This window comes from Patagioenas fasciata, chromosome 3 (assembly GCF_037038585.1).
Source record: "Patagioenas fasciata isolate bPatFas1 chromosome 3, bPatFas1.hap1, whole genome shotgun sequence".
Classification (NCBI taxonomy): domain Eukaryota; kingdom Metazoa; phylum Chordata; class Aves; order Columbiformes; family Columbidae; genus Patagioenas; species Patagioenas fasciata.
The window spans coordinates 6,459,807-7,467,963 of NC_092522.1; the positions used below are offsets into that span (position 1 = coordinate 6,459,807).

Sequence of the window (1,008,157 nt, forward strand, 5' to 3'; positions counted from 1 at the left end):
TTGTTCTCCATCACAGCTGGTCAGTTCCTACTACAAAATGTGGGTTTGCATCCAGGTGTATTACTTGAAAGGTTAACAAGCCACAGAAGCTGGATCCAAGTTATGTACGATAGACAGTAATATCTCCTCAGCTTTTTCTGTTAGCTGCTTGAATACAAATCTGAGATGTTCAAATGTTTATGAAGAGCAATTACATTTAAACATCTGAGGTCTGCAAATATTCCTCAGGTCCATCATTGCAAAGCACTCTTGCAAAAATCATCTCCACCTGCATTTCTAGTTTGTGTTCTTTAATTCCTTGGTCCATTTTGGCCATTGGGTGTACAGCCTCTCATGAGCTACATCAGACTCCATAACCTCTTTTACATATTGACATATATTTCCTTCATATTAACACTAGTTTTGAGTATCTGCAGTTTTTAACCTCTGTTTTAATAGAATTATCTGAATTAGTAGAATGCCTTCAAATCAATGATATTTGTTTAAATTTATAAATTACCTTTAACTCCTTGTTTCTGATATTTTCTTTTTGATACAATGTATTTCCATTAGAGCTGCTACAGCAGACACTTCAGAACAACAAACCAAACCAACCCTTAACACAAACCAATCCTCACACTCCAGCGAAGAAAGAGCCTTTTCCACCTACAGTATTTTCCCTGCACCATTGATACCTTAACTACCGACACTAATACTAACAATAGCCAAACAACAGGGTTTCTAAAATTGTATTATCTAGATCTGCCTTTGGCCCTTCCCTTTCCAACACTAGAAGACTTTGTGTAAGTGTAACTGTATTAATGAGAATGCAATATTAATAGCAAAAAGTTGAATTTTGATGTAATGTCATTTAGATGCAGAAGAAAACACAGCTAAGTGCCCAAAATTCCTTCAGGCCAATTTAAACTGTTTCTTTCCAATATATATTAATGAAACACTTCTAAATGGCACTATTTCCATTAATTAGTTCTATGATCCAAAAGTCTTCAAGTATTTAAAGGAGAAATTAAAGAAGCACATATGTAATCTTTTAAAAATATACAAAAACCTTGTATACAAAATTTCTTCAATTTGTAGTTATGTTACTACCTTCTTTATCAATAGAGAGATGCTTTACAGACTTCCGTGGCATTAAAAACATTAAGACCACTCAGCAATAAACTTCTGCAGAAGTGTTCCTCTTATTTATAAATACAATCGTAATTATGACATTTTGTAGCCATCTTCAGCACTTTTAGTATCTTCAAAATGTGGCATGATACAAAACAAACTACCCCCAAATCCATCAATTGCTTATTTCCAATGTGCAGTTTTTCAAGAATAGTACAAAACAGTATTTGTTGTGGCAGAAGAGTGATTATTACTCTACTTACTTCAAAACTCACCATCATAATTGACTATTTGGGAAGTTTTAGGTGGATGGGAATCAGAGCAGGGGGTAGTACCTTTAACACATGCTGCCAGTTAGAAGAACTGAGACTAAAATGAAGTCTGAGTAAAACCAAAGTTCAGTTATTTGAGTTTCTGCTTTTTCCTTGCCTGAAACTCTTCAGTTTTATTTTTGACAGATTTTATGAGCATTGACAAGGCAGGATCTATGGCTTTCTTAGTGACCTCTCCTTTCTTCGCCACCTTGTTCTCCTGCCCCTTGCTTGTCTCCTGAAGATCTTGCTCCTTTTCTTCTCTTCGCCGAGCTTTCTCTTCCAAGATCTTTTCTACTGCTTTTGTCTTCTTGAAATTTGGATCGGAAGGATCCAAATTAAACAGGGGAGAAGTAAACATGGCTTGGAATCTTCTATCAGCAACATCCACCTGAAGGCAGAAAAGGAGTATTTATTTTCAGTGACCTTTATCCACGATAGCAAAGCTTTTGAACACAATAACACATGAGCTGCCTAAGGAGTCACAGCTCATGAGACTGTTCATCATCCCTGGAACTGCTCCAGTCACAACATCCCAGTGAGTGTGCAGGAGAGAGCCAGAAGATACTATTGGTATTAATTATTGGTAATAAAACAGACAAGTGAACGCTTGTACAAATCCTGCCCGTGCCTCTGTTGGCAAGCCGAGGAAAGGCTTGTTGTTGAGAATGAAAGCAGCAGTGGTATCAATCAGAACAAGCATACCCATGAGTATTTTACGCAATGAGTTGTACAAGGCCTTGCATAAACAGAGTCTTGTTATCTTACACAGAGTTTGAGTTTGCTCCCTTCAACACTGTATCAGAATATTTCTCGCTTTTAAAAAAGAGCCTGTAACTCCCTAAGAAAGTAGATCTAGTACTTCTCCTTCAGATAGAGAAAGGGAGGAGAAGCATGTGAAACCACCCAATTTGTCCTGGAAATAATGGATATCAACAAAGGTTCTAGCTGAGTACACCATTACCTGGAAGTCATCTTCTAGTAATTCTTTCTTTTTCATTAAAAGCTTCTTTTTCTTCTTACTCAAATTCTGTTGTTCTACAATCTTTTTATAATTAAAATGTTTTCTGGCATCATCCTCATCATCCATCATAAGCAGGGCCATTTCAGCCTGTTACAAAATAAGAAAGTTCACATATACAATGAAATCAAGTTTTCTATGAAAAATATAGCATATTGTTAATAAAGCCTGTATGAGTCTACATACATATAAATGAGTTGCAATAAGGTTGTCAGAGCAGTGTTATTTCATCCATAACAACATTCTTTTAACATTGAGGTGTAATATTAAATACAATAGTTTAGTTCCTTTTTGTTACATATAGAATAATTGCAAATGCCCACATTCAACTTTCAAATATACTAGTAATTTAGTATGTAAACTGTACACCATAACTTAGAAATCCCAAACAGATACCATTTTATATTGATATTTAAAGAGCAAAATAAAAAATTAGCATATATTCATTTAATAAATCTAATCAGTTAACTTGTCCTGAGAAAGAACGAGAAGCAAACACGCAATAGCAAACAATTCAATTTTCAAGGTTAAAAGCCTACAGGACAAGGTTTGAACACACAAATGTTTCATACCATGCTGATGTTAAAAGTAAATGTTCAGCAACACCCAACACACAAACACATGGGGATAGTTTTAAAGGCAGAGAGACTATCAGCTCAACCATTTTTGTCTTCTGTGCCCCTACATTTCAGTGTTACCTGACGCCGCTGAGCTGGGTTCAACTAGAACCTTCCAGAAAGATACCCTGGCGTGATCTTAAAACATAAAGGCATGGACCTTCTACCATTCTCCTTGCCTTTTTGTTCCAAAAGCTCTCACTATTAAAATGCTACAGTTTTATTTTATTGCCATCCTATGGAATTCAGTAGTCCCGCTCACAAACATATAAATATTTGCAGAATTCAGGCAACGCAACATCTGTACCTCTTAACATTTTAAACCACTTTACCTTCTGTTTTTCAACTTCATCTTCATCCTCTGAGGTACTTGCAACTGATTCTGGCTTCTTCTTTAAACCTAAGTGCAAATATAGGACATGCACACATTTATTTGAGCTTATGCAAGACAGCATCATTTACCTATGAACAGAACCTCTAAGTGTGTCTCACTTTCTTATAATCAATATTTAAACATCAGATGCAGAAAAAGACTGAAAAGAAACACCAGTTAGACTTTAAGCCATACAAATCCACTCAAAATTTGTTGACCTTAAGGAGGCAGCAGTATTCAAGTGGCACAAACAAGTCAACAAAAATAACAGAAAAAATGATTTTACTGTGTTTTTTCATAAAGAGTAGATAGAAGTATTACAACAATGCAGGCAGACATGTGAAATTGCTCCACTCCCAGGGCGTTTTAAAGATAAATTAGTTTATATATTCATAAATGTAATTGGAGTGCTCTGCAGCTCTCAAATTGTTCATTCTTAAGAAGACAATGCAGTAAATACTTTAGAATAAATAGCAAATGCACATCTCTTCTCTGTATCCAGTCTGCCAGCTGAACAGGGGTATATCAGTCAAAAAGAAGAACAAGGAGAAACAGTTTAAAAAATGTACATACAAGGCTAAAAGACCCTATTGTGCTGTTAGCCATGCTAGAGCAAAAAAAATCCTTGCAAAAAAGACATAAATAGAATCACAGGAATGAAAATATGACTGATTTGGAACAGACGGAATTGAATATTCTTCTGGTGGAGCCTTCTTACTCTCTTAGAGTTTACTTTAGATGCACAGCGCTGATTAGACAGGCATAGTGAAAAGTAACATCACAAGACATTAGTCAAACACAAATTTTAACAAAACAGACCCGTTTAGGAATCCTGTGGAATACGATTCTCTTTGGAAGGCCTGCACACCTCAGTCTAGAAGGAGCAGGGAAAGCAGAAGCTTTCCTGACCTGAACCGCATACTCTGACCTTTGAGTTTGGTATTATATTCCCAGGCAATTTATTACAGTCCGCTGGGGGTACTCTTAAGGAAGATAATTGGCTCCATTTTGTTAAGCCAGATTTGTAGTCGGACTAGGAATACAAACATGCCAGAAAAATGTCAAGTTACATCGCTAAGTATAATCTGGAACAGGACACATTTCTTCAAGAACAATTTTTCCTCCCTTGATTATGCTCTTGACTATTTCCAAATGAATTCCAAGCTGGAAAAGGAGTTCTAGAAGAAACAAACCACCACCACCAAAATATAAACTATCCAGATGAGCAATGTCTCCAGCTCAAGAACTACACTGTTGATTTAGTAGTTCCAGAAACTATGCAGGAAAATCAGATTCAGATATAATATTGTTACCTAACCTACACAATTTATATTGATGTGTGGGAGGGAGAAACAAATGCCTTATGTAAGGCTTCAACAGCTATGAAATATTTTGTTTCTTCCCAGACCTGGATAAACTACAGAAGATGAAACAGGGCACAGAAATACAAACTGGAGACAATTATTCTCGAAGTTAAATCAGTAAATGGCATAGCCTTCCCACCCAATGCTGAAAGAAGGGCTCCTCAAGTCACTTTTCCTTGTCCTTCACTGTATATAGAAACCCAGAACTGATGATTGCTGATCTTCATGCCTTCAGAGACATCTGCTGATGCATATGGGGGTGAACCAGCCACTAGTATCAAACTACTTATTTCTTCCTATGACCCTGTGCAGCTAATAAAAACAGTCTGGTACCTGAAAGTTACTCTGAGCACTAAAAACTTTGCATCGTGCTGAAAATAATTTGGTTTCAGAATTCACAAATACATAATTTTCTCTTTTTTCTGACATAGTCCCTCTCCCCACATATATTCAGCTCCAGAATTTAGTTTGCAACATTGATTTTGCACATCAACAATTTTCCAGTGCTAACAGTAAAAGCTTATCAAGTACACAGACAGATCCCAGGCTAAAAACTCCTCTCACAAGATCTCTCATCTTACTCAGCAGCTTGAAAATCAGTCTCCAAAGCCTTGCAAAGACCTTTATCTTCCATGTACAGGTCCCAAAACTATACACAGATTTTGCTGTTAGCCTCTTATGTCCCCGCAGTCATACTGCTACCTTCCAGCATTAAAAAGCCATCAGTTCCTACATATATCATAAATTAGATCATGAGAAGGCACCGAATGGTTTGGAACCTATAGGAGTTACCATAACCTAACGTAGCCCTTTTCCTCAAAGAGAGATCAATAGAAATAATGTTTAATAGTCTGAAATGTTCTGAAACTATTCAGTGATCTCCAAGAGTGGGATGTTGCTCTCGTGTTAATTAGCAATTACCCTATTCATCTATTAATCTTCCAACAGTTTAAGCTACAAAAGTCATCCTGTCTTACGTGAACCTTTTCTGTGCGCCCACAGAAACAAATGCAGAAAGACTGAAACTGGCCAAGGTAAATGAAAGTTTTACAGCACTTTTTGAAACTGTATGCACATTAATGTAAAAAAAAAAAGGCAAATAATGTTTTTCTTGACAACATCAAACTAGAATCAAGCTTCTGAAACACAACATCAAGGCTCACATATATGCAGCATTTTACATTTCAGCCTGCGGTACTACTGAAGAGCCACAAAGGGATGATGCGTATGCGAAAAGTTTGTGCAAGGCAGGCACTGTTATGAATTTCAGGAGTGCAAATTTGCACACACACTCTTTGGGCACAACAGGCACAAAAAATTTGCTCTCTCTCGCCTCTCCCAGGATGAAGCATCCACAGAACAGGAATCACTGCCAGCTTCACAAACAGTCTTGAGGAACAAAGACAAACCTGATGAATTTACGCTCGAGTAGACTTGCCGTAACTTCCAGTGTTCCTTTCACAGCACTCAAATTTAGCAGGCCCTTTGGCTAATAGCTCCTTATGCTCTTGCTTCCCTTCGGTTGCCTCAGTTTGTCAAAAACAAACTTACACAAGACCCATCCACGTTACAGTCAAGAAGTGAATTCAGTTTGGGAGCAAACAAACCACCGCAAAACCCTAATGATACTACTACGTCCTCACAGTTTCTGCTCCGGTCCACCTGCGTCTGCAAATATATCCTATCATATGCTTTTTCAGCATAATCTAAGATCATCTGACAGCCAGTTTAAGGGAGAAATTTCAGTCTTTCAGGGGCATTGTGGAAGGCTTATGAAAAATAATGATCATGCAAGTTATTGCTGCCTGTACCCTAAATACAAAGTTGGCCGAACTACCATCTACTTCAAAGGAGACCGTAACCCATTTTCCCCAACTGGATAAGCTCGCTGCGCTTAAAACCAACCCCAGCTATGAGACAGAGGCTGTTCAGGGTAAACTTGCTGAAAGCCAGGCAAAGTTGTGCTGTGTAATCATCCTTCAAATGTCAACTGGCTTGCAGCCAGCCACTGTACTCCTCCTTTCAAAGTTCTCCAGAGTTAGCCACATTCTGTTTTTCTCCTCTTTCTCTGTAGATTATCAGTAATCTTGCAGACAATAGCTTCAATTTCTTAACCTTTATGTCTATTTTACTACCCCCAAAGACTCCACACACACTAAAAGCCTGTTGGCTGTATTATGGACAAAAAGGTTTAAAAATCTGCAGATAAAACTGTTCTCTGCTGAGCCCCTCCATGACAGAAAGAATTTCTTGCATAACATTTTTTTCAGAGATTTCACAGAGAACACTGAAACATTAAACATTGGTACGAGAGTACCTACATAATCTTTCTAGTAACAAAAAAAGTGGTGGAAAGAAGGAACGGCATCTTTACAGTAAGTCCTGAAACAGCCTATACACAAGTCAGCGGGAAAGCATGGCAGAAAACAGCATTGCATGACACCTTCAACTGTGATATTTTCTTTAAAACATGGATAGGACTCACCATATTGTTCTGTGCTTCAGACTATGAAGACATATACATAAGCAGATTGAGACACAAAGAAATCCAGATTTTGGCTTTTAATTCTTTACTTTCTCCTAATATAATCTTCAAACAATCAGGACAGAAACCTATGCTGTCTGGTATCAGATTAAAAGTAATTTACTCTTTTAAAATGGAACGTGGATCTGCACTGCCAGACTAAAAAAAACCACAACCAAAACAACAGACTGGTGATATTTGTAAATCTGTTGCTTATTTTTGTTTGTTTGTTTCCTTAATACCTAATTTTTGAATTGTCTTTTTTTCTTAATACCATAGCATGAGCCACCCTTAGGTTTTGGGTCCCACAAGCACGGAAAGCCAGGAACTCACACTTCTTGATTATTCCTTCCTTAACATTTTAACCAGCTAAATCATACACAAATAAATTTGCTGTCACCACAGGAAATGCTAACTTTAACATCAGACTAAAAAGCACCCAAAAAAATCTAAAATGGACAAGTTGTTTCCTAAAATATTACATTTCACTATTTGGGTTTCTAGGCAGGCAGAGTATACTACTAAAAACATGTATCAGACTAAGATAAAAGAAAACTGATTGCTTCTGAAAGACAACTTTGGTTACGATGCAAAAAACATTTGACATTTATGTAATTGCCCCAAATTTCAGAGATGCCCATCCGTATCTGTCTCCTCCTATATAAAAGAAAACAGACTTTGAAAGCAATGAAGTTCTTTTCTCTGGAATATTTAGGGGAGCAGATGGTCAGCTTCTTTCTAACAGCCATCCCCAGAAATTGGCTAAATAATGGTCTCTGGTGAAAGCAAAGAGAATAGTGTTCCCCACCATTCTACATATCACAATATGCATCATTTTACAAGAACATCACCTATAACTTTAGGCAAATGACACTGATTTGATTTCATTCTGAACATGCTATCTCTGCATTTACTCTAGCCTGACTTTGTTTCTAAAGTTCATTATTTAAAGAGAGAGCAGATTTATTCCAGAAGTCACCTGTCTTGACCTACCTGTTTTCTTAAGTTCTTCAGCAAAATATGGGTCATTGAGATCAACATCAGATGGAACTTCATCTTCACTCTGGTCTCTCTCAGCAGTAGCCTGTGACAAAGCACGGACGTTATTTCAGTCAACCTATAAACTACTACTTAACTTTCACTGGAATTAGATATTTCTTCTGTTGGTAACTATGAAGATGAAAACTGAAATACTGAACATCATCAAACCAGAATATACTAAAAATTGCTACAAATCAATGGTTTAAAATCTGTTTCACAGATTGAAAGCTTTTAATATAGCTGAAGAAGGGCTATTTATATATTCCAAGGATCTGTAAGTTGGATGATGCACTCTCAGTCTTTCCAAACAAGTGACCACTGCATATTCAAACTATAAAGTACCATTTTGTATTTAGTTTATCCAAAACAAACAGTAACAGCAACTTAAGAAAAATAAACAAACAACTCCCCATCCAGTGGCCAATGCAAACATTACCTTTCTCTTTTTTTTAAGCATTCTTTTTTCTTTCTTCTTCTCTAGATACTTTTGCCATGGAGTTAGGTTATCCTTTCCTTCCAACCTGTTTTTGACCATTTCTTCAGCAGTTTCTTTGAGGCCTAGAACAAAAAATAGCAAGTTCAAAAAAAAGAGATTAATCAGATTTATTTTTTTAAATCAACTGTTTTCTCCTTTGTAAAAGAACCATCTAGTTTTTCTTTAATAAGTCTGTGAAAACAACAAATATTGCTTAAAACGTATTTATAAATAAGATTAGTTTATAGGATATGTTTTTCCAAATAAAATATTTCTTCAGTAATAAATTGTACAAGAGCCAGAAGAAAAGCTTGTTCATGTGCCATCTGATTCCCAACACTCTTGCTATTCCTCAGAAAGGTCTCCCTCTCCAGACATGAGTCTGCAATCTACACATGCCCCTTTCTAAGGACGAGTAACACAACAAAAATAAACAACAGACATATACAGAGCTTTTATATGTAATCTATCTTACTGTAATTAGTTAAGATTCACAAACACATTTCAAACACAGTCCAGTAATTCCCATTTTTTCTGCATGGCAAAACAAAGTACAAAAGATGAAGTTCAGGGTCATGTCACAGCTGGCTTGAACCTCTCTAGCTGCTCTCTCTGTTCCTCACAGATATTATCCGGTTGTTGCTGTATCAGCGTGTCTCCCTCCCACAATAAAGTTGCTATATATGTTAATATCATCTCTATTGCTGAAACTCTGTCTCTGTGATCACACTCCGACAATGCTGCAGCATCTCTGATGACCAGTGTATTATTCATCCATCATTGTAAAAGAAACAGCTATTATTTGTCTAAGTTTAAAGTAAAAATAGATTTGTAGCTAAAAAGCACAGAAAAACATAAATAAAACCACAAATAATTTCTTGCATTATGTACTAATGTCACACGACATGGATTACGTTAAACTAGACAAGTTTTCAAGTAATCTTTGAAAGCTACTTAGTACCAGTCTGCTTTAACAACAGAAAACTATCTACAATTAAAAACCAGTACACACCTGGTATGACAGTAAACCTAGGTCTATCTTCAATGCTTAAGATAAATAGAAACAGAGATTAAGGGCATAAACTCCTTGAAACGCACCAGCCTCTCAAAGAAACAAAACCAATATTTGAAAGAATGTTTTCTGTTATCTCTGTTCAAATTTTATTAACTCAAGATCAAAAATAGAAGAGAAATAAACTATCCTCTTATTTGGTTGGCCACATCAAGTTACCAAAAGTAAATTTTGTATTTAGCAGTGACATGACCTGAAAGATCAAGATTTGGTGAGGGACTGTAACTATTAGACCATTCACTCCAACCTGCGCCTCCTCTGTGTCCTTTTGTTAGGGGTTTGCTGTAAGGGAAACCTTCAAGTTTCAATTTCCTGACCTGTCAACAGCAGGAATGGTGGCTTCATACTTTGCTGAAGGAAGTTTCCTCTTTACTTCCAGAGCATGACAGTTTTCCTAGAGTCCTAGAAAAGTAAACCCCATAGAACTGCAACATATCTGGCTCTAAATAATTCTCACATAACAGGATCAGTTAAGCTTGGATGCGTCCATTAGGTTTCCATTAAATGCCATAGTTTACGACAGGCTGCCACTGTTTCAAAGCCTAGCACTAGAAGCTGCATGGACAAGTATGTCCTAACTTTTAATTTAGCTTTTTGGATCATATGATCATATTTTACCTTTTCCAGAGGATCTTAACTGTTTGATCTACAGATCATGAACATGCAACTACTCAATATTTTGTCTTACTGCTCAATGTATAGCTAAGTTACTGACCGTGGTAATGCACAGCAAAACTACCAAACGTAACTGAACCCTACTCTAGAAACAGAATGAAGCTTTCTATTATGTATCATTACAGTATTCAATGCTGCAAAAACATCACCTTAAAAAAGAATCAATTAAATTACTGGAGCATCCCCATTTGACATCTAGAATATTTAAGTCCAGAATAGGACCTTTCATTAAAAGCAATCTTCATTTTTTGGTGAAAAAAATTCAGGAATGTTTTTTCAGAAGTCTTTCCATCACAAACCACTTGCATGTTATGGGAACAAATCCTGATTTCAGATGCAACTTAAACACTTTCAACCCTTCTTCTCAAGATGGGCACTTGCAAAACCAAAACTTTATGATGTAAAGAGATGAACGCGCTTGCCTTGCCTTGCAGCCCACAGGAGTAGAATTCAGTGGCAGAAAGACAATTCACTTCCCTGGTAGGAGGTAACAGCCTGAGCACTGAAGTATTTTTCTCCTACCTTTGTTCACTACACACTTTTTTCTTTTTAAACTTCTGTAACAAATGAGTCAGGCATCCTATATTTAACATCCTCCTTTATGACATGATTGACAGACCTTGGGAGCATACAGGAATCATGTTTTTCTTCTGCCTCCAAGTTTGGCACTTGGCATTTCTTCCCCAATTCTACTTGTCCCAACTGTCTCTCTTCAGCATCCCCATGTCCCCAGCCCAGCCCTCACCTGACCAAATCCTGCCCCTCGTTCTAGTTTCATTGCTCAAAAAAATCACACTTAGACCTCTCCTGATGTCCTAGACTTAGATCCTATTCTTTCTCCCAGCTCCCAGGTTTCTCCTTTGGCCAGTGCCCACTCCTCATCATTCCTTCCAGCTCTAAGTAACAAGGAACCAAAAACAGAGTTCATAATGGAAAAAATGGGCAGCCTTCACGGACCGTTCTACCCATCGTCAGAAAAGCAGGCAGAACATTTCTTTCTGAAAAACTGCAAACACCAATTCCTGTTCTTGCGCCTGTCGACACTCCAAAAATAATTCAAAGGCTGGAGAGCTGGTTACAACATGTCTGAAACACAAAGTGTGGACACGATCTAAAATCATATTAAACCATGCCTTATAGGAAGAAAAGTGTAGAGCAAAATAAAGATAAAGGGTCCTTCTTCTACCCTGGGAAGAAGCCAGAATTAACAGTAAGTGGTAAACTGTTATGGTCACAAAAACTGGGTACTAAACCAGCAAGAAAATGCAAAGCCACAATAAAATAAAGATATTGCATAGGTTCACTAAAAACATGCCCCTAAGAAACCCTCTCATACAACAAGAATATTATTTCCAACATAAGTTCTTTCCAATTTTACACCTCTTCCTCTCCAAAGACAATGAAAGAGTTGTCAGCTTCCCAGAAATTTAACTATATTACTTTGGATATTATTTCACAGTACTTTTGTGGAAAAAATTACTGGTCAGGTAGCAACCTTGTAGATTGTCTCTGAAGACATTAAATACTGGATTAAAAAAAAATATACGTCACATCTCCAGAAAAAGAAAAGCCCAAAATCTCAAAGGAGGTTAAAAGATTTCTGATTTATTTGCCTGGAAAATGGAATCATTTGATCCATCTGGCACAGAAGGACTTGGAGGAAAATACAGCCCTTTCTTGTGGTATTTGGCAGTCTCACGAAAAGCATTAGAGTTTCTCCACAGATTAGAATGGCTTAGAAACTACTGTCCAGACCACTTCCCGAGAAGAAGAGTGTGTTTAAGTGGTCAAAAAGGCTTTTGATTGCAAAAGGGGAAAGGAATTGTCTACTTGAGGTAGAACTATTAACTGGCCATAGATAAGGGTAATTTATACCCTTATCTATATATGTGGGTTTTTTTTAAATGAATCACACTAGGCTTACGTAATCTCCACAAATAAGGGCCAGAAAAAGAGGGGAAAAAGGTCTTCTATATTAGCATACAACCAAATCATACCCAAGTTAAAGGATTAAAAGTGTGATAAATACTATAACAAATGCAAGTATGTCGCTTCTCAGATGGGTGGGACAGTGAGGGAAGGTGGGCAAGCCAGAAATTGTACTCCTCTAAACACTTAGTTTTGAAAACTTGTGGAAGTTTAACAGCTTGCAAGTGTCACGGTTATTAGAAGCTAAGATGATGCTTCTCTATTTTCAGGAAATCTAAACGAGAAGTTCATCTTGCACATAATGCCTTACCAGAAAAACAAAACACCTTGTTGCAGAAGCTAAAAGGAATGGCAAACAGAAATATTCTGATAACATCAGAATTTGTCACCCCTGAAGACAAGACATCCGAAAAGTGTTCCTAACATAGTAGAACTGCCTGAACACCTCACACTATATTCCTGTCAGAACGCTAATACTGCATATCCTGCAAGTTAGTAGAAGAAGAAAATATAGCTTACCTGGAACATAGTAGAACTGCCCACCACCCTTAACAGCCAAGATGTCAAGTGTGGAGAATATGCTAAGCAATGATATAGATTGAGATATATATATTCCATTATGAACATTTCTTGTGCTCCATATAATCTGTAACAACATACAGTTGGGGTTCACTACGCACTTTATGGAGACCTGACTGCCAGCTATTCTACCTCTGATGAAAACAAATGTTACAGTTTCCTTCAAGCCTAGCTAAATATTTACATCGTATTCTTCCCAAATGAAGAATTTAAGTACAATTAAAAACAAATCTCTGTGAAAACCTGGCTGAATAGCATCAAGAAATGCAGTTGTGATCTTCTCCCTCTTCACCTTCTAAAGGGAGGTTTGGGAGCTGGATAATGATGCATAGTAATTGTTACTCAAATCAGTTATGATTAAGAAAACAGATGGATGCTTAAATATAACACTTATTTTGTGCCTAAAAGAAACAGACCAAAGAGAGTTGGAACTACATCTAATTTATTTTTGCTGGCACTGTGGTTTATTTAAAACTATTTTGATTCAAGAATAACTGAATCATCCACAAAGTATGCTTTCTATAACCATGTGTAAATATTTGTGCCAAAACTCAAATTTTTAAACTAAGGCAAATCTCTGCCTTTCAGTTGAAAAGGTTCCTAGATTTAACTATTGTAACTCTCTTTATATTAAACATTGGGTCAGGAAAAAGATTTTGCAATAAGTCAAGCAGATTAAGGCAGATCTTGATAATAAACACACTTCAACAGACATAAACTAGTTCTGAAAAAACGAAGGAGTCTTAAGACAAAACTATTTTTGAATTACCAGAATTCTCCAACTGAACATAATGAAATTGTTTTGGAATTTAAATGAGCACAATTGTTCAAGAAAAAAAAAATTGGAGAAAATTTTTTTGAGAAAACCATATTCCAGGGGATAAGAGCTGGTAGTGGTATTGACTGACCTCATGGAAGGGAACAGGCCAAGTAGCAAAGAAGTGAACCCATCTGTGATTTCCAGAACCTTTGCTCTTTGATAATACTTCAACTTTTTCAGAATAAGAAATGAGGAGACATTAACACATGCTGCAAAATCAGAGCTGCTACACTGACAGCAAACACTATAAACTACCAATGTAAAATAAACTGCACATACGTGCACATCCAACCCATCACTATATGAAGACATCTGAACCAGTGCACAGACATAAAATTGACGCTAGACAGAGTCGGTCATGGTTAGGAGGATAGGTGTGTGTTGGGTTTGTTGTTGGAAGCCCAGGAAGGGCTGGGACCAGATATAATACCAAACACATCCCATTTTCTAAAGTCAAGTTCAGTTCCGAGGAACTGGATTCCATCTCTACTACAGCTTCTAAACACTAATATAATTTACTTGTAACATGCAAGGCACAGCTTTAAGAGGCAGAACCTTTCAGAAAACTTATTGCTCTCCCTGTGCAAGAGAGACTAAACAAAGTTTCCTTTAGTTTCTCTTAAAACCATTTTCCATCTCCTCCAATGAATGGTTTGCTCTAGACTCCTAGACCTTTTTTTAACACAATTTCACTCATACTATTTGCAAGATTCTTTGGAAGACAGACTGTATAACAAATAAAACCCCAAACACCAAAAATGGTAGTTTTTCTAGCTGTTTACACAATGCCTGGCCTATATATTATAAACACAGAGCCCATTTCAAGCGGCAATTGTTGACTGTGGTTTCCACCTTCAGTCTGAAAGGCGGAAACAACCAATCTTTGTAAAAATCTTATAACAGCTACCTATGTATGAAAACTCATTTGTGTTAAATGCTCTGTGGCACAACGAATCAAAGCTACTAAGTGAGCAACATCAAGAATGCAAATAGTGACACACTGTGGATAGGTGAAGTAAAACATGACGCTAAAGCTGTGTCTGCAAGCACTTGTCCTATCCTGCACAATACTTGGTTTCTCTTCAAAGTTTTAAGAGAATTCTTGCTAGAAATTATTGGAATTGTATAGGCACAACTGAAAACACACAATTATTTTTAATGCCAGTGTATACTTTTGAATGTAGCTCTTATCGAGAACAAGGAATAAAACTATTCCATTCAGTTCAATCCATCTCAGTGACTCAGTACAGACCCGAGCAAGATTTTTAAAGGGAGCATTTACATTCAACAGAAGTTTCCAGAGTGAATTCAGAACAATATTAGTGTAAATCATATAATTAGATATGTATTCCTAGCTGGAATTAACACATCACTGGTGAAAGGGCTGGATTCTATTATGTCTTTGGTCTCAGTATTTACAGGATCAGATCAGGCTGGGTCCTTACACCTACTGAGCCAACACAGCATTCAAAAAAGTAATGTGCCACTTCCCCAGCCCCTGGACTGCATAATTCAACCCCCTGAGCATTCCCTACATGCTGCCATTTGCCTATTCGACTGACTAACTCAGTGGAAAAGATCCAGATTTTTTTCTTCTTTTCCAGAATAATTCTGTCATTTTCTTAGCAGAGGAAATTAAGCTGGCAAAGAGATCTAACAAGTGCCAGGGCTAGTACAGGCAAGTCAGGATGGGCTCTGAGCCAGGATCAAGGAGGAGAGGCCACAGTGAAAACCCTTTGTGGATGTAGCAAGTTCTTTAACTGGCTCATTGTATCTCGTGGAAAGCACACACCCATAAATAAAAAATACACATTTAAAAAATAGGGAAAGGGAAAAAGATCAGTCTGGCTGCCTTTTCATCATAAAGGAAAAAAACAGACATTGGTTTTCAGATGTCAGGATGAATTCTGCTGGAATGCTATATGCTGTATTTCCAGATGAAAATCTGGATGTCACTAAATACACTTAAATATCCCTGGTAGCTGGGATTTCTTCCCAGTAGCTTGCTTTCCCACAGAGCAGTCTCACTGGAAGGTCAGGCTTCACCTTTCTCTGTTCCCCTAAGTCTTCAGCATTATGGAGGCAAGATTTTAAAACCATTCTCCTCTAATTTTAATCTACGTTTCTAAATCATACCGGTTGTCATTTTTAAAATTGCAGGTATGTTTTATGACTCTATGGTAAAAGTATGAATTTTATTCAAGAAAAATCTATAAGGGGATGAACGAAAAAGCAAAGCACCAAAAAAACCTGGCAAAAAAAAGAAGTAACAAAGATAAGCTTATAGCTGAGGAACTGAGTTCAGTCAAATTAATTCTTTTCTTTACCTCATTGTAATCAATCTGGATTTCAATTTATGGAAAGAAAACATCATTTTCTACTACCATAAACCTGACACCTCAGCCTATATTCCTATCAGAACACTAATACTGCATATCCTGCAAGTTAGTAGAAGAAGAAAATATAGCTTACCTGGAACCCATTTAATCTCTATTCCTATATCCTTTTCTTCCTGTTTTTTCTCTTTTTCTTGGATACTTTGCAAAAGTTCTCTGTACTTGGCGATTTGCTCTTCATCATCTTTCTGGTTTTTCCTGGGTTTGTCATCTTCCACTTCATGAGCTACATCACTACCTAGAAAGAGAGAGCAAAGGTATCACAGACAGAAAGTAATCATTTGAAGTTAATGTTTAGGAAAAACACCTAAGGCACATACATTGTTTCTAAAAAACTATTTAAAATATTTTCATCTATTGTTCCCCAAAAGAGTAACCAGTTTTAAAATTCTCCTGCTTGTATGAAATAAAAATAACATCTGAAAAGACAAAAGAAAATGTGTCCAGCAAAGGAAATAATGATTTGACACAGCACCCTTTACTGCATTTTAAAATGACTAGTTTCAGAGTCCCTTTCAGAAGAGTAGCACCTAAATCTCAAAAGAAGTTGTGTAAAGCATTTTGAAAATACATTTTAACAAATAACAGAGATAATTGTTCAATGCCTTAATCTGATTTAACAAATTAAACAAGATCAAAAGAGGTTTTCTTCTTCCTTTTTTTTAGAAAAACAGAACTATAATGTGACTCACAATAACCTTTCAAACAAGTGTTTCAGAGAGAACAGGCTTTTTTTAAGGCTTTAAAGATGCTGCAGCTCCTTGAACCGTAGAAAACTAGGACTGGCAGGCTCCTTTTTTCTTTTTCTCTGGTTTAGTAGTAGCACCGTGCTTCCTACAATACCAAGTAGCACGGAATGAATCACCAGTGTCTAGAGAGACAGATCACAGTTTCAAGTTAACAGAGTGATCTCTGGTCTTTGGCTAAACCTGAGGTGTGACACTTGTTCTCTTCCACATCCCATCACCGCAAGGAGCTGGTTGTTGGCTGGGAGCGGAAATCTTTACTGTTCAGTCCAGTGCAGATGCTTTTCCACTCTCCTCATCGGTAGCTGCGATCTAAGAGGAAAGCATCTGCTCATGCAGTTAGCAAAAGGCTTTTGGTTTTCAAGGCTAAGAAGAAAAATGAGCCATTCTGTTGTTTTTAATTCCTGGACAAGTAAGGGCTACTGACTTGTATTTATGACCACTTTTGTTAACATTGCTAGGAGAAATTTAAGCAGCAACGCATATTGTCTTACTTTCTCATTGAGAGAAAACATGCATTTCTTTCATCAAATGCTCAACATCACCTTCAAAAAGTCCTTAAGAGCCTTTTCATTCTGTAAGCAAATAATACTTGACAACAGCTGTAAGAAAGGAAAACGAGCTGAATATGTTCTCCAAGTTTGTTCAGAGTTCAAATAACCTTGTCACCAGCTTTCAAGTATCATGCTGTAATGCACAACATGAGGAACCACTTTTGGATGGATATTAAGGCAGTAATGCTTTCTGCCAATAGCTTGTTCAAAGACTTTTTGAACTAAACACACAAACAAAACGCTCTGGTGCGTTAACAGCTGGACTACAAGAGAAATACAATTAAGAGAAAAAAAAGCTTAAACTGTGAAGGAAAAAAGGGCAAAGGCTGATGAAGTTTACAATATAAAATACAAGCACATTCTTAACATTTTCAAAGGAGGGTAGTAACAGAAGTGCTAAAAGAATAATGAAAAGAAGTTAAAATCCTGAGGTGAGTCCAGAAACATTCTGATACTATAGTTCACAGGGTTTGTTTTCAATAGCTCTAATTCATTAAAAATATAAACAAATGCAGAGTCTCGATATACTGAATTGCTGACTGTCAGCTGTGTTAGCTGAGATTATCTTCTTGTAATTACAGTGTTTTGAAGAGATCATATTCTTAGTTTAAGAAGATTATTTTAAAATGGCTGAGTAAATGATTCGTCCTTTTTTTTTTAAACTCAATCTTACAAAACTAACAAGAGTAGAAAAATTGTAACAAACAACATTTGACAAGACGTCTGCTGCAAAGCTGAGTTTCTTTTAAAGATGGAAAGAGAAAATTCTCCCTCATGATGTAACGGCACACCAGAAAATTCAGCTACTGATCTGCACACAGATGCTCATCCCATAAAAATGCACTAAGTGTCTCAGTTCTACCCAGGGCAGTTACTCTAACTCAGACAGACACAAAAAACCCCTACTATGCGTGTGGAACCACAGAATGAAAAATAAAAAGCTCTACACTCCAGCATTCCAGAAGCAAGTCTGAGGTAGAGGTTTTTGCATTGTACTACAGCATGTGAAAAACTAAAGTTGTTGAGCTCAGTCTTGAACCAGAAAATAGCGTGAACCAAAACTTTGGGTTTTAACCCCACTTTCCCACATTCTCAGCACTCTCTGAACAAGAAGTTGTGCAAATGCCATTAGTTCATCCAAATGATTATACAAAAGGACAAATTTTTGAATCAAAATACACTTATTCAAAGGTACCACAGCAGACATGTTTTTGTAAAAGATTTTTATGGAGAAGACATACTAGAAGAGAATTCAAACGGACAGATAGCAATAAATGAATGGGAAGCACTACATTTTGGGTTTTTTGCGGCCTTTAAGCACCTGGCTGCACATGAGATGTGAGTACACATTCCTAGAGCCAAGATTAACATGCCTGCAATTAGAGCTGGCCCCAGTTGAGCCACTTCTGAGTAGGGGGACAGTGGCCTGCAGAAGCACACACAGATGTGTTCTTCAAGTCTATGTTACTGGACACCTCCAGCAGCTTGTATGAACTTTTCAGAAAGAAAAGTGGAGATGACTCATGCTCCTGGCCTTCCAAACACCTTCTGGTTTTCATTAAACACCACACCAGCCCAACACAAAAGCTGTTGCAAACGTGCTTTAGCAATGTCTCCAACAACTGCATCACTTGTGTCAAGCTCCTGATGCTTCACAGAAAGGAAATAACCAGGTTGTGGTATTTCTTTTCTGTCCCATTGAATTCCACACAAATTTGGCTAAATCATAAACTGCTAACTCCTCTTGCTAGCTTATTTCCTTAGGAAATATTTTAAAAACACCACAACTAAGCCAACAGAAATACTCTTAAGAAGTCGGATCTTTGTTACTTTCAAAGTAGCAGTGATGCCTGGGAATGTCCAAAGAAGCTACACAGGAGCAAGGAATAGAAACCAACTCAAATAATGTCCTGTTCAATGCATTTTATAAATATCCACTGGATTCAGGGACAATATTAAATAGTTGCATGTTCTACCTCTGCCACCTTCCACTTCTTAGCTTTCCATAACAGTTCTAGGACATATAAACACATATTTTTAAAACAGCATGAAGGACTGTAGTGTCATACAATAATTGCACCAAATAGATTTCAAAATTGTAAAAAGATTTAATAAATGGTCTGATTTTATTTAACATTAATCACTAAAAATAAGGTTAGCAGCATTATTTATAAAAGTCTGACTCCACCCAGCAACTCCTCTCTCCCAACAACTACATTTTGTTTCTCTATACTTGTGAAGTTTTAAGTTGCCCCGTGTGGAGTCAGGACTTGGACTCAATGATCCTTGAGGGCCCCTTCCCACTCAGGATATTCTGTGATTCTACCATCAGGGACAGCTACTTAAAAATACACTGATAGAAGTATTTTGTCATACAGTCTATTCAGGTATTCTGTGTGGCTCTGGAAAGCAGAACAGCAGAAAAGATGTTGCTCTTGCAAAGATAACAAAAATCAGAATAAAAGGTTAGTCATAAAAACCATAATGTTTAATTTGAAGCATCATTTAAAATGCCATACACTAAGTCATTGGTGCTTGTGGTCAAAATCACAATTTTGGGCTGGACTGGATTTGATGCACACCACAAACACTTCCTCACTGGAACAAAGGCATCCAAGTAACAGAAAATTCAGAAGCCGCGTAAAGAGAGATACTTTGTGCTATGAACCACAACATGCCAGGTCACTGAAATACTTGACATTACAAAACTGTTGTATAATAGTAATACTAACATTCATGACATGCGTATTTTAATTCTAAAAATTCCATTAAAAACATATTAGATCGGGCCAACAAAAACCTGTTTATAAATAAAACATTTTAATAAGCTTTTTAAAAAAAAGTCCAGGACATTTTTTCCATCTTATCACAATGCTACATTTCCATTCAAACAGCTGACATTGATTTCTCCCATTTGTGCACTGTCCATTTTGTCCCATTCCACATAATTCCGCTGGATGGAATCCTGTCAGATGGAATCCTATTTTCTATCACATTAACTGCATGGATAAAAGGTCAGGAACATGCTGAAGAAATGGCAACATAATTCGTCTATTAATAACTGATTTTTCAAAACATCATAAGAATCTAGACAGTTCCAGGTTTAAAATTTATTAGTGTGATGAGATTAGTTAAGGTCAATTTCTTTTCCTTCCAGCAATGGAAGTTTACTTCTTTAAATTTCAGAAGTGTTGGCCACTTACAGATGCTGTAAGATGGAAATGCTTTCCCCTGCATGTACTGCTCCCATTCAGATACTTTACTAAGCATTACTAGAGAAAATAAAGCTCACAGAGGTGCAGTTTCTAAGTGTGTTTTTATGTAAGACAAGAAACAAACGGACATTAACCCTGCCAAGATATTGCCAAGCTGAGTTTGCTGCCAGAAGATTTCCCAACTGTATAACTGGAAAAATCTGTAATGTCGTTTTGCACGCTCCAAACTCATCTCTGACTCAACAACGTGCTTTAACGCAGTATAAATCAATTTTAACATCTGCTTGAAAGACCTGGCTATGGTTTAATGACATTCTCTTTGCCTTGCAACTTAGGCTATATATTATTCAAGAAGATTGAATTTTAGAGTGAAAACGAGCAAGGTAATTGACACTGTTTAGGCCACCCCAACAAGCACAGTCTTAGAGCAGCTTCTTCAGTCTCTCCTTGCCCTGTAGAGACTTTAGTAGGTGTATAGAGGGCCATGAAGAGAATGAACCACTATATTAACCTATAAATATATTTCCACAGTGAGCATCATACCCAACTCTTTTAGTCATTAACCACTTCACATGTCAAACTAGGACTTTTCGTCTGAAAAAGAAGCACCTCCAGTTCTATTGAAAATAATTCAATCTCAGAAACGTAGAGACTAAAGTAGGTATTGTCAAACTTGACACAGAAATGCCAAGGTATCCTGAAAAGAAAAACATAAATAGAAGCAAAAAAAAAAAAAACAAAAGAAGAAAAAATTATTTTACACTCAGATGTGCAAGCTCCTATTCAGAAAGCAGCTATTCAGGGGCTCAAACATTAGGGTAACTCCTAATCACCTACCATTGGGCAATTTTGGATTAGTGTTACTCAGACTTCTACAGAAAGGCAGCAGATCTTCATTCAGCACTGAATCAACAGAATAGCTACCACATTTTCTACATAAATCACTCAGATGTATGAGAAAAAACAACTTTAACAGATTTACGATATCAACAATAAGGAAAATATGCCATGACTCAGATCACCTGAGATTTTGCTACTTGAAATCACTCACATTACAACCATAATACTTGACTTAAACATGAATTACACCAGGTAAAGACATCTTGCAGAACAGAAATGGAAACTGGAAAGCTGTTTTAAGGCTAGGGTGATAATGCCTAAGTCAAACTCTCACTAACAAATCTAAGTAAGCTGTAACTTCAAATTCAGCTAATGTACTTTGTCTTCAAAAAGAATGTAGAAATTTTGGGTTCGTGCTAGCAATATTATTTATTTGGAGAATCAGAATAGGGGTTGTGTAATTAATCTCAACAGTGGCCTTAGAGATATCATTTTAAAAACTAGTACATGTGTCTTATTGTCATGTGTAAAGAAGACTGGAAATGTGTATTTAACTCCAAACAAAAGAAGAAATAAAGAAAAATAAATGTTAAGTTCCAGTAAATTTAAAGAACTCTACAGCTTCCATGTTAACATGCCTGACCTACCAGTCTTTTAAAAAGCATTTTAGCATCTCTTAGTGTTCTGTCATCAATCCATTTATTTCCTAATTGAAAACAGCAAACAAAAAAATACTAATGTGCTCACCACCAATCTCCCTCCACCTTTAGGTCACACACAAAAAGTGCCACTTTTGGAGATGTTTAGCTCTGGAGGAAAGTTAGGTTATTTTCATAGTAGAACCTGAGCATAGCTTTTCTACAATAAGCATAATATTGTCCCTGTAAAAGATGACTTACAAAGCATTTTCTAAAGATACGGAATTTACACATTCAAATAACTTGTGTTCAAACCACTGCAGCGAATGACTTTGTGGACAGCATTTATTAATGCAAGTACCTTGCTGCTGTTCTTCCTCTTCTTCGCTAGACGAAGCCAAATAAGCTTGAAAATCCATGTCAAGAAGTTCATCTTTGTTAAAAGTTCTGCTGAGTGACGTTACTCGTTCATGATCTGTCTCATCCCATGTGATTTCTACCTTAAAAATAAGAACATCACTTGTAGAAGCTGAAACACTAAAACATTGTAACTGTCTCTTTAGGGAAAATTACTTGATACCTTCCACTTAAGCAGTAGCGTAAACCTGTTACTAATGTTCTCTACATCAATTAGCTATAATAACCATTTCCTAAAATAAATTTAATTACAACTTCTAGGAATTTGTTCTACAATGAGTTTCAAGGAGTGAAAGAATGAAAAATTCTGCTCAAGCAGTGAAGGGTTCTGTAACAGCAGGTCACACAACACGAGATCTCTTTAAGTCAGATTTCCTTTGCAGCAGCGGACACTGATGCTGAAGCAGCCAACTCTTCTCCTTTCCTCCTCCAGCACTAACTCATTCCTGGAATCACACACGGATTGCAACAGGGACAATGAAAGCGCTTGCACAATGGCACCCTCAACCAAAAGATGAGACAAATCTGACTGAAAAATGACTTATTTCTCAACTAATCACTTCTCCAATCCAGTTCACTTCATGGCCAGATGAAAGTTTTGGCTGTCACATAAGAGAGTAGGAACGAAGAGTTGCAAGGAGAGAAAGCAGCTGTTCAAGCCCAGCACCACCACTAAAAAGGCTCTTGAGCTACACACAAATGCCCATTTTAGGCAAATTAGATGATTTAACTGTGAATAACAAAGTAATTCCATGTGCAACTTGTAATAGAAGTATAATGAGGTCAAAATGTAGTATTTAATTTGTAACAAAGAAGTCAAATTTCTTTTAAAATCCAAAACTTTATCTTATTTATGGGGTTGCAACTTGTAGCTCTGTAACATGCTTACATTTTTTAATACGTTTGATGTCTTTATTTCAAAATGGTGAAGATAATCAGGGTTCTTTTTCCCACTACTTAAATAATTCATAGCTTGACAACAAAACTAAACAAATTTGAACAACATTACAAAAACATTGTAAAGATACCTTTGATGTCCCCATAGCTGCAGATGTGAAGTACTTTGGCTTATATGCAGCTACGTTCACTTCTGAGGCTTCATCTTTTGGCTTATCATCAAATGTAACGTTATCTGGAATAAATCTTAAATAAAACATAAAGCATGTTATTATTCAAATACACTGGAAAAGCACAATATAAACACTAAGCTTTTCATGAGTATGGTACATCAACATGAAAGAATTTGCTAAAAGTTCATAAGCCTGAAAGGAAATAAAAGGACAAGTACTCCACGCATAGGAGATTAACTCTCTGGCTTCTGCACAGCTATTCCACAGGTTGTTGACATACAATCTCACCATGCTGGGGAAGTAAAGTAAATTAATTTCCATCTGGTATTGGCAGGGTCAGCGGTGGTTTTTTAGGTGTTTCATCCATTTGTTTGACGAATCATTTTTTCAGAAAGCTTAGTGTTAAAAATTCCGATGAAAGAGTGAATAAAATAGAATTTTGGACCAGATAAATTAAAAAATTGAACACACTTCAGGAAAGCCTGGTACACCATTAACATTACAATTAGTAGGGAAAAAAAATCTTTAAAAGAGCAAAGTCACATGTAATGATGGAGTCAGATATATTTTAGAAAGTCTTTGTGCACTGTATGAGAAATAACTCTTTTTTTAATCATTGTAAATGTAACATGATGAATACTATTCATTGTTAAAATATAACAAAGTAGAAGACTACAAAAAGCATTGGAGAATTTTAAACAGCTGTGGCTGTTGTAAAACATTATCTCTCTAGGTTTAAAAGCATGAAACATGACACGTTCATTTGGCAGAGATCATCTTCTCCACAACAGTTCAAAGCAAACGAATTAAGATCCTCTAGAAAATAACTCAAAAGAAAAACAGTTATCTTTCACTGACTTCCAAGAGTGCCCATGACACAGGCCCCAGCAGACAAAGCCAGCTTCTGTCAGTACTTATGATTTACTAACTTCTGCTCAGACTAGAAGGCTTTTTGGTAACAAAAGGAAATATTAACAATGAAGCACAACTATAATTTAAAATTCTTTCTTTCCCAAACGTGACTTTAGAAATATTACAGCTTCCAGCTCATTTGTAAGGGCTGGCATAGTAATCTACTGCAGCTTCATGACAACTGCAGCAATATTCTTGCCCTGCAATCCTGTAAAAAAGCCACTTCTGGACCCGTGTGGGGAGACTGGAAGAGCAGCACTAAGTTGTTTTGTTTTCTAAATCCTACCACTTAATTGTACGAAAAGGTTGGAGATACAACCAGAACATGTCACCTGACTTAGCTGAGAATAATCTCTCTATGCAGAGAGCCTTTCAAACTTCTCATAGTCCAGTAAAAACGCTCAAAAAGAAGAAAAAAATAATCAAAGGGAAACCTAACAACTCACTGGCTGCCTAATTTACTTACATATCTCACTTTGGTTACATAATAAACACAATATAGTTTACTCCAAATTACTTTAAATTGGCTTTAATTCTCCCTCTCCTCCCCAGCCCAACATATAATAAAGCCACTGCTGGAGTTACCTCAGATCTATGAAAGAACAGCTACTTTCAAATTCCAGTCCATCACATTCCTCATAAATCTTATTGGCTGTTTCAGGAGAATCACATTCTACCACTGCATAGAAGTATTTCAGTCGCTTAAATTGATACTCTCGCAGTTTTTCCCTATAAAGCCTGCAAAAGTGGGAAACAGCACAATCAAGTGAGCCGGCTTTAACAACTTTTCATTTGCATTCAACTCATTAAAAACAGGCACCAAACACTCTCCTAATCTTACAATATGATTAGATGTTAAACAGCATGAAGTTCCACCAGTATCTATTCAGTTTTACTCAAGTAAAAAGGCAAATTCACACAGTTTTATTAAGTGTACACTTTCTCCATCTGACTGTGCTTCCCTGTACAGGTCGTAGTGTCTCCATGTGCCTGTCTGCAGGCCAGAGAAAGTAGCATTTTGTAGTACCTATCTAGTTGTTTTGCAATTATCCTGGCTTTTAACAAGGTTGATGAAAAGGATGTTCATACATAAGTCAGGGTACATGTTGTTAAGAACTTTAAGAGTAACCAGGAGACCGTAAGGAAAGATCCTCATGCTAGAGCAAGGCAGTGTAGGAGTGCTGAGTGAGAAAAGTGGTACACGTGAGAAAAAGAATTGGGATACTAACTTGGGTAGCAGGGGTGGTGGTGTCATAGAAAACGTCAGCAAAAGCAAAGCAGAAAAGAGACTGGGAAGCGGATGAATTGGTGGAAGGTTGCAGGAGAGAGATCGCAGGGCCGAGGTCCTGACCCGTGGATTTAAAGGGTGCGTACACAGGTACCACTGAGGAATCTCTGGGATATTTGGGCTTCTGTTTGTTGTATTCCAGAATTTCTAGAATCCACTCCCTAGAACACTTCAGGATGCACCCTGGCACACACAGTGCAGCTGACTTCAGCACGCACTCTGTGTTCATCCTACAATTCCCTGATGCACTACAGACTTTCTTCAAATACTTATTTTAGAATCATCCAGATTTTCCAAATTTAGGACAGTTTAGAGGGATATATTATCCCAAAGTGGCCCCAGTCAGGCTGCCAAACATCTGGAAATTCTGGAAAAATATAAAAGCAAAACCTCTCAAGTTCCATATAGACAAGACTTCCAAGCAGAACAAAAAGAAAAAAGAAAACCAAAACCCAACACAAATCCAAAACAAAACAAAAACCAACATGCCTGAAGAAGCCTGGACAATGATAGGCCTGGAGAGCTCAGCCTAGTAAGGCAGGGCTGCTGCTGGTGGCATTCAAGAAATCTCAGCCTGGGAATTCTTGGCCTAAGTTAAGATCCCTGTTGGTTAGGCAGATAAAAATTTTGACAGTAAGCAAAAAAGGGAGTTTACTGCATGAATGGCAACTTGTAGAGGAGAAACGCTATGTTAAGCTCTCCACGCATTTGTTCCATATATTGTTTAAATGAGCTATGTAATAACAATTTGGAACTCAATTATCAGCAAGCAAATTTTCTCAAGTTTCATTATAATGCATTTATTTAATGCATTGACCATGAATCAGGGGCAGCGCTAAAATATCCCTTGAAAAAAAAAACCATAAAATTAAGGCATCTACAGGGGACCACCACATGAAATTTTGGAAACAGGAGCTGATTGGGATTTTCACTAAAAATGAGACATATTATCTCTCTCATCTGAAGATATACCCGTCATTCTCTGTGGTATTCTCTGGAAGATCAAAGAGTTCCACAGGTCCTTTTTGTTCTTCCTCTTTCAATCTCTCTTTTCCAAATTCTGAAGGATAAATCTACAAATACAACAATAAGAAAGTAATTTTTTTTTTAGCAGCAGCAGCATAATGTACTAATGTATTTTTCTTAGTTGCACTAACACACAACTAAGACAAAATATCTCATGAAGCCTTTTAGACTTTATCTTTTTTCTCTAACATCAGTAAAGGGATCAACTCCATAAACTTTAATACCCTCTTAACTTTAATTTACAGAAAAGACAGTACAATACAGAAACTGCTTGTTAGGAATGAGAGTATTTTGGGAGAGATAAACAACAAAAGGAACCCCGATTTTGTCCATTTCACTGTGGTCCTTCCTAGAAAGGGGTATTTGACAAACATTTCTTCAGAAAACTGAAGGCAGATACTAAAAATGGAAAAATGTAACTTAACTGATCAGAATTCAACCAGTTCAAAAGTGGTGGAAAACAAGAAGTGTTGTGCAATGGGTTGGAAGGCATTTAGAAAATGCCATATTTAAGGTTGGGCTAACTACCATAAAGACCACTCAACATTAAACTAGCCAGTTTCTTTTACAATAAAACCCACTACTCCTTTTAAAAGTCAGGTCTTACCTTAACAGAAAATACCGTTCCTCCTTTGGGTGTGAAAGAATTAAATAGAGCCAGCAAATCCTTAGCCTTCAACCTATCCCAATCCATATTACAAACTGCCAATCTACTTGTAATCTGAACAGAGAGGGGAAAAAAAAAAAAAGACATAAAAGTTCATAGGTTTAATTCCTGGCTGCTATGGGGAATACACAATCCTCTAGCAACTATCTTTGATGAAAATAAAAGTCATCAGTAAACTCTGCTGAAAAAACAAAGTAAGCATTTCCTCAAGAGCTTCTCTCACTTAAACTAACAAAGATAAGAAGCAGCAACCACTGGTGCACATAAAAAAGAGATAGTGATGCACCACAGAACAGACTGTACCTATCACAAATTTAATACTGCAGTTATGACACTAACATTTAAGATTTTGTTATCATGATAGCTAATAGCAACTAGTGTCACAGTTAGAACAGCACTAGAGTACTGTGATTTCTTATACACTAATTGTGCTCAGTTTTAAAGTCCTACTTCACTGTCTAATGATTTGTAAACTTCTTAATGTGCAAGTTAAAATACTAAGTTAAAAAGAGAAAAAAAAAATAGTGAACAAGAGCAGTAACATTTAAATTCTAGAATTTCTGAAAAGCTCAGTTGTTTGTTCCATCACGTATAGATACCTCATGTATCTAAAGATAAGCCTCTGCTTAGAGGTAAAGGAGACACTAGTGAAAACTTCAAGTCTCATTCTCAGCCAATTTCATCATCACTTGCATTTTGTAACTGAAGTGCTGAAAAACTTTCACAAAAAATACCTCCACAAACTATTTCATAGATCATCTATAAGGAACTCATTATAATATATGTTTCTGACTTTGTCATGTAGCAACTTTTCACATGCAGAACTATTACTACCTCATCTCCACGAGGGGCATCTTTATCCAGCTCACGCCACGAATGCTCGATCTCTGGCTCCTTTGGAAATATGTCATTTAAATCCTCATCATCCTCTGAGCTTGTTTCGATGTTACCTATGCCTCTGGCTAGGTCAGGCCCACTACCACTTTCTTCATCATCTTCTGAATCACTGTCTTCTTCATCCGTTTCCTCATCCTCTTCTTGCTCCTCTTCCTCGCCTGTTTCCCCATCATCTTCTGGCTCCTCTTCCTCGCCTGTTTCCCCATCACTTTCAGGCTCTTCTGCCGATTCTGCACACTCAAAATCTTCACTTGCAGAAATGTCTTCCTTTAATTGTCTTTTACTGATGTCACGTTGTTCATCCGTGTCTGTGCATATAGTCACTGAAAGATAACCATTAGGTATCTGTTTTTATGTTTTAATTACATATGATTCTTCACAAGTAAGAAAAAAAACCTCAGGTTTTCTTCATACAGTCTTATAGACCCCTTGAAATATGTGATGATGCAGGAACAAATTACTTAAGGGAAGTGAGAACAACATAAATCAGTATGGGCTCTTCAGCTTGCTCTTTACACCCACAACTGTATTATCCATCTTAAACTCTGAGAAAATGTTAATCTGTTATTCTATTTATAAGCACAGAATCAAAAGGTAGAAATTAGACTGCAATAATGCACATTATGTGCATGCACAAGCAGTATAAAGAAAAGCTTTTCTTCAAGTCACCCGTTCTCTCTACTAGCCTCTCATATGAATGGCTAGATGCTGCCATTCTTATGTTTTCAGTCAATAAGCACTGACAGGCAGAAGCGTTCATGGTATCACACCTTATATTGCCATTCAGTTTGAAACTACAGTACTGTATACGCTACTATATGTTTTGCTTTTCTAACTGAACAACAATTTTAGCTCCAACAATCTTACTGAAGAATCAGCACTAATTCTGTGAAGAGCTGACCATCTCTGATTCCTCAGCAGCACTGAATCCGAGTCAGTCAGCTATTTTACAACTGATCTTGAGAAAGATTTTCCATGGATAAAACCAAAGCAACAACCAAGAAAACACAGCCAAATTCTAGTTGTTATTTGAACAACTAACCTGATTCTTTTATTTTACCTCCTAGGGAACCGTCCCTCCTGGAAGCTTTAACTGATTTAGTATCACTTGGCTGTGAAGACTTCAGCTTGTTTTGAACTGAAATAGATCCTCCTCCTGATGCATCTCCTTGTTTGGTTTCTCTTTTGTTTAAAACACCCTTGTTTCCCCGGGGGCCATCAATTTCTGTTGCAATTTTCTTAGAGTCCTCTTTCAAGTTGAATTTAGGTGTAATTTTTTGTCCTTCCTTTTTAAGGTCATCCAGTTTTGCCACTGCTGCACATGTTTGGTCCACCCCTTCTCTGTTCACTTGCTTCTTCTCCCTAGAGTGGCCATCAGCAAGTACTTTTACAGAATCTGCTTTTCCTTTAGGTTTAGCTTTTTTTTTCTTCTTTTTCTTTTCAGCGTATTCTTTACTGTCATCTTCTGAAAGATCAGAGTCAGATTCTGACAGGGCATAAAATTTCCTGAGGTTCTCTGTAGAAGTATAGTTAACAGGGCGACCTCTTTTATCCACTGTATATTTCAGCTTAAATTTCTTGTCGTGAAACATAGCTCGGAATCGTTTGTCAATCTTGATTTTACGTTCTTTTTCTGGCATCTCCCAAAATCGGGGATCCCTAGCAATGCGGCTAAACCGCCCATCACTCAGTATTTCCTCTTGAGATGACATTTTGGATGCTGGCGAAGACTTGGACATCTATAATGAGAAAAAAAATTAATTCTGATTTTAAAAAGCTGACTAATACAGATTTAGATATGTAATTGAAAATGCATGCAAATGAGCCAATTTCTGCACACAGAGATGACATAATGATTTTATTACAGAGTGGTACAAGATTGGATGTTAGACCACACTAGCATACCAGCAATACAAAAGTCTCAGTCATTTATACAAAACCTTATAACTATATACACTCCCTCAGGACAGTCCTATAGTGCTGACTGGTTATGATACTTGCATGCAAGTTATATAAAATTATTCTTACTACACATGCTCAGTGAACAGGGGTTTTCTCCCGGAGGCAGGAAGCCTTCAATGAGGAGGTGTGGTTTTGGGTTAAAATGATATTGTAAAGAACAAAGTTTACTTTAGGTTAAGCATGTCCACAAAATTTGGCAATAATCACTAGATACTCAAACTGTCCGTGGTTGACTTCTCTGTTCCAAGAGAGGTTTTGTTATAGAATCACAGAATCATTTTGGTTGGAAGAGACCCTCAGGATCATTGAGTGCAACCATAACCTAACTCTGGCAATAAACCATGTCCCTAAGAACCTCATCTAAATGCCTTTTAAACACCTCCAAGGATGGTGACTCCACCACTTCCCTGGGCAGCCTGTTCCAGTGCTTCACAACCCTTTCTATGAAGAAAGTTTTCCTAATATCCAGTCTGAACCTCCCCAGCACAACTTGAGGCCATTTCCTCTCACCCTATCACTTGCTATCTGGGAGAAGTGACCAACCCTCTCCTTCGCCTTTCAGGCAGTTGCAGACAGCGATAAGGTCTCCCCTCAGCCTCCTTTTCTCCAGGCTGAACAGCCCCAGGTCCCTCAGCTGCTCCTCATCACACTTGTGCTCCAGACCCCTCACCAGCCTCGTTGTCCTTCTCTGAACTCCCTCTAGCACCTCAATGTCTTTCCTGTACTGAAGGGCCCAAACCTGAACACAAGATTCGAGTTGTGGCCTCATCAGTGTCGAGTGCGGTGAGGTTGCTCTACAATCGGAAATTAATTACTGCCAGACATCAGTTACTAGTCTAAGATTAACTTTCCAGAAGGCCTCATGGTCAGTCTTTTAGCATTTCTAGCAACATCAACGCGGCCCAGCAGCAGCAGAGCCTTCCCCAAGGCGCCCCTTGCTCTACGACCCAGCCGGCCGCGGCACGGCGCGGCACGGCGCGGCACGGCGCGGCACGGCGCGGCACGGCGCGGCACGGCGCGGCACGGCGCGGCACCACCGCTCCCTGGCCGCTCCCTCACAGCCCCTGGCCGCTCCCTCACAGCCCCTGGCCGCTCCCTCACAGCCCCTGGCCGCTGCCGGCCCGCTCGCACCCACCGTCACTGGCCGCCGCCTCCTCTCCGCCCAGACACGCTCCCTCACGCGGAACCTCACACCCACAATGCACCGCGCGCTACGGTGGCCGCGCCAGGGCAAGACCCTCCCAGCCAATCACACGGCGAGACGGGCGCAAGGCTGGTGGCGGGGCTGCAACGCGCATGCGCAGAGACGGCGGACGCCGAGCCGGGTGCCTTCGGTTTTTTATTTTCCCGCCCATGGCCGGGGGGGCTGTTGCTCTCGCGCGGGCGCTGCGCGCGGGCTGCGGTGGCGGGCGCCGTGGGCTCTGGGCGCTCTCAGGAGCCTCCGCCGCCGCTTCGCCGAGCTCGGGCGCGCTGAGCCCCTTTGACCGGCGGCTGAAGCGGAAGCAGAAGAACTGGGCGGCGCTGCAGGCCGAGCCGGCCAAGTGCGACTACCTGCGAGAGGAGGTGGGGGGGCGGTGTCACAGTGGGTCGCGGTGAGGGGGGGAACTGCCGGAGGGGGCCGGCCCGCTGACTGGCGGCTTTTCCACCCAGGTCGGCAGCAGGATCGCGGACAGAGTGTTCGACGTCACCAGGTGAGCCTCGCCATGAGGGGACGCGGGACTTGGCGCCAGAGCCCGTCAGCTGCCGAGCGGCTGGGGATGGTCAGGGGACGGGAGAAACCAACAGTCAGAATCGTGGTGGTTGGAAGAGATCCTCAAGATCAGAGTGCAACCACAACCTAACTCTGGCCCTAAACTACGTCCCTAAGAACCTCATTTACATGTCTTTTAAACACCTCCAGGGATGGTGACTTCACCACTTCCCTGGGCAGCCTGTTCCACTGCTTCACAACCCTTTACGTACAGAAATTTTTCCTAATATCCAATCTGAACCTCCCCTGGCACAACTTGAGGCCGTTTCCTCTCATCCTATCACTTGCTACTTTGGAGAAGAGACCAACCCCCTCCATGCTACAACCTCCTTTCAGGCAGTTGCAGACAGCGATAAGGTCTCCCCTCAGCCTCCGTTTTTCCAGGCTGAACAGCCCCAGGTCCCTCAGCTGCTCCTCATCACACTTGTGCTCCAGACCCCTCACCAGCCTTGTTGCACTTGTGAGTGCCTTCCGCCACACTTTCTCCTACCAGTTACTACAGAAGTATAGTCAATGTGTTTAGTTTGAAAATATGTATCGAAATAAGTGCACAAAACTTAATGTAGTCTAAAACTTAAAATAGTTGAGGTCTTGATAATGTTGCTGAACTTATCCTTTAGAACGTTCCCTCTTGCTTTGGATGTTGGCTCTGGAAGAGGTTACATAGCTCAACATTTAAACAAGGTACTGGCTCTTCAAGCTTCAAAGTGTTTAAAATAAGTATGCGTTTATCCCTCTGTTTTCAAATAGAGCTCTATTGTAACTTAAAACAATTATCTGAATCTTGATAAGGTAACTCATTTTTTTTTTCTTTTCATGTCTGTAACCACAGTCCAAAGACGTGTGTTGTGCAGGCTGTTGTTCTATTATTTATTGTCACCAAAGACTAGAAAAGTAGTAATGCAAGGGAAGCTGTATGTTGTACAACAGTTAAGCTTTAGTCCTGAGTAAGGACATGAATTTTTTTTTGATTGGTCTTTGTTGGATGCACTTAGTTCTTAAATAGAAGTATTGTTATACAGATTTCTAAGTGGTGAACAGTTTACCCCTTGTGGCCTGTGCTGTAAGTAAAAGTACTTCAATGGCTGTTTATCTGTGATTTATATCAAGCTGAACTTATATTTAAAAGTGCAGAATGTGGTTTTTTGTTACTACTTTTATCTCAGCTATTCTCCCTGGAACCCATTTCTAAGTATTCTGTTGGGGGGAAAAAGACTTTCTGCTTTATCTAAAGTTTTATCAAGTATTAAAGAGATTCCTTCCAACTTACTGTAAATATGTGTAGGTATTCAAAAAACTGACTAACATCAGCTTGTAAAACAACTTAAAATGTTAAAAGTCTATCAAATATTTATTTCAGGAAACCATTGAAAAACTTATTCAAGTTGATATTGCAGAGAATGCTTTAGTAAGTAGCTTTCTGAATACTAATGTGCTTCAATTTCATAATATGGGAAAGTGATAGAAGTGAGTTTCTGATGTCATTTTTCTTCTAACCCAACGTTAGAAAAATGCTGTAGAATCTGAAATCCCTACGGTCAGTGTTGTAGCTGATGAGGAATTCCTTCCTTTCAAAGAAGATACATTTGATCTTGTCGTTAGTAGCTTAAGGTATGTTTTAATCATTTTTTACATTTTATTTTTTGGTTGAAGATATTAAATAATGTTATTGTCATAATAACTTTAGGTAAAAAAAAAAATGATTAATAGTCCATTAAACAGCAATAAGAAATGTACTTGTGTAATTAATATGAGTGTTCATTAGGAAAACCTGCTGTCCTGGTGGTTCTTACTGTTTTGTTGCTTTGTATTCATTCAAAACATGTGTAGCTTCTCTCTTTATTTTGACAAATTAGTCTCCCAGACTCGCATCTTCTCAATTTCAAAAAAAATCCTATGTCTGTGAACTTTCATTTTTATTTAATATCACTTTTATGAAGACATTTCACAACTTTTTCAGCTTGAAAAACTAGTTTGTTGCTTGGCTTGTGAAACGTTCTTAGATGATATAACAATTATTTTTATTCCCTGAATTTTATTTAATATGCAATTATAAAAGGTATGCCTCTATTATTTCAGTTTACATTGGGTGAATGACCTTCCTAGAGCTTTTAGAGAGGTAAGAAACATTTTTAATTCAAAAAATTCAATACTTGTCATTACTTGCATTCAGAGCACTCCATATTTACAGATCTTGTTTAAAGAAGAGGCACAGAAATGGCTCATGTTTACACAAGTATTTTTGCAGTATATTTGGCAGTTTGAGGAGCATCTGTTGAGATTTCTACTAATTTACTGTCTCAAATCAATTTGGGATAAATAACTGTGAAACAGCATGTTTGTATAACGTTTTATAGTCTCAACAGCTTAGAGCTTGATACGTAATGCAAACTGAGGTAATGCTATCGATTTTTTGTGTGTTAGCCCTTACTAATAGTCCGAAAGTTTTCTAAATCTAACTTCTCCAGAACTGGTTTATGTAACTTGTATTATTTTTATGTCTCAGCTATTTATTTTGAAATACAGGTTTAATCAGATTAAGGGGTTTTGATTTTTTAAATACAGTAAATAGTTTTTGAGGACAGAAAACTAAAACTATTACTGAAAAAAATCTTACTTTGCACTATTTCAACTCCTTCCTGTAGGTGAATTTTTTTTTTTTCAAATTAGCTACCTTTGAAGCAAGAACAAGCAATAATTTAACCTGTTTGCTTTTTTTTGATTTATTTCAAAGTGTTCGGTCATTACAGTGTTATTTTATCACCTGTTAATGTGAACACAAGTACCATACTGTTATGGTAAAAATAAAAAGGGAAATTAAAATGCCTTCTGTACTTTAAAAAACATAAGTCTTGGAAAGAAATGTATAATTTTCTCCAGAATTAAAGTGTTCTGCAGACTATCAAATATTTTTATTCCCACAATAAAAATAACTGATACATTATAACTTCCAACAAAGAGGAGGGAACTGGAGTTCCTGGCCAATTCTCATTGTGAATGCTTATTTCTTATGTTCTTTGCTTTAACAATGGAAATTGCCTTCAACTGCCCAAATTTCTTACCTGTCAACCAAAAACTTCTTTACTACCATAGAAAACATAGTTTGATTAATACTTAATTAAAAAACATTTTAAATTTTTGATTTCAAGTCAGGTAAATTGTTGGAAGCTTTTGCTGTCCTGTTAGCCTGATGGTGTAATATGGCATTTCTGGATACCTAAATCAGGAATCATTGCCCATTCTTCAGGAAAAATAAAACATGAAAGTATTGACCTTCTCAGTAGGAAGGGAGTTAGGACTTACTAGACAAGAAATCAACTTCTCAGCCTTTGCGTTTGAGTCATAGTATTACTGTTCTGGCCAGTTAAAAGTAGGTAGGGGTAGAAATAACAAGAATTGCATTACTCTATTGCGCATTCAGAAGTGCAAAGATCGCTAATGGAAAGTCAGGCCTCTATTTCTCTTAAATCAAGCCATTGAAATGTATTTTTGCTGCCCTCATCTGAGAAAGTTAAATGTGAGCGGAAGCTATCTTAATCTACCTTATTTTCAGAAGTAAATTAATTGGGGATATTGTTTTAGGAGAATCCCACTGAAAATAGTTTCCACAGTACATTTTTTGTTTTCTGACTTTAGATGTGTTTTTGGGGGATTCACTCTTAAGAACAAATTCTTTCTTTTCAGAGTATTTATCTTGCAGTGTTATGAAAAGCTTTGACATAGCTTGCCTTGTGGAATACAGTCAATATTAAAGTTACAACTATTCCAATGTCTGCTTTTAAGTTAATTAAAAAAAAAAAGTCCTAATAACTTCTTAGTTACCTAGACTTAATTACAAAAAACGTTTTTTTCTTCTCTTTTTTTCTGTGTTTTAGATTCACCAAGTTCTTAAGCCAGATGGAGTATTCATTGGTGCAATGTTTGGGGGGGACACTCTGTATGAACTTCGCTGCTCTTTGCAGCTGGCGGAATTGGAGAGAGAAGGGGGATTTTCTCCTCACGTGTCACCGTTCACTGCGGTCTCTGATTTGGGACATCTGCTGTCGAGAGCTGGCTTTACCACCCTGACTGTGGTAATTATAAATAAGAGAACAATCAGGCAGAACAGTTCAGAACATCAAAGCTGTTGGTATATATAAAAAAAATACTATTTACTAATGGATTAGTAATGTACTGCTTCCTTCTGCAAGTCGTGTACCTTGCTGAAAGGTTTTCTGAAACAATCTGGACTGCCTCTGTTCTCAGCTTCGCTGTGATTAATGAAACCAACTGAAGCGTAGAATTTGGATGGTCTTCTTGGAGAAATGTGTCAGAGAAAGTTAGACCTACTCGAAAAAACATTAGGCACTCTTCTTCTAAGACTGAGAAGAAAATAATGGCATTTCAATTAAAATTTGGTTGCATTTCGGCTACTAAACAAAACCTTTTAGAAATCTTAAGACATTATATTCTTCTGAGAAATGTGCAATCTGAACAGAAGTGGCAGATGAGTTGTCCGTTAGCAGCTCTGAAGCCCAGGATAATGCTGGTGTTTTAGCTTGATTGTTTTAAAACTAAGCTTCTCAATTCTTTTAGGATACTGATGAAATTCAAGTCAACTATCCAGGGTTGTTTGAGCTTATGGAAGACTTGCAAGGCAAGTATATACTTTGTGGAAATATAAATGTTTTCTATATTAGTGATGTAGACACAGAGGAATTTCATTGTATGTTTCTTAACTCCAAAGCATAGAATAGTTTGGGTTGGAGGGGACCTCCAAAGCTCATCTAGTGCAACCCCTGCCATAAGCAGGGACATCTTCACCAGATCAGGTTGCTCAGAGGCCCATCCAGCCTGGCCTGGGATGTCTCCAGGGATGGGGCATCCACCACCTCTCTGGGCAACTGGGGCCAGGGTTTTACCGCCCTCACTGTCAAAGATTTCTTCCTGCAAACAAACAAACAAAAAATCTCATTGCAACTCTGGAAGCGTTACTTTTTTCCTGATCTCCAGTGGGTCAGGAAGTTATGCCTGTCACCAGATTTGTGCTGTCAAAACTTTGCTACTTTGTGGTCTGCTCTGAATTGTCTGCTTTCCTTGTATTCCTGTTCTTTGTGAGCCTGTTCAGTCTAAGTTTCTGAAAAACCCTGGAAGGGAGACAGAATTATATATCCCACATACTAACTTCTGTGAGCCTCCCTAATTATCAGGACATTCAGGAGCCTGCTTTGTAATGAGAATAAATAGAGCCTCAAATTGGAGTCGTCTGAAGAATGCAGAGAACAATTGAGATGCTTAACAATTGAGTTAGTGTTCTGATTGCATTTGTCATGGATTGTAAAGCATTTGTATGCAGTCAGTTGATACAGAGCAATTCAGGGCATCTTCATACTCTGTATCAGCTGCTGTTGTTTAGAGTAATTCCTTAATTAACAGAAAACTTTCATTCTGTGCAGAAACATTTAGATGCAGTAAACGATTAAAGAGATTAGAATTGTGGTTGGTTTATTTCTAACTAAAAATGTCTTGGGATAGTAATTTTGATGTTTATCTGTTTAAAAAAACCTCTTATGTTTAGTGTGTCTGAATAAACACTTTGTACTCATGCATAAAATAAATTATACTAGAAAACCTAAATATTTGAAGGCTCAGGCTGAAGAAGTAATATTTTGAAGTCATTCCTAGCAATACAAACTGTGAATTGCAAAGTATTGGCACTAAGAGACTTGTATTCTTATAGGTAAGAAACTTACCTAATTATTTGTGATATGTTGTTCTCTCTTAGAGTGAGATTCAGAGGATTCTATACTTACTCTGGTTTAGTAAAAATCTGTCATTAGTGCATGACACTTAACTCATGGCATATGCTATATCTTCTTTTTCTTAAAGCTAAAACATATTTTTAGGTATGGGTGAGAGTAACTGCTCTTGGAATAGAAAACCTCTGCTACATAGGGAAACGATGGTGGCAGCTGCGGCAATATACCGAGGCAAGTATTTGGGGGGTAATGAGTTAATGGCTTCAAGAACGTACTGTCTATGTATTTTTTTCTGACCTCTGTAAGAAAAAAAAAAAACAAAACATGATTATCGTACAGATATTTTTAACCTTAATTGTAATGGTAGGTTTTGAACTATGTTGATGCACCAGTATAAGATATTTTTATTGTACCAAATCTTTCACCAAGAGTCATTATGACAAATATGTCATACTTAGTTCTAATGTTCTGAGAACTAAGTATTTCTCAGAACTGATATTCTGTGTATACTTTTTTTTTTTTTTTGCTCTCCCTTCCTACCCTAACAGAAATGTATGGAAATAGTGATGGCTCGGTACCTGCCACATTTCAAATCTTCTACATGATTGGCTGGAAATTCCACGAATCGCAGGTAATGTTAAGCTGAACTATTTTCTGTTTGAAGGTACTTTTTATGTTACTGAAGCTTTAAAAGCTTTTTACAAAATATTTTAACTTAAGATTAGCCATATATATTTTTTTTCTTCTTTTTTTTCTTAGGCAAGACCAGCCCAGAGAGGTTCTGCAACAGTTTCATTTGGAGATCTGGCAAACATAGGTGGACTTCTTTCAACAGAAAAAAAATAGTTCTTCATTACAAATAATGTCTTGAAGCTTCTATAAAACATCTCACTGCAGATAGTCTTCACTTGTGTTTATTTTGTGGCGACGTTCTGAGATTACAATAATCTGGGTTTTGTTTGTTTGGGTTCTTTGTTTTGGTTTGTTTTACTGGCTGTGCTATGACATCAGCTGTGTAAAACAATGTTCATTTTTTGTTTCTAGAGGAGTATTTGAGCAGTATTCTAAGTGAGTACATGCTCTCCCAACTTTTGATTAAATTCCTGTTTGCAAATGCCTCTTCTAGCATTTCAGTATTACAGACTGCCCTGGGTATGATTTCCAAGTGTTGAGTGTATATCACTGTGCATTTTTTTTAAATTATTCTTAAAGGGTGGTAGATCATAATAAACAATAGTACTTGGTGACCACTGTATTTATAAGGCATCCTATATGAGAAAATATCAGCTAATACACAGATCTAAACTATTATGTTTTTTGTGGGTTGAAAATTACAGGTAAGAGGTTGTTTGAATTGGAATGTTTGACTTGTGTATGAGGAAGGGATTAAGTAAGTTCTGTATTATAAAAATATCTGGGCTTGCTACCCTTCACCTACAGCCATCAAATTCTATTACTTTTCCTTCCATGCCCAAAACTAGAAATACTTCTGAATATGAATAGTAGAGCTCAGCCATAAAGAAAGTTGGATACTTCAATGTAGCTCTTAACAGAATGTATGATTCATGATTTGACTTAATTTACTGAAGAGCAGCAAGCAGAGGAGTCACCTGCCACTCAGATAGACGTGTACATTTCAAATAGTTAATTACCTTAGAACTGGCATTGTCTGGAGCTGGTACTCATTTGGAGTTCCATGGCTTTTTTTTTTTACCTGTTCTTTTATCTCATAGCACTTGAAAAATTAAAGGTGATACTTTATCTAAATGTTGGTTACAAATCACATTCATGTGTTACTTTCTACTCTTCTGTTATCAGAGGCTGAAAAGCATGAAGTGTGCTTTTTTCTCCTTAGCTATTACATGGAGCTTTGCATGGCTTTTCCTTTATATAACCGCATTACCAGAAATCGCTATTAGTTACAAATATGGCCTATTAACCTGAGGCAGTTAGAAAAAATATGTACATGTACATTTCGCTTGATTGTGGTACTGCTAGAGAATGGTAGAAATGAAAAATGTAAAGCATAATCAGGTGTACTGTTCAATCAGTTTTATCATCCTGTCCAGGTGGTTTATCAATACTGGTGAAATGAAAGCTTCTCTAGGCTTATTTTAAGATTACCCAGCAGGTGGAGTTTGACAGACCGGTGTGGTACAGACCGAATAGATAAGGTAGGCAGAAGCCTTCATATTCTGTCAAGGATTATTGAATTATGTTTCCAAGACTAGTACAGATATTAAAGTTACCTCCTACTGCTTAACCAATGTTTAATTTTCAAAATAAATACTGTTTAAAAAGAAACTGTTCATGCAGTATGCAGCTGGCTGGAAGATCAATTTAAGGGCCTGATGTGGCCCTTATTTTATCTACCAGGCTTTGATTTTGAATAAGAAATGGGCAGGGAAGATGTAAAACCTCATAAGGGAGGGTAGGAACACTTTGTCCTGCTTTTGCTCACAATCCTAATTCATAATTATTCAAGGAGAATGAGTTCATCTTTCATTTTCCTTAGAAAAGAACAGTAACCCTCCTGGAAAAAGGGGGAAGAGGCTGTAAGTTGTCTGATAACCTTTATAGCCCTTTATCTGAAGACTAAATAGAAAACAAGAGATTTGTTTCTCTGAAAGCCTCCTTTTTTTAAATAGTACATCAGTGGACTTAATACAAGATACTGCATTTCTCTACAGATCTTCTCTGGCTTAAATAAAATTCATTTATTTCAAGGGCAAATGCTCCGATTTCCAAGATGTAGGTTTCTATGAAGTTTTATGTCAAATGTAACTTTATGCATTTTTGCTTTGGTAGGTTAATTTGCAGTCACTTGAGCTGGTGGTTGTGACTCAGATGTGTTAAGGGAGTGAGGAGGTGGAATGTGCTGGGGAAATGTTAATTGGAGAAGTGCTCCTGCTGTGTTTGAAACACTCACTTAAGTTACAGAGAGAAGGATTTCCAGTTCTTTGATTCTATATTCCACGGATAGAATATGTAAACAGTAAGGCAGGTAAGAATGTGGTTTGGTAATGGGGAGAAATTGAAGAGTAGTTTTCTTCCTAGCACTTGGGAAAAGAAGTTCAGATATTCTGTTATCTTGGAAAGGAACTGGGGAGTAGTAAAGTGAGGAGTAAGAAATAAAGCAGTGGAGCAGTGTTGGTTGGAATTAGGGGTCATGCAACTGACAAATAAGGTGTTTGTTTCTGTCACTGACTACATTTAAATAGCTGCTTTTTATGTGTATTTTTTAACTGCAGTTTTTTTTTTCTGTAGTATTTCTTCTTGGAAATCTAGGTTACTCTGATTTCCGCTAGTCACTTTCTTTGTATGGCACTTAGCTTTGAAAACAGTTGGTTTACTATGAACAGATGTTTTTGTCATGTGAGGCTCTGTTATATTTTAATTCTCTTTTTCAGATTTAAGTCTTTATGGCATTCTGAAATTGTAATGAAGACAACTGTGGTTGCCACCTGCTAGTCTAGAAATTACTTTTTACTCTTAAGTGTATGTTAAAAATCAGCTTTTGTGGAGTAAGTAACTTCTAAAAAGTAGTTGCTAAGGTGACATAATGTGAGCTTAGTTTTAAAAATCTTTATGCATAATACAGAATGTTTTTCTCTTGATTACAGGAGAATGGAGGAAAAGCATTCTGGGAGATAATTAATTTGACTACGCAAAAGTTAGAGCCCACAAATTAGAAAAAAAATTAGAAGCAGCACATTTACACTTAAAGAACATTAGTATTCTTGAGATTCAAAAAGGTTCTGAGGGTCTGAGTCACATATCAACGAGCATTCGTGTTCAGGGTCTTTGATTACAAGATCTGTCAATGTATAGTTTATGCAGGTCTGCTTAATATATAGAAGATGGTAACAAGGCCCTACATTTTGTAACCCAGGCATTAGATTTGTCAGATCCTCTGCTTTCAAAACACCCTCAGATGTGAAGTTAAAACACGGGAAAGGATTCTCAATTACCTCTAATCTATAAAAATGTCATCAGCAGAAATACAGAAGTGAACCGTACAAAATTAACTGCATTTTTTTACTCTGCTTAAAAAAGAAATGAATGAGTGACACTTTTTTTTCAGTGTTTTCTAGAAGTGAGCTAAAACCAAACTTTATCAGTTGCAGGGAAACACACCCATCTTTCATATGGTGTTTAACTGGAATTTCCTGATTCAAAGATCTATTAGCTTAAATTCATTAGAGCATCTTGTTCAAGAAGCCACATGAAGAAAACTAGCATATATGTTAAACCTTGTAAGTTTTCATTTGTCTAACAAAACAATATCCACTTTTTAAAGACTTAATGTATTTTGGTCCAGGTTTTGGAGCCATTATTTTGGGGGAGTACAGTTATTGTAGTAGTTTGATTGGAGTCAGTGTGAGTAGAGAAGCAAATGTGACCTGTGCAGCTATTTGGTTGATTTCCAGAATATCTTAGGTGCCCTCAGGTGAAGGAAGAGAATTTTAAAAATGGAAAAGGAAAAACCTGAGACAGTTAGGCAGCCTTTGGCTAAAACTTATCAGTGTGAAGTAGAAAACACTGAAGAGACTATATATGCCTGTCGTAGGGGAAAACAGCTTGCAACTTAAATTAAGTTAGAACTCAAGTGGTTTGCTGATTTATTAATAGCTTGTTAGTCTGTGAACTATACATGCAGGATTAATAGCAGCAATATAACAGATAAATGATTGTACTGGACCCTTACAAAACCTTGGTAAACACCTTCAGAAATCTAAACACCCTTCTACAGCAACACCATGTCAGGCTGGGTTTTGACTGCTCTCTTCTTACTGTTAGAAATCTTTGACTCTTTTTTCCCACCCAAGGTGTTTTGGTAACTGCCTGGTTACTGTTTAATATGGCTGATACTTGTCTTCATTTTCAGCCTTACCAGATTTCGAGCAAAATCTCTGATTTTTAGATATTCTGTTAACACACATTGCACTCGTATTTCTATCTTAGCAGCTTATGCTGTCCAGGCTTTTTGCCAAGAGGAGGCCGTGTGGATTTCCCCCACTATTTGGAGCTGGTTCTTGGGGTACAAGGTACATTCATAAAGTAAGAGACCAAGTCCTTCTCAGAAAACGTGTTTCTGTTTGGAACCTTGTGTTGGAGCAGTGATGATGGATGCTGGGGAATCTCATTTGGCCTCAAAGGATTCATAATAGGCGAGAATGTATCACGCAATAGCAATTTTATAATGACAATGTATAAAATAAGGAGCCTTTGTTTTTACCCCACTAATAAATACTAAATCATGCATTTGTTTTTCTGCACTCTGTAGGGATTCCTTTCACTTTGTACAAGCAGAACTGCAACTTGAAGTTGGGATCTGCAGGTTATGTGTGACTTCTGATTATTGTGCACATTGGATGCATTTCTGCTGTATATAATACCACCTTTTTAGCCAAATGAATAACCTAAAAAAGGTGACTGTTTTATTTAGTACATGCATTAATAAATGGTTTGAAGCTCTAATCTTAAACTTTTTACCTCTAAGGTGAAATGCCCTAATAGTAAGAAATAACTTATTCTGTGGAAATACTATCCAAAATGAACAATTTACTAAGGGAATCAAATGGATAACAGGTAATTACATCTCATGTACATCTAATAGGTAGTGCCTTCCTATTTTTGTTGGTGCTGGAATTGCTGTACTCTGTTTTCTCCACGAACTGAGCCACTGATGGATGTACATAATGCCCCTTTTTTAGCTCCATCATCTCATCTCTACAAAATATATACTGGTTTAGCATCCAAGGGGCAGGTGCATCCATTCATACCAAAAGCTACTGAAGAGATGGTGTTAAATCTCCCACTTCTTTTCTGCTGTGTGTTTTGTTTTCGTGAAGATCTATTAGTTTATTGAAGTTCTAGAATTATTCACTGCTTTAATTTGTTGCAGAACTTGCTGACATTTGATACGGGACTTTTGTTATTTCCTAGTATCAGAGTTGCTTTTGTAATTAAAAATGCAATTCCCTTAAGAACCACTTTAGATTTGATGGTCATATTCCCAGTCAATATCTTTTCTGACTCAGCAGTAAAATGCCTGATCTTACAGGAGTAATATTGCTGTTCTGAGGCAACAGTGGTAGCAAGGCTTAGTTAGTGAACTAATGCTGAATGCTATAGTTAGCCAGGTTCAAAATAGAGCCAAAGTCATGGCTTAGTATCCACGTAACATGCATTTGCGTAGCATCCCATCCATGCCTGGTATTTTGCCTGTGAATTTCTTCAGTTACCTAAGAGATGTAGCTACTGCCAAGGAGTTTTGTTAGTCACATCTCAAACATAAGTGTTCCTTAGATTATTTTGCCTGCAGGAGTCAACTTAGAAGACATTCTCAGGAGGAGCTGCAGTGCTGTCACAGCACTGTTCAGTCAACAGATACAGAGCACTTGTTTGATGCACGGATGACTGATCTTCGACTACTGCCTTTCAAAAAACAAACTAAAACAGCTGTTATTTATATGTGAGCTTTCCCAATAGTAGCTTACAGTTTTGTGGGGGTTTTGTGGGTTTGTTGGTTTTTTTTTGTTTGTAGTTTTTGTTTGTAGTTGTGATGGGGTTTTGTGTGTTGTGGGGGGGGTTTGTTTGGTTTTTGGTTTTTGTTTGGGTTTGTTGTTTTGGGTTTTTTTTCTCCTCCTATGTCAGTGAATCTTTATTGTATGAAAAGTGGAACTTCGAACACTGAATTGATTGAGTGATGGTGTCTATGTTCAGAACACTTTACAGCATGGTGGCTGGTACTTTTTGGTAGCTGAGAGTTAATTATCCCTTACTCAGAAGATATGATTTAATGTATATGTTATATGACTGTGGTAAGCCATCTCAAAGATATAGAATTAAAATATAGTAGTACGATTATTTATTTGCCTCTGAGATATGTTTGGAGTAGATTTAGTTATTCTGCTTTAGGAAAGGATTCAGGTTTATGAAGCCAAAGACTTTGTAAGCGCAGGGAAGTGTTTCCCCATAGCTTTCTGCAGGGAGTTAGTATATCTTCACAAATATAAAATTACTTTGTCTCCATGCCCCTTGCTGATATTTTTTGCTGGGCAGCTTGGCTTTGTTATACCGGCTTTTCTAGATGTCTGAACAGTCACATAGAGACTCTGTGTAATTTTAGAAGTCTGGAGCATGGAGTCCCTTAGCTGTAAAGGGATCTAAGAGTTAGATGTTGCAGTACTGGGTACTGCAGCATACAAATGTTTCTGTAGACCTATCTTTTCAAATTCTGAGTATGGCTGCGTAAGTCCGTTTTAATTGTACTGTAAATATTATTTGTTTTCTGGCAGCTAACCATATTGAAAACACATCAACTTGACTTAGCAAGTGTAATGTAACACTTGAGATTAATTTACAAATGAATATTGGCATAAGACAAATCTATTTTAACACTGCGGATTGTATGCCCGCTCCCTGCATATTTATTTTCAACCTCCAGTTGATTAGCTGCTTTGTCTTCTGTACAGAAATGGCCTGTTTAATGCAGTGGGAAGTCGAGTAGAAGCCAGCGTTTGTTAATGGGTGCTTAGAACGGGCATAGTCAGTTTAAATTATTCTAACTAAGCAGTAATTCTAACTTATTTTTAAAGATGGAAGTATAACAACCCAATTACCTAGATTCTTCACAGACTGTAATGGGTACAGTTAGCATAAAATTGGTCTATAAATTTAATGGGTGATTTCTTGTGTGGACATTAGAAACATTAGCAAAAATGCGGCAAGCCATGTTAGAGTCTGTGTAGTAACTTGCTCCCATTGGATGCTTCTGTGACAAAATGCATCACTGTAAAATATCAATCTGATCTGTTCAGTAGTAAAGAGTTTTTACAGTATTGGCTCAAACAGGGATGGCAGTAGAGTTGAAAGTTCCCTCAAGAATTCTTTTAAAAATCTGGATTAGCAGTAGGTGTGTTTTTTCCTTTTTAACATGGTATTATGACAAGTTAGCAGCAAGTTATTTATTGTGCATTAGGACACCGACTTAGTGGCACCAACTTCCCTAGGGATTTATGCTTTGCCACACTTTTCCCTACCCAATAATTCTGTACAGCATGCTTGCCTGCCTGTCTCTTTTGCCTTATAATGCCAGCTGAGCAAATGGAATAGTGTGGCTGATCCTGGGCTGCTTTTGTGGACTGGTGGACCACTATTTGTGCTCTGTGGTTAGCAGCCTGCTGAACCAAACAATACTTGTTTATATGTCCATTAAAAGATGCATCTTTACATTTTTAGGATTTAACTCAAGGCAATGTAAAGTATTTTATTAAAATGCATTATTTGCATACATTGTAGAAAGAAATATGATATTTCAGTTTCCTGAGCATGTAATGTTGGATATTCATACTGGTCTCCTATTAACTATTACATTCCAGGTTAGACCCAAAGAATTTTAACCCTGTGGGATTTCTAACTTCAGTTTATTCAAGAAGTAGTATTTAAAAGTAGGTATTAAAATGAATAATTTTTTTTTTTTTAGTTCCTCAACTCAACTTGAAAGCCTCAGTGAAGGCAGAAATGTATGGAGCATTGCTGACCTCCATCAAACTGAGATGTACTCTTCTAAAATAGAAATTCTTATGCAGGACAAGTGTACTCAGGTCTTTTGTTCAGAGAGGGTCACTGAAAAGGTAGGTCAAGGTTTGAAATATCTTTAGAGGGTGTATTCATATCCAGTAAATCAGTGCATCTCTCTTAACTAGTAGCTAAAGAGTCAAGATCTAAATGAAGTGGAAATTAATACTTATTCCTCCTGTAAAATACCTTGGGACTGACAACATAGGAGTAGATATAAGCACAAAGCAAAGTCCTGTTTCCCAGAAAGTTTCAGATGTAAAATATGGGCACATGGGTAAGTTTGGAAGCTGGCTGCAAGGCCAGGTAAGTAAAGCAACATTGTAATTTGTAAGAATATTTGTGTTGCAGTCCAATACTTGATTTTTCTATGATTATTTTTTTTTTAAGCCCAGATTTTCACTATCAGTTGGAAGTAGAATGCTTGCGTTCTGTAATGAATGCAAATATCCATTGCAATATACATCATAGGTCTGTCCTACGTCAGTACTGTCTTCACTTACATTCTCTTACAGAGAAATTGCACACAACTGTTAAGTGAAAATGAGAATGTGATGTTAAGGAGCTACTGCTTGCGAGAGACGCTTCAGTGTTGCAATGGCAGGAACATTAACATAATATGTGTTCATATAACTTAGGTCAGAATTTTTCTATGGAGTCATTCTCACAGTTTTTAGGTTGTGTACAAGTTACGGCTCAAGATTTGCGATGTAAAACTCAGCACGCATGTACGTGGTTTTCTTTATGTGAAACTCCGCGTTCAGAACAGGGACCTCCAGTGATCCCCATGAGCCACCCACTGAAAGTCCTACACAAATCTCATTTTTCATGTTTTCCTACATATTTTCAGCAGTGTTCTTGTGGAACAGACTTTATGAGCACGCTTTATTTAAAACTAACCCAACCCCAAACTCCAATACAGAGCCATTAACTGACAAAATTTTTAAAAAATGGTACACCTGGGAGGAAAATAATTTACCAGTATGAGGACATTAAAATCAGTATTCTATGAGGCACATGCACTTTGTATTTTAGTAAAACATGCATCTTTCATTTTTTAAAATGTATTTTGCAGCAATATAGAACGTGATTACTCTTCTTTTAGTGTCTATATTTGCACTTACTGTCACTTGCATTAAGTTGCTTTGTAGCTTGTCCGGCTCTGTGGAATACAGTTTACTGTATGTTGCGATTATTTATATGTAACTTTTTCTCAAAAGGCAAAAAGGCATCATTATTTATAACACAAAGTGTGAAAGTACCTGTTCTGGTAAATTTTACTCAAGAGTGCAGTATAAATTGACCACAGGAGAAGGCAGTTTGTGATGGAAGAGAAATGTAACTTGAAAAGATAACAGCTGTAGTAGATGAATGTGTGTGATAACCACAAAAACTTCCCTCTTAACAAGAAGAACTATTATGGCAAAGAGAAGGAAAGTAAGGAAAGATGGCTTACAACTTATATATTGAAGTTCACATTCAAAACTAATGACAAAGACAAAAAGTAATATTTTTCTTTAAGCTTATTTAATAATTGAGATTTTTAGATGTATTTTTTTGCATTTCACCTTTTCATGCCTTGCCTTACCCTTTATATACTGTAGATGATTCTCTGCTAGGTTTTCATTTTCAAGCTGTGCTGCTTAGGGGTGCTCAATCACAATTATGTGTTTCTTTCCATTTAGTAAACTGAAGCGTGCACATCATTTCTGGATTGAGTGATAAGTTTGGTTGCCATGAATGCTTTGGCTTAAGACCTTGACATTCATTCCCTCTCCACAGGCATTTATGTCAGGAAAACTCAATTGTGTGAGCACTCATGGAAAGTAAATGCAAGAAAGGTCCAGTATGACTAAAGCAAATTCACTGAAAAATGTAAGTCTGTAGATGGTTTTCAGTACTTTCTGCAACAGCCAAAACTAACAAAAAAACCCAGAAATTCCCTAACTGGTAACACAACTGTGATGTGTGGTAGTTTTTTTTATTCCAAAATAAATCTGATAATGACAAGACAAAAGGTACAAACTGAAGATGTGTGGCTACAGAAATATGATTAGATATGGAAATAAGCTTTGTAGCTGGCTTGAGCACCATTTTTTTAATTACTTATGCAGAAATTAGTTGCACATTGCACAATAAACCTGACAGATCACATGAGTTAGGCTAGAGCAGGTCTGGAACTTTGACCTCCAGATCACTGAGTTATCACAATCTGTGTTTTCCTTCACTCAATGTATTTGTTACTGTTTTTTAAAGCTGGTGATTATTACCACATGCTACTCTGAAAGGCAATAAATGGCACAGCTACAAAGAGTGGAGCTGGCATTTATGGCCAGTGTATAAATAATGTCATTGTTCTAAGCAGTCCTAGATAGTTTCAGGGCTGGAAGTTCCAGTCTGAGGCAGCAGGCTCCTGATGAGTGTGTGCGAAGGGAGAGCAGGAGGCGCAAAGAATAGAAAAACGGATCTTACTCATGGTTTTCTGTTTGCACCTTGTTGCTTGGACCTTCAAGTACGAAATTTGCAAAGTGGCTTGAAAGTTTCTGGGTTGTTTTGGTTTTGGTTTTGTTTTTTTTTTTTTCTTTTTAAATTGGAGATTGTGCTTTGCCTTTTAAATCATAAAAATAAATAAGGTGTAAAAATTCAAATTACTGGCTTTGTCCTTGTTAATTTTATATATGTTCAGCTCCACCATGGTCCCATGTTATTCCTGGAAGGACCTAAACCATGTTCATTGATACATAATGAAACTGAACAGGGATTGAGTGCTGCTGTGATTAGCTGTAGCATAATCTGTTCTGCAAATGTAGGAGTGATGATAGCTGATTTCAAATTTAAAAAATATTTCGGGGCGGGGGGAGAGAAGTTGAACTATTTTTTTTGTGCAGAACTTAGAGTTTTCTTCCATTTATCTGGTGTTAACATGAAGAATTGCACTTTCTATGATAGAAATACTATGATTTATAATCAATAGGAGAGAGATTAAGAAAAGAAGTCTTAACCTAAAATTCATAGTGGTTATTCCAAACAGAAGAATAGTGTTGGATAAAGGTGTCAAAGTACGGACTGAGAACACTATGAAAAGGACACAGAAACAGGGCATTTGGAGCGGAGAGCTGAGGCAGCGCCATAGGCTGAACTAAAGCCTGAGGAGTCAGTTTAGGTAAGAGTTGGAGAGTTTTGAAGCTGAATTGAAAAGCCTGGATGTGATGTGCAAGGTAAAAGGAGGACAAAACCAGGTGCCAAGGGCAGGGGGTGGTTGGGAGCTGTACTCCCGATAAACCAAGGAATGCAGGGTGACAAGCGGGAAAAGGGGTAATGTCAAAAGTATCTACTATGGTTTCAGGATCAGAGAGAAAGAAAAACAGATTTCAAGAACAACGTGAAAAGGAAGCAGATAGGATTTAGCAATAGCTTAGCTAAAGGAGAAATAGGTTTGAGTGTTCTGATGGTGGAAGAAAAGAAAAAGTTTGACAGAAGGGAAGGAGATCTAACTTGAAACATTCTTTTTTGTTGTTGTTGTTAGCTGGAGGTGACAATGCACACCTTCGATTCTACTGCTAAAAATGGGAGCTGGGAGTACAGCCAGCAGAGATATAGATCGCTCAAAGGCAAAAATGACTTGAAGTACTGAGAACAGGTGATGTCATTTAGGTGAAAGAGACAAAGTGCACCAAAGGAGCTCCCCTCGAGGCTGCGGGAAAAGGAAATTTGTCTTTTATCAGCTTATTGAAGGAGATGAAATTGTAGGAGGAGGAGTTATTACTTTTCCTTTCTTCTTTGACATTATATAGATTTGATAGGTGCAATCACTGAAAATATTAAAAAAATATTATGAAGATAAGATTTGAATTTTGTCCGTGTCTTCCTGGTTGCTTGGATAAGTCAAATTTCAGTCAAGGAAAGGGAAGTGTATGCTGTAGATTCAAAAGGTTTACAGCTAGTGGAGCAACAGGAGTTACCTCACTATACAAAACACTGAAAAAGTTTTGGAGAGAGGGTTCACTGGAACAGGTTCAGAAGTGAAGATGAGGCTGAAAGTGAGAGAAGAGTCCATGTGGAGAGTGGTGTAGGCTGACTCTACTGTATGTGAAATTCAGGGTAAACTCAGTATTTCTTAGCACTGTGAATAAGGTTGAGTTTTAATGCTCAAGAGGTGAGGGGGAAATATATTTTCTCTCCCAGAGAGGATGAAAAGTGACTCCTGTGACTGCTTCTACCTGCCTGAGAGAGTAAGTCTGCAGCCATTGTAGACAAGAAGTCAGGCACAGTGCCATGGCAACTGCTATGAGACCTGGCAAGTCTGTCTCTTCTTGCCTTCATATGTTATGCTTTTTCTGTCCCATTGATCTGAAAGGTTTTCTTCTCTTCCCCCCACCCCCTGTAATTGCTTGCTTTGCTAATAAGTGAATGAAAATGAAGAATGATGTCGTACAAATTGTTACCCAAAGGTGAGGGCATCCACAGGGATGAAATCACTTCAGAAGGCATCAACAGCAAAACTGGCTGTTTTTAATGGGCAGATGAAAAGGCATGTTTCTCTTTTCTGAGTAAATATTTTACTGTCTAGAAGGAAAAGTTAAGTCCATCAGTAGGAGTTATTACTATGGGTTGATTTAAGGGTACAGAGGAGGAAGTAATTCAGGATATCTGTTTGCTTCATGTTGGCAGCTTCATATGATATGGTCTGTTAGTTTTCGAGGTTCCAGTAAAGTCCTGTTTCCTTGAAAATATCTTGGAATTTTTCATGTTGACTGGTAAAGCTTTTTGTGCCTGGAGTCTTGATTACTTCAGGAGCTCGATATCAGTCTTTGTGCCATCACCTCATAGCGACATTATTCGTAATATCGAAGCCTGAACAACTTCAGTAAAGGACCTAAAGGACATTTAATCCTCATCTGAGAGCTCAAATGCCAAAGAACCTACTACAGACCTTATCTGCAACGGTTAATTATTTTTGCTTTTTCAAAAGGTGAGCCTTACCTTTAGCCTTAAACCTTGAGCTTCCAGCTGCTGAATTGATCACGGATTGCCATATTAGACTAGCCCTCCAGAGTCAAAACTTATCCAAGAGTAGGTGGTGATCAAATTATATTTTAACACGCTTGCATGAAGAGTCAAGTAAATGTTTAGACCTGCTTATTCTTGAAATAATATTTAATTGAACTAAGTACTGCATATTTAATAAGGAACATCTTTTTTACCTGTTTCCCTCAGGTTTTATGCTTAATTTTCTTCAATCTGGGGAGGGAACAAAATGACTTTTTTTTTCCAGAAGATATTCATTTCACTAAAGGCAACTTTTTTTCTTTTACAGCTTTACTGATTGTAGGTATACAGACTGCACATGGTAGATATTTTTTATAGAAAGAATATTAATGTATGATGATTATGTAAATGAGTAGTATGGCTGTACAACTTGAGGATATGAAGACCTACAATCTACCCATAATTTTTAATATGCTTAAGCTTTATAGTATGTCTTATTTTGTGAACTGATGCAAGAATAAATCCTTTAATAGAACAACTGCAGTTCACAGTACCAAACCAAATGTGGATTTATTGCACCAATTTGGGAAAGAAAATATGCAGTATGGAAGTTCTTAGAGCAGCTTTCCAGTTCAAAAGCACTTTGGTAAAGCTGGATGGAAAATAAGCAGTAGAACTAAGTGAGATTTTACACTTTTGCAGCAAATCTGAGCAATCAGTCAGACCTTAGTGTTTTAATATGCATAATCCATTCTATGGTTTAATGAGATCTTGAGCTGTTGGCTCTGAAGATTGTTAGTACCCCAGTGGATAGCCCTTCAGAGTTCAGGCATGCAATGAGAATTTGCTTCCTCTTTCAATTCCTCAACTTCTTGGATAGAATTTATTATTTCCCTAAATACAAGCAGCTGCCAAAATTCCTTACATATTGTAGTAACGCTTTCTGCTATATTTAACTCTGTCTCGTTAAGTGGATTACATGGTTTCCCGTTGTAATTAAGTGCAGATCAAATATTGTATTGCAATATCATTTTAAAAACATACGAGATTACACTTTTTCAGCTGGCATTCTGAAATTCTTAGAGACAGAAGTGCTGCTCTGATGCTGATGTTTATTTCCAGAAACATCTGGTCAAGATAAAAAGTATATCTTTTCCTCATAGATGTGATAGTAAAGTCAGAATATCACAGATGACATATGCTGTTCTTTCCCATGTGAATACCATTTAAAGAGGATCCTTTCTTTGCCTATCTTATCCTTTCGGTCCTGGGTAATAATGACTTCCTTCAGAGATTTATTTTGGATATGGGTTACCTGGGCACCAGCAAACTTAAATATGAGTAGAGCTCAGGCAACAGAGGAAAAAAAAAAGTAAATCTAATAGAGGCTTATGTAATAATTTGTTAAGTATTTGTTTTCTTTGATAACAAAATAGCATTTCTATTTCCACTAGCTACTTAAGGCCAAATCAGTCTATGAGAATTGCTTATAAAAATTCTCTTGCATGTTTTAAAATTTGACCAAGACAAGCATTGTGAACCCAAACCTTTCTTCATATGAATTGGTGGAGTCTCAAATCTAAATTCAGCCCATTTAACACCAATCACATATGAAGGTTCTTCAGTTAAGACTCTCTATAGAAATAAGAGGTGGATTTGTTGTTCTAGAGATTTTATCCCTACTTAAGATTTGCATGACCCTTGAAAGCACCTCTCTACCTTTATTGGCCACAAGGCAGTGCAAGGCAACCACACTCCTGATCCACATGGCCCTGATAATGCCTCAAATTGGGGGATAAAATGTAACCGAACTGCAACTTGGTCCTGAATCTTTGGAGTTAGCTAGTAGGTAAATTACAGCATTTCTCAGAATTTGGTTCAGGTATGATTTAAGCATCAGCTAAGTGTATGTTATTAGTTATCTCAGTCTGTATCCTAGAGAGATTTCTTTGGAGAATACTGTTGCTAGCTCTAATTTATCTGCTTTCAAACTGAGTCACTAATTACATGATTTCTAAGAGCTAAATTCTATTTCCCAACCCCAAGAGTAAGTAGAGATGAGAAGGTGGCTAGTTTACTATTGCATGTGTAAGAAAACAATTCCCACTGTGTACGTGTGCCAGCTCTGTTCTGCTCAGCTCTGCCTTTTACTCTTTTGTACCTTTTTCCACCCTACGTGGCTGTGATGTAGTGGCAATCAGCCCATTCTGTCACCAACGCTTGAGTCAAGCTACAGCATTTTCTCGAAAGGAACAAAGAAAAGACATCATACTACTCTTATTTACCTGAGCAGCTGCATTAGACCTTGCCATTACAAATCCTTAATTATGGCAATTTATCAAGTTAGCCTTGAAGTAATAATACCTTTTTCTGAATGTAATATCATTAGCATGCCCTGTCGTGATGAAATAGTATAAAACTTTCTTTAAGGCAATCTTTCCACACACCCCCTTTGGGGCTGAAACGATCTTGTATGTTTTCACTTTGTCTTACATGGGTTGAAAAGTATTAAAATGCACAAAAATGGGTTTCCCTGATCAGGTTCTTAATCTGTAATTACTCACGAAAAGTGATTATTGCATGTGGAGTCCCAATCAACAGACACTCGTGATGACAACATAGCCATCGTTTAGTGTGGGAGGTGGAAAGTGGCTGAATTTTAAGGTCATATGAGAACAGTTCCATATTTCAGCTGAAAAGACTCTCTCTAAAGAACAAGGTCAGGTTAGCTCTGCAAGAGCCGTACAAACCAGCAATCTGAAATGTGTGTTGCAGTGAATTGGTATCTATGGAAAGTGCATTACTTTTTGTGAAAACATCCATTAGTGTTCATAAGTATTATCACTTAGAATACATTCCCTGCTCTGCACAGCTGATGATAGTATCTCCAAAAGTGCTCAGCAAAGTATAAAATGTAATCAATATATATATATTTATGTGTGTGTGATTTATATTTGTGGCTTTTGAGAGGGCAAGCCTTAGGCATAAGAAAGTACTTGCATCTTTGTTATTTCACAAAGCCTTGAGGACTATGCTGACCTAGTAAGTCAGAAGTTGTTCCATCTCTTCTGACAGTAGGAATAGAAATAGAAAGAGAAGACAACTCATTTTCTGATTTAATTGCTTTTCCTACAGCCCTAAAGTGGGAAGGAACTTTCCCCTAGTTTTATTGTCTGGCAGCCTCAGTCCCCTTTTAGTTGGAGACCTAGAACCTACTTTGATTCCAGATTTGCAGCTGCTTCTGTGCTGCTCTCTTTTTGCCCCACACTCCCAAACAATTTTATCAAAGTATTTGAGTGTGTCTCCCAAGCCCTCTGTTACCCAACACATAGCTTAGTGGTTAAAGGCTCACGGTTTTTACTAGTATATCTTCAATCTTTTTAACCTAACAGCAGTTGATAAACTGTAAGACCTAAAGTTGAGATGAAATAGCAGTATACAGTAAGACAAAGAAATCAGAACAGCCAGCTTATGTTATAATGAAACTGTGCATAAACTTGTTAGGTTACTAGAATAAACATGCACAAGAAAATGTTTCCAATGCTCTTCATTTCTCCGTTTAATAATTATTAGACGGTTCAGAAAAACAAGAATGGTATCTTCACTTAAGATCACTTCTCACTAATGGCAAAATTCCTCAACAAGTCAGCACAGAATGGGTTGTTTTGAGGGGATGGGGGAAGATATGCAGATAGGTTTCTTTGTTAAGAAATAATGCCTTGGCTCTGTTATTATTGTTCTAACATAATACAGGATAACTGGTCTGCCTCCTGGTCCCGTGTACCCAAGTAAATTGGTGAAATCTGAAAACTACCAAAAAGCTTCTGACATACGTCATACTGATAGTTTTGCTGGTGGCTCAACAGGAGCTGGGTCTATGAATGAGAAGCAGACAGAGCCTTCACTTTTCTGCACTCTGTGAGGCAAAAGGTAATAATTACAATTTGGAAAGAGAGTCAGTGCCAGGGCTTACACCGCAAATTATCAATAGTTTGCCCTTTGTGTTGCTGCAGTGACAAGGCCAACAAGAATTGAGAAATAATGATCATATTTACCAAAATGTAGGGTATTTCTGTGAGCTCTGTATTTACTGTTGCTACACCAATGAAACTATTTCAGGTCTGTTGGTTTGCAAAATAAGATACTTTCATTTTACCATCATCACTTAAACTTGATGCCCTACTGCTATTACAATAAGGATAGAATTATCTTCTGCAAAACCAGAATAATATAAGAAAACTCAAGCTGACTGTATTAACTGCAGATGGTAAAATACGGTTTCAGCCCTTACAAATACGATTTCTTATGACGCTCACTGTACTTTAGAAAAAAGTTAAAAGACAAATATATTACTTAAGGTACAATATGGATACATTTTTTTAAGTACAGTATAATCTCATGAATTAGGGAAACTTTTAGTTAACCCTTCAGATTCAGGGTTAACAGTTGCTCCTGTCTCTACCCATCTGCCACTTGCAGAATGGATTTCATCACCAGTTCCCACAGGAAGCTTAATCAGCTCTGTTCAATAAATTGCAATAGTACGGTTTTAAATTAGATGATAGAACTTGACACCTACTCCTGCAGTTAGTGTAGGGTACAGTCATTTGTAAAGAAAAAAGTATTTGGGGAACTTGTAACTCAAATGGCTGAGCAGATTTTTGCTGATAATGTGAGTGAAGCAGTACGGGTCTCATGCGCTCTGGCTCTGCTCGCTGGCTGAGCTTCATTTCTATGAAATCTTAAACTCTCATGCTTTACAAGACTAAATAGGGTGTAAGTATAATCAAAAGTGAAGCCATAAAAGCTGCCGAGTTTTTCAGTCAGATTCATTTTTTCACTTAAAGCACTGGTGCACAACTGAAATTTGAGATGCAAGTCTACAATGGCACTCAGTGCATCAAACTGTATCTGGTGGAAGCTCCGCATATTTTCTTAGAATATGTCAGCTACTCAAAAGAGAAGCATTTTTCAGGAAGAAGTATACCCAGTTGATTCAGTACAGATTTCACAGGTGCACTTTGGAAATTCTGATGAAGAATGGGAGAAGAGTTAATTGGGTGTTGGTAAAATCCAAGTTCTTCCTCTGTATAAGTCATATTTTTCATTTAAAATCCAGCAACAAACCAAACACAAAACCCCCTCAAAACCTTGATTTTTGGATCTAGTCTAGAATAAAAATGTCTTTGATATCTAAAATAACATTATTTGCTGTGTAGGCTACCAGGAACTAGACTTGGTCAAAGGGGATTTGACTAGATGATCTTTCAAGGTCCCTTCCAATCCCTAACATTGTGTGATTCTGTGAAACAGGTGGTAATGGCTCAGAAATGCATATAATCACATAATTCTAAAGGCTGGGAACTCACAAATAATTTCAGAATTGAAACTATGGAAGAAAAGTTCTATTTCTTCCTCATTTCACATCTTAGCATCTTCTTTTAAACCGTACAGGTTGGGTTTTTCTGTTTGTGTGGGGTTTTGGGGTGTGGGGTTTTTTTTGGTGTGTGTTTTTTGTTGTTGTTGTTGTTTTTGTTTTGTTTTTGTTTTTTTTTTGTGTATTTTTGTTTTTTTTCTAAACCTTCCCTCTTGTGCAGAATGGTGGACTGCAAAAGGTACATGAATTATGCACTCATCTTTCCCCTTCATCCATTTTAAAGGGTCTGAAGAACTGCTTCTTGCTTTAAAAATGCATTATATACATACAAAGTTTAAAGGAAAAACGTGCTGAAGCCCTTGAGAGACTTTTGACCAAATGCAGTGGAAGATTCACAGTTAAGAGTGACAACATCCAAGTACAACTGCAATGTGGCACACTGTTTCTTGCAAAGCTATAACAAACTGCTACCCTAACAAGCTTTTATTCTACAATTGCAGCTTAAGTTGTTACCTAGTACAGAACTCCTTGTTGGCCATGGCATTTTGTTTCGTTTTAATTTTATTTACTGTAAAACTACAGGAAATGTCTCAAAGGAATTACAGGAAAAGAAGCTTATTTTTCAGGTTCTCTGCGGGAGACTGGAGCAGGCTGCCAGGCAGAAGTTTCAAAAGCAGCTTTGCTAAGTGAGATGCTATGAGAGTGCGGAGCAGCTGAGGAACAGAGAATTGCCGTTAACAAACCTTCTAGTTCCTGGCGGAACAAGACGGATTTCTTGTAGAAACTGAAGTTACAAGCTAATGGAAATCCCTAATATGTGTGAGAAAAAAGTATCACAGCGCAGTGGGAAAAGGCATCCGGTGTCAGAGCTCTGGCTGGATGAACCCAAGAGGGGCAGCTGCCCCAGGTGTCTGTCTGTGGGGTGCATCAAATGAAATGTAGGTGAGTCAAATTGTTTTACTGACAAAAAAGAAGGGGCACAGAAAGTGGAATGAGCAGGTCTGGCTTGTAGGGACAAGGAAAAGAAGCAAATGGTGCCATGCCAACAGAAGTCTTGACTTCTCTCCACCTAATGCCATCGAGGGCACTTTGCGTCAGGTCCTTTGCAGTGGGATGCAGTCATGGGGTAGGTACCAAACTGTGCCAGGTGCAGTGTCCCACTCCTTTGAAATGCAAACTTGATGGGGAAAAGCAAACAGAGGTCCTGCTAGGGTTCTTGGTGGATTCAGTTCAACCTTAAATACTTGTTTCTTCCGTCTTAGGAAGGAAGAAAAAAAAGGCAAAATTCACGGAGAGAGCGCTGTCATTTGGAAAATAAATTCTTGCTCAATCCAGGAGTGGGCAAAGTTGATATAAATCTTGGTTTGATTAGCACGTATATCAGTCATTTACAGTCACTTATCTGCTTTTTTACCTAGTGCTCTTGTCCTAAACTTATTTTGCTCTGCAAAAATAATGCAGTGATCAGCTGCTTTTCTGTTATCCTCTGAGGGAAGAGTTCTGTGGGTGCTGAATTGCACTCAGAACAGTGGAGAACGATCACCATGATTTACAAAGAAGTTTCAGGTCAGTACCCTGCTGAGGAAGAGAAGGAACAGGTTCTGATCGGAGAAAGATAACTGCTTCTGCCTCAGAGTTAAACAGCTGCCCTTGAGGGGAGACCACGCAGGGATCACAGATTCAGAGATATGGTAATCACTAGATGGGTCATTTACCTAAGTAGTCTAGAGGTAGCAATAACTATTCATTACTGCACAACTATCAAAATGATGGTTCTCTTTTTCCCTTCTTTTCATGGGCTTCCTTCCCTCAGCACATAGAGAGCAAAACAGGAAAGCTATTGTATTAAATAGCTCTTAAATAAGGTGGAACAATGAGCTTGGTTATAAGTAGTGTTTATAAATGGTATTGAAGGAGAAAAAATCCACAGAGGATGGTCTACAGCTATTAACACAAATGATTTCCACTCATGGGTTTGGAACGTTCTTAGTCCAAATTAACCTAACTTTCTACCTTTGGGTGAGTAACGTCACAAGAGATTAATGGTCTTTCCTTTTGAGCACAGGAATAAAAGAAGAAGAAAGATGGGCGTTCAAATCGGTGTTGTCCAATGAAAGGCAGATCATGCCACAGAAATCTGGAAGTGCAAACTGCCCCAGACACAATCTGGCCCAACAGTCAAAACAAGTTATTCAAAGCTGCATGTCTGAAGAGGGCAGGTTAAAGAGACCGGACAGTGTAAACCCATTAAAGAGAGCTGTTCCCATGTTGATAAGACTAATCTGTTCTCTTAGACAGTCAACTGGGATGCAGAAGACTTGTATTCAGTTCCAGGCTTTAAAAACAGCCCATGCTCCCTGGGTAGTGAGTTATTTGACCTCTTCTGTGGTTCCTATATGAGAAATTGGTGTCATAGTTCTTTTGCTCATGGTCGTGTGCTGGTAGCCAACAGGAAAGATCACTGCAAAGCTGCTCTAACTCCGTGCTCCATCAACTGAAAGATAGTTCAGAGAAACAAGAATGGATGTTTTCTTTCTGTGAGCTTTGCTTTTGAAATATGTTCTCACTGGAAGCCATTAATCAAAACATGGTTTGATGCATGGTTATTTGCTTGATCTAATGTTTACTGAAGTCAGCAGGAATCTTTCACTGGATGTTTAATGTCTTCCTCCCCACTGTCTTGCTGTGATGCTTTATGGTCAGTGGACCAGCTGAGGAGAAATGCTTGAGAGTGAAAGCCCTTGGGATGGGTATGAGGCAACAAGGATCCAGAAAAATTAATCTGAAGGGTTACATACTTTGTAGTTTAAAAGTAATCATAACCCTACAGTTAAGAGACAGTCTAAGTACTGTTTCAAAGGTATAAAGGAAATAAGGTTTATTTAACTTATGTTCTAAATCAACTTTAAATGCATTTATTCTTCATTTTAATACACTTATCCCCATAGTCTGAACTGCAGAGTAGAGTGCCCAAGAAGCTGAACACTGACCCAATAAATCTTTGTATTTTGTCAGGTAAAACAATTGAATTTTGAAGTTAAAAGTGGAATTGTTTGAACTTCTGGAATTCTGTTCTTGAGATATAATCTTGACTAGATAACACTGTCTTGAATTTGCCTTATTTTCCCCCAAAGCCTGAGAATAACCTAGCATACAGTCTGTAGGTAAAGAAGAGAAGCAGCATGTGGTGCAAGAAAGGATTGTGTCCAACTGCAGCCCATCCAGCTCTGCTCCAGCACAAGTGGTGGTTGCCTTAGCACTTGCTCCTCGAGGAGAGCTCAACGCCAGAGCCTCAAAGTGGTGAGATTCCCACTTTGGGGACACCAAATGAATTCAATGTGCAAGGATGTAGGCAATGGCAAGGGAAACCAGAGAGGTCATTCCTGAAATGGCAGGATTTTGTTTTGATGGGAATGAGGAGGAGTTCAGTTTTTGCCTCTTCTGGAAACAAATCCCACCATTAGTGTATTCTTCTTTCTCTCCCACTCCTGTTCTGTGATTCATAGACTTATTTTATTATAAGAAAGAACTCCATGATGAGCTTGTCAGCGTTTTGGTGTGTTCAGCGTATTTTTTTCTCATCAAGTGCTTATTTAGTAAATACCTGGAGCACAATTTGTAATTACTGGGACAAAGTCAGGATGTCCACCGAGGGTTTTAACTGGATTTATTTTCAACTACTTGTTTTATCTTTCTGCTAATTTTTTCCAGAGTGAATTTTGTACCTCTAAGACAAATTAACTGATGAACCTGGATTGAAAAGTAGGATTTATTCCTAAAGACCAAAATTCCTAAAAGGCCCGTAAATTCTACAGCTATGGGATTTTTATGAAGGAAATAAGGAGCAGCACACAAGGGGTCTTCAGGTAAGATGCTTTCATAGTATGTACATTAAGTGAAAATGCATCTTGAAAATTCTGCTCTCATTTCATATTTATTCTGCTATCCATTATGCATTGTCTGTAGGACTATACTTTCTATTCTGTATTATTGCACAGTGATAAATGTTTCAACAGAATTGAAAATTAATATGAAGAAAAATGGGAATGCAATTATGTACTTTTACTATGACTTGTCTGGTTTGTAAAGATAAAGGAGTGTATGAAATACAATATTATCAGTTTAATCTATGTTACTTTGGACATTACCATACTTACAGTTCATTAACAGTGATGTTTTTACTGTGTAGGTTTTGTACCAGTTAAGTTGCTTAGCAACCTTAACTCTAAGATAATGATGTCTTGCTGCCTGTGATTAAGGAATGTTTTTTCCTGTATTCTGCTTATAATCTATCTAGCATACTTATTTGCTTGTTTGCAAACTCTGGTCCCTATTTTTCATTCCAAATATAGCAAGGTATGTATACGTTCCTTGAATAATTTTATATTTAAAATCCACCACATAGTCACCTACTCAAGTGAATGCAAATAACACAAGAGTATTATGAAAAAAACCCACACTGTACAGTAATGCAAAGAACATAAAATGGAGGAGGAGTCTATAGAACTACTACTCATACTGCTGAATAAATCCTTAAAACCTTTTCAGCAGAGTGCATTGCTAATAACCGTGGATAATGCTTTAGTTCTATGATTTAATTCTCATTTTAAATAAATAGAAAGCTATGGGACTTGCCCATATGCGATGCTGTACTTTGGAACTGGTCCCAAAAAGTGAAATACTATACTTTAAGTGGTAGCAAATGTCTCTTGATACTGTTAGTAGAGGGATCAATTAGTTTAATAGTATTTACGGAAGCTCATTGGACCTCAACACTAACAATTTTCCAAGCTAATATCTGAAGGATGGAACACATTAAAATGGATATAGGGTGATATTATCTATTTAATAGATCTCAAATGATTCTTCTAATTCCTTCAGAACTTAGCACTGTGGTTACCATGACAGAAATGAAACAAAGAGGAAAACTTGAAAATTTATCTATCTTGAATAAGATTCCAATGGGATCTAGTGCCTATTTTAAGCATTGGGAGCCACATTACTGAGCGATGGCTCTTTAGCTAATAGTACAACCCATGGCTACTAGAAGGAGGGGTTCTGTCCCAGGTTTTGGTGTCTCTGTCATAAATGACTTTCCAGATGGCACCATATAGGAAGTGGTGGTTTTGGAATGGAGGGAAGCCTGCATAGGAGCTACTGATGCAAATTGTCAGCTTCCAATAGACTGGAATTAAACCAATAATTCTTCATGGTATAGAGATTTGTAACTCAAGTACTAATATAAGTACACATGCACTATAAATGGAAATACGGGTATGTGGCAGCACCAGAAGTTATAACAAATTAAGTGTTATAAGATTGGGACTTGTACTGAACTCTCAGGACACTGCTCGCAGGACACCGTATCCAGTAGTAACATTGAGGAATATGCTGCTTAAATCCAAATGAGAAAGCTTGCACTCTGGTAAGAGCACAGCACGGATGCTTCTGCAGTGCAAGACCCTCCATCCTAAACCCAGGAGGACAGCAATGAGTTGCAGCATATCACATATGCCAATCTTTTCCTTTTTCCCCAATGGACAAATGTACATTTCAAACAAACAAAAAGTAAAAACAGACAATGCATGGAGAGCTTAGCTGAGGCTTATGGAGCTACTAGAGTCAAAAGCAAAGCAAGGCACCAGCTGCCTAAGTGTGTAAACGGCTCGTTTCTATGGTTCAGCATTACTTTCATTCTAAATTCAACTATCTGCATCCGAGAGATTTGAAAAACTCCTGGAGTTATGGCATTTACCTACCATTTTGAAAGGCTTCTAATAGATTAAGTTGCTTACAATTCTTCGCTGTTCATATTTATTTCAACAACTATCATTACTTAAAAATACATAAATTCTGATCTAACTGAGCATTTAGAGTAGGTTTTTAGTTACTGAACTTGCCTGATTTCCACTGCAATGTTGGGTATGTGAGGATGTTATAGAAAGCAGGAGAGGAAGGTATCTGTACTATGCATTTATGTTTATGTCTATAGTGAACTTACTGTAGTTTCTTTAGACCAGTGATATAAAATCTCATCATTTGTACAGTGAATTCCTGCTGGATTGGTCTGTTATTTCTTCAATATTTTTGTAAAGAATACTTTAAAAACCAGATGTGTTACTTCAGTAGAAGCTGGAAGTTGTCCTGTGTAGGATATAGTCCCTCTACATGAAGCATTTGTTTCAAATGCCTACCTTGCAGATGTATAACAAATTTGAGATCATGTTTGGTGCTTAGTTTGAACTGGAAACCCTGTCTGCTTGTCCTGTTGTTGCCATGGGATCTGAAGCGAATTTAAAAAGTGTTCTTTACAAGGAAATTCATGCAACCAAAGTGCAAAACCGTGATAAGAGCAATACCAAGGCATAAAAAGAATATAGTGATGTCAATTAAAATACCCTCTGGAGTGACAGGGAATTCTGCTAAGTTTAGTTCACATTTTCTTTACATTTTACTGCACCAAATAAGCATGCTTATACAAGTAAATCTTGGGCATCTGGAGATCACCCTTTGCTTGAAATGAGACATCAATTAAAACACTTCAGCTTATACTGAACTGAATATTACTCTGTACAAAACAGTACAGTGAGAAACATTCAGGAAACTATTAACAGATGTACAAGGTTGAGGATCTCATCCACTGATAACTATGAATGAAATAATTAGAATGCAGAGCACCTGATTTATTTTTGTAATGAGGTCCCCAGTGGGGTGTTCACAGAGGTGATGCTGGCTGGCTCTGGAGTGGAAGGTACGCTGAATTATAGTGAGTAATAATAGCATGTAAATCTCGTATGAATCATCAGAAAGCAGCAACTTGGAATAATGCAGCATTTTTAAGGGAATCCCCTATAACCCATGTAGTGCATGTGGAGACACAAAGGAGTTCTGCTCAGCCTCAAATTCTTCTAAATGATACCTGGCATGTAAGATAATCAAGCAAATCAGAAAGATGGCACTGTGCTAAGTTAAAATATTTTCTGTTTCTTAATTATAGCTAATGTTTTTCCACTGGAAAGCATTTCCCACAGAAAAACATTTTGACCTTGGCGGCATTTAAAGACAAACCTATAACTTCAACTGCTAGATAATAGTTTTCAGTGGTGGTGTAGAACATCTGAAATAAAATAGTCAAAACAACTCTCGTGTTATACAGTCACCCAAAATTCACATTTAAAACCTTCCTGGGGAATCATATTTAATATTTAGTTAAACATTGCCAATTATCTTTGGAACCACAGAATAAAACAGAACTCTAGTACTTGTCACAAAAAGTGAAATGGAACAACCTATTCCAAAATGAATGAAGCTCTGAACACAAGTAATCCTTTCAAAGAATAAAAAAGAAGTACATTAAAGGTTCAGTGGCTCTCATTAAAATTAGTTATTCCCAACACTGATCAGGAAATGTGATCCTCTTAAAGCTATCTCAAGGAGGATACTGTCGTTTTGATAATTACACATGACCCCAATTTATGCTGAGATGTATGTAAAAGTAAACTACATCTTACTGCTATTCAAATATTTATAAGCCTTCCAGCTGAGCAGTGCTAATTAAAGCTTTATACACTTGAAAAGGAAATTTAACTAGTACTTTTAGCTTGGCTTTTATGAAGTTATTGTTTTCGCCAAGATGTGATACAGCAGCAGAGCTGCAGTGGCTTTAGGTGCAGAAGGCCATCATAACTGAGGAGTAAATCAGGAGCTACCATTCCCATTGCATTCAAATTCTCCATGACTTGTTTTCTTGGCATTGGTAGAGCTTAATTCAGAATTGTGGCGTTCAAATTTAATTATTTAAGTTAAATGTTTCCCAAGGCTTTTAAGTGCAGTTATGGAGAGTGGTCTGAACACCCATAGCTGTTATTCCACTCTCTGCTGGCTAACTACAATACATTTTTTTGGCAACAGACATCTTTGAAGTTCTGTTTCTCCTCCCACACTCTCTGAGGTTCAAGTTTCAACTTAATCTGACTATTATTTGGTAACATTAATATTAACATGAGGTGTAGGGTTAATAACATTAAAGGAATAAAAAAGATCATAGAATCATAGAACAGTTTGTGTTGGAAGGGACCTTTCAAAGCTCATCCAGTGCCACCCCTGCCATGAGCAGGGACATCTTCACCAGATCAGGTTGCTCAGAGCCCCGTCCTGGGATGTCTCCAGGGATGGGGCATCCACCACCTCTCTGGGCAACCTGGGCCAGCGTTTCACCACCCACAGTGTGAAAAAATTTCTTCCTCATGTCTGGCCTGAATTTTTCCTCTTTTAGTTTAAAACCATCACCCCTTGTCCTGTTGTAACAGGCCCAGCTAAAAAGTCTATCCCTATCTTTCTTACAGGCCACTTTTAAGCACTGAAAAGCTGCAATAAGTCTCCTGGAGTTTTCCTTCAAGGAGAAAGAAGAGGAACAGAGTATGGACTCATGTGCCTGTGTGCTACACAACTGCTTTCCACCTCGATACTTGGACTGTTCTGGGCAATAAATGGGAAAGTACTTACTTAAAAAGGAAGAATACATGCCCTGATATTTGCAGCTTCAAATGTTTGTCACTAGCTAAAATAAAATTGCTGAGTGTCTATATTACTTGATAAAGGTGACATTAGGCAGCAGTACTGCAAGATTTTAGGTGGAGGAACATTCTTCCTCTTGTCGGGTGCCACAGCCGCTAAGTGCTCTCTGTAGAGAGTGCGGTGCATCAGACAGCAGCTCGTTATGGGGACAGGCCTTAGGTACTGAAATCTTTCAGTGCACCTGTCCTATATTCTTATTGAGCATGCTGGATGCTTATTTTTCCATAATAAAGATGAGGGCAGGTATGCACAAGTTATTTTTTGAGTTGTTTGGATGTTTGTGCTGTGAATGGCTGCTAGAAAAGTACAAATTGCTGCCTTATTATGAGCAGCACCCTCCCTTCTCAATCTGCCTTCCCTCATCTTCAGATTCTAAATGAGATATTTCAGCTATTTTTCTTTGTGTTTTTAAGGATCAAAAGTTACCATTATCTTGCATATTTCATATTTTTTTATGTTAAAACCTACAGCTACTTTAAGGAGATGCTTATATCAAAGAATAGTACTTATAAAATCTATTAAAGCTAAGTGTGGTATTTTATTCAGGTATTGCTGTGCTAAGCTGCATTCTAGTTGAATGTAACTTTTTAAAAAGCTTTATTTCAATACTTAACATCTTTGACATATATAATATCTTAATTTTATAGAGCTATTTAACTTCTAACAGTAATGCATTGATGTGATACAAATTAATATCATTACTTATAATTTGAGTAATCTCATTAATATAACTGTATAAAGTAACATCTTATTGCAATAATATTGTAAAATGATACATCTTACTGTAATATTTACTGTGCAGTTTATGCTATGCTTGACATTTGACAATGGTCATATAGTTCAGATCACAGATCCTGCGATCCCAAACCACTCTCCAGTGTTCACCTGCTCATGTGCACTCTAAGAAAGCAGCGTGTGCTGGCAAGGTTGGTTTGGATTTCTTCCAGCTCCCCTTTTTTCACTCTTTTTTTGTTCTCCTTCCTTTTCTATCTTCGTCTCTATCTTTTCTATTTCCTATTTTCTGTAATTATTTGTTTTTTCCTGCAATGCTTAAAGGAGGACACTTCAGCCTTGAGAGCAGACTTCTGCTTGGCCTTGAGAGGAGACTCAACAGTGGCCAAATGAGAATGGTTCTGAAAGATTAAAAATGGGTGAGTACATAGGATACTTTCTAGCCTCCATCTGCTGAGTAGCTCAGAGACTTCTTGACCTAGATATAGTGCCCAAGTATTTAATAACCCTCAGTGGTTTTATTTTCTATGAAGTAGTCCAGTCTCCCTAGTGTTCCTGTAAGCTTTTGGCACTCACCCTACCTTTTGGCAAGTAGTTCCTTAAGTCTATTCTCTGCTACATGAAGAAGACTCTTTCATTTGTTTCTGTTGTAGCTCCTAATAGCTTAATGTGATCCCCAGCAGTTTTTGTTTTAGAAGAGGCAATGAATACTTGGTCTCTATCCAGCCTCTCTCTGTACCACTCAAGATTTTGCAGATCACTCCTCTTTTTAGTCATCACTTTTTCAAACTAAAAGAAAAATATGTATTTGACAAGTTCTTTAAAAAACACTTTACTCAAATGCTTTTAAGACTTTTGGAAAACATTACTGCTTATGAAAGACACTAGCAATTCTGTAGAATGATTGGCAGTATTATGCTCTGCTCCATGATTAATAGATGGTTGAGCTCTCTGCTTTTGTGTTTGGTATGCCTTTATTGTCACTAGATGGGGACTGTCCCTTTACTTGCATGTAATCCTTACCATAATGAGGTTTGCTGCAGTCTGCCTGGCTGTTCTGCGGGCAAACAGAACCACCCAAATGAATTACAGCACTGATAACAGGTAAGAGACATTTTCTTCTTCCCCATTTAATATCTTACTGAAACAGCTTTAGTAATAAATAGTTAACAGAAACAGACTTTTCAATTTATTTTAAAAGGACTATCAATCACAGTGGAGGTAATACCATTCTGTCTGCTATCTGTAGTTACCACTCAGAAAATGACATGTTAATTGAATCTTCTTGTAGACACAAAATAGGAGTTTTTGCTGAACTTGGCAAGAATCTACAATCTCAGCACATGACAATCAAGTAGAAACAAGCAAACAGACAACATCAACTTGAAATAGTCAGAAGAACTGCAATGCACTACTTGGAAAAATGCAGCAATTAATTTAAATAGATGATTATTCTTTTGGGGTACTTCAGTGTAGATTAGATTACATTAAGGGAAAAATACCATAATTCTGGCAGGTTGCCCAGGACCCCGTCCCATGAAGTTTTAAGTATCTCCAAAGATGGAGCCTCCACAACTGCTCAGGGCAACCTATTCTAGTGTTCAAACACCTTCACATAAATAAGCTTTTTTGTTGTTGTTGTTTTATATTCAGCCAGAGTTTCCTATATTTTACTATGCTTCTTGTCCTGTTCAGATACTACAGAGAAGAGTGTGACAGTCTTCTTTGCTGAAGGTCAGGTGTAACAGGAAAGAGTAAAGCGAAGAAGGCATTGAGTGTTCTGATCTTTTCTGTGTCCTTTGTCATCAGGTCCCTGTCCCATTCAGCAACAGGACCACATTTTCCCTAGACTTCTTTGGGCTGCTCATCTGCTTGTAGAAGCCCATCTCTTTGCAGTTCACACCCTTAAACAGATTCAACTCCAGATGGGCTTTGGTCTAAATGTAACAGATGATTTTAGATAGATTTAGCTAATTCCAAAGCCTCTTGCAAATTAGTCTGGCCCTAGCAGGGTTTTCAAGACTGAGTTTTACAGATCCTACTTGTTACTTGAAGAGCCATGAGTTTAAGAAAAGTAAAATCGCAGTTCCAAACCAACACAATTCTAGCTTTGGACCTCAGTTTCCTGAAATACAGGAAATTTTTTTACTTTCAAATTAATTTTTGCCAGCAAAGCAAATCAAACTCTCACTGAGCTGTTATAACTGACAAAGCACTTAGAAATGGAATGACCCATATGAAAACTGAAGTAACTGTTATATTGCTCAAACTGTCTGCCTCTGTTTTTCACCCTTCTCTGTAATTTGTCCTTTAAAAGAATGCATAACACTTCCTGAGGAGATTAAATGTCATTGTCACTCAACTTAGCTGGAGTTTATGTGAAACAGGTAGCTTATTAGAATTAGCATGTAAATCATAAACTTTCCTAACTATAAATAATAGATTTTTGAGCAGGCAGTAAGAAGATATTTGGTATGGATGGTACAGTGCTCTAGAAGCACGAGGTCAAAAAGTTCCTTTGCTCCACAAATCCCTCTGACACATCCTACAGTACTGAAAACTACTATCGACCACAATATAGATCTAAAGGCTGTGTATTTCACACTTAAAATACATAGAATGTTTAAAAGGTTAAGAACTCTTCATGTTTTTCCTCTAACCATGACTATTTCTTCATTGTGATGTGCTGACCGCACATTTTACCCCACTGTGTCACTTACATCGTGAAACAAGCTATAATCTTATTTTTGAAAACCTTTCTGTAAAATACATAATCTACTCCCAAATGCAAATGAAGCGAACAATGATGAATTGGGCCCACATTCAAAAAAACACATTCAATTAAAAGTTTAAGCAAATGCTCAAACGTTTTACCATATGGAAGTAACTTTAAGCATGAATTCAAAATTAAACCTGTATGGGATGAACATGCTGAACTGGGAGAGCAGGCTGTGTTTGTGGGACAAAAAGGTGAGCACCCAGAAGTCAAGTGTAACACTTCTATTTACTGACTGATTCAGTGTCTTCTTTTATCATGAGAGTAAGGAAGAAGAGATGGGGGGGTGCAGTTCTCCACACCTGGTCTGCAAGCAAAGAGATGTTAACATCTATGCATGTGCTTTACTTGCAATTTGTAGTTTTTTGGTGCATGCATGATATTTTTTTTTTTAAAATCATGTGTGTGAAATAAGAGGCAGAAATGACCGTTTACTATGATTTCCATGGTGACAATCCTCCTTTTGTTGTCATTAAACTTTTTGTTAATGTTGGATTAATTACACAGGACATCTGGAGTGGATATAACAAGTAAAAGTATCAAAAAGTGAAACTTGGTGCTTTAAAGACATCTGTTTTCAAAAAGCTCTGCAATTCTGTTGTCTTAGGCTGTCAGCATGCTTTACACAAGGCAAACAGCATGCGGGGAAAACAAGTACTTACAGCCAAGGCTGTTAACTTGCAGAGAGGTTATGTCTTATATTCTTAACCTTGGAATTTCTCTCGCTGTGCCCTGGATATGAGAAGAAAAGAAACTATGCATCATTTCTTTCAAAACCATTTTTATTTTTGAGGTATACCTACATTTATATGTATTTCTAGATATACATCATTCACATTAGCAATAACTGAAATAAAATGTCACTCGTTTCTCTACTTTTATTCTTAATATATAGGGTATACATTAAACAGTCTTGTTATGCTGCTGTGTGAGCTACCGAGCTGCATTTGCAACATTTGTTAAAACTGAAATCCCATAAATAAAACATCTAAGAACTCAGCTTATCTACTTTTGAGGTGGCACAAATACGTTCACATATTGCATAAGATGAAGGAATCTGGGATTCTTAGATTGAAGAAAAATAGGTTATAATTCATAGCAGCAGATAGTGTGATCGTCAAGAAAATGTACACTGTATGTGTTGACTTTTAATCAACAGGGGTAATGGCCCATTCTCTGTTTAGTAGAAGACACTTCAATAAGTATTTTAAGGTTCTGCTTTATTAGCACTAGGAATTTAGTAGCAACAGGTATGAGAACTCCTGTGTTACCAATGAAATCTCAAGTTAAATGTTATTTAATACTTGCTAATTTTGCAGAAAACCAAGAGCAAAAGCAATGGTTGCGTAGTAAACATTCATGTCATCTATTTGTTACTGTTGATAATTTTGTCTGTGCTTCTTTTTTTTCCCTTTTTAAAATGTTTCTTGATTGTTCTTATTCGAGGAACCTGTTCCTTTCCAGATTTGTGGATTTGCTTACACTTACGCACCATAATTATTTCACCCAAGTCAACACGTTTATAGAATTTGCAAACCTGAAACCAAAGTGTGTGTCTCAATAAGTAAGTAAATCAGGTAGAATCTTTCCAAGTATAATATCTGTCAAATGTAATGTAAATACAATAATGGAGGGGGCTTTCTCCAAGGAGGTGGGTTGATCTGTTAACTACGTAGTAACGTTGTGAAATGTTGCCATCTCTCCACCTAAATTCCAAGGCCCAGGTGAAGCTGTTCCCCATCTCATCATAGCTGGACTACAGCAAGCCAGACTTTAGCCCAGGTACTTGTGGTTACTGTTTGCAGATTGACAACACTTTGCTGTTGACAGCTCAGCTAAGGGGATGATGTGAAACACTCTCACTGCAGAGCAAGAGTTTGCTTTGGCATAGTGTCCAGGATTTCTTTGGCAATTATTAATTTTGCTAAACATGGTATCAAAATAGTGTATTTAAAAGTAAAGGTCACTTATGTACTGTTTTCTTCTGTTTAAACACAGTAAATATCTTCTTTTCACCACTGTCAAAAATTTGACTTAAAGCTGGTGAGATTTTATTTTGAGCCATGATATGGCTGTAAATTAAAATTTCTTAGGCAGGCACTTTTAAAGACAAAATAACCGAGGTCTAGTCTATAGTCAGTGACTTATATCAGTCCTTACAAGCATGACAGGTATAGCGTGAAGGCTGTTTTTTCTTAGGGATCATTGTTCCGTCTTATGCTAACATTGCCCACATTTTGGTGACATCTTTATATGCTTTGAGGAGTGTTACATTCCTGGTTAAAGGACATGAAAGTCCACTGAAATTCTCTCAAACTATTGTTTCATTTAGTGCCATAGGCATCACAGTCACTTAAACATTTTTTCTGCACGTTTGCCTGATTGTATTTCACATCAGCCTGGCCTGACTTACCCACATCTGAAAGGTCACGTCAGGTTTCATTCCCTGTAAGTCAGCACAGCCTCTAGTGACAGCCTGGGGATAAATACAGATCTGGAGAAAGTAGCTATATGACTTGTTTTACTATCACTGGAATTTGAGCTATAAGAGGAAACCTGGCTTCAGTTTTTATCCTGCAGAAGCTGTTTCTTAAGCCAAGGAACAGAAATTCTGGTTTTCCCTGCAGTTTTTTTCTTTCTCGTATCTAAGCTGACTACTGAAATATTTTGGTGGTTTCTGAAAAGCATGCTGGTGTTTCCTTATTTAAAAACAAAACACAATTTCCCACTCGCCTCCACCCACCGAAATACTATCTGTGCCTACTGATACAAATCTTGTTAATGCCCTTCATTGTGATTTCTTGTTTGGACCTATTCTTGATCCACTTTTTCTTCCAGAAGGAAACTCCTATAAAAACCTTTTCTATAAAGGGAGAGTCTTATAATTCTTCAAAGAAATAACATTTCAGTATCCTCATTATAATTTTATCAGAATTTGGAGCGCAGCTTCTTGTGTTCAGGTAGTTCTTCATCCCATTTTAGTTTTCCTTTTCAAGGCGTTACTTTTTCAATTGGAACGTGACATCACTTTTGAAATGGCATTTATGACCGTGGGTGGGATTCAACCATCATTAAGGGCAGCAGGGACTTCTGTCTGCAGCAGCTGCCCTTTGGGACTAAAAACCTCTTCAGGCTTCTCTCTAATCCTGCTCGGATGCAGGAATATACCCTGAGAATCTAACAAGACTCTAACATCAGCACAGTTTTAACAGTTTTATACCATTTACTTATAGTAAGCTATAGTATAGTGTACCAAAAAAAGTCAAGTTAATGCAAACATTATAAACCTGTAGGTATCACTTCTGAATCACCGCAGAACTTCATTTGAATAACATGATGTGAAACTGTATGTAGAGGGTGACGGCTAATTAAACATAGAAAGGCAGAAACAGATCTCGTATGAGGCTGGATAATACATATGAAACAGTTTGCTGGCAGAGTGGTATCAGTAAATGAACATTTTGGCTAGACTTGCTGTTATTGGTTCATCAAGCAAAGTCAGTTGTACTTTCAAAAGCACTTTGATATCAGCCTTATGTCTATACTGGAAGGATACTGGAGAATTAATTAGAAAAAAAAAATTCCCTAGGGTTTGTAAGTTGGAACTTTAAATTTTTAGAGTGGATTTAAATTGATTTTTTGCTAAGTAACTACTGCTAGTATTTCTATTTTCTGGGTTTTCTTTCTAGTCACGATTTGCATTCTACTGGCCTTCTTAATCTAGGCTTTAAATAATGTCTATCAAACTATATTGTCTTGGTATTATATTGTTAATGTGCTTTGTTTTCAGCTTGGCAGTCTTGTTCAAGAATGTACATCATTTATATTCAGGTAAGACTTTATTTGCATGAAGAAGTTCAAGTGCAGCAGCTTTTCTATTTTCCCTGGAAGGTTTTTCACATTTTAAGCATGTAACCATTCTAGATCACCTTTTCCATAGCTTGTGTAAGTCTATGAAAATCAAATTTGCTCTAGGCAATAAACCAGCTTAAAGCTGCAATACAGGCTGTAACCCTTTGGAAAGATGGAAAGAATTTATCAGAAGAAGTGTTGTGTCCCTTTGGCAATGTCACAATTAATTATCCTTGTGACATTGTATATCTAGCAAGTATATTGCCATCAAATGGCCAGGGCGAGCTAAAATGCATTCTGTTTTTCCATATTTCATACAGAAACCATTTTAAAGTTAAGCAGATATTGTTGTTATAGAAAGGGGAAAATTGTGAAAACTTACAGCAAAGGCAGATGTAGCCATATATTTCTAAGTCCACTGTTAATCTAGCATTTTAACATCTCCTGAATGTTCTGGTGTATACCTTCTGCTGCTATCTTAAGTGTTACATTTAACCAGAAAAACAGAAGTAGAAAACACAATTTATCTTCAGGTAGATTGTAGCTGATCTTTTGATTGTTCCAGGTGAATTTTACCTGCTGCACCTACATGTGTGGGTTAGTGTTGGGGGACTGACAGAGAGTTGCTTTGTCAGCTCGTCTTCAACTAACCTCGTTACTCTGGGATTCTTCCCTGAGGCTATTTCTACCCCATTTTGTACAACTAGAGCAATGTGAAGAGACTGAAGTTTTGCAGACTTGAGTCTAGGACATGAACTACAGATTTATCGAACTTATTTTTGTCTAAGTAGCTGGTTTTTCTTGTACAAGACACTGAATTGTCCAATTAGATTGCCAGAAGGAGCATTTTACTATTAAGGTCTGAGAAGGCATGTTTGAGGTGTTTCTTTTGTGTTTTAAAATCTGTTATGATTAACCCATATTTTTTTTCATAAAATTTTGTGTTATTTAATTTTTAGTGTGATGTAAAATATTGGACATGATCAACAAATAAGATCATAAAAATTGTTTTGCTACCTTTAGAGATGCAGTCTGTAATCATAATATTTTTAAAAACTAGAATACATATTTTGTACACAGAAAGCTGTGTACAATGTATTTTATGAACTACAGAAAATCTTAATGATAAATATAGGATTTTTCGTTCTGATGGCATTTACCTATCCACAAAAGTTAACATGGTTTTCAAATGCAACTTACGCCAATGTTGAAAGAACTAACTGAATTATTTGATAAATCCACACTGGTTTCAGGTGGATTGTATATTGGTAAACCTGTTTGTTACTCCACATGCAAAGCATCAGCAAAAGAAGGTTCAGTCTAAAACACACTCATGTCTCTAGCAGAAAAAGATTAGCAATAAAAAGCTTATGGAGAGCAGCCTACAATAATACTGTTCATAGATAAAAACCTTCTTTCATAAAGTTTCTTATTTCAAATAAGATGAGTGCCTTAAACCTTGACAATGCACTACTAAAATAATTGCATCTGGAAGCGAGTATTTGATAAGCACTTCTTATATACATCACAACTATAGCTTAACACTGTGAACTCATTTAATAAGTGGCATCTTCACAAATGACATCTATGGAATATTGACTGGGATACTAAAAATGAGCAGATCCAACATTAATGACCACTTTGCTAAATGTAGTTTTACTCAAATATCGTGGAACAACTCTAGCTGTATTTGGTGAATTTCCATTTCCCCCAGATTGCTAGTTTAAGAACCTGGACTGATTTATCAGTCTTGGGGAGTACTTCTCAGTTCCTTGCCCTACAAGCAGCAAGATACAAGACACTGACATTATATGCTGTTATGTATAACAGCAGCTTATTGCTATTTAATTTTCCCAAGAATAATCGTATATTTCACCACAATAATTATATTGTATCATAATTTTAATAATGTCATTGAAAATTGCAATTTTTAACCGTCGCAGGAGAAAATACTTACTGTAAGAAACAGTTTTTAAGACTCGGGGCTTAAAAATGAGCTCATATTTGTTCTACCCATTTCAGATGCTGTGTGTTCAAATGTATTTCACTGACCACTTCTGTATTGGTGACCAGCTACGAGAAAGACGGACGGAAGATGAGAGACATTTGTGGCTCAGCTAATTACTAGCAAGTCCATCTGTAGTAAGGTGTGCGGTGGTGGGAGGGAGCACAATTTCCGTGAGGTAGTGGCCGTTTACCAAATTCATTGCTGGGGTTCTGGGGACAAACTCTGGAGTGTGTGTCCCACTGGTGGCCCTGCTCAGTATGTGACACAGCGGCTGGACTTTGCTGCTGTGTGCAGACCTGGCATCTGCTACTTCTGGTGACAAGTCACTTGGGAGCACGTGGTCTTTGACATCTGTGGTGGCCAGGGTGGGACAGCCAAATCGTGAGTGCAGGCGGCTGTGCTCTTAATCACACAGGCTGATTTCTTGAGAAGAGGAATAAAAATAAACCTGATTCCTACAGATCAAGAAATGCGTGTGGATTATGGTTTGCTAATAACAAGATTTGCACTGATTTGGGCACATTAGGAAAAGCCATTAATGTGTTAGCAACAAAAAATATTGTAACGAGCTAAAATGTATGTTAAAACTAAAGGTGATGAGTACTATAAAAAATGAAAGTCTGAATGAAAACATTTTGTAAGAAATACGATGTAAATATCCTACTTTCCTAGTATTTCATATGCTATAAAGCAAATGATACATTAACGTGCTATTTAGTAACACAAAGCAATAAAATACAATTGATGAGGAGGACATTTTAATCACCAGCATTCAGTCTGAGTATTATTGCGAATCGCCTAAAAAATTGCACTCCCAAATTATGAACCAATTTTTGCCAGGTGATATAATTAAACTAAAACCAGTACACAAACTGTTATGATACCCAGGTGATCAGAGATAAAGCAGTTATTTACATTACATTACTGTGCTACCCTCACAGCAAACAAATCATTTAGAACAATTCAGTTGAGAGGAAAGTAGTGAAGTGGATATGGGGTGTATTGCATTAAGATAAATATAAGGAAAACATATATATGCTTTTGCAATGATAGAAGTATTCTAAGAAAAAGAGCGGGAATGAGCGTTGGGGATAAAAATCAAGAGTACTGCTAATGCAAAGATGAGCAATAAGTAACATGAAAGGTTAGGTGAAGCAAATAAAACACAAGAGAAGACAAAAGAGTAAAGTTAGAAAGAAAAATAGCCTGGAAAATAACCATGCCATTGCTTCAACAAAGTTGAAGCACCGCCACACACACCCCTTTTGTTTTGTTTTATTTTCATGTTGGGCTCCACAGAAGTAAAAAGAAACAGTTCTTTGTCTGAAAGCCTCACAATCCAGCATGAAGTCCAAAATGGAGTGCAAGGGAGGTACTGAGTAAAGGTGATATGCTCATATAGTTTTATGTTTTGTGGTACATCAGTCGATTGGCCTGAAATCATATAAGCTATTTTAAAAAATCTCGACTCTAAATGAAAAATGCAAGAAGGATGGTGATAAACTTCAGCAAATCCATCAGAGGTTGGGACAAGTTGCCTAGAGAGGCTGTGGAGCTGCTATTCCTGGAGTTTTTCAGCACCCAACATGTAAAAGCCCTGAGCACCCTGACAAGAATTCAGCACAAACTCGTTTTAGGTAAAAACTTGGAGTAGGGACCTCCCGCCAGCCCTCCAGCCACAGTGAGTTTGTAATTCTTTCATTTTCTACAAGCTCTAATTGTGCATGTATAACAAGCACTATCTCACTCATGTTAGTTAGCAGATGTACTTTTATAACCTTGAGAAGATATGTGCCTTCAAACTACAAAAGGTGCATAGGAATTGATTAATTTAAAACAACAGAATCAGTCAGAAATGGGGAGGATAGCCACAAGCAGATGGCATCGTTTGAGGGGAAAGAAGCCAAAATAAACAAAACAAAGAAGAAAGGTGGAAAAGCAATGAGCTGAAATATTAATTCAGTTATTTCTTGTTATGTAAGAACTAAACATATATTTACAGTAGTATAATTCCACTGATTTTGATGATGCATGATATCACTTTTAATGAAAGTAGTAAGATGCATAACATTTACATTCAGGATAGCCTAACTTTTTTCTGTTTTGTACTAACTTTCCAGTATATATAATTTTGACTTGTCTTTCCAATTCTTAAATCTTTTATCTACTCTCTGTGCTCATTCTTTCAACTCTCAACCATATCTCTTAGCTTTTCTTTTTTTTTTTTCCTGTCTGCTTGAAAAGTTGTTGTAAAAGACAAAACAGATAAAATAGCAGAATAATGAAAGTGGATGTCCCCTCTGGTGAGATCTAGATTTCCTCAGTGGAGACTATATGACCTTCTTTCATTTTTGACACTTGAAAGCTTTCTTTAATAATGTCATTTCAATCTAATTTTATCTAATCAGCATGTTAGATGTCTTTTAAAAGTACTCCCATCTTTTATTGTTTTTAGCAACCAATTAGTTCCCAGCCCAACGAGTCCCAGTTGCTCAGCTGTATTCTGGGGATCTGGCATAGCGTCTTAGAATAAATCACTTGCTCTCTGCCTCTTGCAGCCTTAAAATACAAATAGATGTAGATGTGTGCAGTGACAATGGAAGAACCAAAACAACAAAATCATCTGTTTGCCTCTTCTTAAAATCAACCTATGTAAATCTTTCTAATGCCAGGATGTTATTTTTCTGGCAAGGAAGCAATCATTTAAGGAAGTTTGTGATTAAGAAATATTTCTTCTACTACTGCAGATTAATATGCTTTCCTCTGCTAGACCTGATCACATTTAATTATCTTCTGTCCTTGCAGTGATGATGTGACTCTCTTGATTATAAGCAGGTTGTACGCAGCCAGCAGAGGTCAAGTTGCCAAAGGTTGTACCATACATCAGTGATGCCATATTACTTTTATGTACTTTGAGTTTGAGCATATAGTTAAGCCCTGCTTTTTTTTCTTTTTTTCTTTTCCTCTTCTGTGTTGAGGTCACTCTGACTGTTTCATTCTATTTATGCTCTCAATCTCCTTTTTTTGACTGAGGACATTGTAGGCTGAGCAGGAATCCCACATTTTCAAGTGTCATACTGAAAAGTGATTTCCTGCTTGAAGCTCTTCCTCTTTATTAAGTACTTTCTGCAATACATCTTAGTTTATTCTGATACAGAATGACTGAGGCCAAAAGGTATTTCTGTTTCCAACAGCCACGGGCAGAGGCCTGAAAAGGCTTGTGCAAGCACGGCCATCACAACTGCAAACATCTCAACTGTGGCAAAGTCCCTGGAATTATAGCTGGGACCAGGGTGCCAGTTTGGCATTCTGCTCCCCACTCCTTTGTGTCAGCTCCGAGGTGGGACACTTCTCTTGTCTTCCTCTCTAAGCCAAGAACAGTTCCAGGAGCAAAAGGCAGTTTCAGTCTAGATCAACTGCTGTTTCTTTTCTTGTATTTTTATCTCTTCCATATGATGCTGGTACCTGAGAGAAGCCCAAGTTGAACGTTCCTGTCTTTTTTCTGGGCGTTTTGCTGCACATAAAAATGTGGGTGTCTGAGGTTCTTTTGGAAACTCTGAAAAGCTCCTTCTTTGCATTTGCAGACATGGATGTTGATCATAGGATATGGCTGGTGTGGACAGCAGCGTTCACCAGAGCGCAGAACTCAGGTACAACACGGTAGCCATTGCAATAATTAAAACATGCATTGGTTTCACACGGTGCACATACTCACACTGAGACTTCAGAACTGTAATTAAGTCTTGGGACTTGTGCAAAGCTTGGGAACACACTGCTTATTTATAGCATTAGGATACTGTTATTCTGGAACAATGTTTTCCAAAATAGTTGACTTAAAATAGGTCTGACTTCAAATGATCTACAAATTTATCTTCTAAAAGCCTAACAAATAAAACAAATCAAATAGACAAGTGTACATGTAAATAATATAAAATAAGTCTTAATTGTCAGAAGAGTCACTTAATGGGGATATATTAGATTATATGAATAATTAACTCAAATTATTTGTTTTGTGTGTTTAATATTCTATTTCTTTACTATCAAAAATGACCATTTCTAGACACAAGCATAACCTTAGTGGTTAAACTGAAAGACTATGCATCTGACTGCTCATGAAATCTCTAAATCCTATTAACAAACATATCAACAGGACAGAAATGTTCCTTTTCTCTTTGAATAGTTTAGTTATCACATTGTTTGATGGACCAAAGTGTATTTCTCTGACAAAACAAATTAAAATCATAAAGCTGTAAGAAACACGTGAGCACATTGCATTTCGTCTTTGTCTCCAATCACCCAGTTGGACAAATGGATCTTGTAGTTACTTGCCTCCTCTTGAGCTCATTTGCCCAAGGCAACAAACCATAGAAATTACAGGTACCAATTTATCAAATGCTTGTAGTCAGTTAACTCTCTCTCTACCTGCCACTATATTATAATTATATCATTTTATTAACAGAATCTTGACCCGAGTGCACGAGTAGCTTGAAAGTTCAGAAGGTAGGATGCAACTCTCAAATAAGAGACAGATGATGTGCATTTTATGTTTTCAATGCACGTTAGTGTATCTGAGAGTGAATGTGCTAATAAAAGGTGATATTTTATCAATGGTATTGTGAAAGCCTTGTGAAAAGGACTCAGCAGTTTTAGCATGTGATATAAATGGACAGGAGGAGAGACTTCATGGTTAATACACAGGGGCTCTAAGTTTGCATTTGAATTTCCTGCGGTGGGATTTAATCAAAACAAGACCATGCATAACATGCAGTTTGCTACACAAGCGAGCTTTGATAAATAAAAATAATGGTGCTTGAAATACATTTTTATTAAATATAAATAATTTATAAACCCATTTTAGATTTTTATATTGCTCTGGTATTGGTATAATAAAGCAATTTGGTTTAATAGCTACTGAAATTACATGTTTAAAAATGTACCTTCATATACAAGAGGAAGGAATTTTCTCTTAACATGTGAAACTGTAACGTTCTGTTGGCTTTTTTCTAAACGAGGTAGAAATGGAGGAAATCTTAATCTTGATTGAAATTTGCGTTTAATTTTTTAATCAATTAATTACAATGATATTTAATTATGAAAATTCAAAAGTACTTATGGGTATTTAAGACTTCTTCATTTCATTTTTACCTTTTTCACTGTATTAAATGAAAAGTTGAATAAACAGTGTAAATACTGATGAAATAAAGGACTACTTTCCATTGTACACAATGAAAAGGACTGCTTAGTGTCCTTTTAATTTCTCTTAATTTATTTTTGTTGTTTCGTACCCCAGTGTTTAACTTTGTAACCATACAAGAAGCTCTTGAAATGAATTCATAACCAAGGCAACTTCTAGTTAAAAAAAGGAGAGAAAAGAAAAACTCCAATATTTTGTATAAGATGAGATAAAAAAAACTTCCAGGTATAAAGATTGAAAACATAATTTCTCTCTTGATTCTGTTTGCAGTTTGGGTACTATTTTGTTGGTTTAGATTTTTTTAAAATAAAACCCAACCAACCAAAGCAGCAAACTTTTTGTTACCATTTACTGCCAATAGCTGAGTGTTATTATCTATATAAACATGCTTTTTGAAGTGAAGCATAAGGAAATAAGAATTTATTTCAAGTAACTCACGTTGCATGACCTTTAAAATGAACATACCTACTGTTTTCTTTTTATGTATTTTAAACTGCTTTATGGGGCAGCAGCTTCTGCCAGCTGCTTCTGTGATGAAGATGATATAAACTTTCTTCTTGCTAAACACTGAGGCTTTTCTTACAAAACCATTCAGTTTTAATGTCCTGCATGGTGGTGGGTTCACGAATGCGGTGTCAGTTCGCCACATCTAAGCACCCACATCTCTTTTGCACAGAATTTTCCAAATGTTTTTTCCATTTCTCCAGCAACTGATATTTTTATTCTTCCTTTAGGATTTGCATCTCGGAGCAACCCCCTCCTTCCTCTCTTCTGCTGTGCTTTGTACCCCACAACGCAACCGACCCCTCGGAGCCAGCGTTCACCCAGTGGCCAGGACCTGCCTCCTCCTGGGACCCCCATCTCCGCGCGGGATCTGCCTTGATTCTGGTGAAGATGGTTGATGGCGATCGTAATGCTGTACATAGGTGTCTTCATGCTAGTTTGGTTGGATGATCCTGCAGTTTGAATTGAGGCTCCAGCTCTCCTTTGGCACATTCATTCACTCCTGTATTAATTTACATTTCCTATTATATCTCTAACAGGAACTCTCTAACCAGTCATTACTTTATGCGTATATTAAATGTTAATTTTACAGTTATTAGTAGAAACCTATATTCTGCCCAGGTTATATATCTCTTAAATGCTATTTTGGACGTTTCCCAGTTTTCCGGGCTGCAGAATGTCACCAGCGTGTTCACTAGGCCTTGGGTGAACTAAATACGCTCAGATCTTGAGACAAGTACCCATTCCCTATCAGTCTCATCTTCATGCTCATCGTTTTAACAGAACATTTTAAAGCCCTCTGAGCGTTCCTTTAGCCTACCACATATACAGCTCACAACAGTTTTCACCAAAAAAATCACCTCCTGTTTTGCAGTCTGTCTGGTTTTCATCCAAGTACTGAAATGCTGCTTTTTAGATAAATTTTCCCACCACGTTTAATACTTCAGATTACATCTCTCAATTGCTTCTCTCAAGTCTTTGAATTCCATGCTTCTGTCGTAGTGCTTCTGCTCTTTTGTGGCCCTTGTGCTGGTGTTTTTTGTGTAGGTTTGTTCTCCATTAGCAGCTCCTGGGATTTCTGTTCGTGCTCAGTCTGCCTCTTTGCTGTAAATCCAGTGTCGTCCTTGAACAACCTCATCCATTTACATGGACAGTTAAGCGTCTGCCTAGAGGCAGGAGTTAATTACTGTATTGTGTGTTAGACAAATTAGCATTGTGTCGAAGCATCACTCCGCTTCTAGGACGCTATTTGTTTCCTTGCCCGGTAACAATGGGCAAACTTTCCACTTCAGGCTAAATCTCCGATCAGCTATGTTATGAAAAAGAGAATAAAATGTATTTGTATTTAATGTTATGCTTCTGTGCCTGCTAGTCTGTTGCAGGAAGAAAAAGACAATCTATATTTTGTTCCCTGCTTTCCTTGGAGTTCATTGCCATGTGTTAGTCTGCTGCCAGCATCCAGGGAGCGGGATTATTATTCTCGTCGTGTGGACGTTTTCTTTTCTCCACTGACTGAGAGCCACAAACTTGTCAGAGAAAATCTCTGATATATTTGTACCTTTGTCCCTTTAAAATTCATTCGCGGCAGGCATTACATGTAGTCAAGCAGGGAAAAACATCTTTCTTTATAAAGAAATTAGGTGTGTTCCCCAAACAGCATTTCTAACAGCTGATTTCCCACATATTATTCTAGCTCTGGCTGTGGGAATTGCATGCTTGCAGACAGCTACAGAATGATTATTCATGTTTCATATCTACCAAGCTGAACGTTTTGTTCCTTCCAGGAACAGCGTGGAAGACCTAACCCAAGTTAGCTGGGAAATGACTTACAATTTTACTTGACCTGGCGGATCAGTGATCTTTGGAAGGTTTAAGGCCTCCAGAATCAACAAGTGTGAGAAGTAAAAGAGAGGTCATGCTCATATTGAAGGCAGTGACATAATTTCTTACTGCTTCAATGGAATCAATTGTACGACCAGCACCTGGGAAGGGAAAAAAGAAAAAAGTAAAATGCCATAATTTTCTTATTGGAATTGGAACATTTGAACATTTATATTTTTAAGCTGAAGAAAGTTTTACTCCCATCTTTTACATGGTCTTCCATTTTGGTGCTGGTGTACACATCAGGCTTCATAATTTTTTTATCCTTTTGTATATGTACATAATTTCTTTACCTATTTTCCAAAACTATGGTTATTGTAGCTGCTTTTACAAATGAAACGGAAGAATGTGTGCAGATGCCCTTTATAGGAAGAGACTTAAGTTTTCTCTCTCTCTCTCTCCCTTTCTGGTCCAATAAGCGTTGATTTATAAAATGTGGAACAGATCCCACAGGACACTAGAATATTCAGTAGCTTGGTAAATATGCAGTGATCTGGGATATGGGTTCAAATATTTGCTCTACATCATGCAAGCAAGCATGATTTAAACCAAGATATCTTTTTTTAATGTCTGTTACCTGTTGGCTTCTCTCATTTTTATTATCAAGATTAGAAAACTATGCTTGGGCTACCAAAGCACATCACCTGGGCAAAGTGAGGAAATCAAGGAAAGACAGAAGATGATGGTGTTCCCTTAGGAGCTGATCTAATCTGAATATTAAAATATGCTGTGTAAAGAGGAATCTTAGTCTGATTTATAACTGTTTCAAAGGTAAACCAAAGTGCTCCCTCGCATCAATGTGGTAAGACTAAGGATTTTGCTGTAAGGAATTGTACCGTGAGCTAAGATTAATGGCAACGGTGGAGGTGCTAATGTGTTTGTTACAGAAACTATGAGAAAAGAAGTTGAAATGCTGCTACGTTGTGCCTCACCTTTCTGTGTTACAGGTCAAGCGAACAGCCTGTTCTTGACCAGGAGGTGTATGTAATATACTCTCTATATGATTTAGCTTACATGGTGCATTTTTCATGTGAACAGATGGGGATACCTTTCTATGCTTGACTTCACCCTGACATCTACGTCCCACTGTGCACTACTCCTTATAGGTGAAGTTGTGTTGCGTTACAGGACAGAGGAAGGTCAGGAGGATGTCCTTTGTCCCCAGCCCCTTCTGACTCCTGCCAAACTCCAAGTTAAGCACCTGCCAGCACCCACTGTGTTCCAGAGCCACAGAATCACAGACTGGTTGGGTTTGGAAGGGACCTCTGGAGATCATCTGGTCCAACCCACCTGCTAAAGCAGGTTCACCAGAGCAGATAGCACAGGAATGTGTCCAGGTGAGTTTTGAATGTCTCCAGAGAAGGAGACTCCACAGCCTCTCTGGGCAGCCTGGTCCAGGGCTCTGGCACCTCAAAGTAAAGAAGTTTCTCCTCATATTCAGATGGAACCTCTGGTGTTTCAGCCTGTGCCCATTGCCCCTCATCCTGTCACTGGGCACCACTGAAAAGAGTCTGGTCCATTCTCTTAACACCCACCCTTTATGAGCATTTATGAGCATTGTTGAGATCCCATCTCAGCTTCTCTTCCACAGGCTGAACAGCCCCAGCTCTCTCAGTCTCAGAAGAAAGATGCTCCAGACCCCTCATCCTTCCTAAACTAGGGAGCCCAGGCCAAGCCCTTCTGCTGCAGGAGGAAGAGCCTTTACATCCATGTAAGTGCAAGTGAGGATCCGTACAGCTCCCAGTAAGCTTTTATATTTATCCCTTTTGTGTGTTGATTTAGACAAGGAAACTCAGCCTCCGTAAGGAAAACAGCCTGTGGCTTCCCTGACCTTCAGTCCCCGGGTGGACGTTGACCCCTGTGGCAGGAGCGGCGGTTTTCACAGCAGCGGTGCTGTTATATCAACACCGCGCTGGGGGAAGCCCGTTAGCCGATGCAAGGCCGGAGGGAGCGCTCGGCCAACCGGGGCGGACTCTGCCGCCCCCAGGCCACCCCCCGGCCCGCAGCCCTTGGCCCCGACGGGCCCCGACGCCGTCACTTAGCAACGGCTCCCGGCCAATCGGCGGCGCGCTCGGTAACGGCCGGCAACCCGGAAGCAAAGCGCGGAGGAGGCGGGGCGGGGGGCGGTGGCGGGACGGGGGTGCCCGCCCGTTCCCTCCCTCCCTCGCCGCGGGGGCACCGAGTGCTGCCGCCGACACCGCGCGCAGGCGGCCACTGTCGCACCCAAGCACCCCCTACACCCGCCGGTCCCGGCGGCCCCCCACACACCTCCCGGTTAAAAAATAAAACACCCCGGCGTCGCCGTCCGCACCGGCGCCGTGCTCAGGCCCCTCCTGGCCGGTGCGTCCGCCGGGCCCGGTCCGGCGGCGGCGGCAGCGGCGGGCGGAGGAGGGGGCTGATGAGCGGCGTCTGGCGGAGCCAACGGGCGGTGGAGAGGGGGGCGGGCGCTGCGGGGGTGTCGGGTTAGAGCGAGGCGTGACCCAGCTGACGGGCGCCGTGCGGAGCCGGCGGGGAGCGGGAGCAGCGGCAGCAGCAGCGGCGCACGGCGGCGTCGGTAGCGCTCGGCTCTGGCGCGGCGTCTCTTCCACCCCCTCGTGAGCCTGGGGAACCTGCAGCTCAAAGCCGCCGCCAGCCACACCACCATGTACCCCGGCAACAAGCGGAAAAAGCCCTGGCGGGAGGAGAAAGGTATTCACCGTTCTTCCCGCCGCACGGTGCCGGGCCCGCTGCTCCCGCCTCCACCTCCCGCTGACTTGTGCGGGGTGCAGGGGGTGTCCTGTCCCCTCGGAGCCGCCGCCCCGCCGGGGAGTTGCCTGGCGGCGCTTCCCGCCGCCCGGGCTGAGGTGACGGGAGGGGGGAGGGCGGTGCGCCGGGCTCTCCGCCCTGAAACACCCGAAAACCGCGCACCCCTCCGACAGACGGGGCGGGGAGGACCCCGGGTTGCAGGATTTTGAGGTGTTCCCCCCCGCGTTGGTTGTCGCTGACTGACTTTGCCCGTGAGGAGAAGGGCGGTGGGGGTGGGAACTGCCCCTCAGGGCCGCCCGCCCCCGAGTCACCTTGGGCAAGTGTTTCAGGCCGAAAAGTTGGGCACGTGCTGCACAAACGTGCCCTTTTCTCGTTTTAATGCGTATGTTTTTCAGGGGGAAAAAATGGTTTATTGGTACGGCAGGTTAAATGCACTGTAGTGTAGTTTCTGGCGTTGATCAGCCAGGGTAAAGCATTGGGGGTGTGGGGCTCGCAAAACACACACACACCCCCCCGTAAGAAATATTTCTCCCATTTTTTTTTTTTTTAAGGGTCCCCAGCCTGTGTAGTGCTAGCTTATAAATCCCCAGTGTTAAACTCCAGAGTGTGAAAAACATGGATCAAGCATTTTACACAAACTTTGCCCTTTAGATTATTTTATATTGATCACTTTTAAGTTTTCTTTCTTGTCTTCCACCAACCCTGTGACTGTGTCTGTGTTTCAAGCCAAGAAGGCAGAAGAGTAGTTCGAAGGAGGAGATTTGTCCTTGTTGTCTGTGGCAGAAATCAAGTTGTTTCTGAGGGAAAAAATGTTAAAACAGAAATAAACTGAGCTCTCTGTAGGTTAGCTGCTCCTGCCAAACTCTTCTCAAAGGAAGCGAGTGTTGTTACGTACTTTTTCTTTCAAAACTGTCTTACAGAGCATGATTGTGTAGTTAAGGTGAGGCAACAAATTTCTGTCAGATACCTAAGTTGTGTCCAATAGTTAAATCTTCTCAGGCCTTGCAAATGTGTCATCAGCTATAACTGACTTTCCCTGTGCAAGTTCTTAATGCTTTATGTTGTTACCTTCAAAAAACCACTGTTTTTCTGCTGGGGGCAGGCAGGGAAAGGTTTCTGGTAGGCTCTGGTGAGTGTTCCCATTATTAATCTCTTCCAGCTCTGCTGCTGCCTGTGTGAATTCACAGCCTGGCTTGTAAACTTGAACACTACAGGAGGGTTGAGCGGAGGGGCTGAAGGGTAAGCTGGGAACCTGGACGGCAGACACGCTTTGCTTGTCTCGGCTGTCAGGATGGTGGTCTCCATTGGTACGGTGATGTGACTGAATGCAAACTGGAGCTCGTGATTGCTGGTGAGATTTTTCTCTCCAGGGCAGCATGTTTGCGAGTGGTGGTTGGCCAGAACGCGGTGTCTCTTTGTCTAGTGAGAACGAACAGTGTTTGCCAGTCTTCTGCTCCAGTAACTGCGTTCCAGCACTGTGCTGATGATGCTGGCCCTGGGTATTTTGAGTGAGGAGGCCGGAAAAAACTTTGACGTTTATTGTTGGCTTTGTTCTTCAGTTTGTAGCCTTGCGTGACTGATCTTACCAAGTACCTTCTTTGCTAGAGAGGAAAACTGTAGAAACCCAGCTTCCTACCTAGACTGCACTTTTGAAATAAAATAATTTCTTAGGTGTATCTTTGCCTTTCCTAGGTGCTCCTGAACCCTTGTAAAGCTGCTGTGCTCGCTGGTTCTGCTCTTCCCAGGAAGCTCTGAGTGCAATTGTTTTCAGCCTGCTAGATTCTGCAGAACTTTCTTCTTAAAAAGTGCTAGTTGCTAAATATTGAGTTCAAACCTACTGACAATACGCTTACTTTCCTTAATTACTTTCTTGGTAATTAAAGGTTGGTCCCCATTCTCCCAGAGTGGATCTTACGTGAGGACAGCTGAAAGTAGTAGGAGCAGGACTGGTCTGTGCGTAAACTTTCAAGGCACTTAATAAAGCTACAGGCAGAAAACTACTTGTAGCGAAGGCTGGTGAAAGCATCTTTCAGGAGGTCTGTATGCAGTTCAGACTCAGTTTAAATTCTTACTGCTGCAGGAGCAGAGTTTTATGAAACCTTACTAGAGGAGCTTGTGTTTTGAAGGCACTGAACTGGCTCTGTAACTTCTTCAGCAAAGGGCAGTCAGACTTCTGCCTGTCAGTCCCTCAAACCTGACATGCACAGAACACACTCTCAGGTTTCCCCTTCTGTGGTAGTTCCACTGAGCACCTGAGATACTTGGTGTTTTGCTTGAAGATCAAGTAGTGGAGTTAAGTGTGTATCTGTTGTGCATCATGGTGATCCTAATCTCATTAGCTTTGCTTTTGCATGTGTAAATATCCAATTAAGATACCAAGCCTGAATAATGGGAGAGAAATGTTTTTGTCAACTGAAGAAATTGGTAATACTGTCAAAAGAAAAATCAAAATAAATAACTGAGTCTGTGCTCAAAACCTGCCTTTGGTTATTGGACTGTGGTAATTGCAGCTTGCATAAATAGAAGACCTTATTTTGCAAATAAAACACATGAAAGTTATTTTTCTTAAGGTTTGATCTGAGAAGCAATTTCCGTGTTCAGCTTGCTCACTGCTCCTTCAGCTTGAGATGAAAATATTTTTTCATGTCTGTCTAGTGCTTTATGCTAAAGGCAATAATGTGGGTCTAGCCCTCCCCTGCGCCCCTAAAAACTCCTGAATCATCAAAGAGCGTTTATTAGTGATTAATGTGTCAAGAAAAACTGTTAGTATGGTAATAGTAGTACAGTGCCACCGGTAAAAACAGACCCAGAAACTTGATTAGTGTATGAGTATAGTTGTTTTGTTTTCCCCCTCCTTTTGGAAAGGGAAAAGCTCTTCTGCATCTTGTGCTGAGCTCATACTAAGTATTGATGAGGTGGGGAGGGAGAAGAGGATGTGGCTGGAAAAATCAGGTACAGGGTCTTGCTGAAGCATCAGGGTTGTTTGCAGTGTTGGGTCACTGGGATGTGTGTTCTTTTTTTTTTTCTTTCTTTTCTTAGAAGTTGGTCCATTTATAGCAAGGTCTGAAGAAGAGTGAAGTTGGCAGTAGCCGTCACAATTGTACAATCTTAGAGGCTTTACTTTTCACTAAATGTCTGAAAAAAGACATGGTGACTTTCTCAGGAGAAAACAACCATCCATATGCGTTTTAGTGCAGTAACCAAGTGTTATTAGTGCTCAAAATAAAAATCTCTAAAGCTTAACCCATGCTGCTTGCTTTGAACTCTGGTTCTGTTTTGTAGCTCTTTAAATCCGGTAGATGCGTTTTGTGCTGGTCCCGGTCTGCTTTTTAGAAACAGCTGGTGGATGGCAGTCGGCTTTCCTAGTGCTTGGGATTATGTTCAGCCAAAGTTTGTCAAACTTTGATGTACTTCTATCACTTACCTCTCGAGTATCTAACAGATATCCTTATTTTCTACAGCTACTTCTTTTGGGCCCCAGATGGAAGTAAATGCCACTGCATGTGTCTAGAGCAAACAACGGTGGCTTTTTCATGTTGAAAATTACACTTTGTGCTGCACAAAAGACCCCAACCGAGGGGAAATGCCTTTCTCTTCACCCCAGTCATCTAGAAAGTGACATAACTTTTTCTTTAGCTCTAACTTCATTAACTTTGTGCTATGCTCCACGCCTTCATTTGTTGGCATTGGTAAACTCATTTAAGTGAAAATGTTTCAATGTAGATCTTCCTAACTTTTTTTTTAAGTTATCATTTACAAATGCAGAACCCAAAGAACAGACTTTAATACCTGAAAACTCTCTATAAACCAATAATTCCTTACTTAATAGATGCGCCGTTAGTTTTCTGATCCTTGAATTAAAGTGGCAGGAAAAAGGCACAGTGATGATGTGAGGATGAAGATGGGACAGCTGAGAGTGCTGTGAAGAGGCATTTAGTTTTGCTGAACAGGGATATCCAGAAATAGGCATGTGTAGTTGTTTAGATGCACCATGTTTAGCTCCCATTACTTTGTAACTCATTGAATCACCAGTGCTTTGTTTTCTCAAATGGGATTTAATTGCATCAAGGGTGCTGAATTGGTCACTACTTGGCTAACGTGCAAAAATATATGAAAGCTTGCAAAACTTCTTTTTATTTCTTTTTCCTCTAAACAGAGCGTTTGCTGAAGATGACCTTGGAAGAAAGACGCAAAGAGTACTTAAGGGGCTACGTTGCATTGAAAAATATTCCGACGTGGATGGAAGACTTAAAAAGTAAGAACAAAAATGATGGTAATTGAAACAGGGGAATGTTTTTAAATGTAGACCATTCTGATTTCTCAGTCTAAAGTTACTTATAGGAGGGCCAACACTCAGAATCCCTGTTCTGGCAACCTGACATGGGGACAAGAGCACGTTGGGGGTGAGGAGGAAACCCCAGCAAAATTCATTAAAGCCTCAGTGGTGTCTGCTAATTTTGCAAGTATCCCCAGACAGAGTCATAATAATAGCAATACCCTTAAGTGTGTAAAATAGCTATTCTCTGCATGAGTCTTACATTCCAGCCTGATGAACTTTTTTATTTGAAACTCACCAAGCAAACAATATCGAGAATCTGGAAAAAATAGTGTTGTTCTGCTAGGTGGCTGAAAAGCAGAGGAGAATTGCACAAATTGTGCTGTTATCTGAAAATCCAGGAGCGGGAGAAGATTGGATTTGAAGCTTCTCTTAAAAGCAGCATTTCTTACTCACAGTCCTTTCTGCTTTCTTGGGCTGAGGAACATCAGCCTGGCCTGGATTGACTCCACTTGTCTTAGCATGCGTAGCATTATGGTTACGATCACCTGCAGAGTTGTCTAAATATTTGCAGTGAAAGCTGACCAAAAATGAGAGTCCGATTCACTGGGATAATTCTGCAGATAACTCTGTAACAGCATGTCTTTGTGTAGTTCTCTTTCATCCACAAAAGGGCGTGGAAGAAGAGGGACTTTTCCTGAGCTGGTTTCCTCCTCCTTTTTTCTTTGTGTGTCTTGTCATCTCACTCAGCTGAAGCTTGTGTTTTTTGGAGGAGGATCTAACTATGAGACCTAAAGTGCTTCTTGCTTCTGCAGGTGCATGACTAGTTTTCTGATACTTCTGTTGTCATTAAGGGACAATACTGGCCTGTGTGAACAGGTGTGTAGAATAGTCTCATGGCTGCAGGTGAACATGATGAGATGAAGCCTGGAACTAATCAGCTGTTTTTTCATAAAATGGGAAAGCTGCAACACTTCTTTAGTACAATCTGGAAGAGCTGACAGAATCGCAGATGCCGTTGTCATAAACAAGTACTGCGATCATCTACTCTGGAAAGCATCTTTAGTGACTTTTGAAGTGAAAATACGTCAGTGGTGGCTGAGTAGCTGTGTTTCAGCAGTACGCAGAGACCTCTTTCTCCCATTAGAGTGGGTCTTTTATATATTACAACATCAAGAACCCTGTCCATCTAGAAAACAAAGGCTGCATAAAATAAAAAAGATGACCTGGCTTATCCAAAGTTCACTTTGGAGTCCTGCAGTGCATGGGGATGTGCAGTATATCATGTGGCTTAACTGGGAGACTAAACTATGTTTTTATTCTAACTGCTCTCAGATTCTGTATAACGTGCTAAGATTCACAGTTCTTGTATTACTTGGGCTGCTGAACCTGACAAGGTGTGGATTTAAGTTGTGATTGCTGTTACACTTCACGTAAGGAAAACGTCAGTGTGTAGTGTGCGGGTATTGAGTTGTGGCAGTGGTGAATTTATGTTCTTGTAGCTGCTCTGGCGTTCTTTCTGTTAGTACCCAGTACACTGCAAAAACTGCTGGAAGGCAAAAGTGAAGCTGAAACACTTGTTCTCTGCTACTTGAAGCTTTTGTTATACTGTACATTCAGGAGAAAATATCCATAGTCACTTGTTTTCTTTGATGTGTTTGTTGTAAATAAGTCATGTGGAATAGTGAACTTCTAGAAGGTTAGATGCCGAGATGCTTCTGTTTTTCAACTGATCAGTACAATTAAAAGAAATGTATATTAATGTGACTATTACTGCATCTGTTTCAAACTTTATTTGCCTTATACGTTGACCCCACTCTGAAGGTATCAAGAGTGTGTAAGAACTGTCTTTCTGAGCTGAACAACTGAAAAATTAGAATTTAAGTTGCCTTGCTGATGAGAACTTCATCTCTGTATGCTGGGACATATGGTGGGCAACTGGTACAACCTAAATGACGTTGTGGAGAGAGTAAGTGAACCCCAGATGTGATGAAATCGGTGATGCCTTGACAGTGCCATGCCCGAGTTCTGATGTTTTCTTCAAGTGAAAGGCTACTTCTCGCAGTGACAATCTGAGGAGGTCTTAAGGGATGGAAGAAAAAGTTCTCTGTATGCTTGACAAGCCAAAAGAGCAACTGATGGGGAATGCGGAAAAAGTTATTTACCATTTACTTCCAACACTGTATACAGTGGAAAAAAATGACAGCTTGATGAGTAAAGTGTGGAGTGGCTGTTCAAGAAGAGTGATGAGGAGAAATCAAGAAAGGAATCGAGAACAAATAGAGCGAAGCAGGTGCAATCAATCAGCTGCTGGAGTAAGAAGCTGTAGGAGAAGGGGAGAGCATCTGGGTTGGCAAAAGTCCCTGTAGATACTCAACTCGAGATTAAGGGTGTTCAGTGCTGTACAAATTTTTGTTCTGACTGTTAGGAAAAATTGTGTGAAAAATACCAAGTCTTTATGGTACCCATTTTTAAATGTGAATGACTCGCTGGAGAATGTTAGGAGATTCCAGTTAAGCACGCATTTTTGTTTTATGGAAGTTTAACAGAAGATTCTTGGAAAGTCTGTGTGGAAGTGCTGAAACTGAAATGACTGAAGAAGTTCGTGTTGGGAAGGAACCAACTTGACCACCCTGATATACCTGCATGCTCTTTATTGATAAGTTTGGAGAACTTACCTTAGTTTGTGGAGGAAAGTGTTTTTTCCACACCCCTCCTCCTCCACCTCTTGGTGTGAAGTTGCGTACAGAACAAAATTCTGAAGAAAACCATAAAGCTTGGTATAAGTTGATGTTGAGGTAAATTTGGACAAGGCTAGAAGTCTTTATAACATAGGGATGCGTAACAGTATAAAGGCTTCTGAGGAGTGAAGTTAGGGAATTCTGAATGGCAGCTGATGAGGGTTTATATATATATATATCAGCTGATATATATACATATATCAGCAAAGGTGTTTGAAAACTTTCAGAAGTTGAAAGCAGCTGTGGATAGCTTTTGTTTTTGTTTTGCTTTTCTGTTTGTAAAACAAACCTGTGATTTTTGCAAGTCTCCTCATATGACTAGCCGTAAGAAATTAAGTTGGTGTGTGTTCTAGCATGGAATTTGGTCAATATATCTGATAATTTTTGATTTTAGGGGATGGCAGGGAGGAGTGGCGCTATGTGGAATGCAGGGACTAAGCCTGGTGCTGCTGTGGGTATGTGCATTTCCAGAAGGATGGTGTTGTCAGCACCCCTGTGTTTTGGCGTACAGCTTGCCAGGCTGCACAAGTGGCCTTCGGAGATCAAGTATCATAATATTGTCCCTTTTCCTTCTGCTGCTGTTATTGAGCAGTGGTCCTCTTGAATGTTAGAGAGGATGGTAAGGATGGAAAAAGAAAAATTGTTCTTGAAGTAGTTCTGTAAGTGTAAACTTCTTTTGTTTTAACCACATTTATTAAGGAAGTGAGGAGTTGTCTACTTTGGAAACAGAGTGAGCCTGACATATAGGGCTGGATATATACTGCAGTCCATTGTTCCTCCAACTTCTTATCCTTCAGATATACTAAAGGCAGACACATCTCATCTGTCTTGTACTTTGAAGTAGAATGCCTCCCTGACAATATGCAAATAATGGAGTTGTTTTCTGAAGCCCTGGAATTTATATACTTTTATTTCAATGCTATTTATTATATATGAATTTATGCTAGGCACTCATCCTGTACCACAGTGATAACTTATGTTTTGTGGTGCTTGGTGAATAAAATGCCACCATGCAGTTGAATAACTAGAGTTGCTTTTTGAAGTTAAATACCTATATTAGCTTTTTCTTGGGTACACAGTTATTCCCAAAGATGTCTTTACTCTTCAGTGGGGAATGTGAGAGATGACTTCAGACAACGTTTTCTTGAAAGCTTTTTGAAAAATCAGGGTCTCGGGAATTCCGTTGTCACTGAGTTTCTGTGTGTCATCGGTAGAAAAATGTTCTGTTGCATTAATGGGATAATTCAGAAAATGGAATAAATTATATAGTTTAACTCAAGGCAGCTGTCAGTTCTGCTGACTGTCATGGCCTCTGGGATTTATAGGTGTAGCAGTGGTAGCAAGAAAACAGCAAATTCAGGTGATAGTTTAAAGAACTTTGCTAATGGTAAAAAATACTTTTGATTGGATGAAGAGAAAATGGAAGACACAGTAACTGTTGAGTCTTTTATTTTCGTTCAAGATTAAATGACATTAAAGGTCTGCAGTCTTTTTTTTTAAGCAAGTCTTAAAGTATGTTTAGATGTTTTGGCAGCCTCTGGATTTTCTTAATCTGCTATATTTTTAGAAAAAATGATATGGTTCAAACTATTCAAATTAATCTACTTTAACATGGAGGGGTTTATGTACAATAGTAAGGTTTTGATTCAATAATGTGTCTTTGTACTATGAATCTGTAGCTTTCTAAATATTCACAGTGAGTTGACACAGGATTATAGTGTCAAAGCATCTAGATGAACCACTTGAAGTACTTCATGCTCGAAAGAAAATACATGGTAATAGTGAGCTCTGACCAGCATTTCTAGAGATGGTTAGCGAAACAGGTAATACTGGGTTCTTCAGGGCATCTCCGTGTGGCCCTGTTATATGTGAATATCTGTCCCGCAGGAACCAGAAACCAAGGTGGTGATCATCAAACAGCCTTTGGAAACTAATGTCGCTACTAAGCTGCGGTGGAATTCAGCCAGATGTCTACAAGAGAGAAATAACACCTCTCTAAATCACTCATTATTTTCAGCGAGTTATACAGAACAAGGAATTATGTTCTACTAGAACATAAAGATTGTCAAAAGTTGCCCGACAATCAATGAGTTCTGTCTGTAATTGCTATACGAAGCCAGTATGATTCAAGACCATCCCTCCGCCAAAGAAACAAACCCATCAGCTCACATTATATTTTTTTCTTATAGTGACTTTAACAAGCATCTTTAAAACAGATTTGTAGCTGAGTGACAAGGAAGAAAGTAAATTGAGACATCTTAGTGTGATTCCTGCTGTCAGTCTAAGAAAATGGTGCTTTTGCTACTGGAACTGTTTGGTTAAGGTCACAGTACAACAGTTTTTCCACAGACTTCACGTGGAAAACGGCAATAAGTTGTATGCCACAGTTCAGGGTGTCCTGCTCTTGACCGTGGCATTGAATGTGAGTCCAGCTTTGCTGACAGTCAGTGCTGTGTTTAGTTTTGTCCTTACTTTTCATATATTGGCATGCTGTTCTGTTACTCACGCTGAACATTTTATCACGAGGTTTAAGGTTAGAGAGCTGTTTCATTTAGATGCATGTGGAGATCACCGCTTACTAATTGCTGTGCGTAATAGCTGGGGGAGGTCCACTAAAAGACTAACAATGTGGCTTCTGTGACGATCATGGTAATGAAATATTTTTAATACTTAGGAAATAATGTGCTTTTTGTGGAAGTGGCTCATTTCTGTTGTCTGTCCATGTTATGCATGTATTAAGGAAGCAGCAAAGGACCTGATTTGCTGTTGCTACCGCTCCGTGTTTGCAGCTTATTTGTCTGTTCTAAAGGTGTCCGGGGGACTGTGCGCCCATGGCCTAACACAGAGTGACTTTGAGACTGAGGTGGTTTGCCTTTGGCTGCCACAGATGTCAGAGGCTGCCAGAGCCATGGGGAGTAACCAGAGCGCTGTGTGCTCCACTCGTCCCAGGCTCTTGGCTGCCCTTTGGGGATCTGTTCTGAACAGATGCAAAGTTGCAGAGTGGTGCAAATCTGACCCTGTGAGCTCCTGACCCCGCACACCTTTCTGTCTTGCTAAATATATACCTCAGCTATTCTTTTCCAAAGATAGCTTTGAAATGGGGAAGAACTCTGCAGGTGCAAGCTTCCTTGTGTTTAAATTAAGAAGTAACCTCTTCTGGGGGGGGTCTTTGTTTTTAGAGGCAAGTAGTCCTATCTAGTTAGCTGTATTCCTGATATAAGTGGACAAAGCAGGGTGTTTATTACAGTGGGGGAACAAAACTACAGTAAACCAGAAGAACCAATATGTATTCAATTGACCTTGTAAATCCCTGGTGAGCTGCATGCGTATAACTTTTATAGGATGGATTAGCTGTAAAAAAATGAATGCTTGCATTACAGTTTTCTTTAAAGTGTTTTGGGAAAAAACAGAAAAATCTTGCTTTCAGCAAATGTGAGAGGTGATTATTAAAAGGTAAAAAAAATCAACTCTGTCTATATAGATTAAGAACACATAATCCAGTGTGGCTAATCCTCTCTCTAAGGAAGTAAATCACTTGTCTTTGATGTAATTAAGATGATGACTTCTTTTTAAGCTACTGTCCCATGATTTTTTTTAACAAGTTAACTTCCACACAGCATGAAGCTTATACAGGTCCTTGATAGAGTTATCGTTTTGCAGCCTTTCCGCGTGCAGCTAAGAGAACTCTCTGATCTCAAGGGGCAAGAGTTAACTGTAGGAAACGGTGTTGCTCTCGACAATAAATTAGTATCGTTATTGAAGCTCGGCAAGCTCTCAGCGTGTTTTAGAGAGTGATAGTAGGTGCAGATGCAAAGGGAAGTTAAGCACATCTTTGCCAGAAAGAATATTGCTAATGTTTTTGTTGGTAATATGAGTTTTGGCCAGATTAATAACACCTAAGCATCTGTTCCTTGCAGTATGATAAACAATAAATTTTTGTTGCTACTGAACATCACTGTGCACTGATGTTTTCTACAGAGGTCCTGAAGGAAGTTCGAACCAGAGCTGAAGTCCAGAGGACACGGTGTGCTGTCAGCTCGTGGCCTTGTCCAGAGTGTAAGAACAACGGCTTCAGCAGCAGTGATGCTGTAAGCCAGAATGTGCTGTTCCTCAGAAATCGCTGAGAAAGTGTAGAGTTTTTCAGGTTCTAGCCTGAACTTGTCTCATAGTCAAGACGCCTAAGGGAAAGAAGAACAACAGTAACTTTTTTGAATGAGAGAGTTTTAATATATGCAGGGGAAAAGTAATAGGTTATACATCTTGGTTTCCAGTAATTTGTGTTTATGCGTATGTCTGTCTTTTATTATTGCTTCCCCCTCCTTTTTTGGTGTATAAAGGCTGAGCTCCTGTTGAGCATGGGGGATTGCAAGATCAGATCCCCAAATAAATTTCTTGCTCTACAAAGGCAGTTTCAGTAAGTCATCTCATTTTGCTCAGTATGGTAGCTTGGCTAAAGGTATCAGCTATAATTTATGATGGATTGTAGCATCTGTTCTCACACTCTTTTGCAGACAGATGTGAGCCACTGTGCCAGCCTGACTAGCAGCCATGTGTCTGTGATTAGGTTGAGGCCAAGATCAAGCTGTTAAATTGTACCTTTGTCATGGCTTACTAGAGTAGACCTGATGCTCTGTCAGGTCTTTGATGTCTTCAAGTGTAGGTGGAAAAAGCTGATGTCCTGCAGAAGACTGGCAGCATCTTTTGATAAGACAGTAAGAGACTGGTATGACTTGTCTTAATTTGCTGTAGCTTAGATGTCACAGACATATATGAAGGTGCTGAACTATTGCTTCAACTAGGATTTGCTGCTTGGGGCTAATAATAATTAGTGATCACACAGGGCAGGCCTATCAGCTGCTGTTCTCTGGATGTAGGAGGCTTGCATCAAGTTTGAAAGTTAACCATCATGTAAGGACACTGGTTTTACTCCTTAATAAGGTCAGGGGATCACTGATGCAGTTTGAGCTCACTGAGCTCTCTGGATGATATTAACCAACTTTCACGCATAGCTGCATTTGCTTCATGCACAATTAACCACTTGATTACACATGTGTTAAGAACCCAATCAGTGAAAACCAGATAAGCTTGGTTTCCCTTTTTCAGTTCACCAGAGGTGAAGTACTCACCACATAAAGTGTCTCCAACAATTCAGCTTATGTCTGAAAAAGTTGTTGCAGTGCTCCCTATGTGAAGTGCTATGTGTCTTTCTCTGTGAGAGGGCATCTATCTGGTCTGCTGTTGGAAAATCCAGTTGATACAGAATCCTGTAGGAAGTGCTGCGTACAGACACGTTTGTTACTATGCACAGGAAATGTTACTTTGCGCTGGAGAGAAGGCTTAACAATCTAGTTTACATTTCTACCTTGCACAGCCTTAAAAACCGTTGAAACTATGATTTTTATGTGTGGCTCCATTTCACTAAGAAATATTTCTTATTTGAATGATGGGGGAGAGGGAAGCATAGTGTTTGTACACAGAAAAGGTACTGAGACTTGCAGGTGTTGTGTGTTGACTTGGCATCTTTGCAGAAGTGTGTATCACCAGGGCCTTTACCAAAGTTGCCAGATGGGTTTTTTTGTGGACCGGATGCTATAGAATGCACATCTTGCAAATTGAAACCTCTCAGCCTTGTGCAGGTATAGCCAGTACATTTATTTCTGAAAGTGTAAGTAGTTCTCTACATGCACCTTTGCACTAATAGCATCTCTAGCAGTTCATGGTCAAACACTGAGTTAGAAAAGACTGCTCTATAGTTTACTAAGAAGATCCCGTCCAAAAGACTCAGTAATGCAGATACGAAGAAAGTGTAGAACTGGTTGCACATCTGTCTTGCTTTAAAACGTCTACCTGCCTTATCCTGCCCTTTGCTTCTTCACAGAGGCTTGTTTATTCAAATTATGTCTTTTTGTTACTGATGGTTAGTCTGTAAAGGTCTTGTAGGTTGTTTTTCATTTGCTGCAGAAGTACAACTTGAAGTTAAACCCTCATTGGATTTGTTCCTGTAGGCTTAATGTAGTATTTTCTGTATGAATACGGTACTCTTTAAAAACGGTGCTGCTCTCATACGAACATATTGTGTGTTGCAGTTCTGCCCTTTTGTGGGAATAGTTAATGAATCTATAATAACTGAAAGCAAACCCCAGATTTTTTGTAACTGTTATGGATCAGCAAAAGAAGAGTTCTTTTTTGTTGTTGTTTGTTTGTTTTTTGTTTCCCCCACTTTCTGCACTGCTATCAGAGTTTTTACAGGAGAAGGTTTGTAAGTGTATTGCAAATAACTAAATCCAGTGGTGCACACCAACATATGTCTATGTTGACTTAAGGGCTTTGAGGGTTGTTGTGTCTTTTATTTCCAGGTAGACATGGAGAATAAGATAGAGCTAAATCTTTCTCCTGACTGCTAGTGGGTTTGTAACTACTTCTGAGTTTGTATTACTTTGTGTTTTTTCAAGTCCTTAGTGTAAGCAAGTGTGACTCACAACACTAGTGGGTCTTGGTGGAGACCTCTTCAAATATTGAAGACTTTCTTCTGTACCTTGCTGTTTGGATTTGAAGCCCTGTTGTTTCTGAGGGTAACAAATTACATGTGGTATCTCAGGGAGTCAGGAAGGGGAAATGCTGCAAGGTAAGCACTACCCACCAAGCAGAAAACATTCTTTTGTACTTGCATAAAGACTGACATATCTGTCCCCTGGTCCTAAAAAACTAAAGTTCCTGCTCCCATCTGGCAGGCAGTTGTCGCTATATCTCATGCAGAGAAGTTCTTGAATGACAATGCCATGAAATATTTGCTGACAGTTTTGCAGAAGTTTCATAGTTTGCTGGTGGCAACTTTTTATTTCCAAGCTCCACAGTAAGTCCTACAAAAGGCTGTAATGCTGAACTGGAGAAGCTGTTGCTTAGCAATGGTGTAGGGAATTCAAAAAGCAGAGAACGTAGAGTAAAAATTGTCTGACTGCTTAGTAAGCTAGTGAATGAAAGCTAGTGAATTTGTGATTTCTCACTATAGACTTACTTTAATTCTGCTTGAAGCTTTGTGTGCTGTGCACACCTATTAAAATGGGTTTTCACTTCTTGCTAAATAAAATAGATGCTGCTGAAGACTGAACACCTGGTTGCTCGTGAAGAGGTGTTTTTTCCAGCCTGTTTCTAAAGCTTAGTTTTGGAATACCGTGCTGCTGGTAAAGTGAGTCTTGGATGAAGGGTCATGGTTATCCCAGGAGATACTGGATTGATTTGAACCTACCAGGAGCAGTTGTGTGAATGCTGTGACGTTACCAAGACACAGCCCTTGCAGTGAAGGTGATCTGCTTTGTCTTTGAAGTACTCGAGCAAAGTAGCTTCACCTGTAGCCTTTTAGTGTTACAGAAAAGTATCAACATATTTCTATGAGGCAACAAACAGGCATCTAAGAGCGTAATACGTTTTTCCTCTCAATTTTTGAACTTTCATTGTTAATTAAAAGTTTTCTGTAGTAGAAGGAGGTTCTAAAGTACGAACTGACTCGGACATAATGCAGTGTAGTTCTTGCCTCCGTGTGCCCTTGGTTGACCATTTAACATACTTAAGTACAATACACACCGCTGTTCTGGAAGAAGGATTTATGTATCAGATTTCTTGCTGTCCCTCAGATTGATGTACTGATGATAAGGTTTGGGCAAGAGCTTAGTAAACATGCTATCCAACAGCATTTTTCTGCCAGTATGTAGTCACAAAGTCTTAAATCCCTCTGAAGACTCACATTTAAAAACAAACCCAGAAGAAACACTGAACAAGAGAGTGAGTGAACTTCTTTAAATACACAAAGCACAGCTCCTTCTGGGTCACAGCTAAACCAGCAACCATTCCTACGGTCCCTAAATCATGAAATCTCAAGCCAGCAGAAGCAAGCACAGCGACTACAGCAGCTGAATGCTGACTCTCCAAGTAAACACAGATACCCCAGGGCCTCAGCCTACTTACGTCGTGTCTTTGCTGTCACTGTGCATGCCACTGAAGTGAGAAGACTTTGATGTATGAGTTGACAATTGCATGTCCCTGCAGACCAGGTTGCATCGCAAATAAGAAACGAGAATATATTCCTTCTCTTGTTCTCCTTGTTTGTTATCACTGCTTCCTCAAACTTTGTGCTTCGCTACTTTTGCTCTCCATACCAAGTCTTCCCTTGTTTTACAAAAACTTCAGAAAAAGGCCAAGCTTCTCCGTTCTCTCTCCTTGCTCTGCTCTCAGACTTAAAAGGATTTTTTGCTTCTTTGGTTTGTTTTTGCGGGACATACAGAGCTGTGTGGAATAGACTGAGGAAAAGGCTGGAACATAACACCGCTAAGGACTATGCAGGACCTTTGTAACACAAGAATAACTGCATTTTGCATGAGAGCTGTGTGGGTTGTTAGGACTGACTGGCTATTTTTTATCAATTCTCATGGTACAGCACTCTTTATTAAATGTGTAATGTAGTCCTCAGTGGCCCCAATTCAATCATGTGGCTGTAAGGTAGTGGCTCATATTTACGAGCCTGCTTGTGGGCTGCTGGTGGCCAAATTCACTGCATTTAGCTTGGACCAAGTGAGTTAGTCCTGGGGTTTTTGCAAGTACTTTAAAAGGGGTGTGTAATAGCGCTGTTGAACTCAATTACAATGTGGTTCATTGGATGTGAGCTCCACAGTTAACCAGTGGACATCAAGTGATGCTCACGTCCTCAGATGGGGATGTTTCGTACCTCCTTACAAACCTTGCATGGGAGATACCGTGATCTCCTGACCTGGAGGATGCAACCTCAGCAAATCTGTGAGTGGAACAATACTGGGAGGTGTAGTTGATGCCACAAAGATGATTAGGGGACTGGAGCATCTCTCCTGCAAGGAGAAGCTGAGAGCTGGAGTTTAGCCTGAAGATGCCTCAGATGGTATCTAATCAATACCTATAAACATATGATGGCAGGGTATGAAGAAGATGGCTCCAGACTCTTCTCAGCAGTACAGAGTGACAGGACAAGAGGCAATAGGCACAAATGGAAAGAGCAAATTCTTTTTGAGTGTAAGAAAACACATACTGTGAGAGTGGCCGAACACTGGAGCACATTGTTCAGAGAGGTTGTGGAGTCTCTGTCTTTGGAGATACTCGAAATCCAGCTGGGACAGGGTCTGGGGCAACTTACACTGGGTGACCCTGCTTTGAGCAGGGAGGTTGGAGTTTATGATCTCTAGAGGGTCCACTCAGCGTCATCCGTTCTGTGATTCACGGTGTGTCTGTGCCTCGTAAGCTTCGTACTTGGCTATAGCCCTCAGCTAATCTAATCATGCCGCTTTGTAATTAGCTGAAACAGAGCATATTGGCAGAGCGTGCAGGCAGGGAGGTGTTGGTGTGTTCATCACAAGCGCTCTTGACTTGCATGATGTGCTGCATTTTTGGCTAGGTAGAAAGTGATTTGTCTGCAACAGATGTTTCTTCCTTGTGCTCAGGTTCTGATCTTGTTTAAGTCCAAGAAGTGATAGGACAAATCTGTACTACAAATCTGAAGTACGAGAGTGCATCTGTGAATGCTTTCCCCCTGGTGATGGAACATATGGAAATAATGCTTATCTCGATTTAGATAAGCAATTGCCTTTCCTGTACAATCATCCACGGTTAGTAGGAGTAGAAGCAGGCACGTAATGTAATGCATCTTACAATCTGTCTTTTCTGATGCTCCGTAAGCCTATGCAGAAACAAACTGAATGGAAAGCTGCGTTAAATGTGAGGTTAGTAATTGCTAATAGTTTGTCATTTTTAATCTGCACAAGACACTTGTAAAAACAAAGCATTAAAAGAAAAAAAAAAAGAGGCACTGAAGGGAAAGAGCACACAGAGTATGTAGCACAATGTTTGCTGTACCTTTCCTCAAGATCATCGCTCAACTCCTTTGTTTCTCAGCAGCCCAAGAATAGCGAAGCAGTCACGGTCCAGCCTTCGAGGGTTCCCCTAGGAGGGAAAGGGCTGGCTCTTGTCTGGGGTTGATGTTGGGACTCTTGTCCCTTGCTCAGGTTCTTCTCCCAGCACTTTTTCCAGATCATGTTACGTTCTGCTGTTGGAGAAGCCTTCCTTGTGGGGATATGTGTTTCTACTAGTAGCTGTTGTAGCAGGGATGAGATAGTGGGCAGACTTGTTTATTTTTAACTTGAAATGAATTTCCTTCAGCTGTGCATTCTAAAGCTGACTATAAATGATGGTCTCCCATTTTCAGCTTTGTTTCTTGCAATTCAGTCTCTTAGTCTTGTTTTTATGAACTAGAGGGAAAAAAACCCTTAAGTCCTCTGACTTGTTTAAATGAAATTTCTTTTTGATACCGCAAGCCTGTGAGCCTGGCTGCTGAAAATCCTTTTCACTTGTTCTTTGATTTCTTCTCGTATCTGCTTTTGCTCATGGAGTGCCAAGAGCCATTTTCTTTGCCATAGGTATTGCTTTATACTATGGGGTTTTAATATCTACTTTTACTACTTTGTGTGTGCTCTAATCTTTCATTATCAAATAGTTTTACAATAAAAATATGTTCTTAACAGAAGCTCTTGCATCTGTGGGCTTTTCTATTCCCTTTGGTTGCAAGCTCTTTCGTATTGCTGTAGGGATTGCTGTAGTTGGATGTCTATGACCTGTTTAAAAAATAAAGGTGCTTTAAAGTGTACTAGACTCTAAAATCTTGGATATTTTGGCAATGACTGAGTTTCAGAGTTGATTTTACGGAGGTGTTAGGTTTGTGCCATCCTTTTTCCATCACACAAGCCTGGCATATTCATGCCCTTTATGGGGGCTCCCTCTAGTGACCTGTTCTGAAACTCCTTTTTCCTCTTAGTAGTTGTGAGAAACTTCCTGCGTTTTATTTCCAAGTGCAGTTTTTGTTCGCTAAATGTAATACTTTTATTGGTACATATATTAGAAGATGTAAGGGTCCTTTTCCTTTGATGTAAGCTAGAAGGAATTGTAAGCAAAGCTGAGACACAGGGCTGCCTGTTTGCTCTACTTGGCGTTCAGACCTCAGCTGATGAACTTCATATTTTGAGATGTGCCTAGAAAGAGCTCAGGGACATTGGGAGTGTGATTAAAGACCCGAAGGATGTGACCAAGGAGAAGCTGAAGGACATCGAGTTGAGTAGACAGAAGGTTGGAAGATGATGGGATGGATCTGAGGGAAAAATGGTGGCAGGACAAAAATGTTTAACTGCTCTATATTGAAGATTTTTAACTCTAATATATTCTCAAGACAGGGGGGTTGGAGAGGAGGACCCAGAGCGTTTGTGGTGTCTACGCAGTTTTGTGTCTTTAAAACCAGCCTAAAAACAGATTTTGGGAAGGATGTAACAGGATCAACTCTGCCTTTTGTGCACGTGGGTACACAGATGATTTAATGACCATTGACTTTGCTTTCTGATAGGAGCTACTTGTTAGCTTATTAAAAAGCTTTAATAGCACAATCTTTATTTTTGCTGTATTTCTGTATTTGATACTTTTCAGTATATTGCTGTATTTCCCTAGCTGATGTTGTTTCTTGGTTTATTTTTTTTGCCATGAAATTTGCCTCAGAGAAGGCATTGATAACATCTGGGTTAGAGCTGGGTAGGCAGAGGAGGAAGGTTTGGGAATTATTTATGTCTGAAAACTGGCAGAGAGGCAGAGTAGGCAGTTGAGAAAAAATTCAGAACTTAGTCTTATGAACGGCTTTCATGTTGGGTGCTTCCTTAGAGTTCTGTCAGGTCCTCACCTGCTTGTGAATATGCAGATTTTTGGCATTTGTGTGGGGGTTGCTTTACACCTGAGTGTCTCGCTTTGCGAATTTAATTTCATTTCTTCAGAGTGAATAGACTTGAACAGACTGTAGTTATGCCCACCATCACTTCATAATACCATTTCTATGGTGTGATGTGAGTGGAATTCAGAAAGGTGTTTCAAAAGTTTGTGGATATTCCATTTACCCTCTTCCTTAATAGTTTTCTTTGAATTCATCTGACCTTGAGAGTTCTAAACAGTTGTGAATTCTGCCTGTATGGGAGATGATTGCTTTGCTGATGCTTTTAGCCCATGGTCTTGAATTAAGTAGGGCTTTTTATTCCAGATACAGGGCTGGCATTAACTGGTCTTGGAAGGTCATCAGAGATGAAGGCTCCGGGTTGCACTGTCTTGGAAATCAGATAGCCAGACTCCACACGAACACACCTTGTAAAGTTCAAGTTTACCAAACAAAAGCTTTGTTTGCTTTTGACATGCACACATAATTGTAATGAAGTACAAATGCTAGCGTGCTTAAACTGCAGTTTGAGTCCATTCATAATCCTCACTGTTCATAGAACAAACCTAAGTGCACAGATGTTGAGATTAAGAAAGAAAACTGAGTAATGAAATCCACTAATGTGCAAGAGTAGGGATGGAATCAAGATGGCCAAAGTGATGTTGATTATCACTGCTTTGTGAGAGCCCCCCATGGGTTTTGTTTCTTTTTTTTTTTTCCCTCCTTTTCTTTCTTTTTAGAAGCATTTCCCAGTATTTCTCTATTTTTACTTTTTGGATGAAGTTGGGTTAGAGGGGGTGGGCAGAGTCTTACTCAGGAGGGAAGCAAAGCCCCAGAAACATTCTCTCTGGTGGGGTACACAATGACAAAACCCCAAATAATGCAGAAACTATTGCTCATGTATAATACTGCCGCAATCCTGTTTTAGCATTTTACTAACCACAGCTTGGTTAAAACTGGTGATCTACAGCTGCTCACTATATGTTTGGTTTTGCTTGTGAGCGCTGGAGGAGATGGGAGCAGTTCTCCCTGCAGGCAGGGAGCCTTCCTTCTGGGCAATCTTCGCTGCCCAGCTGGATAATCTTAAAAACCTTCTAGTGCCTCTTAAATTTAGCTGTAGTTATGTTGGAATTGCTGAGGAGGTACTTCAGAAAATTCAGTCTCTTATTCTGCTTGTCTCTTTATCCTGAAATCTTCTCATATTCGCAACCACAGACAGAATAAAATATCTTCTTCTCTTGGAGTCTGTGATCCCTCCATCTAAAACTGAGGTGAACTTTGTTGTTGCCTTGATGCAGTGTGGGTTTAGTTTGTGTGTGTGGTATTCTTTTTTGGAGGCAATTAGAATATATGTGAATTTTCCTGGTTTTCCAGCTGCTCTGCCTTTAAGGTGCATTCTGGACAACCAGTATGGAAACAGACTCTAAAGTTTTGATTTGCTTGCCAAGCAGGCTTTCTTATTTCTAAAAACTTAAACCTTTGAGTCTAAGTACTCCTGGTTTGTATTTTGAAGACTAGGTTACATAGCAACCGCTTCAGAGGGTTTATTTCCTGAGGATGTATGTAAACCTGTTTCATTAATGAGAGCAAGAAATATTCTGCTGCAAGTGCAAGGTAAATCTGTCACTGCTAGGATTTGTATTAATGTGCTAGTATGTACACATGGTGTGTGTCCTTCCTGAAACACAGTGCCCTGGAACTGCTGGTTTGTCCTTGCTGAGTTACGGTGCCATGAATTATAGGGTGATACCTACAGCATTTGAGCTTCTTGAGCATATTTGAGGACTAACCACGCTTATTCACAGATCTGAGCTTCATCATTACCTTGGGAAGAGATCTTGAAGTAGGTGAGTGCAGGTTTTTTTTTTAATCCAAGAAGCAGAGAAAAACACGTGTGGTGAAGAGAGATGGGAGACGAAGGTGGGAAGTGAATGATTTGTAACAACTGGGAATGACTTTGCTGTCCCTGCCAGGATGACAAAGTTGACTACAGGGGAAGAAAATATCCCAAATCAGGTATCAGTTCTTGTTAGGAAATGTTGTCTGCCAGCCCTAGAGGTCTAACAGATGGCAAAAGAAAATCAGTTCTCTCTCCTACAACTATTGGTATCATACTGGGATTACTTTTGTAATCAGCAGCATATCAGTAGATTTGTTGAGTATCTTTGATTGCGAACGAGACTCAGCTTTCTACTGCGTCCATCAGCATGGAGCATCCTTCTAGAACAACCAGACCGAAACAAAGTGCAGGCTCAAATCCTCTGTTAAATCAGACTTTTATGGGAAGAAATAGGGGTAATCTATCAAATATGTACAAGACAGCATATGCTCTTACTGCTGAACTGTATTAAAGACAATAGCCATCAGGGCTCTTCCAATAACTATGGAGCAGGTGAGGAGCTTGCTGAAGAGGATGTGGTAGATCATATAGGAGTGTTGTGCAGTGAATTTACTGATGCTTTTCCCCCGGGGAAGGAGTCTCAGGAGAATGACACACAGGAAATACTCAGTATTTGCAAAGAGCGAGAACTAGAAGCAGGCTTGTGAAGACTGTGGAGGGTAGAAAATCAGGAGGCAGCGCCCGTGTGGGCAACGTCGTGTTGTGTGCCACTCTGCAGAAAGAGCGAGATGACCTTGCTGGTGAGTTCACTAAGGGACTCTCTCTGCTTTCCCTCTGACTCAGAAATCAGGGATAATGAGAATTAGCTTTTTGTGTGTGTGTGGTATCTTCCGGTGGATTTTTTTTTTTGAAATATTGAAACAAATACTGTAGTATCTAAACTGTACTTTTCTATTTAAATAGTTTGAGAACTCAACATGTTTAATTTGATGTTAACTGGCGTTGCAAAAACTCGGGCAGAAGGTGTAGAATGATGGTGTGCATTTAAATGTGGTGGAGCTCCAGTTGGATTCTCACTGGGGAGGGATGGGGAAAACTACTGTCCTGCTTGCTGGCAGAACGCAGTTAACATGAAAGCAGATAACAAATTGGACTCTATAAATTGGTCACAGGGGCTGATTTTTATTTTAATACAGCTCAACAGCTAATTGCAATGGTTACCTTCTGCAGAAAAATGGATGAACAGCATAACTTGTAGGTTAAAGTGATATGCAGATCTTAATATGAAAATCAAAACTTTCCACAGAAACACTTTCTTTGCTTTGGCTCAGATGCTGCGGGTGATCTGGTGGCAATGGAATAGTCACTAGAGGAGCCAAATACATCAATTAAACTCCTGAATTAGAGACGCTTGAATACAAGACAACTTTGTGCTGTTCAGTCGCAGCGGCAATGTATCTTTTGGTGGGGGAGACGTGGATTTTGCACTAGGCATGTGGCAGCCGATCTCAAGTAGAATTGGACTGTTTATTTTTGGGGTGGTTGAGATAAACGATGACTTCTGGTACTGGTCCTTTGTACTGAAGTTAGAACACCTATGGTTGCTTGTGGTGCTGACAAATTGGACGAGCTATACTCAAATTTGTGGAAACAGATTAAAATAAAGGATGATGTGAAAACTAGGGGGACAGATTTGTTTGGACTCTTACCTTCTCAGTAAATCTCAGGATTTTTTCCTTAAAAACAAAATGTCACTTGTTTTGAAGATTGGGAACCATTTTCCATTTAAGTTTTTATGTTAGCAGTTCAGTTCTGTTTCTGGTCAATATATGAACCTCTTTAGACTTGGCTTGTGTTGAAGATGATTTTTTTATTATTACTATTTTTTTAAATTAATTAGGCAATGTTACCTTCTCTCATTAGTTCCTTGCTAATGATGTGGTTATCTAACAACGCAAGACTGTGTTATGCTTTTAGCAAATATGTGTCTGTAGAAGTGTTTGAGGTAACTGAACACTTATATAGATTATGATACAAATGAAGTCAATTGGTGATGCAAAAAATAAGAGTTTACTGGAATAAGGGACGTATTATAACATTGTTTAGTAATGAATCTTTTGAAAGATTCATATGTTTTGTCTTTGCCCCCTACTTCTTGATGCGCAATTTCAGATGGCAAAGCTCAAGTTAAAACTTGCTGGTGTTTTCATTCAGGTTTTTTCTTCTACCTGCTGCCAGAGCTGGTTGTAAATTTGGGGGCTGTTGGCAAACAGCATGCTTGTGTGTTCTTGTGCGCATTCAGAATAATTCTGAATTGAATAAATCATCGCTTCAGTAGGAGAGTTATTTTAACTAATTCTTCCTATTTTGTAATTTGGACCCTTGTGGTTAGCAAAGAAAATTATTTGATGAATCAAGCTCCAAAAAATATGTGTGTGTGTGTGTATTTCAATGAAATGATACATGAACAAGAAATCAGTGCTTCATAGTAGCCTTTATTGGAAAACAAATAAAAAGCAAGTAGATGGTGAGGTTTGTTTTGTGGTTTGATTCCCTTTTCCCCTTATTATTTTCTATTTTGTTGTTTTCCTTTTCCTTATGGGAAATGCTGGTATCTTTGTGTGTTCTCGGTGCCCTCTGGAGGTGAAACTGAAAACTGCAACAGTCTGACAGCAACAGTGTCACTGGAACTGTTGAGTCCTGCTCTGAACTTCTGAATAGTGATCTCAGACTCACGTTTATTGTCTGGTTTTACTGCTTTCTTGTTTGTAGGTGAAGATGGTAAAGATGATCTGCAGGGGAAGAGAAGTCTGAGCGAGAAAGTGTCTCTTTATCGAGGTGACATTACGCTGCTTGAGGTCGATGCCATCGTTAATGCTGGTAGGTGGTTAAATATTTTACACTGTTAAGTCTTGAAAATCCTTTATAGTGCCACATTGGAAGTTTGAACTTAAAGTTGCATAAAACTTGTATGCCCTGTGGATATCTGTTGGAAACGACATATTTTTTCTCAGCTTCTCTATATTGCGTCTGTTCTCCCGTGTGCCTTTACTGTGACAAGGATTATTGTGAAACTTCAACAGCATGGTCACCAAGAGAAAAATAACAATCTCATGTTTGTCTTTTGACTTGAGTAACTGAGGCTTCACACTTTAAATTGTAGAAGACTGAACTTCGATACTAAGCTACTGCAGTACATTCCAATCTGTTTTTATAAATCAAGCCATTTGTGGGCTGGGTAATGTGAAAACCTTAAGAATAAGGTAGTAGGAAAACTGGATTTCTGTTTTACGTGGTTTGACTGTTTGCTTTCTTGTAGGGAGATGATACTTTTCAAATTTTTGCTGATGACCTACAGAGCAGTAAATGTTTTAGTTCTATTTCTTGCTTAGTGACCACGTCTCCATGTGCGCAACTGAGGTGAAGAAGTGTGCATAGCATCATCTTCTTGTAACAAAAGTGGGAGGAAAAGCCCGTGCAGTTAATTCCTTTGTATGTTAGATGATAATAACCTAATGTAGCTGGTTGGGAAATACAGTGTGAAGGTTTTTCCCTAAACACACGCCACAGCCAAATCTTGCCTGCGCTCCCCACCTGAAAAAGAGTTATGGTTTGTGTGTCCTGAGGCTGCAAATTTTTTCCCCCTTGTATTTGGCTAGCATTGTCCTTTGTTTTTAGGAGTATTGATTCATTTTCAAGAATTAATTTTTGGTAGTATCCATTTATTGGAGGGCAACATACTGCAGTATCCTCTCTGTGATTGAATAAAAGTGTAGAGATTCCCGAGGTTGTATTGGCCAAAATTGATGTGCTTGCTTGCTACAGTAAAAAGCTGTGTGGGGATGCTGGCTCATGTCTGTGAAGAGTGTAGACATGTTTGCTTATACAGTTTAGAAGTCATTTAACAGACTCTATTGGATTGTTTAATGATGTCTATCTCTGCGTGACTCTCCGCTTTCCAGTGGAGACACGCCAGTGGGTTTTGTGAAGTACGGGTAGAATCTTTAGTTATCACAAAATGCATTATTTTTCACTCCAACAAGTAATGAGGATGGTATTTCTATGTGAAAGTTTAAAATTAATATTCTAGTTTACTGATGCACAAAAGCCTTCCTAAGTTACAGACAAACAATACAGTAGCATCCATGTAAAGTGATTCTCTCCTCGCTGTGTTGGCGAGGCCTCTGAAGCTTTAATCTTCCAATTTTTTCCCTCTTATTCTTTCAAGATGACATTTCCAGTTGTGCTCTCGCTCGCTTTCTGATTTTATTACTCTACAGTGAGTCAATATTAGCATACTTGTCTGGATTTATATTTAGATTCTCTTTGTTTATAGGTCTCCCTTGAATTACAGGCTGGAACTAGTTGCGGGTTAGTTTTGGAATAGAAATGCTTTTATTTTATTGATTTAAAGGGGTTTTCTCCCTTTCTCGTGAAGTATCCAAAAACCTATATCGCAGACTGCTGATGACATTATCTACTTGCAAACTTGCCTGCCATCCTGATAAGGAATGCATCTATCAGAATAGAAATAAAAAATAGAACCCAATTAAAATCAACATATATTAATATGTAAGTTTGAGGAAAGGATTAAAGACCACTCAAAACAACACAATGAAACTGAGGTTGAAAGACCGAAAGAGAGACATGAATACCCTTCAAGTATCTGGAAGGCTTTTAGCAAAAAGAAGGAAGTTGTTTCTGCTGTTGTCTTCTGTAGGTCAGTTAAAGAAGAGTTGGATTTGGGTTTAATGAGAAATTCAGATTACATCTTGGCGAAATTACTTATTGGAAGGGACAATGATATTATACTTTGCTGTGTCAGGCTGATAGGTAGCAGCAGGCCTAGGTCAGGATATTGGTAAAGGTGATTTTTGAGATTCTTCTGGCCCTTTTCTTCTGTAATCTCTTATAGCTCCTTAAGTGCATAGTATGTGAACTATTATGACGTGCTAATATGCCTAGATTAAACTACTAGCCTACAGTTACATTGAAAAACCAAATATTCTCTATATGTTAATGCAGTAATTAAATTTTAAGTGTACTCCTTTGATTTGATCATAATTTCAGTGGGGTTTTGGGGGTTTTGGTTATTTTCCTTTTGAAGTTAAACTTTTAAAACTTACTGTTAAATTTAAATCTGGAAAGCTAAATGAGAAGGAGGATGTTTTGGTTAAAGATCCATGTTATTTATGCAAAAGCTGAGGGATTTTTGCTACACAAATACTTCTCTTAGATTTAGTAGTTTACCTTATGCTCTGAATTCTATTTCCTATTTGAATTTCTCCTACCTAAATAACAGTTAAATTGATAACCAGATTTCTCGTTTTTGCTAGAAAGGGTGTTAATGGTGATCTTACACAGCTAAATACGAAGCTATCGCTGAAGAGCACTACTACAAAAAGATCCCGTTTTCTGCTAGACTTTAGCAGACAAACTGAACGTTATTCACTTTTCAAAAATGTTTTACAAATATTTTCTGGTGAAAGAGGACAACCATGGAAATGGTGGAGAAGTTTGTCTTTTTGCTCGTTGTCAAAACAGCCATGTTAAAACAGCTGCTTTGAAATCATTCGTGATCAAAGTGAGGATCTATTTTTGTGGTTTCTGAAGAGTGATTTAACCTGAGATGTGTGATGGAGAAGGTAGCTGGAAAAGGGAGCTGATGTGCCATTTTGCTAAAAAAGATGTCAATTATTTACTTCTGAAAATGTGTTATCCTCCCAGAATAGTTCCCTAAAACTTCCCTGTTACTGTTTGTATTGCAGACAAATAATAGTTTAACTTCATGTTTTGCCTAAGGTGTCCTGTTTTGTTAGTTTCCTTCCCCCCCTTTTTAAGGACTCAGGCAAGATTTGTACAAAAATCTGATTTTTGCTCCTATATTCTTCTCTGGTCTTTCAGTACTACACTTGTAAGAATGTGTACAGGCTCTTCTTGAGGCACGTACTGCATAAATCCATGGTAACTGGCCTTTTTTAACAAATAAAATATTCCTGGATGTCACTTCATCCTGATGCCAAAAGTGCTTCAAGCACCTGGGAGCCACATAACCACAACTGATTATCTGACTTCCATATAACTCATGGGAGTTTTTTTTGGGGTGTGTGTTTAGGGGAGGGACAAGGGGAGGTGGTTTAGTCCCTTTGCCCTGTTCATGTCAGCTGTTTTAACACAAGTTTTATTCGCTCTGCAGGCATTTCCTGATAGAAAACATTTGTGTGGACCAAATGGGCTATGTGAGAAAAATAGTTTCAGATAACATTGAAATACTAAGCTGAGAAAATGTGTAATACCACCCCACCGCAGTATTTATTTTATCGACTAAGCAGTAAATACTGAAGTTCCTATGCAGTTTTAATAAATATAGGGAAAACTACGTTGCTATTTATATCCTATGCGGTAACTCTTAAATCAGAAATGGATAAAGAAGTCGCATGTTCACAGTGGATGTGATGTCTGTGTACCCGATAACACCTTAAACAGTAGTTCATCGTTATTGACCTCAGGTATTCACTCACTTCTTAATAAATCTTACCGGCCAGGTTTTAGGATAATAAAGCATATATTAATGTGCTTGTGAGGTTTTTACTAGGAGCAGGATCGAGGGGAGACGATTAGGTGGGGAACAAAGGATTATCCGTATTTTTATTTGATTGGAGGGAGGAGGATGACTTGCAGAACACTAAAAGAAATGTTATTTCTTCTTAGCTTTGAAAAGTGTTGTTGGATATTGGTACAAAAGTATGGAACTGAACAGAAACCTTCAAACTACAGGAAAAAGGAAGGTGATTGGTTATGGTTAAGTAGATATTTCTGGTAATCTATAGTGTTGTTCCTAAGTTACCAATTACTGTTGCTACAGTTAGAGCAACTAGGTGGCTCCCTTTAAACTATTTGAGTGCTGGAATCATCTCTAATCCTCGCGAATCTGGGGAGAAACTATCAGTTTTTAAAGGGAATATTTTTTCCTTATGTGACAGCAAATGGGAAGGAAAATCTTACTCTGATAAGTAGTGAAAAGAGTTAGTGGAGAAAATAATTAAACCACTTTTTCACCAACCTCTGCTGGAATTTAGTTACTGACCCTCATACTGTTCAAGAAGAGGTTTCCTCTGTGGAAACCATCTCCATGGCTGCAGTGGGTGACTACAGCTGGGGATGCTGGTTTGGCGGACATGCTACACGGGTTTCTTGGCTTCTGGGCGTATTGTGCAGGGCCAGACAAGTGAAGGGGGGAGGGTACGTGGGGGGGAGGATTTCTTGCTCGCTGTAAGAGGCAAGGGTGTTTTCAGAGAGCGAATTAGTTTGGAACACTCCTGCTCCTGCTCCACCTCCCTGGCCCAGTTCTGGAAGCGTGTGGAACTGGAAAACGTTTGGATTTGAATATGCTACGTTTGCTTTGCTCCTTGTGGGACTGGTTTCAACTGGAGCCTCTGCATGACTCAAATTAGAGGACGAAATAGCCATTTCCTTATTAAGTCTCAACTTTCCCTAATGAAATATGCCTTTTCTCCCTCAGGCTTCTGACTTCACAGCTGTGTTTAAGTATTTCAGTGTAAAAGCAATATCTTCCTCAGTTTTAACTGGAGATAGCAGCAGTTTTTCTTCTGGGGTATTTTTTCTTCATTCTCCCTGGCCTTGACCTTGAAGTATAATCTGATTGTTTAATTTTGTGAGGCATCCCATTTTTCTCAAGTCCAAAATTACACATCAAGCTAGAAGTACTATGTATTGAAGCTGGGAACTGAATATATTATCAGTGAATTATGCTTAAACGAGTGTGTAAGTATAGATAGTGGCTGAACTATGCCTTTCCACATAAACAGCTTGTTAATGTGCAATCAGTCACTGCATTTGCCTTGAACTTGGTGCTTAATGAACAGGTGGGGAAAAAGGATGGATTCTAATCTGGAACAGATCTGACATCAGGCAGTTTCACTGATTGCTAATCCATTTCATCTGGCAACTTAATTTATCACACGAAATTTTCATCTTATAGCTTGCGAAGTAGAAATTATTTCAGAAGTGGCCTGTGTGAATATTATGAAGATATTTGAGCTAGAATTGTGCATATACTTTCTCTCTTTTTATTTTACGGTGACCAGTAGTTCTAAATCTGGAGTTTATTTGAAATGATTTTTCAACTCTTCATTCACTTTAAAAATAAATCACTTAACTAAAGTGTTAAAGTATTTCTGCTATTGAAAGTGGAATCAACAAAATGTAAAATCTGCACTTAAGTTGCTTGTATGATTTTTGCACAGGATATTTTATTTTATTTTATTTTATTTTATTTTATTTTATTTTATTTTATTTTATTTTATTTTATTTTATTTTATTTTATTTTATTTTATTTCCAACTGAGTAAAAGTAAATCATTGCTTATGCTGGTGGAAGTTCCTTAGAGAGTTTAATGTCTAGTAGCATGTTTTGTTAACACATTTGAAATGTTTTTATCTCCAGTGTACATACAGGAAAACTGAAAGCTCGTATTGAAATTTCTTGCATGGAGTCATCTGGCATCTGCCAATTTGACTTAAACTGTTGTCTTTTCCTCTAGGAGTAGAACCAATAATGCTAACAAATTGTTGTTAATTTGGTTTTCATCTTGAATGTGAGCAAACTGTGGTGTTAATCAAAGGTTTCTCAAGTTAATTTACAGTTGGTCCAATTATACTTCAGTGTAAAGCCCCAGACTAATTCATATGTGGTCCCCAGTTTTTCATCAGAAAAATCAATGTTAGTAGTTGAGGGAATTGGTCATTCTCAGTCATGGCATCCATGAGTTTATTACTGCTTTCTGTGGGAAATACTTTAAATGCGCCTGGTGAGTAGTAGACATGGTTAAGCTTGCCCAATGCTTTATGTAGAACCTCATTTCAGTGTAGTTCTTCCCTTTAGTGTAATGCTCATTTGGATGAAAACTAAAAATCTGTGTGAAGTGACAGTGATCAAGAGAATGAAACCAAAGATAAGTATGGCTGGAGGTGCAGTTTCATTTAGGTGGGTACTTCATCTGTTCTCTTACTCAAACACCATTTGTTCTAAGGATGTAGCAAAGGCTGAAGATTGAGGAGACTCACTCAGAATTGCACTGTAACAAGGATGGTCATGATATTATTTGAAAATATCCCAGGTATAATCAGTATAATTCAAAACTTAAACAATGAAAGAAAGGATTGGCAGTGCTGCAGATGCGTAGTGTGAATGAACTACTTTTCCTCGTTCTGGGGTGCTTTGGGAGAGGGAAATTAATTGTGGTGAAGTGTTTCCAGGATGCTATTATAATATATTCTACCAGTGTGCTTACAGCTGTGTTGCTCAGCTGGCAGAGGTGGCTCTGGGTGTGTCAGTGCCTCAAAAGCAGTAGAGAAGAAAATATACTTTCCATTGGAACAATTAACTCAAAAGGCTCCTTAAACTAGCAGTTTGTGGACAGAGGCACCAGATGCGCAGCAAGTTGAAGTTTAGACTATGCTGTTTGACTTCCCATGTTATTCCATGGGGGCACAGAAATCTGAGTAGAATGAGATGAGGGTGCAGGATATCCAAGTATCTGATATCTAAAACATGCTGCCCAGAGAAGCTGTGGATGCCACATCCCTGGGAGTGCTCAAGGCCAGGCCGGAGAGGGCTTTGAGCAGCCTGGTCCAGGGGAAGATGTCCCTGCTCATGGCAAGGGTGGGAACTAAATGGTCTTTGAATGTCCCTTCCAACCCAAACCGTTCTATGAAACACCTTGGCACAAAGTTAGGTGACCAACTATCTCCTCTGACTGGATTGAGCATAATATTTTAGTCTTCTGATAATGTAATATAAAATGGGCAAGGTAGACATTTTAGTCGCCTAATCTAACCTGATGATCTATGGTACGTGAATTTATTGAACAATCTGGTCTTCATCAGTGTTGATGTTTCAGGCCATAGTGTGTTTTACCTTGACAAATATGTTCTCCTTGTTTCTTTGTGCATCCATTGTTGAACCCATTTATTGTCTCTTTCTTTCTGGCTCCCTGAGGCAATAACTGTCTGTATAAACTGTGTGTCGCTGATACTGTTGTTCATAAAAAAAAAAAAAAAGAAACTGCTTAGGAGGCTTATGAATACAAATAAAATGTTTCCAATGACTGACACTTCCTGGAGTAGAAAAGGAATGAGTGGGAGAAGAGGACACTACTTGTATCAGTTGTGACTTGTCAGGTTTAGAAGTAGCTCACTGTATTGTAGTGTTTGTGCTTTCACTTGATCTCTGCTTCTCAGGTTTGTGCTTGGCCACTCAAACCTGGCAGATTTTATCTCCCTAAGACCAAGGACTGTGCGTGTTGCAAGCAGGGCAGCCAGAGCTGTGTGTGCTCTGCTGCAGATCCATGTTTCTAGCAATGTGCAGTAATTAAGAGCAGTATTACAGGCTGTGAAATGTCAGGCCTTTCACTGTATCTCTTGCTTTTTTAGCTTCTCTGTCCTCACCCTCACACACTGCTGTATTTTATTCTTTGTGGTTGGAACAGGTGGTAAGTTAAACTCCCTGCTCCTGTTCGCAGAAACTTCCTTCCTGTGTTCCAGGAATGTGGTGTGGACTTGTCTAACCATCAGACCAGTGTGGTTATTGATCCTTCATGCCATGGTTACACTGGACCTTTTTTGTGTGTTCATTTTCTAGAGAAAGCTAGCAACGTAGAGGCAAAACACCTGCAAAGCTGGATTTCTTCAAAGTCTTTACGCTTGAGTTATGATGTATGAAGTGTCGTGGATGCCATGAGCACTTTCTGACAGCAGGTGGCAATAGTGCCTCTGGTATCGTGAAGCTGCTTTTAGCCTGTACACCTTAATTTTCCTGGACATAAAATCAGTAATGGCTTAAGCAGAGGAAACAAAATACATGTGTTGTAAGGCTGCTTGTTGGATGGGCCGTCGATATGGCTCATGCTTATTAAATGTCTACTCCGTTTCATTGCATGTGTGTTAGTGTGTATTTGAAATAGAGCAGGAGGCAGACGTGGTTTGAAAGAACTGTAAGCATCTGTTTTACTTCACAGAGGAGTATATTTAGGAAGGACCTTGCTTTCAGCCTGTCTCATCCAACATCCGACAGTGGAACTGTCATCTTGAGTGCACTGATGGAGCAATGCGGTCTAAGAGACAACTCCAGGTTGTCTTGAACAGTTATGCTTCATTTCATAATATTAAATCCACTTTTAATCAGGACTTGGGGGGGGATTATCTGAAGGATTGTGGTTTTTTTAAGCCAATAGTTGCAACAGTATGTTCTCAGTCAAGATAGGCAGACAGCATGGTGCTTTTTCAAGCTTTTGCATTAAAAAAAACCCTAAAGCAGTCAAGTTTCTAGTAATTGAAAAGCATTAAGATGCAAGAGAAGACTTTTTAAAGTCTCTTCTCTCTCTGCAATACTTACAAAATCTTGTCAGTGGTAGGCTGAGATTATCTGTGTAGTGTTAATGTTGCCCCCTCACACTTCTCTGTCCTGATGTATGTTTGCTTTTGGTACCTTTATGTTGTAAGTATAAACACATTGGGATGGACTAGGTTGTTCTGGGCTTGTACAGATAGTAGCTCAACTTAGTGTAAGTAGCACAGTGAGGTTAGTGTGAGAATTAGTATTTCTATGCAAAACATAATCCCATTAAATATATGCAGTTAAGTATTGAATAGGGATGGTCTACTGACTGGAGCAAGAGAACTTTAGGCTTATCTCATGTAACAGTAGATGCAGAAAAGGGGATAAAAAAATCTGACTAACCCTGTCTGTTTCCTTTTCCTTTGGCAAGAGGCATTGCCTTTGCTTAATTCTCTTAGCTGCTGACGAGAAGACTGATGCTGTGTCTTCTACCCTTGGTTACAATATCAGATTTGCTTAGTGCCTTGCCATTTGCTGTAGGTTTTCAGAAAGCTTTTCAGAAACACTAGTCACTTGAAATACAGTCTGTTACTTGTTACATAAATAGTTATGGACTGTGAAATGCAGTTTAGGTTTTGTTTTGACCTATGGCTGTTAGAAAGCAACTTTTCTGACACAAGGAAAAAACATTTCTGTTGCAAAACCAGAAGTGGCTTTCTTTAGGAATTCAGCATGTCTCTCGCTTCAAAATCACGATCAAGGGTGCAGGTTGGCTTTAAAAATCTGGACTCCAAACCCCTTTGTGTGACCTGCTGTCACAGCCATGAAAATCAGTAATAGCAGCTAAATACACATCAAAGCACGTCGGAGGCTTGTGAAGGCAGTATTTGCTTGTTAATCCAGGCACAATGGCAAGTGTTGTTTGCATCATGTGCAAATAATAGACACTTGTATGTTTATATGCCGTTGTTCAGAGTTGTTTCTGAACCATGCTGTGTTGTTTGGATGGATGTGGCAATTGGTTTAATTATAGTATTGACGGTGCTGTAAAATCCTATGGTTTCTTCAGAACAGTGTGACATCGAGCTACCGGTGTTCCTCTGTGCTTCGGATTCCTGTAAAATTCGCACTCGAAGGTGACGAGAATGTTCAAACATGGTTTTAATATCTCCTGCCTGGATTGTCACTTGCACAATGCGCTTGGATGGTCACGAGGGGAAACGGGTGGTACTGTTCTTGCCTTCTTTGGGGTACCCTGTCCCAAATACTGTCCCCTTTGCTGCAGAGGAGCTATTTGGAGTTTTGCTCTTTCTCCTCTGAGCTGTACGGGAGGGTGGGCAGACTCATAAAGAAGAGATGACTTGGCTCATGTAGGAGTTACCTTGTGATGGCCCTTGCTCTCAGATGGTTTCAGCAGTGATGCCTTGAAGCCCGAGGCTTTTATTGCCTCTTGTGTTTGAATAGTTGATGTTTGTGGAAAAACAATGACTCGGAAAACTTTGGGATTACTGCTCCTTTTCTCTTCTGTCACCTGCATGTCTACACTGCAGTAACTTTAATCTGCTGTACAACATGAATCACTTAACTGTGTCTCTGCAGCACCTTCATTTTATGCTTTAAAGTTGGTTCCTGCAGAGTAATAAATAGAAGTAGTTAATATCTGGTATGCCTGGTTGTAGGCTGCATCAAAAAGATGGCTCTGTCAGCTACATTTGATTTGTATTTAGAATGGTTTGCATTGCAAATCTGTGTTAGAAATGCTTTTAAATTTGAAGTGTGAACCATATTGCTTTTTCAAGAGAACTGTACTCTTGTGTCATGTGAAATAACTTTTTATTTAAGGAAGAGATGGTATTGCTTTCATCTCCATCAAACCAGGTTATAGAGGGATGTAAGTCTTCCCAGTGACTTGATGTGCTAGACAATATTAACTGGCAACTCATTTCCTTTACATTTCTAAGAATTTGTGGTTTATAGCCTATTTCAGAGAAACTCTGGTTTTTCATCCTGTTGGGTTCCATCCATTTTGAAGTGATTACATTGGGCAGTATGGTCCAGGTCACTACTTGACTAACTCTGAATTTCTGTATATACAAGTCTTGATATTACTCTTTCTGAAATTAAAATCAATGTTTATAATGACTTTCCGAATAGTCAGTCAGTGAAAAATGGTGGGTTTTGCCTGCGGAGTTCACTAAACTATATTGGGAAAACGAACAGAAATCCAGAGTTTATGCATGACTTGTTATTTTTGAGGCTCTGTGACAATTTTCTTTTAGGCTGGTCATTACCTTAAAAAAAATAAAACAACTGAATCTACCCTGGGGGAAGGGTGGACTAGGACAAATACAGCAATTCTTAGTTTTGCTTTGATCCCTTGGATGAAGGCATCTCCAAATGCTGGAGGCCTGATCATTTTTGCCTTGTCAGAGCAGAGCTTTGCCCAGCAGCAGTTCTAACCTTGGCCCTGACCCAGCTAATTATAGTTTTGTTCTGTTTCTCTCCCTATTTCTTTTCTCTCTTTTTTTTTTAAGATGACAAAATCCAGCGTTTCAGAGAGTTGAGTGATCAGCATTGGTGCTGTCTCACCACAAAGAGTGATTTCTCTACTTTGTACCTCCTTTCCTGCAAAAATAAACTTGCTTAGGATGCCCGAACTTGGTGTTTTGTTAGGGCTGAGAGCCCAAAGGCTCTTTCGATCATGAGTTTACAGCTTCAGAGGCTGCAGCTCTAGTTCAGACCAGTTCCCAACACCAGTATAACATTAAACTAAAATAAAAAGTGTTTCTCAAATTCAAAGTGAATCCCCTGACAGACAGCACACAGGGTGTTTTCAGGTGGGAGTATTTCTCTCTATTATATACTCTTATCAACGACAGCATAACATTTTGGTTCCTTACTTCTTACTTAGTGCCCATGTCCCAGGGGTTGAGTTTATCTGGCTTCTCATCTTCCTTCATGTTGGCATCATCAAATTGAAGACAGGATTTCACAGCACGGTTGGGGTTGGAGGGGACCTCTGGAGATCATCCAGTCCAACCCACCTGCTAAAGCAGGTTCACCAGAACAGATCGCACAGGAATGTGTCCAGGCGGGTTTGAATGTCTCCAGAGAAGGAGGCTCCATTTGGACCAGACAGTATAGTTTAGCAGGATCTCTGCTGCCACCGCCTTCTGTCCTCATCCTCTCAGGGTCAGCACCCAGCAGAGCAGCTTGTGTTGCCTGCAGCCTCCCTTTCTCACCTTCCCACCCTTCTTCTGGGGGAGAAGGATGAGAGAGGAGAAGCGTCCACGGCATTACCTTCTCTCACTAAAAGGCCACTATGAGCTGTTATCAGATGTAGCCTCATAACTGCAGATCAGTGTCTGAAATCATGACCTTGAACCTGTGGTTTCAGCAGCCAGGGGCACAAGCAGTCAGGGAAACTGTGCTATGTATTTAAACCCACTTTTTCTTATTTGAGCCAGTGCTAATCATCCAGGAAAGCTGAATTTTGTTGTTCTTTCTTGTCTGCCTCTTTTAGAGATCAAGGCTGTTCTGCTTTGCCTGGGGGAGAGAGTGAGATGGATAGTTCTTGGTGTCTTTGCTATAGACACCGAGCCTCGGGAGTGTCCCCTGAGCGCTGCCGGAGTCACTTCATATTTCATAATCCCCCGCTGACAATTAAGTCAATTTGTGGGTGCAGGCATGATGAAGCTAAGCTAGGACATGTTCCTTTTTTAGCCAGGACAACAGAGTGAGTTTGCTCTTCTTCTGCTTTGATTGAATTGAAAACCGAAGTGTATCGGTACCTGTCCCTGGTCTGGAAAGTGGATCAGATTTACCAATGGCATTGCCACCCTTGCTGGACTCCTTACTTATGTTTTATAGACACAGATTCTTTTTAGTTGATGTTTATACACGTTTAGCATAGTATTTAATTCTCAATGTCTATGCTGCAACATGTAATGTGTGTATTTGTGCTCACTGCTTTTTGATTTTTTTAAACTTAGCTGCTGTTTCAAGTGTTTTTTCTAGACCATCTATGTAAATAGTCTGCACCATCAGCATTGTACAAATACTGAAGATAAATTCTATATAATTAGCAAGACTGAAGAGTTTTAAGTTAGGATCCTGAGCTCTGCTCCCTTGCACAATACCTCATGTGAGTGCACATAATGAATCTATAAATTAGGTAAGAAAGCAAATGTGCCTTTAAACTGGAAATAAAAGCCATTGCTGAACAGCCCCAGGCTTTTAATTCAACTTTTTTACAAATTGGCCCAGGTATCCCACAGTGGCCCAATTCTTAACAAGATTCAGGTAAATACATTAATACAACTTCAGTGGTGTACACATTAAAGTACTGGGTTTATATTATGGAAGTTTGTAAAATCTTTGTTTCAATTAGATTATCTTTTAAATGCTCTTTTGTTTTTCTGTATAGTATTGTAATTGAGTTTCCCACCATGTAACACACGTGCATGTGTGAAGATGGGAGAAGGGAATGGAAAAAAGATATTGTTTGAAAAGATTGTTTCTGAGGTTTTTTTGTAATACTAATGCAACTGGTGTCTCATTTATTTTGAGAACATTGCTGGGAGAAGCTGATGTGTTAATGGATGTGGGATTTCCAGGAACTATTTCAGCTTAAGAATCAGAAAATCTGAATCTGGTGCTTGCAAAGCAACTTTCTTTGTCCAAAATACTTGCTTTTTGGAGTGCATGGGAGACTCTTTTTGGTAAACACATTATTCTTCTGAAGCTTTAATACCTGCACTGTATATAATAGCTTGCAAGTTTTATGAAAATGCTGGTTTTAAATAAGGTACTGCTGTCATGGGATAGGTGTAAGTTTAAGCCTTGAACTTGGAAAAAACTGCACAAGTTCTTAAATTGCAGTGTAGGCATAGTCACGTTCACTTTGGGAGGATTGTTCATACGTGATTTAGGACATATACAAGTCTTGAAAAATGATGTGTTGAAGGGCTATTTCTCATTGAAGTTGGTCTGTCCCCCCCCCCCGGTATTTAATAAAAAGGCACTAATTTTTGTTCTCTTTGAAAGCTGCTCTCTAATCACTGTAGTTCATTATTTCAGCTTCAAAGTGTAGTCTGTACAGAGAGGCAATGAGGTGTATCCACATCTAGAAATTAAGCAATAATCATGTAGTTTGGTGTTTCAACAGGCTTTGTTCATTAGGAAGTACAATGATCCATTTGTAAGTACTTGCTGTAGTCATGATGTTCTTAACAGTCTGAAACTTCAACTCTCCAGAAATGATTTTTAAATATATGTTCCCGATTGAAGCGGTACTACCAGGTGTACCAAATGCAATTCCACATGGATTGAGGTAATGGTGTGTGTTCTGCAGAGCCATTACGGGAAAGATACCGGAAATTTTGTGTGTAATGGGTGCGTACGTGGCTTTGGATTTACGAATGATTCGTGATCGCACTCAGAACAACCACCATAGACCCGGCTGAATGATTGGAAGAGCTTCTTCAAATAAAACACATTTGAAAAAATTGAAGAGAGGGAGAAATGAAGACACAGAGAACACGAAAAGAGGAGGAAATAAAACCAAAGTGTTGCAAATTAGTGGGAGAAAGAAGTCGGCATTCACAGGTGGGCACATACAGAAGAAATTGTTAGTGATTTGATGGGTTTTGATTATTGAAGCTCGTCTTGCAGCTCTATGGACCCAATTCTTAATGATTAAAACAATGCCTAGATTGTAAAGTTTAATTAATCAAGACCATATGACGTGAAGAAGTGGATGCTTTTAATTTATGAGAAAATGAGGGAATATTTAGATGTGCTAAAGGTGTGAGTGGGATGGAGCGGAGAGAGTCACTTAACCCAGGTGTCGTGGGTTGGAGCTGTAATTGTACAGCAATTCAGAAGCTTCTGGGCAACAAAACCAGTTGATGCTTTATTCTGAATGAGAAGGGTCTGTCTGGGCTTTAACTCCTCCCCTGGAAGCTGCGAACCCGAGATTGCCCTGGGCAAGTGCTGAAAATGTCTGCTTGAGCAGTTAAATTTCTTTCGTCTTTCCAACTTTAGTGAAGCAATTGTGACTGTATGTACATAGTTGTTGTTAATAGTGTGTGCAAGGTAACTGCAAACAGCTTATGTGTAGTAGAGGGGGTGAGGAAGAGTATCTTGTTTCTTATTAATTTTTGGCATGCACCGGACTATTTGTTCCAGTAACTATCCTCCATCTATGAAACCCAACCACCTGTAAAAAAACCCGCAGATTTTCACTGTTTTACAGTGCAGGGTGCACTTGTAGTGTGGAAACTGCGAGAAGATACCACAGTGTGATCTCTTGAATCGGGTATTTTTTGGGAAGGAAGGGTGTCCAGGGGCAGCCCCACAGAAGCTCATGTTCTGCCGCTGTTTGCTGCACAGCCACTAAGACAAAGCGCAAAGCTGTAGCTTGTAAACTATTTAACTATCAGTGTTTAAATCCAATCCAAAGAAACGTCAAGCTGGTTAATAACCGCAGTAACCTCCACGTTCTGTTGAGAGCAAGAGGTCAGTGATCCCTGACCAACGCTGGTCTATCCTTTGCCTCCTAACAAGCATCAAATGTTTTATAAATTGAGGCAGAGTTCAAATGACTACTCTTTTGGATTTATTTATTTATTTTCCCGTGAGCACAGCACTGGATTTATTCAGTTTTTATGGCAGAGACTTGGGTCGCTAGAGTGTGCTGCGAGCCCAGGCCTGCGCGGGCGGCTCCGAGCTCACCCAGCGCTCTCCCTGCCGTTCATTTCTCATTGCGTCGCTTTGCTGTCGCCTGGGCAACTTGTGCGAATTCCCCTGCTATTTCCTTTGCGTTAGGTCCTGCTTCCCCACCAGTGAATGACCTGGTGGCTCGTTACCCTGGTACCTGGGTGCCCCGGGAGAGCATCGTGTCCTTAAGCGTTATAACGTCCCTACGGCCGCCTTTATTTTGCCAAACGAGGAGCCCGTGTGAGGTTGCCACGCTGGTGCCTTATAAAGAGTTGGTATCAACAGCTTTTAATTAAACCCTTTACGGGTGCTCTGTGGTAATGTTTATGGAGTTGGGCTTTTGAGCTTTGTGGTGGTGAACGTGGGGAAGAAAATGCAGACCTGCTGCATAAGGCTGTGTATGGAAGAAAACACACAGTGTGTATGATGCTTGGAAACGTGTTTGTTGTCTTTATCAAAAATACTTAGTTCTGCCTTTTTAGAATTAATGTGGTCTGTTTTCCATGTTCCTGCAAGTTATTCTTTGATAGAGATGAACAAATTAATAGTAGTAATTTTTTTTGGACGTTCAGTGCTTTTCTGCTTGGTCAGGAAAACCTTGTACTGTTGAATTCTTTTCATATTTTTGGTGAAGGCTGAGGCAGTCTGGATGTCTAGCTTGAGGACAAATCCAAAACTGTAGAAATGTAATTAAAAGCTTTTTATTACTTTTGCTGTCCTGTCTTATTTTAATTAAGTTCATCCTCTGGTGAAAATTGCACTCTGAAATATAGTGGGAGATCCATAATGTCTTCTCTTCTTCTTGGACGAAGATCACGGTTGACAATTCTCCTCTGCGGGCGTACTGTGAGTTTCTGCTGTGAGAATAAAACTCGGCTGTGCAGGGAACAGTGTTCATAGGGACAGGGCTGAAGTTGTGAGGCTTCGTACACCAATGAAGGCCAATTCCCTTCCCTCTGAAGTGTGAGACAAACCCGTCTTCCATGTAAGTAAATGCGTATTTTTAAAGGCGTAACTTTCCAACACCAACAGAAAAAGCACTATGTGTGTGTTCCTATACCTATACATTCTGCAAAGAATGCAAAAAATTATAGACTTGTTGCTTAATGCTCTACTGGAGAGCAATCTAATCCAAGGGCAAAGTCTATCTGAGCACCCGTGTGTACGCCACAGGATTACCAGCAGTTACTGAGCATCAGGCCGCTGTCAGGGCAACCTCTTTGATTTAACCGCAGCTGCGTGTGCTCTTGCACACTCCAGTATTCATCTCATAACCCATTCTGCAAAGCAGGCAGTTCGTCTTGTGCAATTCAACAGAAAACTGTGGCAAATACAGGTGTGGATTAGGACAGCTAGGAAAAAATACTCCGAATGGTCCCCTTTCCTATTCTGATAATTTTATCTTTACATAAAAATAAGTTGTCTAGCTATTTACTGTCTCCATTGAGCCTGTGGATGAAATGGCCAGATCAGACCAGCAGAATCTTAAGTGGTATTGGTGTTTTATGGGAATATGACAACGTTATTTAATCTGGAAATAGTTACGGCTGCTAATATGTCTGGAATTTGTGCCAGATGGTCTTTTTCTTGTCTAGAATCATACAAGCTAAACCTGAAGGAAAAAAAAACCCAACCACCCTACAAACAGGTCTAGCAGCTTCCCTGCTAATCCAATGCACGGAGCTGTTTTGTCTGGTGTCTTGGAGTTCCATGTGATGAATGTAGGTTTGACACACCAACTTCCAAAAAGTAAAAACTCTCTTTTCAGGCCAGTAAGGGAAAAACACTTCTTGTAAATTTTTGCTTCACTAATGTGAGAAATAATTTTTTCTTCTTTAATTATTTTTGAGTTATATTTTAAGCTTGGAAGTTTCCTTGGAAAGCTGGCAAATGGGACATGCCTATGAAGAGATTAAAGTAATTATACTGCAATGCTCCACTAGCAAAGGAGAGCAGTCTGGGAAGAAATTATTTGGAGAGATGCCAAAGCCAAGTTTGGTTCCATTTTAAGCTAAAACTAATTAAAGTTGTCAGGTCTTGCAGTGGTCAAAGGTTGCTTAGCTGCTATTTGAAATAAATGAATCTTTTTCTCCATCAGTAACGCTAACAGCTGCGTGTTTGTAGCCATCTTCATGATAAAAAAAGCTCCAAGAACCTTCTAGTTCTTGTATGTATGTTTACCTTAGTGTGTCTGTTTTAGCATGTCAAATGATATATTCTGGCCGTAATATGGAGTTACCTGTCTCGCCAGCTCTACCCATTAGTCTTGTTGTCTGTGCTGCTTCTGTTATTTCATTTGCGGGAGGGAATTCTTATGAAGATACTTCATCAGGAGGCTGCTTTAAGACTTTCTGAGCTACTTTGGGTCATTCTGTATATTTAAAACAGATTCAGGAGAACAAACACAGATTCTTAGGGTATAAAGTCTGATAGAATATTAAATTTTCTAAAGTATTATAAATTTTTCAAACATTATATGTCAAATAAAATCTATCCTAAATGTTAAATGAGCTGTTGGTCATGAAGACAGTCACGAGTTTGCCAGTTTAGAGTGGTATAGCCATCCTGAAACTCTAGATTTTTAAAATTATTATTTCTTTTAATAGTGATAAATGTATTCCTCAAGCAAATATTGATGTGTAATCATTGAATATATGCTTGTTGAAAGAACAGAGAGCCTATACTCACTGTCAGTAGTAGATTTTTGCAAGAATCTGTATAGGGAATAATGTACTATATATTACGAGGATATGTTATCCATATGTTCCTAAAGAATGAAATGGGGGAAAAAAAAAGGAGTTGGCATTATTGAGGATTTGTTGCCATTGCATGTGAATTGACATAGAGGTAGGTGTATGTACCCAAGGTTTGATTTTGACATGTTAAAACTGAATTTTTGTCCTCTTGCATTTTGTAGTTTGGAGATGGAGAATTTTAAAATGTGTTTTCCAGTGTCAAACTGCATTTACATACCCAGTTCTGGCTTTCTGGGACGCAAACCAGCCCAAATCTTTGGAAGCCGCTTCACCTATGCACCTGTGCACTCACACAAGTGTGGAAAAAACATAGCCAGGCAGGTCAGTCTGTCAGGCTTTTCTTATGGATGAGATGTGAAATATAGGCACTGTTTTTTAGGGGTTTTTTATCATAGTAATGCTCAGGAGTGGTGCTGGGCCACTATCTGGGTAGAATTTATGTTTTTACCAGAAGAACTATGTAGAAATAAACTTCTTTGCGTTACACATTAGTCCAACTGTTTTCCTTCCAAAAATACAAACAACAAAAAAAAGTTGTTGATTTTTTTGAACCAATTTAAAATCTTTATTATTAAATTAAGCTGGATCTATTTGTACATGGGGAAGATAAAGATCTGAGAAGACATGGAGGAAAGAGACTGACCCCACCAGAGCTACTTGCTGAAACACTGAATGCGTTTCACATTTATATACCACTTCTAATAAATAAGCTTTTACCTCTAAATTTTCCCCTAGCTCTACCGTGGACTTACCATGAAATTTAGATGTCAGGCTCGGCTGGCGAAATTCCAACTGGGATAATTAGGAATTTGTCCTTCCGAATTCATTTGGTGTTTTTTATTCCTTTTTCCTTTAGCCTGGCTGACTTTGAAGTGGTACTTCTAGGTATACTGTGTGTATATATATTTTACTATTGTGCGTTAATATAATGAGGAACATTGAGGAGACAAGCTTCAGAGCATGAGCTGGGGTTGGATGTTGGGTTACTTCTGTACTTTTGGAAGTCTCAACCCTGATATTTCATTAAAAGGTATTGGGTTAAATTCACTTTGCGCATTAGTCTAAGGAAGTGAAAAAGCTTAGTGGATATTGCAGGTTGCAAAGAGGCACTTTTATGGCTACTAACTAGCTGCCAAGTTATTTTTCTTATATGAAAATTATGAACATATGAGATCAAACGCGTTGTGTAAGACTTGCTTTGACTTTATAGCATCGATGTATAATTTTAGTAATAATGTTTAAGCACAATTATGAAATCCTGCTGCTTCCTTTCCTGTGAATATTTGTTGTTGCAGAGCTTACCCTTACAGCAAGTTCATGTTTCTGTAGCTGTTCACAACAAGCTTTCAACAGCAGCTACGCAGAGGAGGCTTATTTAGCCGTACTGGAACAGCAATCTAAAGCAACGCTAACGAACCCCGTGGGATCGGGATCACTCTTAGTTCTAGCAGGTGCTCGCTGAGCTGGGCTTTAGCAATTTGTTGCCTCAGACTGTGAGGAAGGCGACCTGTCTGACCGGACTGTCAGTTCATGAAACTTCCATGGAAATGACTCCAGACTGGCCAACCTGGAATGGAAAAAAACCTAACAAGACCTTTTTATTAAAAAGGGAAAAAAATAGACTTGCGCTGAGAGGGTTGAGAAGACCGAATAAGTGCAATTGCTGTATTTATTTTTCAGTGAAAGAATCTTAATAGTCTTTATTAAGAATACAAAAAGTTGTGTTATGAGCATTTTAGACAGGCTGCTGTGTTTATGTGTTGCCCTACTCAGAGAATTACCCGCTGCTTGCCTGTGGCATCTCCCCTATGTCTGTCTGTCTGTCCTTTGCAGGAGAAAAGCACTGTCTGACCACAGCATGCTGTCCTGTGTTTATGGATGTGGAGAACTTGGGCTCTAGGATCAAGCAGCAGCCTCTAAACACCAACTTCCTTAATGTGAAATGCAGTTTAAATTGTTTGTTGCTATTGCTGTAAAATTCCTAGACCAACTTTTTACCCAACTCCTCTGTTGTGGGCATCTCGCTGCCTGTGGGAGGAAGGGCTGGCTGCCCTTGGCCTTTCAGGAGAACCGAGGGAGCTTCACTCTTAAACTTCTCAACCTCTAAATCTTATTGTAAAAGCGATTAAGCAGGTTCATAGTCAAAGGGTCATAAATGCGTTGTAAAAGAACTGGACATAAATGTATGTTCTAACGTCCTTAATGGCGCAGTTAGAGATGCAAGGGTAAGGGACCGCCGGCCTTTTTCGGGCTAACATGTTCTCCTGGAGCATCATCCGCTGTTGGTCCCATCAAGGAGAAAATCCTGGGCTAGACAGACCATTAACATTACCTGGTAAAGCATTTATTCCTTTTAATACTATTATGGAGTAGGTATCTCTTGCTCTTAAAAACTAAGCTGCTCAGGCTTCTCAGGACGGACTCATTTCCCCTCACTGCCCCTGTCATCAGGAATAAATTTAAATTTGCATAAAATATGAGGAAATGCTTGTGCATTTATTTCCGATAGCACTGATGTCTGGAGTCGTCCTTCACTTGTGGGAATGAATGTCGTAAGCTACATCCACCTGCTCTAAAGATACATATATTTATTTATTTTTAATGTTCAGAAGTTGCCTTGTAGTGTCTGACAGTTCAATTATTTCAGCAACATGTGGCTATTTGGGATGTCATGGAGTGGCATGTAGTATCTATATATAGGGCTCTAGGAGTTAAAGCCAACCAAGGCTTTGATGTGAACTGTTGCTGTGCGTTCCTAGAAACTGGAATATTCGAGTGGCTTGTAATAAAGTGATCTGAACAAGGTATCTGTTGGGTGCATTAACAAGCAATAACTATTAACACAGAGATATACATCCACGTAGGCTTTTTTTCACTACAGCGTTTTAAGTATAGAGTATGTAGGAGAAAGTATGTTGTTGTTTCTGTGTACATAGCACAGTTAAGACTATTTTTCTTGCAAAATTCACAGTGGATTGCCAGATTATTATTTTTTTATGGATTTGCTTTTTGCTACACCATGACAAACTGCACTTGCCAGTCTGAGTTGCTAACAGTATCTAGAAACCTTATGTTAATCACCAAAACCCACAAGCCCCCGAACAAGCAAACAAATCAAAGAAGTCATGGATTAGCTTGTTATGCTGTCCTGGCTGACTTGTTTTTCAGTGTGCTTATGGGGATTGATTTCTGCTGCCCACCAGTTATTTAATCCTGTTTTTTAACATGGAAATCTGGTGGAAAAAGCTACCAAGTCTCTTTTTCTAAAACAGAAGGTCTTTATTTCTTGTTTATCATAGAACAATTAAAATTAATGTGAATTATCTGTTTGTGAAGGCACTAAAGCTTGCAATAGCTTTCTTGTTTGCATTGGGGTTTATTTAGGGTTTTTGAGGTCTACCAATGCCAGGAAGGAAATAAAAGTCTTTTGAAATGGAGACAGCACTCTGGGGCTTTGCAAATATTGTTGTTATTGGAATTTTAGGATTAAGTTCTAATTATAAAGGAGACAGGCCTTCAAACGCTGGCAAAACAGTAGCTACAGTGTCTAATTGATGTGTGGTGTTCCATCAGTAAAATTATTTAACTTTGGGTACTTGTATGTGAAAAGATGAATTTTTGAGTGATATTATGTGCACACATGATGGTTTTACCACTGAGTGTAAATATTATTTCACACTGAGAAATAAAGTGGCGTTGTTTTTGTTTTTTCCCAGTAAACAGTCAATATGCTCTTCATGTTTCAGTGCTTGTACAGATAAGTATCTAATGCTCTATGATGGAAAACCCCCAAAGCTTCCAGGTGAGAGAGGTCACGTTTGCAGCTGAGAACAGATTGATGGGCTCTGCTTGCTCTGCTGTTATTTGGTTATTCCCCATCAGTGCCAGGCAAACAGAAACACCCCAGGTCGAGGCAGAAGCGTAACCTGCGCTTCTCCCGCTCAGCCGGAGCGGCTGCCGCCTGTGCCAAACTGGAATGCTTTTGCTACCATGTGTGGTCTGTGGTGAAAGGACAAAAGGGGACACTTTCAAAAGCCACAGTGAGAAGCAGGAGCTGCAATCCCATTGACTTGTAACGAAGGTTCGGGGTTTTGTTGTGGGTCAGAAACTTCCCTTCTCTTTCTCAGTGGTCCAGATTGCTGATGGGGGTCAAGATGTGCCTGTGCTACATTCTGGACTCCTTTAGGAACAAAAGTTGTCTCGACTTATTTTGTTTGCTGTCTTGGCTGAGCTTGTTTCCATGAAGAGCAGTCTGTAATCACTCACACATCTCCATCCCTCTCCTCTATGTGCTGCAGAGCCATGTCACTTGAAAATGTCACTTGAAAGATAAAAGTACCCAAAACTTACTGCTTGTATACTTTGTGCTGGAGCACTGGGGGTACCCTGACAAAACAGACTGAAGATTTTCTGAAGGTATCTTGTTGTTCTGTTGTATGGGGGACATTTTATCTGGTGACCTGCAAAAGCTGGTGTTGCAAAGATCTCTTTCAAGCGGCGTTAGAAATACCTTCCATGTACCTACCTATGGCTGTGCTTACAGGAAAGGTAGTTTAAGAAGTTTAAAATACTTTATTCCTGGAATGACTGGAAAAAGTCATGTGCCTTTTTTCTTTGATAACATATGAAGATGCTGTCGCAATTTGTATATTTTTACAATATTGCCAGTCACAACCTTGGAAAAAGTGCTGCTAGCATATGAGGCTTTTTTAAAATTATATTTTAAAACATTTGGATCTTCTTCTTCAGGTAGCTGAGGCTGTTTCTGATGGTCTCTCTGCCCATTGCAGAGCAGAGTCACAGCCTCCCAATGCGAAGGGCTGAGGATTGAGGAGTGTTATTGTTTGGGGAAATATATGGGGCCATGCATAGACCAATTTATTTGAGACTTAAAGTATTCCTGGATACAGCATGGAATTAAACCTAGTTTGAAATCTTGGTGTTTGTGCTCTCCTCATTGCCAACTGGTTCTTCTCGCTCTGCCTCCTCTGTGAACGCATTGTGTGCTATAATCTCTGAGGACTTAAACCGACACGTAGTTGCTTTTGATAAAATTCTTGAGCCTTCCTTTTATGTTTGGGCGTCTTTATATTTTGTGTGGTTCTTGTAACTGCAGCATGTAGTTTTAAAACGTGAAACTAATCTAACTATGGGGAGTCTGCAGCAAGTACCTCTATTTCCAGCATTATTTTAGGAGGTGAGGAGGAGGTGCATCTGTATGTAACCCTCGCTTCTTTGGAAAAAGGTCTTGCGATAAATTATGGATGGAGCTAGAGACAAAGTGCTTTTTAAAAGTTTATCTTGCATAGTCACGCTATATATGAATGTACAATCTATACCTCTTACAATGACTAGACTGTTGTCCACCTTTTTGCTTGTGGCTTTCCTCCACAATTCAATAATCATCTTTATTATGCATATAGAAAATGATGAATGATCGCTTGATGAAACTGCATTGGAAAGTATGGGAGGCGATGTAGGCTCGCCGTTGGTCTTGAGTTTCACAGATAGTCACATCTTGCCTGAACTGATATTTGCTGAAGCTGCTCTTCGACGTGGATTTTCTGGTTTTTTAAGTGCGTCTGCCTACCTCTGTGTGTGTGTTACGTCTAAGTTTTTCTTTACTATACCACCTCAGAAAGCTCAGTGTATCGCTGGAAGCTAGCGTGCTTTCTATAACATGATGAAGTAATGTACATCAGTCGTCGTTCTTCCTAAAGATTAGAACATGTTTTTGTAACCTGAGCAGTTACTACTGGAAAACTAAGCTGAGGTCTCTGATTTTTGCTATTAATATGATACCCTTCAGCTGTCCTATCTGCATATTTTGTAGTTATGTAACTTTATTTGTTTTTTAATCTTTACATTATATAAACTTTTTCTCATTTTCTTTAAGAGCAGATTATAAAAGCACGAGTCAGAAGAAACTAGTCTTGGGTGCTTCTGGAAGAAAGTGAACATAAGGGCATATGGTAATATCTTTATCAGTGATTTAAAAGAAAAAAGGGAGAAGATGCGGAACAGTTTCAGCCACCTGAACAATGTTTTCTTGGCTGTAACCAGCACTGTCTTTGTGCTGAAAATGGGCAGTAACCTTGTGTGTTATTTTTGTTATCTGTGTCTTATGTAACGTTTGCCCAAAACCTAAGCTGCTTTCTGAGTGTTTTGATAACTGAGAATGTGACAGAAGGTTATTAAAAAGTAGAAATCTTGAAAGTTTCCAGAATAATTAAAATGCGTAAAGCACAAGTAAGTAGCAGATGGCAAGCAAGTGGTTGAATTAAACCAATAACTCTTTAACTGCATAACCTTAACAGCTAATGTACTGACATGGCAGACTGTACTACAGTTCCTACCAGCATTGTTCTAATAATGGCAAGAGCTAAAATACAGTCTTAGAGACTATATTTGAAGGCAAAAAGTCACTAACTTAGTGGGTTTTAGGTGTGATCTCATCCTTCATCCCACACGCGTACACGTGGATTTTGTTCTTCAGGCTGGTGTTGCTCCAACTGTTACAGGGGCTGAAGGACGGAGAGGAGTTGGCACCTCTCACTCGTCGGTGTTTAAAAAAATAAAATGAAAGCAGGTTTGCTACGTGAATTTCAGTAAATAAAGTCAAGGCTCAAATCGTGTTTGTTACTTTGTGAAGGGAAGAAGCGTTACTTAGGAGGCTTTGGAGAGAGTGTAGCTGGGAAAGCGGTTCTTGTGTGTTTTGTAGTGTGGGGTTTGTTGTAACGTCACCCCCATCATTTGCTCTCTGTTAACTGTGAAATTTAGACTTAGGGGATTGGCAGAGTGAGCCCAAAAAAGGCTTTAGACCGAGCCTTTATTTGCTGCTTTTGTGCCCACCTGGTTATAGCACCTATGTTCTGAAATGCTTGTAAATTGGACTTTTTCTAATTTTGACATGAGAAGGTGTCCTGGTTTTGTTAAAAACAAGACCAGTTTCAGCCGCTAATGTATGTTATTTTGGGATTTATTTTTGTTTTGGACTTTAAACAGTAACATTACCAACTCAAAGATGTTCTTTATATTCTGATGTTTCTAAGATGGATCAGAGGGATTAATTGCTTGCTATGATGGCACATACAGGTATAAAAACTGTTCCCTGCCTCCCCAGAGCTGAGCATGCAGACATAACTGTGCTGCGCATGTACTTGTGAGTAGGAGAAGTGGGGTTTGTTGCTAATTCTTCAGCTTAAACTATAGAATAAATAGGTGAATTGTATTAGAGCCATTAGCAGTATATGTATATTGTCATGGTAACAAGGATGCCTGGGATAATACAAGTCTAATGTTTTTGTTTAAGAAAAATGGATGAATGGAGTATTACCTACTTCTTACTTACCTTCACGTCTTACTGACTTAATCTATGAGAAAATGCATTTGCCTAGCCCACCCCAAGTCCCTGTTCTGTCCAACCTTGCAGACTCCCTTGGGTATCCATATCAGGCTGCGCTATGGTTTTGGTCGGTCCTGCGCCAATCTTTGGGACAGATGCTGCATTTATTTTTATGTATGTAACTCTCAGCATGGGGGGAAAGAAGTAAAGGAAAGGGTTGTCTCTAGCCATGCGAGAGTGCACAAGCATTAACTTTCTCACCTTCTTTCCTAACTTCAGCTCAGCAGAATTCCTTGGAATGATTCCTTGGTGTTGCTGAACGTCATGATGAATGGGATTTCTCTAGAAGTGAGACAGCCAGCCAGGGTTTTGGAAGCAGAAATCCTTTGTAGGTGGGAAGTTAATGAGACAGAAACAAGGAGAAATGTAGTAGCGGAAGCATCCGCTGTAGTTCTTAGCGATTTTCTTTGTGTGAGAGCTGCTCTCTGCTTCCCTTCCAATGTGGGCTGCTGCACAAAAATGAAGGAAAAAATATGGTTTCAGCTTCACCCCTCTCGTGTTTCTGCCTCTTCTTAGGGGAAGCGGAAGCTGGGTCTGGTCACTTGTTCTGGAGAGGGGCTGCCCAGAACTTGTTTTCTGCCTAAGCAATGCATTTTCATCAAAGCAGAGCTACTCTGGTGGAATGAGAATCTAGAAGAAAGTTTTTTCTTGAAGTTTCATATGACTTCATAAGGAATTTAATATTTCCAAATGAGAACGGGATTTGTGAATACACATGCTTGGGCTTCTCTTAGTCAAATCTTGTATTTTCAAATTCAGGCTTCTTGGTGCATTTGCAAGGAGTCAAGAACAGAAACGTCTGAATAATTTAAAACCATCTTTAAAGCAATATGTGTTGTGACAATTTCCTTTTCAAAATTTCCATAGCAAGGCAAGATCATTCGCTTAGAACTGTAATGCAGACGTTCAGCAGGATATCAAGATGCTGTCTGCAGCATATGTTAACAGAGAGGTGGCACCAGGTAGTGCTTTTGTTATGACACTATTAAAAGTTACATAAATATTCCCTACTGCACAATAGTAAAGCTCAATGAGTCATTAGAATATCGTTGCCAGATATTTTGAATAAATTGTTTTCCTTGAGAATGCAAAATTTATCAGCAAATTGAAGAGTGTATCCAGTTATGCCAGATGTACAATAAGAAATTTGAATATGCATAAGTAATTTCCCTTGAATTGCTAATGAAGTTGACAGGCAAGAAAACAAATGGTATGCGTTTTTATTTGTTAAACTGATTATTTAATTGAAAAATTATTTAAAACTTCTGATATAATGACTACTGCTAGAACCTTAGCTTTGTATTAGCCTCTTCTTAATTGCCTTTAATTCCCTTCTTTTTTCCCCCCAGCCTTTCTAAAGTGTTGTACACGATCTGAATTGAGCCGTGTGGGATCTGAGTTACGCCGGATCCGTTCCTCTGGTATTCTCTGCGCTTTTGGCCATATGGGCATCTTTGGTTTTCTTTTGTGAGCCTGTTGAAAAGCCTTATGTCTTACTGCAAACAAAACCACTTGCTTTTTCCCTAATGTATTTGTTTTCACTTCTCTAAGGATATTAAAATCCAGGCAAAGGGAGATAAAAAAGATTATTCCTATGAAGTAAGTTGAGATGAAGTTACATTTTATTGAAAGGCCAAGAGTCCTAGGTGTCTGTCTTGGGCAAACCTGTAAATTTCCCTCTTGGAGTTAGGAAAGAAATTTAAAAGTTTATTTTATCTTAATCCACTAAGGAAAGTATCTGTTGCCATTTCAGACATAAATACCGTGATATAGCAGCATTTTATTGAGCTTGGTTGACAGCCGTATACAGACCAGGTTTTCTTCTTCGTTTGTTTTGTTCTTGGTATCTTTGGTGCATTAAAGATGAAATTGTACATTTATATACAGCTAACACTGCATTGGAATGGAAATACAGAGAAAAAAATTCCTTTAAGGCTGAATTTAGGTTTGAGTTTGCAGTGTAATGAAGAGGGACGGGAATAGTGATTGAACTTTTTAATGGCATTAAGTTTTCTTGTATCTTAAACATTTTAACTTCATCAAAATGAAGCTAAAGGTGCTCCTTGGTTCTCCTTCAAATATACTGGGCTCCTGGAAGGCTTTTGTTAACTAACATTAGGTAGCTGGTAACAGCAAAACTGCCTTTCGGGGTGTGTTGGCTGGGACTCGGCGCTCAGTGATCTGCACCAGTAAGTAGTAAAGCCTCAGGATAAAGTTCTCTGTTGCCTTGGTGGTGATAAATTTCCCCCAGACAGGTTTTCCTTATCTCTTTGTATGTTAACCATTTCATACAAGTAAACAAATTCTTTAGTGATACTTGTGTTTTGAGTTCCAAGTGGTAGTTCACTGGGGTAGTTCCGTTCCTAAAATACGTGATCATCTACGTGGTAACCTGGAGGAGAGGAGGGTGAGGGTTGAGCTGTGGCTGTAATGCAACCAGAACACACATCCACTCGTGTCTGAAGAGCATTTCTGTAAGGAGAGGTTATGGTTTGCAAACAGCAATGAATTTGAGAGAACTGGATTATAGGGAAGACTTTGGAGGAGAACAGTTGTAGCAGCTGAGCTCAGAAACGCGGAAGAAAATGCAACGCGCTGCCTGCGCCAGCTCTGAGCTGCGGCATCGCCCGACCTCGCACGGCTTCTGCCTCCAAAGCAGCTGGGAAGGCTGAGGGTGTTTGCATTTTCTGCCTTGAACAGCAAGCTATTCAACATACATGTCTATAATTTTAGAGTGTTCAGTACTAACGGAGTCAAAACTCCTGCGTGGAATGAAGTTTGCCACAAATTGCTGCCGTTTTGAGGAAGGAAATTCAAACGCAAGACTTCAAATTAATTCAACTAACCTGTTACAGAATTGAGCTCTTGCTTGATTCAACAGATGAGATGTTCACCAGCCAGGTCTTTATAAAGCGTAGTGCTGAGTGAAGCTTTGTGTACTGTGAGCAGGAGTAGTATCCCCTTCGTGAGAACTTGTGAGTCACCAGGTTCTTAAATGAGTCTTGAAACAGGGCAGTGCTAAAGGAATTTATGGGGTAGGTTTATAATCAACTGATAATTTAATTAATCTAGCATCTTAACTACTTGTCTCTGATTTATTATTTTCCAGATGTTTAGTTTTGATGAAAGTCTTTCTTAGAGACTCATAAGGAAGGTAACATCTGGGGAGAGCATTTAAGACAAGCTTCCAAAATAAAACACACACAAACCCCCACAACCCTCCCCCCCAGATCCCCTCCAAAACAATCAAAAAACCACAAACCAAACCAACAACTTTAATGATTTTTTTTAATTATTTTTTTAAAACAAATCGAAACCCCTCCACCACTGTCACTAGGCAAGTGGTAATCACATTTTATACTGGCAGCGTTTTTGTGGAGTTGGACAACAGCGCCGTGGTTGTTACAAGTGGTGTACACAGAGGTCAGCTTGGCCTAAATACAGCTAAGCTCACTCCTGTCTTACGGTAAGACTTGGCCTGTAAAGCAGGAGAGTTCATCTGAAATACTGGCAATACAGACAGAAATGAAAACAAGAGCTATTGAGTTTTGTTTTGCTGAAAACGTGTATTTTAATGTGCTTTTAAGGTTCCTGTGTCAGAGGCTGTGAACTGCGTGAGAGCAGGAGCAGCTGAGGCAGCTCCTGATTGTAAGATCTTTAACAGTCACTTAAGGAGGATTTTTCATTCATTGTCTTGACTCCATTCAGATGAAAATCAAAAAGCAGAGTCTTTATGTCAATAGCTCAGCAAGCTTTTGCTTTTATAATACACTATAGAATTATAGGATAAGTTATCTGCGTTTTCTATCCATATGCAAATGCTTCCAAAACCAAAAATCCCTTGCAAATTGATTATCAGTCTTAAATGATCTAGCTGCTGTTTCTTTAGTTTGCAGAGCAAAGTGATTTTATTAGTATATGTTTCACATTCTAGGAGAGTCCATATTAGGACTTGTAAGTGGTTGTGTCCAAACCCAAAAAGCAGTGGGAAATCCTCTCCTGAAGTCCCATCCCAATGGGACAAGCAAAGCACTTTGAGATGGGTTTGAAGGGTTGATTTAAAAAAAAAAAAATAGCTTTTCAAAAAGCTTAATGTTAAAAAGCATATCTACCCATATGTTTTAGATAGGCTATCTATATTTTTTTAGAAAACTGATATTAAATGGAAATTCAAGCCTTGGCGGCTTTCTTAACAAAAGACACTTGTGGTCCAGAGCGCTGAGGTCCCAGGATGGTTCCATTACTGTAATTCCGCAGCGTGAGCTTTAAACGTATCTGGAGATTTTAATGGATCACGTGGGAAGTAAATCTCTTTGTACCTGCCTTAAACCATATGTTACTGATCCAAGATGCTGAGCTGCCTATCTCTTTCACTCGGCCGCAGCTGCGCCCGTCCAGAAGGGAAGGGACGGGGTTTTTTGAACTGGAAAGAGAAGTTTCAGATTCCATTCTTCTTCCCCATTACAGGCAATCTCATGCTTTGTCATTTCAGTTGCGTGATTTTATAGATTTTTCCAGAAGAGGTAATTTTTGATACATTTCTAAATCTAATGATGCTTTTAAAAATGCTTTATGACTTTCAGCGTAGTCACTTCATTCTTTGGTTTCCTTATGCTTTTCTTACTGTTGATCAAGTTTCTTTGTTCTTACTATTTAATAGCATGCACAAAACTTATTTGCTTGCAATTGATATTGCTGGATATCGATGCATAGCAAAATTAAACATTAGGTTTAAATAATGGACTTGTTTTTCATACTCCTTGTTTTATTATTTTCTAATATAACTGTAATCAGTGAATATTGTAAACAATTCATATAACCATGAGACAAATAAAACAGGATTGAAATTTTATGCATGATAAGACACACAGGCTGTTAATGTCTAAGATGCAATTTTTTTTTTTAATAAAGTAACAGTTCCCATTTACAACTCCAACCACTCTTCTGAACGCTGCTTGTGTTATATTTGTCTTTCAGAAATCATAATAGTTACCTCGCAGTTCTCGCAGGGACACCTTAAATCACTGGTTGAGCTCCCCACCCTGGCAATCGGAGGCTGATGTTCTCCCTCAATAACCAGAACCTCCGCTACAATTGTGGCAAATACTTAGTAAATCTTCAATAGTGAAGGAAGGCTTCTTCATCCAGAGTATCTTGGTGGTAGCTGTAAACTCAGCCTTTCTTTCTTACATTTAGGTGACATGGGACTTAAGGCAGCTACTGACCACTCTTTTTATGCTTTTTGTTTTTTCACTGTCAGAGGAAGAGTTTCTTTAAAAATTAAAAATGAGAGTGAGGAAGAAGTAGCAGGGGAAGTGCTTAGAAATCCATTCCACACAGAGCTGCAGGTAGCAGGCAGCTCCTTTCTCAAGAGAGTGTTTTACATAGCAGAGAAATTTTGAAATAGAGGGACAATAATGTGATGACAGCGGAGAGTAATTTTTTACTACTTTTTTCTGTGGTTAGGAGAGGATGGTTTTGTGGAGAAAATATACATACAAACAAACTAAGCCCCACAGCCAAACACAAATGAAGAGTGATGGGGTGTTGGTGGGTGTGAGGAGGTGAAATGGCTGAGGGGGAAATGAGCGGAACTGAAGGGGGCAGATAAAGGGTGAATGTTGTTGTGGAGGTTTGGATGAAGTTTATCCAGTTCTTCAGGACGGAGTTACTCCAGCTAAAGTTGTAAAGCACCCTTTTTGGTATGACTTCTGTTTCAGGGCGTAACGACTAGAATCTTCAGTTTCTGTAGAAATCTTAATTTCTTTTAGCATTAAGCAATATGAAACTTATCCTTTTAAAAAGCAAATTGATGCAGTTATTATTCCTTTCAGCAAGACGCATATTATATGCAGTATTACCAATAAAGTTTATACAAGATGCTCTGTGCTCATTGTCTTAGGTTTAATGAGCTACGCTAATTATACCATGCCATAACTAACCAAGTAATAATAAAAATTCATTTTTTTTCTTCTTCTACAAGATGCTCTAGGCTTGTAGTTCCCGGATTTAATATACCCATGTAATTGCACAATACTGTAGTTCAGCAAGTCATCTGAAAGCATTTAGATTGTAAGTAGTGTTGTGAGAGTGTGCAATTCTTGTCTGCTTTGTCCACACAAGTCTGCGCTTTGACTTCTGAGGAAAAACCTTGTTGACTTAAATACGGAGCTGCTGAATCTCAGTCATCTACAGACGGGGGAAAAAAAGTATTTCTCAATTTCACATTTTCATTTCCTCTTTTATTTAAGTGAGCCAAAGGCAAACTATGGTGTTTCTGTAATGTATTTCTTCTGTAGACAAAATAGCGTAGATGGAATTCGTCTGAATTTCAACTGTCCAACTCTGCTTCTGTGGGTAATGGAGCAAGAGCTCATCTCCAAATGGCAACCCTTCCAGAAATAGGTGAATCTACCTCCAGCTGAGGTAGATTCTCCTTTGGAGTGGATGTTTCTCTGTAGGCAGAGATGTGGATTACTTACCATAAGCAAAATATCTATTTTAGACCTTTGTCTTGGCTTAAATACATTAAACATAGTTTCTTTCACTTCTTCATCATCTTTAATTGAAGTTTGTGACAACTGTCTGTTTCAGACTTTTGTTTCTATTCAGTTGCACTGGGCTTTAGTGGGTGTTAGAACCTCTTTACATTGAGAGAAGTGGCTTCTTGTTCAGGAACATGGGCAGGCTTTGAACTGGGGCACCTTAACAGGGTTTCCCCCGGCACCTTCTCCGGGTGTCCGGAGTGTGACGAACAAGCCAGAGGGACTCGTTTGAACAGATAGCGAAGGGTCACAGAGGGGCTCAGCCAAAGATGTGGCTGGCGGTAACCAGGAAAGCTCCAGGACACAGCAGGATTTTGCAGAACTTGAGTCCACGGGGTCATGAGGCTTGTGGGTTTTTTGGTTTTCAATCTGGACGTCTGGATTAGTTACTGTGCCTTGTGCTGTTGCACTTGAGGCCAATGTGATGCTCAGTCATGGTAACGTGCTGTTGTGGGGAAGTTTTGCTGTTAGCTCCAGCTTAGCTCTTGTGATTGCTAACTTAAGTCTTTTTTCTGTACCTTAGATTAAGCTTAATGATTTTGCCATCTTTTCTGTTACCTTCCTTTAAGCAGGAAGTAAAAAAACCCAAGTACCTTGTAAAGTAACATCTTTTGTTATTTTATTTTAAATAAAAGACTTGATAGAGCAACCAAGGCTATTTAAAGTAACCATAGAATATATTGTGCAGAAAGTAAAGCCACCAAATAAGTGGATTTAGAATTATAATTAGACCAGCAATAGGTTCCTTTTGAGTGTTGAGTGATTACTACAGTTCAAAGCGTAAAACAAAGCAAAATTTGCTTGCTTTTTCATATTTTGTGTAAAGCATTTTAGGTTTACATTTTTGAACCAACTATATTCTGTCTTGAATGAGATAAAACTGTTAAGCCAAAGGGCAAGTTGTCCATTATACTTTTTAATCAGCTGAAGAAGGCTTAATTTTACCAGCAGTGTAATTTGTGTTCTCCCCTACACTTCCTGAAGAGTTGCAGAATATAAATGACAGATACTCTGCAATTAGGTACCTGATATTTCACATCATTAGAACTAATGCTGCCATTGCCATAATATTACAAAAGTCACAATCACAGAATGGTTAGGCTTGGAAGGGACCTCTGGAGATCGTTTAGTCCAACCCAGATTGCCTTCGATGCATCTCTTTTCCCGGGACTGAATTCCAGAAGTTAATTTACAGTCTGCTGTCTGCTTGGTTTTGGTGGTTTTGTCAAGTTCCAGGTCAAAATGACGACTTGTTTGCTGTCAAGACAACACCAGCATTTGCACCACCCATTTCTGACGGTGAAAGCTTGTCTGTAGTTGCAGTCTAACTTGCAATTTTCCTTTACATTGCTAGACAAAATGCATACATAGCATGAGTCTGCAGTAATTGTATGTGACCCTGCTTGTGTGCATACGCTCCTTGGTTTCTGGCGTGCAAGACTTAGAGGCTGTGCAGCTCTGAATTTTTGGGAAGAGGCGATGACCTTCTCATCTTGCACAAGTGTTGAAACTCCTCCTTGATGCAGCCATCAAAAGCCGGGTGTAATCTTGATTCTACGGCTGTAGTAAACGTTGGGTTTATTGCTAAGCGAAAACATTTTCAGCTATTAACTGCGGGGTTGTAAACTACACCTCCGTGACAGCAAAAATAAATCTCAGTCTCTCACTTTGAGACATGGCTGAAGGATGTGTGCTAACAAATATGCTAGGATGTGGGGTTTTTTTGCTAAAAGCCTGCATTTGAATTAATGTGAAATTAGCGACGTGCAGCCTTACTTAGAAACTCATTATAGTTCCAATGATTATTTAACACTTCAAAAGATAAGTACACTTAATCTCTTCTCTGACCTATGTTGGTAGTTTTTTATTTTTCCGCAGAATTTGGCTTTCCCCCCTCGCCTCTTCCATGATCAGATGAAAACATAGTGAAGAAAGAGGGTGGCTGGAGAACAAGATGGGTCTGCGCTGTTGTTTTTTTGCCTTGACGACACTGTAGGAGTTCGTACTCCTCCAGAAGTGATGTCTTGAGGTCGGGCACAGCAGACATACACAGATGAGCAAAGCAGTGCATATGCACAACTAATGGGAGTAGTAGCAGCTCCTTTGATTTAGCCTGTGGTCAAGTTTTCCCTGCAGTTTATCAAATGTGAGTTGCAATCTTTCCTCCCAAAGGATGCTCAGCGCTGATGGGTCTGTGCCCGTGTCCTCTGCTCTGGTTTTCCCTTGGGAACAAACATTGTGCCATACGCGTTTTAAGAAGTAACTGACTGCACTTTGGCGAGATTTCCATTCAAATGAATTTTATTTCTGTAGTGCAATGTCACACACTGAGTTTTAAAAGTATTGGGTTATAAACACTATAGTTCTTCATTTAGCTTCCAGTAACTTGTATTTATGACATGTCTCTTTTTAGGCATATTCCTTTCTTTTTACGTGGTCAGAAATATGTTCTGACATTTTAACTTTGCTTCCCTCTTAAAGGAAAGTTGATATTAGAGACGCTCTTTTGAAATGGGCCGTAGTCTCACTTTGAAACCTTCAGTAGTAATCAGTGCTGGTGGTCGCCTTTAACACATCTTCCTGCTGTTAAGTCATATATATATGAATTATATTGGTGCTGTGAATGGTCCATTAAAATGCTTCATGCTTAGTGTTACCATGCAAATGAAATAATGCAAGAGACAATTTTTTGAATGTTACTGGTTTTTTTTTGATTTTTGTTGTTTTAAGGCAGTAATGCATGTCTCTAATGTAGTGGAGAGTGAAATACTGGGTTGTAATGACTTCTCAAAAGGCAACAAAAAACTTGTATATCTCTGCTTTTATAACTTAAAATTGGGATAAGTAAATGTTCAGAAAAGGAAAGCACTTATAGCAGTATAATTAATGCCTAGCTTATTTTGTTTCTATTCGAGAAACTAAAACTTGTTTTGATACAGTTAAAATGGAACTTTTTTCCTAGATTGGTAAAGTACTGAGAGAATAGGACCTTGTTTTCCTTCTGTGAATTTACTTCCATCCTTCAGCTTCAGTCTCGATTCTGTTATTCTTGCTGTTCTTCCTATTATTAGCGAGCTTCCTTAAAAGCTCAGAAAACCATAAAATCTTCTACATTGGGTTTCACTGGCAGCTCAGAATCAAAACTCAGGGCAATCTGGCTCGGTCAGACCTTGGGGACACCAGAAATTGGGGCTTCAGGGTTATTGGGGAAGCCCTTTGCCATGTGTCTCTGCCCACCGCTAATTTATAGAGGATTTGGTATGAGATGTGGAATAGAAATTTATTAGCCTCTTGTTTTGTATTTTGGTGCTTTTAATGGCATTTTACTTAATCATGGTAATATTCACATATTGAATTTAGGTTTGTGAGGATATTTTGTTTCCTAGAGCTATAATGAAACCAAGTTTTCTTCTTTTGTATCTTGTTATGTTGCCAAGTGAGCACAAAAGTTAGTGAAAGGTTTTAGCGACTGTTGTGGTTTTAACATAGTGCTTCGAAGCATTGTGTGCTTTTTGGTAAAATATACTTTTCTGAGCACTCGTACTGATGTCCCCAGTGGCACCGCTACCAGCCAGGGAGTCAGGGTAATAATCCGCTTTACTGAACCTTCTTCAGATGGAATTTGCGCTAGAAAAACCCGTTTGTTGGTTGTAGTAAGTCATATTCTGTTTGTTCGTAGGAATGGGATAAATGGTCCTGTCAGTGATGGAGCAGAGGAAGGAGGAGGAATATCCCAGATACCCAATATTTAAACTTTGGTTAAGGAATATTAGTGAGTGTTATTTCTTTTAAAGGAAAAGAAATAACAAGGAAGATTGAAGAAACTTACAATATTGGTGACTAAATCATGTTTGTTATGAAAATGTTTGATTTGTATATTAATAGAAATGTAAAAGTAGACATTGGGTGTGCTAAAAAGCAGCTGGTGTTGCTTAATGCCAGAGAACTCGGTGCCAGAGAACTTCCAGCAAATCCTGTTGAATAAAAACTGCAGAGGAGAGAAAGGATGAATCACAGCAATGAAGAAGTTACAATAGGAATAAGAAGGAAAGGTAACTCTTCCAAACTCAGGTGAGGACCTTTTCAGTCAGGGATGTTCTACATCAGGGGCCACATCAGCCTCGCACTTGCCTCCAAAGGGCCAAATGTAATTTTAGGACTGCATAAATGTAATTTTAGGACTGTATGAGCAGTCCTAAAATTACATTTGGCCCTTTAAAGGCAACAATGAGGTTGATGTGGCTCCCAGTGAAAATGAGTTTGACCCCCCTGTACGTAGTATGGTGATGCTCATCCCTGTGAAATATCTTCATAGTGTTCAACTTTGGTTGGAAATCCACGGGAAATGCGTTTAATGTCCATGCACAGGTGGATGCAGGAATTGTCTTTGAAGGGGACAAGACTATGTAGTATTAAAAAATTCCGTGGCCAAGGTGTTTGATCTCTGGGGACACGGTTTACGTGTGGTGATGCCAAATGCTGCGACAGGGATACGTGACTTGCTGTTGTCTGTTAAGAGCCACGTTGCTTTAACTCAGAGTTTCTTAAGAGTTTTTACAGACGGGTACAAGAAAGGTTGAATGTGGTGGGTGTCTTTATGGGGGCGGGCGGGGAGGGGACTCAAGTTGGAACTGATTTTCATCAAAATCCCTGAAGACTCAGTGAGGTATTAGTGAGATTTGAAAGAACAATCCCACGTAGGGTGGGCGCTCGCAAAGCCCTCAAGTGCCACATCTAGGAAATGTGACAAAACGTGGCAGATTTTCCAACGGTCTATAAAAATAGAGCCTGAGAGGCAGCGTGTGCTGGTGGCTGGATCAGTGAATTTCTCCTCCCTTAATAACGGTGCCCTGAAGACACCGCTCAGCTTGGTTTCAAAATGGTCGTGATCATTAAAAGCAACAAGCTGCTTCGAAAGTATATTGAAATTTAGGATGCTCTGTTTCAAAACGGGGAAAGGAATTACAAGGCCAGAGCGAACGAGTCAGGTTGTAACTCTTCTCCCTTATGAAACAGTCCTTGATGCAGCTTTTCAAGCGCAGCCTTAGAGCGTACGATTTCATGTAAAGCGTCAGTCAATAAAGAATACTTTGGCAATAATGAAATTATTACCTTACTAGAATTGAAAAATACATGAGGGAAAGTTATTTTCCGGAAATAAATTGATTTAGAAAAAACAATTTAATGCATTGTGCAGTGGGCGATGTTACACTTGCAGAGCAAATGCTTAAATACTGAATTTAGCGTGAAAAAGTTGTATAAAACACATGCGTAGAATAGAATGAAACTCTTAAAAGGAAAAGTAAGCTAAATCAGTGACACAAAAATGACATTATGGAGTGTTTATCTTAGAATTAATTATTCCTATGTGTGTATATAGATAAAATGTATAACACGACAGTTGTAATAACCAGAAATGGCATGATGGGCATGAATCTCAATTAGTTGTTTCATGTTGTCACTTTTGTAATAGAAACTCAAGGTGTTTTAAACAGTAAGTCCAATGCAATGTTCGTTTTCACGCAGTCCTGATTAGAATAGCAAACTTGCAGAGAATTTTTGTATGATGTCAGTATTCATGTTTAAGGCAGCACCATAAATGTGTCATTGCTATTCTCTTGTTAAGCCCAATTACTACAAGGGCTTGCATCACTTGAAGAGTATTAGCCTTTTCTACCACATCTAACTTCTGTTGCACATCCAATTAGCAATAATGATAGGTGTATATAATTTTTTTGTACAAATGTGATAGTATTTTTTTAAATAAATGCAAATAATTTCCTTTGATAAAAATGTTAAAATATTCTTTAACTGCATAATGAATTACAGACTGTGAAAATTTGCTTTAGAGTTTGGGTAAATAACGATTGGCTGAGTCCTCAGAACTGTTGCATCCATAGGGTACCAAAATTACCAGCAGGGCTTTGCAGCTTCCCCATTGCGAGAGCACACGCTGACAGTCTCAATTAAGCAAGGGATTTATATAAAGCCTTGTCAAAACTGTGTGTACAATAGTGTATTTTTACTGTGGTGTCTGTCATAACTGTTGTAATGTTGTAATAAATGATCTGAAGTAAGTTTCTTACCTGCAAGTAATACACGGTGGTTGCGAGGGATGCTTTTGTGCCTTTACACAGGGAACACCAACCCTGGGGACCACTCAGAAGTTGAAGAAAAATCAGTTATAATGTTTAATAAAAAACTTCCTAGACACCTGTGATATTTTAACTTCCTCAGCGATTTTACTGGAATTACTGTTTCGTGTCATTTAGTGGCTTAGGTGTGGTAGCACCTGGAGTTTATGCTCGTTCGATATATCCTGGATTCTTAAACATGAGAGCAATGTTGATTGCATGTATGCTTTTAGTATTCAAATGGTTTGGGATTTGTATATATGAAGTCAGCTTGTTCTACAAACATTTAAAGTTGGCCAGTCAACAGTAGAAGTACAGTTCCCAGTAGGTAAAAGGATGTTAAAATCAAGGTGTAATGGATAATGTAAAATGTGTCTCTTCTGAGAAAAAGGAAAAAGAAATAGTAGAAGATTGTTTGGCTTTTTCTTGCTCCTGTAGACACTAAGCTTGGATTGAGCTCTAGATTACCAGATTTGAAATGGATTCGTTCTCATATTAGTCTATGAAAACCTCATCAAAACTTTGTAAGATCTGGATCTTGATTAGATGAAATTTCAATAATCACCTTGGCTAAATTGTTTGAATCTGTTTAAAGCTTCTGTTTTACTATTCACTTGAAGGAAAAATCCCTTAAGCACAAAGAATAATATTGCTTTCTGGTTTCATGTCACAAAACAAGAGGCAACCTATGCATTTCATGCTTTGTATCGCACAGAAGGGTCACCAGTTTTTTTTACTGACTGCTTTTTGTCCCCTTCAATGGCACTGACCAAGAGGAATAAACCTAATGTCTGTGTTTAGTAAACTTGGCAGAACTGTGTCTTGGCCTGACAAATTTAGCCCATACATTGCTGGACAGTCGAGAAGAACTTTGACTTTCAATGGTCTAAAATGTCCACGGATTTCTCTCTGGAGTGTCCCTGTGGATGTGCATTAAGGTAAATACGTTCTTACAGCCAGATGTCAGAGTGCATCTTCCCTTCCCTTGTCCCCAAATGCCACTTCTACACCTTTTCTTCTTCTCTTTTTTATATTTTTATTGTGTGGATGTGGCGTTGTGAGATTAGCAAGATGTTCACCTAGGTCTGCGTAATCCACACCGACTCACTGATTTGTGCCAAGCATTTAAGTAAATACCTGCGGTCTCTCTGCCTCTGAAGCTTGCGAGTTAGTCCAGGGAGGAATGGTCACAAAAGTCCCTTTCCTTAGGAAAAACATTTATCCCTGCAACAGTTTTTCCTGTTCCATGATCTAATACTGTTTTATCAATCAGAAGTGTAACCATTTGCTATTGTTTTATGAAGTATCGTAGTTGAATTTGGCACAGATTTTGTTTACCACCTTGATTTTTATTTTCATGGATCACTGTGCTTTTTGAATTCTCTTTTTCTGCTCTTTTTGACCCTGGTTGCAGCTGAACTTCTGAACGTGAAGGCTTGTTTCAGTTCAGACTGATATTGATTGCTCCCGCTGTTCTGTGGTCTACTTGCTTCCAAACTGAATAAAATGAAGAGGGTTGTTTCTTAGGCCTGGCTTATGTCTCCTGATACAACCATTTTCAAGAACGTGATGAAAACCAGATGTTCTTAGCGCCTGAGCTGTCTTGGCCAATATCTTCCACTTCTTACTTTGGCGTAACTTTAGAGGATGAGGTTAGAATTCTAGAAAATGCAAAAATAATATGGGTTTCATACTTTAAGAGCAAAATAAGGTAATGATCAGTAGTTGTTAGTTTTAAGAACGTGGTTGCTGTTTGCGCAAATGATTTCTGGAGGAAGAAATCATCGCGGTTGAGAATGTGTAACAAAATGCATATTAAAAATCTACTGAATACTTGATAGTGTGTGTGCGGGAAGATGAGATTTTAAAAAGCTGCAAAGTTCATGATCTGTCCTCGTGGCTTCTGGGCTCTTTCGCTCATACATTCTGTCATTCATCAGAATTTCTCATTTCTCTCTAATGTTCTGTAATTCCTAAGGGAACAGGGGATACAGCACTGGCTGTGGCCCTGGGTCCTGTTCCTGCTCGTGCATAAAAATTTCCATTTCCCTTTCTGAGGGCAAAGTTTATCAGATGTTTTCTGTATTCATTTAGGAAAATTTCTGGTACTTAATACACCAGATTGTGTTCTTTGATGTCATCGCATCTCGTGGAATCTTCTCAGATATTCCTGAGGAGACTCTGTGGGGTTTTTTTTCAATAGCTTTCTCAATTTCTAAACCTCGAGACCTTGTATCCCTGAAGCTCGCTTGGCTTTCGTAGTCACACCAGCCTATTTCTCAAGGTAGTTAAGGAATGATTTATTCTTTTTCACTTCAGAGTTAGTTTTATTCTTCTGAGGGGAAAAACTGGAGAAACAAAGCAGAGGAAAATTGACAATATTGCACAAAACCTTGAATATAAAACAGCTGCAGCACATTCATGTGTTATGGGAACTCTTGGCTTTATGAATTAACTCCTTTACCAGACTGAAGCTGATTTATTACCTATGAGAAGTACTGACTGAGACCATAAAAATCTAAGGTCTTGTATTTGAAATGCTGTAAAGAAGGTTGTTATGCATAAACTTAAGAATTTACCTTTTTTCTTTTTTTTTCCCCTTGAGGCATTCAAAGATAACAGTATGTCTAATTTCTCTGGGTAGCTCTGTCTGCTAGGTAGCCCAGGGACTAAAATCCTGATTTTGTTGGCTGTATGATGTATATGGTATCTAGTTTGTAGAAAAAGGCTTCTCATTTTAGCAGAAACAGATCCAAGATCATCATTTTTATTCCCTCCCATCTGTTAACCCACCTTCTTTGTTTACCGTGCTGTGTCTAGGAAATACAAATGCAAGAAGCTGGAAAGCCAGTAGAAACCTCTTTCTGAACCTAATTGAAGTAACCTAATTCTTTTGTTGCACAGGAAATTAAAGCCTAAATTCTGATTTTCCGAATTGATGGATGCAAACCCGTTTTTCCAGCAGCAGCAGCGTGTTACAGTGAGGACGGGTCAGTTCCTCGCTCAGGTCGGGGTTTCTCTGGCCATATGGTGGGACATATGGCTCTCGCGGGACTCCACGCTGGCTGTGAGCTGGAGAAAGGTGAGGAGCTCTGGACGTGCAAACAGCACCTCCGATGGCTTTTTCTTTCCCCACACCGTCACGGGAAAGTCTTTAACTTGAATTCCTCAGTTGCTCTTTCTGTTTTTCGGCAAGTTAAATCGCACCGAGGTGGCTGAGGCCACCGCTGACCTGACGTTGCAGACGGGCTCCACCAGCCCCCGTGACAGCAAGATCCTCTACCCACTGGGCAAAACATTATTTTACCTGTTTTAAATGAACATTTCCCTAGTTTTAAATCCCTTTAATTTTGTGTTGTGTTTTCAGCCTCTTCACTCCCTATGCTGCTTTGCAAACTTGGATTGTGTCTCACCTCCACCTTTTCCTTCCTGGTCCAGAGAGTTCCAAACTTCCCAGTCCTAATGTGGCTGCATGAATGTATGTTTTCAGCCATATAGCTTTTAAATTATAGCTTGCTATGTAACGTACAGGACTTCGGTAGCGTTTACAGTCAGTGTTTGCTGGGAGATAAGCAGCAGTCAGATTAAACGCTTTCACCCAAGAGAATAAATGTCCTCATAGAGCTGTACTTTAGAGGTTCATAAAGGATTAAAAAATGCTTTTAATGAAAATTCTCAGAAGGTTTCAGATGATGAAAATGTACGAGTGAGGCTAAGCTGCTGTGTGTGTTTGTTTCTTGTGTTACTCTCAAAAAATCCGTGACACCAGGGTTCTTTAAAAAAAAACCCTCAAAACTCTTGGAAGTGATTGGGTTTGACATTAAACCATGGGACGTCTCCATAATTTGTGTCCCCTCCCAACTTTGCTGCACAAGCATTATGTCCCTCCGCTATCAGACATTACATTATTATGTGCACGGCGAAAGCTGCGGAGCTTTTATCGCCGTTTTCCCCCCATGTGCTGAAGATGGACAACCTGTGCAAGCACGTCTCTAATTCACAGCCAGTTGCACAATGGGGGTTTGAATGATTTTGTTTGTTTGTTTTGGTCTGAAACATGGCTGCTCTTTGAACAGTTTTACATCAATTCTTACAATACTATTCTCTTGTAAAAACTATATATATGTTTTTAAATTTATTATATCCAAATAACCAGATGGCCAATGACTGTGGGTGGATAGGCTGAAGAGAGATGGCAGGTCACTGGGGCCGGGTCTCGGCTGATTTCCATGAGGCTCGTGTCTCATCCAAGTCAGTATCTGAACTTCTAGCAGAGTTCTGGGGCTGTCACTCTGGTCTTAGGGGTTACATTTGTAGTGCACTATTTTTTATAGTAATGTTGGATCTGAGCAGATTAACAAGCATATTTTTAACTTTGTGTCTACTCCTTGTTTGTTTTGTACTCTTCTATCTTAAACCATCTTCTATATGTCTCTTTACTTCAGCTCGTCGTGCTCTGTACTTATTCCCCCCGTCATGGTCTTTGTCAGCGACTTCTTCCATTTTTCTGCCTTCCAAGTTAGTTCATTGACTTTAATCCTCTGTTTTCTTTAGAATCTGGCAGTTTATACCTCACATATTCTAAACCTTTCCCATACAGATGTTTTCTAATCTCTTACTATTGCCTGTGCCCCTTTCATTGTTCATCAGGCTTGAACACGTGCCATCTCACGTATATCAACAGCGCTTTGGATTTTCTAGCTCTAGACACCGTGTTTCGTTCTGATTCCCTGTTGCTTTGCTCTACTTCTCTCTAACCTTACGGATTAGAAGTTGAGAAGAATAAATCTGCTACCTTTTATCATCCCTTGTTTTAAGATAGGATGGAAATTACTCACAGATCTAGATGAGTTTTACGCATTCATTTCTAAGTAATCGAGTTGTAAAGTTGCTTCTCTCCCGTTTCCTCTCTTATTTTCCCTGAGGTGTTCGCTCATACATTTTCATTCATGAAAATCAATCCTTCAGATATTTGGAGACAGTGATACTGATGGACAGGCTACGTTGCACTTCACAGAAGTTGGATAACAATTCTCTTCTTCTGGAAAACCTATTAAACAGAAGTTGAGATGCCCTCAAAACTTAATGTTTGATATTTGTTGTTTTTGTTGTTGTTGTGTGGTGTTTTTGGGGTTTTGTTTGTTTGTGGGTGTTTTTGCTGTTTTGGTGTTTTATTTATATTACCCTTCTGGTGACTAAGTAGCTGTAGACATGGTTTTAAAAGTAGGTTTTAGAGTCTTGCTGCCAGGCAGAGTTTTGAAGTGGGTCTGCTTAGACTCCAATGAATGTTGGAAAGCTTGGAAACAGGAAAAAAAGACAGACTTTATTACACTATAAACTAGAATAATTGACTGTTCAGACAGAAGCAAAATTATACGGGAAGGTGTAAAAGAAATTAAGAGGTTCACATACAAATCTTTTCTTGACCCTCGTGTCCTGGTGAGTAGATTTATTCTCCCAGCCTTGATTTCAATTGCTTGCTGACTTTGTGGTGGCCAGCCTGTACCTCAAGATATGGTATTTACTTCTTTTCATCTCCTAGTTTTTAATAAGGAGGTGAGAAGGGTTAAATGGGCCCATTTATGATTTCTGGATGGTGAGCGTGTAGGAGTATATTTTCCTAGAGTACTTTCAGCTGCTGGAGTACAGGAGGTCTCACTAGTTTTACTCTTTGTCATTTTTCTGCTGTGCATTTATCCAGTCACTTTTCGAGCCTGTTCCGGCTGCACTATAGTTTAACTATATATACAGTGGTTTCTTTTGAACTTGCTCCTCGCTGGTTTTATTGAATTTTGCCTAATCATTGTGTTGGAAGGGACAGAGAAAAGCAGCGCCTGGCAGTCTCCTCTGCGCTGCTCTCACCTCTCAGACCTTCACCTTTGCAGGTGGAGGATTTCTAGGGCTTTATGCTGGAAAAACAGCCGGTGAACTTCATCACCCCCCTGTTTTACCTGCTCTTCGGGTCAGCTGTGAGCGGTGCTCTCCCGCCATCAGGGTTTCACCGATGCTATTTTGGCCACATGAACCGGCCTCGTGCTCTGTGCTCTTGCCTGCAGTCCTCCTTCTAACTATTTCAATATATGTGTGAGGACCTTCGCTATCCCATGGCCACCTCTTTGAATTCAGCTAAGAACACGAGATATTGTGGTCCCCAGAAACTAAGTTCTTGCTTTAAACCAGGTTTTGTTTGATCAGCTGAGAAAAGAGTGAATATTAGTAGACATATCTGGTTGTATTCCTTTGGGGGCTTTGGTTCATTTTCTTCTGGTAGATCTTTGCTCAGCTCTTAAGCTTTTGGAAGGTGTTTTGCTTTCAGTGTGTGCTTAATGTGAGTTGGTGGGGAAATGCAGCCGTTTAAAAGACTGAAAATTGAGAAAACCTAATACATTGAGACAGAAAAGAAGGAGAACGAAAGCGATTTCTTCTCCTCCTTGACTCAGGTTTCTACTTGACTGGTAAATTGCAATAACAATGTAAAAGTAGGGCAGCAGCACTAGAAAGCAGGAAAACTAATTGCTGAAAATTATTATTATTTTTGTCAATAGCTGTGTCAACGTGCAATTCTGAATGGGAAAGGCATCTGATGTCAACGGCGGTGATGCAAATGGCACAAATCTAATAGGAAATTACAAGGCTTCTCCGAGGGGCTTGATCTCTGTCAAATGCAGGCTGCTGGATGTATTTGCATTGGAGTATTTTATTCTTGTTAAAATAATTGTGTGTTTAGCAGATTTCTCAGTGAAATGGCAGCTTTCTGAGCAGCTTTGCAGTTACAGATCAACAGTGGCCGTATTCAGAAAGAATAGGTATTTTTGTTGCATTTACTTGAGCAACAATACTGTAAAGTGTCTTTTTGTCCTAAGCAGTATGAAAAGTGCTTAATCATGTAATTGCTGTATTCAAAGGATAACTGTAGAGCTGACTAAAGAATTTATTAAATGAACAAAATTTTAAACTCTATCAAAAGGGGTTTAGTCAATATTTGAATCTTAAAATGGTAGGAGAATAAAGGTCTCTCTCTGATTAACTTTCTTTTTTACAATTTTGGAGGGAATCATTCTGGTTTTTACATGGCAAATAAATTGTTTTCTTTGTAAATATAAATACAGCCTTTCCTATTCTGAAATGGGCTCACTGACTCTGGTACTTTCAATGCATGTTTTCTATCTTCTGTGCACCTGGGGAGAAACATCTGTGTTTTCAAGTGAAATGGTACATTTTTGGAAGGGCAATAAATATCATCTTCATTTGCCTTTAAAAGAAATAACAACAAACCCCCTATGTATAGGCATTTTTTTCTCTCTTGATTCGTATTTGTGAAAGGGGAGAAAAAGCACACTGATATCTTCAATATATCAGTATATCTGAGCACAAAATATCAGATGCACTGAAGCAGAATAAGAGGTCGTCTGTGTTTCTAGCCAGTTTCTTCCACTCTAAATCAGATATGTTAAGGTGACAAAAAACTGTGTGTCACTGACATGCCTTACAAATTTTCATCTGGAGGCCTGCTCTTATTTCATTAATTTTCCCTTAAATAGCAGTGCCCTATGAGCTATAACACATTCAAGCTTATATAAAAGGGGGAAAATCTGATGCAGATAAAATCACATTTTCTTTTTGTTTTACAGGCTTTCTGGGAGCTACTTTTGAACTGGAATAACAGTAATGACAATCAAAATATTGCTCTGACTTCAGGGGTCTTTTCTAGCTCCAGGAGCTGGACAAATTGTAGTTGAAAGGACCTCTCCAATTAACACGCCGTCTTCTGCTTGTGTGTCGGACAATACGCTGAATAGCCGATGAATTACGCGTGTTTCAGCTTGTGTGGTTTTAGGTCAGATCATAGATGTGGCTCGTGCCTTCTGATAATTGGGGTTTTTTTCTCCTCTAATAGCATAATGAGAAAATAAGAGTGGGGGGGGAGTTGGTACGATTGAAATGTCTCACCCCAAAAATGGGTCTGGTGTGTATGGGAAGGTTTTTGCCGTACAGCAACTTCTTTGCAATCACTTTGCTTCTCTTCTGGACAAAAATTTGACAAGCAGAGGTAGCACTGAGGGAATTAAGATGGGTAAGAATCTGCATAGTAAAGTGTTTTCTAGAAAATACTGCAAAGGGTGATTTACTCGTTATTTATCTTCATTGAAAACATTCTGGTTTTGAGCTTTTTTATTGTAATAACTCAAGTTCTGGATGGAAGAGTTGCCGAACAGATGTGGCGGTCGTACTGCCATGCTATCTGCAACCTCAGAACTAGCTGAGCTTGGATCTTGTCGTCTGCTTCTTTTTGAAGTGTGGGGTTTGCTGTCAGCCCTTTCAGCCTGGCTTCGTGTGTGAAATATAAAATAATCTGAATGAAGGTGGTAAGAAAGCAGGCTTTCAAGAAGCTTTCTGCGTCTTATTGGCATTTTTACAGAATCACAGAATGGGATTGGAAGGGACCTCAAAAGATCGTCGAGTCCAATCCCCCTGCCAGAGTAGGAACACTTAGATGAGGCTACAGAGGAAGGTGTCCAGGCAGGTTTGAATGTCTGCAGAGACTCCACAACCTCCCTGAGCAGCCTGGTCCAGTGTCTGTCACCCTCACTGAGAAGAAGTTTCTTCTCAAATTTAAGTGGAACCTTCTGTGTTCCCATTTGAACCCATTACCCCTTGTCCTGTCACTGGCTGTCACTGAGAAGAGCCTGGCTCCATCCTCGTGACACTCACCCTTTCTATATCTGTAAACATTAAGGAGGTCACCCCTCAGTCTCCTCTTCTCCAAGCTCCAGAGCCCCAGCTCCCTCAGCCTTTGCTCATAAGGGAGATGCTCCACTCCCTTCAGCATCTTTGTTGCCCTGCGCTGGACTCTCTCCAGCAGTTCCGTGTCCTTCTGGAACTGAGGGGCCCAGAACTGGACACAATATTCCAGATGTGGTCTCCCCAGGGCAGATTAGAGGGGAAGGAGAACCTCTCTCGATCTACTGACCACCCCCCTTCTAATCCACCCCAGGATGCCATTGGCCTTCCTGGCCACAAGGGCCCAGTGCTGGCTCATGGTCATCCTGCTGTCCACCAGGACCCCCAGGTCCCTTTCTGCTATGCTGCTCTCTAACAGGTCATTCCCCAACTTATACTGGAACCTGGGGTTGTTCCTACCCAGATGTAAGACTCTACACTTGCCCTTGTTATATTTCATTAAATTTTTCCCTGTCCAACTCTCCAGCCTTTCCAGGTCTCTGGATGGCAGCCCAGCTTCCAGTGTCAGCCACTCCTCCTAGCTTAGTGTCATCAGCAAACTTGCTGATAGTACACTCTATTCCCTCATCCAAATCGTTGATGAATATATTGAATAATACAGGCCCCAGTAGTGATCCCTGAGGCACTCCACTAGATACAGGCCTCCAACTGGACTCTGCCCCATTGACCACAACTCTCTGGCTTTTACAGAAACTATCATCCCCCTAAACTGTATGGGAGCCCAAAAGGAAGGCTGTTAATCTTTACATATTTATTGTATGCCCTGCCTCACCCGAAGGCTCTGTCTCAGGAGACATACTTGACTTGTTTTTTTCCTCTGCAGTGTGGCTGTTTGCAAGGCCAGCAGTTCACTTCCCTGGATGCTGACTAGAGTTTTCACTTGGCCTATAAACTATATTTTGCACCCACAGAGCTGAAATCTGTGCACCTTCTGCACCGAGGTTCTGTTTCCAACTTTCAGCAGCCAAGACATTGGTTTAAAGAAACTGTAGCCATGAAATAGGATTTTTTATTTTTCTACCTTGAGTGCGTAATATTCTCCTCTACCCTTCGAACTTTGAGGAAAGTCTTCAGTCAGTGACAGGTTGCTGATGAGGTAGAAAATGTGTGCATGAGCCATATTGATAGAAATGTTTGTGGCTGAACCACATTAGTACTGACCCTGCTTGTTGCGATCCTGGGAGAGGTTGATAATGCTTGTTATGAAATGCTGAAGTGGCAAATTAGCCATTAGGATCTTCAGAGCTGATGTTTTTATTAAATGCTCGTTGCAGGGCATTTTGGCCTCAGATACTGATGTGCTAAGGGTCTAATGTCTCTATAACTTGTCTTTGGCTACCTGAGGATGTTCTTCTTGTGAGGGGGGGAGGAAAAAAGATCAGTGGTCATCTAATGAGTTGCAATGTCTTAAAAGTGATGCTCAGGGTATCAATGCTCAATTTTAGGGATGGTTACAGCCTGTTCCCTGAAGAGGCTGCCAGGTTTCTTTAGGAGACACAGGTGGGAAAACCATGTTTTTTCCATGGAAGATCACACTAAAGGACTTTTAGGGCAAGGGATGGGGATGTTGAGTGTGGTTGAACTAAAAAAAACCAAGCATCAGAGCCGCTTTTCCCCTCTGTTTCATCACAAACATCTGGATTCCAGAATGCTGGTTACTATGGTGCTGGTGGAGGGAGATCCAGTGGTAATTTTGGGACGTAGTTCCTTTCTTTGACCGTGTGAGGAGCTGTTGATGTGACAGTTGGGGATCCTGAAAAGAGCTTGAAGTTCCCAGGTACTAAATAACGTTGTCTCTTTTCTCCCTGTAATGAAAAGGTGGGATGAAGGGCTCAGGGGTGATTCAGGATTTGTAAAATGATATTGGAACAAATGAAGTGCCTCTCAAGTGCAAAATAAATAGATAGATGTTGACGTCATCTACTGTTAAGCTAATAAAATATGTCTGCTGCTCAAAATCCATTTAATTTTCTTATATCTACGCCTTTGAAATAGGTCTGGCTTCAATTTATTTTGTTGACTTCAAAAAAATTGTTTATTTGGACATTAAAAATTGAATTGTCAGTTCCATTATCCTCCTCGTGCACTTCAATTTCAGGCCTATCTGCATCGATGAAGAAGTGTTCTAGGAGATTCTTTTTTAATTGAAAAAGATCTATTATTACTCGCAAAACCTATGTAGAAAGTTGCACAGTTGCTAATAATCTAAGATTTCCCTAGTGTATATTTTTTGCTTGCTTAGAGTATTTGCAATTAGAAGTCTCCATCTCGATGGGATAATTAAAAAATAATTTACCACTTGGAAGGAATAGGTCTCTTTGGGCAATCTGCACTGCTACTGGTTAATTATTCCTAATTTTTGGTTATCTGATACAGATCTTCCTGACCTGACTTCTGCATAATGTAGGAGCTAATGAGAACAGAAATTAAGCCTGATAGTTGACATGTCCTCTATTCCATTTGAGAGAGTAAAGTGGAAAGAAATTAAAAATAAAATTATCAAAGCGGGACTTCAGCATTACTGGAAACTTTATTATGCATGGTTGTTTTTTTAATATAGATATATATGTATTGAGAGAAAGACACATGTGATTTATCAACCCTTCAATTGCTTTTTGACATACTAGCTGAAATACTGACTACAAAATCTGAATGTTATAGCGCACTCTGCATAAGCTGAGTAACTTGTTTGCTGTGGGACTTGCTGTGAAATCAAATGTTTCTTCTCTCTTTGCAATAAATCAACAGTTGCTAAGGAAATATTTCCATTGCGTGATATGCAATGCAGTTTTTTATATTATTAATATATCTGAGTGACATCTCGATTTACAAACTGCATCAGGTTGTGTGGTTCCTCCTCTTGCACCAGGGCAGTTCTTGCTTGGTGTTAAACCTCGTGGGTTTATACGCTTCTCTTGGCTCCAAAATGTTTATCGTTGTCAATATTTGACTTTGTCAAAGTTGAAACTATTCATAGAGCTGCAGTGGAGGTGGAGGTTCCAGGATCTAACAACATTTCAAAAGACTCTGTGTGTTTTAACACCATAAAAACAGGCACATAAACCTGAATAAAGATGGCTTTTCAGTAGTTAATGCAGGTTTCAAGTTGAAGCAAACAGATGTTTTCTGCAAAGTGGTCAGTGTGAAACCTTTTCTCCTCATTGCCCGCAAGAGGTTTGTGCCCGTGCGTGCACCCGCACAATAAAGATTCGATATTTGCTCCCAGGTCAATCACTGCCGGTAGCTGCAGGAGGTGCTTTGTGCTAATAGTGTTGTGAAGCCAGTTTCTGGTTTCTCTGTGATTTGAGGGTGGATGAGACGGAAGAAGGAGAAATTGTCTGAATGTTTCTCTTGTATCCATTTCACTAAACTCCGAGTGTCTGGGTGCAAGCTCAGCATGAGCTGTTGGGGAGGCAAATCAGTTTTTTGGGGTGGCATAAGTCAAGGGGAGAAGGAGAATTTAGGCTCCCAAAAGGAAGAGGAAAGAGGTTTGTAGAGACACAAGTGTTATAATTTCTCTAAAAGGAACTGCTCTGCCTTGAAACTCATAGCAAAACTCTTTCCGGCATTTAATTTCTATGGGTTTATTTCAATTTTTGTATCTAATAGGCGTCTCCAATAGCTCATGGGCACATGGAGACCAGTGACATAAATGGAGAGCACATGTAAAATATAATAAACTGCATGTGATTATTTTAAAGCAAATAAAGGTGAGATACATGACAAGGCCATTACGGGAAATACTAATCTGATGTTCAGCTTGGGTCTTGCAGCACTTGTACAGTGGTAAAAGGTTGTTCTATTTGGCTGAGACCAAGTTATTCCAATTAGCTGTGGACATGTACAGGTTTATTCACAGATGAAAGGTCACCCAGCACATTTTGGAGGTAGTTTACCCATGTAGCTGTGACCTTTATTGATCCAGGGGCATTATTCTGTTCTTAAAAAAAATGTTCCATTTTACTTTTGTTGACTGCAGAGCAATAAAATCATGTTACACTTTGATTTTTTTCTTAATGAGAAAATAGCCATATCCCAGTTGAGAGGATTATTACGATAAACAGGCAAAATCTGCTCTCATCTCAAAAACTAACCGTTGTTTTTCTATTCAGCAGCCACACAGCTCGCGAAATACGGTGACAGATGCAAACAAGCAAGTTAAAAAGCCCGTACAATGAGATGGCAGCAGAACTTTTAGAAAGGGGCAGTTCAGCATATGAAACGCAGCCATCTGGCTGCGTGTCACAAAACACCCGTTCCCTTGCAGGACGAAAATTACAGGTCTGGCTTTTCTACTGCTGGATTTTTGCACTAAATTGTCCCAAACAGAACTGATTCTATATAATAATGTAAAATAAACTTGTGCTACTGTAAATTCCCTGGAGTATACCCACAGAGTTATAATTTCCATTGGTGTTTTCCACCTCTCCGATGGCATTAGGTGAGAACAGTCTATCAGTGGTAGCGGTTTACTGACCCCGCGGCTTGTCATTAGAAAAAGCTCTTTCATGCTTTATCAATAAAATAATTCAGTATGTTGGAACAATTCTTTTCTGGATGACGGGTAAATTCTCAGTCCTGCTGCTTTAAGTGAGAAATTGCTTTTGGGCTTGCTAAATAGTAATTATAACTTTTAGATAAAATCGCAAGAGTGGCTGAATTGTATTTCTCCCAAAAGGGAAATTGAACAAATTTCAGTATTTAGCTTTGCCTTCTGGAATATAATTTTTAACCTATTTTTAGATAAAGTATTACTGTTTTAAATAATATTACTGTTTTGAATAATACACATAGGTCTATGTGAATCGTTCAAATTCGCAGTCTCTTGTTCCACTTAGTCATAAATGACTTATTTTAAAAAAAGATGTTTTAAGACTTGGTGTTAGAGTAGAACTGAATCAGGTCATTTTTACTTGGACCGTGGCTGAATTATAGTGCTGTCCTGGAGATAGGAAAGGTGGTGTTCAAGAATGTAGCATTGCTCTCTGTAAACTGTTTTATTGCTTGTATCATTTTACTTATTTTAAAATGAGGCTTTTAAAATAAATACAGCACAGAATAGAATCTTCTCGTGGAAATGAGATTGCTTTTACGTCCTTATATTGGCTTTAAGTTTCTTGATGAATGGAAGGTATGGAAGAGGTACTGGGATGTGTCTCGGCACAAAAAGTAATAATGCGGTTAAGGGAAACGTTAGGAGGAGTGAAGTATGATAATCTTGAAGTGCTTTCTACTCAGAGGACTTGGGAGCATTCAGCACGTTATTAAAATATAAAGATGATGGTTTATATTTTGTATGTACCTATTCCCCCTGAGTAATTCTGTCGCTGAAGTTACAGGTGTGCATCACTCTCCTGCTCCCGTGTTCTGGCTGCGTCCCAGCGTGGTTCTCTATCCTGGAGTTTAATGGGGTATCCATAAGAATCCTACTCCTTGAAGCAATAATATTTACCTTCTTAAATTCCTGTGAAGCTGTTGAGTGAGGTCAGATTTGCCACCAGTTTGCAGCTTTTTATCGACTTCCAGTCGTGCACTTGTTGCTTTTGCTACCGGGCTAGAGATACTGTAAGCCCAAGGAGAGTATGGAGGAGGGAGAACGGGAGTCCCCTAAAATATCTATTAGCTCTTCCATCTTAAATTCCAGTATCAGCCACTGCCCGGCTTCAGGTGGCCAAGCATCTTTTGGTTGGCGGTAAAAAGGAAAATCTGTCATTTTTCCTTGTATTCTCAGAATCTACCGGCTGCTCTGCAACTGACGGTTGGCTTCCATCTGTATGTTAAATACTTACCCACAAGTTTGGCTCTGAAACAATTCCCAGGATTTGTTTCTTTCCAGTCGCTTGTGAAAGGTCTTTCCTTTGGTTTTGCCCTCAGTAGGCTCAGTTTTAATGTCCATGTCACCTTACAGTAGAGGGACCGATGCCGATGACCCGCAGCCTTCTTTTCCGAAATTATGGCGTTGCTTTGGGTGGCATCTGCTTTTATGTTCTCTTCCAGTAGCAGATGTTTATTTAAAAACAAATATTAATGCATTAGTATGCGATGCTCAGAGCGGCAATTTGAGAACACAGTTAATGTAATTTCCCTGTTCTGTAACACTTGTTTTCCTTGTATGCAAACTTCAGTGGAGCAACTGTGACAATCTTCCCAGTCGAAGTTTGAATATTAATTTTGCGCCGGCTATAGGAGCTGGTAACAGTGTAGATTTTAATAAGACTGGCACTCAAAAGCAGCGAAGCATAACTGGTACTGTCTTGAGAAAAGATGAAAACTCTCTCAAGTCACCAAGGGACAGCTGAAGTCGAGAAGAAGCTTTTGCCGGCTTTTATTATCTCCTTGACGGTCTCTTCTGGTTGATTTTGTGGGGCTCAATCCATCTTCTTCAAGAATATGCAGGGTTTCTTGTATTTTCTATTTTAAGATTTTCTTATTAATTTACCAGTGTGCCTTCTTTTAACGGGCAAAAACTGAGCACCCTTTGTGAATTTTGTGGAAAGCAGCCCCCTGATATCGGAGTATTTGGATAATGTAGATGCTACAGGGAACGGAGGGTGATTGCTATGGAGCTTCTGCTCGCTGACAGAAAACAAAGGTTTTCCGTACCTGAGATATATCAGTAAGGATGTTTGGACACTGAACCCCATCCTGTGCAGGGAAGGGACTCATTTGAGATGGTAGTAATTGTGGTTTTGCCCTGGCTATTCTCAGTATTTATTTGTGTGTTGCAAAACTCATATTCCAGTAAATTTAGCAGATGCTTAACGGTAAGTTACATTCTTCTATAGTAAGTTTTGTCTGTTAGTATGAATTTTCCCAGCAGGTTTTTTTAATCTTGAAGGCACACAGCTATTAATACACCAACTATTCTTATAAGAAAACAAAACAAACAACAAAAAACCCACACAAAACAAATACCAAAACCAAAGAACAACCCAGAACAAACGAAATCAAACCTATCCCGATGAGTAAAGAGCCCTCTCTACACTCACCAAAAGTGAACAGCAAAAAACCCCCCCCCACCCCCCCTCCCCAGGACTATTCTCTAAAGGATCTGTTGCGGTCTTTGGCTGTGTGGCTTTTGGTGCTACGTGCAACTGAGCTATAATTTTCAGTGGATTAGTAGGCTCTTTTTTTCTAAAGAAGGTTAATTGGGCAGATTTTCAATCTGGCCAGTTGAGAAAACTGGGGCAAGTTCTACCATTGGTAATCCCAATGACTGGAACTGCTTATCCAGAGAAAAACGCAAGCAGAATTTGGTCTGTTATGGATAACCACTAAAAACTGAGTCTAAACAAAACGTGTGTGCAGCGAGAGCTGTTGTGTGCAGGTTTGGGTAGGAAAGGGATGGTATTTCCTGGTATTGTGAACGCATTTAATTTGGGATGAGTTTATTCTCATTCAGCTGAAGCTTTAGCGATGCTTGGGAGAAAACTGCACACTTGAATCCTGGGATTACAACCAGCAGCTCTGCTTCCAACTCGTGCCGCTCTGAACAAATCACTTCAAGTCTTTTCATTGAATCAAAGATAAACTTCACTTTGTTTCAGTGGAACTTGGTTTAATTTCTGCAGTTTCTTGTGTTTTTTCAGGTGAAAAAATGATATAATATTGATCATCAACACCATAATTAGAATGCCAGCAGCAGAGAAACAACCAAATAAAAACCTGTCATGACTGCATGCATTAAGGCTTTCTTTGCACTAATGCTTTCCTTGGTTGGTTATTGAACAATTTTGCATTTTTCTCATTTCCACTACTTAAAATCTGTCGTTTTAATGACTTTTTTTTTCACTTGTTACATGGTATTTGCACACACAGCGTTATTATACTCGTGTGATGCTACCTTTTGCTCACTGAAAATAAAAACAACTACTGAAACATATTAGGAAATAAATGTAGTAAATTACTTAATGCTCTAAGTACATAATTAGTCTTACCAACTATCAGAAAATAACCCACTTTAATACATTCTAATCTCTGTACAAGTATTTCCAGAGTATGACATGATAAGCAATAAATTTGGCCTCTCCAAGTTAAGACTTATTACAGAATCACAGGATGTTGGGGATTGGGAGGGACCTCAAAAGCTCATCCAGTCCAGTCCCGCTGCCAGAGCAGGAACACCCAGATGAGGTTCCACAGGAAGGTGTCCAGGTGGGTTTGAATGTCTGTAGAGTAGGAGACTCCACAACCTCCCTGGGCAGCCCGGTCCAGTGTCTGTCACCCTCACTGAGAAGAAGTTTCTTCTCAAATCTAAGTGGAACCTTTTGTGTTCCTGTTTGAACCCATTACCCCTTGTCATGTCACTGATTGTCACCGAGAAGAGCCTGGCTCCATCCTCGTGACACTCACCCTATATATATCTGTAAACATGAATGAGGTCACCCCTCAGTCTCTTCTTCTCCAAGCTCAAGAGCCCCAGCTCCCTCAGCCTTTCCTCATAAGGGAGATGCTCCACTCCCTTCAGCATCTTTGTTGCCCTGCGCTGGACTCTCTCCAGCAGTTCCCTGTCCTTCTGGAACTGAGGGGCCCAGAACTGGACACAATATTCCAGGTGTGGTCTCCCCAGGGCAGAGCAGAGTGGAAGGAGAACCTCTCTGACCTACTGACCCCTTCTAATCCACCCCAGAGTGCCATTGGCCTTCCTGGCCACAAGAGCACAGTGCATTATTCAATAAACAGCCATTGAAGATGGTTGAAAAGTTGCTGGTGGTGGAGAGTGGAGCTTTGCTTTAGATTAATCTTACAGCAGCTTATATGAAATTACAAATAAACCCCATGTTTTCCTTCCCCGCTCTCCCAACCTGTGCAAGTCCAACTCGTCTTTCTTCTACTGCTACACACCCGTTTCCAGACTCCAGCTCAGTTCTACAGTTTGCAAACAGTACTTTGTTCTTTCTCACAAAGTTGGGAGGATAGGTAGAGAGGAGAGGTTTGCAGCCACCCAACTCCAAGGTTTTAAAGTGAAAAGGAGGATGTTAATTGTGACCAAGGAATTAAACCATCATCTGATTTCCCACAGTTTGATAATTTTCAGTTACTGCTGACTGTGGCCTGATCTGAACAAGCCGCGCAAAAAAGGAATGATTATGGATAGGATTATTCAGTGTTGCAGTTTTAGTTTGCCCTAGTCCTTAATTCTATAACATGAAATAGCAAATTAAATAATGTGAGAATTTCAGAAACTTGAAACTGTGTAAGTAGACAGGTTTTACAAATTCCTGTGTAATATTTTATACATGGTGCCTTTACTAATATGCACTTAATATCAGGTGTGGAGTTCATTACATTCTCAACTAGTGCGCTCTTGATGTATTTCACTGAGATTTTTTTACCTTCTTTTATTTACATTTTTCAGCCAGTCTTTGCAAAGCATCAGTTGTCACATTCAGACTGAAATGCCAGAGGAGAACGCCAGCGGTTTCAGTGTAATAATACATTGAGAATTGGTCCATCTCTAACAAAAAAGGCAGGCAGGATTCTAGTTCTATTAAAAGGCTGTAAAGGCAATCTTCTCTCACTTTTTATTTTTAAACTTTTAAGAAAAACTGATTTAATAAGAATATTTGAACCTACTCTGTTGTTTTTAACATAATAAAATATACACTGCAAACACAGTTCTAAGAAAAGGTAGAATATAGTGTTATCTGTTTTGTTACGAGTATCTTCTAGAGGTTAAATGTGTGTTTATTTCAGGGACTGAGTATGTGACAAGGAGGAAATACAGTGACAGAGAAACTTCTTAGTAGGCAGAACAAAGTCTCATCTTCAGCCTTTTGCTCCAATCTGTTTTATATGGTTCATGAAGGCAGCTGTTTTTCTATAATCACGGCTATATAAACAAACAGAAGACACTTCAAATGTTTCTTTAACTACATCAACTGGGTATTAATATATATGAATATTTCTTCTTCTGCTTTGTGACAAATTGAAGGTATGAATGTAAAACCTACTCAGATAAGAGTTTGCTGTATCTTAGCTGCAGGGAAGTTAAAAGAAAATCCATGAATGGAATTAGTGAATTAGTGTTTGGTCGTGTTTTTGTTTGTTTGTGTTAGCTTGGTTTGTTTTTATTCCCTGAGTTGGAATCTACTCTCTTCGAATGGACAATTTGCTATGTCACTGAGAAGAGCTTGGTCTTTTTGAATCCACGTCCTTAGTCTTGGAGATGTGTTTTATATAAATATTTTGCATTTTAAACTCTAACTTTAACATCATAATATGCCATCCAGAAAACTGTGCTGGTGAAACTTTCTTTTATAAACATACCTGTGGATATGGCCATATATTGGACTTATAGTCCTATAGTGTACAGTAACCTTGTGCAACTTCAGAGATCTTTGGTGTGCGGCCTTTAAGGATAAGAGATTAACCTCTTTCCCTGGTAGACAAAGAGTTCTTATTTGTCGTCTTTTTATGGGACTTCAATCCAAAAGTTGTCAAAGTCTGTGGAAACCACCCTACTGACTTCAATGGGAATTGAGTGAGGAACATGACTTCTGTGGTCCAGTGCTTAAAAAAATAACAACAAGGACAACTTTGCAGTAAAGTCATGATTGTATCCAGATGAGTTTCTCTAAGGGGTTGTGAAGCAGCTGGTGGAAATGCCTTGGTCTGACCAGAATTCAGCCACTTGTTTCTCTATGTGGGAAAATCTCACACAATCTGGAAGTAATTAGGCGGGAACCACCAGCCCCCCAAGCAGTCCATTTTAAATGAGTTGAAAACAAAAAGGCTAAAAAATCCTTAATACAAAGTGTATCATCTGCTGTGCATTGTGGAGCGTGTTTTTATCAGTAACTTGGCTTTTAGTTTTTTCCTTAATGTGTTTTTTTTTTTGCGTGCATCAGGCTGAACATGCAACACATCACATAGTGGTTGTCTTCCTATCGCCCTGTTTTAGTCTCTTCTTTTGCACGTTATGCTCTGTTTTGGGCCAAACCCCTATTTTTACGTTAATATATAGGACACACAACTTGAATTTCTAAGCAAGACACTGGTAAAATGGGCACGGGAGTCTTTGCTTTGGACAGTTTTCTGGACTCTTTAGTCTATTGCTGCAGAAGAAAAATATAAATGAAACACTCATGAATAAAACTAAAAAAAAAAAACACTTTAACCCCCCCAAACCAAAAAACAATAACAGTTAAATGGTGAAATGAAGAGAAGCATGTAGGTAATGGTCAGCCACAGGGGTATTCCTCATGCTACTGCTCTCTTTGCGATGGGAACGTGGCGATTCATCCCCAAGCCCAGCGCTCGGGGCAGAGCATCGTCCGGCCTCCGACTGCTCAGCAACAGCTGTTTAAGAAGACGATAAAAAACCAAGACAAACCACTAGTAATAGCTCACCAGAATTGTCTTCCCATCTTCCAAAATGGGCCATAAATGTATCTTGCCAGTTGAAGTGGAATTATTTGTGCTGGTTCAAGTAAAGGAAATGTGAAGGCAGTGGCCCTGTGTCTTTTTTTCTGTCAGCTATTACTGCTTGACCAGAGACCCTGAAAAAATAGGTCGGGGTAAAAGAGAGAAGCAGCTAAAAAATTTAAAACCGTATGATATATATTTTTTGAGAGGCAGCGTACACAAGAATGGAAGCATTTGTAGGCATGCCTTTTCAAAAATAGATGTATTTCGTAACATAAAATGGGAAGAGGGAACAAAAGAAGAATTTGAGAGTGATGCACTGATGGGAAACCAGCAAGATGTAATATAGTCTCAAGCTTCAAAAACAGAGAAACAAAATTAACTTTTTTAATTCTGTTATGATTAGCTGAGCTGTAATGTAATATAGTAAATCTCTCAGCATTATGTAATGAAATTAGTCAAAAGATGACAAAAGCATAAAGAATGCACTAATGAAACAGCCTTGCAGGACTCGTATTTAAATTGTATTGCGTCTGTTTGATTTATGCTGGTGTGTAAATACACTCAGCTCAAGTGTTTGTGAAGCACGGCCTGTATCCTCTTTGCGTTTGCTGTTCCTTTTCTGTATTTCTTTTAAAGGTTTGTAAATACACTGCTAAATATTGTAACAGCACTGTCAACTATAGGGTGCTGGGAATAGATAAGTCTGTTGTGCAGTGTGAGAATATGATTAGGAGCAAACAAAAAGCCATAGTTTACTGTAGCATGGTAAATGGTGGAATTGCTAGATTGTCCTGAGCTCGCTTGGCTCATAGATGCACATAAAACCCATCAGCAGCGAACTTTTCACTTGAGCAATGTCGATGCATTTTAAGAGTAAGCGACCCCCTGGTGTCTTTTGGATTGCAGGCCAGAGCTCTGCCCTTATTGGTGCTTCAGCAAACTAAATACATGCAAATATGTTTTTCTCGCATTGTTTCTGAAGGTGTTATACCCCTGTCGCTGTGATACTAATGATGGAGGTGGCTGCTTTGTACATGCTTGACGTGCAGGAGCCTGCCAGCCGTGCAAACCCTATTAGCTGCTTTTAAAACAAACCCCAAAATGAGTTATATAGATGGGAACTTATAGCTGTGAAAAATGAGGGGAAACAGAAGGGGCTCATCAAGGTCCATAGCGGTTTCTTGCTCTGTGTCTGAATCTTATTTCTGCTCCCTCTGTCTGCTGACAGAAATGCCATTTGATGCTTCATCAATTTGTTCTTTTCAGCTGTAACATGCAAATACCATCCATGTTTTAGGATCCCAAGATGCTAGAGCTTAGTTCTTTCCTATTTTGATTTGATATGGCAGGTACATCTGAAACCTTTGTTGTGAACAAGCACTTAGGACTGTGCCTCCTTGAACAGTGCAGGGATGAGGTAACCCAGTAGGGTTTAATGGGATCCGTGCGACTCGAGCTGCTGATACCAACACCCTGATTTATGTACTGATGTGTATGACGAGCACCCAGCCTCCTATGAACCCCCCTGGCCTGTGCTGTGGGGAGGCAACGAGGCAAAGCTCATCTCTGCATCGTCTCTGTCCACCCACATGCACCATATGCATAATTTTTCCATAAAGGCTGGCTGTTGGGATGGATGTGATCTGAATTTAAGGCAGTCGCACGTAGTGCCTTCTGTTTTTCGCAAACAAACTGCTTAGCTATATAATTTATCTCGCCAAAGCTAATTTGTTGCACACCTGAAACAGCCTGTTTATTGTGTTTTGAAAATGCACTGTGGCTTGTTTGTTTGTGTTTGGTTTTGGTTTATGTTTGTTTTCTTATGAAGAACTTGATATCTAGTATCTTATTTTTCTGTTGCTCAGTTTCATTGGAAGTTTTGCGTTTGTAAATATAAATGCTCTTTATGGGGATTTTTATTAAGTATGACAATACTGTTTGCATACTGAATCACAGATGGACAGTCGGCTTTTTGGAAGTGCTTGTTGTTGGGTGAATATCATTTATTTCAGGGGGAAATCCTTCATTAGTAGCAAAACCAGTACAGTTAAGGAAACACATGAACACTTTCGAAAATCAGGCTCTAGGAAGGTGTCTGTTTGCTTGCAGGACTGACAGGATAACAAGCTCATCGCTTCTGTGACAATGCTAGAATTTGCCTATTTGCATAATATAGAGCAGTACCACATTTACAATTCATGAATAAGCCTTTCAGACAGTAGTTTCAGACACCACTGAAATTTGTGAATGCTTCTCAAGTAAATTGCGAGTTTTGAGCACATTTTGTTATTTATTGGGAAGTCGAAATTATATTCAGATGCCCAAGCCTGAAAACAAAATGTTGTTTGGTGTTTGTGCATAAATGGTTCCTGGAGAAGGATGGTGGGGAGGGACTGAAACGATTCAGTATTTAGTTGTTCATGTAATAGGTAAAGTTGGTTATCCTGTGCTTGCATTTTAAGTGTATTGGTGGCTGTGAAGAGAAGAGGCTGCAGTTAATGAAATCAAGATAAAACTTTTTTGTTGTTCGGTATTTAAGGACAGTGCTGGTACTGGAGAGGCCCTGCTTGCTTTAGAGCTGTAAGAAACTCTGGTGGGTTTAAAAAGGACTTCTGTGCATATTCTACACGATTAAAAGAAATTGCTGGAGCTTTTCCTGTGGTTGCTGTACCAGTCGTTTGGGTACAATGTCAGATAGAGCGTGGGGGGGTCTGCGAAGCGTCTGGTTTTTGGTGTTCATGGACCACATGAACTTGTCTCCCAACAGCGGGATCACGGTGTTCCCGATGCCAGGGAGGTTGTGAGAAGATGAAGGTGGGAGTGGAGCCAGATGTGCTGACTAACGAGCTGCATCAGGAGATGAGGAGCTGAAATATATAATAGAAGATAAAGTCACGGATGATGCCTACGCGATAAACACGATAAAATCTTGCTGAGGAGCAGCTTGGGTTACAAAGAACTTCTTGCCTCTTTCATGTCTCACGATAATGAAACAGTCCATTTTTATTCGACGTCTTTCAAATAGGGTTCTAATTAAGCAATAACGAATGAAATACAAGATTAGGCATCAGCAAATCTCTGGTGGCGAGACAACGTGCCCAGGGCAAAGTCCAAAACAGTTCTGTAAAGTTTCTGTTTGAAACAAAGCAAAATAGTTACTGGAAAAACAGTTTGAGACAGATTCTGGGAGTGCAAATGCAGATTGAATTAATTTTCTTCGCATTATGCTGAACTGAAAAAATATAGAATTAAATATGTATCCCTTTTAATGTGGTTGCTGTATCATCACCACAAATTTTTAAAAAATGCATCCATACCCAGATAAGAAGATGCTATCAGGCACTTTTAATTTTAATTAAGGTTTAACCTATTGGAGGAATATCTATTTAAAGAATTAATTAAAATGCTGCTCACTGTATAAGAGATTTCGGTATAGGAAATGAGTTAATAGCGATATCATAGGGGATCTGTGCTTTGTGAGCTGTTTTGTGGTGCTAAAAAAGCATCTTTGTGTGGATGATAGGGGCCTCTTGGGAGAAGCAGGAGATGATGATGACCTTTTTGTTTAACTTGAGTAGAAGTAGTCGCTGGTCTTGCTGCATCTGTGTGTGTCCAACAGTCTTATTTCAGTTTCTGTTTTTCTTCAGGGTGGGTGGCTGGCACGAATGTTCAAAATACTTGAGATAATTGAGCATAATTTGATTGCATCATGGTAATCCTGTATCCTGCAAGAAGGAGTTTTGAGGTGGTTAAAAATACCTTTAAAGACTGAAGTCTTTCACACTGTCGCTCTCGATAACCTTGTAGCACTGCAAATCTGTTTTATTTCATTCTGCTGAACATACAAAGTTACTCCTGGAGCTCCTCAAGGATCAAATCATGCCTTATTTAATATTTTCATTAGCAGCTTTTACAGAAGAATTAGAAGCATGGTAAATAAATTTCCCGACTGGAAAGTGGCGAGATGCTGGCCGGGCGGGGGAGGACTGCATTATTATGTGAGAAGAACCGTTTTCCTCTGCCGTTAATTGGTTTCAGGAGAATATCATGTGCTTAAGGATGGATGATATTAATTTCTTCTCTAAGCTCAGCCTCATCATTTGGGAGCAGCAAAGAATGAAGGTGTCCTGCTTGTATTTAGGAAGATGAGTTTAAATTGCCATAGGTCAAGGAAGGGTAATTAGGATGACGGGGGGATGATTCGCCAGCCTTTTTATGAGTAGCCTGGAAGAGCTTGGTTTCTTCAGCCTACAGAAACCTGAGAGGAGATAGAACTGTTCTTCATATGTATATGAAAGAGAAAAAAAAGGCAGAGAGTTATTTAAGATAAGGGATGGTTTTAGGATGAGAAATCGGGTATAAATATGGTGCCTTGAGCATTAACTACTCTTGACAAAGCCCAAGGTCAAGCATTGGAAGCGACTCTCTTCAGAGTGCATTGACTGGAGACCTTGCTTTAAATGATTTCTTTGAGAGGGAAGAACAAAGCTTCTAGGGAAGTATTTAAAAAGTGAACATAATGCATAGGCAGCCCTGTCTTCCTTAAAGATTTACTGCTGCTCTTGGTGGTTGCTTGGACGCGCCAGACGTCTCCCGACACCTCCGAGTAGGTGCCAGTCTGCCAGATTAGCTCCACTAAAATAAACCTTTCTCCCACTCCCTGCCTGCTATCGGTCCTTTGAGAGAGAACGTACCTTTTCAGATGTCCTGGGGTGTTTGCTGGGCTTTTATTCTGCAGTTTTAAACCAGTTTTTAAATGAGCAGAGAGGAGGTGAGAAATGTTGGCCACTTTTAATGCTGTCATTTAATGATCTTATCCTTTGAGCCAGTGTTTGTGGAGAGATGGCTTATCTTGAGCTGTCCTCTCCTTTCCTTGCCTGTTTTCTGTGAGAGTGTTTCCTATTGTGTTAAGCCAATAACCCTTTTTTATATAGGTCAGCATATAGTATTAATGAGCTTTTATACTGCGGTTATAAATGTCACACACATTTCTTAGAGTAGGAGTGGGGAATAGAAAATATTGCCTGGATTTGTTCTTTCCAACAGTAGTTGTGTGAAACATTTGACCTTCTGATAGGAGGAAAAATAAAAGCAGCTTTGATTAATCAGAGTCTTTAAGCTTTTGTCGTTTAAAATGCAATCCCAAAGACCAAATGTTGTGGTGTGTGCCTTCAAAAGCACCTGCTTTAGGGAAATTTAAACCCATAAGAAGAGAATTTTACAGGACAGCTTGCAAGTAAAAGTTGGAAGTTCTTATTTGCCTTGTGAACCCGCAGAAGCGCTCGGCTGTGCCCACAGAGCAACGCGAGTTTTCTCATCGCCTCAAAAGGCAGCAGGATTAGTGCTGATAGAGAGATAAACCTGGCAGGCCAGGCTTAGACCAAGTTTGTTTGAGTGGATGTAACGTGTCCCGGTCACCGTATGGATGGCAGGTATAAGAAAACCCACTGAGTAGCTGCTCCAGCAGAGTTATTCCTGGTAGAGCCAAGGCAGCCCTTGGGCTGCCACTTCCATGTCTTTTTCAGCCACAGTTATCTTAGTAAACAAAGGCTTGAACATCTGCAATTTTGCTTTATCAAATGGCCCTATAATGTTGCAAACAAAGGGGAAGCTGGACACATTTGGAAGTAGCTTAATTAGTACCAGTATTGTAATTTGCTCAGTCTTTCCTTTTGGGTTTTAGCTACTTAGCAAAAAATTATTTGGAAGGGCTATTAATTTTACCATAAGAATGATGATGCTGTACCCAGAAAATACCTGGCCATATGTTTGTGTCTTTATTTCAAAGGACAGCGATGCAATTTAAGGGGGAAAATAAATTATTGTTAGACGTTATACTTTCTAAGAAAATGAAGAATAGATGGATTTAATGCCCTAATAGATGGATTTAATGCCCTAATTTTCTCATTGGCGCTATGGCTGTGCATAATATGTGCTTTTGAGAGTTCAGGCTAAGTGTCAGCTGAAGAGCATTCTTGAATGGAAAAGTAAATACCACAAATTTAAACAGATGTTAAACAGACAATCTGATATGTACTTGCATGAATTTCAGTATTTTATAGCTGTTTCCATAGCTGGTTAGTATATTTTACGTTCCTCTAGCATATTGTGCTTATTCCTTCTATTGCTGCTACAGCTGAATTACTGTCAAGTTGTAAGGTTTCTTTCAAGTTTTTAAAAAACATTAGTGAAGAAACAATATTACAAAAAGCCCTTAAAAAGCTTACTTTTGATTTTTATTTTCCTGGACACAGAAAGTAAGTACTTCCAGGTTTTAAAATCAAGTTGGAATATGGAAATTGGTCACTACTTTATTATCTCTCAATTTCCTGCTAGTTTTATTCTAAGGTGAAACAACTGCAATTATGATCATTGCCCTTCACCATACAGGGCACGTCTTATTTCTTTTTTTCTAGGCAGGTACAATGATAATTCCTGCAAAACTGTCAATTTAATACCAACCCCCCCAGCGCTTTGCAGCGCTCGAGGAACCTGCATCATCAGCGTATAACCACGTACCGCAGGTATTGAACAGCGAGCAGTTCTTTTACCATTAGAGAAATGGGCAAATTGGGGTTAGCCCCAGGAGAATAAGAGTATGAAGGTCCTGGACAACTTTGTAGTGCCCATGTATCAATTGGTCACCTCCCTGTTTATATCGCACTAACCTGCTCAGCCGGATCATAAATGTAATGGAGATATCTTCATATTTGGCTTTTTTTTTGGTGTGTGTGAGGTGAAGCAAACTTCAGTAATCCCTTATCTGATCACGAAGAATAAATTTGATGTTGCTTTTGGGTATACTTATTCCATACCCTCTTTATTACATGTTTTCAGGATATAAGTGACACTAATTTGCACTTGCATAGTTTTTTCTATCTTGATTACTGAGCAGGCTGGATGATGTGAAGATCAGCAGTGACATGTTGAGAGGCTGGGTGCTTGCTGGGATCTCTACAACTTTCTGCTTTTCCTTCCTTGTCTGATCAAGCCCCAGGGTGAGATGTCAGAGGCAGCTTCATACAAATGCAAAAGCAGTAGAAAACGTGATCCCTGGCTTGTTCATCAGATGAAAGTTCATCCTAACTATATATATAGTTTTAATTTGATGTGATTTTTTTGACCAGACCTAGAACAGGTGACACCACTTGCTGAAGCTTCTTCAGGGTAGGGGGAAAAAGGTATTTCCTCCCTCCACCCCAGCATTTCAGCAGGTTGTGAGATGTGAACAAACCCTTTAGCAAGTCTCCAATACCTGTTGTAACCTGGCGTGATTATTTCCCTATTTTACGGAATGCTGCTTCAGCCTGGTGAAGGTTTGAACACATCGAACACATCCTCGATGGGTTCATCAGTTGATGGTGACGGACCCGAGCATATGCAGGTGTGAGCTGCTTCTCTGCTTGGATATTTCTGTGTTTATTGGCTTTAAGCACCAGTTTATGGCAGCGCCGCACAGATTTATATGAATGACTCCAAGAGACCACGCATTTCACTCACAGGTTGACTTTCGAACCTCAGAAGGAAGTTGATGTTGTGTGGATTTGACCTAATATCTTGCTAGAACTAGCGAGTGAAGCAGAATAAGAAGTATTTTAAAGAGCTGGATGCATTTTGCTTCTCTTGAAAGCCTTTTGTCACTGAAATCTTTGCATCAGCCAATTGCCGCAGCAGAATTGCATAATCCAAACCAGGCTTTTGTTAATACTTCACTGGTATCCTTTCAACCGTTGAATGCTTTTTAATTGATTTGTAGGGATTATACTGAAGGATGAAGTTAGTTTTTATTAGCAGGAGGAGAACAATAGGTAACCTTTTATTTTAAATCAAACAGCAGCGAGCGTGTTCAGTAGCGTTCGGTATTTTATGGAAAATACCTGTCAAAAATGTGCTGATTATGGCAGCTTGCCCAGGGCTAAACTCATTGTAAGAAAACCTCCCGGAGCAGAACGTGGTGCCGTTCACACCGTTCACTCCTGAGCGGTTTTGGCAGCATTTGAACCCAAAGCCAAGAGCTCTCAGGTCGTGAAGGACCCAAGAGCTGCCGTGGGGCTCCCATCCTTTGGAGCCTGGAGGAGCCAAAAGTGTGGGATTAAAAGGGTTTAACATCCTTAGACTTTGTACCGGATCACTGCACTGAAATCACTTTGATAAGTCCTTTTTGGGGATTTTGCAGGGTTGCTTGTTTTTTTCATTTATTTGGGGTTTTATTTTTTTGGAAGTCTCTGGAACTATACACTGAGTTGCTTGCATTCTAGTTTTGCAGCAACACTAGTATCGAGTTTAAAGTGGACATTAAGACAAATCAAGCCTATACTTACCGTGTCAGCAGGGTGCTCCTTCACGGGGTGTAGAATATCACCTTCACATCAACAGCAAAGAAAGAGAGTCCCGTCCCCTCCCTTCCCACCGGGACGCAGTTGCTTTGGGAACAAGATGCATTTCTTGCATGAGCAGCTCCATAGGTCCTTTTGTCAACACAGCTGCGTTTGTGAAAGGGTTTTTTTTGGTCGTGGTGGTTGTGTTTTGTGATTTTTGTTGTGGTTTTTTTTTTCCTTTGTTTTCTGTTTGTTTTTTTATTTAATGTCAGTAAAACAAGGAATCTATCTGCAGAATATTATGGCACACTTTATTCCCTAATTAGCACCTTAGTGTAATGTCTCTCCTTCCTTTCCCTCTCCCCTCTCTAATACCATAAGACCTAAACTGACAAACCACTTTTTGTGCTTTTAATATTTAATGGCTAAAATGGTACAAATGTTTTTAAAAGTCAGTTGATAACACAGGGAAAATGGGAAGATGTTGATGAATGATGCTCCACAAACTTCCATCTACTTCTGTGCGGAATACATATTGAAAAATACGGGGCGGGTGGAGGTTTTAGTTAAAATGTGCTCATGATAGCTGGCATTAGGTGTGAATTCAGATAGACCAAACCTTTAAAATGTTGTTTTAAAATGTGTTCCCGCTCCGGCAGGGGAATTGGACTGGATGATTTTCGAGGTCCCTTCCAATCCCTAACGTTCCGTGAGTCTGTGAATTTATTTTACAGGTAAAACTGAGCATTTTATCAGATCATCTATCCTTGAAAGCTATGTCATGTGTGGTCGGTTTGTTTTTAAAGCATAGGATAGTCATAGATTTCAGAGTTTGGGACGAATCAGTGCAGCCCCATCATCTGCTGGGGCCACAGGCCAGCAGAAAATGAAAAAGGCGTACTGACATGGAGCACGTATTGATGTGAATATAAGCCATGATAAACCAAATAACTATTCTTACTTTCAGTATAAGGCGATTTTCAGTAGTGGAAGTGTTATTTTGTGATGTCGCATCTCTCCTCCGAAATTCTCTTCAACTGACCTTGTTTATTTGGACTTGATCCATGTAAATATAAGATAGAGGAAAGTAGCAGCATTGACAGCAGCTTCTTAGGAATGTATGACTTCTTTTTCTTGTCCCCTTAACGTCTCATATTTTTAAGCTCAGGTAACAGTGGAGATTTCCAGGATAAGTATTTGTCATCTGCCTACCTGGATTTAATTGCCAGCTCTTTAAGGAGAGTTTAGCACCGTTCCACTGTGTTTCAACAAGTCAATTAGCGATGAAGAGGCTTTTACATGCTAATCAGTCTCACTCTCTCCATGAGGTTTATTAAAAAAAAGAGTGGCAAGAAGAGTTTAGAGGACGTTACAGTCCTGCTAGTGCTCAACCTTTTTGGCCCTTCAAGGTACTGATAAAAATGTTCTTGTAGTCGAAAGCAGCAAGATACGGAGCTGGGAGAGCCGAGGGGTCTGTTGGAGGCAACCGCGGTTGAGCTGCTCATGTCCTACACGCTGTGCCAGCGCTGCCTTTTCTTCCTTTATCCAAGGAAATTGAATGAGATCAGCAGTTTAGCTCCCCCAGCGGTGTTCTCCTGGCTCGGGCTTTTCACTTCATTTGGCTGTTCAAGTGCTGAATTTCTGCGACCAAAACAATTTCTGAGATCTGGGAATACTGTGTTTTGTTGTGTGCTATTTCCATATCAAGGAGTAATGAAAAGGTTTGAGGTGGATGAAGTAGGTAACATGCCATTAAGGAGTTCTTAGAGTAAAATAATTGCTTTAAAGACATTAGGCGCAGAGGTTCTGCATTATCAGCTAATGCCCTAAAATTCTGTTTACTTGCTGGGTTAGCATTTTCCCCATCTCTGCCTATCAGTTAAGAAGCTCTTGTTCTTTCTGGGCAGTAAAGTATTGTCAGGCTTCAAAAATAAGCGACTTCAGCATTTCTTGTGAAGAATATGGAAAATAGGTAAACAGATAAAAAAGACCCAGATTCTGTAGTTGTCCACATTCTTGCATCATTGTTCAAACTGTGCACAAAATGAAAATAGACTGAATTTCTCGTTTGTTTCCTATTAGAGGAGCGCAATACAAATAACTGCCTTCTGATCGATGTAGTTTACATAGGGGGTGAGCGTATAATACACGCAATCCAAAAGCGTGTAGGGTTTATGCGGGCTTGGGTTGTGAGTGTACTTCTGGAGTTAAAAGAGGACTTCTTAAATCTCTGCGTTGTCAGAACATCAGCATTCCTGGGTAAAAGGAAATAACTTATGCCTCTTAATTTAAAAAAAGAGAGTAAAAAAATACCCTCCCAACTAAACAAACCAATCCACACACCCCCAGAAAACATCTGTTTTCATAGAGAAATTCAGTTGCCTAGTAGGCGTTTATCAGGGCCTAAGAGCGCTGGAGGAAATCAGTATTGCATACATCGGATGTGTATTTCTGATTAAATATTTTAAAAATATTTTGCATAAATTAAGAAAGTCAAACTATGCATAATATGTGCATAATTCCTTGCTCTTGTAAATGATGTTCCCACCGTTAATGATTACGGAACATCGTGCAGTCCCTTGATTTAGGACAATTAAGCCTTCCACGTCTGCATCTATAGATAGACGTTCCTTAAGCTTGGCAAGGGGATGGGAGGGCCTGCGAGCACTTGGCTACGGTCCACTCCCTTTTTTTGATTACTTAAGAGGGCTGTTCAGGACAGAGTATCAGCCTATATGAATACTATCAACCAGCTTGAACAAGTCAGATTATTTAATTATCCCTATTAAGACGCTTCTATTTTTATGACTTATCAATGAGTGCTCTTGCTAAGCTTAGAAGGTCCAGCTTCAGATTTCAAAAAGTGTTTTCAGCTCATGTTGTTAATCTTGAGGGGTTTTATACTGTGACTCCACTACGTTTTCGTCCTGAGAAGGCACAAAGAGGCTCTGAATAGCAGTTGAAGTTTGGTGATAGGCTTCTGCACCCCTGGCCTGCAGGTTTCAAGTGTCGAACATTCATGATGTCCATGCATGATGGACATTTGGCTTCCAAAACATCTGTTTTGCACCTTTGCCCTAGACCACCGATAACGCCGAGGAGACTTATTTCTTTTAACACCCATTTTGTTGAAGTGTTTTGCTTTCCCCCAAGGGCAGGAGTGTTCCCCAGCCATCATTTGAAGACCACCCTAAAATGAGTATCTTGCTTCATCTCCAGTGACGCTTGTTTTGAGCTACGTGCTCTGTCACTGTTTCACTGATGTTTCAAAAAGATGGACCCAATTTGAAATCACTGTATCTCTGCAACCGCAAACCACCCGTGAATCAAACTCTTATCACTTGAAAGGGTGGGAAATAGAGTTTCAAGTGATTCCCAGGGCACAAACAGCCCCAGCCTTGGTCATACACAAGGCAGCGACCCCACAACACAAGGCGCTTTGCATTCTGCAATTCATAGAATCGTGTAATCAGTTTGCCTGGAAGAGACCCTCATGCTCATTGAGTCCAACCATAACCTCACTCTACCGCTAACCCATGTCCCTAAGAACCTCACCTACATGTCTTTTAAACCCCTCCGGGGTGGTGACTCAGTTCACCAAGACTGAATCCGTAATTGCGATGCAGCGTGCGTTTAATCAGCGTTCTAGGATTGATCCACCAATGCCAAAGAGTATTTGTTGTTGGTACCGACAATTTGGGGAAACGAGCTGTTCATGTAAAGGGAAGAGCACAGGGCAACCAGGCACTTCAGAAATCAGGCCCATCTGTTCAAAACACGCTGTACTTCGTGTTTTTATGTAGATTTTTTTCAGAGGAGCAGGAAATTATGTGATGAAATAACTATTAAAATTAAATCAAACACATGTATTTTATTAAAATAGATCTTTCAAAGCACTGGTGTCCAAAATCTGATGGCTGTGTCATGTTTGTACCCTCAGAATGTTTGAAGAGCCTCTAATTTCATCACAAGTGCAGGACTCCTACTTCACCACCCTCAAAATTAAATTCATTTGCAAAGGAAAAAACATACGCTTTCAAGTGTAAAATTTTTGTGTCTGAATTCAGTCAATGGGCTTTTTCATTTTGGCTAAACCACTCCTGACTAGTTGGGAAGAAGAAACTCCCCAGTTATGGAATAACTTTGTGCTTTGTAAAAAAACCTTCACCGGCATTAAGTGCTGGGCTTGTGGCTCAAAACTTGTGGTGGTGGTGGTGTCAGTGAAGAAACAATTAATTAAACAAAGATCAGTCCCACGGTGATGCTGAAACAGTATCTGGATTTGGAAGCAAGGTTAAGGCGTTCTGAAAGCAGAAGGTATCTGTGCAAATCATGGTTCCACCCAAAACTATCTAAACCAGAAGTGGTTTGGATAAATCCATGCAGATGGCATCTGCCAGCTCACATCTGAACATCTTACTCACCTTTAGTTGCAGGTGAATATACAAAATAGCGCTGTCTTATTAGTAGAGAAGTCTATATACGTGCTTAGTGCGTATGGCATCAGTAAATTATTTTAATAGCAAATAAGGCTTTATTACTTTTGCTCTTGCTTTATTGCATTTGCTGCTCTACATTCAGTATGTACAGCATTGGCACAATATAGCTTGCATGCTAGCGAGTGCATTAGCAGAAGAAATGGTAACTGTGTTCCACGACCATAGTACTTTGATATTGGTACTGTTAAAGCCAGGAGAAGAAAAAAACAACCAAACAAAAAAAGCTCAATAGTTGTTGCATTTCAGGCTGTTGTACAAAGCTAGGAAATAATAGCTTGTAAATGAAGCAGATTTACTTGTGGAAGGTACCAAGCTGAGACAAAATGAATATGGTTTCCGAAAGTACCAAGGTTTTTTTGGAGTCAGCTTTCAGGCTGAGACAGAATGGTGAGCAATTTAGGATAGCAATATAAATTTTAAAAGAAGGGACAATAATAAAGAATGTAAAAGATACTTGGCATAGTATTTGAATATGGAGGCTGCTGATTCAATTACCTCTGTACATAGATTTAGGCAACGCTGCAAAAAACTCCACTCCTTGCTCCACAATTAAGCATTGAGCAGTACACTGAAATAACACGGAATTAGAAAATTCTTTGAGATAAATTTAATGTGGATTAGTGTTATTTTGATAAATGTGTTGACTAAACTGCTCAATGTAATAATCCGATTTGCCTACGTATGTAAGTGTCCAATAGAACGGATTTATGGATGGTGCTAGAGAGCACTGCGTGCTGTGACTGCAGCGCTGTGATAAGTTAAAGACTCTTGAAGAGACGGGCATGACATGGAGCAGAATAGAAATTCATATAAATATCCAAAAATGCAGAGTTGAGTTGGAAATCAATCTTTCACTTGCAAAATTAACCTCATGCATCTTGCGTAAAAGTTTCTGTAGAACCTAGGGAAGATGTTGTATGCATGGATATACCCATTTTCTATTGACGTGGATTGTGGGAGGAGGATGCCAGCTCTCCCTGCAAAGCTGCCCGGTCCTCAGCCAGGTTCTTACCTTCCTTCTTACTTCAGCCTGCTGAAGTAGCCTTGGATTTGTCTCAGGGTACAGAAATTTCACAGGAAGAGTCCTCGTGCTCAAGATTCACAGGCAATTATTTTCTCAACTGGCACAAATTTGTAGCCTGTATGACCCTTGCGTGGCGTCACCCGAGGTGTGCAGTACATGGTATCTACCGTGACCTCAGAAGAGGCACAGGAGAGTATTCCTTCAGTGGTATTTTACCCTTCTCACAACAGAAATTTGGAGTCAAGCAGGAGAGAGGTTTTCATGTAAATAGCTTGAAAATCCAGCAAAACCTATTTAATTTTATCGGGGAGCTGATGGCAAAGAGTGACCCAGCCATTAGATGGATCTCTGATGTAAGGGGTCCTTATATGCTGTTTAGATAAAAAATGGGTCTGTCTTCCCCATTGGTGTTGATACCTACAAGTGTGATACCTACAAGTGTGATACCGTCAAGGTGAACAAAGAAAAAGGTAAAGCTCATGACTGGAACAGTAGTGGCCTTTGTGTGGGGTTCCTATCAATGCACTGCAGATAAGTGGCATCAATTCTGAACTAATTTTTCCAACTTTATTCATCAATAAGACCAATATTTTTCATAGTTAAGTTATGTATGAAAAAGTGGGTATTTTATTTTTTTTTTCTCTTTTTGTTGTTTTGTTTTTAAAAGCTTGATACATGTAGCGTTGGATCAAGGCACATACAAGACTGGCCAAAGGGCGTACAAAGCACTTTGGTTTTCAGTTGAAGAAACAAATGATTACGGCAACAGAGAGCGGCTTGGGGTTTAAACACGAGATAGCTCATAGTTCAGTAGGAAGGCAGAAAGAAACATGTTACCTTACAGATTCATCAAGGAATTTCTGGAAAACTGTGACAGTAATGGGCAGTATTCCCGACTGTGATGGCAGTATATAGAACATACACCTGTATACTGTATGGGTATATGCTTTACAATAGCTGTATTCCCCAATTGTTTGCTTACCTTGGTGTCTAAAGTTTTTGAGACCTTGCTTACATTGCTCTTTTTTTCCCCCCTCGTGAAACTGCATTTTCACCCCTTTTTCTATTCAGAGCAATTTCTAAGTGTTGTCTCTGTCCTCCTGCCCCTCAAATGCCTGTGACCGTCCATCACTGTTTGCTCTGGAATAAGCAGACTACTGGTTTTAATAACCAGAAATCTATCTCTAAACTAACTACCCCTTTGCTTTGTAGATCCTAGCACATTGCTTTTTAAGTTCCTTGTTAGGAATTTGATCGTGCTTTCTTTCAGGGCTCAATTCTTTACACGTGTCAACAGCTTCAGTCTCATGCATGTCATTGATTTGATTATTTTCTCTTAAATTGGATTTCACCATTGTTGAATGGATATATCCAGACAGCTGATATTGCCCATTACTACACGCATTTTTGTTTATTGAATATCGTTGTGGTTTACAGATTTAATAGACCCAACATTGAAGTTCTGTGAGTTTTTGCAACCACTTCTTGATCTTCCTGATTTGCCAGGTTCAACGTCATTTTATTGATACCAAAGTGAAAAATGGCCTGTGCTTACACTTACAAGGATCTCAGATGAATGTTCTGACTGCTCAACACGGCAAGATAATTCACTTTCACAGTCAACAAGTCATCTTACTCAGTAGAACACAAAAGTTAAATGGTCTGTAACTTCAATATTAGCAAGGAAAATACAGTACAAATTACTAAAAAATACTAAAATATAGAATTGTGGTCAGGTATCCCCACTACATGAATCGCAGCAGTAGCCTGAAATTTGAAACTTTTAATAAAAAGTTCTTAAATATAAATTATATGGCAAATGTACAGTACATTGCTTTGTCAGTCTTTTAATCCAGTGTTTTGCAGTAGAACAGCAACCGTTAAGTCAGTCTTTTTCTCGTTTTCTTTAAAAAACAAAACCGAACCAAAAAAACCCAACGCAACCCCAAACCAGTCTTTCACGCCCTTCAGTATCATGAGTGTGAATGATCTGAATCTGGAATACCACTGTCTCTGTAGCTCCTGTTACTACTGCTTTCACTGTGGCTGTTCTTGTACAGATTCATGCCGTTGGGGGGGAAAATGGTGTGTATTACAAACTCCTCCTTGGACACTTGGTCGTTGGTTATCGGGATCATCTGGAAAGAAGTCTCCCTGATTTCTAGGATGGAGTTATCCTTCTTGGTTCCCGCTTCGGCGTAGTCGTCTTTTCTCCGGCGTCCCTTGCTGTAGGCGCAGTTCCGGGAGAAGAGGGACCCGTTTCTGTGGACGTACCAGCAGACCAGGGCCAGCAGCGCGATGGCCACCAGCGCCACCGCGCCGCCGATGATGGCGGCCAAGGGCAAGCTGGAGTTTTTGTAAGGTTCTTTCTCCTGCTCCCGGTTGAGGGTGGTGGTGGGGTTGTACATCTTGAGTGGCGCCGTCTCGGTCTCGATGCACTCGGGCGTTTCGTCGGAGAGATAGATGTTGCTGGTTTCCATGGGAACCATGCAGACACGGTACGGCGATTCTGGCTCGAGAGCCGTGAGCAAATAGTCATTTCTGTCGCCTGTAACTATCGTTTCAGTTATAGATCCAAAGGCAGGGCTGTGACCCATCTTGAGCCAGCTCAGTCTTAAAGCAGTCATGGGTAGTGCAACTTTCCAGGAGATGTGGATAGTCTCCGTGCTTACGGATTTCACAAATATTGTAATGATTTTGCGTACCGGGCTGGCCGTGGTTCTGTAGTTTTTATTGATGTTGGGAGTCTTGACGTCTGGTTGTTTGGTCACGGAAACCGGCCGGTGTCCCTGAGCCGGGTATAACGTGTTTGGTACCGCCGTAGTGATTTGGATGGTGCTTATCATGCCATCGTCCTTACAATCAAATACTTCTGCGTTGAGGTCTTTGATAGCCATTCCACGTACTTTTTCTGGTGCCTGGCACATCAGTCCACGTACGTTAACTTTTAAAGGCAATGACTGTAACCAGTCGCGTACCCATTTCATTTTGCACCCGCAGTGCCAAGGGTTGTTGCGAAGAAACAGCTGAGTTATGTTGTCCAGATCGTCAAAGACGCCCTGAGGTAAATTGCTAAGATTGTTATTGGACATATCTAGTCGATACAACTGCCTTAAGTAAGAGAAAGCATTGGGTGGCACACGGTTGATATGGTTTTCTTGAAGATAAAGCCTCCTTAGGTTTGTCCCCGGCAAATTTACCGGCGCGGCTGTGAGCGAATTGCGGACCAGTGACAGTTCTGTAAGATTGACTAGATTCATAAAGACTTTGTCTCCTAATCCATGGTTATTTAGAAGATTTCCGTCTAAAACAAGGCGTTTTAGATTTGTAAGGTCTTGAAGGGACAGCTCTGAAATTGTGGAAATACGATTATCATCCAAGCGTAGCTCTTCTATCGTTTTAGGCAAACCCCAGGGAATGGTGCTAAGGTGATTTCGGGAGAGAAAAAGAAGTCTGAGATAGATGTTGTCCCGGAAAGCTCCATCCTCGATGCTAACAGCAGAAACGGAATTATCATCCAAATGCAGTTCTTCCAGATAAGGAATTTGTGAAAGTGAATCATAAGTAATGGTCCTTATGTTATTCTCCTGCAAATGCAGTTCCTTAACGTACTTAGGGAGGTTAGTGGGGAATTCATCTAGGCTGTTGTGGTATAAATATATTCTTTCCACCCTAAGCAAGTTCTTCAGTTCTGAAGGAATCCCAGCATTATTTATTTGATTGTTCTGAAGGAAGAGGGTAGTAGCATCCTCTGGGATTCCTGTAGGAATAGACGTCAAATCGCGATCATTACAATAAATGAAACCCACATCACAGCGACATACTGAAGGGCATGGTTTGGCACTAACAGAATAAGGTGCCATGTCAAGTAACAGCCCTATTTTAGTCCAAACTAGGAAGATGCTCCAGGTTACACTAATCATGGTCAGGAATGATGAGATTTGTATACAGTTCTGATCTTCAACAATCTAAAAAAACCAAACAAACAAAATTATCCAGATCATCAGTGAAGAAACCGCGATGAAAATTCAACTTCAACATTACAGAAGACATTGGAAACGTGCATATTAAACTGAATATCAAGCTTATAAACACATTTTACTTTCTTTTCCTTACATCAATAACGATACTACTACTTGTGCTAATTCAATTAACAGGTTATTCTGCATAGTAATGAAAACAATATAAACAAAGTATGTCTGATCTGTGAGTTGTTTTGTTTAAGCAAGAAGGCTCTTTCTAAGGATTCCTTCACATTTCACGTGCAGAGACGCTCTTTGTTCGCAGGGCACAAATAACTACAGAGCCACACTAGAGTTCAAGTAAATCATTCAGTATCTGAAAGGTAAGAACTAATTCTCTAAGCCAGCTAACTACCCCAGGAGCCCTTAATTGAACTATAAACCCCTTACCAAACCCACAAGTTTAGCGGTAGCTATTTTGGAGGCTCAAAAAAAGTCCTAATGGCAAAGCATAAAATGCAGACAATAGAGCAAGGGCCAGCTAAAGACTTTTTTCATGTGTTTCAACGTCACCCTGTGTATCTTACAAATACTGTGGCCTAGTTTTCTTGGTTTTCAAGCTGGAGCGTTTACAGAGGTGAATATAACAACTGGTAGGTAACTAACAACCTGACATAGCTGGTAGAGCTACTACAGCTTTTTAGTTGACCGTATAGAGTATTTCATTACATGCTTAATTTCCTATTTAAATATTTGTCGTTCTCAAAAGTCTTCTTACTAGCAGCATGCTAATAACAGACTATTTGGTAGGTTTAACCACATTTCCCCATCTTATTAGTTCGAACTGTACAGGGAAGGATAATATAAATTAACTCTTGAGACTGAAATTGTACTTCGCACTGGGTAGTGTGTTTGTACATTGAGCTCAGGTAATTAGCATTTTTATAGCTTTTAAGACAACATAACTCAATTACCATTGTAATTAGGGTTGTGAGAACTTCTGCACGATGACCTGCGCATTAAGCGGTGTCATGACCTTTCCTCTTGTGGGTTCATATATTAATTGAACTTTATTCTCTGAGGCACGAAAAGGGAAAGAAATGAATATTGATCCTACCGTATTTAAAGGTACGAGTAAATTTTGTGCTTGAGGATATCCAGTACAGGAATGTCTTTCTCACGAGTCACTCTTACGGTTTACTCCATGGAGCTGTGTTTACTCAGCCGGTGCTTCTCCTCTCGGTGGTGTGTGTTCCCCAGCCCCTGGCACAGCACTCAATGAGCATTCCAACCAAGATTTATCATGGTACGTAAGCACACCAGGCTGGCCTGTAGAAGAGCTTTAGCTTCCCTCTGGTTTTGTCCTCCTGGAAAGTCTGTGAATGAAGAGCCTCCTTTGTTTGGTTTAATGCCTTTAGCAGGAATTACTTTCTTTGTAACTCTTACAAACTCTTGTGTGCGGCGTAGTAGTCGGAGGTGGCAACTTCACCGCCGTGTGGTGGAAACTATTCATTATGCTGAGGCCTGAAGGATGGCAGCCTCTTCAGAAAAGGTCAGGAACAGAGCTTTTTTTTTTTTTTCCAATCCAGAATTATCCAAGTATAAACTTCGTACAGCAGCTACATCCTGATACATCCACGCCTCTTTGAGAGAACCATTTGCCAACCCTCACTTTTTAACGCTGCTTCCAAATTTGTAATGCAAAAAACCAATTCCTCTTGTGCTGAAAGAACAGAAGTTACTCTACCGTGGAAATGTTAAGACAATTCAGATGGTTTTCTTCATCAAAAAACCCCCACAAAAGTACGATTTCCTTCCCAGAAAACTCCCCTTTTAAGGCTTTCCTTGACCTCTTAATTTCCTGTGAAAATAAAAACAAACATAAAAAAATTGGAATTAATAACTGGTGGACACTCGTATTCTGGTAGTGTTGTATCCCCTCTATAAGTTACATTATGTTTGTTGTATACATGACGAGCACTTCTTGTTTTCCCAACATACTGATATTTCAGCCAAATACAGAGCTCTTCAAGAAAACATTGTGCTGGAACTATATTTTCCTTTCAGTAGAAAATAAAGTCATCTTGAATTGACAGACAGTAACAAAATATTTGTAAATGATATTTCCCACTTGATTACAAATGCCAGTGCTGCCTCTTTGGAGGAGACCAAAATGGTTGGTTGCTTTGTGTTCTTGGTGAATGGAGGTAGATGATGTTCCTCTCCTTGGTTTTAAATGTAAAGGGAGCTAATTACCATTCAGCAATTACTGGATGAAAGGGAAAAAGGTTCTGCTAAAATATGATCTTAATATTTGCAACGTGCTGACTCTGAACTGGGGACTAGGGAGGTACCTGCATCAGCTCTTAGAGAGCACAGGTACATATGAGAGTTTTGTCCATGCTCAATATGCTACTCCATAGGAACTCTTAAGCCATTGTGTTTGTCATTTTGCAGAGTGGAATCAGCATTTAGATCAGCATTTTATCCGATTTGTTTTAATTTCAGAAAAGGCAAAATATCCTCAATCCTGGCTGTTGCCTTTTCTTGAAGAACTCTAATTAATTTGCTTATTTTATAATGGTATATTTTAACTCTGGCCACTTGATATTACTGTTGCAGAAAGTATCCAGTGATGGTCTGCTTTCCCTGAGTGCAAACAGGTAGTCTGTCTGAAATAGAAATGGTGACATCTGAAATGTTAAAATGCCTTAATGTTGACTTGCTTTTCCTATTGCTGATCACGTGTTGTCTGGGGAACTGAGCACAATGCTGGGAAGAACCAGCGTGCTGAGGAATGCTTTGCTTAGCTGCCTTCTGAGTAACTTCTGGTCCTTCAGAGCAGGTTAGACCTAAAGGAAAAGTCCGCTTTAAAACTCTGTCCTTTGCAATTCAAAGCAGGTCCATCACAAAGTAGATCAGTCGTAATCCTATAGCAAGGAGAAATGTGCACTGACACGAAATCGTTGACATAGACACAAATTATGCTGCTCTGTATCATAGAAAAATGTTGACCATTAAAAATAAATAATAAAACGCCCCCCACTTTAGAGATGGTGTGATTGTCTAGGGAGAGGATGGTAAAGCATCTCCTGATGCTGCTTTCAGTCTCAGCTGAGCTTTGTTGTTGCACCTTGTTTTCAGAAGCTGTGTAATGGAAATAGTAACTTCAAATGAGACCTCCACTGTGGCATAAATAAGTACTTTAACAGATGCTTTATTTAAGGCAAAAATGCAATCTGTGTGGCCACGTTTTAGAATATAAAGAAATGCATATTTTTTTGTAACTTATGTAACTTGGGTAGCTTATACAACCAGTATTATAAAATGGAAGAAAAATGCTCCGTATTATTGCAGTGTCCACTTTTCTTAGTCTGTATTACTGGACAGTTTGGGGATAAAAGTCCAGGCTTTATTCCTGAAACTCTGAAATAAACACTTGCTTAACAGCTGTATAAAAAAAATGGTACCTCTTAGGAACTAATGGGAAGTTGTGACAGAGGGTATTTTCTGGAAGTATATTGTGAAGAATTAATATGAATTCCTTAAATAGGCCTTTGAAGGCTCCAGTAACTTTTAAGTACTTAAAAAAACCCCAAACATACATTTTCTTTAGAAATTTTAGAGCTGTAACAAACATGTTGGTATTAAGCAAGACAGAGGCTGTAGTATGCATACATTACATATATCCATACACAAGAAAGTAAATCCATTTGTTTTACCCTTCTAGCATATAAACTGTTTCCTCTTTGCTCCATTTGATAGTCATCCCTTCATTTATTGCCACTATTATAATAGCAGTAATGTGTAGGATTAAAATGAAAGCACTAAAGCTCATTAAGTCCTTGGAACTTTTTTTATCCCTTCTCTCCAAATTACATGAAAACGAGAGACAAATAAAAGCAGGTCTCTTTGGAGAGGACGACACTGTTTCAAAAATGTGGATTAAGACTATACCCCCCACTCCCTTTTCTAAACTTAGAATAGTTTTCTTCAGGTTTTGATTGTTTGATACCTTGCACTTCCCTTTTATATCTGAAACCATAGCTGAAAACAATGTTTTTGCATATCAAAGGCTCCAGTGATGTGTGTACAGAGAAGAAGGGAATCCTGCTGCCTTGCTCCAACTTTCTCCTCCTTGAGCCGTCTCTAAATATTCCCTGACATCAAGTCATTAGAGCTGATCTGGCAGGATGAAAAGAAAAGTGACCCCCACTGGTACAGACACTGTGTCCAGGTTTCTGCTACATCAAATTGGGGAGGCTTCATGGACACATAGTTTTGAAAGAAACCATTACTTTCAAACACATTTTAGAAAGTGTGGCCTAAACCTCCTTTTTTTTAGATGCAAAAATGACTTTTCCTCTTGGTAACAAAACTAACGTTGAACAACTGAACAGCAGCTTTTCTCGCTTATCTTCATTGCGAGTTGAATGTTTTCATGAACTTTGCTGAACCGCCTGGTTAAATTACTTTTCCCGGGACATTGTGTAAGCAAGTGAATTACTACAGATAGTGGTAACGCGCGAGCCTCGCGCGTGGACTTATCGCTGTGGTACAGCTTATTTTAAAATGTTCAAAATAATCTGCGCTATACCAGAAAAAATGTACCAAGAAGAATATTATATATTGAGCTAGGCAACAGGAAAAAAAAAAGTATATTTGAAAAGTTAGGAGTTTTTCTAATAAACGGTGCCAGAGATCTTTTCTTTTCAAGCCGTGATAAAACATGAATAAAATCAAGACCTGGCTCACTCGAGGTCACACAATGCTTATTTGAATTTCTAATCTACCTCTGTGTTCTCCGGCAGGAACTCTGGTAGTTCAGTGGCTTCTTTCTAACCATCAAAGTAACAGTGGGAAGGGGAACAGCTCGGTATTTTTAGGTTCTAAATGCCGAGGGTATAATTTAAAGTTAACATTAGAATATACATACTTGAGAAGCCTAACAATTTTGCTTAATCAGTGTACCGACATTCCAGATTTACCTCCATATTTGTTTATAATCTGAAATGTATCAGAAACATAAAATGCGCTTTGCTTTTAAAATACTCATCAAGTCTGTCTATTGCATATATTGCCCGTGGAGTTTACAAAGGTCACGCTGCCTCTTCAATAGCTTCACCAGCTTTTAAAAAACAAAGTTCCACAGTGCTAATCTACACTTAAAACAGTGCCCGTACTTTGTTTTCTTTAAGTGTATTACTCAGGGTTAGTTGGTCGTGACAGCAAAATGCTTTCTAAGCACCCTGTCTAGGAGCTGCAATTTCCACGATCATCATATTTCAGGAAGGTGCCCCAGCCTTTTGTTTGGTGCCAGGCAAGCAGAAGATCCTCTGGCTGCCTTGCCAAGGGGGAAAAATGCAAAGGAGTTTGTTAAAGTGAAGGTGAGCCCTTCAGTCACCTTGTGGCTCTGCTTGGGTGCAATTTGGGGTTTTCTTCTGTTAGAGAAGGTTTTATGTAGTGGTAGAAAATTTGCTTCCCCCCCACCCTGCTTCTGTAGTAGTTGAATACAATATTGCTTTTGTCTTCTTAGCTCTAACTCAAGTGCCTTAAAAAAAAAATGCAAATTTTCATGTGATCTTCCCTCAAATGCAAGCGAATCCGACTTAGAAATTGATTTTTTTGAGCAAAAGCTCGACTCCACGCCTAAGATGAGTCAAACCAGTATTTGCTGTAGAGGATGGAAATGAGCCTAAGAGTTGTTTTCTTCTGAAGTTTTACTTTTAAAACCTTTCCTGGTTTTGAAGATGCTGGGTTGAAAAGATCCAGGCTGTTCCTCCTGTTCTGACTCCTCTGCTTCTGCAAAGGTTGCACGTTAAAAGCAGCACTTTGAGGGGGAGTGTTCTGCAATGGCTTTTTGTTTGGTGTTTTTTAGCGCTCTTTGAGTTTAGCCAATTATGGTTTCTAGGTTTTCTTTTAAGAGCTGCTGCTGAGGTAACTCACCCATGCTTAAAATAATAGAGAACAAATGCTGCCACTGTTTCAAGGTAAAAATCAATGTTTTTCACTCTTGACAAGTTTAGGTGGAATTATGTCTGATAGGGAGTTCCTGGCACAAAATGTTAAGCCTGTATAAAATATTACTTAAACGCTGGATAAAGTTTCACTAGTTCTGTTTCTTTCCCTTTTAAAACGGTTGTTTCTCATCTCCCGATTCCTAAATTTGCTCCTCAAAAAATAAGACTTTAAAAAAGTGAAGCTGTAAGATTCCTTGAATTCTTACAGCTCAAGAAAAGAAGAACGGAGTTTTGGATGATATATTTACTGAACACTTTTCAATATGCCTGCCCTGAGTGATATTGGGTCACTTATCAAAAATCAGTGTAAGCAATCCCATTTTAATTCTTCTGTTCATTCCTGTGCTTTGGGAGTGATAAAGGAAAAAACAACAAAAAGAACCAGCCATCAGCATCCACGCCTCCTGCTAGGAGACAAAGGTGGGCATTTGAAACCACTTCAAATAATTGCAGTGCAAAGTTTGCAAACTCCAGCAATTTGCTTTGATTACTCACCATCGTCTTACTTAATATCCTTCAACTTGTAGCTATTGCTTACAAAGGAAAAAATTTAAAAAATAATTTAAAAAACTCCAAATAGACAAAATACCCACCACCCCAATCTAGAAACGCTTCTTTATTTTGTTCTTGCTGTAAAAGGTATACACGTTATTTCTGGAGATGAAAGCTTGCTGCTGTGAGTTTACTACAGAGTTTTTTTGCCCACTGGGGGGTGGTACACGCTGCAAAAATGGTGCTTTTAAGAGCCACAAGTCAGATGTTTTTTGCTGCTGTCCAGTTTTCTCTGCTTTAATTACAACAAAGTCTCCTGGTGAGAAAAAACAGAGGCAGCCTATAAAGGAGAGATTTTCAAAAAAACCATATATATATATATTAAAAATAATTACTCTTCTCAGAAAATTTACAGATCCCTATTTCCCATGCTGATTGTATTAACTACAGTATTTATCTGGTTGTTCTCCAGTTAAAATGGCATGAATGTACAAAAATAATAATAATAAAAAATATAATTAGCGTTTTAAATACATGCCAAAGGTTGTCACTGTTTCTGGTATATAGGAGGAGCACAGAAGGCAGGAAAAAATGCAGCTTTTAGAAGTGATTAAATGTAGATGGAAAAATAGAAAAGCTTGATAACAGTATGAATAAGAGGATTAGAATAACCTCCGTATATTTTAAGATAGTTGGCTTTCTATAAACCCAGGTATACCTTTTGTTTACGAAATACTTGAAAACCAGTCTTAAACCGGGCAGTACTGTATGGGTTTGGAATAAATTAAAGGAAACTTAAGGGTGGGTTGTTTTATTTTGAGAGAGGGAAGGGCACTGAAACCCCTTCAGTATGACCTAATGTGTGGCATATACTGACAAGGAAAACACATCCTGATCTTTCTGTTTTATAGCAGAGAATTATTTTCTTCGTACACTTGAATTGACAAACGCATTTTTCACTCTAATTCAAAGAAATGTTCATTAAGACGCCATATCCTCAGGCAACAGACGGTAGAGCATAATTGATGCTTCTATCTCTTTGGGCAGCATATTTTAGGCAATGAAATTGGGGTCAGGATAATGAATTGGTTTTTTAAGTCTGAACATTTTCAGCCTCTTCTTTCAGTACTTTTTCTCCGCATAGAGGATTTACATAGAAATGCAAATTGTGAATCTTCGGAGTGGCCATAAGAAAATGCATTCAGCTGAGGTGCTCCTTCTCAGGAGTATGATTTATTTCCCTGTCAAGTAATTCTGCATTTCGGGGTGAATCTGGTGTCCAGAAAGCTCTGCTGCTCTGTTAACTGACCGCAATTGATCCCTTGAAGAAGGAAAGCGACTTGCCTTCGGTCCCAATTAGTAACCCATGGCTAACAGCACTCCACGAATTAGTTAATTACGTGCCCTCCTCGTTGGCGTTTGCAACGCTCCTGGAAACTTTGAATGGATGCGCCAGGGTTGGGCTCAAAAAACCCCTTTGCGGTCAAAGAGATTAAAATGTACGCTACCTCAAAAGAAAAGGACTGAGCCAGCGAGGCAGCTGTCTGTGCAAGAGCTTTTCTTCGCCAAGGGGGTGAGCTAGAAAACTAGGCAGGAACCAAAAGAAAATAGAAAAAATGAGAAAGCTTGAGCCTAGATGCTGCAAGCCCGACTGCTGGGCTGGGAAACGCAGGGATCCTCGGGCTTCACCTTAACTAAGTTGCAGCTCCTGATTTGATTGTGTGCGAGGAACAGGGTAAAACAAAAGGCTCCGGCACATCTACCCGGCGTGGAACGGTGTTCGGGGCGAGAATAACGTAGAGATGAAGTGGGCAAAGGTTTAAGTGGATGAAATATTTATTCGCGTAGCCGTTTAGAAATTAAGTTGCTGAGCTTGTGCGAGCGCAGACAATCACTTAATACACAGAAAACAGCAGAAAAGTTGATTAAAACTAGGCGAGGACGTTTCGAATGCCAGGGAGATGATCAGCCAGCTCTTCTTCCCCAAGAAAGTGGGGTGTTTTGGAGGGGAATTCGGGCCTGTTGCATTCTTTCTTAACGCCTGTGCAACCATTTTGTTCCCCATCTCCTCGCCCGCAGAATCGGTGCGTGACGAGCGGCTGCGCTGGGGAGAGGGCACAACGGCTCCTTTTTATTTGATTTTATCTTTTTTCTCAATATATACGGGAGAGGGGGGGGAAGTTTCCAAACCAGGGCAGCGATGCGCGGTACTACGGACAGGAAGATTCCCCCCGCGGCGCCCCGTTAAAACGAGGGGGGTCCCAACACGCCGGCGTTGCTATGCGGATCCCCCCCGGGCTCCCCTGTGCTCCCGCGGAGCTTTTGCGCTCGTTCTCCCGGAGCCGGTGCACCGCTCGGTTCGGGGAGCAGCCGGCTTGCACACCCCAACCGCACGGTGGGTGGGTGGGTGGCTGAGCAAAGCGCCGCGCTACTCCGCGCTCCTCCGCGCCCCGCCGCGCAGCCAGCCGGGAGCTCCCCGCCGCAGCGCCCTGCTCGCACCCCGGCGCCTTGTGCGGGTGTGCGGAGAGGGGGATACCCAAACTTCCCGCCGCATCGTTCCTCCTCGAACTCCGCACCCTCCCCACCCCCCGACCCGCGGAGAAAGCGCTGATCCCCGCACTTACCCGCGGGGCGCGGAACGGGGGCCGATCCGTGCGCGGCGGGGCGCGGGAATGGCGCTGGCGGCGGGAGCGGAGCGCGGAGCGGACCCGGCGGGCGCTGCGCTGGCGCGGGGCAGGCGCGGAGCTCGGCGCGCGCCCTCAAGTCGAGGCGGCAGCGGCTGAGCCGGGGGGGCGGGGCCACACGTCAGCGAGGGGCGGGGCGGGGCGCGCGGCGCGGCCGCCAGGGGGAGCAGCAGGCGGCGCCATGGCCGGCGGGACGGCGGGGGAGGGAGAGCAAAGCGAAAGAGAAGCGGCGCCGCAGCCCTGGGGACAGCGGGGAGACCCCGAGCCGGCAGGGGAGGATTCTCTGTCATTTCTTATTTTCTTTTTCGGTTTTATTCTTTTATTTTTTTTTTCGTTCCGGTGGTGCCATTGCAGGGGAGTGGGTGCCCTCTCTCTGACCAATCCAACCGGCTCCTCACAGGGCAGAAGTCAACCCCGGCCCCACCGCCTGCCCCTTGGTTCTGACCCGAAGGTCACGGGTGGTTGAGAGTTGCACAGGTACTTTTAAAAGAAAAAAAAATATGGATAAATCGGTGGCTGCTGCAAAAAGGCATTATAGAATCATTTTGGTTGGAAGAGACCCTCAAGATCATCGAGTGCAGCCATAACCTGACTCTGGCACTAACCCATTTCCCTAAGAACCTCGTCTAAGCGCTTTTTAAACATCTACAGGCATGGTGACTCCACCACTTCCCTGGGCAGCCTGTTCCAGTGCTTCACAACCCTTTCCATGAGGAAATGTTTCGTAATATCCAAAGTGAACCTCCCCTGGCACAACTTGAGGCCATTTCCTCTCCTATCATTTGCTACTTGGGAGAAGACACCAACCCCCTCCATACCACAACCTCCTTTCAGGCAGTTGCAGACAGCGATAAGGTCTCCCCTCAGCCTCCTTTTCTCCAGGCTGAACAGCCCCAGGTCCTTCAGCCGCTCCTCATCAGACTCATAAGTCATCGCCCTCCAAAAGTGACAGCCGGGCCACAGCACCTCATGTGAGACACTGCAGGCCACAGTGACAGCTTTAGGAGGTTCAGAGGTATTTTCAAGGTATTAGCATTTAAAGCTGTTTAAAATCAGCATGTGGATCAGAGTTGCCTGGTTTGTGCGCTCCACCCAGGACGGTGCTGGCTCGAAAGCGCTCGGTGAGACTGGGATTGTGGGCACAAGGCCCGTCCAGCCTGCAGCCTTCAGGGATTGTTTGGCTGGAAAACAAACTTTCTACTATTCTGTTATTACCAAAAATTTATGGTAATAACAGCATGAGCTAGAAAATATATTCCCCAGGTGTTTTTTCATGAAATCTAGTTTCTTTTTATTCGTAGTTTATTAACTCACAGATAGCATTGCATTTGGTACATTTGGTACAGTTGATGCTGCTGCTGTTGTGGCTTTTTTTTTTTTTAAACATTTTGCATCAAAACACAGGTTTCTTTTAAGGCTGACAGCTACTCCATGAGTATCCTATTCTCAAAGGCAATTTTGGCCACCTCCTGCAGCATTTAGACCACATGTGTTGGTCAGCACGAGGAGCTGATGTCCAGGGCAAGGCAGGCACCTGAAAATTGTCTCTACTCATTGCTGTTGTTGCACTTTTTGCTGGTATCAGAACATGACAAGGCCAAGCTCCATTAAGTTTAGAGAGAGTTTGATTTCTTTAAGGCCTTTGGAAACCACCAGGTTGTTGCAATTTCTGAGTGGAGTTTGAATATTTACAATCTCTCCGTTTACCTTTTGGCAAAACCAGAGCCAGACAAACTAGAAAGTGTCAAACTTAATCCGTTCTTGAGAGGAATTTTAATAGGTTTTTGAATGCTACTTGATGTTATTTGGGATTTAGATGTTTGAAATGTTATATACATGCTGTATTTATTCAACTAATTAAAATCCTAGATTGATTTTCTTTGAAAATGAGGGAAAAGACTTTTTTCTCTCTTATCACTTGATTTCCGTTCTTTCCCTGAGGAAAGTAAAAACTAGTAAGAAATTGACTTCAAGTTAAGGTACAGTTGTCTGTATTGATACTCCTGGTAGAGTGAGCTGTGCCCTAATCAGCTCAGTGTATACAAATCTGTTTCATAGACAATGTATATACGGCATGTTATATGCAGGCCTGTATGGATACATAGGTGTACTGCACAAATACAGGTAAGTCTGGTGTTGCAGTGTGTCTGTGTGGGATAGAGCATGGCTCTGGTGGCTACGGTAATGCACAAGGCATTTTGAGATCCTGCAAATACCCTGTAGATTTTTTTTTTAACTGAGATTCTTTTAAGATTTTAGCAGCATTTTTAAAAAATGTCTTGTATTTGGTATTTCTTACGCCCAGCTTGGTTGTATTAGCTAACAGATTCCAACATCGTGTTGCCGTGCCATGTTGCTAAGTCTTAACGTATTTCTGTGGGATATTCATGAAAGATGTATGTGGTATGCATTCAGCTATCTTTCGGTTTTATTCCAAGGCTGGCGTAGTGCTTGTGGCACCAGTTAGAAATTACAGTAAATATTCCTAGAGAATTCCAAAGGGCATGTGAGAAATAATTAGATTTTACCAGGTCACAGCTGCTTTAGAGTACTAAAAGGTCTTTACTGTGCCATTGCAAGCAGATTTTTTGACTGCATTCTTCTATGTAAACTCCTTAAATATACTCCTTAAGAACACAGGCAGCCTTTAAAACACTCTCCACAAAAAAACGCTGTTGTATGCGGAGAGCTTGACCATGTTCTCCATCTTCTTAAAATACAGAATTTCAAGGCCTCTTGAATTCCAGGAGAATGGAGGAACTCTGTTAATATTGATGGGGTTACTCATATGTGAGGAATAAAAATATGCATATGTAACACAGATGTATCAAACCCTAGGAATATAATGAGATATTTTAATTGAATTTCTAAGTTAAAATAGTCTTTTACCTGTCTTTTGTTTATAAAATTAATTAACGCTCATGACGCGGAGATTAAAGTTCTCCTCAGACCTATAGGGAAATCACCTTTTGAAGACATGTCAGTCTTGTTAACACTTAATGGGCTGAGTTTAGAAGGTGGCAGATGGGAAATGCAGAATACTTACGTTACATAATTTGTTTCAAAGAGTCTTAATGCCAGTTTATAACACAGGCTTGTAAGGTGCTATTAGGTCAATGTGATAATGATGACGGTTGTTGTTTTTCATTCTTTCCCTGAGCACCCTGATGGGATGATAAGAATCAAAGTTCTGGGAACTCCCTTGGCCAGAGGTTGACCTGAATGACTCTCCTATGGCTTGACAGGCGTTTTGGTTCTGCTTGGTCCTGCTGTAAATCTGGCTCCAGTCATAAGTGTTTCTGGGCAGGACATTTATGAAACGTTAAGAAACCAAACACATTGACCGGGAAAGAAAATTGAATCTGAGATCACTCATCCTCGGTGCAGAGAAGAGAGAGCTGTCTTCAAGCATCGAAGCTGAGCTGCTGCTTCTTTGAGGACAGATTTCTTTTAGATAAAGTTGAGAGTAATAGTCTGATATTCAATGAAATGCCCTGAAATGAACGTTAGTGGTTTTTAGCTTTAGGCTTTTATCATGTTATATTGATTTTTCAAAGCAGGCTGTACCCAATCCAGGCTAGGCATTGGTTGATTTGTAGAGGCATCTAAGAAAAAAAAGATACTGTAATATATGAACTTCTGTATGATTCATGTCCTATAAGCTTTCCTTTTATTGGCTAAGTACAGTTTCTCAGCAAATATGTATTGTCGTTTGTATTAGAATTTAATCTTTAAACAATCTGAACCATTTCAAAATTAGAATCCAGTTTTGGATACATTCCTTCAAAAATAAACGCCTGTCAAATTCAGCTTTCAACATTGTGTATGTACATAGAGTACCTTGTCAAAGTTGGTGCTCTGTATCAAATACAACAAAAATGAGAATGTAATCATGCAAGACAGTCTGAGGTAGAGCTAAAAAGCTATGAAGAGTGTAAAGCTAAATACTTATTTAAAATTAGGTGGGCTCAAGAGTGCTGCTTTTCCCTTTTTTTTCCCCCTGACAGAGGAATGTTTGAGAGATAACAGTTTTAATTGTGATTATTCTTTTGTCTGTCTGTAAAGGCCAGGAGATTAGACCATGGCACCTGTGCTGTCTGCCATTCCTCAGCCTTCTCTCCCTGTTCTTTCCAGCTCTCCTAAACAGCCCCAGGGAAAAACCCTGTCAGCTCAGAAACACCCCTGATGCAACCACATCTCTATTTTTCCTACAGCAAATAAACACTTTTGCTTATCAGATCATGTGCTGTTGATAGCAAAATTAAGTAACTTAATGGGGTGCTTGAAATTGCAAAACCTATGAGTAAGATGTGGGCTTATTTTTTTTGATTTACAGAACATAGAGAAATGGATAAAGAAAGCTGATTTGGTAAAGTCCATGCAAAGTTTGCTCCTAATGCTTAAGACTCATTGCTTTTTTGTATTTAGAAGGCAATTTCCTCTGTTACATGTCAAACCATGAAGCCACGAGGACAAAATTTTTAGGAGAAAAAGTGCAAACTCCTTCCTAGCTCTGAAGAATATGGAGTATGTGCTTGCAAACTTGACGAAGTGAGCGATGCTATCAGAACAGAATAGCCTTTCCATACGCTTGACATGGCTTTACGGTGTATTAAAGAAAGGAAAAATAGCATTCCCCCAAAGCAACCTTGAAAACTTTAACTGAGATTGTTAATAATGTCTAGTATGTGCGAGGAAGAATCCCGTAGAGGACAAAACTACTGTTCTTCCCTGAGGGTACTTCTTACATTTGCAAGTTCAGGTTTTTATGGGTGCAGCCTATACTGAGCTGAACGAAGTGGCAAATGAGTTTTTATACCTGCCTCTATTTAAAGCATCCTAGTAATAGAGAAAATCTTAAAAATATACATATATATATATATATATATATATATATATGTATATATATATACAAGCATATTAAACATCCTGAAATGGCAGGAAAAAAATCTGGTGCAACTTTGGTCTTGGATTCTTTTTCTTGGAGCTTTAATTGCTGCTTATGTGACAGCTGCTCAAAGCTGACCATCAAGAATAGGATTACGCCAGGCAGCAGTGATTCGGGGTTGGGATGGATGACTCCTGTCCGTGTTCCTGTCCTGCCTGTTGGTATTTGTGAACTCTTTGCTGCTCCTACTGTTGACTGTTTAGATACTAAGCAGACATCCGTTTGGTGAAAATTCATGTTTCTTGTTGCATTCCTTGTGTCTAGCAGGTGTATATCTACTTGAAGACTAAATCTGCTTTCCCCATTACTCGATGAATTGGACAGTTTTCAGGAGACTTTTTGGATGAAAAAAATATGTGCTGGAAGTTAAATAACAAAATATGAAAAAGTTATTGTAAGTGCACTTAGATTGCAAGTTATTTTGAAGTGTTTGTTACCTAGATTTGAAGATTGTTTGAGCGTGATTTCACTACACAAAATTAAGACCAGTCCTCACATTAAATGTCTTAACTCAAAATGAGAGCCTCTCAGACAAAGACATGTTTTCACAGAGAAGTTAATGTTCCCTTGGTGATGGATTTTATGGTGGAATTTTGCCTTTTCTGAGGTAGAAGTTTAAACAATGCATGTAGCTAAATGGGCAGTTATAGCAGTTTTCATAAATTTCAGTTCTTCATAGCTGAATACCAAAAGCTTGAAAATCACGTTCTTTCTTGTGAGTTTCTTTTCAGGCCACCAACCCTCGCCGTGGTTCCAAAGAATGTTTGTTGATATGGTGATAGGTGCTTTATATATATATAGAGAGATAAATATATATATATTCTCCTGGTCCTTCCTCTTTTATTTTACTGCCTGATAGCTCCAGAGTTTTTGCCACCTCTCTCTTTCTCCTCAGCATTGTCAGCCTCTCTGTGCCAGGCTTTCTGCATCCGCCCTGCCTCTTACCCACCTCCTCTCCTCCTCCTGCCGTGCCCAATAGCTGCTCTTCTGCACATCCAGCCCACACAGCAGCATTTACATTCCAGCTCTTTGTGCATTGATCTTCTGCCATGAGAAGCTGCTGCTTCTGAACTCTCTTCTCTCCATTGTTTTATTTCTCCTTTGGCCCCCTTTTACATGCTAAAGAGTTTCTTATTTTCTTTCCTTCTCCTATTAGTCCCAGATCAGGTGAGCAGCTTCACAAAGGCCTAAGCTTGTAAAATTAGAGTAGCCAGGTTCTATGCAGATCTATAATCTATTAATTACCCAATTTGAGTATTTAGCATTCTTTGAAAACTTAAAGCAATTGCATTTCTGTAGTACTGCTGAAGGCTTTAGGTGGTGATCTATTATCTCTGAAAAAATGTACACCCCTCACTTTCCATGCAAATCAAACCATTAACATGCTGTTTTGACCAAATGCGCCACCCTAGTTGTTTGCGTTGTTTGTGTCTAGTCTGTGTTAAGATCTAGCAATAAACTGGAGTCTGCGCCTTTGCTGATTTGCTTGTGTAATACCTGGTTTTGAAATTATGGAAGGCTATGTGCCAGTGTTGAATATATGAATAACTCAAAAGCGTTCATTCTCAGGAAGGACTAAGTTTACATTGTCTGAACAGATTTGTTTAGTCGTAAGTAGGGGTGATTATTCTGTCTTTGTCTATTTTGCAAGAGAGGGCGTTTCAGAAATGACTTTGCAATACAGCAGTTAATGCCGTTGGCAGAAAGTTACAAGTTGATACAGTGATTAAAATTAAGTTAACAGGAATTTTGAAATTTCCCTGGCCATGAAGAGTATAGTTACATTTGGTGAGATTCTGACTCAGAAAGAGGGTATATATGCAGAAACTGTATCTCAGTTGAGAAGACAAGCTGCTCTTGTAGGAGAATCAACTCCAGCAGCACCATCTGTGTGAATCAGTGTGGAAGCTGGCTTGTCTGCAGCCTCTGCTGGCTGATTGTACTGTGGAAAGCTCCTTGAAGCTAAACAGAAAAAAAAGTAGTTGTAAGGCATATGTATATTCTTTCCCATTTGCTTTTCCTAGTTACACATTATTAATCCTGATTTTAGTTTTTACCAGTGAAACTTTCTCTAGAATCTACCTGGAATGTAAAGGACATCTCATTTCTAAAGCGTTGGCGTGCTCAGCGGAGGCGGACTGTTTCCTTTGAGTCTCAGAAGGATGTTCCTGTTGGAGGGTCTCCTGGGTATTCCTAGAGCAATCCCTCTTCAGTTTTCACCCTTGTCCCAGTTGCAACACTGGAGGGAATGAATGCCGGGAAACACTGGTGAGTGGAGAGAGGCTGACCCTGCCGAGTGTCTGCCCGGGGCTTGCTGGTAAAGCAGGGAAGTGAGGAGAAGGCCTGAGACTGAGGAACGACTTAGACCAGGTGATGGGCACACCTTAGTTTGTTGGTGGGTGTGCGTTGCTGCTGCTGAGGATGAAGTTCCCTGAAGTGGTAAGAGATTTCAGTTTCATGGGAAACAGGATCTAAAAGTCATTTCAAACTTAACATCTGCAGCACTGTTCTACAATTTTTCTTCATTAATCCATCTTTAATCTCCTCCCACAAAGTTTTTGTTCTTAGGCCTTTTGTGAACATGCGCTAATTGCTGCTGCCATTCCCAAGGCCTTGGGGGAAATATTTGAAATCCTGAAGAGACACAGCCTGTAGAAACCCATAGGAAACCTTCAGCTCTGTGACTGAGGGAAGCGGAGGCATTTTGGCTGAGCTCAGGATGGATGTGGCTGCATGTGATGTGCAGCAGGTAGGTGAGATGTCTTGTCCAAGAAGGTGACAGCAGTGGCTTTGTTACCGAAGAACAGAGTCTGTCTGAATTTGGACGATTCCGAGAAATAGGAGATTGCAGAAGGCAGGATGTAGAAGGGCCTGTAGTAAAGTCATTAGAGTTTAAGTGATGCTATGGGATAGAGAGATCAGTGAGCTATATATGCTCTTAGGTGGTCTGGCTTTTCATTTCTTTGCTTAGTACTCTAGGCAGGTTATAAAACCAGAATATAAATCAATTTCTAATTTTCAGGTATTAGGACGAAACTTCTATGAAAGCAAAAACTACTTGGCAGTGTGACAGGACTAGCTCGACCTGTGATCTGTATCAAATACGGTACGTCCATGGTCCTAATTAGAGCATTAATTTATCTGTTCCTAGATAAGCAGGCTTTCAGATACAGGGATGTGTGTGAGAAATAGTTAATTTCCCCTTATTGTTGAAAAAAATAATCTTCATTTGAATGAGAGAAACAGACCAGGTCCCCTGATGAAAACTGGAGTAGTTCTTGACCTTAACAATGATCTTTAAAATCATGCCTTTCTAAAACCACTAGCGGTGCCTGAACTAGCACATCGTTTCTAGTTGTTCACCTGATGCATATCTCAGTATGTCTTTTGATAGATTAAAAAACATACAAGACGCTTGTTAGAATAGCAGTGTAGTTTTATACATAAAACTTCAAACATTTTATAAATAAAATGACCAGGGTATCTCCTGAGATACAAAGTGTGATTATTAGAAGTAATGCTTGAAACATTTGCTTTTGTAGTTTTAAAGCGCTGAAACCAGAGGTTTGCCTTGCAAATGCCAGCAGATGCAACACCCAGACTCCAAGAGAAGCTCAGGAAGAGCTGTTAACAGCTGCACTGGGAAATTACCTTCCTATTTAAATATGAGTACATCTAAAAATAACCCCAATGAGAAATGAAAACTCTATTTGTTGTTAGCTTGCCTAGCATTTGTCTTTATTTCTATTTTATTTTACATTTTTGTTCGTGGATATAACAAAGCTTATTTCGTTTCTTCTTGATCATTTTTCCCAGGGGATGTAGAGAGGCTCTGATTGCAATTGTAAATTCTTTAGTGAACAAGTCACGATTGCTGTGTATTGTTCAACCACAATCATTTCAGGCCTGTGCTGGGTCAGCTCTGTACTCTGCGCACACAGTGGAGCCTAAAAGCATATAACAGAAGGATTCAGGTTATTGAGTTCAGTTCCCTGATACTCCAGGCAAGAGCATCTAAAAATGGGTTTAACAATACAGCTGGGCTGTTATAATGGCCGGCTGCTACCACAGAGGGCACCCCCGTCTCCTCCTTTGCATCAGTGCTTGTGTTTGGCCAGTCCTTTCAGTAGCTCAGCTGCCAGAAAATCACACTTCTCCCCGAAATAAAATATGTTCTGCCAGTGCTGCTTTTCCATCCAACTCACGATGGAGCCAGACAAGTGCTGGTGCCTGTGCCACTGCAAAAAGGGAGCGGGACCGTCCTTTTCCGCTGCAGCTTGCTGGTTAGGTCAGGCTTACTGCGCTATAGGCCTGACTTTTGTGTTTGGCTTTAACAGTACTGCAGCTAGGCTTTGCAGAAAGATGAGAAGTCAAGTTTTAAGCCTCGATAAGAGCTCAGCTTAGTATCCACAGATTTACTGGAAAATCAGTGTATGCGTGTGTGTGGAACAGTTTCAAGTAGAACACATCAGCTGGAAGAGCAGATGATCCAGCTCTGAATGACAGCCGGTGACAGCGCACGTCACAAATTGCTGCTGGCTCACTTTCACTTATTTGTTTATTTACTTCACTGTTCTGTGCTGCCTGCAAAACAACTGCAGAGCCCGGCTGCCTGCTAGTTAGCTGCGGTCTTCCACCCACCGGCGCCGTTCAAAGCCGACTTCAATGCAGCATCTGTGAACTTCTGCTTTGGAGCTCTCGTATAAACTTGTTCTTAGTAAACATGTGAGTTTGGCACATGCAGCTATCAACTTTGTTATTGTTTATGTCGCCTGTCATATTACTACAAAAACAGTTTTCTTCTTTGTTTTTTTAATTTCTGAAACTAAAAAGTACTAGTTTCTTTCTGTAACCTCCAGTGCTAAATCTGCTGTATTTTTAAAGGTGATAAATACCATAACATACTGGGGCTGTTACAGTGGAATTACTTTGTTGTTTTCCCAATGGTCTTAAGGATTTTAATATGTTGGCGAAACGCCTCATGGAAGGGATCGTGGTATTGGCATGGAAACTGGCAGCTTCGTCAAATTGTGTGGCAGCTGTTCATTTTGTCATGACTAGCAACCCTTTGCTCTCTTGCAATGTGGTGCGTATGTTACTTCAGATTTCAGGCACAAACAGGCTCATGTAACTGTTGACAAAATGTGCAGCATTTATTCCGGCGGTCACCTGCGCAGTGGGGTTGCTGCTTGGTAGCTACTGAGGACAGTACAGTCCATTAATCCTTGTGTAACCAACTATGAAATCCAAACGCCTTCTCATCCGAGGGTGATGGGGGCTCTTTTCCCTCTTAGAGATGAAGAGAAGTTATTAACATGGACCATTAGTTGCTTTTGGAGTGACTGCTGGAAAAACACGACCGTAACTATTGTAAACCCTGGAACACGGTCGAGAAGCGCAGGGAACTGGCAGTTTGTCCTTTGCCCTGAGATCCCACCCTGTAGAAGACTGTATACCAGACTGTATGCTGGGCCAGAGAGCTGAGTGGATATGAGATGTTTTTGCATTCTCACTTCAGCCAGCAAACATGTTGCTGTGTTGTATTTGTGGTGAAAAGCAGAGGCAGATGAGAGGGAAGGAGGCAGCCGTGGCAGCCAAACCACAAGGATAATGATGAGGCATCGCAGTAACAGGCACTGACCTGTTGCTGGCCTGTGAAGGATTGCACCTTTTCTCTTTGAAGCTACGCGAGCTTAATAGTTTTTACCTGAAAACTCTTTAATTCTGTTGGATATCCTTATAATACCTTAGATAGTTCTGCATATATTTTTTATTTCGTCTCATGGCAGCAGTACTTTACCTGGATTGTAGGCATCTTTTGGAAATCGCAGATTAAAGTTCCTTCAAAGTGTGTGGATTTGCAACCTGACCTAAGTCTTTTGGGGATTATTTCACAAGTGGGTGTTGTAAATTTTGCAGGCATTAATGTGTTGTTTAGGAAACAGACGTTACTTGATATCTTCAAATCATCTGACTTTTTCTGGGTGAAGGAGAACACTGCAGACCGGGCAGACTTTGAAAACCTCTGCTGTCCATTAGTGTGTCCCATTGCCTGCCAGCTCCTTTACCTCCTTCTGGATGGCTTAGTCATCTGCGTAGTTAGTGGTGTGTCTCCTTTAATGTAGGTACTTGAGGCCTGTGTTTTGGGTCTGTTACTTGAAATGGAGTTAATAGAACATGCCTTTTAAAATTTTAAAACAATTACTTTGTAGTAGTGTATTGCAGTGATCTGCAGCACAGGAAACAAATTGGTAGGAGTACAGTACTGGGGTAAATAATCTGCTAGAATAAGGGAAACAACATTTAGAAGAATAAAAGAGATATTTTATAGCTTCCAGAACTATTGTTATCATTGAGTGTGACTACTTTCCTCTCTGTCCGTGCTCTGCACACACGTGCATGTGCTTATTTTCCTTACATTTCAAGTGTTTCTGATCAGTGCAGCTAGTTTCAGGCAAAAATATTGTTAGGAAAATATCAGTTCTGGCAATGGCAGCTATTGAAAGATTAGAAGCGACTGAAAACAAAATCTTGTAAAAGAATTTCTAATGTAATTGTAACATAATTTGCTGCTGCTCTTGCTCTGCTGTGGCATGATTAAGTACTGAATTTGAATCAGCTTTTAAAAGAAAATGCTTAGTTTCATCCCACAGCACAATTGGCAACTAAATAAAAGTTCAAACTGGATTTTTTTTTTCCCCAACCCTCTTTTCACAGAGCAAGAAAAATGTACATAGAGTCCTTTGTATTTTGCAGAGAGGAAGTGTAGCACAATAGGCTGTTGGAGGAAAGCAATTCCGATAATCAGTTTTCTGTACTACTTATTACAACTGGTCAGGACTGGGTTTTAATTAAATTTTAGGGATAAAGGACAATAGTGTGTGCTAAGGATGGCGAGTCAGCTTAAACTTAGAATTTCCTGGCTTTTATCCATTTCTGTGCCAACTCAGTGGTACTTTAATGTATGACTTCACGTCGGATTCACTTGTATAGAAAGTAATAAGTGTTGAGGTTTTAGGAGTTTTTCAAAGTCTCGTTTGACTTCCAAAGTGGATATTTGTTCACAGGGGGATGTAACAGGATTGTGGCACCTGGTAATGCCCCCCTTGTGTGCCAAACTTCAGCACTGTTTGTACAGTAAATTGGAAAGCTTGTTCGTTCGTTGTTATTTTTAAAATAAACTTTAAAATATAGTGATTTCAAAAGCATAATTTATGAAGAGCCAGCGCTTTTTGACTCTTAAATGTTTTGTGTCAGGTTCAGAGGAGATGAAAGCAGCTTGGTGTGCCATTATGGCATTTAGCGTGACCTTCTGTATAATGGAGCCCAAATAACCTCTCAACATTCTTTGGGTTTTTTTGTATCAGAGCTGTCACAGGCACAACTTCACAAAGCATCTGCTCTTCCAAGGTGAAATGAAGAACCTACTGCATATCTTAAATATTAACTGTTGCATGATTGCCCTCCAGACTGCCCTGGCTATTAAAATCTGTTCTCTCTGGTTTGTGATTTGTCTGGCTTCAGTGGCTTTGGACATTCTTCGCAAGATGAGTAATCTACTTGATAAGAGTTTGCGCACATTCTGGGTTTTAATGGCTGCAGGTAAATCACTCTTAACTTGCTGTTGGACACGTATATTGATTACATTCCTCCGCTTGCCCCCACTGAAGCAAATTTTCTAGGTTTTTAATTCCTTCTCATAGGGCTGCTCTAGTGCTTTTCTAGAGCCATTAACATTTTTTCCAAGGGCGGATACAGTTGCAGCAGCGATAGGTTCTCTGCCAACAGACCATTCAAATTCTTCGCTGATAACATTCCCACTTTTGGATAATTTTTGCTATGCTTTCTTGTCAGGCTGGTAGTCTACAGACCTTTTGAAAGCAGTTTTGTAGAATTCTGTTTCTCAAACGCAGCTAGAGTACTAAAATAATGAACAGCGACAAGGGCTGTCTTACGGGGTACGTGGAATTTTGCTTTGGTATTCTTGAATCCCCCCAGAATATCTTAGAAGCTTGAGCTGCGTGTTCATTCAGGAACAAGCAACACTGTTTCAGCATCTACTTTGTGGAGCGTGATATTTATTAGATAATTTAATAAAATATACTAATTGTGGAAAACCCGAAAACACAATATTGATACGCGTTTAATTTACCTGCTGTGAAAGAGGACACCGCTTCACAAACTTTCCTTTTATACTTTCGTGGGTGATATGCTCAGCTGAGCTGGCATGTTGTGTACATACTCTACATATGCATTACAATAGTTTTTCAGCAATGATATAAGAAATTAAAAAATATCCATCAACACAATCAGTAGACAACATAGATCTTTTGTATCTATCTGCTTTTTAGCTGTATCATATGTTATATTTGCGGTCCTACATGATATGGGGTGGGATACCAAAGATTGGAAAAGCTTTAGGTTTAAAAAAATATTATTCACAAATTAGTTGATTTTAATCCAGAATTAATTTCATTGACTAAATTGTAAACCACTTGAAAATGGAGGAGCTTATGGATTTTGCTGACACATCCTTAAAGTGAACACTGCTACCTTCACAGTACACACTTGTATAAACAGTGTTAATAAGCCTAATTATTAAGACTGTAAATATTTGGATTGGTATTTGAGGTAGCATTTTGTTAGGGCACGTTCCTATTCTGTATTTATTCTAAGTCTGAGGCATCTGCTGCTTTTACACAGATGTTCAAAATCAGTATATTCAGGCTGCTTATTCCCACTCACTTTCATGAATCATTTGAAAAGGGAGGATGGAAAACACTGACAATTTTATCAAATGCAGCCCCAGAAACGCATTAATAAATACTTTCCGCACGCCCCCAAAAGCTTGAATTAACCATAAACGCTATGTGAGTATGCGAAATTGATACCTGCTACCCATTTTTTCCTGTGTTTGTGTTGTAAATGGTACAGGGAAGGTTATTGAGTAATTTTGCTCAATGATGGGTTATATATTGCTTTTACGGAGACCAATTTCTACTTTAGACAACAAAAGCTCTAGTATATTTTTTTATTCTAATAGCTGAAAAATTATTTCAGCTAGTCTTGCTTATCATATAACAATAAAGCTTTAGGGCAATTGACCTGCTGACCTTAATTCCCAGGAAACTGTTACATTTCTTCTTTATTCCTTTGTTCGGCCTAACAATGTGACCCAAAATACTACCCGGCTTTAAAGTTTCTCAGCGTTGTAAGGTCAAGCTTTGGTCGCCATAGTTACAGTTCAGCTCCGCGGGTCGGAGGGCAAATAGATTAATGATGTCAGACACATCTTTAAATGGTTCTTACACCGCTTCGCCATGCGGTAAGCAGCTGAGCATATTTGAGATGACAAAGGCCTTCTTAAGTCTTGCTAATAGGAAGATCTGTGGAGGCATCTGATGGAAAGGTCCTTTCTGCTGTGCGCCGGTGTTCAATATCGAGCGGCGGCGGGCATCGGTGACGGGCTGTGTCGCTTCATACTGTCAGAAGAATATTGCAAAGAGTGGATAAAGAGCCGCTGCTCCCCTGCGCCTTTCTGGGCAACCGGTTCTTTTGTTCAGGATTCGGTCCAGTGGTTAAAAGCCCCGGAGAGGATGTAAAATAGTAAACTGGAAGAATATATTAGCATTCTTGATGAAAGATGTGCTCTCTCTTTTGCAGCGGTGAGGTGATGCGCAAGCCAAGAGTAATGTGGTTTATGTGCCTGCTTTCTGTTAGTTGTTAATAAAAGGCCTTCTTCATACATGTAATAGTTGCACATATATTAAAAACATGTCTAGGTTCTTCCTCTAGATAATGAGACTTTTTAAATTAAAAAAAGGAAATATGGCTCGCTTGATGAATTATGAGTTCCTCGTGGAATGGGCCTTGGTGGTTTGGTCTCATGTACCTTATTTGTATTGGAACTCACTAAGACTAAGCAGCTATATGATCATTTTAGTTTACAAGCAAGAAGCTTTTTCCTTTATAAAATCTTATTACTTGCACACCTGCACTATTGCACTTTTTTTCAGAGAATGAAGCACGTTGTATAAAAACGAGGAGCTGCAGATGACTTTATGTTGTCGCTATGTTATAGTTTTAAAAAATCCCACAAAACCCCAAAACCAAAGCAAAGTACTTTCATGTGCACTGTATCCGAGTGTCTTCAGCAAACCCCTGGTTTTGAAACACCACCTGTGTGAACCATTAATTTATTCTTGAAACTAATGGCACATGTAAGTGACCAAAATGAATGAAAGGAGTAAAAAAGTTTATTGTCCAGTAGTTAAACAAACCCAGTATTTTTCATTACCGATATATTGTACCCTTCATCAAAATGCATGATCAATTCGTCATCGGGCTAAGTGACAGCAGGAAAGTAGGAACTGTTGATATAAAACTGATTTAGTTGAAGAGTGGGGTCAGAACCTCTCCCTATCCAAGTGTGCTGATGCTGGTGCTAGAAGAGTAGCATCAGTTCTCAGTTACCTGGGGCTGGTTCACAGCCTTGTCTTGCGATTAGCAGAACCACACAGTGTTTCCTTTTCAGTCCACTGGAATTAATTGTAGATTTGGAAACCTGATGATCAACCAAATAAATGCTGATTTGTCAGGGCTTGTTCTGTTGTGCTCTATTAGGGGAATGACAAGTATTTATGGTCTTTAAAGTAAGAGTCATTAATAAATTACTTCTGCCTCTGAAGGTTGAGTTCTTAGTTTTTTGGGTAGTTTTACTAAACGTTTTTTATCTTAATATCTGGTATTTAACAGATTCTGTTCCTTTTAATCCAGAAGTCGATGAATGCAAAGTTGTCTTTATGCTAATACTCCTGAAGAATATACCGCTCTAATCAGGTTTAGATATGTTTTGTTGGCATTGCTGTAAGCAAAGGAAGGGACTCTCTGTTTTCTGGTATTACATTTCCAGTCCCATAGGATATATTGCAACTGCTTTCTTTATAGCTCTCTCATTGACTTGGCCCAGTGCAAAATTCCCTTTCCTTCCATAGAACACTAATGTAGTACCTGAGAGGTGAGTGCTGTCGCCTGTTCACAGCGCCCTTCTCCCCCACCCCAAATTGCTTCACTGATACTCTCACATGTTCCCCTGTGAGAACATTCTGATTTTGCACCAAGTTTTTCCATCTGAAGTAATTTTGATTCCTCCGGTTCTTCTGTTTTATAAATTCTTGCAACCTTATTAACGTTTTGGAGACTTTGATATGTCAGCTGAGTTTAAGAAGTTAACTGATATTTTTGAAGAGTATTTCTCTTAAAGAGTAGTTCATTTTGTCTTGGCCTTGGGGAAAATTGAGGAGTTTCATATATGTGACATACCTGGATGCACTAAATACTCTGACTTAGCCCATGGCACACAGCCAGAGAGGGGGAGAATATCTCAGTGCAGTAGACCAGGGGCAGTGCTGCCAACACAGAAAAGCGATTTGCATGAATAGTAAATTATTGATAGAGCCCTATTTACTAAATGAGCGAGGCACTGCTGGTCCTTGTACTGGTGCCATCCTGGACAGGGAGAGTTGTTTTCAGCGTTGACCTCTTAATGCAAAGATATTCTCTTGCAAGATGAAGAAAAAGCAGCTGCTGCAAACTCTGCCACTTGTGATAGAACAGCTCAACGAAGGTACTTCTTGATGTGGCAAGTACTGAACTCATGGCACTTGTGTCCTCTTGGAGTTGTCAAATACAGTTCCTGGAGTTTGATTTGGCTGTGATCATTTGACGATCAGTAAAGACACTATTCTTTATGGTCATTATTTTGAATCAATTTTATGTGATTGACGGAATCACATAGTTAAGAAAGAAAAACAAAACACCAAACCAAAACACCCCCACCCCTCCCAAACAACCAACAACAAAACACAAACAAACAAACCTTTAAGCACTAGCCAGCTACCATAATGTGCTTGTGATGCAGGAAAATATAAGCATTACCTCCTTTTGTATATAGATTGATTTAGACGCTGAAAATGTAACCTAAAATCCCTTTATTTCTACAACCTTGCCATACGAGCTTCACTAGGTAACCTATTAATATTGTTAGGTACTATGTCTAAAACAATATTAGTATTCCATAACACTGGAAAATAAAAAGGTAAGACATAGTTTTCTTGTCCTATGTTGATGTGTATTAAAGGGATTTGCATGTCCTTAATTGATGAAGAGTGATTCTCTGCTGGAGGCAAACTGATGGGACATAATAAGAGAATTGTAAACCTGATGGAACAAACACTACAAGAGGAAAAAACGTGGTACAGTGATCTCTGGCTGCAAATTTTGTGTGCCGTATCCTGCCAAGATAACCATTAAAACCAAGGAAATTCAGTAGCGTGGTAGTGAGTTTGTTAGATTTGGAGTCACATATTATTCTTGTGCCCTCTAGCATTGCCCCATCAGTCGTCCCTGTGTCTGAGCTTTCATTCCCATCGAGACTCAAGACACTGGTACTGGCCCATCCCTTCCCCTATCTGAAAATCATTTTTCTTCCTTATGGTCTCTAGGACAACGCGTGCTAGTCACTTCAAAGGTCTGGTTTCTTTCAGGGAAATTGTTGATAAGGATGGAAATTTCCAGAATCCTTTCCTGACGTTAATAGAGGAGCTCTGTTTTTTGTGAGATATAATTCTTCTAGATCTGTGTTTTAGAATTGGTGAAGTTGCTTGTGTCCTGGGTATTATTAGATTAGGTATCCATTTTCGTAATAAAAATCTTGGATAAGAGGAGGCTTAGCATCAAGTTTCAGAAAGGGAACTGTTAAAAAAATACTGAATAGTATAATTTTTTATCAGGATGCTTGGTTTTATACTAATTTCACTATGCAAAATGGAACTGCTGAAGCACAACTTACAGTGAATTTTAGTCTACTTCTGAAGAATAATTATAATGCCTTGTAATTAAGTGACTTCTGATATCTCTGTGTCATCAAGTGCAGTGATTTCCCTTTTTCCTTGTTAAACTAAGTCCTTTCTTGGTGGCTACCACGAAGATGATGATCCCTATTTCTTACGTAACAAACTGCTGCTATCCTCATCCCTACGTAGAAATAGACCTGTTGAACTAAAATTTTCACAATTTGTGTGGCTCAAAATATGTATTTGGGAAGCTTGAAATGAAGACTCTTCTTTCTAGTGTGAAGCACATTGTGATTGCCCTGGACTTTGAAAGTAGATTTTTCACAGTGAAGTCCTGGAAAACAAGGCTGGTGCCATTGCACATGAGGTCTGAGTATGTGGATAATTGTGTACAGTAACTTTTAAGCTGTTTACCAGTTTAAGGCAAATGTGAATTAAATGATGGGGGAAACTTCTAGTATCCAAACATGCTCCTCTTTTAATACGAAGTTTATGAAAACACTTGAGTGTTGCGTCTGATCTGATTGTCTGCCATTATAAAGGGTGTCTGGCAGAGTAGATGTAATTTGTGTACAAAAATTAAACGAGTGCTTAAGGGTAGAAAGTACTACAGCTTTTTAAATACAAACACAAGCATAACGCAGGCTGCTTGTTGGGGCCTCTTTTTTCTGAATTAAATCTCATCATTTACTGTGCGCTACCACTTAGGTAATGTTTCATTTTAATTCTGTTCGTAGTTCACATCTTCATTTCTGTCGAGCATCTGAGATTTCTATTTGGTCAAGAAGCCTTTTGGAGTGCCCGACAGTGCTACTTGCAGCTGCATAAATGGTTTGGCACTGTAATTATGATCCCATTTCTCAAAAGTATACAAGGGGAGAAACAAAAGGGGGCTTCCCCTAATCCTGCTTAGTTCCAAGAATGGCAAAAAGAGATCAGAGACTAAAAATAACGATTGCAGATTCAGAGAAAGTCAGGAATTGGCAGGGAGCTGCAGTAGGGTACGTTTCTTTGCAGATGTTTAAAGTAGAAACTAAACAGTGTGACATACCTCATATTAAAAAAACAATATTTAAAAAGTTGATTTAGCAGGAGAGTAAGAAAGACGAAGGCATTTCTCCCTTGATAGAACTGGAGATAGGGTAATCATCTCAGACAAGGCTTGAAAATCAAAATGCATAAACAAAGTTCAATTTAGTTGTACATGTGCGTCCTTTCAGCTGGTAGACGAAATTATTCTGATTGTTCCTCATCAGATTTTAGTCCTTCTGCTTTGTGCTGTTTATACTAACTTCCATTAACCTACATGTTTGGAGTGAAAGTTTAAAATGGGCTATGAAAATTGCTTTCATCACTTCTCAATTTTAAAATAAGCATCAACACTGGATTACTCTGTTCCTATAATAGATCAGTTTTAATCCACAATAACGTAACCCAGAATGACTGCATGCTTTTAAATAGCTGTTTTAAAGTTTAATTTTTTGTTTTGGTCAGTGATTTTAATAGATTTGCAGCACATGTAAGAGAGAGTTGTGTTTATTGAATGCTAGAAATCAGATCTTTAGGAGTTTTTGCTTTTGCAGTTGAGATATCTTGTTGCACTTCAATGTAATGCACTTACAACAGTAAATCTATACATTGAATAGCCTGAACTTGCTGCCTCCATGTACAGGTTAACTTCGAGTTTGAGTACATTTTCCATTCTTTTAAAATCATCAGTGATGAATATAGTCTGAGGATCTGAGAGTATATATATGCATATATTTTAAGCATTGTTGTTTGCTGAATAATTCATGTGAAAGCTGCTCATAAAGCTTGGCTAGTAATGTACCTTTGAAAGGTATTACCATCAATATCTGACATGACTTTGATTTCCGCTAATGATATGTAACCAGGAAGAATGCTTAATCTGTCCCTGTGTATAAATCATGGTATTTGGGTGGTCAAGGAGACCACTGTATTCGGTAGTTTGGGAACGTAAATCCCTAATCCATCACTGGGAAACGAGATTTCTAAGTGCTGCTTTATATGTTCTGATGTAGGGCTTTGTTTATAACATATTTGATAGGTTTGGAGCTAGTAAGAGGTGAAATTGAGCAGAAAAGCATTTATTTAATGTTAAAATCCCAGCACGTAATGCTCATTTGAATAAGGAGAGCTGAAATGTAGAGCAACAAAAGGTGAATAAACTATAAATGAGCTATGAACTGCTAACCAGCTGTTCCATTCCATTTTAGAAGCAAAACAAATTCATGCAAAGGAGAAAAAAAAAAAAAACAAACCCAAGGAGAGCAGAAATGGATTTTTGAAGCAAAACACAAATAAACAAGGAGCGGCACGGCTGAAGCGGGAGGCCGGCTCGGTCGGGATGGCAGGCGAGGATACTGTCCGTAATTGTTTTGTAACGCTCTGCCCTTGCGCAGCGTGTGTGTGTGTGCACGCACAGACGTGGGCTGCGCATCCCCGGCGTGTTTTAACCTCATTTCGCAGCCGAAGAAGCAAAGATGCTTCACCCATTGCTACGGAAAGACTCAGTACGGAGCCAAGGTCAGAATTTAATTTGATCGGCTCTTAGCGAGAAGGAAGGACACGCGATTAGAAAGTGATGAAGAGCCTGTCAATACACCTATGGAAGACTTTGCTGGGTGGAAGAAATATTCCGCGTAGTCAGTGACATGTTTGGGTGACAAAATACCACCAACTTCGTAAGAAATCAGTTCATTTCATGCAATTATGGCAGTTATTTTCACAACCACATCCTAGGCCGATCCTGTTGGAGGAAAGCTAAGGAAACCAAGGGGATTAGGTTTTCAAGTTTTATGAGCAGTGAAGAAAATAGCCTTAATGTTTTTATCTAGTAAAATCTGTCTTTAGTTTCCAACTAAATATAACAGCTTTTGGGAAGGAAAAAGCAAGAAGCCAGAGGATCATGGAGCTGTGAGCAGCAAGTGGGATGAGCTTGAAATAATTAAGCATTGCTGGCAAAAAATACGTCTTGAGATTATTACGGAAGTTTTGCACAAAGGATGTAGGGTGGTCTGAATGGATCCAAGCCTTTCGGATCTGTCACACATAATCAGCATCCTGAAAAATAAATTGCTGTTAAGTACTGTTTGACACTCAGCAATGTATGCAAACCTGGTTAAAGAATCACGAGCAGACTAGTTCAAAACAATGCGGTCAGTTAATGAATCAATTGGCCATTTGCATTTTATGGAGATTATCAGTATATAGGTTGTTTCATTGCATCAGGCTGAAATGATGGATGATAAGTAAACTTGTTGGCTTTGAAGATAATACCTAGTTTGAAGAGTTCAAAAAAGTCAATGTATAAAAAGAAGTTACGGAAAGGAAAAGGTAATTATTTTCCTATGTGGGAAGTGTTTTGTGCATCCAGGGGGGAAAAGAAGTGCCCAGTAAGTAAAAAAATAGGACACCAAGCTGTTATGGTGGAAAGGAACTCAGGAGATAGTAAACAGGAAAAATGATGGGAATAACTTCACAACTCGTTGTTCTACGAAGAACTAAAAGTTGGAGTTTTTTCCCTAATATCAAATAAAACATTTCATGAAAAGGATTTTCAAACATTGGAACAGGCTGCCCAGGGAAGTGGTGGAGTCACCATCCCTGGAAGGGTTTAAAAGACATGTAGATGAGGCTCTTAGGGACAAGATTTAGTGCTAGATTTAGGTTGTGGTTGGACTCAGTGATCTTGAGGGTCTCTTCCAACCAAAATGATTCTATGATTCCATGCTAATGCAAACCCAGCAGTCCCTCGCTGTGCTGAGACGGGCTGCTGAAACACACATAGGAGTTGGCCTCTCCAACCAGCCAAAACCTCTGTAGTGTCCCCTCTCTCAGAGTCCAAACACCAGGACATTCAACCGTAGCCCGAGGATCTGCTGCACCATCTCGTCTCTTGCCCTGTCTTTCCGCAGAATTGGGTGGGCTGTACGTAGTGCGTCGACAGCAAATTGCGAACTAAATCCCTCTCACAAAAAGAGCTTCAGCTCTTGACTCTTTACATCAAGTTGAAGACTGAAGTTCTTGTAGCAAGAACTAAAAACAAGCTAACATGATTTTTTTTTTTAAGAAATGAAAGGGTTGAAGGATGTTAAGGCACGAAAAGAAAAAGTATTGAACTGAACTTAAACAGCCAAAACAATGCAGTATCTTAATTGGATCCTATAAAAACTTGTTTCAGTATGGTAGTTACCCTTTTATCGTTTTGCAGTTTCTAAGACATTATAGAGAAATCACTTCTTTTCGATGTTTACTTTGAAATGAACTAATGCAGAATGCTCAGTTTTCTGGTTTATGACTTGCATTATTGCTTCCCTGTGTTAAAATCCTCTCTAAGTTCTTCAACTAGCACAGATCTGTTGATAATTGAAATCTAAGAATCAGCTCTCTAACCAAGGAAAAGGACGGATAATTTTTCCCCCTATGCTAAAGTAAATACTGATTAAGTCAATTGCATGGCAATAGAAAAACGAAAGTGAAAAAGTGTTTCTGATTTATAGATTCCCTTCTTTTGGTGCGTAAGGATATTTAGCAGCGGGCAGGAGTGGAGATCGTGAGGCCGTATACGTGGAAGCAAATCCCAAACAGGAGTTACTTGGTTCTCACGCCTTTCCAACTTGAAGTGACATTATTTACATATTCCAAATAATCAAAAATTAATAGGCTGGGTTTCATTGGTTTTAATAAAAGTGACTAATCTATGCTTATCTTCTGTTACAGTCTTAATAAAGTTAATACTGCTTTTATGAAGCCTTTAAAAATTGAATGAGTTTTTCCCTCTCAAGCTGTGTTTGGAGAGGTTTTTTGTGAGGTCCTTGCAGCTCACTGGGCATTGCTGACCCCAGCTTTCTGAGCTCACAGACTGCTCCCCTCCTCAGCTTTACCTTTGTAATTATAATGTGAACTTGGAACAGAGCTAAGAATGTGATTTTACACAGGCGTTTGGCTGGCTTTCCCCCCTGTTCAAACAGAAACAAATACTCCTTCTGGTTTTGGTGACAAGATGCTGTGTATATCATTTAAGTACCAGTTCACAACAGTAATTGCTACTGTGTGACAGTTGGTGAAATGAAGCCGCGATTTGCCTGCTTTTCGTGGATTTTCAAATTATACTGGATCACCAGTCGCTGCTGATTGTTGCTCTGCAGCGCAGAATTTTAAGGAGAAACAATGCAAAGATGGGGTTTCTTGTAACGGTGAGATCCGAGCTGCGTTGGGTCGTGTTGGAGAGAGGCTGATTAAGTGTTCTGGAGGAGCTCGTTTCTGCCCAGGACGAGCTGCTTACTTGATTGAACAGGCGACTCCGTTCTTGACAGCTGTCAGTCTTGATGATTGCTTTCCAACCTCTGTTTTGCCTCAGTGATCATCATCTCTGCTTTTCTTTTCCATTGTTTTTTTGCTTTGTCTCCTGTGCTCATTTAAGTTCTGTATTGCCTCTTCCTTTTGAGTGGCAAACCTTCCAGTGCTTTCCTGGAGTCCCCTCCACATGCAAAGATACAAGTAGGCTGCTGATTTTAAATTCTAATTTTTTTAAAAAATACAGAATCTGCAGGAAAGATGATATATTTTAAAATCTCAAAAAGCACTGTAAAGATGAATAATGAAGTTCCCTTTGTCCAGAATGGCTAATACAAGGTAGATGGAGAGATATATATAAAAGATACCTCAGTTGGGAAATGGCTGGCTGAAAATCAAGATGAGATTTTCACAATTAATATGTATGTATCTGTCCAAGCAATTTTTTAAAGGCACTTTGACCATCGCATAAACTGAATTTTGCTGATTTTTTTTTTCCTAGAGGAAAAGCAAACAAACAAAACCACAACAAAACAAACCCCAACCAAAAGAGAAGAGCGATGCCTTTGGAAGTTACCCGGAGATGTAACCAAATTTTTTTGTACACACAAATCTCAGAACTTGCTCCGCAGCTTATAAATAAAGTATTGTTCTTGTTATATCCAGTTATGAATTATGAATAGGAGTGCCGAAAAAGTGAAAAGCTACAATAGTTTCCAGACTATTGACTGAAATTAGAGATGTTTAGTACTTTATTTCTTTTAGACTAACTCTCGAAGTACTGTAGTAGATTAATCTTGCAATTTTTAAAAAAGAAATTATATACATCATGCCATTTATTGAACTGTCACATGCATTGTTTGTAAAAGATAACACTACTTAAATATTAAATACATTTGAAAACCAATAAATTTACTCCAACACTAGAACACTGAAGCCAGGAGGCCTTGAGTCCATCCCCAGATGTGCAGTAATTTTGTGGCCTTTTGTGTGCAGTCTGTTAACATTGATTTCCCTTGCTCAGGAACATGCAGGCAGGTGGGGAATTTAAGTGTCTAACTGAGAAATCTTGCTGAATGAGTAGTATGCTAGTAATTGTGTGTGCATATAATAACGATCATTTTTTTTAATACTTTCCTCAATATCCAGAATGAAATTGGAATGTTATCAAGAGGGAAGCTGGGCTGTCACCTTTTAATTAATGGCTTAAAGTCTGTCCATTTATTTGTAATAATTTAAAGAGCAAAGACCGCCCTTTCTATTGCTGCACACAAAACATCATCTCCCTTCGTTTAGTTTTGAAGTTCAACATAATTGTCAGTATTTCTGAAATACCTGCCCTGGATGTATTTGCTAGAAGATGAACTGATCAGCCACACAAAACCCGCTGTGTTTGCTCAGAACTCGAGTATGCAATTTAAAAATAATTCAAGTATTCTGTTGTAGGCGTGACAATATTTTGGAATTAATGGAAAAACTCTTGTGCCTGTGGAGTCTTTGAAATAGGAAAGGAGATTTTATCTCTGGTGTTTTCGTGCTTATGCTCTCCTCTGTGTCAGGGTTCCAAAAGTGTTGGATCTGGTGCCGTGTGTTGCTAGGTGGCACAGATGATAGAAGATGAATTGTCAAGTGTTCCTCTAAATGATGTTGTTTGTGGTTCAGCTGTGTGTATTGGTGGCTTTTTCTTTTTTTCCGGGGGTGGTGTGGTGGTGGGGAGGAGGAGAGGCGCTATATTCAGGTTTATAAAGCAAATAATAAAAGATGTTCGCACCCTCAAAAATATAATCAAAATGGTAGTTTGACCAGAAGTGTGGTAGTTTTGCAAGTTCTTCTAACATGTTCATGTGACAGTAAAATGAGTTTTTTCTCTCGGAGTTTAAGTTGTCAAAACCAAGATGACGTATTACTGGAGTTGCTTTCTTGTAGGTGATGACAGATTGTGGTTTTACACGACATGATGCTGTTTTCTGAAAGGACAGGCACAGAATACATATGGTTGAAAGTGACTTCTGGAGTCTTCCAGTCCAACCCCACATTCAAACCAGGTCCACTTGGACCAGGTTGTCCCTAGGGATGGAGATTTTTCAACCTTTCTGGGCAACCTTTTCTAGTACTTAACTGCCCAAATGGTGAAAAGCATTGCCTTGCATCTCATCGGAATTCCCAGTTAATGGAAATCTAAGGTGGCAGGTGCCAGGACGTCACGCAGAGGATGGACAAACGCACACTAGGGCGTTTCTTACTGGTCCAGTTATGTTTTGTGCGGCGTGTGAGCTTTCTTGTCAGAGCAATGAGGTAAACGGTTTGACATTCTGTGTTGAGCATCTGCTCTTTTGGCTTCTTTGTTATGGGGAGAAGATGGGTTGAACTCCAGCTAAGTTGACCAGAAACGTAATGTCCTTTTCATTCCTGAAGGCACGGCCATCGGGACGCAGGAATCCTGCTTCACGTCCTTGACACACGCCTGCAACAATTTTGGGTTTGATGTGGTAGGATCCACTGATGATCAGTTCAAGTGATTTTGCTGCCTGTGCTGTCGCTTGTCAGATCAGATCGTGTTCCTCCTGTAGATGCTACTTGTTCACACGCTCATTATTTAAACCTAGATGATCTCTGTTTATGTGTTTGTAGCAAGCCCTTGTTCTTTTCTCTAGCAGCATGCACTGTGCGTTTTTATGAAACTGCATTTCCACAGTTCTTAAATAGCTTGAGTTTGCTGGGGAGGATACCTCTCATCTCAAACTCATACTTTTGGATGAATCATTTTAGTTGAAGGTAAGATCCATCTTACTCCCTCTTATACGTCTAACCTTTAAACACCTAGATGTACCCATCTCTCAGCTTTCTCTTACAATCAATGGAGAGAAATAAATCACAGAAAGTGATTCAGCTTGATGAAATTAGGAATTGAAGATAAGTTAGAGTAATTGCTGTCTGAAGCCATTTATTCCTTTCCATTGTCTGTGGGCAACTTTGACAGTTAAATGTGAGCTACTTACATTAACTCGTGGAAACCTTACCTTAGGTGACTGAAATTCCACCTTTCTGTTATGCTGCACTTCATCTATTCTGCTTGCTTAATTATGGATTCTGCTTTTAGCAGACAGCAGTTCTGTCTGTTTAATGTCACAAATTCAAGGACAGATACGCTTCGGAAAGAGGTTTTGGGGTGAGCGATGTGTTAACGATTTAAACGATGGAACGTATTTTGATGTGACAGTTACGTTGTCTAACTGGAAATGAGTATTTTCTGAGTTCTGAGGAAGAACAAATGATAGTGCTACGTGAAGGTGGCTGACAACCTGTGCACAGTGGTCTGAAATATCCAGACACAAAAAGACTATGCACATGTCGATAGGACATAAGAATAAGTACATGTGAAATATTGTAGTTGGTCTGGATAGTAATAAGCCCAGTTTTAGCCAAACTATTTCCACTTGAGGCCAGCACTCAAGTGTCTGGGAAGACACTAGATGACCTACAAAGAGAAGACGTGGGATTTTTGTGTTCGTTTGGTGGTTTTTGCCTTTTCTTTTTAGGCGGCTAACCTGAACTGCTGGCACTAGCTGTCAAACAAATGCTTGTTTGAAAGATGGAGACTGGCCAATATTTCTGAGTTAGGAGTAAAGGCAGAAATAAAACTTAATGTAGAAGCCTGAATCTATTACAAGTTGCTTGTGGGTTTTTTTTTGTTTGTTTTCATTTTTCCATAATATTGTCAACTTTGTGGATTGATGGCGTGGAAACTGTTTTGTCTAAGCAGCAAAAAACTTAGATGACCAGTTGTTGCTCAGAGGTAGGAAGAAGATGCACCTGACGCTGATAATTTATGAGACAATTCTCTGCAAACTCTGGACTCGGAACTGAAAACTTGCACTTTGAGACTGGGGTAAATTTGCGGCAACGCTCGATTGTTCGGGAGGAAAGAGAATCTGACTTGTGGTTGGGGTGTGATGTTTATTTTAGAGCTCTTCAAGAGCATGATAGTATTTGGAAGATACTTTAATAGCAAGTGGAGCTGTCACATATACATGATAAAATGCATTTTATTATGTGCTTTTGCAATTCACCAAATGGATAACCCTACGTTAAATGTAGAATTTATAGATAGAAAAGCATTGCAAGAATATAGCTCAATATTCAGAAGTGTACCGTCTACAAGAGGCAATGAAAACATGTCTCAGTGTTTGGAATTGCATTCATTCATAGTTCATCACCAGCAATTGTGAAAGTAACTTTCACTAAAATATTCTGATTTTTTTTTTTTTCCATATTAGATATAAAGCCCCTTAAAGTTTTATGTTGCTTTCATTTTTTTGAGTTTTCCATTTTGGCTTCAATAACTTACAAGGAGTAAATGTTGTTTTGTTCTCCTCACGCATGTTTTCTTTCGCCAAGAAGGAAGCGTTGTGCTCTCACAGTGTTCACCTTTCCAACATCCCTGGGCGATCCTCATGCGTGAATTTTGTCTCGGTCCACGGGGACGTTGTCCCCCCGGAGCTACGGGAAGATGTTGTTAAGAACCTGGACTAAAGCCCTTGGGTCCCTTGCAGTAAAGCTCGTGCTCAGGGAGGGAGATGATGCTTTTCTGTGCAGTGACAGGGCTTTTATGGGTGAGTCAAGAGCTGCTGGTCGCATGAGAAGTGTTTTGATTAGAAACATCTCCAATCAAACAAATCCCTAAGGACAGAACTGTTGTGTTTCTGAACGAAGAATGATCAAATAAAAGCTTACGGCGAGGTCTTAATTCGGTCCATGACAAAGCATCTGCTGATTTCAGTGAGGTCAGCTTGCATTTCAAGTACTGAGAAGCTGTCTAAAACCCCCTTCCTTTTTATACATTGTAAAAAGTAAATTGTTAATAATAAATGCATTTCTATCACCATGTCAATATAAATTAGAGATTAAGAGTATGGACAGCATTACCGTTGTCTGTTAATATTTAACTGACTCCACAGATTTTCGTATATATAATAAATGAAAGATGTTGTCCGAAAGATTCAGCTCAGGATCTTCATTGTAAATTTTCTATACTGTATTTAATGTTGGAAGAAGAGTCCTAAAGTAATTTTAAGTAGTATGAGAGTTTTGCATTGTCCTTTAAATTTTTGCAATGATGCAAGAGACTGACCTTTCACTGCTTAAAAAAAAAAGGAAAAGTACCTACTGCAGGGAGATCAAATGCCATCCGCTCTATTTAGATGTAAGTGTTAAAAAGTCATCCAGGTAGAACAACTTCTTTCTCCTCTTGGTCTGCAAAGATAAATCAATGTTAAACCTTCCAACACTGGGCTCTCTGAGATAGGATGGGTAGACCTTCTCAAATAAAAAGATGATGAAACGTATTATGTTTATTCCTTCCTGACTTTTAACGATGGCAGGAAATACTTTTATTAAAAGCTGAAGCGTTGCTTTTGTTGTTTAGTTTCTTTATTGGAGTTTGTCTTGTAAACTTATAGCTCATGACAAGGCAGTAAAGATGTTTTTAATTTACATATTAGTGAAATCTGAATCTCGTTCTGACTACACATTTCCTGATTAGTCTCAAGTCTATTGAGCAGATTTATTTTAGAGAGAAGAAGGAAAGCTTGTTTTTTATTTACAAAAATAAAGCATGCAGAGTTTGGTACATGAGCTCAGTTTTGTAAATGCCCTGGGCTGAGGGCTGCGGTAGGAGGGCGCTCCCCAATTTTACCTGGGGGAAAATCATGAGCTTTGGGATCACCTAAGTCGCCTTTTCTCTTCCATGCAATCATTAATATCATTTGATTATTACTACTTGCCTATTTTCTGCAGTTTCTGTTTAATTGTAGCCAATGGAAGCTGTTCCCTTCTGTTGGCAGGAGGAGAATGTTTACTTTTTACAGTGTTTCCATTTATCTCTTCAGCTCTTGCCTGAGGCTGTGTGTATGTGTATATTCTTTTGCAGATATGAATTATATTTTCTGTCTAGAGATCATAAGTTTTTTTGAAAGTGAAACAAAATGATTAAACTGAAGTCAACTACATTATTTGAAGCTGCTGTATGTGTTTATCCTCACAGTGCTTAATCCTTGACTTTGCCTCAGGCTACTAACCCTGGCTGGTTATTAATTCCTTAAAAATGCCCTGAGCCAATATTGCTGCTGTTATAACTTGTTTGGGGCTGAAATGAAGTTGACGTTTTTTTCTTAGCTGCAGCCTCTTCTCGCTGTAATGTCACAGGATCAATTGGTTACAGCAGTGCTGCTCTTTCACCGTGTGCCACAAAAAATGTATTTCTCATGCAGCATCTGGTTAGACTTCTCAAGTTAACGTTTAGTCTACCGGGGACATAACCTATTTTAATGGGCAAATTTCAGATCTTTTGGAAATTCACTCTACAGATCCTAAGTGGTCTATTATGAAGGAAAGGAAGATGGGAAACTTGGGTCATTATTCTGTAGGAAAAGGAAAACCGTGAAACGGGGGTGAAATACAATACCGTTTGAAATGTTATAAACTTCTTTCTGTCTACATTTTGGGGCTGGTTTCACAAACTACTTTAAAATGCTCCCAGGGACAAAAAGTTGGCCCAGCACATTTGACATTTTCCTTTACTGCATGCGTGGATGAGCTTCTTCCAGGCTGGAGCTGAGAGATTTCTGTTTTAATAGAAGCCTTCCTATAAAAAAATCAACTAACGTGCTGTAAAATTACAGATTAGCTTCAGGAGCAGCGAAACAGCTTGGCAAATTATCTCCTAGTGCTAACGCCGTCCCCTCCTTCGTCAGCTGGCGCGGGCTGCGCGATAGCCGGTGTAGCGCAGACAGTTTGTGCTGCCCGACGCCCAGCGTGACTCCGACTGACTCAGCGGTGACGGGGGGACGTGTCGGAGGGAGGATGAGTCTGAAGGATGTGATGGTACGTGGAGCCGCTGCTCGGCCGTGCCCGGCACGCAGCTGAGAGGTTGTCCTGGGAAATTCCCAGGGCAGGATGAGGTGAAACAGCTTTATAAGCACCTTCAAAACCCAGAATATAGTCCCTTTTGCCCCACTATCTCCAGATTTTGATTTTGAAAGCCATAAAAGTTCACTGCATAAACAAAACCCCAGACCACTCGTACTGCCTTCCAGGAAACGTTGCCCAGTAGACATCTTGGAAGAAAAATCACTGGATTAAAAAACAGCAACAGAAGAAGGTTATCCCTTACCATCAACAGTAATATTTAGCAATCTACTCCTCACCTACTCACAGAAATCCAAAATGCAGAATACTTCTAAGTGTCCTGGCGTGTCCAGCCACCAGAGCATCTTCCAGCTTGTCTCATAGATTGGGCAGATAACTCGGTTTCTCATCCTCATGCGAGGGACAACACAGAATGTTATTTCAATGCCTCTTCATACCAATCTATAAAGAAGACTTAAGTATTGGAATAATATCGTGAAAACCTTTAGTCCAATATGTTACATTTATTGTGTTTCCTTGACCTATTTGTGTCTTGTTCTGTTTGTATCACACCATCGCAAAGTGTCCTCTGTTCTCGTAGTGCCAGAAACTGTAGAATCACCGAGTGGTTTGGGTTGGAATGGACCTTATAGCTCATCTAGTTCCAACCTCCCTGCCATGGGCAGGGACATCTTCAACCAGAGCAGGTTGCTCAGAGCCCCATCCAGCCTGGCCTTGAACGCTCCCAGGGATGGTGTCATCTGCAAACTCGCTGAGGGTGCCCTCGATCCTGCTGTCCATGTCACCATTAAAGATGTTAAACAGCGCCAGTCCCAATACTGACCTCTGAGGAATGTTTCAAATTACCATTTAAATGGTAGAGTTAATCATTATGGATAATTAAAGCAAAGGCCGTGTGAAGAATGCTGAAATTCTCTGAGTATTAAGCCAAGAAATTATTTTTATGTAAGGTTGCTGTAGTGAATATAATATGAAGTAATTTCATCCATGCTAAAAAACTTCATTAGCTATAATCCATACTTGCTATCTCACCATTTTCCCTGTTATGACACTTGTGGGAGACAAAGTTAACAAGACAGTCAGCAGTCTGTAATTAAGAGGCAAGTGGCCCCATGGCGTGGGACATCACAAGCAACTGTTTTTGGGTCAATGAATATAATTTATACTTCTAAGTTTGTTTTCAGCGTATTTTTTATAATGTTGTCCAACAGCAGTATAATAGCTTACTGAAGTCGAAATGCGAGATGCGTAACGCTAGTGGTATGTAAAGCGCTCCAGAAATTATACGGAGACATCCAACTGCCTTTTCTCTCGGGGAAAGAAGAGTGTCGCCTTTCGTAGCTGCATAAATTTTCCTTAACCAGAGCGAGTTCCTGCTTCACATGGGAGGAGAAGGGTCTGGGCTGGATCTGTAATGCCTCCTGAAAGGCCTTTTTTTGACCAGCGCGCAGCGTGAAGCTGGTTCTGCCACCGCCATCCTGCAGCAAACTTGCTCTTTTGGATGGTAGCAAACCCAGAGCAAATTACGTTGGGGAAGCCTGGATTGATGTGATATGGTCTGTAAAAGCAATGGGGAAGCTAATTCAGATAAGTGTTATTTCTTATGCATTAAAAGCTGTGAATTAGATGCTGGAAATGAAAGATCCTAATCTTGAGAAAGTAGAACAAATTTAGTTTCAGTGTTGAACTTGGTCCTCCTGACTGCACTGAGGTATCTGCGAAGATTTTGAGCATTTAGCAGAATTGGGCTGAGCATCAAGACAGGCTGGAGTTTGAATTGAGCTCCGCTGATCTTGTTCCCCATCGCAAATGGAGGTTCAACTCCCCGAAGTGTGCAGCACAGCCTGCAACACGGGAGGGAATCAGCGAAGGCTTAAGAAACCAGAGCGGTTGATCAGAACAGCTAAAATTTTCATAGCACTTCTTGTGTTTTCAGAGCCACAGTGTCGGCGCTTATGCTGGCGCGGGAGCAGGCAGGGAGCTGCTGGCAGGGAGACAGCGCATCCCAGCTACTCACAGTGCCACCAAACTGCACGGTGGTGAGAAAGGGACGAGGAGGACGACATACATACATTGCATTAGAGATCTGCTAGTCGGGGGAAAAGAAAGTGAGTCATTTTAGTCCTGTCTCGTCATCCTCCCCGCTTCAGATCACTCACAGCCCTTCTCCGCTCCCTTGCTTCAAGCGCAGCCCTGGAAGCACAATCTAGTTGTTTCAAGAGGAGTTCTGCTCTGGAAAACATCCCCTTTCTGACTCAACGGCGCTGCCAAAGATTATTGAGAGCCTGTATCTGCTGACTCCAGTGACAATTTCTATTAAGTTTTCCACCACGAATTTCTATGGTGATGCATGAACAAAAAAGAACACAGCTTGACTTTCAGCTCCAGAGCTATTTTTACAAGTCTGGCTGTTAAAGACAAACAAAAGAAAACATTTTCTTTCTAAACTGAGTGTATTTGACATTGAAGGTCAATGAGAGATAATACAACCAGAACTCTGATGTTTATGCACATGGTTGCTTATAGAGCAAATTAAATGATTTAATGACCTGATGCTGTTTTCTTCTGTCTTCCCTAAATGGAATATAAGCCTCTTCACCCCTCTGTGTGCCCTCAGCCTGTCCCTTCACCCAAAAACCCTTAAAGGATTTTGTCTGTGAAATCTACACCTTCCATTACCCTTCCAGGTGCAGCAACTGGAATTCCTGCAATGAGATTCAGGGGTGTGGTGTGACCACTGCTGCCGTGATTCACTCGGTCATTTCTCCCCTTGCTAATTAATATCAAACAACCAGAGAAGGATTAAAAGGTACCATGTGCTTCAAATCCTTCTTTTCCTTGTATTCTCTGAAAGAAAGAAAATAACCCTGGGAAGTAGTTGGGTCAGGGGAATGCAGGGGGTTGGTGTGTATTGATGCTCAGAGCCGCACGTGAGCCTGCTCCTCCTCCAAGAAGAGGGAAGGGAGAAAGAGAGGTGTGGATGTTTTTATCAGAAGGTGCTTTTCTCACGGTGCCCAAGATAAAGGGACTGACATTCTCACAGTGGAAGAGTAACTGGATCCTGAATTAGGTAGTTCACTAATGTGCCTATTTTTTCCAGTCCAAGTAGTTCTGCCTAGCGCCTCAGGCTTCTAGAACAGTGGCTTATGCCACTTAAGGTCTCACATTTGTACTTTTCAAACCGTAGAAGATGCGAGTTTTGTAACTCCTTGATCCTCTCCCCGTTTTTTAAATACAAGGTTCAGTCCAAGATATGGTTTTGATTTTGGGGTTTTTTTTTTTTTTTTTTTTTTTGGAATCAGCTTAATTGTGATATTATGTGGTTAATTTTATTTGGATGGAAATAATTTAATACAGCACATAATGTAGTGAGATCCTGATTTTTTTTTTTTTTTTGTCGAGTTTACAGTCTTTTTTTCCAATGTGGGCTGTGGTTTCATTACAGTAAGTTCCTGCTTTGGATGCAGAGACTTACGTCAGATTCACCAGCTGCTGCTCTCTCCGAACAGGCAGTGTGCCAGTACCAAGGATTAGCTGGGTTACTGTTTGTGCCACCAGTTGTTTTTAAAATCTTTAACTGCAGAAACACCCTTGTGTGTCACCCCTGCAACTCAGGCCCTGATGCCCTCTCTTCCCACCCTTCTATTTCCACCCTCCCCACTCAGGTGATCTATTTTGCTGCCACTTTTGGTATTCAATTTCTTGCTTTGGAAAACACTTTTCTAAACATATCTGTGTTTTACTGTAAGCTAGCAACCTTCTGTATAAATATCTTCCACCTGTTTTCTTAGATGATGGCTTTTTGGGAATGAGTTTCCTTCCCCTATGACAGTGGCTCCAGTATTCAGATACTGTCATTAAAATGCTTATTATAGGGGTTGAATGACTCGCTTTCTGATAACGCTGGATGAGGACACAGCAGCAGTAAGCAGTGCTTACCTGAACCACAGTTTACTCAACTCCCGGAACAATTTTGTCAATAAAATTACCCCCATCCTGGAAGAGCCATGGCTTGGAGACACTAACTTTGTGCAAGTCCTTCTCAGTCCATCAACTTCACTGGTAAAGCTGAACTGAAATCCTAAACTGATTCCTAATTTAAGCTAAATTGCCACGTGAGTGCAGGTGGGGATTTGCCTTCCAGAGGCTGCCTGATGTATTTCCCCGGAGGAGCCGGGGCTGAGCGCCTGCGTGACGGCACTGGGAGCAGAGCTACACCCCTGTTGTTGTTTGTGTGCTATTTCTGTGCTCCCACGAGAGCATCTTGGGATGTATCTTGTGTTTCTTTCTACTAAGATGCTTCTGCAGTCTTCAGCTCTCCCCCTCGCCCAAGTTAATCGTGACAGTTTTGGAGCAGGCATGTCCTTTAGGGCAAATAGGGGGAAAGTTATTGGAAGACCATGAACACTTCAATGCATTTGCTGCTGTGCTCCTTGCAAAGATGACAGGTTTTAACGCAAGTTTAAAAAGGAAATCTAAATTGTAAGCGCAGCCTAAGCCAGTACAGCCAGCCTGGACTGACTTACTTGTACCAAAGGTGGTGATATTGGGCCAAAACACATGCGGGAGCTGAGGGGAACTGCGAGCTGAGTGAAGAGAGATAACAGTGCTGTTCCGCTGCCCCAGGGCAGCTGTTTCCCTCCCAGCTATGGGATTTAACTTTGTTAACCACACTAGGTCGATCAGAGCGTGCGTTTTAAGGTCTACAGAAGATTTATTCTCAGGAGGAGGAAGAACATTTTGAGGCCTATAAGATTCATGCTGTGAGCGTAAAGAAGTGTCTGGCAGAAGAAAAACAGTAGCTTGGCTGGGGAAGAAAATGTGGCAGGTTTAAGACTGTGTTTTCCCTCTTTTCCCTTAAATACTCTTTGGACAGAACGGTGTGGGTCTTTACTCTAAAACCCTGTTGTTTTTCCCCCAGCACACAATTTTGCCAGGTGAGTGCAATTGTGATGGGAAGTCTGTGTGGAGCTGCATCATCTTCAGTTTCAATCTTTGTCGACAGCCTTATGATAGCAGGATGTGTTTATATTTGGACTATCGGTATGTGTCTTGTGAATGAACAGGGAAAAGCTTTTGTTCAGACCTCCCCTGGACGCTGCAGCTATTGTCAGCTCTTCAGCATTGCAGACCAAAGTGCCCCAGCAGTGAGTGGCTGAACCAGCTGCAGTGTATACGTAGCTATATGGGCCTGTGCACTGTAAACATTTCCCCCCCAGTTCTTGCTGCTACTCACTGTGAGCTTTGCACTGTTGATTGGCCCAAGCCATGTTTGGAGAACTTATTGCAGCCTTTCAGGACTTAAAATGGGACTATAAGAAAGATGGGGACAGACCTTTTCGCAGGGCTTGTTAGGGCAGGACAAGGGGTGATGGTTTTAAACTAAAGGAGGGGAGATTCAGGCTGGACATGAGGGAGAAATTTTTTACAATGAGGGTGGTGAAACACTGGCCCAGGTTGCCCAGAGAGGTGGTGGATGCTCCATCCCTGGAGACATCCCAGGCCAGGCTGGACGGGGCTCTGAGCAACTTGAGCTGGTGAAGATGTCCCTGCTCATGGCAGGGGTGGCACTGGATGGACTTTGAAGGTCCTTCCAACCCAAACTATTCAATGGTTCTATGATTCTATGTTGTTTCTCTTCACAGAACTCCAAGCTTTCCCTCCCCACACAGGTCTCTCATGATTTCCAGCAAAGTACTCAAAACCACCATTAGGTGATTGTTTTGCTTCGTTGTTCATGCATCAGTTATCTTATGGATGTGTCCTGCCCAGAGGACTGTGCACCAGTGTGCCAGGAGTGCCCACTAAATTTTTAAATGTACTTCTTTTCCCGGGTTTAAGGTCACCTGAGGAAGCCAAAGGGATAGTAATGGGAGGAGAAAAGACCCCATCCTAATTGCAGTTTAATAAATACCGGACTTTTATATAGTTTAAAAAATAAATATATATATATATATATATATAAATATTTTAACATTTCAATATGTATACACATTTTAGCAGGGCATTACTTAACCATTTGACGCCTTGTAGCTTCCAGGCTATTGAAGATCACTTAATTGGGGAATTCAGCAGTGGTATATGTCTGATTTGAATATTTAAAGAAAGTTTTCTTAATATAAGTTTCACAAGTAAGAAAGTTAACTGTCTTGTGTTCCCCTTGATAAACTCTTATGTACTGCACAAGCCAGAAGATTCCAGTGTTCGGGGCTTTTTTAGTACTCTGAATGACAGGAGGAAAAGGTGATTTCCTCTGATACTTTGAGAGCTGGGACCTACTTAGCAAGCATCCTAGCTCGAAGATATTCTTTCCTTTGTCAAGTGCCATGTTTCATCTTGTAAATGACACATATCTGCAATGGCCCATGTCTCATTGGCACTCCCTTAACAAGGAAAACACAAAATCCTACAGTGTTATGGCAGCATTTTCTTGTCGCATGGGCTCTTACTAAGACTGTGTAAATGATGCCTGTTTGATTATTGGAGGACTGACATTGCCATGCCACTAAAGGATGTTCTCTGTTGAGGAGAGGAAAATACGCTTCCTGACTGTAACGGCTTAAAGGATTACCTTAAAAATCAACTTAATTTAAGGAAGTTAAAAAGAAGACAGTTCTGAAAGCTCCACAATGCAAGGAGTGGATTTTTTCTTTAATGACAGCCTGACCTGTTGTAGCTGTATCACCTTAGTTTATGTTCAGGTGCCAGTTAGCAGCACGGTCTCGACAAAATGAATTTATTGTTCCTCAAACTCCATTTTTGTTTGACTGTTGTCCATGGTGGGTAAGCTGCTCTTTTGATGATTCAATGGATCATCATAACGGTCCATCTTGTCTCTATGTTTTTTTCTTCTTTCCCCATACCACCTTCCAAGGCCGTGTTAGCAAACAGATGATCAGCAACGGATTAAGCGCTGCTTGCGGGGAACCAACTGCGGACTAGGACCTGATCCAGCAAACCACTGAGCACGGAGCTTGTTTCACTGGTGTCAGTGCTGACTATGTGTGTTCTTAAAGGTGAACACACACTTTGGTGAATAGGTCTGTAAGTGTATGTCAGGATGGTGAAGAGGAAAAAGGTGGCTTTGCCTTAGCAGTGCTGCTTTACTCTTGCAGATAAGATTCATGATTCCACTCTGACTTCACTCAGAATTTATGAAGAGTTGCCTATGTATGTCTTGGACAAATACTTCTGTGTCCTCAGGTGAGGTTGGTCAAGTTGTTATCTCAAAAGTTTAGAGACCTGTGGGAGAGTTTCACACTGTTCATGGTTGGACCCATGCTTCTTCTGGAAAGAGAAGTAAAACTCTATCCAAAATATGTCACTAGACCTCCCCTGAAATATTCCTCATGTTGCCAAGTCTCATTCTTGTGTTATAACACAAGATATTTTCTCTGCTTGTGGTACATTTGTTAAAGGGAAGCATTCTCCCGTTTCAAGGTTGGTGTGGGTGTTTCTGGACTTGTTTGTGCGCAGGGTGATCAAGGTAGGCCACCGAGCTCTTCCACTTTCAGAATGTGTGTTCCTTCTTTAAAATGGAGAAAACCTGGGAAAAGCAATCCTCCTGTTTTCGTTGGTTTCCTGGCCACCACGAGGATTTGTTAGAGCTTGGCTGTGTGCTTAGATACAGTGCAGTTCTTGGAATAAAATACACAGACTCATTAAACACCAAAGAAAGAAAAATGGTGCTCATTGTATTGGTATCGCTTCAATCTTTAGTTTATTGTGGATATGAAGTGAAAACACTAGTATCAAAGAGTGTCCTAAGAAAATGCATAAGTTGAATTATTTAATAACATTTTCTTTTATAAATGTCATAGATATCTTATTAGTATTGCTTAAGTTGTCTGATTTTGCTTTATACTAGCAATAAAGAAAGTTATATTTGAGTTGATATAGAAAGGATCATTCAAAACATAATGATTAAAACCAAATTCCTTCTCAAATGCTTTTAAGAACCTATACCACATAGTGCCTTTTGTAAGAGGACTTTTACATAAACCAGCATCCCCCTGATTTGTTTTTAAAATAAACATTAACACAACTGTGTAGCATTTTAAAAAACATAAAATTCAAATGTTAGAAATCAACATAGCTGTAGTGTTGCCACATATTACAGATGTTAGTATGTAAATATGTTAAACAAGAGAATTACACTTTTAAACCTAAATTTACTGGTTTGAATATCATTTGAAGGTAGCGCAGCAGTAGAATAGTGGCTGATCCATCACATGGTTGGCTGTCACCACCACAATCTTTTTCATTATCGGTTCAGTATTGGGAAACTGAAGAGTCCTAGAAAATTACGGCTTTAGGAGGAACGGTGTGTTTTGTCTTGCTTTGCTTGCTCATACGCGAAATGGTTGTGCTGACAACTAAACTGCTTTGAAGATTCCCCAGTTCTTCTCTCAGGACTAATACTCTTACGGACCAGAATTCGGGTGACGTGAGGGCTCCCTTGTAACTACTGAGACTGAAAAGTCAAGTCAGTAACCTGAGAGGGAAGTGTAAAATTGTATGAAGAGATTATTCTGTATATAAGAAACAATCTTGGTATATAGTTTATATAGCATAGATTATATAAAAACCTTAGCTTCTTCGGATATTGCTGCTTTTGTGCTTTGCTAGTGTCACTATAGTCAGTTAATCTCACAACGTGGACTTTTTGAAACGGTACTTGTAAAAGTCATGTAAAGAGGATCCAGGTGAAGATGTTGAGTTAAATTTTGGGTTTCTTTTTGCCATTCCAGCTGAAGGTGGCAATTAATGCAGTCTTCTTGATCTTTTTTTTTGCGTTTAGTCATTCAGCATAAAGCGTGAAGCTCTCAATTCAAGCCTCCAGACAGCGAGTGATTGCTTCCTACCATGCTGAATAGGGCTGTTTCTGAACTGCGACTGTATCTAATCAGCAGAGAGTGGGCTGACTTCACACCAGTTATTGAAAACACATTTTCAGAAGGCTTCTTTGCTGAGAAATATCCAACCAGAATTCTCTTATGTGTTGTAGTATGCATTGCTATTGAGAAATGTTTAGAAATGCATGTATAGTATCAACCGTACAAATACAGGTTTGTAATACTTCTTAGCATATTCGTTATGAATTCTTGAAATGTTTAGTTATCTCTGTCTTACACTATATCTGTGCTGAGCAAGCCGTGGCTGGGGGCCAAATCCATTTTACAGCTATCCAAAACAGTCTTGTGACCAATCAATCAAGTTTACACTTATAAAATGCCCATAGTGTAAGCACCTAAGGCGCTGCGCATAATCCATACTAAAATAAATATGATATACCGTCTCTGAATAGTGAAGTCAGGTGAAATTAGACATGTGCCTCTGAGGTTGTAGTAGCTATAGGAATACAGTTCTGTAGGAGGAGGTACAAATGCGCACAACTCATAAGGCAGTCGCACGTTTAAGATGTGAATGGAAAAATGATTGAATGTCTGAAGGGACTGAAAGGAGAGTGAATAAGAAGGTTTTATAAATGGGGAACAATCAGGGCACTGCAGCTTCTTCTGCAAACTAATGCTTAGCCCTGTGGAGAAGGCGTCCCCTCTCATCTGCCACAATCACAACTCCATGAGCTTCAATTACTACTGACATGTACCTGCTGTTTGGTCAGGGGTATTGACTGTAAGGGTGGACAACCCTTAAGCTTAGCAGATTTTGCAGTAACAGCACTTGCATATTGGTAAAGTGTGCGGCTTGGTCAGCATCTTTTTTTCTTTAGAAAAAGGGAAACAGACGCCTTCTCATGAATGAGAAACATAAAAAAAAAAGGTGTGGGAGAACGTACAGCACACAGTGGGTCTGGATGCTGTGGTGTGGTTAAAACCAACAAGATGAGGGCTTTACCCTGTTTGGCATCACCTTCGCTACATAAGCCTGATTTCTAGGATCTGTCCCCCAACCAGCATCTTCACCTTCTTCTTCCTGCCTCCCAAGCCCCCATTTTCCTGGCCTGACTGGCCCATGTGCAGAAGCACAATGTACAGTCTGCCTCCTAGTTTGCAGTTCTGTCTCATTTCTGCATAGACTGTGCAGCTTCTGAGCATCCAACCGCTCTGTGTGTGTGACAGCAGCGATGATTGAAAGAAAACGGTGGCTTTGAGAAAGGGTAAAATAGTTTAGATAGTGCAGAATTCTGAAACGTGAATCCAGCATTTAATGCGCAGGTAGAAAAAATCGCTTCCTGTTCTGCTGATCCTCGGCTGGGTAATTGACATCCTTCTGGAATTTCATTTCTAGCCTTTTCAGCTTCCGTTGATAAAGATGCAAAAAAGACAGACGTGTACAAAAGGACCGTATATAGCGTATAATTCATTTTGTCGAGCTAGAACATCTAGCTGAATATGCCATTGATTTATCCTGGCACTAATTCCTGGTGAATAGCTCATTTTGAAAGTAGCTACAAGTTGGCGTATTTGCAGGAGCGTTGAGTTCTGGCACGCAGTCACTGTTGTGTTAAAAACGTGATGTACGGTGAGTCTGGAGAGCCTTTGAAAGTGAGATGTCAATAGAAGCTCCAAGTTGTATTGTTATTCTCAGTACATACAGCGTAAAAAAAACCCAAACAGAGTAAGCTATATGTGTTACCAATAGTGTGCAGTTCGTGGCATGGATTTTTCTTGCAAAATGTTTTAGCGACGTCGCGTTTATTAAAAAATTGTAGTCAAAGCCACTTTAAAGTCCATATGGTATCTGTTATGATTGGCTTAATAACAATAGCGTAGTTATGGGTATTATATCTTTGTAGCTCTGAATGTGCAACAAACATTGCTCGTGAGCAGCAAGTTTTCATAAGAGATGACAGCTGTTTCAGAACCAAAATTATAGCTTATTTATTGAGTGTATACAGTCGAGCTGGGCGCAAAATAGCAAAAGAATGAAAATCTGCAAAAGAACTATTTCTTGCTAAGTGGTATTTTGCAATAATAAAGCTAGTTGTGTAGTAATGAACAATAAGAATGGGTTGGTTGGAAATAAAGTATTTCTGTAAAATAAGATGTTTCAAAAGCGCATCTCTAGCTGCACAATTTACCCACTGTCGCGGTTTTTTCCCTCTTCTTGGAGAGAGAGGTGGAAGACAAGAAGGGGGAGATCCTCCAGAATTGGAAAACTTTGCTCAGCAGTGGAAAGTTATAGTGGAAAACATGGAACTGAAAGAGATATCTAATCATCACCTTTGTAAAGGCAGGATGGATACGGCCCTGATTGGAACAGAAGGGAGGGAAGGAAGGAGCTGCCAAAGGTTCATCATCTTGTGTATGATCTTGTGATGGAAAGTCTCTGCACTCTGGTCTGGCAGGGCCAGCGCTGACCAGCCCTTGTATGATCACCCCAAGCATTAGGGATATGAGAGTGAATTGAGTAGAAAAGATTGATTCCAAGGTTAAGTAGTTGATTGATTGATTGATTCTAAGGTCAAATAGTAGGTTCTCTTATCTCACTTTTTTTGTGGCTCCTCTAAACCTGGGCCTGTCTGAAGGATTGGTGAGCACCACCCCAGAATTTCCTGTACCTCAAGCCTTTTAGATGCTGTAATCTCGATGTTGGACATGAAGGCCAGGTCCTTAGAATAGGTTGCAAACAAAAGTGTTGTAACAAGGAGTATTTTAATGGTTTTATACTGGTGTGAGCAATCTATATTGCTTACAGGTTTTAGAAACTCATTGAGGGTTACAGAAAATCCACAGTTTTAATTTGCATATTGTTATTGCAGAGACCGTCACCTTCTCCCAGAACTAAAGAAATGTGAGGTGAGAACTTTTAAAAGCTGGATGGAGGAGGTGGGGTGGAGAGGAGTTCAGATGGGGGTGTTCGTTGCTTCAGATAAGCGAGACTGTGGCTTCCAGGAAGGGGGGAAAAAAAGAATGTGCATCGCAGGTGAGCAGACATTTCATTGCAACGCTTCAAAAGCGTTAAAATTCAGGCACAAATACTGTACAAATACAAACCAGGGCTCTTGCATGTACAGAAAGGAACTTGTGTGTGAAGGATCTTGGCACAAAGGGAGTTTTCAAAATATTATAAGGTTGTTAAAAACTGGTTCCCCGGCATAAATTAATGTAAAATTGCTGGTGTTGCCTGTGAGTCAATGTCCCATTGGTTGTGTCTTACTGAGATCTAAAACCGGGACTAAGAGTGACAGCTCAGATTCACCCTGCGGTGATCCTCTGACAACTCTATTGGGCAAATTCCCTGGAACAGAGGAGAAAGGTTGATCAGAGATAAACTGGGCTACAAAAAACAACCTCAGCAATCTCGAAAATCCTGAGCGCTGTGAGGGAAAAATAAACGTGAACAGAAATCCTGTAAAATCCCTGTTGAGGCTGTGTACTGTGTTCCTGAAGCAAATGTGTCTGTGGACTCACTGGATGAAGGGTTGTTGCCTAGAGGGCTGCTGGGTTGTATTTTATAAAGAAAACCAAGGAGGAAAAGGAGAATTCAGGTAGCGGGAGGGTTTTGAGTTGCTTGGAGGCATCACTGCTGGCGTGAGCTCACAGACTGGGCTCAGCCTGCAGCCACCTCTTGGGTTTTATCCACATTTAAACTCTATAATGCCTCACCGGCGTTTGCTTTACGCGTATGCAGCTGAGTGCAGTGGGGGGTCTTGGTTCTGAGGAGTTTTTGGAGGGCCGTAGCCACACAGATGGGAAGCGAAGGCCTGTGGAAGATGCAGCATATTGTTATTGCAGAGACTGTCACCAACAGAGAGTTTCTGTGCTCTGAGCGTTGACATGGCCAGAACAGGGATCACTCTTCTGTATGGAAGAGATTTTTCCAGATGGCATCATGGAAAGAAGTAACAGGCGATGGTTTGCTTGAAAAGACTTTGTAAGCTCAGGACTCCTCTTGGCTTTGTAAAACCCTAGTGTTGTGTGTTTTTTAATTTTGCTTTTCAGGATCATTTTAAGCTTAGTGGGATGCCAAATCCTTTTGAACGGCAAATGCTGGCAGACTGTATCATATCTCTTTTGTGATAGAAATTATTGTCAACGGGGTGAAAATGTAATGTAGACTATCTGTGCAGTGATAGTTTTGTTTAAGTAGCTTTAAGTTCTGTAGGTCTTGTTAATCTCTCTGAAAAACGATTATAAAATGCAGTGGAGTTTAATGATCTTGGGTTTTATTCTGTGGCTGCATCGTTTTTTATGTTTACCTAAGCTATGAAATGGTTGCTGATCTTAGAATTTTCTGGAAATGCTTTGTAAAATAATAAGCATGTTATTCAGTTTTGTCTGTAGTCTCTGATGCAATTTAGAGCGAAGTTTAAAAAACATTTTGCAAATTGCCAGAGCTCAATACCTAATGCATTGAATTACAGATGGAAAGAAATGCTGTAGTGGGTTAGTAAAAGTATAATGGCTGATCCTGTTGGGACCAAGGCTGCGGTATCTTTAAAATGTGTACATCCTAAGTACAATATAAAGTGTAATTTCTAGGCCCGACTTGTTCCAATGTTGACATTTGCATGGAAATTATTTTGCTAGATTCCAGAACGCTTTGCATAGAAATCCAACAAACAATGTAAAGTTAGACAGGAAAAGTGATTACTTTATTCTTCAACGGTAACATCAACAGGTTTTCCAGTGATATGGAAGCCCGTTTACCATTAAAAAGCCGGAATGGCTGCTTTTCCTTTAGGAAAGTGTGTGCTCAAAAACTTGAAGTTCTGATGGGAAAAAAACATGGAGCTAATGGGGAATTTTTGCTTCTAGGCAAAAAACCAATCTCTTTTAGCATGAAATGTTTGGATCTGAAACACCTTCCTAGTTCTGGTTTTTGCTCACATAAGCTTGTATTAAAAATATATATGTATATCTAGAACAAAATGTTACACTGAAACCAAAAAAGTTAAAAGATTTTCGTGTTCCAGAAATGAGTTGCAGAAGCTTGTGACTGTCTCTTGGCTTCTTTCCACTTCCGAATATGAAGGGTTTAGATGTGGAATATTTGGCATAAGAGAAAATACAATTCGAACTGCACTCTAGTGTTTGCAAAGCAGTCAGATAAGCCGTTGTAATTTGATTTTAATTTTTCCATGTCAGCCTTTGTAAGGTGCACCGTATGGAATAACCTCGAAGCATCTGCTGCTTGGGTGTTATTATTAGGATTTGAGGCGATAAATTGTGTTTACCTAAAGAGGTTTTGGATTCTGAGGAAAATAATGTATTTCTAAGATGATAGGACAGTTTTGCTGGATTCTACCAACATTAGTGGAGTGCTATTAATATTCAAGAGTACTTAGTCTCTCCCGGTTTCCCTACTTAGGAGCTGCTCCAAGACATTATAACTATTGCTTCTGCAACTGCTGCTGTTTTTCTTTGCTTTGCGTGAAGCTGATGTTGGCGAGTGAACGAGCCGCCTATTGTGATGAATCTTTTGATGAATTATTTTAGGAAACGGTCTGTCTTTCGGAGTTATTTTTAATGACGGGACTGACTCAAGGAGGGAGGAAAAAAATATCTTGCTGATAACATCTGTCTGAATTTTGTAGGTCTGTAATGCCATTCGTTAGGCTGATCCAGGTCTTGCCAGGGTTCCCACAGCAGCTCTAAGTCTTTTGCTTAACTGCATGTAGAATCTACCTTGAGTAAAGACTCAACAGGTCTGTAATTAAATGAGTGCGACACTGAAGTCTCATTTGCCTCCTTGGCGTAGTCGTTTGCATCTGAGACCCATCAGGAAACTTTATGGTGGTGAAAACTGTCTGATATTTGCCACTGTGACATAGCAGCCCTTTGTACCCACAGGAAAGGACACGCGATAGGACCAGACCAGACTTTTCATACATAAAAACCCCAATACTTCATCTCTAGTAAGAGACCCTTGGTACAGAGCCAGGATCATTTCCAAAGCGATTCATTATTTTTCCATATTCGTTTATTAAGTCTTAAACATTAGAGGGGATATTTAGGTTATATATATTGCACTGGTTATCAGAAATGCATTTTCAGGTGGGTATTGTGGTACCAAAGCTTGTCTGGTCTTAGATTCTGGAGTGTCATAGAGATCACTGGTACAACATGAATAATGATATTGCTGTGGTGTAATACACACACCGGAAGGGATTTGCACTGAAATGCTGGTAACCACAAAGCGCAGAGAGTTTTCCTCTCCAGTTTCCATTGTCAGAGATGGCCCAACATGGATTTTGGGGTAGAAGCGCATGCTTGACGTGATACAAGCTGAGTTTTGCTTTTTGTTGTGTGGCTTGAGATCAAATCAACACCTCTCGTCCTCAAGAAATAGATATTGCAAAAAAAATGTGCGGGATAAAATGATCTGTTTTGCTTTGTTTGCTTTCGGGTGAGCGCCAAAAGCAAAACTTTGAATGGTTCATCATTTAATGATTAGAATAATCAGTTTGGTTGAAATAGCGAACTGTTTTCAGGTCTGTTTTTAAATCTAACCTGTTCAGGCTAGAAAGGAACTCGAAAATAAAACAACATCAGAATCTTAATGTGTTTGCAGACAAACACCTGCATATTCCCACTGAGTAATTCTACTACTTAAATATTCTTTGCTCTTCTGGTTCTGTATCTGCCTATGATCTTCGGGACCATTCCTTGGAGATGAAGGAGTCAAGCCAACCAACACAAACACAAAAGTGTTGACAGCGGAGGAGAAATCTGCTCCTTTGCAATCTCTGTCTTGGGTTTGCAGGAGTTTCATCATTGTGCAAACGACTGAAGGGCTTGGGCTATGGCCACTGTTTGGGGTTTTTTTCTGAACATAACACTAACGTGAAAGTAAAAAAGCGTATCTTAAACTAGCGTAGTCCTTTTAATTATTCTTATTTACTTCTTTCTGGTTGATTTCTGCTCTTATTTGTTTGACTCATAATATTTTAATAATAAACCTGTTTCCGTTTCTTATTTGTCCAATCAGTGATTGGAATATTTTTGCTTTGCAAAAGGATGTAAACACTATCAATAGAAATGGATCTTTTAATTGTGTTCATCACCTGGACTTTTCCAGAGAGTTTGATAGCCCATAGAAACCATGGGAAGACAAATTATCAAAGAATCTTGATTTGTTACAGATGAATATACAGAATACTTACTATAATCTAAATAAATTGCAGCAATGCATGAAAAAGAGGAGTTGCACAGATTAAAATATATTTACAACAAGTAATATTTACTACTGAAAAGTAATTGTCTGTATATGTTATTCTGCAAGTCTCATGTTTAAGATTTGGTATGAATATTCAAGGACGGTTCTTTAATATGTTAAAATTACACCTTACCTCATATTTGTCAGTTGAAATTTGTTTCCTGCAATAGGAAAATAACAGAACTTCTCTTAATTAACATTTTGTTTGGATTACATTTGTATTCAAATTCATTTGTTTTCATTCTGTCATCAGTTAAAGAAGAGCTTGTAGAGACGAGTTGCAGCCTTGTGTGCCAAGATGATTGGGTCGAAATGCTGTGACTTGTAAAGTCTTTTTATTATAAATATATTCCAGACAATTCCATCTATTTTATTCTCATCAAAATCAAATTACAGCAAATACTTTCTTTACCGAAGATCCTGTGTCACCCAAGAGCCATTCAGCATTACCTTTAACATTACTTTAAATTTCCAATGAATTTAAAGATAGCAAAACCAGAATTTAAGCTGATTACATTTAGCGCCTATTTCTTGTGTAGGTGACTCGGGCTCCCTCACCTTTTATTAAGTCGAGCTTTTCTGGAGGTTTTTCCATTTGCCCCCTTTCCCTGTGATGGTTCCAGAATAAGGCCCATTCCACTGAAGGTTTGTCAGATTAGTGAAGAAAAATCGAACTCATACAGCAAAGCTGGGAAGGATGTAAAAAGGTCTCTAATGTATTTGCTATAAGTAAGGCACATAGCAAAACGTCTTATTCACAGAAGGTCAGTGAGTAAGTCATTCCTGTGTAATTTTTGGTGGGGATATACAAATTGATGTGAGAGCTCCCCACCGAGTTCCATTTTTCTATTGCCTTTGTATTTAATTGTGGTTGTGTATTACAATATATTGCAGGAATCCCTGTTTTACGATCTCCACAAACCTTTTAGAGGGGTCTAAAACAGACCACTTATAATCAGTATTGAGTTTGCGAACCACAGAGAAAAAAAGTGATTTGATTATTCAGTTGCAAATAATTTAAAGGATTTGGGAGAGGGAAGGTTGAGCCTTTACATTAAACCGTACGAAGTAGAAAAGTGGTTTTGCACTGACTTCACTTAGCAAAACAAAAAGAGACGAGGCTCAGAGATTATTGTATTCTTTAAAAACAACCTGGCTTTCTTTTTTCCTCCCCCCGTGAAAAGTCCATTTGCTTCTGACTATCATAGATGATAAATTCAGGTTTGGCAAAATGGCTTTGCCTGGACTGGAGGTGCCGGCTGCTGTCTCGTGGTTGACAATTGAAACAACGTGGAGCAGAGGAGGTGGAAACCCCACTGGGGAGGGTAAGTGATTTCTTTGTGTCTCTGGAAGAAACCAAAGAGATTTGTGCTACATAAAACTTTCTTGTTGGAGACTTAGAGGCTGTGTCTGAAGATAAATGTGAAAGAGGTTAGGAGGCAGATGGACAAACCCGGCAGCAGTGTGTTTCCAGCACGCAGTGGTGTTTCTCAAATGTGAAGATGCTCAAGAATGCAAAAGGTGAATTACTGATGGTGTAAACTTTTGGCTAAAGCGGTGTTGATGTGTAAGGTGGCAGATGGAATGTGGTTATCTTGCACACTGTTTTGGGAAAGCCAAGGGCTGCAAGCTTTGTGTGTTCTGAGCAAGGCCTTAAAAAGTGTAATAAAAACTAAAACCTGCATAAATAGAGTTAGCGCCGGGTTCGGAGCATGCGGAAACCCGGCTTTCTATGCAGTGGGTACTAAGCTCGTGAAGCTTGTTGCCAAAGGGCATTACAGATGCGTATGGTTTAAAGAGAGCCTGCATGAGTTCATGGACAAGAAAGCCACTGGGGATTATTTCGAAACAACCAATTTAGGAATTCTCTGAGCTGAAAGCATTATGTGGTATTAGGAAGATTGCACTTGATTATCCTATCTCATACTTTTTCTTGGTCATCTTTTCATGACATCTGTTAGAAGGTGGATCTTAGACTGGGTGGATCTTTGCCTTGAAATAGTACTGCAGTTCTCGTGGTCTTTTCTTCCAGGGCACCATCTGCCATGTATGACAGGCTGGTGACAAAAATAAACGAGCAAACGGCAGAAAATACAGTCTATTAGAAAAATTATGGCAGTGTGCGTGGAGAGGTCAGTAGACCAGTCACGTATCCATCACGTTGTGTCACTGTTCTCCTTTCTTTGTCCCTGCAGAACAACACTGAGTTACCAACAAGGCGGCAAAGAAACGCTCCAAGGGAGATCAGGGCACGGCCTCTGAGTTTGTGCACGTCTGGCGGGTTGAAAGGAATTGCAGAGTCTGTTTCTTATCCCATGCTCTGGCTTAGGGTACAAAAGGCAGGGGTGGGAACGTCTGGAGGGGAGTGGGAGGTCAGATAATAGTATTTGGTTTTGTTTAGTGACCTGCATTCCTTGCTCCTGATTACCTATCATTAGTTTGTGTGGTGCTGCTCTCCGTGCCCTGGGAGCAGCTTTAGCTCTTTCTTTGGGGTTGGGGTTACTCTCTGGGTTCCCAGGCTGGTGTATGGAAAGGGGAGGAACAAGTGCTTCTCCTGAGGGCAGGACCTTTCAGATCTTGTTTTTTCGCTGCTGTATGAAGTGGCAGGCTGTCTGTTTTTTTGCTGAGATAGCGGGCATGAGCTTGTCAGCAGGAGCACTCCCTTCCTGGAAGGAGGATGCGGAAAAGGCAATTGCAGGGGGCAGGATAAAACACCATCCAGTAAGAAGTTGTATATAAAAAGTAACGTGGACTCCCGACTCGCCACGAACCTCCACGCAGAATAAACCTTATTGGAAAATACGAAACATGCATACTAGGTCATGCTTTTGGGAATAAACGGCACACGTAGCCTCATTCTTGGTTCAGTCAGTTGCCTCATGATATTGGCCCTCTGTCTTGGAGGACCTGAATTTCTAGAAGCAGGCTAGATAGTGATTTCCTTTCCTGTCCTTTTGCAAGAATAGGCTGTATTTTGGATCTTCTTATTTTGCAATTCCTGAGGCTGCAAATCTGGGAAGTGGTGTATGGAACTGGAAGAGTGGAGGTCGTTGACTTCCGTTTGCCTACCCATTGGAGTAATAAAATCATGCGATTCAGAAAAGTTCTATTAAACTTTCCACATTAAAGTATTGCATTTGTATGACTTTGTAACGTTTTTGGTCCTATCAAATTAGAACTTTTCCAGAACCCACGTAGAATCAGTACTTCATCGTACAGGCGTAGTGCAGCGTGGTCTCATCCTTACATCAGAGAAATGTACATCTAAATAAGCAGGATCTGGGGAGAGACTGAGGAGCAGACTGCACATTTTATGTGGTTCCTCACCATATTGAATGAGGTGAACGAACCTTCTGTTGGGGGCTGCTGCAGCGTGGAGCCATCGCGCAGCGGCCCAGGGGCACTTGCCGAGGAGGAAAATGTTGAAGAAGGCTGTGATTCTTTTAATTTTAAGCATTAGTTTTGGCTGCGGGTTGTTTTGGTTTTCTTTGTTGTTTGTTTGTTTCCCTACATCAATTTTTGGCAGTCTGTAAGGACCATTAACTTGTTTAGACCTCTAGTTAGTGACAGAGGAAACAGTGGCATTCAGTCTGACACAGGCAATTAAGTATTTTATTTTCAGGATTGAATAGGCAGGGTTACTTTAGAAAGAAAAAGCAGAGGAGAAATATGATTACCAGTGAAGCCTAGATAACACTTACAATATTTTAGATGCAAGTGCTTGGACAATGACTTGTATTGCAATGATCTATGAATTTATGATTGTTTGTAGAGGTGGGTTACAAGCAGGGCTGTAATACTTTATGTTTTTAATTACAACTGGTAGCGCTGAAGCCAACAGCAAAAATAGTACAGTGGAGAAACAACTATTTAGGGTCTTAAAACAAAAACCAAACCCAACCCTCTCTAGAGGCAAGAGTTAACAATGTTTTTCCATTGTTACAGAGTGTGTATTCATTTTTTAGTCCCTAATAAAAGATGCTGAAATAGACTTCCTAGAACTGTGTGTGTGAGGTATCATCCTTGGTGGCTGCGAAAGGGTGCGGGGGGACATCTGTTTATAAAAATTGCTCATTCTCTGGCAAGCAGTGTTTACTTATTTTAATTAGAATTGGAAATTGACTGGCGTATTTTCCATAGCTGTTCATGTGCACAAGTATCACTTTTAAATATGTCTAATTTCTGAACTTCACTTTTGATAATCCTGAGATTTCCTCAGCAAAGTTTCAACTGAATGTGACAGGACTTAGTTGAGAACTTGTTCAGTGACTCTTAAATATTGAGGCAGTTGAAGTGGATTGATTCTTTAGGCACCCAAGGTGGATTTCAGTATGTACATTAGGTTAATAAGAGCAGAATACTTCTTAAATAATATGGTAAATGCTTCTAAATAGCTAGCTTTTGATCAGTGTTGTGGGCATAACTTCTGGAATAAATCCTTCATTGCATCCAGTATCTCAGGTGTGGATGATGGGAGGAGTACCTGCCTCGGAGCAACAAGATTTGTCTCTCCATGTCAAAGGAGAAAGGCAAGACACACAGCTAAAACCAAACCCATATGCAGCAGGAAGACTGATTTGTTTAAGCAACTCGAAGAAGCTGGTCTTCACTGTGTTTTCATCTAAATCCCCCATCTAAATTTAAAAAATTATTATTTTGGACCGTGAGTTGTTGTTTTTTCCTCCTGGGAAAGTTCTTCCCCTGAGCTTCTTCCTTAGCCTGACACACTCAACAGGCAGGATTTTTGTTGACAACAAGGATGATAGAATTAAGGGAAATGGTTGTTAACCTTCTAATCCTTTCAACAGATAGTGGTTTTGAAATGCATAGTCTTTAAGTCAGGCTTTTTGAGAGTCAGGACAGCAGCCAGGAATTCATCCAGCTAACTCTGTTGTTTGGGATTATATTCTGGGAGCACGGTGTTTAGTTAGTGCTTTGCTTTTGCTTCCCAGTTGTTCAACCTTTGTTTAGAATGAATGGGGTTTTTTCATTGCTGGTGCCAGATGCAAGAAGCATCTTTTTGTGTTTGTTAAATGGGCAATGATGAAGAGCTTTAAGTGCTCCAAAGGTTTCCCCTTCTATTTTTGTAAAACAACAACAATAAAATAGCTACAAGTGAACTTCTAAAGCTTTTTTTTTCTAGCAGTGTTAGCACTCAGGTGAAAATAATTGAAGCTTGTTGTTTCTTCTGCATATGTGGCTAAACCCTTGTGCTTTTCCGAGCAGAAGGAGCCGAAGGCTGGATGGACCTTTTACTTACATTTTTATTCATGGCTTATTCCTCATTGTGGCCCTTCATAGCTCCAAGCATGTTGATGTTTCAGTGTTAGGGGTGCTTCAGATTGCCACGTTTTGCTATGTAGAATTAATAAGAAGGAGAAAACAGGACCAAGAAGCAAGTTGCCAGTTATTTGTATTTTTAGTTTTGAGACACAGCCTCTGTATCCTCCATCACGTCATGGTTAATCGGTGGGAGCTGGTAATGTCGTGGAAGGCAGGAGTGTTCGGTGCCCTGGAGCTGTGCAGGGAGCTGCGGCACAGCGGGAAATACCGAGGTTTTCCCGCTTCGTGTTAATCTGTTACCGTTCTGGCTCCTTCTTCTCTCAAGTGGCATTTTAAAAGCTTTGTGTTTTGTGAGAAGTGTCTGAATGGTTTTATTTCTGTGTAGTTTATTAAAGGGGCAAAAAATAGTGTTACCCATTGCAGAAAAAATACCTGATATGTGTCCCCCCCTACTTTGGTGGACGTGAACTTGGCCTCCTGAGGACTCTCCTTTCAAGACAGATGCCTCTCCTATAATCACCATCCTAAAGCTGCTCTTGGGCGGGGAAAAGTTTAATGAAATATACCAAGGGCAAGTGTAGAGTCTTGCATCTGGGTAGGAACAGCACCAGGTTCCAGTATAAGTTGGGGAATGACCTATTAGAGAGCAGCTTAGGGGAAAGGGACCTGAGGGTCCTGGTGGACAGCAGGATGACCATGAGCCAGCACTGGGCCCTTGTGGCCAGGAAGGCCAATGGCATCCTGGGGTGGATTAGAAGGGGGTGGTTAGTAGGTCAAGAGAGGTTCTTCTCCCCCTCTACTCTGCCCTGGTGAGACCACATCTGGAATATTGTGTCCAGTTGTGGGCCCCTCAGTTCCAGAAGGACAGGGAACTGCTGGAGAGAGTCCAGCGCAGGGTGACAAAGATGATGAAGGGAGTGGAGCATCTCCCTTATGAGCAAAGGCTGAGGGAGCTGGGGCTCTGGAGCTTGGAGAAGAGGAGACTGAGGGGTGACCTCCTTAATGTTTACAGATATATAAAGGGTGAGTGTCAAGACGATGGAGCCAGGCTCTTCTCGGTGACAACCAACGGTAGGACAAGGGGTAATGGTTTCAAACTGGAACACAGGAGGTTCCACTTAAATTTGAGAAGAAAATTCTTCTCGGTGTAAGTGACAGACACTGGACCAGGCTGCCCAGGGAGGTTGTGGAGTCTCCTTCTCTGGAGACATTTAAAGTCCGCCTGGACACCTTCCTGTGTAACCTCATCTGGGTGTTCCTGCTCCAGCGGGGGAATTGGCCTGGATGATCTTTTGAGGTCCCTTCCAATCCCCGACATTCTGTGATTCTGTTGTTCTGTGAAGAGCTTCTGGGCTCTTGAATACAACCACAAACCAGCTCCGCTGTGGCATTAGAGGGAATCTTGAGGGGCTGACGAGACCAGATTCCTGCCTGGAGCGAAACTGTGCCTGCCATTTTCTGCACTTCCGTCTGCACTGTTAAGTGCTCAGTATTTTCTTCACCGTCATATCTGAGAACTGTTAGATGGAATTAGTTTTCAAATACAATTGCTCAGCCTCTCTTTTCCAGATGACGTATTTTGGTGTTAAATTTCTGATTTAAACATCGCTTATGGCCCAACATCACCCCTAAGGAGTTCCTGTAAAGCAGGTGGCAGGATACCGGCACATGAATTTATGTCATGACGGCTCCAGTTGTTATTTCAGGTTTCCACTACCTCCTTCTATATGTTGCCATCAATATTCCTTCATGAAAATACCGGAGAAATATTAAACAAATGGTCATAAGTTAAAAAAAACCCCAAACTTGGGGTTTTAACATAGTTAGTTTTCAGTTAATGGTAGAAGGGTGATTGTTTGACCTACTGCATTTGGAATGCAATTGCAATATAGGATTTTGTTGGTTTATTTGTTGGTAATCACATAAACAAGTGGAAGAAAGGATAGAGAGAGTAAACTTAATTTGAGAAGAGATAACTCTTCTGAGACAAATCTTAAATCTTGCTGAACCAGGGAGGTTAAAATAGCACTCACTGAGCACTAAATTTAACTTTTTCAGTATTTATTTCCTGTAGGCTGATTAAATTGTCCAGTCCCAAGAGAGCAGGTTTTTTTCACATTGAGATAATGATTGGTATTCAATATTCAATTTAGGTTGTTTGTTTAATAATTCAATATTCGTGATGAATCTTGTTAAGTGAAACTTTTTGCAAATATATCTGAGTTGTAGATGAAAAATGGATTAATATCTAATTTTAATACTCCATACATAAATTTATATCTTCTCCACTTCTGTTTTTCAATAAATAATACAATTCCACAACATGTTTCTCTAGAGCTTCGTACTTGTATTGCTAGCTTTTATGAGACACCAAGGGACAAACTGTAAATAATCTATATGGTGCCCAGTAAAATGTTCTTACCAGCTTTGTTTTTGAGAGAAACAAAATTACCATAATGCATATGAAAAGATAATGGCTATTCTTCAATCAAGTGATTTCCCGGTCTCGTGTGACCTTTTAACTCCCCAGCTATCAGATGAGGTTTTCTAGTTAGCAGCTGCATTCCCTCTCAGGAGAAAGCCCTGAGAAATTAATTTCAATCGGAGTTTTCCTTGCCTCTCCAGGGGTGTGTTGTAGGTACCTTTCATGAAGGATGACTTGGGAAGATGGGATCAATTGGGAAGTTGCAGGCGGTTTTTATTGGGGCAATGGAAAAAGGGTCATTTTCTCAAATGTCAGTGTGGCTTGGATGAAGCCCGCTTTTAGGCATTGACATCTAATAGCTGCTTGTTTACATATTTGCCTTCTTTCTAGCTTAAGGCACTTTAATCTGGTTACTGGAAACCGTATGTGCTGAAGCCAAAAGGCAAAATGTCAGATTGCAGTGGGAAGCCGGAGAGCAAACGGTGAGAGGGCAGAGAAGCAGACGGAGCAGAGCGGGGTGGAAAAGCAAACTGGTTAAGGCACCATTGACGTTGGTGCGGGGAGAAGGCAACTGGAGAAGAGGAACCTGGTAGAAGGTGTGGTTGTAAGAAAATGGCATGTGTAGAGCCTTGGAAAAACGGGACAAATGTAGGGAGTAGGTTGGGGGAGGAAACCATGAGTGGGACTTGGGCGATAGAAGCGCTGACGTTGGGTGGCTTTTCTCTGCAAGACAATCTTGGAGACAAATAGCTCTTGTTGGCCCTGGTAGCAGCAACTCATTTGGGCTCAAGATTATTTCTCTCTTCAGGAACAGCAGTTCCCAAAGGGTTCCTTTCACTTAAGTGCTACAGATTGTGGTATTTTGGGTGCAACTTTAGTTAAACACGTGCAGTCGTGGCAGGATGAAATGGTCATATAGAACAATCCCTTGCAGGAGTCTCGGGCCAGACAGAAGTCCAGCTGGTAACTGAAAGTTCATACAAGCTGACTTAAACTTGTGTTTGTGAGTGAAAGCCTGGTCTGAATCAGTCTCTGATGCATTCCGCTGACTGGTGATGGTATCTGCTGTACCTGCTGTGAATTTCTGTGAAGGGTTCGCTTCGTTTTAACCAGGGATTTCTGCTGACATTATGGGTAAAAAACGGGACTTTTCTACTGTGTTGTTTGACTGTGTTGCATCAAAGCAAAAATGCTGACATGCTCCCCAACTGCAGTAACCTCTTACTTTTCTAAGTCTTGAAAACTGGTATCGGCTGCCCCTTATTTTCCTCCAGAGAGCACATTTCCAGCTCTCAACGTGTAGGATATGACTGCTGGAAAGCTTCCAGGTCAAACGCTGTTTCTGAACCTACAGAAGGATATTCACAAAAGGTAACTTGATCCGTTATCCAAGTGGTGGAAAGAGGGACATCGCTCCACAGGGTGGAAAATTTGGTGGCTACATCCACCGCCTGCTCCAACTCACTTTCTAGGGCTGATGGCTGCACAGGGAACCAAGGAGAGCAGTATGTGATGCTAAAGTGATTATTTGTGAGCACCCTTGGAAATATAATAGTCCAAACACCGTCGTTTGCAAATTCCCAATCTGCTTTCCGCTCATGTGGCTTCAGCAGCATTAGTTAAAGTTGGCTGGTTTAGCAAACATTTTTTGTCATTATGTATATTTGCTATTACATTCTTCAAGTGTAAATCATGGAAAAGTAAAAGCATTAAGCGGTTGAATAGTAATAAAAATATCTCAGCTCGATGTTCTAGAGATGATATATACGCAGCCATTTATAAAAAGAGAATAAAGTGGAAGAAAGAAGAAGGGAATAGCAGTTGGGAGGGATATTTTGTGTTTCTGGCAGTTTTTAAAGCTGTTACAAGTTTTAGTAGTTTTCTTTTTCAAGCAAAGAAACCTTTTTTTTTTTCAATTTAATGAATTTAATAAGTTATTAAATCCAGAATTTTTAGTTACAGCTTTTTCTCAACCGTAACTGCGTTAAAAAGTATTTATAGTTTAACAAAATAAAAGCTGATAATTTAGCTTTTAAAAATATTCCTTTGGGCTGTAGAGAGTTTTCTTATGTTTCCTAGGCTTTAAGATGATGTCTCGTGAATAAACAAAATATTGCGTCTTTTCTGATGGATTTTCTTCCTTCTGTTGAGCTTTTGAAATGATGTATTAAAGTGAAATGTGCAATCCTATTTCCCTCTGTGTTTTAACAGAATGTTTTCACATGCGAGTACCATATCGCTCATAAATGGTCATCATCTGTTATTAAATAGATGATGTTAATAGAAGATCTTTAATGCATTCACCAAGCATCTTAATTAATATTGGTAAAACCTGGTTTATACCTTGGGAAATAATGCAAGATTGAGTTCCAGCTTATTGGCTCTTTGTCAACCTCGCTTAAAGCCGCTGGCCGTCAGGGTCTTAAGCCTGTACTTAGGATTTACCTGTTGAATCTGTTTTTGCTGACAAATGTAATGAAAGTTCATATATGGAAGAAAACTTCGACACCATGGCAACAATATCAAAACATCGCTGCTCTTCCTGTTCTCCTTTTACTGGCCATAAGAGCAGTTTGTGACTGGGGACTCTGAGAGACTTGTGAAAGCGGAGAACGGATTTTTGGTGGGTATGGGGGGGTTTTATGTGGTTTTTTTTTTCATCGCTTATCTGTAACCTCAGTGTAAGTCAAAAGTTCCAAGATGGAAAGTATGCATATATTAAAATTAACTAGGACTCCCCCTAAATAAATAAGCAAATCCCCCGAATAACCCAGCTTTGACAGAAAGACACACAGAACTGTTTTTTTTCCTCCTCAATAGTAGCTCTACAGTTCTCGCTCCTAGAAGGTTAAATTGAGCCCACTGGGGTCATTGGAACATTTTTCCCTGTAAAGGTTATAAAAACACCTACTTTCCTCTACCGATAGATGCCATTTCTAAAAGCATAAAACCTCTCATGCTGTGGAGCTACAAGTGTAACTGGAAGCCTCGTTTCTAGAAGTGTTTTTGGGGGCAGACACCCCTGGAAGGTGCTCGACAGTGTGAAAAACTGGCTGGAGAGGGAAGGTCAAAGCATCTGATAACGGGGACTTCAAGAACTTTCCAACAGTAACTGCAAAGGGCATTAATTTTGTCTGTCAAAACAGACCGAAGCAGTATTTAGGAGCTGGAGATTATTCATTTAAATTATGAAAAGGCTAAAGTTACAGTGATGGATGTTTCGAAGGATTGAAGAGGGGACTGAAGTTATATTTAAATAGGAATCTGCTGTGAAGCTGTCATAACATCCCTTACAGTAAAAAGTGAAATTGCTGAACTGCAAGATTCGTTGCGTGAAACAATGCTTAGGACATATCCTGCCTTCTGCTTCTACAGAATTTCTCAGACTAGGGAATTTAATCTGTGTAAGCCTGGCTGTTCAGTCAGCACTAACCCTCATGTATGTGGCACAGGAGCTTTCCCAGCAGCTCTGAGTCCGGTTGGGTCCCACGGGAGCTCTCGAGGTTGCATGAAAGGGTCTTGAACCTCCAAATGCGTATCTTCTGGAGTGATTGATTGGGAAGAACGGGAAATACACGTTAAGTGCATTTATCCTTCTCAAGAGTCCTTTGTGCCCACCAATGGTTGAATTTATCTTCATGAAAGGGTGTTTTGTACGCCAGACGTAATGCATTTCAGATCTCGGCTTCGATGGGATGGCAGCGATGTATAGAGATATTCTCTCCGTTACAAAACTAACCTGGGCTGCTTCATTTCTAGTTCATCTTTTTCTTCATTTCCAATGCTTCAAACAAATACAATTCTGTTCTTTAAAAGATTAATTTGGAAATTGTTATGGTGGAACATACAGTCTGATTGTATTAGTAACAGTTGGCATCATCTTGCCATATGAGATGCAGTTAGTGTGGGCCCAATGGAAATGTTCTTCAGTTTGCTACAGGAGAGGTCCCTGATGGTGACAGCGATACCAGGCTGATGAGACCAGCCTCCAATAATGCGTACACCTCATCTTTGTGTGCTGTTTCTTGTAGGACCTCTTGCAGCTTTTGTAACTATAATTCTTTTCAAAAGTGTCTCGTAGATACATTTTGTGAGGTGTACTTAAAATCTGTGATGTGAATGAAAAATACAGATACCTTGGTGTATCTTCTGGTGGAAGAAACGAGATGGGTTTTAGTAAATATTGTGTCAAAATCTTGCCTTTATTTGCTTCCTTGTGATCTTGTTATTAATATTTCTTGTTTGTTGGATTTCTTGGGGTTTTGTGTGTTGTTGTGGTGTTTTGTCGGTTTTGGTTTTGTCTTTTTCTTTCCCCTCTGGTCCTCTCTTCTTATTCTGTTTTCTAATTGTGTATCTTACAGAGGAAAATCAAATTCTGTCATGAATGGAGCAGGCACAAAAGCCGTCTCCTAGTAAGGAGTTACTACTAATATGTGCATGCTTTTGAATTGTTTAAATTATTTCCCCGTTTTATTCAGTGGGGGTTTTATTAGTGCTTCAAAAGTCAGAAAGGTCAGGATTTGCAAGGTGCTTCTCTGCAACTTTCCCAGTCTTCTAAGAGAACAAAAGTCTAGGAAAAACCTGGGAAAGCATTGGATGAAATATCACAGAATCACAGAGTGTTAGGGATTGGAAAGGACCTCAAAAGAGCAGAAGTATCCTCTAAAGTGTTTATGATAAAGAGTTGGGAGTGGGGAAGGATACATGAGGACGTCTTATCTCCGTCTAGACCTTTAGGAAACTTTGATTGAGGTGGATTGTCCTATTAGATATGCTTGATCCCATTAACGCTGTGTTCAAAGCCAGGTATTTTTGAACAAAGGCTGTGAATAAGTGACTTGCATTTACGTAAACAGGAGGATTCTCCACCCTGGGAGTTTATATCACAATGTCCTTGGTTAGATAGTCCATCAGGAGGGCACTGTGGACTCAGATATGGTGTGTTTGCTCATCAAGATACTCCGTCTGCAGTTCTTTACAAACCAAGGGGATTTTTGGAGATTCCATGGCTCCAGACATCTTGGCACAGAAGGAGACCTTGTGAAAAGCATTTGTGTTGTCTTGCAACAAAGTGGGGTTTTTTGTTTAAAACACATGACGTATTTCTTTAAGAAAATGTGTGGTTTGCCTTTTGGCAAAGTTTCAATAGTTTCCCATTCCATGTTTCTGTGCGGATTGCAGGATGCTAAATAGTGCTCTGGTATTCCACCCCTGCCCAGTTTCCATTATTAAAAGACTGGTGAAAACAATTAGTTAAGAACTTGTCCTGGATTTCACAAGTTTCCTTTTTGGAGGAGGATTAGAGCTTTTGTCTGTGGGAAGCTTCCCTTTTCCACTCTGCATGTTCCAACATACAGAACTGGCCGATTGGTGAATGCAGCAAAAATAAAATCATTTGTTCCAAAATATTTAGACTTTGGAGTGCTGCCGTCTCTCTTACTGCTATCAATCCTTGTTTATGGCCATTGCTCCTACCAGCAGTATTAGTAGAATGCAAACTAGCGGTTTAACTGAGATTACTGGGATCAGTCATCTAAACAAAGAAGATTTAGAAGTGGCCTTGATCGAGATCCTTAAAATTATGAAATAGACAGTAAAGTGATTATGATCGAAGAGGAAAAATGATAAAAAGAAGATGCAATGGAAGAATGTATTTCTTAAAATGTTTTGTGTATTTCCAAAGAAATAAAGGCATGATATTACCTTGTATTTTTCTGATCAGCATAGAAGTTTCCTTGTGGCAAGAGGTAAAGGAAACATGCCATGAAATGTTTATTTTTTTAAAAGGAAGTTTTGTAACACTAAGGAATATTTTGCTGTGAACATGACATGGAGGAAAACATGCATATTGAACTCTCTGAATATTTCTAGGTAACTGTGTGTGTGTAACAGTTATTTAAGAGACCTTTCCTCTGAGCATTCTTTATATAAAATAGACCATTTAAATTAGCACTTTTTATTTCACCCCTCTTCTGTTTTAAGGACTTTTTTCCATCTCAGTCCTGCACTTCTTTGTTAGGATCCATTCTCCTCCTGGTGTTATTCTTCTCTTGGTTTCCACCAGAGTGTTTTTCTCTGCTTCAGACAGGTATCTCCATGTTTTCTCTTGGTTTCTCCTTCCTTAGTGTGAACTAACAGAAGAATTTTGGTTTAGAGCCATGGCAAGAAAAGAGCGTGACTCCTATCCTGGTTTTCTCTCCATGTGCATGAACAGCTCTCCTGTGCTTGGATTATTAACTTCTTCCCTTTGGTGGGAAAGAGTGAATGAAGCCATCCTGGGTGGTGTGTGGTTCCACCTCAGTCTGATGGCTGTTGTTGTTAGAATATTAGAATTTGCCTTTATTTTTGGTCATTTCCTCTCCCTCCCGTGCAGTATCAAACTGTTGCCACCTGATATTCTTGTGTTACCGTGTGCAGCTTTTCTCCTTCGTTCTGGTGTAAGAAGTAAGGGTTTTTTTTTTTTTTCGTTGTAATTTTCAGTAATTAAACTGATTAGAATTAAACTGGTGGGGAAACTGCATTTGATTACACAGGCAATACAGAGGAGGTAAAACTCATCTAACTAGGTTCCTTGCCAGCCTTTAGGCTTTTAATAGCGAAGTTAATTTCCTAGAGGAATATGGGCTGATTGAAGGAAAAACTATAATCATTAATTGCAGTAGATTTAATTTGTTTGAAGTATAAAGAAAAGACTGCCTGAGACTTCAGGGGAAGAAAAGAGCTCCTGCACCGTCACTTATTCTAGCCAGATCAGTATGATTTTTGCTGCCCATAACAAATTCTAGTAAAATTTTTGGACTGTGGGTTTTATACATATCAGTAGGAGTGATATTCTTAGATTACAGCTTTATTAGAGATAAAATAACAGGACATCTCTTCCTCCAAATCATGACCATGACCTTACGCTGTATGTAATATTTAGTAGTGCGAGTTTCGTATTTTAATCTATTTACCTGATGCTTCAGGGACTTAATACCTTCTCTAGCTATCCACTGAACCATTTCTTTGTTAATGTGCTTATAGAATACGAGATTGCTGTGGTTCCTTTCCAAGAGAAAAAAAGAGATATTCTGTATTCAGTAAAGCTTCTTTTTTATTAATTGTCATTTAATTTCTTTCTCCCTGATGATCAGAGCATGTAACTGGTGTTTTGGGACCTCTCTATTAATTGCCACTAAAGAAGTAATTTTATATAGTCCTTTAAAAGATGATTAATCTTTTTTGTTTTCTGAGCAGCTATAAAAACATACTTTACCTGCCTTACAGATGTGCTTATATATAGCGTAAGATGTATATATCCTTTGACATGACTGGTCTCTCTGTGTAAGCAACATTTGTGCTTTGCCTAAATCTGTCTTCATTTTCTTAGTACGTTTTTCAGAAGTACTCAGCTGATGCTTAAATCACGCTAGTGGTATTAGAATAACGAAATGAAGTGCTTGACATGCCAAAAATATATTCCAGTATTCCTGTTTGTATTTTCTACATCTGGAATATATACTGATCCTGGATGCAGAAGGTCTATATGAAAGCTTGGAGCTTCTTAAGATTTTGAAAGTTCCTGTTACATAGTATAGAAGGAATGATATAACTCATAAAAATATGAACTTATGGAGAATATGTTTTCAGAAAGTTGCTCTAGATGGACTGTATGCATTCCAGCATTTGGGAGGAAAAGGACTGAGTGTGGTTTGCACACGTTTGACCTGGTGTGATTTTTGCGCTATATGTATTTGTCTCCCTTTTTGCCTTACAGGAAGATAAGTAAAACCAAAACCATAGCAATGCTTCTTGGATCAACGCTTTAAAAATACTCAGTAACAGGAAAAAAAAAGGAGCAGCGTAGTTTGAAGTGATTAATCAGCTTTCCCAACTTTATCTTCAGCCTAATTGTCTGGAGAAATTGTTTGTAGGATTATTTCTTTGGCTTTGTTTCCTCTGTCTTAAGCTCTAATTAGTGAGCCACAGTCCTTTTTATTGAAGCTTGCAGTGAGAATACCTCCGACAATTAGGTGGTATGACATACAAAAACCTTGCGATTGAGTTGTGGCCCAGGCAAAGGGTCAGACTTGTTCGCTAATTTGTTTTACCCAGTGGTACGACTCTTGAGTCAACGGGCAAACTGCTACTACTAGAAGCAATGAGAGAAAATGTGAGCAAAAATATCAAGTACAAGCAGTTCTTGCGGTTTTGGGTAGAGGTTGTAGCTGAAAGGATTTGTGGTGGAAGTGCTTGTGGGGATGATGGTAAATTAACCACAAGCATCTTTGCCACAAGGGACTGAATTCCCATCATCTGTCTTGGGTTCACAAAACACGGATGTCCCACGGTACGACCTCTCTAAATTTGTCCGTTTAGGGAAATCAGCTTTCCACGCGTGGTCTTCTGATCCACACCCAAAAGATTGATCTCTTCTAGAGACCTCAATATATTGTCTACCTGAGAACAGGCCTGCGTGGCAAGGTAGTCTGAGTCCTGCTTGATACGGGCAATTCCCATATCCAAATTTGACGAGTGAAATCAGCAGGAAGCAAGTGTGGGGAATTTGAGGGATGATACCCTGGTGCACGGACAGTGAAGTTATTGATGAGGTGTTGCAGCTTGAGGAATTAATTCTCTTTGTGCGTGGCGTGATTGGCGTGGAACCGCACGACCGGCCGACCCTCCCGTTGCGCTTCAGAGAACATGAGAGATCCTTGTCCAGCCTAACCTCGGTACAGGTTTCATCAAAGCCTTAATACCGCTTCTGCCAGATATTATCTGCTTGAATGCACAGCCTTGTTAACAACAGTGCCTATTTACTGCATTTTTTTTTCATAATAGCTTTAATCTCCTTCGTCATTAAGAAGTGGCTGTAATCTTAGTGTTAAAAGAGGTATTTTCAGAGTATAATAAAGTGGACTCCTTGGAGCACTCAAGGAGTTGATAACACAGATGAATGAGGTGCAGGGCAGTTTTTGGGAGGCAGGTAACTGAGCAGCGCGGCTCCACACTCACAGTTGTTGAGGTAAATCATGAACAGTGAGAGTCTGCAGAGTCCGAGAACCCCCCAACAACCCATCAGGAGCAAAGAATTGTCCCACACCCTCTGAAATCCCGTCATTGCCAGGGTTTCCATCTGGCCTTTGGCTTTGTCACACCTTGGAATACTGAAAATACCTACAGGCCTTCACATCATGTTGATTATTGTGATCTCCCTTTTCTTTAAAGTTCCTGATGAGAGTTTTTTAAGTTTCCAGGGCATGTGAAAATGGTGAGCTAATGGTAGTGTTGGGGGTTTTTTCCTGTATTTTTTCAAACTTGAGATTATGTTTCTCCACGTTAAGGCACATAATGGATTGTATGTTCCAGGAGCAGTAAAATGAAGAGGGTAATCCGTCTCCTTCTGACTAAGCCGACGTAACTTTTATAATAAAAGGGGCAATTTCTGGTTTCTCTGATAGAGTAAGTTGATGGCTACACTTTATACTTTGTCTTTTTCTTTCTTCTCAGGATTTGGGTTTTTTTTAGCTTATAGATGGCAACATTTTGAAACAATCAGATATGGATGGTATATTTGGCAACAGTATACAGAACAATTTGGGACAATATTCTTATGGACAGTATAAGATGTCCGCTCCATATGTTACTGTAATGCATTATTCCATTCTCGAAATAACCAGGTTATTAAGTTCTACTTCCCCGTATAAAGAAATACATGACTGTTGTTATACAAATATTTAGCCCTATAGCAACAGTTTGGGCCTGTGTTTGAAAACAAAATACTACAGTAAAATACATTACCAGATTCTCTGTTTTTGCTGTAATATGGCTCACACTGACCACAGTGGGAGCTGCTTCTAATTTCAGGCGGTATAACGAAAGGATCATTAGAGATGTTATACAACGCGTTCCTGTGCAGAGCATGTTACATTCGCCCAGTTGGATCCATTTTAAAGGAGACTTTACTTCAGAGCTTTACTTGCTGGCTCTTCAGATCCTACATGTCTGTGCTCGTCGCTTGCAGGAGCTTGTAATTCATTGTCAAAATCTTCCTTCCAGGCCGCTCTCACAAAAACAGCGCAATAACACCTCGCCTTCCTCTAACTTTGCAGCAAAATTTGCAAGTGAAGTCTTGTCTGCGTAGCTGGAAAAAAGTGCGAGGGCTGGTTTGGTAGGACATGAGGTGTGCCTTTTTATTTTCTTTTCTTTCCCTTTTTTCCTCCTTCTTTTGAAAGCTGATTTTTTTTTTTTTTTTTTTTACGAGTGTTAATACCCTAATTAAAAACAGTGGTGTGGACACTCGGTGCTTTTACTCCAAAATACACCCACTGAGGGCAGCCCTGCAGCTGTAGCCAGGACTGAGCTCCTTTGAGTAAATGAGGAGCAGCACGGGCTGCGCCCACACTGCAGTTACACCCTGCAGAAAAATCCACTGTGCTCTTCTCAGGGAAGGGCCCCAGGGAGCTTCTTTTTCAGCGGTGGACTTGGATTTTTGTAACAAGTTTAGGGATTTTTTATAGTTTTGAAGCCTGAATGTTGAATATTAATATTTCAAGACCGAAACAAGTTAGTTTTTATCACCTTTTGATTTCTTTTTGATTTTCAGGGCAGAATTGTTGTCTTAGTAAAACTACTTTCAATCCGATATTTTCCTTCGTGAAATCAAATCTTACGCAATTATTTCCTAGTGAATAGAATTGAAATGAAATCTTGTGGTTAGGAACACCATAAGTACCATAGCAGTGTTTGTGTACAGGTAAACCTTGGGAGGTACAGAAATACAAAAGCAAAGAGAGCACAAAAAACTTCCCTCTGTTGTTTTCTGTTATCCAGATAACACATCCTTTGGGATACTGCAAAGATACATGGATGATATAAATTTCACTAATTATTTTGAAATAATTACCACCAAAACTGCTTTTCTAATTGTGCAGGTAGAACCTTGGACAACCTCTTATTCTATTTTGCGTAGGCTTTTAAATATTGATGATGACTCTACTTAAATGGATTAATTATACACTGCAGCACTTTAATTCCTTTTAACGCTACATTTACAAACCACACAAATGGCCCAAATTATGAGATGAAGAACTGACCGTAGTAGACCTGGGTATTTTTTTCCTCATTATTCTGCCCTGAAATAAGTTCCTGTTGCTTTAGGATTCAGCTCAGCTATATTTTAAAATATGTTGATGATCTAGAAGGCACCTTTAAGTGGTTGAGCAAACCACGAATCGACAGACAAAAATGGATGAAATCTTAATTCATAATATAACTTTTCCCTTTAGCATCTGGTGGTGTGTGTGATCATTTTTCAGTGCGTGTTTTAGAATGAAATTATTCCTGCTTTGCACCTTTCTCACATTTGCCAGGAAGAATGTGAAAAATGAGCAAGGGGTTAACGTGAAATGCGCCGATGGACGTTTCTGTGCTTACCAACCAGTTTTAGCTTTTCTGGCTCCTTCCCTTCAAACTGCCGCTTCTGATTCAACGCGTCTGTCATCGATGAGATCAGCCTCATCAAACAGGCTCGAACTGTCCTTTGTGCTGGTGGGAAACCTTTTCCTTTTGCATCGCCTTCTTCCCACGGATTTGAAATAGGTGGTTTTGTCTAGCTGAAAGTAGTACTGGTGGATGGATGTGAATTTCATTGGTACAAACGCGTGATGTGCCGGTTTTGCGGAATTTCACCTGGAAATGCTTTGTGGAGTTGCGTTTGGGACTGAAGATCTGATGAATACCATTCTTAAAATAAAATTTATCTCTTTTTTTGGATATTCTTTTCAGTTCCATTTTTTTTTTGCTGTGGTTGACTGGCTTTCCCACCAAGAAGCAATTGCGGTGATTTTGCGTCCTCCGGCTACTGTAAAGTTTCGGCTCCTTTTAAAGTTGGAGCTTAATCTTCAGTCTATACAGAGGTTTATACAGCAGCATTTAGGAAACACTCCAGGCCAAATGCCTCCTCTCGTGTGTTTTTCTCAGCATGTGTTAGTCAGCTTCGATTGCCATTCATTTCCTCTCACTCTGCATTAAAGCAATCACTGTATTTCACTGTCAGGTCAAAACCTGTCATTTTTCTCCTTCGACGGTCCGCCTTCCATATATCCTACATTTTAATGCCAGCCTGAGAGCTGTGTGCTTATTTCTATACGGTGTTCACGCTGCTGCTGACTGCTGCCTTGCCTACATCGGCTTTTGTGGGTTTGGTGTTTGGTTTTGATTGTGGTTTTGGTTTTTTTCCCCTTCATATCAGATTTCAGAGACGCTTTGCATATGACTGATTAAGCTTAATGGGTGTAATATATAACTTTTAAAAATAGCTTTCTTGCATAAATGCACTTTATATATTGAGTTGCTAATGTATTAGAAGAAGAAAAATAACTGAAAAGTTGTGACAGTTATTGTTTCCTTATTGAATTCAGAATGTTGTGAAGGCAATTTCCTTGACAGGATCAACTCCAGAGCACTTACTAGTATGCTGATGGCTTTTTTTTTCCTTAATCTACCTATGAAATACCCTTTACAAGCCTGAAATTGGAGATAATGACTACTTTATTTGCAAAGATGGCAAAACATAGTTTTAACAATTTGTTCTCTATACGAAATTTGTGAGCGGGGAATAGAATAGCGCAGATTGTATGACAAGGAAACCACAAAGTCGTTTTATTAGTTCCAAATACAAACCTTGTGCTTTTAATTGCACAAAACCTTCCATTAGATTTTGTTTATCTTTAAAGCAGGAGAAAATGGTAGGGTGGACTTTTGGTATCCTGGAAGAAAAGTAAGGCATGGAAAACTCATGTCTCATGTCTCCCACATCATCTGTTTTGCTAACACAGATGGTGGCATCTTCATAAAGGGAACTGTTTGGATGCATTGGGTCATGATTCTGGACATCTTGGCTTTTTAGAAAAAGAGCTTGAAGTTGGTGCTTTGTACTAACACTAAAATAAGACTGGATAGATGTTCTCTTCACCTCAAAATAGACCAAACAGCTCCAGCTTGTGCATGAGCCAAGGGATTCCATCCTAGTTCAGCTTTTGGTGTTAGTTCAGAAGGGCAAAAGCCCTTTTCCAGGTATAGAGAGAAGCAACTTGTTTGTAGAAATCTTCTGCACTGGAGGAAACAATTAATAATTTGCTACTACCTGTATTAGGGAGCTATTTCTGGTGTATGCAGGTTATTCATTGTCACACCCTCCATACTGAGTCAGTATCTGGAGGCTGTATTTACAGAAAGCACATAGGTGTCTGAAGATGCTAATGCTGGGACTTTACAATGTTCCTCAGCGTTTTAAGTCAATCGTATTTTGGAGGCTGTGTGGTTTTCTGTTTTCCAGTAATCTCTGCTTTGCATCATTAGGCACATAACTTTGCAACTCTGGCCCAGTCTGTTAGTATAATGTTATTTTACCTCTCCTTATTGCCATGGCTTTGTGTGCAAGGGAGTATTTTGAGTAAAGTTAATTATAGGGGTGACCGTGCTGTAGTATATTGTGTTTGGCTGTATTTTGTTTACTTGAAAATAACTTTATGATCTTTAAGTTTAAAGCTTTTTGCTCCAAGGCACCACAACAGATCTCAAGTTAAAAATGGTTGAATGTACAAGGTACAGTTATTAAACCACTCTTCTTTATTCTCTCTCTTTCTTGAGAAAGGATCGAACAAAATGCAGTGACAGGTAAGGATGTCTCACAAAACCTGTAGAAGTGTAGCTTCCTGTTCCATAAATTGCTGGTACTCTGCTCACCAGCGGCCTGTTATGATGTTTTATTGATGAATAAAAATGGTGTCTGAGGCAATAGACTGTCTTGCATCTTCTCACACTGCCAGTTATAAAGATGTCTTCTTGAATAAATTTCACAATTAGAAAGTATTGACAAAAATATTTAATCTTTTTTACATCAAAATAAGCTCAAACATCTGCTGCCAAAGTCAGACAATATCAAGTAATCTTTTAAGAGTATATTTTTATTATACTGACAGATGCATGGCTGCATGACATAGATGTCAATTTAAGTTACTAGTGCCATTAATACTTGACAAAGACATGCTCCCAGAAGAATTTATGTTTTAAAAATGTTGTCAGATGAGTATGTGCCAACAAAAAGTAACCAGAGTTATCCAGCTATGTTGTTAACAAAGCTAAAAGTGTGTTATCTCCAAAGACATCCAAAAAATCGGTATTTGCATCTTACCTATTTTCTAAATTCCACAATAATTCTGTGTCTGCAAATGTCTGTTTCAGCAACACATACATACATCCTCTTTCATTTTTTATACCTTTTGGCTTACAGTGCAGAAAGATTTTCAGTTTCATTTGAGGTGAACTTCTTCAGCATTCATTTGCTTTCCACAGAATTCCAAATAATCCTCCTTCTTGGCAAGGACACTGTTGTAAAGGGAAGATCGAGGAAAATGTTAAGACCTGTGCCAGAGATTCTGGTCTGTTTATTCACTCGAAAAAGCGTTAGAAAGCTCCATGACTTAAGTCATTAAAAAGGCTGAGATTTAAAACATTCACATCAAGTTCTTCTTTGTCAAATATGCTGGTATATTCATTATTCAAATCTGTACTTTTTAGTAACCTGAGATTTCATTATGGGTATTCCACAATGAGAAACTAAGCTTACTTTAAATACTTTCCTTCCAGGTTGGTCAGGTTGGTGTTTTTTGTCGTTGCTGTGGTTGGTGTTGTTTTTTTGGTCATTTGTTTTGTTCTGTTTCCCCCTCCTCTTTCCCCACAGAAGTGTTTTGGAAGGAATTTTGTTTCTTAGAGCAAGAGTGTAGTTTTCTGGGTAGACCAGCCCAGTATTGATGGAGTTTGTTCAGTAGCGCTCTCCTGCTGCTCTTACTCTGTGTTAAAAAGCATGGAAGTCTAGTCCGTTGAGGTGCCATGTCATTTGAAATACCGAATTTCAGGTTGAATCTGGGCTCATAAACATCTCGTTAAAGGCTAAATCATTATACAGGGTGATTAGAGCCTGGATTTGTTTTTTAGAGTGAGTTTTTTCTAAGAGGTGAGCCTGAACTTTTTAGAACCAATTTTTACTGCTGATGCTTCTCATGTATCTAATAAAAACAAATCTAGACCTAAAAGGCTGAAAGCCCTATTACTACTCCTAAATGTGTTTCTGTTCACTGTACAGAGGCAGACTCTTGTGGGCCATCACCAAGTGAGATGTCTCGGATGGGGCTTTATCACCATGTGTTGTATTTCAGTCTGAGAAGGAAGTTCCTAGTCTGCTGACTGCTCTGTGTCATCCCTCCTCTTAGTATAAATGAGCAGATACTAAAATAATATTTCAGGGTTCGTATTGTGAGTGGATTTTCAGAATTAATGCGCAAGAATCTATTGTGGTTTGTAAGGAGGCAATTTTAGAAAGGTTGAGCAGGTTTACGTGGAAGGGTAACATGGGGAATGAAATGAGGTGCAAGAAGTCCTAACGTCGCGTTTGTTTGGAGCCTCTCTTATGGTTGGTTGTTGTCTCCTACTGTTCTCACCTTGGTAACTGGCAGCAGTTCAGTCTTCCCCTTTCCTCCACCCCAGCTCTCCTGTGACTTGAGAATCTTGTTCAGCTCCGTGATAGAGAAATAAGGACAAGAGGTTATTTAAGATGGATTTGCTAGTTGTCTACAACAGTTGTAACGTGTGCTACCTGAGGCCGGGCACACCCCGAGTCAGGCGGGGGAGTTGTACCTGCACACAGTGTAGTGGTGCAACCCGGAGAGCAATTTGGACTGTGTCAGGTTTGGAGGTTGACAGCTCCTAGGGTCCCACTGCTGGTTGCTCATTACCTACTCATAGTTGAACTTCCACAGCAGGAGCCCCTTTCAAAGTGTTTTGCAAGATTTGGTCATTTGGGAGCTTTGATGGACAAAACACAGCTGTAGATTAACGCCGGGGGACTGAGAAAAGAGGCAATACTTGCTCCAACATAATATGATGTGATTGCAGCCATGGGGCTGTGCTGACCTCCTCCTCTCCATCCAGATGAAAATGCTCAGCTCTGGCTGGGGGTAACTATGCTTTAGGTGGGAAGTGACAAGTTACTTCTGTCATGGTAAGGCTTTCCCAAAAATGGACAGATATATTTTATTGAACTTTTTGAGTACAATCAAAAAAATCTGAAAAGAAAATGATTTTTGAGTGACACATTATGTTTCTGGAAAGGATGCTGTAAATGTAATTCAGTCATGTTCTTTCCTGGCATCGTAGGAAAATGGTTTGATTTTCCTCCTAATAGTCAAACATAATGCTTGAAAAAAAAAAAAAGCCTATGAATTATTGCTATAATTTCAATAGCTGTAATAGATGCACTGCAGCCAAAAATCTGTTTGAACTGTTTTTGCTGTTTCTATAGAGAAGTGTGTGATGCTATACGCTATTAACAAATTGTAGAAAATATTGGAAAGATGAACATTGTCAGTTAAAAGTTAATGAGAGAAACACAATTCTCTGAGAAGGCCGCAAAAGGAGTCTGCAGAGGGGATGTTGGACGGGTATCAGAAGAAACTTTTTTAGCAGTGGAAACTTTGGTTTCAATGAGGTATTACAGGACTTAGCTGTGTCTCTTAAGTCTCTCAAACTTAATAACTGAAATACTAGAATTTGACTCATTCAAGAACTAGAATGGTACTTCTGGATTCATTCTACAGGGCCAAAAAGAATGATTTTGAATAGCAGACTTGTGGAAGTAGGTGAGACTTTGTTACTTTTCTGTCCTGGTAGGAAGTACACTGAATTTTGTCTCAGGTGTACTGGATTCACTGCAGGGAAGGTGATGGTACCTGTTACAAGATTCCTTTGGAACCTGCTGTCAAAACACGTGGGGTTGTTTTTAATTTGTGTCTTGTCTTTAATAGTGAATTTCATTGAGGGCAAGAGCAGATAAGTGTAGGAAGATTGAAGTTCAGTGACACTCTTTACAATATGACTGCATACTTTTATGATTACTATCATTGTATCTTTTTCAAAGGCAATTTGTGTATGGCAATATTTACTCCCTGTTAGCACTTTAGAGAGTACAGCCAGGAGCCTAAAGCGGTCTTGTTATGCTATGTATGTTTTAGAAATAAAGATTATTTGCCCCATTTTCCTCCATCTAATCTCCAGAATATTAGAACCAGGCTTGGATCAGAAAGATGCACGAGAACATCCCTCTACGTTTGGGTCTCAACAGTTCACTCAATAAGTGTAGGAACAACCAGCCCTAAGATGGATAACTGTCCCTGTAGGTGACAGTTTATTTTGGTTAGATTTTGTCAGCTAAGCTAGATATAAAGCTGCGTATTTATTTCTTTAAAGAGCATTGCATTTTTGCTAATATAAAACTGCTTCTTGAGTTACTCTAAGATAATACTAATGGTATGTGTCGCTTTATAAATCAGAGATCTTGGGTGTGCTACTTTGATGGAAAATGTAGCTTTTCAGTGAAGATAGTTTCACTGCAGTGTCAGGGCTGCAAATGGTTGAGTTGAAAGTGGATGTAAAGTCAAAGATGTTTTCAGAGTATCTGAAAAAGAAATGAGGAAAGACCGAGGTAACTGTTGATTTTTTGTGAGAGTTTGTGAGATTTATTCTTTATATCATGTCATCTGCCCTTGTCCTGAAGCGGGAAATTGTTTGATGTCTTGCTTCTCCTTTACTCATCACCAGGCAATAAGGAATACATATGTCCATCTTTTATACTCTTGCTTTTATGCTGTGTTTTATCTATATGATGATCGGACAGGGATTTGTTTCCCACACATCTAAAGGATGAATAGTTTACTCAAGTCAGGCTTAGATTCCTGGGCTTTCCTTCTGTTTTTGCCTAGGCAGTGGAAGGAAAATGTTTGGCATGGCTCCAATTGTGCTAGCTTAATTTGAAGGACCATCTTGTGTCACCATGCTCTGAAAATTGCTTTCCATAAGTGATTTACCCACTTGGACAGCTGGATGGTTACAGTACAGAGGCAGTAAAACATACTGAGTAAAATCCCAAATTAATTGCGTACCATGGTAAAACACCATTCGATATCAATGGGGCCAAGATTTCTCATCATCATCCTCAGTGATCCCCTGTCACAGAAAACAAGGAGAGCTAATCAAAAGTTGCATCAAAGTCTGCTTAAGTTTCTTTAAAAATGAAGGACTTTTACATAATTTTGTAATCAAAAAGGAACATGGTTTATAGAATTACAAATCCAAGACTGCAATTTACAAGCTATTCAACACATTAAGCTTTAATAATTGTATTACTGTTTTATTTATTAGCTTACAAGTTTAAAGGTACTGCAAAAGGTAAAGATTGCCATTACAGTTTACAGAAATGATTGTTCTTGCAGTAAATGTTTTTGGAAAAATGGAGAGTAGCAAACTTACTGAAAGAATGGAAAATCTCCTCTGAAACATCTGTTTTGGTTCCATCTATATTTAGGAAACTCAATGCTAACGATTCTCCTTTTGTTCTTCTTGCAGCTAATTCCAGCCTTCTTGGAGGTGGAGGAGGTGAGTCTTTGTGCAATGCTCTATTTCTTCTTAAATAAATGTGGAATATATGCCGAGCAAATGTAGTGTTTAGTTGGTTGTAGATGGTATGTTCAAAATGTAGAAAAGTAAAATTATTAGATGGACTAACTCACCAAAGTCAGTGACGTTTGGTGTCATCAAGAGGTAGCGTGTGTGACTGCTGAATTTGATTTCCCCTCTGGATTGAACTGGGGCTGACCTGTGTATGGGGCTAACTGAAATATAGAGGAACTGAGCTGCCTTACGTTGTGTTGCGTTGAAGTATTTATTTTATTATTATTATATTTATATTTATATTTATTATTTTTATTTAACTTCAAGGGAAGCTTGAATGTGTCCTAAATAAAAGTGTTGTTTGTTGGTTTTTGGTTTTTTTTTTTAAGTGAAATAATTAAAACGTGGTAAAAGCCAATTTTAGTAAATTGATATGTCATATTTCCACTTTTTAAAACAAAACAAAACCAAACAAAAACAACTTAGTTGTTTGCCTCATTCTGCTTGCTGAAACAGCCGAGAAGATTTCAACAGAAATCTTTGGTGTATGTAAGAGATGCTACCAATGTATACATTATAAGCCAGAGAGGCACAAGTGCACATAGTGGATATTGTTTCCAAATATATGCATACTGTAGGTCGATGCTATTTTGCCTTTTGTAATACTGTAGTACCATGGTTGTAAGAGTTTACACAAGTGTTAGCAAGTGAGGGAAAAAAATAATAATTAAAAAAAGGCACGAAGAGCTTGATGTGGGTTGTCTGTGACTTCCCGTGCCTCCCAGAGGGAAGCAGGAGAGCTCAGTTCTGGAAATTTCCCAGCGCAGGAGCGGTACCGGCAGCCGCTAATCTTCCTTCCTGGCTGGACTTAAAAGGACTGGATGATCAGAGCTTACATATGCAAGGGGAAAGGAAAGGGCTCTGTAAAAAGGCAGAAGATTGCTGTTGCTTGTGAGGCTTGAGGATAAATCGTCGAAGCTTTTTGTTTTAACAGCCTTAACCGAACACGCAGCCTTTATTTGAGCACCGTGAAAAGGTGCTTGACAACTGCACCCAGGCATCTAAATAAAACCATTCATGTTTCTCAGCTGTGTGTCTGGACATTAAAGTGTGGGGAAGCCTTACCTGGTAATCCTGTTGGATTAATCTGTTTCTTTTGATTCGAGTTAGTTGTTTGCGGTATACCAAATTTTTCTTTGTTTAAAAGATAATCCTTTACAAGGTAATCCTTCACTAGCTGTTGATGTTCCTGTGGAACCGCTGCGTACGTCCTCTCCAGCGCTTGTTTCCAGCTGGTAATGTCAGAAAACTAAATAAAAATCGATGCAAATGTTAAAATTCCAGTCTGATTCGCAGAGTAGTGCTGCTGCTGAAAGGATTTGGCTCTTGACTTTCTATGGTATTTATTCAGCTGGACCGTACTACAAGAGTTGATGTCCGTTCAGCGTGGCACGAGGTAGCATGGCTCTCCCTCGGTGGCAGATGAGATGAGCCTGGGCTGTGGGGCAAGTTGGAGTTTTTCCTGTATTTTATGTGTTAAGAATGGGAGAGTTTCAATAAAATTAATTTATTGGCAATTAAAAGCAACTCCCCCCCACACACATGCACTTCCTGTTCTCCCGCCTCTCAGGACAGGCTGAGGTGACGCTGGGTCAGTGTGCTGCTGCACCTTCTGCATCTCCCCCCGTCCTTCTGCCCAGAAAACACAATTCCAGATCCTTTCATCTCCAGTGGAAGGATAACAACATACCCCCTATGCTTATGATACAGGTAAAATGCCGAATTTGGCTATTTTATGGATTAGTATTTGAGTGTTGATGGTTGAAGGGCTGCGTTTGTGCTCTGGAGGTGCCGTGAACCGCTCTTGGGCAGGGTGGCTGACGCAGCCCCAGACTGGACTCCCTTAAGTTTTTCAAATCTTTTGAGGAAAATTTCTGAGAATTTTGCTACCAAAGTACCCCCAAGTTTGGGCAGCTGCCGTGGGGTGTCTGTGGCTCCGTTTTTGGGTACATGCATTGGCTGTGCCCTTTGGGAAAAGGGAAGGTCTGTGGCTGGAGCCCCCTCAGGGGAGCACAAAATGGAGGCACCTCCTGGCTGGGTCACCCACCTGCCCACAGCCTCTACCTCTTGGAAAAATGGCTTGTCACTGCCAACGTTCATCTGTCTGTAGAAGGGATCGTTTCATTTCCAGTTCAACGCTTTGGGATTTCAAATTCTGGAAGTATTTTTTTCCTTTTTCCAGAAGGAAGTAATGGCAGCACTCCATGTGAAATATTGCTGGTGAATTATTAAAACTTTATTATATACGTAGATACCAAAGCCATCTTTTGATTGCAAGTGCTGAATATTTATGATAATGCATAATACCAGTGTAGTTTCTCCAATAATGGGATTCAGATCTCTTCAGTAACTGTTGTTAAGTTAATCTCTCTGTCACTGCTGGGGATATGAATACGTATCTTAGTTTTACAGAAAATGAAAACCAGAAATTTCTGCTTTTGCAACAGGTTTTGTGACTTTGAGCTTCCTTTGAGCTAGTCTATGTTTGAAATCTTTCCAGAATCGAACAGAAAACAATTGGAAACGGGTATTTGAACACTCTGATCTAAGGTTTGCAAATTACTAATTATGTACATTAAAACCATCGGCAAACATTGGTTGTAAGTTCAGGTGCTGGTGGTTTTGGGCAGCCGCTCATCATCCCTGTGTCATCTTGCAGCCACATCAGGGCACGGGTAGACTTGGGTTTTGTGGAGCCGGTTTGTTGCATTCCCCATTGAAATGCTGTCTATTCATTTTCATGACCATTTGGAATGAAGAGATAAAAGTACAAAAGATACCAGCAACAATTTTTCACAGAACTGTTTAATCATCAAATTGAGAAACCCACAACAGAGTCTTAGAAGAATCTTTAGTTAAATATAGATGTCGAAGGTTTCTTTCTGCTTTTCAAATAACTCTGAAGTTTCCAGGATTTCATTATGAGTTTGGTGAGTGAGCCTTTTTTCTTTTTAATTCTTTACTGGTTTTAATAATTGATTTTTAATTAGGAGGCATATTTCACTTTTGAGATCTAGATTTATCACACATTCAGCATCTCACTGCTCCTATTAACTTGCACAGAGCATTGTGACTTATTTGTGCATCATGTATTATTTGTCCCATTATGTTCAACAGTGCAAAGGTGAAAATTATTAAGAAAATTACCTGCATTTGGAGGGAGTGAGGAAAAAGCATTTGATACTTTGAGAAAAAGTGACGCCTTTTAAAAATGTATCATTTTGGCTGTTGAGAAATTGAAATGCCCTATTTTGCATGGCACATTTTTCTTTACATTCTTTTACAGCTGTGTCAAGGATGAAAGTATGTGATTTCACACACTTGGTTAGAGCAAAGTGAGCAAGAGCTCAGATTTCTGCTCCCCCTTATGATTTTGGATACTCTGTGGGTTTTTGGGGATTTTGTGCCCCTGTGTCCCCACTTTGTTTTTTGTTATTTCCCTCGGGGTTCATTTTTCCTTTACTTAATTTGCTGACTATAATCAAGTTCTTGTTGCATGCCGATTTCTGGATTGGCTTGCTTTCTTTGACCTTAAATTTGGGATATATTTAAAATAGCAAGCTAGGGATTTTTCCCCCCCTCCCATAAGATTTTATTGCCTATGCTGGAGTTGGGGAAGGACACATCACTGTTTAGTGAAAATGGTAGTTTTGTCTTTAACAACTCTGAGAGGAGACAAGTTATATTCACAGTGTTTTAGAAGAATTGTTTGGACCCAGTTTAACTTGGTTGCCCCAAAAGCTCTGTCTGCTTTTCTCTTTCTCTCCATCTCTCTTTCTTTTTTTTGGCCAGTGTAACTGTGCCTTTTCTGGGGCTTCGACTGGCTTGGAAAAGATTAATTCATATATAACCATAAGTATGTTAGCATATCTTAAATGTAGACCAGACCTACCTCTCCAGTCTGCCAAGATACGCTTTTGTAGGCATGTCATTTTCAGCAACTGTTACCACATGGGGAACTTGTGTTCATGATCACAGGAGGGAACTGGGTTTCTCTGTACATTGTTTGGTAGACACCATTTTGAAAGTGGGATCTGCTTGCCTTCTTTGTTTGCCTTTATATCTGTGTTAAATTATAATAGTGGCAGAAAAAAAAAAGAAAAGGTTTTGTTCTGCTAGAAATAAATTACCACAGACTGGCTTCTATCCTGGAAAAGGGGTTTATCAGGAAGGAAATGAGTCTTCTGCTGAGCCTGAGCACAAAACGATGATGCAGGAGATGGACTTTTTGTGAGGGTTAGTAATGCCACCTCGAAACGCCAGCAGCTCCGCTCACCTGCGAGCATCTCGTGCCACATCAGCCCAAGGGGCTCTCTGAGATACAGCCATGGATCTGGCAAATGGGACACAGGGTTGGGTGGGCATTTGCACCTTTCCAGAATGACAACGAAGGGTCAGATATGTCACTTTGGGGCAGCTGAAGTGCCACTGCATGCCGATGTTTGAGCATCTGGGTTGTAGCACTTGGGTCCAAATAAATGGTGGAGTTGTTTGTCTTTATAAATGTGGATATAGCGGGTGTGCAACAAAACCATCATGCTGCTAATGCTGTAGAAATAGAGAATAACTGGTAGGGTGCTGCTGCAAACTCACTGGTGTTTGTCAGCCACCCTGTCTATTTGTCAATTAATTTCAGACTAATGAGTTAAAAAGGCCAGTGATTATCCAGTCAGTAGTGACAGGAAGGAATAGCTGACACAAATAACTTCTATTAACATCCTTCCCCGTGGCCTGGGATACAGTTTTTATTCTCATGGCTTTGATATAGCTGCACTATGAAATATTTCCAGCCACCTTCTGATAGTTAAACCTCTACCAAAACAAGGAGGTTTTGCACTGTCTGAATAGTAACTTGACATCAGCAAATGAATATATATGACTCTGAGAACTGACGGTTGTACAAGAGAAGATTGGAGGCAGGAACGAGACAACTTGCAAAGCAGCCCATAGCAATGCAAGAGGAGAATACTTTAAATATTAGAATGGCCCTGTGCTGGCCCATTCAAAATGTGTAACAGGAAGAAGACAAGCCTGTTTTATCCTGAACCAGGAGGAGATGCTCTCTGGTTTGGATTTCACAGGGCTTGGGCTTGATATTTACGTAATATAAATGCAAGTGAAGCAAAGGTTTAAATCCAAAGTTCAAATTTGTGCATGACGTGCACATAACATGAGTACATCCCTTGAGAGGAGAAGAAAGAGTTTGGGAAAGGAGCAGCGACAGAATTCTTTCATCAAGAAAACAAGCATTATTATTTTGTAATTTGTATGTTGGTCTGTTGGCATTTTCTTGTATCGCGTCAAATGCGTTTGTCAGATTGGGGTGTGCTTGCAACAAATGGCTCAAATGGAACAAATGTGCTTCATCTGGGATTTCAAGTAGCTTCAAAAGCTTTCAGTGGCTTTGTACACTGCGTCATCATATCTTAGGTATTCAGATAATAGCTATGAAGGTACAAAGATTTTTCCTAGCGGATAATGATCACGTAGAAGAACTGATAATTTAAGGCAAACGGCCATTTGCCTTTGTTGCTAATTAATCCCTTTCTGCTCGAAGATTGCCGCTGCAATTCTGTAGCGTTGTTAAAGTGTTTTATGTCTTTTTTCTATTTGCATGCTGTTCTTTTTCATCTCGGTAAATAGAGTAGGTTTGAGAGGGCTGTATATGCCAGTTCCCCCACTGTGACAGTACATCAACCAATTAAAATTTTAATATTTATGCATTTATGTATTTCTTTCTGTACAGCTCTAATACAAGTTCCATGGGTAGCCCAGTAGCTCAGGGCAGCCTGAAACCCTTTCAAGGTGTTTGGTCCAGCCCAAATCCTGTTATTGTTTATGAGCTTTTTGTTGGATTAGATCAAAGCAAATAGATTTCTCTGTAATTTAACTGCTTTTATAGAATTTATTCGAAGTTTCTGTGTAAGCCAAGTCTTTCTTCACAGGTCAGTTATTCTTGACATGTTTTTCTTTCTTCAGTCTGTGTATGTATGTTTGCTTTTGGCCTTCTGTTATTGCGGTGGAGATTGCCACCTGAGTTTTAGTTCAGCTTTAATTAAAATCAGTGGATTTTCTCATTTTGTAGTGCATGTAGAGATTTAGTGATAATAGCTCTATAAACAAATAAGCATTGTTTATTTCAAAAGACCCTTAACCCACACTATCATGACTGTGTTTAAAATGTGCGCTTTATTCTACAGAGTTTCTTTTCTTGTTGTTGTTTAAATATATATTTATTGCTCTTTGACTATATAGGGTGCTAGCTTCCTTTCTTCAATCATTTTACACATTCTTATAGTTATGGGTAATAATAATAAGCAGGAAGTCTCTGGATTGATTTTAAGTATTTCTTAGCTGTTGCCTAATTGTATCCTGTTAATTACACTTTCCCAGCAGTTACTTAAAAATTAAATAAATTATGTTTTGCTATTTACAGGAAGGAATACAGGTATGTGATCAGGTGTTAAGTTTCAAATGTGTGCATATAGTTGTTGATGCACATAAATGACTTTACCCTTTTAAAAATACATGTTCAGCCTGTGATCCTTTAAGGTGGTTCTCATATTCCAGCCAGTGGTATAGGAACATGACTGCATGTTTCTGTCCTGTAAATAGTCTGAATTTACTGTGTCCAGGCATACTCACTGCTGACCTCAGCCTTTTAATAGTGCTGCTGTGTTGACTTTACTAGGCATTAGAAAGTGACGTTTTATTTTTCACTCATCGGTTACTGGATGCTGAGTCCAGAACACTCTGAGCTCCCATCTAATGGTGAGGTCTTTTTCTTACTCAGATAGACTTGTTTAATTTTGTTACAAGGTAATTACAGTGCTATGTGCCCACAACTAAAAAAGACAAAATTTCTGCCATATATACATATGGCTTTCATATGTACTTATATATATGCATGTCACAATATATATATTTGTGACTGAATCTTGCAGTCTTTTCAGAAAGTCTGACTTTGTGTGTGTGTGCATGCATATGTGCATGTGTGTAAATAAAAATATGGCATTAATTCTGTTAGACTGGGAAAGACCTTTAGTTCATGGTCATTGAAAATTTAAGGTGCTCTTGATAAAAATCCAAGCTGAAAAGGCAGGCAGTTATGTAAGGAATGTATTTCTTTCTTTTTTTCCTATTTGTTTCATGTTATGGGACAGAGTTGCAAATCAAGATGAGAGATCACAAATGTTCCCTAATCCACAGATATCACATGATAGATAAGGCAATTCATGGTATGTTTATCATGTGAGTTGGATGTATGCTCTAAGAATGTTAAACACTTTTTCCACATATAAAGAAATGCTACGTATATGTCTCTCACGTATGTCTTGAATGCAGAAAATACAATTATTTTTTCGTTTTCCAAGGGTGGTGCTGGAGCACCTTCAGATACTTCTATTGAGACTCTCCCCCTGTAGCTGAAGATGAAGAGCAGTGGCTGGGAGCGCAGGAGGTGACATGAGTGGCCGTGTGCTACAATCACCATATAGCAAGTCAGGCATTTGGGTATATATATGTGCCAGCCTACAGCAGACATGTTTTAAAATTAAGCATTTGCTTGGTTTCCTTAAAGAAAAATCTGTAAACTGGGACACCCGTCAAAGTTGTTCAGTTTCACGCCGAACAATCTCAGCCGTGTCCCTTTTGCTGAGGTAAGAATGAAGCGAGCGCTGCAGTGAAGACACGTCGTGTTAGGCTCAAACAGGGGTAGTGCTGGTTTTAAATCTGTTTTTCAGATTTAAGGTCTACTGGTATTTTCCTGGTCATGTAACAGAAGTACCGACTATTTAGTAGGAGGAAAATGCGAAACGCAATTTAAAACATTTTAAAACCACATTTCTTTATTTTTACTGCTGATATTAAAAGAAGTAGAACAAATGAAAAAAAAAGGAGTGATGGAGGTACTTGACTTGTAGACACAGAGCCACTTTTAAATATCAGACTGTTTACTGAAGCTTTCACTCTGGTATGGATAAATCCAAAACAAAGACCTTAATCAGTAGAGAGTTCCTTAAAAGTATCTTTAAGCCTTAAACTCCTTGCTTTGTACAGCAAATGTATATAAATGACACGGTGTGAGCAGCAAGGCATAGAAAAATGGCAGCAGCTATTTCTTGATCCCTGTTGGTTATTGTTCTTAAAATATGTGTGTGTCCAATACAATGAAAATCTAGGTATTTTATGACACTGGCACCTCCCCAGCAGGAGGGAGCAAATAGCTCTAACTACATCTGCTGAGGTATCTGGGTATGAAAACTCGTGTTCCCCAAAGGTCGGAGATTGGAGGTTGACATCATCCTTAACACTCTGCCCTCCCATAGCGGGAAGAATTCACAACAGTTACTTCTTTTTTTTTTTTTTTTTTTAATGAAAGCAATTAATTCTTAGTCATGATGTTTTCAAAGAAAATCTTGAACAAAATCCAGGCAAGCAAAAATCAAGTATCGAAATCAGATATTATAGGAAGAGTTTGCAACTCTCTTCCTGCCTCGTAGAATGAAGGATTTTGGAATCAGGTCTTTATTCACCTCTCACCTTCTATTTCACTACTCATTTATGAGTTGCTCTTTGCTGATCACATTTTTCCAAAGTTCCTTTGTTCTGTGCAAAACACTTACAGATTATAACATGCAGCTTTTCAAAAGCCAAGAAAATCTCCAGCAGAGCAGCTGGCAAGATGGTTGTGTCTTGGAAAGCTCTGTCCTTCTTTGTTTTCTGTGTGCCTGGCTTTGCAGTTCTCTTCCTTCCAGTTCTGAGAACCCTCTATCAAACAGACAGTATAAAGCAGAATGAACTTTTGGCATAATAAAAATAAATGAAATGTGGTGATGGCTAACGAAGGATTAAAACTCTTACATAGGGAGAATGGATTTTTAAGATACATTAGTGGAAAACCTGCATGTACAAGTCTGTCTCTGCAGTTGCTCATCTTTTCTAACTGGTAATATTGGATGGTAATGTAGCTTCCAGTTGCTAATTTTCCTGCTAATGCCATAGGACAAGCTACAAAGTAGACAGCTCCTATGATTTAAGAAACAAATAAAAAGCTCCCCGCCCTTTCTAGGGCTTCAAGTTTAGCCTGAATGACTTTGTACACTCAATTTAGACTTTATTTTTAAAATCAGTTGTAGTGGGGGAACAGTAAACTGAGCTGTGAAGTAACCAGGGACAAGAACTGCTGAAGATGGCTTTTCTGTGAAAGAAAACACAGGATGAACCTCATCTGTATGAGCATTATTACCGCAGAATCTAAATGCTCCACAGACCTTGGGTGCATTTATCCTAATTGCTCTGTAAACAGAGAAGTAATGTTTTCTCCATTTAACACTTGGGGAAATGAGACAAGGAAACCGTATGTTTTGTAAAAGGTCCAAATAGAAAAGAGCAAAAATCAGCTCTCTGAAGGCAAGGTTTAACTCACTGGGGTTTCATAATGCCTATATCCGTTTTGCAAATAGGAATTTTGATTCCTATTTGGAAGGAAGAGGAATTTTAATTTTAGTATCAGCTTCATGGGTAGAGACAGGATGATATTTGGAAAAACTGAAAACTTACTCTACTGAGAGCAACTTTCTGACAATTAGACCTTAATTGGTTATACAGCAAATTCTCTAAAGGGATGGCAGAAGGACCACCAACTGGAAAAAAATACTGCTAGATAACCAGTTTTACACTAATGGAGATGAAATTTGAATACAGAAAAAATGTGGGATATTTGAGGCTACCGCCATTAATAATTCTAAATATACAGGAATTCACTGTTCTTATATGGGACTTTTCTGTCTTAAGTTAGAGGAGGGCTGTTTACTGTTAATTTGAATTTTTATAGGATCAATAACAAAGCATTTTACAATCTTTTTTATGACAAAAAGAGAGTCTTCTAGATCAAGAAAGTATCTAATTTTTTCATCAACCAAATCTAGCCTCTTTCAAAAGCAGAAGAATTCCAATGATTCTACCAATATACATACTACCTTATAATTATGTGTAAAATAGTTGTGTTTTGTTGTTGTGGTGGTGGTGTCATTTTTTCTTTACAAATTCACCTTATTTACATCTTTTTCCTTGTTCTTATGATCTTTTTCCTTGTTCTTAGGCAAATACCTTGCAATGTGTAGGGTTTATCATTCGGATTTCTTTTAAAGTTAGTTTACTTTTTAACATTCCAAATCATATTTTTGCCATTTGGACTGACAGATCTGTAGTGTTGTAGTTTTGGCTACATATACAGTAGCAAAGAACAAAATATTTTTTGTCACACTTTTACTGTTACAGTTCAGTCTGTTCCTTTTACATTATCAGCTTGTTTCTCTGGGCTCCAGAGAGGCATCTGTTTTAATTTTCATTGGGCAGGGCTGCAACTTAGCAAACTCATGTAAGCTTCACAAATCATTCACGAATGTGGATGATTAAATCAATTAGGTCTTGGCTGAGTGATCTATGACTGTATTATACGCACACCATGTTAAAAGAATGTTATTAAGGTGCAAAACCAAGTACTTAAAGTTAGGAAGTGCCAAAATTAAAGTTGCCTGCAGGCTTGCAGTCTCTATGCATATATGTATTATCATATTGCCTCTAACTGTACAATTGCACTGTTTCTCCAGCTGGAACCTCATCTCATTCATCCTCTTTGTTCCAAGCATAAACCATGTTTCACTTTTTTTCCACTTGAACTGTGTTATGCAAACCAGTATCTGTTATGGTACTTGTCACTTTGGTAGATGATTTTGTAAGTAAATTAAAGATTTCATAGGTAATCTATTTGTCTTCCCCAAAACAATGGTGTTATCTTTACCAAAAGAAAAAATAAGAAAAGCAGAGATTAAGATCAGAATTCTAATTTTAAGGTCCAAACTATTCAACAGGTGAGTCCTTAAATTTCAAAAAGTGCGTCTGCTAAAGTCCAAGCAATTCTGTAAACTGGAACTTGTATATCAACTTAGGATGTAATGCAACATTATCAACTGCCAGACCTTAAGATTCCCACCTTCTTCTCTACTTCTCATTCCTAGTCACACTACCTTCATTTTACAGTTTACTGCTCCCTTAATCACACCCATTCAATAGTCTCTTGGCCTAAATTTACATATTAAAGAGGGATTGGTTTTAGGGAGCGTTTTTACTTAAACCGTTTCAGACTGTGGTATTTAAAGTTTGCTTTGACATGATTAAGGAACCAGTGCTGAGTGAGAGGAGAGATGGGTGTGGAAAGCAGTGGGAAGGGATGAGATGAGTGAAAACTTCCTCTGTTGTGGGGCACGTTGGAATGTGAGGCCCAGTTCTCAGACATTTGGGGTGCGGGGCGTGAGTGTCCCCTTCATAACTTACTGTCTTAACGTTCACTTCTAGAAATTAGTCTCCACGTCTAGCCAGTCGCGGTTTCTCCCTGCTCTTGACTCAACTGTCCGATTTCTTTACAGGGAAATGATTCACAGAATCACACAATTTTAGTCCCAGGCCAGTTTCCCAGGTTCTCTCGCTTTGAATTTGCGTGCCTGTGCCATTTCATTGCCGCCTTCACTCTTACGCCGTATTCCGATCACAGCTTTAATCACCATTCCCTCTCATCTTGAACCCTGCCGTCTGCTCCCAAATGCAGGTAGTGCCCTTTCTCCATCCTTGCACCAGTTCAAACTGGGACACAGGGAAAAGTGTTCTGAATAGACAGTGATTTGTCAAGCCAAATGAATTCATTATTCAAGTGCACGAAAGAGAGCTGCCACTTTCAGATTTACTGTAAGTGAAGAAAAACTTCATGAAGGCTTCCAGTTATGGTTGTCATCTCTCTTTATGTCTTAATCACAATTTTGATTTAAAATGGTTAGTTCAGCCTAGCTGTACCACGGTGGTCGCCCCATCTGCTGTTCCATTGCTCTTAGGAATGAAGGCGGTATTGTCGGTGTAAAGGGACAAAACCCCTGGTGTTACTGCCTTCTTTGTATTTCTTCACCCTTCATGATTCGGCAATAATTTCTCCACGGGGATTATTTGTTCAAGGGTGGGGCCTCTGTTCAATCCAGATATAACCCAGCTGTGGTGGAATTCAGCCTCTTCTTTGGGCTTAGCAGCAATTAGCACTTCAGCCAGGACTGCCTGCCCTCCCGGGGAACAAAAGATTCAGTAGAAAACTTGTCCCTTGAAATGACAGCTGGACAAAGAATCGGCAGATTTATCAGACAACTATTTCAAGGTGCTTTTTATAGAGAAGTAGCATGACCTCATCATGGACTGAGATGAGACCTTTTATAAGTTTATATGGAGATAACTGGTGGAACAGGTGTCAAAAAAATGAATATTCTTAATAACACCAGGTACAGATAACAGTCATCTATGAGTTTCGAAGGAAATTTGCTCTGAAGACAGGTCAGTTTTTCATCAGGAGCTGAAAAGCTGCAAACATACGATTATTCGAATCAGATGATATCTGCAGATAGGGTATACTAGGCACATACTGTAAGTTCGTATGTGATATTATCATCTGCCTAGAGAGTTGTTTCTGTAGGACCAGTTGATTTTTTTTAAATATAAAGAATGTGGATGTTTAGAGGAGATTGTTTCATTATAAAGGGAAAAAGTACTAATGCACATCAAATATTAAAAAAGGATTCTCTCTTTTTCCAAATTAATTCCCAAATCTGATGGTATAAAATTTTAACAGTTGTGGGAGAGCTCCCAGAAGGCCCTTCATTATGTCTCATTATTACAGCATATGTGAGGCCATGGTACCCTTGGTTGCCATAGTTCCTTATGTAATCAAGAAAAAAATGTTTCATGGCTGCACAGCTGGGTAACCTTATGTATCTATAGTTTTCACAAGAAGCAATCATATCTATGCCCCATACTATCTTAGTGGGAATTTTGCTTCAAAAATTCATAAACCAGACTTCTTACTTTTTATTTCTTGACTACAAAGCAAAGTTCAAGGTCAGACCACAATTTTGCCTAGTGCTTCTCTTGGTTTTCTTAATAAAGTGAAGGCTTTTTTTTTCCTTTTGCAAGGGCAAATGTGATTGCAGGGTCTTAGTATTGCAGCACAAGGAAGGCAAGAGAGTCCGCACTGGTGGGTGTGACAGGTTTGCCATCAAGCATATGGTTGTATGTTTTTTAAAAACGGTCTGAATTCCTAATTATGTATTTTTCTTTCATTTATGTTACTTAAAACCTAATACTAAACCTAAATTATATCAGGTCTCCTGTGGAATGTCGATCAAATAGCCATTTAAATATTGTCTAGCTTTAGGTGCTAGCTTTAGTTAAATATCTGCCCTACCAGGGTAGACACTGTGAGGAAGATTTGTTTAGCTTTACGATTTCAGTGGTAATGTTTAAATAACTTTGCAGGCATGAAATATCCAGGAAGGCTGCTGTAGTCTCTAGGAGCTTCTTAGAACAAATTAATGCCTTAATACTCAGGGAATATTTACAGTTTAATAATTGAGGAAAGTTGATTAAATATACAAAGCATTTAAATGCCCGTATTAAGCTCACATTTATTCCTGACAAATTAAAGTATCTTGGCATTTAGAGAATTGCAGACTTCTAGCAGAAAGTTTGGACCTTACAGCAACGCGCCCATTTTGTGTGAAATATAACATTTGTGTTCATGAGGCTGTGATGTGCACGGTTGTATTTAGTCAGAGTCTGATCTCTCGTGCTTGTGGTATGTGACGATTTGTGAGTACTGCTCCCCCTACAACGGTACAAGACCACCAGAAACCTCCTTTTTTTGTTATAACCATGGGGATAATTTCTTTCCCTTGTGTGACTCTGCAGGTTTGCATAAGAGTATCCCAAGTATTTTAGAAGATTCTGTATGCAATCAGAGGAAAGTAAGGCTGGATCAGACAGCGTCACTTCTGCTTAAGTCATTCCTGGTTGATACTTGACAAACTCTTGTGTTCTTGCTTGCGACGCTGTAGGAAATACTTTCCAGTGCATTACTGTCTATACCATTATGCCGTTAAAACATTTTTCCCTGGAATCTTTGTTGTTGTTACAGCTTTAAGCCTGAAATTAAAGGATTCCTGTTGCTTTGGGGCGGGGGGGGGGAAACTGTTGTGTCATTCTCAATGTCTGCTCTGTGAGAAAAGCGGGTTCCTGTGAAACAGCCCACAAAGCTAATGATGAAGGATCAGGACACAGAAGAAATTTGGAGGCTCATTAGTTTGTTCCAGGCTGCCCAACCTGGTTTTGCTTTTGTAGCACAAAAAGTCTGTAAACAAAAGTACACCTGAATTTCTAGAGAGAGACAAGATGACAGCAGTACTCCTGCCTGCTCCTTTGTGAGTAAATCTCCCCTGGATGCAGTTGCCCTGAAATTAAAAAAGGGTACAAATGGCTATCTCCTCCTCATCTGTGGGAATAAATCAGACATGAGACTTGTAGGCTTGGCAGTTAAGCATTTCCATTTGTAGAACACTGACATACTAATGATGGTAATTTTGCATTTGTTACGACATGCCTAATCTAATTAAGTTTTTCTTAGGGTACAATTGTTGTTTTCTGTATTTATTATGTAAGCACCAGGTGCAAATGTTAACAGTAGCTGAATTCAGAAGGAAATCTTTTATCTTCGTGTTATGCAAGACTTTTTTTTTCTGTATCTTTAATTTTGCAGTTAAAAAAATGTATACAGTATTTGGTTGTTCCAAGGAGTTACATTAACATTTCTGATTGATACACATCGGAAGCACTAATGAGGACTTAAAGTTTATATTACTCTTAGTTTTAATGCATTTAGAACTATTTATGAGCTCTGTATTTTTGGTTTCAGGTGCTGCAATAGTTCAGACTCCTTTTCCCAGCTACACTGCTGATTTTGAGGGTTGGCAGACTTCCCACACCCCATGACAGATCTGCCCTTGTCTGTTTGAAAAGGTCTGAACTACGTAGGGGTCTCTTGTCTGAAACTGAATTTTGCGGAGTTCTGGTAAAACTGCTTCTGTGACTGCCAGCCTGGCTCTGAACTTTTTGCCACCATTTCATCAATGCTTGTTCAGACATTGAAAGAGAGTCTTCAGTAGAATTCTTTGCCTGGAATAATAAATTCAAGTATTATTTTTAAAGCTCAAGGACTTGGGCTTTGAAATGATGTGTAAGACTGAACAGAGGCAAGTAACTCTCAAAAGATTTTGAAATTATAATGTTAATTTTTTAAATAAAGTGAACAAGAATTGCAGTTTGCTTTCCCACCTGTAGATTGGTAATTTTTTTAATCTATTAAGTAAAAATAAGTACAGCCTGCATTTTCTGGTTTCTAATCATTCATTAGTAAGCTGTATTTACATAAATTTGGCTTTAAGTGTAACAGAAAAATGAGATAAATGATTGATGTGTGTTTGTTCTACAGCGTAAGGTACCCATAAAACATTCCCGTTACTAATGAATGAAAATTTCCAACAGAAGCATTTTTCAGCCTTTTCTAGCTTGTGAATTGCCATACATTTTATAGTAGATGTATGGCCTGGATGTCCTGTGCATTTAAGCCCGCTGCCAACATGCCTTCTCATAGTGACCTTTTGTGGATTCCTTCAAAGTAGAATCTTAAGCCCTCCATGGACCACAAGTCAGTAGTAGTGACCTGAAATACGCTGCCTTTCTCTAAGGATCCCGTGTGATCGCTTTTCACTGGGCTGTGAGGTGTGATTTTACCATTGACAAACCATTTTCAGTATAGCAACATAAAGGTTCACTTTTATACTGGTGTAAGATTGACGACATCCATTGTTTTAATTCTAGATCCAGGTAAACAAAGCTGTGTCTGATAGTTGTTTTGAATTCAGCTTTCCAGTGTTGTTAACGGTGGAGATTTCTCCCTCTCTGCCATTGTTCTTAGACACCTCAGTTGTTTCAAGTTCCGTTTGTTTCTTACCCTTCAGGCTTTTAATTCAAACTCCACTCCTTTGATGGTTTATCACAAAATTTGTTCAGAGGCTTCAATTTTTTAAGGTAGTCTTTTAACTACTACTGGTTATGCATTGCATCAAAGAAGAGTGGTTGAAAACTTTAAAACCACAAATAAAATATACATCAATGGCTTACAGTAATGAATGCTAACACACCTTTTCTTCAGGAAGAGCCGTTTAGGGACAGAAGACCATGTTTCAGGTGATGTGAAATATAGTGAGCTTGGCTTCTGAGAACAGCTTGCTGGAGTTAGTTGTCAGGTTTTACTAAAAATTAATTTAAAAAATATTAAAATAGGTAAGTTTAGTATTAGGTCATACAAGTCTTCAAATTAGTTTCAGGATTAATTCTTTCTGGCAATGAGACCTGCACACTGGTGGGAATAATAGCAATAATAGCTTGTCACTTAGTTCCTACACGTTTTTTTGCCTTAGGATTCATTTTTCCATTATTCCTGTTCCAGGTGCTGGGGTTTTTGGGGAGGTTGTTTTGTGTTTTTTTCTTTCCCTGAAAGTCCAATGATTTATTTAGGTGATAATACACAGGCTGCAGTGTTTCAGAAGATGATATCTGTTTCCATGTAGGGATGCTTGGGAAAAAAGGCAAATAAGACCATCTTGCAAAAAAATACGCCAGCCTCGTTAGATGCAAAAGTGTCTCAAATGGCCCATAAGCAACACTTTGGCTTGTCCAGCTTCTCAGCATGAAAACATGTCTAAGTAAGTTGTATTATTTCAGGAGAGTGAACAGCTTGCTTTAGATCCAGCAACTGTGTTTATTCTTTGGTTTTGGTTTTTCTCCCAAATGAAGAATGTCACTCTGCATTGTTTACATTTACATCTTAAAACAATTAAGCTAAAACAGCTTCATAAGATTTGGAGCTGGCTTTCTCTCAGGGAAAGCTTTACATTTAGTTCCCAGAGTCATGCAGTAAAGAGACTTCTTTTTGTTTCTTTTTTTTTCAGGCTAGTACAGTTGCATATGTTCATCTTTGTGAAGAGGTTTGAATGCTGTTGATTTTAAATTGTGCATATTGTCAAAGAAACTTACCCATAATTGCTCTATAGTGCTTTAATTATCTTTATGAGAAGAACAACTAACTGATTTAATATATCTTTGGGTGTATTTTTTTGTTATATCTTTGGGTATCTCACTGAAATACCTTTTTTCGTGAAGAAGTAGACTAGAAAACAGTAAAAGCTTGCTTGCCTTTGATTACAAGATCAGATACAAACAAAATTCAGAGACTTTACTCCTTATATTTTTCTGTGTCCTTGTACTGTACCCATCTGTGAAATATACAAAGAACTTTTCTAGTCTGAACTGAACTTTATTTATAACGTTGTTCTAGTGCTTAGTCACAGAAATATTACAATATGGAGGGAACTTCAAACAGACGTAGTGGTGCTAAGTTTTTAGGGGACTATCCTGCTCTCTTTCATTCCTTCCCCATTTCCAGGTTTCATCAACTTGCTCCTATAGAGTCATTGGTACATGTTGCTGAGTGTGCAATCCAATATTTCTTTGTTCCCCGTTAAAATCACTGACATTTCTTTCTCAGTAGGCAAAACTTTAAAAGTATTTTTCTCCTAGTGCAAGCCACTGAGGTGGAATTTTAGGAAAGGCTGTAAAGCTTAAGACCTCTCAGCTTTCTCATTTCTGGATCCTGATTGTGTTTTCTCCTTGAGGGCTGAAAGGGGGTACCTGAGGTGGTTGCACGAACAAGCCGCTATCTCTATGCTGCTGCTTCCTCCTGTCATTCCTTAGCAAGGGCAAAGCCTCGTTTCAGCAAGGAGTGGTTTGTACTTGATGTGCTGTATGGGCCACGCACATGTGGGACTGAACAGATCAGAACTGTTATTTACCTGCTTATATGGCTGTTTGCCATAGTGACCTGCCATCCAAGGCTGTATGAAGACCTTCTGATGCACAGGCAGAGTAGGACATGAGTTTTGTGTCCTGTGTCCTTCCCTAGATACATACATACTGGCGGGTTCTTTGAAGTAGCAGTAGTACCTTATAGACAGTGTCTGTCCCTCATCCCCTAACGTGAGCAATTTCCCTGTAAAGGGTCACACAATGTCTTCCTATCTGCCATACCCACCAGGGAACAGAGCAGGTCTGAAGCAGAGCAAACGGGGGCTCAGTCACTTGCAGACTGAAGCAGCCCCTAATTTTCCTCCAGATGCTCGTCATGCTTTTACTTGCAAGTTGTTGCTACAGAGCTGGGGGACAACCTGCACCCTGGCATTGGTTTGTGCTCAGCAGAGACAGGCATGGGGCTGAGAGGAAGGTGCTCCCGGTTCCCAGGGCCTGCGCTCTCACCCCTGACGTTCCCTATGCCCCCTCTTCCTTCCCACAGCAGCAGCCAGAATGATCAGCTCAATCCTCCGCTGGTTTTGCAAGCCGTGCAGGCGCAGTGCAGGGGTCTGCAGCCAGCAGGGGCTCAGAGGGCACCAGCCGGGATTTAGCCGCTGTTGCATATACAGTTCAGAATAATTTTCTGCTCCTTTGATTGTTCTTGATGTGTTTTATTCCGTTCCAGCCTAATCAAGTTAAATGTTTTAGCACATTGTCTTTCTTCAGACTTTTTACAGAAGGCAAATGTAATCTTCCTTAAAAAGAAAAAAAAAAATAATTCCCCTTTCATCTTTCTAGGGAGATCACTTTATTCATGTGTAGTGACCTGGCTCAACATTTGATAACTAGTGTGTCACTGAAAATTCCTCATTACGGTCCCAGTTTGCAGACCACCTGGAGTGCTTCATTATTAATGTGAACTTCAGGTTAATTTTTTTAGATCTGTGCAGGTGCATTTGCACTATTCATTGCGGGCTGGTGACACATGCCTCATGAAGGGACAAGAGTACGTGAGGCTGAATGTGTCTAAAGGCATATGGAGCGCTTATTGTTTTGAAACCAGCCATATGAGGAGTATAAGGACTGAGGCTTGAGCTCTGTGTTGACTATAATCTAACTTTTGCTTTTCTTGGCAATCGTTCTTTGATATATAGGCACTTAATCTCAGTGCCTGGAGAAAAGAAGTAGAGAAGTCAGAGAGGGGAGGATAAAGGGGAAACCACGCTCCAGTTAAAGCCAGTAACGTGGGAAAAGCTTAGTTCTTATTCCAGACAGGAATGTATCTTGTGTGTAGATGATAGTTACATGGCAACCAGACACTGCAGAGCCCTCCAGATTGGTACTGGTTGTACTGCAAGATGCAAGTAATCCTGTTGGTGCTGCTAGGATGCTGCTAAGGTGATGAGTTTAGGAAGAATCTGCCATCTCCTCCATGGAAGCTTAATTTTGACTGGTTTTTTGCGGTAGCTGCTTAAACCATGTAAACTCCACCAGCCATCCATCTTTCCCTCCTGAAATCAAATAAGTGATCTACTGAATTAAATTTATGATCTTAACTTGTTTGGTTTGTATCCTAAAGAAATAAAAAGGCAAAAGATAACAGAGTCTGATGCCACATAGAGAACAACAGAGCTCTGTACAGTTGCAGAGTTATTCATTGTTTTTCCTGGGTTTTTGTTTGTGGGTTATTTTTCCTTTTTTAAGGGGGAATTCCTTTGGGGACTTCTCTCTCTCCCCCTCTGTTTTTGTTTCGTTTTGTTTTAAAAGAAATATGGAAATAGCAGAAGTGGGAGGAGAGGTGGATTCATAGGAGCAGTGAAGCTGGAAGGACAAAAGGAGATGGGCTGAAAGGAGGGTGACAAGAATGGCTACAAGTTTGTGAAAGTGAGTGGGAAGCAGAGGAAATGTGAGTGCTGGGAAACGTGGGCAGGAATAAATGGGGCAGGGGAAGAAAACTCCTGAAACGTGGTGTTGTTTTCTTTAGAGATGCTTTATCATAGTAAGATAGCGTCCACTTTACTCATGGAGGACCAGATCTGCTAAAAACAAGTAATAAAATACATTACTGCCTTTAAAAGAAATTTTTATGAAGAGCTAAAGCACCGAAAGCTCCTTCTTAAATAGCTTAATATTATAAACAAACATCTATCTCAAACGCTGAAGAATTCCTACTCCTTTTACTCTTATTTAAACTGAATATATGTTGATGGTTTCTCTGTACACATGTAAAGAGCAAAGCCCTGGTTTTCTAACAGGGTATTGTAGCATCTGCTGTAGTTGAGTTGAAAATAACATATGGTCTGAAAAATGGGAATGCAAATGGTAAAATGTGGTTTTGGTGACTAAGGTGGTCGTGATAGTCTGCTTTGAATTGATAAGCCAATAGGAAATTAACAGATCTGATGACACTGAAATGAGTACAGACTGGAATTTCAGTAAAATAACAATTTTTGAAAAGAACTGATATGTGAATAAACCTAATCCGTATAGTAGCTCTGAATGCATGAATGTTGACAGATCAAAGTAAGGGTATTTTAGATTAGTGTTTCTGGGTCTGGCCAGTAGCACTAGATGATGAAATCTCTTTCTGATATGACCCAGTTCCTGAAAATTGTATTGTTCCTTTAAAAAAATAAATTAAATTAGATCTCTAGGCACAGATTTTTCTAGATTTGCTGCTAATACAGTGATTTTTGCCTTTTGGAATTTTCAAATACGTAGATATACGTATCTTGTAGCATTTTAAAGTGCTAAATTGCCATTTAAAAGATGGAAGAAGTTTGGAAATTCACTGAATAGTTTATAAATCAAAAATACCAACCAAAGTTATTTAATATCTGTTCTAATTTTTCATCTACACCTCAAATATTTAGGGGAAAACATCCAAGAATTTGTATGAGATATTTAAAATGTGTCTGGTGAATGTCCCATGTGTAATAAATTATTTTTATTGCATTTTGGAAAAGTATATATTTAATAGCGAAATACTTTGCTTATGTACTTCTGTGACTCTAGTGTATAATATGGGTCCAAAGGTCTTTAATTTATTACAAAGATAGGACTTTAATGACAAAATAATGGCTCTGATGTATGTGTAAGTTTGAGATTAGATATTAGAAAGGTATCGTATCTTTCAACTCTTCCTTATGTGACATGACATTACTGCCCCAGACATATTTTACTGCATGAGCAATCAACATAAATGAAAACTAGAAAGCATTCATGTTAAGACAAGAAGCAGCGGTACTTTCAATAAGGTGCCTTCAGAAACTGTCACACAGATATTTCACTGGAGACATTGTGGTTTGACCTCTACCTCACCATTCCTGCTCTCTCTCTCTCTTTTTTTTTTTTTTTTTATGATTAAACAGAGGAGAAGGGGTTTGTAAAAGCCCTCAAGAAAACCAACAGTTCCTTGCAGAATGGAGCTTTTTCTCATTTCCATATATTTTCCTGCAGGAGAATGGCTCTCTAAGAGCACATTAGCCTTCAACCTTGGCAGGTGTAGAAGTAAATCTGCAGTGTTATGATTGAAACGTTATACCTACTTATTCCAAAACTGACATGAGAGGTGACAAATGACAGAGGCATTACTGGGTCAGGTGAAGTCTTTGTCATAATCCCTTTTCCCCTAACTTTTAGCTGGTGCAGCAAAGAGAATCCTGTTTCAAGGATTATTAACACCACCTGCTACAAAATTCCTTTGGGAAGGACCAGAATACTTTGGATTCGAACACCGACTTTGAAACATGCAGGAAAATGACACAATCTCTTCAGATGCTCTAATGACTATTTTGATTTTCTTATAAGCCAGTCTTTCCACTGTAAAATGTATTATTAAGGGTATAACGTAAAAATATATTAATTTTAAATGAATTATTTAAATACTTGTGGTTCACAGGATTTAGACGTGCCGCCTGCTGCAATGGGTTCTGCAGCAAGGTTTAGCTGATGTCCAGCTTGAGGGCTTGCCCTGTAGTTTTGGGTAGCTCAAATAGAAAGCTCTTTCTCCATTATGCTGGATGTTTTAGTCACCTTTCTTCTCCAGCACCATTTCATGTCTTTGTAAGTTTTACCTTATGTCTGGTTCATCCATAAGGCAGATTCTTCCCACAAGGCCACCTATAGTAAAAATGTCGCTGTATCCTACTCCTGGGCTACCCCTGTGCAGTGGGAAGGAATACACCACCTCACTGGCTCATCTGCTGCAAAGGGCAACATCCCAGAGAGCAGAGAGGACAAGTACCTGCCAAGAAGCCTGAGCATCAAGTTTAACCCTGGTTCATCTCCCATCCCATGCTGGCTTTTGGACTTTTTCAAAAGCCAGATGAGAGAAGGGTGTGCTTGCTTTTAATTGGTGAGTGGCATTGATATGGTCTGTTTCCAGCTGGAACTGCCTGCAGCAGAACGGGCAGAGCGGAGAACTGGGAGAAGCCCCAGGCTCTTTACATCTCAGTCTCTGATTGCAGATTCCCCCCAGAACCAGAGGGTGAATCTGTCCGTTTGTATTTTTGAGTGAAGTGAGTGCTGATTGACTTGTCAAGTGATTACATGCTCAGATGAGATACGGGAATGCATAGTTTGATTCGTATTCAGAACCACAGCAATGCCTAGGAGTAGCTTCATATAGTACAATGAGGATTATAGTCATTGTAGGAGAATGTGTGCATGGAAATCACCATTCTGAATGCCTTTTAGAACCTTATTCAGCGTCGTAGCTTTTAGTTTGTTTTCTTTTTGGGGAATTTTCTGACCTTGCACTTGCAAAAATGGAATGCTGCAGTTTAAATGCTGGCCAGGAGGACTTGTTTCAGAATAAACAATACTAAAGTGCACAGAAGTTAATTGCCTTTTGAGGGTATATCTGTCCTTTCTGAACTCAGATGCTGTAATGTGTACCTAAGCCATGAGGAGGTTTCAACTCGGCAAGAAAAGCTTTAAACAAATACTTTGGTAGGTTGGCACATTTATACTATGGAAGATGTTGTTCCTGTGAATATGAATCCTGGAAGCATTTTCTACATAAATGCTTGCTCTGTCTTTCAAAATAAATCCCCTAAGCCCCAGCTATCCGTATTTTGTTCTTGACTTGGCATTTTGTGCTGCCATCCTCTGTCTGCCCCTTCCCCTCTCATGACATATTATTTACAGGGTCAAACTTACACTATTGGGGAATCCATAAGCTCCTTTCAGATGAAGCCACTTTCCATAATTTTAAGCTTTGAAACAAAATAAAAGATGGCATTTTGCACAGTTTTTAGGCCTAGGTGCTGTTTGCTGCTGGTACTGATTACTCATGTATGTGTGTTTCTTGAAAAGTAGTTTTCTATATTTGAGGCAAAACATACTCTGAGTCTTTCTTTTAATTCACAAGAGGATCTTAAGAAGCAATTGTTATGATGTGAATGTGTGGAGTTATGATTTCTGAGCTAATCTTGGAGTCTAGTTTAGAAATTGAGAGGATAAGGCTACTTAAAACAATTCTGGCGCAGTAGTTGCATTTACTAAGCAGCGGCTCGCTCTTTGGTGAAAGCGGGGAGTGAGGAAGGTATTTTTTTGTATTGCACATTAATCTCACATGTTTGCAAGAAGTGGCTCTCTGATTAAGGACATTGCTTTTCCAGAACAGAAATAATAGTTTTGTAGGTTTTATTGCCATCAAGCCACTAGTAAAAACAAGTCACTTTAGGAATACCAGAACTAATAAAACCTTGAGTTCCTTTGATGTTGTAGCTTTGAGTTGATTGTGAGCTCAACCAAACCTCTTTCTCTGGCAGTTTGGGTGTCTGAAACCTGAGGAATAATTATTATACTAATTGTTACTTGTTTGGCAGAGACCTGACTGGATATTACCAGATTGAAACTAGAAGTGGAACAAAGAATGTGTGGTCTGAAGCTGAGAAAGATGCAGGCTGATAAACCAAAGGCAGCCCAAATATTAAATAGGAGATTGAGTTTGTTCCTTGGATTTGTAGTGGGGGGTTGAACTGGTGTAAATTAAAACCAGGCCTGTGAAGCTGCAGTGAGTCTGAATCTCTCAATTGTCTGCAGGTCACTTGGTGGCAGTGGCCTGAGGCGTATTTAATCCCTTTGGACTGGCTTTATTCAAGTCAGGGGCATGCATGTGGATCTGTCTATTTAGATGTGTTTGTGTGTGTAGGTCTATATAATAAATACAGATATCATTTAGTAGATTTCAGTTCAGTTTTTGTGCTCTCACTTTGTTTTTAATAACTGTAATAGTTGCAAAAGAATGTTTCTTTATTTACTGTCCTGCATGAAAGATGGGTTGTCACAATGATGTTGCACATCATTTAAAAAAAGTTTGAGGCCTGTTGGTTGAAACTATCTAAACCGGCTAGCTTCTGAGGCTCGCATGAAATGAAAGACAAAATTCAACAAAAAACTTGAGTGTTTTGAGATGGATGGACACTGAAATGATTGACAAGCCGCTCAGCATGGGCCTGATCTTTTGAAGTCACAGAACAATGTAGCTTTTGGGATGGGACCTTTTAGTTTATTTATTCTGTCTCTAGAAGCCAAGTTCTGGGTTTCTCTGAGAGGTCAAAAGACACTTTCAACTCCTCTCAGGGCAAAATTACATCTTCAGTGCATTATCTTAGTGCTGGCTTGGAACCCACTTAGGAAACAGAATCCCGTTCTCTTCTACTTGCATTTTGTAACCATCTCTCCCAGTACCTCTTGAAATACCAGTGGTAATAAAACACAGATTCTTTCCAGATGAATCTGGTGGTATCCACACATCAACGTACATTATTTAGGAGGCGAGGATAATTCTTAGATGAATACCAGAAAATACTAAAGGATATATTGTTACTCTGATTTCCCCAAACCAGAGCGAAGGAGGGTAGTGTGTCTTCCCTCTCCTGCCCTATGGATAACATAAGGAAAAGGGGAGATGTTTGCATGTCTGAGAGGAAATGGGGTTCTTTTGAGAAGGAAGGCGTGAAAAAGATGAAAAGGAGTATGTGTGGTACTTGAATATTACCTGGGTTGCTGCTGGACCATGGAACGAAAGGGAAGCCTTTTGGGAGGAAGCTGCAAGACAATACAGCCTTTCTGGGCACCGGATCATTGTCTTGTGTCTGGCGTGATGTCTGGAAATGTATTTCAGGAAGTAATTTTTAAACTTCTTCTAAACATCACTGACATGTTGAAGCGATCAATGTTTTCATTCCGTTGTGTTGACAAACTGTTTAAGAGCGTGTTGTTGCAGTGAAGGCGAGCCTGTAGCGCAGACTTGCAACCGGCCGAAATGTGGTACACTTTAAGAAATCTGTAGCTCTCTAATGACATTCACAAACAAAGCAAACCAAAACCAGTCTCTTGCCTGTCAGTTCCGATGTGTTTAGAAATTTCTCTCTGCAGTGGCTGTATGCTAAACAGATAACTTCCTTTGTGTAGTATAGTGAATTTCTTTTTGAAAAGTATAGTGTTTTAAGAGAATGGCAGACATATCTTCATTGCCAGTCTGGAATGTGTAGTTTTTAAGATGGAAAGAAATGTCTCTTAACTTGCCAAAATAAAAATATCCCTTGAAACACAGGTGGGGAACATAATTTGTTCCTTTACTCCATACAGATATTTTGATGATCAAATCAGATGCAGAATTCCTGTGTGTTTTGTTTTTCATTAGAGTTCTGCATCTATTTCCTTACCTTAGTGTATAACACTTCATGATACATATGGAAATCTGTGTTGGAGTAATTTATTTTAAATCCTAAATGAGATTACTGATGCTCACCCAAGTTTCTTTGGCACATACGTGTATCTCCTCCATCAGTGCTGTAAATAACAAAGAGCAAGTCGTTCCCCGTTTCATTAATGCGCCTCAGCTTCATTATTTGAAGTTCCTGTCTCATATATGTAATAAGTGAAAAGGAAATGAGACTTGGGAGTAGATAATGTAAACACACACCATTTCTGTGGTTTAACTGAAATGAAATTAAATGAATGCTTTGTTTTGTAAAAACCTAATTATTGCTATACCTTCCATGCATCCAGACTCTAACTCTGGCCTGGCCAAGCCTCTGGTGCCTCCATTATTTCAGGGAACAGGTTTTATGAAATACAGTATTTAATGCCGTAAACACAAAGGTGCTTAATTCTCTGCTGATTTCTACACTTAAAAAAAAGGAAAAAAGGGTTTTCACCTTGGTCTCTTGATGTTTTTTGCTAGCTTAGAGATAGGAACAATTTAATTCTCAGTACTTCAGATTTCATTTTGAAGGTGTGTTCTCGTTACATGTGCTGCATGTAGGTAAAATAAACTGAGATCTAGGAACAAAATTACTTAAACATAACACAAAAAATTGCAAATCAGTACACAGGCCTCCCCAGCTCTTTTGTCCTGGGTTATTTTCCCCTTGTTCCGGCTAGGAGTTCTACCAAGTTCTTGTTTCTGTCTAGTTTCCCTCCCCTGCTGCCAAGCTGCTGTGATTCAGTCCTTAGCTTAAATAGTCCAGACATGTTCTTGAAAGTTTTTAATTTTCTTGGCTGAATCTTCTTCCCTTTTCTTTTCTTCTTTTAAATTCCAAAGTGTAAAATTTAAAACCTGGTGAAGTTATAAACAGACTCTGAACTTTATAGCAGATATCATTTTTTTTTCTTTGTATTGATGCATGTCATCATTCTTTGCATTACAGAACTGAAAAGAGATTTGTATCTCTGTTCTGTATATCTTGTCTTTGAAAACTTCATTATTGTCAATTTTGACCACTATCTATCTATCTATTTATATTCTCAGACAAAGCTGTGATTGCAGAATGGTAATTGTTCCATGTTTTTATCCCTCTTCTTTGGGCAGTTCTGTGGGTGGGGGTTGATAACTAAAGATCTTGTTCACTCAACCAAATGCCTGTCAGCCTCACTTCTGTTTTCAGTTCTTGCATACTGTTTTAAAAAATAGAAGAAATATTCTCTTTGGTTTAAAAATCTTATAAAATGACCTAGACATAAGCAGCAAGTAGCATATTTCGATGAGCTCCATAATCCTAACAGAAGGAAGTGTTTGTACTGTGTTTTGTGTGTGTCATCTCCAGATGATGGAGACCACTTTGCTGGAATTGCCTTTGGTCTCTTAGAGGCAATTAAGAAGCTTTTTCTGCCCTTGCCAAATGTATAAATTAGGAAAGAGTAAATAAAAACCGTGTCATTTTAGAAATTTCATCTGTACTGTCAAAGTTTCATGTAGGCATTTTTTTTTATTATGAAATTAGTGCTATGCTATCTACTTTATGTCTTTGTTTAAGAATGATAAAAAGCATTAATACACCTGGAGTGATATGGAGAGAGATATGGAGATTAATTGGCTGTTGAAGGTTTTCCTGCAGTCTGGAATATCTAAGAACCTTCAGACATTTAGCAGGTACAAAGGGTTTTGTGAAGATTGGCCCCAGGTTTTTAAAGATACAGGAGTCTGAGTGATTAGAGTGAAATAACCTTTCTCATACTGGAAAAAGATTCAAGATGCCTTTTCAGCACCACTTATTTCTCAGGTTGCTTCTCATCCACAACAGTTCGTTTTGGAGAGGAGAGTCCAGAGAAATGTGTCAAAACCAAATATATTTAAAACCTGATCTTTGAGAAAAGGTTGACAGACTGGGATTTGTTTTGTTTGAAAGAAAATAATGATCCATTGTTTTCCATGCCTGGTGGCTACATTAGGAGAAATAACAACTTAAATTTGTAGCAGAGGGATTTTAATAGGAGGAAATCTCAGCTACATAGCAGTTAAATACCAAATAGGCAGAAATGCTTGTTAAACGTTGCACAGATAAAGACTGGGCAGGGATGCCCTAGATATTTAAGCAGCATCAGTGGGACTGTGTGACTTCTTGAGATCTGGTGTTAATTTCTGTGAATTCTTTCTGTAGAAATCTCTCCTTATTTACATCAGCATATCAAGAATGACCTTTTTGGGTAGAAAATCCACAATTTCTGAGGAATCCTTCACTTGTTTCAATTTATCTAATTGAGCATCCAAGCATAGGAAGTGTCAGATTATATAATTGAGTTTTATTGCTGCCGGATAAGGAGAGAAATTAGGAGGTTGCCAGAATTCCATTAACCATTTGAAGTGCAACCTTCTCAGGATGCTTCATCTGAAACATCCCCAGAGCCATCCGCCTCTTCAGCATGTTTTTCCACTGCAATAGAATCAAATACCTAGAGACCAACCAAGACTGTTTCCATAGAATACCAGCTAGCCAGTTGTCCTGTAGAAAGTGTATAAAGTTAAGGTAGAAAGCACGTTGATCATCCGTATAGGCACGTGAGACCACAAACACGTAACTTTATTCTCTTCAGCTGTGAAAAAAGACTTTGAGACTCTTTTCTTAAGCTGTCTGCTACCTGTAATGGAAGTGGCTGATGTCTCAGTCATCATTTTAAGTATATGTATAATTAACAGCTTTGTTTCTATCTAAGTACATATATGTTCTCTGTGGAACTGAAATGTTTTTTATTTCAATGAATATTAGAAACATTTTGCATAATCCTCTGCTAAGTATGAAGTACTAATATGTGCATAACAGTAAAAGGCGTTCTGATAATAGACTATAACTTTGCTATTAATGTTGCTGTCAGTTAACAGATAATCACTTGTATGCAAAATCCTTCTGGGACTTTCTTTAAGGTAAACAGTTGCCTTTAAATAAGAGAGAAATGACTGCTGCTAGCCATAATATGCAGGGGTTTTTATGCTGTAACAATTTTAAATTTGCATTCAGAAACAGTCTCTTGTTATGGATGGAACAGCCAAAGTCAAGCCTTTTTAAAACCCTTTTTCTTGGGTCATGTGAATGACAGGCTGATGTGTTCCAAAGCTGATTAACTAGTACCAGATTTAGGTGCTACAGAAATATTTTTCTTACGCATGAAAATTTATATGCCAAAGATATGCTTGTGTCAAAAAGTCAAAGGCTTGAAAACTTCTGTGTTTTGCTTTGTGTCGGCTCTAATATTCTTCCCTCCCTCTTCCTTTTTATCTTTTGTTTCTGTGTTTTCTCTATGATTGCTGGGCTTAAAGTTTAGTAAGTAAAGCATTGTCTTCACTGTATTTACTGGAAGTTTCAGGTATCTGTTGTGAACTTTCTCAGCCTTTACATCGGGGAGTAAGGGCTCATTAACAGCTGAGCAATGTCTTGGTGCTTTCATGGAGTAGTTGTATTAAGAGAGATTTGGTCTTAAAATGCTACTAAGTAGCCTTTTAAACCATCTGAATGAATGTTGTTTCTCTCAGAATCAAATTTAACTCTTATCTGGAATATTACTTTACCACCCTTCTATACTGTTATATCTGAAAAATGGAACAGAAAAAATAGAGTGTTCTAATTAAAAAAAGAGAAACCACAGTGTATCTAGAGGACGTGAATGTTCTGTATCCATCACAACAATCTGCACACTGCAAAAAATTCCTTTTTTCTCTGGGAGCATCACTTTTAAAGATGACTAATTTATAGGATGGCCCATCTAAAGAGATGAAAAATTATGCAGTCTCTAAATATTGATCCTTTGTGTACAAATATGTGTGCTTTTTCTACTACATTGTCAGGAAGACTTGACTGATTATGTGTTATATTAGATCATTGTGTACAAAGAAGAGACATTAGCTTCTTAGTCATCAGGAATTACATAAATTCAGCCTGTGTGCTCAACGTGGGGTGTGTCTCACATAACAATTCTGAGTTGGTTTACTCTGTCTTTGGCTCTACTGTACTGTTTTATAAATAGATTTTTTTATTATTATTTTATAATGCTAGTCTCTATAATAATGTTTTCGTTTGCTTTATATGAATTGTACATGTTTCCACAAGTAAAATCGCCCAAGCAAGTATTTTTATAGTGCATCCAAATGTGTTGCAAACTTCAGTCCTAACTTGGAAGTGTATTTTTTAAAATACAAAGGCATTTCAATTGTCCATGAGCATTTATTCCTATTAAAAACAGCAACACATCCATTTTAAAGCCAGACTGGGGCAACTAGTGTGTTTTGAACTTTGTAAGGTGCTTAAGCCTTTCAAAAATTCGAGACTCAATGAGCTGGAAGATTCAGTGTTTCATTACTTAAGTCCTGACCCATGCAGATGTCACCCATGGTTTTTAGGTTTGAAAGCTTTACGCCAGAGGCACATTTACAAGGTAACTGTAGCAGACTAGAGAATTTTAATTTCAAATAAAATAGTATGATAGTTTATGCTGTTATTCACTCACCGTGTCAGATGTCGTTAATCTTCATGTCAGTTTTAGATGTTTAAGAAAAGCCGAACACTCAGTTACAAAGTACTTACAAGGTACTTAATGCAACCGTTTAGGGAAGGGTGGTGGTGGGTGGGTGAGTGGAAGGGATCCTTGCACAGTTCCTGTCCTAGCGATAAATTATATGCAAGTAAAAATTAGTATTTAAACTAGTGATAATCCTTTTCCTATTTCAAGTCTCAGTGCATAAAAATATTCATAATTAAAGGGAGGTAAAAAAATGCAAATTGTCTATCTTTATGACTAAGTACTCTAGATCTCTTGTATCATATTGGCCATTTTATTAAAGTTGATCTGCAAAGTGCGGAACATCTTAGCCTTCCCTGAAATGACGGAAATACAGAAACCCAAAATACATCAGGAGAGGGTTAGAGATTGATGAACTCGATATCTGAGGAAAGTACTCAAACATCATCATGAGATCAAAATGAAAGGGCAAATAAAAAGAGCTTAGGTCAGCTTTTAAAATGTAATATTCTTTGGCTGAGATCCCACTCCTTCATGCTTCGATTTAATCTGTCAGGGCAAAAGGGCAAAGGTTCGCATGATTGCTGGGGAGGGTACGAGATGCATGACAGAGAAATTTGCTGAATTTCTCTGGATAAGTGTAGACAAAGCTCGCATGTCTTTGCTCTTTCTGTCTCTGACAGTAGCCTTTAACATAGTCCTTATTGTTCACTTTTTGGGTCACTGAAAGGCATTTGTAAGGTATTTGTGATGCAGAAAGCACATGAAACTGTTTTCTAATTTGTCTTAATTGCTTGTCTCACTAAATGGTTAATTCACATTTGTATGTGCTCAGCAGTTTAGAAAAAAAGGTGTTTGTTCATACATGAAATCCCTTTAATTGCCAAAAGTCATTAGAGGTGTTGGTGGATGATCAGCATTAGACCACCTAAAACCGTTTATTCTCACTTCACCTAATTTACTTTTAAAAGTGCCAGATTATTATTTTATAATTTGTAGCACTTTATTGAAGTTGTACTCGATCTTTTTTCCCCTTTGGTCATTTGAGATTGTATTTCTTCATTTTCCTTGGTGAGAGCATGTGTTTTAACCCTTTCTTGTGCTGTTAGAATCCTGTAGACTCAAAGTGTCCTTCAAGTTACAAACCACTATATGTATGTCTCTCTTCAAGTCAACCGACTTGGTAGCAAATAGAGGAAAATAAGTGAGCGCAGAAGCGTGTCGAAGATTTTTCTTATTTGGTCAGAACACAGTTATTTCTAGGTCATGAGAATTCCAAAGACAGTTGTCTTTTACTGTTCTGTGCATTACTGCTAACATTACTTCTAAAGAAAATGGAAAAGTGCGGCTTTTCAGGTTTGTAGATTGAAACATTGATGCTGCAATCAAATATACCCAACAGAGGGACTTTCCAACCAGCCACAATGGTCTGTTTCAAAATTTGTCATAGGTTTGGAATCAAAGTCCATACAAAATACCTTCCTGCTTTGAAGAGTTAAATGCCTTTGTGCAGTTTACAGAAATAGGTTGGAAGCTTCATGTCTCTTGCTTCATTTAATTCAACTTCTCTGTTATTACAGAAAATTTAAGTTTACCATTAGCAGAACTAATGCAATATTTTTAATACATCTTGCATATGATAGTAATGTTCGGTAAGTCACTCGTAGTAGCAACAAATGCCTTAGAACAAGGTTAATTTTGTTAAAGAATGGCAAGACTGCTGGTAGCCAGGAAAGCAGAGAGAAGAAGACTTTACCCTGTATTTGGATAGTTACCTAAAAGCATTCTGCTTCATCTCTGTGCAGATTCATTCTCATTGCTTTTTTGAGCAAAAGAGGAAAATGACTAATGGGACTGCAGTAGGTCATTTTACGGTCCAGGTTTGTGTCATCGTATTAAATAATGAGCGCTAGGTATTTAAAGGAAATGATTAAATGCATCACAACATTCTAGATCTCATTAGTGATTACCGACAGCTAGTGTAGCCAGGCATACAGCACATCAGTGTGTCAATGCTTCAAACTTCGGGAAAAAGGCAAAAAACATCATTTGTTTATGATACTTCGTAATAATTTAAGAGTCATCCTCTTCCCCTCCTTTTTCCCCTTCTTTTAACAACTGCCTCATTTTGGCTGGTATTTTTGGGAGTTATAATTTTACCAGTTCGCCAGACATAATGGTGTCTTCATAGATCTGAAGATTTAAGACAAAAAACAATTATTAAAGAATGCTGACTTGCTGGTTTTCAAAGCAGCGGTTACTAGCCATAATTTTGGGGAGCATGTCCTCTAAATTCAGTTACATTTGTGCCTTTCCCAGCAGTATCATCAGCTGCTCTGTGTCCATACAGACTCCCCCTCCTCGATACCCATGAGGAGGTTGACAAGAAGAACCTTTTCTACTTGCATCATTTCTATATTTTACACTGAGTGAGCATATTTCTGTGTTCAGAACTGTCTCGGTTTAGCACAGATAGCTCCTTAAATGAAGTGCAAAGAACTTACTTCAAAATCATTTGTTTCCAGAAATCACAGGGCCAGCGTTTTTGTTTAAATAAATGGAAATCAAGTCAACTTTTTTTCTTTCCAGTATTTTGTGCTGCATCTTATGTTAAATCAGTATCCAAAATTTTAACTAGCTTTACTGTTTGTTATGTCTTACTTATTTTTCTGTTATATCTGGCATGCCTTCCCCTGCTTATGTTGACATTTATTCTGATTAGTTTAAATGAAGGTCTTAACCCTGACTCTATCCTTTTAGATGGCATTGCTTATGAAGGAACAGGCAAGGCAATTGTATCTAACTGTGCAATGCATTTAGGTAGTTTGTATTTAATGTCTGTAAAAATGTATTTCTTTTCTGAGGTAAATGAACCATGCACATTATGTGAGAAATCCATGTTCCTACATTCAGTTGCTCAATGAAAAATTCTTTTTAGGTACTGAAGAGAATAAGGCTTGGATCTGTTGGTGCTTTCTGATGTGGTACAAGGGCCAGGAAGCTTCTGCTTGCATGTGTCCAATGATAAGATTTCAGGGTGTTTTTTTTTTTTAAATTAAAAAATATTTTTTTAATGAAGAATAAATGATACTAAGATGTTCTACTTCATTCTTTTGGGCCCAGTTTGTAAGTTACTGGATTCCTGGGACTATTACTAATACGGCATGAGGTGTCTTTTACCTGGGAAGCCAGGGGGATACATTCGATTATTTTTGAAAATATGTATCCTCTTTACCCCTTGTTATTCGTAATGTTAGGGAAACTGGCACGTTTGTGGTTGGCAAGACTAGGGTATGTGGCTTGCTTCTAGCTTTACAAATGTATTTTATTTGAGTGGTATTTTCATTTGCAATTAGATCCTCGAACTGTGACATGTGGAATTAAATGATGACATGAAAATCTCGTCTTTCATTTGAAAAGTTACTGCTTCTTGTGCCACACAGAGTGTGGCTTTGTCGAAGTGGGCTGTGAAAGGGAACATCGTCCTACCACTGGATATGAATATGACATCTATAGTATGTCATAAATGTATAGAATGTCATAAAGCCCTCTGCGTGGGCTTTGCCTATTTCCAGCAAGTCCTGAAAATACAAACCATGAATAGATAAAACATAAAAATTGTCTTCATTTTTTTTTAAAGACCACCATACGTAAGCTACTTCAAAACCACCTGAATGCTTGAACTGTGAATACTGGGTATTGAAAGTCCTCTTCAGAACTGGCAGCTTTGATTTTGGCTGCTGCCTCTTTCCATCTGCAAGTCAGGGAAAACCAGAGAGTCTGCACAGAGATTTTGTCTCAGGTGACTCCTGCTCAAATGAAAATCTCCTCCTAGGTCAGTGACTCAATCAGCTTTCCTAGAACACCGCTCTCAAACCTTTTCCTGCATGGTGATGTTCCCAGTTTTAAATCGTTCTGTCTTTCCTGATTTGTGGCTGTGTGCCAGAGGACTCCTACCTGCAAAACTACCATTAAACTTGCCTATAAATGCTTTCAGTGGAATGTAGATACCACCCCACTTTACTTAATTCCTATTTCTTCATGCATTTCAAGAACTTTTTGCTTTTGTAGACTGAAGTATAAACAGGATGGGGGGATTCCTCTCTGCCCTTTTTGAGATTGTGATTAAAGAAAAACATTTAATCCAAGGTATTAGTTTTCTTTCATTCGTTTTGTGAGGTATGCTTCAAGAAGACATTTTTTGCTATACAGCCTTTTTCACTGATTGGGGACTGTAATGTGTCACAGGAAAATGGAGAATATGTATTTGTTTGAGTCGCACTGTGCATTCAGTATACACCAAACATTTTTAGGTGCTTGATGCTTGACAGGCGTGTTGATTTGCCTGTCATTTGAGGAAAGGTTTGGGAAGAATAGTAAAGCCAAAGTTGGTTTGTATTTTCTAAGTGAAAATACTCGTTTTGATAAAAGCAGATCCTTCATATACATAGCCTACATGAATTATGTGTAGACTATCTGGATTAAAACAGGAAAAGCCAAGGATAATTCCTGCAGTCTTACATACCTGCAGGAGTTGGCATTCAGTCACCCAGACAATGCTGTCAGCATTTCTGCAGGGGTAAAACCTGCCATTGCGAAGTAGCCAGATCAAACATAAAGTTAGCTAATATAATGAATCCTTTGTTTCATTTAAATATACATCCCAGTTTATGTGCTTGTTAATATTACATCTGGCTTCTGACTGGCATTGGATCTGAAGATGAAAAAAATTAGCTAGACTTGGTTTGAACAGTTGTTAGTATCATACTCTTTTTTTTTATTATTATTATTTTATTTTGTGGACAGAGTAAAACAACATAAGAATCGAGAGACTGGAGGAGAAGTTATGTTCTTGAGAGCAGTACATGATAACTCCTTAATCATTTTGGTTATATCACTTTGCAGCTGTGGGTTTTGACAGACTAGTATTGACTTATTTTATGGTTATGAGCTGAACAGAAGCCTCCCTATTCTCTTGTAAATAAATCTGACAGCTCCTAAAGAGAATAAAAATCTATGTACCAAAATTTCTTTTTAACAACTTAATTTTTGACAGTGAAGGCTGTCTGTCTCCAGTAAAACACCGGTGGCTGATTTGGTTTAGTTAATCATTGATTTGCCACACAAATAATAATGACAAATTATGTAAACTAAGCCGAAAACTCAAATTTGTTACACTTAACATTTACTTTGCATTTTGTAACCCATCGTGCATCATTTTACATTTTTAGAGCAACGACTGAACTTGATAAGTAAGTGGGAAGTGATGTTCCAAAGCTGCCAGTGGTATGACTTAGGTTATCCAATAAGTCAGGCTTCTCTCTGACACTGGAGAAATGGTGTAGCAGGTTTCAGATGATTAAAGCCCATCTCCTGTTAAGGCTTGAATTTAATATTGTGCCATTTTAGAGGAGTCTGCACTCGGAATATTGCTTCAAAGTTTGGAAAAAGTGAATGCTGCGAAAGTAAAAGAAATAAACACACTCATGTAATTAATATCCCCAAGGAAAGGAACTGAAGCAGTGTAAGGTAATTAAAATGGCTTGTGATAAGCACGACTTTCAGACTAGTTGATGGTGGATGCACCATTTTGATCTCTTGTGACAGCTACGTTCTGGGAATCTCATTTGAGGGGTCACACTGAGTCCCAGGAGCTTATCAGGCTCAGACAAATAACAGCTCTGTTACGAAACACAGAATAATGTGGGAAGGAGAGAGGACAGACAAATACATCTGGAAAGGTCAGAGATATTCTCACAAGTACTGGTGACCAGTTTTCTACAGATTTGTATATTTTCTGTTTTGAGAGTGCTTGATTTATTATGTTGTGGAAATAATACCAATTTTGTAATAATCTATTCTAAAGATTAATTATTAAAGCCCATTGTTAAGGGCAGTATATTCTTAACCTTATCTTTAATTTACGAAGGTCATAAATATATTCGAACAAGGGCAAGACCACTATCTAGAATGCAGATGCGAGAGCCAAGAGCTTTGGATCTCTTCCAAGTGGTTATTCTGGGCTGTGGACCAGCTCTGCATCTCATAGTAAGAAGTGGTTTTCTGGGATCACTTCAGAGTAGAGTGGCCACTTGATCCAGAGCTGCGTACAGGAGCTTCCCCACCCTGCTCTCATCTCTGCGCAAAACGGCCTCTTGGGATTTGTTTTTCCTTTTACTTTGTTTGGGAGATTGTGTCATGTTGAACTAGATCAGAATTTGTTTCTCCCGTTGTCGTCTGTGAAACGCGCTGTTCCCAAATGGTGTTTAAAAAAATCTCGTGTGGCAAAACCTGGTGACTGTCATTTTCAGCAAATGTTTTGAACGATGCTAAAGCAATTTGGGGAGTCTTTTAGCACGCAGATTAATTTGCGACATTAATATTTTCTCATATATGAAACAAAGGGTTTTTTTGATAGAAGATTTTATCTGCAGGTATTCTGCATTTCTCTAACACAGAAATTGTAGTCAGTGGCACAAGGAAGTCACTGCTGTGTGATTTAGAATGAAAACCATTTTCATGTGTTCTTTTTATTTGAACTTGATTCCCATCTGTGAGTTTGTTCTTGCACTTTCAAACCATTTCCTTCCTGTTATCAGTAGATGCTCCCTAATTAAAAGCCTCTAAAATGTAACATAAATTAAGTATAGAGGAAGGAGGCAAGAGTAAAGAGATGTTTATAACTAGCTTGCTCTCAGTCTGGGTTGTAGCTGTTTGGGGTGGAGGAATGAATAAAGCTTAAAAAAAACCCAACCAAGCTGTAGAAGCTGAGGAAAAAAAAAAATGGAGAAAGCTGAAAAACTACCTGAGAGAAAATGTGATTTGAGAACTGGAAATATGAACAGGATCATTAACGATGTATTACTTGCCCTTTTGTCTTAGGGATATTAGGATGACTGAATCTCAATAAATCAAAATATTCCTTGATTTTTTTTTCCTGTTTTTTTTAAGTGGTATAAATTGGCAGCCCTCTGACTTAAAATGGTAACTATTCTTTTTTTTTCTTATCAAGATGAAGACTTCACTGTGCAGTGAGTTATCGCTTGTGACCTGGCTCCTCTTCTGCTCTTATAGCACCGAAAGTATGCTGGAGGAGGGGTGAGACATAATAAAGTAGATCTCAGCGACAGTAATTCCGAAGCCATTGACACAAATTATTGCTGTCTCAGAAAGTGCCCTGGCAGGCTGGAATTGCATTTGGGTGCCTTTTAAGTCTCTCCCCTGTTCTCTGCAGTTGGGCAGAACATCAGCTCAGGACCCCAAGGGCCATGTTGATTACAGCATCACTTTACAAATTCACTTCCACTTTTTTTTTCTAATAGTATTAGTTTAATATTATTAATGTCTTCATTTCCAGTAGTGGTGATTCTGCCAAAAATAGCTAGGTTGGAATTTCTCATGGTCAGCTAGATGATGATTTTGCACTTTTTTTTGGCCATTTTTTAATAACAAATATATGAAGTAGTTCAGCTAGTAGTCCTTGAAGAATAAATCTGTCTTGTTGGGCAGTGGAAAATATAAACTTCACACTCTCCAATGTATGTGTCAAAGAGAATAATCAGTAATGAGATAAGTACTAGGCAAGGATACAAAAAATGTGCTAATTACTTTTGATGGGAAAATTAGTTTTTAATTTATTTAATGTCTTAATCTGATACATTCAAGACATTTACTATTAGTAATGAACAAGAAAATCAAGAGCAGCTGCACATTCTGAGGAACCTTATATTAGAAACTGAGCTGAGATCACTGATATTTAGTTCTTCATATTATTCGAATGAGCAATATCAGCATTTATCTCTATTTTTCAGGGCTTTTTCCATTCTAGTATTTCAAAAGTTTGGGTGGGATGGGAACTTGACAAATGCTCATAACCGTTTATAAATACTACCTCTACTCTCAACCATGCCATGACATTAATGGTACTAATATTGAGCATCACTAAAGTTATTTTCATCATTGTATCTCAAAGGGCTTTGCACAGATTGGAAATTTTAATCCCAGCATACAAGTAAGAAAAACTAAGCAAAATGATTTTGCTACATCTTTAATGGTGAGGTGTTTGTGAAACTAGCCTTAGATTCATCAGTTTTCTTATTTCCCATCTGTTCTTCTGGTAGCTGCGTGTACAGGGATTTTTCTGTTTCCCCCAGTTGTGGCACGAGAACAGAGGTTGATGGATGGAAAAAAACCCAGTGCTCCAACACACATGTTCACTGACCCTGGAGTGGATGTGGAGTTGGTAGGAACCTGCAGGGGACCAGCTGGAGCCAAGATAACACAAGAGGAGCAGAGGGAGCAGATGCTTTGCATGCTGCCTCGCTCTGTGTGATGTGGCTTTAGGAGAGGAGAACATCACTGAGATGAAACAGGCTCAGGACAGAGATTGAGTTGGCAGGAGCCTGTAAAACCAGTTGCATGTGAAGCTCTGAGACGCTGGATAAGTTCCTGGTCTCCCCATTCCCACCATTTTGTATTTCAGCCTGTCTGATCCTCTGCTGCGTGTTCAATGCGCTCCCTTTCATCTGTCCTCTCTCAAGCGATCTTTTTTTAGTCTAATAGGAACTTGATTGCTATTTCCCTGTTTTCTTTTTCTGTCTTTGTTTCCGTATTTTCATTTAATTTGGCCTCTGATATGCCCTTTCTGATGTCATCTTTGTTGTTTACTTTCCTAATAATTTCCTTGCAAAGCCTCCTTCCAGCTGTAGGGAAGGAACACGCATAACCTGCTCAATATCGACTGACCATCGTATTCCCTCTGCATGTAAGTTGTATTACCAAATCCTCCTCTGTTTTGTCAGCCCCGGAGAGCCGGCATTGACTACTCCACATCAAACATTTAGCCAAGGGAGCTATCATTTAAAAAAAAAAGGTTTTATCCATCAGTATGTATGTGAGTATTCATAACTCTCTGTCTCACAAGCGCTTGAAAAATGGAGTCCTGTGCAGTGCTGAGCTGTTCTCCGGAGACTCAAAGCTCTGTCAGCTCTCCCTGACTCGGGGGCAGGCAGCAGGTCACACTTCTCCACATCGCATCACTGTGACAATTTATTTCAATAGTTTCAAGTCAAATCAGCATGGGATGCTTGAAAAATCATGGCCATAAAGTTTTAAATACATTTTTTAGTAGCTCGGGTTCCCAAAGATTATCTTGGTCTCAAGTGTACATACTGAGTCTTTAAAAATGTGTGGGAGTGTGTGGGTATATCTATAGGTAGTCCTAACTTGGAATTCTTTGATCAATGCTTTCCATAAACAGATTTTTTTAAGTACTTCTAGGGCATTTTAAGTTATTATTTTCAGAATTAATAATCGAAAAATATCCTAAAGGTAGTATATTATAAAGCATATAGTGATTTTAAAATAAGCTTATTTCAATATATAATACTAATACAATATTAATATAAGGTATACATAAAGAACAGAGAGGCATTGCTTGACCTTGGTTTTTTAACTGTATCACTTGCATGGACGCATTATTCATTTGCTACGGTCAAAATGAAAAGGGAATCTGGAATTGTTTTCACAGCCAAAGGAAAATATGTGAGCAGTAATAGGAGGACTGGCCATGTCAAAATCTGGAATCATTCTTCAAATTTGCTTTGAAAATTAAGCTTTTAACACCAAGCAACTGGCTCTCTCAAATATCTTGTTTCAAGGAAAATACAGCAAGCAATAAATTGTGGTATCAAATGGCCACTGTAACTAAGTCTTGTTCTTCCTTCAGTGGCCTCAGGACAATTGGTCTAAAGTCTCCTTTAAAGAAGAAGGCTATAATTACTGCTGCAATTGTTTTCTTTGCCTCAGATGTAGAAAACCTGCTTCCCACTCCTTTGTCCGTTTTGTGGCTGGTTTAGCTTCGTCTTTCAAAGTATAACTATTTATGTCTAAGTAGATTCTCTGTAAGGCTTAATGACTGCAAGTGCTAAAATGTACATCGACAGCTTTTTTGGTAAATTGAACATCATAAAAATGTATTAATACTACAAAATACAAATTTTGTGTTGAGAAAAGATCGACACTAACACCTAACAGATGGGTTGTATCAGGAGAACATTCACTAGCAGAACTTGATCTTAAAGACCTCCTGATACCTTGTGCAAAATATTTGAAAACCGGTTCAGAACAGATTAAAGGAAAAGGCTTCTGATGACACAGGTTTCACAACTGTATACATTGCTTTAATGGACTAATTAAACAGATCTCCATGTCTGAATTAGTTCTTCCACATGTCAGTTTATGTGCTTGTGAGTTCTTCTATGAGAATATAGATTTTGACTTCAGCATTATGATCTTAAATAGGCTTCTGCTGTATATTGGATTTTTTAAAACGCATATTCAGAATTTTCTGAGACAAAGAATTAAATTTACATATTTAATTAAGTGAGTTTAAACAGGAAGCATAACTGTGATAAGATGACTTCAGTTGTGCTGAAACTTTGTGGCATTTCAGGATGGTACAGCTCTGTAATAGAGGAAACCAGGCTTAAACAACTTGGAACTGGAGATGAAAAGGAATTCAAAGGCAGAGAGGTAGAAGTTCATTGTAAAATATTTATTTTGCTACAGTGCATGAAAGTAATGGATTTTGGGGGCATTAAATCATTCATATTCTCTTTAGAGGAAAGGTTCGTCTTGCTGTAATACGAATTATTTTAAAAACACATTTGTTGAAATTTACTGTTAGCACAGAGCATCTCCAGTTATCTTAGGTACTCCTGGGTTTCCCATCCCAGATAAATGAAAGCATGTTAGTGCCTCGGATGTTTTAATCTCTTTTGCACCAGGAACTGAAGGACAAGACCAATGATGGTCTAAGGTGAAGGGACTTAGAGTTTATTCTCTCATAACTAAACAACGGTCTTACCTATATACACATTATCAAAGGGAGAATGGTTAAAATGTTTGGGTTACTTCTAAGATGCCTTATCCTTTGCACACAACCATCTTCTTATAGTTTGTAAATTTACCCACTTGTTTGTTCAAAGTGAAATATTTATCACTGGCTGTTTGCGAAGCTTATGCATTTTTCATAATTTTCAGGTAAAATGGCTTTCCAGGTTCCCAAGAATAAGACTACAATCCTCCTTTTCCTGAAGTAGGTCTAGTACTTCTGAGGTTTAGAGTACAAATTTGGTGTTTGGCTACAGGATGAGCATTTTTCCACCGTTCTGATGTTATTTTATTACTTGGACAAGTTTTAAACAGTAGTTTCATTTTCAGACTTCTTAACATTTTAACAAATATATTCAGTAAGGAGTGCATCCATGTGGAACGTTGTCTGCTTCAGAGATGAAAGAGACTTTTAGGCAAGTGTGTTTCCATGCCGGTCACAAATGCAAATCATAGTGCTGTTTCATTAGTATGAAAATAAGCTGAGGAACATTATTAAGCACACAGATAATTCCATGTCAAATGCCACGACTCCTACCCAGATATTTTTATAAATAGGTTTCCATGGTTGGTGCTGAGAAGCATCTGAGCAAAAAGTAACCCAAAAAAGTAAACAAGAATTAAAATTTTGAATATTTACAGAGTCATCCATTCTTTGTACTGAGTCAGGCAGATGGTATTGGGGAAAACACAGCCACCCATGTAGGATAATACAAAGGACTGAATTCAGACTGTACACATAAAATTCAAACTGGCATTTCCTAACTCTCAAGTGGTTCTCCATACAATAATTATCTTAAAACATAACTTCGATGTGAAAGATAAACATTTCCTATGTAGCTCGTACTATCTCTATCAAACTGTGTGCTGAGGAGATCCATATCTGAAAGTGCATGGAATAATTTGCTGTTATTACACATCTTCATCTGCCTTGCCCCTGTTTGTAACCTCAATCCTCTTTTCTTTTCCTGCTTGCACTCCATATGTGTTTGCCCTTATGAAGCGTATCTGTGGATGTCCTGTTATACTTCAAGTCAAGGATTTGCGAATGTTTTCATAGTGTGGACCACACTTTAGCTGTACTTCAGGCCGCAGGTTCTGTGTATTCTACTTCTGGCTTCATGTACAGCCTTTCTGCTTTATCAATACTTCAGCAGTTGCTCAGAAGGAGAATAAATATTTCAGGAGTATTTTGTGCCTCTAAATGCAGTTCAACAGTTGAAGAGGACCCATTGCTATCAGATTATAGCAAGCTTATCTACAAACTTCTTTGCTATGGTGTTCCATAGATGACATGATGAGAATCTGTGCCATAACTGATATTTTTCCCCACAGATACTGTAAATTTCAGGTAATGAGCAAAGAGTGTGTTTGCTAACTTGTCTAAATTAGTTATATGCATCAGTGCTGAACAGGAACTTTTTCATCATCACAAAAATCTGGCTCTGGGAAAGAGATGTACTCTTCATTCCCGAAGGTAAGCTGCTGTTTGAATGGCAGACTTAGAGCCACATGTTCCCTCATTGTTGAAAAAGCTTTGTTAAATCAAGCTGAATGCTGCCTCTTGTGTAAGCCTGGAAAAATTAAAATATCGTTGACTTTGTATTCAATAAATCAGATCTTCTGATAACAGAGCCCACAACAGCGTGAAATGTCCTTCGTTTTGCAAAGAGACACTGAAGCCAGGAAACTCTGTTACAGACCATTTGTTACAGCTTGAGTGTGTAGATGGTAGGCCAGGACAGAGAAAAAAATTCCCTTCCAGGCAAATGACAATTGTTTTGAAAACACCTGAAGAAGATGAGTGATGTGGACAGACTTATCCCTGGCACTTGCTTAACTAGCTCAGTTCTAAAACTTTATATGCACACAAACTAACTCCAGATGGTGGATTACTTAGTCTTTAGGCTTTGTTTTGTTTTAAAATGTTGACATTTAAAATGTGTTAATACTTCTGCTTCTTGCTTACCTATTCATGACTCTCAAGGGGATGGTGTTTTACCTTGATACTATGTGTTTCCTGGGAGATGTGCTTTCCCTTGATGCTGGATGCCGACTTATGTTGCCATTAAAAATAAGCTTTAAAATTCATCTGAGTTAGGGAATTTGGAAGAGGCAAGGGTGTGAATGCAAACCTCCCCTAGAAAATCTTTATTTTTGTTTCTTGGTGCGGACAGAAGTGGGGAACTGCACATCTGTCTACTCAGCTGGGAGAAGCACCCCAAGCAGTCTGGGGCAACTGTGCTCTCTCTCCTCTTGTGATGAGAAAGGTTCATGTGAAGAAACCATAATTTCCTGTAAAATCTGTTCATCCTCTTTCTTGGAAGCATCTACTACCAAGTTTCTTCCCTTCTGCAAAGAAATACTTTTTACAGTTGTCAAACAGTAAATGGTAAGTTGTTTTGTTTTGTTTTGTTTTGTTTTAATCCCTCGAGGTTCTCACTTTGAAGATGAAACTTGTTAGGTCATCTCTTCCATCTCCTGGCACATTGAGGATCGTCTCACAAAAGCAGTGACAGCTCTTTGTCCAATTTAGTGCTCCCACTTCCCCCGGAGACCAGGCTTGAGACGATAGTCTAATGTGTCTCAGTGGCAGTTACTTTGTGAGATGCGCCTGACTTTTTTCCATGCACAGTGTCAGCTTATGATTCATATTTAAAATTAAGGTATTACTTTACCTGTATGAGTAATAACTATTTAAAAGGTAAAAAAAAAAACCCCACCAAAACAAAACAATCCTCTTTAATAATCTATTGTTGTGTGTCTTGTTAGAACAGTTTCCAGGGCATGAACAGATTAATGGAGTCAGGACTGGTTTTGTTCAGTTTGCCGTAGAGATTCTGCAGCACTTGAGCTGTACAATTTGTTTGCAGAACTTTGTGTCTCTTTAATTCAAATTAGAAAGAAAAAACAGTCTAGCAGTCACACATTTATAAAAATTCCCCTCTTACCCTTGCCTTGTTCTAGTGGTAGTTATTTTTTTCACTTTTGGGGGGTCAACATACCTTTGTTGTTAAAAAACTTTAAATGAAAATCTACTAAAAAAACCTTCTTTTGTATACACTCCTAAGTAACTTACAGCATCCTGTGTCAGAAGCTGTTCCAGCTGGTTAATTATATATGTTAATTATGAACCTCTTTTCTGGCTGAACATTTCTGGACTCAGATTCTAAGCACTGGACCTTTGCTTTATTTGTTATATAAAAGAGTCTTTTAATGTTAGATATCTCTGCATGTGTTGCAGGGAGTGGTGGGAAGACGACGTGCTCTTTATTTCTTTATAATCTTCATGTCCATTGGGGAAAAAGGTTTACGATATTGTTGCCTATTTCTCACTTTAGCTTTAGATGAATTTCCAGACAGAGGTTTCTTGGTTGACTTTTCCTGAGGTTGTTGGATCTTCTGTCCTGTGTGGGGCCAGAAAACCACACTCCAAGGTCTTGGTGTTTTCCACCCTAAGCAATAACAACTGATACATAGCACTGAACATATGAGCCTATCCGAGCGTCACAGGCCTCAGCTACTAGTTTGTTTGCTTTAAATCAGGCATATGTTCCTGTTTAATTTTCAATTTTTTTTCCCCTTGAAAAGATACAAGAAATTATTTACATGAATATTTATCTTAAATATTTAAATTATGGTTAGGAAAGGGAGAAGGTGCAGTGAGGTTCCTAGATATGTATTCATAGCACTTAACATGGTATTTTTATCGTCATGTTGTGATCTGGCCTCTAAGGAGTGAGTAAATGGCAGTGACTTCAGAGTTAAGTGGTGTTTGGGTAACTCTTGGCACACAAGAATCACACAATGCTGCATGCTTGGCACCTTCTAGATATAAACCCCAGTGAATAGCAGCATATGATCTCATCAAAGATTTATAAACTCGTGGGAGGGTACAAAGCCAAGGGATAAAAATGGACAAAAGATGCCAGAAAAACCTGGGGGATAGACTGGAAGCTCCTCACACCTTATATTGTAAGGGACAAAAAACCAAGACAAAACCACTTTCCCCAGCTGCCAGCCGAAGGGAAGAATGACACTTCCTGCCATTTTTGTCAGATAACTCTTAGTGCAGATGAATTATAACCCAACTAAACCATACCCCCCGCTGCTGCCTCTGTGTGCAAGACAAAAGAGATTGTTGTTGTGGAAGAAAAAAGTAGTCCTGAGGTCTGATTTTTGTGTAGACAACAAAGGAGTACAGCTGTGAACTGATCTCTTGTCAGCATCTGCAGAAACAAGTATTTTTTGCATGTGTATTTAACCTCAGCTTTTAATCTTTCGGCAGTTTAATAGCATTTGTTTACATTGTTACAGTATTTCTGTAAGGATTCTCACCCATTGCGTTTTCAAAAAGGGATGTTCGGCTTCACCACAGACCGTTTTAGATTGGGAAAATCTGAGATTAGTTTGAATTTCTGTCCAAGAGAACTTGTCAGTATCTCTCTGAGAAATAACCTCATTCCTGTCCTACTGACTTCCTGTAATTCGAGTCTATGGGTTTCTTTCCTGTAAAATAATTCGAGATTTTAAGGACTTCTTAGCCATACAAAGTCACTAAAGACAAAGTGTGAAGTAAACTCACATTTTTCCCAGCCAACTTAAAAAAAAATCCTATAAATACAGTTTTATAATCAAAATGCCAACATGCCTTTATTCGTGGTCGCATAAATACCTCTGCTAAGATGTAGTCATGGAGGTATAACACTACCTGCTTAATTTTAGATGCTCTTATACAAATTTGCTCTGCTTGTGTCATGTAATGAATTGAAGCAATGCTGCAGGCAGTTAATGAGGTTAGCTCCAACTTATAAATATAATATTTGCAGAATTCTTCTCCGTATGTTATGGCATTTAAATATTGTTATGCTGTGCTGCTAGTGACATTGTTAGTCTTAACAATAAAATCAAAATGGGTGGTGATTGCTATTTATTTGAAGTGGAGTTTACATAATTTTTTTGCAGCGATGAATGTTCTTTACAGTGTCTTTTTTTCAACCTGAAAAATGTGATTTTTATGAATGTCTTTACTCTGAAAGATGGAAAATGTATTTCCTTTTCCCAGACTACGGATCGATCTTCCTCTCCCAGTCTATTCCCAGTGTTATTTAGGGTGTCAAGGGGACTTGTAACATCTGGCGTTGTTCTTCTCCCAGGCCTCCCTTTCCCCTCATAGGTTGAGGCTCCTTTTCCAGTTTCCTTGGACAACAGAGTGTAGGGACAAAGTAGGTTTGCTTGGGTTGGAAAGATGCTTTGCTCCTGGCAGTTTTCCATTTTCCTGTTTGCCTGAGGTCTGACACTGGCCGACCTTTAGTGTGAAATCACCCTTTCCATTACAAACACAGCCCATCTCCTGCACCCGCTATGAATTTCCAGCCCGATGGCAAATAGTGCATCCTGGCTGTCATGTTTTGCCCCGTAATGCATTAGAAAAACACTGGCTTGCAAGCAATAATTATTTTCTGGAACAGAAGAAAAGCTTACAGAAAGAGCAGTACATTTAAGGGTAGCAAGATACCCTAAATAATTGTGTGGTTATGCAAATTGGAATACACTGGGGGAAGGGAGAGGCAAAGCTGTTGCAAGACCTTGAATTGTCCAGAGCTGGGACGTGGATCTGCCCAGCGGCAGAGCCTTTAAACTCAGAAAGCCACACTGTGTTTGGATGCAAACTATGATATCTTGCATCTTAAACACAGAAAACTTAAAGTGATTAGGCAAGGCAGAAGAAAAATAAAAAGGGTTTACAGACAATCTCCCCTTTTGTCCTGGCAGGCAGCTTTTTGCTTTCAAGCCCTGGTTCAGTCAACTTGGTGCCCTGGGATAGCAACAGGGTGATGGGTATGAGTGTTCAGAGAGCAGGCGGCTGGCCCTGTGCCTCCTGCCACAGCCGCTGTGAGCACACGGGCTCCCCACATCTGGCTGGAGTCCCCCCTTTCCTGTGAGCACACAGGCTCCCCACATCTGGCTGGGGTCCCCCCTTTCCTGTGAGCACACAGGCTCCCCACATCTGGCTGGGGTCCCCCTTTCCTGTGAGCACACGGGCTCCCCACATCTGGCTGGGGGTCCCCCTTTCCTATCTGCCACAGCTGGCTAGGGGAGCCTTCTGCCCTGGGGAAGAGTCTGCTCCTTCCAGCAGAGAGCCCATCTCCCCATGTCCCTTCTTAGCTGTTTAAGGCAACACATTGTAACTGTAAACTGAGAAGGAGATTGCTTTCAAATCAAAGGAAAGATCAGGAAAATGCCACTTTTTGGCATAAAACTGCTTTCAGATTGCAACAGTTAGACAGAATTTTTCTGCAGTAGCACTGCTCTTAAGGCTTGGGTTAGATACTAAGATTCCTGTCAAAATCAGTTTCTTCTTATAACGCAGTTGCGGTTTCCCTTTTTCTGCACTAAATCTTCTGTTCTTGCCTCCTTCTGAGGGTAGATGTGGGCTGTGGTTACTGCAGATCTCATCTGGGCATTAGCAATAACTGGGAGCTGCTGAAGCCTGGAGTCCAGTGTATCCTGCAAAATCTACCAAAGAACAAACACCAAATTGGTTAACATACGCCTCGCTCTGTGCTGCCATAGACATTTTAAGACTAGCACAGGTATCTGCACACAGCACAAGTTGGCTACTCAGTGAAGTCCAAATCCCTGTGTTACTTGCACGTACCCATTTGCAGCTCCTTTTTAATCACAAATATGCCCTCCTGCAAGAGCCTTCTGCAAACCTAGCCCATTTTGAGTGAATTCAATACTGTGAATTCTAATTTTCACATCTGTGTTGTGTTCTTCACGTACTCCTGATGTGCCGATTAATGTGTACAATTTCAGAGGGTTTTTGGCCATGTCCTTGGCTTGTGTGTGTTGCAGGGAAGGCAGAGGTTCCTCCTAAAGTGTCTCAATTAGTTTCCTTTGGTTGTTTTACTGGTTTGTTCTTTATTGCGCGAGGCTAATCCTTACTAAAACAGATTTTACTTTACTGGAGAGGTGCAAATCCATTACTTCACTGTTAATTTCTGTGTCTGGCTGCTTTGTTACATCTGTAGTCAGTAGGAGTTTTGCCCCAAAGCAAAATAATGGACATTGTATCTTGTGCTACTCTGTACGAATGACATCCAGATGAAACTTCCAGCACTGTGCCTTATTGAGGACTATTAAAAAGCATCACCATACTATTATATTTCATAGACGCAGCTCCCCCAAAGTGCTATTAATGTGACTGAAGGATTTCTGCAAGCAAGCGGAGGTTGGAAGGGCTGTAAAAGGGAGAGAGAGGAGTCTTGACATTTCTACTTATTGTAAATTCAGGCTTTAACTATTGCCGTGTACTTCCTCTGCTTGGCCTCGCAGAGCTTTTCTCTCCTATTATGTTGTAAGACGGTACTATATAGCTTCTCATAATATACCCATCTCTGATCCCAAGTTTTACGATTTGTTATCCGCTGTATGTTTTGACTACTTACAGATTTTCATTATTCCTAAATTGCCTGCATTTTAAAATGAGGCGTGGGGTTGTGAGACAAAATATTCAGGCACTTATCTAGACTTTGAACCATAAACTAGATCAATGATTTTTTTTTAGAAAACAAAAAACGGAACATTATCTACAGAAAGAATTGCACTCGTGGGCACTTGGCAGCAGCATGTGGATATCCTGCATTTATACCTATGAAACTAAATTTAAAAAGATATAGTAGGTTTGTTAGGCATTGCACCTTGTTTATAGAGCTTTTTTGTGAAAATTATCTACCCAGATGTTAAACTCACCTGCTCTTGATGATCTAAATACAAATTAACACAGTGCTCAGTTATTAAGTATTTAATTCTCAGCAGTGGGCCATTACAACAAGTTTTGTTTTTCTGTACTATACAGTTAGGTATTGATTAAATAGAGGGTTAACTTATACATCAAAATATGAGAAGTTGGTAAGTCATAGCAAGGAAAAACAGTAAGTAATAAACAGAAATTGTATTAGGTACCTTTTATTGTCTGATGTCGAATGTAGCTCTTCTCTTTTTGCTGGTGGAGGTGTTATTAAGTCTGTCTCCAATTTGTTTAACAAATTGAAAGTAAGACTAAAATCCAACTGGTTCACTTGAATGCCATTTCTTTATGACAGCCCCTTCAACACAGTCATGGAAGCTTGTTATTTTTGACAGAAGCACAGGGCGTACGACGCTGTGTCCTTGGGGCATATGTGGCCTTTGTGTGTTTTTCTTGCGAGGCCAGGCAGCGGTATCATGCTAATAGGGTGCATGCTGCTCCATCGGCCTGGAATCATCAAGGTCCCATGGCACGCTGGATCTTTATGGTGTTTTATATGAGGCTTCGTCAGTGACATTGTTCCCTGGTGGCAGAAGCAGAGCGAGACAGATGGCAAAAGCCATTCTTTGTTGGAAAAGCTGAGGTAGAGACAGGAAAATGGAAGGAGAAAGTGTCGATATAAATGTGTATGACAGGGAAACCAGGAAGGACAGCAAATGATGGCATACAGGGCTTAAAAAAGCAGGAAAAATCAATGTCTTGTTTCTTGGTTAACATTTCCCATTGATTTCAGAAGATCTCTATTTCAAATAGTTTTTCTTTGCTGGTTTGTCTGAAGACAGGCGACCTAGTGGTAATGTTATTGCCATCTGTATTTCTTTCTAGCCTTGAAAGCTCAAATTTCCTGCGTGTAAAGGTATCCCGCCCTGGTGTGTAAAGGTTGCTCCAGCATCAGCCTTTAGTTTTCTAGAGGGTCTGAAGCATTTTCTTCAGAAATGGGAAAAACAGTCAGAAACTGCATCAAGAAATGAGATGCAGTATATGTGGCTATATAAACTCATGCAGATTACATTTGTGCTGCTTTTTCTGTCATCATGGAAAACGGAGTCACAGGTTATCAGGTTAGCAAGTACAGGACATGCCTGAACAGGTTGGCAGACTGGCTAAGGCTAATTCTTCATAAATAATACCAACCTGGAAGTTTGGGAGGAAGGAGACATTTTTACTACGTAAAAATTACCCATTTTTGAGCTCTTTGTGGACACAGATTAGGTATTTGGTTCAAATGCTTTTTATAATATACCCATCAAAGAACAAACCTGTCTCACTTGAGTCAGAAAAAGCAAAACAACAGAGAAGTATCCACGCATCTGGAACAGTGCACTGCACTGGCCAGGCTGGGGCTGTGGGTTTTGTCTACAGTGTCCATACACGTGATCAGAAAATGACTCAAGTCTTATAAAACCTAATTTTAGTAGATCTGAAAGGCCTTCCTGAACCTTTTTACTTCTCTCCTGGTTTTCTTAAATCTGGATTTTTATGGTAGTGATTTCTATCCTGTTCTTCCACCCTGCCCTTCCACTGCCTGCTGTAAAACAAGTCAAGCTTTCCTAGCCCATGTGGCTTTCTGGGGCTCAGTTATGCTCTCTGAGATACTGATTGCTTTACCAGATCAGTTTTCTTGGAAAGGCTTCCAAACAGTGATCTAATAAACCTGATATGTTAAAATACTTAAGCATTCAACAAGTGTTTGGCGAGACAGGAGGATGTTCTTGGAGTTAATATCCAAAGAATATAGAACACGTAGTGTCTTACCGTGCTTACACTGCTCTAACTTATTTTATATTTTGCTGCCTGTAGATTATTATTTTTTTTTTACCCCAGTCTTGTTTGTTTTCTTTTTTTCCCCTGGTCTGCAATCTGAATTCCTCAAGTCCAAGCACATACATGGGGCAGGTCGACGTTCAGAAGTGGCCTTCTCCAGCTGGATGCTCTCTGGGCTTGTTTGGCCAGTGAGAATTTGCACTAATACATTGACTTTAACTGGATGCTTTGCTGATTGACTCTGTCATCACCTGACAGCTTTGTGCAGACCTGGGGGATTTGGGGAGGCCAGGCACAGGGTGGAACGGCCGTTCAGCAAACTGAAGCTTAGTTCTTCCTCTTGAAACAAGCTGATTGTTTCCCAAGTGATTGATAGAAAGGAGGTAAAAATCTTAACAAGGCATTAAGTGGTTTCGTTGAGACATATTTTTTCTATGTACAGATGGAGGCCTAAGGAAGATCTTTGAAAGGACTGGTTTGATGTCTTCCTGGATTTTGTGTGTGTGCATACGGAGACATTTTATATATATATACACACAAAAATATGCATATATAATCTCTCTCAAAAAAGGGGGGAATAGAGTTTTCCTATCCCTGCTGTATTGGCTGAGGAGTTGGCCCATTGCCTTAGGAAACCCCAAGTTTTCCTCTCTTTGACCAGATCTCCTTTTTTTTTAGTTCAGTTGAGAAGTGTTTTACCTCTTCTAGCACTCATCCCCAATTTGTAGAAAGGTGAGGGTCAGCGATGTGCGACGTGAGGGTGGGAAATGGCAACAATCACTGGTGCCATGGTTAGAGGAGGTATGTTGAAAATACATCATATCCACTCCTTTTTTAAGCTTATAAAAGGAATTGCACCAATTCTGTCTGCGTAAGTCCATGCAGGCATTGTGCTGTAAGCAGATTTTGGAAGCAGGGTGAAATATAATAGTCTAATAAAACATTTGACGACATTAATTTCTTATATTTAGAGATAGTCCTTAATTGTGTAAGGGTAAAAAATTAATGGTATTAGCTGGCACACAATGGCCATTGAAAAACATTCTAAACTGTTCTATTTAATCTGTAATCTAGAACCCTTGTTCCAGTGTTTTCTGGGATTATGCAGTGTACTCAATTTTCCAGGTATAGCTTTTTAGGATATTACACTGAACTGTCTGTTTTCTCCTTCATGGTGTCCAAAAGTTTTGGAGTTTGAAAACACTGTTGATTTGGATTGCTTAAAGATATTTTCCGTTCTCCAGTAGTAATCAGTGTGAACATTCTTCTCAATGTTATACGTATCCAACTTAAAACATCAGAACAAGATCAAGTGGGTAATAGCGGTTTGAGCTACCTTGATTTATACCTAGAAAAATACGGAAGATGGTGAAATAAAAACCTGGACACATAATTAATTATTGACTTGAAAAACAGTAAGGAAGAGACAAGCTACATTAAAATTATTAAGTTATGCCTTCAGAAAACAGTATTTTTCCACACATAGAAGAGTAGTGACCTGTGTTTCTCATGAAGCTGTCAATTAATGTTTTTCTACAAAGCTTTAGTTGTGTAACATTTTCTGCTGAATTACAAAAAGAAGAAAGTGGAATATTACAGAACACAAAAACAAAGTGGATTTAAATTAACAATAAATTGTCATGATAAATTAGAGCTTCTTGTTATGTTAAAAATCTGCTTCAGTAAATGAAGATTTAATAAAAATATTTCCCTTCTCACCCTCTACTCCTGAAGAAATTAAATAACATTGACAATTCAGACACTTGGTAAAGAAAACAACCTGGATGATTAATCTGTTTGTTTCTCTGACTGACATTTACACAGCTAATTGTGTAGTGATGATGCTTCTTTAATATATCTGAATATTAATGGAAGTTTTGGTTAAAGTTGAAAGTTGTTTGTTATTGCTGGAGAAATAAGAATGCTTCATCAACTTCAGATTTTCATCACAGGTTTTATGACATATCACGGAATTTAAGTGCTTTTATGACTTGCAAAAAAAATTGCTTCAATATTTGACATTCTGTGGTTCAAGGAATCCTGATTGGCAGTTGATTAGCCTTTCGCTCAAGTCATTATCTTCTTTAGTGAAATTAGTTGGCTAGAAAATTGCATTGTAATTTATCAAGAGGAAAGTAACGTTTCAAAAACCCTTGAGAGTATGCTCCTTTTTATTTAGTATACACTATGATTTATTTTCCTAGCACACCCCTCTAAAATGTACTATTCGTCATATTATAGAAGTTTGTATTAAATCATCGTATTTGTTTTCATTTCAGTCCTTTATTGAAACTAGATGATACCTGCGTTTAAATTAGCTCGTGAGTAATATTGAAGGATGTGTGTACAAGAAAGAGTTTGGCCTTGTCTCATAAAAATACTGAAACATACATTTAAAATCTAACCCAAAAATGCAGAAAACCTCTTTTGCCATATTGAACGCAGTCAGATCTTTTTCATTCGAAAGGAAAAGAGTCATGCAGTGGAGATGGTTCCCTTTTCCTTCTATCTCCAGCCATGGCTTAAGGTCACGTTAGGCTCAAAGTGATGCTTTTTGACACGCTGGGTGTCACCAACTTAATTAACTTCAGATTGTGATACAATTAACAACGTGCTTTTTTTAGTGGTGTTTTTCTGCTTTCACAGCATGCATGTTTTTAGATGTTTTAAAGCAGCATCTTGATATTAGAATTTCTAGATGAATTAAATATATGTTTAATTGGAATACAACCACATGTGTACCATATAAAATCAGCTACTGTACAGTTATTGTCCAGTGTAATTTAATTACTGGCTTACCTTTTCCTTTTCAATCTTTTCCTACGCAGAAAGACAGAAAACATTTTATCATTATGTTTAGCATTCCTCCTGTGAAATGAACGTCTGGAAGAAAACACGCGTCAGATGAAATAAGAACATTCTTTGTAGGTGATTTAATACCAGTTAACTCACTGGACATCCTTTAAGACCTTAATTAAAATTACGTTCCCGTATGTAGCTTTGTTCCAGTATTGACAAAACCTGTCTGCCCAAAATCACTTATTTTCAATGGTGAAGTGATTCATTAATGGCAGTTTCTCATAACTTAAGTGTCTCTTCTCGGTGTTTCTTCTCTGTGCTACAACAGCCTTATTCTTACTTCATGCCTTTCCATCTCCAGTGCACCATTATCTCTTGCTACCGTGTGCTGCTCTTGCCCAGGATCTGATAGATGAGCAGCAAAATTCAGTTGGGCAGAAACAAGTCAGTCTAAATTGTATTTACTGTAAATGGTCTGAAAAAAAACCAGTTTCACAAAGTTGCCTCCCTACTTTGAAAGTCAGAATTTTATGCATTTTGTGTGGCATGTCTTGTATCTTTTCTACCTTAATCATTGTTAGAGTAACAAAACTGGGGGGGGGAGTAAAAAACTTAAATTCCTGGATTGTTAATAAAACATTACCTACATTACACTGTACGAAATATTTGTCAGGAGTAATTAAAATGAATTAATGCTTCTGGTAAAATAGTAATTGTCCCCTGAAGGTATTGAGCACTGGCCTGGAAGATGTTTAAGAGGTTCTAACAAAGTAAACAAAACAAATTTCTTTAGAAGAAAGGCTGCTTTGAAATTCAACCCTTATTATTGCAGCTTAGCTCTTGAGCTTATTGATCGCTTCTTGTCTTAACAAAAGGAACTCCACAGTGTCTCCAGGAAACGTGACCGGCTCCCAGCCATCCCTCCGGACCACACCGTCAAGTGTCTATCACTCCTCATGCATCAAATACAGGCTGGAGGAATTGCTCATGTCTGTTCCTCCCACCTCCAGATGTTCTATTCCGATATGCTTACCAGGAGTAATGTCCCAGCCTCTCATTACTTGCAAAAGTCATAGTAGCAGTCAGTGTAATGATGAGGATACTTTGTGTATCTCTAGGTCTTCTATCTGAGGAATGTAAAGTACTTTACAAACATTACTTAGGCAAGTGTTATCTTTCCATCACTATTACTAAGTGGCCCTACTGGAGTAATCAGGCTGCTATTAACTTAAGGTTCCCTCCTCTCCATTCATGTTTAACATGCTAAAATAGTTGATGTATTTGCTCTGTGCTCCTATTTCCCCTTTTCCTTTGTGCCTTACTCCTCTAGGGCTACTTTCAGAACTTAATTTTTAAAAAAAGTTTATCCTTTAAATGTGAAAGTAAAAAAAAAATCATTTCACAGGAAGGTTGTTTTATGAATAGTTTAAGAGTTTGTAAGACTTGGGTCCCCAAAGTCAGGCTCTCTGAGGCTGTATCTCAATGCTTGCTGCAGAGCTGGAGAATATGCTGCTTTCTCCAATGTTTGTAGAATTGCCAGAGCACCTTTTAGACAGAGGGTGAAATAATCATTTTTAAAAATTGTTTGGCAGTAGCAATAGGCTAATGTGTGTGGTTCTAAAGCTTCTTGGCAATATTGTGAAACTCTTCTGTCTAGGAAAAATAGAAAAGTTGCAGACAGCTTTTATCTAACCTGACAGGGTGCAGTACAATACTGTACTCACAGCTCAGGGGGTGCTATCTATCCAAATGCTGCCAAAATATATTGGTGTGCCACAACACAGTGCTGCTTTAGAATTCTCTAAACGAGAAAGTGGGGTGGGATTTACACATTTCCTACCTCATTATCCAGAAGCACCTCTGTTCTCTTTCTTAGGGAAAACCATATTCTAAGGCTCTTGTTTTATATTCACTTGAAGGTCTGAGACCTCATATCGCTTATTCGCATTGAAAGTGTGATGGAACAAAACCAACAGAAGGGGTTTTCTCTTTGGCTTTGCTGATTTTTGTTGATGCGCCTTTTGGAAACTTTGGTATTGACAAGTTGAAAAGTCATGGGAAGGGCAAGGGACGTCTTACAACTATGGGGCGATACGCTTTTCTCCAAGCAGAAAAACAATACCAATTTCTTTCCCTGGCAGATGTCAGAGTGATACCATAATACCATATTTGAAAAGACAGAAGGGTTTGGGACGTCCTCTGGATTGTAATTTCAATTAATTGTCACCATTGCCTGTCCTGAAGGACTTACCAAAATCTGTCCCTTCAGTTTCTGCAGTGTTTCTGAGTCTTCTGAGTTGAATTAAGGGTATTTGAACAGAAGTAACTTTGTGTTGAGTTCCTGTTCTTCAATGTGATCATTTTGCTTGACAAAGGATACTTATTTTATTGTGCAGCAAAAAAAATTGTACAAGGGTAGGTTTATGCTTAAAATTTGTAGTATTTCTTCAGCTTGGTAAAATCGACTAGAGGCATAACAGAAGCTCTGAGGCATAAGGAAAAGAAATCAAATTTCATGTTTTCTAATCTTACACACATTAAATTTGTTCTACAGTGATTTTTAAGCTGCGCTGTGTTAGGTCAGCTATGTTCCTTGCCTCTTCTGGGGAATCTCTGCACATGTTCGAGTGTAATAACATCTACACATCTCCCCCCCCTTTTTAGTAGCTTTCTTTTTCAGTATTGTAAAAGAATTACATTTATGCTCTTGGGAACTGTTAATGGTTTTGATTCAGTAAAGCACTCTTTGTATGAGCAGATAACATTTATCATTTGCTTAATAACTGTCAATTTATGTGCTAATGTTGAATAATCGCAAGTAAGATAGAGAAAACACATTTGGTTGTTTAACAATGCCATTTGACTGTTCGTAGTCTTTTGAGAGAGACTATATAACTATATATGTAAGAGAGACATTGACGGCACAGGTATTTAGGAATAATTTATTTGTTTGTTGGAAAAACGATATGTTTGACAAAAGCTTAATTGTTGTTTTTCCTGTGCCAAGGAAAATTATGTACTGCAGTTAGCATGGTGCTTTTGTGCTTTCACCCAAGTGTCTCAGCATTCTGGAGAGAATTCTCACAAACTCCTCATTTTTGAAGATCCCTTTCAGATAGCCACATTTACCCTCTGCAGCGCAGCGTGTGCTATTGCGTCCCATTTTGAGGCTTTCGAAAAATTATGCCGCGTTTCATACGCTGTAAATCCATCTCTGCTTCGCTTCGGAGTGGGTTTTGTTTTGCTGTGTAGTGAAGCGGTATCTGAACCAGTGGAACTAAATGGAGCGCAAGAATTGGAGAAACAGTAAAGTACAACAATGACACCTACTGCAGCAGAAATGGGAGCAGAGCCATGAACACCTAATTGACTGTAGTGATGGCTGCCCCATACAGACGTTATTTTTGAGCATGTTTTAGCAATGCTTCGATTTTAACTCCTTCACAAAGCTCTAAACCAGAATATGTTTAGAAAGCACCATTCAGGGGTAAGCCAGACGGTTGGCAATGTGGGTGAGGTTTTCATCTGAGTCAAGGAGCCTTGCGTGCTGCAAGAAGTTGCTCTCCTTGCATCATGTGAACAGTTTATTTTGTTGCTGAGATGAATTTAAGAACGTATTGATGGAAATGAGGATGGTAAAGGTGACTGTTGGGTCTTCTGGCCTGTCCTGGCATTTACATTCTACAAAAAGCTTTACATATGAATCTCTACACTTCTTCCTCTCCCTCCCATCTTACTCGTTTTGCTGTTTTGTTGTTGTTTTTCAAGGGTTCAATCCATGAGTAATATAATTCTACTATTAAAGTACTTCTACATAAGTTTAAGCATATCTGGAGGCCTCTAAGTAGAAAGAAGTCTTAAGAGGAAGGAATGGACATTTTTTGAGCTATTCTGCCGTTTTTAATTCCTTCCAGGATTCTGGAGGCACCTGTGGCCAGGGTGACCGTCTGGAGTCCTGTAGACAAGCAGGCTGGTTGGACTCCTGAATCACAAAGGCCTATTATCGAAATCAGGTGGTGCCAAATTTTGGACTAAATCCATTGTGGAATTACTGAGGAACTCAGGCTTTTGGGAAATGCTGTTAAAATGTGGCTCTGTGTTTGCAGGGGAGACCTATACCTCCTGATCTGTGCAATTAAAACTTAATTAGGCCAGGTTTCTCTGAGAACCCCTAATAATTGCATTCTCCTTTAAAAACCTGCAGGTTTATGAATAATAGAAGGGAAAGATTGAACATAGCTGTCGAAACTTTTTTCTTTTCACCTTTTATTCTGCGCTTTCCTGGTGTATCTATTTGAAGTATCAAGAGAACGCTATTAGTTTCACAATGATTAACTCCATGGCATCTAAACAAAGTGCAAATGCTGTCTCGTGGAGCTGTTTTGTTGCTTTCAAGTAGCTGGGCTTGCAACACCAGCTCATCTTGTATTTGATAGGGAATCTGCTGAACATGAGATTATGTTCAGACTGTGTGACTTGTTGGTCAATGTACCACCAATGAATGCTGGAGGTGGAAGTTCAAACCCTGATGTTCACTGAGTCATTTTGTCCGTCATGTCCGTGATCTTTGCTGCGTTTCATCAATGTGGTGACCACAGGTGCACTCACTTCTCCTACTCATTCACAGATGGACAGATTGTTGTCTGTCCACCCTGGCTCCTTGAAGCCAAAGATGGTTTTGTCAGGGATTTCTTGTCAAACCGGAAAGGAAAGATGTGATAGTATCCATTTGTGCACTGTTTATGCGCCTTCTTATATGATCAGGCTGCAGATTTTGAAACACTCTCATTCTGTTTTCCTTGCCTACTATTAATTAATTCCCAACCTATTATTTAATCTACTGGTTATTCTGCAGGTGTGTTTGACAGAGGGTTGAAACTTTCAAAACAAGTGGGTTTCTGCACATTTCTGAAAACTGTTGTCTGGAGAGAAGCTAAAGCTTCTTTTAAGGAGGGGAAATCAAGGGAGACTCAGCTCTTATACATTTTGTTGCCTCTGTGTTCCTGGGTAGTGTTTCAGATTCAGTACAGCATGGGTGGCTTTTACCCTGCTGGCAAACCAAAAATGTCCAGGTTGGAGGCATGGAAGAACTGAGTGTAGAATAAGTGGAGACTGGCGATGTGGGGCTTTCTGGAGCCATAGGGAGGGTCTGGAAGGTGTTGAAAGTACCGCATATCACTTTACCCTCGGTTTCCCTCTCTGCACTTGCTTTTTCAGTATCTGTCTCCCATGTGAAGTACATAAAATCGTCTAATAAAAAAGCCGTGTAAAGCCTTGAGGAGTTGTTTTGATGTGATCAAAACTCCTGCATTCAAATTATGTCTGGTCTGTAAAACATTGCTCAATGAGATTTCTATTGCAAACAAATATTCTTGTAATATCTGTATCTGTGCTGACATGCATATAAGGCATTAATGGAGAAGGAACAATATATTGGTACTTGAAAAAAAATCCTATTAATTTTAAACAAAACAATCAAGTAGTTCAATAGAGAAAACAGCCTTTGAGAAGGTCGTGGATGTCACTCTCACCCTTTTACGACAACCAAGCCGCTAAATAACTATATCCCACTGGACTTTATCCAGTAGTATTTTTGAAAATGGTTTTGCTGGGTTGTTTATGTAAGCGCTTTCAATGGGCAAATAGATTTGTTCAGACAAAACAATACTTAAACCCCAGGTATTGCATACCAGTGTGAACTAATTAAAATCATCTTGCGCAATAGGTCAATACATCAGGAAGTTGGCCTTCTAATTAGGAGAGCTAGCTGTAAGAAACTTGTTCTCATTAAAAAGGAAGAGCAAAATTAAGAAAAACAATCTAGATGTGAGGAAAGGGAATCAGAGCGCCAGTTCTCTGCTGAGAGCTGTGTTAAAAGTCAGCCCTGTCTCTGTTGAATCACACCGTGTTAGGCGCTGAGAGATTTGAGGCTTTGGATTGTCCCTCATTAAGGATCCTCGCGCTGATCCTCGCCTGCAGTGCCTGCCCTTGTTGTGCATACCTCAGTCTGCAGATAACAAATTACAGCCTGGCCTCCGCAAGTGGCGCATTCAGATCTGGTTTGAATTTGCTTTCAGCTTAGACCTTTCATCCTCCTTAATACTTAAGCTACACCTATTTTTTGTGGTTCTTGCTGTCACCACAAAGAGGTGCCTGGCCAGACTGAATAGGTGTCGTCTTGGGACTGTTTTGGAGTGAGCCTTTTGTGCCAATTATTGTTTAGCTCTCAGTCTTCCATCTTAATAATTGAAAAACATTTATTTTCAATAACATGTAGGTGTTGGGTGTTGTTTTACCCTGGAGCATAAACATAAGTATTAAAACTAATAACAATAAAAAGATTTTAGATGGTAGGACAGCTTCTCAACTTTGTCTGTAGTTTTTCATCACTTCAGGAGGGTGGAAGGCAGGTCTGTTTCAACCATGCTCTTGTTTTGTAAAGAAAAAATTGACCAGGGGGTTGGACTGCATAACCAACCTCCAGGGTCCTATCCAGCCTACGTTATTCTCGGATTCTCTGAAAGGATATGTGTTGGAAAAATATACATTAATACTATTGGAGCTAGTAAATCTAAGATGTGCATTTATTGGAGTGAAGAGCATCATCTTTTCATAGGACTGTGACGAGCTCTCTTTACAGTGTAATGCTGCTGATATTGAAACATGTGAAATACTTATGGTGTGGGATTGTAAGTTAACTGTAGATCTTCTGGAGGATGTTTCACCAGCCATCTTCATGCATTTTGTGTATTCGATTTGAACTGAGATGTGTATTTTGCAAGTACTTACCTATGTAAAATTGTATACATAAGATTGTGAAGGCAGGGGTAGATTACTTTTCTCAATCACCTTCCCATCAGAAGGAACTAGGACTATGGCATTAGATTATTTGTGTAGATCACCTCGACGCTCTGAAAGAAGTTCTCCATCATTCCTTCGTTCTTCATGCTTCCTGATGCTTCATCCTTCACATCCCCACAACACATTAGTCATTCTAAGACAAGGCTTGTTTATGCAGGTACCCCAAGGTGACTGTTTTTTCTGCCATTGCACAGTTGTTTGTTAGTGCCAGTTTACAAGTAAAACCTTAAGGGATGGGTATCCTATCATGCTGCCTTCCGTGTGTGGCTGGTGTGGAGTTTGATGTGAATTGTTGCTTTGATCTTTTGAACTTGGATTCATACAGAACTGCTACCCTTTTATAATGCAGAAATTTGGTTTATTTGCATGTGAGAATGAGGGCTTTTCCCCTTTATTTGCAGGTACACTAACTCAGGCGTTCCTAAAATCCTGAAAAAATCAAATAAATTTCAAATAGAAATATTTAAATACCTTGTTGTTTATAGTTGGGGATGAGAATGTGCTTTTGAAGGAAATCCCCTGAGTCTTCTCACTGCTTTGGTATTTAGCATCATCAGGTATCTTGAAGTACATGAGCTGGGTTTCTTTTTGATAGAAGTAGACTGGAAGATGCGTCCCTAAGGCATGTCACTGGAAAACTGGACCAGACAAGAACTAACCCAGAGAAACGTAAGTTAAGAACAAAACAAACAAAAAACCCCCATCCCCACCACCAAGAAAAAACCCTGAAATGTGTATAGTATTTCTGCTACAGGTTCTTAACACCGGTTGTTTTACTCCACAATGTGCTCTTATTGGTTCTCTGTATTTACTAATAAGTATGTACTCAAAGTGCTAAATTTTAATAGAAAAATGTAGATGGTGTTTAATACACCTTTTGTATAGATGGCAGCTCACAATGCCTCTCCAAGCTTCCTTGCCAAATTTGCCAACGTTTCTTGTCATAATCCCGTGTACGAGTTCCTATCTGCAGGCCTCTGAATAATAAGAAAGGCAGGCAAAGCTATTTTTAAAAGTGTACTTGCTGGCAGTGAGTAGAGTAATATTACGAATTATGATGAAATTTATTCTGCATTTGACACCATTGGCATAAGCTGTTGTGGTTGATTGTTGGTTTGTTTGTTTTTTAATATGGGTAAAGATTCTGCTCTGTAAATGTTTCTGGAAAGGATCCTGATTTGGAATTTATGCCCCGGCTCCATCACCAGTACAGTCTTTGGAGCTTGAGTATCTTCAGCCAGCATTACGTGTCTTCTCACTTTATTCTCCGGCATATCAGAGTGTTTATTTCTTTCTAATGGTGTCAGGCTGTGTTTTAGATATGAACCACGTATGGTAAATAGGAAATTTAATGAGTCTGGCTTAAAGGTTCTGACATAACTTTTCAGAAACGGATTAACTCTTCCTTATTTTTATTTCTCTGTAAGCTTTTTAAACTGGAACTTTCCATCTTTTTTGTCCAATGCTAGAAATATACCTCCCTCCCCTTTTAATGAAAGCTGGAAAGGAAAATTTGGAGGCTTAAGTATAATACCAAATATCACAGGATATATATTGTTCAGGCTTTCTACTTATGTTCATATGTGCTTTCTTTAAAAGCTGTGGCTTTATATATTGGACATATGCACATTTGAATATGTTTACTTTTATGGGCAAATGTTGAGCCACTTTTTCCTCTTAAAGTCGTATCTCAGTGCTATTGTATTTTTTTTTTGTTGTTGTTAATACTGCTCAAACTGTGGAGAACTTGAGATGCTTTGGGTAAATCGTTGTTCAGAATTACCTCTTAAAAATTTGGTTAATACATTATGTATCTGTGGTACATTGCTGTGGAATTGATGCTGTTTACTCGTTAATCACTGCAGGCTGCAGCTCACAGTGCTGGCACTGTGGCTTGTTTGTTACATGTGATGATCACTTTATAAATGTCAATAAAATCAAGACAAAAACCTCTAGTACAACTGGAAGTAACAACTCAGTATTTTCCTCATTAGTTTTGGCAGCAAAGTAGTCTTACAAAGCAGTATGCAGTGCAACACCAGCCAACTGAGTCCCACACTGTGGCTATAATTACATATTTTTGCTTGCTAATCAGTAGAATTTTTCTGTGTACACTATTATACTTTAATGGTTCTGTTGCAACACCAAATTTACTACAATGTTCTCTTGAAGAAAATGGCACATAATGATTTTGTATTTACTACAAGAAGATATTAAACTAAATAATACATAATGATGCTGCATAGATTAACCAGCTCTTTAGTTCTTCTGTTCCTTATCTCTCTTTTAATAGTGTTTTAGGACAAGCATAAAGTTATTTGGGAGGGAATTACCAGAATTACCGAACTGGTAAATATAGCCGTCTGAGTGGGATGGTTTGTTTCTTACTCAAAAAGTATTAGGTTGTAGTTTTAAGCTCTACTTAGTACTTTAATTTCCCTTCCCTCAACTCGAGGAGCATAAGGAGGGTTGCAGGCAGCTCAGATAAGTAAGAATTTCATTAATGAGAGGCTTACCTTTCTTGTAGGGTAACAAAGCTTGTGTGGGACACAGGCTGTTGATAGAGCCCTGCGGAGGGCAGGAGAGGGAGCAGCTCAGAGAAGTTCCCCCTGCAACTTTGGGATTCGCACTCTAAAGGTCACTGGCTACAATCAGGCTTTGTGTCCTTCTCCTTCCTAAAATTGTTTTTGTCCAAAGTGATTACACTGGAAAAAAACCCAAAATCCACAAACAAAAAACCAGCTACAGTGGGCAGTGTGGAAGGCGTTTTATATAATGCTCTTTCCTTTATCTCATTTTTTTTTCCTGAGCTTAAATAAATAAGCACTCAATATTTTTTATTCCTTTTCATTTTATTCATGGTTATGCAGTCTCTTAAATTCCACTTGATCATTATGAATATATCTGACAATCTTAGGTCAGTATAATGGCTTTCCACTTACCTTGGAAGCAGAACTTGACTGTCAGAGCCGATCTGAGAGGAGATGGAAGGCAGGGTCTGATGATGGCAGTTTACCCCCTTTACTCCATACACGGTTAATTATGTGTGAAGCTTGTGCTGATGCCTCTAATATTTTTATAGATTTGTCAGATTCTGCAATGCAATCTGACATATTAGTGAGAGTAATTAGTTTTTCTTCTATATTTGATTTGTGGTATGAGGCTGGATCAGGATATGACACTGGTTTTATAGGGAAAATTGTACTTAGTGCATGCGAGTTTTTTGTGCGTGGTGCTGGAAAACATTTGATATTTCAACATTGCTGAGCAATTGTATCCTAAATCTTTTCAGTTATCTTTTGTCAAGCATTTGTCTTAGATGTGTTGCACATATGAGTTGCCACAGCCTCTCAACAAAAGGAAAAGGTATTTGAGACTTCTTATGGGTAATTAGTTCTCAGGCTTGTATTAAAACACTGTCTGAAAGAACCTTGTTCATACATTTCTGGTTAATCTAGTGTTTACCTTTTCCTTCCCTTGTATTTATTCCATTTGAATACATTGTAATGTGTTCAATTGCGGTTATTTGTTGCAAGGCAATTTTTATATAATTAATACTATTAATTAATCTGGCTTGAAACAGCACTCCAAATGGAGAGGTTGTTTCTGTGATTGCAGACTGAGAAGTATCTCAACCAAGTTTTCTCCCTTCAGTGGTTCACAATAAAGGTAAATTAGCACAAGTGAAAATGGTCCAGGAAACAGGAAAACGAGCCTCTACTCTGTAAATAATTCGTAGTATTCCTATAGCCTGCTAAGCCTTACTGCAAGCAAGAGAATGTCTCCTTGTGGATACTTAGTCTTATTCCTTTGTACATTCCAGCTGTTGCCGAATTCAGAGTTCCGACAATCCCTGTGGTTTTTTAAGTCCCTTTTGAGTTTTGCACAGAAGTGGAGGTACTTTGGTTCTGTAACTAACCTTTCCTCTGGTGCTTTCCTCATCTTCTCTCTCATAGATAAGGCACTGCTTAAGTCTGCATGAAGATCCAGTGCTGTTGAGTAGTCAAGCTGAACCCATGTGGATTAGAGGGAAAGGGAGGAGATGGCTCTTGAAAACAAACAAGCCAGTTGCTCATAAAAAGATCTTAGAATGTAATATTTGAAGTAATAAGTGATAAAGCCCTTTTTTTTTGGCAGGGTGGCCCATCTTTCTTTCACAAGATTTTTAAAGGAAGAGGAGCTACTCACCTTGTATCATGTATCTCCCTCATCTGGCTCAGGCTCCCAGGTTTCCTCCAAAGCTTTAATGTGTACTTTTGTTTTAGCAGTGATGTAAGGTGTTCTGGTGCTTGGTGCACCCCATAGCTAAAAGAAACATCACATTCTCCTGTATTTGATTTAGTTATATTTAGTTAGAAGTCATATTTCACTACAGAAGCTTTCAGGCTTCAAATCCTCAAATGCCTATGTGAGAATGGCTTTGCTTCCACGTTCACTGTGAAGAGAAGGTCTTAGATCACATCCCCTGGCATTTCTGTGGGAAAAAAGTGGTTAACTTGCAACATTTTTTTTTGTTGTTTTAATTTTCACTAAACCTTTAAAACTCTTAGGAATGACATGCCAATAGCCTGCTGGGCTGTGAGGATGCACCCTGGTTAGAAGGCTTCCTTTTACACTGTCATTTTACAAATATTACTTGGTAGCCTGTTCTGTCTAAATCCTTGACTTGTGCTTGACAGCTGATCACAGTGAAGAAATTTGTATAAACCCTGTGTGATGACTGCTTAATAACTATACTTCAAGTATGCAAATACCTATTCTGGCTTAATACAATTCATCTGCCATGACTGGCCCATGCACTTGATATTATTGAAATGTTTGCAAGTAGTGGAGCACACCATGGCCGTCGCCTGTGCTTTCATGCAGAGCCCTAAAATGCTGAAATCTACAGTGAAGGAAAAGATGCATTACAAAAAACCCAAAGAAAAATAGTTATCGAACAACAGAGGGGAAGTACTTGTCCTTGTGTGTTGTAAATGGGGGAAAAAATGACAAAAAACTTCCTTAAAGACTTTGCAGTATGTTTTTTCATTCTTTTTTTCTAGGTTAGCAGCATGCTTTTACTCAGAATAATCTGCATGATTTATTTCCTTGCTGATGGTGCTGCCCACAGTACACAGAGGACTGCATAAAATTGGAAAATACAAATCCAAATACTTGTATGAGTCTGAGATGCTCAGAACATGCTAAAACAAACAAAAACCAAGGAAAAGGCATGTCGAGAATGATACAGAAAAGACACCTTGCTCAGGTTTGTGAGCTGCCATAGCAAAGGACTGGAAGAATATTCTGTGGAAGCACTGGTAATTTCTTTCTCTGGTTTTGCCCTCTTTTTTTAAGCATTTTGTTTGGCCATCATGTGAGACAGGTTTCAGAGACAGATGGACAGTGAGTCTTACCAGTTTGTCCATTTCTGTGTTCTTTATTTCATTTACATGCAGCATCAGAACATTAGTAACTTTTTTTTTTGTAAATAAAATCTGAGTTTTGTTGCCCTTTCATGCTTGTTTTTTATCTATTAGATTCTGTTTCTCAGTATTTACCTTAGTGTTTCCAAACAGTGCAGGAGGAAAAATAGACTGTGTGGTTCTATGTGCCAGACAAAGATGGATATAATAGTAGGAGCCCAATGTTGTCAGTAGCTTAATAGCCATTGTGGCAAAAGAGAGTTTCAGTGAGATTTTAAAAATAATAATGTGGACATTTACTGGGAGTTTTGCCTGTGCTTGAGGGAGGAAGCACAAAGGTGCTTGTTTAAAACTATTAAAATGAGGGGCTGGAGGAGGCATCTTGGTCCAAGTGAAGGTGGGCATTGACTTTTCCATGTCGAATTAGAAATAAGTGCTAAGCAAAGCCTAATGTGCAAACAGCTTTGAAAATGGGGAGGAAAAGGTTTGTGTGTCATCTCCCTAAACATTTACATCATTTCAGTTGGTGATGTAAACCCCTAAATGGTAGGTTAAAGCTTAACTAATAGAACTCTATTTGTATATCTGACCTAGGTAGTACAAGGAGTGTAACCAACCCTCCCAATTTGCTGCCTTTTCAGAGGGACACAACTACGTATGTTTTTTTTGCACAAGGTCCTATTTGTAATCTGTTCCACATACTTTTTATTTTTTTAATAAAAAACTATTTATGCTGCGCATAAGAAGAGTCTATGATGCATGAAGTAAGACTTCAGAGTTATTTTCTAGATGAAGAATGAGAGTCCCTTAATAATAGCACATTGACATGAACACAAAACCAGGACTAATAGGCATCCTACCAACGAAATATAGTTAAAATATATAAAATATAGTTGAAGACTTTTGTCCTCCCAATCTATGTGGTATCCAGCTGTGACTGCCCAGCGGGATGAGGAAAGGACTTTGAGCTCACCAAACCCATTTCTTCTGTACAATACCACATTAAAAAAAAAAAAAACTTGCAGCCCTTTATTAGTCAGTTTGGGAAGCTGGGGGAGCAAACTGAGATGAACACAAGCTGAGTTTGGTTTAATAGCCTGAAATTTCACCAGATTTCGCTTCTCAATAAACAGCAACATGCATTTGTTTTCTTTTGCTTGCTGCAGCGAGGTATTGAAGGTGTAGCCGTCTCCTTTCCATCTGTAGAAGAGTGTGTTGTGTCAGGTGTGGCAACACGAACAGAATTCGAAGGAAGTGAACACTTCCTTCACACATGCCGTGATGTCAGCATTTTGGACTGGGAAAAACTGAAAAAACACAGTTGGAGCCTTTCCTAGCTCTTTTTTTCCTGCCAAAAGTGTGACATTCAGACAGGTTTATCAGACCCATGTTTCTCTGAGCCCTTATGCTGCTTGAGTGGGCTGACGAAAGTGTGAATCCTATTGACATTCTAACTTTGTGTACAGAATTGGAGTGGAGCCCTCGAAGACGAAGAAAGATGACGTCCTAAGTGTGAGATAGAACGAGCACTTTCCTTATTGCTTAGTTGTTTATGGAAGGAATTTACCCATCGTCATTGCTAACGTGACAGAACAACTTTTACTTGGCTTTTCATATATTTTTAATGAGTTTCTGATATCCCAAGATATTTGACTAAAGTAAAGAAGTCTGCCAAAATATGTGGTTTTACAACTGTTTTGTGTTTTTGTCGAAGTAAGAATAATTGGTTGTGTGTGCAATGGATGCAGGACACTTAAAGTTGAACAGGTCCATGGGTGAGCTTTATTTTGAATCATTATGGACTTTTTTATTTCCATATGTCTTTTTGCTGGTTAATAGTGTGGACATTGGTTATGTTGGATCTTTCAGCTGCTTTTATGATGCTTGAACGTGAACTGCACCCAGATTAAGGGCAGCCTTCTCTTAAAACAACCAGCAGGTCTTAAAATTTAATTCCCAGCACTTTTCATCATAGCCGGCCATAACTGATGGGTTTTAATGCTACATTTGGAGGATTTCAGCTAAACAATATTCTAAAATACAAATTGCTCATGTATGACTTAACAATAAGGCTTACACATGCCTTTGTTACGCATAGTTTTGTTCCTTGCAGTTTGTGCTGGAATAATGGTTTTATTATACCTTATGATGACTTTTCATTAAACTCTCTGCAGCACGGGTGGTGGTTGGAGCTGGGAGGACCCAGAATTTTAATTCTGGCTGCAATGAGGCCCCTTGTACAGTCTCAAAATGTTGATTCTTAAATAAAGAATCAACACTATACAGAGAATGGGAATTGGCACATTAGGTAATCAGTAGATTAAGCATTAAGACCTTAAACTCACTGTTGTGTCTTGATTTAGCTTGATGTAGGCACCAAGAGTTTCTGAAAATAAGAATATTTAGAGAACTATAAATTTAGATTGTGATGAAACATGAACCTAATTCAGTAAATTAGCCATCTCAAAATAAAAAGTTGATTTTTGTTTTTAAAACGGAGAAATTTAAGGCTAGATCAGATCATGCTTTTAAACTTGTTGAGATCTCAGCCAGAGAGTACTGTATAAATACTAAGTATTTAAAATTAATTGTGTTGGAGGCCTATAAACCAGCACGTTGATTAAAAGTCTTCCGTTCATTAAACTTCCCAATGGCAGAGGCCATCTCCACAATATAAACCGCTGGTTTTAGCAGCAGCAGCCGCCTGGCATCTGTGTTGTAATCTGTTGAAGATCCCCACCTCTGTTCATTAGACCAGCAGCTGTTGTCTTTTGCTGGGCAGGATTTATTTCCCCTTGACGTCGATCTCAGAGGTGCAGTTGCAACTTTGGCAGCACTTGATTCCAATGAACTTCCTCGAGATACTTCACCAGTTTTGCAGAATGAGGTTGCTTTAGCTTGTGAGCTTGTATTTGTGTTGTTTTGGGGAGGCTTGGGGGTGCATTTGTGGGTTGTTTGTTTTTCTTTCATTTTTCCCCCCTGGTTTCCACACACATCCTTGCAATGGAAAAGTCCTGAGGGCCCGTATACCAGAGGTGTGTTACAGCTGGGGCAAAACAGCTTCCTCTGGTGTGTCCTGGGCAATAGATCTGATATAATGACTTTTTTTTCTGTTTTTATTCACTCCTCGCATTTGCCGTGTGGCAGAACAGTCGTGTTTCATAGATAAATCATGCACAGTTAACTTTCTAAAGTAAGCAAGTCTCCTGAAGTTCCTAGTGAAAAGGAGAAATGGAAATCTGGAAAAGCACCAGAGAACAACAACAACAAAATATATATATATAGGTTCTTGAAATATAACGTGATAAATCTGCATGTGTTGTTTACACTGTAACTTCAATTTATCCAGACTCACGCACAAGGTCACAAAAGAAGTTTGGGACTTATTATTCCCAGGGGAATGTGTATATTTTGCTGTGGTGTTTGATTGCCTTACCCTTTTTATTACCATCTGTACTGCAAGGCTAGTTTTGCTGAGGTTATTTTTTTTTTAAGCAGCATCCCATGATACCCTTAATTCTGTGTTTCCTGCGCTTTTGCTTCATTTGCAATTTTAAGAGATTTCTGTGAGAAATAGATTTGTTCTATATTGTACGTCAATAATTTCACTAGTTTTCACTATATAACTTTAACCCATTAAATCTGGAGAACAAATACAATTGCTTTACAACAGATAAGAAAGGATTTAACCTTTTAGCATCCTTTAGTGTGCAGCGCAGAAAGATGTCAATGATTCCCATATTTTTGTTTAATGCGTTGTTTTTAATACACTCTCACTTTGGCTGGGAGTTTTATTTTGATTCTTGGGTTTGTCCATGTATTTTAAGCTATTGTTTTTCAGGTGACTTCTTTGTGCAACCACTACCATTGACTGCGGTAGCTTTGAAAAGAGTTTTTCTTCGTTAATGGCTTCTGCTGAATTGTTGGGAGGACAAAATGCTGTCCCTAGTGGCTCCTAAAACTTCTGGAGGCATGCAGTGAGATTGCTAGTATTATTTTTAATGAAAAAATGTTGGAGTAGTAGTTTTGATGGCTTTATGGAATGCAGAAGAGGGACCATCCTGTGGGTATGAAGATGTCCCTGCTCATTGCAGGTCTAGATGACCTTTGAAGATACCTTTCCAACCCAAACCTTTCTGTGATTCTATGATATTTGCCACCTTGCTGGTGGCTCAGGACAGGACTCATTTAGTATTAATGCTATCAAAAATCCTTAGAAATAGCTTGGTTTGTAAGCATAACTCATATCAAGAAGCACAGTATCGTAAGGAGAGATAGCAGCCCTGACTTTAGTGCCTTCAGTACTTAGAAATGCCAGTTAATCATCACGCGGACCAGACATGGGCTTTCTGGTCAAACTATGATTGATAATTTTGTCTGTGGGATTTTCCCACATCTTTCCCATAGCTGTGAAATGACCGGTCCCCTGTGTATATAAGTGACCCAGAGTATATATACGATTTCCATAAATATGGACAGGAAGAGCAGCATGTAGAAAAAGGCAACCTGTGATAGCTTCAAAGTAAAATGACATTTTTCGTTGATTGTAAAACACAGTGATAATACAGAATTCCTTATCACTGTCACATGATGCAAGTCAGATTTGACCATAAGTGCTTGGGTTTTTCATCCAGTTGCACAAAGAAATTCCAGGGAAAGAACAATGGAATAGTTTTCCAGATCTATTTTGAAGAATTCAGATAAGCATCTATGTATCAAACCAATGATACAGATGGAGTATCTGAAACCAATATATCAAAGAGTCTTCACTTTCCTATAAAGATAATCTGGCAGCATGCCATTATTATAATGTAAATCCCTTACTACACAATAACAATATCTCTTTGGCCATAATTTTTCCCCTCCCGAGGTTGTTACCGTTACATGTAATTTCCATAAAGTTTCCACGTTAACAGCACTTACTTCTCCGTACGCTTATTAGTCAGTGTACACTTCCAGAAGAACAGAATATCTCACATAAATGTTTTGTGCATGCCCGTTCCATGTTTCTTTGAATGAATACATCTAGGACATGTTTTAGCAGAGGCTGAAGTAGGACATTTAGATTTACTAATTGACGCCACCTCTGCCAATTTTTTCCTTTATGTTATGCAGAGTGCTCATAATGGCAAGATATCTCACTGCCTGGGTTTTTGCTTTAAGAATAATCAAACTTGTGTTATAGATTGTATTTGCTATTGGAGACAGAGTATTTCTAGCATGATTTCTTGAGTTATCATATTAAATGGAAAATGTGTACATAGATCAGAGGTCATCTCTGCTCAAGTATTTAATAAAGTATGGTAGAAAAAAAAAGAGGTTATTCAGAAAATTGTGGGTGAGTTAGTGTTGTTTTATTTTTTGGTGGGGTTTTTTGTTATTGTTTTTTTGGTGTTTGTTCCCCCCATTCTTCATTCTTCTATGTCATCAGCCACTGATGTATATCAAATGCTAATGTCTACATTTCCATCTGTCTGGAGTATTCAATCATTTTCTATTATGCCACCTTTATAAGGGAAATATGCACATCTCCTTGTTTGGTTTTGGCAGGTGTCTTCCATTTTCCTTGTCATATGTCAAAACTGGTTTATGATAGAATTGATTTTCCTCTGTTAAGAATTTTTTTTTAATTATGTTTTCATATTTCTGGAAACTGATTCGATGATAAGGGCTGGACATGGACCTGTGTGGAACCAGCTCCAGGAAACTTACAGTAGACCATCCATACCATAGCTGGATGTATGTGCATTAAGAGCTTCTTCCATCATGAGGTGGTTTATAGATGGGGAGCTGGGACCACCTGTGTTTTGGCCATCACAGCTGATCTGGCACGTGGTATGTTAACACATTAGGTATGTTCATATATTGCAGATTCAGAACAAGTGATAAATCTGCGTTTCCGCTTCCCTGCCAGAACCTGTGCTTCCTTTTCGTGTGGGTTGTGTTTTTTGGCTGTGCTCTGAGCTGGACTTAGGATCATAGAATCATTGTAGTTGGAAGAGACCCTCAGGATCATTGAGTCCAACCATAACCTGAGTCTAGCACTAAACCATGTCCCTAAGAACCTCGTCTAAAGGCCTTTTAAACCCCTCCAGGAATGGTGACTCCACCACTTCCCTGGGCAGCCTGTTCCAGTGCCTGACAACCGTTTCCGTGAAGAATGTTTTCCTAATACCCAATCTAAACCTCCTCTGGTGCAACTTAGGGCCACTTCCTCTCATCCTATCACTTGCTACTTGGGAGAAGAGAGCAACACCCCCATGCTACAACCTCCTTTCAGGCAGTTGCAGACAGCGATAAGGTCTCCCCTCAGCCTCCTTTTCTCCAGGCTGAACAGCCCCAGGTCCCTCAGTTGCTCCACATCACACTTGTGCTCCAGACCCCTCACCAGCTACATCGCCTCCTCTGAACTCTCTCTGGTACTTCAGTGTCCTTCTTACGGCGAGGGATTTGGGTTAAAGTGAATGGCGTTTGAGTGAAGAGAGCTTGTTTGTCTAGATGATTCTGTTGAGACAGCAGCTGAACCAGTAATTGTACAGACACTGCTTGAGGGAGGGTGCCTGCTCGTTAGGGACAAAAAGGAGCTTGGGGTGGGTTTAATCCACTGCCAAGAGAATCATTGCATGGACTCCAACCCTTATCCATAGTCCTGAGGTGAAAGACTTCTTCTATAAAGGATCATGCAGAAAGTGCTAGTCCTAACCATCAGTGCTGCTTTTATGTTAATGTCTCAGGAAATAGTAATGTTGGTAAAGATTGTGGTGGTCTTGCTTATAAAAATATTCTTGAGGTTTCAATGCATACTGGTTTGCTTATCATGCTTGCTTTGGAAAAGCATTTAGTAATGAAGTTAAAATGATTAAACTGGATATTATGAGCACAAGATAGATTTCAAACATTCTTTTTTCACCTCGAGGTTACAAAATATTATTCTTGCATTAGCATCTTGGAGTCTGTTGAGCAGAGATTTTGAGTAGGTTACAAACAAAAGTTCCGCTAAGGTAAAGTAAGAAGATTTGGTGTCTCGGTATAGAGGTATCTGCATTATTTCAATAAGAAGATTATAGAAAATGTCATTGAAAGTGCAACATCACGTGACTTTGTAACTATCTTTCTGTTTAATATAAAGTATTTCAAAATGATATTTTGAAACTTGGGCACCGTGTCCAGGGTGAGGGTGGAAGGAACCGCTTATCCAATTTTACTGTGTCGTCTGAATATTGATCCTGACGTAGAACAATCAAGTTTTTAACACTTATTAGGAGGTGGCTTCATTCAGATAAAGATGTTTTCTGCCTCTCTCCTTGGGGATATATGGCTTCAAAACCAGCTATACCCTTAATGTAGAAAGGCCGGTCATCATTTCCATTCCAGTTTCAAAAAACAACAGATTATGTGCATCTCTTGAAAACCCATCTACATTTGGCTTTTCAAACCTTTTCTGGTTTAATTGCCTCAGACATACTGCTGCAATTTTGAATCGGTGAAATCCGAAATAAAATCTGAAATAAATATTGAATGATAGTCATACAGAATCTTCCTTGTCTCCATAAGTACCCTCTTTCCCCAAAAATAAGACCTGCCCCAAAAATACACCCTAGCATGATTTCTGAGGGTGTTCAAAATATAAGCCCTACTGCAAAAATAAACCCTAGTTACAGTTCATAAAAGAGTCAATTTAAATAATATCCAGGCAGCCATACATGTAAAATAATAAGCATCTTTTGGCACAAAAATTACTACTGGCCCTGTCTTATTTTGGTGGAAACAGGGTATTTGTTTAGCCTTTATACTTCAGCTTGTATTACCTTTTTTGGATTGATATTGTAGCTTTTATGATGATTATTTCCTACAGTTGAACTTCAACCTTGATGCTGACTTAGGGGTAGTTAATATGTTCATACGCACAGTATTTCCTGGTTTTGTTCTGTTCTGTTCCGTTTCCTTTTTCTTAAACTTTTTGCTATAATTACAGTAAATAATTTCTCTGATTGCATGTAGAGAGGGCAGAAATGCTGTGCCAGCAGCCTTTTTTTTTATTCTTTGCTGTTGCTATTATTCTTTCGCTGGCTCCCGAGGGCAGTAAGATCTATGCACTCTCCTCATTTTCTTGCATACTTAGCTGCAATTGCAACCTTTAGTAATTATTATTTAATTAACTCCAAAGTATTGCTTGAATAATGCAAAATTTAAACATGAAAAAAAAAAAGGGAAAAAAAGAATCATAGAATCATAGAATTAGTGAATGCTTTGGGTTGGAATGGACCTTAAAGCCCATCCAGTGCCACCCCTGCCATGAGCAGGGACATCTTCACCAGCTCAGGTTGCTCAGAGCTCCGTCCAGCCTGGCCTGGGATGTCTCCAGGGATGGGGCATCCAACACCTCTCTGGCCAACCTGGGCCAGTGTTTCACCACTCTGAGTGTAAAAAATTTCTCCCTCATGTCCAGCCTGAATCTTCCCTCCTTTAGTTTAAAACCATCACCCCTTGTCCTATTGTAATACTATTTATTTTAATACCTTTCTCTGCTTCAGTGACAAAGTCAGTGCCAGTCGAGGCCCCTCCTCAGAGCAGGGTCAGCGGGAGCGGGTGTCCCACACACACGTGTCCAGACGGGCTCCAGGTGGGCCCGGGGGTGGCCGGTCGGTGACACAACAACAGTGCGGTGCCGCAGCAACGTGCTGATGCAACAATGCACGTGGCTTCATAAACCACTGCTGGGGGAGCTGCCTCTGGAGCCAGAGGAGCCAGCGCAGCGTCGCAGCTCAGGAGAGTCTCGGCAACTAGAAACAAGGTTTATGGAATCATAGAACAGTTTGAGTTGGAAGGGACCTTCAAAGCTCATCCAGTGCCACCCCTGCCATGAGCAGGGACATCTTCACCAGATCAGGTTGCTCAGAGCCCCATCCAACCTGGCCTGGGATGTCTCCAGGGATAGGGCATCCACCACCCCTGTGGACAACCTGTTCAGTGCCTCACCACCCTCGTGGGGAAGAATTTCACCGTTTTATCCAATCTGATCTTCCCTCTTCTAGTTTAAAACCATTACCCTGTGTCCTATCACTGTATGCCCTTGTAAAAAGCCACTCTCCAGCTTTCCAGACAAGGCATGTTTTGTATTTGAAATCCATAGGCATTGTTTCATGGAATTTTTGTATAAGACATTAATAGGGCAGTGACGTCAAACAGTCTGTGTAATTGTAGAAGTGTCAGAGGCATGTAGTAAAAAAGAGTTTGGCATTTAGCTGAGGATCAAATTTATTTTCATAATTTTCATAAGTGAGAATTTCTTAGAGCCTTGAATAAGACCCTTTTCTAATATTGAAATTTTAATTCTGCTTTACCTTTTTCTAGGTATTTTCAGTTACCTGGAGTTGACTAAATACATACATATATACATTTTTATAAACTCATTGACTCCTTCTGGCAGAAAAAAATGTGTAGGTTTGGCTATCTACTTATAGATCAGTAGGTCTGTGCAGTGAGTGTAAAAACGAGCGGTAAATGTCACCGTATATTTGTGTGAAGGCAACATTAAGACTGGCTTTGAATAAATCCCCGTTTCTGGGTTTGTTTTGTAGTGGATGGCTGCATACACAGAGCTGCCGGGCCCTGCCTAGTTGCCGAATGTCGCAACCTGAGCGGCTGTGAGACTGGACAAGCAAAAATCACCTGTGGATATGACCTCCCTGCAAAATGTAAGTCAACCCAAAGCGTTTTCTTTTAGTTTTAAGCAAGTGGAGGGGGCGTGCATGCTTTATTTCCCTGTGGTGTAATTCAACAAGGTCTTCATTTTACAAAATTAGCAGTGGGACTTAATTAAGCATGTTTTGTAATAATGCCTTCCCCTCAAAAGGGAACGATTATTTCACCTGTGTTATCCTATGAAACCTACACGTCTCTAAAATATAAAGCAACTTTCATGCTTAGTTTTTTGCAAGCTTAAACATATCATATGCATAATAAAGGTTTGGAAATGCTTTATGAAGTATGAACAAAATACACATTATCATATTCTAAGTTCCATGGAGGCAATTTCTGGAAATACTGCGTATTTCATATTCTTCATGCAGATTCCTTGATTGTGAATACTTGGAGAGCGGAGGAGATCAAAGTGATGTGTTGTGTTTTCAGCTGCTACGTAGAGACTGATTGGGAATTACTGAGAAGGCATCTGTCACACTTGAGCTTTCAGCAGAATGCAGCTCAGTGCTGAATTGTTTTTATACATGGAAAGTGTACAAATTCCCATCCTATTTAAAATAGGAAGATGGCTATTTGACCTCGTTGCATACCTGTTGAGCTTGTCTTGGAAAAACCTAACATGTTGACTGCATGTTGGTTGGCCAGTCTATTATGTAAGAATGAAAAGTAGGAAATCTGCAAGTTAGGATCTTATAGAATAGTATATTAAGTTATGATGATACAAATACCAAGAAAGCATTACAAACAGCATGTAACTAGAGTTCAACATCTCTTTTTTAATACGCAGATTGCACTAGGAACGTTACTCATTCAAATGTATTTAGATCACATCTCGTAATTTTTTCTACTTTCATGTAAAATCAAATGCTTACTGCAGTAGCAGTTTCCTGTGGTCCTTAATGCCTTTGGTAAAGAAGTAAATTGTTGGCACCTTCTGTGATCATGATGATGAGAGCTACCAATTATTTCCTTGACAGTGATAATTGCTGTATTTTTACCACTCTAATAGTTACTTCTGAAAGGTGAATTTGACTAGAATTCAGGGAAATTGTTGAGGAAGATTCAATATGCTAGTAATGTTGGGTTTGTATATGACCAAAGTCTTCACTAGATTCTTATAAAGCTGATAGGATTATTTTATAACACATTGTAATTTACTGGGGATTTTTGATGATTAATTGTTCCTGTTTAAGAAAATATCTGGGAGGTATGGAAAAACTGTTCATGTATAGGTGCATAATTCCTCCCATGTATTTTAATAAAAGAGATTGAATAGCAGGTACCAAAGCAAGGAGCACAGAACTGTGCTAGAAAGGGTCACGTCTGAGATGCAGCCTTCCTTTAAATATTGTAGCAGTTTGATGGGTCTTGCTTAAGTTCGGTTTGTAGGATGAGATCCTGTTTGAAGACTATAGGAAAATTTTTTGCTTATTTTTTATGTAGGAATAACAAAACAAAACAATGAGAAAACCCATTATCACTTGCAGTTGGAAATAAAACCTGTAACCAGACAGAGAGAAAAGTCAATATTCTGCTTAATCAATATTCTTAGAAATTGAAATTGCATCAAAGACACGTCTGTTTCTATTTGATCATGCATCAACATGAGAAGTGGAAAGATACTTTATCTGACACACAGGCACAAGCAGGGAAATGTACAGTTTGCGTGCAGAGCCTGAGAATTAGGTGCTCTTGATTTCTTAGATTTTTTTCCTTAAAACATAATTGTGTTCACTCACTGTTGTTTTCTTTTACTTTTCCCGTTTGGTTGTAGGCTCATTAAATTTTTGTGCCTTGTAGCGCATTCATCTGAAAGTAATCAAACAATCAAGACTCTGTTTTCATATTTTAAGGAACTATAGAGCCACTAGATATCTTTTGTCACTCTGTGTCACTTTGCTGTAATGATATTACAATTTAACTGTGTAAGCTGTTTCACATCTGATTTTGGTGATGAGAGCAACAGCATGACGGGAGGTCTGGACTTCTCCATCCAGATGTGCTGTGGTGCAATTTGGTGTGTCAGTGACTCATGGGAGGTTATAGGTGAATGGACAACTGCCAGCTCTCACAATGAGTTTGCTTTTCACTTATCTGGTTGTATATAGGAGACCAACTACAGGAATGCATTAACAATTTGAGTAGTGCAATGATTATTTTGTTGTCTCCGCTCTTGTCATGATTGCAGTTGGATGAGTAATGGTAGTAAATGTGAAATCTATTTGCTAGCGTGATGAATTGTTATTTTTTGTTGTTATTTAACAGATTTGCAAAATGTTACGATTGTATTTCCTACCCCGGGGATTTTCCCGTCTCTAGTTCTCGATCCTGAACTGCTTTGCTTGGGAGCATTTTGCTGAAGTCAGCAGAGCTGCTGTGGGCCAGGCCAGCCTGGCTGTGTGAGGCAGGACTTGGGCTGGAGCTGACGACTCCGTGTTAAAGAATATTTAGTATTCAAAGATCATGCAGCGTATTGCTTTATTTTATAGGCAACTTGGAGGAATTTGGAGTTAAATTTGGCATTTGAAGTGAAGATACGCTTTGGTAGGAAGCTGGTAGTCAGTAGATAAAAAGCACTCTTGCAATCTCCTTTATGATCTGTTTTATTTTTATTGAATACTTTGCTGTATTTACTTAGGTTGAATAAGAACAGGTCTGATAAATGATTTCTTCACAAAGGAAAAATCGAAAACTACTGTCTGACTGAAAGATGTGAAGATTTAGGCTATAGGCTAGATTTCTGTGGTTTGTTCTTGTTGCATCTGAGTCAGAGATCAGCTCGTGAAATACACAAATAACAGTAAATGTTCAGGGAGAGAATACATAAAATCACCAACTTTTGTTCCCTCATCTTTTTATCCTGATAGTGCGAACAGACCACGACTAACACGTCTATAGCCTAGAGATGTTGCTCTGTGAACTTTTCGAGATACATATTTTTGAATGCCAAAAAATAGTCTCTATGAAAATAGAAGTGAAATCAAATAGTTTTCTAATTACCAGTTAATGTAATGTTCAGTATAGTTTTACAGAAGTCAGTGCGATCACCATCTGCCTTGTGTGCTGCAAGAGCCTACACAAAGCCCCCCTCAAATGCCAGTGGAGTTGTTTGCTGAATACATAATTTGGTTGATGTCAACTATTGTTTTTCAGCAAACACCTATGCAGGCACCCATGTTTTCATAGCGCTTTGCAGGGCTGAAAAAGGCAGTGCCTCTTGCTAGGAGATATTTTCCTTTCATGCTCTTCCAGACTGATCATCAATTACTTAACTTCTGCACTTCATATTGTTGTTCCTTTTAAATAAAAGTTCATTCTAAATATTGTACAACTGCTCCTCAAACATTGAGCAGTACCCTGATAGCGTCATGCTTTAAATAACAGATGAACGGTGTCTGTTTAAAGCTCTACAAATGCTTGTTTTCTTTCTCGATTGATTAATAGTCTCAGTTGGTTATACTGGCAGAAAATGGTCTGAATGTAAATCGTGTTTATGGCTGCAACCGAGGGTCTGTAACAGCCTTGTGGCTTGTTATCTGCTTGCGGAGGTCCACTAGAAAAAAAAAGACCCTGTCAGAACACATTAAAAAGACAGTCCCGCTCTGCAAGGTATCTAACAGCCTTAAAACCAATTGGAGATGTGGCGACAACATTCGGCACAGGGAATCAGTACCCTGACCTTGGCAGGAAAGGACCCCCAAACCAACTTTTTCCTATTCTTAGTATTGCCACTAAGAATTTCTTTCTTTTTCTGAAAAATGTTCAATAATAAAACTCCTAAACCTAGGAAAATAAAATTTTATGGCCCCTAATACGGGATAGAGCCAACCATTGGTAAATTAAATCCAAAAGGTGGACTTTCAGTGGAGGTGCCTTGCTGGAAATGCCAGGCAGTTTCTAATACATTGGTTTATGTTGTTAATAAACCTCTAATATTTAGAATAAATTTTTCTGTTTGCTTGATATTTTTAGTGCTTTAAGCAGTGTCCTTTAGGAAGTGCTCTATATAGCATAGTCTCCTGGTCCAAAGCCACTGCGTAGATCAATCTGGAGTAATAATGTGCTTGTGCTCTCAAAGACAATTCCTGCTGTGAAATAAGTAGTTAGGAGGAGTGCTGGTATTAAACGCAGTAGGAGGAAGCAGCCTTTAAATTTGTTTAATCAGATTAAAAAGTGGGGATTAAAAAGCAGAGATTAAAAAGTGTTCTGCTATGTAGACATCATTTTCTGTATTTAAAAGGTGAATATTTGGAGGGTATTATTTTCAAGTAAATCTGTGAGATTAGCAATTTTAACTCTCTCTGTGTTTGCTTGGAGATTGCTTACAGAGCTGTAATTAAAAGGTTGACACCAAAACCCTACTCCAGTACTCTTAAGTCAGATCAATTGGAGAAATGGGGCATAATAATCAAGCATATTATTTGAATTCCCAGGGTCCCACGAAGAACTTTGTTTACTTACTTTTTAAACCTTGATTGATTTAATAATACTTAAATTTTGTCTCAAATGATTCTAAATTTCTGGTAGGCAAGAATCAGAGTGATCCTTTCTTCTGCATGGTTCTAATGTGCGGAAGAACGTTATCTTTGCTTGATTATTAAGTTTGCTACCTTCTTATTTCTTCTGGAAAGAGGTAACTCTGGGAATAGGATAATAAGTCTGGGAACTGAAAAGGAGGCATTAAAAGTGAGCAATAAGTGGCCAAGAGGGGATTGCTTAGGGAAGACTAACTTGTCCGTGTTGGAACAATGTCCTTGATCTTCTCTCATAATTGCTTTTAAATATCTAAGTGAAAACACATGTGCCACCAGATGCATAAATAGACTGAAGTTTGATGAAATTTCAGCTGAAAAAGGCTGCTGGTAAGCACAGGGTGACACAATCATTAGTATAATTGAAGCTTCATAAATGTTATGATCGTTTTGTCTTTATACTGGTTGTCTTAGTTGAGTAGTATCAAGTTTTTGTCAATGTTGTGCCCTACCTGCGTGACACCTGCAGATAGGGCCAGAAAAATCTCTAGTTGGGTATTTCCTGGAACAGCACTGAATTGCAGCAACTGTTTGCTGTCCTTTGCTGTACTTTTTAAATCTTTATCATTGCTTCAGATTCGAAAATTTAAAATGAAGCAAAGCAAGTTAATAATGATCAAAGGTCCAGGACTCCTTGTTCTTGAGCAATGCTTTTGTTGTTTAGATTTCTTCGGGAAAGGATTTTTGCTGGTTAATAAAAGCACTTACTGTGTATTTGTGTGTTCTTCTGGTTTTGTCTAGATTTCAAAGGTGGTTTTTTTATATGCTCAATTCATGTATTTTATAACCATTTTGAAAATAAGTGTAGTGATGTCTTTATTGTGCTTTAATTTCACCTAATTGGCTCCAGTCATCTTAATGACCTGCTATATTCACCATTAACAACAGCATACATTGCATATGCTGTAAATGTGTTGGAAGGGAAATATTAATGATTACTTCTTCGGTCCTAAAACCTGCTTAGATTTTATGTTATATTGTAAAGCTTTATGACTTGTCTCTCCCTTAGGTACCCCCATACACATACAAAGGGAGAAGTTAGGACTCCTGAGGAATAACATGGAATGCATTTATCAACTACAACTAAGCAAGTTCCAACATTGAATTCTCTTCCAAGTCTGCTCAGGGTCTGTCATCGGTTTGGGTAGAAAAGGGCCAAGTGCTGTAGCCACCAGTTGAAATGTGTGGCTATGAATCAGCAAGAATCTTCCATCATGAGAGTCTATGGTCTTTGTCCTTGGATTTGAGCCTAGCTCATATACATTTTTTAATGATAGATTCTTTAAAATTTAATTTGTGAATGGACTGGAGTGCACGTTTGTCAGCGCTCCATGTAGGGTCATGCTGCGGTTAACGCTAGAAATCCTCATTTCACATCAAACTGTTCAGTTAACAAATGCTTGAGTTGTGGCTAAAGGAAATGTTTTACTATCGATCCCCAGTGCTAAATCTAGATCTTCTTCTTCTGGGCATCACTTGCTCCAGTCTGGTTGTTGAACACCTGGACAGGAGCAGGCACAGCCCAAATTTCCCTCTGTTTGGTACCGCAGCTCCCTGGTGTCAGCGTCCCCTCTGAATACCCTCCTGACAAAACAGAGAATAAGTTACAAGGTGTAAACTCTTTCCTAATGCTTAATTTATGTGGAAGGCGCTATTTAAAACGCCTCCTAATTCAGTGAAAAATGATTTTCAGTGGAACATGCCTTTCCACACTGGTGGCATACAGTCATTCCTCAGGCGTGTTGGCACTGGAGCAGGGCGTTGTGTCCCTTAAGGCTAGTATATTTTATTTCCTCTATATTTGGATATAGTTGGTCCTTTTTACTCAAAGAATAATAATAAAAAGTCTAATGTGTAGCAGAAAAATAAACAAAATTCTGATTGCTGCAGTCAGCTGACAAGGAGAAGGGGTTATAATGGGTTATAATGGAAATGTTTATGCTCCTTTAACTGCAGCGGTTGCTTCTGCTCCCACTCTGATATTTTCTCTCAGTAGTGAAAGCCTACACTCAGTACTGGAAAAATTAATCTTTGATGCATGAGATTTTGTCTGCCTGAATTTTGCTTGTCTCATTTTAAATGGTGATAGAAGTTGCTTACTGTAGTAAAACACAACATTAACCTCATAGTGCGTTGGCACTCTGTGATTTATACTGGTTTAGTCTCTGAAAAATATTCAGCTTGTCTCCCAAACCTGGGTTTAGCTTAGAAAATATGTTGGCACAGGCTTGGGGCTTGAATTGGAACACTAACTGCTGATCCTCCATCTCCCTATGGCAGGAAAAAGGTTTAAAATTGTAGCCTCTCGGAGGTCATTATCTTGATATCATTTCTTCAGATTCATAATAATTCTATTATTGTAGCCGGAATGTTTTAAAAACAGTACAGCCTCATTTTCTTTCTCGCAAGCAAAGTATAGGATTCCTTTTTGTGCCGAATCTGCATATTCCTCAGCCAAAAATACGGCAAATTATTTTCAAGTAGAAATAATCAGATCATAGGTAACAAATAAGGACATAGCTATTTTCAGTCTACTATTTGGAAATAAAGCAAAAGGAATAACAAGGACATGAAAGGTGCTGTGATTTTTGGATTATTCTTCACTCACCCCAAACATCACAGTTTACTTGAGCTTTAAAGCTGCTGATTTTATTTCTGTTTTTTTCTGAATATATTTTGAAAGAACGTTATGGATGAAAAGCGGGGCTATTTCCAGAGGCGTTCTTTACCTGTAATCTAATTCCTTTAGATCAGTCCAAAGTGGATAGGATGGGGAGGTTATGTAAAATGATTTTACAAAGATTTTTGTTTGAGCAGAGGAATTTTGAGGCAGTTTCATACGAACTAAGTGCACAGACCCAAATACGTGTGTGTTTGTGGGTTTTTTTTTGGTCAAAACTGATGTCAAACGGAAAAAGACATCAGGTGTGAGACTGCAGAGTGTAAATAATGTTTTAATTGCTGTAGGAAAGAATCTAAATACTGATTAACCAGAGAGAGGGAGAGAGAGAGATAGAGAGATACGAGGGATAGAGAGAGAGAGAGATCAGACAGACAGATAGATAAATAAATAGATAAAAGTGGTATTATTTTACATGCTGAAATGTTGTTTTACTACTGATGAAAAGGCAGCATCATCCAGGATGTTTTACCTTCTCGTATGGGGATCAAAATCACGTGCATTTTTTGTTGTTGTGCGGCAGTAGGAATTTAGGAAAAATGAATTCCCTGGTTGTTTAGATTTCCAATAATATCCCCTGTTTCTTAACATTGTCTTCACACTCCATTTTTAACATTTTTTAAATTTTTTTTTAGTTTTATTTGAAATATTTGGTACAATTCAAAGAGGATACATTAGGGTTGGGTTTTTTTGTTTGTTTTGGTTTTGGTTTTTTCATTTCTTAGACTTCTCAGATTCTTCCTTTTTTGGTATTTGTGAGTTTTTGATGACGTTTATGAGGATTCTTGAGTTATTATCAGTGATCTTGTACCTTTATATGAAAAAAAGGGAAAATTAAGTGACAGAGGGGATACATTTATATTACTATATGTCTGTAGCTATAGATCTATTGTGTGTTTGTATTTTCTCTGTGCATGCTGGTCAGTGTTGCAGATTTTTCACACCACTGTGTGAACTGCAAATGTTCTGCAACTCTGGATAGGTGGCAGTAATTTTTAGCTTAATTATCAGGTAAGAAAAAATAGGTTCTGAATGTCATTGATTTTTAGCTTTTTTCAGAATACTCGGAGCAGAAATGTTACTTTTTAGTGGTCGCAGCACGGAGTTCTCAGGTTGCTGGATTAGGGCTGAAGTTTCACTGCTGGAATACAGAGGAATTTTGAGATGCATCATCTACAGGGCACAGCGGTCACTCTGACCTGGACTTTCCACCTTTCTGGGTGCCTTGGAATAGTAACAGCAAAACAATCAGTAACAAAAAAGAGCCAACGATACCCGCAGTGACTGGTAATAGTTCTGGGACCAAGTTTAGGAGGAAAATGTATTAATGCAAGATACAGTATTTTCAGTGTAAACTTTTTTATAGCCGTTTCTGGCCACATGCTGGTTGGTAGGTGAGTATAATTTGTAAAAAATAATATACACAGCGAGAAGCCAGAAGAAAGTGTTAATTAAACAACTGTCACCAGCTTTGAATTACTACTTCTTACATACTCTTCCTTAGTGATTTGTCATGCTACAAATCTCTCTGCTGGCTCCTTGGGAAATTGAGTTATACTGAATTCCCTTTAACCTCAGTCACAGTGGTCTGAATTCTTGTGTTTTTTGCTGATGTAACAGAGAGACGGGTAGAGAAATGTCCGACCGTTTTAATGTTTCAACATGGCAAAAAGAAATGTGTTTGATACATCACTGCACAGTTCTAAGTAAGCATCCTATTTAGTTTTCAATAAAAATCATTGGTAGCCTTCCAAGGCTTTTCCAGGCTCATAAATAAATACATACATAAATGAGAAATGCTTTGCAACACTAAAAATAACCCCTTTGATATCTAATTATATGTCTATCTGTCTGGATCGCATTTATTTTTTTTTGCAACTTTCTTACTGCGCTTTCAGTCTATTTTCATGCAGTGTTTGCATTAGAATTAAAACATGTGGGTCAGCTTTGAGAAAGTAAGACTACAATAAGAATATTGTTTAATATCTCGTAGCCTGCGTGGGCTATAAACAGCAGGTCCTCGAGCCTGTAAACTCTTTGAAGAACCCATGAACACAAAGGAGGAAACAGTTTCTCGTTGAAGCTTTTTGTTTTAACAGCTGCATTATTCATTTTTAATTTGCCAGTAAAACTGGGGGGACTCCGCACATGTTGTATGTGAAGCAGAGAAGGGGAAAAAGCCTTGAGACTTTGAGAGGTGTCATGGATAGCAAAATAATGTCATATAATACACTCTGAAAGCCCACAGTTTTGAAAATCACTATTCATTTAAGTAAAAGGTTACACTCATGTCAGGTGTAATCCTGTCAGAGGTTTAATCTTGTTTAAAACAACTTTTTCTCACAAAATGGAGCACAAATGTTTCCAGGGAAGACTGTTCATTTAAAATTTATTTGTTGTAATACAGCGCTATTCATGAGAAGCTGGAAGTGAACACAAAATTGACTGGGGAGCCATGAATATTGCTGGATTTCTTTCAGTTTAGAGAGTCGAATATAAACAAAGATGCAAACCAAGTCATTTTAAATCAGAATCTTAAATTTGGCAATGAAAGGCAGCTGCAGAAAATGAGCTTTGGCTTTGAACGACTGGCCGCAACTTAAGAATGAAACCCACTCCTCATCACTGCCAGGATCCCCCCTTATTGCATCGTTTTTGAAAGGCATAAAAACTCTTCTCTTGTTGTGATTTATTGTTAAAGAATATTTATTACCTGTCTCGCTTAGGGACTGTCTCTAAATGGAGACCACATTCAACATAAAAAGTCATTTTAGCCAAGACTTACAAAAGAAGAACAAAACCAGACCAAAAAAAAATGCAACCACCCCCACAAACAACAAAAAACCACCTTATTTGGGATAAAATTTTGGCAGTGGTTACGAGTAAAATGCTTCCTGTCATGTCCTTGCCTTTCTCAGGAACTCATGGTCCTGGGTTACGTTGACCACTCTATGGCACGGCCACCACTCTGGATCTGCTGCTTTTCTCAAGGGAAGGGACCCCTCTGACACCCCAGGCTGGGATGTGAAAGAAAATATAGATTCTGTTTGATCAACTGGAGTGCCTGTGTTAGCACAGGAATAATTAGGCCAATAGTAAAGAAAACTTATAGACAGGTTTTCCTCATGCGTCATTCAAAGGCATTGGAGAAGAGGCAGAAGATCCGTGTCAGAGAGCTCTGAATCTTACAGATACTTGGGTGTCCTCTTGCATGTACAGATCCAGAAGTCCTCTTTCTTTGTGGAAATTTAATTGTACAATGGTGGTATATAGGTTTTTCTCATAAAAAAAAAAAATGCAACTCTAGAAGTTCCTGAGACACTTTCTGTCAAAATGATTTGTAACTTTTCACAATCTCTAATAACACAGTAAGATTTCATCTTATTTTTCCTCTGTCCTTTTGTTGTTGGTTTTAGACAGTGCTTTACTTAGCTTTTCTACCAGTTGGTTTTATCAAAAAGAGCAGCTAGTTCATGGGTCAGAGAATCTCTTGTGATCATCCAAAGAGGGTGAGGCTGAAAATGAGAGAGGACATTTTTTGATCTTCCTTTATTTTTAGTAACATTTTTTTGGGGACCAAATGACTATGAACAAGAACTCGGGGCAGCACAAAGGAGTAAATTCCCTGTGTGGCAGACACAGTGTGTTCTGAAAGGAAATCCTCTAAGGTGGGACAAGTCCTCGCCTCATGTCCCAAAGAGCTTGGGGGTCTTTGGCCTTTTCCAGAGGTTGCGATGCTGTTCACTGTGTCTTGTGTTCCTGTGGTGAATGGAGAAATTGTAGCTGCAGAGCTGCTGTTGCTCCTTCTCGCAGACAGCTCAGAGCTGCGCTCATGCCTGCAGGGATATAGACTTTAAGCACTGGTTTGAAAAGAAAAAATACCCCCCAAGTGTATGTAACCCATGTTAGACAGGTGGCATTAGCACGATGGAAAGTTTCCAACTCTTAGGCTGATTATCTTTTAATAGATGAGGAAGATCTTTATTTTTCAGGGTTTTTTTGAATGTTCTATACTTTAAAATATTCTTTGAATTAGTTCAAACTATGGATGTGACTTTTGTATCGGAGTAACTTACCCACTGAGGCCAAACTTAGGTCGTCAGTGAATTTCAAGTAATCTGTAGAACCAGCACCAGTTGGTAATAATTTTCTGTCGCTGCTATTCAGTGCTGGATTTGAAGCAGAAGTGTGTAAGCAAATGGCTCTGTAACCCATTATCTAATCTAGCGCCTCACAAGGATCCTATTTTATTAAATAAGTGGCGATTCATATTAGATGCAGGTGTGAAAAGTCCCTGTCTTGTGTTTTTCCAGCAGCCTGCCAGCATGAGCAGCCTGAGATTTCGACGCGTCACTCTAAAGTGAATGAATAGTTCCCTAATCTGCCCATTTTTTAGGAGGTGAATTCAGTGGCTGTAGAAGGGGGAAAGCTTTGGGCAGGGCCCGTTGCACTGAACGCTGCCCTGAAGCGAATGTCTCCAAGGCCATCACCTCTCGGTGATGCCATTTTGGCCACGCTTTTCTCACTTTTCCACATTATCCAACCAGCCAAATGTATCTCCCAGCCTAGAGCGTGGAACCCAATGTGCTCCTTTGCTGCTGGGCCTTGGATTTAACTATTAGCTCCAGGCTGTCCTTAATACAAAACAGTACTAATGCTCATTAGGATTATTGTGCATTTTGTTGGAGAAATTGTAACAGACGTGTTGATGTTTGGGAAACAACGTATTTACCTACCAGTGTTTTTGCTTTTTTTAAAAAGCACCCTTGCTGGTTTACAGTAGCTGGAGGTTAAGCAGCAGGAGCTGTGATTTGGCTCCAAGCCCAGCATCCATTATGTCTTGCACCTTTAGCCTCCAAATTGATAAAATGGCAGGTGTACAATTAGCAGATTTAACTACAGTTAAGTCATCTCAATGCTGTGTCTGGCAAGTACGTTATGCCTTTCTTACCCCTGCGTTTTTCTGTTTCTTCAAACACCCCCCTAATTTCCACCACTTCCTTGGGCAGCCACTTTCAGTGGTGATCTCTTCATGTTGTTATTGTGTCTTTTTGGAGACTGACAGAGCATCCTGGGTCAGTTTAGTGTTTTCCAAACCATCCCTCGCCCTGTCTGTCCTTTCCCACTCATTGTCCAGCTTGCTTCTATTTGATGTGACCTCTGTTTTGATCTTAGTGTTTACCTCTGTTTCTTCCTTCCGCCTAATGGAATGCACACCTCCTCTTAGTACAAAATTCGGTCTACGTCTTGGGTTTCATTAAAGGCAAACTAGTTTAAATTAAGATTTAAGGTTCATTCCTAGTAAATGCAAGAGAAGCATCTGAGCTTGGGCTATATGGAGATGGAAATGCTGTCATCCCAGAAACAAACCAGTCCTCGTTCATCAGATATGCTCAAGCATTTCCAGTTGATCTGGAAATATTATTTTCTCATCTAAACCATTATGTTAATTCAAGCCGTAGTTAATTCACAATGCAAGTTCAATGACAAAGATTTTATTTTTCATCTCAGTTCTGCACATTCTTTAAATATATGCATTAAAAATATGATTGACATTTCTTTTTAATGCGTGAGGTACAATATGCGGAATACTCTACACATACAGGGAATACTCCTTCATTTTTAAGAATCACATTGCTTGTTCATCAAACCATACACATTTAAAATGTATTCCTTCTGCCTCCTTCCTATCAGATGTTGAGAAACGGTTGATTGCAATTTCTCCAAGTTGCAAAAACTAGTCTAAGCTTGCCTTCTGATCCAATGAAGTCTTAAGATATAATGCTTTATAACAGGCCAGACTCTATGATTAAACACATGGAGTTTTAACTTGTGAATACTTGACCAAATAAATGCCATAATCAACAGGAATAGATGGCATGTGATGATTTACTGGTTGTGAAAATCCTCCTTTATTAAGGCATTTGTTAGTTTGATGACATGAGTTTCATCTACAGTCAGTCTCACAATAAGTGTAGTATCAATAAAATTATCTTTTTCTTTTTTCTTTTTGAAGAAACATTGGCTTTTCAGATGGTTGTGTTTGAGGTCTTCATGGAGAATTATGCATTCAGCTGGCGGGCTGAACGAATATTTCTTCACGTTGCCTACTGTAACATCACTCATGACTTGTTATCCTATTAGAAGTGTTTTGAGATGATAAAACAATGATTGGCCGTTGTTTTTGAAAACTAGAGAGATCTTTGTTCCTTAGCTTTCAGTCTCAAACAGCAGGCATTTCTTCGGTCTTTAAAATGCAAGGTTTCTGTGTAACCAAGGCTTGTGAGATCTTTTCTTTTGTACGTTTATGTTAGAAGGTATTCATTTGAGGGTCATTCCATGTTAAACCAAGTCTCTCGTGGCACAGTGCATGTCTGCAGGTGTCCTGGTCTCTTGCTCTATCACTGGCTGGGAGATTTCACCTTCACGTTTAGGGAGTTCATTCGGGCTAATCAGGATTGGCAACTCTGTGCAAATGAGACTGTAAATGAAGCTTGAAAGCAGAATTTCTTTTAAAGAAAATATTTGGATTAAAGAGGTTGTGAGGTATTTATCATTCTATTTTCTTCTCCCAGCTGAACACTCGACATTCTCTTCTTTTATTACATTATATTAAAAAATTTTAAAAATGTAAAAGAGATAGAGGTGGATCATTAATATTTTTTTTCCCTGAATATCAGTCATACTTAATGCATTCAGAACATAATTGTAATGTATGGAGAATTCAATCATAACTAAAAAGCTGAGAAAGAGACGAGTAAATCAGTTTTCCTTCTTCATCTTGAAGTGTTTCCTTGAGAACAATGTTCCAAAGGGAAGAAGGTTAAATTATGGGTCCTATTTAGGTAACTCTGCTTTAAAGAGCAGCGAAAGATGTTATTAAATGCCGTTCCCTCTGCAGCCCTTGCTAAACTCAGCGAAGCAGGCTTGAAAACCGAGAGCACTTTGCCCTTCATGAGCCGCTACCTTATCTATGTTTCTGAAGACTTGTGGAATTTACTAAATCCTTTAAGGAATAAATGGGATATACTTTATATGTCCAGATTTTTATCTATTTCCTTTTCTTTTATTGATGTTCCGTGGGTACGCGAGCTCTGTGAGCTGGGCTCCCCACACCGCCAGCACCGCTCTGCTCTCACAAGCACTCCCGGTTCTCTTCCTTCAAGTTCCTACTTGACTAACGAAAGGTTTGCGATGCTCTTTTGCCCAGTTCCTGACAACTCCCTGAGGAGCTGTTTTCACTTTCCGCAGAGCATTTACATTTTATCTTTGTAAGAGAGGTGTTTGGCATCTATTCTTGTTTTCTACTCTAATGGGATTGATTTTGGAGTTACCTACACAACCATTCCTGCATAACTATAAACCTTCAAAATACATGGAACAATGACCTTTACATATCAGAAGATTAACCAAACTGGAGAACAATAAAACTTAGTGAAGCAGGAAACTTCAGATTATGAGGAATGATTTTGGAAGCTTATATCAGTTTTGTTAGCGCTTTAATTTTACATTCCTATACTTTTCAGATTACTTGAGAACAGCGAGCAAATAGTAGGGTGCACTTTTTCTGCTTAGAGAAAGGAATGGAACAGTTTGAAAAATAAGAATAGTGTCTTGCTTGAGAGGAGTGGTACTTGTTATTTGAGACTTTGGAGACGGAGGAAATTCAGTTTGCCCCCTGTTAGAGATGTCATTGCAGCAACCTGAACAAAGTGGTGGTGAGATATGGTTCTTGGAAAGCCTTTTCAGGAGCTTAATATAGTCTGCAGGGGGTTTTGTGACATTTAAAAACATTGCGGCAGAGACAACCCTTAGTTATGGGAAGCAGAGGTGGGTTTTATTGCTCTGACTTGTGCGCTTCATGTTAAGGTGGTTACTGTAGAGTTAAATATGCTGTCTGCATAAATGTATTTTGATCTCGTGGATAGCTCTATGATTCTGTATGTTCATACAACATAGAATTGTGTTCTTCACATAAGGGAAATCTTGATAAAATGAATTTTTGAAGTACATAAATGAGCACAGACCTTTACGGAGTGATAACAGTTTCTACCATTCAATTTATTTTTTCTTTTCCATTTTTTTGGGCTTACCCAGACATGGGTGATACGTGTAATAACAAAATAGTGGAAACAATAATATTCTGGGATGAAATTCCCTCTTTTTGGACAAAACGAACATGAAACTGAAATTAAAGCTGAAATAGCTGGGAAGAAGACGGTTTGTTAAAAAGTGTATAATTTTGAATATATTTATTCTTTACAGCTTGAACTTTCGTATTTCAGACTGCTTCCTACAGTAGAGTATTGGAAGTTACCAATTCAGATTGTCAACAAAGATTAAACAAAGTAAATTAAAATGGCCCTATGTGAATCGTTGTCCTGAGGAATTTGCAAGAAAGTAGTGTTAGTGAGATATGTTGTTTTCTCAGCAGGGAAAGCAAACTTGCCTTCCCAAGACTTATCTGTCACTTCTTACATACCTTATTCAAAATATGCATATATTTTCATTTGTTTGTGATAGGCACAGAAGCGGGAAATCCCCATCCATCCCTACTGCTCTCAACACAATCTCTAACAAGGCTGACGGGTCTTGTAATTTGTTTGCTGCTTCTATTCTTTCATTTCTTGAATTCACAAAAGAGCCATATTCCAACTCCTGTCACTTCGTGTGTGCTTAATTCACTTCCAGTGAACTTACATGTAAAATCACAAATCTTCTGCTCTGAATTGGAAGATTGCTGCACTTAGATGAATAGATTTTAAGGGTGAAAATAATAAGCTTCAGTATTGCTTAAATCTGTTACTACATGCTAATTCTAAGCACTCCAGTGCTGATTTAGGATCTTACCAGATGCCTTCTCAGAGAGATTGCAGAATGAGTGCATGGGTACCAGGCACGTAGGAAAATCTGACCACTAAATAATTCTTTAGATTAAAAAAAAGGGCACTGTGGAGCCTGAAGAAGTCTTGCTTAAATGGTGCCCTGGGTTGAAAATTCAGTCCAGCAATCCCTGATTGCTACAAGCAGCAAAACGTCTTAAAACAGATTGCAGGTACTTTATCTGGTGCATTACTTGATGGAAGATACCGCTGTCAAAGCTCCAAGTGCACATTTCCATGGCCTGGGAGTGGCACCCCAGCCGCATAGACTTTAATTAAGGGCTTAAAGCATTATGTTGCAGGGGGAAGAGAGGGCTGAGAAGAGAGAGGACTTGAGAACTCTGACCAAATGTAGAATTTAGGCCACAAAGTTGCCTTTTAGCTCCATGCCATTTTCAGTGTTAAAATTCAGTGAGATGTAAAAGGAAGAGGAATAACTGAGTGATGAGTTGCTGCACGAAAATTCCAAGGAGGAGTTTCTGTTTTGTGGCTCTGTGTCAAGGGTTTTCTTACTACGTGGTTTCTTACCAAGTGGAGAAGTGGTTGAAAATGTGGGTTATATTGAAGTGTACTACAGTAAACTGTTATTAAACGATCAAGATCTTTTGCCCTGTGTAACACTTTTCTGCTTGTGGTGGTTTTCTGAACATTGGATCCCGTGAGGCTCTGTGTGCACAGCTAAAAATCTCAACTTGCTTTGCAGGTTCTTGGCACCTTTCAGGAGTGGATGGAGGAAGAATGTACCAAACTTGTTGGAACAGAGCGGTCTATGAGTGCATGGAAAAAATTCTTCCAGCTCTACCATGACTGGAGAATAGGGTGTGTCCCATGAAATTTGGGACGGGAAAGATTGTTTCCCGGAGGCGATCGTCGTCCTCCCGCTGCTGCCTCTCCCTGGAGTGAGCTCAGAGGCGTGTGTAGGAGGACACCCATTGGTTTTGGCTCAGGTCTGTTGTCAGAGCTGGCTCCTGTATGGGGCTGTGGGCATCTGTGGGGCATTGTGCTCCTTCAGTGTGTTCACACTCTGCCTCACAGGACGTGTCCTTTGCGTTCGACATCGCGGCGTAATGCTTGTCCTTTCACAGAGAGGAGCGAGGGGATCTCCCAGTCTTCGTGGTGCACCATTGCAATGGGAATAATGAAATAATCCAGTATTTTAATTATCAGAAAGGATTTAGGCCTATTTACACATTCATTTTGGATTTCCTTATTTGTGATTCTTCAAGGCGCAAGGTTAAAAAAAAAAAAACAAATTGGAAGGTACATATTTCCCCAGCAGGTCATTAGTAATGAAATAGTGAACACTATCTTCTAATTTATGTTGTTAGTAGATCAAACTTCCAGACATTGATCTTCATGCTTGTTTCCATGTTCAGTGGCTGAGCTAAAGGTTAAAAAAAATGGTCTGCTTCATCATTCTCTCAGCATTAGGGGGAAGTTAGGCCAGCTTTAAGGTTTCTGTACCAACGTGTTCCAAGTCTGAGCTGCATGATTGGCTTCTAACCAAGGGCTTTGCGAGGCATGGATGATCATGGTGTGTTGGAGATAACAAAGCATACCACATTATAACATTTCCCTTCCTTTTATGCTTTCACAGAGCAGAGGAGTTTTTTCCCTCATTTTTATTGAGGGAATCAGTGATTAACTTCCGGAAAATAAAATTATTTTCTTGGAAGACATAAGTGCTTAAACCTAATATTGAAGCAGCAGGTGAAAAATAATAGTGAAGCTGGTTTTAATGCGGGAAGTGAAGAATGCGTAATTGAAACAGTATGATGATGAAAAGGCATTATGTGAAGCTGTCAGAAGTCATTATAATACACTAATTAACACACTTTGCACTCTTAGCTTATGCTGTTGTGTGCTAATATTTCTTCCTCTTTTGCCTTTTGTATTCCTTAGTGTTTTCTGCAGGTATTTGAAGGCAGGCAATGGTATTTCCCATACTCGGCTATTGTAAATGCTTTTGTTAGAGGAACCTGTCACCTCCGTAGTATGGATTTTCCTCTTGATAGCAATTTAATGTGTATGCTTGGGCTTTTGGTTTGTTTTCCTAATGTCTAGAAGAAAACAGAGATTATATTTCAACTTAGGTAGATAATGTCAGATTGTAAAGGGAAAACTTTGGCCTGTGTGTGTGACTGATATTTTCCTTTGCATGCAGCTTATCTGCCTTATGTCACGAGTCTTTCTGGACAAAGCCTCCTTTTGAATATCACAAATGTAAACAACCCAGTAGATCTTCATATCTCACAGGACTTCTGGAAATGGTTCAGTGTGAAATCACCCTGCTTAAAATGCTATTATAAGATTTATGCACCACCTGAGGAAATAACAGTTTAAATGATACGTAGGGCAGGAATTGGTTCCGTGTATGAATTTCATCCATCACGCTGAATTTAGCTAATAACGCTTTAGACTGTTCACCCTGATCTTTACAGACTTACGATTGAATTCTACTCATGCTGCTCCTCTGGTCTCCCTAAAGGGTCTATATACTATGTAGTTTAAGGCCTACTACAATTTTTCAACACCTTTCCAGGCTCCAAAATAAAGAAAGCAGGGCATAAGCTTCTGTCCAGCCTTTCCTAACTGGTGCATGCTTTGCTAGACTTAGTTGTTGAGCTCTCCATCCCTAGGTGCCCCAACTGATTTAAAGCACAGTCAGGCCTTCCCTCTGCTCAGATATGTTTAACCATCTCAATAAACCTCGCTCAGTTAATATTTTCTGCAAGGAAATTAGAGATGAAAACGGAGAAATACCACTTGTGGAAGTACATCTTGGAAGGGAACTATCACGGTGAAATCAGGCTCCTGTTTCTCTCCCTGGTGATGGATTGGAGATGGGAGCAGTTCTTTCATTCCCGAAGTATTTAGAGCAATTCTGGTTCTTTCCAATGCCAAACATGGAAAACTTCAGTTCAGCAGATGGAAAAGCTCTCAACAGAAGATTCTGTTTATGGAAACGGTTTTGCAACCCATGACTGCCATGGCTTTTCTTACTCCAATGCACGTGCCCACATACACATCCCTGCTGAAAATACCATTTACAGTTAATGCCTTAGGCGCATCTCCAGTGTAGTGAACATGTCTAATTTCTACTTAAGATTATGTGGTAATTGTTGGCAAACTGTTCACTCCGTGATGGAAGTCAGCTTAATTACTTTTTGATGTTAGGAAACAGCAGCTCTGAGAGGTACAAGCCGTCCCGTGTGTTTCAGGGGCAAGTTCCCATCACGTTCGGGCGAGCTCCTCCTGGAACTCACCGTGTGGGATGATCCCAGAATATACACATTTTTCGGAGGATGCTGCTTGGGGCAGCGGGTGGGTACCAGGCAGGGAACAAAGGCTGCGAAGGTGAACCGGGGGGTGTCACTTCCACTGAGGGGTTCTGCTGGAAGAGTGGTTTTTCCATGGGCTGCGGGTGCCGTAATCTATTCCTGAACTTTGATGCCGGTTGTGAAATCGCATTTCCTCCTCATTAGGTTTTTGCGTAATCATGTGAGAAATTGCTAGATATGCATCAGTCCTGGTGCTGCTTCAGGACTTCACAGTCTCCCAAGATGTTGGGGATAAGGGGCGCCTCATGGCTGAGATCCTGTTCGTCACGGAGTTTAGCAAAATAGATTTTACACAGGAAAACATTTGCACAAGCACGAAGGGGCAAGTGTTGGCTGCTTGTGAACAGCCGTTCTGAAACCCAGGCCTTTTGCTCCGTGACAGCAACATACAAAGAACACTTTCAGAAAAGTCTTTCAGTTTTGATATTTAAGATTGTGTCTTCACGACAGCTCAACCTAGATTTGCTCTCACAAGTTTACAAAATCACTTGAGCGGTAAGAGAAGTGCAAAAAATGACTTAAATCCTCATATCCTCTTTTAATGTGACCAGAGTGATTTCTGTAGGGAGGCATTTCTGCAGTTGTAATTTGGGAGCTCTTTGATGCTCTGAATAACACATATAACCTGAATTATACCTGGAAATGATAACTGTGTTGGAATGTTTCTCTTTTAAAGTCAACATCTGTTTGATTTGCTCAAGTTTCTTTTTAATACAAGATAGATTTCTGTGTATGTCATTTTAGATGGATTGATTTGCTTCTCTGTCGTCAAGGCTTGCCGCTCAGTTATTATTGGCAGTCTGGAATACTTCTAAGATCCGCTCAGTAAATTGAACATTTATCGAGGGTAGTTTTCCATAGCAGCTGATACAGTGCATCATATCAGTTATTTTCTACTTTAATGAGTAGCTGAGTCAGAAAATAATGGGATTTACCTGGGCAAACCCAATTCCTTTCCATTTTGCTCAGCAAAGGTACTGTACCTACCAAACTTAGGATGTGTTCCAATAAGAAATTGATAAGAATGACATTAATATTGAATCTCTGAGGTGAAACTTGCAGGTATGCCGTGCGCTGCCTGATGATAAGCTCACTTTTGGAATGTGCTTGAAGTCCACAGATTGTTTTTTTTACCTGGTCAGACCGTGCTGTCCACTTGCCATCTGATTTATTACTATTTTTTTTTCCATCAAAAAGAAACTACTCAACACTAACGCTAGAATAAGATTTGCACTTATATAACAAATCTATTAGGCATTCAAAAAGAGCTTTCTAAATCTTCCTCTCTATTACTTTCACTGGCACTGTCAGATATTTCTGGCAAAAGCAATTATGTTTGGTGGGGGTGGCAGTGATGGGGGCAGACAGGATGGAAAGCGGTTATAAAATACCAATTCTCACAAATGGTAGGTGTCAAACAAAATGTAAAATCTGAAGGCGCCATGTAAGCTCTGTTCTCAGAACCTTTGTTTGGAAGACATGAGTTTTCCTGACAGCGTATGATGGGAAGCTTACAGTTTGCAGGGTGGGCTGAAATGTGTCTGGAACGGATGGCAGTCAATCTCAGCCATTCACTTCTCTGGTTTTCACGTGTCGATGCAGCTAGAATGAAATGAAAGAAGCACTAAAGAAGCACAAACGAAGTAATTGGAACCTAATCATGCTTAATTATTAGGCATGTGTTTAATTTCAGGCATATAAATAGGACTGCTGAAGGGAAAAGGACATATTCTTTTCATTGCCTAATGCGGCTTTTAAAACTGTATGCTCTTCAAGTAGTTGGATGCTTTTGATGTTTTTACAGAAGAATCCTTACAGTCATCCAGTTACATGGGATTTTTTTGTTAAATGGGCTTTAACTCTTTGTTTTGTTTCCCTGAAAATAAATAATCTGACAATAGCATTAGCAGAATTGAAAATGGAGCCATGTTTCATTGCCTTACTTCAGGTTTATATCCAAGCGTACAACTGCTTGCTCTCCCCTTTTAGTTTACATACAAATTTGTAGTCTGTCTGTTTCTGTCTTTTAGAGTCATCTTGCCTTCATTAAATAAGAAAGGCTAAAATACCTCCAATTGTAACATCACCCCTTTCCCCTTTTTCTCTTCTCTTCTCTTCTCTTCTCTTCTCTTCTCTTCTCTTCTCTTCTCTTCTCTTCTCTTCTCTTCTCTTCTCTTCTCTTCTCTTCTCTTCTCTTCTCTTCTCTTCTCTTCTCTTCTCTTCTCTTCTCTTCTCTTCTCTTCTCTTCTCTTCTCTTCTCTTCTCTCTCTTCCCCTTCCCCTTCCCCTCTCTCTCCATTGTTCATTGTTTCTTTTATTTTCTTTTAAATTCTTGCTATGGGAAAGATGTGTGCCTGGGTGGCATGACTCACATGGACCCTGATCCTGCAAAGCTGTGTGGAGTAAGACAGTAGCAATGATTTTTGCTGGTGCCGTCAGCTACTCATAGTAAACAGCATTAAAAATGAAGCATGTACAGGTTCCAGAGTCAGCTGCCAATGGACAGACACCTCCATCAACTCCTATTTTTAAAAAAAATAATAGAAATGTTTTGCTTTGGGGTTTCTGCTGGATGGGTTTTGTCGGCTCAGCCGACCCTTCGCTTGCATGGGAGGCCAGGTCAGAGCAGCCCGCAGGGAGCAGTGGGTTTCACGGCTGCTTTTTCACCCAGCACACTCTGATTTGAACCAGGCAGTTCAGGAGCTCATGTCCCTAGTTCCCGCAGTTTAAGCTTAGCAACCGAGGTCCTGGTGACAGCATCTGTAACAGCATCCCTTCTGCACAGCTCGCATGTCCTCATCCATCACTCTGCACAGGAAGGACTTGGCTGTGCCTGTGGAGATGCTGAGAACGTGCAAGATGCTGATAACACAACCATAGTTTATTACATTTACCTGTCACCTCTAGAAAAGTGTTTGTCCTGATCTGTGTGCTCTTCATGACTGCCCGGTTGTCTCTTGGATAATCCCTTGGTCTATGTGTGTGCTTTCAGTGGTGGCGTTTTCATTGTTTAAACAATTGTATCAGACTGTGTTACGTTCTTGAAACACCGTGTATTGTGTTTGACCGTATGCTGGGTTTGTATCTTCGGAAGCCATCCTTCCCATGGCCTGGGTATTGGTCCATGCACAAACCCCGTGTAAAGAACACGACAGCACTAATCCCAGGTCTAAGCCCGAGGAGCCCTGGCTGACACCCAGCTCAGCCACCACTCTCTGTGGTTGTGCTTTATTCATTTATCTGCACGATACCAGTGGCATGAGATATAACAACTTATTTCTGCATTTCATGCATTTGTCTCTTTCATACTTCTTTTTTCCCCTTCGCTGGAGAAGAGAGCATATGTTCCTCACTGTTTGCATTAATGAGCCGTTGATGCCATTGCTAAATGGAGCAGGTGGGGGAAACTTATCCTTGATATCTGTTAATGATTACAGATGGTATTATTAATTTCTCATTTAAAGAGGACCTGCTGATATATTTCAATACATTTTTTTTCTTTAGGTTGGATGCTCAGTTTTCCCGGGCACAATCACTTTGGTGGCACTAGATATTTGAAGCATATAGTGAAGTTTTTGTTCCTGTGCCATATATTGGCACAGGTAAAACTTTTATGTGAATGTAGCTTTCCGCTTAGAGTGTCTACATCAGAGTTACATTGTACCACTGCATCAGTAAAAAGATGTACCTTCACATTGTCATAGGAAAAAATACTTAAGCAATAAAAAACTGTGGGTTTTGTCATAAAGGGTAAGACTTTTAAATGTCTTTCTATGTATCTGGCGCTAACTGAATGATATTTTACATGGATGCTTCCTGTTTGTAGAATGTATTATTAAAGCAGAGGTGTGTTGCATTTCAGTTTTTACTCCTAGGTCTCCTGTTTGCCCCTAGAGATGTATAGCATAAGTCTTCTCTTCTGAAACTTCATTGGTGCTGACATTCTCATTTTTAACTCATGAGGAGCCCCTGTAGCAGAGAGGCTGAGGTACGTTTTGCAGTCCTGAATTTATGTATCACTGGGATACCACTAAAGCCTTGAAAGCTCCAGAGGACTGAGTTTCAAAGAACACAGCAAAGCCAAAAGGTTGCCTGAAATCATCTGTCCCAGCACCTAACCCCATCACCCCAGTCGTTTTCAATTGTTCATAGTCATATGCTTTTCGGTCTTGTTCAATAACAGGTTTGCAGACCTTTGACATCTCTATTTAAAAATGAACTGAAAGCTTTCCAACAACAGCTGGTGAGGGGCACTTTTTAGCTGTTCATTATGAAATTGATTAAAAAAAAAAAAGCACGTGGTTTTATATTTCATAGTTTGTCTCTAAGTTCAAACTAATATTTACTGATTTTTTTGTTTCTGCTTGACATTGGTTTAGCTTATAGATAATATGTGTTTTTTACTAAACATTCCCCTACGTGGGAAGTGTGAAGACAACAGTCTTGGCATGGTATTTCAGCATTATGAGTAAATTTCCTAATTGGTTGAATTGCTTTTAAAATGTTAGCTGCATTAATTTCCTCTGATGCCGCGTCTCTGACGTTTCTATACAATTCAAAGAGAACATGCAGTTGATTGCAATTTGAATTGTATTTGCAAATTAAGCATAACAAATTGAAGTGTAACTTGGGGAGCCCCATTGAAATACTGTAGCAACTATTGGTAATCTTTTTCTACAAATATATTTATAAATAAGTCAGTTTCTCATTAATGTACCTGGTTAGTCTTAACAACTGAGTGCAGAGGGAGAGTCAGGGTTTTTCTGGAGTCCGCTGGCAAAGGTTTTTTTAAACAAGGAAATCACTTCATAACTTAAAAGCCCATCCACACGCTTACACATTCCTAAATGCAAATTGTAAAGCTAATTTCCATGTCAGTATTCAAATATTTCCCTAGACTGATGGCTGGCATTTTCTTGATAGTTTGAAGTACAAAGCTGTGTGTTTATGAACAATCTGAAGGCTCAGATCTTCCGTGATGGCAGTAACCAGCTTCTAAGCCAATAACATTCATCTGACTGCTGTGATCTTCAACCACGGCTATCATGCTATTGAAAGCTCCCCAAATATGTCAATTTGCTTTCAAACTTTGATCCCTGACTCTTCTCTTGAGTTCCCTCAGGGCAACATTCCACTTCCCTGACCATCTTGTATGTAAATTGTTTTCAAATGAGTGAATTAATCAGCATCGCAGAACCTTAATTGAAAATACAACTGATGATGCATGTCAGTTCATTCAAGTTAGAAATATATTTTAATTTTCATGTTCCCCAGTGAAATCAGGATCTCTAACATTTCAATGCTGCAAAATTACAAAGAGATTTTAACCTGAAAAATTCCAAATCACGATTGACAAATACCAGCTTTAACTTCCCTTCTGTTAAAACCCCCTAGAAACATCTGAGAAATAGTTATCACAAAATTTCCAACACAGCCGGAAAGTCAGAAAGAAGTTCCTACCAGAAGACAAAATTACTAATTTTGTTTTACTTGGTGAACTGAGATTCCAAACCTTAAATACCAGTTTGGCTGTATTCCCAAAAGAGTCTTCAGGTGTTGCAGAGAATCCTTTCTGTAGTGATACTTTTAGGAAACGAATTGTGACAAAAGCGGGAGGACGTGAAAAGAGATCATACATTTCAGAGGGAGGAAAAGTGCTCAGTCGACACCGAGCTCTGCAGTCGTTTGCTGCGCCGTTTGTCCCTGAGCTGCGTGGTCTTTGGTGCATTTTTTGTGTCTTTCTTCAAATAACAATCTAGCAAGACGAGTGAAAGCAAACAACAAAGTTAATAAGTCCGTTTTTTTATCTCTGCACCTATGAAATGTGCTTTGATTTCCGTGCTCACGTATTAGCCTTTGCATACTTGCACCCATTATGTTTACTATTTATCAAGTACAATATATACGTGTTATTGATCGATCAAACAGCCATGGTAGGTATTATGCTGTCCCTATTTTCTCCCAGCAAGTCATTCCAATGAAGATAAGTATCCAGGTGGTAGCGTGGGAAGGGGTAACCTGGTGACTAAACACAGATGAACATTTTAGGTCAAGTATTGGACCTTTTTTTCCTGTACAGTTGTACCTCTAGCTCGTTGCTATAACAATTCTTACTGTCAGCTTCAAGTAATTCCTTCCCCCACCTCTTTCAGTCTATTAAATGAATAAAGTGGTTCACGTGACTCAAACAGCTGTACTAGGAAGGTTTGGGTATATATTTTTTTTAAACTATTCTTATTTTTAAATTGAAGAGCTTATTAAAAAAGAAGTACTTCAGTAATTTAAATTACTTAATGCTGCACATCCTTGGAACCCTAATCACTTCCAGATGGAGCAATTCATACTTCTAAGAGAGCACTAATTTTAAAGTGAATTGAGGTTTTGGGTATATGCATCTTAGAGCACCCTTGTACATTGCAGAGCCAGAGCCCTTAAAAAATTAAGCAATCTAGTTTTGAAAATAAGTACCTTATTTTTAAACTTCATTTCAGTAGTTCCCATTAAAAATAGATTTTATTTCCTGCTGCTGTTCATGTGGTGCTCGTACACGTTCTTTTGAAACTGCGGTAAGGACAGAGACAGGAAAGCAGGAAATGCGATTCAGTGAAATGCTTTAACTTACCTCTGGAAATGCAACCTCTGTGTAGGGGAGACCGAGTTACCTTTGCAGGTACCATTTGAGGCATTTTATAATATTTGCTTTCTTTGCTAAAATTCTTACATTTCTCCTCATACATCTTGTTTTCAAATTCCATTTTCAAATTATCTTTTTACAGTTAATTACCTTCAGTAGCTAACCCATTTCTGGTTTTGTCTTATGGGCTCAAAGATATGAATATATCACTTACTGCTGCGGTATTTGAACACCCTCTCCATAAAATCAATGCAAAATCACAGTGTCATGACTTGCTACTTGGCCTCTTGGGGCACTTTCTTACAACAGCAACACGTTCTCAGTAATCAAAACATGTTGCAGCTCCATCTTTTCCCTTAACAGTATTGCACAGGCTGGTATTCAGTGAGAAATGGTTAAGTACGTAGTGGTGTTCCATCCCACATTGAGTACTATGATAACTTTGTGTTACTCAGAGCCGTATCTTTCACTCAAAGAGAGGGGTGAGAGAGTCTCTGTCTCTGCAGTTGGAAAGAAAACTTAGTAAATTTGAAGCAAACACAACTTGTACGGTCAGTTCTGTTTGAAATTTCAGATATTTCTAACCAGGACTGTCCTATTTGTTTCAGTGAGTGTGATTTCAGAAGGTAGATGCTATTGTGGGTAGCGCCACTGCTTGTTGTTTCCTTGCTTAGCAGAGGGAATGAAAGAACAGCGTAACTTATCTGACATGTAAAACAAGTCTAGCAAATGCTAAATCACATGTTCATTTTGCCGTACAGATCTATGTAAAAAATCTCAGTGTGGAATTCTGCATAATCTGCTTGATGGTTTTTTATGTTGGGATCAGCAGAGGGTAGGATGGGAAATTATAGGCATTATTTTTCTCCTTGTGCTCAGCAGAAAAAAGGAAAAGCAGCGAGGAACTTGAGTTCTATTGGGAGAAACCAGGTGGTAAGGACCAAACGAACCGTGCCATATTCACTGGCATGTTCATACTGGGACAACACCAAATATATTTCATCATTGTCCCAAACATAGCTCCAGTCCCAAAGAACACCGTTTTGGCCCTAAAGACAATGCAAATGACTGCACTGAAACCTGCCACAGAGATCCTATCAGCTCAATGTTTTCCATAACGATGTCGTTGCTTCTAATAGCGAAAGAAAAACGCTGCAGCACAGTGTTGGTGGCTTTTGGCCCAAGTGCGGTGCTTTTCTAACAAGCAGTGTGGCTGCTTTGCCTGGGAGAGAGAGGCTTTATTTAATAATGAGTCCTGTTTAGAAAAGAAAAAAGGTGCATTTTATCATGTTTTGTGCTTGTCACAGGTGGTTTTATTTACTTTGAAGTCACTCGCTTGAATCCTGAAACCAGCCTGGATTCTATGTGTGTTTTCCCCCTACCCACAGCTTCAGTAACTTATGTAAAGGTTTTATTGTTAAATATGGAGAGATTTTAATGATCTGTAAATTTACATTCTGCATTTTCCTCTCGTGGATTGTCATATAAAAACTAATTCTATATGTGAGTGGGTCAAAATACAGTGCATACATTTCTCAGTAGGTAGGAGTACAGTTTTTCTGTGATGATACGCTAGAATGTTTCCTACTAGGAGAACCCTTTTTTTAGTTGTAGATATGACATATTTTATCAATAATGTATTAGTAAATAATTTCTGAAAGCTGTTTCCATCTTTACTGTGTGTCTGTAACAAACTCCATGTACAGTTAGAGGTACATACACGTGGAACATTTTTCCCATTTTGAATCTGTTATACGTAACTTGAGCAAAGCAGGAAAGGTTTGATGATTCTCTTATTACAATAGTCAGATGATAATAACTTTAATATCATGAAGAGTAAAGGAAAAGAGCAACATTACGAAATATTGCTGTTAAACAAATAACCAGGACATCATGAAAGCAAGTGAAGCCGTGGTGTTAATGTTTGACAATCACAATTTATTGGAAATACCCCTAATTTTTGGATTGTTATCGAATGCTGTTTTCTTTCAAAGTTTTACAACAAAACAGAAGTATGTGCTGTGATATATATTTACCAAACATGTTTATAAAGGCTGACACTGTAAAAGGATCTAAAGTAAACCCATTTTTTTTGTGGAACAGGTCATACTTTTAAGAAACAAGATTTTATAGTTGAGTATGTTGGTTGAGCATAGAATTTACAGACTTGAAAATTTGCTACTGCTCATTTTGTGAAAGCTATATTACAAATGGAAGCCTATGTATTCATGTGATATGCAGAGTCTGGCCCTGCCTTGCCAACTGGTCAGCTGCCAGTTATAAATTATGCTCTAGGTATTTTCATGTAGAATATGGATAACATACTGCAATTTCTGTATTTCATTTATTAAAGTGTAGTGCAAAGCCATTTATAGTCAGCATTTGCATACTTTAACTGCACAGTAGGCATATGCTTTTGTTCTAAATGTAATCAAAATTATGGTATCTCGGATACCACTTAATGAAATCCGTTGGCAAAGGCTGCAGTTTTTAGTGTGATGACTATATTTTTACATGCCTTAAAATGAAATGGCATCGCTGGAGCTGAGGTTGGAGGCAGCGTTCTTTCCCTCACAGCTGCTTTGTGAATCAGGAAACTGCTCCGTGCTAATAACACAAGGAAAGAAATCAGCATCTCTCCTCTAATGCTCTTCTATGTCTTTCTAGCACCTGCTGGAGGGGTGGCCGTGAGTAAGTTGACAAGTAGTCCCATGACTCAGATTAAAGCACCTTGGTGGATGCTGGCAACAGTTTTCATCTGTTGAGGGGAACATCCCACAGGGTATAGTCAGCATATACTCTCTTGGAAGATCATTATAGCATAGGATATGTGGCGTAGTACAGCTTTTAAAAATTTCACATGCAAATCTTCTGTTTGGGTTCAAGACAGGGAGAGGGAGTAGAACATCATTGCACGATGCCAGCCCTTGTTCCTCCATAAATTAGCTTAAAAGGTGATGCAAAGTTATCTTTGAAGATTCAAACGCCAATTAAAGCAATAGCAACATAATCAGTCATTACAGCGTACTGTATTTTAATGACCTGAAGAGCTTAAATCTTCTTTTTCATCTTTTGACCACACCTCTACATATTTTATTTCCACCTGAGATGTCAGACATTCAAATGGTTTTCTAAAGTTGAGCGACTATTCTGGAGGTCCGGAATAACTTCCGTATTTTACCTATTCCATAAGGAAATTCAAGTTTTAGGAGAAATACTTATGTATAAGTATAAATATTTATATAAATACTTACAAAATATTTATTTATGTCAATATTTCTTGGTAACCGTCATTGTCTGATCTTCACTGCCTATAAAGGAAGGGCTTGTTTCACTTTTCACCCTCCTTTATACTTTGCTTAAGGGTATGAGCCTTATCCAGATAAGTTGTTTTACCCTGTGGTCCTGTCACACAATAATATATATATATGTATATATATATATATATATATATATCTTTTGCGTTCAGGGCAAATTTTGAGTTCTGAGCCAAAATCTGTGGGCTTTTCTGGCCTCTGTATAGTGAATTAAAAAACCCCAAATGTTTTCATAGCTATAACCTTGAGCAGTTGTTTTGGGATAGATACCAATAAATATAATGGGTCCACTGGGAAGAGACAGAGCATTTTCAGATTTATGAAGGGGAAAAAATCAATAGTCTCCCTGAGGCTGTATAAGTCATGAGTAGTACCAGTATTTTTATGCAAAGTTGACAATATCATGAAATATAAACCCTTGGTTTGGAATTTTACCAGAAATTAAAGTGACATTAAAAAGAAAAGTAAATGTTTTGGCATGTGTATTAAGAAGGTGGTTTGTATTTCTTATCATTTTGCACTGCAGATTCCTTTCAACTGAGCAATAAAAGACAGTTCAGAGAAGATTTAGGAAGAGTTTGGTTCTCAATCCATGAATCCATGTGTCTCCTCTAAATTATGTCTCCCCCCCCTCATTTAATGTGTCTGTCTCTGAGGAATAATCATTCTGTAAATGACAAGTCACTCAGACCGTTCTTTAGTAAACTGGGTGTAATGGAATTAGGAATAGATGCTGGTTTTGAAAAGGTTGAACATGCTATTCAATTTTAATAGCATTTAATTGCAAATATTTGTATATAAATACACAATAGTTTTGTGAAGTCATCTTGTTGTTCCCAGGTCTCCCTGGTTGACGCTTCTCCTCTGCCCTTGCTGGTTTGGTTTTTAATTTGTTGCATTTTCTTTGTCTCAAAAAAGGGTAGAGGAAAAGAAATGGCACTCATGTTCTTACAGGTATATTTGGGGGGAGGGATAGGTTCGTTTCAAGGCAGAGGAAAAACCGTTCTTTACACAAAACAGTTCAACTAAAAGAAGTTCACTAGATGAGTACCATGAATTACCCTGTAGCATGAATTGTTCCGTACGTAATGGAGATTGTACTTCTGTCTTTAAAGTGTTCTTTCTGTAAGGCTGACCTGTATTTTTGAATGAAACAAAGGGAAAATAATTCCATACTGAGAACATTCTGGTTCGGTACCATCCTCATGAGTGAAAGTCCATTTGCAAAGCACCTCATCCTTCTACTACCCTATCAATATTTTTAGAATGATAATTTTTCATGTTCCCATACACTTTGTAATATGTCCAGAGAGTAGCATTGACCATATATATTTCATTACCAGCTGCTTTTACCAGTAGGTTGGGAAGGAATTTGGGATGCCTCCCTGATGACACTCAGTCATGTTGTGAATGTGGTGTGTTGTTTGAAGGCCGTGCGCAGGTTGCGTTGTGGAAGTTTCATACTTATTTTCCCTCAGTATATTACAAATGGAGATACCACAGAATAAAACCATAGGGGATGTTAAATTGAGAAGTACTGATATTATTATATATTACATATTACATATTACATATTACATATTACATATTATATATTATATATTATATATTATATATTATATGTTATATGTTATATATATTACAGCATCCTGGTATGTATCAAAAATAGTGTGGCCAGCAGGACCAGGGCAGTGACCGTCCCCCTGTACTTGGCGCTGGTGAGGCTGCACCTTAAATCCTGGGGCCAGGTTAGGGCCCTTCACTACAGGAAAGACATTGAGATGCTGGAGAGAGTTCAGAGAAGGACAACGTAGCTGGTGAGGGGTCTGGAGCACAAGTGTGATGAGGAGCAGCTGAGGGACCTGGGGCTGTTCAGCCTGGAGAAAAGGAGGCTGAGGGGAGACCTTATCGCTGTCTGCAACTGCCTGAAAGGAGGTTGTAGCATGGAGGGTGTTGGTCTCTTCTCCAAAGTAGCAAGTGATAGGACAAGAGGAAGTGGCCTCAAGTTGCACCAGGGGAGGTTTAGATTGGGTATTAGGAAAAAATACTTAATGGAAAGGGTTGTGAAGCACTGGAACAGGTTGTCCAGGGAAGTGGTGGAGTCACCATCCCTGGAGGTGTTTAAAAGGCGTTTAGACGAGGTTCTTAGGGACATGGTTTAGTGCTAGAGTTAGGTTGTGGTTGGACTCAAAGATCTTGAGGGTCTCTTCCAATCAAAATGATTGCATGATTCTATGATTATATTTCTGCTGCCCCCTCAAAAAAGAAAAAGTGTCTTGTTGCTGCTGGAAATTGAGAAGTTTAACAGCATGTGAAAGCATTTTTTCTGCTCTTTCTCTACAGTGAAAAACGCTTGAAGGAGGCACTTGTTTTACATACAGGCTGGAAGAGAATACTGCTTACTCCTTGTTAGTTATGCTAATGGAGGTATAAATAAGAAGACATATGTAATCTATACTGGCATCTGCGCAGCAGCTTTCTGGTCGCAGCTTTCGGCTGGGTTGCTTAACCAGCAGCCAGGTGGCTCTGCCCCTGCAGGTCGATTCATGTGGCCAACCTCCTCCTGCTGCCTCCTGCCCCGGCAGCCTTTGAGGTGGGCAGGGGTGGTTCTCCCTGGTCCCAGGCAGCTGTGTTGTGTGGGGAGGAGAAGCTGGGTCTCTTCCCATGCGAACGGTGTGATAAAAGAACAGGGAACCTGCGCTCCGGGTACGGTGCTCTTCTCAGTAAGCTGGGCTTTGCAGGGCTGGTTCTTTCCGCTGCGAGCAGGGAATCTCGCCCATCCTTGGCTTTGCAGAGGGAAAGGGAGAAGAGTTTTGCATTGTCCATCTCAGGGTTTGGCTGTGTCTATGATCCAAAAGATCAAATTTTACCAGACTCTGTTCTAAATATAGTACCTGCATGTCATTTTAAAAAAGTTTCAGTTGTTCGGGATGTGCACAAAGTTGGGATATGCACAAGTGGAAATAAATTTAAACATGCAGCTCCAAAGTAAACAGATCTGACCGTGAATATACACGGGGAACAGATCAGTTGAGCTTTACATACTCATTTTTCAAGTTAAACATGCTTTAATGTAAGTCATAAATTTCATCATATGAATATTCTTATGAGCTGCATTTCATCCATTTATTATTCTGGAGTTCCAGATAGTGGCAACGGGTAAATACAGTGCCAGTTCGCCTGCATGTTGAGACACTGGGAGCCTTCCCTCTCCTATGTGTTGTTTAAGCAAGGATAACAAATCACTGGTGTTGTTTCAGACATAGTTCAGTGAAATTTTTCTTGAACAGTGCAGCTGCCGAGATTTCTTGTGCAGGACCAGGCTGTGGATTTCTGACTTCAGGTTCAAGGTGGAGGTTCTGGTTTTGAGGATTCTAATGTGGTAGACATTGCAGCTTCTTTGCACCATTTTCACGTATTCTGGAGCAGATTGTACTTACCTCGACTCTCAGTTTATATATTAAGGTAACAATTTCTAAATCTGTAGGACAGTGGTGCTCATGGACCAATGAAGTATGCTAAATGTAACATGCATTAGAATAATTTGCAAGAGATTTTATACACATTACTGTACACATGCCTTATTTTATGCACCAGCGTTATTAAAAAAAAAATAATAAAAATAATTCTGGTTCTGATTGACTAAGAACCATTTGAGAAACAGTGTTGTGAAAGGGAGCTCTGCTGTAGTCTGCCTTGGGCCAAAGAAGGTCCTGATTCCCTAAAAATATTCAGGTGAGGACCTGGAGTCCTGTGAGGTGACCCTGGCCTGGTAAGGGCCAAATCCATGTCTTTGAGCATGTAACTGAGGGATTGGAGTTTAGATATTATATCTGCAGATAGGGGTGAAGAGGGTACACGTCTCCCTGTCCCCCAAAGAACTAAGTTGGTAATTCAGACATACTCTTCAAGTGTGTGATGGTAGGGTGGGATAAATGCTGCCCATAAATGTGGGCAAAACAAAGTTTGTTATTGGAAAAATCATTTTAGAGGATGACCGAACATGTTGGACATGATGTATTTAACCCAGTCTGTTTTCTGTAATCACGTATGTGGAATAAAATATCTTTTCTGAAACAGAAACACGGCTTGGAAAGACATTTTATGTGCATCAAGGCACGAGTAAAGTGAAAAAAGCTAATTTACAGGTAACTGATTATTCACTCTATTGGTGCTTTATGCATACAAATAAACATACTGGATATTTAGAAAGTAGTTCAATATTTTTCCTACACATACCTGAGAAGTAATGATCTCTTTTGAAAGTTTTACTGCAGAGATGTACATCATAGCACAGTCCAAGAGACAGTGCAGCTCCCTAAATTTGCTTTTCCTATTTCAGGCTTCTTAGTATTTTAATCCCTACCTTAAAATTGATCAAGGAAGACAAGTCGTTGCAGCCATGAAATAAGGTGCTGGAAGCAGTCGTTGCCTTTACGAGTGCTGTACCATAGCAACCCTATCTGTGGTATGTACCAAAGCATCACAATTTGAATTTTGGTAGATGAAGGAGCGAGCTATAGTATTAGCAGACGTTAATCTGCAAATGACGTGGAGCTTTGAACGTGGAGTGACCCTGTCTGCTGGGCCTGGGAGCTGTAGTAGCTTTACATTACTTTTATTTTCCAAGAGAAATGACATCTCTCACCCATGCGTTGATGACAAAATTGCCATGTGTCTATAGAAGGGATTGTACTGTGTCATGTAATCTTCTTTTCTGTCTTCACCCAGGAAGAGATGATATTTGCTTTAAAACATCACAGTAACGAGAAGCTGATTGTGTAAATTTGAGAATGACACCCTCCCTTTGCCCCAAATATCCAAACCTTCTATTTTTGATTGTTATTCATGTCTTTATGTAGGGAAATTCACTGTTGCCTTTGGTCATTGCAGCTTCTTATATCTTCTACTAGTGCTGCACTTAAAGGTTTTGCCATAACAATTCAAATAAAAATTATATGCTGAACTGGAAATGCTTTATGGTCCTTACAGTGGATAAAATATGTTAATTTGTGTAAATGCTCTTCTGAGTGCAGATGCTTGCACTGAAAGCATGCTTATCTTAAAAGCTGCATGTCTTTCATTTTGGCCTCCTTTTATATGCACAGTTTATTTTTTTGAATACATGTCTTAATATTTGAGAAGAGTTTTTAAGGGACATATTTGAAGCTAAGTGAAAAAAAAACCAACTATATTTTTCATAAATATTTATGGTTTCATAGAAAATCTTGTAACTGAATTGCTGTTTTCTTTTGAGGTTTTGTGTGTTCTTCCCCTTACTCCCTTCTTTTTCTCGTTTATGCTTCATTTCATTGCTATAGATTAGCAAATTAAGAATGCTGGGTTGGCTGAGCCATTATATGCTTGACATCAAGTCTGGTATGTGAAGTGTTAGTCTGCTCACTTTTGTCGCAGAAGTCTTATGTATCTTAATAACGTGTGATAACGCACAAAAAAGTGAATTAAGCTGAGTTAATACGATAGACTATGTACTTTCAAGATTTAGAGTATAATCTCTGGTATATATTTGTATGTTATTTAGCTTATAAATAGGAATATGTGCAAGTTGCATTTGAGGCCAACAGCCACAATATTGTACAATACATTTATTATGAAGGAAAATTTAGAGAGAAACTTGTATTTGGAAAGACTGTTTGAATGCTTCTTACTGAAAAGGATTTCCTTCAGAACTCAGCTGTTAAATTCATATTCTGAATCCAATGCTCATTCCATTTAAGCAAGACGACAGGGAAATAAGCTATTTCTGATTCAGGGGAAGTCGCTTTTGTTTCATCAGATTCAATCATTTTGCTCACTGAAAAGATGTCATCTTACTCTTTAGTAGAACCTCTTTTACTAGAGTTTGCTAGAAGTGATGCCAGGTAGAGTAGAAATAAATGTCTGATACCAAGACCTGGACAAATACTGACCTGTTAGAAAAATATAATGGAATATATGCAGCAAAATACACTGATACATTTTCCTTACAACAAAATATGGGCATATATAATGTTATAATCATTAAATATTCATTTTTCAGGTTTTTGAGTCTACACCTGTGGTAAATCGGTACACTATATAATACATAAAAGATGGACTGTGTAGTGTGATAAGAGTACTGAATTTCACATTTCCTGCTACGAAACCCACAGAGCCTGGTACCAACTGATCATAAATAAATGCCCAGTCAAAAGCAATGTCAGTCCCTGTAAGGAGAACATCGGGCTAAATAAATCAAATGTTGTTTAGGACATTTTTCTCAGTAGGAAAGAAACACACAAGTGCTTTCTGGATGTATTCACTGCTGATTATTCACTGCACACTTTTATTCCATCTCATTCACTGAATTTCAATGTGTTAGACATTTAAAATTCAGTCAAACGCTGGGGAGAGAGGGTAGAAATGGCAAAGGACTAGGATATTCAAATCTCACTGAAGAAGTGAGTATATAAAGCTGAAAACTGGCAGCTCACTGTAATAGCAAAGACCTGTAGTCCTTTTTCCCTGGTCAATAGCTTAGTCAAAAAGACAGCTTTGCATATATTACAAAGATATCTTTTCATAATGTATTTCCCTCTTAGAGATTTACCCTGCTTCCCCTGTCTTTTTTTAGCATTTTTCACCACGTGCAATTTGCATTCATATCAAATATTCCTGTTCAAATAACGTGTATGTGTGCTGTCATTTTTACAGCTTAGACCCATCAGTGGCTCTCTTTGGGGCAAAGGGGGAAATGATTTCTTAAGTCCCAAACTCACCTGTTAGTGCTCACCGTAGAATGCACTGGTTTGGAAAATTATTATGCAGAAAGCTGCATTTTTGGGTTTTTTGCCGTACTTTAAATTCCTAACGCTGTTTCTAGGAAAACTAGTTAGAACAGAAAAAGAGGTTTCAAATTCAGATTGTTTCTTGTCCTTCCAGTTCCTTGTTTTGAGTATGGCCTTGGGAATGGAAAATCCAGTGATTTGTCACACCGGACTACAATGGAAGGGGAGGTGTGTGTATGTAGTAAAAAAAGGTGTTTGTATGCTATATAAGCTGACCTGAAATAAAAATTGATACAAGTCATCCCTAGTAGTAGCAAATAGGAAGCAAAGTATTATGCACAAGCTTCCCATCTTCTGGCCTCTTGCAGCCTGTATACACTTGCATAGCGTTTAACGATGAAATCAGAAATTAATCTGAGGTGCTGATTTCTTCCTCTGTTGCGGATTATCCACAGTGAAGCACAGGGCTATTGCAGTGGAGGCTGATGTTTGGCCATCCATATGTGTATTTTCTTTCTGTTTCAGTATGTCGGGGTTCTTGTTTAGTTGAAGATTTTGACCTATTCCCATTTTTGATAGCGTGGCTGGAGCTAGCAGGGACCCAGAGACATGAAGGTCTTCTGAGTTACATCCGTAAAGAGTCGCACCAATGGTAGCCATCTCATCAACTCCTCCTCCTCTCCTTCAACAAATAGACCAAATTATATAATCAATGTATAATACAGGAATTGCCTCCTTCTACTCCTTTGAAGTGTTTAGACATTTAAAATTCAGTCAAATGCTGGAGACAGAGCGTAAAAATGGCAAAGGACTAGGATATTCAAATCTCACCAGAGAAGGGAGTATATAAAGCTGAAAGCTGGCAGCTCAACCAACTTATGTAATCAATGTATAATAAAAAAATTGCCTCCTTCTACTCCGTTCAAGTGCTTTTGGGTAGAAAAGGTCCACCGAAGTTTATGTGAAACACATATAAAATTGTTTTGGCTGTTTGCCCTCTGCTGCAATGCTACTTAAAGAGAAGGTGTTGAAATAGCTTTGGAAGTTCTACAGTTTGTTCTCCTGGCTGTTTAAATGGTGGTTTCTCACTCGCTGAAACACACATGGTGGTTCCACTACAGGGTGGAGGCCTCTCTTGCTGGTTATTTTGGTTGTGTGCAGCATGCAGCTGTGAAACAAAGATAATAAAGATTATGTGACCCAGCTCACCGGGAAAGCCGGATCTATGACCCTTTATAATGTTGAAAACGACAAGCTTCTGGAAGCTACCAGCGTAAATTATAATACAAACCTGCACTCCGTTTTCTTTTTTTTATATGGATTCAGAGTTTCCTTTTCATTGGAAGCGTATTTACGTCACCTTTACTCGAGTTCAGAGCAGGAAAGAAGCATTTCCCCAAAGTCAGCAGATCTTTGCTACATAGCAGATGCAGGTTGGATCCTCCTGTACCCTGTTGTCATCAGTACACATGCTACTGCTCTAGCACAATGTTTGCTGGATACTAGAGTAAAAATACTTTAATAATAATAACAGCAACAACAATATCAACTTCCAGTATTGAATAGTACATTGACAGGTTGGTGACACAGTGAATCTCTGTCTTTCAGCTATAATGATAGTATGGCTTACTGCAATATTCGATGACTAAAATGATTAGCTGCACTTTGTTTAAACAGAAGTTAATAGCAAAATGTGGATAAGCACATGGCCATAGGCAAAATGAAAGGAGAGGTGAAGTGACTTGAGTAGCAATATTTTGGAGGTATATAAAAGGAATTGTAGCAGATATGTGGAAGCTCAAGAATAGGAGGATCCTTTCATCATAGTAAGAGTTACCTAGGACCTGAATGGGAGACTTAAAAGGGTTGAAGAGAGAGCTATTACAAATTCTGCAATGGGTAAATAAAGAAAAACTTTGAAGAGACTCTTGGGAAGGACAAATAAGTACTGAAAACCAAGAAAGTATGAATTTCGGTTGATAGGGAGCAGTGGCAATGTCACTCATAGTTGGAACCAGAGGAGATTCAACAGGAAAGAGAAAGAGTTGAATTGTTCTCTGCCTGTGTATTTGAGATACTAGTCGCCTATCCAAGTTATGATTACTGGCAATATGTAAAGTGACAAGGAGATAAAGAGGAAAAGAATATCAAATGGTCTGAGAAAAAATTAGTGCTAGTTTAGTCTGCTTTAGTACGGTACATGTAGAATTAATAAACGAAAAGGAAATCATGATATAAAACGAAAGAGCAAGGCAGACATAAGTTAACACATTTAAAGGACTTGATCCAGTTGGTTTAATGTGTTTAAGAGCTTAGTGTATATCCTGATGCGTCTCAGATGAAACACTCATTGATGTGTGCTAAAAGAAAATAGATGAAAGACTCTCAGATTTTCAAGGCAGGTTTTATTTTTTTAGCTGTGAAATCTTGACTACCGGTGCATAAAGATTTCCTGTTAAGTGAAAACAGAACAAGGGAAAACGGAGATAAAATCTCTTCCATCAGACTCTATTGTATCAAATCATACAAGGCAAATCTTCATCTCACATTTGTTCAGTGAACATTAGTGTTCAAATCTTAGGGGAGACCTTGGTCCGCAAAACGTTATCACCCTTTATTTTTGCCACCACTATGCTGTAGTTTTCAGGAGAGAAGCAGAGGAGAAGTAAGAATGGCCATACAATTAAATAGCTTACACTGTTGTAACCAACTGCAGAACAAAACATGGCAATGCATTACACTTCAGCGATAGACTGCCAAAGCTTCAGAGTGCTTTACTATCCCCCCAAAATCCTGTCATTGCCATCACACACTTCAGGTGCTCTATGCCACGACTCGTGGTTGTGTACGGTGGGACACTTTGACAATGGAGCAGCTGTCACTTGCTGGCTCTCTGCTACTGGTCTCCGAATCAGAAACGTAACTGGAAACAATGGGAGGCTGAGTGGTGCTGCTGGGAGGAGACAATTCTGACTTCTACACCTGCTCTATTAATGTTGACAGAGGAAATGCTGTAAGCATTAAGGGATTTTATATTTAATATCATACTGCATGTGTGTCTGCTTTAAGCATCTTAGACAATGGAAAATCAGTCTTTATTTTAGATCATAAAGAGTAGTAAACTTTCTATTGGCAGAAAATAGATTGCCGTTAATATAGAAATATTTGGATATATTGCATGCACACTGCTAAAAAATTGTTATAAACAGAGAAGGAGGGACCAGGGTATTTACTTTAGAAGTATCTTGACTTACTAAGGTGCTGAATCTTTTTAGTCAGTAGTGACTATTTTACTCAGAGTCTCCACCCAGACGATCTTAGTATCTAGGTTAGATATGAGGTGACACAACAGAGAATAAGAAAACATTAGGCCTGGGAAAGGGAGAGGACATTTACATAAAGTAAATGAAGCTCTTTGATTGCACTCGGTTACACAAGATAATGGGTTACTGTGGTCATTTCTTTGGGGAAGGATTTTAGTTTTTGTTTATGAATAGGTTTAAAGAGCAGAAGAGTAATGCTATGGCTCAAACTGCTCAAATTGAAAGGGAGGATTTGGCCTAATACAGTTTGATAGAAGCATCTACTAAAATGATTCAAAAGGCTTTTTCTGCATTCCTTTGATCATGTAGCTTTCAAAACACAACCAACCTGCTCTTCGGTTCTAAAGTAGGGCATTATCAAAGAACATGAGCTACATGACATCTTGCTTCCCTGTAGTCAACCAGCTGCATCACTTAGTCTGCACTTGGAAAGATGCAACATGGGCCACTGCGGTTTGTCTCAGTTTTTCTCATTTGTTTGTTACAGCCTTAATTTGTTGCATCAATACAAAAAGAGACACCCCCTACATTGGAGGACTGTTATGCCACTACCTTTTGGGGTGGCATTCCAGTACTGACAGAAATTCAGTGCCACCTGCATGGAAAAGTAACATTTCTGTTTTCAGTACACCAAGAACTCAGGTTTAGCTGCCTTTTACATATCATTGTACTGCTTTGTGTTTCCAGCTCCGTTCTCTCCATAGACTCTTTTTCTCTGAGCTTCTGCACAGCCTGGCATTGTGTAGACCCAACCACGTCTTTATGACACAGCTTTCTTTGCCTTGCTGTCCCCTGGGTTGTTTCCAGCCTCAGGAGAAAAGAAGTGTTTATGCTCCTTATCGTAGATAGCAGTGAACCTTGGCTTCAGTGACTAGGCTGACTGCTGCTTGTGTGTTGCACAGTTTGAAATCACAGCCATCTACAGTAATGACCTCTGTGTCTTGGGTGTTTAATTCATGCATTAAATAGAAAGCTTTTCTGTGCTTACTTCAGTTTTGTGATCTTACCACATGAAAGGGATTCTTTGCACTCATGAGATCCCGTGGGCATTGATCCAGAGTCTTTATCTGTGCACGTAGTTGCTCCAAGAGAATGCAAGAGTTGGAAAGCTTGTCCTGTAGTGCAATCCAGACTAGCAGGTATGTTTGTGTTCTTGGAGGATGTGTTTGTCTGATTGCCTGGGTGAGATAGTAGTTTTGTAGATAGAGTCGGTATCCAGCGTTCAAGCGTGTTTGCCAGAGGTAGTTAGCTGATCCTGCCTGTCTCCGAAGTAGATGAATGGCTTTTCATTTCTTTTCAGCAACAAGGAATTTGGGGATTTCTGAAATGGTACGTTGGGCTCAACTTTGGAAATAATCCAATATAAGTTTTGTAAATTGTTAGAGCTAGTGTGCAAACGAGTGGCTCAGACACGGGTGATTTAGGAAGTACAGCAGCTGTTTTAATCGGGAAATTGGGGACCACTGTGATGGGAGTATTTTGGCGGATTTCAGGAGCCACAGAGAAGCATTTGTCTATGCTAAACTACTATGCCATTTATCACTTAACAACTACAAGTCGAGCATTAATGGAAGGTATGAGTCAAGCCTTAGCTGTACAGTACCATAGGTGTGATGCTGTATTGTTGGCTCTGCGGGCTGCAGACGATGACCACTCTTCATCACTGAGGTTGAGCTGGCTCAGCACGAGAGCTCTTTGATGAGATCACCTTTCTTCCTCAGCCTCCACTGTGCATCACTGGTGTTTATAGACACTTTTTCCAGTCTTGTCCAAAGGATTATTTGCTCTTTTCATAGGTCAGAACAAGTCCATTTCAGCATGTTCAAAGGGCTGTTGCCCTCTTGCCTTGCTGATCCGTTCTGGCCTCTTCAGATGCGTGTCACCTGTTTTCAGACTGTGTCATAGTCATCACATTTCTTCAAGGTGTTGCAGACTGCATATGACTTATGACTGGCTATGATTATCTTAGTCTCTACTACTTCTTCGTTTAACTCTGCCAAGCACAGATACTATAAAATATTTTAGTCCCTACCCTATGACATGCCCTCTTGTGGTATTTTTGGGGTAGAGGGCAAATGAGTTGAGTTCCACAAACAGGCCTCATGCTGCAGTTGAATGGGAATGGCCCTGGAACTATGTACACCTCATGTCACCTCCATCAGATAGCATCACACAGGAATTTAGCTGCAGCGTCAGATCCTTTCTAATTGAACGGATATCACTTGGGACTCTTCTCATTGAAGACTACCCACACATTTTCTTTGAGATCCAATCATGAGTTCTTTTACTGAGGAGGCACTCGTAGAGTAGCTGAGCAGATGCCTTTGTAATTAATCTTATTTGGCCGTCTAAAGTCATCAAAGGCATGAACTTATATCAAAAAAACACTCTGCCTGTGTTAATTTTATAATCGCATGTCTTCCTAGATTAAAACATAACAAAGAATCTTCTGTGTGTTCGAGACTACAAAACCATGCAAACCTCGAGTTACTCAGACTACCAAGCATGTTCAGTAAAAGGCATGATGTGGGAAATTTTTTGCAAGGTGTACATATCTGCTTATGCAGAAGAATTCTGCATGTAATGAATTTTAGGAAGGCCCTCTGATAGGTGGTGCCTTGACTTAACTTGGTTGACGAGACCTCCTCTATTTTGTCGCTTCCAAAGCTTTGGATGCAGTGTACAGCGTGTTGGACTTATCTCTGAACATGGCTTGTGGGCAGGGAATGGAGCTCAGTGGGGTCCCATCCAAGTCTCTGAAAGAAAAGGAAATTCTGCACCACCTACAACTCAATAAAATACAACTCAAGTTTCATCTAAGCTGTGGGAAAATCCTGTCATTTCTGCTTTCTTGCTTCACTAAAATGCAAACAAAAATCTTTTCAAAAGCAGTCTTTTATCTTATTTGGCAGATATGGCCAAGTTGTGCCATAGTGAGAACTACATTTCCAAAAGGTAGTTTATGTAATCACGTGGTGCAATCACATGTAATCACTCCCTGTTTAAAGAGGTAGATGCTATGTATGTGTCAACATCATGGCTTGTACATGTTCTAGTCAAGGAGATCTTCCCTCATGTGGACTTCTCCCCTGTCTGGTGCCGTAGCATGAGTAGAAATCTAGAGCGAGAGTATCAAGATTCAGAATATATTCTTGCACTCCTACTGTAAAGCACAGACAAAAGTTTTCTTCACTTCTCCCCTTTAGGATAAAACATGATGATATTTTTTTGTGAAGAAGCATGCCCAATTAAGCAATCCTGGCTTGTTAGTCACTAAGTCTTATCAAATCTTGCAGGATTTTACAAAAGATTTCCTATCATCCTCTGCTTAAAGAACCCTCTCTATTAAAGCACAAAGTTTCTTGGTTATTATTAAATATTTCAAAGTGGAATGATCGGGTGAATCAGAAATTGCCGTTTTCCCAACAGAGTCCTTTGAGAGTGTCTCTTCTACAAACTGGATGCGCTGCCATAAATTTGGTTGCTCTGTGTTTAACCATAAATTTCATAAAACTAACCCTCTATAAAGTTTTTTCACAGAATCACTGCTTCACTGAGGCTGTGATACCCTAAGATACGAAGGCAGTATGTATTATTCAGAAAATATCTCCTTTGCTTTGTGAAGAAATGAAACCTGCTCGGCGTTTGCATGTTATTACCCCGCTCACAGCTGCTGCTGAGCGGTGCTGCTGTCTCAGCTCTGGGAACAAACAAGTTTGGGCGTGCAGGTGGATGACATGGTTCATTCCTGTCTGTTTTGCAAGCCAGAATTGTGGAGGTATCTCCCATTCTTGGCTCGGCTGTTGTTCTCTGTAGCAAGCCTTATTTTCCCAGGCAGATTGTTGAAATATGCTAATGAGCCTCCAAATAATAGAAAATATGTGCTCCCATGGTTCCACATTTTGTAGTTCAAAAGCTACTTCTCGTGGCAGACCCAGGTATAACAATATGGGGCTATCTGAGCTCATTTGCTGGGCTGTTTGCATGTCCACACCCAGAACGCACATCGAGTTTGCTATTGTCTTATAAACAGTAGCGCTGGCTGAGGCCCAGATATTCAAATAAAGGTTTGGACTGATGTACTTTTTTTGATATACACTCATTTTTCTTCCATAGTAAACCAATGCTAATAGCTTCTTCCGAAGTAGAACATAATAAACTAGAAAGCAGATGCATATATGTATTATGTTGCTCAATAATAATTTTCTTTTCACAGCCATAGCAACTGCAGTTAGGACCCTATATACTATAGATATATTGATTTATTCTATTTTACTATGTACCAGCTTCCTTGCATACAGTGAGTTCTCTGAGAAACTGGTCTTTGGAGGCTAACAGGTGTCCTCTATAATTTCTGTTTGAGAAAAAAAGGGGTTCCTCAGATACAGGTCTTCTTTCCCATGCCACAGGCATTATCTCCAGAATAAATGGACACGTGCCAGATTATCTGTTATCCATATGATCAGAGCAGCCTGTGTCTCTCGACTTTATCCCTCTGTAACACGTGTGACTTGCTTGGCCCAGCTCCTTCCCTTTGCCGGGTCTCAGGTACCTGGGGGAATGCGAAGGTGGGGAGAAGGTGTGGCTGTTCCCACCACAATGCCTTGAGTCCTCTCAAGTCCCAGCTGGATAGTATAAGGTATTCAAATCAAATTCTGAAAGTAGGTGGTGACTTTCTTTCAGATTTCTACAATCCTAACTTAATCACAAGTAAGTACTGTATGTGCTTTTCACCAGCACACTCTTCTCTGGCTCTACACAGCCAAGGAGATGTTGTGTATACTTGGCTTTATAAAGCTGGGGACTGAAACATTTTGCCAAATTCCTGAATGGAAAAGATTTGCGTGATTTTAATTAAAATATCCCGTGTCAACTGAGCGTAATTCTTTAGCATTAATACTCCATTTTTGAAAAGCAAATTTCCAGTGGAAAATTTCTGAGTTTTTGATGATATTTTCCAGAAATGCTTTGCCCAGCTCATTTCAAAACCCAAATGTTCAATAAAATCAAAGACACTGTAGGTGTTTGTACTTCCATGGTTTCACAGGAAAACTGGATGACTTCACTTTTTGTTGTTTTTGTAGATCTACAGTGCTTTATTTTTACAATGTACCTGTGATTTAGGGCCTTTTCTCTGCTTTGGTAGAAAACAAAATTCACAACTTCAGTAAATTGGCAATGTGGTTCTTATTCTGTCACCTATTTGAAAGTGTGAAATCATTTTTGGCAGAAAAAAAATACGGCTTAAATATTTCTTACTAAGAAGCATTAAACTTCTTATATGAAGCATGAGTATTTAGTATTAACCAAATCAGTACCACACGCTGCTACACTGGAGTCTTTTAAAAACAAGGTGTGTTACGTTTCTCATTGATCAAGATGATTTTACCTCGATTTTCGTAAGTCTTTGCTGGCTTGGAATGTGGTACAAATTGTCATTTATGAATATTGTTTATACAAACCTCTCCTTAATCGGACAGAAAGCAGCAAGTGCGTAAGAACTGTGCTTGTCCACATTGGAGCATCCACACGAGGTGGCAGCTCAGACAAAACTCGAGTTATCAACCTCTGTTGTTATTATCACGAGTTTTATCTTAATCTTTCCATTCTCGTGGTGTCTCTTCTTGTCATTCCCACCGCTTGGCTGCTTTTTCTAGTATTCTTTGAACTGAGTTGGCTACAACAGGGGTCACATCACAACCTCATGTGAATCACACTTGCTCCTTGGAATGAATTAGAGAGCCGGACTTAACCTGTTCACCATCTGCTCCATTTGTTGCACATGGAGGAGTAAGAAGTTCTGCTAAACGCATTCGGTAGGGTTTGTTGTTTGATTGCTTCGAGTCCCTGATAAATCATTAAGTATCAATCTCAAAAAGAAATCTTAACAAAGGAAAGGGAATTGATTTTAAACGTTGACAGAAAACACATTCTTTGCTCTCTTAACAATTTTGAGTGAGTAGGAATGATTTTTGAGAGGTCTAATTTTACCTCTCAAAATGTTCTTCAGAAATGAAGAGAGAAAGAAAAGTTTCCTTGCAGGAGCTGAGTGTTGTCTGTAGTATAAATCTGAGGTATTAGTATCTCATGAATAAAGCAGAGTGAGTGCTTGCTGAAAAAAACGCTCTAACCAGAGATGAACATACCGCGTGGTGAAGAGCGTAAATAATTCTATCTGTAAAGAGTCCAATACAAACTCTGCATACATGGCAGAGTACAGCGCACCACCAATATGTAGATAAAAGCAGAATTCTTTTAAGGTATGACTGTCTGTATTTCAGATTAAAGCAATTTATTAATATGGTATCTACAGTTAAAAGTATCTTCCAACTATCTGTAGCTTTCAGAACTGTTAGTTCATAATGATTTTATCTCTACATGCCATGACGTTATAAAATGTCTCTCCAACACTTCACCGTTAGGGTATGTGTAGCCCACAGTCAAAGTGCAGTAGCTTGAAAAGAAGTGTGATGTTTATTAGGTCTAATTGTGCCTAATTTTTAAAAGCTGTTTGACATCTAAGAAGAGATGAATGTTTTCACACTTGGAATGTTCAGCCGCAGCACGCTGTCTTCACACCAATTATGCTGCTGTATCCTATGAGGTGACCTTCTCTTTAGTTTTCAATCTTCTTCTTTTTTAATAAATTCTGTCCTAGAAATTAAGTAGATACTCTGCTTAAAGATTTCATAAAGCATTGGATTTTTCTGCTTTTCTTCTGTTTTACTATGTGTTAACTAATAGACAGGTAGTTTTGGAATTAATGTGCCTGAACATCCTCCTTGAACCTAAAATTCAAATTACGTTCACATCTATACGGAGTAATACTTGGGAGGAAAAATTTCAGATTTCAAAGCATGTATATAGTTGAGGTTCACTCATTATTCATTGTACAAATTATACTTACGTGCTGGATCATTAAGTGTTGTTTTTTATTGCAGAAAATCTTGGAAGTGCCTTGTGTATTAAAAGGAACCAGCATTAATTTGCTTTCTCATGCAAGTAGGATCTTTTCTCATCAGATTTTCATATCTGATCCAATAATTTGTATTTTAATATCCACATAATAATGTTTCTGTTTAGATTTCTATCTCTTTTAAATAGAATAAAGAATAAGGATGTAATTGTAACATGTTTTACATATGCCTCGAATACTTTAAGCAAGGAAGGAAGAACGATAATTAAAAAAACGGAGACAACAAAGTGGTAATGCATAATTTTGTAGTCAAATTTAGATGACATTTAAAGTTGTTGAATCTGGGTATTAAGCCTCTGAGGTTTACTCGTCTAAGGGCCTCAAATAAATATTTTAATTCTCATCATAACTAGTGACTTTTAAGAAATACAGCCAATGAATGAGACCCAGAAATGCAGAAAATGTGTTGGGTAGATAGAGAAACCTGGATGAAGTCTGTGGTTTCTATGTATTAGAAGAAGAAGGCAGTCTGAAGAAAGGGGAGGGAAAGACAGACAACTAAATGCAAGAACGAAGAGGTATTCGTAGTATATACTTAATGAAAAATTCAGTTCCAGTGGCAAAGTTCCGATGGAAACCTAAGGAAGTGATGGAGGAATGGCGATGACATGAACATGAGGGACATACCTCTGTATTATCCATTGAAATATTTGATCAAAAGGCAGGGTCAGAAACTACTTGGAAACTGTCACATTTTCAGTGAAGAACAGGAAGAGCAAATAATGTAAGGATGCAGCAATGGATGCAGAGATACCAAGAGGAAAGGCATCGCTATAGTAGTGACAATGGTGAGAATGGCAGGTTAGGTAGTGGAGCCTATGGAAGAGTATAAAGTTCTGCTAGTGAACAGAAAATCTTATTTTTCTCCTTTAAGTGAGTCCGGAAATTTTCCTTGTAAGCCTCTTCTTCAAAACTGAAAGGGATGAAAGGTTGACAAGGTTACAGTGCATTCAGAGAGCAGCAGAAAATAGTTAATTTTGGAGTATATTAAAAAAATAATGCCGTCCGTTTGGGTGTGTAGTGATGTGGTAGATGTAGGTTAGAAGGAGGTGAAGGGGAGAGGTGAGGGGGGACCAAGCAGAAAGGAAGAGATGCAAAACTTTTTTGATGGAAAATGCCCAAATTTCTTAGGGCTACCTGCAGTCTTAGATTTGTCAGTCATGACACCGACTGTCTTCAGCAAACACTAGATGGAAACCTTAACTGTTTTTGAAGAATAAAAACACAGAAGCACAAATCTGTTGAATTGTAGCATCCAATATACTAAAGTAAATATCAAATTCACACTGAAGCAATGTTTAGTGAAATACAGCAGCACAGAACATAAAAAGGAGACCCAGCAGATGAGCTCAGTGGGCAGCATCACTCGCATGCCCGAACACACCGTGTCAGAAATGCAAGGTAATAATGGCAGTTATGAACTGGAGAAAACCTTGAATTCCTCCATCTTCAGTTTGAAGACCTAACACAGAAAGGATGGTTCCTTCTGTTTTATTTGAAGGACAGAAATCTCGTGCTCCCCATGAGAGAAATGTCAGCTTTATAGTAATAAACCACTAACAAACAAATGGGACTTGCCATGGATTCCAGGAGACCGTGAGAAATATTATCTGCGTAGTACTTTCTGAGGCAGATATTAAGTGATCCATTTCTGCTGCTGGTTTCCAGGTGATGTTTTGATGGCAGCCTGTTACAGCCTTACTAAAGAATGAAAAATTATAGAAGTGACTTATTTAGACCATGCAAGTATGAAGAACGTCTTGGTTAACTGGATCACTAAATACAGTGACACCAGTGGGAGTTCAGGAAATATAAAAAGGATGTTCTTACTTGACTTGTGAACTAAAACACAATATTTAATAATGCTTTTTCCAAACACAAAAACTTAATGAGAAAAACTTGTATGAAAGTCTCGAAGAGATTGTTTTAGGCATGTATGTGTGTTCGTACCCCATTCTCTTGTTAGATGGATGGTTTTCAGTTATTTTCATATCACAGAAATGCCATATTAGATACAAATATCAAATATATTCCTATTAAAGAAGTCTAGTTGCCAAGAGGCAACTAGAAAAGAAATGGGAAAGACCTTAAATAGCTCTTTGATATTCATCTATGCAGTGCTGAAAAGCCATATAGAAAGCCTAGGAAAAAAACATTTAGAGTCCCATAAAAATAAGTAAGATTTGTTATTACAAGAAAATTGCTCTTATATAATGCTCATTCCACACTCCATTTGAGACAATTTCAGTACTGTTCCTTCTTAGTTTCATTATTTCACGGTTAAGAAGGTTCTCAAGCTAAGCCCAGTAAAAGTTGGGTGCGTCTGTGCGTTTCTGCAGGATCAGTAGACTTGAACTTGTCAGATTCTTAGGCCATCATGGAAAAGGGGTGTTAGGAATTCTCTAGCAGTTAGAGAAACGTCTAATGTCTTGCATCAGGTAGTTTTGCCATAATAATATGTTTTATTCAACCAACAATCTTCTGGCCTGGGACAAAGCAGAATAAAGCGATATTTTTTATTTTCACGTACTGAGAGTGAATAGAGCCCATCAGTGGGACAGGGCTGGTTCCCATCTCTGAATGATGAACTTTAAAGGTCCCTTCCAACCCAAACTCTTCTATGACTCCATATCTCAGCTGGGAATAATCAACAGAATTAAGTGCATCTGTGTGGTGCCTCCTGAAGGCCATGAGGGTTTATTCAAGAGTCAAGGGTGTGGAGCAGGGTAGATTGAAGAGAGATGTTTGGTGTAGGGGAAGGTGATGTAACCTTTGCGGAGGACCTGGCTGGGGAGGATTTTGGGTTAAGTAGGTTGAAACTGAAATCGTCCATGAATCTTCACTTCTGTTACTCTCTGTTGAGTTTGGGGGTTGTTTGTGTTTTTCTTTGCTTGTGGTTTTAAATTTTTTTCTATAAATGAGATTTTTTTCCAATTTCTTAGTCAATTCATGCTACCCTTTCTCTGATTCTTATTCAAAAAACACCACACCTGCCATGGTTATGGTCGCTAGGGTGTTGGTTTCTCCCCGCCCTGAGGGTGTCTATTAGTCCTTTACACATTGTCCAAAGATTATTTTGATTTTTATCTTTGTAGATTCACTTGCTTAGAATTCTCTATACATTAGGAGGTTTTACTTTAATCTGAAAAGTCATTTCGAACATTGAAACCAATAGATACTCTGTTTCCCAACAGTATAACAGGAGAGACTGAAAAGAAAACAAACCAGCACATTGATGTGAGACCAAGGTTCTCTTACCTAACTCATCAGTATTCAGTCATTCATTCTGTTCATTTCCAGAAAACTCTTTCCATAAATCTCTTTCTTCAAGGTTGTTGTTAGAAGGTATTCACGTACCCAGAGGGCTTACGGACATTGTCATGACTTGTGAGTTGAATTAGTCTTTACGTGGAGTTGTATTTTTCTTGTTTCCTTATTTGTATTTGCATAACCTGCAGCAAGGGTGCACTGACAATGTGTTTCACTTGAAGCTCTCCTTCATTTTTTTTTTATGGCATGGAAGTGCCCAGCTGTGCCTGAAAAAGAAATAACAGTATTGCAAGAGTCTGGTACGTGTTCACTGTTTTATGTGTTGCATACACTTTGCCTCCAAAATTGGGTTTTCATCATTGGTGCTTGTCATTGCTGATAAGTTGTCAGTGAGAAAAAAGGAGTTCAAAGTGGACATGATAAATGAATTTGAAAGTGTGTGTTGTTGCCTCAGAAGGTTCAGAAGCTGCATTGCCTGGGTAGATTACACTGTGGATACCAGCATTCTACGTGTTATAGTAATAAATGCAGATGCTTCATCTTTATCTCTATTACACACACTGACATCTGCCATGAGTATTATATTTGCTTGCTGAAAAAGAACTTTTTCCAGCACCCTCAATGGCGCAGAGATACTTTATGAAATGAGTCTTTTTCCACATTAGCCGCGTTTATTAATGATTCCAGCAGAACTTTTTTCACATCTATCAATTCAGAAATTTAACATGTTCACCTGCAGCATATTGTAATTCAGATCACTGCAGGGAAATTGGAGCTGAACACTTGCAGATAGACTCTATTTCACTGGATATGATGGATGTGGATATAGATTCTCTGTATACTGAATGGGTTGCGGGTAAAAGCAAGTATTCTGTTTTGCACTGAATGTGATGACTATGAGACTTGAATGCCTGGATATAGAAAGCACACCTAGCTTGAACAGACAGGTAGACCATATCCACACTTCTGAATCTCTGCTTTGTACCAGTCCACACTCATCTTTTCCTTTGGTGCCTGCTGTGTGCCAGATTGGTAAAGGGAGAATTTGCTGTGAATATAAAACCCAGGATTTCTGGGCCACTAATTGAGACAACGTGGGAAATATCAAGGAGCATCTGTTACCTGTGCTCATATTTTAGAATAAAACAAGCAGGGGAAGTTTCTTCCTTTCATTAGTTTGCTAGCCTTCAGTGTAAGAATAAGTATAGGATGTTTGTTGGTGTTCAGTGTTCGTTTTCTTGAAGCGACAAGAATGCAGGTACCTCCTCTGCTTTTCCCACTCCCCTGCTGGCCATGTTGATGGTGAATGGACCATTATTGATTGCTCATGGTCCAGGAGGTGCTTCAAGTTTTGTACAACTTGACAGTCTAGAAGTGAGCAATTTTCTTTGGAAAACACCAGTTAATGTTTCTCGCAGTGAGAGGAGACTTGATAACATGAAGCTGTGTGATCTGGTAGACTGAACAAAGGATTACTTTTGTCTCGGGCACGGTCTTGTTTTTGTACCATTTTCAGAGTCACGCAAGCCAAGCCTTTCACGCTGTACAGCCAGAGTCTAGAGAAGCTGAGCGCTTGCATTTTCCACTGGAAACAATGAAAGCACAGCAATTCTGAGAAAAACATGCCACTTTTAATTTTGGAAAGTAGAGAGAGATTATGAGGCTATTTGGGAATAGAACATTGATATAAAGTCAATATCTGCAGCCTTTGAGAAGGGGCTTTAATTACTGTTAAAATCCAGGATGCAGCGGAAAGACTAGTGCTAAAAAGATGTGTAAGCAGGGAATGGCAGGCTTCGAAGTACTATTAAATCTGTCAAGAATTATACTCTATATTCTTCTCTCCAGCCATCCTTAGGGCTTTCTTTCTATCCCTTTGCATACTCTTCCAGCCAGGTGTACTTGACCCTTTAAAAGTAGAAATGGTCCAAACAGGACACTAGCATCAGCATGGAGTTTGAAGAAGAATAAAGTAAAAGCTAATTGATTCAGAAGAGAAGAGGAAGGTGTAGAAGCTTAGCAGCTCTGAAACACAAGCTCCATTTTGTTACATGGACTAGATTGCAATTCTCAGTGATACACCTGCTTCTTTCCTGACTTGAGTTTCTGCAGTCATTTCTAATAATATACTCAAAAAATACTTTTAAGGCCCTCAGGAGGTGGCGAGGGACTGTTGGGATTTACAATATGATTAATAGAGAATGAGCTGTCAATTCTGAACAGCAGCTATCCAAAAATGCCGGGAAGATCCCTCTGGCACACAGAGTGTGAATGCAAGTGAGCTGATCAAAATCTTTATTATAATTATAATCATAGTGTAAGGCTTAGTACAGTGTAGTCCTGTGTTTTAACGTGACAGTGTTTTTCAAATTGTTCTGGATAAAGTGTATGATCACACATCCCCCCCAGCACATAGTACTGAGTGAATATATTTCATGATGTATCAGTTGTCCTAACAAGCCTGCTACTTTCATTCTTCCTTCTGCCTTTGAATCAAAGGCCTTGTACGTGCATTTTTTTTGGTGTCCCATCACTTTCCATAGCGCTTTCTGAAAGAACTGTTTGGGTTTTCAGAGCATCCCTTCATTTTAGGAACGCAACGTGCGTTCTGGATAACACAATTCTGAGTTTAAATGTATACCCTGATGTTGGAAACATCAGCAGGTGTTTCACAGAACAACAGACTGCAGACTAAATATACATCGCTCTCCTTGATGGGCCAAAACAGGTATGTAGATACATTTGGCTCAACTTAAACATTGGGACTAAACTAAGTGTCTAAAACTTTAAAAAAACAAATGCAAAACCAAAAAATACCCAAGCAAACAAAAAAAAACAACAAACAAAAAGACCCAAACAAAACCCACAAAAAGCCCAACCCCTCACCCTTCTTCCTACCCTCACCTTTCTCTAGATACAGAGCACACAAGAAAAGGAGAATTTCTCTTAGTAATGTAGCATGGAGGTGTTTTCTGCTCTGTGGGTGGTATTTTTTTCAATTCTACAAAGAGGAAAGTAACATAAGCATAGGAATATTTTGCCTTTTCAAAACCAATGAATAAAAACTCATCCTCCATACAGCATACATTTGTTTTAATGGCTTAGTCTGTGTGTATAAGGACCACATGCTATTGAAAACAACTGTGACATAGAAGGAGATATGGGCAACTGTATTTGGTAAAAACAGTTCAGTAGAACTGTTTAAAGTATATACAGTTAAATGTTTATCGATCTCGTGGTGTTTTGTGAGTAAACTTGTTTTGTTTTAAATTTTGTTTACGTAGTGCTCCATGGAAAGAAGCTTGCTTAAAACTTCCCAGAGCAGTCCCTCTTTTCAATAGGAGTTAGAATAACTGCTCTATTATCTATAGATATTTGCAGCCTTATATGGTTGTCATTATTAAGAAATATGTGACCTCTTTTTAAGTTGTTTTTCTTGATAAAGTTGGAAGTTGACAGTTGAGTACAGGAGCTGCGTGAATGTGAAATGAGAGGAGAGCTAGGAGAGCTGCAGAAGGTTTAGTGGGTGAAGAAGCGTTTAGCACTTTTATCTCTTGTTTAGAGACGGTGCTTTGGAAGCAAAATAACTGGACATCTAAATATATTTCCATGTATATTAAGGCAGTTTTGTCTTAAACATATTACTAACCTTAAGTACACTCTGTACATTTTGTAACCTGAAGTGGTGGGTTTTAAATTTTCTTCAAATTGTACTTGAAACTATTTAAAATATGTTTTTAATGTACTCTTATTCAGACTGAAACAAAAAAAAATAAAATGCCCACACTGAAAATAACTTGCTTTTTGACAGGTTTGTGGATCAAAAGAGAGAGAAGTAGAATCTCTTAAAATTTCTTGAGCCATAGCAGCTAAAGAAGAGTTCACTTTCTCTTTGCTTCTGAAGCTTTCAAGCCGTTCCATGACAGCCGTTGCAGCCTGTGCTTTATGCACATATACAGTTTGATAAGAGGGAAAATGACAAAATTGGAGAAGATGAATTTTCCCTTGATTGACCTTGGGCTCTTAATTGCTGGTTAGTGAAGGAACACTCCCTTTGAAGTGCAAAAGCAGTCACTGCATGTAAAGACTTGGACTGCACAAGTGGGAAAACAATCTCTTGGACGTTTTTCATTGAAAAAGTTGATATGGAAATGATAACCAAAGAGCAAGCTATTCAAGAGTTTCTTCTCTTGTTGTTTTGAATACTTTCTGTTCTTATTCTGCATTCCTTGTGCTGTGCTTTGGCATTTGGAGATGAATGCCATCTCATATGGTGACAATAAGGCCAATTCAGTGCCCTTCTGTAGTACATTAGGCTGGATGTCCCGCTACACATAAGGGATTAATTAAATAGCTGTGAATAGCATATTTGAGACAGAAAGGTCACTGTCAGCACTTTGTGCGCTTATGCTAACCAGTTATGTTAGGAGAATAAAGTGATATATTAAGCATAATTAAAGGTGAGTTTGAGATGCTTCAAACTAGAACCAGTTGTTGTCAGTTAATTGTCGTGGTGGTGTTTTGTGTAAGTGGTTCACTTCAGACTTTGTTAGTGACAGAGTATTTCCACATTTTTGACAAGGTATTTATAGGGTGTTTCAAAAAGATTGGCCCTGTTTCAAAGCAGTGTATTTCACAATGGCAACGTGTTAAAATGTTTGTGTGCTGGGAGAGCTGTATTTTCTTAGCACTCTGATTTGAGTGGTCTTGTCAGGTGGCCCATCCTTTGGCTGTGTAACTGTATTTATAACTAATCTGTCTATGTTGTCAACCTGTATCTACTCTAAAAAAAAAGAAACTATATATTTGGAAAAACACCATTTCTAAAATCTCTTTTTTGAAGAAGGTCTCATCTTAGTTGCGACCATTTTGTAATGTGAAGATTAGCATAAGACAGAGGCAAAGACATAGGAATTCTGGTTTTTTACCCACTTACATACTGATGAGTTGACCCTTGCATATCTCTCTGTGTCCTGGCCATATTGACCACTCTGGGATGTTCTCTTCCTTCTTTATTCTTTTGTACAGTGTTCAGGATAATGGGAGCAGAGTTAGGGCACAACCAAAAGCTTGCATGATTTTTTTCTCCCCTGCCTTGGTCTGAGTTTACTGCAAATGCCAGTAAATCTCTCCTATCTGCTCTGTCCCCCTGCTGCAACCTCTTCCGGGGCATGTTACCAGCCTTGGGTCAGGAGCTTAAATAACAGAGGGCCTATACTAAGAAAGTAAAGACCATCTTCTTCATGGCCCCGTGGCCACCAGGCTACTTCTCCATGTGTCCTTTCATGTGCCCAGTGATGCCTGTGTGAAGTTGCAGCAGAGATTCTTACGTCCATCTCTATTGGCAGATGGGCTGCAAATTGCAACCCTGCTTGGATACCAGCTCTGCGTTACAAATGGGATGTTTTCTTTTTGGTTATTGCTAATATAAATGGGCTGCCGCTATTCTGGGTGCTGTGAGAATGGATAATAAATGGCGGTTTTTGTCAGAAAGAGTTAGAAGTCCAGATTGTTCTGTGGGTCAGTGATGAGGCAATAGGCTACTAATGCACAAAAACTGTTCGTACACATGAGAAATATTTAAGTATGACTGTCATGATGTTTTCTATGCTCAATTTACTGGTATTATTATGTCATATTGGTGAGTTCATCACCAGGCCCTCTCATATTGCTCTGTATTTACTATAACTAATACAACTTAGTTTGTGTGCTTATATTTGAAACGATATAATATTGATAGTGTGTTCTTTTGGTTTGTTTTTTTCCGGAAAAAAAAACATGAAGAAAGCAGAGAACCTGAGTGTTGTTCGGGAAGGCTGTTTGCCTCAGCTTTTAATATGTGCAGGTGAAGATACTTATTATGCGTATTCAGCTGGCTTTTTCTCACAATGACAGGTCATCGCTTTAGTACTGTAGGGTAAGACTTTGTGTTCATTATATTTGGCAGAGGATCACCTTCCATAGCCTCTAAGGATTAAAACTGTTTATCTGGCTGTGAAAGGATCATTTGGTAATGTGCCAGATTTTGCTGTCAAACCAAAGAGCCTCTCAGATAAACTGGTTTCCTGTGCATTTCTTGTGGGTGCATGGAGTCCTTAGCTCGGGACACCTGTAGCTCCAAACACTTGGGTTACCTGGGCTGCATCACAAACTTGTCCTGACGTCTTAAACGTTTGTATTGGAATCCTTGTGGTCATGTTAACATTCTTTCTGATCATTTTACAAATACGTCATCAGAGGTTGCTCTGGACGTTCTTTTAAATGGTTTTCCTCATTAGTTGATAAATGAGTCTCTTGACAAGAACAGCTCATTCAGTGCATAGTAACTGGTAGCTCGTGTTGGTTGTAAAACAAGGGCCACATATCTTTTGGAACTTCATGGCTCACCCAAAAGTATAATTTCAGTCAAAATAAATCCATAATGCATGCAGAAAGTGCCACAAAAGGTGCATTCATCTTTTTTTGTGCAAGGGAAAGCAAAAATTAAAACCCATCTACTGAAGCAAGGAAAAATATAATAACTAATTTATGTGTATAATTAAATAATAACTAAATTAATAATTAACACAGTGGCTATTTAATAGTACATTTTGGTTTTGCGTCTGTTTTATTCTCGGTACAAGAGAGGAAAATATGTGCTCTACTCTCATGCAATGGGAGATGATTTTGATAGTTTTAAAACTTTAAATACCTTTTTAGCAGAGGAAGACAGCATTTGATATTAAACAGTGATGAACTTCACTTAATAAATTTGAACTTGTGTTATTGAATAATGCTGATAGGCACATAAGTTAAACCTTCATTTGTGGAAACTTTACACCAGTGCAAAGTCAGGCGCTTGTGTTACCAGCAGACGGCTCATGGAAAAATATTATTTCATTTATGAGTTTATGCTGTGTCTTTGATGCACCGTGTAAAATTAACTTTTATCTCTAGACACGATCTAAACCGTTTCCAACAGTTCACTTAAAAGGGTGGGGAAAAAGAACAGTGTGTTAACTAAGGAGGAGACATGTTGCCTGAGGCAGTCTGCTTTTCTCTTGGCTCTAGAAGGAATTTGGTGTCTCCTAAAGGTCTAATTCTTTATAAGTGGGTTGTGTTTTGTTGTTCTTTATTGTTTTTTTTTAAACAATAAGTAGCTGTGGTCTTCTCAGATATTTTTATGAGCGACAGTTACCAAAACAAAACAAGAATGAAAATAATCGATAATTCTGGCTAAGATGAATCACCTGCTAGCCTGCCCCATCTTCAGTTTAAATACAGTGTTTGATCTACGTAGCCCTGGGGAGTGTTCTGATCCTGAAACAACTGGAACCCATAAAGGAAAATTGATCCGGTTTTAAAACATGGGAGGCGATGTGTCTCACAAGTGCTTTTCATTGAGAAAACGATAACTGAATGACATTTCGGTAGCACTCGAGTGGTTCGGCTATCGTGTGTCCGACAGAAGGAATCGTAACAGCTGTCACCCCAAACAAAGGGATCCCTTCTGAGTTTATTTAGGGCCACGTTTTACCACAGGTCTCAGCTTTACAAGTGTATTTAGTCTCCTTAAAGATACTGTAAGAATAGGAAATGGCAAACAATTCGAATAAATTAGCAAAGAAGTGTTTCACTGAGAAAGTGAGCAAGTTTTGAATACAGTGCGGCTTCATGTGTAGTACATGTGTCTCTCTATGGAAAAGGCAATCCTAAGGACTCTCATTTCAGAGCATGCCGCCAATCGGAACCCCGATGCTATTTGGAAAATCACCATGGGAATGTCTGCAAATAATAACCATTTTTGCGCAAATTAAAATATAAATGAACTTGGACATAAACGCTGTCATCAACTTTAATATTGAAAATGCTACTGAGCTTTAATGTGTTTTTCCATCCACTTAGACAGATATTCTGCCCTCAGTCTTTCTCAGGCATAAGACTGGGCCTCAGCATCTGTTTTGTCCTTGCGTAGAAACCGATCCAAAGCCCACAAAAATCTTACGAAGTTTTGAAATTTAGATCTGATATCCATCTTAATTTACTGGTTTTTAATGAGGATTATCGGGGGTGAAGTTCACTTCCTTACATGCCGCAGCAAAATGTAATTGGAATTCTGTGTTTTTCTCAGCTTTGTCCTCCATAGCACCTTCCAATTCCCATGAGGTGAGCCTGAGGTTGGACGAGTGTGGGAACAGGTCCATGTGCCACATCCTGATGACTCCGAAGGTTACGTAGCTGTACCAGATGGATGAGGCGGGCCAGGTAGCTGGGCCTATCTCTGGTCACAAATTCTACACACCACTCATGCAGAGGAAAAGTAAAATCGTTTTGTGATGATGTGATGTGAGCTGGAAAACAGTAGAAGAATGGAGATGTATAAAGGAAAAAGGGAATCAGAATAGGATTATCTGTGCTTTGTCTTCCATGTGCTTCTGTAGCCATGAAATCTGGCACTTGAAAGGTCTCTTTCCTTTCTCAGGCTGTGGAATGAGCCGTCTCTACACCTCTGCTACGCGCTTCTACTTGCAGTCTGCTCTGGCTACTTTGGCACTCCTTCTGTGGCTGTATGTTTGTGTAGCTTTGTTTTAAAATACAGTATTATTATTATTATTTTTATAATCATTACAGAAGCCAGAACATTACAGACTCCCACAGATTTCTTCATCACAAGAATGCCAGTTTCTGGGCTTACAAAATCCCAAGTCCACGCAGCGCTTCTTAATTCCTGTGCAAAATGTGACAGGTGACACTTGCAGCTGAATTCTTGTACTCAGGCACAGTCTTAGTGTCACAAGTTAAATGTTAGGGAAGGTGATAGCAGAAATATTTACACACCTTAACTCAGTGTTCAGCACCAAATGGCTAAAAATATTACTGACCTTGGGAAACACCTTCTTCTTCCAGTGATTCTGTTCATGGGCTAAAGTATTTCACTGTGTGAAAGGTTTCCTGTTCAACCCCTTGCAAAGCAGTAATAAGAACGCATGAAATCAGTGAAAATAATTTCTTCTATCACCTCATTAAGATTTTGTATTAATTTGACTAGCTTTTTTATCACAAGGACATTATTTTTAACTTTGAAACATATTCTGCAGATATTAAACCGTGCATTCTTTTCGAGTGAAAAGGGTCTGCTACCATTTTTTAACCACTTTTTGGAAAGAGACGGTTTTCATTGTGCGTTTTGTTGATCTGACGACTTGTGCTTTGTAACGTACAAAACTAAAATGTTTTGGTGTAAGCTTTTCTTCAGGAGTGATCTGTTGCCTGAGATGATGAAACCAAAGGGCCAACTTGAGAACCTCCAACTTGCGCGTTTGGGGTGGTCTATATTCAGTGTATAGACAAAGGATATTTTTCAAGTAATTGTGGATCTCGTACTTGCTTAGGTTACCTATAGGATAGGATCTCAGAGGGAGCTTTGTTAGTTGTATCTCTGTGAACCAAAAGACCATTAACTGGAAGGGTCAAAGGGTTAATGGAAGAAACAGTTCCACTTGCCATTATCTTGCAACATTCTGCAGGAACTGGGGAAAGATAACACTTGCTCCCCTGTTTCTGTAGGTGGTTTCTAAAAGGTGACCTCGGTGTTCTGCAACTAAATAAAAGATTAAATGCAAATACAGAGGCCAACAGAAACAAACTTGCTCAAGCTGGTAGCGGAGAGCCACACTCCATTAAATGACCACTTTGGTAGCATCAGGTCAAATTCTTTTTAGATGGGTAAAGGTCATAGAGATTGTATTGCTTAATTGCCCAACTTTCTCTTTGTATGCAATGTCATTATCTTTTGGGTGCTCCAGGAGAAGAGTGCTTACTTTCTCTGGGGATTCGCTATATGCAAGGTAGAATATGGAGACAGATGAAAGGAAAACATCAGCTTTTTATCACAGCAGTGATATGCTGATCAACTAAACAGTCTTCCATACTGTTAAAAAAAAGCTTGACCAATACTTGAAAGCATTAAAATCAAAACGTGTAGCTTTCTCTAAGATACACTTGTGGTTCTTTAAATAGACAGGAAAATGTATATCTTGCCTCTGGGAAGGATTCCTCTTCAAAAATCTCATGAAACTGTTTCATGTGTTATAAATTCTTTTATTAATTATTAATGATTCTTATAACCTCACTTTTGATGCTTGGTTAGTCTTTTGGAAAGGCAGAAACAAATATAAATCATAAAGGTAGTCTATGGTAAGTTGTATAAAAAGGTCACACACCGATAGAGTGGAACATAACTAAGGTGACATGATATCAGAAAATTGGAGAAGATGCTATGCAGGAAAGATGAGATTCACTTTTTGACATCCACGTTGCATTTTATATCAATTCTAGATTAACCACGTAACAGAAGGGGAACGACAGAGGGATCAAAAGCAAAAAAGAAAGAGGAGAGTCCAAAGGGAAGGTTTGAAGAGGTGGTAATGCTGATAGTTTGGTGGTTTTTTGCTTCTTTAGTTTTAGGCTTGTAAATCAGATTGGCTTATGACAGCCAGTGCAAACTGAGTTAATAGCCATGGGAGAGAGATTCAGTGTGGATGTGAAAAGTGGAATTGGTGCATGAATTTTAAGTTTCATGATCTGAAGGATACCAAGTAGCACTTTTTAATGGAATTTTTAACACTGTCCTAAACATCGAGATAGTCTTGATAGCCTTAGTTCAGCTACTGAACTGCATTTCCTGTATTTGTCTCCACAATATTTTAAAGCTGGCTTAGAACTGAATTTGGAGTAAATTAATAGATTGTAACTTCAGATTAGAATGCACACACAAAGGTGTATGATAATACATTGCTTAAAACTGCATATATGCATCTGTGTATACGTGGAGAGGGTTTATCTACAGCGTATTACCAAGAGGAGTCTAAAAGAGGAGCACGTCCTTTGAGATTTTTGAGCCTAAGCCAGGTTGGAGTCATCACTGTTGTTGTTGTTCACAAAGCTCTATTCTAAGTTGAAGTGCAAGTCTCCTTTTGGTACTTCTGGCTACAAATACTTTCTGTACATCAATCCGGCCGCGGTCACAGGGCACGCCGAGGCTGATGGACAGGTAACAAAGCAAATCCCGGCGTTATGCCCAGGGCATAATGTGTTGTGGCCAGCTGTGTAGCTGTGGTGTTCATCTCAGCTCTGATTTGAAAGGCAGCTCGAGGTTGTTGACAGCATCGGTTACCGCTGTCACTTCATTTCACTAATTCTGACAAGAGAACCGGGTTCGGATAAAATAAAGGGAAGGAACACTGCTGTCGTCTTTAATGGTATCCCAGACAGCTCTATCCTTTTCCCTTTTGGCTTTAGTTATTTTGAGTCACTTTGTAATTCAGTTTCCCATTTATATTCTTCACCTCCATTACAGTAAGGTGCATTAGTGAACAAGACCACCGTCTCGTTTGTAAAAGCCCCACTGTGGAAATTATTTGGCAAAATTCTGCTATTGTCTTTGTCACCTGTCAGATTTTCTTTCAGTTTCTTTTCAAATTACACTGTTTCATTTCCAATGCATCACTTCCCATATATTAAACACTCCAGATCTTAACATTGCAAGTGCCTTGACTATTTTATTGCTGCGCAATGAATATGGTGATTAAAGGGACGTGCCACACATGTTACGCTTGTGCTAAGCACGGAAGGCACCATGGGGAAAAACATGAGACCATTTCCAATTGCAATTGAGAGAGAAGACTAAACTTGTGCAATTTAAAGTTGTTGAAATCTCTGCCTTCAGTTTGACCCTCATCGTATGACTTCTTACTTCACTGAACTGAACTTAACTTTGTGATGAGTCCTGTTAATCACTTGTGCATTTTTTAAAAAGTTGCTGCAAAGTCTTAGAGCAGTTTTCTGTTTGCTGCTGCTGTTGTTTTGTTGTTTAATTTATAACAGAACGCTAGTCCTTTCAGTATTTTGATTCATAATGCTGCTTTTGACAGAAAATTACATACAGCTTGTGAACAAAAACACATACCTTGTAATAACTGTTTAGCTTAATTGTTCAAGGGAAAATGGACTTGAGTTTTTTGTCATATTTGCATCCATGAGTTATTTCTCGCTATGCAAGTCCAATAGGAGTTGCATAAACTTAGCTAACAAAATAATTTTCTGTCTTTTCAGGTGAATAAATACTGTTCATTAAGATAAATTAGCTCACTGTTATTCATTGCCAGTGAAGAAAAAATCATTTCCTATAGCTACATTGGTGATTTCACAAATGAAATTCACGCCGCATCATTCTTGACTCTGAAAAGATTTTAAACGTTTCCTCCATTCTCCCGTGGAAGATCCTTTCTCACTTATTTTGGCTTCTGTGATCTTAAGCCAGCAGACTTTGTCTTTTTTAAGGCCGGAGGTTAATTGGACCAAGCATTTCTTCATTCCCATTTCAAAGTCTTCTATCTGATTTTTCACTTTGTGGAAAGTCTTTGAACTTCTTTAGGAATGTCAGATCTCTAAAAAGACTTCATTCAGGGAATCTCAGTTTTTTTTTAGCCCTACTTCAGGGGTTGGGGCAATAAATGTCTCTGAAAACTGCACAGCTAATTCTACCTACTTCAATTATATTGGCCACGAGTCTCCAATAAGTTGCCTTTTCTGTTCGTAGAGAGCAGGCGACCTTTTTGACTGAGGGAGCAACATCTGCTAAGTCTGTCAAGAGTATTTGTGTGGCTACCAAAGGGAGCCTTTCTTGGGCAAATGAGGGAGAAAACTGGGGCTTGAAAAGGCCGTGGCTGCGGGGAATTTCTATCCTGTTTACCCGAAAATAAGACCTACCCCCAAAATAAGCCCTAGCGTGATTTTTCATTAATTTGGTGATACTTGAAATATAAGACCTACTCCAAAAATAAGCCGTAGTTACAGTTCATAAAAACATCAATTTCAATAGTGTCCGGGCAGCTATACATGTAAAAAAGCAAAATTAATTTGCAATAGAATACACCAGGACAGATGTGACAGAATGCGATGACGTGACTGTCTTTCAATAAATGTTGACTTTTTTTGTTCAAGAATAAACATAGATTGTTGTTCATGGAAAAATAAGACATCCTCTGAAAATAATCCCTAACGCATCTTTTGGGGCAAAAATTAATACAAGACCCTGTCTTATTTTCAGGGAAACAGGGCATGAATGAGGTAGATCAATGTTGATCAGGCAGGGGATTTAATTCACTGCTCTTTAAATGCTGAAATGTAATTCTTAAGACCTCAGGAAATTCAGAATTAACCATTACTCCATTATGTATTTTTAAAACTTTAGCTTATGAATAAATCCTTTCACACAAGTCTTATCTGTCATATGTTCCTATAGAAGAATCATATGGTTTGGGAAAAAATGTTTTATCACCTGTACTATTTTTAATGTCTGTCACAGGCTAAATCCCAAATATTTTGTAGGTGCTGAATTTTGTCATTGCGAAAGCAACTAGCAGGATAAATACTAATAGTGATGGACTTTTCTAATTGTATTTTCTGACGTGGATCTTTTATCTTGTCTCTGCAATGTTTTTTCCCATATTATTTGCTATGCTTTTTTGCTGTACATCTTTGGCACCCGGTAACCCATAGAGAATTTAGTTTAGGACAAAATAGTGACTCCGGCAGAAAATAAGTGGAGCCTTCGCCTGTGTAAGTTGTAATTGAGGTTATGGCACGGCAGATTGCCTTTGGCTGAGTCCTATTACTGAGAAACTGAAACCCTGATTTTGAGGCTGCTGCAGTGTAAGCAAAATGAATTAATTATTAGAGACATAGGAAGAATTAGGAGGAAAAGAGAACGGCTTCTTGAGTGAAATACGATGTATTGACTTATGGAAAAAGAGAGGAGCAGAGCAAACAACTTAGTAATGAATAATCCACTTGCAAGTAACTAATGACTTCTTTGCAGATCTGCAAGAGTTTTTCTGCTGGTTGGGTTGGTTCTCCAAAGTCTATCAAATGTTTCTTAGGAATTAGATTTTTTTTATGTAACTCTTGATTTGAATTTAACCGTGACTTTCTGATATCGAGCTGCTAATATTGTCCGTAAGTTGGTTTTAAATGTTGTGGTTTTTTTAGTTTATTGCAATAGCTGTCACATCAAGAAAAGAAACTCATTGGGGGAAAAATAAAGAAACAAAACATGGGGTTTTTTTTGATAAATTAGAGGAAAATACTGAAAATGAAGAAAACATTCTAGGATTATTATTTAAAGGAAATAGCATATGCTATTGAATAAATCTTCACAGCTATGTGCCTCTTAAGCAATTCCTGAATCAAATCTTTCACAGAGGGACACAGTGCTTTACGTTTGAGGTGTGTTTTCTTTTTACCTGCTTTAAAAGCAGGTGTGTTTGCAATCCTGGATGGTCTCTGCATGACTTCAGGTGCATATAGAAAAAAACCAATCTATGTTAGAATTTTCTTACATCTGCTGGTGTAAGTTTATACCTTATGAGCTGCCTTTTAGAGATGGCGAGTGGATAATAGGGACTATTTGACATGTGTAATATGGAGCAAGCCTGACCTTTTCTCCTTTTTGCCCATCTTGCACTTTGTAGCATTGTTTACCTTTTTTGTTTCTAAAATTTTACTGTCACAATTCCTCATTGAGCTCCATTATTTTGATCAGATGTCAGTGAAGCCATTATTCTTTATTTTCTGGGGGTGAGGAACGCTGTGAGTCTCCTTACACTGGCAAAAAGTGATTTTTTTAAAATTGAATGTATTGTATTTTGAATCTCCTTTGAGTAGGCTCACTTCTCATCCATCTTGCGCTTCCAAGATGTTCAGTTTTGGTGGGAGGACGTCGCTTTTTGAGTATCAAAGGTATCACTCTTCAGCAGTTCACACTTTGTGGGGCTTTTAGTTAAGCCCCCTACCTCTGCAATTAATGTATTTATAATGGGAGAAAGATCTTGCAAGCATAGAATTAGGTCATAGAATTGCATGATACTTTTAAGAGTTTCTAGTAGTACTCTTATCTCTTTGTTTTTAAAAAGGGAAGGGGTGTATCTCTACAACTCTCATTGAGATACAGCCATAGTTTTCACCTTCTAAGAAAATCGAAGTTTGTCAGAAAATAGGAAAGGGCAAATATTATCTTTCAGAATCCTTGATGTATCCAAAAAAAGTGTCTGTAGTGGTATGAAATCGAAGTAACTCTGATAGTAAGGAAGTGAAGATGCACAGTAGGGAAGCAGAAAGCTTTTGAAGACTCTTGTCCTAAAGTCGAGACTTAAAACAACCCCCAACACACAACTTCTCTGTGAGGTCAGACTATGAATTTTGTTGAAAGTCAGTTGGACTTGTGCATTTGAAAAAGGCACCTTTAAAATGGTATGTGGCATGTAATGAAATAGATGTTTAAACACACGTATTAATATATTTAAGTTGGGTTCAGGCTGAAATTGTTCGAATGATTGAAGAGGTAAGGGAATAATCTTTCAAGTTCTTCCACTATATATTTTTTTTAATAGGCTTGATATTTTTATAATAGACTTTAGCTTACCTTTCTTTTCGTGGTGTTAACACCCTGAATTGAAAATTACAGCATAGCTCAAGGATGAGATGGATTGAAGTGCTTTTTATTATAGACTGTTCCCAGACGAAATGTTTTAAGCCAGCTGGGTAATGGAGGTAAATTACATTACATGGGGTGCTGGCCTTAGAGTGATCTTTCTATTATACCTTCTGATAAAACAAAATTTCATTTAAGTTATGTAAACTGATAAAGCAAATGAATAATTGCAGCATGTAAACAAGAAAAAAAGTGTGTTTTGACTGATTAAATAGAAAATCCATGAAGCTGAGTAGGCTTCTACTTGAAGATATTTGATAGAGGACATCCAGTCTATTGGGAGGCTACTAATTTTTAATTTTAAAGGAGCCTGAAAAACTGTCAGATAGGAGCTAACAGCTCACCAGAGGTCCGGAGCCTTTTGGATCAAAGTGCCTGTGTCACAGTTACAGACACAGAGTTTAAAGGTCCAAGTCCCCAGGAACCATCTGCAAATGTTACCAGTCTTGACAAAAGAAAACGATGCTGGCTGTACTGGATCAGACTGGAGATGCGTTTAGCCTGATGTCATGTCAGCCCAAGAAGAATATTCCCAAATCTCAGAATATTCTCCCATCTTCTGGGTATTTGTAAGAGAAACTTCCTCAGCCAGGTACTGTTAATTTTATTTTTTAATAACTCTTACGAGATTTTAGTTTCCTGAATGTCTCTTGTTGCTTTTAAACTCGCAGAATGCTTCAGATTTGCAGCGTTCTCTCACATTTTTCACTGTTTTACTGCATGTTTAATGAAGCACCGTGTCCCCTTGTTTTTCTTGTGTCTGGATTCTTTTTCAGTCTCCTGCTGCCTGTTATTTTTTACTCCAGTTCTTGCATGTGAAGAGGCAGCAAACAGCTGCTGCTTAATCACTTTTGCCAGGCCACTCAATTTACTATGATCCTTCATCACAATTTAAAAAAAATATATATAGTTGATATGTAATATAGTGATATTTTATGTTAACTGATGAAAGAGAGTGAGGAATTTTTATATACTTAATAGTTTCTGCATATCGGTTAGGGCTACATGCTGAGTTCCTGAAGACCCTAGCGGGGTTTCAAGGAAAACTTACTGCAGTCCCGTGTTATGAGAACAGGGTGGTGTCCGTGCCTTCATACAAACACAGGTAATTATGAGGTTGCCAAAGAGGTGTCTAGAGCTGCATTTTCTTTGTTTTGATTTGTCTTTTTTTTTACGACTCCAAGGTAATTCCTTTGATGTGCTCCCGTGGCTTCTGTTGCACCAAGAAGGAGCCAGCGCTCTGTTCTCCTTATTAATGCACTGCTGCTGCTCATGTGGCCAGATAACTCATGTTTCAAAGGGCACTGCACTATTTCCATTTATTTTACATCATGTGTGTGTTTTGCTTTACATCTGCCTTAATGTGCTTTGCTTTACATTTGCCTTAATATGTTGGTTGTAAGAGGGGCAGACCTCCTTCTTAATGTAATTATGGCACGTCTCTTGGGGTAGTAAACCCCAGTTGTGTGCTCTGTGGGATGGGGTGGTTCTGAGGGTTGGTAGACACATACTGAAACCTCTGTTACCAGCAAAGGTGTCATTTCTAGCTGGGATTGAATAACTGCTGTAAGAACCTGCTTTAATAAAATGCATATTAATCAGCAGTCATAGCAAAGAGGTCAGTGCCATGTGTGCCTCTGAGCTGTGTGCTTCACCATCCCAGCGTGTTTAGACAGCGTTGGTGCAAATATAACCTGCTCAGAATCAGTCTCTGAAGAGGAAACTTTAGTCACCTGCAGGTGACTCAATCTGGCAACAAGACAGGATAAAACAAGGCATAAACCAATGGTTTTCATAAAACCTTCGTAACAGATGGCGGTGGCTTATTTGAGAAGGATGGTGGGCAGAGCAAGGAAGGGGGAGAAACAACCAAAACTGCAACAACAACAGCAAAAACAAAACACGAAACACAAAAAGGAGAATGCTCGTCTACAGTTCATAAAACAGACCTCAGAAGTTCTCATGGTTGTCTTCCTCATCCTGTGATATTTCTCTTTTCATAACAGACAGCCCCTACAAGAATATGGTGTGTTATTTCATAGTTAATTTTTTTCAAAATTTCCAGTATATTTTGAAGAATTTTTTTTACATGAATGTGATTGATAAGATGACATGGCCCCAGTTTGCCTAAACACTTAAGCATGGGCTTTAGAGCCCTGGTGAACCAAAGGCTGATATAGAAAGTACTCTGGTGGTCTGATTTAAACAATCCATTTTCCCTTTCGCTAGTATCCTGTTTTCCTGTGAATTGCCATCTTTCAGCACTAACATTCCCTTGTCTTCAATATAACATTGCAGCATTAGAAGAACTGGTGTTTGGGCTGGCTTCGCGGGACACAATTTAGAAGAATTTAGTGTCACCAAACTGCAGCACTGTGCACTTTCCTTCTCAATCTACTTGTGTTTAGCAGTCTGAAAATCGGTCATTAGGCCCTGAGGGGAGATATGTATTTACTCAGTTAATTTTGGGACGTGCACATTGTTAGAGCACAGTTGGTCTTTACCACCTAGGTAGAACATGCTGTATTCAACAAGGCTTTTGAGCTCTCTCTTACTTGGATTTTAGGACGTCATGCCATGGTGGCCAGATTGAGAGACTCTTCATTTGCCTTTCACAGGGAATTTATGGCCCTCAGACAGATTAAGTTCACAGACTCTCCTCATGCTGCATGTGCATGGGCGGGGAAGCAAGGATAGAAGTTCTGGCTTTCCTATAATGGGATAATGGAGAGTCTGTAGGGAATGGGACAATAATTTCCCCATTATGAATGGGCCTAGGAAATGAGTTTTCGGTTTCACTAATGTAAATCTTCCCTGTGCCCACTCAATTTACTCTCCGCTGTGCATCTGGGGCTGCACTAACAAGTTCTTCAGCACTTGTCTAGGCTGATTAAGATTCATATAAATAGATGCTTTCTGCATGAAATGTATTTTGGCACTGTATTGACACAGGAATATATTACTCTTTTAGCCTTTAGCGGTTGAACAAATTTAAATAAAATGATGGTTCACTTTTACAAGGTGATAAAATGAATATAATTGGGTTAATATCTTAATATGGCAGCCTGGAATTAGATTACACATACCTGTACACACAAAACTCCATTAGAGAAAATCATGTTTTCCATTCCACTCCTTCCCTTTGTGACCTTTGGATATTCCATCTCATTGCCCTGTTCAGCCCTGGTGTTGTCACTTGTTCCTCTCCTCAATTGCTTTTTGTCTGTTGTGTTTTCGTACTGTGGGAGAACATTTGTTTTCCCTTAGTATTCCTAAACAAATTTCCTGCAGAAATGGCAGTAAGGTGAAGGGGGTTTTGCTGCTACTTTGCCAGGTGGCTCTCACGATTATTTCACAATAAAACTGACAAATTGTCTGAGATGGATTTTGGGATACTAGCAATGGTTAATTTGGCTTCCTTGTATTTGCTGCTTGGGCTCAGCTTGTTTTATGCGTAGACTCATAAGCAATGGTCATTAAGTATTTTATATCACTAGTCATTGCTGATCTGCATATTACTATTTTTTAATCTGGGATACGATATGATTTAGAGAAGATACTTTTGTGCTGAGTATCGGTGTCCCACAATAAACAGTAGTTAGTTGGTTGATTAGGAAAAAAGTTACATAACCTGGCTTAGCTTTCAAAAGAATACAATCTTATGAAGGTAAGGATACATAAAGAGGCATTTTAAAAGTCTTCCACTTCCACGAAAATCCGAGTCTAGTTCTTGCCAGGGCAAAGGGGTTTTGCTCCATCACAGAATCGCAGAATGTTATGGATTGGAAGGGACCTCAAAAGCTCATCCAGTGCAATCCCCCCGCCGGAGCAGGAACACCCAGATGAGGTTACACAGGAAGGTGTCCAGGCGGGTTTGAATGTCTGCAGAGTAGGAGACTCCACAACCTCCCTGAGCAGCCTGGTCCAGTGTCTGTCACCCTCACTGAGAAGAAGTTTCTTCTCGAATTTAAGTGGAACCTCTTGTGTTCCAGTTTGCACCCATTGCCCCTTGTCCTATTGTTGGTTGACACCAAGAAGAGCCTGGCTCCATCCTCAATTATATTCTGTGTTACATCAGTTATATTTTGAGCACTACCTACGCTGCATCCACCTGGATCTTATCACATGCACACACACACTGTCCATTTTGTCATTATTCTAACAGTTTATTCTGGGTTTGGCAGATTTGGTGTCTCTCAATTGTCCTGTGTCATGTTGATGTTGTTTCACCACCTGCTGCTTTGCAGCCTTTCCTTTTCTCTCTTCAAGTATTAAAATACTGCCCTGGGATCAACAGGTTACATTTGTGACATGTGCTCTTGATAAGGCATAGTAAATGAATCCTAATTACTTTATTGCCCCTTCAGCTTGAAACATTTATATATGACTAATGTTGACAGCAATTTAAAAGCTTAAATACCAATTGGTGTTCCAGGAAAAAAAAGTTGTTTTAAATTAATCACTTAAAATTCAAATTCAATGTAGTCAAGTTTAGCAATTCAGTAGACTATTTAAATAGAGCATCACATTAATAGATCCGGAAGCCTCTGTTTGAATGAACAAATTAATGCATCAATGCTCATTATTTAGGCTATTAAGGAGAAAATAATGTCAAAGCTGAAGGTTGGAAAAAGTTATTTTTTCTAGGACGTGTTCATCAGCCCTTTGTTTCATGATCAAGAGGTGCAGTAGCACTTCCCTTGCATTCTGAATTCTGCTGTATTTTCAGTGGTGTCTGCTTGGATGTGTCACACATGTCAATTCAGGTGCTTTGTGAAGTTGCTCCCTGTGCCCAGCAGGCACCCAAGGACATTTATATGAAAAGTTTCACCTATGTTCGAGTATGGGTGAACTATTTCCCTCTCTTCCAGGTCCTTTTCTACCTGTAGGGCTGATAATAGAAATTTCATTGACTAGAATTGATGACAATAAAACGCAGTGGCGTTGTTAGCTTCTGGTTTTATTTTTTAATTGCCTTTTTCTTACTCTCTGTTGCTGTGCAAACTTTATGTATGTGTATCTTCTAAAATAAAATGGGTTCCCAATGACTATTTCATCCTTGGAAGTTTAGTCCACTTTTTAGTAAATAATTTTATTGTGCTTTTAAACAGATAGTATGTGTTACTAGTATTGTATTGGTATATATTATAACACCTATGAGGGAATGCAGATGAAATTAATCTCAGCATTCCAAACATGTCTAAACTCCTTATCCTGTACAGGTTTGTATTGCTGATATAGTGCCTTTCTATATAAACATGTATTGAATCTCAGATGCCCCCCTTTTAAAAATAATATTTAATGTGGACTGTTGACCAATGTATGATTGCAGCTTTAACAAACAACACCTAAACAAACAAAAAAACCCAAACCAAAACAAAGAAAACATGAACTTGACTAAGGCATGGACTGCAAGTCTGTGCAGAAGACACTGTAAGGATGAATGGTGTGCTTGCGCCTTGGATGCTTCTAGATGTGTTTTCTCAGACAGAAGCTGTTGCAGAACTTAAAATGATCCACATTTACGCAGTGAAAATAATTCAGGGGCACAGAAAGAATCTTTCATAGAGGAAGACTCAAAAGATTATATCCTCTGTTAAGGAAGGCACAGAGAGCATTGAATAGTTGTTATATATAACATGGAGGTGAGAACTTTGTGGTGCATGAGGAAGAAGGTGGGAGAAGTTTACTGAAACTGAACAAGATACAGAAAGCAAAAGGTGATACAGGAATATGTAATGTTTGATTAGTTACAGCTCTAATGTATTAGGTCAAGCTTTTAAAAGAAGTAAAAGCAAAAGATGGGATGGGAGGTTCTGTAATTAGAACTTTGTAGGGTCAGTAGATACACATGGACAGAAAAGGTTCTCAGGATACTCGATGATCAGTCAAATGAACGAAACCACTTTTCCTCTGGGTATGTGTCCTTTGTCACCTGAATATCCCCGATGAATTAAGAACAGCTCCTTTCCTTCTGCTCCTCTGGGCCGTGCAGAAGCCCCTTACTTCTCCTGGGTCAAAAGGCTTTGGCTTGGGCTGGACATGGTTTGGTTGATCAACCTGTAAGTGTGATGTGATTGATGGGCTGGGTGCTGCCAGACGGGCTGTGTATCTGCAGGCCATGGCCTGTCATTGCCACAGCAGATGAGTGACTTTAGGTGTGCCAACGGCCTGCCATGACACTCTGGGAATATAATTGTCTGGTAGACTTCCATGCCCTTTCATTTTAGTTTTGATGAAATTGGCCAAAAGGTTCAAAAGTCACATTTTGGTGGTGGAAGAAGGGAAAGTGTCATGGCCAGAATGGTCACGTAAGCCTTCTTGCTGTGTGAAATTAGACCTAAATGAGAAAACCTGGGGTTTGGAAGTAATTTAACACTACTTCAGGGTAAAAGACAAACTCAGATTTCGTTCACAATGTGGAGAAAACATTTACCTTTAAGCATAATGTTATCCCTTAACTGTATCCATCTGGATTTCTTATATCTTCCTCAGAAACATCTGGTATTGGCCTCAGTTGGTGAAACGATACTGAAGAAGTCAAATCAGGGAGATGATCTTGTCTGGCGATTCCTAGACTGCTAAGTCATTCATCTGCCACTTTGTCCTGAGTTCTCCTGATTCATACAGCTTATGAATATTCTTATTTTTCTAAGTAATTTTGTTGTACATATTGCTAATTTATTTTCTGTGTGGTCAAGGCATTTTGATTCCTTCCAGAAGATGCTAAAAGGTAAATTTCAAACTAAAATGCTCTTGCCTTTCAGAGCAGGAATGGCATGTGATGGTATGGGAAAGTGCAGCCTTGCTCCCTTCCTACTTAAATGTGCCCCAGGAGCAAATTGGAACAGCAGTCACTGACATTTGAACGTAACATATGTTCTGTGTTGATCCAACTCTCTAGCCTTATAAAAAAGGGAGGGGGCTAAAAAAGATGCTGACAGGCCAGCGTAGTTTTTGTGGTGTGTGATATGTGCCAAATTTCCAGTGATCCAACAGAGCCATCTGCTTTCACATTTATCAAAGGTCAGTACTTATGAATTCTAGCAGCACAGCTGAATTGATTCACTGACATGAAGGTAATTATGAGCTCGGGTCAGAGGCAGGATGGAGGTCTAGCGGTGAACAAGTCTGTATTTCGATGTCAGTCCTTTATACTGTCTAGACCATACTAAACTGAGCTGTTGTTAAATCTTTGATTTTCTTCAGGGTGTATGGACTTGGGTGTCCGCAAAAAACACCGAACATTTGGGAGAAAATAATTCACTTCACATGGAACATCTATATAATATTCTTATTTTTTAACAAAACTCCTAGAAGTTTAAACAAAAAGCTAGGAAAGGTGAAACATCACTTTGGAATGGGCAGGATCTAGTCAGTGTCTTTCTGGCACGAAAAACTATAAAGCAGCTCTCGATTCAGTTCTTAAGTTTAATGCTTCCAAGCGTATAGATTATATAACCACATTTGTCTGTTAAAACTCATTGATATTATTAATTTTCAGGACCTTTATTAAACAATATTTTTTCACTTAGATTTTCATTAGCTTCTCATATAAAAGCAGTGGAATCGGTTTTTGCTCCGCTGGTTCACACATTTGTCTCTAGTCTGGAATGTGAAGCACTAGAATCTTATGCACATTTTCAAACATGAGGTTATGTGGTTTAGAAGCATCGCAGCCATATGACACTCTCTTCTTATAAAAAAACACCACCAGTTACAGCTTCACAGTGAAACATGTTTTACAACAGAAGAGATGTACTTATATCCATAGATGATCTACGATCCGTGTGTGAGAGACTGAACCTAGAGGATCAGAAGTAGTTCCTTGATTCTTGATTCCATGATATTGTTCTGTTGATAATGTTACGATCTTGCAGATGAGGAATGGAAAGCAAGTTTGTCCTAGTGAACATACAGTAAAAGCGAAAGGTGGTGTATTGGTGACCTACCTGACTTTCTTGATTTATTCCACTGCCAAGCAAGCCAGATTATTGTAGCCTTTCCTCAGAGAATCTCCTGTGCGGGTTTGCTCAGGAAACCTCAGCTAAGTGCTCTGTAGAAGTAGAAGAGCTTTTTTGGGAGTCTTCAAAGAGTAAGGCCCAAAATCCATTAATTTACTCTTGAGCTTGAGTAAGTATGACATGTCCCACTTTGCTTCTTCGGGAGGGAGAGATTTGCTGACACACTAAGCTTTACTGTAATTCTTAAAGCCATAAAGATTTATTTTTTTCCTATATTGTCCTTCATCATCATCCTTTGAAGAGAAAGCTTATATAGTCTTGAAATTCATGAAGAGCGATTCCTCCATCCCAACTTGAACTCTCATAAGGCAAATAACCTGTGCTAAGTCAGCAGCATCCAAATTCTTTCCTCTCAACAAGAAAGCATTCAGAGGTATTGATTACTCTTCTTCCTTTCTTTTTCTTCTGATTGGCTCTACTAAGATGAAAGTTAATCTGTTGCTAAGGCTCATGTTTCCTCAGCAGATGCAGATACCCACTGTGGAAACACATCTCGTCGTGCAGCCCAATCAAACCGAAGAATATTTTGAAAGACAAACACTTAGCAGGTCACCCATTTTTGTCCTTCACATTGTAGAAGACTACCCGTCCCTCTGATCAATGTTTTCATTTTGGCACAGAATTCACCAGCTGACAACTCTCATTTGGCGTGCTTTAATTACTCTTTTTTTAAGGAAGACATGTCTGTGTAAAAGTCCATCTGTTGGAACGGAGTGGAAGTTTTGGTATTGACTTCAGCGAGGTCGGGATTGCATCCATTATTTTTTTTAACACTGTTAAGAGGAAAGGCAGGATCTCTTCCTGTCAGTAACCATTAGTTGTGGAACTACGCCGGAATTGTTACTAGAGCTTTAATGGCCCAATAAATCAAAGTGCTTCAAGTTATGAGGGCAGCCTAAGATACTGCCAGTGTCTGACAAACCAGGGTATCGTGGTTCCTTTTGCTGTTTTTCAGCATTTATTTCTTCTCTCCATACAGCCACTTCTGGGGAGAGGGAGGAGGGCACGAAGCTGGAAGCAACAAGCCAAACCTACACTGCAATGTTAAAATTCTATCATGACCGATTTTTACAGATTTAAAGGGTAACCGTTAAACCATGGTTGACTACAGCGCCGTAAAATATAGCGATTGAGTGGTTTTGCTTCTTAGCTTTTCCCTTTTCCCCATAAAATTTCTGCTTGATTGGCTGAGATTCAGTGAAACCTCTCATTAGGGCACCATGGTTCATTAGAGCTTAAGGAGGCATCACTGAAAATCAATTTGACTGTGCCGTGCTTCTCTAGTTGCCGTGATTAGTAATCGTCTGACGTTGTGCTACGTCCTTTGCATGTGTCTTTCTACACTCCACACGATTTGTTAAGGAGTTAATTTGTTTAATGGTTAAACTCCGTATTTCAAAATTGACAGAGAAGTTCACTCTACGATGACAAAAAATACAAGCAATGTTCTTTCATTATGAAATAGTTTTTGGAAATGAGTCTGATAATCTGTACAAAATAGTAATTTTCCAAGCTGCATTTTCTTAATCTTTTTTTTTTTGAGAGATGAGAATCTGACAATTCCATGGGCTTGCTGCTGCCATTAGCCAGATTGATAGTCAGAGGAACAAATGCCATCATGAAAAATCCATCTTTATACCTCTTCTCCCCGTCCCCCAATAAATGGAATAATAACGCATAATTTGCTATTTTTAATGCAAGTTAGAGCCACGTTTGCCAGAGCACCAGTGTGATTCTGCATGTGTAATTCATTGACAACAAAATTAAGTCTGTCCTGATTTAAATAGTGAAGTAGAATATATGGAAAGGAATGGGGTCTGAGTTCAGTAACTAATAATTGAATCGGTGAAATCAGCGACAAAAGATACGTTTTCTCATATGCAGGCACATTTGTTCCCCAGGGAGGGCAATTGTACTTACGGTTTGCTGGTGGAACAGGGAGGGCAAACCATGACATGTGAAACGATGGTACAGATAATAATTGAGCTTTACTCCGAAGTGATGATGATGTGACTATGTTTGACCTGGGAACTGGTTCCTTTTTGCCCTAGAGCTACAAATCTGACATTTTAAGAACTTACTGATCCTTGTGATGGCAGCATCATTTCTTTTTTTAAACCTTCTTTCAAGGAAGGAGGTTCCCTGCCTGTCTCTGGACGTGCAGAGGACCTCCACAAAACAACTTCAGTGGAAGAGAACCATATGTTTTCTTGGGTTTATGCGCATAATAATCTGTTAATTGCCAAGAAATTTAACTACGTAGCTGTAGTTAAACTGGGGAGTGCAGTTTTGAGGTAGATGAACCGGTTCGAGGAGGGCTTGCAAGCCTCTGTTATGAACATCAGTATTGTTTAAATTTGTTATTAGCAAGCCTCAGAATGAATATTGTACCGTTATTGTTGGGATCACACAAACTTGGGTTTATCTCAAATAATAGAGAGCAAGAAGCAATGATAATCTCCATTTTAATCTGTGTACTCTGTGAAATGAAACATCATGCAAAATTACTGGTTTTTGTCTCAAAAGAGCTAGAGCACACTGATACAATGACATATTTAATCAGAAGGAATATGTTTAATAAGAAGGAATTATGTGACAAAAAATGTGACTAAATGACATGGGAGCTGCTTGGAGATATCAAGACACAAAATTTACACTTTCTATTCCATTTCTATGAAATGAGCATTTAAAGGTCAGGAAGAAAGGCTAGTATTTGCATTTAAATGGAGATATTCTAAGTTGAAATGGTGATTGCTGACCTCTGTCCTGACTCAAGTGGATTCTTGCTTTGTTTTTTGGACTTGGAAGGAGGCATCAAAAAAAAAATATATAGTGAAAACACTATAAATCAGTAAAATGCTACAACTAGCGCTCAGGCTCTACTCGATTGCTACCATTTGTGTAGTTTTAAATAGATATTTGGCCTCTACAGCGTGAATACAAGTTCAAGGAGTTTGGCTAAGAAAATACTCCAGGTAACTGCCAATGCACACGTTTAAGCTCTTTTCTCTCAGAACACGCATATTTTTCAGTTTGAGCACGAGACACCTGAGAAGTTTCTGCTGTTCAGCCCAACATGTACCTGAGCGACTTGTGATGTTTTCATCGCGTATTGGCGGTGTGTAAACTGATGTGCCAGCTTTGGAGATACGCAGAAGTGTCTCAAGGCTCTCAGTGCTGGTGGGTGGATGTTGGTGACCTTTTGCTGGGTATCTCCAGCCTCAGCTTTGTGTTTCCCTCTGGAGCAAGTAACGCTTGGATTGCACCGTGCGGTTGGGAGCTGAGGTTTGTTCCTTGCGTTACTTTGCGTTGAGTGGAAATATGAATGCAGCAAAGATCGTTTTTCCAGTTCTTCTCTCATCTGTGATGTGGATAGGCTAGATCAGGGGTGTCAAACTCATTTTCACCGGGGGCCGCGTCAGCCTCGCTGTTCCCTTCAAAGGGCTGAATGTGATTTAGGACTGTAGAAATGTAACTACTCCCACATTGGGCCAGACCGTGCTTAAACAGAAGTCGCAATCCCAAGATCCAGATTTGCTGTGGTTATGATGCTGCCACCCATTCTGCTGATAACCCCTCAGGTAAGACTTGAAGGAACCTGGCTGTGAATGGAGTTTTGAGGGAATTTTTACTTGGTGTCACACCACCTACAAGTGTGTGGAAAAAATACCATGTTACTTCTGAGAACAGCCTCAAACATGTCACCTGCATCATCTTAGGAGCTGTCAGGATTGGCAGCAAAATTTTCACTTCTTTGTTAAAGAACTTTTTCGCTACAGGGGTCTGATGCATTGGAAATAACACAAATAGATGAGAGAGGTGCATATAAAACATAGAACCTGAAATAGCCTTAAAAGATACTAATATTAGAAGAGAAACCTGCTATACTTAAAGCTTTGATAAGTAACTATGGTTTTTGCATGCAATATATTATACTGTAGATAATCTCTGCAATCAGGTAGTATTTAGGTTACCTGAACATCTATTCTCTTTAAATACAGACTATATATTTCATATTTGCTAAAGAGGGACTTTGAGTAGTTTCAGGTATTTCACTGATGACATCTTTCTTGGACATTTCTAACCTTAAAAACCACGTAGTTGCAGACTGGTTTTATCATTCCAAAACATGAAATACTCATATGAGCTTTTGGGAGCTACCTGGCAAAATTGGCACGTGCGTGTGGGCAGAGAACTGGAGAAAAACAACACAGCAGGAGAAGTATTTATTACCCCTTGGTAATGATAATGCCTTAAGACTTATTGGTAATAAAATGTTCAGCTAGAAATATGAGTTTTTAATTGATCCTGCCCTTTCAATAAATCATGTTCAGTATTAAGGATTCCTGTTCCCACAGACTTCAGCAGGGGTGAAGGGTCAGCTCTGTTTGCAACTGCTCGCCTCTTGAAAAAGGAAGAAATCCTTCTTTGCTCAGTCCCCCATTAAGGGCAAAACAAGATATTGAATTTCTGGTTTTGTCAGTGCTGCCTCATGAGTGACTTCCAAAGCTGCCGGGGTGACTTTTGGGTTGTTTGTTTTTTTTTTTCCTGGAAATACTGCATTGCGGTACATCTTGGTCTTGTGGTACCGAGGAGTCAATACGTTTGTTCAGTCAGAAAAGCGCTTTCTTTTTTGATCATGACTTTTTGAGTCTTGCTGCTCTGGAAAAAGTGTTTCTCACCTCATGTCGTTTCGTAATTATTAATTATATTTATTAGCTATGATTAATATTGATCATCCCTCTTCAGTTTGTGATGCCGGTATTATAACAAGAATCATATCTCCCCATGATGGACTTGCTCTTATTGATGCTGAGAGATGCTGGTGCTCATGGCTGAGCAGGCAGGTATAGGAAAGTTCACAGGTTCCTGCAGTCATGCTCCCTAGTGACAAAATTCTGCCTGAAGAGATGCTGGTTGAGTGCTCGTATATTCTATTTTTGCTTTTAAATGAATGGTTTTAAAACTAGTGACTTGACTTTGTGTGTATGGACCATTACATCTGCATGCAAATAAATACATAGTAGATTTTTCAGCTGTAAAAGGAGTTAATCTGCAGAAGAAGCCAAGAATATTTTGATAAATATATTTGAGCACTTCCCTTACATTTATAGTTTTGTGGGGTTTTTTTTCTACTTTTATATTATCAAGGATTTCTCATATTTATCAAAGATTTGCCATATTTTTTTATACCTGTTGATGTGGCTTTTGGTGTAATATAAAAAGCTACATTTATTTTGTAGTAAACAATTCATTGTGCTAGCAACTGGAGCCAGCCTAAGTGTTCTTACCTGAGCAAGGCTGACATCTCCTGAATAAGAATTAAAATTAGTTCCACTTCTCAAGTTTTGAGGATCAAACACTTACTTTTGACCTTGGGCTTAGTCATCGAGTTTTTTCTGGGTTTTAGACAGTCCATGTGTCTGTAGACCAACATCTTTACCTTAATTGTGTGACAGGAGGTTACGCTGTTCTTACCAAACAAGATGTGCTTGTGGACGTAAAATCTCTATCTACTAAAACTCTAAGTACATATTTCACCATCAGGAAGGAACAACATATTGTGTCTTAGCTGAGGAAGGTGAGACTATTTAAAAACCAAGTTTATTAGTATAGATGCGTCTAAATTCAGGGCTCATTAATCAATTTTACAATCAGAGCAGCAAAAATAACAAGTGTCTCCTCTGGAGCTGTGATTATTTCCATCAACTGCAGCAGTTCAAAATGTGACTTGTGTAAGTAAGGTAATAAGTAGGAAGTACAAAAAAAATCTATTCCCCAAAGACCGTAACATTTTAAATTGGAGGTTATATAACAAGCAGAAAGCAGCCAGGAAAACGGATGGTTCTTGCTTTTTGCTGAGTGAAGGGTGAACTTTTGACATGCTGACTTAAACTCTTTGCCTGAGTTTAGCTAGTTGGAGATCCACTGCCTTCGTATCTTCCGACATTCAACTGGGACCCAGTTAGTTCTTTACAGCTAAGGCCAAATTCATGAGTCAGAGGAACCCTTGCACTTACTTCAGCCAGACTCATCTTTTACAAGTGACACATTTCTGTTGGGGGCATTCGCAAGGGGAAGAAAATACATGCAGTAATACAAGTGAGAAGATTATTGTCAGGAAAATGAAATGGGAAAAGAGAAAAAGTGATTTAAACAAAAGAAGGGAGGGCCAGCTAGGAATTACATTTTCTCTGGTCTGCTTTTGTTAATGAGGAAACCAACTTGCTGAAGAAACAACCAAATCCTGTGTTAACCTACAGAGAGGAGAAAACAGCAGAAGACATTTGCAGTGCTGTGAACCTGGTCTTGCTGCCTTCGTCTTGATTTCCCTTGTGCTAATAACAGGGGAAACAGCAACAAAGATGGACTGGCTGCTGCTGTGTCTTATTCAACACTCCACTGTTTAAACATGCATTGAGCAAGTCTTTTTGATAGGTCAGGACACCAAGGTTATGCTTGGCTGTGAGTGGGACAGGCGGCATTTCTGCATCCCATAATAACCTGCAGATTTTCAAAGGTTGTCAAGGATGTTATAGCAAACTGGGGCTGCTCACAACCCTATAGCCCAGAAGGGGCCAAGAGTCTTATTGTTTTGATGAAAACAACCTAAAGAAATATAGTACTATAGGAAAATAGATGCATTTTCTTGGTATAGTATGGAAATAGCAGGATAGAGAAAGATTTTCAGTTTTAGTGTTGGAAGAGGATTTCTGTCCATCACCTGGAACATTATTCTCTATTGCACACCATATAGAGAAATGTTTTGGGGTATATTTTCTAAAACTATTTGAAACAGAATTTCTGATTTTATATTTTGTGTGTGTGTGGCTTGAAGTGGTATTTTGGAAAACTGATGAAGTTTAAACGGTGCTATCACATTGTACTGCGCTGAATTATATCTGTGATGACTTGTCTAACATCAGTGAAGTCAGTGACTTTAAATTTTGCATATGTGATCATTCTGAGGTTTCTCTAAAGACTTTTTAAAAGAAATACTATTTTTTAAAAAATTGTCCAGTGCTGGGTTGGGAATATTTAGGTGCAACATTACCTGTGGTTGGCTAAACATGTATATGATTTAGAGTCCATGCCATCAACAGCACAAACACGGCAGTCTGTGCGCCTGTCTATGTAATGACGGACAATTCCATAATGTTTGAAAACCATAAATGTAGCAAAACATAAAGCTGTCACAGTACGTGACAGTGGCAGCCTGCTGAGAAGATAACCATGGTGCAATTAAGGGTGATCATAGTGCTTTGTGGCCAGTAAATGTGAACTGAAGAAAGATACAACAGTGATAGGGACACGCATGTTGTAAACTTGGTCAAATAAACGACAAACACTTAATTCTCCAGCTACCTAAAGTGCTTTGTGAAACGCAGTCACTTCTGCAATGATGAACTCCGTACAGATCTCATTCCCTCAGATCAGGGGGTTGCAAAAAGATGGACCCAATTTGAAATCACCACTACTTTGAAACTGGGTCCATCTTTTAAAAATACCCTGTATATTTATCTTTTTGTTACCTTTGTATGGGCATGATTTTCAAGGAAGAACAGTCGCACAATGTGAAAATAATCCACCACAAAAAGGAGTGCCTTACCCTTCTACTCCTCTGACGCAATTCTAGCTCTGTGTTCATCTTCATAGCCTTGTATTTCCAGTTCCTTTTAAAATGCACTTTTAAAAAATTTTGGAGAGCTTTATGTCTAAATGATAAATGTATAGAGATGTGTAACGATGGTTGAAGGTGATGATTTCCTGCTATATCATGTCTTCATTGTGTGATGTCAAGACCCATATGTTAATTTTTTTTTACTATGAATGGATTTAGGTCCTGTGAAGTCTGAAGTCTCCCTTTTACTTCACGTCCAGCTTTTTAAAAAATGTGCTTGATAATATGAGGATTCCATCTTAATCTGAGAGACCAATGGAAATTTCAAGTTGTGCGTTCTGTCCTTTGGATGTTCCTTTCCTGCCAATGAAAATATTGCTGCATGGAGATTGTCAGTCATCAAATAGCACTGGGTTGGCTTTCCTGATGGGTTTTGGCTGTCAGCAGTATGTGTGCGGCATAACACAGAATGCTTTCAAATCCCTCAGTGCCACACAGTATTTGGCAAAAGAATAGGTCTTGATCCCTCCCCCCCTTAACTTTAAATAATGTTTTTCCCAACATGTACTAGATCTTTATAGATCTGCTTTTAGGTTTGCTTGCAACACAAGATCCTGATGAGTTCACATGTGCTGCATAGTATTATGTGTGGCATAAATTTTTATTTAGGAGCTGGTAAAGTGGCATGAGGATATAAGAATAGAGCTAGCAATTAATGTTTAATGTCATCAAAAAGTTGCCTATAACCCTTTTCGCATGGGCTTGCAAGAAGAATGACACACACTAAAGAGCAGATTTAATTAGATGTCAGCTTTGCTAAGCTAATTTGTTTAGAGAGGTATCTGGCAAAAAGTTGCGTAGCTGCAGGTTCCTTTTGGTATCTGATGATTTTAGTAGGGCTGCCTTCATCTGATCTCAGTTCTGTCTGTGGTTGGTCTCAACCCTGTGACTGGCGTTAGAGCCCAGGCAGACGCTTCCAGCTTCTGTCGTCTTCACCTTCCAACTGATTTTAAGGAGCCAGACTTCCATGGAAAAGAACCTCACCCTGGATATCTGCCACTTGCTAATTGATTTAATTTAAGCAGCAACATCCTGATCTGCCTGGACAGACACTGAGAGCAGTGGTGGTGCTGGTGATGGTGGGGAAAGAAAATTGAATATGCAAGAAAGAATCGTTCCCTATCCTGGCAAACCTATCCAGCACAATTAAATTGTGTCTTATTGTGAACCTGTGGCTATGCAAGTGGGTTACACTTGAAAATATGTCTGTATCATAGACATTGTCAGTTGGGACAGATGATGCCCTGCCTTGCTTAGACCTCTTTCAAAACCAACTAACTTAAAAAGGACCTGGGGACACAAACCATAAACCAGAAAAAGGTCTGTGACCTCTTTGATCCTGCTTGACCAGCAAGTGCTGCCCCGTTTCTGAGGCTGTGCTAATGATACTTACTCATTTCAGCTTTGTGTGGTGTTAAGTGTTGTTTTAATTAAAATTAAAGAAGTAGAGTAACTCCTTAGAAGTGACTTCCCAGAAACAGAATTCTTCAGAGTATTTTGCTGAGGTTAGGCTTGTTTTCATCAATTTTCCTGGAGGACATGGAGGATAGATGACAATTCTGTGATCTCAGTTATGTATGTTCAAGCTAAAGGAATAGTTAAAAGGTTACAGCTAAAATTGACCTCAAGCCCATTTGATGTTCGAATCTTCTATGTGTTGACAGGTCCTCTCAAGTGAAGGTCACTGCTTCAACAGCAGTAGTTTTCCTCTTCCATATAACACTCACCTCCCTCATAAAAATATTACATTCAAAGTGAAAATTAGAGGGCTGTTGATTTGCAGCTTCTGGATAAGTCAAACTGGGTCTCCCTAAATAGTCTGTTGGTATATTTCCCTGTAAATACACCTTTTAAATCTGAGATAGGTCTTTAAACTATTTAAATAACAGGATTTCTGTCTGGTGTGTTTATTTTTTTTTCCTCATTAGTTAAAATAGGAGTGCTTCAATTCATAGGTGATTTGTTACTTCTTATTAGACCTAAATTTTATGTTTCTCTGTTCTCCCCATTGCGGCCAATAATACCTACCCTCAGATAAAACTGAATCACTTAGCTCTGTCTTGTCTACCGATTGCCTTCCCAGTATGGAAACAATTAAGCCCCATGAATACTCAGTCATTCCTCAGCCAAGGAGTGGGTTGAATTTTGTCAAGAATGAGATGCACTCTTCTGTCTAGGTCTTGCGCTACACCAAAGTATGTCAGAAATGTCCAGCATTTCTTAAAGCACCGAATGGAGCAATCTGACCGATTCCTGGCACTCTTGTCTGTCAGCAGTGGGAGGAATGTGTGCAGGATACAGTTCTGTTTCTGTTGGGTCTTCTGCTGCTTTTCCTTCATGTGCACAATGAAGTATCTAATGAAGTGCTGGGTTTGGTGTGCAGTGAAGAGTTCGTTCACTTTATCGCTGAAAACCTGTGCTGTATTTTTTATATCTCATTTTGTATCTCAGTCTGGCCAGCCTGGAGTCTTAGGTTTATTCTTTCTGAACTCCCTGCAGTTTGTCCACATCGTTCACAGGAGTCAGCGTAGTGTAGAGGTTGGGTAATAAATCTGGGTTCCTGGCACTACCTCAGACTTCTTGTGTGATCTTGATAAATCATTTACCCTTATTGCCTCAATTACGAAGCAAAAAGAGGTAATATTTACTTACCTCAGAGGCGCTGTAAAGTTAAAATGTTTGAAAGCTCTTCGACCTCTTGCTCTGGCTCATTATGGATGGCTTTTTTCCATATTGAACTTTGGTGTGTGTCTCTTTTTTTTTCTTTCTCCCTTTTCTCAGTGATCACTCTCCATGTTCTATCCCATTTTCTCCATAGTGGAGGGTATAAAGCTCTGTGGCTCGTGATCTGTCACTGTGTGGGTCATCCTGAAACTCTCCTCTTTTAAGGTCTTCTGACCATTTTGTTATACTGCAGGTTTTTGGTGCTTTTTGTCCAAGCTTTGCAAAATTGTAGCTTTGTATTGGGTTCCTGCTTTGTTAGTACCACCTCATTGTTTTCATATAAAGGTTCAAAGATGTGGTTCTATTCATACTCGTGCTTTTTATTTTACATAACCTTTTCATGTTGGTGTAAGAAGCATCACCAAGAAATTGTACTATATTCTCAGGTAGGGAACAATAAATTGTTCAGTAGTAATCACTTTCTTAAAAATACACGTGTATTCTGAAACAAAGTAAAACCTTTTAAGTTTTGAGGTAGAGCAGAGATGCCCACATACCTGAATTGCTTCAAAAAGTACTCATTGTGCAGTTGTATCATCAGGGAACGTGTATTTTACGTTCCTCCAGGAGCATCTGTCACAAGGATTATGTAAACGACAGATGAAAAAACAATTGTGTGAAAATGAATATGCTTGAAATTTGAGTATTATTGTTCTTTTAATTTGTACATTTATTGTGCATAGTAGATTGCTAAGATGACAAACCGGTAAGATTTTCTGCTTCTTGTCGTGCATTTTACTTGGGACATGAACTGCCATCTTTCAAAGGTATTTTGCAATAGATCTAGGGCTCTTCTCCCTGTATTTAATTTTGTAATGATAGAATACAATACTCCAAATATTTATGAATTTAAGGAGATGAATCTATGCTTCATTTCAAATAAGGAGATGCCTATTTAAAATGTACTAATGCTACCTAGGGACAGATGAATCAGAATTAGAGATGAAAACCTCCTTGTTCCTGGTCATTCAGTGAAGGGGGTGCAAAGTCAAGCAGTTCCTGTGAAATAGGTGTTCTGGTTTGGTTTGTTTTTTTTTTATCTCTCCCCTCTGCTAGACAGCTTCAGACTTCATGGTTTTTGGGTCTGCCCTCCGTACTGTCCCTGATACAACTTGCAGAAATGTTTACTACATGTCCAGAGCCTGTTGTGAGTTGCAGGCCTAATCAACAGAGTCCATGAGAGATTACTAGAGAAGTTATTTAAGTTCTGCTCTCCAGGTTTAGACATTTTCTACAACCCTTCACCTTCCAGGGCATGTGCTGGAGCCTCTTGTTTACCCCAGTTCTCTCTCTGCTTCACAGGCATTGGGATTTAGATTGACAAACTTACAATCTCCCAGGGGTTTGAATCTCATGAAGCAGGTTGAGAACTATGGAGTACAGAACCATAGAACAGTTTGGGTTGGAAGGGACCTTCAAAGCCCATCCAGTGCCACCCCTGCCATGAGCAGGGACATCTTCACCAGCTCAGGTTGCTCAGAGCCCCGTCCAGCCTGGCCTGGGATGTCTCCAGGGATGGGGCATCCACCACCTCGCTGGGCAGTATTTCATCACCCTCATTGTAAAAAATTTCTTATGACTAACCTGAATCTCTTCTCTTTTAGAATCGTGGCAGGAGCTTTTATTTTTGGCACCAGGTCCGTTCAGAGGCGGTTCATTTAATGATCGTGTCCCTGGCTGGAGTTCCTGTTCCTCTCCAGCCCTCCCACAGCGAGGAAGTCTGATATTTTAGTGTTTGGAAGCTAAATCAATAGCAGACATTCATGAGGATAGAGGTCTGCAAGCATTAGCAGGAGCAGTTCTTGTTCCAATGCCAGTAACTCTTGTGCCTTAAACGCTGGGTGAGAGATACCTGCTTAAACTGAAACGTATGTGGGAGTTCAGTACTTGTAGTTACTCCCTCTTCTGTAGTGTTAACTATAACGTATCAATTAGAATGATGATTTTGCAGTTTAAACAGCACCTGTTTTTCTATTTTGAATTGGCACTTTAAAAGCCAGTGATTGAGTTATTGCTTTATTAGCCTAGATCTGGTGAATATACTAACTAATGACTTCGGAATTTGATGTGACGTGAATGTTCTATTAATGCAAAGGAAAAATTAGGCTATCATGCTTGTCAAGCAAGAAACAAAAGAATGATGAATGGGATGAATAGTTATCCTAGCTCCGTGCAGTTTCACGCAAGTTTGAGGTACCACCCTGAGATTATAATTTGAAGAGTTATTTTTAGAACAATATAACATATAACAGGAGTTTTCTAGGCAGACAGGACAGGGAAATCTTTGTGTTTCATGTTCAGCATCCATCACTGGTGGTTACTGCACTGCAGTGTCACGAATAAACATTAATGACATGATTTTCAGTAAACTCGGGGGTGGTGTTGTTATGTTGGCGTAGGTTTGTTTTGTGTTGGTGACTTAAAAGGCAGAAAAGTCTCCTGAAATAAAGCTGCATCTGCAAAGTGATAGGAAACTGTTTTGTAGTCCCTGCAGCATTTATGCTAAGGACCAGCTTAAGGTCTTCTCTCCTTCAGGTACAGTTGAATGGAATTTGTTCCAGAGATATATTCCTCTAAAAGGTTTCTTTATTGACTCTTTTTCAGTGCTCCCTTTCTGTAGTTTCCGTGGAGTTTAATTATTAGCCCCAGGTATCCTTGTTGAAATCCAGACTCTAAGAAATGGAGGTTTAAATTGAGACTTGTCTAGTGAAGTGCTGCGGAATAGTTTTAATATAGTTCCTATAATGTATGTTTTCCTGTTTACGCTGTTGGGTAAATGAGACAAAAATGATAGCGGCTGCTTGAATTTTGGTATATGAAGTCAGAGTCCCAGAGCAAATGTCTGTGTGATTAAAGTGGTATTAAAAAGCTGTAATTTCAAATATTTTATGCTTTGTCTCACATACGGTCAATCTACAATGAAGACCAGTTACTTAATGTAATTCTGGTGCTTGCGCTCTACTGAAGTTGAAGAAACTTTTCATTGGTCCCAGTTGGCTTTGGATCAAGCGCTTGGTTTAAAGTATTGATTAAAAGAGAAACTCAATATGAATGGGAAGCCAAGAGAATTAAAACAGTGAATACGATGAATTAGCAAAAAAAAAAAAAGGAGGGGGGGCAGCTCTGGAACGATTGTATCCACAAATGCAATTTGTTCCTTGGATTTGATGAATCTGGTTCCAGGTGCTTATTCAAAAACCATCTAAATAGTGGCTTTGCCTGTACTTACCCAAATGCTTTTTTTCTTCCTCTTTATTCCTTTTCTAATAACTCTACTGTTTAATAGATTTTGTTTTCCTAGTATTTATTACAGTACTATGCAGTAAAAAATATGAACAGAGGAAATTTAATTAAGGACTGCTACAGCTGTTGAACCTTCAAGGACAAAATCCCGTAGTAGTGAAGGTTGTCAAGCACCCCAATAAAAGATAAAATGCCCACTGGAAGAACCATAATTGTCACTTAAATATGGAGGGAAAATCAGGATGGTTCAAGGTGTCTGCTATATTCCTGTCTTTCCTAAATCACAGTCCTCAGTGATACAAATGCATGTTTTTAAAAGGAAAAGGGAAAATAGAGTTGAGTATGTTCTCAAACAGCTCCCTAAGGTCTGCCATATCTAAATACCATGAGCAGAAACTGCTGAATAAAATGAATGCAGCCTGTTTGACAAATCATATGGTGATTTACCTGAGTTTTTGTATCCTTAGGAGGATTATGCAGCAGAGAAAACAACTCAAAAATAATATAAATCTGGAGAACATATCACGAAACTTTGTTGCACAAGCTTGCTGTGTTTCAAGTCACGTTGACTGGATAGACCAATGCTCGTGATTTAGAAACTAATTTGCAATTGAGTAAATAATGTTTTATATATCCCTTAAGGTGTTTGACATTTCAGTTATCCTGGTCAGTAAAATAAAAGCAAATTTGAAGGACAACTATAATTGCAGTCCAGGTAGAAAGAAGAGTAATGAACGTATTATTCAGCACAGCTCTGCTCACTGAGGATATGGTAGGTTTTTATCTACAGCCACGAATACCAAAGAGAAGGATGCATTTTAGGGACATACTCCCCATCATGATTCCCTCTCCCTTTTTTTACACAGCATGGCCTTTGTCCTGTGAACCTTCTTCCTTTGGCAGCCCTCCTGTGTCAGGAAAATCTATAACCCGCTTGTCACAGCAGCCTGCGGCTGAGTCTGTCACTTCATTAGGCTGCAAGTGAGACCCCTCCCTACCACGCTGAGGCCAAATCACCCTTGGCCTGGTCTTCAGGCAGGGGGGAAATTTTGCAGACTCTCACTGTGCAGAGAAAGCATCTCTAACAGCAGAACACCAGGTATTTTGGCTCTTCATTAGGTCAGTCATTTCACTGGTGCAATCAGAATAGTGGGGAAATAGAGGTTGGGGACAGAGGAGAAGAGGGAAGAGTTACGTCCCCTTGTGTACCCTGTGGTTTACTCATTCTCAAAGCACTACTTGTATCTTCAAAATACATTTGATAGCCTTAAAAGTTCAGTCCTGCTCCTGTGAATGGCCAAGTCTGATCAATTAAGTTTCAGAGTCATAACCAGAAAAGATCTATTACTTTGATGGGAAGATATCTTTTAAAAATTTTCTTCCAGTTAGAGTTTGTCTGCCCTTACCGAAAATTCTGGAAATCACATTAGAGAGTCTGTGTTTTTAGGCAGAGCTGGTCAAGAATTTTCCAAGAAAAAGCTTTTCCTTCAGAGCTCGCCAGTTCCCCAAAAGAGAAATATTTTCAAGAAATGTATTTCATATGCAGCTGATAGAGGTGAATAAGTGACGGAGATCTGCCGATTAATTGCCTGCTTTTTCAACTTTATTAATTTTCTACCTGTTTGTAGAATTGATCAGTGAGTCAGGTCTGTTTCCCTGAATCTTTGCAGTTAACGTTTCAGCGCTCTGTGAGAAGGGAAGAATGAATATTCAGTAATAAATTAAGGATAAATACTTCATAGATAGACCAACTTAAAAATTCTTCAGTTTTTCTTGATATCAACTTATCAAATCTATAGAACAGCAAATGAAGTATTTTATTTGGGAATGAGGTGTGAAATTTGGTATGCGATCAAAAGTATATACTTGATTTTTCTGCGCTGTTATTTTATTTTTACTGGAGAATAAAAGTGTCTGTGTGCATCCCTCACTTGATGCTGTTAAATGCAAGACCAATGAGAGTATGTCTAATAAATTAAAGAAGAAGTTTCACTCCTGTATTCAAAGGGGAGTTTAATGAGTTTTTCACACAGTAAACAGTAGTAAGTTTATGAACAGTCCTACCACGCTTGTGGTGAAGGCTATGTAAATTACAGTGATGTATATTTATTCAGGTATTTCTTGTGGGAATATATTCAGGGACCTATAAGCATATATCAGAATTTGTTACAGGAAAGGAAACTTATGAGGAAGGTTTATTATCCCATGAGTGGAATTAAGGTGAAATTAACAAGTAATTGAAGTTATCTTTGATCGTGATTTTTCATTCCTTTTTTTCCCTGCTCTAAGGAAGTGAATATTTTTGATGTTCAGTAGAGCAGTACAATGCTGCACAGAGAAGCATAATGCTGAATTTTCATAATAATGTTTGTAATGCAGATGAGGGACACTTCAAAACCAGGTTGATTAGCATTTCTTAATAAAACGCCAGTCTCCTCCTTTTTCTTCATTAATTCTATCAGCAGATTACAGAGCTAGATTTTTAACATTAGTAAATGTGAAGTGTGCAGTGGCTTCTCGTGATATAATTATTTGGTGGCTCTAAATAGTTTCAGATTGTGCGTTTAAAACAGTTCCTCCAGCACTAAAGCATTGCAGTGAATTAATGAGCAGTTAGTCACCTCTGGGACCTTTCCTTTGAAACCCAGTCTGGCTCAAAGTGAACTCCTACCATTTCAGGCCAGCAGCTGGTAAAAGGTTAGAAAATGAATGAGCTCCAGGGACATCGCTGAACTTCCACAGGGGCATATATTGACTTTAGCGCTGTTTTTCAGAGATCAAACCGGGGGAAACGCGGAGCTGCTGTGCGGTTCCTCCCACAGGCTGCGTCAGCCGGGCAGAGCGTTCCCCGTCACTCAGTAACCTCCTTTGCTCTGCTTTCCATCCCCGGCTACTGCACGGGAGGCCATGGCAACACAGTAACTTCAGCAAAAGGACTGCCTTCTCCTCCTTATATGTCATTGAGGCTTTTTCTTAATTACTTTTTGTCATCTTCTTTGTAATTGCCAAAGCTTCCCTCTGTTCCCTCTTGTCCTTTATTTCATTTTAAAAATAACTTATTCTCTTTTTATCTTTCCAATCTTGCTTTCCCCCAGTGTGTGTTTTTGTTCTCCTTTTTCTCTGTTGTTTCTGGACCCAGCAAGATGTCTCATACTCCACACCAGGTGCATCTTGCCGTCTAAACACCTATGAGAAGCTACTATCTCTATTGCCGTTTTTGTTCCCATTAGAGAGACTTCAGAGAGTGAAATGCTTGTTGTGCTGCTTTGATTTTAGAGGAGAAACAGGAGTGACATTGTATGAGCATTATACATGAGAGCATCAGTAAGAGCACTTGGTGAGTGAAAGCCTCTGTCCAGTTGTAACTCCAGCTGAGCATCACTTTGCTGGTCAGATTTCTTTTGCTAACTGCATAAGGCACAAACAGACTGAATTTTCTTGGGCAGTATCTAATTAATACATACAACTTATGATAAGCACTCAGATTGTACAACTGAGCTTGGAAACTTAAAAGCTGTGGAAGAACTGAAGCTGTTTTCTGTCCCTGGAAAAGCACTGAATTAGAGATACTTTAATCTGTCCTAGTTTTTTGCACCTTAATGCTGTCTTGCTAGTGGGGCTGGATCCTTGTGATCAGACTGTGTAACCATGTAAAATAACTCAATATATTTTTTCTTCGAAGACGCTCCAGGACATTTTTTTTCTTCTCCAAATTCGAATGTAGAAATAATGTATAGCACTTCCTCTTATTAAGGTGGTCCCGGAGTCCTATCTTTGTTGGTAAATCATCTTGACAATCTTATTCCTTTCATGTGTGTTGATTTTGATTAGATAATTGATCAAAAGCCTGTTATTTGCTGTCTTTTAGGCCTTCCGTCTTAGCCAACCACTCGTCGTGCTATCCGGTTGTGGGTTACCGCTCAGCAATCCAGGCAGGGCTCACTGGGTGCCGGGCAGCTCCATCCTCCCATTTTCCATGCAATACTGCAGGAAAGTCATGTAGAATTCTCCTTTTTCAATAATGGAGTCACTTAAGTTTGGCATTTAGGATAAAACAATGATTTGTGCTATTGACGATTGCTTAAGCGCTTTGTCAGTGATATTGAGTTGGATTTTAACCATTTCAAAAATAAATGCAACCCCAACAAGCTGTGTAGTTTTACAACCCAGCAGTTTAGTTTAATTTGTGCGCAGCAGGTTACATCGATGGCTTTTGCTCTCCTCTTTATTTGATTAGAGAGAGAGAGGGAGTTGTGTTATTAAAAAAAGGTTGTTGCTAAATGAATTGAGTGAAGGAAATTAATCTGTGGAAATACCTTCACTTAGAGAAAAATGTTGCTTTTTTTTTTTTTTCTCCTTTGTTTTTGATTTTGAATTAAAACCCCAGATAAGTCTGGGTTGGAAGACACTTGTGGTCTAACATTCTGTTGCAAGCCTTAGCTATTTCAGGCCTTAGTTTAGGTTACCCAGGACATGACCAAGTTTAGCCTTGGTTGTTATCTATGTACCAGTTCATTCAGCTTTGCTTCATATGATAAGTTCTCTAATTCTCTAACCATTCTGATGGCCCTTTGCTGGACCATGTCCCATTTTTCAGTGTCTCTCTGGAAATGTGAGGGGATCAAAACTGGGCACAGTATTCCAGACATTCCCTAACAGATGCTGAATAGAGTAGTCACATCCCTTGACTGGCTGCAGAACTCTTTTATGGACTTGTGTATGTCCAGTTTGTACAGCTGGGCCCTCACTCAACTCTCATCTGCACCTACAGGCATCTCCAGCCTTTTGAGTTGGGTTGTATTGGGTCATGATCGTTGCAGTGAGAGGTGCTGAGGGGGAATTACTTTAAGTGTGTCTTCTGGAGGGCAGATGGGACGTGTACAGACACACACACCCCTTCACCTCAGTGCTCTGACACTAATGGAAGGGAAATGGTATTTTAATTTCTTTATGCTTACAGAAGCAATCTGGTTTTTGATCAGGAAGATACTGTAAGAGCATGAACTGTTTTTGTGTTGGATAAAAAAGCCTGCCCGGCCTCACACGCTTGCTGCTGGGTGTGCTGTTGGCAGAATCTTGACCTTGCCAGGCTCTCATCCTGTCTGGCTTCTTTCTCTCTCTTTTTGCAAGCTGACCTGCTCGCCTTGCCTGTTCTCCAAGCCAGGCATCCAGCACCCATCTGCAAAGCCAGAGATGATGGGCTGCGTTAGCATCACCTCATCTTCCTCAGCAGGGCCCAAGGGCTCAATGGCAGCACTTGATGGGGAGTCCACCTGGGCTGGGGCACCACGCAATCTCCAGTCTGTTGTGGAAGACCTGCCGTACTTATTGCCTGGTGAGGCCAAATGAGAGGGGGAAGCAAGAGGACGCACTACATAGCTTCCCTAAATACCCAGTGTTTCTTTATTCTCTGCTGCTGCCTGCAACACCTTCATTACAAAGGTTTTCTTGGGTCATAGGCAGCAAACTCAGCCTTTACGCAGCTCTGTCAACAATTATGTTACAGGTGAATACTGTCAAAATTTTGATCACTTATGAAGTTGAGAGCTGGATGCATTTGCTCGGTAGAAACAGGGTTGTGCAGCCCTCCACATTAGGGCAGGACAGCCGGCAGCAGAGCTCTGGAAAGATCATCTAGCTCAGGACTGCCCAGCTGCAACAGCAGCTCCACTGCCTGACCAGGACGGAGCAGTGGTTGAGCTTCTGCTCTTGCCCGTCCTTTTACTCAAAATGTAATAGCGATGTGTTGTCAGGTGCCTTGGGGGGTGAAGATTATTTATATTTTTTAAGGCTAAATAATTTCAGTAATTATTTATCTTGAAGTGCCTTATACCCGAACTACTTTCAGAGTCCGCGGCTCTATCGATGCCCTGTGTTACTTGGCAACAATTACATAGGACTCTTGACAGATGGATGATATGGGGCCAAACCTCTCTGTTAAGCCTGTGGGCTCTTTGCATGATTAGATTAGGTCAGTTCCTAATGGGATCTTTTTCCGTATCACAAGCCAGACTCAATACGATGTAATCAGAGAATTGCAGCTAGAATGCTAGCATGGCTACTTGTAATAAAGTGAAAAATCAACTTCACTTTTTCTTAGGTAGTTGCAGTAATTTATTGTAACAGTTAAAAATGAATTCGGTCACAAACCTGCTACGAAGTGATGGTAGTGCTGCTGACAGTCCAAGGTAGGAAGTTTTCTTACCTCCCCTGAAAAGCCAGAGAGAACCAAAAGATGATCAGTATGGCATCTGGTGGACTGAGAAGCTCCGAAGGTCTTCAAAGTCCTGATTAGTTCTTGCTAGATGTTCAGAACTTGACTCGGAATGGCTTTTTGGAGGGCTAAAAAGAAGGAGAATATGTAAATATGGCAAGTTTTAAATTACCCTTGAGGGGATGGTATCTTAGCCAAGTTATTAACATCCACTTTTTAGCAATGGTTTGGTCATATGGCTAATTTGAAATCTTCAGTGAACAAAGGAAAAGAGAGACTGTTTCTCTGGTAATGGTAAAAGCCCTCTGTCCTTTGTCAGTAATGGAGCAGAAATGGTACTTTTTGCCATCATTACAAGTTTCCAGTTGTTTTTCCTTCATTCTGAAGTTAAAACACATTCAAAATTTTGCTCACGTTGTTTGATGAAGGTGAAATTTCAGAAAGTTCAGTGTTCGGGAACAGGACTAACTTGATTTATGTTAGCTGTCCTCCAGGGAGCATTGCTTTGCTTCCAGGTATAAAGGCTAAGGAAAGCCAGACAGTTCCCATATATTCCAAATATGACACCCCATGTGTCTGACACTGCAACAGAGTTTGGCCCAGGACCCAAGGGACTGTGTCCTGTGCAGGCCACTGAATTCTAGTCCAACTTGATCCTGAAGTTACAGGAATGGTAGGTTACAGGTAAGTAGATTGTAGTAAGCAAAGTAAACCCCTCCAATTAGTTTCCTCCATGATTCATTTTAATTTTCAGTATGCTACTGGTGAGTAGGAAATTGTATCTGGAAGGGCATGGGAGGAAGTGGGATCCGTTTTATAAATTCTTAGGAAATTAAGTTTTCAATTAAAATAAAATTATTTGCCCAGAGATAGCTCTGTGGAGGCTTACATTTAGGAGATTATCATCAAACATCCACAAACAAATGGCTCCCATATTTCTTTACTTATAACCTACCCAAGCAGGGGAAAAAAATAGATAAATCAGTGCTCCTGGAGTCTTGTGGGGGAGCTGGAGAATTGACAAGAATCAGGTGTATGTGGGTAGGGGGATTCCTGCTGCTCAAGCTGTTGGACTGTTTCATGGAGAGAAAGACCTACAGTCAACAGTGGAAGAAAACAGAGGAGATGACAGAAGCAATCAGCTGAAGTCAGCAAGTGAAACTGATTTGTCCCAATGACGTGTGTTTTTCACATAAAGGTATTTTTTTTTTCTATTGGAAAAGTCAGCGGGGGTTCTTGTCCCTTAAAAACCAAACACAGTCCCCATAACACCCCCCACAAAAAAAACAAACAAACAGACAAAAACCCACACACAGAACAAAAACCGAACACCCCAACCTCTCTGTAAAATCATAAAATTATATTGACTTCATTTTACCTGTGTTGGGACGAGGGAAGGGAATATTGAGAGAGGCAGCTCAGTGTTTGGTATTTGAGGTTTGGAAAAAGTTAATATTCTGGAAGCTATTGTTAAAACAACCTGAATAAATATTTTTTGGATGTTTCAGTGGTAAGTGCTGTGGTGTAATTTGGAGGAAATCAATTGATATCCTGTTGAGCTGGAAGCCCCAGCAGAGTTTGGGGAAGGTGCAAAGTTCTCTGGTTCAGATTGCTCTGCTGTTCCCCCAAACTATTCCCATCCTGCTTGTTTCCGTATTCAAACACTTGCTAGCATGTGCAAAATTCCCCAAAAGCCTAGTTCTGTTGAAAATTATCCTTTCTAAACCAAGGCTCCATCTTTTCCCACAGATGCAGAGTTTGATTTATGTTTGGGAGGTTTTACAAGCGAAGAGTTTATATTTACTCTTAGTTGGTGGTAGGTGGACATTTGGGAGTGCTCAGTCCCTCCCTCCCTTCATCCCGTGCTTTCACTTCCACACAGCTAGAAATGCTACAGATGTGCCAGACAAATGGAGACTGCATTTTTAAGTGGAGAAGGAAGAAAAATAACTGCTAATATCAAATAGCGTTCACCACTGCAATTCAGTGTGAACAGCTGGAGGTGGCAGACGGAAAATGGAAGAATTCAAATAATCCTACATTTGCATTCACAAAACCATGGGAAGAGAATTTCTCTTCAAAACTACCCAGTCCTGAGATGTGTGCAACCGGGGCAGAAAATAAAGACTGAAGGCAAGGCAAACAATGACCAAGAATGTCGGTTTGGTTAAGAAATAAACAAAATTATTAAATATTGAAAGGAAATGTGTTGAAGGATAGAAGCTGGCACTGGAGAGAAGTCTAATGCTTTGAGGTATTGATCCAGACAATGCCCTATAAGCTTTGCAAAGAAAGATGTGATGCTTTGGTTTCCCTGGAGCATACAGGTACAATAATTTTGAAACAATTCAGATCAAGGGGAAAAAAAAAAGTATCTTAAATCTAGTAGAAAGATGAAGCTTCTGTCATTTTTCGAAACCAAAGTTATTATGCATTTCACCAGACTTGAAATGCAGTCCTATTTTGGGAATCACTGGAAGCTGGGATTACAGATCTCACTTGCCGCGGTCATCTACATTCTGAGAATTGTTGGGCAAATGAGTTTAGGAAATGCCCCCACACTGACACATACTGGATTTGATATAAAAACATTGTAGAGAGAAGGACAGATAGAGAGATTTATATATAATAATACAAAAATATAATTAGAGTTCAATCTCAATCTGAAGTAGTTGCTGAGTATTGATACTGACTTACCAAGAGCAGAATGGAACCATTTGCAGTGAATAATGTATTAAGTAGTTGGAATGTGAAGTGTTTACTAAAATAACAGTAATTATACAAACCAAGCTAATCACAGCGAAGTTGTTGGGAAGCCTGTGGAATGTAATACGTTGATTTGCTGCGGTATGGATGCTGCGGGTAGGGTTTTTTTTAATTACACAATATTCAGAATTTTTAAAGTTTTACTGCTTTTTTTTTTTAAATTGCTTTTACATCAGAATATGGGAACACCAAGTAAGGCAGGTTTTTCGCTAGTTCTATTGTCTCTTCATACCACATTGAAAAACACCCACACAGTGCTACATGCAACATGGAGAGAGTTGAGATTTCCTTTCAAAAAAGTTCTGAGCTTTTAAGTACTGAGCTGAGATTGCAGCTCTTTTTTTGGTTGTTTTTAATAAGCTTGCATCACAACATAACGTAATAAAAAGGAAAAAAATGAGAATAATTCAGCATCTTCTGTCTGAGGCAATGGCCAGCAATATTTTTCATTATGTCATTGTACAGATTTGCTGTTTATTTTAAGGGCTGCATCCGTAACGTTCAAATTGCACTAGAAGGCTCATGAAGAACTTTGTGTTCTCAGCTGCAAAACTAAACTGATCCTGTGCCCACTGGCAAAGGCTGAAATTTCCATTGACAATTGTGTACAATATGTAGAGACTTGGATTTTGTATTTTTTTAACAGCCAAAATTCATACTTTGATCTTTTAAAGGAAATTTTAGGATACTGTCAGAACGTCCTTTTAATAATTTTATTCATGACTCAATGTGTTTCCAAATATTTAATCTGTCTTTTGCATTTTAGTGTGAAAGTTAATCTGTTTATTAATATCTCTTCAGATACACAAATGCTCATTTTCACAGATGTACACATGTGCAATAGAACAGAGAGTTATTTAACTATAAAACTTGGAATCCAACCCCAGGCCATAGATGCCAAATCAGAATTAATCTTTCCTTCCAATTTAGAAAAAAAAAGCAACAAACTACTAACACACCATCTCTAGAAAGATTTGGATGAAAAATGTTTTTACCATTTTAATTATTCACCATTCCTCATTTTGTTAAACTAGTTAGCAAAAAAACCCCTCATCTGGATATTGGGGGTAGGATGTGTTGCGAGAAACAAAGTGTTTTTTTCTTCTACCAATCTGCTTTGTTTTGTGTATAATTTACAGGGAAAGATACAGAAAGTAAGCTAATAAAAATAACTGGAAATGGATTGGCATGTCATGGGATGGGGGCATCGAGCTCCATTCTGGCTGTGATGAACGGTGGCCATGGGTGGATGGAAGTGGTTGCTTGTGCTTAGTGTGATCCATAACCTTCAACTTCAGAAAGTGTCCTTAATTTGACAACTGGTGAAAGAGTCTTGTGGATAGCAGAGCAAAAAACCCCACATTTTCTCAAGATTTCTGTTGTTGGTTCCTAAACGCCTTTGGCGTTCTGCAACCAGCTCAAAGGCAGGAGCCGTCTGAGCAGCTTTCCAGTGTCCGTGGGATCTGCCTGGCAGCACTGGAGATGGCAGGAGCATCTTGCCTCAGTATGGCTGTGAATTCAGGGGCCTCCCTGCTGCCCATTTCCCAAATTGCAGGGAAACTAATTGCCTACCATTTTCCACCCCTCTTTCAGGTCTGGTTGAAGCTGCCCAGTGGCTCCAAAAGTGTTAGGAGACAATTTCCATAGGAAAGGAAGGAGAGGCAGGTAGATAGGAGGGAATTGCCTGGGCCTTATTTATTTTAGGGAGCCAGGATGTATGCATTACAAGAATTAATCTAGGCTTTGGGACTAATGCTGTGTAGGAGTAAAGGATATATATGTATACATTCATACTGCCTTTCCAGTTTTCTCATATACTATTGACAAAAGAGGAATAGATGACATAGAGATCTAGAGGAGTACCAGGTTAACATTGAGTGGTTATACAAAATGGGCAGTAAACCAGGTCAGCAGCTCTCCTTGTTAAAGTTCCGCTCAAGACAGCTGAAGACTAATGGTGATGCAGTAGAACAGATGGGAGCTGTTAAGTCTTGTCTAGGGCTGGGTCCCTTGCAGACACTTCCCTCTCCGACAGTCCCAGTTGGAACCTTTGTGTCACGACTCCGCATTTTGGTACTTAAAAGGGGCCAATGAGAAAGATGGGGACAGGCTTTTTAGCAGGGCCTGTTGTGATAGCACAAGGGGTGATGATTTTAAACTGAAAAATGGGAGATTCAGGCCAGACATAAGGAAGAAATTTTTACACTGAGGGTGATGAAACCCTGGCCCAGGTTGCCCAGAGAGGTGGTGGATGCCCCATCCCTGGAGACATCCCAAGCCAGGCTGGATGGGGCTCTGAGCAACCTGAGCTGGTGAAGATGTCCCTGCTCATGGCAGGGATGGCACTGGATGAGCTTTGAAGGTCCCTTCCAACCCAGACTGTTCAATGATTTTGAACACAGGTGCTGTAGCCTCAGGTCTTGGCAGTGTCTCAGCGTGTCCCACGTGTGGTGGGGAATCTATTCTGAACTGGTTTGTTGTCTACTGAGAGTCGGTTATTGAAAGCTGGAACTATCAGTGAACTTTGGGTCTGATGAATAAACTGTTATGGTTACATGGAAGCACCTTGTAACTGAGGAATTGACTTTGGAGTAGTAATAATTGTATTAATTAGCATTAATTAAAAAACCCCCCATAGTTTAGCAAATGCATGTGAGAAGAATGAAATAATAGGCCTCAGAGGTTAGACTGGATGAAGAAGCAAAGAACACCGTTAAAATGACCTCCACCAGCAGTGGTGGAAGGTGGTTTAGCATCTTGACATTTTGAGCATAAAAGGTGTGTGCATAAAGGTGTCAAGATATGTATCCATGGCAAAGTTGCTTCTCTAATTGTTCCTGTTGTATAGATGCTAATTAGTCGGTGCATGTAGAAGTTTTGGAGCAGAATGAAGGTGAACTGAGCTGGTTCGGTTTAAAGCATATCCAGCAAGTTGTATACGGCAGAAGCAGCCCAAGCAGAACTCTGGCTTTGACAGCAAAGATTAATGACCCACCGCCCATTAATTACTGGTGTCCAAAGCTGCTCCTCTCCCCTACCTGAGGCAGCTACCAGAGCCTGCAGCAGGTACATCCACTCCACTGGGTTATTTCATTTCTTTTGATTGTCATTGGAAGGGACGTTTAAAAACAAAATCTGCCATATATGAAACTCTACATGTTTTCTGTGGACCCAGTCTCTTGGTGGTCATTTATATTTAGGAACTGACATGTTCAGTTTTATTAAACTAGCCTGAAAAAGGAAAGCAACTTGAAGACCAGAGCTGTTGACCTTATATTTCACAAGTAATAAGATTTTATTTACTGTAGCTACTGCAGCCTTACTGAAAACTGAGGATTTTAAAATTCTTTTAATACTTCGCTGTTTCTGATACATATATTTAGATACACTGTTCTTGAACGTTGTTCAAATGAACAACCAAAAATAGTTAAAAAAATATGAATGTAGGCTCAAAAATCTCTGAATGCACAAGCGCTGTTTTCAGTTCAGACCATGAGTTTTCAAGCAGAAATGTGCACCAGTTTTACAGAATATTTAATTTTATTTTGGTTTGACACACAAGTCCTGTAAGATGCAGGTGGACCTGTGGCATCAGTATCACCCTCAGAAAAGAACAGGATCCATTTTAACCAAAGAGCGGTTGATTTATTTTCCATTGTGTTAATTTTAGTGTCTATGTTCATGATTCCTGCCACTTGTTTTGCTGTACTATAAAGGAGTTGTGCTTTCACACCGTGTTTCATTTACAATTCTACTTAGGCTTTAGAAATCAGATATTTTCCTGTGAGATGGGATTATGCTTGAAGATGTGAAGCTGCCTGGTAGGATTGGGTTTTTCAATTTGGTTTTGGTGGGGTTTTTTGCTTATTTTATATGAGAAGGTAAAGAAAATGAGGAAATACATTCAATTAGGTGACAAAATAGTTTGCAATAATGATAGCGTTGTGGGGGTTTTTTGGTTGGTTTGTTTGGTTAGTTTGTTGCTTTGTTGTTGTTGTTCTCCCAGAGGGAAAGATAAATAAATGAAACCACAGGAGATTGTTGGGAATGACTTTTCTTAGTAGGATGCTTCAGTTGCCGACCTGTATATGAAACCAGAGTCTGTATATCACATAGGGATTTTGCTCAGGACTTTGGTTACATCTTCCAGGAGGCTCCAGGATACATGGGATCCACCATCTTCCCGTTGCCTCTGAGACATAAATTTTCCAGATCAAAGCAAAGGGAATGTATTTATTTTAACATGCGTGGCAGATCAAATAACTCTTACGACTATGGTTGATCAAATAACTTCAGTGACTCCGCACTGCAGTCCTGTCTGAAGGCAGAGGTTTCAAGGATTTCAGCAGAGTGGAAAGGCCTGATGCGTAAAAGTATAGAAAATGCTTTGGGTGAGGTGGGCTGAGGCATGAGGTGGAACAAAAGCAAACGGGTCCTTTTTCATAGCAGAGTGTCCTGCTTGAGTGTAGCAGCAAAATCACGAAAGAGGGAGAGAAAGAAATACTATATGAGCTGCAATAAATAACAACTAGAAGAAGAAAACAAAGGATTTGGTTTGGTAAAAAAATTATTTACTTTTTCTCAGTGATGCAAATGGACCCAAGATACTTACAGATCTGGTGGTTTCGTGTGTATCTGCCTTTCATGGTGCCTGCATACCAAGTACATACAGAATAATTGATTGCAAGTTTCAGAACTGATCATCCGCATAAGCCTGTCAAGAGCACAACATTAAGTGAGCGTAGAGGGAAAATAGAGTTTGGTTTTGATCTTGCCATGACCTTGCAGTGGAGATTTATCAAAAATTTGCCACCCCTTAAAGAAAGAACACATATTTCTATGGCATGCCAGAATTCCTAAAATATACTTGTTTAAAATCATTTTTTAGATCAAAAAATCATTATTCTGTGTAAGAAAATGACTACAACTGAGAGTTTGATGGAGAAGCAAAGGAAATTGGTTTCGAGTTCTTTTGTATACTCTTGCAAAACCCATTAAGAGAGCAGCTAATTTATACCTCAGTCATGACACGCGCCAATAGTTGGGGTATCCCTGTCTTTTAGAAGTGTCAGGTTCGCTCTTCAACATGCAAAGTGGCAGCCAGATGTTAACTCAACTCTGTTATTTCTGAATGGATTAATAATTACTTGCCAAAACAATATTGATGTTAGACTATGGACTGACACTGGGCTTTCTCATGCATGGATTTTTTTATCAAAGAGGCAGGAGGTCTAAATTCTCTCACAAAATATTTTCCTAGTTTGCATTAACTGGTTGGCAGGTAAGTATGTGCTCCCTCTCTTGACAATGAGCTGGAAGTGGCACTTTTCAGAATAACTTGACAAAGATACTTTCAAAAACTGTCACTTCCTCGTGATAATCTAATTATTCCCTTTTTCTTCAAAGAAAACTTTGTCCATTTGCAGCTTCTCATGCACATTTTTATCCACTGCTTTTGGAATTGGAGCATAATATTACTGTAAGCTAACAGCATAAGAAAAATGGATTGTCGCTTACAACTGTAGTTTTTGGTATTACAAGTATGCTGGGTTTTTAAATAAAATAGAAATATTACTATTGGACCAAAAAATGCTGATTTTTTTTCAATCAAATCTGTCAAATAATCGGTTAACAGTATGAATTGCCTATCCCACGTATTCATGCATAGCGTGTTAATGAATACAAAGATTTCAGGCTAGATTATAGTTTTATAAAATATAGCATTGTACTTCATTAAATTGTGTGTTTTAAGGAAACAGTTTTTTATTAAAAAATATCTTTTGTTGAATGGGTTGTTTTGATTCTTCTAGAAGGTCCAGGAGAGAGTATTTTGGACTATTAAGGTAGAGTTTCGATAGAAGTATGAATATGCTTAAGAAGGTGTAAGTGTTGTGTGTTTAATCAGATTTTTTCCTTTATTTCAGGTTGATTATGTGTAACAGAATTTGACTTGGTAGTAGCGAGACCAGCGTAGGTGACTATTTTTAGAGGTAGCTCCCTTCAGCAATCATAAATCATTTTGGGTTGGAAGGGACCTTCAAAGCTCATGCAGTGCCACCCCTGCCATGAGCAGGGACATCTTCACCAGACCAGGTTGCTCAGAGCCCCGTCCAACCTGGCCTGGGATGTCTCCAGGGATGGGGCATCCACCACCTCTCTGGGCAACCTGGACCAGGGTTTCACCACCCTCACTGTAAAAAATTTCTCCCTCATGTCCAGCCTGAATTTCCCCTCCTTTAGTTTAAAACCATCACCCCTTCTCCTACCGTAATACTATGTATTTTAATACCTTTCTCTGCTTCAGTGACAAAGTCAATGCCAGTGAAGGCCCCTCCTCAGAGCAGGGTCAGCGAGAGCAGGTGTCCCACACACACGTGTCCAGGCGGGCTCCAGGTGGGCCCGGGGGTGGCCGGTCGGTGACACAACAACAGTGCGGTGCCGCAGCAACGTGCTGATGCAACAATGCACGTGGCTCCATAAACCACTGCTGGGGGAGCTGCCTCTGGAGCCAGAGGAGCCAGCGCAGCGTCGCAGCTCAGGAGTCTCGGCAGGAGCCGTGGAGCTGCTGTGACCGCGGGTGGACACACGGCCGAGCGCAGTGGGAAGAGAGAGGTGAGCGAGGGGCCGATGAAGGGGGCTCATCTCGGGAGCCTGGGACGTGTGGGGCTGCTCCAGGGCCTCGGGACGTGCTTGTGGAGCTGGGAGGGATCTCCCAAGTAGCAAGTGACAGGATGAGAGGAAATGGCCACATGTCATGGCAGGGGAGGTTCAGATTGAATATTAGGAAACAATTCTTCATGAAAAGTGTTGTGAAGCACTGGAACAGGCTGCCCAGGGAAGTGGTGGAGTCACCATCCCTGGAGGTGTTTAAAAGACGTGTAGATGAGGCTCTTAGGGACATGGTTTAGTGCCAGAGTGAGGTTATGGTTGGACTTGGTGATCTTGGGGTTCTTCTCCAACCAAAATGATTCTCTGATCTACGGAGAAAAGAATATGTGTTTTAGAACATGCGGCTGTAAGGATGTCATGTTATTGGGAGCTTCTCACACTTGTTGCTGCCTTCATTGTGGGGTGAACTGAAGACCTGGTTTGGGTTCCAGAGCTTGAGCCACCACTTACAGGTTCCTTTACCATCTGAAGAGTTTCGTGATGTTGCGTTTTTGTTCTTTTGTATGTATTTGTAGACTGGTTAGATTTAGTGAAACATTTGCAAAATTCCATTCTAATTTCTAAGAAGATAATTATTGTGGTGAATTTTTAAATGTACACGTGCATACTTAGGTTTGTCTGTATACACATACGCACAAACACTGTATATTCACATTACCTTCTATGTGGATATATCTCCATTTTTAACATCAAAGTAGTGATGGCCCCAAAACATTTATTATTTCTATAATATAGACAGTTTTAGTTTGTAAAGACAAACACTTGCAAATTGAAATGAAAAAGTGACATTCAGAAAACAGTAATGTCACAGTAGTACTATCCCCACATAGTATGTAATACTGTATATACTGCATTATGGGGAATGGCAGTATGTATAGGCATTTGCCTAGAATTCCATCATAGTTCATGTCTAGTGTAGCTGAATATTATTACAAAGACCTCTTTTAAAAATCTCCAGCATTAGAGGATTCAACTGAAAATAGCTGTGTGACAGGCCCGAAAGAGATTCAGATGTCTTTGCCGAGCATAAGGAAAGACCTGAATACCAGAATTACAGATCCCACAAATCCTCTGCTCAGTTTTACAGAAGGATCAGGCAGTTTATGTACTCAGTTTAATCTGTTTTCACTTCAATGTAATGACATGCAGCTGTAACCCACTTCATTGGCAGATCAGAAGCTACACCGTAATATCTGTCTGACCCATACCGTTTGGCTTGGAAGGCTAATTGTTTAGCTTGTGGCATGTTTTATTCTCCCAGACTATGCTTAAAAAATAGACAGAGACTGGACAACCCGCACCCTGCTCCCCTGGGATAACTCTGCCATGTCCAACACTTATTGCCTGCACAGGATTGCAGGCAGCATGGATCCATCTCACCGCTCCTCTTTGGGTGGTCAGTCCATACGTCTTGTGAGGACCATTCCACAGATCCTTTTCAGATGCCTCCTAAAGCCGAGGCTTGAAAACCCTTCAGCTCACCGCGGCTGGGGCTGCTGAGGTGGACAGACAGATTTTGTCACCCAGTGTTCAGCCTCTAAAACCATGGTGCTGCTCGGGGTCTTCAGTCTTTTGTTGGTTTTTAAAACATCCCTCTCAAGCTCTGTTATTTCATTTAACAAAGAACATTTCCTTTACTACTGTCTAGAATCTGCGTGTATCAATGGCTGAGTCTGTCTGAAGGTCTCAAAGTCTGTAGGTCTGGCTCTGGATTCCAGGGAAAACGATATCAGAGCTGGGCAGCTGCTGGGCAGCACCTACAATAGCTGAGCCGTCACATGTGAACCATGTCCTGCAAAGCTTCAGAAAATTACAGATGCTCTGATGTTTTCTATACCAAGAGGAAGTTTGTTGGGGAGCTCAATGAACTCTCAAGTTTTCAGGTCATCAAATGACTTGAAAATGAGAAGATTCTTCTCTTCTGAGAGGAAAAATGTTCATTTCTTTAAAACCATGAAGTGATTAGAGCTTATAGAATCTAAGATCCTGTTGGCTTCCAGTGATGTGTTGGCATCTGTATCATTTTGGAAGAAAGGGCCAAGTCATTTGGGTTCTTCTGAAAATTTCACATGGAAGCCTCAGTATTTAGAGACCTACATTGACCTACTGTGGATAGAGAGCAGGGTGACAAGACAACAACTTGGCTGTGTCCTGCCGAGAAGCAAGGAGTTTAATTCCATCGAGCCAGTGTGTGCCTGAAGGTGACACGAACTTCCCACATCACCACGTGGTGCCTGACGAGCAGGTATTTATTTGTGTGTGGGTTCTCATCAGATCAGTCTTTCAACATTTGCTTATGCAAAAAACGAAAACCTGACTGGTAACCCCTGTGAAAATACATGTATATGACCGGACATATGCACTCTATAATATAGGCAGCCTTGGGACGTGAATTTTCTGTGGCTTAAAAACACTGTAAGTGCATGTGTGCACCATCACATTTCCTTCTTTGCCATGCGTATTTTGGACATGATTAATTTCCGTCCACCGGTAATTAGATGTTTGGTCCAGAAATACTTTAAGACTGCTCTGTTTTTTCTCCTGTCGCTTTGGATGCAGATCAACTCACTTAGAGCTCAGAATTTAATGCAAACTTCTGCAATTAAACCCTTCCCCATGGCATTTTACCACATGGTCTCGTGCTGCAGTACTGTTTACTTCATCATCTGCCTTTGCTGGCTGGCAAGGGTTTCATTAGGAGCTGTTATGAATTTGTTATAATGCAACGTAACCTAATGAGGTCCTGTCTCCAGTCAGGACAGGTTTGTCTTACTGGTTAATATGATTATCTAGATAAAGCCTCAGTATAAACTGGACTAGGGAGTCTTTTCCACACACATTTTAAAATAAAATCACATTGTCGCTAAATGACACACCTGCAAGATTTAATAGCTCAACTGTGAAATACTGCAAAAGACTTTACATTTTAAAAGTTCAGACAATTAATTTAACAGGTAAATGGTAATTGTTTGGAGCAATACTATGGCTGTGTAATATTAGCATCATTCTTGTTTTATTTTGCTAAACTTAAATTTAGCATAGTGCTATAAAAGCAGAAGCATGCTTTTATTTTGAATTATAAAAGTAAGTTGCAACATTGCTTTCTGGTATTTGAAATGATTTCTCAGCTTTGATTTTCTGGAAAGTTAGTGGTGGGAATGATTTTAGAGCCTGTGATTCAAATTCAGTCTTTGTCAAGAACCTTGTTTCGGTTTAATCTAGATTTTGGCACTGCTAACAAAGGTGAAGTATCATCATTTAGCGAACAGCATTGAAATGGCATCTAAATTAAGCACTAAGCACATGTGGAATTATTTGTATAAAGATAACCTGTGCATTCAGTGCTACTCCATAGGAAAATGCTGTGGCTCCTCTGTGAGCACCACAGGAATTTTCAGCCTCTGTTTCCCCTTTGAGTCTCCTTCGCCTCCTTTTTCAGACTGTGCGTAAACATTTGAGTCAGATCGACTGTACCTTCACAGGAATGAAATGCAGATTTATAGGAGACTGAGATGCTTGGCAAATGGGCAACTTATTCTTTGTAAAGGTTTTTACACCTTATTAACTGTGTGTCCTCAAGAAATGGTATTTTTTTCCCCCGTTTTTCCCACCCTTTTCTTTCCTTTTTTGTTGACTTGTCTCTCTTTTACCCCTTTTCCCTTTCTGCCCATCCCTCTTCCATGATCGTGGAAGTTTCATAACTGTGAATCGTTGAGCAGTGATTTTTATTATTCTCCCCTATTTTCACCCCATCCCACGGCTCTCCCGTGTTTACACTCCGTGCAGCTTCATCTGTTCCTGGACTCCAGCGTGCAGTACAAGTGGCTCTACACATGAAAATGCCACGGGAAGGACACCGGCTGCCGCTTCAGCGAGTTCCCCTCAGCGACCCTTTCATGTGTAAAGCTCACACAACCCACTGGCGAGAGAAACGGGTTTGGCAAATCCATTTCTCTCTGCAGCGGACTCAGCATGCAAAGAGCTGGCAGCGCTGAGATACAGAGAAATCCAAGTGTGACAAGGAGGCCAGAGTATTCATCGTCTGGGCCTGAGTTTGGCGCCACTTTATGGTCTTAAGAAAAAAAAGAGAAAAAGAAAAGAAAACCCAAACAAACACCCCCCAAGCCCTTATCTCCCTCTGCCTGAGAGCTGCTAGTTTATTTTCTAGCAAAATATCTAAAGTATTCACTGCTAAACTTCGTTTTAGATGAAAGTTCGAGGGAGCTTTACAAGATATGTGCAGAAATTAATGTTAGCGACAGATGTTTAAGCTTTACCTAAATGAAACATTCTTTAGCCAGATGATATAGCTTGTTGTTATGCCAAAATATTGATCTAGAATTATGAATTCCTAATCCCTTCCTCAGGCTCCCACTGCTGGATTCCAGATGTGGAAGATAATGTGTTAAAAAGCGCTGCCTCTTTTGCATCCCTCTGAGTTTCATTTCATCTGTTTTGAACTACATCTCCTCTTCAAAGATATGATGTATTGATTCATGAACATCATCGGTAGTAAGCAATGCCCTGTCCCAGCACCCTTATTGTGATATAATTGTATTTATACACAAAATTAACAGTTCTTTAGCAATTTGAACTTAAGCTTTTTCTCTGCCCCACACTTTTCAACAATCAGGTGCCTTTACTACTTCTGCTGTAAAAATGCTTTTGAAGCTCAATTAAGAAAATGCAGTACAGGCTGATTTAATAAGTATCAGAAGCATTAGAAGGCAGGTGTTTTGAAGAGTTTTCCTAGATGATGGTTCTCCCAAACCTGTGGATGAGTTGTTCACTGTATGTGACTCCAATTTAATATGAATAATTCTGAATTATTATTAAACATTAGGAATACTTATATTTAATAAGAAACATATTAGATTGCTCTAAATTAGAACTTATTACCCAGATTTTCCCCAAACCAATGGAAATATGTTGTTTGCATAGCGTAAGTATAGACTACAGATTCCTTCTTTTGGTGATCCTTTGGGGGACTGTCTAATAGGAAATAGGGTTTATTTTCACTCCAAGGGCACATTTGTGCTCATGCATGTGCATACACTCAGGTAAAGTAAGATTCGAGAGCTGTTTATAGCCTGTTCTATAGCGTGCTGCATAGCCTAAAAGAGTATATGATGTCTTTTTTAACGTACAGATTTCCAGTGCTAGGTAACTGTTTGTTTATCCTTTTGTTGCTTCCTGGTTCTTTTAGGGAACAAAACCCCGTAACAAACAGGTGGGAGAAGCACAAATTTGAGTTTCATATTGCAGTATGGATGGCCTTAAAAGGATTTTATAAATTTATGGCCTCTACCGTCCGAAGTTCTGCTCTTTCAACAGCATTACAATAGGTTGGCTGCCGAGTTGTGTGTTACTCTGCTCTACTCGAGCTGTTTGGAATATTACTTTGAGAATTGGAAGGGCTCCGGGGTGCTAAAACTGATTATGAGATTTTTCTTTGCTTGACAAGATGAGCAGGTCCACGTGAAGTATAAGGCAGTTATGTGGATTGACGGCAGACAGGTTTCAATCACAGAATCATGTTGTGTTTTGCTCATCTTTGAGGTGGGATGCCGGCAAAATTGATTTTCGAGAGGATAATTACAGCCCAATCAAATCCTCAGGTTAAGTTTCATGACATTTTTTTGTTATTATTATTCTTAAAGAGATTCCCTCCAGTGACTCAGTGTGTTCTGAGAGTTCATCAGAAACTTTGCTTATAATTTGTCTTCCTGAAAATCAGAGTAGAAGGCAGTAAACTGAGCAAAAACTCCAACCGTCCAAAAATCTTAATTTAAAAAGTTAATGTCTAGGGTCCCCAGTCCTTATTAGTACATTTTTCTCTCTGTTAATGAGGGGTTTTTTTCCAGGATGCATTTGGCCATGGTTTTGTGTGCTGATACCTCTGTCAGGTAGGGCTCTCAGCAGGCTGGTTAAGTGATCCCAGCTGGTAATCGCCCACCCCAGCGCCAACTGTCCGTCCTGAAGTACCCGGCCCTCTTAAAACATCAAGAGTTAACTCTATGAATGGGGACTGTTTTGAGTGGTGAAATAATCCCTTTAGCTAAGCAGGATAAGCCCTGAGACCAGGCAAAGCCCTTTTAGGAAGATATAGTTATACATTCCGCAACAGTAACACAACATTCACAATTCCCCCAGTGTCATTATACCATTTATTGGTCTCTGATCACAGAGGTTGGGTAAGGGCTACGGCTTTTCTTAATCTACTTTCTTGAGAACCGTTTGCTGCAGTCCCTGGTTTTCATTTGTATGCTGGAAAGTCTCGATCCAGGCTCCTGTTGCTCGAATGGTCCCTCTTGCCAACTGCTTTGCACTTCCAAGTTGAGTCAACCCAAACTGCTTCACTGGGGATCGGATTGGACTCCTGCTCAGCCCCGAAATCCAACTCCTTGCCCAGCAGGTTTGTCCTTTCCAAACCTCTCCAGGAGACGCTCTGGTGTGATGTACCAGAATATTCCAGACGTTCCCCTTGGGTTTGGACAGACCGACGTCTTCCACTGAACTCCAGGTAGCTGGCGTGCCACCTCTGCTCTCTGGGCTGCTCTTTGTCCCGCATTGGTACAAGTTACTATTTTTATCGTTATTATTATAAGCGATTATTTCACAAGGGGGAATCCTGCATGAAGCTGCTCCTCACCCTTGCAAGTTTACACATGGTGCTTTAGATTTTGATACTGTAACACACAATTCTATAATTTAAGATATTTCCATAACTTTTTTTGGTTTTGTTGTAAGCGTTCTTTTGTACCATTTGGAGTTTTTCCGACTGTTTTTACCTCTCTTATTCCTCCTTCTTCAATTATAATCATATCTGAGTGGTAGAAAGCTGCGTTTTAACTCTGTAGCTGGTGTGATTCAGCAGTGTTGTAGTGTGTGAACTAACAGGTTTTATTTTGTTGAAGTTCACTTTTGGTCTGGAAACCAAACTCCCACGGCATCTTTGAAGAAATCCTACTGAATTCCTTGAACAAAGTTGGGTCACTCTTGTGAGCAATGCCATGTTCGTTTCTCTCATAACCAATGGAAAATAACGTAGCTTTTAACTTTTAAATAACCTAAGGTGGTTGGCACTAACCCTTGGACAAAATGCAATTGAAGTGTTCCAGTCAAAATCCAGTTTAAGCGATTTTGATGTTTTTCTTCCAAAGTAATTGATTGGTACTGTGTAATTCTTTAATACAAAGCAGTTGTTTTCATTTTTAATGTTGGTTACGGGAAAATTTATGATGCATTTTTATTTCTCTGCAAATATTCAAGTGCTCTTCTGGAAGAGGATATGTAATAAATAACGTTGCTTCGTACACGAAGTGGACGTTAAATCATTTAATAGTATAATAAGAAAGCCTTGAACTAAAATCCTTGTGGACTTTCCAAAGGTTTTTTTTAATTAGATTTTCCAATATTACATATTCTCTCCTGCTAGTATGTTTTCAGTTTTATCTTAAAATTAAAATGTGGCAAAATATTTAACTACGAAACAGAGATACACAGAAGCGAGAAAATGCATCTGTATTACATCAGCATGCTACAGTTAAAAAATTTACATGCCTTTTAAGAATACTGGCAAGTCCGAGTGGCTGCCAATATGAACTGGTGCTTGCATGAGCTCAAATTTGCAAATACCAAATACCTTGCCGCTCCATTTTAGCTTACTAACTTTATTTACAATTATACTCACTAGATATATTCACTTTTCAGAGCATGAGTCTGTCCCCGAAAGACACAGGCTTAGAACTGCACCAGAAAGCACAGTTTAGCTTAGTGTAATTGTAAATGTATGCATTTCTTTGGTCTCGGTGGCTTAGATTAAATGTAGTGTGTACAGACAAAAATATTTCTCCGTAGCTGGCTGTTTTTCCAAGAGTTTGCAGTTCAGGCTTCATGCGTTCTCACCAACTATCATCTCCCTATCCAGCTTCAGATGAAATACTGAAGGTATATGGAGGAGATCTAAAAATAGGAGGAACTGTCTTCAACTTGTCACCCTTTAGGATGAAATCACAGTTAAAAATGTTGTAAACCTGATAATTAAATTACTGTTTCTGCTTTGATTCAAAGAAGGGGAGAAGGCTTGTGTCCAGTACAGAGAATCTGACCCCAAAAGAGGTGCTGGCAACAGTCTCTCCATGGGGTAAGGCTGGCGCTGGGCTCTGTCCGGGAATTGCTATATCAAAATACTTTGTCAGAAATGATGAAAATTAGATCAGATTCCTGGTCTGTAGGGATGACATGTCAGAAGATGTGAAATTTCCAGTGGAATAACTTGTATATGGTGCAGTGAGATCCGCCTGCATACATTCTTGTGTGTAGTGCGAACACCGCCGGATCTGCTTTTATTGCCTCCTTCCCTCCAGTTGAGATTTCGTGAAATCCTGCTCAGAGGGGGGCAGATTTTATGACTGGATTTGATTTTATTGCTTCTGCTTGTGCATTTGCTCTCTGTATTTTTGCAGCTCCTTTGCGTATCTGTGTGTGGTGGTAGAAATGTGGGAATAAATTCACAACTCATCTTGATGAAACCATCGCAATGCAACGCTTTCCTTCACGAAGGCTTTTTGGTCACGTATTTGCTTTTATGAAGAAGTGGGAATAGGTTGAAATACCTAAAGAAAATATTCTGGTGAGAACTTATGTTGTGCTTACTGTGACTTTTAGCTGTGGTTAACAAAACCATAGTGTCTTATACAACACAGCAGCTACTTCAGCTCTACACATTCGCTCTTTCAAGATGTTCCACCAAGAATATTTAATTTTTATTTTATTTCTGTGTCTTTTAGTCCCTTCTTTGTTCTGAAAAAATGGAGTGTGGTGTGTTCCAATTCCTTTGCTCCCTAGAAATGTTAAAGCCATTTACCGTTCTAACTGATCCCTGCTTGGAGTGTTTCATTACTAACGCAATCTCAAGGTGAGCATTATAAAGTGAAGTATTATTCTTGATCTCACTGTGAAGCGGTAGGGAGTCGAACTTCAGGCAGCCAATGGCAAAATCACCTTTTCTACAGGAATTTTATTCTTGCTTTAGTGTGAGGGTGAAGAGCATTTAAGGCTGTGTTTGCTGATCTTGAAGCTCAGGATGTAATGAGTAAAATGACAGAAGAATATTGACCTTGCAAAGAATGAGAGGGATAAAATCTACGCGAGCTTTGGGAATAATGGAAATGAGGAATGGCCAAAATGAATGAGACCTTTAAAGGTTGCCTTTTCCCTCAAAAAGGCTTTTGATACAGTATGGAGCTTCTAACAAACCCTTAAGAAAAGACAATTATGGTACTATCCATTGGGTTCAGAATTCAAGGTGTTCAGACTGGCTGCAGTTTGACAGCCATAGAAACCATTTTCCATTTAATCTATTTAAGAATGAAAGTGTGTTTTCTTGCTCTTAGTATGTAGAATATTTAGTCATTAATTTGGTTTTATACTGCATTCACTGCTGAGATTTGAGCATATTGTGGAAAATTAATTATCTTCGCACACACCATACTTATGAAGTATTGATTTGCCTTTTCCAGTTATAGAAAATTGTACCTTTTTTTCCTCTTAAATTGAATTTATTTCTTCAGAGGAGTTAGACTTGAAAACGCTGCATGAAAAGCCAGTATTTTGAAGAGCAGAGTGTATGGAGTGGATATTTTTGAAACTAATTTGAAACATTTGGGGCAGTTTTCTTTCACAACTGCCTCTTGTAATGTATTATTCCCCCCCGCCCCCAAAATGACATGGTGCATCTTCAGCTGTTACAGAATGAGGAATGATTATGTGCAGGTGTGAAAGCCATGGATGAAGGTGCACATGGAGGGCCTGGTCTGGGGAAAGGCAATTCAACAGTTTCCCTTTGCTAGCTCAGGCCCTACGAGAAGATGGAGCAATGAGGTTTCTGTGGATACTCATGTTTCTCACAGCGAGTGATGTTTTTTACTCTGCTAGTGCAGCTGTCTTTAGCTTTCTACACAGTCATCTTATTGCTGATTTTCACCATATTCAAGCTTCATTTATCCGTGCCATTGTGTAACCGAACTGGTTTCTTTTCCCTTTCCTTCTGGAGTTGCTGATTTTGGAAAAGTGAAGGAGAGATGGGGGTGAAAGGAAGTTGGTTGGTTCGGTGTGTGGGCTTTTTGTTGGGTTTATCTTTTTTGATTTTTTCATCATCCCCATTTTCTTGGAACCAAAGTCTGTAATTTGAGGAAGTGTATAAAAAGCTACACTTGCTTTCATTTTTCTGTTGTAGTTTTGCTTTCCGTGCCAAATTCCTCTAGACTCCTCTCATGACCGGCACCGGTCACACATTGATGCTCTTCATGCACATCCTGTTGTAGTTCCTCTGTGTAATGAACCCTCCCTCCCCATCATATGCTGCGCTTTTCCTTTCTCCTTTTCTCCCAGATTTCATTTGTGATCTCTTTAACTGACACGCGAACGCTCCGCGTTTCAGAGCATCCCACAGCTGCAATTAACCGTTTGTCACGGTGTGCGTCAACCAGCCGGCCTCCTCGCTGCCCTTAAGTCCTTCAGTTGTTCTGCTGACACACCACAAAATTATCCTCTTAGCTCAATGAATGAGAAAAGTCTCATAGCAGTAAAAGCCGTCTGGGTAATATATAAAAAAACCACATTGTGTGCATTCACCTTTTTCTTTTTGATTTTCCCACCTCTCTCTAATATAGAGTTGTTTTTCCCTTTCATCTCAGTGTTTCTGAAGGCCATAAAAGCTTTGTCCACCAGCGGTTATAAATTTCTGCTGCGCCACACCCCCAATTCACCGCTATTATGCTTCGGCTTGTATGGCTGGAACCCCACGAGGCATTTTCAAGTGTCTCCTCCATCCGACTCAAGCAGTTCTCATCACTCCAGAAATGTCTTTCTTTAGCTTACAGGACAGAAGAATGAGCTCCCTTCAGAGCTTAATATACCTCTGCTTCCCACAGAAGCTGAAGGGGTGCTGAGGTAATGTAAAGAGAGCACAGGCAATCTGAGTTGGAAGTAAAATACATTTTGCCTGTGATGTGCTCAACCTTTTCTGCCCTGGGGCTTAAAAACGGAAAGCTACTCTTTAATTTAGCATTCTCCGCCTGTACACTGAAACGCTGCTAATGACTGGAGAGAGTTTACAAGGGGGTAGCAAAAATGGTATGTCAGATATGTCTGAAACCATAAAAAGTCTAGAGGCAGACAATTTGACTCGTGTCAATGGATTTTGAAAATACAATTTTCTGTCTACTGGAGGCCAAGGAGGAGAACGTATTGAGTTCATTTGTGTTGCAGCATTTTTACAAACTCCTTATTAAATCAAACTTGAAGTAAGGTTCATTTTAACAATGGTTAGTGTGGTATCACCTTTATATCTTTAGAATGACAAAATCTAGATCACTTCAAAACAGAGACATGTTTTGGTGATGGTGGGTTTTGGTTTTGTTTGGTTTTGGGGCTTGTTTGGTTGTTTGGTTGGTTTGGTTTTGTTTTATTTTGTTTTGTTTTGTTGGTAGAAGCAGTGCTCCCAGGAAAAAGATTTGGGATTCACCAGCTCAGTTATTCTTCTGAATGTGTCAGATGTGCAAGTTCTTCTGATTGTGGTGGGGTTTGGTTTTCGTGTGTGGTTTGTTTGGTTTGTTTTTCCTCTCCATGGGCTTCTGCTGGGTAAGCTTGCTGCATGTCATGAGTGCAAGGACACGTGTTCCAAGGAGATTAGTATCTATTTCCAGAAACACGACTGTTTCTCATGATTTGTGATCCACAGAGATGGCTATTTACACCATCTAAAAATGTTGAATAGGGCATCTGTTATTTAATCTGTCTAATTTTTTTTTTAAATGCTGTAAAGAAGTTGATTTATTCTGTAAGATAGTCGCTTTTCATGACACTTTAACATCTGTTTCTGAATGATATCTTCAGCTCTGTAGTGCAACTTAAACCTACTTTGGAGTTGGAGGCTATTGCATGTTAGTCATGGCAGACAATGCAATTCTAAGCTGTTCATGTGTATTTAAAATAAGATTGATTTACAGTACTTTCTTTCCCAGGGAAGTACAACTTAAACTAATTGTTAATGATCCAAATACATTTAAAACTGGTTCGTAAACTCCTCAAAAACACAAAGCTCAGAGATCTTTCAAAGCCGGTTTTCTCCAGCATTACTGCCGTGGCTAAAAACACACACGTTCCTGACAACTGACTGCGTGCTCGGAATGTTTTGTCTTGGCATTGCCTTTCCATAGCTCACAAAATGAGATGGAAAAATACATTACTGCAATATATCTTTTTGGTGCGAGTCTGCTGGAGATGCACATTTCTCAGAGAACAGGGGTGTTTCCTAACAGAAGGCTGCAACTAAAAGTAAATCCCCAAACTAGCCTGTACACAGCTGTGTGCCACATGAGTATTTGGGGTGTGCAGCCAACTACCCCGGCAGCCATCAACTTTGTCCTCATGAGAAGAGTACAATTTTATTTTACTTTAAGAAGTGTACTCTTGGGGGCTACTCCCATCTCTTTATGGGGCTTATATTCTCCTGGTCGTTATATCTATCCCACGTCTTCTTCCAGTTAGGCTGAGAGCCTTTTCAGATGCAGCAAAGACTCTGAGTGGGAAAAAGAAAGGAAGAGAATGAAAAGCCAGTTAATTGAGCAAGAGATGATTGAAGCTTTTGTCCTGCGCTGAGTGGTGGGCGATGGTTACTGCAGGTTCTGGTTTTGGAGGGGATTTTTGCAAAGGCCAGAGCACATATGCTCAGCACAATGGACGTTGCTTGGGGAGAACCAGCTCGCCTGCTAACAGCTCAAGGGCTGAATTTTCACCTGCAGCTGGGGCTGAATCCACGTTAGGTTGTGACCAGCATTTTACAGATGTGATGTAAATGGAGTAAAATGTCATATTAGATCACGTCATCGAGGCAAAGTGAAAAGTGTATTGGTGCTATCCGATTAACAGCATAGTAAATTGAATGTGTTAGGTCTAGACAAAATTTGCTTTGGTCCCTAATTTTGAGCATACCTTCATTATTTTTAATGGATTGAAGCTGACAGGAGATTTGTGTAAGAAGATTTCACATAATTCTAATGAGAATCTGAGTCCTTTGTCGGCACGTGACAAAATCCCAAATCATTCCCAGAATTTAAGATGGTGTTAATGTTATCCAAGATTATTTACAGAATATTCTATAAATGGCTAAATGCTTCTTCATAATAATATAAAATGTTTGCGCCCTTGTATATGTGGTCTTACCAACTGGGGCTGTGAATATGTCCAAGCCCATTAGCCTTCGCTGTTACAGATGTGCTGGGTACATTCACCACAGTATTAATACTTAATAATTATTATTCAGTGACAAAACAAAATAGCAACCGGGTGAGAACTTTCTAAATGCCTTTGGGAAGCAGAAGCCCTGGAGGTTCTCTCCAGGTTTGCACCTGCTGCCTGTGGTGCTACAGCCGCGCAGGGAAGCGGGAAAGGGACCTTCGTTCTGCTCTGTGCTGCATCGGGCCGGTCCTGCATCACCCTGGCCTCACACTGAACTTTGAGACCCAAATTCCTCCTCAAACAAGAGACACTTGCTGTCTCTTCATCAAAACCCTGCAGAACCATGTTGCCTTGTGTCATATCTGGGCCATTAAAAGTGTGCCAGCTGCCTTTTCACCTCAGGAGAAGAAATGGCCTCCAAGGCTCACCTGTCTCTCGCTGAGGAGGAGGTGGGTTTTATTGACTCAAACACAGCTTGAGCACTGTACGCTCAGGTAATGCTGAGAAATAGCTAAAAGATGGATGCAGGAAGCCAGGTGAGAACTTTCTAAATTTCTCTGGGAAGCAGAAGCCCTGGAGGTTCTCTCCAGGTTTGCACCTGCTGCCTGTGGCGCCACAGCCGCGCAGGGAAGCGGGAAAAGGACCTTCGTTCTGCTCTGTGCTGCATCGGGCCGGTCCTGCATCATCCTGGCCTCGCACTGAGCTTTGAGACCCAAATTCCTCCTCAAACAGGAGACACTTACTGTCTCTTCATCAAAACCCTGCAGAATCATGTTGCCTTGTGTCATATCTGGGCCATTAAAGGTGTGCCAGCTGCCTTTTCACCTCAGGAGAAGAAATGGCCTCCAAGGCTCACCTGTCTCTCACTGAAGAGGAGGTGGGTTTTATTGACTCAAACACAGCTTGAGCGCTGTAAACTTGGGTAATGCTGAGAAATAGCTAAAAGATGGATGCAGGAAGCCAGGTGAGAACTTTCTAAATGTCTTTGGGAAGCAGAAGCCCTGGAGGTTCTCTCCAGGTTTGCACCTGCTGCCTGTGGCGCCACAGCCGCGCAGGGAAGCGGGAAAGGGACCTTCGTTCTGCTCTGTGCTGCATCGGGCCGGTCCTGCATCACCCTGGCCTCACACTGAACTTTGAGACCCAAATTTGTACTCAAATAGGAGATACGTGGTGTTTCTTCATCAAAACTCTGCAGAATCATGTTGCCTTGTGTCATATCTGGGCCATTAAAAGTGTGCCAGCTGCCTTTTCATCTCAGGAGAAGAAATGGCCTCCAAGGCTCACCTGTCTCTCACTGAGGAGGAGGTGGGTTTTATTGACTCAAACACAGCTTGAGCACTGTACACTCAGGTAATGCTGAGAAATAGCTAAAAGATGGATGCAGGAAGCCAGATGAGAACTTTCTAAATGCCTTTGGAAAGAAGAAACCCTCGAGGTGCTCTCCATGTTACCAGCTCCCGCCTGGCGCTGCAGGCACGCAGGGAAGGGCCAGTGGCAGGTCAGTCAGCCCCGGCGGACCCAGAAATGGGATTTTGTGCAGAAAGCAGCTCATTGGGCATTTCTCTCCATGAAAGGCAGCGAGGTGTAGTTCAGGTAAGGCCATTCCTGCAGGTACCTGCTCTTCCCCCAGCAATTGCTGGTGTGTACTAACCAGGCCTAGCTTTGTTAGCTCCTGCCTACGTCTGCGGGGGTCATTGCAATATCCTGCGTGCAGCTGTGAGCAAATGTAAACTTCTGTACTGGCAAGAAATGCTGCACGGAGTGTTTAATCCTTATTACATATGTAGCCTGTTTTCAATATCTTTCGCAATGCCTGTTCTGTTTTCTTGGAGCATGTAAGCGCTGCTGAAATTATATATTAAGAGGGAAACAGAGTTTTCCCGCTGTCTCAGTAGTAGGCTTCAAATTCTGGGGTTGTGGACGTGTATAAAATTTATCTTATCTATGTCTCACGATCTGGTGACTATTTAGCAATAACGGTCACCCACACGGTGTGCCGGGACACCACGCTGTTTGGTAATGAGAACTCCTGGAGATCTGTGAAGGCACCAATTAATCATCGTAGTGCCAATTAAAAAGGACATTAGAAATGCTGTCCGTGGCCATAAATCCATAAATCCTGCATAGATGTTCTTTCTCAAAGAGGAGTGCACTCAGATTTGCACACGTACGTGTGCTGCTTATTCCAAGTCAATATGACCTGGCAGAACAATTGGGCAAAATACGTTGGCAGTAGCAGTGAATTCATATTCTGCCCTATAGTTAGATCCCAAATTTATTCCAATCTGTTAAATCTTAAATGAGGTTTTGTTTTTCTAAGTGGAAAATAGTTCTTCCTGCGGCACAGTTATACCCAAGCTGTCATTGGAGTTGCACTGCGGTATTATCACGGTATGATTTTTAAGGCCAGCATCCGTGAAATCTTTTCAGAAGAGGGACTTTGTTATCCCGCAGTTCCTGCTGGGGGCCTGTGTGCCATTTAAGTCTCCAAGCACTCCGGTAATATAAAGAATTGTGAGTGGAGCAGGTACATTTTTACTTTGCGTTGTTTATTACTTTTAGTTTTGAATTATTTCTGTCAGCTGCTTATAAGTTTTTCATATTTCACTTGTTTGAATTGAGACATTTTTTATTCCCATTATGTGCATGTGGTGGTGTTTTGTTGTTTTGTTTAGTTTTTTCTCCCCCAAAAGTCCATTTGAAAACACTTGAAACATTTGTGAGACCAAGAGTAAAGTAGAATGCTGGTTTGTCCGTATTTGAACAGAAAGGTTTTTCATTAAGAAGCAGAGCTCTTGCTTTGAGCAAGGGTTTGAAAATTCTTAAGGTTTGTTGTTCTTTTTTTCTTGTAAAACATCTGTCTAAGCTGTTCAAAGTTACAACGGACTGAAAACCCCAGTTGTTTGATGCTGAGCGGAGGTGTTAATGTTTGAGAGCTGTGATCTGCAAGGGAATGGAGCTGGGTGGGACGGATCTGTAATAAGTGCAGCACCTTTATCACGAATCTGGAATTGAATTCAGGAATTTGCTCTGCTGTTAGCAAATAGCTTATGAAACACAGTAACAGATACATATTTATTGTCTGGTTATCACAGAGGATAATCTGCTGCCTCTGTCTTTTACTTCAATTGCTTAACTACCAGATTTTTGATAAGTGAATCTTTGGAACTGATGATATGCCTTTTGGCATCAACAGGCTGCTTCATAATGGGATATCACTTTGGCTCTCCTGTTTACAATTAAAAAAAGAAAACCCAAACAACCAATTTATGTTAAAAAAATAATCATCCAAACAAACCAATTCCTATATTTTTTTCCAAACTCCAAAAATTGCATACGGAGGCTGTGCATTAGAAGAAAGTCAGAGTTACAATCACTTGCACACCTTTGCTTAAGTTTTTCTCCTATGGGTATCACCATTCAGTTTTTAGTGATGTGATCATAGAGCCCAAAAGATTTTTTTGACCATGAAAACGAGGATGATATTAAGAATTTTGCATTCAGAGCAAAATCTAGAGTATGTTACAAGACAGCCAGAAATTACAATAAAGCTATTAACTTTCTATTAACTATCATTCAGGGGGAGCCCGTGTTTGTCACTTACATTGGGGCAGAAGAAAAATGCAGCTTGTGGACAAATGTTGGAGTTTAAAAGGGTGAAAATTTGGATGAAGTCTTTGTAAAAGTAAAGGAACATAGAGCTTGTATCTGTTAAAAGCAAATTTTAAAATGAAGCCTCTTTCCTGCCCTTCAACTTAAAATCTTGCGATTATCTTAAATCCCAAAATGTGGCTTCATTGTTCATTTCTTTTTTACCGGAATGTAAAAGAACAGGAACTTGAGGTTTTAGTGTATTAAAAAGATATATAATCCTTTTTCATTATAACTTCTGGTAGTGTTTTAATTAAAGTTATTAGGAGAACCATCACATGCAACACATTTTAAAATTCTTGTGCCATGTGCTAGGAGTATCTAGGAAAGGGATTATGTGCATAACTTGTTCACTCGCAGTGAAGCAGACTGGATTTTGTTATTCGTGACTATTTATCACCTGCAACTTGGTCATGTGTTCATATGTGGGTAAGAGGAAGAACCTGTTTTTCTGTGTTCTTCGCAGTTCATAATCTATTTAACAAATTGAGACTGTTTTTAGCAAAGCTCAGTGCTGTTTCTTCATACCAAAAGAAACCTCATTAAAGAAAGCTACATAAAATTTGACCGCCCAGTTAAAGGTATGACCAGGAAAACTGTTTTTTATGCCTTTTGTGTTTTTCTCAAAGAGTTTTCATTATGTCACTAAAACTGGGTCAAATGTATAAGTATGAGCAATAGAGGGTGAAGTTTCATACATTGTACTGGTTGAAAGGTTTGGGGTTTTAACCTCCAACAGTTTGAATGAGAAGAAGATGGAGGAAGGAATTGGGGAGGTTGTCCCCAGGAATTGTAATATAACGTTTATTTGTGTAAATTTTGAAAAGTGTAAAGTGTAAGGTTTTAGGGAGATGTTTTAGAAGTCGAATGGCATTTCCACCCACACCTTGGCCTCCATGTCAGACAGGGGTGTCACCACTTCAGCAGCTGCCGCTGCAGCTGACCTGGCTTTGAATGGAAAGATCTTGGTGATTGACATTTAAACAAAATGTTGATTTGTTTACATGCCATGTGGTCCCAGTGGACTCGTTTAGATCACCAGGTGCCTTGAAAAACCAAAGTCTTTGACCGTTATAAGGAATTTGGGCAATTTTCTGTTTATTCTTTGTACTATCTTCCTCCAGCAGATCTGATTCGCTTTTAAGGTCTCTTTAAATAGGTCTTTTTGCTTTCATATTCAGTTAAGAAAAAAGTTAAACAGGTGTCTAAATTCAGCTAAAGTTACTGGGTATAAGCACTTCAAACCCATTTATTAGGTGAAGTAGGTTTGCTGTTCAGAGAGACAAGTGTCCCCCTTAAATAATAGCATGGCTGGCTTTTCTACTGGGAAAAGAGGAGGAGTTGTTTGGTTCTGTGCTCTTTCGGAACAGTTAGTAAATAATGTCACTTGACTTCTTCATTTATCTTTTTTTTTTTTTCCTTGATTTTGTCATTGAAATCTGATTTACCAGCCATTCTGAAAGCAGATGGGAAAACCTGTTCAGAAGCCCCTTTTCTCTTTTTCATTTTTTAAGCCCTCAGGATCTCACCTAATTTCAAGGTGTGTGGAAAGTGCCTGTGGCCTAATTTCTTTTACCAAAACAAGAAACATCCATTCAGGAATCTGGGTTTTCTTCCCATATTTTCCCCAGATGAATGGATCTCAAGTTTCATTAGCAAAAATACAATAAATTAAATTTATATTGCTATGACTGTATGAAAGAGAGCATAAAATAAATTCATACTTCTTCCCATCTGTGCTTGGTACAAGCATTGAGATACTCATAATGAAAATTAGGTCCAAGTGTTTCAACAAAAGCAAAATTTTGTCATTTCTTATTACACAAAAGCAAAGTATTTATCTTGTATTCGAAGGTTTATAGATTCCATGTGAAGAAATTTCTGCCCATTAATGCACATTATTAGTGAATGCCTCTGGTTCATATGAGAGTTTTGTATATACGAACCAGTATTAATAGACTTGTGTTTATGAATTTTTCTAAAGTGTCTGCAATAGTATGAATGTCCTGTGGGTGTTTTGCAATACCAGCATTTCAGCAGAAAGCCCAAGGTCAGATTTTATACAGTATACTTTGGATGTTTCAGCTGATTATAACATGAAATAACTATATAGAACTTAATTAAGTAATAGAATTATTTGAAAAGGTATTATAGGTAAGTCGTGTAATTTGTATTTGTTGAAGTGTTATAAGATGCTGAATCTGAAAGGATTTAAAACGTTGCAGTGTATGAGTGAATGTGTTGCTGTGCTTAGCTGTGTCGTGCTACTCTACCATATAATGTACCTATAATTTTTGATTACACGGCCATTGTAATCTCTCAGTATTGCGCCCATCAGGGGCAACTTCTGCAGCGCTTTCAGTCTTTGAGTGAATGAAACTCTTGGCTTGACAGAATGTTTCTGAGAAACCCAGAGAGCCCTGTGGGAACTGGTTTAAAATCCAAAGTTACTGGAAGAAATGTCCCTCTAGGTGTCAAGGGTCCCTATGGCGAATTTAAGTGCGCTTTTTGTTTCCTTGTCGACAAGATTAAAATGGAGCTATTGCCCTGAGAAAGTGGAAGACGGTGGCCACGCAGCAGTTTGCAGGAGAGGTGGGTGAAGGTGCCCGGGAAGCAGGAAAGCTGGTGTCCGTCGCCATCCCCCTGCACAACTGCATGTTAATGGGCTGCTCTGCACGGCGATACAGGCAGGTTTTGAAAGTGGGGAGAGCAAATAGCTGTCACTGAGTTTATTCCCATTATTGCTTCTGCAAAACCCAGGGAAGCCTCTGATCATTTACTCCTGGCAAAAACATTCGTCTAGTTTTTACTGCCTCGTGTTGGGCAAAGTGAACAAGCGTAAAATTGAAGTAGGGACAAGAAGAGGGGAGGAGGAAAGTCCTAGAGAGCAAGTTACACAATGCTAGCCCTTAAAGCCTAGAAAAAAAAGCTGCTTAGAATTGCTGAGTATGAAGCACAGATCGCCTGGGTCAGCTTTCCCGCATGACAGCAATAAGCACGTGACCAATAATTGAAGCCGACAGAAGAGGTGTTGGAGAATACAAATATGCCTGCTCTGTTCTGCTTATGCACTCAAAATGCAATACGTAACCTGGACTTCCCTGGCAGCGCTGTGTCTCTCCCATCCTCTCGTTTGATGAGTGTCTTCCATGTGAAAGCGCAGCCTTTCTGGTCCTTTTTGCACCCTGTGCACTCTGTGAAATGCGCCGTGCGCGGGGGATTTGTTAAGAGATGCATCGGGACCTAACGTGTCGCAGGCAGACTTGTTACTGATGAAACACAGTTGACAGAAAGGATCAGCTCGAACTGAGAGATAGAAAGGTATAGTCGTATTTTTAAAGGAAGATCATGGTGTAAAATTTTGATTATTTATTGTGCAAGGAGATAGTCAGGGCTTTGTGTTACTAGGGATTCTGTACCCTAGAAAACTGGCAGCAAATTCAGCCCGGTGCTGCCAAACTGTACTTCAGGTTTCATATGAAAAAGGTGGAAAAAAGCAAAACAAACAGAAAACCTGCAGCTGCAGAGAAAATACTCAGAAACTCAGTGCGACCAGAGTTGCGCTCTTGTCTTGAGTCAGCAACCAGCTTGAAGTGATACCTTTGAGAAGAGCGAACTGCACTGGTCATTTAAATGTGTGTGGGCTATGAAGTCTGACATGTTTACACAGCAGCTAGCTCGTTTCTGTGCTGCTTTTGCAAAACCTCAGTGTAATGCATGCTGTTTCAGAACGTGTTTTCTGGGGACAGAAGAAGAGAACCAGAAGGAGTATTTGTTATTTTTCTTGTAAATTAGAATTAATGTTAAACTTCCCTTCCTCTCTTCTTCTTCCTCTCACTCTCTCCCATTCCTCATGCCCGCCCCCAGAAAAATTGTGGAGAAACAAAGAAACAAGGGGTATTTTCTTTGCTCACCGGAAAAAGCTTTAGTCATATCCGGACTCCTGAAAAAAATCAAAACAAAACCCCCTTCTTCCCTCTAACTCCTACAGTCTCCTTAGTGCCATATGCCCCAACTTACAATTATCCAGCTTTTAATACATTCCACTTCTGCTCTGACAGCTATACAATGTACCACAGTTGCACAGAGGCAGAAGGCAAATCTGTGAAGCACAAAGGATAAAGAATTTGCTGACAGTTTAAAACAAATGTAGTGAATATGGAAGTAAATAACGTAAGTGAAACTGGAATACTGATGGTATTTTTTTCATTTCTGTATGTCTGTCTAAACATGTCTCAAATTTTACCTTCACAATACTGTGAATTTCCCATTTGGTGTCAGCTCCACTGAATTTACTTTTAAAAGGCTGCAAGATATGAGGGATCTTGTACTTGGTGCTCATCATCACCCTGAGGAACCTGTAAATCAGTGGAACAGTCGTACGGTTATATGGAGCTCAACATTATAAAAACACTGTAATTTCTAATAATTAGTACTGGGTAAGCCTCACAAGGTTTACTTAAGAGTTCCCTTGCATCAGATTCATATCCAAAGCGTATCTGAAGTATCTGAACTGTTTAAGGAACTGAGAGGAAACATGGAGTGTTTCAAAAAGATGGACCTGGTTTCAAGGATATAGTGATTTCAGATTGAGTCCATCTTTTTGAAACATCCTATACTTTGTCATTGTGTAAGGCAGAAGACTTGTGTATGAAAGGGCATGGGGATTGGGAAATAATTACCAGCTCTGCATTTAATTTGAGTCAATGAAAATGCCAGAATGATTGAAGTGTTTGTGCTGCAGATCAAGGAGTTAGATTGGAATAGGGTAATCAGAACCAGGGACCATCTTTCTTAAGTCTTTTAATATTTCTTAGGGAGGAGAGAATGGAGAACTGTCAGAGTATGGCAAGGGAGTGTTGGAAGGAAAATCAGGATCAGAGGTCACACCTGTGTGAAGCGATGGTTTGAAAATGACAAGTAAGAATAGAAATATGCTTCACTTGGCGGTGATGAATGGGTTCCTTGACCTGAGGAGGAAGACTAAAGGTGGCTTTGCGCTGTGGAGATGGTAATTTGATAGTGGCAGTTACAGGTGAGAAAGTTTGCTGTTAAAAATATGGTGGAAAAAATGGCTGGTCTTAATTATATATGGGTACTCATGCCCCTGGGCCACTGCACTTTTCTGCAGTGACATTGTGACACTTTCTGTTTGCCATTTTTTTGTATTTTCTGTGTGGTTCTCCCATCCCCAGTTTCTCCAGCTGTTCCCAGTATGACTTTTGCTTTGTGTGTGTGCTTATCTTCAGCGTTGGAGCATCCTGGATCACTCGCCTGCCCCTTTCCTCTGGCACCACGAAAGTGCTCAACTGGCCTTGTTAAGCTGACAAGCAAGACTCAGAGAGTCAGAATTGCCGTACCTGGGTCTGTACATGTAGTTTGCATGACGTGTGAGGTGGGGTCATATCTTGTATCCCTAGGGCAGGGAAACATTTGCCAATGGCCTATAACTTTGCCTCTCAGCAAGCAATAAATGCCAAGAGTCTTGTCAGCTTTTTACATATTAAGGCAAAAAGCATGTTATGGGCTGCTGGCTGCTTCTGTTCAAACACCGAGTGCGGATTTTCAGGTTAGTAGAGGGCTGTTTGCTTAAAAGAGGTTCCGATCGAGATGAATTATGAAAATGTCAATAAATACCACATTTTAAAAGGTAATAAACTGAATATTAATGTTGAAGGCAGAGCTCCAGGCAAGCATTAGCCGCAGCCTGAACCACCTACCTTTATGTACCTTGTTCCTCCGTAGCACTCAGCACGATGAGCCGAAGCAGCCCTGGACCCCAGACGGGAGTTCTTAAACACATAAATAGTCAAAAATGCTCCACAGACACTATATTGATGGATTTTATTCCTTTGTGCGTGAGTTTCAGTCGTAATTTCCCATGCGCGTCCCTCATTCGCATGTGACATCAATCCGTTTTTTGGCTAAAAATACGTAGGACATTGCAGTTTAGTATGGTGCAATTCATCTTACGTTTGGACACCCTGATGCCAACCTTTATTTTGTTTTCAAATACTGTGTGCAGAAAATTGGAAAACATAAATAGCGAAATGCAGTGTCTAGTATAGTTCTTCTGCAGTTCTTTGTGAAAATGCGCTGGAGATTTCTTCTAAAGATTTCAGCTAAAAAGTAAATAATCTTTTCATATATCAGCTCAGGGTTGACTTGCTTGCCCCCCAGTCAGGAGTTACCTGCTGCTTGCCCAGTTCTGATCCATACGCTATTACAAGCCCTGTTTAAAGATGATCACTCATGATCACTCATATCCATATCCATAGGTCTGGACTTGAAGTCTGATTAGTGTTTAGACATCGCTTTGAGATAATGATAATGTGCCTTTTAATTAGCATCAATATTTCTAATCTTTTGGGAACCAATAATGTGTTCCTTTTTTACTCCCTGACTGTTGACAGATGGCCACTTATTAAACATCATTAAATTCTGACATCAATCATTTTTGTGCTTTTTAAAATATGTTCACCATTTCAATGAAATGATGTATAGAGGAGGAAGGCTTTTCATGCCAGATTTGATGCCGCACTGTGACAGCGTTTGGTGGAGGCCTTGTTTTTTAAGATGTTATGAGTATAATCTCCAAGGCTTTGCTAAATTGTAATTTCGGTGTACATGCATATGTTCAAAGAGGCTCTTGTGTGGAAGTAGCCTGAATGCTTTTTTGAGACAAAGCCACTATTTAAGCATTTAGAAATTGGAACTTTTGAGAAGCCTGTGCTTATGCGCAGAACACATTTCATGCATTTACACAAGAATTCATACTCTGTGTGTTTTTGTGAATGCCGTGAAAAAGCGAAGATGCTTTATTTGCCTTAATGCATTCTTGGCTAGAACCTCTAATTTGTTATTTGTGAAACTTTGTTTAATGGGTACAATTACGATCTGCATTGTGTCCTTGCTCATCTTAATAGCAGTATTAATTTGCAGGAAGGGACAAAAATTATCTTGCGGTGTTATCAAGCAGTGTTTAGGCTTTCTGAATGCTAATTAATTCAGAGCTCAAATGCTGTACCTGCTGTTTAAAAGGCTGGCAGCTTGTATTCATCACCTGAGTGACAGCTGTTGCAGCCTTTTTTGCTCCTAAAAAGAGTGGGGAAGATTAACTCCTTCCATGCTAATGGCTGCCATAGTGGTGGTGGAATTGATACAGTCAAAATCTAAATTTGCAGATTTTTGGCTTCAGAGATTTGCTGATTTTGATAGTATTTTAGAGAAAGAATTGGTGGCAGCATATTGTTAAGAGAAATCAATAAATATTTGTCCAGTAGACTGTTTTTCTGGACAAGGGAAAAAAAAGAAAAGCCTTTTTGACATTTGATGTCAGAACCAGCTCCTCTGTATAACTACAATATTGCCAAGTCAGATTTGACCATTTATAGCAAGTGTGGAATCTAAATAATATTTCTTTTAGAGTTAAATATTATTTTCTAATGTTTACTGTCAAGGAAAATATTTATTAGTTGCAATTCAATTAAATGCTAACACCATTTAAATGTCACACAATAGTAAAGAATAGTTTTATATTTTATATGCTGCGTACAATGATTGTTGAGTTATTTGTTAAACTGAACTCCTCTACACGGGGAAGAAATGGTAGTCTGTAGTAATAAAAAAGGGAGCTTAAAGGCCTGCAAGTAATTTAATTTAATCTGAGAATGAGGAGCATCTGGTATAATGCAGGTTCAGATGCAGGTTTGAGAGGATTACACAGTTTGCCTGAATGATTGAGGAGGTGAGATAGGAATATCGGATTACATTCCTTCTTTTCCACTGAGGAACAGATAGCTGAAGTATATGGTAACTCCATCCCTCCATTCCCTCCTGCCCCAAATATAAATATTTTAATTGTACTACATCTTCTTTTTGGAGGAACCATGAGACAAATCAACAGTTGTCTTGTGCCAAAGGGCATTGCTTAAATACTGATACCAAACAAAATGCCACAAAAGATTCCAGTTAATATTTTAGGATAATTCAAGGGTTTTTGCCTTTTCCTACTTTAAAGATCTATAAAGTCTGACATGTGTTTTGCTACATAAGAATTTCGGAAATACGGATGTACAGTAGACGTGTCGTAATAATTACAAAATTCTCATTCTTGTTTTGGAGGTCCTATATCTTTAGGGAGACGCAGGGTGGACTTGACTAATGCCTCTGGGCTTTGATTCTGCTCACATCAGTTTTCACGCGTTCTGATTCAGTAAATCTCATTAAGCACGTGTTTCACTTCCAGTATTCACTGAAAGTTCTGTTGACTTCAGGAGCAAATTAAGCACATGCTTAAATGTTGTTCGGAGCCTTAGGGGAAGGTGATTAAACTAAAGAACAAAGCTATGCTATTAAGATATTTTAACTCATTGAAATCCAGTAGATTTTCTGATCCTGGGTCACTGAATACTCTGTGTTTAAAGTAAAACAATTACCTTATAGTTGGCTGGCTCTCTTGTGCAGCTCAGAACACCAACATCAGTATATTAGCTGGGTATTTCTGCTGTGACAATACATTTCCTTTTACTTTTGACCTACTGTTCTATTCTTATAAATAATTGGTGATTATAATGAGTGACTGAAAACATAATGGGGAATAAGAAGGTTTCCAAGCTTGTTTATGAAGTATTTTTGAAAATGACAATATTTTTTCAGGAATTGTTGTCTTATTCCAAGTTACTCAACCATCTTTTGTTATTACTCATTAACTTCGAAGACATTTTTAGTCTCCACACACAGGAATGATTTTTTTGAAGCTCTAGCCATATTATCTTAGCGTTCTTTGTGTGTGGACATTTTCAGTGTTAATTTATGGTGGAGTTTGATACAGAGTAATTAAGAATTATGCTTTGACAAGACTGAGATGTAGTCTTTGAATTAGCGTGTAAGATGCTCTAATGAGCCCAGCAAGTATTAGGAAAATGCACTGCAGCATGTACTTCTGCCCTTCATATGTTGTTTATTAAAAAGTCCCTCAAATTTTTAGAATCTTGTGAAATACTTTCTGTAGGGGAGATTTGCTGCTCTCTAACCCATGGGGAGAAGTTTCTAAAATAACCCCATAATGATTCAGAAACCAGAAGGTTGTGTGAGTGTTCGGGGGGGTGGAGGAGGCAGCAGGAGGCTACATGGAAGGCTTTTGGGTGTTTTTTTCTTCTTATTTAGTTTCCCATAGAGAAAATTATCAGCCCAAGACTGGAATATTTTGGGAGGCTGAACGTGGCATCGTTAGCTTTCCCCAGTTCCTGTCCTGGAACAGTTACTGTGTGTGCGAAATCATGAGCTCATTGAAATCCTGCAGTGAGTTATTTGGACTCTGTCTGCAGCTTCTTGAAATAAATCTGAGTGATAAAGCTACATAATTGTTGCTACCGCGGTGTTAAACTCTTGCGATGATTCAGGCTCGGTGCGCTCACCGAGTCAGACCAACAAACCATCGAGTCCGCTGACTCATGTTTGCTTCTTGACCTTTTGGCAAAGATCAAGCGTAGCATATGTTTCTATCAGTTTAATATCTGTCATGTCCTCAACTTGAGGATTTTATATTAAATGAGTTTGGGGACTGGGAAATGTGCTTGGAGCTTACACCATCCTCTCCATGCATGAAACCTGCTATTGCTGTGTTTCTAGAATGGTATGAAAAGAAAAAGGAAAAAAAAAAAAAAAGGCAACAAGGCCCCTAATGAGCATAGATGAGTGCAAAGGGAAGAGCCAGAAGCATAGATTATCCTTCTCTAAAGTATTCCTTTAATCTCCACCTATTTTCAGCTCAGGGGTTTTCCTGAGCCTCAATAAAACCCCTGTGAAAAGAGAATAAAATAGCATTTCTGATTGCATTTTAATCTTTCATTCACTGTCTACTCAATCCATATTAGTATATTTTGTAATATCCAGTGCTATAACATCAGGGTATCACTTTCAGGACTGGGCATTACCTTGCACTGACCGATATGGTTACCCCCATCCTTGGCAAAGAGAGAGTGTTGCATCACCATTGCTCTTTATCTTCACTGACCACTCTTACAGATGCTGTTTTTCTGAAAAAATAGATAAAATGTCAATCAGAAATAACCCCAAAATCCAAAAAAAGAAGAAACTTACTACATCATGGTGGAATGGTGCATGTAGGATTCTATTTGGGTTGATGAAAGACCATTGGAAAGTCATAGATGCAGTTGATACCTTTGAGGAAACACTGCTGTCACAAGCGTTTAAAACATATTTTGAAATGTGCCCCAAAACTATGGAGAGTTGGGGTTGACTCAAACATTTTTGATGGAAGAAACCCCAGCTTATGCTGTTTTACAAACTGGAGGTCCAGAACTGTTCCTACGTGTCGCAATCGGTGGCGAACCAATTTGCTTTTATTTGGCCTGTACCATAGTTACCGCTGAGGTCTATGTAATGCAGCAGGTGATGACAAGCGTGGTTTATGACATCTTTAGAAACAGAATCAAGCTATTAAATGGCAAGCTGATGTGACAGGGTGAAAATTGGAAGTTGTATTGGAAGCAAAACGAATGTAGTTCAGATAGAAAGTGATCAAAATCATTTCTAGGTGACATAAGAATTTGACCCTTCAAGGAGTTCTTACTAAATATGTGAGGTAATACAGAAAGAAGGAACCTATGTCATTGTAAATTAGTGTCCTTGAGTTAAGTCTCATTACCAAGACACCTTCAGTTTTTTAATTATTTGACCTGCCATGGTTAATAAAAAGAAAGTTAATGTGGTGTGACATTTTTGGTGGTAGCTTGGTGAGCAACCAAATTAATTGCAATAGAATAGTAGTTTCCAAAAAGAACCCCAAACTTTCTGTTCCTTGCATTTTGAATCAGCTGATGATTTCTTAGTTATTATTTATGTTCTCAGTACTTAAATTAGGACATGTTAAAGCTGATGCTCTGGGGAGGGGAATAAATCAAGTGTTTGTAAATTGAACTATTTTAATGTTGATATTTAATGGAAAATGATAAATTTAAAATTTCTGTTTGGAACCAAAAAATAATGTCTACAAGATAGAAATCCACTGCAGCAAAATACCGTCTTATTACTATGTGTGCTACGACGCTCACAGGTTATTGTCAATATGCGGTGTCTACTGGCGAGGAAACTTTTGTTTGTCATGGGAACAAAATGATTGCTCCTCATTTTTCTAGACTGCTGAGTTCTTTAAGCGAAAACCATTTTGAACCTGGAATAAATATTGATTCTCTCTTTTCGCTCTCTGAGAAAATTAATTTAGTGTGAGTTATATTCACCCAGGTGAGGTGAGGGCAGCTCAGGACCCCACAGGCTACTTAAACCTGTGACATGGGCCGGCATTCAAGAGCATCTTCATTACCCCGGGGTCAGCACATACGTGCTGGTTCTTTTGAAGAGCGTCTCCTGGGGCAGAGCAAGGGAGGATTCGTGGCCCACTTGTCTACAGCAATAGGACTGCAGGCTTTCTTTTTTTCTAGCCAAAACCGCGTAGAATCCATCCTGCCCTCTTCCCCCACTTCTGAGTGGTTCTATACCCCAAAACCAGGTGATCTATGTGAAGCCAAAGGCACTAGTGCATTTGTGCCTTCCAGAGGCAGCCAGGGGAGAAACATAAAGATCTGTGTTTTGCTGTGCTGATTTTCAGCATGCAGAAATGCATTGGGGGAAAAGTAGAGAGGTTTGCGATAGCCAAGTCTTGCTTTTGTGTGTAAGTAGAAAGCACAGAAGAGAGAATACATTGAGATAATGCATGGAAATGTGTTTACAAAACTCTGCATCCATCGCTTACTTTGAGCTGATGGGGACATATGTGCTTATCCTTCAAGAGGGGCTCAGTGGCATTTTCTTGATATGCACATTGAAAGAAATGGTGAGAGCCATGGGAAGAGTTGGACAGATTTCTTGAAAGAATTGAATGCTTCTGCTTCCTCCTCTTTGCAGTTCTCTTAAGAAGACATTGTTGTGAGAATCATAGAAGGATTTGGGTTAGAAAAACTTTCTAAAGTCATCCAGTGCCACCCCTGCCATGAGTAGGGACATCTTCACCAGATCAGGTTGCTCAGAGCCCCGTCCAACCTGGCCTGGGATGGGGCAGAAACATCTGAACCTTTGTGCAGATGACTGCGTGTGCCTCTTGCTATCGTAATGTTCTATACCAGTCTGCGTCCTTAGCAAATTCAAAACATAAGCCCACGTTACTGTAAATTGTCACGCAACAGCAAAATTTCCACTGCTCTGACTTAAAAATTAGCTTCCATTAGTCAATTAACAATTAGACCATATAGGTAAGATTGCTGGGTTCCCTTTAGAGAGTGATACCTATGGTGCCTTGAATTGACTATTTATAAAAGCAACAATTATAAAAACAATTATAAGAAATCGGTTTAGTGGAATTCATTGTAACATGATAAACTTTCCTCTTTGTTAAATTCTGTGTAAGTTTCTAACATGCTCAATCACTGGATATTATTGTGAAACTATTTTTTTTTAAACTTATGTGCTGTACACTGGTCTTTGTGTTATAGCATTGGCCATTTCCTTAGTAAAATGTTTTGAAGAGATGAAGAAAAATGATAAGGATTGTACATCCCTAAACCAACGTTAACTGTACATCTCCAGTGTGAAGTTACACACTTCTGTCCCAAAGTCAGTACTATTGAATTGATGTTGAATTCACATTTGATTTCATTTTTTCTTTTTGACTCCTTATATTTGTTTTTTTAGACATCCAGCACAATCAAAAAATAAACAAAAATGACCTAACATATAAATATACCTCAGTTCTTCTGTGCCTCAGACAGAGCATAATCCTGCTATTGATTTTCTAAAAACAGTCAGGGTTGTTTGAGAAGGTTTTAAGTTAAAATGGGGCCTTTCATATGGCCTCTATTATCTCCCCTCTAGGGAATGCATTTCGTTAAAGTGACGATTTATGAGATTCAGTACTAATGTCAAACTTCGTTCTGCTGTATGAAGTAACACAATTAAAACACCAAAATAGCAGAACAGAAGCAGTGAAACCTTGTTGAACTTGTAGATATTTCCACATAGGTGATTTAAAATTTGATGGAACAGTGATATGAGTGTTTGAGGCATGTCCATGTAAGATGTAAGAAAAACAAGCCTTAAGCAGCTAGACTCTTTCCCTCAAAAGGATTTTGTCCGAAGAAGAAGATGCAATATTTATGTGCAGTAGCAGCTGGATATTCTTTAGTATTGTTTGAAGTTTCCTTATAGTTAAGTCTCTGCATGATTGGAGAATAGATACAAATCAGGCAACAGTTTGTCCCATTTGTGTGAAGTGGTCTTCCAGGATAAAATTACAATTCATTTCATTCTAAATGCTGTATTCATTTGGGAGTAAATTAATTAAGGCTGAGCTGATAACTGTCTGCTGCTGTTCTGCAGTCATGACGTGGTAGCACACCAGGTGTCTACACACAAAACTCATTCATACATCAAAAAAAGAAATAAAGTGCCAGTGCCTGTTGGTTCTAGAGCTGTTCCATGATGCTTTATGTGAAGGACTTAATTCTGTGTTCAGATGCAGATGAACGTGATGGAAATCAAACATCCTAAAATGACTGTTTGGAGTTCCTTCAATGGTCTTTACTGATGGTCGGGACGTATTTGGAGGTTTTATCCGTGGGATCATGATATGAATTGTGTAGTTACTCTGTATATTCTGGAAAAAAAGGTGATTTCCTTTTTCTCTTTGAGGGGAAATGTCAAAGACCGTCTGTGTTTGAAACAGTCAGGCAATGGAGCACTGCACACGAGCTTTCCATCGAGCTGTACAAGGTCCTTGACTTGATGTTTGCATGTCTTTAAACGCTATTGCTTTCTATGCTTATTCGAGTCATCTTGCATCATTTTCTGTTGAATTATTTTTCTGCCCTAAAATTGAACTAATTGCAAAGCAGTTTCATAGAACAATATTGAATGCAAAGGTGTATGTTTCTACATAAATGTTCTTTTGTGTGAGTTCTCTGCAATATTATCTCAATGAAGCGGATAGAATATCAAGTGCTGAATCTTTTGAAAATGCTTTCAAGTAAGATCTTCAAGCAGATATTATGAGGAATGAACATGGCCGGAGCTTAATCATAAACTTTTCCTTTTCCTGACAGTACTGACATTTACGTGTTTCAAGACAAACAGATGAATCATAACTAATGAGTTGTTTTGATCATTAACGGTGTTAACACAAAACTAAGGCTCGTGTATTTTGACCCTATACTCCTGATTTAACTGGAAAAGCCTGAAAGCTGATGTTTTGCAAAGGCTTCTAAACTGCTCCAGAAGTTGCTCCGTTCAGTCAGATTCAGCCTGGGGTGACAACCATGGGTGACTACGCAGGGCAATCCATCATCCAGGGGACATTTGCTGGCATGGAGCACTGGAAGCTGAATATTTAGTAACACCCTTTTTCTTTTTTTCCCCCATTTCTTTCTCGTGGAGCTTTACCGATGGCTCTTGCTGTGAGGGAAATTGAGCAGTAGCCTGTGATCCCGGTAAGTCTGGTTCACAGCAGGCTTTTGAGTTTTAGAGGCTTTCACAGCGCTATGTCTGCACTTCTTACTGGCTGCTTGATCATCCAAATATTCTCCATGAGAACAAGAAAAGGAAATGCATGTGAAAGAGGATTGAAAAGGGAGATGCTAAATATAGAAAGTAAAAAGGGAAACCTCAAGCAGATTGAAGTTGAAAATACTTACCTGTTCCTGTTTTACTATCCCTATATTTTTATATGAAGAGCAACGTAAAGGAATATGGGGTTTCAAAGAACCTATGACATGTTGTTAGATGCTGGTACAAGATTTCGATTCTAAAGTTGGCTTCCGATAGTCAGTTTGGGAGGCATGATATTAAATATTTCTCTGGGGAGTAGTACTAGACTTTGCATGTAATTCAACTAAAGCATCAAATTTAGTCCTTGAACCTCCATGTTTTTGTGATTTAAAAAATATTTTGCTGTATGTAGGGCTTTTTTTCTTTTTCAAAGTGGATATCTAACCCACAGGCCACATACAAGCCTTGAAGTTTAACCTTTTCATTTTACTTGACACTCTAGAAGAAGACAAGGGGGGAATGCTGTCAGAGAGTTTTCACAGAGGATGGAGAGTGGTGGTGGTGAAGGGGATAATGACTTCAGCTCTGATTTTCTTCCTCCCACTGCAACAAGGCATCTGTATTCTCTGCTGGGTGCAACCAGCCTGCACGAAGCTTTTCGTTCCCGCAAACCGCAAGTAAGTCAGCAGATCATCTGGGGAAATTAAAGAGACATCAGAGCTGGACTGGTGACGACCTGTTTAAAGAAGAAAAAAAGAAAATAAAAAGTGTGGAAGGATGGTGAAAGGGAATGGTGGGAAGGACGCAAGGAAGGATGTAGGTTTACCTCCATCTGCAGTGTTGTAAAGATAATACTGCTGTGGTATCAGGTGCCACGAGCTGCCAGCCAGCTGTAGCAACAGATCTTTGCCTTCTATTTCACATAGGAAGGGCAGAGCTCATTCGAAAATCAACTTGCATGTGGTTTGTACTTCTGATGGTGGGGAAGGAATAATGTTTCTTGGCTGAGATTAGCTGAAGTCTTCTCTTACCATATAATGGCTTATTATAACATAGTATTCAGGCAAATGCGTATAGTGTAACTGTATGTCAATTATTTTGTCTAATAATCAGACTCTTCATTTTGTGCTGGAGAAACAAATGCCTTTTTCAATTACTTTATGCTGTATTCTTTAAATTAGGTGGTCTATAGGCTGCATATAAACAGCACTCTCCAGTATTATTTCAGAAAATGAATAGCACATGTGATGCCCACACTCATCTACAAGAGAAACTGCAGAGTGACATAGGTTCTTGTTATTTGCTTCCATATGAACAGCTCCGAGTAAGTGAGCGTTGTCAAGAAATACTCATTTGCTGGGTTGTGGCCCGGGAAGGCTGTGTGTCTGTTTGACGTGCTCTCATCGGAGAATTGCTTATCCATGCCTGATCCTGACTGGTTTCACCTTCCAAAAGAAACGAGCGTAGGTCAAAAGTTGGCAAGACGGATTGAAAAGTGTTTCCAGCTGATGGAAACGCTTTTGGTAACCAAGTGGGGGAATTTGAAATCTAATCTATTCTCAAGGGAAAAGCAGCAAATAGTACGTGTTTCAACATGAACAAGCGATGCCAGTATCCGAAGTGCTGACATACATGAGTTTTTTGAATAGCAGAGACTGTGAATCAAATACTTCTGCATGAGAGGTACAAATACAAAATATCTTCTTTAATGGACCGTGATATGCCAGGAGAACTTTCCTGTTTACCAGGTCACTGCAGTGCTAGTGGCCAGACCTGCATGTGGATGTCTCCAGGCTCCCTGTCCTCCTACAGTTCTTATGTTCAGGGATATTGGCATTCCTAATTTCTCATGTCTTTACCTTTCTAAATTTTTACTATTTTCCCTTCTGTAGCTGAATCTTTCCCTCATGTATTTGAATATTCATAATTTCCATTTTGCCTTTTTTCTCATCTGAATTTCTTTGCCTGTTTACTTTTTTCACTCCCGCCTGTTTGCCATGTTTAGGTTCTCCCATATGCCATTTCTTCACAAGTAGTGCCTATATTGTCCAACACTCGCAGAGAAACACAAGTTCTCAGCTGTTACCTGTTCCTCTACATGGAAGAGTGTGTGCTGTGAGCTTAGGAGGAGAAAAGCATTTCTTGTTGGACAAAGATGATTTTATTCCTCCTTGATTTTCTTAGCTGCTTTTCTTTGCCCTCCATTCCCTCCATCTGTCTCTGCCTATAAGCAAAGTATAAGGCAAAGTGAGGGCCAAGTGTCTGTTATGTTTCCTGTTGAAATACAGAAGAATGATGAGGATGTGAGTCAGAGACTAACACTGGGCACAACAGCATAGAAGTACTTGACATATGTTTCTTTATTATAATTTTGCTGGGTTTTAGTCTGTTTTTCATCCTTTTCTTTTCTTTGTACCTCTCCTAGCTAGCTCAAATGTACAATTAATAGGTGTGTTATAGGAGAACTTTAATCTAACATAGTTACTTTCTCATTTGGCAGGAACAGGGAGCTCCGTAGGCGTAGGAATTGTACCAGGAGCGCTGAGCTGCCTTCCATGGCTTTGCAAGGCTAATGAAACCTCGTTATACCCATAGCCACCCCACTACCCTTTGCACATCAAACTGGTGCGTGCACGTTTCTGGTGTAAATTCAGACCTAAACAAGGCAAGGAACCCTTGCACTTGTTTTGGTGAAATCTTTAAAACCAGTTTCAAAATTTAATTTCCCTTGACAAGGGCAATCGGTAAAGACAGATTCCTACAGCGCAGCAGCAATCTTGTTTGCCTGCCTTGAGCAAATTCTCCCACTACCAACTGACTACTGAGATGAAGTGGAATTTCTAACAAATCCTGTTACAATGGGTCAAGCGCTGTCTCTCTCGTTGTACTTATTTGCTGCAAGCCTCAGTAGAGGTTTATTTTAATGCAGCCATTTTACGGTGCTTGAAATAATCTTCATCCTCTGGATTGCTGCTGCTGTAGATAATGGATGACCACTTGGTTAATGTTTGACGGCAGTTACAATACACATCCCCCAAAGTTAAGTGTCCTTATGTCTTTATATGAGAACTGACCTTCAAGGACAGTAAACATATTGTTTGGCAACAAGTTAATTACAGACTTTATCTTCCAAAAACATTCATGTCACGGGTGGGATAATTAAGATGTCCTTGCAAGTGAAAAAAAGTTCTTGAGTTATAGTAATGTTCCAAAGTAGGTGTTAGAAACCGAGGTCACAACAGTATTACAAGAGCTGTGTACTCATGTTATTTTGACTAAATAATTCTCCTCTCCAGACTATAAAAATGAAAGATGGACTTAACTGATATGGATGGCAATATATTCTGTAAGTCTGTGTAAAAAAACAAAGGGGTTTGGGTTATGCAGGGGTATGATGGGCAAGCAGAACTGATTGTGTGTGATTTACGGGGGGACTGATGGCTAGGGTTTATTTTGGTTTTCTCCCCTTTCCTCCCTTTAAAGCCTGTATCTTTTGTTATATGGTTAGGATTACATTGGCCCTTTCTAATTTTATAATGTGAACTTCATGGTGATAAATAGCTAATGACTTGCAATTGAATTAGGCTATGAATTGAAATATGACAGAAACAGATGTACCGGTGATTACCTTCAATGCATTGCTCAGGGGAGCCAAGTTTAACGTAGTATAAACACCTTCCAGAGATGGTATTTCTGAAGTGGAACAGTGCAGCTATTCAAGAATCTCATAGAGACACTACTGAGTTCGGTGGTACATGAATATACTCCAGACTGATGTATCTCAGATATGGCATGGTGTTTTTTTTGTTTTACTATTTTCTGGAAGAATTTGAGGAGGGAGAAGCATCTACTGCTGAGAACTGACGTTCCAGTTCTGGAATATTGAATCTCTAAGTTAGAAGCACGTCATTTGGAGGAAGTTCTGAAGTTTTTGTTTCACAATGTACATTCAAAAGAGGAGCCCCTAGAGGGGCAAACTGCAGTGGAACAAAACAGTTATCAGAAAAATGCTGGTTTGTGGGTGCTACTTGAAAGTCTTCGTCAGCTGCTTCAATTACAACGTGATGCAGCAGGTTAAGTGCCCCAGCATGCCTTTGTATTCGCAGGAAACTAAGAATCAATATACAGATTAATGGAATTGAAAGATTTGGATTGTAATATCTGAAAAAAAAAGTGTGGACTCTGCATGTGTTCTCTTTCTCAAATCTTGTTTCAGGAGATGGATAGGTCTTCTAATCAGATAATTCCGAGCTACTGTTTTCAGTTTCAGTTTTTCTATTGGGAAACTTACATTCTAGTAGAAATAAGTCATTCATTTTTTAATGGACAGTGCAATTTTGGACAATCAAATAACTTCAGAATGAGTTTCATTTTATTCAGTAGAAGAAAAGTTGTTCAAAATTAAGAAACCATTCCCCAAGTTTATTCACCATACGTGGCAGCTGATGAGTCCTATCTTGCAAATGCGTAGCAGGAGTATGAATGATGGAAACACACACCCTGAGACCTCTTCCTGGGTATCTGTGGCTGGAATGATAATATCTATAAGCATCTCAACATTAGAGGGTAATAGAAGGATGGGATCCAAGCACAAAGATTGATGGAACTATGTCATTCATATCTAACGAAGCACGGTTAACACACCCATATCGAATTGATACGGTAAAGCAGAACATGTCTAGGCTGTGTTTATAGAATAATACCTTCAAAACGGTTAATTTTGAGGCTGTCCCAGTGCCTGTCTTGACAGTTAAGTCCCTGTATCTTTGCACTTACGAAAATGTTGTCTGTAGATTTTTGGCCATGGTGTGCTCAAAAAGAGTCAGATAATCTCTTCCAGATTCCTTCATTATTAAACAGCACTGGAATGTGATTTTTACTGTGCAGATCAATTCAGGGATTCCATATTTTGCAGTTCATCTCCAGCCCTAACCCGAACGCTAGTTCATATTTGTTTTACCTTCTGCAGTACGTGCGGGTTGAGTCAGTCAGTTGTTCTCTCAGGCAGGTTATGGTGTATCTTAAAATGAAGTTATCCGTGAACATCGCACCGTGTACCCTTTTTATTTTCATGTAAACTAGGTAGTTTTTGGTGTGCGAGCTTTTTAGTTTTGCATGTTTTCACTTTTCAAATATGCGGTTTCCTCTTTGATTGCTTTTTTTTTTTTTTTGGAAACTTCATAGCTTATTTTCAGGTTGTCTCTGTTGTTTATCAGGTTCACTTGTGTATTCTACTCAATGCTCTGTTGAATTTCATTTGAGGTGAATTTTCTGCATAGCCGTGTGCAAATAAGTGTTCTGATAATCCCCTTCTTTTTAAATCAACCAGTTTAATACTTCTGTCACTGTTACATGGAGATGAGACACTTGACCTATTTTTCAAAAGGAGCTTTTTAGCTTTGTTAGCTCCAGGAACATATAATTTTAGAATTTATTTTTTAATTAGATAGTTGCTGTTAGGTTTTCCTGGGGCACCCATGGATGATATTTTCCTTTTAGGTGTTACCTTTTACAATAGAACTTAACCCCTAGTCCTTCCTAACCTGCTTAGTGCTCTTGAATGTCTGACTTAGTACAATAGTACAGGTTTCAGCTTTGTCACTTAAAAACTGCTTGGATGCTGCTGGAATATATAGACTATTCCATTTCATGCGCATTCAAGCGGTAGGCATAGAAAGTTGGTTTGTATATGATTACAGTTATTTCTAATGTGACATTTACCCCAGAACTATATTAAGTTGTTAGCCCTGGGGGGGCGGGGGGGAAGTGTTTTGTTAATGCTATTCAGTGTTCAGTGGCTTTGATGGTACTTGTTGCAGATGTTTCAGATTACTGTCAAAACTTCATTATCAGTGATAATGTACTAATGCAGTAAGTTGACATAGGGACTGACTGGATGACTGTTGCAATATATAAGGGGGTTGGTGTAATGTGATACATTTCCACTGATCCTACACAGCTTTTAAATGAAAATAGTTTGAGACTGAATTCTCTTGCTACATTGTTACTGTTCCCAGAGTGACTGGTACCATTCTTTTTTTAGAATTGGGGGGGTGGGTGGGGTGGACATTACATATGTTAAAGAAAGTCCATGTTACACAGCTACAAACACATTTTTTCTTTCAAATTTTCTTTTAATATTCATATCACTGGAAAAATAATATCATTATAGAGCTTGAAGAACATCCTTCTCAGTCTCGTAAATCAGATCAAAATATATTGTGTTTATATTATATATAATCCATATGCTGTATATTACCAGTATTTACAAGTATTAAGCCATTCGAGAGCTATTGCAGTTTCTATCCTGTATAAACAAGAGGTTGTTTGCAGAGATGTTTCTCTGCAAAGGGAAAAACTGAAATTTTAATGGAATCCTTCCAATAGCTGTCAGTTTCTTCCTCAGAGTTTGATAATTGAAAGGTTTATTATTTTTTTTAGAAAAGGAAGATGGTTTCAATTATCCAAACCTAGCGGAATGTTTAACTACCCTTCTGCTATCAGTGGACTTGTTTACATTGGGATTTGGACTAAATTGAGATTGCACATATCCAGATGTTATCTGCCCGGGTGACTTTTTCGTTTGCTTTGGCAAAGGATTGGATGGTATATTGCTACCATCTCTTTGTCAGTTTTCACATTATGTATTGCAGGCTATATTTAAACTTCACTTTTATAGAATTCCGCTCAATTGTTAACTCCTGAACTTTTGCCGCTCTTTTCTAAGGGTCAATCCTCATTTTACGATAGGGTCATCTGCATAAAGATTATAGGGTATGGAAAATTGTATGCTGTATCCTGGCATACACAGCTGAGCAAAAGCTAAGTTTTATTTTTCAGTTTTCATAGTTCATTTATTTTGGTCCCATACACATTGGGAATATCATTGCTAGAAGTCTAGACTGCAGCCTTGCATTTTGCCTCATGTGGAAATACAGTGTTATTAGGCTGCCCAAAGGGCAGCAATAGGAACCAAACTGAAACCAAGAGACAGGGTTTTGATCCTTACTGTATGTTTTCTCACTGGTTAGCATAAAAAAAAGCCAGAGTCCTAGACAAACAAATCTAAAATCCAAAACGGAGAAGCATCTTGAACAAATAATGCCATTTTTATTGTTTAGAGTGCTAAAGATGTAAAGTGGACAAGTGCTCATGCTCAGCAGTGGTCAGACAGAGCTGCAGCCAAACAGAAACAGGGGCTGAAAGTGTGAGATCCTAATCTGCGTCCTAGGGAACCTTTCTGTGGACTTGTTTTACCTGCTTCAACCTTCACACCTTCTGATTGGAAATTAAGTAGAGCTCATGCTGATCCTCATGGGACATTAGATCTGAAAGGAGCCCCTCTTGTTAATGTTTATACAGACTGGGCAGATCCAATTCTATCTGCAAGCCTTTAAAATGCCAACTTTTTGTTTTAAGCCTGGTTTACTTGGACCTCATTATTTAACCTCAGACCTGTGTTTGTGGGATTTTTCCTCAATGGCATTTTTAAAGCTGTGAGGCTTTAAATCACTAAAAGTAAAGAAAATGTTTATGCTCTTTTGCATGTGTGATATAAGCAAAGCTATTGTGTAACCAGACATAGAAGGATTTGAATCAAGTAGATTTAATTGTTGCTAATACTTTTTATTTTGGTAATGCCTAAAGACGAGCTTTGCTTGGTAATGTAGAAGCACATGGGGATGGGCTTATAATCTCTTGTAGTAGCCAGGGATGAGCGATATCCATAGAAGTTTGTGATAAAATGCATGAACAGTTGATATCAGCAAGTATCAGACTGGTTCTGGTTTGAATATGGGAGAAAGAATACAAAGGGAGAAGGAAAAATTGTTTATGAGGTTGCAAGACAGTTGAGAAGAAAGATTGGGCATCTGCAGTTATCTGTCAGCCGTCAATAAATTATTATCAATAATTAGATGGCTTTCGATGTGTGCAGGAGGTGATTACAAAACTATTTCCTATCCAGTAACTTCATAGCCTACGTGACAGGTACAGAGAAAAGAGGTTGTGTGTTCCAGTGGTGGTGGTGGGAACTTTTTCTTCCTTTTTGTACCTCTTTTCTTCCTTTCTTTTGAATTTTATAAGAGAGCAAGGGTTTGCTCAATATTGTGAATTAATCGTATTTTCAATAGGCAGTTGACTTGCTCTATAATGACCTGGTATCTCTATAAGATCTCTGAGATTTAAGAGAATTATTTTTAAAAGGTGGATCTGAAAAACATAACGTGAAAATAAGTCTTATATGTATCTTACAACATTTTCTGTGTGGGGATCTATCCTGCAGTGTTAGCTCTTGTATAAATTTGAACGATATTGCTTTTAGGTACAGGAGCAATAGCAGAGTACCATGAAAATCTGAAAGAATCAGTTATCCTACTTTTTCCATTGGCCTCCCCAAGGACACATTTGATTTGCTTTTTTTTTAGAGAATGTTTTTTAAAAGGTTGGGATTTTATTTTTATAGGACGATTTTACACGGAGAAAGAGGGGCTGCCACTCGTGGGCAAGTGAACATGGGGACAAACAAGTGTTAGCAACTTGTCTTTTCCTTCTCCTGTAGGTATTTCCGATAGCACCGGTGCTTAGCACTTTGTTGCATTACTACGTTAGCAATTACAGCCCAGCCGGAAAGAAAGGGCAAGGGCAGGGGAAAACTCACCTGTGCTGCTTTTTGGGCCAGCCAAGTTTCCTTCAGGAGCTCTCAGTAGGTCATTCTTCCCTTTGCTCCTTGCCTTGTATATAATTAATTTGGGCTTTTAAAGCGAGTTCTGAGTTAGCCGCTCACTCAGGGAGCGGGGCCAGGCTGTCAGCCTCTCATCTGCTGACCGTTACCAGATGTCTTCTCAATCGCCGGTGATAATTTACTTAGAACAAACGAAAATGTGGGCTCTGCTTAAAACCCGAGGTTCCCATGTCTTCTTCCTTGCAGAGCCTTGAGGAGAAATGGAGTTTAGACAGGAGCAGAACAAAGAAACCAGGGTTAGTGGTGGAATTTGGAGAGATGGAGCTCTCTGGCTGGAGGACAGAGGGACGGCTGGTGCCAAAGAACGTCAGAGAGGGCTCTGCTAAATTCCAAGAGTGAAGAAAGTGAAGCTTGGGGATGGAGGGATGTTTGTTTTATTTTTGCCTAGATTTTTTTTCTCTCTTGGTATACATAGAGGTTCACAGGACCTCTTTACTAAAGCTTTATGTTACATACGTCATCCAGTAACCCAGGGGGCTCAGAAGGAAGGAGCTGTGAGAAAAGGGTAGATTTAAGCTATCAGGTTGTTAATTTTTTATGAGAGGTGTTGTGAAGGAGTAGGGAAGCTGGAGATTATCTCTCTCAGTAACTCTTGCCAGAAAAAAAGAGACTGAGCTGGTACTAACTTACTCCAAAGGAAACTTGAGAGCACCTGGGTGCACACCATGTCTAGTTATAACACAAGAACTGCAGCTGACACTGTTTCCCTGAAAACTTGACAGGTTGAAATAACAGTGGGAGACTTATGAAAAGACTGGAAAGAAATATTGTACAAAGAGCTACATGGCTGATTGCATCAGTGCCTTTATGTCAGTAAGTCTTCACCGTGACACATGCACGAAGGCTATGGAGCGTGTGTACGCATATGGTGGCATATACGTGTCTTGTGAGGTGTCATTAACAATAACAGCTGTTTCTTCTAAAGTTTTCTAAGAATTATATTTAAAGAAAATGAGCAGTATCAATCTCCTCCTGAAGCATGCTCAGATTTTCTGACTCTAATATTCAGCTCACTATGTTTCATTTCGCGTTTCATTCCCATTAACAGGCAGGCAGGATTAGTTGGAAGCAAGAAGGCACAAACTGTTTTTATTTGAGAAAAGAAGGGAAAGTATACAGCATGAAATGAGCAAAACTCAAAGAGAATTCCAGCCTTAGAATCTTGCTTATAAATTACTTTACCTCTGAAGTCTCTGAATTGTAGCTCACAAAAGCAAAATTAAACAAAACTCTGTTACCAAAACTTTATCAATCCAAACGGAACGTGCAGAGGTGAAGGCATTGCCAGCAGACAGCACCCTTCAACCCACTGGAGACCGGGGGAGGCTTTAGATACCAAATGCTGTTAATCCAGTTGCTCTGGAGTAGATGCCATAATTGTTCGGCCACATAATAATTGCGCATACCTATGTTTGATATTATTTCCCAAAGTAAGTTTGAACTCTGACCAGTGCAATGCAGATGCAACAAGGACAAAATAACATGTATAATAAGTTCACTGGCTGACATTTGCTCTTATTTCTAAAACAAGAGCATAATTTCTTTACCCTTTAATCAGTTTTTTATTTTAAGTTTCATGCACAAACGTTTAGCTTGTGCTTTAGCTTTCAGGACATACCTTTATAATGCTTTAGAACCAGGAGGTGTTCATATTTTTCTCATGAGTTCAGATCCTTTTTCACCTCTCCCTAAAAGTGTTTCCTTAGTCCAAATTTGCTATGCTTTAGTTTTAGTGAAAACTAAAAACAGCAGTCAGTCTTTCATCTGTGATATCATGTGCCCATTTATGAACTTAGGAGTAAGTTTCCATAGTTCCAGAAAGCTCCTGGTTTTACTGTGTGGCATTGCGGTGAGCAGGAACTTCTGACAGTAGGTTTTCCCAATATTAAACCTTCACAATGTCAGTGAAGGCAAGCTCAGATGTTTAATTTTTCCCTTGTGTCACCCCTAAAATATTTTTTTTCTGCACAGTTAACAGTCACAGTTAAGAAGCTTTACTGATGAACACCTTAGTATGAAAGTAGCATCCCTTGACCTTTTTTACATTAAGAGGGTATGTGTTACAGAAACAGTATTTTACCCGTACAGCTGTTGTCCCAGCTATCACTCGTGCTTTAACACTGCTCTTTGATGTCAGAGAATTTCAGGGTAAAGTGTCAGTCATAAATCTTCATATGGATAAAATTCCTGAAATGTAGTCGCTACATTTATACATATATACTTTATTCTATATCCATAATTCAGCCTGTTACCTGCTGATGAAATTGCAGGAGGGGGAGCAGGGGGCTTGGGGTGGATTTTTGATGTTTTGGAAGTTAAAAAGCATTAAATACATCAATGTCATTCTAGCATATGCCATCATTTCGTGGTAATTTATGGAAGGTAGTAAAATGTATGTTCCAAACTGCTTCTCCATTATGAAGTAGCATGACTGTTAGGAAAGCTATTTGAAACAGGTTTGAAAAAAACGAGACCAGCAAAAACTGGGTTTGAAATGTGTGGAAAGTACGGCATGTTTTGAGATTGAGTTCTATGCAAAATTTCATTGTTCCCTCTTTAAAAAACAGAGAGCTGTTAAAGATCCTAAGAGAAGTTCTGAATGGATTGGACAGACAGCAAGGAAAGTCTGAATTGAGCAAAATTTATCCCACTACCTACCTTGTCTGTTATATGTCAGAACAGAGAAAATTAGCCCTTTACAAATAAGATACTAATAATAAAGATTACAAAAGATTTATTAGTTTGTGCCAACTTTCAGAAACACGTGAAATATGCAGAGATTTTGAGAATACGTGGTATTTGCGTAGCCACCCTAAGAAATGCTGCTTTCTTCTGCTAAAAAATATGGGTAAATAATCGCGTTAAAGTACATGCTGAGCTGTAATTTATCATACTAAGGCTTTTCTGTCATCTGTCATAGGAACAGCAGCATGCTTCCCGCAATATTTTATCTGTAACCATCAGAAAACAAGCTGATCCTCATTGTCAAAAGCAGTGTTTTTATTATGTCGATAACTAAAGGGAAATATTGTTATGCCAGAGATATGCATTGTTATAAATACACTTTATACTTATTGAGAAGTTTTGACTTTAATAGAGAGATGTGTTTGGGAATTTTTTCCTATCAGAGTAGCATATGGGATGGTTCTACATTAGCACTTGTGGGATTTATCTGTATTTTGCACTACAACTGTTAAAAATTACTCACACAAGCACCTGCATCTACGGAAGAAGAATCATCCTAAACCAGTAATAGTCCCCAAATCTGTCATTTTTGTGCTGGGATTTGAATGCAACATTCCAGCTGCTAATGGATACTCAGGGCCCTTCCGGATGGAACCTTGATTAGTGGATGAGAGATGAACAGAAGAGCTGTGGTTTATGGTTGGGGAGGTTAAACAAAACTCACGTTGCCTTTTGGATGGAGGATCATTCGGAGACTTCGCAGGAAGTCACGGGTGAGGAGTTGCCACAGTGATGGATGGAGTTGGTCCATTATCAAACACTTTGTGAAAACTTTGATTTCCTCTAAGTAAATCACATGGCTTGTGCAGGGCACAAGTGGAGAATTAATTTTGTTGCGTTTTGCTGGAATTATGTCAAACAGCATTCAAGCCAAAATTTAGGAAGGGAAATTGCATAGTATATTTAATCCAATCATGCCGTTGATGTTTGCTTTGAATGTAGCAGCTTTTATTGTTTGATAAATAATGTTTTGTCGGAAATGAACTTTTAATGTCAAGGTCTTTTAGATTTGTATATCCAGGCACATGAAATGGAGCCACATAAGTTATAAGCTTTTTCTGTAACGTAAATATGTAAATAGGTTGGTTAATTTCATCTTAGAATATTGCCATTTTCTTTTATTCTTTCCAAAACTATATGTAAGTATTATTTAAGGAAATGATGTTTTCTCACTTGCTATTAGCATTTGAGGCAGTGTAAGGGAATCCACACTTGGGGAATAATAATTTTGAAACCTACTGTGTATTGTGAAAGCGTTCTTTCGGCTAGGAAAGCTGCAAAGGTGTTCGGGCCCACCAAATTCATTTGACAAATCCTTCCGAACAAGAATGGTACGTGCAGTTGTCCTGGGCTTTCCACAAGAAGTGCAGCGGCCTGGCATGTAGGAAAGGATATATTAATATTATCCCTGATGGATATAGATGGGAGTTGTTCTGTCGAATGGCTTCGGAGATCAGGATTGAGGTTTTCAGCTTGAATAGATGTGGACTGGAATCTACTAGGAGCGAAAGATGATGTCCATGAGGGACTGCGAAGCAGATTCATCACTTCTAGTTGCAGAAATGCTGCTGAATGTTTCTGAGCAGCTGCATTTTGCGCAACCTTAAACCTTTACATTGAATTTTAAGCCATCTGCAGGCTGGAGAATAGCTTTCTGTAGGCAATTATTTTAGTTGATCGTCTTAATTAAATTGATATTTAAGCATGATTCTAAGCTTCCCATCACTCTGGAAGGAAGGATGGGGAGGGATGAGCTGAAAAAGGAAAAGGTTTCTCGGGAAGTCCTCCACAAGACACAGGGTACGAACAGCCAGAGAATTGCTCTTCTCTTTCTAGACTTGTGAACACGTCTGTAAAATCCAAGTGACAACAGGTAGTTTTCAAGAGACTGGTGTGGGCTTCTGTGGCATAACAAAGGTTTTCACGTTATTAACCTGTATATTTTTAAAGTGCTTTTAATACTTTAAAGGAGAGATGCCAAGATCTGTAACAGACATTGCAAAACCCAGGGGTCTTGCCCTGTCCCTCCCTGCTCCCTGGGTGCCCCGAGAACATTGGCCAATTGTGTTCATTTTCAATTTCAAGACTCAGTCTCAGGCTGCCTTGCACATGTGCAAGTGCTTTAAGTATTTCAGGGTCCTCCTTCAAGTGGACTGAAGATGCGGAAGGAGGGGACCGCAAAAATAAGTGGCCTTTTTCAGTGTAGTCCCAGTTCCAGTCTGTTCTAGCAGCACAAAGTGCAAGAAATTAATTTAGAAGCAGCTTTTGAAGAGGCCTCCATTACTGTCCTGTCTGTTGCATTTGACCCTGTTTGACATCCAACATTTATCGGGGCTTTTAAAAATTTTTAAGTGACTTTGACTTTTTAAGTTTTAATACTTTCTCCCAATTAAGGTGACCAGGTCTTGAACTTAAATATCTTCTCTCAGCTTCTACCAGTTGATGATCCTCTGGGTGACTCTCCTGACTAGATTTCCATGAAACCTTTTGGAGGGGGTAAAGGAAGTTTTTCAACTTCTCTTTTTTAGTTCTTTTGAAACTAACTTTCCTTATAGAACTGTGTTTAATTTGAGGAGGCATACAGCACAAATCCTGTGTCTTTTATTGCTTAATGCACTGGAAAATCTGATGTAAATAGGTTTTCTCTGCCTTTGCGACTGTCGAGTTTTTGATTGCGGGGTGACAGTAAAACCATGGCAGATGTATTGTTAACCTCCTCTCCCCCTCTTCCCCCTTTTGCCCCTCCCTCTCTCCCCTTCCCACTAAGGACAGGGGGTCAGGAGGGAAAGAAGGACAGAGAGAAGAGAGTTGGAAAAATTAAAAATGTTTTACTAATGCTACTAATAAAAATAGAGAAAATAATACAAAATATACAAAACCAATCTTGAAAGTCCCAGCAACTGCAGAGCTGGCACCCGAAGTCCTGGACTGGACTCTGCAGCCAACCGGAACTGGATTCAGTCTGGCACTAGGCCTCAGTTCACAGGGATGACTTGCAAGGTCCTCTCCTAATGTCAGCCATGAGGAAAAGGGACGAGATCCTCGTGATCTCCCACTTTTATATGAAGTATCACGTGAATGGGATGTTATACTCCCTTGGTCAGTTTCTTGGTCACCTGTTTCTCGTTGCCCCTCTTGTGAGAGGTGTATCAATTACTACCAATAACCTCGCATTCCATTGCTATGTTTACCAAAACATGTATCTGGTTCTCCAGGAAAATGCAGCTAATATGAAGGTTTTAGCTGACAGGCAAATTCACTAAAAGAGAAACTTGTTTTTAACAAAACCAGGACAGCGACGAAGTGTGCCGGTAAAACGAGGAGCCTGTTGTTATGTTTTCATTTGGTATCAATGTTTTACTAAAGATTCCAAATGACTCAAGCCATTAGGACTGTAAAATTACCTGATAACAGACAATGCAGGCCTGAAATCTGTATCTGTGATAGAAGGTTTTCTGTAAACAAATACTCAGGACACAGTCCCTTTAAACTTTTTGGTTTTTCTGTCCAATACAGATTGAATCTACAACCTAGAGAATATGCAAAATGAGCTCTGCTCCTTCCCTTGATCTGACAGCTCTTCATGCCCGTACCCGGCCTTGCTTCCTTAAGCAGCACGGTGATTTCCTACCATTTCTCCTGCGCCCGTATTCCTCACCAATCCTACTTTCAAACTTCACTCAAATAGCGCTACTCTTCTCTATCTCCCACAATGTCTTTGCAGTTCTTATAATTCCTGCTATATGGTAGAAGAAAAAAAGACACCTGGGGGTAGGGCTGTAAACACATTTTCCACAGTGGTCTCCTTATCCTGCTTCCTCTGTCTTCTTCAAAAAAGAGGCTTCCAGGTTGAGTGATTTTTAGTAGCAAAATCCATTTTCTGGTAGAGTTGATTCAAACTGCCTTTCTCATCTTTCAAACTCTCCATATAGTTTGAACATTTTTTGGCCACGATTTTTTGTATATTAGTAACTAACTTTAACAAATGGTAATGAAATAGTAAATGTTCTTGTATAGAAAATATCATCTAAAGTAGAAATACAGATTTTTGTTAGTTACTACTTCTGGCAAATAGAAGCTGATTTGTTTCTAGTGGGAGGAATTTTTGGTGTAGCTTGATTGTGGAATGAAAACGTGCACCTGAAGAAGATCTACACGTTAGTCTTTCAACCTGCCACCTGGTGATACTGCACATTGAATGTACTATTCGGGGTACTGCAAAATCCTTACTAGATGGAAGATAAAATTTTACATATATGACAACTTTGTGAATGACAAAAGATAATCTTGATGTTTGTGTGAAACATCATCATCCTGGCCCATGATTTGAATTTTATTATGATCAGAAATGCAAAAACTGCAAAGATTTTGCAAATCAGGGACTGTTTAGATTGATTTACATGTGACATGTTTGTTTCCTCTGTTTTGACAGCTAGCCCTACACATTTGCTTGCAAATGATGTAAAGAATCAGATCCATATGACTTCTTTCAGAAAGCCTCTTTAGAATCTGCGCAACAATAAGCATAAGGGAAGTTCAGATGGTTTGAATATGAGTTCACTTCTGAATAATCATGTCTTTAATTGCTTCGCTAAATTGAGCAATGGCATCCAGTCAGCAATAGCATGTAAGAGTGTCTCTGCTTAACTTCACATATTTCTTGAGTAGGGATATTTTGTAAACTGTGGGCCCCCCATACCTAAGGGAGGTGATTGATCCGAAATAAGCGGTATGAAAAATCGCTTTTCAGGAAATAAGCATGGACTGTGTTTCAGCATTGCTGTTGCAGAATGCAGTGTCTGCCTGGGACACCATGGCTTTGTCCTCTCTGTGGGGACACACAGGTACAGTCCGGTTCATGGCCACACCAGCACCACCCTGAGTGCTGGCTCAGGTCTCTTTTTTCCTTCCTTTGTGGCCCCAGCATCATTATTTTGGGGACTGGTTGTGTTTTGCCCCAAAAATGCATCTCACAGGGACGTTGTGTACCATAGTTTACCATGTTACATTCATGATGGTAAAAGTAATTGCTTTTTGAGCTTGTGCATTTTTCATTTTGACTGCTAACATGTAAAGAAGTTTGATTTCTTCGTTGCACAAATGTTCAGTTAGCACCATCTCTGCCATTCTTACGAGGGAAAAACAATTGGAAGAATTTTAAGGTGGAGGAAGGCCCACTCTTTAAGGTAATTACATGGGCTGATTTTCAGTGGTTCTTAAAAAATAGATCTGAAAAAATCAGTAATAGGTTTTTCTCATGTGCATTGATGAAAAGAATGGCATAGTAGATCTTGTGAAATCAGAGACTGCTGAGGGTTTTTTGTATTTATCACAGGATTTCTCTGTTAATAGAAAAAAAAATAGGGGGAAATCAAGTTCTGATTTGTTACTTTGGGCTTATAACCATTTTGCACAATACCTGTGCAGCTCAGCTCCCTGGGAGTTTTGGAAGGTGTGTGCTTGAGTTAGATGAGACGACCTAAATATGGGGACAACTTGGCAAAATCTGTCACAGAATTCTGCAGTTGTGCGAGTAAGAGGAGATAAAGGGGGGAAACGGGTCTTTTGTGGAACAGGGAAATTAAAAAAGCTGCTGCCATTTTGTGGTAAGAGTGTTAAGGAGAAAGGACACAGGTGTGTGAGCTTCCAGGTGAGGGGCTGAGGATCAGCAGCAGATGCTGTGCAGCTGTGGGAAACAAGGCAAGAATGGGCTGTAGTGCTTCAGAGAGCACAGGATAGTGTGGGGAAGGGGAGATCCTAGAATATCCACTGTGAATCCTGAAATATTGGGTGTGATCCTGATCTTCTTGCCTTCAAGAGAGATCTGTCTGGAGTTGCTGGACTGTAGGTGGAGAGAGAGATTGCCATACATCAGGTAGGGAGATGATGATGAGGGCATGAGGTCGCCTTTGTTTGTCTGAACTGGGCAGAGACTCAAATAATCAGATCAGGGTGTTCACTTGGGGGGCTGGGGAGGGAATGAAGATACAACTTGCAAAGTTTCTGAATGGATTTATGTGATATTGTCCTTGAACTAGCCAATTTTTAGAGGCCACTCTTCTCTATGTTCCTGGGTACTAATTGGATATTAGTACTTACTACTACTACCAGTTACAGTGCTGTTAAGGAAAAACTGCTTTTGAGAAAATAATCTGAGAAGCCTTTTGTTCTTACTGAAGAATATTTAATGACTGTGTTCTTCAGGTTTGTTTTCCTGTGGTTATTTTTGCTGAGGAAACAAGCTTCAGTTGGTTTGGATACTACAGTAAAATGGAGTTCAGTGAACAAAAGATAAGATGAATATTTACTAAAAATAACAAAAGGTGATTTATGTATTTTTGTTAGGTGTTGTTTCATGTTTTGTGGTATAGTGATGAGAATAAATGATATATCATGTAGTTCAGTGCAGTTATGCAGATTCATCTGTGTTTTCATACTGTACTTAGAGTTCTCAGCGAATCATGGAATATGACAAGTGTTGATTTGAAAAGAACCAAAAAGAACAACACAAACCACTCCAGCAGAGTTAAGTGTGTTGTTATGCCCTTAATTCTGTATTTTTCTTTCTGTATGCAATCATTTCTATTATATGGCAGTCATTACGTGGTGTAAGGGAAGTGAGTGCAAAGCACAGAGTTATCTTTATAAAGAGATTTTTAGAAAGAAATGGGTTGTGGCAGGGGATTATTATCTGAAATGCATCAGCATACACAGAGTGTCTTCCATGTTTAGTGGCATTATAAAAATATTCATAATTAAATGTGTGATGCATGGAGTAACCCTCATGGGAGCTATTTCATATAATTAATTTCCAATAATTGCGTTACTGTATTATATCATATTACACAAGCAGACAAATATTCTGGATGGTTGTTGGAAAATATAAATGGCTAATTCTTCAGTTCTTTGAAGAGAATGGATCCATACAGAAATGGCTCCTTGCAGGGGCAATAACGCCAATGAAATGTCGTGTGCTTTTGGTCAAGGTGTGTTTTATTGATGGTTTTGGAGCTTCTTGGGTCCAAGTCACAAAATAATTGGGCTTTTTATTACTTTCACCTCACTTGGAAATCATGAGAATTGTTTGAAGTAAGTCTGCTTATTTAAGCCTGCTGAAGATGACACTTTTTCATTAAAGCCTAAGTCTTCTGGCTTACAGTATATTCAAGTTCCTTGGATGTTCTGTAATAGCTAATAGGAGGCCTGATTAAAAATGCAGAGGGCTTGTCAGGCTGCGAGAGGTGATTTACGCAGCTTTTTGGGCAGCTTTCTGCATAGGAAACGGGGACCTTTCTCTCATGGTGTTTGTCAAATCTTCCGTTTCTCCCCACCCACTTTTCCATTATCTTGTATAGTGTGAGTAATAACAATGAATAAATTGTGGATGTCAGTTAAAAGCCAAGTCTCTGTCTATTATAACTAATGAAAATATATTGAATTTAATATACTTGGTTGGAGATATTAGTTTCTGACAGTAAATGATTGCTTACGCTAATTGTGGTCATTATCATGTAAGTAGAGTGCATTCTTTAAGTCTGAGGTATTACTGGTATTTGAAATGCAAACGAAAAAAGATTTTTTTAACTTAAAAAAAAAAAAAGAAAAAGATGTTAAACTTATTTTTGATGTTTTTACTTTGGCCACTAAGAGAACTGAGTGCATCACAGCTCAGTGGGCCAGCAAGGAGGCTCTGAGGCATCAGAATTACTTGGCTTGTGTGTGACGGTGGAGGAAAGGTGGCATGTTGACTTGGTGGGTCTTTTATTTTTTAAACTCCTTTTGTTTGTTTTTTTTGTTTGTTTGTTTTCTCTTTGCCTCTTAATTTCCACCGTCTCCAAGGGAGTGACCAGCACAAGTGATTCAGGTGGTTGGGACCACAAAGGTCCTTTTCAGGCATTTGTGAAGAGATGAAGGATAAAAAGAGAGCTGAGAAAACACAGCTTTCATGAGCTGCTGGGATCTAAACTGATGTTTGTGGGGTTTTTTCCTGCAATGGAGAGAAAAGCTCTCATGAAAAAAGTCAGGCTAGCCCAAATTTGCGAAAGAAAAGGAAAAAATAGTCTTCTACTTTTGAAAAGGTGACGCTAACAAAGATGTCAAATGGGTTCCTTTGGCTGTGGCTTGGCAGGGAGAGCTGCGCTGGTGCCACCAGCGCTCTGTCGGTCACAGCGCAGTGGCTGAACTACATCCCTGTCCTGCCGAGAGGCTTTTTTCAGACTTAATTTCTTGAGCTTCCCACAGGGAGAGGGAGAAGGAAGCACTTAAAATCCTCCTCGACTGATTTTTAAGTGATTGCTTATTTAAGCCGGACGCCGCAGTTCAGCATGAAGTGAATGCATTGGCTGTTTGGCGTGTGTCCCCGGCACTGCCCCATGTCAGCCAGCACAAGGGTGCTGGAAATCTGCTCTGCGAGGCTCTTTCCTACAGTAAAACAAAGCCAAAAAAAGTTACAAGCCTAGTTTTGTTTTAAATCCAGTGAGAAATAAAGCTTATATATCTATATGTGTGTGTGAGGGGGGCGAAACCCAGATAGTGTTTCTCTCTTCTACACAGCAGCACAACTGTCAGAGGTTATTATATCTTTAATTATTCCAAATTACTTTATACAAGAATATATCATCAAGTACGCACTTTTCCATTAGGCTGCTCACTCCTTTCAGAAAAGTTTGTGTCTCAGCAGTGTTGTTGCTCTGTGAACACACTATACCTTAGTAATACTTCCCCATGCCATTCCTAGGAAAATTTCTATAAATATCTTAATTTCTCAATTACTTATTTTAAGCATGTTTTTAGAACACCAGAGGTGTTGCCCATAGGATGCTGCTGCTGTTTGACTTCCTGCTACTTACAATAAGTTAAATAATTCACTTCGCAAGCAGAGTGGGAATTCTCAGGGGAATCTATGGGAAAAATGTTGTCCTGAAGCTGATTTTTCTCTTTAAGAAGCCACCTCGCTTAAAAACAAACAAAAAACAGCAACAAAAAAAAACAGAAGGCAAAGAATTTTGCATGAAGTGACTACTCAGTAAGAGGTTCTTATGGACATTGGTGAGTACCAGAGTTGGGTTAATGGTTGGACTCGATCATCTTGAGGGTCCCTTCCAAAATGACTATATGATTCTAGGTTTATGGACAGCTAAGTAGTAGTAAAATCTGTAAATACACTGGTGTGTGTGGATGTTTGCTCATTGGCTTATTTAATGGTGATTAATGGAAGTCAACAAGGTAAGAACTCTGTCGAGATGAGTATTATACCACAAAGTAAGGGCTGATGTCTACCCCAAAGTGACCTAAAGATGAGGCAGGTGGATGCTTGATTGTCTTGTTACTGTTGTTTAGTACTAATAGGAGAAGCTCAGTAAATAAAAGAGGAGGAAGGAGTAAACTTAATAAGGGGTGGAAAACTTGAAGGAGTATGGAGGAGGAGAAGAAGAATAAAGTTGAGGTGAAGATAAACTGCAACAGCAAAGGCAGGGGAGAGCTCCAAGACTTCTCAGTGTGGGAACATGCGTTGTGTGGGCCTGCTAAGAATTCTACCACCTTCCCTCTCCCAGCGTGTACCTCCATCTCTTCCAAGGACAAGTCACCTTGGTGGGGTGACAATGAGTATTAAGGGAGAGCTTTTCTAAGGGAACTCAGTTTTTCTTCTCTGTTATTTTTCCAGGATGCTGATGGCAGCTCTGGCTCTCCCAACTCAGGCCCAAGCTGTGGCTTCTGTTGTGTGATCAGCTATTCTGAAACCTGCTTTTGAGCACAGCTGAATGTGCTTGCTTGCCACTCATCCTCTTGATTAATTGTGCCTGCTGGGAATGCCTCTTGGGGGAGGGCTGCCTGCCATCAAGCAGCTCTTAGGATCAGAGTTACAGATCTCAGAGATGGCTTGTGAAGTGCTGGAATTGCCTTGGTAGTTGTGAAAAGCGCTGAAAGGCAAGCACTTGTGAGGCTCGTGCTTGCATGAAGTCGGAGGGAAAGCATCGGGTTCGACATCTCTGTGTGTCCCTCTGCACTGAGTGCACTGCAGAGGTGGAAGGGGAGGAGAAGAGGACTTTGAAGACAGGAGGCAATGAGCTCCCAAGAGAAGACAGAAATCGCACCTCAGAAATAATAACTTCAGAGGGTTTCCATTTGGCCTGATAATATCCTGTACTAATGAGTCTTTGGCTTGTTAGGAAGCTCACTGGATGCCCGTGAACGCTTTTAAATTTTTTCCCATCGGGCTTTGGAGCATTCCACAGTCACAATTGGGTTACACTGGGAAGGTGTTTCAGTTGTTTCATTTTCCATGTCCTGATCTGTACTTAAATTTATACATATATTTGTGAAGACAAGTAGTGGTAGAGAATTCATAGGTATGCTCCCAGACTTTTATTGTGAGGGTGTGTCAGGAGGGAGAATTAAGTACTTTAGTCAGAAGAGTTTCACTTTACTTTCGAGCTTGAAGTTCTACTTTTAGTGTAGTAATAGATGAAACAGGTCTCTTTGACTGTGAGTGAATTTAGAAAGTATGTGCTCCTCCTGTGATGGTGTGTTCAGGTTTCAGCTTCATATTGTCTTCCTAATAACAGAAAGGAAAACTAAAAACACTTTCAAGCTTAGACTTTTATAGTAGGAGAGTAGATGCACAAGAGTATGGTAGTAGCTTAGTACGGTTTTTGGTTGTTGCTCTTTGTTACTTCAGCAGGAGTAATAGTTGGCATTGTAACTTCTGGCATATTTACAAAAGAAGAATTTGCGAGATCTTATGTTAAAAAAAACTCCTTGGGATGTATCTCTTACCAAGACCTATGGCCCCCATTTATTCGTAGTTGCTTAAGAACATGAATGTCTTTCTAAATTGGGGCTTATGACTAATTCTTTTCCCTCCTTTTTTAATCAGTTCATGACGGCTGTAATTCACATAGAGAAATGCACAAGTCATAAGCTAAATGTAAAAGGATGGAGATATTTAACAAGCATAGGTAATATTTTCAGGATACTCCCATGCCTTTGGTAAGCTCCCCAGTTTGACAAAACATCAATGTTTAAGTAAAGGATAGATCGCTATTAGAATGTGAAAACAGAAATGCTGATTTTTTTTTTTATTTTTTTTTTTTTAGTTTTTCACTTATATATGATAATAAAATGCTGAATTCTGCAGTAAAATGTATTTGATTTAACATACTTGCTTGAGAAAATCTGTCTCTGTCAGCTGCATCCCATCGTTCAATTTAACTGTAATTATTGTATGGTAAATGGGATGCATTTTGGAGATGCAGCCATATTTTCCTTGCCCTTTTCCTCAAGGACATGGAAATTTGGAAGAATTTTGGTTCTGAAGCGCAATGGGTGCATGTGTACATAGACACCCAGATTTTAAATAAATGCAGAATACACGATGCAGCCATAGGCCTTGCATTTTTAGTTATGCATCATTGACTGTGCTTTTGCAGTTTTATTGCTCTGAGAGAATGGTTGTCTTGATTATGCTGAAGTTATAAGAGCTGGATGATTCTGGCAAGTTAAAAATGTAAAAGCGACGTTTTCACTGCTAAAAAATGCAGGAGTGTAGCCAGTGATATATTGAATTAAGGTAACTGCATGTAAATGTCCAGTGTGTATTTATTTAGCCTGTTGCTTGGCCTGGCTGTCAGATGACTAATGTTTCGCTTCATATTAGTCAGCAGATGCGGTTAATTCATCTGCTCATCCAGCCCGAGCAGCCCTGAACACCTCTGCAGGGTTCTGCTGCCTCTCCAGCTTTCCTAATGCAAATAAAATGTAGTATCTGCATTAATTAGTATTTTTGGGAAGAGGCCAAAAGGAGGAATGTGCTTGTTTATTAATAATAATGATTGTATAATTTCCTTTGACTACATCAGCATTTTGCAGTAGTTTTCTTGTTAACGATAATGTCTTTCCTCTTCTGGTAGGGCAAGTCGTGCGGGGGCGGAACCACTAGTTGATGTGTTTGCGATGTCTGTAGCGCCGGGTACTGCTCAGAATATACATATTCATTTATATTTATTTTCCAGGCTTTTTAGGAAGTCTGTGTTGGTCGTTTACACGAGTAGTTAATGGACCGGCTTTTTTATTCTTAATGGGAATGGCCCCTCCTGATGTGCTCGGAGGCGATCTTCTAATCAGTAAAGTGCATAATTCTAAGAAAATGAGTACTTTTGTTGTTTCCAACTTAAAATCCTTGTCATTTTTATTTAAATATATTGAACTCTGCCATTTTCTAACTACTACCCTTCGTTGCATGATGGCAACCTGACAGTCTGAAGGGGAAGGCAGGGAGATGGTGGCACAGTGTTTTTAATTGGTTGTGTGTGTTTCTTGTCCTATCGATGCTCACAGTGCTGTCCATACCCATTTGATTTTAGATGAATGCTCTTTCGTCCAGCTGCCCTACCGCTTATTATTTGTGAACAAATCATTTAGCAGATGAATATCGAAACACTGTAGAATATCAGAGCCCTGTAGAAAAAGAAAATAGCCAGGAAAGACTATTTAAATGCAGGGGAATTAAGTGTTTGATGCTATCAATAATAGTCTGGCCATCACAGGGCTGACATTTCTCAGTTGACAAGAAGATGAAAAGGAAAGCAAGCATTTAGACCATCTGTATGTCTTTAAACTGATTTAAGATCCAAGAAGACATCCAATTTCACTAAATAAACTAAACATTCACAAGAAAACAGTAGTAATATCAGGAGCTAAAAGCTGATCCTGTTTTATTTTTCTTGGGGATAATGGGAAGCAGCTCATCTGAGGTAACTGTGTCTGTTCTTAGAGAAAACAGAAGCTTAGTGAAACTGGAAAACTTCACTGCACCATTCTCTGGGCTTAAAATACTTAAATTTTCTTTAATGAATTTTCCCTTCTGCTTTTCCCCATGGCACTTACACATTTTGGCTTGGAATGGATCCCAGGGCAACGGTGCTTTTTGTGCAGTTAGATTTAATGCATCTACGGATTTTTCTCACATGCGTGCCATAAAGATTAAGATGATGCTGTTTTTTGGAAGAATAACAGGGAAATGATGCTCTAACTAAAACCAGTTACCTGTGCCCAGTAAGGGTATATATCACTACTGAAACTACTACAGAGCTCAAATGCCAAACATTTTTTTTGGACTTGCACATGCAGCTTTTGAGAGACGTATATACAGCAACTTGGAGCATGAATTAAGAATCTTCACTTATCAATCCCTGCTGCATCAATTTAGGATGTTTTAAACTCCATGTAGGTGGATAGTAGTTTGTGGCAGATTGACAAATGTGTGATTTGTTGCTGTTGCCTGTGCTGGCACCTCGAGATGAGTGAGGCAAGTGCCCTGGAGAGATCAAATAACTTTTCCTGTTCCTCATAAATTGGTAGCAGCATCTTTACATTGGGATGCAAAGAATTAAGTCTAAATTGGGCAATCCTAGTGGTATGATCTGATAAATGCAAAAAGTGACTTGAACTAGTGACTTGTGAATCTCACAGAATCACAGAATGTCAGGGATTGGAAGGGACCTCAAAAGCTCATCCAGTCCAATCCCCCCGCCGGAGCAGGAACACCCAGCTGAGGTTCCACAGGAAGGTGTCCAGGCGGGTTTGAATGTCTGCAGAGAAGGAGACTCCACAACCTCCCTGGGCAGCCTGGTCCAGTGTCTGTCACCCTCACTGAGAAGAAGTTTCTTCTCAAATTTAAGTGGAACCTTTTGTGTTCCAGTTTGTACCCATCACCCCTTGTCCTACCATTGGTTGTCACCGAGAAGAGCCTGGCTCCATCCTCCTGACACTCACCCTTTATATATCCGTAAACATTAAGGAGGTCACCCCTCAGTGTCCTCTTCTCCAAGCTCAAGAGCCCCAGCTCCCTCAGCCTTTCCTCACACGGGAGATGCTCCACTCCCTTCAGCATCTTTGTTGCCCTGCGCTGGACTCTCTCCAGCAGTTCCCTGTCCTTCTGGAACTGAGGGGCCCAGAACTGAACACAATATTCTAGATGTGTGCGTATGTTGGTCTGTGGATCCTTTTGAAGACGTATAATAGTTGGGAAGACTAGATTTGTTTTCTTTTAATATAATGAAAACTTTGTATAAAAGTTATCTCACTGTTAAAAAATAATAGTTACTCTTGAATAAATGCAATAGTTCCTGACAAAGAGGATTTACCCAGTTTTTCAACGCAACATCTGGCTGGGAAACTGGAGGTGATATTCTGACCTGCCACAAATGTCACTGCTGAGTGTGAAAGTTGAGCGGTGGGTTTATTTTTACTAAACTTTTTGTCACTACCAAAATGGTTGTGGTCTTCAACTGGATTATGGAGAGGAAAATAATATTATTTGCCTTATTTTTTCATTGCAAAGGAGTAATGAGAACTTAGCGCACATGAAGGTGAACTAATCTTAAGTCGCACAAGGACATACTTTTGTTTTTAAATCTCTGAAGTCTCTCTTCATAGACTAACCTTGGGGTAGTCATGTTGTGTGTGAAAGTCTCTATCAGTGTAAGATGAAATAATCATTAAAATAATTTAAAAAACAACTTTGGGCCGATTCCCATTCTGAAAGAGCACAGCCTCTCTGTAGATGCCAAGAAAGAGCAACCATGACATTATATAAGACTTGGAAACATTTGTAGTTGTGTCCTCATTTTTTAAGGTATAAATGCATTTAGAGGGGAGAACTGCATTTTAGTGAGTTTAATGGTATTGATAGAACTTCTCTAGCCTTAATCGGTCCCTGGAGCAACTTAAATCTATATATAATGAGCATTCTGGAAACAGCGTGTCTACCTCTACTGTTCGAGCTTACACTTTTTTTTGCTTTTGTAATTGGTGTGATGTTCAACTTGAGTAAATTTTGCTGACATTAACCTTGAAGTAAGGAGCTTCAAGTTGTTGATAATTTATTTTTTCAAGTCTTGAGTGTTTTGTTTCTCATTTCTTTGTGCTTTTTATCATAGGAAAGTAGAAATGGAATAAATAAAATCTGTTTGCCATGTCTTTTATATTCTTTGGTTACAAGGAAGGCTTTTATTTCAGTTGCTTGTATAAGGAAAGAAAATTAAAACCAGGTGATATCAGCTCTATTGCTTCCAAATGCACTTTTAAACAGACGCTAACAAGGTGCCTGGGTTTATAGGCTTATTGACAGACAACAAATGGATTTCATCCCTTTTCTTCTCTTCACTGCTGCTGCTTTTTCCTCTTTGTTGCAGTTTTCTGGGCAGGCATAATAATTGAAGTGTACAGCATATGAATGTTACTGACGGTGAGGCGATGCGATACCGTCTGCACGTGGCTTCTTGCTTCCCTGCATGTGAATACAGTCAATTGTTTTACAGCCTCCCTGATAAAAGGTTTTTAAAGGCAACGATTGGGGAAAGGTAGATTTTATGTCTTCCTGTCTTGTAGGATCACGTTTCAGGAGTATAATACCCAAACTTCATTTAAGGCTTTGAATAATACAGTAAATATTTTAAATAGAATACAACAGAAATTGCTGTGTAACTTTTTGTCACATCCAGTGGGTTTTGTGACTTGTCTCTTACATTTCCGTCTTGTAAGTATAACTTAAGATCGAATTCTCTTTTGGGGTTTTTCTTACTTTTTCTGTGGTGTGTGCGTTTTGTTTGGGGTTTTTGTGTGTGTGTTGTTTTTTGTTAACTAGTCCAGATATACAGATTGTGGAGGATATCAGGGATGTCAGGTATGTGGTAGAAAGTAGTCTGATCTCACCTGCTGCATGTTTGTTTGTTCCGTACCTAAGGGAATTCTCTTCTTCACTGGCTTGTTTTCCACTTTCCCTTATTCTCAGCACTCATTAACTGTGCCTTGTGATGTTGGTCTTTAGTGGACGATCGTTTTTTGTCTTCTCCATCAAAGTGGTGTTTCATGTTTCTTCATCCTTTTAGTTTGTGCGTGTGGATTTTTTTAGGTACAATGTTGCAACACTTAAAAGTATGTACGTTTGTACTTATACAGAAAAGATGAGCTGTGCCCATGTGGTTACTTCTACATAGTAAAAACAACAAGGAGAATGCTGTGGGATATGTTGCTGTTTCTGAAGGTTGTTTCCCTGAAAGGCTGTATGTATTTTGCCTTTAGGCCTCATCAGGTGGAGATGGTGTCAAGCCAATGAAGAAAGCAAGTAGCTAAAAAGGAGGCAGAGAACATGTTCAATGTTTTTTTTTATATCATCTGCTGAACAAGGTCTCATTCTGTTGCTGGCTGTTTGAGCAGAGCATCATCTAATATTGAGTATTTTTGTCTTAAATATGTTCCCTTCAGATTTATCCCTGAGCATTTTTCATCAGTGCTGTGATTCAAATGAAGGAGTCTCTTGTGCTTGTCCTGTTGCAAAATATGGGTGCACAAGTGTTCATTGTCGTGGTGCATCCTTAACGCACCAGGAAGGATCGCATTGGATTGACCTATTACTGTGTATTAATAATAGATGTGTGGCAGTTGCAGACCTCTCCGTCGCTGTGAGGTCTGGAGCTGCCAATGGGACAGTTGATGGCTCTTTAGCACCTTGTGTGTCCCACTGTGCCTGTCCCCACAGATGTGCTGTGATCAGTGTGACAGTCCCTGTCTCCCCGCCCCAGGGCACAGTGACTCCTCACGGTCACATCCCCACCATTGTGACCTCTGGTAATAGATAGGGAAGCTTCTAGACCATGCTGGTGATGACCACAGCCAGATCAGAACAGGCTATAAAACCAGGCCCCTGTGGGAGACCCACCTTGAGTGATCCTCTCAGAGCTGTGGGGGTGTGGTCTGAGCCCTCCCCTGAGATCAGGGACTCTGTCTGAGGAGAATTCCTGGGACTGGGAACCATCACCTGCTCTTCGGTGAGTGATTTCCTTCTGGTGTATCCTCGAGTGAGACCTTGAGCAAGTGGTTATTTCTTCTGGGTACCCTTGAGTGAAAGAGGCCTCTTCTTTTTGCGAGTGTGTGCGCCGTGGATCATTATTACTGTGTGGTTGGATGGTAATAATCTCAACTGGTGTGTTGAAGCTGCAGTTTGTTAAATGTTGCTGGAGTGCTGAATAATGGAGCCCTCAGCACAGGACAGACATAGACCTGTTGGAGAGGGGCCAGAGGAGCCACAGAAATGATCAGAGGCTGGAACAGCTCTGCTGTGAGGACAGGCTGAGAGAGTTGAGGTGTTCAGCTGGAGAAGAGAAGGTTCCACAGACACTGTATTGCAGCCTTTCTGTACTTAAAAGGAACCTATAAGAAGGATGGAGGTAGACTTTTTAGTAGGCCTTGTTGCAACAGGACAATGGTTGATGATTTTATACAAAAAGAGGGAAGATTGAGGCTGGACATGAGGAAGAAATGTTTTACAGTGAGGGTGGTGAAACCCTGTCCCAGGTTGCCCAGAGAGGTGGTGGATGCCCCATCCCTGGAGATATCGCAGGCCAGGCTGGACAGGGCTCTGAGCAACCTGATCTGGTGAAGATGTCCCTGCTCATGGCAGGGGTGGCACTGGATGAACCTTGAAGGTCTTTCCAACCCAGACTGCTCTATGGTTCCATAAACCTTGTTTCTAGGTGCCGAGACTCCTGAGCTGCGACGCTGCGCTGGCTCCTCTGACTCCAGAGGCAGCTCCCCCAGCAGTGGTTTATGGAGCCGCGTGCATTGTTGCATCAGCATGTTGCTGCGGCACCGCACTGTTGTTGTGTCACCGACCGGCCACCCCCGGGCCCACCTGGAGCCCGTCTGGACACGTGTATGTGAGACACCCGCTCTTGCTGACCCTGCTCTGAGGAGGGACCTCGACTGGCACTGACTTTGTCACTGAAGCAGAGAAAGGTATTAAAATACGTAGTAGTATGATAGGACAAGGGTTGATGGTTTTAAACTAAAGGAAGGGAGATTCAGGATGGACATGAGGGAGAAATGTTTTACGCTGAGGATGGTGAAACGCTGTCCCAGGTTGCCCAGGGAGGTGGTGGATGCCCCATCCCTGGAGACATCCCAGGCCAGGCTGGACGGGGCTCTGAGCAACCTGATCTGGTGAAGATGTCCCTGCTCATGGCAGGGGTGGCACTGGATGAGTTTGGAGGTCCCTTCCAACCCAAACTGTTCAATGATTCTGTAAACCTTGTTTTCAGTTGGTTTTCTGCTAAATATTTGTGGTTAGAATAAAGTCTCTTTGGAGTTTATCACCTAAGTTGATATCTGGGGTGCCTCTGTGACAACAGCTTACACTGTGTTCTTGATTTTTTTTTTTTTTTTTTTTAATATATTTATACCTAGTGACAAAAGTATGTGGAAGCATGCAAGATCTCCAGCATAGAATTCATTTGCATGAATGCATAATGTTTTGTTTCTGTTTCTTTTGGTTTTGCCGGTCTTCATCGACATTCTTCCAAACGGGTGATGATATTTAAAGAAAATTGTTAGGCAGGAAATGTTCTTCATTATGAGATAAGATATTGCAAATAGCAACATTTCCATTGAAGAATATGTTCTCTGACAACCCGGTATTTTCAACGTGCATTAGCCTCTTAGTAGACTAACTTATTTTGTAGATGAACAAGTTTTGTAAAATGTACATTTACTTTATTTGTAATATTGTATGATGACAAAGTATCAAGCTGCTTTCCTCAACAGGTGAAGTCCCATGTTTTTAGTGATTCCATACATATGATGAAACTTTTGGTGGTAGTATCATGAGTGAAATTTGTGTATTACTTCATAAAAACGTGTGGGAAGCTGCAAATTAATGATTTTTATACCAGTCTGAAAGAGGTGGAATCTTTTCTGATGCTGTCATGCCATAATGGCGAGTGTTTGTGTATACAATTATGCTACTAAATTTTTAAAGCTAGTATGAAATTTCAACAAAACAGTTGAAACTGGTTTGAAATATTTAGTTGTAGATGCTGGAAATTTACAAATTGGGTCTGTTAAGTAGCTGCTTTTTTTTTTTTTTGCTTTTATACTTAGTCACATTTATTCCCTGTTCAGCCACATTATTTGCTTGTTAAATGCACAAGAGAATAATTTTGGGAAGTTATCTACACTATTAATAGCAGATACACACTTAGATAGTGCATGAAAATAGCATTGCCAACACAAATCCATTTTAGATGAGCTGCTAGTTAAAATGTGTAGGTATGGATGTCAGGCAGTTTGTTGTGTACTACACAAATGTCCCCTGTAGCGGGTCTGTGAACTGTGAAGGTTCCAATGTGCATTGAACTATATGAGAGATTTTCCCATCCTTTTTGGTGTAGTTTGCAAAGACAAGTGGAATTGTTTATAGCATTATTATTTTTGTGCAGTTCACACGATATACAAATCCTATTACTGTTTGTAGAAAGCCAGGTCTGGACAAGAACCCTTCTTGGTCATCTTGCTGGCGTTCCTCCTAATTAACTCTCTGATTATGGAAAATAAGCAGTTGTTTGACCTTCAGAAGAAAAACCTGTGGGTGAGGCTGGTGCCGATCCGAAATGTGGGAACACCGCTGAGGTGGCCTCTCCATTTCTGAGTTGTGGAGCGCAGCGACATTAAACAGCTCCCACATGAATTTAAGAAATAAAATGGAAGATAAATGGGATGAATGTAGCCACAACTCATTATTGAAGCAGAAGGTTAAAAAGCAAAACACCAAAATATTTCCTACAAAAAGCCATTTTTTAAATCTTAGGCCTGCTTGTCCTCTCTTAGCTCATAGAACGCCTGGCTTATTGCACTGTAATTCTTGTATTTGTTGTGTGTAAGGAACATCGCAATGACATTTCTATGTGGTTACTTGACTGTTTTTAAAACTATCAGTCAACAGAGTAGGAACAGTGTCTAGCCAGAAATTGCATTTTAGGAAGAAAACTACAAGTTCCCAGATTATTAAAACCCAATTCTTTAATTACTGTTTTAAACAATTTTTGTTAGAATTTGATTTTTAAAAGTTTAATTATATAGTTGAGAACCTGAAGAATTAATGCTCTTAAAGCACTTTGGAGGTGTAGGGCGCTGGTTCCAGCAGTAGCAATTTCTTTTTTTTGTTGTTTTTTTAGGCATTTTTTTGGCATAGGAATAAAGGTGTTTGTCCTTATTATTGAGAATAAACCATTGCAGTGTGAGAGGAGGCCTGCTGGACTGTGCTGAGCACACGTTGTGCACACAGAAGGTGTTTGCCTTCCCCCCGGCGCCTCGCTGCCTGACTGGGGATGTGTGTTATCAGCACCGCTCTGTCTCGCTGCTTAATTATCCTGGTGCGCAAGGCTGGAAAAAGAACACAGGCAAGAAAAATGTCTTTGCACAGCAATAATCAATAAGACCAGCGGTATTTTAGGCCTCTGGTGATGACAATTTAGTTGTTTTGAAAACAATCGCGAGAAAGACTAATGATGTAAAACTTGTAATTTGCTAATTGTTCCTGACAACTCAGAAGAAATTGTGTTAGGAATGGGATTAATTAAATATTGTGTTTATCTGATTGCATTAGCGAAGGTTTGAAATATTAAGGGTAAATTATACTATATGGAGCTTAAAATCAATGGCAAAGCTTTAGTTCTGTTCCGGATAACATCTCTTGTCGAGTTTGGGGGTCTCCATGTCCCCTCCAGGCCCAACTCCATTGTAAACTGATGGGAGCTGAAGCAGCTCTGCAGCTCCTGCTTCTGGGGCAGTGCTGGAGTGTTTGGCTAAAGAGATTGACCACCTATGTCTGAAAAATTCCTCCTGATGAAAGTGGGTGAGGCTGGAAGCAGCAGGTTTATTTTTTCATAATTATGTGTAAAGTTGGAGGGGAAATACTATATAATTTTCTATTAAGTTTCAGCTAGACAGATTAGCTGCACTGCTGGAAAGTGTTCCAGGTTACAGTGGACCATATAGTACAATCTCCTTTTGTGGAATTCAAATGCATATGTATTTCTACGAGGATAGCTTTTCTCTTGGCTTTCTGAGCCAGATAAGTGATGGTTGGTGTTAGTCTTGTATGGTAGCAGCAACTTACAGGGTACACTTGGGGAATAAAATGTTTATTATCTATTGGTTAACATACATCTTGTCCAGCAAGTAATATGTTATGTTCAGACCGTTTTATATAAAGAACGACACGTAAATAAGTTAAAACTCAGAAAACATCCAAGCTGCTTCCTTTGGGACCCCAAATAAGATGTCTGAGGACAGACTTGGGAACAAAATATGATCACCTTTGTGAATTTGTTGTAAATATAAAATACAATTTTATTAAGAAGTGATTTTGGCTGAGCCACTGAACTGCATAGCAACTGCTATGAGGACAAAAGCAGTGAGTATGTAAAGCGTAAAACATCCAGCTATCTCTTCAATGGTTACTTTGGTATGAAGTCATTGTAGTTAGGGTACCAGCGTGGAAAGGCTTCTAAAATAAACAGTATTTTTGGAATTATGTTTTGCTGACCGCAGGGTCATCAGTATGATGAAGGTGCAAAAAAAGTGCACCGGAGAGCAAGTTATTAGGAACTGCATGTCTAAATTGAGGGTGGGAGGGGGGAAGGAGTGATGGTTCTGTTTCGATGCTTCCAAGACTACCCGTGGGATGGCAGGTCTTTTGTTTCAAAAGGTTTCTATTTAAAAACACAGCAATCTTCCATTTTCTGTATCTGTGGGGGAAACTCAAGAAGCGATTGTTTTAATTGGAAGCGAAGATGGTTTTCTTTGGATGTCAGAAAACCTTTTCTAAGTCATAGGCTTGAAATAATTTTTAATGGAATTTCCTTTATAAAAGAGAATTCATATATACTTATCTATCTAAAGCAACCTTGTAGATATGCAAATGTGTTTCTGTAGAAGTTCTATGGAAATGTATTTCCATAGAAGACTCGGGACTATATAATCTCCTTCACCTCTGTATTTCTCTGATCCTCTGGCAATTTTTATTTTTCTTGCTCTGACCAAGAGATCTACTTGAAATGAGTGTTAGTAGTTATTTCTTGTGGTAGGTTCTTGACAAAATGCACTGAAATTCATTTTAAGCTGCAGACGCTACAATCTGCAATTTGAAAGTCTATTGTAGTTTCTGCTGTATCCTAATAAAGAACTGGTTTAACAGTCTGTTTTAAAAGACAAAATTATAGTGAAGCAAACCAGTCTTCTTCCGAGAGATTTACTGCTGAACACACTTTCTAGCCTTCAGATTGACTGAGATTACCTGAGTAAATAATAAAACTTTAAAAGTAGTTCTTAATAGAAAGAAGAATTGACAGTGTCCTGGCTACCGTTCAAGCAAGCCTTGCTGTAAGCAGTCATGATGTGCATTTACTTTGGCTCCTGTGCAGCGTATTTTCTAATTGAGCACCCTTTTTCTGGCTGTTTTCAGTTGGCTGTTTAATTGTTTGGTGGTGGTTTTAGGGGTGTGTGTGTTGTTAAGCATGGGCTTAAACTCTGCCAGGGGAAATTTAGGCTGGATATTAGAAAGCAATTCTTTGCAGAGAGAGTGGTCAGGCATTGGAATGGCTGCCCAGGGAGGTGCTGGACTCGCCGTCCCTGGAGGTTTTTAAACTGAGATTGGATCTAGTCAATGGACTGGAGTTGGACCAAGGGTTGGACTTGATGATCTCTGAGGTCTTTTCCAACCCAGTAGATTTTGTGATTCTGTTTGTGTTTTATCTTCCCTCCTTACCCTGGTGAACCATCATCTTCTAGTTATGAGATTCTTCTGCCACTCTAATAAATCTGGGATGGAGCAGAAAGTGAATAACATACCTTGAAACATTTCTTGTGCCTAAAATATTAAGAACACCCCAATATTTCCCTGAGAACCTTGGCAACCATTCATACAATGGGAATTAAATATATTTGCTCAGATCATTCTGGGCTGAGCTGCACTCAGTTATGCTTTGCATGGAATTGGTCCACGGATGCTTTTCGCAGATTTTTCTGAGTGCTGCCAAGTGGTCTGAGGTCCATAGAATGGAGGGGTTGTGTTCATGGTTACTTGCAGGCAAACTTGACAAGCTTGACCTATATTCTGAGCCAGCTGAAGCTCTCGGACCGTGTTCGTTTGCTTCCAGGGAGTGAGCGAACATCCTCCTCCTCTGCTATGGAAAGTCAACTTGTATTGGAGAGCGAGGAGAATGATCGTTGCTCGGCTTGAGGAGGGATCTCATGTACAAAAAGATCTTTTAATACTAATTGTTTAGAGCCATGTGTTATGTTAGCAAAAACTTCCTCATCTTCCCAGTTGAAAAGAATGTTTTTCTGAATGTAAATCTTGACAGCGCAGGGTTAAGATGATGCTGTTAAATAAGATTTTTTTTATTTTTAATTTTTTTAAGCTGAAGTTGTTATTTGTTGACTGAATTGTGATTCACCCAAAAATCTTAGGAGGAGGAAAAAACATATTAGGATTTTTAACCTGCAGTTTTTGCATTTTTGCCTTGTTAAAGTTTGGGGGACCTGGTAACTTGGGGATTTAAGCAGTTCCAAGGGTTGTGTGTGGAAATGGAACCTCGGGCTATACTTGACTGTTCTCGGAGGCCGATACTCAAGGCATTTGAGGTGAGGGGAAGAAGGTGGTTTTCATACTGTGTTTACTGGTTTGTAGGCTGAGTTTAGTGGCCAAAACATAACATGTCGTTGCATTTCAAAAGATCTTTATGTGCTTGTGAAAAACAGTGGAAGGAAGATACCTGATGTAGTGGAAGGTGTCTCCCTACCCATGGCAGGGGGGTTGGAACCAGATGATCTTTAAGCTCCTTTCCAACCCATTCTATGATTAACATAGAGCAATCAAATTTAGTTTACATATGCAGCTCTTGGATATCCCGTTATTTCTTCAGAGTGAATCTTTTAGAGGAGCTCACTGAAAACGTAGCTGCTTCTTTTTTTCTTTTTGGTCTGGTTTTCAGATGATGGTTTAAAATTTTCATTAAAATGAGACAGTATCCGCTTGAGCAGGATTCCCCAGGATGTGACCAGAAACCCTTGTAGCACTCAGCACCCCTTGCAGACCAGCTAGAAGCTACAGAGCCCATCATTCTAAACAAAGATGCCTTGGTTGCTCCTAAGGAGTTTTATGGCACTGGCAGTCGTTTATAGATTATAAATCACACATTTGGGCTGTTCTTACTTCTTCATTATATAGATTAAAGCACACCAATAGGAAGTTTTCTTACTAAAATGTGTAAATAGCCTGAGTGAGGTTTGCTCATCGTTAAAAGGTTCAGTTTGAACACAGTGTGCAGAAAAAGTGTTGTACTGGGGTTTTCTCTGCCGTTGTACGTGGAATCAAATGGCATAAGGAGGAGCCTGTGCTCATCCATCATCTGGGTCAAGAGGCCCATTCTCGAGAAGCCTCAGTCTCTAACAAAATGTTTTCAATTTCCCTTTTAATTAATTCTCTTCTAGGTAGGAGGCAATGTTTCCTTTTACCAGGAAAGACCAGAAAAAATGTTGTATTACACAAATATTGAAGAAACAAAGGAGCAGAGGCCCTGATAATTGTTTTTCAATCGTCTGCTTTTACTGCTTTGAGATGTATTCTGAGAAAAAAGTTAACTTTTTTGTGAGACAACATGTTATTGAACAACACTTAAACATTTGCAGTATTCCCTTTTCAAACCTCCTTAAGAGTTACAAGTAAGATTTCTAGAAATTGCATACTGCTGTGCATCAGAATTCCTTCTAACATAATATCCAATTATTCAACTTTTAAAAGCAGCAGAAAGTGTCACTGTTAATTCAGTGGAAATATAAATAGGCCTTGTGGCTTATCCCGAAACTTCGGGACTTTTTTGAATTCTAAGTGTTTTTCAACTGCTACTCTTGTCTTTTTCTTGAATGTGGCTCAAGGAAGGTAATAATGTGTATGGTGACAGTATTTCTGTAATAAGGAGGATAAACACGGGATGGAAGAGAGGGTTTAGTGAAAATTTCAGTGCAAACTTTACTTGGGAGAGTTGTATACGGGTCTTGGTGACATCAGAGACGTTCTGAAACTTCCAACTTGGATAGAAAATGTATATTCCAAGCTATGTGCTGTTGGCTTTGTATACCAATATCTGCCTTAGCAAATATCTTAATTATTGGAAAGGTATTTTTTAGATTTACTGTTGTGGTTCAGGTAAGGCCAGCCCAATACCAGTATCGAAAAACATACATGTACATAAGCCTCAAGATAGGACAAGGGCTAATGGGTACAAACTGGAACACAAGAGGTTCCACTTAAATTTAGAAGGAACTTCTTCTCAGTGAGGGTGACAGACACTGGAACAGGCTGCCCAGGGGGGTTGTGGAGTCTCCTTCTCTGCAGACATTCAAACCCGCCTGGACACCTTCCTGTGTAACCTCAGCTGGGTGTTCCTGCTCCAGTAGGGGGATTGGCCTGGATGAGCTTTCAAGGTCCCTTCCAATCCCTGACGTTCTGTGTTTGCTTCTGTGCTTTGACATCCAGTGTGCACAATATCATTTATTGATACAATTAGTTTATGGCTTGTTGATTTGGGAAGGCTCATGTTGAATAGGAAGAAAATATTTTAGTTAAAATTCAGTTCAGCTAAAAAATGTTCAGTTGCATGTTATGATGCACTTTCCTGTTGTTCTGTTTTTCCTGATGCACGGAGGAGAACAACAACAAAACAAATAAACCACAGTCCACATTTATTTCTGGAAGTTTACTTGAAGTGTTCTGCTTTTCAGAGTATGAAGACAGGGAACTAACTAGTTTCCTGCAAAGTTTGCATTGATTTTAATTTAGCAACGTGACTAAAACAGGTGCATTTCTTCAAGGGATTTATTGTTATTTGCTTAAAAAAAAGGAGTGCTATTGAATCTCAGTGAGCGTTTTAAAATCCAGTAATAAAATAAGTAATATGGCTGAAAAATGCACATTGGAATTAGCTTTGACACTCTTATTTGCTTTATGTCTAGCTTTATCTTATGATGCATTATTCACTGGTAATATACAGACTACTTTATTAAGTCTTAATCAAATGCATTTTATCATAAGTGTCGATTCAATATTTTGCCATTGTATTTCTGTTTTAAAATACTGAGCTTTTTGTAGGGGAGTGATAAATATATAGCAGCTTGGCCAGGAAGGGACAGTTTTATATTGGCATTTTGTAAAATTAGCTCTAAACTGTAGTTCTGCATTGTGTTCTAAAATGCCTGTGGTTTCAGTCTACTTTATAGCTTGTATGAAATGGCAAAAATGAGGAAGCAGAGTGGCTGATATGTGTTTATCATATTTAGATGTATTGGAAAGAGTGTGTGGAAGTGTATCTGAATGCGAATTAAGCCTTTTTGTTTATTGCAGGTTGCGTTTGCATTAGAAGTTACACATACATGGTGTGTGGGGTTTGTATGTAAAACCGGGGAGCAGGTGCTGTACACAACTGTGTGATGCCATAGCTAGAGACACACATGGTTTGCATACGCTAATCTGCTTTTTGGACTATAGAAATGTTTGGGTTTGCATAGATTGTACTCAAAAAGGTGGTTTCATCCACCTTGAGCTGACTGGGTCATGTACAACAACAATCATAAGTAACTGCTTTAAATCAGAATCTTGGCACTTGTGCCCACTTTCCTAGCGGAGTTGGACAATCAGCCCCATGCAGAGCTGTAAGGAGGCTGTAGTTTTGCAGGCAAATGAAGTAAAAGATGAGAATTTTGAGTTTTTAGCACCTCAGCTTGAGGCTTTTGCAGGATCTTCCTTATAAAATACCAATAGGTTAAATGGTTGCCTAACAGTCTCCTATATGGGGAGCAAGAATTAAGTGGTTTACATGCCACTAATCAATTTATTTTGTTACTCCCATAAATTTCTATTGCTCTGCAGGAACAAAGACTTGTCTAACTACAAAGCACGCTTAAAAGCAACTGCTATTTTTCATTAAGAGGGACCAAAAGATAAAACAACCCATTCACTTGGGCTAATACAAACCCTTCGTTTTTCCTCCATAAATTCGGTGTTAAGCTTCACTAATTCTGGTGGGAATTAAGCACACGTATGGTGAAGAACAGACCTCTGAGGCCATGACAAACTCTTTCACAAACAAAATACATTATATTCACTGCTGATACTTCTTTTTGCCCCTCATGCTGACTGAACTGTGTGATATGAATACCCATGATGATAAACATAGTGGTATTTATAGTAGCATCAGGAGGTTTACAGGCTCGGAATCAGTGCAGCAGTTGCAGTGTTACAAATTCTGGCTCTTTCTTCTCAATTTCATGGCCTTGGAGATGTGGCATCTAGAAAACATTAGGACATCCATTCTCAAAGAAGGGTTGGGAAGTGTTTAAGCATTATTTCTTATTTCATTTGTGTGCAGAGCAGAAGTTAAGGTAGAGGATAACACACCTGCCTGGGGCATGAAGCAGTTATGTCTCAGAACTGTGAAATACAATAGTTTCTCTTGAGTTCTTCTTTCATCCCGCAGTCAGACCGTGCTTTGCTGCTGATTGTATGTGTGCTTAATGACCAAAAAAACTCAAAAATCTTATATAAAATTCCTACCGTACCAATCAGATTCAGTCCTGCCATTCTCAAGTGCTTAAGCCTGTTGAAATGAAGTGATGCCTGTGTTTAGAAGCAGCTTTTAACTTGTAATAAAAGGCAGTTTGACTATGTGCCCTGTCATTTCTGGCGTATATGCTATCAGATACTGTTTTTCCATACGTGCTTGAATGAATGAAATTAAGCCTATATATAAAAGAAATACAGGAAACCTTGCTTTGAGCTATGAATAGCAGATGTTAAGAGTTGACACACTTGACTTTTTCAACTTTATTCACTGTTACTTGATGATTTGTAATATAAATTGAACAGGTCTGTGGAGTTGTCAAGACAGTATAACCCAATAGAAACCTGGATGGCTGCAGCTTGAGAGAAGGTAGAAAATACTCCTGTGCTGAGAGCATTGCAAATATTTTGAGGTTCAGTTTCCAAATTTTAAAGGATATTTAAGTGGTAGAAATAGTGTGTTTTCACTTTACATTTTATAGCATTTTTACAGTTAAACATATTAAAATGAATGCCAAAATGTATTCTGATTCAGGTTGCAATGGCTCCAATCTCTGTCCTTTGGGAAAATGCACCTGTGGTTGAACAGGAGACTTTGCTGGAGTCCCACTTGAGCTGCTTGGGTTCAGTTAGCAGGTATAAAATCTTGCTCTGCTGGCAGTGCTGTGATATGTGTGTCAATTCTACAGATTATCCTTTGTGAAAACAGGATAAAATCCCCAATCCGACTCAGAAGATACTGGGTTCCTGTACTGTGAGGCGCTTGCATGCTTGAATTTGACTACTAGGTTATGTTGGTACCTTCTGATTTCCTTAAAGACTTCGTTATTGTGCCGAAGCTATAAAGAAGCTTCTCGACCTTCATAAGAAGTGTATGTAGTTGTGATACCTAAACAATCTATTGGTAAGACTGCTATTTTTGGTGGGTGTTGTGTTCATACTTGATCTTTCTGTGAAAAGCGTTTTCTCTGCAAACACAAACTCATTAAACAGAATGGGGAGAGAGATGAGCATAACAAGCCATAGAATTATATGGAAAAATCAGTATGGCTTTTCAGTTACATATATTGCCTTTTTTTTCCTTGGCAGTTGTCAGATCCCTTTGTATTAAAAAAACTTGACAGATGCGATAACATTTTCCGTGCTTCACCTGCTTCATTTTTATAGCTTCCAAAACTTTGGTTTCACTGCTCTTTATAAGCTGGCACCGCAACACTGTTTAAAGTCTCTTAGTAGAAGAACATATGAAAGCCACTGCAACCTTTTGTCTGGCTGTGCATTCCTAGTAACAGCTAATGTACTTCAGCCTACTCATTGCTTTTAGTATTTTGCCGGTGGGCTTCATGGGTTTTTTTTCTTCAGCTTTTCTTCCTTGTAGAAAAAGATGTTTTCAGATCTAACTATTTTTGGACTTGAAGGTGCCTCTGGCACAGCCAAATGAATTTTTTTCTTTGCTATGTTGAAGTAAAAAGTAATATAAAGCTAGAGAAGTGATTGACTGAAAATTTGCTAACATGTCATCCTTCTGATTCAGTTTCAGACAACTAGCTTGAATAAGAGAAAACAGTTTGTAGTTGCGTGTGTGTGTATAGATGTGAAATCTATCAAATTAGGTTTTTTTAAAAAAAAAAAATAAAAAAACCACATTATTTTGTTTCTCTATTCTTTATTTTGAAGAAATGAGGATACTGCTTGACCTGTCTTGCAGGGGCACTAATGGTTCTCTTTTGAAAGATGTATATGGTTCCCCCAGGTAACTATTAAGTGTCAGATCTGTGCCACAGTTGTGCTGGAGGGCTGGGAAGACAGCGAGCTTGTCATCGCTTTTTATGTGGCTCTGCCACCATCTGAAGTAGTAGGATTGTTTTCTAGGAATTTCCCCCATAATTCTAGTGTTTTCTGTACTCTTATCATCTTATCTTCCCTTCCTGACCACCTCCTGTCTCCCCATTCTCAATACTTAATACTGGTCCCCAGTATTAATAATTATCAGTATAAACACAAGTATAAGAGACTATAAATATCAAGACTATAGCATTTGAAATAAACCCTGTAGAAAATTCCCTTCCTGGGAAGGTAGGTGGCCTTTCAGAGCAAAGAATCCCGATCTTACTTCCAAGTATGTCCTGTGTTGGGATCTGGTTTAGGTCTTCAAAACAATGAGCCTTTCGATCCTGGAAACATGATCTATTATAAACTGTGACAGGACTGCCCTTTTAAAATGTGTTTTAAAAGATATGTAAAAGTCTAGGAGTAATTTGCAAGCGAAGTACATTTTCCCTTTGGGATGTCGTAATTATTTTGGAGACTTAATTTGTCATGTATTCCCTGCTGAGTTCTTGACATATTAGTTTGCTGTCTTGAGGTTTCTCTGATGTGCAAGGGCAAATTCAGATATTTGATCCTCTGGCTATAGCTGCTATTGATATGATGAATAGATCAATTTGTGTTTCTAATCATGCTGATAATGTAGAATTCAAATCCTTGATGACAAACAAACACACATGTACATTGTGGAAGACGAATAAAAAGTCGTCTCTTTAGAAAAAGCAGGATGTTTATATGAAATTTTTCAGTCATTATACTTTGAAATGTAACATTTATCTTGGCATTCAGTTTCATTCTGTACTCTTGAAGGCCCCTTTCTCATTTATTACTGTTAGCATACCAGAACAAATGTCTTTCAGATGTGAAAAATCAATCATCTCAAAAACGTCTCCAGTAGTTATTTGGGTGGATTAATGCAAGGTGTTGGGAGAGTAAGGTTGAAATGAAATGTCATAATTGAGCAGCACAAGTCACCAGAGAAATAATAGTCAATTGATCACGGTTCCAACGTGAAAAGCTTTTAAAAAAATAGGAAAAAAATCACCAGAAAAAGGAAAGGAAGAAAGTCATAGTGATATGCAGTACATTAGATACTGGAATGAGCACACACTTAGCAAGTTAAGTTCATTGAATACAGCATGGAGTCTTTTACTGCTCAGATTTTTGTTTGCTGGCCCTGTATCTGTTTTCAGACCTACTTCATAGTCCTTTGGAAAAAAGAAAATGTAGACCAGACTTATTCTGTAATCTCTAATGCTTAGAGAGTCAAGTCCAAAATCTTTCTAATCAAAGTCCACATAGACTTGTCACCTGCAAAGGAGAAGAGTAGTGATAGTCTTGTTAAATGAGAGTTGCAGAGGTAGAAAATATATATATATATAAAATATATATAAAACTATATATATATATTTATATATAGATTTTTATATATGTATTTATTTATATATATATATCAGTTTAAACCAGTTTTCTACAAATGCGGAGAGTTTTAGCTGATTTGCAATAAGATAAATCCTGTCTGTGTATCTGGGGAGGTTGTCCAGACAACAAACAAATTGTAACAAGCCTTTTTTTCCTATTGTAAAGTGCCGTAGAATAACTCTTATGAATAAGACATCACCCACATTTACACTATTGCCTGCATAGTCAACTGGCATTATGGAAACCATGTTGCTGACTCCTGCCTCATTCTGACTGTTGTCTTCAGTGACTGAAGCTTCCATGAGGGTCATTAATAGATTATTAATAGAGTAATGTATTATCAACATAGCATATTTTGAAAGCAGAGGAACATTTTATTATACAAACATCATCTCTTCCCCCAGTCTTCTGATGGTCTTAATTTAATCTGGTTTTCCCTTTGCAGCATACAAATAAACTTGGAGAAATGAGAGGTTTGTACCCGTATTAGGGTGTCTGGTGTGTTTTCAACAAAGGAATGTCTACATTTTCTTCTATGCCTGGATCAAACACTGAAGCCGAGTTGTGGAGAAGAAACCTTTTTGAAAGCTAAATACATTTGCTTGGTGGGGGAGTGGAAATGGAAATAGGTTAAATGGAAATACGTTAAATTCTAGTAATGCCTGGAAACTTGGATTCTTAGTGCCAGAAATAAGCATGACAGGTCTTGTCAAACATAGGGCTCCACTCTGTGTCCATTGCAATGAATCTCACAGACCCATGAGGACGTTATGGGTTTTGGTGGTAGTGGATTTTTGTTTTTTAAATAATTTTTAATAGCCCATGACATGGGCTAGCTTAATTTGCATTGTAATGAGCCATTCGTTTTCCAGAAAGCATCAGTGACACTGAAGTGTCTGTATGCAAATTACCCACAGGTCATATTCTCTGAAACCCGAGTGCTTTTGTGCAAATTTGGAAACTAATTATGAAATGCCAGTTGTCATTGCTGCAAACTCCGAGAGTGCAAGAGGAACAGGATTCTGATAAAAAACACAAAGCAGGACACAACAGATGTTTGAAAGTTAACCCCGAGTTGAAAGGGAGTAGGGAAAAAAAGACCGTTGTTTGATAGTATTTTGATGTTACGTTAATTTGTGGAATTCAGTTGTGCTTTGTGGCGTGTTTTAGTGTAGAAGCAAAAGAGGGTGTTGAGAGGGGGGAAAATGGAATTGTGCAAGGCAGGGAAAAATAGAAATGTTATTTTGGGAGCTCAGTTTATATACCCTATATAACTTTTATATATACATTATATACCTTTTCTCAACACAAGTTTTCATAGACCTCTAAAGAACGTTTCTGGGGGTGGACTTGTAGGTCAAAATTCCATGTTTGTCCAGGCTAATAAGACAGTGTTTTGTTAGTGATCACCTTGTGAATGTTCTGGTTATAATCTTTACCATATTACCTTGAATGAGGAAAAACCTTGGAGTAAAACAGGATAAAAGCTTCTTAAGGTCAGGAATATAAAGTAAACTCTGTAAAGTTTCAGAGCTATTTCCTTGTTTTACCAGGCATATTTGGGGAAAATCGTGGCCCCATTGAGTTAAATGGCAAAATTGGTGTCAAGTCTGAAGTCAAAGTTTCATACTTGATTTTTTTCATTGTATCCCTCTACCATAAACCATATCTTAAAATGAAACCATTACAAAACAGGCTTTCCTTGATGATAGAAGATTAAATTAGCTGAGAAAGGTGTGTAAGTTGGCTGAACATTGATTTTTCTCCTTCCTTGCCCTCAGTTCACTTGAATGTGGATTTGTCCTTTTAGCTGTGATATCCCTGCTCTGTCATAGAGATCTGCATTCATTTGGGAACCTCCTCAAAAAGAGCACCAAGTGATCTGTATTTAAATTCTGTGTATTAATTTGCGTCCAGCATTGTCCTACCAACGTACCTAAACACAATAGACATATGCAGCCATACATCACACTTGAAAGTATCTTCTTCAAGGTGAACTGTAGCTTCTGTTTATGAAAAGCATTTATAAATTAGCAAAGATGAAACAATAAAATCCAAAAGCACTAACAAATTAAATAGTTTTGTTTAGACGGTAAGTAATTCAGCATGGATCATTAAAATTAATTAGAACTGTGTGCTTATTTTGAAGCTGTTAAGAATTCAGAGCAGATGGGAATTTGAAGGAAAAGGGTAAATCACCCTTTCTGTATCTTTGAAGAGTTTTAAAAATAACTAAGTCACTTCATTACAGTCCAGTAAGGTTCCTGGTACGCTAACATTGTTCAGTGCCTTTCCATTCTACGTGGCATCCCTCTAAATGCTTCATTGTGTTTTCAAACTTACAGTTAAAGGACAAAGATTTTGAAAATATTAATCTTCCAACTAGTAAACATGGTATTTTTTAAGTTTATCAGGAGATTACCAGTTGGAGCTTGCTCACCATTATGGAAGAAACCATGGTATGTGAGCTGGGGCAATGATTTAAGCAGATTAATAAGTGACTAAAAATGTCAGGATATTAAGATGTATTGCTCTGTATTGTGGTTGGATTTGGTGCAAACTTGTGCTTTCAGTGCGCCAAGCCTGGCTCAAGAAGCTGAAGTTGAAAGGTCGGCTGAAGGCCCATATGCAGATTACACAGGTGCTTAGTAATAACGAAGAAGAGCAATAAAGAGCATCGTTTAGAATACTCACTTTATTGTGTTACATTTTAGCATTCGGGTTGCTCCCACTTCCAAACAGCCTTTCTTTAACTTTCAGAGGTTATTTTCCCCTGGCAGAGGGCACTGAGATGTTGTTCTTGATATGGTCGCAAAGCCTGGTAACTGTTGAGTCCTGGAGGTGGCACAGTGTCTGTGGGAGCATGAGGGTCCAGAACAACATCTGGTCATCCCATGGGCAGGTGTTGACTGGGAAGCAGCGTGGTTGTGCTGGAGTGTCTTCAATGGACTGGATGTCTCAGGAAGCCTTTGGTTTGAACCTGGGTCTGGTTTGGACTTAGTCCACCAATGGTTCCATTTAGTGGGGTTTTAGTTTATTTGCAAATTGTTCTTTTATGATTGTGAATTTGAAATATCGAGCCAACAGAAATATTCCTGTCGCTTCAACATACACCTCAGCAGTACAGTCGCTGGCCTTTCTAAACAAATTGCCCATGATCAAGGGGTTTTTAGGCAAGCCCAGCTGCTTGTTAGAAAACCAGGTACTTGAAGCTCATGTAGTGTTTTCCCTGTCCTACTTAGTCTTAGCTCAGTGACTGCAAGGTCAGCCTTTGCTGTAGGCTGCTGAAGATGTGAGCTGTCACTACATAGATACACACTCACTTCCCAGAGATCATAAACTAGAACTTTAAAGGTAAATCAATGGTTCCTATAATCTAGGAATTGTTACCACGTAAGTTTAAAGGGAACATTGAGGGAGTCAGCTAGCCAAATGTTCATGGGGACCCCTGGGAAGAACAGAGTTTGTAAGTAAGACAGCTTTTCCAAATGGAGCAGCAGGCTCGGCCAGACTTGTTTTTCAGTATGCTTTTTCCTTACACATGCAGTATCTTTTTTGAGGGGGGGAAGAATAATCTCAATTTTTCAGTTTTAAATAACGTATACAGTTAGTACTCCTTTAGTATGTTTGGAAATAAGTCTGCCAAAACCAAGATCAACTTTAATATAGTTTTTTTCTAAAAGTGGAATTAATGTAATGCGCTCCAACTGTAGGTTTTTTAACTTGCAGTACTCATCATCTCAGCTGTCAGTTCAAACTATGGACGTTTACAAGAGCTTGACCCTATGTATGGTTTGTACTTAGAAATTCTGAAATCTGTTTAAAATTGAGGAAAAGGGATGTGAATTCCATGTAATTTTTAGGAATCTGTACTTCGCATAGCATCTTTTCGGTAGATACTGGGCCAATACTGTGTTTCTTTACTGTTTTATAGGGCTATATAGTGTATGCTTGAGAAGGTATTGGTTATGACACCCAAATCCTTTTTCTGTGTGAGACATTAAAAGATGTCATACGATTTGATTATATGAACTGATAACGAGCCAAGAGTTGTGCATACCTTGTTCCATACTGATTTTTGAATGTGTATCATCATGTGTAAACTTGTTCCGTTCAGAAATTGGCCACCCAGGTAGCAGATAGGTGGGAGGGCTACAGGTTTGGTATAACAGCAGGTAACAAGGTGAAATCCTGTTGTTACACAAAAAGACACCTGATTTCAAGGTGTCAACAGGAGAATGGCCTGACAGAGATACCCAGTAGTTCTACCAAACTCCATTCAGCTTTGACAAAGCTTCAAGATACTGTGCCAGTTTGGAAAGACAAGAACCATTTGAAGAAAACTTGAAGGAGACTGGTGGGAGGTCTAGAAAACCTGACTCTGCTGGGTATGAACAGGAGATGTTCAGACTGAAGAAAAGAATGAATGAGACTTAATAGTTTTTTAAATATTTAGTCTTACAGTAAAGAAAAAGGGCATAATCTGTCTTGCTTTGTGAAGTACAAGCTGAGCAGCTACAGAATAAATGATGATAAGTTAAAGCCTAGGAAAAACTGCCTGTTTATAATTGTAGCAAATTGGTGGAATAAAGCAACATGAGAAGGTGGTGGAGTTTCCATCCTTGGGAATCTTTAAGGATAGTTAGAAAAACATCTTGTTTAGCTGATCTTTTGAAACTGGGAAATAACTTCTCAAGATCCCTGGCAGCCTTACTGCAGAGTTGGGTGTGCTGCATTTTGCCCCTGTTTTGTGTGAATATGATTTGTGCACTGGCAAATGCCTGTGAGTGTAAGCAATGGTTGGGCTTAGGTTCGCTGAGATTTTAGGTATTTATGTTAGATGCAGAAGAAACGCGAATGCTACCATCTCTCTTTAAGAGGTAACAGCTTTTCTCACAAATGAAGGTGGTTTCTTGGAGCTCCATAAGGGAACCTTCTGCTGCAGTGGATCACAGTGCTGCTGGGTGTCTTTAGTAGTCCTGATGATCTACAAACTGGCCACATGCAAATGCAGATTAAATTAGGAAAAACTGGCTTTTGAAATACATCTTTGGTGACACCAAGAGAGTGTAGTAACCTACACAACTTGTGAAGAAGTGCTGACAGAGAATAAATTTGATAGCCGTGCCCATAGGTGAGCTCCTGATGGGCTCCCTGTAGTCAGCCAGGTATTCTAAAGATAGCTTGAAATAGATTTTATTATTATTAGTATTATTTCATTAAGGAATAAGAGATGAAGTTCATTACAAATACAGCAAGTAAGAAGGTCAGACACCTCGCTGCTTCACTGAAGAGTCTGATTAATCAACTGTTGATCTATAGTGAGAGAAACAGCGTAATTAGAAAAATGGATTAACTGTAAGTACGCTTAAATCACCCAGTTTAAAAAATTATATAGAAGGAAATCCTCTCTCGCAAATGACATTCAAAATAAATGTGGGGTTTTGTGAGGAGGTTACTCTTCCTTTACAGATGAAGCCTTGTCTACACAAAAAAAGGCGTATCTGTTAGCTCAGTTAAGTGTGGTGACAACCACATCACCCTCTGGACTTGTGCAGGATGGATGTTCCTGCACTGGCAGGAAGGGGAATAAGCTGTGTCAGTGTAATGGATCTTTACAGTGCAACCACATCTGTAACCCTAGCGATAAAGACAGAACTATTTCTGGTAAGGAACACTTCAAAAAAATCCAGCAACAAAATACCTTCTAGGCCAAGCCCAACAGGCAACAACAAACAAAAATGTTGTGCTACCTCCTACCCAGATGGTTCTGTTAAGTGCTGTGTAGCTTGGGAGCAGGATTAATGCTGTGGAGACTGGGAGCAGCTTTATCTCCATCCTCTTGGGCCCAGGAAACGTGCGATTTGGGGTTATGGTTTGTTTGTGACTGCAAGTCGGTATAAATGTAGACGAGAATGCAATATGAACAGTGTGTGAATACGGCTTTTAAATTAGTCTTTTCTTACCTGTTCTCTACCTCGCTATAAACCACAGCATCTCCCTTTCCCACAGAGAAAAGAAGTGGCTCTTTCCTCTGCCTTCTCCTCATTTCTTTTTTCTTTGCCCTGCTTAGCTTGAAGATTGCCGGGTTTAGGAAGGCAGATGGGTGTCTCTTACCAAATGAGAGCAAAGCTTTAATTTGCTTCTTCTGAACAGGACCGTGGGGACATAAGCGCTGTCCTACCTGACTGGGAAGCAGCACTTTGTGTTCTCTCCAGCCCTGAGGTGATGTGGTGTGTTCTGTGCTCACTCCTCCCCGGTGAATGCCGCCTTTGTGCAGCCAGCAGCGGCAAATACAGAGTCACAGGTGCAGCAGTTAAACCAGTCAGCAGGAACCAAAGCACTAATTTTGCAATATGAAAGACCTGAAGGAATAGCTTGCAAGCCATTTAAGCTAAAAACTGTAGGAGGCTCAATTGGCTGTCTCTCTGTCTCGGGACTGGACTTGTATTTTGGTAGTGCTCGGTGTTTTTGGAAGCTTAGTCCAACTTTGTTTCTGTTGTCAATAAATGTTTAATTTTATCCATTTTGCATTTGATATGCATCATCTCTTCTCAAGCCTAACCTACTTACTCAGCCAGTGACAACATCCAAACCTTTTAGTGTGTTTCTGTCTCAGTTACCAGCACAGAAGTAGCTGTGGACTGGAAAGGTTTTCTGGTTACTAACGTGTGACTGAGCTCTCTTTGTGTCTTGTTTGTTTGGTTTTGTCTCTGCTGGTCATTTGTTCCCAGTTATCTTCCAGCAGGAGCCTTGTTTTCTGTGCTGATAGCGGTCATCTTCCTTGCAGCCCAATTCCTCATATGCTCCGCTGCTTTCCCAGACGTTCCTGCCCTTTTCTTTCTTTGCCTTGCAATGACCTTCTCGTCTTCTCTCTCTCACCCTTTTTCTGTTGTTTCTTTATTATTTTTTGCATTTTTTCCCTGTTTTGTTGCATCTACCCTGGCTTTTTCCTGCTCCCCAGCGGCTCCATGTGTTTGTGATTGTTTGCCAAGTGCAGGACATCCAGTGGGGTTGGCCAACACATGGTTTTGCAGCTGCTGTATGCATCCAAAAGGAACATTTTGAGCATAGAAGCTGCTCTTTGCTTGCCGCTCAATATGCATAAGTTACCACCTTGAGCACAGGCCCCCTACAAGAGCCGAGGGAGAATGAGAAAGGGATTTTGAAGCAGTGAGCTCTTTATCCATAGTTTAGGGATTATGCCCACAGTGGGTGGGTTAGATACACAACTTTCCAGCTCTACAACTTTTATCTCCCCTGTATCTAACAGTGCTAAATTCCAGTAGGATTTCAAACAGCGAACATACTTTTGTACTGAAGTTTAAGTCAGGTATAGCTTAGATTAAGCCAGTTTCTTTAGGGAGGGAAAGTATGTGAAGATGTTTAAAGGTCTTGGTGTGGGAGGTGGTCAGAAGAACAGACTGTGCTGGCAGCTGTGCAAGCACCAGGGAAGGTGGTTGTATAGGCAGTGAGATTTCGTGGTGCCAGGTTTCTGTTGCTTTGTAGCTGTAGTGGTTGGATTAATGACAAGAGCTCAGAATTTACTTTTTATAGTGTTTTATTCCTGCAGTTCACTGCCCTGGTATGCATAAGCTTTTAAGGTGACTGAATGAGTCAACGATGTGCCCTTGTGACCAGGAAGGCCAACGGTATCCTGGGGTGCGTTAAGAAGAGTGTGACCAGCAGGTCAAGGGAGGTTTATCCACCTCTCTACGCTGCCCTGGTGAGGCCACATCTGGAGTACTGCGTCCAGTTCTGGGCTCCCCAGTTTACAGAGGATAAGGAATTACTAGAGGGAGTCCATTGGCGGGTTAGGAAGATGATGAGGGGCCTAGAGCACCTTTCTTATGAGAAGAGACTGAGAGAGCTGGGTCTGTTCAGCCTGGAGAAGAGAAGCTGAGAGGGGATCTCATCAATGTTGATAAATATCTCAAGGGTGGGTATCAAGAGGATGGGACCAGACTCCTTTCAGTGGATAGAATGAGGGGCGATGGGCACAGACTGAAACTCGGGAGATTCCATCTGAATATGAGGAGAAACTTCTGTACTTTGAGGTGCCAGAGCCCTGGAACAGGCTACCCAGAGAGGCTGTGGAGTCTCCTTCTCTGGAGACATTCAAACCCACCTGGACACATTCCTGTGTGATCTGCTCTGGTGAACCTGCTTTAGCAGGTGGGTTGGACTGGATGATCTCCAGAGGTCCCTTCTAACTCCAACCATTCTGTGATTCTGTAATTCTGAGACTAACCCAAGGGGAAGCCATCCAATTTGGTGGATCCAGTACGTAAGGTGGGTTGGAAAATTGAAATTCAGTGAATGGTTTTGAGACTTGAGACTTGATGCTAAATGGCGTTTTGTTACACCTATCGCACAACTGGAAATCCTGAAATGTAGTGGCCTTGGATTGCTCCTAAGTTGGATAGATATCTGTCCTGGTCTGTTTTTCAACTGATTACTCCTTATTTTGCAAGGGCTCAGTTGGAAACTATTGTAGTAGCTACCTTGGAAGAACCTCTTGGTGGTTTCTGGCAACCAGGGGGTTGGGCTCAATGAAGGTGGTAGCACAACTGGTTCATGTCTACGAAGAAAATATCAGTGTTTTCAGGGATCAGTTGACTGCCATGGGGGATTCTCTAAAACAGGATCAATAAACATCTACCCCAACAGGGAGCTGAGGAGGAAGAGTTTGGGAAGGGTTTGAGGCTCAGATTCTCTTTACTCTTGTTCTGCCCAGCCCTACTGTGAGTTGTGCTAGTATTTTAATTCAAAATTAAGACACTGAAGTGTCACAGTTATTTACTGTTTGGAACATGGCATAAAACTTCTTTCTAACTCAGATACAATGTGAACAGCAAATCCAGTGTGTTTTTTTTGATGTGAGTTGGTTCTTTAAAATTTCTTTAACAAGCATAAAAGGCTTCTAAAATATACTGAGAGATATGCAGCTGCTTAAAACATAAAATTTTTGAAATACATTTTCTATGAAATGACATTTGTTGTCTTGGTGTTTTCTTCAGCTGCAGACATTACTTGAAATGAAATCTGGCTGTAAGTCTCCGGAGCTGCAGATATTTAATTTCTGTTTTCAAGACATCCCACTAAAACCAAAATTCAGAGTGATTCGTGATTGCTTAACTGTGCAACATGCTCTATTCAATCATAGTTCCTATCGTGTTTATCAGCCAAGAATTCTGTTTATGTTAATAGGGGTAAAGTAATTGTGCATCCTAAGGGGTTATAGTACTTTGGATTTGAAATTTAAGGGTGGGTAGGCCGGAACAGCTACATTTAGTCAGATTTTTCCTACAGTGTTTTATAAATAGGAAAGTTTTCTGTTCCTCGTTTTCATGAAAATGGCATTCACTGTATAATGGATGAATTCCACTGTTTAGGAAAGGGGTTTTTTGCAGTTTTGGTTAAATACAGCCCCTTGTCTTATGCTGAGGAGTTTTAACATCGCATTGGTTTGTGGTTGGTGGTGGGTTTTTTCTTTTTCCTCCCTCTCCTATTTCTCTGTTCTGTTTCTTGATCATTATTGAAATAGAATTGCTGGGGAAAGCATGGAAACGTCATGTCTGTGCAATGTCCGCCAAATTAATCATTTTGCATATGCGATGCTGTCTTCAATGTACTCCTGCCATACACTAACATACAAAAGATGATAAAGGAAAAAATCAATGCAAACCCGTTCTAGTAACTAAATGGATCCCTATTAATTTTCAGCTGATTGATTTTTAGTAGGCATTTGTGTATGTTAGCAGCACTTTTGCTGTTAGCGAGGTGGTATTTCCAATTAGATTTTTAACTGTCAGGGATTTGCTAAGCATGTTATGTCATTCATTATGTTCCACACAAGGGATGGAGTGGGGAGAGAAAAAAAAAATGAAGAAAAAAGTGTTTTTCTGGTCCAAGTGAAGGCTGAATTTTTCTGTTACACCGTTGTTACAGATGACTTACCTAATATGTTGATTTTCCCCAGTGCCATTGCTTTTTATGATTAGGTTTGGGTTTCTTGAAAAGTTTGTGCTATAATTAGGTTGGCTTCCTGGCAAACTCTGCTGTATGATTTCAGAGAAAAACTCCATATAAAGAAAAGAAGAAGGATTTCAAATTTTATCTTTAAATTGTATTGCTTTTCAGGTTGTAGCATCAGTCCTGATTAGATTTCATCAAATGAACTCAAGGCTACTGTGTTGGAGCTGTGATGCATAATGGAATGCAGGAGATTAATCCATTTTCTTACTGTGGGTCACAGCTACTAACTCTGCCCCTTTTAAGACTTGTATTCATAATATATCGTTAAAAAGAAAATAACACTTTATATTCATATCCTGCCTGCTAAGCCATTTGAGTTTCAGCAAATGAAACAGGATTTTCAAGCTGCTAAAGGTGACTAAAATGACAGTGGTGATAGCAGGAAAGTTTTGCATTGCAGTCAACTAAGTCTATTGATCTCGAAATGAAAGTTCAGTGGAAAAGCTGATGGAAAAAGTAACAGAGCACAAAAAGACAAGCTGCAGAACTGATTCAAATGAACTGCCTGGCTGTGAACGTTCATGTGAAAGAAATGCTAATGCAAACAATGCAGAAAAAGAAACCATAAGGGAAAGGAATACCTCCAGTACTGTGACTTCTTGAGTGTACACAAGACACATTTTCTTATGGAAAAAGAAGTGTTAGTGGTTAGTCAAATAAACTTAAGTGTTCTGGCATGTCTGTGAAAGCAGGAACTGAATGCCTGAGGTTTCTCTGCAAAAAACACTCTTCAGTGTGTAATGACTGGAAGTCCCACACTTCCAAAGTGTTTTTAAGAGCAAACTATGGATGTGAACGTGCTGCTTGATGACAATGAGTATTGAAAGGCAAATGCAATCGAAGTCCATTATAGCGTATGGCTGGGTACAGTAAAACAATGTCAACTCTGAAGAAATTTTGAAAATAGTTGAAAGGCAGCTGTAAAGAGGATGCAAATTTCTGTCACTTGTTACTTACCCGTGAATATGTGGCTTACAGAATGTGAAGAATTTAGCTATGGGGAGGATGCCCTTTAGAAATATTATTGACTTTCCTGGAGTGGAATATAGGAAAAACTGACATGGCATCTAAGCACTTGGGGCAAATGAGTTCTCGTGATGAGTGGATCACACGTACTTTCTTCAAGATGTACTTCTGCGTTTGCAGTCTCACTGTATGTGCAAAAGGGTGGAAGAGTTTTCCTGCAAACTTGACCAAACAATGGAAGGACAATGCTGAGCACAGTGATGGAAACTGATGAGGGAAGATGGCCCTCATGTAAGAGATGCCATAGAGGGGACATGTTATAGTGACCTTTCAGAAAAAGGTGTCAAAGTGTAAGGAACAGTCAGAGGAGCATTTTTATTGTCAGCATAAAAATTAAAGAAGTGTTCACTTTCTCTCATAAGACTACTGAATTTTCTTACTTCAGTATCACACGTAGCAAAATATGTAGATAAAGAGATTGGGAAGGTGAAACCCAGAGTTATCGATGACCAAAAAAAGCTTAACCCGAAATAATGATACTGATGGTTCTATACCCAGTTGCTAAAAGGCTAGCATCATGCACTCATAAAATTGCTTAAATACACATGGCATGAAAAAAGGTGGTGAAATAAAACAGTGCTTTTGTGAACTGTTCAGTGTCTCTGGATCTTACTGTCAAGTCACATCCAGCGACTACGGCCAGAGAGACCTACTGTATTTGTGATTTGGCTTTAGACTATTTTAGAGGTTTTAGGTGGTTTTATGACTAAAGTTTGAATTTTAAAGGGAAGATTTAATTGCAGTTGGGAAAGAAATAATTGTTCTGAAGTGTTTGAGTTTGCCATTCTTCTGACCACCACAAAAGCCTCCCGGGGCCCCAGGTTTTTTCAAGTGCTGATCCGCTTCTGTTTTTCATAAGCGCTTCTTGATCTTGTATGTATTAACAATGAACTTCATTTGCACCACACATAAACTGCACAGCCACAGATTGGGGAGAAATGTGTCAGGATTTATTTTTAAAAATGCCTTTCAGTTTTCATATAAACAGTCTGGGATGATCAAAATGTAAGACAAAGTGTAACCCAGAGGAAGGGTCAGCATCTGTGTAAACTTGAATGCCAAGCACATGTGTGGCTGGATTGTATCCTTCACAGGAATATGTGTTATTTATTATGTGGTTTTATGGCGTTTATTAAAAAACAAACAACGGCAACACTAAAAAAACCTTAACCCCGAAGCTCTTATTTTCACTAGTATAAATACATTTGCATAGTAAACAATGCAAAGTTGACATCAGATTAAATATAGTCAGAAATATTGAAATAGCCACTTATGTACCAAAGGCTGAATCACATAATAAGTTCCTGGCTCAAGACAAGCAAAGTGAGATCAGTAATGTGTCCCCTGCTGTGTTATAGCTCTATAGCACACATTTAACCCACACCATTCGGTGATTTCACTTTTCTGTAGGAATTTAACAACCGAATAACTAACCTGTGTTTCAGCCTTTGTGTTCCGAAAGCTGTTGGCTCGACTATATTGCTACAGCAGAGAAAATACATTCTGAAAAAATTCTGCTTTGATTGGAGAGGACTGTAGCATGAAAGCGTGACAACAGAAAGTTCAGTGCTTTAATATCTAAAATTAGATATCACTGGAAGTGCTAATTGAGTAGAAATATATTTTCAAAAAGCTGCTAGGAAGAGTATATCCATATGATGACTCGTCCTCTTAAACAGGTCTGCTTTTATCCTGGAGGAGTATTACATCAGCACACATCAAAGTTGTTAGACATATGTTGCTTTACAAATAATGTTATCTATTTTCTTTTCCTTCTATAAGATATGCCACATAAAGAGCCTTATTAAGCTTTTCAAGACAATTTGAATAAGATGAAACTCGTCAATGGTGTCGAACTGCCAAACAAATGATATAACGTCAACATTAGAAGAACAAACTATTCCCCAAACAGTCTGTTGGGCTTTTACGCCAATTGAAGCGCCCCGCATTTCATCCTTGAGTGTGATCTGTAATTCTATGATAACTCCCTCAGATAGTGATAAAAATATTTCAGGTCGGTCTCGAGCGCTTCAGCAGTCAGGTGCTGGAAGAACTAGACCCAAGTTAGGTGGGTGTAGTTAAGCCAGCATTGCCTTTGCTGTCACCAAGCACCGCAGAGCCCGTCAGGCTCCTCCGGGATCCCAGAGTGGCTCGTTTGCCACTTTTCTAAGTGCAGACAGACCCCAAGGGACTGGCAGGGCTTGGATAAGTGTCTGTTGAACATCCAGATTTATGAAGTATGGGTGGAAACGGGTTGTAATAAGATTAAATCCAGCGAGCTTGCCTTTTGTGTCTTTTGCCACGTACATGCAAATAGCAAAAGAAAATCACAAGCCGTCACCCTTCGAGGATTTATCTCGCCCCCCTCTTTTTCCCTCCTTGCATTCAGCTGCAGCGTTCAGAAGAAAATTAAGTACGCAGATTATGCGTTATTTACTTAAATCGACATAAAGGAAAATAAAGCCACTGTGAGACTCTGCAGTCACATTAAGACATCTTCTCTTGTTTAAAATGCAGGTCTGGAAGTGAAAAGATGAACTGCTGTCTTGAGCAGAACTGTGTTAACGTGGTAAATGTGATGATTGTCCAGACAAATCTCATTTTAATTCTTTGCAGAGATTGTAAGGAAGCATAAGGAATTTATAAACTTCGCTGAAGTAATACAGCTTGAGTTTATGACGGTACAAATTGGCAGTTGATGCTGATGAGAAGTATGGCTGGACAGATGAGAAGAAAATGACTGGAGGGATGATGGAAACGTATGGCAGTATGACAAAGAGAGTGGTTTTGCATGGCGATGCGTTGGTTGCATTTCCCGGCAGCAACGGGTTCAGAGAAGTATTTCAGTTACTTCATTACAGATGACATCTGAAACTGCCTTTAAAAATTAAGAAAAAAATCTGATGGGTTTAATCGGACTCCCTGGAAGTTTAAGCGTGATATCAGTTACTCTACAAAATTTCCCAACCTTTGTGCTGTGTGCATAGTTTGTTATTGTAGGATTTCTGAAGAGATGTGACTTAGTCACTTGACTGTTTTACAAAGCAAAAGGCGGTGTGAAAACATTAGCTTTTCAAAAGAATCTCTAAACAAAATCAGATAGACTTCCAGGAAAAAAAAGAAGAGAGAAATGATAGCCTAGGCTTAATATCCTGGAGGCTGTAATGCTTGTTTGGCATTTGAGTTCTGGTTTTTTAGGACAGAAGGCAGAACAGGCTCAGAGAGGACAGACCTGGCACTGAGAAATCTGACTTCTGTACTGTAAAGGCAGTCTGATCCTTCTTTGGGACTAAATTTTTCATCATAATGAGAAGGTTCTAATATCCTATAATTTGGAGGTGTACCACAAACATGTAAACTGGGAAGGGATAATAGTTGAAGTCCAGATTTTTGATGTGTATAGTCCAATGCATGTTCAGTGTAGCTCCTTTGCTGGGTTTTTTGCTGTTTGTGCAAGTTTGGCCTCTATCATTCCAAATAATTAGTTCCTATTTTGCAATCAAATCAGAAAGTATCAGGTTACTTTTATATGTTTGAAATTTGCATCTGAGGTAGCTGGACAGCTTTATGAAACACCCAGTCTTAAATCTGTGACTGAACAGTACGAGATATGAATTGAGATGAAAATCTAGAAATGTGGCACAGAGCAATTTTTTTTGAAGCCAATATTATGCATGGGTCAGGTTTAGTTCCTTTCTGAAACGGTACAACATCTTGCAAACAATAATAGAACTCACATTTTTGCGTAGTTTGCAGTTTGACATACTTGGGCTGTGATAGTTTCATAAAGTAAAACATCCCACAAAACCAGTTGAAAGCAATTACTCAGATTGTAGCTGCAAGAGGAGTTGATTGTGCTTATGTGTCATAATGTGAGGGCACATCCACAGTTTTATTCCAGGAAAGTATGTTTGCGATTACATTTTTCATCTCTCAGTCTGGAAGTGCTTTCTGGCTCTCACAGCGCATGTATATGTGATCATATCTGACCATCAATACCGTAGTAAGGTTTGCGTTCCTAAGCATAGGAGGACGGAGAAAAAATATTCCCATTTATTTTTTTTTTTCAACCTGACTATTGATAAGGAGGTTCTTGACCTCTTCTGCAAAAAGAGGTGGAAAAATCTGAATCTACAACTTGAATTTAGGAAGAACCACAGGAGTAAAGGAAAAAAGCAGTTAAGAATTTTCTTAGTGCCATGAATAGGAGAATGGGATCTGTGCTCGTAGTAAAACAGGTAGTAAATTCCTCACCATTGCACCCATCCTCTTGTACACAGCCTTGTGAGCCAAGGAGTAACTTGGTGAGGACCTGAGTTTTCTCACGTGATTACATTGTAAAAATAAAGTAGGTATTGTATGGGAAGTTAAAAATAAAGAAAGGAACCGCTAGGCTTGTGGTCTTGCGAGAGTGGATGAGCTAGTTCAGGATGGTTCCCCTATGAAGAGCATTTAATGCTATGTTTACTTGTTATGCAAAATAGATGTAAATTTATGTAAATATGCACACAGAATAGCTTTGACCCTCAGGCTGTTGGCAAGATGCCCACGAGGCTCCGGATACTAGAGCACTTTGGATCTCTATATCCTGGCAATTTCCTGGGACTATATTATCATTTGATTTCTAATGCGAGTTCCAGCCACTTAACAGTCTGATCCGTTTCCCTTTTACCACCAGCTTTGCTCCCGCAGAAGTAAACAAACGTATTTATCACCCCTGGGATCAGTAAGTGCTAATAAAGTTGCTGTTGCTTGCTTTTTAGGTTTGGTTTTCTGACAGACGCGTTGTAAATGGACTAGTAGCGTTGTACTTGTGCAAGGTAAAGATCCCAGCCCAGCAGCGCAGGGCTGGAGGAGCCTGTGCCTGGGCCCTGTCCCCTGGGTCAGTCCGGTGAACGGTTTGGAAAAATAAAAGAGAAAAGGAAAAACCAGCCAGGTTGGTTGCAGTTCAAGACTGACATTTCTGATGGTCTTGTTCTGGTTTAGTTCGAGTAACTCGGTGTTTATAGAGGAGTAGAAATGAGAGTCTGTGACAAACTCGAGCCACCGCAGGGCGTTTGTTTGCTTTCTTTAAAAAACAGAAAATTGGCTGCAGCGTGCTGAAACTGGCTCTGTTTTTGAAAGGAATACTGCCTGACTTGTTACGTGTGGAAATCCTGTAATTACATTTTTGAAAGCGTAGTTAGATGTCTGTCTTAAGTGTGTTCCCCTGGGAATCCGTAATAATACGTTACCTTCATTAAAAACCCACATTGGCATGTTATGCCATCGCAAGGCAGGACACTGGACCATTCATGTTTGAATTGTTAGGTATTCTAATTCCTGGGCTCTGCTATGCCTTTTAAACTGTTGCTGGCAGATATTGCCAGTGGACCTTCTGTGTTAAAAGCTTTAGGTTTGGGGTTTTTGAAGCAGTATTTATAAATGTAATGAATTGCTTTTGATCTAACAGGAAGTTACTTTTTGCAAAAACAGCACTGACTGTGTGGCCCCTGAATTTCTTGCAAGATGACATTTCTTTTGCAGTACAGATTGTATTGAAGTATAAAAGTAACTTCCACGTTCGTGTGAGATGCTTGATTTATAGAATAAAATGTTATTGTCTAGTTTGCCCATGAAACTATTTCAATTATTGGCTCCCATTCATGTAATAAAATTTGTAAAATAAATAAAAAGAAGACAAATAAAACATCTCTTCCTCCTGTGCTACATCTAGCAATTTTAATTCCTTTAAAGTTAGCGAGTCCACTTGTATCTTTTGTTTTTGTAGTTTCCCTTGACAGTAATAAGGCTAACGACATTTTCTGAACACTATTAGTTTTGTATATTGAGTCATTCTTGCGTTTTCACTTCCCTGTTGTTATTAGTGAACTTGCCGTTCATCAGCCGGTTACAGGCCTTGGAAATATGACCAAACCTGTTCTCAGATATGTCAGAGCACGTTGTTATTCAGAAACACGTGCATGGGGTGGGTTTGTAAAGCAGAAAGATCGCGCTGCCTTCACACGTGCATTGAAACGACCTACTTGGTGTCAAGTCACTTAGGAAGATGTTCATGATATAGTTGTAGTCTTCCTCGTGTACATGTGGGATCTAGAGCAGGAACAATCCTGTATAGGGTTTTCTGGAATGGTTTGGTCAACCTATATGTTGGCTTCTGTTCAACCTCATTGCAGCTATGCTTGATATTTACAGTATAGAGATGTCTCTTGGGGAAAAAAAAAATTGATGAGTACTCTTGTATTTGGATGGTGCTGCTTTTGTGTGTGTAGTGGCTGTAGGTTTTCTTGTTGGCCTTGACGGTCACTTCTTAAGGAACCAGCAGCTTCCTTGTTTACTGAATGGAAAAATCTATCGATAAGAAATGGAATATAGAAAATGAGAAAATATTTTTTTGAAAAAAGGTGAAAAGTGTAAGGCAAGTAGCTTTGAGCTAAAAATGTTGAGGTTTGAAAAGGCAGATGACAGGATCTGTTGGATTTTAAACCTTCTGTTGGGCTCATTGTATTTTCCTGAATGTTTTGCAAATAATCCCCGATGAAACAGCAAACAGTGTTTCTGTGAGGCTTATGGAGCTCTGATGTTAACACTGACATCATGGTAGCGTTACATTTGAGACATTAGCAGCACACAGAAGCACAGAACAAAGACTCTTTGCCCTTCGAGAGAAACTCGCTTTCACTGGATTTAAAGGTGGTTTGATGGTTTTTACCACCTTGGACTTTGATTGCCAAGTACTGTAGTGCTTTTTGGGCACTAAGTCCTCTGTAGTGCTAAAATAGCCTTGGTAATGAAGAATTACAGTGTTTTGTCTTTTTAAATAAATAGCTTCAGTTCCAAGCCTTAATTTTCATACTAAAAAAGTTGAATTTTCTTATCATATTTAGACATTTAGTTTTAGAGTGATTCTTACAGGAAAAATAATAGTATTATCTTTGTCATGTGGTTGTTGTCTTTCCTTTAAGTGCAAAGGCTTACAGTGGTAAGTACTTGATAAGCAGAAGTTATATCTTTAGCTGTTAATATTGGCATCATCTGTCTTTGGAGCCACATTGAGCTGAATCAATGATTAAAATGGAAGGGGTAATACTTGGATAAAGACAATTGATTCAATTGTGTTGCCAATCAAAGTTGTCATTGGATCTCAGTTACAAAGCAATCAAAAAGCTATTGCACTGATCTTTAACCGTAATGCATAACATATATAGCTTATTTGTAATAGTATTAATATTGTTTAAAAAGTATTAATATTGTAATAATATTAATATTAATATAGTATTAATAAACTTAACTTGGCTCTGTGGCTATTGATGCCAATATATCAGCTGCTTCCTCAAGACGACGGAGCCTGAAACTACTGACAGATGGGGAATTTTTGCCTTTTCTGTAAGAGTTTGTTTCATCAAGACTTCCAGGCATGTTGAACCTCAGTCATCTTCATGCATGGGCTTGAACCCCAGGCTTTCAAAAACTTGTTTCCACTGAGGATTGTTCCTCCTCCTGCCATACGCTCCTTACCATCGCATCTATTCCTTACCATCGCATCTATTCCTGGCGGGAGACACGTGCAGCACTTGGCTCTGGACTCTGTTACGAAGGAACACAGAAGTCAGCAGTGTTTTCTCTTTCTTTTTCCTATTGATTTGCTTTCATGTCACCCTCTCTTTCAGTAGCTCATTTTCTTTCAGACTTAACATCGGGAGAATTGCAAAAGAGGAGGAGGGAATGTACTCGTGGTGAAAGCCATGCTTTGCTCTCATTTGAACATTATTAGGACTGAAAGTTGTGGTCATGTCCTTGTGATAACAGCATGATTTTTTTTTCACAGAGTTTTTTTTGGAGTCCTCAGATGTTAGTGACCTCAATCAGAAGATGCAAAAAAGTGTCAATATGTTCGCATGCTCTTGCTTGATGGGTGATTTTTGGTGTTATAAAAGTTGGTTTTTAGCTGCAGGGTTTACTTTTTCACCCATGCAGTTATACAATTATTTTAGAGTTCACAGAGACCATCCACTCCTGTTCCTCTCTGGCATGTTTCAGTGTTTGGGCAGGATTATGAGGTTCAGTCTTGGAGGACAGTGGATGAGATAGTCCAGAACACAGGCTCTGGTGAGAGAAAACGGGGCGGGGGGTAAAATGGGATGGTAAAGCTTGTTATTTTTTTCAGTGTTGAATAAGTTGCATTTGAAGTTGGTGTTATTAGTTGAATTTCTGCTGTTCCATGTTGTTTACGTAGACTTTCCTTAGCCCTGTTAAGGTGAGATGGTGTGTATTGTAAAGAATAAAAATCTCAGCATTTGTTTGAACACATCTGTTATACTCCCCAGTTAGCCACAGTACAGCATGTTTCAAAAAGATGGACCCCATTTGAAATGACTGTATCTTTGAAATTGGGTCCATCTCTTTGAAACACTCTGTATTTTATTAAAAAATAAAACGAGGTATTCCTTGCGAGCTGCTGATTTGTCTCTTGGATGTGCATGTCAGCTGGCCTCGCAAATAGAAATACTGACCTTCTGGATTTGTTCAGCTGCGATACAGAAATGTATGTTCTTTAATTGTTCACTTCAGGATCACAGAAACGCGATCTCATCAATATGCACTCGAGGCTTAAGAGCTCCATGCTGTTACATCTGTGTAATTTAGGAAGTTTAAAATAGGCTTTGCAGATGTTGGAAGTAATGGAGTAAGTTGTTTACTTTTTATTCATTTCCATCATATGTCATACTCTATACATGACTACTCAATCATTTTGGAGCATATCTTCTGTAGGGCTTTTCCTGTGCTTTCAGTGTGTCTTGTTTATAAATATTGAACTTTTGTTTGTTAAATTTGGGTTAGGCAATATTTCACAAGCATCTTTTTCATAAGCGTGAAACGCAAATTAATTTGTTTTATAGGTTGAGTTATTGGTGGTTTTACTCGCATGGATGTTTTGCAATAGTACCGTAAAACTTCTAAAATACGGCTGTATTTTTTTTATTATTAAGATACCTATTGAAACAGCCAGAAGTCAATACCAAAGATCAGCTACTGTGACTTGTGTTGCTGTGATTAATGTTCAACATGCCATGTTTCACAGCTACAGTGATACCAACAAAGAAACCTGAACTGTAAGCTGGAGGGTTATTGCTCTTCTTAAGATTCTCTGAATAGAAGATCAATGTGACATCAGTTTTGCTGGGCAGTATGGCTTTGTAATCCTTTGAATTTTGCTTCAACATGGACCACAATGTGCAAATTAATTATTATTCATTACCTTAAGACAAGTTAGTGTGAGTTATGCCTGTTACATACATGAGTGGTGCTGCTTTGATTGCTGCTTTAATGTGCTTTTACTGCTACAATAACGCATTCTTCTTTTACACGAGTCCTCCTGCAGTGGTTTTCCACCTCTGTTTTACATATATATGCTGTACTGAAGAACAAAAGTGAAATAAAACTCACTCAGACTTGATCTCCAGACTCTTGTCTTCTTGGTCCAGCAGTTGTGTTTTGATAGGAAATTGTCTCTGTAGCTGAGGGAGTAAAGCTGAAGGGATGCTGTTGAGCTTCCTTGCATTACTTTAAGAAAGAGTAAAATATAAAACTAGCATTTGCTTGTAGGTATGATCAGATTTTCTATACAAATTTTACTAGCGACTGCAGTTTGGGGAAGAAATATTTCTATCTTAGCCAGCTGGAACCGCGCTGGACTGCAGCTTAGCATTCGTTTCTGGATTTTTGGTGTCCGTGTGTTCATAACCACAAATCTTTTTAAATTAGATCCAGCACTTGCATTTATATGTACCGTATATTATCTTTAAAAGACAAGCTGTTATGCATCTACATATTTTAGCGTACAGTCAGACTTTAACATATAAATGGTCATCTTCAATGCCAAATCAGTTGCAGCGTTAAACTAACTCTGAACCGTGATTTTTCGATTACATAGTATTATAGGTATTCAATACGCAAACAAAAAAACGTTTGGGTTTGGTTTACCTCTGTATGCAGTGCTTTGTTACCACAATCTGAAACTAAAATTTGTGGGCTTTGAAATGTCTAAACAACATGCTGCTAGCACTTAATATTTAAAATAGGCACAGAATGCAAGTAATTGTTTTATTGCTATCAACATATGTCTCTCCATAATTGTTTTTGGCTTGTGCTCTGGGTGAGTTAGGAAGTGACAACTGTGACTTTGAATATTCTCATCCCTGTGCCCCTTTTTCTTTCCTTTTCTGTTTTCCTCATAGCTGCGAAGAAATTGGTCTCTCAAAATGGTTTACACTGAGCTCTTATTTGTGCCCCACTGTCTCCCAGGTTTTTTTGCTTGTGATGTGACAATGATGAGGAAGAGGAAACAATATAAAGCAGAAGTTTTATTCTCCAGTGTGCAAAACAGCCCTAGAGAAATTAGTGGGTGAACAACCATGTTTTTCCATGTGAAACTCAGAGGGGGGAAAAAAAGGATGATACCTCTCTAGTCAGAGACCTGAAAGTGGGAGGGTATTACCTTGAAGCTTATACCATAAAGAAATCCCTAGTTGAAAGGAGGAGCCCAATTTCTTTGGCTTACCAGGAAAGGAATGGTAGTCTAGGTGGCATAGAAAAATGAAAAAAGAGGGGCCAGCACCTGTAGAAATGAGAGAAGATCAGTTATTTCTTGAAGATAACAGTATTGTTCTGCACAATGTTGTGTTCTGCCATTCGTAGACTTCCTAAAGAACCTCGAGGGCGTGATCTCAGCTTCTAACAAATAAGTAGTGTTGTGAGTTTCTTATAAATCCCTCCCTTTCTCTCAGAAAATGATGACATTTAGTATTTGTTACTGGGCAGAAGCCTGTCAGCTGCAGGGTGTTTGTGTTTCGGTGTGGATTTGGTTGTGAGTGTGCGAGGGCTCTGTAATGCGTTGCTCTGCCGAGACCTTTGCTTTTGGAAATGGTTCCTTCTACATGTGCTCGTAAAGCCACTTTTCTCTGATGCTGGCGAGGGGTTTTTTGGTAAGGTGAGGTTTTCTGGAGGGCTGTTGGGTAGAAGTAGAGGAATGATTGGCATCATGATAAAGCTGGAACTGCTGGACAGAGTCCAGCGCAGGGCAACAAAGATGCTGAAGGGAGTGGAGCATCTCCCGTGTGAGGAAATGCTGAGGGAGCTGGGGCTCTGGAGCTTGGAGAAGAGGAGACTGAGGGGTGACCTCCTTAATGTTTACAGATATATAAAGGGTGAGTGTCAGGAGGATGGAGCCAGGCTCTTCTCGGTGACAACCGATGGTAGGACAAGGGGTAATTGGTACAAACGGGAACACAAGACGTTCCACTTAAATTTCAGAAGGAACTTCTCCTCAGTAAGGGTGACAGACACTGGACCAGGCTGCTCAGGGAGGTTGTGGAGTCTCCTACTCTGGAGACATTCAAACCCGCCTGGACACCTTCCTGTGTAACCTCATCTGGGTGTTCCTGCTCCAGCAGGGGGATTGCACTGGATGAGCTTTTGAGGTCCCTTCCAATCCCCAACATTCTGTGATTCTGTGAAAGCTAATGGTCAAATTGTTCTACATGCATGCTGTTTGCAACATTGGGTTGTAAGCGAAAGGGATGAAATACATGAAATTGAAAACAGTTCTAAGATGTGATGTTATAAGGAGGTGAGAGGAAGGATGGCAGAAGGCACCGAACAGATATTTTTGTTATATTGACTTTCAAAGCCTGTTTGGCATGAAGCGAGTACCTGATGTTTCCATGAGGGACTCATGTAGGAACTGCAGCAGATGTTGGCAGAGAGCGCCCAGATCTGCTCCAGTGACACCAGATCGCTCTGGGGGCCACCATGGGATTAACCACCACCACAGGAAACAGAACGGCACCCTTAATATTTGCAATTACAAAGTGCAATAGTGACATCCACAGACAGGAGGCACGGCAACAGGAGATTAGTGACAATCACCTTTGTGCCACGATGTGACACAACTGCCCCCAGAAATAAGGGACGACATCGTAATACCAGAGACCATCTTCAGCTTTGATTTTCCTCTTTCAAGATGGATGGCAACATAAATGTGTAGGGATGCTACTTATTTCCTACTTATATGTGAAAAAGATTTAAATGAGGGATAGTAATTTCTGTTTTCAGTCCAAAACATGCTTCTCAAGATCAAATATTCAAACGTGTCTTCAAAATAAGTTTATTAGTAGCTAGGGAAACAGCGCAAAAAGCTCGACTATGCTTAAAATGTAATATATGCCACATTGGTGCTAATCATTTTGTGATACGTGGCATGATTCCTCTAATCACCTATGAGAACTTTGAGGAGTTGTCAACATTTTCTTTCATTTGTACAGCAATGTCACTCTCTGTTTTTTAAGGGAAGAATAACCCTCTGTTGGCTTATGCAAATAAATCATCTCTTAATGCACTTGAAACAGGATGATTCCCAAAGGAAGATGAGTGGCAAATCAGACTGGCTGCAAATGAAAGTAACCTCTCAGACCAGAGTTACAAATGTTTTATTCAGATGAACAAAACGTCTTTATTTTAGCACTTTAATCCATTTTTCCTTGCGCTTTTTTCCAAATAGTACCGTCATCCTGAAATGACAAGGATTGATCGTTAAATTACTGTTGCGTAATTTGCCTCATCACTCCTCTGTAGACAGTGTTTGATTGAAAGTTCAAGTCTTTTGACTTGGGTATTGCTAATATAGACTTTTCAAAGTTTTGGGCAATATATTACAGTTTTTGACAAAAATGCAAACGGTTTGCTACTTGGGTGATTAACATTTAATTAACAGTTTTGCAAAAGAATCAAATGTACTGTTTCTAATTAGACAAAGGATTATTTTCTTAGTGCATTGCAACATTATAGTTTTTATGGGTTTTTTTCCCCAAATTGCCTCTGTAGCTGCTTATTTAAAATTCTGAATGTTGTGTTTAACATGGGTAGCTTTGGCAAGTTTTACTTCGCTATTAGTCTGTCACAAATTATCTAGGGGTAAACGTTCATATAGTATTGTCATATACCACCCTTCTGCCAGCTGTCCTGGATTCTCTAACTGTATTTGTTATACCTGTATTTTTACCTGCGGTGCTTAACAGTGAAAGTTTCCATAGAAAGGAAAAAAGCAGCAGATAAATGTTGCATTGCTTCTGAGAGTCTGCAAAGTTGAACGAGAGGCAAGCGACTGCTTTGGACTGTAAGCATGAGCTTTTCTTTTTGCCCTTTCTTTTCCTTTCCCTGAGCGTTGTTTTGCTGAGCAGATTGGATCTGCTGTGTGTGCCAGCGCCGCGCGTTTCCATGTTCAGGAGGATTTTTGATGATCCAGCTCTCAGCCGCTAGAAGCGGCGTCAATGAACTGATGCTCCCAAGGTCGCCCGTAACGCGCGTGGGTGGATTTCCTCGCCGTAAAGCCTGTTCACAGCCAGCCCAGGAACTGGAAACTGCTTTGATTTTTATGTCTTTTTAAAATTTATCTCTTTTTTGGGGGCTTTGGCTGTAGCTTCGAACAAATCTGCCTCTTCACTTCAAGCTGGGGAGAGAGAAACCTGACGAATATAGGGAAGACAGATGTAGAAACAATGCTTTTTATTGGGCTTTAATTGAAATCTCAGTGCAAATTTTACTGAATGTACACTGCACAGTTTCTGCTGAAGTTTAGTAAAAGCACGTTTAACACTCATTTTTTAAGCAGTTTTTGGCTTTTTTTTAGGCAAGGAGTAGTCGATGCCGGCAATGCAAAAGATTCATTTGCATCTCTAGATTGCAGTCGGCAATGCTCTTACGCTGTTGGTTTTAATGGTTGTGTAGTATTTACTTCTGGTGCCAAGCAAAGGAAACACTAAATGTAATGAGAAATTTTTAAAAGTGGTTGAAAACAACAGAAGTTCCTGTAAATAAAATTCAGTTCACTTCTCCTTAAGGCAGAAGAGTCATCATATATATGTGCCTGTTTGTACATGTGCAAATGAAAGTATGTATATTTATTAAGAGAGGACCTGCGTTTCTTTCTATGAATGCTCATGCATATGGGTTTTATTTTTATTATTTTTTCTACTTTAAAAGACAAGGTAGTTTTGTATGTGAACATACCGAGGGCAAGCTTTGTGCTTACTTTTATGTGAATGGAAGCAGCTACCAAAATGATTGATCTGCTCTGACTTTTTATGCCTCTTCTGTGCAAGCTGTTTGGGTTGGATTTCGCTGATGTATAAAATCATGAGGTGCAGGTGCCACTGTTGACATGAGCTGCTCCATAAAAGACAGCGTTACATTTGTGTGTATGTTCACAGTGGGTCGAATATAATATACACAGAACAGCCTCATTGACAGGGCACCTGGACACTGGCAAGTCACATTTATCTCAATGGTGTTTTGGCTACAACCCCTTAGAGAGTCCAAATATAAAGCCCTAAAGCATCATATACTCTCAGATGAACCTTTTGTCCAGAAAGTAAAAACTACTAAAAGTCCCCAATGTGAGTCTGTAGGTAGCTGGGAGATGTAACCCGACAGCTGTAGGCTGGTTTTATTGATTTCTTTCTTCCTTAAATTCAGAACCTATGACCATTCTATCACCCAGTCAGCAGCATGGAAGAACCATGACCTTGTTCTTGATGAAGTCAATGGGAGTTTTGCTGTTGACTTAGCAAGAGCACGAGTCCAAGGTGAGAAAACTGGCTGCAGATCTTTAATAGAATAAGACTAATACTTCTGATTTCTTAGTTAACTGTTTAGATTTCTTTCTCTGGCATCTACACAGAAAAGAGAGTTCTTCCCTGCGGGAGTTCATTGCAAGACTCAAGTTTAAGTTACATACTGTTGCATAACGTTGCTTGGCTGCTCTCATAAGGGTTTTACTAATTGACATTATTATTTTAGGTGTGACAAATGAAGTAGGTGGACAAATCGTGAGATTTATTGAAAGCTTTTTTACCAACAACATAGTATTAGTTGTGGTTTTCAAGATGCTGAGCACTGATGATTGCTCAGTGTTCCTTGTAAACAGACCAATCACTATGGCAAACAAGTTAAGTAGCCAGATGAATCAGAGATAGGACTGTGCCCTGGAGCTGGGCATCAAGAACAGAAATCATTTTCTGTAGTGGGTTTTAAAGATTTCTCTTTTCTTTTTCTTCAGGTTATGAAGACAGGCTTACTCCCAGTGCTTTGTCCCTGCAGTCCTGTGGAAACTTCTTAACCTTTTAGCAGGGGTTTTCTTATATGACCCTGCAGGGGCCTATTAAGCAGCAAGAACCAAGATTACTTTTTCCTTTTCCTGATAAACCACTGGCACAGATATGATCCATTGAGAGAGGAGCTGAGCGCTGGCTAGGTGTTGTAGTATTTCTCTAGCAGTTGTTCATTAAGGGTCTAAATGCGCCACTGGAGACTTGACAGAATTGAGAGCAGGATAATTGTAATGAGATCATGATTCCTCCTTGGTCCTTATCCTGCTGCTGACGTATGGGGCCATGTATGAGGTCCAGACTTGCAAATATTGTTTGTATCACGAGATTTTTTTTTTTTTTTTTTTTTAGGTGAAATTCACACTTCCATATTCTGTTTGTATTTGTCTGCATACGCATTTCCTTTCTCAGTGTATAGTGATTACAAAGAAGGTTTAATACGCAGTCTCCTCTGTACTTTGCTTCACTTTTGTTTCCTTGGTACGCCCCTTCACTTCCAACTAGGGTGGCTCCTCAGTGAATCACCATCTTCTGTGATTAAAATACCCTTTTGTACTAGTCTGGATGCAGGAGCTCCTGCAGTCTGTGAGGATGACTCTTGCATTCGGAGAAAGAAAATGTAGGGAAAAGCCAACTCTGTTGCCCCATATAGTCTTTTAATTTTGTGTTTTGAAGATACCTGATCTGAAGGACTAGAACATGATTTTAACCAAAAAAAAGGGAAGGGATGGGAAGCAGATCGCAGGACTGTGCTACACCTAAAAATGTGATGCTAATGTTTCTTGTTCAAAGTAGTCTCCTTTCAACGTGTTTGTCATGGCTCAGACTGTAGAAAGCATTGAGTGTTGTATCCTATCGCTGCTGTGACCTGATCAGCAGGACTTGATGCTATGGAAACCCGTTGGGTTCTTCTCTCCCTACTCCTGCTGGTATTTTGAAGAAGGTGAATACCACTATAGCGTTTCATTTAGTTGAAAAATAAGCAGGTATATGCAAAGTGACTTGCCCGAGATGTGCGTGCAACCTGTCAGTGCTAAAGTCTAGAACAATAACTGCAAGATTTTGTATTCTTTGTGTGCATATATATATGAGAAGTACTTCCTAAGCCGCTTTTAAGGAAATGAGGGACGGGGCAGGGGTCTTATGGACTTGTTTATACATAGTAATCTTTGCCTTTGAGTACTTATTTTGCCATTTCATTATCTAAGAGAAAAGAACAAATAGAGTAACTTTCTGAAAAATGCCGTTCCAGTGTTTGGTCTTTGAAAGAAGTGGAAAGTGTCCTCTGAAAAATCGTGGCTGTTCAGAAGTTCAGTTTCAGTAGCCACATCTGATGTACAGATCTCCAGTTTTACTGTAAGGATGTGAAGTTATTGACAATCTTACACATCTGTGAAAGGATGAGTAAATGAATTGTTATTAAGAAGTGCTGAAAGAAGTGATTGTCATTGAAGAGTTAGAAAAACGTTAATGTCAGGATTGACAAGGAGGTAATTATACTTCAGTAGCTTTGTATTCAGTTGATGGTTACTGGCAGGAAATCTAGAGAGTGTTTCATGGGCCTCCTCCTTATTCGCATTTTCTGCCTTTCTCTTTACTGTCTTCTGGTGTTGTTTGCGCCTTTTATGTACACACGCTTACATGTGTATTCTCTTAGGGGATGGCTTTAAAAAGCTACAACCCTCTTTCTCCTTTCACTGGATGTAAAAAGATTGTTTCATTCATATTAGAACTGAATTCAGTTTGTTGGAAATCATTATCAATTATGAGAACAGTACGGGCCCTATTCTGACATTTCATGTGTTTTCAGTGTCTTTGGTTATCTGTGGTTTAAATGGCAGGGGCAGGAGGAAAGTTCTCAGTTTAAAGTACGTAGTGTTGTCCTCTCTTAGCTGCTTGAGTGTTTATTAAGGTACTTGTCAGAAAACTGTAAGTGTTGGGCTTATTTTCCACAAGGAGGTAAAAATAAGAGGGGAATGACTTAGGAGTCAGTGTGATGTGTTTTATGTATCCATTAAAATTTTTCAGTGCTCTCATTTGTTGTGACTGGGAGGTTGCATATTCAGTCTGGTGCAAAGTTGAAGGTTCTGACACCCCAAAAATCTCCCCAGGTCCTGTCCCTGTGTGGCCAGGAGTTAATGCCATTTCCTTCGTGACCTAGGAAGAAGACTGTCTTTATAGTATGGTGTGAATGAACAGGTTTTCTTTAGGGCCATCTACTTCTTTTGGAGCTTTTGAGGTCCAAATCCGGAGTACATTGCAGTTGCAAGATGTGAATGAACCAGCACCAAAGGACTCAGATTTTTTTAATATATTTTACATCAATATCCACAGCCTATTTATGAAGGAATTACAGCAGTTGAATCTTGCTACTAAAGTGCCTGGGCAGAAGACACAGGTTATTGTCTCACAGTTTAGCATACCAGAAGTGATGTGTTCTCTGTAGTATGATGATGACTTCTGGGAAGCCAAGGAGCAATGGGAATGTCCCTGTGATGAAAGGCCATTTCGGGTGAGGGACACTTCTTTCAACTGCTCTCCAAAGTACAGCAGCTTGGGCAGAAGAGACCCAAAAAGTCTGAACAGCTTGAAAGCTGCAGAGCAATTTTTTTTGGTAGTGACACCTTCCCCAGGCTTCACTTGCTGCAGAGACATTTCTGGTGGGTAGAGGAAAGAGCTGTTGCTGTATTTCAGTCAGTCGGTCACTTGAGTGCTCCTGCCTGTGCTTCACCAGGACCTGGTTCCCCCTATCTGTAGTAGGAGACCCTTTCTCTTTCTTTAGAGTGCACAAAATCGGCAACAGTCTGAGTTTGGGTATTTATTTAGGTACCAACATTGCAGATACCAATGCAGATAAAGCCATCCCATTCCTGCAGGGACCTAGTCCTGTTTGTCGTGCATCTCCGATGCTTCTTGCTGTATTGGATCAGGAGACTGTGCCCTTTGCCTTTAGGAACTGGGATGTGAAAATCCAATGCTGGGCACCAGTGCTTTTGTCAGTGGGGAGACAGATGCCAGCAGCTCTCCGTAACTGGCCTTACGAAACAGTTGTCTGGCAGTTTACAGACATAAATAGCTGTGGTGCTAATTTTTAGAGGTGCTCAGCACCATCTGCTCTCGTAGGACTCACCTTAGTGAAGAGAAGGTTAAGTGGCTATTTAATCATGGTCTGTGAATACCCACTGAGGGATAAGATGTCTGAAGCAAAGGACTCTAAGCTAGCAGGTGAAAACACAAGTTCTAATGGCTGCAAGTTAAAGTCAGCAAAGATCACAGGAAACACAAGACATATTTTTACGTGAGGGTAATTAGTCCTTAGAACAACTTGCCAGTGGACGTGGCGAAACTGTCCATCACCACAAGTGTTTAAATCCCGTCTTACGCTCTGTTGCCATCACAAGTGGTTGGGCTGGACAAGGGAGGCTTGGCAGGGAGAAATGCTGTGACCTGCGTTGTGTGGGAGCTCATGCGAGATGGGACGGAACCCTTCTGGCTGTATAACTGGACACCTGGGGCCTGGGGTGCTCCACAAAACCCAGCACCAGAGGAGAGTTTCCTATAGTGCCTCTCCAGCTTTCACAATTAGCTTTCATCCTCCGAGGAACTACAAAAGTGTCTTTGTGTGTGGAAGATGTATATGGCTTACAGATGGGCAGTTACATTACTGAGCTGGGAAGCAAAACTGCAAGTCTCTGATCTGTGTCAAGCAGGGCAAGTTTTTTCATCGCAAGCTGCAAAATTAGACAGTGGATGGAATTGAGTCCAGCCTTCCCATCTTCTTAGCTACTGACCTGTCGACCGAAATACTTTAGGTCTACCCCTGAAAGCTAGTGTACAAAAAAAAAGGTATGTCTATGAATTGAGCTCCAATAAAATGTGGTATTTTTATTAAAATTTACAATTGGATCGTGTGCTCCAGACTCGTGAAAATCAGCTCTGAGTGAACAGGAAATGAAACAATTCCATCACAGTTCAGGCTGGAAGAAATTTTGCTATTTCATTGAAGAGATAACAGAGTTCTGTAAGCGGAGGGTTAACCACGACAATCTTCTGGAGAAGTGTGTGTGTGTGGGGGGAGAGATGTTTTGTTGGGGATTCAAAAGAGAGAGGCCAGCTGGGGCAGGCAGTGAAAGGTCTTTCAGTTGCAGGGTGTGCTCTGAATAAAGATGCAGAGAATCTCAGAGCCGGGGAGGAGGGAGAAGGATGAGCTCTGCCCGAGTGAGCTCCCCAGCCGGGACCGCTGGCCATGGCTCATCTGCTGTGCCACACGTGGGTTCACGTCAGCACGTGCGGCACTCGCTTCCAGCCAGAACATGGAGCCAGAGGGTGTGAGCACAAAGACTCAGATCGTACCCTCTGGCTCCCGGTGCATAGGATGCTTTACAGTGAATTAACTAAGATACGTCATTGCTGGAGTCCACATAAGGGCTAGATTTACATGTCATATTTTGTAGGGGGCTGGTTGCGCAGGCTTCGGTTTTGCCTGGTTTGATGCGTTTTGGATTGTTTTCTTGATGCTGAGCAAACATCTGAACTCTCTGAGCGTGTAATAGGAATGATACTTTCTGCTTGCAGCATGAGTGCTTGTTAGCTCTCTATTTTTATGCGTAGACAGTGGTCACCCTACAGATCCACCCAGTTTCTGGTGATGAACCGTGGCGTTTGTCTGTCCTGTGGATCTGAAATCTTCGTACACGTAGCCAGCGCTTCAGTCGGACCCATTTGTTGGGTCGGCATTGCCTGGGATCTAGTAATGCATCAATCACGCAAGCCACTACCCTCTGCCCTCCACAAAGAGTGACGTGAGTGTGGGAAAGAAGTTAAAATTCAACCCCAAGATGGGCTGGAAAGAAAAAGAAAAAAGAAAAAAGCCTTGGGCTCCTCAGCATTTTGGGTCTGTCAGTCACTGCTAATTGCTGCCTGTGGAGGGCTTAGCTCCACAGGCAAAGCATTTTCCTTATCAATGTTGCCACAGAGCACAGGGGCTTTCTTTAAAGCTTTAAAGAAAATCGAGTGTTTTTAGACATGTGAGCTTTTCTTAGAATCAACTGTCACTTCTACGTCGCACTCTTGATACTAATAAGTTAATACTGTATGTGCCTGGAAACAAATGGTTTTTCATTAATACTGAGAAAATCTGGAGGCTATTTGATTTGTGTGCTCGTTTGATGAAATTACAATAAATCAGTGGTCTAAAGGATGTTACATGGTAAGTTACACAACACTCGGGGCGAATCAGAGAGCGCTTTTAGCTGACATGCGTGCTAAAATGTGCAGCGCTCACAGTATTTTTGCTTCCTTAATTTGTCTCTGAAGTATTATATGGGTTTGGATTTTGTGCAGGCAATTTATAACTCAAATATTAAAATTTAGCCTTATGAGTGCTTTAATATGCTTTTTGTCTGTATGTTTTAATCATGTCTGAAACCATGTACAAACTTTACAAAACAATTTAGAAACTATGTGCAAGGAAAGATGACCTTCAATGGTAGGATGATTTTTGAGCAGTCATTTTTGTGTACAAGATCTGACCTGTGCTAGGAGTTGTGGCTGCCCACTCATCACAGGCAAACACTGCGGTCTCATGTCTGATTTCTGCCAAATTTGGCCAAATCCTGTGTTTTTAAGAGAGCAGCTGTATTATTTTGCAGCACGCTGCTTTGCCTCCTAGTTGAACACAGCCTGACCTTATTGAATAAGATGTGACAAGTGTAACAAGATATAACACTAACAGAAGATCAAAAATAATATTTTCAAAGCTTGCACTGGAAGCTTCCGAAGGGGTCCACAGTCTTTTCTTTTCCATCCCCCTTCCGTAGACAAATGTTAGAATAAATTTTTCAAATAAAGCGTGCCCAGGGGAAGGAGGCATGGCTGGCTTCATGTCAAGGAAGAAGAATGTACATGAACAAACTCTATTGCGGTCAGGTAACCACAAGCAATTTGGACTCACATCTGGCATTTTATATGTATAGGCTTCATCTGCAACTATTATCATCAGGGGGTTGGGTGGAGAGGGAGGGAGGAAGGACTAGACTTGATTGGCTTCTGTATTTTGGCTTAGAAGATTTAAACTTTGTGGGAGACATCTGCTTTATTTCACAGCAACAAAAAGCAGCTGGGGAAGAGGATATAAGCCAGACAACAGTGAGGTGCAAGGTTAACAGGGATAACTGTGTCTGCTGTTGAGATACCTGTGTATTTCTTTGAATAAGATAATATACAATTATAAAAAGGTTTAATAAGATTTGTGTTCATTATCAGTAACGCAGTTGTGATTGTTCTAGTATTGCCTACCTACTATGTTTATAGGAAAAGGTTTATCTTTGCTGACGTACATTGAAAAAAAAGCTGGATCAGCAGTAATAGGATAAACGGATCTGTTCTGAAATATATGAAAACAAATTATAGCACTGCTGGTAGCATCATTTAAGTGGGAGTTTCTGTTTCGAAGCTGACTGAGTGAGAGCTCCTTGTGCCAACAGCTGCTTGAGCAGACTTGACCCATCCCCTTGTGAGGCTCAGAGCTGGACTTGCTTTGCCGAAATGTCCCCTGCCCATCTCCACCTCTATCAAAACTGCTTTCCTGCATTGCAAAGTGAACAGTCGCGGTGAACTTCAGGGACTACTGGCAAAAGCTTTGCTGACCTTACTTCAACAAGAATTTTCTCTGATTCAGGAGAAGGAATTCCTAACCCTTTCTATATTGCAAGACTGAACAGGCTGCCATTCCATTGAATCTTAATCTGAGTGAAATAAGAAAAAAGCAGCTATAGTCATGCTCTCTTTGGATGCCAGGCTAAAATACAGTGTTGGAGTGACTCAAAGTAATAAACAGTCAGTGTGGTGATAATTCAAGTTTGGGTAATTTGCACATTCATTTGAGAAGGAGCCCTCAGATCTTGGCTGTAAAACCTTGGGTATACTTGCAGCTTTAGGTGTAGTTTGAAGGAGATCAGAGTATCAGGATTTCACAAATCCTGAAATAACTAATGTGAGGTAGTTTCTGTAAACAAATATATATTCTTTTTCTGGCTAGATGGTGCATAAAGTTGCACACTTGCTGGTATGTTGTTGGGAGGCAGCACCCCTGTAGCTGTTCCCAGTAACTCAGGATCTCTCCTAGAGCTAAATCCACTGCAGAGGCACAAATCTGGTGTTTCTGCAGGCACACAGACCAAGCCCAGAGTCCCGTGCAAAACACAGCAGCTGCCTGTGTCTGTGTAAGAATCACAGCAAGAGAGGAGAGAAATACCCTGCTGTGTTTTTGGACGTCGCACCCCTGGATTCTGCATGCTCCCACTTTGGCTGGTAGCTCCCAGCCATGCCGAGTCACGCAGAATCGACCGGGTTGGAAAAGACCTCATTGATCATCCAGTCCAACCCTTGGTCCAACTCCAGTCCATTGACCAGATCATGGCACTGAGTGCCATGTCCAATATCAGTTTAAAAACCTACAAGGACAGGGAGTCCTGCACCTCCCTGGGCAACCATCACATTGCCTGACCACTCTCTCTGCAAAGAATTGCTTTCTAATATCCAGCCTAAATTTCCTCTGGTAGAGTTTAAGCCCATGCCCCCTTGTCCTATTGATAACTGCCTCTCCATCATAAAGCTTTTAGGTTATTTATCCTGACGAAACTGCGGATTTCTGGCCCCAATGCAGGCAAAGGGGTAAAGCTGAGACCGAGCTGCCTTGGGCCATGTGTAACTGTCACCTCCCTGCAAAGCCCAGCGCAGGTTTTACCTGCCATAGTTCAATCCTTCCAGCACCCTGGGCCACCCAACTCACTGCTCTGAAATTTTGGCAGCCTGATGTTTTATTATTGTTTCTGCAGAACTTTAATGGGAAACGTTTTGTGTGAACTTCTTGTGTCATGTTTACTCGATCCTATGCAACAAGGCTTTTAGGAAGAACGGTTTTATGTATCTTTGTAATCAATATGTGTTTGTGTATGTGGTGAAGGATGAAGGCACGCTTGGAGGTAAGCGCTCAGGCTTGTACTTATGCATATATATCCTTCCTTTTATGTTCTGGTGTCATTGCATTACGTTCTTGGATGAGACACGTGCATGGTTCTAGACTAAACATTTTATGATGTTTTTGTTAATGTCCTAAGCATACTTATAAATGTAGTCACTGGAAGATGTTTTAAAATTATATCTAAGTATTTATTTGTATGTTTACTAGCTTTTTATGTGGCAGGCTATTTTAATGACAGTTTTCTAAATACACGTGCTTGGCTGTTCCTTTCCAAGAAAAAAAATCTTGTGACATTAGAAGCGTGGCGTTTTTTCCAATGCTCCCACTGATTTCAGTTGGTAATTTCTAATGAAATGCAAACATCCAATCCCCGTGTCTAGTGTGAGAATTAAATATGAATATGACATTAAAGCGTTTAATTTAGATGCTATTTAAGCTCACCTTTAATAGCAATAACACTGTAAGATGGAACATTTCGGAACTATGGGAGGCTATGGAAAAAGCGACCAGGTTTCTTTTTAGGCTTTATAAACCCAACAGTGGCTAAATGCACAATACAGTTTGACAGGATATGTAACCTACATGCGTTTCCTTAGTTAAAGACACTTTTAGTGCTAGGTGCTAATTTAATTTATATTGTAACAGCTAAATTATAAACCTGGGACACAATTCACATTAATTATGTCGCAGTTAAAACCCTCGTTCAGGTATGAATTGTCAGGATGACAATAACAAATAGAGTGTACGCTTTGTGCGTTAAATCTTTGTTGGACTCTGGCTGTGCGGGAAACCTGGATCTTAATTCCTGAATCACACCTTGGTAGCGATAAAAATGGTTTCTGTACATGTGGCTTATTTTACACTCACGCGTAACCTGCTCATTGAAAAGTAAACTGAGAGTCTGCCAGCCCATCCCTTGAGTCTGGAGAGGGCAAAGGGGGCAAAATGTTGGCGAGATAGGATGGGGTGATTTGAGATAATTGTGTGTGTGTGTTTTCTACTTATTATGTGCAAGACAGTACGTTACTAGAGCTGGCAACTCAAAAAAACGATCTTTCAGTAGAAAAAAGGGCCACAACTACTGAATATGGGTGAAAAGAATGTCGTCAAATTAATCTAATTCTGCACAACACGGAGTTTATTCCCTTTCAGGAGAATTCTGAAAACTGGCTGGATTTCAAGCTATATTTTAATGCAACTTTTTGGCTGTCTGCCTCTTTGGCAAGTCAAGGGTCACTGCTCAATAATTGAGTATAAATACAGTCCGTGCAGTAGGCCTTGGTTTCAGTCATGCAGAACCAATTTTAGTTTGACGATACCACTGTTGCGTACTTTTAATTGAAACCATGGTGAGAAACACTGACATATATCTCATTATTATTCTATTTTTCCTGTAAGCTTATGGTGCTGTCTGACTTTGTTTGATATTGCTGTGATCACCAGCACTGATGTTGAAATGTAGTTGTATCCGCAAGTTTGGGAATTGGGATAAGAATTAGCTTTTGATGATTAAAACCAGGGTACTAGAGAGTACCAGTGTATTCATTAAGCTATTAATCAAATGCTTCTGCTAATGCCAGTTGTTATAAATATTTAATAGGTTTAACATGGGACTGTGGCACAACCCCAGCAGTCCTTAGTGCTCTCACTGAATCTAAATATTCATCCTGGCCAACAGACCTGATGATTTTCCTTAGGGATCACTCCCCCTCACTCCCCAACAACAAAGTGAACCTCTAGTGTATGTTACACGTTTCCCTCTAAACTGTATTTTTAACATAACAAGAGCTTTCCCTGAAAATCTGTTTTTGTACCTTCTTAAAATTAGCAGTTCACATTAATAAGTCATCTCTAGAAGATAATAATATCTTTTATAAAGAGATGCTTTTAATCAGTAACTTTTTGTAGCTAATGACTCTTGTACATTGACACTTAGATGCTAAAAAAGACACTGTCGGCGTAGTTGATTTGTAGATGACAAAAAGTTGATATAACTTATGCCTTGTCCATAAAGTTTGCTGGGCCATATGTCTGGCAAACTTCCTTGTGACCTTTGTTAGCACTTGAGTCCCAGGAGGAGGGCGAAAGTCCTAATTAGTGAATTTAGAAAATGAATGCAGTTGTAGAGAGGAAAACTTATTTTTCAGCAAGGGTCAGGTTTTGAAATTCATCCACCACTTATTCTCAGCTTTGTGACTGGAATGGTTATAGGGGCGTTATCGCTGTGAGCTCTTCCAACCCCCTCACTCTTAAAGGTATCCCAAGAAGAATTTCAAATGTAGCTCTACAATACCATTACTATGCAGAGAAATGTGCTATATATTTATATTTATATATATATAGAGTGATGCTGAAGCACATGGGAGGCAAAAGGACATGAGCTCTTTGAGTGTCACTGTTTTGAGGAAATCGTTTCAGGTCTGTGTGTTTTCAGGGCTGGATTTGTTCAGTGACCTGTCCCAGCAGGGAGCCCAGCACAGCAAAGACTGGATTCTTTGCCCCTTTTTAGTTGGGATCTGATTACATGGGGTAATTTTTCCTCATGGATTTACATGTACAAAATTAAGTCTGTTCCTTAGCTGATTTATAGCTCTTTTGTGGATTAGTGTGATTTGAGCTCTTTAATTTCCATCACCTTATCTCATAAATTAATAGCAATATTTAGCTCAAGTGATGGCACCTGTAATGCTTTCATATCAAAACATCTTTGCTTCCTTTTGTCCTCTATGCATATCCAAGTTTCTTATATTGTCTCACAAGATTTTTTTCCTCTGTAACAAACCTGAAATTTCAGAACCAATGCAAGAATATAAATAGTCAGGTTTCATGTTCTCCTTTGTCTCCTCCCTTTTTAAACCAATCTCACTGTGTCTGCTCAGAGCAGATCTGGTTATTCCCTTTACTTTTTAATACTTATAAGGTAGTTAACATTTTTGTCACCTCCTACTGCTTCTGCTTTACTCTGTAAGCATAATTCAAGATGCTAAAATCCACCTGTAGCCCTTCACCATCCTAGTCACTTAAAATGGGTGACACTCCCTGTTGGCAAAGTAAATTTCCAGGTTTCTTTCTGTGTGCTTGAGTGTATTGTTAAATATTTGAATGTTCTCAATATTTAATCACTTAGGTTTTTTCAAAGGCACAAAAAAAAGAGCCGGCAATCCTTCTGTTTGTTTATAAGTAGCAGGCCCAGGTAGGGTGATTTTATGTTGTGTGAGTAGCAGCAGGAAAGGAATGTTTGGGAACACTCTGAAATGTAAATTTGGTGAGCAGCCTACCAGGGGGGAACAAAGATGGGGATTATAGGAAAGAATTTGCAAGCAAAGACAGATTAGAGGGACTTTGTTTTTCTCATTAGTTTCTGTTCCTTTGAGAGATCAGCTACAAATCACTAGAAGAACTCAAGAGTCCACTTGCAGGCTCTGTGCACTTGAAACTGGGTTGGTTTCCATTTCTCCCCGCCTTTCCCTCCAATACCAGCCTAATGGGAAAGAAAAGGTATATCTGCCGTGTGCATGCTGATGGGTACTATAGATCTGCACGCTTTATATAACGCTCTAACTCTTTAGCTGGGTCTTCCGATACTGTTTTAGTTCCTCTATGAGGAAATCTTGACCCAAACTCTGCTCTGGCCCATGTGAGCCCAGACACTGTCTGTGGAAGCACATTTATCTGAAATTTGTGTGGTTAAGTGGCTAGAAAAATACATACTGAGGTCAATCTTGTGGATGGACTTAGTTTCTTACTTGGAAAAGCAGTGGCGGGACATGAATAACCTACAGTGGTGAGGTCTTGCTCTCCCTTCTGGCCTCTGGGGAACACATTTACCTTCTGTGGTCTCTGTAGGTTTGTAATCTTAAATTGGACCAAGTTTTACTCTTAAAATTCTCACTGTTTTTCCCCATTGAAGCCTTTGGCGCAAAGGTCCCCAGCATTTGTAGGTAGTGCTAGGTCTGTTTTCTAGGAAGCCTTGTAAGCAGCTTAGTGTGAGGAAGAGTTTTGCTTCCAGCTTCAAGGAGCTGCAGAAATCTTCTCTTTATGGCACAGAAAACCCACCAGGCCTGAAATCTCCTTCCCGGCTCAGCGTGGTGATCAGGCAAAGCCCTGTGTCGATCACTGAGGAACATCCAATTACAGCACAAATTTCCTAATACCGTCAGAAGCAATTTACCCAATGGCTTGGCCAGCAGTGTAATTGCGGCTTGAGATTCGCATTAGATAATCCGAGCAGACAGGTAGAACAAATTAAAGAAATAACATGGTGAAGCTGGGTAGGTTGGCAGAGCATCGCTCGCTGCTTCCTCCAACTGTGTGATCACCCGTCTGAATTCCTCTGGACCCTTTGGGCCTCATATTGCGCTTTTCATTATCCCTGCGCTTTCATCAGGTGTCACTTGGCAAGTAGATGTTGGGACTCCTCAAAACCTCATCTGTGGGGAGACAGGGGCTGCCAGTTTATTTATTTGGTGAGATTTTAGCTGACTGACTCCTCTTGCCTGTTGATACCTGCTGGTGTGCGACTTGTCCTGCTCTGCCCCTCGGTTTCCAATTCTGCACCAAGACTGTGATCCTTTATCACCACAGAAATTGCGGATTCCTCATTATGAGTTTACTGTAGGGTCTGCCAGGGAAGTTCCTTTTTGAAACTGTATGTTGATAAATTTAATGTGGGTTGTGTTCTGCAACAGTCCTTGTTCTGATTTCTTTTTCCCCCACCCCTATTTTGACTCCAGTTTCAGTTTGTGTTGCAGAACATCTGCCATTCTATGCAATACATACACTTGCAAGACCTCTTGTATCTTATTGTGCTTGGAAGTATGCAAGACAAACTCAAGTTTTGTTCACTAAAATGCACTTATTTTGAGCAAGCTTTGAAATTTTGGGTTTAATTTCAATTTATAAGACACAATTAACCTTTTTGGTTCATATGTTATCAAATTAGTGCAGCTGAGTTTACTATAAATGCAAATTAAGTTTCTTTTGTAAGATGTAAGAATTGAACTTAGCCAAACGCAAAGCAGAGAATCGAAACACTATGTAACATAAGAGATAATGAATACATGATAGGATTGGGTTGGATTGGCATAACCAGAGGTAATATAAAGCCCAATCAAAGTATTTAGTAACAGGAAACAATGTAGTTCAATCTTTCATCGAATGAAGAACGCAGAACAGAATGATTTAGTATCTTCAAGGGACTGTAGCTCAGCCTTCAGTGGTCATAAGACACACTACATTTTTATGCACAATGTGTTGTCTATGAATTACTTAGCTACTTTCTTTGCATTAAGCAAATGGAGATTGGTAAATACATTGTTCATCTTGTTAGAGAAACTTACTAAAAAAGACTTCACACAGTCTGATGAATCAGTATTGAAAACACTTTAGTGTTCCAGTGCTTACCTGTTGATGGTTTTTGGTCACTTATTAGAAACAAACAAACAAACCCCACTTCCCCCAGCTTATAACAAGACTCATTTTTTTGGCTTCTTGTGCTTGAAATAAAATCCATTTTTATTCATAAATATATAAGGTCGGCTCTGTCTCAAAAGAAATAATGCTATGATGGTACTAGCTGGTGAGAAAAAGAGGAGAATAAATGTCATTAGGTACTAAAAAGTATTAACCATCGTTTGCCTTTAGCATTGTGGTTGTAATTCACATTCCTTTCTATTGAAAAATTTATCCGTCTATTGTATTGACTTTATGCCTAGAAACTATACTTTTTGTTGATAATAATCATTAATTCATGATATCTGCAATTTAGGGACATTAACAAGTAAGAGATGTACTTGCAGGAGATATTCCCATGCAAGACTTCAGTATTCCATGTAAAAATGAAAATCAAATAATTGCAGAATATGGTAGCATAGCAATTTACATGGAGTATAAATTGGGTTAGACACATTTTCTTTGACCATTAAATCCTGATTTTGGATCTAGGTTGTTCATAACGTGATGTTTACCAACCTGCTGTCATGTGGCATGGAGTTTGTAAGAGAAGCCTGGGATGGGGTCAGGATGTAGATGCAGAGCTCAAAATACAGCAATATTAGTTGGTTTTTAATTGTGTTGGAGCTTAGTGGCATTTTTGCTAAATCTACGCCACTGCCAGAATGCCATGGGGCCTTGGATTTGCAAAGACACTGGGGTTTTTTTACATGATACCTCAATTGGAAGGGATCTCTTTGGCCTTAGTGACTCTTGATATTTTTCTTTATGTGAGTGCCTTGTTATGGTTATATTTGCAAACTCTCCTTGGGATTTCGGTTTATTTAACTGACCAACTTTTTCAAAAAGGCTTTTCCATAAGTAGAGAACAACCCTCTTCTCTGCATGTTGGGATCTTTCAGAGTAAAACAGTGATAAAATCAAAAATCATGATCATCCCTCCAGCTCCGGTGATGGGGTTTTGGGGATTTTAACATCTGTCGTGTAACTCTTCCCAATAATTTTGGCACTGAGCTCTGTACTGAGCGGAAACAGTGCAAGACATGAATACTCTGTAATTGTGAGCCATCCAGAGAGCCTCGTATGTACTTCATGGCAGTGCTGTCAGGGACTTGCTCTAGTCATTATTTCTTCCACTTATTCACAAAATAAATTGTCTTAGCTTCAATCCATCTGTGCTGGAAACGTCCACAAAACTTCCTCCAATGTGGACAGAAGCACAAGCTCTTCATTTGCACCAAGGCAGCTGGTCCTCTAAATTTGCTTTTCATTGCAGTGCTTTTGAGTTTTAAAATGAAAAGGCAAAGTCTGCTCCTGACAGCAGGCAGGTCTGTTCTCTGGGAATGACTTAAAAAATTCTGGAGTCAATGGATGTGGCTGGATGGGGCACGGGAATGTTTCTAAACACGTCTGCTAAAATCAGTGCTGCTGGTGCGCAGTCGTTCATGGTAATAGAATATAAAACCGGTCAATAACTACTACTCTAGACTCTTGCATTGAAGAACTATCTTGTTTGGCTTATTTTTGTAGTAGGCAATATTATTTCTTTCCCCTAAATATTAGGTTCTTTCAAAGGGATGGCCAAAGCATTGGAGGGGGAAGAGGATGTCTTCAAATACATGATAGCATAAATACCTGTTTCTGCTCGAACTCAACAGATGTTTAGCTCTTCCCCAATACCAGATGTTTTTGTGAATGCCTAACTGAAGTCAGAGAGGGATGAATCCAGCTGGGTTCGCAAGTGGCACATGTTGACAACACGTGAACATGTCAACTCATGCGCAGGGCCCTCAAAGCCAACAACATCTGGCAAAAATGCTGCCAGAAAGCCGAAGAGGAATTGGTCCAGAATTGAGCTGAGACTCTGGTGCTTCAAGTGATCCCAGCTGTGATGTGGACATGATAATAAAGCAAAACATCTTCTGTCAGCGATCGTTCATGCTGTGATTCAGCAAAATGCCTTAGTCCTTTTGCAAACATTGAAGTTCACGATTGCAAATTTTCCTTGAGATAAGGGAAAGGAAACTCCTCTTTGATTTTTTGGGCATACAAGATTTTATGTGATGATATTTGAAAAAGGTTTGCATAGTTACCATATGTGCAACCTTTCATGTGTTCCATGGTCAGTCCCTGATGTCTGAACCCTGTAATTAAGCATCTGTCAACCCTATAACCATGTCATCATCTCTAGGATGGCATTCTTTTCCATGTGCTCAAAATGTTTTATCTTTAAACCTCGTTCTTCTAACCGTACAGTTCTGTTTCTCGTGATGAAATTGCCGTGTAACTAGTTTTAATAATACTATTCTACCATATTGTTTTGAAGAGAACAGAAATGCAAAGAGTTTTAAAGAAGTTTTTATAAACATTCTCAGTATACATAGTCTGATAAATCAGATGATGGCTATCACATTGATCTTGGTTCATTCAGTTAAAAATTGAGAGTCTGACTCTTGGTAATTGGTGGGAATTCTATACTATTAGTTAGTGTCAAAATGAAATTCAATATTGAGTTTAAAATCCAGTCGAATACTGAACAATGTTACTGGCAGATACTCCTCCTTGCATCTGATTGACTCTAGTAGAACTTAAATGAAAAGACAGGGTTACTGGCTCTGCTGGATGTACGTGTGTATTTACAGTTGGGCACGTATTTCAGTATGTGGATGACATCTGTGGAACTGACTGGTTTCCATCTTTCTCGCAGTGTCTAATTTTGTTTTTTCTTACACATAAGCAAAAGAAGAAAAGTAAAGGGTTTTTTCTTTTAGTTGTTTTGGTATACGGAAGCTGTTTAAACTAATTAGATTTATATTGTGAATACTAGGTCTATGCAAAGAAACAATGTTTTAAAATGCATGACCCTGCTGGCTTCAAAGCATCAAAGAAAAGCATAACATGCCTGATTCCTTGGTACACTGCCCTGTTTTCACCCTAGCATACTCAGCTTTATTTTCTCCGCAACAGCTTTTTGGGCTGATGTGCTTAAAGAGCTGGTGGAACACACAGCAGAGCGTCAGGCCCAGGTCTGGACACAGTGGTGGCCTCCAGAGAGTTGGTTGTGCCTGGGGTCCCTGCTGAGTCCCGGTGGCCAGGGCTGTGCCACAAACAGTGAGCGATTTTCCTCTCGATGCGCCAGCCAGGGAATTATTCTGTGGAGGTATTAACTTGGCAAAGAGAATTGACCTCCTGCTCTTTAGCAGGAATATCAAGTCACTGGATAATAGTGTTGTGTGCTTCCACTAACAAGGAGGTTGATTTAAAGTCTTAGCAGTTGATGTTCCCACATGGACCTATGCGAAGGAGCCTTCGTTGAGAAAACTACTGAGCTAAAATGGAAATAATGTGTGCTAGAGGGGAATAGCAGCGTATGGAAATATTCATAATGGTTTGTGTTTAAATAACACACTGCAGCGTCTTTCAACGGATGCATATTGTGGGTGATAAAAGAAATACATTAGATTAACTGTTGTAGGTAGAGGTTATGGGCCGATGAGGCAAACCCTTCTGTCCTTCTGGAAACTTACGTACGTGGTGGTTCCTCACAGGTGCAATGTTTGGCTGTTTGGCCCTTCAGGAGCAAAGATTGATCAACATCTTATGAGGAGCAACTGAGGGACCTGGGGCTGTTCAGCCTGGAGAAAAGGAGGCTGAGGGGCGACCTTATCGCTGTCTGCAACTGCCTGAAAGGAGGTTGTAGCATGGAGGGGGTTGGTGTCTTCTCACAAGTAGCAAGTGATAGGATGAGAGGAAATGGCCTCACGTTGCACCAGGGAAGGTTCAGGTTGGATATTAGGAAAACACTCTTCATGGAAAGGGTTGTGAAGCACTGGAACAGGCTGCCCAGGGAAGTGGTGGAGTCACCATCACTGAAGGTGTTTAAAAGACATGTAGATGATGTTCTTAGGGACATGAGTTAGTGCCAGAATGAGGTTATGGTTTGACTCAATGATCTTGATGTTCTTCTCCAACCAAAATGATTCTATGATCTATGGCTAAAAGAATATATATTTCAGAATTTCATCCAACTGTAAGGATGTCACGTTATTGGAAGCCTCTCTTGCTCATTGCTGCCTTTCTTCCAATATTTCGGGTTAATTATATATAATAGAACTCTACTTAATAATAGTGATATGTGGGTAGATTACTATTTTTAGAGGTAGCTCTCTTTAGTGATCATAGAAGAGTTTGGGTTGGAAGGGACCTTCAAAGCTCATCCAGTGCCACCCCTGCCATGAGCAGGGACATCTTCACCAGATCAGGTTGCTCAGAGCTCCGTCCAGCCTGGCCTGGGATGTCTCCAGGGATGGGGCATCCACCACCTCTCTGGGCAACCTGGGACAGGGTTTCACCATCCTCGCTCTAAAAAAGTTATTCCTCATTTTTCAGCATGAATCTCCCCTTCCTTAGTTTAAAACCATCACCCCTTCTCCTATCATAATACTACGTATTTTAATACCTTTCTCTGCTTCAGTGACAAAGTCAGTGCCAGTTGAGGTCCCTCCTCAGAGCAGGGTCAGTGAGAGCAGGTGTCCCACACACATGTGTCCAGACGGGCTCCAGGTGGGCCCGGGGGTGGCCGGTCGGTGACACAACAACAGTGCGGTGCCGCAGCAACGTGCTGATGCAACAATGCACGTGGCTCCATAAACCACTGCTGGGGGAGCTGCCTCTGGAGCCAGAGGAGCCAGCGCAGCATCGCAGCTCAGGAGTCTCGGCAGGAGCCGTGGAGCTGCTGTGACCGCGGGTGGACACACGGCCGAGCGCAGTGGGAAGGGAGAGGTGAGCGAGGGGCCGATGAAGTGGGCTCATCTCGGGAGCCTGGGACGTGTGGGGCTGCTCCAGGGCCTCAGAAAGTGCTTGTGGAGCTGGGAGGGATCTCCCAAGTAGCAAGTGATGGGTTGAGAGGAAAGGGCCTCGTGTTACACCGTGAAAGATTCAGACTGGATAAGAGGAAAAATTTCTTCACAGAAAGCGTTGTGAAGCACTGGAACAGGCTGCCCAGGGAACTGGTGGAGTCACCATCCCTGGAGGTGTTTAAAAGGCGTGTGGATGAGGTTCTTAGGGATGTGGTTTAGTGCCAGAGTGAGGTTGCGGTTGGCCTCGATGATCTTTATGGTCTCTTCCAACCAGAATGATTCTGTAAGTATTGTAACACTTTTAACAGGCTAATGGAAGAGATAAGGGGGCAGCAAGAAAACGTGCTGAAAAGGTGCCAAGTGCAACAGAATTACACCTTAGTCCGACACCGTGAGGGGTAAAGTAGTGTCTTTTGGCTGATAATCTGGAATCCCATTATCACAGAGCTGTAAACTGAATTATTGGTGATGTACAGGCTGGATTATTCTATCTACTTTTTGTACCATGTATCAAAAAGTTGACACTTAATTATGTTGTCCCACAGTAGATCAAGTTTTACAACAGCAACAAAAGATTAAAATGGTTTTATATTGGGGACATTCAGAGGATAAACAGTGCTGAATTGTAGGAGAGAACAGCAGTCAGCTGTGTTGCCATCTGGGAGAGGAGCACTGAAGTGCTATTAATATTTAAACCTTTTATTTTTTTGGTTTTTGGTTTTTGTTTTCGACTTGGTAGCATTCCTAAAAATGATTATAGCTCCATAGTAAATTTTGGTGTCAAAGGATGCTTCAAGTAGTATTACAGCAGCAATTAATGTGGGCAGAGCTATGATCTCATTTGCTTTTAAGGTATCTTCTTCATGTGCTAAGAGTAACGGATCAGATGAAGTTGCGTGTATGGCAATAAATCTACTGCGTTGCATAAACACTCTTCATTTGATAAGGAAGAGGACAGTGCATGCTCTTTTTTCACTATCTCAGAGCTTATCCGTGTTTATTTCAGCTAATCTTTTGATTCAATGAGGTAATCACTTAAATATCCTAATTGGCTAATTTAATTACTACATTCTCTGCTAATGTGCTAGTTGTTTTATTTCTGGCAAAGTTGTAAAAAAATGCTACTCAGTATTGATTTGTCTTCAGCTCCATTTATTTTTATTAAAATATGGTTTGACTTAAATCTTAATCATATATAAGCATGTCGGGGAAGAAGGGTAGGGGCAGAGTTAGAGAGAGGTGCTGTTATACAGAAGAGAGATGAATACAAGGGAGAAATTCTGGGTTTAAATGCATTTGTTGTGCGGTCAAAACGTGTGGCCGCATTTCATTCATGTACTTTCCTTGCAACAACACACAATAACGAAAAGCCAATCAGTATGAAGTCTCTAGGGTTTTACTGTCCTGGTTTCTGGTTAACAAGGCCAAATCGCCTCTTTACTTTCTGGAAAGCATCATCCCTTTGAAAAGACTCGTGTAGCTGTGCCTAATTGCTGAGAGTGTCATTCTGCACAGCACTGAGCCATAGCAGGGAATGGGCTCCCTGGAGCCAGGACACTTTCCTTTGCGGGAGAACAGGGGAAACAACTTCTCATCAGGTTGATTCCAGGTGAACCTACAAAAACTACTTAGTCCCATCTGGGAACAGCTCCCTCCATTAGAGGCAGAAAATTCACATAATTACACTATTTCATCAGTTTGTTTGCTGTATTTTTGCTACGCTGATTGTGATGGCTGTGTTAGTTATTCCATAGGCCAGCGCTGACACTTTTAGGTGTAAAAAGCAAGTAAATGCTAAGAATTTGCTGCAGTTGTGCTTTTGCCCTCTAGCTTATTCCCATTGAAGTAGCAGAAACATTGCAGAGAACTAAAATGATGCTTAGGCTTAAAATTGAGCCAATGCTGAATGGAGGTCAGTACCATTTTCCACCTTTTGCATTTACTGCGCCAAAACTGGCAGCAAGACTCAGGGTTTTGAGTCTCCTCAGTTGTAGTTAATTCTCAGAACTGTATCCTACTTGCAGAAGGTGCTCATGGATCTGATGTCTATGTAGGGAGGCTTCTCATGGTTCAGAGCCATTAGTGACTATCAATATGGTTAATGGTTTGTTTTTTACTCTTTCCGATATGGGGAAGGAAGAAAAAAGTATGCTCTGGCCTCCATAATTTCTCTGTTTCATTGCAACACAATCTGGACTCTACACGTGCTTAATTTATATGTAATCCTAATCTTTAGGTTTTGAATTTACCTTTTAGTCATGGAAATAAGGAATTTGAATTCACAGAAACCATTAAAGAATCAAATAAAGCATTTGGAAGGGTCAGCTGGATAATGACTAGACTTGAATATCCAAATAGTACTGAACACTCAAACACTGTCTTCTTTCAGAAGTTACGAATATGCAAAAAAATAAAAGCCTCCTTTAACAAGAAGTTATATTTGGAAATGTTATTACTTCTTGGACTTTCAGATGAAGCTGGGTGCTAATAAGCCTTTCATGAATTTTACAAAACCTTCTACTTGTCCCCCCACTTTCCCCTCTCTGCATTACAGTGTAAGGAATCTTTGCTTCCATAGGAGCAGTCCCCCAAATTTATTTCCACCCAGGGTTTTATGCTTTATGTGCGTTAGCTTTTCCTAATGTGAAGTTGCAACAGTATGCACAGCTTATATCCACAGTAGTCATCTATCACTTGAAAGAAGGCTTTAATTAACAGAACCCTAATTTTAATGAGGTACTGAGCCATCATCTTGTAAATTCTGTGGCACAGAGAATCACTTAGTTCAGGTTCACTTGCAGCAATCCTCAGCAGCACGGTGCTTTCTTTTTATGACATTGTTTAACAGATTTTGATGTTAATCTAGGAGCCCTTTTTGGGGTGACTGTGTTCTTTGCCTTGTAAGCATATTTTGAATTAATTGTGTTATATTTTTCAAGCAATGATACTGTTGCTTGCCTTCTGAACAAAAACTTCTGGTACGTCTGAACTATTCATCCTGTGTCCACCGCAGGACTCCAAGGGGATTGTTGTGATTTAACCCCCACTGGTAGCTCAGCACCATGCAGCCACTCGCTCACTCCCCTCTGGTGGGATGGCGGAGAGAATCAGAAGGGTAAGAAATGACGAAACTCATGGGTTGCGATAAAGACAGTTTAATAAGTGAAGCAAAGGCCGCACGCGCAAGCAAAGCAAAACCCAAGGGATTAATTTACCCCTTCCCACGGGCAGGCAGGTGCTCAGCTGTCTCCAGCTGAGGGGAGACAAATGCCATCACTGCCAACATGCCCTCCTTCTGACTTCTTCCCCTGCTTTATGTACTGAGCCTGACACAGTGCGATGTGGAAAATCCCTTTGGTCAGCTGTCCCAGCCAGGTCCCCTCCCAGCTTCTTGTGCACAGCTTGAAAAACTGAAAAGTCCTTGAGTACTTACCCTCATGTTTTAGTTGTTATTATCAACATTGTCCTCATTCTAAATCCAAAGCACAGCTACTAGGAAGACAACTCTATCCCAGCCAAACCCAGGACAGGGATTCATCACTCTCAAATCCATTCCAAAAGCAGCTTTGCTGCCTTGCCTGGGCCAGTCAAATTCCGCTATTTTCACAGAAATGACTTGTATTTAAAAGCTGCATCAAAGAAAACAGGTTCTGTTGCTTCCCCAGCTTCTTCCACTTGCAACCACAGCCCCGAGTGCTGGGCGGTGAGAAAGGGCAGTTCTCAGCGGTGTGTTTAATACCCTGGCTGAGATGCTCCGGTTGGAACACGCTGCACGTGACGTTAGCCCAGAAGGTGGGAAGTGAGGCGGGAGGGTTTGGTGCCAGATTTCTCTGTCCTTGTGTCTGAGCCAGCCGCTCTCCAGCCCTCAGCTGATCTGATCGCAAGTGACAGCAGCACCTTGAGCTGCTTAACCTGTGACAGGCTCTCGTGCTCCCAAGGGGCGATTCCGGCAGCGCTGGAGATGCTGGGGACAGAAAGACCCGTCCATGAGAGCCTTTGCCCTGAAAATGCTGCAAGGGGTGGAGCTGGTGGCTCGGCAGCGTGTGTAAATGTTCCCATTGCGGAGGGATGCCCTGGGGCAGCAACCCTGCTGCTTTCCCACTGCTTCCCAGAGCCCTCACAGAGCTCCATTTAGGAGTGAATCCCTATATGACTCTTTTTTAAAAGTGTGATCACAAGGAGCCATTCAAGCTGTTGTGAATGTTATTTTGATGAGGCTATTAGAAATACAGGGCTCCCCCACAGAACCAAGAACCAGAAATGTTGGAGTAGCTACCTGATGATGGGGAAAAAAAAATAACATTGTGGCAGATTTTAGGCACTAAATATCCAATTACTTAGCCATAGCAAATTAGGAAATTCGGAAGGCTTAAAGCATAGGAACACTTTTTCAGACAATAATCACACAGTAATCCCAACTGTTCATTATTTGATTGTGAATAATCCAGGTGCTTCCAGTATTTACTGTTTGTTAGCTCTTTTGGACCTCTAGTATTTTTTTTAAAGTAAATATTATGTTTTTAACAAATCGATGTGTTATTTAATATCCTACTGGATATTAAATTAATACCCATTTCTTTGAGCAGATAATATTAGATTCATCTCTACATCGCCAGGATTCACCCTTTGTAGCGTGGATTTTTGTTTGCATTTTTTTGAGGAGTGCATTTTATAGCATTTGAGTTTAGTATAATTGTTTAACTTCCCCATGGATCTCTATTTCATGTTACCCGAGGATCTGCATTTCCAGAACGTGTTAACTGGTGCTTCGGTTCAAATTATTAGTAAATTGTTCTGTCCTAAGATCAGCAAAATATAAGAAGTACTTTTATTTGAAACAATCTCCCTATTTAGAAGTTTTTAAAAGAAGAATTATATCAGCATTCAAGTTACTATACTGTTTCTTTTAACTGATTATGGATTTTCATTGTCTTATTGTGCTAATCATATTGCAATGATAGTGTAGAATTAGGCCTTCTGGTATCTGTGGTTCGTACCACCAATAAATGTAATTCTACCTGACTTGTTCACCAGCTGGTGATTGAAAACATCAGCAATGCTTGCCATTTTAGTCTTAGGTCTCCGGTAGTTTGGTTTGTGATTTGGTTTCTCATTTTCTGTTTGTGTGGTGTTTTGTGTTTTCTTTTTCTTTCCTTTTGTTTGTGGAGTTTTTGTTTGGGTTTCTTCTTGTTGTTGTTGGTTTTGGGTATTTTTGGTTGGTTGGTTGTTTTTAATTTAGCAGATGTGAACACGCACTTATTTTGGCAATCCCATTTCAAGGGATGTTATATAGGAACTTCTTGTTGGAAGCATCAATGTGACGTTCTTGGTCCTGAACCACCGTTGAACACTTTTCACAATCTGTTGTCCTGCAAAGTAATAAATGGCCCAAATTTTCTACACACTAATTAAAATTCCATTTCTCATGAATTCCTTAATCGAGAGCAAGTCATTATGTGCTTTGTTGATTCTTAAGTGCAAAGATAATTGCAATGGGCAGCATGAAAGTGGTTTGATTATTGCCTGTCGACTCTTGTGAATTCTAATAGGTCTAATTGCATAGCATCAATTCATCATCTCAGCATCACTTCTTTTTATTATTAGCTCTCTGAATCGTAATGTGCTCATAAAGAAGTGTAGTAGTATATCAGGGCTGACATGGTACCTGGCCTATTGTAATTTTCCTTCCTTACCTAATGTTACTATTGGAAGTCCCACTTTGCAGAATCTAGTTTAAAAATGTGTCTTTATGAAGAGAAGGATATAGTCTTCCTCTGAACTTGCATTTGTAATTTCTCTGCTAAAAGATAGCGCTGTTTTTCACTTTTCCAAGTTGTTCCTGTAAATCCTGACTTGATGTTGGCTGCAAGACATCTATCAAAAGCTTTATGGCAGAGCTTTTTGTGATTGCTGAACATTATTTTGATGATTAAGACTCTGCAGTTAAGTTCCCAACAAAAACTTTATTGGATGAGAAGAGAGAGAAATTGAGCACTCAGCTATATTAGCATTGTAATCTGGGGGAAAATGGGAAGAAGGATTGGTTTGGTGTCCTTTTTTTTGCTTTTCATTTCCCCATCCCTAAAGCAAGTGTATCAGTTCAGAAAATGTTATCTTGAAGCAACTGAAGATAGTTATAGATGAAACCACAATCTTGTAACTAAAGGTTACAAGATTCTGAATTAGTAACTTGAAATAGATTTTGCTGCAAAGGTGCAGAAAAATCCCGGCTTCCCTGAAAAATGAAGTTTCTACTAAGCCCAAGTATTGCAAATATTTAAATTATAAAATATAAACAGTGCTAACATTGACTAAATGACTTCTTTTCTAAAAAGTTTCCTTTTGAGTTTTCATGCCAATGGAAAGATGCCTTTGTGCTTATGCTGAAGCTTTGCCTTGTTTTAGAACTTCATGAGCACAGTGAAATCATCATCCCAGATTCCTGTGCTGGGCTGACTTTGTGCAGTTAGAAACCTTTCTTTTTCGTAGATAGTGTGGTCATTATTTGGATTTAGTTTGAGAATGAGAAGATAACATCCTGGGACAGAATTAAAGTTTGTAATTGTTGTCTGGGAGCCAAGGATGGTTCAGAGCTCTGTACCCACAGGTGGGATGCAGCTGGGAAGGGGGCAGAGATGGGCCAGACCGTGACTGACATCCAGAGTGATCAATAAGAATATTCCAACCTGTTAGCCTCATGTTTCATATTTAAGGAGAGTTGGCATCTTCCGGCTGGAGGATGTTAGCAGGGCAATAAGCCTCTGTAAGTTGCTAAAGGTTTACTTTGTAATAGGCTTTGTCTTGACAGAAAAAAAAAAGTTCCTCTGCTTGTTGTTACAGTATGCTTGCTGCTGCTTCACATTCAGCTGTTTGCGACTTCCACTGAAGCAAAACACTCTCAAGATGTTTGTCAAAGCTTGTTTTTCTCTTAAATCCACACGAGCATTACAAAATACAAAATAATATACCACAATTTCCATTAAATAATCCTCATTGGATGCATTTTGTTTCTCTGCATAGCATGTATCTTGCCAGTGCTTCTATGCATGTTTGCTAGAGATTTGGAGCTCTTCTCCACCTCAGCAGTGCTCATCCCTGTCATAGAACCAGAGAATAGTTTGGGTTGGAAGGGACCTTCAAAGCTCATCCAGTGCCACCCCTGCCATGAACAGGGACATCTTCACCAGCTCAGGTTGCTCAGAGCCCCGTCCAGCCTGGCCTGGGATGTCTCCAGGGATGGAGCATCCACCACCTTTCTGGGCAACCTGGGACAGGGTTTCAACACTCTCACTGTAAAAACTTTCTTCCTCATGTGTGGCCTGAATCTCCCCTCCTTTAGTTTAAAAACAGTACCTCGTGTTTTATCATAACAGGCCTGTTGTTGGTGAACTGAGCTGTGATGGCAGCTGGTGGCTTTGGTAGCACAGTGGGCCAATAGCCTGGCTGAGCTGGTCTCAGCCTGTAGCAGGGTGGATGTGCCTTAATGTGAAATCCAGTATCTGCTGAATCAAATATTGTGACACAAATTCAATCCAGACAGCAAGTGGATTAAAGATGGATAGTGTTGTCTTGCGACCCCATGTGCAGAGGTACAGACTGAAGTGCAAATTGTAAGCTTGGGCTCAAATTTAAGGAACCTGAAAACTGAGCAAGTATCAGCTGGGAAGTCACGCGCTGGTGTCCTTTTTGTATTGGACACAGGGTGCAGTTGGCTGAGATGCACAGAACAGAGGGGGCAGGTGGGGCAACCCCACCTGGGCCAAGGATCTGCTCTCAGTCTCGGTTCGAGCCTTACGCTTATTTAGTTCTGCTAAAATAGTTGCTGGTTTTATTAATAATACAAGTTACCCTGTTTGCTTGTTTTGTTTGAAGCAATAATTGTTTATTAATCGAGCCTTAAGGTAGCAGGGTCGAGGCGCTGAAGTTCTTCTCTGAATTTGTTATTTTTTTCATTAGTCCACATCTACAGTATAGCCTGGTCTGTGTAGATATGTGTCTTTCCATTTTCCCTCTGTCTCTTACATTCAGGCTTGCTCATGCCCCCACGTCTGCTGGGTTTGCTTTTAAGATGGGTTGCAGAGCAGTGAATTCCAAGTGCTAATGTGTGTCTTGTTGGAACTATCTTTCAAACCAGCGAGTGTATCTGGGAAAGACACCGGGAGGAAACGGTCAAAGGAATTTATGACGGATACTCGGCATGTTCTGCATTCCCACAAGTTGGTATCTGGAGTATGTTGATATCAGGGAGGGTGCTTTAGCATTGTTTCAGCCACCTAAAATTAAAATAAAATGGATGATGGAAAGCCAGATTCCTCTTCTAGGCATGAAGTTTCATGTTACGCTTCAAAGAGCCATCCAGTTATTTCACTTATCGCGCTTCTATGAAGCAATTAAAGTGGCATTGCCAACCTGAAATCTAGTCAGCTTTTCAAAATGACTTTTTGTGCCACATGTGTCCCTGTTTCCATTGACTATTTTTGTTGTGTGAGTTTGGGAGAGAAGTGGCGATAGTTATTTTCTTTTATTTCCATTGTTTTATGATGGACTCACAGGCACAACAGGGGAAACCATCTCTAAAGGAACTGACTGTGGACAAAGGTCTGCAAAATGCAACTTCCTGAAAGTACAAAAGAGGAATATTGAAAGTGAATTGGAGGGATTAGCTATATTTTTCTTGTTATAATAAAAGTAGTACTAAAAGTGAGATGCATTTTTTTTTTTTTCAGTGACGACACTTAAAAGATGAAGTGATGGTTCACGTGTTTTCCTTAGCTCTGTCTTTTTGAAATGAGAACACGTATTTTAAGAAATACGTAATGGTTTAAGTCTTTTTTTTTGTTCCTAACTTTCTTCTTCCTCTGTGTCTGCTCTGAGAGATGATAAATGGTACCAACAGCCTACACGAGGCTCTTCTCTTTGTACTCCAAAAACAGAGTGTTTATGGTAAGGGAGATACTAAACTTTCCTACCATGGTTGCCTAAGTTTTAAGTGTTCAAACTTTGAGGTTAATCAGACTGACTGAGCTACTGCTGGTTTCTCTAGAAGATGTGTGGAGAGCCTGTAATTATATCACCTTTTCTTTCTTAAAGAAGATGCACACAATTCTTAGCAAAGCATCTATTTTCTAGTGTGAAGGTTATGTGGATTAGAGAAGTGTCGCATGAAGAAGATGTGCTCCAGTTTTGGCGGTGGAAGAAGCTTTTTTTTATATGTATTTCATGAGAATAAAATAAATGAAAAAGTGTGGTAACTTTTTTTTATCATGCCACCATCAAGGAATAGATGTACCGCAGTGAAGCTATGAATATACTAAAATTTTTCTTAAAGCTTGAAATCATGCTTTATTGCGGCTTTAAGAAGCCCATTAAACTTCTTATTGAGGAAAGAATTCTTTCAGTCTGATTTTTACCCGGATTTTAAAAACTTGTATCTCTTTACTAGGCAGATGAGATGGTGTTGGCATTTTCCTCTCCTCACACCTGAGATTATTCTGCTGCTAATGTGTGATTGACGGTTCTTTAGTTTGGTCTTCTGAAAACTTCTTGCCATCATCACCCATCCTTTCAAATGAAGTGTAGTAAATTTTTATGCTGATACTCTTAAATCTCACGTGAAGGAGAAATATTTTGAGTGATTCAATAATTTGATAAAGGGAAAGAAAGCTTTGAAGTGTTGGCACAGCAAGCCCTGTTTCTTGACACTTGCCCTGTGCATGATCGGCGGATCTGCTCATATTCAAGACCCACTTCAAGATTTCCCATGTCCATAGCAAACATTAAATGTTAGGGGGCTTTTGTTAGTCCTTTTATTGTCGTTTTCTTGGGATGCCTTCCTTTGTTTCAGCATCCCTGCAAAGATCTCAAATGAATAATGAAAGGTGGTTTAATAAGAAGTGTTAGTAATGTTATCAAAACAGAATTTACACAGGAAAAATCTTTAGGAAATAAAGGGCTTTTCCTATAACTTCTTGTTGAATTATTAGAGCACTGTGTAACACTGTTTGGCACTCAGAGGAAAGTGGAAGAATTTAGGTTCTGAGTGTAAATCTTCACTGTATAAAATTAGTCTGGTATTAAGCTTTGTAGTGAGGCTCAGTGGGACTTCTGTGTATGTGGTGTGGGGTTTTTTCTCTTTATTTTCTTTCATCTCTTCCACCTTCCCCCAGCCCCTCTCTCCCCACTTCTCCCCCAGCATATCTATAATTTAACTGTGTGCTACAGCACCAGAGATGACTAAATCAGCTTTAATGGAACTGGGTTGGATCCTGAAAACAGCCCAAGTGCAACAAGCATTAATCCAGTTCCAAAATGGGAACTCTGAGGCTAAGTTAAACCCCAACATATTTGAAGCGTTTTCGCATATATCATGACTTGATTTGTGTTGTATGATTTGTAGAGTAATATTTGAAAGCTTCTCTTCTGAATCAGATCTGGTTAAATAGACCTTGAATTTATGTGGCTAGTGTTATATCCTTCACCATGCTGTGTATCTTGGTTTGAAATTCTTGTGGAATGGCCGACTGAAACTCTTTATTACTGAGTGTCTTAAGAATAAGCACTTTCAATTTAAGGGCAAACAAGTTTATTTTTGAATGCCGAAAAGCCGACTGACTGAATTACGAGACGAATTAAAGACAAACTCATTCCCAAACATCCTTTTACTGCTCAATAAAGAGAGAATCTTTGTGGCTCATGCTTTCCTACATGCAGCAAACATAAACCAAAAGACAGATTAAGGGCGTCTTTGTCTATAGCCTTGTCCACTTGCAAAGAATAATAGTCGGAGAGCGGTGGAGAGCATTGCGTGGGTCAAGGGGGTCACTTGGGATGTGTTTCCCCAGCCACTCAATGAGGAGGGTGCTTGGCCAAGCTCCTTCGCTGCTACAGCAAAATGAGGTTTGCTGTTGTGTGATGAGGATAAAATCTGCTCAGGGGAGCGTAATTTCATTTCATGTTCTGTTTTCATAGGTACCTTAAGGTCTTGATTTGAGTAGATGATTTGTAGAGGGGAACGAGGGTGGCATTGAAGCACTTCTGCTGCAAATGCTTGAAGTCCGGATTGAAAAAGAAAACAAATAGCAAATCATGGATGTCACAATTTCACGTTAAGTCGTCCCGTGTTCATTTCATGTTCACCCATATCATATCACACTATGAATATCCCAAATGGAGCTGTTGCCTTTTAGTTTTACACATAGGCAATTATTTTCATCCAAGTTGTGGGGCCGTCTGTCCAGTCACTGCTTTGACATCTGTCATCGTCGCACTAAATTGCTTTTGTAAAACCTATTACTTTGGGATATAGCATAGCATCTCTTAATTGCACCGCTCGCTTCTCCTGCCTGAACACAGCCGACTTTTGTTTCAGACATTATCGGCAAGGCCCTGGTGGCAGAACGATGCTGGGAGGGAAACCACTCTGAGATCACACGAGCAGGCTCAGGCCTTGTATTTTATGACGGGCACAAGTGTCAAAAAGGCTTTTGGGGGGTTTCACTTGTGTGACTTAATTCTCTGGCCGGCTGTCGAGACGAGAGGTGCAATCATTGCGAACTTTGTCTCTCCCATTGGGAATATTGTTTTCTGACTGGCTCTGCTGCCTCCTACTTAAAATACACACCTAACCCACAAGGAGGGATGCTGCTTAATTATTTACAATAAACATACTATTTACCTTTTCTCGGAAAGACGATGCTATTTAGGTAAAAAATGGCTTAAATATTATACATGAATGACTTGTAGATATCATAGTTTTGTGGCTCATGAAACATTTTTTTGGTTCACCCAAGTCAGCTCTTTAATCACTGAAAGCAGCTATAAAAGATACAAACTTCAGATTGAGCAGTGCTTAGTGCTTCAAGCCTAAAAAAATGGAGACTGTCTCTTTAATTGCTGATAAATGCAATGTATATCTACACAAAGCAAAAAAATACTTGCCAACTGAGGAGCTGTGTGATATGTAGTCAAGTTTTGCATTGTGTGATCTATAAAAGATGTCATCTTGCACTTAAAATATTCAACTGAGCTAATCTAGTTTTGGAGACACATGTTAGTAAATAACTTTAATTAGGCTGCGGTCCTGGGGGATTCATTTAAGCTGAACTTAAATTAACAGTTGTTTGTTACACACTGAAAATGCACATTTTATGTGCAAGTGCATGTAACTAGAAATAGAAAATGAACAAGATGAGCAAATCTGTATACCAAAGCGTTAGGTTACGTGTGTTCCTTAAGAACACGGATATTCAGTGTGTATGAATATCTGGAGGTAATTCCATTTCCCATCCGTTGAACCTCAGCTGCCCCTTTTAGCACCAACATGGTGGGTGTTGATTGTGTAAATCAATTGAAAAGATTTACAGACTGAGCCCTAAATCATCTGACTTTTTGGCAGATTTTTAAAATTTTAATTCAATTCACGCAGTGTGGTAGCTTTCTTCTTAAAATTCCTTCATTCCCTGCTGTGATTGACAGGGTACAGCTTCATTATGCAGTTTGCTAGATGGGCCGATTATGGCTGTGAACGCGTGAAAGGGATGAATGAGAGAAAAGTGTAATTGATTCTATCTGTGGTCAGCTGGTTCATTAGCGGAGTGTGAATGCACCACGCTCACGTCTGGACGGGAAGAAATTAGATAAGCCGATTTGTACTTTTTCAGTTGTTTCGGAAAAATTCATTGCATTAATACTTTTGCCATCTAGTGTCACTTTAACGAAGAATGAGGGAAGAGTAAATTACACCAAAAGTAAATTGCATCGATCTTCCAGGTTGGTTTCTGAGGCACAGTCACTTCATCCTTGTTTTGTCTTGGCCCGCGCTGCTCTGCTCTTTATCTGTACGAGTGAGGGTAAAAACTGGTGTGACAAACAGCATGTTAAGGTGTAGCGACTGACTTCTTTAATGAAGAAAACCAGAGAAAAGAAGCCTCATTGGTGGTCTTACATGTAGAGCAGAGGTGTTTTCATTTTTGGCTGGTCTATACGGAAGTTTGATGGGAGAGTCGCTGTGCTTTCGAAGTGTCGATTAAATGAACGAATTACATTTATTTGCACTGGTGGCGAAGTAGTGACAGGGATGTTTTTAAATGCTTAAGCGCCTGTTACATCTCCAGATGAGTTTGTGGCTTACACAAGATTCAGTGGTCTGCTTCCATTACAGTGTTTCAGGGGAAAAGTAGATGATGCTGAACAGAAACAAGCAGATATTTTGCACACACAAATCGGTTTGTGATTGCCCTGGGCCTGCTTTGGCTGCCAGAATTTTGAAGCAAATGCCTGAAAGTCAAATGAGCAAAAAGAGAAGGTTGTATCCTATAAGCTCTCTGTGGAGCAAGCACGTGTTGCAACACAACTCTTCAGAAAGCCAGTGTGAAAATAACACGTTTCAGCCCCCAAAGAGCTCCAAAACACAGTTGAACAGTGTAGATCCATACTGCTGCTTTTATTCAACCGCCTCTGCCTCCTCTTTGGAAGCATTTCTGTAGGAAAAAATATCTCCTTCCCTTATAAATATCACTTTAAAACGAAGCAGCTTGGTTAGCATTAAAGCAGTTTGATGCATTGCTGTGGCCCAGCTCCCGGCTGAGGATCTCCCTTATTTTGGGCCTCGCTGTGCTGTTAGAGCTGCGAGCAAACAGCTCTGCGCTGGGTACACAGGGAAAGTGATTTACGGACACACGGATCGCAGCTTTCTCTTTAATGAAGTTTCTTATCAATGTGCTTGGCTGGAAGACTGACCGTAGTAAATCAGAAGCTTCAAAGCAGCGCTGGCAGCTTCGTTTGACACGAAAATTAAAATACTACAAAGGGCGAATGTGGTATTCTCTGAGAGCTGGCTGTTCCAACTTTTTGTCTGTTTATGTAATTTTCAAGAACAAAAAAACACATGAGAGGACACTTTGGGGAAATGTTCATATCCCTTCCTCCTGCTTGACCTCATTAAGAAAAGCTCCGATGGCAAAGGGGTGCAGGAGGTCCAAGAAGAAATAGGTGCTGTTTGGTAGCAGGGATCTCTACCAGGCTCTTCCAGCCAAACGAAATCTTTTTTGGAGTTTCTCTGCATTTTCCCCAGTTTAAAAATCTCCAGGTGATGAGACAGCTTCTGTTCACGCCATTGTGCTTCTGCATATGTGCAGAGCATCTTCAGCCCGGTATCATGTTCATCCCCATGACTGGTGCTCCCATCTTGGTTTCCCTCTGCAGTCCAGTTGCCTTCCTCTGCGGTGAAACTCATCCCTCAACATGCCCCGTGATGATCCGTTGCCATCGTTAAAGCCCAACTTGGAAGTCATGTTTGCTTCGGGAAGGCTTCTTTGGGGTGGATGCTCTTTCTGGCCCTGGCTATACTCGTATGGAAGGTGGTCAACTAGGGTTTGCACGTCCATGTTTGTCCTTGCCTGGCAGTGCTGGAGGTTTGCATTTGGTGATGCAGCTGTAGCGAGTGGCCAGAATAGCAGTTCGGCCCCTTTATGTTCTCAGACAAATGCCTGTAGACCTTCATGCTCCAGCACACCCACCCTCCTTCGTTCTCCACCTCCATAGCATAGAAATTCCCCCTTCACCCATCTACACAGAGCTTATTGTGACAGACAAGCTGCAAGATTGACACAGTCTTTGTAGATAATATTAAAAATAAATGGCTCTGCTTCAGCCTGTAAAGTCTCATCCTCGTATATTAACTGTATGGGCTGAAGGGGGAAAAGCTGTTTTATTTTCTGGTCTGTTTGCTTTATGCCTGTTTAATCTCAAAGGGTTTTACCTGCTTACAAACCTTAACATATTGTGGAATAGCCTGAGCAGAGTAATGAATAGTTTAGACAATGTATGGATACACTGATTTTACTGACAATGTACTACAATGAAATTATTACCTCCCTGTTTGTCTGCTGACCATTAAACTGGCACTTTATTAATGCTGCTCTGCTAGTAAAATCTTACTCTATCGTCTGTTTCACAGTAAGAATGTGCCGAAGTATTTTTGCAAACGCTACTCTGTAAACAACTGCAAAAGCTTTGATGTTTTATAAACCAATTCATAACCATCTCAAGTGTCTTGTCTAGAGATCCAGCTATGACAAGTTTGTAAAAATTAACATGTAAAAGCTAATAATCGCATTGAAGGTTACCTATCTATGTGAAGTGTCTGGTGCAGTGGTAGAGGGTTGGTGATGAAGCACCATAAAAATACTAAATTAGGAAGTTCTGGGGAAAAAAAAATAATAATAACATATCCCATTCATTGAGCTGAGAGTTTCTTAAATTAGTGTTTAATAATGGAAGACTAAAGGAATGGAGCGCAACATTTAATGAGTGAAATGCATCTAGAAATTATACCAAGGGGAGTTTTGTACAAAGACTCAAGCAAGGGTTTGGTACTTGGGCTGTTCCCCAAAACTCCTTCTTGCTAAGTAATTAATATTTTAAGCTATTAGGCTTCAATTTTAAACTGCTGCACCTTGAAATGCAAGTTAACTCAGCCTTAGCAGAAAGAAGGAAATCTTTTATGATTCTTTCTTTTATTCATAATTTACACTTTCTTTTCAAGTTGATTTTATGGCCATAGTTTTATTTGGTTTTTGTTTGCTGGGTGTTGTGAATTTGAAACACATCACAATGCCTCTGATATTAGCATGTGTAAATGTAAAAGACCTTGATTGAGGTCCCATTCACTGGTGTATTCCTTTCCCTTTGCTCAGTAGCAAAAACAAATAAGAATTAAGAAAAAGAAGCCAAGAGAAGCTTTTTCTTTCTCTGAAGTTGCCAAGTGCCAACATTTCCAAACAGAAACCTTCCTTGCAAAGTTTCAACCTGAAGGAACCTGTTGTGGTCGTGGGCTGAAATTACCGTCTTTCCTAATGGTGGTGCTCACATAACCTTATCTCCGCAAGCAGAAGCAAACTTTAAACTAGCTATGGTGTTTCTTAATAGTTCTCTGTTTATTATAGTAGCTAAAATGCGTGTTAAAAACAAATTTAAGAAGGCAGACAAATAAAAAAAAGGACAAAGACTCACCGGCTTGATGGTTCATGGTTTGCTGGAGTTGCCGTCTGGCAGCTGTGATATTCAACAGAAGTTATCCGAAAATGACTGGGATCAAAATGGAAATACACTGGAAATATAGAGTAGTTAACCTTTTATTTACTTCTCAGTCGGGTGGTTTTCTGGAGCGGTTGGGAAGTTTGGCTCTTGTGGGCTGGAGTTTCCCATCACAGCTGGTGTGTTTCTGGGCACTGGGATTCTCTGACCTCCATTTATTTTGCTGAATGTTGATACTTGGTGACTAATGTAAAGAAAAAGTTTTGGAAATTTCAAAATATACCTTAGAACATAAGTCACCTTTTAAGTAGTAGAGATTCAACAGATGATCTCAAGATTTTTTTAAATGTTTGACCATTTTCACTTGCACTTTGGTATAGGTTGGATGGAAATAATCAGAAACAGCTTGGAAAAAGAATAATGGTGTGAGTTCTGTAGGATTTGCAAATAAATTAAAATACTTTGGATTGTAATAACAGCAGATGTTGCTTGGAAACCTGTCTCATATTGGACAGAAACACAACCTGGCCAATAGAACCAGCAGTACCAGAATTGAAAGCGTTTGCCTAATCCTTTTTTTGTGGCAAAGTTGCAAAAAATAGTACCTGTGTTTATTGCTGCTGCTGTATATTGTATGAGGATGATAAGGGGGCAAAGTATCCAACATTGTAACTCATTCTAGTGTGTTCACACATGCTCTGGAAAATGATGTTCGAAAAGTATATGTGCTTTCTTCTAGTTAAGCGAGGGGTGCGGAAAAATCCGAACACGTTTTAGTTTGTAGATTTATTTTCAAGGTTGTTTTAGTTGGGTGTTGTGGGGCTGGTGGTTAGTGATTATTTGTTGTTGGTTGGTTTTGGTTTCACTCATTTTTCTTACAGCACTTTGGAGACTTCGTTTGCAGCATCTGATTTGGATGAGTCCAGAGGCATCACACCTGAGATATTTCCTGACTATACCTTCTCTTTTTCTTCATTAAGTTTCTTCAAACAAAATATTTTGTGTTATTGCATGGTGTCTCCATCTGGTCTGATGTGAGAGGAAAGCACATTCTTTGAATAACTAACACATCCATAGGTCACGACTTAAAGTATGAGACAAAAACGGTGACCTGGCTATCACCATCAAAGTTCTGAGGTCTTGTGTAGTGAACTTTCCCAGTGAAGGGACCTTCAAGGGCTGAAAACAACTGGGGGTTTCAAACACTTGTGAAATATTTACACTGGTACAGCCCTGAAGATTTAGGGTATTTATGAGAACATTTCATCTATCCTGCATGTAGATTGCAGGGCACATAAAACAAGCATTAAGTCAGTTTTCCTCATCTAGTCCTTCAGTCCAAATACTTAAAAATTTAGACTGTACTGCTTTTAATTTTCATTTAATTATCAATGTTGCATCTTTTTACATGATTTCCAGTTATAATAATTTTCTTGGAATATTATTCCTACCTTTATCTCTAAGTATTATACAGAATGAATTGACTTGCAATAAATCAAAAACAGGCCACATTAAGACAGCTAAAGTATAGTTTTTATTTCTTTTTTAAAATTTCTTGCAGATGTGATCCATACTGTGGGGCCGATCGCAAGAGGCCATCTCACCGACACTCATAAAGAGAACTTGGCAAATTGCTATAAATCCTCTCTGAAACTGGCAAAAGAAAACAACATCAGATCAATTGTAAGTACTCTGTGAGAACACATTATTGTTTTTATTCTAATTTGGATCTTTGTTTTCTTGCTGTAGAATAATAATGAATACAATGGTAGGCTTCCAGAAGGGTTTCTTGCTGTAGGTAATGTGAAAAAGCAAGAAATTAAATATCATTTGACAAAAATAGTTGTTAGAGAAAGGGATATGGTTATTTTAGGAGAAAAGGAAAGCTGGCCCGGTAGTAGGTTTAAAAACAGCTGAATAAATAAAGAAGAGAGGGAGGTGTCCTTTTGGTTAGTTTCCTAAATGTTGAACCAAGAAGAAGGGCATCATCTGGGAAGGACTTACACCTTAGGGGTTAGTTCGGCTGGTTGTGTGATAACACGTGTTCAGCAACTTAAAAAGTATGTTTAATGTATGTTTAATCTAGAAAATGTTAATTGAACCAACAGTATTATATGGTGCTCCAGCACTCGGTGAGGAAAAGCGATTAACATTAAAAATCAGAAGTGGAAGATAAAGTTTTTAGAGGAGGGGGCAGGACAGGTCTGGGGCTTTGAGCCTGAGTTAGATGTACCCTTCAGAGCCAAAAGTGATGAATATTAGTTATGTGTTTCTTTTTGGAGTAACCTGTGCTCTTTTCACGCTTTTTCTGCTGATGAGATGGTCTCTATACTTCTCAAACATGGACTCCGGTGGTCCCCATCTTTGTCATTACCCAGCCCTGAAAGAGAGATGGTACCTAATTGAGCTATTACTTGATTTTTTTTTTCTTTTAATGCTAGGCACATAAGTCAGAACTGAAAGCAACCTTGGGGTGGGGGTCATGTTTTGAACTTCTCTGTGGGATTATTTAAACGCACAAGGATGTTTCTGTCCTGCTGTGATTCTCGTTGGAACCAGTAAGATCTCTGTGCTGTTGCTCCTGCATTCATCCTCATTCCTGCCTTCAGTCTCTGGGCAATTACACGCTGCTTCTGGGGTATTCAGCTTAGTGAGAATAATGTTTCTAACGTGGAGCAGGGCGGGGGGAAGAAAAGAAAGAAATAATAATGAAATGGTGTAAAAAAGAATCTTGAAATAATAAAGGAAAAGGTGAGAGCAGACAGTCAATGCTGGTAGTCTTTGCGTCTGTAGGGATCCTGTAATTTTAGAACATTCTAGGTGGTAGCTTGGTCTTAACATGGAATAATAAAGAATGGTCATACTCATGGGTTTCATGAAAACTAGCCTGGTATTTTAGTAATAAAAGATGACCACAGGAGAAATCATCCATGGATTATTTCCTTTCTGGTTAAGAGCTGTTGACTGTGCACCTGTTTGAGATAAAAAATACTCGACACCCAGACTCGCAGAACACAGCTGCCCAAGCTGAACAGGAGCCAAGAGCCATTCATTCGTACCGGCATTAAGAAGCTTAGCAAGCAATATGGATTTTAAAGTCCACATTGACAGATCACGGACTGTTCTGAAAAGCCCTAAGTTCAGTGATTTCAGTGATGCTTTGGGAAGCGAAGGCCACTTGAGCACCGGCCCTAATGAACAAATCAGGCCTGGAGCAAAGTGAAATGTATAATTCATTCAGTTAAGGAGCAGTAGATTACTGTGAGTCTGAAGAAAAGAATACAAAGTGCAAGTGGGTTTTGCAAGATCTAGCGTAGCAGACATCAAGGGAAGGGAAAGAAAAATACCTGCAGACTTCTGAGGCTTGTAGAGATCAAGTAGAGAGAACAGAAGTGCTCAGATTGATTCAAATAGGCAACATCTGAGTGTGGACTGGATTATGACAACAGATATATTTGCTATAGGGAGAAGATAAAAACTGGAGGGGCAGGGAAGTTACCTGTGTAAAATAAGGAAGAGAAAATAACCTGTGCTGGTTGACAATATATTGTGGTGGCCTCTGTGACATGGAGACGAAATGAGCATGGGAAAGAGGAAAATGAAGGGTTTTTAAATAGGTACTGAGTAAATACAGGAAAAGCAACCTATTTATAATTAAATAGGTAATCATGATAATAAGTTGTAGAATACTAAAAGAATTAACTAAACTAGAAAGCGTGGGGCACTAGCAGTTGTAGCAAGTGAGAAGGAAACAAGGAAGCCTGAAATTATTGTTGCAAGGTGAAGGTGTTAACCATCAAAACAGAAAGGACAGCAAGTTTAGGAAATTATGCAAAAAGAGGTGGGGGGGGAACCCACCACAATTCAGTTTAGATCATGAATTGTGTCATAGGAATTAGAATTGCTGGAGGCATTATGAATGGAGAGTAGTGATGAATGGCCATGTATCGAGTTGGGCAGAAGTGTGCAGGGTGACTCAGGGTGCACCACTAAACACAGTTTAATTTAACATCTTTATTAATGATTTTTGAAGCGTACATAAACAGCTCATTAATTACATTTACAAATGATGCTACATTAGGCAGTGTTGCAAACGCCAGAAAGGGACAGAGATGTATGATGACAATTGATTACTGAGATTGCGAATATAACCTCATCCAGCATCCGCCACCACACCAGAGGGGAGTTTTTGCCTCCACTTCAGTGGGAGGCAGATCAGAACCAGAGCTCACAGCTACCGAGTAACTCAGCACGGGAAAAGATGAAATAGCATCTGGTGGGGAAAAATAACTCAGTTCACAAACAGTCAAAGGGATGAGCGTGCTGGAAACCAGCATAATGAGAAAATGGTCTTGAATAATGAGCCTCAAATTAGATATACTTACTGCAGTCACTTGTTTTGTTTCAGTATTATATGTATCGTTGAGCTGCCCATAAATGATGGATGCCATAGAGGTTGTAGTTTCTGTTCAAAATGGACTGGGGAGAACAGGAATAAGATTTAAAACAGATCAAAACTCGCTTATCTGTGTATGTAGATGTTTTACATACTGAGGAAGGAAAGCAGTGATCTTGAAATACTGTGTAAATTGTGAGATGCAGCTTTGTGGAGGGGGGAAGGGAAGAATGTCATTGTGTATATGACAGAATGAGAAATAAATGGTGTAGCTGATATTAATTTGGGTTGTGTTTGTGTCCAAGGTGAGGTAACCAGGCATGGATGAGAGCAACTCTGTGCTAACTCTTGGGGGAGCACTCAAATCTCATTGGAAAGTGTTATAATCTCAGTATTTTAAAAGAAGTGAAATGAGATGAGGGAATATAATGAAACACCAGTCAGTGTCATTGCCAAGGTTCATAATTCACCAGCAGCCCAGCTATGGGTGAGGATTTCCATAGCCATTAAGGCAGAAAGAAGAGCCTCAGGAACAAATTTGATCACCCACAGGATTGTTGAGAGAGAAATCAAATAGCCCCCGACATTTGTCTCCCACTCCTGCTTTCTCAGACCTTTTATGTTCAATATAAGGTTTCGAATGCCACATCAGCTCTTTTCATACTGGAGTTTCTCTCTCTCAGGTCACCTATTCCATCTTTTAGATTACTGAAGTGAAGTTTATGTTTGTATTTGTTCCTGTTATCTGGCATTCCTGAAAACATGCATTGCTTTTTCCTTAGCACTTGTTTATGTAGCTGTGCCCGCTGTCAGACACTTGAGACACTTTGTGTGGTCATCGGTGCTGGGTGAACCTTTTGTGTTGGATGGGCCTGTTATTTATACAGTTAAGAGGACACTTGAGACGTCGTTTCTGTTTATCTCCACCTAAGTCAGTACAGATCAATGAGAGAGAAGAAATGGTAATCCGAGGACTTTATTTCAGGAGTAAATAGTTGGAATTTAAGCAAGTTAAGTTTATTAAATGTTCAGAATAGTTTCCTCATAATGTAAAAAATTGTATTTTGATGTTGGTCTCTTAAACACAGCAGTGGCAGTTGCTGTCTTGCATCAATTAAATCTCTGCTGCCTGAAACACTGGGAATACATTATAGGCACCAAATCTTCCCTGAAGAAGAAATGCTAAAACTATTCTGTTAGTCTTCTGTTTCCTGTATTGCTTTTCTAAATAAGAGTCTTATAGGCTAAATAGTTGTTAGATTATCAAGCTTGAAGAGTTGCAATCACTGTATTCAGGGATTAAGTTGGTTCCCCCTTCACACATTGTTTGAAATTATTTACTCTGTGTGTTCTGACTTTCTCAGAGGACCTTCTGTCCTGCTTCTCTTTGCATACACTGCTTTGAAGCCACCTGATATCCTAAACTTTTCTGAACATCAAACATTTCCCTGCCATATACTTCATTCACACTTTGCTTGTGGTTGAAAAAAAAATCGGCATCAATTGAGGTCAGTCAGAGCTGAAATTGCAGTTAAACAGGCGTTTCTGAATTATACAGAAAGTTTTAAAAAAAGTTGGACATTTTTGTGGTTGGGAACCAAGTCTGAAGGGCTGTAGCGTATTTGCAGGGAAGGGAGGTTGATGCTGATCCCTCACTCAGACGGCAAGACCGGGTTCCTCTGCCATGGGGGCAGAAATGGAGAAGTTCTGTTGGGGACAGCAGCTCCGCTGTTGTTCAGGAGTGTGTTTGGCGTTGCTGTCTTCAGGATCGCTTCTTGTTGGCAGGGGGTGAACTGTAAAGCTTTATAAGAAGCATTTCTTTAGACAGCGCTCTGTGACCTCCACCTCTTGGGAGGATTGTGGCTGGTGTGGGGGGGTTTGTGAGTTGCTGAAGGAGACCTCCTTACTGCCACCAAATGTATTAGCAGACTTAAATATAAAATACAGACATTTTTCCTATCAGATCTCTAGAGTCAGGTAGGGAAGAGCTCATGCTATTCTAGAGACTTACTAGGTTTGCTTTTGCATTAAAAAGAAATAAATATATATATATAAATAAAACAGTCCCTCTTTCTGCCTGGATCACAGAATAGTTTGGATTGGAAGGGACCTTCAAAGCTCGTCCAGTGCCACCCCTGCCATGAGCAGGGACATCTTCACCAGATCAGGTTGCTCAGAGCCCTGTCCAGCCTGGCCTGGGATGTCTCCAGGGATGGGGCATCCACCACCTCTCTGGGCAACCTGGGCCAGGGTTTCACCACCCTCACTCTAAAAAATTTCTTCCTCATGTCTGGCCTGAATCTCCCCTCCTTTGGTTCAAAACCATCAGCCGTTGTTCTATTGCAACAGGCCCTGCTAAAAAATCTGTCCCCGTCTTTCTTACAGGCCCCTTTTAAGTACGAAAAGACCGCAATAACGTCTCCCCCGAGCTTCTCTTCTCCAGGCTGAACAACCCCAACTCTCTCAGCCACGGATGTATGTTATAAGTGCCCAAGGTTAGTCCTGCCCCAGGGAAAGCCTCTTCACTGGACTGCACTTCTCAGCACAACCACCCTGTTCTTTCTTTCTAAAGTGTATAAAGGCAAAAGGCCATATAGAAATCCCTCAGAACTGAGAGAACCCATTTAGGGGCTGACTTGCTCATGTTCAGGTTGAGTGGAAAAGCCACTGTTTGGCTTTTCCAGTGAAGCAGCTGGTGGCTGATGGGATATTTCTGGGAGGGTAAGTTGTCTCTTTTGACCCTGGATAAAATGGGTCTCTCTGGTGCACACAGGTTATGTTGCACTTTGGTTAGGGCTATTAGAAAAATACGCTAAATAAGGTTGGGACATGCTTTTTGAAATCCACATTGTTCATCTATATTTACATCAGTGTACACAAGACATATAACTAGTTCTGCGTATGCAGTCCTTTTAAATTAAAGTATTATTTGAGGCCTTGTGAGATAACTATTCCTTTCACATTAGGTTAATATACAGGGAGTTCAAACTCATATATTTTCATAGGGGTTTTTCACAAACAAGGGTCATTTAACCTTATTTGTTCTGTTGTTGCTCAAATAAATAACAATACTAATATAGCTAATTTGTACAGAAATACAACGTATTAATTATTCATGTAAAAAATACATCAGGAAAGGTACGTGTTTATAGCACTTAAGAAATAACCTAATTGTGGTTTTAATTGATTTAAATATTTGTTGTCACCTGTAATTATAGATTTTTAAAGTAGACTTCGCAGCTGTGCAGTGATATTCTTGGTATTTGTATCTACCTTTGAAAGGAAGGTGTACTTGTGATAGGCTGCCCTGTTTCTTTGAGATTTGTTTGAGTGGAGACGTATTTAGCCACTGCCATGCCTGAATCTTCACCTTTTTACTCATAGGCTTAAATTGTTAATATCAATTTCAAACCCAGAGTGTTCTTAGCAACTCCTGTGCTAAATTATAAAATTAATCAAAGAGGAATTTTACTTGGATTGTAAAAAGACACTTGGAATAGTGCACTGTAATGTATTGGTCTAACAGATTGTTTTACAGTCTTGCCTTTACCTGCTTTGCTCTCTCATGATGTGGAGTTGTTTTAGGGAAAAGTAAGGCAATTTTTTTCTAATATTTTAAGGAAACTTATTTCCTGCTGAGAATGTTGCCATAGCAATGAGTTAAAGTCTGAAATTCCTAAGCCTTGACTTTATTTTATCATCTGGTTTTCTGATATAGATTCATATCCATCAATCAGAAGAGTTACTTTGGAAGGAAATTTCTGCAGCATCATAAATCCACTTAATTTGTTTCTTTGAAGCACTTGTTTAACTAAAGCTATGATATGACTGATTTTTTTCCTTTCTCAAAGGGAGTTTTCTATCTAGCTTGGCTTTTTACATCTACCTCAGATGAGGAGGTTATGATCTTTCTTTTTGGCTACAGAAATTGCCATAGCTGGCCGTGCTTTTCTTAACCCAAGGTGAACCTGCTGCTGCGTGTTGCTTGTGCTCCCAACCATTGCTTTCAAAATGATCTTGGCAGATTGAATCACAAGCCAGTTTCTTCAATAAAGATTTTGTTAAGTAAGATGTATCCAGCAAGATCAAGTGTAAATGGTTACAGCTAAACAGAGATACTCATTCAACTGAGAAGGGTTGAGGGATGATTGTAGCCCTAGGCAGAGGTTCCTCGGAGAGTTAAGCCGGAGTTTGTAGTGGATCATGCACTGGGAGTGAGTTGACAACCTGTTGTGGGGAAAACTGAGAAAGGAGCAGCTGTAGAGTGACAATTAAATCTGTGAATTTATCTATTGCTTGACTTCAATGAAGTTGACTTGACTGTTGTGTCCAGCATGGGGAACCGGAGGCAGATTTTTCAGCCAGGGATGGTTAGAGACCTAGAAACAGCACCAACAGCAGAGTGACAGAAAACATATATATATATATATAAAATATAATATTTATATTTATTGAAACCCAGATTCTTAATATGGTAAGTGCTGCCAAAAGCCCAAAGGTCGGGCTCCAGCTACAAGTCCATTGCAGCCTTGTGGAAATCGGTCATGGTGGGAGCCGACAGATTGCTTTATATTGCAGACAGAATTCCTTTAAAACCAACATGTTTTTAATGGAGTTGTGTTTTCTTGGTTTGTTTTGGTCACACAGTTGCACAATTCTGGGGGGTTTTCTCTTTTTTTGTGTGTTTGTGGTTTTGGTGGGGAGTTTTCTTGGTGGTTTTTTGGTTGCGTGGTTGTGTTTTTATCTTTTTCTCCTTCTTGTTAATTTGTTTTTAGCACCTTGCCAATGTGCCACTGGGAATGGTTTTCCCATTGAGATAAATGTCTTTGATTTCTGTTTCTCCTGCTACCTGGTTTTCCTTTTATTTCACCACAGAGGGTTTTGTACAGACACTGAGGAGATACCCAGGTTGGGGCGCACATACAACTCGTGCAATAATGTTCTAACCACTCGTGTACACTTGTTTGCTTTTCTTAATTATCTGTTTAAATTTTATAAATTTATCCATTCAGTATGTATTTTCTAGGAGGAAGTGGATTTGTTTTATTGGATGCCTGAGGTATATTGTGGTATTCTTTTTCTATGGTCAGGAGCAGCTGAGAGGGACACATGGGTCAGTTGCGAATGTTTCATAGCCACGTACCACATGGAAATTATTCGTGGTAATGATGGTGTGACCTGATGCTGGTTTTTCCTCCTTCTAAATATGACATGATGACTTCTGGATAAGGATATCCTTTTTTTTTTTCCCATCCTCCCAGGTGTTTAGAAGTGATTTGAGTACAGACTTGAGCAAGTGCTTGAACTTGTAGTGACTCATCTCAGGGTGCTGGGGCTTGGATGCTGCACTAAGTGGTGTTATCAGAGGACTGAAGGCACTATGGTCCTTCTACCTGCCTGGTTCATCCTCTGCCTGACAACAAATAACTGTCTAGATAGTATAAAGAAATAATAGCAGTGCTTTAATAAACACTGCATTGCTAGGGAGTCTCAGCTATGCATTTTATTATTCTGTGATATTAGTCTTGTAGTTGTTCTGCACCATGGTGATTTTGTGATGGAAAGAGGGAGAAAGGTTAGTTATTTTTGTTAAGTTTAATGAAATGCAGAATCTACACTTTAAAAAAAAAATGAACTGGTGGAATGAAAAGTAAATGGCTCGTTGAAGAATAAATTCTGCAAGTTTGTGTATGTGATGGGTTTAACGTGTGATAATTTGCCCGTCACCCTGTGGGAATCCTCTGCTTGAAAGGATGAAACTTTCTAGAAAACACTGCCTGTTGGCTCGATAATTGGGGAAGTGTCTCATTAGGGAAGGACAAAGTAGGAACCTGTCAGACAGTGGACCAAGATGCTACTTCTATGAGACAGCTCATAAAATCTAGGGATTGCTGGAAAGTCTACAGCGTAAAGTACAGGGGAAGAAAATTACTTATGTGCCAGTGCAGAGGAAATTGTACTGCCAAAAAAAAGCTCTTCATTTTGATTGAAAAGGAAAAAAAATGTTAAAGTAGACTAGAGGAATACTTATTTGTAGTGGAAATTCATAGCGCAAGTTGATGGCATGTACAAGTTCCTAGCAAAGCTCATGGAGCTGGTGGACTGTGGCCATCAGGCTGTGTCCAAAGTCAGCATTGCCCTTCTACTTTGTCTTCTGCTGACCTGTTCCCTCTCATCTTCTTTGCAGTTTGTAGGCTCTTTGGGAGGGCTTGTATTTGCTCTAAAGGACAGTCTGTACATGCTGTGAAGGTGCAACCCCTGTTAAGACTCATGGGATTCACCAGCAATAGCAGTAACAGAAAATAATAGTTGCAACAGGGTCTTTTTCTTTTCTTTTGACACAAACTCCATTGACTCCATTACCAGAAGTGGAGTCAAATTGTGCTAGAATTAGAAATGGCTTGTTCATTTTTTGCTGGAGGTACCCACCATGATTGCTAGAGAAGTATGAAGGGCTGTCTGGCAGACACCTATTTGCCACTACCAGGCTATTTTCCTTGTAATTTAATGGTGAAGCAAAGAACACGTGATGCTGTATTTAACACTGTGTGGTGCTCGCGAGGTCCCTGTCTGTTGGCATTTTTCATCTAATAATTTTGAGAGACTTCTGCACCTCCTGTTTGTTTAAACATCGCCTTAATTTACCTGTACAAAGAATGAGCTGTCATGTGAAATTTGTGTCTGCTTTTTTTTTACGTGAAATTGGTCCATTATTCAAATATCAAATTAAAAAAAAAAAAATTGTTTTGAATGTTTTCATATATATTTATACAGCTAATATACAGGAAATAAAAGTAAGAGTATAAATTACTCTGTGTATCAGATGGGCACCACAAGACTTAACTAGATTTAAAAATAAAATTCATTACAGCATAATATCTATTTAGGAGCAGAGCCAATATATTGGAAAGCAGTTCTGAAAAATAAACAGAAGGGGCATGTTTTCATGAGCCTTGTTTGCAGGTCATTAAATGTGTTTTCCCCGAATTGCTACTCATCACTTGGAGCCACATACATCACACAGAATTGATATAGTATGTCATAGCTACCTATAAAGAAATAGCAATGATCAGTGATTAACTACAAAATTTATACCCTGACCTGAGAGGTTTTTAATATTGTTTGAGTATGATTATGTCACATTATCTTTTAGGGCCTGTACAGAGTAAAACCAGTATAACCTGAATGGTCTAATTAAAGTAATATGACAGGTACTTCAGTATTTTATTCTGATGGAATATTCATTTCTCTAATCTGAAAAACTGTTGTCACCAACTATCAACTACACGCAGTCCGTATTGAAGTAAACAGTTTACAGCCTTATTTTTTTCAACGCTGACTCGCTGATCAACTCCTAGTGATGCTGCCAATTAGGATTTAGAAATTGGTTCATAGCGTAGATGACAGCAAATACAGCACATAGTGTTAGTTGTTTTGGTAACGAAAACTATTTTAGAGAAGATGTGCGTTGTAACATGACTTCCCGTGATTTGCCACAGAAAGCCATCGCCGCAAGGGGGAGAGAATATTTTTAAACTGGGTTAATTACCAGTAGATTTATTTTTTAATTTTACCTTGTTATGCCTTTCCTTCCTAAAAGATGACTACTCAAGTGAAAGCTATAAGCCAGTAACACACGTTTCTGTAGACTGCAGTTTGCTTGAGCATTTACTTTGAGTGGTCTTATTAAAATCTAGTATTTATTCTTTTCATATCGGTATATAGAAAAAATAATATTGAAAATATTTTTCTAAGAAATGACTCTATTGCTAGTTTTTATGAGTTGCCATACCCTTCTGAACTTTCTCTGACATAAACTGGCTGGATTAAATCTTGAATCACAACCTATGTCTATTCCACGCAACCGTGCGCTTCCAGAAGAGGAGCAGGCATGACACAGTGGGGTTTTTTTCATAGCAAATGACACAGGTTAGACAGCCACCTTGGATGATGACCTCAACTGAGAAAACTTAGATGGTGTTGGGGTGGAATTATTTGTTACCACGTCCTCCCTGGCCAGCTGATCCTGACTGCACCACCATAAACACAGCACAACTCCTTCCTCCATTTGTGTGAAGAGGGAAACTGCAAGTGTGTCAGAGCCCATATGGAAGGTGAGAGAGCAGCGTGAGCCAAACGTATTTTTACATTTATTACCTGTTGGTATTCCTTGCTGTGGAATGCATCCTTCCCTGAGTCGAGCACATGACAAGAAATTTTGCGGGCATAGTGGTGATGGGATTAATCCTCCTGATTTGTAAGCAGATGATGCTGTTTCAGTAGGACCTCTCTGTGCTCTTTAATTTTTGCCTGGCCACCTTTGAAAACCTATTTCTTTCGTTTTTGGAGTGTTGGAACTGAAATGTGCCCCCCAACCTTCCCCTGTCCCTGGAGCTGAATATCTGAGTGTTCGCATGATACAGAAAGTTTTGTACCTACCTGCCTCCTGCAGCAGGAGAAAACATCGCCATTGATGATTTTGGATCACCAAAATATTTGCGATATTGGTCTTAAATCCTCATCTCCTATTCAGTTCTTATGTATGTCCTTTTCTAAGTCCTTGTGTGAGCATCTTTTCCAACTGGATCATTGCAGATCAGAATCGTGATCTTCAAAGCAAACTACATGATGGTGCAAAGCATTTCTTCATGCACCTGTTACATTCAGGCATTCCTGTTTGACCTTTTCGTCTCTATCCTTACATTCTCAAATACACCAAGACTAAGTGACCAGAGCAAGCTCAAGACAAATTTAAGTCATCAAACTGTCATTTTTTTTTCTTTCTACTGAACTAATGCTTCCTTGCATTCCAGATCCCCTACTTACGTACTGTGGTGCCATATTTGCTTTATTTAACATACCAATGCTGTGTTCCAAACATCATGTCATTACTGCAATCTTGAGTTGTTTTTGTCATTGTCTATAGATTTTTTTCCCCCTTCTAAGCATTTACATACTTCCCTCCTTTGATCCTTCAAAGTGTGTTTCATAATTTTTAATTCCATAGGACATTTATTTATCCATTTCCCTAATCTCTTCCCCATCTCCTTTTTGTTCTATATTCTCATGTATCTTCATTATTTCACTCCTTTTAAATCATCTGCAAAATTACTAAGGGTCTTTGGCTCTCAGAGCTGCTGAGTTGCATTCTATAGAAGAAAAGTTGTCTCCAGACCAATGACAGCAGATACAGAAATATTCTCGTTTATCTCATGGACGCATCTTTAATCTGTCGCCCTGGAACAGAAATGAGGAGTGTGGTATATAAGCTGAATTTTTGATGCAATGTTAATACCTGTAAGTTCGTAAAACACCAGTTCAGAAAACACAGCTCCCTGTTTCCTTAGGGAAGCAAACCTATAGGACCATGTATAGGTATAGACAAAGGTAGGTATAAAAGTTTTGCTAAAATATGAGAGTCATAAAAAATAATTTCATTAGACCACCGGTCATTTGGTGGTCAAAGCAGCATATTGCTAAAGAACTGCAGGGCAGTGACGCTGTCTGACATTGGTTCATTCAAATAAGCTTCTGTCTGAGAGAGGATGTATATCTATCATATTTCAGAGGCTAATGACATTAATGACAGCTAATTCTACTTAAGTCTGATGGTGGTGGTGACTACAGCTTGTAATTGGGCATTAGGAACAACCCACTTGATAAATTCGAAGATGCTGAGCCAAGTCACCTACCGCACTGCTGGCTTTAATTAAAATTGCTAGTGATCGATGTTTTTAAAAGGAAGAACTGCTGGTGTTCTTCATCACCATTTATTCTGCATCATTTCAGTGGTATGTCTGTTTCCTTCATTTATAGCTCGGGGGGGGAATACTTTGCTGTTTTCTCATGTTTTTGGCCTAAACTGGATTCATTTCTAAAAGGCCTAGTCCAGCATCATCAATATGAGCAGCAGGATTTCTGCAGGTGCCAGAGACAATCGAAATAACTTAACCCTTTGGCTAAATACTCGTGAATATCAACTAAACAGAGTTCTGTCATAGCTGCACCATGCGTAGTCCCTGAACTGGGTAGCCTCGATGTGTTAGTACGATTTATCATCATCCCTTTCCTTTGCAGTGCTGAGGTATTTTAAGTAAATGAAACCATTTTTCTTTATTATCTCCTTGTTAAAAACAAACAGCCCTTGCGTTTTCCACAAGTGTAGGGTTTCTCTAAATAAGTATGCAAAGTATCATTTCACAAAATGCCATTCTACCAAGTCCCTTTGTACTCAGTGCTGCCAGAGGTGGGAGAGCTGAGATGGTTTATGAAACAAATGCGTGCACCTTGCAAGTGTTTATGAGGTAGTTTGGGGAGAATAATGGAATGCTACACAAGTGTCAGGGAGATTTTGGTGAAATGAGAGGCTCGAGAAAATGCTTTGGAGTATAAAATATGAAGTTAAATTCTCACTAGAACCTTAATAATATCCTGGACTGAATAAAACCGTTTCTAGCCGTGTAAAACATCAGATAGTTTGGGCTAAATCGTGAAAGATTTTGTTAGATAAAGACTCCCTTGTAATTCTGGCTTGTGAATAGTACCCGTTTCAGTGGTTAAATCTAAGAGAATAGCAAATAGGAAGGGATGCTCAGACGTGAATGCAAGAGCTAGTAAAGTCCTACTCAAGGCAGACTTGCAAATTATATGAACGCTTATGGAGGGGGTTAATTAAAAGCAAATGCTGAGTTCTTTGGAGTTCTGGTGGGACTTGGGGGCAGGCCTTGGGAAGGATGAAGGCAGAGAGTTCCTAAAAGCATATATGAAATACATCAACCATATAACCATGTATTGTTGTGAACATACAGGTGGTGATGTTTAATTGAGCTGCTCCTAGAATGAGTTGTTGGGGGCTTTTTGAATGTGGTTTTTCACTTTGGTGTGTACTGAGACTGTGACTCATGGCAGAACGCCAAGGGCAGCAGGAAAGTTTTCATTGAGATGTTTGTGCGTCTCATCTTGGTGTCTTCTGGTCTGCAAAAGATGTGGAATTTCACTGCAGAGAAAGAATAGCTGATCAAGACTAAGTGTTCCTCCAAAAATTAATGCTCAATAGTGGTACTATTAATAATCTCAAGGTCCCTCCGTCAGTAGGAGAAACAGGTTTGTATTGCCAAAAAACACTAATGGTTATGAATGTGTGTCCAAACCTTTGTCATAAAAAGGTCTCTGGAAGCCTTTCATGCCCCTAAACTGTAAGTTTTTTCTTTATCATTATTTTTGGGGGGTTGGTTTTGTTTGTTTTCTTCTTCATTTGAGAGGCTCAGGAGATCTTGTAAATTCTTTGGGTTCTGTGGGCATCAAGGAATGCACCATCCGGAAAGATTTAGAGTCAATGAGCTACGTTCACACCAAGTGATAGCTCACTTGCAAATAAAAGTACGTTCTTATGCTAAAATATCAGAAAACCCAAAATCTGTAAGTAAAAGGGTGTGTGTCCAAGGGACCACTAGCCTGTTTTTCCCCGAGTTTTTTCTAGAGTGTTTCTGACATGTTCATTTAGCTCTTCCAGAATACATTGTTCAGATGTTCTATGCTGAAGAATAAATAAATCAAATCCCTTTAATGCAGCAGGCTCTCTTAATGGTGAAGAGTAGGTTTGCAGCGTATACTGCTGTCCTCTTCTGAGGCATTATCAGGAGAAATACAGCTTTTCAAGGGCTCTTGAAAACAATGGCATGGAGCACTTGCTGGGTGCACATTAGGAAATGTTTGTTTTTACAAAAAAAACAAAACACCACAAAAATATGAAATGGTTTGACTTTCAAATAGACTGATGGTAAATGTTTTCCCCAGCTGTTGTGGATGAAAAATTTGGACTCAGCTGAAGCTATTGGCATTAAGATGGCATGTTTTGTATCTAAGTAAATCTCTGAGTGAGAAGGTAAAGTCTCAGTGCCTGAAACGATTTCAGCTGGCATAAAGACTGCAATCTATAAGTAATAATCAATTTTCAGACTTGAGAAGGGAAGGCTCTGAAAATGTTCTGGTACATTGCACATCACCATGTTAATGTCAGAAAACAGCATCAGTGGAAGCGATTGAAGCGGGGCAATATTCTGCAGCAGAAAAGCGTCAAAAAACTAAGTTCCTACAAAAAAGATTTACGCGGTTTTGTATAAATTTTGATTTCTGGTGTGACATGAATCACAGTATACTTGGGGTTTCACTGCACAAGTGCTCAGCTGTTGCTGCAAGCAGTTCGAGTCTGCTTAGTGCAGCTCGTGGTCCCTGGCTTCCAATCAGTTCAACATAACAAAAATGATTTAAGGCTCATGGAAAGTAATAATTGAAAAGACAAAAATGCTGGTATACTTTGAAAGCTAATAGGCAATGTTTGCCATAAAGGGGACAAATCTCTAGCAGTGGAAGCGTTGCAAATAGTTGGACATGTACTAACGGGAGAGTTCAGCCTGTCTGGTTCAGTGTGATGCTCTGTCTGTGGGGAAATGTTTGACATGGGCAGGTTTCAGATTCCTACACTGTGCACTGAGAACCAAGGCTGATGGTAGGTTTGCTTTATTTTCCTTGCCTTGGTTTTAAGGAGAGAGGTTTGTGTCCTGTTTTGATTGACTGAGGGAGGGGTAAAAACCTTGGCACGCTATGAACTTGGAGGCATTCCTGTAATAATGGCCAGCATGGAAAAAGACGCGCTTAAGGGGGTAGGAAATTTAATCTAGAGGGGCTCTGATTATGGGATCACTGACAGAGATAGAAAGAGTGAAGGATAATGTAATTTAAAAAAAAATAAAACTCAGTTGTCAGATTAGATAGATGATGTGGTTGCAGAACATAATTTGAGTCATGGTACCTTGGAACTAGAAGGAGGCAAAATAGATAGGAAATGTTGGATTTTTTTATTTTTAGGATGAGTTGTAGGTCAAAGTAGAACAAAAGCTTGGGTGTTTTGGGAGAAGCCTTGGGAGGTGACCTCAAGGTTGCTGCCTCTCTGAAAGAGACCAAGATGAAAGACTGGTGAAGAAAGAAGAAAAGTGGAGGTTCCCTGAAAGGGAAATGGGGAAAAGACAATAAGGCTTTACCAGATAAATAAACCTGGGTGCTTATTTTTTCCTTGGAAAAGCAGATAGGTGTGTATGGGCAGAAGCAGGCTGGACAACAGAGATGTTTCCATGTAAAGCAGTAGCAGGAGTGCTTTGGTGACCCTGTAGAGGCCACACACATAAATATGTATTGGCAAGGAAAGTGAAGTTTGCTACTCTCTACATAACACAGCTGTCATGAAACAGCTATCTCTGAATCCTAATTAATTACTTTCCACCTGTAATTTAACTGGTGTGGGCTTGAGTTGCGTGGATGTCCTTTTACATGTGGGATGCATGTAAAAATAGTAGGGACTGTCAATGGAAATCATAACCTGACTCATTAATGCAGCTTTCGTTGCAGCAAGAAGAAGATTGTAACTTTTCCCTGGTACATTTGGAGCCAGTAATTAGCCAGTGACATTGTCAGTGTTGCACTAGTATTTTTATAGCACCTACAGATGAGCTGTTCTTGGGTGACTTGTTACTCCATTGTATTTGGCGTTTAAGAAAGATGGGGACAGACTTTTTAGCGGGACCTGTTACAACACAAAAGAGGTGATGGTTTTAAACTAAAGGAGGGGAGATTCAGGCTGGACATGAGGAAGAAATTTTTTAGAATGAGGGTGGTGAAACCCTGGCCCAGGTTGCCCAGAGAGGTGGTGGGTGTCCCATCCCTGGAGACATCCCAGGCCAGGCTGGACGGGGCTCTGAGCAACCTGATCTGGTGAAGATGTCCCTGCTCATGGCAGGGGTGGCACTGGATGAGCTTTGAAGGTCCCTTCCAACCCAAACTATTTTGTGATTCTATGGTTTTTTGGGGGAAAAATGTTTTCAAATTCCTTGTTCCCCTGCTTTCTCTTTTCTTGCAGTTACACAGGAGATATTAGAAATACAAGTGTGTTATTTTATGACACTTTAATGCACCTTAAGCTTTTCCCCAACAGCTGCGTATTTCCAAAATGTTACTTTTGTCATTAAATAGACAATGTTTAAAATACGGATAGTTTTGAAAAGTTTGTATTATATTACCAGTGTGTGCAACATGAGAACAGTAGCTCAGCTTGAAGTATTTTTAATTAGGAATTGGGGTTTTTTCCATATTGTTAACCAGATAGACAGAACAAATGGAGAAAGGCTGATTGACTTGCCTTGCTCATTTTGTCAGAGTGCTTTTGATAACATTTGACATCGTTTTATTAAACAGGAGGGAGAAGGGAGAGTGGTGGAATGTTTTGTTCTTCCTGGCGTGTTATTTTTGGTAAGTGTCTAGGGTGCATTTAGATAAAGTACAGTGCTAAGCCTGAGCAAGAAAGACCTAAATATCCAGTGAATTACTCCTATTTGCACTGAGAAATTAACCATAATTAGCATTCAAGTTTTAATGATATTGTATTTGTGACGCTGATAAGGCCTCTGGGAGTGCGGTTGCAAGAAAAGTCTATTGTTTACTATATGCAAATCTAGCCACTTAGCTTTAATTAGAGGTTGAAACCTGGAGCAGTTATCAGCAGTCACTTCAGTATTAATGAGCTTGACAGAGCTGTCCATCATGGTGTTTTATATGATTGAGAATTATAATATTCAATCCCAGTTGGTTTCACTGTTCAAAGAACTTGCAGCCTTTGTCAAGCAAAATCATTTCATTTAGTATGCCATACATTTGGTTAGTTCCAGTCATTGGAAAGACTGAAGTCCTTATAAATTTGTATAGCTGCTATTTTCTGCATGATGATTTGAGAATATGAAAGAAATCCTTTTAAAGGCATACGTTGCCAATACATTTTGGAAAAAGTAGATCATTCTAAGAGCAGTTATATGGTTACAATATAAAATTTAGATGCTTGATGTATGAGTAATACCGTTCATGATAACTGTTGGCTGATGAATTTCCTCACAAAATTATCTGGTGTCTCCTCTCGTGTGATGGTGTTGGATACTTCCTTTCATGTTCTGGTTTTAATAGAGGAAAACGAGAGAGGAAAGGCTGAGGGAGCTGGGGCTCTTTAGCTTGGAGAAGAGGAGACTGAGGGGTGACCTCATTAGTGTTTAGAGATATATAAAGGGTGAGTGTCAGGAGGATGGAGCCAGGCTCTTCTCGGTGACAACCAATGATAGGACAAGGGGTAATGGGTTCAAACTGGAACACAAAAGGTTCCACTTAAATTTGAGAAGAAACTTCTTCTCAGTGAGGGTGACAGACACTGGCCCAGGCTGCCCAGGGAGGTTGTGGAGTCTCCTTCTCTGGAGACATTCAAACCCGCCTGGACACCTTCCTGTGGAACCTCAGCTGGGTGTTCCTGCTCTGGCGGGGGGATTGCACTGGATGAGCTTTTGAGGTCCCTTCCAATCCCTGACATTCTGTGATTCTGTGATATGTAAGGGAAAGGGTGAAAAAACTTATAATGCCTAGCCCCTTAATGTTTATTTCACTCTTGATGGAAGCACTATCCATTACTGATTTCTGTTGCTGCACTTGTTTTTTTCTTTTAAAGCAGCTTTTGTGTCAAAGAGGTAAAAAGGTTCTACAGAAGATGTATATAGAGGAAAATAAAAATAGAAAACGTCACTTGATGTCAGTTGTTTTGGTAAACACTGTTGAAAGTTTTCTATTTTTGGACTATTTGTGAGACAGTTCTCCTTTCCACAAGCCTTTGAGCAGTTAGAATAGATGCTTTAGAAAGGTAGATTATTTTTTTTTGTGTGTATAATACATGCTTTGTATTTTTAATTATTTTTATTGTAGTTTGATAGATAGCAAAATGTAATTGTGAACTTTCTCTTGCTCTGGCAGGCGAGGCTGAGATGAAACCACCAGTGATGTTTTTAACATCTCTTGTTATTCCTTAGGGTGTAAAAAACTTTACAGTATTGAATGCCGGTGCGATGCCATTTAAACCACTGACCACCGGGGTGTGAAACACCGTGTTAGTCACACGTGTATTGAAATACTAGAGGTCATAATTTATTTCAACAGAGATGAGAGCCTGGAAGCATTTCCAGAACACTGTTTTATGAGGTGCTATTGTACAGCTCCATCTTTGATGAAAGTGCAAGGGGGGCTGAGCTCTGGAAATGGCTTGCAGCAGTGGGGAGCAGCTTTTTGGGGTCTGGCCCTGCCATTAGCATGTAGATTTAGTTTCTTGTGTGGACAAGAGCTACTGCCCTGGCTGCAGGGTGGGTTTTTCCTTCTGCTCTGGGTGAGTCCAGGTCCCCTCATGTCCCCCACTGCTCCAGAGCAGCTGCCACCACACACCAAAGCCTGGTTAGGCACTTAGTGTTCGAAGGAGTGTCTTGAAAAAGAAACCCTCATTTTTCAGGGGAAAAAGGCTAAATAACAATATATGTTCTAGATCAGTATCTTTGAGAACTAAACACTGTGGGGAAAATCACACGCTGAATCTCGGTCAGTTGTAATTCGAAGTAAGGCAGTTAGAGCCAGGTGGAGAATTACGAATCGGATATGGAGATGCTGGTACCAATTTATTCCTCCAGGAAAACACAGCTTCAAACCTCCGAGGTTTTTGGTGAAACCACACTTCTTCATTCATTTTCTAGGTGAACAGAGTCGAGGTTAAGGGAGTAACGCTGTACCACATGGGCAATCAATTGTTTTTATTGCATTAGTTTGTTGTGCAGCTGTGCTGTGTAGGAAATGTACCATCTAGTGATATTCTTAGCTGTTTCATCTTTGGGAAAAGGCTAGTTAGGGATCATCAAATAAGGAATCCAGCTGGCTGATTAGAAACCATTAATTACTAACTAGCTCTCAAATCATCACCCTTCCACTTCTGGCCTGTGAGTCACTTCTCAGATTGTCCGTAGCGGGGCCAACTTTGGTGTAATCGTATGTAATAGTAATCAATAATTCACACAGTGTCTGGTAATTTGATTTAAGCAACAGACCACACAGGCTACTAAAGGAGAAAAGACAGCACATAAGTTACTCACCTTAATGAGGCTTGTTTGAGCTGTGCCTCGCCAGTTTATTATTAAACAGTGAAAACGGGATCCGTTTTATCCTTCTACCCTCTGGCATATGAGGAAATTAAAAAATTGCTGCATGTATCATTTCCTTACTGATACTTTGCCTGCTATTAACTTTATAATAATACCATGTGCATTTCTCAGTTCCTAAATTACATTCAGCATTCATTCTTCAAAAGTTTGTTCTTCCTGTGTTTTTCAGCAAGGAAACGGTGATTTAGTCTTGCCCTAATTTGCCCTGAAGGTTATATGTGCTTAAAAGAAAAGGAGAGACTGTTCTGTTGTTGTTGGTTTTAAATGCTGCTAAGCTGTTAAAGCATATTTGGCATACAGACCATTTACCATTATTATATATGTATTCTTTTTGGTATAGCAGAACTTGTAGTAATACGTACTTAACATTTGTTATCTTTATTTATGGCTCGTATTAGCTATTATATTCATAAAGATAAAAGACCCATACATTACCAGTGAATCAAAACCATGTTAAGCTATATTTACTCATCCAGCCAGGCAATGTTTCTGTTCTTGTTTAGGGCTCTTTTTCTTGTTTCTGTCCCATTATTCTTTTATATTTATAGCCATTCATCAGCAACAGCTTTGTTAAAATTTTGCAAATAGGTGGCACATTTAACATTTCTTAAAGCCTTCCAGCAGCAGTATTTTTCATTGGTGTGTTGTTTCGTTTCCATGTTTCACCCTCTTTATTTGCACTTGTGAAGTCTTTGTGGCAGGAACCTGGAGGGGGAAGTTTGGGTTATTTTTTAAATCATATTTATTTTATTTTCTTTGGAAAGTGGAAGCAGGCTCGACATTAACATTCCTCTTAGGAAAGATCTTGCCGGCTCTCTGATCAGATGTGAATCAGATCAAACAATCATCCCTGTGAACATAATAAAGTTTGGAAGCAGAGGTTGTATTTGCTAGGGGTGCCACAGGCGTTTTAGAAGATACCGTGTTGTTTGTTCTAGATATAACTCTTTGGGTTTGCTTACATCAAATCTCCTTTGCACTCGCCTAAGTGGTGGCTCTGATAAGTTCCCCTGTAAACAACCCAAGGTCATTGCAATCCATTCCCACAAGTCGCTTCTCGCCGCGGAGCGATCACTTCAAGGCACACGTTTGTAACTGAGCAGAGAGCAAAGCAGAGACGGGACCGCGCAGCTGCTTTGGAGCGGCTTTGATCTCCCCTTTCCCGACAACAGCGCACGGTGCTAATTACAGCTCCTTTTAAAACATATTAGAGAGGTAGGATAATAAGCAAAAAGGGAATTTTGAGTCATTTTCAGGGTCGATGAATGCGTTATTAACTCCCAGGGATTCTGCAGATGCTATTTCTGCCAGATGAGCCCGAATGAGCGGTGCTTGCCAGATCGGCTATTTAAGGAACTCTGCTTTCTGCACTCTGCAAGGGATGGTTTCAGTCAAGCCTACTTGTAAATCCAAATCTGGGAGACAGGGTGTCTGTTGGGGCTGCCAGGATATTATGTTACCCTAGCTCTGATTCTTTTCTCTAGAACAAGACCAAAAACCCTGCTAGAAAGTTCCCTTTGTGATGAATGCAGCCTTGGCTGCCCGGCTTATTTCTGCGTCATGGAAGGGCAGTTAGAGTTGCAGATGGACATGGGTGAGGTCGTCAAACTGCAGGAGGCTGCCAAGAGACAAAATGGACCACAAAGTTTGGAGCACTACCACCCATGCAAGGAATTAGTATGTTTCCTCTTAGGATTGCCCTTGTGTGACTGCCTGCGTTACCTTCTGATCTCCATTGCCTTTTGCAGTGCGTAAAATTTGAATAAAGAACTTGCATGTGACTGTGACTCCCTCAAAATAAAAATGGGCAACTAGTATGCTATTTTTTTACAAGAAAGGAAAAATTGGGGATTTTCAAGGCTAAAAAATGGTAAGTTTTCAAAAATTGTCCTAACCCATGGATCTGTGTGGGTTTTTTTAAGATTATTTTGACTTTTTTGACTAATTCCTTTTTGTAAAGGAATTCCTGAGCTCATAAATAGTGACACAGCTAAGTGACCACTTGTAATCAGCCATTGGTAATATTGCCTCCAAAGAAAACGTGTACATTTCAAAATGACTTGAGCAGAAATCTAATCAGGCTTAGTCACACCCTTTGAATGACTAACTTCTACCTAGGAACTTTGCTTGATTTCTCACATGCATTGAGAAAGGCAGTTTTGTGGTTTCAGGGAAGATTATCTAATCTAATAGCTTTTCAGAACAGCTCTGCTGTTAAAGAATGTGCGAGGACTTCCATGATTGCTTTATTTTCCTAGACAATATTGCAGGACTAAACCTCTCCCTCTGTTTTATTCAGTCTAGACAGTTGTAGCTCCTAATACGCTTTAGTTACTGTTCTCAATATGTCTGGATGTGGTAAAGGGAAAAAATGTCAACTAGTCAAAACTTTCATGTGATGCTGTGGAGTCTTTGTTCTTATTGCATTAGGAAGTGGAACTTCAGATTTGTAATTTGAAATTTGTGTGCCGTAAAATTGGAAACAAGAAAGCAATTTATTGAACAAAGAAATAACAGCACCTGTAGCAACATGATGACCACAAGCTGTTTGCCATGTTATCTTTAAAATGCTGATTTTGAGACATCCAGAAAAAACTCACTTTTGGAGAGATTTTTTAATCAGATCATTTGTGTATGTGAATTTTTCTAAGAGGACTTATTACCTTCCAAAGTGTTTTCTTGTGTATCCTGATGTAGAATATTTGGGGCAGAGGTAAATGTAATGAGAATTAATGTTAGGATTAAGTGAAATAATTGCTCTGAGATTATTATTTTTTTTTTTTAAAGTCAAGATAATACTAAAGATATACATTAGCTGTTTTCTGAAAAGAAAGCTTTGATCAAATTTCTCTTGTAAAGAGAGTGCCCCTATTTAGGATTCACTTGCAGAATTATTTCTACTGAAAGATAACAATCAAAAACATTATTCACAGAACTTAGAGCTGGACTTCATGCTCTGTGTAAATGGCATTTAAATCTTTCCTCCTCCATTTTAAAAAATTTTGTTTTCCTGGATATCTTTTACTTTGATTTAGTCTCTCACTTGTAATGTTAATGTTTTACTTCATTTCTTTTTTTTGCCCTTCAGTGTATCTGGGGTCTAGAATCCATAGAGGTGAATGAAGGATTTTATGGTAGAGTGACTTCAGGAGGAAAAGAAAAAAGTCTTGCACCTACCGTAGTAAGAGCTCAGCATATTTGATGTGTAATTAGCTTCTGGTTTGAGTTCATAGCAAGAACACTTACAAGGATGCGTACTCATTCTCGCTGTGGTTCTCTTCTGGTCACTTGAATGCCTACTATTAGAATTAAAGCCTTTAAGCAAGTAGTGACATACCACTGTCACTTGTGCACTGTAGAGTGAGTTATTTTACTATGGGTTTCCCTTCCTGACTGCCCCTAAAAATACAATACGCTCCTTTTTGAGACATTCTGAGGTGTCATGTTATTGTGTAGTATGGGATGGATGGATTTGTTGGTGAAGTTACCTGTTCCCTGTATGTCATTATCGATGATATCGATGATTGATGAGCTGAAGCTAATTGTATGAGGTTCAACAAGGCCAAGTGTGGGCCCTGTGCTTGGGTCACAACAACCCCAGGCTACAGGCTCAGGAAACAGTGGCTGGAAAGGTGTCAGTGGAAAAGGACCTGGGGAGTGTTGATTGAATGGTTGACTGAATATGAGCCAGCAGTGTGGCCAGGTGACCATGAAAAATCAACAGCATCGTGGCTTGTATCAGGAATAGTGTGGTCAGCAGGACCAGGGCAGTGATTGACCCTTGTACTGGGTGCTGGTGAGGCCCAACATTGAATCCTGTGTTCGGGTTTGGGCCCCTCACTACAGGAAAGACATGGAGGAGCTGGAGAGAGTTCAGAGAAGGACAATAAGACTGATGAGGGGTCTGGAGCACAAGTGTGATGAGGAGCGGCTGAGGGACCTGGGGCTGTTCAGCCTGGAGAAGAGGAGGCTGAGGGGAGACCTTATCGCTGTCTGCAACTGCCTGAAAGGAGGTTGTAGCACAGAGGGGGTTGGTCTTGTCTCCCAAGTAGCAAGTGATAGGATGAGAGGAAATGGCCTCAAGTTGCACCAGGGGAGGTTCACATTGGATTTCACGAAAGATTTCTTCATGGAAAGGTTTGTGAGGCACTGGAACAGGCTGCCCAGGGAAGTGGTGGAGTCACCGTCCCTGGAGGGGTTCAAAAGACGCGTAGGCAAGGTTCTTAGGTACATGGGTTAGTGCCAGAGTTAGGTTATGGTTGGACTCGATAATCCTGAGGGTCTCTCCCAACCAGAATGATTCCATGATTCCATTACTGTTAACTAAACAAATGTCAGCTGGTGTAGGAGCCCATTTCATTAATGGGATTCTGCTACTGACTACAGTGGGATTTGTTTTCAGTCTATATTAGGCTGAAAGTGCTTTTGAAGAGATCTGGAACTGCCCTCTTTATAAACTCCTTATTTTGGTCACGGTTTTATATAGGGTGTTGGGGGTCACTGAAATTTAACATACTTAACATTTTGCTTCCCTTAGGTATGCAATGGCAATATACAACAATCAAACTCTTCAAATTTCTATAACTTTTTCTTGAGCCATCTGACTCATCCTATAAATAAAATATGTAACAACCAGGAAGGCATTTTTAGCCTACCTAGTGTTGACGCTATTAACTTGAAATTCTTGTAAATTTAATACTGTTTTAATTCATACTCTCTTTATCAAGTGGCATAGGCGTAGCATCTGAAGGGTGTTACTGAATCAGATCAGAGATTGATCTGACTTTCAATTTGTGCTCTGGAAGAGTGACCAGAAGCAAATACTTGGAAAAAAAATATGAGGAAAGGAGAAGCACACAGCAATATGAATATTTTTGTTTGTTGTTTGCTTTTCTTAATCTCTGCCTAAGCACTGAGGATTGGTTTTTTTGTTTTTCAGAATTACATATAACTCCAGGCTCTTGTTTCTGAGTTCTAATAGCTAAATTGCAGCTTATCATTGTGTAAGTTAAGTCAGGAATGTTTTTTCAATGCATGTTAATTTACATTTGTCAACATGCTATTTCATCTGCCTTTTCATCACCTAAGCAGTCAATTATTGTGGCATCTTTCTGCAGCTGTTTGCAGTGGGATTTGTTTTTCAGCTGTCTTGAATAGCTTTGCCCAGGCTCTGGTCTCTGCCAAAGGACAGAGTTGTTGGTGGGTGTAAGATGTTTTCATAGAATAATTTGGGTTGGAAGGGACCTTCAAAGCTCATCCAGTGCCACCCCTGCCATGAGCAGGGACATCTTCACCAGATCAGGTTGCTCAGAGCCCCGTCCAGCCTGGCCTGGGATGTCTCCAGGGATGGGGCATCCACCACCTCTCTGGCCAACCTGGGCCAGGGTTTCACCACCCTCAGTGTGAAAAATTCCTTTCTCATGTCTGGCCTGAATCTCCCCTCCTTTAGTTTAAAACCATCATCCTTTGTCCTGTCATAACAGGCCCTTCTAAAAAGTCTGTCCCCATCCTTCTTATAGGCTTCTTTTAAGTTCTTGGTGGCTGCTGGTCATCTGTGCTGGGCCTTGGAAGAATCAACAAAGAAGGGTGTTGGTGGTGGTGACTGTCTCGAGACATTAGTTTTCAGCATTGTAACTCTTCAGAATATTTCAGTAAGGCCTGAATTCTATTTAATGCTCTTAGAAATGCTTGTGAGCTTTGGTGGAACTTCCTTTGCTTGGTTTCATTTCTTGGTTTAAGTTTCTGACTTAGTTTGTCAGTGCTTGCTTATGGTGTTTAGAGGTGGCTCGCTGGCTTTGTAAAGTCCTCATCATGGGACATGCCCGTGTGAATTGGCTGCTGGCTTAATCTTATCTCACGTCTATAGGAAAAGTATTGAGGATGAGAAGAGTACACCCTTGCAGGTGGTTCTGTGTGGATTAAGGTGTCTGATACAAGATGCTCCTTTCACCAGGTCATAGTCCGAATTGGTCAGATTATGTAATTTAACACTTCCAGAAATCGTACTCCCAGTTGCTCTGCTGTTGCCTCTGAAAGTTCAGCATGTGTTTTCTGCTCTTGTTAGTGTTCATGCTGTTATTGTTGTCCATGCTTTTTTCACAAATGATCCCATTCAATTGAATTGCAAAAATAAAGAAGTTTCTCGACTCATCCTTCTTCCATGACACTGGCTAAAGCATCCTTGGTGAGCTACTTATTGCAAACAGGCTGCACATTTTGGTCGTAGGAAATGAAACAAAACTGCTGTCAGTTCTTTAGATAGATGCTGGTGAGAGACATTGGGATGCTTGGCTCCCAGCGGGGAGCGCGAGTCAACAAATGAGAGCTGGTGTGAAGATAATAAAAGAGTTTTGCTTAACATTTACTTCTTTGTGTTTCACTAGTGTCTTAAGAACATTACTGTTAAAAGAGTTATTTGTCTCCTGAGAAGAAATGCCACACATTTGTGGTGATCTATTCTTGGAAGAAAAATGAAACGACATGCTTTAGGCAGCCTCATTAATTTGGCATTTGGTTTGGGGTTTTTTTTGGGGCGGGTGGGGAGGAGAGTGTTGGTTTGTGGTGTTTTGGTTTGGGCTTCTTAATTTTTTTTTAATTATTATTTAAAAATTAATTTTAAATCCATTTTAAATATGATGCTTTAGATGGTCTAGGTGTTCTGTGTAAATCTGCCCAGATCTGGCTGTTTTGATCAATGTGTGCCCAGGGACAAGCAGCACTTTTTTACCTCTTTAGAGAAAACTCCTTTAGTCTGATGAGGACTGTGAGGACTATTTGTATTTTTAATTATTTTATTATATGCCTTCCAAATAAACTTTATCCTAAAGGAGTTTTGTACAGGGGGGTTAGGAAAGTGTATGAATGGTGGCAGGACATAAAATATGAACCAGTAAGAAAGGATGGGACTGAGACCTGGGGCTGTGTCTGATGATGTATTGCTCTTAAACAACTTCTTTTTTTATTAAAAACCAAAGCCCTGTCCTCCCTCTTCCCAGGCTAAGTGATGCTTCAAAACACTGTCATGGTATCATATGAGATTTTATCTGTTCATGTGTTGTTTCAGGAAATACGAAGGAAGGTTTAGCAGAGGGTTTATTTGGAAGAAAAAGACGAGTGCTTTAGTCATTTAAGTGACCGCCATGGGACAACTTATTTTCTCAGTAATTATTATACTTTTTTTTGACAATTTATCTTTTGCTAGAGAACACAATTTAAATGTCAGTTTTGAATAATAGTCTTAATAATTTTCCTGTTTTTACTCCTGTTACTGGAAACTTCCAATAAAGCCTTTTTAATCATTAGCAGTTGCATTTCTTGATAATTAAATGCAAATGTCATAATCTTACCACTTCTAATTTGTTCTGGAACGATGTGAGGGAATTAGGAGGTTGGTGTAATGCTAATAGTCAAGGACACAGTTTTAAATGTCTCTGCGTCGTAGAAGTTTTGCAGAACTGGTGATCGGGCAGCTTTCTGAGATGCATATAAATCCTTGCTCGCTGTCGGAAAGTGATAGACAGAACGTTTTGAAGTAGAAACAGGTTGTGACAAAGCAGTTGGCAGCGATATTGGAAGATTTTAAATCTCAGAACTTGATCTCACAGGCAGGGAAAAGCTGTTCTTTATTTCTGAAAGATATTTGAAGGACCACAGAAAGATGCAGCAGTTTAACTGCCTTGTTAATCACACTGTACTGCTGCTTTACCCATTGGAACCAGGATAATCAGGGGTGTCTTGCTGGTTTTGCATTACAGGCTCCTATTTTGGTCCAGCTGAAAGCTTTGAGAGCATCAAGTGCATCGTGATTCGAGTGATGGATAGATTTGCAATTCTGTGTTGAAAGGTTTGGGAGGAGGGAGGTTTATGCTAACTTTTGAATTTTATTTATTTTTTAATCAACTGTTTTGAGTTTTAATTCAGTTTTTGGGTGGAAAAACATGGTGCTTGAAAATGTCATGCTAGTCCATTGAGGCCTCTTACTGAGGCAAATACAGAGAATGAGAGTGGTTGTTAAGCAGAGTAAGGAAGATATAATGAAAATACTACATGGTGCTATTTCATGAATAAGCATCACAGAAAAAATGATCTTCTGTAGTAATAATGAGAAAACTCATATGGATGTATTTCTCTATCTTGTTCAAATGTGAAACAGTCAGCACTCCGTCCCGTTTCTGTTCAGAAATGTCATAGAGTTTATTGTTCCTTGCCGTTTTGAGACAAGCCTTGTAAATACAATATCAGAGATTTCTGATTGCATAGCCTCCGATAGAGACACCCTCCCTGCTTCATTTTCTGAGCTCCCATCTAAATTTCAAATCGGATGTACATTTCCTCTAATTTAATATTACGAAAATTCAAGCTTTATTGAAGCTAGTAGCAAGAAGGCTGAGTCACATACGTTTATTTCTGAACTATCCTGTGGCAGCGAGTTCCACAGTTCCATATTACATTGTTGATAAGTGTTTGTGGCAATATGAAAAAAAAAATTGAAATAAAGTAATATTAACTGTATATTAACCACTCTGTATTTCAGTCTTCTTCCTTGTTATGCACCTTCCTTATGCCATATGAGTATGGTGAATATTTAAATTAGTTTAAATGGAGACAACAGTGCCGTATGGGCCTTGTCATGGGTGCCTTGCGCTGCCTCATTGCACATAACCCCGTGTGATGCACACGCAACCCGAGGTCATCCATTCCAGTCTTTACAGTCGCTTTTTGCAAGGGCTTCTCTAGGCAGTTCAGGAGTCGTTGAACCCTCTCTAATTCTACTAAATGCTTTTGGTGATACTTGGTGTGCTCATAACCTCTCGCATCATCCATGCTGACACCTGCACGTCCCAGTGTTCCCAGTATCTTGGGCTTTCCTTATGGCACTGATCCTCTTTAACATATTTGCAATAGCAAAATACATAGGGACTGTTATGAAATATTTGTTATCTTCAACTCTGGGTTAACTTGATTTTATTAATGTCAGTCTGTGAACTTTAGTTGAATGCTTAATGTGGTGTAATATCCTCAGATAGTTTATACATCTGCTTTCTTCACTTCTTTAAGACTAAATGTGCTTTCTTTCCTATTCTGCTGTGTTCAAAGAATAGTTTGGAAAAGCTTTCTTTCCTATTCTGCTGTGTTCAAAGAATAGTTTGGAAAAGCTGATACTTTCCTATGCTCTGAGGTCAGTGAGTGCTCACACATGCACAAAAATCAGTAGGGTGGGACTGGAAACAAAGGGAAGATCTTTATGAGGTTAGGTTTCCTGAAGGTTTAGAGAAATTTGAAATACAGAAGAATCCTTTGTCACAATTTGCTGTATTCCTTGAATGGCAGTTTCCCAATAAGCAATAAGTGAAACTACAATTTAAGTGAGGACAGAATTGCCAAAGCAAAACTTTCAGAAATTACTACCACTCTACAAACCAAGAGGGATAGTGATGATGGTGGGCTCCCTTGTGCTTTAAAAATAATGGCACTCATTGATTTTCTATTCAGACATACGTTTACAAGTACTTAAAATGTAATGGTGGTGTTTTGTAATGGGGGAAAATATACAGCAAGAGTAAGCAAATAGATGGTCCACCAACTTCCTTCTTTTGCATGTAGGTATTACAATATATTGACTGTTACTCAGAAAATACCAGGTTATTTTAAAGGTGTGATATTACAGTTAAATTATCAGATAGCATTTTGTGTGAATAGGTAGAGAAGACTCGTCTCAAGCGTTGTTTCAGTATTCTGACTACTTCGGAAGAGTGGAAGATGAGGTTATTTAAAATGCTGTACGGCATATTCCATGACCAAACATACTTTATCGATCTTTCTATTCAGAACCTTTCAAAAATATAGAAGAACAATGTGAAAAGTTAATACGTAGGCTGAAGGATGGATTGTTTGAAGTTGCAATGTTCCCTACGAATGGGTATTTTGGAAGAATTACACTTTTAATTATGATTTGTGGCCACTTAACAATATGAGAAACATAAGATTTGCATCGGCATGATGTTATTGATGATACATGTTAGAGAGAATAGATCATTCTCTTCATTAGTTATACCAACACGGCACAGCTTGAGATGACAGAGGAGGACAGAATGACTGGTTGCTGTAACACGGGAGGACTTCTGAAGAAGCTGAGGTAGTTCAGTTATTCTTTCTGGGAAAGGACCAAACCACAAAAGTTTCTGTGCATGTTACAGCTTTTCTCCTTTTCTTTCTCCAACCCTTTTTTTCCTTTCAAATGCCTGTTTTAGTTTCTCTTGTCTCATCTAAGCAGCTGGAGACTGTTCACCATGTAGACCAGCTATCCTGAAGCTGGGAGCCAAGAGGAATATTCTTGTTACCTCCCACTTTCATTCTGGATTTTCACAATATCCTAGGCAATCTGCAGGAAGAAAAGAGTGAGAACTGAAAAAAAACCACCCTTCTTTTTATAAATTCTGTATCATTTAGGTCATGTTTTCCATGCTGATGTCAGACATTGATGGGCCAAGTGTAGCAGGAGTCTGAGGCCAAGGTACTGGCAGGTCTCCTTGTCATGACCAAAACACTTGCTCTGAGTTGTGCTTGAACCAAATTAAGTGCTTTTGGGAAGTGAATGATGATTTAGATTCCTGGGAAAGCTCCCTCTAACATTTTCTGTTCATACATTCATAAATAAATTCTTAATTCATGGTGGTTTGCTGTAGGCATAACTGGTAACTGTTCCACAGTGACATCTTTGGAGATGAAAAAGTCATGTCACTGTTACGTGTCTGCTTTTCAGCACAATTGATCCATCTGGGCGTACAATGCATGAATTCTTACTAGGCAGATATGTTCGTTTCTCCTCTGTCTCTTGAAGGGGGTGAAAAAGAGGAGGGGGAAGCTCTTCCTATATAATGCATATAAATACAAACATAGTAAGCAAAATAAAATGGCTAGAGACATAGAATTACACATTAGTCACCACAGGTCTAGAAGACATTAATGTTTGAATTGTGGAGGTTCCTTCTCTTGAAGAGTTTAGGAAAGAAAAAAAACCAACAACAAAAAGCACACAAAAAACCACCCCACCCAAACAAAACCCAGAAAAAATAATGAACAACCTCACCTCAAAACCAGATTTCTGGATTTACTGGGAAACTATTAAAAAACGTGTAACATCAAGGCAAAATGCAGGGGTTTTTTTCTCCATGGATTTCTTTTAGCTGTGTAAAGTTGGGCACTACATGATTTCCAACCAGTGACCTCTTGTCCGCATCTAAGGAGCGGATGAAATAAGGCTGGAGGTCCAAGGCAGCAAAAAGTACCTCTATTTATCATGGCATAGCTACCTGTGCAGTATAGCACCCTTTCCTTGAGAAAAATCACTTGATTTAATTTCATACTGTTGTTAAGATTTTTATAATCCTTTAAGAATAGTTTCAAAAAGCTTACCTAAATCAAAATACTGCTCACTGGAAAACTTAATTACTTATCACCGAAGGATGCTTTTCAGAAAAAAAAATGTCATTTTTCAACTCCCAGCTGCTTTGGTACTGAAGAAGTTGAACTAAAGGATTTTTCAAATTATATTTTTATGAAAAATGGGTTTTTTACTGTTCCTGCAAAAAATGGCTGAATCACTTTCTTCAAAGTACCTAGAAAAATTCAGCTGAGGACACACCAGATGGAAACTGAAATTATCTAGAAAACCAGCATTTCTATTTAAGATTATCTTAAAGGTACTGCTCTGCGTGCTTCGCCTTCCCTTATAAGAAGCCTGAGAGAATTTGGTGTAATATTAATCTGTAAAGATCCATTTAGCAAGAGGTCTGCAAAGGGATTGTATTAAGCTAAATAACTTGTTAATTTAGGGACTCCAACATGTAGTAAAACTAACTCTTTTAATTAAATGTTTTAAAATGAACAAGGGCCATATGTGACGTAAACTTTTAAACTCCGATTTGTAATGTTCTTGACCTTTCTGCCAGTTGCAACCTGCTATGAAAGTGCCAGTGTCCCTTTGATACAGCAGATCTGTGGGCTGTACAGATTCTGCTTGTTCAAATTGTCTAGATTTTTAGAGCCATTTCTGTAGTCGATAGTTTCTTGTAATCGTTAATATGATTTATACATCCTGGAATAAGTTTGACAGTATGATGGGATCATCCATCTCAAAAGCTGAAACTTCATTGGGACATGTAGATTTTACACCCTAAAATGGGTTTATAAAGTACTCTCTTTTTTTACTCCGGTCTGCAGGAGACTTTCCAGCTCCTGGGGTGTTCATGTTTAGCAACAGGAGCCTGCACTGCTTATCCCACCTTTAGATATCAGTACATTTATGAAAAGCATCACGATTTTCTGTACACGTGGTTTCAGTGCTGAACCATTCCCTCACTGTAGATGTTACTGTAAAATCCATTTGAAACGAGTGGAAAGCGTGTTCAGTCAACCCGCATTTTGTAGACTTTTCCTCAGAAAGACGCGTTTCCAGAATCTTAATGGAGGAGACTGACTTTATGGACTGCCTGTATCCAAAGTGCATTGCAGCTCTTGGGAACAGCGTTACCTTACTGATGCTTCACCAGATAAGTCTCGGCATAATTTGCAGATGTCTTGACAGTTAAGACAGTCTTCCCACCCAAACCTTTGAATGTATTTTCTGTCATACTTTGACTTCTTCCTAATCTGATCTTGTAACAATCTTCAATGCCTGAGAGATTTTAAAAATTATTATTACTGATGTACAACCAGGCTCTTGTAGCTCGGTCGTTGTCCCACACTCTAGATTCAATACTGAGATAAGACTTGGCTTAACTGTGTCAGACCTGACTTCCTTCCATCCCCAGCACTAACCCTGGTGTCCCTGGGTGCTTCAGACAAGGTACTTCGAGTACTGAGCAACTGGAAAGGAGGCAAAACCATTTGCTAATGACTTGGGAGATCAGGCTGAGGAGATTGATGATGCTTTACTTTTTATTCTTAAGGAGAGGAGCAAGGGCATTTTCTTCAAACCTGATTTAATATTGTGTTTAATGTATGGATAACTGGGCAACGGATCTTTGACAATTTGTGGAAACCTCTTTGCCAGTAATTTCTAGCTCTAAAGCTGGGATATTACTCCTCTTTTCCTCCAAGTTTGAAGGTTGGTTAATCAAAACATTTGGATAATGAAAAGTTGTTAATAATTAAATTGCTCAGAAGACCAGTTTTGTAAAGAACTTCTAGGTCTCAGTTTGGAATGAAACAAAAAGCCTTTTTTTGAACAAACAGATCTTCTTCCCCAAAGCAAGCCAGGTGCAGGAACGCTGCTTTAGGCAAAGCAAGAGCCTCGCGGGTAGGACGGTCTCCTGAGCTGTGAGAAATGCGGATTTATTTGGTGCTGCAGCGTCCTCTAAACCTCAGGTGGTTTTGTCAGCCTCTTCCTCGGCTTCTCCTGATATCCCTGTTTTACTTATTACAGATAATTAAATATTCATTTGGATGAATATTTGATAAGGATATGGAAAGTGAGACTGATGCCAAAGATTAGGGGTTTTTTCATTATGTGGGAGGCCTGGGTTCCATGTAAGTCTGTCCAGTTCTCTCTGAACACACAAATATTGACAAATATCAACTGGGGCAGCTTCAACGGGACGGACTGAGAGACCTCAATCTGCTAGGTAGGGAATTGCTTTTGGAGTAAGAGGAAAAAAGAATTTGACCTAACTGCTTTCATCACCTTCCACTGTATGTGCTCTTCTGTTTTACTGAAGGAACGTTTACAAAGAGAATATGCAAGAAATATAATAGCTTGTTGGTTCTCACCGGGTTTTAGACGATGCTTCCTTCATGGTATTTGAGTATCTGAAGCTTCATAGCAGAAACCTTTATCCTCTGCATGACCAAAGAGGAGGAACCAAATATGAGTTGGCAAGAGATGTCAAATAGGCCACCTATGAAATCGGTTCGCTTCTATAAACCACCTTATTGATCTGTTGTTACAGCTATGTCTGTGGCTGGAAAAATACATCTATTTTTTGGCAAAGTTGGATATAATATGATTGCTTGCTCTGTGACAGTTTCTCCTTCCACAGTCTGCTGAGTTCAGTACAGTGTCGATCAAGTATGCATAAGGTTTTTTGTTCGACATTGAGTTGCTTTTTAATCTGGGCTTAATTGAAGACTATTGCATATTCACGGCACTGTTCTAGTCTCACACTGAAGGTTAGTTTTAAGGTGCAAAAACAGAGCATTCACTGTCTGTGGTACTTGTTTAGAGTTTTCCTTTGGGGTGAAAAAACAAGCTTTGTAAGAGTCTGTTTCATATAGTGAATCAAATCAGCCTCTAAGGAATGTTAATGAGTCTAATTACTAAAAATTATGTGATACTTGATAGCTTTACTAATTTGGGAGGAGCTGGTGTTTTATCTTGATTACAGTAAGTGGTTTTGTTGACATTTAAGAAAGCCTTTTCTTCAGGGGAAGAATGAATCCAATTTTCGTTTATTCTTTCATTTGCTTTTGGTTCTGGGCAAATATTTTCAGATTATTGTTAAACAATTAAGGTAGGATTCTATTTTGGTTGTCACAGAACATTAATTCCCAAAGATATTATTGTACACAAGTAAAAATTAGATAGGTTTGAGTAAAGGGCAGATGTCTTAGTGATGTCTGGCGTTTTTTAATGATATAGCCTAGAACCTTTGTTCTGATCTTTTCAAATCACATGGAGAAAATATTGAATCTGGGTTAGAGACAGGCAAATAGTTATGACCTTCATTTGAGGCATTAAACCTTTGTTTTGGAACAAAGATTTTGTTAGGCTGCAGAGCTATAGTTCAAATTTAGAATGATGGTAGCACTGAAGTTGAAAATAAACTAAAGCAAGTACATTAATTCCCTCTGCTTTTGACTTAACACACATAATAGACACCCAAGATGGTGATTCACAAACTTTTTGGAGGAAATGGCCACTTTCAGGGCCACAGCATTGGAGGAAAAACATCATTGTTCTTCATTGTCATATGTTTTAGAGCTGAGACGTGGCAGTTTTACTGGTTAATGTGATTTGCTAGAGCAGCTCCCAGCTCTTGGCTGGGAACCGTGGACCAGCACAGGAGCAGCTTTGGGGACAGAGGGACATCTTGTGTGGTGTCATTTAAATATGAAGATGGAGCTGATATACTGTATATTTAAGTGGTTCTCCCTGACAGTGCTTTTGTCTCTTCAGATTCTTGATTTAACAGGGTTGATCCACTTTTTTATTTGTGAAATTTCTTACCATAAATCCGAGATGGAAGTTAGTTATTATAATTTAGAGGTTTTTTAGCTCTTTTTTGTATGTTACACCTGAAGAAATAATGATTCCAACAGCTAAGAGATGTTTAACAATTACCTGCTTGCAGTGGGCCTTTGACAAATGAAATGTAACCTTATTTTTCCCTCTCAGTTGATAGCGCTCGGGCTGGCTGTTTCATTTGATGTTATTCTGCTTGCGGAGGCAACTTTGCTGGTGTTACCGCATCTGTTTCTAACGCCAAGCGTCATTTTCTTTGTCTTCACTTACTGTATATTTTAGCTCCGACCTTAACACTATGAATCAGATGCATAATTGTATCTCATTACTTAAATCACCAATCTGCGTTAACTACAAAAGGGTGGTTTTTTTGCCATGACAAGGCCTTTTATTATTAACCATTATCTAATACGACAAATCTTGACCAAATAACCTGAAAAGAGGTGAGCTAAAATTTGCGTAAGGAGTAGCCATAAATTCAGCTGTGTTAATACTGCAGGTGGACGTGGATGCTATTTTAAGCAGAACATTGCAGAATTAAAATTGGTTCCAAATCTTCCGCGCTGATTTTGAGACCTTCTCTGCCAAGGTTGCTGTAAGTTTTGTTCTGTTCCTTTTCAATCACAAAGTTCAACGCAAACCCCAAATCAGCAAGAGCTGTGTTCTCTCTTCCTTTAGTGTTTTCAGGCTAAAAGGATGTGTGTGCATCTATACACATTATGTGTGATATATGAATCTGAATGTTATATTGACCATGAATGAGATTGTGCCTGGCAGATCAGTGTTTGGTCTCTTTTTTTCTTCTTTTTTAACCAGTGTTTTACTAATTCTGACAAACGAAAGGTGTAGAGAAAGAAGCTTAAAAATGCAAAATAATGTACTTGGAATGGGAAAAGAGCATGCATGAACTTTATCATATATTTCATGTTTTATTCTGCTCTTAGTGGATGCTGATTTACTTTTGATCAGCATTAGAAAATAATTTTAGTCAAGGCTCTGGTTGAAGGCTTTAAAGTATGTTAAATTCACTGAAGTCCACTGCAATTCTACTCTGACTTGGTAACAAATGAACTGAATAGTGCTCCGAAGTTACTGAAAATCCTCTTAATGTTTTTACGGTCAATGGGGAATATGGTGTTTTTCAGAAATACCCATATGGCTGTGGAAGGCACAATCTCTTAGATGTTGGGACAAATCCAGTTCCGCAGCATTTCTTGCAGGGCTGGGGTCTTCAGTTGCATAAATACTCTGTGTGGAGATGTGAAGGTGTCTGCCCGTTCCTCATCCCAGCCTCAGGCCACGGCGTGAGAACGATGGGAAGACGACAGGGCGAGAACAGAGATAACCGGATTTGCCGAAATCTCCAAATGGATTTCAGCAAATCTGAGTTTTAATCTGTCAGAGTGTGGGAAAGAAATCTTTACTTCATTTTTGGCTCGGTGGTTTGAGCTTTGTATTATTCAAGAGGGTGCTGGTTTCTCCCATTGCTCCTGGCAGGCTCACCTACGTGTCCGTGGTAAAGCTGCAATAAATGAACTGCCCCGCAGAGACACAAGGATAAATGGGCTTGTATAGCACCCTAGCTCAGTGATACATATGTGGTTTGTGTCTTAATATATATTACCATGCTAAATGAGCTTGAAAATCACAACTCTGACCTCTGGCTAAACTACCTCGCGTACTTGTGCAGAATTGGTGGGTTTCTGTGTTCATTAGAGGTTTAATGCTATGAGCCGTTAAGAAAGTTGAATTATTTCTCCACTTTACAACAAATTTGCTACAGATCATTATTGAGGGCAATGGCTTGAAAGTTTGAAAAAGTATTTGCAGAGCTATTGGAACTATCCATCTCTCCAAGGGACAATTACATTAGTTATTTGTAAAATATCTGTCACTAATGAAAATGGAGGATTATAAAAGGGAATTCAGTGACCCAACACGAAACTGGAGGAAAGAATATGGTTGTTGTTGAGATGGGTGTAAGAAATAAGCAATAATGAGTAAAAGACTTGCATTCCCCTTGTTCCCCAACACATTATAAGTGTGAGATCTGTGGTATCATCCAGAAGCAGTTCTTGGCACTTATACTCAGTTGATGAATCTACTCTTGTCCGTTTGTGCGCTTGGACATGTCCAAGAGTTGAGTGAGTATTGAGAATAAAATTGCTTCTCTCTGTGAGGCAGTAGAAAATGGAGGTGATTTTTCATATTAGCACATTTGCATGCTCCCCTGATAATAATACGGGGGTTGGGGATTACATAAAAGCCTGATTCCTTAGTGCTGTCTTGTCTTTCTGTGCTAAAATAAGACTATTTGAGTTTTCTTTTTTAAAATGGAGGGAAAAAAATCACCTCAGTAAAGTATATGGGAACTGTGCTGACCTAGCACAGTAGCGTGGTGCATTATCAGAAGCTCAAAGTACTCTCATTTTGATAGCAGTGCTCGGTAATATATTGGAATCTGTAAAAGCAGATAAGATTTATTATTTAATAATACAACCTTATCCTTTTGGGTGGTGTGCGAAATATGTTTGACAAAGCCGTGTTCAGTGTTGACTTTTTTTCCTTCATGCATAAATAGCAAACTGAAGTTTTAGTGACACAGAGTAGCTCCTTGATTTAAGGAATCGTTTTGTGGTGAGCGGGGGAAGATGTTACAGCAACCGTGGGGTTTTCCCCCATGAAATCTGCCTACATTTTGAATTACAGTTCATTATTAATAAGCCACATGTAGACTGAAATTAATGAGCTCTTTCCTACGCTACAGTGCAGTGTAATTCATGAATGTTTTTCACGTAGTCATAGAGTAGCTGAGGTTGGATGGGGCCTCTGGAGATCGTTTTGTCCAACCACCGTCCTCAAAGCATGAACACCTGGAGCAGGTTGTGCAGGACCGTGTCCTGTTGGGGTTGCAATTTCTTGACAGATGGAGACCCCACAACCTTGCTGGGCAACTCTCATCCCTACCAATAGCACGATAAGTGCTATTATAGTAGGTAATCAGTGAATTTTTATGAAAGGAAAAAAAAAGGCTACTATTAGCTTAGGTGGATATAGTCACTGTAGTATTTCGTGAGCATGAATCGAGATGCTACTTCAGTGAGTTGACACTTAATTTAGAATGCGGTGTGGTTTTGTTTATTTTTCCACTGATGAGGCTGATTCGTTTTATTTGTCAAAATTGCATTGAAAGAGGGAATTACCAAACCAGTTCTTCCTGAGAAACTTTAATTTCAGATGAGCTACCCATGCCTTGCTTTTCAAGGCTATGTCAGTGTGTTACAGATACCTTTTGGGACAGAACCATCAACCACAGGATATTTTGTCATGGAACGAGTTAATTGATTTCTGATGCGAAGCTTGTGAGGACCGCGGACTACCAAGAATCGTTTCTGTTTATTAGAATGAATCCTTGAGGTCATTCACGGCATATCAAAGCAAAGTTCCTAATTAGGATAAGTTGCAGGTCTTAAAGAAATTGATTTTGATAGCTTAGGAAATTGGAAAAGATCTGAAGAGTGTGCTGTTCTTAGCATTGTCAGTGATGAAAGTTTTGATTGAATTAGAGGAAGAGTCTTAATGGCTTTTTTGTGAGCAAAAGAGACAGTTTTGTTTTGAGTTCGTTAAAGAATTATACTACTTCTTTTTTTTTTAGAGGCTTAACCTGTTGAAGCCAGCCAGAGAAGTGCACATTATTAAAATAACTCCTGAATTCCTCATTTCCATCAGTAACTGGCTTTTCAGTTACTGTGGGGCTATCAATCCACACGTACATGGATTTTTATGTATGGATAGATCTGTATTGTTTATAGACAGCACATTTAATGTAAAATTATAGTGAGACTTGTCCAATAGACAGAAGTAACCTAGTGCAGGTTTCTGCTTTACATTTAAAATTGTTGTGTATAATGATGTCATCAGTTTGCTCCCATTTTGTTTAGCTTAATTTTGAACCCCAGAGAATAGGACAGCGGGGATCAAGCTACCAAAATAATACGCAATCCTGCCAGGTGTTCCAGAGGCTTTAAGTTGGTTGTTAGTCTTTTAATACAAGAAACTAAATTTTGTTTTGATCAGAACACAAAATTAATTCAGCGATGTCAGCCAGAGCCCAAGTTGGCATCAGGCGACACTGCAAAACCACCACCTAGTTAGAAACTTTTTGCTTGCCCGATTTCAGAGCAATTGAGAACTGCAATGACGGGTATACTTTAGATATTTAGATGTACAAGCAAGGCTCTACAGAGAATTCAGCCGTAGCTGATGTTCATAATGCTAGATAGCTTGCATTTAAATTTATTATTTGATATTTTTGTCTAGTGTTCCTCTGTTATTTTCTATTTCATTCTGTTGGAGTTAGTTCCACAGTTAATTCAAATGAACCAAACAACCGATTCCTTTTGCATTTTCAACTACCTTTCAATTTCACTCACTGCCACTTTGATCTGCTAGAGGAACTAGAAGTTCCTAATACATATTTCTTATGTAATTTATTCTTATATCATCTTGCGGTTTGCGTGCTTTCATCTTTCCCTGTGCCTCCCGTGCTGCCCGGCAGTGCAGCCATCAGAGAGGGGTCGCACCAGATTGGAGCAGCCAAAGCGATTCCTGGTCTGGCACGCAACGTGGGTCACGTATGCAAGTCGAAAACAACAGCAGGGCTCGCTCGCGGGCACATGTCTAAGGCAAGAAACCACTTGTGCTCTATTCAGCTCAATTAAAAGAGACTGTTCTGCCTATTCCCTGGTCTTGTTTTGTTGTGTGTGCTGGTTTGGAGATGCAAAACATATTATACAAACTCTCCCTGCGTAGCACCACTTTCCATGAACAGACCTGAGATGATACCGCCTGTGTGTTTTCTAGTTGCAGAATAGACCTGTGCCTGATAAGTGGATTTTTCTTTCAAGTGGTATTTTTCTCATTAATAGGATATTGCAAATAATTGGTATTGGCAAGAAAAAAATAAATTTGGGGAATGTGGAATCAGCTGCTATAACTGTTTTATGCCATAAAGCACCTATATTGTCTAAATTCACTGTTATTTTCTTATAGCTCAGTTTGATTTATGGCACATGTTGAGCCCTGTTGGAATGCTGCTATACATTGGTATGACATTCCTACTTACCCTGACTTGCTGCTATTAAAATCTGCAATATCCTCTGCATGTATTTTCCAAGAGTCAAGCCTGTGTTGGCCGGCTACATTTTGTTCTCGTTAAAGGTGTTAAAATGGTTGAAGGAGCCTGTTCTGGAGCTCTGCTGCCTGGGGAGCATCTCAGCACATGATTGCATGATGCTATTCTGGGCCTTTCTCCTCCTCTATAAAAAAGAAGGGGAAATGATAGTATACTGAACAGCTTGTTGAGTCTTTTTCTACAACTATTTATGTTCTACCTACGCGGCGTCCGAGTGACCATGCAGTAAAAGCAAAAGGGTAATCGGGGAAAAAGCAAAAGCTTTAAGAATAATTGGAGAGGAAAAGCCTTTGGCATCTGAAACAGAAGAGGAGGACAGACTGAACAGGCATTTCCAGCTTCTAATCAGCACTAAATTCGTGCTGCTGCTAAACCAGCTTGGTTCTTCATTATTTATGGTTTACAAGTTATTTTAAAAGACCTTCATAATAACAGTCCCATTTCTTTTCTGTCTTTCCAATAACCGCTTTTCCTCCACCACTTCATGTTCAGCTCCAGCATTTCAATTGTGTGGCACACCAAGAACTACTGTTAGTTGCTGGGTTATGGTGGAATACATTTGTGCTCAGTAGCAGAAGTACGTTGTATGTGGTGATGTATTAGGTGACATATAGTATTTTGTCTCACACGTTGCTTTTGAATGTGTTGTTTTCAAGAATGAATGGAGAGTGAGCGAGCCGAATGCGGCATTAGGAGGATGTAGCAGCTTGGCCAAATCTATCATTGACTTTACCAAGTGACAGAGGCAACACCGAGGCAATCAGTGCAACTGTCTGCCGTGCCTGCCAAATACCTACAAGTCATGTTATGTGCCAAAAATACTTCCCCCAGCTTGCCATGTATTTGCTGCAATGACTTGAGCCAAATGCGGGTGCTGGAGAAAAATATCAAGGAGTAAGAAAACCAGTTTGGTAGTTCAATGTGAAGCTGCCGTTTAGGAAGGATTCAAATTTTATTGATGAACTCTGTGCTTATGGTGATTTCGAACCTTTAAAAATGTTAAAGAGGAGATTAATGGTTTTCTGGCTTGACTACGTTCTGCTTCGGCGTGAAGTCCAAGCTTTTCTCATACTGATAGTTTGGCCTCTTGTTGGTACTTTCTTATTTTAAGGAATGTTATTTTTTTCTTATATCACTTTTCCCCCTACTCATTACAATTGATAACGTTTGGCTAAAATAGTACTAAAATACCCTTATCCAGTCCCAATGTTGCCTTTCCTAATGAAGATGATTGAGGAAGTATTTTTCCTTTCTATTCCTGGGCACCTTCCCCAAAGATTTATTACAGCCTGGGTTTAGTTTTGGCTGTAGTACAGGAACAGCTTTCTCCTGTGTTTTATTATCTCCCTCACCTTTCTGGTTATGACAGTTCCATTTCCCCCGCCTCTGCTTGTCCTTTGAGAATAAGGTCTGTTACTTTCTCCATCATCACTTCCTCAGTGATTTCTGGTAGGTTTGCTTGTTTTCTTCTGCCATGCCTGTGCTAGCCAAGAAATCAAAGTGTTTTCCCTTCTGCTAGTGACTGTCCCTCTACTTTGTAACTCTTGGCAGGGATAAACTCATCCCAAATATGACTATTCCTGGACTTGTAAACTTCCTTTCCCCAGCTCTTTGCCAGAGGGGCTCAGCTTGACATCTGCCTAGGGATGTTCTTCATGTGCTTGGCACTTGGTACCAGCAATCCTCAGCCTAAGCCTGGGCAGGTGATGGGGAGGCTATGCCTGGGGCTCTGGAGAGCCCTGCAACATATGCGGAGCGGTGGGCACTGCGGGCTCTGCCTCTTCATCCTCAGTAAGAGGAGCTGGGACAACTCCTGTGGGATCTGAGGTTTCTACACCTGTCCCTGGACATCTTTGTTGTTATTCAGGATTTGCAAATGAAGACAAATTACAGAATCATAGAATAGTTTGGGTTGGAAGGGACTTTCAAAGCTCACCCAGTGCCACCCCTGCCATGAGCAGGGACATCTTCACCAGATCAGGTTGCTCAGAGCCCCATCCAGCCTGGCCTGGGATGTCTCCAGGGATGGGGCATCCACCACCTCTCTGGGCAACCTGGGCCAGTATTTTACCACCCTCGTTGTAAAAAATTTCTTCTTCACATCTGACCTGAATCTGCCCTCCTTTGGTTGAAAACCATCACCCCTTGTCCTATTGTAACAGGCCCTGCTGAAAAGTCTGTCCCCACCTTTCCTACAGGCCCCTTTCAAGCACTGAAAGGCCACAATAAGGTCTCTGTGGAACCTTCTCCAGGCTGAACCACCCCAGCTCCCTCAGCCTGTCCTCCAGCAGAGCTGTTCCAGCCTCGGATCATTTCTGTGGCTCCTCTGGCCCCTCTCCAACAGGTCCATGTCTGTCCTGTGCTGAGGAACCAGAGCTGGACACAGGACTCCAGGTGGGGTCTGAAATGAAGTTGATTTGATTACAGTACAAATTAAATACTTGGTAGGAGATTGGGAATGAAGTTGCAAGGAGATGTTAACGTGATGTGCTGCTGCTGTCAGCGCAGTGACTGACAAGTCCCTTCCAGGCTTTCGAGGGGGTCCTGCTGTTTTGCTGGCTTCCCCGACATCCCGACTTGTCCCTGCTGCCAAACTGCAGGCTGGTGGTCTCACACAGTCACATCGTTCCGAGGGACCCCCAGCTGTCATCTCTTCAAGCTGCCAGTGCTGAGCAGTTCAGGGAAAGCAGAGAATATTATTAAGAAGCAAGAGTTATACAAACAGCTGATTAATATCATAGCCTTGGAGCTGCACAGAGATGGAATGTTGACAGGTGACGGGAACAAATGGTGTGGCTGGAAGAAGGGATTTTAACCTGCGTAATGCCCCCTTTGTGCTGTTTGTTCCATGGGACGCTGTCAGAGATTGGATGAGAAGCAAGTTGGTAGGGATGAGAGATCAAGAGATTGTTAGGAGAACTCACTAAACTGGAAAATTAAAAACAAACTCGTTTGTGGTTTGTGTATTATATACTATGTGCTAAGGAAATGGAAGGGGCAATATGAATTAAGTAAAAAACAAAGCAATGTCGTGTCTAACTCTTGAAGTCTATGAGATTTTCCTTTTGGTGCTTACCGAATTCACTTATTGGCTTGTATTTCAATAGAATGTTATCTTTATTTGTGCTGATCTTGACCGCTTCCAACTTTCACTTATTGTTTAAATTGGCAGGATTTCATAAAACTGAAAAAGCACTGATAAATCTCTATACCTACACATCATAGTTATGTCCATGTCATAAAGGCAGGGGTGTATCATAAGCAGGGACTGGTTTTGCTCCCTTCCCCAGCATCTGCAGAGTACACATGATGTTATACCAGTGCTTTTGTAAGCAAAGCTTTGTGATTGAAACCAGCCATAGTGCGCTTTCTAAGTACACCTAGGGAATTGTGGAACGAAATTACATTTAAATCTGTTGATTCATTGTGATGTAATATAGAATGTATTTGGGATTGAGCTTATTGTTTATTATAGAAATGTGCATGTAGTGTGGAAGATATAAAGACCTCAAATGTAGTGTGAACACAGGGAAGACCTTGTCAAAACAACTGAAAGAGAATGACATGATATTTGGAAATTAGGTAGTTCAGCGCACAAAATAACAGCTGCAAAGTTTTTATCTTCGATGTCTCCAGTTGTGTTGCAGTGAAACTTGAAATATTTGAACAAGGAAACAATTTCAATTAACTGTGCTCAGTGTTCTGCAACGAGTAACTGATTTGAATGAAACACCTGAAAATTACTAATCTCTCCTTTAGATCTCGCATAAGGAAGAGCAATATTGTTTCTGCTGTGGGGGAAGGCACTGATAAGTACAAGATAAGTTACCAAAGAAATATTTCCAGTGGGGCTTGGGGTCCCTTCCCCTGCTGAGCTGTGGGTGATAGAAGCATTTTAGCAGCCAGTTCTTCCATCTGTACTGCAGCAGGCTGGCAGCCAGGGGTAGAGCTCCCTCAACAGCACCAAGAGGATTTGGCTTACCAGCCAGTGAGTAATCTGTTTGCCCGTTTGGGGTTTTGTAGACTTTTTTTTTTCACTAGGAATTGCCAAAGTAGCAGCCCACCTGCCAGCAGTCCAGCCTTTGCCAAATAATTTGTGCTGGCATCCAAATTATCTGGGAAGTCCAATTCAAAAAACAGAGCTGCAGGCAGGAGGGAGAGGAGCATTGAAGACGTTTTAAAAACTGTTTCACTGACAGGAAAGGATTTTTTGATGGTTTTTTTTTTCGAAAGGGATACAGTTCTGTTTGAATTCTGCCTCTTAGAAATGTGCAGTAGTTTCCTGCCCAGCGTATGGCCTGCAGCAGGGGTGCAAAGCAGTGATTTAAGCATTCTTGATGGAAGTCCTCCAAGGAAAAATATCTGTGTCTGTGTGCTTGCAGGCACGTGAAGAGCGGGTTGGATGGTTCTGTAGGCTGCTCTCCTTCCTCTGGAGTCTGTCTGTCCCCCAGCCGTATGGGCAGCAGGTTTCCACAGCGTTGCCAAGCCTGGGTTTACTTGAGATCATGCAGCTTAGAGTTGTATTAATTAACGAAAGAGCAGATTGAATTCTAGATGAGCTGAGCGTTTTTGCCAGACAGATGAGCTAAGAAATTGGGGTAATGAAAACGTGGATGTAGAGAGATAAGTAAGAAATGACGTGGGAGATGGCAGCCGTAGCATCATCCAGCCAGCACGTGCCACAGAAGATGGGTTCTTCTGAAAAGCAGGAGATCCCAGGAGGCCAAGGACTCGAAAGCTTTGGCTTCAGTGGTGAAGGGAATTCAGTCCTGCGTTATCTTTAAATGTCAGGAATTTGTTCTGGTAGTGCCATGAGTCCAAACCATATTTTAGAGATCATGTCTTACAGCAAATCCTAGACAGTCAATGCCTTGTAGTAAGCAATGCTGCTGATGTCTCATATTTTGTTCTTCATCTCTTTACATCAAAGCAGTAGCTCAAGAGATGTTTTCCACCTATTAAAGAGAGGGGATTGTGGCAAGCAAGCAAGGTGAAGTGCCCAGACAGAATTGTGAATTTGAAACAGGATCTCCTGAACTGAACGGTGCTCTGGCTTTCAGGTGAAATGTCTCCCTTGAACAGGTTCTTGTGCCCATGGGATTTGGTGCTGGCAATATACAGGCTACTGACTTCATTTCAAACACCTTCTGGTCCTGTTGACTTTGGACAAAGCCAAGGGCCTGCAGCTACAAAGACCTAATCAGTTTTTCTAAATAAACATCTAAGGCTCACACTGTAGCAAACCTTATTTGGCACATGGACAAAGTCTAATACACCAGCTTGTACTGGCAGTGTGTACAGTCTTGTGCAGTTGGGCTTAGCAAAACGTTGCATTTGGACTCAACAAAGTATTTAAGTATGTGCTAAACTTCTTCACAATTTAGCAACTCGCATAAGAACCTTAATGTTTTGTTCTGTGCTGGGATGTAGTACAGGAATTTCAGTCATTTTCTCAATCAGTGCTCTTGTTGTTTCTTACCAAAAGAAGGAAAATACCAACAGAAGCTTCTGTCAATTCACAGTTATTTGGCTGCTACAGTAAATAGAGTTGTTTCAAAAGACTTACCACAAGAATTGATAAAAATACTGTAATTGATAAAAACATCTTTTATTTCAAATATGGAGAGCAGATAAGGTATATTCTAAAGGAACATTTACTTCTGCAAGAACAGTGGGGTTTGGGTTGCAGCGATTCTTTCCCTTATTGCATTGCTGAATAACATTTGTTATACCAAAAGAGAATTTGTCTAAAATAAGATGTATTATTGTATGTTGATTTTGGTGAACAAGGTTGTTTTTAATGATTTCTTTTGTTTGCATGAATTTATGGAGTGCACTTTACCAACAGGTCCAATTGCACTCTGTATTGGGCAGTTTTCTTTCAGTGTGTTTCATTTGTATGCCAGCATTACTTACAAATAGTAGATCTTGTGCCTTACTATTCATTATAGGATTGTTTTTAAGATTTGGCGTTTTCATTGCTTTAGTGTGTGTGGGTTTTTTTCTTCTTCTCTTTCATTTGGCATAATTATGCACTCATGATTATTACCTGCATAAGTCAGCTAAGCATTTCTATGCTTTAATGTTAATCTTTTTTCAATTCTTCACCCACTAAGCACGAAGTTAATAGTATTGCTAACTGGTTTCTGTGAGGCTGCATGCTGAAAAACATTTCACATTAACAGGGTAATTGAAACTGTAGCTAATGTATTGGTCAGAGTTGGTAAGCTTTCTAAAGGCTTCTTGCAGCGATCTTACAGAGAGATCTTGTGGCAATTATCTTAAAGAATAGACAATGTATGTAGTGAGCTATTCAGCCTGGAAATTCAATGCTTTACATGCCATTTGGGGTACTGATTCCACCACGCTGCCTTTTTTCGATATTGGCAGGACTATTGACGGGGTAAAGTCTTACTCAAGCAGAATAAAAGGCGCTTCAATTTTCCTTGGTTTTGTCTTGTTATGAATGGTGCTTATGATTCAATGCATGGGTCACGCATGCATCCCGTGAACTTACTTTGCTTTTCATATTTTTTGCAACTGGAGTATTTTATTTATTTATTTTTTAGTTAAATGTAAAAGTTTTCAACTCAACAGAGAGTATTGAAAATCCTTACATTTAAACCAATTATTGTCACCCACCTGTTTTTAAATTTAAGGGATACGTTTGCTGCTGCATTACTAAGGGTGAATTTGACTCTTTTGTGCAACATCTGTTCCCTTTGTCTCTCTCTTTTAGCTGTCTACATAAGCCAGTTGTCTGGAATTTTACATAGCTTTGAGTTTTTCCCCTTGGGGAAGCTGGGAAAACATGAGAAAAAGAGGTACAATCTGTCCCTCTTCAACTTAGCGGCAAAACTCTCGCTGTTGTAATAGCGCAGTATCGTTCTAACCCCTGTGCTGATTCTTTTAGGAGATAGGGCAAATTGGTTGACATAGAGATTGCAAATTGTTTTGATAGATTTTATAGACTAAGCCCTCATTCATTACATGAGCCCGAATCACTGGAGGCAGCAACGTGGAAAAAATTAGATGTTGTCCTCAACTTTTGAGAACAAACCTTAAACCAAGAGAACCTGTGGGGTGAAATTAATGCCAGTTCAGCTTCCAGTTGTGGGCTCTCATACCAGACCTCTGCCACTGGAGTGACTGCAATAATTGGAAGCCACAGGTTGGTGGAGGTAGGGAAACAGGGGGGACAAACGGTGTAAAATGAACTTGGATGGTTCCCTGCCAAAGTGTGTGTTTGTTTGTTTGTTTTAAATTAAGTTTTGGGTTTCTCAGAGCTCTGCCGATGGAATTTTTTTAAAGCAAGATGCAGTATTTTTCCAGAAATGTCTCCTGGTAAGCTACGATTACTGAGTACACAATAAATATTACTTGACAGAATACCATGGATGTGTTGCAGTATGCTCAGAATACATTATTATAGTGGTTTGGACTGCTGTAAACTTTATGAAAGTAATTTGCCTTGAAGGCATGGAAAAAGGAAGAGATTCAAATGTGTGGTTACTTCAGTGACTATGGTTTTCCCCATGAAACTCCGTAGTGTGGATGCTGTACGGATCAACGCCCCTGTTCAACCTCATACAATTGGCCTCAACCCAACGATCCAGCTGGTCCACATCCCTGTGTAGAACCTTCCTGCCCTCCAGCAGATGAACACTCCCACTCGGCTTGGTGTCATCTGCAAACCTGCTGAGGATGCACTCAATCGCCTCGTCTCAATCATTGATAAAGAGATTAAACAGAACTGCCCCAATACTGAGCCCTGGGCAACACCACTGACCCATTAACCTTCTCCACAGTTTAGATTGATGGCAGGAAGACAGATAGTCACAGTCATCAGGCTGGCCCTGAATAGGGGATTTTGATCAACACTTACATGCATTATAGTAGGAGTAATGAAAGATTTCTTTGTCGTCACTGCTGTTTTGAGCTGGACCTCCAAATCCTTGTTTTCAGGATTTCCTCTCCCCCTTTATAAAGATCAGTTTTCAATAAGTCTCTTCTGAAGAGCTCAGAAAACATGAGCAACAAGTAGTTATTAACTGATTTTCTTCATGGGGAATGCGTATATCAGTTTTGGCGCTGCAGATACTATATCTTTTCTCTGTCAGTTCCTACGAAAGAGAAGTTTGTCTTTACATTAGGCTTAGTGAAGTTCCTTTGACATGTAATTTCCAAATTTCATTGAGACAGCACCGGAGATCTGGGCTTGGGCTGAGAGAACTGAGATTTGGAGTTGTTTTTGCGGTTCTGGCGAAATAGTCTTTCACTTCATTGCACTAGCTTGTCCTGTCAAGGTCAAGAAAGCTTAATGTGCTCGCTGGTTGTTAGCATATCAAACTGCAGCAGAGCTGCAAGGTAATCTTACAGCTCAATGGGGATTTTACAAGATATTTACAGTATTTGAAGGCAGTTATCAGGAAGAAGTTTATGATTAAAAGAGGACAAAAGGTAAAAAACACCTGTGCTCCTTACCTAGATGCTGTTTCATTTTCTTGAACTACTTGTTTGTCTCCGTTGAATTTAATACAAATTGTTTTGGAGGGGGAGGAGGTAGGAGCACTTAGAAACAACAATATTGGTAAAGGTAACATGAAGTTTAAAACCCAAAAATCCAGAATTTCCTTCCATTATTTGCTATTCTGTTTTGGCTTCTGTTTTGTGTCAACTTGTCTTCATTCTCACAGGCATCCTTTTGAAGAACTAATTTTATTCCTAGACACAGAAAAGAAAGCAACTGGAGTTGTATCTGCTGGCAGATCTTGCATTAATAAGGGCATTTTCTGCTGCAGAACGTTACTGGTACAGTCGGATTCCCAAGAAGCTGCAACCAGCCGCATGTATGCTTAATAAAAATACCTTGGAGCAATTATCCAGCATGAGCTTTACGGGTTGTGCACCAGTTCTTGCTTTCTGCAGTTAATAAGTATGCTAACCGAATAACAAATCCCGACCCGTTGCGGATATTAATGAGTGTGTTGTCTCCGAAGATGAATCCGGGTGGCAGTCTAAAAAGATCCCAGCAGAATATTGCAAGTTAAAGTCGATACAAAAAGAAACTGATACAGTGTGCAAAATTTTGTCTTTCTCCTGTAAACTTCCCAGCCAGAGAAAACTATTACATTTTAGTTTTATATACTAAATTTACCTTGTATTTAGCTGTTTTGTTCTGTTACTAACCAAAATATTGCTGTCACTTAAAGAAAACCTAATGGCTGATTGTATCTTCACTTGATAAGATCTTACGTATCTTACAGATCTCCAGCATTTTGAACATATAGCAAACTTTTCACCTTATGTATATGAGTAACTTGGTTTTATATGCACACACACACATATATATAAAATAATACATATAATTTTAAAGAATATATAATTGTCATTTTATATAATAATTTATATTATTTCATTAATAATGGGCAGTGGTATACTGGCAAAGTAAGCCAGAGCAGGATTTACTATAACTGTTTTTTTGTTAACATTATATGTAACATTGATATAAAATAGCAGTTATATGTTATTAGTGATGATATATAATTGTCAACTGTAATAGAAAATAACGGTAACAATTACATATCATTGTTAATAATATAAATGTATATCCAGGAAGACTTCAGGAGTAAAGAACAAAACTGTAGATTTTTCAGATGAAGGTTAGAAAAGGCAAATGTTTGTTCGTGCTGAGTTTGAAAGCATCTACTTACAGATGAGGCTGTGTAATCACTAAGAATCTCTTTACTACTTAGTCTATTCGTTATTGTTGTCTGTCTCCACCATGTTATTTTTTGTGCTTGTCAAATGCGCTTCTGACTTCTACTTGAAAACTCTCTTCTTAACTTTATTTTCTATTTCTTACTTCAACTGCTTGCTGGAAGAGCATGAAGTATAAGGAGGCAAATTCCCCACTGCACAGATTGCATTGTATCTCCCTCTTTTAATGGATTTCAACTGACTTGATTAAAATAGTCAAGACAGATGAGTCTTCTGCAAAGATACTCCTTTTCCTCCAAGTCCAAAAAACTTGCTTTTCACTAAAACAAAGATGAGATATTTTAGAGAAGGAGCTTGGAAGCCTTAATCATCATCTCTTACCCATTAGAGGTATGAGGAATTGTTTGGTGTTTTCAATAGACAGAGGCTGAGAATGGAAAGGCTGATACTCTAGCAGATCAGTCAAATGTGCAGTAAGAATACAGAACGAAAGGTTCATTATTCCCAGTTAAAATCTCAGACGTGATACGTTCAGCAAAGGGAGAAACCAGTCTGCAGCCATCTGCTACAGCTGGAAACATGTGGGATTTCAACAGCCAATATGACAATTGCTCAGAATGTTACCCTGGTAATTATAAATTCCTTCCAAAAGATGCCCAGTCTCTCAGTGGATCAGCTGGGGAAAGAGGATTTCTTTTTTGAGGTTCCCTTTACAACAGTTGAGACAAATCTCAGGCTCTGACCTACAATCACAAACATTTTTAAGCCTTTGCTGGGCTTCTGCCATGGTAGTTATTCTGGTATCTTTTTACCTACCTATTTTCTAGCTTTACAGTTGACTATGAGCTGTGGCAAACCAACCACAATAACAACTCTCTGACTTTGTTAGTCGTGTCCACCCTGCAGCCTTTGCAGGCCAGAGGAACATCCATGTCACTACCCCATTTTCTATAATGAGCTTTTTTTGTCAACACATCCACCACCAGACACGGCTCTGGCTGGCACAGCTGCAATCTGTGCGGGTCTTGCTTCCAGGAAAATGGTGTGTGGGGTCATTTTTCACCTCTTGTAATTAAATCAGCCCATGATGATGATTGCGTTATTGACCTAATGAAAAAAATCTATCTTCTAGTGGATTGGTAAGATAGCAGGAATGATTTCTGTTATCCTAGGTATGAACCAGAAAAAAAAAGCTCATGAATTTTTGGCAGCAGTATACTGGCAAATTAAGTCAGAGCAAGCTTTGGCGTAACCTTTTTCTTGCTCACATCCAAATGGCGATGACACGGTTGGTAGCAGAAAGGTAACTCGTGTAACCGTTGTTAGAGAAGGGAGAACTTAGATTAAAATACCTAAAAATAGCTCCAAGAAGTAACCTACAAAAATAGGTTAATTAAATAGTGAATGGGCATTGGGAGAACAGACAGGGACTAATGTGATCGTTAAGTTGACTCTCTGCTAAATGTATTCAGTAGAAGAATTCATTTTTTTTTCCCCAAGGTTAAAAAATAATAATTCAGGAGTGCAGAGAGTTGTAGGTCAGCCACAGTGAATCCCTGTCCTCTTCCACTCGCCAGCACAAAGTCTTTTGGGATGCTAACTGTGTATATACACACACACATATATATATTAATAATAGTACTTTGCACAATTGTAATTGTAGGAATTTCTGATTGATATAATTCTAAAAATGGATCTGTCTTTATATGGGAAGTCATGTCACAGAACAGTGAGATGACAAAGATGGGTCTGGTGAAGCCTGCTGTGTCTGGAGCTCAGAACAGTGGGAAAATGCTTTAGGAGATTGTTAGTGATGTACTTGATTTTACAGAAAGTGGTGAAACACTGGCCCAGGTTGCCCAGAGAGGTGGTGGATGCCCCATCCCTGGAGACATCCCAGGCCAGGCTGGACGGGGCTCTGAGCAACCTGATCTGGTGAAGATGTCCCTGCTCATGGCAGGGGTGGCACTGGGTGAGCTTTGAAGGTCCCTTCCAACACAAACTATTCTATGATTCTATGTTGCTGATTTATTACATAATGAAAATGGCTCTGCGGAGCTCCAGCCTCGGGCTTGTCTGGGAGGGCAGAATGCTGGGAGCAAGGGCTCTTGGAAAAAGCTGCTCGTTTTGGTACTTTCAAAATCTATAAGCTTAGAAAACTCTTTCACAGGTAAAGCACACAAGGCTATTCCTGCACTCTGTGGAGTTCAATTAGCAGAGCACAGCTACTGTGGGGAACTTCCAAAAGGGTATTAGTGGTCTTTTCCAGAAAGAAATAGTGAAGGAGAAAATCTACAAGCATTTGTTGGCAAAATGTATTCCAGCTGTGGTAATTAGATCCCTGTAGGATTAGTTCTGGGTTTTTTTATTTGTCTCCAACCAAAGGCTGGTATACAGTAAGATGTCATCGCTTCAAGGATGCAAATAGAAATGGAAGATTTAATAAAGATCAGGGTAGCAAAACCAAAAGCCATTTAATTTTGCATGTGCGAGTGCACCAAAATGCAAATTAATCCTAAGGTTCCTTGCCTCTGTATTCTGCTAACAGGTGAGAAGATTTCTGCCTTTCTTTTCTTTTTGTAAATAGTAGAATGCTTTCTTTTAATGCTCTGTAACCAGACGTCGTCTGACCAAAAGAATCCCCACAATGGGTGCTGCTTGTGTGATGCTGTTCAATAGAGAAGGCAGATAATGTGGCTCCCATTAATGAGCAGCTGATGGACCTTAAGTGTTACTGTTGAAGAAACAGGAAGGTTGTAGAGCTTCACAGATACCGTGGGAGACATATCCGATAAACTGGTTCACTGGTGTTCGAAATCACCACAAATACCAGAATTCCAGCCTGTGTCGTACAAGCTGCTGCTTTGCAAGCAGCAGGAAGAGAGACTTGACACCGGTAGAAAAGCAAATTCTTGAGGAAGCACTTGGGTGAAGCACGTGCTTATAGGAGGATTTCAGCAGAATGACTTGTTTCGTGTACGTTTTTCATTCCTTAGCTATTTATGTGTCTTATGAATTCACCTTTGAAAATTACATTCTTTTGAAAATAGTTTTGAAGAAAACATTTCAAAATTGTCAAGAAACCGTTTATTTCAGTAGCAGAAAATGGGAAAACTACCTGTTGTGAGGAGGCAGCTCTCTAAGTGTCATGGTTTAAACCCCAGCCAGCAATTCAGCACCACGCAGCCACTCATTCATGCCCCTCCCAGTGAGACAGGGAGAGGTTCAATAAAATGAGAAAACTTGCAGGTTGGGACAAGGACAGCTTAATAAGCAAAGCAAAACATGGGATTAATTCACCACTTCCCACCGACAGGCGGGTGTTCGGCCATCTCCAGGAAAGCCAGGCGCTCTCATGGTTACTTCAGAAGACAAACAGCACTGCTCCAAATGTCCCCACCTTCCTTCTTCCCCCAAAATACATACCAGGCATGGCATCATATGGTGTGGAGTATCCCTTGGGTCAGCTGTCCTGGCTGTTCCCCCTCCCAGCTCCTTATGCTCCCCCAGCCCACCCACAGATGGGTGATGTGAGGAGCAGAAAAGGCCTTGACTTTGCGTAAGCGCTTGTCAGCGATAACAAAATCATCCCTGTGTTATCAACACTGTTTTAGGCCACAAGGTTACCTTCCAGGTCAGCCAAACTGAGGGACAGGTGTGTGCTATTTCCAAAATTTGTTCTTCTGATCTAGCTCTAAAAGGCTGGATGTAAGGGGAGCTTATCGGTGATCAAAAGAAAACACACAGATTTATCCACAGCTAATCTCTAGCGGAAAAAAAAAAAGTGGGGGGAATGAGTCAAGCAGCTATATGTCTAACTACTGATTTTTTAAATTTTTTTCCGCATGTGAATACCCCACACTGGGAAATTAAGTGGCTCCTATTTCAACTGTGGTTTGATGATACAGTAAATCTATTTGGGGGCTCTCAGTGCTGTGGTGAGGCTGCCACAGCCGTGTGCTGAGCAGCACTGTTCTGGCATAAAATTGTTATGTTGGCTGGGTTGCAAAAACCTTGTCATATTAGGTATTACCCCTCTGTACCTCATTACTTTTATGCTGGATTAAGGTTTGTCTGCTTTACTATCAGCAGCTCGAAGCCAACACAAAGTTTGTGTGTGGCGTTCTGCCTCCTTCAGCTGAAATGCAGCCGTGAGCCCATCTGAATCCTGGTCAAGGTGGTACCACTGATGGATCCAGGGGTTCACAAAGCCTTTATGGTGAGTGTTGTGTGGTTTGGAGGGTCAGAAAAGCCACAAGCTCAGGCACATCCTTCAGAAGATGCTTAAAATGACATACTTCATGCTGGTGACTTGATTGTGCTTCTGTGAAATGAATGAGTTAGGGCTCAGCAGAAAGAATCGTTTAATAATAAAAAGTATATCCAAGGGAGAGTGAATGAGCGCACTACGGTAAGAGCAATATTAATTCTAGAGTTTTGTGATTTTTCTTTTTTGAACGTCTGTACCGGCAGCGTTAAAAAATACTTTAAAAAGCTATCTTTATATGCAGGGTATGATTACATTAGTTCCCAGGAACTAAATGGTCTAATTGGTAGCTCAGAGAGCTTATCTTTCTAAAAATGTGCGTGAGATAGAAGTGGCTGAATAGAAATTGTTTTGTGTGCTGAAGGAAATGCTTTGCAGGCTTCAAATGAGCTTGTGTTTGGAAACAGTCTCTCCAACACTTGTTTCCCCCTCTATCTTTAATGTCATGGCATGCTTTTATAGCAAAGCCTGTTTATATGTAAATAGTTACTTGATGGAGAAATCGGCTTAGTCAAGGATATGCAGCAGCCTTCCTGGGGCTTGCCGGCTTTACGGGGCCAATAAAATCTCTTATCGTGATATGCTGCAGATATGTTCATTGGAGTGGCATACTTGCAGTATTTAAATCCTTGGAAATGTTGACTTCCCACCCCCTTCCCTAAGGGCCTACTCAAGACAGCCGCTCACCAGGAAATGGCTCCTAGATTAGGGCAGGTTCGGCTAAGCCTATCATTGCAGTTCTGGTAGCACCCAGAATATGTTTTTTCTTAAAATGTGAAAAATAATGGCCTATCCAAGGACTGTGTCTTGGGTCAGGTTCAGGTTTTTATGTGTCTGGGTTGAAGATAAGCAGTGTCTGTACTGAAACACCTGTGCTGGAAGCACTTCAGGCAATGACTTTTGTGTGCTCTTTTTCTGCAGGGTTTCCAAACACCCAACAAGATTGGTGTCTTTATTATCCCACTGTGCTTTAACAAAATGTTAGCTGCCTCTCCTTATATTTTGATTGAATATAGAACAATGCTTATGTGAAGCTGATTTTCCTATAGCTTGCATAATCCACTTTCAACTTTGTTTCTTCCTGAATTATTCTCTCTCAGGAAAGAAGTGAATACATTGGTGAGACTGAAAATCATATTTTCTGTGGCTAAACTACCTCTGTGTATCCAATACATATGAAATGAGCATGATACCAACACAAAGGCAGCTAAAGCAAAATGTTTTAATGGTATCAGAAACAGAATTTGCCATTGTAGGCACAGCCATTGGCAGTCCTGTGTGTGACAGGATTGACTTTGTCCCCACAACAGGAACAGTTCTGGCAGAGAATGTACACTCCTGTTATTTTTTTAGGGCAAAGAGTTGTCTTTCTAGTTCATGGTGACAAAGCTTGATCAGTTTACACTGTGTTTCTCAGAGAAATTAATAGCCTCCATCTGGGATTTAGACCATTACATATGGATTTCATGGCAAAGGGCAGCATCTACATTGTGGTGAAAAGTATTGTCTATCAGCTTTTATTTGCGGAATAAAATTTATTTATCTACTAGTTTCCTTTTGCATCTCAGTAATTAGAAACAGAGTAGATGAATGTTGTCTTTTTTTGACATGAAAAACGAAAGAGTGGACCTTTCTGCCCTTTGTGAAGTGAGGTGAATTATTTTGCAACAGAAGAACGTTGAAGTTGTGCTGTAACTTGAATTGGCAGTAAAATTATTTCCATTGTTAGATTCGGAAATTAGAGATGATGCCGAGGAAAAAAGTGATTTTCAGTTTTGTATACAACTGTCTCCTAAATCTGTGCTAATAGACATCACATGTCTTTTTTGGGAGTAGTTAATTCATGACGATAAGGAAAAACAGTGGAACTGTTGGTTTTGCCCATTGCTTTTTGGATTTAATCGATTTCTTGAAATGTATATGATCAGGAGACACTATTAATTACCTTAGTAAGAGCTTGTGTTATTTTTTTGTCATGGAAATTGGTGACACAGCAAATGCTCACATGTCTTTAAAGGTGCTTTATAACTGCACCGGAGAGTTTGCAACGCTGCGTCAGAAGAGTTTAGGCACAAAACAAAACAAAAACCCAACAAACCTTACCAAACAGTCTCAGAAGTTCAAACTGTTCTGAAATAACCATGATCGTAAAGAGTTCTGCTGACTTGCAGTTGCACAGTGCAGTGGTTCAGCTGAATTTGTGTGTCAGCAGGAGTGAGATGGTCAAAGCGTAACGTAGCAAGCGGCACGCTCCCTGTGATTTGCAAGTTCTCAAAGTTAACAAATACTCTGCATTGCAGAATTTCACAAGAATGGATGATGGTTTTAGAGTATAAATGTTTATAATAGTTAAAAAAGAGATTATCTCATACTGAAGTTTCACAAGGTAGCAAGTAAAACTTGAAACAGTCTTTTCCCTTATGCATTTCTAATACAGGAGTCTCTGTTTTCTGGGAATTTCCTAAAAAACTTTGAGGTGGGGATGGACCCTTTTCACTTTTCTCCTCTTATTTGTCCACACGTGTAGCAAGTAAAATCATTATGGAGGAGGTACATGCTAGTGTTGCATGAATTAGGTTTGTTACTTGTTTTTCTTGGAGTTTTCACATGAATATACTGGATAAATTTATGGTTTAATGGTGTCTGCGATTGCAGCCAAATGTTCTCTGAATCTCTTTGACCTGGGTAGTGTTCTTAGAGCAAGACTTGTATCCTCATGGGTTTTCCCTTTCAAGCCTCTACCATTCCCCAGTTTACCTTCAATGGGCATAATATTACAATTCCCAGACAAGGCTTTTCTGTACATGATTATTTGTTACCCTTCAGTATCCCGAACGATGGCGCAGCCACATCCTGGGAGCTCTCAGGACTTGGGACCTCACCAGGGAGTGTTGCAGCTGCAGGATGGACATAGAAGTGACTACAATTTGCCAGATAACATATGGTCTTTCTGAGTTGCATTATGGAGTTGGCCGCTTTCTGTTCCATACCATAATGCAAGACTTATGGCTATACTTGTTCTAATACAGTAAAACGTATTAGCGTTGATGTTAATTATGGGTGAAGTGGCAGCCAAAATCCTGAATTATATTAAAATGGGTTTAGCTTAATCTGTATATTTTAATGTTCTGCATTTTTAGTCCATAAAGAATTTATGGGTTGTCTTTACTGATCCCAGCAGTTCAAGAGACCAAATCAGTCACAGCTGATGCTTTTTTATTGCTGGTGTATTTAAGAGCTCTGCTTGAAGACCAGGAGCCCACTGAAGAGCTGGTGTTGGCTGTCGTGATTTGAAGCAGGCTCATTGTAACACCAGGTTATGTTTTGTCACATTTTTTGAATGCTGATGTAAAAATAAAAGGTTTTAAGGCACATTTTGAAGGAGAGAAATGAGACACCTTTGTGCCTCACTTGTGGAACGGTCAGGGACCACTGTTAATTACACGTAGTGTTCAAACTGTTTCTCTCATTTATCATTAGAACAGGTCCAAACTTGACTGAAACATTAGGTGTATTTGGCTCCATCTTTTCTGTTCACTTTTGCATGCTCTTACTATTTTTGCCCAGCTCTCCCTGTCTGTCCTGGGCAGTGCGTGCTTCCCTTCACAGTTATTGACAGCAGGCAAAAAAACCCTGAGACAGAAGTTAATAGTCTTTAGAAGTTATAGATTAAAAATCAATTAGCAGATTATAAATTAATACAAAGAATAATAATTAAAAAAAAATTCCATTCTCCCGATGAAAGAGGTTAACAGTAGTATTAAGGGAGGCAGTCTTAGGACCAGTTTTGCTCCATATATTTGACAGCGTTTCCAGCGTTTCCATGCACTAAAGAGGGCTGTAATTTGCTGATGACTCAGAATGACTGACATTATATAAACTTCAAAGACTTCAGATAAAAATTGCAAAATCCACAGTGGAATCATGTAAATGGCTAAAACATGGATGGGTTCTTAATTAGTTGTAACTCCTTGGGGAAAAAAATGATCTGAAAGTGATTTTTGGATGACTTCTTGAAAATAGTGCTGGCTGGAGAGGGAAATAAAGTTCTCAGCTCCTAAGATGTGGCCAGGAATGGTATTTTTTGTTTAGGAGGGTGAATGATGTGAATGCGGCTCTCAGGTGGGACACTGAGCTACAGAAAAAAAGGATATAGCAGGAGTAGTAAAGATCTATCAGATACTTAAAACATTATGACAAATGGTGTATTTAATATGTACATGAGAGTGTAAAACGTTCCTCTTCCTCGTGTTTATTTTGTCATAAAGCAAGAGGACACTAATAATGTACGGCGATGTAGTACTTTATTTTTCTGATTCAGAGAGCTATTCACTGATCAGGGATGAAGTCCTTCCTAAAGCCTCCCACCGGGAAGCTTCTTGCGAAGACGCGATGAAGACTAGAGAGAGACAATCTTCGCAGGGCAAGAGAGGATCATAGAATAATAGAATAGTTTTGGTTGGAAGGAATCTTCAAAGGTTGGGGCTGGAGGCAAATCCAGCATGAATAAGGAGGGTCCATAGTCCCTTTTACCATTGACTAGTGTGATACATGTTCCTTGTTTATGTCATAGGAGAGCAAGAGCGTGTTGTGCAGCAAACTCCCCTGCCTGCTGTGTTCTTCACAGGCGAGGGGTTGCTCACAAGAACATCCATGGCCAAAATCAGGATGAAAGACTTGATCTCCAAGCACCTGTGTCTCAGTCAGGACAGAGGAGGCTCGTGTGCTGCTTCCCTGTGATGGAGGCTTTCCCACCCCTTGGTACTGCAACAGTGCCATGCCTTTCAGAGAGATCCCTTTTAGGCTGGTTCTGACCTTTGGTGACTCTGTGAAGTCGGTGTCCGTCAACATGTGCCTTTCTCCTTGGCTGTCAGTGGTACATCAACAGCTCCATGGGCTGCATCCACCTGAGCTGGCCACCAGCCCATGGTCCACCTGTGCTGTTTGTTGCTTTCATGCTTCTCCTACTAGCTGGGAGTTTTTGTTCTGACACAATTTGTTATTTTCACAGATTTTACCCTGAAAAAAAAACCCTCTCCTCTTGCTACCTCATCCATAATTTTCTTGATACTTAAGCAGAAAGTTTGTTGAAGAGACTGTATGAACGTCCACGCTGGGTCAGACCAGGTGTCTCATTCAGTGTCCTGCCTTTGCTATGGCCAAGAGCTGATGCTCAGTGAGAAGTGAGGACAGGGGAAGGATTTAATAGCAGTTTTCCAAACACTTTCCCAGCCTTGGCTTTTCATTGCTCAGGGACTTTTTATGATCCACAGATTTTATCTTCATGCTTTAATTCCCTCATTGACTTTTTCTTAGGTGAATTTCTAATATTGATTTTCAGCTCCCATAAACTTTTCTCTTTTGTTTGGCATCCACTCTGCTCTATGTGAAGAAACATCTCCATTTGTTTGTTTTGAGCTTGCAACACGCTGCTTTCATTGATATCCCCTTTTTTTTATTGTCCACCTGCAAGTCTGATTCGAAGGATCCTTAGTTCTCATTGCTGTAATGTACTGTCACTGTGTGCCATGCTATAATAACACCACAGTTTTATAGTGTTGGTTATTTCATCATAGGGTTTTGCTGATGTATAAAGGGGACAATGCATAGACTTCAGCTGAAGAGGTTTTTTGTTCATTTTTTTTAACTTCATCTGTTCAATTTTTTTTAATATAGAATTAGTGTCTTGCTAATCTGTTAAGTTTAATGTAGTGTTACTTAGTGCTATATTACAAATGATTTGGGATTTTAATTCAACTCTACGATGTGATTATTATCCAAACGTATTTCTTCTCTCACAACTGGGTAAGTCTTGACTATAGTAGTAATTTTGGAAGATGACTTTATTCTTGAACTGATGGGTTAATAACGTCAACTTTTAGGGAAATAAACACTTTGTGGATGTGTCTCCATCTACTGGAAAAATACTCAAAAGGACCTCCACATTTTGCCTATATATATAAATATATATATATATATAATCTCCTCTTTGCTGGCTGACGTGGCAACAATTCAAAAGCCATGGCTGGTAGGTGTGTTAGATGTGGTGGTGGATGGATGAGCCTCAGGTGGGGAGAGCAGGGCTGAAAGGGAGGGACACACAGAAAGACCAAGAGACATTCCTTCCAAAGGAAAATGTGCAAAAAGGTCAGAGAAAGTGTGGCAATGCCTATACGAACAATAAAATCCCTTCTCTAGTTAAAGGAACATTTAAAGGACTGGCAAAACAGATGGTGCATAAGTTAAAACTGTACAGGAGCAACTTACCTTCTGCAGCAATTTGGGCAAGACAGTTATTTCCGCGGTTGTTACTCTATCATTCAATCACAACATGCAATTACTATAGCAAACCTTCTGTCATATTGCACACGTTTTCACACTTGTCAGAGGAAAAGTCATAGATTAAACAATATGGTTTTGAAGCCCTGTTTAGTTATGAATTTCATAACTGTATTTTAATGCAAGACAGAAGGCTTCTGTTGAAGCAGATCTCAGAAGAACAGGAACCAGGGGAATATACTCAGGAAGAAAAACAAGTATCGCTTGCCATACAGATCGCATTAGCACGAGCAGAAATTTCTCTGTGTTAATGCCTTTGCATCGGTCTGGAAACACAAAAATCCAAGCCCCGTCTTGGAGTCGCTGAATGTGCTGAACTCTCACTGAAATCAATGGGAGCTTGGAAAAAAGACAGAAAGATGAACTGGGGCCTTAACGCAAACATTTGATTTATCTTTTATACAGTCCTTTACCGTAGCACACTGTACACAACATTTCACTTATTTCTTAATTCTCTTAAAAGTGTTTGAAAACAAGAAGTTGTAAAACCAGTGTCTTAAAACTTTAATGTCCACAGATGCAAGTTCTTAATTTCACCCATTTTCCTCACTGCTTTTAGGGTTTTTTTAGTGTGTGGTTTTTTGTTGTGTTTTTTTTTGTTCTTTTTTTTCCCTTTTCCTCCTCTCCTCCCTTTGCGTGCTATATTTGTTCTCCAGAACCGATATCTATTTGGCATACATAGCTGTTTAGAAATATATATATATATATATATATCCTGCTTTTATCTCTCACGCTAAATGGTTTGCATGAATGATAAAGTATTAGTAATGCAAGTGGTTGCTCCTTATAACGTTTCTTGAATAATAATGTGTCTCTGGTTTAGACCTTCGCATGTCTGTGTTGCCTTTAAAAAGGAAGACATTCAAAGCAACAGCACAAGGATCTCAATATGCTTTTTTGTAAAAACGAAAAAGGGCATCAGGAGGCAACTCAACCAGAAAAGACAGGAAAATCAAAGCGATAGCTATATTTTTCTGGTCCATTTTGATTATTCTGTGCAGTTCTCTTCATTTGGGAAATACATATTCTAAAAAAATCTATCTATCTATCCGTATCTTTATACCTTTTCTCCAGTTTTGCTGCTTTTATGGTTATGGTTTGACTCAATGATCTGGAGGGGTCTCTTCCAACCACAATGACTCTATGCTGCTATTTTAAAAATATACGTACCAGTTATTTACATCCAAAACATTTGAAAATTGGAAGAATTTGACAAGGCATTAAGTTTTACTTGAATCCAATACAAAAATGTGTCTGGATCATTATATTAAACAGGAGGACTCAGAAAATTAAAGTCACACTTCCATTTAAAGTCATTAACCTTTTATTTTTGCAGCAGCACCTATTGAAAGAATAAATGTGTGTAAGAGAATGAAAGCTTGAAGATATTAGAGAAAAAAAATATATATTTTATTTTTCCCAACTTACATGTTGACTTTTCTTGATTGACGTAGAAGTTCTATTGAGATGTATCTTGACACCTTTGCTGATGCCCAGTGAAGCATTATGCAGATTCATTCAACTTGGTAGAAACGCTGTTGGGGTCACTCAGAATGTGGAAACGGGTCTGAACCTGCAAACCTGGGCTGGCCTTTCTTTGAGACTCCTCATTTTCTGAATGTCCCACTGAGCACATTACCACTGATTTTTCCAAAACCTTTTTTCAGCCACTTTTCCATTTTCTGGACCAGCCTCACTGCACCAGGAATGAGGCATCCAGAGTTGTTGACCCGTTTTTGGCGATATCGGTGCAGCTTAACTTGTTTGTGTCATTTGGCGGCAGCTTGAAAGTGGAAAAAATAGTAGAAATAAGATTTGGGTTGCGCTCGAAGTCGAGGTTTTCTTGCTGCCTGTGATGGCTCCGAATCAAGGCACAGATGGTGATGAGGTTCCTGTAGCTGCTGCTGTTCTTGCACAGGCTCCAGCGATGCTGGGAGCAAGGAAGGGCCTTAGGAAAAATCATGAAGTGGATGTGAAAGCAGATGTGCCACAGCTGTAAGGGAAGTGATGATGGAAGCAGTGAATTCCGGATGGGGTGGATGGCAGCAATCTGTCACCTGGGGCAGGGTGGAGGGACGGAAAGGAAAAAGCTACATTTGGGGTGACAGCAGAGAATAAATAGGAAGGGGGAAAATACTGCATTGAGGGGGCTCACGATAGCCATAGAAACATCTGTAGAGACTGTGCCTGGAAACAGTAGAAAATAATTTAAACAATACAAATAATCTCCTTGGTCTTTAAAAAGAGTCTCAAGTTCCCTTTATCGTGATTTATGTTACCAGCCCTCCTCAACAGAATTACAGTCGCGTAATCCACAACTGCTGTTATTTATTCTGGCTAAAGAAGGCAATTTTGACTGTGATCTCCCTTGACATTTCCCAAGGTCTACTCCTGTCTCATACCTTTCATCATCATGTACTTCTTCAAGGCAATCAGCAGCTCTCTTACCTCTCTCAAAAAGAAACACGCATTTCAGTGGCTCACCCTGGACCAGAGTGACACAGACGTTACAGGTGAGGGGAGATCAATTGCACAGCCCTGCTCCTCTTCACCTGGGAGGATCTTTGATGTGTTGACAAGGTTGGAATCCAAATAAGACATTAACCCTCTCTGTCGCAGCGGCGAAGGTGGCAGGAAGGAAAGAAAATAGCCTCTTATTCAACGAGGTATCCTCCCTTTTTCATTTTACAATCTGTGTCAATGGCAGTTGGAACTATTAGACCTGCATTAAAATTACGTATTACTTATATAAATGGGAGCTATAAATATCACAAATGATAAAGCTAAAATAGCACCGAGGTTCAGGAGACGGTATGTCTAAAACCTACAAAATTAAGGACATTTAGAGGAAAGCCTCAACCTCCATCTGCCCTTAATTTACCTCATTATTCTTAGTTGTCAGAGAATTATCTCAATACTACGTTAATGTCATTTAATGGCTTTTTCTTGCAAGGTTGGCTCAAATGTGAATCAGACCACAGGAAAAGGTGCACTGGTTTTTCTCTGGGTATGTTGGTTTAGGTGAAGCGGTAAGGACAGGCTAACCCAGTGTTAAGGATGAAGCAGTCAGCAAATGCTTTTAGAATCATAAAATGTCCTGAGGTGGAGGGGACCCACAAAGATCATTGAGTCCAACTCCTTGCTGCTGAACATCTCCCTTCAAATGTTTTCATATTAATATAGTCTTACGGGGTTTTCTTCCTTTTTCTTTTAATTTGATACTGTTATAAACGTAAAGCTAGTATTGATCTGTAGATGTGCATCAGGGACCTAGGGCACTAAATTTGAGCTTGTTAAGAATATGTTAGTAAGCGTAGCAACCTGTATGCTGGAGATGCTAATGCTGCATTAGGTATGTCCTCTCCTACCAGCCTGTGTGGGCTCGGGCCAGACTTACAATAATAATATCTGTGTCTTCTGAGCTCAATGGATGTCTCAGCATTTGTACTCCGTGGGGTGGAAATGACCCTGGGCTACCAGGAGCCTGTGCTGTGGCCAGCAGATCTGATTTTCACAGCTGCTCTGCTGGAAATGAGACCTATGTCCAAGACTGGGGATGTTGTGTGGTTCTTAATTAGCCCTTTTGAGAAACAGAGTGTGTTTACTGGCCTGGAGGTGCCTGCTCAGTGCTAGCATGTGTGTATTTCTGTCTGAGGCAGGATTGTGCCAGACAGACCTTTTCCTGGACTGTTTTAGGTTCTCTTTTGCCATCATACCCATGAGGCTGACTACCACAGATGATCTCATGAAGCTGGAGAAGTCTGGCCCATCATTTTTTATTAGAAGTGATTTTGTACTGAATCAATGGAAAGAATATTCCTGTGGTTAAGACTCAAGAGAACGAGAGTTCCTGAATGTGCTTTCTGGCAAACATGTATGATTTCCTGTGCTCAGGGAGAGATTTGTTTCACCTAAATTTAGCTTAGGTATCTAGCTTCACTCTGTAGTCAGCAGTTCCCCATGAGTGCCATTCATTTGACCAGAATCAGCTGAATTACCCTCTTTATTAACTGTAGAGAGAACCTTAGACCTGAAGTCCAGCCTCAAAACGGCTTAAGTGAGATGAAGCTGGATCTTATCTTTCCTCTTAGCAATACTCACGGAAGATGAGGTCAGCGGATCCTGCGGGATCTTGTGAGTAGAAATATGGTGGTAGGGGTGAGATGCCCAACCACCTCTGTGAAGGTGGCCTCTGAGGCTAAAGAATTGGAATCCCTTAATACAACAGGTTTGTTTTCTTTTTTGAAGGATAATTAAACAGTGTTATTAGTCTTCTGAAAATAGTCAATATTCTCCATGTTAGAAAGTAATAAGGGCTCTGTCTGTGGTGTTCTTGTGAAGGAAGTTGCACGTTCAAGCTCTTTTTCACAAAACAACTAGATACTGGTAGTTCAGGGACTCCAGAGGCCAATGTAGAACTGCTCCATGCTCTGCGGTGCCGAGAGGCTGATGCCATATGGGGCGCGTAGGTGAACGTCCCGTTCTCTTTTTGAAAAAGCCAAGGGAGGGGATTGGGGGGGGTAATTTCTTGCTGTTTGGCACAAAGGAAGCTCATAACTTTTCTGTACTGAGGCTAAAAGTGCATAACAGATGTGGTTCAAAATCAATTCATCATTCATTTCAAGCCTGTTTTGGCATGGGTTGGTGTAGAAAGGAAAAAAACAAAATCTGTTCTAGGTTCTCATTTGGTGTTTTCTTCTTTCCTCATCATCTGTGCTTTTGCTGCATTAATCGGTGTTTCAACTGCAATGGCTTCTCAACATCCTAGGCAGATGCTGTCTTATAAATCCAATCGTCATGTTTCCCTCTATAGTTTTTGCTGTGTGTGAGGCAGACTGAAAACTGGCTGAGCTACTGGGAATAAGGGGTTGTGGTCAGTGGCACAAGGTCCAACTGGAGGTCAGTCACTGGTAGTGAACCCCAGGGATCAATAGTGGGGCCGGTACTTCTAAAGGTCTTCATTAGTGACTTAGATGATGGGGAAGAAAGCACCCCAGGGAGTTTTCAGACAATCCAAGGCTGAAAGGAGCAGCTGATACACCAGACAGTCGTGCTGCCTTTCAGGGGGCCTCTGGCAGGCTGGAGAATCAGACAGAGAGGACCCCCTGAAGTTCAGCAGAGGGAAATGCAAAGTCCTGCCCCTGGCGAGGAATAGGCCCCATGCACAAGTACATGCTTGGGAGTGACCAGATGGAAAATAGAGGTCGTCCTGGTGGGCAACAAGCTGACCCTGAGCCAGCAATGCGTCCTTGAGGAGAAGAGGGCCACCAGCCTCCTGGGTGCATGAGGAAGACCATTGCCAGCAGGTCAAGGGAGATGATCCTTCCGCTCTACTCCCATTTAAACTCTAGGGTTGGTCAAACAGCAGAAGAGGTTGTCCACAGAGGTTGTGGGGTCTCCATCCTTGGAGATGCTCCAGCCTGACTGGCCATGGTCCTGGGTGACCAGCTTTGAGCCAGTGGGTTAGACTGGGCAATCTCTAGTGCTTTCCAACCTCTGCTATTCTGCAGCTGTTTAAAACATACAAATTACTTTCTGAGGATTTCTAAATAGGAATAGTTTATGATTTATTTTTTTTTAAATGTGTGCCAAACTGTTAGTCCATAGTTCCCCTTTAATCTTTCATTCTAACTACAAATGTGCAGTTTAGAGGAAAAACAGACAACCCCCACCCCACAACTGAGTTTATACTTGGGGAAATCAAAGAAGTTATTTGACCAACTTTCAGTCCAGGTCTTTATCTGGCAGTTAATTGAGTTATTACTTTTACTGACTGGAAGACAATACATTTGAAAGTTTTAAAATACAGATTTGGTGAGATTCCTCAAGTAGTGAATCTTTTTAAGTTAATCCCGTACTACAATGCTCAATCTACTCATATGCTCAGTCCTCATACTACATACTACAATCTTGTGTAGTTCATTGTAGCAGCTGTTTTCAGTGTCTTCAAAAATCTATTTTAAATTCAAATAAAGTTAGAATACACAGCTGCTAAAAATAATTTCTGAATCTTGGTAGTGATGCCTCAGTATTTTCAACATTCTCATTGCTGGGTGAATGTTCTTTGGCTGAAACTTTTTAATTATTTCAGTAAAAATTAAGCAAAATTGTCACTCGTAGTGCAAAATGAGACACACGATTTGACAATGAGAACGTTGTCGCTTTTGTGGCAAAGACATCATCAAAGGAAGAGAATCCCGCACAGCCCCTCGATCTATTTAGTTTGGTTAACAGGAAATATTAAAGATGTTCTTCTGGCCCTTTTAACCTCTCAGGTGGCCTCTTTCAGTAACTGCCCTTTTGTATAAATAAACAGACTTAAAGAAAACCCACAGTCTTTATGGTAAATATTTATCTGGAGCAGTATTTAAGTGTAACCAGCAGGGAAGACTTGCGGAGATCCTGTAAAAAACCGACACACATTTGTTTTGGTTTTCTGAGTGATGATGAAGTTCTCTATGGACCTGTTACATCTTTTTTCATTTTTAAATAGGAGTCCTCCCATCAACTTTCAGCAGCTTTGCAACAGGTCCTGTCTCGATAATTATTAGATGTTTATTTAAAATTGAGCTACTGCTGTGTATAATTTTTCTAAACCACTTGTCCTATGACTGTACAATATTAACTTACATTTTTGTAAATGAAGGTGCACAGGAAAGTCTTGAGCCACGATATAGAACGAACGTCTCACATTGGATCCGAGTCTGAACTTCAACCGTAGTTGCATGACCAGTATTTTGTCAGCTATCTACATCGTTCAAGAACTGTCACATAGCTCGCATGTCAGCTTCTAGGCATGTAAAATAGCCAAATGCTGATGTTTTTGCCAGAAAATTCCCCCCAGCTTTTTTGGCACTTGCACGCCCCGTGTTTCTGACCGTGCTGAACCGCTGGATGTTGTAGCTCATGTTGTAGCCGGTGTGTGGATAAGGAAGCTGGTCTGGATGCCTAAAGGTTTGTGTGGGATCTGCTGTATTCAAGGGACTCATTTTTTGAGGCAATAATTACTTTTGTATTCTTGAAAGATAGATTAATAAACATTCTAATATGTTCTGTAATGAAAACCGAGTTTAAATATTCTCATATTCAGTTCTTTCATTTATTTTTTCCTCTTCATTTTAAATATAGAGAATTGCACTAGGGTTTTCTATTAATAAGGCTTCTTTTAATGATAGTTACTTGCAAAATTTGTTGTTCATTAAATTACAATTGAGAGTGATGACAAATACAGAATTTATGATGGGAAATTGATGGGGAAATAACAGAAGTTTTTAATTTATTTTCCTTCCAAATAGCAGTATAAGGATTTAAAAAAGGCAGCAGGATAGTATTATAGTTAGTGGTTTATGAAATGGTTTGTTTTGTAAGTTTGATGTAGTAAAAGTAGTGAAACTTGGCTCTGAATGTTTGATGTTACCAATATCTTAAATGTGTATGTATGTACCCTGTCAATATTTTGTGCAGCTTAAGAGGTAAAAGTTTATAGGTTTATTGTGCTTTTTAGAGTTAGGTGATGTAACAGAGCACGTTGTTTTGAAAAGCATCTAAGGCACCCAGTTTTTTTTAGGAGTTTTGGCTGATGAACAAGGAGTGTCAGCATCGCTGATACTGAAGTTAGTTGATACACACTGTGAAATGGTGCTATAACTGGGTTCAGACTGTTTAGGCTCACAGAAATTAAGCTAGGGCAGACTAACAGCAAGGGAAAAGGCACAGTGGTTTGCTGCTTCTCCTGGTGGTAACTCGTTAGTTAATGCACTTACCTCCCTCTGCCTTCCTTGTGCTCTCATCCTACTGTTGAGCTCTGTTTGTGGTTGTGTAGTGCAAGAGCCGGTGTCTGCACAACGGAGATAATAGACTAAAAAGGGAGAATGGGAGTACTGGGTGTTAATGCCATACGACTATCTTAAACTACCTGAAAGGAGGTTGTAGCATGGAGAGGGTTGATCTCTTCTCCCAAGTAGCAAGTAACAGGATGAGAGGAAATGGCCTCAAGTCGTGCTCGGGGAGCGTTAGATTGATATTCAGAAAAAATTCTTCATGTCAGGCACTGGAACAGGCTGCTCAGGGAAGTGACGGAGTCACCATCCCTGGGCGGGTTTAAAAGATGCATAGATAAGGTTCTTAGGGACAGGGTTTAGTGCCGAAGTCAGGTTATGGTTGGACTCGATGATCCTGAGGGTCTCTTCCAACCAAAATAATTCTATGATTCTGTGCTAAAGTGCTGTGGGGATTGAGCAGGTAAGTGGTACTGCTGGGGGCACTTGGTGTTAGGTTTGTGTCCACCAGCTCCCCGGGTGGGCATGGATGATCTTGAAGGGTTTCCAGTTTTGAATCTCTCTGCTTGTACATCAGAAGTAACAATTACAATGGGTCTGCAGCGTATGCAACTGGTGGTTAAATGTCATTTGCTGCTACTAAAACAATTGAAAGGTTTTCTCGATGTTCAGCCAGGATCGTACCTTCTCTGCTGTTTCATATTCTGGCTTGACAACCATAATTCACCTCCAAATGTCAGCAACACATAGGGTGGGGTAAGGACTACAAAATGCACATTCCCAGCCGAACAAGGGAAGTGAAAAACACCTTATGTCAAACTACGGCAAACTCTCTCCCATCTTCCCATTTCGTGGCTGAGGTCCTGTACATTCCCTGCCTTTGTAACACCTTGACCACAAGTTCCAAGTGATAAATGTACACCATTATGTTCTCCTCCACAGCTCTTCACCACCCATTAGATTCAACCAACAAAATCTTGTTGTGAAAATAAATTATTCAAACAATTGATACCATTTAAATTAGTTTACTTTGTGGTTTCGCTGATACTTAGTTTTCATAGTGCTGTACCACAGTCTAGATAAACAGCACTTTGTAATGCCGTGATGTACATGCCACAGCTTTTTGGTGTTGCATATTAAAAGGTATTCGTAGCTTGCTATCTAAACATGTTTGTTGTGGGTGGTTTGTTTTTGTGGCAGAAAGCATAGGTTTTAGGTGGTATTTTTCTTTAAGGTGGACATAACAAGTCGTAGAGGTAGTTCCTGGACAAGGAAACCAGAGTGTTATTAATCCATGTTGTTCTACAAAGTTATTACAAATATATATTTGCGTTACAGTAAACTTTTTGAAAACATACGTGGGAACTTAAGGTGTGAACATTTCTGTATTATGCTGTAACTCTACCCAGCAGAGCTCATTGTAGCACAGGCAGCTTTACCTCGTAACCCTCTGCTTTACCTCTGCAGAATCCCTCTGGCATTGGCCCCCATGGATCGCAGCAGAGCGGTGTTGTCTGGGCTGCTCTTAAACAAGCAATTTTCTCTCTGCCCACTCATCTGCCACTTCAGTTCGTAAGGCAATCACCAGCTCTAAGACAAACAATCTCACCAAGGTGCTCACTGTACTGTTTTTAAGACAAGATTGCCTACTGCCCAGAGGAACTCATCTTCCCACAATATTGTGGTATAAATGAAATGGAAAACAAAAGCTTAGGTCCAGCTTTAAAAACAAGAAAATGAGGCAACTCATGAGCACGGTTTGGCTGAGTTTTGGGCCAGGTCCATGAGTGACAGGAGTGGGGTGTTCTCCTCCTGTTGATGCAAGACTTCCAGCATCTGCTTGTCTGACATGGAGAGTTATTGGAGCTTTGGGTCTTCTTTTAGCCTGAGCGTTAGTGCTTCTGCAATTTGTTAATGCTGCTAAGGTGCTGCAGGGACAGTCTTTCAAAGTGGTAGGCGAGTTAATTTGTTTTGATCCATAAAATGACCGCATATCGTTTTCTTGACCGCTATGGAAAATGCAGTACTCAAAGCCAAGACCTGGGGCAACGTCCCACTTGGTGGTTAATAAGAGGCAGAAGGTGAGAAATAGAGGCTGCGGATGAGTAACTCCCTACAATGTCAAGGAGATAGAGGCAAACAGTTCAGGAGCTTCTACTTGCAATTTTATTAAAAATAAAGACTTTCTTAAAAGTTCATGAGTTCCTGAAGATTCAGTGGTGAAAGCTGCATGAAGGATTGGCTCCCAAAGAAAAGGCTCAGTCTGCTTTCTCGAGGTGATGCAGTGAAATCAGAGAAAGCTCAAATCTGTGTTCAGTATTATTTTTGTCTGCTGTATTATCTGCTGGAAGAAAAGTACTTACCTTGAATGGGGCTTGGTTGTGGCAGAAACGACACTGGGATGCTGGTGCAGAATGCTGAGCTCTTAATTTGAAGGAAGTCCTTGCTCTGTGGTAGCAGTTATTAGGACTGCGGTAGGAGGTATCTGGTCATGTAGACATAGCAATTGTATTCATCTAATGTATAACAGTTAATACGTTGCAGCTCAGTGTGAACTAGAACCCCTTGTTGTAGACAAGCCCTTAAGTATTTAAATACTCAGGTCCCTCTTATTGAAATGTCTTGGAGTCCGACTTGGCCTCCACATGGTGACTATTGTACATTTTCCTCATGGAACTGCATTACGTTTCATCCTAATTAGCACTGCTGCTGTAGCCTTTGTGAAGAAACATTAGATTAAAAAGTACCAGAGGCTGAGTGAGTTGCCCACATCCTCTCCTACAGGAATTAAATCACTTACAGTATTCACACAGCTGATTTAATTTGCTCCTTCTCTCTAGATGATGGCAGCAGCATAGTAGGAAGCTCTTCCTTTTATTACTTGTGTTCTACTCCAGAGCTGTGTCTGTTTTGAGTGCTGTCAGGGTAGCATTTCTTATTAGTCCCGAAGTAAAAAGAAATCACGCGACTTCAGTAGCAAAGAATTTAAAGGTTAGTCAATAGTAGATACTGGCAACAAACTAAGATGAGAAACGTTTTATTGTGGAAACAGGAATGAATGTGTCCTACTGTGAAATTGAATTTTTTATTGAAATCATATATATAATTAAGATATTATGCACAGAAAAGGTTAGAAACCTTAACGTCTTTTGTCCATAAGCCAAATATTGTAGTATGTTGATAATCCATGCTGTGAGTTCCCCATTACTGCTCTGCCAGTAATTTCAACCTGACATCGAGACTAAATTGTCTCCCTGGGAGCCAAGAGGAAACACAGTTGATATGTGATCTCAGGCATGGACCTTTCTTGAATGAATAAAAGCACTGTCACATTTTACGAAATTACATCTGCTGTGAGCATCTCTGAATGAGGGAAACGGCAGAGCTCATCTGAGTTACGGCACAGACCGGTGTTCGGAAGGAGCTTGATGGGATTTTACACACTCTTGTAGCTCCGTTCAGATATGTTTCAGGTACATGACAGAAACTGAAAGCAAGATAATGATTATGATGTGTCTACGCAGTAATTTTAAAGCAGGTATTAAGAAACAGGCACAACACACAAATTGCTAGCTAAAGCTTGCTAAACAGCCTGAGAGCAGTGTATTCTGTGAATGAAGATGAACGAATGTGACAAGCATCTGACGTGCAGCGCTGGAGACGCGGTTGTCTCCTCTGCTCTTCCCTGAGCAAAGCTGAAAAGCAAGCCCGGTCCCCTGGAGCCTGCAGGTTTTCCTTGGGGCACTCAGCTCCAGCCGCCCCAGTTGCCGTGCGAGGTCTTGATGGTGTTTGCAGGGCCTGTCCCGTGGTGCAGCAGCCGGTCTTGTAGATCCCTTTGAGATGGCCATCAGGGCTTTCAGTAGATGCATCTTGCTTGGACGCTGTATCAGCCAGATACCCTTTGCTTTGTGCAGATGCTAAATCTGCAGCGACATGGGGGGATCACGTGAGGCTCTTTGGCTGCCTAGGGGCTGCAGAACCTCCCCAGCCCATGATCCCCCAGGTGGGTGATGATCTGAAGTCCTTGGGGGTGGTTCTGCTGCCCATGGGCACCGTGTGGTGTTGCCCAAGGAGCTGCAGGATTGAGAGGAATTCAGAGGTGCTGCAGGACTGTTTCTCCCTGCCCAAAGTTGTGTGGCAGGTGAGAGAAGGAGCCTTGAATACTCAGTTATTTGTTCCCTGTGGCCGATCAGAGCATCTAAATCATGTGCTGTAACTCAAGTTGTGGGAAGAATGGAAAAGCGAACACTTGTTTGGAGCAATTATCTCTTAACATGTGAAGCTTCAACAGTGGGGAATTTTAAAATCCGTTGCTAAATGGGACAAAAATCGTCCTTTATGCCTCTCTCTCGTTGCTGGAGCATCTCTTTCCCACCTCAGCCTGAGCTCTGTAACTGTGTGTTGGTTGGGTTTCATTCTTCTTTTTTCCCCTCCCTACTCCGTTACTCATTTCCTTAAAGAGCTGATTCTTTGTGATTTATTGGGTACAAACTACAAAGCTAAGTATTTTTCAGGATGTAAGTTGTAGCAGTTGCGAGAAGGAACGAGACTATAATTCTCCCCCACTTTATTTTGCTTAAGTATTTTCAGAGGGGAGGGGAGGATATATTTTTCCATTAGACCTCTCCTTTCTTAATCACCATTCCCTAATTAATTCCCTGGTTAAATATAAAGCAAGCATTAGCTTTGAATAATGTTTTCCTGTGTGATTAAGTAAAGAAGAATTCCTTTCTTTTGTATGATGACTCATCGCCAGGGGATCTGGAGGGGAGCCTGAGGGTGGATATTTGAGACTTTGGTCCCAGGTGCTCAGGTACCTTTGAGCTGTGTTTGCTGTCAGTGCAGAGGTGAGAGGCAAAGGTGATATCACATATCAACTGCACACAAAGAAAATCGTCTCTCTTGTGAAACCATGTACAGCTTTGGTTTCTCCTGGTGGAAAACTGACTCTGGCTCACGGAAATGCAAATCTCCAGAGAACGTATACAGCTCAGAGGAACGTAAATTGTCAAGGTTTTTTTCCTGGCACCGTGGCTATAACCATCTTTTGTTGCATATTGCTTTTTCTTTGATGTCCAAGCTGACCCAAAAATGTCCCCTTTCTTTTCACCCGGCACTTTCTAGCTCCTCTCCCCCACCATTTGCAAACCTTTGATAGGGGAAAGGGACCTGGGGGTCCTGGTGGACAGCAGGATGACCATGAGCCAGCACTAGGCCCTTGCAGCCAGGAAGGCCAATGGCATCCTGGGGTGTATTAGAAGGGGCATGGTGAGACCGCATCTGGCATATTGTGTCCAGTTCTGGGCCCCTCAGTTCCAGAAGGACAGGGAACTGCTGGAGAGAGTCCAGCGCAGGGCAACAAAGATGATGAAGGGAGTGGAGCATCTCCCCTATGAGGAAAGGCTGAGGGAGCTGGGGCTCTGGAGCTTGGAGGACACTGAGGGGTGACCTCATTGATGTTTACAGATATATAAAGGATGAGTGCCACAAGGATGGAGCCAGGCTCTTCTCAGTGACGACCAGTGATAGGACAAGGGGCAGTGGGTACAAACTGGAACACAAGAGATTCCACTTAAATTTGAGAAAAAACTTCTCAGTGAGGGTGACAGACACTGGACCAGGCTGCCCAGGAAGGTTGTGAAGTCTCCTACTCTGGAGACATTCAAACCCGCCTGGACTCCTTCCTGTGTAACCTCATCTGGGTGTTCCTGCTCCGGCGGGGGGATTGGACTGGATGAGCTTTCGAGGTCCCTTCCAATCCATAACATTCTGTGATTCTGTGGTACCAGTACAGCTGTGTTGAGTCACACCGCAAGAAAGAGCTGAGGTTAAAAATGAAAGGCTCTGAAATAAAAAAAGAGGAGGTTATAGTGAACAAGGGCATGGCAAAGAGGCAGTGGAGGGCAGGGTTTAAGCTGGCCAAGGTTATTTTACTACTGAAGAAACATTGTCTAACTCTATCCAGAGAATATGACCCTTTTTTTTTTCCCCTACTGTACTACCTTATGGTGTTAATTTTTAGCTTATGGTAATAATTTTTAGCTCAAAAGGCAGTTTTAATAATGATTCTGGGTTCAAGTGTTGCTCATAGCTCAAGATGAGAAAAAGAATGCAGCTTTATTAACATGGCAGCAAGGAAAACATATGGAATATGTTTCATATAATGACATGAAAATGCCCGTGAACTGAATGTCATAACAGCAAAGGCTACAACATGTAATCTCTGGGTGTTGAAAAACAGGCATTTGGTTTTGATGCCTTTGGTTTTGATAAAAATTTTGTCAAACAGAAATCTCACTTGTTTGTTTGTTTGTTTCTTTTCTTTGTTTTGCAGGCATTTCCCTGTATTTCAACAGGAATTTATGGTAAGTAAGACCTTAGATGTCACTTATTGCTTACTCATTTTTTCCTATTATAACTATTTTAAACAGCGCTACTTCATATCAGCTGTCTCGTCAGTCATTTTGGCTTGGGAATCTATTTATACCGTGTTAAATAACAGACACAAAGCAGTTGACTAGGACTAGATACCCATGTGCTGATAAATGCGATACTGTTGTGCAGCCCTTGGCGCATCCGTCAGCCCGTGAATTGAGGCCCATAACTGCAATTACATTTCTGCGGCTCCGGTAACTCTTAAACACGCTCCTGTGGCTTCAACAGGGAAAAATAAGGTTTTTGGCAAAATTTTCCATCCCAAAGGCAAGTCTCCTCAATGCCCAAGTCTGGGGGAAGAGAATGTTTTCCTCAAGCAAACGTGCTAGAATAACATGCAATAGTCTTAACTCCCTTGAGATGCGCTTCCACATTTTTAGTTTAATTAATTTAAATGCAAATTAATACCGCCTGAAGAACTTGGAGGGGAAAGGGTTATTATGAAAGTTTGACACTTGCTTTGTTTGTAATCTTAAGAAAATCCATCTCTAAATCAGCTGCTTTTTGGTTGCTGTTTTGGAAGCAGTGGGCATGATATCTGAAGGAAGAAAGAGACAAGCTGTTCAATATTTAGAAAAATATATGGAGAAATTTATGAGAAGACAAGCAAGTTGAAAAAAAAATCATTTAAAAATAACATAGGCTGATTTTTCTTTCATTTAAGCTCAGTGAATGCATACAAATGGTAGTAGATTGGATTACTTGTATGATTTAGGGGTTTTGGAGAAACAAGTTAAGCAGCAATAAATTAAAAAAACAACACCGTAGTATAGCATAGGTGCTGCTGCATGAAAATAACAGAGTAACTTTTAGTTAATTGGAGCTTTGATTAATCAGATACTACCGATGGGAGAGAAAAAAAGTGACAGGAGTATTTAGGCTTGTTTCTTCTTTTTCAAGGTCCTCTTATTTAAAATTGGTTGTTTGAGGATTGTAAATCTGAATTAGGCTTCAGAAGGTCGAATCTGAATTACTTTGGGGGCTGTATCCTTTTCTGTGCAAACTGTGCTTTCATTGTTGCAGAACATGCAGATGCTGTCTCCACAAACACTGGAAGTCACTGAATGTGAATCAAGTTTCAGATAAATCTCTGCCTTGGTCCTCAAGTCCACCTCTTGAAATTTGAAGGGGGCTCTGCTTTTGATTTCTGGGCTTAACTTTTGATCTTTAAATCTTACCATAGATGCATTTTTGTTATTAGTTTACAAAACCAGACAAGACATGGTGTAAGTGTGTGGAAATAACTAGTAAGTGGAATGTACAAATAATAATAGTTCATTTCATTTTAGAATTGGCCTGGTTAATAGGAAAAGGTCTCAGCGGGTGAGGAATATGGTTTCCTGAAGTCAATAAAAAGAGTTGGAAAGGATCTCTGGTAGGAATCTTGGGTTTTCCTGAGGTAGCAGATGCTATTCTTGAAGTTAGCCTTGATTTCAACTGGAAAGCTGCGGCATTACTGAAACATTATCTAGCGTGGCAGATGCTGTTTCAGTAATTGTTTGCTGTCTTCACCTTTGGAAATGAATTAAGACACATTTCTGCTAAAAGACACTGGTTTTCTGAGGCTGCTTTGTTTGTTGGTTTGTTTTGGGAATAGGATCTCTTAATTGATTTTTACTGTTTATATTTTAATAAGTCCTTTATTCCTCAAAGAAAAAAATACCTTCTTTTCAGACTCTTAGACATACTGCCTGAGAGTAGTGATTAAACAGGCAACCCTGCTTCAGGTGTCAGTATTTTCAAGAATGTTTGATAGCAGTTGCTGTGCTAAAATGATACTGTGTGATGTGTTTGCGGTGTAATGTACCCCCCAAACCCACAAAGCTATGCTTTCATCTTTGTGACTTTGTCGGGTTTTTCCCATCTATACATGCACATTCCTTTAGATAAAGTCAGTGTCTAGACAAGCAAGTGGATAAACTTCATTCCTGGTGGCTTGGCTGATTAGTATTGCATTACGTATAGCGCAGTTAACACGACACTATCCCAATAAAATGTTATTGAGGGAACATAAAGCATTGATTTCTCACCTCGGATCCATCCAAACAAACACTGTCCCTTCAGAAACCCTTGGCTGAGAACTGAGTTTCACCTCCAAATGGAAGTGGACGAATTTGCAAGAGATCAACTCGAGTTCTGTCTTTCCTCCCCAAACACTCTGCTGATGTTTCATCTCCACCCATAGCGCTGTGGATGTTCCAGCTTAAATGAGTTAGAGCCCCAAGAAGGCCAGATGCCATTAAGGCACCGTGCCAGGGGTTAAAACGTTGATTTTATTTGTGCTCCTATTTAAAGAGCGCTGGCAACAAACTCATTCGTGAGGGATCTTTGTTTTACAAGTCTGGAAACTTCGAACGAGGGATTAAATCTTTAAAAAATGAGGTAGAAAGCAACCGATGCTGAATGTTTGTAAGGACTGCAAAACAATTAAGGGTCTGTGGAAAAGGAGAGGTGTTATCTTGTCCCAAGAGATCCCTGTCACCTCTAATACGCTTATAAACCAATAATCAGTCTAAGCAAGCAGAGGTCATGAAGACTCATCCCCATGGATCCTTGGGTTACTCTTGTCTGTTGCAATAAATGATTTCCTTTATATCAAGAGCATGAAGTTTCACAAACAAAACTGCTCCTGGAGGAGCAGAGAGAACACACATTGCTCCCATAGCACCAGATCCTCAGTAGCCATTCAGTAATACTCAAACATAAGTGAGAGTGCAGCCTCAGCCTTATCACGGCTTTTCTGTAGGCCAGCTGGATTTTTAGGGATTTTCTTACATATCGTCTCTTTTCCATTTTTCAAAGTGATTTTGCTGTCTTTATAGAAAAAAAAAATTGAGGGGGGGAAATGTGACAAAAATAAATGTACAGAGGAATCTGTGGTCAAGAGGGTAGAATGTATTATTTTAAGCTGTAGCACATCACATTTTCACACTGAATCACTGTTTACACATCCACTTTCCCCATTATTACCATCTTGGTACTGTCAGAAGGAAAAGAAGGAAAAAAATATGACTTTCTTCAGTAGATTTTATGGAAGAGCACCTCATTATCGTGTCTTTAAGAAGCTATCCACAAATTCTCGTGTTTGCAGCCTGCAAAGTGAACAAGAATGTCTTGATGTGGTGCTACAAACCTTATGAGCTGCAAAATTAAAACAAGGCTCTGCACATGGTATGAGAAGACAGGAATTTTCATATTTGTCACAGTACTCTGTTGAGAGATAATTATGGGGTGGACCGCATATGGAAGGAGTTGAAGATGTTACGGTCTATGCACACCTATTTGTTACCCTCTTCCTTTTATTTTACAGTAATGTAGGGTTTGGCTTCCGTTCCTACATACTTAAGTTGGCAACATAAACCGCTCTCTGGCAACATAAGCAATTTAAATGTTATTTTAAAGTTAAGGAAGGGGAAAAAAAAGGAGAAAGAGAGGGGGAAAGATAAACTTTAAGAGAGATCTCCAGCTGGTATTTGGTTTTGTCTCTGCATCAGTGTAGCTGTACATTTTACTTAAGCTTGACTTTCATTAAATATATCATCTGTCCTTGCTGAGAAAAATGATTATGGCAGCTCTTGGGTTTTGTTATGAAGGTATATCTGAGTTTCTTTTAAAAACACAGAGAAAGGGAAAGAAAAAGACCAAAAGCCATAAAAATGCAGAATATCTGCGGTGAGTTAGGCAGTGAAAACTCACAGATTCGCCACATTTTAAACACCTCTATTATGTTGGCGTAAGCCTTGTTTCTTTTAGAATCAGGCCACTTATGCTTACTTGTAGCTTTTGGCCTGATCATGGCAAAACATTGCAAGGTTAAATTTATTATGTGTTGCTAAAGGAAAGTCTGAACAGCAAGCTTAGAAAGCAAGGAAAGAAAAACAAATGTATGCAGTGTGTGTAGGAAATAGAAGCATATAATGTTCTCAAGGCAGGATGCAGGGAGGTATCACAGATCCTCTGTGCTGCTTTGGCTTTATCTGGGGAGAGATGTCCCCTGGTCTAGTGCCAGCTCGTGTCACAGTTGTCCTGACCCCCAGTGCATCCTCCTCCATATCCAAGGAACGATTCATCCTGCCCGTGCACAGAGGCCTGGGAGCGCATCCATCAGCTCTTCTCCCCGTGAGGTGATCCCGGAGAGATTACAACAAGGGATTAACCGACAGGTGCGCCACGGGAGGATTATAAAAGCCCTCTGAAAATCTGAGTCAGAAGACGAAAGCAAATGTTTTCAAAGGCAGAATAAATTCCTGACACAGGGAGAAAGGTTGAAGCAATCTATTTCCATCGTTCTCATCTGTTTCTTCTCATTTTCTGTTGCCGTTTCATTCTGAAGATACGTATTTCTTCCATGAGCAATTCTAATAAGGGCTGCACTGTCTTCTTTCCAAGAAAGGCGTTAGCTGTGAATTTTTCAGAGCCACTATACTCAAATCTATAATAAGTAACCATGTAACAGTCTTTTATTTATCTCCAGTTGGTGTTCTGAGTCCCTGTAACCATCACAATGGCCTGGTGCTGTACGTGATCATCAGCATTGTGATCTCAATTATGGTGACTGGGTAAAATCGATATTATCATACAAATTCTCTGTGATGGAGAAGGAAAAAATCCAGTAGATCACATAGGAATATTCCCATTAAAGAGATTGTCTCTTATTACTAAGCCAGTTTTTTAACCTGATCAGCAACTCCTCATCCCTCAACTCAGACGGCGTCAGTTGTTTTGATGCTGCTGTGTGGTTTGAACAGCCATTTTTTGAAACTCTTCGGGAAGTTAATTTTATTTTGTTATTTACTCGATAATTTGTGTAATGTAATATTTTAGTCAAAATGAAGAGACAACTCATTTTTTGTCACTGCTTTTGGGATTGATCACCAGTTAACTGAGATTATTATTAAAATTAATAATAGTAACAGCTATGGAATGACTATTATAATAGTCAAGTAATCCTAGAAATGTAATTACTACTTGTATAAAAATTTGTTGCATGCATTATTTAACAGTGTTCTTATTTCAGACAGTGTAGTGTCCATGATACTAATTGGTCTCTTTGCATATTTTAAATACTAAAAAAAAAATATTACTGGAAAGTGTAAATTGATGAACTCTCAACAGTCTAAAATTAACATTTGTGTGACGTATTTAGCAAGGAGAACCTCAGACTTGATTCCAGACAAGAGACTTAATAAGCTCTCTTTTTCAGTGGAAATTGGTGTTTAGTGGATATTGTAGTTAGACTATCTAGAATTTTATCTATTCTGAAGTTCTTGCTGACTGGTCCAGCTTACAGCATTTCCCTTGAATACTAGAGGACAAATTCTGTCCTTCATTAAAGCGGCGTTCAGTGACTGTACTTAAAAATTTCCCTTTGAAAGCTGAGACTGGTGAGCACTGAATGCTCGGTTGCCTCATGGCCTTGCTTTTTGTCTTTTCTGTTTGCTTTTTGGGAAGAGATAGACTATGTAGTTACTTTTCTCATTTAAAATCAGCAGAAGCAAGAACAACTTAAGGCTTTGTGAAGCCTGGAAAGCCTGGCTCCTTTGTTAGGCTCGCTGCTCTGAGTTTAGATTTGCAGATACTAATTGCCCTCTTCAATCTTGCAACTTCTACCCACGCTCTTTTTGGTTCTACTCTGCAAGAAATAATAGTTTGTGTGCTCTCTTGCTCTTATTTTATGACGGCTTACATCTTGAGGCTCCTAGCAAGGTTCATGGCCGGTTGCTTTTGCAGTGAATTTTATAAATATCTGCAGACTGTTGAAGAAAAGCCAGTAACGTCTTCAAAGGCATCAAAACCACATTGCACTTTGGGCACTTTTCCCCTATTTCCTCTCACTTTTCGTGTTTTTCTTTCCAGGCAAACTATTCTAAAAGAGTTGGAAAAGATCGTTGGTGTTCAGAAAACATGTTGCTGATATCACAGTCAGGGCTTCAGCTGGTCAGATAAAATGTTTGTTTTGGTATTTGTGGTTTTCCATTCAAAGAGTTAAGAATGTCTCAATTACCACGATGAAAGGAAAAACTCTTTATTGTTATATACCAGCAGTATCGCTTAATTCGCTCTTCTAAATTTTCCTGGCCGATGTCAACAGAATGATCTTACGTGTTTGTTCTGTGGCTTTACAATCAGGAAAAGCTAAAGCTCTTTGAAGCTAGTTTATCAAGCAATGAATTTAAGTAAGAAAATAGAGATGTATGGACCTTGTCCTGGAGACATTACATTAGCATGATACATGAAGTATAAATGGCTTCCTGCTAGAAGGCCCAGCTATCACAATCCAAAATTTTTCTTGGATGTAATCTTGCCCTTTCCCCCATAAAACAGCATGTCTCTAAAACTAAACCTGGAGCCCAATCTGTTAGCGAATTCCACCGTTTGCGTTGGCACGACTGGAACGTACCCCAGCACCGCGGAAGAATCCAGCACCAGAAGGAGACCCAAGTTCAAAATTACGTGGTTTCACTTTATTTATCTATAAATGTATATAAGGGAAAGAACTGGTCCAGTATTACTTACAAATTACTGACTTGAAGAGTTAAGAGGCTACTATCAACTAGTGTAATCATTTGGATACCTGTTCATATAATTGAATCAACCAGTTAAGTGTGTATAATTGCTATTCATGACTACTTCTCTACATTTATAGTTCATCTTGACAAGTCAGCATTCAGAAGCAAAGACGAAGATGTGCTCTCTTAGGGTTCTCTGAGGCCCTGACTGACCTCATCCAAGTTTGAAATGGTTCCTGCTTTGAGCAGAAGATTGGACCAGATGACCTCCAACCTTTGGCCCTTCCAACATGAGTTTTTTTGTGATTTCAAGCTTTTTACGTTTTTTTTCTTCTTTGACAAGTGAGATTTTTATCAGGGAATCATACGATTACTTCAGGTTCCTTGGTGAGATCTCATCAGGTGCAGGTTTTCTTTGCAAAAGCAGAACACTATTGTTGTGAGTGTCTTTTAACCATATTCATGATTAAATGTAGTGTGACAACTTAGTAATAATAAAAACATCGCTTTCATGCCTTCCGCATTTCTATAGAAAATGCTGTCTACAAAGTACGTTACCTCTAAGTTTTAAACACATTGTAAAAAGACAGTTTAATGGTTTAAGTCAAATTTCACGATGCAACCGAGCTTCCTTGAAAGAAGGAACTTAATATAAAATCAGTCTAGTTAAAGAAGAATATGTGTCATCTTGACAGCTGTAAAACTACTCCCGGGTTTGAAAATTTGCACTAAAGCTGATGTGTGTTGTATTAGCAGCGATTTAATTTACCCATGTGCTGTGGCCTAACTAGTCTTGTATGTGACCTTAGTTATACAACACAAATTCTCTGTATTTCAGCAGCTAGAAAAAGATCTAAGAAGGGCCTAGGGTAAGATGTTTAGTGCTGCATCATCACCCACAAGCATTTTAATACTGTGCAGTTGTTTTTTCTGACGTTTACAAATGAAAACTGTTAAGTGTATTCAGTTAATATTGAATTCCACTCACAGCTTAAAACTTACTTTATAGGAACAGAATAGTCAGTCTGTACTTGTGCGTCCTTAGGTAGCTTTTAAAAACCTTGGGACACTAAATTTGACTAGGAATAAGACTTGTGGTGTGACACATATCCGTTAGTTTTACCACAAAGGTATTAGCTATATCAAAAATGAACTTGTGTGACTGCATTAGATAGTAAATGCCTTAGGAAAACAGCTCCTCTTTTTCATTCTTTCCTTATTTCTAGTGCACAGTGATAGATCTGGCCACAAAATATTGTGGAGCTGCCTCATATTTGTCCTATTTTTTTTGTTCTCCGTAGCATACGTTGTCTCTTACTGTGTATTTATACAATGTCTATCATAATGATCCTGGTCAGTGTCGGAGACCCTAAATACTACTTCAGGACAAGTACAGAAAGTCACAAGTACATAAATTTACATGACTGAGATCATTTCTCATTCATATGTTTGGTGTGTGAAGGTCATGTCAAGGAGCATGGAAGGAGTATGTGTGAGAATATTGGGGCTTTTAGGTCGCCCGTGAAAGGTAAAAATGTAGTGCTGTTAGGGCACATGCTTTCTCCTGAAATGAAAGATCAACAGAGTAGACTTGCTCTTCTGAGTCTCATTGGAGTATCTGAAAGGCAATTTAAGGGTGTCTCTGCCTCCAAGGGTCATTCGCTCTGTTGTCCTTTTTTCTGCATCTTTGTTAGGCAGGAATGCTACCCTATGTCATTGGAAAGAGCAGCTGAGGCAGAAGAACAGCGAAGTGGGATGGTTTAGTGGAATGAATGACTAACCGTGTTTCTAAGCCAGGTTCCTGTTTATAAGCCATGTTCTGCAGGTCTTGGTGCTGGTTGTGTTAATGGAAGGGTGAACTTGGGCCTTAAGGAGAGAGTTGCACCTTTTGTCTTCAGAATGTACCTGGACCCATGGTGTGTCACTGACTATTGGAAACACATGCACCTCTTTTCTCTCAAATATGTGATACCCAAGAGAATAGTATAAAATGCAGTGAATTACAATAAAAGGAAACATCTATTGCAGTGGTCTGAATTTTCTTGAAGGAAAAGGGATCTGTTTTTTTTGACTGAATTTCTAAGGTAATAGAAAGTTAGATTTCTACACGTGCTTTGAATTTATGCAACTTGACTAATTTGGTGGTGGTTGTATCAGTGAGCAAAATGAATTGCATCCATGCATTGTTGGGACTGAGGCTTTATTTCTCAAATGCCATATTAATAATTATTAATACAACATCAGGTCACCGTGGAATTATTTCATATTCCATTATTCTATCAGAGTGTGATTATTCAATTCAAACTAGTTGTCTATGTCAATGAAATACTAAGCAGCTTGTGAGAACATGGGAGGTTTTCTGCAGAGGAAATGCAGAAAGAGTCAAAATTTACTTTTCTGTGAAAATTGTTCAGGAGAACGTTTGAATGCTTTGAAGAGCTTCTGTGCAGAGCAGAATCGTTACTGGTTTTGTTTACTCTGGTGATGGTATATATATTAAATTCGCCTTCAGGCTTACTCAGGGTGAGATGTTCAGAAACAAATGTGCACCTTGTTGAAGAGTGTTAAGTCAGAAGTTCAGTATGTCTTAACAAGGTGACTACAAAAATAAATGTGGATGGCCCTTTTGTGTACCTGCCAGGCTGGCAGGATAGAAGTCAACCATTTACCAAAGAGCCAGTCAGAGTGGGGATGGGAAAAGTCACCTTCTGCTTTAAAATACACTTTGGGTCAGGTTTCTGCTCAATAGAGCTGAATTCAGTTTATTTCTGAGCTGTCACTACTGCAGAATAGCACCGGATCGAGGGGTATTCTGTGAGAAGATTAACTGTAATTGGCAATCCATTTCTTCATTTCCATGCTATAGCCAGGCTTGACAAATTAATCACAATCAAATACAGGCTGCGGGAAGGGGGCGACCTAGGTAGCACAGAAGAAAAATGAGTCCTCAGGCCGGCCTGACAGACTAATCTTTCAATTCACCACGTTAGACCGAACGAGAGGACTTGTTGGTGCGCCTGTCACCGGCACCACCCATAAACAAACTGTTCGCTCTCGGCGCGAGGGTTTGGCGGGTGTGATAAAGGTTATTGAGTGCCACCCGGCACCTCGTCCATCACCGCTGTGGGATGCGGATCACCGGGATTAGTCCTGAGGAGAAAGAGTCGCTGTTGTGTGGCTGCTAGAGAGGGCACAACCTAAATTCTGTCGTGAGGAGTGATGTTGTGTCCGATCCCATAGGAACCGGAATGGCTCCTTGGTTTGGGTGGATGTGTTACAGGTGCTGCACAAGGAGCTTGCAACAGCAACAATTATTGCTAGCAGGTCTGAGCAATGATAGCTGCTCGGTGAAGTTGTCCTAGGGAATCAGACCTAGGCTGGTTCCTGATACAAAGGAAAAACCAGCAGCCTGAAGAATTAATTTACTCTGTCAGCTATGGAAAAAAACTTGGGATCTTCTGGTAGATGTTTTAGTTAGCTTTCTTCTCAGGTATATCTTGGGATGGTGCAGAAAGTGTGTGGCTTCTAGGGTTATATTTGGAATAGGAGACTTTATTTTAACAGTCTTATTAACAATAATATTCTTTATACTATCTACTGCTATAATTTTAGGGTTTTGTCTGGTAACTAAGGAAACAGAGCTAAAATTCATGCTGGAGTAAGTCAATATGCCTTGGTTTCAGAGAAGCCATAGTGGTTTGCACTAGCTGTGAAATATTCCATTGAATTTAGAGGAATAGATCTGGTTTCTTGTAATTAGCCTGTGTGCTTTGACTCTGACTTCATTGACTTCAGCAAAGGAGAGATCTGGTGCAACGTATCGTACCTTTCTTATAATGTTCAATTTAGGCAGAGAAGACTTTGTTATCTTTTCCTTGAAAGAGTATCTAGCCCCTTGGAAGGAACATTATTGTCTGATTTCTAAACGATTTGTGTCTCCCTTTTTATTCCTTTCAATGTATTACTCATATATGAAAGAGTGTAGTGCTTGCTTTCCTATCTATTACTAGATGATAAACTATATCTGTCATTTTCCAATTTAGTTTTGGACAATGCAGTGTATCACTCTTTTTTTCCCCCCCTTTCCCTTCTCTCTGTGATGTTTGAAAGAAATCTTTAAGAGAAATAATGTAGGAAACTATTTATAGGGTAATAATTTACTGTATGTCATTCTGTGGCAGGGGAAGACTTTCTGTCCCCTCCTGTTTTCATTTTTCTCTTGAATAAGAACATTAAACCTTTGCTTTCAGGGAACTGGAAGCATCCCATATGGAAAATACCATCTTTCATCACACATTGAGAGTTGTTCTGTCAAAAAAACCCCAAAGTTTGGTTTGCTTAGTCAAATTGAGTAGCACTTAGAGGTCACTTGTTGAGGAAGGTCCTGTTCAATGTGAACAACGTTGTGCTGATCCTGCCCGGGAAGGGCCTGGTTCGGACATCACTGAGATAAATAAGCGCCAAGATAAATGTCAGCACATTGTTCCAGCTGGCACCCATCTAGCCTGTTTTCTGCATCCATTTTCCTGTTTCTCAGGTTTTACGATCAGAAGCATATTTTAAAATGGAGAAGATGACAGTGCGAGCTGTTGGGCATTCTGATGAGAAAAATACAGAATAGAAAGATGTAGAACCTAATCTTAAAAAAACAGTTGCATCCTCAGGAGAAGAGTAAATGGACCGTTCCAGCATGACCAGTGTGTGGTGCGTAGTTTAAGCTTTATGTACCAGTTCATTATCCAATGTTGGGAAAAATGAGTATCAGTTTTATGCAGAATGCAGATCAGTGTAAATTGCCCGGTGTAGGCTGTGACCTATAGAGAGTGCAATCATAATAGCTTTTCAACTGATGCAGTTTTACGGCTTCAGAACACGGATCATTTTCTTATGTCTTTAATTACTGTGAAGTAGTTACACTTGTGTCCATAATAGGTGCTAAACATTATGCCGCTGATAGGTTTTTAGCCATTCTTTTTGTTGTGGCTAGTAAACAAAATATAGCAGATGATTATGAGTGCAAAACATTTTCTTTAGCCAAGTGCCATTAGGAACATTACTGCTCTAAGACCAGCAACATTTTGAGCTGGTTTTGCTAGCTGATTGTAGTCTGCTGGGGTTTTTTGATGGTGTACTTGCTTGTTTGTTTCGGTTTGTTGTTGTTTGGGTATTTTTGGTGTGTGTTTTGGTTTTTTCTGGCTTTAGGAATGAGAGAAAAGAACAGTTCATTGCTAAGCAGGCATTGCTTCGAGAGAAGATGATTTTTGTCCCTTTTAGAAAAATAAAGCCTAGTTCCCAAATGAGGAAGAAAGGAAAGTTACCGCATTTTCCATAGCGTTGAATATAATATAGAAGAAAACAGTGATGCTGCTTTTACATGCTGACCATGCTGGTCAGTGACCTAGGAATCTTATATTTTATTTTGCTGTCAACTTCACAAGTTGTAATTTACTGGTTTTCAGTAAAGCGGTAGTTTGCTGATGTTTAGTAGGCTCTTTGCAAAGGAAGACATGAGATTCAAAGGTCCCTTCTAATAGAAGCTGCCAACCATGATGCAGATAACAAGGGTGTGCATTGGCAATGCTGCTGTGTTGTCCCTCATGAGGATTTCAAGTTGTAGAACCTTATACAAGCCTCTCTGTTGCGTGGCCTGATTAATGAATTGTCAGCATTGTACTGAATATAGGTAATCAGAAGCAGCGATCGTATTTACTATACTTGGCAACCAAGAATTGGAGCATATACAGCCGGCAAACTGAATGTACAAGAATCTCCAGCTGGTTAACTTACACTAGTTTTTATCAACTCCCCATGTGTATTTTCAGTTGATGTTTCTCAAAATTGTGCGCAAGTGACATGGAAATATTTAGCTGCTCTATGGTTGAATTTCTGCAATAATGCCAACGTATTCAAAATTGACTCGCCAAGGGCAGTCAGCAATGTTCTAGTTACGGTGTTTCGTGCATTCGATGGTAAAGAATTCACTTACAAATCCTTTCTTAGCTCGTTTCATGTTTTCAAGATTTCTTTTCCTAGTGGTTGACCTTCTTCGGAGTTTCCCATCTTGATTACTTGGCATTTTGCTGACCTTAACTAAGCTGAACAATTTCTGAAAAGGAATAGATAGAAATGTTTCTCCATCAGCACTTCTGCCAATAAAATATAGCCCTGTAGTTCATAAACATATATTATGTTTCAATTACATATGATTTCAAGAAATTCTATACTTAAAAAAAAAATTAGATTGGATAATGAATTATGTTTACGTAATAGACCAATTTTCGCAAATTATTGAAGTTTCACAGTATCAAAGCTTCCAGCTAGGAAGAGGTCACCTTGATATTTGCACTGAATATATTTCAGCCTTGGCTCCACATTTTATCATTCTTGGTATCTTAAGTTTTCTCTTACCTCCACAATTTTTTTTAATCTACTTATTTTTATTATTTGTTTTTATGACTCTTGCTGTCAACATATTTCACTGGTTTTCTACTTACTAAACAAAATGGCTCTGCCTGAATTTCATGTGTAGTCTTAATTTTGTAACTTTTAATGTATGATCTCTGCTATTTAGCTTACTCTGTATTTATTGCCTTTTTTTTTTTCCACACTGCCTACTAAATACATAATTGTCTGTGGATCTCTAAATTATAAGGCTCCTTTTTACCCCTAAAATGTCAGAACTGATGATGAAACTGTCTTCCTCTTCCTTTTCCTTCACAACAAATCTAAATATCCACTTAGTAAACACTAAGAAGTAATGATGTGCTTCAATCCAACCCTGAATTATATGTCTATAATTTTCAGTGCTTAAGACAGTGACATCATATTAATACGCTTTGGATGCAGTTATTTAAAGATATATATATATAAAATACATATTAGTTTTGTAGATCTAACTAGAAAAGTATAACTAGAATTGCAACCCCAAACCTCCAAAATACTTCTTTGATTGTTTCTTAACAAACTCTTACACTGGTCTCAACGCCATAAGTTCCCTCATGCCTTAATTTTCCATTCTGTGCCTTTTTTTAATAGTTTTTTTTCTGCATGTTATTGTGACTTCATTTTGCAGTCTTTCAAATTGCGTGTTCTGGTGAAAGAAAAATAGAATAAGCAGATTATTTTATGACATATTTAATGGTGTCGGCTGGAACCAATGTGGGGCAGCCCGGGACGTGGCAGCACATCCATCCCCGCACACAATACAGGAGCAAAAACTTACTCACAGACCGGGAAATATCATGAAGTTTTGTTTTAATTTAAACACATTCATTGCCTTCTTGTCAGTGGAAGGAAGAGAGTTCGTGAAATGTGTTTTATTCAGTTTTAAAGCATAGAGCCCATTTCCTTCCTTGAGGGGTAAAACCTGTGAGGAGAGCTGAGGTAAAACCTCCATAAATCTGCCTGAATTGCCCTGGCTTCTCTAGATGATGTTCCACACAGTGATAATGTTCCCTCATCCATGCAGGTGTGTGTGTGTTGGGTTTTTTTCCTGGTTTCTGTCCCCGGAGATGTGAGGAAGACAAGATGATTTGCTGCAATAATCCTGGCCCGAGTCAATATTGCCGTGGTATTTTTCACAATTTGCAGCTGTCGTGTTAATGCAAGCTATCTCGAATGTAATGGTGTATATAGAGAGGACCCTTTGATCTGATAAAATTAATGGAAATCACATTAGCTGAAGCTGCTCGACGAGATCGACTCTAACGCTTACATTTGGTTTTGATTATGTAAAAAGCTCTTTTGAACTGACCTACTTTCTTTTCACATTTCCCCTAATTAAAGACCTTTTATTTTCCCCGGTTTGCCTCATTGCTTAATAATCAATGAGGTCTCTCCGTCCGATAAATTCAAATGCTTTCCCATATGCCTGTGCTAACCTACCTGAGACGTCGTGTGTCCGAGGGATTAGTTGTGCTTGGCCATGGTGATCTATCCCAAAAGCGCGATTTTTCCCCAGGTGTAACATGGGTCATCTCACGCTGAGCGTATGCACAAGCTAAATGTAATAAAGTGCTGCAATAAACCACCTCTTTTTCTGCCACATGGCCACGTTTACAAGGAAATTGAGGTGGGAGGTAAATTTTCACTTAGACTTGAGATGCCTGTTCTTTTTTTTTTTAAGTGTAGGTCTTTAAATCTCTGTTTTCTGACAGGTGAGAAGAAATTTACATTTAAATTGTCCAGATCAGCTTCTTATTTGTACTGGGTTGTTTGACAAAAGAAATGTTGTAGTCTTCCATATCCCCTTCACTGCTTGATCTAACCAACCATAGCACAGGCTGCTGCTTTTCAAGTGTGGCCATTGCTTCTGACTACAGCAATTGCAATTTGCATTGGCATTTCTCTTTGAATGTTGTTCAAAATGACATGGGAACCATGTTTGTTTGCCTTTTTTTTCCCCTGAAGAATGGCCCCTTGCAAAATAAGATAAGTTTACTTTAAAGCCCTATTTACCAATGTTGGTCTAACCAGAAATGTTGACATCTGTTAACATTAGGAATTTCCGTTACCTAATAAAGCTGAACATGTTTGCTTGTATAATGATTTTTCTAAAAAGAAAAAAAAAAGACACAACTACTGAGAATATATACTGAAAATACTATTTAAAACAAATGTTAATAGGGCCTAAAGTTCATATCAAGACTAAATTGGATTTGAATTTGTGGGATTGGAAGTGCCATTACATAGTTATTTAATTTCATTTTTGATTGAAGTATGCAAGACTGAGTAAATGCATAATTGTGTGTGAAATGCAAATTAGTGATATTAGCAGAAATCAGATTTTTTAAAAAATACTTGTTTGACAATTAAACCTGCGATCTTTTGACACACTGGAGAACCTGATGAGATCTGGATCTGTTGATCAAGGACTGTTGTTGGCTTTAAAATGCAGCTGATGCAAGGGGCTAATTGTCAGTCAACAGAAGTGTTGCAATAAGGGAGTGCTAGCACAGGTGTATATATAATCAGCATGTGAGCAAATGAGTCCTTAAAAACAGAAAAAAGGCAAAAGACTCAAGGTTTTCCAAGAGATTATGATATTTTGTATTTTACCCATTAGTTGTTTGTTCTATACTCTTCAGCATGAGGACTTGCTGAGAGCATCAGAAGGACGAGATGCGCAGTTGTAACCAGTCAGGTTTGCTGAATCGGGGTTTTACATTTCAAGTTCCTTGCTTTAAACTGGTTTTCCCATTAACTCTAATCGTGTTTCTCCTTTTGCGTGTATTTCTGTGACGTAACAAAACAAGCAAAAAGAGTTTTCAGTGCAGCACTGGGAGGAGGCATAGGAGAGCTGTCGGTGTCTTCCATGTACTTTTTGTTCACAAAGTTGCTGCAGTACAGCCTGAAATGAAGTATCTAGAGTAGACTGGCTGGTTGCTCAGATATACAGTAGCATAAAATCAAATAAAGCACACTGTGAGCCTTGCTGGGCAAAAAGAAGAGAATATACTTTCCAGCAGAGCTCATGTCTTGTCAGGCAAATGACTTCTACAGAAATGAAGTAACATCTGGGCAAGGAGGAAAAAACGCTTCCTCTTAAAAAATTAATGCATATAATGTGGAGGCAGTGCAGTGATGTGCCAAGTCAAACATCCCGCACAAGCGCTTGTTTTAGGAGTGTTCACATAGTGTTGACGTAGTATGAAGTGCCCCTGCTGTATAGTGAAGAACTGAAGTCATTAAGCCTCAAAAATAAAACGCACCCCCTTCCCAGTTCCTCCAAAATGTACTGGCATTTTTGAACTTCAGATTATCTGAAAATATTTCAGTCGTGAGCTGTTGTAGGTTTCCTGAATACAATAGCTGCTGGTCTGTGTGACCCTTTAGCATGGTTTATCACTGCCTGAGGCAAGAATGGGAAACAAAAATAAATCCACAGTAAATAATACACACAAACCAAGAATCAATAATGTATTTGTTAAAAAGCATGAACCAAGTAGATCAAATATTCCTTGCACAGTATCTTGCTTTATCACCCAACCTACCCTATAACTTATTTCATACATGTCTCTTGGGGGAAAAAGATAAAAGAACATCTTTGTTTCCCTTTATTTTTTCTTCACAAGGAGTTTCACAATGTATTTTTAGCTGATTTTCTTTATGTGCTCTTAGGAAATCTTACATTTCCCTTAGAGAGGAGATAAGACTTGTGCTTCAGTAGAAATAATGTCAGATTGTTTTGTTTGTTGTTGCGCACGTATGGCCTTCACCAAGTACTCCATTGGTTTTAGATAATCCAGCCAGGTCTTTGGGTTGCATCTGTCAGAGCAATTGAATGTGGTGGAAGAGATTTAAAGCACAGCGCTGGGCTGGCAGTGCTGGCTGTTTTCTTTATGTGACTTTGTATTTCCGTCCATTGCCTGCGTGTGTTTTATTCCTCTGAAGTTTCCCAGACTTTCTATACTGTCTTCTCCTTTCATTTTGCTCTGCAAGCTTGTCTCCTCTCATGTCCCTTATATATATATGCGTGTGTGTTCCCAAGTCCTTCTCTTTGTAACTTCTGTCACAACGTGCTGCCTGTTCTAGCTGAAATACTGAGAGCTACAGCGAAGCCAACAGCCCTAATGTTGTCCCTACCAGATTCAGCCCTTCTCCCCAAAACCCTGTACCCAATCTTGCAGCAAGAGGTCTTGTGCTCCCTCCCTCTACTTCTTCTCACCCCCCAAAACCTGCTGCACTTCAGGGCTCTTTCCTGGCTCCCACTGTCTGCACAAAGATCCTGTCAGCAAGGAGAAGAAAGAACCTCTCCTAACGACTTCTCCCCCTGCCCAGGCTGTAGTGGCAGATGCATTAGGAGACATCAGGGACTCCAGCAAGGAGAGGCATGTCGAGAATGTCTCAGGTTCAGGCAAGCCTTCAATTAGAGTTTGCAATCAATTGCAAGATTCATTTCCAAAGGGAACTGGGCTCTGCGAGATCCAGGATCATTACTTTATTCCTGTTATCGAACAATACATCTCTGGATGTTCAGGTTTCCCTCAGTGCTTAGCAACACTGCGCATCAAGGAGGGCCTGGGATAGCGTCGGTAAAGTGTAAGCTTCGCTGCAAAGGAATACTTTTTTTTAGAAAAACTACCAATTTTAGGTGGAATTCAGAGAGTATGGGTGGGGTAGGGGGGTTGGTTGTTTTTTCTCTCTGGCAGCATTAGCATGGCACTTCAGGAAAGTAGGATTGATTCTCTACACATTGCTTCAGTGGAGAACAACAAGGCGTTTTTATTTAAATCAGTGGGTAGCATAAATGTTTAACCTTGTTGGAATTGTAACTGCAATGAAGCCAATATCCCATTGCTGTTCAATTCAGTGTATGATGGGAGATTTCACAGTTGACTAGTGCTTTACACTTTGTTTCAAATTACTTTTGCTGTATTATGTTGCCACCCTGAAGAAACAACTTGCTTGCTATACAGGGATAAGTTGAAGAGGAAATACTCTGCATTAAGGAGCTTTGAAACCTCTTTCAATTAACGTTTCTCTGTACAACAGAATAGCAGTTCTGGATATGGTGTGTAGCGTGTTTTAAGAAGAATGATGTACTTGAGCTCACAAACAGCTGCATACATGTGTCTAAACAGCTGTGCAATTTGTGCAAACATTGCATACACACTTTCATAGGTAGATTTTATAATTGCAAAACTACCTGTGTATCTTTCATTTGCATTGTGTATATGTTCACTTACCATATGAGAATCTTAATTGCCAGAGTAGTGAGATCTTTTCCCTTTCAGTCTTGCGGTGGTCTCTTTCTGCTGTTTCCCCTATTATGCTCAGCTTGGAGCCTCAGTGTTCCATGTGGGCATTAGAAATACCATGACACGCGAAAAATCTCCATCATGTAGCACAATAAAGAGCACAACTCTGAAGCAGTTTGCTTCCCAGAGAGTCTCTGAGCATTGCTTGCTATATTTTTTTACAAGACTGTTAGAGAACCCATTTATCCATGATGTGGTCCCCCTGCAAGCATACTCCCTATAAATGCTGGAAAAAGAATGAAACCAAAGTCTTGACTTCCAATACAAATCTACTGACTGCTGCAGAAAAAGGAAATTCTTGCAGATAGGCAGAATCCCGGTATAATACCTCTTGCAGTAAGGTACTCATAGGGAAGCTCTATTCCTCTTCAGCAGCCCAAGTATAAACGCATTTTCTGTTGAACTTTTTTCTTGTGTTTGGTTTTTTTTTTTCTTTTTCCTCTTTTCTTTTATTCCCCCCTTTTTAATTTTTTCTTTCATTTCTTTAAATTTTTTTTCCCCCCTCCCCTTTTATCTCAATTCTAACAAATCAAACAGCTTGGTAAACTCAAAATCTAGTTTTTCTTTAATGGAATCCGAACACTTTGTTAGCACAAGCCTCTTACCACATGACCTAAATAATTGTATTATGTGCCTATATTCAGCTGACATTTTTAAGACAATTACGTGGCAGGCATTTTCTTGATGATTTCAGTGTAGTAGATTGTGAAGTGAAGCATGGCATGATACCATGTGTTCCAGGGAAACAGCATTGATGTGGATTTTCTTGTATCTTAGCCACCTCCTTGTAACTGACTTCTCTTACCCCATTGCGTTTCACAGAATCACAGAATGTCAGGGATTGGAAGGGGCCTCGAAAGATTGTCCAGTCCAGTTGCCCTGCCAGAGCAGGAACACCCAGATGAGGTTACACAGGAAGGTGTCCAGGCGGGTTTGAATGTCTCCAGAGTAGGAGACTCCACAACCTCCCTGAGCAGCCTGGTCCAGTGTCTGTCACCCTCACTGAGAAGAAGTTTCTTCTCAAATTTAAGTGGAACCTCTTGTGTTCCAGTTTGAACCCGTTACCTCTTGTCCTGTCATTGGTTGTCACCAAGAAGAGCCTGGCTCCATCCTCGTGACACTCACCCTTTATATATGTGTAAACAGTAATGAGGTCACCCCTCAGTCTCCTCTTCTCCAAGCTCCAGAGCCCCAGCTCCCTCAGCCTTTCCTCACATGAGAGATGCTCCACTCCTTTCATCATTGTTGCCCTGCACTGGACTCTCTCCAGCAGTTCCCTGTCCTTCTGGAACTGAGGGGCCACAACTGGACACAATATGCCAGATGTGATCTCACCAGGGCAGAGTAGAGGGGAAGGAGAACCTCTCTGATCTACTGACCACCCCCCTTCTAATCCACCCCAGGATGCCATTGGCCTTCCTGGCCACAAGGGCACAGTGCTGGTTCATGCTCATCCTGCTGTCCACCAGGACCCCCAAGTCCCTTTCCTATACACTGCTCTCTAACAGGTCATTCCCCAACTTATACTGGAACCTTCATTTCTGTGAATGAAGACGGGCTCTCCATCATTTCAATACTGTCCCTGCTTTGTGTCACTGCATCATAGCAGAGAGACGTTGTGTTTCTTTCCTTAGTTGCTAGATGCTCATTTTGGGTTTCTTTATTGACCATCTTCTACCAGCTGCCTCTTTATCATCTCAGTGATTGAACGCAATTGGCAATCATTGTTTGGGAACTCTATGTATTTTCCTGTTGCAGGTCAATTTCTTCACTCAAGGAAAATGAAAAGGCACGTTCCTTGCTTGAGAGGAATTCAGAGACACATAATCATTCCTTCAGAACGATGGTTTTGTTTCTGCATTTTGAAAATTTCTTGTTTTCTTTTGATGTTTTATATGTACAGTAATTAATTAGCATAGTCTATAAGGGATCTAGTAAATATGTAAAGCTTTGTTACTTGGCATGACTGGGGTAACAGAAAGGTTACTGGCTTTTCACAGTACTTAATTTCACTGTCTTTCTGAGAGTTACTCCTCGAGCGGACAGCAAATAAGGCTTTCTCTGGCTGACTGAGTTCAATAAGGCAAGGTAGGTTATTTAGCAGAAGATTCATGACTGTTCAGTGCAGCCGATCCAAAGGAGGGCACTTTCTTTCCAAGTTGCGAGTGTCCACAAAAATCATCAAGCTAGCAACTCAACTTGTTTACCCAGTTACCATGGGACCATAGTTATTTTAAAAAAGGCAGGGGAGACAAAAAAAGCTCAAAACCAGCAGCAGCCTAAGCTCATTGGTAGGATACTACCCTCTGTGCTACTGAACAGACCAGCTTTACCATGACAGTGGGAATCAACCTAGCACGAGTGAATTCATTTTGACTACTAAAATATTTCTCTGACAAGATGATTATATGGGATCGGTTGCAAGATTACAGTTTCACAACTGAAGGACAAGTGAATGTATCGAGTAACCCCACCTAAGGCATGCAGGGCTGTGCATCTCATTGGTTTTCTTTTATTGTCATAAAGTGATGAGACTGAAGTGTTACGATTAGTCTGCTGTCAATAGCTAGTCTTGACCTACGTGACCATGATGAAGTGCGGTTATTCACATGTCTGATGCGATTCAGAAAGCATTGTGTAGCACCAGTAATAATATTGGGTTGCAGAACATATATGGAATAAAGGCTTAGTGCTTTTTTCTTTTTTTTTAAACAAACCTGAGAAACGTCTTTATTTTCCACACCATCTGGTGCTCATGATTCCCACATAGCAAACTTGATGCATGATGGAAATACCCTGTCACACTGACTGCAGAAAGGGCCTTTGGTACCCTTCCACGGCTTAAAATGTGACTGTTGAGCTACTGTTTGAAGAGCTTTCTTTAAATATTATTAAACGTCATTGACAATTAGAAGAACTAAATAAATGCAAAATATTACATTTTGACAGTCATGTTGATTAAACAATGGGGCTTGGGTTTGATTTTTAGAACATGGGAACAGTCTGTAAACTGTTGCATCTTGATATATGCACAATCATGCCAGCGTGGATATTTTTCTGAGAAAGTATGAGAAACACATAATGAGTATTTGTGTTGATGTGCATTTGGTTATTTTCATGATTTGCTTCAAAATGAAACCATTAAAGCTGGCAAATAAGAATATTAAGATTGTGATGAGTCTTTCAGAAACCATTGAGAAGAGAGCATATTTTAAATGAATAAAAACCTGCCTAGCATTTAGGCTGTGCTAACAACAAAAAAAATGCAGACTTTTTTTTTCTTTTTTTACCAGGATGAGTTGATTTACGGAAAACATTAGGCATCTCAGTTAAACTGACAAATTATAACACTTACCCTGCAGCTACGGAGTGATTTTCTGGATTGACATCTGCTTTTTAGTATTACAGCTTAACCAATACAATCTGTTATCATCATCTTCAGCTATGTCATATTAAAGGTTGATTATTTAGTACTTAGGTTTTGTTAATGGGCTTTTCTTGGAGACGTGGCATTACCTGATTGTAAGGTTGACATTTTAATAAGGTGCAGCTTTGGATTGAGTACAGTAAAAGAGACGGTTAAAGCTACCAGCATCTCCGTACAGTTTGGGAGTCCTTTAAATAGATTCCTATTATTTTTGTCTCACAAAATCTTTGTTGCACTGTTATTCATCGAAAAACTTCTATATATCCTTTTCAGATACCACACAGTCAAATTAGGCACACAGTAACAGACACAATAGTGTGGATGTTTCTCTGCTAAATCCCCCAAGCACCAAAGGCTGAGCATTTACACTGGAGTTTCTAACAATGGGGAATTGATCGCAGATTTTCTGTATGGTGATGAATCAGGGGCCCTTATGTTCTCACCAGTTGCTTTCCAGGGAATAAATACAACATATAAGGGCAACTTCAACATACATCTCTGTAGTTGCTATTCTTTCTCAAGTCTCCTCTGCACTCTCCACCTCCAAAACAACACATTTCTTTAGATATCAAATATTTTAAAATAATCCTGCCAGACCTTATCATGCTTCCTCTGGAAAATGATGACCATGATGACTGTGAGAACTTACACAGCACACAGCTGGTTTCAGCAGCCATTTCTCAGGTCAGAGTTGTAACTCCCAGGAATAAGATGGTAAAGTCCTTTCATAGACCGTCATGGTGGGTAATATCTGTGCAAGGACACACCAAAAGCAGCCGAGTTCAAATGAGGTGTATTTTATGTGGTGGTAGTAAAGTGAGTTTTTTGTAGTGGGGAGTATGAAGTAATATTCATCTTAGTGAATGCAGTAGTAGATACATCTGTTAGTAACAAGAAGCTTCTAAGTTAAGCTGTAGCTTGATTGATGCTGGTACCCAAGTCAGCGTTAAAGCTGGCAGTCGCTATTCCAAGGTGTATGCAAAGGCAGCCGTCCTGTCTAGATTGACATTTTAGCTGTGAAGCAACTGGGCAAAGATGTGAAACCTTTGGAGTAACAAGTGTTTCTGGAGACACAGCTGCAACACAGCTGGGACAGACACGTGGAGATGGTCGATACTGACATACTTTGCAGAGTTGTCAGTGTTGAATGAACAGAGCAAAGCTCAGCCAAGCCATGCGTGCACATGGGACCTCTCTTTCATCCTTCATGGTTTTTAAACTGTGCAGGACTTTCTGCACACCCTCCTTCCTATTGACTTATCAGGCTTGCGCCCACTGTGCTGTAATCAATAAAACCGTACTGTAAAGGAAGGCTCCTGAAGTGAGTGGGGCATGAGAGACGGTGGCTGCTTGCTTCTAGAGTTTGCTGTACTTGAAGAGCGGGGTGTAGATCGTGGTGATGGATGGTGAGCCGTGGTCAGCGGGCACTGCAGAATGCACAGGCTGCAGGGGAGCTCTTCAGGAACTCGCCGTTTCTCTGGTGTAGCGAGGTTTGCTGTGCCAAAATGTCAGCTTTGCCACTGAAGGGTGAAGGAAGCCCAGCCCGAGTTAGAGGCCTGTGTGGGTAGTTAGACACTTCACCCATCCATGACGTACAGCCTGCCAACCCCCCTCTTTTCTCCAGCCCAATAAACCCAGTGAAGTCCTTCAGAGGCACCGCTTGCCTCTACCGTACGGCTAATGCTTCTTTGCCTTTCTGTGCCCTTGTCCTTTTCAGTATTCTGGAGGAGCACTCACTGCAGTAACGTGGGCCAGTGTCACTCTTATTACTTTACCCGTTTTATCTTTTGTGAAATTGAGCCTTTAGCCAGAATTGCCTGAGCTGCTGCTCCAGCAGCCGGTTAACTGTGAGCCTCCTCGAGCTCGTTTCTCTCAAGTAATTTGATTCCCACGTGCTCGCTGAGATTGCTTTGTCGCCAAAAAGAAAGTGTGGAAGGGGGATGGGTGCGTATATGGGAGCTGACCAGAAATGGTATGGCCGACAAAACGTGGCTTAGAGATAAAAACCACGCAAAAATGTGTTTAAAATATCCCATCTGGCTTTATCTCCCTTCAACCCAGTCCTATAAAACAACATGTTTTTCTGTTCAAGAATTGAAGACACAGGGCCCTTTGTACTGGTGCAGGGTACAGAACAGGAGGCTAAATTCCGTCCTGCTTCTGTGTAAGCTAATAAGGTAATATTTCATGAAAATTACCAGAAATGTGTGTAAAATACTAATTAAATTTTTTTCCAAGACACTTTCTGAAATAATACACAGAATTCAAAGCTTTTTATTTTGGTTGCTGAGCTATTTCCTTTACATTGTGGTTACTTATGAGTAACTGCACACGAGTTTTCTAGATAAGCTTCTATTTAAGATTGATTAGTATGGCAGCAGTTTTCTAAATAATGCCGAATTTATGGAAAGATTCTATAAAATTGCCAGTGCTTTATCACAGTTTTGAGTAAACACCCTGCTGCAAGGAAGTGAAAAACAAGCCTGAAAAGTGAATCTTGCTGGAGGGAGAATTGTTCTGAAAATAAACCATTCAGTACATAAACAATGGTGTATCAGTTGTCTGAAATACGCTTTTCTCCCTCTGCATGGGCTTCATTTTACGTCCAGGCCGATCTACCACACTCAGGATACAGAATTTCTATGTTACAAAGTCTTGGTTTGCTAGATGGGATATTACTAATTTAAGCAGACGGTCCCCTTAAAGATATGTTATTTTCTATGATGAAAATGCGGCTGTTGAAAGTCCCTACTTTGAGCTTCGTTAGCGTTCATTAGTTTGTGTCATAAGACATATGCTTTGATAAGATCAGCAGCATTATTAAATGTCATAAGAATGTATTTACCCAGTGGCAGTGGAAGTATCCCCAGTAACACTTGTAGGCTTTTTGCTGATTTTTCCATCTCAGACCTGGAAAAAAAGAAGATTTAAAAACATTCTTTATGGAGAAATATATGGAGAGGAAGCACATGCTAAATGTCAGTATTACTCAGACATTGGCTATTTTACGTGCTACTCTTGCTAGATAGTTGTCATCTATCACTTTGAAACAGGACACGTGCTGCTGGACAAAACCTTTGCAGAGTCCAGTTCCAGGGAGTGATGTTTTAGGGATGTGACTCAGGGTGGAGGGACTTTGTTCCTTTTTGTGTTTTTCTCTAATCTAGCAGAGCTTAATTTCTGACAAAGGGTTAAAGAAGGTACAAGCTTGCAGGTTAACGTGCCAGGTCAAAAAGCTGGACACATCCACTAACATTTGCAGTGTCTGCGGTTCAGTTTATGGTGCGAGGGGTGATGCATGATGTAAAAAATGCTATATGTACACAGCTGTATGCCGAATTTCATGACTGTTTCTGTCTAGCTCCGTTGCTTGATCGTACACTGTGCCTGCAGCTCCACCTCTTCAAAGACTGTTCTATTAATCTAACCTACTGAGCGCTATTCATACAGCTTATGGGTTCTTATTTTTAAATCCTCACAAAAATGATTTGCTGCCCTCAAGTTAGGAATTTAAAGGAAAATTAAATTAAGGCTGCCTAAGTAATGAAAGCATCTTTAGATTTGATAGATAGAGACCATCAAAGCAAAAAGCCTGTATCCCTGGAAAGATTTTTGATACTGTTTAGTGCTGGGGGGAGTCACTGTTGTTAGTATATCATGCAGTATCAGACCTTAAATTTGTACGCTTATGCTTCATGAATTCCTTAACTTCCAAAGTTGCTAATTATATTTTAGGTCATAAATTAAGAGATTTCTAACTCAAACATTTCTATCCTTAGACGGCCTGTGGCATTAGGGTCATGGTGTTGTATAGTTTTGCTGACAGATGGATTAAAGAAAGCAAGCCTTAGGAAAGCCCTTAGGGCTTGAAAAATGTCTGATTTTTTTCTTGCATGCCAAGAAATGTAAGCCTAGTATTTGTTACTGTGATATATTGTGTTATATTGTTGCCTGCCTAGTATGACACATGTATAGCTCTCTATTGTTTCTACTTTTCTTGAGCTGTGGAGTTTTCCTAAAGTTTAAAACAGAACAAAAAAACCCCAGTAAAACATGGCAGACCCTATTTACAATTTGTGTACCTCGGGGGAAAAAAAGTAATTGATGACACCTAAAACCTTTATATAAATCTGTGAAGAAGTGAGTTGGCCAAACGTAATCCCAGAATAGTCCAAAAATATTTTTTAAAATCCAGATTTTTGTTATATGTGTATAAAAATGTGTGCCTTTTACTTATCTCTCATTCCTTCTGTCTTCAGGTTTTCCAAATGAGCCTGCTGCTATCATTGCCCTTAACACTGCTAAGGAATGGTTAAGCAAGAATTACAATGAGGTATGGAATAAAATATGAATTTCCCAAATGGTCTTTGATTCCAAAATGCTGAAAAGAGTAAACATAGGCTTGAGCCTTGAAGTCTTTTACTATTTATTATTTAGTCTAAGACAAAGGAAATCAGGTCGGGACAATATAGCCGGGGAAAGATTGTTATATTTAAAAGCGACGCTGGAGTTGAAGGGAAATACCTTTGTTTGAAACCATACTGTGCGTTTCCTGTGCATTGTAATCTTTCCTGGCAAAGCAGAAGACTATTCTCTTCCTAAGCTCTTTCTGAGCGTCAGAGTTTTTGTGTAATAAGGAGGAGATCCTTGGAAAGGAAATGTATATTGCAGTTGTCAGTGGAAAGATCCACCAAAGGTCAGTGGTGTCCAGGGGTCGCTTTACTGTAGAGAACAGTATGGTAGTATTTTCTTTTTTCTTTCTTTTTTTTTGTATGTTTGCTTATAGTCGAGTACGGGTTTTCCCTGTAATGCTCACTAAATATGTGACACAACTGTGAATTTTTAACAGGACTGGTTGTCTTCCAGTGACAACACGATGGTGATTATTTGTACAAGACGAAAAAAATGCTTTCAACAGAATGATCTCCATATCTCCCCTTTCCAGCGTTTGTCTTTCTCTGGGCTGAGTTCTTAGCAGGCTGATAGTTCCTAGTGTTGAGTTGATGAAATGCAACAGAGAAGTGACAAAACAAATAAAATAATCATGATGGTCTTAAACTGGAGATAAGCCTGTTTCCTCATGATGACAGCCAGCATTTCAGACAGCTAGAGTTGTTCAGTGTTTTTATCTGAAAATATTTAACAGACTATCTAGTGGACAAGTACTGGATACAGGGACATAATTAGTAGTATATTCAGGGGGCCTTTTTTGTCAAGAGGATGTGGTACATGAGGGTTTTATGTGCTTTGTTTTGTTTTTTACCAACTTTGAATTGGAAGGAAACACTATGTTGAGATTTGAATGGTAAATTGAGATTTTCAAACCTGATTTCTGAAAGGTGGACTAAGGAGCATGTATGTGTTTGGACACTAGTTCTTTGTGGTGCTGAGCTCTTGGTAACTTCCCGTGAATTAGGGATCCAAGCAGCAGAGCATGGGTTTTGGATGGACAATCTTCATTAGCAGTACGGGTGCCTAAGAGTCGTCAGCCAAGCTCCGGGCTTATATTTTAGGGAGTCTGGTCTGTTAATACGTAATTCTAACCTTTGAGCGGAAGGTTAGAACCTCTGTGTTTGCGCTGCTTTGACATCTTATAATTTATCTTAGTTGCACTTTTACTGCATCATTTAAACATGGACTAAAACAATGTTTAGCTCCAGAAGTTAAGCTGTTCTTCCTCAAAAGCTGAGTATGTACTGGACATACACCTGCTCGTTACTTTTCTCTTAGTAGTATTACAAGAGTCCTGACTTCATTTGGTAGACTCCCCATCGAAAGTGTAGAAGTTTTCTCAATGAAAACTATTTTCTGAAGTATTTTGCTTCTCAGCTAGAAGACAGCTTTTACTTTGAATATACACTTTGAGTCTTGCCTTTATGTCCTTTTTCTGCTTCTGCCCTGGAATTTCTCACACACCCTGCGTGTCACCTTTGCCTCTTTCTTGCTTTTAATTATCGCGTTGCTCCCATGTATTCCCGGTTCCCTCCATAGACTTCAGGTGAGTTCCTGCCCTTGTCCTTGCAAAGCTCCGAGTCTGTTTTGGAAGAAGACTTGAGGTGCACAGCAGAAGGTGAATGAAGTGACAGTGTTTATCACACATATTCTTGACTATTATTTGTATTTTAATAGTTTTTCTATATTTTGGCCTGAGTTTGCAAAATGTCGCTGTCTTTATGGTTCATACAGACTAATGTAAACTATAAACACTGAATTGTGCCTGATTCCTCCTTTCTCACTCTCTATAATGTATTCCCTTCTAATTTTTGACCTCCCAGCTCTAAACCTCCTGTCTTGATCCTGACAAACTCCAACTGAATCTGGATTATTTTTAAATAAGTAGCTGTGGTTTACAATGTTTGGACAGTGAAAAGAGACCAGGCTGCCCTGGCTACAAAACAATTGTAAAAAATAATCCTACTGAGCTTACATCACAGCTGTTTTTTGAATGTGGACTAGTATAGCTAATAGTTGTTACATTAAATGTTTCCTAACAGCCTGAATCCCAAACTCACCAAGCTGAGGTGTCGTGCTGTTTGATGCACTGAAGATGCACGTGTGATGCATTTGATGCAATTATTGCATATTAGCAAGAACGACAATTCAGAGCTAATCCCCAAGAGCTTTTGTTAATTTTTGAAGGCAGTAGAGTAGTAGTAGATCTAGTTATCCCTAGCTTTGTATTTTCCTCTACAAAGCTTTCCTTCTTCATAAGGTTTTTCTGCAATCTGCTGGCTTGAATTTTAGACTGTGGCACACTAGCATGTTTTATATGTCATAAATAGGTCAGAAGCAAAATAAAAATACTTAATTCTAATGATGGGAGCAGTAATTTATGCAGTGAAAGGGGTCTTTGAGAAGCATGCAGTGGTTGGATTGCGGCTGCTTAGTGCATATAGCAAGATGAGCACAGCTCGTCTGGTTTAAATGAATTAATGTAGTTCTGTGCCAGGTGTCTATCTGATCCATTTTATATTGTGCACACATACTCCTTTGGATTAAATTTTGGGCTGTGAGTAGTAATATTATACATCACCCGAACTTTTCCAAAAGTAGCTCATCGTACAGCAACGGAAATGAAAGAGACTTTGTGTGTCTCGACAATATAATCCACTCTTACTGCAGATCGCTGTATAGCATAGTCATTTCTATAAAATTCTGTCATAAAGACAGAGCGACTCCCAGGACACTTACTGGATATTTAAATTCACGTGTTCTAGACTGGGAGCAGAGCTTTTAATGATTTGCCATGAGGTTTGCCATTTTCCTTTGTTTTCCTTGTTTGGTTCCTGTTATTGCTCACCAGACCCGCCGTGCTGTCGAAAGGAGTTGGCGTGTCCTACGAGAGGCCTCCTGCACTTTGGCTGTGACAGAGTTCAATGAAACAAAGTCAGCTCCTTCCCTCCATCCCTTCTCGTGCAATCCGACTTGGCTTTGAGACATCCTGTCCAGTTCTGCTCCTTTAGTCCCAAAGATGTTTGGCAGCCAGTTGTCCCCTAGGTAATGCCTGGTACTGGTTGTCCTAAGGAAGTTCTCAAACTCTTTGAGTGTAGGATGTGAATTGATTGATTGAATTCAATAAGTTTTAGTGCAAGGCCGAGATCAAAGTGATAGCCTGCTTGCTAGGAAGTTGGCCTACTTTAAAAATACACTTGGCAAAAGGTAAGGTAGGATGGTAAGGCGGAAGGTAGGATGGAAACCTGACAATTTTGTAAGCTTTTGTTGTGCTCTGCAGCAGCAATGCCTTATCTGCCTTCCTGCATCCCAGGAAACGGTGACAAATTTGTGAAAGATAAGGCGATATTGTTGTTTTCTCCTCTCTACCTTGCTGTAGTACTTCTCTCCTTTGATGCTGTAATGAAGATTTTATCCATACTGATATTAATTTAAAGTAAATAAATCAGTAGCCACATATTCCTTAGCCTGAGGGCCTGAAAATATAACCTAACCGACTCCATTCTTGCAAGCTGTGTTAGAGTCCTACAAAGTTCTCTGCCATAGTATTTACAAGAAAAGTGATTTGCATTTAATAAAAGGTTTTCTTGTCCAAGTCCATTGTTGTGTTTGACCCCTCAGGTGTTTGCATAAAAACTTATTAGCATGCTTAACTCCGATGTCACTCAGATGAATGTCTCATTACCATGCAAATGGAGTTAGCTCCTTCCCGAGGTTAATTGTTACAAAGCAACACAGGGAGAGAGATCTATTGTAATTTACTGAACATGGAACACCAACCTGGCAGGGCAGCAGCCATCATGGTCTGGCAACCTAAAACTTGACTACCTAAAGTCCACTAGGGAAAACAACAGTATTGTAAGTAATGGTTTGGGCTTAGCTGTACGTAACACGCAGCGCTGTTCTGATCTTGAAATGGAACTCTTAGCCAAACTAATTTCTGACCATGTTTTACACCAAGGTCTGCTGACTTGCAGCCAGAGGGCAAATCTAGTTTTGAAGCTGGTAAATGGTGTTATACTGTAAGCGTAGAAATCCTTTGGAGCAAACTCACAGGAATGGCCACAGTCAGCATTACTGGGTTAATTTACTGCAGACCACCTAGGCTATCTCTTTAGCAAACTGCATTTTCACATTTCACAATGTGCTCTAGAGGTTTAATAGAATTCTTCAGAGCACAAAATAGAATTGGATCCCATCCTTTAGGAAATTATACACTAGGATTCATTTAAAAATGCATGTTAAGCTCTTTGAGCAGTTCACAATGTTTCTTTCTGGGATAATTTGGCAAGGTCTGAGAGATTGCCACCTGATCTCCCATAATGGTATCACAAAAGAATTGTGCGATCTTTAAATAATGGACTCCCCCCCCCCATTTTTGAGGACGGTGGGGAGAGGGTTATGTTTGGTTTTTTGTGGTGGGTTGTCTTCAAACATTTGCAATGTTTGAAATATTTGCTTTATTTCAATACTATGCTATGTTTCTCAAAATGCTGAAAAATAAAAAATGCTTCACGTGTGCTTTACCTTATGTCACTGACATGAAAAGCCTCAGAACTTTTTCACTGCTCAAGACCAGACTTTAATTTAACAGCACATTTAGTTCAAAGTATTGTTCTTGCTCTTGCACAATATCTCACAACATTTATTACGCACCCCAGTAGAACAACCAGGAAAGTGAGATTACAATATATGTTCCATTCAAATAACTGATGGAAATTAAAAGCACATAGTTGGAAAATAAATCAGCACATTCCTGATTCCTTTTCATTAGAAGCACTACTGAAGAGAGACTTTTCCTTATGTTGCCTGAAGTACATGAGATTTAGGTCCCTGTGTTTCAGCGAGCCAGTTATGCATCATCTCACTGCCAACAAAAAAATCTTTGTGTTTCCAGCAAAACAGGATGAGCAAAATCCTGGCACAGCTGAAATCAGTGGAACTCTGTTTTCAGTGGAGAGGGGCAGGATCCCACTTGCTATATTCCTTGTGACAAAAATTTTCAGGAGTAAACACCTGGTTTGTCAAGTTGGGCACAACACAACATGAGCAACCTGCAGCTGTGCTTCATTTTGTATAGCGCTTCATCCAAATCATGATGATATTTTCCACTGTTGAGATAGTTGAAGTGAAATTACCTTTCCTGTGCACTGATTCCCCTACATGTGCCTTGGTGGCACGCAGGGGTTGGGCTGGTCTCGCCGAGCTGAGGAGATGCTCCCTGCATGGGGACCGGGGGTGTGACGAGGGGGACTTTTATCCTGCTGATAGAAAGCTGCGGGCGCTATTGAGTTTCCAAGGATGGGGAGGGGTCATAGGAATTTGAGGAAGGGAAGGTCCATGTTGAGAAAGCAAAGCTTCAGGGATTGTGCTGTTTACCAGTCCCCATGGAGCTCCTCACTCTGATGCCGTGGTAAGCAGGTGTCTCCTCCTGGTCAGGAAAGACCAGAGAAGGGCAGTGAAGGCAGCAGCTTCCTTAAGGGGTGGTCTTAGGTACCCAAGGGAGGACAGGACCACTGTGTGGGCTGGAAGACGTGGCGTGGGACCCTCAGGAGATCCAGTGGCCTCCAGAGGGGTATCCATGTGCCAGGCAAGGCTGTCCTGAGCACCTAAAGTGGTGGTGGGTACTGGTGCTGGTTTGGAGAGGTCCATGTTCTGCTGGGCAGCCGCTGCCTGGGAGGACAGAACAAAGGGTTTCGCTGCCGTTCTCTGTTGCACAGGGCAGCGTAGTGCAGGTGTGCCTTCATAAACTTTTAACAACACTAGAGCTTTATTTTGGGGTGTAGCAACACGATCACAACTTTGTGTCATGTGCAGGTCTCTGCAGCTAAGTGTGGCACCCCATGGCATCCATTTGGGTACTATGTTCATCTGACAGTAGCTACGTGAGGCAGCGTTGTATTATGTAGCAGGTGTAATAGAGCAAGGTAGGAACGTTTCTCATGCTTCAAAAGATGGGTTGAACAACTAACAAAAAGTTGCTTTCACCTCCTGAGCCCATGAAAACATCAAGGCAACCCAATTTCAGTAGTTCTGCAAACTGCTTGACTGAAAGATTTAGTAGTATTATTAGTAGTAGTATTAGTATTATTAAATTTCTCTTTTCCCCTCCCTTTGGTGGTCTCAGCAACCTAATTTTGGCTCATCATTCTTCAGAGACAATTAAACAAAGTGGCATCTTGAGATGAGGTCTTGTCGTTATCTCTACAGAAGGATGCAGATGGAGACAGTGTGTCTTGGAAGATGTTGTCTGGTGCAGTTTCCTTTAATGTAACTTCAGTTATATTCCCCTAGGCAGATCAACTAAGTTTCTACATTATTCAAAAAAATAGGGGAATAGCTGGCTGACAAGATTTAATTAATGAAAGCAAATTAAAAAAAAAAGAAAAATTAACTAATGCAAACAACTCCCCCTAAGATAGTATTACTTTTGTTTTTGCTTGGGTAGTTTCCACGCTTACAGTTTTACAATTGTCAACAAAAGTATGTGTAATTTTGAAAAAAATATATGTATTTATGCCTAAGGTGATATCTTTTATGACAAGTTTGGGCCTGCAGTGGCGTGTATTTATTTTAGAGTATATTTATTACTCAGAAATAAAGCTCTGAAAATACAGGTTTCGATGGAAGCCACTGACAGATTCTCAAGGACAGTAAGGGTGCCAGTAAAATTCAGGTGGCTATTTTGGTAGCTGTTATATGCCAGTATCATTTGATTAACATAATCTCCTCCCTTCCCCCCGCACGATTCTCTTGGGTAGGTTAAAAAATGATCTCCTTTCTATTTCTACATTCTAATTAGGTGGTAATCATATGCTGCTCTGATTGAAATGAAAATCAGCCATCATGCCACTGTCATCTCACTGAAGTCGAGGAAAAAATGCTTTTCAACTTGTACAAAATTAAAATTATTTACTTGCTCTGTGTAGCTGCTCTCTCCCTGGGCTCAAAGAGATTGTGCGGTCCCCAAAGCCCAAACCGAACTATCATCCCAACAGACAAGTCATTTTCTGAAATGATAAGTAAGCTGCCAAGGCAGCCGCGCTTCCTTACATGTTCTTCAGACTGCTATTCAGGTAGAAGGCTGATAAAGCAAAGCAGACAAAGCCCGTATTCATCACACGGTACGTTATTTATTAAACTTTAAAAGCCTTTGTTATTTTTTGCTACAGCTATGGAGAGAAAGGCACGAAGGCATCCCTCTTGGAGAAATGTGATTGCTGTGGATGTCCCGTGTGACCGAGGTCCCATGTGTCCAGTTTCTACCTTACTCACTTATAACCAAAAAATAAAAGAAAGGGATGGTGGGAAAGTCGGAAACGTGGCTTCCTCTCACCCTTTCACCCTAAAATTTCTTGGGGATCAAGCAAACCCACCTCTATGCATAGCGTAGATGTTTTCAGTCAATACATCTTTGTTAAGATTGATACGCACTTATTGAACTGCATAAATAATGACTCCTGTAACTATTACAGCTAATGAGTGTCACTAATACAAGACAGGGCTCTGCATGGGTTCTTCTGTGTTTACAGTAGTTATCTATCTAATAATTGAAAATTGTCAAAGCATTTATTCTTTTTATCTTTACAATTTAATGGCAGTTACGATAAGAGCTGAATAACTCAAAAATTGTACAGACATGTTGCTAAATTAGCAAAATTGTCGCTAGTACAGGGTTGAGATTTTATCTTGTTTCTTTGATTATTTTTTTCCCCCTTCTATTTCTGTATGTTTGGAGGGGCCTGGCTACTGTAGTAAGCGGTATAAAAAGACCTTAAAAGTAAATAGAAACAATGTTACTTTTTCCCCCCCTTTCCTGTTATTTCTTGCAAGAGAAAAAAAAAAGATCACGTTAACATCCTTTTATTTCAGTACTGGCTTTCAGCCAGAAATCCTGATAAATTCAGCTGGCTTGTCAAATCAGCCCAATGCAGAGGAGGCCCAGCCTTTGTTTTGGGAAGGTTCAGTTACTGTTGTTACTCTTCCAGACCCTCTTTTCTTTAAATTGGCTCGTGCTCCTCACCCCATGGGTATGTAGGAGTAAATAAGCAAATAAATGAGGAATAGCAATCCATGCAGCTCTGGTGAGATACACAGATAAAATACATCATGAGTAACAGAGAAATTGCTCTCACAATCTTTGTGTCGCTTCTGAGCTCTTCATCCTAATAAATCTGTTGTGATTTATGTTTTGCTATACTTTCATGTCTGACTGAACCACGGCTGCAGATTATAGCTGGATCTTAGCAGAATGGAGCTGAGATGGGGTAAGAGGAAGGAGGGACAGCAGAAGGTTTGGCTTTGGATCTCTGGAGCTTTGCAAGAGGGGTCTTTGCATGGAGACAGTTTTGGGAGGCTGACAGTGGGAGCTGTCTGGTGAGGATGGGTATGGCCAGGCAGCGGATAAAGCAGGTGGCCAGCTGAAGTGTGTCCCTGATGCCAGGGACGCCACAGCCGCCCACACAGACAGCAGAGGAGGGTCCCTTTGGCCAGCGCCCAGCCTCCCGCTCCACAGTCAGCAGAGGATGTCTTGATTTGGGGGTTTCCTTCCGCTGCAGGGTTTTCAGTTCTCCGAGCTGGCTTTTGGCTGGCATATCCATCAGTCTTCACAGGCAAGAAGTGTCTGTTGTGTGACCTCTCTCCAAGTGCCCTGGAGGTGCTGGAGCTGTGCAGCCCAGCGTGTGGTCAGGGCAGACAGATACGGGCTGAAATCCACAATGCGGAGCTGAGCGAAGCCTCTCTGCTGGCACGGGCAGCGCTCCTTCCACGCCAGCCAAGAGTGCAGGCTTTGTTCTGCTGGCGCTTTCCTGGCATCCTGCAGAGCGGACGACGTCTGCTTTTTGGTGTTCTGTTTCCAATAAACTCACGTAGCTGTTTCGCTTCTGGAAAGCTGCCGCTTCTGGTCGCTTTGCATTCAGTTCCGCTGCCTACAATTTTCTGCAAAGCAGAATGTCCGGCGTGGCATGTGAGGGTGAAATAATAATAAAATGTAAAAATAAGTTGGGCAAGTCTCATACTGGAGCGAGCACTGGATCACCCTGCAAAGGACCAAACTGGTACAAACTTAGCTGACTAAAAAGGGAATACTTTGTTAAGTTTTAATGTGATCTTTTATCTGGCCAACCTCTACCGAGCATGTTAGCCATCAACAGTAGGTCACAATCAAACCTATACAGAATGAAACCCGCATGGATTCTTATATCCAGAGTGCATTCCCTGTGAGGAATAAAATGAGTTTATTGCTGCTAGACTACCACATCTTGACATATAGTTTGAGATATATGATTCTGACATTTAATAGGTTAGATGATATTGGCCACATACTTCATAGGTTCTGTATCATACTGTATTCCTGGGAAGGTGAAAAATGGGTCTGTCTATTATATATGAAATGACAGCACAGATGAGAAGAGCACTGTGGATGTGGGGAGCATTGACAATAAGAACTGTTGAAACATGGGAATGACTGGTGGGCTTGCAAAATAGAATGCCCCATAATTAATACAGAACAACTCACTTAAATTCAAATGCGAGCACTGTTTAAGGTTACCGCCTCAGACTTCAGGACAGATTATGTGATTCTTTCATTTGTTTGGGATTAATGAAACAATGGAGGATAAATTGGGTAAGCTATGAAACTCCTTACTTCAGTGGGAATAAACAGTGCTTCCTGAGAATAGAACTTGAACAAAGGCCACAAAAACACTTGCTCAGGTTCTCACCTTGCTCCTAACCTGACCTCTCATGAGTTAAGAGTGAAGGTTAATTTTTACTACAGGGGCTGTTTACAGCTACTAAATCTAAATTGGCTTCATTTGTTGAAGTCTCATTTTCTTTCTTTACATTAAAAAAAATGATGAATGTACTTTGGGACTAGTAAAATAACTGGAAAACGATCGGTGGTTAAGACTACAGATGCTGGCTGAGGGTTAAACCAGAATTAAGTAGGTTTAAAAGCAGTCTAATTTTACAGTTGAAATGAAAGTCACCATGACACAGAGCACAGATTTGACTTGCTGTTGTGCCTTGTAAGTAACCAGGTTGGCATTGCCCATGTCTCTGTGCTTTTCTGTCCATCTTCGTCCTGATTCAGGAGTGCATTTTAATGTTACCAGAACTGCATTCGGAATGCTTTTCTCAACCAGGAGTATTGAACTTTTCTGAGCCAGTATATTTGTCTTGCCTTTGCTATTAGACTAAAAATACCACATGCTAATACGCTGCTGTGCTCTTTAGTACTGCAGCCTGAAATAAAATTGTAGGAACCAGCTGCTGCACGTGCCTCCAGATGATCGATGAGCAATAAATCCAGGGAGGTAGGTGTCGTTCTGATTTCTCTCCCTTTCGAGAAACCAAGGCCTTTCATGAGCCCATCTCCAAGTGTCCTGGATTTGATGAGGTGCAAGGAGGGGATTTTTCAGGTCCTGCATTCTTTTCTGCCTTTTTCCATCCAGCTTTTCCACACACTTACAAGGGAGTGTATTTAAGCCTCAATCCAGCTACACATTCTCAGGTTGGGGGAAAGGGGTTGATATATGACTCTCAACCTTTTCTGCTGGAAATTTCACCTTTCATTTAAAGTCCCTTTGGGTTTGTAAGCTAAAAGGTTAAAACACCTTAGTCTTCTATTTGTGTATTCATAGTCTTATCCTTCAGTTGACGTGTTAATGTATAACTATTGTTTTCTTGCTAAAATACAGCATATTTGATTAATTTCATTAATTCTTTTTACTTTCACCTTGTTTTGCAAGAGTACGCGTCAAATGTCTTTTCCTTGTGTGGAAAAAGTCTTTGAACTTGCGCTGCTGCTCAGTGTTTTGAAGTCAACATGCAAACCTTGCCCTAATATGAAAAGAAACTTATCACATAGCACTTTAACTCCTCTGAATTTAATCTTGGCGCCCGTCAGATGATAACCTCTTCCCTGTGGACATTTAAACAAACATCTCCCTTTGGGGCTGCATACGAATAATATATGAACTGTATGATGATAACCTCATGATGGGGAAATGTTATAAAAGGCACAATAGAAATTTTATGCTTTAGTGCTACTGACTGTGACTCTGTTGCCTCACAGCTCTGTGTTTCCTGTTAAAATCTCTCCCTACAGACACCATATTAAGTTCATTAATATTTACAAAGCAAATATATTTCCCTTCAGACAGTTGAGGCACAACCACCCTTGATTTTTGTTGGATTATACGAACATTGACACAGCTTTATGTAGCATAAGTGTAATATCTAATGAATATGCATACTTATATTTGTGGAATACCCTAGGCATTCTTTTTTTCCAATGTGATTTTTATGGGGCGTATCATATGAGAATAAAATCTCATTATAACTACAGGTTACTTTTGCCCGTGTGCTGCTCAGGATGGGGTCTGAGTCTTCATGGGGATTTGGAAAGTGCCTGGGATGCTGTTGGTACTGAAGCTCCTGTTAGCAAGGTGGAGCTGCACATATACAACACTGCAGTATCTCAAATGATCAAAGATACTTGTAACTCAAAGCTCTGAGTATAAATCCAGAGGGTGAGCTTCTATAGACTACCACTAGTCCTCAAAGCTCTCCTAAATTTTAGGAGGGAGAGCATTTTCATAGTGAAAGAATTTTTGCATCCCAGTTGCTGACGAGGAAGGGCAGGCATCAGTATCCTTAATGATGGCAGGATTAGTGTTCGTTACAGGGTATAGATGAAAAGGCTGAATTTACTCCGTTGTTGAAAGTATTTAAAGAAAATATAGTTGACTTTTTGCTAGCACTTGTGGTACTGTGAGCGTGGTCTTTCAGGTTCTGCAAGGCTCACTTAGAGTTGTATTTGAGGGACAATCCCATCACATGCAATTTACAGCCGTGGTATTACAGAAGGAAATCTAGCTTGTGTGATGCCTCCAGATAGCAGAAGCTGGGAGGGAAATAAGTAACTGTAAGGTTTTTCAGATGCTATTAAGAGAATGAAGAATTCTTTACAGGCAGATAATAACACACATAAATATTGCTTCAATGCCAGATTGCTCAGTGAACTGGGAAGTCCACGTAAATGGTCAGTAGCCTGTGTTTATTGGCAATTCATGGTCACCTTCTAGGTTTTGTATGTGGGGAAAAAGGGATCCTGCTGTGGTTCAGTTGGCCAAGATGTGGCAGAAGAGGGCAGATGTCGAACCATAGACAGTCATGAAGAGTGTGAGTGGTTTTTTTCCCCTTGGTCAGGATTTGGAGTAAGCCAGGAGCAAGGTAGGCAGACGCTGTCTTTTACCCAGAGTATTGCAGGAACTTTAGAGTGCAGTGCTGAGAAGCTATTTGATCCGGTTTCTTAGTTCCCAGATCACCTAGTTGAAAGGGAAAGCTGCAATAGACCTTGAAAGTGCAGTGTTAGCTCCTAGGCTTTCTGAAGCTTGGTGGTGGAAAAAGTTGATTTTGGATGTCCTACATATCCAGAGCAGTTGCATAGAGTACAAATGAACTCCTGGTACAGGGATCTGGCAGGTTCAGTACATCGTGCTCTCCCCTCGTTCGTACCTTCTTTCCCTTTGCAATTCTTTATTTTCAGTTTTCGCTGTCCTGCCCCCTGCGTGAGTGGTGAACTTGTCTCTTTATATTCTGCGCTGTTGCCTGGGCACTTAACTGAGCACTTTGGATCAGGAGGGAGGAAACAAAGACTGTACCTCTGCTCTGGGCCTATCTTGTGTGCGGCAGCTGTTGTTTTTAGGTACGGATTTCAAGTCCAGCTGCTCCTTATTGACCCTGTGGGAAGTGGCAGGTTGAATCCATTATTTGACATGCACGTTCTCTGTTGGCAGGATTTTTGAGAGCCTTATAATGGCACAAATGATGTTACTTGCTAGTGCAAAAGAAAGTTACAATTGGGTACAGCAATTAATATGCGATTAGGAAGGCATTCTTTTTTCTTTCCAAGTATTTCTTTTTCCAGTTATTTTTAGATTTGAATTGACTGAATAGTTGAAGAATTCCTTTTGGAGGGGAGGCGGGGAGTAGGACTTTTTCTGCATTAGCTTTGATTTTTCCTCCTGCAGGGACACCGAGAAGCACGAACAGCTGTTATTTAAACCAAAATTGAACATGATATGCTATCAAACCATTCGCTATCTCTGAACTATAATGCAGCAAGTCCTACGTTTTAACGATATATTGTTGTTTATTATGCACTGCATTACTGCTCGAACTTACATTTGTTTAGAAAAGTAATGCGATTTGAATGTAATTAGAGTATATGTCTAGAAATGGTCTATGTGTACTATCTAAGGTATTTTGGTAATTTCCTGGTTTTGCCGCCCAAGGTAGCGATGCTGCCCAGCAGGGTGCGAGGAGACAGGGGCTGAAGGGTGTCAGGCTGTGGCTGTGTTGAGATGTCAGCGTTATCGGAAATGACAACGTCTGTGAGCGAAAGAACAGAACAATCACAGACCCCCCTCAGCCCTGGGCATAACCGCTGAGGCTGCCAACAAGGGTGTCAATTTGTGCCAGCTCCTGGAGCGTTTATTGTGACGGTGACACGTGTCGCTTTGGAACTGGATTGAGACAACTGGCGCATTTCACACAGACCACCCAGCAGCCCTGGCCCCAGCTGCTGTTGGCTTTCAGACACGTGTCAGCCGGCCTGTGTTTGACCTAATGATCTACAAGCGAAAAAAGGGCTTGATATTTTATGATAGTCTCCAGAGCCGTCACGTCCCAATTTTTGATGAGATTAATTAGCACCTCTGTGACTAATTCCATACACAATCCTTTAGAACTGTTACCTTTTTTAGAGATTATTTTCTTCCAAATGCTCTGGAAAGTGGTTTTGAAGAAATGTTCAGTGGTTAATGAAAACATCTATGAATGTAACACCACAGATGATGCATAATATATAAAGCTTTATCAAATGAAAATTAATTACGAGTATAGGATTTGGTTGTTACCTTTTTTCCAGATTCTTTTCTTCCAACTGCTCTGGAAAGTGGTTTTGAAGAAATGTTCAGTGCTTAATAAAAACACCTATGAATGCAAAGCTGTAGATGGTATATAATTTATAAAGCTTTATCCCATGAAAATATATTACAAGTACAGGGTTTTGCTGGCTGGACGGCCCCTGTGGGCTGTTGCTAAAAGAGGTCAAATTGGATCTGTGAACTTAAAACCACAACTGTACTAATTAGCGTGATGGGAAAGTGTTAGGAGATGCAATATAATTATTCATAGAGCTGGGTCGTAATTTCTTTTTCAGTTAGTCTTCCAGGGTGTTGCTACACCGCAGTGCTTTCCATTAATAATGAAGACATTTTGGAGAAATAGTATTAGCAGCTGGTTGACTGTAGTTAATTGACATATTATTGTATTCCAGCACATTCTGTCAGGGACTGCTGTGAATGGCTTAAAGGCTTCTAGGGAGAAATAAAGCAGAGATACCAAAGAGAAGTTATTTTAACTTAACAGTTCTCAGACTCTGTGTACCTTGATTCTAGGAGGCAATTTACTAAAATATGTAGAGAATTTTGGTTTGGAAAATAATGATGTAATGGACTTAATATATTTTGTCAGTGGGAATAGCACATAAGCTCCTGTAGGCGTAGGGCAATGCACTGAGCCTTTGGAGTGTTTCAAAATCTGAGTGACTAAACGACATAAATCCATTTACTTACGGATTTAATCCAGGCTGCTTTGTCAAAAATTGGAGTAATGAATTGACAAGTTTAAGAAATGAACCGTATATGTAAGCGAGGCATGCTAATTACTGTCGTCGTCCTCTCCCAAAGTTAACAGAGCTTAAAATGAATGCATCTTTGTTTTTAGAATAAGGGCTAAAGAAGAGAGATGGAGTGAAGTTGGAGAGGTTACTTAACAAGCCTTTCACCTACAGGTCACCAGTTCAAATCCAGACCGTTTTGTTCACATCTGAGAGCTTTTTGGCCTTTGCACTATTCTGGTCTGCGTAGAATGAAATGGAGAATGTGGCTTTGGGTCCCTGTCACAATCGATGTGACTCTGGTTGTGCAGATGAACATTATTGCATGTGAAGAGTCTGATTCTGCAGTCACAGCACCCAGCTGGAAATTTTGCTCTTCTCTCCAGAGTAGCTGGGATTAGGCACAAAATAGAAAACTGCAGCCTCTAGTGCTAATGGTTTTAAATGTTCATAGACATATAAAGGCATTTCTTCTTAGATATGCTTACTGAAGCAAATGGAAAGTGTGTACTTCAAAGGAACTGAGCTATTTGATCATGGGACGTTTTATTGTACAGTTAATTACGTAAAATAGGCTGAACTGAGATAGAGCTCTTAGTGACTTTTTTACCGTGTGTATAATTAGATATACAGAGCTGTTTCCTCAGCCAGTGTCAGTCTGCTTAGTTCTATTTAAGTCAATTTGCATCAGCTGAGAAGCTGGACATTGGTATTTATGGAACCATTGACTGTTTATTACACCAGAGTAACACACAGCCAAGTTCTGTACCCTAAGGACATTTAGGCCAAGATGTACAGGGTAAGAAAGATGGTACTGTGTTCAATTTTTAAAGTAATGATGGGCTAATCTCAACCTTCAGCACTTTTATTTGAAGCTTGTTAGAACTTACAGCAATTGGATATGAAAGTAAAGAACTACCATGATGTTTTGCAGACGTGCTTGCAATTTGCAAGGAAACTTAGGGGGGATTTTGGTCTTTGTAGGCTGTGATCACAAGGCAAAAAATAACAGGCATGGGAAAGTTTGTCGGGGGGGGGGGGGGGAAAGTCTGACCTTTAGAAAAGCTTTTATCACTGAGTAACACAGGAACAAAATAGTAATTGGAGAAACAGTCGTTGATTATGAACAACCAAGGTACAATAACAGCACTCTGAATGCTCATGTTTTCTGTTCTTTCCAAAGCATTTTACATGTGAAAAATTCAGAAACTCTCCACGTACAAGCTTCCAGATTCTGATTTTAAAAGATAACATGGGAAGGTTGTTATTTTTAATATCAGAATTTAAGTTTGAGGCCAGCAATAGTCTGATGCTTCCTACAGCTGAAAACACAGGGATCCCAGAAGAGTAGCAGTCTTCTCTTTTAATTAAATGTCTTTAAACAGTTAATCCTGCAAATTGTGATCAAGCTGTTCATGGGTATTTTTAGCACTGTAGGCCTTGCAGTGCCCACTTTCTTGCACTCTGCTTTTAGGTTCAGCTTTAGGGCATAAAGTGTATTTTAGAAAATACCAGTGTCTAAATTGTTGAGAGTAAAAGTCCTGTTTTGTTGAACTGAAATAAATGTGACTGTCCTGTCTTGGAGAGACCTTGATTCAGGAATTACAGACTTGGAGATGCTTGACTTTGTCATCAATATCCACCGGGTAGCGTTTCTGTGGATAATGTGTGTGACTTTTCTCAGCATTCCACCCGATGAATTGCTGTTTTTCTGGGCAGGATGAGAACCGCAGACTGTGGTCAGTGCTTGACTCTGGCACTGTCTGCTGAGGTTATTGCATCTACAAATAATGGTGTGCTCGTGGCATTCCTTTCAGAATAAGAAGAAATATCAATCCGTATAGCATAAATAGTAATTTCTTCTGATGCTTCTTAATAGTTTCAGAACACATTTGTCAGAGTTGTATTCTTTTACACTTTGTAAGAATGGTTCATACAACTTTTGAAATAAGTTAACTTTTGTAATTATGTACAGGAATTCTGTAATATCCTACATTCCTCTATAGTGTCAAAGCAGTTTAGTTTAAAAGCTTACAATACACCGCGCGATTAATGAAGTTGCAGTCATCTGCCTCTGAACTAATTCTGCTTTGAAAAGATGGTTTGCCTCACACGGAATGTTTCTGTATTGTCCTTACTTGCATCACAGACATTTCACTGCTCTTCATCTTAACTTATTAAATCCTTCTCGCTCATGCATGAATCTGGACAGCTGGGTGCCGCTAATGGGGCAGCTAGTGCTACCCAGTGGTCTATAATCAACATTCTGTTGCCACACATTAGCATCACACTGCATGCCTAAAAGGACTAAAAATTTGATTTGTGAAGCAACAGCTGATTAGGGATGATTAACAAAAAGACTAGGGGGTGATGGATATTGTGTAACACTGCTTCCGTCGTTTCACAATCCAGCAAAGAATGGCATATCTGATGGATCAGTTTGAACAAAAATAGATGAACCATTATCTAAGTGTTTTTATCACTCATCATTTTGCAAAGGCTGTTTAAAACCAAACACTTTTAGTAGCATTTAAATGAAAACAGGCATGGGATCATCATAAAACCATTACAAAGAAGGTATGTCTTTATTTTAAACAAAACATATCCATTTTTTTTCTGTGGTGTCAAGGCAATACAAGATGCCAGTGTAAATATTTAAAACTATTGTATTCCTAAATGTACCTTAAATGCCTCGCTAAATACAAGAGACTCCCACACATTGAGGTTGGTTTGTAGTCTGTAAAGGGAGATGTTCATTTTGAGTGCGGAATGAGATACACCGGAAAAGCCAAAGTGACAACAGACAGTCTTGAGTGACCACTGAAAAACATATTCACTGGTTTCAGTGTAACTTGATTAAACCTTCATAATAGCTCTGTTTCTTCAAAGTGCTCCATGTGTATTATCTGCACTGGTAGGCAGGACAGTTTGCAGTTTCGGATGGCAATGCTTTTCTTCATTAAAACAACAGTGACAAAAATAAACCAAAACACCAAAACAAAATGCCCCCAAAAGCCTGTGCAAATCCAACAGTTCCTCTTGCATGACTTTCCTCATCCTGGGGACCTCAGTTCATTTATCTGTTCATCTTCTGCTCTTCTCATGCTGCAGATCGACCAAGAGAGGACACAGTTACTTCTGCTCTTACTTCTCTTGCTCAGGCGTGATTTTGAATGGAAAGCACTGATGGTTTTTGCCTGTATTCAGCTGTTGTCAGTGCTAGAAGAATCAGTCGGCTGGAAAATGCCCTTTGCTGTGGGATTTTGACAACGTTCCGCTAATTTCAGATTCTTGGCCACCCAGGCTAAGATGTGATGTGAACAGCAGTTTGGAGAGTGGACATTTCCTTGTTTCAGTGGTGCCACGAGTCCAAACCTGGTCTCTGTTTACCAGGAATTATTTTTGGGGTTTATTTATTAACAACAGAAAAGATGGTGCTATATAGCTGAGTCTGGAAATGACCCATCTGGGAAGGGCTAAAAACCAAACAGCAAAAAATTATTTTGCCATAAATATCAAAATATTGTACAAAAAATGGTATGCTTTACCCTCTTGCTTCTGCAATACTACACACTGGCAGCTACTAAAAAGGCAAAAATGTGTGCGTTAAAAATTGGGAAGAAAGTGAAATATTACTTGCCACACTCTCAGTAATAAACCACAAAGTGATGTGAATTACAGAGCTGTTGGTGCACTTCTGAGGTAACTATAGGGAGAGAAACCTAATGCAATCCAAGTGTACATAAATAGCCTACTAATATACAAACTGCTTGAGTTCATCATTGTAGTGGACATTATTAAGATAATTATTTTAGTCTTCATGACTTGCTATTCTATTGTGCTGTTATATAAATCAATCCAGTCTAACTAATACATTTTGAGGGACAATTTCCATCTCTTCTTGCAAAAAAGGTTTATTATAGAAGGCAGTCTTATTAAAAACTTGTCACTTCAGAGGTCTGGTGACAATTAGCGCTTGCCTGTTCATTTACTCGCAGGTCACGTTTCCATTAGGAACAAAAGCAAGGCAGGAAGTGGCATGTGAAAAAACTGGTTGTCTAGCTTGGTGCCTTGGCTGCTTCTATTTCTTGTCATTTTGCTTCAAATCCTATCAAGCCGGGCTTACAAGAATGTCTTCAGGATGGTTTGTTTAACCTTCAAAAGTTCAGAAGGTTCCACTCTAACATATGTAAAATGCAGATCAAGATCCAAGTGGAAACTTGGATCTTGACCTGAGCCTTTTCTTTACGTCTCATCCCTTTGCTAATCATTTGTTTGATTAATTGAAAAGCTGAGTGTAAAATTGTAAGCTGAGAAGGTCTGGGAGATGCATGGAAAGGTGCTCTTAGTATAGAAAGCTCCAAGTATTACTGAGTATAAGAAAGAAGATTGATTTTCCCTAGATGGAAGCTGTGATCCTCCTTTTCCCTAGATGAACAATATTTGTATGGGGACAACTCAAATAAGGATTTAGTTCAGATCAGTCCATTACAGACTTTTGCTTGCCAAGTGAAAATGAGGTTGCTCTTTTTGCAACCCCACTTGCCTTGCAGGTTGTTTCCCAGCCCTCCAGCAGGACCCTGGCCTGCGTGGTCCTCTGCAGGGAAACTGTGTCCCTGCAAAACATGGTAAAACTTCAGGCTTAAGGAAAGGTGTTAGAGCTGAGTTTACCAAGAGGCTACTTCTGCTGCAAGGATAATGCCACTGTGTCCTGAAGTTAGGGAAGCACTTCCAGGATATGGTTAATTCTCTGCTGTGTATGTGTTATTCATTTTTTCTGCCTCTTCCTAGCTTAGCTGCCTTCTATATATTTACACAATATATATGAAGTTTGGGTGAAGAAGACCCTTGATTCATCTCTTTCATTTTCACTACATACGCTGTATTAAAAGCCACGGAAGAGTTCTCAGTGCTTTATAGAAGTCTGTTTTGTGCTTGCGTGTAAAGAGTTAAGATTGATGACAGTGAATATGTCATCAAACATGATTCCCCCTTTCCCCCAAATAGAAATAATGATTTCATCAATCTTAGTAAGTGCTTGGGGGTAACATATTGTTAAGTATATACTGTAAGTTCTCTGTGATGATCCATAGCCCCTATCCCTACTTGAGAAAAGGTGCCGTATGGATGTCTGGGTCTTTTTTGTCTCAATCCCTAATAGACTACCTGTTTCACAAGAGTATAGAAAAGGGTTTTCTCAAAAAAAAGAAAAAAGCCACATTATATTGTTTATTTGTGGGTACTGATAAAGAAATAAAACACAAAACATGGAGCTGTATCAAGAAAACAACAACAAAAAATGACCTAAACATTTTGCAGATGATTACAAACGATCTGCGATCCATAACTTCCACTGCAAGCAGTTGAACATATTTCACCTTTCTTGTGGGCACATGGGTCTTTCAGCTATTGACTGAACTTGTCGTGTGGGAGAAGAAATATGAGGATTTTGTGTTGACTTTGGAAGGAAACAAATCTAGTGGAAAGCGAAACTTGTGAAAATCGTGCTGGTGCTTGTATACAAATGATGGTGTGACTGAGGTGATTTGAATGGCTTGCACACACCAAAGTAAACATTGCAGCTCATCTTGGCCCTAGCAAGGCTGAAACAGTTGCCATCTATGTGTTAAATTAGCTTTTTGGATGATTTGTGGGTTCACTAAACATAATTGGATTCATCTGCATGACTTCAGTAATACCTTTTGGACTAAACTGACCCGATTCTCGATGATGCTATGGATTTATACTCCATCATTGCAGTACCGGTCATGCACGCCATAGGTGACTCTATAGAATATTTGACAATAAATTTTGTAGATTATATTGTTTCTGGGGCAGTAAGAGTCAATCAAGCAGCGCTAGCTGGTGAGTCTGCAAGTACCAGTTCTAGATGTATGTTTGAACGATTAGAGAAATGACAGTGGCAAACAGAACAGACCATAAATAAAACAATATTGCAAGGTAATTATTTCTGTGGCTTTTTTGTTTCTGTGAACTTCTTTATCTGTTTTCTCTGAGGTCAGTGATATTCAGCTGTTATTTAGAATACAGTAGATATAGGTTAGCTATACTGTATGTTTACTTTCTATGAAAATATAGTGATAGTCATAGGCTTGTTCACAGTGCAGCATTGGCGATTACATTTGGCAAAGCCTTTTGGAGAGGGAGTCAAAAACCTATAGTTTTGCATGGATTTGGATGAACACACAAATATATTTGGGGTTTTTTTGCTGTACTAAGGCTCTGGATCATGGTTTTGAGAATTTAAGTCTGATTATTGCCAAAACACCTACAAATTTTACATCTTAAATGGAAAACAATGAAAACATTACATTTTACTATGTGCACATTATGGCAAGAACTTAGTGTTTAACAGAAGGCAGCCCTAGAAAATTAGATCCAAAGCTTTTCTCTGGAATTTGGAATTTTAATAGCAAATTGCATCTTCAGAATGGAAGTGGAAGAACATGATGTATTGTTTATAATATTATTGCAATTATAAGCACAATAAAAATGACAACAGGTAACAAGTTGAGGGCAGGTCTGCCAAAGCGCTCCATGTGACAGCTCCTTCTAGTTGTCAGCACTTCTGTTTCCAGAACCATTTTGCTTTGAACAAATTCAACAAATGAATGTTAATGTACTTATGTATGGCAAAACTGTAGTGACTGGCAGTTGTTGATAAAGATGCATCGCCCTCTGGTTTTATTCTTCCTCATCCACACGGAGGTGAACTGGGAATGTTTGGCCTTTTTATCTCTTCCACATGGGCTGTCTTTGCTGTACAATGACAACGCTGCAAGACCGGGCACTCGTTCCTCATTTTGGGAAACAGTGAAAAGAGTCAATTATTTCCAGTGTTTCAGAGCTTGGTCGTCTGTAAAAGTGCTTAAAAAGGAAGAAAACTACTACATATTAAAGGGCTCCATGGCTTTTCTTCAGTGCTTTTCTGTACCTCCCTCCTCTCCCATTTTTCCCCTGTGTGAGTAAAGAAACAAAGCAGCAGCTCTCTGACATTCATCATGAACATTAATTATACTATCTTTGGCTTCCAGGACTAAGAGATTATGAGGAATGTATTAGCCATTTTGACTTTTTGAAAATGGTTCCTTATTAATATGGTTAAGTAGGAGTATTGGGTCAGCAATGAGGCAAAGTACATGTCAAGAATATTCATTTGATTTTGGAATAAATATTTTATTTTGTAAAGCACTCCTTAATTACTTACGGGTAAATACATCTGGGGAGCGTCTAGTGGTTGGTCTTAATCTCAAAACTTCCTTTTTTGGTCTAAGCAAGCTAAGGTCTTTTCAATCTTCAATTAAAAAGTATTTGGGGGAACAAACTGTGATTCATGTAGTGCAAAGTTATGAGTTAGCTTATTGATTCTGTACACTTCTAATTAGTTTTTTATGTAGGACAAGATACCTTCAACATTTTGCAGCAGCGACACTTGCATAATAAAAGCTTTAACAAATCCGTTAGTTGTAAGGGACCTAAATGCAATCTGCCTTCTGTAGAAATCCTAAATGAAGTCCTCCTGTGCTGTCATTATTATGGAAGGATGCTACAACAAACTGGTAATTACTTGTCCAGGCAGATTAATTATTTAATTCACATATGGTTTCTTTTAGATGCATCACAGGAAGTATTCCTAGCAGATGCCAATTTAAAATCATACCTAGAAACCAAGCTTTACCGTGAAAAAATACGGTGCTGGGTGTGTCTCTTTGGATAAAATCAAAGATTTCTAGGGATCTGTTGATGAGGAAGCTATTTAAATCTAGATGTACCCCATCTAATTGTTGTAATAGAAGAGCAGATTTTCCGAACAGTAAAAGACTTTGCCTTCGAACTTTAACTGTAGGATAAAATTTATGAAAGAGTGGGTTTTAAAAGTATGTGGAGACAATACGAAAGTGAAGAAGGTTTCTCACCACCGAAGTATTATCACAACATCAATGCCGCTTCTCAGCTCCTGTCAGTGAAGCTGGGAGAGTTTGTCGTACATGAAGACCTGGCCCTGTGTGTCATCTAATATATAGCCCACACATACAGCTGGAGGCTTTTGTCCCCTGTCAGAATACAGCAGTGTCTATATCTCTGCAGGTTTCCTTTGCGGAACTGTATGCTACTAGATTTCATGAGAGAAATGGACCATGTTGGTGCACTGTTGGATTATGCCTTGGAAATCAAATTTCCTTTAATAATTGGGTGGGGATTTGCTGTTTTTCCCAGTTTGGTTTGTTCGTAGGGTTTGTTGGTTGGTTGGTTGGGTTTTTTTGTTTGTATTTTTGTGTGTGTGGTGTTTTTTTTGTTGGTTGGTTGGTTTGGTTTGGTTTGGTTTTTTCAGTTTAACCATCTTTGTTCAGGCACAGATAATTTAGCATTTCACATCTCGGAGTATACAACTTGAATGAACAGTCTGAAGTCGTTCCTTTTAGTTGTAACAAGGCATATTTAGGTGTTCAGGGCCATTCTTGAGTAACGTTTATGAATTTCATCTGATTAGTTTTATCTTCTGTAATGTTTTTTCCTAATCAAAAGGCAGTGTAGTTCAAAAGCAGCGTAGTTTCTACTTTAAGTTAATAAACAGCTGCATAAATTTTAGAAACATAAATTTATACAGCTTAGCCTGTTTTCTCTTATTTTGCTGATGGTTGCGAACAGTGTTTAAGAGTGTGGTTTTGAGAGAGAACCCCTTGAATGCAGATGCAAGGCTGACATATTTGCCAACTGGACTTGTATTGCAGGTATTACTGCTATATTGTAGGAAGATCTCTGTGCTTCCAGACACAGCATGCAAGAACTTTTGTGCTACTGGGCGAATGGTAAAGAGGACGTTTTCTGCAAGTATTGTCTTCTTATTGGTAGTTACGTCTCTGCAGCGTAACAAAAGTTTGTAAACGGACAACAGAGTGGAGCTATGAGTGAATTATTCTCTTTGAGCTACAAGTATGTCACACCATTTCTATAATTTCCTGTAGGATTATTAAAATGTCCCTTGAACACCCACAGGAAACTGCTGAAGTTCTGGGATAGTTTTCTATCCCTTTTTTCTGCATTAGTTTAAATGGGTACAGCTTGTTAATCTATCTGAAAAATATAGATAAAACATAGGTCTGGATTGTATAGGGCAGAGGATGTTGTGGTTTCAGTTCTTTGTTTAAAAATAGTTTATTTTTCGATGTGGAAAGTCTCCATGGATTCAAGCGTGTTGTGTATATGTTTTGATAACTCTGGAAATGGTCTGTTCTTAGAATATATGTGTATAGGCATGATGCCCCAAAGACAGAGGGCAGTTTTAATAGACATAGTTTACTTGAAATCAATAGCCTTTTCAGCGTTATTATTTTCCCCGCTAGTTCAAGCTCTTCCCCAAAACCCTCAGTTACATTTTTATTAGCACTGACCAGATATACACCCATCTTCCTTCCCTGCAGCTAAAGACAATTTTTGCACAGGTAGAACAGCAGAAGGAGGTGATTGCTCGTGTCTGAGAAGAAAGTTGCAGTTGACGTTTTGTATCAGTCCACGCTTCATATGATCTCTTGGGAGAGGGTTCAATTTTCACGTATCTCTCAGAGGGTTCCCTGTTGTTGGAGAGGATGGGATGGCCCTGAGAGCCGCCCTTTTTCCCGAGCAGGTGAACCGCAAGGCTGCGGCCACTGCAGAAGTTTTCCTGAATTGCGCTACGTTAGACGGGCATGCAAGCTCTTGGAGGGTGATCAAATAAAATTGTCCCTGTAGTGCCGCCTTTCACCTCTGTTTAGAAGCAGCGTGTAGGTAATGTTGCCGTGGGATGATTTACTTTAAAATACTGGTTTCTTCCCTTGCGAGATTTTTTTATTTTATACTTTAATTGTCCCCACGTTGAGACTAACGTGAACTCTAGAAGAAATCTGGGAGAGAAGTCTCTTAGGCATAGAGTTAGAGAGCATCTATTGTCAACACTACCCTCAGCACACTCAGTAAAATCCCTACTGTTTTTACTCTGTTCATTCTCTGAACAGTTTGGGATGCTTTTATAATATTGTCATCGTCTTCCAGGATGCAAGGGATAGGCAGTACCATCTATAAAAATACAGTGAATCAGTGACCCAGTAAAACTGATTGAAATTTGGATTTATTATCAGAGGTATTGAAAGTTTGTCATTAGCCCCTAAGTTCAGGATGGATGGTGCATACAGGTGAATATTTTGCATGTGCCTATATTATTCAAATGTTTGTCTTACTTCAAGTGCATCTCTTAACACCTAGGAGCCAGAGTCTAATTAACTTTCAGTGCGACATCTCAAAAGCTTCCCATGAGAATTGTTCTCCTGAATGACTGAGTAACCTTTGGAAATGTAACCAAAGGTCCCAGAGAGTGAAATACTTCAGTTTTACTTCAGTTAGACTCAGATGCCTTGCATGGAAATCCAGACACATCCAAACTGCCAAGACTGTGCCTCAGAGTAATTGTCACCGTATGGCCACTGTCACTTCTAGTCTAAGTTTGCTTCCACCCGTACCATCCGATGGTGGTGTTACTACATTGTGGGCTGGTTTGTGGGCACCATGCCTAGGAAAAAATCAGTGTACCTTAAAGCAAGATGATAGCACTATTATTTTAGAAGGTCACTGAACATCTTTTTGGCATCTGGCATTTATATGTTAAACGGGGAACCCTTCAAAATTGACATTTCAGGTAATGAAAACTAAACCAGTTTGAGACCTGGTACGTATCCATACGGAGCTGAACCAATGCCAAAGCACATTGGTGCTTTTCTGTGGAATCAGTGACATTTCAAGACCTGGCATTTTGAAACCATCAGAGTCAGAAATTCAGGCTTTCCGCTAAAGATAAGTTGGCAGTCGTTACTTTGTGCTGCTGTAAAGGTGGATTTTTCCATATCTTTCAACTTATGTTTGGGTTTAGTAAGTGCTTTTCCTAAAATAGTTGTAATTTCCAGAGCAGGTTTTGTGGTGACAGGTGGACGTTGCCACTTGACCAATCTGGCCCTGGCAGAGGTTGACACCCGTAGTCAGGTCGCTCGGCGACACAAAGCTGGCATTATTTCATCATCATTGACTGCTTCCAGCAGCAGGTAGGGCTGCACTAGCAGATGTGACTGGATCGTGGATGGTCTCAGAGGAATCCCAGGTGTAAGTCATTGATCTGTTCTGTCAGGTTTGTTTCCAATTTACCCACAGTTCCAGTACTAGAACAGTCAGCGTTGTTTATATGAAGCAACTCATTCAAACACGTTTTATTTTGCAAGTAAAGACACTTCGAAGTGGCATATTGTATTTTTTTTGTGCCTAACAATGAAGTGCGACTGGAGATTTGACTCAACCAAAATGAATTGTTTGTGACTTAGAGGAGGACGGCTCGCTGAGCTATATCTATAAACCCTCTTATTGTGAGACAAAAATCTGTTTAGCAGAACATACGCAAAATATTTGACAGCTAATACACTTTTTAATGAACTACAGTGTATTACCATTGCACTCTGCTGCTTCCAGGTTTCTTTACTTGATTTAAAGTTTCCTCAATGTCAGAGGCATCGGTCTATGGATATTGTCACTTATTTATTTTTTTAACCAAGTCTCATTCAACCGACTGTCTCCATTCACAAGTTCAATGAAGCTGCGTATAGAAGTGGAGATTCCCACACACATTTATTCTCACAGTGAAGCAATTATTTAATTTGTCCTTCGTTTCCAAGCAGGGAGAATTTTAATCAATATATTTATTATTAGGCAGGCTTGAGCTTAAGGAGAAATCCAATCAAATGATGTTCTCTTCAATGAGAAACCATTTATCATTTGGCTATGCGACTCTCCAGGATGCTGGAAAATTATAACTTTTGGCAAAGGTACAGGGAGCACATTGAAAAGTTAAAGAATTGCATGATATGCTTACAGTCCAGTTAATGCTAATGTACCTGTAAATCAGTGCTACAAGGTAAATATTAAGCTGCGAATCTGCTACATGAGACACCTGTTGATCATCTAACATAATCCTGATAAACTGTTTAGCTGTCAGTTTTAAGCAGATCTCTCTCCTAAACTGTCATCCAAGTGCCTCTTCTTCCTGAGTTTTAAGAAGCAAGAAAATAATAGGGTATTTTTGTCCTAAATTGGGTTTCTCAGAGAACTGACCCCTCGGGGTTCCTGGGCACATGCACAACAACTTGAGTCAATAAATCTCTTGCCTTCATGAATCCGTGGGGCACTTGTGGCTTTTTCTCAGCTGGATCAAGCCACTCGGGCAGGCAAAAGTGGTCACCTTGTGCATCTGTTTAACTCTTACTTCTCTAATTTTTTATCGAAATCCATCACTCTGTAGTGGTCCTTAAAGCTTAGATGAAGCCATCTGCTGAATGTGTTTCGCAGGGGAGGGAAAACTGTGTGTGCGTAGATGGATAAATGCTTTACAAAGTTATTATATTTTTCCTCATATTTGATAATAAATGTGGATTGGCCCTCTTTTGGGAGTTAGCAACAGAGGAAATGATGAAAGTTTGTGATTTAGCAATCTGTGCGCCATCAGCTCGCACTAAAGGAGAAAAAAGGTTTGTGAGTCTTTGTAAATGTGCTTGTAACTTGGAGCTGTGTGTTTGTCAAATATTTGGATTATGTCTTTGTATATTGTCTATGTTTTCAAACTGATAGAGTCTCTGGATTTGGCAGAGAACGAAAGATTTGATTGATTTGTGATGTCACTGTCGAAGATTGACGCTGAGTAACTGATTCTCTAGCGTTCAACATCAGTTCAGAAATGTTAACATACAAAGTAAAAGGCAGAGTTACGGTTTTCAGTGAATGCTTTGTAAAGAAATGGCCATAGTCTTAGATAGTATCGGTAGAAATGAAATACGGGAAGCTAGCTTGAGAGCTAAATAAGCTACAGAATTTCTTAGAGCTCTGTAAGCGTAATAGCTGCCCTAGCAGTTTGTGTCAAAGCGTGACCGTCTCCAGTGTTTTGCTGTTAATATGTCAGAGACTGTTCTTTTCTTCTTTGAGAGCTCATAGCAAAGCTGTATGTTACTGCTAGATCTAAATACTTGATATCAACTTCATATTCCTCATGAATTTATTAGTATTAATTATGTCCTCTGTCTTCGAATACATAATATCCAATAATATCCATAGCAATTATATAAATGATCATCTGTAAAATATGATAAAATAGATTTTTGTGTTAGACTTCACCCTCTAAGTTTTCTCTTACTTTCTGTTTCTGAGCATTGTTTCTTAGAAGATATTCTCTTCTAACTGGCCTCTTCAGTAAATAACTTTTTGATACTGAATTTGCTTTCTGTTAGTGAAGCTGCATTCCAGTCTTCGTCAAAGATTGTTTCTCTCACTCTCTTTTTCTTCTATCTGGACTTTGTCGGAGTAGCTCTTCCATTTTGGTATCGAGTTCTTTTTCCTTTGCTACTTCGAAGCCGTTACAAATCTTGAACTGAATTTAAGTTATGGCACTAAAATAAGAATGCACAGTATTAAATTGGCTTCTAGAGTCTTGAACCAACCCTGGATATGGTTGTTTTTCTTCTTCTGTCTAGATGCTGCGTTTAAGGCCTCGTACAGAAAGCTCTGACTAGGTAACGTTCCCTTCCTTCCTCCCAGGCAGACTTCCAGACAAATGTTTCTTGCCACCAAGAGGACTCAACTACAGATTGTGTCACAGAGAACGAGGAGATACGAATGCTCCTACTTGTGTCTTTCCCCGAACTGCAAAATGAGTCAGATTCTTAGATGGAAGAACACAGAAATTCTTAGCTGGAACCAGAAAACTTTTTAAATGTCCCCAAATTTTTTAGAATAAATGCAAAATATATTCCACTAACATTTCAGCTCAACCCTGTTTCCCCCGGTCCCCTGCAGAGGCAACTCGCAGAGCTGCCCCGCAAGGCACAAGTGCCAGATGCTTTTTCCTGCCCACCCCTTGTTGCTCAAAGGAATCAGCAGCATTTTTACCTCCCTCCTGCCCAACACAAACAAGAAAATGGAACTGTCGACTGAAATGCCGTCCTGGCCCCAGGAAGGAAACAACCAGATATTTCTCATCAGGAGCTTTATTAGGGTTTATCTGTTTACAGGAACATGTCTGAGTAATAGAGGGCAAGTTCTTTCTGTGTCATCATAACGCGTGAGCTCTCCGCAGAGCCCTCATGGCGATTCTGTACCTGAATCCTAACGCAGTGCTGAGCAACTGCGTGACTGTGTGTTCAATATCTCTGCAGGTGTGAGGCGGTTGTTCTGAAGCTGGTCTCTGCTCCTCAGGTGGGGTTGGCCACCACGAGGGGTATCAGTGGGATCCGTGGCCATGAGTAGTCCCTGCGCCATGGTTTACGCTGCCTTTTTTGTTGAATTTGGTATTCCTCTGCCTATCTTTTTCTTTATCCAAATATCAGCCTTTCCTTAACTAATCTTTCTGAAAGCAGAACCGGCTGTAGATGTTTGATGTGAGGAAGCGCGGCTTACACTCGCCATCTCCCGACGTGCCATCCTCCTTTGATGGATGTCAGTGTGATGGTTCCGAGATGTTTTGCCAGAAGCAGCATCTGGCTCTTCGCCACTCTCCTCAGGCACTATATTTGCAGCTTTGAACTTGCTTCTGTATATATCACACAGTTAACATGTCACTATCTTCCATTAGCCTTCTCGACTGCTGTGCACTTGGTTGGCAGTTTCCAAAGGCAACTTTAAAATTGTCAATGAATTGTGGGCGCTGTATTGTGAGTTTTTGAGAGTCTAACTTTCAGGAGGGATCTTCTCTTTTTGTCAATCACGTTGCACGGCACAGGAGTTCAGGTCTCGTGTCCTTGCACAAATAAATAGAAAGATCTATTCAAAACCACAGGAACGCCGTCAGAATTCCTGCATTGCTTTTACATGGTGTTACTTCCCGATTAAAAATACTTTTTCTCTGCTTTCTCCTATGAATCCTCAAGTGGTCTGTTGCTGTATAATTTGCACAAAGAGTCTTGAACTGCTCTGTTTGATATCCCTAACTAACCTCAGTAATACACACATCAGTGTTACTTGTGGCAGAAAATGTTTTCTATTACGAAATGCTTGCTTAGTCGTTACAGGCACGTCAATGGGAAATATCTTACTGTTTTACTAAATTCTAATTCCAGGTTTATTGCCTCGCCGTGTGCTAATGGGCAGGTATTTTTAAGGAATCACAAGATGAAACTAATGTTGTACACAGTGCTTTGTTTTCTCTGCGTGAGGGTGGGTTTGAAAAATTGGTTTCATTCTTTTATGAAATTTTCATGTGGCTTTTTCAGCAAGAGAGTTAATGCCTGGTAGCTGCAGAATCATTTTGTTTGTCTAAAATGAATTATGCATGAATTTACACCTAATGTAAGAGCAGCACCAGTTGTGATGAGATCAATATCCATTGTGGATAAAATTCAGCTCCATGCTAGCGTCCAGTTGAAGGCCTATGCATCACTTAAGTCCTAATTTAAACTCTTAAATGAGACTGAAGTGGTTCACGGGTTTTATGCCATCTATCTGCGCAGGAGTGAATTTCACCCAGTGTGTACATGCTGAAGATATATGCCAAATGACCTTGGTGCCTCAGGAAAAATACTTTGTAATTGTTGCTTCTGATAATTTTGCTTTTTGCTAACACGATTTTATTGTGAGTTTTGCCCTGCTTGCTCGCCTTAAAGCCTCGAGTCCTGGCATCGCATAAGAATCTTAGCTTTTATTGAAAATGCAGTAGTTTTCCAGTGGCTATAAAGGAAACTGTGTACAATGCTAACAAAGCCAGAGACACAGAAAGGAACCCCCTGGCCTTGTGAAAATGTGATATAAGAATTTAGAAATGGTCACAATAACTAAGTCATTATTTTTTGTGCTTTCTCAAATTTACTTCTGTTGGACTGGCATCCACAAGATAATTAACTTTTCAGGAAAGTACTAGATGTGCCGTGTTAGACTTAAGATTGTCCTTGAGTCTTTTGTCATGGCCCAATCCTGTCTGCAAAAATCACAGATTGATATGTATTTGGATTGGGTTGGCAGCGTGAAATATATTTGTTGCTGCTCGCTGCCACTAATGAAGCTTCTTTGATGTAAACAGAATATTAAGTGTTTATTTGTGTATGTGCCAGAGCAATCACAGAGTTTTGATATAGGCGAGCTAGATGTGAGTTTAGATAAGCACGGGGAAATAAACACTTCACACATTGTGTAACTGAGGGTCTCCTTCTGTCCCTTACTCTAATTGTAGGGGATTTTACTCAGTGAATACTGGGTAGTGGGAAGAGCATCTGATTATGAATGTTTGTTTGTTTTCACAAGCAGCCCTTCACACTAATAGGTCCTTCAGCCTCATCAGGATCTGTATATGAGTTTTCGCACTTACGTGACTAAATAGAACTTTATTGTGGTTTCCTCAATGTTATTTTTTGTTTAATGTTGTTACGGAACGATCAGATGCCTCACTGAAGCTGCTCATACTTCTCTCCTGGCGGCTGGGCTTTTGCTTATATATCCACTGATTCAGCATTGAACAAACAGTCCTCACACAAATTTCTTACCCTTCAAGTTTCATTCTTCAAAGTTTTGCTTAAGGAGCGCTGATGGCAAGAGGAGAGAGCAGTGCTGACACAATTTAAGTAAAAAGCCAAACACTAATCCTATCAAACACCAAGTCTGGTGGTTATATGGAGAGTACTCCTGCATGGGAAGTAGATTCTCTGATATAGTTTCCCAATTCTTTACACATTGCAAAACCTTCCACTCTAGGTCTTATTCCTCTGACACACCTTTGATTCCCAACAGGATGCTGACCTCTCATGGGATGTGAAGGCAAAGTGAGATACAGTCGCAAAGCTGAAAAGAAATCTCTTCCTCTTGTTGCTTATTATTTTTGTACTTGTTTGTGTAACCAAGTCTATTGCTCAGTTGATAAATAGCAGAGAATACTTTTCTCCCCTGATAACAAAGTAAGCAGTTTCTTAAATATGAAAAGTCATAAAAAACTTCTCCTGTATTTATTTCTCAGTCTTCAGAATATTTAGGAACGGTTCACTGGGAACATTTGCCGTTCATAATTTGTGGAGTGCTAATTAGAGTTGTACGTCACATGGCGATGTTGGTTTTACAGGGTTGAATGAACAGCCATCTCAGCATGAATCAGAAAATCAGCACGTGAACATACTGTAGATAATTTTCTTCTGAATGTTTTAGCAAGTAAGATCAAAATGTGCTGTTGGTGGGTAGCAGTGTGAGTAAACTCATGTGTCTTGGATTTTTGTGGGTAATGAGCACAAAAGAAATGTATCCTGGAATGAATATTGGCAGAGAATGTTTTCCACCATCACCTACTGCCTGCTTGGGCCATAAGAATTTGGGTTGGATTGCTCTGGTTAACATTTCCAACTATTGAAATATTAGTAAAATTAAATAATGCAGATTTATCATCAGAGTTTTCTGCTTCTGTAGTTCCAGCTATGCAAAATACAAAATCATTGTGTGATCCTATTAATAGTTCCACGTTATATCATTACAATTTAATGTAAAAGTCATTGCACTGAAGGAGCCTATTGGATGGTGGTATGAAGATGGTATCATAACCGGGGAGGTTTGCTTGGTTAGCTAAAAATAAATTACTGTGAGCATCAAAAGTCTGGTGAGATGCTGATGAGAACTGATGGCATTTCAGGTTTATGGCCTGTGCTTATATTGCTCAATGGGAATTCTTGACCCGAGGCAGTTCTGCAAATTAATTTGGGTATACAAGTGTGATATTTACAGCTCTGTAGAGTGTTCAGATGGAGAACAAGTATCTGTTTCTGACTGAAGGTGGTTCAGTTGAGAACCAGCGCCTGATCTTTGTTTCTCAGGAGTCATAAATGGATCACTCACTTCTGTCACTCTTTGAGACCGGCTGTTGAACTGGGTCTTGTTCAGCGAAGCATACGGACTCGAAGGAGGAAAATTTAAAAGGGTCATATACGTCTGGGTTTTCTTTCAGGCATGTCATGAAAACAGCCATTCTGGGAACATTCTAAAAGCTTTACCCATCTGTCCATTTCAGACCGTTTGGGGAGTCTTCAGCTCTGGCATCTCAATGAATAGTGCTGTAATGATATGACACACACTAACAAGATAAATGTCTTGTATGCTGAAAATTTGATGCAGGTAGTGGGTTTGTGTCTCTTTTTTTTTCATAAGGAGATATTCAGATTTATGGTACTCCTGAGTTAGACTATGAAATCTTGCTTGTTTTTCTAAAGTACTTGTTTATATTGAGTTGATTTACTTACAACAAAAATGAGCTTACTTTGAGTTGTGTCAAGTAAATAGCAGGTTTTGATATACTGCCCTCTTATAGTTTCCCTGTTAAATGTAGTATGTTATTTATGGCTATATGTTTCCTCCTCAGTGATCTTGAGTAGTAAAGTGTGCAGCACAGTGTAAGAGCTATTTCTAACTTCTGAAGACCTGGTTTAAAGTTAATGCTCTTTTTTCCTTAATATAATTAATCTGATAAATAGAATGTATATAGATACACAGATACTTTCTAAGATTTTGTACTGTATATTATGTACACTAAGAAGTTATTTCTGAGAGATTGAGAGTTTTCCTTCAGCAGTTTGGTTTCAGGAGAGGATGGAGCAGTGTGGGAAGGACACTTTGCTCCAGTGAGCGCTCAGGAATAACTATGGGAAAGTCGGTGTTTTCTGTGGCATTACTCCACAGTTATGTCCTCCACCCCACAAAGTAGTAAAACACGTGTGTAACTTATAGCATGGGCTTGGATGCCTTTTGCTAACCCCTCTGAATATGTAATGGAAATCATTGCACAGTGTAATTTCAGGCTTGCATCGTTCCTTTATCTGTTGGATCACAGTAAGAGCCGAAATCAAATCCAGTAGCTTTGTTTGGAGAATCAAAATTCAGCCGCCTGTCCAGCCTTTTATCTTATTTGGTATTCTAGAGTGGCGTGAAATTCTCCTTATTGTTGTAAAACATAATATCCGTATAGGTAATATAAATATTTATTTTACAGGGGAAGCAGAATATTGAACCAAAGCTGATATCCCTCATCTTTGCTAAGCTGTTTGTCTTTTGGGCAGCAAGGGAGGTTTAAATCTTCCTGTTTCGTGATTTGCTATCATATTGCCTTCCGAGCATATTTAGCATACAATGTTTTTTTTATATATGCTATTTGCCATGCAGAACATCATAAACTACTTTACAGTCAGAGATAAACCAGAGGAAGAATTCTTTAGTTACAAACAGTGAGTTGCAGGCAGCCAAAGAGGGAAAGAACAGTGCATTAAGATGCAGTAAAAAATGAAAGTTGAAATTTGAAAGTAGTAAAAATGCTAATCAGCATGCTGAAATGATTCATTGTAGGCTCTTTTCAGAGACGCGCGCTGTAGTACACTGCTTTCAATGCTGATATCTGCAAGGATCAGCATATGCTGTGTAGTATACGTTCCAGCTTCTGAATGCTGGAGTGTGGATGTGAATGAGATGGGAAAAGAAGAACTTTTCTGGGAAGTTGGATTAAATCTAGGGAAAGAAAAAGCAAGCGAATGAAAAATATTAAGTGCTGTATTTATGTATAATGATCACAAATACCTGTTCACCTTTAGGAAATCTGCAGTTCGTTCCGTTGTTGTCAGGTCAGAGTTGATATTTGTGGTGATCTAAAAGCTCTTTATTTATTTAAAGCACTTGCCAAGGTGTATGAGAAGAAAGTTTTCTCTGACATTGTGACCAAAAAAGTGTTTACTCTGTATAAATCAATAAAAGCACCCCACAGTCAGCTTTCTTCTGCAGTCATGGCTTTGCTGAAAAAGACAACGACACCACTATACTTAGTATATCATAGCTGTTATTTTAATGTGAAGAGGCCTGTGGGCTCTTATACTTGAGGTATAGTGTGCACGATCCGCTCTTGATGGCCAGTGTGCTGCCAGCTAGAGAATTGTGCCAGATAGTGGTCCCCAAACTACCAGATGTTATTACCTTTTCTGTTTGTTTCCTCAGCTGAGTAGACAAATGTTAGAGATGCGATTCACATAGAATAAGAATAGTCTTTAAACTTAATCCCTGAAATTAAAAGGAACGTCAGGCGAACAGGAAGACATGCAGTCGGTCTCGCTTTCAAAGTATGTGATTATACTACGTGTCTTGAATTTCTTCATTTCTGGGGTCCGGCTAGAGCTCAAATCAGGAGGGACAAACTACATAAGAAGAGCTGTTCTAGTGGCGTTATCAGGCCTGTTCCATTCCCTTCAGAAAATTCTACAAGTTACAACTTCTGGTCATTTTCTTTGAAGAGGTTTGGAATGTTTTGGTGCCTGTATATTGTGTCAGGCAGGATACAATGAAATGTATTCAAACACAAACTTTCCCTTCAACGGTGTTAGTTCAGTGGGTGCTGCCTTTTCCAAAACCAGTGCTTTCAAAAATAAATCTTAATACACTTGATAATGTTGAGGAAGTTTTAATTTCATAGTGCTTGATTGTAAATGACAGCATATTTTAGAACCTCAACCCAAATAACAACACCGACTATATAGTTTTAATAATATCTTTTTTTTTTTTCCTGAGGATGTGCTTCTTAAAATGGAGAATTAACAATTGCTAGCAGAATTAAAATGCTGACTTTTAAAAATTAACTCTCCACTGCGGGTTATCATCAGCTGCATTTCTCCATAAGTAGAGCAGACTTTTATCATGTTTTATTAGTGTATTCTATATGAAGTTGCATAAAAGTGACATATCTGCCACCAGTAGACCAAAACTAGATGCTGTCATCATCGCGATTGCTTTGTTTTCTGAAATCAGCACTTTTTAGACCTCTTTGTTGGTGACAGGGTTTTGCCTTCGGCCTTTGGATAAAAATCAAACAAAAACATTTGGCACTGAAATTAAGATGGTGAGAGTGCACAGAAAGCTCCTGTGGCACCTTCAGATAACTCTTTAGCCTTCCTTGTTTGCAGTGAATTATTTAGCAGTAGTTATCATTGAATTGGCACATACAGTACAGTGGCTTTGAGATGCTTTTTCCTTTGTAACAGTATAAGCCCAGGGGGCTGTTGAGGGGATTAAAAGAAATAGCAGACAAACCATGGTACTGTAGGAGATATTGCAGAATCCCTTCCTGACATCTTTATGTTAAACAAGTACCTGTTTAATCCCCTGAGCACGTTATTATGTATTATTTTAGTATGATCACCATGTAGATCACTTTGCCGTGTAGATCACTAGAAGTCCCTGTTCTGAAGAGGTAACATTCTAATTTGAAGTGCAACGATTTAAAGGAAGAAAAAGGGAAAATAGAGAATAGTGCAAACTAAAATTGCACTGTCACTGTGGCTATGATTGTTTGCAAAAATCTTATTTTTATTTTGTTTAATCAGCTACCACCAGCTACTGCTTAACCATAATTGGTTGGCTGTGGTTTTTTTCTGCCTTTAAAATAGAGGTGAATCTTGAGGCTGGATATGAAGTGGGAGAGAGATAGTGCAGCTTGATTCAGTTTAGAGGCAATTTTATCTTGTGGCCAGCAATGTTTTGGAAGCAGATCTGTGCTGGATCACGGCATTGCTATTTGCTGCGTGCTGGGGCAGTAGGTTGACATATAGATACAGTTGTTCTTCTGTATGTCTTTGACACGTGAAACTGTGTCAGCAAATTGGGAAAAGTACTTTGGATTTCCTCTGCTATGGACATGACGTGATCAAGGCCAGGATAGTAAACCCTCGTCAGCGATCTGTTTCATTTGACTACCCCTGCTCTGTTCCATCTTACAACACCATATCTGGATGTGACAATATTGCCTAATTTAGGAGGGGGAACTTCCTGACTTTCTGGCTTTGTTAGTTCACTTTTTGCCTCTCGCTCCGTGTCCTTGCTCCCATCACCAGGCTTTGCGCTCCTACCCGTGTGGCAGTAGCTCCGAGCCCTCCTACATCTTACACCGCTTTTTCTGGCCATCATGGGTTGGTATTTGCTGGTTCTTAATTCAACCTTCCTTTCCCAGCAATGGCTGATCACACCTTTTGCTATATAAAAGTGGTTCTCATCCCGGCTTAGTTCACACATTCAAAAGCTATCTCAAAGTGTCAATTTTAGCTGCCCAAGTTGGCAGCTCTCCTCCTGGTATAGATTAGTTTCCCATTCTCAGCTTAGTATAGATTAGTTTCATATTTCTGACCCAGCAAGATGCTGCCTGTCCTCAGCTGCTGTCACACTCTGTTCTCCCCTCTCCTGGGAGGAAAACGGGTGGCCACGAGAAGGCAAAGCAAGGCAGCGTTGGAAATGCTGCTTTTTTCCCTTGAGCAATGTAGTCTGACAGTTGCCCTGTGCTATATCCTATCGCTGAGAGGTGCAGGCTTTTCATTTAGCTACGTGTCCCTTGTCCTGACCCTTCCTTCAAATAACCTGGCATAAAGCTCCCCATTTCTACTGGCGCTTGTCTCAGAGGTGTGGAGGCAATCACACTTCTGCCTTTATAGTTTTTTTTCTCCCAGAGACTGAATGTTTTTTTCCTTCCAGGTTAATCCTGGAGAAGCTCTTCAGCTGCTTTTTTCCTCAGACTAAGTCTTAAAAGCCTTTTGCCGTCTCTGTACATGTGAAGTGTTTTCTCTTCTGTGAGAAACCCCACTGATATCCGCATCGCTTTCAAAGTAACGCATTCTTGGTGTGCACATCCATAGCATCATTGCCCTTATTAATATTGACTACATCGTGGAAATATGCTGCTCTGAAAAATTAAAGCTAGCACAGATACGCTTCAAATAAAGACATTCAGTAGGGCAGAGACAGGATGCCTCACAGGAATTCATGTATGGAAATGAATAGTATCATAATGAAGGTGGAAGCCAAGCTCTGAAGTCCTTACATAAATACCCTGAAGTCATGGGAGCCGACATAATCTCCAGAATTCAGGAAGACCCGATAATATGAAATGACTTCTCTAATAGCGAGGGCTGGTGATAAATCTTTCAAATCAGGGACAGCCAATCCAAGGAAGACAAAGTGATCTGGTCCACTACAAACTTGTTAATCTGTTCTGAACAATATGCAGATTTTTTGAGTGAGAAAAGAAATAAAGAATAATTAAAGGCAGAGGTTAGTGGAGAAGTGGGATAAAATATGACTGTGACTTTGCCAAAGACATTGTTTCACATATTCCCTAATACTTTTTTATATATATATATATATATATATATATATATATATATATATATATAATGGGACTGACTTCCTGTTTGAAGGGAAGACATTAGATCTTACCTGCATTTTGACAAAGCACATGACGCAATATTATGTAGAAAATTTTCATTAGCTGAAGAAGGCAGAGATCTGTAGAAAACCGTATGATTGTCTGGCCCAGGTTGTGGAGGTGATGAGATGCCTACAACAAGTGGTAGACCAGAGGAAAGTCACGGATCAGAAACTTTGGCCGTGGTTTTGATTTTCTTTGTTATTTCCACTGATGGCTTCAGTGCGACTGTTACATGAAGTTACTGAATTTATTGATGAAAGTTGTGGACTTTTGCTATATCCATAACAATAGCGAATAATGTTGAAGATTGATTAACAGAAATGCGCAGGGCAGTTATAAGGCAAATGCACATTGTGGTTAATATGTGGGTTCAGTAGCTGGAAAGGACACACAAAAAAAGCTTCAGGATTATTAAATCACATAATGACTGGGAATGAGCAATGGGCTGACACCATGGCTAAGGCAAATGCAGTCGTAGGGGAGGTATAGAATGAAATATTCTAGTAAAAGTAGGGACATGGTCATGATGGAGAAGACACTAGAGAAACCGGGTCTTGTATTTAGTGTAGTGTTGTGATCAGTTGTGTTTAAGGAAGAATGCAGACTGGCACTGGAAAACAACAGGGAGAGCTTACTTATTGAGAGCAGGATTAAACCCCGCAGAAGTAAGGTTAGAGAGACGCTATCGTTGTTCTCTGGATATATGTTAGGCAGGTAAACAGCAAGAACAGCTGCTGAAGCTGGAGGGTGATGCTGGCGCAGGAGCAAATGGAGATAAAGTAGCCACAAATGACTTGAAACTGGCAAGAAGATACTTAACCATCAGTGGAGAAATTGTGAGCAACCTGTCCAGCAGGGAACAAAATACCTTCATTAGTTTTGAGACAGAGCTTAATCAATTTATCTAAAGGGGTTCGTGACTTCATTGCCAGTGGCAGAAGGAGACTGAACTCAGAGAGGTAGAGTGTGTCCAAGTTGCTCTTTGTCTAAATTTTCAAAAGGAGTGCCTAATTCTACAGTGTGAATTCTGTGTTTAAGCATCTGAGCAAAAATAGTCCAGGCTTTTTGGGGTTTGGAAGTACTGGCATCTGCTTGGATTTAGTGAGGTATCTGTAGAACTCAGGCTTTCACGTAGTTACCTCCGTATTTAAACACAACGAGGAGGTTAACACCAAGAAGACCTGCTGCAGCAAAATATTTGAACATCATAAATCTACAGAAGCCAGATGTGAGGTTTCAGGATCTGACCCCAGTGTTTTAACAACAACAATAAATAATTCTTCTACTCTGTTGTTTCTTTTGTTAATATTTATTTTTTTATATTTTTTATTTTTAATATTTATTTTTAATATTTATTTATTAGTATTGTTATATATATTCTTGAACACAAGCCCTATGGGGAGAGGCTGAGGGAGCTGGGGTTGTTTAATCTAGAAAAGAGGAGGCTTAGAGGTGACCTCATCACTCTCTAGAACTACCTGAAGGGAAGTTATAGCCAGGTGGGGATTGGTCTCTTCTCCCAGGCAGTCAGCAATAGGACAAGGGGGCATGGGCTTCAACTCTGCCAGGGAAATTTAGGCTGGATATTAGAAAGCAATTTTTTGCAGAGAGAGTGGTCAGGCATTGGAATGGCTGCCCAGGGAGGTGCTGGACTCACCGTCCCTGGAGGTTTTTAAACTGAGATTGGACATGGCACTTAGTGCCATGATCTAGTAAGTGGACTGGAGTTGGACCAAGGGTCGGACTTGATGATCTCTGAGGTCTTTTCCAACCCAGTCGATTCTGTGATAAGTACATCACTAGGATCTGTACAGTTACTAAAATGTCACATCCCCTATGTCGTTCCTATCTATACAGGATACTGCTACAGGGTTTTAATTTTCAGAGAGACTGGTTGCAAGTGTACATTGATATTTCTGAATGGTCATATTCCACATTGTCAATATTTGTGAGTTTTTTCTGATGCATATAGTGGGTGAGACTTACATGCTTTAGGAGTTTTCCGAATTGTATTTCAAGCAGCTTTACAAAACACAACTGAAAAATCTTGACAGTATTAATTCCTCCAGCAATAAAATAATAACTGATAAACATAACAAAATATTTTTCATCCCTCCCCCACCCCACCCTTTCCCATAAAAAGCCAACACCCATGACAAAAAAACCCTCTTAGAAATAGCATTTTTCTTCCCAGAGTGGAAGAAATTAGGAAGTGATTATACAGATAAGGTGATATACATTATAATTCTCCAGAGTTTAAAAATTAACATTGTTCTGGAGTGGAACAGAATCTCAATCGCCTATTTAGAGAGTAATTAGCTAGACAAAGGGTGCAATGCCATGTATGTGCTCCTGGGCTGATGGTGGCAAGAAGTTTCTGCAGTCTCCCACTTGAGTTCTGGTTTGTTCACTGCTGAAACAGAGGGCAGCATTTCTTCCTCTTTCCTTTTGCTTCTGTATTATCTCTTGATATTAAAAGGGGATTTGAATAAGTTCCTTTAAATCAGCCCAAACTTGTGTTTGGCTTAGATCCTCCCAAACTTCCTCGCGTGTACTTTTATTGGATAGTCAGTATGTTCCCAGTTTAGTACCAGCAAGTGACACTGAATGAATATTTGCAGCAGCAGTTTCTCTGTCAGTTGTTATCACTTTAAATCATAGCAAGAAAGATATTCAGTAAGTATATTACAATACAGCCTCAAATCTGTAACAGTTTCAAATAACGTTAGCACATTTTAGTTGCTATCCTTCTAGGTTGCTTTACACAACGTAACTTTGACAGGCATTTGACAGAAAGTGCCTGCAGGTGATCTTTTGTTACAGGCTGTAGAATATGTAGAAAAATTTAAAATTATGAAGAGGATGTGTCTTATCCCATGAGGGAATATGAATGAGTCTGCCTTTTTTCCCCAGTACCGTTTCACCCTCTGCATATTGGATTATATTTTTATTTCAGGCTTCCAGCTACTCCAGCAGCAGCCGATTGTGCACATTGTGCTGTAGCGTTCCACAGCTCTAAACCACTTCACGTCTTGTTGAGGGTGTTCTACCGTGGATGTAGCCACTAAAAGGGTGGTAGATGGTACCGCAGTCCTTGGTTAGCAGAGCTACAGATTGCAGGAACAGAGAGGAAATGCTCTGTAGTCTGTAATAAAATCTTTATTTACAGATAGCGTTTTTACATGTCTTTTTATAAATGATTCAATGTTTTCCAGTTGTCAGCAGCTCCACTTAACCTGTCAGTTAACCTGTGACCTCCTTCATAAAGGTTTCCCAGCAGAAGGCTTCACAAATGCAAATTTCCTTTCAGAATTCCCCAGAGCGGTTGCATATAGGTGACATCTGAAACAATGATAAAAGATGCTTCCAAGGACAACTTGTAAATCTGCTAAATGCTCAGGGAACTGTATGTGGTATTCTATAATCAACCTTTTCAGACGAAAAATGGAGATGCTCTCATTAAAACATTTCTATTATGTAGGCTAATAGCTTGGGTGGTGTTTTAGAGGGATTTTATTTGCTTGTTTTGTTTTGGCATAATTGTATAATTTTAACAGAAGACAGTGTTGTAAGTGAATCATCTTGCATAATAATGCTGAAAAGGGCTTTCTTGTGAATATGAACAGAACTGGCTCAACTATTTGAGAAATGGCATCAAGACTTTAATAAAAAATGAATGTTATTGCACAGATATGGCAAAATGTCAAGGACATGTACACTTAAAGCAGCATTAATGAGGGTGAACTTTGCTCATATGCAAGGGGTTTTGATAAAGTAAAAATCTGAAAAGTCATTGTGTTTAAACCATTTTCATTTCAAATAAAAATTCGGAGGACTGAATTTCTTTAGTCTGGGGGTAAAACACAGCAGTTTTCACCTTACAGGCCTACACTGCGCTCTGTTCCTTGGTTCTTATAGTCCCATCCCAGATAAAATATATTTATTCTTGATTCTAGGGAGTAAAATACAGCACTTTTCACCATATGGACATACGCTTCACTCTGTTCCTTGGTTCTCATGGTCCCATCCCAGATAAAATGTGTTTATTCTTGATTCTATTAATGCATGTTTAAAGGAGAAAAGAGATACAACATTTTGACAAGAAAATGTCGCATGTTATTCTCTTTCCTTCTATGTCATCATCTTATGACTTTTTTCTACAGTTCCCCATAGAGGCTTTTTCTGTAGTGGCCAGAAATAATGATCATTTGACAACTGTTTGCCTCTGTGAAATTATCTGAATAGTCCAGTGCCAGGTATCCATTTCACAACACAGAAAGTGTTATCATTGTTGGTGGTAATTAGTGTGTTTCTCAGCAGCCTTGCAGATGTGAAGGTTTGAATGGCCAGGGGGAAGGTGGTCACCCCTCGAGGTGCCCATGTTGGCAGAACACTAAGCTCCATGCCATTAAATGGATTAATACTGTTTCCTTTCCAGGCTTTTGTCGCTAATTTTAGCTATTTTACTTTCTTAAAATGCATACAAAATAAAAACATTAAGATAGCATTAGTAAGTGTTAACCTGGGTCCATTTGCATCCTGAAAGCCGGTATCTAATTTCTAGTGTTAAGGGGATTATTTCCTCCCCCCTTCCCTGTTTTCAGTGCTTTTACATAAAAGTCTCTCCGTACCTATTAAGGAAGAAGGGCCAGATTTTCTTGATCTGTGCTGGATGTTTTGGGTACTGTGTTGTGAAAGGTATTTGAGTTTATTCTTACACCTCTCCAAATCTCCAGCAGAGCAAAAACTATTAATGATGGTGGTAGCTTGTCTTCTAGATCTGTGGTTTACATTTGTGCATCACATCAATATGCAACAGCAAAATTAACATATAATGTCATAGCATATATAATTTAGGGAAGGCTGATTTCAAGATCTGTAGTCAGAATAGCCCATTACATCCCATTTTATGACCTGCTTTCCTTTGCTTAAAAGTTTGCCAAGCATTCCCTAGTTACAGTGGTATTTCTTCTCCAGGATGCACAGATGGCATGTGCTTTGGACAAATCACAGTTAAGCAGAAAAAAAAGATGCTGTTGTTTCAAGGAGCTTCATAAGGATGTTGTGTCACACCATATGTGGCAGAATTGAGAAGATGAAAAAAATTGTGGATGCTTGTAAAAGAGTCATATGGTGGCCAAGAAAACTGCCTTGAGAACTAGTGCCTGGGCCTGTGAATGAGTCATCCTGCATGACTTTAACAGAACTTCTTTGCATGTCCGAGGAGAAATATTAATATCTGGCTTTCAACAGCTAAACAGCTAGAGTCAGCGTTAGTGGAAAGCTAAGTTACCTCAAATAGGACGCTCAGAAATAGTAGATGCTGCTTTACCTCATCCTTGTTGTCCCCAGTTCCCTGTGTGTAAGTTGCATTGCAGTACTGCGTGTTCACCCTGCTGGTGTAAATCCATGAATGTCTCTGAGGTTTGGAGAAACACAGTATTTAGATACTGGCGAAACATTAACATATTTTAAGAATATTTGTAGTAGCGTGCAGTTAGCAAGATGGGGATGTAGGGAAAGAGTGCTTTCCTCATTAGTTCCTCCTCTCGTTCAGAAGTACATAATATTAAACCTGTGCTGGTTTTGTGGCCGTTAGTATTCTGTGTACTGGTTAAAGAAGGAACAATGTGGAAAAATATAGTATATGATTGTATACTTGTATAATTCAACTTATTTAACTCTTCCCATCTGAGTGCTTTAGCAGACTTTGTACATGTTTGAGGCAGTAAATGGAGCAAATGGGAAACTTGACGTTTGCTATATGGGGATATAGCATAACGCAGGACAATGTCAAGAGCAAGTTACCAAAGGTTTGTGTCGGTGCATTCTTGCAGGCTGGGGTGGATTAACTCACTTTACTGTGTAGCATGGGCTGCCAAATCGATGTTGTGGTCTTGCCGAATGACAGGACATACACAAGAACCGTGTGGCTGCATTAAAACTTCCAGGCTATTGCAATGATTTGCTACAAGAATGAGACGTTAATTCACTCACTCACCTTGGGGAGAGTCCATATGACATGTGGGGATTTGTTAACAGCATAGCAAAGCTTGTGCTTACACACGGCAACAATAGAAAGGGATTTGTGCATTTAATACCTTTTGTCACTTTTCCCGATCTGAGTTCTGAATGGCTCCAATTATCTTTTGCCTATTCAACTACAGAAATGTTTTCCTGGGTACTGAATGAACATTGAGTCCTAGTTCCCAAGCTACAGGGAAAGGACTGAGCTGATATAAGGGGAGTAGAATGGAGCAGGGATAATGCTTTGTACACCTACTCCTGTTCAGATCAGCATTGCCCCAACAGTTAGTTACACATCCATACCCGCCAGCTATCTGCACTGAAACTTGTTGTATTCAGTCCCTGGCAACACTTGGAGAAGGGTCTGAAAGGTGTGATGAATTTGCAGGGTATTTACTTCAAAAAGTGTGTTTGGTTAAGGAGCAGCCAAGCAGATGAGTCCTGGGGCAGGTGGGATGTATTTAAGTGCTGTTGCCAAAATTTAAGGGAGGCAATAGGGTATACAAGTTAGGATGCAGGAGAACACATTTCTGGCTGTGTAGGTGTAACACCAGCATGATTCTAAATGTGACAATAAAGATGTAATGTAGTACTTCTAAAAAATGCACCACAGGCCCTTTGTAAGCCCAGGGAGATTTATTTAGCATGATGTTTGTCCAGAGTCAGATCTGGAGTTACACATGTTTATGTACCTGTGCGATGCTTGTATCTAATGCAGTGGTTGATACAGGAGCGCTGCAGTAAGTCAGGGAAGGGAAGCAGGAGAGGATTCCTTCCTTTGTGAAAGCAAGAGGGGTTGCTCAGTAAGCACTCAATGCTGGCATTGTGTCTTACAGCGATATTTGCATCTCTAAAGGAGGAAAGCAATGATTATTTTATCAGAAAAAAAGTAGTAAGACCATCTTCTGGATAAAGGGAGATTAGAGTGCGTTTTGGAATGAAAGATCAGATCTGTCTGGACACCTGGGAAACTTCAAAGGAGAGATTAGCTGTAAAGGCTTGTGTGCTTGGGGAAGATGGAGCCACGTGAGGGTGAGATCTGACAGATGCTTCCAAGGGTTTTCTTTTATTGGAAGCTCTCCATGGGGAAACTCTCTTTTACAGGGAAATTTTCTGACAAAACTCAGATGTAGGCACTGTCTAGCAGATACAACCTCAGGCATAAACTATGCACAGAGAGTGAAACTGTGCAATGAGATGCATAAAGAAGACAGTAAAATTAGAGCATTGTTTTCATTTCTTCACCTATGTCTTTTAGAAAGTTGTGTGACTGTGCTGCTTAATTTGGGTATTCTAAATAAAATGTCTTTTTTTTGTTGTTAATCTTAAATTGGCTTTAAGCTGTAGCACCAGGTGGGAAAGCTTGACACCCGGCAGTCAGGAAAGTGTCGTGCAATGAACCTGGCACGTGTTGGTAAAATATCAGGGTGCCTGCATGAAACCAAAGTCTTCAGAGAGCATGTTGGACATACTGTTAGTCTAAACATTATTTTACTGATCTTTTTCTTGTATTTCAGGAACACAGTGTGGCCAAACCACTGAGCTGGGGGGATATTCTGTGATTTATCTGGATTTGGTTCCAGCAAGTGTGACTTGAAGATGATTGAATGGACTGAGCTTTTGGCCTGATTGTATTACAGTTTCATTACAGAAGTTTGAATTGAATGTAGTAAAGGCAAACTCTGCTTTTACCTGGGAGCCTTGTTATGTGGAGGGAGCCATAACCTACAATTCACAGTTTGTTAGAAAGGGTTTGGTAGGTCCTTGAAGTTAAAAATATGGACATGGGTAGAATCCTGTCATAATATTTTCTGTTTGAATTCTTCCAGCCTAGAAAGCCTGAGACAAGGTGCAGATTTTCTTTTTCTGGTCTGCCGTGTCAAGCCTCAATTTGTGTGTGTGCAAGGTCTTTCTGGTAAAAGCTTTTAGGATTTACCGCCTTGCTTGCTTTCCCAGATTTGCCAAAACAACTGTCCTTTCCTCATTTTATCAGTATCAGCCTGAATTTACACTTTTACTGCTTTGATTCGAGTATTGTCTTGTGAAGCTGTAAGAATTTATGGGATAAAGTATGTTTTCTTCTTTATTTAAAGGGCATTTTTAGTTTTATTGGAAAAGGTGTTTGTGCTAATTGCCTGTCAAACTCCAATATTTCATTTTTAGTTCTTCTGATAACCCCTAGAACTGCTACAGTTTTCCTGCCTAGGGCAAACAGTAGTATTATTGAAACCAACGCTTAATTTTAAGTAAAACAGCAGATATGTGAAAATGATAAGTACTGCTTTACATATAGTGTTAGATACATGTTGTGGGCTCTCCTCGGGTATTTGTTTTCGTGCCTAGGATGCTAATGTACAATATCCAGAGAGATACAGCGATGTGTTAGGTGTCTGTGGATATTTTAGACCTGTGATGGGACTTGCAAGTATCTCTTGTCCTCACTTACACCATGCATCTCTAGCTTTGTACAGATCTGTATGAATTGACATCATAAACATTTCTCCTGCTAAAACTGCCTTTTATGGCAGTAGAACAGGGGGATGTGGGTTTCCACCTTGCAGATTTTCACTGCGGTGTGGTATTAAGTTGTAGGGGGAGACAATAGCACTAGTTTTTGTAATAGCGATGTGAACGCTTGCCAAAACCACTTATATAAATCGATACATGCACAGCTATAAATCTGAAGCATTTAGACCGGTATTTTGATCAACTCCTATTGTTACTTTGTAATATTAATCTTTTCTAAATCAGTGCAGCCAAACATTTTATTGAGTCTTCTTACTTTTCTCCACATTTCTTCTTTAAACAGGGCAGTCAGCATTCGTTATTAACATAGATCCGCACTGCTGGTTGGGGAAGGGAAGGGAAGGCAGCTTATATTTTTAAATTTTATATCTATTTTTTTTTTTCTTATTGGAATATATTGGGGAAGTTCAGAAAAACACAAAAGGTCAGTTTTTCCTCAAGAGTGTGATGTGGTCTGGCAAATTTGCCCCCGCACTGTTGCAACGTTATCTTTAAGGCTAGTTTATTGGAAGGAAAAAAAAATACGTGTACGTTTTTAAGGCGTATTTGGTATGTACAGAGCATCTCAAAACAGTCATCGAGAAGAAGCCAGTGGGTAATCACCCTGGTGCTGAGGCTCCGTAGCTAAGCTGCTTTGGAACTCAGCTGGCCTCAGGCACAACTTGCTCGTCTTGTTAAGGGAGGAGGAGGAAAGTCAGTGTACATTTTCATAACCCTGAAAGGAGCTGGGAGTTTTTAGGTGTTTCATCTGACCTTAGGGCTAATGCTACTTATTTTGCACTGTATAATCACACTTACTGTTCCCCAAGGCAGCAAAGACAAGTACTGTGGAAAGCCTGTGAAGAAGCAAAGGCTGAAGTAATGAAAGACCTTAATTTTCCTACTTTTTTAAAGGAAGTCTCAGATATTAATTTTTAAGTCTGCTGTCTTTTATAAAGATTTCTACAGAGGGAGCTTGCTTTTAAAGTTGCAATATATTTTTTGAAGATTACTTTCTCTAACCTCTGGCAGGTTTGGGGTGCAGAGCATGGATTTGTAAGTGGCTTTCATGGGAACTTAGCAACATGTGCCTCAGGTCATGGCAAGAGTGAAAGACATGACTTTAAAGACACGATCCTAAAAATCTACAGGAAATTTTATAAGATTATTACTATTACTTGCATCATTTCTGCTTGGAAGCATCTCAAGATAAAGGAGTTGTGAACTACCCAAAGTCTACATTCTTTTTTCCTTCTGTACTTTGCCTAATGTTGCATACATGATGCAGTTAGTAGACTCTAACTTCTTGTAAGGGATAGACTAAGCTCTCCAGGATGTCATGCTTAAAATCTGGAATGAGATGATTTTTATTGCTGGTAAATGCAGCTAAAGGGCATGGAAGAATTTAGTTGTTTGTGATGCAACTGTTAGCCAACCTTCCAGATTTCCATCTCCTCACTGAACCAGGCTTATTTTCTTCATTAAGTTCATATAATAACTTATTTTAAACTTTCTTCAGCCTAGCATATAATTAAACTCCATGCTCATAAAATGAAATGTTGGTTGAATTTGAGTTTTACTAATATGAGATGCCTTCCCCCCGCCTTACCCTGCCTGTAAATGTTTTTTTCTGTTCTCAGGTGAAAGTAGAATTCTGTATTGATTTTTTTGGGTTATTAAATGTCTCTTGAAACACCATAGTTCAGATTTTTTGATATGTCCCTTCAGTATTTGCAAGAGGATAATTATCTTTTTCTGAGGAAGAAGCTGCTGAAATAATTGCATTGTAATTTGGAAGTTGATTCCTCTTCTTTATAGTCTGCTAATCGAGCTGAGAGACAGCTCACGTTGCACTGAAGGCTTTAGTTTATACTCTTTTTTTTGTATCTGCTCACAGTTGATTACTTTAAGTATTGCTTCTGTTCTTTCATTAAGATTACACTTTGTTTTCCATGTGTTCTTTTACAGCTTTCCAACATTCTTTCTCGCATGCCTAAGTAATTTTAAGACTCCAAATGCCTGCACAGCGCATTGCTGTCTATGAATGCTGCGTGTAGGTAGAGGACTTTTCATTAGGTGCATCATGTTGCCATCAGAAAATATGATGTTCCGACTATCAAACCGCTGGTGGTCCTCTTTGGTCCCATGATTTAGTCAGCATTGGCTCATTTAAAGAGACTTGAGACTACAATTTTCAGAAGGATAATTGAGAGAGTCTCTTGTCAGGTTGGATTTCTGGACTCCAAGGACCAAACACGAGCTGTATGGAGAGCACGTCAGTGGAGTTGTTCTGAGTTTACTCCTGTGACTGAAGTCAGCATCTAATCTCACTTTTTCTGCTCTGCTGTCTTCATCAGAGAAATGTTATGTTTGATCGTCGTAGGTCAGAGCTCATCTGTCTACATTGCAAAGACATTTTTCACTCTGTCAAAAATTTTGCAGGTTTGCAAGCAGGAATGACTGTTACTTTACAGAGAACGTGAGATTTTTTGCAGCTGCTGAATTCTCCAGTACTGACCTAGGGCCAAGTGTCTGTTCCTCATCATCTGCTCAGAGTGTGCCAAAAATTGGGAACAAGGTAGCAGCTGAAATTAGAAACGACCTTTGTCAGGAAATCTTTCTTCTGTGAGAAATAGAGTTGTTGGAGATGCTTCCTCTCCCGCATCTATGTTCCCTACACATTTTAGACTTAACACTGTCCTGAGTTTTCGTTTCTTTATGTTTTATTATTAGAAAATGTCTATTCACAGTCATGAGATGATTTTCCTTTGTGAGTTCATCAACTTGTATTGTTGCATTGCCTGTTTTGATGGCTGTTGGAGCTCATGTTTGAGGCCCAGGAGGATGTACACCAGTGAGTAATCCCAGCTCACTTTCTGAATTATGCATCTAGCTCTTGGCTGCCATCTCCCATTTAACAGTGTACTTCCGAATAATGATTCTTCTGATTATGGACTTTTTTGATATATAAAAACGTACTTCTCTGACTAGATTGTAATTAAGCCAGGAAGCAAGTGTGTTTAGTTACTTATGCTGCTCAGATATGTAATGATTTACTATTTGCACTTGGAAACTTGTCTAAGGCCTTCTAACTAAAAGCTGTTCGAGGTCACTAAGTTTGTGACAATCTGTTAATCTCTTGGCATCCTCTGCGTCTCTCAATAGCGCCATTAACGCCTTCCATTCTATTCTTGCCATGTGATTGCATATATCTCTTCTGTCTTCTACTGGACTTCAGTTTATTGAGCACCACTGAGCTAAGGGACTGCCTATTACTAGTTAACCTGGCACAACTGAACACCTGCTTTATTAAAAGTTCAGTGCTTAATTAAATAGAAAGTGAACCCAAGATCTGGACTATGTAAAAGACAACCCACTCTGTGTCAGCAACAGATTCTTATTTTCTTTCTACACTAACCAAAGAGGTACTTATGCTTGAGGCTGTCAGGTATTAAAACTGTTGTCTGTTTGATGAACGGTACAGTGAATTCTTGAATATGATGTATCTGTCCATTAATAAAATGTCCTACTGACGCAGTGAGTCCTGAATGTGGAGAGGAGTGGGACAGGAGTGGCTGGTGTTGGAGCAACTCTGGTTTGGTCTCTTCACGTTCACACGTGCATATATGTACAGCTATCTGTATTTACCCTGTTTAGGCACCAAATACGTTGATTTTATGGCAATCATAATCCAGAGAGCTATGAAGCGGAAGTACTCCCAGGACCCCTTGTTCTCCAGTTCTCTAACTGGGATCTACAGTTCATCACTTCCGCTGCCCTTGCAAACTGTGTCCTCTCTAAACAAGGGTCATGATCACACTTGAGTCCTGTCAGACCGTTGGGGGTGACAGTGACAGAACCACCTGCATATCAGTAAAAATTTGAAGTGCAGCTAAATTTTTGGTCTAACGACAAAGTCTCAACCTCGATTTGCAGCACTCGGGCTCCTTTCCATCTTTTTGCCTGCAGTGTGCCATCTCCCATCCTGCCTGTGAAAATGGAAGCGCTTTTCTGCTCTTCTTCAGCTTCAACTTGCTTTACCTTTGATCATCATGTAAATTTCTGGCCGATTCAGGCAGAGCTTTTCAAACCACAATCCACTGAGCAGGGGTTTTCAGTCGCTCTTCATCACAAAGCCTCGCAATCTAGCTCTTTGTTCCTGATGTTCAACTTGCAGGCCACACTCCCAGTAATGGTTACTTGTTCCCCTATAATTATTCACAGCCCCATTTTGGCTCTTTGTGAGGGAATTTGTCCAAGTATACAGTATACCGCATCTGTTGCAGATGATACTGCAGTTGCTATGTCTGCTGCATCGGCGATATAAGATAGTTGAGGAGCTGTATGAGCACCTTGAAGCACTTGACTTTGACCTTGCAAGGACATAAGCAACAGTGTGAATATCAATGTGTATCCAACTCCTTTTTTTGAGTGCAAAAAAACATTTTTATTTTTTTTTTTTTATCCACATGACACATACAATTTTGGTTTTGTTTTGTGTTGCAAGTAACAGGATGTATAGTTTGGGCTTGTATTAAAAGCCAAGCGATGAATGACTGCACCAATAACCAACTCTTACTGCACTGAGACTTAACTGCTACCTGATAATATGTTAGTTGGATTTAGAAAAATATAATTATACGGGGGGTTTGCTTTCACAGTATGACTGAATAGATGTTGACTGTTGCAAATCCTGTTATAATAGAGTTGTACAGAGATTTCAGAAGATCTTGTTTTATTATTATGGGCTCCAGCGTTGCTTACCTTGGCCATGTTAGCCACACCATCTCAAACCTCTTTTCCCTCTCTGATCCTTTATTAGTTGTTCCTGTAGGGGAGTCTTTTAATTTGATTTTGCAAGTTAAAATATTTCCATGTGACAATTTGTATGAAAACTCTCCAGGCTGGTTTTGTTAACACGTACAGCCCACCTAACGGTGTTTTCTCTGTATGAAGTCCTGTGGTGATGCTTGTGATGTATCCTCATCCCACATTCGAGAACTTGCTACACTGTTGTTTTTCAACATTAAGTGTGTCTTTTGCTACTGTTTATTTTTAAATGTTGCGTAGTTCAGGGCATTTTAGCTAAATGTCTCCTCTTTTTTCAGCTCTTTATGGAATAGAGTTGTTTAGCATCCATGCTCCGGATTTTCACAAGTCCTGACTTTTAGTTCGTTGCTAATTTTGTTGAGCCTCTTAAAGCTCCTTCTTCCCTGAGATATTCCCTGAAGATTCATTTGTATCAGTTTTGAATTCTGCCCATATAATCTGGTTGATAATCACTATTGAAGGAGTGCTATTCCTATAGATGAGCATGTTTACTAATACTGAGATAAGTATTGCTCTTAACGCAGTTAATTTTTTTCTCTCCATACTTCATTGATATCCATGATTGGTTTGACTTTGTAAAATTATATACGTGAGTCCTGCTGAGCGAGGATGGGATTACTGGGTTACCAACAAATATTTCTGAAAGTAACTGTTAGATTAGATTGCTATTTTCGAAGTATCTTGAGGGTTGAATCATTTTGTTTCTCATCAGGTTTTGACTGAGCTAGTTTACCTTCCTTACCTTTTTACCTCTGTAACTTCTTAGTGGTTCAATAAAATAATTTGACCACTTCTATAGTGAGAGAAACAGCTGCTTATTGCTTTCCAAAATGGAGATAATACAAGCAATCATCAGACAATTTTGTAAGAATTGGAATTGCTTTCGGCCAAGGCTCTAATGCACATTTAAAACCTGTGCTCTTAGAAAACGGAACGTGCATTATGTGGGTTTAGCATCTGACATTTTCATTCTGCGTGCGTTAGGCTCTTCGAAAAGCTCCCAAAGTAACTTCTAAGGTTTGCGTGCGAGCTTTATTGAATATCAGCTCTGAATTACTGTGCTCCACATCGCTGGACTTCCCATCCCCAAATGCAGGGGGTACGTGTTTCTCTTAGTTTGCAAATCGATGTAGAAAACTTATCTTTTTGATTTAGACTTTACTAGGTGTTGAATTTTACGTCAGTGTTATAAGCTCCAGTGGTGTTTTATCTGCTGATTAGTCTTATAATGTAAAGTGCCTGGTGATGCATTGCATAGAAGGTGCTATAAAAATAGTTTATGGTGTGATAGCAAGGAGAAATGTGGGGAGCACAGATTCACTTTATTCGATGAGCAGGAGTCCCCAAGCAATCGTTTGTCAACAGTAGCTAAAGATTAGTTTATCTTCAATCATTGAACCTTTAATAAACATGTTTTTAGCTAAAATAAAATGGTTATATTGAAAATAAAGTAAAAGGAATTTACATGTTCCTGCCAGTTTTATCTACTGAGAGAAAAAATTTGAATGTGTATCTAATTTTCACACTAAATATATTTTCCAATAATGGTGTTGAGGAAAATATAAAAAATAATCTATCTCAACGTTATATCAAGAAAGTCCTGTGACAAAAGCAGCTGAACTTATATGTGTTTGTTTAATTCTCTCTATATATGTGTATTATATTTAACAGTAATTAAGCGCAACCATTCTAGATAGAGAGATCCTGTTAATTGCAAACGTAATTTTTTAAGTGCAATCAACCATTTTGTGGCCAATCTGGTAGTGGTCAGCTTGTTTTCAAGCCCTGTTTGACTGTGGCCTTGGACAGTAATGATCTTTACAAAGTCAGCATCAGAGAGTAACTTTGGCACTTGGCTCTCCACAAATATTATCCAGCAACAGGCTGCCCAGGGGGGTTGTGCAGACATTCAAACCCGCCTGGACACCTTCCTGTGTAACCTCATCTGGGTGTTCCTGCTCCAGCAGGGGGATTGGACTGGATGAGCTTTTGAGGTCCCTTCCAATCCCTGACATTTTGTGATTCTGTGAAATTTCAGACAGACCTAGCAGGTGACACTGGTATTATCATCTTAGTTTTACAAATGGGGCAACGTAAGGCTCCGACAACTTTAACCAAAGTATTTGAACTCAGTGGGCTTGTTTTTTTGGTTTGGAGTGTTTTGGGTGGGTTTTTTTTGACTGACTAAAGAAGTGTTACCAGAATTCCTGAATCTTGCAATAAAGCTTGTCCTGAAACCTTTTAAACATTAGCAGTAAGTTTATAAATGACTCTCTGTGTGACCACACCGCAGCAACTTAGGCTGAGGTTAGAGCTATCTGCAGGAGAGACACATTTTTCATATGTAGGTTTGCTTCTGCTCGATGTAATTGATGCCTTATGGTAGCTTCAGTGTGGCTTTTCTGTGAATTATTTTTTTCAGAGAATGTTAATGGCACATAATTGTTTGCAGCAGATAAGAGGATTGTCTTGGGATGGCTTTGTCTGATTGCATTTTAGGGACAGTTTTGCCCCTCCGCTATTGCTGAAGTCAATGGAATTAAAGGAAATTGGCTTCCATCGAGAGAAACGTGTGCGTTAACTGCATTTTTCAAAATATATAGAGATTTGCTCTGCGTGTAATTAGATAACCAGCACTAGTGGCTGTGACATCTGATCTTTATATCAAAGATGTAATATGAGGCTGCAAAATAACTAGCATTTTGGAAGTAAAGATTAATGTGGAGAACAGCAACCTCTTGTCTTCTCTCATATGCGTATTGAACTCTGCATATAACTGTGGAAATGTAATTGTGACAAGCTATAGAGTATTCCGATATTACAAACTAGCCTCAGCATGAATCATATCTTAGTATTGATTTCGGTAAAACAGTTCCCAAAGCCGAAATTGTTCAGGTGACGCGTGCGCCGAGTTGCTGTTGTTTGAACGGCGCGATGCAAAGAGGAGCACAGACCTTCAGAGCATCTGCAGAGGTGGGTGAGTCTCACCGGTACTCAGGAGGAGATGCTGAGGGTGGCTCTACCTCCTCCTTCACAGGGAAAAAAGTGCCAAACAGCTGTTGATTCCCACGTACAACCTTTGAAAGCCTCTTAGTGCTGTTCACTTGCATACTTTTGGAAATAAATGAGTAATTTTTTTTTCCCATTCGGTTGCCATGCCTCCAACTGACAAGTGGTTCTCTATCAGCCGAGATACAGGATTCCTTTCTTTGGGTCTATTGTTTTAGCTGTTATTGCTCGTTTTACCTTCAGAAGCAGTTTTGCTTCTAATTAGCTTAATGGAAAGACATTTAAACAGCATTTTTTCCTTTGTGATTTTAGATAATCTAGGCAGGGTGGGAAGTAAAGCGGGGCAAACAGGGCAACATCTTCACTTTCATACAGAACTTCTGCTGGGGGATTTGAATGACATGGCAAATAATTCCTAGGACCCATTTATGTTGTAGGTGTCTAGTTAATGAAAAATAAAAATGGGCCTGTTAATTATTAAAAGGAGAAGGCGTGCTGCAAGCTGCCGAAGTCTACGGGAGAGTAGCTGAGAAATGTTGACAATTTTGAGAAGAAATGATTTTTAAAAAGCCACTGTGAAATATAAGTAGGAGCTGGTGAGGTTAAAGGAAGAAATTATATTACTCCTCTTGCCGTATATGTTACATTATGTAAAATACAGAAATTGGATATGCCTCTGTCTTTATTCATGTAAAAATATGTACATTTCCAATCTTGTTTTTAAGTGGCTTTTCTTCAAATTCTAAGAATTTTAGTGTGACTTTAACAGTTTTTTCCTGTTTCTGAAAGGAGGATGAGTAATATACATTACTAATGAAACTGGAAAACAGTTTTGTGAGTGTTCAAATTGATCCGTTATCATCTTCTTAAAATAACAGTCTCTTAACAGAAATTCAGTGCAAGCCCTCCTGAGTGGCATTGTTATAATAATTGAACATCAGAGTTAATGAAATATTCAGAAGGTTCCCTTCTTCGTTTTCTCTCTTGCCTGTTAAGTGAGATCAGTAGTTAATGAATCCTGAGGTAGCAGAATTGTTCTTTTACCCTCTCAATATATATGGACTTCCAGTAGAAAGGAGATTGTTAAACCTACAATTTAATATCTTTTTATTGTCTAAGAACTGTCTCTTGCTGAAAAAAAAAATATATTATTTCTATGTATTGAAAAGCTTAGAAATGACATTAGTTAATAAAAGAATATCTGACTCATTATCCAGGGAATAATTTAATGGAGGGGACATTAGAAAATGAATGATTCGCATTAAAATGTAGTTTTAAGTTGAATCTGTGATGAATTTTTCTGTTCTATTTTTACAGTAAAAAAAAAGAAAAAATAGATTGTGTCTACTTGTAAATGGGTGCTTGCAAGGCAAAAGAGGAGGAAGTTTTTTAATGGACTCAGAATTTATTGTTATTTTTTTTTAAATATTGATGTCCAGGTTGCCTTTGCACATCATCATCATCATCTCCCGTGAGACTGCGCCGCTTAATTCTCTCACCTTGAGTCTCTCCAAGCAAATTGATAACATAGGCTTGTTTTAATCTTCACTGTGTTAGAAAGAGAATCTCTGATATTTACAGCCTTCGTTAAATACGTGTCCTGATAAGACTTTTGTCCTGCGATTCACTAGATTGATCTGTGCCCCGATTTCTGTAGCGGCAGAACTCTTGGAGCTACTCTAGTTAGAGAAACCACCCAGCAAAGTTGCACTACTTGTATCATCATCTTCATTACTGGGAAGAAAAGCATTTTTCTTCAAAGGTGTTTGCTGTTTCTCCTTTATTGCTAGAAAATACTTCTCACGTGCTGTTCCGCTCGTAACACTTTCTCTGTCATGTCCAGAGGCAAGTGGAGGAGCAGACGTGCGAGTTGCTCTCAATGAAGAAGGGAAGGAAATGGTCCATGTGCATATCTTCAGGATCACAGAGCTAATGTAGTGCTATGAGAATTTTATGCACAGTAGTGAAATTTTGACTTCAAAATATCCTTGTAATCATGTTCTTTGTAATACAAGCTTGTGTGAAACTACTAATCTTGTCCAATGGAGATACATGACAAAATTAAAAAATCTTTCTGATCATTTGTGCGGATTTAAAATAGTTCAAACTTCTAGAGAACACACAAAATATTAAGAGATTATTTCTGATAAACATTTCGCCCCTCTTTCTCTTTGGGAGAGATTATAGATGTTTTTTTGGCATGGCTGTCCGAAGTTGGACCCCTATAGGAACATCCTGGTTTTTGAGAGGTACTGAGCACCTACTATTCCTGTCAGAAGTCCCACCGAGAGGCACCAAGATTTTTAAGAGGCTCTTACCGAAGTGTCCTTGGTGAAATGGTTGTAAGACAGCTAGTACAGTGCTTGTGTTATGAATGGTTCGATCTCTCGGGTGGGCGGCTGGACTCATATTTCTTTATTCGGTGCCTACATAAACATCTAGCGGTGCCTTGGGGTATACACAGTTCTCAGACCTGTGTAAAACTCATCAGTCTTTAAGCACTACACATGCAAAATGATTCTTGGGTAATTCTTCCCATGTAGATCCCAAACCAATGAAGATTCATGAAACGGTGAATGCTTGTTTTTAATGAATCGGATCTATCTAAATATTTTCAGTATATCTGTATGTTTACAGGAGCAGAATCTGAATTTCCAGCTAGCAACAAGAAATCCGAAATTGTCAGAACACTCAGTAACTTAGTTTTAAGCAGCAACCACTTGGTATAAGCTAATGTTTTAAGATACGGTAAAAGGATGTGGATGAGAAACCCCACATAAAAAATGTTTTGATATAGCTCTCTAATCCAACTGTGTGAGCAAATAATGTATCTTCCACTTGGCAAAGCTGGCAATTGAAAAACATACTTGAGAATGGGAATTTATAGCAAGATGACAATTTAATGACTTTTTATGGTTTCAGGAGGTTTCCCCCTATTCCTGATTATTATCAGCGGTACTGTAGGAAACAGACATTGTTTGCCTAATAATTGCTAACACATATTTTATAAGCTTCTTCAATAACTTTCTCACTGTCTAAACCCAGCATCATTTAACATCAGGCATCTAAATCTTAAACTAAACTGTCAAGACTGGTGGTTTCTCACAGCTGGCACAAAAATGAACAATAGAAGTAGGAAGACTTTCCTCAAAGAACACATTCAGTTGGATGCCTGAAATGCATAGAGCTGCCTGCCTAGTGCGGAACATTTTAAACATGGGTTTTAAAGCAGTTAAACTAATGGACAGAAGATGAGAAATGGTGAGAAAGGCTCTGTACGGTAGGGATTTGTAGAAGCAGGCTTTTAATGCAGTCATTGTAATTTCAGGGTCTGCTGTATGTTTGTATATTTTTGAGAATGGAAGTATCGAGCCAAAATACCAGTGGTATTCTTCGTGAGATTGTTGCCATCCTATCACAATCCATGTCTTCAGCTATTGGTATGTGTAGATGTCACCTATGGATGAAGAGCCCAACTAAAAAAAGCAGTGCAGCACTTGTCAAGTCGCCAAAAAGTTTGAGACATCACCCTATTGACTACAGCAGTTTTCCACCACTTTTCATGTGTACAATCAAGAACACTTAGCCTAGTGTTTGCCAAGCGCCACTGACCCCATCATCCGAATGAAATCAACTTTACTCTTGGTGTGTGTGGATTGAGATAAACCAGACTGCAACCAGATGTTATGAGACCGTTGGCTCAGATGCTTGTGTAAAGGCCTATACAAGTATCTCATCCAGGATTAAATGTCAGGGTAGAGTGTATGTTGTGTGTCCATAACTTGGCGTAAGTTTTGTCCACTGCAGGGCTTGGAGGGGTTTAGTATGTGCTCCGTAACAGAGAGAAATCAAATTCTTTGGTCCTTTTAGGAGGCTTGAGGAAAGAGTTGGACAATTCTTCAGATGGATCTGGAGGTCTGGGACACGACAAGAGCCCAGCAGCTGTTGTGGCAGGCTGGTCTCTGGCCCTGGCTCAGATGCCACCAAGCTGCTACTGCTCTCTTCTGCATCTGGCATTTCATTCTTGGCCATCCAACTGCATCTCCCCTTAGTTTCCACTTTCCTCTTGAACTGTGGGTGCACAAGAAGTTTGCTTTCCCTGTGTGGCATCTGTTGTTTTGTCATAAGAAAAATGTGAGGTACCTTCCTCGTTTTGAGGCAGGACAGCTCGCTCTTGGGAAAAATGCTTCAGAGGCCCTGTAACTACAGACAATTCCAATCTCCAGACAAAAGGCTGCTGATTGCTCAGCTGGTCTCCAGGTGAGTTACAAGCCCTTCTGCTTGTCTCTTTTCACCTAGTCGCCTCTTTTCTGGGGATCCTAAGTATCAGAGGGAGAATAACAACTCGTTCTGTGGGCGTCCAAAATTGGGGTTTCTTTCCTGACCAGTCAAATGAGCCAGTTAGTGAAACCATCACAGCCCACAGCCATGTTCATACGGACATGTCTGATTTAAGGTGTACCAACAGTTCTTCTGTTCTCCATCTGGAAATTCCAGAATCGGAACTGCTTCTTTTTAAGTCTCATCAGTAACAAAATTTGAACTCATAGTGAAAATTAGAATGACAATTTTAAAAAGTATAGTTATTTTTTGAAGTTTTCAGCAACAGTGGAAAGTCTAGTTAGTGATGCTCTGATCAAAAGCCACATTTAAAAGTGAATGCAAGAGAGAGGCAATGAAAATTGAGGACAATTCTCATGTTTATACTAGACAGTTACAGCAATTACTGTGGCACCTTTAGTAGTGACAGAGAAGACCTGTACTGCTTTCAGCTAAATAGAAGAAACCACAACAATGGGTAACTAGTGATGCAGCACACTCATGGAAAAATTACCTTTTGAAAGTTTGAACAAAAGCTTTATAGACTAGGGGTTTTATTTCATGCTGAAAGTTAATGCTTATTCTTCAGAAAGTCCCTTCAAAGTAAGATATAGTATTTTTAGCCTATGACGTTGAAAGGCGTGCTGCGTGTCAGCTTTAAACCTACCTGACTAAAAATTATGATAAATACCTGTTCCTTCCATATACTTATGTGTGTTTAGTTCGGTGATCCTCAGCCTGAGGTTTTAGGACAGGAATTGTATGTGGACTTGTCTCTTCGCATCAAAGGTTTACCTACCACTGAGCCTGAGACTATGTGGACACTTGCATTAAATGAGTATCTGATGGAGTTCAGAATCTTTACTGCTGATGTGGATGGAAATTATCAATGAGTTTCTGAAAAAATAAGGCTGGGTAAACAACATTTAGACTTGAAAGTTAGACCACAATTTTATACCTATAAATATTAGATCTATGCATTACCACATCAAACAGAAATAGAGATTTTATCTGATCTGATATAGACATATGATCAAATTGCCTGAACTGTGATACGGAGCTTATGGGAGCTTAAATTATTAGGAATGAGGGTGAAAACACAGATAATTCCTAATGTGGCTTAACACCACCTGTGGGACTGGTGATACGTCAAAACAATTTTTGACTAGTGTGATCTTATAAATTTATTTCAGTCAGTCTTTGCATCATGGAATTGGAGATTTTCTCAACTTAATGCTGTGTATTCAAAAGTGGGACTTTCAGTAGTGTTTATCACACAGCTATCAGGGATCTGTCTACCCAAACGCATTGTCACATGGGCTCTGTTGCAGGGCTGTCTATCTTGTGACAAAGTCTATACGTTGTATTTAGCTGAAGGTGACACCACCACACACATTTGGTAGAATTGTACTATGTGACTGAAAGTCATTAAAAGAAGCAAGTGTGGCTTTCTAGTGCTATAGTAAGGAAGGTATCAAGATTTTTAGATTTGTTAGGGGTGCAAAAGGCTTAGACAAACGGATGCAGGGCATTGCTGCTGTGGAGAAAATTAGTAAGAATGGTGAAATTGTCCGTTTCTGCACACAGGAAAAGCTGGTGGGGGAAAAAAAAAGATACATTTTTCTGCTTTATCAATATTTATTGGGTTTTGCCTTATTTTTTCTGTAGATTGCAAAATCACGAAGAACGAACATTAATTCAGTTTATTTTTGAGTCCCTTATTACTGGCAATATTTTTGCTGTGTGTTCAAAGATCTGAGTCTGGTTATCCCATTTGAACATCAGCATTCAGTCAGTAGCAGACATGCTTGAAGTCTTTATTCACTTGTCTGACAAAGGAGCAAAGAGGCTTCCAAAAATCTGGGGAAATCCACCTCGTGTATTATGAAAGTGAATATGCTAAAGGTAAATTGCTGAAAATCCTACAGTGAGGAATCAGGAGAGAAGACTATGTACATAAATATGTCAAGAAGACTAGGTACACAAAAATATCTGAAGTTTCAGAAGGAATAGCGGTGCCTAATGAAAGTGTAAGATAAATTTCATAAGTTAATGTGAGGAATCTGCAGATTGGTGAGCACTACGCTGATGTCTGTAGCATAGACAGAGGAATCTTTAGCACTTCTAAAATACAGAATTGGCTGCTGGATTGCAGAACACGGAAGTAAAATTTGTCACCCCTGTAAATGTTGTTATTAAATATCCCTGGCATATTGCCTATCTCTTCTTAAACCACACTAAATGGAGCTTAGAATTATATAGTCATAGTTGAATATACTTTCTCTAATGCGTACATTAAACGCTCAGGTTTTGCTGCTTGACGAGCTGGATGTCGTGTTCGTTCGTCTCTGTGTGACAGCGTTAAAGCAGTATGAATATTTCTCAGCTTGATAGAAGGTTTATTAGAAATCAGTGCTGCTATATTAATTAACTTTCAAAAAATTAATCAGTACTTCGCCTCATGATAATTTTATGTAAAGTCAAATTCTTGTCTTTAAAATCCTCTCCTGAATATATTCATGCTTATTGCCATTGTGTATTGTTCTCCATCATACTTTGGGCAGGGAATCTTCCAAGGGTCTTACAGAGCAACGTCCAATTATTCTTCTACGTTATTTTGTTATCAGGTCTTCTCTACAAAATCTTCAAACAAAACCTAAATCGTTGTGATGTTTTTCTTCAACAGCACCTGTGTTTTAGTGTCTTTGTCATCTCTAAGTGCACATTAAAGAGCTGCTGGTTCTAGGTAAACATAAATATATAAACCACAAATATACAAATAATGAGAATGCAGTTGCACACACAGACAAGGTATTGCAGAGTCCACAGCAAACATGACTTAGAAGTTGTCCAGGATGGCATGTGTTGAGTAGGATGGAGAAAACATGTTCATTTCTAATAATAGCCCTACCTATTATTTTTTTGTTGTTTGGTTGGTTTGTTTTATTTTAACAGAGAGGAGCATGTTTCTGTTCTGAACAGGGCACGAGCCGTTCTATTCTTTATCTGATAAATGTTCTGCATGTTTTTCGTGGTTAATGTTAACCTGCAGTCTCTCTGCACTGTGTGACATAGCATCAGCTTTGGGTCTTGAGTTGCACTGAAGCCATTGCTTTCTAGTAAGTGGGAAGTAAAGAAGGACTGTTTGAAAACAACCCAGATGTTTTTCAAAGTGGCTGATCTAGTTGGCAATTTAATATTTGATGCTAAAATGCAAAACCCAAAGATTCAGAGTAAGACACACAGCTTAGACTGTATCTCACTATGATAACTGGTTTATGGGATTATTTAGAATTAAGCTTGTGTCTTTTTTTGTATTTTTGTGTGATGGTGTAAACCACATTTCCATTATGCTACGCTGTTCATACACAGGACCTTAGGAAACTTTTCCTGGCCTTTAACCTAGATGACAGTGCTGGGATTCATTACATGGCTGCCTAAGCACTTTCGTTTTATATCAAAATGATTTATATGTTCTGTACTTCTCCCATTTCCTTTTTGGAGAATGCCAGAAAAGGAAGACCAGTGCAACAGTCGCTGTGATTGATACTATGTATTTGAAGACAGATGGGAATTATTTAATGCTAGGGGACTTTCCAATTAGCTCTCTATCCTACCTGTGTTTAGAATTACCAGTTAATTTTGTATGCCAAGGTAGTCCAGCAGCCCCTGTCATAGACAGACTTAGCAGCACCAAGAACTGAGAAGCTGACATCAAACACTTTTCAGCTGATTATATCACCTAGAGCTGGAATGGCTTTCCAGGTATTTATTCAAGAGTAACCCTTAATATTTAAGGTGTTTTACATCAGCATAGGGCCACTAACCTTGAGTAAATGTCTCCCAAGACAAGCCATTAGAAGTGACCTTCTTTTACTAGCTAATTTTCCATTACCGATGAGGGGAAGCAGCGCTAAATGTGATTGATATTTTATCTTTATTATTCTACCCCCAAACTTAGCAAATAAAGTTGAAACACACAGAAGCGGAGGCTTTAATAACTGGTAGGCGATCAGAGCCTCTGCCGTCATCGGGCTTCTGCAAAGCATCACTCCAACACCCAAAGCACCGGGTATGAAAAATCCCAGGGTATTTCAGGCAGTTGTGCTCTTTGGCATTATCCCCAGAAACAACAGCTCCTGAAATCGCCATTTTAACAAATGTGTCGGGTGATGAGTCTGATGCTAGAAAATAGTTGCCCTGCTTTTGAAAAAGAGGACGCTGAAAATCTGTAGCGGTTTTTAAGCCAGACAGAAGCCTGCACAGGCAACAGTAAGCATCACTTCACTATGAACAGAACACACAAGGTATTCTCTCTAATGACAACCCAATATTTTGCATATTTTCCCTCTGTCCAACTCTGCCTGATGATGACATCAAGGCACTTGGCAAGACCATGCAATTTTAAGTATCCAGCTACTTGTAACTGGAAAGATGTAGAGCTTTGAAAGAAGGAAAGCTCACCTTTACGTGTTTTACTGGGCGACAGTATGCTTCTGTGCTGGTTTTGTAGTGTTCCTCTCCAGTAAAAAGCTTTGCTCATGCTGCATTATCACTACAATCTCCCATTCAGTTTTACAGTGGCAGAAATGATAGCTTGAGTAAAACATTTTCCTCGAAATATCCTTTCTTGTAGAAGCATTTTTAGCAGCAATGGGTTTTTTTTTTTTTTGCACATAACATAGATTTCTGTGATATCCAGAATGTGACACACTCCTGCACTTACTCCAGAAATGAAACTACTGTTCATTCATTAGAAACAATGCAGTTCCATATAAGAGGCATTTCAAGTATTTGTGATAAATAACAGTGATTACTCTGTTTCACTGCTGCATTGCCATTCTGAAGAGAGATTTGCCTTTTGCGTTAACAGCGCCACATGAACACCACTGACAAATTCTCTCTTTATTTGCCCTTGGCAATATACCATTTGTATGTAGGTATAGACTGTAAGGATTAATTACATTTTCTTACATACTACTAATCAAAGTAAAAAGACTGACAGGTAATGTGCAAAGGTATTTATCAGTCTTATTTTCTCCATTAGATTCACTGCTATCCTTGACAGAGGTACCAAGCAAAAAATAATATTAAACCATTAAGTTTTCATCAGTGAGCAGATTGTTGTGAAAAATCTCACATTTCTTTAAGGGAAAAGGAGTCTAGAAATCCCAGTGAAAGAAATTCTTTAAAAAAAAAAAATGCTTCTACAATTCTAATGAATGAGCTTATTAAGTGTCACCTACACTTGCTTAGGTACTCGAGATTAATTATTTTTTAGCCACTCTTTTTTTTCTCCTTAAAAATATTCATTTTTCTTTTGTTCAGCTAATCAGGCAACAAGTACTTGCCCATTGTTATCTCCATGTTAACTTGAATGTTGCACCATAATTGAACTCGTTCTTTAACCTTATCACATTAAGAACTTAAGTGAATTGAAAATCTCTTATATCTTCATAATCCATTACTTATCTTTCATTGCTTAGGAGGTAAAATACATCCAGTGAACTCAGCTCACCTAGGAGATTTATAAAATACTAGTACCTGAAAATTGCTAATTTCATCTATTTAGATTCCTACTTATTATGCAGACATACTCATTGTACATTCAACCCAACCACCTTTATGCTGCTCCATCTACCCTGTTGCTCAGATTCGCAAGATTTTGCAGCAGGGATTGTAGGCTGAATCCAACTCTGCCGACTCCAGTGGGAATTGTGTCATTGGTTCCTGGAGGTCAGGATTTACTCTGTAACCTTTAATATTTTTGTTGTCTTGACAAATAGCATCTTGTGCTGTAGAACCTCTGGTTGCCAGTGCAATCTTGATGACCCTGTACCAATGTGTAGGAATGTATACCCTTCTGGTGTAATGTAAGGTCGTATTTTATATCTCCTATGCTGATTTGTGGACACCTGCCCTGTGATAGTAAATGCAGTCTCTAATTTGTATATTGGGGTATGGCAGCAATGGATAAAATGCTTTTTTCTTACGCTCCTTATCATAAGCAGACATGGTGTGTTGAGCATTCCAGACGTTCATCCTGCATTCAGTGTGTCTTATACCTGGATTTTCTGTTCACACATTTGGAAGCAGCTTGCCTTTACAATAATTCAAAAAAATTACACAGGAGAAAATGGGTTTTGTGCTTTCATTTCTACTATTTCATCTCTGGAGTCTAAGCGAGGGTTGTTTTTTCTCTTGTGCTGCGTTGTGACTGCAATGGGATATGAGCCCCTGGATACTGTCTGTTTAGGCAGCTGCTTAATAGTTGTCCTTAAAACCATGGCTAATGCTGTCAGGTTTTCGGAACGCTTTCTGCTCTTCCACAGCACCGCAGCTTATTTACTCCTTCAAGTCTTTCCTGTTTCTTCAGCTCCCAGTGCTCAATGCCAATGCCTGCTAAAGCAGTCCGAGCGCTCTGCAAAATACCATTTTTAAAGCCATGCAACTAGATTATTTTTCCTCGTTTTTATTTATCAGAACGCTCCACATCCTACTTCGGGTTAGTGGAGCAAGTCAAAGCAGTAAGGTCGGGGCCTTTTTTTTTATCCATCGTCCATCTATCTCCCACCACTTGGTCAGCATCTGGCTGCAGAATTGCCCTCTAGAGCTTTGTTTTAATCTGCTAAACTAGGTTTAGGGAGAGTCGTGCTGAGGGGAGAAAGAAGCAAGAGCCGAGCTGTGCTGCTGGTGCTGCAGAGCTGCTCGTGCCTTTCCGAGGCTTCAGGGGCAATTACAGGTGTGATGCCAGGGATCACATTCTGACTTAAAGAAAATCAGGGAATTGTAGCTAAAGGCTTCTTAAAAGTACCCCAGGACTTTTAACAGAGTGAACTGTTAGGGTTGGTATGTTGTAGGTTATTACATTCTGGCTGTTTAAATTGGTTAGATCTGTCTTAGGCTGTGAACACCCAGAAGAGCTATGGCACATTTGAATTGCTTTTCTGGATCAGGGTCTTGCTTGCAGGGCCATGTCAGCACTGGTTTTGTTTTTAATCCGAAACAGGTTAGGTCTGGGTATGTTTCAGTGTTGGAAATATCGTCCTTCCCTTAATACATTTGAACAAATCATTCTTCCAGTGTGTCTTTCTATTACAACAAGGATCCATTATAATCCCGCTCCCATCCGATCATGTTCAGCTTCTCCCTGTTTGCACCGTCTCTTCTGTTTGCAAGTTTGCACCTACCTAACGTCACTCGCAACCGCAAGCAGCCTCACGATGCCGCGGTGCTCGTCCCCTTCCCGAATCCACACGTTCCCGGTGCTGCTCGTCTCCGAAACGGCCGTGATTGGATACCAGGACGTATCCTAGGAGATGCTCTCAGCCTCCCAAAGCTTTGCAGTTTACATTATTAATGGCTGGGTTGTGGTTTGGGACGTTCATACCAACAGAGATCATGCAGGTCCCAATTATTTTTGCACTTGTCTCACCGATTCCTGTTTTCCGCTGCAAGTCAGAAATTTTCTAAAGAGAAGCAAAAGCACAGGAGCGGTTTTCTGTTCTTCGACAGATATTTGAAGAGGCAAAAAGATTTACCAAATATATCGGCAAGAACTAAATGGAAATCAATGAATTAGAACACATGCTTTAGAAAGGGATATTTTCAATGCCTCATCACTTTGTATCAGGCAGCCTGTGATGTTGGCTGAAATAATATCATCCTAAATTTTATTTAGATCTAACTTTATAGAAATGAAATGTTGTCAAATTGAAGAGAGATTATTATTCCAACCCCCTTTCCTTTCTGTTCCTTCCTCCTCCTATTTTTTCACGAAAAGGATTGTGCTGCTTCTTTTTTTAAAGGTCTCTTTCTTTTAGCAAGTCTGCTGCTGCCTTTGTTTTGTGTATTAGAGCATCCTACAGGAAATGTGTAATTGATTGTCAAAATAGCAGTGGACAAGAAATTGTTCAGAGTCAATTTATTCACCTTGAAATAGTTTTTGTTTCACAGGATCTCCTCTTTGCTTTATTCTGGTGTTCATGATGTCAGGCAAATGCTCGTGTACTGAACAGAGGTAATTAAAGATCAGATCTGTCATGTCACGGCAGTATTTTTTATATTCAGAGAAAGCACTTGCTTTGTGAAAATAGTGTGCCTGCTCTAAAGCTACTCAGACTGCTGCCTGGTTTTATATCAGCTGCAAGTTTCCCTTTGGCTCCACCAAACCATGGAAATTGAAATAAATACTTCTGTTAATGTGACAAGCTGAGATAATACAAGATGAAAGTGTCTTGCATTATGCTGTCCACCACAGTCAATGTCTGTTTCTACATTTCCTTGTGAAAGTCCCCCACTCTGTTATAGTTGGGCCTTTAGAACTATCAGATCATAGCAAATGAATTTGTTTGCTTGGACTCGTAAGGAACCACCATCCAGCAATTTAAGTTGTACCATGCCACAAATAAGGATGTTGTTGGAAGTGCCTGGATGTCTGGGTTTTTACTGCAGGTCATTCTTCCCTTGCTGTTTGATGTGTGAATAGGATAGATGTGTTCAAATAAAGTGCCCCCCAGACTGTCATGGATGGATGGACGGACGGATCACAGAATCACAGAATGTTAGAGATTGGAAGGGACCTCGAAAGCTCATCCAGTCCAATCCCCCTGCTGGAGCAGGAACACCCAGATGAGGTTACACAGGAAGGCATCCAGGCAGGTCTTGAATGTCTCCAGAGTAGGAGACTCCACAACCCTCCCTGGGCAGCCTGGTCCAGTGTCTGTCACCCTCACTGAGAAGTTCCTTCTCAAATTTAAGTGGAACCTTTTGTGTTCCCGTTTGTACCCATTACCCCTTGTCCTATCATTGGTTGTCACTGAGAAGAGCCTGGCTCCATCCTCCTGACACTCGCCCTTCATATATCTGTAAACATTAATGAGGTCACCCCTCAGTCTCCTCTTTTCCAAGCTCCAGAGCCCCAGCTCCCTCAGCCTTTCCTCATAGGGGAGATGCTCCACTCCCTTCAGCATCTTTGTTGCCCTGCGCTCTGCGTCACAGGTGCTGTCTCCAGCACGGAGGGTGCACTTGGCTCCAGCTCTGCTTTGGCATTTGGGAGCAAAGGAACGAGCGGTAGCCCTCGCTCCTCTGAAAGGCCAAATAGCGCTGCTGGGGAGGACAGATGTTCCTGACTCTGCTTCAGCGTCCGTCGCGGCTCAGCGGGTTCCCACAGCACGGATCGGCAGCGCATGGAGTCGACTTCTGCACATCAGCGTGTGCCGGTTAGAACAAAACCAGAGGGGGTTATAAAATGGCAAAGTGCTGCATACAAGCACATTTTCAGTGCTGTCCTCACCTCGAAAGAACACGGATGAAAGTGGCATCACACAGACCTTGTTAAAAAGAAGAAAAAGAGAAAAAAGGGTTCAGGATCTGACATATCCATAGCTCAGTGTTGCAAAGCATTTTAGCATTTCTTGTGAAGTGCTGGCTGCTCTCAATTCTCACTTCCTTTAATGGACATTCAAGGCACTTAGCACCTCGCAGGAGGCATTCACCACTGTTCAGCATTGGTCCCTTCCTAGGTCATCACTTATGAAATAACCAGCTCTGCAAAGCAGAGTACAAGTTTGTTTTGACAACCCGCTGTGATGTATGGGTCCAATTACTGAAGACTCATGTTGGTTCTGGAATTTTTTTGAGGGGATAGTAGGAGCATAATCCAAAACAAGGAATTCTCCTTTATGTTACATTCCCTTTAGGCGAAAAAAAAAATATCATAAGGAAAGGAAGTAATGGAGACTATAACTCATACTGCTTTTGTTTGTTCATGTACATTATATTACTCTGCCACACTTTTTCTCATTATTCTTTCCCCACTCCCAGGTCTCCCTTCTCTTATCATATTTTTAGATCTGCATAACTTTTCGGATTTTGCAGGATCCTGTCCTAATTTAAACTAATGCCAACAACATGGACGCTGGAGATGTAATTTACACCATCAAATTGAACTGGGGCCAGGCTCTTCTCTAAAAGCTGCACCTGCTTTCTCTAGGCTGTATTTAGTGGAATTTTTCCTTTCATGTTTAATTCATATTCCTTCTGGGAAAATATTTAGTGAGCTAACAATTGAAGTGAGGGGTAGGGGAACTTAGTACAGCTTGGAGTTCTGTAATGCAGATAAAACATTTTCCAAACGTTTTGGATATCACAAAATGAGTTTTGAATTATGTGAATTTCTCTCTTTGCTCTTTCTCTTTATTAAATCTGTGTTCCTTTTTGTTTAATTTCCATTTAAAACATACATTTTTTTGCCCTGGAGAGGGGGGAAAAAAAAAAGCCCACCAAGAAAACCCCTATGAACAAGTAAGCTTTGTAACTTATCCTTCTATTCAGGAACAATACTTGATCACTGGCCCTTCCCTCTATAGGAGAGAAATGAATACATTTTGTTTTGTGAAGTAATCTGCCATTTACAACATAGCACATTAAAAGTACCGAACTGCATGCTCAGAGATGTGTCAATGAACATATAAAGAGTTAAAAAAGAGAATTATTTGTGGCTTTGGGGATTGCCTGATGAGCATGTGTTGTTCATTGACGTTAATGTAATTTAATCAATACAATGCTCTTTTTTCTGTGGTTGTGCATTAAAAACCAGCTCATGCTTGTTTTCAGCAATCTTAGAGCATCTTCCTCCCTATTTTTGACACAGATCAGTAAAGACAATTAGACGTCCTAAGGTATGTGAGATTAGGAAGATACCATCTATACATAGAAATGTTGTTTGTTCTCTCACTACCTAGTTTTTGATTCTTCCATTTTTCAAGAGCAGTTAATCCCCAGCAACAACAGTATAGTTTTTATTGGGCATGAAACAAGGTTCTCTGACTGTGTCTTAGGAGCTCGGTCCTAAGGGACAGCATATGAATACAGGAGGAGTTTTGTGGTCAGTGCACGGGGCAGTGACTTTATCGGGCTCAGGTCCTTTCTGGCTCTAGCCTGGATTTTTGGGGGTTTCTAAGTCCAATAATTACTTCTTTGTTGTTTGTAAAGTGAGGAAATAGTATAGACTTACACAAACCAAAGGTGGTCAAAACCCTTTCATCTCTCAACAGTGTTGTGTTGATTGTCCGTTAGAAAACTGGAATGCATCAAGTTTCAACTCTTCTTTTCTAGAAGACTCTGAGGCAGTTTTTGGTGACCTTTTTTCCTCTTTCTTATGGGAATGAATGGGAACTTCCCTGCATCATGTGTAATGTCGATGGTTTGGACAGCTACAGTACAGTAAACCTCTTTGTTGGTCCCTCAGCAGTACCAAGAAGATACCAGACTTGTGCTGGTAGATCTAAGAAAATGTACGAGCTAAACAAACTTGTCATTGAATTGTATGAAGACACCTGGTACAAGTACTCAAAACTCCCACAAAGCCTGGGGTCTATAGCAGAGGAAAAGATGCTTTTAGAAATTCACCTTGCAGTTTATTATAGAAATTATACTCCTACATGGCTGTGACTTTTTCAAGGTCTTATGTCAAAAATGATAAATGCTTAAATTGCCGGTCGCAATCTTGTCTGCTCTTGGATTCCTGCTCAGCTAAACATCCACTTAGAGGGAAGCGTAAGAATTCAAAGGGTCAGCTTAAAATTTCAGGACGATTTTATTGTGGTGCCTTTAAAGAGTTCATTGTGGTAAAGCCAAGAAAGAAAGAAACAGAACAGATTGCCCAGCCTGTGGCTGGACTGGTACAAGCAATCTGTGCAAGATTTCTCTAGAGGAAGAATCTTGAGACTTCTGCTGCTGAGAAACACGGCAGAGAGTGGCAAACTGAAAATTGTTGAAGAAGCAGAACCTATACTGGGCTTAAGATAGAAACAGATCCCAGAGAGTTCTGCTGCGCTAGTAATTCTTCTGTTCAGCCTGCATCCCTTTCTCAGTGTTTTTCTGTTAGAAATGAATATTCTGCTGGGCTGGAAGTGGAGTAAGGGAAACTTTTACAACTGGGTCTGTTATGGGAACAACCTGGCCATTTTTTGATTTAACTTTTATTCTACTACAAAACTTCTCAGCTGCTTGGACTTTGGCTTATCCATACATCCCACTTTCTCAATATCGAAGTTACAAAATAAGTGCTTAACTATTACAAGCCTATGTCAGAGGTTTGTGTAATATCTTGGAGTCCCAAACCAGAGAAAGAGCAGCAGCCTTGTGACTTTATTGAAAATCACCATTTTCTGAAAATTATGTGGTTCCCTTGGTTCATCTTGCAGCGCACAGTTGATTCCAGGTGGACATTTGATGGAAAAATCAATACTACGATACCGTCCTGTTTTCGTGCATTAATGTTGTTTGCTTCCATAACCGTGACACTGTCAGTAGCTCAGTGTTTGCTTGATGCCTTGCTGAGAAGCGAGGCTTTCTGTCTCCTAGAGGAGGCACACAACTGGAATAAACCTGTGTAAATTGTGTCTCTGCTCGATATGGTTTTGATTATCTGGAATTTGTCGCAAAATGGGAGGAAAGTGGCAACAAATGATAGAGGGCTAATGCCTGGGTTTGGCAGAGTCGCGCTCTCTTTGCTTACTTTTGGGGCTGGCAACGGCCCTGTGCTGTCAAGGCTGCGAGTTGTTGGGAGAATCCACCTCATGCAATCAGCTCTGGGCTCTCCAGGGGTGTTGGCAGGGTGGGATAGCACAGATAAAGCAAAACCTGGATAAATGTGTCCGCCGAGCGCAGTCAGTACACATCCCCTTTAAAACACTGGCAGCTGGTTTCTGCAAGCGTAAGGGCGACTGAGCAGAAAGGCACGGCCGTGGCCGAACGCCCGAAGCGTGTGCTCTGTATCAGGAACACCACAATGCTGAGCCCTGCCTATCCTGTTTCCCCGAAAATAAGCCCTAGCAGGCTTTTTCAGGATTTTCGAGGATGCTCGAAATATAAGCCCTACTCCAAAAATAAGCCCTAGTTGCAGTTCATTTAAAAAGTCAATTTAAATAGTGTCCAGGCAGCTATACATGTAAAAAAGTAAGCATCTTTTGGAGGAAAAATTAATATAAGACCACGTCTTATTTTTGAGGTAACAGGGTACCAGTGTGGGAGGAAGACGGGGGCTTGTTTCATCCTCAACCTAGAAAACCCTCTTGCTGATTATTGAGTGCTGTAGGTTAGAGTTTTTTTGCTGTTGGTTTCACCCTCACCTCCTGTTCAATGTTTGCCCAAAGCTGCTTTTCCAGAGCTCTTCCACGGGATGGCAGGTTGAAGAGTCATCCTCACAAAATTACTGGTAAGGTCACGTCTTTGTAAGCAGCATGTGGGCACAGCATGTTTCTGTTCAATAACATGCCACGACATATGCTAGACAGGATTTTATGTTCCAGACACATCCTGGAACAGGGCTTTTTTGTTGAGTTTTTGTGTGTGTGTGTGTGTGGTTGTGGTTTTTTTTCCCACCTCTAGTTTTTGCCTCTGAGCTGAACAAGATATTCAGATACTTTGGAGAACGAATCAAACAACACCCACATCTCACGCCATTGAAAATGTATTCCGGATTCTGCCATTCAGCCTTTTGAAATGCCAAGCTACGTACACGACTTGTGAGCCTGCGTAAGGCATATCACTTGTTGAAAGCCTTATTCTCAAGTGCTTCAAGACTATCTAGATTGTTGTTGTTCACCCTGTTCTCAGACTGTTTGGAGAAAACGTCACTTTTATTCTAATTAAAATGCCTGCAGATTAAATAGTGTGAGCTTTTGAAAGACTTCCATAGGGATCTGTGCCATTTGCGGTAGATATTGTCAAAGGCAGTCAATGAGCAATGACAGCTATGTCATCTTGTATCTAATTGCCTGAAATACATCACTCTCCCCTCGCTTTCTTTGTGCTTCTTTATGATTGAAGCACGTAAGACTTAATGGATTAAGGGAGTTTCTTTCAGGAAACCATTCTCATAAGCATAAAGTACTACAGTTCTGTGTGGTTAGAAAACCGCACCAGTGCTGTCACCCCAGTTATTTTTTGGGAGAGATCAATGATTTTAATCTGTTGTGGGGGTTTTTGTCTGTTACTCAGAAACCAGTTTAAAGCATATATATAAGTGAGGGTGTGGTCTCTCTTTTTCAAGTTTACTGTTCCTAAATCTTTGCCTCAGCTTCCAACAGCCACAAACACGTTTCCCAAAATATTTTTTACTGTCTCTTTCACTGGTCACTGTAACCTAAACTACTCCTCCTCATCCTGTTCTGCTACTTATCTCTAGGGCTTCACATCTATGCTGTATCTAAGGCTGGAAGATTTTTAATATAAATAGTTTTTTTCCTAAGCTCTGATCCAAACATCATCTCACGTCTTGTTTCCAGCTATCTTTATTTTTTCTTTGGCTCTCCCACATTCACTTGTGGCCTCTTTATCTGTTTGGGGTGCTGCTGTAAAGGTCATATCCTTATCTCTTGCCTTGGTCATCTTGCTCCTCTTTTTGCAGTCCCTTTTTGCAGCATAACCGATGGACGTGTTCACTTCTGTGCCCTTTTTTCCGTACAACCCCACAGTGAGCTCTTCAGCTGGGACAACCTCTCTCAATTATACTCTGAGATAAGACCTTTTATGAGTCCTGCAAATTATTCCCTTTGTTTTCCCTGGAAACCTTTTTAAAAATTGGTTAAAACCTTGAAGTCCTCCCTTAAAATATCCTTTGGCATAATTCTCACAACATAGTTGACATCTCTCTATATCCATCTGTTGTCACTTACCTTATAATGAGGCTGTAAAATTCAGGACTATGTTTTTTTCACGTTTGCACAATATTTTTGAAGTGAGCCTTGCCCATGCCAGTGACCTCTAAAGTACTACAGCAGCTATTGTTGTCAGGGACAGACAGGCTGTTGATAACTAAAGGGGTTTCTGCCTGTGCATTATTATCACGGTCCTTGCCATTAGCCTCCCCTTGTATAACCTATTTTTAAATGACACTGGGAGGATGTTCCCAGATGGTGGGAAGACTCTGTATCTCCTTGCTGAACTATACTATACATAGCATCCCTGACAATCCAGAAAATACACCTCATAGATAACCAGCTGTTCTTCATTCCAAAGACAACAGGCTGAGACTTGCTGCTGGAAGCGTAATATCTCATCATTATCTATATGAGGCACAGTCTAGCCTACTTTCTACAGTTCAGTGTAAGTCCTTGGGAGGAAGAGAAGGAATGAATGTGTTCTTGGTGGATATTCATCATTGAGTAAACAAAGCAATGACAAAAAAAATTAATCATTAATTAGCAGTGATTGTACCCTTTTTGTAATAAGCAGGCATTTAATTGCAGGTGACACCAAACTCAAGGTGTTTACAGAGTGATGGCGATTCTCTTAGATTCAGAAAACCCTATGGTGTGAAAAGGGCTGTTCTCTTTCATTGAAATGCAAGTGACAACAGTGCCATCCATTTGCACAATATGATCAAAGGCCTTTTACCAGCGAGAGTCACATCTGCATCTTTTCATCAAATCCCAATAACAACACACCTTTGGGGGAGTTTTGCATGCACAGTATTGTTTTTCTAAGCATCCTGAGAGTATCAGATTTTCTCAGTAAGTGTGGGACAACCAGGCTGGGCATGTTCTGGTTGTCAAATCCATGTCCTTCAGTAGTGCACAGCACACAGATGGTGGTCCTGTTCTTGTATTGCTGCGGCAAAGAAACCTTTTGAAATTTAAAGTGAATTGAAATTATATTTATTTGTTAAGACCTGCTGCAGCCAATTCCATTGTAGTTAATATAAGAAATCAAGTTTTAAACTGGAGTCTGAAATAAATGATACGTGGTCTCATAGTTCGTGGTGTTTATGCTTTATTATCCCATGGTGACATTTGCCAGAGGCACGGTACGATGATGCTGGGCTGAGGACAAAGCAACAGCATCTACACAGGGTAAAGGCATTGCTAGTTGTCTTCCCCCCACTATTTTCCTATAGTCATAGATCTTTTATCTTTATCCATATGCCAGTTTTTTCCATCTCCTCACTCTCTTGTTCTTACTTTTTCCTCTGTCATCCTTCATGGGGGAGTGCAGCCTATCATTTATAGGCTGGAAAACTCTTGAGAATCTTTGCTCGATTCTATTCTATGGGAGTCCATCTCATTCAGTAATGAGCTATCGCAGTCAGGCAGGGAGCATGTTGCCAGCTAGGAAACCAACACATATGCTACCAGGATAAAAATAAGACGCCTTCTTCCCTTGACTTAAAAAGTTAGGCTGAGCTCTGATGCCTTTGAAAGCAGGACATCTTTATCCACTGCTTTTAGCAGCACTCACTAAATTATCAGAGTGTCTTCAGCTATACTTAGTTACCTTTCTGCTCGGCTGTTTCTCAGTATTATATAGACCTACGTAGCTATTGGGTTTGTATTATTTTCCAAGACTGAGCAGACTGACATCATCAGCCATGAATCTGAGAGTTTCTCCTGAAGCCATTACCATAATTGAGATAATGATATTTAAAGTGAATGTTTACTTCATGCTACTTTGTATGGCAAAATATAATCAGGTGTTTGGCTGCATTTGTATATGGTTGAAAAGGATTTAGTATTTTGAAGGAAGCTGTAAGTCTGAATAAAGCAGTAGTTTAATTCTCAGAGTGACTCTGAAACTCCAGGCAAGTGTGCCATGAGCACACTATGGAATTTGCCAATACAGGGTGAAAAGACTCTTGATTTGCTTGTACCTGAGGAATTGTTTGTCCAGAGTGACAACTGTAACTTTAAATTTAGAAAATTCCCAGAAGCCTTGTATTAACTGTGCTATACTAATCTTGTAAATATTTATCTGCCTTACATTTGAAGCTAAATAAAGAACATTTTATTATCACACTCTGCAGTGCAATTTGGGCTTTTCCCTGTAGGAGCTTATTTATGTTGCCCATGTAGACTCTTAAAACCTGAGATCCTGAGCACGGAAGCAGTTTGCAAGTGTATGCATCCTTTTCTATTTGAAATGGTGAGTGTTGGAAGTGTTGATGCCTTATGGTCAAAATTGTATGAAAAAGAAGTTGCCTTCATGTTTTGTTCTGACATTTTAGGCTTCACTTGATGCCATTTGGTTTTTTTCTTTTAGACAGGACTTCTCTATTTTTTGAATGTTAGCAAGGATAAGACACAACCTGACAAGATGAAAAGAGCCTTTTCTGTGTCTTGCTTCCCATGTTAAAAAAAAGTGAGCAGAGAAGAGGATGATCTGTCTACCGAATAGCAACACTACAAGTAATATGAAGGTCAGAGAATACAAGAAGAGAAAAAACAGATTTAAGCTTAAATATGTTAGCTTCTTTCAAAACCAATTGAGTGCTGATGTAATTCTTTGTTTGTTGCACACAATAGTAATGACTTGCGTTCAATATTAGGTAAAACGTTTAAACTATTATCTCTTTGAGGAAATGCTTTTGTTGTTTTCATACTGCCAAGAGCTCTTATTCTTACACGTGCTTTCTTAGCCAAGTCCTGAAGAAGGTCTCACTTTTTCAGCCATTGTAGCACACACTACATGCCTCATCCATTTCACCTTTCTGGATGCTTCCCTTCTGAATACTTCTATCAGCAGGAAAAATGATTTCTTCGTTTTCTGTCAGTCAGTGATCCCTGCAAATATTTATCCTTCATGTTTTTAGCACCATGTTGAACACTGTGGACCACATCCATTTCTCTGGGATGACTTTGAAAGTCGATTTTTGCATCAGCATTACTCTTTCTCATAGTTTCTAGTTAAAATCTTCATCTCTCATCTTGATTACATCATTCATCTGTGCCTTTGGAACATTCTTTTTGCCTGCTAGTCTAGTTTGCTTAGGCTTTACTGTCTAGATTGCCTAGGCGAGACAGTTTGTCTATTTTTCTGTTACAAATCCCACCATAAAATTTAAAATCTAAGCCATTGGCCTGCTAGTTTTTGAGATATGTTACCATTATTTTAGTGTGTCTTTGTTCTATGTTGAGGAGTTTGTAGTGGATACCATTGGTCTGGATTCTAAAGAGACTATTCTTCACTTTTCTAAGTAGTTGGTTTATACAACATGAATCTTTATTGGTAAGTGTCAGTAATAAAGCACACAGGTTGGTCATCTTAGAGATATTGTGTTCTGTTTTCAACTTGGCTTACTCTTGAATCTCTCCATGATTTTAATTTGTTCTCATTTCAAGGCCTGTTCTTAAGCTGAAATGTTATTCCTGTTGAATTTCATAGCAAATTCTTGGGTTTCAGTGAAACTGTGGTTTTATTTCCTGTGCTTAGCTGCACTTCAAAGCATTTTGCCAGATTTGGCAAAACACGGGGAAATAAAAAATAACAGGAAACTTGGCCATCTATATGATTTAGCTAGATAATGCACATACATGCCTCCCACCTGAAGACAACTATAAGATCAGAATGACTAATTAATTTGGCCTAATAAAAGGTACAATTAAGATTTTAAAAGTTAAACCTATCAAGCTACTTAACTGAAAAAGATGTTTCTAGCCTTGCATTTTGCCTTATTTGAGGTTTTCCTTTGAGTGAGGATGAAGTTCAGTTATAAGCCTGAAAAGGAGTCCAAAAATGGCTGCAGTATTTTATGGTAGGGAGATGCACGTCAAGTGTTGGCCTTTTATATGCGTGTGTGTGAGGTTGGTCTCCAGTGGCTGGAGAAAAAAGGAAAGGGTGTTAAATAATACTCTTATTGGATAATAATTAGATAATAATACTGTTATTAGAAGCAAATGGAACAAGTGTCCTTTAGCTCCAGTGAAGGAAGGACAAATGTTTTAGATATGAGGAGTCCAGTTCTGGTGACTTTACTAGTGAGGGCATTTGTACATGAGCTTTATCACAATTATGTATTTGTTAAAACTGATCCCAACCAAAGGGGGTGAAGAAACACTGCAATCGCAGTTTCTTGTGTTCCAAATGACCAGGAAGGCTAAAAGAGTATTTTAAAATTAAATCAAAAGTGCTCTCGTATTTCAAAACCCCTTTGTTAAGTGTTTTAATGGAATCAAGAGAATTTGCCAGTCTGTTGTCTGATATTGACAAATCATAAAGCATCAGAAATTGTATCCATTTGTCAAGCGGTTTATTTTGAAAGTTGCTAAAATCTGACATTAGTTTTTACTGATCCCTTTGCATGAGGAATGTGCAGGTGACTTGGACTGGCTACATAAGTATTAAAGCTTCTTCTATAAAATGTGTTGTCTTTGTAGTGTAGAAGAAAGTTTCAGCTGTCTTGTGCTACCTGCTATATATACAGATGTTTAAAACGTCACACACTAGGATATATATTTACTGTGAGATTTCTCTGAGGATCATTCTTGACTGTGGTAATGGGCAGGTTTTAGAGGAAAAATCACTTTGAAATATAAGGCACGTTTCAGGTTGAAATGGCTTATTTTGTGGAAAGAGCTGTCTAGGAACTTCGGTGCTGGTGGTGTTTTTGAAAACATGTAGAATTCAGTAGACCCTAATAGCGGCAAATTATTTTTCAGTACAGGTCTTTTCGAGTTCTGTTACTCTCGTTTTCCTCCACTTTCCTCCTTTTGATTTACTGGCTTTGTGTGTGAGATTCGGTACATTTGGGCAGATGCAAGCAGCTGGAAGTAATAGAGTTAGAGCACTTTGAAAGGCTGAATTTTCACAAGTGGTTTGGGGTTTAGATGCCGGGAGTCATTATCTGGTGCTTCAGAATAACATTTAGAGAACTTGCTCTCATGGCAGAGATTTGAAAGAGGTTATTCATGGGTTGTATTTCACTTCTCAAAAGTTGAATAAAATTACATTGCATTATATTTTTAAATGAAGAAATCTGATTGAGCCATGCAGGCACATGTTAGAATAATATGTATTTTAATTGCACAAATCACTACTTTTATTCCACATATTCCATGTATTCAGAAAAACATATGCTCCTAGAAGCTTTGGAGAGAACCTTTTTTCTTGCCAACTATATATAGTGTAGTAAGTGTTTCCTTTAAAGTCAAGCCAACGTCCCATGTAAACATGATAAAGTTAGCTATGGCAGTTTTATGGGGGAGCGAGAATTTGTGGCCTTATATTGTGCATTTCTTTTTTGTTGCTGTGTTTCTTTCACCACTATCCTTTCTTGTCTCTGGAGGTTGGTTTCATTACTTGTCATACAAACAAGTTTCCCTTGTTTTATCCATGCCCCTCTGTGATTCCACGTCCTCCACTTATTGTATTTTATGTTTGCTTTTAGTAGGATTTTTCAATACTGACAGAATCTTGAGGGGCACCTATATATAAAGGCACACAGTGCATTATTTCTTCATATTGTGTCCTCTTCTCCTTTATGGTGTGTCAGATGGAGTAGTTTTCCCCTCACTAACAGCACGGGGAGTGGAGCCACCATAAAGCAGAGTGAAAGGCACAGGTTGTTTCAGTGGATGTGTGTTCGCCGTAATTGCCATTCCAGCTCCAGCGCAGCCGTTCGCACAACAAATTGCTCTGTAGACATGGGCAAAGCGTAGCACAGCTGGTGTTACCCTTTCCTTAGCTGGTTTGCTCTTCCTTCTGTGAGTGAAATACTGGGTAAGTTTTCCTACATCTCTCTCTCTGCTTGTAAGGCAGGTTGTAGGAGAGCAGTAGTGCCATAGCAATTATATACGCTCTTTGGATGCCGTTGTACGCTGTCACTTTCAAACAGAAAACATAAATGTGTGTGACCTATAAAGGTGTGTGAGGATGTGTGCTGCATCTCTGCCTTCTGCAGAGCCCAGATAGCACATTAGTGATACCTTCATCCACCAAGCTTTTGTTTCTATATATATCTTTAAAGGGATTAATACTGAATTCTTACAAATACTTTTGGAATAACAGGCCATTAAAGCAGTTTCAGCCCCTCCTCTCTCTGAATGAACCAGAAATGACAGTTTTGGCCTTCTTTAAAATGGGCATGTCTCAGTCTAAATGAATATCTTCCAAAGGAACGTCTGCAGGCAGCTGGAAGCTGACAGGTCTTCTGTGCTGGATTTACAGGACAAATAACAAAATACCACTGCAGACAAAACTGAAAAGACTCTGGGATAAGGCTGTAGGGGATATGGTGAAGTCTGGAATTCTTCAAAAGAAAAGGTGAAATATGTGAGCTATGTTTACTTCTAGTAAAAATACGCATGGTTATAGTGAAGCTGTAGCTGTGTAGGTGTCCATATTTGTAACTGTAGTGGCAGTGTGTGTCCAGGACCAGTTTTTTCTTCTGTTGCTTGAAAAGATAAGATATCCAGGCAGGCTTTATTATCTGGCTCTGTTGCAATCTGTTTTGAACTTTCTTTTTTTAATGTGCCAGGCTTTGAGTGGGTCTGAAAAGGTGATTTTAGAAAGATTACAAACTCCATGCTGCCTTTGTTTAAAGAGAAAACATAGTTAGTCACACTCTCTTATTTGAATATCTACTGCATGAATGTGATTTAAAGCTTGCCTTTAACAGAAGTTGCATTTAAAAGATATCACTTCCATGTGGTTTCAAAATGATATAAAGATAAATCTTTTATTTCTCTACATAGACTGAGCACTCTCTGGGGTAATTCCTAGCAAAATTTGGTGATGATTTCTGTAGTTGATATATTCTACCTAGGGAAATAAAAAATGTGAAGTAAAGGTTGGAATCAGCAGCTGAAATGGTCTCATTTCCTGCCAGACAATTTGCCTTTGGTTTGTATTGAAGTTGATGTCAGCCAGGAAGAAAATAATGCTCTGGTTTTACATTTCAGTTCTTTAAAAATAATTACCCTTATCTTATATTCTGTTCAACTCTACTACTCCCAGTTTAAAAGAAATTGAGGTCAAAAGGCCCATAAATAACCATCTGGTCAGTAACAATACAGAAGAGTGATAGTATTGGTATTTCCTACAAAGTTTCAGATGCCAGCTGTCACTTGACGTTTTCCTACTTTACTTACACAACAAATTCATCAGGAATGTTTTGATTTCCAGGTTTTTTTAATGTTTGCATTTGGAGTATGAAAGGAGAAAGATATTATTTTTTTAAAGGGGAAAAAGTAATATCTATATATCTATAGAGATATAGATATATCTTAATCTGTTTTCCACCCAGTGATTTTGCTCCGGAAGATATTTATTAGTTCTGTTTTCTGCATCCCCAGTTTAAGTGCATTTACAAGTTACAAAAGGTATAGCTGACAATGAAGTATTCTGCGCCAGATGTCGTTTCTCTTTGGTGCTTCATATTACCATGTTGAAAGACAAATAAAGCCCAAGTTGCTCAAGTAACAGATGTTTCTCCCCATACCCACGGTCCATTTACCAGTGTTACATTAGCCATTTTTCTCTTCCGGGGACCAGTCAATCTGAATTTTCCATGATTCCAAATTCTTAGCATCAGAAAGCAAATGTTCATTGCAAACAGAGCTTGTTACTTTACAGACTGTGAAATTCTTTCCTGAAAGAATGAATGACTCATTTCACTGTTCAGCTTACAAGTGCTGTGTAGGTGACATTATTAGGACTGATGCGATGCTGCTCAGCAGATTCACAGAAGCCTTCCTACTTTTGGGGAGGCACATGGGAACGGGTTCATTCTGGGTCGAAATGCTGTTAAGTCAAAAGATTTGGGTGCATACTGCAGCGTGCAGTGTATCCTAGATAGAAGCAGTCAAGTTGTGGTGGCCTCAAGATGTGATTACAAAGGAACATTCCCATGGATGAGTTGTCACCACTTTGACTGTCGACACATTCAACTGCTGCTGCCAAGTCCCCGCAAGGTCTTGGTGTAGAGTGGGTTTACGTGGAGAGTTGTTGGCCTTTGGGAACGCTTTCTCGCTGATAATGAAACGCCGTTCAGGGGAGGTACCACTGTTTGCATCGCATCCTCTCTTGTGTGAGTGTCCATTTTTGGTGGTGATAAAGACAGGTGGACCTTTGTCTTGCTGTTCTGTTGGAACTGTGGGTTTATTTGCAAAGACTTCAGTGCAGGATTATGCCAAAACGGGTGAAGTCTAAGTTCAAAATTATGCATTGTTTGTATCAGTCTTATTTTTATATATATAAAAAGAGCATATGTACAGTCATAAATATATATATAAAAGCTTTTTTTACCTAAAAAGGTCCTGGTTTAAGGCACTCTGAAAAAGCAGTTGTCAATCAGTGCTGAAGGCTGACCCTACTCCAATCTAGGTATTGATAGCTACCTGGTCGATACAGGTTAGGAGGCCAAAGTTGCCACAAAGGATAGTCAGCCCATTATTCACTGCAGTGCCTTGGGGTACACAAGCCGTGTGCTCTGGGCCAGGTAACGCTGTGGGCTGGGTAAATGGAGGAGAGAGATTCTGCTGCTTTCTTTAATCTGTTTCAGAAAAGATGAGGTAGGTCACGAACAAGGACAGGTTGTCAATTTGTTTGGAAGAACGAGTGATTCTTAAGGAGGGCATTAGTATATTTTACAAATATCATAGTAAAGTGCTGCCACACGGCTATCCTATTTTATATCCACTGAAATCAGAGTTCAGAGCTGTTGAAGTGAAAGATTTCCAAAAGAAGGTTCATGACCAAATAGCCTGTAACCAAATTGAGATGATGTTTCTTACTTTCAGACTGTCTTAACACTATCTGGGTGGGGAGAGGTGAACAAGCCACCCAAACTCCAAATGCCATCAGCTCCAATAATCAATCCCTGAAGACATTTACATATACAGTTGGGTTGTCTCGTTAGAAGTTAAGCTCAGCTGCTGCCAATTAGGATGTGCTAATTTGCATAGGCAACTTGATTGTGTAGCATTGTTAGAGTTGGGAGAAGCAACAAGAAAACCTTAGTGTGTTGTCAGATGGATTTAACTCCTCTGAAGTCAAAGTGTCTTTGGCGTGTGTAACTGAGAATACATTCATGTTTGCAACTTCTTCGTGTCATATTTTTTACTACATTTAACTTTGAGGCAGGATATAATTTTTTTGCTGAGAATTGGATACTTAGGAAGATTTCAATCTTCCAACCTACTAGAGGGAATGTGTTTGAGATGTTATGAAATAGAACTTTTATGGGTATTGCTTACTGAGAAGAGAACAGCACAGTGTGCAATTCCCTAGAAATATGCATCATCTAGAGTTCAAATTTCTCCAAGTTACCTAAATCCTGTGGCTTTGAAAATAACTAATGATGTAGCTTGTAAGGTAGAGAGACAGCAGAATGGCTCAATTTCAAGAACAGATATATTTCTGCAATGACTGTCAGTATATTCCCTTTCTTTAAGGACACAGGCACATTAGCCATTAGCAGACAACATGTTGCTCAGCGACAGTGACAGGCAGCAAATCATTGTGGTGTCATCCCACTTCATTACCTGAGCACAAAGCTACAGGAGAAAACTATACGGTGCTTCTAAGCAATTATCAGATGTTTTTTTTTCTTCTATTTCTGGCTTCTTGAGTGTAACTGTGTCAATTATAAGCTGCAGAATATGGGACTATATATCAAGAAATAAAGTAGTAGAAGCCTATTAGACGTTAAGATGTGACTGCAAATTTGGTATTGCTTATTTTGGTTTCCCAACACGGGATTTCTTCTCGCTACTTACTTCTGTTTTCAAATTGGAGTATGTGCTGCTGTTTAATTCGGTTCTTTTTCTGCTTTCTCTAAAATACCTGTGGTCCTCAGCACAGCGTTCAGGAGGGAGCAATGAGCTGTTTCTGTGTCATGGAACACCTCAGGCTGGTGAGAACGCTGTCAGCAGCTAAACAGAATTGTGATGTTTCTGGAGAGCATTAACTTTATTGTAGCAAAGAACTGGTCATTGAAGTTTGCACAGTTACGTGGAAAAAACCTTAGAGACATTTCAGATATTTTAATTAAAACTTCTCTTGGGATTGTTACACTTACTGTATCAGATCATTCAGAAAATATATTTTGTTTCGTTAATCACATCCAAAGCTAAACTTCAGCTTTGAATACTAAAATTTTGTTTTGCGTGGTATGTTTAGTGTTGGACAAGGAAGGGAAATACTGAAAGTTTAGAGGCTTTAGACTCAACCGTTTTAACTTGAGTGCAGGCAGATAATTAGAGAAAATTGTGATATTGTTGGATGGCCAATTTTATCAAGTGAACAGTCTGTTCGAGAGTGGGTACGAGCTTTTCCCTGCTCTTCTGTGTTTCCCTTTTGCACAGATTTGACAGAGGTCAGTGATGAAATGGGCAGAAAACTTGATAACTCTCTTTGCTCTGAAATGTAGTGGCATTGTTATTTAATAGAGAGTTTGGACAAAGGATTTCAGGGTCTGGGGCCATTAATTTGTTTGGGGTTTTTTTTTGAGCAGTGACATTTTAAAAGTATTTAGCAAAAGGAGGAAAAAAGTAAGGCTAAGACAACTAGAAGAGCTGAGTTTAGTTTTTGCTGAATTTGTCATCCGTTTAACTTTCCAACCTGAGGCATTATTCCAAAAGGAGTTTGGGGGTGTTTATATAGCTTTTAGTCTCCAAACAGTTACATAAAACTTCTTTTTGAGCCTTGGCTTTTTCACTCACTCTGTTTGCATTGTGAGCTCAGCCTGGCTACGCTTAGCAGCCTTGGAGAGCATCCGCACGTATTTATGGACTCTGAAAATGTCAGATAGCTGGGTTATGGTGAGGATCTGGCCAAGTAAATGCACCATTGGTCATTCCTAATAATAGTCAGAATGATAACATGCCATTTCCATCATTATTTAAATAGAAGAGTCAGTGAAAGCCATTTAAAATATATATATATGTGTGTGTGTGTGTATATATAGAAGTCCCCATGAAACTAAAATATGGAGAATATAAGAAGTGTGCTTAACTGGATTCCACATCTTCTTGTGAATTGTCAAAACTCACGTTGAAATGAACTGTTAGAACATACGCCGGAGCCAGTTTTCCTTTCTAGAGGCCAAAATGTACTTGATATAAGGGGGAGCCTGCAGGAATGTCGTGCTTTACTGAGTCCTTGGTGCCTGCAATATGGGGAGGGACTGAATTGGTGTATGGCAATAACAGGCATAAAAATTTTCCATGCATTAAGTATTGAGGATATGTCTTTAGATGAAGTAAAAAGCACAAGTACCAGTTTGAAAACTGGGTGCGTGAAAACACTTGAGAAAGAATGAAAATGTTGCTTGAAACACTGCCGAGTTGACAGCTGTTCATCCTTCTGTGAAAGGTACAGGAGGCTTTGCTGATGCAGAAAAGTGGGAAGGAAGCACCTCTCTCGGAGAAAATACCTCGTGTGGCGCTAAGGAATTTGGAGGTTGGATCCCCTGGAGCGTGAATTCTGGGAAATGACCTTTGGTGCTGTATTAAAATTTCATTAGCAGTGTCTCACACCTGGAAGGGAATGGCTAACAGGGGGTTGTTTTTAAAGAGCCGGACAAAGCCTTGGCTTGTGCAGATGCTTCAGAAGAACATGCCCGGCAGCCACCGCCACATCTGCTGCCTCTGCCAACCCCAGCGCTCACCTCCCAAGACAAGATTGTCCCTGCTTGGAATCTGATCCCTTAAAGAGTAAACCTTCATTATATTCATTGGAAGATATTTTTTCAGCCATTGATTTTCCTTATTCTGGGAGTTTTATTTATTTATGTCCAGAAATCAACTGTGGTATGCCAACACTTAACTATACTTAACCATAGTTTTTCTCTTTAAATCACGGATATGCTGCTTGAGATGCCCTTTTTTTAAATTGGGAAAGTTTCTCTTTTAATCAGTAATTCGAAAATTCAGTGTTGGTTTATATATTCCCAGTTAATTGCTTTATGGTTACTTCAAAAAACCCCAAACAACCCAAAAGCTCGTGGTTTTGAGACTGAATTATAGATACCAAACACAGTCATTTTTAAGAGAAGAACGTGAATTAAAAAAAAAAAAAAAAACAACAAACCAACAGTGTTTCTAGGCAATTAAATACTAACTTCAGACTTGGTAACTGCAAAACCAGTTAATGAGTGTACTGTGTACACACCAACACTGTGTTAGACTTAATAAGGTATAAAGCAATAGCAACTCAGCTACTGTAATATTTAAAAGGGAATGAATTTCTGGCATATAATAATTTAAAAAAAGTCCTCCTGTTTCCTGGGATATACATCAGTGTCACTTTAGTGACAGTTAAAGGGCAGGGTAACAAAGTGAAAAATGACAGCTTGGTCCTCAAAGTGAAAAAGTATTTGGCGTGTGCGGCCAAGAAACAATGTGATGGGACGTGGTGAAAGCCTGACCTCAGCAAATTGAGTGGCAGAACTGGCATTGACCTTATCGGGGTACTAGGATGTCCTTTGTGAGCCCGTGTCTGTTTTCATTCTTTTCTTCGTGGAGTAAAACTGGTTGAACTGCTGCTCTTGTTTCATATGTATGTTACCTGCTCATATGGTTCTGTAAGTACTAAGTATTACAGCATGTGAATCAAATAGAGTTTTGAAGGATAAAATGTCGTAATTTTTGTTGTCCTGAATTTATCAAGGCAGTGGAAAAGGGGCACTTTTCTTTTTGTGATGCATGGATCTTCATAATCAATTAACTGTGCTGCTCTTTGCATTTTTACATTCTACTTATCACATGCAAAAGACAGAGCTCTTGCTTTCTTCCCCTTCCCAAAGGGCTATCAATATTCATTGAGAAGGGCCCTGGGATCACAGCGGGCATGAGTCTGTTTCTAACACTTTGGCTGCTTTTAGTTTTTAAAGCTGGACAATGGTCAGCTATATCTAAAGGTTTTCCATCTTGGAGTAAATGGTTTTACAGTCTTTATAGCAGTTATCAGTTATATCGGTTCTGGTGTTTTGCTCTTCTAGATATAAAATATGACCTGAAATGCTGCTCTCTCCCGGTTCACTGTAAACAGTGTATTTTAGAGCTGTCAAGTCCGTGTATTTATGCTCCCATCCATGCTCTTTTATTTATCTTTATGACAAACCTTTGAAGTTCTAGCTAATAAATCAGGAATGCAGCAACTAGTTTTGAAAAGTACAAATCTTGGCAATTTCATTTGTTCCATAATTTACCCGATCTTTTGGTTAATGCCGACAAAACTGCCTAACTCTGGCTGTTTTCTAAGTCAGCTGATGCATCCCAAATATAAATCTGTCTTACAAAGATCAGGGGTAAAATACCTTAAATACCAAAGCTGTGCTCAATATTTGTATAATTGATCTATTAATTTTTCCCAAGCTTTTAGAGTGATCAAAGTGAAAAGCACAGTATCGCTACCCTTCTCAAAGTTCGACATTAACCGAGTTTTGAATATATATCCCTGAAACATTAGAGTCCTCACAAATCATTTAAACTAAGTTAGGAGATATAGATGCCAAACAGGTGCTTTAATAGCTCGCTGTAAAGCACGTTGTTTAAAATATGCCTTCTGTTATCTGCTGCATTGACCTCCAGGGCACATCACAAAGGCTCATTTCTTCTCAGGGCCACTGGTGGTAAGTAGTAGATGTTCTAATGTAAGTAGATGTAAGTAGCAGAAACACGTTCTCTAGTGTCTCTTGAAGCAGCATGTAAATTGCTGTTGCAGTTCCCATTCCTCCTTTTAGATGGGTACGATGGATACATGTAAGTGCTGCAATAAAATCAATTAAAGAGGTAAACTTCCATTTGATGCTGCGTTGCTTTGTGGTAGACTTGAGGAAAAAATATCCTTTTCTATAACTTCGAAGCTGTGAGAGAAAGATGAGCCAGCAAATAACTGTGAAGACATGGAAATACTCTGTAAAATACAGGCCTTCTTTTGTTTTTAAGCACCATGCAAAGAAACACTTGTAGCCAAGTCATGCTCTGTGGTGAAGGTATTGGGCTCTGATGTCTGTTGGTTGAGAATGTGATGCCTATGGCAATGCACAAATCTGTTGTGTTTGAGTGAAAATTAACCCAGGGCTTAATTTTCTGTCTGTCTTTAATTGTATATGACCTGGAAAGGTCCCAGTGTGTCCATTTGTTTTGTAAATAAAGAACCAGTTTCTGTTGTTCTTGATCAAGAAAGCACATAGTGTGTGTAGTTGAAGACTAGAGACAGGTTGGATGTCCATGACTATAACTGTTTCAAGCCAGAAAGATGGCAAGAAAAATGACTGAATAAAAGGGTACAAACTTCTTGGCTTTTTAATGATCTCCATGGTGGCAAAAGCTCCCACATTTAGCACTCTTACCTGTTGTATTTTTTTTTCCAGAAACTGCTGTTTTCAGCCCTGGCAGGGAAGGGCAAAGTGGTTATGTAGCTTTGAATTTAGGGTAAAGCGTAGAGAAATACTGAAATATTCTCTGAAGTACAGGACCAGAGCTACAAATAAATGTGTATCTGAGCTGTTTGGGCACTGGCTGCTTAATCTTGCGTTTGCTTCCCTAGGTGAGGTGGTAAAGAAGCTGCCCAAGGCATACATCCCTTAGGGCCAGAGTTATCTGCTTATATTCTGGGATCCTCCAACAGTCTTTGCTTCTGCCAACCTATAAATGCACCTGGGCATGGAAAGAGTGGTGAAAAGCAACTAACACGGACAAATTTTGCATTGTTAACCACCCAGAGTTGTGGGAGGATGCGTGAAGCTGAGGCAATTGCCCAATGCCCTTGGGGATTGGAATCTCGCTTGAAAGACCGAGGCTGATTTATTACTTAGTAAGTTTCCAACTTTTTCCTGAGATTCCTTCCTTTCCCAGCAGAATTCTCGGTGTTTTAAACCCAGCAATTCAGTAAAGAAACAAGTCAGGAAAGTAGTATTACTTACAAAGATTGCTCAAGGGAAGTTATCAACTTTTCTCACATTTCTGAGCAGGCACTTGGGTGGTGGTTTTGAACTTTTAAGGAGGAATCCCCAGATAATGTAAATGGCTGGTTTTGCTACTGCCTGCACCTGGAACAAACAGAGATAATGGTAATTAATGGCTGCTGTGCACTCGTGGATAGTAAATCACTGTTACGCTCTGGTTTTTACCTGCATTTTTATTAACAAGAAAACAATGCAGTATTGCTTTCAGGAATAGATGTTGCCATCTGGACCAAACTAGTAGTCCATCTTACCTCATTTTCATCCCTGACAGCTACAGAACCTGAAACTAAAGAGTGTTTCTCTTCTTAAGCATGAGGACATCATTGCAAACTAATCACACCATCCCTAATTTTGGCCCATTTTCAGTGTTTGCTAACACTACTTTCCTTCAGGTGCTGTAGGCAGGACCTGGTTTTATCTCAGTGGCAATGACAAGATTTTTGCGTGTCATTTCAGTATAACATGAACAATTTGTACTAACGACCTCCTGGGGGGGAGGGCTGAAGATTGCTGTGAATGTTTATTATGAGTAAATAAAAATAATGAATGATTAGACAGAGATCTGCCACTAATTGTACTCAGTCAGCAGCTCCATCCCAAGAAAATATTGCAGACATATTCTGTCCTTGCATTTTAGCAACACAACAAGAGTTTTGGTTTTAAGTACAAATAGTGGCCTTGAGGCACTTTGAGGCCACTTATATGTTGCGGCTTTTTGGAAAATTTGCTTTTAGCGGTTTTCTAGGAGTTGTAATATTAATTTGCTGCTGCTGCATTTGAGTCAAATATATTGTCTGGATGTGCAGTCAAGATGAATTTCAGAAACAGGGATGTTAGTGACTTGGGAGTTTTTAAGTATCAAAGTTTTAATGGATTTTCTTCATTTTGCAGATTTAATCACCACACAGTAGGCATGTCATTGATTTTTAAGCATATTTCATTATTGACTCCAATTGGGAGTGCATTTTAAAAATCAATGGCATGATATGGCCATGTATCTTTCTACTGTTTTCTGCAATTTGTGCAGTGCTGAGGGTTGGTCATTGGATTGTATTAATTCTATGAAGTGGTCATGGATACAGTTTATTGGAAAACACTCTACAGCGTAAAGTCGATTCATAATTTTTAAGTATCTGAAAGAGACAAAAATAGTAGCTGGAGAAGACTTCAGTGGAGCATCTGTTCAGTGCAGTTCATCCTTCACGCTCCGTAATCCGCTGTTGACTTCAGCGCACGAAAGGTCAGTGGGACCTCAGCGCAATTTTAGGCTGTCAGCAAAAGTCCTTTTGATTTCGTTTCACCACCACTTACCATTCTTTCTAGAACCGCTCTACTTGTATTTTTCCTGATTTCCAGTATATGGGTGTCTACTACTGTTTTTTATACCTGCAGAGATTTTCCAGATGGAGGAAAGAAAAAAACCCTAAACCGTTGAGTTATATTACGTCAAAGTTATGCTTACTATTTTGGGTAGTAAATTGAGAAAACAAAGCAGAATTAAACTTTTGTGTGTCTGTAGCTTCACTTGGATCTATAAAATATAGAGAGATGGAGATTCATGTCGATGAAGTGCTGAGACAAAATATTCATAATAGAATTTTGGTTATGGGACGGCTTGGTACAAAATAGCCAAGCAAAGGAGTTTGATGACAGGTGATTAGAAGCGCATTGAAAGATTTATCCTTAGGGCAGGAAGAGGGAATGGATGAGTGTAGGGAATGGTTTGGAGGATTAACTGCAGTTTGAAGAAGGGTAGGAGGTGGGAAATAACTGGCAACAGTTTGTAACACAGTGATTTATATAACGAAAATCATGTTTCCAACCAGTGTTTCCTACCTGGAGGTTTGCAGGGTATAGTGACTGGAAATGATGCCTTTATTTTGTTTTAAATAAGTATGAGTGAATATAGAAAAGTACAAAACAATCAGAACATCACCTGGAATTTATGCAAACAATGTTGGGGGTTTTTTGCAGTAAGGTAGATGTACTTAGTTTTGTTGCAGGGAGGGTCAGAAATAGGTAAAATTAATAAAATCTCATTCTGCATGATTCATGCACACTGATTAATGACAGGGGAATGTTTTCTCTTTTGGGATTTTGACATTTTGGTCACAAAGAAGTATGTTATTTTATCAACTTGGCATTCCCAACAGTTATTACACTATCTCAGAGTCTGGTTTAGGGAGCAACATTTTGCTGTATCACGTACAACAGAACACTTTCAGATTCATAAAAATGTATTGACTAAATCTTCTGTGTTCATATGGGACAAACCTCAAGAATGTATAGGTGTAGAGATATACTGTTGCTATTAGCAACGCAGTAAAAGGAGTTGTCTAAACTCTGCTGCATGTCCATAAGATGTCTGCTTTACCTGTAACTGATTTGTAAGAATCTGCAAGTGCCAATCTGACATTTACCATTTGCAGTCCAAGGAATGACCCCTCATCAGCTCCTCCTGGGACTTCACTGTCCATGACAGTTTCGAGTTACTGTAAGCAATATGCTGAAAAATTTGCTTGTCATATTTTACTTCCAGAAGTCTTTCTTCTGTAGCCTTTCCTCTTTGTGCTACAACAGCGTGTAGCTTACTGGGGCTTGCTGGCTCTTGTATCTAGCTGAGTTTTTGGAAGAGATCATTATTTTGTAATAAGCATATCTGAAATGAAAGGTAATAAATTTTGCAAACTCTGTCATTGCCAACTGGTGCTAATTCACATTATTCATCTTACTTAATGCCATAAGTCAGAGCTTTCTTGTCATCATCTTGATGCCCTATTGCTACCTTATTGCGTCTTTCCTTCTAAAAGTGACCAGTGGAGACAATAAATAGTGCTTTTCAGAGTGTAATAATAGAACTCATCATTAATGAACAATTTATCCCCAGTATTTTAAGTGATAGCTTGCATAATATTTAGAAGTCACACACAGAATCACAGAATGTTAGGGATTGGAAGGGACCAAGTCACTGACTTTGCTTGCCTTGAAAACAAGTATTGAATTTGAACACCATGGATAAATATTAGTTATAATCCCAAGAGTAAGTGAACAGTTTTCTCCGTTATTTTTCAGGCGGGAATGATGCTGCAGCACAGACACTTAATCTCCTTTTAGCATTTATCATAAAGTGCAGAGATTCTTGGAGGGTAATTTTGTGTTGTAATTGTTGACAACAGGCAAGCTGGTTTAGTACGTACATAACTTGGGCATGAATTGTTCAAATGGTTTTGGGGAGTAAACCACCCAGGATTAAGAAATAATAACATCTGGAATCCCTGTTTCACAACTTTTATTGCCAGGCTTAAATATTATACACGTCTTTAGAGTATGCGCAGCACAGACAGGACAGCATGAACTAAGTAAGACATCAGTCACTGGGAAAAGTCTTTATATGAATAGTCTGCCTGCAAGGGACTTTTGTTTGTTTGAAAGCTGTTTTGTTCTAATGGACTTTTCTGCTCAAGGGTGTAAAGAGGGGTAGGGTTGGGAATGTGAATTTACGGATTGCCAGCAGTGGACCTGTTTGCCTGGGCACTCTTTTTAGCAGGTGGAGAGGCTTTTGTGGTGGTTGAGAGCAAGGACCTGCCCTGAGCTCTCCAGTGGATGCTTTGTCTGCAGAGGAATACTCCAGCTGGGTACCGGTTGCTGAAGGACACTTCAGGTGCCTAGAATTGTGTCTTGTGGATACTCAGCTCCTGAGATCCTATTGCCTCTGTAGATTCAGGTACTTCCAATGTTTGACCTGTTCTCCAGTGCGTTAAGCTATGCCTGCTGTGGAGACAGAAAATAGCCATACGGAGATGGGTGTGAAATAGCATGTTGTAAACTATCGCCCTAACTCATGTTCCTCTAGCTTTCCATAGAGAGCATGCCCGACCATGACATACTGGACTTACTACTGCAGTGATAATATGCATGAGTTGTAATGAAAATTTTTAAAAGAACTTTGTAATTCGTTATTTTTAGCAATGTCTTTGTTAGATGTGCAAACTGAATAAATCGTTGGCAGCTTTTTTGATTTGTATGCTGTAACACAGCCTGATGAAAGCCCCTTTCTCAGGTGCAGCGATGATGGAAAGAGACTTGCCAAGAGCTACATCCAAAAACTAGCAGGTTTCCTATTGGAAAAAGATACGTGTGTATATACTTGGAAATTCAGGTGGCTCTCAGGAACCATTACCTTGCCTGGTTACCCAAGCTCTTGGTTTTGAACACAGGCCAGAGTGTAATTAGCTGAAATTAACGGGGGGATGGTGTTAGAAATGAGGAAAGCAGCTAAAGAGAGAGAAGGGAGGCTGCCCCTGCCCAGTGGAAGCGGTGAAGTTTGGTGGTGCACGTGCATCTCTGGAGGCTATGAAAATGTGGAGCAATCGCTTGTATATCTAGCGTGGGTTTCTCTTTTGCACAAATGACCTCTTCAGGGCTTTCTGGCTGAGAAAGAACCGTTACATCTCATCTCCAAAATTATGTCTGAACTTTCTTTGGGCCAGAAGTCTTCTCTTGTGTCTTTCCACATCTGCTGCCATTTGGCATTACTTTGGCCTCCTCTGTTTTCCAAATGGATTAGATATGGGCCACTCACATAATATGGTCTGTGGACCAACCCTTTCCCCTTATATTTTCAGCTCATGCCCCTCACACATGACATTTTCTTCATTCTCTGCTTTCTGCAGACCTGTTATTCATTCTATATAGCACTGTCCCCAGTAACCATAGTACCAGAAAGAACTTTTCACTTTAAATTGTTTATAGAGACAAAGCTAAAGACCTGGAGTAGATTTGTGACCCTTTCTGTGTAAAGCAATCTGTAGAATGGCATGATGATTCTGAAAAACTGTCATCTCCGTGGGTATCAGTAATACGAAAAGCACATTTAATAAGTTTTTCAGGATCCACTTTATTACCTTATCATTGTTCCTAGTGGTAGCTTACTGTAATGGACTGAGCATATAAAACACCCCCGGGAACTCCTGTGATTAAATTGAATTTCTGATAATGATTTGCACTGTGAACTTGAGAGAATCATTTAAAGCCCACCTGTGAACCTTTACTGCCATATTGGAGCAGCTGTTTCACAGAATTAGTACTGAAACCATGTGATGACTCTGGTGAGTGAATGCTTACAGCCTGGACCTTGATCCATCTCTGCTTACTTCTATTAAAAAAATGGGATACTTACCTGTCTCACGAATTAATGTGAGGATCGGCTGTTTGATGTTTAAGATGTGTTAAACATGTTTTTTCATGGAGGAAGGACAACGGAAAAGGCTAATTACAATTGTTCTTTTTGAAAGATAAAGCGAGCATCTTTTCTGTCATTTCTCGGGTTTGCTGGTTTTTTCGTTTTGCTCTTCATTCTTCAGCCAATTTATCTATAGCAGCATATATTTAGAATTAAGCCTGCATGTTTTCAAATTCACCAGCCAAATATACAAAAATGCAAAGGCGATGGGATGAAACACGCATTTTTGTGGTTTTTTCTGGGCCGATGCGCTGTTAATTGTGAGAAGCAGAGAATGACATGCCGAAGACAGGTCGCTCCATAAGGCAGAATCCGTTTGGTGCCTGGAAGGGACAACTCCATGCAGTGAAGTCTGCTTGCACTCTATTTTATTTTCCCCTGACATAACTTACGCATCTGATACTGAAAATCTGATCCAGAACGTTTTACAAACAAACCCTAGGGGCTGCATGTATGCTAAAATAGCACTTTATATTTTGTTTACATCCCTTGCGGAAGAATGGTATGATATAAATTACTGGTTCAGAGATCCTATTTCTATGCTTGCTTCAGACACATGCTCATTTTAGCTCCCTAGTTCTGGAATCTTAAACAACAACCAAAAAAAAGCCTTAAAAAGTTTTGAGCAGAAATAACCATTGCTTTGTATTACTGTCATTTGTCCAAGCAGGCACAGTTAAGAGCTCTCACCCGCAGGAGACAGGTTAAGGTCTGTATGCAGATTTTGCCGGCTGAACTTGTGACTCAAGCTGAAAATACTGAAGCATCCAGTAGTTACTGAAGGTGCCACGCGTTCACGTTGACAGCCCCACATCTTCCTTTCAGACTTTTGCTTTTTATCAGCCTTGTTGGTGTTGAGCTCTTGCCAGGTATGTTTTGTGATTAATGTGTTTCTCCCGTTGAAGCAGGGAATAAACTCGAATGCACCAGCCGCTGTATCTGTAACAAGTGCTTTAGGCAGAAAGCACCGTATTAGTAAATATTGAGTGCTAGCTATTCTACAGAAATGGCACTTAATCATGAGACTCAGATCTGACTTTCCCTGTAGTCTGGAGGGGCAAGAAAAAGAACAGATTTGGGATTTGTCATTTCACGAGTGAGCTGTTCCAAAGGAACCCCATTAAAGCATGAGCTTTCCTGCTTTGTATGCTTGTATCTCGTTGTAGTCTTCTCAGAGGAAATGGTAGCTGGGCATGCAAACACTTTAAAATAGCTATAGAAGGATTATACACACTGCAATGCAATAAAATATATTTCAGCCGAAAAAGAAGTGAAGAGTTTGGATTCTTGGTAACTCAGTTTGAACTGTTCTGAAAGCTAGATTCAATTCATCCAACTAATACAGCTGTTACTGATGTGCATATTAAAGCAGCTGGCAATTTAGAAATGTGTGTCTGGGCAATAAGTAAACGTAAAAGCAGATCACAGAGCCAGGCCTGTGGAGGCCCTCACGAAGGTGTCTGGTGAACCCCCTTGGTCTGAGTCAGTACTGAGTATCCTCATGTCTTTGGGAGATGTGTCTAACATGTATCTTGAAACAACCCTGCAATAATGTGGATGCCACTATTTCTTTAGGTTACTCTGCTCCAATGCTTAAATGAATGTGCAGTGAGGTGATTTGGTCTAGTACCTTAAATTTATGTTGCTGCAAGTTCAGCTGATGAGATCTCGTTTGCCCAGACCAGATACATGGAGCATTTGATGGTCACTGTCCACTCAACCATGTTTGAGTGCATTGCTGGAGCTTGTTCCTCAGTTATATCTTTGTAGGCTGAACATGCACACACACACGCTTCTTTAAACCTTTCTAAAATCACACTTCTAAACCTTTCCTCTGTGGTTTTCATTTGGTCTCTTACCAGTTTGCCTGGTGGTATCCTTCTTGTACCTGAAACCTCATCATTGTTGGACTAGGGATAGCGATGGACTAATTGCTCTGGGGTATTACAAATGGCATTCCTGTTAGTGCATTCCTAGAATGATGTTTTTCATCCTTTGTGGCAAATTTTGCGTCAGATTGTTTATTCATTTATCCTGTGATGCACATCAAATTCCTCAGATCCTGTTTTGGTAGTCTGGCACTGACCAATCTGTATTTATGACTTGTCTGTTGGAGGTGAAGTATTTCTCACTTGCCTTTGATTTCAGACTGCTTCTCTATTTCAGCAAGATACTGCAAAGTAATCGCCCTTCCTCTCAGATTTTTCACCAGCCAGTTTTGTATGTGTATTCATTCCATCATTAATGGTATCAACAATCAAGCATCGGAGCCCAGAACTGAGCCACTGATGCCTGTATCGATACCTTTTCTAGTTTTGCCAGGAAATCACTGATAATTGACCCTGAGGGCAGCTTTTCAGGTAGTCCAGAATCTGTTCTGTTGGGGTTTCACGTTAACCCACATTTCTGTGGTTTGCTCCTGCACGTCATGTGGAATATGTCAAGAGCATGACTAAAGTAAAGGTAGATGGCATCTGATGCTTTCTCTTTAGCCCACTGTAGACCACTGTAGGAAATTAGGTTGGTTTTGACAGCATTTGTTTTAAGCAGCTCCATGCTGCCTATCTGCAGGCAACTCATTATCCTCTAGATGTCTGCTTAGGGATGGTTAAATGTTTTTTTCTGGATTAGAACCTCTCTAATTTATTTGATTGCTGTGTAATTTACTAAATCCTCATTCTCTTGATTTTTCCCTTTCTTGCTTCCTACCTGTCCTTTCGAATTTCTCTCATCATCCATGAATTCTTCAGGAGAATGGTCAGTTTTTCCCTGGACTCTCTCAAGTGATTTCCTCAGGCTCCACTGATAATTATTTTACCTATGTACATTGAAATGTATTATTTGTCTTTTTTTTTTTTTTTTAATCCCTTTTGTTTGTTGTTGAAGTTCATTCTGTTAAGGGTTTGATCACAATGAACATTTTTGCAAAGAGTGAAGCAAAAAGGCACTGAATGCATCAATTGTCTCCATTTGCCCATTGTTTTGGTATTTGTAAGTAAAGGATCTTTCCTTTGCTTCATTTTTATTGCTCCTAATGTGTTTACAAGCTCTTTTCTTACTGCATCTTTTCTTGCAGCATTTTATATCCTCACACCAGAATGTTGTAAAATCACTGTCAGGCTAAAAACCTATTACTTCAGTAACTGTAACCAAACAGTAACTGTAGTGTGTTCTGCATCTGAAACATATGTAGAAGATCCTCTCTACTTCTCTGGACCACCGTTTCCACCTGTGCTTGGGGTTCATCACCTCTTAAGTTTGCCAGTTTGCTACTTGTTACGGGGAAATGATCTCCATTTTATTTATAAAGGGGATTTCAGCTTTGTTTTTCTCCATGGAAGGGGAAACATTTGGCCTGTTGTCAGAAAGTGACATTAGGAAAGTCCTTAAAAAGGAAATGGTAAGAGAAGTGCATATGGCAAGAACTGTATATATATTGTGGACATTACAGAATGTCTGCTCCTTTGAAATCCAAATCGTCAGGCTGTGTGGGTGGCCAGAGATAAAAGGCTGATCCTGATAGCAGAGAGAGGATAAAAGATAAGTGTAAACAACAGTTGAGTCTTTAAATATATTTGAAGTGAAAACTGTGTGTTCCTAAGTGTTGAATGTAGAAGAGGGCGGATCTAAGTAGGGGTGAACTAGTGAAGCTGCATCAGCTTTGTGGCCCCTTTTTCTGAAAATCTGGCAATATCCTGGAGTTTTATACATTAAATCCATTGAGCCTTGCTTTTGTTACTTGGAAAAAGCCCAACAGAATCTTGTAATGGAACTGTCTTGGTTGCAGGAACTAACTTAACTCACTGGACAAAATCAGTGATATGAAAATGTAGTTTATGCATGAATAAAAGGATATAATTATGTTATATAAGCTGTTAAGTAATGCTGGTGTCAGTTCTGGTTTTAATTTGAAGAGAGAAAGCAGCACTTTGAATGTGTAATTAACTTCTTCAAATTGCCTGTGAAACTATGACCAATCATAATTAATTTTATTTTGAAAATTGCATCTATGGACTTCAGTGCATTGAATAACATCATAGATTTACGTAATTAAAAATAAGATTTTCAAAATATTGTTTTCAATGGAGAAGGTTACAAAAGGAATCCTGTAAATCTTTAATTTCGAGTGTGTAGAAACGTAACATGAAGAGTTTTAGTCCTGACTACGTTATGTGTGTTTAGCCGGTTTTAGGACTAGTGATTTTTTTTAAATTCCTAACTTTTTTAGCTCTAGCAGATGTGTACATCAGATGTTCATAGTGAAAAAATATTTTCACCAAAAAATGAGATCTTGCGAAGTAGTAAGATTTTTTTATTAAGTCTCTTTATACACAAAACATTTGTTTTTGAAACACTGTGGGCATATAAACATTAAAGAATTAATGCTGTATATTCACAACGTGATGTGTCTATCACTTCTTTTTGTCAGAATTTCTCCCCGAGTGATACTTGCAATTGTAGAGTTCCTAATAGTTTACCCAGCTTTATACTTCCGATGGCATCCTGGAGCAGTGATTTAATGTTCTGCTGGGACTACTTTCAGTGTTGGGATTCTTGAATGCTGGAACATTACTCTTGGTTTATTTGTGCTGTAGTTGTTTTACCTTCCCTTATTATTTCTTCCTTCCATCAATGGGATAATAGATTATAATTCTCTTAAGAATTAGAATAGGAAAAAGAACAATCTTGTTTTCTTGTGAGATAGATACAGCTTATAAGGCTGGAGAAGAGGATTGTGATGAAGCTTCCTTCTGGAAGAGACAAGATATGGAAGTACTCTGACTTCAGTGTCTTAATTTTGAACTGGAATTTGTCTTAGAAAAATCCATCACTGTTTCGTAAGGGCACTAAAGTTCCAGTTACATTGGTGTTAACTTTTGCACTTTAATTCTAGCCTGAATTTATCTAACTTCTTTTTGTATGCATTTTCTTTAATCTGCAAGTTTAGAGACCTCGTAATGTTGCATTTGGAGCTCACGTTTGATTGATAATAGAGTCAGAATCAAAGAGTAATTCAGAGTGGAAAGGAGCTCTGGAGAGACCTTGTCCAAGCTACCTGCTTGAAGCTCTGCTCTGAACTGCGTCTGGTTGAGTTTTGAATCTCTCCAAGGGTCAAGATCTGATGTTATAGACCATTTATCCAAACCACATCACAAGAATTTGACTACAGCACGTTTCAAAAAGGTGTATGGTGAGTGCCAATGACGAAAGCTTTGCTGAAATGGAGGTCATCAATGCCTGCTAATCCTCCTTTGTCCTCTGAGTCATAGAAAGCAACCAGGTTTGTCAGGCAAGACTTGCCCTTTGTGCATCCCTGATGGTTTCTCCGGTCACCTTCTTGTTCTTCATGTACTTGGAGATGGATTTGGGAGGATTTGCTCCGTGATTTCCCCAGGAAATGAGGTGCGGCCGACTGACCTGTAGTTCCTTGTATCCTCCTCATCTTTCTTCTTGGACAAGGGCACAATTGTCCTGAGTTTTTGAAGATGATGTTGCAGTGGCGCCAGGTGGCTGCCCAGCAGCCTTGGTCATCGTGATCAGCATGTCCTTTTCCCTCGCTGCTTTCTAGGATGAAGTAATTACTCCTTAAATATGGTTTTAATTCTTTGTTTCTGGATTTATGTTCAGTAGCAGTAGGGTAGAGGTTTCGTCCTTTTTGGCCTCTGCTTGGAAAACATCCAGTTCAATTTTAAAACCTGTCATTTAGCTGATCCTTCCTCTATTTAATGTATTACATTGAAATTGTAGTGTTCTGATTTCTTAAAATATTACACGACACTGAATTGCGTACCTCAGGGGAAGTTTGTCATCTCAGCACCTTTATTAACACTTTAGTGTGTAATGTCATAAGCACATACGTTGAGTTAGATTGGCAAGACCATAAGCACTTTTAAATGATATAGTCCTTTTTCAATTACTTACTCAAAATGACTATTTTACTTGTTCCATAATTTTACCCAGGATTGATTTTGGGTTGCAGGTCTCTATCTCCTTACATCACTAAGTACTCTTTTTGCTACATTAGCATGTTTACTTTCTTCCAAACCTCTTGAATTTCCTTGGTGCTGTTCCAAAGAGTTGCTAGAAATTGATGTTGATGGTAAAAATTGCTCCTTGCCAAATATTCTTTGAAGGTTTTGGCCTGAAGCTTATGCGGGCCTGCTGCTTGAAAAAGCTCTAACTTCAGAAGCTTCTCTTTATCACTCTCTGTTACTTTAAAAATGAAAGATAAATATCATCATTAAGTCATATGACTTTATCTTCTGCCTTATTTTCCTGATGCAGGAGAGAGAAATTTATTTAATGCTTGCACCCTTTTGCATCAACATTGGCAACTAATCATCTTCATTTGCTAATCAACAAGAAAATTGCTGAGTCCTTTTGTTCCTGACAGAGTTTTTTAACAAACCTTTCCTTCGCATCTCCAATAATTGCCAGTTATCTCTTTTCCTTTAATTCTTACTTGCAGCATGTGGTCACCTCTGTTGAGTGCTTTACTGAGATATCATGTAATAGGATTTATTTATACACATATCTCTACACATGTTTACATTGCAGATTGATGCAGGGCCTGTATATATCCGTACACTTGATTTTTTTTTTTCCCTGTTCAAGCCATTCTGAGTATGTGTGCCTGTTTATTCATGGAACCCTGATTTCTCTCTTCCTTGTGCCAGTTTTTGGTTGTTTTTTTCTCGCTATAGGTGTAGCCTTCTTTCTCAATTGTGAGTTATGAGGCAGTTGGTGACATGTATTAAACAGTGTTTAATTATCTGACACATTTCTTACTTGGACTCCATGTTTGTTTCTTGGTACATAAACCTTTTCAGTTTTGGTGAAATCACTCTTCAAACTATTACAGATTATTTTCTTTGTCCAGTATAAATAACCACCTCGTGATCATTTCTGTAAAGGCACTAATGACTTTTAAATGTGGTTAGTCTGTTTTTCAATATGATATCTTAATGCTAATTTATCATTTTATAGAATTTTCCCCTGCAGGTTTTGGAAGTTCTGAGGAAACTGACCCTACAGATTATGGCAATATTGAAGAAATTATCATAAATTGACTGTGTAATATAAATTGTGAAATTATAATCATCCAGTGCTTACCATTATGCATTCTCTGATTACCTGAGCAGGGTTTATGTCATCCCCTCAGCCAAGGTAGCCTGTAAATATTGTCAGGGAAGCAAGACATTTGAAAGATGGAATTATTTTCTTCATTTTTTCCTTTGTACACTGAATCAAAAGGTATAGAAACACATGCTTTTGATTAGCTAATAAGCAAAAACCACAAAGCTCCAGGCTTTGTCTTCTGATATGCTAATTCTTGAAATAAAAAAGAGCAATGAAACTCTCTGTAAATGCAAAGCGCTGAACGTCTGACGACCATACACTTGCCAGAGCGCTGAGAACCATTTCTTATCTCAGCAAAGCCTTCCAGCCTCGACTGTCATATTAGCCAGTTTTATTCTTCATTGCTTGTCTTTGATCTGCTGCGTATTCCCGTGGCAGAAAGTTGTGCCCATTTGCCTCTGAGCTACTTGTGATGTTTAATGAGTATCTGCACATTCTATCAAGGTTTTAAAAGCACTTCTGCTCAGATAAATTGAGCAATCCTTTCATTAGCTTTATATACGCAGACTTTCTCTTCCTCTCTAAGATAATAAGGCATTAGAGTATTTATTTTGTGGGAGGACTTTCACATTGGTGTTTTTTAAAGGTTATTTTTGCCAATGTTTTAATTTCAGCCGAGTCGGAAGACCTAGTTTATACCAGTTTCTGCATTACAGTGTAATGCTATCTGTGTTAGGTCTTTTTCCAAAGAGATCGCAAAAGATTACATTTGTAAACACTGGTGTGCAACATGTTAAAATAAAAGATCTTATTGATTGTGACATCTGACAAGTTATATATCAAGTATTTCCCCAAAGGGACTAACAGTATTTTTTTGGCACCGTCTGCCTTAAAGTGGTATTTTTATTTGATCAATCCTTACAAGCAAGTGCTTAGAAATTGCGGTTTTAATGCAAATCCTCCAATCTGTTATTTATTTTTAAATCCAGATTAATTTTCCTCATTTTTATCTTGCCTGGTTTTTCATTTTTATGGTGTCAATAGCATATAGGTGCAAAATTGACCTAAAGAACTGCAGTGTAGGCGTATGCTGTGCAACTCTTGTGCCCATTGCATTTTATGTTGGATATTCATTTACTTTCATGCCTATCCTTATTTTTAGGCTTTCTGCATTTAATTTTAAGCTCCTCAGTATGCGTAAATTGTTCCAAATGTAATTAAAGCTGTCCACTTGTGACAGCATTATTGATTCCTCAACAATTGTTTTGTTATCGTAGTAGATTATAAATTGAAGGAGGAGGAAGCGTACCCAGTAGCAAATAGATCCTTTGCATTAGAAGGACCTCAGTGCTGGTATCTTCATGAAAATTAGGAAGAAAAGAGCAACCTGGCCACTGCTGTCCAGCGGGAGGAATGTTTTCCAAGGTTGTAAAAGGGAGCCGTGTGATTGAGAACTACAGGCCCCTTTAGCCAGCTGGTTCCTGGGAAGAGCAAGGGTGCTTTTTGTGCCTGGATTCAAATACCAAAGTGCATTCGTGATGCAAGCACCATTTAGAAATCAGGGCAACCAGAAATGGGAACGTTTCAGAAGCAGATTAGCCATTTCTCCCTCTTTCCTTTCTCAGGGAAATTTAATTTCATGCATAGATTTAAATTACTTTTTGTTATCATAGAACGACGTGAAAACAAATAATACTTAAAAGATACATTTCATTCTTCTACAGAAGACATTTGGAGCAGCAATGTGGAGCATTTTAAGCTTTTATTTAAAAACACTGAAGAATCTTTGAACCATATAGGAGATATAGTGGTTTTTGCAGTGTTGACACAGTGGTGGGAACAGAGGTGAGCTCTTTGCTACACCAGCTTGCACTGGAACCTCATTTCTGTGTCAATTCCATGTGTGTGTGTGTGGAGTGCAAAGAGCTCCTGGTGTAAAGAACAGGCTAAAACGTGCAGTGAGGAATAAAGGGTAAAAATGCTGCTTTCAGGTAAGCTGGCATTAATATTTCCTCTCTGTGCGAACCAACAAATGATGCTACTTCTTTCTTACTCATTGTGGAGGGCAAACGGCAAGCTGTACAGCGACTTTAATTACTAGAGGACACGGACCAAAGTTTGCTCAACACCTTTTTTTCCTGTTGCTCCAGTGGAGTTGGCAGCTTGTCTTACATGTCTGCCAGAGAAGGATGTTCTCTAGATACGGCCGATGTCATGTTGGTTTTTCATAGATTCTCTGGGCCTGATTACCAGAAACTATAAAAGCATAAATGCGTGTGGCTACTGATTTCCCAGCCTGACCCCGTTCCCTCTTCAGGGAAAGGTGAAGTCATCTTGCAGTGAGGAAGAGGAGGATGGAGTAAAGTTCTAGGAAATCAGTGACTATATTTTCCACAGTAAGACAAGTAGAAGTTTGGAAGGGTTTAACTCAGGCTCAATACAGACCATGCCAGCTTCAGAAAAACGAGCAATATTGCCGTCTGTGAGCTGGTCTGTGTGCAGGCAGTGAACGTGCTGCTGTTGGTAGCTAAGAAGCAAATTATTTACCATAGTTTTGAACTGAAGGCATCTCTGAGAGTTGGATTTCTAAGTGAGCCCTGTTAGGCTGCAGGAAGGATCTGAGAAAGGGAGGAAATTTTGGACGGCAACCCTGGAGCAAGGGGCAGGACTGGGACCGGCAGATGCGCGTCACTGAGCAGATGTGGGGGACTAAATGATGAGAACAAAGGAACAAAAGGAATTTCTGAATACGCTGACAGGCAGGGATTTGAAGTGAGGAAAGAACAATGAAAAGAAAGAATATGGCAAATCAAGGGGAGGAGACCTCTAGAAAGAAGGAAAAAGTGATAAATAAAGGAATAATTTGGCATATAATGAAGATAAAGAATGGGAGAAAATAGAGTGATTAGTCTTAAGAAATATTATGAGAGCGTCTTTAGTGTCAAAATTATGCATTATTTTCTTCACATAGACAAAGTGTTCAAAAAAAGCTGTTTCATCACAATAGATGGATGCGTTTCATCAGCTGCACAAAACTGAGAGTCAATAAGCAGACATATGACGTATTCAGTTGAACTAGTATACGATAGGCATACCTGCAGCAGGTAACATCACACGTTAGGGGAGAGTGAGTTCAAAAAGAAGCCATATTGCAAAAACCTCTCAATAGGTAATGTGTAGTTTTCTTACTGAAAACTCCACAGGTTAATGTTCTTTATCCATTGAAGGCGAAGTCAAATGCATCAGTTGCCTAATATTGGATCAAAGTGGTGAAACACTTTTCAAGAGCATCTACTTTGGCATCTTGAAAACTGAGCAGAAGAGGGCTATCCAACCTGCTACTTGCAGGTAAGGCATAAGCCTGCAGGACCAGCAGTAAGCAGTTCCAAAATATTTGGGAGGAAATAATATGGAACTGTTATCCAGAAGGATGAAGTGAATTAGCTTCAGGTAAGAGTATTTTGTTGCAGAGGTTGCGTTCCTCAAGAAAGTAAGTGGGCACAGCTTTTCTGGCTGTGTATGTGTTATCCGGGCATTTAGTTAGAAACCATGTGACAGTTTATTTACAGTTTGATTTTATTGCAGTGTGTTTGTTCTTGTATCCTGAAATACAGAATAGAGAAAATTACCAAGTCCAGTAGAAAACTATTTCCTGAGTATATTATAGGACGTCACAAATATTAATTATTTGTTAATTGGCTGTGAACAGCAGATGCAGTGATATCCTGCTGTAATATAGGCCCAGCACATAGGTCACTCCTCTTTTCACCAAGCACATAGCTAGAAGTCCCCAGTGTTTCCCCAGCAAAGTATTCACTTATCACTAGCTGCTTTAGCCTGCGACCGCATATTGGCAAAGATTGCACATCATCACGGTTGTTGGCTTGTTACTCATCCAACCCAAGCAACACAACCATCTTCTTCTACTCCAAAGTCATTTAATGGTTTTACAACTCAACTGCAGATTGTAAAGCTGTGTGGTAGGCAAAAGAGAACACAGACTAATATGTAGTCAAAATTCATTGACGCTCTGTCAAAGCCTGCGATGTTTAACCACGTGCAAGTTTGACAACCAGAACTTCACTGGAGATCAAGGGATCTCCAGTGCTGTGAGTCTACAGATGTATTTCTGCATCATACAATTTGTTTCGGTGCCGGACCCTTTGTTCTTCTGTCAGATCTTACTAACGTGTTTAGGTTTGTGAATTTACCATCTTCTAGCTCAGGGGCATCAAACTCCTTTTCACGAGGGGCCACATCAGCCTCGTGGTTCCCTTCAAAGGGCCGAATGTAATTTTAGGATTGTGTAAATGTAGGAGTAGTTACATTAAAAGATGGTCTAGCCAGTTGCCTGTTGGAACCTACAAGAAGCATAGTAAGTATAGGTGGTGTTGGCCGCAGAAAAATTAAACAAAACTCTTCCACTCAACCCCAAAACTTCATTACTGCTCATGATACAGAAAAGTTAGTTCAGTAATTGAAGGACAGAGCTCATAAATCAGAAAATCCAATTGTCAAATCCTCAATAATAAATTTAAAATCCTAGCTTTAGTGTCTGTTCATTGGCTGTCCTTCAGTTCTGTGATACAGCATAGCCCCTTTCTCATGAAAAAGATCATTTACTGAATGTATTCAGATTTATATGGAAACTGTTGTATGTTACAGCTGGAAATGTTTTTCCCCTCAAACTGTTCAGTTACTGCATGTGACAGCTCCTCCAGTTTTACACCACAGTAGATCAGATGCACCGGATCACTTCCAAGATAAAAGTAATTTCAGTGTGTTCATGATCTTTAAAAAGGCACATTCCAGATGTTTGTTAACTCCTTGACTGCCATCAAAAGAATGATATAAAGACTGATGTAATACAGCATTTTTAAATGAAATAGCAAAGGTCTTCAGCTACTAACACAGCAAGGGTTAACAAAATCTGTTTTTTCCACATGTGCTCTTAAGTTCTGTCTATTAACTTGGCACAAGTTTCAGCTTTATAAAATAACAACAACATGCTGCTCAACAAGCTTTATTTGTAACTGTATCATCCTAATATTGCTCTTCAGTTGTAATTAGTAAAAATAGAAAATTATGTACTGCTAGTCACTTTCAAATTGATTTAAAGAAAGATAAATATATTTCAAAAATCTATAAACAGATCTTTTAATAAGACACCCTTAGCACAGACCTTTACTGATGACATTTCTGGCTGTTGCCTCAACAACAATTAATTCTGTAATTAATTATTTTAAAAAGAAAATTCTCTTTTATTTCTGAAGAAATGCAATGGCACAGATAAAACCTGAAGTTAGTGGGTTTGGGTGCAAAGATTTCCTGCCTCGATTCCCTCCCTGCTAAAGATGAACGTCAGTCTCAGGTCCCAGCTCCCTGCTAGCAGGAGAGAAATGGTTGGTTTCAGTTGCCCCTAATTGGGTTTGTCTGCATGGGATGGTTGTGTGTGATAATTTGAGGTGGGATTTAACAGATCATTAGCTACTCTGCTTTAACTCTCCGGTGAACACAGTTGGTACACACTAAGTGTGGAGTTGGGTGATGTGACCCACTGGATTTTGTAACTTAACTCGGGGGACTTCAGTTTGTCTCCGTTAGCCTGGCGAGGCAGAGTAGCTCAGTTCCTGGAGATCTTTGATGTCCGCTGCAGTTGGGGTCAACCCTGTATTACCAGGCACATATGAAGGGAACCATATAAAATATGATACACAAGGAAGACAGAAGAACGGTAACAACTGGAGAGATTTCATGGGATGAGGTTTCAATTCCTTCATTTGCATGGAGTAATTAACAAGATTGTCACAGGAAGGCACTCAGGCAGGCAGTTAGGGACACTGCTGCAAGCATGGACGTTGCACCAGTGCTTTCCTAATGACTTCCCAGTAAAAGCTGTGACTTTCAGAAAACTTTTCATCTGTGGGAGCATCTTTCCAGAAGCAAAGCACCAGGGAAAAGATATCTAAAAAGGGAAGAGCTGGACAAAAGCCTTCCTCTCCTGGGCTGGGAAGAGAGAAAGGAGCTTAATACTGTTGCAGACATGCAGGTTTAGTAGTATAAATATAATGAAACCATCTTGAAACAGGTTGCTCAGAGAGGTGGTAGATGTGCCATCCCTGGAGACCTCCCAGGCCAGGCTGGACGGGGCTCTGAGCAACCTGATCTGGTGAAGATGTCCCTGCTCATGGCAGGGGTTGGACTAGTTGGCCTTTCAAGGTCCTTTCCAAGCCAAACTATTCTATGATTGAGAAGATGGCATAACAGCTTCACAATGTGTAGCTAGCTAATGGTGAAATCTTTGTAGAGTGAGTAAAGTTAAACTGAAGAGAGGGCACAGGATTCTGCAGATCAGCATTTCTGTAGTCATTATCCATTCGTGACAGCCTGCTGTCCCCATGGGGATCTTTCTATCATACCTTGGTGGGTGAACCATGTGTTAGTGTTTTTAATGTCAGTATAACCAGTACGTAATGCTTTATTTTTTTACAATTGTCTCATTCCCATAAAAGCACTGAAAGAATCCCTGGGACAAAACATCTCAGTATTAAGGAAATGGTCAAAGTCCCTATCTTATTATACTGCTGGAATCACTATTCTAACAGCTAATAAAGGCAGTTGTAATTTCTTCCTCATGGAAACCTGTCTTGATTTCTTTCTTTTGCTTCTAAATGATAAAATAAGCTGAGAACAGCAAAAGATTTAATTGGGTCACTAATTAAATGTCAGGCATGGGCTGCCTGTTAAAATCGAAGGTTAACTGGCAGTAAGAGCATTTGGTGACAGAGGGGGTCCAATGTCTAGAGACATGCAAAATAGTAAGATCAATTTTTATAGAATATGTTGTTCTCCACCCATAAAATGCATTTGTAGATGACTTATCACTATTTTTTGGTTTATGGTATTGCCCAAGACAGGGGATCACGTAGTTTCTTCCTCAAGACGTGTGCCTTTTAAAATCGGCATATTAAAAATACAGTAATTACTATGCTGAGATTGCAACCATCTCAGGAAAATATTTTGTTCAGATTCTGCTAAAGAGATAGCGTTTGTGTTTAAAAAAAGAGATGTTAGAATAATACTGAATTAAAGCACAAAACTTTTTGTATTGGAATCAGCAGTCAGTTTATCTGTGCGCTGGTAGTTTGGAATTTGTGGATCGTGTGACTGAAGAACCTGACACTCTTTAATATATTACAGAGCTCCTTTTTGGCATTGACTAATATCCCCATTTTATAGATGGGGAATAGAGTACAAAGAGATCAAGGTATGTTGATGCTCCCAGCGGGAGTTCAGTGTAGATAAAAGCTTTAGAGGAGCTATTTAGCCCTGGAAGTGTATGGAGGCTCTGCTTAGATTCCCTTCCCCTGGTTTTCATCAAGGTAAATGAACCTTCATAGTGATGTGTCTAGGACTGCTAGCTCATGCGCATTTCGGGTAGAAATTCAGAAATTTCACATTCTCCCATACAGAAGAAATATGGATCTTTTTCTTTTGAGAATGGACCTGTTCAGAATGTTTAACTTGTAATAGTGCTGGTAGAAATAATGGAAATTATAAACCATTGCTTTTGAATACGTATTTATAGGCATATCTCTTTACGTATCCATTCTTAGGTGTGCGTGTATCTAAAACTGAGTTTCCTAAAAAAAAAAAGGCATTGAAAATGAATGTCAGGTGAATTTTTAACATTTTTAAAAGTTTTAAGAAGCTTTGAGCCACAGGATGCTAGAGAATAACTTGTAAACGTCCACATAATGAAAGTGTATTTCAGCATAATACTGGAATTTTACTTCACTGAATAAATTTTTTAAAACAGAACAAAACCACCTTATGACTCTTAAGCTGTGCTGAATGCTTCATTGCTGTCATGATGATGGGCAACAAATCCTTGAAGTGCTTGTATTAGCTGGGTAGTGTATTAGTATTAATTGGGTGAGACAGATCAAGTAATGCCAGAAAACATTCAAAGATGACATTCTTGTAGCCTCAAGGTAAGTTTATTGTAGGCTGAAAGCTTTTTGCCTTCATTATGTCAGACTTGTGGCTAGTTCGTCAGTTCATCTATTGTTGATATGAAATGGAGATCAGATGGTGTGTTTTGCAAAGGCGGGTGACCTGCTTTGATCCAGGATCCCCAGAGTTTACAGTTAAGCCTGTGTTTCCAATTAAACAGAAAGTCAGCTGTCCTGAGGGGTTTCCCACTTGTTTATCACACAGATAGCTTTAGGGGCTGCTAGTCTACCCTTTCCGTCGCCTGTCAAAAACTCAAGTTGGTTATTGAGAAGAAAGCCTTAATGTTTTATGCCAAACTAACTTTTTTCCAGTCTTTTGAAAAACTACTGTTGAGCAAACAACAAGGAGAAAATGGTGTGTTTCTATTTGCAAAGTTTGACAGTCATCATTTTCAGTCAAGAGGGTTTCATCTATTTCTTCTGAGCTGTGAAATCAACAAAGAGAAAAACTCCCCAAAGCAAATCCCAGATTCATGAAGGCACCTTCTCTATTATTGCATACTGAGAACTGGATGGGTTTTAGTATTAAAGCGTTACCTCACTAAAACTGAACTACTAGCCTTGCTCCTGTAAAGTAAAGCATACATTTAAGTGCTTTCCTGGGTCAGGGACTACTCCTTCATCATGTTCAAATTGGATCTCAAAACCTGGGTAACCGCCAAGAAGTTGTTCCAATGTGTGCTCCAAATGTGCCAAGTTCTCAAACCTTTAGCCTGCAAAAGCAGAGGGGGAAGGAACGATGGCTCTTTATGTGAGAAAGTCAGTTATACTGCATATTTTAAATGTATAGTCATTGCATCGTACTGGTTAGATGGATAAAATCAGCTACCCCTGTGCCAAAATTGTTCAGGAGTAATTTCATCCCACTTCTTTTTTGTCTTTTTCCCGAAAAGGATGGGAAATGGGGCGTGCCCTAGTTGGGATTGTGGAGGCATTTTATCAAATGATGAATTATCATTGTAATGGCCACCAGAATAAACACAAAGGCCTTCTGCACTTAGCATTGATAGAAGTAGTAATCCTGCTCAGGTTCCCATAGTGGTCTGAGCAACTGAGAGGGATGGGGGAAGAACTACACAAAACCATTTAACTAACGTGGACAGGTGACTGTACCAATTTAAGTTGGCTCTAGGCTTCTACGGCCATGTTAAATCTCTCTGCAGCTCTGACTAATGAAGTAATTTAGGCTGAATATTTAGTAAAAACCTGTGAAATCTGACAGTTTTTGTATTACAGATCGCTTTCTGTCAGAGCTTTATTCCTGCTGTGTGGTGCTCTACTTCATGAGCACTTTCAGAAAACTATCTGAAATGTATTAAATCTGAGATCCTTTTGAAATACGAAGGAAGGGTGTATCTAAAGATTTAGCATGTTTGGAAACTGGAGTTTTTATGTAGAAGTCTGACTGCTTTCAACCTTCAGATTTTCTGTGTAGGTAAATTTCTCTGAAAGTTCAGCTCAAAGTTGAACAAAGCTGTTGTGAATAACAGCTCTTGCTAAGAGAGAATTATGGTGTTTTACTTGGAGCTTACCCTGGAGCAGGTCAGTGTATTTTGGAAGATTCTTTATGCTGCCGGTACAGCCATTCTTTTCCACCTTTGTTCCAGCGCTCATAGAAATGCAGATTGAGGTTCCTGCTGGAAGTCACAGGTGAGGTGGTTTAATTTAGTGGTTTGGAGTTGGCTTTTCAGGTTGTAACACTGTGCTGCACGGTGCTATCAAACGATAGACCTTGCAGGAGGGTGGGAGGTGATTCTGGTGCCATTTTGCGCCCTGAGGTGATTTTGGCGCCATTTTGCGCCATGAGGTGATCCTGGCGCCATTTTGCACTCTGAGGTGATCCTGGCGCCATTTTGCACTCTGAGGTGATTCTGGCGCCATTTTGACCCTGAGGTGATTCTGGTGCCATTTTGAGCCCTGAGCCGAACTTGGTGCAGCCCATTTGAGCCCTGAGATGTGGAGCCCAAACCTGACATCAGGATTCATGGTGTGGCCTCTTCTTGTATTGACTGTATTTGTGGTTTTGGTGTCTTTTTGTAAGAAAGTTCAAACCATAATTGTAAAAAAAGTTAAACTTATTTTAACAGGCAAAAGATGAAGGGCCTTGCAGGAGGAGTTCTTTGGGGTTTTGTTGTCATCAATCTTAAGTCACCTGCGAAAGCAATTGCTTTGTAAACACCGCAGTCAAAGTTCAGTGAAGATTTTGCTAAAACCCTCATGTAAGTGATTACATAGACAAAAAAGCTTCTTTTTTAAATTTGAAAACAAGCGGTCATAGTTTTTCTATGCTCTGGTTCTTCACAATGACTAACAACTCTTTCAAAAACTGGCCAAATTCTGATCCTTTTACAGCTTTCTGCTGTTGATTTGATATTCTGCAGTTATGGGAATGATTTCAAAATTGCACAGACAAAAAAAAAAAAAAATCAGACCTTTTAACAAGAGACTTATTAATTGGTGATGAAGTGACTGGTGCAGGAGAGGTATTATAGGTTGAGTTTCAGTCCATTCAGGACTGGATGGCTACCAAATATTAAGACATCTGAGGGTTTTTGCATGATTAAAAGGAGGTTATGGTCTCTGAATGCCACAGGTATGTATCACGGGTCTCAGTCTTTCATCTGTGTGCAAAAGATAGAAAGCCCAGTGTGAGTATTGCTGGCTAATAATGAAGTAGTTATCTGGAGCATGGTCTCAGTTTGGAATACAGATAAAAGACCAAGTATAATGCACATGTCGTTGAATTGGTTAGTGAAACAAAGTTCGCATTTAAAGTCCTTTGCGTTTGTGGTACCAAGTCTGTTTTAAAACCATGGTAAGGCATTATATGAAGTGTAAATGAATGTGGGTATTCTTCCACCGTATTAACAACAACTTTTTCTCTGAGTTAAAATATTTAGTTTATTTAAATTGCCCTGTTGTGATGTTACATATATAGTAAATGCTTTAATTAGAGCCTTAGCACCTGTAAATTTGAGTGTTGAGCAGGTCAGTGCCCTATAGATGATGAAGAAATCAGATGATGAAGAAGACAGAGTTTGTCATCTCTTCATTAGAGAAAACATGAGACGTGTGAGTTCAGAAGGGAATGGAAAGTGAACTTTCCTCCTGATTAGTGAAGTCCAGCTGTTAGTACTTGACAGTGGGGACAGACACTCTAAGGGGCAAATATTAGAATTTGGAAAGATGCTTTCTGCTTCAGGAAAGCATGACAAATGAGAATTACAGCATACCACATATTTAATTGCATTTACCGTGTCATCTAACAGATGCTGGGAGAAAATGGGATCAATAGTTTTGTGTCCCAAGGGAAGGTCAGCTCACACCAGATGTACCAGTTTTCTCCCTCCTTTTTATATCGTAAAAAATGTGCTGTGAATTGATTTAAATCTTACTTGGGTCTCCCCAGAGAAGTATGCGTGTGATAGTATTTCAGCTTTACTGACAATATAGGTACCATTCATTTACCCAAACTCATTCCACCATGCTAATGAGGTAATCTTATTCTGAAAGAACAAGCCATTAGGAATAAAGTTTGTATATAGAAGCATAACACTTCTTAATGGGGTTTGTGCTGCCTTTTGCTAGTAGTCACCAGGGAGTTTAAAATAGGAAAGAATGAATTTTTGCCCATCATGTACCTTTTATATGATTTACTTTATAAAAAATGCAAAACTTAAGCTTGGAAACAGAAACAAGAATGAAAATTGCTTTTATAGGAGTATATAAAGCACAGCATGATGTGTTGTGCAAAATACTATTAGTGCAGCAGTGGAAAGAAAAAATGTAAACTTTAGGAAGAGACTCTTCTGATCAATGGTGTGTTATCAGAGATGAATTTTGACACCTGCCTATCTTTTGATTTCAAATAAATCATCTACTCAGTTCTGAGGTTTTTTTAATCCTTGCTTTATAGACATATTCCCCACTAGAGAGCTGAACCTGTATCTTAAAAAAGGCAATGGTTTTAGCGAAGAAGTAGTTAATCAGGGTGTTCACCTTCAGATTTCAGACTGTTGAAAACCGGACAGGTTACTGTATCTCTGCTTAGATGAAAGCTAAGTCTGCTGGATGCTGTCAAACATTTAATTTGATGAAAGAATGATTTTACAGATGGGTCCATCATTTTCGGATACCACCTAGGAATTAAGTGTTATGTAAAGGTCAGCTGTATTTGTAGAAATCTGTAGTCTCTTGGTGCTTGGAAAGAGATTTCCTGGAGAAACTGTTTATTAGCTCTATGGTGTGGTATACAGCCTCGTACTTTTGATCACACAGAGCAAGTGGCTATCAAAGAGAGGGCATGGCAAGGTCATTAAGTTTTTTTTCATGCTGGGTAATCATACCCTCTGCAGATAAGCAGTTGCCCTGTACTCTGTGTCTCACAGCAGGGTAAATTACAGAATCCCTACAGGTGCACTTATTGATTTTAGTTGCATCTGCAGGTCATTTCTTTGCTCACAGCAAATACAGGGTGTGTAGCTGGCTATTATTGGTTGTTTTCCCCTTTCATCTGGCATCACCAAAATGTAAAGATGGGAAGGTTCTCATTATGTTTCACTTCTGAAAGAGTGACTGCATCTCAAGCTTTTGGTCCTGTTTTCACTGTCAGTTAGCAATATGAAGGATGCTGGAAGATTCTGTTCAGAAGCAGCTTTTCTTTCATGACGAGTTCTGATTATGTATGATTTGATTTACCTGATCTATAAAGATGATAAGAATTCAGGACCAATGGGTGAAATAATAGTAACTAATGTTCCCTGACACTTCCAATGACGTGAATAAGTAACTATTGAAGGTGGGGATACTGAGAATCATCTGTGATTCAACAGGCTTTGCCTTAGGTGTGAGTAGAAAAATTAATGAGCATAATTGCTCCTCTGTTTTAATTACTTACTTAAATCTGAGCTTGAATGATGTTCCCAGCAGTAATGGGAATCTGGTATTTTCTTGTGAGTTTTCAATATCTTTCCAGTCCCTTACAGAAGTGCTCACAGTCTTTATGTGGAGTCAATAGGGAGTTCTCATACTGTTCTTGCAAGAAAAAGTTGAAGACTTTGAAACACCCCCTTCTTGGCTTCTACAACCCTAGTGCAAAGGACATAGGCAGTATAATAGGTAAGAGAGAAATCAGCTGCAAAAAGGGCAAAGGCAAACTGAGGTCAAGTTGGAAAAAGGGGAGGTTGAAGACAGTCATCCTAAGCCCCTGTGCCCACTCAACAAATATCCAGCTCTGTGTTTTATTGCCAGGTAATGTCTTTGGAAGATGTGGCATAAATCCATTGTGTCTTTCATGTCTTGTATGCCTTTTTGTCATGGAAATTGAAGATAAAATACAGTAACAAGAAAAGTGATCTTTGCAAAGTCAGTTATTGACAGGGTTTTATTAGTTTTACAGAATCAGTTCTCAGTTTTAAGCCCACAGCAGAAGTTATGTTGACTGAGTTATAGGTGCTCAACACCTCTGCCAACGAGGGCTTTTCCCCATGAGAAACTAGGAGACCATCTGTGAACTCCACATCATTCGGGGCTTTCCAGAGGGGGTTATACTTGCATGATTTTCAGATTCTTCCTAATGGCTTTGTTGTTACTGTTTTCAGCAGACCTGGGGAGCAAGTTGTAAAGATGCTGCCTCAGTGTAGTGAATAGTCATTAGCTAGTGTTGCCATAAACACATCAGAAGGTGTTCCTCGAATGACTGCTTCTTACTGCAAAAACCTACCAGATCTCCCTCCTCCTTAATTTAGTGTACAGAATGTGCAGGGAAAGAAAATTAGTTCCAATAATCTACTTATCCAACCAGAAATATATATAGCCCCAAAGCACTCTGGAAACTAATGTCTTCAGTTATAAATGAATGTTTTCCATATATTTTTAGGGGGTTGGTTTGTGATTTGAGTCTTTTTAGGAAAAGAGATAAGTGAAACATTTTAAATTACTTTTGATTAGATATATTTATTTCATACTGCAACAAAGATTGAACTGGTTTTGTTGTTTTGAAGTGTTCTCGTTCAGTTTAATGGCAATTTTCGCACTCTTCTCAACCGTACAGGATCAGGACCTTTCAGTGCAATGGATTTTTCTGAGAAAGGAATGAAGTACTTTTAATCTGACCTAAACTGCTTGGAGTTCCTGGATTAGACTCATAATCTGTCACAAGCCAATTAACCTGGCTTTACTCTGGGCTCATAAAATATTAATTATGCTGAAGTATTTTGAATAATTGAATAGTTATTTATGTTGGGGGTGGAAAGAGCCGCAAGGCTGCAGGCAGAGTTCTGGGCCTTTGCTGTCCCACCTGATTTTTGGCTCGCTAACAGTACAAACATTGATTAATGAGTCCAGTAGAGATGTGACAAAGCTGCCGCTGTTTCTGCCTCATGTTTGTCTTCCCTTTTCATGACACATTGAGCAAGATACGGAATCTTGTTCAAAAGACTGTAAGTGATAAAATATTACAGTCATGGGAGAAATGTACTGTAAATGGCATCTTCTAGTTGTGATTTCTGCCTTCCATCAGCAAGAAATGATTGAATCCACTAAATGAGAGGAGGCTGCTGAGCCAGTTAGGGTATTATTGAAATGGATTTTGACATAGACTGCTGCCTAAACAATCGAAGATTTCAGCAGGGATAGGGCACAGTGTATATCTCCTGTCTATATAGCATTTCAAGCACCTTGAGGGTTTTTTTCCTGTGGCTCCTGACTGCAAGTGTTTTCCTCCGTGTTTGTGGTGACTGGAATTGGTATGACTTGACTTTGTTCCAGTCTTGGAAAACAAAAAATCATATGACGCTTCAGAATATTGGAATAAGAACAGAAGTTAGTATTGTAGTCAAGCTGGGCTTTGCGAAAACAGAAATAATATGAAAGCATGCGAGTGAAAAAAGGGGGAACCAGAAGTAAAGGGAGCTGTTGAGAGGAAAAGTATCTCACGCTGTAGTTAGAGCGGCGGTGGTATTGTATACATGAAGAGAAAAGAGGCTGTGAATTCCCGATTAAGAAAAGAGCATTGCAATCCTTCAGTCGCAGTGATCTGCTTTGCCTTACGTATTGTCTCCTTGCTTGCAGCAGGGCTACTCACACAATAGGATATTATTTGTTTTGAGTAACTCCTTCAAAGCACAGCCTTAAAAACGGCAGGTGAGTTGTGAGGAGTTTATGCACAGAGAAATCCCTGAGAGCGCTTTTAAAAAAACCCAAAGGGCAGAAAGACAGTCAGGTACATTGAATGCCAATGTGGATGACATGGGCATTTCTCTCCTGAACATACATTGGCCATGCAGGATCTAAAAGGATTTCTGACAAATCCCATCTTGCCACAGTTGCTTCTGCTGAGATTGCAGGGCTGAACTTATTCTTTAAGCCAAGGCTCATCATCTGGCTTCTGTGTTCTCCTGCCCCTGCTCACGCTTTTTACCACCGATGCCATTTCTAATGTGGAACTCTAGCAATGAGCTGAATCCATCAGTTTAAGCAATCTCACGCCAGTACCACAGGCTACAAAATACTTGGTGAAAGGAGCGGTCCGGCAGTGAGGTTGGCTGGTGCGGATGCACCTAATAGCACTGCCATCTGCATTTTGTATCGATTCATGGGCTGATCTGGAAAACGGTTTCAGCTTCTTGTAGGCAAAATGAATTAGGAATGCTTTAAAATGCCTTCATTGTTTTTATACTTTCTGTGTGTTTGGTATGGTGGGGGAAAAAAGGGTAAGTGACAGATTTGTTATACGTTTCTGTAAGCAGTGATAGCATTTCAAAAAGAATGCAGCTGGAAATACTACATGGTAAAATCGTGGCACAAAAAGATAACTTATGTCAGATGGATTTGTGTAGCATCTCTTAATTGCTATCAGAGCCATGATATATGAAGTCTGAAAAGCATCTGGAAACGTGGAGACTTTATCAACAGGAAAATGCTTAAAAGTAACATATAAAATAAACACAGCTTTTTATTCACCTCAGATGATTTTTCTTGGAGGATTAAGATCTCTCTCACATCAGCAAGTGAGCAGCGCGTGAGGTGTATCGTTAGCGACTTACTGCTTCTGCAGAATCTTCTCGGGCAAATCTGCTTTTATCATGACTTCAGACTAATATTCTGCTGACTGGTGGCTCATGCAGGGAAGGTTTCTTCTTTATTACCTTTGTTTCAACTTCATGCTCTTTTAGAAGCCCAGGAATGGGAATTTCCGCTGGAGAGCTTTGGTTTCCCTCTGTCCCAGCTTTGCTGGCAGCGGGTGGTTGTTGGAGCGGCGTTACTGGGCCAGGCCACGTGCCTGGAAGGAGAGAAGATGCAAGGCCTTTGCAGGATTATAGGGAGGCTTGTGATCCGAGACCATTATACAGGAAAGATTTCATGGGGAAGATTCTTTGCAGACAAGCAGAATTGCAAAATTATTTCAAGTTCAGTGGAACTCCTCTTGAGAAATCCCCAAAGAAAGAGAATGCTGAAATTGTAAAACTGGTAGATGTTGCCCCGTTCTCCTAATCTTTGCATTGCTCACGCGGGAGCCTGGGTGCAGCTGGCATCGCCCAGGAACGTCCCAAACCAGCACCCCAGTCCTGCGGTTGCTGTCTGAGCTCCTGCCTGGCTCCTGGGAAAGCACAAGGTGACACGTCACCCCCTTCTGCTGTGACAGGCTCTTATCGATCCCCCCGGTGACTCCATCCATCATTTATATCCTCTGAAAAATAGCAAAGGCTTCTTCCCAGGCCGCTTAAAGATGATATTGTATTTTGTGAGCTCAGGACCTGACAGCGCGTATTACAATCTGCACTTGTCTTTTTTTTTAATAATAATTAGCTATCAAATTGCATGTCCAAACCTAGTTGATGCATTTGCATTTGTAAGTAATTAGGATTTATTTGAAAGCATGCTGGTTTAATGTTTTTCTGCAGATAAAATTACAGATAAATTTAATTTCAAGTAATAAAGTAAAAACAAAACAAAACAAACACCAACCGAAACCAAGCAAAAAAAGTCCATAAATCACACCAAACATATTGATCAATCCCAGATCACGCAGCACTGGCTTCTGTGAGCTTTAATAATGGAGGAGTTTGCCTTAAATTCTGTTGAACTTGCCTGAGTAAGGTTTACTCTCTTGAGTAATAGCTGGAAGCACATTGTGGACCCATTACAAATGCAACCACGTTTGTAATAAACTTGCAGAACTAAGTACCAATTACAGGTATGTACCTGCTTAATAATTTGTTATACCCAAATTATGTCCCACAGTATCTGCCTTTTTGTCTAAATGCCAACAATCTCATTTGTCTTTCTCCCAGCCTAGATGCTCAACGAAAATGAGACAGAATAACAAATGATATCATTATCCTCCTAAATTAATATAAAGGAGAGAAAATAAAATTAAGAGTGAGGCAGGAAATTGTTAATATGTTTATAGAATTATTGTTATTGCATTAGTGAAAATAGGTTTTCATCTACTTCTGGCTTTCCTTTTGATTGCAACAGTCATTTGAGTAAAGCAGGATCAAGATATTACTGGCTTTTGAAGTTGTTTCTGTGCAGCTGTAGGCACGTAGATAGTACATTCATGAGCAAGAGGGTGAAGATAGGTATGTTGTCATAAAGGAAAAATATTTACAAAGTTCAGCTGTGATTTACCATTTCAGATGATCTGGTTAAAGATGCATCTGTAGAAGTTACTGAGAAAACATTCATTATTTGTTTGTGTTCTTTTTTTGTTCTTTTGCTCTGGGGAAAAAGGCAACGTCTCAGGGAAAAAGGCTCTGTGTCAGAAGAGTCACTGATGCTCTTCATAACAAGTTTTCTTCAGATGTCTCTTTATGCTGTCGTGTCATGGTTTTCATACTGTGCTTGAAAAAAAGGGAATACTCTCAAGTGCCAGGGCTGCTGTAGTCTGGTTTGGGAGCCCAGGGCACAAAGAAAGTGGGAGATGATGAGCATCTGCTCCCCCAGGGCACTGCAGTGGTGAATACCCTGTGGCTGGTTTGGGTTGGCACTCTCTTCTCTAAGAGAGTCTTTTTCACAAAAAGTGGAGCGTATCTACGAAGTGGTTATTTCTGGAGAGGCATTGATTTGGCAGAAAACTACATTTCATATTCGAGGATGAGTCCAGCTTGAAATATAAATATGCCCTGGTTGCATTTGTGATCAGAAGTTCAGAACCTTCTGAGAGTCTTAACCGCAGCTGAGGTGGCAATACACCATCTCACTTGGTTAAACTGTGATATCTGTGAGGCTATGGGCATGGGTGCCCATTACAGCTGTGTCGGCCGAGAGGGTATTTTTGCCCCAAGTCTGGACAAACCCTCTGCATCTCTAGCAGGATGCCATCACTGTTCTGCCACTGTTTCTCCTCCACTTCCACCAGCTACTTATAGTGTAAAAATATTCCCATTTATTTTTGTGTGACGCTGTACATGTGCTTAGACCGTATGGGATGCTTAAAATGTATGTTTTGAAAAAATTACCTTTTGACTTTGTGGCTTTTTTGGTTTTTTTTTTACTGTGGGCAACATCAGCCAGGAACTAGTCTGTTTATGAAATAATATTGCCCACTGGCGGTGAAGGAAGAGACAGATAAAGTAAGTGTCTTATGTCATTTTGACAGCTTTCAAAGCAACTCATTCTAACAATATAGTCCAGGAGGAAAAAAGCATTAGTGTGTGCCTGGAAGAATTTTATACTACAAAACCTACATATAAGTTCATATGAGAACATATATTGAATAAAAAGGCTGATGATCTCAAGGGGCTTCAATTTCAATACCAAGCCTCAGAGAGCAGGTACAATGAATGCAATATCACACATGCCACACTCTAATTATAGCATTCAGAAACCCTCTACTAAATAACATAAAAATGGTACTCGAGGTTTAAAAGAAGCAAGCTTTATTATGGTTGTGAAACAGTCAGAAATTAAGAAATGCCAATATTAAGAGTGTTTCTCCACTATGAATCCAGCTGCCTCATGTCGCTGGTGTTCTGGATTTCCATGACATCTGCAAACACAGAAGGGAGCTGAAGGAAGGTTGTATGGGCCGTTTATTTCATGCATTTCTTAACTTTTTCATGATGACAGCTTTTCCTGTGTTCTTTTGTGTAGGTCTTCAAATGCAGCTGCCTTGGGTTTTAAAAGGAAGGAACTGTGATGATGCATCTACTTGATGCCTTTTGTTACTCATCAGGGCTCTCTGTACTTCACTGAGAGAGGAGCTGGTGGCAGAAGTCAGCATAAGCCTTGACATGAGGCAGCACTAGAAAGGCATCTCAGGGATATTTACTGGTAGATAAGCATGGTGAGATGCTGCGGTGACTTCTTCTCCAGGCACCCTGCGGGAGAAACTGCCTGGTCCTCTAACCAGGACTTTTTCGGTGTTCCCTAATGATCCCTGCCCTGTTGGTTTTCCCTCTGCCTACTCAAGCCAAGTCTTTGCTTGAAAAGCTCCCAACTGTCTTCATGGTCTTTGTACTCACACTCAATCCTAGTCTTGCTTTCCAGCCTCATGTTAGTAGTCACTGCCTTCACCCAGTTGTAGTTGGATACCAGTCCATCTCATCTGTTTGTTTTCTTCTCTCCCAGTTTACCCGTTTATGTGGAGTAAGATCAGACCCTTCCTCAGACCTGCCATCCTCGCCTCCTCTTTCACAGATTCATTTTCCACATGCCATTTTAGTTCCTCATCAGTGGGGTTTTTTCTAACCCTGTTCAAAATGCGAGGCAAGTAGTTATTTTAGAATGACTTACATGCTGGTGACTTTGACACTGGATAAACCTTCTTCAGTAATCGACATTTAGAAGTAATGTTCTCGGCAGGGATTTGATAAAACCACCAATCGAAGTAGAATTGTGAAGCCTGGTGGTGTTTCGATGGTTCAGTGGATTCCCACTGCAGTCCGTCCTGTTTGATCAGGATTTATAAATATCAGAGCAGTTAATGCTACCAAAGAGGTTGTTGGCTGTGTCCAAATGCAAAGCCGTAGAGTAAATATGAACGAGGATGTAATGTGTAATATGAATAATTTGCTTAGAGCTAAGTGATCATTCTGCTGTGTGAGTTAGATTAATTGGTGACATCTTGGTGTATCCAAACCTGGATTTCAATAAACAGAGAAATGAATACAAGTGATTTTTTTAAAATGAGTACTCTATGTGTTTATAGTTGCATCTGGTCTGTGATTGCTGAGGTTAACAGCTGCTACTTTTATTTTTTGCTGATTTTTTCAATCATAAAATAATGCCCTCTTCCAAGCAGGGGATTTTGGGAAAATGCTGGAACAGATGAACAATATTAGCGGGTTGCTAACTAACTATAATAGAGGAGGTATGCATTTCGATGTATTCAATTTTGTGGGATTATGGAGTTGGCATAGCATTAAAATGGGTCCTTATTATTAAGCTATCAGCTACAGAAAGTGATTTCATGTAATATTGTCATTTATTTGATTTCTAATTTGGCTTCAGACAAACTCTATTACCCAAATTTTCATCTAACTATGAAAATGGGACAGTCAGTGTGAGTCTGCTGCTCAGTTCCTAGGTGTTCACTGGCGACATAAAAGTTATGTATGACTTGCGGGTGGTAAGGAGGCAGAAAGAATAAGGGATTCTCTTCAGAAATCTTGAAAATTTCAAGCTCCTTTAAATTTAAACCTTATGCATAGGGTAATGATGATATTTTAATTAGAAAAAATTACAGCTCCATCCCACTGCTCAAAGGGACCTTTTAATAATATAAAAAGCAAGATTTCATTTTCTTTAATCATTACTTTTAAGAACTAGCTTGAACAAAGAATTTCTTTGATTGGTCTTTATAGCTCTGCATTGTGACTAGGGACGCTGTCACCCCACAAATCCCCTTTATTGGGAACTTGCCATAACCACCAGCTCAGGGACTGAAAATGTGTGGATTTGGTGTACTTTTGCAAGCACACATTATTCTTTTCTTCTTGTGCATCTGAAGCAAATGACATGGTGTAATTAAAAAATGAACATATTTTTTACCAGTATAAAAACTGAGAGCATGTCAGGTATCTGTTATGTCTTGCAGAACCGTCAACAAGGTTTGATTATGATTTGTGTTTAGTTTTTGTCTTGATATTTGGAAAATGCATACCCTAAATAAAGGCACAGAAAATCTGGAAATAACTGATTAGGGGCAGGGCTGAGCCGGGTTTCTGCCACTTTGGTGCCACATTCCAGCCTGTTGAGCTCCAGCTGAGGACGTGGGTCTGTCACCCACATGGCACGAGGGGTCCCAGGATTTGGGAACTGGGTCAGGGAATTTACGCTTGGCACTTAGGGTTTGCATTGCTCGTTTGCGGTGCAATAACGTATGGTTATTCCCAGCTTTGGAATAAGCATTATCTAAAGAGCTAATGAGATGAAGTTGTTGTCTTTGTCCATTACTGCCATAAATATTAAATAATTCTTCTGTGAGTGAATAAACTGTTCTCAAGTTGGCTAAGTAATGATTCCAGGAGTTTCAATAATCCTGTAAGGGGGAAAAATCTACCGGTTCTGTACTGTCAATGTATATAATGGTATGGCAATCTTTACTATCACCTCTCTGCTACCATAGATGCTTGTTCACAACTACCTCTGTTATTTTGATTCGAGCAACATTCAACCAAGATGCTCTCACCCTCCTAAGTAATGACCATTCTGTTGAGGTTAAGTGTGTATATGCAGAGGGGGCTGCTTTATCTGCAGAGGGGAAAGGATATTCCAATCTGGGGAGGGCGTGGCCCTAAGTGACAGACAGCTTACAAGTAGTGTGATGTGACACAAATATCGGACAACCACAAAGTATGTTTTGTTTTGAAAATCGTGCAGCTGATGGCAATTTAACACTTTTTATTTTTTCCCCTGTTTTGGATGAAAATTACGAAAAGGGTACATTTCGGTTATCTGTCATTAATTTAGTACCCATGGATAATTCATAACTCACAGATCTCACACACTATTTATATCTTTTGACGGCTGATACAGTCCCGTTTCCCAGTTGTAATACAATCAGGGCACCAGTTCAGAAGCTGCTGCCATATCCTCTTAATTAATGTACAGTTAAAATCTGGATGAGAATAATGGATTAGACGAACACAGATGCAGTCAAGGGAAATGTCGAACATCTATCTAGCAACAAAACACAAAAGGCAGAAAAGATCCAACTTCAGCTTCATTTCAAGTGTGTTTTTCTTTCATTTTTGTCTCATGAAGCAATATGTGAGGGAAAAAAACAACCCACCAGCATTTGCCAGAGCAGCAGAAGCTGTGCACTTAGCACACAGCAAAGTCTGCATTATTTCATAGCGGTTTCGGGGGAAGGCATTTTATCTTTTTTCCTATGCTGTCTCAGCGTAACAGCAGCGCTTCCCATGTAGGTCAAGAGACCGTGATTTTGTTGGTCTCTTTACCCTAGCATCCAAAGTATATAAGTGTTACCTTATTTGAGTCCCAGTGGGGCTTTCTTTCTGATTTTTTAATTTTTGTTATTTGGATACGGAGAGGGTGAATGAAAGGTCTTGTTAAATATAAATTGGAGCACGCAAAGAAAAAAAGATATGTATTATAAAAAAGATATGAGTAGTGCTCTGTGTGATAGCTATGTTAAGCATTAGTAGATAATACAGCGTTTTTCACAGTAGACATCTGTGATCCTTTTGCTTCTTTTTTCTTTTTTTCCCCTTGCTTTCTCCCTGTGATTACACTTTACTCCCTCTCCAGTGTCTTCCACACCTCTTAGCCTTTCCTGACCTGTGTGATATTGAAAGTATGCTCAGCATCTGAAACGCCCTCATCTCAAGGATCAGTCACCCTAAAGCACAGCACTTTCTTCAGGTTCAGTGACTCGCTCGCAGACTCTTCTAGGGCATCGCTTCCCTGCTGCCAAAACAGGCGCTTTAACTTTGAGCAGTGGTGAAAATGGAGTTTCACACGGAGTGAAAATAGAAAGGTCTGGGACTGCAAGGCTGGTGGTAAATACAAGGTAGCAGCTCTGCCCACTCCCTCTGCGTCCCACTCGATCTCACCTAAAGATTTTTGCATGTCAACATCTGAATTAATCTTGTATATGCTTGCATGAAGCAGCAGCCGTGACATTAACTCGGTCACTGTTGGTGAAGGTTCAGTCAGTAAGATTACATGGAATAGTGGTTGACTCCCCAAAGGCTGCGTGGGTTTGAAGGCTTTGGTGTTGAGGCAGCACTGATCTAGCATTAATACATCCATTTCCTCTACCTAAGGCTTGAGCAAGGCTTTTTCTATGAGGAAAAATACTGTGATATTTTGTGAAATGTCAAGTGATTATTTTGTAAACTTCTCAGCAAAAATTGAATATCAGTGGCTTAGCTGAACTAAAAAATGAGAGAATCTAATCTTTGCCATAACCGAGAGAAAAGCCTAAATAACTCTGTGGGCCCAGATCTCCAGTTTGTTGTAGAAGCGCGTCATAAAGAAGCACAGCCCTGTGAGCAGCATTGCACGGAACAGAGAGCTTGAACTCACCCCTATATCCATCTGTTCTCAGTGCTTAAGCCTGGGTAATAATGTTCAATAAATGAAATTGTTCCATATATATGATAATGTTAATTTCAAGATAATGTTAATATGTACTGCTGTGCAACTGGGAAATTTGGGGTTGCTGGTTAACTTCACACGTGGGGCACAGATACCTATTACAATCTATGAAGAAGTGATAGTTGAAATGAGAGTAGGTTTGAATATAGTTTCAGATTATTTCTTTTTTTCCCTCTTGCACAAAAAAAGTGGTTTCCCTGAGGTAGACAAGGCCAAAATATTGGTTATTCTAAAATGAGAATCTGAAAATGTTCATATCTCAGCAGATGTGACTAAGCCATTAAGATTACTGCTTGGGTAGAGAATTTGACCTGAAAGAATACACAGTGTCTGGAGCTGGTCCTTGCTTCAGCAAGATTCCAGATACCTCAGCTTTTGGATTGCTAGATCGTCATTTCTGTCTCTGCCACCCTGCAAAATAGTAGTTCGACACTCTTGGCTCCTGCCCACCCTTCTCACTCCAGACCCAGGGAAATGGAGAGTGGAAATTATGATTAAAATTAGCCTTCCCAATCCCAAATCAATTTTACTGTGAGGCTGCATTGGGGTAGAAGTCACCCAGGAATAAGGAAGCTTCGTTATTGTAGCTGTGCAACTCTGGTATGGCTTTTGTCCATGAACCCAAGGTATTAAAAATTTGCCATCAGTCTCCCCTGTAGGCTGGGATTAATAATGGTGGAGTGAGCTATTGTAGTTTAAGCATGTGGTGTAATCCAGGATGAATATGCCTGTGTGTCCGCAGCTACACCTCTTTGCACACATTGGTGTTCTTCAGTTAGAATATACCAAAATATTAATTCTCAGATTAATTAGATAAGCACTGTTCTGTTCATTAAAAATAACCCCCACAACTCCTGAAATAAGAAAAATGCAAAATGCCTGGTGTCTTATGCATCTGATCATACATGTTATCAAAGCAGTGAGAAAAGTGTGCTCTGTTCCTTAGAGCTGCTGCATGCTGTGTTTTGGTATTGACTTGCCTCTCATACCTTGAAACGCACTGACGATAAAGACAAATGAGCAAATAAAGTACTCCATAAAATATTCTTCAGGAGACTTGTTGCTCGGTGTAATGACTTTCTGACCAGTATAGGCAGTCTTTGAGGGCTAGTGCTTGACGTGTCCATCTTTGATAGTGTAAATTTTAATTTAGTGGATTTAATTTGTATTGTTAAGTGGCAAGAATGTGTGTTATTGGAGTAATTACTGTAAAGCTATTTAATTATTGATTTGCCCAACATAGCAGGCTTGACATTTTAGCAGATATAATGAAGGAAAAGGTGCACATTAACAGGATGGATATGGAACAAACAGGCATTTTCAATAGAGACTTAATTCATTTTAATAGATATACAGTAATTACCTAGACAGTAGGACTGTTTTCTTCATCATGACAATAATGATTCAGATGAAGTGACAGTGAGGTAATGTATAGGTATATTATGACTGTGTTTAAAACATTAGGGTTGGCTTGTGAGAGTCTGGAGGACACCAGTGTTGCCTTTAAAGATGCATCTTTTTTTCTTTACCATTAAACAGAATTTGATAATAACATGTGTTTACTTCCCCCACCCTCATCCCTCTCATCTTTTAATGGTTCTCCATCTCCATTTGAATTACGCTGAGAAAAGGAATCGACTTTGCTCCTAGTTGGAGAGCCTGTGGCCAAGGGGATGCGGCTGCCCCGGCTCTGCCCACAGCAACTGCCAGCCCCCGGCTCCCATCTCGATGTGGGACACCCCATGCCCTGAATCCCATCCTCTGCAATTTACTTTTCTTAGAAAACTGAAGACCTGAGGCTTCCAGGCCCCTTCCAGGGCTCGAATGTGTGATTTCAGGGATCCCCAGCCATTTAAAACTTGCTTTGTGGGCCGGCGGGCTCGCTCTTTTCGCACAGCACCTTTATTGTAGCTCAGTGATTCAGCCACTGCTCTCCTGGATGAGATAAAGAATAGTGTTACTTTCTCCTGGGAGATAAGCAGTGCATCAAACCCAGATGCAAACGCACAATGAAGACTTTCCTGTGCCGGACAGTCATGTATCTCTGTATGTGAACATACTGAGACCGTTAACTGAGGCCACCATTAAGGAGAAGTTGCATTGCTGCAGATGCCGCTTGTTTCCTCATGTTTTTAGTGCACTTTTGTTGCTTTCCATTTCTTGATGCACGGCCCTGTGCACTCCACTGCTGCCCCAGCATCCCCCCGCACCTGAGCTCATCACACAGGCTCCAACATGGTCCCAAATTCACATAACCTACTTCTAAAAGCAGCAGGAGTGTGTTGTTATGGAGAAGTGTTGTGCTTGCTTTGAAGCGGGTTTTAGTTGTTTGATGGCCCATAGATGAATGCACAGAAGGATGCTCCCAGGGCTAAGGTTTATCTGGTATTTGGGAATTTTTAGGCTATTACAATGTATTCATGTCCAGGGAGAGTAAAGATGCCTGTAACTCCTGTGGCTTCCTCTAGAGCTGATGGCATCGTATAAAAGGTAAACCTATGTACTTTAAAAAAAAAAAAAAGGCAGTAACAGGGAGACACTACTTCTGATAACTGTTGATTAATGCCTGGTTCTGAAATACAAGTTCCTCTAAGCAACAGGGGTTATGGGGCTTTCCCCCTTCCTGAATAACACCTACATCATGTACATTATATCATAGCAACACTAGGCTTTGAAAGAGTTTGGATTTTGTGTTGGGAAGCAGTGGGTAGTTTGTCTCATTTACCCCAAGCAGGTAAGCTCTGGGACCTGAAGGAACGTTACTGAATTGATATCATACCATATAGTAACAAGTCTTCAAGTGGTTTCTTTGACAGAGACACCTGATTTTTCTGTAAGTCTGTCACTTGCTTGAATTTTACGGCTATGAAAAATCAACAGATTGCACAGAGGCAAAGGAGATAAATAAGAGACCTGGTGCTTGGGTAGGATGTCTGACTCATGGCTTTCTGAAGTCCTCATGAGGACAGCCTGTCCTGTCTGCAGTCGAATGGAGAGCTGGTAAGGGGTTGCAGCCTACTTTCAAATACACGTGTGATTTCTGCTGGTGTTCAAAACTGCATAGGTTAACATTAGGAAATGTATAATAGGCTCTACGGTAGGATTGCTGGCTTCTGCAGTTCACGTGAAAGTGAAATGGAAGATTTGCTGGCACCTGCAAAGATTTACACCTTGGCTGAGGGAGGCTGATGGTGAAAACTGCTGTTGTATGGTGCATGGTGTAAAGAAATAAAAGGCCAGATTGTGGCTAGGCAAGTTTTTCTTTATTCCTTCAAAGCCAGCTACCCAGGTTGTTCATATTACCAAGGGACAGGGCAGGCTGTGTGCAGCTGCCGTGCCGTTTGTAGCCAGCGCTCTGCAGGGAATACCCTGCACCAGGTCTCCGCTTTGGATGGAGATCTCACCTTTCAGACCAAAGGGAAAACCTGTTTGGCCAGCACAGCCCCTTGTGACAGATGTTTTGCATGCCTGACAGCTGAAAAAACATAGTTTTTCCCCATGTGTGTCTTGTGATGGATCAGTTTCCTGATGCCATTCGCCATGCTCAGTGTCTGGGCTGGCTGCAGAGGGTGGTGTGGGGCAGGGCTGGGAGGCGGATGGGGAGAAACTTGTAAAACGCCACCATCAAACGTGGAAAAAGGCCTTTTGGCTGAGCTGGGATTTGGGATAAAGCTCCAAAGTGTCCCTGTGAGCTCCAGGTGCTGTGGGCAGGCGGTTCCTAAGACACAGCTCTCCCCACAGCTGCCGTCGTGGTGGCTGAGAGGGAGAAGCAGTGAAAACTGTGTTTCTGTTATCACGACCCTTGACTTTCCTTAATGATGTTCAGGCTCTTGGCCCTTTTTGTTTCACAGACTAGTAGGAAGTGTCATTAAATCCATTTGTTTTCCTTGGGAAAACTCTTTAAAGGAAAAGACGTTTTGTCTCATTTAACACACGTTTATATCATTTTACTGTACTTTGTGTTAGGCTTGCCTTGCGAAGTAAACTGGTCCTGAACTCATGTGCTATGCTACACAAAATTATCTGGGGGGGCCACATCCCCTCGGCCTCACACCTGAGTGTTTCAGTAAGTGACCAAGAAAACCAGCAGAAAGCTCAGTAATAACTCCTGTAAGACACAAAGTGGAATATTCAGCGGCCTCCTGAAAGGCTGATGCTAATGCTGTGGCTGCCTTGTGGATAATGAAGTTTAGAAACGAGGAGGACGAGGACTTGGTGCCATTGCCTGTCAACAGCAAACCAACAAACAGTAATGCCCTGGATGTTGCCTGCACACAGAAGGGTGTCATTCATATCCTTTTATTTCCAGTCACAAGTATTTTAAGATCATTACATCGGGGATTTCATATTGTAGTTTTACTAATAATGTGATGGTGTCATTCTGAGTGCAGCAGTGACACCACTAGAATGGCAACTTCAGTCTCTAAATTTATTAGATGATTATTATTAATTATGATTTAGTAAAAACTGAAGAAATTTAAATATTAATTTGCAAACAACAAATCCTTAGCTGCTGCAAATCTGCCTATAACTGCATTCTGCTTCTGAGAATAAGGGCTAAATAAGATATAGTCCGCTGGATTCATGCTCAGTGTGTGGCTGTTGGTCAACTTACGGCATTATAGGTACAACTTAAAAACTTTCTTCTCATTTCAGTGCAACCCAGATTGAAAAACTGTATGATTAGAAAAATAAAAAATGTATGTTCATGAAGAACATAAATGTTTTTAATAAACATACTTTTGGAGTAATATTCATTTTTATAAGTACAGGAAATAGTACATTTTATCATTGCAGAGAACTTGACAGCTAGTGCAATAATATCACTACCTGTTTTATATATACTTGGGAAATATTAGGAAAAGCCAAATGTCTTCCTCTTTGTGAATCCAAGTCTGCAATACTCCAAATAATTGAAAAACTAGGAATCTGAAAGTTAATCTCTTATTTCCTGCCATCTGTGTGATTACTATATTTTGAAAAATTATAACCTTTACTTGAATAGGAAATCTATCTCAGTGCCACGGTGGAATTTCTCAGTGGTACTCAAGATAGTACGCTTTTGTGGAAAAGTAATTCCGCATGTTTAGGAGTAAGAGATAAGCATGTTGCAGAAGTTTCTTGAAACTTTCTAGTAATTTGAGGAATAATCTTTGCATTTAAAATGAGTGACCCTTACTGGATTCATTAATGTTTCCTAGAATGGAAGGAGATTTTGTAATGCTGTACGCTTGCATGTAATATACTAGATACCGAACTTCAGCTCTAGTTCCTGTAAATTGTTAACAAGAAATCCAAGGGAGAAAATATATAGAAACCATCTTCTGTAAATTAGTATCCTCAGATTGTTTACAGTTGTTTCTTACCTTTTCCTTGGCCTATCAGTGCCAGTGATCTAACAGGCACGAAGGGTCAGATTTTCAGAGTTTGGTTTCCATGGTTAAAGACTTTTTTTAAAAAGGGTTCCTGTTTAGGCAAGCTATGGAAGATAACATTTTCATTTGGGGGTTGATGTGTATGTATTGCATTACTGCCATTACTTCTACAGGCAAGCTTCTTGATTATTTTTTAGTTAGGATAGAGTCTATATCTTATTACAGGTTAATGCATTTATAGATAAAGGGAAACGTATGAAGGAGAGAAAGATGTATACATAATCTTTAAAAAAATTGTATTTCTAGTCCTATTTTTTGCTGTTGTGTACTACGTTTTTGGCCTCTCTCGTGTACATAAATTGTCAACAGGAAACATTTGAGCTTTGAAAGTTGAGGCTGGGGCTACTGCAATTGAGCAATCTATTCTTGTAACAAAATCTCGTCTACTTGCTCAGTCTTAAAGATCTCAGGCTTCCCCCTTTCCTTTCTTCTTACCCCTTTTTCTCCTCTCCCCCTTTTCCCCTTTTTGAAAGAGTATTCTTTGAGGAGATTTCTTTTTCCTCAAATAAGACTCGTAATGTTCTTTAAGCCTTACAATTTTCCAGTTGCTCCTGCAATTTATTCATTAAAAGTTCCACTTGATTTTTGAACTTTTGGGTCACCAGACTGCACCAGTTTTCTGTTAAATAATTTAAACCTTATTTAAACAGAAAACAAAGACAGTTGAATGGTTTGGATAGCACATCTTTCAAGAGGCAGTGTAATGCACTTAAGAAACTCTATGACAATAATAACTTCAATGAGCGATCAAATATGCAATCTTAAAGTCTCACGGAGTTAAAAAAACTCTGCCATTTCAAGGGTGACATATCTCCTTTCTGTTTTGACATTCATCTGCATTAGTGTACACTTGTTAAACTTGTATATCTAAATCCCACTTGTCAGATATTCTAGAATCTACTTCCACTTTCACCCGGGGCTCAAGTTGCACCACTCTCAAACCTCTTAACACATTTCAAGTGCCTAAGTGCTAACAAAGCCTCCCCTCCATCACACAAAGTGCTGCTATTATAGCTCCCCAAAAGTACTTTTAGGCATGCAAGGGACAATTAATAAACTTGAATGCTAATAATAACGAAATAATGCTGCTAAAAGCAAGGTAGGGCTGAAAAAGGGTCTTTCATTAGAATTCACTTAAAACACTTATAATCCACTTTGCTTGTGGAAGCCACCCCAGACAAACTACCTTGGCCACAGTAGATGAGGTTTTCAAACTTACTTTACAACCTTAAACTTTTTCTTGTCTTTTTGGATTTCTGTTGGATTTTTCCATCCTTCTGTAGGTTTACCCTGGACATTATCCTGGTTATCTGTATTTCTGATGTGCATGAGATAAAAGGGGCTGTACCAGGTTTCAAAGTACTGAATTTGTTGTAAGGGAAGAAGATGATCCGATCTTCAGGCTCAGCACAGCTCTGCCTCTTCCATTGTGCTGGAGACGTGGTTTCCAGCCATCACACGTGCACCCAAATGTTTCCATCCCTTTGCACCGAGCATTAACAACACTTAATATAATGGTAGCTGAGGGTGTTTACTGCAAGATCAAGCTGTTTGGACTGAACTATGAAAATAGTTATTTCTGTAATAAGCATTTGCTTATGGTCCAGAAGCTGTAGAGACCCTCAGTGCTTAGCTCAGGAGTACGCTAAAGTGCTCTCCTGAATGGGAGCCAAAATTTATACCCAAACCCCCTTGTTCCTCTTGCCCCTAAGTCGTATATAGAAATGTTCTCTGATTGACAGCATTTCACTAATTTAATTGTATTGCCAAGCATGTTGGTTGAACATGCGCAGTGGTCAAAAGGTTCCATATGCCTGAAAGACACCATCTCTTTTCCTCCAAGAAAAATAGTCCTGGCTTTGAAATGTACGGTAACCTGGTACTGATCTGGATGTGTGTCTTTAGATTTTCGCAATATTTTAATAGTGATGGGCAGATTAGTTGACCTTCTTAGGAGCTTGCCAATGCCAGTGATGATTAGGAGGGATATGTGTATCGCAGTAATAAAAGGGTTTTTAAAATGTTTGCTTAACACCTGAATTCAGTGACCTTAACGTGTGCCTGCTAAAAATGTGATTATCTTTCCTTCCAGTTTGTGCTTATAGACGGAGTTTTATTATGTGTTTGCTTTTGCATTTGGGTTGTATTTGCACTACGGCTAGAATCCCTGTCAGTGAAAACACCAGGTCAGACACAGTATGAAGGGACATAATATACAATCCTTTCCATTATTCATAAACGCAGCATACATGGGACCTAAACAGACACTCCACTTAAGAAATGAGAGATTTATATGGATGACCCGACTCATTAATCATTCAGAATGTCTGAATATATTTATCCCAGAGGGGCTAACTCAAGGTTTAATGTTTTGTCTTATTTTATTTCATGTCATTATGCTTATTATGTGTTGTGCATCTCCTTTGGAACGTAAATTTCTGTCAGTAAATTAATAACTTACAGTGAGACACCCTGGTATATGAATCCAGTCTTTCACCAGTACAGCCAGGTAATTTTCATTGATGTTAAAATCTGATATGAAACAGAAATGAAGGCGTGGTAAATCTGATTAATAATTTCTTTATGGAAATCTATGCTTATGCTACTAAACCTCCCATATGTCTGGAAATATTGTTGTAAAAACAGGTTGGAGAAAGTATTTTTAAGGGCTGCATATATATTTGACTTCAAACACCTCTGTTTCTCATAGTTATTAATTCTTCCATACATTTTTTCTTTGTAGTCACTGCTGTTAAGGCAACGTTGTTCATTGTGTATATTCTTATGGTCTCAGTGTAAACCATAATTAGTGGGGAAATTCTGAGTTTAAGCTAATTCTCATGCTTAGCTTAAGTAAGAGTTCCCTTTTATTTCCATTGGATGGACACAGAGGGATTTCAGGTATTCACCACACCAAATGAGAAAAGAATTGAGCATTGATGGTGCTTTTAGCCTCTCTTTTCAAGTAAATGATGTTCCAGAGAAGTTACTTAGCCTTAGCAGTTTTGGCCCAGGTGATCTGTAAGGTTGAATTTGGAGCAGAATTTGGTGCTCCCGTTTGATGGCTTTGAGTTTGGAAACAGCAGAGCTCCTTTTTTAATTCAGCTTACAAAAGACCACCCCAAAAGGTCAAGACCCATTTCAGCTTGCTTGATAAAGTGCTAGTTCATCTGGTTAGGTGTTGTTAACAGATCATATGTGCTGACCTGTGGGATGGTCCTCCTCTGAACAAGCCATGAGATGACCTTGTTAAGGATGAGATGTAACCAGCTCTGGGCAGCAGGCAGCTTTCCAGAGCCACCACATCCCCCATCTCTTCCTGCTTCTGTTTACTGCGTTTCTTTTGGTAGGAACGAGGAGGGAGTTTAATTCCCATGTTTCTTCCTGCGTTAAATTATTGTTAAATTTTGAGATGTCAGTTTACTTGCCTGACAACACAATGCTGAATAGAACCATAGAATAGTTTGGGTTGGAAGGACCTTCAAAGCTCACCCAGTGCCACCCCTGCTATGAGCAGGGACATCTTCACCAGATCAGATTGCTCAGAGCCCCGTCCAGCCTGGCCTGGGGGGTCTCCAGGGATGGGGCGTCTACCACCTCTCTGGGCAACCTGGGCCAGGTTTTCACCACCCTCACTGTAAAAAATTTCTCCCTCACGTCCATCCTGAATTTCCCCTCCTTTAGTTTAAAACCATCACCCCCTGTCCTATCATAATACTATTTATTTTAATACCTTTCTCTGCTTCAGTGACAAAATCAGTGCCAGTGAAGGCCCCTCCTCAGAGCAGGGTCAGTGAGAGCAGGTGTCCCACACACACGTGTCCAGACGGGCTCCAGGTGGGCCCGGGGGTGGCCGGTCGGTGACACAACAACAGTGCGGTGCCGCAGCAACGTGCTGATGCAACAATGCACGTGGCTCCATAAACCACTGCTGGGGGAGCTGCCAGAGGAGCCAACGCAGCATCGCAGCTCAGAAGAGTCTCGACAACTAGAAACAAGGTTTATAGAATCATAGAACAGTTTGGGTTTGGAAGGACCTTCAAAGCTCATCCAGTGCCACCCCTGCCATGAGCAGGGACATCTTCACCAGCTCACATTGCTCAGAGCCCCGTCCAGCCTGGCCTGGGGGGTCTCCAGGGATGGGGCATCCACCACCTCTCTGGGCAACTTGGGACAGTGTTTTACCGCCTTCAGTGTAAAACATTTCTTCCTCATGTCCAGCCTCAGTCTCCCCTCTTCTAGTTTAAAAGCATCACCCCTTGTCCTGTTGTAACACGCCCTTCCTTCTAAAAACTCTGTCCCCATCCTTCTTACAGGTTCCTTTTAAGCACTGAAACGCCACAATAAGCTCTCCCAAAGCCTTCTCTTCTCCAGGTAGAAGAATAGAAGTTATTTTTTCAGTTGGAGGTCACAGAAATGTATTTACTGTTAAAAAATGTAGTTTGTTCCATTGCTGTTCAGTGCATTGACCCAGCTGCAATAGAAACAAGGCAGAAGTAAATGGGACTGTTGCTGTTTGAAGGTTAAGTGCCAACCTTCTCTGCGTTGTCTGTTGTTCTTACAGACTTTAGTAGGGAATGAAAGCTGTCTGCTGTGAGCAAGTAAAACAAATGCTGCGTGAATTTAATTCATACTGAAAAGCATATATAGTAAAACACATTTGTTTACTTCATGCTGTGGAATGGGGCCTTTAAGTCTGTTTCTAATTTATTCCAAGTTAGAAATATGAGGTAAATGCAGAAATCATGCATTAATAAAATCTCTTTATGTTCCCAGCTGGCATGAGAAATAACAGTTGCGGTTCACTGAAAATGACTTTGGGCCAACACTTTTGATGTGACTTTAGGTTTTATTTTCAGCCATGCAAGAACTCTCCTGCGATGCTTTCTTTTTGGTGTTTTATGAGCAGTTAGTGTTTCTCTGTGTTGCTCTAGAATGAGTAAAGAAATGCGCTCCCTTCCCCCCTTTTTTTTTTCTTTTCTTTTTTTCAGAAAAGAGCATTAGAAAACCCAGGTCTATCCAATGTTTATCACCACAAGAGCTGGTAAAATAAATTTAAAAATAAGTAAATAAAAATGTAGACACATATTTGCAAGTAGGAATGTTAGTGAATTATTTGGTTCTATCTAACAGCAAAACTGTAGCAGTCAAGAAGCAGCTCTTATTTCTGAGGATCCTTCTGTGTGGACCATTTGCCTTGTTTCTGTTACTATTTCCCCTTCATTTGCCACCTTTTCATCTCTCCTTAGAATATGCATCCTTACACTTATTTTTTTACTCCATCTTTTTCTCTGTGCAATTTTCTACTTTATGGTGTTACCTGGCGTCTTTATTTCTCCACCTGTTAATTTTTTCCTCTTCTGAAACTTGTCTGTACCCTGAATTCTGGCAGTTTCATGACTACCCTATTTGCAAATTAACACTGCCAAAAAGGAAGATCTGCTTTCAGCTGTAACTCAACAGTGCTCATGTATTTGTATTTTTAACAGAAACGATTATGCCTTGTCAGTTTGTACCACATTTTGCAAATGAACTTGTTCGTATTGTGGAATAGAGAAGAGGCACATGATTAGTATGCAAATTGACCTCTGAAATATGAAAATGTACAAGATCAGAGTCTCATTTTCAATAAATTGTCATATTTCCACTGGAAATACAGAACAGTTAATCAGGAAAAGAGCTAATATTATCTAGTAATTAAAATGTTCAATAGTTCTTTACTTCAGCCTGAAATGCAGGCTGTTTTTTTAATATATGGTAGAGCAAAGCAGGATATTTGTTAAAAGGTCTGATGTGCTTCATGTTATTGTTCCTTAAATAAATTATGTCCTTTTCTTCTGTGTTGTTAAAACACTGACATAGGTAGTTAGTACATCCCCCATCAAAAGCTCTTCAACAGCATAAGATGAAGTCCTTTGACTACAACAAGGTGTGACTTGGGTTTTGCCCTCCTGAAGGAGGAACCTTTCCTTAATCAACATCTCCGTTGCCATCCTTAGAACCACTGAGCCTGAGCCTATATGGCTTATGATAGGGTAGTCCTTCCTAAAGGAATTCTCAGACGTAACGTAATACTTATTTTTAAAGTCAGACCCATTCTGGAGTCAAGGGTTGTTGGTCCCCAAGCGTTTCATTCTGCTGCTGCAGCCATTAGTGCCATGGGTAGTTATTTGTCTTCATGACTGTCAGGTCAACCATTGTTATTTGGAAACATTGTCTGACTTGAGCTGTATGATCTATAGTATCTTCTTAAATATCTGCCTACAATCCTTTTGCGCTATTTAACTTGAAAATGCAATCCATGTGTCAAAATTGGATGTTAAAAATAGCTCAAGGTTGGTCTACCTTTGCTGTCAGTGAGGAAACACCCCCTTTTTTTTAAGCACTTCCAGAAATGCCACACATCTGAGACAATACTGTTAATGAATGCCAGCAAATTCCACCCAAAATAGTTATTCCTTGTGCTATTTTATTACTGGATGCACTCAGGGAGACTTTTTCTCCAGCAAAGGAAATTCCAATACATGTAAGTTGAAGTCTTCGGGGAAAATGATTTGCTGGAGAAAAGAACTTCTCATATTCAATAAATATGCACTGCATTTAATTCTCGTTCAGCCAAATAACTTTGTTGTTTTTATTGTTCTTTTATATTGAATGACACTTGTCTTCCTCACAACTTTTGAAAATTGTGGCTTGAAATCTGCAAACATTTTTCACTCTTCAGTAAGGCTGTAACTTTTCTTATGTATTGGCTGCAGTTCTGTCCATTTTTACTTGACTTTTTACATGACCTTGGCAAGTGGCTTTATCTTTCTACATCATAAATTTCCCATATGTAAAATGAACAGAATAATTCTTAGCCCACAGGGATCCTTGTGGCTTAATTCATTAATGTGTGTAAAGCACTAAATAGAAAAAAAGCACTGCAAAAGTTTAGAATATCACTATTGATATAGCTGTGAGTCTACAGGCATTCAATTATTACAGACCAGAGGATGATAAGATTCACATCAAAGCCACAGTGCAAATTTATATAAATGCAATCTACATCTGGAGTGAGAAACAATTCATATGCTATGTTCCCCAAAGAAATGTTTACTCAGCTGCAGAATATGTATTGTTTTAGTCAACATCAAAAATGATGGGAGTTTAAGACACTCTCCTGGCAGTAACCTAATTAACTCACTCTTGATCAAATATTTCAAATGCCGGAATCAAAATAATTACATCTGCAGTCCCAACTGGAGACAATACGCTGGGAAATAACATGGGGTCAGTTCTTGGACTAGTGTTAAATAGCACAGATTTGTTGATTTTGGTGGAGCCACACTGATTAACTGCAGATGAGGGTCTGGCCTGCAGTGTTTCAGCTGGGAGCTAGAAGAGAGTTGGGCTTTTAAAAAACAAGGGTATTAGATAGTTGAGCTACGTCTTTAAAGTCAGAAAGGTTGTACTTTTCTCTGGCACTGAATTTTGCAGAAAGCACTGTCCTGGAGGAAAAAATCTGATTGTGAAGTGCTGGTGAAGTGCCATGTCTGTCATTTTGTCCTCTAGGTCAATTAGACTTGGAATATATCTAGTAGAGTGTGCTCTTAATTACTCTATTTATTCATCTCCAATGTATATTGTGGGTTTTAATGCTTTAGTTGCTTGTTTTTCTTTTAATAAATTTAGCATAATATGCTATCAATTATTGAGTACATTACATTTATCTTGCAAGATACACTTAATCTAATGCTAAACTATGCCAGAAGCTGAATTGATTGAGAGGGAAAAGCTGCAAAATCTACCCAAGGCATCTTGGTCTCTGATGGGGATCCCTGATGTCTCAGGCTTCTTGACAGTGAACTTGGAAAAAAAATAGCAGAAAGAGGAAAAAATCCTGGATGTAGATCAAGAATTTCTAACAAATGCTGTTTAAAAATTGCTCCAAATGATTTTATATATTTTTTTAAACAGCATTTGTTAAAAATGTTGGTTCTGGAGCAATCACCGTGGGTGATTTATGAAGCAGCTTTGAGAGTGCTCAACGTAGATGAAACTCTCTGTCGTTGTACAAGCTGAGTCATAACTTAGGTTCTCACTTAGCATGCAGTGTGCAAGCCTCAAATGTCAGCTCCAAACTTTTAGACCTTCTGGACCTTTGTCAGAATGTAAGAGCTTCAGAAATATCAGTAGCACATTCTGATTGTTTCATTGTGTTTGACTGCTGTCTCTCATCTCCCTGATTCGGGCTTTGACTGTTCTTCCTTGTTCAGGTTATTGATTTGTTTGTGCAACCGTCGTGTTTTATAGTATTACTTCACACTGTTAAAGGACTTTCTATCTCTTGAATATTAAGTGATTTACTCCAAACTCAGTCGAATGAGTCTGCAGATAAAGAGATGGACGCTGAAGGACTGTTCTCCCCAGGAATGATTTAGTGGCAGAACCAAGGACTCTTCTTGCTGTGGGCTCTGAATTGCATCCTTATTGCCTTCCATCATTTCTATTTAATTCAGCTTTTTGGTTTGTTGTTTTTTGTGGGATTATTTTTTTGTGGGTTTTTTTTTGTTTGTTTGGTTTGTTTGTTTTCTTTTTTTGAGGCAGGGGTGTTTTTGTTTCCATTTTATTTTAGTATGTATTTGCTGACTAGAAGGGGTATTTTCTATTTTGTTACTTTGTGATGTAATAGTATTTGTCGTATCTCTTCCAGTCTTTTCAGACACTTCCTTATTGCTTTCTTCCTTTCTAAGGAAGAAAAAACTAGGGACTTCAAGAGCTACAGAAGTGTCTCTTTGACAAAGGTGTTAATAGTGCATTTAGTTCCTTTTTTCTTGTAAAGTATACTCAGGAATGTGGACCAGCTAGTAAAATAACCAACCCCTGTGTACTTCGCCTTAGGATGTGATAACATCAAAGGATAATTTATGGTTCTGTTTGCCAGGTGTCAGTGTGTTCACAGGGCTAATTAAAGTTGTATGGGAATATATATTGGTTCAACAGTGGAAGGATCAATGAATTGATTTATTGTAAATTGCTGTCAACAGTTTAGTCTTGCTGCACTTAGCAAGCAGAGTTTATGTGTTAGTGGTGCATGAATGAGCACTGGAGAGTCACATGGGCCAGCTATGCTGCTAATTCTTTCAGTGTTTCAAAACAGATTCTGCTTTTGCTGTGATCTTTTCATATTTCTTGGCCATCAGGATTCAGATACAGCATCGAAAATGGTAAACGTGGAATGTGGTGGCTTATGCTGCCGCAGTATTGGTCTAATTGGCCCTGCAGGCCCAGAGAAGAGATTTTGCATGCAAAGGAATTGTGGCTTTTTTGTACCTTTGAGCACCCCAGTTTTTACTTTTGTTGTGGCAGTAGGCATGGAAATGGGCAAATAAAGAGAATTGCATATTTTTAAGCCTTCCATTCTTCCTCTGGACTGTGGTGCTGTTCAACACCGATGCACAGAGCAGTGCAACATACACCTCCCTGTATGGCGAACGTGAGGGGGTTGGAGCAGAGAATTGCTCCCCATCTACCCAGAGCAGGGCACTGCAGGGTTGGGTACAACACCCCAGTGAGAAGGACATAGGACTGAGCTCCTTTGTGCACCGCAGGCCACAGAGTTGGCTGCTGGCACTTCAGCGAGGGCGGTGGGACGATGGGGCTATCCCAGGGCTGCTGCCGTTCACAGCAATGGCCGCACCGCAGCATTGCTCAGGCCATCCCATCACGACCCATGCTCAGACCATCCCACAACCGGGCTGTTCACAGCTCTGGTTTGAGTGACTGGCTGTGAGAATACTTGCAGCCAGAGGTGTGTGCATGGCAGGCTTTCCCATTTTAAGAATACTTAGATGCGCATACGTTATGCATTTCTTCTAATTGATGCATCATTTAATACATCTTTTCAATATTTACTGTGTATTAATCTGTTGTTTTAATGCATTTCCAATCAACATATCTTCTGCAGTTGGTCTCCGGTGGCTACTCTGTGCATACGCAATTATCACTTTTCCTGGAATAAAATAATTATTGAAATACATTTCTCTTAATGCCTGCCTTTCCCTCCAGCTCTTTTTTTTAGCTGCACCAACAGTAGGATTTGTTATTAGGCCAAAACATATTGACCTTCTTGTCATTGTGGTTTTGCATCTCCCTTCCTGATTACACCTAAGCACCACAGCTGGATATCCATATTCATGTTGCTCTGCACAGAAAAAAATAGTCCATCTGCATAGACTTAGCAGTACATTCCCACCTGAAAAAGAGAGCTTTAGCCCATCCATCAAACCGGGAACGTACTTTCCAAACCAGGATTACATCAGTGACACGCACTGCGGCGTTGTTCTGGGTATGTCATTTTAACATCCTGAGGTGAATGCAGTGTAAAAAGAAAGCCCAGAGAAGAGAATCTAGGAGAATTAAAGAAAACAAACAGCCCATAAATCCAAGGAAATGAAGATTCAAAGAGATGAAGTGATATACACGGCCACACAATGAGCAGAAAGATTTGAGATGTTACATTATGCCCACAATTTAATTAATTATACGAGGAATGGATCGTCCTGATAAGCTGTTCAGAGTACAAAATAAATAATGAAGTGTCCATAATTAAAAATAGTGTTCAAAAATAACTGACCTGCATTTCTTACCCCTGCACTAAGCATGAAATATGCTGCCTCTTTGCAATGTGCCTGTTAAAAGCTCTTTGTGCCAGGAGAGGAGGCAGAAAAAATGAAAGCCGGGCTGCCCCAAGGAAAGTTCCCATTTCTTGTAGGCAAGTGGGAGCTTGTTTGCTCCATTCTGGAACCAGCCAGAAGAGCACAAACTGGGAACTTGAGAGTCTGCCAGAGAAAGGACCAACATTTCATGTGTTTCTCCTGATGTAGTGGGGTGAAGCTCTGGAGGTGTGACAGCCGCTGCTCTGCCAACTGCAAGAAATGGGTGCAGACCAGGGATGGGAAGAAAGCCACTTCTGCTCCCTCAGAAAAAGCCCCATGGAGCTCACAGAGCAAAGCCCGGCTGCCTCTGCTCATGTCTAGAGCTTTGAGTGTATTGGGAAAGTTTTCGAATGTTCCCGGGTGATTTAGTGTATAAACCTCACCAAAAGCAAGCAGGGCTAAAGGGCTAAGGCTGCTCGGGCACTTCTGAAAACGTTATCCTGTAACATTATCCTCAAAGATCAAAACACCGAATTGGATACACTAGCTTAAATGAAATTACCGCTGCGTGCCAATCTTTTATCAGTCACTTTGCTCCAGGGCGTCATCTGTTGTGGTCAGAAGAAATATTTCTTATTTTCCCATGCTGTAAATTGTACAGTAAGGGTCAAAATCTGTTCTAGAGCTCACCACTGTCTTGCTTTCAGCCGAGTTGATTAGTATGTGAATTAATCTTGCTAGCAGCAGAATTTAATCTGACTTGTTCTGAAGCATCTGGCACTGACAAGGATACTGGACCCTTGGTCTATTCTAACATGGCAGTTCCTGTGTTTTAAAGGACTGAAGTGAACAGACTTTGGATGTGAGCCCATGGCCAGTGGCCGTTTATTAGCAAGATTGCTGCTAAAGGCAAGCGTGCTTTAGTTCAAACACGGCTTCTAACTAAAGTCAGGGCATTTAAGAATTCGGAGTTTGGGATTTCAGTCCTTCTAATTCATACACATATGCCTGATTTTGCAAAGTTGCGTGTAGGTGCATCTTGGGAGATTTCCTGCTGCACGAAGCTCTGCACATGTGACCTGAAACAAGCATAAAGTTTCAATTCTGGATTGATTAGCTTAGGACACATCTCTGTCCGTTTTGCATTTACCAACATGGCCCTTGGTGTACTGCCTACACTCCAAACCTGCAGTCAATGAGAAAAGGAAAATTCCTCCCTGTTTTCCTCCGCGGTCTGGCAGGGTGGAGGAGGTGGAAGCAGAGAGTCCTGGGGCGGGTTGGCCAGATCGGAAAACACAGTGTGAAGCCCTTTGGGCTCCCATGTATTTGGAAGAGAGGGGTTATAACCCAGGATAGCTTTCCCTATTGAAAGATGTTTTTTTTCCTGTGATCTTCAGCAAATATGAATAAGTAATATTTCTCCTTACCATCTTAGTTGTTCTTTTTTGTTCTTTCCACAGTTATGTTTTGTTTTTCATCTCTCTTTTGATCTAATGTTGTTTGTCTTTTGGCCTTCTTCACTCCTTTGTAATAGGTGGCAAGCATTTCGAGGCACTCTCGTCTCCATCCTCCTGCAGCTACTACTTTTGGGGAAGGGGAAATCCTTCATGGATGCCTTTGCACAAAAGGCACAGGCTGATGGGACCTGCAGCCTGTCCCCAGCCACCAGCTCTGTAGATTAAGCCCTATACAACTCTCTCCTCCCATACATCCCTCTCCTCCAGCAAAAGCTGATGCTGCAAATATCTCCGTCACGGAGGCATCGTCTTCATCTCCCCGAGCACTTGCAGCATCCAACCGTGTCTGGACAGGCTGAGCGTGGGGAAAGTGATAAATGTCTTCACAACGCTTACAGTAATTTCAGCTTAACTACAGGGGACCCCTTATTACTTAATTACTCTCACTTTGAAAAGATATTTGTTTCCTTACATGGGCTGATATCACATGCAGCTATTTATTAGGTCTGGATGCATACTCTTACTATATTAATGTGTTTGCACCCAAGTTAATTAAGCATGACTTTCCCTAGTGTTGCCCTAGGAAATGGACAAACCAGATTTTTCCCTTTCTGCATGAATTTTACACGTGCAAGGAAATGCTGAATCAGAATCTGATGCAGTAAGAATAGTTTATAGCAGTAAGGCAGAAATGTCCCATATAAATATAGCTAACAAGTGCCTCATATATCTGTAGAACTTTAGAAGGGTTCAGCTGATGTTTTATTTAGTAACAACATGATGAAAAAGCTTATGGAACATGAGTAATGCTGAACGCTCAGGCTACTTGTCCTGAAAGGCGAACGTTTCTAACTGTTTTTGAGAATGACTCCTTTTTTTGTATGAAGTTAAAGGGAATATTTGAGATCAGAACAGTAGAACATCATGTACCTGCTACTGTATTTGTCAGCGATCTCACCTGTGTGTGACATTGAGCACAGAGAAGCTGGGTGCATCATTACTGCGTAGCAAGCAAAGAGGTTTGGTGGTTCGTGTCCGACACCTGACCCACGGTGTCTGCACCTTTGCACCTTCAGAATAAGCTGCACAGACCTTCTGCATGGTTTTATTCTGAATATTACAGAGCAGCCAAGTGCTACCTTTCATAAATATGCATTAGATACCTTTCCGTTTTCCAATTTATTATGTTAGGTAGGGAAAATCAGTTCTGCATTTTAAAAGCAGTTATGCCTTTCTCTGAATGCATTTGTCTTTATATCCTCAAAAAGAGAAAAAAATTGGATTAACTACCTTGTTCCCTGCACGGTGCTGGGGATATGTTTTAGTGATATTGTTTGGTATTTAATTAAAATAAACACAGGATAGATTCTCCCTAAGGAAAGAAGCTGACTAATTGAGGCTCCTCTACATTAATTCAGAACATTAAAGCATTAATGCTTTTATAAAACTGCCTTTTTGACCTGCATAGGTTTGGGTGAAATTAGAAGCTACTGTCAGTGGCTCTAATTTGTCCATGTAGGAAAAATTGTGGCTGTTTTCGTAGTGCACCATCTTAAATGGCTTATGATGTTGCTTTAAAAGTCTGCATGAAATAAAGTTATGGGGTTAAAGTATTGTGCTGTAAGTTAAAGTGTTTCACTTAGAAATGGTTGGTGCTGGAAGTGATAGGTTGCTGTGCTTGGGTGAGAAGCTGTACACTGTTCAGTTGCATTAACCCCTTTCTTTGCTTCTAACCTAAATTTTCAGATGTAAAACCCCAGCCTGGGCAAAAAGCTTCGTGTTTTATGAGTGAAAGGAACTCGGTAGTAGTAGGAACTCTTACCTACCTGGCTCCTCCCGCCCGCAGAGGATGCTTTCAGCAAAACACAGCGATGCTCTCTGAGGTCCCCAAATTCATAGAATCATAGGATGTCCTGAGTTGGAAGGGACCCACAAGGACCATCAAGTCCAACTCCTGTCCCTGCACAGAACAACCCCACAGTTCACACCATGTGTCTGAGGGTGTTGTCCAGTCTCTTCTTGAACACTGTCAGGCTTGGGGCCGTGACACCTCCCTGGGGAGCCTGTCCCAGTTGCAAATCTCAGGGGACATCTCTCTGCTTCATTCCCTGCGCTGCCCTCTGCTCCTGCAAAGCCATATAGTTTTAAGAGTCTCTCTTCAGATGTAGGCTATAAATGCTTTTTCTTGATCCATCTTGGGTAGGATTTTTGTTATTCTGTGGCTCTAAGAACTTCTATTTGTTTTGGTTGTCCCGTTTTTGAATACACATTTAAGTCCTTTTTATGTATGAAAGATTTCCCCAAATGTAAAAAGTGTTTCCCCTATGAAAAATCACTGTAAGATTTAAAAGGTAACGGTGATAATTCTGCAGAGGTTTTGTTAAAAAATTAAGCACAAAACGTTATGCCCATGGGATAGAAATCATAAGATGCTTCAAAAATATATAAAAAGCTTGTCATTCTCTGATAAATTCTTCAGCTGTTCAGACTATTTTCCTGTTCAACTCAATTAGTTTCAGCTAAAGGCATCTAGAGGCATTTTTCCTTATAGGAATTGATGAGACTATTTATCTGGTAATTCCTATTATTATGTTGTAATTATACATAATGATTAATTTTTCATGCAAAAAGCTTAACTGTTTTGCCTAAAATGCATCTGATGATTTTTATCATAATGCAGCACTTCTGGAAAAGCCCAATACAAGTGAGTAATAATGAAATATATGGTTTCTGTGGACATTTACTAGATCTGTGCAGTCACTGTCCAGGAGAACAACCATATTTAATGGTGAATATGGCACTTAGAAGATTATACTGCTTTTCATAGCATTGGTCAGCCATACTCTTTCTGCCCTTGGTACGTCAATGCTCCTCATCAATGCAGTGTCTGAGAATCATCCTATTGTTTTATAAACGTGTTTCTACGTTTGAAAGTTAAGAAAATATAATAATATGGGCTTTCAATTCTGAACTAATGATCAACAAATACAGGTGTTGCTGGGTTTTCATTTCAGTTTTCTAAGTTATCCTATTTACAGTAGTCTCAATCCTTTGGAGATTTTAGATGGCTTTTGTCTTTTGTATTTAAAGAAATTTATGATAAATGACCTTTAGATCCTTTGGCACTAATGTATTCCAATTCTAATGAGCTGCTAAAGGAATAATAAGTGCGGTAAACTGTGTTTGTCACCACTAACGAGGATAGAGAGGGCTGACTTTTGAGAGAAGTTGAACTAATTGACTTAAAAATAGTAGAATGGTCCCTGTGGGTGGCAGGCTACAGGCAATCTTTTTTTCTTGCTTAAATCAGAACTTTTAATATGTTTGTACTACTGCATGTGCATAATCTGCCCTTTCCATTAATTATTGGTTCTGTAGCAGCTTTAGAAGAGGGTGCTGAAAGTAATGGCAATCTTCCAGTTAGTGCCTTTGAGACATCACTCGATTTCAAGATTAAAGCAGCTCCATGCCAGTAGAATTTCTAATAACTTTTAGCCTATCCAAATATTGCTATTTCTGTATGGAAGCTGAATGGATTACAACCTTGGTCCCTATGACTTTAATGGAACTATTCCAATTTGGATCCATTTAAGATCTGTCGCATCCTTTTAGTTTTGCTTTGTTCTTTTGTGTTGTGGAAGCAATGTGAATTTGCATCAATTCTGCTCTATTAAGTTGAGATACCATGTATGTTCTTGTACTCCTGTGTTTGTAGCAGAGGACAAAAAGGCAGACGATTTGATTTTTAATCTTACCTGGCTCTCTTCTTACATTTTTGTGCCTTAGTTGTCCCAAGTGTGTGTTTGTTTATCTGTAAATAAAATACCTGTCTATTCAGGCTGGTGTGACAGCTGAAAATGCACTTTGACATCTTCAAAAAGAAGTTGCCAGTGTAGTTTAAAGCATTATCAGTTTCCAGCTCAGGGACCCGTTCCAAAATGAGAAATCGACGCTGCAAATTTCAGAATTGTGCCAAGCAATTGTACCAAATGGATTATACAAGCCATACCAGTAAAGCAGTAAAATGCAGTGAATTTGTGAGCTTCCGCTTCATCGCGTAAGAGCTGGACAGGAGTTATCCTGCTTACTCAGCCTGGAGTGAGTTATCAGACTATAGGTAGCTCACGTTTTGCATTGTGTTGGAACAGTGCATTTTACAGAGTAGCTAGAATAAATATCAATGAATATCATTACAGAAATGTGCTAATTTGCTACATTTAAATACTTAATTTCCACACACCTCTTCACAGGATGCTGAGAGTCATAAACTCCAGAAATCCCTGGGTTGCAGTTAGTAGCTCACAGCCAGCACTGGTTGCTGGTTTCTTCTCACAAAGCACAGAGGCAGATTATGTAGAAATCACGACACTGAAGCAAGGGTGGGAGAAGAGAGGATATGACTGTGTATAGCCATCAGGATTTTGATCTGGAATTATCCTGAATCACAAATATCAGATATTTAATTTGTAGATTGGTTTAACTGTTAACCCAGCCAATGACGTAAAAGCTAGGCAGGCTCTTTTGGCCTGTGTGTTTACTAGTGTAAAATTGTAATACTCATTTCTGAAGCCAGACTTAAGAAGTTTCCTTAAAACGCTGGAGAGTTGGGCAGGGAAAAATTTAATTAAATATAACAGTGGGAAGTGTAGAGTCTTACATCAGGGTAGGAACAACCCCAGATTCCAATATAAGTTGGGGAATGACCTGTTAGAAAGCAGTGTAGGGGAGAGGGACCTGGGGGTCCTGGTGGACAGCAGGATGACCATGAGCCAGCACTGGGCCCTTGTGGCCAGGAAAGCCAATGGCATCCTGGGGTGGATTAGAAGAGGGGTGGTCAGTAGATCAGAGAGGTTCTCCTTCCCCTCTACTCTGCCCTGGCATATTGTGTCCAGTTCTGGGCCCCTCAGTTCCAGAAGGACAGGGAACTGCTGGAGAGAGTCCAGTGCAGAGCAACAAAGATGATGAAGGGAGTGGAGCATCTCCCTTATGAGGAAAGGCTGAGGGAGCTGGGGCTCTTGAGCTTGGAGAAGAGGAGACTGAGGAGTGACCTCATTAATGTTTACAGATATATAATGGGTGAGTGTCATGAGAATGGAGCCAGGCTCTTCTCGGTGACAGTAGGACAAGGGGTAATGAGTACAAACTGGAACACAAAAGGTTCCACTTAATTTTGAGAAGAAACTTCTTCTCAGTGAGGGTGACAGACACTGGAACAGGCTGCCCAGGGAGGTTGTGGAGTCTCCTACTCTGGAGGCTTTCAAAACCTGCCTGGACCCCTTCCTGTGTAACCTCATCTGGGTGTTCCTGCTCCAGCAGGGGGATTGGACTGGATGAGCTTTTGAAGTCCCTCCCAATCCCCAACATTCTGTGATTCTGTAATTTGGCCTGTGTGGTTCCAATCAGAGCGGTTCTAGTAGTTCCCTTTCCTTTGCCTTGCATCGGTCTGGAGTGATGTGGGATACGCTTTAGAGGCGCTGTGCAGGACGAACATACACAAGCCAGCTTGTCTGTTAACCAAATTTAAGCATGCACCTCCAAAGTACCTCTTTGAAATATTACTCTCAATTTAGGTCTTTGCTGCAGGTGTCAAGGAACAAATTTCAGATCCTGCTTGTGCTGACATTTGCTCTTGGGGAGAAGGAAATTAGATTTCTACTAGTCTGAAACCAGAAACAAATGTTAGAACTGAGAGCAGTTTGTTTGAGCCATAAGTTATAAGACTGCAAAAATAATGAAGTTGGTAGCAGAAGCTGCTTTTTGCCCTTCTATTCAAGAAAGCTGATATGATTCCTTTATCGTCTGTTTTTCTTCTTTTCTTTTTCCCTGATGCGTAAGATAGAGGGAAGGACTTTTTCTGATTGTAATTCCTCGCTTCGGAATTGTCTGGTCTTTTCACATTCGCGTCCGGCTGATGCTGGAGCAGGTTCTCCTTCCTTTGCGTGGAGCTCAGCACAGAGGCTGAGGGAGAAGCTTTTCCACAATTTGCATGGCCAGAAGGTGTTACAGGCTTGGGCTGATTTTGTACCCAAAGAGAAGCAAAGAAATGATGGTTACGCAGGGAAGCTGTTCCACAAAATGGGAAAATAGGGGCAGTGTGGGTAGCATCAATATGTTATGAATTAGAAGTTTTCTTCCTTCAATCACATCTAAAATAAAGCTACAGCTGTCTAAAAACAAAGGAATGGGGTGGAATACGTCCTGCTTTTATTGAACGGAAAAGAAAAAGGACTTACAAAAAGAAAATGTTAGAAATCCATGTCTCATCTGCACATGGGTCCTTTAAAGCAGTGTTAAGTTTCATAATTACCGTTTGTTCTCTGAGAAAAATTGTCCAGTCCAGCTTGTACTTGTCAGGTTGGGATTAGTCTACAATTCATTGAATGTTAAAGGGCAAGTTTAGTCCCAAGGATGGGCTTTTTTTTTCTTTGTCTCTTATTTGACCTACAGGGGTACATATGTCAAAAATCTTGTTAGCGTATAGGTAACAATGCTTCCTTCTCATTGCCTCATCCTAGGGGCTGATTTTTCTAAGTACACATTTCTACCAGGAGATTTAAATACTGTGTTTTTCTTCTCCCACTGAAATTCATTATAGTATATTTTCAGTAAAATACACAGCATAATATATGTTTTGTTTTTTCAGTAGTTACTCTAATTAGTCCCCAGCCACAGGCTCAGAGCAGATGATTAGAGAGAGCATAAGTAACGAATCTTTAAATGTTCTTTAACTGTTAGGAGAAGGCTTTTTTGTTTTCCAACAGATACTGCCGTGGTACCAAATGATGACAGAATTTGCTGGACTTAGCCAGCAAACAAATTTGATGTGTCTCTTCAGAGATGCTACCCTGGATATTGGCTCTGCTATTTCTGTTTGCAAATCCTGCAGCAGTATCATTCTTCTGCTGCTGTCAAAACTCAGTGCTTTGACTTTTGAACTTAAATATGCTTTTAGAAATAGCTGATCTCTGCTGGAGCTTTCATTTTTTCAGTCGACCAATGACTACGTCCTCACATGGTAACTGGCTTAGCCTTCATGATCCATATGATGACTGGGATTTCCTGGAGTTTATGAGACAAACAGGGAAATGCGGTATAAATAAGTGGAGAGAATTTTTCTCTGCCTAATTTGGTTTTATGGACTAAAATCTGTTGTGGAATCTGGTTCATGACTGCCATCAAAATCCCCAGCAGCTTCAAAATAATAGTCAAAGGCATCAAAGGAAGAAGCTTGTTACTACCAGAGCTTCTGAAAGCACATCAGATAGGTACTTCGAAATAATTCAGGCTCTTCTGAATATCTCAGATTGATGCATGCATTATCAGGTAAAATTATGATAGTCCTCAGAGATGATGCAGTAGGAGGAGACAGCAGAGTTTTTCTGGTGCTCTTTGAAAACCTCCCTGATTTCCCGTAGTCCCTGAAGGTGCTGATCCCTCCCATGACCAGACTGATGGCTCAGAAACACTGTAGCTGCCTTTGGGCCCCCACACCCCTGCTCTGGGCTTTTAGGGCTCAGGCACTTTCATATCCCCTCCATGAATCACAGCTTCTGAGTCTTTTGACATCTGCTGACACTCCTGCAGCTCTCCAGAGAGACCTCAGCAGACTGGATCACGCGCTTGAATGTGTGGGTTTCAATGGGACGGTTGCCTCTGTGATGAAATCGTCCTTTCTGGCATCAAGACTTTTCCCCTTGTTACCTTCTAGAAGGCTAATATATAAAATATTTGTTTCTCTCTTCCTCTGGCCTTGTGGTGACTTTTACAGGACTGTCATCCATAGATAAGGAATTTGTCTTAATTTAATACCCAACCTTCGGAAGGGAACTTTTCTGGCCCTTTGCAAATTAATACTGAAATATTTTTGGCCTCTCAGCCTAGTACGTGCATATTATCACCATTGCAAGAGTATATACACACACAAAAATACGTTGGGTTATTTTTAAAGTGTTTTCAGCACTTTATAATTATGGATGGCTTCATGTCAAATATCATAGACTTGTTTATAAGCAAAATATTTTGAGCAATCTAAGAAACCTTGAAAAGCTGATGTATGAAGCTTTTTAACAGAACATGTGATGACTAAAGGAGATGATGAGCCCTGTAGTGCTACCAGCCAATATTGCGGTGAGCAAGGTGTGGACAAGGTGAGAGATATATATGCATCCATAGCTGCTAAAGCACTCTGATCCATAGGCTGAGCAGCCACTGGCATCAAAATAACCCCTCAGGTTACTTTGCAGCCCCAGCATTTGTGTAAAGAACGATCCAGCCTCCTACTGATTACATCTCAAGGTTTAGTACTCTTCTCTGTGCTCTCTGTGTGTTGCCCAGGTTAGTTTTTTCTTGTACTGGTATTCCTTTTCAGTGTCCCCACTGTGTGGCATCACCACTTGGTTTTCCTGGTAACAACGTGGAGCAACATCTGCCTGTGGTCGGTCATGCCAGGCACTAATGAAGTTACCAAGCAGGACATCAAAAGCAGGACGTTTAGGTCGTCTTAAAACTCTCCCACTGTGCCTCTCTGAGAAGAAGAGCAGCAGAAAAGGTTGTTTCGGTGCCTTTCTGGCACAGGGAGAAAAAGCACTAAAAAGGCTGTTGACCACCTTCAGGAGATTTACGAGTCCTTGGTGGAGAATTTGGATATAAATCCATTTATAGGGCAAGTGAGGCAGAAGTAGGCAGCCTCATGCAGAAACAGGGCGAGGGCAGAGGCACAGAAATATCCCGTTCTTAGAAGGAGTGCAGATGGAAGATAACTGTTGTGCTTTTTGAGGTAAAATGGGATATTAACAGTAATTCAGTTGATAAAATTGGCCAAGAGATGATGACATGACTGCTTTGAAAGGTGGGGAGAACCACAAGGCAGCAGCACGATAGCAGCTCGGGCAAGTGGGGAGTTACCAACAGTTGAGTGGATGGAGGCACTGCCCAGGACAACGGTGAGGAACAGCCAGCAGCTTTGTTGGAAGTTACACAGTAAACACTACAGGATTTAGGAACATGTTTTTTCTTTCAAGGAGTCTTGAGGGGCTATAAATAGTAGGGATAGGTAAAAGGTAAAGTTGAATGAGAAGTTGTGCACAGGCCAGCACGTCATATGTATGACTGTACTGTGCTGGAAGCACCACGTGCCATTGGTTTTGGGACCCCACCAAGGTAAAGAAGTTGTTCATCTAGACATATGTGGATCGTGTGGACTGTGCATAGCAAGGAGCAGAACACTGCTTCTGTTAATGAGAGCTACTTAATACATAAATTTATTCACACAGCCAAAAATATTGTGACTGTATTTTAAGTTGATACTTCAAAAGTAGGCTGAACGAAGTAAGGCAAAGTAACGTCAACATATTTGTTTATGCATACTCAATATAGAAACATTCATTTTCATACAGCATACATCAGAGGCTCAGGGACAATGCTGTACATCCGACAGATAGATGTACCTTCAGTGTGATGTTCAATCCATGGTTTTACTGCTTTCCTCTCAGCTACTTCAAGTCCATTAAAAATCACACTCGTTAGAGTGTCACTTGACAACACATCAAGTGGTTGGCTTCTAACAATGGTGTTTTACTGAAAGCTGAAGTGTATATATTTAATTTAAATGAATACTGCAAAGTTGTTAAGATTATTTTATGAACACTTCTCAGCAAAGCAACACAGCTGGGAGAAGGAAATCTTAACACTTAAGTGTTAATGTCTGAAAATTATGCAGAATTATTTAGCCCATTAGCTTGTTAACCAGGTGCTCCTTGCACTTAGCCTTATTTTCTAAACTCAGGCTATGCCTAATATTTACTTGCAGGTAATGAGGTAATGTTGTGAAATGTAGAGGACACCTAATTCTTTCTTGGACTTCTTCCATTTTCAGGCTTTGGCAGTCTAACAGCTTGTCAGAGAGAGACATCTGGAATGTGATTGTTATTGGAGATGGCTGAACATGTCTGTTACAGCTTATTTTTTTTTTTTTTGCACAGAAGATAGGGGGATTTGTCCATTTCAAATTTGTGGGAGGTATCTTATTTTCCTAGTTAAAAGCAAAAGTCTGTGGAAAATGCAGCCTGTCTTCCATTCTGTCACTTTTATGCCCCTGGTTTGGGGGCAGAGATGAGGTTTTGGGCTGAGAAATTTTAGCTTGGGATTTATAAAGAAAAGTATAAACCTTCCTAGAAAGAGAAGACACAACAAGAAATCAGTTAAAAGGTCTGTCTGACCTCATGTAGGTTTTACTTTGTTACCATATCTGAGCATCTAGGAAAGGTTTGTATTTCTCAGTACTTGTAATCTGGCCTGAACTCATTTCACTTTATTCCAGCGTTTGTAAAATACAACTTATTTGTTCATCTTTTCCAGTCCGTAATTGTCCTTTTTTGAGTCAAGGCTGAACAGAGTCTCAGCACAACATCATAGCTGTTCTTTTCATCAGTCCAACCCTTCTTGCGCCACACTGTGCTGCCTTTCCAAAAATACAGCTTGATTCTGCTCTCCTTACGTGCATCAAATAGGCCTGAGCCCTGTAAACATGGACACTGCAGGAGTTAATTTAATAAATTAGCTGTTAGCACATTCAAAACTTTTAACTGATAGGGTGTTTTTCTGCAGTGAGGGAGGAATTTTCATCAGATCAGAAGTCGTTCTCGTCGCTGCAGTGAGTTACAGCTCAGGAAACTGCCACCAGTGTTATTAGCAGCAGCTCCTTAGCATGCCAAGGGAACAGGGGGATCGATGTTTAACCCTTACACTGCCCTTGTTTTTCTAATTGGTCAGCCAAATGAGTGCAAGAGAAATCCATACATAGGCGCTGTGCAGAGAATCAAGCTATTTTCTCTTATAATGGAGGTCTCAATCCTAGAAACCCGTGCAATCGAAAGGATTATTTTAGTGCAACCGCTCTTGGTACTGAGAGTCAGACCCAGAGGCAGGAGATCAGCTCCGATACCCTGTATCTGGTTTTATTTGCTGCTCTATATTGTAGGCTTTGCAAAGCAGCTGTAAACAATGTGCCTGTTGCATTCGATACGATGTCGTTGTTGGAAATAGATTCCTGCAGGATTAGAGGTGCAATCACAGTGCCTGACTCTTGAGAATCTTCTGAATAACAAGTCCTAGTATTGATTTCCCTTTATGGTGAGAAGTGAGGCGATCAGGGGAGATGGATATAGATAAGCACATTTCTACTTAGATGAGAACTGTTTTGGGTCTGCTGAAAATCCCATTGCTGTGGAAGAGAAAATCCTCGGTTGCTTTCCAAGCTATTAATCTGTTTGTGATTACTTTATTAAAAATTCCTCCGCTGTTCTCTTAAGACTGTCGTTTATAGGGTTAACCACACAATTATCTTCTGGTATTTGCTAGCTATTTTTGTTCCCTCTTATTTATTTAAACAATTTGCCATCAAAGACTAAGTGATTCGTTTAGATAATGGCCACAGGTAATTGCTCTAACGAGAGAGTCACCAGTGAAACTGCTGTTTTAATACCAGCCTGGGATGACCGTTCCCTGCTAGACCGTAAGGAAAGCAGTGTCATATGGTAAACCTCACCAGTTTCAGAGGAAATCATGAGAATTCCAAGCAGACAGGAGTTTAGCAGCAAAAGTCAGGCAGAAACCACAACTATTTCTTTGTAGGAGCTCCAGCTGTGCATTAGGTATAATATGCCTGGGAGTGGTCGCCTCTGTAAATGGAAAACAGAAGGGGAAACGCCGTGTGCCTGCCTGGCCTCTCTTCATGCTAATGAGAAAATCCTTGGCCCGCGTTCAGTCGGTGTTGGTGTTTTTCTTGGAAGGCGCGTCGGGCATCTTGCGTGGTATATAATGCACAGCGTCTGCCCAACTGTAGTTTATGAAGTGTTCTGTGTATATCTGTTGTTAAGAGATTTGGCATTGTCTATTTGGCTTATATAGCATGTGCTTTTAGAAACAGCCCTCCTCAAAGAAGCCCCACCAGAGAGCAGAGACCCAAACAGCCTCCCAACACATCAGCGTTGGTAATTCAATACCACCACGCCATTAAATAGACAAAAGAAGTAGAAAGGACCCCACAGCTTGAAAGCTATTTTGGTCTGTACCAGAAGTCTTTGCTTTGGAAAAGAAAATATATTTGTAAAACTACTTAAGGAGTTAATCTTCAGGCACTGAAGGCAGAGTTGACATTAAGGAAAAAAAAAGTTAAAACACGTGTGACAAGACATTTTTATTCTATCAGGAAATTAAAACAATAGTTTGTAAAGGCTGATGCAGATTCAGCGCTGAAGAAGAACGAGGCCCAAGGGGGCAAATCCTCCGCCCTGCAAATCAGGGATGCTCTTGCAGTTTAATGGGAGGTTCTGCCCTTTCCTGTTTGCAGACTTATGTGAAGAGAATCTGGGTTTTTCTGCCATCTTTTATTATTGATTTCTCAAAATTAGAAGTCTCTTTCTAATAGAGAGGAGGCTTAAAAGCAATCAATAGTGTTTATCTTAGGAGACAGTAGTTCAAACTGCAGTGGAAGGTGGTGTAATTCACCCTTTCCCTTGTTACTGATTGTCTCATATAGGGTAGTACTTCACAACAGCTCCAGGTTTTAAGGTTGTAAATCCCTTAATTTTGCACTTGCCAAATGTGTTAAGAATCATTTAAAAGTGTTACTTGGGCATTTCTGACTACATTGCCCTCCTCCCTCCCTCATATTCTGCTTGCAAATCACAACAACTTAACTATGTGATTTGTATTGGAAAGATTGGTTTTTTTGGTTCATTTCACTTTATTATCTTTCAGCAGAGCTGTGACATCCACTTAGATATCTTTACTGCAATTGTTTCTTGATGAGATCAGATTGCCCACTGCAGCTATATCACAATAACAGTAAGATAAAATTCAGGCCGCCTTGCTTCCTTTTGATGAGCTGCTGTCGCCTGACTTCACAGGGGGGAAAAAAATGGAAAAGAGAAAGAATAGCACATAGAAGAATGATAAAAAAAAAAAAAAAAAGAAAATTTGCAGTCAAAATTGCTTTGAATTAAGGCAGATTGAACCTTTTAAATAAACACAACATGAATAACAGGGCAGTAGACCATTTTGAATGTTGCGACGGGGTAAGGAAAACATAAAAACTCCTAAACCCAGTGATTTGTGTACTTGTCTCATTTCAACAGAGAGCACGTTTCAGTTCCTCTGATTGAAAATATTTTCGATAGCTACTTTCTGTTGCCAGAACATGTTTAGTAGCGGGATTTAAAACCTGTCTGTGGTTGTATTGTTTACTGCAAAGCCAACGTTTTAGTTTTGAGTTGTACTGATCCCAGCTGAAGGAATCCTGTCTGCAGCACTTCCCCGCTCACCACCTCGAATCATGGCCTCTCAAATCAAACACCACGCCCTCCCAGGAGCTTGCAACAGGCACCTCCTCTTAACTTTGAAGTTAACTTTGAAGCTGTTAACTCTCCAGGTGAACTTCTCAGGTCAGGTTGAAACCTCATACAGAAAGTCCCACAGAAGGCTTCCAAGGCAAAAGGCAGGATCCTCTCAAGATTATTTTGGAGTTTTCCTGCCACTTTCTTCTTAGGGAAGGAAAGAATAGTGGTAGCTTTTTGAGTGTGAGCTGCAGTTCTGTGCCTGGCAGCATCACTGCAGCAGGTCCCCCGTATCATTGGTGTTATTCCCTGATGCCGCGTTACAGGCTCCAGTGGAAAAGCTCTGCAGGGCAACAAAGCCTAGAAATACAGATCCAAGTGGCAGGATGTCCTGGGGCACAGGCTAAGAAAAAGCACAGCAGAAAAAAAGCTCATTCCCAGAGCTGTTCCTTCTGCTGCTGCTTCAAATCCTCAAAGCCCCTTCTTGGATGTTTTGGGAGAGAATGACCTGCTTTAAAAAAAAACGCCGCCTCTCTTTTCAGCGCAGTAAAGAGAAAATAGCCATGCGGAGATGCTTATATATAGATAACGGCAGGAGGGATATGGAGCGTTGTTTTTTTCCATGGAGGCAGAAGTGTGCAAGAGCAGTCATGGAAAGCGTGACCCAAGTCCCCTTGTAATCAAAGGAGCCCGACCGAGTTCAGTATGAACGGGTCAGAGCCAGAGCAACCTTACAAATCATATTGGGGAGTTTCAGCTGGGTCGTGGTTATCTCATGTTCCTGTGCTCCTGAAGAATGGATAGTATGGTCTATATTGTTACCAGCTCTTGTGATATTTGATGTTTTTCCTCAAAGCCTGAGCTTTGGAGGCACCCAAGATGCAGTTCATTTTTTGTTGGTTTGTTTTGTTTTTTAAACTATTGCATGTATGTGCTGTTAATATGTTTCAGTTTTTATAGGTGGAAAACACAGGTGAAAAAATTACCTGAGTTCCTAAAACCTCAGAAATTACAAGTCAGAAGAGATACCCACAGTCATTAGTTTGTGAAATGCCGTGATCTCTAAGCTGTTGTCATTTTTTTGGATGGTTAAGGCTGCAAATGTGGTGTTTACAGCAACAGTATGTTTTCAGTTCCGCAGACAGAATGAGGCACGTGCTGACCAAACACTGCCTTAGTTCCATAGAAGTTCAATGATCTATCACTCCATAGGGATCTCTCATTAGTAGGCAGAGTTGCCTTCTAAGGAGGAAGATGCCATCTTCATTCTGTACAATAATCAGAAAATAATGAAAGTCTTCCTCCCCCAAGAAAGCATCATCTTGCCGTGGATCAAGAGGCAATTCAAACATCATATAACATCCCTTGAAAACTGGCATTTGTTGGAATGGCACATTTGAAATGTTACAGTCATAGGACTTCCATTATACGTATTATAAATCCACATTTTAGAGGGTAGTAATTTAACTGTATACAGTCATTCTGCTTTGAAACTTGGCATAAAAATCATGGCCCTGGAGCAGAGATTTTTATAACAGAAAATACGTGAGAAAATTGATTTGGCTTTTCAGAGATTTAGATGTGTTCAAGTTGTTGTTCAGCACATTGGACTTACAGAAGTGAAATCTTTCTTGTACGTGGTAACTCACCCAAAGTGGAGCTTTGGGTGGGTGTTATGTGATCCGCAGCAAGTAATAATTTAGTTGTGATAATCATAAATAATGCAAATACAGGGACATGCTGTGTGAGTTTTAACACGAGACTGTTGCACGTCAGAGCCAGGAGCTAAATCAGCCGGAGTCAGCTCTGAGATCAGCTTTGCAGGTGAGTACAGGCAGAGTTTGTAGTGAGGAGTCTGAATGGAGCCGCTCATCTGTGTAGGCGTTAATCAGGCCCTGGCTGAGTAATGGGGACAAGTGCCACTAATTACCCCAGCCATGGGTTCAGGGACTCTCTGTCCTCTTGGTGCTTGAGGTTTCAGAGAACTGGAATTGATAGGAGGTATTGAAAAGACACGCCTGGTAGACTCATGTCTGTTATTGGAGTTGATTGTTTTAGGTGAAATAGTTTATTTACAGTGTTTGCAGGAGAGGTGCTATTATTCTTTTTTGTTTGTTTCCCCTTCACCTACAGCCAATTAAAGGGCTGTCAAGAATATTATATAAGTCTGTAGCTCATTGAGTACTCTGGAATCCTGAACTGTGCAGATTTTTAACAGCAATAATTACTGAAACTGGAGAGCGAGGTGCCAGACGAGAAGCAGCCCCACTCCATTCACAGCAGCCAACTCTCCTCTCCCCTCCCTGTGTTTTTCTGTTTTCTATCTAGCTCGGATGAGATAAAGGTGTTGCTCGGTGAGTGGGAGCTACTGAGAGCTCACCATGGAGCCAGGCAGGATAAGAGCAGGTGCTGAGCAATATTTCCAGCGGTTCAGTTCCCTCTTGACAGCCTTGGTCCACCCTTCAGCTCAGCAGTTGCACCCAAGCGAATGTTGGTCCTGCAAGGCCACACGATGCTGGGAACCACTATATGATCTTGCCATGTTTACCTTATGGATAAGATGCCCTAGAGTGGTTTGTAAACTTACACTGTAAACACTATAAAATGTTTCATCTTTTCAAAGTCATTTGGTTCAAGTATCCTTTCTTTCTGCTCTTTCTTATTAAAAGTCACTAAATCAGTTTCTCTGTTGCCAGTGGAGAAAATAGGTCCAAGCTTTGTAGATCAGTGTTAACCACATTAGGTATTTCTCACTCTTTGTTTTTCTTTCTCCATTAGTTCAAGAATAAAAAATGATGCTGAATAAATATACTTATTAGCTATAAAAGGTCTAGTATGGTAGTGGTTAATAGGAGATGGGTGTGGTGTATTACAGACAAGGTTCTTTAAAACTCTTTAAATCTGAACATCCGGACAGATTTGTAGAGGAGAAATTCTTGGCTGGGTTAATCCCACACAGACTAATTTATAATATGGATAGACATGTGTTTAAACAAGTACAAGGCATGCATAAAATATCTCCTGATTTGAGAGTTACAACAATGATGGGAGCATATCACCACCGGGTCAGCCAGGAAGCCAAAACCTTCGGAAATGTGGGGCTGACCTGACTGCAGGTGGTACTCAAGCCAGCTGTAAGTCATCATTGTTCTTATTAGCTAATCCAAACAGGAGAATAGTGAAGTTGTGTTGTTTTCTGGTTATTTTAGACTTAGATTTCCTCCATGAATGTGATTACAAAGAAGCAATTTTGTGCAAGGATGGGATTGCCAAGCTTATTTTTTTTTCAAGGATGATGCAACAGATGTGCTTACAGGTATAAAATGTGGCCTTGTGAAGGTTCTCTGCGCTCTCACTTGGGAAGAAAAACTCATGGTTATGGCATCTCTTCAGTCACAAAGGATGAGAGGGGAGGAAAAAAAGCCCAGACAGAGGACGATCAGAGGGGAGAAAATCACAGCATGGGGATAGATAATGATGGTACCATCTATTTCTTACATAATGCTTTTCACCAGGAGATCACAAAATAATTTGAGAGCAACAGCTCTCAGAAAGGTGAAAGGGAATCCCAGTCCTGTGTTATATCCATTAAGCCTGTTGCATCTTGTACAGATCAAAGGGAGGGAGTTAAGTCACATTCTCAAATGTTTTGAGAAAATGAGGAGAATACAATAAAATGTTTGCTGCCTCACTAGGCAACGTTTAATTAAAAGGCAGTGAAGGCACCTTATACCTGATAATATATATTGTGAAGAACTCAGTAATGAAAGTGTTGCAGAAAACGTCCAGCTGAAACCCGAACAGGACCATTTACAGATGTTTTATGGAACACAAGTGCCAAATCTTAGGTTAGGTTTTGGCTGTGGACCAAAAATACTTTCCAGAAGAGGTGATTATTGTGTATGATTCATACAGTGAGTCCACATGAGTAAAAATAATACTGCTTAGCTCTCAGTGTTCAAAGTGCTTTTACATTTTCAAAGGGCTGTGCAAACATTAGTTAATTAATGGCATAAAATATGTTACGTTTTTGCACATTTAACATTGACATTTTGACAATAAATTATTTTGGAGACTTTATATTCATCAGTGCATTTGAGCAGCTCCTATAAATTGTGCTAATGTTCTCAATAGTGTTTGAGCAACATCTTAGTAATTTAGATGTGTTTTATCTTATGATGAGCAGATAGAGTGAAGGTTATCTGTGGATAGCAATGTACCATAAATAAGGTATCTTCTAGTCCTTTCTAATAAAAAGTAAATCTGTGCTTACTCGTCTCTGTGGCTCGTACGCCCTGATCCACTGCAGAAATAAACACACTGGTATAAGTCAGAAACCGCTAAAAGACATCATTAGCGTTCCAGCTGCGGAAACAGTACCGGCCAGAAGATGGATTTTGTGGGAGTGGTATACCCAAGGCCAGACATCAGGACTTGGTAAAGCGCCGAACATCTGCTGGCCACTTTCAGAGAGCTGTCGGCCTAGTACCATCTATTAAAATTAATTTAAAAGTGATCTTTTAGAGATTAATCTCTTTTTTCCCTTCCTGATCCTTGTGAAAAATGTTGGCATACAGTTGACATTTATATCCCAGCGGATTATCTCTTTTTTTTTAAACAACCTATATTAAAATTGCAATACCCTCCGTGGAACCCATTTGTCAATTGTACCGAGCTGGCTTAATGACCTTTCACGTGAGGCCGTTTTGGCTGAATCGCAGACCAAGCCCACATGCCAAATCTATAATCACATCTGCTCTCAAGCACGGATCTTCCTTACTGGTCCCAGTGTCCTACAGGTGCTGAAGTGCAGCTGTTCCCCAAACTGACCCAGCCACTGGCTCAAGTCTTGGACTTCTCAGAAATAAGTATTTTATGTCCAATTTTCTTGTCTTATTGTTCCTCCTAATCCCAAGAAACACTGCAGAAGTTGCACTGAGATCCTACAGACTCCTGACTTGTTTTCTTTCAGGATGCTGGGAATCAGCCATTGTGAAATCTTGTGAAAATAACTCACCACTCTAGTCTGTCTTATTTAACAAAAACAGACATTATTTTGTCGTATTTACCTAGGTATCTCAGGCATGGATAGGCTGTAATTTTGACTATAAGAAGTGACTTTCTACAAAAAGAAAAAATTGTGTAGGAAGGAGATAAATAGATTTTAAAAAAACCCAACACCATGTAGTTTACCTGGCATGTATCTGACATACAGTAAGTGAATGATCCTGAGTTGCTCTCCTTTTTGGAAGATAACACTGGAGTGAGCATCCTAGCAATGGAAGTGTTTTTTTCTAGCAGTGCTGGAAACTGAATAGCGTCTGAATACCTCTTCTGCCTGTTTCTACCTTTTTCTGATGGTAAAAAAGCTTATCTCTAGCATTAGAATGAGCGGCGTACAGTATTTGAGAAAGTCAGCCTTGTCCTTTATAAATGGTCTTTAATAGCTTGCATTAATGAGTTTAATTTGATCTATAAATGACAGATAACTTAATCGTAAAACATTTTCTTCAAGGAGAGAGATAAGGTAATATTTACATAAATGAGATTCAGTCCAGGTTTTAGTACGAGCAGTGGTTTCAAAGCTGTTTCAAGTTATGCAATATGGCCTATATTATTGGGAAAGCAATTTATACTTATTGGGAAAGCAATTTATACTTTTTTTTTTTTTTTTTTAACTTTCTACTCCACTGTTATCTATACCTGTGTTTTCCCTTGAATAGAGAATATATGGAGGTGAACTGGGGAGGTGACTTCCAATACGTTGCAGATGATCACAGTGGTAGTGCTGCTAATATGGATTAATTAAGCACTCTTCATCCCTAAAGGTGCAGTTTTTATAACACTTCTTGTATTTTTAGGGAATGTAGCTATAGTCGAGCAATGTTGGTGTTCAAAGTGCTTCTGTCATCCACCCACCAGGGTGGGAAACGCTTGGCTGCACTGATCCAAAACACCTTTGAAGTCAATGGCTTCTGGATAAAGAGTAACTAACATGAACTTTGATGTAGGATGAAGGTGAGATGATTAAATAAGTGATAGCAAAGAAGGGAAATACCCAGAGTGAACCTCCTTCAGGGGCTGCTGTCAGTTGTATTAGGTTTGAGGGATTTCTACATCAAATTCTGTATTTTGCAAAGCTTCCTAAGGTGAAACCTTCCAGGTTCTAGGTGTATTTGTAATTTTGTATGTGGGAGTCATCTGGCCTCCTTTGATGGAAATACTTACATTGAATTTTAAACCAACTTTGTAAGATCAAGCCAGATTTCTTTCCTCTGTCAGTAATTTAGAATATAACATGAAAAGCCCAAGTGACAGCAGTCAACAGTTGTGAAGCACCCCAGCCCTGAAGTGAGGTAAAACCTTTGCTCAACCTCAGTGAGAAAATTGTTGTTTAGTTATCACAACTGCAAATTCCCCCCGCCTGTAAGGCAAGGAGGGCTTTACATTTCTATTTTCAAGCACATTCTTTTTTCTTGAGTGGTGGGTTGTGAGCAAGTGGTGCTGAATCTCCTGCTGGCCCTGGTAAGGGCTGGAAATTGTATTGGTAGATATTGTGTGGTATTAGAGCAAAACTGGTAAAAACATCAAAAATACAAGGATTTTCCAAAGTGACACCTCAGCCTCAGGGTATCCAGCAAAGAGCTTTTGGTGTCAGCAGAACATGGCATCTTTTAAGAATTAGTCTGCCATAGGCTGGATGCCCAAACGAACTTTGGATGCTCATAATCATTAGGAACTTTGGGGTATTTAAGTACGAATTGTACTAAAAAGATACTGAAATATTTATATTGTGAGGTAAAATGTGGTGCAGAAGGTTGGCCTGTGGGATTACAACCCCCTGCTTGATTGTATGCCACAATACCATCTTATTCAGCAGAGATCCACAATGAGCGTATAATGATAACTTTAAGTAAGCTGACGATTTATCTCCTCAAAAATGCGTGGTTGTTGTAAAACTGCCGATCAGATATTTTCAGAGTACTATCCTTCACAAGCCCTTATTTAACGCAGTTATATTTGCATGCGTACCCTCTCTTCACATTTGCCATTTGTCACTGAGATAGCAAATTACATTCATCAGAATCCATTCATTCCCCCGGTTTCGCTGAATACAGGATTATCTTGGCTGTGTCAGCTGCCCTATGACTGGTAACTGTGAAAAATGGAGGTCGCCTTCAGATATTCCAAACATGTATCTTCAAAGGACAGTAGGTATTAAGCTGGAAAAGATTAATGGGCTTTATGTCATCGTGTTTGTGTGGCATAAAAGTGAATTGTGCAGATTGATGGATATCTTGGTAAAAACAAATGCATTTTTAAACTACTCTCTTGCCCCTTTCCTGACAAGTTTTAGTGACCATCAAAAGAAATATACTACGACATTGCCTTAAATCCTGGGCTGATTTTACAGGTTTTTTCACCTTTAGGAAACTGAAAAACTTTAAGTTGTTGGGCAACAACCCACACGTGGACTATTAACTACTGGTTATTCTGTAGTCTGTCTGTGTCTATATTAGCACTACCAGACTATCATGTCTTATTTGTTATATGAGCATGCAATATGTAAGTAACTGGGACGCATACAATTTTGTTGCTGACCACCTGTAAATTCCTCAGGAAACTATGTCGTAATTTCTTATTTTAGATCCAGATTGCTTCTTTAGGACAGCCACTCTGCTCGTCTGGCAGGTGATTTGTTCGCACACAAAGAAACAACAGCTCAGCACAAAGAGTCACCAGGCCCAAAAGGGAAAGCTCTACCTCTCCTTGAACAATACACTCTATTAAAAAGGTATAGAAGGCACAGAGTGGATTCTCTGAAGGAAAATATTAACCTTTAAAAAATAACGAATGTATTAGGGAAAGCGAGTTATCTTTATTGATTCTCTCAATACATGGGTACATTGAAAGGCTATGCCAGAGGACAGCTGGTGGTGTACAGTGAAGCTTGTGAACTTTGCTTGTGACCACTGATAGGATATTTTTTTCCCTGTAGTATTTTTGCTTGAGAGAGAACAGGAGAAAAAAATCCCAGGGTCCTGGTCTAGTTCTGCTCCTCTTGTTCTCTGTGACCTTGGGCACATCAAATCTCCACCTGGAGGCAGAGATCTATTGGAACTATCACAAAACTGTAATGCTGACCTGTGTTTGAGATCTGAGGGTGAAAGTGCTTCTCCGCTGGAAAGTGTTATGGTTTTTAATGTGTTTCAGACACATGGAGATAGGCTTACGCTCTAGTGATAACTGTGGTGGTGTGTCTGGCAGTGATACAGGGAGTGATTTGCCCTTGTCTGTTGAATACAAGCAGAGCTGTAGGAACAGGCACAGTAGACAGGGAGAGACATTCTGACCGTGTTTTACATTTATCTGGAGTTTCATTGCTAAGTGTGTTGCTACTGCTTTTTGTTTTAGAGGCAGGGATTGCTGCAAAGTCTAATGTACTGTTCCTTTGGGATGTTGTTTGTGTTAATATTTTAAACTTGTAATAAATTACTGGGGGTTTTTTTGTTGTTATGGGGGTTTTTGTTTGTTTTGTTGTTTTTGTGGTTTCGTTTGGTTTGTTTCATTTTTGAATTGCCTTTGGACTTTTAATTATCTCTCCTAGCAAAGTATGCATCCCATCATGAAGCAGGGTATTAAATCACTAATAATAACTTTCTGTTTCTGTTTTTTAACTTCTGTAAGACCACCACAGAAAACATTCCACTGTTATTTCTGATAAGCATAAGTCATTTTATAATTCATATGTTTTGTATAATTTTTTCTTTCAATGACTGCCTAAGCAATATGATAGTTTAAGTAAGAGTTGCTTTTTCACAGCTAGTCCTCAGCGGGTATTTGCTCTTGATGCGATATCGTAACGTTCCATTAATACCAGTACTTGCAGGAGGTTCATGGTAATGTGGATTTTTACTTATATTTTTTGCTTTGGATTCAAAGAATCTCATTACTCTAATCCATGAAAATCCAAGACCTTTTTCCTGAGAGAGTACGTCATTCTCCCTCCACCAGCGGGACTGAGGGATGATCTGGAGGTCGCGTGTCAGCCTAAAGCTGGGCTCCTTGAGGTGCCTGCAAGTTCAAGTAAACAGGAATGTGTTTTGGCTCTGGTCTGCAGTGGATTTGAAGCTGGGCCAGGTGTAAAGATCTTGAGGCTGGGTGAATTGCTTTGTGGACATCATCACACAGTTCATTGATTGTCAAATTCACTGTATCACCAGTCTGACACCTCTGCCCTGCTTAAATCTTGTTAAGAGGATGGATGTGGCACCGAAGCTTTGTATTTTCCATAAATACTTGACTGAAGTTCTTTCTGAGAGTAATTCTGCAATTATAGACCGTGATGTCATGCTGAAAGGAGCAGACAGAGCTAGACTCTATGCTTTAGTGATTTCTGTGAAATTAATAATACTACCAGAAGACTGAATTTTAATTTACAGTGCTGTGAAATGGATAGTTTTTATAGGGCCTGAATCATTCACCTTTGGAAGAAGAGTGTGAAAACTTCTGTCCTTGACCATGACTCATTCCCAGTTTGGGTGCAGTGCTCTCTGCTCTTTGTTTGCAGTCGGGCAGATTCCTGTCTGGACAGCTGGCCAGATGTGCATGGTGCTCAGGAAAGCAGTGCCTCTGGCAAAGTGGATCACGGCTGCTGCGAGGGATAAGTCAGATGCCTGTGTTATTTTACAAAGCTGGTATTTCCATCTGTTAGTTGGTTGCAATAGGATTACTGGAGGATCAGACTGGGCAGAGGGTAGGCCGAAGGGGGACTGTCGGCATCAAGAACATCGTTTACCAGTACTTTAAGGGGGCAGAAACAGATGTTGGTCTCTTTGAAGTGTACCTCTGCCTGTCATCAGTTCAAGGTGTCAGCTTGGTGCTGGGCAGGGAGGAGCTCTGGCAGAAAACCAGAAAAGAGAGAGGTGGAAAATGGTGTCCCTGAAGATAAACAAGAGATGTGGACTTCAGAACAGCAAAGTGAGCCTTTGCCGCAGAAATAGAAGAAATTTTACAGTGTGCGGGGACCTGCTAGGACACTTGTAACCTGATCCTGTGGTGCATTAAAAATCTCTTCCTGCTTATTCTTTGCTTTCCACAATTAAGATTTTGATTCCAGGAGGGCATGCCTTGCAAATCTGACTTAGGTGGCCTTGTTCCCTCTGGTCTCTATCAGGGAATTCTTGTCAGGTAATGAAAGCCAACAGGGCTGCCTGAGCAGCTGCAGTCCAAACAGAGGGAAAATACAGGATTTTGTAACAGTTGAAGGTTCAGGACGGCTTCCTTACAGAAAAGAGTTAATGGGTACAGACAGCTCTGAACTGTGACTGTTAAGGATAAGTTTGAGGAAGTATCTGAAGATTTAGAGTAATAAAATTTGAATATCAGAATGAAATTTGAATATCAGAAGAATTCTTAAAGAGGCAAATGTTATTTCTGTTGTTACGGAGCATAGGCGCCAATCCAAGCACACTGAAGTCAATAGAAAGCCTCTGTTTGGCTTCACTGAGTTTTGAATTAAGTCCACAGAATTTTTGATAAACTAAGAATGTTACAGCAAGCTTCTGGTGTTCAGCATCGCCTTATGACAATATGTCCTGGTGGGATCAGGCAAGGGTGTTTCATAAAAGGGATTTGCGACGCATACAAAGAGCAGAAAGCTGCTTCATTGTCTTTGTTGCTTGCTACCATTAATTTGATTTGGGATTGGGAAACATTTTTTGCAATTTGCATTGTTTTTCTATTGTGTATTTTCTGGTAAGATGTAAATTATGATGAAACTTCTTGTCACATGTAATAAAAAGCAGTCACTGCCTGCTGGGTAAATGTCTTGGTACTGGGGATTCACATGAAATCCTTGGGATTGCTGAAATGCAGTTGGGTTTATTTTCATTGCAAGTTGTTATTTTGTTAAGACACGAGGTGGCAATGACATTGAAACACTCATTAGATAAAATATTCTAGAATGTCTTTTGATCTGTTTTCTGCTTTGAATCTGTGCTTGATAATACCCAGCTTGGCACCTGGGTACGCGTACAGCTATACATGTGACAGTTTGGCAGGTCCTGCAGATCGTGCTTGGCAGTACTTCTTTGGAGCACAACTGAGCACTACTGTCCCCTGAACAGAGGGAAATTAAGTCAGAGGAACTGGACAACCTGCCAAATGCCACGGCAAAAGAGCTGAGATAAAAACAGAGACATTTTCAATCCTAAAATGTATATAGGTACAGCTGTAGAGTATGAACGCCTCCTGTATTGGTGGCTGCACATGCAGGTGTGTGCGTAGACATGCGGCGTCCTCACCCACAAGGGAAGGGTCTTTCGGGGAACATGGTGGCTACTTTTAGTTTGCTGGGAAGGCAGGGCTTTTTTCGTGCTCAGAGAATCCATAAAAAAAAGAATGTAAAGTTGCCCAAAAGTGTCAGCAGACTCTTGTCTTTTCACCATTCCACGCTGTGGTGACAGAGCGGTCCCTGAGCACCCACCCAACCTCCCATGGAGCCTCTCCTAGACCATTAGTGGTCTATGAGTGAACCAACCCAAGGTGCATTAACCCACCAATAAACTTAAAACTCACTGGATGCAAAGTGCGCCCAAATACACCAGGGGAAAAAAACCAAACAAATCCCCGCTGAACAAAAAACAGCAGGAAATTTTTGTTGCTAACTTCTTTGTATTAAGATCAATGCTGCTGCTATTAAGACCAAGAGCATTTTTATACCCAGTGGAGAGGGTTTCAGTTCATGAGATTTGGCCGTATCGTTGTAAAATCCTGGTGTTAATGACTGACTCTGGGTCCGTTCTGCTGCAAAACAGCCTGAGCCCTGTGAGCCGTGCAGAGCCCCAGAAGTTTGCTGAACCTTATCAGGTGCGGCTAACAAAACCACTGGGAAGGGATCCCTCTCAAAATTAAATGGAGCCTGGCAAAGAGAGAAAGACCCAAGGAAAAAAAAAAAAAAAAAGAAAGGAAAATACATCTAAATAAATTAATGTGCGTGCAGCCTGGGCCGTGAAGCTGCCTACTAAGTGAACAGCTCATGCAATTTAACTCCCTTCTTCCTGCATTGCCGCGCTCTTAATTTGGGGGTTCTTTGATCCACCTATTCATAGCTGCGAAGCGAGCAGAATTTAATCAGGCTGTGACAGGGGATGGTTGATTTTTAATACCAGCCTCCAAAAAAGAGCTGTCGATCAAGGGTGAGCTTTAATACCTTCAACTTGCAGCTCCTTTAAACTTCTGCTGCAGTCGAGTGGTGCTTGGTCAGCTGTGGAGGAGACGGGCATCTACAAAAGGCGCCAGGGGCTCTTTGGGCACCCTCGGGGGGGGTCCCTGGGGGTACTCCCTGCCCTCTCTAAAGGGGCGACATGGAATGTCTATAGTCAAGTTGGCATTTCCTAGCCACATGAGAGGAGAGATTTCTTCTTTGAATAAGGAACGACTTTCCTAAGCGTGCATCCCAAAAGGCCTGCCGAGCTTTTGCGAGCCAGCGGGCAAGGCGGGTTTGGAGTCACTTGGACTAAACCTTTCCTTATTGTAGCTGGAACGGGAACGGTGGGGACAAGAATTACTTTCTATACCTAATTTCCAGTTATTTTAGCCGGGGATGTTAGATAAAATAGTCAGTGACTGGCAGGATGATAGAATATGGTTTAATTTCAGGTTTACTATCTGCCAACACATGCCATTCAATCAGATAAACACAGGATTTCAGCTGTCATCACAATATCTTATGCATACTTAAAAATAGAGCACTTTTTCTCACAGGAAGAAGAAATTGAATAGGTTTATATATAGGATGTATACAGTCAGGAGGCCTTGAGATTTTTAAAGTCTGGCATTTCTAGAGAGATTCCCTATCTTTAAATTAAGAAATTATATTAGAAGTAGTAGAAATTATCAGTACTGCAGAAGTTTTATCATTGTTCAGTGCTCAGAATAAATAAAAGTAAATGGAACACCTTGAGGAGTTGTACTGTATAAAATGAGGGAAATGTCTGTAGTATTTACAGCAAAGGATGTGAGACTATAGAAAGAGCAAGACAACTCAGGATTTCTCTGCATGGTGATGTAATCCCTCCTCTGGTTTTATAAGTTTCCATCCTTGGTCTTTTGTCTGTCCTGGTTCTCCTATTTGTCCTATCACTGTGATGCTTGAATATCTGCTCTGCTCAGGAGGCAGAGACTGAAGACGACAATCTGGCATCACCCCAGCACTATCCTAAAACAATTTTCACAATAAATGTAATGTAAGCATTCACTGTTTAAAGCTTCCCTCCTGAAAACACGTAACTTTACTTAGGTGGAAACTCTGATATAGGTAAAATGTGACACTATTTGCTGCTGGTGCTTTGCATTATAAATTTGTGAGTACACAGATGAATACGGCTTTTGGTGTTGAGACCTCAATCAGTATTTTGGTTCTTTATTACATCCCCTGTGAAGAGAAGCTGATTACGTGGTCCGGCATATTTTTAAGGTCTAGCCTGATCTGTTTACGAGGGATGCACAGAACAGCTTATTTCTGTGACCATCACACGAGCAGGCAGCAACAGGCGGTTTTTTGGCTCACAAATCTGCCAGTGTGCTTCCCCAGCAAGCAGCAGCCGCCCTGGCTCTGCCCTGCTGCTTTCTGTCCTGCTCACAAGCCTCTTTCTTCCTTAACGCCCACATCACCTGGACCTTCAGTCTTCTATTTCGCCCCTAGTTTGCTCTTTCAGGTTTTGTAGGCAGCTTTGATTCAGAGATGTCCTTGTTAGCGCTTTCCTTCTGTATTCTACCAGGCTGCTCCAAAATGAGCTTTAAAATGATGTCCTGAGCTGCTCGACATAATGGTGTCTTTGAAGCCATGACTTGTACTTCGCTTCAGAAAGCAGCTCTAGCAAAAGGACAGCATTTTCTACTGAAGATAAGGGAAAGAAGGCATTTTTTTGAGAGCACTCCTCCCACTGGTCTCCCTGCGGGGGGGAGACTGGTACTTTTTCTTGCATGTGCAAAGGCGCTCTTGAAGGAACTCTGCTACAACTCATCGGCTTATTGCCCATGGAGACGCGAGGAGAGCGTAATGCCAGCCAAGATGCTGAATTTCCTTTGCTTGGGTTTCATCCTTTTCTGGTTAAGCTCTCGTGCACTTAGAGAAAAACTTGATTATCAGGTTGCGGGTCCCTCAGCTCAGCCGTGGGAGGGTCTTTTTGACTTCCAGAGCTCCCTCCTGGCGCTGGGTTTTGGCTGCGGAGGCAATTTGTACTGGGCTATGCAAACAGGTAAAGAAATAGCAAGGCTAGAGTGAGGTCCAGTGTGGGTGTTTTTCAGTCTTAAAGGCTCTGGAATTCTCATTTTAATTTTGTTTGGCTTTTTATTTGGTCTCTTTTAGAAAAGCCTTTCACATACAATGATCTCCCAAACAATTTATTTGAAATCATTGGTGGGTGGCACATACATTATGGGCTGTGGTTTCATTGATATGCTCAGCCTTGCTAAGTAGATGGCATATTAAATGTTTTATTTACCCTGTGTGCTACCTGTCATCTAATCAGCTTTTGTTTTTGCTGCATTCTGCTTGTATTATAGCAAGAGTAAGTGGTTTCATGTAAATTAAAGCCACATGAAACCTTTTAAAGCCATTTTAAAATACTAAATGGTTTTGCAAATAGGCTTGTCGGACAAGGATTGGAAAAAGAGCTCTTTCCTTGCCCATTTACTCTTTTGTATGCTTATTAAAGCCCCCCATGTGACTTTTTCATCAAACATTGCATCCCAGTACTCATCTAGAATGCCAAAAGTCATTTATACTGTGTTCAAGAGTGGTTTGCGTAAACAAGAGGCAGTTAACAAAGAATACAGTTGTGAGCTGCAATTGCAAATGTTATTTTAGAAATTACAACACAGATGCACTATAAAGTCAAAACATGCCTCCTTGTGATGTTTCCTTTCTTGCCTGGAGCATAAAAGCATGTTGGCTTTAAAGTGTCTTTGCTTTTATTATTGCCAGTGTTCATGATTGCCATCATTTCACTGTGAATAATTTTGTTTCTTACAGGTGGATCGTATCATCTTCTGCGTCTTCTTGGAGGTTGACTACAAAATTTTCAAGAAGAAAATGGGCGAGTTTTTCCCTCTAGGTAGGTATGGTAATCAAGTGCCATCTGATTTTAAAAAATGATGCAGCAAAAAGACAACAGTTGGTGTCCTTTCTTCTTTCTCTACCTAAGCCAAATATTAAAATGTGAACTTTCTTTAAAGATCAGCTGCACAGAGAGGTTCTGATCCTGGACAAATGCAGACATTTAAAATTTGTGAACCAGCAGAACTACTTGTGATACTGCTTTTGCAAAATCAAGGCCCACTTTTGCATTCTCAGTACAGCCAGTTGCTTCGTTCTCTGCTGTATTCTTATCTCCTCCTGAAACCTGGGGCATGGCATTGGCTCTCTTGACTGTGAGAAGAAAATTATTTGCACTAATGTATATAGCTCCCAGTGTATATTGCTTTTCCATGCACTTTGTGCATGCTTTGCTCTTTCATTAATGATGCTGGTGGGGTTTCTCTGGGTCTGAAAAGATACTGCAGGGGTTAGAGCCCGACTGTGTCTGAATAAGAACTTTAAACTTGAGCTGTCCCTGTGCAAGAATGAATGGGAGAAAGATGGCTCTCACTGGAGCACTTGGGAAATGTTAGCCATTCATCTTATGTTTCACACAGGAGGTTGCTTTCTAGAATTTAAGAAAACCTGGTGGATAGTAAATTTGTTAATCCCTCTACCCCACACCCATGTGTCTGTGATTTATTTTTATCGTATATCATTAGAAATCTGTGCTCCGTATCTTTATCAGCCCTAACCTTCTCCCGTTTTATTTTGTTTTCCATGGTATCAGTCCTACTATATGTGACAAGATCCGGATTTTAGTATTTTGTTTTATCCCCCATTTCAGAAGTGACAGTCAGTTAAATACTCTCCATGCTGTCTGTCTGGTGGAAAGGGTCTTTGAGTAATAGGAAGCAGAGCTTTGGTGTATTGTGAGTCTCCGTTAATTCTACAGGACTGTGTTGTCACAGTAGCCACAGTGGTTTTTTCCTTTTGCTTTGGCTGGTAGCATGGAAATGGTGATGTTTCTGTCTCATCTCACTAGAACAAAGCTTTTCGTAGATGACTTTGTAATCTCCAGTTTGCAATGACTGGCAGCTGAAACGTAAAGACCTGTTGAATTATTCAGATGGCATAGAATGGTGTCTAACCGCTTAATAATATTTTTGTCTGGAGCACATTGAATGTGCATTCCGAAGGTTGCATTGGTGTCTAATCCATTCATTGTGTGGTTTTAGTTTTTTGGCCAGTGTACCCCAACACATAGGATAAAGTGGCTGTACTCTGCCTACTGCTTCTGGCTCTGTCCTTGTCCTTCACATTAAGCTGGAGTAGACTATAGTGTCAATTTGTCAACAAATTAGAGTATTAATGCTCACCATCATTAAGGTCTTTGAAATAATGGATTAAAGTCTGGTATTGTTGTAAAACCCACTTGGGTTTGAAAGCCTGAGAGACAAGAAGACGCTACAGAGCTGAAGCATGGTAAGCCCAAAGGGGAAAATAGAGGAACATGGGAGATTTATTTCTTTTCTGGGGTTTTCAAAATCTGTCATTGTTGAACTCCTCTCTACAGAGAACGTGTGTGGTTGGATGCCATGTTATATAAAGACTTATAATTGCATTATGCCATGTTAGGTAGATGATCAGTTGTACCATAGTTCTAAAAGTATGTTAATTCTCATGCACAGAAAGTTTTGTCAGGTTTTTCTTGCTTGAATTAAAACTGGCAATGTGATATGTGACCGTAGAAAGACGGTCATGGTGGGGACTCTCTAAGGTGCAGCAGATCCAGTGTTTTGCAGCAACGTGACTATGCAAAAAGCTGATCCACAGACAACTGTCCAGAGAAAGATGTTTTAGTTCTCAGCAAACACCAAATTTGGTATAGATTGCTAAAAGATCTCAGGACCCATTTTCATAGGCTCCCTGCTGCACGTTTCTCATAACTAATGATTCTGAATACCAGTTGATATGATTCTGAATAGCAGTTGATATGCCTTAATGATGGTGGTTTGCAGAAGGACCTGACCACTTACTGGCTGGTGAGCTAGAGCTTTAAAAGGAACCAGTTTTGCACCTGAAACTTGATCCCTGACTCAGTGAAGGATTTCCTGTGATCAGGGCAGTGGTTAGTGATTCAGGAGACCTGATTTTAATATCTTATGTCACCATGGACGTTTGGTGTGTCCTTGTAGGAGTCACTTAGATCTCCAACTTATGAGGAGACAGGGAGAGGCAACGAATGCCGCCCAAATGAGTCTCCATAAGTGTCCCTGAAGAACAGTAGCTGTCTCTCTCTCCCAGAGGAGTGCCCTAAAAATTAGTGCACAGTCTCAAGCTTTCTTTGCCATCGTGACACTTTTCCGCAGGGTACCGCCTCTGCAACAGATGTCAGCTGAAGTCAACCCCATCCTAAATTACCTGTAGCCTAGTGATGGGAACATCAGCTGAAGGTCCAGAAGGTGATCACCAGGGAACCGTCACGTCTGCATCTGCTGTTTGCTCCTTTTTCCTGGTTTCGTGTGAATTGCCACCTGGATTTAACATATAGTAGACTTTGACAAGTTATCAGTAGCTTCTCCTACTGGAGGGGTATTCCATTTTTCTGTAGGACTGGTTTCTTGCACAGAGAACTTAGTCAACATGGCTCTGTGTCAAGGAATTAGCAACTATCTCTACCTTTGGCAATAAATTCCTGCTGTTTAGACTGTGAAAGGAATTGCCAAAAGTCTGGTGTTATAGTTTTGTTTTTGAGTGAATCTATTAATGGAGTGAAATGGGAGTCTTTAAGGATAGATTTGCCCTAAATTTAAATTGATAGGACACTATTTAAACAGTCACAAGAGAGAATAACACTGAGATATTGCTTTAAGCTTAGAGAAAAAAACATCGAGACATTTTTAGAGTGTCTCGCATTCTGAAACGTTATGAAATATGTCTGCTTTAATAGATGTGGACAAAAATGCTTAGAAAGAAGAATATATTCACGGAGTTATATACATAAATAGTTATTACTTTAAACCCAGTGCATTAATAAATCCAAAAAGACACCCAAGTGCTTGAGTTAGTCAAGTGATAATGAAATGAAGCTGGAGTTACACCTCAGTGCATTAGAGTAAGTGGAATATAGATATAGGGAAATTGTTCCATTAGTTGAACATATCATTAGGCCTGTTTTGCGAGTGGAATGCCAAAAAAATTAGTCGAGTAATAGTACTGATATTAAGACAACTGCCAAGAGCCTTGTCATTTGCAAACTTTAAATATATAGGAGGAAGATACAGACTTCTAAGTAATTTCATGTCTTAGGAGCGTAGCAAAGCTGTTCCGTAACAGACCAGTTGTCACAGTCTCAGCATTTCTGATTTAATCTCGGTAATCAGTAGCCTGTACAGAACCTGAGCCAAAGCCAGCGTGCTCCACGGGGGGAGCACCACTCAATCTTTAACTCAGACTTAGGCTCTCACCCTAGTGGTCGTCTAGAAAAGCACTGGTTCAGAAAGTGAAGGGTCCTGCTCCATGCAGAATTTTCTGTTGAACCTCTGAGGTTTTTGCTGAGGAGTTTTTGTATGTCCTGATAGAAAAAGAGCAAGGATGGAAGACTGTTTTGGTAGAACAACCAACCTTCTGTGCTGAAGATGGATCACTGTTTAAACACTGGGTTTTTTTCTTCTTACCAATTGAGTCGTATCTCTTAGTGGAACGAGATAGCCCAGACATTCTCCCTTCAGCTGTGTTGGGAAATTCTCTCTGCTTAATCCAAGGGAATGTCTTGCTACATATCTCTCAGGCAAATAAAATATCCTTGCCTGCAGTTCTGGCTCAGATGTGTACTTCTTACATTGCTGGATTCATTGCTACTAGTATTATCAGTGAGCTTTCCAGGAAAGAAGCTGATGCTCATACCATTTTTTCTCTTTGAATTCATCATTTCTTCTAACAGAATTCTACATGGAGCTTAGATACCAGGCATTACTTATATTGCTAGATATATGTGTTTATAAAACTGACCAGGAAATGGTATAAAAACAGTCTCCCTTGGAAAGCTAGATTTGCCAACATTTACCTTGTAGTGATAGGCACTTCTAGGATAGTGTTTGTAGGAGTAAAATAAATTAAGGGTATTTGTAAACAGTCGCCAGCTGGAGGCAAAGATACCTTTTTTTTCCTTTCTCCTGTGTACTGTGTATACCCAGCTACATAATAAGTCAGACAGATAATCTTGTAAGGACCTTTGACAAATGCTTATTTTTCATTGTGGCTGTTGTATATTACCAAAGGTTTATCTTAAATTGTAATGCTTAAAGTGTTTCTAGATCTACCACCTGTTATCAGTGGATTGGAGAGGGAAATATTTTTTTCTGAAAATGTTCTTTGGACAAAATAATGTTATAAAGTGTACGTACTGTGGAGCTGCAGCATTCAAGGTTATATTACATTCTTACTACTTTAAACAGAATAACAAAATTACTTCACTAAAACATCGCTAAAATTGTTAGAGAGACGACAGGTTTGAACTTTTATTAGACCAATTGATAGATAGAAGATGCAAGCTTTTAGCCTCCATGTTTTTTCAGAGCTAACGAAAGGATGCTGAGCCCAAGAGCTTGTTCTTTGCTTTGGTTTTTTTTGAGGCATATCACTCGTGTTAGGAAAAAGAGAGAGAAATTGCTTCATCTTGAAAAAACTTTCTCTCCTCTCTATTCCAGGTTATGACATTTAATGCATTTTCTGCTTTTATCTTGGTTGGCAAAACCACTGTGTCCCCCCTACCCAAAACATACGAATAAGAGCTGCTGTCTTACATTAATACTCCTGTTACTTCAGGAGATTGCACAGCATCCTCGTTGTGCATAAATGTGCAAATATATTACAATTGCAGAGGAAATTCATTGTTAAGAGATCTACCAGGCTCGGAATCAAACTGGAAACTGTAAATGGCTGAATGAAGGGCTTTGTATTAAAAAGGTAGGTCCCTGCACTAATACGTGAGTGAACTCCCAAGCAGAGATTGTAATTTCTGTACTAGTATTGAGGAGCATCGCCCTCTCCCCTTGATACGGCAGACTTCACTGGGGCTAAAGCGGTCTTCAGTGTGAGCAAAGGAATCATAAGTTAGCCCTTAGTAACTAATCCTGTATCAAATGGGTAATTCGCTTGATAAATTTAGCCTCTCTATTTGCATTTGCAGTGTTCATGAGCCGATTCGTTTCCTTAATTCATCACCTGAATGTATTCCACAAAATATTTTTCATGGGCTTTATTTTACTATGTGGATAGGTGCCAAGCAGTTTACTGGAAGTACCCGGTATCCTTTGTCTGAGATTTCACCTGAGTAGTGATTTGCCTCATAAATCATGAGGCTCTGTTTTTTCTGACTGGTTCAGGCAGGCATGCAAAGGCCACCGGGGCCCCCCAAAAACACAAGTTAGGGAGTAAGATTTGGGGAATTTGAAATCCCTTTGTCCTTCTCGTCCTGATCAATGAGGGCCATCCTGAAGGTTTTGATTGCAAGTACTTTTCCCGTCCCCACACAGAATTTTCAGGTTGTCATGTTCACAGCTGATAACCGCCTGTGTGTTTTCACAGGTTTAAACTAGAGGCAGTCAAACTGTCATCTCCTTTTCTTCACTGCTTTCCCTCACAAAGCTTTCAAGACCCTGTGTACAGGCCGGGTCCTTGCTGATGACATGGAGCCTAAATCTGTGTCCAGATACCTGCTGTGGGTACATGAGCACGTCTGGGGCTGAGCAGAAGCTGGGACAGAGCTGGAGTGACTGGTCACAGCAGTGGCAGATTGGGACCTGGTGTCACAGTCTTTGGTCTGTGCCCTGGTTGTGGGCAGGATCACCTGCAGCCCAATGCGTTTCACTTCCCCGATGCCACAGCTCTGATGTCCCTGTTGTTGTCCTCTGACGTCCCACAGCTGGTGTCCCTGTTGTTGTGTTGGGTGCTCAGGGGACTCTCTGGCTTCTCTGGCTTGTGAAACTCTTGACTTGTCACTTGAAGGTCCTGGTTGCCTCTTCAGATGGTGAATGTGCAATGAGATCGGTGCATGACGATGCATCCCTTTCCCAGGGCTGTGTATCAAGCTGTTGTGAGCCTGCCAGGGTACCACTCGGTATTTATGCATTCACAACCATTTGGCATGCTCTGGACTTCATGCCAGCATGTAATGTGCCCCCAAATGGGAAATCTTGGAGGGAGTCTTGTGTACAGGCGGGGACAAGTGAGTTTTTCAGTGGGTGGAAGGCAGCAGTGGTTTTGGAGAAGCTGTGACACACTGACAGTTTCACGTGGGTGTGAAATATGCTCTTGCACTCCTTTGAGCTGTCTTTATATTGGAGGATGTCATCTTCAGATGGCTTCTGCAAGACCCCTTGCTGAAGGACTTAATTCAAAACAGCTGGAGAGAAGCAGAGCCCTGCTGTTTTGCATGATGGTTCCTTGTCCCACAGTAGCGGAGGCTTCAAAGGAAGCACCAACTATATAGGGGAGCTGGAGAAGCCTCTGGACCAGAATAGGATGCTGGCTTTGCTCTAGTTCTCTCTCACAGCACCTACAGATCCTGATAAGGTACACTCCAATGTAAATAGGATGCTATAAAAATTGTTCTCAATCCAGAAGTTTACTATAGCCATGACGCTTAAAATATCTGTCCATTTCAAAATGTGTCTGAAACAGTTTACCTCATAAAATCTCAAGCTAACTGCAAGCTAATGGTGTTTGTAAAACTGTAAACCAAATTTTTTCTATGGCTTTTTGTCTTCATTTGCTGTGGCAATGACTGTGCCAGTCCTACCACTCATTGACCCCTTTTGCCAGCGTCTCAATGTAGTGCAGGAGGGTGAACAAGAAGCAGCTCAGGAGTGGTGCCTGGGAGATGGTATCTGTGATTGATGGCTCAGATACTATTTTTAGGACCTTAGACATGCAGACCCAAGGCAGGTTTCTAACACCTTCTAACATGGCAGTGGGTTTCCAGTACCTAATAAAAAGTTAATGGGCAGTTTTCTGCTTTCGTTTGAACCATCATAAAACTTCCTGCTACAATCACTTCTGAATTATTTCCTGACTGACTGCTGACAGGGCATTGCTCTAGCCTTTGGCTGTGTGTTGCAAGTATGGGTCACCTCAAAATCTGCGCTTGGGTCTTCTGCTTGTACACGGTTTGGCAGAGGCTCGTGATATTGTTGGTGTTGGTCTCTTCTCCCAAGTAGCAAGTGATAGGACAAGAGAAAATGGCCTCAAGTTGCACCAGGGGAGGTTTAGACTGGATATTAGGAAAAAAATTGTCATGGAAAAGGTTGTCAGGCACTGGAACAGGCTGCCCAGGGAAGTGATGTTTAAAAGACATGTAGATGAGGTTCTTAGGGGCATGGTTTAGTGCCAGAGTTAGGCTGTGGTTGGACTCAATGGTCCTGAGGGTCTCTTCCAACTGAAATGATTCTATGATTGTGTGGAAAATTTACTTCCTCATTCCTGATAACAGCTGTGACACTTCTTGGAGCAGGGTCTGGACAATGGGACCTTAACTTACTGAAGTGCTGTTGCCAGTAGTATTTTCTTTACTAAATGGAGTGTTCTCTTCTTTGCTCCAGTAGTATCTTGTGGACATTTTCCTTGTCTTCTTTTGTGAGGCTGACAGTGGAGCCTGCAGTCAATCCCGTAATCACAGGAAATGGATGTTTCTCTGTATGTGACCACTCACTCAAATCCCTGAGCTCTCCAGCTCCTGGAAGACACCTGGATAAGGGCTGTGTTGAAATGATGACGTGGCAGGCAATGAGGATGCCCTTGAAGGCACAGCGGTCATGCAGATGCAAGGACCAGGCTGCTGCATGATGAGTGCAGTAATTAGAAAGGTGAATATGGAGCAATTATTTACCATCTCTTGTAACAGAAGAAGTGCAAGGTGTCCCAGGAAATGATGAATCGGGATGAAAACAAGCAAAAGGAAGTAATTTTTCACCCAACACATAGTTAGGATGTAAGAATGCTTGCTATGAGGTGCTGCGGAGCCTGCGGGTCTTCAATATAGTTAAAAAGAGGATTATCCCAGCCAACAGAGGACTGGTCCAACAGTGGCAGTTAATCACCATGGTCTATATGTAATAGGCTCAGGGAGAGACTGGTAGGGAAATATGTTGCTGTTGTGTACTCTGTCCTTCACACACAGATGCCTGGCACCAGAAGGTGAACAAGCAGAAGCTTTTTCTGTATAATATCTTACATGAATACATCTTTGATCAGGGATCTTTTCTTCCTGCTGTGTTGCATCTCATGGCGTCCCACGTAAAGCGTTCCAAATGCATTTTATGTCACGTTCAAAAATATCCTGTCCTCTCTGGTCACTGACACTGAGTCACTTTGTGTGCTTGAGTGCTTCTAATTGCAAAGGATGCAGTTAAATTTGCGTTTGTCTCATTTGATTGCCTCTGCCTTAAGTTACTGATGAGATTTTGTTAGAAGGTTGTATTTAGAAATGTGTCACCACATGCAAAACATACCATTTTATGTGTGACTATTACATTAGCATACATGTGGGTGAGAAATCCACTTTAGCACTTGTGTAAACAAAACTCAGGTTTTTTTAGTATTTTAGGAGAGGGAGGAAAGAAGGAGTTTTTGCAATAGGTTCTTTTTAAAAAAACACTGATGTGTATTTTCCCAAGGAGTGCCTCATTCCTTTTGTGTAAGGTAGAAGCATCTGGGAAATAGAAATCCAAATCTGATCCTGACTGTGAGCACCATTTCCTGCACTGGAACAATGTTGTCCGGTTCACTCGCAGTGGGGATGGCAGCTACCGCGTAGCCTTTATACGCAGGGTATATGTATTTTACAGCAGATCAAGTGATACGGTACATAAAAGAAGCCATCTATGCAGTGACAAAAAAAACCCCAGTGCCTAACTTCTTAGGAGGCTGGTACTAAGGATTTCTATTTGATACGGCTTCAAAAGCTACAAACACATTTTACATTCACTGAGACTCTGGTGTTGTGGGACTGGTGTAACTAAGCAACGCGGGAAGAAAAACTGCACCAGTGCTGCAGTAAGGCCAGGGTGTACAGAGTGTATCGGTGGAAGTTTCTTTATAAGCAGACTAAAAAGTTTGATTACGCTTGCTTAGTGGCAGATGGAGGTTTATATAGTGCCTATTGCTCTGTATGAGGATGGCATGATTAAAGGATACAAATGATCAGAACCAAAAGATGTCCTATTTTGTCTTCCAAAGCAGATGTATGTACATTTTGTTAAGGATCTTTTTGTTTTACCTCTTTATTTTTTGCTTCTTCCTCTTAAAAGCACTAAGGATGAGGGAAAGCTTTATGGAAAATACAGATTTTTACAAGTAGAGACAAGAGTCAGACCTGGGTTTAGTTGATCTCATCTGGCAGAGATTTCCAAATCTGCTTTTTCTCCAAGAAAATGTTCCCTTTTTCAGTGCTATTGGTCAGTCTGTTATATTCTCCTGGTGAAGAACTGAGTTGGAGGGATCAGAACAACCCATATTGTTCATGAGCTTCTAGGTTATTGTAAGCTTCATATGTACATTTGGGCTTCATCAGACACGAGGGTGTTCTCATGTGTTTTACTATGCTACAAAAATGTTGGCTCTTTCAGGTTTAGATAGACATAGAGCCTGTACACTATTGTGGAGCTTCTGTTGGGTAGCAGCAACAGCCATAAGCAATCAAAAATAAGTTATTTTTTCAATTACTAAGTGTTCAAAAGAGACATGAGACATGATTATAAAGCTCCTTAAGGATATTAAGATGATCATGTATGTAGGTGGGTGAAGCTTTGGGACAAAGTTTTGGAAAGACAAGTGCAGTAGAGAGAAATTTTGAGAGTGAGAACCCACTTGGTTCTGGAAACCTGGTATTATCATGGTTTAGACCGTTTGCATCAGGCAGGTGCCCTGGCTCACGCTGCTGCCCACTGCCAGGCTGGACATGAGAAGCTTTTCTTGAACAAGCAGAGACTGCCCTGAAATGGGATCAGTTTTCCTCAATGTTGTGAGATTTGTGCTGCACATCTTCTGTTGTTCTAGTGAAAACTGTACAGGCAGATCATGGAACACCTGCTAGGCAGATCCTTGACCACAGGAGCTTTTTCAGCTGCACCCCGTCTTTGTGTAGCAAACAAGCTCAATGGGATGACTGCAGCTTTCAGTGCTGAAGGGTTTTATGGGTTTTTTGGGGGGGTTGGTGTTTTTTTGAGGCATCAGCAGCATAATCACCAACCTGTCTCTTCAACCTCCTGTACAGTTCTGCCCACCTTGTTGATCTGTTTACCGGTGTGTGTGTGTGCACACCAAGGGGAGTTCAGTCCATCCTCACCAACCCCTTCCACACCCTCCTGGGGTTATGTTCAGTACACGGAGCCACACGTGCAACGAGGAGCAGACTGAGACACATGGGTTGGCTGGAAATAAGGAAATGTCTGGAAATTAGGAAGCAGCAGAAGTGCTGAGGAAAGGAATGAATCCTGAAGGATGAGACGAGGCAGCTGAGGAGAGGTTAGAGGAGGAAGGCAGGGGGGAGCCAGCAGCGTGCGGTGCCCAGGCCCTGAATGCAGACGAAAGAACAGCCTCCTGCTCTCCTGTAAGAGCTTTTCAATGCCTGCACAGTTAAAAATAAAAGGTGTTTGTACAGCGTTGACTCTCGGCATGCTAGCGTGAAGAAGAATGCAAATAGAAGCATGAGCAACAAGGAGGAGGCGGTTTAATGGCTTTGGGGATTAGCAGTGGTATTTAGAGCCTTTCACCTCTCTGTTCCTAACATAAATCTTAACGCAGATTGATGGTTTTAGCCATCTGGCTTGTATATGCTTGTATGCAATGACTAGTGAGACAGAGAAAGAACCTGACCAGCAAGGTAAAAGAAGAAGCAAAAAAAGGTGTATGACAGAAGGCGGCATTTTCTTCTCCATGTCAGTAAGAGCAGGTATGGTGCAATTACTCTGTTTCACAGAGCTCAGCACGTTACAGGGGAGAGAGGAATAAAGAGTAACAGGCATCACTTAGTACATGACTCTACTGTGAAGCCCTGACTTACGCAAATGTGTATGCTCTGAGCAACCTGGTGCCAAATGCAAAGCTCTGTGATCTTTAAAGGTGCATTAGAGATGTTACCCCAGATTATATGAGAGTTAGAGGGCGAGTTTCAATCATATGTTAACTCTCAACTGTAGGTTATTTTATACTTCACTGGAAACACTTCTCCCATACATGACCCATCTGATTACCCTTGTTTTGTATACTATGGTGCAATTTATACAGTGTAAAATTTTGCGCTTTCTACCATATGACACATTTTGGATTAGACGACTCCTTGTATCCTGAGCCTTCTAAAGACTGATGCGAGTTTTCTTGGGGGTGGGTTGGCCATCACAGGAGTCATTGGTAGTTTTCCTCTCACTCCAGGTTGCAAGATGCATCATTCCTGTTCCCCCAATGTCATCTTGGTAGAGCTTCCCAAAATCCAGGGCTTTAATGGGGAAGCCATGTGAGATGTTGCTGTTTTGCTTCTTCAGTCAAGAGAGTCAATCAGGAGTGGGTATATACGTGCACATACTATAGCGTGTTTTCTTAGTCAGTTATTTTTCAACAGCTCCTAAGTAAGGGGTGAGAATTACAGAGGATCTCACCTCTGGTCTTTCAAATGGGCAAGTTTGGGCAAGAAATATGAATGATGTGTCTTTAAGAAAATTATCTACTGACGACAAAGACGTACTCTTGGGTTCTTCCATGGTTTTACTAATTTGGCTTTGGGATTGACTGTGGTGCATATTTCAAACCAAAGCAAACCTCTAAGGTGCAAACCTCTTAGATGGGGTAAAAAAAATGCATAGGGAATATTAAAACAAACAAACAAACAAACAACCTGAGGCATTACAAATCTCATTTATACCAGTCTTCGCGCTTATTCTGCTTTATGTTAGGCATGTAGAGCTTCAGTAAAAAATACTTTTACTTGCTTTTCCTTCTTCAGACAAAGTAACCAAGAAACTGATTGTAATATCATTATTCTGGGTGGGAAGTGAATGAATTTTGGCTTTAGATTTCAAAACCACTGGTATTTGTCTCAAATAATTGATTTTGGCATGGAACCCTGACAGCTAAACATGGTGTTTTTCACTGCAGCCAACCACACCAAGGTCAGTGAAAGAGACTGTGTTATGTTTGACAGGGAGGCTCTTCCACCAGATGCATTAATAGTGTGAGAGTAAGAATTATAGACACGGGAAATGACTGGGGAGTGCTGTGTGCCAAAGTGAAAGTCAGATTTAGATCAAGGCTGGGGTAGAATCTTCAAAGGCACCACAATGACCTGGAGATGGTGTCACCAAGTGATTGGGAGCGCAGCTTCCATTTTCAGAAATGGCATAAGGACTTTACTGCCTTTCAGCAAGACTTAGGTTCACTTTCCCAGGAAAAACATCCTTTAATTCACAATTAATTCACAAAAGCAGTCTTTACCTCTTCATAATTATATTGCATAATGACTTCACTACTTTTTAATAACATTAGATTTCTTGTCTGTGTCCATTATCACCAGCTTAGAAGCTATTCTGTTGCTTTGGGAATTTCTTATTCCAAGTCACTTGCAGAACTATAATTAAGAAGTTCTGCAGAAGACCAGGTGATATATGCATGTTAAGCTATTATATTCTGCTGATTTAGTGTCAAGCCTTAGATTAATTTGAAATTTTGGCATGCTGGTTTCATTATAAACACTTCCATGGAAAGAACATGTTATTGGAAACTGAATAATTAATAATCTCTATGTTAAACAAATGATTTTTGAGTGATTTGCTGAAAAATGTCAGGACTCCAGTTGAAAATCGTGGCTCTGATGAAGTCAGTGGCAGAATTCCCATTGGGTTTAACAAGATTTTTCATTTTCTTATCTCAAAAATAACTTGTCAAAGCTCCTTAAAGTTTCTGTGTACAGATCTATATTTGTGTAGTAGGAGTCCATGTGCCGTTTTGATCTCTAAAAGCATTGTTTGCAGAATAAGGAGAAAGGGAGTAAAATGTGCAGTGACTTTTTTCCGTCCTGATCCTTTGGACCAGACTAAAACGTGCTCAGGAGAAATGGAACCTGCTGGTTTTTAGTGGCCTCTGTTTTTAACCAGTTGTTCTGTTTTCATGCTACTTAAAGTTTCAGGCTCCAAACCTTATGAAAGCAGAGCTTGATCTTCATAGTGTGTGTCACAGCATCTGGGTCTCAGTGGAGTTTCTAGTGTAAAGATCTGACCCTGTAAATTAGGACCTAAATACTACTGTTAGTTTCCATTGTCAGTCGTCATAATATTGCAAAACTCTTTTAGGTTCAAATGATGGCCATAATATGCACAAATGCAAGTTTGAAAGCTGTTAATTTTTGGACAGGCTTGCTGCAGAATCTGCATGTGCCCAAATGCATTCAAAAGGGTATAAATGGAGTCGATATGAGTTAGGAACATGGTTGACATAAACTTCTACGGTCAGTGAGTTCTGCAGTATGAAATTCCTTTGTTACTAAGTGCAATTTTTTGCAAAAGGAATCTGCTCTCTTCATAGATCATCTTAATAATTGCAAGTGTTCAATTCTTGGCAAGCAAGAACTTGGTCTTAAACCAAAGTCCTGTCTGGCAAATTTATATTAAGAGTAACTTCTTTGTGTGGTATGATTTCTGGATAAATAGTTCTCTGCTTAACATGGCCAGCTGTTCTCAGGAAAAAAAGGCAAACTGAAACTTGATGAGTAAACCAAAAACTCTACGAGAAAAGAGAATGCCATTTCACTTTATACAAGTCATAGTTTGCAAATTCTCTATATTATGCAGAATTCTCTTTATTCTCTGCATTTCCTGCATCTGGTAGTAACAGTCTAGTATCAAAACCTGCTTTTCCCATCCGCTTCTAGGTCTCACTGCAAAATGCTAACTGGGAGCAGGCAAACGAAGACATGGGCGATTTGAAACATGGAATATTTCTTTTTAGATCTTTCCTGGTTCTCTTATTAATCATTTTCTTTCACTTTTTTGACAGTTGATGCTAATGAAGAAGGGACTGAGCTGAGTGAAGAGACAGGTGAGCAAACAAGATTTTATGCTAAAATATATCACTTCTCCAAAGCATCAACCAAACTGAAAGAATTCTTGAAAGTATTTGCCTTGGTTGTGATAAGCAGTGCCAATCATTTATTGCCAATGTTACAACAGTCATCTCTGGTTTTTAGCGTAACATAGGGTAAACTATCCCTGATAATACATAGTGCATGGTGAGAATGGCTGAGACTACCTTTTTAGTGCCATCATCTGTTATGAGCCTCTGAGTGCTTCTTCATTGCTATTTATTAATAACTAGTTGGAACATGAATGGGAAACAATTAAAATTCTGCAGTCCTTTGTCTGTATAGAAGTGTGAATACAGCAATTCTTGAGTCAAACGCAATTCTGATTAGCAGCCATGATTTGTTTGCGACTAAACAGAAGCAAAGCTCTCCTGCAGACTCTTAAATACATTGAACTTGACTGGACAGTATTTTCAGAGGACTTTTGTCCTGGTCCTCCTAGTTTGCCGTTTAAAACAAGTGTCATTGTTTATGGTTTGTGGATGGGTATGGACTTGAAATGGGAATGTTGGATAGGTGTAAAGGAAGAAACAAGAGGAACAAGAAAAGGAAAGTCAGAGGATTAGGTGTCTCCCATCAGAAGACTTTTCCTAGTTTTTTTGTGCAGAGCTTCATCCATTTAACCTTCTTGATCAGCCTTTTGGTAACAGGCTTCCACCACAGCACCCAGTGTTAACTTCCTGCTGACCTTCACTTATTGGTTCTCAGTGGACATCTCCTGTTCCATAATAGACTTCTCTGCAATCAAGCACCTCCTTTTATACACAGCGTAGCTCCCCCTACTCTTCTCCTCTGCCCTCCCTTCCCAACCAGTCTGGTACCCACCCGTGACTGTGCACCAGACGTGGGCGCTGTGACCCTGATCCCATCATAGCCCAGTGCATGTGTGGGAACTTGCAGTTATTTATGGAGAGCTACAGGATCCAAAAGGAAAGCCACATGGAGAAAGGCAGAGACATCCCAGCCAGAAAACAGAGGGAAAACCTTTTGAAGCATTATGCTGCCTGCTTAAATAGGGAAGATTGTCCTAAAGACAAATCGATTATGATGATTTATGCAACTGTTTAATTAGCCTAGAAATTAGAAATACTTGAAGAATGGTGTATATGCATAGATGTGAAAACACGGTTATACACAGATAGATACGTGTTACTCTGATGGATTAGTACGTTCTTTTATGGCAGTTCTGGCCTGTTGATTTTATTACATATAATTATAATTATTTTTTGGTGTCAAGATTACTAGATAGGAACGTTCAGAAATTTTAACACAATTAGTGCGATTGATAGAGTCATACACACATACATAAAAGTAGAAAAATAAAGACCGTCATTATACAACAAACATTTGCCAAAGATTATCCTACAGTTGAATTTGCAGTATTCATCTAACATTTCCAATTTCGCTTTTTATAGTTATCATGGCAGGTATACTTTTATAAGCCAAATTATTTTGCATTTTTTGTCTTGTTGCTTTTATGGAGATTATGCAAATTACTTTAAAAAACCCCAAAACTACAACCAAAAAAACCCCGCAACATTTTAAATTAGAATTAAAAGTACATTTTGACTTAATAGCTGCTCTCCTCTTTCCTACCTTGTATCCTTCACAGGTTCATTAATTTAGGTGAAGCTACATAGCTGCTCTGGGAAATTATCACTGAATTAAGTCATTCAAGGAAGATATTTCCCTACTTGTCTCTTTGTGCATATGAGATGGGTGAGATCATAGCTTCTCTCACAGGGCTGCTTTTAGGGTGCTTTGAGCTTCCACAGCACGTACTTGCTTATTTCTTCATCGCTGGGAGATATTTTGGGAATCAGTGCATTGATTGTCAGCATTGACTGCTGACATGGATAAAGAAAAGTATCTTTTTTATATCTGTACCAGCAGTGGGGCAGATATTCAAAAATTTTGCCCTTTTGACCTCTTTGTATATGGACTTTTTAATGATTGCAGGATGCCTTTGTGGGAACTGTGAATACACATAATTACTGCATTGTGAGGAGTTTTCATCTTTATACTCAGATTTTTATCAGTTTGAAGGATATCTGTTTTTTACTGTTCTAAGGGAAAAACAGAGTAGGAACTTCTAGTCACCACTTCAGGATATTAATTGAATAATCATTCTTCATTCCACTTGACTTCACAGGTCATGACTCCAGCAGATGGAGTCAGCAGTTGGCACCAATATCGATGACCCTGTTTTTTTGAGCTGTCCATATCCAATCTGTTTTAGGGTTGTTTCTCCAATTTTTGTGCGTAAGGAAAAAAAGAAAAAAGCTGAATTCCTGGAAAGGATATGTTGCAGGCTACACACATGTAGGACCTTTTACAGAGATTCAAATATTCTGCATCTTACTTAAATTCCTGTACCTCCAATTTCCATTTACTACGTGTTCTGAGGGCCAATATCAAACCAAGAGAAAACACAAATGAGATATAGACTCATTGTATCTATACCAGTTTCTGTTTGAAGACTGTAGTAGGATGAAGTGGGGGTTACAGAATCCATCCTAATTTAAAGCTGGTGGCAAGAACTAGAGGGGAAAAAAAACCTGATCCTGGTCTGGTGTCAGCTGAAGTCAATGAGAATCTGTCCATTGACTTCAGCACACACCAGATGAGGGCTTGGGAACAGCTAGAGCCTTAGCTGGGAGTAAAGAATAACAGATGACCAAACGTGTGTATTACTGAGTGATGGACACATTGTGAAAGTGATCTGTCTTGTGTTTCTGCCACCCTGAAGTGCAAATATCTCATTATGCGCAGTAAGGCCTTTCTTTCTGTGAGTTCTCTTCAAAATAAATAAGGGAATATCTAGATTACATCTGCCAGATAATTTCCATTAATATCTACATTAATAGTATAAAGTAAACAGGCATGAATGATCATTTTAGTGAGTTAATCACATAACATCACTGCATATATTTGATGTACTTGAGTAAGAAAAACATTTAAAAATAAAAATAACATAGTCATATTAAATATAGAAGCTTAAGACCACTCTTTTAATGGCATTTGGCTCAGAGGATTTTAACGCATCAGTTTTTTTCTGGATTCTGTATCTCATAGCAGCTGCTGACTTAACAGCACCATGTAATTCAAAGTGCTTTGATGTTATCGTGTGTCATACGGTTTGCTGTTGGAATGGCTTGAGTCAAAGGGCAGATATAGCAGTGGTGGGTACGGGCCTGTGCAGTTCTATGTCTTCGCTTTCCTTTAGGAATTATTTCCTACATAGACAAAGAGAAGGACCAGATGACCTAGTAGTCTTGTCTGCCTTTAACTTCAGTGATTTAACAGTGCAGAGTCATGATGCTTAATGTTTTAAGCTTCATTAAGGGAAGATTATTCTAAACTTTAACTTCTGAAGGACTTGGCTTTTATACCCATAGATTCACATATCCATGCGCAGAACTGTGCAAAATAAGCCCTAATACTGCCATAATTATGGGCGCAATTGCAGTGATTGCATGTGGAAATTAGAGAAGCGTGTGCTATTATGAGAAGCACTGTCCAGATTCCTACACAATAGTATTGCATTATTATCCACTGACGTAAGTTAATTCTCTTCCAAAAAAAAAAAAAAAAAAGAAACACATAGAAAAGTATTTGAATTCTGAATCTATATTCTCCCTCAACCTGTTCAGCTTCACTCTCCACCAGGTACCAAAACATTTTACCTTTTGACCTCATCTGTATGAATGTTGCCACACTTCTGTCTCTCATTTCCCCTCTAATAGTTGTTCATGATAAATACCCTGCTGGTTATCCTGTTTGTATCCTGAGCATCCTAATTAACCACCTATTCATTGCTTCAGAAGCAACAGCCAGCTGGGATGGCAAGACGAAGGTTCTCATTCACACTAATGGGGAAATCTCTATTGTAAACAATTCTGTATAAATCCAGAATTTCGTTGTATGTTGCACTGTGTGTGCATTCTTGGGCACTCTTTTTGGAGGGAGACTTTCTGGTTTAAAACTGGATTTGACAGTGGTAGGTTCATGGCTGGGCTCGATGATCTTAAAAGTCTTTTCCAACTAAAATGATTCTGTGATTTTTTTTTTTTGTTCTCCTGAGATGAAATCAGCAATCACTTGTAACCAGGGAGATTTGGAAGTTGTGAGGGATTTAGGGAACAGCTTACTTGGAGACACACGGTGACATTTAAGTAGCTTGTTGACCCTCTGAATTAGCCTATAAAGGAGAATCATGTCTCCCAGTGTTAGAGCTCAGAAACCTTTTGACACAATTAGAAAAGCTTTTAGTATGATAAGTTCAGACACCTGTCTAGGTGTGCTGTTTTAAAACAGAAATTTGCAGCCAAAATTTCTGTAGTGCTTGGCCAACTGTTCTGGAAGACTGGGGAGCAGAAAGGGTTAAGAGTTGCGTTTTGACCAAAATGAAATTATTTTGAAGCTCACAAAAATCTTTTTCTGTCTCTGGAATGAGAGATATCTGCTAAAAAAGCAGTGAAATTGTGATTGAAATCTTGTTCTCCTGGGCCAGTGGCTCTACATCCTTTTGTGAGCATTTTAAGGCTTTTTATAGAGTGGAAAAAAAAAAAGATCATTTATTTTGAGATAGTAACAATTCTGACTTCTCCCTCTCCATCTTTGTGCTGTCAATTTACATGTTGGCTATATTATCTAACGTATTCAGATACTCCTGAAAGACCTGGCTGGACACTTGCACTTCATCTTGACTGACATTTGACTTGTGGGACTGGAGGAGCACAGATTGGTTAGGTGATAAAATTCAACACCAGAGGGGTGAGTGTTGATTGAAACACTCCTATTGATTCGATCCCCTGATGTGAATCGTTGTCAACCAAAAAAGGGAACATAGCAGGTAGTTCAGAGCAACATTAGAACCAAAGGAGCCATACATCAATATGGTCCGCTATAAATATTCAAGTTATTTTTTTAAAAGAATGGGAGAGTGTTGGCAGGAATCAATGTTTGAAAGCCTGGTTATTTTCAGGATCTTGCATTTATATTGAAGTTCTTGTTGAACTCTATCACCACTGCTCCTGAGTAACCCTTTCAAAGGGTTGACAAAGTGCGTCTTTATTTGGCAGGTTTTGCCTTTATTTTTCCCCACAGTATTTCTTGTGGTTACTCCTACATTCTCACCACTCCAGAAATAAATTCATCTTAGCACTTCAAACCTCTTGTTTTCTTCAGAATATAGTATTTGAATTTCAAATTCAGACGAGCAAATGTGATGACATGACACATGACGTGTCCTAGGATAAGTGCTGTCAGGAAAGGTCTACCTCCTGATATCAAGCCAAACCTCAAAGCATGTTCTGCTTTATTCTGTAGCTTTGTTTACTGATCGCTAAGGACCCTTTATGCTCTCTGAACTATACGGAATTCTATAATGAAACAGAAATACCGTTGTAGAAGAAACTTTGAAGAACAATAGTCAGTTTGGCTTTTTTGGGGTCATGCTCATTCCTTAAAATTGAGCAAGTGAGGTGCACTTTAATTATTCACATACAGTTCTCCACTGGAATTTTTGTTCATGTTTTGCCAGCATCCCAATCCGTGGCTCTTTCTTTTGTTTTCTTTTTTGGATGTAAATACAGTAGAACAACCAGTTTCCACAGACAGCAGGCAGAAAGCATTTCTGAGTTTCCTGGGCCGAAAATTCACTCTCTTTTTGCCTGTTGAACAAACATAATATTCCACTTGACCTGCAAATTCCCTTTCCCCGTCCTCGCTTGCTTCTTTCATATTCCTGTTTGGAAACTTTTAGCATTTTGGTTCTAGATATAGAAGTTGTGGAAGCATAGAAGATAAAAGGAGAGTATCTACAGCTCTTAGCAGAGCTGAGTCCTTTATGAGAACCGGCCATCAAATTGCTGAGAGCTGTTTAAAAATCCAGCAACATACAGAGTAGATGATTGTGTGGGGTATGTATGACAGCAGAAGAGACAGAAGGTTTTAAAACACTTAAGCAATTTATGATACACGTGTAGACAGCGTTTTTTTCCCAGTTGCTAATTAGCTAATCAGTTTGAGATAATACCATGATTCTTATTTTCTCACAGCACTGCAATAGGGGAATATAAGGCAATGTCATACATTTTCCTAAATTTCCCAGATAGAAGGGGTCAAGGTTTCTTTCCAGCATGCACAAATGTATATTTTCCATAGGCATCTCCTTCACACAAGCCCACAGGGAATCAGGAGGTTTGACAGAAAGTCATTTTTCCGTCACAGTTGAATAGATTCAATAGGTGAAATGAATTGAGTTTTAATTCTCTGCCTTTGTGGTTAAGCAACAGCGTTTGAAGAATGTTTTAATCAGTGAACCTGCTTTCATTGAATGTCTTAATTACAAATACTTTATGATTAATTTCCAGCTTGTGCTCCCCTTTGTACTAACAGACTTTCTGTGCTACCAGTATGTACCTTGAGGTCTGTCTTATCAAGCAAACAGTTATTTCATTCTTTATATTAAAACGATGGGATATCTAGAAAATGTTGTAAAAAAAGTTCAAAGTTTTTGAAGTTCAACCAACTGATAGTAAACACCGTGAACTTTAGTCCCTACAAATAGGGGAGATTTTAAGCTTCACTGGCCTCAGTTACAGTTTTTACTTAAGAGATTTTGTTTTTCGTCCATCTTCTTGTTGTTTTCTGGCTAAAAGGTTGGAATAGATTTTTTCAGTCAGAACATTTCTATCTTGTAAAGCTTTCATTATCAAACTTGCTTCTCTCATTTCATTACTAATTTTGGTCAATATTAATTTGTTACTCTGTTATAACATTGAATGGAGAATTGAGCTGAGAGGGAAAAATAATTTCATTCAGATTATTTCTCCACAGTTCCATAATGCATAATATGTATTACATTAAAAACTACAAATTAAAACTTTTTTTTTTTCTGAAGAGATTAAGAGCTTGTGAAGAAGTAGATTATTTTAGTGTGAGTTTTTTTCACTGCTGCCATGTGAAAGTTAGGGAAATCCAGTCCAAGCTGAAGGGTACCTATGATGACTTTTGTAACAGATGACGCCGTCATTAATTTTAATAATAAAAATATAGGAATTGGGCACTGACTGGAGTGCTGAGATAAGACATGATCACAGCTGTGGTGCCATGCATAGTAATATTTGATACAGTAAAACAATTTCAAAATAATATTTTTCTGTTTAAAGAAGGATTGGAACAAAAAGGCCAGCCTCCATCTCCCACAGAGAGCAAAGCAGAGCAGCCTGAGGACCTGCAAGATGATGCTGAAGGTAGGTGACCTGACAGCTTTTCAGAGCTAGTAATCAATTTTGCGTTTGGGGGGAAAGGTTTACTCTCAATTCGTGGCAAAGAACTGGAAAACCTTCATTAAGAATGTTGTTTGCACACATTTAGAAAGTTCCTTTTGGCCTAGATCATGAGCTTGCAATTTTTCTGAATTATATTTCATTTCAAGGTAGATTCAGAATTACAGATGCTATTTTTATGTCATTGACTACTGATTATTGCTGATACAAAATGAGAAATTCTTGCTGGTTTATCTCTAACCTGTTCTGACTATCTAATTAGTAATACAAAGTGTAATGCGTGTTGTGCAGGGCTTGGGTCATTGTCTGGTTTAAGTTGATCAGGTAAATCAGCTACCTGCTGCAAAACACAGAGCAATAAAACTCTTTCTTTCTTTTTCTACAAGAAATGTTTGCCATATCCCTTTCCACTCCAGTTACAGTGTTTAATGGGATGTATTACATCTATCTATGGTCAGAAGTCACAGGTGCTTAACATTATGTCCATAGCGTTGTTCCTGTAAGAGTGCTTTCCTGTGCTTGAGTCTTCACAGGGCAGCTTGTCCATGTGTATGGAGGTAAATGTGGTCTACATTGACCTAAAATCAGATCAGTGTATCTTTTCTTAATCTATATCTCATTGGGAGAGTTGTTAAAAGACTGTAACATCAAAGGCTTATTTTCAGAGTGCAGAGTTTCATGTTGCTCTCATATGTGTGGAAGAGCAAAATGCCCTAATGCTGGAGAATTCCCCTTATGAGAAACAGTTAAAAAGGTGAACCTTAATCTTTAATCCATGACAGTTCCTTATCCTGGATTCTCTTTGACCTAATGTTCCTCAAATGACATGTCTCCTTCTGGACCTCAACCAGTGGCTCCCCCATCTTCACCATTGTGACCCGGTGCTGTGCATCCAGCTCCTAAAATATTCTGACTGGGGTATAGTGTGAGTTATAAAGAGCAGAAAAATGTTAACATCTATCACTTTAAGTAACTGCTAGTAACATCCTGTCACTAACATTGTGACTGGTTGTTAATGGCAAGTACTTAAAGCAATAGCTGTCATCACCTGGAAGGTGTGGGGGGACCCAAGAAATCTCATCCTGACTGCTTGTCTTTCCTTTCATGCTGCACTAACCCCAGCAGAAATAAAAAAATACCAATTTTACGTTTCGATTAGAGAATTCAGTGATGACTAACCACATGTCAATTTGTCTGTAGGCTAAACGGCATGTGGGATCGTGGTGTCATTTTCCATATTCCTAAACAGGCGAAACAATAATAGTTCTGATTATATATTTTTATTGGAAGGGGGTTAAAAGCTTTCATTGTATCAGTGTCAAAAAAAGAAAGAAAGGAGCTGGGAAAAAAATGTTTTAAAAAAAGTGTAAGGTTTCCCTTCCACTGGAAAAATAACCAATGTTGTTCCAGTATTTCTGTGGCTTACTAGATATGGTTTCCTCGTTTACTATGCCTGTCGGTGTTTCCTGGTGACCTACAGTTCACTTTGTGGAGCACAAACAAATGCATTGGAAGGGTGAAGTAAATAGCATGACAATAGAATGATTGCGTGACCCTCGAGCTGTAAAATGCCTGAACTCCTTGAATTCGATGCCGTACAGTAGGTTTTGCTGATGCAGAATTGAGGCCTGTAACACATAATCACCACTGCAGAGTTTAATTTAGCCTGCGATGGAGCCCTCGATTCCTTAGGCAGGAATCAGGCCTGTAATGTTTAGGATTGAAAGGCTGAATTAAGACTTGAGGGTGGTTGTGATGGGGAAAATAAAAGCGTAATTAAAGTGTTTGCTGAGGGGGGCTGGGGAAGAAACCTGGATCAGATTTCTGTGGTATTACCTCTGCCTCTGTTTTGAAGAGGACTCAAGCTGTTCAGCTCCAGACACTGAATTCCTATAAATTCCTATAATGTAACACCCCTGTGAACCCTTTCCATTTCAGTAAATGGCATTTGCACGCATTTGTCTGAGAATAGGATTTAGTTTCTACTGTTCTAGTTATTAGCTGTCGTTTTTGACTAATTAAAAGAACTTTTAATGGAGAGCTTTGAAGATTATGAAACCATGTGACATGAACCAGAACTACATGTCTGACTAATTTTATTTAGGTAGGAGTTTGTCTTCGCTTCCAAAAAACTGCGTTTATATATATTTGTATTTTTTTTTTTTTAATTTATAAAAAGAACTTCTAAATAGCTAATGCATGTAGACTCAAATAAAACACAATAAAGCCACACTCTGCCTTAGGTGAACTTTGTTGAATTTTCCTCATGGTAAAACTGAAGTGCTTTGCTGCTCAGCATGTTCTAACTTTAGGATAGTTCACATGCTTTAGGTACCTGAAATTTAAAAAGACAAAGAAAAAAAATAAGGCAATCAAACAAAAAAACCCCAAACCAACCCACAGCTTTAAGCAATAAAAGCAAGTCCAAGGATACTTACATTAAACATACTATTTTTCTGTTAGTAACATGACCAGATATAAAATATTTAACAAATACACATTGAGGCACAGGAAGAACCAGATATTTTTTTCCTTTGCTTAATTGTCAGTGTCCTTTTAGACTGAAGATGGGAATACAACTTGCTGTTTTAGCAGCCTCATGCATGTCCTTGTGGCAGTCCGTAAAAACTATTCCACTGAGTTCAGTAATATTTTAGCTGTAGTATTTTTCTCCAGCGTGCTCAGCTGGTTCATTGGCTAGAGCAGTATCTTTTCAGGGCATGCAAAAATCTCCACAGAAGATCACAGAAAGTAGACTCCTTCGTTATTAGCCTCACTGCAATCAAGGAAAGTTGCAAAAGTGGTTGTATGTAAGGAGCTTGTTTTGCAGTAAGCTAAAATAAACACTTGACATGCTAATGAAAGCAATTTTATGCTGAACCTCTAGAGTATTAATGGTGTCTGTTATTATGCTATTAGATATATTGTTCTCTGCCTTCAGACCATTGATAGAGAAAAGCAAGTGTGAACTGCAGCCTGTCAATGGTTATATTCTGTAGTTTTTCACGGTAGCGCAGGTTATTGTCTGGGGAAATGTTTAGACTGGATACATGGAGAAACATTCTTTACTCCCGGACTCCCTGCAGTATTTTCAGGTTTGACATGTGCAAACATGCAGTGTAATTTTCTTCCCCCCCGCCCTTTTCCTGGGTCCTGTGAGAGTAAAATCAGCCAGTGAGAATTTTGACTTTCCCCTCGGTCAGGTACATTCAGTGATTGAGTGATTGTAAAGAAAAATGTATTTGGCACTAAACAAAACCTAGCATGTCTTACATCAGTAGCTTCATAACACAATCTTAAAGTAATTACATAGGCAAAATGGTGGTGATTGTCACAGCATAGCAGCCACAGGTTAGCACAAATGCCACAGGTCACCTGTTCTCATCCTACTGATTATCACCAAGCAAAAGCAAACAATTTTTATGAAAGTCTAACAAAACAAAAATTCAGAATGTTCCTTATTTCTCTTAGATATCTCCCCAAACATCCTCCTATATGTACTGAACAGCAAGGTGTGTGCAAGATTTTCTTGATACTTGTTTGCCCTTTCTTTCATTACAGGATTTCAGAGCCCGCCCGAAATTCTATTCCGAAATTCCTACTCCTTCCACTCCCTGTGGTCTGCTGGTGATCAATATTGTATCAAAGACAATTAATACATCTAATAGTAGCAGCATAAATGCCTGATCTTTCTCCTCTTCGAGGAGAAGGATAATCAATCCATGCAGTAAAACCGATTTCTGTGCTTCCCAAGGTCAGGATCATCCTTTCCATCCCTCAAGGAATGTGAGGACAGAACTGGAGTTGCAAGTTGTCTTGCTCCAGGTTTTCTCATAAGCTTCGCCCAAAATTAATTACTATATCAGAGGTGTCAAACTCATTTTCACCAGGGACCACATCAGCCTCACGATTGCCTTCAAAGGGCCGAATGTAATTTTAGGACTGTATGAACATAACTACTCCTACATTTATACTGGACTAGATGCTTCCTGATAGACTGATAGGTTGTTGGTCTCATGCAATCACCTTAGCTGAAGTTCAGTGTATGCGCAAGGAGCTGCTCTGTTGGAATTGCTCTTCTGGGATGAACTTTGTCTGCTTTCTGCTCACTTGGTGGAAAGGAGCACAGTTTGATGGATAAGCCAAGCCAGGAAGGTCAAACTAAACACAAATCACCTTTAAGATAGTTGGTAGAGTTGGTTTCTTTGCTTGATGGGGTCATCACACTATCAACCCTTTAGCTTTCAAGGGCAACATCAAATGTCTGAAATGTTGCTTGACAGTGTCAGGAGCAGGCAGTGTCACCAGCAGGCTCCCGCCCCTCTGTGTGGATGCTATGTCCACAAGAGACACCAGTCTTGTGATAGGAGTACACAGTAAAAAATGGGGCAAAATGGGGTCGCATCATATTGCAACAACTCACTGGTTCAGCAGGTCGCATCAATTAGGTAGGATGCTCACTGAAGTGGAGATACACTGACCCCTCATCCCTTCGCCCACAACATTTTTGTCCAGTGACAAAAAGCGCGTAATCTTAGAACCAGAAAGCAAAACTAATTTTACAGCTTAGTCCTTTGATTGTGAGATTAACATAAGGCTTCCCTTTCCTGATGTTCCTTTATGGACCACAATGTTTGCAACTTTGCTGCTAACTCCCTAACTTCATAGGGAGGGATAATAGGGTATGCACCCCAAAAGTCAACAGTCCCCCTCTGAGATTGGCTTGATCCCCCCTGGGGCTGGGGGTTGTGTACAGCAGCAATCACCATTGCACAGCCATGTTCAACGCATCTTTTCTAAGGGGCTTCTAATGCTATGCAGGCCTGATTGTCTCTCTTTATAAGGTATGGATTTATATTAACTAGATTTGACTTCCGATTAGTTTTGAAATGTTCTTCTATCATTTGAGAAATTGTGGCTACGTTTCTTCTTTGCATCCCACAGGGCGGTAATATTCTTCAGTAAATTTCTGCTCCACTCAGAATCTACTGAAAATGAACATCTAGACACATAATTATACTTCAAAACCACAGACTCTCTTATACAGCCTTAAAAGTGGTACTTCTTATTAAGATAGCTTAGAAGTTACTGTATTCTTCTTGCTACCAAAGCAAATCCTTAAATGAAATTTTAAATTAAGATAAAGTACTACAGAAGAAATTCCCTGGGAAGTGTATGTATCAAACATGTCTGTAAAATGTTTCACCTTAATGCAGATTGGTTATATTTGAAGTGATACTATTAACCCCTGTCCACTTTGGTTGATAGCTTTTTTTTTTTTTTAACTTCTGTTTTGAGGTCCACCATCTGTCTTGACTGATTACAGCTCTCAGAATATCGGATGATCACCTTCCACTTAGCCAGCGGAAAAACAGGGTGTTATCTGTATTTTTATTTGCTCTCCTAGCAAACCCTTCTTAAGAGATTCTTTTCATCGATGAAGTGACTTCTGCTGTTTCATTCAATTGCCATGCAGTGGCTACACAAGGCAACACAGCTCATTTTGGCCACCGCAGGTGACACGCAGTCCTGTTGTGTTCACCATTTACCCATTTGGGTTTCTTTTAGCAACTGAATAAATTTGTGTGAAAACAGTACCAGGCAAACAGTTGCAATTCCTGTTTTCACGCTAGATGCTTCGGAGTAGATTTTCTTTCTCCTGAGATGAGCTAAGGTGCAAAATACTAAGTTACTAAAGTGACTAATGCAGTGTTGTCAGAGAAGAATTATACACAGTGACAAACGAGCATACCTGCAGGGGACTCATCTGTCAAGGAATTCATTTCTCATTTCTAACCATGATGTGAATAACAGTAAACCATTGTGATTGTCCAGGCCCAGTGTAGAATACAGGGCTAGTCCCTTAATTCTGAAATATTAATGCAAGATAGTGCATGTTTTGGTTCACATTATATGCTGATTTTAACAAACGTGATCTCCTGTGTGGCTTCTCCATTTCTTCACTTCGTTACATTGCCTCACCACATGATTTTGTGACCTTATGTAAAAAAAAAATTGAAATAGGTCTCATGTTTTATTTTAACTGTGGCTTGGAAAAGCAGCTGTGCTGCAGTCCTTAATGGTGTGCAGTGACCTAGTCTCTTGGGCACACCAAGAAAGTATGAACAAATAATCAATTGACATAGTAATAATAAAATTTGTGATTGTTTTCTGCACCTTGCATGTATGGGGTCCCTTTGTTTCTCTGTCTCGTAGACGGGACTGCCCATCAGGACTCCTCCATTCTGCTCTGAGCTCTACCTTGGCTTGCTCTTCAACATCCATCGACTCACTTTTGTATGCTATAACAGTGATAATACTTGCACAGCATCATGTGTGTATTTTTTGCATCAAAATGCCAATTGAAACTTTTTTCTCTGTACAGACCGCGTATCGTGTGGGCTGTGATGTCCGTATTCTGGTTATGCTGGAGAGCTCAAGCTTCCAGCAGATGCCTACTTTCATTTCTTTTGAACAGTCACAGTTTCAAAATGTCAGAAATAGCGATGATCAGCAACTTTGGCAATTAAATTTCATCTCTTGCCAGGCATCTGGATTGCAAAATCTGAGTCACAGTGTATGTCAGATGGAAGAATTGCACCCAGTGAAAAACCAGAGTAGCACAAGGTTCCCAGCAAAGTGGGTTCAGACAAATCTTAGTGGTTGCACCTAATTTGGTGCTGTAGCTCTTGTCCCATGGCTCTTCCCTGGCCAGGAAAGGTATGACAAAGCCAAGTTACTTGTCTTGTTGTCCATGGAGGGGTGAGGCAAGGGAACACACCTAGTGACTTCAGTGCGCTTTACATTAGGCTTCTATATTTCTCATGACGTTAAATAGGTGGAATACAATAGCGTTATTTTTAACCTCTGAGACAATCCCCACAAGCTACAGTTTTCTCATTCTTTTCCCACGCTGACAATTCTTAACAAACTGCTGCATGAAAATGAAAACCTATTATTTATTACGCTGCCAGCTTCGCTAGGCCAGGCGCATTGAGAGCAGCACATTTGGGTCTGCGGCTGCAGCGAGGTGAATTGTTGAAGCAGAACAGAGGGAGGAAGTCTCATAACTCCATTAAACAATTACTGCAGATAACTCTTTACTAACCCTTCTTAAAATTTACCCCAAAGGGGTTATATATAAGTAGTGATTAAAACTGACCTAAATCATAATTTAATTAAAAGAAATTAAAATGCAAACTGAAAATGTTTGGTAACCTCAGGCCACCACCCTAATGATTCATTTTAATGTGTTTGTAGTTCTACAATAATGGCCTTTTTGTGTATGTGCTTTTTTTGTTATGCTTGATGTCACTTTGCCACTGGAATAGTCTGAAAATGGTTGCAGGCTGTAGGATCTTGACTATGTGTATAGATATACATGTGCTTTCTTCTTGCATATTAGGAGTTTCACTGAAGTCAGCATATCTACTCAAGTGTGCAGAATGTAACAGCTGTAAGATCAAGGCCTATATTTTTAATTTTCTCATTAATTAGTTTCTCTGTTGTCCTAGAAGGACCTTCACATCATTAGTATGATTACCGTGGCAATATTTTTGTGCTGTAAAAAAGAGAATTCAGAACTGGAATCCCTTATCTGCCAGATCTTGGTTTGCTTTTGTCATAGAAGCGTGGCCCAGCTTGGAGAGAGACACATGGTCACGGGCTACCCGGAGAACCGGAGGATGCACCCAGAATTGCACAGCAAGTGCCTTGTGGGGATATAACAGTGTCAAACCGGGTGCTTGGGGCTTTTGTACATACACAGATACGTGAGAGTGGTAAACAAGATGTGAGCTTGAGGCATTGGCTCTCTATCTCTTTTTATTTCTACTCCAGGAAGGAGGAGATTAGTTGAAGGAACCTTACGCTGAGTGTTGACACTCTATGGATGATGTAACAACAGCTCTCTCAGTAGTGAAAACAATTTTAATACTAATAACGTCTATGTTGGAGGATTAGAAGTAGACTGGTTTGTACTGGTTATGCAGACTTTCTTCCTTTCACTAAAAATACGTTGTCTCCAATTCTGTTTTCTTTTGGGAAATGTCTTTTTTGCACCCATTTTTGAGACAGTGACTTTAGCCTCAGCTGTAGGTACGTCGCTGACTGGTTGTGGAGAAAGGTACTGCTGAAGAGGAGTAGGTGTATGAGCAAACCTGGCACTTATTCAGCTCTGAAATGGGAAGAGCCAAGAGGCCAGCAGGCTATTAATATTTTTGACTTGCCATGTTTGTCGCAAGAACAGTGGAAGATGTAAAAAGCCATGTGCCTGCAGGCTCTCGCAGAGAAAATGGCAAGAATACTAAAACCTGCTCTGGTGCTGCTGCGAGTTTGTCCTCTGGACTTTCATTAAGGATCTTGTCCCAGCCCTCTCCCATCTGACTGCCGGCTTATTATTTATCATATCATCTGCTTCATTTAGGGGCTGCTGCTGCAGCTGGCACATCACTGTGCATGCTAAATACCTCTCCTTAACGTAAAGTGGGCAGGCACTCGCAGAGTATCCGGTTTTCTGGTTCAGTTGGAAGTGCTGCTTGCTCCGCCAGCTTGCTGAGTGTGCTGATTGATCGCTGTGTAGCCTGTTTTCTACCAAGTATAAATGAGGGTATATATCATTTGCGAGGGGCAAGAATTTTCTTGCTGATCCCAAAGAAAAAGGCCAAGAGGAGAGAGGAAGCACCTATCAGGCAGTAGTCAGCCTGGCAAAAGAAAACAAAATATATGACCAGAAGGAGGAATTTTAGTGTCTGATGTGCTTATTTTGTTTGTACAGTGCTAGTGTAACTCTCAAACTCCTGTTTTTTCAACTGACTGCCATGCCGGGGAAAATAAACAGATGTTCCCATTTGTCTTTGATGTGGCTCAAAATCATTTACATTTGCTGGCCTAAAATGACACGACATGTCGTTCGCCACTTTTTCTGTCTCCTTTGGAGTGAGTGACAGATTGCTGTTCGATTACTAGTGTAATGGAAAAGCAGATATTGTGAGGACAGCTTTCACCTGAAGGAAATGCAATCGCCGGTTGCTGCAGTAGTGGAAAGAGAAGGATGGCACATATTGTAGAAGCCATCCAGTGGAAAAGACATTTTTATTATTAATAATGTCATGAGGAAGACTCAAGGGAAATGCACTGGGTTTGGCTTTTCTGCCTGGAGAAAAGGAGAGCCAGAGGTAAATAAAAATATGGTGAAAAACTGGCTTGCTACTCTTGCAACATATATTTCCAGCTCCTTGCCTTGAGCATGTGCTACTTAAAGCCTTTCCCCTTGCTCTGCACCCAGCTCCAATGGAGAGCAGTAATTACAGAAAGACTACTCATCAGTAGAAGATGCTCGGTCAGAGGCTTATTAGAAGGGTTTTTAAAAAATGCAAAAAACCTGTTTGTCAGATGCTTTGGGATTAGTCACTTCTCCACCCTATATGGTTTGTTTTCTTATCAGTGCATTCATATGCCGCTTCTTCCCTTTCCCTGGAGATGAAGAGATTCTCCAAGCCAAGCAGAGCTTAACCCTTCTTTCTGCAAGTCATTCACTCGAGGATCACTCGTCCACTCCTAATTTTTTAGTGTTTCTTTTTCTCTAATTGTATCAAAGTCACTTGGCAGGCACGACACGTACGTTCCATGTGCTGATTGAGATTAATTTTCATGTCACGATCCAGTCAGTCTGTTGGGCTGGGTGAGAGTACAAGAGGTGAAGCTTCTGCTTGAAGTATTTTACATTTTTCTTTCTGAAGGAACAAAATGATGTGTTAGAAGGAAAACATGTTGGGAATCCAATATATAATGCTGTAATTATCGTTCTATTATACCAGTTTTAGACAGTGAATCTCCAGTGAAATAATAGGCTTAGGGTTGACAAAACACACTGATGAATATGTGCTTTATCTGATAATCTGATGAACTGGATGATCATTTAAACTTTCTTTTGTAGTCCAACTTCAGTCTGAGTGGTTGAGTTTAACAAGAGATATAGACCCTTGGCAATAAACATGAATTAATCCTTGAACCAAAAACTCATGGTCATAGTCGTACTTGTTATAATGGATGTAGCAACAAGTGTTGTCTGGAAATATAGTTTTACTTTGCGAATCCAGTACGGTAGTCGCTGAAATGATTTGCAGTGATATATTGGTAGTTACCATTTTTTCCTGATCTGTTTTTTTCTGAATGTAGAGTCTTTCTGTGCAAAGCGAAACGTGTTGCACTTGGCCATAATGAAATCCTTTGTGCTTTGGCACCACTTGTTTCGCAGTGATGCAATATTCTTTTTGGATCTGACCTAACAGTAGAAGATTTTTCAAGTGTCACTGCATTGTTGCATTACAGTATTGTCTCGAACGTACTGTTCCCTTCTGCACCTCCTGATCTAGATGACTTTAGCCCTTGGAAATACATCCTGGTGATGCACAGGATTTTTTCCTGTGTTTATTAATTGCTTGCTGCAAAGCTCGCAAAGTCCCAAGCCCATGGTTTCAAAGAAAAGGGGACGAGGAGAGAAAAATTTGTCTTGTAATACAAGTAACCTTCCATTTTGTGTCCAGTTTCCTATTGTGTGCAGACAGGCAGAACACTGATTCTGAAAAGAGCACTTTATGATTTCAAGTAGGGGAAGGAGAAACCCAGCTGGTTTTATCAAGCCGTTTTGATCATCCATATAATGCAATTTTTTACAGGTTAGAGCTCACAAATGTGCTACGAAATCGCTATAGCAAGTCATGTATTAAGGCTGGTTAAAATCCATAGGAAGAGCGACCAAGCGGGCAGGAGGCTGGAGTCCCCTCTGGTCCCTGCCCACCTCTACCCTCTCAGGTGGGGTTTCAAACTCCTGCCCCATCCCCTCTCCTCCTGAGAGCAGCTCTCTGCAGGGTCAGCCTGGAAATACTTCTCCACGAGTCCCATCTGCTGGATGCCAGGCTGTATTGCCTGCTGGAAAGAGGGAGAGCATCATGCCTCAGCCTGCAACTATAATATTAGCTGAATGCGGCATGCCACCAGCTGTACGTTTGCTTCTGAAGAACACGCGCACTCTGTTTGTCTTCCATCCCCCTAATTGCGTTTGGACGACCGCTGTTCCCTGCAACAGCCTCCGTGTGTTAAGCAAAAGCAAGGTGGAGGCGCGAGGAACTTTTAACTGCGTTGCTCTGGAGAAGCTGTAATCAGAAAAACCCAGGAGCCAGAAAAGATCACAGCAAAAAATATGTGTATCATTATCAAGACGTTTACAGGGCTGGGAATGAATTTCTTTCCTCCCAGTGTATGTGCTCAGCAGTCAGTTTTTCAAATGCCTCATTAAGGCTGGTACTCAGCTGTTTGCTCCGTCTATCTCGCCACGCTGGAGAAGGAAGAGTGTAACCATCGCATCTGATCCCACATGCAGCACCGCAGCCTTTAATATTATTATGAAGCTAAACAAGCCTTCTCCATCATTGAAAATACCGTCTCCCTGCTCTATTGCTAATCAGGCCAAGCAAAGGTTAAGAGAGCTTGATGTTGTGTCCATAGATGTTCCCCAGGGTATTGCTTTTCTCGGTGGTAATTCGCCGTTTGGCACCTGCCTTCAGAAAGGGAGCTGGAGGGAAGAAAATGGATAATGAATGTGAATGCAAGTAGTGGAGAAAATTGGAAATGAATGTGCATGTAAAAAGGGCAAAAATGCATTAAATCCTTGCAATCTTCGGTTTATTTTGTGCTCCTCTTTGCAGTCATTTGGTGATGCATTTTTATACTATATCCTAAGTGGTGATGTGCCTTTTGCTATAAAATAAAATTCAGACAATTCTCCCCCTCCTATTCTTACCTTCCGTAGCCTTTAAAGTAGGTTCTGCAGGTCAGAACACAGCCACTTCAAGGATCTTGTGGAAATGTGACTGGAGGAAAATAATCCTAGAAAAAAAAATCTTCCCAAAATACACAGACCAAGATCAAGCAACAATTTCATCTATTGCTGACAGTGTTTAGGGAAACATAACTCTGTTTCGTATACATATAATTCCTGTTGACATAAAATCTTTAATCTCACCCCTTCTTCCTCAGCTTGAGATGTGAAAATGTGACTGTTTTAAATGTAGCTGGTTATGTTTGCAGGTTTTTTCAGTTTACCTTTATATCTCTTGCCTTTTATCACAGCACCTTGCCATAAACTAGCAGTTTGTGCTGAATTGGTTACAATTAATATCGCTGCTGCTGCTGTTACCTATAAAAAGATGTATCATAAATAATTTTTATGTGTTTTCTTCATTAGGTGGTAACAGCACAGAGGAGAAGCAAAACACTGAAGAAACGGAGGCCCAGAGCCGAGAAGCAGGTTTGTGCCAAGTTCCTTGAAGGATTTACTTAGGTTTTATCCACCTTGGTGAACAATAACCTTAGTCAATGCTATTGAGGGAGAATGTTTGTACATTTTCACCAAATTAGCTCAGCTCTTGAGGAATTCTCCCATTAGAAACCCAACTCTATTCATTATGAATGAATGTATTGCAATGCAGGAATGCAGACTTCCCTCTTAGCTTACCAGCTTTACATTCTCCCTGTAAGGTGGTCTATCTCTAGCTAATCCTCTTAAGTATTAAGAAATTATTTTCCCTCTTTCTACAACAGAGTAGCCCTCTGTATAGAATAGAAATGGGGCAAAAGGAAGTTTGGAGAGGGAGGAAACAGGTTTCCTTTGATGAAAACTGTACTTGTGAAGATTTTAAAGGGTGTTTTCAAGTTTTAATAAATTGTCTACACAAGTCTCAGGGGTTATGAAGACTTAAATGCACACTGAAAGATATTGCATATACTTCAAATGAATGTCAGAGTTCACAAGCAGCAGGTTTTGCAGATGGCACGCTTACAAATTATAGTGAGTTCAATATTTTAAAATATAATGTCATTCTGTGTTCCAAATAGATTTTCTGGGGCTTTTTTTTCTGTTTGTGGTTGTATTTTTCATCCTACTCAACTCTGTTCAGTGCAAAAGACAACTAGAATTAATCAGTTTTCAAAAGAGCTGAAGTGACAATCAAAATGTCTGTAAATCCCCTTATTTCTTAAGGATTTCTTCTCGTGTAGTATTACATGTAACACAACGCTTTTCTTGTTTGGTTGTTGGTTGTTTTTCACTGTGGTGCAGGATGTTGCCTACACATAGTTAATCCAGAGAACATGAAACTAGTATTTTCTTCAGAACATCTTCTTTAAAACAAACAAACAAATAAAAAATGTGAATTCAGGACTGTTTTCAGTATGGGGAAGATTAAGCTGAAGAAAGACAGCCAGTAAATGCAGCAAAAAAAAATTTAGAAGGCCTAGAGTCTTGACTTCTCTGGTTTTCTTACTGCATTGTGGCTGTTACCAGACAAGGAATTAGTTTGGCGAGTCCTTCTTTTTGTCCAGTGCATTGGGCATATTTCTCCCTGCACTCCACAGGTCAGTCTTCTGCTCCCAGGTGTTGACAGCTGATGCTGTCTGCAAGTGCTTGAAGTCCTTCTGTGTTTCATGTCCTCTTTGTCACCTCTTCTGCACGTCCTCACGTGGGACAAGCAGTGGGTGGCGAAGCCATAGACAGCGCCCAGTATTACAGAACAAAAAAGACTCCCGTGGACCTCAGCAAATTTTGGACTTAGACCCTTTGTCCTCCCCAAGATAAGCATGCAGTGGTATTTTTTAAGTGCTGGAGGACAACCGCTTTTCCTTTGCCGGGTTTTCACTTTTATGCTGGTCATATCTTAAACAGGCGAAGGAGACTGGGGAGAAGGGGAAAATGAGTTGCTCTGTCTGAATCTGGACTCTTGTTTTGAATCTCTGACTAGGCAGGGGGATATTTTTGCCTGAGCAATATTGAGCTTTTAAATATACCAAATACTGCTTGGCTGCCAGCTTGCCTAAGAGCAAGTGCTGCCAGGACCTGCGACTGCAGAGGTTCCTGTTAAACCTGCTTATACTGTTCTCTGCAGATGCCAAATACAGCCCACTGTGCTTGTTAGCTATGTTCACTCTGATGGGGTGCCTCTTTTCCTGGTATTAATATATTGATTCGCAAAACGGTTTGATTGAATGAGATACATTTCATTTTTCCCAAGAGAATTAAGGAATATGTACCTCTCAAAATTATTACTTTGCTCCTGGAGGTGTCTTAAATGTATTGTGTTTTTCCCCAAACTGTCATGACCTGTTACATTACAAGCTGTCAGAGCCAGTTTATCAGAGCCACAATGTACATTCTTTTCCTATCTCGTATTGGTAGTCATGTTTTGTTACTCGCATGAAGAGCGTCAAAGAAAAGTTGCAGACGTTTTAGGTCCCAGATCCAGAAAATGTCATACTTCAGGAACGTGGTTTAGGTACATGCCTAAAGATAGCGTTGTGCCTATGCATAGCCCATGAATCACCTCCTTGGCCACAGGCATGCAGAGTTACAAGAAAAAACTATTTGGCTTAACGTTTATCCCCACTGGTTCACATAGCGACAAGAACAGAGAGCTGTACAATTACCTCGAGTTAGTTACATTCAGCTAATGAGTTGCTGCTGCTTTCCACTCATTGTGGAGACGAAACATCATCAGGAACTTTTAGATTGCTGCTTCTGTGCCCATCAGGAAATGACCCAGTTTTCTAAGATACGCAGTTGTATGCCTCAAATGTTTCTAATCACTATGAATGATCCCTGGAAGGAGCAATCCCACCAGATGTTGAAGTTCTTATTTGTATTTGCTAAACCAAAAGGCATAACCTTCATCTGAGTGTTGCAAATTACAAATGGTATACTTCGATATTGTAAAAGAAAATGTAGGAAAAATAGACGCTGTTTTCTTACCCAGTCTATTACATCAAGATTTAGATATTATACAGTAAAGAAAAAGCCAGTTACAGTGTACAAAATGGCCTGAAATTTTCCAGCTATTACTAGTGTGGTTTTTTTAAAGTCTGACCTCCAGTCTATCATCAGTGAACTTTGACGGTTAACATGTAGAAAAACAAAATGGCAGGTGGTTCAGAGCTCTTGTTTCAAGGTAGTTAAAAATACTCGATGGCTGTACTAGTGAAAAAAAATGTCAGAATCATCAGAGGCAAATCTTTTGACAGAAATGAAAGGCTAGAAATGAAAACAAAGGCTTATAAAGGTTTTAGAACTAAAAAAATTGCCAAGAAAAAGCAACAGGGAAAGTTGAAAAATTCTATTAAATTCACGTGTTGGTTTTATCTTTTAATAGTGGTAGTTTTACCTGCATTCTCTACCATTAAAAAACTCCAAGTTGCAGATTTTCAGGGACTTGGTGATTTCATGAAAACTTCTATTATCAGGAAAGCATTTGCATGTAATCATTTTGATTCCAATGGCATTCATTGACATGATTAAGAATGGCTTACTTGTTTTTTCTCAAAATAGATGGATTAAATGAAAATAAAGGAATCTTAAATAGCAACACCAACCTACCCATGAAACTGATAACAGTTCTTCCCTCTGTATTACGAGAAATTGAAATATAGACTTGATCTGGCAGTATTGCAATGTAGGTTTAGCCCTGGCTTAGGGAAGACAATGAGACCAGTAATGGCCGGTGAACGCAATGTGAATGGATGGAAGCCCAGAAAAATGAAATTCAGGTCTAGCATCTTGCCTCAATAAAGTGTAACGCTTGTTTTCAGTAAAGTGGTTCATCAGTTTGCTATCTAATGAATAACTTCTCTTTCATTTCCCTGGTTCTTATAGATGAGACAAAACCTTCAGCTGTAGCCAGCCTATTATCATCAGAAGAAACAGAGCTGAGCGAGGATAAAGGTACAGATTGTAAATTGTGTCTCAAACACAATCCTGTCCCAAGGGGACACGTCATAAACTCTTATTTTCCTTTGTCTGGAAATTGCCAAAATCACATTTAAACAACACAGAAATAGGTAAATGCTTGGATTTTCATTTGCAGAAGTCTTTGTAATGAAGTACTTGGCACCAGCTGTGGTGCTGGTAGGAGAGATGCCGTAAATTCCTAAGTCCCCTTGTTATAGAGGTAATACTAAAATATCATACATGACATATCAGAAATAAACCCAAAGCTTGGGCTCGCTGGGGTGACTCACAGGCATAGAGTTAAGCATGCACATCTTTCTTGGCAATATTAGCTCCCTGTTCGGTGCTCTCCTGATGGGGAAAGAGAAAAACACAATAGCTATAAACACATCAAGAGGAGACAGGAGGAGATGAAGTCATAATTGAGAGGGAGAAAGTAATGTTTATCTTGTGCAGACTGTGCTGGGCACTCAGATCATTTAGTTTGTGATAAATATTTTAAAGTGTCATGTGGCCAAATGACAGGGAGTTTAGGAAACAAGAAAGAGAGATGATCTAATTTAAATATTTCAAGCTGAGATTTTTCCTGTGGAATTGTTGGTTTACATATAGGAACGAGTGCACAGACATACTGGTTTTGATACTCTTATGCTATCATGCTATTAATTGCTTGTGCTGGTCTGAGTTTTTTGACATTTTTTTTTGGGGGGGGTACATCAAGGAAAAAACCTGGGTGATTTATAAAATGTTTGCTACTGGTAATTCAAAACAGGAGTTATGCTATCTATAATAAATACAGTCCATTGGTACAACCTTCAAGAAAGACTAATAGAAAATTTTAATGGCATTTTACTGAGATAACATAATTATTAACATCCATTAACTTATTTATTTTAAAAGATTTAATGTTTAATTCAGCACTGCTGCTTGACTCTCTTCTCATTTTTCTAGATAAGTGTGACGGACTGTGAGATCTTGCCCTTTTGTTCCAAAGACACATCCTAGAGAGCCTGCATACTTACCTGATTATGAGTTCAAAGCCTTGTGCAGGTTGATTTAAGTGCTCTCTTAACTGATTGATTGATCCTGCAGGGAAGAAAAATCCCGCACACTGGCTTTTGCTTTTGATATCTTTGCAGATGAAGGTTGTGGCAAGGCTAGTGGAAGGCAGAAATAGTGGATGATTCAGCCCCAGTGTAGCTGGTGATTGCCTGTCATTCATTTATCTTTTTTTTTTTGCTGACATTTGGCCTGTTTATATATGCTGTATCTATAAGATTCCACCATCGGATGTGTTTTTTACATTTCGTAATGTGAGGGTCATGGTGAGGCTTTGGGTCTGGATAATTTCGATGCTGCTTCGAGTGCTTGTTCCTGACTATGAAGCCGGTGTCTTCTGAGATGCTTTTCAGGGACCATCTCAACATGTAACCACTCCAGTTCTCTGACCCTCTGTGTTATTTGTCTCTTCTCAGGAGAGTAGCCATCTTGGTGCTATAGGTCTCACTTTTCCTGTAATATGCTATGAGTATAGTGTTTTCCCATCTTCTCTTGAGAGGCTGACAGAAGAGATGGTGCCCTGAGAAATCCAAAGGGCAGTTTCTCTTTGATGTCCTGCCTCTCCTCAACAGTAAGACGGAAAGCATCTGGAAGGGAAAAAGCACCGAGACAGACTCTCTTCCATGTAATTTGTTTGTAAAGTCATACAAGTAGGAAAAAAAAAAAGGAATGGTGGGGAAAATATTTGCTCGCTAATTTTTTTAAACATAACTCAGAATTGTGAACCATGAGGCTGCTGCATCCCCCAGACCATGATTTTAATCCTTATTTCCATTAGTAGATTTTCAACTTTCCGGATTTTAGATTTTGAGTTGTTTCAAAATGAATATCGGTGTTACAAAAAAACTTGCTACCGCTTGGGAAATGGCGCGTTTAGAAAATCCTGGCATTTCTGAAAACACCCGCTGCTCCTGAAATAAATTTCAGCCTTCAAATTGTTTGCCCACTGAGTTAACAGAGCTAAAACCTGCCAGGTTCTGGAACATACTCATTTCTGTAGTTTATCTTCAGTTGAATGAACGGGATGTAAAGCATTTACAGAAATTATGTTTTTCCAATCCTTCCACCTAATTACTGTGAAAGGAGATTTGTGGCAAATAAGTCTAGGCTACATATTCCCAAAATGCATAGTTAAAAGTGCTCAGAATAGGAGGTTTCCAAGCCTACTATGGAAGTACTGCAGTCTTTCAAATGCCAGCTCTTGTGAATGCACCAAAACAAGTATTTTGACACCAATTAGTGTTGACTAGTAGCTTTTCTACTTTGTTTTTGCATGTATTTCTGGGATTAAGAAATAGTAAACACATCGAAATAGTTATTTATTGTTCTAAAATGTGATGATATGCAAAACAAATCACATGCATCTCTGCTGTCAGGAAGTTGTAGTATTCTTGTCTTAACTGAGATGTTTTTATCAGGTTTTTTTTAAAGGAAAAAGTGAACATAAAAGGGAATAATTTGTGATAACTGTGTAGAACCGTGCAGGAATTATGTTTTGAGGGGCTCTGATTAAAATGAAAATGTACTGTGAGATTGCATATCCCACATTATTGTGAAGGTATCTCTCTTCTGTTATTCATGATAGAATAGATACTGTCTAGTAAATAAAGAAAATGCTTCACATGGGCCCAGTTTGCATGTGGCCTTTGAAAAGACTGAATTTTTTGAGCGCTCTGTCTCTCCTCAGAGAAAAAAAAGCAGAACAGTCGTATTCCAAGAATATCAAGATGTTTGATGTTATGCTACGGAGGTATCCTCTTATTCCAGTCCGTGCCAAGTTTCTATTTCTGCTGTCTGGAAATGCTGCAAAGAAATGTTGCAGTTTTACCCTTGAAAACTTGCATGCATAACTATGAGCTCTTGAGGGGAGAGCTGACATCTCTGGGCAGCACCTTCGTAGCACTTCATTGCTGTGCATGTGGAAGTAGATCCTTTATACGCAGCCTATTTCAAGTTAGAGATGCTTCACTTTATGAAGTGTAAGGGCAGAACAAAGTGATTAAAGTCGTTAATGTTTATGCAGCAGATAAAACACGGATCAGACAGGCTGCGCTTAGTCTAGTGTACCTGTCCGTGCGGGATTGTGCTGGGACTACAAACTGATTTTAAATGGACTATGTTATATAGCTGTGGATTGGTTTGAAGCTGTCATTATTTTTTAAAAAATACATATGTGTGTGTGCATTCATGTCTGTGTGAGTGTTCTGCACCCTCATCTCAGTTGCCTGTCCTACCAATTACTGTTTAGCCTGATGTAATGTTAGGGCTTTCTGGCAGGAAAATGGAAAAAGGAACTGGATTTACTACAGGTGAAGAATTAACTCCCCACTATGCAATCATCGCAAAGTTTCTGTGCACAATATGCTGGTTTTAATTCATTAGCACTTAATAAGAACTGAATTTTAATTTGCAGGTCAACTAAATTAAATCATATGCTAATTAATTTTTAAAATAAAGTAGCGATTAATTATTTCCAGGTGTTCACCAAAGTCTATGCTCCTGTGAGAGTGCCATTTAAAGCAAATCACTATTTTTCTACATTCTCTGAAACAGAGTCAGGTTCAGTCAGCTGGAGGGTTTATGTTGTCAGAAACAGCATTAGCTGTATGCCTTGGCTAGGGGTTAGCCCTAAAAACTCACTTTGTGCAACCCAGCAGCCTGTAAGTATCCTGCCCGTAAAACATAATAGGTATAAAATTCCTGTTTGGCCAGCTGTAGTTCTCACCATGGAAAAATCCTGATGTCCTAAAGACATAAACGATTGAGAAGGGATAAACTGAAAGACAGAGCATTTCAAATGCAGGGGAGCTGTGCAAATCGACGTAAATTAGACATTGATAAGTGGGTGAAAAAGATTGACTGAAAGGCCAATATGTCAAAAAGAGGTGTTTAAAATCAGCTCTTAAGTATATATTAAGACATCTAAATGAATGACCTGATTTTCAGAAGTGCTGAGTGCTCAGCAGCTACCAATGAAATGTTTTTACTTTACCCTTGGGCTATGATTAGACCTGGAAAATTTCAGCCTGAAAAATTTCAATTATAGGTAACTGAAAAAGAACCTTTTTAATGGAAGAGTTTCAACACCCCGAACCGTAGCTGTGGCTCTGTATGCCAGCTACAGTGATAACATTTTTCTCTCCCTTGGTTAGAAGGATTTATATGAAAGCAAATTGGCTAACACAAGCTAAATGGTGTGGTTTCTTTTTTTGTTTTTAAACCAGGTACATAACCATGACCATTCAACCAAGTGCCTGTTCTCCTAACACCCTCCACAACGGTCACATAATGTGGGTTATTCACTTCTCCTTTTAATTTGTAGCATTGCGCATCCAGATGAGCTCCAGACCATAAACTACTCAAGAGATATTTCTGCTCTGCCCTTCCCCAGCACAGGCAGCTGCAACAGCTGACACTAATCTACTTAGCTGGTTTATTTAGATCCTACTTATTTTTAAATATTAGCTGACCTGGAGCCATCCAGCTGTGCTCCTGTCAATCTGTTAGAGTGAGTGCTTCTTCCATCTATCTCCTGAAGCCTTTACCTTTACCACATCTTCCCCTGGGCAGGATCTAACCCAAGCAACTAGGTTTTTCTCAGCTTTTTCCTTTCCCTGTACAACCAGCCCTGCCCCTTATGGTTATCATCCCAGCTGCGCCTGAAATTTCCCTTGCAAACAAAAGGTAAGGAGAGATGAGATGCCCATCTGTCCGCTCCAAGCGCAGGCATGTGGGGGAATTACTCAGTGGACCCCACCTGCAGAGATGAACCGCCCGGTCTCTTACCCGAACACTCGCAAAAATGGCTCTACAGGTTGTGGCACCTAAAAAGGTGTGTTTTACCAAGCCATATAAACTTGGGCCCCAATAAATCTAATCCATCATAAAGATAGATTAAAATGAATTCTTGGTGGATATAAAAATAACGCTTTAAAGTCAAAGCTCAAGAATATCTCCCTAACTTCTCATAAATCACCATTTTATAGTACTTCATTTTAAACACATTTTCCTCGGTTTATGAGGCAAAAGAATACCCTAATCATGTGGCAGCCTCCATGCACACCATTACCTGTAATTTTAGACGCCTGCCTGATTTCTTTCACTCTAGAAATATTCCAGTCATTTTTCACAGTATCATGCTTAAAAAATAAAAATGCACTGCATCTCTTTCTTTCATAATGACCAGCTTTCTCCCTCTTTAATCTTCTTACAGCTCCCTAAAACATGGTGATTTATCTGTGCTGTATGCGGGACCCAGGTGTGTTGCACATTAGAAACGACTCAGTAAATAAGCCATACAGAGAGTAGCTGGGGGAAGTGAATTTTAAAAGATCATTAAAACCACTTAACATTCAGATCTTACCATTTGTCCTCTTCCGTAGCATTTGCAAAGTTTTGTTTGAGCAGTGTTGCTTTGTACAGTCAAAAAAATATGAATGACATGGAAAAGTGTGGGGGTTTATGCAATATATAGACAAAATAGTGTCTGATTATTGGTAGGATTGGTAGTTTATTGCAAGCTGCATGGTTTTGTTGGAGCTAAATTCAACATACAGTTGATATATTGGAACGGTGAATGTATTTAAGGAGTATTCTGACCAGCTTACTTAACGTCCAGATATTTTCTTCACGGGTTTTTAAAGGTTGGGGTTAATTCCCAGGTGCATTCAACCATGCAGCCCCATTAGAGGGTTGTTTCAATCCAACGGAGCGGTGCAGTGTCCCGACGTGGGCACTGTCACCACAGCCAGCCAGGAACAGCAGCTTGGAAGGAACTAAGGGATGCTCGGACTTCAATGAACACTTCAGGGCTTGATGTGTATTAGATAAAAGTGGCCTATCTTTGGTTCATTTATGTCATTAAATGTCATGTTTAGTTCATTCATACTTGATCAATGATGACATTATGAGCTGTGTTCCAGTGTAGTATCAGAAACTCTGATTGTTCTCAGTCCTGCCTGGAGGAACGTTAACCCTTACAGTCCCAGTTTGTGGTTCCCGAGGTAAATAATGCCCAGTATGTGTTATCAAAAAAGTAAGCGTACTGTGCTGCAAAATAGTATCCTGACCTGGATTCTTCCGCACGACTTAACAGATAAGTAACGGTGTTAGGAGAAGACTGACACTGGTTTATGCTGTTTAAAAAATAAGTTAGTTACATGAACAAAGGCTTTAGGATTGGCCCAAGCTTTTGTAGACCCTGGAATAATTTAGGACTGTGATACTGGCTTATGCGCAATTCGACAAGGCTCTAAAGGGCTAAGCAAGCGCAGAGGACCAACTGAGCCTGAGGAATACTACTACCATACTGAAAACTTGCATGCAGAGACCAGTATATCATCAGCATTTGTGGGATTCCCACCACTGCTTGCCAGCTGAAATTGAGGTGGCACTCGTCTTGTATCCAATCTGGGGACAGCTTCTATTGACTGGTGACTTTTACTCTTGCTTGGCTCAGATTTTCTTCGTAAAGCTGGGGTTATTCCTTTGCTTTATTTTATTCTTGTTAATCCTAAAAGTAAGTCTGTCTTTGGACTTTTTGGCTTGAATATTTGATCTAATATTTGCATTTGAAATCTTTGATACAGTCTTGACCTTAAAGATTTTGAATCTCAGAATTTGCATACTAATGCAAAGACTGATTCCTGCTGCTGAAATAAGAGCGGCGGACTCTTACAGTGAGGCATAGCTCCTGTCCATGTTCTGCTCTTTTCAGAAATACGCTTTACAAAAATAACTTGTCCAAAGAGATCGTTGTGTGTTACCTGGGATAATTTGAAATTCTGTGCAATTAAATTGCTCTCTTGAACCCTGGAATAATTAGAAAAAAAGTGCTTATGATCATGATGAAAGTTTAACACAAAATTACAGCCCCGTAAGAATAAACTGTGCAGACGCGGCTATGGGAATGTGCGAAGATGTGGTCAGCCTGCCAGCTGTGCCCAAGGGTGGGAGTAGCAGCAGCTCCTCCTACTCTGCGATACCTATAGTTTGCCATCGGCTGTGCGATGCTCCACTCCAAACAGCAGCGTGATGGGGCACATCTATCAGCCGAGCACGAGACCCCTTAAACTCCATTTGTTATTATTGATCAAAGTGCGTAATTGTTCCTCTGATGCTGGGGATTGATTTTTGCATGAAATTGGAGTCATTCCTCATTCGGGGAGAAAAGGTGGCACCTGTGAACTGAGATTAAAGGTACAGATGCGGGAGTATGAAGTACTGTGCAAAAGGTGTAGGATGAGATAGCTCTAAGGGTCTGATGGGACAGAGCTGCGTGCATCTCTCCCAGCCATAGCAGGTAGTATCACACTTTATCATCACTTTTGGCTGTTTGAAGGGCTGTGTTGGAGCCCTGGCTGCACAGTACTTAAGGCAGAGGACTTCTGATTCCAGCTTTCTTCCTACAGTTCCTTTTACAAACATGCGACTCAATCATACAGAAGAAAATTATATTAATTTAGGGTATGTGGCTACAGGTGGTACAAATCTTAACTTGTTTGAAATCCTGAAAGCTTTGTCAAAAACTTCAGCAAAGCCAGAATTTCACTCGATGGGTTTAAAGTTCGCTGGGAAAAATCACTTCAGGTTTTTAGTGCCATTTCCATTTTGAAATGCTAATTTATTTTTTGCTCTGATTTGGTAATCCCTTGGAACTCACAGCACAAAGCAGCATCCTAGTATGAAAAGCCAGTGCAGAGGTCCAGCTGATGGCAGTGAGTAGCGTTTTAGGTCCACAATAGGCTGAATAAAAGTGCAGCAAGGGCAAAGGATTTATAAACTTATTGTCATGCCACGAAAGAAGTAAGAAGCTATGCAGGAAATGAAATATTTGCCTTGGGGGATTATTTGCAGTTAATTAAAGCCACACATTTTCAGTGCGTACCTTTTCTACAGATTATTAAATTTGGATCAGATATTAACAACCCAGCTTTCTCACTTATCCATCAGAGATTATTCTTGGCAAATTTCAGGAACGGAGTTTTACAGGCGCATCCTTTGATATATTGTAAGATTTACTCTGCTATCCTGTAGAAAGGGACCTTCCAGAAGTAGAGCCGTAGCAAGACTGTTGTAGTGTAATTTATGATCATCCATTGTGGATGTTTTGGCACAGTTACTTAGGTTTTCCATCTAGCAGCATTTTAGAAAGTATTTCACTCTGGAACACAGAGTTATGACCTCAAGTGTACTCTACCCTGGTAGTTTGCAGAAATGTCTGTTTAGATCTGCAGTGGTTTTTAACAAGGCTTGAAGAGAGCCTGGTGAGAGCTGCATGTTATGCGGATGAGCAGAGCTGCAACAGGTGGCTGCGTTGCTGTGGTTTCCTCACTGTGCTGGAACGATAAGTTTCTCCATCACCGCGCAAAAACTAAGGAGAAAACGTCTTTCGACACAACAAAACCATGTCCTGTGTTTATGATGACTGCAGATAGGTCATGTAGTTTAAACCTCACTGTGCTTGTGGTTCAGGATATGGCTTTAGGCAGTTCATTGTGATGGTCTGCCCCAAAAGGAAAAGTGATCTTGGCCACGATAATGACCTTGGGAGTTCTGTCACTAGGAGAAATGAGGCTGGGGCTTGCACTGGGATTTCTAGGACTTAATGTTTGTCGAGCTTGGGGAAATGCAATCGTGAAAAGTGTTGTTCTAAATTAAAAAAAAAAACCACCACTTTATTTATCAGGTAGGTGGTTTGTGCTGTTTCTCATAGCTTTGTGCCACTCCGTTCATTAGAAATAAAGTTCTCAGTAGCACTACTGATTACTCTTACGTGTCCTTTCTTGACAGTTCCTTGTTTAGGGTTTGTACTGCAGGCAAAAAACTGCTCAGTAAGTATACAGGTTTTGAAATCAATTTGAATAATTGAAACCCATGAGTATACTTTTTGTATTACAGTATATAAGTCTGTAGTTAAACAGATAGAAAATTTGTCAGCGTGTCAGAATGCCTAATATGAAGCTAATACCTAAGGGCTACCTGAAGTAACTCCGAGACTTTTCCAGCCCGAAAACCGCTGCAGGGTCATTTGGTTTGTTTGTTTTGCTGTTTCCTCAGACTCCCTGAAAGACTTCAAAGGTGCACGGGAGGGTGACCCAGCACATCCTGCAGGATGCCAACAAGATCAAGCCCAAGGTAAAGTTTTGTATCGAAATTCTTTAAGACAGAGATAACGAACCAGTTGGGAATCTTAGTTCTTCCAGTCTCAGTATCCAGTGTTTTTCAGCCTGACCTCTGCCACCTTAAGAAAACGCTGTCAGCTAGTAGAGGTTGTGTGGCAACCAGTTGTGTTGCAGTAATCTCTGATGTTGCTGGAAAAGACATGCATCTCCAAATATGTGGGTTTAACTGTATTGATCCCAGGTGCACAGCATTGTTATTATTGTCCTCCTTCTTTGTTTTTGTTGTTGTTCTATAATAAAAGCCTGTGGGGTGATTCTGTTCCTTCTGCTAAGCTGCCAAGTGCAAACGCTTCACAACAGCTCCTATGAGAAACGGTGTGTCAAGGCTGAGCTACAAAAGTAGAAAAGAAAAGAAAAAAAGTGATGCAGCATCAGTTTTGACCAACCATTCAACGTACTTAATGCTTAGAGTTTGTTAAGTGATATTTTAATATATAAGTCCAACATTGTTCATTTAATAGGAAAATAAAGTGGTACTTGGCTGAAAAGTACCGTGCTTTATGTTCGGTTCACGTCCTGTTTTGGTGAACTTGCGGTTGTGTGCACACAGCCATCTTGCTGACGGCATTTTCAATTTGTCGTGTTGACAGGACAACCGGATGTTTCTGCAGAGGAGGTGAAAACTGGGGCAGACTCCCAAAGCTCCTGCATGGAACTAGAAGGTACTGCATGTGGCTTGAAACCAAGGAGCAAGATTAACAGACAAAACCACTCGTTATTGCTTGGACATTATTGGTAGTGTTCCCTTTCTTTCTCCACATGTATGAAGGTAGATCTGTGGAGCCATATCTTCGTAGGGAAACTCTAAATTTAATCCTGGGGAGCATCTAAGGATTTTCAGTGATAAAAACTGACTTTTTAAATGACTGCAACTGTTAGAGAAAGAAGTGAACGTGCATTTCTTATGCCTGATGACAAGCACTTCAGCCTTGTACGCTCAGAGCACTAAATTCTCTGTCCCCAGCCCTGCAAAATGCTTGAGTACATGTGTCTCTGGGCTTGCAATGAGTCCTGGTAAAGGCCCGTGCTTGGAGCCAGACACGTGGGGGTTTTGTGCTAAATCCCAGAAAGCCCAGCATCTTGGGAGGATCAAGGTCTTGCTCTCAAATACAGCCCCCTGGATTTCCCTGAGACCGCTTTTGTACCTGTACTCTTGGGAAAAAGTATCCTTTTCCTCTGCCTGTGTTTTTAATACTAATGTCTCTAGTGTATGCTAATCCTTTCGTGTCCTTAAAAGCCTTACTGTTCATCTTCTTTTTATCAAATTTATTCAGAGCCACTCTTGAACCAAGAAGACACAACAGAAGCTGAGATACCTTTGAGTCATGGTGCAGTGGAAAAAGAAGAAGGAAAAGAAGAAGGAGGAGGAGGTAAGACTACTTATAAAATAGTTTGAGACAGAGAATGCTGCTGGGCTTGTATTTTCCTCCTCTATTGTGAAAAAACATGGAAGGAGCACATAAAAGCATTTTTTTTTTCCTGAGAAAAATCCTTGAGTATTGTTTTGATATGTTGGACCTGGATTTACATAAGAAATAAGTGCAAAAAATTGCACATTCAGGTTCTAAAGTGACTTCAAAATAAATACCCTTTCATTGTTTGTTTTCTGCATTGAAGTGCATAAGGCTGATTAACTAACCAATTTATGTCCATTTAAGTACCCACCTGATCATGCTCACTAGAAGCATCAAGACTATTCACAATAAATGGGTATAATAGTTATTTGTGAGGTTATTAATAGAGATTTAACTAGTAATTAACTAAAACTAGTAATTCTAATAAGGAAACCAATGCTTGGAGCAGGAACACAGTCTTGCTGAAGCAGTAATTTTTTCTGGGAGTAAAGTATTTAAATCCTTAGGAATGTTTTGCAAAGAAATGTAGAAGTTCAATTTGAAGTGTTGAACACCTCAGGGAACCCTGTGTTCAGGTCACCGTTTGTAACAGGCACGTGATTGTATAAAAAATAACATATTATGTAAATAATTCTCTGACTGTAAAGTAACTGCAAGTTAATAATTATATGGTCATTTTTAGAGCACAGGGATGAATTTTACAGTTCCAAATTAAAATGCAGACATGATTTTTATTGAAAATTCAGGTCAATACTAACTCTGTAGCCCTAATTATTAACTCCTTTTCCCAGTCAAATTGACACCAACTTAATTGCAAACCTGTGTTAGCTATATTGACACTTTTCTTCAGTGCTAAACCCAGGTTAATGGAACCTCTTTGTTCATATACAGCTAAACAACATTTCCTCTCCTTTTTTTTCTTAATTGCCTATCCAAGTTGAGACTAATCACATCTCTTTATTATCAGACATGTTAACGGTATTGGGTTTGTGTTTTATTACTGATGGTGAAAATAGAATTGATATAATCCTTACTTCAAATCCAGGTAAATGATATTGCACTACCTCACTTGCAAATCTAGGTTATGTAGTACAAGCTCACTCTGATTGCAAATGCCAACGTTGTTATGTTAATTTCCTCCTAATAGAAATTATTTACATTTTATTTTATGCCTCATCGAAAGCAAGTTGGACAAAATGTACTTTCATTATTTGGACGATTCCTTCTCTTTAATACTTTAGTGTCCCCTACAGCTAGTGACTGTCATTTAGTTCTCAGTGGAGAGATTATATTTCACCATCTGTTCTACCTACTATTAGAATACACAACATTAAGAAGGTAATGTCAGAAAAGGGTTGTTCTCTGCACTTTTCCTGGCCCTGATTTAAAAGGTTCAAGTACCAGGTAAGTAAACAGTTCTTTCCACACATTTTGGAACGTGTCCCTGCCTGGGGGTTCGGGTATTGCTTTTGTGCAGGATTCATCTGATCATTGAAGTTCATAGAAGGACTCTCATTGATTTAAATGAACTTTTGGTCGGTTTGGCGATAAGAGGAGATGACGTGTTGAGTCCATGTGCAGGATAAGAGCACTTAGGTAACTGCATAGATATTCTGTTCAATTTCTTTCGAACATACTGTCTTTGGGTCAGGGAAAATAAAAGCCTGCTTTTCCAGGGTTTTGAGAAGGAAAGGAAGTGAAGGATTTCTCTTGCTTTGTTTCATTCTTATGGGTAAAAGGACATGTAAAGCAACCTGAGCGCTCGTCTTGCTGCATGCTTCCAGTTCCGATGGCACATACTCTGTCATGTGAGTTTTGGAAGTTCACCACAAAGCAAGGTGGATCTGGACAAACAGAGGAAAAGAAATCAGCTAAAGTTCAGGCTGATAAAATAAGATATATTCCCCAAAGAGAGTCTCCTCTTAATGGAAGATTACCTGGCATAAAACGGAGATTTGATATGTAACATTACTTTATGTAACACAAGTGCTACCTCATAAACTCATTCAGTTAAATAGTTTTCCAGCAGCATCCACAGTACGTTTGACATGCTGTGACATGGCATATTTTTGTCTAAGAATGTGTAGGGGAAAAGGTAACGTAGGACTGCTAGTGCCGTTAAATAGAAATACACGGATTTTAAGTGGTTTTGACCTGTGCTAGATCTATATGCACAGACAAACATAGCAACTACTAAGCTGCAAACTACCTGGTCTTTCTGTTCTGCATCTGATATTTTTTGGGGGTTACCAAGCTCATCCTGGAGCAAAGGGTAGCACATAGCTGCCTCTCTCCTCTCTCTCTCTCATCAATAGCCATTAGATTAATGGGAGTCATCTGTGCCCTGTGCGGTCCCCAGCACTGCAGCTGTGGAAGCCACTGAATGACCAACCAAGATCAAAGCCCCTTTTCCAACCTAAACCTAGCTTTCTGCTTAGCTGCTGATTGTGGCTTTGAAGTGCTAGGAATTTTTTCACTGATCTGGTGTTCTGTGGAAAAAAAAAAACACCGTTTCTTGCTGGTTTTGAGATGCGTCTCAGTTTTTGCAAACTTCTGGCAAACGGGAGGTAAGCTGCTGATCTGATTGTGCAGGTTTTACTGCCAGCTCATCTATGTGTTCTGGGGGATTTGGGGGTTTGCAAGGTCCTTTCTTTGTAGCACATTTGGCTTCACAGCTCCTGGGTCACGCTGTAGCACGTCTTGCCAAGGAGTCACGGATCCTGGTGCTTTTGAGGTTCTGGGTTGCCAGGAGTCCACAGGAACGAGGAATCAAAGTCTTGGCAGTCTCACTACTGTTCCCCATCGCCAGCAGTGAGAAATAAGCCAGATTACCCTAAAGAATTTAACAATGTAAGGCACTGTGTGTGTTTCATAAAAACCTGCTGTTGCTTTTTCCAAAATTAGTAATAAAATATAGCATGTGCCAATTTATTCCCTTTTTTCCTACTGTAACTTAGAGTTATATATTACTAGGGAGCAACTAAAGAAAAAAAGATCAACTAAGATGCCTTTTGGATTTTTTTCCTGCTACTATAATGCAAAGATTCTAGTTCACAAAAGAGTAAGAAAATCTGTGTTTCTTATAAGATTAGGGAATATTCTCAAATCCCTTTATTAAAAAGCAGAGTAAGTGGTGGTCACTGACCTAATTGCTGACAAGGTAAGTGTACACACTGTTAATAGACCATTTGCCAGTCCCTTTATATGTGTACTTGGAAATAGTCCCGTCATGTTGTAATGATCATGGATTCAGCATTTAGTTGTAGTTTTAATCAGCAACACAATTACAGGGGAATAAAATGCAAGTTTATTTGTATGAGTATGTAATCTTTTCCTCCTCCAAGCCTACTCTCCCCTCTGTCTTATTCCCCACCTCTTTCTATCTCCCTTTATCAAGACATTAGATAATGGTGTTTTCCTTCACTGGTCATCTCTGGAAGTTGCTTAACTCTTTCCAGGATAGGATTTCTGCCAGAGCACTGAAAATGAATAGAAGTAGTAGTTATTTCTCTGTTGGTTCTCTTCTGTACTCAGGCTAAAACATTTTGTCTCATCGTGCTGGTTCCAGATGGACCTGGGGTGTTTATCCATCCAAAAAGCAAATGCGGAGTGATTGGGTAGCATCCTCCCTGGGCAAAGGACACTTTTCTTTTCTGTTGGATGAGTCCAGAAATCCAGCAGCAGGTTGTTGCTGAAGCACAATCAAGGAGAGAAATGCCGTAATTAACACCTATTAAAAAGATATTAAATGTCCAGAGATTTAGCTTAAGAGCAGGACACAGCCCTTACAATTAGTATTTCTGTGCAGTTGCATCTTAGTCTGTTTAGGGAACTGTATTAACCATCTCATTTTCTGTATGAACCATGGAATATTAAGCCAGGCTTGGAAAAGGCTGGGGCAGATTTCACAGTTTAAATCTTTTGCAGTATATGTGATTTCATTCACCAATCTTCTGGTCAGTGCCTGTTTACTGTAAATTTGAATTTTACCTAATTTATCTTTTAAGTAAGCCCTGTTTTGTTCAACAGCCTTTGTTACATGAGTAGCTGTGTAACTCTGTAGCCATCATTTTGTCCATTCTTCACTTAAACGGCTGCATTTTCAGGTCATTTACCCATCTCTTTTGCAAGAGAGGTAATTTTATGGTATCATCTTGAAGAGAATTAAATATTGGAAAACCTGGAGAAAAAGAGCTCTCAATTTTTTATAGTTTCAGTCTCAGGCATTTATAGGAGTTTATATGCATCGGTACAGCCGTAAAGAATGTCAAAATAATGACTTTCTTTGATATGATATTTTGGCTGTGGAGAAACTAAACATTTCTTGAGAAAGATCTTTTTGGACAAATCTGACGTCTTTATTCTTGAGTTATGGCAATCATAACTACCTTTTATTTCATAACCAAACTTATTTTCAGCTTCAAGTAGAGATGGATGAGACATTTTTTGGGAAAAAAATATTTAGATATTTTAAATATCTTCCTTACATATGTTTTAAAATATGTTTTCTTTCTGTTTGGAAAGAAAAGAATACAAAGCTATTCTGGAGTGTTGTGACTCTGAAGATCTAGTATAAAGGCTCCAACTTCTTTTATTCGGTTGCCCAAAGGAGAAAGAAAGAAATATTCCAAATCAGATAACAGGGTGTTTGGTCTTTGATAACAACCCATAGATCAGATGACATTTTGGGGGCTGTTACAGAATAGTCTGGCCCTAAATACGAAATACATCTTTAAAATGTACTTCTGATGGTATTGATATTTGGCAAAGAAAAGAAAAGGTGCACGTTTGGACCTTTTGCAGAAACACTGGAAGTGCTGTAGCACCAGAAAACTGCAAATGGGTATTTCAACTTACATCTCTGGAGCTCCAAGCTACACAGCGAAGCAAGTAGTTGGAGGTACACAGTAACAGGATTATCACTGGAAAGCTAAAAACGTGCCTTTATCCATGGGGTGCCTGTAGGTTTTAAAAAGCCTCACTTGACATGCCTTTATCTTCTCGAGGACTTCACGAAACTCAAGTGAACTTTGCAGTTGCAATATCAGCCAGATGAGGAGCTTCCATGACCAGATTCTGCTGTGGTCCATCTGTGGTGGTCTGAGGGCTGTTTGGTCTGTATCTCCCAGTGCAAAGCACTTTGCTCTTCTGAAGGCATCATAACTGTGACAGAGAAGTATATCCAGGTGATTTCTATACCATGTGGAAGTAGCAAAGGCCGTAACTGTAGGCAGGGAAAAGAAACCTTTTTGTCTAGCAAGAGATTACTTTTGGAAGGTGAGGTGGCATTTTTTCCCAATTTTGCAAATGGTATGTTGAATTTCATCAACATACTTAAAATGTCTTGCAGGTATGGAATCAAAGTAGCTCTCTTAAAAGCTGAAGACAGGTGAGGCTGACCTGCCCATAAGTGGTTCTGTGTGAGCATGTCCTGTTTTCTACTTGGGTGTTGCAGCTTGCAGAAGAGTGAGTTTTTCAGTCCCACTGTCTGTGTTATATTTGTGGTGGCTTTGTCACTTCTGAACTGGGAAGTCTCCAGGCTCTTATAGCAGCAAAGGATAGTTGCCATTAGCAGTTGCTTCACTGATGACAAAGGATCAGCAAGTTTATTACAGAATCATGGAATAGAATCATAGAATAGTTTGGGTTGGAAGGGACCTCCAAAGCTCATCCAGTGCCACCCCTGCCATGAGCAGGGACATCTTCACCAGATCAGGTTGCTCAGAGCCCCGTCCAGCCTGGCCTGGGATGTCTCCAGGGATGGGGCATCCACCACCTCTCTGGGCAGCCTGGGACAGGGTTTCACCGCCCTCACTGTAAGAAATTTCTTCCTCGTGTCCAGCCTGAGTATCTGCTCCTTTAGTTTAAAACCATCACTCCTTGTCCTCTTGCAACAGGCCCTACTAAAAAGTCTGTCCCCATCTTTCTTACAGGCCCCTTTTAAGCACAGAAAGGCCACAATAAGGTCTCTCCAGAGCCTTCTCTTCTCCAGGCTGAACAACCCCAACTCTCCCAGCCTGTCCTCCCAGCAGAGCTGTTCCAGCCTCTGATCATTTCTGTGGCTCCTCTGGCCCCTCTCCAACAGGTCCATGTCTGTCCTGTGCTGAGGAACCAGAGCTGGACACAGGACTCCAGGTGGGGTGTCTTAGGAGGGAGCATCGCTTCTGTGGACCAGCTTTGCTGCTCCGTGTCCCCTTGCAGGCTGCCGTGACCACTGGTGTGCACCAGCAGGACTGTGGAGGTGATGGAATTCATTCATTTTCTGAGCACGGGCTGGTGCAGAAATGATTCCACACCAGGCAGCACACGCTGCCCAAAATGATGTTCCTCACCAGCTCTGAGCAAGGCAGCAAATGGGCTGCAGACCCCCTGCAGACCTTCCCCAAGGGTGCTGCTGGGCCATGCTGAGCAGCGCTGAGCACTGACGGGATGGGGTTGTTATTATACTGTCACTAGTCTGTTCCAGGTATTGATTTCAGTCTCTCTGGGGAGGGAAAAGTCGTATTTTTTTTTCCTGCCACAGAAGGAATCTGTTTCTTTTCATTACTCTCTGTATATCAGATTCTAGCCTGGATTTATGTAAGGAATAGGTGGTGCAAGATCAATTTTAAGTTTTAATTATTTTTCATCTCTTTCAATGACAAGTGATGTATTTTGTGTGTGTGCTTTTCTAATAAAAAGTAGAAAATGTAAAGAGTTTTTCAGCTTAAACATTTTGCCTGCTGTCACAGTCACTTTATATTATCAGGCTTGATGGTAGCATACAAGACAAAAAGCCAAAAGGAAAGGAAAAAAAGAAACTAGAAAAGGGAATACTTTAACAATGATAGTTTTTAAGGTTTATTGTGTGTATCTGATTGCTTTCTTCATTTCATTTTCACTAAGCAGAATAGAAATACTATTATGAATTGGCAATTTTTATTTCATTTGAAAATATCATCTTTTTGTTCTTGCTGAAAGTGTTGACAATGTGGCCTTTGTTTAGTTTAATTAACTGATGTTACAGCACTGAATTGAAACACACTCAGCAGTAAATCAAGTAAAATAATTTTTAGAACTCTTTTCCATATCCAGAAAATAAAAAGAAATTAAAAAAAAACCAAATCCTCTGAGAAGCTGGAAGAGAAACTGGATATATTTTAATGGGATATTTTGAAATGCCATTTTCATTTTTATTTTCCATGGTAGGAATGCCAAAAAATATAGAGTCGTGAAATCCCACTGAAAAGCAGATGCTATGAAGTCTTTCTAAGTCTTCTTATGTTTATTATACAGGGCCATCAAAGAGATGGACCCAATTTCAAAGCAAAATATTTCATGATGGCAACATGTTACAAAAATTTACAAATTATTTCATGAGTTATCAGGTTTTAGTAATCTTTTTGTAAATGCTGTACGTTCCTTCCACCTACTGTATGGACAACATTGAGACAGTAGCTGAATTCATGTCAAAATCTTTTTGAAAACACCCTATTGTATTGCATGATGTTACACGCTTTGTACTTGTGAGCTACAAGGATTAAAGAGTTTTAAGATACTGATAATGCCCTTTTAGCACATGAAAACTGGGAAGATAATGGAATCTGTATTTCATGTGCTGGTGTCGAAGTCACAGAATCACAGAATGTTAGGGATTGGAAGGGACCTCAAAAGATCATCTACTCCAATCTTACTAGGCTTTGATTTTAGCTTGAATCTCCAGAGAGGCAGTGATGCCTTATGCAAACCAAATGTGTATCTCTTTCAAATAATCTCAAATAGCACCCAAGGAACAAGTGAATGGAACACAGGAGAGACACTGACATCTTAGAAACTTTTTCCTGTAGCATACTGAAAAAGTAGAGCTCACTGGCCAAGGACTGTACTGTTACAGATGGCATCCTAGTTAACAGTATATCTGGAAATTAGCTTTAGCACCTTCTGAGAAACAACACCATACAGCTACAGAGCCGTGTTAGAACAGCAGGCTTAACTCCCTTTGGTGACAGTAAGAACTGTGGTCTTAAATTAGACTAAGTCCAGCAGCCCAGTGGAGTGCAGGAAAGAATTTGATCCCCGGTGGACAAATTTTATGTTCTTGTGCCCCATCTGCTACAAAAGGAGGCTTCATTTTGTTATGCAGTGGTTAATTTTGGAATCCTACCTCCTTTAATGAAGTCTGCTTATGGTGGAGTATGCACAGATCCATTTGAGCTGGCTCTGGGAACTGAAAATTCAGTACTCCCCCTTGCTTACATTACGTATGGATGTACCACGCTGTCCAGGTTATTGCACTATTTTATAGCTATTTCATAAACACAAATGGACACACACTTAGGGCAGCAGAGAAAGAAACTGCACTTAGCCAGTGATTTTCAGGAAATAGAGTGAGTGGAGTGCAGTCATAAATAAGTGTGGAAAAAAAAAGCAGTAGGAGTGGGAAGGGCGTGATTTGGGAGAACTGTCTTTTATTTCAAGTACTTCTGGAATGGACTTGAAGAAAGCAGTATATGTCCTAGAATCAAAAATTATCTTGTTTGTTCTTTTGGGGCAGTAGGGGAATGACATTGTTGCTTTGTTGACAGTAGTTTTTATTGCTGTAGTTGTGCCCAGTGGTGTGGGTGAGTAGTTAACCTTGTTCTCATGTGAGAAGGGTGGCATTTACTCACTGCATACTATCAGGTGGGTCAGGAGGGATGTGTTTTTATTCTGCTCTGTGCATCCCCGTGGTGTTGGCTCTGCTGGGGAGGAACGCCGTGGCTTCACAGATGCCCTTGCATCTGGCATTTGAGAAGGAGGCCAGTGCTCTACAAGGATTATTATTACTATTACACAGGGAGGGGGAAAATATGTCTACAACTTGTAAATTGGAGGTTGCCTTGAATAGGGCATGACCCTGACTAACATTAAATCTGCTTCTCACTACCGCAGAGCCTGAGCAGGAAAAATCCCACCCGACCTCATTCAGATCTTTGAAACGTTACCCGTTCCTCACGCCTCTGAATCTCCCCTTCCTTTTTTCTTCCAGTTACTCATGATTTTCTGGCAGCAGGTTTTCTGTCCCCTCACCTTTTCCTAATGCAGTTGACAGGTGAGAGTTCTCTCGAGCAGATCTCGCCATCAGTTTTCTTCCGCTTGGTTCGCTTTCATCACATTTCACCTCCAGACAAGCATGAGGTCACCCAGTATACCTGGCCCATGGCGTTAGCCCAGCAGCCCAAGATGACCTTGTCTCTAGTTGCTGTGAATTATCTGCTGGGGAGGAAGCGAGTGATTATCTCGCTTCCTGCATCTCTTTGACTGCACCTTTGTCTTAATCATGCAGTAGTGGTATATCACCATACTGGTGCAGGAGTGTGGCAATTTGGGTCTTCCTGTTACGTAACAAAAAGTTCAGCACCTCCTTTTTGGGGTCTTGCATGAGTTCTGGAGGCCCTTTCCTGGAGTGCTTCACTTTGCTGTGAATGTGGTTGCAGCTGCAATTAAACCAGTCCAGCAAAGCAGGTGCTCCGGATGATGCACTTTCAGTTGCAGCTGCAGACAGTCTTTAGGCAACTGCAAAAATACTTGGTTTTGTTTGAGAGAGCCAAGAAAAATATGAAGAGTACAGATTGGCACTGTCTTTTACTTACCCGTATACTTGCTGGGATGCTTGTAGTGTCATTGTTCCGTACCTGATTAACACTGTCCTTTGCTCAAGTGTTTATTAAGGATTTTTCTCCCATGTTCAGAATTTACTTGTGACTTCTGACCTGAGTTTCAAAATCCATAGCTTTCTGCAGTCTTCAAAGGTCAACCACAAAACACTCTTCATTATTGTTTCACAAAACACTCTTCATTATTGTTTCTCTTGTGCAAAATCTTTACCCTGAAATGTTGGGATGTGTAAGCCTTTTGTCTCGTTATTCCCCTTTGCAGATGTGCAGACGTGTTTGTTTGTTTGTTCCCCAGTCACTAGTGTGAAGGGCATAGGTCTGCTAGTAATCACAGTTACCGCAGGGGCCAAAAATGCCTTTATTCCATTTACAGCATCCTGTCAAAAAACACTCAATGCCTACATTACTTGACAGCCCTTGAAAGACGGCATGTTTACACGTTCAGCATTTTCTTTGCGGAGGAAATAAGCAGTCACTTAGATGCCATACCATTCTTACCTGGATAGAAAATCAGTTAAACTGTGTTCTGGATTCTGAGAAGAAAAAGTCAATAATCTTTTCTCCATTGCCCCCTGGTTACAGCTAACAATGGTATATAGTTAGAGGGTCATGGTGGCAAAGGCACTGTCTCACTGGCTGGAAAAAATTGAGATTCCCAATTTGTGGCCAAATGCTATTGTGGTTACAAGGTGTTTCATCAGTTAAAACACATTCACTGGATGTGTTTGTATGATCTGTCAGCCTGAAATGTAGCACAAAAGCATCAAATGAACACAAATGGAGATACCTCAGGTGCTTCAAAATAAGATGTCACTGTGCTGAAAAATCAGTACCTAACTCCAGCAACTCAATTCAAGGAAATTAAATTGATTGATTCTTCCAGCTGTCCAGGCAAGAGGGAAAATCAGCAGAAAAGCTCACAGACTAAACAGGGAGATGGTCAGCAGGGCTGTGTCTTAGTGTCTCCCCCTTTCTGGGATGCTGGTACCCAAGCATGGTGCCTCAGCCCAGGACCCAGATGGTCCAAAGAGGATGGAAAACAGAGCAGGACTTCTTATTTGGAGTGTGCAGCAGCTACACTCCCTTTTGTTTTGCTTATTCCTGAGTGTGAAAAGGGCTCCACAGGTCACACATTTTTGTTGGTGGTAGCCTGACATGCATGGGAAGGATGGAAGGGGCTTTCCCTCACAATTGCCTCTCAGGGATCTCTAGGATGTGAGGATAAGGATTTGACCCCTTCCAGCACCGAGAGGGCCTCCAACTCAGATTTATTTCCAGTGCGCTCTGATCAGCAGGGCACAAGAGCAATGGTAAGTTCGGGTTTGGCTACTGATGGCTGCTGCAGTCACAGCTCAGTTCAGTTGCTGACCCTGACTCTTGTTATCCCACCTCACACACTCACAGTGTCTTGGTGAGGTCCCTACCAGCATACCCAGTCCTTCCTTTGGGTATCAGGATCCCTGCTCCGATGGTCGCACTGGTCTGCAAAGCTGGATTTCCAGAAGAGACCAGAGCTCCATTTCTAGGGCCTCCTCCTTGGGACAGCAGTTCCTCTAACATGAGTGTAGCTAAGAACTCTCACACTGGTCTTGGAGTGGCAAAACCAGCATCCTCTGTCGTTTTGTTTGTCTTAGCTCTCTGGCTTCCAAAGTAGTAACTGTCCAATGCATAGTAAGCACAGCTATTGTAGTCACTTTATACAACAGTTAATTTTTTTTTAATTCCTGCCTCATCATAAATCCGCTTGCATGCATAAACCTGAATCTTAAACTGCATCATCTGCACTGGATGACTCAGTAACCACATGGTGGTACTGCAACCCCCACAGCGTCAAGGGCCAGCTGGGGCAGAGCTGCTTTTCAGGTAAATGTCCAACAGTCTGGATGATTTTTTAGCTTGGTTTTGAATCTCCTGGCCCTGCAAACATGGGCAAGTTTGCTTAAAAAAGAAAGAGAAAGGAAAAATCCCTTAAGCGATATTTCTAATATTGCCTGCTTCCAGCATTGCAATGGACGTGGAGGGGAATATAATAGATTTTCTGGATGCAGTTCTGCTTGCAGATCCAGCTGGCTCTTGAAGTATGTGAGCATGAAAAGCAGATGATAAGAAATACATTTATATCCAGTACATCTCTAAAGGAATCCAAGTTATCTTAGAAACTGATACATACAGAGATCACAGAATCTGCTTGTGAAACTGTTCCCTCTGGCATTAAATGCAGCCAATGTTTAAGAGTACTGAATTAAAAGTGCGATAGTTTAAGACACAGGAAGTCTTTCCAAATGAACCATCAAGGAGAGCTTGGTGGAGAGAAATTCATGTTGAGATTTGGCTGAATAATAGGGTAATGCCATTTGTTCTCATCACAACAGCTACGGGATATTTAACAACCTCAGGTAGTCAAGGCCTGGGTTTATATATTTGATCCTGGAGACAGGAGCACAGTGCAATGCGTTCAGATTGCCGGTACCGCTTCCTTCTTTTAATGAGGTTTCCCATCCAAGGATGGGTATATAGCCCACTCTTGCTCAGCTTGTGAATCTGACTGGATCACAGCACACAGCCGAAATAATTGGAGAAGGATCTGCGTGTGGGAGGGAAGGAAATCAGCTGCACGTATCCGTATCCTGAAGCGAGAGTTAGCATCGCTCTGCTTTTTGGCAGGGGTTTGGTCACAGCTTGCGACGTCGAAACCAGCCTGCTCTTTGCTAGCCTGCACCTGTAGTCAGCCGTAGCTGTATCCAGCTCGAGAGGAGAAGACAGGGGAGAGCTCCTCATTTGGTTTGCGCTGACATGTTCACAGCTCATGGCTGACGAAGCCATTTAGAGCAAAGATAGCTCAGATTTTGCTCCGGTGTGTGAAGTTTGCCCTCTGAACGCTGTGATTTTTCTCTAGCTGATCTTAGAGATGGGAAAACACAGATGAGCCTTAACCAGGCCTAAGGAGGCTGGAGCACGTCAGCTGCTTGCCGTACCAATGAAACACCTGGGGCGTTCATTAGAAACCTAAGCTCAGTCTGTTCACTTGCATTGCTCAGTACAACAGAAGCTTCCTTCTGGCTGGTGGGGTGGTATTAATTTAAAGAGAGGACTATCTGCAGGGCCTTGGAGAACAGCAATCGGAGGAAAGAGGTAGAGAGGTTGCTGGAAAAGGTCTCGTTCTGATCTGGGGGCCTTGCTGCCCCTGTCTATTATCTGTCATTTCTAATTAGTGGATGTATCTTTGGGGAAAGCTGCTCCGATTCATTTTCTTACAGATTCTTTTCCTGCTAAGAGCTGGGTTTTTTTTATTGAGCCTCCTAAGCTTGTTTTGTGGGCTTTCACAGGCATTTGGAGTGGTAATGGTCTCAGTGACCCAGTAATTAAAGGAATCCTGTACCTCCTTGCTGCCTCTTTGTCCTTTCTCTTTCTTCTCTGCAATGCCACTACCAGATGGTCGGAGATTTTTCACCCTTTCAGAAGCTTTGTGTATTTCCCATCTCATCAAGCATGTCTCAGCCATGCTTAATTAGCTTAAGGCTTTTCAGGAGATCAGTTAAGGACCTGAACAATTTCAATAAAGAGCTTGGAAAGCAAAGCCTTAGAGGCAAGGCATAGCTGCAGGGGAATGTAATGTTATATAGTGTTGGGGACCAGACCTTTGTTCTTTCTTCTCTCCCTTCCTTCCGTCCCTCTGTCTGTCTTTCCATCTATCCTCCTGTCCATCTTTCTTTTCCTATTCTTATCTCAGAATATATAGGAATGGCACTTGGGTCTTGGCAGTGTTTGGCGTTGTCTCATGGCTGGCGGTATTCACCCTTAGGCCAGCGCCTCAGTACTGTTGCTTTTAACCTGTTTTAATCTGTTTAGGTGTCCCCCCCCCACCCCCGAATGAAAAAAGGCAAACATAATTAGCTAACCAGTGCTAGGAGACAGTTGAGTTGGGGTATTTTGGTTTAGGGTTTGGGTTTTTTGTTTGCTTAATTCCCAGACTTATTTGAAACTAGCTTGTGAGCTTTATTTACAGATCAGAGCAGTTGAGATGAAAGCTCGGTTAATTAACAGAAAAATAAATTTGCATCTTGCTTTGTATTTGACATTGAACAGCATTTGTTTCTGCATTGTTACATATGCACTTTTATTATTAATCTCCGAGCTTTAGCTGTACGACTACAAATGTAATTTAAAAAGAAACAAACAAACAAACAAAACCCCTCTTTCCCTTCTTCCCTCCCTCCATATAGAGCTTGACAGAAAACTGTTTAAGCATGTGAAGCACAGATTTTGTGGGGGATGTTGGATACCTCAGAGGCACCTGTGGACATTTGCCACGTAATTGAATTCAGTGGCTTGTGTTTTGCATATATAGGCAAATGAGAGCATTCAGCCATCAGGTGTTTGCATCACTAGAATTAAATGCCTACTAATTTAGCTGCTCAGGAGATAAATATTTAGATATAATTAAAGTGGCTAGCTGTAAATACATGAAAGTGTCCAGAGATGATGGGAAAATGTGGGAGGGGGTTTCTTGACAAACATGGAGGACGTGACCTCAATTACTGCAGTTTTGTCCCCGACACTCCCCATCATGGTATATATGAAGTAGATGTTGCTGGGTGCACGCTACCCAGAGGAGCACAGTGCCTTATATAAAGCTAGATTGCAATGCTGTTGTTATTCTATTCCAATTCTTGACATTTTTTAAGCAATCAAGGGGAATAAAATGCAAAGAGTGTGTCTAAATGAATGCATGATGTAGTTTTGTGTCATGGGGAAGGCCTGTAACATTGCTACCTCCCTTTGAGTCACTCAGGCTGTTGTTAAATAAAGAGGAACGCAGCTCCCTGGTGTATTGACATTGCTATTTATAGACCATGTGGTAATCTTTGAAGTGCTAACTGGCTTTTTTTTTAAGAGATGCTGCCTTTTTCTTTTATACTTGTTTTCCACAAAAAAAAAAAAAAAAAAGAGTGAGAATGTTGGTATTTTTATGATGGTGCTTAGTGGAACTCCTCTGCGTAAAGATAACAAATGAGTTATGCGACCTGACATTCTCCCTGGGAATGTGCTCAGAACGAAGCAAGCCAGTGGCATTTCAAAGTCTGCTTTAAAAGTAGCTGCTTATATACTTTGTATATCACAATTGCTAGGAAATGCCATTTCTCTGGTATTTTGCACCTTCGCTTAATTGACTGGGAGGCGCAAGAGTCTTTTGGCAAAGACCCCAGGACCCAAAGGATGCGTATGCAGAATGAAATGGCACCACTTGAAGCTGCTCCGTGCTTTACTGTATCACTGTCCTGTCTGGTAGCTTGAAGTAGTCAGGCCTACTAGAGGCTTTGGGAATGGAGTGAGCTCTCTAACCCTTTGAGAACCGCTGCAGCAGGTACAGATTGCCAGGCACACTTCACAGTTCCAGTCTCACGTGTCCTCTCACTGTGATGTTGCTGAGGAGGCATCGCCTGGAGCAGCGGGGCTCCCCGGTCACCCCCCAAGCAGCCTTGCTGATGCTGATCTGTGTCCCCATGTGGGCAATAAATCCCAGCTGGGAGGACACATCTGCAGAGAAGCTGGAGGGAGAAACAGGAGGGTGGTCCGTCCTTGGCTGTGCTCAGCCAGGGTGTCTGAGGACACCGGAGAGGCTGCCACCCACCCAGCAACCTTCGTGACAAGGTTTGTGCAAGTTCTGTGTTTCTAAAAAAACATTTTGTCTTTGAGCCAACATTGTATATTACCAGGAATTTTATTTTGGCAAGAAGGCAACTATTTTTCCAGATTTCACCGTTTTCTGGTTTCCGGAGACTTCACAGTTTTGTGCTATAAACTGTCACACACTTAAACTGATTGGCCCGCTAGCAGCCCTTGAAAGACTGTTTGAAATAAAACCTGCTAAGGCAGAAAACCTCCTTTCCGGAGGCCTGATATTCAAATCACTTTTGTGCTGCCCTCGGGAGGGATGGCCTTTGGTTATAAGCTCCGCTCTATCAGCAGAGAGCTGGCTGCACACGACCACAGTGGCAGCACTCCAAGGACTGAACTTTAATGATGAATGTCACAAAATGCTGTTACGTGGGCTCACTCTGGGGAGAGTAATTCTGTGTACAGTGCATGATCTATGTTACCTGGAGGCCTTATCGTTTCTTTCAGCTATTTGCAGATTTCTTTTGTGTTTGGGCTATGGAAAGAGCTGCATTAATTTGGAGTTAGTAAACCTGAGGACTGGCAGAAATAAAATGGATCTGAACTTTCAAGCTTGCTATGGCAAGCCTGCTGTGAGAGTGACGAGTTGGTAAACTGAACTTAGCAAGCTTTAATTTGGGTCTATTTCCATTATACTTTCTATTGTATCGTAATTGGTACACCATTAAGTTGTCTCTTGGGTTATGAATTACTACTGTATTAAGGAAATGAAATATAATGGAAGAATTTTGCTGACAAGGAACATGCCAGAAGGAGAAGCAGGATCTTTTTAACCATTAGTGTTGTTACTATCTCCACTTAGTCATTACTGGCATATAGCATGCAAGGTACCATATGTGGTTTTCTACCCAAGGAATGCACAGCCTGAATTTCATGGATTTGCATGCATATCAGCCCACTTGGAGCATCCATTTCATGGATTTCCAACACAGTTGTACTTCTGTCCTATACATGTCTCATCTGCGACCAGCAGGCTTCCTCTGGCTCCTGCTGGTTAAGGAACAGCTCGCTTAGCTCTGCCAGAAATACTTGGTGCATCAGTGACCAATACACGCACTCATAGGTGCTTCCTGCTACTGGTCAGAAGCATGTCCCTCTTATTCCTCTCGCCATGAGAATTGTTTTACAAAATAAAAAAAAAATGCTCATTTTAAATTTGGGAGTTTTAAAACTTTTTTTCTGATTTTTTTTTTTAAACATAGTTCATAGTTTGGGCAAGAACCAGCAACATTTCTCTGGAAAGCTTGGGCTTCTCAGGCTCCATTTGCATGACTCCCTGGAAACATGACATTTCCCATAAAGCTATGTGTTCTTTTGAAAGAAAAATATATATATTTAAAAAAAAAAAAAAAAAAGGTAATTTGATTCAGGAAGAGGTTTTGTTAGAAATATTTTTATCAACTCCACATGTGCCTTCCTAGTTGTTTCCCTTTGTGGCAGGACCACACGCTGCCTGCGGGATGCAGTAGCTGCTGTGGCTCTGGCGTGGTGTGGGTGGCTCTGGCGTGATGTCAGTGGCTCTGGCGTGGTGTGGGTGGCTCTGGCGTGATGTCAGTGGCTCTGGCGTGGTGTGGGTGGCTCTGGCGTGATGTCAGTGGCTCTGGCGTGGTGTCAGTGGCTCTGGCGTGGTGTCAGTGGCTCTGGCGTGGTGTGGGTGGCTCTGGCGTGGTGTCAGTGGCTTTGGCGTGGTTCAGGGCTGCTGCCAACTGCCCAGCTGGTGTCCAGCCTCAGCCACGTGCTTTGAAGAGCTTTGATGATGGGAAGCAAAGCAACCAAAATTTCTTTGAGGTGTCGCATGACATGGCATGTCATGGAGGCCTACCCTCTCCTTCTCCTTCCCCACATTTGAGGCTTAGGGCTGTTGTATTTTTGCAAGACCGTATTCCTGGAACAAATGTAAAACCTGTGGCTCTCATGTGTAAATGCGGGCTAGCCTCCAGCATGTAAATTCCTCATCAGTTTGTACTGCACAATGCTAAAGTCCAAGTTAGCTTTGCACAACAGTCCCAAATTTCAGCAGAATTTATCAGGCTGAGGATGAATAGTACTCATGCTTAGGACCCTCACAACCCATGAAGACACAAGGCGTGTTTCTTCCCTACCACCCCAAATAATCTTTATACCTGATAAGTGAAAGGCCACAGATTTTTAACTTAAAGTGCCTATCATGCAGGGGCCTCCTTTAGGTGCTTACATCAGAGTAACAAAGTTAAGCAGGTAAGATATTTATCTAGATTTGCTGTGAACTGCAAACTCTTTAGGCAAAGACCACGTATTTTTGATTTAGCAGGCCCTCCCCTTTAGCATCTGTAGTATTTCAAATAGATTCTATGTGAAAAGAGCCATGCAAGGTGTTTATTGTATTTCTCTGCTTTCCTTATATATGTAAGAAACATCCTGTGCACAGTTGTGAAGTTGTTTGTCTCTCCTCAGACTGTCAGATTGATGGTTTTTAAAAATGGAAACTATAAAACAATGTAGCGTGAATTGCCTAGACCTTTAAACCTATTCAGGAAATCAAGATATATATGTATTTTTAAAGAAACTCAATAAACCTTGTTTTTAAGATTGTGAAATTTGCAATTGGCAGGGCTGAACAAAAACATGGTTCAAGGCCAGGGACTTAATGCTAGGTGACACTGCTCCTAATCTTTTACGGCTGAATCCTTCAGTTTTATCTGTGACTCTTGGGAAAACATCTGTCAAGGCTGAAGTCACTTGCACCAGGGGATTAGCACTTTTTGCATTCTTCTGAAAGCTTCGGTAGTTCTGTGAATGAAATGGACACTGAGGCATTTGGGGAGACTGTGGGCAGTGGCAATCCCTTACCCTGACATTCAGATTCTTGCAGACATGGACCATGAGAAATAGTGCCCATCTGATGCTGCTCTTTGTGCCATGTGCTGGCAAAAGCTCTGTTGTCCTGCAGCTGTGGGGACTTGAGGAGAAGAAGAGGAGAGATGCTGCTGCTGTTTGACCCAGGGGTGGAACCACTATATCAATTTCTTCTAAGCCCAGAATAGTTGAAAGCTATATAATGAAAAGGCTTTGGGCATCTGCAAGTTCACGAGCTAAGCAGCTCTTCATTATGAATAAGTCATACAACGTGGTCTAGATCCAGCGATCTGAAGGAGTTTAGCTTGAGGAAATGCTTTTAATGTGTGCATGTCATCTTCCTTTAGCGGGACAAAAATCTTCTGCTATCAGCCGCTAATACAATTATTCTCTTCTGGCTTAATTGGCAGAGGGGTCTCGACTTCAGCGCTAAGATCCCAAGTATAAGCCTTTCAGTTTTTTGGCACCTCATGGCAAGGGATAGCATTATGGGAAGGGATAAGTACTGCAGCGTGCCAGCCTGGGTTTGGTACTTTTATATGGCATGTGGCATTTCTGAGTATCCCGCAACACTGGCTGCTGTATTCTGGCTGACCTTCAGGACACCTCATTGTAAGGAACCTGTGTTAGCCATCAATTATTAAGAGGATTTTGGGAGACGTTATAGACTTGCTCAATAGCTTCAAGGAAAATTATAGTTATCTTGTTAGACTCAAGAGTCTGCCAGTTTTTGTGATAGACACAGGTTTTCTTAACAGTTCTGTAAATTCTGTTGTGGGAAAAAGAAGGCGAAAGCCATATTGTTAGTTGTAATGTCACTGAGCTTTCTAAGCATGGGTATCACCCTTAGTGCAGTGAGAATTGGCATTGAATGTTGAAGTCTGTGTTTAAGATCCCAAATAGGTGGCCTGATTTTCAAAAATGCTGAGCACATCCCAAACACCGTATGAAGTGAGATCCCCTTGGAGCTGCTGGGCACTTGGAGCTTTTGAAAAAATCAGGATCTAAATTCCATTTTAAAGAGCTCCCAATGTAAGTCACCTATTTTTTAAAATACTGACCTATGTCTGCTGGCATCTAGAACAACCTCTGTGTTGAAAGAGTGTTTGATGGAGAGAGGGGATACAATCTCTAGTGCTAAAGGGAAAAATCCTGGTCTTTTTGAAAGCATATTATCTGATAAGAAACATATTGAGAAAAACCTGAAAGTTTACTTCCCCCTCACTTTTTCTTAAAGACTTTTGTTCAAACTCCATTATGTGTGTTGGATTTTTGGCCTCCAGTTTCTATTTAGTGCCTCAAGATACTTTGAGGAATCTTCAGTCATTTGGAGTAAAGGCAAGAGGGAAAAATGGTTCAGGTGGAAGCTGAGGAAAAATGTGCCTAAGCTTTCCAAATGAGTTGCTCCAATTTGTACCCAGTGTCATAAGCCGGTCTTGGTCTAATTTCCTATTAGAATTTACTTAATTTTGATACAAATAAGCCTCTGGCATGTGTGGAACCTAGAGTAAATTTCGGACCCCTTGCTTATAAAATTTCCAGAGTGACCAATAACAGCAGGATGGACCTCTTCAAGCAGTGGGGACAAGCTTATATAAGGGAAAATGTAATTAGGAATAAAGTTGTTTGGGAGACAAAATAGCCCTCAGTACTCGCCCTCTCCGCCTAGTCTGAGCTGAAGGAAAAGAGAAAGAAAGAGAGAGAGACCTGAATGTTAGGTTACAGGAGAAAGGAAATGTTAGGTTAAAGCAAATAAGGCAGATACCTGCTTTACAAAGCTGAGGTCAGCTGGGAAGTACTCAGAGCTGTTTGGAGGGGGGAGGATTATGGTTGTTATATTCTTTGCATTATGTTATCTAAATGTAAATTCCTGTCTCTGATGTAACGTCCTAGTTAGACCCTAGAATTTATGAACCAAACAAAGGATGAAATGTGAAAAAGTTGAGAAGAAAAATCTGCAGCTCTGTCGTTTTGTAATTCTTACTGAGCAGCTGATATAAATGGAAGACAAATCAAAGGCTACAATAGCACCGCACATTTTCTCTCACACCCTGTGATGCATATTAGTGTTGTTTCCCATTGTGAGCCAGAAAGAACATTTACAATTTTAGAAAACACTGCATAATGCCTCTCCACAAGGAGGAGAAGCAAGTGTATGACTGCCAGTACTGACACTTGCTTTTTCCTGGCCTGTAAAATTGCTCTTCTGGAAGCTCTGATGCGGGCAAAACTTTTCTACCCCCACACTATGAATTTTGAATTTGGTCTTAACATTTTCTCCAAGAAATAGAGCAAATAAGCCTCACTGATTTGGTAACCTCAATCCAGTCTTTAGTCTTGCCAGGAAATACAGGCCAAGCCAATCATCACATGGTGATACACTCCGATGGTGCAGAGAATGACAGCCAGGCTGCTGGATGACTTTTTCCCAAAGCAGCCCACAGGACTCATCTTTTCCATTCTGCTTGTCAGTGTTTGGGAAATTCTCTTGGCTTCATGGGAGCAGGTGGGTATTTCAGGTGTTAAACACAAGCTACACTGTCGCTGTCTGGCTCTGCACCTCCCTCGCTCCCCAAAATATCAGTGGTAAAAGCTGAATGTTAAGACATTCCACTAAAATGAGTAGGAGAAGATGACTGCCACCATGGAGCTAAATGCTTGTAGTAGTAGCTAGGTTGTGCTTTTAGGCTTGTCTTGGTTTGGGAGTAGACAGCATGTGATTCCCTCTAACGGTGCTGTGATTTGGGGATTTTGGTCCTCTCAAAGCTTATTTCTATATACTCTGTGTTTAGAGGAGGATGTGGTTATTGCCTCCTGGTGTAGGGCAGCCAGAGGTCAGACCACCCTTTGCTCTTATGTAGTTTTGCTATTTCCTGGGGAGACATCTTCCTCCACATCATTGTTTCAGATTTCTGCTTTTATATTCATCAGTAGAAATTAAAAATGGCATCCATGCCTAGGAGGTAATATAGCACTTGCAATATGTTTGTTTTCCCTCCCCTTCCTTTGAGGCTGGCTGGTGCTGGCTCCATCACTGCTGTAGAGGAGGATGCCAGGCTTTCACCTGAGAAATGGGGGCAGCAATCAGCATTAATGACACCCTGTGACAGCAAAAGCCACGCAAACCTCCAGAAGCCAGATTTTTAGCGATGGTTTCTCTCCTCAGGGCACATGGCACTTCCTGAACGGTATGGAGAGCATCGCTTCGGTAATAAATCCCGCACCACCATTTATCACCCAGCTCTTCCCTTCCTTACAGAGGGAAAACAATCCCCAACCATTTATGAAAAATTGCTTACTGCCCTTGCACATAAATTATTTTATTTAAACATCTGTTATATTTTTGATGAGTCACTATCCAGGTCTGAAATGACAGCCCTGAGAACCGGAACAGGTGAGCAGCAGCAAAATTAGTCCTTTATAGCAGATTTGTGTTTATCACCATCTAGTTAAAGCTGACTGTAAAATTTTGGCTTTGAAGGAGTCAGAGCAGAGCTCAGTTTAAAGGGAAAAAAAAAAAAAAGGAAAAAAGGTACATTTCTTTAATTGTTTTTGAAAATGGGTCTTTATTAAACGTGTGTCTCAGTAGGGGAAAAATACAATCAGTATCATCTGTAAGGTCTTTGTTATTGAGCGCTGCCAATTACTACTTATTTTCAAGCAAATGAGTTCCATATTACGTTCAGCTTTGTTTTAGGAAGGTAACAGGTTTCTGAAAATTAAAACAGAGTTCTTCATCAGGGGGTGATGAACCTTTAGAAATGCGAGTACTCTTTCCAAAGAGCAAGACATTTCAGCTAGGTGTGTTGTATACTCTTATCTCTGATTATCCAAGTTTTTCTTGAAGTTTGGTTTTGTCTTTTTTCATGTTTGGAGTTTTTTTCATTAATTTTTATTTTTCATGCTGGCTGATGCATCTTTATATCACAAAATGTTTGAAAACTACAGCATACCTGTAAGGTCACATCTGTCAGCAGAACTATGTTGCACCTCATGTGCCTTTCCTTGCGGTGAATATTCTGGTTTATTTTAAGCCGCAAAATTTTAGTTGCGGTCTCTGGACAAATAACAGGGAAGAGTCTCTTTACCACACCATGTATTGTTGCTGTCTTTCAGCTAGATCCATGCACCCTCCTCATTTACCCGTCTGCTGTTCCCTGCTCCTTTGAAGCTTATTTTTCATATACTTGGCAATAGTCTCCTTGAAAAGGAATTGAACAGGATATTTTCCAAGGCTACTCTTTGTCTCTGTGGTAATCTCTTTCAGAAGCGGTGACCCCAGAAATAAATGGTTGAAGCTGTAAGGGTGAGCAGCCCTGCGTGTGTGTTATCAGAAACTCAGGCAAAGCCTTTTTTTGTCCTGTGCTTCTTCACCCCATCATCTGCTCTTTTGTAGCCAGGGAGTGGGGACTTGGAAAAGATGAGGATGCTTGTCTGAAAGAAACTTTCCTAATTTTCAGGTTTTTGATGAAATTTTGCTATTTGTGTCAGGTTCTTATCCTCTCCCTCCCCACCCTTTCCTTATAATTTCTTTTATATAGTTTCTATTCACTCCCAGCACCCACCTAGGTCTTGGGCAGCTGTTGAGGGCTGAGGACTGGCACTGTCTCTCCTGTTTGGAGCAGCCCCTTTGGAGGGGAATGGAAACTTTCCTTCCGTTTTCTGAAATAAATAGCGTGGCGTTCTGACAAATCTGGCCTGCTCAGGAGATCTAGGACCTCCTTGCTTTCACAGTCTATTGTTTTGCTGTCATTGCTTTAAGATCAGTGGAAATGCTTAGAAAATACAGCGAATGCAAGATTGAAATGGAATAGAGGCGCAGTATGTGCTGATGGAAAATCCAGCGGCAGCACAAGCTATTAAGTTGTTCATGTTGGACGGGAGAGCAAGGCCTATTAAAACCATTGGGCTCCTGACTCAGTTCCTCAAAATTAAGGACTGAGTCCTCATCCTAGGTTAGTGGTGCAGAGGAATTAAACTGGCTGTACAAGGACAGCTGGAGGCAGACTAAGTACATGATAATGAGCATGGTGAGTGTGCCGAAAAAATAATGTTGTGATGGGAGTGGAGATGCGTAGGTATCATTCTGGCAGCCAGCAATTGTTCAGAAGGCTGAACAATTCTCTAATTCCTATGGCCATGGAATTAGAGAAGCATTTGTGAATGCCCAACATCATTTCCCCGTGGTGAAAGCCTTAGGAGACCTGAAGATTTCCTGCACCTTACCCAAAAGGGTCCTCCAGTGCTATAATTCGTCATATCTACACAGCTTTTTAGGATCAGGAAGCTAGCAACCAGGAGCAGAACCAAACCACTTAGGAGTTTCCTAAACGATTGAGGGAATTGGCAGGGAAAATGACAGAGTGGGAAAGAAAGGTAAATAATTGTGCCATTTCTATTCATTCAGAATCCCTTCAGTTTTCATAACACCGCTGGGCATGCTATGTCTGCCTTATTTGTAGGCAAGGAAATGGAGCATAAGGGTTTTGGAAGTTGTTTGGTACAGGTGATCTACTAGTTTGAATATAAACAGACAACGTTTAGTTGAGTTAACAGCTAGCGACTGAGGAATGCGATGAAAGCTTCTGGGTGCCCCATGTCAGATATTCCATGCTGCGGGCTTCTTCTCTGATGAGAGGTTTCAGCAAAAGAGCATCTGGAAAACAGCTACGTGGCCTCTTACACAGCTAAGGCTTTGTAAGAACAAAAAAATTCAAAAAAGGCTTTCCTTAAAGGGAAATGCGCTTGTATTCATCAAGAGCCTGCTGTGTGCATGTTTATCCTGTGGTTACAGAGAGACAAAAGATACAAAGAGCGCCTGATGGGCATTAGAAATTTTAGAGACGCCCAATTTGTATGGATCTTATGGACCGTATTGCTGAGAGACAATCTTCGCTGCACTCCCGTTCCCACCTTTAGGGAAAAGGAGGCATAATGAGATTTACTAAGAGTATGTTTAATAAAGGGCTGGAAGGGGGATAGGGATAAGCAGATCTTAGACACTTAAATCACGTTAAAAATAAAATGCGGTTCAGCTTGAGCTGGAAATAACAGTGGCTGGAAGCAGTACGATGCCTTTAGGTACAGTTGTGTGCACAGAGAGCTGACGTGATGCACTGGAGGGACGGGGAGCCTTATAGCGCTGGGTTACTCTGAGAGACAAAGCCAAAATGCCAAAAGGGAGGGTAAACACTCAATTTAACAACGAAGGGGCTGCAATGTGAGTCCCAGCAGCCCACGCGTGGCATTAAGAAATAGCGTTCAGCACCTTCAAAAGCAAAGCTACTGTCCCAGCCAGCACACCTTCCTCTGAAATCTGCAGCATCAAGTCTGCTTTTCATCTCTATGGTGTCTAATTGCTGGGCATTTTTCTGATCAAGATAGCGTGTTCCTGATTTAACAGATGGAGATGTTCATTAATGAAGCCACACTGATTAGCGAGAGACACCTTTGCAGCAGTATCATTCCCGCAGGCTTGGTGCTGTCGTGCTCGACTTGTGCACTGCAGAAAGGGAAAAACTGCCCCCCGACTCGAACATAGCAAAGTACAGGCATATCACAGTTGCTGCGTTTGTTTTAGAGCCCCGAGAGCAGCAGGTTGGGTGGTTTTGCATGGAGAGACAGGCAAGAAAACAGCATAAATGTTTTATGTGGGAGAATCTGGTCTGGTTAAAGGGGTCAGTTGTTCCAGATGGAGGTGTCACACAGGAGTCAAACCGAGCCCGTGTATCACTGACAGCTTCAGTTTCTAAGTGAAGCAACATTTATAATGCTACTAAAATACAGCGGTAAACAAAGTACGTGAAGGCTTGACAGTCACATTAGCAAAGAGCTACAGTGAAATGACTGGGAAGAAGGAAAAAAAAGCAGCTCTGGCTATTTGCAGAGCAAGAAAAATGGAACTGGTTTTGACAGATAAGACAATGTAGCTGTGGGTCAGAAGAGCTTTGTCGGCCTTTTTTGTTGCTGCAGATGAAAAATGGTGCCTTCAAATTTTAACCAGAGAAATTTGGATTTTAACAAGACTCCATGTCATGGAGGCACCTCGAAAGTCAATTCAGGCAGGCGACAAGCTCCGAACAGACTTTATTCTAATGAGAGCTGTTTAACAGAAACCTAACTACATACGGGGTTCATCCAAAATTATTCATTGCTCCGATAACATTATACAACGCAGGTTCAGATACCGGTTAGGCGTTCAGCTACTACACAACTGACTCAAATCTCAAGATGATTAGATCCCAGAACTGTAGAGTAATGATTCAAAATGTGCATCTTCCCACTCTGTGTCAAAGTGAGGACACTTAAGGGTACCCAGATGATTGTTTACCAGATCAGTGAGGTGTCTCAATCCCCAGGGAATGTTCCTTAGATGACCAGTCTAAGGAGGAGTCTTTGACTGCAGACCTGCTGCTTTGAGGAAGACCAACTCAAAAAGAGTTTCTGGCAGGTTCCATTTATACCCTGCCACACTCCATCTCTCAGAGTCTCCCAATTAGGGGAAGCATATTTACAGCTAAATGCAAAACGATAAATTTTATTCAGTGGGTATGAATCAGGGAAATCTGGATTTTCATATTGCATAATGACAGAGGTGATTTTTTTTTCAAAGTATATAACATGAGTAGAAGCAACTGCTCTACAAATAATTTATGATTAATGAATTTCTCCTTGTTGCAAATTGCCCATGGTCAGGATACTATTTTACTGGAATTCCCATGGCAACACCCAAAATTGCTGGGCAGACATCTTACAGGAATTACCTTGCCATTTTGCCTGTAAAAATAGTAGCTGCCTGGACTGTTGTATTATTGATAACCCTTTTTTTCCTCAAATATTCAGAATGATCTTAGGGCCAGGATTTCCCACTCAGTTGCAAGACTCCTAAAATTGGGAAACTTTTAAGATTTCAGTTATCTTGATGTTGCCCAGTGGCACGGACAGAACTCACGCATACATGAAGTCTGTATTTCTGTTTGTCACCAAGCTAGTCTACAAGCTTTTAACAAGCTAGGAGCAAATAGCAGAAAACCAGATTCCTGATTCAGAGCCCACTTGATAATGCCTTACCCATAGTGGGCGCAGGGGCTCTGCAGAGAGAGCCGGGCTCCCTCAACACTCTGCAGAGAAGTAAAGTTCCTTTGGGTGGGCAGGCAGCTCGGAGCAGAAACCTCATTCAGGCGCCTTCCAAGAGTGATTCATCGATTCAAAGGAGACTGCATTGGGATTTTGCTTTGAATTACCTGCGAGAGAAGCCTGCCTCTCTCTCCTGATTACAAAGGCGTTCTTCAGTACACGGCAAAGCCTTGCTGATGATCAGGTTAAAATGAGTTTTATGGATTGCTCTGTGTTACAGCTTCTAAGCCTGCATAGTTGCCTGCTTTTATCACTTAAAATAGGTGTAAACCTTGTGCAAGGGGAGGAGGGGGAGGAGGGTTACACTTTTTACTTATTAGGATTTATCAGGGGTGTGAAGAATAGATGTTTGACCTTTGTACTCGGGCACTTTTAAAATTGATGCTAATGTACCAACAACGACCACATCTTCATGTAAGTCTTGTGAATCATACATCAATCTGGAACCACGTTTCTCTAGAGAAAGAACACTATATTAGCTGTAACCGTGTGGAACTATTGACAGATTGTGACTATAAAGGAGGAAAAGAAGATGAAATAACAGCAGAGAGATTTCTGTCTTCCCAGTCTTATGCGTTTCACAAGGCAGGGAGCCATCCTTGCCTGTGCCAGAAGCCTGTTGTCACTTAGTGCCGGGCTGGTTGTGTAACCAGCCTGCCAAGGGCTCAGGTAATGAACTCTGTCAGGAGCGCAATTGGAAATGGTAATTGAAATTGAAAGTGGTTTCTCCCAAGCTCCCTCCCCTTCAGTAACTCTCAGCTCCTGCTCAGAGACCCAAAATACTTCGCTTGTTTGTGCTCTAACCTGGAGCAATCAAAACAAGGGGTGAGGGGAGGCCTTTAGAATAAATTGATTGTGAAGGTGGTTCTGGTATTGATCGAGTTCTGCTGTTTATGTGAAATGGGCTCATTTCTTTGTGGCACTTGGTTTTTACTGCACGGCAGGGAAGAAGCTTTTTGAATAATACCCTTTCCACATGCATGGCAGTATAGTGAATTCTCCTGTTCCCCACCCACAATAAGAACAAGGAAAGAAATGCAGATTTATATGAACCGAGTTTGAAAGTCTTGCCAAAAATGGGATGATAGAATGTGCAAGCCTCCTCCCAAGGTTTGCAGCAGTGCCTGGCTTTTTTAAGGTTTAAAATATCTTCTGCCTTGTTTGTCCATGAACGTTGTTTCCCACTATCATTTTCTTGCTGACAATATCCAATAATCAGCATACACAATTCAAAGAAAAATAAAAAAAAGGTATGACCATAACCCCATCCTAGAAGGGGTGGGGAATCAGCTATTCTGACTTGGAAAAGAACATGAAAAAGCAGAAGACACATTAGTGTTCTTCTGACAATGTTTATGGCCTTAAAGCTCTCAAAAAAGTAATTTTGCAAATTTACTGCTGCTGTTGTTCCTCTTTCCAGCCTCTCTCTGGGGTTGCTCACCTGTGGCTTTTGGTATTGAGCACCCTCAATGCCTTCTGCTTTCGCCCCTACAACGGCAGGCCTAATTAGCACGTGTGCACACGTGTGCACACACGCGTGTATGCACGGAATGTCTTCTCTTTAATTAGGCTCTGTCTGCACCTAGTGCCATGCCAATAATCCTTTGCACCTGTCAGCTGCATGAGAGATTTCTGAAATGGAAAGTGAGAAACCTGTCGGCAGCGTGGAGAAGCCAGGCGTGCCGGCTGGTTAATGGGAGATTTTGGGGTACAGACTGGGAACTTCATGTGGGCTGACAACAGGAGAGCGACGAGGTATCTCTGGCTCTTAGAGAAACCAGAAGACAAGACATTACCTGTCATATCGTATCTGCTTTATTTGGTTAATTGACGGTGTTTTAGAGGAGACAAAGTCGGATTCAGAGGTATCAGCTGCCAGTCGGGATGCATTGGTAATTAGTAGGGATTCCACCTAAGTCAGATATCTGAATGTCTTGGTGGGAAGGGCTGTGTCCACTGCAGGCTGCACTTGTGAGACAGTTGATTTTCCAAAATTTTGCTTCCCCCAGCTAATCAAAATGTAGCACAACCTGAATTTCATTGTTTCTTCCTTGACTAGTCAGTGCTCTCATAGTCACCCAAATTTCATATTGATTTTGCTAGGAGAAGTCAGGCAGGGATTTTGAACATGCCTTCTCAGCCTTGTACTTGACGATTCCCTGCCGTGTGTGCACACTTCCACAACGGGGTGACCTGGGTTTATAATTTTCATGAGCCAAAAAGAGCCATGGGTGAGTCCTGGGAAAGCTTAGGCTTGTTGCTGCATAAGGAACCTCAGGGGAAAACCTCACTTGCTCTCCTGAATTCCCCAGAGAAGCATCAGGAATTTGATGTATCCGCAAAGGGACCATCTCACTCATTTGCTGACATGTGAGTTCACAGTCACAGATGTTTACAGACATTTTGTTTGTACGGGGAGGTGATTTTAAACCCATGAGGAAGAGGTGGAGTTATTGATACGACAGTCCACTGAAGGATTTCTGCAGTAGAAGTAAGATCTATAAAACGATGGGTGACACCTCCATCACTATAAAGCCTTCCTTCACGCTTTCCCCCATGCTCACTGAGATGGCTAATTGAGCTTTCCAGTGGTTATTTTTTGTTGGTTTCTGTATGTGCTGGATCCTTGATGTAGTATTTCGATGCTTGGTAGGACCAGTTGCCTCTGAGAATATCATTGCCAACATAGCGAGCACAGAGGAAACTAAAGTCTCCATGACATTGGCTTGTGGATACGATTAAAAGTGAAACGGGCTGAAAACTTCAGTGGTAGATACATGCTGAGCAACCAGTAGCCTGGCAGCCTGTAGTTCAGCCATAGGGTGGGTGCAGCAGGCTTTAGAGCAGCCACAAATGTAGCATGATGGAAATTAACTAAAAATTGGCTTCTCAGCACTCTAAATGGCAGAATATTAGGAAGACTGTGTACAAAACAGCAAAACCACTTTTTTTTTTTTTTTTTCCATTTCATATATTATTAGGAGATTGAATCTAAGCTTCCAGATAAGCCTGAGGCAAAGGAGATAAAAATGTTGAGTTACAGTGATAAAATGCATTTTCCCAAATTCAAATTCTGGTTTGTGTCTGAGTATATTTGAACTCTCACTGTATCTATTTTTATTCTGCTAGCTAGAGAAACTTTATAACTGTGATTAGGTCCCCATCATATATCGTATTTTATGAGCAGAAGGGATTCTTCAAAAATGATGAGAAAAGAGTGTCAGGGACGCAGAAGCACACACCATGATGTGGTTTTAACAATCCCAGTCGGAAGAGTGCAGATCGCTACAAATATTCAAGCAATTATTTTCAAACCGCATTCCTCCCCCTATATCCTCTGCCCTTTCCTCTGATGGTTGCCACCATACAGAAGCAAAGTCTATGAAGGTAAGAGCATTCCAGAAGAAAAAGGAAAAAAAACAGGCATGAGGAGTCTGAGAATTATGCATTATTCAGGTACTGTAAGTATTGATTTTTCTCCCTTTTTGGCTTGTCTTATAGGGGTGCAAGGGAAAGAGGAAACTCCTGCGGAGCCTATGAAAGTTGACCCTCCATGTGAAGCAGCAGATGTTTCAAATAAAGATGGTATGTTGTTCTAATATTTTAACTGTTCTGAAGTAGATACGTAGCATGCTTGTTTGGACACTTCCCCCCAGAAATTAGAAGTCTTCTTAAGAGTTGACACAATCTCTGCTTTTCTGTAGTTGACTGGCTTTATGTGTTCCATTGGTATGTTCAATCTGCTTGCCTTTTAACTAAACGGTATTTTAGGCCCATTGTAATCAATAGTCTGAAAATTTCTGTGCTAGTGCCCAACTCCATCACGGGGCAAGCACTGACTATATAACCACTCTGAACTCCTCAGCTCAGAGCTGATTTCCCTTCCTCCTCCTTCAGTGTCCTTGCGGAGTTCAATGTGGTAGTAGATGGAAGTTCTCTCCGTAGAACATTTACTGTTGATAAAACTGTCATGATTTGGTGAGCCAACAGCAATTGTGGTCAGGTTTGTGGACATTCTCAACCCAAATCTCCTGACTGGAAAGTGAAATTTTTCTGTTATTCACTTCAGAGAGTCAATGACCCAGGTGTCATCTGACAAAGTCCTGGCAAGGGCTGCATCCCAGGATGCTACACCAGTTGATGAAGGGAGTGGAGCATCTCCCTTATGAGGAAAGGCTGACGGAGCTGGGGCTCTTTAGCTTGGAGGAGACTGAGGGGTGACCTCATTAATGTTTACAGATATATAAAGGGTGAGTGTCACGAGGATGGAGCCAGGCTCTTCTCGGTGACAACCAACGGTAGGACAAGGAGCAATGGGTTCAAACTGAAACACAAGAGATTCCACTTAAAATTGAGAAGAAACTTCTCAGTGAGGGTGACAGACACTGGACCAGGCTGCCCAGGGGGTTGTGGAGTCTCCTTCTCTGCAGACATTCAAACCCGCCTGGACACCTTCCTGTGTAACCTCATCTGGGTGTTCCTGCTCCGGCAAGGGATTGGACTGGATGAGCTTTTGAGGTCCCTTCCAATCCTTAACATTCTCTGATTCTGTGATTCTGCAGTGCCTAACGTAAGAAAAATTGCTTTCTAGGCACTCCTTGTGTGTAAAGAAATCCTGGATGGAATCAGAGTGCCAGTGCTTAGGTTTTGGTGAGGCAAGCCCTTTATCGCTCCTCTAGGTGGGCTCTTAGAGCTTAACAAAGCTACATCGGGGGCTTGCTTGGTTTTTGCGCAAAAGGCCCCCTTTACTGCTCCAAGACGCAGTGCTTTTGGAATTGGAGTTCCTTGTTTTCTTATCATAAAGTGGACCCCTCTCTGTAGCAAAGACTTGATTTTTGATTCCTCCTTGAACCTCTTCAGCGCTGACATACTATAAATTCAAGGCATACTTGTTTACATTTCTAAGACAAAACAATTATATTCTTTTTGATATTAGTTGCACAAAGAATCTAATGCTGATTTCCATTCTCTGGTGTCAGATTGTGCTCCAGCATTTGAATTGGTGGCTGATTTAGATACTGGCCTGTAGGGAAGTTTTTGCAAGAATAGGAAAAGAAAGCATGCATAATGGATTTTCTTTAAAAAAAATAGTAGAGACTATGCTATTTCTAGTAACTGTGCAGAATAAAGCCAAACGAGGCTTCTCTCATCAGCCCCTGAACAAACCAACCAAAACCTTGTAGTCATATTAAAATATTTGAACTTCAGATCCCTGCAATGGTCTGGGCTACTTCATGAAAACAAATCCAAATTTACTAAAAGAATATCTTGCAGGATTTCCCACTGGGAAGAAGAGCAATCATATAACTCTTGGATCAGCTGACATCTTCTGAAATGCAATCACGATAGGTTTCTTTGTTTCAAATCTTGTTTATCTGGTAAGGTCTTCTACATATAACTCATCCTGCAGCTTTCTTTGTGTGAAATTCTGATGTTATATACGAGGTCAGGAAAAAGGGTGTTTGCCAAGGCTGCAGAGAAGTATTCAGCTGTTAGGGAGGTCTTTGTTTCTCCACAGCTTAAGTTGCTACAGGGATTGTGTTACAGGGTATTTTTTCTTGTGGATGTGTATTACGCATTTAAGTAAATCAGAACAAGGAAAGGATCAAACTCCCCGTACTCTGTTTTCTCTGAAGGGTTAAGTTTCACTGAAAAATGTTCTAAACTTTTTTTTTTTAATGTACTGGTTACTGGTTGAGATTTTTAAAAAGGAAAAAAAAAAATCTCAAAGGTTCCATTTGACAGTAATTTTTATGTAAATTGCCTATTTTTCCTCTGGTCCCCTTCCTTCCGCCCCAGGAGAGCTCATCTCTTCACAGCTGAAAGCACAAGCGTATATCATCAGGTACCCCTTGGCAGCCTGGCTCTTGTGTTTTAATTTCATGTACCATGTCACAATGAAAAGTGCTTTAGAAATGCAGAGAGTTTAGATAGCTCAGGTGCATCTCAATATTGGTTCATCTAGTAGGCAGGGCTGTAATAGTGATATATTTCAGAAATTACTATTATTTGAAAGCTGGGCGTGATTCCCCATCAGGAAAGCTGTCAGAGGGTAAGCCTGAATAGGGATGCATATACAGAGATACAGTTGCTGCTGGCAATCTCCACAGACCACCAGAACAAAGACCCCTGGATATTAATTTCTTGTACCCGGGATAGATTTTCTGATTAGTATTTTTTTAATGATGAGAATAACCCGCCTTTGGTTATTGGTTTCCTAGATCATGTTTCTGTGCTGGCAGCCTTTTGTTTTATTTTGTTATTTTGTGGTTGTTGTTAGTGTTTGTTGTTGTTTCACACCAGCAAAGCTTTTTAAGATTACTAAGGTAGATGTTAGTTTCCAACTGGTATTAGGCAGCTCAAACTCTTCACTCCTTTTATAATGGGTTTATTCATTCGCCTTTTTTATTTCAAGCCTGTGGAAAGCTGCCTCCTCACTTGCTGACACAATAGGGGAAAATAAAAAGATGAAGGCAGTGTCAAACCTGAAATTTCCTATTTCTTTATAAGCTTTTGCAGGCTGATGAATGCACCATCAGCAACCTGACCTTCCTGTGATTCACCAAAGCAATACAAAAGGAAGATCTCAACAGCTAACACCCTCTTGCTTTTTTTCTGGTGTTGATGAAATATCCAAGAAACAAGTGACTACCAAGTAAACAGGTTGCATGTGTTTCATCACCGCACAGCAGGCTGAATTCAAAATAGATTATTTTCTTTCTAGGCAGTCTGGAGTTATAGGTGAATATGCTATAGCCAAGTTATGTAGATGCAAGGGGAAAACATTGTTTAGGACGTGGCTGAAGAAGTAAGTTATGTTTGCAAGTAAGAGTCTGACCAAGCTCCTGCTTGAATCAAGACAGTAATATTTTGCTTTCATCTGCCATCTGGGTTTACAGTATAATATCCCGGGGTGGGGAAGTGTGCTCGCTCTCTCTCACAGATGATGCTAAACTTGGTTTTCCAGTCTCCCGTTTGCCTGTCTCCTCTACTTAGGTGCAGCCCTGTGTCCGCTGGCTACCTGACCTTTAAGCACACGGCTTTCTTGTGGGGAGAGGCGGATGCCTTGCCGCACATCCCTGCCTCGGCACATCCACCTGGTCAGCAGCAACTGCAGCACTTTGACAGATGTGGACTGTGTGCTGGACTATTTCTTCTCTTCTTGTGGGGAAACTCGCTTGCTTTTGGGGATAAATCCTTCCCCGGTGATAATTTGAGAGCTGCTAAAGCAGCTCGCAGATTGACAAGACGGTCCTCCACGACAGGCCAAAATTTAAGGGAAAAGAGAATGGGAGAGTGCAGACTAATGTCCATTTCCATTGCACAGAAATGTTTGTTTGTGGCCTAAAATGTCCTCTGCAAGGCTGCAAAAGGTGGAATGGATAAAACTGAATTTAGGAGATGTGCAGCCTCCTTGAACGTGGGGTGCTTTTCTGAGCTGCTGGTTGTTGTAGTGTATTACAGTAGACGCAAAAAGACCAGTAATGTAAGTTAGCAGTTTAACACCTCTAAAAACATTGCTTAATGGGGAGAAGGTCAGTTTTGACTTGCGATGCAATCACGTGTAGCATGCCCAGGGCTAACGACGTCGTTCTGACGCTGAATCCTGCTGGGAGTCACATCCCCACCATACCCAGTGGCAGCTCTTCCACCCATGTTATTTTCCAGCTAAATTGAGAGGATTGTGTAGGTGGCCTCATAGTGACATCTGTTGTTGGAGTCTGCAGGAGTTTATCCTTCAGTTAGACCTTCCTGTCCTGACCAGTGTTAATGCGAACATGATGGGGGTTGACTACTCATAGCTGTAAAAAAGGGAAGGGGAAGGAGGCGTCCTCATCAAGGGTGGTGACAGAGCCTAACCTCAGGTTTCAAAGCAAGCTTTATTTTTGCAGGAGATCTCTGTAAAATGCAAGTGAAGCCTTACGGTATTTTCAGAAAACCCAGCCAGTGAAACTGGCCGGCATAATGAGGCTGAGAAAAGCTGCTGTTGTCGGTGCGCAGCAGCCTTCCCTTAATGATTTTTTATTAAGCATCCTGTCTTTGCTATGCAAATGCACGTAAAGAACACAACATCGCTAAATACGATGTGCATCAGAGCTCCGTAATCAGGAGCTGATACTTTTCTTATTATTCATTGCATACATCCAGGAAGCCATTACTGTATCTGTTCTGCATATGGATGATGCATAATTTACAAATAGTTCATTAAAACCCCAACAGGTGTATTGACATGATATTGACTCACAAAGAGATCATACTGCCTGGCTGAAAGTAGCATAGTTACTGATTCTTGTCTTTTTTTTTTTCCCTCCCCACTCACATCTTCCCTTAGTTTCCAAATCTCCCTTTCAGGTTTAAGGGTTTTCTCCATCACCCATGTCAAATGACTCATAATGTGCAGTTGATAACACAACATAAAGCAAGGTTAAAGAAAGAAAAAAAGTCTTAATACAAATATCTATATTCATATTCATTGCAGAACAAATACTAAATACCAATCTTAAAAAATGCAGGTGCTAAAGTAACACTTTCATATTTAGCCTAGATAGGACCAATCAAACTTGCCATAGTTTAGATGATATTTTTGACAAAGGCCGTGCTGAATTGAGTTCAAGCCTTCTATTTAAATTATTTTAAATGGGAAAAAAAGTTTGGTTCAAAGTGGTTATTACTCAACATGATAAACTTAACAAGTATCGTGAATTTGATGACTGTCTCATTTTGTTTTCAGCTGAAATGAACAGTCAAGTTGAAAGTAGAAATGATCCTATGGAAACAGAGAGGGAAGCTTAAGTAACAGGTAAGACCTTTATGGCTATTTTTATACCCCTTTTCCTGTCTTCCATTTTGTTTCTGTTTGAAAACTTGCTTTAAAAATTATCTTAATTAAAGGTAGAATTTACCAAAAAAGGACAAAAAATATGGAGGAAAAGAAAATAATATGGCCTGTATTACACCAAGAAATGAAAATATCCAGTAGACTTGATTTGTCAAGTAAATATTATAGTAGTAGTCTGCAACTGTAATGCATTTAGACAGTGCACGGTCCTAGATCATCAGAAGGCAAGACAGCAGCGAGATAAGGAGCGGAAGAGTAACCGAGTGAACAATTTTTGGCATTGCTTAGGAAAATGACAGGCAATTTATACCGGTTGGAACCGAGCTCAGTTCTGTATGATCAGTATTCTGGGAACAACAGGTTCGCGTCATGAGGGGTTTATTGCTCTTGGCTCTCCGATGCTGAACGTCACCCGTAGCAATAGCACAGAAAAACAAGGCAAAGTCAGGGAGCTGCCTTCTGGAGCTCTGCCGCCTTTTGGAGCTTTTTATGGCTTTATGCGCTCAATGGTAGTGGCATGGCACAAATGTGCAATGGTTGTTGTTGCCTGTAGAGTTTGTCATAGGCATAAACAGCCTAGATAAAAATTAATAATTTGGTAGGAAGTCAGAGGCTTATCACCAATTACAAGAAGCAGTTGCCATTTGTCCCTCAAAAGTAGTTTTTAGCATCAATGCACACTGTTTCCTTTGGCATAGGGTTATCATGAGATGTCGATACCTCATACAGCAAGATGTGCTATTTGCGCTTGTAATGGGATTTCATGTAGTCCAAATATAGCAGCTTTACAATGGCAGCAGCTGTATCGCAGAGGTTTAAAATACAAGGTCTTATTACTGAGTGTAGCCATTTGTCCTCATCAGTTTGTAGACGATGTGCTGCCGTACTGCTGGAGTGAGAAATAGGCCTGATGGGGTCCCTGGTAAAAAGTACTGAAGCAAAACTGGAAGGCAACCTGACCATTAAAATACAGCTTCCACAACTCTTCCTTCCCCCTCCCCTGGCTTCTGGGTTTATGTTCTCTTCAATCAAAAAAAGGAGGAGGAATTAATGAAAATCTTGCTGTTAAAAATACACGGAAAGGTTAATACCCTTCCTCAGTTTAAAAAAAATACATCTGACAGTTACTACGGCTTTCATGCAGCCTGTAGGAAGTCCGTGTTTCATGCTGCATTTTCCCATGGAAATTAATATCTGTGAATGATATAATCATAAAATCATTTTGGTTGGAAAAGATCCTCAGGATCATCGAGTCCAACCATTAACCCAACACTGTCAGTAAACCATGTCCCTGAGAACCTCAGCTATGCTGATGGAGTTGTTTTGCTTTACCAAGGCGGAATTCACAGGAATAATACCACAATTAGCAATCAATGAATAAATCTCTTTAATTCCACTGCAAGGCACCCTTCTGAAGCAAAGGGGCCAGAGCCAGGGCACACCACATCTTGCCCGGCATTTTAATGGCATGCACAGGACTAGAAGCAGGTATTGAATCCTTCTCAGCTCTCTACCAAAGTCCTCTCAACCCCATTGCTGCTGTTTTCATTATAAGGAGCGGGTTCCCGGGGGGCGTTGTTTAGCCTGGTAAACTTCAAAGCATCTCACTAGGGTCTTTCAGAGCTGAGGGGATCCCTTTGCTTAGTATGGTGAGTATTTTATTGTGTTGTTTTTAACATATGTTCTGTGGTCTAGTACTAAAGCACCTGCCAGAGCTGGGGGTCTGTGATATCAAACCAGGTAGCACAGTGCTGTGGAAAACCAAGAAACCCTAATGAGTACAGTCAGTTTGCTATTGAGATAATAGTGGCTGTGATATATATAAACTGCGTGACATATATATGTGCTGTGCATGGGACAAAGAGAGAAACTGTAGTAGGCATCTGTGGTAGAAAGGTGAGACTGGGTTCTGTACAGACATTTGAAATTTTGCGTTTCCTTTTTGTTTTCTCTCCCCTGCTGCGATGAAGGAAGGATGCAGGAGAGGAGAGACCCGAGGAAACCCGACGGGCGGGCACTGACATCCTACGGCATCATTCTTGGCAGAAAAGAGCACACAGAGATGCTCCGCGGGTTGGGAGGGAGGGAGCTTTGGGGAAATGACTCTTTGCTTTAATTTCTCTTTGTTCTTCATTGCATTTCGTTCTGTAAGCCTGTTGAAAAGAAACATAACTTCCCACTTCTAACGATGTTTTGCAATTATCCCTGCAATTACAACAGTTTCTTCTGAACTGTGAGTCCCTGTCTTATATTGGGTCTCGTCTCTTCCTGCATCATATCATCAGTAGCCTGTTTCCAGGCCCACCCCTTTTCTAGCATCTTTATCTTCTTTCTTAGTTACTGTCTGCAAACCACCTGTGGGAGCCAGTTTATTCTCCTCCACCCCTCCTTTTTTTTTTTTTTGTTTAAACTTTTTCCTAGGATATAAATGGAGATTTTCATCGAGAACCTGAACTGCTACAGAAGAATATAATCCGCACACACTGATAAACAAACGCCCTCCTTGTGCTAGGGATTTGAAAGACTAGATGTTCCAAAATCTCAGAAATATTGATAGAGACAGCCCTACACATTGCCCGCCTCCGGGCTTGTCACTTGGCACCCGCCAGCAGGTCACCGTGTCCAAACCGTGGCTGCTAGAAGAGACCGTGGCTGTATTCCCTTGAGTCCGTGCTGGAGGCAGAGTTTGTGCATTAACTCTTACCATCCCCACGCCTCGGGATCACCCACGGCTCTGCCCTTCACTTTCAGTCTGGCCTGGGGAAGCCAAACCGTGACCAGCCCACGCTGCACTGTGTCCCTCTGCGGGTGCTACATGTGAGTAACACACATGGCACCGAACAGCCGGTGCCCCAAATCATCCTGCGCTTTCCCTCTTAGCTCCACGCACCTCAAAATCGGCGCTGTGAGCGTGATCTTTGGGCACAGGTAAGCGACACGTTTCCTCGAGCCTGTGAGTGACAGAGGAAAACATGTACTCTGCGTTCAAGGCGCCTTTAAATATGGCTCCTGGCTTTAACAACTTCACACTGTATCTTGTGTGAGCCCTCATTATATTTTCTACTGCATATGCATGATTTCTTTTTTTTTTTTTATTTTTTTTAAAAAGCAATTAACAGTTATTTGGATAAGAATGTCTTACCATATGTCAATTGTTCTGCCAGCAAATGCTGCATTGAAATTTTTAGAAAAGGAACAAAAGGGTTTCACATACATTACCCAACCCTGCTGTAACTGAAACTGATAGACAATACACTCAATGGAAGAGCACGCAACCTCTGTCCAGGGTTTGATGTGCTACAAAAACCATATTTTAAAAAGCTGCTGATCATAATTTGATCATTTTAAGCAAATTAATTGATTATGTTCTTTTTTTTTTCCTCCCAAATACACATGGATCTCAAAGTAGTTATTTACTAGCTGGCCTCTATGTAGTGCACATCCTGTATGTTTCTGTATATTTTCTGTACTGGGTGATTTTGCTAGAAACAGCCTGTCGTAATAGCTGGAGTTGATAACTACCTTGGGAGGAAGGGGAATGAATGCATTGGGTGTCTGTCCTCTCAATTCCCCTTTTGCGCAGGTCTCTGTGAAAAGATTGGGTTGAAGGGCTCCCTCCATCTGGGTGAGTGAGGGAACCAGCTGTGCAGGGCTGGGAATGGACTCATCAGGCTCGACTTGGAGCTGTGCGAAGTGTCAAGGAGATCTGAGGTGGCCAGGTCGAACTTCAGCCAACAGAGAGTACCCAGTGCCCTCAGTCTAGCTCTGCTCATTTCCATTATGCCTGCCCGTGGGCAATGTTAAAGGAGCTGTAGACTGCTCTTAGCCACGTCCCCCTTGCCATCACCAACCTTGGCTGTAGCTGGGAAGCCAAAGGGAGAGCCCCACAGAAGGCTGGGTGCTGGGGTGTGACGATTCAGCAAGGAGACAAAGACTCCATAAAATCCTTGTGAAGACTGATGATACTTAAAAAACAAAACAAAACAAAACTGCAAAGATGCATCCAATTAGACACTCTAACCCCTGACAGTAATTTCATTGCACTTCACTTCCCATCTAAACTTTTTCCTCGAACAGCAGCGAGTCTTTGAAACTATGAACCATTTGGCCAAGGATGCAGCAGCAAAGCATGAAGATCAGGTAGGACGTGTAGAGCCAGCAAACGCAGGAGGTGGTTAAGTCAGTCCTTACAGGACAATTTGCAGTCATGTCTGTATCTGTCTTTCTCCAAGTGGGTTTTGTTTTGAGTTGTTGGGTTTTTTTACCAGTCATAAACTGGGTTAGATAGTTTAGCAGTGTTGAGTTTTTCAGCAGAGCAAATTAGTCAGGGGCTGGACCTGTGCCCCTGGCCTCAGCCTCTGCCACTCTTGTTAGGGCTGCAGAAATGCAGGGAGGCACTTTGGCAGAAGAGCAAGTGTCAGGCCGGGAATCACTCTGCAGGGATTTTTTTGGCATGGATTTTGGTTTAAACCCAAAACACATTTGTGGTAGGTGGCGTAAAGAGAACAGCAGCCCTTTGGTACTGTGTTTGCAAATGAAGTATCAGGCTCTGCTTTGTCTTGTCGCTCCTGTGTCCAAAAGTGCTCAGCCCTGCTGTTAGGCATGATAATGCTCAGCCTGGTGGCTGCTCTGATGGAGGACAGGTTTCCTCATGTGCAGACACCCAAAGGTGATGTTTGAGACTCAGTCTATAGCACCAGGTCACACATTTACCAATTGTTGTTCTTTCTATAAAGCTCTGAGAAAGTCTCTCTCTGGGTTAACATTGGTTGGCTTTAGGCATTTGAATAAAAATATACTTATTAAAAAACAACAACAAAAGAGATACTTTTCTCTATATGCAGTGCATGCCAGCTTTGCTTTTAAAATGACAAACTTAACAGAGTATGTGGATCTATTTTCTTGGGAAATAGGGGTTTTTATCATATGATTCATCCAGGATTTGCCTTACCCTGACATTTGTGATATAAAGTTGTTTAAAAAAAAAAAATATTCTCAATCCAAAAATATGTTTCTACTTCAATGCAAAGAAATGTAGACTGTTGCTTGCAAAATGTCTTCTAATAGAGGGTCTAGCAGCTACATCAGTTAACACATGCCTCTTCTGGTACTCTGTCATTTACATGCTGAATTTGCCTCTGAGTTTGTTATTTTTCCTTTTGTCTATGCCATGCATTGGAAAACTTAAAGAACCAATGCCTTCATGCTACATACAATGTTTGTTAAAGCAAAACTTTAATAAAGCTTGTTCTGAAGATGAGGCAATGCCACTTGTGTGTTTATTCCCTCCTGACTGTGCTGACCATGCAGTAGTTGTTTCAGTTGTCAGTGTTTCGGTCTGGACATGCAATCACCCAGCCGGGTCCTCATTTAAATGTCACTTGATGTTGGAGATGATGTTCACTTGATGGTGGAGAAACAGATACCTTGGGAGGATTTTTGGACAGCATCACTAAAAGGTAAGAACAGGGATTTTGCAGGTTAGAGGGAAAAATGTCACTCTGTTGGCCCCATCGCTGCACCAGAGAAGTTACAAAACCCCTCAGGCTGTTTTAGCAGGAGAGAGCAGTGGAAGAGGAGCTTTCCAGGACTCTTGTGATGCCAGGTAAGCGTGCTCAAGAAAATCGTGGAGCTGTTGTGAGATTGCAGGGGAAACAGCACCCAGTCACCCCCTAAATGCTTCTGCAGTAGAGGTTTCTATAGTCCAGCCCCGTGTGTCTGGACACATCACACCTAGAAATGGTATCACCAACAAGACAGGATTGTAAATGGAGTTTGATTTTAATCAGCAATAAAGGGTGTTTGGGACAGGAGACTGAGAAAAGTCCCTCCACCCCTTAGAAATGGTGTTTAGACAGTATTAACATGGGTGCAAAAGGGCAAGGAAGCCAAGCCCAGCGAGAAGGACCTCGCTGCCACAATGCAGGGAGGAACGGGGGAAGCTTTTATTAGTATTTTCAGCACAAGCCTGGGAAGCAGTTTTGCAGAGTCCAAGGAGCTGTTTGGGTCTGGGCCATGCACTTCCAACTCCTACTCATTTCACACCAGCTTCTGAGCACCTGCTCACTAGAAGAGGCCTTCTGGATGGAAAATGTAAGCCTAAACTTGAATTTTAATTTTTTTTTTTTTTCCTTTTTCCCCCCACTCTCTAACAAATCAGGACATTACATTCGAAATAAAAGCAGAAACAAAGATGGAGCAGAGGAAGATGAAATCAAGACAGTTGAAATGAGCCCTGGTCTGTCTGGATGAGGAGTCTCTGCCTGCCTGTGCCATGATGTGCATTTATATAAGACAATTCATCTAAAATACATGACTTAGCATATGCTCTAAGAGAGTATATTACATGTAGTATATATAGTATGCGGTAGCATGTATGACATATACTATATAATATATGATGTGGCATATATTCTGTATTTACTATACTATGTATTAGATTATGTGTATTAATATATTTTAAATGGCATACAGTATATTATTATAGATCTAATTCAAGTAGATAAACTGTGTACCCTATAGATAATGTATTTTAGAACAAACTCGTTTTATGTCACTCTGTAAACAATACAGGTAAAGGTTGTAATACAATACCTTGTATGTATAATACTATGTAACTTATGCCGTTCTACTACGAAGTTATATATCTCTCTCCAGCTATCCAGAGATATCTACTATACCTCTACCAGCTATCTACTACAAATACTTTGTTATAGAGCACTTTATAGATAACATACTACTTAATATGATGTAAAAAAGTATTTCCTATAACACAGTATAGTGTTAGTGGCATTTAAAGTAGTATATATGTAACTTAGGTGCTATATCTGAACAGAACAGAATAGTCTAGATTATGTAGTATATAGTCTCTACACTAATATTCTGATATGTGTACTATTCCTATATGTAATATATGGGTATCATACTATAGATTAATTACCTCATACTATATTCTCTGTATAACATAATAAATACTAACATAATGACGTATAATAAATAATGATATATCAAAGCTTACACTATGTAAACTATTTCGTATAAATACATTACATTTTATGGTCACATAATATACAGTACTTACATAATTGTTTTAGATGCAATAGGGCCTAAATGGTATATAATATCTATGGAATGTAGAGTATGTTCTTGAAGTCGGGTTTTTTGTAGTATATTCATTTAATAAAATCAAGAAAAAACATCTATCTCCCTTCACCTTCACTTTACTCTCCCTTAGTTCTTTATTTTTTTTACTGTCTTCGAAAATAATAATCATTTAGCCCAGATTTTATTGTGTGGTTTTACTGTTCATTATTACACTTAATGGCATCATATTACACTTATTGGCATCATAAACAGCAACTTAGGACTGTTTTACATCCTTAGCGGGAGGGATTTTGTGGTGGGAGTCATAACCACAGTGGTTGATCTCACTGTTTCTCTTCTGTGCTCATACTATTCCTGCTCCAGAGATCATAACATGTTATGTCCATCTCTTCTGATAATGCACAGACAGGAGTGGGGGTTTGGAAAAACATTTTGTTTGGCCAGCCTATTTATTTTCCCACCTCCATGCTCGCTGTGAGATCAGCTACTTTAACAATGAAGTTTTTCATGTTGTTACGATTACTCCATCACTACCAGTCAAGAAACACTTGAACACGGCACTAACGTTTTGGAGAACATAATTGTACCATTTTGCAGACTCGGCAATGTGACAGAACACCCCTCATGGACACTGGCAACTGCTGATATTGTTCTCCAGTTCAAGGCTCCTTGATTCTCCATCAGTGCTGCAAACTGCAATCAATCAGAACAGTTTCTTTCCAGAAAGGACTAAATCTCAGCGTTTTAGACTAGCAGTTTCCAATAAAAGGACAAAGCTGAGAGGTGTCAGCTCCTATGTGACCTGTCATAGAACCAATAATGACAAAAGCCCAGCCCTGGAGGTCTGAAGGACTTCTGTGTGCTCCTCCACTAAGAGGAGAGCCCCAGAGCATGCCAGGTCCCTCCCGCACCGTGACCAGCCCTAATCAGAAGGCGCAACTCTGACAGAGCTCCTTCCCTTGCCCGATCCTTCTGGAAAGCCTGGTATGTACAGAAGGAAACTTTTCAAAAGCAAACAATGCATTAGCTTCCAACTACCATTAACTTTTCAGTATGACTTGAGCATAACTTCCACAAAATGCAGCTTTCATTACCCAGAAATCCTTCCTACTTAAAAAACACATAGAAAAACCCCACTCCAAAAGCAGAAGCAAGAAAACTCTAACAATTTAACACTAACAACGTTTTCCTCCTTGTGTGTGGGCTGGTGGGTCGCTGGTTTGCTTTGCTGGATGCACCAATGCTGCTGATAAATCTATGACATGCCTTTCCATCCGCCCACAGATGGGAAGCAAGACAGCGCTGTGCAGAGTAGTTACAAGGGACTGACAGGAAGAGAACGGCTCCTACAACTAGCCCAAGATTCACGTAATATAATCCAGAGGAGAATGAACTCTGGGCTGTACAGCAACTGCACAGTGTAAGAGAGAACAAAAAAGAAAAGCCACACACATACACATAACCATACACACAAAAAAACCCCACAACATACCGAAAACCAAACCAAACCAAGCACCACCCCCTACAAACAGGGGAAGTCAGTTCTCCAAACAAAATGGAGTGGAAGGCAGGCTCTGCTGTTGCCTTGCAGCATTCTCGTCATGAAGCACTTGCAGAAATCGGCAGCAGAAATCTATTTCTGAATCATGGCTTGTCCCCATCGCAGCCCCACTGGAACACAGAACAAGCCGTTGTTGTGGGTGAGAGCTGATCCACTTCATTCCTGTGGTGAAGCTCCTGCAGTGCTTCAATAGCAGTGGCAGGGTCAGGGCTGGCAGGCACTCACCTGCCCAAGGTGTCCTGCACCAAGGGCTGGGTCAGATGCCAATATCCAGGTACGAGGCATCCTGGTGGTTCTGCACATGAATGAGGCCGAAGAGGCTGAGAGGAGGGAGACAGAGGGATTTTGCCAAAACAACTCAGTTGGCAAAATCCCCATGATAAAAGAGAGGGACTGACTGGAGGCCACGTCACATCTCCCATCCCCACACCACCACCTGGCTTTTCAGACAGATGCACGCATGCCATCAGACAAGAAAACCAAACGATTTTCAAAATTGCTTGAAATCTGGTGCATCCAGCTGGCCACCACAGTAAATTCCTTGCAGTTAGTACCCAGCACGCACCGAAGAGCACATACGCACAGGTGCATCTGTGGAATCACTCTTGACAAGCACCAGTGTGCTTGGTCCTTGATGTCTTTGCCATGAGCGGTCAAGTCTGGTGTGCAGTCCAGCTGTGATACAGCTAGATGCAGAAATAAACTGCAGAGTGCTACAGTCATCCTACCAGGCAATTTGCAAGCAAGGCTGCTGCTGCCCACCAGAAAGATGCCTCAGGTGGGCCAGGATATCCTTCTTCCCTCCCACACTTCTTGCTTGTTCGGTTTTATTTTTGGCAGGTGTAACTGTAACCATTTCCACCCCTCCACATGAATTTAAAAAAAAAAATATGCAGTAGCAAATCCCTCCTTCTCCTGCCTCACAAGACCTGCCTGAAGCCACAAACCCACTGTTTCATCTCTTAACACTGCTCCTCACCGCTGCCATGCTCCTTGTAGAGCCCCGGCCATCCCTGCTGGGCACATTGCTCTGGCTGAAGCTGGACGCCAGATGAACACCAGTCCTACCTATGTTCTTTGCACTGAGACTTGAATAGACAGTATTTGAGATTAATAAAGCCACTAGGCACAGTGGTTTTGTTGCTTTACATTGCTGGAAATGAGATCAGCATCTGCCTCTGTGTGGTTCAGGTGATTTGTACCATGATCAAAAGAGAGAAACCAAAGTTTTAAAAACCTTGATAGCAAGCAGCATATTTTTTGTTTGTTTCCAGTCAAACCTACTGGCAAATGTCAAAGATAAGAGTTGAATTTAAAAACAACATAATAAAAAGGCTGCAATCCCCGTTTGCTTTATCCTGTCATACAGAGCAAGTATAACAAAACCTGCAATACAGAGAAAATTGCCTGGCAAAGCTGCATGCTTTTTTCTTCTCTTGCTGCGAAGGGGAGGCCCTGGATTGCCTTTTTTATTCTCCCCCTAGGCTGTGTTAGTTAACACACAGTTAGACTTGGGGATAGCAAAAAATTATTTAGGCTGGTGGGTACCACAGCAGCCCTCAAGCCAGCCAGGCACTAATGCCATCCACAGAGCCAATGGCTCCGAGACAGCAAGCAGCCCTTGCCCAAAATTCAGGCCAAAGGCCCATCAGCAGACTGGAGAATTTGGGTGGGAGGCAGATGCAGTGAGCTGCTTGCCTGGGAAGGAGAGGGGACAGCAGAAACACGACAGCGGCAGACAGGGATGGCGAGCCAGCCTCGGCAACCGCGCAGCAGCCCCGGCAGTGTGACCCCAAGAAAAAGCAGCGTGCTTTTCACTAGCTATTAGTCCAAAAGAGATTTGGAGCTGTGAGCAATGAAAATGCCTCCTGCTGTTTCAGCCTCACTGTGGTCGGAGAAAATAGGACCGAGACGAAACATCGCTTCCTCTCCTACACAGAAAGTACCCAGCTCAAATACAGTTTCTCCTGCTGGTGGAGACAACATGCAAGACTCTCAAAACAATAATTTAAGTTGTTCTTCTGCTAAAGCTCTGACTTGCATTGCTGAACCCCTGGGAAAGGGCCCCCTGGAAAGGGAGACTTTTACCACCACTAGCTCCAAAACTATGAGAGCTGTATGTCTTTCACCAGCTTCTATTTGGCTGCACCACTTCTACCCAAACATGCTTAGCAGACCAACCAGCTACATAGGTTCTGTCTTCATGTACTTACAAAAATGTCTTCAAACAAACAAACAAACAACAAAAAACAAAAACAGTATTATCACAGGAAGCAGAAGAGCTCAGCATCTCCCAAGTAGCCTTAGGAAGGGGTTGAAGGCAGCAAGTGACAGTTTTGGTCCAGAGGTGCTACAGACCACATCCCTCAGTTAAATGCTGGGCTGCCTCACTTATACTGAGCTCCCGTGATGACCTTTTCCTCATTTTGAAGCTAAGCCTCTTTGGGGTATATCGTGTTTAAGCCAGCATCAAAAGCAAGATCAGCATGCCTTGCAGACACTCGGGTGACACAACCTCATACTTGGTGTCTACAGTCAGGTCAAACATTAAACTGTCTCAGTGAAGTAGCAGCATATCAAACAATAATAAGACTAGGTCTCATATTTTTATTTACCTGATATAACCCTTACATCCTTTCTGTAACGCAGCATATTTCAAGGGTGTGAAATTGAATTGAGTGTACTATTGGCAAGTTTGCTGATGACACTAAGCTGGGAGGAGTGGCTGACACGCCAGAAGGCTGTGCCGCCATCCAGCGGGACCTGGACAGGCTGGAGAGTTGGGCGGGGGATAACCTGATGGAATTTAACAAGGGAAAGTGTAGAGTCCTGCATCTGGGCAGGAACAATCCCAAGTTCCAGTATAGGTTGGGGCATGACCTATTAGAGAGCAGTGTAGGGGAAAGGGACCTGGGGGTCCTGGTGGACAGCAGGATGACCATGAGCCAGCACTGTGCCCTTGTGGCCAGGAAGGCCAATGGCATCCTTGGGTGTATTACAAGGGGGATGGTCAGTAGATCGAGAGAGGTTCTCCTTCCCCTCTACTCCGCCCTGGTGAGACCCCATCTGGAATATTGTGTCCAGTTCTGGGCCCCTCAGTTCAAGAAGGACAGGGAACTGCTGGAGAGGGTCCAGCGTAGGGCAACAAAGATGATTAAGGGAGTGGAGCATCTCCCTTATGAAGAAAGGCTGAGGGAGCTGGGGCTCTTTAGTTTGGAGAAGAGGAGACTGAGGGGTGACCTTATTAATGTTTATAAATACATAAAGGGTGAGTGCCACAAGGATGGAGCCAGGCTCTTCTCAGTGGCAAACAATGATAGGACAAGGGGCAATGGGATCAAGCTGGAACACAAGAGGTTCCACTTAAATTTGAGAAAGAACTTCTTCTCAGTGAGGGTAACAGAGCACTGGAACAGGCTGCCCAGGGAGGTTGTGGAGTCTCCTTCCCTGGAGACATTCAAAGCCCGCCTGGACACCTTCCTGTGCGACCTCACCTAGGTGTTCCTGCTCCAGCAGGGGGATTGGACTAGATGATCTTTTGAGGTCCCTTCCAATCCCAAACATACTGTGATACTGTGATACTGTGAACCAGGAAACACAAGAGGAGTCAGGAGCACCTCTTTGTCCCAAAACAGACACGAAGACTGTTGAAGTAGCAGTATTATAATCACTAAATAAATCACTCAAAGACACCCTTGTTGTGAACAGGCTAAGCATGTTTCCTTGACCTTGATGTATGAAAAGGCACATATTCATGCAAGACTGTGGAAAGCAAAGAGACACCACAATTCTCCGCCCCATTGCTAAACCAAGAGGAAAAGAGTTGGACAAGCTGTGTACACAGCCTCTTGCCACAGGACAGGCTTGATGACAACCATTGCTGTTGACCAGATGGAGAGCAGCACCTGGGCCAAAGTCACCTTCTCAACCCCCACACAAGCCTCAATGGAGCAAAACTAAAAGAGGAGCAGAGAACAGCAGCCCCCAACCTGCATGAGTGACTTCAATATACACATTGAACAAGGGCCAGGCCCCTCTAAGGGAAGAGACCAAGTCACCCTCAAACATAGACAGGGTGTTGGGGAGAAAACAAGCCAGAACACGAGAGCAGGATCTCAGAAAGCCTGCATTACAGTAAAGGTTGTAGCTGACTTTTGCAGCTGAACTCTCAGTTGACAGCTGCAGGGGTCACACAGGCAAGTACAATGTGGCTTTTGGGCTGCCAAGAACTCCTGAGAAGTCCCAGGACACAGGGAGGACATGGGCTTGAAGGGCCAAGAGGTGGGCCAACCCCAGCCTGCAAAGCCCCGAAGGCAGGTGGGAGTGGAGAAGGAAGCATTTATATCTTGGCTTTAATCAATTTCCCAACAGCTGAAGGTCACACCGCTTAAATCCAACTTCTGTTGAGTAAGCAGCACTAGGTTTATGGCAGGTACTTTCACAAGAACACCATCAATACTGCATGAAAATACCTCACGAAGTGAGAGGTATGGCAGCTAGCGTCCAACCACACCAGCCCAACTTTGTGCTCTAGAAAGACCGGGTTGCTCCAGAGCATCCTCACATGAGCTGGGAGGAGAACTGTCTGTAGAGACTGCTGCTGGTTTGCCCATCAATCATGCAGATTTTCTGCAAGCACCTCTCCCTGCATCAGCCCGCTCAGATGCAAATAGCCAGGTGTCCCCCACAGCTACACCACATTACCCCTTCTCCTTCCCTGCTTCTGTTCCTCCTGTCCCCAGCAAGCACCAGCCATCAACTTTGCTAGTAAGCAGCAAACCTTTATGTCTTATTACTCCCAGCTAGAGTAATAAATATGCAGCTTAGGTGCCCAGGACCACAACTTTTTCATCCTCAAATCACACACAAAACACCTCTTGTTGTTTTCTCTCTTCCCCCATCATTGGGAAGGAGAACAAGTTCAAGAGGTCTCTTCCAGACAAATCAAGTTTTCTAAGGAATGGGTTTGGAGCCCTTTGTTTTAAACACCACACTAAAAACCAAACATGCACTTACAGACACGCAAAGTTGCGGAGACTCTGCACACACAGGCACTTTCTACATGTTTGAGCAAAAGCAAAGTAGTTTTAACACACATAACCCACTAAGAAGCAGCCAGTCACCACTTACCTGTGTCTAGCAGGAGATATATTACCACAGCTCCCATCCCAAATGGTGGTTTCACAGTAGCTCCTGGTCCAACTTAGCAAGGCAAAGGTGAACTTGGACTCCTAGCCCCACATTCATTCTGAACCTCTTGCTAGAAGAGCAAAAACAACCCCAAATCTGCTCTTACTGCAGTGGAACAGGCTCTGAGCTAACACTACAAGCTTGCTTGACCTAACACTACGAAGATTGCCACAGGTGCAATGCATTCTAGTGCAAAATCTCCCTCTCATTTGGCCCCAGTCTTCCTTGTCAGGTGCTGCTCATTTTGCACATGTGGGGCATTAGTTCTTCCAGCTAAAATGTGATTTCTTTTTTAATTCATTTTTTTCCTGGGAGACATCTTTTCCCTTTATGGTATTACCCAACAGCAGCTGGAAAAATTTGTTGCAACCACCTCCAGGTGAGCCCCTCCAGGGCTGAGAGATCTCAGGCTTCTCCACAAATATCACTTTGTTCCAGGAAGGGCACAAAGTCCTGCAGCAGCCCTGAGGAAATGCTCTTCTGGGTTTTAACAAAACGGAACCCACAGGAGGATGGAGGCTGAAAGGTTTGACTTGTGGCTGCACAAGGGACAAATAAAATACAATAATATAGCAAACAAAGAAACCAGACAAAAAAAAGGGGGGGGGGAGTAGAAAGGAGGCAGGACTGACAGACACAGATATCAGTCCACATGGCCATCGTATGGTGGGGTAGAGAGGGGTGTGCAGAGCTGAGAGTTTGGTGTGTGGTCAAGAGTGTCCCTGCCACAATTGCAAGCCAGATTTCATTGATCTGGAATGGCCTGTGGTGGCATTTTTCACTGGCAAGTATGTTGTTAAGAATGCACTTGAAATAAATATTAAAAAAACCCCATTTTCTTCCATAAAATTGCCTCTGAAGACTTGCAAAGCTGAGTGAGTTTGTGGAGTAAGAAATGGGAAAAAAAGAGATTTAAATAATTACAGCTTTCTTCCAGTAAGTCTGCTTAAGAGATTTAAAAAAAAAAAAAAAAGACATAATGAAAAAAAATCCTCTTGACTGTTACCTCTGTTAGCATCCATCTACTGCTTACCTAACCCATCCCGACATGTGCAGGGGAGCCGTGGTGGCCATGCTGCTGTAGGGGACCACTGGATGAAGGTGACAGGATGGCTTTTTCCTCCCAAAGACTGACATGATGTCCCCACAATGTTCCTGGCTGCCCCTCCTGCTCCTGCCTCCCTCTCCACTGTGGTTTCAGTCTCACACTGAACATATTTAGTTATGTCTTTAGAATAAAATACTATCTACAAAACTAAACTATTTCAATAGGAAACTTGTATTACTTTCTGCAGAGAGATCCCAAATTCTTTGTTTCACAGAATCACAGAATGTTGGGGATTGGAAGGGACCTCAAAAGCTCATCCAGTCCAATCTCCCTGCTGGAGCAGGAACACCCAGCTGAGGTTACACAGGAAGGTGTCCAGGCGGGTTTGAATGTCTGCAGAGTAGGAGACTCCACAACCTCCCTGGGCAGCCTGGTCCAGTGTCTGTCACCCTCACTGGGAAGAAGTTTCTTCTCAAATTTAAGTGGAACCTCTTGTGTTCCAGTTTGTACCCATTACCCCTTGTCCTATCGTTGGTTGTCACCGGGAAGAGCCTGGTTCCATCCTTGCAACGCTCACCCTTTATATATCTGTAAACATTTACGAGGTCACCCCTCAGTCTCCTCTTCTCCAAGCTCAAGAGCCCCAGCTCCCTCAGCCTTTCCTCATAAGGGAGATGCTCCACTCCCTTTGTTTCCTGCATGCTGACAAGGACCTGTTAAGACATACTTCTCTGGGAGGGTTCTGTATCATCCCATGCAACCTGCGTCCACAAAAAGGTCCTAGGGAGTTAAATTAACAGCAAAGTGACATTACACAGGAGATGCCATGGTGCAGTTGACCTCCATTTCCACTTTCTGTGGGGTTACATCTGCAGAGGAAAAAAAAAAAGAAGAAGAAAAATGTTGTGGAACTGATTTCTGAGAAGTTTTCAGTGCGACAGATACTGAGATTGAGACTTTTTCCCCCAACACGTGGCTCAGGAGGAAGAACGGCTGGTGACAAATGCCAGCAGAGAAATGGCTCCCAAGCCACCATGGAGATGATGGCAGCTGAGTCCCAAAGGCAAAAGCAAATGGAGAGGGGAAGAAACATTTTAATATTAATAAATACAGCCAAGCTACAGTGAACATTTGGAAACAGTTAATGAGGACCTGGGGAAACCTTTAGCTATTTGCACTGAAATCAGTGAACACACCTCAGAAAGCAGGCTGGCAATGGTGGGGGGAACTTCATGGAGCTGTGTGCACGGCAGGCTGCCTCACCGCACCCGTCCCTCCCGATGTCAGATGCCCTTTTTCTGTGCTGGATGATTTATCTCCTTGCCTGGAGGTAAGAAAAACCCACTTGTGTGCTTTGGTGTTTCTGGAAGGGAAAGGAAACGTTTTTCTCACTGTGGAAATCCAGAGAAGTTGCAAGCATTTTCTGAATCTGAAAAGCCTCCGTGCCAGTGTGCGATGGCAGTGCTTATGTATGCAATTAATTTACATAAGAAAATTTTAATAGCAATGCCTGATGAATTCTCAGCTGTGCTTTGCCTGCTTGCAAATGGGGAATCTCTGACTAAACACCCAGTGCTAAGCAGCAGAGGAATTAAATCGACTCCAGCAGCAGCGAGTGCCAGCAGACCCAGGCACTGAGTTAGAAACCGGCCTTTCCTCCCATCAGCTCGGGCAAACCCCTGAAATGGAGGATGTCAGAGCCCAGGAAGCTCCTCTGGATGTAGGGACCAGCAGACACCTGTGCTGGGGTGGGAATGGAGGAAGAGCTGAGTCTTCTGTACTCCCTGGCCCAGGGACCATCGTGCTTCAGGGAGCCAGGGGTACTTGGGCTTACTCCCCTGACATAAATAATTCTTCGAGCACAAGAAACATTCATGAACGCTGTCAAACAGACCAAGCGGAAATAAATAAACATGTGGGCTTCTTATGTGTTTCAGGTTCTCCTTCCTTAGGTATTTAAGTTCTCCTTCTGCGGCAGTTCACCATGACAAATTTGGCAGAGGTCCACTTAGTGTGGCACATCCCATTGTTGACCACCCCATTAACTGACCATAGCAGGGAGGCTGTGGTCCAGGACCCTTCTCAATCCCATTATTCTCAGCTGCATAAGATCCTCAACTATTTCCTACAGGCTTCAGGGGGCTGAGCTGCACTGCTGGCTTCCAAATTTCTGTTGCTCTCTCCATCTGCTTTTATACATCTATGGGCAAACCAGAACCACTCCCCCAGCCACATTGCCCCATGCAGCAAGCTGAACAGCTGTGTCAGGTCCCCATCCTGACATGACATGCTCTGCAAAATAACCAAGTCATTTCTAATTAGGTGCAAGATGACTGTATTCATTTAAAGGTGCCATATTGATCAGACCTCACGCTGCGCTGATCAATCACTCCAATTTAAACTTCCTGCCTCTCCGGGAATCGATACACGCAAATAAAACTGCTAGGGAATTTAGATGATTTAATTCTTACCAAAACCACCAAAAGATGAGAAAGATCTTGAGAGGAAAGCCAAGCCTGCCTGCCACAGAGAGGTGTTCTGTAATGTTCTTACACCTTGCTTTTGTTGGTGGCAGCTTAGGTCTTCCTAGGGTTTGGGGAAGGCAGGCAGATTTACCGGGGTAGGTGGGATGCAAAATTGAATTTCATTTGACTTTTTATTATTTCCTCCAGTCTCAAAAGGAGCTGTGGAACCTGCTTGTGATGGACAGATGGTGAGGTCCAGTCCTGCTGGTGGGCAATGCCTGGCAACTCCGGCCCTCAAAAAGACCTGAGCTATCTCCTCCTGCTTGCCTCGCAGGCAGCACACGGAGGGGGAAATATAACATGTTGGTGGATAAAACAGGCAGAGAAGAAAAGCTATAGAGGGGAAGAAGAAGGGATGAAAAAGGACAACTGTATATGTAAAAAAAACCTCTTAGGAAAGGCTGGTTTGAAGCCCAAAACAGTCAGGAAAAAAAAAAAAAAGGCTTTCACAGCTTCAGCTTCACAGGATTTTCAAGCCATTAATATAAAAGAAACATTAGGAAGTCACCATTGTCTCACCATCACCCATTTCCACTGCTCACTTTCAGGCTTGGTCCTGGTAACCCGTGGGTGAAGGAATCCCATTTTGAAAAGCATGGTGGTCTAATTTCATCTCTTTCTTCTAGAGAAATGATGGCAGCCTCTTTGCTTGCCTCACAGATTGCTCTAGTCACGAGGAGACCACTGCTTCCCAGGACAACATCATCACAATTAGACAGCCCCTAATTAGACCCCCCACCACCCTGATGCACATTTAAATACTAACAGGAGCCTCTCGAAATCTCCAGCGCGCTGCTGACGTAATTGGAGTGTTTCATATTTTGACACGTCAGCAATTAAATCCAGGCCAAAACGGCCAAAAGCATTTTGTCATTTTCTTTCTTACTTTCCCTTTTCCCTTTCTGTATCCTCTTGCTGCCATAGGTAAAATCTGGGGAGGACTGAAAGCTTCAGCTGCAAAACCAAAGGCAGAAGAAGTCAGTTACTTAGGCAACTGCCCCCAGACAGACTTCTGTTATGGCTTGGCCATGGATTATTGCCCTTCTAAAATTTTCTTTGGAGGAAATACACCTTGACAGGGATTTGGTGACACTAGGGGAGACCCTTCAAGCACTTAAAGCCAGGAGCTGGTTGGACAGACCCAGCTGCTGGGAGGAGATAGATTTGTATGTACAGGTATATATATAGAAAAAAAAGAGCTCCTTCGCCAACCAATCAAATGTCCTGTTTTGAACGGCTTCTCCAGGCAGCAGACTGGGAGCTAATTGCCAGGCATCAAGCTTAAATAGCCTTGTGACAGGCAAAAAAACTGCGGCGAGGTGTGCTAAACGCCTATGCCATAGGCTGTCTCAGCATGCGCGGTTTGCTGCTGGAGGCATTTGATGCAGATTAACCTCGTCTGGGGTGTTATTAAAGACAAGAAGAGTGGACAAAGCCAAGGGTTATGGAGCTCATTTATCTTTGCATGCCTCCCTGGGTCCATTCATCACTTACTCTCTTGCAGATGGTGTCTCTGTAAGTGCTCCCAGCGCTCAAGCAGGGCAAAGCCACGTCCATCTCCGCACCCGAGCAAGGCGACCGCCGGCCACGCTGGGACCTGCTGGCTACCAGCAGCTGTGAAAGGACAGGACTTGAAGGCTCATCCACATGGTGATGCGGGTGCCTCTAGGATTAATTTTCAAGCACCTTCATCTCAGCGTGGCAGCAAAGCTCCACTCACGTATCTACGCCCCTTCCGTACTGCCTGGCCCTGCAGTGTCAGCTCTGAAAGACAGGGATCAGTCTCCCTGTCCCCTTGCTCCCATGGACTCGATGATAAACTGATTAGGTGGGATGGCAAGCAGAGAGGGCAAGTGTGGCCGTGTACGGCCTCAACGAAGGCCACGAACTGGATCTCCCTCTCCCTCCATGCAATCTCTGGCCTCTCAGGTTTCTACATCTGTCAGAGGCAGGTCTACCCCTTTCTCTGACAGATGCATCTTTAAAAGTGACACTTGGGAAGGACCCAATATCATGTGTCCAGTCAGGAGAGTTGTCCTGATCTGGATTTTATGGAGTTAGAAACCTGACATTTGTGAAAGTTCTGGTTTTGGGCACTCTGACCCCAGAAGTACCTGTGACAGCAGGGTTCTTTGCCCCTCCTTCACACCCATGTACTTCAGTGCTGTGTGATTAATTCATTAGCACATCTCCCTGCAAGGACAGCTGATTACCTTAGTGGGCACAAATCTCCCTTGGGCATGCATGGTGTGTGCTGGAGACCCAGCTAATTGGAGAGGCTGTGACAGCCCCTTCGCTCACCTCGCAGCCACTCGGGACACAAGGCACGTGCTCGTCAATCACGTTGCTGTGGGGCATCGCTTGGCATTTTGTAGTGGCATTAAAACATCACGGCACAAATGAAGCCATAAGTAAGGCTGGTTTGGGGATGATGATGTCTCCATAATGCTGCGGATGGCGACAGTCAGTGTGAGCACTGGAGGCACTGCAGACACTGGCAAAGATGCTGCCGAAAGCCAGCCCGCAGCCTGACTGCTGGCGATTGAGTGCTAGAATACGATGACCATGCTCCATGCAATTACTCTGCTCTTTTAAAACCCTGTGAGAAAAAAAAAGGGGGAGGGGGGGAGAAAAATAGGTGTTTCAGCTGCAGATTAAGTGTTGATGTCAAGCTCTGCTCAAAGACAAATCCTGCTCAGTCTTAGCCTGAAAGAACACTAAATCATATTCACTAAAGCAAACAGCGTAAGCAAATGAAGAAATGAGGCTGCATATGCATAAAACAAAGCAAAGACCAGAAAATGAGGTGATATTTCACCTCTTAGGAAATTACAGCATTGACACAATCATTTTACTGATTTGAAATACTAAACAACCGAGTCACCTCTAATTAAGTGGAAAGCTGCAATATTAATCCAAACGTGCTGTATTGATTACAACGAACTCTGAAACCAATCAATCTTTCCATTTTAAGTACTGTGAGTTTAAGAGCCATTTCCATGTTAAGAGCCACAAGTGAAGCAGCAAACATGGGCAAGGCTTCCCGACTGCTATTGATAACTTCACACCCCGTTTCCAATCCCTTTCGAACGCCCAGCGACCAAAAATGTGTCAATCCCATCATTCCAGCTCCCTGTCACTGCCTGCTCCTTACAGAGTTTCCCCATCTCTCTTCCCATCTTCCTTGCTCCCACTTCTTATTTTGGGGATTTGCAATGTACTCAATGCTAAATCAGCCTGAAATGTGGTGAGAAAACCCAAGTATGGTTGCTGGGCTGTGCATGGGTGCTTGAATGGCACTTAAGTGATTTTTTTTTTCAATATTGGAAGCAAAGCAGCACAGTAAGTAGCGGATCAGTTCTCAAAAGGGGATTTATTTATTTTTAATCTGGTTTGTGTAGTGTGCAGCTCCTCACCCCCAGCCCTTGGGCAGAGAGGGGGCATGAAGCATCCCTGGAGGACAATCCAGCTTACGGACATGGGAGGAAGGGACACTCTGGGTTGACCTTTGTCGATTTAGCTAATTTGGGTGGGTCAGGGACTTTTCTGGAGCAAGGAGAGGAGTGCCTCCTTTGCTCGTGGCGGCCTGGTCCTTATTTTGTTTTGCCTCCAACAAGCAAGTTGTCTTCAGGAAAAGAAAGAAGAGTCTTCAATAGTTAATAAAAGTGAGTTTCCATTTCAGTCTATTGGGGTTTCATTTTCTGGAGAAGTAAAATCTCAGACTCATCATACTGTTCCAGACACACATGCACCTGACCTGGAGTTGGGAAAACACAGGCTGATAAGCCCAGTGTTGCCCATGTAACAGATTCCCCCCTTCCTCCCCAGATCTCCGTTCCTTAAAAAACATATAGTAGGGGTTAAGAGAAGGCACAAACACCCTTTCCCTTTCAGGTCAAGTTTAACTAGGAAAGGAGATCACAGCCCTTCTTGGACGTAAGCTAGAGGAGGTCACAGTGCATGTGTTGAGCAAACCCAGTTTACCTGACGTGAGGTCCAAAGCGGCTCTGGGCAGACATGGTCCTCATGCCACCCAAATCTGCCAGGCAGGAACAGCAGCTTTCAGCAGAGCTTTTGTCACCAGTGCTGGAGGAGAAAAAGATGCTTCCTTTCTGCTTTAAACTCTTCCAGCTCTGTAGATATCAGGCAAAACAAAAATAAAAAGCCAAACACTCCTGTATCTGTCTTTATCGTTTTAGTCCAGTCACTTTAATTTGGTGGGGAGGGGAATTAACTCTTTAGACTGAATATGTAGGAGCGGTGATAACAACAAGAACAACAACAACAAAAAAATCACCTTCTGGCATCAAGAAATAATTTGCCATTTGGAACTTTTCTCTAGCTCATTTCCCAGGAATCTGCAATCTTATTAATTACAAGAATGCATTATAACGCGCCAGCATTACACTAATTTAGAAGTTTAGAAAAATGAGCAGCATGTTATGATTTAACTTAGTGAATACAATTTTCTCGCCAGAAATTATTTTCTCGGTTTCAGACTTCTTTGAGAAACTTGCAGTAATTGTTTAGCAGTGCCAGACAATGAAGCGAAAAACTGTAATTAACCATGTAGAGAAGCAGTAAATGTTTTGTTCAGAGTAAGGCACATATCTCCCATTCATGAAAAGCTGGGAACTGAAGATTTTTTTTTTTTTTGGTAAGAGTCATGTTTGCTGTCAGAGATGAAATATTAAAAAATCAATATTAATGAGAAGCAGATAGAGGAAATGCTATAAATCCAATCGTGCTGTTTGCACCATCCTCCTGAATGAAACGCTGTTACTTCCTTTAAAAAATTGCAATGAGGGAGGGGGAAAATAAACTAGAATGGGATAACAGCCCCCAGCCTGAGGACATTGCTCACAGATGGGCCGGTCTCTTTGCCACTCAATTGGATGAGAGCAGCACAGCTCTGCTTGCCAGTCTACAAACTTTTCAAACACTTACGCCATATGTGTACTGCCGACTGGATGCCATCTCCAACAAAACGAATTACAGAGGCTCCCTCTGGTGCAAATTGGATGCGTTCTCAGTTTTCTTTAACTTTTAAGACTTGCGTTTTCAGCCAAAGCTGGTCCTTAACTACTTGGCGTGCAAGGCTGAAGCAGAACGAGGGAGCGAGAAGGCCAAATGGTGAAATGGCAGCTCCCCAAAGAGGCTCCTCTCTGAAAAGCCCGTCTGCTTACATGAGGAAGGCTCTGCAGGGAGCAAAGCTGATGGCTGGAGAATGAAGAGACCAGAGGCCATTGATGCCAACCAAGCGTGAGATCCAAGCCATGTGTGTTCAAGAAACCTACAGGAAACAGAATTTGGATAAATTTGCTTAGTTTGGAAGAAAGCATGCATTGCCTGTGCAGACAAGAAATTGTCACCAAGCTTGAGATGCACTGGAAGGTATCCTGCAAGATGGGCCTAATTCAGAGCAGCTTAAAGCAACTGACTGAGGCTCGTCTGGACGTCACCTGCTCTGGATAAAGTCACTGAGAAAATTTCTTGAGAAGGTCACTTGTTCCAGGAGAACTCTGAGTTCTTTGAAAGCCCTTCAAAATATTTCATTTGAGAAATTCAGAAGCTACTGTTGATCTGAGATGGGACACCTTGCAGAGATTTAATGAACTTCTTGTTGGAAAAGCCAATCTTGAAATTAAAAGCATGAAATATGTATTTAAAATATTGTGAAATAGGCCATGCTTCATTATGTTTACAAAGAGATTTCAGATTTATTTCTGATCTTTCCATTAACCACCATATACAGCAATCAATGATGGAGTCATGATGTTTTCCTCCAGATCTGGTTATTGACTCAAGATGTCTCAGGATAAATAATTTGGTCAAGAAAGTACCTGCTTTGGGCACACACCACCCGAAGTCCAGAGTCCTGAGTCTGTTGACGTTGAAGGCAAAGCAACCCCTGACACAAGTGAGGCCGGATGTCCTGTAGGAGATCCCTGTATTTTTGTAGTCTAGAAGGATGGATAACCACTGCATTCGCTGTTTCCTGGGACCCTCTTGTATTTGACAGCTAGTGATTTGCCCAGGGCTCCTTTGTCACTAACATCCTCTGCTCATCTCTCCAACAGCCCCAGTGACACACTGCCTGCATTCCCATTTCTTGTGTGATTTAGGAGCTCAGATCTTCTTTTACCTTTATTTAACCCTTTGTTCCACCCTGTACTTCAGTGATCCTTATCAAACATTTACGCTCCTCTATTTCCCCGCTGCAGACCATTTCATTTCCACTCCACTATGACATTTTGTATCTTTGGTCTGCTACTTTCTTTGGCTTTTTTCTTACCTGCCACACAAAACCAGCCTTTTTCATAGTGTTATATCTTTTTATTCCCACTGTGCTCGTTTCTGACCCACATCATCTGTCTGCAACGCAACATTTAAGGATGCAGACAACCCTCCTATGACACCCTTCCTGTCCTCCACGCTTTCTTTTGCCACTCTGAGTATCTCAGCCAGATATCTGCCCTTTTTTTTCCTCTCCTGTGGATATTGAGCTCTAGATCATAATAGTCTAGACTTTTCTTCACTCTAGCTATTAATTGCTGCATAACAAACCTGGTGAAGCACACAGGAAGCATTTGGGAGGGTTGGACCCCATTTGAATTGATTTTGGAGACCTCAATGAGCAAACAAGATAATCCATAAAATGGTAATTGTGGCCCAAACACTGCCCCTTGTTCAGACTGTTGCTGCTCATCAACACGAAGCCAACCCTTACAGACCTGCCTCTGGGTGAGCTGCCACCTTGTCAGTAAAACAAATAAGCAAGATCTTTGAAGTGTGTTGTCATAAAATATGCCATGGTTGTACATGGATAAAAGTTTTCCAGTGACTTGGTAAAAGCTAAAATCAGGTCCTAGCTCTTTTATTCTTTTTTCCCCACCACTTTCTCACATCCTTTTGAGTAGCTAAGTTATTCCGAAGTGCCAGAGCAATGCTTGGCGGCACACAATAGCTGTGACCTTCAGAAGGAAAATGGTGTGGTGCACCCACTAGCATGACAGTTTTCTGAAGGGAAGAGATTCTAATGAACATATTTTACTAAAATATGCCCATTCCCAAGGGGCCTATAAAGAGAATTCTGATTCTTTTGAAAGACATGGGACTTTCCAGGAAATAACACAGGCAGCTTATTTTGTCTTAGAAAGTGCGTACCCACCTTTCATGTGAAAGATCGCGCAGGAGAAACTTCAGCAGGACATGAGGCAGCACATCTGGCAGGCTGCACCAGGAACGAAATCACTCCAGAAAGGTACGGGGAGGATGTTTCTGAGGACTTCATTAAGCTCAGTTTCCTGTAGATGTAATGAGCAAAAGATGACACAAAAAGAAAATCTCCCAGTTTCATCCACCACAGTGATTATTGCAGGTTGGGAGGTAAGGGTCACAACAAAAGGGAAAATTCCAAAGGTAAAAATTAGGCAAATTGAGTTGCTTCATGTTCCCAATAGCAAACTCAAGACTTCGTGGGTGTAGGATTGTATTTTTCTTCTCTTTTTCTTGTTTTCAAAGTTCATATTGTTTTTATAAAGCCAATTTTAACAGTGTCATATTTAGGCAAGCATGCCAATGCAAGTCAAAGAGACAAGAGAAGTGCCACAGAAACGCGTGGATACAAGAGGCCCCATGAGACTGCAATGCCAGATCAATACCCTGTAAAGTTAGCAGGTTATTAAGATAAATTATCATCATGACATTGGTTTGAAAGTTTGCAGTACCTGCAGAAATTAAAAGGCCTGTTTAAATTATGGTGGCAAATGTTACTGCTTCAGAAAAGTTCTTGTAGCAGCAAGGAATATGAGAGTGACAATATATAGGAAAAAAAATCAATAAATGCCTGTGAACTAAATCTGGGGTTTCATATTAATTGTAAAGTGTTTTTTTTAAGGCATTTGAATCCTCAGCTTCTGTTGAAGTGTTTAGAACATTAACATAGTGATACTCTGGTTCTAAAAGGAACCACAGGAACAGAGCAAATATAAGATGTATTTCATAGGAAATGAATCTCTATGAAAAGGATAAGGAGGTATTATTTTTTGTAACTTTTCTGTGCAATGAAGTAGATTTTAGGTAAAAGGGAGAGGGTGTAAAAATTCATGAAGCCCGATGGCCTTTTCTGTCCTTGTGGTGATTTGTGCTGGCATTAGAATATTGTTGGCAATTAACTATTTTAAGTCCCAAAGCTATTTGACTTGAAAAAAGTTGTTATAATTTTGTCTCTGATGAGGCACAGGTCAGATTCATCTAAAGAAAGTCCATTAATCCATTCTGACTCAAGAGACAAAGTACACAGCAATTTAACTGCCTTGCCCTGTGCAGTTCTCCCTCTGTTTTGATTCAGAGGTTCTGTAAAAGTTGAAGAAACACTGATAACAACTGATTAAAAAAGAAAAAGTTTTAGCTTATCATGAGCAGAGTAAGTGCAGCTGGGCAGACTGCTTTGGAAAAAAAACACAAGTACTGACAGAGAGAGAAGGTACAAGATCTTGTGCTGACCAGATATCAACCACTACTTGGCTGGGTCTGAACAAATCCCCGGCATGGTAAAGCACTGCTTTTTGATGTACTGCTAAATGCAGAGGGCACCAGGGCTTCCAGCTGTGCAACAAAAACACCTTATGTTTTTGTCATGTGGGATGTGATGTAATCTGAAGGTTAAAGACAGACTGGAAGCCATTGGATTAACTGGGTTTGCATTGTTTTCTTGTTTAGAGATGGGGTTTCAACACAAACCACTTTTTCTCCTTAGTTTTGCTGGCTGGGTACCTCCTGGCAATGAAAACCCCTTTGGATAACTCATTTCTTGTGCCTCATGTAGAAGCAGCCTCTAGCATTTAACACGTTTTGAGTACATGGTTTGGAGCAGTTGTTTGTTGCCAGCTGTCGCTTCAACAACTTTGCAAATGTGAACACTGAAGGACGTCTCTAGAAATCAGCTTTAAAGCATGCACAGTGGCATCTCTTGCAAGCTCTGCAACGTCGTTTCCAGGATGCACTACAGACAGTATCCACCCAAAAGAGATCTCTCCATAAAGAGGAGACAGAGAACTTGATAAAAAATTTGGAGCTAGATACTGTTTTCCTCTGAAAAAGAATAGCTTAAAACAGTATCTGATATGGTTGCCGTAAATGTTCAAAGGGGCAGTTGGGAAAGGGAGAGCATCACCCACAGGTAACAGAGTGCATGGGCTGCACCTTCCTACAGAAGGAAGAGTGTTTAAAAAAAACCCACCTGGTTTTGTGGTATGAAGAGCAGGTGCTCGCACTGTAATAATGCCAAAGATAAAAAAGAAACTTAAGTAAGTTTGCAGGAAGGAATAGCAGACTTTTTATGGTGCAAGAGCTGCTATTCAAGGTCAGTGATAAACAACTCCTGTGTTTAAGATAACAAAAAACAAAATGAAGTTCTGCACAGAAAGTGGAGAGCCTTGCACATCAAGCCCCTCTGGATACTACAAACAGACAATAAGAAGGACTGCATTTGTGCATCTTCCTGGGGAAAGGAGTTGGAGGAAAAAGCAAAAAGCCCCAAGATGTCTCTGTGTACTGGAAAAGCCTTCATTTTATATGGTCTGCCATCAAGAGTATGTTCTTCCTCTAGGCAGAAGAGCATCAGGACTCACCATGGAAACCTCATTCTTACCTGATTAATCTGTGCAGAGGGTCACTTCCTTGGCTGTTGGGTGTACAAGAGGCTGCCAGGAGGTTCTTCAGGACTTCAGATGAGAGGTAGATTATTCATGAACGAAGGGAGGACTGTCAAGGTTCAGAGCATCACCCTGAAGATGGCACAAGGACACGAAACCTTAGCACATGAAAACAAACAGGGAAAGCTGAAACAACTTCGTAAACAAACATTTGGAAAAGATTGGGAGGATCAAGCAGAGAAGACGTCAAGGAGATAATGAGGCATAAATGGCTGTCAGAGAATAGGAAGCTCCAGAGGGTGGATGAGATGCTCATGACAGAAAAGTGAAAACAGACAAAACAAGTGATGAAGGGTGAGCTCAGATATTCAAAGAGTATCAGGCTCTTCACTGAAGGACTGAGATGCTTTGAAGCAAAGGATACAGTCGGGAAGGTGTTAAAAAAGGGGTGGGGACCAAGTAGGAAGGAGATAGAGATGAAGTCAAGGGACAAAGACAAATGACACACAGCACGGCACTGCAAGAGACTAAAGGGAGCCCATGTTTTGTGTGCAGCAGCGCAAAGCACCACCAAAGCTGGGGTGCAGCCTCGGCTTGCACACATTCATGGGGCATTTCTGCCAGCAGCAAATTCAGCCTGATCATTAATGGAAGGCAGATACCAGAGGGAACGTGGGCTTTGGAGCAGCAATGGAACATCTGACCAGCAGCAAATCTTAGAGGAACAACATACAGCTGGGAGGGGGGAAAGGGTGAAATCTCAAATTGAGTAATCTGCTTGTTCTTCTGCCCACCTGCTTTCCCAAGCAGCTGCGGCAGGTGGCTGGGAGGTCTGGCATCACCGCAGGTTTTAGTGACAGTGTGGTGAAAAACTGTTGGAGTTTTCAGAAAGCTGCCCCACTATCATCTTGTAATAAGATATTTTTTTACAAGTGTTGATTTTCTGTCCACTAATATCATCCAGACTTAATTAAAAGCAACTAGAGAGAGCAAGAGAGACAGAGGGAGGAGGAGAGAGGGGAAAAATAAAGTTATTTGACTTCATGTTCCAGAGACCCAAGCAAAATTTGCCAACGAAGTGAGGCTCTTGAGGGTTTTTTTCTTTTTTATCTTTTTTTTTTTTTTCCTTCTTTTTAATGATATGTGCTAAGTTTATATTTATAGAGCTCCAGCTCCCTGGCACTGTCACTCCCAGCCAGCCTCATTACAGCTCTCACAGTACATGGCCGTTAATACTAATTCCATAATGACAGTGGAGCACTGAAGTAAAATTTAACAGTTCCTCAGTTAATCATTAAAATTAGCCTAGCTCGGTGGATGCTGGATCTTCTAATGTTTCAGTGCAATGCAATTTCAGGTAATAAATGAGATGGCAAAAGAGGGTTTTAGTGTGTTATCATCACCCCGTGGAGGGCAATAGGAATCTCTCCATCCTGGCTCAGAAATGTTGGAGGGGGCTGCGTGAGCCGATTCCTTTCCACAACGGTTCACCAGGCAAAATCTATTTGGATGCAGCCACAAGGGATCGGAAGGTCAAAGATGGTTAAGCAAATCAAAGACAGCCAGAGCACATGGCAAGCAAACCACCGTGCTGTATTTTTCTGATGTACTTTCAGAGATGATGCTGGGGAAAGGGAAATGAAAAGGAAGGCACAATGCTGGTCAGGTTGATCTGTGCTGTGATTAACTCCACCACAAACAGATGCCTGGGGCTTTTTTCTGGCTTCAGTCGGATTTTTTTACTATTATTATTATTCATTATTTTTTATTTTATTATTACTAAATTGGATAGTCTTGCCTACAAGATGAAACGCTGTGGCGTGACCTAGAGATTAAAGCTGCCTCAGAACCTGGGGGGATGTTTGAAATGGTTCAGGAAAGGGACAGCTGTCTTATCAGGGTAATGAGGAATTCTTGACGATGAAGGCTTTCTACCAGGGGAAAAAAAAAAAAAAAAGGAAGTATTTTATAATTGAAAAGACAAGACTGGCAACAATAAAAGATGAAAATTTTGTTCTTCCTTACGAGTGGATGACTGGTGGGAAATCATTATTACAGATACTTCAGAAATAATCACCATCGTCTCTTCTCAAATGTTGCTTCTTAAAAACCACAGACAGGTTTTCTTAAATAATGGCCTCAAAATCTTTGCTCCTTTCTAGAAGAAAACTGCTGAGCTAAATAACTGCTAGGCTAATAAGTACTTTAAGTTTTGGTCTAGTTGCTCTTTTATGAGCAATCGGTTTTAATGCCATCACCTTGAGTGCTGTGGCCACACAAAGCTGTCCGTACTCCATAGGGCGAAGATTTTATTTTAAAAAACCTTAAGGTAATTCATCCTGTGGGGCTGGAGTGCCCACCTCTGCATCCTAATTGCAGATATCATCGGTGCTGGTGATGGACGGTGTTTCAAGGCAGCCCCTATAAATAAGTGCAAGTTGGTATAAATCAGAGCCGCTGAATTTGTTTTGATCTTTGAAGTCAATTTGTGGCACTTGTGGTCCTGCTGCTGCCCTGCGTGTCCTTTTCTTCCACCTCTTCTTCCTCGCTCTCTGCCTCCTGCCACTAACACCCCAATGCCGCCAGCTAAGTCAGGATTTGTCTTCTAACAGCTGCTGTGAGTCCGTGACCAAAACCCAAGCTTGAAATATTTTGAACAAACAGATGCTGGTACATGTTGACGGAGGTTTCGAGTGACTGATAGTACCACATACTGTGCTTATCTTTCTTCAGCTGTAGGAAAAGACAACAGCAAAGAGGAAAGATGCATTTCTGGGAGTTGGTGCTCTCATTTCCCCTTTTCAGCCTTTGCAAATACTGTTTAGTCTTCAAGAAAACAGCATCCGCTCTCCATAACAAAAGCAACTTGCAAGACCTCAAGGAACTTGCCCTCTTAGTCCTCCTGTCCTCCCAGGAGACATTCGGGCCCTCTCTTCATCTCAACAAACTGCTGAACCAGGGGCATCTCTTTTTCTTAAAGGAAAATTAAACGCAAAATCACATTTTTAATGCCAGCGAATGTCTGCGAGAGGTCAAGGCCAATCACAGATCTTGTTTAGCTACATGGCATTGTTTAGTGTCAAAGCCAAATTATCACCTGTAACTCTCCGTAGCTATTTATTCCCTATCATCAACAGGGCAGAAAAAGCAAGTTGTGAATGGCATCACTGTGGTTTTAAGCACACAGGGAGTGGCTGTACCTGCTCCATGGCTTCACAAGGGACCTGTCCTGACAATGCTCCTGGTACCGCCTGTGAGCAGCCGGCCTGTCCGCCCCGATCGCGGTAATAAATGCTAATCCCCAGAACAGCCCTGTGTCATTTCCCATTGACTTTCCCGCTTCTGCTCTGCGTTTTATCCAAGGTCACAGCTCCAGGCAAGTATTTGCAACCTTTCCCTGGCTATTTGCAGGAGATTGTTTATTGCTGGAAATAAATCTTGTCAGGGTGTTAATTGACCTCCTTTCTAGTGTTTATTATCTTATTCTTCTCTGCAGCTTACAGAAAGGAGGTGCTCGATGTAATGGATATTGCATGCTTTGCTGTTGAGTTTTTGGAGGCAAAGCTGGTATTATCCTTAAGCTTTCCCTGTAGCATCTGCTTGTAACAAATCTCAGCAACTTGCAGATTGAAGCCAACCTCCCCAGCAAGGCAGGAGGGTTACTCTCTCCCTTCCAGGTGGCTGCTGCAGTCTGGCAGCGATCGATAGACACAGGGCCATGAAATGAAGCTTCGCAGAGGGCCTGCAGGTGAGACTGCTTGGTTGGTGGTTGATTTTGCTGCTGCAGAAAACAAGGGAGATTTCCTCATGCTGCTGCCCCCTCTCCCCTGACCCCCAATGCTCTTTCCGTTTGACTGCTGGACACGCCAAATACTTTATCAAAGCAAAAGGATGTTACATCATCAGGAATGGTGGCAAAATGCTAATTAAACAATGTGTTTAATGAGCTGGGAACAAGATCAGAATTTACTGTGTAGCTGTGAGGCCTTCTTTAGGCAGCAAGAAAACAAAAATATACGGAAGAAGGTTAGTTAACATTGTCCGCCTAAACGAACATTATAAGGACAAATATTCTGTTCACATGTACCCTTTCAGCAGCATGTTTAATTTGTTAAGCCCAAGTGGATTCATAAAATGAGCCCCTTTATCTTCATTAAAACTGATGAGAATGAATTGCAAGATGTAGCGTTATTATTCTGGCGTGATTCACTCCGCGTGCAAGCCTCCGAAGCATTGAAGAGTGCAAATAGGCTGCAGCACGGCCACATTAGGCTTTGCCATCGCTGCCTTGACAAACTCGAGCTGTTCGCTCCCCCGCCTCAGTATACATTAAAGTTATGGCAGTCCAGCAGTAGTGGCTAATAAAAAAAAAGGCAGAGAAGTCTCTCATTTAAGGGGGAATTAAAGGAACTGGTTTTCTGATGTCAAAAAGAGACTGCTACAAACCCAGCAAGGAGATGCCAAAACAGCTCTTCAGCCTTTACAAAATATTGCTTCGTGTCCCTTATTGTACGACAAAATCAGTACTTAATGTTTGAAACAGCTCTTTCTAGGCTTACAAGGATTTTAATTGACATTTTCTTCGTCATAAAGAGGCAGAGCTGTGTCACTTCTTGTTCTCAGATTGCCTGTAGTGTGCACCTTTCTTTTGGTCTCTCTCCCTGGCGCTGATATTGCTTCCAGAGCTTTTCAAGGCTTTCTGAGAAAGCTCATTACTTGGGTCATTAGTCTAAATTAGGCCAAAAAATAAATTTAAGAGTAAGCAAAGCATGTAGACAGACTGCTCCAACTAGAGGGTGCCTGTGGGCTGGGCAGAGCATCCTTAAAGCTCATAGATATAACCATAAACCTTCCTTTGTTTTGCAGAAGAACCAGTAAAAGTCTTACAGGAAACAGCGATGGCCTGTCAACAATGATGCCACATATCACAGCTTCAGGAAAAGGCATATATGGGACCATTCAGGAATGTGCTTTATGTGGACGTAAGAGCAAAATGCTACAGCTGAAGGAGAAGACAGCTTCTAGCAAATCATTGCTTTCCTAGTGAAACCCTTTGGTGAAACCCTACATGAATGCCAAAGTCTTTAAACAGAATAAGAGTCCACCAAGCACCACAATGCTTGGTTACAGATGGGCACCAGGAGCTCACCATCCCTCCTTTGCCAAGTATAAAACCCCAGCAGTAAATTATTTTTGCCTTGTGGGACATGGATATGGCCTGGTCACCCAAAGCAGCTTGAAACTGTTTGATGTGATATCTCATCAGGAGAATAGTATTGCTGCTACTAGTTCAGTGCCGCAGCGCCTCCCGCCTCTGGCTTTCTCAAGATGAGCTTGATTTAATAAACAGCTATCCCAGACATGGTTAAGTGCTAAATGCAATGCACATATAGAGCAGATTAGACCTACTGTTCATATATTATAGCTTCATTACATCAAATCCATAGCCTCACTTGAGCACATGAAGAATGATTGTCATTCAAGAAAAAGACTTCTTCTCTTGGCCAAAAATACATCTTCCCTCCAAACTCTCAATCAGATGACGATCACAGCATCTCAAACCAAACTATGAACCCCTAATCAACACCTCTGTGTGCTTTCTACCCAAGGGTGCAACCTGATTATACCCTCATTCATTGATCAATCATCTCCCTTTGTTAGACTTGTTGCTTTGAGATCCTCTGGGTGAAGGCCAGGAGGAGACAAGGTCTGTATCAAGTTCTGAACATGATCCATACAGAACCGATTTCCTAGAAGAGGCACTCGCCCAGCAGCACTGCTACCAGAGGCACCTTTCTGCAACTCAACAAGCTGCTGCCATCCCTCCCACCCTAGATTTGGGTCCAGAGAGGGTGAATTCCTCAGGCATTGGGGAAGCTGTGGTCCACCTTGCTTTGAAGATTAAATTCAAGACCCTGCGCCACAGTAAGAGCAGCACTGAGCGTAAGCCTCTCACCTGATGCATTTTCAGACCTCTCTGTTCCTTTGGCTGCTCACAGAGTTGGCATGAAAAGAAGCCACAGCGAGCTTTGGGCAGAAGTCTAAGGAAAATGCCGCCGTAAGGTAAACGCAGTAGCAGGGAGCCCAGAGATGTGTCCATACCCAATGTTTCCCCAGGAGACACAGACATCACTGTGCACTGAAGGTGCAGCTGCTCCTGCGGGCACGTAACACTCAGTGAGCAGAAGTGAATCCAGTGCCTCTGAGGCTTTGGTTCATTTTGCTGTCAAGAGGGCAGGCATCCCCACCAGCTCCTGATAATCGGATTTTGACTAGCTTCTCAATAAATTTCTTTTTCCTTCTCCCTTATTTTTGTTAAACTCCAGACAGTTGTCGCTTATCCACATACGTCTCGCTGGTGCACACTGTGACATCTGTTTAATGTGCTGTCGAGGAAGGACGAGGAGCGAAACAATCCCAGCATTTTGGTTATTAGTTTTTGAGGAGCTAAAGGCTCTTTGTGGCATTTCAATGACAGGAGGAGACAGCTCTGTTCTTCTTCAGTGGGACTTATGGATATGAGGAAAACGTCAGAAATAAGAGGCAGGGAGAAGCAAACAGGCTGGCTCTGACCTCAGGGCGGGCACTCGCTCGCTGTGCTGGGTGTATGAAATCTGTAAATAGATGTACATAACCAGGGCAAGGCTTTTCCTTCATGTGTTTGCTTTTTAAAACAACGGGTAGACAAACCAAATTATTGTTTGGGTGTTTAGCCACTTCATGACTCCTTAGAAAGAGATTTGCACATAAAAATCTCTTGTCTGTGTGGGAAAACTTGGTTGTAGCTTCTCCACCAGCACTTCCAGGCAAAGCTGGGTGCAGCCCTCAGGCACCAAGTAGCAGATGAAGGTTTGATGATGCCATGTCTGTCCACAGAGGGATATCGAGTGGCCGATGGGACAGCAGGGAGTGCAGAAACCTCCTGTCCCCTGAGGCAAAAGAGCAGGCAGGCATACAGATTAACTTATAGAAATTAATAGTTAGCTCGCTGGAAGACCTAAAGGCAGCACTTAGTACATGCAGGGAGAAGCCCAGGCTGGGGAGCTTTAATTAAACTAAGCAGCTTGCAGAACAACACGGCAAAAAAGTGGATAAAAAAGCATGCGGTGCCAAGGAGTTATTACCATAAGCCCTCACCAGACATCCCACCGGGGACGCCCTCCTTTCCCCACGCAGCTGATTTAGGATGCCAGCGATCCCACAGCAGCTGATGGATGAGCAAGCAGGTTGCCAGAAGGGATCCCTGCTCGGGGCTGGCAGCGGGAGCGCGGCACAGCGCGGCGGCCGGCTTTCCTCTCATTACACCGGCACTGGCTGACGGCCAGGGCTCTCGGCGCTGTCTTGGCCCTGGTTGGGAGCAAGGAGCCAGAATTGCTCCATCTTGGATTTTGGAGCTTGCAGAAAGGGATTTTTTTCTTTAGACCGTCTCCTTTCAAACGGCGCAGCTCGGCTTTCTGCAGATGATGTAATTTTGTCCCCAGGCTTCTCTGGGCAATGTTGTTGCATTTGCTTTGCACCAGCATTTTTGTTGCCCTTTCTTTGTTGGCCTTCTGAAGAGAGGTGCCCTTGCTCTGATCCAGTTTGGAGCACCAGTTTGAAAAATGTAGGCACTGGTTTTGCTGTTATTTCATGATGTTTTATGGTCGCTGCTGAAAAAGAGATTTTTATTTGGAAGCTGCCTCCTCTGCTTATATAAAGGGGGGGAAATCTCCACAAATCTTACAAATAAAATCCTCGTGGTATAAAATGAACACGTGCATTCACATGTGATTCCTCTTCAGTACCTCTTCCTCTTGGTATCTATAATTTAGCAGTGAACTCGGTGCTTCACACTACAGCACAATGGAGCTTCTGAGTAAGCCTGTGGATTACATGATTCCTCATGGGTGGGATTGAACTCAGAAGTGTTTGAGAGAAGCCTAAAAAAAAATCGATGGATGGATCAACCCAAGTGAATATTTTACTTCTACTACAGCCACAAAGCATCACCTACCCTTGCTCACGGTGCCCTGACTGCTGGGGAGGGGGTCCAGGATGCCAGCAGAGGTAGCTGGACTGAGGATTTGCAGGTTCATTTCTGGGTTGTTTTCACTGGTCTTCTTGGTCACAGGGGAGACAAGTTCAGACAAAGCCAGTTCAGAGCCAGCATGCAAATAGCACTGCTTTCCCCTCCTCTGCCCCACATTGTCCCTTTTGGGGTTGAATTGCTCCATTGCACCAGCAGGTAGATGGTGAAACTGCAGCAGCAGTGTTTTCTAGCCCACAAAAGTGCTTGTGCAAGAGACACCACACATCAAAACCATCTCTTTTATTTGCTGCAGTGGGTCTGAAAGCAGAGAGTTCGGAACACAAGTCATGCTGCTGAAACCCCTCGCTGTCGGGCATTGCCATGTGTGGGATGAAGTGTCCTCCACTGGCACGTGGACCAGTGGCGTGATGCACATTGGCAATTACTTTGGCCGTGACAGGGCACATCGGATGCAAGGAGACGGTGCCAGGCACCCACTCCTCTGCTGCATAGTCTGTGCTTCGCATGTTGCCAATACATGGGAACTTTTACATAATCGATATTTGAGGGAGGGATAATTACCAGCTTTAGCTTGCCCACTGACATCAATATTATCAAAGAAACCTAAATGCATGTTCTCTTTTCTGAGGAATTACCACCCTGTAACGCAATACCTTTGGCTTGTATCGATCCACCCGTGGTGGATTATGCACAGCTGTTGACAGATAAGACCGAAAATATGTAACAGCCCCCTCAAAGTGCTGGTACTGTACAAAGCCTTTATTGAATAGCAATCTAAACATTCAGGCTGCTTCTCTCAGATAACCTAATCTTTTCCTGCGTTAACACCTCCGTACTGAAAGGAATCAATTATGTCTATCAGTCCATATAGATTGGGTGCTGCATTTTTGGAAGCTTAGTCTTGTTCCTTCATTATTGGGTGATCAATAAATCCTTTCAGAAGGAGCATTTCATGGTTATGTAATGAAAAACATCATACAAGTTTGGCTTCAGCTGATCCTCCGTGTTGTTCTTTTTGGGGGAGGGTGGATTTACATTTTTTTGTTGTTTAATGACTATGAATTAATCACATAAAGCAGTTTTAAAAACAGAAATCCAATCTGTTCTTTCACAAACTGGGCAATTATTTTGTTGCTTATAAAGAAAAAAAAAAAAGAAAAAAGAAAACTAGCAATAATAAACCAGAAATGAGCTGTAAATATTTCATGTTTTCATTTTCCCTGAATTAACTGTTACTCTTCCCTTATTAATAAGCTACAGAAGTATTGTCATAGCAACAGCAGCAGCTCATTGAGGAAAATACAAGTGAAATGTAACCCTGAGGTGGCTGCAGCCGTGCCCTGTGCAGCTGGGACCAGAGCAATTGTCCAGATAGGTTCCAAGAGCGCTCCAGGAAAGGCTGTGCATGCTGGCACACCAAGAGAAAAGGTGCCAACAAACTCATTACATCAGTGCTTGAGGCAGAGGATGCTGCTCCTTCTGTTCTTGACACATTTTACCTTGCTCCACTTTTCTTCAGAAAGAGATCTGTCGCTACCATTACATCTTACTGGATGCACCTGCAAAGTTTCTCTAGCTGAAAAGGTGAAGAAGACAGTGAATTTAGGCAAAAACTTTCAATAACACATACTCAATTAAAAAAAAAAAATCATTGGAAAGGAAGTGTCTGGATTCCCCAAAGAATTTGCCATATTTCCCCAAGGTCACTGTCAGATAAACTGTTTCTTTTCTTTTAAATCAAAGTATGCTGGAACATGGTATGGGTTTATCGAGTTTTCAGAAGGATGTTCTCTGTTTATGAAATAACTTCTGTCAGTGAGGGAAAACTGTGCTTTGAGTTTGGATGAAAATTCAGCATTCCCCACTGAAAATGTATTTGCAAACAAATTTATGGGTGTTTTTATGGCATGTATTTTCACAAATATTTTCTGCTGAAAAAGTCCAACCAGCTCCATGTGGGTTGCTTTTATATTGTGTTCAATCTCCCAAACATGCACAAAACCCCCATGAGCAAGACATTTAAATCATTTAAACCAGCTTTTTTTAAAAGCAACAAGGACTAGGGTTGCCACACCATTTCTGACTTCTAGGATTTATTTCAGGAATGTTTCCAAGTTTTTCTCTGCAAGTATGAAGGGTACAGACCTGGAAGGTACAGGAGACATGGACACTTCTTTTTTGGTGGCCAGCTGTTGATGTCAGTCAGGCTTCTGTGGAGTGAGGTGTCCGCTGTTTTCTAAGGGTTTGAAGATGTTTCTCTGTCACCTTTCCTCCTCTTTCAGCTGACCACCTCTGTCAGAAGAGATGCAAAATCTGGGATGTTTTCTAGACCAAGTTTTTCACAGAAGTGAGATGTTGAGTGATGGCAACGTTGAATCCATGTCCTGCTGCAAGGCCACCAGCAGCACCGAGGCTGCTCTTAAAATGCCCCCTGGAGAGGGGCCAGCTCAGGTGCTGTGAAAAGGAGCCATTTATTTTTCCAATGCTCTGCTCATTATCAGATAATTCAAGAGACTTTCTGCACACGTGCAGGAAGCAATCTGTGGGAAGCATCCTATCAAGCAAGACACTCAGGCTGGCGATCTGCATCCCTGGTCTCCATCATTTGATATTCATTTACAGGCCAGATTCAGCAAAGGCAGAACAACCTCAGCTGCTGTTTCACCTGGTTCAGCTGCTTTAGGTTTCCAGTTGGTGGCAGGCAGAAGATGAGCTTTGTAAAAGTTTCCATTGCAGTACCACTGCTCCAAGCGGATTTGCCCCAATGTCAGGTCTAGTGCAGGCTTCATGGAAAGCCTGCACCTCCAAGGGTCTTTCATTCCTCCAGAGCCTTTCTCACCGTCAGCCACAGCACCATGCTCTGCTCCGCACTGCACTCTCACATGCATTGGCATATTGCTAATTGCTTGCTTGCTCCCCGCTTGTTCATAAAGATTTACAGACCGCCCTGCCTCCCTCCAGCGGGAGGGAAGTAGAGGGTCCCGTTCAGCTTTTCAAGTGTATCTGAAAGTGCATTCAGGCTTCGTTTTCTGAAAAAAAGCCTGTGAACCACTGGATGTACAAAGATGTTGTTGCCAGCAACATGCCCAGTTGTCTTAAGATAAGGGTGACTGCATGCAGAGGAACATCAAGGTGTAGAACAGCTATGGGAAAGGATGAATATCAGATGAATACATGAAGCCGTGATAATCACATCGCACTAAGGAAAATGTCAGGGAGACTCCATGAAGCGTCAGTGAGAATGGTTTTCCAGGCTTTACTGTGCTAAAGCAAAAAAAAAAAATTGAAAATGTGGCCCAGAAGCCATCAATGCAATAATAATTTTGTGGTTCTCTTGGAGAGCCTGAGAGAACGGCTCTGGAAAGGACTCCACGTCCCAGAGCTTCTCAATGGGCAAAATGCCCTAAATCCTACAAATGGGAAAACTGAGGCACTCATGTGCCAAGTCAGTAACTCATATTAATATTACAGGTGCGGTATTTGGAAACACCACAATGGAGCTTGAACTGAGAGGCTGGGAAAAGGCTGCGTAAGTGACACTTTTCCATAACACCTTCCGTGGCAGACCAAGCACCGTGGCAGGCTGGGCTTCCCATAACAAGCCTGATGCTGGTCATGTTTCCAGGGAGGGTGAAACTGCTACGTGATGCTCTTGGGGCACCCAGCTTTGCAATGTGCCATAATGAACGGAATGGAATAGAATAGAGAAATGCAAGTGACCTGCTTTGACCATGTAGTCTGACCACTTCAGGGCTGACCACAAGTCAAAGCATATAATTAAGGGCATTGTCCAAATGCCTCTTAAATGCTGACAGGCTTAGTACATCAAACACCTCTCTAGGAAGCCTGTTTTAGTGTTTGACCACTTGGTAAATAAATGCTTCCTCATGTCCAGTCTAAATCTCTCCAGTTTGTGCTTATAGGTCTGTGGCCCTCAGGACTCCCCTTTGCTAGTGAAAAGAGTACTCATGTATGCCCAGAGCTGTCTTCAACATCTTGCAGGCATTGACATACAAAAGAGAAGCTTCACCAGGAATAGGGTGCCTGCATCAGGAGATAAATAAAAGTTATGACTGAAATACAGCAACAATCCTGAAGAAGCAACTGAATTCCAGAATGTAAATTGGAGTGAGAAGCCTGCAGACAAGGTTTCTCTCCAAGGAACATCATGGGGCCATGGAGTGAAATGGGCTACAGGGGAAAACCCAGGTAACAGCCCAAGCTTGGCTTGGGTTGTGGTTTTGGTGGGTTTTTTTGTTGTTGTTTTTGTTTGGTTGGTTGGTTGGTTTTGTTAGTTTGTTTCTATATTGGTTTTCCAAATCTGTAATCAGTTGCCCAACATTTCACTTACATAAAATGAAGTTAGTGAAATGTCTATAACTAAAAGCACTGCTTGCAGAGAGACCTGAGACACCCTGGCGTCTCTAGAAACATCTGCCCCCAGCCTGGACTGGGACATTCCTGAAGTGCCTGGTCAACAGGGATTGTTAGCAAAGCCTAATTTATTAATTTTTTAAAATGGTTCACACATCTTCCAGCAAGGTATAGTGGTAAGTGAACAAGCCAGGGATGAGAAGTGCCACGTCAGTGGAGAAAAACCTCCTTTGCCATAGAGAAGCAGGGCATAACTTCATAGGCTGTCAACAGAGAGAAATATGGACTCCAGACAGACAGCCTGTCCTCTTTGGGTTAAACAGATAAATTAGGCTCTCCCTCTACACACCTTCAAAACAGAAAGGTGTCTCTCCAACAGGCACTTCAAATGGCAAATCAGATTCAACTTCCCCCTATGGACTCCAGTGCTTCTATCAACCTTCGATTTTCTACTATTCATGGCATAATGATGTAATTAGCACTCATTGTGACTGCTAAATAATGAAATACATAGCTATGTCATAAGCAAAATAGACACATATATAAAATACAAGTATTATATAAAATATAATAAAATGCAAGTATTATACAATGGATAAGTGTTATATATCCACTAACAACATCCTGGGCACAAACTAAAATGATACGGCGGGTTTCTTTGTGGTTCTTCAAGACACACTGAATGCTACAGTGATTCATTGAACTGCCTGTCAATCTAGAGCAATTCGGTGCTTTTTGCCCCACACTGGGTAATCGTTTGGCTAGTTTGCTTGTAACAGCTGATTAACTGTGGCATAAAATACCTACAAGCCATTAGCCTTCTGTAAAGCACTTACAAATGCACTCATCTGGTAATCTGTGGCTACTTCTTTGGGAAAAAAACCAAACCACCATGTCTACTAGGAGCACTTCTAGTTGCATATTTAAAATTCATAAATATTTCAGTGTTGAAATGTTCTCCTTCCCAAACTCGATTGCTCTAATACTCATAGTAAGTGAACTCCAAAAGACTGGAAACAAATGTAGCATTACTTTTAGGCAAGGAGACAATTTCCAGCTGTATTCACCTAATGTAACCTCGCTAAGGAAAGGTCCTTGTCCCCCAGGCTTTGCTGACAGGCAGTGTGCCCTCCCAGGGGTGCCTCTGGGGGAACACGATCTTTAAAACCTCTGCAATTCACTCTACGGCTATCCAAGTGTACAATGAGGAAAACAAAATAATTAATGTGGACCTAACGCATGTGATTTTTTCTGCAAAGCAGCTTCTAAGTACTGAATTCATTAAAAAAAAATAAAATAGAAGAACAGGTTCTGCAGCAGCAATGTTTGTTTGCTCAGAAAGCCTCGGTCACAAACATGCCTGACCCCGTTATAGCCTGAAGGATTTCTTAGTTTATGGGAAACTCAAGTATTGACTGAGTAATGGTTATAGCTATTGCTGCCATTGGTGTAAATTTGTCCAAGAGGAAAGACTAAATCAAATTATTAAACAAGTCAACAAGCTAAAAATTTACCTCTTCCTCTAATGCTTCTGGCAATGGCTAAATGAACTACTAAATCAAACACATCATAGCAAATTAGCAAAGTATGTTACAGCAAAAATGAAGTTTAATGGCACACAGCAACTGCCAAGATTTTTAATCAATTCTTTGCAGCCTTAGTCTTTAAATGTTTAACAATGGAGGCATAACATAAAGAAGATTAGCTCAGAACACAAAAGGAAATTCCCTAGCGAAGTTAGCAACACGGAAAGTATATTTTTTCCCCCTTCAGGACTGTCTCTACAATGCCACTGCATTTTCACACTAATTTCAATCTGAGTTTCAGTACCGCTTAAATAAGCAACCAAAACAAAACATAACTGCAAATGACCATATTTGCTCACATCCTCCTACATCTTTAAAGGTATGAAATGGAAGACAGGAGATAATCAAATTACGGGCTCACCTTTCACACTAACACAGGCTCTTCTTTGGAAGAAAAACAACATATTGTAAAGTTTCTAAAACTGCCACATATGCTTGCAAATTTTATACACTTTTTTATATCTCCATCAAATTCCTAATTTCTTTAAGATGCAGTATTTTTTCTCAGGAAAAATGTTGACTTTTCTGAACCATTTGGGTTACACAGTGAAACAAAACAATGTTCTGGTGCCAGTTTGGCCCATCTGAAACCACGAAACGTGAAGGTAGACTTGAAGGGTGCAGGTAAGACAGGAGGCCAGACAACGTACCGGTTTTTAAAAGCTGTGTTCTGTACACTTCAGGTCTTTCATCTTATTATATGGTGTTATATAGCAGAAGATATCAATGGTGTCTTCAGCAATTAATGGAGTCACGTCAGTGGGAGTAAAAGGAGGATCAAAGCAAGGTGCTGCAGCAATTGCAGAGAAACCAGAGAGGTATAGGGCTGGGGGCAAAGGTATTTGTGACAACTTGGGTAAAGGACAGAAATGATGAAAAGACACATATTTGCAAGGATAGAAATGTAGAGATGACTGCTGTGACCACTGCTGAATGTTTAAACACAAAGGCATCGCTCATGGTGAGAAAGGGCTACAAGTGCATCCTTTCTGCACCTGCTAAAGTTTAATAATTTTGGCTTTTCAGGCAGATTGTAAATTGTCTATGTAATCAAAAGCTGCTAGGCAAATTTGAATATTGGCAAAACAAAAATGTGGAATAAAAATCAGTTGTTAGCTTACATAATGTAGCTCCATTAAGGTCATGATAACATCAACAACATTTGTCACTAACATTTGGCACTTGTCTGTTCCTCCCGGGATGCATTTTGGCAGATTTGTGTTCATTTCTGCACACATGTAGCTCTGTGTTTATGACACAGGTGAGCCAAAGACCTACTTTGTGTCCAGGGAGCAAAGGTGGGATGTCCAGGGGGTTGCCGCCCCAGTGCAAGCTCACCCCACAGAGGCAGCATTGGCTTCTCTGCAGAGGAGCTTTGCCCATGGGGTGTCAGGCATTGGAGTTGTGCATCTCAGCCACCGCAACAGGACCTGGTGTGCCCCCAGACCACTGATTGCCCTCCCAATGAGGACAGCGTCTGCTCATCCTCATGCACACACCGGCTGGGGCATGAATATTGCATTGGGTTCACTGAAGAGTGCTTAAATACAGCCAGCAACCGTGCGTGTCCTCCTAAGGAGGGGAAAAGAGGTTGCCTGAATTCACACATCGGTGCTTGCAGGGATGTTGCCTGGCACCAGGATGTACTACAAGGCGAAGGGGCAAATCAGTGAGGAGGTACCCAATACAGCGTGTCCAAAAACCACAGGTTAAACACCAAACAAGGACAGGAGCGAGAGATTTGGGACCTGCACCCAGCACAGCACCTGAAGCAGAGACAAGTCTCAGAAGGGCACTACTTAAGTAGGAAAAAAACTCATTTTGAAACAAACAAAATATTTTAAGTGCAAAAATCTGACTTTTCTTCATCCCCGACCTCTTGCCAATTGCCAACTGAACATGAATATTTTTAATGTTCCTGAAAATATTCCTGCTTCTCCCCCAAAAAATCCCCCTACGGAAAAAAGCCCGCGGATCAATCTGCTTGTATTACTTGTTTTAACAGCATCTCTTCTATGTTTTTAGCATTATTGACCACAGTGCCTCGCACACAGGAGCAGCATTACACCACAGCTGTGGTCTGCCCCAGGGACACCTGGGGACAACCCAGCCATGTACAGACAGAACTTAAAAGGCCAGATCGGTCCGGAGCAGCTAAAATCCCAAAAGAAAACCTGTAAACCAGCTAAATCTCCCTGGAGATTTATTTTTATTCACTTATTTTCTCTTTGCATGTGCCTTGGGCCCTGATGTAGGCTTCTGTGGGAGCTCAGGGCACATTTCAGCACATGGATGCTCCTTACTCCTCCCAGAGCTGAAACCTTCTTTCTATATTCATTTCTCCCACTACTAATAGCTTTTTTTTATTTAAACAAATCCCCACTTACGCATTCTAACGATGAGCAATGATTCATGAGCAACAGATGTTGGTACCGGTGCTAACAGAGCGGCATTACTTGCTGCATAGTTTCAGGTGCCAAAATAACAACATTTATTAACCATCTCTACTGAGGCCACAGGAGCTTAAAAGTAGATTTTACTGCTGGCACACCAAAAAGCCAGTGAGGGTATCATTAATAAAACATTTACAAAATGTATGTCAAAGCTTGACTCCCTGCCATGCAGAAAATAATAGAGGGTTGGTTGTGTTTTGTTGCTGTTGTTTCTCTTTTTATTTGCTTGGATTGAAAGACGTATTATGAGACTCAAGATACTTTTAAATCAATAAGAAACGCTTTGGTGTTTTTTATTTATTTATTTTAAGGCAATTCTAAAGGTATAATGAAAGGTTTTAATCTTATTTCAGAGATGTAATTAAAAAAATCTCAGCTTCTAAGCAGGTCAATATGGCTTGCTAAACAACATTGATTTTTGGAATATTACTGATGCACATAGTGATTTTTTTCAAGATAACTTCCATCTCTTGAAGAACTCTGTCACATATAATTTGATTGGTAAATACCTACTCTAAATTAAACTCGCACGGTAATTACAGGTGTCTCATCACAAATTATTGGAGAATTATTCAAAATGCTGAAGCAATTCTGAGGACACATGACAAATTTCCTTCTACTTCACATTTTGAACTAGACATTTGTTTGTAAGGGTTATGTGGGACATGAGGTCCCTGAAGTGGAAACTTGGCCCTACAGAACTTCAAAGGACTCTGAATATTGATTTGCACAGTACAAAGATTTTAGCTCTGCTTTTTAAATCAGGTTCTTTTACCAAACTGAGGGTTTCTCGTCTGCAAATTTGGGCTGATAATATGTTGTCTTGTACAGCATTACTGCTTAGCAATCGCTTTGGAAGCTTTAATTGAAAGGGTCAGGCTGTTCCAATTAATCATCATTGTATTGCCCACAGGCTTGGAGGGGGGACCACCGCAATGGATTAGCTGTCTGATGAATCTGCCCCATTTGTTTTGGTTTTCCTTAGACTTGGGGTTAGTTTTCTGCAGGGGCTGGTGTGAGGGTGAGACGGCAGCTGGTACACAGGGCTCACTCAAGAGGACCACTTGGGTATCGCTCAAACACTCTTAGTTTCAGCCTGCTCTGGTCTATGGGTGGGGATAGAGAGTCTGACTTTACTAAGCCCCACTTCACAACCAGAACCAGCAATTCTCCAGCTGTAAGGCAACCTGCCAACACAGGAGCCTGTCTATCACATCTCCCCATCAGTCCTTTCATTTTATGGCTCATTTAAACAATTCCACGTAATTATTCTACAAGAAACACAGTCGCCGTCGTACCTTTGAGGAGAAGGAGAGATGAAAGCATCATTCCCACTGAAGTGAGAAATTTCAACATTAGAGCAGCCCTCGTGCAATGGGGACACCTTATTAGCAGCTTTTCATTTAAGAATGAAACCCAGCTTGGGCTCCTTTCGGTGACGGAGACCGATCAGAAACAGGTTTATTTACTCATGATAAATAACACATACGGCTGCAACGATCCTAAAATAATCATCTGTCCAGAAGGATATGGCCTTCAAGAATGCTGCCTGAGAGAGGAGCCCAGCTGCTGTACATGAGCATCACTCCCATGTTTTCGGGGGACAAGTCTGCTTTCAGCTCTCTTAGCATGACTGAGCATTACTAAGGATACTCTATTAGCCTAAGGGGTTGACACAAAGGTATTTGTTCAATGCCACATCTAGGTAAATTCACGGCCATAACCCTCATATTACAAAGGTGTTAATGAGCACTGAATCAGGCTAAAAAGCTATTCTTGTAGGCATATACAGTGAGGTGTCACTTATTGCTCCAGTTTTCCAGCCAATCATAACTGCTTTGTTGGGTTTCAGTGAAGCTATGCTGATTTTCATTTTTACATTGTTCTTTTTCAGCACACAAGTGACAACGGCTCCAAAGACAACTCCTGGCACACTTACAAACATTTGGGTTTTGTCCTGCAAATACCTCCTGGTTACTGTGTCTGGTGCAGGGAAGAGTCCTTTACAGGAGAGAGGTGAACTCAGGTGCAGCTGTGCACATGGGTCCTTTCTTCTGGGCTCCACTGGGAGATCTCATGATGGGGACACCTGGAGTCCCTGGAGGTAGGGACTCAAATGAGGCTTTCCCAAAGGAGCAACTGAGGAGTTACTCCCAGGCTGATCATAGAATCATAGAATGGTTTGGGTTGGAAAGGACCTTCAAAGCTCATCCAGTGCCACCCCTGCCATGAGCAGGGACAACTTCACCAGCTCAGGTTGCTCAGAGCCCCGTCCAGTCTGGCCTGGGATGTCTCCAGGGATGGGGCATCCACCACCTCTCTGGGCAACATGTTCCAGTACTTTACTACCCTCATTGTAAAAGATTTCTTCCTCATGTTTAACTCGAATCTCCCCTCTTTTATTATCACTCCTTGTCCTATCACAACAGACCCTGCTAAAAAGGTGTCCTCATCTTTCTTACAGGCTTCTTTTAAGTACTGATGCTGATGGGCATCTGCTTACACTCTCACCCCTTCAAACATGTTTGTTTTGGACGCCCCCATGCCCAGGGCGCTGCCTGTCCTCTCTGTGCACCCAAAAGCTTCACAGTATGCAGGCATTCACCCATAGCCCCCAAGAGTCCCCATGTCACACTGAGCCCAGCCACGAGCCACCTGTGATGGACTCACCTGTACATGAGCACCAGGGGGGGCACCCAAGTGAGATGGGTTTGCAGAAACTGCTATTCCTGCAAGAAACCAATAACAGCCTTTATTGACAAGAGCAAAATGAAATCATTGCTCAAGACATGGAGGAGATGAGGCTATGGGATCACCCCAGGGCCAGTGAACCTCATAGATGTGCAGCTGTGTGCCATCCCTCTCCTACATGCAGCCTTGAAGCAAGGCCTGGGGCAGAGCTGAGTATGGTGTTTCAGAGTCAAAAATCATCCCCACTCTCCAGTCAACACTGGTAAACATTAGAGAAGCATCAGAGATGTTGCTTTGCTGCAAATGGAAACCACTAATAGCTCTCTGCTCTTTGAGGTTCATGAGGGGCAGATTAAGTGCATCAGAAACAAACAAAAAAGGTGGTCCACATTGTTTATCTCCCTGCCATTCCCACAATAAATTTAAAATAATTCATATTCCACTCATACATGCATAAAGATGTAAAATGTAGCTTGTTATTTGGCATTTCAGCCTGCTGTACAAGCACCTGTCAATTTGAGTTAGAGAATCTCCATAAAGCATCAGGCAGGAATTTAAGAGAAAAAACACTGATAACTGGGTTTAGCTCATAAAGTGGAAAAATATAGCCACAGTTTGTACAATGATACTTTCTGCTCATAAAAGGTGAATATTTTTAACAGCCCTAAATACTAAGTTTCAACCAGAAGGATGCACATAGGAGTATCGGGTGTGTACAGACACATCTCCTGGTACTCATCTGTCACGCTTTAACCCCAGCCAGCAGCCCAGCACCATGCAGCCACTCACTCACTGCCCTCTGGTCGGATGGGGGAGAGAATCAGAAGGATAAAGGTGAGAAAAATTGTGGGTTGAGACAAAGGCAGTTTAATAAGTGAAGCAAAATCCACACACGCAAGCAAAGCAAAACAAGGGATTAGTTCACCACTTCCCGTGGGCAGGCAGATGTTGAGCCATCTCCAGGAAAGCTGGACTCCATCGCACATAACAGTTACTTGGGGAGACACACATCATCACCACAAACATCCCCCCCCGCTTCTTTCTTCTTCCCAAGCTTTATAGACTGAGTATGACATCATATGGTATGGGATACTCCTTTGGTCAGTTGTCCAGGCTGTGTCCCCTCCCAACTCCTAGTGCACCCCCAGCCCACCCGCTGGAGGGTGGTGTGAAAAGCAGAAAAGGCCTCAACTCTGTGTAAGCGCTGCTCAGTGATAACGAAATCATTCCTGTGTTATTGACACTGTTTCCAGCACAAATCCAAAGCACAGCCCCATACCAGCTACTATGAAAAATATTAACTCTATCCCAGTCCAAATCAGTATGTAATCCTAGGGAAAAAAACATTATTCCTCTCTCCAAACTGGATTAATCCTTGTTAATGGAAAAGGGATTAATTAGCTTTTGACCGATTGAAAGATCTGAGGTGTAACTCAGGATATGGCTGTGAGAAGTAGTACTGCATCAGACAAATGGCTTCCATGTCACCCCAAGATACCTGCAACTCCCTGTCCTGCATGTGCTGAAGCTCCTGTTTCCCCCCAAAAGTGCTTGAGCGCCATAAAATTACAACCCGCATCACTCCAGCTAACGGGTAGTAGATAACAGAGAAGGGCCTCAGGAGAAGAGCCAAGCGCTGTGTGATGTGATGGGGACAGAATCGGTGCCTGCAGCCTTCGGGTTACCTGCTCGTGTCCCCCTTTCCTGGAAGGCTGGATGGAGTAGTTCTGGGAAGGTAAGAAAACAGGAGCAGCACACGAGATTGGCACAGCAAGGGAAAGTAGTACTTCTATAAGCCAAGCCTAGTCCTAGGTTTATCTAGTACTATGCCAGTCTTTTATTCTAGCTGTTCAGCCTTTCATTCATATTAAGAAGAGAGATTTCTGTCAGTTTCCAGCACTTTCTTTTTAATAAATGAGTTCAAAGAAAACTTAATCTGTTAAAAGATGGTTAATTCCCTAATTAAGCGTTCGTCTCCCTCTCTCATCAGTAACACCAAAAACATATCAAGACAAATTACCTATATGCAGATGCCTGGCAATAGCATCTTTTCTTCCTAAATCCCCTGGATAAATCCAGTTAACTGCAGCACGAAGTATGAGAGATAACACCTGAGCTCCCTCCTGACTTGCAGTGGGGACCAGAGATGTCTGTTCTCTTCGCTAAGTTTTCCATCTGCTCCCTTTGATCACAGAGAGAAGACAGAAAGAAATATGTAGTGGAATGAACTATGACTTACGAACTTGCATGAGGCTTCACTTTCAAATTAGGGTATAAAAGGAGGGGGGAAAAAAAGGCCACACACCAGAGGTGGAATTTGGAGCGGCAAGCAGATGCCCCAGTGGGTCAGGATGTGGACCAGCCCAGGCGCTCGGTGGCTTGGTGCTGGAGGAGGGAAGAGCTTGAGTGGTTTGAGTTTCCCTTTGCCTCAGTTTTGGTTAATAGTGGGCAGGGGTTGCTCTTGCTTTATGTACCAGATTGGGAGAATAAACGAGGCTGACTCCACGCATAAGGTATCAGCATTTTTGTAGGTCACAGACCACCTAAGAAACCCCACCCTTGTTTAATTTTGCCGCATAACTGATTTGAGCACGACATTTCATACACCCAGAAACAAGCTGTTTGGTTTTGAGAAATTGAGAAACATACTAAAAAATGTTCAGTAGAACTGGGAGCCTTATACTTTCACAGAATCACACAGAGTCACAGAATCGACTGGCTTGGAAAAGACCTCAGAGATCATCAAGTCCAACCCTTGGTCCAACTCCAGTCCATTTATTAGATCATGGCACTAAGTGCCATGTCCAATCTCAGTTTAAAAACCTCCAGGGACAGTGAGTCCACCACCTCCCTGGGCAGCCATTTCAATGCCTGATCACTCTCTCTGTAAAGAATTTCTTTCTAATATCCAGCCTAGATTTCCCCTGGCAGAGTTTAAGCCCATGCCCCCTTGTCCTATTGCTGACTGCCTGGGAGAAGAGACCAATCCCCACGTGGCTATAACTTCCCTTCAGGCAGTTCTAGAGAGCGCTGAGCTCACCTCTAAGCCTCCTCTTTTCCAGACTAAACAAGCCCAGCTCCCTCAGCCTCTCCCCATAGGGCTTGTGCTCAAGTCCCTTCACCAGCCTTGTTGCTCTTCCCTGGACCTGCTCCGGCACTTCACGCGAAGGCTCCTGACTGTTCCCTCCTGGCCAGCCATTCCCAGGCATGGCAAGTGCTCAGGTTCTTGGAGGCTCTTTCTGCACATCCTAACCCTCAAGTGGTCCCTCATGTACCTTGCAGTGGCCAGAGAAGGCCACCCTGGCCACTAATGACATATCCCAAATGCCCCAGCCCCGCTCGCCACATCAGGGGAACGTGCTTGCCTTGCTGTCACGAAGCTGAGCGCTGTGCACGGGGAGCAGGTCCTGCATTGCCAAGGAAACATGCTGTCACCAGCCTGCAAATCCTTCCCAGCAATATTTTGTATCCCAAGCCATGTTTTTATTTAGCGCCAAGAGTGAACCTCCCTCCCAGCCGCATTTCCGCACTGCAGGAGCCAAAGTTCAGCCAAAGGGCCATGAGATAGAGCTACACAACAGAGGGAACACCACAAAGAAGTATGTTTGAGTAAAATGACAGTCGGTGAATACCCTCTAATTATGCTGACAAAAGAGACAAAAAGCACATACCAGCTGACACTTGGCTGTGTCTCCACTGTGCTAACTGGCTGCGATTAATGAGACGGCAGCACTGAAGCTAAAAAGAACCCAAGCCAGAAAGAAACCTCACTGATTAATTACAAAATTAAGAGAGACCCAGAAGAAAATCTCCCTACAGTCCTTCTACTCCGCAGCCATCCTTGGAAAAGCTTGCCAGATGAGGGGGAGGAGAAGTCTGAAAGGAAAGTAAGCCCCAAAAATTCAAAGTGATGCTTCAGAACTGGCCGGAGAACTTGCATGTTGTCCATCAACCTCATGCAAATCATAAAACCCAGTGGCAGGTGGCCAGTGATGGCCTGAAAATGAATAGCACATTCGTGCTGTTAACACCATTGGAGACAACTTGTATATATTTATGCTGTGCTAATGTTCATAAGTTGTTGCAAAGGAGTGAGGACAGATAATACCTTTGATGAGCCAAGTGCTGAGGCAGAGTGGGACGTGCGTCGAAAGTAGGAAGGATCCATAAGGGAGAACTGGCACACAGCTGGTGTAGCTTCCCGGCTTCAGCAAAACCCTTGCTTGGGAGCTGGGATACAGAGAGTGATGAGCAGCCCTAGCTCAACTCTGATCCTTATCAGGTCCTTTACTGAATCAAACCCCAAAAGAACCATAAACCAGAAAGGAACATAAAATGGGATTGAACTGCCACACAACTTGTCTTGAAGAAAATATCTGGGTCTGATCCAAGGCTCAGCAGTCAGTGGTCATCTTTAGACTCTTTCTAACAGCCTTTGGATCTGATCACTGTGTAACATATCCTGTTCATTTCTTGCCAACATAAAAAGCTATAAAAAAGCCTAGAGAAATCCATTCATTTTAAACAACAATAGGGCAATAATGCCCACCAACTTCACAGTTGTTGTGGAGACTAGTAGTATTTTCAGTGCATTAAAAGACATAAACCCTGTTTTAATCAAAAAGTACTATTAGTAAAAATAGTTGAACATCAGAAATAATTTACATTTCTATTACTCTAACCTCTTTCAGCTCAGACATTAAGGTCCCAACTTCCTTAGTATGCCAGATTCATACAGGAGTCACATACACACATGTAATTTGTAATACACATATTACAAAATAAACTAAAATCCTAACCAACTAGTCAAAGTTCCTTTGTATTAAAAGACAATGGTTTGATTTCTTCCCTCCTCAATTTGCACTAGCGCAAATGCAGTTACTAATCACCTGCTCATTGAGTGAGCTCTGCTTGCATATTGGGCATATCTCAGTGCCTGTAGTAGGATATCCACAGCACACAAATTGGGGTGCACGTGTGTGTGCCTGGGGGCATGAAGGCATCCAGATAGGAGCAGGATTAAACAATGTTTTCATCTCTTGCCTGTTATGGCCTCAAATTGCGCCAGGGATGGATATTAGGAAAAAATTCTTCATGGAAAGGGTTGTCAGGCATTGGAAGAGGCTGCCCAGGGAAGTGGTGGAGTCACCATCCCTGGAGGTGTTTAGACAAGGTTCTCAAGGACACGGTTTAGTGCCAGAGTTAGGTTATGGTTGGACTTGATGATCCTGAGGTTCTCTTCCAACTGAAATGCTTCTATGGTTCTATTATTCTGTTTTTCCTGTTTCACAGCATTGGCACCACCACATAGCCTCACAGCTCTGTGCTCTGTCCCTTACTGGGTTTCAGAAGATGGAGAAGAGCAGTTTGGAGGGCAGCAGGAACACAAGAAGGGTAACCACTCATCAGTGGGGCACTTCAGCTCATGCAGCTGTTGTCACGCACAAAGAGGCTCTGCAAGGAGAATATACAGTGTATGCCTTGGCTGATATACACCTCAGACAGGCAAAACTAAAGGGTCACTAAGGTGAGCATTAACGCACCCATCATCCCCTGTAAGATGCCTTGTGAACCTTGAGCAGTGGGAGATCTCCAGGCTGGTGGGGCAGCAGATCCAGAGCATGGCACTATTGACTCGCTTGACCTGCAGCCTGCAGTACAAAACCTCTGGTCACCACAGAAATAATGGACCAGCATCTTTTTTCCACATACTTGGGCAGGAAAAAACCAAATTCTGATGTTAGTGTCGATTTTTTTCAGGAATGAGTCAAAATTCATCCCATTTGGTTTGACTGTGCAGTCCACTTCACACAGTATGCACCATTTCAGCTTTTCCCACCTATTTTATTAACAGAATTAGCATAAAGATTTACACAATCTTTAGAAGACTGTCTGCCATAAACTTAATTTGCCTTCTGTGTCACTCGTGGGAAATCAAGGACTGAGATAATCAATGAAGTTCACAGGAGTTCCTGAATCAAAAAAAAGTCTTGAGAGGACAGAGTTTCTGTGTCAGGATGCACTTAGGTGTTAATTCAGGCAAATACATTCTTTTCTTCAATCATGCTAACCCACAAGCTCAGTGATAATAACCTTCGTGTTAGATTGCTTTGACCCATCACCACTGCTCAGGATTTGGAGAACGATAGATTCCAGTCTGGCTTTTTGCCACGTCAAATAAAATGAAAAAGCAATTTATCCAGCCTCTTGGAGGAAAATGACAGCACTCAAGGAAAAGGTGCTCAAGATATAATTTAATTTAGGTGTGATGAGCTTCACACATTTCTCCTGGGTAAATCAGTCAATGAAGTTTCCACCTCATCCATTAGATGTGTTAGACTATTTTAAACTTTAAAAAAGAAAACCCAAAACTCTTATAGAGTAGGCCAGGAGAAAAGGTCGAAGATATCAATAAAGATGGTTGAAACAGCATAACACCTAAAAAAATTGTGAGGTACCATCAGCCTGGGGCATATCAAGAGGGAATCTGTACCTGAGACCAACTGAGATTTCCAAATAGCTGAGAGTGCCATTGATACAAGGGAGCTGGAGGTGGGCTCCTCCACCATCCCCAGGATCTGCTCCCCCTTTGTTGACTCTCTGATGAACAGTCCTTTATGATCTCATAGCCTTCATCAGCTTGGTGCAGCCCTGTCTCATGTAACCACGGGAACTGGAAGCAAATGTGCACGGCAGACGTGAGGAACAGGCCAGAGTTGCATAAGAAGGTACCTAAAGCCAAGGTGAAGCAATAACTATACATCTCATATTCATACATGATGCGAAAGATATATATTTTATATACTAAATCACTTCTGGTCGGCATGTGGACAGTGGTCAACTTTGTGAAGAGAAGAAAGGACACAAAATGCACAGGGCAAAATAGCAACAGGTACCATTAACATCTCTTTCTTTAGGGTGAGGTAGTAGAATACAAATACAATATACTTTGTTAGTATTTAGGTCCCCATCCTCCATTCCTGCTTCCTCCTGCTGGCCCCTCCAATGTGAATGCTGCCTTTCCTCAGTGTGAAGTTCAGTGTATACCTGTATCCTTACACGATGGACCAAAGTCTTAAAAGCGGGGAGAAAAAATGCATCCCAGAAAAGCCCACTTATGATTTCTGCTGCCAGAGGAGGCCTGTGTAAAATGTTGCCCATTTTACATGGGCAATGTATTGCAGGCACACAAATCTGTGTCTCCAACAAAACGCCCTGAGAGTGCAGATGCAAACCAACAATTTGACCCTGTCGAGATACTCCACAGCAGCAGGTGACAGTAAAACACGAGGTGGTACCTTGTTCTTCACCTCTCCCAGTCTCCTTGGCTCACAGGGGACTTGACAGCTTCCCTGTATCTTGGGATATTGAGCCAGAGATAAGGTCTGCTTGGGCAGGATGAATAATTAACGGCAAGCACTTAGTGCAAATGTTTCCATGCAGCTCTTACGTTGGGCATTAATCAAGCAGCTCCCTGATCTTTAATTGCCACATTGGCTGGTGTTTTCCCTCTCTGTATAAATGCAAGGCTGATATCGCTCTGGTCCCTGCTTGTTGTGTATTTACAACTAGAATCAGAAGAAATCCAACTTGCTCGGTGCAGATGACATTAAGAGGAGACGAGGAGGCAGCAAGGTTAGCTACTGTCAGCTTATGTGTGAAGGAGAGAAATGAGAAAGTTTGGGCTAAAAAGGAGAATGTCATCCAAAGAGATTCAGGAAAAAAAGAGAGAAACAGGAGGAGTAAACAAAATGAGAAAGCACTTGTTAGAGTAGGGAAAAACAGTAACATCACCAAGGTACCAGGAGTGCCCAGGAAAGCTGCCTCTCTGAGCTAAAAATACTGGTTTTGAGAAAGACGCTTGGAGAATCAGAAAACCAGCAAGGGTTTGCTGGAAGCCTCTGCTGCAGAGGAATATTGGAAAATTTGAGCATATGCTATCCAGTGATAAACATTCCTCAGCAGGGAACAAATTAACTGAGGAGCTCGTTGCACCCAGATGCTTAATTAACCAAACTCTGAACAAGCTACTTAGGGTGGCAAACAGAGCAGAGCAGTCTAAACACAGCACTAACCAGCAAAGCATCTTGCTGTGAGAGGGGGGTAACTGGATGTCACAGGCCATTGCTGGGTTGAAAGGCAGCAGGAGTGGCAGTTGAAAGGGGGAAGGCACTTGGGTGGTTTCTACCCAGGACATTTATTGCCAGAACCTTGAAGTAGCAAAGCTTGCACGTGGATTTCAAAGCGAGCGAGTTACAAAAGGCTTTCCAATGCTCAGCATGGTCAGAGCCTGAACTAGAGCAAGTTAAGTCTAGAGATCTCAGACTAAAGCCACTTTGGGATGAGACAGGTCAATAGGTAAAGGTCTAAAAAACATCTTTCCACCTCTCTGCCAGCACAGAGGGGTTTGTCATAGAATCATAAAATCATTTTGGTTGGAGGAGACCCTCGAGATCATTGAGTCCAACCATAACCTAGCTCTAGCACTAAACCACCTCCCTAAGAACCTCTTCTACACGTCTTTTAAACACCTCCAGCGATGGTGACTCCACCACTTCCCTGGGCAGCCTGTTCCAGTGCTTCACAACACTTTCTGTGAAGAAATGTTTCCTAATATCCAATCTAAACCTCCTATGGTGCATCTTGAGGCCATTTCTTCTCATCCTATCACTTGCTACTTGTGAGAAGAGACCAACCCCCTCCATGCTACAACCTCCTTTCAGGCAGCTGCAGACAGTGATAAGGTCTCCCCTCAGCCTCCTTTTCTCCAGGCTGAACAGCCCCAGGTCCCTCAGCTGCTCTTCATCACACTTGTGCTACAGACCCCTCACCAGCTTTGCAGCCCTTCTCTGAACTCTCTCCAGTATCTCAATGTCTTTCCTGTAGTGCGAGACCCAAAACTGAACACATTTTCTCCTCATTTCACTCCAGCAACTTCCAGGTCTTCCAGTTGTGTATTTAAGACAGACTTTGCTCTATCAGCCCGTAGCTGCTGCACCGAGCCCCTCGCAAGGGCTGGAGGTTGAGCGGTTCCTCTGGCCGGTCCGTAGCACACTGGGAAACCCAAACACAGGAAAGAAACAGGACTTGAAGACACAGCAAGCAAAAATTCACAGCCCCTGTTTGAATTTCAGGGCCAATTTCTGACTGAATCAAATTGCAATGCAGTTTGGTTAAGTAACTAATTTCTTCACACGCACACAAAATATGAAGGAAAATGCTGCTGGTGTCCTGGGTTTCACCAGGCTTGAGATATTTGCTGGTTCTCAACCTCACTCGTTGGTGTCAACGCCTCAGCCACAAGGCTCAGCTATCCCTGTGCTCTGGGGAAGTGCTACATTCTCACAAACATGATTTTTTCTCTATTTATATTCTTAGAAACAACCTAAAATTCTAAAAACCTGATTTGCCAAGTGTCCAGGGTGACAGCAAGTGCCTGCCTAGAGGTTTACAGCATTCCTCAAAGACTCTGGTAATTTCCCAGGAGACAGTGACTAAACAAATTCAGCCTTTCATCCGCAGCTTCCAGTTAAATCGCCTTCAACACAAACTCGGGAAAGCAGCCTGTAGTCTAATCTTCCTTGGTTATCCACAGGAGGTTCAGCTACACAGGGGAGCAAAGCCCTGTCCTAAACCAAGAACTTGGCTTCAAAGCCTCTGTATTTCTGCAAGGGAGAAGATTCTGACCATGTTGGCTTTAGAGCTGGGTCAACTTCTGGGAAGACTGATTAATCTTCACCTTCCAGGCTTACGTGCACTTAAAGCTGCAGTCTCTCTAAGGTGTAACATGACAAAATTTGGGTCAAAACCCTAAGCTCCTAACTGAAAGTCATTTAGGAGCCCATAATAAACTCTAGGAGAAGATGTCTAATTTTTAAAGATTTTGAAAGAAAAACCTCATAGGCTCCTCTCCTGAGCTCTCTAACTTCTAATTTTTATCAGTCCCCATGCTGTATTCCTCCATGCTGTGCGTGTTAATGGTCTTCTCATGGAAGTGTGGTTAACTCTCTTGACACTAATTCCAAAGCATTATTTTTTAGTTAAATGTACATATTGCAATAATGAGATGATCTAAGATTTTTTTAAAAAGCAATCCACAGAAAGCCTAGCTGATACAAGAGGATAGGGGGAAATATAAATGTCTCACCGGTTTCCAGTCCTGACAGTGTGAACGCTGTTGCAGTGATTTACAGTCCTGCTGTACAGAGCAAGGACATGGTTACATCCCTGGGGGTGAGCAAATGTCAACAGCACAGCCAGGAAAAATCCTGGCTCCTGTTCACCGGGTGAAGAAGGGATTCAGAGTGTCTCAATAAACTGAAGCCAAGTTTCCGACCAAATAATTAGGAAATATTAAGCAGAATGCATTCCTTGCTCTCCGCACACCTCCCAGCACCAAGGCTGACGTGACGAGGTGGACACCGACTGCAGCGCTTTGCTTCTAGCGGGACAGCAGAGCACTTTACCACCCTCACAGTTAATAGCACCGATTTGGCATTCACACCACCTCCACAGACACACCCCTTCTTCTTTTCTTGCCTCAGAGACATTTACATGGGCTTTTCAAGCACTGGCATCGCTCGTTTTTCATGCCCGCTTAATTTTGCTTTCAGGAGGCTTGGCTGCTCTGTCAATCACACCTTCATTCATATGGTCCAGGTGAGGAAAACCTGCTGCATTTTAATAGGCTCAGGTAAATCTTCCAAAGTCTGAGGATTTTATGAACTCCTGTGCCTCATCTGCTCACTGATCTCACCCTTTCATCTTGTCCCATTAATTCGCTGGGAGGAGAACTCCAGTTTTCAAAACTCTCCTGTTCCCATCTTTCCTGTGGCTGTGCCACTGTCTCTGCTGTTTTCTCTAATCTGATTTGGATAGTGATATTGTTCACCTCGGATGTGCAGGCAAATCACAGCTTAATCTCGGCAGATAAAGGGAGGTTCACCCGGCTCCCACCATCTCTGCCTCGTGCTTTTATCCAGGAGGAGGTGCAGAGAGGAGCAGAGAGGCGGCAATCGGAGCGCTCTCCCAAGTCGATTTTGCAGACTGAATCTCCTTTAATTATGCTTGCACATGAATTAAATATCACCCCTTCCCTCACGCACACCCTGAGCACTGTTTGCCAGGTGGGTGTGGGAAGCGAATGCAGCTGATTACAGCCCTGACTTACATGTGGTTGCAAAGGGAACCGCATTGTGCTCCTGCAAAACCCTTTGCACGCAACTGCCATTTGCACACAGTTATTAATGGGCTTGCACTCCCATGGTGCAGCACACCTACAGGCACACGCATGAACCGAGCCCTAAGAGCATAAGTAATGTATTCAAACATACACATGTTGTGTTTTGTTTTTTAAATGCATGTTCTCGTAAATCAGTTTGTTTTGGTTTTTATATACTCTGAGGTGGGTTGATTCTAAGCACAATCCTAAAACCCAATAAACATATCTCATACTTCTCAAACACATGCTCAGAGCATTACTGCATAAATCCCCCGGCAGGTCCCCAATGCCGCTATCTGGGGCACTTGAAGGAGAGTTTTGCTCAACAGACATAATATCCATAAGGAAGTAAAATATGAACTGCAAATCAGAGCTTTTATCAATTTAGAGGAGGATCACAGCGTTAAACTGGAAGAACTAGAAAACTTTGAGGAGCTGGGAAAAATGGAAGTGGAATGAAGCTCAGTATTGCAGAGAGAGGGTTGTGCATTTGGGGATTACCGAAACATTTACTCTGTTGGGGGTGCATAAGATGAGTGCATGTTGGTGGGTAGTAACGCAAAGCAAAATAAGACAAGATTTTGACAAGGGAGCTCTGCTGAGCCACCATCAGCTCACAGCTACACAGGAGGGAAATTTCCTCCTAAATAGTAGGAAGAAAAAATATTTACAGTAGAGCCAAAGATGCCACTATCAGCGTACAAGCAATTGGTGCTACATTTACCCTATAGCAGTGAGATTTCTGGGGTGTATTGCTCAGCTCTTACTGCTGCTGCGAGCTTGTCTGTCCTATAAATTATCTCTCATTATGCTTGTTATTTCTGAGCAAGTGGGGAAAGGAGAGCAACGTGATGAGATGCTGAGAAAGTCTGGCCAGAGGATTAGCTGTGAGGTTGGGTTTGCTCGCGTCCAAGCCTTCCTGGGTCAGCCAACTCATGGTGACAACCACAACCTCCCCCAACAGGCGTTTATTCATACACAAACACAGAAGCTCTCTTTAAGGTTTATACAGAAAATTACAGGAAAAAACAAAAGGGCGAGAAGGGGGGAAGTGTAATCTGATTAAGCCCAGCCCAGTCAAGACAAAAGGTAAATTCTGGGTGCCTCCAGCCAAAATTCTCTGAGGTAGAGGGAGGGTGCTGTCAATCCATTCCAACACTTCAGTTGAATAAAGGCTCATCAGCACCAGCTGCTTTTGCAGTCCCTGGTCCTTTGAGCATCCTTTGGCTGCATAGTCCACCCCTTACCTCCACACAGAGAGAAAGCTCATGGCCAGGACAATGACAACTCTGTGTCCTCCACCATCTACCGCCAGAATTTCCCTTGCAAATAACATTTTGTTCGTATGTACATTTACCTCTAAGCAGTTTGGCATTAGTCAAGCAAAGATTATTTTAAAAAGTTAGCAGGAGAAAGGTGGGCAAACTCTGATTTTCTCCCAAGAAGAGTATATTCTCAAAGACCTGTGAGCTAATTCACCTGGGTAATATGTGGAGCATCTCTGCTTTGCTGCAGAAACACAGCTTCCTGGGGGATTTCCTTGCTAGGTTTTCTTAATATCACCTCTCAGCTGTCAGGTTTTTTTCTGTACACATGCTCTTCTCCAGATTAACTTTCAGGCAGGTGAAGTCCCCAGCCAGATAATTTTGTGGTGAAATCACTGGATGTTTCAGGCTTCTACAGATCCCAGCGAGAGCAACGTGTAAGTACAGTCCATCACTCCTGGAAAAGTGAGACAGAATTAAGAAAAATCACCATAGAAAAATGAGACCGAATTAGCCAAAATTCACAGTAACAATCTATCACAAGCATATCACAAGGGACACAGTTTCACATCTGAAAGGGCTTTTCAGTCCACCGCTGAAGAGTAGTATATAAATGCTACAGGTTATTTAAGTTGGCCTTTCGAGTAGTATAAATTGGTGAGTCAGCCCAAATATTAATCATGAGATAAATGTTAAGTCAACCTGAGCTCTTTTTCTTGGGTTTTTGAGTCTGCAGGGTCACATTTGTGACCATTTTTCTTTAGCCATGAGGAGTAAAAAGAAAATAAAATGCTTTTTTGATGAAAGCTGATACTTGCACAGAACTGAAGAATTCCCAACACTGGGGTGTTTTGTAACCCCCAGCACCATGAAACACGCAGCAGGAGCTCACAATGCTAAAATGACTACAAAGCTGCACCTCCCCTTGCAGGGAGAGCCCCCTCGCCTTGAACTGCTTCTTCCAGAAATGCTCTTCCGCAAAATCTCACACCATTCCCTTTGAAATGCTTAGCAGTCAACCTTAGGTTTGTGTGGTATACCGTGATAATCAAATAGAGTGATTATTTGGGTTTTTTTTACCTCCCCAGAAAGCAGCTTTTTAGCAAGAGCATAATAAATTATTTACAAGATAGAACAAAGCAAATTCGTTCTTAAAGACACACTCAAACATACAGAAAAAGAACTGTTTAAGCATAGCCAGTGTTGATATGAATCAACCTTCTCTCCAGCCATTTAATTACTCCAGGATTAGGAGTGCCTAAGTGATGGTCTGCACTTTAATTAATGAAAACATCCATTATTATTCTTTTATGTAGAGCAGTGGAGCACCTGGAGGCCTTCTGCAGCTGAGCCCCTTATGCTTGCACCCAGGCTTAGGAAAAATACACCCACAAACATATTTGGATCGTGATAGATTCGACTGCTAGTGAACCCGGTCTCATCATACAGCAACTTTGAAATACTATACATTTAAAAGGGAAAAAAAAAAAAGTTGAGTCCTTCAGGAAACTGGCTTTGGGCATATTTGAGTGATACGGGTGAAAGTATCTTGCTGAGCAACAGCGCTTTGAAGTTGTTCCCAACTGGATAATGAATGATTAAAAGAACAAAGGAGTTAAGCCAAGTAAAACGCCTGGGTGTGCCCACAGCACCCTTCATCTCTGGAGCACACTGGCTTTGTAAGACTATTTCAAATGGAAGGCAGCATCTCCCTGCAAAGGAGTGCAGCACAGCACCTGACTGCCGACAGTGTTCAAAAAAGCCCATGTCAGCTCGCAGCCAAAGTGCTCAACGCCAGATGGATGACACGCATCAGATATGTAGCCCTGGGTTAGAAGACACAATGTGTTTGGGTAGGAAAAAGGCACCTAAAGACTTATTTCAGGCTTGTGGGTGCTCTGTGGGAAGTACGACATCTCGTATCTAAGTACTTGCCTAATGGAAGAAAGCTTTAGCCCAAGCCCTTCTCCTGTCCCTTAACACCAAGACATGCTTTTCCAGGTGATGCTGCAGAGCAGCAAACAGGCACATGCTCCGGTCCCTGATTTAACTGCTCTGTTAATTCTCATCTCCCTTGCAAGGCTGTCACCAGCACAGTAATTGCTGCTGCGTCCTTTTTCCAGCTCTGTGCCTGCATGACGGCAGTGCTGGGAAGGCTTCAGCACTTCTCCTTCCACCCCACATAAGCAGAGCATATCCATAGCTCATTCCTCTCAGGGCAATCAGAGGAGGGATTTCCACTTGGGAAAACCTCCCTGAGTTAAACAGCCCCTGATGGGGCAATCTATGCAGCACCCTGAATAGATAACTAATTACACTGGAGAAAAGACAGAGACTGCTCAGACATGCGGGCTTTTCCTTTTTAAAATCAAGGGGACTGCAGTTAAAAAAAGAACCGAGGACAGAAATGGTAAATAATGCCTCCTGAGCCCCTCTGAGATGTGTGGATGACACTCATGAGCTAAGAGATTTGCGAGTCACCTGCAGAAATGCCACCTGAGACAAAAGCACAGGCAGGAACTGAAAGCAAAGCTGTTTAGCCCAAGAGGAATTAGATGCACGCTACAGACACTCCAATCTGAAAAGCATCCCTTGAAGAAAGGATACCAGTGGCCAAATCCTCTATTTTCAGTTTGATATCCCAAATTCCACAGGAGAGGGTGTCCAGAAAAACACCACACTGAACTTAGAGCAGCGGAGGAGTCGCAGACACCCACAGCATCCATTTTTTAGCTCTGGACATTACTGTGTGACTATGAGCAGCAGCAGGGGAGGTATAAGGAGACAGCATAATGCTTGTTTGCAGAACTTTTATTGCTAATCAACATTTCTGCAGAGGTCCCCAGCCAGTCCCAGGCAGCGCTGGTTGGCTGGGCCATGGAAAGTGTCCTGTGTAATACCCAAATGGGGGCCAATTTCTGACAGAGATTCCAGCAAAGTAGTAATAGGTATAAACATGCCTAAGTGTGCTGAATCTGAGCAAAAGCACTTGTAGTCAATCTTCGTTCAAACAATAGGACTGTCTTACAAATTGCATACTTCCTTTAATTTCCAGATTTGTTGTGAGATGAACTAAATGCCTCAAGGACCCTCAAAGCATGTCATTTAAGAAATATCACTGTATACAAAGGAAAGCTTTCCTTTCAACCAGCGAGAATGGCTTTAGAAGCTCATGAAAGGCTTTTTCTTGTTTTGTTATTCTCTGCGTTTAGTTCATCCATCTAGGGAAGTAACAAGGTGTGAAGACAAACTTTGTGACCATAGAGGAAAGTTGCTAATGATTTCCCTTTCAATTGCTTGCTCAGCTTTACCTTTGCTAGAAAGCACCACCTGTTGCTGACAAAAGGTGTCATCTCCACTCAGATTAATTGTACTCACATTAATTACTAGTGTGGACCAAGGCTGACTGTGTGTAACATTATTTCAACACATTAAATCTAACAAGCTTGAAGTAGAGCTTGCTGTAATCGGACAGCACATGGTTCTTCCAGTTAGATATACAACTGCTGACCCCGTTATTCACAACCAAATAATCCTTTTAGTGTGACTCGAACCATGACAGCCAGGTTTTCAAGCCTTTTCTTTCTCATTACTTCTTCTCCCTTTATATCTGCTTTTCCTCCCCTCCATCATGGTACATCATGGTACGTTGCCTCGAAGTTTATTAGGTGACTTGTGGCAGCCTATTTCCCAGCGAAGAGCCCTGCAAGAGCAATGCTCTGCTGAAATTGCATCCCCTGAAATACACCACTTTCAGGATTACATTTTCCCACAGCACACAGCGAGTGCCTCAGACTCTATAAAACATCATAGCAACACTGACTTCAGAATCATAGAATCATTTAGGTTGGAAGAGACCCTCAAGATCATTGAGTCCAACCAAAACCTAACTCTGGCACTAAACCATGTCCCTAAGAACCTCATCTACAAGTCTTTAAACATGTAGAGAGCGATAGAAACTTTGATTGAGCCCCAGCAGCAGGCGTGAGTTGAGGATCTGTACCAGTCTCGACAGTCCTGTTGATGATTCTGCCGATGCAATGAGAACAATAAACTTATCCAGTTACCACAGGGTCCAAGCAACTTGACGTGGGCTGTGCTGGTTGCAGCCTTCAGTTGACAGACACAAGCCTTAGCAAGGATGAGCTGGTGCCACACCAAATGGGAGGCAACCACAATTTGGTCTCAGAGGTTTCCTAATGCTGGAGTTGGGATTAGTGCTACCTGTACCATTGGTAAATTTTCACTTGGCTCAGCAACTGCTTAATTAGCTACACAAGAACATGACAAGTGGAGATAAGAAATCTACGAGAACTTGTACCTTAAGCATTTCTCTACCTGTAGGGAAACTCAACACTACAGTGATGTTGCAAGAGTTCATTTGCCACCAGCCCAAGGGAATGTGCTGAGCCAAAGCCCACCAGGAGATCGATCCTCCCCTTTCCAGCAAGGTTCAACCCAGAGATGAGGAATCTTTCCCTCAGAAGCTTTGCTCTGCTTTGAGAGGCACAGCACAGCACCACAGAACCTGGCCAAAGCTCTTGACGGGCTAAACCAGCAGTCCTGAGCCTAAAAGCAATGCTCACTGAAGGGTTCAAAAGGACTTTTTCCACTAGAGCTCAACTTGATGCTTGGTAGGACAAAATCGAGAGCTGCATTCACATGAGGCAGAATATCTTGCAAGCAGAGAGCTTGTAAACTTATATAATTTGTCATACAGACACAGTGCAAGTGTCAAGGTTTGATTGCGGGGTGACAATAAACCATGGCAGATGTATTGCTAGCCCCCTCTCCCCCCTTCCCACTAAGGACAGGTGACTGGGAGGGAAAGAAGGACCAAGAAAAGAGAGTTGGAAAAATTAAAAATGTTTTACTAATGCTACTAATAAAAATAGAGAAAATAATACAAAATATACAAAACCAATCTTGAAAGTCCCAGCAACTGCTCCATCAGATGAAGGGCCGGCACCCAAACTCCTGGACTGGACTCTGCAGCCAACCGGAACTGGATTCAGTCTGGCACTAGGCCTCAGTTCGCAGGAACAACTTGCCAGCTCCTCTCCTAATGTCGGCCATAAGGAAAAGGGATGAGATCCTTGTGATCTCCCACTTCTATATTAAGTATCACATGAATGGGATGGAGTACTCGGTCAGTTCTTGGTCACCTGTTTCTTGTTGCCCCTCTCGCAGGATGTACATCCATCCTTATAAATAACCTTGAATTCCATTGCTATGTCTACCAAAACACATATCTAGCTCTTTAGGAAAATGCAGCTAATAAGAAGGCTTTAACTGACAGGCAAATTCACTAAAAGAGAAACTTGTTTTTAACAAAACCAGGACATTCCACTCCTTATAAGATGCCATTCATGGCATACTTAGACCTTGGCAATACAATCTAATTAATCACAATCTCTCAATACAATCTAATTAATCACTACTACTATATATACACACACACACACACACACATATATACACAGGTGTAATTTATCATTCTCTTAGTCTATGGACCATCCTTTGAAAAGTTCAGTAAGTTCTTTTATCACAACAGTCTCCCAGGGCAGGAAAAATGGTACATCTAGTACATCTCATGACCACTGTTTGTGGGTTAAAGACATCAATTTCGAAGAAGTTGTCAGGCACCACTCGAAGAAGCTAGCTCTGATTTCATCACCACAGTCTTGATCTGAAAAACACTTATTAAACACTGTTAGTATGGCAATTCACATCATACAGTTCAGTATTGAATATTTTCACCTAAAATCAAATCATTTTGAGGTACACACTGAACTTCTCCATCCTTAAGCATCACCCACCAGGTGCTGCCAGGTCCTTGAGCAAAACCAATCCCACGAATGGGCCTGCCTTTGCCTGAGGCACAAGTAACCCAGACTATCTTTCCTAACATATTTTTCATGTGTACTACAGGGACTTTATCTCCTTCTACAGAAGGAGAATTTCTGATCGGGCAGGCCCGGCTTGATTGGTTGATCCCCTAGTGTTGACCAACCAAGTGGCTTTTGCTAAATGTGAATCCCAGTTTTTAAAGGTTCCACCACCCAGTGCCTTTAGTGTAGTTTTTAACAAACCATTGTACCTTTCAATTTTTCCAGAAGCTGGTGCATGATATAGAATGCGATATACCCACTCAATACCATGTTCTTTTGCCCAATTGTCTGTAAGACTGGTTTTGAAATGTGTACCATTGTCTCACTCAATCCTTTCTGGCGTACCGTGTCACCAAAGGACTTTCTTTTCAAGGCCCAAGAGAGTATTCCGGGCTGTAGCATGAGGTACAGCATATGTTTCCAACCATCCAGTGCTTGCTTCCACCATTGTAACTACATAGTGTTCACCTTGATGTGTTTGTGGAAATGTAATATAATCAATCTGCCAAGCCTCTTCATACTTTTATTTCAACTATCGCACCCCATACCACACAGGTTTTAACCATTTAGCTTGTTTGATTTTGGTGCAAGCTTCACATTCACAAATAACCTGTGAAATAGTGTCTATAGTTAAGTTCAGCCCTCGATCACGAGCCCTTTTATATGTTACATCTCTACCTTGATGCCCTGAAGCATTATGGGCCCACCGAGCTAAGAAAAGTTAACTTTTATGTTGCCAGTCCAAGTCCACCTCAGTTACTTTGATCTCAGCAGCGTGATCCGCTTGCTGGTTGTTTTGATGTTCCTCGGTGGCTCGACTTTTAGGCACATGAGCATCTACAGGACGAACTTTCACAGGCAGGCTCTCTAGCCAAGCAGCAACGTCTTGCCTCAGTGTGGCAGCCCAAATGGGTTTACCTCTGCATTGCTAGTTGCTTTTGTTCCATTCCTGTAGCCATCCCCACAAGGCATTTGCTACCACCCATGAGTCAGTATAGAGATAAAGTACTGGCCACTTCTCTCGTTCAGCAATGTCCAAAGCCGGTCGGATGGCTTTCACTTCTGGAAATCGACTAGATTCACCTTGTCCTTCAGTGGCTTCTGTAACTCGTTGTGTGGAACTTCACACAGCTTTCCACCTTCGATGTTCACCTACAAGACAGCAGGATCCATCTGTGAACAGTGCATACTGCTTATCAGTCTCTGAAAGTGTATTATACAGTGGTGCTTCTTCAGCACGTGTTACTTCCTCCGCACCTGGAGACATCCCAAAGTCTTTACTTTCTGGCCAGTCTTCAATCGCTTCTAAGATCCCTGGACTTCCAATCCGAGCTCGTTGTGTGATTAATGCAATCCATTTACTCATGTAACATCGGTTGCATGATGCGTAGAGGGAACCGTCCCTTTGAACATCCAGCTCAGCACCGGCAGTTGAGGTGCTAGGAGGAGCTGTGCTTCAGTACTGATCACTTCTGAAGCAGCTCAGACTCCTTCATATGCTGCTAGTATCTCCTTTTCAGTTGGAGTATGGTTGGCCTCAGATCCTTTGTATCCTCAATTCCAAAAACCTAAGGGTTGACCTCAGGTTTCTCCTGGTGCTTTCTGCCAGAGGCTCCAGGTAAGTCCATTATCTCCAGCTGTGATGTACAGCACATTTTTAACATCTAGTCCAGTCCGAACTGGTCCAAGGGCCACTGCATGAGTTACCTCACGCTTAACTTGTTCAAAGGCTTGTCGTTGTTCAGGGCCCCACTCAAATTGGTTCTTTTTATGAGTCACTTGATAGAGAGGTCTCACAATCTGACTGTAGTCAGGAATATGCACTCTCCAAAAACCTACAACACCCAAGAAAGTCTGTGTCTCCTTTTTATTAGTAAGTGGAGACATAGCTGCAATTTTGTTGATCACATCCATTGGGATCTGACGATGACCATCTTGCCATTTGATTCCTAAAAACTGACTCTCTCGTGCAGGTCCCTTGACCTTGCTTCGTTTTATGGCAAAACCAGCATCCAAAAGAATCTGAATTATTCTCTCACCTTTCTTGAAGACTTCTTTCGCTGTGTTGTCCCATATGATGATATCAATATATTGCAAGTGTTCTGGAGGTTTACCTTGCTCCAGTGTGGTTTGGATCAGTCCATGGCAGATGGTAGGACTGTGTTTCCACCCCTGGGGCAAGCGATTCCACATGTACTGGATGCCCCTCCAGGTGAAAGCAAACTGCGGCCTGCACTCTGCTGCTAAAGGAATAGAGAAAAATACATTAGCAATGTCAATTTTAGCATACTACTTGGCTGCCTTTGACTCCAGTTCAAATCGCAGTTCTAGCATATCAGGCACAGCAGCACTTAGTGCTGGCATAACTTCATTCAGGCCACAGTAGCCTACAGTTAGTCTCCACTCATCACTAGGCTCAGGCACTGACCAAATTGCGCTGCTAAAAGGTGAGCGAGTCTTACTGATCACACCCTGGCTTTCCAGCTGACAAATCAAGTTCTGGATAGGAATCAAAGAGTCTCAACTGGTGTGATACTGCTGGCAATGCACCGTTGTGGTAGCAATTGGCACCTGCTGATCACCAACCATCAGCAGTCCTACAACAGAAGGGTCGTCTAAAAAATGCAGCTAATAAGAAGGCTTTAGCTGACAGGCAAATTCACTAAAAGAGAAACTTGTTTTTAACAAAACCAGGACAGCAAGACATAGGGATTAGACCACGTCTTGGCATTTTCTCATCTTTTCCTGTCTTAGTGAGTCACTAACTTGCAGTGGCCTCTGTCAGACACCCCGTGGGGACCCTGCCTCTGGCCGCATCTCACCCAGCCTCACCAGCAGGACATGACTGCAGGGCTGCTCTGCAGAGCCCCAGACTCCAAACACAACTGTGGGGTGTTCCCACTCATGGGTCTGAGCAAAACCCATCCACATGCAGCTCCTCTTGGGACTAGTTAATAAATGAAAGAGCCAAACCTGCCCTCTTTATGCAGGACTTAATAAAGCAAAGCTCTCTTACATACCACATGTGCTGAAAGGTCTGGGGTGTCTCACAAGCACAACCCACCCCAGGAGACGACATCCATGGGGCTGAAGGAAGCTGACAAGGATCTGCTCCACACTCGCCATGGTCCCACATGAGCCTCTTCCCTTGGACTGCCACCAGGAGGCCAAAAAACCCAACCCTCATAATACCCAACCCTCATAATACCCAACCCTCATAATACCCAACCCAGCAAAACTCTGCTGCTTCGTGATGTCCATGTAGCCTCATTACGAAGGCTTTTATCAATATGCTGGTAAGCAGCAAGAAAGTTAAATTAGTTCAGTTCATACATATTTAAGTACCACGACCTGCATTATCAAGCTCAGGTTCAAAATATTTGTAATGGCACAATTAGCCTCAGGCACATTATCTCACCAGTATCAGCAACTGTATGTATTTATTTACAAATGACACAGGGGGGAATTAAATATTGCTGTTGCTGTTGTCAGGGAAACAATCTACTTCTAAATTTTTAATTTTTTAATTTAAAACGTTGTATTCTAAGCAGGGATAGTCATTAAAATTGTATGAGAAAAAGGGGAAAAAAAACCTGGTGTATCTACCTATGGTGGAATTGATGTACACTGTAATTACAGCAGGTTACAGAGGGAAAAAATGTAGCTTTTATGTGAGACCATGGTTATGAATGTTTCTGCACATTACTTATGATTACTGTTGCTTAAGAAGGAGAAAATAATTTATTCTGCATGTGTAAATCCTTGGCAAAAATTGCAGGTTGGAATACGTAATTTACCTTGTGTACTGCAATTTTTATGCAAATACTAGGATCATCACCATAAAAATGGTTGCTCAGTAGAGACAGATTTGTAATGATATAAATGATAATTTGTGTAGTCAAATTTAATAACTAATATCCTAATTCAGTACTTTCACAGAATTGGTGATACTGGGAACGTGCTCTCCTTGAGCAGATACCTTCCAAAGCTTCCACAGCAGAGATGGACTATCAGAGATGTCAGGAAAATTGCTGCACATCTTGTAAAGGCATTTCTGTAGGAAAAAAATGAGGTGACAATAAGAGGAAAACAGCATACTTTGAATAACATAAGGTGAGACCGCCAGTCTCAATTCCAGGGAATTACATGTAATCAGTGTTTCAGCCTACTCCTCCAAAAACATGAATCCCCGAAGATTCAGCATCCTCTTAAATCAAAACTCACCGCCCCATTCCCTGCCCACCTCCTTGTGTTACATGGCATTCGCATTTTGCTTTGTAAACTAATGCGTGATTTGTGTGGCCAAAAATCGATGCTGCATTCCCAGTCCGTACCCAAGCGGTGTGGGGAAACGAGCCAAATCGCTGTGCAGAGCTGGGAGCAGGGGCGGGCAGTGCTCATCCTGGGGATACCCGCACCCTTGGGGTCCTCCTCGCCGTCTGGACACAGCTCTCGCTCCCATCCCATGCACTGCGGGGAAGAAGCATTTGGTGATGGAATGGGATGGAAAACCTCATATTTTTTTACTCGCTGGCCTATTTGTGTTACCTGAGCTAATAGCTGGCAAGGAGGGGCTCTCCGGGGTATGCCATGCGTCTGCAGAAATCCTGGCTTTGATTTCTCAAACACGCAAGCCATCTGTCAACAGCTCCATCACTGGGAGCAGGGGATGCCTTGGAGGCCACCTCTACTCCCGTGTCCTGGCGTGGCCTTCTGAAGTGTCCACGTGCCCTTGTCCACGCTCATCCCACGTCACACAGTTGGACTGGCTGTTCGGGGAAAACGTGCCCAGAGCTGGGAGATCTGTGGGACAGCTCGACCAAACCCAACAGCTCCCCCACAGTCAGCCACTCCAGACCAGTCTGCCCAGTCTGCTCCAGCCCCCATGGTGCCACAGGTACCACATGCACCATCCCACCACAGCTGCACTGAGAGCAGAAACGTGGAGGAATATTTAATAATTAACAGTTGGTTTTGCCCTGAGGCCCGTTAACATGGGATGCATCTCTCTTTAATTACTGCTGGTTTTCACTCTCAGGCCCTTTATTCGCTTTCCTTTACAGCTCTGAAGTAGTTTGGTTTTCTCCCAAGTCTACCCCCAAATAAAATACCTAATAACACACGTCCTTGGACATTTTTGTGGTGGGGTTAGTAAGTCACAGCGCTAGCTGTGATTCTGTGGATTAAAGCTGAGGACATTAAATAGTGGCTAATGGGTTAACCCCTTGGTGTCAATAGGTTTCCAGCTTTGGTAACTCCATTTGATAGAGTTGGAAAATCCTTGACATTTCGCACCAAGGGGTTAATTTGAAAAGGGATAAGAGTTGTTTTCAGTTACAAGCTTAGGTTTAGTAATAGGGGAATGAAAAATTTAGGTTACCTGGAGACCAACCAGAGTATAAAATTGTCCTTGAAGGTGCATTTCTATGTGATGGTGAAAACAGGGGTTTTTGAACATCATAAAGCTGGAGGAACTGAGAGGAAATACAAAAACAAATGGGTACTCCAGTTTGCTGCTGTTTTCTAACCACCCACATCCCTGGTGACATGTAAGGGGACAGTTCACAAATTACACCCAGGGAATGAAAAGGGATCAACACAACATGTGTATTTAATCTCTGAAACAACTCAAATTTAAATGCGATTCACTTTAGAAATGGCCTGAGTCAAAGAACCAGAGGAAGTGAACATCATTGGAAACCCACAGAGACACCACAGAGTAGCTGCTTTGCCACAACTTGTGGGAAGTCGTAGGAAGTAATTAGCTTCGTCAGGCAGATTAACCTGCGGAAGGGGTGTTAGACGTAGCTCTTCAGGAACCCAAGTGGCATCAGTACCCTTCTTGGTCCCCTTCTGCCACCACCAGTTTCCTGCATTTTGAATGGGTATGTATCACAGAAGGAAAGTTTCCACCTGAACAGTGAATATTGGCTAAAGTGAAGACAAATCACTGGCTCACAGAACAAATTAGTTGTCTTAAGTTCAGCATATCTCCAAGGAGAGAGATACTGAACACTAAATTTTCAGCACAGCGCTCTGGGAAGCCTCAATAACCACAGCCCCATCTCTCCTATCTGGATAATAAATCATTCAACCCAAGAAGGTCCTGTCCTCACTGATTTTCAAGGATATCATCTAGGCAGTCTCACCAGCCTTGTAAAATTCTTTCTAGAAAGGTATTACAACAGCCTTCGTAACAGTATAGTGAATATTATTCCCTGCTTTTTGTTGTGTAATGTGCAGGATACCAGATGGGCGTTAATAAAGCAGGCACACTTGCCCTGTAAAACCTCAGCTTGCAGGTAAAGGCCAGACTACTCAGTACAACTTTAAAATGCCACATGATTCAGTTCACACAAAATGAAATACACATTGCCAACACAATTGAATAGAGTCCCAGTTAGGACTGGGAAACCCTCAGCACTTTTCACTGCAAACCTTGTTCCACCACTAAAAGAGAACCAGGGAAGTTAAATCCTCTTGCACATGAGGTGTGCTGTGCTGAAGGATGCTCTTACCTGCTGGTGAGCTTGCCTCAATTTGAGCAATACTGATTCCATTCAGTGGATAATGATGTGCAAATATTATTGTTACCACAGATTAACAAATTTGTGATATATGTGTTTTTAGAACAAGTACTTTTTTTTAATAATTTTCCTGCAAATTTTTTGGCTTGCTTCCATTCTCCATTGCTTTTCCTAATGACACTTAGTGCTACTGACACAACAGATAAAGCCAAAATCTGGCATATAATTAAGATGTTAAGAGGTAACTTCATCTGGACACACAAACCTGAGCACCTGCTTATGAAAGCTGGTGCCAGAATCAATACGCTCAGGCAGCTTGGAAGCTTGTCCAAACGTCTGATTTCACAGGCTGTTGAGCAACCTTTTCATGTCGGAGCACAGAGGGCGTCCACCGTACCTCCTGGAAGCGCTTGCTTTCCAGAACTGGCAATTTCTTATAACCATGCTGCACTAATGAACACTCCCAAGCTCAAAACTGGACAGATGTGAGTACAGGACAAACTGAGATATGCATCTAATTACTCACATGGTCTTAAGCTACCCTGCCAGAGGGTTGTATCGTTCATGTGTCCTCCAGCATTCCTCCCCTGTTACTCAGGCACCAAAAAGACAAGAATTGGAGGTGGTTATGGACAGAAATGTGTCATGGCTTGTTTTTTCAGCAGCAGTACATTACCTTGTCTCATGTTGAAATCAGTGAGAACAACAGGTACTTTGATACGCAGATAATTTCTCCTTCCATAGAACAATTCTTGAAGCTCTCGTTATTAGTATGCTCATTTGCACCATGAAAAGGAATAATTGCCAACCCACACATCTCCTAGCTATCAGTCTTTGGGAATAAAAGACAAGTGTGACACAGAAGTCCTGAAAACATGCTGAGATCTCCCAGGTCACATAATAATATCTTTTTTTCCTCCCTCATTTTTGAGATCCTGATTTCTGATGTAATTCACAATACCAAAAACCAAGAACACTGATTTTTCCAGAAGGTGACTAAAACCTGGTTTCCATTGATCACCTCATCCATATCTTAAGGAAACAGAAAAACAGATTACTACAGAATAAGTACTAACCCTGTCTCAAGGTAACATTAAAATAGGTTAATGTGGAGAAAATACACTGTTGGGCAAGGATGCTGACAAAAGTCAGAGTTCCACAAAGACCTCCTGACCTAAACAAGGAGGTATCATTAAGTAGAAGACTCTCTCTCCTCAAACACACTGTTTGAAGAAAGGCTCATGTCAAATGCTAATTACAATGGAAAAGAATATAGGAATGATCATGAAAAAGTAAGATGCCCCAAAAAGCTGTAGCATGTGAGACCTTTGAAGGCTCAGAAGTTCAAAATACGTAAAAAGATCAAAAACTCATGTTCCACTTTGCTACATCAGAAGAGGATGAGATAACTACCTCTTTTCAGATAATAAAGGGCTTTCTTTTTCTTCAATTCTTCCCAGCACATTCTTCTAAATTGTCTGTAAAACAAGAAAACAGAAAGGAAATAATTGAAAACTTATGAAGAATGAGAACAAGCCATTCGAACAAAACTGTAATAAGATAAAAGAAGGTATCAAAAGAAACCAAGAAGGACTTAGAAAAAGAAACAGATCTATGAAGAAAAGCCTACAGACTTTTTCAAAGACCGATTTCTTAAAAACAACAACAAAAACGCTGCCGAAACCCTGTGTGAATGCACAAGCTGTGCTACGGGGAGCTGACACTTCAGCTGTCATCATGACACTGGAGAAAAATGTCAGTGTTTATAAAGAAAACACAATGATAAAGAATAGACCAGAAACAGGGCTCCCTGTGCTGCCGCTAGCATTTTTTTGCTGAGACACAAGACTAAAGCCTCTAGTCCAAAATCTTGCCTCCATTTTATCAAACATAAATGTGATCCCTTAATAAGGCTTCCCCACACACCCACTCCTTTTAGAACTGTTTTAAAACTCAATCTCAAGAAGACAAAAGAACAATATATTTTGTGATGTGTTATTCTTGTCCAGTTGGACAAGATCTTTTACTGACTTAACCGAAGCAGACAGGATAGTGTAGTTGAATTTTACAGATTTCCCACAAAAACCACAACCAAACCCAACCCCACGTTTTCAGGTCACAGCTCTCTTTCCCTACTTGTTTTAGTTTTGGGTTTCTTTTTTAATTGACTTTGTTGTCATTCTTTTGACAAAAGTGCATCCACAATAGCATTCTGGTCTGCAACCTATTATAACAAAACACTCGCTTGAAATAATAAAACAACAATTAAATTTAAAAAGTGGCAGGATCCAGTATATCAAAAATTCACTTCATAGGTCTGCCAAGAAAATATAACCAGACTTCAACCCCTGAACTGGATCTCAAGGCCTAAGCAACTCCATAGAACTTGATTGCTCATGAAGACTTGCCCGCAAAAGAACATCCTCTGTTTTCCCATGGTGAGGTTGAGAGCCAACAAATTTTTGCTCTTTAGTTTATCAAATCTATTCTTTTTTTTTCCAGGATTGAATGAAACACAGAGAAAACAAACCCAGGGGGTGGACATGAGAATCTTGCTAAGTGAAAAGTAATCAATTTCTTCCAATTGTGAGATAAAGCAGCAAGGCGGCAGCATGTAAAACTTCCAGCTTTATCACAGTCTAGTACAAAAGCATTTCTTATTCTGATATACAGGCTAGGTCGCATGGACAGTAAATAGGAAATTCTACAATATCTTTTAAAGGACCACTGATTAAACTGGACAGATTGGGTCTGATTGTCTGGAGCAACATATTCAGTGCCCGATGGCTCTATCTATCTATATCTCTTTCAGTTCCTCATTTTATCTGCAACTGTTCTACCTCCTTCCTGTAAGCAGCAGCATATTCAGAGGAAGGGCACTTCCAGTCAAAGGAGTGGAGGGTCAAGACCAACCAGAAGGCTTTGCCCAAAGTTATTTTGCATCTTGATCAAGTCCTCATGCAGAAAAT

General features: G+C 40.1%; 4 protein-coding genes, 3 long non-coding RNA genes and 1 other non-coding gene across 13 annotated transcripts; 4 read left to right on the top strand and 4 right to left on the bottom strand.

The window, feature by feature from the left end:
* Positions 1-886: 886 nt before the first annotated feature.
* Positions 887-31,771, bottom strand: ESF1 (ESF1 nucleolar pre-rRNA processing protein homolog). The gene is made up of 14 exons (XM_065834275.2): positions 31,675-31,771; positions 29,620-30,316; positions 28,515-28,900; positions 27,621-27,734; positions 26,960-27,060; positions 25,285-25,437; positions 23,746-23,860; positions 22,662-22,800; positions 16,384-16,545; positions 8,798-8,919; positions 8,314-8,404; positions 3,392-3,459; positions 2,386-2,532; positions 887-1,812 (listed from the first exon to the last, which is right to left on the bottom strand). The coding sequence occupies exons 2-14, from the start codon at positions 30,314-30,316 to the stop codon at positions 1,513-1,515; spliced, it is 2,595 nt and encodes an 864-aa protein (XP_065690347.1). The 5' UTR covers positions 31,675-31,771; the 3' UTR covers positions 887-1,512.
* A 44-nt stretch (positions 31,772-31,815) lies between these two features.
* Positions 31,816-38,923, top strand: NDUFAF5 (NADH:ubiquinone oxidoreductase complex assembly factor 5). Of its 3 annotated transcripts, XM_065834317.2 has the most exons (11): positions 31,816-32,102; positions 32,190-32,230; positions 32,910-32,973; positions 33,650-33,697; positions 33,797-33,900; positions 34,369-34,408; positions 36,165-36,362; positions 36,865-36,925; positions 38,175-38,258; positions 38,576-38,658; positions 38,787-38,923. In XM_065834317.2, exons 1-11 carry the CDS (start codon positions 31,836-31,838, stop codon positions 38,871-38,873), a joined length of 1,077 nt encoding a protein of 358 aa, XP_065690389.1. In that variant the 5' UTR covers positions 31,816-31,835; the 3' UTR covers positions 38,874-38,923. The 3 variants fall into 3 exon arrangements, with proteins under 3 accessions (XP_065690389.1, XP_065690390.1, XP_071661788.1); XM_065834318.2 differs by lacking the exon at positions 32,910-32,973 and having other exon boundaries at positions 32,088-32,102; XM_071805687.1 differs by lacking the exons at positions 31,816-32,102; positions 32,910-32,973; positions 33,650-33,697 and having other exon boundaries at positions 32,212-32,230.
* Positions 38,924-66,625: 27,702 nt separating this feature from the next.
* On the top strand, positions 66,626-75,122 carry LOC139827690 (uncharacterized). The gene is made up of 5 exons (XR_011738607.1): positions 66,626-66,707; positions 67,276-67,392; positions 70,529-70,628; positions 72,855-72,895; positions 74,939-75,122. It is a non-coding gene; the product is annotated as an uncharacterized lncRNA (long non-coding RNA).
* Positions 75,123-79,909: 4,787 nt separating this feature from the next.
* LOC139827496 (uncharacterized) lies at positions 79,910-84,880 on the bottom strand. 2 transcript variants are annotated; one of them, XR_011738094.1, is made up of 3 exons: positions 84,772-84,880; positions 82,453-82,604; positions 79,910-81,931 (listed from the first exon to the last, which is right to left on the bottom strand). It is a non-coding gene; the product is annotated as an uncharacterized lncRNA (long non-coding RNA). The 2 variants fall into 2 exon arrangements; XR_011738095.1 differs by having other exon boundaries at positions 84,815-84,878.
* Positions 84,881-84,960: 80 nt separating this feature from the next.
* Positions 84,961-939,324, top strand: MACROD2 (mono-ADP ribosylhydrolase 2). 3 transcript variants are annotated; one of them, XM_065835172.2, is made up of 19 exons: positions 84,962-85,191; positions 89,405-89,503; positions 108,636-108,743; positions 266,218-266,247; positions 341,466-341,582; positions 579,928-580,049; positions 654,696-654,726; positions 680,751-680,824; positions 851,098-851,179; positions 865,189-865,230; positions 872,449-872,532; positions 884,816-884,878; positions 888,269-888,337; positions 897,461-897,538; positions 898,176-898,247; positions 898,860-898,955; positions 928,727-928,810; positions 933,957-934,025; positions 936,035-939,324. In XM_065835172.2, the coding sequence occupies exons 1-18, from the start codon at positions 85,146-85,148 to the stop codon at positions 934,016-934,018; spliced, it is 1,359 nt and encodes a 452-aa protein (XP_065691244.1). In that variant the 5' UTR covers positions 84,962-85,145; the 3' UTR covers positions 934,019-934,025; positions 936,035-939,324. The 3 variants fall into 3 exon arrangements, with proteins under 3 accessions (XP_071661789.1, XP_065691244.1, XP_065691245.1); XM_065835173.2 differs by having other exon boundaries at positions 872,452-872,532; XM_071805688.1 differs by lacking the exon at positions 888,269-888,337 and having other exon boundaries at positions 84,961-85,191.
* On the bottom strand, positions 182,127-193,971 carry FLRT3 (fibronectin leucine rich transmembrane protein 3). Its single transcript, XM_065835012.2, has 3 exons — positions 193,833-193,971; positions 185,814-186,557; positions 182,127-184,702 (listed from the first exon to the last, which is right to left on the bottom strand). The coding sequence occupies exon 3, from the start codon at positions 184,655-184,657 to the stop codon at positions 182,708-182,710; it is 1,950 nt and encodes a 649-aa protein (XP_065691084.1). The 5' UTR covers positions 184,658-184,702; positions 185,814-186,557; positions 193,833-193,971; the 3' UTR covers positions 182,127-182,707.
* Positions 470,518-470,708, top strand: LOC136100700 (U2 spliceosomal RNA). Its single transcript, XR_010651237.1, has one exon. It is a non-coding gene; the product is annotated as a U2 spliceosomal RNA (small nuclear RNA).
* A 63,322-nt stretch (positions 939,325-1,002,646) lies between the features above and the next one.
* Positions 1,002,647-1,004,942, bottom strand: LOC139827691 (uncharacterized). The gene is made up of 3 exons (XR_011738608.1): positions 1,004,042-1,004,942; positions 1,003,210-1,003,430; positions 1,002,647-1,003,131 (listed from the first exon to the last, which is right to left on the bottom strand). It is a non-coding gene; the product is annotated as an uncharacterized lncRNA (long non-coding RNA).
* Positions 1,004,943-1,008,157: the final 3,215 nt, after the last annotated feature.

Excerpts from the sequence above, each read along its gene's own strand:
- FLRT3 (XM_065835012.2), bottom strand. The coding sequence starts at position 184,657 with ATGATTAGTGTAACCTGGAGCATCTTCCTAGTTTGGACTAAAATAGGG.
- MACROD2 (XM_065835172.2), top strand. The coding sequence starts at position 85,146 with ATGTACCCCGGCAACAAGCGGAAAAAGCCCTGGCGGGAGGAGAAAG. Across the intron at positions 85,192-89,404 it reads GCCCTGGCGGGAGGAGAAAG|AGCGTTTGCTGAAGATGACC; the intron begins GTATTCACCGTT and ends TCCTCTAAACAG. Across the intron at positions 851,180-865,188 it reads GGGCGAGTTTTTCCCTCTAG|TTGATGCTAATGAAGAAGGG; the intron begins GTAGGTATGGTA and ends CTTTTTTGACAG.
- ESF1 (XM_065834275.2), bottom strand. The coding sequence starts at position 30,316 with ATGTCCAAGTCTTCGCCAGCATCCAAAATGTCATCTCAAGAGGAAATA. Across the intron at positions 27,061-27,620 it reads GAACGGTATTTTCTGTTAAG|ATTTATCCTTCAGAATTTGG; the intron begins GTAAGACCTGAC and ends TTGTATTTGTAG. Across the intron at positions 25,438-26,959 it reads AATACCACAGAGAATGACGG|GCTTTATAGGGAAAAACTGC; the intron begins GTATATCTTCAG and ends CCACTTTTGCAG.
- NDUFAF5 (XM_065834317.2), top strand. The coding sequence starts at position 31,836 with ATGCGCAGAGACGGCGGACGCCGAGCCGGGTGCCTTCGGTTTTTTATT. Across the intron at positions 34,409-36,164 it reads TTCCTAGAGCTTTTAGAGAG|ATTCACCAAGTTCTTAAGCC; the intron begins GTAAGAAACATT and ends TCTGTGTTTTAG. Across the intron at positions 36,926-38,174 it reads GCTTATGGAAGACTTGCAAG|GTATGGGTGAGAGTAACTGC; the intron begins GCAAGTATATAC and ends ACATATTTTTAG.